Genomic DNA, 1,153,433 nt, shown 5'->3' with positions numbered 1-1,153,433 from the left:
TCATTGAAATTTCATTTAATGAGGTATCTAATAAGTTCCACCTTAACAGACTCCACTGTCAAATCTCTGTTCTTCCCTTTACTCTGTATCTAATTTGACTTGGCTGATATAGTCGATTATACTCGTCTTCTTTAAAACACCCTCTTCTTTAGGCTCCACAGTTTTCTGGTTTTCCTTCTGTCACAGTTTTTTCTCAGGAGGTTCTCATTCTCCCTATTAGTCTCCTTCATCAAAAATCTAGGAGTCATCTTTGATTCCATTCTTTTCTTCATGCCCAATGTCTGACCTATCAGCTAGTCTGGTGAGCATTACTTCAACAAATAGCCTGAATCCAATAACTTCTCACCATTCATATTGCTACAATCCTAGGTCAAGTCACTATTCTCTCTCACCTGGCCTGCTGAAATAAACCTGTTTCCTGCATTTCCTTCTAGTCTTCACCCCTTCAAATCAATCTCCACAAAGCAACCATTGTGACCTTGTTAAAGCATAAATCTAATACTATCATTTCCTTATCTCATTAAAATCCTTCTTTGGCTTCCCATTTCAATTAGTTAAGAATATGAACACCTCATCATGTTCTATAGGGCTCTATGTTTACTCATCATTCAACAAAATGCATCTATGAGCCAGATACTGTTTTAGGTATTGGAAGAACGTTACTGAACAAAATTAAATTCCTTCTCTTATGAGGCTTACATTCTAATGGGGAAGGCAGGTGATAAATTGATAAATAAACTATATGGGCTATCAGATGGTGATAAATGCTCTGCAAATAAATAAAGCAGGGAGGTGGAAAGAGACTTCAGGGAGATATTTGTGGTGCAATTTTAAATAAGGTAATAGACAAAGATCTCACTGAGAAGGTGGATAATAACTTCTGCAGAATATCCAGAAGAGGAGAGGGGAGAGCCATGGACTGTGTGAGAGGAAGAGAACTACAGATAGAGGAATATTCAATGCAAGAATCCTGCTGGGGAAGTAGGCCTGTGGTGGGGTCAAGAAATGACCAGAAGGCCAGTGTCCTCTAGTAAGGAGAGTGAGCAAGGGGGCAGTTGTAGGACGTAAGTCAGAGTTGTAACCCAGAAGTGAGAGATAGAAAATGTGGGACATTATCAGTCATGCTGAGAACACTGGCTTTTCACCTGAGTGAGATGGAAAGATATTAGAAGATTCTGAGCAGAAATGACTAACATTTTAACAGGATCACTGTGAGGCCTTTATGTAAAGAACACATTGAAGGATAGATTCTAGGAGATCAATCATAAGATTGCTGCAATAATCCCCCTGAGAGATTCTGGTGGCTCAGATAAGGGTAGAAGGAGTGGAGGTGGTGAGAAATGATCAGATGCTGGGTACATTTTGAAGGTGGAGTCATCAGGATTTGGTTACAGATTGAATGAGGGGTATAAGAGAAAGCGAGGAGTCAAAGATAACTCCAACATTTGCGGCCTAATTGTAATCAACTGTAATGAGGAAGATGCAGAAAAAGCAGTTGATAAGGGAAGAACAGCAGTTGAATTTCAGTTGTGTTATTTCAGGGATACATAACTGTCTAACTCTTTGATTAAACCATTGTCCCAGTGACACCTTGGTTGCAGCCTTTGTGGGGTCCTGCAGCAAGAGACTCAGCTAAGCTGTGCCTAAACTTGTGACTCACAGGAATTGTGAAATTATAAATGGTGTTATTTTAAGCCAGCAAATTTTGGTAATATTGTTTCACAGCAGTAGATAACTAATACGGTGAGAGTGTGCTGTGATTGGTTTGGATGTCAAAGTATTCCATTGTTTTAAAGGGTGACATTTCTAGTACATTCAAAATATGATTATTTATCAAAATTAAATTTAAAATTTATTCAATAACATATACAGTATAAGGTGAGGTTACTTGTCTTAAGAGCTAAACCTTAGGATTTTAAGAGCTTTTAAAAATATTTTTCTTTGGAAATTTCTATTTTATCTGTATTTCCAAAGTGCTTTTTGTAAGCACTGGTTCTTTAATCTGGCATATCTCATACTGATTCAGTTGAGGGTAGCTAAAAACAGAAGGATGAAAGTGGTATACAGTCCTGGAGAATTAATTTTATCTGACAATTTGGAGAAATGAAGATTTGAATTCTCATGACATTGAAATATTTTGTAAAATAAATGTGCAGGTAAATTCAGCATACTGCAAATTATATATGTTGGACAATTCAAGGGGAGCAAGTGAGTGGAAATTTTGGTTGTTTTGAAATCTCAGGAAATCTAGTGCTCTTAGCCCTGCTAGTAACAAAAGAGCTATGAGGACAAATGAAGTTTTGTTCATGCAGCATGCTGTGTATTGTCAGAGAGGAGGTGCTACAGTATCAGTATTCCCAGAGATAATGGAGGCTAGCAAGGTAGGTTTGAATTTTGCTTACTTGTTTGTCTTAATGCACTTTTCACCATACCAACAAATGATTTTTAAGCATGCAATTAGACCAAAAAGTCATTAGCTACCATAAATCATTATGTTTTGCCTTGATTTCTTTTTTTTTTTAACATCTTTATTGGCGTATAATTGTTTTACAATAGTGTGTTAGTTTTTCCTTTACAACAAACTGAATCAGTTATACATATACATATGTTCCCATATCTCTTCCCTCTTGCATCACCCTCTCTCCCACCCTCCCTATCCCACCCCTCTAGGTGGTCACAAAGCACAGAGGTGATCTCCCTGTGCTATGCAGCAGCTTCCCACTAGCTATCTAATTTACATTTGATAGTGTGTATATGTCCCTGCCACTCTCTCACTTCGTCTCAGCCCACCCTTCCCCCTCCCCATATCCTCAAGTCCATGCTCGAGTAAGTCTGTGTTTTATTCCCGTCCTACCACTAATCTCTTCATGACATTTTTTCCCCTTAGAGTCCATATATATGTGTTAGCATACGGTATTTGTTTTTCTCCTTCTGACTTACTTCACTCTGTATGACAGACTCCAGGTCCATCCACCTCATTATAAATAACTCAGTTTCATTTCTTTTTATGGCTGAGTAATATTCCATTGTATATATGTGCCACATCTTCTTTATCCATTCATCTGTTGATGGACACTTAGGTTGCTTCCATGTCCTGGCTATTGTAAATAGAGCTGCAATGAACATTTTGGTACATGAGTCTTTCTGAATTATGGTTTTCTCAGGGTATATGCCCAGTAGTGGGATTGCTGGGTCGTATGGTAGTTCTATTTGTAGTTTTTTAAGGAACCTCCATACTATTCTCCATAGCGGCTGTATCAATTTACATTCCCACCAGCAGTGCAAGAGGGTTCCCTTTTCTCCACACCCTCTCCAGCATTTATTGTTTCTAGAGTTTTTGATGATGGCCAATCTGACCGGTGTGAGTTGATATCTTATTGTAGTTTTGATTTGCATTTCTCTAATGATTAATGAGGTTGAGCATTCTTTCATGTGTTTGTTAGCAATCTGTATATCTTCTTTGGAGAAATGTCTATTTAGGTCTTCTGCCCATTTTTGGATTGGGTTGTTTGTTTTTTTGTTATTGAGCTGCATGAGTTGCTTATAAATTTTGGAAATTAATCCTTTGTCAGTTGCTTCATTTGCAAATATTTTCTTCCATTCTGAGAGTTGTCTTTTGGTCTTGTTTATGGTATCCTTTGCTGTGCAAAAGCTTTTAAGTTTCATTAGGTCCCATTTGTTTATTTGTGTTTTTATTTCCATTTCTCTAGGAGATGGGTCAAAAAGGATCTTGCTGTGATTTATGTCGTATAGTGTTCTGCCTATGTTTTCCTCTAAGAGTTTGATAGCGTCTGGCCTTACATTTAGGTCTTTAACCCATTTTGAGTTTATTTTTGTGTGTGGTGTTAGGGAGTGTTCTAATTTCATACTTTTACATGTAGCTGTCCAGTTTTCCCAGCACCACTTATTGAAGAGGCTGTCTTTTCTCCACTGTATATCCTTCCCTCCTTTATCAAAGATAAGGTGACCATATGTGTGTGGGTTTATCTCTGGGCTCTCTATCCTGTTCCATTGATCTATATTTCTGTTTTTGTGCCAGTACCATATTGTCTTGATTACTGTAGCCTTGTAGTAGAGTCTTAAGTCAGGGAGCCTAATTCCTCCAGCTCCATTTCTCGTTCTCAAGATTGCTTTGGCTATTCGGGGTCTTTTGTGTTTCCATACAAATTGTGAAATTTTTTGTTCTAGTTCTGTAAAAAATGCCAGTGGTAATTTGATAGGGATTGCATTGAATCGGTAGATTGCTTTGGGTAGTATAGTCATTTTCACAATGTTGATTCTTCCAATCCAAGAACATGGTATATTTCTCCACCTATTTGTATCATCTTTAATTTCTTTCATAAGTGTCTTATAGTTTTCTGCATACAAGTCTTTTGTCTCCTTAGGTAGGTTTATTCCTAGATATTTTATTCTTTTTGTTGCAATGGTAAATGGGAGTGTTTTGCCTTGATTTCAATTAACCATTTAGTTAACAATTCACTGATTTTGTCAATACTGTAAGGTCTCCATCCACCCAAATTTTATTTTTTCATAAATTTGTGGCAATATTTATCTTCTAAAAGAGAAATAACTTTCAAAATTATATTTTTTAATGGGAACATACAATTATGGCTAAAAGCAGGAAGTTAGAGGCGTTAGTTTGAATACAGAGGGAATGACCTAGATCATACTGGGTCAGGTATCATCAGAGGAACTCCCCATTGTTCATCTGACAGTGCAAATGAGAAACACCCCTGAACCACTCACAGAGAATCAATGATCATGGTGGCAGTTGATACAAGAGTTTTTCATTTTTGTAAGGATGCAAAGAAGACTAAGCCATGTAAGAACCTATTGCACTGATGGCATCAAACCCATAATATTGGGTGATCCAAAACGTGCCTTCTTTTTTTAAGTAAAAATAAAAAACACATTTTTCATTTTCACCAAGAACTTTATCGAACAATGTGTTCACCCTTTTGTTCCACTACCTTCTGCCATTTTTCAGGCAACTTCATAATTCCATCTTCCCAAAACTTTTTATCTTTTTTGAGCAAAGAACTGTTCCAGGTGCCTTTTACAGTCTTCCAGGGAATTGAAATTTTTTTCCATTAAGAGAAATTTGTAAAGACCAAAATAAATGGAAATCTGAAAGTGCAATATCTGATGAATATGGCAGGTGAATCAGAACTTCCCAGCCAAGCTGTAACAGTGTTTGGCTGGTCATCAAAGAAACATGCAGTCTTGCGTTATCCTGATGGAAGATAATGCGTTTTCTGTTGACTAATTCTGGATGCTTTTCGTCGAGTGCTGCTTTCAGTTGGTCTAATTGGGAGCAGTACTTGTTGGAATTAATTGTTTGGTTTTCGGGGGGGAGCTCATAATAGAGGACTCCCTTCTGATCCCACCATACACACATCACCTTCTTTGAATGTAAACCAGCTTTTGGTGTGGTTGGTGGTGGTTCATTTCACTTGCCTCATGATCTCTTCTGTTCCACATTATTGTACAGTATCCAATTTTCATTGCTCATCACAATTTGTCTTAAAAACGGAACGTTTTCATTACGTTTAAACAGAATCGCATGCGGAAATACGGTCAAGAAGTCAAGAAGGTTTTTCTCGCTTAACTTATGTGGAACCCAAACATCAAAGTGATTAACATAACCAAGCTGGTGCAAATGATTTTCAACATTTGATTTGGATATTTTGAGTATGTCAACTATCTTCCACGTGGTATAACATTGATTGTTCTCAGTTAATGTCTCAATTTGATCTCTATCAACTTCAACTGGTCTACCAGACTGTGGAGCATAGCCCAGCAAGAAATCTCCAGCACAAAACTTCACAAACCACTTTTGACATGTTCGATAAGTCAGAGCACCTTCTTCATACACTGAACAAGTCGTTTTTTGCGTTTTGGTTGCGTTTTTACCTTTCTTGAAATAATAAAGCATGATATGCTGAAAATGTTGCTTTTTTTCCTTCCATCTTCAATATTAAAATGGCTAAACAAAAATTCACCGATTTTGATAAGTCTTTTTAAAAATGCATGCTGATATGACAGCTGTCACATACAATCTAACAAAATTATTTTGAATGAAGTTAAAGACAACTAAGTTATACTAGACCATCTTATGGAAAAAACTGAATGAACCATTTGGACAACACAATATAAACATGTATAATGTTAATTTAGAATAAAATACAGGCAACTGAATATGACAGATGTTGGTAGACCATCCAATGAGAAGTAGCATTAAATAAACATTTTTTAAAGTGTTTTGAAGCTTCCAATAAAGTCAGTTGCAGCACTTATCTCTAGGTTCCACTTATCTAAATGGAGACCATTGGATGAAACCTCGAATTTGTTTTGGGTCTAAAGTAGCTACCTAGCTTAAAGGAGACAATTATTAAGTGACACTTTCTCTGATACACTTTAATGTGCTCAACAGACATACTGAAACAGCTGGCTGGAGATTAGAGTTGACCTTGTTCCTTCCATTATAGATAGGTGAAGGTGTGGGCATGAATAATATGCTTGTTCTATTGGTCAAAGATTACCATATTTATAGTTATGTTGTCCTTGAAGGTGTTAATTTGAAAAGGACTTTTGGCAAAATAACTGGTGAAGACATTCTCAACAAGATGTATGAGGTATTTAGCAGGCACTATATCAATTACACAAAAAAATGCTTGGCCATGTGCACAGATGGAGTAAATCTGGAAAGGCAAAGCTGAGAAGAGGAATGCCTCACACTAAGACTGTTAGTACACCCAGGAAAAGACCAGCATCCACTGGATCTTTTACCAAGATACGTCACCTCAGAAACTGCCACTTTCTCAGAGTGTTCAATGGGGGTGGAGGACATAAAATTTTGACTTTTCTAAAAAGTCATAAATTGCTTAAAATTCTCATCTTTTAAAAACGAATTTGTCAGAAAACCAGAAATGTCTCTGAAAGCTGGCTGTACTGCAAAGATGTAAGCTGGCTTAGCCAAGAGAAAGTGTTCGTCAGAATTTATTTTTCCCAAATGGACCTCAGGGCTGCAATATTGGTGCGTCATCAGCCTGTTTCACATTAGACGGCTATCTTTAATTTACTCATAAACCACTTTTATGTTATTTATTTTAAAATACTTTAAATAATGTTATGAACACCTATGAACTCACCACCAGTTAAAAAACTAGAACCTTATTAATGACCCACATCTACCAATGAGCTTTTCTCTGTTCTATTGCCTTGCCTCCTTCCCAACATCCTGAATTTGGGGGTTGTTGATTGCCTGCTTTAAAAAATACATACACATGCATTGTTTCAGGTAGCTATAGTTCATTTTCACTACAATATAATATTTCATTGTGTGAACATACCAAATAATATAAACCCAATTTGGGGGGATGTAATATCTCCTTTATACACTACTGGATTAAGTTTGTTAACACATAGTCATGTGTTCAATGTGCCAGTGATTTTCTTTTTTAGGCTGTTCCTGTCCAATTTTGGTATCAAAGTTATATTGGCCTAATGGAAGCAGTTGGAAGTTTTTAATTAAACTTTTTGTTTCAAGAACATTGTAAATTCACATGTAGTTATCAGAAACCGAGAGCTCTCATATACTCTTTGTGGTTTCCCTAAATTGTAACATTTTGCAAAATGAAAGCACATTATCATACCAAGATATTCATATTGACTCAGTAAAATACAGAATAGTTTCATCACCAAAGGGATTCCTTATTTTGTCCTTTTATAGCCACAGCTTTCCTACTACACCCTTCCCCCAACCTCAACCTCTGGCTATCACTAATCTCCTTTTCATTTTTATGATTTTATCATTTCAAGAGTGTAATATATGGAATTACATGATATGTAGCTTTTGGAAATTGGATAATTTTTACTCATAATTCTCTAGAGATTCATCCAAGTTTCTGTGTATGTCAATGGTTCATTTCTTTTTACTGCTGAGTAATATTCCACAGTATGGATGTATCACAGTTTGTTTAACCATCACCCATTGAAAGACATCTGGATTGTTTCCAGTTTTTCACTATTATGAATAAAGCTGCTATAAACATGTGTGTACAGTTTTTTGTGTGAACATAGTTTTCATTTCTCTGGATTAAATAGCCAGGAGTGCAATTGCTGGGTCATGTGGTAGTTGCATATTAAGTTTTTAAAAAACTGCTAAAATGTTTTCCAGAGTGGCTGCAACATTTTGCATTCTCATGAGCAGGAAGTGAGTAATACAGCTTCTCTACATCCTTGATGGCATTTTGTGTTGTTATTATTCTGAATTTTAGTTGCTGTGATAGGTGTGTAGTGATATTTCATGGTGGTTTTAGTTTGCATTTTGCTAATGGTTACTAATATTGAATATCTTTTTATGTGATTATTTGCCATCTGTATTCCTCTTGAGTGAATGTCTGTTCATGTCTTTTGCCCATTTCCTAATTGTATTGTTTCTATTTTTACTATTGCTTTGAGAGTTCTTTATATATAGTAAATATTAATCATTTTTTGGGTATGTGGTCTGGAAATATTTCCCCCCAGTGTGTAGTTGTTTTTTCATCATTTTAACAGGACCTTTTGCAGAACAAAGTTTTGTTAAAGTTTAGTTTTGATGAAGTGTAGTTAATCAATTTTTCCTTTTATGGATCATGCTTTTGGTGTCAAGTTCAAGACCTCTTTGCCTAGCCCTAGGTCCTGAAGATTTCTCATGATTTTTTTTCTAAAATTTTCACATTTTTAAAATTTACATTTATGTCCATGATCCATTTTCAGTTACTTTTGTGGTAGCTGTGAGGTTTAAAGTTCTTTTTTTTTTTTCTTATGGATATCCAATTGCTCCAGCACTGTTTGTTGAAAAGGCTATCTTTCTTTCCATTGAATGGCTTGATTTCTGGTCTCTGTTTTCAGTTTCATTGATATATGTGTCTATCCCTCTGCCAATATACAAAGTCTTAATTAATGTAGCTATATAACAAGTCTGGAAATTGGCTACATGTTTTTTCCCACTTATTTTTCAAAAGAAAAAGAACTAGCTATTCTAGTTCCTTTACTTTTCCATATAAACTTTAGAATAATCTTTTTATAACTACAGAACATCTTGCTCAGATTTTGATGGGTACTTATTTATCTATTTATTTATGCTACATTTGGGAAGTATACAGTCATTATTTCTTTGAGTACTTTTTCAGTCCTTCCTCATTTCTTCTCTCTTTCCTATATACTACTGATAAAATAGTTAGATCTTTTTTTATATTTCTGCAGATCTTTCATGCTCTGTTCATTTTTTCAGTTTATTTTCCCTCTTTCATTCAGATTAGGTAATATCTATCATTCTGTCTTCAAGTTCAATGATTCTTTTCTCTCCTCTCCATTCTGCTTCTGAAATCAACTGTTTGGGTTTTTATATCAGTTATTGTATTCTTTAGTTTAAAAATATTTATTTGATTCTTCTTTATAGTCTATATTTCTTTGCTGAAACTTTCTATTTTTTCATTTGTTTCAAGAATTTTGTAATTGCTTGCTAAAGCATTTTCATGATGGCTGGTTTAAAATCCAGTCAGATAATCCTAACATTTCTCCACTGACATCATGGTGGGGCGATTTTGTTACTGCCTTGAGACAATAAAAGTGTAACTCCATACTTGACCTTCTCTGACACTACCCTGAAGGCATTTACAGCCTCATGAAAGTAAAAGTCTGGGCTCCTCCCTTGGCCTTTGATGATGTGGGTGAGGATGGGACCACAGTTTTTTTCTGTGGCTTTGGCTGGAATAGAGCAGTTATTGTTTAAAGTTTTTGTCTTCATAGGACGCACCTTTCCTGATCTTTTAGCTAGAGAGGGCAAGCCTTTGTCTGGGTTATTTTGTCTAAGTCCATTGGCATCTCCAGGTTTTCAGTCCCAAATATGAGATGTTTGAGGCAAACAAATAAAAAATAACCCCAGGGAACTCACTACTATGTTATTCTCTGGATACTGAGATCCCTAGCAAGTCTGTCTCGGAATATTCTTATGTTTATTTTAAATATACTGTCCAGGGCTTCTAGTTGTACTTAGCAGAAGGAATACAAAAAAGTACATCAATTCCATCTTCTTTTAAAAATTGATTTCTATTCTTCAAAAAAACTGGAAGAGAACACACCTCATTTCATTCTATGAGTATTATTTATTCATTACTATACATTCACTACTTAGAATGAATATTACTCATTGTAGTATTTTCCTGATACTGAAACCATATAAAGACATCACAAGCAAAGAAAACTAGAGACCAGTATCTCTTATGAATATAAATGCAGAAATCCTCAAAAAAATACTATCAAACCAAATCCAGCAACATATAAAAATGATTATACACCATGACCAAGTGGATTTATCCTGGCAATACAAGGTTGTTTCAACATATGAAAATCAATCACTGTAATAGACCATATAAACCAAAAAGAAAGATAAAGCCACATAATCATCTTAATAGAAGAGAGAAAGCATTTGACAAAAGCAAACACCTTTTTATGAGAATACCCCTCAAAATATGAGAAATAGAAGGGGACTTTTCTCACCTGATAAAGAACCTCTATGAAAATTCAGAGCTAGCATCTTACTTAATGGTAAAAGACTAAAAGCTTTCCCTCTAACATCAGGAACAAGACAATTATTGCCACTTAAATCCATTATTGCCATTTCTAGTCAACATTTAACTGGAGGTTCAAGCCAGCACATTGTGGCAATAAAATGAAATAAAAGACCTCCAGATTGGAAAGGAGAAAGTAAAACTCTCTTTATTTGTGGAAAACATGATCATGTATGTAAAAAATCCTAATGAATCCCTAAAAGCAATTAGAGCAAATAAACAAGTTCAGCAAGGTTGTGGGTATAAAATCAATATACAAAAGACAATTGTGTTTCTATAAACTAGAAAGGAACAATCCAAAAGTTAAATAAGAAAACAGTTCCACATACAATAGTATCAAACTAATAAAATACATAGGAATAAATTCAAGAAAAGAAGTGAAATATTTGAACACTGAAAAGTGTAAAACATCACTGAAAAAAATACCTAAATAAATGGAGGACATTTATTTATTTATTGTGTTTATGTATTGGAAGGTTTAATATCGTTAGAATGGCAATATTCCCCAAATTTTGACTATCAAAATCCTGTTTTACTTTCTTTGCAGAAATTGACAAGCTGATCCTAAAAGTCATATGAAATGCAAGGGATCCAAAATAACCAAAGCAATCTTGGAAAATAAGAACAAAGCTGGAGGACTCACACTTCCTGATACCATAATTTATTACAAAACTATAGTAATCAAGGCTGTTGCTACTGGTATAAGGACAGACATGTAGCTCAGTGGGACAGAACTGAGAGTTCAGAAACCCATATATCCATGGTTAATTGGTCTTCAGCAATGCACCAATACAACTGGGGAAACAATGGTTTTTTCAACAAGTGCTACTGGAACTATTGCATCTCCAAATATAAAAGAATGAATTTGGACTTCTTCACACTATATAAAAAAACTAACTCATAATGAATCAAAAATCTAAATGTAAAAACTAAAACTATATAAATCTTAGAAGAAAAGACGTGTGTAAATCTTTGATCCCTTGGATTGGGCGATTATTTCTTAGCCATGACACCAAAGGCATAAGCAACCAAAGGAAAAAATAGATAAATTGGATTTCATCAAAATTTAAATTTTTTGTACTACAAAGGACGCCACTGATAATGTGAAAAGACATTGCACAGAATGGGAGAAAATATTTGAAACTCAAACCTGATAAGGATTTAGTATACAGAGTATATAAAGAGTACTTACAACTCAGTGATAAAGAGACAATCAAATTTTAAAAAGGACAAAGGATTTGAATACACATTTCTCCAAGGAAGAAATATAAATAACCAGTAAGCACATAAAAAGTTTCAACATTATTAGTCTTTAGTGAAACGTAAATAAAAACCACAATGAAGTACACCTCACACCCACTTTTATGGTATGTGAATTATAGTTCCTAATAATTGGATGAGGAAAATAATTGGCGTCTATATCTTCCACCTGTTAAATATTGGCATATTCTCACGTCCTTTGATTTCCATCCTTCTCCTTGGTTTGAAAAGATTGTCTAGAGCTTCCCTGGTGGCGCAGTGGTTGAGAATCCGCCTGCCGATGCAGGGGTCACGGGTTTGTGCCCCGGTCCGGGAAGATCCCACATGCTGCGGAGCGGCTGGGCCCATGAGCCATGGCCGCTGAGCCTGCGTGTCCGGAGCCTGTGCTCCGCAACGGGAGAGGCCACAACAGTGAGAGGCCCGCGTACCGCAAAAAAAAAAAAAAAGATTGTCTAGACTTTTAATTTGGAATTTTCTATGAACACATCTTTTTATTTTCTCAAGTCTTAGTCCAATCCCCCATATGTGTATTTCCTTAAGGGTAACGCATACTGGGGAAGGACTCAAGGCCAAGCCTAATTTGTGAGTGTGTGTCATCTCTGGTTAGTTCAAGGAGAAGGCTCCCTAGGAGTAGGAACTATTAACACCAGAAGAACCCACAATTATCACCACCTTCACTCTCACACCACCATGCAACTCCTAAAGTCAGGGCTTCACCTTTAAAGGCCCAGGGAGATATGCACTGGAAGGAATAATCTCCTTAGCTTGAATCCATGAACTGTGGGACTTTCAAGTAGAGTAGGTGAAAGAGTGGCTTGTGGCCAATTGGAACCAAACTGTTGTCATTACCTCTTCATTCCAGAGGGGTTTTTAAAGGAGAAAATGAACTATTTGATCTTGATATTTATGTGATTGTGAATTCTCAAAATCTGTGATACCAAGTCAGTGATGTTTTAACCATTATGCAGATTTAGGGCTCTTGAATGCAGCCCAATTTTCCAAGTTTGATAGATCCACTACCACAATATCTTTCATTATTTAACCAAGGAGCCTTAGATAAATTTGTTTCTTTTCCCTGATGGTAATTGAAAATATTATTTTTATGTTAAACTACATGGATATATTATGAAATAGAATGCAAAAATTATGAATTTTGACAATAAAACACCTAACTTGCAGTCCATCACGTCAGTATAAACTGAGATCAGACCAATGGAAATCCTTTTCTCTCTGTCTAAAAGAATATGTTTAGTAAAAGTGTTTGAGAAACATGATCTAGTTCAATAATCTACCATTCCTTACTTGACACTATAGATTAGGGTGAGTGGTATCATGTTTAAATAAGATTTTAAGCTCCTGTGCACTAACTCCTGAAAACCACATTGTAGTTTTGGAAACACACTGTAGTTTTGCTTAATGTAAACTTGATGTTCTTTCACAGTTTTACAGTTCATGTTTAAAAATGATCAAGCTTCCTCATTTACAGTGGCCAGTTGATGTCATTCTCAATGCAATCTTTGGCACAAAGGCTTCCTTGAAGAATTCATTTTGGTTTCCAAATGTGGGAAAATTTCATAATGCAGTTGACAGTGTGATTTTTGAAGAGGTCCAATCCCTCTAACAGCACTTAGAAATATTAGTACTAATATTTGGCTTGATCACATAACATTGAGAAGTGTTATTATAGGAGGTAAATAGCATAGAAATTGAAATGGGGTTTTGACATATTTTTCAAGGAGGGGTTAAAGGGAGGAGATTTGGTGGCAGGCATCTCTGGAGAACTCCACTGACTAAAATGAAAAATGATTCTTCAACTTTCCCATCGGCTACACATTGTATTTCTCCTGCAAATACCAAGTTTAATAAAACATACCTCCTGAATCTAAAATACGTTGAAGGGGGAATAACAATCACCAACTTCTGCCTGCTTAAATGTTTACTCTAATAAAGGCATTGCCTCCACAGCTGTTCAGTTTTATAATTTCTCATGGTGACTAGTCCTCATTTCCATCTTTGAAATACTTTTTAAAAATCTTGGAAAGAACATTTAGTTTTTAAACTGAGCAGATTAGTGATAATCTTATTAGCAATCTGGATGGTAATTTTCCTTTAGTAGGTGGCTTCTCTGTGAATCTTTGGAAATTTTATTATTCATTGCTCCTAAAATTTCTGCTCAAACATTTCTTACCTAAATAGAAAATCTCTGTCATGCACGCTATTGTAAATATCGGCTCTGAAAGGAACTGGCAGCCTTGATCAATACCCTGAGAGTGATGAGGTGAAATGTATAGGTCAGTTTTTGACACAGTAATGCTTCATAACAAACCACTCCAAAATACAACAAAAAGCACCTATTTCTAGCTCATGAATATATGAATCAACTTGTCTGGGCTCAGCAGGGCTTGACTCAAGGCATGGATTCAATTTAGATCTGCTCCAAGCATCTCATGTTTCTAGGACAGGTGGACTAACCCTTGAGGCATGTTCTTCTGGTGGTGATGACAGAGGGCAAGAGCACAAGCCTAATCATGCTAGTTCATCAGGTCGTATCCCACTGCCCAGAGCAGACATGCTGCCAAACCCAAGTCATGGGCATGGAAGTACATTCTGCCCCTAGTGGGAGGAACTGTGAAAACACAGGGCAACAGGCATGGTTACAGAAAAGACTGAAGTCTACCACAGGCAGCTTTTCTTAGAGTGTGTCAAATTATAATAAAATAAAATATAAAATTTCTTACCATGAACTTATAGCATATGTGCACACTTTTCTTTTCCTAAATACCGAGATAAACTTATCTGTTGGAGTGTAGTCGTGATTTTCATCTATTCCCTCATTTAAATATTTTTAAAGCCTCAGAACCCCCTTTTAAAGCAATTTTATGTAGAAACTGAATTTAGGAAATGGATAATGGTGGAGCTACTCCAGTGGGAGGGCAGAGAGAAGGGGAAGTTAGGGATATGGGTGCCAAGTCAAATAAGGGTGCCCAGCTAAATTTGAATTTCGGATAAATAATGAAAAATTTTTTAGTATAAGTATGTCCAACAGTGTCCTTTATGTTCAACAGTGTCCTTTTCTTTTTATTTCGTTTTTATTCTTTTCTTTTTCCTTCCTCTCCCCCTTCCTTCCTTCTTTCCTTCCTTCCTAACCTCCTTGCTTTCTTTTTGCTAAATCTGGCAACACTGGTTGAGAGCAACACTCAATTTCTCCCCCTCCGCCTCCTCCTTTACTACCTCTCTACTAAAATGATCCTTGATGCCCCAGGCCTGTTTGAACAAGGTCATCATCCTTCTCTCCTGCTTTGTGCTGTAGGATCAGCAGGTTTCTAGGCCCAAATCTGTGTTCCTAGGGCTCCTCAATGGGAAACATGGTTCAAGAGTGCCTCCATCCCATAGTGCCTCCTAGTCTTTTCCTGAGTTCTTTAGGAAAAAGTCATTGAGGAGTAAAACTAAAACTGGGCTGAAGAATGAGCAAAGAAAAGCAAACCAGAGACAGAGTGGAACTCTCTCAGTAGTCACTGATTCTAGAATGTGGATCAAGTGCTGAAAAAATAAGCTACACAAGTTTTCTGGAAAAAGAGTTCCAGTGCTTAAAAAAATTAAAGGAAGGAATGATTGACAATCCCAGGTCATTATAGTTTCTGATCAGTGTAGTGACTGACTCCTCATTGAGCACCTGAAAGGTTCATTTTTACTCAAGGCAGAGGTACAACTGTGTCCCTCACCTCCCTCTGCCAACACCCAGTCCTCCCCACTGGAGCAATTCCACCATAACGTATCTCATATACTGATCTTCCTCAACCTATGATGCAATTACAACCTGATAAACCCATCCTAAGTTTAAAAAATATCATGTCAAAAATACATTTAACACACCTAACCTACTGAACATCATGGCTTAGCCTAACCATTCCTTAAATGTGCTCAGAACACTTACATTAGCCTCCAGTTGGGCAAAATCATCTAACACAGAGCCTATTTTATAGTAAAGTGTTGACTCTCTCATATAATTTATTGAATACTGTAGTGAAAGAGAAAAACAGAATGGTTGTGTGGGTACAGAATGGTTTTAGGTGTATCAGTTGTTTACCCCTGTGAGCACATGGCTGACTGGGAGAGAGGATTACAGGACCTAGCTCCCACCCAGGAAAAGATAAAAATTCAAAATTTGAAGTACGATTTCTACTGAATGTGTATCACTTTTGCACCAATGTAAAGTCAAAAAATGGTAAGTCAAACCATCATAAGTCTGGGACCATCTGTGTTGACGTTCTGAATAAACCATTTGAGAGGAGCATGGGTTCTTGGTGGACAAGGCAAGCACTCTTCTTGCTTTTCAGAAGCCTGACCTCTTTGACCCTCTGACCACGATGTTTTTGCAGAACAACGAGCACCTTATGTTTAAACAAAGTCAGCACTGATAAAACTGATGTGATTGATTTCCTTCCTTAGTTAAGGATTTAAATGGTGGAGAGTCAGGGGAAAACTTCAGGCCACAGTGAAATGAAACTTGCTTTAGATCTGTGTCTCTGAAGATCATAAACAGATGGGCACAGAAGAGCCTAAAGACTGTTGCATTAAATATTGCTCCTTTAACAGTATGCCAGGCTTCCTGAAGATTTTAATGAGTAAGAAATGTCTAATCTACTTGCTGACATCAGCAGTGAGCTCAGAAGTTCTGAAAAAAGCTACCTAGGAGCAATTTAACAACAGCCATTACTTTTGTTGGTGTAACTTTCCATATTCAAAAGAAGTCTGGAGGGTAGAAGTCTCTGGAAAACTTGGATGAAGGTCTTGCCTGCAGTTAGTTCTTGTGTGTGTGTGTGTGGTGGGGGACAAGAAGAGATGGGGGAGCTTTGGATTTCCTCCCTCATTTCCACTCTTTTCAGGGGCAGGCTGAAGCCACAGGCACCAGCATGCTCTTTGGCCCCCATCTATCCATCCAGAAGATAAATAATGCATTGGTTTTATTCATTTACTTTAAAAAATAACTGCAAAGAAAAGAAGCAAAAATCATTTTCATGTCTCAGAAGTGACAGAAAACTCTATATGCTTTGGAGATAAAAGCTTGCACAATAAATGGAAACATTTGAGCAGAGTAAAGAGATTGTAATGAGAAACCAGAATATTAAACACAATAAGATGCAATCTACAGTGATTGTAGGTTAAAGTGGTCACTGTCACTTTAAATGTGTGTTGAAAGAAACCCAAGACGTTTGTTCTTCTCAGAGTCATGCCCTTTAAGACCAGAATATTTTATTTTGTTTTATTTCTTTATTTTAGGAGCAGCAGCAATCTGGTGCTGTCATTGAGACTGGCAGAAGTGGGTTCTCCTTCTGTTTTGCAGAGGACCATAAAACATACTGAGCCATGGGCATGCAATTCATGTAACCCTGCTGTTAGATGGCCCCGATACCATTTTCTAGGAGAAAAGAAATTATGACCATACCTGCCAAGGGACTTAACGTGAAGGAGATTCAGGAGCTCCTATTGCATATGCATTTAAGAATCATAGTCACACCATAAAGGTTGTAAACATTTCATTCTCTTGCAAAGCACACAACATATTTGATGCTTCTAATTATTATAAGAACAGCAAGACAGTAAGATAAATCAGTGCCATCAGCAAGATGAAAAACTCTCATAAATGTATGAAAAAGCCATGTGGAAGGAAAGAGAGACCAGTTGGGCTTTTAATTTATTGTTTACAATAGCACAGCTCCTAGTATATTAAGACGGCTATCCTGAATCTTTTTGTTTTTTGTCTAACATTTATTTTTTTTCCAGTTCTACTGAGATATAATTGACATTCATCACTGCATAAATTTAAAGCATAAGCATAATAGTTTGACTTACATGTTTTGTAAAATGATGACCACAATAAGTTTGGTTAGCATCCACCATCACACATGGATACATCAAAAAGAGAAAGCAAAAAAAGAAAATAAATCGTCCTTGTGATGAGAATTATCAGGATCTACTCTCTTAAAGTTCATACATATCGTACAGTAGTGTTAATTATAGTCATCATATTGCACATTACATTCCTGGTACTAATTTATCTTCTAACTAGAAATTTGTACCTCTTGACCACCTTTCTACAATCCTCCCACCCCAACCCCTGCCTTTGGTAACCACAAATCTGATCTCTTTTTCCATGTTTTTTGTTTATTTGCTTTTTGTTTTTAAGATTCCACATATAAGTGAGCTCATACAGTATTTGTCTTTCTCTAACTTATTTTACTTAGCATAGTGCCTTCGAGGTCCATTGATGTTGTCACAAATAGCAGGATTTGCTAGTTTTCTGTGGCTGAATAATATTCCATTGTATATATACACCACAGCTTCTTTATCCATTCATCCACTGATGGACACTTAGGTTGTTTCCATGTCCTGGCTATTGTAAATAATGTTGCCATGAACACAGGGCTGCAGATATCTTTTTTAGTTAATGTTTTTATTTCCTTTGGATATATTCCCAGAAGTGGAATTGCTGGATCATATTGTAGTTCTATTTTGAATGTTGAAAGGGTCCTCCACATTGTTTTCACAGTGTCTGTACCAGTGTACAATCCCACCAACAGTTCACAAGTGTTCCTTTTTCTCCACATCCTCACCAGCATTTGTTATCTCTTATCTTTTTAATGATGGTGATCCTAACAGGTATGAGATGATATCTCATTACGGTTTTGATTTGCATTTCCCTAACAACTAGTGATGTTGAACATCTTTTCATGTACTTACTGGCTTTTTGTGCATCTTCTTTGGAAAAATGTCTATTCAGTTCTTTTGCCCATTTTAACTGGATTATTTGGGGGTTTGCTGTTGAGTTGTAGGAGTTCTTTATATACTTTTGATATTAACCCTTATTAGATATATAGTTTGCAAATATTTTTTCCCATTGATTAGGTTGACTTCATTCATTCATTCATTGCTTTGTTGTGCAGAAGCTTTTCAGTTTGATGTAGTCCCACTTGCTTATTTTTGTTTTTGTTGTCTTGTGCATTAGGTATCATATCCAAAAAAAAAGAAATCATTGCCAAGACCCATGTCAAGGATTGTGAAGGTTTTAAATGCAGAATAGATATGCTTTCACACTTGATCACTCATTGAAGATGTTAATGATGAGGTCAAAGTGAGGAAAACAACTAATCTATATTGCTCACTTTCTGGGCATACATTATTTAATATAAATTTGCCCATAAGTACTTTTACACCACACCACCTTTTTCTAGAATATGTTTTGCTTCAAGGCCTCCAGCTATAAAATGGACAGGCTTGGACTTCAACCCAATTTGTCTGAGTATAAATTCCACTACATGGTTACAAAGATAAGAATGGCCTTAATCTCCATTTACATGACCAGTTTGTCAAAGACTCCATAAAACATGGTATGAAGACTTACCTCTTTTTAAAATCTTCAGTGCATGGCAGAATTATGTGTTAATTGTGACCACATGTGTATTTTTTTCACATGTATATTTTTCAAGTTACACTTTACTCATTCTCTTTTGACTCTGAAGAAAAGAAATAATTCTTCCAAAATTAATAATTTTATAGAGTTTTACTAGATATGAAATATTCTGAAATCCACTGGGAAAAGCTCCATGCTAGGTATCAGGAGAACCAGGTTCTAAGCCCTGACTTGCAATTATCCAACATGCAGCTTTAACAAACAGTTCCTCTTCTATAATTCCCTCATCTGTAAAATGAGGACAATAAGTGGAATCCAGTGGAACCCCAGGTCAGTGTGTCCAGGTGCAGGTGAAGAGGCAAGGTTAGGGGCAGGGGCAGTGTACATGGTGGGTGGGAGTCCCATGAGTTTGCTGGATGCAGCCTGTTTTGGGGAGGCCCTTTGAAAACTCATGGGCCTTCCCTGATGACTTAAGTAAGACTGTCCTCTGAGCAAGCTTTGAGGGAACACTGCCAATTACAGTTATGGAAAATGTAATTAGAAGCAGCATTCTGTTCCTCCTGGCTGCTTGTGGGAAGTTACCTCTCTGTAACATGTCTTCCTAATGATTATTCTTCCTAATATTTATTCTCTGAAAGTCCAGTTGATCAAGGTTGCCCTGAATTCTCATGGTAACCTGATTTTTTCTGTACTGACTTTTGGGGAAGGGAAGAGATACCCAAATCGTACTAGATATGGCCTGGTTTATTACTAAATATGTTTTTCCCCCCACAGGAAAATGTTCTCAAGTTAAAAGATTGTTTTGTGTGTTTGTGCATATTTCCGTGTGTGTGTGTGTGTGTGTGTGTGTGTGTGTGTGTGTGTGAGAGAGAGAGAGAGAGAGAGAGAGAGAGAGAGAGAGAGAGGTTGAGAACAAGAGTGAGAGGAAAAGACTAAAATGAATGAGCCTTGAGAGGGTCCATTCTATGGCCTGGGTTCAAACAAAAGGTCACTAGAAATAACTGGAAACAATTTGGAGTAAAGCAGAACATCCTGGTTCTCCAAGGATGGTTCTGTACTTACAGATTTGTCTCTGAATACAGAAGTAAAGAGATAAGAAGGATGATTTAACATATGACTGAATGAAACTCTCTAAAGCAGCATTGTCCAATAGAACACTCTGTGGTGATGGAAATGTCCACTACAGTAACCCTCAGCCACATATGGTTACTGAACTCTTGAAATGTGGATTGAGGAACTAAATTTTTCAAATTTAACTCATATTAACTTAAATTTAAATATTAAGGGCCACAAAGATCTTGTGATTACTATATTGAACAGCACAAATTCAAAGGGACAAATTTAGGACAAGAATGCCTTCCTATATGATCTCTTCCTATGGTTACTTTGCCAGGTGACCTCTGCACAGTCAGTGTCCATCTGCCCTCAACTTTCTCCAGTGGATTCTGAGAGGAATTCTAGTCTGAAATTCATTCTATTTTAGGAACTTAAGTAAGAGTAGAAGGCTGGGAAGAGAAACTTGACAAATTACCATAGCATCTTTGACTTTTAATTCCTTTTTCTCTCCCCTACTATTAAAAACCACATTAAAAACCTACCACAGAGTAAATTGTGAGCATTTTGGTCTGAAAATATCTGTTCCAAATTGTTGTGGCTATGGAACATATTTTGTTTTATACTCAGCACCTAAAGAGATTTTCCTAAACCATAAACCTGATCTAGTTAAAACCCTTTGCAGGTTCTCCCAAGGCTCTCAGGAAAAGCTCTTCCCTCTCAGCATTCTATGTTCTACTTACACCCAACTGTCTGCCTTCTCACACAAGGCTAGCTTTCAGGACTCTGACTATTCCATATGTTGCCACCTCAGCCAGCAAGACTTTTCCCTGTTCCTCCAATCATTCTCCTCTTTGATGATCCAACTCCTTTCATCCCTAGCCATGTAAAAGTCATACCTGCTGTCACCTTCCTGGAGCCCCTGGGAGGTAGTGGAGCACAGTGGTTCAGAGCACAGATTCCCCAGTCCAGACTGCCATTAAGCATATTACTGGCATTTGCCTTCAGGCTACTACTTTTCCTTTGTGCTCCAGTGGTACCCCAGCTGTGATCTTATAAAAACACCTCCAAAACTGCATTATAATAATCTGTTTTCTTGTCTGTATCCCCCACTAATCTAAAGGGTATTAAACTTCAGGTCATAAGATCAACTTAGTGGGTTGTTACTGGTATTGAAAAATGCATAGAATAGAATAGAAAATAACAGTATTCATTTTATGGCTCATTAGTTAGTATTGTCTTGTGAAATTATGATTATTTTCATACACATACCTAAATACATATGTGTATGTGTATTGAGTAATGATATAAAATTGTATATTTTTGTTAATTGGGGTTAATAAAGGTTTTAAAAAACATTGCACTAGACTAAAACTTCTATGACATACGGTCAGAGCCTGATTCATGGTTGTATCTGTAGTACCTAACACAAGGTTTGAACTACTGGCCGCAATACATTCTTATTGAAGTAGTTGGGGGCAACAGAGGCCAGAGCAAGGGGTGGGCTGCTAGCAAGTGTCAGAACCAGGAGCTATGCCTGCTAGTCCAGCCCAGGTAAGCACTGCTATAAGACCAGGTGTGATGACCATGTTGGTGGCATTCATGATGTGGGTCAGTGGATATAGATGGACTGAACAGTGTTCAAAGTGAACCCTGAGGGTGAAGTCAAGGTAATTCAGGCCAGGTTGGGAATAGAGATTCACGTCTGGCAGAGACCTTGAAGAAAGTAAAAACCTATGATTTGAGTTTTGAAACTCAGGGTCTGCCTTGTCATTTCTAACCATACCTGGTTCAAGAGATCACATGGCTCTCCCTCCTCCTTTCTCTCCCATCCTTCTGCTCTTTCCTGTACTCTCAGTGTCACTCTCTTTCTAAGCCAATCCTGAGTTAGGCCCAGTGGCTTGCAGGAGTCCTGAGTTATTTCCCGAACTCCATTCTTTGTCAATAACACATAGGACTCGTTTTCCAAAGCCCACTGTTGTTCTTTCCCCAGGTTAGTCTCTTCAAGTGCTGTCTTCATGTGCTGGCCCCAAGCCAATTCCTCACTGCCTCCTTGTCTTTTATTGCCCAAGAGAGAACTTTCACTAGAACCTCGAAATATGGCAGTGAGGAGGCAAAGAAGGAGAGGGTTCAGCCTGGGAGTCTGGCAATATCATTTCCTAAGGTGATTGAGCGCAGCCACAGAAATGCACTAATGGCCATGGCTGCTGATTTCAGGAGAGGGGCTTTCTGCAGCAAATATACACTCTTGACCTTTTCTTTGTTCTGGAAGCATTTATTCAGGAAAGAACTCCAGGAGTTTTCCCTTATGTCCAGCCCAGTGCTGGTTGAGTACGCTGACAGGTGGACTCTTCCTGGGACACTGGCTAAGCTGGCTTTTGCTGTGGGGCCTGCAGACAAACTCCAGTTTCTCTGGTTGTTAATACAGAAAAAAAACAAGTGGAAACAAAGATCAGGGCTAAGTTTCTAAAATCTTCTCAAGACATCACAAGTGCCCTCCTAGCTCCTACTATGCATAGGATTTGTGCTATGTATGATCCCAAATGACAGGTAATCCTCACATCATGGGCATTGAAACCTAGGGTAAGCTAATTTGCTGCTCTTTTGGATGTGGGTTTTTTGCTACCTTATGCATCCACAATGAAAGAGATGGGAACTGCTGTTTCCTGAGCACTTGCTATGTGCCAGGTATTATACTTGGCAAGCAATATAACTTGGCTCTATTTTTTCTCTTTTTCTTTCTCCATGCTATCTACCTTTCCAGTCCCTTTCTCTCTCCTAGACTGGGATGAACAACAGCGTCCACCAGACAGATGCAAAGCTGTAATATAAAGCACAAATTGCTCAATCCCAGAAGAATGAAAGTGAAATGTTTCTTTTCTAACTACTGATGGTGATGAATTTCAAACTAAAAGTGTAGAACACATTTTTTTTTTCCTGGATGAAATCTTACCTGTAATAGTAAAACAATTAAAAAGAAAAAAAAATTTAACAAAGTGGAGATGTGATTTTGGTTGAAGGGATTTGTGAGTGGAGCCTAAATCCCCAACCTCCAAGGCCTCCAGTCAGGTCCCCTTGGCTCTTGAGGGCTTTGGGGATATTCAGTGCAGCACAAAAGCAAACAATGGTATCTACTTCTACCAGGGAGATTCTCTCTGTACAGAATGTTTTTCACTTTTTACATGCATCATTCCTTTGTTATTCATGACACCATGAGATTTATTATTATTATTGGTTGCAGTATTAGTATTATTATTATCATCCCTGTTGTGCAGAAGAGTTTCCTCTCCTGAGGCTTAAAATGTTTAAACATCTTCCTCAGATGATAGAGCTTGCATTTAACTTTGGATAGCCTGACTCTGAAGCCAACATTCTTAACCTTTATTCATTGATTCATTCATTGAACAAATATTTTTTGAGCATCTTCTCTAGGTCAGGCATACTCTAAGTAAAGAAAACAAAAATCTTCACCTGGTGGAGTTGACAGCTTAGTTGAGGGGAGTGGGTAAGAAGAATATAGAAAGTAAATAAAATAAGTACATAAGAAATAGTATGTTAGACAGTGATAAGTGCTCTGAAGGACAATAAAATGGAAATCATAAAGAATATTGGGGGGGGCACTAAAATTTTAAATAGGGTCAGTAGAGTTCTTCACCAAGCAAGTGATAACTATGATATTTTAGCTAAATTTGAAAAACCCAACCCTGAGTAGAATAAAGATAGATACAGTTAAATCAGAAGTTATTAAATTATATTATTTAAATGAGATAAATGGTAAAATGAATAAGAGCTTGAAAACAAGTCTTTCTAGTGGGTAAAACTTAAAAGCAGTAGGAGTTATCCATTCATATGACTTAAGATACATTTAAAAATGGACTCCCTATCTTGGCATCTTTGTCTTGAGAATGGAAATTCTTTACTACAGATGAAAAATTGCTCATGGACATGTGTCCAGGGTGTTCTGTGGAAACTTTGGGCATGCAGAATTCCATTTGTTAGCAGCAACCAGTCACGGTGTGCTCATTTTGACAGTGACTGCTGGCTTTGATTAGGAAGGATTTCCTTGCTCGTTTTAGCTGAACATTGACGCTTTCTGTTCCTTCACAGTTTTCTTGGCAGCTGTTCTATTGCAAATCCAGGCAAGATATGATAAATTTAGCACTGATTAAAAACTAAATCCTTGAGCTGTAAGATGGGTTAAGGTACAATTGCTTGGCACAACTGTTTCCTTCTCACTTAGGGAAATGGCTTACTAGGAAAGCCTGAAGCAAAACATACAACTGGATCTAAATTATAATTGAGATCTTAATTATACCCATGAACTTAAGCAATTATTTGCTCTCTAAAGAAAGTCTGGCTTCTTTGTGCCACCACCTTATGTTGCCTGTAAGTGACATGTAGCAAAACTTACAATAACATATGACAAAGTCATCAGCAAAAAGAGAAGCAAGACCTAAATTTGTGCCTGGCTGTCAGGCTGACTATGAGGTTACAGTTCTGTAAGCAAAAGAGGTAGCAGTAATCAATGAGAAAACTTCATGGAAGTGATGATTGAATTATTAGGCACAGAGTAGGCCTTCCATGTGGGCAAAATAGAGCCTCCCACGCAGCCAAGTTCAACAGGCAATTACAGAACAACTCCCATGTGCCAGACCCTACACAGGATGCTGAGTTTACAGTGATGAATGGTGACTGCAGGGTAGTTATAGGGTGGCTTGAGCATGTGGTTGAAAATGTCAACTTCATTGGATGGACACAGATGTTGCAATATCTGCCATTGGTGCAATTCTTTGAACTAGAACATTTTCTCCTGAAGTCCTTATCAAATGTAAATGTACACTCTGGAAAAGAGTAAGGTATTAACAGGTATTAACCTATGTTAGCAAAGCTTAGCCTTCCAACAGAGTGAGAGAGCATTTGTTTATTCACGAGTGATTCCTTTGTCTGGATATCTATTGAATGCCTACTATGTGCCAGGAACTGTTTGAACAAAACAGACAAAAATTTTTTTGGTGAGAAGAAAGAGAAACAAGTGAACAAATATTTAGATGATGTGTCAGATAGTGAAAAATAAGGCAGGATAGAGGGATAGTGAGGGATAGAGTCAGGCATGACCTCTTTTATACAGGGCTATCAGGAAAGAGCTTTTTAATAAGCTGGCATAGGAACAAAGACTGAAAGTCAGTGAGGGAGAGAAACAGGCAGCAATTAGTGCAGAAGGACCAGGGAGAGTCAAGGCCCTGAGAATATGGCAAGGAGTTCAGCGTGGCTGGAGTGGAGAGGTTCAGGGAAGAGTAGGAGCAGAGATTTGCAAGGTGGGAGAAAGAAGATCATGAAGGAAATGTACCAGCAGATTTAGATGGGGGAGTGGACCCTGATGCAAGTAGCCTATGGGCACTAGATAGAAGAGGGCAGAGACTTAATGGGAAGCTGAATTAAAAAGAAAAGAAAAAATGGAAAAGAGAAATCAAAGTGTCTAAAGAAAATTTCTCCTCTCATATTTTTCTATCCAGGTCTGGTCCCTGGCTACACATCATTATCTCCCGTAATGTTACACACTATTTCTTGTCCCTGAGCTGAATCACATCTGGGCCCAAATCAGTCTGCTTTTGCTGCTGTCTCCCTCTGCCTCCTTTCTCCTGGATCAGCTCCTTGGAAAACCAACCAAACCAGTCTGAGAGTCAGAAGACATGGTTTCTAGTCCCAGCTCTGCCATTAGCAACCATTTAACTTTGGGTATTTCCTTAGTTTATAGGTGAGGGACGTCAGGGTCAGAGAGACGAACTACAGATATAACTTCCTAAAATACATAAGCACTTGGTCTAGATACAATTTTGCTTTTATTCATACATTTAGTATTGCCCTAATTTTCATCATGCATTGATGTCTATGAACTCTCCTTTTAACACCCCACAGGTCCTAATGTTTAGGAAACACCCAGTAGAGACTTCAACAGAAACTTAAGGAATCCTAGTTTACAGACAAGGTACTGCGTTACATGGAAACCTATGTCCCCAGATTTAGTGATATTCCTAATCTAGCTCCCTACAAATCACCTGGGAGCTTGGTTAAATGCAATTTTCCACAGAATATTCACAGGTTTTAATTTTATTTATTTATTTATTTATTTTGCGGTACGGGGGCCTCTCACTGTTGTGGCCTCTCCCATCGTGGAGCACAGGCTCCAGACACGCAGGCTCAGTGGCCATGGCTCACGGGTCTAGCTGCTCCGTGGCATGTGGGATCTTCCCAGACCAGGGCATGAACCCGTGTCCCCTGCATTGGCAGGCAGACTCTCAACCACTGTGCCACCAGGGAAGCCCTCATTTTTTATTTTTTTATTAGAGTGTAATTGCTTTATAACGTTGTGTTAGTTTCTGCTGTCCAATGAAGTGAATCAGCTATATATATATACATATGTTCCCTCCCTCTTGGACCTCCCTCCCACCCCACCCCAATCCCATTCATCTAGGTCATCACAGAGCATCGAGTTGAGCTCCCTGTGCTGTAGAGCAGGTTCCCACTAGCTATCTATCTTACCCATGGTAGTGTACATATGTCAATCCTAATCTCCCAGTTCATCCCACCCTCCCCTTCCCCACCAGTGTCCACATGTCTGTTCTCTACATCTGCGTCTCTATTCCTGCCCTGCAAATAGGTTAACCTGTACCATTTTTCTAGATTCTACATATATGCATTAAGATATGATATTTGTTTTTCTCTTTCTGACTCACTTCACTCTGTATGACAGACTCTAAGTCCATCCATTTTTCTACAAATGACCCAATTTCATTCCTTATTATGGCTGAGTAATATTCCATTGCATATATGCACCACATCTTCTTTATCCATTCATATGTCTTTGGACATTTAGGTTGCTTCCATGTCCTGACTATTCTAAATAGTGCTGTGATGAAAATTGGGGTACATGTGTTTTTTTGAATTATGGTTTTCTCAGGGTATATGCCCAGTAGTGGGATTGCTGGGTCACATGGTAGTTCTATTTTTAGTTTTTTAAGGAAACTCCACACTGTTCTCCACACTGGCTGTATCAGTTTACATTCCCACCAACAGTACAAGAGGGTTCCCTTTTCTCCACACCCTCTCCAGCATTTATTGTTTGTAGTTTTTTGATGATGGCTATTCTAACCAGTGTGGGGTGATACCTCATTGTAGTTTTGATTTGAATTTCTCTAACAGTTACTGATGTTCAGTGCCGTTTCATGTGCCTCTTGGACATCTGTATGTTTTCCTTGGAGAAATATCTATTTAGGTCTTCTGCCCATTTTTTGATTGGGTTGTTTGTTTTTTTTGATATTGAGCTGCATGAGCTGTTTGTATATTTTAGAGATTAATCCTGAGTCAGTTGCTTTGTTTGCAAATATTGTCTCCCATTTTGAGGGCTGTCTTTTCATCTTGTTTATGGTTTCCTTTGCTGTACAGAAGATTTTAAGTTTAATTAGGTCCCATTTGTTTATTTTTATTTTTATTTTCATTACTTTAGGAGGTGGTTCAAAAGAGACCTTGCTGTAATTTATGTCAAAGAATCTTTTTTCCTATGTCTTCTTCTCAGAGTTTTATAGTGTCTTTAATCCATTTGGAGCTTATTTTTGTGTATAGTGTTACAGAGTGTTCTAATTTCATTCTATTACATGTAGTTGTCCAGTTTTCCCAGAACCACTTATTGAAGAGGCTGTCTTGTCTCCATTGTATATTCTTGCCTCCTTTATCAAAGATAAGGTGACCATATGTGCGTGGGTTTATGTCTGGGATTTCTATCCTGTTCCATTGATCTATATTTCTGTTTTTGTGCCAGTACCATACTGTCTTGATTACTGTAGGTTGGTACTATTGTCTGAAGTCAGGGACCCTGATTCCTCCAGCTCCATTTTTCTTCTCTTGTGTTTCCTGCCTAAAGAAGTTCCTTTAGCATTTGATGTAAAGTTGGTTTGGTGGTACTGAATTCTCTTAACTTATTATTGTCTGTAAAGCTTTTGATTTCTCTGTCAAATCTGAATGAGATCCTTGCTGGGTAGAGTAACCTTGGTTGTAGGTTTTTCTCTTTCATCACTTTAACTATATACTGTCACTCCCTTCTGGCCTGCAGAGTTTCTGCTGAAAAATTAGCTGATAACTTTATGGGGATTCATTGTATGTTATTTGTTGCTTTCCCCTTGTTGCTTAAAAGCAACAAGGGAAAAGCAACAAATAACACACAAGGGAATCCACATAAGGTTAACAGCTGATCTTTCAGCAGAAACTCCGTAACCCAGAAGGGGGTGGCAGGACATATTTAAAGTGATGAAGGAAAAAAACCTACAACCAAGATTACTCTAACCATAAAGGATCTCATTCAGACTTGATGGAGAAATTAAAACCTTTACAGACAAGCAAAAGCTGAGAGAGTTTAGTACCACCAAACCAGCTTTACAACAAATGCTAAAGGAACTTATATAGGCAAGAAACACAAGAGAAGGAAAAGACCTACAAGAAAAAACCCGAAACAATTAAGTAAGTGGTAATAGGAACATACATGTCGATAATTACCTTAAATGTAATAGATTAAATGCTCCCACCAAAAGACACAGACTGGCTGAATGGATACAAAAACAAGACCCATATATATGCTGCCTACAAGAGACCCACTTCAGACCTAGGGACACATACAGACTGTAAGTGAGGGGATGGAAAAAGATATTCCATGCAAATGGAAATCAGAAGAAAGCTGGAGTAGCAATTCTGATATCAGATAAAATAGACTTAAAATAAAGACTATTACAAGAGACAAAGAAAGACACTACATAATGATCAAGGGATCAATCCATGAAGAAGATATAACAATTGTAAATATTTATGCACCCCACATAGGAGCACCTCAATACATAAGGCAAATACTAACAGCCATAAAAGGAGAAATTGACAGTAACACAATAATAGTAGGGGACTTTAACACCCCACTTTCACCAATAGACAGATCATCCAAAATGAAAATAAATAAGGAAACACAAGTTTTAAATGATACATTACACAAGATGGACTTAATTAACATTGATAGGGCATTCCATCCCAAAACAACAGAATACATATTTTTCTGAAGTGCTCATGGAACTTTCTCCAGGATAGATCATATCTTGAGTCACAAATCTAGCCTTGGTAAAGTTAAGAAATTTGAAATCATATCAAGTATCTTTTCTGACCACAATGCTATGAGACTAGATATCAATTACAGGAGAAGATCTGTAAAAAATACAAACACATGGAGGCTAAACAATACACTACTTAATAACGAAGTGATCAATGAAGAAATCAAAGAGGAAATCAAAAAATACTTAGAAACAAATGACAACGGAGACATGACGACCCAAAACCTATGGGATACAGAAAAAGTAGTTCTAAGAGGGAAGTTTATAGCAATACAATCATACCTTAAGAAACAGGACGAATAAACAACCTAACTTTGCACCTAAAGCAATTAGAGAAAGAAGAACAAAAAAACCTGAAATTCAGTAGAAGGAAAGGAATCATAAAGATCAGATCAGAAATAAATGAAAGAGAAATGAAGGAAACGATAGCAAAGATCAATAAAACTAAAAGCTGGTTCTTTGGGAAGATAAACAAAATTGATAAACCATTAGCCAGACTCATCAAGAAAAAAAGGGAGAAGACTCAAATCAATACAATTAGAAATGAAAAAGGAGACGTAACAATGGACACTGCAGAAATACAAAAGATTATTAGAGATTACTACAAGCAACTATATGCCAATAAAATGGACAACCTGGAAGAAATGGACAAATTCTTAGAAATGCACAACCTGCTGAGACTGAACCAGGAAGAAATAGAAAATATGAACAGACCAATCACAAGCACTGAAATTGAAACTGTGGTTAAAAATCTTCCAATAAACAAAACCCCAGGGCCAGATGGCTTCACAGGCGAATTCTATCCAACATGTAGAGAACAGCTAACACCTATCCTTCTCAAACTCTTCCAAAGGATAACAGAGGGAGGAAAACTCCCAAACTCATTCTATGAGGCCGCCTTCACCCTGATACCAAAACCAGACAAAGACGTCACAAAGAAAAAAACTACAGGCCAATATCACTGATGAACATAGATGTAAAAATCCTCAACAAAATACTAGCAAACAGAATCAAGAGTACATTAATAGGATCATACACCATGATCAAGTGGTGTTTATTCCCTGAATGCAAGGATTCTTCAATATATGCAAATTAATCAATGTGATATACCATATCAACAAACTGAAGGAGAAAAACCGTATGATCATCTCAATAGATGCACAGAAAGCTTTTGACAAAATTCAACACCCATTTATGATAAAAACCCTGCAGAAAGTAGGCATAGAGGGAACTTTCCTCAACATAATAAAGGCCATATATGACAAACCCACAGCCAACATTGTCCTCAATGGTGAAAAACTGAAACCATTTCCACTAAGATCAGGAAAAAGACAAGGTTGCCCACTCTCACCACTCTTATTCAACATAGTTTTGGAAGTTTTAGCCACAGCAATCAGAGAAGCAAAAGAAATAAAATGAATCCAAATCGGAAAAGAAGAAGTAAATCTGTCACTGTTTGCAGATGACATGATACTATACATAAAGAATCCTAAACATGCTACCAGAAAACTACTAGCGCTAATCAAGGAATTTGGTAAAGTAGCAGGATACAAAATTAATGCACAGAAATCTCTGGCATTCTTATACACTAATGATGAAAAATCTGAGAGTGGAATTAAGAAAACACTCCCATTTACCACTGCAACAAAATGAATAAAATATCTAGGAATAAACCTATCTAAGGAGAGAAAAGACCTGTATGCAGAAAATTATAAGACACTGATGAAAGAAATTAAAGATGATACAAGTAGATGGACAGATATACCATGTTCTTGGATTGGAAGAATCAATATTGTGAAAATGAATATACTACCCAAAGCAATCTACAGATTCAGTGCAATCCCTATCAAACTACCACTGGCATTTTTTACAGAACTAGAACAAAAAATTTCACAATTTGTATGGAAATACAAAAGACCCCGAATAGCCAAACCAATCTTGAGAATGAAAAATGGAGCTGGAGGAATCAGGCTCCCTGACTTCAGACTATACTACAAAGCTACAGTAATCAAGACAGTATGGTACTGGCACAAAAATGGAAATATAGATCAAAGGAACAGGATAGAAAGCCCAGAGATAAACCCACACATATATGGTCACCTTATCTTTGATAAAGGAGGCAAGAATATACAGTGGAGAAAAGACAGTCTCTTCAATAAGTGGTGCTGGGAAAACTGGACACATACGTGTAAAAGTATGAGATTAGAACACTCCCTGGCACCATACACAACAATAAACTCAAAATGGGTTAAAGACTTAAATGTAAGGCCAGACACTATCAAACTCTTAGAGGAAAACATAGGCAGCACACTCTATGACATAAATCACAGCAAGATCCTTTTTGACCCACCTCCTAGAGAAATGGAAATAAAAACAAAAATAAACAAATGGGATCTAATGAAACTTAAAAGCTTTTGCACAGCAAAGGATACCATAAACAAGACCAAAAGATAACCCTCAGAATGGGAGAAAATAGTTGCCAATGAAGCAACTGACAAAGGAGTAATCTCCAAAATTTATAAGCAACTCATGCAGCTCAACAACAAGTAAACAAACAACCCAATCCAAAAATGGGCAGAAGACCTAAATAAAGATTTCTCCAAAGAAGATATACAGATTGCCAACAAACACATGAAAGAATGCTCAATATCATTAATCATTACAGAAATGCAAATCAAAACTACAATGAGATATCATCTCACAGCAGTCAGAATGGCCATCATTAAAAAACTACAAACAATAAATGCTGGAGAGGGTGCGGAGAAAAGGGAACCCTCTTGCACTGTTGATGGGAATGTCAATTGATACAGCCACTATGGAGAACAGTATGGAGGTTCCTTCAAAAACTACAAATAGAACTACCATATGACCCCGCAATCCCACTACTGGGCATATACCCTGAGAAAACCATAATTCAAAAAGTGTCATGTACCAAAATGTTCACTGCAGCTCCATTTACTATAGCCAGGACATGGAAACAACCTAAGTGTCCATCAACAGATGAATGGATAATGAAGATGTGGCACATATATACAATAGAATATTACTCAGCCATAAAAAGAAACGAAATAGAGTTATTTGTAGTGAGGTGGATGGACCTGGAGTCTATCATACAGAGTGATGTAAGTCAAAAAGATAAAATCAAATACCATATGCTAACACATATATATGGAATCTAAGAAAAGAAAAATAGTCATGCAGAACCTATGGGTAAGATGGGAATAAAGACACAGACCTACTAGAGCATGGACTTGAGGATATGGGGAGGGGGAAGGGTAAGATGTGACAAAGTGAGAGAGTGGCATGGACATATATACACTACCAAACGTAGGGTGAATAGCTAGTGGAAAGCAGCCGCATGGCACAGGGAGATCAGCTAGGTGGTTTGTGACCACCTAGAGGGGTGGGATAGGGAGGGTGGGAGGAAGGGAGATGCAAGAGGGAAGAGATATGGGAACATATGTATATCTGATTCACTTTGTTGTAAAGCAGAAACTAACACACCATAGTAAACTAATTATACTCCAATAAAGATGTTAAAAAAAGAAAAACAACATACATGCACCCCAATGTTCATTGCAGCACTATTTACAATACCCAGGTCATGGAAGCAACCTAAATGTCCAGTGACAGATGTAAGAATAATGAAGATGTTGTACATATATGCAATGGAATATTACTCACCCATAAAAAGGAACAAAACTGGGTCATTTGTAGAGACATGGATGGACCAGAGTGAAGTAAGTAAGAAAGAGAAAAACAAATATCATGTATTGACATGTATATGTGGAATCTAGAAAAATGGTACAGATGAACTGGTTTTCAAGGAAGAAATAAAGACACAGATTTAGAGAACAAATGTATGGACAGTAAGGTAGGAAAGGGGGGGATGAAATGGGCGGTTGGGGTAGGCATATATACAGTAATATGTATAAAAAAGATAACTAATAAGAACCTGCTGTATAGCACAGGAAACTCTACCTCACTTCACTGTACAGTAGAAACTAACACATCATTATAAAACAACTATACCTCAGTAAAATTTTAAAAAGAGAAATACCAGATAAATTACAAATGGATAAAAAAAAAAAAAGGACTAGTGGAATGGGAATGAACCATTACCTACCCTGGTATCTGGCGGTAATGGAGAAGGTGGCACCTTCTCCTTGACACTTTAAATGCCATTATGAAGAGGTCAGTCATAATTTGCAATCAGAATGAAGATTTGCAATGCAATTGATTGAGAAAAGCCTTAGGCTTAAGTTTGCCCTGAGAGGAAAGTGGCTAGAAAATGTCCCTTCTGAGAGCAGGTTGGGGATTGGCGGGATGAGGTAGGGGTGTGTGTAGAGAAAGGAACATTATAGGAACAAGGGCATGGTTGTGGTAGTGTCCTGACGTCCTTTTCCCCCTCACACTTTTTACTACTCCTCTTTAGGCTTCATTTTTGCTCCAAGAGAAGCCTATTTGCTCAAGAATAAACAGCTTCTTTGTTGGGATGAATGGACCAGTACTGGTTCCACTGATCTTCACCTGGATGAGTGATCCATTCCATACACTGAGGGCTCTACCTCTTGCTGTGTGATGCTCTTAGAATTATACCCTCTTAGTTTTACAGTCTTAATGTTGTCCAGAGTCCTCAGCTTTCCCTATTCATTTCCTCATAGCTTCTCCTTGAGTCCAAAAACTTTGCTTTTTAGCTAGATATTTTTAAAAGCAAGCAAGAAAGAAAGCTTCCCTGTAGAAAGAGGTTCCTCAGAGAAAAGCAATCACAGTCTTTGATTGTAAAAGAGCACTCTTAAAGGAATTATGTTTAGATATTCTAACCCTGTCTCCTTTTGTCTTTCCTATGAGAAGGTTTTTTGATCAATAACAGAAGTATGAGAGGTCTAGCTAACTGAGAGGCTTGTCTCCACTTCAGCTCTATGGCCCAGAGAAGCAAACAGCTGCTTTCCTTTCAGCTCTGCTTTGGTCTGTTACAGCATTTCAAGGAAATTTTCCACTAACTCCAAAGTGTTTAGGTCTGCAAGCCAGTTATGAAAATGTCATCTGGACTTAATACATAGTTGTCACCTTGCTCTGGAGATATATTCTTGAGGGGTTTACAGTGCCAGTCACACAGTAAATTTTCCAGGGACCTGGCTGGGATGTACAGTAAAGAGCTGGGCAGGGAACTTTGTACAAATTTGAAAACTCTTTGTACAGGAAAAGATGTTGTGACATTCATGAATAGCTAGTGATCTCTATTTTGTGTTCTCTGTAGGGAAAGTGATGATAATGAGCTTGGTTCTCTCTTAGTGTCTGTGGCGTGAGTATCATTTTCTACCTACGTGTTCATTCGTCAAACGTTTACTGTGTGTCTTCTCTGTTCCAGCTTTCTATTGGGTTGACAGTGTAAACGTGTGAATAAGACAAAGTCCATGCTTTTTAGGGGTACTACTTATGATCAGGAAAGTCCTGCTATACCATTTAAGTACAATAATAGAGCTATGGTCTGGTGTCAGCTGTTGGTTATCTAGGGAATATTGGCTTCACCACTCTTCCTCTTTCTCCAGTTTTATACATGTGGATCCCCAAAGACGTCCTCTCCTCTTCAGAGTCTCAAACAAATTCTCCTCCTGGTTTTATGCTAAGGAGTCCTACTATGCTCTCTGTAGTTTGGGAGCCAGCTGACACACAGGCTTTCAGAAATTCTGGGCCTTGGATTCAAAAGTACATATGAGTCAAGGGAAGGGTGTAATTAACTCCTCTTGCAGGTCATGAAAGGCTTCACACAGAACAATGACTGATCTGGATCTTGAAGAATCAGTAAGAGCTTTGCAGATGTCAAGTGCTGTGCCTGAGAAGCACAGATCCCATTCTCCACAGAAGCAGTGGTACATCACCACCTTTTCCTCAGACCCTGATATTAAGACCAATTCTTTTTTTTTTTTTTTTTTTGCAGTACGTAGACCTCTCACTGTTGTGGCCTCTCCCGTTGCAGAGTACAGGCTCCAGACGCGCAGGTTCAGCAGCCATGGCTCACGGGCCCAGCTGCTCCGTGGCATGTGGGATCTTCCCGGACCAGGACATGAACCCGTGTCCCCTGCATCGGCAGGTGGACTCTCAACCACTGCGCCACCAGGGAAGCCCAAGACCAATTCTTAATGCTTTTGGTTTCTCTGCCACAAACAAAGCTTTCTCTTCTCTGAGCACTTCATTACTGTTTAATTTCATAGCAGGCATTTCTTGAGTGGTATTATGGGAATGAAGATGTGATGAAAGAGAGAGTGTGTGTGTATTAAAGAGACAGAGTTCTGTATTATATGGTGACAGGTTTAAGTAAATTAATGCGAGTATTCTGCTTTTCAGTGTAGAATGTAGGCAAATAAACTTGATGATCTGTTACCTTTATAACAAAACAAAATAATACAAAACAAAGGAGAGGAAAAGTTTCAAGAAAAGCCTTGCAGGGCTCCTAAACATCAGGCTAACTCAGCCCTTAAAATCTCAGCCAGCTGGGTAGACATAACATAGGAGACCACAGTGGTTGAAGCACCAATTATAAATCAGGCAGTTCTGGTTCACATATTAAAAACATGATTTCAGCCAGTCACCTCCTAATATACATTTAAATTCATACAGTTAGTAAACAAGAAGGGCTATGAACATCTTGATAATACTGACCTTTGATATTTTAATAGTGAGATGATCTTTCTGGAGGGCAATTTGGCAATATGTATTTGGTGTGTTTTAAATGTTTGGATTCTTTGACTCAGCACTTCTACTTCCAGGAACATATGTTTAGAAAATACTCAAAGATTTGAATTAGAAAAGTAAGACAAGATATTTATAAAATAAAAATCTAAGTATTTTTCATAACAGCAAAAATAACAAACATCTAAAATGAACAATCAGAGTGGGTTAAACAAACAATGGATATCCATATGGTCAAATACTATATAGTTCTGAAAAACTGTTTTTAAGTAAAATTATAAAAATAGAAATATAACATTCATGCAGAAAGGTGCACAAACCATAAGTGCATCCACAGATTTTTACAAAATGAACACAATCATGTAACCCCACACAGATCAAGAAATAGAACATTATCAGCACCCCAGAAGTCTCTCATGCCCCCTCTTGATCATTACACCTCCAAAGGCAATCACTATCCTGACTTCTATACATCATAGATTAGTTTTGCATACTTTTAAAATGTATATGTGTAGAATTATTCAGTATATACGCTATTGTGTGTCTTCTTTTGCTCAAATAAACTATTTATGAGTTTTTCCCCATGTTGCAACGTGTCATTGTTGCATTTTATTCTATTATGGAAATATACCACACTATATTTATGTATTCTATTTTTGTGTGTGTGTGTGTGGTATGCAGGCCTCTCACTGCTGTGGCCTCTCCTGCTGCAGAGCACAGGCTCCGGACGCGCAGGCACAGCAGCTATGGCTCACGGGTCCAGCTGCTCCACGGCATGTGGGATCTTCCCAGACTGGGGCATGAACCCATGTCCCCTGCATCGGCAGGCAGACTCTCAACGACTGCATCACCAGGGAAGCCCTGTATTCTATTTTTGATGGACATTTGTGTTATTTCAGTTTTTAAAATTACTACAAATAATGCTGCTATGAATATTCATTCTCAAATATGTTTGTGGTGCCCATGTGTATTTATTTCTGTTGGTGTGTACCTAGGAGTAAAATTGCTGGGGTATGGCATGTATTTGTTAAGCTTTAGTTGATAGTGCCGAATTATCTAAAATTAGACTTTCTCAAGCAGTGTCTGAGAATTCCAATTATATTATATCCTTGTCAATACATATTGCCAGACTTTTTAATTATAGCAATTCTGGTGTGGTTATGGTGGTGTTGAAAACGTGCAGGACCCTGTGGGGCTCCTGGGCAAGGAAACCATTTGAACAGTTGCTAATATGGGAAGGGAGGAGCAGTCAAGAAACAATAGTGCAGCCTTGGGGCAGGACCTGTTTCTGCCTCAAGAGAAACACATAACAATATCTTTGAGCTCTTTACAGAATTAAAACCCCCAACTAATGGAAGATGTTAGCATTCTTCACTCCAGAGAAGCTCATCAAGAGACCACCTGAGGCCAGATTAAAGGAGTGCAGGCCCTGCACACACTCTAATCCTTATCAGCAACCCCACCCTTGAACCATTGCTATAAAACTCCTCACCAAACCCTCCTGGGTTGGGACAGACAGTTCTGAGAGGCACGAGACTGCTGTGTCCCTTTTTCCCTGGCAAAGAAATAAGGCTATTCTTTTCTACTTCACCCAGAACTCTGTTTCTGAGACTCATTTCAGCACTGGTGCACAGAGGCCTAGTTTTCAGCATCAGTGTCTCATATGGTTTTATTTTGTATTTCTTAATGACTAAAGAGGTTTAAGATATTCCTTATATTTATTGACCATTTTATCCTTTTGGGAGGGTTAAAGTTCCTGTCAGTTGTTTCCCCTATTCTTATTAGGTTGACACTTACTCTTATTGAAATTTAAGAGTTTCGTGTATATTCTGGAAATGACTATTTTACTCTGTGTGTGTGTGTGTGTGTGTGTGTGTGTGTGTGTGTGTGTGTGTGTTGCAAATGTCTCCTCCAGTTGTGTGGCTTGCCTTTTCACTGTCTTAATTGTATCACTTGATAAACAGAAGTTCTTAATTTTAATAAAGTCCAATTTCTCCATATTTTATGGTGAATATAATTTTCCTGTCTAATATTTGTCCACCCCAAAGTCAAGATGATATATATAATTTTCTAGAAGTTTTGTTTTATCTTATATTATTATATATACAACCTTCCTATAAATGATATTTGTACATAGTGTGAGGTAGACACCAATAACCAGTTTTTTTAAAAAAAATCTGTATGTCCAATTGACCAAGCACCAATTATTGAAAATATTATTCATTCCCTACTACATCAGTGGCACCTTGTCATATGTCAGGTACACTTACATGTGTGGGCTGGTTTCCGGACTCTCATCTCTCCCATGGTCCATTGTCTAGCATTGTGGTCCATGTTACACTGTGCTCCCTTCTACATTCTTGGGGCAAAGTTGTTTCAGGCATTCTAGGTCTTTTGTTTTTCCATATACATTTTAGAATTGCTTGTCAATTTCTATCCAAAAAGCCTACTAGGATTTTGACTGGGACTGTATTGAATCTATAGATCAATGTAGAAAAAACTGACATCTCAATATTATTGAGTCCTCTGACCCATTAACAAGATATATCACTCGATTATTTTGGTCTTCTTTAAATTCTCTCATCAATGTTTTGTAGTTTCAGAATGCAAACCTTTGTGCATATATATTTTGTTGTATATATCCCTAAGCATTTCATGCTTTTATGGTATTGTAAATAGTACTTTTTATTTCAATCTCCAGTTGTTCATTGCTAGTATATAGAAATAAAATTGCTAAAATATTTATTAATATCATGAAACTTTGCTAAATTTGCCTACTGGTTCCAGTAGATTTTTTGTAGTCTTGGGGAATTATCTACAAATCATTTCATCTACTAATACTTTATTTCTTTTCCAAACTGTATTCCTTTTATGTCCTTCATCACTGCACGTTAGGATCTCCAGTAAAATACTGAAGTGTTGAGATCAGGCAAATTTGTCTTATTCTTGATATTATGGGGAAGGTATGTATTCATTTTTCACCATTAAGTATAAGGTTAGCTTTAGGTCTTTGCACATGCCTTCTTGACAACATTCCCTTCTAATCTTAATTTTCTCTTAGTTTTTCTAATAAATGGATGTTGAATCTTGGCAAATGCTTTTTCTGCATTGAGATGCTTATATGTTTTTATTTTATTTATTTTATTTTATTTTGTAGATATAATGAATTATACTGATTGATTTTTGAACGTTGAACCAGTCCTGAATTCCTGGAATAAACCAATGGAGGTTTTTCTCTCCTTTTACATTCCTAGCTTTGACTTGCTAATATTTTGTTAATGACTTTTGCATACATGGTGATAAAGAACATTGATTTTTTTTTTTTTTTTTGTAATGTCTTTGTATGGTTTTAGTATTAGGGTAATGCTGGTTTCATAAAAAGATTAGGAAAGTCTTCCCTCCTCTACTATTTTCTGAGCTCTTCCAAAGGTGCAGTAAGTGATGTGTCCTGTCTCCTGGAAGGGCTCACCTTCTCTGGAAGTCAGAATACTCTATTGCCTTAAGACCTTAGCTCTCTGAAAGATTTTTTAAAAGTTATAACTTTGTACATTAGCTGGATTTTAAAATTGTTAATATGGGAGATATGTGCCCTTGTCACTTTCTAGATGTTAAGCAGAAGCAGAATTCTTCCATCCCAGGGTTTGTGTGTTGTATTTTCTTTATAATTTAGTTCAAATATGTTATGGTTTTCATTACAACTTCTGCATTAATCTGATTATTGGTCACATTATTACTCTAATAGCTTATTAATTTCCAAGTATTTTATTTGAAGATTTTCTATTATCTGATTATTACTGATTTCCAGTTTAAGTATATTATGGTCATAGGACTTTGCTGTATAGAACAACATGATCTATTTTGGTAAATACTTCCTGTAATGCTTCCTTTGATAATATGCTACAAAAACCATATTCTTTAGTTGTTGGCTGCAGTCTTTTATGTGTGTGTACATGTGTGTGAATTATGTCAATAAAAAGATATTTTTTTCAGATCCTCTGTATACTTATTGATGTTTTATCTGCTTGCCTTATCAGTAACAGAAAGAGATGCATTATAATCTCTATCATTGTGAATTTGCTTCTCCTTTTACTTACGTGGGATTTCATTTATGTATTCTGAGGCAATGTTATGAGGTATATAAAATATAGAATCATTATATATACTATTATGTTAACTTTTTATCATTATGAGTTGCCCCTGTTATTTCTAGTAATACTCTTAAAGTCTTCTTTGCTTGATATTAATATAGCCACCCTCATTTTCTTGTGGTTAGTGTTTGTATGGTAAATCTTTCTCCATCCTTTTACTTTTTTTGCAGTATGGGGGCCTCTCACTGTTGTGGCCTCTCCCATTGCAGAGCACAGGCTCCAGACGTGCAGGCTCAGCAGCCATGGCTCACAGGCCTAGCTGCTCCACAGCATGTGAGATCCTCCCAGACCAGAGCATGAACCCGTGTCCCCTGCATTGGCAGGCGGACTCTCAACCACTGCGCCACCAGGGAAGCCCTCTCCATCCTTTTACTTTTAATTTCTCTCTGTCTTGAATTTAACATGTATCTCTTATAAGCAATGTAGACTTTTATTATTCAGTCTGATAGTCTTCCACTTAGCATAGGTAGTCCATTAATATTTTATGTAATTATTTACAGAGCTGTATTTGTATCTACCAAATCACTATTTGTTTTCTATTTGACTGATTTGTTTTTCTTTCCCTTTTAATTCTTTTCTTTTAAAGCTGCTTTGTGTTAAGTTTTTAAAATTATCATTCCATTTTCTTTTAGTGGTTACCCTAAAGATTTAAACATGCATCCTTTGTTAATTTAATCTACTATAAATTAGCACTTTTACCATTTCTCAAACAGTGCAAAAACTGTTTGAGGTAGTTTAATTTTATTTATCCTCCTTTTTTTTTTTTTTTTTTTTTTTTTTTTTTTTTTTTTTTTTTTTTTTTTACTATTTTTGTCATCATTTTAATTCTACATATATTTAGAATTCTACAAAATATTACTATTATTCCCCTTTACAGTCAGTATTAAATTATACTTATCTACATTTTTACCACATCTGTGATCTTTATTTCTTTCTGAATTTCTGTATTTCAATATAGGATCATTTCTTTTACTTCTGCCTGAAAACTTTCCTCTAGTATTTATTTAAATATAAGTTCACTCACAACACAGTTTCTCAGTTTTTGTTTGTCTAAAACTGTCTTTATTTCACCTTAAGTTATCCAGAATATTTCTCTGGATACCAAATTTTACAAAGGCAGTGTGTTTCCTTCATTACTTTAAAGATATTCTTCCATTCTCTTCTTGATTCCACAATTTTTTGAGAATTCAGTTTCAATATTATTATTGTTTTCTGTAAAAATATAGGCTTTTTTCTGACTGATTTTAAATTTTCTTATTTTCCTTAGTTTCAGCAGTATTATTATAAAATTCTCTGATCTTGTTTACTCTTATTTATGTTACTCAGCATCTGTAATGCTACCTAAATCTGTGGCTTGGTGTATTTCATCCATTTTTAAGACTTCTCAGCAATTATCTCTTGGATTTTTCTTCACTCATTCTATTTCTACCCACAATCTAGGAATCCACTTATGTGCATATTTTCTTTTCACACTGTCTCATATTTCTTGTATTTTTTTCTGTATTTTCCATCTTTTCTCTGTGTGCTTCAGGTTTCATATTTTCAACTGTCCTATCTTTCAGAAGACTAATCCCCCCTCCTACTATGTCTAATCACTGATAAACATATTTATTGTATTCTTATGTATTTATTGTATTCTTATTTTTTTCTATTATAGAATTTTCACTGAATTCTTTTTTTATAGTTTCCAGTTATTTTCTGAAGCTCCATATCTTGTCATCTAATTTGCTGAGCATATTCATCAAAATTATTTTAAAATCTACCCTGATAACTTCATGTGTTTTCTTCATAGTTTTTATTTACTTGGTCCAATCTTCTGATACATGGTAATGTTTTAATGTTGCAACATTGCATATGAACAATTATAGAGATTCTGGCTACTTTATTTTTGAAATAGAAATTAATTTTCTTCTGGCAGGCAGTCAGGCCACATTACTTTGACTATTTGGGTAGTCTGAGACTGGCTCATAATCTTTGTGATGGCTGGTCTTTTACTTGTTTGCCTTTTCTCCTAAGATCTAACTCTTCCTTGGTCTCAACTAAAGGCCTAAGTTGTTTACTGGGACCTCCTCTTCCTGGGATTTCTGAACTCCAATTTTTATTTCACCAGCACCATGAGAATGTACTTAGTCCTTGATGTTTATATTAGCCACTTCCTGGTTGGCTTTTTGGAAAACGTCGCTCTAATGACTTACAAATTAAGAAATGACATATGCTTTGAGGGGAAAAGCAGTGCAGAGTGCTGGAATTATTTCAGTGTAGTTTTCTTTTTTCATCTTTCTTTTATTTTGACCCCTGAAGCTCTGGAACATAGTAAATTTTTGTTTCCCAGCTTTCTATTTGGCCTACATGCCCTGAAGTGCTTACAAATAGCAAATGCCTCAAGGGGCAAATCAGGGGAAATATTGATCTTACAACATTTCATTTCCCCTCTCTCTGGAATACTGGCCCCTCAAGGCCTGTCTGTCTTGGTAGTTCTCCAAAACCTTTATACTATTGTGTTTCTGATATTTTATCCAGCCTCTATAATTGCTTTCTTCAAAAGATTAATTTGATATAACCTACTCCATTACAACCTGAAGAAATTCTAAAAATCCATGATTTAAAATATTTCATCAAGGCTTCCCTGGTAGCGCAGTGGTTGAGAATCTGCCTGCCAATGCAGGGGACATGGGTTTGAGCCCTCGTCTGGGAAGATCCCACATGCCACAGAGCAACTAGGCCCATGAGCCACAACTACTGAGCCTGCACATCTGGAGCCTGTGCTCCGCAACAAGAGAGGCCGCGATAGTGAGAGGCCCACGCACCGCGATGAAGAGTGGCCCCCACTTGCCGCAACTAGAAAAAGCCCTTGCAAAGAAACGAAGACCCAACACAGCCAAAAAGAAAATATAAAAATAAATTAAAAAGAAAAAAATTTCATCATATAAGACCACGTTCCCAGTATAATATTAAATTTAAAAGATATTATATTAAATGAGTCACAATTTTGTTTTCTAAATATAAGAAATGAATGATATATACATGGTACATATATACTAAATACAAAATTAAGATTATACATATATACATGCATATGAAAGAAATATAGTGTTGATTCCAGTTTCATTTTACATGCTTTTCAATATTTTCTAGGTTTTCTGCAATACTTTACTTTAGCACTAAGAAAAAGACCTTTTATTTTTAAAATAAATACTTTAGCAAAGTATATTTAAGAACCAAACAGAAAGTTAAGCTACTAGACATTTTTATTCTCAGAAGATGGTCTGGGGCCAGGAAAGGTTTTATTTGGACTAGGCTAAAGACAATTGGCTGACTCCTAGGGGAGAGTTCAGCTTTCAGTATCTTATGCCACTGGCATAGAAGCAGACTGTCTCTGTAAGCAGTGTGGAAGGAGAACAAAGGTCATATTGGTCTTTTCAGCAACTTTGGTTTGAGCTTAAGTCAGACAAAATGGAACTTCCTTTAATTGTTCTTTTTTTTTTTTTTTTTTGCAGTACGTGGGCCTCTCACTGCTGTGGTCTCTCCCATTGTGGAGCACAGACTCCAGACGTGCAGGCCCAGTGGCCATGGCTCACGGGACCAGCCACTCCACAGCACGTGGGATCCTCCTGGACCGGGGCATGAACCCGCGTCCCTGCATTGGCAGGTGGACTCTCAACAACTGCGCCACCAGGGAAGCCCCCTTTAATTGTTCTTTATTGAGCTATGCCATTACCTTGGCCTCTCCTGTCTGGGAGAAGACCCTGGCATTGTTTTCCATCCTGTAAATTTACTACCTCTCAGGGATGGGTCAGTGTACTGAGGGAAATAACTGTAGTTTAATCTACATATTTTTCCCTTTTATAGTGGAAAAGCGGAACATTACTGTACCACAATATCTGAAACATGGGAACATTTTGGAATTGTCTAACCTCTCAGAAGTATTTAACCTATGAAAATTATTCTCATTCCAAAGTATTTCTCCAGTAGAATAGTTCCCCATGCCTTAGTGTGGTGCTCTCTGCTTCCATTATTCTAAATTAAGTTGGTACTAACCCCATAGAATTACTCCATCTCTTCTCCATAGCTAACTTTAACTTATCTTTCTTTGGTGGTAAATGCAACACAGCATACGCAGTGGTTAAGCTCCCAGGTGTACGCCAGATATACTGGGTTCAAACCCCAGCTCATGTATTAGTCATCAAAAAATATATTTTTTAGTTTCAAATTTGAGTTGGACTCTGTTTGGGGAAGTGAAGAAATACCATGCACTAGCAGTGTTATCTCAGAAAATTCCCTAACCCTTATGTGGCTCAGTTAGAAAAGTAAGAGGGACTTACATTTGACTAACAGTATGTAGTTTGCAATTTCACATACATTATCTCCTTTGACTCTGTTGTCAAGGCAGGTCTTATTATCTCAATTCTTCTTAAAGAAAAAAAAAAAAGATATAGGTCAATTTTAGAAGTTTTAACGATATCTAGCTCTCCCTACAAATTTTACAGAAAATAGAAGTGAATCTATGTTCCCTCATAAAGTTAACAGTAATGATGGGAATAGATCCAGATCTTAACTGTGTTAGATAAAATGCACACTAATCCTCTCTCTCTCTTCTTTTTAGCATTACAAATAGAGAGATGCTAAAGCAGAAATAATCACATTCCTTTTGACTTTGAATCAAAAGGAATTTTGAATTTGAATATACAAATTAAAATTTATTTTGAATTTGAATAATCAAATTCCTTTTAACCTGATTTAGATTTAGGGGAAAACTGTCTAGGAGGTCAAACATTTAGCCTTTCCCCTCCACTCTCCCTACCTTAATTTCATCTGAATCAGAAGTTCTGGTCTCTAGTTCAGTACCCTTTTTACCCTCTAGCTCAGTTTATAGGAATATTTCATCTGAAGACTTTCACTGACGAAGGTAAGGAACCCCAGGGAAAGGTGAAAGTGAGAATTCCAGTTCCTTTCTGAAACAGCAGTACTTTGTCACCCCACTTTTACCAGTTTAAAATTGAGTTAAGTATCATGTCCTAAATAGTTCTCTTTACCTTTCATTCATCAGTTACTTGCAGATGCTTATAATTTAAGGGAATATTTACTCATCTGTGTATCTCTGAGAGAATCCAGGGAAGATTATGTTGTTTTCACAGAAGTAAATGTTAGAATATTGAACTTGAAGTTTAATTTCACGTTGGCAGATTCCTATGAGGAGAGCTGTCTTATGGTCATGTCATCTTTGAGAGGATCTTATATCTCAAGCTTTGCTTCCACCCTAAATCTATTCATTTCCTGTCTGGACTGCAGTGCAAGACATATGAATAAGAAAGATACACTTAATTAGATGACTATGTTCACCAACGAATGTCAGGGGAAAACACCAACAGAGAAATTAATTTTCAATTTTTGTTGAAGTATTAAGTGTTTCACTTAAAAGGAACTTTTAAAAAATGATTGCTAAATAAACACTGCTTTTTTGGATTACATTAGTTCTAACAGCATTTTATTTCAGATTTTAAATGGTTAAAAATCAAAGGGGAAAAATCCTAAGGACTAGAGGAAAGGAAGAAAAAGGAGCTCTTGAATGAAATTTGAGAAAAGATGAGAAATCGAGGAGCTGATAGTTTGTTCTGAATGTGAAAACCCACACATGATTTGATGTTCAAGATATCCAGATTCGAATGTTTGTGAATAGTGTTGTGAAGGAAGACAGAGAAGTGCATAAAAGAGCATTCACTTGTACATCTGTAATTCAGGAGAAGTCTATCCCTCTCCTTAGGTGTGCACATGTGTGTGAATTTTCTGGGCAGTGCTTATGTGATACACGTCAGCATTAGCATTTACTGACTTCTCATTGTGGCTCGGGCTCTGTGCTGACTTCTATATATGCACTTTCCTATTTAGTTCCCATAAGTACCCTATGGTACAGGCACTTTTATTATCTTCATTTTACAGGCCAGTTAAGCTGTTAAGAAATTAGGGTAAAGTCATACCATTTGCAAGTGGCAAAACTTGGAGTCTGCATGTATTTATGTGTATGTGTATGTGTGAGCATGTATTTCTAATATTTTAGCCCGTTAAATACATAACATTGTATCATGTTGGGAGAATTTGTCACAGATGTTCTGAAAGGAGTGAAATATGAGTTCAAGAAAAATGAGGATTTCAGGGCAAGTAAAATGACTAGGAGCAGCCAAAGTTTTCAGGAAGGATTCACATATGAATGTCTAAGCAGAGGGTTAACATGGGATTAAAGGAGGAAAGAAATAGAAGGGAAGGTGCAAATATTGGGCCTTCTAGACACTTTTTCATTAATTCAAAATCAGGTTAAACAAAAAAAATTAATTATTTCTATTTTAACTTATTTCTACTTACAATGCTGAAAAGAGAACATAAATGCATATAATATTATAAAGCAATTAAGATTTAAATCTCATATATACCTTAGAGATATTTCAGGACCATTTTCAGTGATTTTCTACTTATCTCCAGGACTATCACAAAAGCCTCAAAACTGGGCCAAAAGCCAAAAAGTATATTTATCATATAGAAACTGTGATAAAGTAGAAAAAGACCTATATTTGGAGTCTGAAGACCTGAGTTCAGTGACTAGATATGCTTGTGTGACTAGAACATTCCCTCGAATTCCTTGCAGGATTGAAACCTCCAATGGCACCACTTTGCCTACTGCTTTCTCAACTGGAGGCTGTTTTCTTATCTTTTTTTTTAAATTTAGAATTTTAGATTGTTTTAGTTGAAGTATAGTAGATTTACAATGTTGTTAGTTTTAAGTGTATGGCAGTGATTCAGTTATATATACATATATATTTTTCAGATTCTTTTCCCTTATGGGTTATTACAAAATACTGAGTATAGTCTCTTATGCTATATAGTAGGTCTTTTTGGTTATCTATTTTATATATAGTAGTGTGTATATGTCATTTCCAAACTCCTAATTTATCCCTCCCCCCAATCTTTACTCTTTGGTAACCACAAGTTTGTTTTCTATGTCTGTGGGTCTATTTCTGTTTTGCATATAAGTTCACTTGTCTCATTTTTTTTTTTTAAGATTCCACAGGTAAGCAATATGATATGATATTTGTCTTTCTCTGTCTGACTTACTTCATTAGTATGATAATCTCTAGGTCCATCCATGTTGCTGCATATGGCATTATTTCATTCTTTGCTATGGCTTAGTACTACTCCATTGTATAAATATAACACATCTTCTTTATCCTTTCATTTGTTGATGGACATTTAGGTTGCTCACATGTCTTGGCTACTGTAAATAGTGTTGTGATGAACATTGCAGTGTAGGTACTTTTTCAAATTATAGTTTTCTCTGCGTATATGTCCCGGAGTTGGATTGGAGGAACATATGGTAACTCTATCTTTAGTTTTTTAGGAACCTGCATACAGTCCTCCATAATGGCCTTACAAATTTATTTTCCCACCAACAATGTAGGAGGCTTCCTTTTCCCCAACACCCTCTCCAGCATTTATTATTTGTAGGCTTTTTGATGAAGGGCATTCTGAGCAGTGTGAGGTGATACCTCATTGTGGTTTGATTTGCATTTCCCTAATAAATAGTGATGTTGAGCATTTTTCATGTGTCTGTATGTTTTCTTTGGAGAAATGTCTGCTAAGTTCTTCTGCCCAGTTTTTGATTGGGTTGTTTGGTTTTTTTAATATTGAGTTGTATGAGCTGATTTTATATTTTGGAGATTAATCCCTTGTTGGTTGCTTGTTTTGCAAATATTTTCTCTCATTCTGTAGGCTGTTTTTCCTTTTGTTTATGGTTTCCTTTGCTGTGAAAAAGCTTTTAAGTTTAATTAGATCCCAAATGTTTATTTTTGTTTTTATTTCCATTACTCTAGGAGACAGATCCAAAAAGATATAACAGCCATTTATGTCAATGAGTGTTCTGTCTATGTTTTCCTCTAGGGGTTTTAAATTATCTGAACTTATATTTAGGTCTTTAATCCATTCTGAGTTTCTTTTTGTATATGGTTTTAGAGAATGTTCTAGTTGCATTCTTTTCCATGTAGTTTTACAGTTTTCCCAGCACCACTAATTGAAGGGACTGTCTTTTCTCCATTGTATATTCTTGCCTCCTTTTTCATAGATAAATTGACCGTAGGTGTGAGTGTTTATTGCTGGGCTTTCTCTCCTGTTCCATTGATCTATATTTCTGTTTTTGTGCCAGTACCATATTGTTTTGATGACTGTAGCTTTGTAGTGTGGTCTGAAGTCAGGGAGCCTGATTCCTCCAGCTCTGTTTTTCTTCCTCAAGATTGCTTTGGCTATTTGGGGTCTTTTGTGTTTCCATACAAATTGTGAAATTTTTTGTTCTAGTTCTGTGAAACATGCCATTGGTAGTTTGATAGGGATTGCATTGAATCTGTAGATTGCTTTGGGTAGTAGAGTCATTTTCACAATGTTGATTCTTCCAATCCAAGAACATGGTATATCTCTCCATCTGTTTGTATCATCTTTAATTTCTTTTTTTAGTGTCTTATAGTTTTCTGCATACAGGTCTTTTGTCTCCACTCATTCTGTGAGGCCACCATCACCCTGATACCAAAACCAGACAAAGATGTCACAAAGAAAGAAAACTACAGGCCAATATCACTGTTGAACATAGATGCAAAAATCCTCAACAAAATACTAGCAAACAGAATTCTACAGTGCATTAAAAGGATCATACACCATGATCAAGTGGGGTTTTTTCACCTGTTCCTCCTATTATGAAAAAAATGGAGTAAAGAGCTAACAAGGCTGGTAAATAAGAGAAAAGGGCCATAACACAATAGCTTAGTTTTATTCCAAAGTTTTAGTCTTAAGTATTGTGGTGTGAGCTGTCATTCCAGTGTCTCTACTCTAGATAACTAATCTGAGGTTCAGAGCAGTTAATTAATTTCCTGAGGTCACAGAACTCCTTAGTGGTGCTACCTGGACTACACTGAGGTTTTCTGATTTAGAACACAATGCTGACATGTAGACTCATTCATGTGTACTGAACTGCAGAAACAAGTGTGTGTCTTTTTTCAGACACATATAATCAGGTGGATTTGTACACAGTGTGTTACTCTGTTGTTCTTTTTAAATGACTATTGATTCTCAAAATCTATTCCTAGAGGAAGAATCAATCTACACAAGAGGTAGCATACACATGCTAATGAACTTGCCTCTTGGTAGGCAAAGTTTCAATAGAGGAAGTTTCCAGATTAACTACATGCTTCAGGGACTTGCTAAGGATTAATAAGCACATGACTAAGTTGTGGGAGTGTCTGGAGATACAGGCATTTGCTGACTGTTAGACATTTCCCTCTTGGGCTTATTTCTAAGGGGAGTGAACCATAAGTGAGGTCTTGATTAATTCGTTTGAATTCACTGTGTATTTATATCCAAATTTTATTCAAAGATTGAATTTTAGAAAATATGAATATATTTGAAAAAACAAGAGCTTCTATGTTGGGGTTCAATTTCAAATTTATGAATCTGGAAACAAGATCTAAAGATTCTGGTGACTTCTCTTGTCCTTTGAATGTGAGTCCCTGGAGTAAGAGGACTTGCTGAAAGGTTTTTTGTTGGAAGGAATCCAAGAGCTGATTGATTTGGTTTCACTCTTCATGTATCAGAACCATAGGAAGCAAATAAATGGAGGTATAGACAGAGATTTTGTCTTAATAAACATAGACAGAAGCAAAAATACATAATTTTAAAACATGCTGAGTGAAGAGAAAGGTAGTTTTATAGCTAAACTGTTTAAAGTAACAAACTGACACCAGATAATTAAAGGTGATAGTTTACTAGGATTTCCTAGCAGTAATCTATCATTTATATAGAAAAGTTTTGACTCCATAGAGATGGCTGGGCTTAGGAAGGGAAGAAATGAACATAAAAAAAGGTGCTTGTTTCATGGGAATCAGAGAGTCCACAGTGGGTCCAGACCATCTATCAAGTCACTGTGGAGAAATTCTTTTCCTCTGGATAATGCACATTTCTGCATCAATTTCACCTTTCCTGGAAAAAAAGTTTCTGATCCTTTTAGATTAAATCCTTCTAGAAACTTGTTTCCCACAGAAATTTGTCTTTATCTCTTCAGATTATTTATCATACTGTGTTGAAATTATATATATCCTTTCTGACTCTCCTCTAGAGGCCAAATACTGACTATTATTTTCTATCATGTCTTTAGCATTGCACATAACAGATATTCAAAAAATATTTTTGAATGCAATAAATGCATGAATAAGAAATACATACACACACACACACATCAAGAACACATAACACTGAGATGGGAATCAAATGTATAGTAAAGAACAGTGGACACTATGGGTGTTCAGATGATGTTGGTAATGCTTAAGGTTGGGTGTTCTGAGAAGCCTGGAAAAAGGAATCAGAGTCATTGCTGGACCTTGAAAGATTAGCTGTAAAAGATTGGATACTGATTAAGCAAGAGGAGGAAAGCCTCATGGCAGAGTGGGAACTTGGGATAAATCAATCCCGAACCTCTGTCCTTGGTTGTACCTATTGGTTCCATTCCTTGGAGTGTTAACTTTTACTCTAAGGTTCTTTCTCATCTCTCATATTATGTGTCACCCACACAGACAGCATAGGCTCTTTTGAATTTTCCTAGAAGCATTTTCTAGGCCATCACAATCGCATTCTTCCACTGTGTGTTCATGGTTCTAACTGCAACTTTTGTCCCAAAGAGGATTTTATTCATCTCACCACTTCAATGACTTTATATCATTTTGAAACAATGTTTCAAATGTTTTTAAATTAAATGTTTTAATGTTTAAAATGTTTTCTCCATCTATACTACTTAGATTTTCTTTGCTCAATTATCCCCATTTAGTAACTGTATTGTTCATGGAAGATATATTGCTGATAGCATAGAAGAATGCTGTAAATAAAACTTAATTATCAGTGCATTCTTTCTGCCTCTCCATTGTTATTGAGTAGAGAGAGAAGAAATCTCAAAATAAATGATGAAGATGATGCTTGTTAATAAGTAACTGTTCCAGTAGCTTAAATGTCCCTCTGGAGGCTGTGAAAGAAGCAGAATGTCTCTGCCTGTTCTCTATGCACACACCAGGTGTGTACCTTGCTCACCAGCAGGAGGTGGAAAATAAAAAGTTATTTTTACCCCATAAAGGGATTTGAGTTTGAATGAAACACATTCTTGTACACAGCCCTGAGATAAAGCTGGAGATGTGGGTGCAGGGAAGCTGCAGAGTTGTAATACGGACTCTACCCCCTGCATTAAGAGAAACTCTTACCTCTTTGAGGGAATGAAGCAGTATAATAAACAAATCAGGGCAGAATCCTAGGCAATTAGTTGCTAGGGCTATACCATAGAGTGTATTAATTAGTATATGCTTTTATTTATTTTCCAGTTCTATTGGCTAAGCTTAATATAGTAACACATATGATTATGTAAAACAATTAATGACCATATTCTGTCTAATTTTTAAACATCAGCAAGTGGAGGGGGAAATGAAAAGATGAAGATCTGAACATGTTCCATTTGTGCTCCTGGGTCACATCTAGGGGCCCAGAAGGAGGTGAGAATGGGAAGAGTTTGGGAACGAACTAAAATCAGCTCTCCCTGAACAACATGAAAGACAAGGATCGAGGAGAATCCATGTCTAGGTCCTGGTGTTACTTGGGACTGGGATCCTGAATAGTAAACTGGACTTAACTTCTCTATGGCTTTTGTCTATAATTATCTCCTGGCTTCAAAGAGGTGTAGTAAACATAACATTCAGCAAAACTTTAGGAACTAAGGTATATGAAAATCAGGTGGAGTTGTTACTAATATTGCATCCACTCAAGAGCTAACCATTTAAGGTTTGAAATAAGTTCAGTTGAGGCAAAATCCAGTTTTTGTATGAAAGCCAACAAATCTTGGCAATTAAATTCAGAAGAAGCAAATACTTTTTTTCAAATGTGATAGCACATTTATTAATGTATTGATTTAAGTCAAAACGTAAATAATTCTAAGTGTGTGTCTCTTGAGGCAAAGGAAACTTTTTATTTGAAAATTTTCATTCATTCCATAACATCTTCTTTGTATTGCTCATTTGGGGCTTACCTTTTATCCACAAGTGTTTTATTTATTGACTTTTTAAAGTAAACAGAGAAGAAAAGACTTCCCATGAGGGAGAAAAGTAGGCCCACAGCATTAAGCAGGCATGTTTGGGAGATGAGCTCTATCACACTTGCTTTGAATCCACTGACTTGACCTTGAGCTCTGACTCCAACCCAGGACCCTATCTGCTTTCACTTTGCCTCTTGCAGGTAACCACCAGATTCATGCCAGACAATGTCATTATATGCCCTGGTAAGACTTTATAACAGATGGACCATTTCTCATTATGTACTATTGCTGTGATCCCATGAGCATAAAGTGATGAGTTGATGCTGCTCAAAGGTGCACCTGGAACCCCTCCTTCCTGATGAACTCCTGAGCTCAGCAATTTTCTCTGAGGTGGAGCATATCCAGATGGCAGCTTCTAAAGAACCAAGCCCAGCACCTGAATCAACCCTGCTTTATGCTCCAAATGCTTGATGCCAGGATGTCTCTGTCAGACACTGCAGTGAGAGCATTCAGCAGCTGTTGGCCTGGGCCTTCTGAGATCTGACCTGCTGGGTTTTGGGACATGAAGAAGGACAAGGAGAGAATTTGGCTTTGTGTAACTAAAGGGAAAAAATTCTGCTTATGTCAGACTTGGAAGAAGTTTAGAGGCTATTTTAAGGGGTTCAACTGAGCCTAGAGAGTGCAAATTAAATAATTGGGCCCACAGCTGTTATTCCCAAATAAGCTTTCACTCACATAATCACCTCATATCAGTCTCTGAGGACATCCTAGATTTGGCTTGAAAAGATTGAAATGCTTTAGCTACCACAGGAGTGAGACGCCTAACCCTATTGGCAATACAAGTGAATGGATCCAATTCAGCAAAGACACAGAGTTCCATGCCTGGCTCTGTGTTCTGGGAATCTCATGCTGTGCTGAGGACAAAGATGTGGTAGATTATGAAACGAGGTGACCAGTGCTGTGACTGGATCAGCAAAGGGACTAGCCTACCTCAAGGAGTTCAGAAGCAGATTGCAATTCAAGCTGGCTTTGAAAAAAAAGCTTCCAAAAAGATATGACCTGTGAACCGGGGCTGGAAGAAGAGAGACAACTGAAGGAAAGGCAAGTAGGCAGAGGGATGAGGCTGTGCACACACATAGGGGTGAGAAGGCTTAGGCTTGCGCAGCAAACCAAGTTCACTAGATGTTAAGAGTATGCTAAGACCACTTCCTCCCTCGTCCCATTGCCTCTGGAGGCTGATGGCTTGAGAGGTTGACAGCATGAAAGGTGTGTACTGGGCTGGTTTTAGAACACACTTTCTCTCTAAGGTAAGGTCTCTTTAGTCTAGTGATTCTACTATTTTTTGCAACCTTGAGTATTTCTGCATCTTGGACATAAATACCAAGCCATATGTGTTCCATGCAAGGTAAATCTGGGGGTCCATCATAATTTAGAATAAAGCTTTGGGCTATTTGATATGTTTGGTCTGGGTAGAAGTAGAGAGAAAAGAGTGTTTCAAGAGATGTCAGAAGATTAGAATTTAAATCCTGGCTCTGACAATTGCCAGCATTTAATTTTTCCATTGTGCTTAACATCTGTAAAATGGACTTCATAATATCCAGTCTCTCTTTCTCATAGATAATAATGAAATCAAAATGAAATGATCTATCTCAAAGTGTTTGGGATGAGGTAAAGAAAATAAAATATTTTAAAATTTTATTTATTATTAATTTTATTTATTATAAATTACACTTTTAAGGAGGACAATGTGGATTTTGATTCACTATAAAATCTTGTTTTAAAAATTTGTTATATAGCAATCTGAAGATATTATCATTAGTTTGCTTTATTTCATTGGTCAGTATTAAATGTTGGAAAAGATATCCCACAGATTCCTAGATTCAAATGAAAGCTGGGCATTGTTGGATTAATGTCCTGAATCATGATATTTATTTTCAATAAAGTTCTCTAATTATGTCCATGTTTTTCTTGAAATTCACTTAACAAATTTCCATTTTTCTGGACACCAATCACCATTCAAGCAAACTAATTGGAAGGTACTGCATTATGATATTTCCTATAAATAAATTTAAAACTCACTTGGAAGATTGTTTTTAACAAGTTGGAAAATTTGGATTCCAAGTTTAAGTGAGCAGAAATGAGCGGCTTAGTAAATGACATGCATTGTTTTAGGTAACAACATTTTGAAACAATGGATATATTTCCAAACATCAGTTTTACAAATGTTCTTACCATCTCACAAGTTTTTTCTCTTGAAATTTAGTTGTTGTCACTCATTTCTCTAAAGTCATCTTTATAATGAAGGGACAAATTAACTGCATTTGTATTGTTGAGAGTTTTTGTTAGGAAACATGCTGCTAACTTTTCATCACAAAAGAGTTAAACATTTTAAATACTTGTGTTTGATAGAAAGAAGAATGTGCAACTCATTATTGCTAGTGTCAATTCATATATAAAATAGTAGCAAGGCTTAACTTCATATAATTTGGGGATATTATCTATATATACAACTTTCATCATTTTTTCCTGTGCCCCAATGAATCACAAGCATTACGCATATCCTACTTTAGAACCACTGTTCTAATAGTTGAGAAAGTGCAACTTTCCCTACCTGTTGGGAAGCCAGGAAATTGCTACTGATAAGATGGCATGCAGTGGAAAGTTTGGGTCCTGTCTTCTTCCTTTGTTGAGTAAAGTATGTCACAGAAGATGATGGGTACTCAACCTCCCCTCTCCAACCTGTGTTTATCTCACCGGTCACTGAACCTCCCAAACTCTAGTCTCCAGTGAGGTCACTTCCTTTTTACCTGCTTACCACTCTTATGCTGCCTCCACATATTCCCCAGTGCTCTATGAAGTTTCTCAAGATCTCAATGGTTTTCAAAAGCCATCAGGCTCATGAGACTACTCTTAAAATTCAGTGTTAATTAGGAGCAGAAGACATACAGTTTTGTGAGTCTGAGTTTCTACATCTGTAAAGAGGATTCAATTATATTCCAAAGGTCTCTTCTATCTTCAAGAATCTTTCTCTGTTTTCTATCTCTTCCTGAACAAAGATGTATGACTTATAGTTAACTTGAATGCTTGCACTAGCTCCTGTATATTCTCAATATAAATATTTTTTACTGCTTTGTAAGTTAATTCATGTTAAAACTCTTTGCTGGAAATATGTATTGAAGACTATAGGAAACCTATGACCTTTCATTAAATATTCTCAACTACCTTCTCAGATTTGAAACAGAATTAATGTATGCGTTTCTTGTGCTTCATGGCATTTAAATAACTTCAAACCCATTGTTATTGATCTTGCTTATCATTTATATAACATTTAACATTTACAAACTGGCATTGCAATTATATGAATGCACAGAATTATAACAGCTATTAACATGAATTCCTCCTTAGGTTTTGGCAGAAAAAGAGTTTAATAACAATAATAAAGTATGATAATAACAATGGCAATAATAATAAATTGCTTTGGCTTTGAATCATATTCTTTGGGGTGGAAGTGGATGCATTCATTACAGCTACTGTTTGCTATATTGACAGAAAAGAAAGTGTGCTTCTAGGAAACATAAAAAATAAATAACAAATATTTATTGGTTTTCTGCTGCAAGGCATCATACCAGGTACATGTAAATGTTTGCTCAAATAGTAGGTTAGGGAGTTGGAATATTCAGGCCAGTAGAAGGTATCACTTATCCACGGTATGAGTTTCAGTACTGATCTGAGGACTTGGGCCTCCATATACAGACTTGAACCTCTCCAGATGAAGTTTTGAATCTAATCTTCTGAATGGTCTTCCAAGATTATGATAATTCAGGATTAGGTGAGAGAACCCCTGCTGCTTTGGCTGAAGTTATAGAAATTAGAAGATGACTTAGGTCCTTGGAAGTACATGAATGAACATGACCAGAATTTACTCCTTCTTTTAGTACTGATATCCCTGCATCCAGGGAAACATTTCAATCCCAGGCAAACTGAGATGGTTAAATCACTCCAGGTCTAGTTGAGTTTTTGAGAATAAGAGGTAAGGGTAAATTTTATTAAACAGCTAGCAGTTTCTAGTAAACCAGGTTAGATTTCACCAGGTCCAGCAGAAATTATAAGTGTCTTGCAAATACTTTCACATTCCTTCTTGCCCACCATCATGTTCACCCAGCAAAACCTAAACCCCGGTTGAGTACAACCACCACACACTTGTACCTGAGTACCCGAAGGTTGCTGGAGACAATCACATAAACTTTCTCACTTTTCTTACCGTAAATCTCAAATGAATATCTATATTTCCCTTTGATTTTTGTAATTCTTTACTTTCTCACTCTTTCAGAAGCCTGAAGCACACCTTCCTATCTCCCCCCATCAATACCCATTCTCACCCCGCTCTCAATTGATGACTGATTAATAATCCACTGAAGAAAAATGGATGCAATTTTATGTCAATAATCTCATCTTCTCTCTGTCCAATCTAACAGTCTACCTGGCTCTGTGTGAAACTCTGTCTTCCCTATTGTTATAATGTAAAATGCATCTCTGCTCCTAGGTTCAACCCTTACACTTTTGCTCTGATCCCGTGCTTTCTTTCCAACTCAAGAAATTTCCTCTTGCAATTTATTTCTCTATTATTTCATCATTTTCTCCCTTTCGGCTGGCTTGTTCACATCATCATTCAAAGACTAATAAACAACTAACTCTACAAACTTTTATTTTCCCATCTCTCAACTCACCCCTTTGATATCAGTCCCCCCAAGTCTCTTGAAATAGCTCTTACTAAGATTACTAGTGATTTCCCTGTTGCCAAATCCAATAATCAATTTTTCCCCGATTTTATTTGACCTCTCAATAATATTTGACACAGTTGTACCTCTTGTCTTCTTGAAACATTTTTTGTAGATTTTTTTAAACAGCACAATTTTTTGTATTTCTTTCTACCGTGGTGATGCCCCTTCTCAGTTTCCTTTACTGGCTTTCCTTTGGGGTGATTTCTAAACATTGCAATCCTCTAAGGTTCAGTGTTGGGCCCTCTTCTTTATGTATACTCTCTCCCTATGTGATCGAACCTTGACCTTTGTCTTTGAATACCTGCCATAGCCAAGTGCTCCCACATATGTATCTGTTGGCCTTGATCTTCAACTAATTCCAAAAAAAAAAAAAAAAAAAAATTTCCAATTGAATGTCTAATAAGAACATCAAAACTAACAGTTTAAAAAAAATAGGTTTTTGATGTTTCCCTGTAAAGTAAATCCGCTCAGTAAATGGCAATGTCATCTATCTAGTAGCTAGAGCTAAAAAACCTAGGAATAAACCATAATCCCATTCTTTATTTTACCCTACCATCATCTAATTCATAAACAAGTCAGTTCTGTCTCAAAATATAGCCTGACCTCAAGTGCTGACCATCTTTACTATCTCAGCCCAGGTTCAAACCACCATCATTTTTTGCCTGAATGATCATAACAGCCCCAACTCAATTTTCTATTCTCACTCTTGGCCCCTTTATAGTCCATTCTCCATAAAGGTTCCTGAATTATATATAGATAGGTAGTTAGATAGGTAGATAGATAGATATACATAGATTGATTTATATTTATATATCTATATTTTAATGTTAATTAAAATAAAATCTAATTCATATTATTTCCCATGCTTAAAAATCCTCAATGGTTCCAATAGTAATATGAACAAAATCCAGACTTCTTTCCACAAGAAGGAAAACACGTCTATGATTTATCTCTTCCCTTTTTTCTGTTCACTCCACTCAAACCACACCTTCTTTCTTTTTGAACTTTGAACACATCATACTTATATCTATCTCAAAGCTTTTGTGGTCATTCCATATAAAGTTCTCTATTCCCAAATTGGAGTGTGTTTACTTTTTTCATATTATGTAGATCTCTGCTCAGGTATTGCCACTTGAAAGAGGACTTTTTGGACCACCTCAGTTTTCATTGTGATTTTAATATGCATTTTTTTTGATGAGCACTGATATTGAGCATCTCTTCATGTGCTTATTAGTCAATTAGTTATTTGTATATTTTCTTTAGTGAAGGGTCTGTTCAATATTTTCCCAATTTTATTGGCTTATATTATTGAGTTGTAGAGCTTCCTTATATAGTTTTGAAACAAATTTTTGTTTGTTATGTGTATGCAAATATTTTCTCACGGCCTGTGGCTTGTTTTTCTCATTTTATTAATGTGACTTTCAAAGAGGGGAAGATTCTTATTTTGATGAAGTCCAATCAATATTTTTTAAAGGATCATATATTTTGGGTTTTACCAGTTTCACTGAGATATAATTGACAAATAACTTATATGTTATGAGGACATTAACATAGTATAAATGTAAAGTGTAGAACATGTCGATTTGTTACACTGATACATTGAAAAATGATTAGCTAACACCTGCATCACATCAAAAATTAACATTTCTTTCTATAGTGAGAACAATTAAGATCCCCCTTACAAACTTTCAGGTATATAATACAGTATCATTAACTATAAATACTATGCTGTACATTAGATCCCTAGAAATTATTCATACTATAACTGGAAGTTTGTACTCTTTGACCAACATCTCTCCTATTCTCTCACCTCCCAATCCCTCGTGGCCATAATTTCTGTTACTGTAGGTTTGGCTTTGTAGGTTCCACATATAAGTGATATCATACAGTATTTATCTTTCTCTAACATTGTTCATCTAGCTTAATGCCCTCAAAGTCCATCCATGTGATTACAAATGGAGGAATTTCATTCTTTCTCATGGCTGAATAATATTCCATGGGATATATATACCATATCTTTTTAATTCATTCATCCATTGAAGGACACTTAGGTGGTTCCCATATCTTTGATATTATGAATTATAAGGCAATGAACATAAGACTGAAGGTATCTCTTTGATATTCCATTTTCATTTCCTGTGGATATATACACAGATGTGGGACTATTGGATCATATGATACTATTATTTTTAATTTTTTTGGAACCTCCATACTGTTTTCCATAGAGGCTGCACCAATTTACATTCCCACCAACAGTCCACCAGGGTTCCTTTTTCTCCACATCTGTACCAGCATTTGTTATTTCTTGTCTTTATGATAATAGCCATTCTAACAGTTTTGAGGTGACATTTGATTGTGGTCTTGATTTGTATTTCCCTGGTGACTAGTGATGTTGAACATCTTTTCATGTGTCTGTTGGTCATCTGTATGTCTTCTTTTGAGAAAAACTACTGTTTCTCTGCCCATTTTTTTTTTTTTAATGACTAGTTGGGTATTTTTAACATCTTTATTGGAGTATAATTCCTTTACATTGTTGTGTTAGTTGCTGCTGTATAACAAAGTGAATCAGCTATATGTATACATATATCCCCATATCCCCTCCCAACCTCCCTATCCCACTCCTCTAGGTGGTCACAAAGCACAGAGCTGATCTACCTGTGCTATGCAGCTGCCTCCCACTAGCTATCTAATTTATATATAGGTCAATGCTATTCTCTCACTTCATCCCAGCTTACCCTTCTCCTTCCCCGTGTCCTCAAGTCCATTCTCTCCGTCTGTGTCTTTATTCCTGTCCTGTCCCTAGGTTCATCAAATCCGTTTTTTTTTTTTTTTAGATTCCATATATATGTGTTAGCATATGGTACTTTTTTTTCTCCTTCTGACTTACTTCACTATGTATGACAGACTCTAAATCCACCCACCTCACTACAAATAACTCAGTTTCATTTCTTTTAATGGCTGAGTAATATTCCCTTGTATATATGTGCCACATCTTCTTTATCCATTCATCTGTTGATGGACACTTAGCTTCCTTTCATGTCCTGGCTATTGTAAATGGTGTTGCAGTGAACATTGTGATACATGACTTTTTTTGAATTATGGTTTTCTCAGGATATATGCCCAGTAGTAGGATTTCTGAGTCATATGGTAGTTCTATTTTTAGTTTTTAAAGGAACCTCCATACTGTTCTCTATAGAGGCTATCAATTTACATTGCCACCAATAGTGCAAGAGGGTACCTTTTCTCCACACCCTCTCCAACATTTACTGTTTATAGATTTTTTGATGATGGCCATTCTGACCGGTGTGAGGTGATACCTCATTGTAGTTTTGATTTGCATTTCTCTAATGATTAGTGATGTTGAGCATCGTTTCATGTGTTTGTTGGCCATCTATATGTCTTCTTTGGAGAAATGTCTATTTATATATTCTGCCCATTATTGGATTGGGTTGTTTGTTTTTTTGATATTGAGCTGCATGAGCTGCTTATAAATTTTGAAGATTAATCCTTTTTCTGTTGTTTGGTTTGCAAATATTTTTTCCCATTCTGAGAGTTGTCTTTTCATCTTGTTTATGGTTTCCTTGGCTGTGCAAAAGCTTTTAAGTTTCATTAGGTCCCATTTGTTTACTTTTGTTTTTATATCCATTTCTCTAGAAAGTGGGTCAAAAACGATCTTGCTGTGATTTATGTCATAGAGCGTTCTGCCTATGTTTTCCTCTAAGAGTTTGATAGTGTCTGGCCTTACATTTAGGTGTCTAATCCACTTTGAGTTTATTGTTGTGTATGGTGTTAGGCAGTGTTCTAATTTCATTCTTTTACATGTAGCAGTCCAATTTTCCCACCACCGCTTATTCAAGAGGCTGTCTTTTGTCCATTGTATACTCTTGCCTGCTTTATCAAAGATAAGGTGACCATATGTGCATGGGTTTATCTCTGGGCTTTCTATTCTGTTCCATTGATCTATATTTCTGTTTTTGTGCCAGTACTGTACTGTTTGATGACTGTAGCTTTGTAGTAGAGTCTGAAGTCAGGGAGCCTGATTCCTCCAGCTCCATTTTTCTTTCTCAAAATTGCTTTGGCTATTTGGAGTCTTTTGTGTTTCCATACAAATTGTGAAATTTTTTTGTTCTAGTTCTGTGAAAAATGCCAGTGGTAGTTTGATAGGGATTGCATTGAATCTGTAGATTGCTTCGGGTAGTAGAGTCATTTTCACAATGTTGATTCTTCCAATCCAAGAGCATGGTATATCTCTCCATCTGTTTGTATCACCTTTAATTTCTTTCATCAGTGTCTTATAGTTTTCTGCATACAGGTCTTTTGTCTCCTTAGGTAGGTTTGTTCCTAGATATTTTATTATTTTTGTTGCAGTGGTAAATGGGAGTGTTTCCTTAATTTCTCTCTCAGATTTTTCATCATTAGTGTATAAGAATGCCAGAGATTTCTGTGCATTAATGTTGTATCGCGTTACTTTATGAAAATCATTGATTAGCTCTAGTAGTTTTCTGGTAGCATGTTTAGGATTCTCTGTGTATAGTATCATGTCATCTGCAAACAGTGGCAGTTTTACTTCTTTTCTGATTTGGATTCCTTTTATTTATTTTTCTTCTCTGATTGCTGTGGTTACAACTTCCAAAACTATGTTGAAGAATAGTGGAGTGGGCAACCTTGTCTTTTTCCTGATCTTTGTGGAAACTATTTTACTTTTTCACCATTAAGAACAATGTTGGCTGTGGGTTTGTCATATATGGCATTTATTATATTGAGGTAAGTTCCCTCTATGCCTACTTTCTGGAGGGTTTTTATCATGAATGTGTGTTGAATTTTGTAAAAGGTTTTTTCTGCATTTATTGAGATTATCATATGGTTTTTATCCTTCAATTTGTTAATATGGTGTATCACATTCATTTATTTGAGTATATTGAAGAATTCTTGCATTTCTAGGATAAATGTCACTTGATCATGCTGTATGATACATTTAATGTGTGGTTGGATTCTGATTGCTAGTATGTTGTTGAGGATTTTTGCATCTATGTTCATCACTGATATTGGCCTGTAGTTTTCTTTTTTATGACATCTTTGTCTGGTTTTGGTATCAGGGTGATGGTGGCCTCGTAGAATAAGTTTGGGAGTGTTCCTCCCTCTGCTATATTTTGGAAGAGTTTGAGAAGGATAAGTGTTAGTTCTTCTCTGAATGTTTCATAGAATTTGCCTGTGAAGCCATCTGGTCTTAGACTTTTGTTTTTTGGAAGATTTTAAATTACAGTTTCAATTTCATTACTTATGTTAAGTCTGTTTATATGTTCTCATTTTACCTGGTTCAGTCTGGGAAAATTGTACCTTTCCAAGAATGTCCATTTCTTTGAGGTTGTCCATTTTATTCACATACTGTTGTTTGTAGTAATCTCTTATAATCCTTGTATTTCTATGGTGTCAGATGTAATTTCTCCTTTTTCATTTCTACTTTTATTGATTTGCATCCTCTCCTTTTTTTTCCTAATGTGTCTTACTAATGGTTTATCAATTTTGTTTATCTTCTCAAAAAAACATCTTTTAATTTTATTGATCTTTTCTATTGTTTTCTTTGTTTCTATTTCACTCATTTCTGCTCTGATCTTTATGGTATCTTTCCTTCTACTGACTTTGTGTTTTCTTTGTTCTTCTTTCTCTCTTTGCTTTGAGTGTAAAGTTAGATTTTTTTTCTTTGAGATTTTTCTTGTTTCTTGAGGTGAGATTGAATTGCTATAAACTTCCCTCTTAGAACTGCTTTTGTTGTGTCCCATAGGTTTTGGGTTGTCGTGTTTTCATTGTCACTTGTTTCTATGTATGTTTTTATTTCCTCTTTGACTTCTTCAGTGATCTCTTGGTTATTTAATAGAGTATTGTTTAGCCTCTGTGTATTTGTGTTTTTTACAGTTCTTTTCCTGTAATTGATTTCTAATCTCGTAGCATTGCTGTCAGAAAATATTCTTGATACGATTTCAATTTTCTTAAATTTTCCAAGTCTTGATTTGTGACCCAAGATATGATCTATCCTGGAGAATGTTCCATGTGCACTTGAGAAGAAAGTGTGTTCTGCCACTTTCGAGTGTAATGTCCAAGAAATATCAACTACATCTATCTGGTCTGTTTTGCCATTTAAAGCTTGTGTTTCCTTATTTATTTTCTGTTTGGGTGATCTGTCCATTGGTGTAAGTGGGGTGTTAAAGTCCCCTACTATTATTGTGTTACTGTTGATTTCCCCTTTTATGGTTGTTAGCATTTGCCATATATATTGAAGTGCTCCTATTGCATGCATAAATATTTATAATTGTTACATCTTCTTCTTGGATTGATCCCTTGATCACTATGTAGTGTCCTTCCTTATCTCTTATAGAATTCTTTATTTTAAAGTCTATTTTATCTGATATAAGTATTGCTACTGCAGCTTTCTTTTGATATCCATTTGCATGGAATATCTTTTTCCATCCCTTCACTTTCAATCTGTATGTGTCCCTTGGTCTGAAGTGGGTCTCTTGTAGACAGCATATATATGGGTCTTGTTTTTGATTCCATTTATCCCATCTGTGTCTTTAGTTTGGAGCATTTAATCCATTTACATTCAAGGTTATTATCAATATGTACGTTCCTATTACCATTTTCTTAATTGTTTTGGGATTTGTTTTTGTGGGTCCTTTCTTCTCTTGTGTTGCCCGGTTAGGGAAGTTCCTTTAGCGTTTGCTGTAAAGTTGGTTTGATGGTGCTGAATTCTCTTAGCTTTTGCTTGTCTGTAAAACTTTTGATTTCTCCATCAAATTTAAATAAGAGTAATCTTGGGTACAATAATCTTGGTTGTAGGTTTTTCCCTTTCATCACTTTAAGTACATCCTGCCACTCCCTTCTGGCCTGCAGAGTTTCTGCTAAAAAATCAGCTGATAACCTTATGGGGATTCCCTTGTATGTTATTTGTTGCTTTTCCCTCACTGCTTTTAATATTTTTTCTTTGAATTTAATTTTTGTTAGTTTGATTAACATGTGCCTTGTTGTGTTTCTCCTAGGGTTTATCCTGTTTGGTACTTACTCTCTGTGCTTCCTGGTCTGGGGTGACTATTTCCTTTCCCATGTTAGGGAAATTTTCCACTATAATCTCTTCAAATATTTTCTCAGACCCTTTCTTTTTCTCTTCTTCTTCTTTGACCCCTATAATTCAAATGTTGGTACATTTAATATTGTTCCAGGGGTCTCTGAGACTGTCTTAAATTCTCTTCATTCTTTTTTTTTTTTTTTTTTTTTTTTTTTTTTGCGGTATGCGGGCCTCTCACTGTTGTGGCCTCTCCCATTGCGGAGCACAGGCTCTGGACGCACAGGCCTAGCAGCCATGGCTCATGGGCTCAGTTCCTCTGCGGCATGTGGGATCTTCCCGGACCAGGGCACGAACCTGTGTCTCCTGCATCGGCAGGCGGATTCTCAACCACTGTGCCACCAGGGAAGCCCCTCTTCATTCTTTTTTCTTTATTGTGCTCCTCGTCAGTTATCTTCACAATTCTGTCTTCCAGCTCATTTATAGGTTCTTCTGCTTCAGTTATTCTGTTATTGATTCCTTCTAGTGTATCTTTCATTTATTGTCTTGTTCATCTCTTTTTTGTTCCTCATTTCTTCTGGAACTTTGTTAAAGATTTCTTGTAGTTTCTCAATCTGTGCTTCCATTGTATTTCTGAGATTCTGGATCATCATTTTTTTCATTACTCTGAATTCTTTTTCAGGTAGGTTGACTATTTCCTCTTCATTTATTTCGTGTTGCATGTTTTTACCTTCCTCCTTCATCTATGACATATTTTTTCAATGTCCTAGGTTTTGTTTTTTGTTTTTTGGGTTTTTTTTGATAGGTGGGATTGTGTTCCTGTGTTACTTCTTGTTTGGCCTGAGGTTTTCAGCACTGAAGTTTGTAGGCTGTTGGGTAGAGCCTGGTCTTGGTGCTGAGATGAGGACCTCTGGGTGACCTCACTCCAATGAATATTCCCTAGAGTTTGAGGTTCTCTATTAGTCCAGTGTTTGGACTCAGATCGCCTACCACAGGAGCTCAAGCCCAACCCTGGGCTCATGAACCATGATCTTGGTCACTCGGGAGTTCCTCCCATCTCCTTAGGCATTGAGGTCCCCCACCAGCATCCGGCAGGTGCCCTAGTTGTGGGGAGACCTGAACTCCATGTCCTCCCAACTGCAAGGAAGTTAACAGTATCCCATATACATTTTAGAAGTAACTTATCTTTCTGCAATAATAGCCTGCTAAGATTTCAATCTTAGCAGTGGGATTATACTGGAACTATACATGTATTTTAGATCTGTCATTCTTTTCCATGAAATGGTATAGTCCCACCATTTATTTAGTTCTTCTTTAATTTCTTCTAGAAATAGATTATAGTTTTCTGTGTACATGTCTTAAACATATTTTATTAAATTTAACTGTAAGTATTTTGTATTTTTTGATATTTGTAAGTGGCATTAAATTTAATTTTTATTATGCTTCTTGCTAGTGTATGGAAATACAACTGATTTTTCTATGTGACCTTGTATCTTGTTAAATTCACTTATTTGTTCTAGTAGCCTTTTCACTGATTCTTCTGCAAAAAAAGGCAGAAGACTTCGGTTTCTCATCTGGCATGTATGAAGCTTGGAAGTTGCTGCTCTATCCTAACTAGTACTAAAATGTTGAATAAACTAAAAATCAAGTCTTCTTAGATCCATCAGAGAATTGAGATTACAGGGCAAATTGCTGCCTCCCAAATTGGAGAGACAGGCAAATGCAGAGAATCACAACTTACTGGAGCAGAATGCCATAAGCAGGAAACCCCACAGGAACTAGTACTGAGGCAGGAAAACCTAAACTGTAATTGATGACTTTCTGGAGGCTCAGTGTGGACAAGTCTGAGAGTTAAAAATTCTGGGGAGGGGGGATGCAAGTCTTATGGGAACCCCACACTTTTGTGCATTTTATTTCCAGGAGCTTTAACAGGTTCTCACAATCCAGATTGGAGAATAATCCCTCATACTTCTGGTTAGAGGAGCGGAAAGTAACCTTTTTGAAATACACCAGAGGGTCGTATTCTTCATAACAAGGCCTTCCTTAAAGAGAAACTATTTTATCAGAACCTAACTTATGGGGTTTTCATCAGAACCTAAGTGAACTGAGGGAAAGGAAAATCCCAACTCCAGCTCCCTCTAATTGTACTGCCCCTCAGGGGGGAAGGAGGAAAAATAATAAGCACTGATGAAGGTCATAGTGCAGGGGCACAGATTCACTGAAGGACACAAACCTAATCATAGGACCATAGAATGCTTCCCCACCCCCCCATATCTTACCACCACATTATTGTTACTTTTATCCGACAATTCATGTCTGGCTCTTTTCAGCAAAAAAATTTACAAGGCTTACTAAGGGCAAAAAAACACAGTTTGAAGAGACAGAGCAAACATATGAACCAAATTCAGATATGGCACACCTGTTAGAATTATCAACTCTAAATTTAAAACAACTATGATTAATAGTCTAAGGGCTCTAAAGGAAAAAGTAGAAAACATGCAAGAACAAATGAATAATGTAAACAGAGAGGTGGAAATTCTAAGAATAAAAAGAAGTCTAAAAAAATTTTTTAAATTGTAACTGAAATGAAGGAGACATGGGCTCAGTAGCTTAGACATGGCTACTGTACAATTCTCAGTCACCATTGAGAATTTTGCTCAAATTAATATTAGACACCAAACAAAAGACCTAGGAAGCTCAGAGAATATCAAGCAGGATTAATGTTCCCAAAATTCCATGAAGGCATATCATATTCCAAGTACAGAAAATCAAAGATAGTAAAAAAAAAATCTTGAAAGAAGCTGGGGCGGGGAGGGGATGGGTATCTTACCTATAGAGGAGCAAAGATTAAAAATAACATTTGACTTCACTTGAAACTATGCAAGCAAAAAGATTGTGAAGTGAAATATTTGAAGTGTTGAGAGAAAAATTACCGACCTCTAATTCTGTATCTGAGAAATTAACCTTCAGAAGTGAATGAGAAATAAAGAATTTAAATGTTAAAAAGAGGTTCAGAAGGAAACTTATATAGTTAGAATCTTGGATCTACATAAAGAAAAAAAAAAACATTAGGGAAGTAATAAGTGAAGGTAATATAAAACGTTTTATTTTTCTTACTCTTAATTGATCTAACAGATAATAGTTTTAAAATAATAATAGCAACAATGTATTCAATGATTATAGTTTATGTATAAGTGAAATGAATGACAGCAGTGATACGAGACAGGAGGAAGGAATTAGGCATACTTTGTTATTAGAAGGTACTTGCGCTATGTATGAATTTGAAGAGCCTGTCAGGTCACACCTGCTTCCTGACCCTCTTATGTCTGCTCCTCTATCTATTCTCAGTGAATACATAGATACATGTACTAGTAAAATTTCCCTCCTTTGTATCTTTTTATTTTTAGCTTTCCAGACTTAAAAGAGAAACTTTATGCTCTGCATGCATTTAAAGAGGGAAGAAACAGTTTAGTTCTCAACTGAATTATACAGAAATTTCCTGATTTTACAACAAACTCAGATTTATAAGTTTATAAGGCATATATTCTTCCAAATTGAGGGTCTTGACTCTTCTCATTGTAGCAAGTAATGAGGCCAAGACTCATACCATGTGTGCTGCCCCTAACCTGTGAGAAATCTATCTTTGCAGTATATTCCTTTTCTAACTCTGTTCAAACAGCTAGAATTCATTTATACAGATTAATGTTCTTTTTGGCCCTTCTTCCAGGGATAGTCACTTGGGAAGACTGCCTTTTTTGTATTCCATTATTTCCCAAAAGTATTAAAGCAATTTAAGCTATAGGAACAAAACTAAAATGAGAGCTTTTGAAAACAAGCCACCAATGCCCTAGTTTAACTATATTTATATCCTTCCTCCGTGTCTCGTTCTAAATTTTGTCACTCCTGGTTAGATTAATTCAATAATTGCCCAACATCAATAATTAATAAATTATTCAAGTAAAAATTTAATTTCTTATAAATATACCATTTGCCTCTCACCATAGAAAATTCTTAAGAATGGAGATCAAGAAAGTACACAGAGGATTGGGATTGGTGTACACTTCTATTCTTACAGCTTTAATTTTCTTATCTTTAATTAATCTAAAAATAGCAAGTACAGTACAAATATCTTTTGCCCCTGCACCATTTGAGAGTAAGTTGTCAGCATCATTCCCATCACTGCTGTCTAATTTAGTATGTATATCTTACAAACTAGAGCTTTCTTTTATATAATCACAATAAACCGTCAACATTAGGAAATTAACAAACCCCATTCAGGTTCTGGCAATTGTCTGAATAATGAAAGGTGATCCAGACTCACATTATACTTTCCCTGTCCTAGCCCTGGTCCTAGAATTCATAGATCCCTGGATCCCTTTAATGAAGAATGGCAGTTAGAAGCCAAGCATTGTTTTCTATGTTTGCTCATTGCTCTTGCTGTGTTGCTGTTCTCAGGTCCTCTCAGGAGACAAGTAAGATATGTTCATACATCAAGACACATTTACATCTATATTTATTTCTGTATAGATGGCCCCCAACTTACAGTGGTTCAACTTACAACTTTTTAACTTTACAATGTTGCAAAGGTGTTACACATTCAATGGAAACCATACTTTGAATTTTGATTTTCCCCCAGGAGAGTGGTACTCTCTCCTGATGCTGGGCAGCTGCACTGATCACAAGGGTAAACAAATGATACACTTACAACCATTCTGTACCCAGACAACCATTCTGTTCTTCACTTTCAGTACGATATTCAATAAATACATGAGATACTCAACATTTTGTTATAAAATAGGCTTGTGTTATGTGATTTTTGCCCAATTGTAGGATAATGTAAGCATTTTGAGCATGTTGAAGGTAGGCTAGCCTAAGCTATGTTGTTTGGTAGGTTAGGTGTGTTAAATGCATTTTCAACTTACAGTATTTTCAACCTATAATTGATTTATTGGACATAACCCCATTGCGTCAAGAAATATGATGAATTCATATCAATACCTCCATTTTCAAACTAACACTTGAGTTTATTCTTGTTTTCTCCCTTTCCATATTTGAAACTCCCTTCTCTAATGATGAGAAATCTGTCTTCCATTACCCTTAACATATTTACTTATTTGATCAATCTCCCATGTGTAATCAAACTCTCATCACCACCACCCCTCCTCTCATGTTGATGCTTTCCTCACTGTGCTTAAGTTATAACAACTTGTTCCATGCTTTTTTCTGCCTTCCTTCACCCTGTTTGTCCTTTAACACCCCATCCTAGGATGCTTTTTCTTATGGGTGCCCTGCTCACCCTACTTGTTGCTAAAATTTTGAAGATGGTTCCCCAAGAGATTCCTGTGCTTTGGATCCTTCAAACAAGTTCCCTGGGCTTTCCAATGATCTTCAAAGTTCACTGATTTGACATGAAAAAATTAGGCAAGCAGTAGCAGCAATTAATTCAACAAGAGTTGTGTCAGGTTTAAAGTGTTCTTCTTTATGGAAGGGGGAACTCTGCTATAGTAAATCATTCTCTTTTTCTGCTGTTAAAGAAAACCAAGGACTTTGAACTCTCTTGTTCTCAGGAACAAATGTTGCTAATAGTTCCTTTTGTGACTTCCTACACAGCTGTCCTGATGCACTGTTAAATCCAAGAGGAAGGAGCCAGGCGAGATGATTGGGAAAGGTGGCACGGGCAGACCCCCTGCATAGGCCACAATATACCAAGGAGAGGTGAAGGGGTGTTGGAAAGGGAAAGGTTATTATGCTTCTGGTAACATCAGCAGGAGTTCATGGTTTTTTATTCACAATGGAGGTCTATATATTAAAAAGGTTCTGAGCACAATTTCACCTCCAGTTGTTTCTATCAGTTTGAATTTGCAGTCTCTCCCACTTCTAAGAAAATGAAGTCAGTGTTACCTTTTGGAGAAAAGCTTCTGTAGATTACTGAAGCAGATGAAGGGTAGTTTCTTGATAAAACCTATGATGTTAGTGAGAGCAGTGTCTTGGTGCTTGTTCAGTGAGACGGCTTCATCGCATTTAGATTTAGGTACTGCCATGATGTTTACATTGTAAATCTCATTTACCAGCGTGTCACCATAATATTTAGAGACAACCTCTGGAAAAATCTCTTATAGTACTTTGATGAGGTATGGTTGATCTGGAAGATATTGTTTCGAGCAGGGAGAGCACATGTTTCTCATGGTAGATTTCTGGAGACACTGCTTGGAGAAATTCTAATAATTCTTCTTTGGCCTTATATCCTTCTGTGGCATACAATTCATGTGTGTGTGTACGTGTGTGTGTGTATTTAGCTTGCCAGAGAGTTTTACAAACTCCTCACTTTAGGTCTTTCCAGAATTGATAAATTCTGCCTCTTTCTTGAGGGTCTGCCATTAGGGAAGGAGGTTGAAATCAAACAACCTCTTCTAATTGGAAAAGAAAAAAATTAATTTTTTTACTGTTATTTTCCCTCAAGAGTAAGATGCTGGAATAAAAACTCATACAAAACTTAAGGCATTTTACCTCTTTTTCCCAACCTTCCCTCTCAAACTCTCCAGAGAAACTTGATTTTCATGTTATAGTTCTATCCTTGTGCAAGTATCAACCAGGCCACAAAGTAAGAACACCAAATGGAATTGTTCAAATTGTTCACATTGCTCCTTTTCATCTTTTTCCTGTGCTCCATTATGCCACTGCCCCAGATGAGAAGGTCGATGTGATAGATAAAATGTAAAACCAAAGTGGTCTACTGATGTGATGTTGTCAGTAAGAGCACAGTGGCCTTGTGTAAGTCTCTAAGGCAACTCTTCATGTCCTTGTATGCTGTGGGATACAATAAGCCATGGATAGGGGATGTGAGATCCCTTCACAAAGGAAACTCTTTCTGGGTTCCTGCCACTGTCCTCACTTTGAACCTGGGGGACAAGAAGCTGGGGGAGGATAGAACACATAGTTGCTGGATATCAGACTTCCCTGTTATTAAAGAGAGAAAAGGCAACATAATTTACAACTCTCCCCCTTGATTTGGTGTCACCATTTTACAGGCATCTGCATTTGTTGTATTGTAAGAGATATCCTACAGGCTGTTGCCAGTGTAGTTCCTCCTGACCTATACTAATGGACCAGACTACTAAACTTTCTTTGTTCTTACTTTTTCTCTCAATTTCCTGGCTCATTCTTCACTGTCAGGAAGTTAGGTAACACATCTTGCTATTAATCTACTCTTCTTTAACAGACACATTCTCTTCTAATTCGTTTTGGGGAAATAATGCAAATGAAACCAGTTTTTAGACATGAATATAAAATGAACTTGGAAAGCATACACTTTTAGCTAATAAACTTTAGCACATGAAATTACATATGCTCATAAGCTTTTAACATCTATCTTCATGTTAAGCTACATTTAAGAAAAGGTTATTTGAGTACTGATCTCCAGATATTATACTGGATTTTTATTATTAGAATTTTATAAACTTGACTTTAAAACAGAGTTACTCTCGATAAAACACAAACTATTATACTCTTTTTCTCATAGTTAAATTGCAAACAACCTGTAAACTAATAGGATGTTTACAAAATAATTGAAAGGGCTAGAGGAGCAGGCTGTAGCCTGAGCTCCCAGGAAAAACTCAGCCCCTGGAACTATTCTGCTTATGTCACAAGTAGGAAAGGAAGCTGCTACTGCTACTGCATATTGTAAACCACCCTGTTTCCAGCACAACCCAGGCCAGTTGAACAGAGGCCCCACATGCAGTGGGTTTTGCTCCATATCAAGTTTCATACCACAGATGAATGAAATACGTTACATCCTGAACTTTAGCTGCAAGAGAGGCTGGGAACTGTAGTTTTAATTTTCCAGCATCAACATCACAAGAGGTAAGAGTAGAAAGGATTTGGAACATGTGTTGAGAAGCCAATTCAAAGACTTCCTCCTAACATCTAATAATCTTATCACACAATTTTATTTAAGCAAATAAAAATTTATCACAAAAGAACTGTAAAAAGAAAATCCAAACAATGTGCTAATGGTTTATGTCTGATAAAATCTTTATTTTCTGATATTTTTATGTATGTCTGTGTGAGTGTATATATACATGTATGTGTATATATATGTATATCTCTGTATATATATGTAATGTGACAGATAAAAGGTAAAATCAAAGTGGTGGGGAGGACTTTTAAGGTGGCAGAGGAGTAAGACATGGAGATCACCTTCCTCCCCACAAATACATCAAAAATACATTTACATGGGAAACAGCTTCTACAGAACACCTGCTGAATGCTGGCAGAAGACCTCAGACTTCCCAAAAGGCAAGGAAATCCCTACGTACCCGGGTAGGGCAAAAGAAAAAAGAATAAACAGAGACAAAAGAATAGGGATAGGACCTGCACCTCTGGGAGGGAGCTGTGAAGGAAGAAATGTTTTCACACACTAGGAAGGCCCTTCACTGGTGGAGACCAGAGGTGTGTGGGGGAAGCTGAGGAGCTACAGAGGAGAGCACAGCAACAGGGGTGCAGAGAGCAAAGTGGAGAGACTCCTGCACAGAGGATCAGTGTCAACCAGCACTCACCAGTCTGAGAGGCTCGTCTGCTCACCTGCCCGGGCGAGTGGGGACTGGGAGCTGAGGCTCCAGCTTCAGAGGTTGGATCCCAGGGAGAGGACTGGGGTTGGCTGCATGAACACAGCCTGTAGGGGGCTAGTGTGCCACAGCTAGCTGGGAGGGAGTCCAGGAAAAACTCTGGACCTGCCTAAGAAGCAAGAGAACATTGTTTTGGTGTGCACAAGGAGAGGAGATTCAGAGCACAGAATAAATGAGCTTCAGAGACAGGCACGAGACGTGGCTATCAGAACTGACACCAGAGACAGGCCTGAAATGCTAAGGCTGCTACTGCAGCCACCAAGAATCCTGTGTGCAAGCACAGGTCACTATGCATATCTCCCCTCCTGGGATCCTGGGCAGCCTGTCACTGCCAGCGTCCCGTGATCCAGGGACGTCTTCCCTGGGAGAACACATGGCATGCGTCAGGCTATTGCAACATCACAGGGGTCTCTGCCGCTGCAGGCTCACCCTGCATTCCATAAGCCTCCTACCCCCATGACCTGAGTGAGCCAGAGTCCCCTAATCAGCCACTCTTTAATCCCGTCCTGTATAGGCAAGGAACAGACACCAGAGGGCAACCTACATGCAGAGGCAGGGCCAAATCCAACACGGAGCCCCAGGAGCTGTGCAAACAAAGAAGAGAAAGGGAAATTTCTCTGTGAGCCTCAAAAGCAGTGGATTAAATCTCCACAATCAACTTGATGTACCTGCATCTGTGGAATACCTGAATAGATGAAAAATCTTCCCAAAATTAAGGCAGCAGACTTTGGAAGCAACTGTATACTCGGGGTTTTCATTAAGTGGCTGACTAGTTTCTGATTTATATGTTTACCTTAGTTTATTTTCTGGTGCTTGTTATCATTGGTGGATTTGTTGATTGGTTTAGTTGCTCTCTTCTTTCTTTTTAATTACATTTTTTGTTTTTATTTTAATAATATTAAATTTTTTTTTATTTTAATAAATTTCTTTTATTTTATCTTTCTTTCTTTCTTTTTTCTTCTCCCTTTTCTTCTGAGCTGTGTGGCTGACAGGGTTTTTGTGCTCTAGCTGGGTGTCAGGCATGAGCCTCAGAGGTGGGAGAGCCAAGTTCAGGACATTGGACCAGCAGAGACCTCCAGGGCCCATGTAATATCAATTGGTAAGAGATCTCCCAGAGATCTCCATCTCAATGTTAAGACCCAGCTCCACTCAATGACCAGCAAGCTCCAGTGCTGGACACCCCATGCCAAACAACTAGCAAGACAGGAACATACCCCACCCATTAACAGAGAGGCTGCCTAAAATCATAATAAGTTCAGAGACACACCAAAACACAGCACCAGACTTGGTCCTGCCCACCAAAAAGACAAGATCCAGCCTCATCCACCAGAACACAGGCACATGTCCCTTCCACCAGGAAGCCTACACAACACACTGAACCAACCTTACCCACTGGGGGCAAGCACCAAAAACAATGGAAACTACCTGCAGGCTGCTAAAAGGAGACTCCAAACACAGTAATTTAAGCAAAATGAGAAGACAGAGAAACATAGAGCAGATGAAAGAGCAAGGTAAAAACCCACCAGAACAAATAAATGAAGAGGAAATAGGTAGTCTACCTGAAAAAGAATTCACAGTAATGATAGTAAAGATGATCCAAAATCTTGGAAATAGAATGGAGAAAATACAAGAAATGTTTTACAAGCACCTAGAAGAACTAAAAAGCAAACAAACAATGATGGACAACACAATAAATGAAATTTAAAATTCTCTAGAAGTAATCTATAGCAGAATAACCAAGGCAGAAGAACGGATAAGTGACCTGGAAGATAAAATAGTTGAAATAACTACCACAGAGCAGAATAAAGAAAAAAGAATGCAAAGAACTGAGGACAGTCTCATAGACCTCTGGGACAACATTAAATGCACTGACATTTGAATTATGGGGGTCCCAGAAGAAGAAGAGAAAAAAAAGGGGGGCTGAGAAAATATTTGAAGATATTATAGTTGAAATCTTCCTTAATATGGGAAAAGAAATAGTCAATCATGTCCAGGAAGCACAGAGTCCCATACAGGATAAATCCAAGGAGAAACACAACAAGACACATATTAGTCACACTATCAAAAATTAAATACAAAGAAAAAATATTGAAAGCAGCAAGGGAAGTACAACAAATAACATACACGGGAATCCCCATAAGGTTAACAGCTGATCTTTCAGCAGAAACTCTGCAAGCCAGAAGGGAGTGGCAGGACATATTGAAAGTGATGAAAGGGAAAAACCTACAACCAAGATTACACTACTCAGCAAGGATGCCATTCAGATTCAATGGAGAAATTAAAACCTTTACAGACAAGCAAAAGCTAAGAGGATTCAGCACAACCAAACCAGATTTACAACAAATGCCAAAGGAACTTCTCTAGGAAAGAAACACAAGAGAAGGAAAAGACATACAATAGCAAGCCCAAAACAAGTAAGAAAATGGTAACAGGATTGTATTGATTTTAAAAATAAATATATATTGATAATTACCTTAACTGTAAATGGATAAAATGTTCAAACCAAAAGACATAGACTGGTTGAATGGATACAAAAACAAGACCAGTATATATGCTGTCTACAAGAGACCCACTTCAGACCTAGGGACACATACAGACTGAAAGTGAGGGGATGGAAAAAGATATACCTTGAGAAAACCATAATTCAAAAAGAGACCTGTACCACAATTTTCATTGCAGCACTATATACAATAGCCAGGACATGGAAGCAAGGTAAGTGTCCATCAACAGATGAATGGATAAAGAAGATGTGGCAATATATACAATGGAATATTACTCAGCCATAAAAACAAATAAAACTGAGTTATTTGTAGTGAAGTGGATAGACCTAGAGTCTGTCATGAAGAATGAAGTAAGTCAGAAAGAGAAAAACAAATACTATATGCTAACACATATATATGGAATCTAAAGAAAAATAAATGGTTCTGAAGAACCTAGGGGTAAGACAGGAATAAAGACACAGATGCAGAGAATGGACTTGAGGACACAGGGAAAGTGAATGGTAAGCTCAGAAGAAGTGAGAGAGTGGCATTGAAATATATACACTACCAAATGTAAAATAGATAGCTAGTGGGAAGCAGCCACATAGCACAGGGAGATCAGCTCGGTGCTTTGTGACCACCTAGAGGGGTGGGATAGGGAGGGTGAGAGGAAGATGCAAGAGGGAAGGGATATGGGGATATATGTATAAAAAATAAATTAATTCATTCATTAATTAAATAAAATAAAAGTGGCAGTGACATATATACAGAGAGCCATGTGGTACCAAACATAACTGGCTAGGGATGGACAAGCATTTATCAGGCTATATGCTAGGTACTGACAATACAAAGACAAGCAATTTCATCCACATCCTTGAAGGTATTCATATAAGAGGAAGATACTCATGAACAAATAATTATAAGACAACAAGATAAACATTATGTTGGAAAAATACAACTTCAAATTTTTCATGAAAATATCCTTGAACTGCAGAGAAGGAAAGAATGGGTGTTTTGCTTACAATGGCCCTCTGTAAAAAATGAAATTATTTGCTATTTCAAATTTTATCTTTAAAATTCATGCGAATTTGGGGTTTATTTTATATTTGTAATTCAATATATGTATATGTTTTTAGTAACTTGCCATCATGAAAATAATGTTATTTATCCTTTGGACTCCCAAAAATATTGTTGCAATGAATCTATTATTATCAGAAAATAAGAGTCAATTGAAGGGGGCTGACTGGATCAGGATATTCCTTTTTCTGCATTGATGTCAGAATATTTCTAAAATCTAGGCCCACTAAGATAAATGCCTATTAATGGCAATATTTTAAAGGATTTTTATGAGCATTATCACATTATGAGTTAACCTTTATTGTTATGATTAAAAATTAGCTCATTTACCTGTTTCAGGCTCCTCTCATTTGTTGGAATTTTTTTTAAATTTAATTTAATTTAATTTTTTATACAGCAGGTTCGCATTAGTTATCCGTTTTATACATATTAGTGTACATATGTCAATCCCAATCTCCCAATTCATCACACCACCACCACAACCTCCCCCCTGCCACATTCCCCCCTTGGTGTCCATATGTTTATTCTATACATCTGTGTCTCAATTTCAGCCCTGCAAACCAGTTCATCTGTACCATTTTTCTAGGTTCCACATATATACATTAATATACAATATTTGTTTTTCTCTTTCTGAATTATTTCACTCTGTATGACAGTCTCTAGTTCCATCCACATCTCAACAAATGACCCAATTTCATTCCTTTTTATGGCTGAGTAATATTCCATTGTATATATGTACCACATCTTCTTTATCCATTCATCTGTCGATGGGCATTTAGGCTGCTTCTATGTCCTGGCTATTGTAAATACTGCTGCAGTGAACGTTGGGGTGCATGTGTCTTTTTGAATTATGGTTTTCACTGGGTATATGCCCAGTAGTGGGATTGCTGGGTCATATGGTAATTCTATTTGTAGTTTTTTAAGGAACCTCCATACTGTTCTCCATAGTGGCTGTATCAACTTACATTCCCACCAACAGTACAAGAGGATTCCCTTTTCTCCACACCCTCTCCAGCATTTATTGTTTGTAGATTTTCTAATGATGGCCATTCTGACTGGTGTGAGGTGATACCTCACTGTAGTTTTGATTTGCATTTCTCTAATAATTAGTGATGTTGAGCATCTTTTCAAGTGCTCCTTGGCCATCTGTATGTCTTCTTTGGAGAAATGTCTATTTCGGTCTTCTGCCCGTTTTTGGATTGGGTTGTTTGTTTTTTTAATATTGAGCTGCATGAGCTGTTTATATATTTTGGAGATTAATCATTTGTTGATTCGTTTGCAAATATTTTCTCCTATTCTGAGGGTTATCTTCTCATCTTGTTTGTAGTTTCCTTTGCTGTGCAAAAGCTTTTAAGTTTCATTAGGTCCTATTTGTTTATTTTTGTTTTTATCTCCATTACTCTAGGAGGTGGATCAAAAAAGATCTTGCTGTGATTTATGTCAAAGATTGTTCTTCCTACGTTTTCCTCTAAGAGTTTTATAGTGTGTGGTCTTACATTTAGGTCTTTAATCCATTTTGAGTTTATTTTTGTGTGTGGTGTTAGGGAGTGTTCTAATTTCATTCTTTTACATGTAGTTGTCCTGTGTTCCCAGCAAGACTTATTGAAGAGACTGTCTTTTCTCCATTGTATATCCTTGCCTCCTTTGTCATAGATTAGTTGACCATACATGTGTGGGTGTATCTCTGGGCTTTCTATCGTGTTCCATTGATCTATATTTCTGTTTTTGTGCCAGTACTATATTGTCTTGATGACTGTAGCTTTGTCGTATACTCTGAAGTCAGGGAGTCTGATTCCTCCAGCTCCATTTTCTTCACTCAACACTGCTTTGGCTATTTGGGTTCTTTTGTGTCTTCATAAAATTTTGAGATTTTTTGTTCTAGTTCTATAAAAAAAAAAATGCCATTGGTAATTTAATAAGGATTTCATGAATCTGTAGATTGCTTTGGGTGGTATAGTCATTTTCACAATATTGATTCTTTCGACTCAAGAAAATGGTATATCTCTCTATCTGTTGGTATCATCTTTCATTTCTTTCATCAGTGTGTTATAGTTTTCTGCATACAGGTCTTTTTTCTCCCTAGGTAGGTTTATTCCTAGGTATTTTATTCTTTTTGTTGCAATGGTAAATGGGAATGTTTCCTTAATTTCTCTTTCAGATTATTCATCATTATTGTATAGGAATTCAAGTGATTTCTATGCACTAATTTTGTGTCATGCAACTTTACCAAATTCATTGATTAGCTCTAGGAGTTTTCTGGTGGAATCTTTAGGATTCTCTATGGCTAGTATCATCATCTGCAAACAGTGAAACTTTTACATTTTCCTTTCCAATTTATATTCCTTTTATTTCTTTTTCTTTTCTGATTGCCTTGGCTAGGACGTCCAAAACTACGTTGAATAATAGTGGTGAGAGTGGACATCCTTGTCTTTTTCCTGATCTTAGAGGAAATGCTTTCAGTTTTTCACCATTGAGAATGATATTTGCTGTGGGTTTGTCATATATGGCCTTTATTATGTTGAGGTAGATTCCATCTATGCCAACTTTCTGGAGAGTTTTTTTTTTATCATAAATGAGTGTTGAATTTTGTCAAAAGCTTTTTCTGCATCTATTGAGATGATCATATGGTTTTTCTTCTTCAGTTGTTAATATGGTGTATCACATTCATTGATTTGTGTTTATTGAAGAATCCTTGCATCCCTGGGGTAAATCCCACTTGATCATGGTGTATATCCTTTTATTTTGTTGTTGGATTGTGTTTGCTAGTATTTTGTTGATAATTTTTGCATCTATATTCATGAGTGATGTAGGTCGGTAACTTTCTTTTTTTGTAGTATCTTTGTTTGGTTTTGGTATCAGGGTGATGGTGGCCTCATAGAATGAGTTTGGGAGAGCTCTTTTCTCTGCAATTTTTTGGAAGAGTTTGAGAAGCATGGGTGTTAGCTTTCTCTAAATGTTTGATAGGATTCACCTGTGAAGCCATCTTGTCCTGGACTTCCATTTGTTGGAAGATTTTTAATCACAGTTTCAATTTCATTACTTGTGATTGGTCTGTTCATATTTTCTATTTCTTGTTGGTTCAGCCTTGGAAGGTTATACCTTTCTAAGAATTTGTCCATTTCTTCCAGGTTTTCCATTTTATTGGCATAGATTTGCATGTAGTAGTCTCTTAGGATGGTTTGTATTTCTGCAGTGTCTGTTGTAACTTCTCCTTTTTCATTTCTAATTGTATTGATTTGAGTCCTCTCCCTCTTTTTCTTGATGAGTCTGGCTAATGGTTTATCAATTTTGTTTATCTTCTTAAAGAAACAGCTTTTACTTTTATTGATCTTTGCTATTGTTTTATTTGTTTCTATTTAATTTATTTCTGCTCCGATCTTTATGATTTCTTTCCTTCTGCTAATTTTGGGTTTTGTTTGTTGTTCTTTCTCTAGTTCCTTTAGGTGGAAGGTTAGATTGTTTATTTTAGATGTCTGTTGTTTCTTGAGGTAGGAATGAATTGCTATAAACTTCCCTCTTAGAACTGCTTTTGCTGCATCTCATACATTCTCGATTGTCGTGTTTTCATTGTCATTTGTCTCTAGGAATTTTTTTATTTCCTCTTTGATTTCTTCAGTGATCTCTTGGTTATTTAGTAACGTATTGTTTAACCTCCATGTGTTTGTGTTTTTCCTTTTTTTCCCTGAAATTGATTTCTAATCTCATAGCATTGTGGTCAGAAAAGATGATTGGTATGATTTCAATTTTCTTAAATTTACTGACGCTTGATTTGTGACCCAAGATGTGATCTATCCTGGAGAATGTTCCATGAGCACTTGAGAAGAAACTGTAATCTGTTGTTTTTGGATGGAATGTCCTATAAATATCAATTATATCTATCTGGTCTATTGTGTCATTTAAAGCTTGTGTTTCCTTATTAATTTTCTATTTGTATGATCTGTCCATTGGTATAAATGAGGTGTTAAAATCCCCCACTATTATTGTGTTACTGTCGATTTCCCTTTTATAGCTGTTAGCAGTTTCCTTATGTATTAAGGTGCTCCTAGGTTGGGTGCATATGCATTTATAATTGTTATCTCTTCTTCTTGGACTGATCCCTTCATCATTATGTAGTGCCCTTCCTTGTCTCCTGTAACATTCTTTATTTTAAAGCCTATTTTTTCTGATATGAGTATTGCCACTCCAGCTTTCTTTTGATTTCCATTTGCATGGAATATATTTTTCCTTCCCCTCACTTGCTGTCTGTATGTGTTCCTAGGTCTGAAGTGGGTCTCTTGTAGACAGCATATATATGGGTCTTGTTTTTGTATCCTTTCAGTGAGCCTGTGTCTTTTGGTTGGAGCATTTAATCAATTCACATTAAGGTAATTATTGATATGTATGTTCCTATGATGATTTTAATTGTTTTGGGTTTGTTTTTGTAGGTCCTTTTCTTCTCTTGTGTTTCCCACTTAGTGAAGTTCCTTTAGCATTTGTTGTAGAGCTGGTTTGGTGGTGCTGTATTCTCTTAGCTTTTGCTTGTTTGTAAAGCTTTTGATTTCTCCATCGAATCTGAATGAGATCCTTGTTGGGTAGAGTAATCTTGGTTGTAGGTTCTTCCCTTTCATCACTTTAAATATGTCATGACACTCCCTTCTGGCTTGTAGAGTTTATGCTAAAAAATCAGCTGTTTACCTTATGGGAGTTCCCTTATATATTATTTGTTGTTTATCCCTTGCTGCTTTCAATAATTTTTCTTTGTCTTTAATTTTTGCCAATGTGATTATTATGTGTCTTGGTGTGTTTCTCCTTGGGTTTATCCTGTATGGTACTCTGCGCTTCCTGGACTTGGGTGGCTATTTCCTCTTCCATGTTAGGGAAGTTTTCGACTATAATCTTTTCAGATATTTTCTTGGTTCCTTTTCTCTCTCTCTTCTCCATCTGGGACCCTATAATGCGAATGTTGTTGCATTTAATGTTGTCCCAGAGGTCACTTAGGTTGCCTTTCATTTCTTTTGTTTTCATTCTTTTTTCTTTATTCTCTTCTACAGTAGTGAATTACACCATTCTGTCTTCCAGATCACTTATCCTTTCTTCTACCTCAGTTATTCTGCTACTAATACTTTCTAGTGAATTTTTCATTTCAGTTATTGTATTGTTCATCTCTGTTTGTTCTTTAATTCTTCTAGGTCTTTGTTAAACATTTCTTGCATCTTCTCAATCTTTGCCTCCATTCTTTTTCTGAGGTCCTGGAGCATCTTCACTATCATTATTCTGAATTCTTTTTTTATAAGTTTCCCTATCTCTACTTCATTTAGTTATTTTTCTGGAATTTTATCTTGTTCCTTCATCTGGTACATAATTGTCTGCCAATTCATCTCATCTGTCTTTCTGTGAATGTGGTTTTAGTTCCACAGGCTGCAGGATTGTAGTTCTTCTTGCTTCTTTTGTGTGCTCTTTGGTGGATGAAGTTATCTAAGAGGCCTGTGCAAATTTCCTGATGGGAGGGACTGGTGGTGGGTAGAGTTGTTTGTTGCCCTAGTGAGCAGAGCTCAGTGTGGAATGTTTTCTCATGAAGAAATATAACAGTGAAAGCTTGAGTACCTAAACTCTGAGTAGCATCTTCTTCTAGATAAGTCAGCATTCATCCATATAATATATATGGTGTGCAATATATACTTTTATAATGTAATTCTGCCTATATATATATATATATATATATATATATGCACTGAAATTACCTAGAGTTGCTGGAACATGTGGTGATAATAAAAAGCAGCCCTAATTTTCCACAGACAATGCTTTCATATATTGCCTGTCCCCAGGAAAGGTGGCTCCTACTTCCCAGTTTATGTAGTCACTAATATAGTGTGTGGGCAAATCTTTAAGTCATTTCCTACTATATTGTGTTTTGGTTACAAGATGATTATTCAGTGTACTTTTATATGTTATAAAATTTATCATTTTGACCACCTCATTGTACATACATAAACAGTTTGTAAACATCATCTTTATAAACATAGAGAACAAAGAAGCCAATAAATGAGCCAGCTCATTACATTGATGCCCTCATTCAAATGTAATATAAGCAACTGGGTTAAATTTTCTTTTCAACCAACTTCTTACAAAGTGGAATTATAATAATATGTACTTGAGTATAGGTGTATCAAAAATCTTTAAGAGATTTTTAAAAGTTTCCAAGTCTTCAAGTCAAATTGGCATTGAAGGAAGGTATTCTATGTGATCATAGGGCTACCACCTAACCCACCACTGGGCATCCCTGGTAGTGAAGGCGCTATTCTTGAGAATGCATTATTAGAGATAGATAACAAATGCTTTGACAGCATGTACAAAACAGGCACTATCTGTGCCTGGGAATAGGGTGTTGGGGAAGAAGGGGGTGTCCCATGGTGCTCACCAAAAGGCAATATTTGAACCCATCAATAATGGGTAGTTGGGATGAAATTCTATGAAGGAGGGACAAAGAGCCCCCCAAACTAGAGGAATATATAAACACAGGAAAGAAACTTACTGCATAATCACTTTGACACTGAAGGTATAGGGCCATTCAGGCAGTGTGAGGTAAATCATTACAATAAATCTCTGCTATCTGTCACTTGCAAAACTTGAGACTGATATTTCAGGTATTTCCCTAGAATTATTTTTAGAAAGTTAATTGAAATTGAATAGAAATAGACAAATCAGGTGATGCATTTCCTCTCAGCTTTCTGAAGGATTATTGTTGGTCATTTTGCATAGAGATAAAATAATACTGAGCATAAATACAATGGGAGAACAAAATGGAATTCTGCCTAGAAATTAAAAAGATGGAAAGTTCTTCAGAAAGCTTCATAAAGAAGACCTTTGAGCCAGGCCTAAAGGTATGATGGATGAATAAAAATGTCTGTTCACTCAGTCTGGGAGTCTGCCTGGATGGACTCAAACTGTGAATCATTACCTTGCACACCAGATACTTTATCTATGGCCTACCATGGCTTTCAGAGATAAGGAACAGGGAGCCAGAAAAATCAGTCCCTATGGTGGATTCACATAACCTTCCATCACTTACATTGGGCTTGTCTTTGGCATGTGCCACTGTTGGTGGCAGTACATACATGGATGTCTCAGAATTGTGTGCTGTCCTTTCCTTTCCCACTAACAAGCAACTAAACACACATTAAAAAAAAAAAAAAAAAAAAAGGAAAGAAAACCAAAGTTTCAAACAGTCCTTTGCCCTGGTAAATGGACTCCAAACTACCCAGCAAGAGAGGGGTAGTGAAAATATGCTATGGGCACCCTTCAGTCTAGCTACCAGCCCCACCTTGAATGTAAGCCTGGAACTTCCCTCCCCAGACCTTGAGGGCATCCTTCACAGCCTCCAGTTTTCATTATGCTCCGTTTTTTCCATTGCTCCTGGTGCTCCAGTCCTTGTAATCCCCTCCATGCCAGGAGCTTTTTCCCAGCATTCATTTGGTCTTAGAAATCTTCAGGTCCCCAGTGGAGGGGTGAGTAAGAGCTTGCACTCCCTCCTCTATGCTCAGAGAGTGAAGGGGAGTCTGAGGGCTAGGCTGGGGAGAGCAAGTGTGTTCAGGTGGCCTTTGGCTCTCCTTCACCTCCATCCTCTTTCATTTGTTTCCTTGGTCAGCAACAGAGCATCATGAATCACATGAGGGAATAGTAATATTATAACCTATTTTATAGGTCATCATGTGAGGGGTAAAGGGTTTATTACATATAAAAGCAGTTAGAGCAGTGTCTCGCACATACTTTGTGCTCAGGAAGTATCAGCTATAATCACTGTCAGTTCTCTACTTGGCACTCCAAGTACCCAAGATGAGATAGCCTCCACTGGGTGCTTCATGTCCACCAGTAACTCTGCCACCTTCTAGGGCACTACTGTCCCTCACATAGTGAACACCAAGAGCTTCCAAAACTGCAGTTTCTGGTGAAGGTGACCTTGAAGTTCTAGGTTGGAAACTCAAGGTACAAAACCCAAGGGTTTTTTCCATTTATTTTGATTAGTAATTCTGCTTATAATAGAGACAACATAGCCTGTGTTTATTTGCTTCTACACATGCCAGAATTTCATTTCCAAGTCCATAACTATATGCTAGAATGGTGGATTCTTGTTGTATCAGTTAGGATAAACTAGTTTGTGCTGTGGTAACAAACAACCTCCAAAATTGGGTGGATTATTTTTCTCTCATGTTCCAAATGCAGATTTGCAGGGAGCTCTGCTCCTGTCTCCTCATTCCAGGACTAATGTTTTCAGAGCAGCCATCATCTCAAATATTACAGTTGCTATGACAAAGAGAGAGAGTTTCAGAGGACCTTGCACTGGCAATTAAATGCTCTGTTCTGAAAGCAACACTCATCACTTCCACTCATAGCTTATTTGCCAGATCAGTCATATGAACCCACCAAGGTAGCCAAGAGGTGCATCCACACATGTGCTCTGAGAGCAGAGAGCCAGACGTATTTGTTGAACATCACTAATGACTGTTATACTGGATGCAAGCTTAAGTCTAAGTAATGAATACTGGGAAGAATAAGCCCAGTATTGAACATGATTTAAAGAAAAACAAGCAAACCCTTGGACAGAATTTTTAGAGAAAAGGAGAAAAAGGCTGAGACAAAACCATGAGTTAAGAAAATATATAGGCATCTTGTATTCCAGGAAAACCTTAATGTTTGGAGACTAAAACCCGGTCTGGGAAGATCCCACATGCCATGGAGTGGCTGGGCCTGTGAGCCATGGCCGCTGAGCCTGTGCATCAGGAGCCCGTGCTCCGCAACAGGAGAGGCCAAAGCAGTGAGAGGCCCGCGTACCACACACACAAAAAAAAACCACCTAGAAGAATTAAAGCAAACAAACAGAGATGAACAATACAATAACTGAAATGAAAAATACACTAGAAGGAATCAATAGCAAAATAACTGAGGCAGAAGAATGTATAAGTGACCTGGAAGACAAATTGGTGGAAATCACTGCTGTGGAACAGAATAAAGAAAAAGAATGAAAAGAAATGAAGACAGCATAATACACCTCTGTGAAAACATTAAATGCACCAACATTGCATTATAGGGGTCCCAGAAGAAGAGAGAGAGAAAGGACCCGAGAAAATATTTGAAGAGATTATAGTAGAAAACGTCCCTAACATGTGAAAGGAAATAGCTAACCAAGTCCAGGAAGTGCAGAGAGTCCCAGGCAGGATACACCCAAGGAGAAACACACCCAGACACATAATAATCAAACTGACAAAAATTAAAGACAAAGAAAATTTATTAAAAGCACCAAGAGAAAAATGACAAATAACATACAAGGGAACTACCAAAAGGTTAATAACAGAAACTCTGCAGATTTCTCAGCAGAAACTCTGCAAGTCAGAAGGGAGTGGCACAATATATTTAAAGTGATGAAAGGAAAGAACCTAAAACCAAGAATTCTCTACCCAGCAAGTATCTCATTCAGATTTGCTGGAGAAATCAAAAGCTTTACAGACATGCAAAAGCTAAGGGAATTCAGCACCACCAAACCAGGTCTACAACAAATGCTAAAGGAACTTCTCTAAGTGGGAAACACAAGAGAAGAAAAGGACCTACAGAAACAAACCAAAAACAATTTAGAAATGGTAATGGGAGCATACATATTGATAAATACCTTAAATGTGAAATAATAAATGCTCCAACCAAAAGACACAGACTGGCTGAATGGATTAAAAACAAGACCCATATATATGCTGTCTAGAAGAGACCAACTTCAGACTTAAGGACACATACAGATTGAAAGTGAGGAGATTGAAAAAGATATCCCATGAAAATGGAAATCAGAAGAAACTTGGAGTAGCAATACTCATATCAGGTAAAATAGACTTTAAAATAAAGAATGTTACAAGAGACAAGGAAGGACACTACAAAATGATCAAGGATCAATCCAAGAAGAAGTATAACAATTATAAATATATATGCACCCAACATAGTGGTACCTAAATTCATAAGGCAAATGCTAACAGCTTTAAAAGAGGAAATTGACATTAACACAATAATAGTGGAGGACTTTAACACCTCACTTACACCAATGGAAAAACATCCAGAAAATAAATAAGGAAACACAAGCTTTAAAAGACACAATAGACCAGATAGATTTAATTGATATTTATAGGACATTCCATCCAAAAACAGCAAGTGCTGTACTTCTCAACTGCACATGGAACATTCTCCAGGGTAGATCATATCCTGGTTTGCAAATCAAGCCTCAGTAAGTGTAAGAAAAATGAAATCATATCAAGCATCTTTTCCGGTCACAACAGTATGAGATTAGAAAGAAATTACAGGGGGAAAAATGTAAAAACACAAACACATGGAGGCTAAACCTTACACTACTAAATAGCCAAGTGATCACTGAGGAAATAAAAAAATACCTAGAGACAAATGACAGTCAAAATATGATGATCCAAAATGTATGGGATGCAGCAAAAGCAGTTCTAAGAGGAAGTTTATAGCAATACAAGACTACCTCAGGAAACAAGAAAAATCTCAAATAAACAATCTAACCTTACATGTAAAGGAACTAGAGAAAGAAGAACAAACAAAACCCAAAGTTAGTAGAAGCAAAGAAATCATAAAGATCAGAGCAGAAATAAATGAAATAGAAAGGAAGAAAACAATAGCAAAGATCAATAAAACTAAAAGCTGTTTTTTATAGAAGATAAACAAAATTGATAAACCTTTAGCCAGACTCATTAAGAAAAAGAGGGAGAGGACTCAAATCAATAAAATTAGAAATGAAAAGAACTTACAACAGACACCGCAGAAATACAAAGGATCATAAGCGACTATTACAAGCAACCATATGCCAATAAAATGGGCAACCTGGAAGAAATGGACAAATTCTTAGAAAGGTCTAACCTTCCAAGACTGAACCAGGAAGAAATAGAAAATATGAACAGACAAATCACAAGTATTGAAATTGAAGCTGTATTGAAAAACCTTCCAGGGCTTCCCTGATGGCGCAGTGGTTGAGAGTCCGCCTGCCGATGCAGGGGATGAGGGTTCGTGACCCGGTTCGGGAAGATTCCACATGCCGCGGAGTGGCTGGGCCCATGAGCCACGGCCACTGAGCCTGTGCGTCCGGAGCCTGTGCTCTGCAACGGGAGAGGCCACAACAGTGAGAGGTCCGTGTACAGCAAAAAAAAAAGAAAAATCTTCCAATAAATAGAAGTCCAGGACCAGATGGCTTCACAGGTTAATTCTATCAAACATTTAGAGAAAAGCTAACACCCATCCTTCTCAAACTCTTCCAAAAATTTTCAAAGGAACATCCCCCAACTCATTCTATGAGGCCACCATTACCCTGATACCAAAACCAGAAAAAGATACAACAAAAAAAGAAAATTACAGATCAAAACCACTGATGAATATACATGCAAAAATCCTCAAGAAAATACTAGCAAAGAAAATCTCAAAACACATTAAAATGATCATACACCATGATCAAGTGGGATTTATCCCACAGATGCAAGGATTCTTCAATATACACAAATCAATCAATGTGATATGCCATATTAACAGATTGAAAAATAAAAATCAGATGATCATTTCAATAGTTGCAGAAAAAACTTTTGACAAAATTCAAAACCCATTTATGATGAAAAATCTCCAGAAGGTGGACATAGAGGGAATATACCTCAACATAATAAAGGCCATATATGACAAACCCACAGCAAATATCATTCTCAATGGTGAAAAACTGAAAGCATTTTCTCTAAGATCTGGAACAAGACAAGGATGTCTACTCTCACCACTGTTATTCAACATAGTTTTGGAAGTCCTAGCCATGGCAATCAGAGAAGGAAAAGAAATAAAAGGAATACAAATTGGAAAAGAAGAAGTAAAACTGTCACTGTTTGCAGATGAATGATACTATACATAGAAAATCTTAAAGATTACACCAGAAATCTATTAGAGTTAATCAATGAATTTGGTGAAGTTGCAGGATACAAAATTAATGCACAGAAATCTCTTGCATTCCTATACACTAACAATGAAATATCACAAAGAGAAAGTAAGGAAACAATCCCATTCAACACTGCAACAATAAGAATAAAATACCCAGGAATAAACCTACCTGAGGAGGTAAAACACCTGTACTCAGAAAACTATAAGACACTGATGAAAGAAATCAGAGATGACACAAAGAGATGGAGCAATATAACATGTTCTTGTGTTGGAAGAATCCATAGTGTGAAAATGACTACACAAGGCAATGTACAGATTGAATGCAATCCCTATCAAATTATGAGTGGCATTTTTTACAGAACTAGAACAAAAATATCTTAAAATGTGTATGGAGACACAAAAGACCCTGAATTGCCAAAGCAATTTTGAGGAAAAAAAAAAAATGGAGCTGGAGGATTCCAACTCCCTGATTTCAGACTCTACTATAAAGCTCCAGTAATCAAGACAATATGGTACTGGCACAAAAACAGGAATATAGATCAATGGAACACCATAGAAAGCCCAGAGATAAACCTACACACGTATGGTCAACTAATCTATGACAAAGGAGGCAAGGATATACCATGGAGGAAAGACAGTCTCTTCAATAAGTAGTGCTGGGAAAACTGGACAGCTACATGTAAAAGAATGAAATTAGAACACTCAACACCATACACAAAAATAAACTCAAAATGGATTAAAGATCTAAATGTAAGACCAGACACTATAAAACTCTAAGAGGAAAACATAGCAAGAACACCGACATAAACCACAGCAAGATCTTTTTTGACCCATCTCCTAGAGAAAGGGAATAAAAACAAAAATAAACAAATGGAACCTAACGAAACTTAAAAGCATTTGCACAACAAAGGAAACTATAAACAGGACAAAAAGACATCCTTTAGAATGGGAAAAATTATTTGCAAATGAATCAATGGACAAAGGATTAATCTCCAAAATGTATAAACAGCTCATGCAGCTCAATATCAAATAAATCAACAACCTGATCCAAAACTCAGTGGAAGACCTAAATAGACATTTTTCCAAAGAAGACATACAGATGGCCAAGAGTCACATGAAAAGATGCTCAACATCACTAATTGTTAGAGAAATGCAAATCAAAACTACAATGAGGCATCGCTTCACATCTGTTAGAATGGGCATCATCAGAAAATCTACAAACAATAAATGCTGGAGAGGGTGTGGAGAAAAGGGGACACTCTTGCACTGCTGGTGGGAATGTAAATTGATACAGCCACTATGGAGAACAGTATGGAGGTTCCTTAAAAAACTACAAATAGAACTAACATGTGATCCAGCAATCCCACTACTGGGCATATACCCAGAGAAAACCATAATTCAAAAAGTCACATGCACCCCCATGTTCACTGCAATGCTATTTACAATAGCCAGGTCATGGAAACAACCTAAGTGTCCATCAACAGATTAATAGATAAAGAAGATGTGGTACATATATACAATGGAATATTACTCAGCCATAAAAAGGAAGGAAACCGGGTCATTTGTAGAGACGTGGATGGACCTAGAGACTGTCATACAGAGTGAAGTAAGTCATAAAGAGAAAAACAAATATCATATAGTAACACATATGTGTGGAACCTAGAAAAATTGTACAGATGAACAGGTTTTCAAGGCAGAAATAGAGACACAGATGTAGAGAACAAACATATGGTCACCAAGAGGGGAAAGCAGGGTGGGGGGATGAATTGGGAGATTGGGGTGACATACATACACTAATATGTATAAAATAGATAACTAATTTTTAAAAAGCTCTAAGCTTAAAAAAAAACAAACAATAAATCATGGCAAAGGTGTGGAGAAAAGGGAAGCCTCCTACTTATGGGAATGTAAATTGGTACCACCACTGTGGAGAACATTATAGAGGCTCCTTTAAAAACTAAAAATAGAGGTACCATATGATCCAGCAATCCCACTCCTGTGCATATATCTGGAGAAAAACATGGCCTGAAATGATACATGCACCCCAGTATTAATTGCAGCACTATTTACGATAGCCAAGATATGGAAGCAACTTAAATGTTCATCAACAGAGGGACAGATAAAGAAGGTGTGGTACACATATACAATGGAATATTACTCGGTCTTTAAAAAGAATGAAATAATGCCATTTGCAGCAACATGGATGGACCTACAGATTGTCATACTGAGTGAAGTAAGTCAGACAGAAAAGGAGAAATATCATATGATATCACCTGTATGCAGAATCTAAAAAGAAATTATACAAAATGAAGTTATTTATAAAACAGAAAGACTCCCAGACTTAGAGAATGAACTAGATGTTACCAGGGGGAAGGATGGGGCAAAGGGATAGTTAGGGATTTGGGGATCGACATGTACTCGCTGCTATATTTTAAATGGATAACCATCAAGGACTTACTGTATAGCACAGGGAACTCTGCTCAATGTTATGTGGCAGCCTGGATGGAGGGGAGTATGGGGGAGAATGGATACATGTACATGTATGGCTGAGTCCATTTGCTGTGCACCTGAAATTAGCACAATGTTATTAATTGGTTCTACTCCATTATAAAATAAAAAGTTTTTTAAAAAACCCTATGGGACACAGCAAGAGCACTTCTAAGAGGAACGTTGATAGCAATACAATCTTACCTCAGGAAACAAGAAAAATCTCAAATAAACAACCTAACCTTATAACTTAAGTAACTACAGAAAGAAGAACAAACAAAACCCAAAGTTAGTAGAAAGAAATAAATCATAAAGATCAGAGCAGAAATAAATTAAATAGAAACAATGAAAAACAACAGCAAAATCAATGAAACTAAAAGCTGGTTCTTTGAAAAGATAAAGTTGATAAACCTTTAGCCAGACTCATTAAGAAAAAGAAGGAGAGGACTCAAATCAATAAAATTAGAAATGAAAAAGTAGAAATTACAATGGACACAATAGAAATACAAAGGATCATAAGACTACTACAAGCAACTATATGCCAATAAAATGGACAACTTAGAAGAAATGGACAAATTCTTAGAAATTTACAGTCTCTCAAGGCTGAATCAGGAAGAAATAGAAAATATGAACAGACCAATCACAAGCAGTGAAATTGAAATTGTGATTTAAAAAAATCCCAACAAACAAAATCCAGGACTAGATGCCTTCACATTTGAATTCTACCAAACATTTAGAGAAGATTTAACACCTATCTTTCTGAAATTATTCAAAAGAAAATCACAGAGTAACACCTTCATACTCATTCTATGAGGCCCCCATCACCCTGATACCAAAACCAGACAAAGATACCACAAAAAAAGAAATTACAGGCCAATATCGCTGATGAACATAGACCCAAAAATCCTCAACAAAATACTAGCAAACCAAGTCCAACAGTACATTAAAAGGATCATACACCATAATCAAGTGCAATTTATCCCAGGGATGCAAGAATTTTTCAATATCCACAAATCAATCAGTGTGATACACCACATCAACAAACTGAAGAATAAAAACCATATGATCATCTCAATAGATCCAGAAAAAGCTTTTGACAAAATTCAATACACATTTATGATTAAAACTCTCTAGAAAGTGGGCATAGAGGGAACATACCTCAAAGGGTCATATATGACAATCCCACAACCAACATCATACTTAAATTTTAAAAGGTGAAAAAATTTCCTCTAAGATCAGGAACAAGATAAGGATGTCCACTCTCACCACTTTTATACAACATAATTTTGGAAGTCCTAGCCATAATCAGAGAAGAAAAAGAAATAAAAGGAATACAAATTGGAAAATAAGAAGTTAAATTGTCATTGTTTGCAGATGACATGATACTATACATAGAAAATCCTAAAGACACTACCAGAAAACTACTGGAGCTCATCAATGAATTTGGTAAAGTTGCAGGGTACAAAAAATATACAAAAAAAATTGTTGTATTTCTGTACACTAACAACAAAAGATCAGAAAGAGAAATTAAAGAAATAATTCCATTTAACATCACATCAAAAAGAATAAAATATCTAGGAATAAACCTACCTAAGGAGGCAAAAATCTATACTCCAAAAACTATAAGATGCTGATGAAAGAAATCAAAGTTGACACAAACGAATGGAAAGATATATCATGTTCTTGGATTGGAAGAAGCAATATTGTCAAAATGCCTATAGTATCCAAGGCAATGTACAGGTTCACTGCAATCCCTATCAAATTACCAATGGCATTTTTCACAGAACTAGAACAAAAAAATTTTTAATTTGTATAGATACACAAAAGACCTCAAATAGCCAAAGCAATCTTGAGAAAGAAAAACGGAGCTGGAGGAATCAGGCTTCCTGACTTCAGACTACACTACAAAGCTACAGTCATCAAAACAGTGTGGTCCTGGCACAAAAACAGAAATATACATAAATGGTATAGGATAGAAAGCCCAGAGACAAACCCATGCACCTATGGTCAATTAATTTATGACAAAAGAGGCAAGACTATACAATGGAGAAAGACAGTCTCTTCAATAAATGGTTCTGGGAAAACTGGACTCTTGTATTTAAAAAATAGAATTAGTACATTGTTTAACACCATACATAGAAATAAACTAAAAATGGATTAAATACCTAAATGTAACATTGGATACTATAAAAACTCTCAGAGGAAAACATAGGCTGACATAAATTGCAGCAATATCTTTTTTGATCTGCCTCCCAGAATAATGGAATTATAAACAAAAATAAACAAATGGAACTTAATTAAACTCAAAAGCTTTTGCACAGGAAACCATAAAAAAATGAAATGATAACCCACAGAATGGGAGAAAATATTTGCAAAAATGCAACATACAAGGGATTAATCTCTAAAATTTACAAACAGCTCATGTGGCTCAATATCAAAAAAAAAAAAAACCCAATCAAAAAAAGTGAACAGAAGAACTAAAAGGACGTTTCTCCAAAGAAGACATGCAGATGGTCAAGAGGCACATAAAAAAATGATCAACATTACTAATTATTAGAGAAATGTAAATCAAAACTACAATGAGATGTCACCTCACAGCAGTCAGAATGGCCATCATCCAAAAGTCTACAAACAAATAAATGTTGAAGAGGTGTGGAGAAAAAGGAACCCTCCTACACTGTTGATGGGAATGTAAATTGGTACAGCCACTGTAGAGCACAGTATGGAGGTTCCTTAAGAAACTAAAAATAGAGCTAGCACATGATCTAGCAATCCCAATGATGGGCATATATCCAGTTAAAAACATGGTTCAAAAGGATACATGCACCCCGATGTTCATTGCAACGCTGTTTACAATAGCCACGATATGGAAGCAACCTAAATGTCCACTGACAGATGAATGGATAAAGAAGATGTGGTACATACGTATTACTCAGCCATTAAAAATAATTAAATAATACCATTTGCACAACATGGATGGACCTAGAGATTATCATACTAAGTGAAGTAAGTCAGACAGAGAAAGACAAATATCATGTAATACCACTTATAGGCAGAATCTTTAAAAAATGATACAAACGAACTTATTTACAAAACAGAAACAGACTTAGAGAAGAAAATTATGGTTACTGGGGAGAAAGTTTGGAGAGAGGGACAGATTGGGAGTTTGGGATTGACATGTACATACTGCTATATTTAAAATAGATAAGCAACAAGGACTTACTGTATAGCACAGGGAACTCTTCTCAATACACAGTAATAACCTAAATGGGAAAAGAATTTGAAAAATAATATGTATTTTATACATATTATGTATAAACTGTATATGTATAATTGAATCTCTCTGCTGCACACCTGAAACTAACACATTGTTAATCAACTATACTTCAATATAAAATACAAATTTAAAAAAACACAGACAAATGTAAGGACCATGACTGATAAATTAAGCATCATTTTAATATTATGATAATTAAGTTTATGTTTAAAATATTCATGAATGTGTAGAAACTCTGATACTTCTAATATTTGATGAGTGAAAAACCACAGAAATTCTCCCGATGTGGGAATAAAACAAAGGAAGTCTTAATTTGACACTGTATCTATAACACATTCTGACACCTTAAATTGAAGCATAGCCTGAAAAGCTAGCCATATGGCTCCCAAGATCCCCCCAACCTTAAGATTCTTTGATGTAAGAAGAATCTTTACAGAAGGGGGAGGAAGAAGTGTTTGATTTGAGTATCTGAGAGAAGATAGGTCTGTGAGATTTTCCTGAAAGACCTATCATCTGTTTGTGTTGGAGGATTGATTTAAAGATATCAGAAGTCTACAGAGGATTTCTTATTTTCAGTTATCTGTCTGGCATGATTATTCAGTAGCAACTGTGAGGATTTTAAAAAGCCTTATAGGCCCTCCTATGATTTATTTATCCTATCTGTACATCCATCCATTTCTTATCAAAGGGAGACTCAACCTCACCAGCATCATTTAAGACTTTCTATCAATTTTATCTCAATAAAACTGGGGGGAAAAGACTTTCTTTTTGCCCAGAATAGTTCACTTATTCATTATGCTTTTATGGCTAATGATAAATGTGGTTCTTCAGCTATATGAATGCTTTCTTTTTTGTTTTAAAGAGGATTCAATTGAAATAAGTACTAAAAGGAAAAACTACTCTCTTTTCTCTACACACTGAATACATCTGACACAAATCATATGGGGTTTTTCCCAAAAAACTGACCAATTTTCTGACAGCTGCTGGACATCATACAATTTAATTCAGTTCTGACACTATCTACACTATCTACCTAACCTGAGGGATCTACCTAAGATCCCTCAGGTTAAAGGGCTCAGTCTCACAAGGCTGTCCCCCACCTTACATCAGACACCAACTGCAAGTTCCAGGTTATCACCTATGTTCTACCAACCTGCTATAAATTGGACTGTTCCATGACACCCCTCCCCTCTTAGGTTCAGTAATTGCTACAATGGCTTATAGAACTCAGGAAAGCACTTTACGTACTATTACAAATTTACTACAAGGATATTATAAAGAATACAAATAAATAGTCAGATCAATACATAGGGTGAGGTGAAGAAGCGTCCACAGAGCAGAAGCTTCCATCCCCACAGAGTACGGGGTGTACTGCCTTCCTGTCACGTAGATGTGTTCACCAACCCAGAAGCTCTCCAAACCCCATACTTTAGGGATTTTTATGTAGGCTTCATCATGTAGGCATGATTGACAATTAATCTTCAATCCTCTCTTCTCCCCAGAGGATAGGGGAATGAGTTGGGGTTAAAAGTTCCAAGTTTCTAATCATGGCTTAATCTTTCTGGTGACCAAACCCTATCCTGAAGCTATCCAGGAGCCCATCAAGTGTTGCCTAGTTAGAACAAAAGGCACTCTCATCACCTAGAAAATTCCAAGGGATTTAGTTGCTCTGCATCAGGAACTGGGGTCATTGACCTGAGAAGGCTCCCTGGTCATAAAGCTGACAAATTGGGGCATATTTCAAAAGAGTTTATATACATTTCAAAGAGAGAAGAAAAATACTTACCATGGCAACTTTTCTAAAAGGTGAGAGGGAATCCCTTTCCTTATTTTCAACAGGGAGAATTAAGCCTCTTAGTTTTAATTTGTATTTATCCTTACAAAATGAAGATATCTCTACCATCTAGACTATATTTTATCCTAGAAGGTAAGCGTATCTGTTGCCTCAATTACTAGTGTCAGTATCTCTAAATGTTACTTAATATTGGGGTTTTATCTATAAAACAAGATTGGGAAAAGTTCAAATGCATTATCATTTACTTTTATTAAAAACAAAAATGATTTGCCTTGATGAACATCAGCCTCTGTATGTGTGTATGTGTGTGTGTAACTATGTAAACATTCATTAATGAACCTTTAACGCTCTTCCAGGATTTTCAAAGCAGCTAAAATAGTGTTGCAAAGAAACAGATTAAATTAGAGGAGGTATGTGAAAGTCACTCTCATTTTATCTTTCAACATGAGATTAATGACAGTACAAAAATGTTATCCTAATTGAGCAAAAAAAGTCTGATTAGTTATCTTAATGATAATTCCAGTTCACTTTTCATGTGTAATCAAACCACAGCATGCTCAGAAAATATTAATTGGTTATGAGATTAATCATTCCTGTGGGTTCAATTCACTTGCTACTAACCCCTCTCCTTCCCCAAGATAATGAAGAGTAAGAGATTCTGTTTCTTCCCTTTTCACCAAGCATCTGAGATGGAGCCCCAAGAGATCCATCTTAAGCACCACAAGCTGAAAACGATGAAATAAAGATCTTGCTGCCCTATAGTAAAGATTTTTTTCTCTGTACCATTGTCTATTTCACAGGTGTAAAATGGATTAGGTTGCACTATGTTTGAGTGTTTCTTGCATATAAATGGCATGTACTCAAGCAATAGAAGAATTCCCAGAATTTCTGAGTTCTAAGTTCTAAGGATTTTATCTACATAGATCCATCCACTGATCTCATCAATAACTTGGCCAAAAGATTCTAGTCCTCCCATAGAGATGACTATCACTGAATGCCATATGTGCTAGGCATTGTTCCTGGGGTTTATAGGCATTATCTCATGTTGTCCTCACAGAAATCTTATAAGTAGATTTTCACAGATGATAAAATTGAGGCTCAGGTGTTAAGAAATTTGCCCTAAGTCACATAGCTTATAAACAGAGGATGGAAATTAAACACATCAATCCAACTTCAAAGCACATGCTTGATAAGGCATTTCTCTTCCATAAAAAGCAAAGACCAATTAAAATCAGTTTAAATACTAGTTTAGGTTCTTAAGCCAGTACCATCTTAAGGAAATTTCAAATAATTAAATATTAACATAAGCAAAGGATTAGCTCCTTTAGGGCCAAATGAGAGCTGCAGATAATTAAAGATGATTTATTGTCTGCAAATTTTCCAGTTTTTCATTTGTGAGTTTAGAGGCTTCCTCCTTCAGGCAATATTGGTGGGCAGCTTATCAGGTTGGCAGCATCTTCTAATCATAACTACTCTGAGTCACAATTCACAACCTACTTTGTAAATATTAAAGAATGGAGAGTGAGGGCATTTCACTTTTATGAACAAATGTCTCTCAGGTAATGGAATGTTGTCGTTTTTTTTAAAGTGAGAATAACAACCTGTTAGCTTGTCTAATTTTCCACTAAGTGAGCTTAAAAAGTAATGAAAAAGGAAGGTGTTTTCTTTCTCAGTGTAAATGTGTTTGATTTAAGTTAGAATAGGTTTATACCCAGTTAAATAATCTGAAACCAGACCCAGGCATTATGTCAGCAAATCCCATCTTGTTCTTCTCATGGGGGAGTAGACTGGCCCACTGCCAGAGCAGCTGTGTGGACAAGAAGAACCCCAATGCCAGCCTTTCGTTCCTTAGCAAAACTTTAGTAGAAAACATTCATTATCCTGTGGTAAGTTCACAACCAAATACAGACAGCACAACAGAGCAGCAGGGCTCTGCAAAGAAATTGAATGTAGTCATGTTTTAAGAGGAAGGACTTAAAAAGGACTTCAAAAGGACTGAAATGCAGAAACTCATATCTCCCATGTTAAAGTTCTTTTTTAAGTGGAAAATCGAAGTGACATGATGGAGATTTCAGAAATCAGAAATATTCTTCACAGAAAATATGTTCTTTATAATGTTTATTGATAAGACTGAAACAACTGAGAGATAAATAAATGTAAAACTAACAAGTTGATCAAAATAATTAAAACGTCTCAATAATACATACTGATTAACTAAATCTAGTTGCTATCTTAATTAACTATGGATAGGATTCTTGTGCACTCAGGGAATACACTGAAACCAATGTTTCCCATCACTATTTATTGATACTATGCCATGTAAATATGCTCTTAAAGTGTCCGATCAGAGTTGTCTGGTTTTTGTCAGCCAGATTTCATCTGGAAAGCCAATGTGGATAGATATAGTACAAAAAACAAAAAGTTAAAACAGGAGATGTGGCATGGTTTTTATCAGCTTCTAAAAAAATTCATAATTCTAATAAGTTTAAAAACCACATTATATAGATTTTTTATATGTAAATATAGAAAGTCAATTAAAACAAAGGACCAGTGAAGGCTCCAGTCTAGGCTTACTGGACTGTTGGAATCATAAATTCAGAAGAGAAAAACTATTATTTGTTCGGGAATATAATTTTTACCCTTTAGTCTCAGACAATGCTGTTACTACACTGCACCATAAGTAGTGATGACTAATTAGAAAAACTGTGAAGAAAAAATACTGTGGCAAGTGAAAATAAGTGTATTTGAGAGTAATAATCAGGTCCAAATCAGGGAAGTACATAGAATCCCTGCATCATGATGAAACTTGGGCAATTCCACATAAGTATTATTTGATTTTTATTCCCTTTAGCCCCTAAAACAGTCACCTTAAGTTGGCTGCTCCATCTCTAAGCAAGGAACAATATTACATCTTATCTGAGCCAATTTGCCTGCTGAGAATTTAGAAGCTCCTACATGACTCATTCTGTATAAAATCATTTGATTTTTGCTCAATGTAGATAATTGTTCTTGGCACCAGAACTTAATCTATTTACAGTCCAAGTCTGTTAAAATGACACTGATATTTAGCTTAAACAAACAGAATCAAAGTCAAGGGTGTGTTTTCTTAATGTTTTGGTTGTACCTGCTGTAATTATATTTTAAGATGCTTGCAAAAATCTGTGATAGAAGTGGAAATGAGAAACTCCAAATTCTAATCTAATGATACATTTGATATGGTCTGCACAGAAAGAAGGGAGAAAACTGAGAGTCAGAGAGGAGTCTTTCTTCTTTGGGGAGGCATTAAAAAGGGTGAGACTTTTCCTGTGAGCTAGTGGTACATGGTGTAATATGAGGGCACACAAAGGCCAAAATCACACTTTAGACATTAAGATGTCTAAGACTCCCTAAACATGAAAAATGATTTGGGAGGCAACACACTAAACAGCTATGCTATAACAATGTAGCATATTTTATTGACCTCAGTAATCTAATAAAGAACTCTAGCAACTGGGAGAACAGGACCTTGGACAGTGGATTTATGGCACAGGAGGGTGGAAGTGACAATTTTTTCAACTGAGAAGTGAGTGTAAATATAACTATTATATAATAACTAACACTTATTGAATGCTAATATATGCCAAGCATTGTTCTAAATTATGAAGACTAGATAAATTAATACATATAAAAAACTTATGCCCTTACTGGCATGTATAAATGCTCAATATATTATTATTATTAAATTATTAGTGCTATTATTAGAAGAAATCTTGGAAGTTCTTATTGCCTTGTGCATTTTGAAGTAAAATGTAATAATTATTGAGGTTTCAGGTTCAATAACAATGAATTATTTGAATTAATCCTTCTAAAAATAATTATATGTCATTTCATATAGAAAACAATCATCAACATCTTAAAGTGTTTATAAACTTTGGAGAGTTTAAAAGACACAGGAGAATTCTCAGGCTAATTAATTTTTGGATGAAATCCTATAAGTGGGAAATAAGCAGAATATTGAAGCCCCAAAGCTGCACATGCCCTGAGTCCATTTGCTAATGCAAGAAATATGGGATCTGGCTCCTGGAGTATGCAGGCAAAGGCAGAAGCCAAGGCCCAGAGATTACCAAAGATAAAGGGACTAGAATCCCTCAGAGTAAGGGAAAACCAGATATAAATCACACCCTATCCCCAGAGGACAGCAGATAAGGCCATGTTGGGGCTGAGCAAAGTAGAAAATGAGGAAAAAGAAAAGAAATGAACAATTTTGAGTTGTGTGGCTTCAGGTCTCTGTCCTCTTGGAGTTGTATAAAACAGTAATAATAATGTACTACTAAAAGACAGCAATAAAAATAAGATAGATTATGAACATCAGCTATAAATTACATAAGGTGAGAGGAAGGTAAAAAATTAAAATATTCAAATGGACTTGTATTATCTCAGAGGAGACTAAATGTCTGGATTAATTTTAGATTTAGATAAATAAGTAAGAATATTGATACTTCTAGGGTAACCACTAAAATAATAAAAACAGGGTAAAACTTCCAAACTGGTGGAAGTAAAAATCAAAAGATAAAACATGCTTAGTCAATCTAAAAAAGACAAGAAATGATAGTTAAATAAACACCAAACGTATGGAACAAATAGAAACTCTGAAATAGAATAGTAAAATAAATCCAAATATATTGATCATTAATTATATGTAAACATAATGTTGAATTAAAACATTATTCTTGTCAGTATTTTAAAACAAAGCACAACATAATAAAATTTGACTATATTCTATCTATTAAAAAAAGACATACTAAAGCAGATACATTCAGAAAGGTTAAATGTAAAAACATAGAAATTACACTAATGAAGAATCTGTGAAACTAAACTTGAAGTCAAAGAACATTCCTACTGATAAAGAGGTTCACTTCAGAAAGGTAAAAGTTTCCATTTACCATGAAGATATAATTGGTTTAAACTCATAAACAGCAAATAACATACCTTCAAAATAGACAAAGAAAAATTACCAGAACTAAAAACAAGAAGTAAATAAATCTACGACCATCATAGTAGATTAAAGTACACATCTTCTACTACTTTTTAGCATAGAGAAGAAACAGATTACTAATTTATAGAATATTTGAACTACATTATTAACACACTGGCCTAATAGACATATGTTAAACATTGCAGCATGCACAGCATGAGAGCCTAATGCTCTTTTTGGAATCCTGATTTTGATTTTTCTAACAGTCAAAAGTAGATTTTCATATAATATACATATATAATTTGCATATAGTCACAGAACAAATAGAAAATAACAATATTTGCTCTTTTTTTTCCATCTACCTCAAGCCCTGCTCAGTTTCCCCATGGGTTGAGGAGATCAGTATCTCAAAGCACCATGAACTAATTAAGGTGAAGCCAGTGTGCACGGCTCAGTTGGAAAGCTACAGCACAGAGGATTCTTGGGGGCTTTGAGTGTGGGAGAGTTCAGGGCTTTATGCCAGGTAGTGGTCATAAGGTTACCAAAAATTCATATCCTGTGTTCCATCTGGAAAACCCTAAAATGAGTTGCCGGGCTGTAATTCCTCTTTGTATCTCTCTTTTTGTGGTAACCAGACTCCAATATGGCCTCAGTGATGCCCTCTCCTGATGTTTACTCCCCTGTGTAAGTTCATCCCACAAAAATAAGACTGACCTGTATAACCAAAGGATATTGCAGTAACAATGAAGTGTGACCTCTGAGGCTGCTGCACCTTTCACTGTGCTCTCTTTGGAATTATTCATCTGGGAAAGCCAGCCAACATGTTGTGAGGACACACTCCAGCAACCCCATGGGGATGTCCATATGGTAAATATTTGAGGCCTTCCACCAACAGCCAGCACTAACTTTTCATTCATGCATGGGAACCAGCTTGAGAGCAGACACCCAATTCCAGTCCAATTTTCAGATGTCTACAGCCCCAGTTCATATCTTGACCACAAGTTGATGGTAAATCCTGAGCCAGAACAACCCAGCAAAGACACTCCCAAATTCCTGACCCAAAAAACCTGCGAGGAAATATTTTTGTCATTTTAAGCTTCTAAACCTTGATGTAATTTGCTATACATCAATAGATAATTAATGCCAAGTAAAACATGACCCCTTCCCACCTACCCAAACAAATGTCATGGTCTAGGGAGAGGTGAGAAGATGGCAGAAGAGTAAGATGCGGAGATCACCTTCCTCCTCACAGATACATCAGAAATACATCTACATGTGGAACTTCTCCTATAGAACACCCACCGAACGCTGGCAGAAGACCTCAGACCTCCCAAAAGGCAAGAAACTCCCCACGTACCTGGGTAGGGCAAAAGAAAAAAGAATAAACAGAGACAAAGAATAGGGACGGGACCTGCACCAGTGGGAGGGAGCCGTGAAGGAGGAAAGATTCCCACACACTAGAAGCCCCTTCACAGGCGGAGACTGTGGGTGGTGGAGGGGGAAGCTCTGGAGCCGTGGAGGAGAGCACAGCAACAGGGTGCGGAGGGCAAAGCGGAGAGATTCCCGCAGAGGATCGGTGCTGACTGGCACTCACCAGCCGGAGAGGCTTATCTGCCCACCAGCCAGGGCGGGCGGGGGCCGGGAGCTGAGGCTCGGGCTTCAGACGGATCCCAGGGAAAGGTCTGGAGTTGGCAGAGTGAAAACAGCCTGAAGGAGTTAGTGCACCCTGGCTAGCCAGGAGGGAGTCCGGTTGAAATCTGGAGCTGCCGAAGAGACAGGAGACTTTTTCTTGCCTCTTTGCTTCCTGGGGCATGAGGAGAGGGGATTAAGGGCAACTCGTAAAGGAGCTCCAGAAATGGGCGCGAGCCACGGCTGTCGGCATGGACAGTAGAGACGGGTGTGGGATGCCAGGGTTGCTGCTGCTGCCACCAAGAGGCCTGTGTGCGAGCACAGGTCACTCTCCACACCGCCCCTTCCAGGAGCCCATGCAGCCCGCCACTGCCGGGGTCCTGGGATCCAGGGACAGCTTCCCCAGGAGAACGCGCGGCGCACCTCAGGCCGGTGCAGCATCATGCCGGCCTCTGCCGCTGTGGGCTCGCCCCGCATCCATGCCCCTCCCTCCCCCCCGACTGTGCCAGAGACCCCGAATCAGCTGCTCCTTTAACCCCATCCTGTCTGAGCGAAGGGCAGATGCCCTCGGACAACCTACACGCAGAGGCGGGGCCAAGTCCAAAGCTGAACCCCAGGAGCTGTGCGAACAAAGAGGAGAGGGGGACGTCTCTCCCAGCAGCCTCAGAAGCAGCGGATTAAAGCTTCACAATCAACTTGAAGTGCCCTACATCTGTGGAAAACCTGAATACACAGCGAAATATCCCAAGTTGAGGAGGTGGACTTTGGGAGCAAGATATACTATTATTTTCTCCTTTATTCTTTTTGTGAGTGTGTATGTGTGTGCTGCTGTGTGAGATTTTGTTTGTATAGCTTGGCTTGCACTATTTGTTCTAGGGTTAGACTGACCCTTTTTTTAATAGAAATTTTTCTTCTTAATAATTATCTTTTATTTTAATAACTATATTTTATCCTACTTTATCTTGTCATCTCCCTTTCTTTCTTCCTTTCTTCCCTCCTTCCTTCATTTCTTCCTTCCTTCCATCCTCCCTTCCTTCCTCCCTTCCTTTCTTCCTTCCTTTCTTCCTCCACATCCTTCCTCCCTTCCTTCCTCTCTTCCTTCCTCCTTTTCTTCCTCTCTTCCTTCCTTCCTTTCTTGCTTTTTTCCTTCCCTCATTTCTTCCTTCCTTTCTTCCTTCCTTCCTTCCCTCCTTTCTTCCTTCCTCCCTTCCTTTCTTCCTTCCTCCCTTCCTTTCTTCCTTCCTTCCTTCCCTCCCTTCCTTTCTATTTTTTCTCCCTTTTATTTTGAGCCATGTAGATTAAATGCTCTTGGCGCTCCAACCAGGCATCAGGGCTGTGTCTCTGAGGTGGGATAACCAACCTCAGGACACTGGTCCACAAGAGACTTCCAAGATCCATGCAATATCAAATGGCTAAGATCTCCCAGAGACCTCCATCTCAACCCAAGACCCAGCTTCATTCAACAACCAGCAGTGAACAGTGCTGGACACCCTAGGTGCAACAAAGAACAAGAGAGGTCTACAGCCCCATCCATTAGCAGAGGGGCTGCCTAAAATCATAATAAGGCTACCAACATCCCCAAACACACCACCAGATGTGGACCTGCCCAGAAGAAAGACAAGATCCAGCCTCATCCACCAGAACAGAGGCACTAGTCCCCCCAACCATGAAACCTACTCAACCCACGGAAGCAACCTTAGCCACTGGAGACAGCCACCAAAAACAATGGGAACTACGAACCTGCAGCCTGCAAAAAGGAGACCCCAAACACAGTAAGATAAGCAAAATGAGAAGACAGAAAAACACACAGCAGATGAAGGAGCAAGATAAAAATACACCTGACCTAACAAATGAAGAGGATATAGGCAGTCTACCTGAAAAAGAATTCAGAAAAATGATAGTAAAGATGATTCAAAATCTTGGAAATAGAATAGACAAATTGCAAGAAACAGTTAACAAGGACCTAGAAGAAATAAAGAGGAAGCAAGCAATGATGAGCAACACAATAAATGAAATGAAAAATACTCTACATGGGATCAATAGCAGAATAACTGAGGCAGAAGGACAGATAAGTGACCTGGAAGATAAAATAGTGGAAATAACTACTGCAGAACAGAATAAAGAAAGAAGAATGAAAAGAACTGAGGACAGTCTGAGAGACCGCTGGGACAACATTAAACGCACCAACATTCGAATTATAGGGGTCCCAGAAGAAGAATAGAAAAAGAAAGGGACTGAGAAAATATTTGAAGAGATTATAGTTTAAAACTTCCCTAATAAAGGAAAGAAAATAGTCAATCAAGTCCAGGAAGCACAAAGAGTCCCATACAGGATAAACCCAAGGATAAACACGCCAAGACACATAATAAACAAACTGTCAAAAATTAAATACAAAAAAAACATATTAAAAGCAGCAAGGGAAAAACAACAAATAACATACAAGGGAATCCCCATAAGGTTAACATCTAAACTTTCAGCAGAAACCCTACAAGCCAGAAGGGAGTGGCAGGACATATTTAAAGTGATGAAGGAAAAAAACCTACAACCAAGATTACTCTACCCAGCAAGGATCTCATTCAGATTTGATGGAAAAATTAAAACCTTTACAGACAAGCAAAAGCTGAGAGAGTTCAGCACCACCAAACCAGCTCTACAACAAATGCTAAAGGAACTTCTCTAGGCAAGAAACACAAGAGAAGGAAAAGACCTACAAGAACAACCCGAAACAAATAAGTAAATGGTAATAGGAACACACATATTGATAATTACCTTAAATGTAAATGGATTAAATGCTCCCACCAAAAGACACAGACTGGCTGAATGGATACAAAAACAAGACCCATATATATGCTGTCTACAAGAGACCCACTTCAGACCTAGGGACACATACAGACTGTAAGTGAGGGGTTGGAGAAAGATATTCCATGCAAATGGAAATCAGAAGAAAGCTGGAGTAGCAATTCTCATATCAGACAAAATAGACTTTAAAATAAAGACTATTATAGGAGACAAAGAAGGACACTACATAATGATCAAGGCATCGATCCATGAAGAAGATATAACAATTGTAAATATTTATGCACCCAACATAGGAACACCTCAATACATAGGCAAATACTGACAGCCGTAAAAGGGGAAATTGACAGTAACACAATCATAGTAGGGGACTTTAAAACCCCACTTTCACCAATGGACAGATCATCCAAAATGAAAATAAATAAGGAAACAAAGCTTTAAATGATACATTACAGAAGATGGACTTAATTGATATTTATAGGTCATTCCATCCAAAAACAACAGAATACACATTTTTCTCAAGTGCTCATGGAACATTCTCCAGGATAGATCATATCTTGGGTCACAAATCTAGCCTTGGCAAATTTAAGAAAATTGAAATCATATCAAGTATCTTTTCTGACCACAACGCTATGAGACTAGATATCAATTACAGGAAAAGATCTGTAAAAAATACAAACACATGGAGGCTAAACAATACACTACTTAATAATGAAGTGATTAATGAAGAAATCAAAGAGGAAATCAAAAAATACTTAGAAACAAATGACAATGGAGACACGACGACCCAAAACCTATGGGATGCAGCAAAAGCAGTTCTAAGAGGGAAGTTTATAGCAATACAATCATACCTTAAGAAACAGGAACCATCTCAAATAAACAACCTAACTTTGCAACTAAAGCAATTAGAGAAAGAAGAACAAATAAACCCCAAATTTAGCAGAAGGAAAGAAATCATAAAGATCAGATCAGAAATAAATGAAAAAGAAATGAAGTAAACAATCGCAAAGATCAATAAAAGTAAAAGCTGGTTCTTTGAGAAGATATATAAAATTGATAAACCATTAGCCAGACTCATCAACAAAAAAAGGGAGAAGACTCAAATCAATAGAATTAGAAATGGAAAAGGAGATTTAACAACCGACACTGCAGAAATACAAAAGATTATTAGAGATTACTACAAGCAACTGTATGCCAATAAAAAGGACAACCTGGAAGAAATGGACAAATTCTTAGAAATGCACAAGCTGCTGAGACAGAACCAGGAAGAAATAGAAAATAATAACAGACCAATCACAAGCACTGAAATTGAAACTGTGATTAAAAATTTTCCAACAAACAAAAGCCCAGGACCAGATGGCTTCACAGGAGAATTCTATCAAACATTTACAGAAGAGCTAACACCTATCCTTCTCAAACTCTTCCAAAAGATAGCAGAGGGAGGAACACTCCCAAACTCATTCTATGAGGCCACCATCACCCTGATACCAGAACCAGACAAAGATGTCACAAAGAAAGAAAACTACAGGCCAATATCAATGATGAACATAGATGCAAAAATCCTCAACAAAATACTAGCAAACAGAATCCAACAGCACATTAAAACGATCAAACACCATGATCAAGTGGGGTTTATTCCAGGAATGCAAGGATTCTTCAATATATGCAAATCAATCAACATGATACACCATATCAACAAACTGAAGGAGAAAAACCATATGATCCTCTCAATAGATGCAGAGAAAGCTTTTGACAAAATTCAACACCATTTATGATAAAAACCCTGCAGAAAGTAGGCATAGAGGGAACTTTCCTCAACATAATAAAGGCCATATATGACAAACCCACAGCCAGCATTGTTCTCAATGGTGAAAAACTGAAACCATTTCCACTAAGATCAGGAACAAGACAAGGTTGCCCACTCTCACCACTCTTATTCAACCTAGTTTTGGAAGTTCTAGCCACAGCAATCAGAGAAAATAAAGAAATAAAAGGAATCCTAATAGGAAAAGAAGAAGTAAAGCTGTCACTGTTTGCAGATGACATGATACTATACATAGAGAATCCTAAGGATGCTACCAGAAAACTACTAGCGCTAATCAATGAATTTGGTAAAGTAGCAGGATACAAAATTAATGCACAGAAATCTCTGGCATTCTTATACACTAATGATGAAAAATCTGAGCGTGGAATTAAGAAAACACTCCCATTTACCATTGCAACAAAAGAATAAAATATCTAGGAATAAACCTACCTAAGGAGACAAAAGACTTGTATGCAGAAAATTATTAGATCCTGATGAAAGAAATCAAAGATGATACAAATAGATGGAGAGATATACCATGTTCTTGGATTGGAAGAATCAACATTGTGAAAATGACTCTATTACCCAAAGCAATCTCAGATTCAATGCAATCCCTATCAAATTACCACTGGCATTTTTTACAGAACTAGAACAAAAAATTTCACAACTTGTATGGAAACACAAAAGACCCCGAATAGCCAAAGCAATCTTGAGAACGAAAAATGGAGCTGGAGGAATCAGGCTCCCTGACTTCAGACTATACTACAAGGCTACAGTAATCAAGACAGTATGGTACTGGCACAAAACCAGAAATATAGATCAATGGAACAGGATAGAAAGCCCAGAGATAAACCCACACACATATGGTCACCTTATCTTTGATAAAGGAGGGAAGGATATACAGTGGAGAAAAGACAGCCTCTTCAATAAGTGGTGCTGGGAAAACTGGACAGCTACCTGTAAAAGTATGAAATTAGACCACTCCCTAACACCACACACAAAAATAAACTCAAAATGGCTTAAACACCTAAATGTAAAGTCAGACACTATCAAACTCTTAGAGGAAAACCTAGACAGAACACTCTATGATATAAATCACAGCAAGATCCTTTTTGACCCGTCTCCTAGAGAAATGGAAATAAAAACAAAAATAAACAAATGGGACCTAATGAAACTCAAAAGCTTTTGCACAGCAAAGGATACCATAAACAAGACCAAAAGACAACCCTCAGAATGGAAGAAAATATTTGCAAATGAAGCAACTGACAAAGGATTAATCTCCAAAATTTATGGGCAACTGATGCAGCTCAATAACAAAAAAAACAAACAACCCAATCCAAAAATGGGCAGAAGACCTAAATAGACATTTCTCCAAAGAAGATACACAGATTGCCAACAAACACATGAAGGAATGCTCAACATCATTAATCATTAGAGAAATGCAAATCAAAACTACAATGAGATATCATCTCACACCAGTCAGAATGGCCATCATCAAAAAATCTAAAAACAATAAATGGTGGAGAGGGTGTGGAGGAAAGGGAACACTCTTGCACTGCTGGTGGGAATGTAAATTGATACAGCCACTATGGAGAACAGTATGGAGGTTCCTTAAAAAACTACAAGTAGAACTGCCATACGATCCTGCAATCCCACAACTGGGCATATACCCTGAGAAAACCATAATTCAAAAAGAGTCATGTACCAAAATGTTCATTGCAGCTCTTTTTACAATAGCCAGGACATGGAAGCAACCTAAGTGTCCATCAACAGATGAATGGATAAAGAAGATGTGGCACATATATACAATGGAATATTACTCAGCCATAAAAAGAAATGAAACTGAGTTATTTTTAATGAGGTGGATAGACCTGGAGTCTCTCATACAGAGTGAAGTCAGAAGGAGAAAAACAAATACCGTATGCTAACACATATATATGGAATCTAAGAAAAAAAATGTCATGAAGATATTAGTTATAGGATGGGAATAAAACACAGACCTACTAGAGCATGGACTTGAGGATATGGGGAGGGTTAAGGGTAAACTGTGACCAAATTAGAGAGTGGCATGGACATATATACACTACCAAATGTAAATTAGATAGCTAGTGGGAGGCTGTCGCATAGCACAGGTCGATCACCTCTGTGCTTTATGACCACCTAGAGGTGTGAGATAAGGAGGGTGGGAGGGAGGGTGTTGCAAGACAGAAGAGATATGGGAACATATGTATATGTATAACTGATTCACTTTGTTGTAAAGGAGAAACTATCACTCTATTGTAAAACAGTTATACTTCAATAAAGATGTTAAAAAAATAAATTTCATGGTCTAGTATTCCATGTGGATTCAAAATCACATCAGAAAGTCTGAAAGTTGTATTGGATTCTCTCAAATTTCCTTTAGGCATGAGCAGAAATGTCCCAGAATGGTTGATGGACCTTGTGTCAGGCAGAGCCATGGAGCAGGGGTGACCTCTGCCTTTCCAATGACCTCTCCACACGAGGACTGGCATTTTCTTCCCTCAGCACTGTTTCCTAGATGAAGTGATTGCTATGTAATGACTACAGCATCTGTGTTGTCATAGTAATGGGCATGTTTGGTTACCAGGTTTGAAGTAAGAGTGTGCATCTGAGGTGGGTGGAAGAAAGGTCTGGAAAAACCTGCAGAGGGTTCTGGGGGATGGAGTTGTGTGGGTGGGTGGAGCAGAAAAATCTAAGAGTAAGTTCAGTCAATGACTTTGGATACCAAGTGTCCAGAGCAGAAAGCCTGACCTGTTGTCTGGTCCATGGAGAGAAAGTGGATCAGAAACTTGACATGAGGGGAACAGAACAAGGAGCACAGAACAGGGGCAGATGAGACACAAAGAGGGTCAGGTTCTTCCCATGAATGGGGCTAACCCTGAAGATCATCTGTAATGAGCAAGCACCAGCAGAGCCTCTCAGATACCCAGTGAGGCCTGGACTATTTTTGTTTTTTGAGGCTTCTAGGAAAGAACAAAGAAAAAGCTAAAGTTAAAAAAAAGCTAAAATAGGGTTATGAAGTAACAACGTGTTTCAAATAATTATATTTACCAAACTAATATTTTAACAAAAAATTAATGCAATGTATGTGATACTTGAAAGATGATTATAGGTTTTATTTTAAAATAATGGCTGGAGGAGTGGCCAAGAGGGCCACTGAGCTCAACTCCTCCCATAGGCACACCTAAATTACAACTATCTACAGAGCAACTACTGATGAGAAAGACCTGAAGACTAGCAGAAAATATCTTATACAACTTTATATAGAAGAAGCCACAAGACTGGTAGGAGAGGCAGGGACACAGTATAGTCAAGACCTATACCCAAGTGTGGGCAACCCACAAGTCAGAGGATATTTACAATTGCAGAGGTTGTCCCCAGGAAGCAAGGGATCTGTATTCCACATTGGACTCTGCACCGGGAAGATAAGCTTCCGGAACATTTGGCTGTGAAGGCCAACAGGACTTACTTTGGTGAGAGCCAGCATGCTACAGAAAATAAAGACTCCACTCCTAAGGGTGCATGTAAAATCTCATACCCTCCAAGCCCAGGGCAGAAGCAATAATTTGAAAGGAGCCTGAGCCAGAACTGCCTGCTGGTCTTGGAGAGCCTTCCAGAGAGTCAGGGGGCAACTAGAGCTCACACTGGGGCCATAGACTCTGGGTCAGCCATTTCTGGGAACTCTTCTACAAGGAGGACACTGGTGTTAGAAAGCACCATTTTGGAGTCTGCCATCTAATTTATTAGCAATGAGACCTGGCACCCACTAGGCTGTGGACAACAGTACTGGGATACCCCTGACCAAGCAGCTAGTTGCTTGTGGACACAGCCCCACCACCCACAGGCTGACTGCCACTAAAGAGCCCAGGACCCAGCCCTTCCCACCAATATGCCACAACTAGCCCCAGGACATCCTGGGCCTTGCAGTCAGAGAACCAGGGACCCAGCTCCACCCACCAGTGAGTAGACTCCAACCCTGGGACTACCTGGGCCCTAGTGACACACACACTAGAGAGATGGCACTAGTCCCAGGACTCCTAGGACCTTGCAGCCAGAGACCCTGGGACCCTGCTACATCCACCAGAGGGCCCAGGACCCAGCCTCACCCAGCAGTGGGCAAGGCACTAGGGCCCCCAGGATCCTATAGCCAGAGACCGTGGCACTAACCCCAGGACAGTCTGTGACCCTACCCCACTCACCAGTAGGCTGACATCAGCTTTGAGAACCCTGGGCCTTGCAGCCAGAGAACCCAGGACACAGCTCCACTAACCAATGAGCCAATACTATCCCCAGGACCAGACCTTACACACCAGTGAGCAGGCCACAGCCCTAAGATCACTGAGGCCTCAGCCACACCTGTCAGTGGGTGGTTACCAGCTCCAGGACCACTGCAGCCCCACAACCTTCTGTGTCAGAATCCATCCTACCCACCAGTAGGGCAGAACCAGCTCTGGGACACCTCAGGCCCCTCAGACAACCACCTGGGTTAGAGCCCCCATACACCAGCAGGCCACCACTAGCTTGGGACACACCAGACACCACAGCCAACCATGTCAGTAAACGGCCCCACACACCAGCAGGCTGACACTAGATCCAGGACCTCCACAATCACCTATCCTGGAACCCTGCTCTGTCCACAAGTAGGCCAGCACAAGACCCAGGCAGCCTTGGGGCTCAGCAGCCAGCGCTTCATGACCTGGACCTGCCCACCAGTGCACAGCAGACTCCATACAAGGCAGGGCCTGGCAATCAACTGGACTGGGAGTCAGCCACACCTACCAGACCACCCACAGTAGTGAGCCCACTACAACAGAAGGTTCCATGCAGCCCACATAGGGGAAACCACTAAAGCATATAGCTCTAGTGACCAGAGGGGAGTGCGCTGCTGGGATGCATAGATGTCTCCTATAAAAGGCCACTTCCCCGAGACTAGGAAACATAACTTATGAAATACATAGAAAGAAATATAGCAAATTAGGTAAAATAAAGCAACAGAGGAATATCTTCCAAACAAAGGAACAAGATAATACCCAAGAAAAAGAACTAAGTGAAGTGGACATAAGCAATCTAACCAATAAATAGTTCAAGGCAATGATAATAAAGATGCTCAAAAACTTGGGAGAAGAAAGTATAAACAGATTGAGAAGTTAGAAGTTTTTAAGAAGAGTTAGAGAATATAAAGAACCAAAGAGAGCTGAAGGATACACTAACTGAAATTTAAAATACACTAGAAGAAATCAACAATAGATTAGATGATACAGAGGAATGGGTCAGTGAACTGAAAGAGTAGTGGAAATCACTGAAGATGAATAGAAAAAAGAAAAAGAATTTAAAAATTGAGTATGTTTAAGACACCTTAGTGACAACACCAAGCATATTATTATTCACACTATAGGAATCCCAGAAGAAGAAGAAGAGAGTGAGAATGGGGCAGAGAACATAGTTGAAGACATAATAGCTGAAAACTTCCCTAACCTGGGAAAGGAAAAGACATCCAGGTCCAGGAAGCACAGAAAGTCCCAAACATGATCAACCCAAAGAGGACCACATTAAAACACTTGTAATTAAAATATCAAAAATTAAGAGAAACTATTAAAAGCAAAAAAGGAAAAACAACAAGTTACATACAAAGGAACATCCTTAAGGCTATCAGCTAACTTTTCAGCAGAACCTCTGCATTCCAGAAGGGACTGACACAATATATTAAAGTGATGAAAGGAAAAAAGCTACAGTCAATAATACTTTACCTGACAAGTCTTTCATTCATATTTGAAGGAGAGATCAAAAGTTTTACAGACAAGCAAAAGCTAAAAAGAGTTCACACTACAAAATGAGCTTTACAAGAAATGTTAAAGGGACTTCTCTAAGTGGAAAAGAAAAGACCACATTAGAAATATGAATATTATGAAAGGGAAAATCTCAATGGTAAAGGCAAATATACAGTAAAATTAGTATCAACCATGTATAAAGCTAGTAGGAACATTAAAAGAGAAAAGTAGTAAAATTGTCTACATCTACAATAACTAATTAAGGGATACACAAAACAAAAAGTTGTAAAATATGAGGTCAAAAACAGTGAATGTAGGGGAAGGAGTGAAAATGCAGGGTTGTTAAAATGTGTTTGAACTTAAGAGATCAGCAACTTAAAGTAATCATATATATTATATATTTTTTATATTAATCTTACATATTATAATTTATACACATATATATAATATAGATAAGCCTCATGGTAACCACAAATCCAAAATCTATAATAAATACACACACACAAAAGAGAAAGGAATCCAAACATAACACTAGAAATAATCATCAAATCACAAGGGAAGAGAGCAAAAGAAAAAGAAAGGAACAATATAACTATAAAACAACACCAAAACAATTAATAAAATAGCAATAAGTACATAACTTTTTTTTTTTTTTTTTTTTTTTTTTTTTGTGGTATGCGGGTCTCACTGTTGTGGCCTCTCCCGTTGCGGAGCACAGGCTCCGGACGCGCAGGCTCAGCGGCCATGGCTCACGGGCCCAGCCGCTCCGCGGCATGTGGGATCTTCCCGGACCGGGGCACGAACCCGTGTCCCCTGCATCGGCAGGCGGATTCTCAACCACTGCGCCACCAGGGAAGCCCTAAGTACATAACTTTTGATAATTATTTTAAATGTAAATGGACTAAGTGTTCCAATCAATAGATACAAAAACAAAACCCACATATATGCTACCTACAAAAGACTCATTTCAGATCTAAAGACACACACAGTCTGGAAGTGAGGGGATGGAAAAAGGTATTCCATGCAAATGGAAATCAAAACAAAGCTGGGGTAGCCATAGTTATATCAGACAAAATAGACTTTAAAACAAAGACTGTAACAATAGACAAAGAAGGACATTACATAATGATCAGGGTATCAATAAAAGAAGAAGATGTAACAACTGTAAATGTATATGCATCCAACATATGACCACCTAAATACATAAAGCAAATATCAACAGACATAAAGGGAGAAATTGACAGTAGCACAGTAATAGTAGGGAACTTTAACACCCTACTTACATCAGTGGACAGATCATCTGGATAGAAAATTAATAAGGAATTACTGGTGCTAAATGACACATTAGACAAAATGGACGTAATAGGTATATGTATAGAGAACATCCCATCCAAAGTTAGCAAACTAGGGCTTCCCTGGTGGCGCAGTGGTTGAGAGTCCTCCTGCCAATGCAGGGGGCGCGGGTTCGTGCCCTGGTCCGGGAAGATCCCACACGCCGCGGAGCGACTGAGCCCGTGAGCCGTGGCCGCTGGGCCTGTGCGTCCGGAGCCTTGCTCCGCAGCGGGAGAGGCCACAACGGTGAGAGGCCCGCATACCGCAAAAAAAAAAAAAAAAAAAAAAAAAAAAAAAAAAAAACAAAGTTAGCAAACTACACATTATTTCAACTGCACATGGAAACATTCTCCAGGATAGATCACATGCCAGGCCACAAAACAAGTCTCAATAAATTTAAGAAAATTGAAATCATATTAAGCACCTTTTCCTACTACAACTCTATGAGACTAGACATGAACTACAAGAAAAAAACTGCAAAAAAGAAAAAACACATGGAGGCTTAACAATATGCTACTAAACAACCAATGGGTCACTGAAGAAATCTCAGAGGAAATAAAAATATATACCTGGAGACAAATGAAAACAAAAGCACAATGATCCAAAATCTATGGGGTGCAGCAAAAGCAGTTCTAAGAGGAAAGTTTATAGTGATATAAGCCTACCCTAAGAAAAAACAAGAAAAACCTCAAATAAACAACCTAACCTTACAGTGAAAGGAAGTAGAGAAAGAACAAACAAAACCCAAAGTTAGTAGAAGGAAAGGAAGCATAAAGATGAGAGTGGAAATAAATGAAATAGAGATTTAAAATATCAATGAAACTAAGAGTTTGCTCTTTGGAAAGATAAACAAAATTGATAAACCTTTAGCCAGGATCATTGAGGGGGAAAAACAAAATAAGGGTCCAAAACAATAACATCAGAAATGAAAAAGGAGAAGTTACAACAGACATCACAGAAATGTGGAGGATCATAAGAGATTACTATGAACAATTATACAACAATTATACAAATCCAACTATGCATTAGAAGGATCTTGCACCAAGATCAAGTGTGGGATTTATCCCAGGGATGCAAGAATGGTTCAACCTCCACAGATCAATGTGCTACACCACATTAACAAATTGAAGAATCAAAATCATATGATTCTCCCAATAAATGCAGAAAAATTTTTGATAAAGTTCAACATCCACTTATGATAAAAACTCTCAACAAAGTGGGTGTAAAGGGAACATACCTTAGCCTCATTTATATGAAAAGGCAACAGCAAACATACTCAACAGTGAAAAGCTGAAAGCATTTCTTCTAAGATCAGGAATAAGACAAGGATGTACACTCTCAACACTTTTATTTAACATAGTATTGGAAGTTCTAGTCACAGAAATCAGACAAGAAAAATAAATAGAAGAAATCCAGTTTGAAAGGAAAAAGTATAACTATCTCTGTTTGCAAGACATGATACTATACATAGAAAATCCTAAAGATACCACCAAAAAACTACTAGAATTCATCAATGAATTCAGTAAAGTTACAGGATACAAAATTAATATACAAAAATCTGTTGCATTTCTATACACTAACAACAAACTATCAGACAGAGAAGTTAAAAAAACAAGTCCATCTATAATCATATTATTCCTAGAGAATATCTAGGAATAATCTACCTAAGGAGGTAAAAGATCTATGCTCAGGAAACTATAAGACACTGTTGAAAGAAATTGAAGACGACACAAACAGATGGAAAGATGTACCATATTCATGGATTGGAAGAACTAATATTGTTAAAATGGCCATACTATCCAAGGCAATCTATGGATGTAGTGCAATCCCTATTAAATACCAATGGCATTTTCCACAGAACTAGAAGAAATAATTCTAAAATTTGTATGGAAACACAAAAGACCCCAAATAGTCAAAGCAATCTTGAGCAAGAGGAACAGAGCTGGAGGTATCATGCTCCGTGATTTCAAGCTATACTATAAAGCTACAGTAATCAAAACAGTATGGTACTGGCACAAAAACAAACACATAGATCAATCAACAGAATAGAGAACCCAGAAATGAACCCATGCTTATAACCACATCATGCCTTAAGGTTTACAAATCAGAAACAATTCATTACCTTTCCTGGGTCACCTCACACAACACCTCCCATCCCCTGTCTTTCTAAATGGAATTTATGACAGGTTTAAATTTTTAAAGTTTTACCATGAAATACACAAATATCAACATTCTTCTTGCATTCTCATCTATTCCAAATAGATGACAGCAAATCCTTGATTCTGAAGGCATAATGGAATTAGCTGTTTCTTGTTTAATTCTAAGTTCTAAGAGAGCCCTAAGAGCTTACTATGTACATGGTGAGCTATTAACAGGACTTTTGCTAGTTAGCTCACAGAAATGAAAAGGAGTTCTGTTTGAAAAACTTGAGAAGTTTTCTGCAGATCTAAATTTTCCAAGAATGATAACACCAAAGAGAAAAACAATAGTAATTTGTTTTTAAATTTTAAAACAATGTTATTGTCACTTCACATCATTTTGTATAATGCAATGAATCTCTTTGAGTCTCAAATTACTTTGTAGGCATTAAATATCTAGGAACAAGGAAAGGAAGTACATGAGGTGTTCTGAGTTCATAGGGTTGTTCTAAGGAGTAAACGAGATGATGTTGACAGCTACGTATAAAGGAATGAAATTAGAACACTCCTTAATACCATGCACAAAAATAAACTCGAAGTAAATTAAAGACCCAAATGTAAGGCTGAATACTACAAAACTCTTAGAGAAAAACATAGGCAGAACACTCTCTGATGTAAATCACAGGAAGATCTTTTTTGATCTTTTTATTACTCCTAGAGTAATAAAATTTAAAAACAAAAATAAACAAATGGGACCTAATTACACTTGAAAGCTTTTGCACAGCAAAGGAAATAATAAACAAAACAAAAGGACAACACACAGAATTAGAGAAAATATTTGCAAATGAAGTGACCAACAAGGGATTAATCTCCAAAATTTATAAACAGGTCATGCAGCTCAATAACAAAAAAACAAAGCCAATCAAAAAATGGGCAGAAGATCTAAACAGACATTTCTCCAAAGAAGACATACAGATGGCAAGAGGCACATGAAAAGATGCTCAACATCAGTAATTATTAGGGAAATGCAAATCAAAACTACAATGAGGTGTCACCTCACAACAGTCACAATGTCCATTATCAAAAAATCCAGAAACAATAAATTCTGGAAAGGGTGTGGAGAAAAGGGAACCTTGGTGGAAATGTAAATTGGTATAGCCACTATAGAGAACAGTATGGAGGTTCCTTAAAAAACTAAAAATAGAGCTATCATATGCTCCAGCAATCCCACTCTTGGACATATATCTGGAGAAAACCATAATTAGAAGAGTTACATGCACCATAATGTTCATTGCAGCACTAACAATCTTATGGTTACCAGGGAGAAAGGGAGGCAGGAATAAAGTGAGAGATTGGGATTAACAGATACACACTACTATATATAAAATAGATAACAAATAAGGACCTACTGTATAGCACAGCTAACTCTACTCAATACTCTGTAATGACCTATATAGGAAAAGAATCTTAAAAAGAGTGGATATATGTATAAGTATAACTGATTCACTTTGCTGTACAGAAGAAGGTAACACAACATTGTAAATCAACTATACTCCAATAAAAATTATAAATAAATAAATAAAGATGATGTTTGTTAAGCACTTAGCACAGTGCCTGACAGAGAGCTAAACTAAATCAATGTTAGTTACCATTACTGTTTTATCCAAAGCAAGGATGACCAAGCTGAAATCTCTTTGTAACTTGCAACAACTTGTATGTGCCTGCTCTCTGGAGGTACACATGTTTAGTCAAATCTCTCTTCCACAAGTTGCCCCTTCAGATATGTCTCCCTGCACTGTATTGTCCCCAGTGAGGGGACCACATTTTCTCCAATCATTCATTGATCAGACACTCTGCTAGGTCCTGAGAGCACAAAGGTGAATGAAAGCAGTCTCTACTCATAGAAGTCCAAAAGAGTGGTCTGACATGAGGCTGTTGATTCAGGACACTGAACACAGGCTACCGCAGAGGGAAGCAAAAGTTGTCAGGGAAGCATATGGAAGGGCACCTGAGCCAGACTGGAAGGACCCGGGAAACATTCCTCTGGGGAGAGGACCACTGACTGGGGTATTAAAAGGGGAGCAGGAGTGAGCTGTGGTGCACACATTTTAGGCAGACATGGTTACATGTGCAAAAACCTGGAGACAGTAGTCTGTGTTTTTTGAGTGAAGATGTGGCAAACATAATGACAGTAGAGCTAAGAATATGGATAAAGAACCTGCATGCTAGGCTGCACATGAGCTATGAATGGGGAGTTACTGAAGGGATTTAAGCAGGGGAGCAGAGTGATCTGACCTGACAGGGGGCTTAGAAACACTATTTGGGCTTCAGTGTGGAGAATGGGTTGAGGGGGCTGGTTTGGAAGCAGGCAACCTAGTTTAGAGGTAGCATCCACGTGAAAGTAAGAAGGCTTTTCCTAAAGTGGTGGTAGTGAGGCTGGAGAAAAGTGGCATCTTTTCTCATATATCTTTTTCTAGATGAGGGCTGTGCTGACCATCTATTTACCATGCAAACTGCTTCCTCTTCTCACACTCCCAGTCCTGCTGACCCTGCTCTATTTCCTCCTCAGAACTATGATCACCTCTTACTTATTATGTAATTTATTTATTTTACATTTTGTCCTCCCTTCACTAGAATATTAGGTGATTACTTTGGATAGGTATGTTGCCAGTTTATTTCACTTGTGTGTCCCAAGCACCCAGAAGAGTCCTAGCCACATTATAGGCACTTAATTTATATGAGTTAACATCATTTGATTTAATGAATGTATGAAGACTTAGGACAAAACTTATAAATTTGGGAGGCTTCCCAAAAGTTGAAAGATGTCAGCAGTGAAGAAGGATGATATATCAAGTACATTGGTACAGCCACTGTGGAAGACAGTATAGAAGTTTCTCAAAAAAACTAAAAATAGAACTACTGTATGACCTGGAAATTCCATGCCTGGGTATATATCCAAAAAAAAACCCCCACTAATTCAAAAAGATACATGCACCCCAATGTTCATAGCAGCATTATTTACAATTGCCAAGATATGGAAGCAAACTAAATGTCCATCAACAGATGAATGGATAAAGAAAATGTGATACACACACACACACACACACACACACACACACACACACACACACACACACAGGAGTACTACTCAGCCATTAAAAAGGAATGAAATGTTGTCATTTGAAACAACATGGAGGGTATTATGCTACGTGAAATAAGTCAGACAGAGAAAGACAAATGCTACCTATGACATCACTTATATGTGGAATCTAAAAAAATACAATAAACTAGTGAATATAACTAAAAAGAAGCAGACTCACAGATATAGAGAACAAACTAGTGGTTACCAGTGAGGAGAGGGAAGGGGAAGGGGAAATGTAGGGGTAGGAAATTAAGAGGTACAAACTATTATGTGTAAAATAAGCTACAAGGATATATTGTACAACCCAGGGAATATATCAAATATTTTATAATAACTATAAATGGAGTAAAACCTTTAAAAATTGTTAATCACTATATTATGCACCCCTAACTTATATGATACATCAACTATACTTCAATTTAAAAAGAACCTCAAAAAAAGGATAAACCTTAAATCATAAGTTTTTAGCTGATAGGCCCTTTGATATTTGGGACTTGGGAGAATAAGCAGCAACCTCTTGAGAGGGAGAATAGTAAGTGCAGAGGGAAAATGTTTATTTTGAGTCCTAGTGGTGAAAAAGAATACCACAAGGAAGATGAGGATGTAGGAGAGGTTGTTTACCATGGATGGGAACTCCAATACTCTTAGGGTGGTCCCCAAGAAACAGTACTTTTGTTGTTGTTGTTACATGGGCCTCTCACTGTTGTGGCCTCTCCTGTTGTGGGGCACAGGCTCTGGATACACAGGCTCAGCGGCCATGGCTCACGGGCCCAGCCGCTCTGCACCATGTGGCATCTTCCCGGACCAGGGCACGAACCCATGTCCCCTGCATCAGCAGGTGGACTCTCAACTACTGCACCACCAGGGAAGCCCAGAAACAGTACTTTTATATCTCCCATGTGATTCTAAGGCACAGCCCAGCATGTGTATGATGACCTTCAGACCGAACCCTGGCCACCACACCACATCAAGGAAGATCAGGATCTCAGGGCAATTGTGCGATCAGACACAACAAAGCAAAATGTAGCAGTAACAACCACCACAACTACAACCAAGAAAAGCAACCTAACAAAGATAGCAATATAAAAAACCCACTAGTCTCACATTCACACATTTACTTCTGCATTGTCCCAGTAAAATCTGCGGCTCAGGTACAGACCTGCAGTTACCTGGGGTTCTCTTGGAGATAGACCATATGACCAGCCCTACTCCCCTAGGCTAGATTAGAGTTGAGGCCCTTTCTATATACTTCTATATCTCCCTGTATATCCCCTATCAAAACCCTTGTCACATGTAAAAGAAATCATTTCTTGTTTAGTATATCTCAACATACTAACCATGTCCTCCTTGAGACAATGACTCTCCTGTTTGTTCACTGTCATATACCCAGGACTCAGCAAATGCCTGGCACATAGAAGAAATTCAGTATATGTTGAATTAATGAAAAGATGAATAATGGGTGGGTGGAAGCTTCCATCCATCACTCTTCCTGCTTTCAGAAGTACTATCATCACGGTCAGAGAGACACTGAGCCTCCTAGGGATGGAGGTAGCCACTGTCACCAGTCCTTGGCCTCAGAGAAGTGCTCTGTGCATCTTTCTTGAGTGACACCATATCATGTACACAGTAAACGTAAGCCAGCCTTTAGGATAGAAGGAGTGTGAAGGGCCCAGTTCTATGCCCCCAAATACCTAACACAGTTTTTTATGCATAGTGTATAATCAGCAAATAGTCATTGAATAGACAGATAAATGTTTTTCCACATAGAAGTATGTATATGCATCATAACCTAAAGAAAGCCACAGACAAAGAAACCCCAAAGCAGACATCTCTAATGGTGAAAATTCAGACACTGTGCCACCTGAGAGGCAGATAGACTCTAGAGGGCAAATGAGGCTTTCTGAGGGCCTTTGAACTTGTTCATTCCAAAATTTTTTGAGTTTGTTCATTCCACAAATATTTATTGAGGGCTTGCTACATACCAGGGCTGCTGTGGGCACCTAGGATATATCAATGAACAAGACAAAGATTTGTGCCCTTATAGAGGTTACCTTTTACAGGATACAATAGCAGTAGATAGTTAAATTATATATCTACAAGTTAAATTATATGTCTAGTAGTTAAATTATATAGTGTGTTTAAAGGGCATAAATTCTCTAGAGAAAATACAAGTAGAGCCAGTGAAGGGGCTCAGGAGTGCAGGGCATGGAATGGTGTAGGGTGTTGCAGTGCTTAATTCAGTGGTCAGTGTGGCTATATGAGACTTCAGACTCTGTCTAGGAGGACCAAGTCAACCTGGGTAGCTGGATTTGCTCAAGGAGAGCTTGTATATGTTTCAAAAACGTACCTTGAATCTATAGAACCCAAACATACATTCCAAACTGAAGAGAAAGGCAGATGATAAACAACTTCAAAGAGTTTTATGAGCTCTTTTACAAATGCTTAAGGAAGTAGAGCAGAGCAGGAAGAAAGGGTAATTTATTTGATTTGATGGATTCTTGCTATAAATCTTTTTTTCTTTCTTTCTTTTTTTTTTTTTTTTTTTCACGGTACGCGGGCCTCTCACTGTTGTGGCCTCTCCCGTCGCGGAGCACAGACTCCGGACGCGCAGGCTCAGCAGCCATGGCTCACGGGCCCAGCCTCTCCGTGGCACGTGGAATCCTCCCAGACCGGGGCACGAACCCGTGTCCCCTGCATCAGCAGGCGGACCCTCAACCACTGCACCACCAGGGAAGCCCCTTGCTATAAATTTTAATGTGCATTTGGGGTAACTAGAGGTTGCCTTCACTATGAGTGATATTCATTGCCATTGAATGAATGATTTGGAAACAGATCATAATTAATAACATGTTTTTGTTAAGAGCCACGGCATGGACTGAGCAGGATGGGCCAAGGTCTGTTTTCTCTGAAGCAGTGTATGGGTGCTTCTCCCTTTCAACCACCAGCAATTGGAGAAGCATTGCAGGCCTGTGGCCAGCTGCTACAGAACCGCAAGTTACAGACTGAGGCTAATCATGACCCACAATTTCTCCTTGCCTTCTTCTAGGAACTACTGTCTGGCATTGACCTTAATGGAAAATTATTGAACTGGAGGAGAATGCACTAGCTTCAGTTAGTGGAAATAGGTTTTAATTCAGTGAAGACAGTGGGAGATGCTGACAACATAAAGAAGGTGCTGCGGGGTGATTACCTGCCTGTGAGCTCAAAAGTGAGTGTTCCCTTTTGAGGCTATACTGTGAAGTTACCGTAGCTGGTTACCAGGCTTAAGTCCCGTTACTTATGTTAGGAGAAAAGCCACATGTAAATGAAGAAAATAATAGTTAGTAGCTATGTTCTAACAAGATGAACATTGGAAGGTTTTTTGGGAGTTTGGAATAAATGTATGCAATAGAAGAAGCTCAAGATCATTTAGACTTTGTCTTGAGTTGTAAATAAAGGGAATTTGTACTGCACTGCTAGATCAAGACATTCCCTGGTACTGTGATTCTTTTGTTCTTCCTGCAGATGTGGTCATAGAATAGATAAACCAAGTGTTCAAGGAATCATATTGCATCAACTATCCTAGTGGAGTCTACATCTCCACAGAAGAAAACTCATGGAAGATAGGAGAACTCACTCTCCTGGTATAGTGGCTTTTTTGTTAAATGGTTTACGTTTCTTATAGTTGTAGCCACTTAGAACCTTAATAATGCTCATTGGCCTTTGCTACTTCCAAGGAGGGTGAGCTAGAGGAAATGAGTAAGGATAGATTGAAGAGGGAGTCAAGAGTAACCAAATCTTCCAATTTCACTTCTCTATGATATAATGACTTGAATAAAAATTTAGAGCATAAGGCAAAGTTAATGAAGATAGTTTTTAGATATTTCAGTAAAATACAAATGAAAACTCTATGTAGTAACTATGGGCATGTCAAAGAAATGTGTATATTAAGATGAAATCTGCAGCTCCATAGACAATTTTTTGTTTTTTTCTTGAATTTTCCAGATAAATAAGATGCAGCAAGAAATGAGCTTAATTCTGTAAACTTACCCTCTCCTTTTCATTATTTATTATTTATGCATACTAATAGTATTTTAAAATATACAACTTATACACATACATAGATTCTGAAAACAATCAAAAAACTATAGGAAAGCAAAATAAGAAAATAAATATCACTCATAATTCTACCACTCAGAGATGAACACTTCCATTTTGATGTATATGTTTCTGGACTCTTTTTTCAATAATCCTACCTTAACACATATATTATTTTATAACCTTGACAACTGTAAAACAAATGGTAAATTATTTCCTTGTATGTCTATATCATATGGTGTTTGATCATTTAAAATAGGCACTTCTGAAAGACACTATACTTAAAAACTGAAGATAGATAAATGAAAGTAACCATTAAAAAGACGGCTATTGTTTGACTAAAATTTTTCATAATAGTTTTAGAAGAAAACATAGAAGAAAATCTTTGTGATATCATCTTAGGCAAAGTTTTCTTAAGCAAGACACAAAAAGCATAAATCAAACCAAACAACAACAACAAAAAGAACTTCATCAAAATTGAGAACTTCTGGGCTTTCCTGGTGGCACAGTGGTTGAGAATCCACCTGCCGATGCAGGGGACACGGGTTCGTGTCCCGGTCCGGGATGATCCCACATGCCATGGAGTGGCTGGGCCCGTGAGCCATGGCCGCTGAGCCTGCGCGTCCAGAGCCTGTGCTCTGCAACGGGAGAGGCCACAACAGTGAGAGGCCCGCGTACCACCAAAAAAAAAAAAAAAAAAAAAAATTGAGAACTTCTGCAAAACAGATATCTGACAAAGGGCTTTTATCCAAAATATATTTTAAAAGCCACTCAATTACAGGAAGACAAACAACCTCTCTATCCCACCAAGAAATGGATAAAATATTTGAACAGACATTTCACACAAGAAGATATATACATAGCCATGAAGTACATGAAACATAATTAGTCATCAGAGAAATGCAAATTAAAACAACCGTACCCTCACTAGAATAATCAAAGTCAAAAATATTGAGCACACCAAGTATTGACAAGGATGTGGAGCAACCTGAACTCTCAACACTGTTGCTGAGGATGCAAAATGGTGTTGCACTTTGGAAAACAATTTGGCAATATTTTACAAAGTTAAGCATACACTGATCATACAACATCAATCTCACTCACTCCTAGGTATTTATCCAAGAGAAATGAAAATATATGTTCTCAAAAAAGACTTGTACATGATTGTTCATAGTATCATTATTCATCATAGCCAGAAAATGAAAATAACCCAAATGTTTATCAACTGTCAAATGGGTAAACAAGTTGTGGAATGAGTATTCCATACAGCAAAGGTATAAGATGTTAAACACACAGCAACATGAACTAACCTAAAAAATTTTGTGCTGAGTGAAAGAAATGAAACACAAAAAGTATCTTACATGATTATATTTACATGAGATACTAGAAATGCAGGTTACTGAGGGCTTAGGGAAAGGGGTTGTGGAAGGGGATGGTGGTTACATGACTGTGTACAAAATGTACACTTAAAAAGAATGAATTTTATTGTATATAAAGTATGCCTGAATAAGCTGGTAAAAAGTGAATAGATATATGAAAATTACTATAAAGAAAAGTGCTATTGTTTGGATGCCCTGACATGCCAAAGTCACAGAATCAAGAGGTTTCATCAACTTTTCCCCTCAATATCAATATCACCTGATTGATATGACTTTCAGAAAAGATACTTCTTTGCTTTAATCAGTCATTATTGATTTGTCTTTTGGATTTATGTAGCCAATATTCTGTGGAGCACTCAAGTTTAATCCATAAAATCTGAACCTTGTCTATTTTTGAAGTGAAAATAACAAAAGAAATGGAGGTGGAAATAAAAGAGTGAGGATGTGCAATAAACATTACAAGATCAAAGGAATTCATAACAGTAAGCAATAGTGCAAACAACTCAGAAACTATCTCATAGTTGAAGACTTTATGCGGCACTATATGCCTCAAAGATGTACCAATTGCCACTTACATAAGGTATACAAATATGCGATTCAATTCAACCAACATTTATGAAGTCTTTACAAAAAACTAGACCTCTGGCTAGTTCAAAAGTGCTGGACTTTTAGCTAGGGATTCAAAGACATATGATCCTTGTCTTCCAAAAACCTAGTGAAGAAACAAGCACTCTGACAAATATCTACAATTCAAAGATGTTATAACAAAGTTATACAAAAAATACAATGGCAGCCAGACATAGAAGTAATCCATTCTGCCTAGGAATTTCAATGATGGCTTCACAAATGTGACATTTGAGCTGGAGTTTTTCAGAAGAGTAGGAAGGGAATTCCATGAAGAGGGAACAGCAGGAGCAAAAGAACAAGGGTATGAACATATATAGTAGATTCAGCCTATATAGAAAATTCAAATGAGAATGGCAGAGAGGAGATAATGGTAAGATATAAGGATGGCAAGGGTCAAGCAGAGAAGGGTCATGCTGAGTGTTTTTTGTTTTCTTCTACTTGAACAGAGAGCTAAAATTGGCCTTCAACCATGATATAGTAGCTGCTTTGTGTTCCCTTTACTGAATCCGCACTCACTCCCCCCAGCTGCTGTACGTGTTGGCTGCTGAATGCTAACTGCCTCTCTTTAGAGAATTGTCTTCAGCTGACAAGTCACTTTGGCTTGGAAGTTACTCCTACTCCCCTACCAACATCTCAGGCAATCCACAGCCAAAGATGGAGTTAACTGAGGATACAAGAGGCTAACCCCTTTACCTTAAGAGGAAACAACTCTGTGTTGTGATTTATGCTTATGAGCCTTTCCCTTGTGGATGGGACCAAGGCTAGACTTCATCTGACAACACACCCTTCTCCCTTTCCTATCTTCTTTGCTCCCTCCCTTACAGGTTTTTCCTGAGAGGACCCTTCAGTAAATCGCAAGTACCTCACCTCTTGTGCCAGGCTCCACTTCTATAAAGAACCTGACTAAAGGCACCAGGGAATAAGGTGATCAGATTTATGTTTTAGAAGGAGATCTCAGGAGTGAGGAAGTTGGACAAATTTTAGCAGAGCAGAAGGTTCAAGGTTCATTTGGGCAAATTTGAGGGCCAGCATCAGGGCATCAACTGTATGGGGACAAGGAAAGGGAGAAGTCATTCCATTATCTCCTGGGTCAATAAATGTTTGAATAAGGGGAAAAAGTGTGGGATGACGCTCAGTTTTTGAGGGCAGTTAGGTGGATGATGATATAATTTACTTACCTGCACAATGAAAGAAAGGAAGGACATCTGGGAGGCAAGAAGTAGACAGAATTGACCTTGTTACACCTTAAATTTGAGGTATCTAATGGGGCTTCCAGGAGATAATGTCCAGCTAATAGTGTGAAATGTTTCCAGAGCTCAAGAGAGAGGGCTGGGATAGAAAAGCAGATGTGGGAGCCACTGTCATTCAATTAGTCATTGAAGCTATAACTACAGTTGAGGAAAAGTGAGCCATGGACCATTTCTGGAGAACTAACACTTGAGAAGGTACTGGAAGAAGAGAAACCATCTGAAGAGTTAATGAAGGACTCCAAATGGAGAGAGGAGAATCTGAAAAAAGAGATAATGTCCAAACAAGAGAAAATATATTTCTGAATAGTCAGAGATATTAAGGACCATGAATAGTTGAAGGAGATGAGTACTAAGAAGAAGCCAACTGATTTGGTAACATGGAGGCTCTAACTGACTGTGACAGAACTATTTAAATCTGTGGTGAGGACAGAGATAAGTGACATTGAGTTGAGGAGTAAATGGGAATTGAGATTGAAGAGGCCAGAAGCTTACAACACAAGAATTTACCCTGTAATTTCATTCTCCATACTAAACAGAGTTATTTTTATTCCTCACTCATAGCCACTTTTCTGTTTGGGCTGTGGAAGAGAATTGTGCAACTGTCACAAAGCAGAAGCATCTCTGAAGTGGGAGGTACAAGAGGCTTAGAAACTTTTTAAAACTGTGAAAAAGTAAGATCTTAGCCAGTCACCTGCCCACCCACAATTCTGCAACAGCAGCTCAAAAGTTCCCTGGAAAAGCCCTTGGAGTCCCAACCCACTTCAGGCATGCAGATCCCATGCTGTGATCCTGGTGGAGTCCTGGAGGTACTGCACTCCAACACCAGGAACTAAAGTTCACAGGCACCCCGGTACATGAAAAATGCATTTCCCTTGGAATTGTGACGTCCATGGGAGGATAGAGAAGAATGAAGAGAAAGGGTTCAGATAAAGCTGCACTTGCAAAACTTTTTCTTGTTTTAAATACTTTTTTGTTTCTGTCTTATAAAAGTCTTTCTATTCAGTATTTCTTTCTTTGTGTTTGGTTAATTCATGATGTTTTTCTCATTTCTGCTCCCATCTCTACAACATATGCCTAAGTTTTAATGTAGAGGAAAAGCTCAAACTCAGGAGAGAGTCTGCATTGGAAATAGGCTTTAAGATAGGATACTCTGCTGAATCTAGGTTATGTGCCTCCTCAGATTTGCTCAGCTCCACTGGTTGACCACTTGTTCAATGGAGAGCTCTGATTGCTGCCACCTAGCCTAGCCTCTTAGCTTTTTAAGCTTTTTCAGCTTCCCTTGGGGACGAGGGCCAGGAGAGGCAAAGTCTCCATCTCACCTGACCTCACCCAGTGAGACAGTCTATGGCTCCCCCAACAACTTCTAGATACAAAGAAAGAACCACACTAGGTTTTCTAGCAGCTATTCTGAAGGGCCAGGCAACACAACCTAAAAGTGAAGGAGAGTCAACATCCCATGGGACAAATTTTCTTCAGTAAGAACTAGGACATGGGAAGAAGCCAGCCTCTTCCTCCCACCCTCCATCAGAGTGAAGTGAGGCATGGTGTTTCTGCCCAGCTTCTCTGGAAGACATTCTACCTGTCAAGCCCCAGCTGTGTTTCTTGTGAAGGTGTGGCCAGCTCAGTAGGACAACACTTGAATAAGCTTTTCCCTCTTTCTTGGATTACATCCCTTTTTCCCTGTCACTGATGGCCCTGGAAATGCACCTTCCAGTAAAGCCTTGGTAAATAAGCTTCGTCTCAGCCTTTGTTTGCTATGGAACCCAGGTTAAGCCAGAGACCTAAACTTAGAAGAGACAACTGTTTATAAAACTTAGAATTGAACGGGTCTTTAAAGACAATCAAGCTCAAACTCCCACCCAGCAGAGGAAACTTTCTTTCATGTTTGGGCATATCTAATACAGGGATTATTTCCTGGAGAGTCCATTCATTCCATTATGGAGAACACAGTCTATGGAAATTTCTTTCTTACATTAGGACAAAATTCCGCTCTTTTTTTGTACCTTCTGCCCATTAGTTCTAGAGTTGACTTCTACTTGGGTAGAAGGCTTTAAAGAAAAGCATGATCCCAGAGCTACCCATTTGAAAATACTAATCCTGAAAAAGGACACATGGAAGTTACTCTGAATTCAATGAAAACATACACAAGTAAGGAAACTTGTTTTATCCATTTCCATTCTATTACAAAAAATATAGGTGGTATAACCAAAATAAATTAGATTACCTAACTCTTTCCCCAGTTAACAAAGTGCCAAGCAGGCGCTGGTTATGTCTTTCCAATTTGCGTCAGCTTCCCTAAAGTTCTAAATGAAATTTAAGTTTAATAAAAGGAGGTCAAGCTGTTACATAATGCTTCTCTAGAGATTGTATATCAAACCTGGTTGGTCACTGAAGTACCCGAGTCATCTTCTAGAGATTCCCTGTTCCTCCCCTACATTCTCATTCATATTCTACCTGTCTTTATTATGACACTCACCTCACTGTGCTAGAACTCTTTGTTTTTGTCTATCCCTCTCTCATTAGACTATGGCTCTTCAAAAGTGAGAATTGTCTTCTTCATATTTCTAGTCAACCCCCTGCCTCTGATCCCCATGATAAAGCCAACCATCCTCTACATAGCAGGCTTCAAGTGTGTGATGCCTGGATTAATTAATATTCCTTTTTCCAAATCCCTAAGTTAAGAATATAAATCCAGGTAGACCTGCTTCTCTGTCAAGTTAGGGTAATTGTTGCTGAATGAGTGAGATAAAACAACTGAAAATTACTATTTTTTCTAGACTAGTAAAAAGAAATATAAAGCATAAATATTTTGACATTCCCAGTGGTATTTTGGGTAAGTGGCTTGAACTAAATTTGTGGAAGTAATGTTACTTCTTAATTTTCCTCTTTGGGCCTCTCATTGTTGTGGCCTCTCCTGTTGCGGACCACAGGCTCCGGACACACAGGCTCAGCGGCCATGGCTCACGGGCCCAGCCGCTCCACGACAGGTGGGATCTTCCCGGACCCGGGCACGAACCCGTGTCCCCTGCATCGGCAGGCGGACTCTCAACCACTATGCCACCAGGGAAGCCCTCTCCTCTTTTTAATCTTAGTTCTGTGCCTCTTTTTCATTTTCTTGACAGTGAAGTTCTTCTTCTTCAAACAGAGCTCTTTGATTCTTTTCCCAGCACCCTAAAGAAGGCCTCAGAGCCAGAACTTTTGTGTCACGCTGTAACACATTACCTGTGTAAACTGTGCTTTTTAGAAATAGCAGCCCAGCAATTCAGGCACAATGATACTTTTATTTTCAAAATTGTTTATTTTGACATGTTTCTCAGAACTAAAGTTCGGCATATTTATCATTTGCCTCCTATTTCTTACAAACACTAAAGTGGTAAAGGATTGGCACCTCATTTGTCAAAAAGCTAGCTTAATTTAAGACTCTTGTCTGTGGCCTCAGAATAAAGTTAAGGTGCTGACCTATGCCGACATGACTTTCTCCTGGCTGGCATGAGGACACCTACTCAGTATGAGTGTTAGGTGTCCCTGAGGAAAGTTCACTCTCTCCATACAGAATCACATTTTGGTAGCTCAATTTTCTCACTGATAAAAGCAATAAGCATTCTTTTTTTAAAAAAATAATTTTTACTGGAGTATAGTTGCTTTAAAATGTTGTGTTAGCTTCTACTGCACAGCAAAATGAATCAGCCATACATATACATATATCCCCTCCATTTAGGACACCACAGTGCATTAAGTAGAGTTCCCTGTGCTATACAGTATGTTCCCATCAGTTGTCTATTTCATACATAGTATCAGTAGTGTATATGTGTCAATCCCCAAATGCACAAAATTACCTGAGAAGGTTAATTTAGGTCATTCCCATCCACTAATACCTCTGTTCTACTTACTTCATCAAATTGATTAGGCTGTAATGCAGTGGGCCTGAAGGAGAAGATTTTGATGGGGCAGGGGGAGGAAATGTCAACATTCTCTCTTGAGCTTGGGATAATTTTAAGCAAGTAAAGCCTAATAGAACCTTACAGTAGGGGCTTGTGGTTGTAAAATGACAGAAGGTAGCAGGATCCAGGAGCTCTGAAGGGAGGCTTGGGGCCTCTGAAGAAATTTCATATTAAGCCCGCTTCACAATTTTGCTCAGAGCTAGTCCTTCCTGAAAACAACAGCAGCGGCCCCACCACATTGCTTAAAAACAAACATCAGGAAGTAAGGACTAGAATAAGGAGAGCTAAGTGCAATATTGATTTTAATTTAAATCTCTAGCCTACTTCTGTTCATTAGTTAGCGTGATTGTTAGAGTTGCCTGTAATACCTTGGAAACAAAACAACACACACACACAACATGAAAAGAAACTCGCTCAAATTGTGTATTTAATATTGCCATCTGCAGTGGATAGTCTTATTTACTCTGGAGTTAGTTGGGGTAAAATCCCATGATTGGATAGATTGCGGTTTCAATGAAAAAAAAAATGTCACCTGCCATATCAGTAAACAAAGGATGTTACAGCCATCAAGCCACTATAGCCACCTCTGACAGTGAGCCCTGAGGGAACTCAGGATGGAGATAAATGAGCTGCCCACTGCCAAGCCCTCAGCCACTGCAGCCACTCCCAGTGGTGCACCCTGAGAAGACTCAGGATGGGAAAGAATGGGGATACTGGCCCTAGATAGCTAAGGTGCAACGTTATCAAAGGAATGATTTCAGTGAGCCCAGAATCTTGCATCTTCCCATACACAGAGAAGCACTGAATTCCTTAACTTGAAATATCTGGTTTTCTTTAATTAATGGTAATCGTTTGAAGTTCCAACTACCTGGTCTTTGTTGAAAAAACTCCTATGTATCCTGGCTCCTCCCTTACCTTTTTGGAGTATCTCAGCTATCTGAGAGGCTGTGTCCTAGGCTTAAGCCCTTAGTTTTGTCCACCAAATAAAACATAATTCACAACTTTTAGGTTGTGAATTTTTTTTCAGTTGACAACAGCCACGAAGCAAAGGCATAATTTAACCATCGATTTAGGTTAATATCTGCTCCTCAAAACAAATTCTTCATGTCACCCTTTGAATAAGACAGTAGACACCATAGACAGCACTGGTAACAATCAAGTGGAAAAAAATCCCTAACCAGCCTTCTGCCTTTTATATAGATCATCAGAAGACTCTCTATAGTAGTTCTTGATACTATTTAGGTTTATTCTAAAGAGTTCTAACATAATTGCAGAGTTGACTGCAATCAGTGTTCATTAGAGGTACAACGTTAAGTGATAAAACTGGGACATACATACCATAAGAATCATGATGGTCCTACTGTGGATGCTTCAATGTCTTCATCATCATTATCATCATCAACAATAATAACAACAATGTATTTGAGTGTCATGACACTTAGGACACCGATAGTCACTTGGCTGTAAAAAATAATAATAAAAGTATTAATATCCCGCTTTAAAAAGAATATACCCAGAGGAACATATTTATAGGTAATTAACTAGAATGGATATCTGTATATGTATGTATGTGTACATATATACATACATATATATTTGGTTTTTTTATTTCTTAAATCATGGACTTTTTCTCAGGATTAAATTTAAAAATTCACTTAAAACACTTTGTGTCTGTCATATAGTATTCAATAAATGCTTATTTCCCCCTGCCTTCCCCCCACCATAAGCATCACTGAAGGAACTGGAGCAGTTTAATAAGGAGAAGGGAATGAATAGACAGATTTTCCCATCCAATTGTAACCAAGCAGAGTCCAATGGGGCCTACCCTGGACAGACCCCCCTCCCACATATCCTCTGCTTTAACTCCTCTTGGAGATACCTAGATAACAGTATCTGATGTACGTTTCTTGAGTTGTTTTGCAGATGCTAAAACTTTCACCAAATGGAAGGAATTAACTATCTGATGACCATGAGCACATAGCCCCCAGACCTACTGGAGCCTGAAGATTGATAGTGTGACACTGGTCTGTTACCTCACCATCAACCAATCAGAGAATTGTGCATGAGCTGGTCTCATAGCCTGTGACTCCCCTTCTTTACCTTGCCTTTAAAAATTATTTCCTGAAACCCATTGGGGAGTTCAGGTATTTTGAGCACTAGCTGCCCTGGATTCCTTGCTTTGGCACCCTGCAATAAACGCTGCAGTTTCTTTCACCGAAACCCAGTGTCAGTAGATTGGCGTTACTGCGTCTGGGAGAGCGAACCCAAGTTTGTTCAGTAACACAAATATGGCCTTCTTCAAGATGCCACGGTCTTTTTTTTTTGGGGGGGGCGGTTAATTTATAGGAATCCTGGGCCACTGAGACAGAAGCAATGGTAGGATGTTTAGATGATTCTCAGCAACATCTTGGGCAATGGTGTGGAACATCTCCTAGTCATGCACACACATTTGTCAATGGGAGATCCTCACCTCATAGGAACCAAAAGTAGCTCCTTATTGTGGGTGGTGTGTAAGGGAGGTTCATTCAATGGCAATGAGTGGACTTCAAGTATTAACTCAACTTTTCTATAGCCAGAGTCAGTCCCTCATGGTGCTCAGCTGGCACTCAATACTGTCTTCATTTCTTTCTATGTGTTCCCCCTAGTTCTGATTCTCTTATATCTGCCCCCCTCCAAACTCCTCCAAGAATATGTCCATCACCATATTATTTTCCCATCAAATACTTATGGCATAAACTCTGTTTCATGATCCTTTCAGAGCCTCCTATTTTGAATTTCAAGAATCAATTCTGGAGGTCAGAAAAACAGAACAATAACTTTGAATTTACTTTTTCATTCCAGCTTTAACAATGATGATTCTCCTCAAGGTTACACATCTTCCTCTGCTTGACTGATAGGGTAGGAAAAGGAAGGGTGAAAAAGAACATATCCATAACGAAGATTAATTCAGGGACTATGTGGCTATTAAAATTGCTCCCAAACTGGACATTCTATGGTTGCACAACACAAACCAGGTTCACAATCCTTCTGAAGCAACAGAATGTATATAAAGAGCTAACAACATAAGGAACAGCAAACATGAAGTCCTGGACAAATGGCTTAAACAAAAATTCAGACAAGCTGGAAGGGAGGAGAGACCAATGTGAGCTAGGGCAATCTCTTGTATTTGGTAAGGTTTTCACATAATAGAAGATCACTTGGATTTATACTTAATTCTATTTCTGTCACTGAAGGAGACTAATAAGAGATATTGAATAATTAAGGGGATTCTGACATGAAATGAACCTTGGAAGCTGGTATGTATGAGTTCCGGGCATGACTAATCTCTGAGCCATTTCATGCTGGATTCAGTTTCCTACCCTCATCTAAACCCACTTGACTAGGATCCTGACAACTTGTCTGGAGCTTGTCTTACCTTTCTACCTGTCAGTCTCTGTCTAAAAATCTCTCCTGAAAAGACAGATCCTGTAATTCTTAAAACTGAGGCCCACCCACTTGTAATATCACTGTCCACCTAGAACCTTTCACTGATATGACCAACTTGGATTAAGCACACCCTCCTTGCCACTAACCATTGCACTGCACATGGTTCCACTAGTGCTCAGCCTCTTCCACAGGCCAGGTCTTCACAATTCCTGGTTGGGAGTTCCTTACTTCTTAGAGCCTGGCTTTCTCCTCTACCCTATCAGTTCAAAAGGTGAGTCATTAGCTTGACTTATGACCAGATATTTTTATTGACAAAAAATTGGAATTTTTTTTTTTTTTTTTTGGTGGTACGTGGGCCTCTCACTGCTGTGGCCTCTCCCTTTTTGTGGAGCACAGGCTCCGGACGCGCAGGCTCAGCGGCCATGGCTCACGGGCCCAGCCGCTCCACGGCATGCGGGATCCTCCCGGACCGGGGCACGAACCCGTGTCCCCCGCATCCGCAGGCGGACCCTCAACCACTGCGCCACCAGGGAAGCCCAAAAAATTGGAATTATTAAGGGAATCGTGATGAGAAATGTTAGTTCTGTACCCCATAGTTAAGTACTCTGCATGAAGCATGTGCTGAATGAAGAAAAGAATTTATAAATATTCATCCAAAGATATTAAGCAGACAATAAGGAAATATTATAAATAACTGCACTATAATTACTTTGACAACTTATATGAAATAGACATATATCTTGAAAGAAATAAACTACAAAAGCTCACTAAAGAAGAAACAGAGTTTATGCCATAAGTATTTTATGGGAAAATGAGATAGTGATGGCATATATTTAATTTCTGAATAGCCCTATGTTTTTAAAGAAATTGAATTTTTAATGAAAAATATTTCCACATAGAAAACTTCAGACCTAGGAGGCTTCAAATAGTGAAATATGTCACACATTTAAGGTAGATATAATGCCAGTTTAACACAAATTCTTCCAGACAATAGAAGAGAATGAATAATTCCCAACACATTCTATTGGTGCAGTGTTACGGTGATTCCAAAACCCAGAAACAATATTATAAACAGACAAAACCAAAGACCAATATCTCTCATGAAAATACATGCAAAAATCATTAATAAAATATATATACTAAAATTATAAATATATCATATATATCATATATGTATATATAGTCATAGTGATCAAAGGAAGTAGTTCTAGGAATGTAAGGTTGGTTTAACAAAAAAATCATTGCAAGTCACTATGTTAACAGAATATAAGAAAAAAATATATGATCACCTAAATAGATCTAAAGAAGTATTCAATAAAATCCAATTCTTCTCATGTTAAACCCTCTCAGCAAATTAAGAATAGATGGAAACTTCCTCAAACTGATAGCAAACATCTATAAAAAACTTAACATCATACTTAATGGTGAGAGAATGAATGCTTTCCCCCTAAGATAAGAAACATGGCAAGGACTTCCACTCTTTCCACTTCTATTCAACAATGGTTGGAAGAACTAGCTAGTACAAGAAGGCAAGAAAAGGAAACAAAAGAAATTAATGATGGAAAGGAAAAAGTAAAACTGTATTTATTTGCAGATGACAAAAGCATGTACATATAAAATACTAGAGAATCTACATAAAAACTACCAGAACAAATATGTGAATTTATTAAGGTTGCAGAATACAAAGTTCCCAAGCAAAAATAAATAATATTTCTATGTAGTAACTATAAACACTTAGAAATGGAAGATTGTAAAATATCATCTACAGTAACATTAAAAAACAAAAAATACTTAGGGTAAAATTTAACAAAAATATATGTAAGGCCTACATAGTGAAAACTAAAAAACATTGCTGAGAGAAATTAAAGAAGACAGATATATCATGGTTATGGATAGGATGATTCAGTAATGTTAAGATACCATTTCTCTCCAAAGTGATCTATAGATTCAAAGCAATCAAAATTAAAATCTCAGCAGGCATCTCTGTAGAAATTGCCTAGCTGATTCTAAAATTCATATGAATATAAAAAAGATCTAGAGTAGTCCTAAATTTTTTAAGACCAAAGTTGGACACTTGTACTACCTGATTACAGACTTACTGTAAAGTGACAATGATGAAGATTGGGTGATACTGGTATAAGGATAGTAGAACAGTAGAAAATCAAGAAATAGACTCTATGTATAAAGCCAATTGATTTTGGACAAAGACGTCGAGGTGATTCAATTGGGAAGGAACAGTTTTTTCAAGAAATAGTGCTGGAAAAATTAGATATACATATGGAAAAAAAAGAGAGAACTTTCAACCCTTACCTCACCTTACATAGGAAAATGGATCATAGACCTATGTATGAGATAAAGCTATAAAACATCTAGAAGAAAGCAAAGGAAAATGTAAAGTCTTTGTGATTTTAAGTTAGGTAAGGTTTTTCTTAAGAAAGACACAAAAAGTACGAACCATAAAGGAAAAAATATTGATGTATTGAACTTCATAAAATTTAAAAACACCTCCTCTTCAAAAGGCACCCTTAAGAAAATGAAAAGGCAAGCTTAAGAAGGGGTGAAACTATTATTTATACATATATCTGCCAACTCATATAAGTTAATAATAATAATTTGAATAATTCAATTTAAAATGAACAAAATATATTAGTAGACACCTCCTGAAAGCAAATAGACTCATGAAGAGATGCTTAATGAATATGGACATGCAAATTAAAATCACAATAAGATACAATCAGCCACTTTGGAAAATAGTTAAGGAGGGAGGGAAAAAGAGAAGGAGAGAAGGAGGGAAGGAGGATAAGAAGGAAGAAAGGGAGGAAAAGGAAAGACGGAAGGATGGAAGGACGGAAGGAAGGGAGGAAGGGAGGGAGGAAAGAAGGAAAGGAACAGCTCTATCTGCTTAAAGCACAGGTTGGAGCCCTCAAGCCCTACCCATTCAGGTCCCTTCATTCCACATTCTCCTACTAACTTTCACCTCTGAGCCCCATTCAAGCAACCTCTGGGACTGAACAGTAAGTAGTTTGAAAACTGTTGCTTCAGAGCAACTCTCTCAGCTCAGGAGCAAACTTTAGAATATGGGAAGAGAGCGATCAAGCCATTTGAATTTTGCTTTACTATTTAATTTCTAGTTCTTCTTAATCTAAACTCCTAGAAAGCCTGAAAGTGAAATACCTTCACTATTCTGTCTACTATAGCTAAGTACTCTAAGTACCTGTGAATAAAACACCTACATAACATATCAAAGTTAACACAACTTACCAAAGCTTGCTCATCCCATATATCTACTAAATTAACTTCACTAGATGACACTAGATGAAGCCATTCATGGCTTGAGACTTGCTTTTACTGCTCAACTGTCCATTACTTGAATGTATAATTAATTAAATTCCTTTCTCAGAGTAAAGCTCCAGGGATATGTAGGTAACTCTGCAAAGTCATGGGAAGCATTTATTACCATCATTACTGAACCCAAGTTATAAAAAGCTAAAAATGGAAACAATCACACAGTGAAACCTCAGGAAGAAAACACTGACCAATTAACTCTGTGTATGAAAGCTGAAGCAGTTCTTATCATGCAAGAAAATTAATCCTGCTGTGTTCAACTCATTAAGATACTGACAAGTAAAATGTTCCCCACCCCAGATTATGGCAAATAAATCTTTGCTAAAACTCCAGATGAACAATGGATATTGCCTTTATACAAATAAAGTATTATTAACCTCTGTTTGTCCAAATCTCTGTGGTAGATCTGAAGTGGCAATAAAACTGATATATCTACCACTCATTTTATTTTCCACAACAAGGTGTTCCATAGCAACAAGGCACTGAACTGAAAACAAAAGACAATGGTTTTATTTTCTTCTCTCCAACCGATTCTCACCATGAGAATAATCTTGCGCAAGTCCTTTGAACACCCTGGCCTTTGGCAGTCTTATATGCAAAATGAGGTTATTAGACTAGATAAACTCTCCCATTGCTATTCGTACTAGAAACATCTAAAATGCTACCAACGTTGACCCCACCCATGACCACCTTCTCTTTGACACCTGTTTCATTGCATTTTAGAAATGGGAAAGATTGTGAAAGGAGGATGGGGAAAAGAAGTGGAAGATGTAGTAAAGCCTATGCAGGTTTAAAATAAGCAAAAAGAATTGGAACAATAACTGGCTTCATTTCATTCCTTCTCCCTTCCTGCCACAGGTCGTATTCAGATCCATAAGAAACATAGAAAAAGTGTCTAAGGCAGAAGTCATTACCTCCCCACCAGCAGATGGGCCTCCTATATGAAATGTATGAAATGGAGAAAGGAAACCCAGGAAAGTTGTCCCCACATTGCTCATATTTTACTGTCACACTCTGGAAAAGGAGAGGTCAGGAGGAAGGAACTAAGAAAGAGCCCAGCAATACGGATGCCTTAGAACTCAGCTCCTCAGGGTGAGATAAAGACTTCCCTAACTGGGAAGTGTAGGATATTTTATTGCAAGCAGACTGGAGTTTCATTGACTCTTTGAACAATCATGGGTAAGACTGTTCTCTATATCCTGATTTTGCTTCCTATATATCAAGAGAAAATACTAAAAATTCTATTCAGAAAATATTAATTGAATAACTGCTTTGACCTAGGCACATGGACATTGGTCTTAAGGAGCTCACAGTCTAGTGAGGGTGACAGACATGCACATGAGCAACTAAGCACTAAGACAGCCAGTAACAAGAATTAAATTAGAGGCACAGCAAAGCACTGGGAGCCAGAGGAAGGAGAGACTATTTAGCATAGGCTTTCTCTTTCTTCTTTCTGTGACAGGATAACTTTTTCCCATTATCTGCTGGATTTTCTGGGATGAAATATGTCTTCTTCAGATTTGGGGTCATTTGTCTTTCTCTTTGGCAAGCAACCTGTTGATGATCAATAAAGACTAAAGTGACTGTCATTTCTGATCACAGATGACATTGGATGGATCTTACAGGGAATGTGATCGACAGTGAGAGAATGGAAATCCCTTTCCACCAAAGTTTCAAGCAGGTTCTGCTCTTCAGCAGCTGTCATCACTCTTGTGCAAATCATGTCCTCTTCCTGATTCGTGGTCAGTATCTGTGCCCCCTGGGCATCAGACTTTTCTTATTTCAGAAGCAGGCCCTGATACATATGAAAATATATTAAAACCTTCTCAGAAAAATAATTAGCTACCCTTTGTGTGGGGGAGTGGCTTTTGGATATAGGGAGAAGAAAAGGTGGAGGAGAATATATACAGAAAAAGTGATTTTCAAACTTCTTGTGTGATTCTATCTAGCTCAGTTTTTATAGCCATGAAGTTATCACTAATATGTAATCCTTCCCTTAATAAAAAACATTACCACTGTCCTGCCTTCAGTGGAAAAGGGGCAAACTTTAAGAAGTCCTTCTCATTCACTATTGCCTCTAATAAGTGTTTGAATTTAATCAACCTGGATTGGAGTCACAGGTGTCATTAACAATGGGTCACTTTCTTTGTCTGAACCTGTTTCTTTTTGTGTATCAGTCTTCAGCCATAAAATGAGGATGATAATTCCATCTATGTCACAGGGTTATTAGGAAGATTCAGGAAATAATCTATTTATAACACTAGGAACAATAACCTGGACCACAGAAAGCACTTAGAAAATATTAACTTTTGTTATAGAATGCACTTTTACCGTGTGTTCAGAGGCCATGGGAACACCTTGTTTCTACTCTTAGATGATACCGATCTTTATCCTCAAAAAATACTTGAGCTATTAAACTATGGGCTTTGAGGACATTTAAAGCATAATAATCTCTATGGGAGTACTTTTTTCTACCACTTACAAGCTGCATTATTTGGGGTTTTCTGCAAAGTGAGGATAATAATATCTACCCCACAGATATTTGTTGGGAGGATTAAGTGAGCTAATGTATGCAACTTCCTTATCAAGATACTTAAATAAGTTGGCTGACTATGGCTCCTGCTTTGCCAATGAAGATGGTTCTTCTCATTGTCCCTGTAGATGAATTAGTCTTCAGCAGCCAAGATATACATACCTTATAGCAATATCCTCATTAGCTGAGGCTCCTGGGATTGTGAGCAAGCATCTGACTCAAAGCACCCAGAAATTAACTTGGTGTAAAAGAAACATGCCTAAGAAAGATGGTTTGAACCAATCAAGTACTTGCTTTTGGAAATTTTAATTTGGAAAATACCAAGAGATTTAACTGTCAGAAGTAGAAAAACAGAATTGGGAGAGATAACGAGATACAGTCCAGATAATGAGGGAACATGACAAAATTAAATTATGAATACCACAAGCTATGATCAAGGGAAACAATACATGGAATACAAGCCAAAGAGGCCAGCAAGAGGAGACTAGAAAAAACATTTGAAAGAATTTGAATTTCTTTAATGGTGGAATAATTGAGAGAAGATTCTCAGCATTTTGCTACTGAGCTCCTTAGAGCATCCTCTTTCTGAGACTGTGTCAAAGTTTTGTTTCTGTCCTTGGCTCCCAAGTAGCCCTCTCATTCCTTATCTACAGTAGTCTTTCTCTTCTCACTCTTCCTTTCTTGAGCTAATCTGTGTATCTCTATTCCTTGAGGCTGAAAGAGTCTAACTGAAACACGGGCATATGGGAGACCCTCAATAAGCATTGTCTATTATTATTAACTTGGAAATGCATGAAGCACTGCGAACCCACAACTAGAAGATATGGTGAGACAACTGAAGGGCAACTCCATGAGGCTGTGTTTAAAACTATAGTTTAAGAGTTAGGGGGGGAAGAGAAGATGGCGGAAGAGTAAGACGCGGAGATCACCTTCCTCCCCACAAATACATCAGAAATACATCTACACGTGGAACTGCTCCTATAGAACACCCACTGAACGCTGGCAGAAGACCTGAGACCTCCCAAAAGGCAAGAAACACCCCATGTACCTGGGTAGGGCAAAAGAAAAAAGAATAAACATAGACAAAAGAATAGGATGAGGCCTGCACCAGTGGGAGGGAGCCGTGAAGGAGGAACGGTTTCCACACACTAGAAGCCCCTTCGCGGGCGGAGACTGCGGATGGCGGATTGGGGGAGCTTCGGAGCCACGGAGGAGAGCGCAGTAACAGGGTGCGGAGGGCAAAGCAGAGAGATTCCCGCACAGAGGATCGGTGTTGACCAGCACTCACCAGCCCGAGAGGCTTGTCTGCTCACCTGCCGGGAAGGGCGGGGGCTGAGAGCTGAGGCTCGGGCTTCAGTCGGAAGCTGGGAGAGGACTGGGGTTGGTGGCGTGAACACAGCCTGAAGGGGCTAGTGCACCATGGCTAGCCGGGAGGGAGTCCGGGAGAACTCTGGAGCTGCCGAAGAGGCAAGAGACCTTTTCTTCCCTCTTTGCTTCCTGGGGCGCGAGGAGAGGGGATTAAGCGCACCACGTAAAGGAGCTCCAGAAACAGGCGCGAGCCTCGGCTGCCGGCACGGACAGCAGAGACGGGCGTGGGACACTAGGGCTGCTGCTGCCGCCTCCAAGAAGCCTGTGTGCGAACACAGGTCACTCTCCACACCTCCGCTCCCGGGAGCCTATGCAGCCCGCCACTGCTGGGGTCCTGGGATCCACGGACAGCTTCCCTGGGAGAACGCGCGGCGCGCCTCAGGCTGGTGCAGCGTCACGCCGGCCTCTGCCGCCGCAGGCTCGCCACGCATACGTGCCCCTCCCTCCCCTGGGCCTGAGTGAGCCAGAGCCCCCGAATCAGCTGCTCCTTTAACTCCGTCCTGTCTGAGCGAAGAGCAGACGCCCTCGGAAGACCTACGTGCAGAGGCGGGGCCAAATCCAAAGCTGAACCCCAGGAGCTGTGCGAACAAAGAGGAGAGGGGGAGTTCTCTCCCAGCAGCCTCAGGAGCAGCGGATTAAAGCTCCACAATCAGCTTGAAGTGCCCTGCATCTGTGGAATAACTGAATAGACAGCGAATCATCCCAAGTTGAGGAAGTGGACTTTGGGAGCAAGATATCTTATTATTTCCCCCTTTTTGTCTTTTTGTGAGTGTGTATGTGTGTGCTGCTGTGTGAGATTTTGTCTGTATAGCTTTGCTTTCACCATTTGTCCTAAGGTTCTGACCGAACCGTTTTTTGGTTTTTTTAATAAAATTTTTCTTCTTAATAATTATTTTTTATTTTAATAACTTTATTTTATCTTTTCTTTCTTTCTTTCTTCCTTTCTTCCCTCCTTTCTTCCTTTCTTCCTTCCTTTCTTCCTCCCTTTCTTCCTCCCTCCCTCCCTTCCTCCCTTCCTTCCTTTCTTCCTCCCTTCTTTCTTCCCTTTCTTCCTCCCTTCCTTTCTTCCTTTCTTCCTCCCTTCCTTTATTTCTTCCTTCCTTTCTTCCTTCCTCCCTTTCTTCCTCCTTCCTCCCTCCCTTTCTTCCTCCTTCCTCCCTCCCTCCCTTCCTCCCTCCCTTTTTTCCTTTCTTCCTCCCTTCCTTCATTTCTTCCTTCCTTTCTTCCTTCCACCCTTCCTTCCTTTCTTCCTTCCTTCCTTCCTTCCTTTCTTTCCTCTTTCCTTCCTTCTTTCATTTTTTCCTTCCTTTCTTCCTTCCTTCCTTCCTTCCTTCATTTCTTCCTCCCTTCCTCCCTTTCTTGCTATCTTCCTTCCTTCCTTAATTCCTTCCCTAATACCTTCCTTTCTTGCTTCCTTCTTTCCTTCTTTCATTCCTTCCTTCCTTGCTTTATTTCCTATCTATTTTTTCTCGCTTTTATTCTGAGCTGTGTGGATTAAAGGCTCTTGGTGCCCCAGCCAGGCATCAGGGCTGTGTCTCTGAGGTGGGATAACCAACCTCAGGACACTGGTCCACAAGAGACCTCCCAGCTCCACGTAATATCAAATGGCAAAAACCTCCCAGAGATCTCCATCTCAACTCCAAGACCCAGCTTCACTCAACGACCAGCAACCTACAGTGCTGGACACCCTATGCCCAACAAATAGCAAGACAGGACTACAGCCCCATACATTAGCAGAGAGGCTGTCTAAAATCATAATAAGGCTACCATCATCCCAAAACACACCACCAGACGTGGACATGCCCACCAGAAAGACAAGATCCAGCCTCATCCAGCAGAACATAGGCACTAGTCCCCCCAACCAGGAAACCTACTCAACCCACTGAACCAACCTTAGCTACTGGAGACAGACACCAAAAACAACAGGAACTACAAACCTGCAGCCTGCAAAAAGGAGACCCCAAACAAAAAAAGAAAAATGAAAAGACAGAAAAACACACAGCAGATGAAGGAGCAAGGTAAGAACCCAACAGACCTAACAAATGAAGAGGAAATAGGCAGTCAAACTGAAAAAGAATTCAGAATTATGATAGTAAAGATGATCCAAAATCTTGGAAATAGAATAGACAAAATGCAAGAAACATTTAACAAAGATCCAGAATAAATAAATAGGAAGCAAGAAATGATGAGCAACACAATAAATGAAATTAAAAATACTCTAGATGGGATCAATAGCAGAATAACTGAGGCAGAAGAATGGATAAGTGACCTGGAAGAAAAAAATAGTGGAAATAACTACAGCAGAGCAGAAGAAAGAAAAAAGAATGAAAAGAACTGAGGACAGTCTCAGAGACCTCTGGGACAACATTAAACGCACCAACATTCAAATTATACGGGTCCCAGAAGAAGAGGAGAAAAAGAAAGAGACTGAGAAAACATTCGAAGAGATTATAGTTGAAAACTTCTCTAATATGGGAAAGGAAATAGTCAATCAAGTCCAGGAAGCACAGAGAGTCCCATACAGGATAAATCCAAGGAGAAACACGCCAAAACACATATTAATCAAACTGTCAAAAATTAAATACAAAGAAAACATTAAAAGCAGCAAGGGAAAAATAAAATAACACACAAGAGAATCCCGCTAAGGTTAACAACTGATCTTTCAGCAGAAACTCTGCAAGCCAGAAAGGAGTGGCAGGACATATTTAAAGTAATGAAGGAGAAAAACCTACAACCAAGAATACTCTACCCAGCAAGTATCTCATTCAGATTTGATGGAGAAATAAAAACCTTTACAGATAAGCAAAAGCTGAGAGAGTTCAGCACCACCAAACCAGCTTTACAACAAATGCTAAAGGAACTTCTCTAGGCAAGAAACACAAGAAAAGGAAAAGACCTACAAGAAAAAACCTGAAACAATTAAGTAAATGGTAATAGGAACATACATATTGATAATTACCTTAAATGTAAATGGATTAAATGCTCCCACCAAAAGACACAGACTGGCTGAATGGATACAAAAACAGGACCCATATATATGCTGTCTACAAGAGACCCACTTCAGACCTAGGGACACATACAGACTGTAAGTGAGGGGTTGGAGAAAGATATTCCATGCAAATGGAAATCAGAAGAAAGCTGGAGTAGCAATTCTCATATCAGACAAAATAGACTTTAAAATAAAGACTATTATAGGAGACAAAGAAGGATACTACATAATGATCAAGGGATCGATCCATGAAGAAGATATAACAATTGTAAATATTTATGCACCCAACATAGGAGCACCTCAATACATAAGGCAAATACTGACAGCCATAAAAGGGGAAATTGACAGTAACGCAATCATAGTAGGGGACTTTAACACCCCACTTTCACCAATGGACAGACCATCCAAAATGAAAATAAATAAGGAAACACAAGCTTTAAATGATACATTACAGAAGATGGACTTAATTGATATTTATAGGACATTCCATCCAAGAACAACAGAATACACATTTTTCACAAGTTCTAATAGAACATTTTCTAGAATAGATCATATCTTGGGTCACAAATCTAGCCTTGGTAAATTTAAGAAAACTGAAATCGTAGCAAGTATCCTTTCTGACTACTACGCTATGAGACTAGATATCAATTACAGGAAAAGATCTGTAAAAAATACAAACACATGGAGGCTAAATGATACACGACTTAATAACGAAGTGATCACTGAAGAAATCAAAGAGGAAATCAAAAAATACTTACAAAGAAATGACAATGAGGACACAATGACCCAAAACCTATGAGATGCAACAAAAGTAGTTCTAGGAGGGAATTTTATAGCAATACAATCATACCTTAAGAAACAGGAACCATCTCGAATAAACAACCTAACTTTGCACCTAAAGCAATTAGAGAAAGAAGAACAAAAAAAACCCCCAAATTTAGCAGAAGGAAAGAAATCATAAAGATCAGATCAGAAATAAATGAAAGAAAAATGAAGGAAACAATAGCAAAGATCAATAAAACTAAAAGCTGGCTCTTTGAGAAGATAAACAAAATTGATAAACCATTAGCCAGACTCATCAAGAAAAAAAGGGAGAAGACTCAAATCAATAGAATTAGAAATGAAAAAGGAGATGTAACAACAGACACTGCAGAAATACAAAAGGTTATTAGAGTTTACTACAAGCAACTGTATGCCAATAAAAAGGACAACCTGGAAGAAATGGATAAATTCTTAGAAATGCACAACCTGCCAAGACTGAACCAGGAAGAAATAGAAAATATGAACAGACCAATCACAAGCACTGTAATTGAAACTGTGATTAAAAATCTTCAAACAAACAAAAGCCCAGGACCAGATGGCTTCACAGGCGAATTCTATCAAACATTTAGAGAAGAGCTAACACCTATCCTTCTCAAACTCTTCCAAAAGATAGCAGAGGGAGGAACACTCCCAAACTCATTCTACAAGGCCACCATCACCCTGATGCCAAAACCAGACAAAGACGTCACAAAGAAAGAAAACTACAGGCCAATATCACTGATGAACATAGATGCAAAAATCCTCAACAAAATACTAGCAAACAAAATTCAACAGCACAATAAAACGATCATACACCATGATCAAGTGGGGTTTATCCCAGGAATGCAAGGATTCTTCAATATATGCAAATCAAGCAACATGATACACCACATCAACAAACTGAAGGAGAAAAACCATATGATTATCTCAGTAGATGCAGAGAAAGCTTTTGACAAAATTCAACACCCATTTATGATAAAAACCCTGCAGAAAGTAAGCATTGAGGGAACTTTCCTGGACATAATAAAGGCCATATATGACAAACCCACAGCCAACATCATCCTCAATTGTGAAAAACTGAAAACACTTCCACTAAGATCAGGAACAAGACAAGGTTGCCTACTCTCACCACTCTTATTCAACATAGTTTTGGAAGTTCTAGCCACAGCAATCAGGGAAGCAAAAGAAATAAAATGAATCCAAATTGGAAAAGAAGAAGTAAATATGTCACTCTTTTCAGATGACATGATACTATAAATAGAAAATACTAAGGATGCTACCAGAAAACTACTAGAACTAATCAATGAATTTGGTAAAGTAGCAGGATACAAAATTAATGCACAGAAATCTCTGGCATTCTTATACACTAATGATGAAAAATCTGAGAGTGAAATTAAGAAAACACTCCAATTTATCATTGCAACAAAAAAGAATAAAATACCTAGGAATAAACCTACCTAATGAGACAAAAGACCTGTATGCAGAAAATTATAAGACCCTGATGAAAGAAATCAAAGCTGATACAAATAGATGGAGAGATATACCATGTTCTTGGATTGGAAGAATCAATATTGTGAAAATGAATATACTACCCAAAGCAATCTACAGATTCAGTGCAATCCCTATCAAACTACCACTGACATTTTTTACAGAACTAGAACAAAAAATTTCACAATTTGTATGGAAACACAAAAGACCCCGAATAGCCAAAGCAATCTTGAGAACAAAAAATGGAGCTGGAGGAATCAGGCTCCCTGATTTCAGACTATACTACAAGGCTACAGTAATCAAGACAGTATGGTACTGGTACAAAACCAGAAATAAAGATCAATGGAACAGGATAGAAAGCCCAGAGATAAACCCACACACATATGGTCACCTTATCTTTGATAAAGGAGGGAAGGATATACAGTGGAGAAAAGACAGCCTCTTCAATAAGTGGTGCTGGGAAAACTGGACAGCTACCTGTAAAAGTATGAAATTAGAACACTCCCTAACACCACACACAGAAATAAACTCAAAATGGGTTAAACACCTAAATGTAAGGCCTGACACTATCAAACTCTTAGAGGAAAATATAGGCAGAACACTCTATGACATCAATCACAGCAAGATCCTTTTTGATCCACCTCCTATAGAAATGGAAATAAAAACAAAAATAAACAAATGGGACCTAATGAAACTTAAAAGCTTTTGCACAGCAAAGGATACCATAAACAAGACCAAAAGACAACCCTCAGAATAGGAGAAAATATTTGCAAATGAAGCAACTGACAAAGGATTAATATCCAAAATTTATAAACCACTCATGCAGCTCAATAACAAAAAAACTAACAACCCAATCCAAAAATGGGCAGGACTAAATAGACATTTCTCCAAGGAAGATATACAGATTGCCAACAAGCACATGAAAGAATGCTCAACATCAATCATTAGATAAATGCAAATCAAAACTACAATGAGATATCATCTCACACCGGTCAGAATAGCCATCATCAAAAAATCTAGAAACAGTAAATGTTGGAGAGGGTGTGGAGAAAAGGGAACACTCTTGCACTCCTGGTAGGAATGTAAATTGATACAGCCACTATTGAGAACAGTATGGAGGTTCCTTAAAAAACTACAAATAAAACTACCATAAGACCCTGCAATCCCACTACTGGGCATAAACCCTGAGAAAAACATAATTCAAAAAAGAGTCATGTACCAAAATGTTCATTGCAGCTCTATTTACAATAGCCAGGACATGGAAGCAACCTAAGTGTCCATCAACAGATGAATGGATTAAGAAGATGTGGTACATATATAGAATGGAATATTACTCAACCATTAATAGAAATGAAACTGAGTTATTTGTAATGAGGTGGATAGACCTGGAGTCTATCATACAGAGTGAATTAAGTCAGAAAGAGAAAAACAAATACCGTATGCTAACACATATGTATGGAATCTAAGGAAAAAAATGTCATGAAGAGACTAGGGGTAGGATGGGAATAAAACACAGACCTACTAGATCATGTACTTGAGGATATGGGGAGGGGGAAGTGTAAGCTGTGACGAAGTGAGAGAGTGGCATGGACATATATACACTACCAAATGTAAAATAGATAGCTAGTGGGAAGCAGCCGCATAGCACAGGGATATCATCTTGGTGGTTTGTGACCACCTAGAGGGGTGGGATAGGGAGGGTGGGAGGGATGGTGACGCAAGAGGGAAGCGACGGGAACATATGTATATGTATAACTGATTCACTTTGTTGTAAAGCAGAAACTAACACACCGTTGTAAAACAGTTACACTCCAATAAAGATGTTTAAAAAAAAGAGGTAGGAACACTCAAGAGTCCAAGGGGGGTAGGATAAGATAAGATAAGATAAGAAAGATAAGATAAGATAAGATAAGATAAGAAATCTCAGGAAAACAGTTTTAGAAATAAGATATGTGGACAAAGACTGTTGCCTGCCATCAAGCCATCAGCCACTGCAGCTGCCCCCCACCCCCATGGTGCACCCTGAGGGAAATACAGGAAGGAGAAAAACAGGATACTGGCACTAGGTAGTTAAGATGCATACCAAAGGAATGATTTCATTGAGCCCAGACTCTTGCATCTTACCCTAGGTAGAAAGGCACTAAAATCATTAACTTGAGATGTCTGATTTTTGTGATTAGCAGTAATCTTTTGATGCTCGACTACATGTTTGTGTTCTTTTTTTTTTTTTAACAAAAACTCCTATATATGTCCCTGGCTCCTCCCTTACCTCTTTGGAACAGTCCGTCAGAGCAACCTGAGAGGCTGCCATCTCAGGCTTTAGTCCTCAATAAAGCCACCGAACAAAACATAATTCTTAACTTTTAGGTTGTACATTTTTTTCAGTCGACAGTCTGTAATTTCTTAATTATAGCAACACAAATTATAAATTACCCTGTTTGGACAAAGAGCATAAGAACAGAAGGTGTGGCTGGTCAGCATAGAAGAATAAAGTACAAAATCTTGATGCTGGCAGTGTTTATTCAGTACCACTTAGAAAGAGAGACAATAAATCCTGGATACATGAATTTTTCAGTCACTGGGAAAATGCAGTCCATAATGGAGCAGAGGTGATTCTCAGGAAATCACCAGAATGAGGAAAATAGCCCTTAAGGCTGTCCATTTCTTTTGCTCCAATTTCTCGCTCTCAAAGCATTCTTTTGATTGTTATTTTGGCTTTATGTGTATTTTGACATTATAAGATGATATCAGGATGGAAGACATGTGCATTCATATCACAGAAAAAGAAAACTTTCTTCTGTAAATTAATACATAGCTTGTCCAGACTTTGACTAGGACAAACCACATCTACTGCACTGAAGAGGCAGAGAGACAAGATTTTCAGGGGAAACTCAATAAGATATTGTCCTTCTGAGCAATACGTTGGTAGAAGTCTTATAACTTTGTATGGTAAAATAGAAATATATATGGTCTTTGTTCAGACAATGAAGTCTGAAAGAACAGATTGAATTGAATAGCCTAGCCAAGAAGCCTCTGTATCAGGGAAAGAGAAGCTGTGGTTTGATGGTGTGATACAATAAAATATAAACATCTGGTTTTTGTCCCTGGTTCCTGACATAGAGCTCCTAAAACTGTTGGAATTTCCTGAGTGATGAGTGTCTTTTGTAAGGCAATGAGAGGACTCCTGGCTGGGTCCCCTAGATTGTTTCAGGGTGGGGCTGGTAACCAGAAAGACCAAACCATGATTAGAGGGTTAGAACTTTCCACCCCATCTCCTGAACTCCAAGGAAAGGAGAAGAGCTGGAGATTGAGTTCAATTACCAATGGCCAGTGATTTAATAATCATGCCTACATAATGAAACCTCCGTAAAAATCCCTAAACAATGAGGTTAGGGAAGTTCCTGGGTTGCTGAACACATGGAGATGCTGGGAAGGTGGTGCACCCTGAGAGGGCATAGAAGTCATGTGCCCACCATTCCATGCCCTGCCCTATTTATCTCTTCCATTTGGCCATTCTTGAGTTGTATTCTTTATAATAAATCGGTGTTAAAAAGCAAAAACCAACCAAATAAATTTTAAAGATCTAACTGACTTTATTGAATGATTCGTGATTGGACAAGCATCCTATTTAGCAAGTAGATGGGAGCTCCGAAGGGCTACAGAAGGGAAAAGGTTTTCAAAAACAGAACATAAAAAGAAAAAAGGATTACTTCAGATTAGGTTCTGTGAGCTTTTCTAGCAAATTATAAAACCTGAGAGGGCAGTCATAGGACACACACGCCTAAACTTGTAGTTTGTTGGACAGAAGAGTGGGTAAACTGGGAAGCCCATTTGCAGCTGGCATTTGAAGTAGGGGCAAGTCCTATTGGACTAAGCTCTTTAACGTTAATGGGATCCGACGCTAGTTTCATTTAGATAGTGTCTAGATTGAATCGTTGGACATCCAGTTGGTATCAAAGAACTGGAGAATTGGTTGTTGGTGAGGAAGGAATACCACAGACTTTATTATCTCTCTCTGTCCCCTCTTTTTAACTTTCAACACTTGGTTATTGAATAGACTTTATTTGACTCCTAGTCTAACAAAATGTGTTGGGTAAATGTAAGTGTGTGTTTGGGGAGGAAAGTTTCTGCTCATAGTCTCAGCCATACAAAATTTTCTCCTCTAGAAGAATGCAAGACGGGTTCATGATCTTGGGAATTAGTGTCTGTTGAATATGAATTTGGTAATGCACCTGATTACTAGATGCTGCCATTTCTTCAGTAGCTAGAAGTGTGTAGAGAGAGATTAAGAAAGAATTAACTTATTAAAGAGAAAAATGTTAATAACACCACCATACTTGTATGATATATTGTAATTTATAAAGAGCCTTATGTACACTAATTTTATTTTTACAATTCTGTGAATTATGCCTATATTAGAGTGGGAAAGTGAAAGTTTAGGTCGTAAAGCTGTTAAAAGATAAGCTGAGGCATATTAAAATTTTTAAGAGTTTATTTGGTCATAAATTGATTCAAATTGGGCAGCGCCAAACCAGAAGTGGTTCAGGGCACTCAGCTGACAGGAGCTCAGGGAAGGACTTTTAAAGAGAAAAGGCAGAAACAAAGCAAGGAAATTATTTGACTAGCTATAGTTTAAGTGGTTGTCTTATTTGGGAAAGCCTCATTGGTTGTCTGTGATTGGTTGCTCCTGGGTTTCTTATAAACTTGAGGCATTATAAACTTAGGTTTGGGTTTGTATACACAGGTTACTAACACAGTAAAGCCACCACAGTTTAATGGCCTCCTTGTTTAATTAACATAACAAAGCTAATAAACTGTAGATCTATCATTCAAACCCATTTTTTTACACAACAGCTCTAATATTTTCTTTCAGCAGGTGACAGAAACTCCAAATAAATCATGAATCAGAGTAGCCCACATAAACCAAGAAAGGGCATCATCTGTGCAGAAGTGTTGGGGGACATTCCTGCGCATGAGTGAGTGGCACTGTGTGGGTGAAAGACTTCATTCTAGGGCTGATTAAAGAACAGAATAGGGCTCAGCGTCCACCCATGTGCATGAAAAAACAATTTTCCAGGGACTATTGCTGCAATGTAGCTACTCCAACACTCCTCTTCCTCAATCTTGAAGCAGTCTAGATATCATTGGAAATGCAAAATGTGCAGGGTGCAGATTAAGAAAACTTAATCTCTCCAGTTAATCTTGGTTGAATACGTGGATATAGAAAAGGCATATAAAAATATTTCTCCCTTTGATAGAAGACAGAATGTTTTCAAGAGGTTATAAGATACATAAATATAAAGAACTATAGAATGTATATATGGAAATTCCTCTGCTCCTTCCAAAGCCCATTGATGTATTCCTATGCCTTCAACCATGGATTTATCGTTATCCAGAATTCTCCTTTTCACACTTAATCTCCCTTCTACATTCTAAAATAATGCCATTAGCTTCTATTTTTTATTTCTATTTTTTATGTTTTAATAAACAGCTACTATTTATTGAGGGATTACTATATTCTAGGCACTGTGCTAAGTGTTTTTTTATATATTTTCTCAATTTCTTTTCCCAAACTCTATGTAGGAGCCATTATTATTGTCCAATTGGCAAATGAGGAAACTGAGGCTTGGTGAGAATGAGAAGATTTGACTCCAGGTTGTCACTCTGCAAAGCCTGTCCCCTGACTGTGAAGCTTTATAGCCTCCACCTCCAGCCCTTTTCAATCCTGTAAATACACTGCCCCTTCCCTCTCTCAGAAATCTCCCGTCTGTATTTCCTTCCTTTCCCTGACTCTCTTCCTTTGGAAAACCATTGCTTCTTTATGTTTGAGAACCAGCCTGGAACTCTCGTTCTAAGTCCTAAAGAGCTCACTTGAGGCACTTCCAGCTCAGATCTCTCCCCCTCTCTTTGATCCTATCCCTTTAACACACCTCTCTCCATTGGAATGTCCCCTAATAAGTTTAAAATGGACATGTCCAAAATGATGCTCATTACTAATTCCTCCTTTTTAATTTCCCCATCACTGGATGACACTCCAATTTGCTGTGCTTCAAACCTGGGAATGGTCCAGGACCCACAGTCGACCTGCAGTAACCTGGTGGCTTCCTTCTCTGCATGCAAATCATTAGACTGTCCAGAAACGTGGCAGAGGCAGAGAAACACAGCTTTTCCCAACACCTTTCTATCTCTGCCGACTCCCACGTGATTAAATGACCCAAGTGTCCTCCACCGATTAAGCTTCTCTTCTGCAGTCTGCAGATTGCCCTCCTGCAGCCGTTTCTGGGGTGGCAGTTTCCTTCTTTCATTCATCTCCATTTATGCAACACTTTCTGTGACCAGCATTGGATAATTTATTACAAACGTGTGGTAGCAGCCTTCCTGTTTACGTTCTGCATTTTGATTATTGCCCTATGGTTACCATTTCAGCTACCAGCTTTGCCCAGGAAAAGATGGACAGCAGTACAGGCACAGGGCGTGGCACGGCCTCGGCTCCGCGCTGCAGGCTCTTTCTGCATTGCTCTCACGCCCCAGCCACTAACTGCGTAAGACAGAGATTCCCTCTGCAAAAATTTCCATGTCGCTGTGCTCAGCAGAGTAACGTTTTGATTTGTCAGGGCTGCTTCTGCCGCATGGCCGCTCTGGGGACATTAGGCATTCTCATCACACTGGCGACGTTTCCAGTTCAGTGTGCCGGTCACGGGTCCCTTTCTGAATGCAGTACAAGGCCCAGGTGTGGCTGCTCACGTGGGAATGGCTCCTGAAAGCAGTAGTTCACTGAAAAATGTTCACACACATACACACACACACACACACACACACACACACACACACACACACACGAGTGCTAGGAGGTGGGTGTCATTATAGATTCCCATTTCCTCAGATGCTCCGTTTATTGAGACCTTGAGAGAAACATGAAAAGCACTTTATCTTTCAGAAGGTTCTCAAGAAATGCACTTGCGCCAAATATTTACCCAAAAGGGAAAGAAGAAATCTTGCAAAATTACACTCTCTCAAATGCAAATGAAGCTAAATCCCTTGAGTAAATTAAAATACTATATGCAGTATATGTAAAAATAAAGAGATCTCACTTTGTGTTAACAACCAAAATTTACAGTCCTCCACAATCTCTAGTGGCCTCTTAAGCATTTTAAGGCCCCTCAGTTAAGTGTTTTAAGTTGCTTCAAACATCTCCCTTTGCTTGAAACTAAGCGTTCACATGAAAGGACTTTGGACAAATGCTTCTCCGTCCCCTTTTATCTTCAAATTATCCTGCACTCTTAGGTTCCTAATGCTAAAACGTGCTTTTCCCACAGATAATTCAGGATCTGATCTACTTCTTATGCACCTCATCTTGATGCCATCTGAACATCCGTGTATGAACTTTAGGAAACTGCTCTGACCTCCTTCAGAATCAGGGAGATGCATGCATGTATGCATGAATGAGTAAACAGGCAAGCATATACACAAATGTCAACAAGAACGTAACTCGAATTCAGTAGATAGTGTTTTCATTTTTCAAGTAAAGGACAGAGCAATCCCTAAAAAGCAAAAGTAAAAGATGAAGTAAGTGTTCTTGATGTGTGTTTGTTCAAAAATACTCAGAAGTCATTTCCTCTGCAGTTAATAGCCTTGTGCATACATTATTTCTCTTTTTGGCCAGCATCACTGGGGAAGATTCCTTGAAATAGGATTGCTGAGTCAGAAGGTAAATGGATATAATTTTTGCTACATATTGCCTAATTCCTATTATTTGTGGTAACAGTTTAAACCTAATAACTCAGAGACTTAACATAAAGATATTTTTGTTTTGTGGTTCAAGTTTCAGGTTCACAACAGATCAGTGGGAGTTGGGTATGCTGAGCTGTGTCGTCACTCAGGGACCCAGGCTCACGGTAGCTATGTGCTCTGTGCTTCTGCCATCTCAACACTCAAGTTTCACCAGATGGGCAAGAGAGCTCATGGAGAACTCAGCCAGTCTTCTGAGTTGAGTCTTCTGTCTCTTGTCCACGAAGTGACATAGCTCATTGACCAGAACTTGTCACTTGAACCTACTGAACATCAGAGGGTGAGAATTTGGAGCACAGTGGATCCCAGATATTTGTGAACCAGTTGTTACTCACATTTGAACTTTGAGGTCATGTACCTAAGATTTTGCTACACAGATGCTCATCAAAGAGCTGTTTATAATAGAAAGAAAGGAGGGGAGGGGAGGAGGAAGAGAGGGAAAGAAGAAAAGAAGAAAAAAAGGAAACGATTTAGAGGTCTAACAGTTAGAGAAGCGTTAATTATATTGCAGATTGTGCATGCAAAGGAAAAACTGAGTGATATGATTCAGGGCATAAACTCTTGGAGTTAGAGTGCCCAGGTACCTTGTTTCTCTTACTTTCTAGATATGTGTACTTGGATATATTACTTAAGCTAGACTTTGATTTCTTTAACTGTATAATCAGGATAATAATAATAATGACCTTCTAAGGTTGTTATGAGGATTAAATTTTGAAAAGATAATTTAAAATGCTTAGTACATGGCTGGCTCTAGAAAACATTTTATTTTTTTCAGCCATTAAATCATGCATAAAAATATATACTGGGGCTTCCCTGGTGGCGCAGTGGTTGAGAATCTGCCTGCCGATGCAGGGCACACGGGTTCGTGCCCCGGTCCAGGAAGATCCCACATGCCGCGGAGCGGCTGGGCCCGTGAGCCACGGCCGCTGAGCCTGCGCGTCCAGAGCCTGTGCTCCGCAACAGGAGAGGCCACAACAGTGAGAGGCCTGCATACCACAAAATATATATATATATATATATATATATATATATATATACTGACATAGAAAGCTATTCACATTATTATTTTGAATGAAAAACAGCTTCAAAACTCTTTGCTTGGTATAATAAAGGTTTGTTATTTAAAAATCACAAATATATGCATAGAAAAATCTGGAAGGTACAACAAAATGCAGACAATGATAACCTTCAATGTATGCTTTTCTGGATTTTTGTATAATAAAATACAGTTCTATTAAGAAAAGATAACAATTAAACTTAGATTAGATGTACAACATGAGCAAAATCGCTTATAGATGAGTCTTTATTTGTCCTACAGTTTTATGTTCCTGTAGCTCATCAGGGAGAATGAAACTATGTCTTAAGTTACACTTATAAAAATGAGAAATTCTGTGTTCATGAAACAAGCCCTCCATGCAAGCAAATGTACATACTGCTCATGCCAGGAGGCCTTTGGCAAGTCTCATGGATTATTTCAAAAGGAAAAAAAAAATGTACTTGTAAGGCAGAAGTGCACCCATTTTTCTTTTCTTTTTTTTTTTTTTTTGCGGTACGCGGGCCTCTCACTGTTGTGGCCTCTCCCGTTGCGGAGCACAGGCTCCGGACACGCAGGCTCAGTGGCCATGGCTCACGGGCCCAGCCGGTCCGCGGCATGTGGGATCTTCCCGGACCGGGGCACAAACCCGTGTCCCCTGCATCGGCAGGCGGACTCTCAACCACTGCGCCACCAGGGAAGCCCCATTTTTCTTTTTTAATTGCAATGTCATTCTGGAACTCTACTGCCCCTTCTTTCTGCCAACACTTTCTCTGAACAGCTGCTTCAGACACCTCCCATCACTATGTGGTACTGTCTTCAGAGAATTTTCTGCTTCTAAGGAATCTAAGAGAAAAATATTTCTGCAGTCTGTGTGACATTAGTGTTTCAATTGTCCTATGACTGCCACTACTAATTAAGAGGTTACAACTCCATGTTCATGCCAATAAATATGATTTCAGGTTTAACTTCAAAAATCTTTTTAGAATGGTGGGTTCTGAAATTTTTATAAGTAAATTTATATGCACTTTTATCTTTACAAAAACATACACTAACTGCCCACATAGGCAATTTTAGTATTCTCATTGAATGAAGATTATCTAGTACTTGATATGCTTACCACTAATAATGACTTGATTCTCAATAGCTAAAGTAAATGTCAGTCAACTCTGCACATTTTTAAGAATATCATTTGCTATATGAGATAATGAGTAAAAAGACTGGAAGCTCTTTTACCATTTTGAAAAAGGGGTTTATTCATAGAATTTTACAGATATTTCAATTCACCAACTCTAGCATCCCTATTAGGTTATCATAATATTCTCTATGTGAAATCAATAATATAGCATTTATTATCCATTGGGAAAATTCACATGCTAACTTCTATTTGTTACTCATCTTTTCTGTAGATGTCTTCTTCACTGTCTTGTAAGTACTGATGCAAGGGCATTTCTTCTTCTCATTATCACCATCTACTAAGAAACATATTTTTTGGTGATCAGAAAAATTATCCACTGATCATGAGAAAGTTAGTCCACATTTTAGAATTTCAAGATTGGAAAGAATCATGTGAACAATCCATTAGTTCTAGTTTTCAAGTCTGAAATAAAATTATCTTCTTTTTTTAAAATAATATGGTATAGCAAAAAGGACACTGAACTGAAAATCAGTCTCCAACACTACAAGAAACTAACTATGTGATCTTAGGGAGGTTGTCTGATATCTCTGTGTCTTAGGTTTCCTCATCATTAAAATTGGAAAAGTTGTAAAAAAAGACCACTAGGATTCTTCCTATTTTTAGAGTTTTATGGTTCTCTGTGCATTTGTGTTCCAAAAGATCAGCTCTGAAACTAAGTTTTCAAAGTTTGCTTAGTAAAATCTTATCTTTACTGATATAAACCCACTCATAGTCTAGTTATTCCACTTATGATTAATATGTTTTACTGAAAAAATATTAATGTGTTAAATTATGGCAGCTGCCTAAGACACTACTGTGATTGTTACAGAATATATGGTATACGTGCCTCTTTACTTTTCTAAAATAAGGAAAATTCTGAATTCCAAAATGTATTCAGCCTCAGGATTTGGATAAGGGATGAAGACTTGATCATCACTCTTCTAAAGTTGAGGAAACTGAAGAACAGAGAAGTTAGTTAATTTGTCCAAGGTTACACAGGTAGTAAGTGGCAGAGTAAGATTCAAAGTCAATCAGTATGACTCTAACTGCTTTTCAAGGCCATATTACTATTTCTAACCATAATACAACTACTATTGCTACTACTACTACTGCTACTAAAAAGATGACAAAAACAATGATTACTTCTATTTTTAAATATATTCTCAGCACTTAATACAACCTTCATTCATTAAAACTCTGTTTACTGAATTACATGCAAGGCTTCATGCTAGTTACTGGAGAAGCAGTCCCAGTTCTCAAAGTGTACATTCAAGTGGTAGGGGAAAAATAATAAATAAGCAGATAATAATAATAATCAAATAATTACTGATTTTGGTAAATGTTATCAAGAAAGTAAACAGAGTGATAGAGAATATTAAGTTGAACAAGCTAATTTAGTTAGGTCTGGTTTCCCCATGAGGAAGTCATATTTCACTGAAAACTAAAAGATGAGTTAGAACAAGACATTCAAAGAGCCAGGGATGAATGCAAACAAAAATAAGCTCCCTGAATTGGGAAAAACTGATAAACCTAATGAGGTTGAAGAAGAAGTTATCATAACTAAGAACAGAACTTAGATTTCATTCTAAGCTTCATGGGAAGCCATTGGAAAGATTTAAAGTGGGAAGTGGCATAATTATATATTTAAAAGATCACTCTAGCTCTTCCTTTTCCAGTAATAGCAGACTAGGTAATTTAGACAAACTACCTGAACTACAAGTAAACCAAACCTTCACATTTATCCTAGTCCTTAAATTTTTCTTACAAATAAAATTCCAATAACTATACCTAAGACACAACAAAACATAACCAGGCACATTAAAACACACACACACACACACACACATTTTTAAACTATACTTACTATGTTCTTGTTTAGGTAGAATATTTTAGCCAAGAACTAAAAACAATAAAAAGTGATATGGGTTTGAAAAAGAATCAAATAGAAACTATGAAATTAAAAAATATAGTAACAGAAATTAAAAATGATGAGTGGGTTTAACTGCAGATTACAACTGCAGGGGTCAGAGGAAAATATCCAGAATGACTCATAGGGAGACAAAAAGAATTCACACACACACACTACAGAGAGACAGAGACAGAGAGAATACAATAATAATGGTATAATATATACAAAATAGTACTTCCTGAAAGAAATAAGACAAAGAATGGAGGAGAAGAAATATTTGAGAAAATTTTCCAAAATTATTGAAAGGCAAAGGACCCAGTAACCCCCTAGCAAGATAAACACACACACACAAACATACACACAATCTAGACACATCACAATAAAACTAAAGTGCAACAAAGTTAAAAAGAAAATGTAAAAATCACCCAGAGAAAACAATTCAGATTTCATGAAAAAAAGTAAAAACTGTCACCTGACTTCTCAATTAAAGAAATTGAAGTCAAAAGATAACGAACTGAGATCTTCAAAATGGTGAGAGAAAATAACTGCTAACTTAAGAGAATACTATGAACAACTTTATACCAATGCATTAGGGACTTAAATTAAAAGTAACAAATATGCATATTAAAGCACCAACTTAATAGAAGTGACATAAAAGGAAATAGAAAATCTGTGTTCCTCTCATGATTAAAGACATTACATCCATAATTGAAATTTGGTCCAGATCATTTCACTGTGGAATTCTGCCAAACATTTCAGGATCAATTAATACCAATAATACATAAACTCTCCCACAAAAATTTTTAAAAGGGAACACTCCCAAACTTGTATTTTGAAGCCAACAGAACTTTGTTTCTAAAACCCAACAAGGACATTAAAAAAATTCCAGAAAATGTTAATTCATGAATAAAATGGAAAAAATCAGCAAAAGAATTTAATAACATTTTAAAAGGATGAATCATAACCAAATTGTGTTTATTCTGTCAATGAACATGTTTTTGACATTAGAAAATCAATGTAATTATATACATTGACAGACTAAAGGAGAACTATACAACTATCTTATCAGATGCAAATAAAGTAAAAAATTCCACTTTGCTTTTCACAAAATCCCCATTTTTAACAAACTAAGAATAGAAGAAATGTTTCCTAATCTGATACAGGATATCTTAATGGTGATATCAAAAACATCCCATTTAAGATCAGGAAGAAAACAGTAGTACCCACGATTAGCACTACTATTTTACAATATACTGGAATCCAGTGCAGTGTATCAAGAAAAAGAAATAAACATGAATAAAGATAAAGAAGAAAGAAAAAAAATCGTGTAGTAAGGAATTTGTTTTCCAAAGAGAGGAAGTTCTAAACACTTGGAATTTCCTGAGTGCTAGAGTGTCTTTGTTATTCATGGTGAGCTCCTCAGATACCACATGATAATTTGTGCTAATGTGATGATTCTTGATGGGCCCGTTGGGCCATGTAATGTCAACTCAGTCTCTGGGGAGGGGAGGGTGGAGATTGAGTTCAACCACATGGGAATGATTCAATCATGCCTACGCAATGAAGCCTCAACAAAATTTCTGGACACAGAAGCTCAGGTGAGCTTCCTTGATTGGCAGTAATACTCTGTCCATGTTGCTACTCATACGGCCAGGAGGAGGTAATGCCATCAATGGCTCCACAGGGCTCTCCTGACAGCCAGAAGCTGTACACCTTCCCAGACCTTCACCCATTGTGTCTTTTCCTTCCAATGCTTCTAATTTGTATCCTTAACCTTAACAAGTATGACTGTCAGTAGAATAGCTTTCAGTGAGTTTTGAGTCTTTCTACAAATTTTCAAACCTGCAGCTGGTTTGGGGAAACTCCTGAACTTTTACTAGGTGTCAGAGATCTTGGCCAGACTTAGCAGTCTGGAGGACTTCTTAGTTTTAACCTCGAGTGAGACTAACTACATATACTATTCAAAAATGATATGACTGGGCACATAGAAAAAATTTAAAAACTGACAAATTGTTAAATTAGCGAGTTTAGCAAAATTTATGGGTTCATGGTCAATATAAAACTCAATTGTATTAGTACTATCAACAAATATAACATTTTAAAATATTTTCAAGAACATTGAAAATATCATATACCTACAAGTAAATTTTACAAAAGTTGGGCAAACTTTCTATGTAGAAAACTGTAAATGTTTTTAAGGTAAAATTTCAATGATCTGATTAAATTGAGAGATACACCACCTCCTTGGTTTGGAATCTCAGTATTTTAGAGACATTAATTATCCATAAATTAACCTATAAACTCAATGTAATCCCAACTAATATTTCAAGTTTCTTTGCATATCTTGATCAACTAATATGAAAGTACATGGGGAAATACACAGCTAAGAATAAGCTAAACCAAAGAACAGTATAAGAGAACTTGTTCCACTAGATAGCAATGTTCTTTAAAAGTGGGTAATCTCTTATTGTTGTATGGATAGACAAATAAAATAATAGAAAAGGGCAGGAGGCCCAAACACAAGGTCACTTAATATATTGACACTTGATTTATGACAAATGCAGGATGGCAGAGCAGTTGAAAGAGAATAATTCTCTTTAATAAATGGTGTTGAAACAATCATCCATCTAGACCTCTACTTCACTCTAAAAATCAGTTCCAGAACCAAGGGTGAAAAGCAAAACAATAAAATTTTTTGAGAATAATATAGGAGAACATCTTTAGAATCTCATGATAAAGAGATATTGTTAAACAAAAGTACTAAACAAAATGGGAAAAATTAACTGAATACATTAAAATAAAGTAGTTCTATTAAACAAAATTAATCTTTAAGAAAGAGAAATGGCAAGCCTACTGAATGAGAAAAAACTTTTGCAAAATATATAACCAACTAAATGGCTAATATCCTGAACATATGAACAATTACAATTTAATAAGAAAAGTCAGACATACAATAGAAAATTTGGCAAGGGATTTGAATAGAACTTCCTAAAAGAGAATGTTCAAATAGCCAACAATCATATGATAAGATGTCAACCTTATTAATATCAGGAAAATGTGAATTAAAACCACCATGAGATGACAGAAATTGCAAAAAGAAAATGGATGGAAATAACACATTGTTGACAAAGATATAGCGTAACTGGACCTGTCACCCACTGCCAAAAGGAGGCTAAATGGGTACAATCACTTTGGAAATAGTCTGACATTATCTCCTAGAGCTAAATACACACTCCATCCAGCAATTCACCCCTACGTATACACCCAAAAGACAAAGAGGCACATTAAACTCCAGGCAGGGGTGGGCTGGAACCACCTTGCACCAGTTCAAGAGAGCTGTTGATGTGCAGCTCTCTCCAGTGCCACATTCAGTGACATTGGTAACTTGAAATTGGCCATGGTGGAAGTATTTACAGGATGGAAATAGGGAGACTCTACAATCAGAGCTTTTCTCCCTGGAGAGCCAGTTGTTAAATATTTACCAACATACTACTGACTTCAGGAAAGTTCTTACACGTTCTTACTGACTTACAAAAATGTTCTTAGAAGCATTTATAATATTCCAAAACAGAAATCATCCAAGTGCCATTCAAGGGTAGCATGCGTAAGTAGCTTGTAAATATTAATACAGTGAAATGCAATTAAATGAACAAATTAGAACTACACACAGCAACATGGACAACTCTCTCAAACATAATATTGAACAACAACAACAATAAAACAGCCAAACACTTTGAAAAACACAATAGTATTTCTATAGTATGATTCCATTTATATAAAGTTCAAAATTAGTTAAAGCTGAACTATAGTTTACAGGAATGCAAATTAAGGAGATAAAAGTCTAAAGAAAAGCAAGGAAGTGATAACCATGGATATTGGAGGAGTAGTTGAATCGGGGTGAAAAAGGGTGCTGTGGTTAGGAATGGGCAGTGGGTGGAAAGAAGGGTGTGCCTCTGTGATGCAGACAATGGTCTATTTCTTGACCTTGGCTGTGGTTACACAGGAGTTTATATTGCATTAAGCTGAATATTTGGTTTTCAGATAATTGTCTATAAGGGTCTGTGGTCAATAATAGCCCCTACCTCCCAGGATGAGGTTAAATATTGATAATACATGAAAAGCTCTTTCATGCTTGGAATATAGTAACATGCTTAGAATATAGTAAGCACAGACTAGCAACTACTAGTGGTAGTACATACCAAGAATTTAAAGTGGAATTTGTTCAAAGAAATGGTAGTCTTGGAACAAAGAAGTTAGAATGTCATTCCAATTGGGTATTAAAACAATAAAACATATATTTAATATTTATTTAATTCACCTTCTTTTTTTCTTAAACATAGACAAAGTCCAGTGCTGTGAGCTGGTTATACCAAAGTGGATAAGACATAGACCCTGCCTTTGAAGCTAAATTCTAGCAAAAAAAGATAATTCATTCACTCATTTATTCATTAAACAAACATTTGTTTGATCTCTACTATGTGCCAGGTACTAGTGATATAAGTAACCTTTTCAGGGAGTATACATACAATCCTGGAAAGGCATACTTAAATAATCACATTAGAATACAAATGCTATTCCAGAAATAGGTGCACAATGCAATTGGGAAAAGAAGTAGCTATGATGTACCTGCTATGTAAATAGAGTGCTGGAAACTCTGAATTAACTCATTCTACCACTACACCACACTCGTGGTAGTTAGAGAAATTAAACATCTAAAAATTACACTTTTCAGACTCCCTTGCAACAGGGATTCTGAATGCAAATTAGACTCTCAATTGAATGCATTCATGAGATGTGGAAGCAGAATTGGGTGGGACCATCTTTTGCAATTATTGGCCCTTTCTGCTGGTATGACCATGAGATCAAGGAAGTGGAAGGTTTCCCTATAGCAGTGTCCCTGAGTGCATTCTCCAGTTTCCTGGATGTCGGGAAGTCATGGAAGCAGCAACAGTTTCAAGATCTGGCTCCTTAATCCCTGGATTGGATTTAGGTGTCCATTCTCCATTTCTCTATTAGATGAGAAACTGTTGAGGCAGCAGCAGCCTCTTACTGCCAGCACAGCTCCAGGGATGTCCTCAGAGGTAGCATCCCCTCTAGTAGGACAGTCCTGAAGACCCAGATGGAATCAGCTCCTTTCTACTTCCCTATATTTAATCTCTTTCTGCTTCACATAACTTCTCTTTTCTGCATTGTCATGAATAGTACAGATGGAAGAGTTTTTGTTTACTAAATTTCATTGGAATAAAGAAGTTAATACACTTCTCATTGTAACTGCCACCAAAATGATGTCTATTTTTCTAACCACCATTGTTCCTTAGGAAATACTATCTATGGGAGTCAGCTCTACAAGCACACTATCAAAGTGAAAACAACACATGGAAACACATGTTTTCCCAAGAACATTCCTTAATAATATTTAGTATATAGAAATAGAGCTTTCTTATCACAAAGAATACATTTTCCTTTGTTGAAGTTGAATAGTGATGTGTGCTAGATATATCAAAATGCTCATGCTGTGTATTTTACTTCTTGTAAACTCCTGACATCAAAGACAAACTTGGCTTAAACAAACAGGTGAAAAAGAGAGTGATATATTTTCAAGAATGTGACATTAAATAGGTTTAAAAAATAAGGACACATTCACATGGATATCCCACCACTATTTGTTTATTCAAGAAATTCCAAGCATTACCTTGGAAATTTTCCTAGAAGAAATCTGTTTCTTAAATTCCCAAGAGCTGAGAATAAAGTGAATTGGCAATGCACCTCTTTGAAGGAAATGGTCCTTCTGAGCATAATAAGAAACCATCCAGGTAGAAGTCATTCTTAAGGCTTCTAATCAGGGAAAAACATATTTCACCAGCTAACAAGATACTGGTTGTCTTACGTTCTCCACAGAGCTTCCTTTGATGTGGAAAGTCCCTTTAATGTCTATTTTTCTTCTTCCCTCCTGTGCCCCTTGGGCAGGATTTAGGAGAGAAGAGCAAAGCACAGAGCTTATAGGTTCTCAAACAATGTGTCTTAAGTTGATTGTTACCTGTGACCAAAAACACAAGCCAGTCAGTCACCAGCTTCTCCAAAAGGACATTGCTCAATGTCACGGTGTCAGCACTTCGGGTGCATTGCACTCATTAATTCTCACAGGAACCATACAAAGTGGGTTCTATTGCTATTCCCAGTTTTCAGGTGAGGAAACATGGGCTCAGAAAGTGATTTTTGCTCAATGTCACATATCCTAAAGGTGAGAGCCAGGAGTATAAACCAGGGTGGACCTCTTTTCAGATCACGATGCAGGCTGTGGGCATAGTGCACAACTGATGTGACTTTTCATTACACTGTGTGTAGCCAGATGTGTCGCTACAGCCTGTGTTCAACTGTTCTCACAGTTTTTACATACCTCCTAAAAACTCTGGAGTAGCTGGGAACCATGGACTGCCATTCCTGCTGGAATCCATTTTTTGGCAAAACAAGGCCAAGGCCCCAGCTCATTGGCTTGTTTGTTTCTTTTAGAAATTTGGGTTATGGGGACTAGTATAGATATGAGGCAGAACACCTGCATTGCTTCCTAGGATGTGCTTTTTTGGCCTGTGACACCTTGAGGAGAGGAATGGAACATAGAACGAGGCATTACTGTGGGACTGTGATAGGAAACTCCAGTAAATTCCGAAAGGGAAAAATCATGGTGCAAATGAAGAGTTAATAATAGAGGCTAATCAGGTATGTCAATGAACTGTATTTTGTTAAAGTTCTACTTCCCTTTCCTGTGGACACACAAAAGGTGCTAACTCCAAAATTCCAAAATATGCTGTGGAGAGAATTTTAATCATTTAGTGAGCTGTATCAAATATCTTAAGTCAAATTAAGACTTTCCAAGAAGCTGCCCAATTGTAGCTCATGAGGTACACCCAACTACCCCAACTTCAGGGGATGGTCTATCAATCCAAGCATGCTCCAAGCAAACAACTCTTGTTAGCTCTGCATCCACCATATATTGACACTTTTCCCAAGGTGAGCCACCATGAGGTAGAGCAGTCCTTTATTGAAATATAGGCAAAACAGAGATTCAAGAAGGTCACTCAAGGCCTATTGTGATGTTTTTTCAAACTGAAATATACACACTAGAATTGTATAATAATTGTTTTAAATACCTCCCAGAATTTAGTGAGATTAAGGGCAAAGCATAGTGAGCTGAGTCCAACATTTGTATCCAGGTGAAATTAGTATGATGGGATGAAGCATCTGAAGGTCCAGAGTTACAGGTGCTGAAGGATTCAGCAGTGTTATGACTCTCTACATTACATGTTTTCATCTATTATTAGCCACCCCAAAACAGCCTGAATTCCCTAACTGTGCAGCAAGCTTTTCCCTCTTCCTCGTTGATACATAGGATTATTTGCATCTTGTGTTGCTAGAGGTGGAGGAAGAACCCAAGTGCCAGGCAGCTGAGCTTTCATTTGTGGGCAGGGATACCAGAAGCCCGGCATCCTAACATTTCCTAGAACAAAGATTGAGGCTTGCAGCAGAAAGCCATCTCTCCTATGAGTTTTCCCTTCATCCCCTGTGAGGACACAGGGACTACTCTGGAGCTTTGGGACTGGGCTTCAATTAGGATTGTGTGAGAGAAGGTTTGAGGAGGTTATCTTAACCTAAAATTTGGGCTAAACTGTACACCTTCGTGACAGTCGTGTTGCACTGTTTTGCTTGTTCCCAGTCATGGTTCTCAGTCATTTTGGTCAGCCAAAAATGAAACCTCCAAAATTATGGAAAGCCAAATTGGCCTTTATCTTTCTGTGAGTTCCTTCAAGAACTCAAAGGGCAGCAGCAACTATAAAAGGAGTCCTGACCCCCAAAATACATAAACATTTCAACCCTGAAGGGGAAAAGGAGTCATTAAAGATACACCTAGTAGAGAACACGGGTTCAGGGCAGAGCAGCCCCACACAGTGGGGTGAGCCCTTGGCACTTGCTCTTGTGCACAAATGCCCCAGGCTTCATTCCCTTCTCTACCACTGCCTCGTGAACCACACCCTATGAACTACTGCAGCAGAGCAGATCCCAGAAGATCACTTGTCTTAGTGGTGATGCTGGGGGTATAAATGTCATTGCTTTCATGTGACTTAGAGCCTCTGCCTTCACAGTCAGGCAACTCTACCTCCTCCTCTCAGTCAAGAAGATATCCAGAGGAGCCACTTTGAGGGAGTCTGTCCCTATCTGTATGTCATCCAGTCACCAGAGAGCTGGTAGCTGTCATCAGTTCATCAGCACTCAGAGTAGAAAAAAGTTGACTTGAAGTCAGATTTGAATTTAAGCTCACCTCTAAGACTTCATCTGGGACCTTGGGAAATTGTAATTACTTAGTGGACATCCATGAGGTTGCTTTCCATCACTACCTTCTCCTGGGCACTTGCACCCCCATACTGGCCCCCTGCACCCACATGGCTGCATGGAGCTGCCATGTTCTTACATGATGTCTGCCCTCTAGCTACAGGTGAGTGGAATGGGGGTGGAAGTGGTGGGGGGCATTTGATGCCAGATCAGGGACCCAGAGAGTTAAGTTCTTATTCTATTCAGTGGCAGAGGATATAGAACTTAGCACCATCATATTTGCCACCATGTGAAGGAAAACAATCTGTAATAAGAAAGAATGAAAATGACATCCAGAGAAAAGTTGGGAGAAAAGATGGAGCGATATCTCAGTTGCCTTCATATTGCTGATTGTAGTTTTTAAGGTTCAACTGCATCTCTGCTATTCCTACAGTTTGGTTAAGATAAAAAATAAATAAATAATTTGGGTTAGAATTTGGTCACTTGAAGCCAAGAATCCTGACAAATTAAAATAAAACCTTTATTGAGCATCCACTTTTTTTCAGGCATGGTTGGGTATTTTACATGTACCTATTATCTTACATGATATTAACAAGAAATATTGCAAACTATAAACCATAATCCTTATTTTGCATATAGGACACTGAGGTCTAGAAAAGTTATTAACTCATCTAGTGTCACAAATTAATAACTGTCAGGCTGTGCTGGGATGTGAACACAAGTCTGTCTAATGCCTGGTCCATGCTTTTTCTACCATGGTGCCTCACTGATATGATTATTTTTTTCTTCTAAAAAAAACTTGAAAAATCAATAACTTCTTCACAGAATTTTTGAGAACCAAATTATATGATGTGTGCAAAACCACTTTGCAAACTTTAAAAGGAATGTACAAATATTAAATGTTATTATTGCTTCAGATAATACCAGGCTAGGTTTTTTACTGAAAATTTAAATAAAAATTATGTTGTTTGAGAGTAGCAGTCATACTCTGGGCAAACCTAGAAACATCTTTACTGAAGATGTTTCGTAGTTCCAGATTTGAAATGACTTTTTAACTACCTGCTTCTCCCAATTAATAGCTTTTGTCAGGCGTGAAGAGGTCAGTGTGTCAGTGCTACTCTGCTGTCCCTAGTGCCTTCCTCCCTGGCCTCCAGGGTCTCATTTTCTCTCTTCTTGTACCCACTCATGGATTTACAGCCTGCTCTGTGATGTACTCAACGCCCAAATATCCTAATAAGATGGCACTGTCATGAGCAATTCTAAATTCTGAGTCACTACGAGAGTGGATTCTGGAGTCAGTCAGACCTGTTCTAAATTTTGCATCATCTCTTATAAAGCTGTGGCTCTGGGACTTGTTACTCAATCCCTCTGTGTTATTAGGAAGTAATGCTTATTACAGGCATGGGCTAAATGTTTATTTGTTGTGGTTGTGGTACCAGTATAACTAGTATTTGTGATCATTCTTTCATGTTTTGTAGTACTCTCTCTCTCCCCTGATGACTTATTTGTACTCTGTCATTTCTCCTGAAATTTCTCTTCCCCTGCTCTGCGTTCTCTGGTCTGCATTACATTCTCTGTCTCCTGTTTACTTTCTTCCTTCTCTGGATCCACCCTTAGCGTACTTGCACAAAACTGTGCTTTCTTTCTCTTCTGTAGGTCCTGTTGCTGTTCACTCTAAACGTTTACCTCTCTCCTATGTCTCTTGAACTCCTTGTAGTGCTTCAGACCTCGGTTAAAACTTAACTCACTGAATTCTGGCATTTGGAATTTAGTTATTGTGGATTCACTTCACAATGTGGGAGGCTATTTAATTAGTATTTATTTGCAAAAGCAATATGGTGGGATGTTCATCTGTATGGGGTTTGGCATTGAAAGTCATGGTTTCAATGCCCAGATCAGCCACTAACTGGGTGTGTAGAGTCTGCAAATAAATGAGAGATAATGATCCTATTAACTTTTATAAGGATTAACTGAGATAAAGTGTGTTAAAAATTCTTCATATACTAGGAAAGCACCACACATAAATTTGTTATTATTGTCTTAAAATAAACCATTATTTTGGAGAAAAGGAAACAATTCTAGGAGGAGCCATCAGAAAGGTCATTCCTCTAAGAAACAAAACTAACACATTCTCTCTCTCATAGTGCTTCCCATGACCTAATTGTCAAGTGTTCTACAATTCACAGTAAAGCCACTGTATTTTCTGCTTCAAAGAATGTGAACAGCCTCTTCCTGGGCTTTAACCCTTTTCCACTCACCTCCTTTTCTGAGATTATTCATCTAAAGTCTTTACTAATCCATTACATTTGCACCTCTTTCTTTGCGGAGCTAGTGTGCAGAAAAATCCATATAATTTATATTCATTTAATTTGGAATTTGTAATAATTATGAGTAATGCTTAGTTTACCTTTGCTCTAGTTTACCTTTATAGTTCATAGCTTTCTTATATAGTTTACTTTTGCTCTATGAGGAACAATGTTTTCTTAAAAAATAATTACATAATAAATATTTCCTAGTTATAGTTTAAAATATGTAAATGAAATAATTAGTTTTGCATATTTTTCAAGGTAACTTGAAAACATGTTTCTATAATAACTGCTGGTACTATGTGAAAAGGATGCTTCTAAATGCTTTATATAAATTCACTTACCTAAAAATAATTGACATGATGATTTCAAAACATTCTTATCTAGTCATTTAATTGTAGGAGAAGTTTATCCAAGCAAGAAATTTATCCAGGCAATAAAAAGAAATCTACAACTAGTCACATCATGGCCTAACTACTGAAAACCAAAAATAAAGAAAATGTCTTGAAATCACCCAGAAAAACAACAATGTGAATTACTGCTGACTTTTGATAAGAAACAATGGAGGACAGAGACAGGGGGATGACATCTTTCCGTACAAAGAAAAAAATTTTTCAACCCAGAATTCTATGTCCAACAAAATATTTTTCAAAATGAAGGTGATCATTGCTGTGAGAATGAAAAATGATGCAGCCACTTTGGAAGACAGTTTGGCAGTTTCCTACAAACTAAACATACTCTTACCATATGATCCAGCAATCTCACTCCTTGGTATATACCCAAAGGAGTTGGAAATGTATTGGGTTGGCCAAAAAGTTCATTTGGGTTTTTCCATAAGATCTTATGAAAACCCCAAATGAACATTTTGGCTTTTTGGCCAACCCCAGTATGTCCACACGAAAATTTACACATGGATATTTATAGTAATACAACTCATATTTGTCACAGCTTGAAAGCAACCAAAATGTGAATGGCATAACAGTGGTACATTTAGACAATGGAATATTATTTAATGATAAAAAGAAATGAGCTGTCAAAAAGCCACAAGTAGACAAAGAGGAATCTTAAATGCATATTGCTAAGTGAAAGAAGCCAATCTGAAAAGGATATATACATATACAAACACACACAAATAGAAAGAGATTTATTATAAGGAATTATGGCTTATACAATTATGGAGGCTAACAAGTTCCAAGATCTGCATTCAGCAAGCTGGAGACCCAGGAGAGATGATAATATAAGTTCCAGTCCAAGTCCAAGTCCAAAGGCAGGAGAATACCAAAGTCCCAGCTCAAAGAAAGTGAGCAGAGAGAGCAAATTCTCCTTCACTCCACCTTTTTGTTCTATTCAGACCTTCAATGAATTAGATGAGGCCTACCCACACTGGGGAGGGCAATCTGCTTCATTTGGTCTCTCAAATTAAATGTTAATTTCATCCAGAAACATCCTCACAAACACCCAGAATAATGTTTAACCAAATATCTGGGCAACCCATGGCCCAGTCAGGTTGACATATAAAATTAACCGTCACATTGTATGATTCCAATTGGATGACATTCTGGGAAAGGCAAAATTATAGAGAGAGTAAAAAGATCAGGATTGTCAGGGGTTCAGGAGGATGGAGAGAGGAGTGAATAGGTAGAGCACAGAATACTTTTAGGGCAGTGAAACTATTTTACATGATGCTATAATTTTGTACACATGTCATACAATTGTCAAAACCCATAGACCGAACAACAAAGAATGAACTCTAATGTAAACTATGGACTTTAGTTAAGAATACTGTATCAGTATTGGATCAACTATAACAAATATATTGAACTAATGTAGAATGTTAACAACAGGTGAGGGGAAGGAGGAGGAGGTTTATGGGAACTCCCATTACTTTCTTCTCAATTTTTCTATAAACCTAGAGCTGCTCTAAAAATTCAAAGTATTAATGTAGAAACAAAATGACAGTGGACTAAAACCTTCTAAGATTAAAGAAGTTAAAATAAAGTTCCTCAGGCTGAATAGAAATGGTACCAAATAGAAACTCAAATGGAAGGAATGAAGAGTACTAGAATTCATAAACATGGGGTAAATGTAAAAGACTATATTTTTTTCTTAAGTTCTCTTCCTAATCACCTCTATTTGTCAACATAATGTTACCCTGAAGCTAGTTGATGTGAATATGAGAGAAAGATGCAAATTAATTTTTTTAAAACTAGTTAATAATTTATATTTTAATAATTAAAAGATCTGTTATCCCAATTAAGTTGAATTTATGGGAGAATGGATTACAGAATATGCATGAAGACTAAAACAAAAAAATTAGATGTTAAAATATCTGCTCTTCATTTGAGTTTGATTAATTCACCCTAGCCAATTCTGGCAGCCATAGGGGTGAGCCACTCAGATCCTCTGCAAGAGAGGAACTGTTGAAAAGATCACAATGTGCTAACAGCTTCTAACACGGTGCCTTTGGGATCCACTACAACATTCAAGCTAAGGACATGAGAACACATTATCTTGGGCAGAGACTGCCAATGACAGAGGAGGAGGGGGTGGCAGGGAGCAGATAATGTAGGCCACAGAAAGGACTTTGGATTTTACTCTGTATGAGATGCACAGCCAGGGGAAGTTTGTGAAGACGTGAGAGATGATCTGACTTACACTTTAACAGCGTCTCTTTGGCTGCTATGTTGAGAATGGAGTGTGAATACGCAAGGCAGATCACCCTCAAGACCTCTGTTCTGGCAATTTCTTCTGCTGAATGCTCATCCTCCAGACATCAGCATATCTAATCCCCATTTTTTTGAGGAATTGATTCCAGAGTTGTTCATATTTCCAATGAAGGTGCACTCTGCCTCCCTTTGATTTCCTTTTATTTGGGATGTGGCACTTGGAGTGTGTCCTCACCTATCAGTTCAGTGATGTATTAGAAAGTCTCTGCTCCACATACACCTAGCTGTTATGTGGGCAGTGGCCCTGCTTCAGAATCTACTGTACTCCTAGAAGCAAAATCCCCCTGAAATTTTTTCTTTCCAAATTTAGCTACTGAAATAAATCATGAGAGGCAAAACCTAAGGCATAAATGGCCAGGGCCAATCAGGAAATTGGAATTGGATAAGCAAGCCAAGATTGGGAATTGGAGAGTTGCTCAGGTAAGCACTTACCCGGCTTGATGCAGATAATAAAACAGAAGGCTGGAGAGGAGAGGAGTTCAGAGTGCAGCTCCTGGAGCCAGAATTGTGGAATCCAAAATTACAGGCTGTGTAGGGCCCAGGACAAGTCCCTTAACCTATCTGTGTTTCAGTATCTTTATCTGTAAACTTGAGGTGTTAACAGTAGTAAATCTTAGGGGAGGAGAGGATTAAGTGAAATGGCTTCGAGTACTTTCATGAATTAGCACAGTGACACAGACAGTGCAATGAATATGAATCTCTAATTATCTGTTCCCTTTTTAAATGTAAAATGTGTTCCCTCTTGTTTTATATGGTAGTGCTCAGATTTTATACTTTAAATAGATTTCATTTATTTCTTTCTTATATATGAATATTATGCATATAATAATATGTTAATAGTTATATTGTTCCTGCCTTTCCTTAAAGCAATAGATCTTCCTTTATCAAAGAGCAACTGATATCTCTTTATAGGGACAGCAGGGCATGTGGAAGACTTGGTGCCTGGGTGTTTTATTAGGGTCAGAGAAAAGGCTCAAGGGCTATGCCTGCTGCACCACCCAAGAGTCTTCCCTTCATTTTGGTGTGTTAGCCTGCATGCCAAGATGGGATTAAATGTGCAAGGATGCGATTCGGTGTAATGCTGGTGGGAAGGAAAACAGGGAGTCAGAGAAGCTGGGAGAATTATCAGTCTGATCCCGAGTGAAGTGAAAAAGGAGGAAGGCTGGGAGGTAGAAGCTCCCTGACTGTTGCCTTGCTGTCTGAGGAAGGCTCAGCAAAGCCTTGGGAAGCAATAAAGCCAAAGTCAGTCATCAGAGGAGACCCTTATCTCTGGTCAAGTGTTTCTCCCTCTGACTTCAGGTTCTGGAGAGCTCAGGCATTGGCTGGGAGCAGCCGGTGGTGGGGGTGTGACTCCCAGATGATGTCAGCCGAGGCTTGTGAATAGCTTCTCCTGGCCGACACCTGAACAAAGGGACGAGCAGGGAAACAGGCAGCGGAACTACCTCACGCGGAGCACTGATGCAGTCTGGTTTTTACGACTGTGGTGCATCTGTGCACCCGAGTTTGTTAATCCTGTTTATCCTTGTTTTAAGTAGGAGATTTAATTCTCAAGCTTAATAGTTTTCATCCGCTAATGTGGTGTGTTATTCTAGTAAGGTGGTAACTGATCCATAGAAACTAACAAAATGTTCTGTGCTTGAGGGACTTTTTGTGATTTATTAAGTCCTTGAACAGGTTCATTTATTTCACAGTCATGCATCAAGTGCCTCCTGTGTGTAAGTGCAAATAAGACACTGCAGATCCTGCCCTCAAGACAGACAAAATGTTCTGTACGTTTTGTCATGTCCACAATTTCTCTCCTAGAGTAGGATTTGCTGGGACCCTGAAGATGAATCCCTCTAAAGGGAAGCTTGAAAGACTGTAGCATTATACATTATATATATTTAAGAATTTTTTTTAAATTCCCGCACATGTAAAGATTTGATTTTTTTTCTCACTGAAACATCTTAGAGGTGAGAGTAGATTGACTGCTCTGAGCTTCCTCAGCCTCAGGGGCCCTCCTCCAACTTCTTCTCTGGAAAGAATCAGCTTCTCTGGATGTGGATTTTATTTGCTGACAGGTTTGGCGTGACTTTGCCGTAACATTTACATCCCTCTTGTCAAAGTCTTGTGCTGCCTGATTGAAACTCTGATCATTTTGATTAATTTTAGCCTTTATTTATTCGGTATACTCTGGCAATGGAATTAATTATTTCTGGGAACCCAATTTCCAGCACTGGCAGCAGAATTGATGGGTACTACCTGTAGTCATGGAGGAGTAGTATTGTTCTCCCATGGGCCATTCCTCTAGAGATGTGTTTGTCAACAACGATGGAAATTTCTCTACCAGATTTATATACGAGCGATCCCTAGTAGTGCAGAAAGTAGCAAGTGTGTAAATCTTGGGAAAATTTTACATATATCTCTACCCTGAAGGCTTTAATATCCTTAACCCTTCCAGCTTACTGATGGCATCACTCCTGGAGGAAAAATTTGAATTATGCTTTCAGACCCCATAATGTTGGTAAAGCAGGGGACGTGGTTACCAATTTTGAATCTGGTAATCAAGGTCCTAGAAACCTAGATTACATCTGATACCAAAAGGGGGTTATTTTTCTTAGATGTAGATATCAAGGCCACCTACTCTGAACATTATTGGACATTTGACTAGAAGTACAGATGAAGTCAAGAACCCGAGGAAGATTTTCTTCCTCTAAGCAGGTCCTATTTTAATCGTTCTAAGTGATGAACTTTAACCCTTGACAAGTTGCTTATCACCATAAAGTCCATCTATGGATATATTCACCACTGGTTAGAACCACAATGTGGTCAAAACAATTATTTTAAGGGGCATTTCTCTGCCCCACCCCCTTTATAGGGCCTTTTTTTAGCTTACTAGACATTCCATTTATATTATGTGTGAGAGTCCTTTGTCATAAATTGAAGTCTGAAACTTTGGGGCTTCCATGTTCATTAGGAGCAGGTTGCTTTAGGTGAGACTGATTCTCCATTAATCATAATTATATTTTGTATTACCTTATGGGGGTCATATATGATAATTGACAGTTTTAGTCAACCTTTGCTCAGTGGACAGGAGTTGGTTATATGCTCTATATGGGCTCAGTTATGGATGCCTGCCTCTAAATATTTACAGACAGATTCAGGATCACTAAGAATGGCTCTGATAAATCTAATAACACTTTCAGAGACAAGCATAAGAAGAAAGTCCCAGGAGAGAGAGAGGCCAGAAGCATGGCAGCAGATCAGAGACAGAGGAGAAAAGTTAGTCAGGGAAACATTTCCAGAAGGGAAGGGGTTACCTGAGGAAATTTCCAGAAGTGCAATGTCTGGAGTTTAAGTTGCCTTCTGGCCTGGGCTGTGCTCTTTTTACATCACTTCTCCATTTCCTAGGTGAGACCCCCAAACATGAAGGAAAGTTCCAGCCAGTACAGCCTTGTGTCGGAGGGTGGTGAGGAGTTAAGGGACAGGCAGTAAAAGGAGGTGTAGTCTTCTCTGCATCACCCTGCCAGCACCCCAAATGATCTCCTATATGCCAGGGAGTCCTGAAGCAGAAAAACATCAAGGATGGTGGCTCAACCTCTCCTTAGGCAGTACCAGAAGATGTTAAGCCTGGAAGGGACCATTTGGGCCAGTCCAGCCTCTCATATATGGAAAGTCTTAGAGGCAGGGGGCCTTTAGTTAGACGAGCTAAATCAGTTGTCAATTTCAAGCTCTGGAAGATGCTGGTGGTGTCCCCTCCATGTCTGCAGCTACCAGAGCTCTGTTTGCTCAGGTCCCATTCCTCACCCATGCTCCTCTGGAGAAACTGGGCTCAGAGGTATCAAGGATTATTCATTTGTACTCCACCCTCTCCCTTTTCAATACTGCCTTACCTCTCCCACTCACATCTCTAAGGTCTGAAGGAAATCAGCATTGTAAATTTAAGGACCTAGCTATGAAACTGCACTCCTTCAGGTGGGATTCCAACCTAGCTGCACTTCATGTTGGGACTTGAACCCATAATCCCTGACTTAGGAGGGGTCTCGAACCCACTGTCTTTTAACTGAAACCACTCACCTGGTCTCAGGACTTTCTGAAGCTCAGGTTCTTTTGTCCCGATGCAAAAAAGAATTCAGTGTGAGGCAAAGTGATAGGCAGAGTGAGTTTATTAGAATCAAGATGGATACAAGTGGGCTGGCAGGGGGACGTAACCCCAGGAACAAAAGAGGGCTCCATTTTTATAATCAAAGAAAAATTAGGAAGGGGAGAAGACCAGCTTCTTCCTCATTCTTGGGCGGATGTCAAGGCTCACATCATTAGTTCCTCCTTTAACCCTAGAGGATCTAACAGGGACTGTCATAGTTCTATTTAAATCATATATGTATTAGCACGAGCGTGAGAACATATACTAAAATATGGTAATTCATTTCAGGTTTTGGTATAATGTCGCCATTCCCCTAGTTATGTCACCTTTCACTGATATTCCTGTCTTGGCATGAGAGGAATATCTTGGAATGCAGTTTTTTTCAGGGTCTGTTATCTTCTAGACCTCCCAAGGCCAAATGCAGGCCTTGTACCCATTTTTCTGTGGTAGCAGCCTAAGTAAGTCTGCTTAGTTTCTGATTGTTGCTTAGCTACCAGGTGTTCTGGGCATTTTCTGGTTGGTGTCTAGCTTATGGTGATGTCCTGAAATTCCTCTCTATCTTCCCCTAGAGGGATTCCTAGCTGTGTAACTATCTTATTCTATTCTTAGTACCTATTCCCCTCAAATCCTACTTGTTCACTGATTCCTGATATTTCAAGGGGAGGGATAACAAATATTTATTAGGTGGCTATTGAAATCTACAATTTGACAAAATAACTTAAAATGATGGTGCCTGCTGAGGTATCACATGGATCTTAAAGTGAATTTGGACATGGATCAACAGTCATGACTGACTGATGTCAGGTAATTTTCATCTTTCTGGGGCAATGAGTTAGGAAGTAAGGCCTTAAGGTCCACAAGGTTGTCTTGGCAGAGGAAGATGGCATGAAAGGGAACTGGTGGTCACTGAAAACATAAGGAAAAAGGAGCCAATACCAGACATTAGCTTCTTTTCACAGGAGAAATTGAAGTGGGTAAGGAAAGAACCAGGACCCTAAACACAAAGAAATGTCTACTAAGGAAGTGGAAACACTGAGCACCCTCCCTGGGCCTCTTGATTTTGCCCTTGCCCTCCACTGGCATACATCAGTGGAGGCTCCACTGGGAGGAATTTTTGTCCCAGAGCAGAACATTACCCAGATAATGGAGGAACTCTGCTCTATATGATTTTTTTTTTAAGAAAGTACCTCTCTTTTATTTTTCTAAAATAAAAATTTGGAAGAAGTCTTCTCCCAGAATTCTAAGTTTCCTCCTCTTTTTTTCCTTGCTCTTTCCCTTTTCAATATGATTTTGCCATGTGGAATAATTTGTTTATATTTTTGAACAGAGACCATTCAGTAGAGTAGTATAAATGAACAAATACATTTGTAACAATGCAATCTGTATTTTTTCTAGTATTACTTAACGTGACTGATAAAATTAAATATACATTGCACAAGGAATATGGTCAATATTATTGTAATAACTTTGTATGAAGGCAGATGGTGAGTAGACTTATCACAGTCATCATTTTGTAATGTATTTAAATGTTGAATCACTATATTGTATACCCTAAACCAATCCAACATCACAGGTCAACTACATTTCAATTAAAAAATAAAATTAGTTGAAAACCAAAATAAATACATACGTACATACATGCACACGCACGTCCAGTTGACTCTTGGACAACACAGGGGTTAGGGGTACTAACTCCCATACATCTGAAAATCCACGTAACTTCACAATTGACTCTACATATAGGTGGTTCCATATACAAAGAATCAACCAACCACCCATCTGGTAGTACTGTGGCACGTATTCATCGAAAAAAATCCATGTATGCATGGATCCCCACTGTTTAACCCATGTTGTTTAAACGTCAACTGTACTTGCTATTTTTTTGAAACTCCCCTCCCTCGGAATCAGCCTTTATGTCGTCCCTGATCATGTTACTCAGTGTCCTTCTCTGATCATCTTTTTTATGGACATCCTCATGTTGGGAATAGTCATGGTGAATGAGAGTATGAAAATGACACTAAATATTTATATATCATTTTATATTTTATCAAGTGTTTTGCACAGATCACCACTTTTACAAATATTTATCAAACAGTAATCACAGATACCATATGGATGCATATATATTGAAGTTTATCATTTTCTTTTTTCAAATTTTTTCTTCTAACAAAAAGTGACTCTTGTTTATGTCATCACTTTTTATCTTTCCTGCAACCTGGAGATATTTACTTATACTGATAAATATTTTGAGGTTTGAAAAGGATTTTTCACTTACCTAAGGTCACATGGATAATTTTATGAATAGTAAGGATGAAGCTAAGCTCTTCATACACATTGTTTCTGTTTACCCTCACAATGTTCCTCTGAAGATCTGATTTTTAAAAGCCAGCTTTATTACAAAACACCTTTGTTATGAGGGACTTGAGTTACCCTCATTTCCTCAGCTTCTTTATCAATAGTCTAAGCTTCACATAACAGAAACAGTCTTTGACCTTGGTGTCTATCACCAAAGCTTAGACCAGGCTTGCCATCTATTTTTGTAAATCAAGTTTTATTAGAACACAGTCATACCTATTCATTTCCTACTGTCTATGGCTTCTCTCTTGCTGCAAGACAGAGTTAAATACTTGCACCCCAGGTTCTGTGGCTCACTAAGCTTGAAATATTTACTATCTGGCCCTTTTCAGAAAACATTTGTGGACCCCTGGATTAGAGTGATGCTAGGGCCAATAGGAACCTAGTTTAGCAACTGAGTTATTAATAATGTATTTCTCCTATCTACCCTATCTCTTGTATCCTATCTACTCCTATCTGAGAGTTATTTTCAGAGAGATGTTTATATAGCTACTTTTTATAAATGAAAATTGTTGAACAATATTTATAACAAAGGTAATATTCTGAATTTATTTCTTCCTTAGAACCAACTGTAAGCTGGGACTTACAGAAACGTCAATGGAGTTGAATTTCTGGTGTGTATGGCTGTGGATAGAGAAGATTCTCTGAGGAAGGGAGATTATAAAATTTTATGAATATTTTTCCCACCACTTTTGAGATTTCACCTCACAATAAGATGCTTTTCTGCAGTTTATCACAAGGAGCTGAATCTGAATGAAAAAGGAGTGGGAGCTGCTAGTCTTTCCTTCACCTTACTATAAGTTTTCCTCCCCCAGGTCCTCCCATGTTCTCTCCAACATCACAACCCATGCTGAGGTCTAGTTGTGCTGAACTCTAATCCAAACACTTTATGAACACTGCATGGCTTAACCCTTACCACATTTGGGATTTATTTGTTTTATAGTTAATATATTTACATATGTGTGTGTGTATATATATATATATATATATATATGTATGTGTATATATATATATATATATAGAGAGAGAGAGAGAGAGAGAGAGAGAGATTTATTCATTTATTTATTTAGGTTATAGATGAGGGAACAAAAGTTCCTCAAAACTTATAGAGCTGGTGAATGACAAAGCAGTAATGCACAGGAGGAATGGGTGTTTAATCCATGACATATACAGCATGAAATATTCCAGCCATGTGCAGGACTACTTGAAATGATGCCTCACAGGAAGGTTAGTGGTCACACCAAACTCTTACATCATTTTAGCATTTTAGGTCTTGCTTTTGTTCATTTTGATCAGTGAGGTATCTTATTTACTTATTTAAAATTTTTTTCAAATTCTATCCTTTTAAAAATTTTATTTATTTTTAATTTTAAGGTATACAGTGTGATGGTTTAACATATATACACATTGTGAAATGATACCACAATGAAGTTCATTAATATATCCATCACCTCACATAGTTACCATTTTGTGTGTGTGTGGTAAGAACACTTGAAATCCACTCTCAGTGACTATACAATAGAGTATTATTAAGTATAATCACCATGCTGTACATTAGATTCCCAGAACTTATTCATCTTATAACTGATCAATACCTTTTCCCACCCCACACCCCTGCAACTCCTGGAAACTACTGTTCTACTCTCTGATTAAATGAGTCTGACTTTTTAAATTTCCACATATAAGTGAGATCATACAGCATTTGTCTTTCTGTGTCTAGCTTAATTCACTTAGGATAGTCCTCTGACTTCATCAATGTCATCACAAATGACAGGATTTCCTTTTCATGGCTGAAGAATATTCTATTTTCTGTGTGTGTGTGTGTGTGTGTGTGTGTGTGTGTGTGTGTGTGTACCACATTTTCTTCATTCATCCATTCATTCATTGATGGACACTTAGGTAGTGCACAGCAAAGGAAACCATCAGCAAAATGAATATGGAACATTCCAATATATGGAATAGGAGAAAATATTTGCCAAACATATATCAAAAATATAAAAGGAACTCATACAACTCAACAGTCAAAAAAAATTAATTAAAAATAGGCAGAGGGCTTCCCTGGTGGCGCAGTGGTTGAGAATCCGCCTGCCGATGCAGGAGACACGGGTTCGTGCCCTGGTCCGGGAAGATCCCACATGCCGCGGAGCAACTGAGCCCGTGAGCCATGGCCGCTGGGCCTGCGCGTCCGGAGCCTGTGCTCCACAACGGGAGAGGCCACAACAGTGAGAGGCCCGCATACCGCAAAAAAAAAAAAAAAAAAAAAAAAATAGGCAGAGAAACTGAATAGACATTTTTACAAAGAAGACATATGAATGGCCAACAGGTATATGAAAAAGTGCTCAACCTCACTAATCATCAAGGAAATATGAATCAAAATCATAATGCAATATCACCTGATACTTCTTAGAATATCTATTATCAAAAAGATAATAGGGGGCTTCCCTGGTGGCGCAGTGGTTGAGAGTCCACCTGCCGATGCAGGGGACACGGGTTCGTGCCCCGGTCCGGGAGGACCCCACATGCCGTGGAGCGGCTGGGCCCGTGAGCCATGGCTGCTGAGCCTGCGCGTCCGGAGCCTGTGCTCCGCAACGGGAGAGGCCACAACAGTGAGAAGCCCGCGTACCACAAAAAAAAAAAAAAAAAAAAAAGATAATAGGTAACAAGTGATGGCTAGGATGTGGAGAAAAGGGAACTCTTGTGCACAGTTGGAGGCAATGTAAATTGGTGCAGCCACCATGGAAAACATATTATGGAGGTTCCTCAAAAAGTTAAAAATAGAACTACCATATGATCCAGCAATTCCACTTCTGGGTATATACCCAAAAGGAGTGAAATCAGGATCTCTAAGAGATATGTGCATTCCAACGTTTATTGCAGCATTACTCATAACAGCAAAGATGGGTAAAGTACCTTAGAAATCAACTAGTCCAACCTTCCACACATCAAAGGCATCCCCTCTGTAAACAATCCAAGATGCAGAGTCCATGACCTGATAAGCCCATTTACTCCAGTGCAAGTCTCTTTATCCATTATAACATTTTTAGCAAGTTTTATTATTTTTATAGGCACTATTACTTCACAAATTTAGTCTCATTTAATAATCACTACATTCTTGTGAGGAAAGTAGGGCAGTAATTACTTTATCCATCTAGTAAGTGTAAATTGCAGAAAACCTGGAGTATTGCTGGTATTCAAAACTAGCACCCTGGGCCCTGCACCATCTCCCTCATTCTTTACTATATTCCCTGCCTTCTGCTTTCTTACTTCAGATGAATTATGTTTCTGTCTAAAGCCAAACTTCCCTTTTGACATTAGATCTCCTTCTTTCTCACCCACTCAAGGCCATCATTCCAGCTGATCTCCCCTTTCTCTCCTGCATTATCAATTTCCCCCCTCTACTGGAGCACTGCAGTCAGCATACAAATATGCTGCTCTATTTGTAAACATTAGAAAAATTCCTCACTAGGCCCCATGTCTTGCTCCAGCTACTTTCTACTTTCCTTATTCTCTTTTTCAACAAAACACCAATGATCATTGCTACTCATTCTTTTTCCTTTCATAATTTTTAAACATTAAAAAAATAAAAGTATAATGTACATAAAGGCAAATATTTTTTCAAATGTATTTACCTAGGTAACCAATCAAGATATGGAACATTTCCATCACTCTTGAAAATTCTCTTGTGCAACTTTCCAGTTAGGCTTTCTTCTCCTAGGGGCAACTATGATTCTGATTTCTATCACCATATATTCCTTCCACTTATTATTGAATTTCTTATGTAAGAAATTACATGATATGAGCTCTTTTGTGTACGATTTCTCTGCCCAATGCAATGTGTTTGGGATTCATCCACATTATTGCATGTATCAGTAGTATGTGACTTTTTTTATTGCTGAGCAGAATTCACAATTTTTAAAATCCATTCTCCTACTGGTGGATATTCTTTCCAGGTTTTCACTAATGTGAATAAACTTTCTATGAATAGTTATGTATAAATCTTTTTGTGGACATATGTTTTCATTTCTCTTGGAAATATATACCTAGGAGTGGAATTGGTTGATCATAGAATAAGTACATGTTTAACACTATCAGAAACTGTCAAAGCATTATCCAAAGTGGTTGTAATATTTTATTTGCATACATTCCCAGTTAATCTATTTTTTTAAAGAGTGGTGTTTTTTGGACATGTAATAATACCTAATTTTCATTTTAATCTTTATTTCACTGATGCCTAATGATATTGAGCATCTTCTCATGTGCTTATGGCCATTGTATGTCTTCTTTTGTGAAATATCTGTTAAATTTTTTGCTGATTTTTTAAAAATTGAATTTTTGTCTTATTATTGAACAATATGATGTGTTATTTTTCAAGTGCTACATGACAAATTACCATAAATTACTTATTGCTTAAACAACATCCATTTATTATCCCACAGTTTCTGTGGATCAGGAAGTTGATAATGGCTTAACTGGGTCCTCTGCCCAGACCAAGATTGTAGTTAAGGTGATGGCAAAGGCTAGTTTCTCATGTGGAGCTTGGTGTCCTCTTCCAGGCTCATTCTGGTTATTGGCAGAATTCAGTTCTTGAGAAGACCTTCAAGATGGCAGAGGAGTAAGAAGGGGAGATCAGCTTCCTCTCCACAAATACATCAAAAATACTTCTACATGTGGAACAACACCTACAGAACACCTACTGAATGCTGGCAGAAGACCTCAGACTTCCCAAAATGCAAGAAAATCCCCTCATACCTGGGTAGGGCAAAAGAAAAAAAAAAAACAGAGACAAAAGAATAGGGATGGGACCTGCGCCTCTGGGAGGGAGCTGTGAAGGAGGAAAAGTTTCCACACACTAGGAATCCCCTTCACTGGTGGGGACAGGAACCACTGGTGGGGAAGCTTTGGAGCCACAAAGGAGAACACAGCAAAAGGGGTGAAGAAGGCAAGGCAGAGAGAGTCGCGTACAGAGGATTGGTGCCAACCAGCACCCACCAACCTGAAATGCTTGTCTGCTCACCTGCCGGGGTGGGTGGGGACTGGGAGCCGAGGCTTGGGCTTCAGAGGTCAGACCCCAGGGAGAGGACGGGGTTGGCTGCATGAAGACAGCCTGAAGGGGGCTAGTGTGCCACAGCTAGATGGGAGGGAGTCCAGGAAAAAGTCTGGACTTGCCAGAGAGGCAAGAGACCATTGTTTTGAGGTGCATGAGGAGAGCGGTTTCCTGCTCTGTGTGCACACAGAAGACAGAGCACTGCCTAAGCAAGCTCCAGAGACGGGCACAAGCTGTGGCTATCATCTTGGACCCCAGAGGTGGGCATAGACCGCTACCACTGCCACTGCTGCCACCAAGAATCCGATGTGCAAGCCCAGGTCACTACCCACACTGCACCCCCCCCGACCCTGAAGCCTGTGCAGCATTCCATTTCCAGGGTCCCATGATCCAGGGCCAACTTCCCCAGGAGAATACACAGTGTGCCTCAGGCTGTTGCAATATCACACCGGCCTCTGCTGCCACAGGCACATGCTGCATTCCAATTATGACTACTATACCCCTCACTATCCCTAGCCTCAGTGACCAAGAGAGCCCTAAGCAGCTGCTGCTTTAACTCCCTACTGTCTAGGCAGGGAACAGAGATGCCTGAGGGCAGACTACATGCAGGGACAGGACCAAAACAAAAGCTGAACCCCAGGAGCAGTGTAAACAAAGAAGAGAAGGGGAAATTTCTCTGTGCAGCCTCAGGAGCAGCAGATTAAATCCTTGCAATCTGCTTGATAAACCCTGCAATTGTGGAATACCTGAATAAAAAATGAATGTTCCCAAAATTGAGCCAGTGGACTTTGGGAACAACTTTAGACTTGGGATTTTGTTTCTGCATTTGATTTGTTTCTGGTTTTACGTTTATCTTAGTTTAGTTTTTAGTTCCTGTTTTCAATGGTGGGTTTGTTTATTGGTTTGGTTGCTCTCTTCCTTTATTTTTGTGAGTGAGTGTGTGTGTGTATGTTTCTTTGTGGATTTTATCTATTTAGTTTTGCTTTAACCATTTGTCCTGGAGTTCTGTCTGTTCATTTTTGGGGGGTTCTTTGGGTTCTCTTTTTCTTACTTTTCTTCCATGCAACGTGGCTGGCAGGGACTTGGTGATCCAGCCAGGTGTCGGGCCTGAGCCTCCAACGTGGAAGAGACAAGTCCAGGACACTGGACAACCAGAGAACTCCCAGCCCTATGTAACATTAATCAGCAACAGCTCTCCCAAACATCTCCGTCTCAAAACTAAGACCCAGCTCCACCCAATGGCCAGCAAGCTCCAGTGCTGGATGCCCCATGCCAAACAGCAAGCAAGACAGGAACACACCCCACCCATTAACAGAGGGGCTATCTAAGGTCATACAAAGTTCAGAGACACCTCAAAACAAACCACCGGATATGACCCTGCCCACAAGAGGGACAAGATTCAGCCCCACCCACCAGAACACAGGCACAAGTCTCCCCCACCAGAAAGCCTACAAGAGCCACTGACCAACCTCACCCACTGGGGGCAGACACCAAAAATAAGATGAACTATGAACCTGCAGGCTGCAAAAAGGAGACCCCAAACACAGTAAGTTAAGCAAAAGGAGAAGACAGAGGAATATACATCAGATGAAAGAGCAACGTAAATACCCACCAGACCAAACAAATGAAGAGAAAATAGACAGTATACCTGAAAAAATATTCAGAATAGTGATAGTAAAGATGATCCAAAATCTCAAAAATAGAATGGAGAAAATACAAGAAATGTTTAACAAGGACCTAGAAAAAGTAAAGAGCATACAAACAATGATTAATGACACAATAAATGAAATTTAAAATATTCTAGAAGAAGTCAATAGCAGAATGACTGAGGCATAAGAATAGATAAGTGACCTGGAAGATAGAATAAAGGAAATAACTGCCACAGAGCAGAATAATGAAAATAGAATGAAAAAAATTGACAGTTTCAGAGACATGTGGAACAACATTAAATGCACCAACATACAAATTATAGGGGTTCCAGAATAAGAAGAGGAAAAAAAAAGGGTCTGAGAAAATATTTGAAGAGGTTATAGTTGAAAACTTCCCTAACATAGGAAAGGAAATAGCTACTCAAGTCCAGGAAGTGCAGAGTCCCATAATGTATAAATCCAAGGAGAAACATGCCAAGACACATATTAATCAAACTATCAAAAGTTAAATACAAAGAAAACATATTAAAAACAACAAGGGAAAAGCAACAGATAACATACCAGGGAAACCCAATAAGGTTAACAGCTGATTTTTCAGCAGAAACTCTGCAAGCCAGAAAGGAGTGACAGGACATATTTAAAGTGATGAAAGGGAAAAACCTACAACCAAGATTACTCTACACAGCAAGGATCTCATTCAGATTTGACGGAGAAATTAAAACCTTTACAGACAAGCAAAATTCAGCCGCACAAAACCAACTTTACAACAAATGCTAAAGGAACTACTCTAGGCAGGAAACACAAGAGAAGGAAAGGACCTACAAAAACAAACACAAAACCTTATGAAAAAGGTAATAGGAACTTACATATTGATACCTTTAATGTAAATGGATTAAATGTTCCAACCAAAAGACACAGACTGGCTGAATAGATGCAAAACAAGACCTGTATATATGTTGTCTACAAGAAACCCACTTCAGACCTAGGGACACATACAGACTGAAAGTGAGAGGATGGAAAAGAAATTCCATGCAAATGGACATCAACACAAATCTGGAGTAGCAATTCTCATATAAGAGAAAACAGAGACAAAGAAAGACATTACATAATGATCAAGGGATCAATCCAAGATGAAGATATAACAATTGTAAATATTTATGCACCCAACATAGGAGCACCTCAATACATAAGGCAAATGTCTTGGCTATTGTAAATAGTGCTTCAGTGAACATTGGGGATATATATCTTTCCAACTTATGGTTTTCTCCAGATACATGCCCAGGAGTGGGATTGCAGGATCATATGGTAGCTCTATTTTTAGCCACTGTTCTCCATAGTGGCTGTACCAATTTACATTCCCACCAACAGTGTAGGAGGATTCCTTTCTCTACATACCCTCTCCAGCATTTATTATTTGTAGACTTGTTTAATGACAGCCATTCTGACCATTGTGAAGTGATACCTCATTGTAGTTTGATTTGCATTTCTCTAAAAATTAGCAGTACTGAGCACCTTTTCATGTGCCTTTTGGCGATCTGTATGTCTTCTTTGGAGAAATGTCTATTTAGATAGTCTCTCCATTTTTCAATTGTGTTCTTCACTTTTTTGATATAGAGCTATATGACCAGTTTGTGTATTTTGGAGATTAATCTCTTCTCAGTCCCTTCAATGCAAATATTTTCTCCCATTCTGTAGGTTGGCTTTTTATTTTGTTTATGGTTTCCTTTGCTGTGCAAAAGATTCTAAGATTAATTAGGTCCCATTTGTTTATTTTTGTTTTCATTTCCATTATTCTAGGAGAAGGATCCAAAAAGATACTGTTGCAATTTATGTTAAAGTGTCCTGCCAGTGTTTTCCTCAAGGAGTATCCAGTCTTACATCTAGGTCTTTAACCCATTTTGAATTGTGTGTGTGTGTGTGTGTGTGTGTGTGTGTGTGTGGTGTTAGAGAATGTTCTAATTACATTCTTCTACATGTAGCTGTCCAGTTTTCCCAGCACCACTTACTGAAGTGACTGTCTTTTCTCCCTGTATATTCTTGCCTCCTTTGTCATAGATTAATTAACTATAGGTGTGTGGGTATATTTCTGGGCTTTCTATCCTGTTCCATTGATCCATATTTCTGTTTTTGTGCCAGTACCATACTGTTTTGATAATTGTAGCTTTGTAATATAGTCTGAAGTTAGGGAGCCTGATTCCTACAGCTTCAGTTTTCCTTCTCAGAATTGCTTTGGATCTTCAGGGTCTTTCATGTCTCCACAGAAATTTTAAAATTTTTGGTTCTAATTCTGTGAAAAATGCCATTGATACTTTAATAGGGATTGCATTGAATATGTACATTGCCTTGAGTAGTACAGCAATTTTGACAATATTGATTCTTCTAATCCAAGAACATGGTATATCTTTCTGTCTGTTTGTATCATCTTCAATTTCTTTCATCAGCCTCATAGTTTTGAGAGTACAGGACTTTTGCCTCCTTAAGTAGGTTTATTCCTAGGTATTTTATTCTTTTTGATGCAATTATAAATGGGATTGTTTCCTTAATTTCTCTTTCTGAACTTTTTTGGTTAGTGTATAGAAATGCAAAAGATTTCTGTTTATTAATTTTGTATCCTCCAACTTTACTGAATTGATTGATGAGCCCTAGTAGTTTTCTGGTATTATTTTTATGATTTTCTATGCATAGTATATAATGTCATCTGCAAACAGCGACAGTTTTACTTCTTTTTCAATTTGAATCGTTTTTATTTCTTTTTCTTCTCTGGTGGCTGTGGCTAGGATTTCTTCCATACCTATGTTGAAGAAATGTGGTGAGAGTGGACACCCTTGTCTTCTTCCTGATCTTAGAGGAAATGCTTTCAGCTTTTCACCACTGAGTATAATGTTAGCTGTGGGTTTGTCATATATGGCCTTTATTATGTTGAGGTAGGTTATCTCTATGACCACTTTCTGGAGAATTTTTATCATAAATGGATGTTGAATTTTATCAAATGCTTTTTCCTCATCTATTGAGATGATATATAGTTTTTATTCTTCAATTTGTTGATGTGGTGTATCACACTAATTGATTTGGGGAAATTGAAAAATTCTTGCATCCTTGGGATAGACCCTACTTGATCATGGTGTATGATCCTTTTAATGTGTTGTTGGATTTGGTTTGCTGGTTTTTTGACAAGGTTTTTTGGCTCATATTCATCAGTGATATTGGCCAGTAATATTCTTTTTGTGTGATATCTTTGTCTGGTTTGGGTATCACAGTGATGGCCTCATAGAATGAGTTGGGGAGTGTTCCTCTGCAATTTTTGGGAATAGTTTCAGAAGGATAGAAATTAACTCTTCTCTAAATGTTTGATAGAATTTGCCTGTGAAGCCATCTGGTCCTGAACTTTTGTTTTGGGGGAGTATTTTGATCAAAGATTCAATTTCAATACTCATAATTGATATGTTCATATCTTCTATTTCTTCCTGATTCAGCCTTGGGAAATTGTACCATTTAAAAAATTTGTCCATCTGTTCTAACTTCTCCATTTTATTGGCATACAGTTGCCTGTAGTACTCTCTTATGGCCCTTTGTATTTCTGTGGTGACAGTTGTAACTTCTTTTTCATTTATAATTATATTGATTTGAGTCTTCTCCCTTTTTTTCTTGATGAGTCTGGCTAAAGCTTTATCAATTTTATTTGTGTTTACATGAACCAGTTTTAGTTTCATTGGTCTTTTCCATTGTTTTCTCTTTTTTAAATTTAACTTTATTTTTTTATAAAGCAGGTTCTTATTAGTTGTCCACTTTATACATATTAGTGTATATATGTCAATCAGAATCTCCCAAATCATCACACCACCACCACCACCCGCCACTTTCCTCCCTTGGTGTCCATACGTTTGTTCTGTACATCTGTGTCTTAATTTCTTCCCTGCAAACTGGTTCATCAGTACCATTTTTCGAGGTTCCACACACATGTGTTAATATATGATATTAGTTTTTCTCCTTCTGACTTACTTCACTCTGTATGACAGTCTCTAGATCCATCCACATCTCTACAAATTACTCAATTTTGTTGCTTTTTATGGCTGAGTAATATTCCATTGTATATACTTAACATATCTTCTTTATCCATTAGTCTGTTGATGGGCATTTAGGTTGCTTCCATGTCCTGGCTATTGTAAATAGTTCTGCAATGAATATTGGGGTGCATGTGGTTTTTTTGAATTATGGTTTTCTTTGGGTATATGCCCAGTAGTAGGATTGCTGGGTCATATGGTAATTCTATTTTTAGATTTTTAAGGAACCTCCATACTGTTCTCCATAGTGGCTGTATCAACTTACATTCCCACCAACAGTACAAGAGGATTCCCTTTTCTCTACACCCTCTCCAGGATTTGTTGTTTGTAGATTATCTGATGATGCCCATTCTAACTGCTGTGAGGTGATACCTCACTATAGTTTTGATTTGCATTTCTCTAATAATTAGTGATGTTGAGCAGATTTTCATGTGCTTCTTGGCCATCTGCATGTCTTCTTTGAAGAAATGTCTATTTAGGTCTTCTGTCCATTTTTGGATTGGGCTGTTTGTTTTTTTAATATTGAGCTACATGAGCTGTTTTTATATTTTGGAGATTAATCCTTTGTCCATTGATTTGTTTGCAAATATTTTCTCCCATTCTGAGTGTTGTCTTTTCATCTTGTTTGTAGTTTTCTTTGTTGTGCAAAAGATTTTAAGTTTCACTAGGTCCCATTTGTTTATTTATTTATTTGTATTTCCATTACTCTAGGAGGTGGATCAAAGAAGATCTTGCTGTGATTTATGTCAGAGTGTTCTTCCTATGTTTTCCTCTAAGAGTTTTATAGAGTCCAGTCTTACATGGAAGTCTCTAATCCACTTTGAGTTTATTTTTGTGTATGGTATTAGGGAGTGTTCTAATTTCATTCTTTTACATGTATCTGTCCAGTTTTCACAGCATCACTTATTGAAGAGACTGTCTTTTCTCCACTGTATATCCTTCTCTCCTTTGTCATAGATTAGCTGACCATAGGTGGGTGGGTTTCTTTCTGGGCTTTCTATTGTGTTCCATTGATCTATATTTCTGTTTTTGTGCCAGTACCATATTGTCTTGATTACTGTAGTCTTGTAGTAGAGTCTGAAGTCAGGGAGTCTGATTCCTCCAGCTCCATTTTTCATTCTCAAGATTGCTTTTGCTATTCGGGGTCTTTTGTGTTTCCATACAAATTGTGAAATTCTTTGTTCTAGTTCTGTAAAAAATGCCAGTGGTAATTTGATAAGGATTGCATTGAATCTGTAGATTGCTTTAGGTAGTATAGTCATTTTCACAATATTGATTCTTCCAATTCAAGAACATGGTATATCTCTCCATCGGTTTTTATCATCTTCAATTTCTTTTAGCAGTGTCTTACAGATTTTGCACACAGGTCTTTTGTCTCCTTAGGTAGGTTTATTCTGAGGTATTTTATTCTTTTTGTTGCAATGGTAAATGGGAGTGTTTCCTCAATTTCTCTTTCAGATTTTTTGTTGTTAGTGTATAGGAATACAAGATATTTCTGTACATTAATTTTGTACCCTGAAAATTTACCTAATTCATTGATTAGCTCTAGTAGTTTTCTGGTGGCATCTTTAGGATTATCTATGTATAGTATCATGTCATCTGCAAACAGTGACAGTTTCACTTCTTCTTTTCCAATTTGTATTCTTTTTATTTCTTTCTCTTCTCCAATTGCTGTGTCTAGGACCTCCAAAACTATGTTGAATAATAGTGGTGAGATTGGACATCCTTGGCCTTTTCCTGATCTTAGAGGAAATGATTTCAGTTTTTCACCATTGAGAAAGATGTTTGCTGTGGGTTTGTCAAATATGGTCTTTATTATGTTGAGGTAGGTTCCCTCTATGCCCACTTTCTGGAGAGTTTTTTATCATAAATATGTGTTGAATTTTGTCAAAAGATCTTTCTGCATCTATTGAAATGATTATATGGTTTTTCTTCTTCAATTTGTTAATATGGTATATCACATTGATACATTTGCATATATTGAGGAATACTTGCATCACTGCGATAAATCCCACTTGATCATGGTGCATAATCCTTTTAATATGTTGTTGGATTCTGTTTGCTAGTAGTTTGTTGACGATTTTTTTTTTTTTGCAGTATGCAGACCTCTCATTGTTGTGGCCTCTCCCATTGCAGAGCACAGGCTCCGGACGTGCAGGCTCAGCAGCCATGGCTCACAGGCCTAGCCGTTCCATGGCATGTGGGAGCTTCCCAGACTGGGACATGAACCCATGTCCCCTGCATCAGCAGGTGGACTCTCAACCACTGCGCCACCAGGGAAGCCCTATGTTGAGGATGTTTGCATCTATATTCATCAGTGATATTGGTCTGTAATTTTCTTTTCTTGTAATATCTTTGTCTGGTATGTCTGGTATTGGTATCATGGTGATGATGGTGGCCACATAGAATAGGTTTGGGAGTGTTCCTTCCTCTGAAATTTTTTAGAAGAGTTTGAGAAGGATGGGTGTTAGCTTTTCCCTAAATGTTTGATGGAATTCACCTGTGAAGCCATCTGGTCCTGGACTTTTGTTTGTTGGAAGATTTTTAATCACAGTTTCAATTTCATTACTATTGATTGGTCTGTTCATATTTTCTATTTCTTCTTGGTTCAGTCTTAGAAGGTTATACCTTTCTAAGAATTTGTCCATTTCTTCCAGGTTGTCTATTTTATTGGCATACAGTTGCTTGTTTTAGTCTCTTAGGATGTTTTTTTTTCTGCAGTGTCTGCTGTAACTTCTCCTCTTTCATTTCTAATTTAATTGATCTGAGTCCTCTCCCTCTTTTTCTTGATGAGTCTGGCTAATGGTTCATCGATTTTTTTTATCTTCTCAAAGAACCAGCTTTTAGTTTTATTGATCTTTGCTATTGTCTTCTCTGTTTCTATTTCATTTATTTCTGCTCTGATCTTTAAGATTTCTTTCCTTCTACTAACTTTAGGTTTTGTTTGTTCTTCTTTCTCTAGTTCTTTTAGGTGTAAGGTTAGGTTGTTCTTGAGGTAGGTTTGTATTGATATAAACTTCCCTCTTAGAACTGCTTTTGCTGCATCCCATAGGTTTTGGATTGTCATGTTTTCATTGCCATTTGTTTCTAGGTATTTTTTGATTTCCTCTTTGATTTCTTCAATGATCTCTTGGTTATTTAGTAATGTATATTTTACCCTCCATGTGTTTGTGTTTTTTACGGGTTTTTTCCCTGTAATTGATTTCTAATCTAATAGCGTTGTGGTCAGAAAAGATTCTTGATATGATTTCAATTTTCTTAAATTTACTGAGGCTTGATATGTGACCCAAGATGTGATCTATTGTGGAGAATATTCCATGTGCAGTTGAGAAGAAAGTGTAATCTGCTGTTTTTGGATGGAATCTCCTATAAATATCAATTAAATCTATCTGGTCTATTGTGTCATTTAAAGCTTGTGTTTCCTTATTAATTTTCTGTTTGTATGATCTGTACATTGGTGTAAGTGAGTTGTTAAATTTCCCCAGTATTACTGTGTTACTGTCAATTTCCTCTTGTATGGCTGTTAGCTGTTGCCTTATGTATTGATGTGCTCCTATGTTGGGTGCATTCATATTTATAACTGTTATATCTTCTTCTTGGAATGATCCCTTGATCATTATGTAGTGTCCTTCCTTGTCTCTTGTAACATTCTTTATTTAAAAGTCTATTTTGTCTGAATATGAGAATTGCTACTCCAGCTTTCTTTTGATTTCTGTTTGCATGGAATATCTTTTTCCATCCCCTCACTTACAGTCTGTATGTGTCCCTAGGTCTGAAGTGGGTCTCTTGTAGACAGCATATATATGTGTCTTGTTTTTGTATCCATTCAGTGAGCCTGTGTCTTTTGGTTGGAGCCTTTAATCCACTCACATTAAGATAATTATCAATATGTATGTACCTATTATCATTTTCTTAATTGTTTTAGGTTTGTTTTTGTAGATCCTTTTCTTCTCTCGTGTTTCCCACCTAGAGAAGTTCCTTTAGCATTTGTTGTAGAGCTGGTTTGGTGGTGCTGAATTCTCTTAGCTTTTGCTTGTCTGTAAAGCTCTTGATTTCCATCGAATGTGAATGAGATCCTTGCCAGGCAGAGTAATCTTGTTTGTAGGTTCTTCCCTTTCATCACTTTAGGTATATCATGCCACTCCCTTCTCACTTGTAGAATTTCTGCTGAGAAATCAGCTGTTAACCTTATGGGAGTTCCCTTGTATGTTATTTGTCATTTTTCCCTTGTTGCTTTCAGTAATTTTTCTTTGTCTTTAATTTTTGTCAACTTGATTACTGTGTGTCTCAGCGTGTTTCTCCTTGGGTTTATCCTGTATGGGACTCTCTGTGCTTCCTGGACTTGGGTGGCTTTTTCCTTTACCATGTCAGGGAAATTTTCAACTATAATCTCTTTAAGTATTTTCTCGGGTGTTTTCTCTCTCTCTTGTCCTTCTGGGACCCCTATAATGCAAATGTTGTTGTGTTTAATGTTTTCCCATTTTTCTCTTAGGCTGTCTTCATATCTTTTCATTCTTTTTTCTTTATTCTGTTCCACAGCAGTGAATTCCACCTTTCTGTCTTCTAGGTCACTTATCCTTTCTTCTGCCTCAGTTATTCTGCTATTGATTCCTTCTAGTGTAGTTTTCATTTCTGCTATTGTATTGTTCATCTCTGTTTATCTGTTCTTTAATTCTTCTAGGTCTTTGTTAAATATTTCTTGCATCTTCTCTATCTTTGCCTCCATTCTTTTTCAGAGGTCCTGGATCATCTTCATTATCATTATTCTGAATTCTTTTTCTGGAAGGTTACCTATCTCCACTTCATTTAGTTGTTTTTCTTGGGTTTTATCTTGTTCTTTCATCTGGTACATAGCCCTCTTCCTTTTCATCTTGTGTATCTTTCAGTGAATGTGGTTTTTGTTCCACAGGCTGCAGGATTGTAGTTCCTATTGCTTCTGCTGTCTGCTCTCTTGTGGATGAGGCTATCTAAGAGGCTTGTGCAAGTTTCCTGATGGAAGGGACTGGTGGTGGGTAGAGCTGCATGTTGCTCTGGTGGGCAGAACTCAGTAAAACTTTAATCAGCTTGTCTGCTGATGGATGGGGCTGGATTCCCTCCTTGTTGGTTGTTTGGCCTGAGGCAACCCAACACTGGAGCCTGCCTGGGCTCTTTAGTGGGGCTAATTTTGGACTCTGGGAGGGCTCATGTGAAGGAGTACTTCCTAGAACTTCTGCTGCCAGTGTCCTTGTCCTCATAGTGAGCCACAGCCACCCTCTGCCTCTGCAGGAGACCCTTCAACACTAGCAGGTAGGTCTGGTTCCATCTCCTATGGAGTCACTGCTCCTTCCAGTTGGTCCCGATGCACACACTACTTTGTGTGTGCCCTCCAAGAGTGGAGCCTCTGTTTCCCCCAGTCCTGTGGAAGTCCTGAAATGAAATCCCACTTGTGTTTGAAGTCTGATTCTCTTTGAAGTCCTCCTCCCGTTTTCAGACCCCCAGGTTGGGTAGCCTGTTGTGGATCTCAGAACCTTCACTCCAGTGGCTGGACATCTGTGGTATAATTGTTCTCCAGTTTGTGTGTCACCCACCCAGCAGGTATGTGATTTGACTTTATTGTGATTGTGCCCCTCCTACCATCTCATTGTGGCTTCTCCTTTGTCTTTGGATGTGGGGTTTCTTTTTTGGTGAGTTTCAGTGTCTTCCTGTCAATGATGGTTCAGCAGTTAGTTGTTATTCCAGTGCTCTCCCAAGAAGAAGTCTATTTGAAACATTCTGCTGCAGTTTTTCATCTTCCATATTCTTTGGCTTTACTCTCTGATGATATCTTCACTTCCAGCTGGCACAGATGAGGCAGCCTCATAGTCTGCGATGCGGCACTGTACCAGGACAGGCATGAGCTGAATGTAAGCTGCCATGAGGTAGTGATTGGAAAGGATCAGCTTCCCAGCACAGCTGTGCAGACAGGCCTCCTCCTCAGCATCCAGATGTCAGTGGTACAAACTGGGCATGCAGCACTGAAGCAGAGTTCCATCATCTGATTGTAGACCAACAGGAAGTCCCACAGGTTTCTCAGATACTGCTACTGTTGCTTCTGCTGCTCCATCACCTCTATTGTTTTCTTAGTCTCTGTTTTATTTATTTCTTCTCTAATCTTTGTTATTTCTTTCTACCAAATTTGTGGGATTCTTTTTCTTTCTCTAGTTACTTTAAGTGTAAGGTTAAATTTTGTTTTGTTTTGTTTGTTTTTTGACATATTCCTTGTTTCCTGAGATAAAATTGTATTACTATAAGCTTCCCACTTAGAACTACTTTTGCTATACTCCATAGGTCTTAGATCATCCTGTTTCCATTTTCATTTGTCTCTAGGTATTTTTTGGTTTCCTCTTTTATTTCTTCAGTGATCCATTTGTTGTTTAGTAGCATATTGTTTAATGCTCCACATGTTTCTGGGTTTTATTTTTTTGTTTTTTATTTCTTGTAGTTGATTTCTAATTTCATAGTGTTGTGGTCTGAAAAGATTCTTGGTATGATTTCAATTTTCTTAAATTTTTGAAGGCTTGCTTTGTGGCCTAGCATGTGATCTATTCTGGAGAATGTTCCATGTGCACATGAAAAGAATGTGTATTCTGCTGCTTTCTGATGGAATGCTCTATAGATATCAATTAAATTCATCTGATCTAATATGCCATTTAAAGCATGTGTTTCCTTATTGATTTTCTGTCTGGATGATCTGTCCATTGATGTAAATGAAGTGTTAAAGCTCCCACTATTGTTGTTTTACTGTCAATTTCTCCTTTTACAGCTCTTCGCATTTTATAGCATATAAAAATTAGGATTCACCTCTGTTGGGTGTATATATATTTACAATTCTTATACCTCTTCTTGATCATTATGTAGTGTCCTTCCTTATCTCTTGTAACAGTATTTTAAAGTCTAATTTGTCTGATATGGGTGTTGCTACCCTTGCTTTCTTTTGATTTCCATTTGCATCGAATACTCTTTTCTGTCCCTTCACATTCAGTGTGTATGTGTTCCTAGATCTGAAGTAGGGCTCTTGTAGACAACATATATACAGATCTTGTTTCTGTATCCATTCCACCAGTCTATGTCTTTTGATTGGAGAATTTAATCCATTTACATTTAAGGTAATTATCGAAATGTGTGTTCTTATTGCCATTTTCTTAATTGTTTTGGATTTGTTTTTGTAGATCTTTTTTCTTCCTCTCCTATTTTCTTCTCTTCTCTTGTGATTTGATGACTGTCTTTAGTGTTGTGTTTGGATTCCTTTTTATTTTTTGTGTGTATGTCTATTACAGAATTTTCATTTGCATTTGCCATGAGGTTTTGATATAGTAGTCTGTATATATACATGATTGTTTTAAGTTGCTCATCTCTTAATTTCAAATGCATTTCAAATACCCTGCATTTGTACTCTCCTCCTCTCACAATTACTAGTTTTGATTTCATATTTGCATGTGGATGATATCCTACCTTTACTGAATAATTCCCTTTACTGGTGAACTTTCCCATTTCATAATTTTCTTGTTTCTAGTTGTGGTCTTTTTATTTTCCACTTAGAGAAGTTCATTTGGCAGTTGTTGTAATGCTAGTTTGGTGGTGCTGAATTCTTCTATCTTTTGCCTTTAAAACTTTGATTTCTCCATCAAATCTGAACAAGAGCCTTGCTGGGTAGAGTATTCTTGGCTGTAGGTTTTTTCCCTTTCATCACTTTAAGTATATTGTGCCACTCTTTTCTGGCCTGCAGAAAAAGAAATTAGCTGATAGTCTTACGGGGATTTCCTTGTGTGTTATTTGCTTCTTTTCCCTTGTTGCTTTTAATATTTTCTCTTTGTCTTTAATTTTTGTCAGTTTGATCAATATTTGTCTCAACATGTTTCTCCTTGGGTTAATTCTGTATGGGACTCTCTGTGCTTCCTGGATTTGGGTGACTCTTTCCATTTCCATGTTAGGGAAGTTCTCAGTTATTATCTCTTCAAATATTTTCTCTCCCTTTCTCTCCCTCTTCTCCTTCTGGGACCCTTATAATGCGAATGTTGGTGTGTTTCACATTGTCCCAGAGATCTCTTAAACTGTCCTCATTTCTTTACATTCTTTTTACTTTATCCTGTTTCATGGCAGTGCTTATCCATTATTCTGCCTTTTTATTCTTCTATTGATTCATTCTTAGGTATTTTTCATTTCAGTTATTTTATTATTCAACTCTCTTTGGTTGTTCTTTATATTTTCTCTCTCCTTGTAACTTCTTGCTCTGTGCATCCATTCTTTTCCTGAGTTCTTGGATCATCTTTACAATCATTACTTGGAACTCTTTCTCAAGTAGATTGCCTATCTCCACTTCACTTAGTTGATCTCATGGGGTTTTATCTTGTTCCTTTGTCTGGAACATATTCCTCTGATATCTCATTTTGTTTAAATTTCTATTTGTATTTTTATGTAAGTTGTAGCTTAGTTAAATTTCTCAACCTTGGAGAAGTCACCTTCAGTAGAGGATGTCCTATGTATCACAGCAGTACACTCCACTCTCGTCACCCAAGGGCCAGGGACCAACTGGTTCCAGGGTAGGTTCTGACCTGTGTTTGCAGACTCAGTTCTGCAGGCTGCAGGATTGTAGTTTCCTTCCTTCTGGTGTCTGCCCCCTAGTGGATGAAACAGGTCTAGAGACTTGTCTAGTTTGGTTGATTTCTTCTATTGATTTCCTGTTTTCAATTTCATTGATTTCAGTTATAATTTCTATGATTTCTTTTCTTCTACTTACTTTGTATTTAATTTTCTCTTTTTTTCTAGTTCCCTAAGGTAAAATCTTTGATTGTTAATTTTAGTGGCTTCTTTTCTAATACAAGCATTCAATGCTATAACTCTACCTCTAATTGTTGCTTTCACCACATGGCACAAACTTTGATAAGCTGTGCTTCAATTTTCATTTAGTCACAATGTTTTTAAATCTCTCTTGAGATTTATTTTTTTGACATGTGTTATTTAGAAGTGTGTTGTGTAATCCATGGGTATTTTGGGATTTTCTTGCTGTTTTTCTGTTACTGATTTCTAATTTAACTTCATCATGGTCTGAGAAAGGAAGTGATGTATACCCTTTTAATATGTTAAAGTATATTTTACAGTCCAGAATTTGGTCCATCTTGGGGAATGTTCCATGTAAACTCAAGAAGAATATGTATTCTGTTGTTGGATGAAGTGTACATGCCAATTATATCCACTCAATTAATGGTGTTCTTGAGGTCTATCATGTCCTTATTGATTTTCTATCTGCTTTATCTATCCATTTCTGATACAGGGATATTGAAGACTCCAGCTATAATGTGGACTTATCTATTTTTTCTTGATATATTCTCAAGCCCAGATAGTTTTCCCTCAGTGGTGTCCAGTTGACTTAGGAAGCCTATCAAAAGCATTCTTCCTTTCTGTTGCTGTGTTTTTTATCTCTAGGATTTCTTTTTTAGTTCTTTCTTATCATTTCCTTCTCTTTACTTACATTGCTTACCCATTCTTTTCTTTTTCTTTTTTTGGGGGGGTTGGGCTGGGCCATGCAGCATGTAGGATTTTATTTCCCCAACCAGAGATCAAACCCATGTCCCCTGCAGTGGAAGCACAGAGTCTTAACCACTGGACTGCCTGGGAATTCCCACCCATCCATTCTTGTATGTGTTCTACTTTATCCATTAGAGACTTTAGCATATTAATGATAGCTGTTTTAAATTCCTGGTCCAATAATTCCAACAGTCCTGCCATGTCTGGTTCAGATGCTTGATCTCTCTCTTCAAATTTTGTCTTTTGCATTTTATTATGTCTTATAATTTTTTTTCTTAATAGCTGAACACGACACACCAAGTAAAATAAACTGCTGTAAATAGGCCTTTAGTAATGTGGTAGTGAGCTGTGTGGGGAAGGGAAAAATTGTAGAGTCCTGTGATTAGGTATCAGTCTTTTAGTGAGCTTGTGCCCCTGGACTGTGAACTTCACAAATGTTTCTCAGTTTTTCCTCTTCCCCCTTGGGTGGGACAGGATAGAGAGGACTGGAATTGGGTATTTCCCTTCCCCAGTTCAGTAGGATCTGATAATATCCTAGGTTCTGATTAACTAGTTTCCCCTGAGGGCAGGCCTTGTTAAGAAGAACAGTGTGCTCTGTGGTATCTCAAAATGTTTCCTTTTCTCTTCCTCCTTGCTGGAAGCATGAGGGGATTTTTCTCCTATGTTTACTACAGGAACCTGGTCCAGTTCCTGGAGGTTAATTTTGCAATATTGTAGGGAACCTCTATGACAGGGTCATCCTGGAGTTTTTAACTCTTAGAGGACACACACTGAGCCTCCAGCAATTTGTACAGTTCAGGTTTTCCTATCCAGGCACTGGTTCTTATGGCAGTTTCTGCTTGTGAGTCTCTGCTCAGTAAACCATGATTTCCTGTATTTGCCTGTCCATCTCTCCAATCTTAGATTGCCCTGTGTCCTTCTTCTCTTAAGGATCTAAGAAAAGTTGCTGATTTTTCAGTCTGTTTTGCTTTTTACCTGTTGTTAGGACAGTGTTTCCACTTCCAAGCTCCTTACATGTGGAACTTGAAACTCCTTCAAGTCTTTGACTAAATATTATTTTATTAGACAGGACTTTTCTGACTATCTTATGTAAATAGTAACACCTCCTGCAATCCCCATTCATTTGCCTTTCCCCTTTCTGCTTTATTTTTCTCCATACCAGTAATTCCTTTGTGATGTATGATATACTTACTTAATCATTCATAAGTATGCTCAATTACGGCAAGAGTTCTGCTTACCACTACATCCTCAGTGTCTAAAAGAGTGCCCAACATATAATAGGGGCTCAAGAAATATTTCCTTGGGCTTCCCTGGTGGCACGGTGGTTGAGAGTCCGCCTGCCAATGCAGGGGACACGGGTTCATGCCCCGATCCAGGAAAATCGTACATGCCATGGAGCAGTTAGGCCCGTGAGCCATGACCTCTGAGCCTGCACGTCTGGAGCCTGTGTTCCAAAACGGGAAAGGCCACAGCAGTGAGAGGCCCATGTACCACACACACACAAAAAAAATTTCCTTAATAGATGAATGAATGAGTTAGAGTCCTGCTTTGATCTTTGCTATTATATTCTGCAACTCAGCCTCTTACTTATTCCCTTTAAGTGCTATAAAACTTTGAGAGGTAATGGTATTATTTGAGGAAAACATTTCCCATATTGTTCTCATTGATTTTCTTTTTCTAGAAGCCAGTGATTAGGATCTGAGGCAGAGATATGACTGTGAATATGCTTTTGCCTCCCTGCCCCTTACCTCTATCTTTGATGCCCCTCTAATCTAGTCTTTTACATTAGAGCTTTGCTTCCTTGGCAACTTTCAATCTTCCATTTCTCTGTCTAAAGCCACATAGGTCCCAAGAGAGTAGCACAAAACCTTCTCAGCAGATGCTATGTAATTAATAGAATGATAACCACACACTTTTCTGGTATCTGTTCAAGTTCTATTGTAAAAATGAACTGAGAAGTAATGTGTAGCTGGTAATATGTATCAGAAGTTAAAATTGAATGAAATTATACCTTTGTTCTACAAGGTACTATGGAGATAAAAATAAACATAACAAATCTCATGAAAATACATACAATAAAAATTCTCAATACATAAAAACTGCTGTTAGTTCCCTTCTACTATCTCCATGCTGAAGTAGCAAGAACACTAACTTGGCAGTCAGAAGACATGGGCCTTATCTTTTGATCTCTGATAGATGTCATTGATCAGCTCTGTGACCTTAGATATGCCTCTCTCAGTTGTTCAGGCTAAAATCATTGACTTCATTTTTAACTCTTCTCTTTCTCTAATAACTTACATACAATCCATTAGCAAATCTTGTGCATCTACCTTCAAATTATACCCAGGATTGAAACACCAGCTTCACTGGTATCACCCTGGATCAAGCTACTGTCCTCTCTTCTCTGGGCTTCTGTTTTCTCCTTTCTAAACTTAGACAACTCCTGAGATCACCTCCACCTCTAGTATTATCAAGTCTATGGATTTTGTGACTTGGAGGTTTTGGAAACTTTGGTGCATTATCCCCTAAAAAAGAATGTATGTCATTTTTTGCTACCAAAATAAAAGTGAGCATGTGGGCAGCTTTTATCCTAACAAACAAGGGAGGAATTTCCACTCATAATATACCCAGAGAATCCAGACCCAGGAACCAGGACATGTGGAAATTGGTAAGGCCTGCTGGTCGGCTGCCACCTGAGCTGTTTTTACTCACAACACTTCTGACACAAAATGTGTGGGGTTTTTTTTCACACCAACAACCAGTTCTCCAATTCACTGGACACCAACTAGGTGTCCTATAATTCACCTCTCAGTTCTGACACTAGATACCTGGAGTTAGGGCAGACCTCATAGATTAAAGGCTCAGTCTTACAAGACTGCCCCCACATAAGACGACAGTCTCAAGTATTCAGTGCCCAAGCCACCACACTTCTCTCCAATTTGGCTACAAAGTTGGGAGTTCCACAGCCCTGCCCTTTCAGGTTCAATAATTTGCTAGAATGACTCACAGAACTCAGGAAAACACTTTACTTACTATTAGAGGTTTATTGTAAAGGATATGACTCAAGAACAGCCAAATGGAAGAGACACTTAAAGCAAGGTAGGGTGGGGGAGGGAGGGACCAAGAGTTGCCATGCCTTCCCTGGACATGCCACCCTCTCAGCACATGGATCCATTCACCAACCAGGAAGCACTCTGACATCTGTGGTTTAGGTTATTTATGGAGGCTCCATTACAGAGGCATGATTGACTAAATCATTTGACACCAGCAATTAACTCAATCTCCAGCCTTTCTCTGCTTACAGAAGATTGGGGGGATGGGACTGAAATTCCAACCCTCTAATATGGCTTGCTCTTCCTAATGGTGACAAGCCCCAAACATGAAGCTACCCAGATCCACAGCCCCAGTCACCTCATTAGCATACAAAAGATAGTATTATCACTCCAGAGGAGTTTTAGGAGCTGTGTGCCAGAAACCAGGGACAAAAAACATTTAATTTTTATTGTATCACATCACTAAACCCACAACTTCTCTTTTCCTCACACAGAGAATTCCTGGCTAGGCTATTCAATTCAATCTGTTCTTTTAGACTTCATTGTCTTTTGGGGACAAACTGGAGCCCAATTAAAATTTTTAACAATAATAATCATATTTATAGTCATCTTTTTTCTAAAAAGCATGATTTTATTAATACAGTAAGAAGCCAAATATTGTTGTAAAGATGAGCTTCACATAATCAGAAGCAGAAACACAAAATATTACCCTGATTTATAGGTCAGTCTTACGCCTTCAAATAAAGTTGCAAATGTAAGCAGCTCTTTGCAGGAAACTGCCTTCAGCAGGAAGCCTCTTTTGTCTTGTCACTTTAGCAAAGCTACATTGTAACTAAATTTTAAACCAGGAGTCCCCATACTCTACTCATGTTCAGCCTAAGCACACCATTCAAATCTTTTGATCACAAATACCTTGCCTAACCTGTTGGTTCTTTCCATACGTCAAAGAAGTAGAAATGAAGAATAAGTAAATAACAGATGACAAGATCCCTTCCCTAGCTTCTCATTCAGTAATCTCATGAACAAACTATGTGAACAAGATAGCATCTAAAAAAAATCACAAAAAGTTGACAAGCTTGCACACAGTGGGAGATGGTGACTAGTATGAAACCCTATCTCAATGATTATGTGAGCTTACTTTCCCTTTTCCCTTTAAAAATTTTCATGGCCAAGCAGAATCTTCAGAGCTGGTTTTGGAGGACATGAGTCCACCTTTTCCCCAGATTGCCAGCTTTTCTGATTAAAGCAACTTTCCTTTCTACCAACACTTGCATCTCAAGTATTAATTTTTGAGTGGCAAGCAGCTGGACCTGAGTTCAGTAACACAAATGATCTCAGACTGATGTGTTTATTTTGGAAGTTAGCTGGCTTTATTAGTTAAAGATCCTTTGGTTGTGTATCAAAAAGAATAACTTAATTTATGCTACACTAGCAAACTACCTCAAAATCATAGTGGCTTGTAATAACAAAGTTTTATTTCTTGTTCACATTACACATCCTTCTTGAATCAGCTGGGATACTTCATACCAAGACCCAGACTGACCATTTCAATAGCTACCAGTCTCCATTGTGGAGGGAAAGAGCTCCAAATGCCTTGAGCTTTGTCCTGGAATAAAATGCTCTGTGCTGGAAGTGACACCTGTAACCACAGCATACAACACATTGTCCAGAACTGGTCATGTGGTCCTCCTCAACCAGAAAGGCGGGAGTGAGGAAGTACAATCCTTTCATGTGTCCAGTGCTGGAAGATTTGATGAACAGCATTGTCAAGTACATACATGTTTCAAGGGACAGAAGCACAGTGTAAACTACTTAAGCAGAAAGAAAAATCAGCTTTGAAAGGATCTCAGGAACCACTAGAACCAGAGAAGAAAATAAAACTCTCTCTTCAACTCTCTCTTGCCTCTTTTTTGTGCATATCCATTCTTCTTTTCCTCTTCATACTCTGGCTTCTTCTAATTCTCAGGAACATACAAGCAAGGTGGTCAGCATCAGATCACTAGTTTTATATCTTATCATTCGGATACTCTATTAAAACTAGGTTCTTCTTTCCATTCCAGGTGAAAGACCCTGATTGTTCATGCCTGTGTCAAATGCTCACAAATGGTCTAAATAATTCTTCTGTGTGTCAGGGTCAAAAGCAAGAAGATTCTTCTGTGTGTCAGGGTCAAAAGCAGCTTCCATGTGAATGTGAGCAGTAACAGTTCTTAGAGGAAGAGGTTGGCAGACAATACATAAATAAATAAGTTGTGTTTCCTACAAGATTCTTTGTGCATAAGACAGTGCAAAAAAATGCCCTTGAGTCTTCCCTGTGGGCCTAAGGCATGTCGGGGGGGGAGTGTTATTTAAAAATCGATATTTGAATAGCTAGTTTTTGTTCAATTCTTCATAATATCTGAAGTTGAAGATTTCTATATTTACTACAAAGAGGCTTGAGTGAGACCAGCCCTAATATTTAGCACCTGCATGTTTGTGTATATAAATTCTATAAGGGCACGAACCACATATGTATCCTCAGATCTTCACATATCTTTTTAGAAAGATACAATAGAACTTTAAGGAAAGAAGAATCTGGAGCAAAAAGATCACATCAGTTTGAGTAAAGCTCAGCAGAGTGAAACAATAATTTGAAATTTGATTTGCCAATAATAGGACCTGAAAAATGCATACAACAAAAATGTGAACAAAATTACAAAGCAAAGCTATAATAATTAAAACAGTATGGTATTGGCATTAAAAACACACACATAGGTCAATGAAACAGAATAGAGAGTCCAGAAATAAACCCACACATATATGGTCAATTAATTTACAACAAAGTACCAAGCACATACAATGAGAAAAGGACTGCCTCTTCAATAAATAGTGTTAAGGAAACTGAACAGCCACAAGCAAAAGAATGAAACTGGAGCAATATCTCACACCATACACAAAAACTAATTTGAAATGAAATTAAGATATTGAACATAAGACCTGAAACCATAAAATTCTTAGAGGAAAACATAGGTGACAATCTCCTTGACACTGGTCTTTGTCTTGATTTTTTAAATTAGATACTAAAAGCAAAGGCTACAAAAATGAAAATAACCAAACAGGACTGCATCAAACTAAAATGCTTCTGCACAGCAAAGGGACTCATCAACAAAATAAAATGACAACCTATTGATTGGAAGAAAATATTTCTATATAAATTATGTATGTATATATATATATATTTATTTATTTAAAATAAGGTGTTAATATCCAAAATATATTTAAAAACTTACACAGTTCAATAGCAAAATCCCAACAATCTGAATAAAAATTAATAAAGGATCTGAATAGATATTTTTCTGAAGAAGACATACACATAGCCAAAATGTACATGAAAGGTACTCAACACCACTAAACATCAGGAAAATGCAAATCAAAGCCACAATGGGATATCACCTCAGACCTGTTAGAATGGCTATTATTAAAAAGATAAGAAAGAGCATGTGTTGGTAAGGATGTGGAGAAAAGGAGCCCTACAACACTGTTGGTGGGAATGTAAATTGGTACCACTACTATGGAGGAGTCTCAAAAAACTAAAAATAGAACTACCATATGATCCAGTAATTCCAATTCTGGGTATATATCCAAAGGAAATGAAAACTCTAATTTGAAAAAATATCTTCACCACCTCATGTTGATTGCAACATTATTCACAATAGCCAAGACATGGGAGCAACAGAAGTATCCATTGATGGATAACTAAAGAAGATGTAGTACATGTGTACAATGATTATTCAGCCATAAAAAGAAAGAAATCTTGCTATTTGTGATAACATGGATGGACCTTGAGGACACTATGCTAAGTGAAATAAGTCAGAGAGAGAAAGATAAATACTATATGATCTCACTCATATGCAAAATCTAAAACAAACAAACAAAAACTGAACTCATAGGTGCAGAGAACAGATTGGTGGTTGCCAGAGGCAAGGGAGTGGGGGATGGAGGGTGAATTGGGTGAAGGAGGTCAAAAGATACAAACTTCCAGTTATAAAATAAATGTCATGGGGATGTAACATACAACATGGGGACTATGGTTAGAAATACTGTATTGCTTATTTGAAAGTTGGTAAGAGAGTAGATCTTAAAATCCTTATCACAAGAAAAAAAATTTTGTAGCTGCATAGCTGTTAACTAGATTTATTGTGGTGACCATTTTGCAATATATAAAAATATCAAATCATTATGCTGAACACCTGAAACTAATATACTATTATATGTCAACTATACCTCAATTTAAAAATACTGTTATGAACTGAAAAAAATACAAGAAAAAATATGAAAATCCACCATCACATCGAATATTTTTAACCCATTACTTTCATTAATTGATAAAACAAGCAGAGCAAAAATCAGTAAAAATATGAGAATATTTAAATGACAGATTAAGAAACTGGACTTAACATACATAGATAGATTTTGCACTGCAAAATTGCTGAATATACATTCTTTTTAAACACACAAAGAATATTTATAAAAGTTATTCATATATTAGACCTTAAATTTAATGTCTCAACAAATTTCAAAGAACTGAAATAAATCCCTTCAACATCTCATTACAAGGGAATCAAATCAGAAATAAATTGCAGAAGTAAAAGCCCCACATTTCCACAACTAAGATGTACACTTATAGTACACTGGCAAAAGAAAAAATCATAATGCAAATAAGGTTACATTTAAAAGTAAACAATAATTAAAGTACTGTTATCAATTTCTGAAGGATGTAAGTAAAGCGGTATGAAATAAAGAAATACATGGCCTTAGATTCTTATGATATGAAGGGAGAAGGTATAAACCTAATGAGATAATCATTCAACTCAAGAAGTTAGGGAAAAAATAGAAAAATCAAAGTTAAACATAAGTAAGAAAATAATAAATATAAATGCAGAAAGTAATAAAATAGAAAATCAAATTAAATTCAATGAACATGATAAAGTTAAAAGTTGATTCTTTAAAAACAACCCAAGGTAACTCTAATCAAAAATGAGGGAGAACCCACAAATAAATAGTATTTGGAGTGAAAGGTGGTACATAATTATAGATGTTGTAAATATTAAAAAGATGGAAGAGGATAATAAGAACAATTGTATGCCAGTATATTTAAATGAAATGGAGAAAGCTTAGAAAAATACAAAACTGGCACAAAAGAAATAGAGTTTACAATTTCTGTAATATTTAAATAAATTGAATTAGTAGTCAAAAATCTGCCCACAAAGAAACATCCACCACTATATGAATTTGCCAGTGAGGTCTACAACTAAAAAGATGATAATTCCAATCTTGCACAAACTTTTCTGGAAAATAGCAAAACAAGAAAACATTCCCCAACTCATTTAATGAGTCTGAACTAATCTCAATACCAAAACCAAATGTGAACATATATGAGAAAGAGAAATTACAGGCCAATCTTATTATGAAGACAGATGAAAAAAATCATCATAATAAATGAGCACACCAAATCCAGCAATGTATAAAATGCATTATATAATGTAATGACATTTAATTTATCATAGGAATGTAAGGTTTATTTATTAACAATAATAAATAAACCTAAATCACCACATTATTTAGCTAAAGGAAAATAAAGGAATCTCAAAAAATGCAGAAAGCTTGGTAGAGAATATTCACATCCACTCATGATTTAAAATACTTTCAAAAACTATGAAGTGGGAAATTTCTTAATGAGATAAAAAGGTACATAAATAAAACATACAGAAGGCATCACATTTAATGACAAAGCATTGATAGCATTCCCATTGGAACTACACTGGAGGTTCTAGTCAGTCACTGCAGTTGGGGAAGAAGAAAAATAAGACATAAAATTCAGAAATGATATGCTTATGAACAAATCACCCCAAATAATCTGTAAACAAATTATTGAATTAATTTAAAATTTGGTAAATTTATTGATACACAGTCAATATACAAAAATACATTGCATTTCTATATGCTAGTAATAAATTGAAAATGAATAGAAGATATTATTTACAGTAGCAATGAAAGGTATGAAGTAGCCATGGATAAGTCTAATAAAATGTGTGCCTCACATAAAGATAAAATTGTAACACTTTATTAGAGGTCTAAAGTAAATAAATATGCCATGGTTTTATATAGGAAGCCAATATTTTAAAGATGACTCCTCAAATGGGTGTATAAATTCAGTGCAATGTCACTCAATCAAAACAACAAAAGGTGTTTCACTGTAGTTCTTTTTGTCCTGAGAATATATCATCAGTGAGCATACAGTCAGAATAGTGGTTTAAAAGTTATTTGGATTACTACTTTTGTTCTGAGTATTAAAAATTGATACAGTTAGGTTCATTTGTTTCTGTTGACATGAAATTTTAGTTTTTTATTATTTTTATTGAAATATTTTAAATTTCTTGAACACGTAACATACTAACATGGTTTGAAATAAAAAATACATTAAAAGATGTATACTAAAAGTTTTCTTTCTTTCACCTGCAGTACTTCCTACTCACCCTCTGGATAACTAATTTCACTATTGGTTTATCTTTGTGTTTCCTTTTGCCATGTTATGCAGATATGAACTAAAAAGATACAAATATCTAATACAGAGGACTGAGGAAAGAAATTATGATAGACTCATACAATGGAACATTACAAGCAGTGCAAATGAAGAGACGGCAGCAAGACACATGAGCATGGATGATTCCCAGAAACATAATAAGGAAGGAATAAGCAAGTTTCAGTGAAACTAAGCAATATTTGTTTAAGGATACACAGACAGGTAAAACAACCATAGAGTCAAGCACTAGGATGACAATGGCAGAAGTCGGGGTAATGATTGTCTTGGGGTTGGAGAAGAAATGCAGTCTGCAGGGGAATAGAAGTGGTCAAAGTTCTGTCTGGTAACATGGATAATGGTTATACAGGTGATTGCTTTATTTTTATTCTTTAAATACACATATACATTGTATATAGTCTTCTCTGTATATGACAAGTTAAAAAAGCTAAAGTTTTGCAAGTTAAAAAAGAATTATAACTTAAATATAACATTTTGACTCAAAAAGTAGATTTTGTTTTCTTACTAAAAATTAAGCTTCAACGGTTAGTGTTTTTATAATCTTTTTCACTATGATCATCTCTGAAAATTATATTTATTGACTATTAACTCCTGGTTCAGTGTGAAACTTACCTATATTAAGTTGACAAGAAGGAAAATAAAAAGTGTATTTATGTCTCCTTGCTGTCCACAGGGAAGATAACGAGGCCTGGGTTCTCTTCAGTTGTGGGATAAAGGGAATAATCAGAGTGTTGGATAAGGTTGCAAATTTTCACCATGACATTTAGGACCTGGCTAGCCTCATTATTTCCACCAATATACCCAAGAAGGGGTGGAAAGATAAGAGAAGGAAAAAAGTATCCTTTGTAATTTCAATTCATAGGCTAACAAATTCATTTTAATGGAAATAAACCTAGAGATATTCCATACAAAGTAAGTGAGCCATCTATCATTGTTATAGGACTGGGATGTGGTTTTCAATCTCAGTGCCTTATATCATCTATGAGTCATATTCCAGAAAATTTCCCTGCTGGCCCTGAGTCAGCTTGAGTACGTAAATGATTTGATTAGCAGGAGGAGGAATCCTAAACTCAGAGCAGTATGACTTAAATGGTAATGCAATCACCTGGAGTAGGTGACCCTAGGACTTTTGGGGATCTATTGTTCATGACATAAGTACCAAAGGGATCAGGCACAGGAGCCCAGCCCATTATCAAATGATGATCAGTGCCTGGAGATGTAGCTAGCCTCCACTGACTAAGCCTCCACTGATCACATTGCCTTGGGAGTGGTGGCAGCTTTTACTGCAGAGTCCCTCTGGCTCCCCCACTGAGCTTCCCTGTGGAGCTTAATGCAGCCTTTGCCTCTGTACTCATAGTAGCCTCCTTTAATGCTGAGAGAGGGTAGATGACAGGACAAAGCACTTCGTAAACACATGTTAGGTATAGGATTGAAGGTAATGACCTCATTAAAAATTCCTCAAATTTTATTCTCCTATGCACCCCTCTACTCTCTCAAATTTTCAAAGTAATTTTATACCAGTTAATTTCTACTTTGACATTCACAACAACCTTGGTCTCAGTAGGTTCTCATGCAAATGGAAGAGAAGGACTAGGGCATACTGAAAACAGTAGACTTGTATTTGGAGTCCTTGGAGCAAAAAGAGAAAAATTTAAGCATATGGTTGATTATGGCTCTCAAAATGGACTTTACTAACTTTTTGCAAAAACCTGTATCTAATAGTTTCAGTTTTTGGTTCTAGATATCTAAAAGCTAAAATTTTGCAAGGATGTCTCCTTCCTCTCCACCTCCCTCCCTCCTCTCTTTATACGATAAGCATGACCAGAGCTGCTACAGAAGTAGATTTGTCCCCTTTCCTTAAAGTAAAGATCTTTTGGCAAAGAGAAAATCAGATCATATTACTGCAGAGTCCTCCTTGAACCCTAACACCAGCCAATTCTGCATCATTTTTTATCCATAGGTTCAGTGTGCCCTTGGTTCTTCTGGAATGCAGCACTGTGTTACATTGATACACCTGTTCTTTAACTCATTAACTAGCCCTCCTTAAGCAGATTACTTGGTTCTCTGAACCTCATTTCCACATCTGCAAAATAAAGAAAATAGTAGCTAATTGGGAAGATTCTCGAGTGTATTAAATAAGATGAAGGAGGTGAGAATTTTTCTCATGATAAACCTTTAATAGATAGCTACTTTTAGTAGCTATTATTGTCTCCGCCTAATCTTTAGTGTAACTGTGCCATGGAAACACCCTCTATAAAGTAGGTGGAGAAGGTTGAAGGGTAATGGAGGGTCAGAACTTGGTGAACAAGCATGGTGTTTGGAGTTTGGAGTATGTGGGTCTCAGAGTTTTCATCTACAATAAGCTTGGAGAGGGAATGGGCTAGATTTTCAAAGCTTTTCTCTAAGGTCAAGAGAGGTCAAACTGCTTCTTCTCATTTTTTTTTTATCCCTAACACAGGCAATGGTCTGGCCTTTACTGGTTTAAGTAGGGATCTTTCTGACCCCTCTATTCTACCAGAGAATATTCATACACTCACAGAAAGGGAGAAGTAATATGTGGTAGAGTCAGGATCTGAACTCACAGCTAAGTCTTACCAGTAAGATATTCTTTACTTTCCATCATGGTTGTCAGTATTAAGGAAAGTGGAAGGTGGGAGGTGTTCATTTTCTGTCTTTTCAATCATTAGGATAATGAAAGAGCCAAGGAACAGAACACAAAACACCCATCATTAGTTCGTGAACATTCTAGAGTTGGCAATGAATATATGTATGTACATATAGATGTATGTGCATGCACATATCTGTGTGTGACATGAATATGTGTGTTTTGTATGCATCTATATATCCCTTGCAAGGGATATATGTCTATATATCTATATCTACCTATCTATCTCTATACATATAGACAGACATAGAGATAGATAGATATGCAAGGGATATATAGATGCATACAAAACACACATATTCATTTCACACATACACATATGTGCAGCACCACATAAAGGCCACTACTTTTGTAAATTCCATTCATATTGATATTGATTTCAAGTTTACATTTCCTTGCTCCTCAAAGCAAATTCTCTTACTAAAGACATGATAGTTATGTTTTAGGGAGTAAGGAAATACTCTAGAAGAATTTTTAAACTTATATGTATTTTCATCCATGGTAAGGAATTATAATCAATTAAAGAAAATGTGGAAACAGCAAAAGAAAAATGAATCACTTTGAATTTCAGTGCTCTAACGCAATGACCATTAGTATTTTGATCTCATTCATTCCAGTCTCCTTCCTTAAGAAATTTTCTCTTCAATAGTCTTTTCTTTACACCTCTCGGTTAAAATATGTTAAATCAATAAAATATTTCAATAATCTAACTGACACTATTAACCATTACTTCCTCTCCCAGTAGATTTTAAAGTCCTTTAAGGCAAGAACCATGTGTTATTCAACTTTCTATTTCTGATTTTTCTCTTTTCCCCAAGGCCTACAATACTGCCTTGTACCCAGCAAGTATGCAATGAGTCTTGCTGAATCATATTTTGCATGAAAATTGTCGGAGACTTAAGAAGCCCTGGGAATAAAGATTCAAGTGTCAAATGAAAGATGGGTTTTAAGTTGAAGACATAGTAATAAAGCATTTACACTATTCCCAGGAGACCAGCCTGGTTCCAAATATGCATTCAACATTGGGATTTCCATTTTCTCTCAGGTAAGAGTATTCCAATTTATTGGATCCATTCACAACTTGAGCAGATTCCTGTCTTTCAAATCAAATTGGCTTACAGCAATGCCCTTATGCAAGAGGAACATGCAAAGTAGATTTTTATTAACAAATGTACCTGCTCAGTCTCCAAAGGAAGTGGCAGAACTACTTTTCACATGATAAAGAGGATTAAATAAATGAAGAACTGCAGTTAATCTCTGAGTTTGCCCTGATTGTTCTGGAGTGCTCTCTTCAAAAATAAAATTTGAAGGTCTTGACTTCACTGGAGTTTTTCACTGCAACTTATTTAATCTTCAAAAAGAGTTCCAAATGTGGATGAAGTGTGTGTGTGTGTCTGTGTGTGACTGTATGTGTGTATGACAGACTGTCCTACTTTGGTCTAAAACTTTAGAGCTTTAAAATATTATAATAATCATAATGCAAAATAACATGACATTTTAATAGAATCTTGGTATCTTGGGTTCAGTTATCTCACGGATTCCTCCTTCCAGTCTTTAAATCTGCATAGCAGTGGTCTCTCAAGTGGTGCTTGAAGGTTTTCAGTCTTGGGGAATTTACTATGTCCTTCCGCAAAAAATCCATCTTTGAATGTGGAAATTTCTGAAGACTTTCTCCCTGTACCTTCTACTCACTGATATTACTTCTAAGAGAGAAAGTTAACGAGTTATGATTGCCCATTAAAGTCCACTTGAAGTCGGACCTGTTTCCTACATCTCCAGAACCACCTATATGCCCAGACTGGAGCTTAGCAGAGGGAGTAGCAGATACACATTTGGAAATTGTCAGAGGTCAAGAAAACAGATTTTGCATGGAAGGATGGCAGAAGTATTTTAAAAACCCTATAAAACTGTGACGATAGAAGAGAACTGGGTGGGGTGAACTGGGGTGTTTGTACCCCAGTTCAAGGTGTGGGGAAGGGGATTACAGGACAGAGAGGAAGTAAATTCCAAGCCAAAGGGGCTCTGGAAACCAAGGAGGGGCCACAGAACATGAACAGGAAAAAGACTTTGAATTCAAATTTGAACTTCCTAGATTTTTTTACTGGATCCTCAACTTCATTACCCTACTCATCCCTTACTCCTCTGGAGCACCAAGGTGAGGGGACAGGGAAATGAGCCATCCTCAGTGAGCTAGCTGTCCAGAGAAACCTTCTAAAAGGCATGCTAACCACAGTTGTTGTTTATAATGAAGTGCTAAGGCTTTTACCTACATCATCTATTTTTATCCCCAAAGCACCCTCTTAGTTATTCTCATTTTACAGATGAGGAAACTGAGGCAGAGAGAGGTAAATAACTTGTTGAAAGTAAAGCAAATTAGTGATAGGGCCAGGATGCAAACAAGATCACTTGACCCCGGAGCCCATGATCCAACCTTCACACCACACACTTGCCTATATGCTGGAGCCAAATAGCCATAAACAAGTGTTGGTGGAGGTGACGGTGGCAATAGGTGTAATGTGTGTGTGTGTGTGTGTGTGTGTGTGTGTGTGTGTGTGTGTGTGTGCTCAGTATCTTCTGCCTAGCCTGCAACTAAGATGGCCCAGAGACTATCTAAAATCAGAGAACAAACTCAACTAAAATAACTGAGTTCATGAGGGAAATAGAAAGAGATGAACATTTGTTGAGAATCAACTTGATGCCACGCAGAATGCTAGAAGCTTAAGATAATAATAAACCACATAATGGATATAATAAGCTAAATAATAAATAAACTGTCTTTTGAAAACTAAAAAATAGTAAAAGAAACTATAGCAGAAATTTTTTTTTTTTTTTTTTTTTTTTTTTGCGCTACACTGGCCTCTCACTGTTGTGGCCTCTCGTGGAGCACAGGCTCCGGACGCGCAGGCTCAGCGGCCATGGCTCATGGGCCCAGCCACTCCATGGCATGTGGGATCTTCCCGGACTGGGGCACGAACCCGTGTCCCCTGCATCGGCAGGCAGACTCTCAACCACTGTGCCACCAGGGAAGCCTGACAGGCAGTCTTGGTTCATGACAGATTAATGAATTATTCATCTATTATTTATTCTCTGCCTACATTTAACAAAGTCATTTGCAAAAAAACAAAGATTAGAAAGATAACATCATTAAAACAAGGGCAAAAAACTAGAACCACATAATAAGGAGTGGGAGAAGGACATCACGGGCTTAGAAAACCTAAGACCAACAAAAGCTCCAGCAACTGAGCATAAAATTTAGCTCCAAGCTTTCTGAATTTCATTGTTGGGTACTGAATATGTTACATTTTACCTTCAAAAGATATTGCATAATGTACAGAAGCTATCAACAGTGAACTTGGACAAGCATTGAGATGGTACACATCAGCATATATTTAAGTGATTTACTACAGAAAAAACTACTCTAATTGCCAGGAATACTGAATATCTACGAAGTCAGTAAATTCCTTTTTAGCACAGATGAACAATTGGGGGATGTCAGAGGTGTCTAAATACTTTTATGACATTTACTAATTCCATATTTTTGATATCAATAACAATGGGTTCCTAAAAAGAATAAAAAGTAAAAGAAAGCTATGAGCACTACCATGGAGGAATAAAAATATAAGAAACCATACAAAGTACATTCTTCATGGGTACCCAGATTCAGTAAATATACATCATTCTCACATCAATTTATTTAAGGTTAGATTTTAGTTTTGAGTTTCTAGGAAAGAGTGAGAATTATAGTGTAACTTACATTATGATCAGATATTTCCTTTTTTACTCTTGAGTTGGACATACTTTATACTGGATACCATAAGAGAAATATAAAAGACTGTCCCAGTTACACTGTCAGGGTGATTTTGAAATGTTAATTCACTCTTCAATGGCTGTAGGCATGAAGGCCAAATGAAGTGGCAATTTAAGCAATTGTCTGATTGATTTAATCCATCAACACTATGAATTAGGATAATTCAGATTTTTTTCCTCCCAGAAGCTTTTAGTTGTACTAAGCATCCAGTTAATCTTTTCAACTACCCACTTTACTTTTTTCTCAGTATCGACATTGGCTAATTCTTTGTGACACAGCCAATCAGACGTGTTGATATGATTTATCTGTCCAGTGGTCACTGCAAAGGCCAACTTTGTGATTAAGCCATAGAAACTTGACAGATCCAATTAGGCAAAGCATTTTGATTAAGTCTCACTATTGGTTGGTTTTCAACGGAGTTGGCAATGGAACCAATGTTTTTTTCTTTTTTTTAACATCTTTAACACACAATGGTGTGTTAGTTTCTACTTAAAACAAAGTGAATCAGTTATACATACACACATGTTCCCATATCTCTTCCCTCTTGCATCTCCCTCCCTCCCACCCTCCCTATCCCACCGCTATAGGTGGTCAGAAAGCACCGAGCTGATCTCCCTTGCTATGCGGCTGCTTCCCACTAGCTATCTATTTTACATTTGGTAGTGTATATATGTCCATGCCACTCTCTCACTTTGTCACAGCCTACCCTTCCCCTTCCCCACATCCTCAGTCCATTCTCTAGTAGGTCTGTTTCTCCATTCCCGTCTAACCCCTAGGTTCTTCATGAACTTTTCTTTTTTTCTTCTTAGATTCCATATATATGTGTTAGCATACGGTATTTGTTCTTCTCTTTCTCACTTACTTCACTCTGTATGACAGACTCTAGGTCCATCCACCTCACTACAAATAACTGAATTTCGTTTCTTTTTATGGCTGAGTAATAATCCATTGTAATATGTGCCACATCTTCTTTATCCAGTCATCTGTCAATGGACACTTAGGTTGCTTCCATGTCCTGGCTATTGTAAATGGAGCGGCAATGAACATTTTGGTACATGACTCTTTTTGAATTATGGTTTTCTCAGGGTATATGCCCAGTAGTGGGACTGCTGGGTCGTATAGTAGTTCTATTTGTAGTTTTTTAAGGAACCTCCATACTGTTTTCCATAGTGGCTATATAAATTTATATTCCCACCAGCAGTGCAAGAATGTTCCCTTTTCTCCACACCCTCTCCAGCATTTACTGTTTCTAGAGTTTTTGATGATGGCCATTCTGACCGCTGTGAGATGATATCTCATTGTAGTTTTGATTTGCATTTCTCCAATGATTAATGATGTTGAGCATTCTTTCATGTGTTTGTTGGCAATCTGTATATCTTCTTTGGAGAAATGTCTATTTAGGTCTTCTGCCCATTTTTGGATTGGATTGTTTTTTCTATGATATTGAGCTGCATGAGCTGCTTGTAAATTTTGGTGATTAATCCTTTGTCAGTTGCTTCATTTTCAACTATTTTCTCCCATTCTGAGGGTTCTCTTTTGGTCTTATTTATGGTTTGCTTTGCTGTGCAAAAGCTTTTAAGTTTCATTAGGTCCCATTTGTTTATTTTTGGTTTTATTTCCATTTTTCTAGGAGGTGGGTCAAAAAGGATCTTGCTGTGATTTATGTCAGAGTGTGCTGCCTATGTTTTCCTCTAAGAGTTTGATAGTTTCTGACCTTACATTTAGGTCTTTAATCCATGTTGAGCTTATTTTTGTGTATGGTGTTAGGGAGCATTCTAATCTCATACTTTTACATGTACCTGTCCAATTTTCCCAGCACCACTTATTGAAGAGGCTGTCTTTTCTCCACTGTATATTCTTGCCTCCTTTATCAAAGATAAGATGACCATATGTGTGTGGGTTTATCTCTGGGCTTTCTATCCTGTTCCATTGATCTATATTTCTGTTTTTGTGCCAGTACCATACTCTCTTGATTACTTTAGCTTTGTAGTATAGTCTGAAGTCAGGGAGCCTGATTCCTCCAGCTCCATTTTTTCATTCTCAAGATTGCTTTGACTACTCAGGGTCTTTTGTGATCCCATACAAATTGTGAAATGTTTTGTTCTAGTTCTGTGAAAATTGCCAGTGGTAGTTTGATCAGGATTGCATTGAATCTGTAGATTGCTTTGGGTAGTACAGTCATTTTCACAATGCTTATTCTTCCAATCCAAGAACATGGTATATCTCTCCATCTGTTTGTACCATCAGTGTCTTATAATTTTATGCATACAGGTCTTTTGTCTCCTTAGGTAGATTTATTCCTAGATATTTTATTCATTTTGTTACAATGGTAAATGGGAGTGTTTTCTCAATTTCACTCTCAGATTTTTCACCATTAGTGTATAGGACTGCCAGAGATTTCTGTGCATTAATTTTGTATCCTGCTACTTTACCAAATTCATTGATTAGTTCTAGTAGTTTTCTGGTAGCATCCTTAGTATTCTCTATGTATAGTATCATGTCATCTGCAAACAGTGACAGTTTTACTTCTTCTTTTCCAATTTGGATTCCTTATATTTCTTTTTCTTCTCTGATTGCTGTGGCTAGAACTTCCAAACTCTGTTGAATAAGAGTGGAGAGTGGGCAACCTTGTCTTGTCCCTGATCTTAGTGGAAATGGTTTCAGTTTTTTACCATTGAGAACAATGCTGGCTGTGGGTTTGTCATATATGGCCATTATTATGTTGAGGAAAATTCCCTCTATGCCTACTGTCTGCAGGGTTTTTATCATAAATGGGTGTTGAATTTTGTCGAAAGCTTTCTGTGCATCTATTGAGATGATCATATGGTTTTTCTCCTTCAGTTTGTTGATATGGTGTATCACGTTGATTGATTTGCATATATTGAAGAATACTTGCATTCCTGCAATAAACCCTCTTGATCATGGTGTATGATCCTTTTAATGTGCTGTTGGATTCTGTTGGCTAGTATTTTGTTGAGGATTTTTGCATCTATGTTCATCATTGATATTGGCCTGTAGTTTTCTTTCTTTGTGACATCTATGTCTGGTTTTGGTATCAGGGTAATGGTGGTCTTGTAGAATGAGTTTGGGAGTGTTCCTCCCTCTGCTATCTTTTGGAAGAGTTTGAGAAGGATAGGTGTTAGCTCTTCTCTAAATGTTTGATAGAATTCTCTTGTGAAGCCATCTGGTCCTGGGATTTTGTTTGTTGGAAGTTTAATCACAGTTTCAATTTCCATGATTGTGATTGGTCTGTTCATATCTTCTATTTCTTCCTGAATCAGTCTTCACAAGTTGTGCATTTCTAAGAATTTGTCCATTTCTTCCAGGTTTTCCATTTTATTGGCATAGAGTTGCCTGTAGTAATCTCTCATGATCTTTTGTATTTCTGCAGTGTCAGTTGTTACATCTCCTTTTTCATTTCTAATTCTATTGATTTGAGTCTTCTCCCTTTTTTTCCTGATGAGTCTGGCTAATGGTTTATCAGTTTTGTTTATCTTCTCAAAGAACCAGCTTTTAGTCTTATTGATGTTTGCTATTGTTTCCTTCATTTATTTTTCATCTATTTCTGATCTGATCTTTATGATTTCTTTCCTTCTGCTAAGCCTGGGTTTCTTTTTGTTGTTGTTGTTGTTCTTTCTCTAATTCCTTTTGGTGTAAGGTTAGATTGTTTATTTGAGGTGTTTCTTAATGTAAGAGTGTATTGCTATAAACTCTCCTCTTAGAACTGCTTTTGCTGCATCCCATAGGTTTTGGGTTGTCATGTTTTCATTGTCATTTGTTTCTTGGTAGTTTTTTGTTTTCCTCTTTGATTTTTTCAGTGATCTCTTGGTTATTAAGTAGTCTGTTGTTTATCCTCCATGTGTTTGTATTTCTTACAGATATTTTCCTGTAATTGATAGCTAGTCTCATAGCGGTGTGGTCGGAAAAGATACTTGATATGATTTTAATTTTCTTAAATTTACCAAGGCTTGATTTGTGACCGAAGATATGATCTATCCTGGAAAATGTTCCATGAGCACTTGAGAAGAATATGTATTCTGTTGTTTTTGGATGGAATGTCCTATAAATATCAATCAACTCCATCTTGTTTAATGTATCATTTAAAGCTTGTGTTTCCTGATTTATGTTCATTTTGGATGATCTGTCCATTGGTGACAGTGGGGTGTTAAAGTCCCCTAGTATGAATGTGTTACTGTCAATTTCCCCTTTTATAGCTGTTAGTATTTGCCTTATGTATTGAGGTGCTACTATGTTGAGTGCATAAATATTTACAATTGTTATACCTTCTTCTTGGATCTGCCCATTGATCATTATGTAGTGTCCTTCTATTTCTCTTGTAATAGTCTTTATTTTAAAGTTTATTTTGTCTGATATGAGAATTGTTACTCCAGTTTTCTTTTGATTTCCTTTTGCATGGAGTATCTTTTTCCATCCCCTCACTTTCAGTCTGTATGTGTCTCTAGGTCTGAAGTGGGTCTCTTGTAGACAGCATATATATGGGTCTTGTTTTTTGTTTTTTGGGTTTTTTTTGCTGTATGCAGGCCTCTCACTGTTGTGGTCTCTCCTGTTGCAGAGCACAGGCTCCGGACGTGCAGGCTAAGCAGCCATGTCTCACGGGACTAGCCGCTCCGCGGCATGTGGGATCTTCCTGGCTCGGGGCACAAACCTGTGTCCACTGCATCAGCAGGCGGACTCTCAACCACTGCGCCACCAGGGAAGCCCTGTGTCTTGTTTTTGTTTCCATTCAGCCAGTCTGTGTCTTTTGGTGGGAGCATTTAATCCATTTACATTTAAGGTAATTATCGATATGTATGTTCCTATTACCATTTACTTAATTGTTTCAGGTTTGTTCTTGTAGGTCTTTTCCTTTTCTTGTGTTTCTTGCCTAGAGAAGTTCCTTTAGCATTTGTTGTAAATCTGGTTTGGTGGTGCTGAACTCTCTCAGCTTTTGCTTGTCTGTAAAGGATTTTATTTCTCCATCAAATCTGAATGAGATCCTTGCTGCATAGAGTAATCTTGGTTGTAGGTTTTTCTCCTTTGTCACTTTAAATATGTCCTGCCACTCCCTTTTGGCTTACAGTGTTTCTTCTGAAAGATCAGCTGTTAACTTTATGGGGATTCCCTTGTGTGTTATTTGTTGTTTTTCCCTTGTTGCTTTAATATGTTTTCTTTGTATTTAATTTTTGACAGTTTGATTAATATGTGTCTTGTCGTGTTTCTCCTTGGATTTATCCTGTATGGGACTCTCTGTGCTTCCTGGACTTGATTGACTATTTCCTTTCCCATATTAGGGAAGTTTTCAACTATAATCTCTTCAAATATTTTCTCAGTCCCTTCCTTTTTCTCTTCTTCTTCTGGGACCCCTGTAATTTGAATGTTGGTGCGTTTAATGTTGTCCCAGAGGTCTCTGAGGCTGTCCTCAGTTCATTTCATTGTTTTTTCTTTATTCTGCTCTGCAGTAGTTATTTCCACTATTTTATCTTCCAGGTCACTTATCTGTCCTTCTGCCTCAGTTATTCTGCTATTGATCCCATCTAGAGTATTTTTAATTTCATTTATTGTGTTGTTCATCATTGCTTGTTTCCTCTTTAGTTCTTCTAGGTCCTTGTTAAATATTTCTTGCATTTTCTCTATGCTATTTAAAAGATTTTGGATCATCTTTACTATCATTATTCTGAATTCTTTTTCAGGTAGACTGCCTCTTTCCTCTTCATTTGTTAGGTCAGGTGGGTTTTTATCTTGCTCCTTCATCTGCTGTGTGTTTTTCTGTCTTCTCATTTTGCTTATCTTACTGTGTTTGGGGTCTCCTTTTTGCAGGCTGCAGATTCGTAGTTCCTGTTGTTTTTGGTGTCTGTCCCCAGTGGCTAAAGTTGGTTTAGTGGGTTGTGTAGGCTTCCTGGTGGAGGGGACTAGTGGCTGTGTTCTGGTGGATGAGGCTGGATCTTGTCTTTCTGGTAGGCAGGTCCATGTCTGGTGGTGTGTTTTGGGGTGTCTGTGGCCTTATTGTGATTTTAGGCAGCCTCTCTGCTAATGGGTGCGGTTGTGTTCCTGTCTTGCTAGTTGTTGGGCATAGGGTGTCCAGCACTGTAGCTTGCTGGTCGTTGAGTGAAGCTGGGTCTTGGTGTTGAGATGGAGATCTCTGGGAGATTTTTGCTGTTTGATATTACGTGGAGCTGGGAGGTCTTTTGTGGACCAGTGTTCTGAAGTTGGCTCTCCCACCTCAGAGGCACAGCACTGACTAGTGGCTCCAGCACCAAGAGCCTTTCATCCACGTGGCTCAGAATAAAAGGGAGGAAAAGTAGAAAGAAGGAAAGAAAGAAAGAGGATAAAACAAAATAATAAAGTAAGATAAAATAAAGTTATTAAAATAAAAAATAATTATTAAGAAAAAAATTTTTAAGTAAAAAAGGAAGTAAACGGACGGACAGAACCTAAGACAAATGGTGAAAGCAAAGATATACAGATGAAATCTCACACAGACGCATACACATACACACTCACAAAAAGAGGAAAAGGGGGAAAAAAAGAGGAAAAGGGGAAAAAATAATATATCTTGCTCTCAAAGTCCACCTCCTCAATTTGGGATGATTCCTTGTCTATTCAGGTTTTCCACAGATGCAGGGTACATCGAGTTGATTGTGGAGATTTAATCCACTGCTCCTGAGGCTGCTGGGAGAGATTTCCGTTTCTCTTCTCTGTTCGCACAGCCCCAGGGGTTTAGCTTCGGATTTGGCCCCGCCTCTGCGTATAGGTGGCCGAAGGGTGTCTGTTCTTCCCTCAGACAGGACGGGGTTAAAGGAGCAGCTGATTCAGGGGCTCTGGCTCACTCAGGCCGGGGGGAGGGAGGGGTACGGATGTGGGGCCAGCCTGCGGCAGCAGAGGCCAGCGTGACGTTGCACCAGCCTGAGGCGCGCCGTGCGTTCTCCCGGGAAAGTTGTCCCTGGATCCCAGGACCCTGGCAGTGGTGGGCTGCACAGGCCCCCGGGAGGGGTGGTGTGGATAGTGACCTGTGCTCGCACACAGGCTTCTTGGTTGTGGCAGCAGCACCCTAGTAGTGTCTCATGCCCATCTCTGGGGTCTGCGCTGATAGCCGCGGCTCGCGCCCGTTCCTGGAGCTCCTTTAAGCGGCGCGCTTAATCCCCTCTCCTCGTGCACCAGGAAACAAATTGGGAAGAAAAAGTCTCTTGCCTCTTCAGCAGCTCCAGACTTCTCCCGGACTCACTCCCGGCTAGACATGGCGCACTAACCCTATCAGGCTGTGTTTACGCCGCCAACCCCACTCCTCTCCCTGCGATCCGACCGAAGCCCGAGTCTCAGCTCCCAGACCCCATCTGCCCTGGCCGGTGAGCAGACACGCCTCTCAGTCTGGTGAGTGCAGGTCGGCACGGATCCTCTGTGTGGTAATCTCTCCGCTTTGCCCTCTGCACCCCTGTGGCTGTGCTCTTCTTTGCGGCTCTGAAGCTTCCCCCCTCTGCCACCCACAGTCGCCGCCCGTGAAGGGACTTCTAGTGTGTGGGAACCTTTCCTCCTTTACAGTTCCCTCCCACTGGGCAGGTCCCGTCCCTATTCTTTTGTCTCTGTTTATTCTTTTTTCTTTTGCCTAACCCAGGTACGTGGGGAGTTTCTTGACTTTTGGGAGGTCTGAGGTCTTCTGCCAGCATTCAGTGGGTGTTCTATAGGAGCAGTTCCACGTGTAGATGTATTTCTGACGTATCTGTGGGGAGTAAGGTGATCTCCACGTCTTACTCTTCTGCCATCTTCCCAGCTCTCTCTAGAACCAATGTTTTTAACCCTCAGAAATATCACAGAGGTATCTGATTTGGTTCTCCTTGTGTGAATAAGATGTGAGCCTCTAACAGTATAAACTCATTCTACTAGGGTCTCATCCTGGAGGCTAGTCAACTTCTCCCACTACTCACCAGCTTCTTTCCAGCTCACTATGGGGCTGTCATCCAAGCAGAGATGCCAGGAGCCCAAGCAAGACCAGACAGGTTTGTGCTGTGAGATGGTATTGAGAGTTGACCCACCCTTGAGTTTCAGCCATAGTGTTGTCTCTTGTTAGCTGTGTCTCTTGGGCAAGTTAATCTTCCTGAGTCTTTGTTTCCTCATGTGAAACATGGGAATGGTTATGTTTACTTTGCAGGGTTTTTGTGAGAAACAAATGATATAATACCTTTGATGATAGTGACCACGAAAGTAGGCACTGAAAAAAAAAAGAGAACTGTTAGTCTAAAATAAGTTTGTATGCAGATAAATACACTTTGTTAATAATTTAACTTAACATTTAAAAAATCCTTATTGTCATTTTATAACTAATCAATAACAACTACATGGCTAATTACATGGGGGTGGGCTGGGGGGGAGGAGAATAGGTGGAGCACCGAGGATTCTTAGGGCCCTGAAAATATTCTGTGACAATATAACGATGGATAATGTCTTTATACATTTGTCCAAACTCATGGAATGTACAATACCAAGAGCAAACCCTAAGATAAACTATGGACTTTGGGTGATTACGATGTATCAGCTGTAACAAATGTACTATTCTGGTGAGTGATGTTGATAATGAGGGAGGCTGTACATGTGTAGAGCAAGTAGATATGGGAAATTTCTGTATTTTCCCCTAAGTTTTGCTAAGAACCTAAAACTGCTCTAAAAAATAAAGTCTTTTTAAAAAAAGTGACGCAATCTTAAGCTGCTGGATCAACTTGACAACAAAGAATAGAGTATATATCTCTTGGGTCAATTTTTTTGTTTTTTTTTAATTTTTAAAATTAATTAATTTTTGGCTGTGTTGGGTCTTCGTTTCTGTGCGAGGGCTTTCTCTAGTTGTGGCGAGCGGGGGCTACTCTTCATCGCGGTGCATGGGCCTCTCACTGTTGCGGCCTCTCTTGTTGCGGAGTACAAGCTCCAGATGCACAGGCTCAGTAGTTGTGGCTCACGGGCCTAGTTGCTCCACGGCATGTGGGATCTTCCCAGACCAGGGCTCAAACCTGTGTCACCTGCATTGGCAGGCAGTCTCAAACACTGCGCCACCAGGGAAGCGGGTCAATGTTTTAATATGATCTTTCATAGTGTGAGGGTAATTAGTGAGGACATAATGCATGCTACCAAGGAAGGTCTAATTATTGAAATGATTTTTTTCATCAGTAATAAACCTTTAATAAAACCTGGTAATACTTAGTAAAAATAAACACATAAAAAATAAAACGTTAAGTACTAAGGAGTATGCATTTGAGATATTTTGATCTTATGTGGTTAAAAAAAATTCCTTTATTTAGAGTCAATGAACACAGCTTGTAGACCAGATTCTGATTTATTAGATACATGGCTTTGAGCAGGTCATTTAATCTCCATGAGCTTCAGTTTCCTCCTTTCAAAAAATGGAGATGTTAGCAATTACCAAGACTATTTTCAGATAATTTTTCCATGAAGTAAACATGATAAAGGGTATGAAAACATGCTACAAATGTAAATATTATGGAAATGTAATGTATTATTATTGTTATGAAAGGCTTAATAAAATACTGTTACTTCTTGATACTTTCAGCCTACTCTAACCTTAATTCAGACAATGTTAACAATTTCTGGCCAATGGTATCTAAGTCTAAGTTTGAAATCAATAGATGTTGATGGCTCACATATGTTTTACTTGAAAATTCTATACAGTTTGAAAGTAGTATGTAAAATACCAGTAGTGACTTTATCAATACCAAGTAAAGTATTTATAGAATAAATATTAACATTAATGAGACACAAATTTGTTGCTGAGTGCAGTTTCTATGATTAATTAGAAGCAATCAAGGTTAATTGATAAACTGCCAATGAAAAACATCATTAGAATAACATAAAGAACATTCCTGTGCCTTAATGTTCTAATAACAATAACATAGCACTCTATACTTTATACAGTGTTTTCTTATGAATTATAGAATTTTATCCCTGTAGCAATCACTTGAGGTAGTAATGATTAATCTCCATTTATTAGATAAACTTGAAGCCTACTGAAATCAAACAAAAACCATTTAGTACTGTAAAGGGTCAGGTGTGGTCCCAGTTCCCAAAGAAGCCAATGTACTAATAGGATAGATAATCATAACAACTATGCTGCCTTAATAACATATAAGAGCTATGAAAATGTATAGGAAAAAGTGCTATGGGAGTTAATTATAAATTCAATAATATTTATACATTTCAATAATATTTTTTAGTGTAAGATTATCATATTGTAATTGGCCACCTTCAGAAATATTATCTTCTCTACAACAGTTTGAATTGAGTTCAGTTTCATGTAAAATTCTCTTTGGAAAGTCCACCAGAAAATTCCATATGAATGTCATAATCAGTGAATTTGGACAGAGATCCAAGAGAGAGAAAAAAACTATGAATATGATTGCACCCAGGTTTATTTAAAATTGTTGAATCCATTTTGATGTCTGGCACTGTATACTAAATAGATTAAATATGAAACAGTACAAAATCTATGCTTTGCCTGATATTTTTGATCATAAAAACATTATCTATGAATTGATTATAATGCTCAATTCAGTAGTTTGCCTGTAACACATACACTACCAGTCTATTCCTTTAAAAAATAATGATAGTAGTATCTACAGTGTTTTCTCCTAAAAAGGGATAGTAAAGAAAAAAATCTATTCAGTATGAAAACCTGACTTGATATGGAAACATTTGTTTAAATTCTACTACAGCGGAACATTTCATTAGTACTCTGAATTGAAAATCTGTCACTTGCCAAGGTTTGGCTATATCACATGACCTACAGTGTTATCTTATAGAGCAAAAAGCAGAGGTAGCCTTTGCAGAAGGGCAGTCTGGTTTTTCTAACACCAATATTACAAAAGATATATATATGTATATATATTATACATACTTATAATCATTTAAATTGTATGTTTATACTTTAAAAAGCAAAAGCAGTGAAAGCTAAATTGTAATAGCAAACTATGAGAGACAAGACAGTGGAATGCATAGCGTTAGCAGCCTTCTAATCATGGTTCAGAACCTTGCTTTGAAGTGTGATTCATGCCTCAGTCTCAGTTCCTTCCCTCACCAGGAAAATGGGGTGAATAACCTGTGTCTTGCAAAATAACTGTGAGATTTAGAGATAACCCACAGAATGGGGTACCCATTACACAATGCAATTCAGCTCCTAAGAAAACTGATTTAGAATAACCAAGAATTGTGTGTGTTGTTTATATGTAGTTGCTTCATCCTCCAATTGACTGCTCATAGGATTCTATTTCAACTACTATTACAATACCGTCCTCTCATATGGAGACTCTAAAAGGGTATGATACACAATCCTTGCCCTCACAGAACTTCATCAAATTCCAACCCAGAATGTCTTTCTTTGAAACTATAATGCAAGGTGGACAGTTCTGGGGAACAGTTCTGCCAAGGGCTAGAGAGTTCAGTTTACCATCTGTGGCTCCCTTTAAACACTCCATTACACTTCTCTAGCTTTCAAACATTTAACAAGCTTTTAAATGGATCTGAGAAATCCTTAACACTAGTTGTTATTCAGCTTTTTGGAAAACCAAATTATGTTTTGAAAAACGGTGATTTCAAAAATAGAAAAAGATAAAGATATTTAAGATTTAATTATTAATATGCCGCCTTATTTCTAAAAAATCGTCGAGGCAGCCTGTCTGGGCCTGGGAGGGAAAGCCCGGGTAAAAAGCTTTGGGGATGTAAAACCTGGCCCTGGGAGCCCGGAACCAAGAAGAGAACCGCACGTCTCTCGGGCCCCAGAGCCTTCAGAACGTAGTGGAGGCGGAGTATTTGCAGGGGTCCGGAATCTCCCTCCCAGGATCCGAGGGGCGAGGCTGCTGGGAGCTACGCTCCGCCGCTGGGCTACCGCACCGGGAGGGTCTGCATCATTACACCCTCCAAAGGAAAGCGTACCAGGCTCAAGAAGACACTCGTCCTTGGGGCCATTTTCTGGGGTTGCTGGACACCCTCTGTTCGGAGTCCCCCAGGGTGGGACAAATGGGCTCCTGGGGCTGGAAGTTATTGAACTTTGAGAAAGAGGGGAGGCAGAGGTCGGGGGCGGCGAGTGGGGGAAAGGCGGGGTGATATCAAGGAGTGAGGGGGCGCGGAGACAGCGCCGACTTCTCCAGCTGCTCTTCGCTTTCAAGTAAAAATGCAAGGGGAAGACTCGGAGCCCGGCTGAGGGAAGGCTGTGGAAGGCAGGTCCGCCGCCCGGCCGCCGCTGGCCTAGGCGCGCGGGGAGGGGCGGCGGGCGGACTCGCAGCCCTCTGCCTCCTCACTGCGCCAACCTGCAGGCGCGCACAGCCCCTCCCCCCTCCTCCCGACGCCCCTCCCCCTCCCCACGCCCCTGCCCCTCCCCCGTCCCCTCCCGGCGCACTCAGCCGGGGCCCGGCGTGCTGAGCGCCCGTCCGGGACCGCAGCCGCCCGCACCTCGCGCCTACGCCTAGCTCGCGGCCTCCCTCCTCCCCTCCTCTCCCTCCTCCCCTCCTTTCCTTCTCCACCTCCCTCCCCGCCCGCTTCACCCCGCCCTGCCCGCGCTCGGCTCCCCGCGCCCTGCCCGCGCCCGCTCGCTCCTCCCTCAGCCCCGGCCGGCTTCTCGCACGCCCATCCCGAGCTCGCTGCGCGCCGGCCGCCGCCTGGTCATGTCAGGATGGAGATCCGGCAGCACGAGTGGCTCTCGGCCTCCCCCCACGAGGGCTTTGAGCAGATGAGGCTGAAAAGCCGCCCCAAGGAGCCCTCGCCGAGCCTGACCCGAGTGGGCGCGAACTTCTACAGCAGCGTCAAGCAGCAGGACTACAGCGCCAGCGTCTGGCTCCGGAGGAAAGACAAGCTGGAGCACGTAAGCGCGGCTCGCTCCCCCGACCGCGGCCCTGCACCTGCCACACGCGCGCCCCGGGGCCGGGCGCGGGGACCCCGCCGGCGGCCCGTCTTGGGGCCGGGGCGTCCGGGTCCTGCGCCCGCCCGGGGCCTCTCCAGCACTTTCTTGCCGGGAGGGAGCGGGCTGTGGGGAGGGGAGGGGAGGGGAGGGGCGGGGTTGTTCCCTTCCGCACTGCCTGGCCCCGCACACCTCTACCTCCCCGGGCTTCCACTGCGGGGGGGTCATTCGCAGTGCGTTTGTGGGGTGAGCAAGAAGGGGAACTGACCCAGCGCGGCTCCAAGGGGCCGGCGTTGCACGGTAGTGGGCTTTAGAGGGGCGTTTGCTCGCGTCTTTGGGGCTATTTTACCCGGTCCAGAACTAACATTAACAAATCCGTAAAGTTGTCGCCGCTGGCGTCCAGCCTGTGTCCGCGCACAATCCATTCGAGTTTTCTGCAGCGTATCCTCTGGGATGAGCAGGTGGCGGTCCTCTCTACTTGCGCCCAGCTAGGGAGGGGTTTGCATATTGCAAGGAGAAACAGAGAAAGGAAGAGCAGGTCTCCCTGCTCCCGGGACCCGACGCTGGAGGGTGGGGGCTGGCGAGCGGAGACCCCCTCTCCCAAAGAGTGCGTGTTTCGCCGGAAACGTTATTGGCGCTGGGCCGAGCCCCTAGGGCTCGCCATTCAGGAGAGAAAAAGTCCCTGTAAAACGGCGTTTAGTGGATTCAAGGTGTCAAATCTGACCCATCAGCATCTCCTTAACCAAATGTTAACATAAAACTAAGAGAGTTATCTCGAGGGCAGCACAGCTGGCTACAGAGAAAATGCCTTTTCTTTCCTTGGAACTGCATAATCCAAATTGAGTCTGTTAATGGAATGTGGAAGTTTCCTTGTATTTGGGTCACATCACCAATTATGATAGAAAGAACTTCTGGAACTCACACATCTACCGCCGCAAGGACCTACCCCTCCCCCGTGTCCCCTGCCCCCCCCACTCCGAGCGCTTCTCTTCTCTTGGGCATTTCAGCAGCAACTAGCTTCCCAGGAGGAAGAGGGCGAAGGAGTTATTTCTCTTACCCAGTCTGAAAGGAAGGTCTTTGCCTTTTCTCTTAGGGCCTGATCAAGTCCGAAAGCGCAGGTTTAAAGATTTGAATTGGGGTGCATGCTGTCTTGTGTGTAGAGACAATTTCCTAATATCAAATGGATGCCTCAGATCCTTAAGACCATGGAAGTAACTGAAGGAGATTTCTAGGATGCAAGTTGTTTGAAAGGCAGCAGTATCTGTTTAAAAATGCAAGCTCCAGAATTAGCGAAGGAACCTGTGGTTATTAGTTTAAAGATGGGGCAAATAGCATCTTCCTGTAATTTGGCTCCTGATGTCGTTTTATTAGTGCTAGGGAGAATGGTCTACCCTTAGAATAGTGATAGAGTATGTCTTCATTTCAGTGTCACTCTGAATATGTGTTCATTTGCAGCTTGTGCTTTTAGCTGGTCTAGTTCCTTTATTTTCTTACTGAAAATCAATACTGCCACCTTTTACGACTATGTCTCCTTGAGTCACAGACATTGCACACATTATACTTAAATGGTTTCTCAATTTTAGATTTTCACTGAAAGTATTAAAGCATACAGGGTGGGCCACGGCAGCCTCACCTTTGTGGATGAGTATAGGATGCTCAGTGCCTGCTGAGGGTTAGAGACCAAGGAAAGTGAGATCTGGTTGTTTGCACATAAGGATCTACGCTTTCTTCGTCACTCAGATGCTCCAATATAGAACCTTGTACTTATTTTTTGAAAAATTACCTCTTTTGTTATTTAAATCAAAGTAACAGTATTGTTTGCTTTCTCAAATACATATCATGAAACATGTATTCTGTTCTGATGTTTTCTTGTACACTTGCTTTCAGTTAGAAAGGGGGCTTTGCTTCCAGTGAAATTTTTTTGGTGATATTCTCTTGCCCCTTTGAAACATCTACAGACATTTTAGTGAAATAATATTTATGAAAGTGCTATGAAAAATTAAATTAGCATAACAATGTAATTTTATTTTCATTCAAGCTCATCTGTCCTATGTTGTCTACACTATGATGTTTCAAGTAGTTTGATGTTAATTTCTAATTAGATATTTGAAATCTAAAAACCCATAACAAATATAACCCAGTATGTTATTGCCACACAAAGCATGAAAATGTAATGTTGACTTTATGATAGACAACATATGTGACACCTTCAGATTTAGATGTTGCAGAGATTAGGATGAGTGTATCATGTGAAATTCAAAGGTGATATATGGTAGTTTGACCCCTTTGATCTGTCTAATCAAATGGATCACTACCATTTTTATTATGTTAAAAAATGAATAATTATAATGGAGATCATATGCATGAGAACAGCCTACTATTATTTTGCTCATACTTTAAAAGCCAATCCAGTATTAAGGCCATAAATAAATTATGGCTTCAAATGGTACGAATATTCAGTCATCCCAATAACGGAGTGTGGACTCTGTCCAGACTTCAGAGGCATTGCTTAATCTGAATGTCAATAACACAATGTGTTATTGTGACAGCTAGAGAATATATTTCCACTCAATTTGCTAAAAATGAGAATAGTTTACCTCTCCTTTTCTAGTTTAAAGGCTACAGGACTAATCCCCAGATTGGACAAGAGAAAAGTGACAGAAATTGAATGATTAAGGATTGGAATACATTCAACCCATCTTTAAATTTGATTCCTGTTGTTGGTTGGTTGATACTTAAGATGAATATCCATTAAGAAATAAATGTATGTGAGGGAATTCTCCCATTCTTAAGTCATGATTAGAAAATACAAGGAAGTTATGTTTATACCATGAATTCTAGATTTTGAACTCTACTTGTAAATTTCAGGAAAAAGTAAAATTTCTGGGCCCTGTGTAGAATGTTGTCTTATTAGCTGCAAATAGTGTCTTGGTTCTTAGAATCTTTCTCCTCCTGTTCTGCCTCATAACGCCGATGGCTTTAGAAAGCATTAGGTTTGGGAAACAATGGAAGTCTTATTCTCTGTAGGATCCCATATTTACTTTAGGTATAATGTAAAAGTGAAGGTTATGATCTAACAAAGAAGAGGAGCATGGGGCCACTTTTTCACTCTAACCCACTCTGCTCTGTCAGCCCTCCCTGGGGCTGGATCACTTTGAGAGTCACCATTTAATACAGTTTGGCTATCCCAGAGGCCCGTGTAACAATTAGGCTGGTGTCCTTTGGTGGTATATGCCTTGATTGACTTTTTTTTTTTTCCACAAAGTTGCAGTGGCTACTCTATTAAGTCGCCTGGCCTGATGCCAGTTGTGTGTGTGTAGAAGTGCCTGATGCTGTTTATGGAGATGGGGATGTCTTATTTTCTCTCCTGCTTGTTCAGTTAGCTTTTGCCACAGTGTGGTTAAGAGTGGGGCTCTGGTTAGATAGGCCTGGGCAAAGGACCCACAGTCACCAGGATGTACATTCACAGTCCTCCATAAGGAGTTGCAGGTTTACTGGGTGATTCAAGGAGACAGTCCATGCCTATACTACAGTGATGCACAGTCCCCTTATGGCAGGGGCTCAGTAAGTACTACAAAAGAAATTTTTCTTCATTCTTCTCACCTGTGCAGGTTGGCAGGTGTCTTAGTTCGATCTGGTATAACAGACTGGGTGGCTTTTAAACATTTATTTCTTACAGTTCTGGAAGCTGGGAAGTCCAATATCAAGGCACAGGCAGATTTGGTGTCTGGTAGGGCCTGCTTCCTGGTTCATAGATAAACGTCTTTTTACTGAGTCCTCACGTGGTGGTGGTGGTGGTGGTGGTGGTGGTGGTGGTGGTGGGGGAGCTCTCTGAAGACTATCTTGTTCATGTGGACTCCAGCCTTATTACCTGATCACCTCCCAAAGGCCCCACCTCCAAATGCCAGCATATTGAAGATTGGGTTTCAACACGTGAATTTGGCTGGGGTGGAGGGGGGCATAAGCATCCAGACATCCAATCCATAGCAGCAGGGTAGTTTCCACATCTTAGTTGCCTGGCCTGCTGGGAGCTCCATCCTGATACTTGTTTTCATGATTGTCAAGTCAGCTGAAGGGAAGCTGGTGAATCATGTAATGCCTTTCAGTACTTCTACCCAGAAGTGGTGCATCTATTTGACTCATGATAGTTGGCCAAAGAAAGTTTCCTGGCCAAGGCTTTCTTGAAAGGGGGTGAGGAAGGGACATTCAACCAAGACCCAAAAGAAGGAGAAAGAGAACATTCATGACTAGCTCATAAGGACGACCATGAGACATAAAGCTCTTAGCACAGCATATGGCCCATGCTCAATGCTCAACACACAGTACCTATAGGTATAATTGCTGCTCAGGTGTTGCCTGGCTGAGCCTGCACTCTCCACCCAAAGAGCTTCCAGATTTCATATTTGAGATCAGCCTGCCTGAATTATAGTTCTGGACCCAGAAGTGTATGGGTCCTTTTGTCAGCAAGGCCAGCTCACCATTCCTGGCCTGTTAAGATGCCTCTTTGCCTGGCTTCCGGTCCATTTTCTGGGGGCTTCTTTCCTGGGCCAGTGGGCCTCTGTTTGTTCCCTGCCTGGCCATTCTGAGGCAGACTCTTGTTCTCACTCTCTCTGTGGGTTCTGCTAGTGGAGACCAACTCCTTGCCCTGTCCCCAACTTCTGCTTTCCTTCCTATCTTTGCACTGGTGGTGATATTTATCTGCATGGTGGCTCAGAAAGCCTATTTAAAATGGAAAGAGAAAGCAGAAGAGAGAAACTGTAAAGAGTAGAAGACAGAATCCTTAATGTTCACACTTGTAGTGAGTCCTAGTGTCTTCCTTGGTTTAGTAAGTGCCTCACTAAAAAAAAAAAAAAAAAAAAAAATTGTCTTCTCTAAGTGTGAATTTTCACACTTAAATAGAGTTTATGTTACCAGTGAATAGTAGATAAATGTCAAGTGCAAACTTGCCTCCTGGAATAAATTATTCACATGATGAGCAAAGAAGAATAAATGGATTGGAGCAAACTTGGTCACCATGGTCTAGGCTCATATTATGTAATGTTACATATGTCCCACAGAGCAGATTCGTGAAAGTAATTATACTCCACAGAGCAGATCAGTAAAACACCAAAAGACAAAGTTCAACCTAAGGGAATGCATCTTTAAAATGTACCATTAAAAATCAACCAACTAACCAACGAAACAAACAAATGAACAAGGAGGAAATATCCTTTTTTATGTTTATGTAGTTTTGGCCAGACTGGATAATTTTAGTCTGGCAAACATTTAAGAACATTAACATTTACCAGGATTATTTACTGTGACTTTAGGTAAACAGAATAGGCTGAGGCAGAATTCTCTGCCTCTCTAACCCATGCGTCAAGAAATGAAAGTCTAGATGTCTCTTGAGTGTATTCTAATGCATCTCAGTGTTGTGTCCATTATTGTATTTGTCATTACTTTAGGTGGAATATATTTATTCTACTAATGGACTGTGGGTTGACATTTCAGTTTGTTTTGAAGAAACTTTGACTTCTTTGAACTCTGTTGAGTATGGCTTATTGAGTTATTTTAACATAATCACTGTCAGTGATATATTAAATATATTTAACTTGAGAAGCTCAAGACTACTGAACCTAAGATTCCTTTTTCTTCCCTTCTTCCATGTAATAGCCACTACCCATTTCCTCTGGCTAGTTTCTCTGAAAGTTTTCACTTCTCCTCACAGATTTGTGTATCTGTCTCAGGTTTAAACCTATGTAACAGTTTCTAGTTCTTCTGTTCTGGCTCTAATGGTCAAGAAATATGATGAATCTTTTCAATTTCTGGAACAAGGCAGTAACTATATGTTATGTTCTTGTACCGAATTGACTGATAGATGGCATAGTTAGGCAGAGATAGAATTTGTGGTAAAGTAGCAATCCAGAGATGTTGCTTCAAGTGTATGTGTTGGGGACATTTAAAATTATTGATTTTCTCAAATTCATACCTACATAAATTGTGCTGTGAGAGTACAACATAAATGTTGAGTTACAGTTGAAATGCCACACAGTGGTTGTGAAGAGACAGACCTTTTTACCAAAAACGTATGTTTAAATTTTTCTCAGAAACAGAGACAAAAGAGCCCAGTTTCTAAAATCACAAATCAAACTGTTAAGCAGGGCTTATGAAGAAGAATAAAGAGCATGGCAAACTTTCCCAGGTAGACTTATATACATTGGAAAATCTCACTGATGCCTAACATATGAAGTGGGCCCAAGCTGGACTGCCTGACTGGGTATCATGGGACTGGATGTCATGGCAGTTGGGTGATAAATATGGTTTTTTATCCTCTAGAGTAGATGGTGAACCTTGTGAACATATTCTTTTTCTGAAATGAGCTATAACTGTGCTCCTGCCAATAAGTTGTTAGGGCTATTACAGGTATAACATGAGGAATTAAGTTGAGAAGATGGGAGTCATAGAAGTAAAGAAAGCACTAAGTGACACACTCATCATCAACAGATATTTATTGAGAGTGACTTTTAGGTGAAAGACACTTTGTTAGGAGATTATGAGGACTTTCATTCAACAAGCATTTATGTAATGTATACTGTGTTCCAAACAGTAGAGAGTATACAAAGACCAAAGCAAGTCTTTGCCTTCTCTCAAGATGCTTACAATTTTATAAATATAGTTATAATATGATTACAGTGTTATGAATAATACAGAAAAATGCAAAGTAGCATAAACCTCTGTCTTCAAAGGACTTATTTAGACAAGGATAAAACAGGTAATGAATCCTGTCGTATATTGATTACATATTGTAACAAAGTTAAATTTATTCCAGTAATACAAAGTTGATATAAAATTCAAAAGTCAATGTAATTTATCACATTAACAGAATGAAAGTAAACCCATATCTCAATAAATGAAGTAAAAGTGTTTGATGAAATTCTATACTTAGGCATGATAAAATTCTCAACAAACTGGAAATAAAAGGAAACTTCATTATTCTGATAAACAGTTTCTTTAAAAAGTATCATAGTTAATGGTGAAATATTTAAAAATATCTCCCTGGATAGTAAGGCATAAATGTCCATCATCATCACTTCTGTTCACCATTGTACAGGAGGTCATAACCAATGCAGTCAGGCAAGAGTAAGAATTCAAAGGAAGTAGTAAATTTGTCATTAGCAGATGACATTATTTTGTACATCTGAACAAAATAAACTACAGATAACACTTAATGAATTAATAATGTCACTGGATTTATCATAGCTACTGGATACAAAGTTACTATACAAAATTAAATTATGAAAAAACAATTCCAAAATAAAACTAAAAACTGTTACCATCTACATTAAGATAAAAATATCAAATACTTAAGGAGATTGATAAGACTTCTTTTTAATTTTCTCCCAGATTGATCTATAGAGTAGATACAATTCCAATTAAAATCCCAGCAAGTTTGTATATGTTGAAAAGTGATTCTAATTTGTATGAAAATGCAAAAGGCCAAAAATAGAGAAGACAATCTTGATGAAGAACAACTTAGTCGACTGTTTCCAGATAGCAAATCTAGATTAATTAAAGCAATGTGGTATTGGTGTAAGGATAATTGAATAGATCAATCAACAGAAACAGACCTATGTATATGTTATTATTGACAGGTTCTTGATTTATGACAAAAGTGATGGGAAGCCCGATGCTTAGGTTCTTTCACATCATGGCTATTGGAATTAATGCTGCAGTGATCATGGAGGTGCAGATATATCTTCAATATCCTGTTTTCATTTCCTTTGGGTAAATACTCAGAAGTGGGATTGCTAGATCATACGGTAGTTGCATTTTTAATTTTTTGAGGAGTTTGCATACTGTTTCCCATAGAGGCTGTATCAATTTATATTCCCACCAGTAGTGCTGTAGTGTTTCCTTTTCTCCATATGTTTACTAGCACTTGTTATTTGTTGTCTTTTTTATTATAGTCATTGTAACAGGTGTTAGGTAATATCCCATTCTGGTTTTAATCTTCATTTCCCTGATGATTAGTGATGTTGAGCATATTTTCATTTACCTGTTGGCCCTCTGTATGTCTTCTTAGGAAAAATGTCTATTCAGATATTCTGCCCATTTTTTAAAGAGTTGTTTGTTCTTTGCTGTTGAGTTGTATGAATTCTTTGGTTATTAACTCTTTATCAGATATATGGTTTGCAAATATTGTCTCCCATTTGGTAGGTTGCTTTTTCATTTTGTTTATGGTTTCCTTGCTGTGCAGAAGCTTTTTAGTTTGATGTAGTCCCACTTATTTATTTCTGCTTTTGATGCCTTTGCCTTTGATGTCAAATCCAAAACATTATCACCAAGACAGATGTCATGGAGCTTACAGCCTATGTTTTCTTCTAGAAGTTTTATGATTTCATGTCTTACATTCAAATCTTTAATCCATTTTCAATTATTTTTGTGTATAGTGGTCCAGTTTCATTCTTTTGCATGTGGCTGGCCAATTTCCCTAACACCATTTATTGAAGAGACTGTACTTTCCCCAGTGTACAGTCTTGGCTTCTTTGTCTTAAATTAACTGACCTCATATGCATGGGTTTATTTCTGGGCTCTCTATTCTGTTCTGTTGATCTATGTGTCCGTTTTTATGCCAACACCATACTGTTTTGGTTAGTATAGCTTTGTAAAATAGTTTGAAATCAGGGAGTGTGCTCTTTCTTTCTCAGATTGTTTTGGCTATTTGGGGGTCTTCTGTGGTTCCTTATGCATTTTAGGATTCTTCTCTTTGAAAAATGCTATTGAAGTTTTGATAGTGATTGCTTTGAATCTGTAGATATCTTTGGGTTGAGTGGACATTTTAACAATGTTAATTCTTCCAATCTCTGAGCATGGAATAGATTTCCATTTACTTGTGTCTTCTTCAATTTATTTCAACAGTGTCTTATAGTTTTCAGTGTATAGGTGTTTCACCTCCTTGGTTAAATATATTCCTAGGTATTTTATTCTTTTGGCTGTGATTATAAATGAGATTGTTCTCTTAATTTCTCTTTCTGTTAGCTCATTGTTACTGTATATAAACACAACAGATTTTTTTTTTTTGTTGATTTTGTACCCTGCAACTTAACTGTATTTGTTTATTTCTAACAGTTTTCTGGTGGAGTCCTTGTAGTTTTCTATATATAATATCATGTCATCTGCAGATAGAGACAATTTTACTTTTTCCTTTCCAATTTAGATGCCTTTTATTTCTTCTTCCTGCCTAATTGCTGTGGCTAGGACTTCCAATACTGTTTTGAATAAAAGAGCTGAGAGTGGCCATCCTTGTTTTTGTTCCTGTTCCTGCTCCTAGAAGAAAGAGCAATTCTAATTTTATTTATTTTGGTTCTCTACCTTTTTTCTTGGTGAGTCTGCCTAAAGGTTTGTCTATTTTGTTTATCTTTTCAAAAAAACCATCTCTTAGTTTCTTTGATCTTTTCTATTGTCTTTTCAGTGTCTATTTCATTTGTTTCCATTCTGTTATTTGTTATCTCCTTTCTTCTATTAACTTTGGATTCAGTTCCTTTTCTAGTTCCTTGAGGAGTAAAGTTAGGTTGTTTATTTGAGATCTTTCTTCTCTCTTAATGTAGGCATTTACTGTTATGAACTTCCTTCTAAAACTGCTTTTGCTGCATCACATAAGCTTTGATATGTTGTATTTCCTTTTCATGTGTCTCAATATAGTTTGATTTCCTTTTATCAAAAAAATTTTATTTTATATTGGAGCATAGTTGATTAACAATGTTGTGTTAGTTTCAAGTGTATAGCAAAGTGATTCAGTTATACATGTATCTATTCTTTTTCAAATTCTTTTCCCATTTAGGTTATTACAGAATACTGACTGAGCAGTGTTTCCTGTGCTATACAGTAGGTCCTTGTTGGTTATCTATTTTAAATATAGTAGTGAGTACATGTCAATCCCGAACTCCCAATCTATCCTTCCCCCCCCACCAACCTTCCTCCCTGGTAACCATAACTTCCTTCTCTAAGTCTGTGAGTCTGTTTCTGTTTTGAACTTTTGTAAAGTTCATTTGTATCATTTTTTTTTTTTAGATCCTGCATATAAGCGATGTCATATGATATTTGTCTTTCTCTGTCTGACTTGCTTCACTTAGTATGATAATCTCCAGGTCCGTCCATGTTGCTGCAGATGGCATTATTTCATTCTTTTTAAAGGCTGAGTAGTATTCCATTGTGTATATGTACCACATCTTCATCCATTCACCTTTCGATGGCTATTGTAAACAGCACTGCAATGAATATTGGGATGCATGTATCCTTTTAACGCATGTTTTTCTCTGGATGTATGCCCAGGAGTGGTATTGCTGGATCATATGGTAGCTCTACTTTTAGTTTTTTAAGGAACCTCCATACTGTTCTCCATAGTGGTTGTACCAATTTACATTGACACCAACAGTGTAGGAGGGTTCCTTTTACTCCACACCTCTTCAACATTTATTGTTTGTAGACTTTTGGATGATGGCCATTCTAACTGGTGTGAGGTGATATCTCATTGTAGTTTTGATTTGAATTTCTCCAGTAATTAGTGATGTTGAGCATCTTTTTGTGTGCCTCTTGGCTGTCTGTATGTCTTCTTTGGAGAAATACCTATTTAGGTCTTCTGCCCATTATTTTATTTTATTTTATTTTTTTGAGCCACATGAGCTGTTTGTAAATTCTGGAGACTAATCCACTATTAGTTGCATCTTTTGCAAAATATTTTCTCCCCTTCTGTGGTTTGTCTTTCGTTTTGTCTGTGGTTTCCTTTGCTTTGCAAAAGCTTTTGCATTTAATTAGGTTCCATTTGTTTATTTTTGTTTTTATTTCTGTTACTCTAGGGAGTGGATTGAAGAAGATATTGCTGCGATTTATGTCAAAGAGGGTTTTATGTTTTCCTTTAAGAGTTTTATAGTATCCGGTGTTACTTTTAGGTCTGTAATCCATTTGGAGTTTATTTTGTGTATGGTGTTAAAGAATGTTCTAATTTCATTTTTTCACATGTGGCTTTCCAGTTTTCACAGCATCATTTATTGAAGAGACTGTTTTCCCTCAATTATATAGTCTTGCCTCCTTTATTGTAGATTAATTGGCCATAGGTGCCTGAGTTTATTTTTGGGCTTTCTATCCTGTTACATTGATCTGTATTTCTGTTCTTATGCCAGTATAATACTACTTTGATGACTGTAGCTTTGTAGTGTAGTCTGAAGTCAGGGAGCCTGATTCCACCAGCTCCATTTTTCTTTCCCAAGATTGCTTTGGCTATCCATGGTCTTTTGTGTCTCTGTACAAATTTAAGATTTTATGTTTTAGTTCTGTGAAAAATGCCATTGGTAATTTGATAGGGATTGCATTGCATCTGTACATTGCTTTGGGTAGTATAGTCATTTTGACAATATTGATTCTTCCAATCCAAGAACATGGTATATCTCTCCATTTGTGTCATCTTCCTTTCATCAGTGTCTTATAGTTTTCGGAGTATGGGTCGTTTGTCTCCTTAGCTAAGTTTATTCCTAGGTATTTTATTCTTTTTGATGTGATGGTAAATGGGATTGTTTCCTTAATTTCTCTTTCTGATCTTTCATTGTTGGTGTATAGAAATGCTACAGATATCCAGCAACTTTATCGAATTCATTGATGAACTCTAATTGTTTTCTGGTGGCATCATCAGGATTTTCTATGTACAGTATCATGTCATCTGTAAATAGTGACAGTGTTACTTCTTCTTTTTCAATTTGGGTTTCTTTTATTTCTTTTTTTGAAAAATTTTATTTATTTTTTAAATTGTTTTGTAAAAATTTTATTTATTTATTTTTGAATTTTATTTATTTATTTCTTTATTTTTTGTGGTACGCGGGCCTCTCACTATTGTGGCCTCTCCCATCGTGGAGCACAGGCTCCGGACGCGCAGGCTCAGTGGCCATGGCTCACGGGCCTAGCCGCTCCACAGCATGTGGGATCTTCCCGGACCGGGACACGAACCTGTGTCCCCTGTATCAGCAGGCGGACTCTCCACCATTGCACCACCAGGGAAGTCCCTTTATTTTATTTTTATATGGCCGGTTCTTATTAGCTATCTATTTTATACAAATCACTGTATATATGTCAATCCCGTTCTCCCAATTCATCCCACGACCACCCCTCCCCAACCCCGCTTTCCCCCCTTGAGTCCATGTTTTTCTTCTACGTCTGTGTCTCTATTTCTGCCTTGCAAAGCAGTTCATCTCTACCATTTTTCAAGATTCCACATATGCGTTAATATACGATATTTGTATTTCCCTTTCTGACTTACTTCACTCTGTATGACAGTCTCCAGGTCCATCCACCTCACTACAAATAACTCTATTTTGTTTCTTTTTATGGCTGAGTAATATTGCATTGTATATATGTACCACATCTTCTTTATCCATTTGTGTGTCGATGGGCATTTAGGTTGCTTCCATGACCTGGCTATTGTAAATAGTGCTGCAGTGAACATTGGGGTGCATCTGTCTTTTTGAATTATGGTTTTCTCTGAGTATATGCCTAGTAGTGAGATTGCTGGGTCATATGGTAATTCTATTTTTAGTTTTTTAAGGAACCTCCGTACTGTTCTCCATAGTGGCTGTATCAACTTACATTCCCACCAACGGTTCAAGAGGGTTCCCTTTTCTGCATACCCTCTCCAGCATTTGTTGTTTGTAGATTTTCTGATTATGCACATTCTAACTGGTGTGAGGTGATACCTCATTGCAGTTTTGACTTGCATTTCTCTAATAATTAGTGATGTTGAGCATCTTTTCATGTGCCTCTTGGCCATCTGTATGTCTGCTTTGGAGAAATGTCTACTTAGGTCTTCCACCCATTTTTGGATTGGATTGTTTGTTTTTTTGATATTGAGCTACATAAGCTGTTTATGTATTTTGGAGATCCATTGTCTGTTGATTCGTTTGCAAATATTTTCTCCCATTTTGAGGGTTGTCTTTTCATCTTGTTTATAGCTTCCTTTGCTGTGCAAAAACTTTTAAGTTTCATTAAGTCCCATTTGTTTATTTTTGTTTTTATTTCCATTACTCTAGGAGGTGGATCAAAAAGATCTTGCTATGTTATGTCAAAGAGTGTTCTTCCTATGTTTTCTTCTAAGAGTTTTATAGTGCTCGGTCTTACATTAAGGTTTGTAATCCATTTTGAGTTTATTTTTGTGTATGGTGTTAGGGAGTGTTCTAATTTCATTCTTTTCCGTTTAGTTGTCCAGTTTTCCCAGCACCACTTATTGAAGAGACTGTCTTTTCTCCATGGTATATCCTTGTCTCCTTTATCATAGATTAGATGACCATAGGTGTGTGGGTTTATCTCTGGGCTTTCTATCATGTTCCATTGATCTACGTTTCTGTTTTTGTGCCAGTAACATATTGTCTTGATTACTGTAGCTTTGTAGTATAGTCCAAAGTCAGGGAGTCTGATTCCTGCAGGTCTGTTTTTTTCCCTTCAAGATTGCTTTGGCTATTCAGTGTCTTTTGTGTCTCCATACAAGTTTTAAGATTTCTTCTTCTAGTTCTGTAAAAGCTGCCATTAGTAATTTGATAGGGATTGCATTGAATCTGTACATTGCCTTGGGCAGTATAGTCATTTTCACAATATTGATTCTTCCAATCCAAGAACATGGTATATCTCTCCATCTGTTTGTTTCATCTTTAATTTCTTTCAGCATTGTCTTATAGTTTGCTGCATACAGGTCTCTTATCTCCCTAGGTAGATTTATTCCTAGGTATTTTATTCTTTTTGTTGCAGTGGTAAATGGAAGTGTTCTCTTTCAGAATTTTCATCATTAGTGTATAGGAATGCAAGAGATTTCTGTGCATTAATTTTGCATCCTGCAACTTTACCAGATTCATTGATTAGCTCTAGTAGTTTTCTGGTGGCATCTTTAGGATTCTCTATGTATAGTATCATGTCATCTGCAAATAGTGACAGTTTTACTTCTTCTTTTCCAGTCGTGTTCTTTTAATTTCTTTTTCTTCTCTGATTGCCATGGCTAGGTCTTCCAAAACTATGTTGAATAATAGTGGTGAGAATGGACATCCTTGTCTTGTTCCTCATCTTAGAGGAAATGCTTCCAGTTTTTTTTTTTTTTTTTTCCGGTACGCGGGCCTCTCATTGTTGTGGCCCCTCCCATTCTGGAGCAGAGGCTCCAGATGTGCAGGCTCAGCAGCCATGGCTCACAGGCCCAGCTGCTCCGCGGAATGTGGGATCTTCCCAGACCGGGGCACGAACCCGTGTCCCCTGCATAGGCAGGTGGACTCTCAACCACTGCACCACGAGGGAAGCCCGATGCTTTCAGTTTTTCACCATTGAGAACGATGTTTGTTGTGGGTTTGTTATATATGGCCTTTATTATGTTGAGGTAGGTTCCCTCTGTGCCCACTTTCTGGAGAGTTTTTTTTATCATAAATGGGTGTTGAACTTTGTCAAAAGCTTTTTCTGCATCTACTGAGATGATCATATGGTTTTTCTTCTTCAATTTGTTAAAATAGTGTATCAGCTTGATTGATTTGCATATATTGAAGAATCCTTGTATCCCTGGGATAAATCCCACTTGTTCTTGGTGTGTGATCTTTTTAATGTGTTGTTGGATTCTGTTTGCTAGTATTTTGTTGAGGACTTTGGCAACTATATTCATTAGTGATACTGGTCTGTAATTTTCTTTTTCTGTAGTATCTTTGTCTGGTTTGGGTATCAGAGTGAAGGTGGCCTCATAGAATGAGTTTGGGAGTGTACCTTCCTGTGCAAGTTTTTGGAAGAGGTTGAGAAGGATTGGTGTTAGCCCTTCTCTAAATGTTTGATAGAATTCACCTGTGGTTACTGTGATGTTGGACAGATATTTGATTCTTAGTAAAGATTCCTTATACTTAGTTAAAAAAATTTTTTTACTGTAAATACACAAGTTAAGATGATGGCTTTCTTTTATAGTCAGTAAAGAGGAACTATGTCTTTTATATTTGTCTTGGAAAATACTTCTCATTAATGTTCATAAAATACTATATTCCTGGAAAAGAAAAAAAAAGAATTCACCTGTGAAGCCATCTAGTCCTTGACTTTTGTTTGTTGGAAGATTTTTAATTACAGTTTTATTACTTGTGATTAGTCTGTTCATATTACCTATTTCTTCCTGGTTCAGTTTTGGAAGGTTTTACCTTACTATGAATTTGTACATTTCTTCCAGCTTGTCCATTTTATCAGCATATATTTGCTTGTAGTAGTTTCTTATGATCCTGTGTGTTTCTGTGGTGTCTGTTGTGACTTCTCCTTTTTCATTTCTAATTTTATTGATTTGAGTCATCTCCCTCTTTTTCTTTTTTTTATTTTAAACATCTTTATTGGAGTATAACTGTTTTACAATAGTGTGTTCGTTTTTCCTTTACAACAAAGTGAATCAGTTATACATATACATATGTTCCCATATCTCTTCCCTCTTGCATCACCCTCTCTCCCACCCTCCCTATCCCACCCCTCTAGGTGGTCACAAAGCACAGAGGTGATCTCCCTGTGCTATGTGGCAGCTTCCCACTAGCTATCTAATTTACATTTGGTAGTGTATATATGTCCCTGCCACTCTCCCACTTCATCACAGCCCACCCTTCCCCCTCCCCATATCCTCAAGTGCATGCTGTAGTAAGTCTGTGTTTTATTCCTATCCTACCACTAGTCTCTTCATGACATTATTTTCCCTTAGAGTCCATATATATGTGTTAGCAAACTGTATTTGTTTTTCTCCTTCTGACTTACTTCACTCTGTATGACAGACTCCAGGTCCATCCACCTCATTATAAATAACTCAGTTTCATTTCTTTTTATGGCTGAGTAATATTCCATTCTATATATGTGCCACATCTTCTTTATCCATTCATCTGTTGATGGGCACTTAGGTTGCTTCCATGTCCTGGCTATTGTAAATAGAGCTGCAATGAACATTTTGGTACATGACTCTTTTTGAATTATGGTTTTCTCAGGGTATATGACCAGTAGTGGGATTGCTGGGTCGTATGGTAGTTCTATTTGTAGTTTTTTAAGGAACCTCCATACTGTTCTACATAGTGGCTGTATCAACTTACATTCCCACCAGCAGTGCAAGAGGGTTCCCTTTTCTCCACACCCTCTCCAGCATTTATTGTTTCTAGAGTTTTTGATGCTGGCCAATCTGACCGGTGTGAGATGATATCTCATTGTAGTTTGGATTTGCATTTCTCTAATGATTAATGATGTTGAGCATTCTTTCATGTGTTTGTTGGCAATCTGTATATCTTCTTTGGAGAAAAGTCTATTTAGTCCTTCTGCCCATTTCTGGATTGGGTTGTTTGTTTTTTTGTTATTGAGCTGCCTGAGTTGCTTATAAATTTTGGATATTAATCGTTTGTCAGTTGCTTCATTTGCAAATATTTTCTCCCATTCTGAGGGTTGTCTTTTGGTCTTGTTTATAGTATCTTTTGCTGTGACAATCTTTTAAGTTTTATTAGGTCCCATTTGTTTATTTTTGTTTTGATTTCCATTTCTCTAGGAGATGGGTCAAAAAGGATCTTGCTGTGATTTATGTCATAGAGTGTTCTGCCTATGTTTTCCTCTAAGAGTTTGATAGTGTCTGGCCTTACATTTAGGTCTTTATCCCATTTTGAGTTTATTTTTGTGTGTGGTGTTAGGGAGTGTTCTATTTTCATACTTTTACAGGTAGCTGTCCAATTTTCCCAGCACCACTTATTGAAGAGGCTGTCTTTTCTCCACTGTATATCCTTCCCTCCTTTATCAAAGATAAGGTGACCATATGTGTGTGGGTTTATCTCTGGGCTCTCTATCCTGTTCCATTGATCTATATTTCTGTTTTTGTGCCAGTACCATACTGTCTTGATTACTGTAGCCTTGTAGTAGAGTCTGAAGTCAGGGAGCCTGATTCCTCCAGCTCCATTTTTCGTTCTCAAGATTGCTTTGGCTATTCGGGGTCTTTTGTGTTTCCATACAAATTGTGAAATGTTTTGTTCTAGTTCTGTAAAAAATGCCAGTGGTAATTTGATAGGGAGAGCATTGAATCTGTAGATTGCTTTGGGTAGTAGAGTCATTTTCACAATGTTGATTCTTCCAATCCAAGAACATGGTATATTTCTCCACCTATTTGTATCATCTTTAATTTCTTTCATCAGGATCTTATAGTTTTCTGCATACAAGTCTTTTGTCTCCTTAGGTAGGTTTATTCCTAGATATTTTATTCTTTTTGTTGCAGTGGTAAATGGGAGTGTTTTCTTAATTTCACTCTCAGATTTTTCATCATTAGTGTATAAGAATGCCAGAGATTTCTGTGCATTAATTTTGTATCCTGCTACTTTACCAAATTCATTGATTAGTTCTAGTAGTTTTCTGGTAGCATCCTTAGTATTCTCTATGTATAGTATCATGTCATCTGCAAACAGTGACAGCTTTACTTCTTCTTTTCCTATTAGGATTCCTTTTATTTCTTTATTTTCTCTGATTGCTGTGGCTAGAACTTCCAAAACTAGGTTGAATAAGAGTGGTGAGAGTGGGCAACCTTGTCTTGTTCCTGATCTTAGTGGAAATGGTTTCAGTTTTTCACCATTGAGAACAATGCTGGCTGTGGGTTTGTCATATATGGCCTTTATTATGTTGAGGAAAGTTCCCTCTATGCCTACTTTCTGCAGGGTTTTTATCATAAATGGGTGTTGAATTTTGTCAAAAGCTTTCTCTGCATCTATTGAGATGATCATATGGTTTTTCTCCTTCAGTTTGTTGATATGGTGTATCACGTTGATTGATTTGCGTATATTGAAGAATCCTTGCATCCTGGATCATGGATCCAGGAATGGATCCATGAATGATCCATCATGGATCCTGGATCATCATCATTCACTTGATCATGGTGTATGATCCTTTTAATGTGCTATTGGATTCTGTTTGCTAGTATTTTGTTGAGGATTTTTGCATCTATGTTCATCAGTGATATTGGCCTGTAGTTTTCTTTCTTTGTGATGTCTTTGTCTGGTTTTGTTATGAGGGTGATGGTGGCCTCATAGAATGAGTTTGGGAGTGTTCCTCCCTCTGCTATCTTTTGGAAGAGTTTGAGAAGGATAGGTGTTAGCTCTTCTCTAAATGTTTGATAGAATTCACCTGTGAAGCCATCTGGTCCTGGGCTTTTGTTTGTTGGAAGATTTTTAATCACAGTTTCAATTACAGTGCTTGTGATTGGTCTGTTCATATTTTCTATTTCTTCCTGGTTCAGTCTTGGCAGGTTGTGCATTTCTAAGAATTTGTCCATTTCTTCCAGGTTGTCCATTTTATTGGCATACAGTTGCTTGTAGTAATCTCTAATAATCTTTTGTATTTCTGCAGTGTCAGTTGTTACATCTCCTTTTTCATTTCTAATTCTATTGATTTGAGTCTTCTCCTTTTTTTTTCTTGATGAGTCTGGCTAATGGTTTATCAATTTTATTTATCTTCTCAGTGAACCAGCTTTTACTTTTATTGATCTTTGCTATTGTTTCCTTCATTTCTTTTTCATTTATTTCTGATCTGATCTTTATGATTTCTTTCCTTCTGCTAAATATGGGGTTTTTTTGTTCTTCCTTCTCTAATTGCTTTAGGTGCAAAGTTAGGTTGTTTATTCGAGATGTTTCCCGTTTCTTAAGGTATGATTGTATTGCTATAAACTTCCCTCTTAGAACTGCTTTTGCAGTATCCCATAGGTTTTGGGTCATCGTGTCTCCATTTTCATATGTTTCTAAGTACTTTTTGATTTCCTCTTTGATTTCTTCAGTGATCACTTCGTTATTAAGTAGTGTATTGTTTAGCCTTCATGTGTTTATATTTTTTACAGATCTTTTCCAGTAATTGATATCTAGTCTCATAGCGTAGTGGACAGAAAAGATACTTGATACGATTTCAATTTTCTTAAATTTGTCAAGGCTAGATTTGTGACCCAAGATATGATCTACCCTGGAGAATGTTCCATGAGCACTTGAGAAAAATGTGTATTCTGTTGTTTTTGGATGGAATGTCCTATAAATATCAAGTAAATCCATCTTGTGTAATGTATCATTTAAAGCTTGTGTTTCCTTATTTATTTTCATTTTGGATGATCTGTCCATTGGTGACAGTGGGGTGTTAAAGTCCCCTACTATGATTGTGTTACTGTCGATTTCCGCTTTTATGGCTGTTAGTATTTGCCTTATGTATTGAGGTGCTCCTATGCTGGGTGCGTAAATATTTACAATTGTTATATCTTCTTCATGGATCGATCCCTTGATCATTATGTAGTGTCCTTCTTTGTCTCTTGTAATAGTTTTTATTTTAAAGTCTATTTTGTCTGATATGAGAATTGCTACTCCAGCTTTCTTCTGATTTTCATTTGCATGGAGTATCTTTTTCCATCCCCTCACTTTCAGTCTGTAATTGTTCCTAGGTCTGAAGTGGGTCTCTTGTAGACAGCATATATATGGGTCCTGTTTTTGTATCCATTCAGCCAGTCTGTGTCTTTTGGTGGGAGCATTTATTCCATTTACATTTAAGGTAATTATCGATATGTGTGTTCCTATTACCATTTACTTAATTGTTTCAGGTTGTTCTTGTAGGTCTTTTCCTTCTCTTGTGTTTCTTGCTTAGAGAAGTTGCTTTAGCATTTGTTTTAAAGCTGGTTTGGTGGTGCTGAACTCTCTCAGCTTTTGCTTGTCTATAAAGGTTTTAATTTTTCCATCAAATCTGAATGAGATCCTTGCTGGGTAGAGTAATCTTGGTTGTAGGTTTTTTTCCTTCATCAGTTTAAATATGTCCTGCCACTCCCTTCTCGCTTGTAGAGTTTCTGCTGAAAGATCAGATGTTAACCGTATGGGGATTCTTTTGTATGTTATTTTTCCATTGCTGCTTTTACTATGTTTTCTTTGTATTTAATTTTTGACAGTTTGATTATTACGTGTCTTGGCGTGTTTATCCTTGGGTTTATCCTGTATGGGACTCTCTGTGCTTCCTGCACTTGATTAACTATTTCCTTTCCTATATTAGTGAAGTTTTCAACTATAATCTCTTCAAATATTTTCTCAGTCCCTTTCTTTTTGTCTTCTTCTTCTGTGACCCCTATAATTCGATTGTTGGTGCGTTTAATGTTGTCCCAGAGGTCTCTGAGACTGTCCTCAGTTCTTTTCATTCTTTTTTCTTTCTTCTGCTCTGCAGTAGTTATTTCCACTATTTTATCTTCCAGGTCACTTATCCGTCCTTCTGCCTCAGTTATTCTGCTATTGATGCCATCTAGAGTATTTTTCATCTCATTTATTGTGTTGCTCATCGTTACTTGCTTCCTCTTTATTTCTTCTAGGTCCTTGTTAACTGTTTCTTGCAATTTGTCTATTCTATTTCCAAGATTTGGAAATAGAATACTATCATTATTCTGAATTGTTTTTCAGGTAGAGTGGCTATTACCTCTTCATTTGTTAGGTCTGGTGTGTTTTTATCTTGCTCCTTCATCTGCTGTGTGTTTTTCTTTCTTCTCATTTTGCTTATCTTACTGTGTTTGGGGTCTCCTTTTTGCAGGCTGCAGTTCGTAGTTCCCTTTGTTTTTGGTGGCTGTCCCCAGTGGCTGAGGTTGGTTCAGTGGGTTGAGCAGGTTTCCTGGTTTGGGGGACTATTGCCTATGTTCTGCTGGATGAGGCTGTATCTTGTCTTTCTGGTGGGCAGGTCCATGTCTGGTGGTGTGTATGGGGATGTTGGTAGCCTTATTATGATTTTAGGCAGCCTGTCTATTAATGGATGGAGCTGTAGACCTGTCTTGCTCTTTGTTGGGCATAGGGTGTCCAGCACTGTTCGTTGCCGGTCCTTGAGTGAAGCTGGGTCTTGGTGTTGAGATGGAGATTTCTGGGAGATTTTCGCCGTTTGATATTATGTGGAGCTGGGAGGTCTCTTGTGGACCAGTGTCCTGAGGTTGGTTCTCCCATCTCAGAGAAACAGCCTTGACACCTGGCTGGAGTGCCAAGAGCCTTTAATCCACACTGCTCTCAAAATAAAAGGGAGAAAAAAATAGAAAGGAAAGAAAGGAAGGAAGGAAGGAGGAAGAGAGGGAAGGTAGGAAGGGAGGGAGGAAGAAAGGAAGGGAGGAAGGAAGGAAGGAAGGGTGGAAGGAAGGGAGGAATGAAGGAAGGAGGGAAGTAGGAAAGAAAGGAGGGAAGAAAGGAAGAAAGAAAGGGAGAAGACAAAATAAAGTAGGGTAAAATATAGTTATTAAAATAAAAAAAATTGTTAAGAAGAAAAATTTTTATTAAAGAAAAAAAAACCAAAAAAAAAAAATACACGGGTCGGTCTAACCCTAGGACAAATGGTGAAAACGAAGCTATACAAACAAAATCTCACACAGCAGCACAGAGATACACACTCACAAAAAGAAAAAAAGGGGAAAATAATAGTATATCTTGCTCCCAAAGTCCACCTCCTCAACTTGGGATATTTTGCTGTGTATTCAGGTTTTCCACAGATGCAGGGCACTTCAAGTTGACTGTGGCGCTTTAACCTGCTGCTTCTGAGGCTGCTGGGAGAGATCTCCTCCTCTCTTTGTTCGCCCAGCTCCTGGGGTTCAGCTTTGGACTTGGCCCCGCCTCTGCGCGTAGGTCGTCCGAGGGCGTCTGCCCTTCGCTCAGACAGGACGGGGTTAAAGGAACAGCTGATTCGTGGTCTCTGGCTCACTCAGGCGGTGGGGGAGGGAGGGGCATGTATGCGAGGTGAGCCTGTGACGTCAGGGGCCGGCGTGACGCTGCACCGGCCCGAGTCGCACCGTACAGTGCGTTTTGCCGGGGAAGCTGTCCCTGGATCCCGGGACCCCGTCAGTGGCGGGCTGCACAGTCTCCCGGGAGGGGCGGTGTGGAGAGTAACCTGTGCTCGCACACAGGCCTCTTGGTGGCGGCAGTAGCAACCCTAGCGTCCCACACCCGTCTCTGTTGTCCGTGCTGACAGCCGAGGCTCGCGCCCGTTTCTGGAGCTCCTTTAAGTGGAGTGCTTAAACCCCTCTCCTCGCGCACCAGGAGGCAAAGAGGGAAGAAGAGGTCTCTTGCCTTTTCGGCAGCTCCAGACTTCAACTGGACTCCCTCCCAGCTAGCTGTGGTACACTAACCCCTTCAGGCTGTTTTCACTCTGCCAACTCCAGACCTTTCCCTGGGTTCCAACTGAAGCCCGAGGCTCAGCTCCCAGCCCCGCCTGCCCCAGTGGGTGAGCAGACAAGCCTCTCCGGGCTGCTGAGTGCTGGTCGGCACTGATCCTCTGCGTAATCTCTCCACTTTGCCCTCCGCACCCTGTTGCTCTGCTCTCCTCCGCGCCTCCGAAGCTTCCCCCTCCGCCACCCGCTGTCTGTGCCTGTGAAGGTGCTCCTAGTGTGTGGGAACCTTTCCTCCTTCACGGCTCCCTCCCACTGGTGCAGGTCCCGTCCCTATTCTTTGTCTCTGTTTATTCTTTTTTCTTTTGCCCTACCCAGGTACATGGGGAGTTTCTTGCCTTTTGGGAGGTCTGAGGTCTTCTGCCAGAGTTTGGTGGGTGTTCTATAGGAGCAGTTCCACGTGTAGATGTATTTCTGATGTATCTGTGAGGAGGAAGGTGATCCCCGCGTCTTACTCTTCCACCATCTTCTCCTGTCCTTCCCTTGTTCCTTTTAATAATCTTTCTGTGTCTTTAATTTTTGTCAGTTTGATTACTGTGTGTCTTGATGTGTTCCTCCTTGTGTCTGTCCTACCTGGGACTCTCTGTGCCTCCTGAACTTAGGTGACTGGTTCCTTTCCCGTGTTAGGGAAGTTTTCAGCTATTATTTCTTCAAATATTTTCTCAGGTCCTTTATCTCTCTTCTCCTTCTGGGACCCCTATAATGTGAATGTTGGTGCATTTAATATTGTCCTAGAGGTCTCTTAGACTGTCCCCATTTCTTTTTTTTAAAACATCTTTATTGGAGTATAATTGTTTTACAATGGTGTGTTAGTTTCTGCTTTACAACAAAGTGAATCAGTTATACATTTACATATGTTCCCATATCTCTTCCCTCTTACATCTCCCTCCCTCCGACCCTCCTTATCCTACCCTCTAGGTGGTCACAAATCACCTAGCTGATCTCCCTGTGCCATACGGCTGCTTCCCACTAGCTATCCACCCTATGTTTGGTAGTATATATATGTTCATGCCACTCTCTCACTTCGTCAGAGCTTATCCTTCCCCCTCCCTGTATCCTCAAGACCATGCTCTAGTAGGTCTGTGTTTTATTACCGTCCTACCCCTAGTCTCTTCATGACATTTTTTTTTCTTAGATTTCATATATATGTGTTAGCATACTGTATTTGTTCTTCTCCTTCTGACTTACTTCACTCTGTATGACAGACTCCAGGTCCATCCACCTCACTACAAATAACTCAGTTTCATTTCTTTTTATGGCTGAGCAATAATCCATTCTATATATGTGCCACATCTTCTTTATCCATTCATCTGTTGATGGACACTTAGGTTGCTTCCATGTCCTGGCTATTGTAAGTAGAGCTGCAATGAACATTTTGGTACATGACTCTTTTTGAATTATGGTTTTCTCAGGGTATATGCCCAGTTGTGGGATTGCAGGATCGTATGGTAGTTCTACTTGTAGTTTTTTAAGGAACCTCCATACTGTTCTCCATAGTGGCTGTATCAATTTACATTCCCACCAGCAGTGCAAGAGTGTTCCCTTTTCTCCACACCCTCTCCACCATTTATTGTTTTTAGATTTTTTGATGATGGCCATTCTGACTGGTGTGAGATGATATCTCATTGTAGTTTTGATTTGCATTTCTCTAATGATTAATGATGTTGAGCATTCCTTCATGTGTTTGTTGGCAATCTGTGTATCTTCTTTGGAGAAATGTCTGTTTAGATCTTCTGCCCATTTCTGGATTGGGTTGTTTGTTTTTTTTTGTTATTGAGCTGCCTGAGTTGCTTATAAATTTTGGATATTAATCCTTTGTCAGTTGCTTCATTTGCAAATATTTTCTCCCATTCTGAGGGTTGTCTTTTGGTCTTGTTTATGGTATCCTTTGCTGTGCAAAAGCTTTTAAGTTTCATTAGGTCCCACTTGTTTATTTTTTTAAATTTCCATTTTTCTAGGAGGTGGGTCAAAAAGGATCTTGCTGTGATTTATGTCATAGAGTGTTCTGTCTATGTTTTCCTCTAAGAGTTTGATAGTGCTTCGCCTTATGTTTAGGTCTTAGTCCATGTTGAGTTTGTTTTTGTGTATGGTGTTAGGGAGTGTTCTAATTTCATAGTTTTATAGGTACCTGTCCAGTTTTCCAAGCACCAGTTATTGAAGAGGCTGTCTTTTCTCTACGGTATATTCTTGCCTCCTTTATCAAAGATAAGGTGACCATATGTGTGTGGGTTTATCTCTGGGCTTTCTGTCCTGGTCAAGTGACCTATATTTCTGTTTTTGTGCCAGTACCATATTGTCTTGATTACTGTAGCTTTGTAGTGTAGTGTGAAGACAGGGAGCCTGATTCCTCCAGCTCCATTTTTCATTCTCAAGTTTGCTTTGGCTATTCGGGGTCTTTTGTGTTTCCCTACAAATTGTGAATTTTTTTGTTCTAGTTCTGTGAAATATGCCAGTGCTAGATTGAGAGGGATTGCGTTGAATCTGTAGATTGCTTTGGATAGTAGAGTCATTTTCACAATGTTGATTCTTCCAATCCAAGAACATGGTATATTTCTCCACCTATTTGTATCATCTTTAATTTCTTTCATCAGTGTCTTATAATCTTCTGCATACAGGTCTTTTGTCTCTGTAGGTAGGTTTATGCCTAGATATTTTATTCTTTTTGTTGCAGTAGTAAATGGGAGTGTTTTCTTAATTTCACTCAGATTTTTCATCATTAGTGTATAAGAATGCCAGAATTTCTGTGCATTAATTTTGTATCCTGCTACTTTACCAAATTCATTGATTAGTTCTAGTAGTTTTCTGGTAGCATCTTTAGGATTCTCTATGTATAGTATCATGTCATTTGCAAACAGTGACAGCTTTACTTCTTTTCCGATTTGGATTCCTTTTATTTCTTTTTCATTTCTGATTGCTGTGGCTAGAACTTCCAAACTCTGTTGAATAAGAGTGGTGAGAGTGGGCAACCTTGTCTTGTTCCTGACCTTAGTGGAAAGGTTTCAGTTTTTCACCATTGAGGATGATGTTGGCTGTGGGTTTGCCATATATGGCCTGTATTATGTTGAGGAAAGTTCCCTTTATGCCTACTTTCTGCATTTTTTTAATCATAAAGCCATCTGGTCCTGGGGTTTTGTTTGTTGGAAGGGTTTTAATCACAGTTTCAATTTCAGTGCTTGTGATTGGATTGTTCATATTTTCTGTTTCTTCCTGCTTCAGTCTTGGCAGGTTGTGCATTTCTAAGAATTTGTCCATTTCTTCCAGGTTGTCCATTTTATTGGCATAGAGTTGCTTGTAGTAGTCTTTCATGATCTTTTGTATTTCTGCAGTGTCCGTTGTTACTTCTCCTTTTTCACTTCTAATTCTATTGATTTGTTTCTTCTCCTATTTTTTCTTGATGAGTCTGGCTAATGGTTTATCAATTTTGTTTATCTTCTCAAAGAACCAGCTTTTAGTTTTATTGATGTTTTCTATTGTTTCCTTAATCTCTTTTTCATTTATTTCTGATCTGATCTTTATGATTTCTTCTGTTAACTTTGTTTTTTTTGTTGTTGTTCTTCTTTCTCCAATTGCTTTAGGGGCAAGGTTAGGTTATTTATTCGAGATGTTTCCTGTTTCTTAATGTAGGATTGTATTGCTATATACTTCCCTCTTAGAACTGCGTTTCCTACATCCCATAGGTTTTGGGTCGTTGTGTCTCCATTGTCATTTTTTTCTAAGTATTTTTTGATTTCCTCTTTGATTTCTTCAGAGATCACTTCGTTATTAAGTAATGTATTGTGTAGCCACCGTGTGTTTGCATTTTTTACTGTTGTTTTCCTGTAATTGATATCTAGTCTCGTAGCGTTGTGGTCGGAAAAGATACTTGATACCATTTCAAATATCTTAAATTTACCAAGGCTAGGTTTGTGACCCAAGATATGATCTATCCTGGAGAATGTTCCATGAGCACTTGAGAAAAATGTGTATTCTGTTGTTTTTGGATGGAATGTCCTATAAATATCAATTAACTCTATCTTGTTTTATGTATCATTTAAAACTTGTGTTTCGTTATTTATTTTCATTTTGTATGATCTGTCCATTGGTGAAAGTGGGGTGTTAAAGTCCACTACTATGATTGTGTTGCTGTTGATTTCCCCTTTTATGGCTCTCAGTATTTGCGTTATGTATTGAGATGCTCCTACGTTGGGTGCATAAATATTTACAATTGTTATATCTTCTTCATGGATCAATCCCTTGATCATTATGTAGTGTCTTTTTTTGTCTCTCATAATAGTCTTTTTTAAAGTCTATTTTGTCTGATAGGAGAATTGCTACTCCCGCTTTCTTCCAATTTCCATTTGCATGGAATATCTTTTTCCATCCCCTCACTTACAGTCTGTATGTGTCCCTAGGCCTGAAATGGGTCTCTTGTAGACAGCATATATATGGGTTTTGTTTTTGTATCCATTCAGCCAGTCTATGTTTTTTGGTGGGAGCATTTAATCCATTTACATTTAAGGTGATTATCGATAGGTATGTTCCTGTTACCATTTACTTAATTGTTTCGAGTTTGTTCTTGTAGGTCTTTTCCTTCTCTTGTGTTTCTTGCCTAGAGAAGTTCCTTTAGCATTTGTTGTAAAGCTGGTTTGGTGGTGCTGAACTGTGTCAGCTTTTACTAGTGTGTAAAGGTTTTAATTTCTCCATCAAATCTGAAAGAGATCTTTGCTGGGTAGAGTAATGTTGGTTGTAGGTTTTTCTCCTTCATCACTTTAAATATGTCCTGCTACTCTCTTCTGGCTTGCAGAGTTCCTGCTGAAAGATCACCTGTTAACCTTATGGCAATTCCCTTGTGTGTTATTTGCTGTTTATTCCTTTCTGCTTTTAATATGGTTTTCTTGTATTTAATTTTTGGTAGTTTGATTAATATGTGTCTTGGCGTGTTTCTCCTTGTATTTATCCTGTAAGAGACTCTCTGTGATTCCTGGACTTCGTTAACTATTTCCTTTCTCGTATTAGGGAAGTTTTGAACTATAATCTCCTCAAATATTATTTCAGTTCCTTTGTTTTTCTCTTCCTCTTCTGGGACCCCTATAATTTGAATGTTGGTGCATTTAGTGTTGTCACAGAGGTCTCTGAGACTGTCCTCAGTTCTTTTCATTCTTTTTTCTTTCTTCTGCTCTGCAGTAGTTATTTCCACTATTTTATCTTCCAGGTCACTTATCCGTTCTTCTACCTGTTTTTCTGCTATTGATCCCATCCAGAGTATTTTAAATTTCATTTATTGTGTTTTTCATCGTTGCTTGCTTCCTCTTTAGTTCTTCTAGGGTCTTGTTAAATGTTTCTTGCATTTTGTGTATTCTATTTCCAAGATTTTGGATCATGTTTACTATTATTATTCCGAATTCTTTTTCAGGTAGACTGCCTAATTCCTCTTCATTTGTTAGGTCTGGTGGGTTTTTACCTTGCGCCTTCATCTGCTGTGTGTTTTTCTGTCTTTTCATTTTGCTTATCTTACTGTGTTTGGGTCTCCTTTTTTTTGCAATGTGCAGGTTCGTAGTTCCCGTTGTTTTTGGTGTCTGTCCCCAGTGGCTAAGATTAGTTCAGTGGTTTGAATAGGTTTCCTGGTTGAGGGGTCTAGTGCCTGTGTTCTAGTGGATGAGGCTGGATCTTGTCTTTCTGGTGGGCAGGTCCACGTCTGGTGGTGTGTTTTGGGATGTCTGTAGCCTTATTATGATTTTAGGCAGCCTCTCTGCTAATGTATGGGGCTGTGGTCCTGTCTTGCTAGTTGTTGGGCATAGGGTGTCCAGCACTGTAACATGCTGGTCGTTGAGTGGACCTGGGTTTTGGTGTTGAGATGGAGATCTCTGGGAGATTTTTTTCTGTTTTATATTACGTGGAGCTGGGAGGTCTCTTGTGGACCAGTGTCCTGAAGTTTGTTCTCCTATCTCAGAGACACAGGCCTGATGCCTGGCTGGAGCACCAAGAGCCTTTAATCCACGTGGCTCAGAATAATAGGCAGGAAAAATAGAAAGGAAAGAAACAAAGGAAGGAAGGAAGCAAGATAGGAAGGAAGGCAGGAAGAAAGGAAGGAAGAAAGGAAGGAAGGAAGGAATCAAGGAAGGTAGAAAGGCAGAAAGAAAGGAAGAAAGAAAGCAAGGAAGGAAGGAAGGAAGAACGAAAGAAAGAAGATAAAATAAAGTAGGATAAAATAGAGTTATTAAAATAAAAAATAATTATTAAGAAGAAAAATTTTTAAAGTAAAAACAAAAAAACGGGACGGTCAGAACCCTAAGACCAATGGTGAAAGTAAAGCTATACAGACAAAAATCTCACAAAGAAGCACATACATACACGCTCAAAAAAAGAGAAAAAGGGGAAAAAAATAATATATCTTGCTCCCAAAGTCCACCTCCTCAACTTGGGATGATTCGCTGTCTATTCAGGTATTCCACAGGTGCAGGGCACTTCAAGTTGATTGTGGAGCTTTAATCCGCTGCTTCTGAGGCTGCTGGGAGTGAACTCCCCCTCTCTTCTTTCTTCGCACAGCTCCTGGGGTTCAGCGTTGGACTTGGCCCCGCCTCTGCACGTAGGTCGCCTGAGGGCATCTGCTCTTTGCTCAGACAGGTCAGGGTTAAAGGAGCAGCGGCTTTGGGGGCTCTGGCTCACTCAGGCGGGGGGGAGGGAGGGGTATGGATGCGGGGCAAGCCTGCAGCGGCAGAGGCCAGTGTGACATTGCACTAGCCTGAGGCGCGCCGTGCGCTCTCCTGGGGAAGCCGTCCCTGATCCCGGGACCCCGGCAGCAGCGGGCTGCGCAGGCTCCCAGGAGGGGACATGTGGAAAGTGATCTATGCTCGCACAGAGGCTTGTTGGTGGTGGCAGCAGCAGCCTTAGCGTCTCATCCCCGTCTCTGGTGTCTGCGCTGATAGCCGCGGCTTGCGCCCGTTTCTGGAGCTCCTTTATGCGGCGTGCTTAATCCCCTCTCCTCTCGCACCAGGAAGCAAAGAGGGAAGAAAAGGTCTCTTGCCCCTTTGGCAGCTCCAGACTTCTCCTGGACTCCCTCCTGGCTAGCCATGGTGCACTAGCCCCTTCAGGCTGTGTTCATGCCACCAACCCCAGTCCTCTCCCAGCTTCTGTCCAAAGCCCAAGCCTCAGCTCTCAGCCTCTGCCTGTCCTGGCGGGTGAGCAGACTAGCCTCTCAGGCTGGTGAGTGGTGGTCGGCACCGATCCTCTGTGGGAGTGTCTCCGCTTTGCCCTCCGCACCCTGTTGCTGTGCTCTCCTCCATGGCTCTGAAGCTTCCCCCTCCACCACCTGCATCTCAGCCTGTGAAGGGGCTTCTAGTGTGTGGGAACCTTTCTTCCTTCACAGTTCCCTCCCACTGGTGCAGGTCCTATCCCTATTCTTTTGTCTCTGTTTATTCTTTTTTCTTTTGCCCTACCCAGGTACGTGGGGTGTTTCTTGCGTTTTGGGAGGTCTGAGGTCTTCTGCCAGCATTCAGTGGGTGTTCTATTTGAGCAGTTCCATGTGTATTTGTATTTCTGATGTATCTGTGGGGAGGAAGGTGATCTCTGCGTCTTACTCTTCCGCCATCTTTTCTCTCCTCCTGTCCTCATTTCTTTACATTCTTTTTTCTTTATTCTGTTCTGTGGCAGTGATTTCCACCATTCTGTCTTCAAGCTCAGTTATCTGTTCTTCTGCCTCAGTTACTCTACTATTGATTTCTTCTGGCTGTAGAAGAAAAAAACTGTATTTTTCATTTCAGGTAGTTTATTGTTCCTCTCTGTTTGTTCTTTATTTCTCCCAGGTCTTTCTTAAACATTTCTTGTATGTTCTCAATCTGTGCCTCCATTCCTTTTCTGAGATCTTGGATTATCTTCACTATCATTACTCTGAATTCTTTTTCCTGTAGTTTGCCTATATTCACTTCCCTTAGTTATTTTTCTGGGGTTTTATCTTGTTCCTTCACCTGGGACATATTCCTGTGCTGTCTCATCTTGTCTGAATTTCTGTGATTGTGGTTTCTGTTCTGCAGGCTACAACCTTGTTGTTCTTCTTGCTTGTGCTGTGTGTGCTCTGGTGGATGAGGCTGTCTCAGAGGCTTTTTCAGGCTTCTTTGTGGGAGGGACTGGTAGCTGCCCACTGCTGGGAAGAGCTCCATGTTGTCCCTCTGGTGGGCAGAGCTGTGCTCAGGAAGACTTTAAGCAGCCTTTCTGCTGGTGAGTGGGGGTGTGTTCCTTCCCTTTTGGTTTTTTGGCCTGCAGCATCCCAACACTGGAGCCTACAGGCTGTTGGGTGGGGCTGTGTCTTGGGGGGAAATGGCAGCTTCCAGGAGGGCTCATGTTAATGAGTAATCATCAGAGCTGCAGCTGCCATTGTCTTTTTCCCCATAGTGAGCCATAGCAGTACCCCCGTCTCTGCTGGAGACCCTCTAATACTATCATGTATGTGTGACCCAGTGTCTCATGAGGTCACTGGTTTTCTTCCTGGGTCCTGCTGTGCACTAGACCTTGTGTGCACCCTCCAGTAATGGAGTTTCTGTCTCCCCAAGTCCTGTGAAATTCCTGCAGTCAAACCCCACTGGCCTTCAAATCCAGTTTCTCTGGGGGCTCCTCCTCCTGTTTCCAGACCCCCAGACTAGGAAGCCTGATGTGCAGCTCAGGACTTTCACTCCTGTGGGAGAACTTCTGTGGTATAATTATTTTCCACTTTGTGGTCACCCATCCAGTGGGTATGGGATTTGATTTTATCTTGATTGCGACCTTCCTACTGTGTTGTTATGGCTTCTTCTTTGTCTTTGGGTGTAGGTTATCTTTTTTTGGTAGGTTCCAGCGTTAATTTTTTTGTCTATGGTTGTTCAGCAGTTAGTTGTTAATTTGGAGTTTTTGTAAAAAGGAGTGAGCTTACCTCCTTCTACTCTGCCATCTTGCCGGCCTCTCAGGGATCTACTTAAAACAACTGCCTCTGCAATGCCTTTGTGCATTTCCATTTTACTGAGAGGGTTATGGCAACAATCTTAAACAGAAAAATGAGAAACCTTGAGGGGCTCTTGCCTTATCTGTTCTTCATGCTTCAGCAGCAGCTGCCGGTCCCCCTCAGCTCCCAGAACTCCACTTAGAGCCTCCAGGAACATGAGGCTCCTGTGGGCAGTGGCTGAGGCACCTGGCCATGGGGAATGCCACCTGTTATGCCTGCCAGTTGCCGCACCCACCATGTTCTCTTATTTCCTTTTTGATTTCTTCTTAGACCCATTGGTTATTCAGTGCCTTTTAAAAATCTTCACATATTTGTGAATTTTCCTATTTTTTTTCCTGTAGTCAACTTCTAGTTTCATACCATTGTGGTTGGAAAAGATGCTTGATATGATTTCAATCTTAAGTTTATTAAGACTAGTTTTTTGGTCCAATGTATTATTTATTCTGGAGAAATGTACGTGTGCACTTGAGAAGAATGTATATCTACTAATGTTTGATGGAATGTTTTGTAAATGTCTGTTAAGTCTATCTGCTCTGGTGTGTAATTTAAGTTAAATAATTCCTTAATAACTTTTTTCTGGATGATCTGGCCATTTTTGAAAGTGAGATATTGAAGTCCCTTAATATTATTGTTTTGCTCTCCCATCAGGTCTGTAAGTATTTGCATTATATATTTAGGTGCTCCTATGCTGGGTTTAGAAATATTTACAAATGTTACTCTCTTATTGGATTAACCCCTTTATCATTATATAATGACTTTTTTGCTACTTATTACAATCTTTGTCTGAAAATTTATTTTGATATAAATATAGCCACCCCTGCTTTCTTTCAGTTTCTATTTGCATGGAATATGTTTTTCCATACCTTTACCTTCACCCTGTGTTTGTCCTTACATCTGAAGTGAGTCTCTAGGCAGTATATCTCTTGCTTTTTGTATCCGTTTAGTCACTCCGTGTCTTTTCATTGGATAATTTATTCCATTTACATTTAAAGTATTATTGATAGATATGGATTTACTGGTGCAATTTTGTGAATTGTTTTCTGGTTGTTTTAAATTTCTTTCTTTTGCTTCTTCACTTGTGATTTATTCATTTTCAGTAATGGTAATTCTTAGATTTCTTTCTTGTGATCTTTGTGTATCTATTATATGTTTCTGCTTTGTGATTACCATGAGGCATATATGAAATATATTTATAATAGTCTATTTTAAAGTGATTTCAGCTTAAGTTTGAACTCATACTAAAGCTCTGTGTTTTTACTTCCCCTGCAAGTTTCATGGTTTTTGTTTTTTTTTTTTTTTTTGGTGCATGGGCCTCACTGTTGTGGCCTCTCCCATGGTGGAGCACAGGCTCCAGATACGCAGTCTCAGTGGCCATGGCTCAAGGACCCAGCCACTCTGCGGCATGTGGGATCTTCCTGGACTGGGGCAAGAACCCGTGTCCCCTGCATCGGCAGGCAGACTCTCAACCACTGCGCCACCAGGGAAGCCGAAGTTTTATGTTTTTGATGATACTATTTACTTTTTTTTATCTTATGTATCCATTAATAAATTTTTGTAATTATAGTTATTTTTGTTCTTTAACTTTAACTACTTTTGTTATTTAACTTTAACTACTTTTGTTATTTAACTTTCATATTAGATTAAGAAACGATTTATCCTCCACTATTACAATAAAGAGTATTCTGAGTTTTTATTTACTTTTACTATTGAGTTTTATACTTTCATATATCTTCCTATTACTAATTAGTGTATTTTTGTTTCAGCTTGTAATGAAGGTTCATTGAATATTTCTTCTATATTTGATCTAGTGATGATCAATTTCTTAACTTTTGCTTGCCTGGAAAACTCTTTATCTCTCCTTCAGTTCTGAAGGGCAGCTTTGTCTGGTAGTATATTGCTTAGTTGGAAGTTTATTAGAACTTGAGCACTTTGAATATATCATGGCACTCACTTCTGGCCTGCAAAGTTTCTGCTGAAAAATCTGCTAATAGTATTTTGGTGGTTCCATTGTATGTAACAAGTTGCTTTTCTCTTGTAGCTTTAAAGTTCTTTCCTTGTCTTTTACTTTTGACAACTTATTTATAGTATGATCTGGTGTGTATCTCCTTGGATCCATTTTATTTGGAACTCTCTGGGTTTCCTGGATCTGGATGTCTGTTTTTTTCTCCCATGTTAGGGGAGTTTTGCCATTATTTATTTGAATAAGTTTTCTGCCACTTCTTCTCTTTCTTTTCCTTTTGAGACCCTGGAATGTTAATATTGGTCTGCTTGATGGTGTTCTATAAGTGCCTTAAACTAACTTCACTTCTTTTCATTCTTTTTCTGTTTGCTCCTCTGATTGGGTGAATTCTTCTATCCTAGCTTCAAATTCGCTGAATTTTTCTGCTGCTTCTCTAGTCTGTTGTTGAACCACTCTATTGAGGTTTCTGGTACAGTTAACTTACTTTTCAGCTGTGTGATTTCTGTTTGGTTCTTATATTTTCTGTTTCTTTGTTGAAATTCTGATTTTGTTTATGTGTTCTCCTGACCTCAGTGAGCAGCTTTTTGAGCAATATTTTGAACTTTGTCATATAAATCACTTATCTCCTTTTTATTATGGTCTGTTTCTGGCATTTTACTTTGCCCTTTTGTTTGGAATCTGTTTTCCTGTTTCTCCATTTTCCTTGACTCTCTGTTGGTTGCTGTGCTTTAGGTAAAACAGCCACCTCTCCCAGTCTTGCAAGAGTGGTCTGATGTAGGAGATGAACCTTGTCATTCAGCCCTAACTCTTGGTTGTCTCTCTAACCTTTCAGATTTTCAAAACTGCCTTCTTTGTTCTTATTGGATCCCTAGTAGTTAAGGGCATGCTAAGATTTGTCAATGTCCCAAAGGGGAGGATCTCTGTTAACACTTAGATGCAAATTGATTGGAGGCCAGACCTTCAGTCAGAAGCTTTTAAATATGAAAATAGACTTCTTTCTGGGAAAGACTTGGAGATGGAAATTTATCTCCACTGCCTCTGTGTTGAGCCCCGGGAAAATAGCTGGTTAAGGATGATATCTTTGTTTGCTATAGTTCTGTTGAACCTTCAAATGCAAGCCACACTGGCCACCTGAGCCAGATGTTCAAGGGGTACATTCCCTGGCCAACAGCCACAAAAGCCAGTGTGCCAGATGTGTGCACAAGCTCCTTTCAGGGAGACATCAGCGACCTGGAGTGGGGTAGAGGAAGAATGTGAAAATGGTGCCACCAACCTCCCAGGTCTCCAGAGAGGATTGCAGTAGGCCCCTAGATGTGTGTTAAACTAGAACCTGACTCTCAGACTGCAGCTTTTAAGATATAGAAATTGGTCTCTTTCAGGGAAAGACTGGAAGATAGGTATTTCTCTCTGCTGCCTCTGCTCTGAACCCTAGGGGGATAGCCATAGTAAGTTCTCATGAGCCTATTCAAAACTGTTTTTGTGTTTGCTATAGCCTTGTGAGTCTCGTGGATGCAAGCCCTGTTGGCTTTCAGAGCTACGTGTTTTGGGAGCTTGTCCCCCTGGTGTAAGTCTTAGAAGTTGGGGTGGTAGATACTGGGTCTAAACCCTTCACTCCTCAGTTGAAGCTAGGGGTTGTGAGTTTCCTCCTGATTGATCAGTGTGTCTCAGCCTTTTTTTACCATTTCATAGTGGTTTTTATCTCATTTGCTCAGTGTGAAGGAGTTGCTTAGCTGTTTCTGGATTATTTCAAAGGCAATTGTTCCATGTGTAGCTGCAGATTTGGTGTGACAATTGGAGGAGGTGAGTTCAGGAGCCTCATATGTTGCCATCTAGGACTGGAACCCATGACCTTGACAGATTTAAGGAGCACTGCTCAGTTCTTTTGTAGAATGTCCCTCACTTTGGGTTTGTTTGATTTTTTTTTTTCTTGAACAGACTGATTATGGGTTTTTAGAAAGAATACTTCTGAGGTGAAATGCCTTTCTCATCATATCAAGGGGTATATATTATCCACATGACATTACTGATAACGTTAATCTTGATCACTTGGTTAAGGTAGTGCTCTCCTGGCTTCTCCACTGTAAAGTTATTGTTATCCCCTTTCCACGCACTAATATTTGTAAGTGAGGCATTAAATGCCAGATCCCCATACTCAGCGACTCCTAGATTAGGGAGTAGCAGCATTTTTATTTGGAATTCTTCTGTAAGGAAGATGTATCACTTCTCCCCCAATATTTATTGTTCAGTCACTTATTTTATCAGTAGATCTGTTGGATGTTTATTTTATACTGTGGGTAGAATCCAATTATATGTTTTCAGTTTTATTCCATAAATTGTTCCTGCTTTGGCTCTTGGGAGCTCTTTAAGTTTGTCTCCTGTGTCCCTTGGAAATCTCCCTACCTTTATATTTTTTGAGTACTTCCCTTCTGGTACTACAAAATGCTACAAGCTTATCTTGTATTTTTCCTGTCTCTTCCTAATACATTCTTAAAGATTTTTTTTCATATATATGTTTAAAAAGGAGATGTTTCTTTTTTAGTTCCAACTAAGTCTACTCTTAAAAGGCTCTAGTAAGAGAAATACTTAGTAGTTTTATATATAAGCGAAAGTTCAAGACACATATTTTGATAAAGATGAACATCATCATTTGAAATTTTCATCAAAGTCTTGAAATATTTATAACCCCACCCATAAATTCTCATTCAGTGATGGAAAGAAATCTTACACTAAGCAAATGATAGGGCATGCTGAGTGGTACAGTGACTTTATGTCATATCCTAATATTGTGTGTGATGTGTATGTGTGTATGCATGTGCGCGCACGCACACACACACACGCGCACACACACACACACACACACACACACACCTCTTTGTGTATACAGATATTCTCATTCTTTCTTTTTTCCAAGGTCAGTGGTCTGCTGTTGGAGAATAAAGTTCTGCCCTTGGGCATCAATAACTCTTTTCCCTGGTTTCCAATTTGGCATTATTTTTCCAACTTGTTTTTTCATGCTTAGATACTTGACCTGTGTGTAGAAAAGGGGTCTTCCATTGTCAACCATCGTGGTTCCCTGTTTTCTGAGCCAAGATACAATCTTCTGAGATTTTAAATCCCCTTTGAAAATTTACTTGGAATCTTTTCAACATCAGCCCACTTACACTAAGAAAACATCTTCAAGCAGAACCAAGAAAAGAATGGGCAAAAAGAAAAGGAATTATGGTGAGATAGGCATTGAAATGTTTGGTAAGTGTAGCACTCCAAGGCAGACACACTTTTGGTGTGGTATCTCAGGAGTGTGAAAGTGTGAAACATGTACATTTGTCTTTGGAGCCTCCTATCTCTCATTTCAAGGTGAGTCTTGCTCACTCTAGTCAGCCTGCATACCCGTGCTGCTCCTGAAAAGCCACCAAGTAATGCCGCTTTCTAATCCTTCTAAGTTCCTATTTACACCACAAATGTAGGCATATTGGTTGCTTATTCATAAGGGTATCCCTGAAATCCCCAAATGAAGTTATCATTATGGTTATAGCTTTTTCACTCTAGAAAATACTACGAAAAAATGGAGTAACAGCAAGGTAACAATTCCTAGGGCTTTGCTGAAAGTGGCTTGTGAAAGACGTGCTTTACCATCACTTTGCCCATTTTCTTTAACAAAAACAAAGATGAATAGGGAGACCATATATCTTCTGAGTGTAAAGGAGGAAGAAAGAAAAGTAGTTGCTCAGGGGCCATGTGGAGCAGATGCAAATGAATTGGCATTAATACTGATGGAGCATCAACAATGAGCAGTGTTCAGGCAGGCATTCAAAAGAGGCAAGCCCTTGCTCCCTATGACTTTTATATAGTTGTCTTATTATATTAGGATAACTTTTTCTATTTAGATACTTCACTTTACCAAATTTTATATTGGGTTTAGAAAACTGTCACAGAATTGGCATTCAGTTCAAGGAAAGAAAGTTGGTAGGTCTGGGTAGAATATCATGTGTTGAGGGGTTAGTAAGGCAAAAAAGTTTGCAGATTGAGATAAACTAATGGGGATGGAAAACGTATTCACTTTAGTTTAGTCTCTTATCTCTTTCCTTTTTTAAAAAAATGGCAGATGCTTCTTGAAGGCACAGAGCATATGAAAATCTTGCCAAAGTGGCAATTTTTAAAGGGTCTCTGTGCTTCTGATTGGGAACTTCAAATGATACATTTGGTCATTTTCATTTGTTCACATAATAAAAGGTTTGTGAGAATGAACCTATATTTCCTTTGCTTAGAAACCTAATATTGGTAACAAAATATTTGAATAGAATTACTGGTCAACAGTTAAAGGAAATGGATTAAAAAATTCTTCATTGATAAGATTACTAAAAAGGAAAGTTAAGTGACTTTTATGGAGACAGAATAATGACTCCTTATATTCATTCATTAAATTTAATTCCCACTACAATAAGTAGACCAGTATCTAATCTAGCACCTATTCTGGATCTCTTGCTTCCATGTTTCTGCACTAACACACAAGAAGATAAATGGGCTTTAGGATAACACTGTTGGGTAGTTGGTTGTTTTATTAATCCCGAAAGACATTTCCTTTTTGGTATGAGCAGAGTAGGTTTGTAGTTACATTTAGAACTCTCTTGTTTTAGCCAGTGGACTTGTTTGAAAGAGAAAGAGACTTATTAATATGATCTTTGCCAGATACAATTCCAAGTAGTTGTCCAATCTGAGGAAGTTATTAGGTGAATGGATTTATTGTTGCATTAACATTTATTTCTATATCTTGGGTTAGGTATCAACAAGATAGGGACAATCACATGGATAATTTAACATTTTATTCACTGTCACCATCTGTATAGTGAAAGGACTATCATTCTAACAAGGAAGGGTATTTCTAGTACAGCACCTCCCTAAAAAGAGCTGGGGGTTACAGCAAAGTTGTGTTGAAATGTAGAGGCTGGATGGCTAACTGGCCTTCTACAAAACACCCACAGTTAAGAGTTGTGTCTCAAAAGTTTATAAATTACCACAAAAAATTGAATTTCAGGGTTGCTTGTGAAAAATTTAGACCAAATGTATTAAATCTCTAAATGCCAACGTTTTGCTGTTCTTACAGCTTTTCTTAATCAGAAGCGAAATTTTGAGTTCTAAGAATGTGGTAATCAGGGATGAAAAGAATTTTAAACATTAACTTTGCTAAAAGCTCACTCTTCTAAGTGGCTTGACTGTCTGAGCAGAGATAATGAACTTCAGAGGCAGACTTTTCTATCTGGGAAATGGTGCCCTTGCCAAGGGTACTACTATTTTCTGCTGCCCACAAAGCCACTGAATCCACCGCTCACCCCTGGTGCAGCCCCCATTGAGGTGATCTTTGTACTGTGATGCTGCTCTGCTGTTCTCAAAGACACTTCCAGATACTGAAGCTGGTGCTGCATTGAGCCTGGCATTGCCTGACTTAATATACCAACTTCCTGGAAGCTGACTTATGTCATTTCACTAAAGCTACTCTGGTAAGTGGCAAAGACTCTCTTCATCCTAGTATTGTGCTCCACACTGAGCCCTTGTTTCAAAGTAGTGCTGCTTTATGCTTCCAGTGCCTTTGAGATGTTCTGTGGAAACATCAACTTTACTCTTACTGCACCCTTCTCCCCCTAGGACCCTATTGCTTCATGGAGACGAAGCCTTAAAGTAGAACTGAGGGACAGAAGGTGTGTCTTTCTCACAATTGCCCCTCTTCTCCAGTGCCCAGGGTATATCCTGATTTCTTATTCTTCATTTTAGGATGAATTCCTTCCTGGGAAGCTCATTGGTCCTCCTGCTCCAGCCCTTGGCCCTTCCCTAGTATGTACAAATTCTATAGTCTGCCTGAGCTCATCCTAAAGCTCCCTCAGACCACTGTCTGAGAATTTTATTTTCTTCCTTAAAGTTAAATCTTCATTGAGCAACAAATGTGAATGGCTCAGTAAAGTGAGATTTCCCAGTCAAATTGTTCTTACACCCAGGGTTCTCCAAAGAGAGAACAGAGAGCATTCAATTTAGATTTAATATCTGTATACAGTGGGAAGTTAGAGGATTATTAACTTACCAAAGAAAAGCTTCAAACCACCAGAGGTTGTTCCCAGCATTAAAATTCTATATGTAAATGCTTGCACCATATTTGTTGTTTACCAGTTGATTCTAGTGCTCCAGAACTTTATTATTTTTGTATGAATGGTAACAGCATCTCTCATGAATTCTTGAGAAAAAATGGGAACTTTTATACTGTTTCAAGCAAGTGCTATATGTTTGTTTTCCATTTTTTTAAAAAGTCTCTTCACTACTTTTCATTTTTAACTCTTACACTTCTGTTTGTACTGCTTTTATTATGCCATCATTCTGTTTAGTGTACTGGTAGCAGAAGGCTGAGAAAGGTAATGATTTCTCAGCAGACTGGTTGGTGTGTGGGTGTGGAAGTGATTAGGCTGTATAACCATAAGAAAATACCCTCACACATCACCTTATCTTTCATCTTGAGGTCAGGTTATGCCATTTTAAATTCACAGCTCAGTTAGTAGGTAACTCTTTGTCTTGTCCATTACATGGAACCATAGGATCCAAAGAGATAATGCCCCAGAACCTTTCCATGATGTCTGCGGAATACAATACAATTCTAAGTGTATGAAGAAAATGTGCCCTTCACAGCTTCCCATAGAAATGCAACTTAATTCAGAAAGCTCCTCTGATGACTAATTAAATCTTCTTGTTACAAATAAACCCATTTCCCCATTGTTCTTTCCTCCTCAGAACAGAATGAAAAGTATTGACTAACTCAGTAGTTTTTCTTAATGGGGAAAAGCATCAAAATATCAGTTTAATTTCATATTAAATGTTAATTCTCCAAATTTTAAGTCATATGCATCACTCTGCATTTCAGCAGAATTATGATTTGTAAGAAATTTTTAAAAATTCATAATAATTAGAAAAATGAGTTTTTAAAAAATCTATATGAAAAATTGAAACATAAGGAAAATCATGTTTCATCTAGGGAAAAAGATGTTTTCCCCAAGTATTCAAATGGCTTTTTTAGAGAGATAAATTTCTAAAGTGGAGGTCAATAAACATATGCTAAAAAGTAAACTTAAGCTATAACCTTGTTTTGGGTGAGAGTTTAGAATTTATTTTTAGATATTACAGTATAAGAAGTACTTTTATGGTTGCAGACAGTAATTGCAAAAGAACACCATGCTGATAATTGCCCTGCATTTACAGATTCAGTTTGTCTAGTTTGAAAATGAATTGAAGAACTTTCTTGCTCTACTCTAGAATGATGAATCCAAAGTGGACCCTATGGATTGCAGAAAACTAGAGGTTGGTTTCTCATGCTTGTTGGAGTTTAACAGGCTCTTGAATGATACTAGTTGACCTCCATATTTGTCCACTTAAAAAACAATTTAAAAAATTTTTTATTGGAGTATAGTTGCTTTATTGTGTTGTGTTAGTTTCTACTGTACAGCAAAGTGAATCAGCTGTATGTATACATATATTCCCTCTTCTTTGGATTTCCTTACTGTTTAGGTCACCATGGAGCACTGAGTAGAGTAACCTGTTCTCATTAGTTATCTATTTTATAAATAGTAGTGTATATATGTCAGTCCCATTCTCCTGATTCACCTGCCCCCATCCCCCTTGGTATTCATTTTTTAAATTTATGTCTGTGTCTCTATCTCTGCTTTGTAAATAAGATCATCTATACCAATTTTTTCAGATTCCATATATCTGCATTAATATACGATATTTGTTTTTCTCTTTCTGACTTACTTCACTCTGTATGACAGTCTCTATGTCCATCTGCATCTCTACAAATGACACAATTTCGTTCCTTTTTATGGGTGAGTAATATTCCATTGTATATGTGTGCCACATCTTCTTTATCCATTCCTCTGTTTATGGACATTCAATTTGTTTCCATGTCCTGGCTATTGTAAATAGTGCTGCAATGAACATTGGGGTGCATGTGTCTTTTTGAATTATGGTTTTCTTCGGGTAGATGCCGAGTAGTGGAATTGCTGGTTCAAAATTGATATGTTGAAGACAAATCAACTGGCTGCTTTTGACAGAACTTTTTTAAAGACTGGAGTAATTATAACAATACATTTTGAGAGGCACCCTAGACTACAGTTGGTTTGAACTTCTTCTTTAAGTCAATTAGACCTTCCTCCTCTTCCCACATTGATTTGTTTAACCTCTGTTTACCCTACATCAGAAAGGCCTACATAAAATTACTTTGTGTAGTTTTCTTTTGTGAGAGAAGAAATGGCAAGCATGTAATATTTTAAAAAAGGGAAACAAAACACAAAACTAGAAAACACATGCTTATTTAGTCTGTATCACTTATGATGAGTTCAACCTTAAGTAAGAGAATACATAAGTCAGAATGTCTTAAATAATAAGGAAGTTTATTATCTCACATAAACAGTTTGAAGGGCTGAATAATTCAGCAGCACAACAACATGGTCAAGGTCCCTGCGCTCTTTTCACCCTTTTTGCTCTGAATCCCCAATGTCTGACTTCTGTCTCAGGTTATAAAATGCCATCAACAGTTTCAGGAATCATATCCTCATAAAAAATATTCAAAGGCCAGAAGAGAGCAATGTCTGTATGTTGCTTTTTAAGAGCAGTGAAATATTTTGCAAAAGTTCTTTCCCCATTGAGCTTACCATCATGTGTTGTTGGCCTGGGCCTTCTTCTAAACCAGTCACTGGCAGGGGAAATGGAAAGCATCCCATCCTAAGGCTGGGTGATCTGGGTTTCCCTGAAGCACTTGCCTGCTCTACAACTGATCAAAACTGGGGACCTCTTTCTCAATAAGATGGAGGAAGAGAGGGGAGTGGTTATTGGGTGGGCAGTTAGACCTGTCACACAGCTCTTTATCCTACATCTCTATTTTAAATTTGCGTAAGTCGGGAGATACACATGCACACACACATGCACGTACCCACAAACATACAGTTATATATGATTTAATGAGTCATTTTAAATTTTCTTGAGACTTGACTGAAATAATTAAGAAGTCCAAGAAGGACTGACTTATATTTAGCAGTGTTGTTTTGTTATCCTCTAATTATTTGAAAATTACAGTCTTATTAACGGTAATCAGAATAGATATTTGGTTATAGAATTCTATTCTGTTACTGTTCTACATAAACAGACTCTATTTAAAACATTTTACGTGAAATCCTTGAAAGGGGCAATATGTGTGCTTGATTATTGATTAGATTTGGGGAGTACTCAAGAGAACTAGCCCTGGACTGCTCAGTTTCCTCTGTTAGGTAACTTCCTGGATGGTGGCCACCAACTTTGTAAGCCCAGGGACAAACACAGAGTCTGAGGGGAAAGATAATGTTATGTTTTGAATATGTTAAATTTGAGGGTCTTTTGAAACTGGAGTTATCTAGTGGAGAATTAGATGTATGTCTGAAACTCCAGGAGACGTCTGGGTAGCAGAGATAGACTTAGGAGTCATTAGTAATTGGTGGTAGCTAAAATCATGAGAGTAGATGAGATTGGCAAGTAACCTGTGCCTTAGTATCTTAGACTACTTCCAGGTTTCTATCCTGCCCCTTTTTTATTTGATATTTTCAAAGTTAATATATCTTAATTTTAAATTGAACAAATAAGAATTAGGAAAGGAAATCTTTTTTACTTCTTTTCCCCTCGCCATATTATACATTCCAAAGCTCAAAAGAAGTTCTATTTGGATTTTTCTTTGCTTTATTCTGCAGCCTTTCGTATCTTTGAATTCCATCAAGAAGCACTTGGTCCCATGGCATATGCAAATGGGTTTGGTTTTAATTCTTTTTCTTTATTAACATTGATAAAGAAAAATTTACAGTGTTTGTATCAATGAAACAGAGATAGATGTCTGCCCTAAAGTAGACAGAACTATAAATATGGCAAACTAAGGAAGGAGGAGGATGAAGGTCTTATGAAAACCTGTAGAGTTTATAATAGTAGTAATAATAATAATAACACATTAAAATAATATTAGTTATTATTATTCGTAATATTGTAGAGAGGAGGAGTGTGCAGTATACTCAGAGATAATCCAGTCCAACTGCTTTGCCCTCTGGTTTGAGATTTCTGAGCAAGCTGGTGGTGAGTGAGGGAATTTAGGAGGTTCAGACACGGTACGGTATAATTTTGAATCCCTTGGTAAGTAAGTGATTCTATCTTAAATCCTCTTGTAATTTGGCTGGTTTAGTGAAGGAAAATCTCAGTTCAGTGCTAATGAATCTTAAACAACTGTCTACTACTAAAGCTATTTTATAGTAAGACAGAGAGAAAGAGAGGCAGGCAGACACACACACACACACACCCATAGCCATATTCATCTTCCATTTATGGTACTGATACAAAATTTCTTTTCCTTTTTACATAAATATATTTCAGTTAAAAAAGTGAGTTGACTTAAAGAAAAATATAAAATAGCAACACTATAGGTGGTATGTGAATGTGGCCCCAAGTAACTGTCCCTAATCTTCCAGATGGCTTGCCAGATAAAGATTCTACAGTAACCATCTCTTGAATGGAGTCCAGCTCATGGACTCTTCAGAGTTTATCCTCCACCTGACCTACCTTATTACTGATGACATCCTAGTCTTTAGATGTCCAAGACTCCTGGGCTGTCAACCTTTGCTCATTCTTTTCTACCTCCTTCTCCTGACCTGCTCACTGCAGGAGTTAGATTCCAAATCCCACACACATGACTAAGCCCTACTATAGTGCCTTAGTCTCTGCCTGCACCAACCCTCAGAACTTTTTTGCTTTTATGAAATTTCTGTTGCATCTTTGATCACTTTCACTCCCATTGTTTCAGGTATTTTTCTGTAACCACCAAGTTATAGCATAAGTTTCTTGATGAAAGAGATAGTATTTTATACTTGCCTATGGATACTGTGCTTATTAGCATAATACTAGACTAGATTATGAGAAATGAATATTTAACTGGTTGACCAAATAAACTCTGCATTTTCTAAAAACTGGTCTTGCACATAGAAGTGCCCCAAAGGATGAGTTTTGTTTTTTAATACAGTGGTTTTTATACATGGCCACAAATTTTTGTCCCCATCCCTTAAACCTGGGTAGCCTTGTGACTGCTTTGGCCAATATACTATGGCAAAAGCTACACTGCTTGACTTCTAAGGCTTGATTGTCAAAGGCCATACAGCTTCTGGAACATCATTCTTGAAGCTCAGAGCCACAGTCTAAGAAGTATGACTGCCTTGGCATGCTGTCTGTAAAGAAGCCCAGACACATGTAAGAGCTCCAGTTGCCTGTCCCAGGTGAGCCCAGGCTTTGGTCATTGCAGCCAAGGTTCCGGATGTGTGAGTGAAAAGACCTCTAGATGATTCTTCTGTTTAGCCATTCAACTCACCCCCAGTGATTCAAGTCTTCCCAAGTTGAGGCGATACTTAAGGAGAGATTCCTGCTGTGCCCTGCCCAAATTCCTGACCCACAGAATCCATGATCATAATAAAATGGTTGTTACTTTATGCCTCTGAGTTTAGGGTGGTTGACTGAATAGCTATAGATAACTGGAACATTTACTTAAAAAGAGGTCATAAATCTTCATAGTTCATCCCCTGTGTAGCCCATCTTACTGCCACTTACATTACACTAAAACAAATAAACCACCCCCCAAAAGCAGACACACCAAAATATAAAGAAAAAGAGAAAATCTTGACAAAAAGAGAAAAGGGGCAGAAAGAAAAGGCCAAAGATACAATTATATAGATATAGATGTAGATATAGAAGCATAGATAAATATAGATAACTATAAAGATGTAGGTATAGATAGATAGAGCCTCAGGTACATTATTAGCATTACTTTTTATTAGTAGATTTTCTTTCCAAATTCTTTATAACATCAAATCTACATAGTTAAGACCTTTGCTGCAATTATTATTCTTCTTGCTAATTTTTGTTTCTCCGTGGAACCTACTTGCTGTATATTAGAGCCTAAGAAAAGAAGGAAGTATGTCCAAACTTTTCCCTTAATTGTCTTCTCTCAGATATTACTGTGCAGTAAACACGTGAAAATGGCTCATTTCACTAACAATCAAATAGATACAAGTCAAAAGAATAGTAATACTTTTAACTTTTGGGGGACAGTAAATTGTAAAAACTTTTTTGTCTAATAATTTGGCAACAGACATCAAAAGAATTAACACTGTTAGTATGCTTTCACCCAGAATTTTTTCTTTAATAAATTTATTTTAAGTAAACTGTTATATATGCATGAAAATTTTCTTTTAGGATGTTTATCACAACATTCATTCTTTCAGTCATTTAGTCAACAGATACTTATTGACATTATGGTTCTGACACCAATTTGATGTGTTGGTTCTTTCCTCGCTAAGCAATCTCCGACATCCGCTGGCTGGGTGTCCTACAGTTCAACTCAGTCATAACACCATCTACCTAGAGATAATGTCAGATCCTACAGGTTAAGGGCTCAGTTGCACAAGTCTGTCCCTCTCATTTCAGATGCCAAAAGTCTGCTTCTGACCTACTGGCTGCTATAAAGAGGTTCTCACCCTCCTTGGGGTTTGATTAATTTACTCAGCCTCTCACAACTCAAGGAAACTTTTTACTTACTAGATCACTGGTTTATTATAAAAGGATACAAGTCAGGAATAGCCAGATGGAGGAGACACATAGGGCAAGGTATGGGGAAAGGACTCGGAGTTTCCATGCTCACTGGGCACGCCACTCTCCCCAAATCACCACCAACCTGGAAGCTCTCCAGACCCCGTCTTTTGGGGTTTATATGGAGGCTTCATTACATAGGCTTGATTGATTAAATCATTAGCCATTGGTGATTGATTCAGCCTTCAGCCCCTCCCCTCCCCAGAGGTGGGGGGTGGTGGTAAGACTGAAAGTTCCAGCCCTCTAATCACAAGGTTGACTCCTCCTTACTACTTTCATCACAGGAAATTCCAAAGGTTTTAGGAGCTCTTTTCCAGGACTGGGGATGAGACCAAATACATACACTCAGCCCTCTGTATCCACCGGTTCCAAGTCTGCAGTCAACCAACCTCAGATGGAAAATACTTTTTGAAAAATTCCGAAAAGTTCCAAAAAGCAAAGCTTGAATAGTTGCCACATCCTGGCAACTATTTACACAGCATTTATGTTGTATTAGATTTTATAAATAATCTAGAGATGATTTAAAGTATATGGGAAGATGTGCATAGGTTATATGCAAATACTAAGTCATTTTATGTAAGAGACTTGAGCATCTATGGATTCTGATATCTTTGGGGCTAGAGAGGTGTGTTGGTGGTGGTGGTGGTCCTGGAACCAATCCCCCTTGGATACCGAGGGACGACTGTATTTCTTATTATAAGGCACAATATCACAGCCATCTACCCTACGCCAGACCGAGTTCTTGGCCTTGAAAGTCCTCCAATGAAGAGGACACAGTTGTGGTTGTATTGGGCTTCACTTCTGGTGTGGGAATAGGGGATAAATCCATCCACATATATAATACTTTAAAAATTATAAAAAGTAAACAGGGAACAGTTGTGGAGAGTGAGAGTTGTTTTAATTAGGGGCATCAGGGAAAGCCTCTCTAAGGTGTCATTTTAGCAGTGTTAATTTTAATATAAAAACAATAACAAAAGGGCCCAAGAAAACTTTGAGGGAGGTGTTGGATGTGTTTGTTACCTTGATTGTGATGATGGCATCACAGGTGTTTGTAATACGTGCAGTTCTTTGTATATCAATAATACCTCAAGAAATCTGTTTACAAAAAACCCACAAAACCCTTAACTATCCCGAAATAGAGACTGTTGAATGAATTTTGGTACATCCAGATGAGGGAATTCCATACAACAATTGAAATAGTAATGACATTCTAATTTTTTCATGAATTTCAAGTGAGAAAAGAAGTTAAGAAAAGTATTTGCAATACATGTTGTATAACCTGTACGTTTATAAAAGAGGACTATATACCACATAGATAGAATGAAAGATAGGGATGATATAGTATGAAATATTAACAGTGATTATTTCTGAGTAGTGGGATTATGAATAATTTTCATTCTTTTGTTTTTCTGTTTTTCCTAAAAGCTCTATTGTCAACATACATTGCCTCATAAAAAGGAATTAAGAAAAATTTAAAAACCTATTTTCAAACTGCTTTCCCTCTGCCCCTGTTATACTCCTTTGCTATCTACCATGAGGGCAGGAATCCTCTTCCTGTCCCAGTACCTGGCATAGTGTCTGGCACATGGTGTATGGGTACTTTATAAATAATTATTGAATGAATAAATAAGTACATAAAGACATGAAAGAAAGCAGAGAATTACATTTGTTGAGCACCTCTTATGTGCCAGGTATAATGCTAGGTGCCTTAAATATGTTATTTTTAATTTTTATTTTTTTAACATCTTTATTGGAGTATAATTGCTTTACAGTGCTGTTAGTTTCTGCTTTATAACAAAGTGAATCAGTTATACATATACATACGTCCCCATATCTCTTCCCTCTTGCATCTCCCTCCCTCCCACCCTTCTTATCCCACCCCTCTAGGTGGTCACAAAGCACCTAGCTGATCTCCCTGTGCCATGTGGCTGCTTTCCACTAGCTATCTATTTTACATTTGGTAATGTATATATGTCCTTGCTACTCTCTCACTTCGTCTCAGCTTACCCTTCCCCCTCCCCTTGTCCTCAAGTCCATTCTCTAATATGTTATTTTAATTAATTTCTATAGCAATGGTGTGAGGGAACAATGGAGCTGTTTTTCATGACTAGAACCAGAGGCTTAGAGAAGGTAAACAGCTAGACTGTGGAGAACTGGTATTCAAGCCCAGACGAGTCTCCATTTTATTGCCTCTCACTTTCCATCCCCTTGCCCCCCATGTCCCCACACAGAGGATGTGGCCCATAAATAAAGACACTTTAGAGTAAGAGAAAGGTCTTTTTAGGTAGGTGCTTTGTGTCTGAAAGGTCATTTTCTCCTTTATTAGCAAGAGTATAAGCAAGAAAGAATGAGGTCCAACTGGACTTTAATAAAATATTAAGATATTATTAATAGTTTTTAAAAATATGGGGACAACATTAGGTAAGACTGTCTGGCAAAAATGAAAGAACCCTGGATTTTGTGGAATTGGTAGGTCTGGGTTTTAGTCCCAGCTCAGTTTCCTCATCTGTGATTCCTTTATGCATTAGATATAGTTTTGGCTGCATGAAACAGAGTTCCCAAAACTGTTGTTAAAAACATAGAACTTCATTTTCCTCTTACATGAAAGTCTAGTCGTAGGCAGCTCTTCGGCTTGTGTGAAGGCTCTACAGCCCCCTGGGACCCAGTCCCCTCCCAGTTTTCTGCCCTGATTCCCCTCCTTCTCAGAGTCTAAGGGGGAGCACCTAGCTTCCCACCCACCTTCCCAGTCTTGGGATGGAGGAGTGGGGAGAAGGGGCATCCTCCCCTCCCCTTTAAGGACATAACATAGAAGTTGCACCATCACATTTCCATATGCTGCACATTTCCCCATGTCATTCCTAGCTGCAAGGGAAACTGACACAGGTAACCCTTATTCTGGGCAGCCATTTGACCAGCTAACATTTAGGGGTTCTCTGAGACAACAGATATTGGAAGATACTTAGAAATCTATGCCACAGTCTTTTAGTGGCTGTTCTAGCATTCTGTGATTCTTTAGGTATCCCTAAAAACACCACTTTTATAAATTATTTTGATGTGTGTGTTGTATATATGGGGAAACAATGAAAAAGAATTGTAAATGACGATATTGGTAGTTTTTAAACTGTCATTTCACTTAGTCCTCTTATAGAAACAATCTCTCAAAGTCTGATGAAATGAAAGAAAGTGATATCCAGAAATGCTTCCTAAAAACTGCCAATAGGAACATAATTGAATGATGTTTGGTAAGGCTGCAGTAGAAGATATTAAATCCTTACCTTGTATGACATTAAATAGCAAAAAGCTCCATTTAAAAAAATTATTGAAAAGGGTGTCGTCAGTCTATGCCTACTGAAGTTGAACTGCCTTTTTCAAGACTAATTGTATGGAGTATTATTTTCTTCAAAGCTACCTTCCATCCTAGGAGAGGAAAAATTCAAGCAAGACAGGTTTTTTTTTTTTCCCCTGGCTTTATCTCCCTTTTGCAATTTAAAGGAGAATTAAGCTTATTTTAATTCTCTGACTTTTTTTGACCACTGCAAAAATTTTTTAGTTGGAATGTAATCCAGTGTTTTGAGTTATTATTGTAGTTTGCAAAGTATCCCTTGGCTATACAACAGAGATATTAAAGAAAGAACTGCCTTCCCTTCAAAGATAATTGCAAAAACAAAATGTAATATTCAAATGTAAATACTGAAAATAATTTCTTTAGTTTACATTATACCAATATGATGTCAAAAATTAATGGGGGTATTAAGATTATATAATTAAACATAAAACATGACAAAATGTGGAAGCTTAGGACCTCCTGCTAATGTTTCATCTATAGTTTATAAGAATACATTAAGTAACCATAAGGGTCTGATTAAAAATAATGTATGTGGTACTTTTGTAGTTTCTAATTGAATAAATAATCAAAATAATGTTGATGTAAATAAGTGTTCTTTACGTCACAAGCCTTAACCCTAGATGGGGTTAAAGCCCCAGATGTATTTGATTTTAAACCAATGATTGTTAGAGATTGGGAATCATGCTAGTCACATTCTATCCTCTAGGCCTCTTCTCTTCTGGTTAACATCTCATTTTTTTCCCTCACTCATTTATTCATTCAGCTATTTCCCTTGAACACTAATATATCTGTAAAAATTATGTTAAAATATGCTAAAGTAAAAATAACATCTCAGTAATATTGAAAATATTATTTCCCTTCTAATTTTAGAAGGATTGCTGTATCTGTATGTGTTTCTCCAAAGGATATTGCTTATAGCTTATATCTTCACTGCTGTTTTCATTCATGAACTTGTTTGAAATCCAGTCCTTCTAAAATTTTTCTTTTTCTGTGCCTGGAAAAAAAAAAAAAAAAAAAAAAAAAATCAATGGACGCCCCCTGCTGGATGAAGTGGTGTTAGTAGCTAAGACCTCACTGGGCCTGTGAGTGCTGGATGCTGGTGAACAAGCATTTACTGAGCACCTGCTGAGATCACAGTCAGAGACTGGAGCAGGGTCTGCATATTAGATAATAAAGATAATGGTGCCTGCTTCAGAGTAAGAGACAAAATCCAGTTTGTATAATTTCCTGCTATGTCTGGGTTTTAGTTGAGGCAGAAGTGTCTGCTTGACTTGGTGAATGACTTGGTTTGTGAGTGTTAGCATTTTGTAAGTAAGGGAATAATAGCACCATTTCCTGTTGCTGTTTAGGAATGTGGTCACTTAGACGACAGTACAGGCTCCCACTTTCGAGGGGGCACTGGGATGTGATTAAGGGAAAGAAAACTACATAGGACAAAACAGGAGTGTTCATGGGCAACCCAGGAAAGCAGGAGTGTGGCAAGGGACTGACAAAAAAGGGCTGACAAGGAAGCACATCATCCTGGGCCTTTCTTCACACTTCCAGCTTAGCAGAGTTGTGAAGTAAAACACAGCTCAGGAGGAGTTAATGGAGCAAAGGTAAAAGATCAGAGGACTAAAAATAAGGAAGGCAAGGAAGAGCAACTTGTATTTATTTACCCATAAAGGCAAAAAATTTTTAAGTAAATTTATGGTTGTGTTAGCTGATTTTCAAATAGTCCAATGAAAGGAATGTTTGCAGAAGGGAAAAAAAAAGACTTTGAGACATAGTGAGATTATTACATAAGAACCCCCGTAAAGATATAATTGGTGATGGGGTGATGTTTTTTTTTGGCTATTGAGATTCCATGGATGAGAGAGCCAGAAATGAGTTTGTAAACTCATAAAATAAACTCAAGGAATGAGTTTATAGTCATTTATAGTTTATAGTCATTTTGGAACATAAAATAAACCTTGGCTGAGGGGTAAGGTAGCATGCACCCAACAGCTCCAAATCACAGCCATTTCTGTTACGTAAAGGCTGGTTCAGAGATGACATGCTGGCTAGAGATGTGGTGGTGTGTGGTCCAGCATTCACTCAGTGATTAGGTAATTCTGGTGATTGGGACAGACTGGAGGCATGGAGAGGGGATGGCAAAAGCAGTGGGGAAACCATGTCCAGGGAGATGGGGGTGAACCATCTCCTTAAAGCTTGTGACCTGCAAGCAGAAGGAAGCTGCTGCAGATCTGAATGTGGCAGGCAACTAGGCAGATCTGTGGAACATTTAAATAGGGCTGTCACACGCCTAAGTGTGCCTCGTGTACAGAACAGGGACTCTACAGGGCACAGGGCAGAAATGGCATCCTGCATAACCTGTAGAAAGGGTATGGGAGTGCCATTTGGCCAGAGTAAAAACTGGGAAGGAAGAGAAGTTGGGAAGGACTTTAGAATCCAGAGAGAGAGGCAGGGGCGGGTACCGATGCAAGGGCAAATGTAATTATTAGCTATGATGAGAGATAAGAGAGGTTTTTCTGAGATACTTGAGCTCACTCTTAAGGACCACATTTTAAGTTAGAATAACTCATATCTTGAGTCCCTTTTGGCAGAGCTTAACTATGAGAAGAGACTTCTGCAGTCGAGAATGCTAAGAAGGAAGCCATGGGGGATATTATTTAAATGACTAAGCACTGAGTGCTGCTCCAAGGGCTGGTTCCAAGGAGATGATGCCCTGCTTTGCACTGTAGGTAGGAGCTCCTCCGTGCCATGAGGGGAGGATGAGAATGAACAGTCTGTAACTGTCCTGTGCTGGAGGCCCCAGAGGGAATGTGTGTGTGGGGGTGAGAGCAGCAAGTTCTGGGGTCCCCTGTGGCCCATCCTGGCAGCACCCTAGGCCAGCTTTCTCAGACAGGCCCATCCTCTCTCCATCTACCTCTGGTGGCCATGTGGGAGCCTCAGGCCTTAGAGGTGGGGAAGGGAGTCTAACTTCTCTTACACGGCTTCTGTCAGTCCTTTCTGCCTAAGGTTTCTCCTTTGTTCTGGACCTGCCCATTCCACTATCTGAATATTTCCCTCTGACCTTTAGAACTGACACTGTCCAGAAATGTGACGCTACGCTCACCTCTCTCCTTCTGTTCCAACCTTTGCATGTTGATGCTTGAACCAAAGTAGGGTTTGCTATATGTCCTCTGCACTTTTGACATTGGATTTGAACTTCAGGAAAAGGGCCCAACCCCTTTATCTCTGTGGAGTTCCCTAACTTTTCCCTAGTCAAGTCCATAGATTGTTCTTCTCTCTCATTTCAGGAAGACACCAGGGTCAAGACATGTATGACAGTAATGGTAAACTGACCAAGTAAGATGTTCTGAATAAAATTTGGGAAAATTGCTAACATTTTTGAATCCTAAAAATAAAAGTGAGGCATTCTAAGATAGTAAGAATTGAAGAAGTATTTCTAACTTGTTTTTCTAGTGAGCTTGATCTAGAAATCTATATAGATCAGGTTTGTTTCTTGTTTTTTTCTTTTGTCATATATATAGTGTTATGGACTGGATCTTTGTTTCCCTTCCAAAATTCATATGTTGAAATCCTAACCCCAAATGTAATGGTATTAGAAGGTGGAGCCTTTGGGGGTGATTAGGTCATGAGGGTGGAGCCTGGATGAATGGGATTACTCTGTCTCTAAACATGAGAGAGATGACCCAACCTATGGTATTCTGTTAAAGCAGCCCAAACTGACTAAGGCACATCATAAACATGTAGATTGTCTTGCAAATTCATCAGACAGATTGGATTACTATACTATGTATACTATCACTATACTGTGTGTTCATGTTGGTGGCTGAGTAGGAGAGACCAAGTAACAGAGGAGAGTGGGAGTATTCATAGAATTCTCTATACGCCTTGATGGTAGATACCCTCATAAGATACTATACAGTATATTGAAAATCAGTAGTCTGTGAGATAATAAGAAACCTGCTGAGCTTGATATGTTGCCTACACAGATAAAAATGATAGTGACTAGCAAAGAGATGGATTGTGAATTTCAAGCCTATGATAACTGTTTAGTGTTCTTGTGCTCCAAAGGCTATAAAATTTTGGTAACCGCAAATCAGTATGAATGGAGTGGAAAGGGAAAGTATAAATAAGCCAGATATTAAGAATGTGCATGGAAGTTTACTCCAACCGTTTCATGGAGACAAAGTCTGGTTAACAGCAACGGAAGCCTTGGGTCACCAAAGGATGTTCTGAAGTAAATTTTCATGGTGGAAACCATAGAATGAGGTCTTATAAAACCCTTAAGGCAGAGTTTCAGGAGAAATAATGAGGCTATATAAAACTAGCAAATGAGATCAGAGGAGATTGAGAGCAAAATAAAACAATGGGCTATCTGCAGTTTTTTTTTGTGGAATAGAGCCCAATTCATGAAATGATTTAAATGGCTGAAATGTTTAGATATAATATAGGATTACTACTTTAAAAAATTTTCTACTCTTTTATGAGCCCAGTGGAGCTAGACCATATCCAATGTTTGTCTTCTCAAGGTTTGACAATCTTTGGAGTTTTATTTATTTTATTAAGCAGGTCAGTGTGTGCATATATATCTCTATATATCTATACCTATATCTGTGTGTCTATCTATCTCTCTGTCTATAAATAATATGGAAAAGAGGAGGGAAGGTATTTTAAATTTTCTTTTAGAATCATTATTAACAACTAAGAGGAAAATTTTAAATTTTTAGGAGACATGAAAAGATTAATGAGGGTGAATTTGGAAGGTCTAATACAGAAAAAAAGGTGCTATATGCAAGCATACTGAACTAAAATATGAAAATGAAAGAATATGAATGATAAGGAAGATACTAGGAAATTTTAAGCATGCACAATTACCAGTGAGAACTAGGAATGAATATAATTTAGATCCATTTAGCCTGAAGACTCTCTTAGCCAAGGTCAAGGAAATAAAATGTTTCTGAAAAGTAAGAGATTGCCATGTCCCAAAGGTATTTATTTACCTGGGGAAGGTCCAAACCCTGGTGTACAGGAAGCTCTCGTTAAGCCTTATTACTCAAAGTTTGGTCCACAGCATCACAGCACAAGCATCCCCTGGGCTCTTGGACCTCAGGCGCCTCACTCCAATTTACTGAATAAGGGTCTGCAGTCACCAGGATTGCAGGGTGACTTGAGAACACATTGAGTTTGAGAAGCACTGTTCCAAAGGGCATTAAATAGCAGTAGGTTTGGTGGAGAGCTTTTGGAGGATATTGAGATCCTTAATATTAATGAGGAGATGAGCAGTGAAGAGATTCTATAAAGCAGATGTGCATTGCAGCAAAGAGTTACTGCATTTGATGCATTGCCATGTAGTACCAATATTGGATGTTTTAGAAATAAAGTTAAAGCAATAAATGAGCTGTTTGATCCAGCCAGTGAGGAACTTAGGCTATTAAAGAGAAGAAAAACATGTATTATTAAGAGAAAGTATAACTGTACAAAATTGTAGGTCATAGATTATAATTTTATATTCAGGTTAGTTTTGAAATTTTACATTTAAAAAAGATTGAGAGAAAATTTATATGTACACACATAATTGCAATACAAAAAAAAATGTATTTCGTTTATGTTAGCAAAGCAATGGTCTCTAAAGAACCATGAAACAGCTTGCTGATTTTGCCTTTCTGGGTTTATTACAAATGGATACATAAAAGCCTTGAGGTAAGAAGTGAAATTCTGGGAACAGATGGGTACAGGATCACAGATAAGACTCAGGCCTAACCAGAGACTGTTTCTGGGGCCATGCTTCTTGTTTGTCAGTGGTGGGCATCAGAACTCACTGATGTCACACTTCCCTCGTGCAGAGGAAGGTGCAGATGCTTCTCCTTGCAGAGGTGAGCTCAGTCATTATAGTGAATCCCTTAAAACATTCTGAATCAGAGGTCTCTCAATTACCGAAGTACCAGATTTAGGTGGAAACTTTCTCTGTTTTAGTCAAAAGTCTGGTGACAGAAACTTCATCCTCTACATTGCAACTTAAATATTCTGTCTTGAGAAAGCTTATTTTTGCATATTACTAGTGCATTCTTTACATGCACTTCTGCAGAAATTGTTTCTTCATCTCCCCTCTCTTCTGTGCTTGGTGAAATCCTATGAAATTCTGCTGTCTCTTTTAAGATTCAATATGAATATCACCTTCTCTGTAAGTAGTTCCTTGACTGCTCTTCACTCCAAACTCCCACAGCTAACTAGCCTTCCTCTCCCTCCTTCCTTCCCTTCCTTTCTTTCTTCTTACAGTGTTGTGGGTATTGTTTTTAATATAACATTTTTATTATAAAAGGAATAATACTCAATATTAGAGAATGGAAATATAGAAACATATTAAGAAGGAAATAAAAAGTACCTACAATCTCATTTTCTAAAGCAATCATTACTAATATTTCATTGCAACTTATGTCTAATCCTCTCTGTCTCTTTCTCCCCCTCCTTCCTTCCCTCCCTCTTCTTATCCCTTTCTTCCTTCTCTCCTTTCTTTTCTCTAATTGAAACTTCTGTTTTTTTCTCTCTAGTTTAAAAAAAATCAAATATATTCAGATATGATTTATATTCAACAAAATGCACCCATTGCACAGCTAGGTGTATTTTGACGGGTGTATATACTGTTGTAACTAATGCCTCAACCAAGATATATAATATCTTCATTACCCCAAGAAGTGATGAGTGATAGACCCATTCATGCTCCTCTGAAATATACCCCCTCTCAGCTCCCTGCCACAGATAACCACTGATCAGGTTTCTTCCACTTAAGATTAGTTTCACCTGTTTTAGGGCTTTGACTAAATGGAATCATGCAGCATGTATTCTTTTGTGCCTGGCTTCTTTCACTCAGCATGATATTTTTGAAATAGATCTGTATTGACGCAGACATCAGTAGTTTATTACTTTTGTTTTTCAAAGATGTTTACTTCACAGATATTTTACTGCTTTCATATTCTTAGTGCTATTGTTATTGGAATTCATTTTTGAATTTTTATCATTAATACTATTAATTTTTTTTATCAATAAACTTTACTTTTTAGGTCAGTTTTAGGTTTACAGAAGAATCAAGCTGAAAGTACAGAACATTCCCATATAGATTTGACCCTTAAACTATGCGGGCATTAGGGATGCTGACCCCTGAGCAGTAGAAAATCTGCCTATAATTTTACAGTTGGCCCTCTGTATTCTGGTTCCACATCTGTGGATTCAACCAGCAGTGGATCATGTAGTACAGTAGTACATTTAGTGAAAAAAATCTGCATATAAGTGGACCTGCACAGTTCAAACCTGTGTCATTCAAGGGTCAACTGTAGTCCCTTACCCTCCTCAACACAGTTTTCTTGATTATTAACATCTGTTAGGTTGGTATGTTTATAATAAGTGATGAGTCAATATTGACACAGTATTCTTTACTAAAGTTCATAGTTTACATTAGGATTCTCTCATTGTGTTGAACATTCCATGGGTTTTGGCAAATGTATAATGATATGTATCCACCATTACAAAACTGCATACAGTAATTTCACTAAATATTTGCTATGCTCCATCTATTCATTCCTACTTCCCTGCCCTCCCACTGAGCCCCTGGCAACTATTGATCTTTTTACTGTCTAGATAGATACTTTTGCCTTTACCAGATGTCTTATACAGTAGTTGGAATCATACAGTATGCAGCCTTTTCAGTCTGCCTTCTTTCACTTAGCAATATGTGTTTAAGGCGCCTCCATGTCATTTTGCAGCGTGATAGATCATTTCTTTTTAGTGCTGAATAATCTTCCATTGTAAGGATGTACCAGCTTGTTTATCCATTCATCTATTGAAGGACATCTTGGTTGCTTTTGAGTTTGGGCAATTATAAATAAAGCTGCTATGAACATCTTTGTACAGGTTTTTCTGTGGACATAAGTTTTTGACTCATTTGGGTAAATTACATGTGGTGTAATTGATGGATTGTATGGTGAGAGAATGTTTAGTTTTGTATGTAAATGGCAAACTATCTTCCAGAGTGGCTGTGCCATTTTGCATTCCCACCAGCATTAAATTGAATTAAAGTTATTGCTGCTTTAAATCTTCATTGGTATCTGGTATTGGTATTTTCATTCTTTTTGATTTTAGCCATTTTAAGGGATGTGCATTGGTATTTTATTGTTTTAATGTGCACTTCCCTGATGACATATGATATTGAGCATCTTTTTATATGCTTATTTGCCATCTGTAGATCTTCTTTGGTGAGGTGGGTAAGGCATCTGTTCAGATCGTTTTCTCATTTAAAAAAAAATCAAAGTATAATTGAACTACAACACCATGTTAGTTCCAGGTGCACAACAAAGTGATTCGATATTTCTATCTATTACAAAATCATTACCACAAAACGTCTACTTGCTATCTGTCACCATACAAAGTTATTACAATATTATTGACTATATTCCTTATGCTGTACATTTCATCCCAGCGACTCATTTATTTTGTAACTGAAAGTTTATACCTCTTAATCTCCCTCACCTATTTCATTCATGCCCCCACTGCCCTACCCTCTGGCAACTACCTGTTTGTTCTCTGTGTCTATGAGTCTGTTTATATTTTGTTGTGTTTGTTCATTTGTTTTGTTTTTCAGATTCCATGTATAAGTGAAATCATATGGTAATTGTCTTTTTCTGTCTGACTTATTTCACTTTGCATAATACCATCTAGGTCCATCCAAGTTGTTGCAAATGGCAAGATTTCATGATTTCATTCTTTTTCATTGCTGATATTTATATAGATATATCACATAAAATAACTTCTTTATCTATTCATCTGTTGCTGGACACATAGGTTGCTTCCATATCTTGGCTATTGTAAATAATGCTGCAGTGAACATAGGGGTGCATATATCTTTTTGAATTAGTGTTTTTTTGTTTCTTCGGAAAAATACCCAGAAGTGGAATTGCTGGGTAGTATGGTAGTTCTATTTTTAATTTTTGAGGAGCTTCCATACCGTTTTCCATAGTGACTGTACCAACTTACAATCCTACCAACAGTGCACAAGGGTTCCCTTTTCTCCACATCTTAGCCAATACCTGTTATCATCTGTCTTTTTGATAATAGAGCCATCCTAACAGGTTTGAGGTGATATCATGGTGGTTTTGATTTGCATTTCCCTGATCATTAGTGAGGTTGAGCATCTTTTTATGTGTCTGTTGACCATCTGTATGTCTTCTTTGGAAAAATGTCTATTCAGGTATTTTGCCCATTTTTGAATTGGGTTATTTGTTTTCTTGATGTTTAGTCTTATGAGATCTTTGTATATTTTGGATATTAATTCCTTATCATGTATGTATTTTGCAAATATCTTCTCCCATTCAATAGACTGCATTTTTGTTTTGTTAATAGTTTCCTTTGCTATGCAAAGTTTTTGAGTTTGATGTAGTCCCATTTGTTTATTTTTGCTTTTGTTTCCCATGCCTGAGGAGCCAGGTCTAAAAAAAGTTTCTAAGAACAATGTCAAAGAATGTAATGCCTATGTTTTCTTCCAGGAGTTTTATGGTTTCATGTCTTAAATTTAAGTCTGTAATCTATTCTGACTTAATTTTTGTATATGGTGTGAGAAAATAGTCCAATTTGATTCTTTTGCATGTAGCTGTTCAGTTTCCCCAGCACCACTTATTGAAGAGGCTTTTTTTCCCCATTGTATATTGTGCCTCTTTTTTCATAGATTAATTGAACACATGGGTTTATTTCTGGGTTCTGTATTCTGTTCCATTGATCTATGTATTTTTTTGGTGTCAGTGCCATACTGTTTGGATTCCTGTAGCTTTATAGTATAGTTTGAAACAAGGGCTCATAATACCTCCAGCTTTATTCTTCTTTCTCAATATTGTTTTGGCTGTTCAGGGTCTTTTGTGCTTCCATACAAATTTTAGAATTATTTCTTCTAGTTCAGTGAAAAGTGCCATTGATATTTTGAAAAGGATTACCTTGAATCTGTAGAGTGCATGGTCATTTTAACAGTATTAATTTTTCCAAGCCATGAGCATGGTATAGTTTTCCATTTGTTTGTGTCATCTTCAATTTCTTTCTTCAGTGTCTTATAGTTTTCCAAGTATAAGTCATTTACCTCCCTGTTTACATTTGTTCCTAGGTATTTTCTGATGCAGTTGTAAATAGGATTGTTTTCTTAATTTCTCTGATAGTTCATTGTTAGTGTATAGGAATGCAACAGATTTCTGTATATTAATTTTGTATCCTGCAACTTTACTGATTCATGGATGATTTCTAACAGTTTTTTGATGGCATCTTTAGGGTTTTCTATGTATAGTATCATGGTATCTGCAAACAGTGATGGTTCTACTTCTTCCTTTCCAAATGTGTATTTCTTTTGTATTTTTTCCTTGTCTGATTGCTGTGGTTATGGTTTCCAATACTGTGTTGAATAGAAGTGGTGAGAGTGTTCATTCTCGTCTTGTTCCTAATTGTGGAGGAAATGATTTTAGGTTTTCCCCGTTTACTATTATGTTAGCTGTGGGCTTGTCATATATGGCTTTTATGATGTTGAGTTATGTTCCCTGTATACCCAGTTTGTTGAGAGTTTTTATCATAAATGAATGTTGAATTTTGTCAAAAGCTTTTTCCACATCTATTGAGATAATTGTATGCTTTTCAATCTTCAATGTGTTAATGTGGTGTATCACATTGATTGATTTGCAGATATTGAACCATCCTTGCATCCCTGGGATAAATTCCACTTGATCATTGAGTATGATCCTTTTAAAGTATTGTTCAATTTGTTTGCTAATATTTTGTTGAGAATTTTGCATCTGTGTTTGTCAGTGATATATTAGCCTGTTAATTTCTTGTTTTGTGGTATCTTTGTCTGATTTCAGTATCACAGTGTTGGCTTCATAATATGAGTTTGGAAGCACTTCTTTTTCTTCAGTTTTTTGGAATAGTTTCAAAATGATAGGTGTTAACTTTTCTCTAAATGCTTGGTAGAATTAACTTGTGAAGCCATGTGGGCCGGAACTTTTGTTTATTGGGATTTAAAAATTACTGATTGAAGTTAATTACTGGTAATTGGTGTGTTCACATTTTCTGTTTCTCCCTGATTCACTCTTGAGTGATTGTGCATATCTAGGAGTATATTCACTTCTTCTAGCTTGTCCATTTTATTGGCATATAATTACTTGTAGTAATCTCTTGTGATCCTTTGTATTTCTGTGGTGTTGGTTGTAAATTCTCCATCATTTTTGATTTTATTTATTTGGGCCCTCACTTTTTTTCCTCATGAGTCTGGCTAAAGGTTTATCCATTTCATTTATCTTTTCAGAGAAACAGCTTTTAGTTTCATTGCTCTTGTCTATTGTTTTTTAGTCTCTATTTCATTTATTTCTGTTCTGATCTTTATGGTTTCTTACCTTCTACTGACTTTGGGTTTGGTTTGTTCTTCTTTTTCTAGTTGTAGGTGTAAAGTTAGGTTATTTGATTTTTTTGTTTGTTTGTTTCCTGAGGTAGACTTGTAACAGTATAAACTTCTCTCTTAGAACTGATTTTGTTGTTTCCCACAGATTGTGGATCATTGTGTTTCTATTTTGTTCTGTTTTCTTTTTGATTTCCTCTTTGATTTCTGCAATCCCTCTTTGGCTTTCCAGTAGCATATTGTTTAGCCTCCACATGTTTGTCTTTTTTGCAGTTTTTATCTGGTAGTTGATTTCTAGTCATAGTATTGTCAGGAAGGTCAGAAAAGTTGCTTGATATGATTTTAATCTTCTTAAATTTACTAAGACTTGTTTTGTGGCCTAGCATGTGATCTATGTTGGAGAATATTCAGTGTACACATGAAAAGAATGTATGTTCTGCTGCTTTTGGATGGAATATTTTATATATATCTATTAAATCCATCTGGTCTAGTGTGTCATTTAAAGCCAGTATTTCTTTATGATTTTCTGTTCTTTGATGTAAATGAGATGTTTAATTATCCTACTAGTTTTGTGTTTCTGTCAGTTTCACCCTTTATGTTTGTTAATATTTGCTGTATGTTTTTAGGTTCTATGTTAGGTGTGTATATATTTTAATTGTTATAACTTCTTGTTGGATTAGTCCTTTATCATTATGTTGTGTTCTTTGTCTCTTGTTGCAGTCTTTGTTTTAAAGTTATTTTGTATGATGTAAATATTGCTACCCCAACTTTCTTTTTGTTTTCATTTGTAAGGAATAAGTTTTTCCATCCCCTCATTTTCTATTTGTGTGTGTCTCTATGTCTAACGTAAGTCTCTTTTAGGTAGCATGTATTTGGATCTTGTTTTTCTATCCATTTATCCACTCTATGTCTTTTGATTGTCACATTTATTCTTTACTAAATGACTTTACATTTAAGTATTTATTTGTAGGTATGTACTTACTGCCATTTTGTTAATTGCTTTTGTGTTCTTTTTTTTCCCTTTCTTCCTTTGCTCTCTTGTGATTTAATGACTATCTTTAGTGTTATATTTAGATGCCTTTTTTTTTTTTTAATGTGTGTGTATCTGTTATAAGTTCTTGGTTTGTGGTTACCAGAGGTTCATATATGACAACATATATATATGTATATATATGTATATATAAATGTAATAGATCTATATCTACATTCATATGTATATAAATATTTAAGTTGCTGATCTCTTAAGTTTGAATACCTTCTGACAATCCTTCATTTTTCTCCCTCTCCACCATTTAATGTTTTTGACGTCATATTTTGCATCACTTTGTTTTGTGTATCCCTTAACTATTTATTGTGAAAACAAATGATTTTACTACTTTTGTCTTTTAACCTTCTTACTAGTTTTATAAGTGGTTGATCTACTGCTATAAAGGCAGTGTATTTGCCTTTACTAATGAGAGTTTTTCTTTCACAATTTTCATATTTGTAGTTGTGGACTTTTCCCCTTAGAAAAGTCATTTTAACATTTCTTGTAAAGCCAGTTTAGTGTTGCTGAACTCTTTTAGCTTTTGTTTATCAGTAAAGTTCTTTATTTCTTCTTCCAATCTGAATGATAGCCTTGTAGTTTTTTTTTTCCTTTAATCACTTTAAATATACCATGCAACTCCCTTTTGGCCTGCAAAGTTTCTGCTAAAAAGTAAGCTGATAATGTTATGGGAGTTCCCTTGCATGTAACTGATTGCTTTTCTCTAGCTGCTTTTAATGTTCTCTATCTTTAATTTTTGCCATTTTAATGGTGATGTTTCTTGGAGTGGATCTCTTTGAGTTCATCTTGTTTGGGACTCTTATTGCTTCCTGGACCTAGATGTCTGTTTCTCCTGATGTTAGGGACGTTTTCAGCTATTATGTCTTCAAATATGTTCTCTGCTCCCTTTTCTCTCTCTTCTTCTCAGACCCCTATAATGTGAATGTTAGTATGCTTGATATTGTTTGAGAGATCTTTTAACGATCCTTATTTTTAAATTATTTCTTTTTTCTGTTCTGCTTCACTGATTTCTACTACTTTGTCTTCCTGTTCACAGATTTGTTCCTCTGTGTTATCTAAACTACTCTTGATTCCTTCTAGTGTATTTTTTCCAGTTATTTTATTCTTCAGCTCTGTTTTGTTGTTCTTTATACTTTCTCTTTGTTAAACTTCTCAGTGTGTTCATCTGTTGTTTCCTGAGTACATTAAATACCTCTGTGTTCATTACCTTGATCCTGTTATTAGATAGTTTGTTCATTGTTCTTCTCAGCTTCACTTAGTTCTTCTTCTGTGCTTTTATCTTGGTCCTTCCTTTGGTACATATTCCTTTGTCACCTCATTTTGTCTAATTCTCTGTTTTTATTTCTATGTATTAGGTAGTTAGGTTATATTTCCTCATCTTGGAGTAGTGGCATTGTGGGGGAGGTGTACTTTGGGGCATAGCAGCACGTTACCCTCTGTTTTCTGACACTCCCACTCAGAACATTCCCACACTCATCAGAGGTATGTACTCTAGGGGTGTACCCTACGTGGGCTGCATGGGCCCTTCTTTTGTTGTGGGGCTGACTGCTGTGGGGGTGCTGGCAGGTGGGGCTGGCCCCCAGCCCTATTGGCTTACAGACTCTGCTTCACTCATGCAGAGGCTGCCTGCCCATGGAGTCAGGTCCCTGGGAAGCTGGTTGGGGGGTCTAGGATGGCTGGTGCTGATTGCCTGGTGGGTGCGTAAGTCCCCAGCACTAATAGGCTAGAGGGAGGGCTAGAGGGAGGACTCCAAAGTGATACTTTCCAGCAACAGTGTCCTTGTGGCAGAATGAGCTCTGAAAGCCTTCTTAAGACAAAGCTTTCCTCTGGGAGCTGGGTTTAGGGGTCAGAGCCTTCTTGGGAACCCATCAATGTGATTAGTGGAAATGCTCTGGCTGCCCTTGAATATCTCCAGACCCGCTATTCTCTGTCATGTTCCATTTGGCAATGTGCCTAGATATAATGGCATTCTACAGGGTTGCTTTATAAATATATGCTGTGAAATGTGCTTTAAAGAACATATTCTTAATATAGAGCTTTTGCATAGTAAATGTTCCCAGACCTCACCAGCTGTGGATACCAGTAAGGACACCTTTGCATTTGAAACTCAATATCCAGAGCTTTATACTCTCCACTTATATGACAGAAGGAACTCAGACCACGTTTTAACATTCTCCATATCTTTTGGTAGAACTATGAACTTGGGGTGCAGCTCATATGCTTTTACAGATCCTTCCAAGATTGCTGCCCCCTAACTCCAGGCTATTCTTAATGTTCCACCTGGGCTACTATTTGTACACACATCATTCTTTGCTTGTCCTAAACCTGATAACCTTGAGCATTGGCTAACGCTGCCACTTGCCATTCTCTTGACCACCAGTTAATGCTGTACCTGCACTGTTTCCCAGCCTGGACTGTCCATAAAGCTCTGCTTCTTGAACTCTGCCCCTACTGCCAAGCCCCTCACTGCTGAGCCTCTATTATTCCTCTCCAAGATGCCATTTTACTTTTCTGCTCAACTGTGGGTAGAGCTCAGCACTCCATGGAGATATTGGTGCATAATATATGCTTCCCCAAAGTTATTGGGAAGTTTTTCCTCTGCTCTGCTCCTTCTTCTTGTTTTAGAATGGTCCTGTACCACGTTGTTAGGTCGAAACATTGTGCAGAATATAGGAGGGCAGGTTTACTGATCTGCAACTTCCCCTGCTCTCTCCATGACATACACATGATTAGTAAGAAGCACCATGTTCATATGGTTCAGCCAACAACTACCATGTAGTACCTAGACCAGCACTGCAGCACTGCCCTTCTCTCTATGGCTCTGATTAGAATGTCTTTCTCAGGGTTTCCTAATTCTTTCCTTAGAATATTTCTTTTCTTGCTCCTCCCACATATAGCACACCATGTTTTCATACATGCCTATATTTGTGTGAACCTCCTTAATAGACGTGTTTGAATTCTCTTCCCAGGAAGTCCTTCAACCCACATGCCATTCAACAGAGGAAAAGAGATTTGCATGAGGAGAGACCCGGAGGTATAAAACAAGTATCTTAATTACAGTTTTGGTCTGACCTTGATGCCTGCCATACTGTGATATTTTAGATGAAGTATCACATAAATTATTAGCCATTTATGGAAGTGTTTTGAGCTCTTAAAAGGCAGATCTTAGTCCTGACTGATTAAATGTCCTTTTAAGAGGAATGTCTTTTTTAATGATCATAGGATATCAGTCCTGGAAGGTATCTTTAAAGTTAATGAATCCTGATATTAGTCCTTCCTTATTCTGAGCTGGAATGCAGTGATCCTGGGAAAGATGACTATGATTTCTTTTCTACCTGCCAGCTTTTCACACACTTGTAGATAGTCCTCAGGACCCTCAGGTTTTCTCTTTTCCTTACCAGCACCCCCGTATAGGGTATGATTATTAGTTTTCTAGTACTGCCATAACAAATTGCTACAGGCTGAGTCACTTAAACAACAGAAATTTATTTTCTGACAGTTCAGAAGCCTGGAAGTTCAAGATCAAGGTGCTGGCAGGGTTGGTTTTCTCTGAAGGCCATAAGGGAAAGACCTGTTGCAGGCCTCTCTCCTTGGCTTGCAGACAGGCCCCCTCTTATGGCCTCTTCACGTGATGGTCCCTCTGTGTTTGCATGCCCTTGACCCCTGGTGTCTCTTCCTCTTCCTTGAAGGACTCCAGTCCTATTCATTAGGGCCCCACCCTAATGGTGCTGTTTTAACTTAATCACTTCTTTAAAGACCTTATCTTCAAATGGTGTTACATTCTGAGATACTAGGGTTAGGGTTCCAACATATGAATTTTGAGAGCCGAATTAAGCCCATAATAGTATGGTTATAGTCTCCCTCTTGTTTTTTTTTTTTTTTTTTTGGTACTCTCTGAGGATACTCCAGTGAACTTTCTTGGGCAGGATACCTTGGTGAACAAGGATAGGTAATCTTGGTTATAGGTTTATTTGAAAAATTGTTGGTAGCTATTTACATTTGCTCTCAATGTGAAGCGTTTCTTTTCATCCTTTCTTGATCTTCCTTTTCCTTCTCTTTTCACTCTCTCCTTTCTTTCTTTTTCTTGTGTGTGTGTGCTTCCCTAACTGTCACTTGGGCTTGATGGTGGGTTTATCTTATTTGATTCCCAGTGGAGATCACTTGGAGGCTCTAGCTTTTCAATTCAACCTCTATTTCTTCAGCACTATTTTTTTCTACTCACTGTGTTAGGCATGAGGGACATAGGAATGACTAAGCAACAGCTCTGCCCTGAGAGCTCATAAATTATGGGACAATACACATATAAATATTTATAATGCAGTGTGTTAAGTGCAGTAATAGAAGTCTGAGGAAATTACAAAGGTAGCACAGAGAAGGTAGCAGTGAATCTGGGCAGGCAGAGAAGACTTTACAAATAAGGTGATTTCGGGTTTGGGTTTTGAATGATGATTTGGAATTGGTCAAATGGATGCAGTGAGAACTATGTGCTGTATTTCAAGAACAGCAGTATATATGGATATAAATCAAAGATGAGGAGTAACAGAAGTGATGATATTGCAGAGAAAGGAAGGAGCCAGATCAGGCTTATGCCATGCTTTCACTGAAGGCTTTTAAGCAGAGGAATAACCTAACCATGTTCTGTATTTGCAAGATAGCGCTTGTGATGAGGCAGACATGGGTGTAGAGTAAAACAGGGAGACCAGTTGAGACTCCATTGCAGTATTTTATTTTTTAATTGTTTAGACTTCTTTTATTATTTTTAATTATGTTTTTATTGAAGTATAGTTAATTTACAATATTGTATTAGTTTCAGGTGTACAGCAAAGTGTGTGTATGTATACTTTTTCAGATTCTTTTCTGTTATAGGTTATTACAAGGTATTGAATATAGTTCCCTATGCTATACCAGAGGTCCTTTGTTTCTGTCTATTTTATATATGGTAATGTTTATCTGTCTTTGTCTGACTTGCTTCACTTAGTACGATATTCTCTAGGTTCATCCATGTTGCTGCAAATGACAATATTTCAGTCTTTCTTATGGCTGAGTAATGTTCCATTGTGTATACACATACTACAACTTCTTTATCTGTTGATGGACACTTAGTTTGCTTCCATGTCTTGGCTATTGTAAACAGTGTTGCTATGAACATTGGGGTGCATGTACCTTTTTAAATTAGAGTTTCTGTCTTTTCCAGATGTATGTCCTGGAGTGGAATTGCTGGATCTATGGTTACTCTATTTTTAGTTTTTTAAGGAATCTCCATATTGTTTTGATAGTGTTTGCGTCAGTTAGCATTCCCACCAACAGTGTAGGAGGGTTCCATTTTCTCCACACCTTCTCCAGCATTTGTTATTTGCAGACATTTTGATTATGGCCATTTTGACTGATGTGAGGTGATACCTCATTGTAGTTTTGATTTACATTTCTCTAATAATTAGTATTTTTGAACATATTTTTGTGTGCCTGTGGGCCACCTGTATGTCTTCTTTGGGGAAATGTCTATTTAGATCTCCTGCCCATTTTTTGATTGGGTTATTTTTTTGATATTGTGCTTTTGATATTGTGTTTGTATATTTTGGAAAGCAAGCTCTTGTTGGTCACATCATTAGCAGATGTATTCTCCCAATCTGTAGGTTCTCTTTTCTTTTTGTTTATGGTTTTCTTTGCTGTGCAAAAGCTTATAAGTTTAATTAGGTTGCATTTGTTTATTTTTGATTTTGTATCTTTTGCATTGGGAGAATGACCTAAGAAAACATTGCTGTGATTTATTTCAGAGACTTATTTCAGAGTCTTGCCTATGTTCTCTTCTGGTTTTATGGTATCATGTCTGATATTTAGGTCTTTAAACCATTTTGAATTTATTTTTATATATGGTATGAGTGTGTGTTCTAATGTCATTGATTTACATGAGGCTGTCCAACTTTCCCGACACCACTTGCTGAAGAGACTGTCTTTTCTCTGTTGTATTTTTGTACCTCCTTTGTTGAAGATTAATTGAACATAGGTGTGGTGGTTTATTTCTGGACTCTGTTCTATTTATCCATATGCCTGTTTTTGTGCCAATATCACACTGTTTTGCTTACTGTAGCTTTGTAACATTGTCTGAAGTCTGAGGGGGTTATGCTTCCAGCTTTGTTCTTTCTCTTCACAATTGCTTTGGCAATTCTGGGTCTTTTTTGGTTCCATATAAAGTTTAGGATTATTTGTTCAAGTTCTGTGAAAAAGGTCCTGGGTAATTTGATAGGGATCACATTAAATCTGTGGATTGCTTTGGGTAATATGGCCATTTTAACAATATTGATTCTTCCAATTCAAGAGCATGGGATATCTTTCCATTTCTTTGGATCATCTTCAGTTTCCTTTATTAATGCTTTGTAATTCTCAGCATATAAGTCTTTCACCTCCTTGGTGATGTTTATTCCTAAGTATTTTATTTTTTTTGGATGTGATTTTTAAAAGGGATTTTTTTTTTTACTTTCTCTTTCTGATATTTCATTGTTAGTGTAAAGAAATGCAACAGATTTCTGTATGTTAATCTTGTTTTCTGATACCTTGCTGAATTTATTTATCTGTTCCAATAATTTTTTATGGAGTCTTTGGGATTTTCTATATACAGTATCATGTCATCTTCATGTAATGACAGTTTTACCTCTTTCCTTCCAATTTTGATATTTTATTTCTTCTTGTCATCTGATTACTATGGCTAGGACTTCCAACACTATGTTGCATAGAGATGGTGAGTGTGGGCATCTTTATCTTGTTCCAGAATTTAATGGGAAGGCTTTCAGCTCTCACTGAGTGTTATGTTGGCTGTCGGTTTGTCATAGAAAGCTTTTATCATGCTGAGATATGTTCACTCTATACTCACTTTGGCAAGAGTTTTTATTATGAATGGATGTTGAATTTTATCAAATGCTTTTTAGGCATCTATTGAAATGATCATTTGGTTATTGGCTTTTCTTTTGTTGATGTGTTGTATCACATTGACTGATTTGCAAATGTTGAACCATCCTTGTGACTCTGGGATGAATTCAACTTGATCATCGTGTATGATCTTTTTAATGTTTTTTTTTTTTTGATTTGGTTTGGTAATTTTTGTTGAGGATTTTTGCATTCATATTCATCAAAAATCTTGGCCTGTAATTTTTTTTGGTAGTGTCTTTGCCTGGCTTTGGTATCAGGGTGATAGTGGCTTCATAGAATGACTTTGGGAGTGTTTCCTCCTCTTTAGTCTTTTGGAAAAGTTTGAGAAGGACTGAGAATTGTGATTTTTTTTTGTGTGTGTGTGTGGTATGTGGGCCTCTCACTGTTGTGGCCTCTCCCGTTGCGGAGCACAGGTTCCGGACGCACAGGCTCAGTGGCCATGGCTCATGGGCCCAGCTGCTCTGTGGCATGTGGGATCTTCCCGTACTGGGGCATGAACCCATGTCTCCTGCATTGGCAGGCGGATTTTCAACCACTGTGCCACCAGGGAAGCCCTGTGATAAGTTTTGTTTTGTTTTGTGTTTTGCTAGAATTCCCCAGTGAAGCCATGTAGTCCTGGACTTTTGTTTGCAGGGAGTTTTTGTTTGTTTGTTTGTTTTTTCTACATATTCTATTTCACTTCTAGTGATTGGTGTGTTCAAATTATCTATTTCTTTTTGATTCAGTTTTGGTGGTCTGTATATTTCTAGAAAGTTGTCCATTTCTTCTAGGTTGTCCAATTTGTCACCATATAATTGTTCATAGTATTCTCTTATGGTTTTTGGAATTTGTCCAGTATCAGTTGTTATTTCTCCTCTTTCATCTCTCATTTTGTTTATTTGGGTCCTCTCTGTTTTTCTCTTGGTGAGCCTAGACAAAGGATTGTCAATTTTGCTTATTCTTTCTAAAAAACCAGCTTTTGTGTTTTTTTGATTTTTTAAAATATTTTAAAAATCTCTATATTATTTATTTCCTCTCTGATCTTTATTATCTCCTTCCTCTGCTGACTTTAGGTTTATTTGTTCTTCTTTTTCTAAGTCTTTTAGGTTGTGGGTTGATTGTTTATTTGAGATTTTTCTTGTTTCTTAAAGAAGGTCTGTATCGCTAGGAACTTCCCTCTTAGCACAGCTTTTGCTGCTTCCCATAGATTTTTGTACGGTTCTGTTTTCATTGTTATTTGTCTCAAGGTATTTTTAAATTTCCTCTTTGATTTCATCATTGACCCATTGGTTTTGTAGTAGCATGTTGTTTAGTCTCCATATACTCATTTTTTTTTCTCATTTCTTTTTCTGTGGTTGATTTCTAGTTTCATGCAGTTGTGGTCAGAAAAGATGCTTGAAGTAATTTCTATTCTCTTAAATTTAGTGAGACTTGTTTTGCGTCCTAGTATGTCATCTATCCTAGAGAATGTTCCATGTGCCCTTGTAAAGAATGTGTATTCTGGGTTTTTTGGGTGTAGTGTCCTGAAAATATAAATTAAATCTCATGGTTCTATTGTATCATTTGGATCTCTGTTGCCTTATTGATTGTTTTTCTGGAAGATCTGTCCATTAATGTCAGTGGGGTATTAAATTTTCCTACTATTATTATATTCCCATCAATTTCTTCCTTTATGTCTGTTAGTATTTGTTTTGTGTATTTAGGTGCTCTTATATTGGGTGCATATATGTTAACGAGTATAATATCTTCTTTTGTTGATCTTTTTATCATTATTTAGTGTCCTTCTTTATCTTTCTTTATGGCCTTGTTTTAATGTCTATTTTTTCTGATACGAGTATTGCTACCCCAGCTTTCTTGTCATTTTCATTTGCATGAAATAGCTTATCTAACATCTCCTCACCTTCAATCTATGTGTGTTCTTTGCCCTAAAGTGGGTGTCTTGTAGGCAGCATATCGCAGGTTCTTGTTTTATTATTTAATCTGTCACTCGGTGTCTTTTGATTGGAGCATTTAGTCCATTGACATTTAAGGTAATTATGATAGGTAAGTATTTACTGCCATTTTAAAGCTTGTTTTCCAGTTGATTTTGTGTTTTTTCTTTGTTTGTTTCTATTTTTGTTTTTCATTTTCTAGTTTGATGGTTTTCTTTTGTATTATGCTTGAGTTTTCTTCTTTTGTTTTTTGTGAGTCTATTGTATTGTTTTTCTTTTGTGGTTACCCTGGTTTTCAAGTATGGTAACTCATTACTGTATCTACTTGATTTAGACTGGTAGTCATATAAGCTCAAACACATTCTAAAAAAATCTACATTTTCTTACTCTCCTCCCCCATATTTTACGATTTTGATGTGCTGTTTTACATCTTCATGTTTATCCTTTTGCTGTTCATTTTGGTTATAATAGCTTTCACAAAATTTTTTGGGTTTTTTAAATTGTTGAATGTTGATTTACAATGTTGTGTTAGTTTCTGCTGTATACCAGGGTGATTTAGTTATACATATGTATACATTCTTTTTTTACATTCTTTTCCCTAATGGTTTGTCACAGGGTATTGAATATAGTTCCCTGTGCTATACAGTAGGACCTTATTGTTTATCTATTCTGTATAAAATAGTTTGCATCTGCTAACCCCAAACTCCTAATCCATCTGTCCACCATGCATTTGGCAACCACAAGTCTGTTCTCTATGTCTGTGAGTCTGTTTCTTTTTTTTTTTTCTAGATAGATTCATTTGTGTCATATTTTAGATTCCACATATAGGTGATACCGTATTGTATTTTCTTTCTCTTTCTGACTTTCTTCACTTAGTATGAGAAACTCTAATTCCATCCATGTTGCTGCAAGTGGCATTTATTTCATTCATTTTTATGGCTGAGTAATAGTCCATTGTATATACATACCACATCTTTTTTATCCAGTCATCTGTCGAGGGACATTTAGGTTGTTTCCTTGTCTTGGCTATTATGAATAGTGCTGCTATGAACACAGGGGTACATGTATCTTTTTGAATTAATTTTGTCTGGGTATATGTCCAGGAGTTGTATTGCTGGATCATATGGCAGCTCTAATTTCAGTTTTCTGAGGGACCTCAATGCCCTTTTCCACAGTGGCTGCACCAACTTACATACCCATAAACAGTGTAAGAGGGTTCCCCTTTTCTCTATACCCTCTCCAGCATTTATTATTTGTAGACTTTTAAATGATGGCCATTCTGACTGGTGTGATGTGGTACCTCATTGTAGTTTTTATTTGCATTTCTCTAATAATTACGAATATTGAGGATCTTTTCATGTGCCCATTGGCCATCTGTGTTTTCTTTGGAGAAATGTCTTTTTAGGTATTCTGTCTATTTTTCGATTGGGCTTTTGTTTGTTTGTTTGTTTGTTTTGTTGTTTTTGTTGTATGAACTGTTTGTAGATTTTGGAAATTAAGCCCTTGTCAGTTGTCTCATTTATAATTATTTTCTCTCAGTCTGTAGGTTGTCTTTCCATTTTGTTTATGGTTTCCTGTGCCGTACAGAAGCTTGTAATTTGGAATAGGTCCCATTGTGCTTTTATTTCTATTGCCTTGGGAAACTGACTTAAGAAATCATTGGTAGGATTTATGTCAGAGAATGTTTGCCTATGTTTTCTTCCAGGATTTTTATGCTGTCATGTCTTATATTTAAGTTGTTAAGCCATTTTGGGTTTATTTTTGTGTCTGGTGTGAGGGCATGTTCTAACTTCATTGATTTACAAGCTGCTGTCCAACTTTCCCAACACCACTTGCTGAAGAGACTGTCTTTTCTCCATTGTATATTCTTGCCTCCTTTGTCAAAGATTAATTGACCATTGGTGTGTGGGTTTATTTCTGGGCTCTCAATTCTGTTCCATTGATCCATATGTCTGTTTTTGTGCCAATACCATGCTGTTTTGATAACTGTAGATTTGTAGTATTGTTTGAAGTTTGGGAGGGTTATGCCTGCCTCCTGCTTTGTTCTTTTTCCTCAGGAATACTTTGGCAATTGTGGGTCTTTTATGGGTCCATATAAATTTTAGGATTATTTATTCTAGTTTTGTGGAAAAGGTCATGGGTAATTTGATAGGGATCGCATCAAATCTGTAGATTGCTTTGGGTAGTGTGGCAATTTTAACAATATTAATTTTTCCAATCCAAAACCATGGGATATGTTTTCATTTTTTTGAATCATCTTTAGTTTCCTTTGTTAATGTTTTATAGTTCTCTGCGTAGCAGTCTTTCACCTCCTTGGTGATGTTTATTCCTAAGTATTTTTTTTTTGTATGTGATTTTATAAGGGATTGTTTTTTTATATTCTCTTTCTGGTATTTCATTTTTAGCATAAAGAAATATAGCTGACCTCTGTATGTTAATCTTGTATTCTGTTACCTTGCTGAGTTTATCAGTTCTAGTAGTTTTTGTGTGCTTTAGGGTGTTCTATATATAGTATTTAATTATTTTTTAAGTCTGTATACTGTAATTAAGAGATCTAAAGTACTTTTTTGTATTTGCTTTTCCTATTGTGATTTTCCCTGTCTTATAGATTCTTTTTTGTTGTTGTTGTTGTTTTCCTATTTAGGGAAGACCTTTCAATATTTCTTTTAGGTTAAGTTTAGTATTCCTGTGTTCTTTTAGTTTTTGCTTGTCTGAGAAATTCTTTATCTCTCCTTCTATTCTAAATAATAATCTTGCTTGGTGTAGTATCCTAGGTTGCAGGTTTTTCCCTTTCAGGACTTTGAATATATCTTGCCACTCCCTTCTGTCCTGCAGAGTTTCTGTAGATGAATCAGCAGATAGCCTTATGGGAGTTCCCTTCTATTTTACTCTTTGTTTTTCTCTTGCTGCCATTAGAATCCTCTCTTTATATTTAACTTTTGCTATTTTTTATTATAATATCTTTTTGTCTAGGAAAGTTTGTGTTCATCTTGTTTGGTACCCTCTGTACTTCCTGTACCTGGATATCTGTTTCCTTTTTTAGGTTTGGGAAGTTTTCAGCCATAATTTCTTCAAATACATTTTCAGTCCACTTTTTTCTTTCTTCTTCTGGGATCCCTATTATGCTTAGATTGGCACATTTTATATTATCCCACAGGTCTCGTCTATTGCTTTCATTTTTTTAATTTGTCATTCTTTCTGCTATTCTGATTGGGTGATTTCTATTATTCTATCTTCCAAATAACTTATTCATTCTTCTGTATTATTTACTTTGCTATTTAATGCCTTTAGCTTGGTTTTCATCTTGGCAGTTGAGTTGTCTAATTTTGATTGGCTCCTCTTTATAGTTTCTAGTTCTTTATTACAGTGATCTGCATTTCTATTGATAGCCTTTATTAATTCCTTCAGCATTTTTATTACCTCCTTTTTGAACTTGGGGTCTGTAAGACTGGAGAGGTCTGTTTCAGTGCTTGTTCTTTCTGGGGATTTCTCTTGTTCTTTTAATTGGAAGTAGTTCCTCTCTTTTTTCATTTTACTTATATTTCTCTGATTTTATGAATTTAGGGGAAACAGTTATCTACTGTGGTCTTAAAGGGCTGTATTTATGTGGGGGCATTCCTGTATAGCCTGCTTTGAGTCCAGTATTTTTGGTTTGAGGGCTCTTTTTGGTATGGATGCCTTCCATGTCTTTCCTCAGGGTGTGTTAGTCATTATCCCCTTGATAGGGGGTGAGATTGGTGTTGTGGTGACCAGAGCCTCCACTCGATGTTGGGCAGGGCCTTCTCTTTGCTCTGTGGTTGTCACAGCCCTGTTGGGGGCAGGGTCTGCTCCCCAGTTGTTGAAATAGAAGCCCCCTGATATGTTTCTGAGCTGCGGTGTGAGATGGGTGGGACTGGAGCACTGCTGCTGGGAAAGAGCCACAGTATATTACTCCCCAGGAGCTGTCCACTGGGATGTGCGCCACGTGACATCATCTGTCACCCACTTCATGCACTCAGGAAATATACTGTTGTTGGCATTGCACTCGGCTGTTCTTCTGCTATGGGTGCACTGGTAATTGGCTCAGATTTCAGCCTTGCTTCCACATGTGTACATCTATAAAGCCTGTTGCTGCTGGCACTGAACCCATCTCAGCTGTGGGAGTGTGAGTAATCAACTTGGATGCCCCCCAGGCACTGTGCTTACAAAGCCTCTGGTGTAGATCTGCTGAAGTCACACACCTGCTTGGAGTTGGCTCAGATTTCTGCCCTGCTTCTGTGTGTGGGCAACCACTAAAGATTGTAGTGATGGAGCCGCACCCACTGTGAGCACCCTGAGAATGAGGCCTATATGGCAGGGCACTTCCCTCTCTTTGCCCTTGTTGACAGTGGGGCTCCTATTGAGGACCTGGGCTCCATCCTGTGCACACACCCAGGTGTGGCTCTATGCTCCAGGCCCTTCAGACTGTCTCCAAGAAGCCAAGCCAACTCCTATTCTGGGGTCTGTCAGCTGAAGCCTAAGTTTCAGCACCCAGTCCTGCCCACACCAGCAGGTGCTCATCTCAGGCTGGGAAGTGCACTGAGGTGGCCAGGACTATTTGTGCTGGTCTCTCTATTCTGCTTGCTGCAATTTGGCTGCTGCACTCTCCTCTGAGCCTCTGAAGTTACCTGTCTGTCCTGGCTGATCTCCCAGCTGGTGAAAGGTATTTCTAGGTGAGGAAAGCTTTCTTCTTCCACAACTCCCTCCCAGGGTTGCAGGATTTGTCCAGATTCTTTTTTTTTTTTTTCCCTTTTGTCCTACCGGTTATGTGGTAATCTTTCTTGCAGCTTTGGTTGCATGAGATCTTCTGCCATCATTCCATTGGTATTCTGTGAAAATTGTTCCACATACAGATGTATTTCTTATGTAGTTGTGGGAGGAGGTGACCTCCACATCCTTCTATTCCACCATCTTCGTCTCTGCCTCTCCACTGCAGTATTTTAGATAAGGGATAATGAGAAGATAAATGAAAACCATGACAGTGGGACTTGAGAGAGGGGGACATACTTGAAGACTCTTTAAGAAGTAATTTTGGAGGGACTTAATATGGGGCAGTGATGGGGAACAATTTGGGTTCCTGACTTGAGTCCTAGGAACTGAGCATGGGAGATAGAGGAGGAGCATCTTTAGGGACGATGATGAATTCTTTCTTACACATGTGGACTATAGGTCTCTGCAGGAATCCAGTGGAGATGGCCAGTGGCAGTGGAATGAGAGAGTAAGGCTTGTGTGCCTCTTTGATTTCTCAGATCTGACTTACTTTCCTGAAGGTGCTACTTCCAGTAAAGCGTCTTCCTGAAATTAATTCTGTAATGCCTAAATAATAAAGCTATTTTCACATGGTTTAACAGTTTATTTGGTGCTGTTTATTTGTATTTGTAACTCGACATACTTACAGGTAGTTAATACCCCATAAAATTATTGTTTTGGGAAATGGAATGTTCCCCAGTAGTTAAAACTTATTTTAAAAAAACAAACAGCATTCATTAGTTTCTATAGTTGCCCCTTTCAAGTTCTTACTGTTTTGTGGATGCGTTTCTCATCACTTTGATGAAATACTAGCTCAACTTATCCCTGTACATCCTTTTAATACACACAAGCAACCTTCTATATTCTTCCCTTGATGTTTCCAGGAAGATTATAGACATTCTTAATGGTATCCTAATTACTAGAGCTAATCTATGGATTTTAGTAACAGTCCTTTATGAATACACTTTGCAAGATTATTTTACCTCTGGGGAGAAAAACATTTACGTGATTTTTATCTTTCAATAGATCCCATGCTATATTATAGAACATACCTGTACTCTTATTTGATAGTACTGGAATAACAAAGCAAATTATTTTTTTCTAGTAGCATTAGTATTACAGGTAGATGTGTAGCATCAATCTTTTACACTATTTGTATGTGCTGTGCCCTGTCTTATATTCACACTGGCCTTGTGTAAGGGAATCAGTACCATTCCAATTTGGAAATTGAACCAAAGTAAAATGGTTGAGTTTTATACTCAAGGACATAGTGCAAATTTGTGTTGAAACAAAGTCCAGACTACAGTTTCTTTGTCTTCCCAATTCTGTTTTTATCTACTTGTTTTAAACTCCTCTATCATTTTTGCTTATTTTTAACCCAAAAGAATATCTTACTCTTTAAATCTAGATCTGGGAATTCTGACAGCATGGAGATGTATTGCTAATTGAAATATCATTTGGGGGCTCTTATTAAACATTATGGTACTCCTGAATGCTCATATCAAATTTTAGATTTATATGTTAGCTTATACTTGAACATTCTTATTAATTTTTTAAAATACTCCCTTCTCTTTTCACATAAGATCTCAAATAATTTGGAGATTAATAAAATAAAATTCTCTCTCTTCTCTTTGAATTTCTTTAAAAATATTTTAAAAAACTCAAATGTTTCTACTGTTTTGTTTAAAAATTAGTCAGACCTGAACTTTTATCTTGGGTACATATAAGTTGTTTGTTTGATGGGCTCCGTAATCTGAAATCCATACATGCTTGGAACATATGAATTTCGTAAAGTGGAGATTTTAATGAGAAAAAATAAAATGTTTTAGGCATAAAAATATGTATAATTTATTTAATTTTATTTTTATAAAAAAAGTGTAGGTTTAGTCATTTGATCAAATAAAAATCACTGATAGATTCTATTCTAGCCAAAGGGACTGCTGAATTTAACAAACTAAACTAGTCTCTAACTGAGAATATCCATAGAGAGCTTCATATTTTGGCTATAGGTTCACACAGATGAAAACAGTACTTCATTCTAATTCCAACAGCCCGTGAATGACAGTGGACTTTTGCACAGTGAGATGTACCCAGATCACCGTGTGTAGTTTGGCCACTGAGCTGGACATTGCAGGATAGTCCTAGGATTCATCTCCAACCTCACAGGGATGAAGAGCAGGGTTCACCTTCTGCTCTGTCAGCCCCCCTTGACATTGAACCAGATGTCTGGTCATTCAGATACATCCAAAGACATCTAAGCAAACAAAGTGAGCTCCTGGGAATATCTTTGGAAACTGTGAGGTTATTGAGCCCATACATCTTCAGTTTATCAAAATCCATTATGCACTCAGTGCCAAGCAGTTCAGCAGTGGGAAATGAGTGCAGACTCCATATTCCATTTTCTGCTCTATGAACACATCTCATTTAAGTATGAACACCTGTTCTTCCATGAACAAGTAAGCAGTGCTCTCATTTCTTTTTCTATGATTTTAAGTTCAGTGTGCTTAGATATTTTTGCAACACCGGGGAGAATAAACAGTCTTATGGGTTGTTGATTTCCATGAAGCTGGTCTGTCAGAGTCCTTTAATTTAAAAAAAAAAAAGATCTGTGGAAGCAGTTATGTGACTGATTTCAACAAGTTTCCATCACTTTACTAGTTTAATTAAAGCAGATTGTTTTAAAATCTTCCCCTAACTGGGATGGCTCAGGGTAGGAACATGAAGAAAAATCATAATTTTAGTTTTTCTCCAGCCCATTATGTAACAAAATTGATTGGTTTCAAAGTCAGAACCCATTTTTTTTCCCCTAATGAATGTTGCCACCCAAACAGTCACAGTTTATATAAAACACTGTTTTAGACATCCAATGAGTGCCATTATTTATTGTGTCTGGGTAGCATTTATGGTGCTAGATACAGAAGAATGACTGAACCTGGAAGTTCCTGTAGGGTAGGGGATATATTTTATATCTACTTTGTTTAGGAATGAACTTCCTTGGCTCCAAGTTTAATTACAGTTATGGGCCTTCACCTCCTTCACTTCCTGTTGCCTATAAGTGACTAGAGTCTTGATTGAATCATCTGCAACTGCCTGGATCTGAGGAAGCTCCCCTGTAAAGTGAGAAGAGTAAAAGATATCCTAGAGTGACCAGCAGCATCTTTTTCCCTGAAATAATTGCTTGTATTCTGCAACAGAAAAAGGAAATGGGCTGGGGCAGACTTGGAGGGACTTTCATATTGAGGACAGGAACAAAGACAGGTATAAAGAGTAAATGCTCCTGGGTAGGTGAGGTGGCAGATGGACCCCTGGGGGAAGCCAGCAGTCTGGGAAACGGGCATCCGGGTGAGGCCAAGGAGATGAAAAGTTGAGAGCCCAGGCCGGCTCTACCAAGGAGCCCTTGAATCAGTTGAGGCCTATTAGGGATGGTGCCCATACTCCCACACTGCCCTAAGAATCACGGTGGCTTGGAAGGGAACCTGCACTGCTGTCAGTGCCAGGGGCTTGGCCACAGTGGCTTAGACAAAGACTGGTGGTAAAGGAGCCTGCTAACCTCAAAGGAAGTGCTTGAGTCTGGCACTAGCACATAGGAGAAAGTAGGGTTGGTCTCCTGAGCAACCTGGACATGGAAAGAGAAGAGAAGGACAGAAAGGGAAGACAGATTTCCTACTCAGTGGGTAAATGGAGGTAGAGGTGAGTTTTCATTTGGAAAGTAAAAGAATATAATCTAATTTTATCCATAGCTAAGTTAGCAAAGCCAATCATGTCAGTTACATGTGGCAAATGAGAACATTTGCCTCTGCTTAATCACTACTAATAATATCAGTATTATTAATAGTAGTAATGATAAATATTATTTTTAGTATTAATAATTCTATACCTATTATGTGGCCAGACTCTATTATAGATTCTTACAGATGCTTTCCTCAATTCTTATATCTCTGCATGGTAGATATCATGATTCTTGTTCTTTGGAGGCTTGGATGCTGGGAGAAATTAACTAAAGCCACCCAACTAAATAAATGAATGCTCCACAATTCAAACCCAGGCCAGTCCAATTCTATAGCATCTCCTGGATTTTTCTGGCAGCCATCTTACTTGCTTTATCTAATGCATCACGTTGGATCAATACAATATTTACCACAGTCGAAAATGATCTTCATGGGCAGATTTTGAGCTATAGCCTCAAATAAACTTTGTCATCTCTTTACTATGCTGGCAGTTTTGCTTTGGGAAAGAAACTGAAATTTCATGTGCTTGTTCTCACCCTTTTGCCTCTGGACAGGAGCTTGTGATTGTGCAGCAGCTGCTCTAAGTGCTGGTGGGGGATTCCAGCAAGATCAGTGACAGTTCACTGGGGCAAGGCGTGTGGGGGTAGAGAGCTTCTACAAACGCATAAGAAAAGGCAACTCAATAGAATAATGGGCCAAAATGTGAGAGGACAAAATTCAGAGACCCACAAATACAAATAAATACTTAAAAAGTTGTTCAGACTCAAAAGTGTTCAGGGTCATGCAAATTAAAGCAACATCATGATTTGTTTTGTGTTTATCAGCTTATCAATAGTGAAAAATGACAGATACCATCTAGGGTCAGAAGGAGCAGGAAAACAGCTGTTTGGGAGAATATAGGTAGACTTAGTTTCTTTAGAAGTCAGCTAGGCATTACCTACCAAATTTTAAATGCCTGTATAAGCAATCCCACTTATAGAAGCAAATCTTCAGGAAATACTGATATACATTTTAAGGATATTTATTGTGGCATTGTTTAAAATAGCAAATAAACAAACAATCTAAATATCAATTTCCAGAGAGATTGTTAATCAATTTGTAGCCTAATCAGTCTAGTCTGGTGGTGAAGACCATGGGCTTTGGAACTAGATTGACTGAGTTTGAATCCTAGTGCCACCTCTTAACTGGCTCTATGACCTTGAGCAACTTATTTATCATGTCTATGTCTCTGTTTTCCCATCTGTAAAGGGGATAATAAATAATACCTATTAATGGTACTAATGGGGGGGTACCATTAGTGATTGTGTTCAGACAGCTACAGCACTTAAAGTCTGACATATAGCAAGCATTATAGAAATGGTTTATTTTATATGCCTCTAAAGTGCTTGAATTTTATTTACTGTAAACTTGTATTAATCTTGTGTTGACAAAATAAGGATATCATACATATCTGGTCAGCATATTATGAGCATATTGTGTAGAGCTTGTATGTTTATTAGATATTGAGCTAATTATAATACTGTAAAGGTTATCTAGTAGTTCCAGGCATAGCTTAAAAATTGCTGTGTTTAAAATTTAGTTAAGTTAGAGCCTACTAAAGATGCCTAAAATCAGTCAATCACTATGAAAGCTCAACCATTTGGGTATGTGAGTTGTTCTGGAACTCAATACTTTGGCTAAGTGAAAAGACCTTATTACGAAAATAACAGATTTTCATTTCTTCTCTAATTTTATAACCCTTGGCAAATACAATCTTTGTTTTGCTGTGAAACATTTGAAAAGGAAATGAGTGTACACACCAAGTTTTATTTTCTAAAATAAATGCATTTAAATGTTGCCTAGAGATTCTGGTATTCTGCAACATCAGGATGTCACCTGGAAGGGAGATGGTAGGGGAGTGTGGGAGAGGGGCTTGCTTGAGATCTCTAGACTTAAGCATGGGTGCCTAAATCACAGACATGCTGAGGCAACAGCTTTAAAATTCTCTGAAAGAGGATATTTTGGGAAGGTCTTTCTTTGGGGATGCTTTGGAGCCTGGCTTGGTCAGTACTTGTGATGTCCACAGACGCATACCACTTGGTGGGCCCTGGAGGTAACTTCAGTGAGTGGCCATAGGACAGAGTTCTGTTCCAACTTGGTTTATCCTCTGTCATCACACAGTGTGGAGGAGGTCAAATTAATGAAGATCATATTTCTGTATTCAAAATTCTGCTGGTTCCTTTCTCCACTGATGAGATGAATGGGGCAGTTGCCAGATGACTGTATTTAGTTAAGAAAGGACGTTGTTACAGAATTTAGTTAAGAAAGGATGTTGTTACAGAAATTCTAATATGACTACGTTTATTCTTTTAGAAAGAGCAAAGGAATTCTTTGCTATAAAAACCATAAAGGGTTTTCTTCTTACTTGCCTTTAAAATTTTGAGAAATTTAAGCAGTACAGAAAAAGGTGCACAGAATTCTATAACCATACCCACAGAATATCCAGAGTTGAGAAGTGTTAACATTTTGTAATACTGAACACAGTCATTATTTTTAACTAAAAGAAAGAAAACATTCCGTGTGTGGTATTGACACAAAGACAGATATGTAGGTCAATGGAACAGCATTAAGGGTCCAGAATTAATCTTCAACAAAGGAGGCAAGAATATACAGTGGAGAAAAAGCAGTTTCATCTGCAAGTGGTGTTGGGAAAACTGCATAGTCTCATGTAAATCAGTGATGTTAGAACACTCCCTCATACCGTATACAAAAATAAACTCAAAATGGTTTAAAGGCCTAAATATCAGACATGATACTATAAAACCCACAGAACAGAACATAGGCAAAACATTCTCTAAAATAAATCATAGCAATATTTTCTTAGCTCAGTGTCTGAAGGCTAAAGAAATAAAAGGAAAAAAAAGCAAATTGACCTAATTAAACTTACAAGCTTTTGCACAGCAAAGGAAACCATAAACAAATAAAAACCCTACAGACTGGGAGAAAACATCTGCTAATGATGTGACAGACAAAAGCTTAATTTCCAAAATATACAAACAGCTCATACAGCTCAATATCAAAAAAATAACCCAATCAAAAAATGGACAGAAGACCTAAATAGACATTTGTCCAAAGAAGACATACAGATGGCCAACAGGCACATGAAAAGATGCTCAACATCGCTAATTATTAGAGAAATGTAAATCAAAACTACAATGAGGTATCATCTCACATCAGTCAGAATGGCCATCATCAAAAAGTCTATGAATAAGAAATAATAAAAGAATTGAGGAACAGACCAAGAAGATACAGAAATATTTAATAAAAAGAAGATTTAAAGAACAGACAAACAGAGATGAACAATACAATGACTGAAATGAAAAATACACTAGAAGGAATCAGTAGTGGAATAAATGAGGCAGAAGAGGGAATAAGTGAGCTGGAAGACAGACTGGTGGAAATCACTGCCGCTGAACAGAATAAGGAAAAAAGAATGAAAAGAAATGAGGATAGTCTAAGAGATCTCTGTGACAATGTTAAATGCACCAACACTCACATTATAGGGGTCCCAGAAGGAGAAAAGAGAGAAAAAACACTTGAGAAAATATATGAAGAGCTAATAGCTGAAAACTTGCCTAACACTGGAAAGGAAATACTCAAGTCCAGGAAGCTCAGAGTTCCATACAGGATAAACCCAAGGAGGAACATGCCAAGGCACATATTAATCAAATTGACAAAAAATAAAGACAGAGAAATTATTAAAAGCAATAAGGGAAAAGCAACAAATAACATACAAGGGAATTCCCATAAGGTTTTCAGCTGATTTCTCAGCAGAAACTCTGCAGGCCATAAGGGAGTGGCATGATGTTCTTAAAATGTAAAAAGGGGAAAACCTACAACCAAGAACACTCTACCCAGTAAGGCTCTTATTCAGATTCGATGGAGAAATCAAAAGCTTTAAAGACAAGCAAAAGCTAAGAGAATTCAGCACAACCAAATCAGCTTTACAACAAATGCTAAAGGAAATTCTCTAGGCAGAAAAGAAAAAGCCACAACTAAAAACAAGAAAATTATGAATGCAAAAGCTCACCAGTGAACACAAACATACAGGTAAGGCAGGAAGTCACCTACCCACAAAATTGATACAAAACCAACATTTGTGAGAAGAGGAGAGTACAAATGCACGATATTGGAAATGCATTTGAAATTAAGAGACCAACAACTTGAAACAATTTTGTATAAATATAGACTTGTATATCAAAACATCATGGTAACTGATAACCAAAAATCTGCAACAGATACACACACAAAAAAGAAAAATACAAATAAAACACTAGATATAATTGTTAAAATCACAAGAGAAGAGAACATAAGAGGAAGGGAAGAAAAAAAAAGACCTACAAAAACAAATCCAAACCAATTAGCAAAATGGCAATAAGAACATACATATCTATAATTACCTTAAATGTAAATGGAGTAAATTCTCCAACTGAAAGACATATATTGGCTGAATGGATACCAAAAAAACACCTGTATACTATCTACAAGAGACCCAATTCAGATCTAGGGACACATACAGACTAAAAGTGAGGGGATGGAAAAAGGTATTCTGTCTAAATGGAAATCAAAAGAAAGCTGAAGTAGCAATTCTTATATCAGACAAAATAGACTTTAAAATAAAACTGTTATGAGAGAGAAAGAACGACACTACATAATGATCAAGGGATCAATCCAAGAAGAGGATATGCCAATTGTAAATATATATGCACTCAGCATAGGAGCACCTCAATATATAAGGCAGATACTAACAGCCATAAAAGGAGAAATTGCCAGTAACACAATAATAGTGGGGGATTTTAACATCCCACTTACATCAATGGACAGATCATCCAGACAGAAAATCAATAAGGAAACACAGGCATTAAATGATGTATTAGACCAGATGGACTTAATTGATATTTATAGAGCATTCCATCCAAAAGCAGCAGAATACACATTCTTTTCAAGTGCACATGGGACATTCAAGTGCACCTGGAACATTGGTACAATCTCTGTGGAGAACAGTATGGAAGTTCCTTAAAAAAGTAAAAATAGAACTACCATATGATTCAGCAATCCCACTCCTGGGCATATATCTGGAGCAAACCATAATTTGAAAAGATACATGCACCCCAGTGTTCATTGCAGTAATATTTACAATAGCCAATATATTGAAACAACCTACATGTCCATTGACAGAAGAATGGATAAAGAAAATGTGGTACATTTGTAAATGGAATATACTCAGTCATAGAAAAAAATAAAATAATGCCATTTACAGCAACATGGATGGACCTAGAGATTATCATACTAAGTGAAGTAAGTCAGAGAAAGACAAATAATATGATGCCACTTATATGTGGAATCTAAAAAAATGATATAAATGAACTTATTTACAAAACTGAAAGAGACTCACAGACATAGAAGACAAACTTATGGTTACCAAAGGGGAAAGGTGTGGGGGGGAGGGGTAAATTAGGAGATTGGGATTAACATATACATCCTACTATATATAAAATAGATAATCAACAAGGACCTACTGTATAGCACAGGGAACTCTAGTCAATATTCTGTAATAACCTATATGGGAAAAGAATCTAAAAAAGAATGGATATATGTATTTGTATAACCAAGTTACTGTACACCTGAAACTAATACAACATTGTAAATCAACTATACTCCAATATAAAATAAAAAATTAAAATAATCCTTCATTCCTGTTTATGATTGAATAATACTTCCTTGAATGCATAGACCACATTTTGTTTTTCCATTCATCCATTGACAGACATTTGGGTTGTTTGTGCCTTTTGGCTATTGTGATAGTATTGCAATGAATATTAACTTACAGGTATTTGTTTGAATATCCATTTTCACTTCTTTTGAGTATATTCCTATGAGTGGAACTGCTTGGTTATATGATAGTTCTATGTTGAACTTTTTGAGGAACTGTCAAACTCTTTTTCCAAAGTGGCTGCACCATTTTACATTCCCATGAGCAATATGTGAGGGTTTCAGGTTCTCCATATTCTTGCCACATTTGTTTTTTTCTATTATTTAAAAACTTAAAAAAAATTTTATTATAGCCATTCCCCTGAGTGTGCTTCCACAGTTTTTGGCCTACAAGAATAGAGTTGCTGTGAGAGACATGAGAAAGGCTGTGGGTTAAACAGGTTAGGATGGAATGATTATTGTTCAGTTTGGACAGGTTGAATTTGAGATGTCTCTTAGACATCCAAGTGGCATTGTTGAGTAGACATTGGATAGATAAGTCTGGAGTTAGAAAGTGAGGTTTGGGCTGGAGATATAGTTTGGGAGTCATTGGCATTTAATTACTACTTAAAACCATGGGACTAGAATATAGACAGAGAAGAAAACCTAGGATTGAACCCAAAGACACTCCAAAATTAAGAAATTGTGTAGAAGAGGAGGAGCATAAAAGTAGGCAAAGAAGGAACAATCAGTGAGGTAGGCAGAAAATCAAGAGAGTTAGATGTACTTAAAGGCCAGGTGAGAAAAGTTCTTAAAGGATGAGGATGATTAACTGTATGAAAGGTTTCAAAGCTCAAGTATTCTTAGAACTGAGACTTGGGTATTAGATTTGTCAATGTGGAGTCATTGCCACCTTGAATGACAGCAGTGTCAGTAGAGAGGTGGGGAATGGAGATAGTCAATATAGATAATGCTTCTCACGTTTTGTTGTAGGAAGTAAAAAATGACACAATGGCTGGTGGAAAAAATGGGGAGAAGGGAAGGTCTTTTTTCTTTCTTTTTAAGGTAGGAGAGATAATAGGATTTTGTTTGCTAATGGAAGTGAGTCAGTATAGAGCAAAAATTGATATTTTAAAGAAGTGGTAATTACTTAAGAGATGTCCGTTGACCTGAAGGACTGGGATATAGTGTACAAACAGAGGGAGTTTAGATAGCAGCATAGCTAGTTCATCCTTGGTAATAGGTGGAAAGGCAGGTTCCATGTATTCAGATAAAGGAAGGTGGGAAAATAAGGCAGTGGGATCTGTGGAAGTGAAGTGAGAACAAAGGTAATAAGCTGAGAGTGGGAATAAGGAAAAAGATGTTGGTAATTTGGAGAGAGATAAGAAAATGTTAAATAGCCCATTGGGATGGTAGATGAATAAATGGACTAGAGATGAGAACGATTTCTTGTGAATGTTTGGGATCCACTTGTGATGCAGGCATGAATTTGAAGTTAGTTTTTCTCTGAGCCATGCTGGCTACACAGGTGCAGGAGTGGAGAGTGGATGAGAGCTGGAGGACCAACGAGCATAACAAAGCAGAAGGCGCAAGGGAATAGAGAGTGATTTTACTGATTGGTTTTGATTTTAAGCTGGATATGCATGAAAGAGAAGACATCAAGGGCTTAGATATAGTGACACATTACTATGATCAATGGATTGCTGATCCTAGGAGGGGTAAAAAAATCATTGAAGTCAAGAGTGAGAGGAAAAGATAGAGGCTTGTGGGCAGAGAGTGGGATGCATTAAATTGACATTATGAAGCTTTTCCAGCTAGTGGTAATGACATGGGAGTGAATGGCTGAGGCAGAAGATTATTGAAAGGGGTGGTTCAAGGAAATGAGACACCAGAGTAGTGGAAAGATCATTCACATATATGTTTACTTTTTCAAGATTAAGACACAAGTAGTGATGGAGATGTTCTAGCACAGTGAGAAAGAAGGAGAAGAGAACTGACCTGGGGGTCCATAGATAATGGTGACACTTAGTATTGAGTCATCTAGCCTGATGACACGAGATTCAAAGCTGGGGTGTTTTGGGGGGAGAAGAGAGAGAGAATGAATGGTCTCAAAGTGGCAGTGAGGAGCAGGGAGGATATCTGCTTCCATCTCCTTATCCAGTGGTATGAGGACAAAGGGAGAAATACAACTTTCCATTGAAAGAACTGGAGGGAAAGCAGTGGTCCCAGGGAAAGCCAAGTTTCTATTGAGGCAAGGAGGTGAGGAAAAGGTTGAGGAATAGATAATATGATAATATAATACAGGAAATATTGTATAGTAGATAATATGGATATTATAGTAAGCAATATTATGCATAAACTATAGTGTTGTTTTGTGCTTTTTAAAAAGGCAGGGTAGTATTCAAAATCAAATTTTTCTTACATGATTGCAGTTCCCTTCTTTATGATCCTTGATATTTCTGTGGTATCTGTTGTAATGTCTTCTTTTGCATTTCTGGTTTTATTGATTTGGGCCCTCTCCCTTTTTTTCTTGATGAGTCAGGCTAAAAGTTTATCAATTTTATCTTTTCAAAGATCTAGCTTTTAGTTTCATTGATATTTTCTACTGTTTTTTAGTCTATTTCATTTATTTCTGCTCTGATCTTTATGTTTTCTTTCCTTCTACTAACTTTGGGTTTTGTTTGTTCTTCTTTCTCTAGTTGCTTAGGTGTAAGTTTATGTTGTTTTTTCGAGATTTTTCTTGTTTCCTGAGGTATGTTTGTATCACTATAAACTTTACTCTTAGAACTGCTTTTGCTGCATTCCATAGGCTTTGGATCATCATTTTTCATTTTCATTTGTCTCTAGGTAGTTTTTGATTTCCTCTTTGATTTCTTCAGTGATGCATTTGTTGTTTAGTAACATATTGTTTAGCCTCCACATGTTTGTGTTTTTTGCAGTTTTTATTTTCTTGTAGTTGTTTTCTGATCTCCTAGTGTTGTGGTTGGAAAATATGCTTGATATGATTTTAATTTTCTTAAATTTACTGAGGTTTGTTTTGTGGCTAGCATGTCATCTATCTTGGAGAATGTTCCATGTGCACTTGGAGAATGTTCCAATATCTTGGAGAATATTCTGCTTTTAGATGAAATGTTCTCTTTATATATCAGTTAAGTACATTCAATCTAATGTGTTATTTAAGGTCTGTGTTTTCTTACTGATTTTCTGTTTGGATGGTCTGTCCATTGACGTAAGTGGGGTGTTAAAATCCCCTACTATTATTGTGTTACTGTTGATTTCTCCTTTTCTGTCTGTTAGTATTTGTCTTATATCAATACATTGAGGTGCACCTATGTTGGGTGCAAGATATTAGTATATCTTCTTCTTGGATTAACCTCTTGATCATTATTGTAGTGTCCTTCTTTGTCTCTTAAGTCTATTTTGTCTTGTATAAGTTAAGTATTGTTACTCTGGCTTTCATTTGATTTCCATTTGCATGGACTACCTTTTTCTATCCCCTTACTGTCGGTGTGTATGTGTTTCTAGATCTGAAGTGAGTTTTTTGTAGGCAGCATATATATAGGTCTTGTTTTGGTATCCATTCAGCCAGTCTGTCTTTTGGTTGGAACATTTAGTCCATTTATATTTAAGGTAACTATCGATATGTATGTTCTTATTGCCATTTTGTTAATTGTTTTGGATTTGATTTTTACATCTTTTTCTCCCCTCTCCTTTTGTTCTGTTGTGATTTGATGACTGTCATTAGGCTATGTTTTGATTTCTTTTTCTTTTTTGTGTGTAAAACTATAATAGATTTTTGGTTTGTAGTTACCATGAGGTTTTTATATAGCAGTCTATATATATACACACACAGACACACACATATATATATATTATTTCATGTTGCTGATCTCTTAATTTTAAATGCATTTTTAGAAAACTTGCATTTGTACTCTCCTTCCCTCACAACTACTGTTTTTGATATAATATTTTACATCTAATTGTTTTGTATATTTCTTAACTGCTTATTATGGATGCAGATTATTTTAGTACTTTTGTCTTTTAACCTCTCTACTAGCTTTGTGTGGATGATTTCCTACCTTTACTATACGTTTGCCTTAACCAGTAATCTTTTTCATTTCATAATTTTCTCGTTTCTAATTGCGGCCTTGTCTTTTTCACCTAGAGAAGTTCCTTTAACATTTGTTGTAAAGCTGGTTTGGTGGTGCTAAATTCTTTTAGCTTTGGCTTGTCTGTAAAGCTTTTGATTTCTCTATCAAATCTTAATGAGAGCCTTGCTGGGTAAAATATTCTTGGCTGTAGATTTTCCCCTTTCATCACTTTAAATATATTGTTCTACTCCCTTCTGGTCTGCTGAGTTTCTGCTGAAAAATCAGCTTGATAGCCTATGGGAGTTCCATTGTACAATATTTGTTGCTTTTCCCTTCCTGCTTTTGAGATTCTCTCTTTATCTTTAATTATTGTCATTTTCATTATGTTAGTATGTATGTTTCCACACAGTTTGTTGTTTGGTCAGAGGCATCTCAGCTTTGGCACCTACAGGCTGTTGGCTGGACCAAGTCTTGGTGCCAAGATGTCAGCCTCCAGGAGAGCTCATGCAGATGAATGCTCCCCAGTACATCTGCCACCAGTGTCTGTGTCCCAAGGGTGAGCCACAGCTGCCCCCTGCTTCCCCAGGAGACCCTCGAAGACCAGCAGGTAGGTCTGTCCCAGGCTCCTATCAAATTACTGTTTTTGCCCTGCGTCCTGGTGCATTGAGATTTTGTTTGCACCCTTTAAGAGTATGAAGTTTCTATTTCCCCCAGTCCTGTGGGGCTCCTGCAATTAAGCCCTCCTGGCTTTCATATACAAAGCCGGATACTGTGGAGACTCATCTTTCCAGTGCTGGGCTCCAGTACTGGGGAGCCTGACATGGGGCTTAGAACTCTCACTCCTGTGGGAAAATCTCTGCAATATAATCATTCTCCTGTTTGTGGGTTGCTCACCCGCAGGGTATGGGATTTGATTATATCTTGAGTCCATCCTTCCTACTTGTTTTGTTGTTATATCTTTGGTTGTAGAAGATCTTTTCTGGTGCGTTCCAGTCTTTTTAATTGATGGTTATTTGGCAGACAGTTGTAATTTTGATGTGCTTGTGAGAGGAGGTGAGAGCTCAGGGTCTTTCTACTCTGCTATCTTGGTAACTCTCTCCCTGTAGTTCTCTTCCTACACATATGACCTATAACTTAGAGAGTCAACAGCTGCATACTAAAATAATCTCCAACAGAAAGCCAGCACATAAAAGACTTTATTGAATAAACGAATATAAATATCATCATGTCAGTTTGAGATCAAAAGGAATATGACAGAGGCTTAAAATTTCTAAAGGAATGTTCTGTTCCCTCTGAGGATTATGTTACTCCATTTAACAAATATTTATTGAGAAGTGAGTATCTGCTGCATCCTGGTATTGAACAGGACAAATAAGGTCCCATCTTTAACAGAGCTTAAATTTAAATGGGTACAACTCATGAGCATAAAACTAGTTTTTTGAATGAAGAGACTTGTGCATGATTGAGATGTTTTTCCATTAGGTGCCAAAAGATTATTTAAAATTTTATTCAGAAGTGGGCTCATTTTTATTTACACATAATGAGACCTTTTTGCAGCCCCACCACAACTAAGGGACACAGGTTTTGTGTGTGTGTGTGTGTGTGTGTGTGTGTGTTTGTACACAAAGGAGAAAAGAATCACATATCTACCATCTCTCCCCTCTTCTTGCCCTCCTTCCCTCCATCAAATTTGAAAGCCTAGAGTGTTGAGTACAGAATTATTGAAATTTTTAAATTTACCTTAACCTCCTTCTGTAATTTACTAATCCTTTTTCTATAGATGAAAGAATACCATTTGGATAAGTGAATGGAATACATTTATTTTAAGATACAGGAAGAATAAGCAAGAGTTTTCTAGGTATCTTTTATGGTGTTTCATTATAGATATGTCTTTTATTTTTGCATTGCTAGAGACATTATTTTTTTCCCATTCGAATGCATATGCAGCAGAAATTAGAGAGGAAATACCTTGGATGAAGTGGCTAGTAGAGATTTGGTAAAGTGAAGGGCACAGGCTCCTCTGAGGAGACTGCAGCTCTTTGACTCCAGGTCTATGTTATATAGGGTGGGAATGCAGGCCCAGAGGGGCCAGATCTTCTCATTTTTCAAATGAAATCAGAAAACTAGATTTTTAATGAGTTCCCATTTTTTTTAAATGTTGGAAACTGATTCTATCATGTTTACAGTGAAGCCAAGGAAAATATTCATTCTATAGGTAGGCAGTTTGAGATCTCTGATACAGACCATCACCAAACCAGTGATACCATTTATAATGTTTTGTGACTGCCATGGTCACTTCAGACTAGTTCCAAAGATGCAGACCTACTTGTGGATTTGTACCTTCATTGTGCAGATGTTCCAGTCTTCCCCATTTTATATTTGCTCTGTTTAGGACCCTCTAGGGCAGCACTGTCCAATAGAACGTTCTGCGATGATAGAAATGTTCAGTATGTGTGCTGACTGATACACAAACCACTAGCCACATGGGACTGTTGAGCCCTGGGAATGAGGCTAGTGTGAATAAGAAACTGAATTTAAAATTTTATTTTATTTTAATTAATTTAAACTTAAACTTAAATAGCCATATGTGGCCAGTGGCTACCAAGCCTTACCTCCTGGTCTCTGCACAACTCTCATCCTCACAGAAACCCAGCTAAGAGTTACTGAATTAATTGACCCAAATCCAGACAAACTTTTGACTCACAAAGTGTAGTAAGGAGAGAAGGGAGCAAACCCACCTCAACAGTGGCGGCACCAGGGCAAAATTTCATACACCTAAATGTGTGAAACATAAACTAAGCTAAGTAAAATGTATTCCTCTCACATCAATATGTATTCCTTTTGTTAGGGTCTAGAAGACCAGCTTCATAGAATACTTGGACTCCTAGGGCTTCTGCCCTGGAGCGTAATGGTATGAGGAAAGCTAGCCCTTCTGTTCCCAGCCCCAGTCCATCCTGCGTCACAAGTGGCCTGACCAGCAAGCCTGGGTAGAGTGGAACTTTACATAACCAGTGATCAAAGACTATATTTGGAACACTTCTGCTATTCCTATGGCATGTTCCACCTTTCCTCCCTTTTGGCTATAGCTTCATTTGACTTTAATACATTGTACACAGCTTTGTGAAATTGCAGTATAAAATGAAATCCTGTGTTGATTTGGGCATAGACCTGCCCTCTGAGACAAGCTCTATGATCTGATTGATCCTTTTTGGAACCCCTTGTAAGCTCCTACCCCATCACCTACAAATTGAGGGATAATCACTTTTCTAAATGGGTTTATGCCGAATTCTTTAGAGGTCAAATATAACTGAACTTGGCTGCTGCTTTTAAAGAGTATTTAAGAGCTGAAACAAGGAATGGGTACAGATGTGACTTTGGCCAAAGGTTAATAAGGAGAGTTCACCTCATTAAGCTACCTATTTACCATCTTCATTAAACTGCCTATTGCATCACTAAGTCATCTTCAGCACTATGCCTCAGAAGACTTTTCTTGGGGCAGTCATTTATGCCAAAAGAATCAGGGAGTGGAAGATACATTACAGATTGCTTTTAATCCATGTATAAATAAATCTAATGAGTTCTGTGTGATTAAAGTTGGTTAAAAAATCAGATATCTTAATGCTTAGGATGTGTATATGGATTATCCTCATCTAAATAACATCTTACAAATGATTTATAAATTCTGGTATTAGGGTAATAAAAAAGTTGTACTGTATGCATGTGTGTGTGTGTGTGTGTGTGTGTGTGTGTGTGTGTGTGTGTGTGTGAAAAACTTGAGCAGTTTCAGTTGGAGGACAGCTTTGGAAATTTTAAGATCACATTCTTTTCTAATTGGAGGCATTTATGCAGTGTTGTAGCTGGCATGTGGTAATGAAAGTTTTGTTACCACTCAGAAGACTGGAGAACTCTGCCCTTATTATGCTGCAGCTCCCTCCTGTGGTGAAAAAGGAGAACAGGACCATGACCTGTGACAGCTGAAGAAAAGAAATAGAACTGTAAAGGGTAAACTGAGACGGCCTCCAGCCAGTTGTCTCTATAATTCAGGATTGTCTAGGAAACAGGCTCCACATCTTTTACTAGGTAACTTACACCCCGCAAAGGATTCTGATATATGATTGCTGCTACCCTCCCCGAGGGCACTCACATTTTATTGCTGTCGCCTTAATTTTCTCCTTACTGTATCCACTTTTCATGGTTAGAAGCTATCTTGTATGATTTCATATTTCATAAATAAACCCATAATTGAAATTAATGTAAATATGTTACTGCCGAAATGTGTTTTTCCCTATGTAACTGTTTTCATAATATAAATACTTGGCAATCTTTGGGTGGTTTTAAGAAGTGATTGTTTCTTTTTCTCAGGGCCTTGACCTAATTTTCCTCTGCCAACATCAATTTCAGTCTATGGAAAACAGAGACCTCTGAAACATTATTAGAAACTGAAAGGCATCCCTAAATGCTCTATGATTCTTCGACTGAGTGGGTTTGCTTGAGATTAAATTTGAAAGCACCATCTTGCCCATGATATTATTTCTAAGGGATTCTGTAATCACTGGTCCATGGTGAACTTTCCTTTAGCTCTGCCGCCTGAATGGGCTGCAGCTTTGGGGCTGGGCAAGGGTGGGTAGGTGAGGCTAAACTCATTCAAAAACAGAGCAAAACATCGAGGCAATACAGGAAGATGGGGCTTCAGGTTAAACCTGGAGATGGGAGAAAGAGGGAAAGATAAGTGGTTCCCAACAGTTCTAGGTACTTTCACTATAGGCATCGTTGCCGCAGTCATTTTCACTGTATAACTAATTGGCAGTAAGGCAATTTTGCAGTAAAAAATAAAATAATGAAAAACAAAAGAAGGACATTAAAAAGGACCTAAGGAAACATGAGAAATAAATAATAAAATTAAAAAGACTTTATTCTGAAATACAAAATATTTGAATACATTTAAAATGTGTGAAGATTCATGGCAATACTTTGCAAGTAATTGATTTTATTTTGTGGGTTGTACCTAAGCACTTTTCTCAGGAGTCTTTTGTTCATAGGATTTTTTTTTTTTACTATTTTTTTAACATCTTTATTGAAGTATAATTGCTTTACAATGGTGTGTTAGTTTCTGCTTTATAACAAAGTGAATCAGTTATACATATGCATATGTTCCCATATCTCTTCCCTCTTCTGTCTCCCTCCTTCCCACCCTCCTTATCTCACACCTCTAGGTGGTCACAAAGCACCGAGCTGATCTCCCTGTGCCATGTGGCTGCTTCCCACTAGCTATCTATTTTACATTTGGTAGTGTATATATGTCCATGCCACTCTCTCACTTTGTCACAGCTAACCCTTCCCCCTCCCCATATCATCAAGTCCATTCTCTAGTAGGTCTGCGTCTTTATTCCCATCTTACCCCTAGGTTCTTCATGACCTTTTTTTCCCTTACATTCCATATATATGTGTTAGCATACGGTATTTGTTTTTCTTTTTCTGACCGACTTCACTCTGTATGACAGACTCTAGGTCCATTCACCTCACTACAAATAACTCAATTTCATTTCTTTTTATGCCTGAGTAATATTCCATTGTAAATATGTGCCACATCTTCTTTATCCATTCATCTGATGATAGACACTTACATTGCTTCCATCACCTGGCTATTGTAAATAGAGCTGCAATGAACATTTTGGTACATGACTCTTTTTGAATTATGGTTTTCTCAGGGTATATGCCCAGTAGTGGGATTGCTGGGTCGTATGGTAGTTCTATTTGTAGTTTTTTAAGGAACCTCCATACTGTTCTCCATAGTGGCTGTATCAATTTACATTCCCACCAGCAGTGCAAGAGTGTTCCCTTTTCTCCACAACCTCTCCAGCATTTATTGTTTCTAGAATTTTTGATGATGGCCATTTTCACTGGTGTGAGATGATATCTAATTGTAGTTTTGATTTGCATTTCTCTAAAGATTAATGATGTTGAGCATTCTTTCATGTGTTTGTTGGCAATCAGTATATCTTCTTTGGAGAAATGTCTATTTAGGTCTTCTGCCCATTTTTGGATTGGGTGGTTTGCTTTTTTGTTATTAAGCTGCATGAGCTGCTTGTAAATTTTGGAGATTAATCCTTTGTCAGTTGCTTTATTTGCGAATATTTTCTCCCATTCTGAGGGTTGTGTTTTGGTCTTATTTATGGTTTGCTTTGCTGTGCAAAAGCTTTTAAGTTTCATTAGGTCCCATTTGTTTATTTTTGATTTTTTATTTCCACTTCTCTAGGAGGTGCATCAAAAAGAATCTTTCTGTGATTTATGTCAGAGTGTTCTGCCTATGTTTTCTTCTAAGAGTTTGATAGTTTCTGGCCTTACATTTAGATCTTTAATCCATTTTGAGCTTATTTTTGTGTGTGGTGTTAGGGAGTGTTCTAATCTCATACTTTTAAATGTACCTGTCCAGTTTCCCAGCACCAGTTATTGAAGAGGCTGTCTTTTCTCCACTGTATATTCTTTCCTCCTTTATCAAAGATAAGGTGACCATATGTGCATGGGTTTATCTCTGGGCTTTCTATCCTGTTCCATTGATTTATATTTCTGTTTTTGTGTCAGTACCATACTGTCTTGATTACTGTAGCTTTTTAGTAGAGTCTGAAGTCAGGGAGACTGATTCCTCCAGCTCCATTTTTCGTTTTCAAGATTACTTTGGCTATTCGGGGTCGTTTGTGTTTCCACACAAATTGTGAAATCTTTTGTTCTACTTCTGTGATAAATGCCAGTGGTAGCTTGATAGGGATTGCATTGAATCTGTAGATTGCTTTGGGTAGTAGAGTAATTTTCACAATGCTTATTCTTCCAATCCAAGAACATGGTATATCTCTCCATCTATTTGTATGATCTTTAATATCTTTCATCAATGTCTTATAATTTTCTGCATACAGGTCTTTTGGCTCCTTAGGTAGGTTTATTCCTGTTTTATTCTTTTTGTTTCAGTGGTAAATGGGATTGTTTTCTTAATTTTATTTTCAGGGTTTTCATCACTAGTGTATGCCAGAGATTTCTGGAATGCCAGAAATCTCTGGAATGCCAGAGATTACTGTGCATTAATTTTGTATCCTGCTACTTTACCAAATTCGTTGATTAGTTCTAGTAGTTTTCTGGTAGCATCTTTAGGATTCTCTATGTATAGTATCATGTCATCTGCAAACACTGACAGCTTTACTTCTTCTTTTCCTATTTGGATTCCTTTTATTTCTTTTTCTTCTCTGATTGCTTTGGCTAAAACTCGCAAAACTAAGTTGAATAAGAGTGGTGAGATTGGGCAACCTTGTCTTGTTCCTGATCTTAGTGGAAATGGTTTCAGTTTTTCACCATTGAGGACGATGTTGGCTGTGGGTTTGTCATATATGGCCTTTATTATGTTGAGGAAAGTTCCCTCTGTGCCTACTTTCTGTAGGGTTTTTATCATAAATGGGTGTTGAATTTTGTCAAAATCTTTCTCTGCATCTATTGAGATGATCATATGGTTTTTCTCCTTCAATTTGTTAATACAGTGTATCACTTTGATTGATTTGCATATGTTGTAGAATCCTTGCATTCCTGGAAAAAATCCCACTTGATCATGGTGTATGATCCTTTTAATGTGCTGTTGGCTTCTGTTTGCTAGTATTTTGTTGAGGATTTTTGCATCTATGTTCATCATTGATATTGGCCTGTAGATTTCTTTCTTTGTGACATCTTTGTCTGGTTTTGGTATCAGGGTGATGGTGGCCTTGTAGAATGAGTTTGGGAGTGTTCCTCCATCTGCTATCTTTTGGAAGAGTTTGAGAAGGATAGGTGTTAGCTCTTCTCTAAATGTTTGATAGAATTCGCCTGTGAAGCCATCTGGTCCTGGGCTTTTGTTTGTTGGAAGATTTTTAATCACAGTCTCAATTTCAGTGCTTGTGATTGGTCCGTTCATATTTTCTATTTCTTCCTGGTTCAGTCTTGGCATGTTCTGCATTTCTAATGATTTTTCCATTTCTTCCAGGTTGTCCATTTTATTGGCATAGAGTTGCTTATAGTAATCTCTCATGATCTTTTGTATTTTGGCAGTGTCAGTTGTTACTTCTGCTTTTTCATTTCTAATTCTATTGATTTGAGTCTTCTCCCTTTTTTTCTTGATGAGTCTGGCTAATGGTTTATCAATTTTGTTTATCTTCTCAAAGAACCAGCTTTTAGTTTTATAGATCATTGCTATCCTTTCCTTCATTTCTTTTTCATTTCTTTTTGATCTAATCTTTATGATTTCTTTCCTTCTGCTAACTTTGGGGTTTTTTTTTGTTCTTCTTTCTCTAATTGCTTTAGGTGCAAGGTTAGGTTGTTTATTCGAGATGTTTCTTGTTTTTTAAGATAGGATTGTATTGCTATAAACTTCCCTCTTAGAACTGCTTTTCCTGCATCGCATAGGTTTTGGGTCGTCGTGTCTCCATTGTCATTTGTTTCTAGGTATTTTTTGATTTCCTCTTTGATTTCTTCAGTGTTCACTTCGTTGTTAAGTAGTGTATTGTTTAGCCTCCATGTGTTTATATTTTTTACCGATCTTTTCCTGTAATTGATATCTAGTCTCATAGCATTGTGGTCGGAAAAGATACTTGATACAATTTCAATTTTCTTAAATTTACTGAAGTTTGGTTTGTGACCCAAGATATGATCTATCCTGGAGAATGTTCCATGAGCACTTGAGAAAAATGTGTATTCTGTTGTTTTTGGATGGAATGTCCTATAAATATCAATTAAGTCCTTCTTGTTTAATGTATCATTTAAAGCTTGTGTTTCTTTATTTTCATTTTGGATGATATGTCCATTGGTGAAAGTGGGGTGTTAAAGTCCCCTACCATGAATGTGTTACTGTCAATTTCCCCTTTTATGGCTGTTAGTATTTGCCTTATGTATTGAGGTGCTCCTATGTTGGGTGCATAAATATTTACAATTCTTGGATTGATCCCTTGATCATTATGTAGTGTCCTTCTTTGTCTCTTGTAATAGTCTTTATTTTAAAGTCTGTTTTGTCTGATATGAGAATTGCTACTCCAGCTTTCTTTTAATTTCCATTTGCCTGGAATATCTTTTTCCATCCCCTCACTTTCAGTCTGTATGTGTCCCTAGGTCTGAAGTGGGTCTGTTGTAGGCAGCATATATATGGGTCTTATTTTTGTATCCATTCAGCCAGTCTGTGTCTTTTGGTGGGAACATTTAATACATTTACATTTAAGGTAATTATCGATATGTTGTTCCTTTTTCCATTTTCTGAATTGTTTTGGGTTTGTTATTGTAGGTCTTTTCCTTCCCTTGTGTTTCTTGCCTAGAGAAGTTCTTTTAGCATTTGTTGTAAGGCTGGTTTGGTGGTGCTGAACTCTCTCAGCTTTTGCTTGTCTGTAAAGGTTTTAATTTCTCCATCAAATCTGTATCAGATCCTTTCTGGGTAGTCTTTGTTGTAGGTTTTTCTCCTTCATCACTTTAAATATGTCCTGCCACTCCCATCTGGCTTGCAGAGTTTCTGCTGAAAGATCAGCTGTTAAACTTTTGGGGATTCCCTTGTGTGTTATTTGTTGCTTTTCCTTTGCTGCTTTTAATATATTTTGTTTGTATTTAATTTTTAATCGTTTTGTTAATATGTGTCTTGGCGTGTTTCTCCTTGGATTTATCCTGTATGGGACTCTATACCTCCTGGACTTGATTAACTATTTCCTTTCCCGTATTAGGGATTTTCATAGGATTTTATACATATTTTTTTCCTGTTGATTTGTCTCCTTGTTCAGTTTCACACTTTTTATATTTTGCTAAAATTTCTTCCTTCATTAAGAGAGGTATCAGTTTCCAAACACCAGGATGCATATTTTTAACTGAATTTTGTATTGTTTTGTTAACGCCTCTACACTGTTGTTTGTTATGGCATATTGTCACGTGTGCTTTGGTAGATATCCCAAAGTTCTATGGGAAATGTAGGTTCAACTCTGTGCCTTTGCGTCTCTCAGCTTCTTTCTCCTCTAGTGTAGTGTGTTTCAAAATATGAAACCAACTCCCAGGGCAAATCATCATCATCTGTCAGCTCATTAAAGCCATCAATAACTGGAAGAAATGTTAACATTTCAACCAGTTGAAACCAGACTGTAAACCTTTCATGGAAAAATTGTCTTAAGCTGTGCAGAAAAATGCTTGTGACAAAGATGCTTACAACAAAAATACCGAAAGAGGTCCCAAACATTTCTCTCTGTTCTTTTGAGAGGGTTCGCAGGTGTAATTCTGCTGCTGTAGAATAATTTAGGAGTCTGCTGTTTCTTTTCCTCTGGATTCTCACCCACAGGGGAGCCCTGGATTGTGGTAGCAGGGAATGGGTGTCACAGTAGCTGTAGGAAACTTCCAGTCTCTACTGGCTACTGTTTTGGATGCCAAATAAACTTTTTATTAATGCAGGGCCAACATGTAAAAATACTGAGTAGATGAGTAAATGAGCATTCTTTGGAAGGAGATAATGTCTTGCTGGGCTTCTCAAATACATTTTAAATATCTTTTAAAGGTGCAATAAATGTCTCACTGGAAGGATAAAATGGATTTTCTCTATAAGAAAACACAGAATGTGAACTATTTGTACATATTTGGGAACAAATTTCTCTTTGTTTACACTCTTTCAGGTTCAAAGGGGTGTGGGCAGCTCTACACTGGGCCTTTTTGCCCCTGGGTCTGAGACTCTTTATTGCTGTACCTGAATACTCTAGCTGTTAGGGGGGTTTATGGGAGGATGGGGTGATTCAAGAGGAAAGGACTGGCTTTTTGTATGTTTACACTTTTAAATAAAAATATACAAACTACTGTGTTTTAGAAAGATGTCAGTTCTTTTCTGCCTCTCACTCTTCAGAAATTTCTGACATTTTTGCTGATGGTGTCTTGGGCTGTGTATCAATGAGGTAACTGTGGTTCACTGATTCAGTTTGTTCTGACAAAAATCAAGCTAAGTCTAACAATTTTGATTAGCACAAGTGTCCAAACAATTCTTAATGTCAATAGAAACCTGCTTTAGTCAACAGGCAGACAATTATTCATAAATCCTTCTTCATATCCTCTTGTGGTTTCTGCCAAATGGTAATTTATTTGAGAAAAAGTCCATTTTTCTTAGGGAAAAATAATGCCAATACACTTGCTTCAGGAGAATCACTGATTCTGAATCTAGTTAGGTTTGTGTAGGGCTCTGACACAAACATAAGGATGGACCACACCGACATTTAATGGCCTCCAGACCAGCTTACTATTCAGTTCTTTCAGGAGAACCATAGGAGATGGCACAAACAGTGAAGACCCAGGGGGAGCAGTGAGCTTCTTTGTAGACCTGGAGTGTGCAAAGGCCTGGAAGCATGAGTGAGCACAATGATTTGAGGGAATTGAAAAGAGTTCTCTGTGACTAAAGCAGACTGTACTTGCATGGATGTGGTGGGAGAGGAAACTTTAAGGGGCCCATTCATGAAGGACATGAGATGCCATGGTGAGTAGTAGTTTCATCTTCTAGTCAGTGAGATGCCATTCATAAATTTTATGCAGGAATAGCATGTTTACCATCTGGTTAAATGCTAAGATATGCTAAAAATAAAAAATAAAATAAAAACAATGATATCCAAGAAGTGTCAGAAGACAGTGTATGATTACATATTAAAATGGTTGGGACAAAGGTGAGTGCCAGTCATGGGGCAGAGAAAGTGCTCTGGCTTGTAGCCATCAGGGGAGTCTTCTTGATGGAGGAAGGAATGACGCTACATCTTGAAGAACACGGAGAAGAAAAGGGAGTTATTTTATTACTGCCAGAGTAGGGGGTTTCTAATGTTTACAAAGACAAAGGTTAGTGGGAAAAGGAGGACAAGGACTCTTTCATTGGTCACACTGCAGTTGATGTCACCACTTCAGTCCATCTGAGGACAGTGCAATTGGGCACAGAGCAGTGAATGGTTGGAGCAGTTTGGTGGAGTGTTCTAGGAAGAGGACCTAGAGATGGGATCATGAGCTGAGACCCCCAAATTAGGCAGTGTTGGCTCCTTCCTGTTTGAGGACAAGTGTCTGACATTCCAGAGCTCCAGAGCAGTTATTTAAGGGTTTATATGAATTCAGTAGGTATCTAGAACTACTGTGTGCAAGGATTGAGCTACACCTTGGCCACTGAAGTGGACTCTGTTGTCTCACCTGGGTGCCTGACTTGCCTGCCATATCTACTTTTCTGTTCTAAATGACTATTGCCTATAGGGAAGGGAATTGTGAATAGCTTTCTTGGACTCTGTTGATTCACAGCTACTTCTTGATGCTGTTAGGCCTAATAAAGGCCATGTACTCTTTTAACAAATCAGAACCCTTAGCTATCAGCATGAATTTTATTCCTTGGGTTGAATTTTCTCTAAACAAGTACTTAACTTTGCTGGAAGTTGGTCATGTTAGGGGGCATGAACCTTTCTGGTGAGAGGAAAAGCAGCCATGAAAGGAACCCAGCACAAGCCTACAACACATCAGGCTCCAAGCAAAAGGAACTTTACCAATCTGTGGGATTCTGCCAACACTCCCAACGATTATGGAAAATTATTAATTCAGCCAGTAAATATCCTACAGTGGAGTGGATGCCATACTAGGGGTAAAGAAGTGAACAAAACTAACATGGAAACTGCCTACTGGAGTTTACAGTAAGTGAGGGAAGGAAAGGCAGTTAAACAATTTGGCGATTGACAGATGTTTTGGCTCATAGGCACTGCTATTTTAAACAGTTCTGGCCTGAGCTTCAGTTGGGGTCTTGCCTCTGCTATGTGCTACTTTTATGAGTAAATTCTTCTGAGATAAAATTTTTAAGAAGTAAAATGTTGTCAAAATGTAGGAAAAGCAAGAGCCTAATAGTTTAGTATGATTGAGCAAGCCAGCTAGTTTTGAAGTGTCTTAGCAGATAGGGTCCCTGCCCTTGAAGACCTTCTAGTTTATTCTTCAAGATAAGGCTATGCTCCATAGATTCCTTTGATAGAACTTCTCTTTCTGCCTCTTTGGATTTGACTGTGCTATACCAAATTGTTTAGAGCAGATTTCGGACCTGTGGTTGTTCCTCAGAGCACTTTGCAGACTCCCACCAGTTATCAGAATGCTGTAACACTGGACAGCTCGCCAGCACTGTCCCTCCACCTTCCTCCTCATCTAGGCAGGATTCTCCTCTCTGATTGGAATAGCAGCCGTTTCTAGTCAGGTTTGAGGTGTGTGGAAATCTGCACAGTGCCTGCATCCCCTGGGTCAGCTTGAGCTCTTGCTATAATTTCATTCCACTAGCAACAAAACCCAACCCAGTTTAAAAGGAAAAAGAAATGTAATTGAATGTAGCAGCCCTTGGTATTTTCTAAAATGCTAAATGAGGGGCCCATGTTTTTAAGAGCATATTCTAGGGGAAGTTCTGAGATTGCAAGCTGCAGCCCTTTCTCTGTGCGCTTGGTTTGGCTGATTTCCAAAGCATCAAGGCTAGCAATTGAGGGACTGAAATATAATCGGTGGCGATACATTCGTACCACATGAGACATTCTCAGCCTCCAGAGGATCCAGTGGCTGGGGGAGCAGCACACCAGCAACAGCTCCTGCCTTCCGGAGTCCGAAGGGAGGGAAGATTGGATCACAATGGTAAGAAACTCTAGAGTTTTCGGCAGATCTAGTTTGCTACTTAGGAAAGAATATTTAGCATGTGCTGTTGAAAATGACTGTTGGTAGCATGAGACTGACTGAACAGTTTCTTGAGCTCTGGGGCACTGTCGGTTTTTCAGTAGAAGGGCAGGAACACCCTTGCTACCAGCACACTGATTTTTGAAAAATAATTTCTTTTCTGTCAGGAGTAATGCTGCCTTGTAATTAATAAGGACTGCTCTGCCAGGGAAGGACAGTCCCCACGGTGACCTCAAATGCAGCCCTGTTCAATGCAGTCTCTGAATGTAATTGTAATTTCCAAGAGACTGCTTCAAAGAAATAATTGCCTGTTTTCTTGATATTTTCATGTGAGGGTACAAACCCATTCATACTGAAATAGCTTTCTTTTCTGACTAGTGAATTGTCACAGTTCTGTGAGCTTTACTGTTGATTGGAGGCATTTGCACATTAAACATTACTAGAGCAAACTTCTAAGAGATTTTTTTTCATTTTAAAGTTATCATATGCAGGCAGTGACAGCAGGAGCCCACGTTTAAAAGAAAGTGTTCTGTGACTGTTTGGAAGAAGTTTGTTTGATTCACTCTAGCAAAGCCAGTGTTGCCAGGGTGAGGGACACCTTAATGGAAATGAGGCCTCAGCATTAGAAATTGCCATGGAAATGACTGTGTGCCTAGTGCAGGTCTCTGCTCTCTGTGTGCCTTCTCCAACTGCTGCTTCCCCATCACGCATGATACAAGGGGGAAGAGCTGGTGTAACAAGGAAGCCACTAAACTTTTCTTTAAGGAATTCAGGGATGAAGGACATTGCTAATAATATGATTATATAACATTTGGGAGAAAATAAAACCTATTACTATATAGAGAGAACGCCTGAAATACACTTATTTGACTGCACAGCTGATGTGTGGGAAATGATTATTCCGTTTATAATCCAGATGAATGAAGAAAGTGCTGATGAAAGGAATGTGGGAAGTTTTAGAAGTAAGTCTGCCTTTCTAACAATTCAGAAAAGGGGAAACTGGAAGCTGGATTTATAAGAATATTTCATTACTCTTTCTGCTCTCATCATCTATCCTAGATCACTTACTCATAAGCCAACCGACCCCAGAAATAAAGCTGCAAAGATGAGGGTCAGATTTTCCCTCCCTTAATTAATATCTGGTACCATTTATCATCTCATCCATTTTAGAAGCTTTCCTATCCCGTTGAAGACTTTACATCAGAGACTTACCTATTTCTCCTAGACCAGCAGGATGGCTAAAAATCAACGTGTCCAGCAGGAGGATTAAATAGGGCTCTTGAGTGCTTGGGAATGTTTTGCCTGAATTCTTGGGGCATAATAATTCTGTTCTTCTCTTTAATTAGCCTGATAACATTCCTTTAAGGATTAAAAAGGAAGGGACTACAATGCAGATAGAGTCCCTTGCCAACAGGCTTTAAGTGTGGGTATAAACATAAGCATAGTGATGACTGTGTATGGTATTCAGGGAGAAAACTGTGTACAGTAATCAGCCAGGGGCTGAGATCACTTAAATGTAATAGCACAACCTGATGAAAGCATACAGACCTCTGAAAGAGCTAACTTTCCTTTGGAGTAGGGGGAAGGGACGGTGGGGACAAAGAGAGTGACTGCAGACTGCTTGCATGTTTGCATCCAGGCCATCCTCTGGTTATTTTGATTAATTATTATTTAGAGAGTTGGAAAAATTACCCAATTGTACATTAAAGTAAATGCTTTGGTCTAACTGAACTCTTTTTAACTGCAAACACTAACATGGTAACATTTTTGTAGGGAAGGCATCCTAACTGGCCAGCTTTTGCAAAGGGAACAGTATTTCATCTTTCCTTTTAGTGAGAGCTCTGTGCAGAGAGCAGTGGATTGAAAAACCAGTCTATGATTGTAAGGATAGTGAATCTATAGATTAGATTTTCATTAAGTCCCTTCCATGATGAAAGGAAACCAATCTTGTTTCTCATCGTGCAAATGTGATCAGTTCTCTTACTTATCTAAGAGAAAAGGCACTCACTGTGTGAAAAATCTTCTCCTTGACTTCGTTAGAATCTGGAACATGTCAGGCCTTTCTGGGTGTTATACCAAATAAGTCAGACTGGCTTGGGCCCTGGCCTCTTATTGCTTTTTTTGTTTTATTTACAAATTTAAAGGAAATGCAAATTATTAAATCCATTTTACATAAGTTTTAAGTTATTTGAAATCAAAAGAAATATATGGATGCAAATAATATTTTATAAATGTTGAGGGCATATGTGCTGTGTTCCAAGTATATTAAGCACTTTCATAATCCTCAGCCTTCCTTTTAAGCAGGTGTTATTATTATCCCCATTGTACTGACATAGGGCACAGAGAAGTTAAGTACATTCCTAAGGACATATGGCTAGTAAGGGGTAGTGCCAGGGTGGGAACAAATTCAGAGCCCTTATTTCTTAAACCACCTCATCATACAGGCTTCCAAGATAGAGAGGAAGGGGAACCAGACCAAACCTTCAATGACCCACTCTGTAAAACTACAAAAAATCTTGGACGTTTCTCTTTCCTCCTCATAGCCAATCTGCTCTATGTCACTTGTTTGGTTTCCTGTTCTTTTCATGCCAACATAATTCGTATCTTTTCTTCCCACTCTGGCTGATTTGCCTTAAACAATTCCCTTAAACAGGGAGATAGTCTAATATTATGGAAAGAGGGTTAAAATGTATTCAGACCTAGAATTAAATTTCTGTTAGCCACACATTTAGTTGTGTGATTTTGGACTTTTTAAACAAACTCTTTAACAATTCATGTTTTTATCTATGAAGTGCGAATGATTCTTACCTCCATTGTGTCATTGTGATAATTAGATTAATATGTTTCTATAAAGTAAGATGTTTGATTAGTCTGGAGACCATACAGAGAGACAAATTAGAAGGAAGCTTTTGAAATTATCTAGTTACAGGATGATAAGGATTTAAAATAAGATGGTGGGGAGAAAGTGAAAAAAAAAAGGAGGAGATAATGTGAAAGAAAACTTCACATGCCCTGGCCACTGATTAGATGTGAAATATGAGAAAGAAAAGCAAAGACCCTCACACTTGAAGCAAGTAGCTCAAGAAAAGTGAATAAAGTACACTGGCTGCAATTCCTATGTTACCTGGCATGGTACCTTGTACATAGTAGGTTCTGTGTGTTGTTGAATGAATAAAGACATACATCAAGGAAGAAGAAGTCTGAGAGTCAAACATATAATGGTTGACTGCTATAGCCTGTTACCTAAAGTCCAATAAGGTATTCAGAAGTGAGTGACGAGGCATTGTGTTCCGAGAAGAACATAGAGGCTGAAGATACAAAGTGGTATTTTGATTATGTTCCTCAGGAGAAGAAGGTGGCTTCAGAGGATTAGAGGAGGTTATCTGCACCTACAGCCATCTGTTCACAGATTCTAGAATTTTGAAGGTGACATGAAAAGGACAGATTGGATATAAGTCGAAATTACTAATGGCTACAGTGCTATTTTCTTGATAATTGTTAACCGGTCATCACATTGATAAGGTGAATGGGAAGGAAGATGTGGAGGATGATTGGATATAAAACCGCTTCTCAAAAAAATCAAACACATATAATAAAGGTCTAAATAATTTTATTAATTAGGATGGGTAAGATACTGATTGAAAGGGATATTGTGCTGATGAGTTTTGGGGAACTGAATGTGTTGGTTAGCTTTGAGTTTCTCCTTGAGGATGGTGTCAAGAGCATTAGAAATTATACATTGCACATATCAACAGTATAATGAAGGTAAATGGTCTCTCTCATTCATTTGTCTGTGGTCTTCTGTGAGCTACACTTGATAGCTAAAGGAATTGCAAAGCTGAAAATAAGCAAATATGAACTCAGTTCAAATTTTCATCCTGTTGATCAGCCTCAGGGGTTACAGATGATTCATGATGGATGCTGGACATGTTCCATTTGGTGAGAAGATGAAGAGCAAGTTTCTATGGGATGATGGGTTAAATACCATTGAAGTTGTTGCTGATTAAGCCTAATGTTAATTGTAAAATCAATGTGATAGATGGAAGACCTAGAATAAGAAAACTAATTAGCTGGATAACCTATAAATTAAATAGGTTCAAGATGGACGAAGTCTCTGGGGAGATAGATGCTCAGAGGCTTGCAGGAAAAATGGTATAGTTTAGTAAATGACCCCTGTAAATGTGGACACAGGAGTAACATCAAACTCCTTCTCAGCTTCCAGGGGAGCTTATGATAGTCCAAGTTCACTCTCTCCTCCCTTTTATTTTCTTGCTCCAATACTCCTCATCCATGAACATTCCTGGGTATCCATTAGTGTTTGTCTTTGTCACTCATCTTTTACTTCCCATTTTACTGTTTGGATTTAGCAGTGCCATGTGTGGATAATCTTCCCAGACATCCTGGACCCCTAAGGACTCGGCTATAAACATCTGCTTTTTGGGTCTGCGAAGGGCCCAGACTCCCCCAAACCCACCACCCTCTGAGTCAGCCCCTCCTTGTTGTGGCCCATCCTTGCAGGGCAGGCATATCTATTTGGAGAAATTTGGTGTTTGCATTCTGAAATTTACTGTGTTTGGATTTATAGCTTGTGTTACAAAAGTGCTTGGATTAATTTCCTCATTTATTTAATTGCTGTGTTTACTTTGGTTTCAAAAGTGACATCAAAATATAGTAAAACATGTATAGAAATGTTTTAAGAAATGGATAAAATAAAGGGAAAGGGGGAAATTATACCTGTATATACTTAATAAATCTTACTTTATAACTAACAGTTATGCTGCATCTATATGACTTTAATGTTTCTGACTGACTGTGGTTGATTAATCAGTTCATAGAAAGTATGGCTCATTGGCTGAGGGGTTCTGTCATAGCAAGTGCAGGCTATATTGTAATATGTTGCTACACCTAAGATATCTCCAATTTGTGTTCACTTACGATGAAGATTCTTTGCAAAACTATGTTTGTAACTTATGTTTGATAACATTGAAGAAAATGAAGACCATTTACCCATTCTAGGACTTAAAATTTCCTATTACATTTGTGTGAAAGCGCATTAACAAATAACAGATAAATTTTTTAAGTTACTGAAAATTAAAGACTGCATGAAAATGGGCTTAATTGGTTCTAGGATTATATATGTTTCCTCTCCTTGACCTTCTCCTTCATTTGCTTGGAGTAGTGATTTACTTAATCAAGGACTTTTAAGTAAAAATCCTTACTCAAGTATAAGATGCAAACTGAAAAAGTATGTAAATCACAAATGTGCAGCTCACATTTTTGCAAAATGAACACAGTCTTATAATCAGCACCTAGTTCAAAGAATGGAACATCACTGGCACCCGAAGCCCCCTTCATGAGGCATCTCATGATCTTGACCCCCCAAATTCAGTTGTACTTATTTTTAAGCTTTTATATACCCTCCTACATTTTTGTTTTTTTAAAAAAGCAAATAATCCTATTTATATAATATATCAATAGATCTCTGTGCATGGATAGAGATGTAGAGGAATATGCTCACCACATTAACAGTTGTGGAACTTGGGGTATATTTTCAAACTTTCTTCTTTATTCTTTTCCTCATTTGAACAATGTTCTTTATAAACATGAGTGTGTGCCATTTACAAAAAATATGTCAGCAACTTTTTAAAGGAACTATGATGCTTCACAGTAAGTCTTTGAATCTTTTACGGTGGACATTGGCCAGGTCATTTTCCAAATCACCTGGAGGCCAAGTCCCTGTGATGTTTTGAGCCTTTAGTGGGGAAGAGTTCTGTGGTCCCATCTGAGGTTCTTTGAATGTCAAAAGAGATGGCAGACAAGATTCTTCACTCTTACTTCATGCTGAAGTTTAAAGCTGAACTACTAAAAGTACTAGAAACAGTTGTATAAAGCAGAGATAAATTATAAATAGCAAAGAGTAAAATATGTTACAAGTTATTTACCTGTAGATCTTTGTAAGAAATAAGTCTAATTGGAAATAATAGTCTTTCTAGGACTTTCACATTAAGATATAATTGATGCTTCAACTTTAGTAGAGGATCAGTTATAAAGCGTTGCCAAGTACAAGTAAGTGTAAGCTCCCTTGAGCCTCTAGTAGAAGGTGGGTCTGATGGCTCCCCTGCCTTGGATGGCCAACCATGTCTTCTGGGAAAATAATGTCTGCCTGACTCGTTTCTCTATTACTTCATATTACTATTACTTTCACATGTGTCAAAGCAGTATACTCTTATGCCTTCTAAAGTCAGGAAATATATATTCTTTTTTTTATCTTAAGGGAAGACAGAAGAGAGCTTATGACTCTAAATCTAAAGGTAGCCTGATATAGACCTGAGGAAACTAAGACAAACTGAGTAAATCCAACTAATTTTTTTGTTCGTTTGTTTTATTCTGATTACAAAAGACACAGATAGCAATTGTAGAAGATGTATAACATGCTGAAAATAAAGGAAGAACAGATCATTAAAGGATAATGCCTATTGGTTTTATATATATGATTTTAGCCTTTGTTCTTGTATAAATATCACACTCACTTGTATGCATATATACACCACACACATACAATTTTTACTAAAGACAGTAGGTTAAGTCTTCTTTCAATTATTTAGTCACAATATCCTGCATATTGCTTCATAGTACTTATCACTATTTTAATTTATGTATTTATTTATTTCTACTACTATTTGGTTAATGTTTACCTCCCCAACAGACTGTGAACACCCATGAGTAGGAACTGTGTTTCCTATCATAATCTTGATTGTTAGAAGAGTACATGGCACATTAAATATTTGTTGAAAGAACAAAAAATGAATATTATTTTATTTATATGTATAAGTAAACATTCACTTATGAGTATTATTCATAAACATGCTGTTTGGTCTTGAATTTTTTGCTTAATTTATTGTGGCCATCATTCCATGCCAATACACCTAACTCTCTGTCATCTTTTTAATGGACATGGATGTTATTTCCAATTTTCCTGGAAAATTTATGGTTTATAATGATGCTGAGTGAGCATTTTTGTACATTCAAGTTGAAGCAATTGCCAGTCCGTTTCTTTTGCTCTTTCACTCATACAGCATCAAGGGGGTAAATGATCTAATTTTAGAAGTGTTAAGTAAAGTAATGGAGAGCGGTGGGAGGAAGCAGAGAGGGAGAGGTGGGAGAGTGTTTTCAGAAAGAATGTAGTGTTCTTTGCTTAGTCTGTGGGTTGAGAAGAGAGCTGGAAGTAAAGGAAGAGAAGCATGTGAATGAATCCAGCAAGGCAATCCAGCTCTCTTGAGCTAAAATCTCTGTGACTCTGGAGTATGAGAGCTAGGCAGAGGCCTCCCAATTCACTTTTGCTCTTCATATGGTCCCCTTATAATTGGTCAAATATATAGACTTTGAAAAATGGCTTATAGTCTGTGCTTGATCAGATTTATTATACAATCAGCCTCAGGTAAATAATCCTCACTCTTTAATCATTCTACATCAAGCACTAATGCTTTAGGAACAGCACTTGGGTGGGCAGTGTGTGCCCCACCTGGGACACTAAGGTGTCATTTCTACCCACCCATTCAGGACAACAGAATTGGCTGGGCTCAATTCTTGGGACCAGTGAACTGCTTTCAAGCTTCTAGATGGGTGGTAAAACCAAGCTTCATTTCCTTCCTCTAGGGTGACTCAAAATCACACTATTGCCTAAAGATAGATGAATAAAAATATTACTTTTAAAAGATAAAATCCTTTCTTAGAAGCTCCTTTCAAGTAATCGGGGATTGACTAGTTATTCTCAAATTGGACTGTATTCTGAACTGCTTTTGCTAGCCAGTATCTGGAAACAGGCTCCATTTAGCTCCTGTTTCTAAGTGTTTGTTGTGTACAATCACTACTCACATTTATATTTAAAAGATTGAAATATATACAAACACACCCAATACTGGGCCCAGCACCCAGTAGGTATTCAGGATCTAATTGTGAATTGGAGTCACCTGAACTGAACCTTGGTCAGTGGAGCACTTTTAGCTACTGTGGCTTGCACTATCCCTGCGTTTCTTTCAATACATGGAATACTACTCAGTCATAAAAAGGAATGAAATTGTGCCATTTGCAGAGACATGGATGGACCTAGAGAATGTCATACAGAGTGAATTAAGTTAGAAAGAGAAAAACAAATATCGTATAATATCACTTATCTGTGGAATCTAGAAAAATGGTAGAGATGAACTTATTTGCAAAGCAGAAATAGAGTCATAGATATAGAGAACAAACTTGTGGTTACCAAGCAGGAAAGGGGGGTGGGATGAATTGGGAGATTGGGACTGACATATCTAGGCTACTATGTACAAAATAGATAACTAATGAGACCCTACAGTGTAGCACGGGGAACTCTATATTCAGTGCTCTGTGGTGACCTAAATGGGAAGGAAATCTTAAAAAGAGTGGATATATGTGTATGTATGACTGATTCACTTTGCTGTACATCAAGAAACTAGCACAACGTTGTAAAGCAACTGTACTCCAATAAAAATTAATTAAAAAATACTTGTGGAGCAGGAGGATTTTGTTTTGTTTTCAAACATTTATTTAGCATTTATTGCAGGCATGACCTTATTCCAGGCAACTGGAGTTTGAGAAAAAGCTCCTAATTTCGCGGAGTTTGTAATCTACGGGAAGACAAGGCAAATGTATACATTAAAACCTACAACCCATGCACATGCTTCACAGTCAATTGGATGGTCAGATGGAGCAGTCAGCATTTAGAAGAAAGAGTCTCTCTCTGTTGTGGTAGGAAAAGCCTGCCTTTGTTCCTTCCTTGCTTCCCTCACTTTTATCTGCTCTTCAGCAGTTGTTTATGGACTGCCAGTTGCTGCTCACCAGACTCTGTGCTTTCCTTTTTCCGGGGAACACAACTCATTTGCATTTCCCTGCTTTCCCTGCTATTAGGTGTGGCCATGTGAGTGAGATCCGCCCAATTGCATGTGAGCAGAAACGATGTGGGCTACTTCCAAACCTGCCCATTAAAAACTTCCCATGTATGTGCCTCCATGATTTTTCCCATTCTTCTGGCTGAACGTTAATGTCTAGGGTTACTAGAAAGCCACATGTTGAAAATGGCAAAGATGCTGTCAACCTGGGTCTCAGAATGACCCTGTTGAGCAAAGGCCCCTTTCCCTTCCCCACATACACTGACTTGGACTCTGCATGAGTAAGAAATACACTTTGCTTGTATTTGAGCCATTCTACATTTTGGTCTATTTTTTAGAACAGTTAGCAGTGAGCTAGCCTAATGTAATCAAGTTTCTACTAGGTTTTAGGCCCTATATACCAGGTAGTGTGGATACAGTGGTGACCAAGGCAGATAAGATCCTTGCCCCCTGCTTAGTTTCTGATGAGGGAGATAAACAGTAAACATGTAAACAAAGAAACCAGAACTTTACATATGGAAATACGAGCTATGAAGGAAATTAGCAGGGTGATAAGAATGTCACACTGGGGAGGGGACTACTGACTATAAACTGGGCTTTGAATGAATGTAGCTCTTAGCTCTAAATAGGGATTGATGTTTAATTTCTGAAAGTGGGAAAATGACTATCAATTAAAGGAGGGTATAGGAAAATCATAGAAACCATGACAGCACCACAGACTTCCCTTCTAAACCTATTTCCACTGCTTCCATGAGTGGTAAGGAATTCCCTAAAGAATTCCAAAAAAATTCTGAAGACCATACTGCTCTGATTAGTTGAATACTATCAAAGCATTAGGCAGGATGGGTCCTTAAGTTTTCTGAAAGCTCTCAGAAGCAGAGAAGGTTTGTACTTAGTGGCCCCAGATGACTTCACATTGATTTTGTGCCTTTTGATGCCTCTAAGGATCAAAAGAAAAATATCATTGACTTATCCAAGGGACTTCAATATTATTGATACTATTTCTCAGTTTAAATTAGCCCTTGTGATGCCGGAAGTTGGAGTGGAGAAAGGCGGTTCTTTTTCCTCATCTCAATATCCCTCACAACATGGTAACACCAGCACTTTGGCATTTTGTTGAAATTATAAGCTTATCTGTGTTGTAGGTTAGAGTCTTAATCATGGATTTTTTTCTTTTTTGTATCCAAGACACAGAAACATACTCAAGCTGACTTAAAGAAAAATTTGTTACAAGCAACCAAGGGACCCTAAAACTCCAGAAGGAAGTACAGCCATGCTTCCTGTGATGCTGGACCTAACTGTAGAGAGAAATCAGGTGGCTTCTTCCCTTTCACTCTCTGGCCACATCTCTGCTTCAGAATGCCTACTCCATTCTACCATTTATCTCTGATGTCTCGTTTATAAGCTCATTCATTAATATATCAATATATAAGACTGCCTCTTCACTGCATACTTTTCCAAATGACAGCCTCAGCTCACTGACTGAGGTGTCTGTACCCCAGTCCCAAATTTCCAGAGGTAAGCATCAAAAGACACACCCCCAATCCTTCAGTTGTGAACCCTGATTCAAGCAGCCACATTCAGAGGGCAGGTTGTATGGCCCAACTTGCACTTGACATAGGCCATGTGAAGAGTGTCAGAGAAGGGACAGCATCAGTACAAATAAGAATAATATGCCAGCCACCTTCCATGCTGAGACTAGCATTTGCACATCCCATTCTTCCTGTACACTCTAAAGATACTTTCCTAATCCTACTAATGCCCAAACAACCATAAATATTGCCACACCCTCTCTGACTAGAGATTATGCCAGTGGACCACACATACCTAGTGCATCCAGAGGAGAATTTGGGAGCTTTTTTTTAAAAACATCTTTATTGGAGTATAATTGCTTTACAATGTTGCATTAGTTTTTGCTGTATAACAAGGTGAAGTGAATCAGCTATATGTGTACATATATCCCCTTATTCCCTCCCTCTTGCGCTTCCCTCCCACCCTCTATATCTGACCCCTCTAGATGGCCACAAAGCACGAGCTGATCTCCCTGTGCTATACAGATACTTCACACTAGCTATCTATTTTATTTGGTAGTGTATATATGTCAGTGCTACTCTTTCACTTCATCGCAGCTTACCTTTCCCCCTCCCTGTGTCCTCAGGTCTATTCTCTATGTCTGCAGCTTTATTCCTGTCCTGCCCGTAGGTTCTTCAGAACCACTTTTTAAAATTTTAGATTCCATATATATGTGTTAGCATACAGTATTTGTTTTCCTCTTTCTGACTTATTTCACTCTGTATAACAGTCTCTAGGTCCATCCACCTCATTACAAATAACTCAATTTCGTTTCTTTTTATGGCTGAGTAATATATCATTGTATATATGTGCTACATTTTCTTTATCCACTCCTCTTTTGATGGACACTTAGGTTGCTTCCGTGTCCTGGCTATTGTAAATAGTGCTGCAATGGACATAATGGTGCATGACTTTGAATTATGGTTTTCTCAGGGTATATAGCTAGTAGTGGGATTGCTGGGTCATATGGTAGTTCTATTTGTAGTTTTTTAAGGAACCTCCATACTGGTTACCATAGCGACTGTATCAATTTACATTCCCACGAACAGTGCAAGAGGGTTCCCTTTTCTCCACACCCTCTCCAGCATTTATTGTTTCTAGATTTTTTAATGATGGCCATTCTGACTGGTGTGAGGTGATACCTCATTGTGGTTTTGATTTGCATTTCTCTATTGATTAGTGATGTTGAGCATTCCTTCATGTGTTTGTTGGCAATCTGTGTATCTTCTTTGGAGAAATGTCAATCTGTATATATTTGGAGAACTGTCTATTTAGGTCTATTTAGGTCTTCCACCCATTTTTGGATTGGGTTGTTTGTTGTTTTGATATTGAGCTGCATGAGCTGCTTGTAAATTTTGAAGATTAATCCTTTGTCAGCTGCTTCAGTTGCAAATATTTTCTCCCATTCTGAGGGTTGTCTTTTCGTCTTGTTTATGGTTTCCTTTGCTGTGCAAAAGCTTTGAAGTTTCATTAGGTCCCATTTTTTAATTTTTGTTTTTCTTTCCATTTTTCTAGGAGGTGGGTCATAAAGGATCTTACTGTGATTTATGTCATAGAGTGTTCTTCCTATGTTTCCTCTAAGAGTTTGATAGTGTCTGGCCTTACATTTAGGTCTTTAATCCATGTTGAGTTTATTTTTGTGTATGGTATTAGGAAGTGTTCTATTTTCATTCTTTTGTATGTAGCTGTCCAGTTTTCCCAGCACCACTTATTGGAGAGGCTGTCTTTTCTGCATTGTATATTCTTGTGTCCTTTATCAAAGATAAAGTGACCATATGTGTTTGAGTTTATCTCTGGGCTTTCTATTCTGTTCCATTGATCTATATTTCTGGTTTTGTGCCAGTACCTTACTGTCTTGATTACTGTAGCTTTGTAGTACAGTCTGAAGTCCAGGAGCCTGATAGCTCCAGCTCCGTTTTTCTTTCTCAGGATTGCTTTGGCTCTTCGGGGTCTGTTGTGTTTCCATACAAATTGTGAAACTTTTTCTTCTAGTTCTGTGAAAAATGCCAGTGGTAGTTTAATAGGGATTGCATTGAATCTGTAGATTGCTTTGGGTAGTAGAGTAATTTTCACATTGTTGATTCTTCCAACTCAAGAACATGGTATATCTCTCCATCTGTTTGTATCATCTTTGATTTCTTTCATTAGTGTCTTATACTTTTCTGCATACAGGTCTTTTGTCTCCTTAGGTAGGTTTATTCTTAGGCATTTTATTCCTTTTGTTACAGTAGTAAATGGGAGGGTTTCCTTAGTTTCTCTTTCAGATTTTTCTTCATTAATGTATAGGAATGCAAGATATTTCTGTGCATTAATTTTGTATCCTGCTACTTTACCAAATTCATTGATTAGTTCTAGTAGTTTTCTGGTTAATATCTTTAGGATTCTCTATGTAAAGTATCTTGTAATCTGCAAATAATGACAGTTTTACTTCTTGTTTTTCGATTTGGATGCCTTTTATCTCTTTTTCTTCTCTGATGGCCATGGGCAAAACTACGTGGATAATAATGGTGAGAGTGGGCACCCTTGTCTTGTTCCTGATCTTAGAGGATGTGGTTTCAGTTTTTCACCACTGAGTATGATGTTGGCTGTGGGTTTGTCATATATGGCCTGTATTATGTTGAGGTAGGTTCCCTCTATGCCCACTTTTTAGAGAGTTTTAATCATAAATTGGTGTTGTATTTTGTTGATAGCTTTTTCTGCATCTATTGAGATTATCATATGTTTTTTATCCTTCAATATGTTAATATGGTGTATCACATTGATTTGCATACATTGAAGAATCCTTGCATTCCTGGGATAAAACTGACTTGATCATGGTGTATGATCCTTTTAATGTGCTGTTGGATTCTGTTTGCTAGTATTTTGGGGGGGATTTTTGCCAATGTGTTCATCAGTGATATTGGCCTATAGTTTTCTTTTCTTGTGACATCTTTGTCTGGTTTTCGTATCAGGGTGATGGTGGCCTCTTAGAATGAGTTTCAGAGTGTTCCTTCCTCTGCTGTATTTTGGAGGAGTTTGAGCAGTATAGGTGTTAGCTCTTCTCAAATGTTAGATAGAATTCGCCTGTGAAGCCATCTGGTCCTGAGCTTTTGTTTGTTGGAAAATTTTTAACCACAGTTTCAATTTCAGTGCTTGTGATTGGTCTGTTCAAATTTTCTGTTTCTTCCTCATTCAGTCTGGGAAGGTTGTGCTTTTCTAAGAATTTGTGCATTTCTTCCAGGTTGTCCATTTTATTGGCATATAGTTTCTTGTAGTAATCTCTCATGATCCTTTGTAATTCTGCAGTGTCAGTTGTTACTTCTTTTCATTTCTAATTCTGTTGATTTGAGTCTTCTCCTTTTTTTTCTTGATGAGTCTGGGTAATGATTCATCAATTTTGTTTATCTTCTCAAAGAACCAGCTTTTACTTTTATTGATCTTTGCTATTGTTTCCTTCATTTCTTTTTGATTTATTTCTGACGTGATCTTTATGATTTCTTTCCTTCTGCTAACTTTGGGGGTTTTTTGTTGTTGTTGTTCTTTCTGTAATTGCTTTAGGTGTAAGGTTAGTTTGTTTATTTGAGATTTTTCTTGTTTCTTGAGGTAAGATTGTATTGCTGTAAACTTCCCTCTTAGAACTGCTTTTGCTGCATCCCATAGGTTTTTGGTGGTCATGTTTTCATTATCATTTGTTTCTAGGTATTTTTTGATTTCCTCTTTGATTTCTTCAGTGATCTCCTGGTTATTTAGTAGCATATTGTTTAGCCTCCATGTGTTTGTATTTTTTACATTTTTTTCCCGTAATTGATATCTAGTCTCATAGCGTTATGGATGGAGAATATACTTGATACAATTTCAATTTTCTTAAATTTACTGAGGCTTGATTTGTGACCCAGGATATGTTCTATCCTGTAGAATGTTCCATGAACACTGGAGAAGAAAGTATACTCTGTTGTTTTGGGGTGGGATGTCCTATAAATATCAATTAAGTCTGTCTGGTCTAATGTGTCATTTAAAGCTTGTGTTTCCTTATTCATTTTCATTTTGGATGATCTGTCCATTGGTGAAAGTGGGGTGTTAACATCCCCTACTATGATTGTGTTACTGTCGATATCCCCTTTATGGCTGTTAGTATTTGCCTTATGTATTGAAGTGCTCCTATGTTGGGTGCATAAATATTTACAATTGTTATATCTTCTTCATGGATCAATCCCTTGATCATTATGTAGTGTCTTTCTTTGTCTCTTGTAATAGTCTTTGTTTTAAAGTCTGTTTTCTCTTATATGAGAATTGCTACTCCAGATTTGTGTTGATTTCCATTTGCATGGAATTTCTTTTCCATCCCCTCACTTTCAGTCTGTATGTGTCCCTGGGTCTGAAGTGGGTCTGTTGTACACAGCATGTATATGGGTCTTGTTTTTGTATCCATTCAGCTAGTCTGTGTCTTTAGGTTGGAGCATTTAATCCATTTACAGTTAGGGTAATTATTGATATGTATGTTCCTATTACCATTTTCCTTATTGTTTTGGGTTGTTTTTATAGGTCTTTTTCTTCTCTTGTGTTTCCTTCCTACAGAAGTTCCTTTAGCATTTGCTGTAGGGCTGGTTTGGTGGTGCTGAATTCTCTTAATTTTTGCTTGTCTGTAAAGGTTTTAATTTCTCTGTCAAATCTAAATGAGATTCTTGTTGGGTTGAGTAATCTTGGTTGTAGGTTTTTCCCTTTCATCACTTTAAATATGTCCTGCCACTCCTTTCTGGCTTGCAGATTTTCTGCTGAAAGATCAGCTGTTAACCTTATGGGGATTCCCTTGTGTGTTATTTGTTGCTTTTCCCTTGTTGCTTTTAATATTTTTTCTTTGTATTTAATTTTTGATAGTTTGATTAATATGTATCTTGGCATGTTACTCCTTGGATTTATCCTTTATGGCACTCTCTGTGCTTCCTGGACTTGATTAATTACTTCCTTTCTCATGTTAGGGAAGTTTTCAACTATAATCTCCTCAAATATTTTCTCAGATCCTTTCTTTTTCTCTTCTTCTTCTGGGACCCATATAATTCGGATGTTGGTGCATTTAATGTTGTCCCAGAGGTCTCTGATACTGTCCTCAATTCTTTTCATTCTCTTTTCTTTATTCTACTCTGCAGCAGTTATTTCCACAATTTTATCTTCCAGGTTACTTATCCGTTCTTCTGCCTTAGTTATTCTGTTATTGATTCCTTATAGAGAATTTCTAATTTCATTTATTGTTGTGTTCATCATTGTTTGTTTGCTCTTTTGTTCTTCTGAGTCCTTGTTAAATGTTTCCTGTATTTTCTCCATTCTATCGCCAAGATTTTGTATATCTTTATTATCATTACTTTGAATTCTTTTTCAAGTAGACTGCCTATTTACTCTTCATTTGTTTGGTCTGGTGGTCTTTTTACCTTGCTCCTTCATCTGCTTTATATTTCTCTGTCTTTTCATTTTGTTTAACTTACTGTGTTTGGGATTTTCTTTTTGCAGGCTTCAGGTTCATTTGTTTTTGGTGTCTGCCCCCAGTGGGTGAGGTTTGTTCAGTGGCTTGTGTAGGATTCTTGGTGGAGGGGACTGGTGCATGTTTTCTGTTGGGTGGGTCTGGATCTTGTCCTTCTGGTGGTGTGGTCCACATCCAGTTGTGTGGTTTAGGGTGTCTGTGAACTTAGTATGACTTTACACAGCCTCTCTGCTAGTGAGTGGGGTTGGGTTCCTGTCTTGTTAGTTGTTTGGCCTAGGGCATCCAGCACTGGACCTTGTTGGCCATTGGGTGGACCTGGGTCTTTGTGTTGAGGTGGAGATCTCTTGGGAGAGCTCTTACCGATTGATATTACGTGGGTCCGGGAGGTCCCTGGTGGTCCAGTATCCTGGACTTAGCTCTCTCATGTCGGAGGTTCAGGCCTGACATCTGGCCGGAGCACCAAGACCCTGTCAGGCACACAGCTCAGAAGAAAAGGGAAAAAAAAAAAGGAAAAAACAAAAAACAATAAAGTAAAAAAAAAAAAAAATGGAGAGCAATCAAACCAATAAACAAATCCACCAATGATAACAAGCTCTAAAAAGTAAACTAAGATAAACATAAAAATCAGAAACAAATCAGCTGCAGAAAGCAAACCCCAAGTCTACAATTGCTCCTGCCTCAATTTTGGGAACATTCGTTGTCTATTCAGGTATTCCACAGATGCAGGGTGCATCAAGTTGATTGTGGAGATTTAATCTGCTGCTTCCGAGTCTGCATCGAGAAATTTCCCTTTCTCTTCTTTGTTCACACAGCTCCTGGGGTTCAGCTTTGGTTTTGGCCTGCCTCTGTGTGTAGGCCGCCCTCAGGTGTCTTCCCTAACAGGAGACAGTTAAAGTAGCAGCTGATTAGGGCTTTCTTGCTTACTCAGGACAGGGAGAGGGAGGGGTACGGTAGTCATAATTAGAATGTGGGGTGAGCTTGCAGCGGCAGAGGCCGGCATAACATTGCAACAGCCTGAGGCACGCTGAGTGTTCTCCCATAGAAGTTGTCCCTGGATCTTGGGACCCTGGCAGTGGCATGCTGCACAGGCCCCTGAGGGGGTTGGGTTGTGGTTAGTGACCTGTGCTTACACACAGGATTCTTGGTGGCAGTGGCAGCAGCGTTATCATTTCATGCCCATCTTTGGGGTCTGAGCTTATAGTCGAGCTTGTGCCCAACTCTTGAGCTTGCTTAGGTGGTGCTGTGCCTTCTGTGGCACACGGGGAAGGAATCTGAGGGCTTTTTAAAAAGTTCTGTATAAATTTTAAATTTGTAAATTTCGTATAAATTCCATAAAATTTCTGTATAAAGTTTATAAGTTCCATATAAACTAAAAAGTTCTCTATAATCAAGGGTATCTAAGAGTGCTCCAAAACTCTTGTAATCCTCCTCACTATTCTGTAATCAATGGACTGAATGATAACTTAAACTCCCCTAAAATGTAAAATAAATGTAAAACAAACAAAAAAAAGGGAAGGGGAGAAACAAGTGCAATTTAAGTTTTTTCTTTTTCTTTTTTCTTTTATTGAAGTATAGTTGATGGACAACATTATAGAAGTTACAGGTTTACAGTGTTATGAGTCACAATTTTTCAAGGTTATACTCCATTTATAGTTATAAAATATTGGCTATATTCCCCACATTGTAAAGTATATCCTTGTAGCTTATTTTATACCTAATAATTTGTACCTCTTAATCCTCTACCCTTATATTGCTCCTCCCCCTTCCCTCTCCCCATTGGTAACTGCTAGTTTGTTCTCTATATCTGTGATTCTGCTTCTTTCTTGTTGTATTCACTAGTTTGTTATATTTTTTAGATTCAACATAGAGGGAACATACATCAACATAACAAAGGCCATATATGACAAACTTGCAGCTAACATCATACTCAAAGGTGAAAAGCTGAAAGCATTTCCTCTATGGTCAGGAAAAAGACAAGGATGCCCACTCTTGCCACTTTTATTCAACATAGTTTTGGAAGTCCCTAGCCACAGCCAGCAGAGAAGAAAAAAAAATAAAAGGAATCCAAATAGGAAAGGAAGTAAAACTCACTTTTTGCAGATGACATGATGCTACATATAGAAAATTCTAAAGACACCACCAAAAAACTACTAGAACTCATCAATGACTTTGGTAAAGTTGCAGGATACAAAATTAATATACAGAAATCTGTTGTATTTCTATACCCTAACAATGAACTATCAAATAAATTATGGAAACAATCGCATTTGCCATCCAATCAAAAAATCTTTCCTTTTCAAAATGAAGAGAGAGATAACATTCCTTCGTGATAACACCATTTATCAGTTAATGAGCTCAGAGTTTATACAGCAACACAGTGGTTAGGGCGTGGACTCTGGATTTGAGTACCAGCTCTGCCAATCACATGTGTGACCTTGAGTAAGTTTCTTAACTTCTCAGTGCCCCACTTTCTTTATAATCATAACTACCTCAGAGAGGAGTAAGATATAGATGTTTGTAAACTCAATTCGTATAGAATGGAGAGGAGGGAAAGTGATGAGGATGAGTAAATCATAAGAGCATGGGTTCTTTGAGCCAGTTCCTTGGCAGGGGGTCAGAGGTGGGTGGTTAGAAAATCTTAAGCACTTCAGTTTCTGTCCACTGGAAAGATTATGTTAAGAGGTTTTTCTCCAGTGTTCTTCTTTGCCATCTCTGAGAGGGCACTGGGGGAGATTTCCCCATGCATGGTTGTGCCCTAAGTCATATTTATTCTTAGGCCTGAGAACTGCTCATGAAGCTAGGACTCTGAATCTTTGGGTATAATAACCTTGTGAATAATAACAACAACCCTTGTGAATTATAACCTTGTGAACCTTGGGTATAATGATAACCCCATGTGTGTAATTTTAAAAAATGGTTTTTGTCCCTGGTTCCTGGCACAGAGCTGCTAAAACCCTTGGGATTTCCTGAGTGATAAAAGTGTCTTTTGTTATTTATAAGGAGCTCCTTTCTACAGTACCTAAGGTTATGCTAATAAGAAGACTCAAGGCAAGTCCTTGAGATAGCTTCAGGATAGGGCCTGATTACCAGAAAGACCAAGCATTAGATTAGAGGGTTAGAACTTTCAGACTAATGATTGAGTTCAGTCACCAATGACCAATGCTTTAATCAATCGTACCTATGTTATGAAGCTTTGATTACAAACTCTGAAACAATGAGGCTAAGGCAGGCTAAGGGATCTTCTGGGTTGGTAAACACATCTATGGGCTGGGAGGGTGGCACGCCCTGAGAGAGCATGAAAACTCTGCACCTCCCCCTGCAGTACCTTGCCCTAAGCATCTTTTCCTTTTAGCTGGTGCTGAGCTATATCCTTTATAATAAAACTGTCATTATAAGTATAGTGCTTTCTTGAGTTTTGTGAGTTGTTCTAGAGAATTGTTGAACGGAGGTGGGAGAAAGGGGTTTGTGGGCACACCTCCTATTGGTAGTAGATCAAGCAGAAGTGCAGGTGACCTAGGGACCCCGTTTGATTGGCATCTGAAGTGGGGGCAGTCCTCTGGGACTGAGCCCTTAACCTGTGGGGTTTGTACTAACTCCAGGTAGTTAGTGTCAGAATTGAACTGAATTATAGGATACCCAGATGGTATTGGAATGACATATTTGAATTGTTGGAAAATGACCTAGCATCTTGTTTGAGGCAAGCCTAGAATTGATCTCCAGACTTAAAGTGTGTGTCTTATGTCCTACTGGTCACTTGATAGGAGTGGCATGTGTGCGACATGCAAATATAATACTATATCCATCCTAATTAATTAGATTTAACCATGTGTGTAATCTGTGCTGTCATTGATCTTCCTCTAGCCCCAACTAATTGTGCTCGCTGTAAACACAGAATTTTGAAATAGTAGAGATCTTAGAGATAGTTTAGTACCTGCACTTCATGAGGATCCTTAAATCCCAGCAGGTCAAATGACTAGTCCAAGCTCACATATAGCCTTCTAGCCATGGGGTTCAATTTTCAGGACTCCTAGTTTAGTATCCTAATACTTCATTCTCTTGCTTTGTCCAGTCATATGTTTTCTAGTGGCCTAGCTTTGTAACTCAGTGAGTTTTGTTCTTTTAATTCCTGGACAAATTTTAGAAAATTTCTTAAAATCAATATTAAATGTAATAGAAATCATGTGGTGGCTAGTAGCATGTGGTGCAAACTCCTGATGATCCAAACTATAAGAAATACTTTTTTCAAAAGTAGGGCAGTGACAAGATATGTTGCCAATGAGGACAGAAAAGGAATGGTACCTGAGCCTGTACCCAAATCCCCAAAACCCCAAGGTAGGCATGTTCTAAAATCTTGAGTCAATAAACATTAAACCTCTTTATAATTAGCTCACATTTGTAGGCTGATTGTCTTCAGTGTTACTTTATTCTCTTTGTTTTCTTTTGAATAAAAAGCCCTTTCTGTCTTTGCATTTGACCTGTTGTCTTTAATAATTAACATGGTTTCATTGTAAAAATATTTTTATAAGAAAAGAAGGGAAGTCCTTAAGTAGACAGATCAGAAGAACAATTACATATTAAAACAGTTGCTCATGGAGATCTTGATAGGAAATGACCTTACCAGTTAAACATTTATGACGGACAGTGTGGGCTTGGGAGGCAACAATATGGAAACTGTAATTCATCATTTAACAGGGCAAAAGGATTGATTGTAAGTGTTTCAAAGCAGAAAGAGTGCTATTCAGCTGATTAGAGGATGGAAAATAATCCCTAAGAGAGAAATTTTAAAGTAAATGGAATTATTTTACTTAGAGAATGGAAGAGAATGGGGCAATTTAATGTGTTTGAGTGTATGAAGGACTTATAGCAGAAGCTGGTGATTAACAAGTTTTTATTTCTACTGTGAACACAAAGAGTAGATGGGGTTTTAAACTGCATTGGGATTTGGGTAAGATACAAAGATACTTTTCTGACAAGGAAAGCCATTAGATACTCTAACGGGTTTTGAAAGTTGTCAGTCATGACATTTATTAAGGTTCACTGTGCATAGATCATTGCACTTATTAATGGAAGGTTTTTTGTTGTTGTTGTTTTTGGTTTTTGGTTTTTCTTTTCTACTACTTAAAAATAGGTCATAGCCCTACCTTTCTGGGTTGGCTTCTATGAGGTTTTACCTTAAGGCGTGGAGTAGTGGTAGATGATTTCTCTAAGTAACTTCAATCTTTTGCTTCCCATGTCAAGGGTAGAAAAGGTCTAAAAACAAAATCAGTCAGTTTTCATTACTTGTGACAGTTATGGCCTAAAAAGTCACCATAAACACTGAATTAGTGAATACTAACCTGTTACTTCTAGAGGAAGTGCAGCATTAGATTCCTACAAACCTTTGGTCTCAGCATTTTCTTTAGTCAGTCAATACATAACCTTGGCCTATGTGTGTTTCTATTTAAAGACACTTTATTTAATATATATTGTTGACTCTTTCACTTTGAACTCCCAGCCAAGACACTATGACTCATGATGGAACCAAGCTTATCTAACACATGTATTTTCTCTGTAAGTCACATCACAACTTTCCTACACTTAGGAACACCAGAAAGCACTTCAGTGCTATGCTTAGGAGGCATTTTATTTATTTTTTTGGCATTTTATTTTTTATTTATTTAATTTAAAAAAATATCTTTATTGGAGTGTAGTTGCTTTACAATGGTGTGTTAGTTTCTGCTGTACAACAAAGTGAATCAGCTATATGTATACATATATCCCCATATCACCTCCCTCTTGTGTCTCCCTCCCTCCCTATCCCACGCCTCTAGGTCGTCACAAAGCATTGAGCTGATCTCCCTGTGCTATGCAGCAGCTTCTTGGGGGGCATTTTAAAGAGAAATCACCAACAAAAAGCAGAAAACAAAAAACACATGACACTGAATAGACCACCAAGTGGACACTTTATAGTATGAAAGCAGAAACATGAAGACAGCTCATCTGGGAAAACATGTGTTGACTGAGTTAAGGTTTTCACCACTCTGTGGTTTACCACGAAGGCAAGAATTGATTTTAGTGTTACAAATACATTTTAGCAAGTCGGCAAATTTGCAAATATGGAATCTGTGAATAACAAGGACCAACTGTGTATTCTGACTTTTTCACAAAGCATTGATCTTCATTTAAATTTAATATAAAAAGTTCCCTATTATGCAGCTGTTTAAAGCGTTCAGGCAAAGTCTGATTAGAATATATGTAACATAAATATTTTAATAAATACGTGTTTTAGAACACCATCCACATGCTGACAACTCCCACATCTCTCTCCCTATCTCCAGCCTCTCCATTACTTCCAGACTCATATATCCTATGGCCTCCTTGACATTTCCACTTGGAGGTCTCACAGGCATATCAAACCTGCCATGTCTAAAATCAGTGTTTTGATTGCTTCTCCTTCTCCAGCGTTGCTCTTCCCATAGCCTTCTCATTTCAATAAACAGAAACTTTATCTTTTCAGTAACTCTCAGGACTCAGGCTAGAACTCTCAGTGTCATCCTTGGCACTTCTCTTTTTTCCCACTCTTCACATCTGGTTCATCAGCAGCTTTTGACAGCTGAATATTCACAAGGTATCCAGAATCTGACCACCATCCACTGTTTCTACTGCTCCACCCTGGTCCCTGCCAGCATCACCTTTTGCCTGGACTATTGCTATAGTCTCCTAACTGGTCTTATTTCCAGCTTTGCTGCCTGAAACTTCTCAGCATAGCAGTCAGCATAATCATTCTGAAATTTATGTCTAGCATGCCACTCCAGACTCTCTTGTGACTTTCCATCTCACTCAGAATAAAAGCCCAGTATTTGGCCAAGGGCTATAACAGTCTGCATAATCTGGCTCTCTTCCTCATTCTGTGACCTCATTTCCTATCACTCTCTCCCTTGCTTACTGTATGACAACCATGGTGACCTCTTTGCTGCTCCTCAGTTGTGATCATCACACACCTGTCTCAGGACCTTTGCATGTACTCTTCCTGCTGTCTGAACAGTTATTCCTCTGATAGCCACATGATCTTCTCTTGAGGTCACTACTGAAATGCCATCACTCAAAGCAAGCCTTCTCTTCCCCATCACAACACTGTTACTCTGTCCCCTTATCCTGCTTTATTTAAAAAAAAAATACATCTGATGTGATATATATTTATTAGACATTGATTTTTTTTGTCATAATTCCTTCTGCTAAACATAAGCTTCCTCAGAGCAAGGACATTAGTTTATTCACTGCTGGTCCAACTGCCTGGATCAGTGCCTTGCAAATAGTGGGTATCCAATAGATATTTGTGGAATAAATAAGTGAAAGAATAAATATAGAATAATATCCTCAATATATTAACTGGAAAATGCAAGAAGCTGACAATATGTTTAGATCACTCTATTTGTGTAAAAAGAGGGGGCAACACAAATACATACATACCTGTATCCTAGGATTAGAGATGAATTTCTGAGGGCACACAAAAGTCTGGTAAAAATGGTTGCTTCATAGAATGAGAACTCCATCAGGGGTGAGAGGAGGACACACATACTTTTCACTATATATTGTATATTTTATGCAGTGTGCATGCAATATCTTCCCCCAAAGCAAGCCAACTAAAAAAGTTAGAAAATTTTACTTAAAAACCCACTATTAAGCCTAAACCTTATTTTGGGGAGGAATCTGAATTTCCGGGAACTAGTATGTGTTGCTCCATTCCTGCAGAACAAGGGTACTCACACAGTTCCTTTTTTCTCTCTGCTGTTTTGTGTATTTTTGATAACTTCTCTTTATTAGAAGAAAAAAGGACTGACATTTTTGAGTCACTTTTCTCGTTGCCATCTGCCACAGAAACTTTGACATGGGGATGAGATAGGCACAGTGTCAAACTGGCAACATTTAGAGTGTGATTTTTTAATCTGAAAAATTCCAAGGCTGTATCTATCTTATTTTAAGAGGCCACATTTTCCTGTTGAAAAGTCTGCCTTTTGTCTCTGGCTTCTACCCCCTGTGGCTGTTCCCCTATGGTTTTCCATTTGGATTTCCTGCACCACAAATCTAATTGGGAAAAATGGACAGAAATGCCCAGGAGGGTGGCCTTCATCAGCCCTATCCTTTGCTGTGGCCGTCCGTGGTGCCTACTCATGGGACCCCACCTGAAACACTCCATACCCACTAGACTGTATGCCAGGGTGAGTTTTCCTAGGCTTATCTTGGAAAAAGAGGAGAATTTCATTTGCTCCTGTGTGGCTGTACTGAAACCTGCATGTCTTGTTGGATGAAGGTCTCAGAGGTCTATCAGTGGTCTTAAACTTTGGCTTTGGACAACAGATTTCTAAAGATACACCTCCACTTATGAGCAGTGAGCTGAAGCACAGGCCACACAAAGATGTGGGGGAAGACTCCTCCTTTATTATTAAGTAGTTCCTTAGACTTCACAAGGAATCCTCTCAATTGGCAGCTTCCATTGGACCTTGTCTTCTAATGAGCTAATTTTCTGCTTTGATTTCCAGTAGGAATCAATAGCTTACTTCTGATATTTATTCTTGGTAGTGTCAGTATTTGCCACTAATGTTACTCCCTTTCCTTCCTTCTGTCTTGCCCAAAAGTCACTGACGTCTTTGGAATTGTATATAGCGTGGATGAATTGAGAAAATGTGACACACAAAAAAATATTATGGGGCTTCCCTGGTGGTGCAGTGGTTGAGAATCTGCCTGCTAATGCAGGGGACACGGGTTCAAGCCCTGGTCCGGGAGGATCCCACATGCCGCAGAGCCACTGGGCCTGTGAGCCACAGCTATTGAGCCTGCGCGTCTGGAGCCTGTGCTCCGCAACAAGAGAGGCCGCGATAGTGAGAGGCCCGTGCACCACGATGAAGAGTGGCCCCTGCTTGCCACAACTAGAGGGAACCCTTGCACAGAAATGAATACCCAACACAGCAAAAATAAATAAATAAATTAATAAACTCCTACCCACAACATCTTCTTTAAAAAAAAAAAATTATGATATAATTTTACCACCATAGTTCCCCATAGTTCCTTACCCCACAGTAAGTGGTGCCCAATAAATGTTTATTGGTTGTGAGGCAGCATGTTAGTTTTATCACTTTTACTGTTCCATGAAAACCCACTTTCCACTTCTATATTCTTCCTTCATGTTGCTGGTGACATGGGTTCACTTCATTTTAGATCATGACAAGCATAGCAGGTGGTTTCTCAGATTTGCTTGTAGGATTCCTGTGACCATCACAGGAAAGTCACATTCCTGTGACTTCCCTCTGAGGGTAGAATGAGGGTACTTACTTGAGCCTAAGCAGCTGCTGGTACAGAGAGCTTCTCTGTGCCTTCTAACTTGAAACTCCTCTGACTTTATGATCTTCTAACACAGTTATGATGTCGTGGTCTGATCTTCACTGGTACAGAGTGAAAAAGGGATACCTAAGATACCTGGCTTCCTAGTACTATTGGAACCAAAATTAACACAGCTGAGAGAATAAGGGTTGTCTCCAAAGTAAACAGATGCTTGACTCTTCAGATATATGTGACTTGCATTTCTATTACCCTTGACAAGTTAAATCCATCTGTTACACTGGTGACAGCCACCATTGATCAGTGTTGTTCTACTTCTGGTGTTTGTTTTCTCTTAAAGTAACTAAAACAAAAGAAATAAACCATGAATGAGAAATAGAGCATGATCATGGCACACTGAGCAGAGGCCACATGCACCACACAGTTCATTGTTTGAGATCCAAGTGAGAGTGAAATATGAAGAGTTTTCAGGGATGGGTGACATGGATGAAAGGTTTAATTACCATGTGGAATTGACTTACCACTTATCATAATTCCCTAGAAAAGATCATTGAAGGGAACCTCTCTTCTCCTTTAAAAGTGATCATGGGGGCTTCCCTGGTGGTGCCGTGGTTGAGAGTCTGCCTGCCGATGCAGGAGACACGGGTTCGTGCCCCAGTCCGGGAAGATCCCACATGCTGCGGAGTGGCTAGGCCTGTGAGCCATGGCCGCTGAGCCTGTGCAACGGGAGAGGCCACGGCAGTGAGAGGCCCGCTTACCACAAAAAGAAAAGAAATAAATAAATAAAAAAATAAAAGTGATCATGGCTACACAAACCTTTAACAAATGTCTGTGCTCTTCACAGTCTATGAGATGATTTAGACTTGTTTTATGTAGCAACTTTTAAATCAAAACTGCGTTTCTTGGAGTCATGTAGAAATACTTAGGGCTTAGACGTGAGGCTTGTGGTCAGTTTAAGGGCACAACAGGGAAGAAAGGGCCAGAGAAAGTGCAGGATCCAAGTGCAAGATCTGCCTCGTGAGGCAGAACAGGTGATGAGGAATGAGCACAGAGACCCAACTTCAGAGGCACACTCTGGAGCTGCTGTGGGACAGACAGGGGGGCACAGTGCTTAGGGGTCCAGCAGTTTCATAGTTCATATAGATCCAGCTATTGATTAGAGCGCCATGATGGGGAGCCCAGAAGCAAACTCAGGACAGGAAGGTTAGACATGTGCCTGTGAGTGACTACCACCACCAGGCTTTGGCTCCTGGGCAGTTTAGGACAAAGACCCTGTTGTCGCAAGGGACAGAGAGTCTACACAGAGAAACCAGCCAGCACCAGGAGTGGGAAGTAAGTGGGGTGTGTGTGGTGAGTACTTGGATGATTTGTGTTCATTTCTAGGTGTTATGGACTGAATGTTGTTGTTCTTGTTTTTGCGGTACGCGGGCCTCTCACCGCTGTGGCCTCTCCCGCCTGTGGCCTCTCCCGCCTCTCCGGCTGTCTGCAGTCAGGACAGCCCTAACCAGGAATCAGATCAGCCAGTACCTTGATCTGGGACTTCCCAGCCTCCAGAACTATGAGAAAATAAATTTCTGTTGTTTAAACCACTCCGTAGTGTTTTGTTATTACAGCCTGGGCAGACTGAAATATGGGGATGCCATGTACTGGGCCCGATGTCCATTCAGGAGACTGGAGGAACTATAATATATCGGATTACAGTGTTGTTCTTGGATTTCCAGTCCCTAAGAGACTCATGAAGCCTAAAGTGGTAAAGAGAGTACTAAAATAAGGTATAGGCAGCTGGGCCTGAGCCATAACTGATGCTTTACATGGTCAAGCTGGGGAGTGGAGAACAGGAAGTCTGTGTGTCTTTTTCTTTTTTTTTTTTTTTTTTTTTTTTTGTGGTAAGCGGGTCTCTCACCGCTGTGGCCTCTCCCGCCACGGAGCACAGGCTCCGGACGCGCAGGCCCAGCAGCCACGGCCCACGGGCCCAGCCGCCCCGCGGCACGCGGGACCCTCCCGGACCGGGGCACGAACCCGCGCCCCGCGCATCGCCAGGCGGACTCGCAACCACTGCACCACTAGGGAAGCCCCCAGTCTGTGTGTCTTTGTGTGTTGAAGGTGGTGGGGAAGTAGGGGTGGGAGGATAAATTGGTTAAAAAAAATACTACTTAAAAATGTAAAAAATTTACATTTAAGTAAAAACTACTTAAAAATTCTAAGGAATTCTGAATTTTCCTTGGAAAGAAAATTGTATTCATATCATAAATATTTTCACTCATTATTGCATCTATAAATTTATTTGGTCAGAGGAAGAGTGTGGCCAATGAACATTTTAATCCATAAGTTCAGATTTCTGCTTTTACTTTTTGACCAAATACCAATGGTGATTTAAACATGCAGAAGTAGTGGTTGATCTTGAATATAGAAAGGAAACAATGATTTAGATGCTATTGGGGATGTACTCATGATAATTAGAAATGGTAATCAGTAAGAAAACCAATGAAAATATTTCATATAATTTCCTGGAATTGTTGCTGGTATCTGGAGACATGTTGAGAAATGCATGAAGAATATTTCCCTCCTTGTTTACAGTCCCCGCAGTTAAACTTAGGCTGCTGGTTTGCTTTTCTGTGGGTTAAATGATTTCAGGAAAGCTTGTGGTCTCACTCCTGAGTTATATGCAACATTTTCTGCCAAACTGAAATTAAACTGCTTTTGGCAGACTTCAATGTTGGATCAGCACCAAAGGAAATTCCACTTGGCTTTGAGAGTTATTTGAACTTTTTCAAGATCAAGTTTTCCTTTTCATTTTAATATTACTGTGATATCTTATTTCTCATTGGATGACTTTTTTATCAATGAGGTCATTCACCTTTGAACTGTAGCTTGCTGTTTACAGAGCCATGGCATCATAAGGCTTGCAGGGACTGGGAAATGTCATCCAGCCTGGCAGGACCATATCTGTCCTCAGAGGAGGGTGGCTGCCTGTGTCTGAGACAGTGAGTACCTTTGCCTGGAAGTCTCGATATCCATCACAGAAGAGTATGACTGCCACCCTGACTAAACTGGCAATTCTGTCATTTTTGTCATACTGAAACATTCAGCAGTGGTTGTACCACCATATTTTTATCATTGTAGCTTCTTCTTCTCTGCTCCTTTTCCTCCCTGCCACCTCTAAAACTAGCACAATTAAAATTAGTACAATTAAAGGTTTATTCCACAAGTTTTTTCCCAGTGTAGAACTACAGTATGAGATTATAAAGTGCTGGGAAAATAAGGGATAGGAAACTTTAGGTTATGGGAGCAGCTGCTTAGGTTAAATATGACTTTTAATTTACAGACAACCTTGCAGCTGAGAGCTGAACTGATTTGAGGCCATGTGTTACGCTTCTGAATATTAAAGATAATCTGACATTTTGCACAGATAGATTTGCCTGATTAACCATTTTAAGGAGTTTCTAAACTAAGGCAGAAGTGCCCATCTCCTTTTCTAACCACTGTTCACTGGTAACTCTGTACCTAGTAAAATAATTTTTGTTTTAGAATAAATATTGGAAGAGTAGTTGAGCTACTTTTCTATCCAGAGAGTAAACATGTCCTCATATAGAACAAAACTGTGATACTCTGCAATTGGTTTATAAGCCAAGCCAAAATAGGAAGTGGTTTTGGCTTTCATTTCTGTCATCTACCAGATTTCAGCAAAGTGCATTTTCATTTTCTTTTTAAATGCTTACTGTGTCAAACAGTCTAAAATAGTTGTTTCTTGGAGGAGGTTTTTGTGGCACCCTACTTTTCTCTAACAGTCTGCTGGAATTCAGTATATCTGCTTAAAATGGAGACAATAAGCTGATAAAAATATATATCACAGAAAGGTATTTGGAAGTCTCTGAATTTTTTTTTAGGATAAAACTTTTACCATTTTAGCTCTAGAGAAGTTTATATGGATTTAGCTCTGTTTTTAGTCTGATTGCAATTATTTTCTTCCCTTGTCCTCTCATCTTTAAACTCATACTTCTGTTATTTAGACTGGAGGAAAACTATTTATCAAGAACATTGAAGAATGCCTGTTAAACAGATCTTCTCATTAAAATGGGGAAAAGAATGGGAAAAAAGACAACTGTCCATTTCTGGTTTGGAGAGGCAGAGTCTCTGCTGTCTATTGATTCTAGTAAGCAGCATGAAACAGTTTTGTCAACTAATCATCAGTCTGCTCAGAATGATGCACAGACTGGTCAAGGAATAAATATGTTAAAAAAGAAAGCAATTAGTTTTCCATATGGGACGTTGGGCTTTCAGCTTTGTAAAATTTCCAGGAGTGTAAGATCTGCTGGATCCAAAGTATTAAGGTGAAGTAGAAAACCTTTCATGTTCCCATCTGCCATCATTGTGATTTTCACTTTTCATATAGTTACCATGATATGAAAGTGGTAATTTAATCACTGTGGAATGAACATTTTCAAGATTTCTATGCCTGTTAATACATATGACGAATGATAGTTGGGATAGCTTAGAAGACATGATGCTTTCCACCGGTGAAAGTACGAAGAAAGGCACTAAGGTGACAGTATTACTTGATAATGTTAATAACTTTGTTAGTAAAAATATTAATGTTGACAATATCCTCTGGAATTAAACTCTAGAAATTTTCTGTAGTATCCTTGAGACTTTTGATACCCCAAATAGATAACTTAATATACTGGATATTAATTCTAATTTGTAATTATGTCGTTTTTCTTTAACATCTTTAATGGAGTATAATTGCTCTACAGCTGTGTGTTAGTTTCTGCTTTATAACAAAGTGAATCAGTTATACATATACCTATGTTCCCATATCTCTTCCCTCTTGCATCTCCCTCCCTTGCACCCTCCCTATCCCACCTCTCTAGGTGGTCACAGAGCACTGAGCTGATCTCCCTGTGCTATGCGGCTGCTTCCCACTAGCTATCTATTTTATGTTTGGAAGTGTATATAAGTCCATGCCACTCTCTCACTTTGTCACAGCTTACACTTCCACCTCCCCATATCCTCAAGTCCATTCTTTAGTAGGTCTGTGTCTTTATTCTCATCTTGCCCCTAGGTTCTTCATGACCATTTTTTTTTCTTAGATTCCATATATATGTTTTAGCATATGGTATTTGCTTTTCTCTTTCTGACTTACTTTACTCTGTGTGACAGACTCTAGGTCCATCCACCTCAGTACAAATAACTCAATTTCGTTTCTTTTGATGACTAATATTCCATTGTATATATGTACTACATCTTCTTTATCCATTCATCTGGTGATGGACACTTAGGTTGCTTCCATGTCCTGGCTATTGTAAATAGAGCTGCAATGAACATTTTGGTACATCACTCTTTTTAATTATAGTTTTCTCAGGGTATATGCCCAGTAGTGGGATTGCTGGGTCGTATGGTAGTTCTATTTGTAGTTTTTTAAGGAACCTCCATACTGTTCTCCATAGTGGCTGTATCAATGTACATTACCACCAACAGTACAAGAGGGTTTCCTTTTCTCCACACCCTCTCCAGCATTTATTGTTCATAGATTTTTTGATGATGGCCATTCTGACCGGTGTGAGATGATATCTCACTGTAGTTTTGATTTGCATTTCTTTAATGATTAGAGATGTTGAGCATTCTTTCATGTGTTTGTGGGCAATCTCTATATCTTCTTTGGAGAAATGCCTATTTAGGTCTTCTGCCCATTTTTGGATTGGGTTGTTTGCTTTTTGGTATTGAGCTGCATGAGCTGCTTGTATGTTTTGGAGATTAATCCTTTGTCAGTTGCTTCATTTGCAACAATTTTCTCCCATTCTGAGGGTTGACTTTTCGTCTTGTTTATGGTTTCCTTTGCTGTGCAAAAGTTTGAAGTTTCATTAGGTCGCATTTGTTTATTTTCATTTCCATTTTTCTAGGAGGTGGGTCAAAAAGGATCTTGCTGTGATTTATGTCATAGAGTGTTCTGCCTATATTTTCCTCTAAGAGTTTGATAGTATCTGGCCTTACATTTAGGTCTTTAATCCATTTTGAGTTTATTTTTGTGTATGGTGTTAGGAAGTGTTCTATTTTCATACTTTTACATGTACCTGTCCAGTTTTCCCAGCACCACTTATTGAAGAGGCTGTTTTTTCTCCATTGTATATTCTTGCCTCCTTTATCAAAGATAAGGTGACCATATGTGTGTGAGTTTATCCCTGGGCTTTCTATCCTGTTGCATTGATCTATATTCCTGTTTTTGTGCCAATACCATACTGTCTTGATTACTGTAGCTTTGTAGTAGTGTCTGAAGTCAGGGAGCCTGATTCCTCCTGCTCTGTTTTTTGTTCTCAAGACTGCTTTGGCTATTCAGAATCTGTTGTGTTTCCATACAAATTGTACAATTTTTTGTTCTACTTCTGTGAAAAATCCTATTGGTAGTTTGATAGGGATTGTGTTGAATCTGTAGATTGCTTTGGGTAGTAGAGTAATTTTCACATTGTTGATTCTTCCAATCCAAGAACATGGTATATCTCTCCATCTATTTGTATCATCTTTAATATCTTTCATCAGTGTCTTATAATTTTCTGCATACAGGTCTTTTGTCTCCTTAGGTGGGTTTATTCCTAGATATTTTATTCTTTTAGTTGCCGTGGTAAATGAGAGAGTTTCTTTAGTTTCTCTTTCAGATTTTTCTTTGTTAGTGTACAGGAATGCAAGATATTTCTCTGCATTAATTTTGTATCCTGCTACGTTACCTAATTCATTTTTAGCTCTAGTAGTTTTCTGGTGCATCTTTAGGATATTTTATGTATAATATCATGTAATCTGCAAACAGTGACAGCTTTACTTCTTCTTTTCTGATTTGGATTCCTTTTATTTCTTTTTCTTCTCTGATTGCTGTGGCTAAAACTTCCAAAACTATGTTGAATAAGAGTGGTGAGAGTGGGCAACCTTGTCTTTTTCCTGATCTTACTGGAAATGGTTTCAGTTTTTCACCATTTAGGATGATGTTGGCTGTGGGTTTGTCATGTATGGCCTTTATTATGTTGAGGAAAGTTCCCTCTATGTCTACTTTCTGGAGGGTTTTTTATCATAAATGGGTGTTGAATTTTGTTGAAAGCTGTCTCTGCATCTGTTGAGATGATCATATGTTTTTTCTCCTTCAGTTTGTTAATATGGTGTATCACATTGATTGATTTGCATATATTGAAGAATCCTTGCATTCCTGGGATAAACCCCATTTGATCATGGTGTATGGTCCTTTTAATGTGCTGTTGGCTTCTGTTGGCTAGTATTTTGTTGAGGTTTTTTGCATGTATGTTCATCACTGATATTGGCCTGTAGTTTTCTTTCTTTGTGACATCTTTGTCTGGTTTTGGTATCAGGGTGACGGTGGCCACGTAGAATGAGTTTGGGAGTGTTCCTCCCTTTGCTATGTTTTGGAAGAATTTGAGAACGATAGGTGTTATCTCTTCTCTAAATGTTTAATATAATTCAGCTGTGAAGCCATCTAGTCCTGGGCTTTTGTTTGTTGGGAGATTTTTAATCATAGTTTCAATCAGTGCTTGTGATTAGTCTGTTCATCTTTTCTATTTCTTCCTGGTTCTGTTCGGAAGATTGTGCATTTCTCAGAATTTGTCCATTTCTTCCAGGTTGTCCATTTTATTGGCATAGAGTTGCTTGTAGTAATCCCTCATGATCTTTGTATTTCTGCAGTGTCAGTTGTTACTTCTTTTTGATTTCTAATTCTATTGATCTGAGTCTTCTCCCTTTTTTTCTTGAGTCTGGCTAATGGTTATCGATTTTGTTTATCTTCTCAAAGAGCCAGCTTTTAGTGTTATTGATCTTGCTATCATTTCCTTCCTTTCTTTTTCATTTATTTCTGATGTGATCTTTATGATTTCTTTCCTTCTGCTAACTTTGGGTGTTTTTTTAATTCTTCTTTCTGTAATTGCTTTAGGTGTAAGTATAGGTTGTTTATTTGAGATGTTTCTTGTTTCTTACGGTAGGATTGTATTGCTCTAAACTTCCCACTTGGAACTGCTTTTGCTGCATCCCGTAGGTTTTGGGTTGTCATGTTTTCATTGTCATTTGTTTCTAGGTATTTTTTGATTTCCTCTTTGATTTCTTCAGTGATCTCTTAGTTACTAAGTGGTGTTTTGTTTAGCCTCCATGTGTTTGTATTTTTTACAATTTTTTTCTTGTAATTGATATCTAGTCTTATAGCGTTGTCATCAGAAAAGATACTGGGTATGATTTCAATTTTCTTACATTTACCAAGACTTGATTTGTGACCCAAGATATGGTCTATCCTGGAGAGTGTTCCATGAGCACTTGAGAAGAATGTGTATTCAGTTGTTTTGGATGGAATGTCCTATAAATATCAATTAAGTCCATCTTGTTTCATGTAGCATTTAAAGCTTGTGTTTCCTCTTTATTTTCATTTTGGATAATCTGTCCATTGGTGAAAGTGGGGTTTTAAAGTCCCCTACTATGATTGTGTTACTGTCGATTTCCCCTTTTTTGCCTCTTAGTATTTACCTTATGTATTGAGGTGCTTCTATGTTTGATGCCTAAATATTTACAAATTGTTATACCTTCTTCTTGTATCGATCCCTTAATCATTATGTACTATCCTTCTTTGTCTCTTTTAATAGTCTTTATTTTATAGTCATTTTGTCTGATATGAGAATTGCTACTCCAGCTTTCTTTTGATTTCCATTTGCATGTAATTTCTTTTTCCATCCCCTCACTTTCAGTCTGTATTTGTCCCTAGGTCTGAAGTGGGTCTCTTGTAGACAGCATATATATGGGTGTTGTTTTTGTATCCATTCAACCAGTCTGTGTCTTTTGGTTGGAGCATTTAATCCATTTACATTTAAGGTAATTATCAATATGTATGTTCCTATGGCCATTTTCTTAATTGTTTTGCATTTGTTATTGTAGGTCTTTTCCTTCTCTTGTGTTTATTGCCTAGAGAAGTTCTTTTAGCATTTGTTGTAAAGCTGGTTTGGTGGTGCTGAATTCCATTAGCTTCTGCTTGTCTGTAAAGTTTTTAATTTCTCTATCAAATATGAATGAGATCCTTTCTGGGTAGAGTAATCTTGGTTTTAGGTATTTCTCCTTCATCACTTTAAATATGTCTTGCCACTCCCTTTTGGCTTGCAGTGTTTGTGCTGAAAGATCAGCTGTTAACATTATGGGGATTCCCTTGTGTGTTATTTGTTGTTTTTCCCTTGCTGCTTTTAATATTTTTTTTCTTTGTATTTAATTTTTGATGGTTTGATTAATATGTGTCTTGGTGTGTTTCTCCTTGGATTTATCCTGTATGGGACTCTCTGGACTTGATTAACTATTTCCTTTCCCATATTAGGGAAGTTTTCAACTATAATCTCTTCAAATATTTTCTCAGTCCCTTTCTTTTTCTCTTCTTCTTCTCGGACCCCTGTAATTTGAATGTTGGTGTGTTTAAGTTGTCCCAGAGGGGTCTTAGACTGTCCTCAATTCTTTTTTCTTTATTCTGCTCTGCAGTAGTTATTTCCGCTATTTTATCTTCCAGGTCACTTATCCGTTCTTCTGCCTCAGTTATTCTCCTATTGATCCCTTATGGTGATTTTTTTCATTTCATTTATTGTGTTGTTCATCACTGTTTGTTTGCTTTTTAGTCCTTCAAGGTCCTTGTTAAACGTTTCTTGTATTTTCTCTATTCTATTTCCAACATTTTGGATCATCTTTACTATCATTATTTTGAATTCTTTTTCAGGTAGACTGCCTATTTCCTCTTCATTTATTAGGTCTGGTGGATTTCTCCCTTGCTCCTTCATCTGCTGTCTGTTTCTCTGTCTTCTCATTTTGCTTAACTTACTGTGTTTGGGGTCTCCTTTTCGTAGGCTGCAGGTTCGTAGTTCCCATTGTTTTTTGTGTCTGTCCCAGTGGCTAAGGTTGATTCAGTGGGTTGCGTAGGTTTCCTGGTGGAGGGGAGTAACGCCTGTGTTCTGGTGGATGAGGCTGGATCTTGTCTTTCTGGTGGGCAGGTTCACATCTGGTGGTGTGTTTTGGGGTGTCTGTGGCCTTATTATGATTGTAGGCAACTGCACTGCTAATGGATGGGCTTGTTTTCCTGTCTTGCTAGTTGTTTGGCATAGGGTGTACAGCAGTGTAACTTGCTGGTCATTGAGTGAAATTGGGTCTTTGTGTTGAGAGGGAGATCTCTGGGAGATGTTCACCATTTGATATTACTCGTAGCTGGGAGGTCTCTTGTGGACCTGTGTCCTGTACTTGGCTCCCACACCTCAGAGGCAAAGTCCTGACTCCTGTCTGGAGCACCAAGAGCCTTTCATCCACATGGCTCAGAATAAAAGGGAGAAAAAATAGAAAGAAGATAAAATAAAATAAAGTAAAGTAAAATAAAATAAAGTTATTAAAATAAAAAATAATTATTAAGAAAAAAAATTTTAAGTAAAAAAACAAATAAACAAACAAAAAGAACCAAGAAAAAAAATGGACAGACAGAACCCTAGGACAAATGGTAAAAGCAAAGGTATACAGACAAAATCACACACACAAGGATACACATATACACTCACAGAAAGATAAAAAGGGAAAAACATATATATATCTTTGCTGCTATAGTCCACCTCCTCAATTTGGGATGATTCGTTGTCTCTTCAGGTATTCCACAGATGCAGGGTACATCAAGTTGACTGTGGAGATTTAATCCTCTGCTCTTGAGGCTGCTGGGAGAAATGTCCCTTTCTCTTCTTTGTTTGCACAGCTACCGGGGTTCAGCTTTGGATTTGGACTCACCTCTGCATGTAGGTCTCCTGAGGGCATCTGTTCTTCGCTCAGACAGGACGGGGTTAAAGGAGCAGCTGAATCGGGAGCTCTGGCTCACTCAGGCCATGGATAGGGAGGGGTACAGATGCAGGGTGAGCCTGCAGCGGCAGAGGCCATTGTGATGTTGCACCAGCCTGAGACGCACGGTGTTCGTTCTCCTGGGGAAGCTGTCCCTGGATCACAGGACCCTGGCAGTGGCAGGCTGCACAGGCTCCTGGGAGGGGCGGTGTGGAGAGTGACCTGTGCTTGCACACAGGCTTCTTGGTGGCCTCAGCAGCAGCCTTAGTGTCCCATGCCCTTCTCTGGTGTCCATGCTGATTGCCGCGGCTGGCGCCCTTTTCTGTAGCTCCTTTAAGCGGCGCTCTTAATCCCCTCTCCTTGCGCACCAGGAAACAGAGGCAAGAAAAAGTCTCTTGCCTCTTCCACAGCTCCAGACCTTTTCCTGGACTCCCTCCCAGCTAGCTGTGGCACACTATCCCCCTTCAGGCTGTGTTAATGCAGCCAACCCCAGTCCTCTCCCTGGGATCCGACCTCTGAAGCCCGAGCCTCAGCTCCCAGCCCCCACCCGCCCCAGCGCGTGAGCAGACGAGTGTCTCGGGCTGGTGAGTGCTGGTCAGCACCGATCCTCTGTGTGGGAATCTCTCTGCTTTGCCCTCTGCAACCCTGTTCCTGTGCTCTCCTCAGTGGCTCCAGAGCCTTCCCCCTCCGCCACCCACAGTCTCCGCCCATGAAAGGGCTTCCTAATGTGTGGAAACCTTTCCTCCTTCACAGCTCCCTCCCGGTGGTGCAGGTCTCATCCCCATTCATTTGTCTCTGTTTTTTCTTTTTTCTTTTGCCCTATCCAGGTATGTGGGGAGTTTCTTGCCTTTTGGGAGGTCTGAGGTCTTCTGCCAGCGTTCAGTAGGTGTTGTGTAGGAGCTGTTCCACATGTAGATGTATTTCTGATATATTTGTGGGGAGGAAGGTGGTCTCCGCATCTTACTCTTCCACCATCTTGAAGCTCCCCCCTGTAATTATGTGTTAATTAAAGAAATTCTAGCTGTTGTAACAGGTAAAAGTCAAAATCTCAGTGATTTAAAGAGAAGTTTAATTCCTTTTTTCTTCCTGAAGTTAATTTATTATCATGCTGAAATATGATGTAAATTTAAAAAATTGAACCAATTACAGATTCACAGGAAAGAAGTTTATTTCTTGCTTAACTGAAGTTCAAGGTGAGTTTCCTGATTGGCAAGTAGCTTCCCTCTGAGCAGTGATTCAAGGACCCAGGCTCTTTCCATCTTGTTGCTCTGTCTCCTCTAATATATGGTTTCCAAGTTACTTAAATTGCATCTAGCCCTGGAAGGGTAAAAAGCAAGGCTGGTCATTCAGGGAAAGTGGTGCATCCCCATCACTTCTCTTCACATCCCATTGGCTAGAACTCAGGCATGTGGGCACACCTGACTACCTCTTCTGCTTGGGAAATGTATCCAAATGGTGTCCCCAAGCAGAAGAGGAAATAGGTTTGTTTAACAGTCTCTGCCCTCGTAAACCAAGAATAGATCTGTGTAAGCTACAAAAATGTATGTGTTTTGTTGTTTTTTTATTGCATTTCATTAGTTTTAAATAGAATGGATTTGCCTACATTTAGTTATTTTAAAATATTAAGAAACATTTTGCCATGTGAAGTTTTTATTCCTATAGAGTTCAAAAAAAGAGATGTCTGTGAGCCGCTATACAAATATCCTGAAGCAGCAAGCTTATTCTATAACTTTTGAAAAGTTATTAGCAATTCTAGTCTCTAAACTAAGGCAATGCAGTGGGTCTAAGAGATGGTGCCCAAGTTGAGAGAAATTTCTCTGGTGAAAATTCAGGATTTCATGTCCCAGTGGATTTGAAGTGTCAGGGAGCAAGAAGAGTCCAGGGTCATTCTGAATTTTTCCCATGAATGAGCAAAGCCATTTGGAAAAAGAGAAGGTGGAATAATGACCTCAGGTTTACACATATGAAATTTGAGGTCACTGGAGGAAATGTCCTGGAAACATTTGGAAATTAAATCTGTAATTCATGGTAGAGAAGGGGCTTGAGTCATCTGAATACCAGGTCACAGGATAAGCTCAGTTCACCCAGGAAAAAGTGAGAAGAGGACTATGCTGTCAATGATGGAAGTGGAAGAAGAAACAATTTCATTTGTGTGAGAGAGTACCCTTTTCTGGCTCCGTTTAATCGATATTTGTTGAACTCTTGTTATGTACTGGGCACTCTGCTAGGCAGTGGGGGTGGAGCCACAAACATGACAGTGTCCTCCTCATGGAACCTAGCATTCTAAGAAATAGTAGGAATGTCAGTGTGTGAGGGCTGGATTTCTGATAAGGCATTTACATACAGTGTGTTGTTGATATAATCACCTGGTGAGATGGCTAATGGGTTTATTCCCACTTTATAGATGAGGAAACTGAGGACCAAATAGTCTAAATGAGTTGTCTGAGATCACCAGTTAGTGTTGAGTGTCTGAGTGTAAAGTGTTATAGGGTACATCTTGTCACTCAGACATTTTGCCATGCTATCCCATCCTCCCAGGTATGAGGAGGGCAGATATGTCCTCCCTTCTTGCTCTTCAATCCCACACCACTTTTATCTCTGTACTCCATGTCACCTTCAAGCTCACCGCATGGCTCTTCTCTCTAGAACACATTTTTCATCTCTGGTTTTTCTGATGCATTTGCATTTATTGTCTGCCATGTACAGCCACTCTTTGTTTTTATACTTTCTTAGTTTTGATTTGCTGTTGATGCATATTTTAGCCTTTCACAGATACTCTTGGTTACTAACTGTTTTGAAATAATGCTTTATCTGCCTTTGTAGATTGTCACCTTATTGTGGACACAAACTTCAGCTTTTACTTCTCTTTGCCCAAAGTGCTTAGTACAGAAAGGCAGAAACTGGAGTAATTTTTTATGCTTAGATTGTCTATAGCCAACATTATACCCCCAAAACTGTATTCTCAGTCCTGTTCTATGGATGCCAGGTGTCCAACTGTTATCTGTCATTGCAAAAACATTTCCAAGAACGTAAGGTAATTTTCAGAAAAACTCAATTCCAGTTTTCCTAAATAAATTACACTATTACCTGGTGAAATACTGAGGTTACTAAAGACAAGTATATATTATTAATTTGTACTATAAATTATATATATTATATATAATATATGTATTATATAAATTTATATTTTTCTATTTGGAGTACCCTGTGAAAATCCTGCCATTACTAGGAAATTTACCTTATAATAATTTGCAATGCTTATCCACATTTATAAAAATATTTTTTAAAATTTTGTCTAGTCGTGAGCTGCATTTTCTCTTCCCTGTCACAGGAATATGAACCTGACACATGGAATGCACCAGCCAAGCATTTCTTGCCATGAATTTGGCAGTTTGCTTTGTAGCAGATGTTCTCTTTCTATGCATGCTCTTTCTCTCCTACCTTCCTTCTCCATGGAAAATATGTAGGGAGCAGAACATGTATATTTAGTGCTTTCCATTTATCTGGGACAAGACTTGTGCCTTGCATGAAAACTAAGTGTCTCTAGCAAAAAGGGACAGACTTTCCCCTAAGAATACTTAGGAAGCTTACCGAAAAATGAGGACCTTCTAGAACCAGCCTGAATTAGAATAGGGTGTGAGAATCTGTTGATGGTGAATCTTTTGAATCAGTCACTTTGCTTCCCCCCTCTTCAGTTGAATTTTATTGCATTTTTAAAGACAGGATAGGGTATGCTTTAGGAAAATGTGGTATCACCCAAATCCAAACTGTTAAAGAACTCACTCAAGAAAATATTTGCATTTCATTAAGATTCTTCATTTTCTCAGAAGATGTATCTTGTTTTCCTTAAAGCTGAAATTCTTTAATACATTCTGAATATATTTAAATTTACTGAAAGCAACATCAACAAAATTATGTACAAATGACCTTTGAGAAAACTTGCAACTGAGTGACACTAAATCCTCCAGATCATTGCCTTCTAGAAAATTCCCCCAGAGTTTACAGAAGTCCCCCCAGCTTACACTTATGTAGTATGCAGGGACTGCATGATTGTTTATATTTCCTCATTCCTTGCCCTGTGATCTCTTACATCCTGTGGTCAGGCCTGGCCATGTTATTTGCTTCAGCAAATGGAACCTCAGTAGTGTGTGTCATAGAAGCATTAATTGTGATTACCAAGTTTAGATCAGCCTCCAGTGCCCCTGTACTTTTTGCCATAAGAAGCCTTATCTGGACAGCATATGTTCTTTCCACCTTGATCCCAGAATCAGAAGATGCTTGTAGTAGACCCAAACTCAGCCTGCAACCTGAAACACCAGTTATTTACTTGTTTTTTTTTTCAATAAATTTTTAGGACATGCCTAGGCACTGGTGTTACAATAAAGAGCAAAAACACATGGTCATTATTCTCATTCAGGTTAAATTAAGTAATTTAAAATCTCTTCTTTAATACTAAAATAACTATGAATAAATTATAGAATCAAAATTGACATGCATTTTTTTAAAGATCAAGTATTAGAATGTTAAGAACTTTCACAGTTCTGATGGTCCACATCATAATAAACCACTGAGGTATATACCATTATGATCATTTTGGCACGGAAGCACTGACTGGAAGATGTAAGTATGAGATGAGGCCCAGGAAAGCAGAAGTAGAAAGATAGGGAAATTGGAGAATTCAAATGTATATGTCACTCCTTCCAATGCTGAAATAGTTATAGTCACATAGGAGAAGAAATTACAAAAGGAGTTAAAGTTTCCATCCAGTTGCATCATAAGAAGTAGGTGCAGAAGTAAAGTTGAGGGGAGTATTATTAGGATATGTATGTTTAAAGATATTATTTTTAGTATCTAAAGAAAGTTTAGTAATGACATAGGAGTAGAAAGTTGCATAACATCAGAATTCTATAACCTGGTTGTAGAGTTTGGGGCTGCAAGAGACTTTGACCATGAGAAATCATCCCAGGAGATGATTATATGTAACATGTTGACTGAAGTCTCAGTGCATGGATATGGATCCTGACTCTAGTGCTTAGTAATTATAAGAGGTTGGTCAAGTAACTTAATCTTATTTGATCTCAGTTTTCTCATGCATATGATGTGTCCACTCATAAAGGCTTTGTGGACATTAATGTGATAATGCACATAAGCTGTTTGAAATGGTGCCTGGCTCATTGCAAGTGATCAGTATAATATTTGCAACTATTGTAGAAGTGCTAGAAGATCTTTCTACAGTAGGAGTCCTAGATTTAATAAGGTTTAGTGAAGAGTTTTGTAAGAGTCCCTGAAACAGTCTTCTTTCTGGGTTGGGGCTCCCTCAGCAAATGACACCTTTTAATGGTACTTTATTTTGTTGTGAGAACCCTTAAAGTAGTTGAAGCCTATAAGCCTTGGGTAAAAATCTGGCTGATGTTATTCTGTTCTGGTACAGTGGTGTGAACTGAGGCACCAGTGCTGTGTTTGAAACGTAGGAGTGTGGTTAGCTTTTCACTTTATATTTTTAAAGGGATGATGAAATATTTTGTACTTGGGCAGCCTGAGCTCTGTATTTCTGGCTACTTATAATAAAATTCAGGACCCCACTCAACTTGCACTATGAAATGGCTTGTTCCTAAGATAGCTTGAGACCACGAGTCATGCACCTTATCCTTTCCATGACTTTTTTGTCCTCTATGTCGTTCTCCAGGGCATGAGGAAAGTCCCACAGGCTTTGAGAATACCCCAGCCACCCATCTTCACAATGCACATGAGCCAAACCGTGCCTGGAGGGGTGAGGTTCTAATTAATCTCTTTGGTTATAGAACATCCCTTTCTTCCCCCCTGTATCTCAGGACCATAGGTGGTGGCATTAAAGCTTGCCTGAGTGTTACCTCTGCTGTGTTACCCACATGTTAGTGTGAAGTCTCACTCATTGAAAGGAAGGAGGACCTGCATCAAGTTCCATCTAGGGAGCTAAAATACTGGTTCTTAAGATAATATCCAGATCACAGTGAATCTTTTTATTTGGAGACAATTCCAGCTTGGTGCTTGTTTTGCCACATGACTCTGGGGTTAAGAACACCTCCATGGATCCTGAGTCAAGAGTATGTGGCCATAGCCTCAGACACAGCACGGGTTTGGCTGGATGGAAGGGACGACAGGGTGTGATGTGGGGTAAATGTTTAAAGAGTGTCACGTTCGGTTGTCAATGACCAAGAAAGACCTCACTGTTCTCAGTTAACACTTTACTTAATATATCAACAGCATTTGAATTTGATATGGTAAATCACTCCATCCTCCACAAAGCACTGTCTTTGCTGAGTTTTCAAGATACCTCACTCTCCTGGCTTTTCTGTGCTCTGCTTTGCTGACTCATCTCATATTGCTGACAGCAAAATACTGAAGTGACCCAGAGTACATTCTTTTTCTCTCAATGCTCGTTGCCTCTGTGATTCCATCCAAAATCTTCTCTGTAAATGTTCACACTCTGATGACTCTGACATTTATATCTTTAGCTTAGACCTTGTCCTGAACTTCAGATTCACATCCAGCCACCTATTTGATGCTTGATTTGTATATCTAATGGGTGTCTCAGCCCTAACACATCCAGGACAAAACTCCTAATCTTCTTCCTCAAATTAGGTTTTCCTGTAATAATTCCCATCTCTTTAATGGCATTTCCATCCTTCCAGTTTCTTGGGCCAAAAATTTAGAGTTATTCTTGATTGTGTTACTTTCTCTCAAATTATAGATTTAAGTCTGTAAACAAATACTATAGAATCTACTTTCAAAATATCAATATATTCAGAATCTGACCATTTTCACCACTTCCAGTGCTACATCTCAACATGAATAAGCTGCATCCTGTTTCTCCTCTGTACTGTGGCAAAAGCTCTTTGTGTCTGCCCTTGTCCCCAAAGGCTGTTCTCACCAAGTGTCCTTTTGAGTGGTGACTAGTTTAGACCACGACATTCTTCTGCCAACAGTCCTTCAGTGGTTGGTTTCTCATTTCCCTCAGAGTTAAGCTGAAGTTCTTAATAATGGCCTCCAGGATGTGACCTCTCATTACCTTGCTGATCGTTTTCCTGAGGCTCCTCCTCTTGTTCCATCTCTCATTCCCCCTCACCCCAACTGGCCTCCTTCTTCCACAGAAATGCCAGAAATATTCCCACAACCTATAATTTATGCCTTGCCTCTGCCTGGAATATTGTTCCTCCAGATTAACACCATGGCTAACTTCCTCACCTGCTTGAAGTCTTCACACCTGTGTTACATCTTAGTGAGCATTGTGAGGCCATCTTTTTTTTTTTTAAAACATCTTTATTGGAATATAATTCCTTTACAGTGATGTGTTAGTTTCTGCTTTATAACAAAGTGAATCAGTTATACATATACATATATCTCCATATTTGTTCCCTCTTGCGTCTCCCTCCCTCCCACCCTCTCTATCCCACCTCTCTAGGTGGTCATAAAGCACCGAGCTGGTCTCCCTGTGCTATGCGGCTGCTTCCCACTAGCTATCTGTTCTACATTTGGTAGTGTATATATGTCCATGCCACTCTCTCACTTTGTCCCAGCTTACCCTTCCCCCTCCCCATATCCTCAAGTCCATTCTCTAGTAGGTCTGTGTCTTTATTCCCATCTTGCCCCTAGTTTCTTCATGACCTTTTTTTTTTTTTTTGGATTCCATATATATGTGTTAGCATATGGTATTTGTTTTTCTCTTTCTGACTTACTTCACTCTGTATCACAGACTCTAGGTCCATCCACCTCACTACAAAGAACTCAATTTCATTTCTTTTTATGGCTGACTAATATTCCATTGTATGTATGTGCCACATCTTCTTTATCCATTCATCTGGTGATGGATACTTAGGTCGCTTCCATGTCCTGGATATTGTAAATAGAGCTGCAGTGAACATTGTGGTGCATGACTCTTTTTGAATTATAGTTTTCTCAGGGTATATGCCCAGTAGGGGGATTGCTGGGTCATATGGTAGTTCTATTTTTGTTTTTTTAAGGAACCTCTATACTGTCTCCAGAGTGGCTGTATCAATGTACATACCCACCAACAGTGCAAGAGGGTTCCCTTTTCTCCACACCCTCTCCAGCATTTATTGTTTCTAGATTTTTGATGATGGCCAATCTGACTGGTGTGAGATGATATCTCATTGTAGGTTTGATTTGCATTCTCTAATGATTAATGATGTTGAGCATTCTTTCAGATGCTTTTTGGCAATCTGTATATCTTCTTTGGAGAAATGTCTATTTAGGTCTTCTGCCCATTTTTGGATTGGATTGTTTTTTCTATGATATTGAGCTGCATGAGCTCCTTATAAATTTTGAAGATTAATCCTTTGTCAGTTGCTTCATTTGCAACTATTTTCTCCCATTCTGAGTGCTGTCTTTTTGTTTTGTTTATGGTTTCCTTTGCTGTGCAAAAGCTTTGAAATTTCTTTAGGTCCCATTTGTTTATTTTTGTTTTAATTTCCATTTCTCTAAGAGGTGGGTCAAAAAGGATCTTGCTGTAACTTATGTCATAGAGTGTTCTGCCTATGTTTTCCTCTAAGAGTTTGATAGTATCTGGCCTTACATTTAGGTCTTTAATCCATTTTGAGTTTATTTTTGTGTATGGTGTTAGGGAGTGTTCTAATTTCATACTTTTACAGGTAGCTGTCCAGTTTTCCCAGCACCAGTTATTGAAGAGGCTGTCTTTTCTCCACTGTATATTCTTTCCTCCTTTATCAAAGATAAGGTGACCATATGTGTGTGGGTTTATCTCTGGGCTTTCTATCCTGTTCCATTGATGTATATTTATGTTTTTGTGCCAGTACCTTACCGTCTTGATTCCTATAGCTTTGTAGTATAGTCTGAAGTCAGGGAATCTGATTCCTCCAGCTCCATTTTTCGTTCTCAAGATTGCTTTGGCTATTCGGAGTCTTTTGTGTTTCCACACAAATTGTGAAATCTTTTGTTCTAGTTCTGTGAAAAATGCCAGTGGTAATTTGATAGGGATTGCACTGAATCTGTAGATTGCTTTGGGTAATAGAGTCATTTTCACAGTGTTGATTCTTCCAATCCAAGGACATGGTGTATCTCTCCATCTATTTGTATCATATTTAATTTCTTTCATCAGTGTCTTATAATTTTCTGCATACAGGTCTTTTGTCTCCTTAGGGAGATTTATCCTAGATATTTTATTCTTTTTGTTGCAGTGGAAAATAGCAGTGTTTTCTTAATTTCGCTTTCAGGTTTTTTATCATTAGAGTGTAGGAATGCTAGAAATTTCTGTGCATTAATTTTGTATTCTGCTACTTTGCCAAATTCATTGATTAGCTCTAGTAGTTTTCTGGTAGCATCTTTAGGATTCTCTATGTAGAGGATCATGTCATCAGCAAACAGTGACAGCTTTACTTCTTCTTTTCCAATTTGGATTCCTTTTATTTCTGTTTTCTTCTCTGATTGCTGTGGCTAAAACTTCCAAAACTATGTTGAATAATAGTGCTGAGAGTGGGCAAACTTGTCTTGTTCCTGATCTTAATGGAAATGGTTTCAGTTTTTCACCATTTAGGATGATGTTGGCTGTGGGATTGTCATATATGGCCTTAATTATGTTGAGGAAAGTTCCTCTATGTCTACTTGTGGAGGGTTTTTATCATAAATGGGTGTTGAATTTTGTTGAGAGATTTCTCTTTATCTATTGAGATGATCATATGGTTTTTCTTCTTCAATTTGTAATATGGTGTTTCACATCGATTGATTTGTGTATATTGAAGAATCCTTGCATTCCTGGGATAAACCCCACTTGATCATGGTGTATGATTCTTTTAATGTGCTGTTGGATTCTGTTTGCTAGTATTTTGTTGAGGATTTTTGCATCTATGTTCATCATTGATATTGGCCTGTAGTTTTCTTTCTTTGTGACATCTGTCTGGTTTTGGTATCAGGGTGATGGTGGCCTCGTCGAATGATTTTGGGAGTATTCCTCCCTCTGCTTCAGTTTGGAAGAGTTTGAGAAGGATAGGTATCAGCTCTTCTCTAAATGTTTGATAGAATTTGGCTGTGAAGCCATCTCTTCCTGGGGTTTTGTTTGTTTGAAGATTTTTAATCACAGTTTCAATTTCAGTGCTTGCGATTGGTCTGTTCATATTTTCTACTTGTTCCTGGTTCAGTCTCAGAAGGTTGTGCATTTCTAAGAATTTGTCCACTTCTTCCAGGTTGTCCATTTCATTGTCATAGAGATGCTTGTAGTAATCTCTCATGATCCTTTGTATTTCTGCAGTGTCAGTTATAACCTCTCCTTTTTGATTTCTAATTCTATTGATTTGAGTCTTCTTTTTTTTCCTTGATGAGTCTGCTTAATGGTTTATCAATTTTATTTATCAAAGAACCAGCTTTTAGTGTTCTTGATCTTTGCTATCATTTCCTTCATTTCTTTTTCATTTATTTCTGATCTGATCTTTATGATTTCTTTCCTTCTGCTAACTTTGGGTTTTTTTTGTTCTTCTTTCTGTAATTGCTTTAGGTGTAAGGATAGGTTGTTTATTTGAGATGTTTCTTGTTTCTTAAGGTAGGATTTTATTGCTATAAACTTGCCCCTTATAACTGCTTTTGCTGCATCCTATTGGTTTTGGGTTGTCGTCTTTTCATTGTCATTTGTTTCTAGGTATTTTTTGATTTCCTCTTTGATGATTTCAGTGATCTCTTGGTTATTAATTAGTATATTGTTTGGCCTCCATGTGTTTGTATTTTTTACAGTTTTTTTCCTGTGATTGAAATGTAGTCTCATAGCGTTGTGGTCAGAAAAGATCCTTGATACGATTTCAATTTTCTTAAATTTACCAAGGCTTGATTTGTGACCCAAGATATGATCTATCCTGGAGAGTGTTCCATAAGCACTTGAGAAGAATGTGTATTCTGTTCTTAATGTCCTTTAAATATCACTTAAGTCCATCTTGTGTAATGTATCATTTAAAGCTTGTGTTTCCTTATTCATTTTCATTTTGGATGATCAGTCCATTGGTGAAAGTGGGGTGTTAAAGTCCCCTACTATGAAAGTGTTACTGTTGGTTTCCCCTTTTATGGCTGTTAGTATTTGCTTATGTATTGAGGTGCTTCTATGTTGGGTGCATAAATATTTACAATTGATATATCTTCTTCTTGGATTGATCCCTTGATCATTATGTAGTGTCCTTCTCTGTCTCTTTTAATAGTTTGTTTTAAAGTGTATTTTGCCTTATATGAGAATTGCTACTCCAGCTTTCTTTTGATTTCCATTTGCATGGAATATCTTTTTCCATCCCCACACTTTTAGTCTGTATGTGTCCCTAGGTCTGAAGTGGGTCTCTTGTAGACAGCATATATACAGGTCTTGTTTTTGTATCCATTCAGCCAGTCAGTGTCTTTTGTTTGGAGCCTTTAATCCATTTACTTTTAAGGTAATTTTTGATATGTATGTCCCTATTACCATTTACTTAATTGTTTCAGGTTGTTCTTGTAGGTCTTTTCCTTCTCTTGTGTTTCTTGCTTAGAGAAGTTCCTTTAGCATTTGTTGTAGAGCTGGTTTGGTGGTGCTGTATTCTCTTAGCTTTTTCTTGTCTGTAAAGGTTTTAATTTCTCCCTCAAATCTGAATGAGATCCTTGCCGGGTAGAGTAATCTTGGTTGTAGGTTTTTCCCCTTCATCACTTTAAATATGTCCTGCTACTCCCTTCTGGCTTGCAGAGTTTCTGCTGAAAGATCAGCTGTTAATCTTCTGGGGATTCCCGTTTATGTTATTTGTTGTTTTTCCCTTGCTGCTTTTATTATTTTTTCTTTGTATTAAATTGTTGATGGTTTGATTAATATGTGTCTTGGCGTGTTTGTCCGTGGATTTATCCTGTATGGGACTCTCTGTGCTTCCTGGACTTGATTAACTATTTCCTTTCCCATATTAGGGAAATTTTCAACTATAATCTCTTCAAATATTTTCTCAGTGTCTTTCTTTTTCTCTTCTTCTTCTGGGACCCCTATAATTCTAATGTTGTCCCAGATGTCTCTGAGACTGTCCTCAATTCTTTTCATTCTTTTTCTTTATTCTACTCTGCAGTAGTTATTTCCACTATTTTGTCTTCCAGGTAGCTTATCCATTCTTCTACCTCAGTTATTCTGCTATTGATCCCTTCTAGAGAAATTTTAGTTTCATTTATTGTGTTGTTCATCATCGTTTGTTTGCTGTTTAATTCTGCTACGTCCTTGTTAAACGTTTCTTGTATTTTCTCCATTGTATTTCCACGTTTTTGGATCATCTTTACTATCATTACTCTGAATTCTTTTTTAGGTAAATTGCCTATTTCCTATTTATTTGTTAGGTCTCATAGGTTTTTACCTTGCTCCTTCATCTGCTGTGTCTTTCTCTGTCTTCTCATTTTGCTTAGCATACTGTGTTTGGGGTCTCCTTTTCGTAGGCTGCAGGTTCGTAGTTCCTTTTGTTTTTGGTGTCTGCCCCCAGTGGCTAAGGTTGGTTCAGTTGGTTGTGTAGGCTTCCTGGTGGAGGGGAGTAATGCCTGTGTTCTGCTGGATGAGGCTGGTTCTTGTCTCTCTGGTGGGCAGGTCCACGTCTGGTGGTGTGTTTTTTGGTGTTTGTGGCCTTATTATGTTTTAGGCAGCGTCTCTGCTAATGGATGGGGCTGTGGTCCTGTCTTGCTAGTTGTTTGGCTTAGGGTGTCTAGCACTGTAGCTTGCTGGTCTTTGTATGGAGCTGGGTCTTGGCATTGAGATGGAGATCTCTGGGAGATTTTCACCATTTGATATTACTTGGAGCTGGGAGGTCTCTTGTGAACCAATGTCCTGAACTTGTTACCTGGCCATCTTGTAAAATTACAACTCTTCCCTCTGGTTGCACTTACAGCCATATGAAGTATTATGTATTTTATTCACTTTAAAAAATTGTCTTTCTCATCTCCCATATGTTGGGAGCAGAAACGTTTGCTTCTATATATATATATCCACTGTCTGTCATATAACAGGGGCTTCAATAAGTGTTTATTGAATGAATGAATGAATGGATGGATGAATTAATGAATATACAGTTGACCCTTGAACAATGTGGGAGTTAGGGGCATGGGCCCCCCTCCCCCCATGCAGTGAAGAATCTGCATATAACTTAAAGTTAGCCCTCCATTATCTGCAGTTTCTGTGTATCCATGGTTTTGTGTTCATGGATTCAACCAACTGTGGATCGTGTAGTACTGTGGTATTTACCGTTGAAAAAAATAAATCCACATATAAGTAGACCCATGCAGTTCAAACCCATGTCCTTCAAGGGTCAAATATGCATGAGTGCTACCTTGATGTGAAGTTGATGTGTACTAATGGGGCTGACATTTTGGCTTCAAAAGCAAGCTTTTCACCAGAGAAGTTATCAAGAGAATCTATTGAATCAATGCCTTTGTTCACAAATGGAATTTTTGTGTTCGTACAGTAAAACAGTGGTGGTTATTTTAAAATAAATTGGTTCTCTTAATTCAGCAGAGGGTGTTTAGTTTCAGGGTTGCCAAAGCTGTAGCTTATTAGGAGTCCTTTTAGGAAACTATTCCCTAGAAATGAAAGGGGGTACATTATTGACTTGTTTCAACTTGTTTAAGATGTAAATTACCTTGTCTAAATAGATCCAGAATTGTCTCTAGCTCAAGAATCATTTCATGATATCAATCTCATTAGGCCATCAGAAAAAGTAAAATAGCAGTTTTCAACCAGTCAATGACCAAGAACTAAGAAGTTGCTCTTTTCACCAGAAGATAGAGTAATTATTTCTGATAGGGTAATTATATTTATTTTTCCATCCTTTATGGTTTATGTTGTTACTTGAATTTTTTGACTTCTTGCAGTTTCAACTGTACTGAACTTAGACTCATGAAACTAAGAGATCCTAGCCTTCCTTCAGCTTTCTTATGGGAAGATCTATTTACATAATCTGTGTCAAGTAATGTTACCTGAATCCTTTTCTTAAGACACCTATAGGAAATTATACTTCCTCCATGTGTTGTAGTCTCATTTCCTTTCTTTTGTTTTCTTTTTTTAACATTTTATACAGAAAATTTCAAACATATACCAAAGAATATGATAGGTAGAAAGGTATAATGAAAGAGTATAATGAAACCTTCACTTATGTAATTATGATCTGTCTTTATCTTACACTGAGAATCTCAGTTCTCCATAATACTAGGAATGATATAATTAGAATATTACATAATTACTTGTTTGCTCTGTCCGACAGATATACCATAAACAGTCTCAGGAAACAGCAATACAGTTCCTAAAGTTTAAGAGCTGCAGTTCTACTTGTCCTTAGGACACATCCTCCTAGAGGTGCACAGAGAAAAACAGAGTAATAGTGGTTTGTAATAGTCATTCATAGTGTAGTCATACAAGAGTATACACATGTAGGTTAATTTCTTTTGGTTTATTTTAATTGTTTAGGCATTACTTTTTTCTTTCTTTTTTTTTTTTTTTTTTTTTTTTTTTTTTTTTTTTTTTTTTGCGGTACGTGGGCCTCTCACTGTTGTGGCCTCTCCCGTTGCAGAGCACAGGCTCCGGACGCGCAGGCTCAGCGGCCATGGCTCATGGGCCCAGCTGCTCTGCGGCATGTGGGATCTTCCCAGACTGGGGCACGAACCCGTGTCCCCTGCATTGGCAGGCAGACTCTCAACCACTGCGCCACCAGGGAAGCCCTAGGCATTACTTTTTAAAATTTAATTTTGCTTTACAATTATGTAAATATTTACATGGATCCAAAGTCAAATTCACTAAACAAGGTACTTTCAAAGAAGTCTAACCTCTAATCTTGACCACTCTATCCTGGAACTTTCCTCTCCCGTAGGTAACTTTAAACTTTATGGTTTATTCTTACATTTTTTAAATTCTTTTTTTATAGCTGCATTATTTTTGATGAGATGGCTGTGGTCAATAATTTTGATTAAAGAGAGGGTATATCCATTGGGTGAATGTTCCAAAATTGAATGGACTAGTCCTCTGCTGATGGACTTCCCAGTCTTTTGCTGAGTCCTATACTACATTCATATTTTCGTATTTTCTTACCAGTGAATCTTTGGCATGTTCCTAGAAGAGGGATTACTAAATTCCTACTAAAGAGTTGAAAGGCTAAATGCATATGTAAATTTTGTTGGATGCTGACAAATTCTCCATAGGAACTGTACCATTTTTCATTCCCACCAGCAGCAATAGGAATGACTGCTCTCTCAGCCTCACCAAGAGAGTATGTCACTGAACGTCGAGATTTTTACCAGTCCAAGAGGTGAAAAAACTGTATACTTCAGGGTAGTTCTAATTTCAATTTCTCTTATGTTGAGTGCAACTGAATGTTTTTTTCCACGTGGTGAAGAGACACTTGCATTTCTTTGCTTATGAACTGTTTTCACCAGCCTGTTTTTCTGTAGGGTGATTGGACTTTTTCCTTTTCTATTTTATTAATCTTTCAACTGTGATACAAGTAGCAAATATTTTCCCTATTTGTCATTTGTCTGTTTACTTGGCTTATAATACCTTTTTCCAACAATAGTGTATTATTATTTTATGTAGTTAAAATTCATCTATCATTTTCCTATTACTCTGGATTTTGAGTTACTATTAGAAAAGTTGTTTCTACTCCCAGGTTATAAGGGATTCACACATATTTTCATCCAGTTCTTACATGGTTTATTTACAACAAAATTTTCAATATATTTGGAATTTATACTAGTGTATCCAGTAAGGAAAAGAACCAATTTAAAAATTTTGCTATATAACTTTCTTGTTATTCCAATAAAACTTATTATGAAGTCTTTTCCTTTCTCCAAACTGGTCTGAGATGCAGCCTTTATTGTACCCTAAATTTGCATTTGTAATTTAGTAGTCCTTTCCAATGCTTATTAACTGAAAATTATTCACATACTTGACCTATATTATTTTTGCTTCCATATGAGCCATTTCTCTGGGAAAAGTGGAGGAAGATGTGGCTACAATTCTCAATCTGGAATTTTTCCATAGGAATGAAGGTCAGAATCCAATTGCCCTTTAGATTTAATAATCTCAAATTTTAACCTTATGTTCTAAAATTTCTTACTTCTCTCCCTGCAACCTTTAAACAATTGTAAATTTAACCCTTTTACATTTCCTAGATCATATTTTCTTGTTAATCTTAACTCCCATTTTCCTTATTTCTCACATTTAAACAGCATACAGTTGTACATTTTTGCCTCCTAATTATTTCTCAAAACCTTCCCATCCTTTCCTTTCTTACTTCCAGTGCCGTAGTTGCTACCCTAAGCATGTCTCATTTGGACAATTTTAATAGCTTTACTCCTACTTGCAATCCTCTTCCCCTCAGATTCTCCTTCTTCACAGCTACCAAAGAGATCTGTTTCAAATAGCAACCTGACTCACCCTCCCTTCAGTTAATACCCTATAACCTGTAGAACAAAATCCTGTTTCCTTAACAAGTCTTACAAGACCTGTCTGTTCACTCTCCTACCTCATTCTCTGCCGTTTGTCCCTCATGAGTTAGGCTTCAGCAGTCTCATACCACTTGTAGGCTATCAGGTACTCCAGATTGCTTCAGATTACTTCAAACCTCCGTCCTTTGCTCAGGCTAGTCTCTTTGCCTCTAATGCCTGCCTCTTCTTATATCTCCAGCCTAAGGCATCACTTCTTCCACATGGCTTTCCCTTCCCTGACCACCTTCCCCAGTTCCAGCCCTGCCCCCACAGTCTCACATTGTATTAAAATTATATTGATGAAGTTATCCTTCATTTTACTCTAAGTCTTGTGAATGGGAATTAATCTTCATAAATATTGGTCTTCAATGAGCAATGGTGATAATACTAATTTTTATTATTTTATTAAATTATATTATTTCTAACATTAATATTAATTGCACAATAACATTTACTGTATTATATAGTATAGAGAGTGGTTTATATGTCCACTACGAGATTATGAACATCTTGAAAGATGGAACCTTATCTCACTTGTCAATGTACCCCTAAACCTAGATGGAGTCTGTTACATGGAATAGGACCTCAAGATGTGAGAGTTGTTGAGTTAAATAAAAAGAGATAATGATGACAAAAGCCCTGTAGAACATAATTTTGGAGAAATAATTGAAATAACTGAGAATGCCAACAGAAAAAAAGAGCATTTCCAAGATGGGGTTAAAATGGGTGGTCACAGCAGGCATGGGGTTCCAGAGAGTGGAACAGTGCAGAGAAGTGACAGAAGGGTAGATCCCAGCTTCATATAGAGTAAGAACTCTTTTGGAGACTCATGGGGCTCACATTGTTAGGCATTTCAGAAAAGGCTGGGCAAAAATCACAATGAGAAATCACTACACACCCATTAGAATGGCTAAAATAAAAAATAGTGACAACATAAAAATCCATGTGAGGGTGCAGATAAACTGGATCACTCTACATTGCCAGTGGGAATGTAAAATGCTTTAGTCTTTCTAGAAAACAAGTTTGTTAGTTTCTTATGAACTAAACATACAGTTACCGTATGACCAGCAATTGCACACTTGGGTCTTTATCCCAGAAAAAGGAAGATTAATATTCCCATAAAAATCTATACACTGCAGAGGAACCAAGATGGTGGAGTAGAAGGATGTGCTGTCATTCCCTCTTGCATGAACACCAGAATCACAACTAGCTGCTGAACAATCATCGACAGGAAGACACTGGAACTCACCAAAAAAGATACCCCACATCCAAAGACAAAGGAGAAGCCACAATGAGACTGTATGAGGGGTGCAATCACAGTAAAATCAAATCCCATAACTAACGGGTGGGTGACTCACAGACTGGAGAACACTTATACCACAGAAGTCCACCCACTGGAGTGAAGGTTCTGAGCCCCACATCAGGCTTCCAACCTGGGGGTCCGGCAATGGGAGGAGGAATTCCTAGAGAATCAGACTTTGAAGCCTAGTGGGAATTGATTGCAGGACTTCGACAGGACTGGGGGAAACAGAGACTCCACTCTTGGAGGGCACACACAAAATAGTGTGTGCATCAGGACCCAAGGGAAGGAGCAGTGACCCCAGGGGAGACTGTACCAGACCTACCTGCTACAATTGGAGGGTGTCCTGCAGAAACGGGGTGGTGGGGGACTCTGTGGCTCATCGTGGGGAAAAGGACACTGACAGCAGAAGTTCTGGGAAGTACTTCTCGGAATGAGCCCTCCCAGAGTCTGTCATTAGCCCCACCAAAGAGCCCAGGTAGGATCCAGTGTTGGGTTGCCTCAGGCCAAACAACCAACAGGGAGGGAACCCAGCCCCACCCATCAACAGTCAAGTGGATTAAAGTTTTACTGAGCTCTACCCACCAGAGCAACAGTCAGCTCTACTCACCATCAGTCCCTCCCATCAAGCCTCTTAGATAGCCTCATCCACCAGAGGGCAGACAGCAGAAGCAAGAATAACTACAATCCTGTAGCCTGTGGAACAAAAACCACATTCACAGAAAGATACACAAGATGAAAAGGCAGAAGGCTATGTACCAGATGAAGGAACAAGAGAAAACCCCAGAAAAACAACTAAATGAAGTGGAGTTAGGCAACCTTCCAGAAAAAGAATTCAGAATAATGATAGTGAAGATGATCCAGGACCTCGGAAAAAGAATGGAGGCAAAGATCGAGAAGATGCAAGAAATGTTTAACAAAGACCTAGAAGAATTAAAGAACAAACAAACAGAGATGAACAATACAATAACTGAAACAAAAACTACACTAGAAGGAATCAATAGCAGAATAACTGAGGCAGAAGAACGGATAAGTGACCTGGAAGACAGACTGGTGGAATTCACTGCTGCAGAACAGAATAAAGAAAAAAGAAAGAAAAGAAATGAAGACAGCCTAAGAGACCTCTGGGACAACATTAAACACACCAACATTCACATTATAGGGGTCCCAGAAGCAGGAGAGAGAGAGAAAGGACCAGAGAAAATATTTGAAGAGATTATAGTTGAAAACTTCCTTAATATGGGAAAGGAAATAACCACCGAAGTCCAGGAAGTGCAGCGAGTCCCATACAGGATAAACCCAAGGAGAAACACGCTGAAACACATAGTAATCAAATTGGCAAAAATTAAAGACAAAGAAAAATTGTTAAAAGCAGCAAGGGAAAAACAACAAATAACATATAAGAGAACTCCCATAAGGTTAACAGCTGATTTTTCAGCATAAACTCTACAATCCAGAAGGAAGTGGCATGACATATTTAAAGTGATGAAAGGGAAGAACCTACAACCAAGATTACTCTACTCAGCAAGGATCTCATTCAGATTCGATGGAGAAATCAAAAGCTTTACAGACAAGCAAAAACTAAGAGAATTCAGCACCACCAAACCAGCTTTACAACAAATGCTAACGGAATTCTCTAAATGGGAAACACAAGAGAAGAAAAGGATTTACAAAAACAAACCCAAAACAATTAAGAAAATGGTTATAGGAACATACATATCGATAATTACCTTAAACGTGAATGGGTTAAATGTTCCAAGCAAAAGACACAGCCTTCCTGAATGGATAAAAAAAATAAGACCTGTATATATGCTGTCTAGAGGAGACCCACTTCAGACCCAGGGACACATAGAGACTGAAAGTGGGGGGATGGAAAGATAGTCCATGCAAATGGAAATCAAAAGAAAGCTGGAGTAGCTATACTCTTATCACATAAAATAGACTTTAAAATAAAGAATGTTACAAGAGGAAAGGAAGAACACTACATAATGATCAAGGGATCTGTCCAAAAAGAAGATATAACAATTATAAATATATATGCACCCAACACAGGAGCACCTCAATACATAAGGCAACTGCTAACAGCTATAAAAGAGGAAATTGACAGTAACACAGTAATAATGGGGAACGTTAACACCTCGTCTACACCAATGGACAGATCATCCAAAATGAAAATAAATAAGGAAACACAGGCTTTAATTGACACAATAGACCAAATAAATTTAACTCATAGGACATTCCATCCCCAAAGAGCAGATTACACTTTCTTCTCAAGTGTGCACAGAACATTCTCCAGGATAGATCACACCTTGGGTCGCAAATCAAGCCTCAGTACATTTAAGAAAATTGAAATCATACCAAGCATCTTTTCTGACCACGCTATGAGGTTAGAAATGAATTACAGGAGAAAAATCATAAAAAACACAAACACTTGGCAGCTAAACAATATGTTACACTAAACAACCAAGAGATCACTGAAGAAATCAAAGAGGAAATCAAAATATACCTAGAGATAAATGACAATGAAAACACGATGATCCAAAACCTACGGGATGCAGCAAAAGCAGTTGTAAGAGGGAAGTTTATAGCTATACAAGCCTACTCAAGAAAAAAGAAAAATCTCAAGTAAAAAATCTAACCTTACACCTAAAGGAACTAGAGAAAGAAGAACAAACAAAACCCAAAGCTAGCAGAAGGAAAGAAATCATAAAGATCAGAGCAGAAATACGAGTAGAAACAAAGAAAACAATAACAAAGATCAATAAAACTAAAAGCTGGTTCTTTGAGAAGATAAACAAAATTGATAAACCGTTAGCCAGACTCATCAAGAAAAAGAGGGAGAGGACTCAAATCAATAAAATTAGAAAGGAAAAAGGAGAAGTTACAACAGACACCACAGAAATACAAAGCATCCTAAGAGACTACTACAAGCAACTCTATGCCAATAAAATGGACAACCTGGAAGAATTGAAGAAATTCTTAGAAAGGTAAAACCTTCCAAGACTGAACCAAGAAGAAACAGAAAATATGAAGAGACCAATCACAAGTAATGAAATTGAAACTGTGATTAAAAGTCTTCCAACAACATAAGTTCAGGACCAGATGGCTTCACAGGTGAATTCTGTCAAACATTTAGAGAAGAGCTAACACCCATCCTTCTCAAACTCTTCTAAAAAATTGCAGAGGCAGGAACACTCCCAAACTCATTCTATGAGGCCACCATCACCCTGATACCAAAGCCAGACAAAGATACTACAAAAAAAGAAAATTACAGTCCAATATCACTGATGAATATAGTTGCAAAAATCCTCAACAAAATACTAGCAAACAGAATCCAACAACATATTAAAAGGATCATACATCATGATCAAGTGGGATTCACGCCAGGGATGCAAGAATTCTTCAATATATGCAAATCAATCAGTGTGATACACCATAGTAACAAATTGAAGAATAAAAACCATATGATCATCTCAATAGATGCAGAAAAATCTTTTGACAAAATTCAACACCTATTTATGATAAAAACACTCCAGAAAGTGGGCATAACGGGAACCTACCTCAACATAATAAAGGCCATATATGACAAACCCACAGCAAACATCATTCTCAATGGTGAAAAACTGAAAGCCTTTCCTCTAAGATCAAAAATGAGACAAGGATGCCCACTCTCACCACTATTATTCAACATAGTTTTAGAAGTCCTAGCCACAGCAATCAGAGAAGAAAAAGAAATAGAAGAAGTAAAACTCTCACTGTTTGCAGATGACATGATACTATACGTAGAGAATCCTAAAAATGCCACCGGAAAACTACTAGAGCTAATCAATGAATTTGGTAAAGTTGCAGGATACAAAATTAATGCACAGAAATATCTTGCAGTCCTATACACTAATGATGAAAAATCTAAAAGAGAAATTATGGAAATACTCCCATTTACCATTGCAACAAAAAGAATAAAATACCTAGGAATAAACCTACCTAGGGCAATAAAAGACCTGTATGCACAAAACTTAAGACACTGCTGAAAGAAATTAAAGATGACATCAAAAGAGGGAGAGATATACCATTTTCTTGGATTGGAAGAATCAATATTGTGAAAATGACTATATTACCCAAAGCAATCTACAGATTCAATGCAATCCCTATCAAATTACCAATGGTATTTTTACGGAACTAGCACAAATCATCTTAAATTTTGTGTGGAGATACAAAAGACCCCAAATAGCGAAGCCATTTTGAGGGGAAAAAACAACTGGAGGAATCAGACTCCCTGACTTCAGACTATACTACAAAGCTACAGTAATCAAGACAATATGTTACTGGCACAAAAACAGAAACGTAGATCAATGGAACAAGATACAAAGCCCAGAGATAAACCCACACAACTGTGGTCAACTAGTCTATGACAAAGGAGGCAAAGATAGACAATGGAGACAAGACAGGCTCTTCAATAAGTGGTGCTGGGAAAACTGGACAGCTATATGTAAAAGAATGAAATCAGAACACTTCCTAACACCATACACAAAAATAAATTCAAAATGGATTCGAGACCTAAATGTAATACCAGACACTATAAAACTCTTAGAGGAAAACATAAGAAGAACACTCTTTCACATAAATCACAGGAAGATCTTTTTTGATCCACCTCCTAGAGTAATGGAAATAAAAACAAAAATAAACAAATGGGACCTAATGAAACTTCAAAGCTTTTGCACAGCAAAGGAAACCATAAACAAGACGAAAAGACAACCCTCAGAATGGGAGAAATTATTCTCAAACAAATCAACAGACAAAGGATTAATCTCCAAAATATATAAACAGTTCGTGCAGCTCAATATTAAAGAAAGAAACAACCCAATCGAAAAATGGGCAGAAGACCTAAATAGACATTTCTCCGAAGAAGACATAATGATGGCAAAGAAGCACATGAAAAACTGCTCAACATCACTAATTATTAGAGAAATGCAAATCAAAACTACAATGAGGTATCACCTCACACCAGTTAGAATGGACAGCATCAGAAAATCTACAAACAACAAATGCTGGCAAGGGTGTGGAGAAAAGAGAACCCTCTTGCACTGTTGGTGGGAATGTAAATTGATACAGCCACTATGGGGAGCAGTATGGAGGTTCCTTCAAAAATTAAAAATAGAATTACCATATGCTCCAGCAATCCCACTACTGCGCATATACCCAGAGAAAATCATAATTCAAAAAGACACATGCACCCTAATGTTCATTGCAGCACTATTTACAACAGCCAGGTCATGGAAGCAACCTAAATGCCCACTGATAGACAAAAGGATAAAGAAGATGTGGTACATATATACAATGGAATATTACTCAGCCATAAAAAGGAACGAAACTGAGTCATTTGTTGAGACATGGATGGATCTAGTGTCTGTCATACAGAGTGAAGTAAGTCAGAAAGAGAAAAACAAATATTGTATATTAACGCATATATGTGGAACCTAGAAAAATGGTACAGATGAACTGGTTTGCAGGGCAGAAGTTGAGTCACAGATGTAGTGAACAAACGATGGACACCAAGCTGGGAAAACCGCAGCGGGGTGGGGATGGTGGTGTGCTGAATTGGGCTATTGGGATTGACATGTATACCCTGATGTGTATAAAATTGATGACTAATAAGAATCTGCAGTATAAAAAAACACACAAACAAAAAAACAACTAATACTAAACTTTCGTTGGGTTATTTGTATGGAAATATGTTAATATTAATGTTTCAGGTGTTACATGAAATTTCCTAAAATCTTATATGTTCTGGTATAATGTTATAAGTCATAATTCTAGTTATTACTTTAAAATGTATATCTCAGAAATAACTAAATTTCATTGTCAATTGTATTATTATGAACTTTCATCAAATCTTTAACCGTGGTCATTTTTAAGTCTTTTGTCATTTACAGACATTTCTGGGTGTACTCTGATTCTTTTGCAAAAATGTTCCTATAAAAGGAACATCTTCAAGGAATTCATGGAAAAGATTCTGACAAGTACAGGTTTCTGGTAACTTACTATACTGCTGAACTGTATGAATGAGCATTTTCAGAGCTCTAATGGAAAACTGATGAGTTCATAAAAGTGCTAACAAAAGATCAAGATGAAAAATAAAATTAATTACATGGGACTGAGTGAACTGATGAGGATGATTATAATTTTTGTGACTTTCTGTTTGAATTAAAAAATAAAAACAAACAAAAATCCTATACACTAAGTTTTATAACAGCTTTATATGTAATAGTAAAGAATTTCAGTCAGCCCAAAATAGATGAATAGTTAAATAAATTATGGTACATTTATACCATTTATATTACTCAGGGTTCTCTAGAGAAAGAGATCCAATACGAGAGATTTATTATAAAAATTGGCTTATGTGATTATGGAGGCTGAGAAGTTTCAATATCTTAAATTGGCAAACTGGAGACCCAGGAGGGCTGAAGGTATAGTTCCATTCTGAAAACTGCAGGCTTAAGACACAAGAAGAGCAGATGACTTAGTTGTTCATTTCAAGTCCAGAGGCAGGAAAAGACCATTGTCCCAGCTCAAGCACTCAGACAAGAGGAGCTCCTTCTTACTTGACCTTTTTGTTCTCTTTAAGTCTTCAAATGATTGGGTGAGGCCCACCTACATGGGGATGACAATCTGCTTTACTCAGTCTATGGATTCAAATGTTTTCAACCAGAAATACCCTCACAGACACACCTAGAATAACATTTGACCAAATGTCTTGGCACCCCACAGCCCAGTTCAGTTGATACATAACCATCAGACCATGGAATACTATTCAACAATAAAAAGAAACACACTTGATATAGACAGCAACCTGGAAGAATCTTGAGGTAATTATTCTGAGAGAAAAAAAGCCAATCCCAAAAGGTTACATACTGCATGATCCCATTTATATAATATTTTTGAAATGACAAAATTAGGAAATGTTACATATCTTGACTATGATGATAGATACATGAATCTACAAAAGTGATAAAATTGTAACACACACACACACATAAGTACAAGTAAAACTGGGGAAATTTGAACCTGATTTGTGGATTGTTTTAATGTTAGTGTTAGTATCTTGGTTGTGACATTATACTATAATTTTATAAGATGATACCAGTGGGGGAAACTGGGCAAAGTATACAAGAAATGTCTCTGTATTATTTCTGACATCTGCATGCAAATCTACAATTATCTCAATAAAAATTTCAATTAAAACATTACAAATAGTCTAAATTATCCGGTTAAAAACCCTAAAATAATTCATAAATTGTATTATTCTGAATTGATGCTCCATATTAAGAGCTGAAATTCATCCTCTCATTAAATCACAATGCTGAAAGGAGAAGAAAACCTCAACTGGGCAGTCCCTTCTCAGGGATTCTTTGGGGAGAGCTCATGGATAGATTAGAGTTGGGTGTGTGACCCTCGCTTGTCCTTCCATTTGAAGAAACTATTATTTTATGATTCCTTACATTAATTGTCATCTATTTCTCTTACTTGTCAAAGTTACCTTAATCTTTATTTTGTCTGCCAAAATGCTGGTCTGCCCCATTTATGTCTTGGGGTAATTTGCATCCTTCACTGGCCTTTTAAAAAATTTGGTTTTTAGGTTATTGATAAAAATAGCATTGGGCACAGAACAAAACACTGTGAATACTCCAACTCTGATCCATAGATTTTCATTCCCTGCTAGTCAGTGGTGTTTGACCACCTGAGACATATAGCACGGGATCATAGACTCAGCTTTGAAGAGGACGTTAGGAGTCCTTGGTACAGGCCCTTACCAAATACCTGCAGCAGGCCAGGCATCTGAGTCAGGTGTATATAATATACTGATGACTAGTAGGATTAGAGTCTCCTTATTTTCTGAGTGAAATGTTTGTTTAAAATTAACAATTTAAAATTCTTTAAACAGTTTTCCAAATTTCTTTTCTTCCATCATGTCAATTAGTTGTATCTTTCTTTCCTTTGAGATATGGTATGAGGCACAAAGCAATATCTCTAGGGATTTGGAAATGATGACATAATATTACAAATAATATATTTCAGAAAGTAAGTGGGTTTTTTTCTGGGGTCTGTCCAAGCACACCTATTTATATAGTTGTAGATCCCCTTGGGTGCTAAGTTTGGGACTATTCTCAGCTGCCTGTTTGTTTCTCCATTAGGTACCTCAGTTAGGTACTTAACTGTGCGTCTTGAAAGTGCTGTTTCAGCTTTGCCTCTCTACCAGATGCTATCAGCTTCTGCTTGCACCAATAAGTGATACAATTTTTTCCTAATGTGATAAACAAGAATGTGAAACTTCTTCCTCTCCAGTTACTGCTGGGATTTGCCGTCATCTAAAATGAAATGGACCCCAAGAATCATCTAGTTCAATTTCCTGCCCCGCCTCCAATTTAAACTTGTATGAGGACTCATATTTTTTCCAAGTATTTATTGTACTTGATGTGTAGAAAACTGCTGAGATAAGTAAGAGATGAAAAAACAGGCACGAGAAGGTTGTTTTACCAAAGCAAATAGCTAGTAGTAACAAAGCTGGGTCTGGAACCCCTGGCTAGAACTTCCCTACATGTAAGCCTTGGCTGAAACGTACTTTTCCTAAAATTTTCAAAGTATGGAAACACCATTGTTTTCCTGACTAGTCTCCATAATAATTAATATTTCTTTCTCAAATAATTTGAGAGGAAATCCTTTCAACTTTAGGACTTAATTCATCCTTTACTCCACCTTTTCTGAAACGTGGTTGAGGACAATTCCACATCCTCCACCAAGACACATTAATCCTCTTCTAGTAAAAACAGCCGAGTTTTTAACTTCCACACCTTATGTCTTTAAATAAATTTACAAGATGTTAGTCATTGGAGAATGTTTATTTTTAAATGTTTTGATCTTTAAAAGAAATTGTGAAGATCCATTATACTCTGAAATACTCTTAGCTCTTAAAGGAAGAAGGAATAGCTATATGTACTGATGTAGAAGAATCTCAAAGAATTATTAAATTAAAACAAAAAATATGTAAGGTTTAATTCCATTTTGTTTTTTAAAAAAACCCAAACCAAGCAAAACTATGTATTTACATTGGTGCATAGGTGTAGAAAAATACATGGAAATCTCTACAGAAATACAGCAAACTGTTAGCTGTGATTATCTCTGGAGAGAGGAGTAGTGATGGGGTAGGAGGAATTTTGGTATAGATTATATGTTAGTCTATATTTGAGAACTGTATTTAAAAATAGAAATGTATGATATACTACTTGAGAAATTAAAAACAATCATTGTAGAACCAGAACGTAGGCAAAAGTCTCTAAACCTACTAACAGCAGAAGCCCAGCAAGTACACATACCTTCTGTTAAATGCCTGTTCCAATTTAGAAGTTCTCTTATTATCCACTAATGGTTAATCGAAGGGTCTTTGATTTTTTAGCCAACCAGAAGAGTTTCTTAGTTTTTTCTTTTTCTAATCCCAGTTCAATAACTTTGGTTAAATTTTGTAAAAGAAATTTTATTTTTAGGTTGTGTTAAGTCCTCAATTTGGAAATAGTGTTGAACACAGTTCTGGGAGGAAGTTAAGTCTTTGTCCAAGATCTTGATGTAACTGAGCGTCTCCCTCAAAACTCATGTCACAGCTGGTTTCTCGGAACCTTTCCCAGCTTTTTCTAAGTTTTTTTTTTCTCAAAATCTTCCTTGGCAGTCAGGAAGAAACCTGGACCACAGATGGTTAGTTTATTATACTTAACACCCACCTTGTGCCAAATCAGCACCTAGGGACCACAGAATTGCTGGTTGTGCATGTGAGGTAAAATTTTCATTAGCCTTTGAGGAATATTGGTTATTTTACATAACTGGAATTACAGTGGGAGACATTTCTTAGCAGGGCAGTACTGCTGTCACCTCTTCCAGTGGAGACATGGATGCAATTGAAAGTTTGGTATTAGCGAGTTTCTTCATTTAGTTATCCTTTATGCTGTAATTATGGAGCAGCGTCTACATACCAGCACGTGTGCTGGGTCCTAGGTGTCCAGGGTATACGAGATGTGGCACCTGGCTACAAGTTGCTTACTGTTCTGACCAGGCATCAAACACCTCCAGGAGAGTGTGATTGTACAGAGAGGATGCCTACAAGCACAGCAGACATGTGCATACATCATGCTTGAAACTCAAGGTAGGGCTGTTAGGAATGTGGAACTTGATCTGGGTTTTGGAAGATCAGTAGGAAAAAGCAGTGCGAGGATTGCATTTTAGACATAAGAAACACAGTTGCACCCAAGAAACGACAAACATTTGGTTGAATCATGAAATTGTAAAATTGCTGAGGTTTTTTAGGTCAAAATTGTCAAATACTGGGAATTTCATTGGTGTAACCTAACAGTTCTTTATGACTAGAGCAAAGGGGTTTGGGATGAGATAGCAGGAGGTGAGTTGGGAGTGATGGGCAGGACCAGATGTGGAAGAGCTTTCTGTGATTAGCGAAGGCAGGGTTTCTCAACCTCAGCACTAGTGACATTTTGTGCCAGATAAGTCTTTGTTGGGAGAGATTGTTCTGTGCATTGTAAGATGTTTAGCAGCATCCCTGGCACATACTCCCCACTAGATGCCAGTAGCCTCCACCCCCGGTTGTACAACCAAAATTGCCTCAGACATTATCAAATGTCCCCTGGGGATAAAACTGCCCCAGCTGGGAAACATTGAGATAGGGATTTTGAACATAACCTTGAAAACCATGGGAAAGCATTGACACTGTTCATTGAGAATATCAGATTTACTCTGACAGAAAGCAGGGAACAGAGAGGAGACATGAATCCTTCTGGAGCTATTGCAATAAACAGACAAAGGTGTGATGGGAAAAGGGGAGACATGCAGAGGTATCAAGAAGGATGGAGATCTCACAGGTTTGGAAACAGTTATGTAAATGTGTGTGTGTGTGAATGTGTGAGGTTTGGGGAGGTGAGTAAAAAGAAGGATTTTATCATGAGGCCACAACAGAAAGTGAGAGGGTGAGAGGGTAAAAAGAGTAATGGCTGGCAGTAATTAGGAGGACAAAAGTGGCATAATCAGTGACCTGATCATCTAAGGAAATTGTATGTGAGGTTGGAGAGGTAACGGATGACAGTGTTCATGAGGAAGATCAGGAATGCCAGCTTCAGTGCTGCTACCCGCTCCCTACCCATGTCTGGTGGAGTGTGAACTGTCACCATGTAGAAACCAACTCCATATGTTCATAGATAATTTTTGACACGATTAGACTCTGCATATTTGATTGGAATTGGAAAAGATTAGTTTTCCTAGTACCTTGCACATGCCATGCTCTTTCCCATCAAAGGCCACATCCTGGACTAATCCTTCCAGGTGGTAAGTTCTTCCCACCTCTCCTTATCTACCCTTTTTCTAAGAGTCTTAAAAATAATTTCATCAGAAAAAAACCCCAGGATCTCTCCGCACACCCCAGGACTAGATTACGTCTCCCTGTGTATTCTTTCATAGCATCTGGTACTTCTTGCAGTATTTTGCAGTGTTAAGCATTTATTTACCTCTTCATAATCATTTGTTTACTGTCTCTCCCCTCTAGACTTACGCTCCCTAAAGGTAGGAGCCTGTTTATCTTGCCCCTACTCTATCTCCAACCCTAGCGTAGTGCCTGCCATTTATAGGCATTCAAGAAAGAGATTGACCAACTCTCCCAATTCTGGTATTTTTCAGAAGCCACATGAGGTTGGAGACACTAGATTCTACATCTGGAATGTGACTTTCATATATATATATATTTTTTTTTATAGCAAGCAGAATTGGAAGGAACCTCACATTCATTAATTCAAACTCCCACTGAGGAGAAGGAGAAAGGAGGAACATCTGGGTCTTATGCCCACCCATGGGCTTCTGGATGTGTAGTATGCCTCTCAGACTGGTGCACTCAAGGATCATAGGGAGAAGCATGAACCCACTGCCTCTTGTCTCCCTGGGTGCAGAGCTGACCCTGGGGCATCACTTCCCCTTGCTTCTGGCTTGTGCCTTTGTGCTACAGGGTGGACTCTCAGGGCAGAAAGCAGAAGATACCTGGTGTGCTTGAGGAGAGATGCTGTCGGTGGGAAGGGAGTCAAAGGGAGTCAAAAAATACAGAGACCTGGCCTCAACAGCCACTGCCAGTCAGACACTGACAGCAGGTGGGCCAGGGCCCTGGGAGAGTGCAGGGACTCATCTTCAACCCACCCTGGCAAATGGCCATCTGACCCCAGAACTGTCAGGTACAGCACCAAGCCAAAGGTATTGTCTCACTTGCCCTAAAGGAGAGATTGAAAATCTTTCAGAAAGAGAAGCCGACCTCTACGTGTCTTCTGTTCCTCAGTCTGGTGCTAGAGGGTTGGGTTGGTAAAATGAGGGGAGGTTTCCAAAAGACACTGTGTAGAAATTGTAGGGAAAAGGAGCCTTCAGTTTTCTCTCCTGAGTTTGTATTCATCACAGTGTAATTTATTACTATTGGAAAGTACTTGTAGGTTCTGGCGTAATTTATGGATCTTAAAGGACTCTACCTCCATTTGCTAATCATAGTGTAGCTTTACTACTTCACGCAACAGGGGTTATAGTCATCCCCACAATTTCCAGTCTTCCCCATATTCATTGATTACTATATGCAATACTATTGTTCACTTTTAAGGGAAACTTCCTCTTGTAAATGTTCATATTAGAAGGAAAAAATAAACTTGGACATTAAAGAACAAAATGTGCTGGTTTATGGGGAAAGATTATCTCATGTATGGGCATAGTAAATAAAAATATATCTTTAATAGACACATTAAATCCATATTTTATAGAATAGTACCACCAAAAATATATTTTTTTCTCTGTAGCCAGCTATATAATAAATTCATGCCATAAAGTTTCAGTAAATCAGTGTTAGATAAAATAGGCCATTGTGTAATTTGTCTAGTTATTCACATTTTAAATTATTTTCTTTGTGTCATATAGGTAGAGATACCCTGAAACCTATAATCATTTTCCTTATAACACTTTATTTTTTCATCTTTTAACAATGCACAAGACATCTTTTACAATGTACAAGACAACACAAATTTAGAAACCAGCTCTTTGGATAACTTTTGGTTTATTCAGTGAAGATGAGTGTGGTGAAGATCTGTGCAAAAAAAATCTGTATTGTTTGTTTTTATTATAAGAGTTATAAAATTATGAATAATCCTATTTGTTCCATTTAATCTCAATTTTATATAAATTATATCCTATAGTTATCCTGTCACAAACATAATTGACTAACCTTGCTCCTGAAATGCATTGTATACCATTCTCTCAGCATGCATGAACTTGAAGTCTCCTAGTCATTTTCTCAGCAACATTAATAGCAGAGAAATCACTAAACCGTTGGAAAAGAACAGAAGTACAACATAGGCTAGCCTATGTTGAGAATATTCTAAGTGGAAAACAAATACATTCTTTTCCCTTGACCTTGGAACATGACTCTCATTCATTCAGCCAACAAATGTTTATTAAACACCCCTAGGAACTGCTCTAGCCATGGGAGATACAGTGATGAACAGAAGAGGCAGGGTCTCATAGGTCCTAATGGGACCTAATGAGCAGAAGGTTAGAATGGGCTAGACAGTCATGAGCTTTCAAGTCAATAACAGCCCTGGAGGTAGTAAATCAGGTCAGCGATACAGATCACCTGGCTTTTCCTTTTTGGAAAGGACTGTTAAGGGTGACTTCTCTGAGGTGGTGACATTGCAGAAGCAATAAGGATGACATGCCAGGGTCGAAAAGGACAGCATTTCAGACTGAGATGATAGGAGGTGTTAATGGCTGGAAGAGGTAATATAATATCCAGACCCAGGAATCCAGAGAATCCTTAGGTGGGGAAACTTGACAGGATGTGAGGCTGAAGATCCTGCAGAGGCTGGAGTATGCTGCCTCTCACAGGCCAAAATAAAAGAGTCTGGGTTTTATCCTACGTGTAATGAGATGTCTGTGGAGGGACAGAGCGGTCGACATGATTCTATTACTGGTTGCACAAGACCACTCTGGCTGCTGTGGGTGGACAGTAGATTGAAGGGGGCAAGAGTAGATGCAGAGGGTTGTTGTAGCTGTCTGAGCAAGAGGTGAGGGCAGTTTGGATGAGGCTGCCAGTGGTGGGGGGCAGAAACACAGACCAAATTTGGAATACATTTTGGAGATATTGCTGATGGGATTCAATGATGTAATCAGTGTGGGTGGAAGAGACAGAGAGGAATCAAGGATGAACCCCAGGTTTGGAGCTCCAGAAGGATGAATGCTGATGCCATTACCTTAGATGGGGACAGTGAGGAGAGGAGTAGGGGCTTTAGGGTGAGGGTATTGAGAATCATGCTTTGCTCATGTATTTGAGATGGTTATTAGACACGGGAGTGGTGATGTTGGGTGGGCAAAGATAACAGTTTGGGACTCAGAGGAGGAGGCAGAGCCAGAAATAAAAAGTTAGGCATCATAAACATACAGATGATAGTTAAACGTACAGCATTGGTTCTCTTCACCCTACTCTACTTAGTAGCTTCTGCTAACTCCAGAATTTCCTTTTGCTCCCTGAATGTGGGTTCCGATTAGCTCATGCTTTGACTGGGTCTTTCTTCCCAGTACTACATACAGAAAAGGCTTATGCACAGGAAACGTATTTGACAGGAAGCTGTCGGAGGGCTGAAAGAGCATCCTGGTGCTGGGGAAAGATCATGGGACTTGGAATCAGAGAACACTGGCTTCAGGTTCATGATGAGCCACTCTTGCTTCAAGCTTCAAGCTTCAAGCTTCTTATCTGAAAAATAGGGTAATTCAACTCATACGATGACTTGAGACTTTTTGTGTATAATTGCATGGATATAAATGCACTCAGTATATAGTAGGTGCTTTATAAATGTGGTTAAAACTGAATTTTAATCTCCTTATCCAGAGTGTAGAGATTATGCATTTAACTCCACAATTGATACCTGTTGACAAGCTTGTTTTTCGTTAGAGGCAGGTACCATGAGTTCTTTATTTTGTCTTACACTGAGCCTCAATATTTGGGCATTTAGTATTTATTGGACAAACCGTGATAATCAATGTGGATTTTTAAAAAAAATATTTTAACCACCATTACCTAGCTCACCAAGGCAACAGTTAAAACTAACTAACCAAGAAAAATTTTTTCTGTTTCATGATTATTAAAAAAATGTTTTTGAGACAAAATATAGCTTCAATCCCTAGTAGTATGGTTTCTACTTCTAGGAAAGAATGAATAGGCTTGGCTAATTTTTTATATCCTTCATTTTCTTAATTGTGTCTCATGTTTTTGTCCATGATGCATTTAATTTGGAAACATTCCCAAGACATGTACAAGTGAGTGTCAACATCTTTTTCAAACACAAATTAGATTTGATAATGTTTATTTTGGATGCATGCAATTTAGTTATTTCTTTTCACGAAAATTCTCTCTACTTCTGCTGAGAAAACCTCCAGAACAGTGACAATTTATTATAGCTTTTCTCAATCAATTATAAAATATTTATTGAGCCCCTACTATGTGTAGAACACAGTGCTAAGCATGTGAGGAATGTAAATAAGAATCATGCACAGTGTTGTTCTCCAGCTTGTGAATTAATTATTGAGAGAAGGTTTAGCTATGTGAGAAAGGAAAATTCTCTCAGAAACTTCAAACTGGGAGGAACCTTAGGATGCTGTCACTCCAAATCTTGTTCAATGCGCATGCGCCTTCTACAGCTCCTGCAAACAGTGTCATCTCCCTTGGTTGAGCCCTGTCAGTGAGAGGGCTCACCACCACGTCCCTCAGTTTGCTGTTGGAATTTTGGACAGTTTTGAATTATGTCCTGAAATTGTATAGAGATCTTCTCTGTGGCTTGCATCTGATCTTTCTGTCATATGCCATGCCTACAAAAATTTGAAGATCTCTACATGGCCTTATGTTTTAATAACTTGCATTTGTGCAGCATTGGAAGTTTGCAAAGTTAAGTAACTAAGCTCAAGATCACACAGCTTGTATAACAAAAGTTTAAAACGAAGTTGAAACTCCAAAAATATATGTTCTTTCTACCAAACAATGGCATCTATGGTTGCAGTACCAGAAATTCTAGAAAGCATTTAGTGATTGATAGCTAAACAAATTGTGTAAAGAGAATATGGAGCAAGACATCAGTATATGCTAGAGGTGGGTGAGGTTTCGTGGAAGGAGATAGCGCATTCTTTCTTGCTACCAGCTGAGTGATCATACTGGAGGTGTTTTCAACAAGAGGTTAGTATCTTCAGCAGAAACAGCTTGTTTGTATTGTGAAACACTTCCTGGTTTTTGATTGAGCAATGAGAAGCTTACCTGGAGAAACACAGCCCTTAAGAATTTAGTATATATGAGCTGTATTAATAAGTCTATGGAAATGGAATGTTAATGTTTCCCTTGGCCCACATATAATAATCTGTATTGCAGGGTTGAACATGCAAATTCTATATTGCTGGGTCCTCTCTGCACCTCTATAAATATATAAGAAGTTTTTAGCAGCTCTTTTCTCTCTACATCTTATTTGAACTTTCTTCATATGGCCTTGATTTGCCCCCAGAAACAGGGGTAAATCCATGTAATCTTTGCTTTCTGTAGTAAGTAGGGAGGTCCTAATTTTGGAAAATACATTTCCAAATGTTTTCTCAGGGAAGGTGCTTAAGTTTAAATATATCTAGAATTGGGACTTTTTTCTTTCAAGCCATGACTTGAGGTGAACATCTGAAGCATTGGCTGACACAATTCTTAATGTGTTTATTCTAACTTTTAGTAAATATTTGTGTACATTCCTGCTCTAGTCTAAGAATTCTGCAAGATGTTGAGGATACAAAAAAAAAAAAAGACATGTCAAGAAAGTCAGGGAAATCTTTATAGAAAAAGTGATGTTAGAATGGCCTTAAAGGATCTAGGTTTATATATTTTACCTAGGGAATTTATTGTCACGGAAAGACTTCCTAACTCCAAAGCCTTAACCCTACCTATCAGTAGAATCACTATTCTCTTATCCCTACTGAAACAGAGCACATATCATGGAGGAATTGCTAGTCTTAGTACTTATTGGCCTTGATGTTCATAGTTTCTTAATCTATCAGGCGTGTTCTACAGCTTTCTGTTTCATGTTTCTTCTATAATAATGGTGATTGGTAATACCACTGGGGATAATAAAAAGTGATTAGATTATAGATGTGGTTTGAAGTTAGAACAAACAGGACTTGACCAATTGGGATGCAAGGGAAAAAAGAAGAGAAGTCAGGGGTGGTTCAAGCAATGGAAGCATGGAGTTACCTTCAACTTGTATGACTATTGTATGTTATGTTTGAGGTATCTATAAGATATCCATTTGACTGGGTCTAGAGTTTGTGGGCAAAGGTTCAGCTGTGTTCAGGTAGAGATACAAATGTCAAAATTATCAGGGTTCAATGGTATTTAAATGATGAGACCATCAGTGGAGCCAAGAAAAGAAGTCCAAATGTTGATTCTTGGGTGTACTCAAACATTTAGAAATGTGAATGATGGGTAAGGACTAATAAAAGAGACTAAGAAGCAGGGGTCAGACAGGAAGGAAATCAAGAGTTCTGTCTTCAAAGCTAAAGATAAAATTTTCAAGGAGGGAAAGTGATGCTGTTGGCAGGTCAGCCTAAGTAAAGGACTGATTGCTGGTTTATCAACAAGGTTCATAACCTTGACAAGGGAATTTTCTTAGGAGTGGTAGGAATTGGAGACAGTGAATACAAAGATTTTGAAGTACTCTCTGTGAACAGAGAAAGAGTAATGAGATGGCAGCTAGAAGAGACAGTGGATTCAGGAAGGTGTTTCTTTTATAAACATTTGCCCTGTATAGACATTTCCGTTATTAACTGTCCAGCACCCAACTACTTCCCCCCCATCCATTACAAATGTGTGTGTTATACTTATTTTAATAACTTTTCCTCTTACCCAACCAGTCCACCCTGCTTGCTGTGCAAACCATACTTAATCTCCTTTTTCTGGGTTCCCAGGTTACATCTCCTTACATTCTGTGATCCTGTTAACTATAGTCATCCTTATTGTTTTATCACCCTAAAGTTTTGATACTACTTCTTCCTTTCTTTTATAGCCCTCTAAGCCCTAACATATCTTCAACAGTACAGATTGTTTACTAATAGTCAACTTCCCATTTGGCCATATTTCTGTTGACCCTTAGGCTTATCTCCTTCATCTTGTTACTTAATTCTCTAATGATTCCTCAGAAAAAATAGCAAGTAACTATTTATTATGATGAAGTTCAGTATGAATCTCCATCTTGTCTACAGTTCTGGCTAATGTCAGGTTGTATTTAGCATGTACTCAGTTAAGAAAAAGTGGAATTAAGGGCTTCCCTTCCCTGGTGGCGCAGTGGTTGAGAGCCCGCCTGCCGATGCAGGGGACACGGGTTCGTTCCCCGGTCTGGGAAGACCCCACATGCCGCAGAGCGGCTAGGCCCGTGAGCCATGACTGCTGAGCCTACGTGTCCGGTGCCTGTGGTCCGCAATGCAATGGGAGAGGCCACAGCAGTGAGAGGCCCGCATACCGCAAAAAAAAGAAGTGGAATTCATTTATTAAACAGAAAGCAAACAAATGTCCTATAGGAGAAGGGAAATAAGATATAGTATCTAAATGCTAAGTTGAACATAATGAAAGCTAATTGTTGCCTATGAAGTGAAACTTTTAAAATTAATTTTAAGTTATATAAATGAAAACCCATTTCTCAGATATTTTTGTTTTGAAAATACTTTTATAAAAAATACATTTTTAGGACTTCCCTGGTGGCGCAGTGGTTGAGAGTCCGCCTGCCGATGCAGGGGACATGGGTTCATGCCCCGGTCCAGGAAGATCCCACATGCTGCGGAGTGGCTGGGACCGTAAGCCACGGCTGCTGAGCCTGCACTTCCGGAGCCTGTGCTCCGCAACGGGAGAGGCCACAACAGTGAGAGGCCCGCGTACTGCAAAAAAACAAAACAAAACATTTTTATTGCTAACTTTGTACAACATGTGTTTAATTTCTTCATTGTAAACCTCTAATTAAGTAGAGAAAATATAAGCAAAATGTCCCGCAAATTTATGTTTTCAGACTTCTCTGACAGAACTCTTAATTACCAAAACCCGCTAAGTGACTTCCTGTTTCTCTCCCTGCCTCACTTCCCTCCCTTCCACCTACCATGGCCTCCAGCCCTACAAGGAGAAGGTCAGGTCAGGGAGAGCCCTTTAAATAGCAGGTCACCTAGACTGTTCTGAACCCATGAGGCACTGAGAGAGGCCGTCTGCTGGTCCCAGTCAGACCCCAAGTCTGATCTCCCACTGAATGACAATGCTGCCATCAACCAGGTGAGACACTGAGGTCCTCACTGCAGATGGAGTTCTTTGCTCAGTGCTGAGTAGCAGAAGCCATGGTCAGCACAATCAGGGAGTTTTGCAGGCTTACATTCATTTTTAAATGATATGTTTTAGTATTGTATTTCCCTGTGTAGCATGCTTTCTGACAGCAAGACAGATTTCTCCCTAACTTCTCCCCAAACATTCCCCAAGGCAGAGCCTCTGATTACTATTTGCTTCATTTGTTAAACTTCCCTTTTCATAAGGTGGACGCCCTATTTCTAGGACAACCAAACGTGAGTAGGTTCTGGGAAACCCTGTGGAAATCTTTGGTTAGATTGCTTCTTGGTTATTGGTTACCTTCACATGTGTGGTTAAAAGAATGCAAACCTTTCTACAATTAACTTTTTGACGTCTACCCTCCTCCTATAATCCAAACTTCCTCTCTGAGCAATACTTTGCTTTTATTGTTCCCTTAACTTTAGTAATCTCTCACATCTAATATTTCAAAATCTATTTTAAAAATTCCCCATTTGTCCATTTAAAAAATCTGTATTACTTTGCTGCATTATAGTAATAAGTGAAATAATGATCACCCTATTACAATAAAACCCCATACTAAACTGTAAAAAAATCTACTGCCAAGACCCTTCTTCTTCAATAAGGTGATATGACTGTAACCAGGCATCAGTACTATAGCCAGAGCCATGACCTTTGTCCACCATGAAAACTTTGACCTCATTCTTTGCTTGTCATTCTAGTTACTGCCATGTTTCCTTGTCATTTCTCAGTGTCTTTTACAGGAGGCAAGGATATCATCTTTGTTGTTAGGAAGAACCTAATCTTCCTGCAGGCCCATCGGGTATACTGTGGTTGGTCTGACTGAGGACTGATTTTGTGGCAGACTGTATCTTGAAATGCAGAAACTTTATACTTTCACTGTGACAGTACCAACATGGTATCAGATATTTTTATTCTGTTACTTCATTCCTCAGCTGTGAACACATCATCTCTATCATTTTCAACCTTTCAGTAATTGGAATAAACAATTACTTCAGGGTCATTTTGACCTTGGCATCAAATAACTAATTCCCTGCAGGGTTTTGCTCAGGGAATTGTTTTAAAAATATATTCTTTCATTTGCCAACAGAGTAAAGGTTGAATCTAAGAATTGAGTGAGTGTTGAAAGAACAAGTTCAAGTAGAGGACAAGGAAATAAATAGGTTTTTAGTATATTTATCCTTGTTTCTCTCTGCCTAACTGCAGCTTTAGTGGTACCATGCTAAGGTTTTTCAGTTGGCCAAGGTTGGTCTATCCTTATTTGGGCAGGTTACTCTAAGCAGGAACTTCAATAATTTGTATCATCATTCCTAGTAGAGTACATAAAACCTTTTACATACTCCAGCAATAGTATACAGCAGATGCTAAAAGCATCCTGCAGAACACCAAACTTGTACCAGAGATGAGATTATATGGCTTCTGTAGCTCATAAAATAGAAGGGTAACCTACATTCAGGGTTATTGAGTTCCACATAAATTCATGGAGCTATTAAGGGGATGCTTATGTATATTAGGGGCCACTGTTTATCTTAACTTTCCATGAAGCACACTGCAGAGGGGCCTTGGGACTGGATGTCTATTATTCAAGCCAGTTTGGTCTGAGTCTTACATCATTTTATATTATCCAAGGAAGGGCATTAGAAGTCTAAGTGGCATATTTATTCTCAGTCTCCTGTTTAGATACGGGTCAGAAAATCTTGAACAGATTATTGTTTTCCTCAAAGAGTATTTAAGGGATTTTTAAATTATAGCACAGTGAAGTATTGCTCAATCTTTGGGGATTTTATTAGACATTGTTTTAGATGCCATGTGTTACCATGGTAGTATCATAAATAATATCTAAACAGTGTCCTTTGGAAGAGATATACAGACTTACTATATTCATGACCCAATTTATGAAACTGTTGGTGTAGATAATTAAAACCTATGGAGAGTGTAAGCAATTATAACGTGTGCATGAAATTGCAAATGCTTTTTTATTAAGTAGAAAATTAGCCACAGTGTAGCATGTATGCCAGGGGTTGAGAATTTAAAGTTTGTGAATAAGTATATTTTCACCCTTTAAAAAATATTCATTTACTTACAAGGTTAGGACATTAATGACTACTAAAAATTCAAAACTGTTGAAACTGAATTGAAAATTCAGTTTCTCAGAATTTCTTTTTTTCCCAGACTCATGTCATTATACCTTGTCACCTAAACCTCACTTGGAGGCCCTATCTAACACCCCAACTTCTTAATGACTTTTAACAGTAATTTCTTCCATTCCATCTCAGTCACCCATTCCCATGATTACACTTTAGGTTTTATTATTATTGGGAACAACATTACCTGTGATACCACTCATTCTGTATATTCTGCTTGCTAGCTTTTCCGCTTATTTACAGCACCTCAATAATTCTTAGATCCCATGATGACCTCCATCCACTGCTTTTTAAAATTATCCATTACCCACTTCAGTCTTCTCTTCCTACCTTGCTCAACCTTGATTCATGGTGCATCCTTATATTTGTATCCTTGACTGAGTCCTAAACCTGGCAGAAGCCCCCTCAGCATCTTCTAAGGTGGAAGTAGCTGGAGAAAATGTCACAGCCCTGCTGATATATTTTATTTTAAATTCATGATCACACAAGATTAAAAGGTGCTCATTACAGTACAGCAATCCTACTGCACTTTTCTACAACATTGACTTGCCTACTCACTGGAAAGGCAGTGCTCTCCTTCCTCTCTTAAAGGCAGTGCTCTCCTTCCTCTCTTAAACCTCTCTCCCCTTCTGCCGTCACTCTTAACTCCTCGGCTCCTGGCTTTGTCTGCTACTTCACTGAGGGAGAAGCCATCAGATCAGAGCTGTACTTCCACCATCAAATCTAAAACACTGTCTACCTCTGTGACAATATATTCTGTTGCCCCTCCTGAAATGTCCCTGATCTGAGCCAGGGCAACCCCTACATTTGTGCTTTGGTTCCTGTTCGCTCTTGCAGTCGTTGCCTTTTCCCCCTGCATTATCAGTATTTCCCCTTCTGCAGGATCTTTTGTGCAGTAAATAAACATGCTAACAAACAAGCAAACAAACCAATCTCCACTCTCTCACCCCATCAAATACTGTCCTTGTACTTTTATTTTTACAACAAAAATTTGTAAATGAGTTTTCTTTGTTTTTTATTGCCACCTAACTCCCATTGGCAGTTTTTTTGACACTTTATACCATGTTTTCTTTTGTTTATTGTGATATATATTAAACACAATATATAATACATATGTTCTGTTTAAAGAATAACTTGAACACTCATATACACACCATCCAGCTTAAAAAATGGAACGTTCTAGTATAAGTGTCTCTCCAATCGTATCCCTTCTCACCCTACCTCCTTCCACCTCCCAACCACCATCCTGAATTCTCTTCTTATAGACTCTCAGTTTCCTGCACCAATACCACACTGTCTTAATCACTTTACCCTTATTAGAAATCTTAATATTCAGTAGGGTACATCTTACATTGTTAATTTCCTTCATCAGGGGAGTCTTCGTTATTTCTAATCCTTTAAAATTTTACATTCATATTGAGAATTAATTTATAAAGTTACACACATACTCAACTCTGCTGGGAGTTTGATTAACATTGTATCAAATACATAGGCCCTCCTATTTATGAACATGTGCATCTCTATTCAGTTAGGTTTTTTATCTTAATGTGTATTGTGAAATTATTCAAAAGCAGTAAATACTCATATACTCACCACCCAAATTAATAATTGTTAACATTTGCTACATCTGTTATGAATATAACTGTCCTTCCTTAAAAAACTAGGGTAAATGTTTAATTTTTTCCCATTGGTTATCAGTTGTCAGAGTAAGGAATTAGTGTAACAATTTCTTCCAGCAATGACAAATTAGTTTAACTGAACCAATTTGAAAATACATTGCAGACAATATGTGGATTTCACCTCTAACCACTTCCCTTAAAAATAAGGAGTTCTCTATAGAACATAATACCATATCTGTTCTATATCATCAGGAAGCACATACCCCACTGCTACTCTAATATTATCCAGTATTCAGTCTATATTCAAACTCCTCAGTTGTCTCCAAATTGTATTTTAGAGCTTTTCTTTCCTAACAAATATCCAGCCAAGGACCATGTATCATTTCTTATTAGTATGTCTTTTTAACCTATTATATTCTAGAGAAGTTATGACACATTTATTTTCAAGGCATTGACTTCTTCAGGTCATATGTGTTGCAGAATGTTTTGTGTCGTGAATTTGAATATGATCTTGTGATCCTGTGAATGCCCATTGCCTTGTTTCTCCCCCTGTAAATTGAAGTCCACTGGCTGGCATGACTCTGATTAGGTACCTTTGGTTAGCAGACGTCATAGGTGGCGCTGTGTGCTCTTTCCAGTACATTACATCAGGTGGTGCATGCAGCAAAGTTGTCCCACTGTTAGTATGTTAACATGGGTCAGTTGGTTAAGGGATCACCAAATTTTTCTATGGTAAGAGTATGCCTTTCCCCTTAATGTGAGCAATCACCTTAACCCCTAAGGTGTTTCCCCTCAAAAATAAGATTTGTTGTAGATTTGGGAGTACTAAATCCCAGTACTTCAGAATGTGACCTTATTTGAAAACAGAGTCTTTACAGAGGTAATCAAGTTAAAATGAAGTCTTTAGGGTAGGCCCTAATCCAGCATGACTGGTGTCCTCATACAAAGAGGATATTTGGACACAGAGACAGTCACACATGGAGGGAAGATTATGTGAAGACACACACGTAGAGATGGCCATCTATGAGCCAAGGAAAGAGACCTGGAACAAACCCTTCCCTCAGAGGGAACATGGTGTTGCCTACACCTTGAATTCAGATTTCTAACCTCCAGAACTGTGAGACAATAAATTTCTGTTATGTAAGCCACCCCAGCTTGTGGTGCTTTGCTACCTCAGCTCTAGAAAACAAATGCAATGATATTTGGTACCATGAAAATCTCTCACTGACCATCATTTTCTCATTCTAGCATTTCTTCTACATTTATTATTTTGATAGTCTCCTGTTAAAAGTTTTCCCTCATCATCTGGACATAAACTACTATTCCTCCTAAAAAGTTAGGGGTAAATGCTTGTTTTTTCCCTTTATTAATTTTTGGAGTAAGGAATTGATTTGGTCAGTGAGAACCTCTTAAGATGATTCAGATGATTCTTGGGTTCTTTTTTTTTTCAGTTTTTTTTTCAGAAATAATTGACATACATCACTCTATATGTTTGAGGCATACAGCATGATGGTTTGATTTACATACGTAGTGAAATAATTAGCTATTAGGTTCAGCTAACATCCATCCATATTCTCATATACATACAATAAAAAAGAAAAAGAAAAAAAGAGTAAAGGAAAAAAGGATTTTCTCCTTGTGATGAGAACTCTTAGGATTTACTCTAACAACTTTCCTGTATATTGTACATCAGTGTTAACTAACAACATTGTACATTACATCCCTAGTACTTATTTATCTTATAACTAGAAGTTTGTAGCTTTTCACCATCTTCCTCCAATTCCCCATTCTCCCACTCCCTGTATCTGGTAATCTCCAATCTGACCTCTTTTTCTATGACTTTGTTTTTTAAAGATACCACATATAAAATGAGATGATACAGTATTTATATTTCTCTGACTTATTTCACTTAACGTAATGCCTTCAGGGTCCATTTATGTTGTTAGATATGGTAAGATTTCCTCAGTTTTTACAAATGAATATTCACATACAGTGAATATTCCATTATATATGTATACCACAGCTTCTTTCTTCATCTATCTTGCACACTTAGGTTTTTTCCATGTCTTGGCTATTGTAAATAATACTGCTATGAACATGAGGGTGTAGATATCTTTTCAGGTGAGTGTTTTTGTTACCTTTGGATATGTTCTTCAAAGTGAAATTGGTGGATATGGTGGTTCTATTTTTAATTTTTTGAGGATCCTCCATACTGTTTTCCATAGTGGCTGTACCAATTTACAGTCCCACCAAGAGTACACAAGGGTTTCCTTTTCTCCACATCTATGCCACCATTTGTTATCTGTCTTTTTGATGATAGCCATTCTTATAGGCCAGAGGTGATATCTCATTTTAGTTTGCATTTCCCTAATGACTAGTGATGTTGAGCATCTTTTCATGTACCTGTTGGTCTTTCGTATATCTTCTTTGGAGAAATATCTATTCAGGTCCTTTGCCCATTTTTTAATTGTGTTGTTTGGTTTTTTTTGCTATTAAAGGTTTATGAGTTGTATTTAATGTGTTTTGGATATTAACCCCTTATCAGATATATGGTTTTCAAATGTTTTTTCCCATTCCAGAGATTGTCCTTTCACTTTGTTGATGGTTCCTTTTACTGTACAGAGCTTTTTAGTTTGATGTAGTCCCACTTATTTATTTTTGAGTTGTGCATTACATATCATATCCAAAAAAATTTTTACGACTCACATCAAGGATCTTTGTTCCTATGTTTTTAAAGAGATTCATGGTTTTGGGTCTTACATTTAAGTCTTTAATCCATTTCAAGTTAATTTTTGTGAGTGGTATAAGATACGGGTCCAATTTCATTCTTTTACATGTGAATATCCAATTTTTCTAGCACCATTTATTGAGGAGACTGGTTTCTTCATTGAGTATTCTTGGCTTCCTTGTCAAATATTAGTTGAATGTATATGCTTGGGTTTATTTCTGGGCTCTTGATTCTATTCCATTTGTCCTTTTGTTTGTTTTCATGCCAGTACCATTCTGTTTTGATGACTGTAGCTGTATAGTATAGCTTGAAATAAAGAAGTGTAATACTTTCTTCTTCTTTTTTCTCAGGATTTCTTTGGCTATTCAGGGTCTTTTGTGATTCTATATAAATTTTAAGACTTTTTTCTCCTTTTGTAAAAAAAAATGCCATTGGAATCTTGATAGAGATTGCATTGAATCTATAGATAGCTTTTGGTAGTATTAACATTTTAACAATATTCTTCCAATCCATGAACACAAAATACCTTTCCATTTGTGTCTTCCTTGATTTCTTTAATCAGTGTTTTTAATTTTCAGCATAGAGAGCTTTCATTCCTTAGATAAATTTATTCCTAAGTATTTCATTGTTCTTGATGTTATTGTGAATGAAATGCATTTATTTTTTTCAAAGATTTCATTGTTAGAGTATAGAAATACTACTGACTTTTGTAAGTTAATTTTGTGTCCTGCAATGCTACTGAATTCATTGATTAGATCTAGTTTTCTTGTTGTTGTTGTTGAGTCTTTAGTATTTTCTATATATAAAATCATGTTGTCTACAGATAGAGACAATTTTACTTCTTTCTTTCCAAGTCTGATACCTTTTATTTCTTTTCCTTGCCTGATTGCTATAGCTAGGACTTCCAGTACTATGTTGAATAGGAATGGTAGGAGTGGACATCCTATCTTGTTCCTGATCTTAGAGAAAAAGCTTTCAGCCTTTCACCATTGATGTTAGCTGTGGACTTGTCACATATGGCCTTTATTATGTTGATGTATGTTACTTCTATGCCTACTTTGTTAAGAGTTTTTTTTTAATTTCATGAATGGATGTTGAATTTTATCAAATTCTTTTTCAGCATCCACTGAGATGATCATGTGCTTCTTTTCTTTCATCTTAATAGTGTGATGTTTGATTTGCATGTGTTGAACCATCCTTGCATCCCAGGGAAAAAACCCTACTTGATCATAGTGAATGACTCTTTTAATGTGCTGTTGAATTTCATTTGCTAGTATTTTATTGAGAAATTTTGCATCTGTTTCATTAGGGATATTGGCTTTAGTTTTTGTTTCTGGTAGTGTCCTTTTCTTGTGTTGGTATCAGGATAATGCTGGCCTCATAAAATGAGTTTGGGAGTGTTCCCACCTCTTTGATTTTCTGGAAGAGTTTGAGAAGGACTGGTGTTAATTCTTCTTTAAATGTTGGTGAAATTCACCAGTGAAGCCATCTGGATCTGTGCTTTTCTTTGCTGGGAGATTTTGATTCTACCTCCTTACCAGTAATTGGTCTATTCAGATTTTTAATTTTTCTTCCTGATTCAGTTTTTGTAAGTTTTTTTCTAAGAATTTTTCCATTTCTTCAAGGTTGTTCAGTTTTTTGTGGTATAGTTGAATTTTTTGTGGTATCAGTTGTAATGTCTCCTTTTTTTATTTATAATTTTGCTGATTTGGGTCCTTTTTTTTTTTTCTTGTTTAGTCCATATACACCAACCCTTATATAAGGATTTGCCAATTTTGTTCATCTTTCAAAGAACCAATGCTTAGTTTGGTTAATCTTTTCTGTTGGTTTTCTGTTCTCTATTTCATTTATTTCTACTCTAATCTTTATTATTTCCTTTCTTCTGCTAACTTTGAGCTCAGTTTTTTCTTTTTCTAATTCCTTAAGTCATAAAGTTAGGTTACTTATTTGATATCATTCTTCTTAATGCAAGCATTTATTGCTATGAACTTTTACTGCATTCCATAAGTTCTGATATGTTGTGTTTCCAATTCTGCTTGTCTCAAGAAAATTTCCTTTAAAATTTCTGATCCATTGATTTTTCAGGAGAGTGTTGTTTAATTTTCATGTGTTTGTGAATTTTCCAGTTTTCATCTTATTATTGATTTCTAGTTTTATGCCTTTGTGGTCAGAGAAAATACTTAGTATGATTTCAGTTTTCTTTAATTTGCTAAGACTTGTTTTGGGACCTAATGGTCTATTCTAGAAAATGGTCCATGTGCACTTGAGAGGAATATGTACTCTGCTGTTGTTGTATAGAATGTTCCTTATATGTCTGTTATGTCCACTTGGTCTGTGGTGTTCAAATCAGTGGTTTCCTTATTGATTCTCTGTCTAGATGATCTATTTATTGTTGAGAGTGGGGTAAAGTCCCCAACTATTACCCAGCTATTATTGTATTACTGTTTATTTCTCCTTTTAGTCATTTCTGCTTCATATATTTAGATACTCTGATGTTGGACACTTAAACATTTACAATTGCTATATCTTCTTGATGTATTGACCCCTTTATTATTATAATGACCTTCTTTGTCTCTTTTTGCCATTTTTAGTTTAAAGTCTATTTCATTTGATGTAAATCTAGCTCTTCTTACATTTTTTTGGTTACCATTTACTTGTTCCTCTTACTGGGCAATTTTCAATGTCCTAGCCTCCAGGTCACTGATTCTTTCTTATGCATTTGAATTCACATTTGAGACTCTTGAGACTCTTTTATATTCTTGAGTTCAGTGATTGTATTTTTCAACTATAGGATTTTTGGGTTTTATTTATGATTGCTATTTCCCTGTCAAATTTCTCATCTACTTCATTCACTGCTTTCCTAATTTTATTAGTTGTGTCTGTGAATTCTTGTAGTTCACTAAACTTACTTAAGAGGATTATTCTGAATTCTTTGTCTGACAATTCACAGATCTCCATTTCTTAAATGTCAGTTATTGGAGCTTTATTAGTTTCTTATGGTGGTATATTTACATGATATTTTGTGATTCCTTATGTTTGTATATACACATTTGAGTAATTGGGCTCATTTTCCAGACTACAGGTTTGCTTTGGCAGTCAGTTCTTCACCGGTAAGCTCAGTTTGGGTTTCTGGGTGTGTCTGCTGGTAATGTCTTTGGGCATTAGGGGCCTGCTATATACTGGGGAAAGGGCAACTGTGTAAGGTCTGAGGACAAAGATGAGGGTGGGGATGTGCTACTGGCTGAGAACAGATGGGAAGGGTTGCTAGCTTGGTTTCCTACCCAAGTGAGGCTGCTGGACAGGCTCCATGATTGCCTGAATTCTTCAGTCAGGCTTACTAGATGGTTGGGATTGTGAACTTCAGCCTTACTTGATGGTTGGTACTGTGTAGTAGGTACTATATTCAGTAGAAGATGAAGTTGTGAATTAGCTTCCCTTCCCTGGCAGGGCAACAGGTTGTGTCCCAGGGTCTGTACAGCTCATTGTTTGGGAGCCCAAATCAGGCTTGAGTGTGCATTAAATTCTCTGGCCAGGTGAGGCCATTGGTTTTGCTCTGCAGATGGGGGAAGCCATGGGCTCTGCTTTCTGTTCAAGTATCACTGTATATAGGGCTGTTGGATGGGCTATGCATCTTCCTGTGTGCTCTCATTAGGTCTCCTGTTTGGACTGGCTGAAGGCTGTATTCAGCAATGAAGGGGGCTATGAATTAGATTCTCTATCTGGGCACAGTGGGAGAAGCAGCTCTAAAACCAGTCAGAGCTCTTTGTTTGTTGTCTTAACTCAAGCTGACCCACACCCAAAGTTCCTTGGCCAAACAAGACCACTGGCTTTGCTCTGCAAACCACTGGCTCTGTCTGCCCTTCTCTCAGCTCGAGAGCCACTGGGCCATACAGCTTTCAGGAGTTGTCGCCAGCCCTTCTGGTCAGATAGGACCAGAAGACACTCTTAGCTCCCTTGCCTGGATAAGAAGGGGAGGGTCAGCTCCAGGCTTCCCTCATTTTTTCAAAATAGCTGTCCAGCTGGGAGTGGCCAGGAGCTACCCTCAGCCTTGGCTATGAATTAATCTCCCTGCATGTATATAGCAGAGGAAGCCTCCAAGCTGGGTACTGGCTTTGCTCTGAGAGCAGTCAACTCTATCTGCTCACTTGTCAGCTCAAGTGCCACTGGGCCCCACAGCTTCCAGGAGTTGTCACCAGCTCCTTTGTTCAGATGGGACTGGACAACTCTCTCTCTATAGCAGTTGGGCCTGTGATTCAGCACATTGTCTAGGTGTGGTCAAACTGGGCTCTAGGACTGGCAAGACTCCTTGTTTGAGGATCTGAATCAGGTGTATCTGTGCCCCACCTAGTTCCCTGGTCAGAGTGTGCCCCAGCTTGGTTCTGTGGATGAGCACATCTGCTGGTTGGGATTACTACTAGGGCACTGCAGGTATGAACTCAGTCTGCTAAGATCTGTGTGCTGGTTGTTACAAGCCTCTCCCCAGTTCTCTGCCACAGTCATATTTCCAGTGGTTAAGCCCTGCAGATTTCCCTATGGTGCACGATCAGAATGGGTGCTCCCACAAAGCAACCCACAATGCTGGGGGGGATATCAGTTGTCCACCCTGGGTTCACTTTTCCCACAGGAGGAACAAGCAACTCAGAGGAGACCTCTATGCATTGTGCTGTACTGCCCTGGGGAAGGAACAATTCAGTCAGCATGTAGCCTCTTCTCTTACCTTCTGTTTCAGTCTCTCTTGGTCTCTGTGATGCAGGGTGTGCTTCAGCCTCACCTTCATGTCCTAGGATTCTCTCGAGTGTCTTGTTATTGAATAGTTGTTCTTGTGAGGGGGAGCAAAGTCAGGAATGACCTATGTAACCATCTTGGTGGCATCACTCCAGTTCTTGGGTTCTTTAGCCATGCCACCATTGGTCATCAAAGGCTTCCTTGCTTTGGCACAGCAGTACATCCCAGGCTCACCATGTTCTTTGCCTGTCTCATACCTGTAATCAGCCATTTGTCCAAGATACTGTGGGATGTATTTGTTTTATGCCCTTTCATTGGATAAACCAGGAAGTGTGTTATTTTCAGAACTTATAAGTTCATTTTAATATTTCCATATCAAATTTAACATTACAAAAATTTTTCTTTGCTTATTTTGTTTTGTACTTCTCTTTTCTTGTATAACAAAAATCTTGGTTCTTACTAAAATTAACATATTTGCTTATTCTTACAATATATGTGAGATAGTTTTAGAATTACAATATTATGCCTCTATTCATTATTCACCTTCTTCTCATACAAAAAAAGTTAGCATATCATACGAAATGTATAGCCCATTGCTTTTTTCCATGGTATGATATGTCTTGGAGATCTCTCCAAATCAGTACAGAGCAATCTTTTTCTTTTTAAAGCTGCATAATATTAGTGTGAATATATCATTATTTATTTCATCAGTCTGCTACTACTAGGTTTTTTTTCCCTTTGATATTTTATTACTGAAAAGGAATGTGAGAACAATCCATGTGTGTTATTCTTTGTGGTTTTTCTTTGTGAAGGCATATTTTCAAGGTAGATTCCTAGAGGGAATATTTCTGGGTCAAAAGGTAACTAACATTTTTCTTTCTATCCTTTAAATTCTTTTTAAGAAAAAAAGGGTGTTAAAGAAAGACAGGTTGTAGCAACAGAACTAGCTATTCAAACAGACAAGGCAGTTGCCATTGTTTGCTTAGATTATTTATACTGGAGACGGGAATCTCAGAGAGGACATTGGAGGGTTAAAAACTTCAAAGTAGAAATTTCAAGCCACTTGGAGGGCATGTTCTAAAAGACTGAGCGATTGAATTTAGCCAGTGGAGGAAATCCTTTGATATCCTGGTGTTTGTGAAGCAGAAAGACTTTTGGACATGCAATTTGAAGTGGATATAAATACCATTTTAGAGATTTTGCCAAAGCAAAGGGAACAGATCTTTCCCAGCCACTCAGGACCCAGGAATGGAGAATCTGGAAACTACTTTGGACCTCTGTGAAGGGGGCTACAGCCGACAGCACTGAAGATACCCACCCACATACAGTTTCTCCCTTACTATCCGGTATGTGGGAGAAGAGAAGATAATTTAATGGTGCATTTTCTTCAAAATCAGAACCAGGAAAACCATTTTGTTATAGTTTAATACTTGCAGCTGGTTGGAATATTGTGGAAAGACCCTGGAGTACCTGGAAAGGTAAAGGTAATATGTAATACAAGCATACATTCTAGAAATTGCAAAGTGGCATTTTAAAGTTCACTGATGTGGTGGCTCAGGAAATAGCCATTCCTGAGGTAAACTGGTTTTTCAGTGGATTCCATTAGCAGTGCAAATGCTTTTGTGATACACCCCTGTAGCTGGATAGCCCAATATGACAGAGGAAGCTAAACACTGGGATTTTTACTTTCCAGGAAGAGTCATACATCAGGTTCCTTTTATTTTATTATATTATTATTATTATTTTTGCGGTATGTGGGCCTCTCACTGTTGTGGCCTCTCCTGTTGTGGAGCACAGGCTCCAGACGTGCAGGCTCAGCGGCCATGGCTCACGGGCCTAGCCACTCCACGGAATGTGAGATCTTCCCAGACCGGGGCATGAATCTGTGTCCCCTGCATCGGCAGGTGGACTCTCAACCACTTTGCCACCAGGAAAGCCCAGGTTCCTTGTATTTAAACAAACATTACATGAAAGAAACCTCAGAAAAACAGTGGATCTGTTTTATAGCCCTGCCAGTCCATGACCCTAGAAGACAGAGCTCTGTTTCAAAGGGGAATGAAAGCTTTTTGTATCGTATGTTTAAGACTATGCAAAGGATGAATGCAACCTCTTCTTCAAATTAAAGAATCTTAAATTTTCTAGGCTTGGCAAGGTTTTTCCCTCCTAAGGTTGCCCCAAATGCTAGAACTAAGAGGAAAGTAGTTTGCAGGTTTAATGTTTATGAAAATGATACAGTTTCCATTTAAAGATAAAACTGGACAAAAGCAGATGCAGAAACTTTTGGAGTCGTATAGAGAAGAAAATATATAAAAAAGGAAAGTAGAAAAAATGTATAAAAATAAACCTTGGGCAAAGCAGAATCTCCAAAACAAGAAAAGATGGGAAAAAAGTAAGTGAAAAACAAGGAAAAGGGAGAAAGGGGTTTTGACATCAACTATCAAGACATAGGTCAACTTCTTAAAGATACAAAAGACTTGAAAGTTTGAAAGAGACATAGAATTAGTGAAGGAAAATAATTGAGAAGAGCTTGCTAAGAAGTGGCAAAAGAAAATTCAAGGTAAAAGTTGTGGGACTCTCAAGACTGAGAGAATTGCTGATTCCGTTTCAACAGCTGCTTTATGTGAGGGAAAGAAAAGTGCTAGAGAACAATGTGCTAGACCCAAATCTGGTAGACAGCTGACATTCATTTCCACTGAAAATCAGAACTCCTCTGAAGAAGCTAATTCTTCCCTGAAAGCTATCACTTAAGACCTATGAGAAATTTTATACCTGTGAATATTTTGATAAAGACATCAGTCCTTGAAGAAATTTAATTGAAGAGATATAAAATCTATTTGAATGTAATTAATAAATGTCAATGTTTCTTTTAATGGAACACATATGATTAAGGATATTATTTTTCCTGTGGATGAATTGTGTCTATTTTAAATATAAAGAAACATATGTATTAAATAAATATTTTATGAACCATTTTATATGTTTTCTATCAGGAAAATTTCTCCTGATAACTAGTTGTCCTTATTGCTGGAAAGACAGTGTTCAGTCACTTCAACCCCCTCCAACCATCCTTACTACAATAATAAAGTGCTTTTATCCAAGTCCCCCAGTTTCCATGAAATGAAGTCCTTTAGGCACTTCTCTTTCTTGACTTACTGGACATGTCAGCAACTTTTGACATAATCAGATGTTTCCTCCTACTTGAACCACTTTCTTTTCTTGGTTTCCAGGACACTGTCATCTCCTGAGTACATTCCTATCTCACAGATCCCCCTTCTATCTTTTGCTCGCTGACTCATTCTCCTCTGACATGTTCTCATTGTTACAGAGCACAGAGCTGTAGGGCTTGGCCTCAGGCACTCTTTTCATTTTTATCTTTATTCTTTTCCTTTGCCATCTCTTTTAGCCCCACAATATTAAATGCCACTTTCAATGCTGCTGCTGATGTGAGTCTGTATATCTTTAGTCCCAACCCTTCCTCTGATCTACAGACTCATATTCAACTGCTTACTTGGCATTGCCCCTTGGATATTAACAAGAATCTCCAATAAAAATTCCAAAATAAGACTCTTGATAACTTCCACCTCACTGCTAACTTCTGTCTGTGTGTTTTCTTATCTCTGTGAAAGTCCCCACCATTAGTTCTTCAAGTCCAACCCTGGGCATCATCCATCAGTCCTTTTTTCCCCTCAATCCACCCACAGTAACCAGCCCCAAACCCATGCTTCTCCAGCTCTAACTCCAAAACATGTTTTGGATTCTTCCACTTATTTTTGTATTCTTAAATCATTTATCGGAGAGTTGAGGAAGATGGCGGAAGAGTAAGACGCAGAGATCACCTTCCTGCCCACAGATACATCAGAAAATACACATCTACACGTGGAACTGCTCCTATAGAACACCTACTGAACGTTGGCAGAAGACCTCAGACCTACCAAAAGGGAAGAAACTCCCCACATACCTGGGTAGAGCATAAGAAAAGAAAAAACAGACAAAAGAATAGAGATGGGACCTGCACCAGGGGGAGGGAGCTGTGAAGGAGGAAAGGTTTCCACACACTAGGAAGCCCCTTCATGGGCGGAGACTGTGGGTTGCGGAGCAGGGAAGCTTCAGAGCCGTGGAGGAGAGTGCGGCAACAGGGGCATGGGGGGCAAGGTGGAGAGATTCCCGGACAGAGGATCAGTGCCAAGCAGCACTCACCAGACCGAGAGGCTTGTCTACTCACCTGCTGGGATGGGCGGGTGCTGGGAGCCGATGCTCAGGCTTCGGTCAGATCACAGGGAGAGGACTGGTGGCTTGAACGCAGCCTGAAGGGGTTAGTGCACCACGGCTAGCTAGGAGGGAGTCTGGGAAAAAGCCTGGACCCACCAAAGAGGCAAGAGACTTTTTCTTTACTTTTTGTTTCCTGGTTTGCAAGGAGAGGGGATTAAGAGCGCTGCTTAAAGGAGCTCCAGAGAAGGACACAAGCCGCAGCAATCAGTGTGGACACCAGAGATGAGCATGAGACGCGAAGGATGCTGCTGCAGCCACCAAGAAGCCTGTGTACGAGCACAGGTCACTATCCACACCTCCCTGCCCTAGAGCCTGTGCAGCCCGCCACTGCCAGGGTCCCGTGATCCAGGGATAACTTCCCAGGGAGAATGCACGGCATGCCTCAGGCTGGTGCAATGTCACGCTAGCCTCTGCCACCACAGGCTTGCCCTGCATCCGTACCCCTCCCTACCCCCCCGGCCTCAGTGAGCCAGAGTCCCAGAATAAGCTGCTCCTATAATCCCATCCTGTCTGAGCGAAGAACAGACGCCCTCAGGTGACCTACATGCAGAGGCGGGGCCAAATCCAAAGCTTAACCCCAGGAGCTGTGAGAACAAAGAAGACAAAGGGAAATCTCACCCAGCAGCCTCAGAAGCAGAGGATTAAATCTCCACAGTCACCTTGATGTACCCTGCATCTGTGGAATACCTGAATAGACAACTGACTCATCCCAAATCGAGGAGGTGGACTTTGAGAGCAAGATATATTATTTTTTCCCCTTTTCCTCTTTTTGTGACTGTGTACGTGTATTCTTCTATGTGAGATTTTGTCTGTATAGCTTTGCTTTCACCATTTGTCCTAGGGTTCTGTCTGTCCTATTTTTTTTTTTAATTAAAAAAATTTATTTTCTTAATAATTATTTTTTACTTTAATAACTTTATTTTACCTTACTTTATTTTATTCTATTTCATCCTCTTTCTTTATTTCTTTCTACTTTTTCTTCCTTTTTTTCTAAGCCATATGGATGAAAGTCTCTTGGTGCTACAGCCAGGAGATAGTGCTGTGCTTCTGAGATGGGAGAGCCAACTTCAGGACACTGGTCCACAAGAGAGCTCCCAGCTCCACATAATATCAAGACAGAGAAAAACACAGCAGATGAAGGAGCAAGGTAAAAACCCACCAGACCTAACAAATGAAGAGGAAATAGGCAGTCTACCTGAAAAAGAATTCAGAATAATAATAGTAAAGATGATCCAAAATCTTGGAAATAGAATAGACAAAATGCAAGAAACACTTAACACGGACCTAGAAGAACTAAAGACGAAACAAGCAACAATGAACAACACAATAAATGAAATTAAAAATACTCTAGAAGGGATCAATAATGGAATAACTGAGGCAGAAGAATGGATAAGTGACCTGGAAGATAAAATAGTGGAAATAACTACTTCAGAGCAGAATAAAGAAAAAAAGAATGAAAAGAACTGAGGAGAGTCTCAGAACTCTGGGACAACATTAAACGCACCACCATTCACATTATAGGGGTCCCAGAAGAAGAAGAGAAAAAGAAAGACACTGAGAAAATATTTGAAGAGATTATAGTTGAAAACTTCCCTAATATGGGAAAGGAAATAGTTAATCAAGACCAGGAAACACAGAGAGTCCCATACAGGGTAACTCCAAGGAGGAACATGCCAAGACACATATTAATGAAGCTATCCAAATTAAATACAAATAAACCATATTAAAAGCAGCAAGGGAAAAACAACAAATAACACACAAGGGAATCCCCATAAGGTTAACAGCTGATCTTTCAGCAGAATCTCTGCAAGTGAGAAGGGAGTGGCAGGACATATTTAAAGTGATGAAGGAGAAAAACCTACAACCAAGATTACTCTACCCAGCAAGGATCTCATTCAGATTTGATGGAGAAATTAAAACCTTTACAGACAAGCAAAAGCTGAGAGAGTTCAGCACCACCAAACCAGCTTTACAACAAATGCTAAAGGAACTTCTCTAAGCAAGAAACACAAGAGAAGGAAAAGACCTACAAGAACAAACTTGAAACAATTAATTAAATGGTAATAGGAACATACTTATTGATAATTACCTTAAATGCAAATGGATTAAATGCTCCAACCAAAAGACACAGACTGGTTGAATGGATACAAAAACAAGACCCATATATATACTGTCTATAAGAAACCCACTTCAGACCTAGGGACACATACAGACTGAAAGTGAGGGGATGGAAAAAGATATTCCATGCAAATGGAAATCAACACAAATCTGGAGTAGCAATTCTCATATAAGACAAAATATACTTTAAAATAAAGAGTATTGCAAGAGACAAAGAAGGACACTACATAATGATCAAGGTATTGATCCAAGAAGAAGATATAACAATTGCAAATATTTATGCACCCAACCTAGGAGCACCTCAATACATAAGGAAAATACTAACAGCCATAAAAGGGGAAATCAACAGTAACACAATCATAGTAGGGGACTTTAACACCCCACTTTCACCAATGGACACATCATCCAAAATGAAAATAAAGAAACACAAGCTTTAAATGATACATTAAACAAGATGGACTTAATTGATATTTATAGAACATTCCATCCAATAACAACAGAATACACATTTTTCTCAAGTACTCATGGAACATTCTCCAGGATAGATCATATCTTGCATCACAAATCAAGCCTTTGTAAATTTAAGAAAATTGAAATTGTATCAAGTATCTTTTCCGACCACAATGCTATGAGACTAGATATCAATTACAGGAAAAGATCTGTAAAAAATACAAACACATGGAGGCTAAACAGTACACTACTTAATAACCAAGTGATCACTGAAGAAATCAAAGAGGAAATCAAAAAATACCTAGAAACAAATGACAATGGAGACACGACGACCCAAAACCTATGGGATGCAGCAAAAGCAGTTCTAAGAGGAAAGTTTATAGAAATATAATCCTACATTAAGAAACAGGAAACATCTCGAATAAACAACCTAATCTTGTACCTAAAGCAATTAGAGAAAGAAGAACAAAATAACCCCAAAGTTAGCAGAAGGAAATAAATCATAAAGATCAGATCAGAAATAAATGAAAAAGAAATGAAGGAAAGGATAGCAATGATCAATAAAACTAAAAGCTGGTTCTTTGAGAAGATAAACAAAATTGATAAGACATTAGCCAGACTCATCAAGAAAAAAAGGGAGAAGACTCAAATCAATAGAATTAGAAATTAAAAAGAAGTAACAACTGACACGGCAGAAATACAAAGGATCATGAGAGATTACTGCAGGCAACTCTATGCCAATAAAATGGACAACCTGGAAGAAATGGAAAAATTCCTAGAAATGCACAACCTGCCAGAAGTGAACCAGGAAGAAATAGAAAATATGAACAGACCAATAACAAACACTGAAATTGAAACTGTGAATAAAAATTCTTCATACACACAAAAGCCCAGGATGAGATGGCTTCACAGCCGAATTCTATCAAACATTTAGAGAAGAGCTAACACCTATCCTTCTCAAACTCTTCCAAAATATAGCAGAGGGTGAAACACTCCCAAACTCATTCGACGAGGCCACCATTACCCTGATACCAAAACCAGACAAAGATGTCACAAAGAAAGAAAACTACCGGCCAATATCAATGATGAACATAGATGCAAAAATCCTCAACAAAATACTAGCAAACAGAATCCAAAAGCACATTAGAAGGATCATACACTATGATCAATTGGGTTTTATACCAGGAATGCAAGAATTCTTCAATATACGCAAATCAATCAACGTGATATACCATATTAACAAATTGAGGGGAAAAACCATATGATCATCTCAATAGATGCAGAGAAAGCTCTCGACAAAATTCAACACCCATTTATGATAAAAACCCAGAAGAAAGTAGGCATAGAAGGAACTTTCCTCAACATAATAAAGGCCATATATGACAAACCCACAGCCAGCATTGTTCTCAATGATGAAAAACTGAAACCATTTCCACTAAGATCAGGAACAAGACAAGGTTGCCCAATCTCACCACTATTATTCAACATAGTTTCGGAAATTTTAGGCAGAGCAATCAGAGAAGAAAAAGAAATAAAAGGAATCCAAATAGGAAAAGAAGAAGTAAAGCTGTTAGTGTTTGCAGATGACATGATACTCTACATAGGGAATCCTAAAGATGCTACCAGAAAACTACTAGAGCTAATCAATGAATTTGATAAAGTTAGCAGGATACAAAATTAATGCACAGAAATCTCTGGCATTCCTATACACTAATGATGAAAAATCTGAAAGTGAAATTAAGAAAACACTCCCATTTACCTTTGCAACATAAATAATAAAATATCTAGGAATAAACCTACATAAGGAGACAAAAGACTTGTATGCAGAAAATTATAAGACACTGATGAAAGAAATTAAAGATGATACATAGAGATGGAGAGATATACCATGTTCTTGGATTGGAAGAATCAACATTGTGAAAATGACTCTACTACCCAAAGCAATCTACAAATTCAATGCAATCCTTATCAAACTACCACTGGCATTTTTCACAGAAGTAGCACAAAAAATTTCACAATTTGTATGGAAACAGAAAAGACCCCGAATAGCCAAAACAATCATGAGAATGAAAAACGGAGCTGGAGGAATCAGGCTCCCTGTCTTCAGACACTACTACAAAAGTGCAGTAATCAAGATAGTAAGGTACTGGCACAAAAACAGAAATATAGGTCAATTGAACAGGACAGAAAGCCCAGAGATAAACCCACGCACATATGGTCACCTTATCTTTGATAAAGGAGGCAAGAATATACAGTGGAGAAAAGACAGCCTCTTCAGTAAGTGGTGCTGGGAAAACTGGACAGGTACATGTAAAAGTATGAGATTAGAACACTCCCTAACACCATACACAAAAATAAACTCAAAATGGATTAAAGACCTAAATGTATATCCAGAACTATCAAACTCCTAGAGGAAAACATAGGCAGAACTCGATGATAAAAATCACAGCAAGATCCTTTTTGACCCACTTCCTAGAGAAATGGAAATAAAAACAAAACAAAACAAAAAACAATTGGGACCTAATAAAACTTAAAAGCTTTTGCACAATAAAGGAAACCATAAACAAGACCAAAATACAACCCTCAGAATGGGAGAAAAGTTTTGCAAATAAAGTGACTGACAAAGGATTAGTCTCCAAAATTTATAAGCAACTCATGCTGCTCGATAACAAAAAAACAAACAACCCAATCCAAAAATGGGCAGAAGACCTAAATAGACATTTCTCCAAAGAAGATACACAGATTGCCAACAAACACATGAAAGAATGCTCAACATCATTAATCATTAGAGAAATGCAAATCAAAACTACAATGAGATATCATCTCACACCAGTCAGAGTGGCCATCATCAAAAAATCTAGAAACAATAAATGGTGGAGAGGGTGTGGAGAAAAGGGAACAGTCTTGCACTGCTGGTGGAAATATTAATTGATACAGCCACTATGGAGAACAGCGTGGAGGTTCCTTAAAGAACTACAAGTAGAACTACCATTCGACCCAGCAATCCTACTACTGGGCATATACCCTGAGAAAACCATAATTCAAAAAGTGTCATGTACCACAATGCTCATTGCAGCACTATTTTCAATAGCCAGGACATGGAAGCAACCTAAGTGTCCATCATCGGATGAATGGATAAAGATGTGGCACATATATACAATGGAATATTACTCAGCCATAAAAAGAAATGAAATTGAGTTATTTTTAGTGCAGTGGATGGACCTAGAGTCTGTCATACAGAGTGAAGTAAGTCAGAAAGAGAAAAACAAATACCGTATGCTAACACATGTATATGGAATCTAAGAAAAAATAATAGTCATGAATAACCTATGGGTAAGACGGGAATAAAGACACAGACCTACTAGACAATGGACTTGAGGATATGTGGAGGGGGAAGAGTAAGCTGGGAAAAATTTAGAGAGTGGCATGGACATATATACACTACCAAACGTAAAATAGGTAGCTAGTGGGAAGCAGCTGCATAGAACAGGGTATTAGCTTGGTGCTTTGTGACCACCTAGATGGGTGAGATAGGGAGGGTGTGGGGGAAGGAGACACAGGAGGGAAGAGATTTTGGAACATATGTATAGTATAACTGATTCACTTTGTTATAAAGCAGAAACTAACACACCATTGTAAAGGAATTGTCCTCCAATAAATATGTTTAAAAAAAAAGATAAAGAAAAAGAAAAAAGAAATGGGTGGAAGACCTAAATAGATATTTCAGCAAAGAAGACATACAGATGGCCAAGAGGCACATGAAAAGATGCTCAACAGCACTAATTTTTAGAGAAATGCAAATCAAAAGTACAATGAGGTACCACCTCACACTGGTTAGAATGGCCATCATCAGAAAATCTACAAAGAATAAATGCTGCAGAGGGTTCAGAGAAAAGGGAACCTTCTTGCACTGGTGGTGGGAATGTAAATTGATACAGCCACTATGGAGAGCAGTATGGAGGTTCCTTAAAAAACTAAAAATGAGGCTTCCTTGGTGGCGCAGTGGTTGAGAGTCTGCCGATTCAGGTGACACTGGTTCGTGCCCCAGTCTGGGAAGATCCCACATTCTGCAGAGCGGCTGGGTCCGTAAGCCATGGCCGCTGAGCCTGCGCAATGGGAGAGGTCACAACAGTGAGAGGCCTGTGTACTGCAAAACAAACAAACAAACAAAAAGCTAAAAATAGAACTACCATATGGCCCAGCAATCCCACTACTAGGCATATACCCTGATAAAACCATAATTCAAAGAGACACATGCACCCCAAGTTTCATTGCAACACTATTTACAATAGCCAGGACATGGAAGCAGCCTAAATGTCCATTGACAGAAGAATGGATAATGAAGATGTGGTACATATATACAGTGGAATATTACTCAGCTATAAAAAGGAAAGAAATTGGGTCATTTATAGAGATGTGAATGGACCTAGAGTCTGTCATACAGAGTGAAGTAAGTCAGAAAGAGAAAAACAAATATTGTATATTAATGCATATATGTGGAATCTAGAAAAATGGTACAGATGAACCTATTTGCCAGGCAGGAATAGAGACACAACGTAGAGAACAAATGTGTGGACATGTTGGGGGCGGGAAGTGGGAGGGATGAGTTGGGAGATTGGGATTGACATACATACACTACCATGTGTAAAACAGATAGCTAGAGGGAACCTGCTTTATAGCACAGGGAGCTCAACTCGGTGCTCTGTGATTACCTAGATGCTTGAGATGGGGGTTGGGAGAGAGGTGCAAGAGGGAGGGGTATATGTATACTTATAGCTGATTTACTTCATTGTACAGCAGAAACTAACACAACATTGTAAAGCAACTATACCCCAATTTAAAAAAAAAAGGAAAGAAATTAATAAAACTGGGAGAAAAAATTTTAAAAAAAATCATTTTTCTCTTGACTAAATTGGTGAATAGATGGCCTCCTAAATGTTCTCCCTGATTCCACTCTTGCCCTGTTAAAATCTATTCTCCAACAGCAGCCAGAGAAATATTTTTGAAGTGACAAAGCACCGAACATTTTTCTCTTCCCTAATATTTCTTGGAGACAACATTTGGAGCTAAGAAATTGTCTGAGGGAGGTGGTGGTCCATAGGGTTGGGAGATTAGTTACACACAGGAGAATTGAAGAAATATGTATTTTAGAGATAATGGGAGCCAGGTTTCTCACTGTCAGCAAAGGGAGTTACAAATATAAAAGGGAAAAGCGATAATGAACTGGGTGTGAATTGGAATTTGAGATGTTGGAGCGAACTTATGGTTTTTAATATATAAAGATAGATGTCAAAATAAATAGAAGAGAGGAGGGAGGGAGGGAAGGAGAGACGGAGAGAAGAGAGGGAGGAGAGAGAGAAGAACGTATGTATGTGTTTATTTCCTAACTTTAGGCACTGGGAAGTTCTAGGAGAAACAACACCCCAGTAACAATGAGCATGCTTATATTAAGTTCTTGGTTTCTAAATATTATTCTCTACTAAAAGAAAACAGGAATCCTTAGAGGGTTCTACCAAAAGAAATCAGGAACCCTGATACTATCTTTGGGGCAGAGATAATACAAGATGTGCCTGGAACATTTCATTGTGCCATAAAATAGGGAAGCTCTCAAATATAAATGGGGACATGCAAGAGGACAAAGAAGCCAGCTTGGAGGTGCTCCCAGTGGCCATAACTGGTGAAATTTTAGCATCAAAATAAGTAGTGAAAGTAACATTATAATACATTGAAAGAATAAGAATCTATGAGTCTATAGTAATATAGGTAAATAAATGAAGGAAGGAAGGAGAAGAGAAAGCTTTTCCTTACAATACAGTGCCAGCTAGTACATGTAGAAGGAATGATGGAATTGGAAAACTACATTTAGCAACCAAAATAGTAATAGATGATTCAAGTAAGAGTTAACAATGGATGCTAAAACTAGCAAGTGCAAATTTGCTGAAGAGCAGGATATTTGCATATTCTCAAAGTATATCCCTATAAAATACTTAGTGACAACATCAAAGTTATGACTTTATAGATGGGCACAACCTTGATCAAATGACTAAAGCCAACATCTTTAGTAATGGGGCAAATCAAAATTGGGTACCTCCTGATAGGATGTAGTAAGAAGAACTTAGCATCAGTTCTATGATATTCTTGCCAAAAGTATATAACCTGGACCTAATCCTGAGGAAATATTAGACAAACCCATGTTGAACAACATTCTATCGAATAGCTGGCATGTAATCTTTAAAAATAATGATGTTTTGAAGGTCCAGAAAGGTCTGAGGAACTGTTCTAGATTGAAGGAGACTGGGGAGACATGACAGCTAGGGCCAGTCCTGGATTGAATCTGTTTGTTATAGATTGGCAAAATTTGAAAAGGGTCTGTGGATTGTAATATTGTATCAATGTTAATGTCTTGATGTACATGGTTGTGCTTTGGTTCTGAACTGTGGTTATGTAGGAGAGGATTCTTGTATTGTGGAAATATTTCAAGGGCAATGGGACATCATGTCTGCAACCTATTCTCAAATGTTTCACAGTAAAAACAAGTTCAATTATAGCATGCCAGTTTCCTGCCTTAAATCCTTCAGTGTTTTTCTATTTTACTAAGAATAAAATTCATATCATTAGCCATGATATGGAAGATAGGAAGATCCATGATCTTCCCAACTTCTTCTCTGGTCTTATCTCCTGCATACCAACCTAAAGCATTTGCATCCAAAGTCCTTTGCGTGTGCTGTTCCCACTCCCTGGAATCCTTCTCCTTCGACTTCACTTGGTTAGCTTCTCCAGTTCTCAGATAAAATGTCACTTCTTCAAGGAGGACTTCTTTAACCACTCCACCAAAGGCGCTCACTCTCAGGCATCGTCATGTCAGCCTGTTCACTTTCTAGATAGCATTTTTCAACATAGGAAATCAATTTGCTTTTTATTTGGTTACCTGTTTATTGTTTACCTTTCTTATTAGAATGGAAGCCCCAAGAGGAGAGGCCATATCTGTCTCGTTTGCTGCTAAATCTCCAGGGCCTAGGGTATTGTTAAGACTGAGAGGCTCTGAATAAGTATTTGTTCCATGAATGAATTTTGTTCAACCCTGAATTTTAATCATTAGAGAGTCAGACTACTGCAAAATTCATGCCAAAATATTTCTATGTCAAATATCCCGTTATGTCTGACTTAATTAGTTTGGGGAACTACAGTATACCCAAACATATTTCATTCATTATTTTATTGCTCCTCTCTGCTAAGACAAGTTCTTATCTGAGGACCTCAGTGCTTATTATGAAATGATAGGTAATGCCATTAAAGGTCTTGGTTTCACTGTGGGGAACCGTCACTGGACCGTCAAAGGAGAGGCACCTTACTACTAGTGACCCTTTCTGTCTCTTATGCAACCCTAACCTCCACTCTGAAATTAGACTAAGAGTTTTACTATCAATAGTAAGAAGAGCATTTCATTTAAATAATTATTTTTCAATTTAGTATCATTACAGAAAATATTCTATTAATGCTAAGAATAGCATATAAGATAGTATAGAATATTCTGTTAAACAAGATGATATCTAATTCACAACTCTGGAGAGAGTTTTGGCCTTCATTAAGATGTAGTATCCTTTAGTGAGAGTGGGTGCTGTGAATTTTCAGGCCACCAACAATGGGACTATGGGCTCACAGGGACTGATTAGTTTCCAGCTCTTCTTTTGGTTTAAACTATTTCTGAGTTGAAATTGAAAGTCTATTGCATTATAGTTTGAATCCTGGTTTCTTTTTTCTGTATTTTATGATGCTTTGACATCTTAGAGCCCTGCTCAACCTGGAGAGACTGCTCTTCCCACGGCTAGCTAATTTCTAGAGAGAGCAAGTAGCTTGCCTGTGGGCACACCTTTCATATATAAACCAACCAATCCAAAGCTCAAATCCCCAACCACCTATTTTATCTAACTTTCACACACCAAGCCAACGTTTGTCTTGCACTGAATCACCCAGGGCCAGGCACCAGACAACTAGAGGCCACCGTGTATATCCCAGAGCCCACCAAAATTATTTAAACTATCCAGTCCTAATTATCCAATCCTTGCTCAAATTGACTTACCTGGCATTACCCATACTTTTCCCTGGAAACCACAACAAAGGCTCTGGCGAAAGCTTTCCTCTCACTCCTGCTGCCTCCTGACTGACCCTAGTGCTGGTGCGTTCTCATGTGGCCCTGTATGGTGTAGCACATCCCCCTTCCCCTTGGGAATTGTAAGTGATCAACTCTTAAGAAAGCAGTTGTCTCCTTGTCTGTCATCTTACTATTCCTGAGTAAAATGAATCCCAAGTATATTCTAAAGCAATTGTAGTACAGCACAGAAGAAAATGTACTTTTCATCCCATCTTTAGAATCCCCAAGGACATCATCTGGTCTTATTTTTTGACACCTTTGGCAGCAGGCAAAAACTTTCTCTCTCATTCTTTTTAGTTCCTTTTTCCCTCTTTTGGCGCAAATTTGTGTGTAGCAGTGAACTTTGGCTGGAAGTAGGATTTGGTTGTATTGTACCCTCTAGAGGAATGCATATTCTTCAGTTCACATACACCTGGAGTTCAACAGAGAAGGCAAGTGTTGCACACAAGCCAGCAGTTGACTAGTATCACAAGGTCATAGCATGTAATTTGTGTTGGAAATAAAGCAAAGCCATGGATGTACAGAATACACCTCCTTCCCCAAAGCAGTAGGATCATAGGCCCTGGGATGAATATGATGATAGAAAGTGGATTATCACAAAGGTTTTGAATGAAAAATGTTATGGAATAGCAGATAGCAGAAGGGGAGAAATGAGTTGATCTAAAAGATTTCCCAGGGCATGTTCCTCAAGGTATTTTGAATAAGGTAGTGATAAAGTTTGAAAAAGAACTAACTTGCTTCAGTCATGGGAGCTAAAAATTAAAATTGTTCAACAGTTAGCTGAGCTTTAATAAGCAGCTTAGAACTTGGATGAAGAAATGCATAGGCTGGTGTGGGGCTCTGGGGTGTTAGGACAAAGCAAAGAGAAATTTTCAGGAAGAGTATTTGGGATGAAGGAGATTTTTTGGAGCCCTTGAAATGTTATCTGAGGATATTGCTGCTTGGTTGTGGTTTGGTGAGCTCTATGTTGGGTTTGCATTCAATTTCTGCCACTTATCAGATGCTGGTCCCTGGGCAAATTACTCATCTCATGTTTCCTACTTTGTAAGAATGACAACGGCTAAGCGGTATTGTTGAAAGGATTAAGCCTTTCCACTGAAATATTCCAAAGGTGGAAAAGAGCACATATTTCTCTCAGAGGTTGAGGGCGTACCCACTATAAGTGAGAGGTTTCTTAGTAGTTTCATTGTGCATTATATTTGAATCAGTGAAGACCTTGAATAAATGTTAGCTCTCTTTTATCTTTTGTCTAGAAATGTCATCCCATCAGTTCATTATAGTACCCCAAAAGCCCTAGTGTTCTTAAGGGTCCTCATGAAAACCACAGGTGACAAATGAAGTGTGTTGTGTAGATTTATTAACATCCATTAATATATTAGTGTGATTTTATTTGTGTGTTTGTTGGGAATCGATGAAAAGATGGATCTGCCAAAAGGTAAATTTGGTGACAGAATAAAAGCAGATGTTGGAGACTGTAAACAGGACAGAAGTAAAGGGTCTCACCTTTAAGCATGACCTTTTGCCTAAATATATGGGGTGGGTAGGACAGTGGAAAGTGGGTGGGGACATATACCTCTCTGAACTTATTATAGGGAGAAATAATATAACTATTGAAAAGTAAACCAGAAAAGAAAAAGAAACAGGAGCTACAAAAAGTATGAAACATAAGATGTGCTCCTGTTTAATTTAAGACATTGTAAAATACACACACAAAATTTTATAAAAGTAGAAAACAAAAGCAAAGAAAGGAAGATAGCCTAATTATAACTCAACTGTGATATTTTAGCAATGGATGATTGTGCTCCCCCCGCCCTGGCAAACACACATGGTTTTATTTGTACAATTCTTGGACAGTAGGGAACAAGCTGATATTTATTTAAGCAGGAGCTGAAACCAGGTACATTCAGACAGGAATAGGCTGAGGGTGTAAAGGGTAGGCAGTTGAGTGCCCTGGTGGGTTCCAGTGTATTCTGGCATGGGGACCATCTGAAGGGTGGCTGCAAGAACACAGATTTCACCTGGGAACTCCACCCTGTGCACATAAGTGACCTCATGAACACTATATACAAAGTGTCCCCCGCCACACACACACACACACACACACAAAGTGCCTGGTATTCTTACCAAGAGCAGAAGCTTTTTATCACATATCTCCCACTGCTGGACTAATGGATTTAGGTAGTTATCTCCTAGGCAGGAGAAACAAGGAGTGCCATCTAAAATTGGCAAGTATTGACTTCCTGGAATGTGGAAGAAAGATTCTGAAGTGTGGAAGACTCAAGAGTGAAATGAGAGTGAGTCAGGGGCCAAGATGAAGGCTTTGAACTATTTAGAGAGAGTCCTAGGTAGAGAGGAAAAGCTAATTAAGTCCAAACTTAGCAGGTGTTGGTCGTTTGGTTTTTCTTTTTTAAATATTTTTTATTGTGGTAAAATATACATAACATAAAGTTTACTATTTTAACCATTTTAAGTGTATGATTCAATGGTATTAAGTATATTCACATTGTCGTGCAACCATCACCACCATCCATCTATAGAACCCTTTTAATCTTGTAAAACTAAAACTCTGTACCCATTAAACAACAGTTTTAATCTTGCAAAACTAAAACTCTGTACCCATTAAACAATAGTTCCCCATTCCTCTCTCCCTCTAGCCCCTGGCGACCACTGTTCTACTTTCTGTAAGAATTTGATTACTCTAGGTATAAGTGGAATCATACAGTATTTATTCTTTTGTATTGGGCTTATTTCACTTAGTATAATGTTTTCAATGTTCACCCATTGTTATGACATGTATTAGAATTTCTATCCTTTTTAAGGCTGAGTAATATTTCATTGTATGTATATATCCAAATGAACAGATGTATCTAAGGAAACGTTTTGTTTATCCATTCATCTGTTGATTTGAATTGTTTTCACCTTTTGGCTATTATGAATAATGCTGCTAAGAACATGGGTATATAAATCTCTGTTGGAGTCCCTGCTTTCCATTCTTTTCCATTTAGAAGTGGAAAGCTGGATCATATGATATTTCTATTATTAATTTTTTGAGGAACTGCTGTGCCATTTTCCACAGGGCTTGTAACCATTTTACATTCTCACCAGCAATTCTCAAGGGTTCCAATTACTCCACATCCTCACAAACACTGGTTTTTGTTTTTTGTTTTTCTTCATTTGTTTTGGATACTAGCCATCCTAATGTGTATGAAGTGGTATCTCATTGTGATTTTGATGTGCATTTCCCTATAGCGATGTTGAGTACCATTTGTATGTCTTCTTTAGAGAAATACCTATTCAAGTCCTTTGCCCACTTCTTGAGTTGTTTATTTTTTGTTGCTTTTCAGTTATTTATCTATTTATTTATTTACCTCTTTTCTCCAGGATATCAAGCCTCCTATGCGAGGTTGTCCTGGGACAACCTTGTCCTGGGGTCAAGTCCCTAATGTAGAATATGAGATTCCATTGCTTAGAATAAATAGCAGGGCAGCCATTCTCAGATGCTTTTGTGGGAAGAAGCTGTGTTCACTGTAAATAGTTAAACTCTCCTCTGTGAGGCAAGCAGCTGATTTGTTGATGTCCTTGCAGTACAAGGAACACTACTTAGACCTTTTAGAAAACTGGACAGCACAGCTCCTAGGGCTTGGATCCATCACCCCTGACCATTCTCTGCCCAGAAACAGCCCTAAACAAACCTCTAGCCTGATTCCACTGCCTGCAGACTCTGAGAGAAAAGCCAGGATGCACTTTGTAGAGTCAGGAAGCTCAGGGACCTTGATCCAGAGAGAGAAGATCAGGAAAGGAGAGAGCAGGGAATGACAGACTTGTATGCAAAATGCCTTTGTAAACTGTAAAGCCATATGTAGATAGGTGCTAGTTATTGCTGTCCATGCATATGGAACCTTGGTGAAGAAGTAGACCCCACAACAGCCTCTCTGATAAATGGAGAGATTGATGGAGCATTGCTCCAAGGAAGAGAAAAAGAACATGAAAACCATGCTTACTCTTGTTCTCTTCCCAGTTCCATGATCTTCTTTCTTTAATTAATTTTTATTGGAGTATAGTTGCTTTACAACGTTGTGTTAGTTTCTACCGTACAGCAAAGCGAGTCAGCTATACGTATACATATACCCCCTCTTTCTTGGTTTTCCTTCCCATTTAGGTCACCACAGAGCATTGAGTAGAGTTCCCTGTGCTATACAGTTTGTTCTCATATGATCTTCTAATAATTTATTTTGTGGCTTAGGAGTTTGTAAGGTGGTTTGTTTCGCTTTTGAGGGAGTGATAAATATGTTGTGGTAGGAAGGCATGAAGGATTGAAGAGCAATTGCTATTAATGGCTAAGCCAAAGGAAGATTTATGTATACCCTGACAGCAACTCAGCTCAGCTTCCTTTCAGCCTGAGACCACAGTCCATGACACTGTCCTTGAAGAAAGTGATTATTCCATGGCCCAATGTGGTGCTTTGTTCAGATATTGTTACATTCTACCTGGCTTCACAAAACAGTGTTCTTATGGATTATCCTGCTAGGTGTATGGAAGTAGCTGTGCCACGTGCATGGCTTGTGATGGGCTTTTTCCTCAGTCTTTGAAAAAGAAGGTTGATAAATAAATTAATGGTGCGGAGAAAGGGGCATGTTGACATATGTAAAACCAATAGACAACATTTTTCCTACAGTGCTGTTAATTAGACAAGATTTGAATTCTGTTAAATATCTGTTAAAATATGTACTAAAATATTTACCTCTGCCCTTCTCTCTCTGTACTATAAAATTGCATTTTTTTTCTTTTTTTTTTTTTTTTTTTTTTGTGGTAGACGGGTCACTCACTGTCGTGGCCTCTCCCATTGTGGAGCACAGGCTCCGGACGGGCAGGGTCAGTGGCCATGGCTCACGGGCCCAGCTGCTCTGCGGCATGTGGGATCTTCCCGGACCGGGGCACGAACACGTTTCACCTGAATTGGCAGGCGGACTCTCAACCACTTGCGCCACCAGGGAAGCCCCTAAAATTGCATTTCTTTATCCATTGCCTCAGGATATTATTATTTGTTTTGTTTTTTTTTTCTAGACTCCTTGTAATCAAGGAGGAAGGAGAGTGAAGTCTGTGGGAAAACCCTCCACAAGCTCAGGAGTGGATTAGGAGATGGGAGCAGAGGACCAAGAGGAGACTGGGATGTGCATTGGGAGTTTTGAAAGAGAGCAGGAACAGTGGCAGAGGTGGGAAGCAGTGAAGGGATAAGGGAGAGAAGGAAGTCCAGAAAAGAGACACTAAGGAGGAAGACTAAGGGATTGGGATGGGAGGGGCAGGAAAGGAGGCAAAGGGGGTTAGAAAGAAGTAAGAGAGAAAAGGGCCATCTGGGTAGACGTTAGTCGTGGCGATTCAAGATATGCTTCTCTTCACTTGATGTCTTCCTATGTCAATAAGAACTTTCAAAAACTAGTGCTGACTCATTAAGTAGGGAGACTTTGGTAGCTAGATGTGTCCAAGCAGAGAAGAATGGTGTTGTTGGCCAGTGAGATCCTTGCACTGAAAAGTTGGATTAGAAGGCTTTAAGTTCCGGCCCACTCCAGCTCCAAGCTTCCTGAACGCAGCCTTTTATAACTGTGGTGTGTGTGTACGTGTGTGTGTGTGTGTGTGTGTGTGTGTGTGTGTTCCTTTTTCAAGTAAGAGGAAACTGAACACTGGAGATAAAAGATAAAGTTTGCTTTTTTGCTCACTTCACTGTTACACCCAGAATCAATCCTGGCTTTTCTTTGCTTTTTAACTAGTTTAAAATAAAGATTGTTGAGTTTTGTCAGCAATTTTTTTTGCCCCCAGTTGGATGAAATATCAAGCTTTATGGTGATCAGGAAACAAATAATTTATTTAAGAAACAAAGCAGTCTTAACCAACTGACTTCAGAAAAAAATCTCCAATCACAGTAAGTTGAAAGGACTTGGACTTACTTTGATATATTGAAAGATTCAGAGCTTTTTCTCAGCTTGTTAAAAGCAGAGTGTAGAATACAGGGCCTTGGAGGAATAAGACCTCCGCTTTTCAAAGAGCAGTTGTCAATTTGTTGTCACTTTTTGTTTAACTTTATCTATAATGGAAGTGGGGGCACAGAGAACATGAAAGTATAACATTTTAGCCATTTAATATTGACTGCTTCCTGTCGACTTGGACAGAGCATTCTTGTTCATTCACTAATATTCACAGTAACTCATTTCTCTTTGTGGTGAGTATAGAGGAAATCCCTAATTCTGTAGATGTGCATAGAAGGAAAGGTGGGTGGCACCAGAACTGGCCTGCTCAGATGGAAATCTTCCATGAAATGGATCACAGTTACACCCCTCCCCCCAACCCTGTAGTGGTATAGACCAATGGTGTAGACCATTGGAATGGCAGGTATCACATTGGATTATACTTCATTGTCCATCCTCCACAATCCAGACCCACGGACTGCCAGTCTAAGGGCCTTAAGGACAGAGTTAATTTAGCACTTTTCTATGTATGGGAAGATGCAACCTTTACGTTGTGAATTTCTCCTGAGTTGACACTCTCTTCAATTCTATGAAGGCTGAGAGAGGTGAGGAATTGCAGAAGGAAAGTTTGAAGCTAGCAGAGGGTTAATTCATGAACTTTAAGGAAAGATGTCTCCATAACAGAGAAGTGCAAAGTGAAGCAGCAGGTGCTGATGTAGAAGCTCCAAGAAGTTACCAGTAGTTCTAGCCAAGATAATAAATGAAGGTGGCTACATGAAACAACAGATTTTCAGTGTAGACAAAATAGCCTTCTATTGGAAGAAGATGCCAACTAGGACTTTCACAACTAGAAAGAGGAGAAGTCAGTGTCTGACTTCAAAGGTTCAAAAGATAGGCTGACTCTCTTGTTAGGGGCAGCCAGTGACTTTAAGTTGAAGCCAATGCTTATTTATTGTTTCAAAAATCCTAGGGCCCTTAAGAATTACATTAAATTTACTCTGCTCTGTAAATGGAACAACAAGGTCTGGATGACAGCACACCTGTTTACAACATGGTTTACTGAATATTCTTAGCCTACTTTGAGGGGTTCAAGACTTCAGTGGAGGAAGTAACTGCAGGTGTGATGGAAATAACAAGAAAACTAGAATTGGAAGTAGAGCCTGAAGATACATCTAAATTACTGCAGTGATCAAACTTGAACAGATGAGGAGTTGCTTTATATGAATGAGCAAAGAAAGTGGTTTCTTGAGGTGGAATATACTCGTGGTGAAGAGGTTGTGAAGACTATAGAAATGACAACAGAGGATTGAGAATATTACATAAACTTAATTGATTAAGCCACAGCAGGGTTTGAGAGGATTGACTCCAATTTTGAAAGAAGTTGTACTGTAGGTAAAAGGCTATCAAACAGCATTGCCATTGCATGCTACAGAGAAATCTTTCATGAAAGGAAGAATCAATTGATATGATAAACTTCACTGTTGTCTTATTTTAAGAAATTGCTGCAGCTACCCCATCCTTCAGCAACCACCACCCTAATCTGCCAGCAGCCATCAACATCAAGGCAACACCCTCCACCAGCAAAAATATTAACTCACTGAAGGCTCAGATGATGATTAGCATTTTTAGCAATGAAATATTTTTAATTAAGATGTATACATTGTTTTTTTTAGACATAATGCTGTTGTACACTTAATAGACTTCACTATAGTGTAAACATAACTTTTATAAGTACTGGGAAAGCAAAAAATTTGTGACTCACTTTATTGTGATACTCGCTTTATTGTAGTGGTCTGGAACCAAACCTGCAATATCTCTGAGGTATGCCTGTATAGTGTCTGTCATTCCAAAGTTCCTGCCAGTTTCTTCTATTACCTCTATACTTAGAGCTCTCCTTTATAGCAGTTTGTGTTTTCCTGTGTGTGTCTTGGGCTTTGATTTCCTTAATGAATCTAATTTACAGTAAATCTTCAAATTTTTTCATCTATACATGGTACCTTTTAGTTGTCAAACACTATTATAGAATTATCATTATCATTATTATAAGATTTCTGTTCTTCATTTCTAAGAATTTTGTATAATATCAGGCGTAGGTTCTTGTGCTCCGTTAAAATGTTGATTCAAACTTGAATTTTTGTTCTCTGTCCTGGTATTTAGAAAAGATGTCCTCTCTACTACATTGTTATCCTCTTTGATAGCTAATTTTGATCTCATAGTATTTAATTTTTTGCATGTTCGATTTTACAAATAAATGTGCTTCTGTGATGGGAATCCATGGGAAAGTGTATAAATAATGCTGTATATTTATACAGCATTATAAAAAAAATCACCATTTTGATTTTTTAACCCTTACCATTTTTTCCCTTTATTATTTATTCATCACTCATTCAGCAAATATTTATTGACCATGTCTGCCAGGCACTATGGATCTAGGCAAGATTCTAAAACTCAAAGAGCTCAATTTAGTGAAAGAGACCAAAAGGTAGAACACGAATGCATGATCAGATAATGAATTTACATGTCCTTGAAAGGGAAAGAAGCCTTTAGGTTGCTCTCGAAATAATTTTTATTCCTGGTCTGATTAAATAGTGAAATTCCTAAAAGAGGGACACCCTTAAGTACCACTGGGAGAACTCTAGTAGGCATTAAAAAAAACAGACTGTGTAGCTGAAGATTCATCTTTCAATTCAAGGCATGCTGAGGTGAATAGAGGACTTTTGCAGTAGTTGTAAGGATTTTGAAGAAGAAAATTGAGAAATTCTGTTCCCTGTTGAGGTTAAGGCCATTGCAGATCCCTGCACTCCTTTTGCATGGAGTAGACCTTAAATAAATATCTGCAAAATGACTGCAGTACCTTGGTTTGCTAGGTAGTGCATCATTAAACAATCGGAAAAAAAAATAGTTTTTTCTTAAGTGTTTCATTTTTGTATCTGGGTAACACTGACCTCATAGAATGTGTTGGGAAGATTCTCCCTCTCTTCAATTTTCTGGAAGATTTCTAATAGAATTGATATTATGTATTTTTCAAATGATGTCACCTAAACCTGGAGTTTCCTCTGTGGGAAGGTTTTAAACCAAAAACTCATTTTCTTTAATTGATATAAGGGTATATTCAGTTTACCTGTTTCTTCTCCAGTGAGGTTTAGTAATTTTATTTTCCAAAATTTGTTCATTTTATCTACACTGGTTAATTTCAATTTGCTCATAATATTCCCTTTAATATGCTTTTATTTTCTGTGACTTTATAGAGGTATCTTTAATTCGTGTCTTCATTCTTTTTACATATATGTATAGCTAAAAGTTTTCAATTTTATTGATCTTCCAAAAAAGACTTTGATTTCACTGATTTTTTTGTGTGTTTTTCAATTTTCTCTTTAATTCTGCTCTTTATTATTTCCATTTCTCTATTTTGAGTTTAACCTGCTCTTTTTTCTTTCTACATTCTTAAGGTAGAAACAGATTGTTTAAGACCTTACTTATTTTCCAAAATATGTATTTAGTGCTATATATTTCCCTGCTGCATTTCCTTTGGCTGTATCTCACATGTTTTGATGTATTGTGTTTTTATTTTCTTTCAGTTTAATTTTTTTTCTAATTCTCTTTTTGCTTTCTTTTTTGGGGGGGACATCTACAGCAGTGTGTATTTGTTTATGTAACATCTTTATTGGAGTATAATTGTTTTACTTTGTTGTGTTAGTTGCTGCTGTATAACAAAGTGAATCAGCTATACGTATACATATATCCCCATATCCCATCCTATGTCTCCCTCCCACCATCCCTGTCACACCCCTCTAGGTGGTCACAAAGCAATGAGCTGATCTCTCTGTGCTATGCGGCTGCTTCCCACTAGCTATCTGTTTTATATTTGGTAGTGTATATATGTCAATGCCACTCTCTCACTTCGTCCCAGCTTAACATTCCCCCTCACTGTCTCCTCAAATCCATTCTCTATGTCTGATCTTTATTCCTATCCTGCCACTAGGTTCTTCAGAACCATTTTCTTAGTTTTCCAGATTCCATATGTATGCATTAGCGTACAGTATTTGTTTCTCTTTCTTACTTTTCACTCTATATGACAGACTTTACGTCCATCCACCTCACTACAAATAACTCAATTTTGTTTCTTTTTATGGCTGAGTAATATTCCATTGTATATATGTGCCACATCTTCTTTATCAAATCATCTGTCGATGGACATTTAGGTTGCTTCCATGACCTGGACATTTAGGTTGCTTCCATATCCTGACTACTGTAAATAGTGTTGCAGTGAGCATTGTGGTACATGACTCTTTTTGAATTATCGTTTTCTCAGGGTTATATGCCCAGTAGTGGCATTTCTGGGTCATATGGTAGTTCTATTTTTAGATTTTTAAGGAACCTCCATACTGTTCTCCATAGTGGCTGTATAAATTTACATTCCTACCAACAGTGCAAGAGGATTCCCTTTTCTCCACACCCTCTCCAGCATCTATTGTTTGTAGATTTTTTTGATGGCCATTCTGACTGGTGTGATGTGATACCTCATTGTAGTTTTGATTTGCATTTCTCTAGTGATTAGTGATGTTGAGCATGCTTTCATATGTTTGTTGGCAATCTGTATATTTTCTTTGGAGAAATGTCTATTTTAGTCTTCTGCCCATTTTTGGATTGGGTTGTTTTTTTGGATTTGAACTGCATGAGCTGCTTGTATATTTTGGAGATTAATCCCTGTCAGTTGCTTCATTTGCAAATAAGTTCTCCCATTCTGGGGGTTGTCCTTTCACCTTGTTTATGGTTTCCTTTGCTATGCAAAAGCTTTTAAGTTTCATTAGGTCCCATTTGTTTAGTTTTGTTTTTATTTCCCTTTCTCTAGGAGGAGGGTCAAAAAGGATCTTGCTGTGATTTATGTCATAGAGTGTTCTGCCTGTGTTTTCCTCTAACAGTTTTATGGTGTATGACCTTACATTTAGGTCTTTAATCCACTTTGAGTTTATTTTTGTGTATGGTGTTAGGGAGTGTTCTAATTTCATTCTTTTACATGTAACTCTCCAGTTTTCCCAACACCACTTATTAAAGGGGCTGTTCTTTCTCCATTGTATATCCTTGCCTCCTTTATCAAAGGTAAGGTGACCATATGTGCGTGGGTTTATCTCTGGGCTTTCTGTCCTGTTCCGTTGATTATATTTCTGTTTTTGTGCCAGTACCATACTGTCTTGATTACTGTAGCTTGGTATTATAGTGTGAAGTCAGGAAGCTTGATTCCTCCAGCTCTGTTTCTCTTTCTCAAGATTTCTTTGGCTATTCGGAATCTGTTGTGTTTCCGTACAAACTGTACAATTTTTTGTTCTACTTCGGTGAAAAATCCTATTGGTAGTTTGATAGGGATTGTGTTGAATCTGTAGGTTGGTTTGGGTATTATAGTGATTTTCACAATGTTAATTCTTCCATACTAAGAACATGGTATATGTCTCCATCTGTTTGTATCATCTTTAATTTCTTTCATCAGTGACTTATAGTTTTCTGCATACAGGTCTTTTGTCTCCTTAGGTAGGTTTATTCCTTGGTGTTTTATTCTTTTTGTTGCAATGGTAAATGGGAATGTTTCCTTAGTTTCTCTTTCAGATTTTTCATCATTAGTGTATAGGAATGCCAGAGATTTCTTTGCATTAATTTTGTATCCTGCTACCTTACCAAATTCATTGATTAGCTCTAGTAGCTTTCTGATAGCATCTTTAGGATTCTCTATGTATAGTATCATGTCATCTGCAAACAGTGACAGTTTTACTTCTTTTCCGATTTGGATTCCTATTATTTCTTTTTCTTCTCTGATTGCTGTGGCTAAAACTTCCAAAACTATGTTGAATAATAGTGGTAAGAGTAGGCAACCTTGTCTTGTTCCTGATCTTAGTGGAAATGGTTTCAGTTTTTCACCATTGAGAACAGTGTTGGCTGTGGGTTTGTCATGTATGGCCTTTATTAGGTTGAGGTAAGTTCTCTCTATGCCCACATTCTGGAGAATTTTTATCATACATGAAAGGCGAATTTTGTTGAAAGCTTATTCTGCATCTATCGAGATGATCATATGGTTTTTATCATTCAGTTTGTTAATATGGTATATCACATTGATTGATTTGCATACCTTGAAGAATCCTTGCATTCCTGGGATAGACTCCACTTGATCATGGTGTATGATCCTTTTATTGTTATGCTGGATTGTGTTTGTTAGTATTTTCTTGAGGATTTTTGCATCTATGTTCACCAGTGATATTGGCCTGTAGTTTTCTTTCTTTGTGACATCTTTGTCTGATTTTGGTATCAGGGTGATGGTGTCCTCATTGAATGAGTTTGGGAGTGTTCCTCCCTCTGCTGTATTTTGGAAGAGTTTGAGAAAGATAGGTGTTAGCTCTCCTCTAAATGTTTGACAGAATTCTCCTGTGAATCCATCTGGTCCTGGGCTTTTGTTTGTTGTAAGATTTTTAATCACAGTTCCAATTTCATTGCTTGTGATTGTTCTGATTATATTTTCTATTTCCTCCTGGTTCAGTCTTGGAAGGTTGTACTTTTCTAAGAATTTTTCCATTTCTTCCAGGTTGTTCATTTTATTGTCATATAGTAGCTTGTAGTAGTCTCTCATGATCATTTGTATTTCTGCAGTGTCAGTTGTTACTTCTTTTGGATTTCTAATTCTATTGATTCGAGTCTTCTCCCTTTTTCTCTTGATGAGTCTGTGTAATGGTTTATCAATTTTATTTATCTTCTCAAAGAACCAGCTTTTAGTTTTATTGATCTTTGCTATCATTTCCTTCATTCTTTTTCATTTATTTCTGATCTGATCTTTATGACTTCTTTCCTTCTGCTAACTTTGGGGCTCTTTTGGTTCTTCTTTCTTTGATTGTTTTAGCTGTAAGGTTAGGTTGTTTATTTGAGACGTTTCTCGTTTCTTGAGGTAGGATTGTATTGCTATAAACGTCCCTCTAGAAATGCTTTTGCTGCATCCCATAGGTTTTGGGCTGTTGTGTTTTCATTGTCATTTGTTTCTAGGTATTTTTTGATTTCTTCAGTGATCTCTTGGGGATTTAGTAGCATATTGTTTAGCATCCATGAGTTTGTATTTTTTACAGATTTATTCCTGGAATTGATATCTAGTCCCATAGCGTTGTTGTTAGAAAAGATATTTGATACCATTTCAGTTTCTTAAATATACCACAGCTTGATTTTTGACCCTAGATATGTTCTATCCTGGAGAATCTTCCATGAGCACTTGAGAAGAAAGTGTATTCTGGTTTTTTTGGATGGAATGCCCTATAAATATCAATTAAGTCCATCTTGTTTAATGTGTCATTTAAACCTTGTATTTCCTTATTTATTTTCATTTTGGATGATCTGTCTATTGGTGAAAGTGGGGTGTTAAAGTCCCCTACTTTTTTTGTGTTATTGTCAGTTTCCCCTTTTATAGCTGTTAGCCTTTGCCTTATGTATTGAGGTGCTTCTATGTTGGGTGCATAAATATTCAAAATTCTTATATCTTCTTCCTGGATTCATCCCTTGATCATTATGTAGTGGCCTTTGTCTCTTGTAAAAATCTTTATTTTAAAGTCTATTTTGTCATATATGAGAATTGCTACTCCATCTTTCTTTTGATTTCCATTTGTGTGGAATTTCCTTTTCCATCCCCTCACTTTCAGTCTCTGTGTGTCCCTAGGTCTGAAATAGGTCTCTTGTAGACAGCATAGATATGAGTCTTGTTTGTGTATCCATTCAGCCAGTCTATGTCTTTTAACTGGAGTATTTAATCCATTTACATTTAAGGTAGTTATCAATATGTGTGTTCCTATTACCATTTTTTTAATTGTTTTGGTTTTGTTATTTTAGGTATTTTTGTTCTCTTGTTTTTCTTGCCTAGAGAAGTTCCTTTAGCATTTGTTGTAAAGCTGGTTTGGTGGTGCTGGATTCTCTTAGCTTTGGCTTGTCTGCAAAGGTTTTAATTTTGCCATCAAATGTGAATGCAATCCTTGCTGGGTAATCCTGGTTGTAGGTTTTTCCCTTTCATCACTGTAAATATGTCCTGCCACTCCCTTCTGGCTTGCAGTGTTCTGCTGAAAGATCAGATATTAACCTTACGGAGATTCCCTTGTATGTTATTTGTTGCTTTTCCCTTGCTGCTTTCACTATTTTTTCTTTGTATTTGATTTTTGATAATTTGATTAATATATGTCTTGGCATATTTCTCCTTGGATTTATCCTGTATGGGACTCTCTGCACTTCTTGGATTTTAATGACTTTTTTCTTTTGCATATTAGGGAAGTTTTCAACTATAATGTCTTCAAATATTTTCTTAGTCCCTTTCTTTTTCTCTTCTTCATCTGGAACCCCTGTAATTTGAATGTTGGTGTGTTTAATGTTGTCCCAGAAGTCTTTGACAGTGCCCTCAATTCTTTTCATTCTTTTTTCTTTATTCTGGTCTGCGGTAGTTATTTCCACTATTTTATCTTCCAGGTCACTTATCTGTTCTCCCTCAGTTATTCTGCTATTGATTCCTTCTTGAGAATTTTTAATTTCATGTATTGTATTGTTCATCATTGTTTCTTTGCTCCTTATTTCCTCTAAGCCCTTTTTAAACATTTCTTGTATTTTCTCCATTCTATTTCCATGATTTTAGATCAACTTTACCATCATTATTCTGAATTCTTTTTCAGGTAGACTGCCTATTTCCTCTTCATTTGTTTGGTCTGGTGGGTTTTTACCTTGCTCCTTCATCTGCTGCGTATTTCTCTGTCTTCTAATTTTGCTTAACTTACTGTGTTTGGGGTCTCCTTTTCACAGGCTGCAATTCGTAGTTCCCATTGTTTTTGGTGTCTGCCCCCAGTGGGTATGGTTGGTTCAGTGGGATGTGTAGGCTTCCTGGTGGAGGGGACTTGTGCCTCTGTTCTGGTGGATGAGGCTGGATCTTTTCTTTCTGGTGGGCAGGATCCCATACGGTAGTGTGTTTGGCAGTTTCTGTGAACTTAGTATGATTTTAGGCAGCCTCTCTGCTAATGCGTGGGGTTTTGTCCTTGCTAGTTGTTTGGCTTGGGGTGTCCATCACTGGAGCTTGCTGGTCATTGAGTGGAGATGGGTCTTAGAATTGAGGTGGAGATATCTGGTTGAGCTCTCAGTGATTGATATTACGTGGGGCCAGGAGGTCTCTGGTGGACCAGTGCAGTAAATTTGGCTCTCCCTCTCAGAGGCTCAGGCCTTTCACCCAGCTGGGGCACCAAGACCCTGTCAGCCACATGGCTCAGAAAAACAGGGAGAAAAGAAAGAAAGAAAGAGAAGAAAATAGAATAAAATTATTAAAATAAAAAATTTAAGAAATATATTATTAAAATTAAAAAGTAATAAAGAAGAGATCCACCAAATCAATAAGCAAATCCACCAATGATAACAAGTAGAAAAACTAAACTAATATAACCATATAAATAAGAAACTAGTCAGTCACATACAACAAACCCCAATCTACAGTTGCTCCCAAAGTCCACCACATCAGTTTTGAGATGTTGTCTATTCAGGTGTTCCACAGATGCAGGGTACATCAAGTTTATTGTGGAGATATTTTAAAAAAATAAATAAATTTATTTGGCTGTGTTGGGTCTTGATTTCTGTGCGAGGGCTTTCTCTAGTTGCTCAAGAGGGGGCCAGTCTTCATCACGGTGTGCAGGCCTCTCCCTGTCGCGGCCTCTCTTGTTGCTGAGCATAGGCTCCAGACTCACAGGCTCAGTAGCTGTAGCTCATGGGCCCAGTTGCTCTGTGGCATGTGGGATCTTCCCAGACCAGGGCTTGAACCCGTGTCCCCTGCATTGGCAGGCAGATTCTCAACCACTGTGCCACCAGGGAAGCCATATTGTGGAGATTTAATCCACTACTTCTGAGGCTGCATGGAGAAATTTCCCTTTCTCTTCTTTGTCTGTCAGCTGTGGATGTGGCCCCACCTCTGCATGTAGGTCACCCTCTGGCCTCTGTTCTTCGCCCAGATAGAATGGCGTTAAAGGAGCAGCTGATTAGGGCACTCTGGCTCACTCAGGCTGGTGGGAGGGAGGGGTATGGAAAGCGGGACAAGCCTGTGGTGTCAGAGGCTGGCGTGATGTTGCAACAGCCTGAGGCATGCCGTGTGTTCTCCCAGGGAAGTTGTCCCTGGATTATGGGACCCTGGCAGTGGCAGGCTGCACAGGCTCCCAGGAGGGAAGGTGTGGATAGTGACCTGTGCTTGCACATAGGATTCTTGGTGGCTGTAGCAGCAGCCTTAGCGTTTCATACCAGTCTCTGGTGTCAGCGCTGATAGCTGTGGCTCACGCCTGTCTCTCGAGCTCATTTAGGTGCTGCTCTGAATCTCCTGTCCTCGCGCACCCCAAAACAATGGTCTCTTGCCTTTTACGCATGTCCAGACTTAATCCCAGAGTCCCTCCTGGCTAGCTGTGGTGCACTAAACCCCGTCAGGCTGTGTTCACACAGCTAACCCCAGTCCTCTCCCTGTGGTCTGACCTCCAAAGCCCGAGCCTCAGCTCCCAGCCCCCACCCACCCCAGCAGGTGAGCAGACAAGCCTCTCAGGCTGGTGAGTGCTGGTCGGCACTGAACCTCTGTGCTGGAATCTCTCCTCTTTGCCCTCCACACCCCTGTTGCTGTGCTCTCCTCTGAGCCTCCAAAGCTTCCCCCGCCACCCCCCCACTGTCTCCACAAGTGAAGGGGCATCCTAGTGTGTGGAAACTTTTCCTTCTTCACAGCTCCCTCCCAGACTGCAGGTCCCATCCCTCTTCTTTTGTCTCAGTTTTTTCTTTTGCCCTACTAAGGTATGTGGTGAGTTCCTTGCCATTTTGGGAAGTCAGGTCTTCTGCCAGCATTCAGTAGGTGTTTTGTAGGAGTTTTTCCACATGTACATGTATTTTTGATGTATTTGTGGGGAGGAAGGTGATCTCCACGTCTTACTCCTCCACCATGTTGACAGTCCTCTACCTTGGTTTCTTATTTGACACATAGACTACATAAAGTTTTTTTGTTTGTTTCCAAATATTTGAGGTTTTACAGATATTTTTCTGTTATTGATTTCTAATTTTATTAAATTTGGACAGAGAACATACTTTGAATGATTAAAATTTTTCTAATTTTATTGAGACTTGTTTTATAGCCCAGGATATGATCTATTTTGGTAAGTGTTCAACCTGCTGTCAAATAAAATATATATTCTGCTATGTTTTTGTGCATTGTTCTATAAATGTCAATTAGATCAAGTTGGTTGGTACTATTGTTCAAATCTTATATGTAGGGCTTCCCTGGTGGCGCAGTGGTTGAGAGTCCGCCTGCCGATGCAGGGGGCGCGGGTTCGTGCCCCGGTCCGGGAGGATCCCACGTGCCGTGGAGCGGCTGGGCCCGTGAGCCATGGCCGCTGGGCCTGCGCGTCCGGAGCCTGTGCTCCGCAACGGGAGAGTCCACAGCAGTGAGAGGCCCGTGTACCACAAAAAAAAAAAAAAAAAAAAAAAAACTTATATGTATATATTGATTTCCTGTCTACTTGTATCCATTAATGAGAGAAAGGTTTTGACATCATTAAGGAGTTGAAGATTTGTTTATTTCTCTAGTAACTTTTATTTTATGCCTTTGAAGATCTCTTATTAGATGTATAAAACCTTAGCATTGTAGTCTTCTTGATAAAGTTACCCCTTTACCACCATAAAATGACTCTGATTATTGCATCATCAACAATTTGGATAATTTTTTGTTATTATATTTCTGAAATATTTTTCTGTCCCTTCCTCTCTTTTAGATACTCCAAGAACAAATATATTAGGCTGCATGAGTTGTCTTATAGCTCACTGGTACTCTGTTCATTTTTCTTCTACTATTTTTTCGCAGTGTTTTCATAGAGCTTACTAAACTCTTCTTATGTTGTGTCTAATCTGCTATTAATCCCATCCAATGTATTTCTCAATTCTAGAATTTTGTTTTGTTTTATTTTAGTTTCCTTTTTTCAGAATATAACAGTGGCTAATATGGTCACATTTTCACCCTGGCTAAAAGATTCTATAGATGCATGGGTAATCCACTCAAATACAAGTTTTAAAGTAATAAACACATTTTGTCCAGTGGGTAGTTAGGCAGATTATGAAAGTTATCCAATGTAATATGTTTTTGTATGGGCAATATATTTGTGCTAGCCCAGTTTTCTCTTTTGAAAAACTATATGGTAGTAAGCTGTATACCATAGTAGTTAAAAGAGCATGGGCTGGAATTAAAATACCTAGATCTGAATTCTGGCTCTCCAAGTAACCTCAGTACTTTAATTTTTTATCATTGAATTGTGAACATTAAATGAGATAATATGTTTAGCTGTTCAGTTAGTTCCTCATAAATAGTAAATTTTAAAGAAATGACTGGATTTTTTCTCATATACTTTAATATAATTCATTGAGCAGAAACTGATTTAGAAAATTCATTGATATTTAGATATGGCTTGTTGTGCCTGAGTTTTGTCATATTTTCAAGCATACATTATAAAATATAGATTATAAACTTTGAGTTTATTACTAGGGGATGAAATGTGCATCTTCATCTTATCATGAAATGTTATCTTTAAAATATTTTTATATTTTTAATTGACATATAATATTATATTATTTTCAGGTATACAACATAATGATTCAGTACTTGTATATATTAGAAAATGATCACCAAGGTAAATCTGCTTAGAACCTGACACCATACATAGTTACAAATTTTTCTTTCTTGTGATGAGAACTTTTAATATCTACTCTCTTAGCAATTTTAAAATATGCAGTACAGTATTGTTAACTGTAGTCATCATGCTGTACATTACATCCCCATGGCTTACTTATTTTGTAACTGGATGTTTGTACCTTTTGACCTCTGTCACCCATTTTGCCCACGCTCTGCTCCCCACCTCTGAAAACCACCAGTCTATTCTGTGTATGTATTAGCTTGGTTTTGTTTTGTTTCTGATTCCACATATAAGTACAATTATATAGTATTTGTCTTTCTCTGTCTGACTTATTTCACTTAACATAATGTGCTCCAGGTCATTCATGTTGTCAGAAATGGCAAAATTTCATTCTTTCTTATGGCTGAAATATATGTATATTTTCCTTATCCCTTCATGTTTTGATGGACCCTTAGGTTGTAAATAATGCTGCAATGAATATGGGGGTTGCATATATCTTTTTGAGTTAGTGTTTTCTTTTTCTTCAGATAAATACTCAGACGTGGAACTGCTGGATTGTATGGCAGGGTTTTTTTTTTTTTTTTTTTTTTTTTTTTGAGAAATCTCCATACTGTTTTCATAGTGGCTGTACCAATTTACATTCCCATCAACAGTACCCAAGGGTTCCCTTTTCTCCACATCCTTAGCAACACTTGCTATTTCCTGTCTTTCTGATACTTGCCATTTTAACAGTTGTGACATGATATCCTATTATGGTTTTGACTTGCATTTCCCTGATGATTAGTGATGCTGAGCATCTTTTGATGTATCTATTGGCCATCTGTATGTCTTCTTTAAGAAAATGTCTTTTCAGATCTTATGCTCATCTTTTTAATCAAATTGCTCTTTCTTTTGTGTTGTATAAGTTCTTACATATATTTTGGAGATTAACCTCTTATCAGATATATGATTTGCAAGTATTTTCTCCTATTCAGTAGATTGCCTTTCTATTTTGTTGATGGTTTTCTTTCTTGTTCAGAAGCTTAGTTTGATGCAGTCCCACTTGTTTATTTTTGCTTTTGTTGTCTTTGTTTTTGGTGTCAGATCCAAAAATCATTACCAAGACTGATGTCAAGGAGCTTACCACCTATGTTTCCTTCTAAGGATTTCATGGTTTCAGGTCTTATGTTCAACTCTTTAATCCATTTTGAGTTAATATTTGTGTATGGTGTAAGATAGTAGTCCAGTTTCATTCTTTTACATATGGCTGCCCAACTTTCCCAAAATATTTATTAAAGAGACTGTCCTATCCCCCTTGTGTATTCTTGGCTCCTTTGTTGTATGTTAATTGACCATATACATGTGGATTTATTTCTGGACTCTGTGTACTGGTCCATTGAGCTATGTGTCTGTTTTTATGTCAGTATATACTGTTTTGATTAATACAGCTTTGTAAGATAGTTTGAAATCAGGGAGCATAATGCTTCCATCTTTGTTCTTCTTTCTCAAGGTTATTTTGACTCTTCGGGGTCTTTTGTGTTTCCTTACATATTTTAGGTTTGTTTGTTCTGCTTCTGTGAAAAATGCCATTGCAATTTTGATAGAGATTACATTCAGTCTGTAGATTGCTTTGGGTGGTATGGACATTTTAAACAATATTCACTCTTCCATTCCATGAGCAGAGAATATCTTTCCAATTTTTTTGTGTCTTCCTCAATTCCTTTCATTAATGTCTTATGCAGTATACCTCATTTTATTGTGCTTTACTTTGTTGTGCTTTGCAGATATTGTTTATTACATATTAAAGATTTGTGACAAGTTGGTCAGTGCTGTTTCTCCAACAGCATATACTTACTTGCCTTTTGTTACATTTTGGTAATTCTTGTAACATTTCAAACTTTATATTGCTATTATATTTGTTATGATGATCTGTGATCTTTAATGTTACTATTGTAAGAAGATTATGACTCACTAATCAATCACCTTACTGGAGAGCTCAGATGATTATTAGAATTTTTAGCAATAAAGCATTTTAGTTAATGTATGTACATTTTTTAGATATTATGCTATTGTACACGTAATAGACTATAATTATCTGTAAGCATAATTTTAATATGCACTGGGAAACCAAAAAAATGTGTGATTTGCTTTATTGTGATATTCACTTTATTGCAGTGGGCTGGAACTAAACTCACAATATCTCTGAGGTATGCCTGTGGTTTTCAGTTTACAGATTTATCATCTCCTTGATTAATATTGTTCCTAGGTATTTTATTCTTTTTAAGGCAATAGTAAATGTGATTGTTTTCTTAATTTCTCTATTTAATAGTTTGTTATTAGTGTATAGAGACACAGTAGGTTTTTGTATATTGATTTTGTATCCTGCAACTTTACTGAATTTGCTTGTTAATTCTAACAGGGTTGTTTTGGTGGAATCTTCAGAGTTTCTATATATAATATCTTGCCATCTGAAAATAGTGAGAGTTTCAATTTTTCCTTTCTAACTTGTATGCCTCTATTTTTTTCTCACCTAAGTGCACTGACTAGGACTTTCAATACTATGTCGAATAAGTTTGGTGAGATTTGGCATCGTTATTTTGTTCCTGATCTTAGAGAAAAAGATTTCAGCTTTTCACCATTGAGTATGTTAGCTGTGGGCTTGTCAGGTATGGCCTTTATTATATTAAGTTATGTTCCTTCTGTATCCACTTTGCTGAGAGTTTTTATTATAAATTGATGTTGAATTTTGTTATGTGATGTTTTTGCATCTATTGAGATGATCATATGATTTTTTTCTTCATTTTGTTAATGTGGCATATCACATTGACTTGCAGATGCTGACCCATCCTTGCATCCCTAGAATGAGTTCCATTTAATTATGGTGTATGATCTTTTAATGTATTGTTTTGTTTTTAAACTTTTAATTTTATATTGGAGAATAGTCGATTAACAATGTTGTGATAGTTTCAGGTGCACAGCAAAGCAACTCAGCCATAGATAAACATGTATACATTCTCCCCCAAACTCCCTTCCCATCCAGGCTGCACATAACATTGAGCAGAGTGCTATACAGTAGGTCCTTATTGGTTATCCATTTTAAATATAACATTGTGCTATACAGTAGGTCCTTGTTGGTTATCCATTTTAAATATAGCAGTGTGTACATTAATATATTGTTGAATTTTGTTTGCTGATGTTTTGTTGAGGATTTTTGAATCTACATTCATCAGGGATTTTGGCCTATAATTTTCTTTTCTTGTGGTGTCCTTGTCTGATTCTCGTATTAGAGTAATGCTGGCCTTGTAAAATGAGTATGGAAGTGTTCCTTCCTCTTCTGTTTTTTGGTTTGAGAAGGATTCATATTCTTCTTTGAATATTTGGCATAATTTACCAGTGAAGCTGTCTGGTCCTGGACTTTTGTTTGTTGGGAGGTTTTTGGTTAGTAGTCAATCGCCTTACTAGTAATTAGTCTATTCACATTTTCTATTTTTCATGATTCAGTGTTACAAGTTTCCATTGCTTCTAGTTTGTCCAATTTGTTGGTGTATAATTGTTCATGTTAGTCTTATGATCCTTTGTTTTTCTGTGGTGTTAGTTGTAATGTCTCCTCTTTCGTTTCTGATTTTATTTATTTGAACTTTCTCTCTTTTTTTTTTCAGTGAGTATAGCTAAAGGTTTCTAAATTTTGTTTATCTTTTCAAAGAACCAACTCTTATTTTCATTGATCTTTACTATTATCTTTTAAATCTCTATTTCATTTATCAGTATTTCTGCTTTGACCTTTGTTATTTCGTTCCTTCTACTAACTTTGAGTTCGTTTGTTCTTTTTCTAGTTTCTCGAGGTGTAAAGTTAAGTTGTGTATTTTTGTTTCTTGAGTTGTTTATTGCCATGAACTTCCCTCTTACAAATGCTTTTGCTTCATTCCATAATCTTTGGTATGTTGTATTTCCATTTTCATTTATCTCAAGGTATTTTAAAATTTCTCTTCTGATTTCTCCATTGACCCATTGGTTTTTGCATTCACTAGTGTGTTTTTTAATCTACAAATATTTTTGAATTTTCCATTTTTCTTGTTATTGATTTTTAATTTCATACCATCATGCTCAGAAAAGATGTGTGATATGATTTCCATCTTCTTAAATTTATTAGGACTCGTTTTGTGGCATAACATATGATCTATCCTGGAGAATGTTTCATGTGCACTTGATATTTTTCCACTCTGGTTGTTGGGAACACCAAGTCTTCCTGGACCCATGTTGGATTAGGGATTGTTCCACCTGCTCCTTTCAAGTGATTCTTTTCTAGTCCTCAGGTAGTTTCCTTAAACACAAGGAGACCTTGAAGATTTCCACAACTCCTTCTATGTGGAGATCTCCTCTTGTTAGTACTCTGTCCTGTGGACTCTAGCTGATTTGGCCTTTCTAAAACCCCAACTTTGTCTCCTCAACTTAGAGAGATTGAGTATTTCCAGTGTTCTCCTTTTTGTGCCATGGTGTGGAAGCTCATTCAGTATGTTCTGATACTCAGTTGGGCACTCTGAGCTGGTGATATACATTTGGGAGTTATTGGTATATATAGCCAGTGAAGACCTGGAAGTAAAATACCTCAGGAAGGGGTTACAGAGGGAAAAGAGAAAAATCCTAAGCTAGAACCCTAAGGAGCAACAAAATATATGTGGAGAGTTAAGTGATAATTCTTCTAAAGTGATTTTCAAAGCAAAGCCCTTAAGTACATAGAGTTTAGAGTTTCTGATACTGTTCCAGAGTATCAGTATGGCCATTACTTAGGAGTTGACAAGTCATTAGTTAAGATGACTTTGGATCTTCTGAGTATCCTGTTTTCTGGGCACATATCTAGGCACTCAGGATAGGAACACATCTAGAATCATAGGAAAGTCCTACAGACTCAAGAATGCCTTGTGTCCACAGCTTAGAGTCAAGTGTCCAATCTTCATTTCTATACTAATGGACCACCATGAGAATTTGTGAGCCAAAAACTAATTAAAATAACCATAGCTAAGTAGAAAATGAAGTCAAGAAAAGAAAAAGAAGGAAAAATTTGGATCTAGAGACTTGAGGTTTTGAGACCTAAATTAAATCCCTGGACTGTCTCCAACCAACTGGTTGGGTCACCTTGGACAGCTCAGTAACTAAACATTTTTGACTTAGTTTGCACATCTTTCACATGGAGAATAATTGTACCAGAACTTCCAGCTTTGTGGGCATTAAAATCTACATACATAAAAGTGGTTATTTTTAAGACTTTGCCATGATCTTGTTCAAAAAAACTATTCATGGTAAATAAATGAAAAATAATATGAATAATTGTAATTTATGGTTAATTTTTGCATATTTACATTTTGCCTCTAGGTAAAAATTCCTTTTAAGACCTTGTCAAATGGTATATAAGCCCCAAGTTGGAAACATAATATTTCTAATTTTAAAATTTAATATTCTTTCCTCATTTAGAGGTTATACACCTCTTTTCTGTATTGAGATAAAATGTATTTGATAAGGATATGGTATTCAAATATTTTCAAAGTTAGCATAATTAGATTTATTTCTTGACCAAGCAAATAATTCTTTCCAAAATTGTTTCAGTGTAAAGTACAGTGAAAAGAACTGATTGACTGACTCTAATAGTAGCATTTCAAATATTGTTTTCTTTTAATAGGTTGAGTCATCAGTGAAGTTTAGGTTGTAATCATGTTTATGGGTTCTCTTTGAAACTTTGCTTCCCTTGATTCAATTCAATACAAACAGAAAAGTGTGTTTCAAATCAATTCCTGAATGATCTGAAATGATCTGTTAAAGATTTGAAAATGAACAAATCTCTTAGTAACCTGGAGTTTGGTCTCATTTATGAGACTCTTATGCTGTTGTTTGAACAGAATCTTTCACTTTTGATGAGTTGGGAAAAAAATGAGACTAAAGAAATTAGTGGTATGATCTCTCATTGTTATAGTACATTGTTTCAAGGAGACGTTTGAAAATGAATATCAGAGTCTGAATTTCTCTTGTCAAACTAAAATTAAAATAAAAAATAAAATGAAAATAGTTTATTCATTTTAATAGAAGTTGATAATATAGAATTAAATCAATAGAAGCAAATAGAAATTTGTGAGGTTATTACATCAAAGTTCTTCAATAGCACACATATTAACTAAAATTCTTATTTACTGTTTTATCATAAAAATCAGAATAGAGGGAAAGGAATCAATGTTGTTATAGAAGAAGCATTTAGTATTAACTTCAGTAGGATTCATTCATTGAGTACCCACTATGTATCTGACATGGTATATTCATGTAGCTCTCTCTAGGATTCTTTCTAAGAAAACATTTAATTATATTGTAGGTTAGAGGCTCTTCTGGACGGGATTAATGTCAGTATCATTACATTATTTCAAATCTCTCTAAAAGCTTTTTGTTTGTTTCTATTTATAATTTTTATAGAGAAATGGATAAGATGGGGGAAATGTTTAAACTTTTTTTTCTGTTGTAAAATGAGTGGCTTTGAAGGAAAGTTTTGTGAGTAAAGGAGACAATGATTTTTCATGCAATGAAATACTATACAACAGCTTAAAACTATGCTTTAAAAGAATATTTAATATGTTAAAACATGATTATGTGCAAAAAGTAGAATGTAAAACTATATATAGCATGCTATAAATATTATCAGATTGTTATATAGGTAGATGTGGTATAGGAAAGAACCAGAAGAAAATGTTAATGGCAGTTATGTCTGAGTGGGAATCTAGGTGATTTATTTTCTTTTTCATACTATATATTTTCTCAAAATAGTTAATAGCAGACATTTTCTGATTATACATGTAATGAGTATCATTAAATAAATAAAAAGTAAAGGGCAGAAGACAGTTTATTCCAAAATTTAAAAATATTTTTGTTTAAATAATTGTTTAAGCCCCTACAAAGAAAATAAATCACAAGATTTACATTTAGATTAATAGGGTGTATTTATCATGATCCCTTTAATGTTTGAAAATAAACTATTGCAGGCAGGTGAATTTGAAGGATGAACATGTATTAAGTAGCATTTAGTAGAGATGACACTTTGATACATCAAAGTTTGGCACCTAGACCAGAAGCATCAACATATCCTGGGAACTTGTTATAAATGCACACTTTTGGGCCCCACCCCAGGCCAGTTGATTTAGATGCATGCTTAAGTTTGAGAAATGCCGCTTTGGAGTTTTGGATTCTGAGACTGATATAGAACAATTTCTGAATTTTATCCTAGAAAACTTCCATCTCACGTTTCTTTTCTCTCTTTTTGTCTTATTTCTTCCTCTCCTTCTCTGTCTCTCTCAGCCTCTCTCTTACACATAATTGCATTTTTTGTTGTATGTTTTTTGTTTATTCATATTTTTACCTTGTTTCCCCAAAATATTTGAGACAGCTTACAAAGATGCATATACTACAATATACTAACAACAGCAAACACTCATTTAGTGCTATTTTTCAGGTACTGTTCTAAGTACTTTACATAAAGTATCTCATTTAATTTATTTTTTAATAACAGCCCCATAAAGGCAGTTGTTGTTATTTTTATTATGATGCCCATTTTACAGACAAGGAATCTAAAGCATAAAGACTAAATAACTGGGCTTCCTTGGTGGCGCAGTGGTTGAGAATCCGCCTGCCGATGCAGGAGACACGGGTTCGTGCCCTGATCCGGGAAGATCCCACATGCCGCGGAGCAACTAAGCCCGTGAGCCATGGCCGCTAGGCCTGCGTGTCCGGAGCCTGTGCTCCGCAACGGGAGAGGCCACAACAGTGAGAGGCCCGCATACCGCAAAAAAAAAAAAAAAAAAAAAAAAGACTAAATAACTTGCCCAAGTGCATACAACCAGTAAGTGGCAGAGTCCAGGCAGTCTTGTTTCAAAGTCTGAGCCTTCAACTAGTTTACTGTGCTGCTTCTTAAAGATAAAATTAGTGAAGAATTGGGGATGAATGTCAAGTAAAGGAGCAAGATTGCATAACCTATTCTGAAGAGTTTTACAGAGTTGGTAAGCATGACCCATGAATTGCCTCTTGTTCCCACAAAGAGTGAAAAAGAATGAGCTATAAGATTTACAATCACCAAAATGTGGAAATAAACCCATTTTCAGGAAGGTCACTGAGAGAAATACCTCTAGTTGCTCTCCATCCTGAGAAATATTCATTGTGATTTTCATTTCATTCATTCACTCTGTATTTGTTATACAATAACTATCTCTTGAGCACCTTCTGTTTGTTAGGCTCTTTGTTCATTGCTTGTGGATGGAAACAATAAAACAATCCATGCCTTAGAGAAACCCAGAGCCTAGGGTTAAAGAACAATGGTGTATCTTCCTTGGGCTTTCCCCCACTCCCTCTCTGAGTGTGCCAGTCGGAGAAGAGCATAATGACAGGCAAGAATGGACTTGGAATAAGTTCTACTATGAGAGAAGACCTGAGGGAGGATGAGAAAACACTAAAAGGAAACAACCATTTGATTTGTAGTGCCTGGTCACAGAGACAACATTATTTCCCGACTACGTCTTTCTCTGTAATCTGTAACCTGAGGCTGCCCCTAGACAAACTGGACTTTAGGAGGTTCCTTGATTCTTTGGAGACTATGTGGCTACAGGGATGAAGGGCAGGAGGGTGGTAGGAGGAGTCAAAGCCAGCTGGTTTTAACAAAGCTCTGAAATTTGTGTGTGTGTGTGCTTGCACACATGTGCACGCAAGTCTCTGTATGTATGTATCCCATCTCTAAGAAAGTGCTTTCTGGCTGCCTGGTCAAAGGTCACCCTTACCCCTTCTGAAAATAGTTCCTAGAAGCTGTACAAAGACTTAAAAATTCTTCTTTCTCCTCTCCTCCCCATCCAGATTTACCTAATAAATTGAAAGCAAGCAAAATTATTTGTCCCAGTGGTCATGGCTTTGCCTAGTTAACATGGCCTTATCTTATGCCACCTTTGACCGTGAACCCCTGGAGATAGGGATATCTTGAATTCCAACACTCGGGCCTAAAGATAAGGACATGATTTTCTTTGACCACCTGGAACTTGAGCTTGTGTTTCTAAGTGAAAACCATATCAGGAGTGTGAATGTTGGTTAAGATTTTATTCAGTGTTTTGAAATGAATGATGTTACCTAATGACCCATGATGCTGGGATCTGATAGATTTAATTTTCTGATCAAAGTGCAGAATTCATACGGACCACAAGGGCATCTTTCCTGAAGTCATCACGCCATAAATATCTTAGAGCAAGATGAGATGGGAAAAGCAAGAAGATAGAGAGTTTGAATGCAGTTTGCATAGAGTTTGGAAAATGGTGGTAATAACAGGGTACAGAGAATAATTATTGAGCCACCCTGTGTTTCATTTTTAATTTGCAATAATGGGTCTTGTAGTGATCTTTTCTGGACTACTTTTGATTAGAAAGAAGAGCAAATTCGTTTGGAAATCTTGATGCAGCACCTAAATTATTTAATAGATTCTAACATATTTGGCAGGAATTTGAAAGCTGTGTTGAGGAATAAGCATATAGGTCTTAGGCATTTCACCCAGAGAGCAGCCCTTCTCTGGCAGTGACAAAACTAATTATTCCCCAGAGGGTTTTGCCTGGAACTTAGAAAAGCTGCCGCATCTTGAGTTTCCTAAGCAAAAGGTGCTTTACTTACTTTTCTTTTTCTTCTTTCTCTCTTGCAGTCCCAGCAGAAGTGCATTGTGATCTTTGCACTGGTGTGCTGCTTTGCCATTCTCGTTGCATTGATATTTTCAGCCGTGGACATCATGGGAGAGGATGAGGATGGGCTCTCAGAAAAAAATTGTCAAAATAAATGTCGGTAAGAGGTAACAAACAAAACTTTAAAAATTCTCTTTTAGGGAGTGGGTGAGAAAGTCAAAGAGGGTCCTGGAGAGTGGAGAGAAAAATATCATAAACACACATGGTCACCCAACTGCCCACTGGGTTAAACATGACTCTCTGTCCACTGATGCTCTTACTTTTATTTAGACCAAGGGAATAAAAATGAGTAATGATTTAATTCACTTTATAGTTTGGGCATATTCTGTACAAAGGAGTGGTTGACAAAATGAAATTTTGTAACAATCTGCATCCTGGACACCTCTGTGTGTGAGGTTTTGATTTGTTCCATAATGAGCTTGGCAAAAATGAAGGCCCCAATGGACAAAGGACACCATGCTAGTTGTTATTTCAATTAGAAGTTGAACACACATCTCAGGAAAAATTCCCACTTAAAATTAAGGATTAAATAAATAAGCATGTTTATGAGAAGACACAGGTCTCCTCAGTCTGTCCCAATTTAGCACAAAGTTTATTTATAATCCAGAAATTACAACAACTTTACCATTATATTTCTGTATTTTTTTCTCTTCAAGTACATTAAATAACATGTCCCTAGGGTCACTTCTGACTGCAGAGCAGTCACAGCATGGTTTTATCCACATAAATCTCCTCATCCAACTCTTCCCTGAGCCCTACTTTATTTTTTGAGGTTGGTAGGAGAATGTAGAAAAGTACCAACAGGGGGCAGAGAAGTAAGAGGCTTCTTTTTATGTACATGTTGCTGCAAAGCCGAAGTGAGGCCATAAAATTACAATGGTTGTTATAAATTAGAGCTTATAATGAATTTTAAATGTTATTTTTCCCTTTGGAAAGCATTAGTCAACGTGCCCCTCTTTTCTAACTTAAAAGATCAACCACAGCCTCATAATGTATATGTGAGTGTTTATCCTGGATATTTTGCCTTGAGAGTTGAGTGTCTGACAGAAAAAAAAAAATCTGGAAAAGACAATTGAAATTTTGGTTTTTTTAACCCATGATACATTATAGTTTAATTACCAGGCAACAGTATTATACAGAATAAAGGATACAAGAGAGAAATCAGTATACATTTTAGATTTTTTTCCTTCACGTTAGATAGGTGTTACTAAATATGTTTGTTTCCCAGACTGAATTTGGGAGAAAAATTATATTGGGATTATAAGGAAAACAGTAAAAAAACAGCAGCTTGTCATCATCTTCCCCCTGATCACTCCATCTGCATCTATACCTTGTGCTAATCGTGTCACATGACAAATATAAACATCCTGTGGGCAAGGGTCCAGTGACTCATACTTCCTCAGTGGAATGCCTCTACCCCTCTCTCTCACCTCACCTGTAATGAAGACTGCTGGCTACTTTAAATGGCAAACCCCAGAACCTAGCAAGTAACTTTGTAAAGGTCAAACTATGATGACTTCCTGAAGACAAAATACCCAGGGCCTTTTAACAAACATTGCCAGATACTGGTAATTTTCAACAAAAAAGTTAGGGGCCTTCGAATTATGCCTCTTTTCATTTGGGGGAAGCTATAATTTAATCTAATTTTGATTTTTTAACTCATACAACTGGAATTTCAGTCTGGTTATTTCTTCTGTCTCAGTCAATAACTAAATCCTGATAACACAACATTGCTTCTCCCTCTATCTAGAACGTATTCTCCCAATTACCAACTATGCTCCTGCTTCCTTTCACCTGAGTAGTTGGAATCACTACCCTGATTACTTTGTTGCACCCCTACATGCAACTGTCTTTTCCAGAACTTGCAGCCCCTCCAGATCTTCCCCTCTTCTACATTCTCTTCCCCTATGTCTTGCATTTCTGTTCTCCTACATTCTCAGCCTTGTAATAGGCACTTTTGTATATCTGCCCGGGTGGTGTCTGGCTTCCTCCTAACATCCTGAGAAGCTTCTGCTTTTTCTCCTCTCTCCAAAGCACAGGGTGGAGGCAGGGCAACTGCAATTCCTTACACCCCAATCCAGTCCCAGTCTCCAGTGGGACAGTCCATTGCCCCGCCATCTTCCCTCAGTCATTCTCATTTTAATTTGATGAACTTTTCTTACATCAGCCACTGTCTCCTTATCACTATAGGCAATGTTACCTTCTACCAGGACTCTCTTTCTCCTTCTTTTGTGCCTGGCTAATAGATCTTCCAGCCACCAGTCCCATCCCTTGCCACTGTCCTTAGTAACTGTAAAATTTACTTCCAGTACCTTAGCCTTACTGTTTTTAACCACCTCAGGTCAATAAATTTAATGTCCACTTTGCCTTTGCACCTGCTAGCAAACTACTACACCTCCCAGGTAGCCTAATGTAGTGAAGGACCATGGACTTTGAAATTTGAAAAGATCTGGATTCAAATCTATATTCTACCACTTACTGACTCTGTAAACTTGGGCAAGATATTAACATAATTATGTCATTCATCACCTTTTTGCAGAACAACAAAGGACTGAACAAGGAGTTACACCATAGTTCATGAGACAAACATGGTGATTCTCTGTGGTCAGAAGTGCAGTGGGAAAGTCAGAGGAGGTTTGGGGGAGTGGCCTGATAGAGTGGAAAGAGGAAACCAGCCTTGGATGCCGCTCCACTCCTGATAAGTTATGAAAACTATTTTAGTTTTATTTCCCTTAAAAGTGGTAGATTAAAAAATATCTCTCTGACAGGGTTTTATGAGGCTTCAGTAAGTTGTATAAACCCATAACCAAGCTGCAGGAAACTCATAACAAGCAATATATAAATGTCAGTCCTCTCCCTGTCTGTTCCTAAGAGTGCAGAATCCCCCTTCTCTATTCACAGCTAGCTTCCTATTCCCCCCACTTTGGCACTTATCCTGAATCTACTCTTTATCTTGATTTTAGTTAGTCTTTAGTTCTGTGGAGGTAAACAAAGAGAATAAACATATGAGAATGAGTGAAGTAAACATGAAAACAGATGCTATTTATTCAGAGCTTGCTATGGCAGATCAGTTCGCCTCAGTCATTTGTGTTTTAGCAGAGACTCAGAGGCAGGCAGAGGAGGGGGCAAGCTTCATAGTGGTGTGGCCTGACTGGAGGCTGTTGGCCTGGGGGAGCTGGAGGTGGGCTAACTAGAAGCAGGCATCCTACGTGATGGGTTAGGGGTGCATATTTGGCTTTCTCTGGTTGGTCCTAAATTGGAAGTAGGGACAAAAACTAGGGAAGCTGGCAGTTATTAAGTTATGGCCATTGTGGTTTCAGAAGTTATTGATTAGCCTTCTGAATTATTACTAGAGATAGCAATCCTACTTCCTACAAGTCTGACTTATAGCAGGCTGGGCTGGTTATTATAGATAAAACGTTGGTTTCCTGGGCAGGTTGCTGCAGGTTGTGACTCAGAGTTCTACATATATGTGTGTGTGTATATATATATGTATATATATATATACATATATATATAAATATATATATATATACGTGTATACACACACACACACACACACACACACACACACACACACACACACATATATGGACCGGCCATTACTGATTTACATATTCAGTCTCCCAGTTCCCTAAACCTCCTCCTATACTATCAGCCCCTTCTGTTTTAATTTTCTTTTTATCCATTTGCTAGACCATGACCAGTGTGTCTGCGATACTTTCTGTAGCAAGAGGTAGTCTTACTTGCCTCCTTGGATCTTGTGTCTCAACCATGCTGCCAGTTCTTAAACTGGTTGACTCCTAGTTCCACCCATCCTTGTCCTCAGGGCAGCCTCAAGCATTGCTCCAACCCCCCAGCAGCCTGCAGAGAGTGAGTTCCATGTTCTTCAGTCCTAGGTTCCTCCAGGCAGGAATGCCCCCAGTAAAATAAGTCACATCATTTGTAGATGCACCCACTGAGTACGCTGGAGCTGACATAGACCAGAAGGCAAAATTGCCAATCTGCAGAAGCTCTAGCTTGCGAGTCTCAGCTTAGTCCTTCTGTACAAAGTTCCAGTCCTCCTCTCATGACCTTTTCCCGTCATAACCTTTCTAGACTCTATCTACCCTCAACGTGGCACTGAGGAGGTCACATGATGCTCAGCTTCCAATTACCATTTACTTCACTCACAGAGTTTTTTCTTTATGTTCTTCTCCTTATGGTGTCATTATCATAAAGAGTGCTGCTTGCTCAGTGCAACCTTTGCTGAGATTTAACTACCTTGTAGTTAAGCTCCTGTGTTTGTAGCTCTCCTCACTCCTGAAAGTTGAAAGAATACAAGACATTCTGCAGTCTGTCAGCGTCTTCACACTGTTTTGACAGCCTCTTTCCAAGGTCTCCTCATCCAGTGCACTCTTTTCTAAATATATTACTTTAATTCATTTTATCTCTACTAACTAGCCTGGATACTTTTCTGTCCTCTGAAAGATTCCCACTCCAAATCATACTGCCCACTTAGTGTTTTCCCAACTTTTATATGTCTTTCTAAAAACATGTACCTCCTTATAAATAATGTCCTATTTTTGATTTATTTTTTCCTGACTTCTTATTTTATTTCTCTTCCTCTTTTTATTACTTAGCTTCTATAATACTCTAATAGTAGAATAATGATGCCCTTGATTATATTTTTCCATACAAATCAATAAAATAACTGCTCTAAACTTATCTTCCAAAGTGCCTTTCAACCAACCTCAGTTGTTATGCCCAGAAGCAAGATCTTTTGACCTCAGTAAGTGACTTTGACCTATTTCTCTGTCTCTTTGTACTGAATTTCTGTGTACTTTCCATCATTTCCCAGTGTGTTTTTAATTGCTGATTCAGTCTTTATAAATATAAACCTCCATGTCACTTGATTACCTGAGGGGGTGAAAGGCAAAATTTCTAGTTTTCACTAAGAAATTATATTTCAGTGGCCTCTGGGGCAACACTGGAGAGTCAAGAATGGCTTCAATGGCCAGTTTAGATTGTATACATCCTGTGTTTTGGCTATTTTATGATTCCCTAGGGCCCCTAATTATTATTTTACACCATTCCTGCAAGAGGTAACCATGCACTGTGAAGTTTCCCACGTGTCACATCCTCAGGGACCAGTAGAGATGCTGGAGCTTACCTCCCTGTGCTGCTCACACGCAGGACACCTTCTCACCTTGGAACTCTCCTCACCTTGGAACTCTCACCCATTCAGATGACAGGCCTCCATTTTTCATTTTACAGCTACATCTATCTCTCCTCTCCTGGAGAAATCCTACATCAATTGTTTTGGAGTGTTACTGCCCCACTTATTAGAGAGAACATTAGGCACTAGAAGAGGGACTTTTCTTTACCACACCTCCTGGATAAATTCACACAGAACGAGTTTGCACCCTGCTCCTCTTCCATCTCAGGTCCAATTCCCATAACATGGTAACTAACTTCTGTAAACCCTCATTAAACAAGCTGAGTAAACATAAAATTTGGGGTGGGCTGTCATTGACTTCTAAACATATTGATGGACGCTTGCCACCTATTCTATCCAGATAATTACAGCAGCCCTTGCTCCTGGACTTCCTCCCACTTGCCTGTCATCCTTCTAAATCAGTTCTGTGTCTGGGTGACTACTGCCCTAGTTGGGCTCACTCTTGCCCACAAATCTGCGTATCCATTTTAGCCTGTGCCCATTTGGTCTGAAGCATGAAAGGGATGGACCAACTTGGCCTACGTATATAATCCCCACTATTCCTGAACCCAGTAATTTCCTTTCACCCTAATGTGAATGGACTTGGGTCTGTTTGAAATGCGACACGTGTAATATTTTAGGCTGGATAATTAGTGCATAAGTTACCATAGTGGTTCTCTAATAAGGGGTGGCCTAGACCACCAAGGTTTGGCTATAGAAAGTATAGTAAGGACCGTAATAGGGCATCCCTTCACACACACACTTTATGTATATTTTCTAAATTTTACAATTTCTCTATTACAAAGCTGGCTTCTCTATTTTATGTTTTTCACATTTTTGTCTTCTGAATTTCTTCCTCTGATCCATTATTTACTTACTTAAAATAATATACTATATCCATAGCTATATCTATATTTCTATTAATAACTCAGTTGCAGCTCCATTATAGGACATATATCATTTGTATCATCAATATATAACATTTCCAGAAGATAGTATTGAGAGACCTCTTTATGCCCTGACAATCACCTCCTAGTATTTTGTACTTTCTCATTTAGTATCATGACCTTAGAAGTATCTTAACAGACACAACTTGCTCCAATAGACTTTAATCATTGTTTTCCCTTTTAATGTACCAATTTTTATTCTTGGCTAGTAGGAGCTGTCTTTTGTACATGTGCAATGTCTTTTGGACATTATTCCAGATATCTCTGAGAGCAGCCTTGCTTTCTGGCAGCAAGAAGCTTTTCTAGTCCCATTTTGAATTTTCTGGCTCTGAGACATGGTACTGTCTACTCTCTAATGAGCCCTGGTTCCTTTCATGGAGGATTCTATTAAATATCAAAACCCAAGCTCTAAGGGTATCATTAGATTGTCCCCCAAGGGTATTGGTGATATATAACAATGACACCAGAGGAAAAGCTTTTTAAATTGCTTTTGTGACTGAGCAATATTCCTTCATCCTCTTTCCTTTCCTTCCTTTCACATTATAGGAAAAAGAACATGGACTGTAGGAGCCAAATTTCCTGGGTTTGATTTTGGCTGTATCACTTAGGAGAATTGCAATTTGGGGCAAGTTTCTCAGTTTTACTGTACCACATTTTCTTCAGCTATATAATGAAGACAGTTATTTTGTCCTACTTGAAAGGTTTCTGTAAGGACTAAATATGTTAATACAAGTACCTTTCATATCTGTCGTATAATAAATGCACAATAAATGTTGACTGTTCTCTTTTAAACTTTAGGTTTTTTTGGAGTATAGTTGATTTACAATGTTGTGCTAGTTTCAGGTGTACAGCAAAGTGAATCTGTTATACGTATAAATATATCCACTCTTTTTTAGATTCTTTTCCCATATAGGCCATAACAGAGTATTTTTTTTTTTTTTTACTGTTCTTTTTATTATGGGACATAAGTTCATTGCAGGTGTTTGCAGTCCCCTTTTAAGTTCCATTTAACTTTGCTCTAAAATAAGGATGTTTTTCGTTCATTTTTTTATCCTCTCCTTAAACTACAAGTTTTTTCCTTTATTTATATTCACTTTGATCTACCATGGTTTATATTGACAAGCCCAACTGTGTTTTTAAATTAGTGTTGCTCCCAAATTTAGAAGACTTGGTTTTTGGCTTCATATTTGACATCTGAGCACTTTTCTGACTGTCTAAAGAGAAAGAGAAACATTTGTCTACACCCCCACCCCCAAGGAAACATGAAAGAATTTAAAAGCCTGGAGCACCTGGTACTACAAATAGATTCCTAATGTACTAAACAAACAGTAATGATGAAAGGTGGAGTAAAAGCAAAAACTGGCTCTAGAACTTTTGTTTTACATTCTCTCCTAGTTTCTCTGTTTTAGCTCACAATGAACCTATTTCCTTTATAACTTTCTTGATGTTTTTTTCCTTTTTTAATTCCAATATCCATTTATTACAGAATATTCTAGAATCTCTAGAAAGAGGAGATAGTACTTACATTTATTTAATCCACTATATTAAACAAAAAAGAGCCAATTTACCCATTTATTTTTTTAATTGAAGTATAATTGATTTACAATATTATATTCATTTTGAGTATACAACATAATGATTAAATATTTTTATAGATTATACTCCACTTAAGGTTATTATAAAATATTGGCTATATTCCCTGTGTTATACAATATATCCTTGTAGCTTATTTACTTTATACATATTAATTTGTACCTCTTAATGCCTTAACCCTATCTTGCCCCTCCCCACTTCCCTTTCCTCACCGGTAACCACTAGTTCTCTATATCTGTGAGTCTGTTTCTGTTTTGTTATATTCATTAGTTTTAATTTTTAGATGCCACATCCACGTGATAACATACAGTATTTGTCTATCTCCATCTGACTTATTTCACTAAGCATAATACCCTCCAGGTATGTCCACATTGTTGCAAATGGCAAAACCCCATTCTTTTTTATGACTGAGTTATATATATAATGGGATGTGTATATATATCTCACATCTTCTTTATCCATTCATCTGTTGATGGTTACTTAGGTTGCTTCTGTATCTTGCCTATTTTGAATAATGCTGCTGTGAACATTGGGGTACATGTATGTTTCTGAATTAGTGTTTTTGTTTTCTTTGGATATATACACAGGAGTGGAATTGCTGGGTTACATGGTAGCTCTATTTTAGAGAAACCTCCATACTGTTTTCCATAGTGGCTGCATCAATTTACATTCCCACCAACAGTGTACAAGGGTTCCCTTTACTTCACATCCTCGCCAATGTTTTTCTTTTTGCTTTTTTTTTGTTTTTTGGCTGCATTGGGTCTTCGTTGCTGCATGTGGGCTTCTCTAGTTGTGGTGAACAGGGGCTACTCTTCATTGAGGTGTGCAGGCTTCTCATTGTGGGGGCTTCTCGTTGCAGAGCACGGGCTCTAGGCACACGGGCTTCAGTAGTTGTGGCTCACGGGCTCTAGAACACAGGCTCAGTAGTTGTAGCGCACAGGCTTAGTTGCTCCGTGGCATGTGGAAACTTCCTAGACCAGGGCTCGAACCTGTGTCCCCTGCATTGGCAGGCAGATTCTTAACCACTGCGCCACCAGGGAAGCCCACCAATGTTTGTTATTTGTGTTCTTTTGGATGATAACTGTTCTGACAGGTGTGAAGTGTCTCGTGGTTTTGATTTGCATTTCTCTAGTGACTAGTGATGTTGAGCATCTTTTCATGTGCCTGTTGGCCATCTGCATATCCTTTTGGAAAAATATCTGTTCAGGACTTCTGCCCATTTTTTAATTGGGTTATTTTTTTTGATGTTGAGTTGTATGAGCTGTTTATATATTTCAGATATTAACCCCTTATTGTTCATATCACATTCAAATATTTTCTTCCATTCAGTAGGTAATCTTTTGGTTTTGTCAATGGTTTCCTTTGCTGTGCAAAAGCTTTGAAGTGTAATAAAGTCTCATTTGTTTATTTTTGCTTTTGTTTCCTTTGCTTTAGGAGACAGATCCAAAAAAAATATTGCATATGTTTATGCCAAAGTGTGTTCTGCTTTATGCTTTCTTCTAGGAGCTTTATGCTTTCTTCTAGGAGCTTTATGGTATCTGGTCTTACATTTAGGTCTCCAATCTATTTTGAGTTTATTTTTGTATGTTGTATAAGAAAATGTTCTCATTTCATTCTTTTACATGTAGCTGTCCAGTTTTCCCAGCACCACCCACTGAAGAGAATGTCTTTTCTTCATTGTTTATTCTTGCCTCCTTTGTCATAGATTAATTGACCAGAATTGTGTAGGTTTATTTCTGGGCTCTCTATTCTGTTCCACTGATCTATGTGCCTGTTTTTGTGCCAGTGCCATACTGTTCTGATTACTGTAGCTTTGTAGTATAGTCTGAACTCTGGGGGCGTTATACCTCCAGTTTTGTTCTTTTTTCTCAAAATTACTTTGGCTATTCAGGGAATTTTTTGATTCCATATAAATTTGAGGGTTATTTGTTCTAGTTCTGTGAAAAATGCCATGGTTATTTTGATAGGGATTGCATTAAGTCCTTAGATTGCTCTGGGCATTTTACCCATTTCTTATTGGCTCCCCCTTGTCTTTCCCCAGTTCTAAACTCCTTTCACTTACTTACAGCCCTAACCTTACTTCTCTTGAATCTCTGTTTAGAGATTACTTTAATTGAGAAATGACATCCACCTCTGTAAAATTCCTTCAGCTTTCTTGCCAACTCAGAATCCCCAAGTGTCTTCACTCATCCTTCCCTCCTCCCATTTTTATTCAGAGGAAGAGATTTCTCTTGCCTTTTCCAAAGCTAACCATCTCTGTCTATGCCAATAATCTTGTAGAAATAAATTAAGACCAACCAAATTCAGAGCTTACTATAGTAAGGGAGTCAGTCACCATCAGTTGCATTTGGTAGAGGCTCAAAGTCAAGCAGAGGAGGGGGAAAGCTTTACAGTGGAAAAAGGAAGGCTTCAGGTGTGCCCTTATTGGAAGCTGTTGGCCTGGGGCTGCTGAAGTGAGCTAACTTTGTTAGAAATGAGGCATCCTATGTGATGGACAAAGGGAGCATATTTATCTCTCTCTGGTTGATTCTAAGTTGGAAGCATGGACAAAAATTAGGGAAGCTATCAGTTATTAATCAAGTCCTGGTCATTTTGGTTGCAGAAGTTATTGTTTGGCTTTGTGGATTGTCACTAGAGATAGTCTCACTTTCTATATGTCTGACCTATACAGGCTAGATTCCTGGGCTAGTTATCATAGATAAGAGGTTGGTTTCTTGGTCAGCTTGCTGCACTTTGTGGGTCTGAATTCTGTTTTTATATATGATCTGGCTTTTGTCCATTCATATATTCAATTTCTCATACCCTTTTCATTGCTCACGTACAGAGACAGGCAATATTCAAATCTTGTTCGTTCTCATTTCCTACTCTCAGCTTTGGCAGAGAGTCATTCCTATGATTTCACCTCTACCTCTGGTCAGGTGATTCCAAAATCCCTAGCTCAGGCCATGATTCCTCTCTTGTCATCTTCTCTCCTTGTGCACCAACTAGTCTAGCTCTTTCTAAACACACAGTGTTAATGTAGAGCACTTAGAACCTTGCTTGATATCACTTAGGTACTCATTACCTGCTGTTTTCCTTCTGTTTTGAGCCTTTACTCATTGTAAGGGTATTTGCATTTTCCCAGGGACCTGGGCTGAGGTACCCCACCTGCATCTCACTCTTTTGCCCCCTTTCCACAAATTCAAGGCCATTTCATCTTTTTAATGGCAGATTTGGCCTCCTGCTGGTGCTGTCAGCATTTCTATTTTTATGTTGTCCCATCAAATATCAAAAAGTCCCTGAGAACAAAGGTCGCCATCTGTTTTTCTCTCTTTGTGTCTTATAGTGTCTCACACATCAGGACTGAGTGGCTACTCTTTTTTAATGGGCAATAATTTCCATGTAAAAACAATGTTGTTTTTAATACTGTTATAATACTATTTAGTATTATTTAACAATACACTGTTCATTGAGATAATATGTACTATCTAGATAAATTTATTATCCACCCATGGTGTAATTCATTTTGTGAGAATAACTGGAGATCATGAGAGAAGAAACTGAAGGTTATAGATTATATACTTAAAGATATGGAAGTGGGGTAGAAAAAGAGACCCACTGAAGGATTGCTAAAATATAATAGAGTAATCTAACACATATGTTTCCTAACTAGCATTGAATAAATAATGTTTAATAATAATTGGGAATGGAAGATAAATGGTGAATTTTAAATGAAAGAAAAATCTTCAAAAATTTAAATATAGATATTTTTATGCTTCTGAACTCTTTCATTTGAAATGTCACTTATTAACATCTTAATTTCACCACTGAGTGAAGTAAAATTCAAATTTCCTGAATTATGAGAGATTTGATTAGCCCAGTACCCAGGAAGTATTGTTTATATTCCCATAGTTAAAATCTAAAAGATTATTTTTTAAATAATGTTTTATCTTTAGCATTTAATGTTTAAAGGAGGAAATTCAAGAGAGTGTGATACTTCCTGATGGTCTATAATTACCACTTGGGAAGCAGCAGAAGCTAATTATTTCAATGTTTTAATTTTAATGAAACTTAATATATGATTAACGATGTTGACATTTCCTGTTGCCAGGTTTTTTTTGCAAAAACATTATTTGAATGTGGTATATATTTTTTTAAAAGTTCATTGAACCCTTCCAGGCACAGCCATATCTGATCATCATGAATGGCCTTGGGCACAGAAAGCACAGCTGTCTTTTTCTTTTCCACAGATAGCCTGTTTCAGCTGCCTTTGCAGGAAGGACATCTCACAGTAATAGTGAAGAGCCCAGGCCTTAACCTGAGGCAAGGGGAACACTAACAAAGGGAGAGGGGAGATAAATAAAAAGAAAACTAGCTGGATGTGCCTAATGGATATTTTTATATTTTGTTTACAGACCTGTAATTAGAAAAACTTTGTAATTGGAACTTTCAATTAAAGTAATTGCCGTGAGTACAAAGAGTATATGGAGAAAAACAAAGTTTTAAAAGAAAAACCTGCTGAAGAATTCACTGGAACTCTGCTTCCAAAGTTGCAAAACTTTTAAAATTCAGAACAGCTTGAAGATTTAGAAAGCATCACTGAAGAATGGGGTCATATTACAGAGTAGCAACTTTGAACTGTGAATCTAAAAGAAAAGGCTGCTGCAAGCAATCAAAGAGTCTGCAATTAGACCTCACCTGCATGCTCTAAGCTAGTTTTCAGGTGTTATTCACACTCAATGTAGCAGTGTGTTTGGACCACTAAAATTAGGTTCAAAAGACCCCTGGTCAGTCCCATTTCTGCCCCTTCAAGGAGAGCAGGTCCCTAAATGAAGCCTTAGTATTCCCATTTATAAATTGACAATGACTTTTCTTCCAGGCTGTTGTGACATGAAAGTCAGTTAATATATATGTAGAAAATGGCAAGCTGCCTTACCAAGTGAAGCATTATATCGTTCACTTATTTTTTGAGTCACATTCACAAAGACAGATAGTACCCAGTGCCAGAAATATCTTTTTTTGTTATAAACCACATCTGGTGAGGCTTTGACTTTTATAAAAATAAAATAAAATAGAAATTTTAGTTTGCCAAAGCCATACAAGCCATTGAGAGGTTTCAGAGCCCTGGTAGCAGAGGTCGAGGTGCAGTTGTGTGTGTGATGCCGAAGAGTGTGCACGGGCTTAGCATCCAAGAAGCCTGAGTATGCATCTCCATTTGGCCACCCACTATGCCATCTTGGCATAGTGCCTGTGTCATCTGTAAAGTGACAGTGATGATAATAGTACATATACCATAGAGTTTTATAAAAAGTAAATGAATTAAAATGTGCGACTTGGTTGACTAACAGGGAGAGAGACCTCTACAGCAGGTTGGGGATCTCTTCCCTCAAGATTAATCTACAAAACTCATCATCTTAGATTTACCTCAGTCAACTTTGCTTGTTTCATTGCTCCCATATCTCCAAATTATTCCATTAGATTCTTGCCTTTTTAAGCAACTGTTTATGCAATTAAACAACTAACATATACAGATGACAAAAATATACAAATGCAGAGTCTTACAATGAAACATAATCTCCCTCTTACTGCAGACCCTGGATCTCCTTGCTCAGGCACAAACACTGCTGCCATGTTTTTGTATATCTTTCCAGAATTATGATTTTATATATGCCTATGTGTATATGTATATATTCATATATATACATATATTTATGAGTATTGTATATATCTGTATAATTCTCCCTTTTTCTCACAAATGGGAGCATATAGAGATGGTTTTGCATCTTGTTTTTGTGCTTTAAACAGTTTTTTTCTGGACGTCTTTACATATTAAGATGTATAGATCCATGGCTGCATAGCATTCATTATATCGGTATATAGTTAATTTAATCAGTTCTTTATTGATTTAATGGACATTTATGTTCTTTGGGGGATTTGTTATTTTAATAAGCAGTGCCACAATGGATATGTATATGTATATATATATATATTTAAGCATATGTAGGAGGATGTCTTTAAATTCCTAGAAATTGAATTGTTAGGTTACAGAGCATATGCATTTTAAATTTGGATAGGTAGTACAAATTGTATTACAAAGGGTCTGTATCATTAAGATGTAAGATTACGTGTTTTATCCACTCTTTTTTTGTTATCAAATGTTTATATTTATTTCTTTTTTTTTATTGGAGCATAATTGCTTTAAAATGTTGTGTGTTAGTTTCTGCCACACAGTGAAGTGAATCAGCCATATGCATACACACATCCCCTCCCTCTCGGACCTCCCCCTCCCATCCCACCAACTAGGCCATCACAGAGCAATGGGCTGGCTCCCTTTTCAATACAGCAGGTTCCCACTAGCTATCTATTTTACCCATGGCAGTATATTTATGTCAAACCTAATCTCCCAAGTCATCCCACCCTGCCATGCCAGCCTGTGTCCACACATCAGTTCTCTATGTCTGCATTGCTGTTCCTACCCGGCAAATAGGTTCATCTGTACCATTTTTCTAGATTCCACATATATTCATCAATATACAACATTTGTTTATATTTTCTGACTTACTTCACTCTGTATGACAGATTCTAGGTCCATCTACATCTCTACAAATGACCCAATTTCATTTCTTTTTATGACTAATACTCCATTATATATATGTACCACATCTTCTTTATCCATTCATCTGTCAATGGACGTTTACATAGCTTTCATGTCCTGGCTATTGTAAATGGTGCTGCAGTGATCATTGGGTTACATGTCTTTTATTTTTTTTTGAATTTTTGAATTTTATTTTAATGTTTTATGCAGCAGGTTCTTATTAGTTATCCGTTTTATACATATTAGTGTAAATATGTCAACCCCAATCTCCCAACTCATCACACCACCACCTCCCACTGCCACTTTCCCCCCTTGGTGTCCATACATTTGTTCTCTACATCTTTGTCTCTATTTCTGCCATGCAAACTGGATCATCTGTACCATTTTTCTAGGTTCCACATATATGCGTTAATATACAATATTTGTTTTTCTCTTTCTGACTTACTTCACTCTATATGACAGTCTCTAGATCCATCCACATCTCTACAAATGACCCAATTTCGTTCCTTTTTATGGCTGAGTAATATTCCATTGTATATATGTACCACATCTTCTTTATCTATTCATCTGCCGATGGGCATTTAGGTTACTTCCATGACCTGGCTATTGTAAATAGTGCTGCAAAGAACATTGGGGTGCATATGTTTTTTGAATTATGGTTTTCTCTGGGTATATGTCCAGCAGTGGGATTGCTGGGTCATATGGTAATTCTATTTTTCATTTTTTAAGGAACCTTCCTACTGTTCTCCATAGTGGCTGTATCAATTTACATTCCCACCAACAGTACAAGAGGGTTCCCTTTTCTCCACACCCTATCCAGCATTTTTTGTTTGTAGAATGTCTGATGATGTCCATTCTAACTGGTGTGACGTGATATCTCGTAGTTTTGATTTGCATTTCTCTAATAATTAGTGATGATGAGTAGATTTTCATGTGCTTCTTTGCCACTGTATGTCTTCTTTAGAGAAATGTCTATTTTGGTCTTCTGCCCATTTTTGGATTGGGTTGTTTGTTTTTTTAATATTGAGCTTCATGAGCTGTTTATATATTTTGGAGATTAATCCTTTGTCCATTGATTCATTTACAAATATTTTCTCCCATTCTGAGGGTTGTCTTTTCATCTTGTTTGTAGTTTTCTTTGCTTTGCAAAAGCTTTTAAGTTTCATTAGGTCCCATTTGTTTATTTTTGTTTTTATTTCCATTACTCTAGGAGTTGGATCATAAAAGATCTTGCTGTGATGTATGTCAGCGAGTGTTCTTCCTATGCTTTCCTCTAAGACTTTTATAGTGTCTAGTCTTACATTTAAGTCTCTAATCCATTTTGAGTTTATTTTATATATGGTGTTAGGGAGTGTTCTAATTTCATTCTTTTACATGTAGTTGTCCAGTTTTCCCAGCACCACTTATTGAAGAGACTGTCTTTTCTCCATTGTATATCCTTGCCTTCTTTGTCATAGATTAGTTGACCATAGGTGTATGGGTTTATCTCTGTGCTTTCTCTCCTGTTCCATTGATCTATATTTCTGTTTTTATGCCAGTATCATACTGTCTTTATTACTGTAGCTTTGTAGTATACTCTGAAGTCAGGGAGTCTGATTCCTCCAGCCCCATTTTTTTCTCTCAAGACTGCTTTGTCTATTCGGGGTCTTTTGTGTCTCCATACAAATTTTAAAAAATTTTTTGTTCTACTTCTGTAAAAAATGCCATTGGTAATTTGATAGGGATTGCATTGAATCTGAAGATTGCTTTGGGTATTATAGTCATTTTCACAATATTGATTCTTCCAATCCAAGAACATGGTATATCTCTCCATCTGTTTTTATCATCTTTAATTTCTTTCAGCAGTGTCTTATAGTTTCCTGCATACAGGTCTCCTGTCTCCCTAGGTAGATTTATTCCTAGCTATTTTATTCTTTTTGTTGCAGTGGTGAATGGAATTATTTCCTTAATTTCTCTTTCTGATCTTTCATTGTTAGTGCATAGGAATGCAAGAGATTTCTGTGCATTAATTTTGTATCCTGCAACTTTACCCAATTCATTGATTTGCTCTAGTAGTTTTCTGGTGGCATCTTTAGGATTATCTGTGTATAGTATCATGTCATCTGCAAACACTGACAGTTTTACTTCTTCTTTTCCAATTTGTATTCTTTTTATCTCTTTTTCTTCTCTGATTGCCATGGCTAGGACTTCCTAAAATTATGTTGAATAATAGTGACGAGAGTGGACATCCTTGTCTTATTCCTGATCTTAGAGGAAATGCTTTCAGTTTTTCACCATTGAGAATGATGTTTGCTGTGTGTTTGTCATATATAGCCTTTATTATGTTGAGGTAGGTTCTCTCTATATGCCCACTTTCTGGAGAGTTTTTATCATAAATTGGTGTTGAATTTTGTCAAAAGATTTTTCTGCATCTATTGAGATGATCATATGGTTTTTCTTCAATTTGTTAATATGGTGTATCACGTTGACTGATTTGCATATATTGAAGAATCCTTGAATCCCTGGGATAAATCCCATTTCATCATGGTGTATGGTCCTTTTAAAGTGTTGTTGGAGTGTGTTTACTAGTATTTTGTTGAGGATTTTTGCATCTACATTCATCAGTGATATCGGTCTGTAATTTTCTTTTTTTGTAGTATCTTTGTCTGGTTTTGATATCAGGGAGATGATGGTCTCATAGAATGAGTTTGGGAGTGTTCCTTCTTGTGCAATTTTTTGGAAGAGTTTGAGAAAGTTGGATGTTAGGTCTTCTCTAAATGTTTGATAGAATTCACCTGTGAAGCCCTCTAGTCCTGGACGTCTGTTTGTTGGAAGATTTTAAATCACAGTTTCAATTTCATTACTTGTGATTGGTCTGTTCATATTTTCTATTTATTCCTGGTTCAGTCTTGGAAGGTTATACATTTCTAAGAATTTGTCCATTTCTTCCAGGTTGTCCACTTTATTGGCATAGAGTTGCATGTAATAGTCTCTTAGGCTGCTTTGTATTTCTGTGGTGTCTGTTGTAACTTCTCCTTTTTCATTTCTAATTTTGATTTGAGTCCCTCCCTCTTTTTCTTGATGAGTCTGGCTGATGATTTATCCATTTTTTTAATCTTCTCAAAGAACTATCTTTTAGTTTTATTGATCTTTTCTCTTGTTTTCTTTGTTTCTATTTTATTTATTTCTGCTCTGATCTTTTTGATTTCTTTCCTTCTGCTAACTTTCAGGGTTTTTTTGTTGTTGTTCTTCTTTCTCTGATTGCTTTAGGTTAGATTATTTTTTTATTTTTCTATTTTTTAATGGTAATTTTTTTTCTTTTTTTCTTTTTTTAACATCTTTATTGGAGTATAATTGTTTTACAATAGTGTGTTAGTTTTTCCTTTACAACAAACTGAATCAGTTATACATATACATATGTTCCCATATCTCTTCCCTCTTGCATCACCCTCTCTCCCACCCTCCCTATCCCACCCCTCTAGGTGGTCACAAAGCACAGAGGTGATCTCCCTGTGCTATGCAGCAGCTTCCCACTAGCTATCTAATTTACATTTGATAGTGTATATATGTCCCTGCCACTCTCTCACTTCGTCACAGCCCACCCTTCCCCCTCCCCATATCCTCAAGTCCATGCTCGAGTAAGTCTGTGTTTTATTCCCGTCAAGGTTAGATTATTTATTTGAGAGTTTTCTTGTTTCTTGAGGTACGCTTGTATTGCTATAAACTTCGCTCTTAGAACTGTTTTTGCTGCATCGCATAGGACTTGGATTATTGTGTTTTCATTGTAATTTGTCTCTAGGTATTTTTTGATTTCCTCTTTGATTTCTTCAGTGATCTCTTGCTTATTTTATACAATATTGTTTGGCGTCCATGTGTTTGTGTTTTTTCCCTGTAATTGATTTCTAATCTCATAGCATTGTGGTCAGAAAAGATGCTTGATATGATTTCAATTTTCTTAAATTTTCTGAGGCTTGATTTGTGACCCAAGGTGTGGTCTATCCTGGAGAATGTTCTGCCTGCACTTGAGAAGAAAGTGTTATCTGCTGTTTTTGGATGGAATGTCCTATAAATATGAATTAAATCTCTCTGGTCTATTGTGTCATTTAAAGCTTGTGTTTCCTTATTAATTTTCTGTTTGGATGATCTGTCCACTGGTGTAAGTGAGGTGTTAGTCCCCCACTATTATTGTGTTACTGTTGATTTCCTCTTTTATAGCTGTTAGCATTTGTCTAATGTATTGAGGTCCTCCTATTTTGGGTGCATATGTATTTATAATTGTTATATCTTCTTCTTGGATTGATCCCTTGATCATTATGTAGTGTCTTCCTTGTCTCTTGTAACATTCTTTATTTTAAAGTCTATTTTCTCTGATATGAGTATTGCTACTCCAGCTTTCTTTTGATTTACATTTGCATGGAATATCTTTTTCCATCCCCCACTTTCAGTCTATATGTGTCCCTAGGTCTGAAGTGGGTCCCTTATAGACAGCATATATATAGGTCTTGTTTTTGTATCCATTCAGTGAGCCTGTGTCTTTGAGTTGGAGCATTTTTTACATACACATTTAAGGTATTTATCGATATGTATGTTCCTATTACCATTTTCTTAATTGTTTTGGGTTTGTTTTTGTAGGTCCTTTTTTTTCTCTTGTGTCTCCCACTTAGAGAAGTTCCTTTAGCATTTGTTGTAGAGCTGGTTTGGTGGTGCTGAATTCTGTTAGGTTTTGCTTGTCTGTAAAGCTTCTGATTTCTCCATCAAATGTGAATGAGATCCTTGCTGGGTAGAGTAATCTTGGTTGTAGGTTCTTCCCTTTCATCACTTTAAATATGTCATGCCACTCCCTTCTGGCTTGTAGAGTTTCTGCTGAGAAATCAGCTGTTAACCTTATGGGAGTTCCCTTGTATGTCATTTTTCGTTTTTCCCTTGTTGCTTTCAATAATTCTTCGTTGTCTTAAATTTTTCTCAGTTTGATTACTGTGTGTCTTGGCGTGCTTCTCCTTAGGTTTATCCTGCCTGGGGATCACTGTTCTTCCTGGACTTGGGTGGATCTTTCCTTTCTCATGTTAGGGAAGTTTTTGATTATAATCTCTTCAAATATCTTCTCCCTTTTCAAATGTTTTCTCTCTCTCTTCTCCTCCCAGGACCCCTATAATGTGAATGTTGTTATGTTTAATGTTTTCCCAGAGGTCTCTTAGGGTGTCTTCATTTCTTTTCATTCTTTTTTCTTTATTCTGTTCTGCGGCAGTGAGTTCCACCATTCTGTCTTCCAGGTCACTTATCTGTTCTTCTGCTTCACTTATTCTGCTACTGATTCCTTTTCATGTATTTTTCATTTCAGTTATTGAATTGTTCATTTCTGTTTGTTTGTTCTTTAATTCTTCTAGTTGTTTGTTCTTTAATTCTTCTAGGTCTTTGTTAACCATTTTTTGCATCTGTTCCATCTTTGCCTCTATTCTTTTTCCAAAGTCTTGTATCATCTTCAGTATCATTATTCTGAGTTCTTTTTCTGGAAGGTTGCCTATCTCCACTTCATTTAGTTGTTTTTCTGCGGTTTTCTCTTGTTCCTTCATCTGGTACATAGCCCTCTGGCTTTTCATCTTGTCTATCTTTTTGTGAATGTGGTTTTTGTTCCACAGCCTGCAGGATTGTAGTTCTTCTTGCTTCTGCTGTCTGCCCTCTGGTGGATGAGGCTGTCTAAGAGGCTTGTGCAAGTTTCCTGATGGGAGAGACTGGTGGTGGGTAGAGTTGGGTGTTGCTCTGGTGGGAGGAGCTCAGTAAAACTTTAATCTGCTTGTTTGCTGATGGGTGGGGCTGAGCTCCCTCCCTGTTGGCTTGTCTGTCCTGTCCTGACCCAACACCAGAGCCCACCTGGCTCTTTGGTGGGACCAATGGCGGACTCTGGGAAGGCCCACGCCAAGGAGTACCCCCAGAAACTTCCACTGCCAGTGTCCCCATCCCCATGGTGAGCCACACCCACCCCTCACCTCCACAGGGCACCCTCCAACACAAGCAGGTAGGTCTGGTACAGTCTCCTCTGGGTAACTGCTCCTTCCCCTGGGTCCTGATGTACACACTACTTTGTGTGTGCCCTCCAAGAGTGGAGTTCCCATTTCCGCAGTTCGGTCAAAGTCCTGCAATCAAACCTGCTAGCCTTCAAAGTGATTCTCTAGGAATTCTTCCTCCCATTGCTGGACCCCCAGGTTGGGAAGCCTGACGTGGGGCTCAGAACCTTCACTCCAGTGTGTGGACTTCTGTGGTATAAGTGTTCTCCAGTTTGTGAGTAAACCACGCAGCAGTTGTGGGATTTGATTTTATTGTGATTGTGCCCCTCCTACCATCTCATTATGACTTATCCTTTGTCTTTGGATGTGGGGTATCTTTTTTGGTGAATTCCAGTGTCTTCCTGTTGATGATTATTCAGCAGTTAGTTGTGATTCCAGTGCTCTCACAAGAGGGAGTGAACGCACGTCCTTCTACTCTGTCATCTTGAACCAGTCTCCACATATGTCTTCTAAAATTATGGTTTATTCATTCTTTTTTTAAAAATAAATTTATTTATTTATTTATTTTTGGCTGCATTCAGTCTTTGTTGCTACACACAGGCTTTCTCTAGTTGTGGTGAGCTGGGGCTACTCTTCGTTGTGGTGCACAGGCTTCTCATTGCATTGGCTTCTCTTGTTGTGGAGCATAGGCTCTAGGCATGCAGGCTTCAGTAGTTGTGGCACGTGCGCTCAGTAGTTGTGGCTCACGGGCTCTAGAGCACAGGCTCAGTAGTTGTGGCACATGGACTTGGTTGCTCCGTGGCATGTGGGATCTTCCCAGACCAGGACACGCACCTGTGTCTACTGCATTGGCAGGCAGATTCTTAACCACTGCGCCACCAGGGAAACCCTGGTTTATCCATTCTTGCCAGCATTGTGTATTACCAAATTCTTTATCTTTGCCAATCTGATCAAGTAAAAAAAAGTTGTATTTATTATCTTTTTTTAAATTATGAGTTAGGTTGAAAATCTTTACCCATGTTTATGAACCATGTCTGTTTCTTATCCGTGATTTGACTGTTCATGTTTTTTGTATAACATATTAGGAAAAGTGTGGCTTGATAGAGGACCCAGTAAAACATAGCAAAATATCTGAGACCAATGCAGTAATCATCATAATAATAGTAATAGTAACAAAATAAATGACATCACATACAGAGCAAATATATTTTATCAGAGAGTTGTAATGAGATTTTTTTGATCCTTTCTTTCTCATCAAGTTAGAAATAACAAGTTGTAGGACATATTCACAAATAATTATTGTGTTTTACTTTTATAGAATGTTGAAAATTGATCATGTGTTTATCTATAAAATGAACTTTCACTATGATCTTTTTGCTCCGATAACCATGACATTTACTACATGAGATGAACCAGGCTTGTCCCTTGTTATAAGTGAAGTACTTTATTCTGAGCACTCTTAGAAATATTGCAGTCTGGGATATTAGGTTATCTAGCTATTATGCAGATGCTTTCTTGTTTGTAGCATGCAGTTCTCAGTGATGGTATTTACTAGTAACTGAGGGTAGAGTCAGCTATTCTATTTTCATTTGATTGTCTCATTATTCTAGTAGTCAGTTCTCATCACAGAAAGGACTTAGAACTACATTTCCAGCTCATAGTGGACTGTGACTACTGTCACTATTTGTGACCCTCCACAAATGACTGGTTTAGATATTATCTGGTTTTGTTATTGTAGTCATCACTTCTTGTATACCAAAATATGCCAGCTACTATGTAAGGTATTTAATATTATCTCACTGACTCTTACACTAAAGCAGATGTTATTATCCTTATTTTACAGGTGAAATGATAGGTTCAAAATCATTAAATAATCAACCCATCTAGTAAGGGGTCAAGCTGGGTTCAAATCCAGGTCTTGCTTACTCTTTTCTTATTCTCAGCTCCAAGGGCCAGGTTAGGGCTGCTATAGTAAGGGCTGCCCACCTAAGTGGGGAACAGTGCCATGACATTCACATAACTTGTCCAACCCCTCCACAGTATTGGTGAGCTTGTGTAGCTGTTTCCTCCAGTGCCCTGTTTGCTATCAGCCTCTGCCTCTGTACTTTGCCCTTGTTTTATCCAATAACATGAGTATCTTCCATCTCTAGACTTCAGCTGTTGATATAGACCCACCTTTATTTTCTGCACAGACTGGAATGGGGTGGCAATGTTTAGATTAAGAGTTATGACAACAGACTAAGTATCTTGTGCCATAGCAGTGAGTCCCAGGATGACATGTAAATTCTGAATCACTACAGTCTCTCACAAAGCTTGCCCGCCTAATTCTGTGTCCCAGCCCATAGCTCTGGGCTTCCTTCTCTGCATTTCCCTACCCCAGAACTATCCCCTAAGCAGACCCTGGTCTTCTCCTGCCCCCTTACTCCCAGCAGACCCTGGTCCTGAGGTCTCAACATGCTTCCTCCAGGACCCATAGTAGGCTTCATATAGAGAAGGGGCACTTTCGGGGAACATATTGCTGACTGCTGAAACCTCTCCATCAATTTCATGCCTAAAAAAAAATATGCTTCTGAATTTTGCAAAGATTTAAGGTATACATCCTTGTACTGCATGTTTTTAACAAAATTCTGGCTTAGGTCAGGAATTTTTTTTTTTTTTTTTTTTTTTTTTTTTGTGGTACGCGGGCCTCTCACTGTTGTGGCCACTCCCATTGTGGAGCACAGGCTCCGGATGTGCAAGCTCAGCGGCATGTGAGATCTTCCCGGACTGGGACATGAACCTGTGTCCCCTGCATCGGCAGGCGGACTGTCAACCACTGCGCCACCAGGGAAGCCCAGGAATTATTTTTCTACACAATATAGAGACTAACTTTCTTGAGTACCTGAGGGAGTTCTGCACAAAGTTCTGATATGCATGAGATTCAAGTCCCCTGCCTGCCATCTCTTGACATCCCCTCCTTTACCAGTTTCCATGCTGTGATGTCAGACTAAATGTCTTCCTGGGACCTAAAAGCAGCACACTTTCCTGGGCCTCAGGGTCTTCCTACCTTTTGCTTCCTTTCCTGGGCACAGCCTTCCTTCTTGTCTCCATTTCTTGGGTTTCACCTAAGGCCACCCCTCCTGCAGCAAGTTTGCCCTGGCCACCTGGGTCTGCTAGGTTATACCCTGAGTGGACCTACAATGCCCAGAGCTGACTGCTCCTATATAATACTCATTATCTACTGACGAATACCAAATATTAATTTATCCAATCTCCACAGGAGGCTTATTTTACAAAATTAGCATCTCGAAGTCATTGAAACTTCCTATTAGCCAAGTGAACTATAAACATCAGTTTAACTTAGTCTATAGTGTTGTGCTGAGCTCTTTTATATAAAAGCTTTTGTGAGTTTGATTGTCTTTTCTTTTGTATTGTTATATTTTAGAAAAGGGTTAGGAGCCATAGCTAAGAGAGGGACTCTTCCCCCAACTCCCCCTATACCCAGCCTCACCTAGTTTTAACATATTGGGAATATAGGACACAGTGCATTCTAGAGTTTCAAAAGTATTAACACTAAGTATCATATATCTCTCTAAATATTCTTAGATGAATGGATATTGACTTTGGACTTTGGTTCATGATAAAACATTAATGAAATTTGAGTCAAGGGGTGTTTTTAAAAATGTAAGACACTCCCAATTTATGTGTAAGTCAATCTAGCCTGAAAGTATGATGTTAAAGGATGACTACATTGCTTCATGTCTATTGTGTCTCTTTTCAGATTCAGGCATTAATAATTATAGTCTCAGAGGTCTCAATTTTTATTCTTTCTTGGGAGTCAGGGGATATTAAAAGTCCCCCTTCAGAGAACACTCTCTTTTTTGGCAGTTCTATGACAGGTTAGTTAGGATGAGACTTCTCAAGTGTGTGCTTTATTATTTTTTTCTGATTGGTGTTTTTGGTCCTTACTACAAATCTAGTAAAGAAGGGAGCAGTGACATTTGTCCTTTGAATACACAGTCACCAAATTTTCATTCCATGTTTAATCCCAAGGATGTCATGGAGTGCCCACTTGTGATACCAAGTCTTAAATCACTGCACATTTATCTGTCTTTTCTTCTAGACTCTAAGCTTGTTGGAATGTGAACTCTGTCTTTGAATATTTACATTTTTGGCAACTGGCACAGTGCTGGTACCTATCAAATTTCCAAGTTCTGAGGATGGAAGGAGAGAAGAAATGCAATGCTGAGATAACATATTTGGCCCAGTGCCTTAAACACAGTTGGTGCTCACATAAGTGTTAATTCCTGGTAAAGTAGATAAATGGAGGAAAAAACAAGCAATATGGGAGAGCAAAAGGAGAACTAGACCAGAGAAAGAAAAGCTCTCAGTCCCCACTGAACTTGTTGAATAAACTTGAGAAAGTCACTTAATTCTTTCAGGTTTCTATTTTTCCATCTGTAAAATGGGGATATCATCTAACATGACTTCCAAAATCTTCTCTTCTTCTAGCAATTATATTCATCTATAAAATCTTTTGGCAAAGATTGATATAGTTGATCATATATTTCATTAACATGTATGAAAAATGCCCAAATATTGGGTTGGCCAAAAAGTTCACTCAGGTTTTTCCATAATATGTTATGGAAAAATCCAAACGAACTTTTTGGCCAACCCAGTATATCCACAGAATTTTTAAACTTTTAGGATTATCTGCCAAAGTTCAATTGATTATTATTATTTTTCAATTGGCCAAATATTTAACGGCCTACTTTGTGTAAGGACTGTGCTAACACTGAAGATACAAAAAGGAATTATCTGTTTTTACCACCAAGAGTGTTGTGAGAGGTGCACAAGTTAAGAAATAAGTGCACCAGGGCATAAAAATGCTAACATGAGTGATGCCCTTCCTGTTAAGAAGTCACAGAAAGGAGCGGCTAACTATGGAGGAATGACAGAGCAAGTAACTGAGTTTAAACAATTCCAGGCTTTCCAAATAAGAGCCACAGCATGTGCAGAGATTTGAAGATAAAACCTAAATGTCCATTGACAGATGAATGGATAAAGAAGATGTGATACATGTATACAGTAGAATATTACTCAGTCATTAAAATGAATGAAATAATGCCATTTGCAGCAACATAGATGGACCTGTAGGTTATCATACTAAGCAAAGTATGTCAGACAAGTATCACATGATATTGCTTATATGAGGAATCAAAAAATGATACAAATGAACTTATTTACAAAACAGAAACAGACTCACAGACTTAGAGAATGAATTTATGGTTACTAGGGGGGAAGGGTGAGGGAGAGGGATAGATTGGGAGTTTGGGATTGACATGTACACACTGCTGTAGTTAAAATAGAAAACTGACAAGAACTACTGTATAGCACAGGGAATGCTGCTCAATATTCTGTAATAACCTAAATGGGAAAAGAATTTGAAAAAGAATAGATACATGTATATGTATTACTGAATCACTTTGCTGTACACCTGAAACTAACAACATTGTTAATCAACTGTGCTCCAATATAAAGTAAAATTCTTTTTAAAAAAATACATGACTTTGTCACTGAAGAGCAAGCGTTTGGTTCTGTATGACTGGAGTGCAGAATGAAAGCAGGGAGAGGAGGGGATGAGACAAATAAGACTGTGACCACCATGTGGAGGTCATATGCACCATGACTAGGAATTTGGACATTATTATGAAACTAACTGGGATCCGTTTCATGTTAACAAGAAAATAGACATGACTACATTTGCATTCTGGGGGAAAAATTTTAATATGTCCAATGAGTAATCAATTTTTACTCAAAGCATGACCCTAGCTGCCTGTTTTAGAATCCCCCTGGGTGCTTGTTAAAATGCATATTCCTAGGTTGGAATCTAATCCTATAGAATCAATTTCTGTGGGTTTGACTTGGAAACCGACATTTAAAGAAAAAACCCCCTTACAACGTATGCAGCTTAAAGTGTAGCAACCACTGGCCAAGTAAATTGAGAGCAAATGGCAGGGAACTCAGAAGAACACAGATTTTGGAGTCAGATAAACCTTGAATCTCAGCTCTGTCATTTAGTAATTGTCTTACCACAGCCAAGTTACTTAGCATCTCTGAGGCTGAGGTTTTTTTCCTTCTATAAATGGGTTTAAAAGTACCTACCTCATAGGGTTTCGGTCAAGAATAGCTGAGATAACATATGTCAAACACTAACATGTTTGGAGGCATATTGGAATCATTTGGAGAAGTTATGCAAACTCTGTGCTCCCTAAGATTCTGGCATGGATTATAAAGGATTCAAGAAACTCCCCAGATGATTTTGGTTAGTAACCAATAGGAATCACACAGAATATATTAGCTCTCCTTTCCCTAAGGTGGTGACAGTGAAGGTATAAAAATGGGAAAATTTAAGACATTTTTAGAAGAGACAATATCCAGGATTCAGAGGAATTGTCTAAGTGATTCTTAAGTTTTTAGTTTGAATGGCTGGTTGTGCCCAAACATAGCTGGAGAATGCAGTTCTGTTTTGAACGTGGTGGTGTCTTTGGGTCATCTAAGTGGAAATGTTTAGAAACCGGTGCTCACTAGTGGATAAAGGCCTCAGGAAAAAGCCTGGGGAGGTGATAAAGAGCAGGCTATCAATGGTGGCATGATCCCCCAGGGATGGGATGGAGGATAAAGAGGGGCCTCATGGCTCACCTCCATGTCAACACTGAAGTTTTCAGAAAAATATCAAGTTAACGAAATTGCAAAGAAATGAGAGTAGGAAGAGAAACAGGAGAGGGTTTCATTTTAGAAACAAACAAAAGAGAGACTGTCCCACAGTGAAATCAAGTAAAACTGAAAGTTTCTTTAAAGCAGGAAACTTGTCTTACCAATGCTGGGTGCTCAAGTCTTGGTACTTAGTCACCTGGTGCATTGATTCAATAAAAACATTAGTGTCTTTGGGTTTATACTTGCACCTGAAATACCCCATGAAGCTTCAGAGGCCGAAACTGGTTGTTTACTGCTCCTTGAGTGGGAAGAATACATCCAAGCATCTCTTGTTCTTGAGAACTATTTTGTACAGAGTTGATATTGGTGATCTAGAGAAGTCTGTGTCCTCTGGAGAATCAAAATGATTGTTTTTAGTAAAAAACAAGACCCACTCCTAATGATTTCCTCTTTAGTTGGTTATTAATGATAGAGTAGTCACTTACATCTTTATTCCTTGATAAATTTTTACTGAGGGAAGCCATCCTTGTATGGAGTAATAACATTTGGGGATAAAGGAATTTACATTAGGAAAGTTAAAATTCTGAATATGTGAACTCCATATAGTGGTTTATAACAATTGTAGTGCATGTTAAAACTCATCACTTTGCAACTCTAAGGATGATGTTCTTTTGCCTCCTATTAAATTTGAAATATGTAGCTTTAATGAGCATTTTCAATGAGCCAGCATATTTGAAATATCCTGTCTGGAGTTTTATTATTCTGAATTAATTCATTTAAAACTGTTAACCAATACTGAGAGATTGTTAGACACCGTGCTGTTCAAGTGCTAATACAAAGAATTACAATTCACTATATTTCAAGTTTGAAATAGTAGATACTAAAGAGTCTAATTTAGTTGTCAGGAGATTATTTGATTCACTCACTTATTTACTCAAAAACTACTTACAAAGTAAATGAGCTATGTGCAGTCATATTTTTAAAAAAACTTGTCTCTAAAATATACAAACAGCTTATATAGCTCAATATCCACCCCCAAAAAAAACCCAAATAAAAAATGGGCAGAAGACCTAAATGGACACTTCTCCAAGGAAGACATACAGATGGCCAAAAGGCACATGGAAAGATGCTCAACATCACTAATTATTAGAGAAATACAAATGAAAACTACAATGAGGTATCACCTCACACTGGTCAGAATGGCCATCGTCAAAAAGTCCACAAACAATAAATGCTGGAGAGGGTATGGAGAAAAGGGAACCCTCCTACACTGTTGGTGGGAATGTAAATTGGAACAGCCACCATGGAGAACAATATGGAGATTTCTTAGAAAACTAAAAATACAGCTACCATATAATCCAGCAATCCCACTCCTGGGCATGTACCCAGAGAAAACCATACTACATAAAGATATATGCACCCAGTTCATTGGAGCAATATTTACAATAGCCAAGACATGGAAGCAACCTAAATGTCCATGACAGAGAAATGGGTAAAGATGTGGTACATATATACAATGGAATAGTACTCAGACATAAAAAAGAATGAAACAATGCCATTTGCAGCAACATGGGTACACCTAGAGATTATCATACTAAGTGAAGTAAGACAGAGAAAGACAAATATCATATGGTATCGCTTATATGTGGAATCTAAAAAAAATGATACAAATGAACTTATTTACAAGACAGAAAGAGACTCACAGACATAGAAAACAAACTTATGGTTACCAAAGGAGGATAAATTTAGGAGGTTGGAATTAACATATATATACTACTATATATGAAATAGATAACCAACAGAAACCTACTGTATAGCACAGGGAAATATACTCAATATTTTGTAATAACCTATATGGGAAAAGAATCTGAAAAGGAATATATATATATATATATATATAACTGAATCACTGTGCTATGCACCTGAAACTAACATGATATTGTAACTCAACTGTATTTCAATAATAAAGAAACATTGAAAACCTTTTTTAATTAAAAAGAAGTTGTATAAAAGATGGAAAGAGATACCTAATAATGTAAAGAGAATATAAGCCAATGTCACTTTTTTTTAATTGTGCAAAATTTTAAGCAGAGGATGAACTGTACTTTTTAGTTTTGTTATTTTTTTCCCCAAGCTAGAATAAGGGATGGGGAAGGATCTAACATTGGTGTATGTCAGGGAGTGTAAATAAACAGTATATTTCCCAATGGGATTAGGCTGAGAGAAGTCAAGGAACGTATCCACACACAAATAGGGGATGGCTACCCAGCAGGAATCCAGTCCCTGACCCTCAGGACTCCAGAACCACCCCATGATTCTACCCCCAGGGAAGACCAGTTTTGAGCTATCACAGTCTTATCCCTAGTTTGCAAATACTTAGCGGATGGTTTTGTCTTTCAGAAACCAGTAAAAATCCTTTCCAGCAAACACTTTTGAAAAAGCAGGGCATGAACAGTGTGAGTAATTTGATTTCTGATCAAAAATGCTTTATGACTATAATGACTTTTCTGGTTTACATTTGGCTCTTGAGATATCAAAAGAGTTCCCAGAAAGTTCTGAGAGCTGCAGAATGGGCAGGTAAGTGGTGCAGCTCCCCAAGGTGTAGGTGTGTGCATGTATTCTGCCTGTTGGTTTCTATATCACTCTGGTTATTCTGTTGCAGGAAGGGGGACCCCTTCCAGGGCCTAAGAATGGTCTTTTGTCTGACACACAGAAATGAATTGTCCAAGGAGACACATGTGCGGACAAAGCAGGAGAGTTTATTGGGAAGGGGCTCCTGGGCAGAGAGCAGCAAGGTAAGGGAACCCAGGAGAACTGCTCTGCCACGTGGCTCGCAATCTCAGGTTTTATGGTGATGGGGTTAGTTTCCATCTTGTCTCTGGCCAATCATTCTGACCCTGGGTCTTTCCTGGTGATGCACGCATTGCTCAGCCAAGATGGATTCCAGAGAGAAGGATTCTGGGAGGTTGGTAGGACATATGGACTGGAGACTCCTCTCTCCTTTCGACCTTTCCTGAATTATTCCAGTTGGTGGTAGCTTGTTAGTTCTGTGTTCCTTACCAGGACCTCCTGTTATAAGATAACTCGTGCGAGTGGTTACTATTGTGCCTGGCCAGGGCAGGTAATTCCCCTAACAATTCCAGGGCACAAGAGCCTTGAGTCCTGGCCTGAGGAAATGTGTAAATGATAGCAAGGGGTGGGGTTTATGGACAACCAGAGCCCATGCTTGCTGGCATGAAAGGATTCAAATGTGTTATTTTTTAAAAAACACCATTCAGTCCTCCTGTATGGAGTCAGACCCATAGACCATTACTTGGATTCATGCTTCCCCATTAGAGCAAGTTGGTGTGTAAAGGAAGTTAATTCAGAATTTAGAGAGGGTTGGCAGATAATAAACTAGAGTTTGTGCTTGTTTTATGAAGGATTTAGGAGGACATTTTAGACGTATAAGATGTTTTCCATCTTTAGCTCAGTAAATGTTTTATTAGCACTAAGGATGTACTCCACAAATTCACTTACAGTCAGCCCTCCATATCCGAAGTTTCTGCATCTGCAGATTTAACCAACCAAGGATTGAAATATTCAGAAAGGAAAAAAATTCCAGAAAGTTTCAAAAATTGAAACTTGACTTTGCAGCACAGTGGCAACTATGTTTTTTAATTAATTAATTTTGGGCTGCTTTGGGTCTTCGTGGCTGTGCGTGGGCTTTCTCTGGTTGTGGTGAGAGGGGGCTACTCTTTGTTGTGGTACGTGGGCTTCTCATTGTGGTGGCTTATCTTGTTGTGGAGCACGGGCTCTAGGTGCGCGGGCTTCAGTAGTTGCGGCATGTGAACTCAGTAGTTGTGGCTTGCGGGCTCTAGAGTGCAGGCTCAGTAGTTGTGGTACATGGGTTTAGTTGCTCCACGGCATGTGGGATCTTCCTGGACTAGGGATCGAACCCGTGTCCCCTGCATTAGCAGGCTGATTCTTAACCACTGCGCCACCAGGGGAGTCCCCACAATGGCAACTATTTACATAGTATTTACATTGTATTTACAACTCTTTATATAACATTTATAGTGTATTAAGTGTATATTTAAAATATGTGGGCAGGCGTTTATAGGTTATATGCAGGTACTACACCATTTTATATATGAGACTTGAGCATCCACAGGTTTGGGTACCAGGCAGGTCCTGGAATGACTGTATCTGTTTTAAGCAAAGAGCCATTGAATCCTTTCTGCTTAGCATGCAGGTTAGCTTTTTCATGGAAATGTAGTACTGGATTTGATCATTGTAATGAAACCATCTTGCTTTTTACTCACCTGATCTGACATTATCTAGATTTATTCCCACATCTTGGATTTGGACTGAAAACTCTTTTTATATTTTAACTGGTTCTCATTTGCCTAACAGTAATGGTGAGGGCTGCTGCTTCAAATGCATCTACAATGAATTGCTGTGTTGAGAAGGAGAGAGTGAAATTGAAATGGGTCATGGTTGCTTCTCTCTCTGTCAGATTTTACTTTTCATTGTATGCATGCGTTGAAGATAAAGATTTTTTTTTTTTTTTTTTTTTTTTTTTTTTGTGGTACGCGGGCCTCTCACTGTTGTGGCCTCTCCCGTTGTGGAGCGCAGGCTCCGGACGCGCAGGCTCAGCGGCCATGGCTCACGGGCCCAGCCGCTCCGCGGCACGTGGGATCTTCCCGGACCGGGGCACGAACCCGTGTCCCCTGCATCGGCAGGCGGATTCTCAACCACTGCGCCACCAGGGAAGCCCAAAGATAAAGATTTTAATGCTTGAGTGCAAAGATCTGACTCTGCAGGGGTGTGCTTACTCTCTTTGTTGAAACATAATGATGTCACAGTATCCTGCCTTAAGCACTGCATTTGTCAACTTAACTTCTTTTATCATCAAGTCCTCTGGCTTTTGTGCCTTCTCCTTACCTGCGTCGTTATCTTCTGACCATCTGGGAAGCCTCTGATCCTATGTGCAGAGTCCATTTAAATATTTTAGTCCTAGAAGAGTGGAAACCTTGTAAAGTGTAAATTTTTTGTACTATTACACTGGGAGGAAAAATAAATGTTTTAATGTGCTTTCCTGCTGCGTTAGGATTTTAGAGTTAACAGGCTTTGCATATAGAATTCTGAATGGGGACAGCAGCACCAACACACCTAGAGGAATTCCAGGAAGGCTTACAGGCATTGTCAGCACAAGGGAGGGGAGGAAACAATCTGTGTGTTCCCTTCATCATCCAGCAACCCTGCTGGAGATCAGGAAGGCATGTTTATTCTCGCAGGGAGCAGAGTGCCCTGCTGGTATGTGTTTGGCAACCCTAGGAATGGGTTTCTATTTTAAAAGACATGCCATTTTGCCTTGGGATTGCAGAACCCATGGATAAATTGAGGGAGGTGACTATCAGGTGCCACCTTTGGAAATTACAAAAGAACACTAAGTTAAAGGGAGAGCAATGAAGATAACTGAAGATATAAATCAACCACCTTCACTTTTGCAAGCTGTATATATTTAATATTGTATATTTCAAGGAAGTGAAAAGCCCTTCATTTTGTGAAGGTACCAGTGTCATCAACACTGCCAACTAAGGTTTTTTCCTTCTCCCTTTTTTCAGTTTCCTCCTTTATCAACAGTTTTCTCTTTATTAAATGAAGAATAAAGCAATTATTTTTAGCACACAAAAAGTTTTCTGTTAATCAAAATACTAATAACAGTAATTTACTATAGTATCAAATCTTTTACTTATTCAACAACTATTTATTGAGTACTTATTAACTGTCAGGGATGGTTAGGCATTGTTCAGTGGGACAGAGACAGAGAGAGAGAGAGAGAGAGGAAAAAATGGAGAGCCTTGCCCTAGTGGAGCTTAGATTCTAGAAGGAAGACAACAAGACAGATAGATAGACAGACAGACAGACAGATAGATAGATAATTATTAGAAACTGATGAATGCTCTGGCAAGAAGAGAACACAGCAGGATGAGAGCAGTAGGGAACAGGGAGAGGGAGGTGCTGGTGACAGCTTTCCTCAAACTGCCCTGATGGAGTTGGTGAATGCTGGACAAAGACCTGAAGGAGATAAACACCTAGAGGAAGAGGGTTCCAGGTGGAAAGAGAGGGTGGAAGCATGCCTGGCATGTTTGAGAAATAGTAGCAAGATTGTGTGGCCAGAGCTGGGTGAACTAACACGTCCATTAAATGAGATCATTTATGCTGAATGTGTAGCAGTCCCTGGCACATAATCAAGGCTCCAGAGCTGTGAAAACTCCCCTCTGCCATCAGCCAGCTCTTACCCTGATCCCACTCAGCATAAGTATAGACACTTTCTAAGATAATCCAGGTCCTCTGTTGATTTTCTAGGTGGTTTCCCAGGCTCTTTGTGACATTGGCATTTGTCATAACAGTGTCTGTGTTCTGTCACTTTACATTGCACAGGCGATCTCATCCATATTTTGATGAGAAGAATGTCTTTCTGCCTGTTAACCACAGTGAGGTTTTATAGTGACAAAAGAGAGCCCCTAAATGTCTGATTATGGAATATTTTATCCTACTCCAAGTAGTGCAAATGAATCAGTTTGAGAATCTCTGATGAGAGAGAATTTTTCCTGCTGCCTTTTGTAAGCCTTTGAAGCAGTGGTTTGCAACTTAGCTGCACAGTAGAATCATCTGGAGAACTTAAATAAATAAATAACTGCTACCCAGGCCCCACCCCAAGCCAATTAAATCCCAGAGGTTTTATTTTAAGCTCCCCAGGTGATTCTGATGGACCACTAGGGACAGGAACTCCTGTTCAAGGGACCTATAGGTTGGCGCCAAGTATATTTATTTTTGCCTTATGCTTTGGCTTTTGCCTCTTTGTATTATCCTGCCTCCCAAGATCAGAAGACCTTGAAAACTTTCTACCCACGGCTCTTCTCAGTCTTCTCATCCCAGCTTAATTTATGACTGGGTTGCAAACTTCTGGTTCAGAACCAGAGCTGGTTCATAACCAAGCTTTTGTCTGTCTGTGGCATCTTTCTCAGATGCTCAGGTTGGGAGACAACTATTGAGACATCCGTATAAGGGGCTGCTGAGTGAAGAGTGTGTCAGCACACTCATCCCCGAAGTCTTGGCCAGCTCTGCCTCACTGCCTCCACCACTTCCTTCAGATCAGTTAAGCATAATGCTTCCATTTTCATCAGCAGCTCTATGTATAAGTATAGATTTAGAATGTGCTTTAAAAATTATCCACGAATTACATATTGGAGCTTTATTTCAAGTGACACTGTTCAACATGAACCCCCAATTGACCCACTTAAAATAAAAAAGTATCACCTACAGTTTAATACCATAAATAAAGGGTATATTAAATTTTTGGTACTTACATCTCAAACATATTCATACATATCAGTGTGTGTGCATATACATCTTTGTATATATGTATATATGTATAAAATATATATACACACATATATTATAGCAGGTATATACATATATACAAAATTACGTATATGTATGTATTTGTGTCAGTGTATATTTATAGCAATCATCTATAATCACCGCAAATATAAATTAGTCTGAAGGTCAGCTGACCTTTCTTGAGAAAGACTGTTTTTATCCTGGGATTGTGTTCTTTTTATTGGGGAGGAGGGATGTTAAAATGATGTTATATTGAACTTCTAGGATTATTTTCCTTGACAAAATAAAAAGTGGACAATTCAGTATTATCCCAAGGTTATTTTTCTTTAATTTTACTGTGCATGATATTAAAACCTAGTAACTCCAAGTTAGGGCTGAAGCCTTCTGCATTCCAGGAGGGTTTCTCTGGAGCCCCTCCAGGGACTTCTTTGTTCAGAGTCTGAGCCCTTCAGAGCCACCCAGGGGATTCAGCTCAGCAGAATAGACTCATTTGCTTCCACTCCCACCCCCAAGGATGTCCCAAGACTAGGTATGATTTTACTTTTTAATCTCTCCTAATTCTGTGCTGAAAAACATTACTTTTCTCTAGCCTTCCCTTCCCTTTTCTCTTCTTAACGACTGTTTTCCCCATTTTCTAACTAAAACCAACATTCCGACTGTTACCAAAAAAAAAGGATAAATTTATTTTTCTTTACCAGTACAGTTAACACTTCTCTATGGCAGGTACCCCACAATCCTACTTAGAGATTTGCAATGTATGAAAGTAGTTCCATATAAAGCAAATGCAAAAATGAACAGCTTCCATAGCAAAGCATAAGGGCCATTTGGTCATGGAGCTGTCTTCCTTTCTGCCCCTCAGCACACTTGTTTGGGAACTGGCCCAAGAGTGTCCAGGTCTTGGCAGTGCTCACTGGCAGCATTTGGCAGGACAGCAGAGGAATCTGAAAAATACCTTTCAAACCTCTTCTACCCCCAAAGTAACACTCAAGGCCCCAGCACTGTACAGAATATGCTCCTTGTGAGTCAACTCCCCTGACGTCTTCTTTATCTGGCAAAGGATGGGTTTGAACCCAGCCTTTCTTTGCTCACACTTTTCCTTACATCCCCAGGACACATCCTTTTGTCCCAGATAGTGCCAATATTATTCCTTTTTAAGTTTTAAGTTTTTCTTCTTCTTAAGTAAGCCACTTTTCAAGGATATTCTAATACCTACATCCCAAATCCCCCTTTCTCAAGCTACAGATAAAAGCACCAGGAAAAGCAAGCTTTTAAATATTTCCTTGACCCAGGTACCCAGGACCCCTTTCCCATTAACAATTTATTCAGAAGCATTGAGAAACAAGTGGAAAGTGATTTGTCATTGGTCCTCTATCAAAAGGGATGGCATAATAGTCAGGTGGTCAGGCCCTTGACTCTTATTATCTCCATGGTACATTTCCTTGGCTAGTATTCATGATGGCACTTTTCTCAGAAACATCTCATGATTGCCCCAGAATAGAGGAAAGAGTTTATTTTGAACACGAAACATGGCCAAGTTTTTTTTGTTTTATTTTATTTATTTTTTTTTTTGATATGAGATTCTTAGCTGTGGACGTATTTTTTTAACTAACTTCTGACCTAGTTCAAAATATTATCACCAGAATCAGAGCTAACCAAGAACATGGTTCTTGCTTCATAAGATTGAAAAATGAACAGGACATAAAGATTTTTACGGAAAATCACAGTATATTCTGAGATGACATAGCTGACTTCACTTTGAGCTTTTTTTATAACTGTTAGAATAAGAGAAGCAGGAAGGAGGATGAACTTACATTTTTCTGGAGGAAAAAGTATTGGACAAATTGTTGAATATTTTCCAATTATTAGTTCTTTATAAAAATAGTATAAAGTTTGTAATGTTACCTCAATGTTAATAATAGGAGCATTTCTAACCAGAGATAAATATAAGTCATAGAATGAGGAAAACTAAAGTTGAGAAGAAGCTTAGAAGTCATCTCTTCCAAGGTCTTCCCAGTAAAGGAGACCCTTCTTCCCAACCTTAACTGAAAGCCATGAATGTCTTTTTGGCTGTCTAGAGTGATAGAGCACACTGTTTCCTGAGGCAGGCATCTCCACTGTTGGATGCCTCTGTTATAAACTATATTGAAAACAAAATGGTATCTTTGGAATTTGCTGCCCCAAAATAAGGCACTGATTTGAAGTGTGCTAAGTGCTTAAACTACAATAAGTCATTTAATGATCAAATAGTAACTGGTATTTGTTACATGATCACTATATGCTAGACACTGTGTTAAACACTTTATATCTTATGTTATTTACTCCTTACATCAGTCCTAGGGAAGATGATTCTTTCCCCTTTTCACACATAAGGAAATAGGCATAGACATAGAGGAGGTAAGTAAGGTACCAAGATAACCCTGGTAGAAAGTGACTGTGACTTAGCCATTGGTTGTACTTCTCACCTCAAACCTATAAGACAAGTGTTGAATTCCAATTTGCAAAGAACAACTGAGGCTCCCTTGTCTAAGTAATTTTCCCAGGGTAAGTGGAATTTTAAAGCAGGTTCCTCTGATTCTAAAGCCTACACTTTATGCCAGAGTAATTTAACATGAAATCAGCAGAGAGAATCAAAGAGAATGAAAGTTAAATAATACATGCAAAAAATTGTCAGTGCAGCTGAAGTTGAGTACCTGAGCGCCTCAGTGCCCATTAGAACTGCATTATTTCAAATTAGAAGCATGACTTCTAGAGCTACAAGGAGTGTTGAACACTCTCCATATACTAGGTAAGTGAGTCAGCCTGAAGAGCAGAACTGCATTTTCATCTGCATTTTCCCAATCGAGTATAGTTCTTGACCCACACTGTAGGTACTCACTAAATGTTTGTTGACTCAACAAATACATCTATCAAGAAATTTACAATTTATTATGCAACTATTTTTTTCCAATATTATCTGTTAAGTTCCATCTATTTCCAAAAGGAATTTAAGGTTCCATCCTTTCTGGTACAATTTTTATTTGAGTCATCTGGTTTCAACTAATTAGTTAAATTTGGGTGCCTGCCTTACAGTTTTTTGTTTTCTTCTGTAAGAAAACCATGGCAACATAGAGTCCAGACTACAACTGCTGACTGTGAGCAGGGGAAAAACACCATCCCTGGGATTTTCAGTCATGAAAATCCTGAAGTAGATAACTAAATGCTTGACCAAATCACACCACTTCTCTACACCTTTAGATAGGTGATGGGAATGAAAACTCCTCCTAAAAGTTGTGGATAGGGCTTCCCTGGTGGCGCAGTGGTTGAGAATCTGCCTGCCAATGCAGGGGACACGGGTTTGTGCCCTGATTTGGGAGGATCCCACATGCCACAGAGCGGCTGGGCCCATGAGCCATGGCCACTGAGCCTGCGCGTCCGGAGCCTGTGCTCTGCAACAGGAGAGGCCACAACAGTGAGAGGCCTGCGTACCGCAAAAAAAAAAAAAAAAAAAAGTTGTCGGTAAGCATGACTTAGAAAACCTAAAACACGAGAATAAAAAATCTGCTTCAGGTATTTAGTAACATCTACCTTTAATGGATAATGGATACAAAATAGCATTGTAGAAGATAGGCAAAGATTAGGCAACTAATATTTGTAGGAATATTGGGGAGGTGGGGGTCATGTAAAGCACAACACTCTGCTACTCACCTTGAAGTCTCCCAGAAATGGAGATAAGGAAGATAAGGAATGTAGTCTGTGGTTATACTATTTTTTTATGACCATGTTAGTGGGCCAAAATTTACTGAGCTTTTACTATATGCAGAGTTTTGTGCTAAATATTTTAGTGCATCATCTCTTTTAATCATCTTAACAACCCTGTGGGTAGTTTCTGTAAGGAACTGGGGCTTAAGGAATTATGTAATAAGGACACCAGCAAAGTGGCAGACTAGGGAACTCCAGGCCCTCCAGTTTCCATAGGAAGCTCCCATGGAAACATCAAATAAATAACTAGAGACTGGCTAAAATAATTTTATTAGGAGCTCTCTAAATCAAGTATTTAAACACTTAAATATTTAAGTACTTAACTTAAACTTAAGTTTAAATACTTAAATGTTTAAGTATTTAAACACTTAAAACCAGCCATTTATATAGGGGAATCAGAAGATAAAACCCAAAAAACAAAACAAAAAAATCATACACACAGGCCCAGGAATGATGCGTTCCAGAGAAGGCCTGAGAAAATGTTGAATCTTCATACTGCACTGATTTGTAAATTTCTTGCCCTGCCTGGAGCCAGTCTGCAAAGACTGGGAGTGGTAACTCATTCTTCAAATGTCCAGTTTTCAACAAAATATACCAAAGCATACAAAGAAACAGGAAAACATGATTCATTTAGATGATCAGATGAAACCATCCCTGAAGAAAAACAGTCATTAAACAAAGACATTAATAGAACTCTATTAAATAGGCTCAGAGAACTAATGGAAATCAGAAAAATGATATATGAACAAACTGAGACTATCACCAAAGAGAGAAAAATTATAAAAGAGAATCAAAAAAATCTGGAGCTGTAAAATACAATAACTGAGTTGAAAAATTCACTAGAGGGGTTCAACAGCAGGCTTCATCAGACAGAAGAAAGAATCAGTGAACTTAAAGACAGGTCATTTGAAATTATTAAGTCTGAGGAGCAAAAAGTAAAAAGAATGAAAAGTGAACAGAACCTGAGAGACTTGTGGGAAACCATCAAGTGGACCAATATGTGCATTATGGGCATCTCAGAAGGAGAAGAAAGAAAGACAGGGACAGAGAGATCATTTGAAGAAATAATGACTGAAAATGTCCTGAATTTGAGGAAAGATATGAATATACAAATATAAGATGCTCAGTGAACTCCAAGTAGGATAAACTCATAGACTCAAACCAAAACACATTATACTCAAACAGCTGAAAGCCAAAGACATACAATCTTGAAAGTAACAAGAGAAAAGTATCAGTGGATTTTTCAGCAGGCATTATGTAATTTGTTTGAAAATAAATGACTAACAGATGGTAGACTTGAACACAGGTCCATTAGTATAAGGCTTATTCTCTTAACCAGTGGTTCTCAAAGTGTGGTCTTGGGCCAGAAGTATCAGCATCACTCAGAAAAGGCCTGAGGAACAGGCCTTCATAAACTGGTTAGAAATGAAAATTATCTGCCTCAACCCAGATTTCCTAAATCAGAAACTGTGGAAGTAGGATGGAACAATCTATCTTTTAATTAGGTCTCTCTATATTTGAACTGCTCTTAACCATTGTATTATAATGGATGTACTGCTTTTAAATGTTTGAAGGGGTTTTTTCCTCCCCTTTTTATAATGGAAGCATAGTTGTATAGAACCACAATACATTATCTACAATTTTGAAAACTATAAAAAGGCTACAAATGAACTTATCTACAAAACAGAAATAGAGTTAAAGATGTAGAAAATAAATGTATGGTTACTGTGGGGTAAAGGGAGGGGTGAGGAGTAAATTGGAAGATTGGGATTGACACATACACACTACTATATATAAAATAGATAACTAATAAGGACCTACCATATAGCACAGGGAATTCTACTCAGTACTCTGTAATGGCCTATATGGGAAAAGAATCTGAAAAAGAGTGGCTATATGTATATATATTTATATTTTGTTATCCAAAATCTTGAGCTGATGAAGAGATGACACTGTGTGTCCCTGAGGGGTAGGGGACGGGACAGAGGAGTAACTCTGAGCAGCACTGAGGTACAGAAGAGAAAGTCCCCATGCGTGCAGAGGGTGGAGAAGCCCCAGGGTCTTGCAAACAGCAGAAGACCCACCACCTGGTCCCAGACCTGCCTGGGAAGACAGCAAACTCCCAGGGGTCAAAAGTGGCATTCTGCACCCAAGGAGACTTGACCCTAGGCCCTGTGGCTCCATCTGTACGAGTTCCAGGAATAGAAGGGACATGAGGTTGTGCCAATGGATTCCACTGGTAACCAGCACAGACAAAAGCATTATCAGAGGGTCCTCCAGATCATCCAAGATTTGTATAGCCTTGGGCAGTCAGTGCTGAGGCTAATTCCTGCCAGCCCTCAGCCTGGCAGGTCAGTGAGGATTTGGGGTCTGATTTAATGACATAAATATAACTTCTTTTAAATCTGAGTTTGGGGGCTGAGACTTGTACCCCTACACAAATGTGGCATTTGATCTTACAATGGACCAGACAGATACTGCGATCCTGAACTACGTCCAGCCAACAAAACTTACATTCTAACAATTCCCTGTGGTTCACATGGAACATCCTTTAGCTGCAGCTGGCTCATTTTGGCAGGGATCAGAGGCCAAGTTGTGAAACTGCTCTGGAAGCAAGAAGTAGTGGCCTCTATCCAGTGTTATTTTGAATGAAACCCATGCCTCTCTGCCTGCACAAATAAGCATTTGCTCCTCAGTCAAAGAGAAGAACATACAAAATTAATATTCAAATATGTTCCCAAAAACAAACTCACCCACTGTGTAACAAACAGAAAACGCCACTCAAACCAAGGGAAATTTAAGTTTGTTAAAATATATGTGTGTGTATATATATAGAGAGAGACACAAATAGATACGTAAAAGGTACAGACTGAAAACATTAAGTCCGTGTAAAGCTTAACTCATCCCATGAAACCCTTTATATGACATCTACACACCCACTCCCTGGTCAGGAAATGGCATTTTCCATCAATTTTTGATAGAGAAATCACATTAAGCTTTCCAGAGGAGGAATCAAGGAGTTATGAGATGTGGGCTCTTGGCTAAGCTACCATTTGCTCTTTTACCATTATCAGTTCATAGGGAAAAGTTAAGTTGCATGGCTGATTCATCCTGGTAAGAGATTAAAATGTCACTAAAAGGAAACTCCAGGTGCTAATGGTGAATGTGGTCTGCCCATGAAAGATTAAGCCAAATCTTCCTATGTTTCAACTATTTTAGCAACATGCAGACCATGTGGAGCTGAATGAACTTCTGGTTTGTGTAGCTGATCTCTGTCTGCCAAAAAGATGTTAGTGCTCAACTGAGAAAAAGGTGAAAATTAGGAAATGGGCAAAATCATAAACATTTGAAACTATTCCAATATGCACATGAATATCCATATATCTGTTGTGAAATAATAGAAAAAATATATATTGGCCTCTGACCCCCGTTTTTGACACAGGACTCCTGAAACCCTTGTAGGGTGATAGGATAGGTAACAGTAGTATTTTTTATTCTAATTAGGTGACTCTTGGTGGGTGTCTGGAGGAGGGCTGGTCCCTAGAAAGACCAAGCCATGAGTAGAAGCTTGGAATTTTCACCCCTGCCCTCCATTCTCTTGAGAAGGAATAAGGGCTGAAAATAGAGTTAATGATGGATCATGTCTATGTGATGAAGCCTCCAGTAAAAATCCCAATGGTATGGTACGTTCACCAGGTGGGTAAACACATCCATGTACAGGGAGAGTGGCCCAACCCAACCCCTCGTGGACAGAAGCTCCTGTACTTGGGACCCTCTCAGAACTCACTCTTTGTATCTTTTTATCTGGCTGTTCAACTGCATCCTTTATCACATCCTTTAATAAGCTGGTGAACGTAAGTAAGTGTTTCCCTGAGTTCTGTGGGCTGCTTTAGCAAATAATACAATGCAAGGGGGAAGAGGTCATGGGAACCTCTGATTTGTAGCCAAGTTGGACAAAAGTTGTGGGTAACCTGGGGACCTACTACTTGTTATTGGCATCTGAAATGAGGAACAGTCTTGTGGGACTGAGCCCTTAACCTGTGGGATCTGATGCTATATCCAGGTAGATAGTGTCAGAGTTGAGTTAAATTATAGGACACCCAGCTGGTGTCACACAGAATTGCTGCATGTGGGAAAACCCCCATACATTTGAAGTGAAGTGTTCTGTATGAGTAGTAAAGGAGACACACAGGAGGGACTGTTTTCTTTCCTAATACATCCATACATTGAAAAAATGATGATGATGATGATGATAGTAAATGCTGCCATTGATTATGTCCATGTGCTAAGTACTTTGCAGACATTATCATACTACCTTGTGACACAGGTATTACTATTCCTATTCTTTAAGATGAAGAAAGTGAGGTTTGGGGAAATAGTGTAAGAGGCCCAAAGTCACACGTTAGGAACAAAATCAGTTTTCAAACCATGTTTCCTCTGGCACCAAAATTTGCCCCACTCAGCATATACCCCTTGGAAGCCTCTCTCTTGTGTGTGCATATGACTGTGCAAAGACAACAATGCAAACCCAGCCCTGGTGCTGACTGGGTAAGGACAGGAGTGAAGTACTATCACTAGTAAACATTGATGAGCTGGGCTTCTCCTCCATCGTCCTTTAATAAATAAACAAATACATATTTATTACCTCTACTAATAATTGACTTTACTCCATTAATACACTGATGGATTTTTAATCCTGAAAGGATCACGTTAATTAGCCAAATCTAGCTTCAGTTTTCTCCAGCAGCTGTTATCAATCCTGTAAAAGAGTGTTCAGTGCTCCAAGGGGTATAATTTTTTTTAACATCTTTATTGGAGTATAATTGCTTTACAATGGTGTGTTACTTTCTGCTTTATAACAAAGTGGATCACTTATACATATGTTCATATATCTTCCCTCTTGCGTCTCCCTCCCTCCCACCCTTCCTATCCCACCCCTCTAGGTAGTCACAAAGCACCGAGCTGATCTCTCTGTGCTATGTGGCTGCTTCCCACTAGATATATATTTTATGTTTGGTAGTGTATATATGTCCATGCCATTCTCTCACTTTGTCACAGCTTACCCTTGCCCCTCCCCATATCCTCAAGTTCATTCTCTAGTAGGTCTGTGTCTTTATTCCCATCTTACGCCTAGGTTTGTCATGACATTTATTTTTCTTAGATTCCATATATATGTGTTAGCATATGGTATTTGTCTTTCTCTTTCTGACTTACTTCACTCTGTAGGACAGACTCTAGGTCCATCCATCTCACTACAAATAACTCAATTTCGTTTCTTTTTATGGCTGAGTAATATTCCATTGTATATATGTGCAAATCTTCTTTATCCATTCATCCGATGACTGACACTTAGGTTGCTTCCATGTCCTGGCTATTGTAAATAGAGCTGCAATGAACATTTTGGTACATGACTCTTTTTGAGTTATTGTTTTCTCAGGGTATATGCCCAGTAGTGAGATTGCTGGGTCCTATGGTAGTTCTATTTGTAGTTTTTTAAGGAACCTCCATGCTGTTCTCCATAGTGGCTGTACCAATTCACATTCCCACCAGCAGTGCAAGAGTGTTCCCTTTTCTCCACACCCTCTCCAAGATTTATTGTTCCTAGATTTTTTTGATGATGGCCATTCTGACCGCTGTGAGATGATATCTCATTGTAGTTTTGATTTGCATTTATATAATGATTAATGATCTTCAGCATTCTTTCATGTATTTGTTGGCAATCTGTGTATCTTCTTTGGGGAAATGTCTATTTCATTCTTCTGCCCATTTTTGGATTGGGTTTTTTTTTTTTTTTTTTTTTTTTTTAATTAAGCTCCATGAGCTGCTTGTAAATTTTGGAGATTAATCCTTTGTCAGTTGCTTCAGTTAAAAATATTTTCTCCCATTCTGAGAGTTGTCTTTTGGTCTTGTTTATGGTTTCCTTTGCTGTGCAAAAGTTAGGTCCCATTTGGGGTTTTTTTGTTTGTTTGTTTGTTTTTATTTCCGTTTCTCTAGGAGGTGGGTCAAGAAGGATCTTGCTGTGATTTATGTCATGGAGTGTTCTGCCTATGTTTTCCTCTAAGAGTTTGACAGTTTCTGGCCTAACATTTAGATCTTTAATCCATTTTGAGCTTATTTTTGTGTATGGTGTCAGGGAGTGTTCTAATCTCATACTTTTACATGTACCTGTACAGTTTTCGCAGTGCCACTTATTGAAGAGGCTGTCCTTTCTCCACTTTACATTCCTGCCTCCTTTATCAAAGATAAGGTGACCATATTTTTGTGAGTTTATCTCTGGGCTTTCTATCCTGTTCCATTGATCTATATTTCTGTTTTTGTACCAGTACCATACTGTCTTGATTACTGCACTTTTGTAGTAGTGTCTGAAGTCAGGGAGCCTGATTCCTCCAGCTCTGTTTTTCATTCTCATGATTGCTTTGGCTATTTGGGGTCTTTTCTGTTTCCATACAAATTGTGAAATTTTTTGTGCTACTTCTGTGAAAAATGCCAGTGGTAGTTTGATAGGGATTCCATTGAATCTGTAGATTGCCTTGGGTAGTGGAGTCATTTTCACAATGTTGATTCTTCCAATCCAAGAACATGGTATATTTCTCCATCTATTTGTATCATCTTTAATTTCTTTCATCAGTGTCTTATAATTTTCTGCATGCAAGTCTTTTGTCTCCTTAGGTAGGTTTATTCCTAGATATTTTATTACTTTTGTTGCAGTGGTAAATGGGAGTGTATTCTTAATATCACTTTCAGATTTTTCATCATTAGTGTATAGGAATGCCAAAGATTTCTGTGCATTAATCTTGTTTCCTGCTACTTTACCAAATTCATTGATTGGCTCTAGTAGTTTTCTGGTAGCATCTTTAGTATTCTCTATGTAGAGTATCATGTCATCTGCAAACAGTGACAGTTTACTTCTCCTTTTCTGATTTGGATTCCTTTTATTTCTTTTTCTTCTCTGATTGCTGTGGCTAAACCTTCCAAAACTATGTTGAATAAGAGTGGTGAGAGTGGGCTACCTTGTCTTCTTCCTGATCTTCGTGGAAATGGTATCAGTTTTTCACCATTGAGAACAATGCTGGCTGTGGGTTTGTCATATATGGCCTTTATTATGTTGAGGAAAGTTCCCTCTATGTCTACTTTCTGCATGGTTTTTATCATAAGTGGGTGTTGAATTTTGTCAAAAGCTTTCTCTGCATCTGTTGAGATGATCATATGGTTTTTCTCCTTCAATTTGTTAATATGGTGTATCACATTGGTTTTATTGCATATATTGAAGAATCCCTGCATTCCTGGAATAAACCCCACTTAATCATGATGTATGATCCATTTAATGTGCTATTGGATTCTGTTTGCTAGTATTTTGTTGAGGATTTTTGTATCCATGTTCATCAGTGATATTGGCCTGTAGTTTTCTTTCTTTGTGACATCTTTGTCTGGTTTTGGTATCAGGATGATGGTGGCCTCATAGAATGAGTTTGGGAGTGTTCCTCCCTTTGCTATATTTTGAAAGAGTTTGAGAAGGATAGGTGTTAGCTCTTCTCTAAATGTTTGATAGAATTCGCCTGTGAAGCCCTCTGGTCCTGGGCTTTTGTTTGTTGGAAGAATTTTAATCACAGTTTCAATTTCAGTGCTGGTGATTGGTCTGTTCATGTTTTCTCTTTCTTCCTGATTCAGTCTTGGCAGGTTGTGCATTTCTAAGAATTTTTCCATTTCTTCCAGGTTTTCCATTTTATTGGCATAGAGTTGCTTGTAGTAATCTCTGATGATCTTTTGTATTTCTGCAGTGTCAGTTGTTACTTCTCCTTTTTCATTTCTAATTCTATTGATTTGAATCTTCTCCCTTTTTTTCTTGATGAGTCTGGCTAATGGTTTGTCAATTTTGTTTATCTTCTCAAAGAACCAGCTTTTAGTTTTATTGATCTTTGCTATCATTTCTTTCATTTCTTTTTAATTTATTTCTGATCTGATCTTTATCATTTCTTTCCTTCTGCTAAATTTGGGGTTTTGTTGTTCTTCTTTCTCTAATTGCTTTAGGTGCAAGGTTAGGTTGTTTATTCAAGATGTTTCCTGTTTCGTAAGGTTGAATTCTATTGCTATAAACTTCCCTCTTAGAACTGCTTTTGCTTCATCCCATAGGTTTTGGGTCATCGTGTCTCCATTGTCATTTATTTCTAAGTATTTTTTGGTTTCCTCTTTGATTTCTTCAATGATTACTTCATTGTTAAGTAGTGTATTGTTTAGCCTCCATGTGTTTGTATTTTTTACATATCTTTTCCTGTAATTGATATCTAGTCTCATACCGTTGTGGTCAGAAAAGATACTTGATACAATTTCAATTTTATAAAATTTACCAAGGCTTGATTTGTGACCCAAGATATGATCTATCCTGGAGAATGTTCCATGAGCACTTGAGAAAAATGTGTATTCTGTTGTTTTTGGATGGAATGTCCTGTAAATATTACTTAAGTTCATATTGTTTAATGTATCATTTAAAGCTTGTGTCTCCTTATTTATTTTCATTTTGGGTGATCTGTCCATTGGTGAAATTGGGGTGTTAAAGTCCCCTACTATTAATGTGTTACTGTTGATTTCGCCTTTTATGGCTGTTAGTGTTTGCCTTATGTATTGAGGTGCTCCTATTTTGGATGCATATATATTTACAATTGTTATATCTTTTTCTTGGATCAACCCCTTGATCATTATGTAGTATCCTTCTTTGTCTCTTGTAATAGTCTTTATTTTAAAGTTTATTTTGTCTGATATGAGTGTTGCTACTCCAGCTTTCTTTTGATTTCCATTTGCATGGAATATCTTTTTCCATCCCCTCACTTTCAGTCTGTATGTGTCTCTAGGTCTGAAGTGGGTCTCTTGTAGACAGCATATATATGGGTCTTGTTTTTGTATCCATTCAGCCAGTCTGTGTCTTTTGGTTGGAGCATTTAATCCATTTACATTTAAGGTAATTATCAATATGTATGTTCCTATTCCCATTTTCTCAATTGTTTTGTGTTTGTTTTTGTAGGTCTTTGCCTTCTCTTGTGTTTCTTGCCTAGAAAATTTCCTTTAGCATTTGTTGTAAAGCTAGTTTGGTGGTGCTGAACTCTCTCAGCTTTTGCTTGTCTGTAAAGGTTTTAATTTCTCCATCAAATCTGATTGAGATCCTTGCTGGGTAGAGTAATCTTGGTTGTCGGTTTTTCTCCTTCATCACTTTAAATGTGTCCTGCCACTCCCTTCGGGCTTGCAGTATTTGTGCTGAAAAATCAGCTGTTAACCTTATGGGGATTCCCTTGTGTGTTACTTGTTGTTTTTCCCTTGCTGCTTTTAATTTGTTTTGTTTGTATTTAATTTTTGACAGTTTGATTAATATGTGTCTTGGCATGTTTCTCCTTGGATTTATCCTGTGTGGGACTCTCTGTGCTTCCTGGAATTGATTAAGTATTTCCTGTCCCATATTAGGGACGTTTTCAACTGTAATCTCTTTAAATATTTTCTCAGTCCCTTTCTTTTTCTCTTCTTCTTCTGGGACCCCTATAATTTGAATATTGGTGCACTTAATGTTGTCCCAGAGGTCTCTGAGACTGTCCTCAGTGCTTTTCATTCTTTTTTCTTTATTCTGCTCTGTAGTAGTTATTTCCACTATTTTATCTTCCAGGTCACTTTTCCATTCTTCTGCCTCAGTTATTCTGCTATTGAGCCCATCTAGAGTACTTTTAATTTCACTTATTGTGTTGTTCATTGTTGCTTGTTTCCTCTTTAGTTCTTCTAGGTGCTTGTTAAAATGTTTCTTACATTTTCTCTATTCTGTTTCCAAGATTTTGGATCATCTTTACTATCATTATTCTGAATTCTTTTTCAGGTAGACGGCCTATTTCCTCTTCATTTGTTAGGTCAGGTGGGTTTTTATCTTGCTCCTTCATCTGCTGTGTGTTTTTCTGTCTTCTCATTTTGCTTATCTTACTCTATTTGGGGTCTCTTTTCGCAGGCTGCAGGTTCGTAGTTCCCATTGTTTTTGGTGTGTCTCCCCAGTGGCTAAAGTTGGTTCAGTGGGTTGTGTAGGCTTCCTGGTGGAGGGGACTAGTGCTTGTGTTCTGGTTGATGAGGCTGGATCTTGTCTTTCTGGTGGGCAGGTCCACATCTGGTCGTGTGTTTTGGTGTGTCTGTGACCTTATTATGATTTTAGGCAGCCCCTCTGTTAATGGGTGGGGCTGTGTTCCTGTCTTGCTAGTTGTTTGGCGTAGGGTATCCAGCACTGTAGCTTGCTGTTCGTTGAGTGAAGCTGGGTGTTGGTGTTGAGATGGAGATCTCTGGGAGATTTTTACCATTTGATATTACGTGGAGCTGGGAGGTCTCTTGTGGACCAGTGTCCTGAAGTTGGCTGTCCCACCTCAGAGGCACAGCACTGACTCCTGCCTGCACCATCAAGAGCCTTTCATACACACAGCAATCAAAACCAGGTTGCCATATTTCTCCAGCATCACATCTCTATATAGATCCTTCTGAGTGTCACCCAGGCAATCCCACTCCTCCTTTGTGAAATCCACTGCCACATCCTTGAATGCCACCAACCTGATGAAGGTGGGTGGTTACTACAGCTGCATATCACACCTGCACGCCCACAAGTGTGGCACAGCTGCCTGGCCCCTTCCCCTGGGTCCAACACAAGGGTTAGAATATCTCTACTTGAACTCTTGATGAGTTTAGATATATATTAAAACTCATGAGCTCTATTATAAATTATGGTAGAGGCATTAGGTATTATAGACACAAGAAAAATGGACATCAAAGTGCTTTCTATTAAGTTTCTTATAAATCTGTAAATATTTTAAATAATGAATAATAAACCTTTCACTAATATTCACATTATAATTAACTTTTTAATTTAAAAAATTAGCCTCCTAGAAACTATAAATTTGGGCTCCAATCACCTTTTAAGTTATATTTGCTCTCATTACAACTAGTCTGTGATAAACTTCAATATTGAAATTCTCTAATCTTGGAAGTTTAATTCACAAGGTATAACTAGAATCTGCATAGGAGACATTAGTGTTTAGGAAAAGGAATGCTGAACTAGTGGTTACAGGAACTTGGTTCTAGGCAAGAGTCTGTCTTCTACTCAAATTGTTTCTTTGAAAACAACTTCACTCACCTATAAAATGATGAGGGGCCCAGAGATACAATGTAAGGTCCCTTCCAGAATTAAAATTCGAAATTATGCATTTTAAAACTCAGAAAACTATTTAAACTTATCAATCATATTACAAGTTGTATTATTATATGTAATATCTGAAGTAATTTGCTGACATAATGAAATCACAGTTAAATGTGAGCAATATACTTTCATTTTAAAGTATGTCAAATGAGGGGAAAAAAACATGAAATTGTAAACATCTTAATGTTTTCAAACTATTACTACTAGGAATCACTTATGCAGTTAGTCATTTTTAAGTATTTAAAACCTTTTAACATACTCCCTAATCTTTATCCAATAGGAAAATAATAGCCTAATCGCTCAAGTTCAGAAAAATAAAATAAACTTTGAGTTTCCCTGTAACTACCTTAAAAATTTCAGAGAGGCTGTTACCAAAATAGAGTTATCACTAGAGATATCTGCAAAGAATATGGGGTAGGTGTGGTTGGAAAAACTTGGCAGGGCCCAGAGATCAGAGTCCACTCTGTATCCCATTTTCTCTGCATGGCACAGCAAACATTATTTACCAAACATTTGTTTTTCCATCTCCATGTGAAATGCCTTCCTCCACTTTGAAGTTCTAAACCCCAGCATCCTCTTTTGTCCTTAACTGAAGATGGTATTTAAGGGAAGGATATCAGCCACTTTTGACGAGTTATTCAGTTTTTCTGGGTCTCTCCCATGTATACATATTATTAAACTTTTGTTTGATTTTCTCCTGTTAATCTGTCAATTTAATTATTAGACCAGTCAGAAGAACCTAAAAGGGTAGAGGATAAATTTCTTCCTCTCTGACACTGGTCAAGTTTAAGGATGAAAATGGAAATTTCCAAGGCTTTTATTATTATTTAATATGGTATTTAAAGAAAAATTCTTATAGTGTGGAAAAATGTTTTACCTGGAAAAGATCAAAGAGAACATCTTGCCATAGTAAAAGGCAAAATGTACCATGCAAAATTTGAATCAGGATAATAACACTCAATGGTTCTTTTAGTGTCCACACTTAAATATCAAAGTTTACTTGGTTACAGGATTGATTTTTTTCTGCAAAAAGTCACCCTCAGCAGGGTCTCTAGACCAGAAGTATTCTTGTGTGGATGGGGCATAAGGCAGCAGCAATAATTGCAGTAGGATTTGTCAAGTATTAGAGACTCCATTGCAGCAAGATTTTCAGCCTATTTTCATGTTCCCCAAACACACATGCTATGAGCATATAGTCCATAATTTTGATACCTGTCTCACTGTCTTTCTTCTGCAAGTGGTGCACAGACATATGTGATGCCTGTCTCTTGATATCTTTCCAGAGAGACCAATGAGATTCTTTCTCTTCTCTTCTAGCATACTTAATGGAACCAAATCCTCCTGAATTTATCGGGTTGTAACAGTACCCTTAAAAAAATGTGTCACACCTGTTTCTTAGCCCTATAACACAAACAATAATGACTGCTTCTCTAAGGAAGCAAAAAGTTTCCTTTTTTCAATTCATATGAATAAATATGGTCAGAACACTTAGTTTCTATAAACCAAGACAAGAAGGGGCAGGTGGATAGCCTTTTCGTGTCAAATAAAGATAATCTGCAACTGAAATATAAGAATCAAGAAAATACTACGAATCCATGCTCAGGATATAGCCCCCACTGATAGTTAGTGATGGAAGAGATTGTGAGATTTACTACTTCAATCCTTAGTTGAATAGGAGAGAAACCAAGGTAGAGAGAGATTTCATTGCTTTTCAAGGTAGCAGGGCAGCCAGTGGCAGACCTGGGGCTGGTTTGAACTCAGGCTTCCAGAACTGCTGCCCAGCACTCTTTATTCACCAAACTGACCCATAATCTTTATTTTAAACTCCTAGGTCCATGTTTGCTTACAGTGTATTTACTATAAACAAAGTAACCTCAGCTGAGTTGGAGGCAATGCCTGTAATTAAATACATTCATATCCTTACAGTGAAAATATAAATATTCACTCTAAGCAGGATAAAGACCTTTAGTAGCCAATTGCTAATTTAGGTAAGATTTTGCCACCACAAGTTATTAAGGAAATTTTATTTTGGTATTTAGAGTTTTTTTTTTAATTTTTAAAATTTTTATTTCTTATTTATTTTTTAAAATTTTTATTTGGGTATAGTTGATTTATAATGTTTTGTTAGTTTCAGGTGTACAGCAAAGTGAAGCTGTTATACCAATAACAACTGGTGACAGTAGTCGATCCTGGGGTGGGAAGCTGGAAGACAGAATGACCAGGAGTGGAAGCAAGTCTTACTTACACTAGGGATCATCTATACTGTTTGAATTTTTAACCTATGCATGTAATGCTTTTTTGAAATATCTAGAAGTTTCCTTGAATCTTAAAGAAAAAGAAAAAAAGGTTAATAAAGTCACTGTCATCTTTCACCAAGGCCCTAGACTATTGCAGTGGTCTTCTAATCAGTCTCCTATGGTGACTCTTATCCCCCAGCAGCCTTTTCCCCACAAAAGTCATTACAGAATTGTTTCATATCCTTTAGTATCTCAACAGAAGAAACTTAAGCCATATTTGGACTATGAAAAGACACATTTAGAAAAACTATTTTAAACCTCTGGAAATGGCATGTGTTCTGCCAGATGATGCTGGCTGCCCTTGGCAGACCTGAAATACAGCAGCCAAAATTATCTTCTGTGCTGGGTGGTTACACTCTGCAACTAACAGGGTCCCCTGCAGAGAAATGATGATTTAAGATTGTGACTTATGAGTGCTGTGCTCCGAAAGGGCCACTTGGTTGACACTTTCCCTACTTTTCAAAAGCATTTTTTGGTTCTAGAAGAAGTGTCAGCTATATACAACTTTCCTTTATAAACAAGAAGCTGCTGTGTCCCTCTGAGAAGTCCTTCCCAGGTCTGCTTTCTTGCAAGGATTTAAGGAGTCTCATTTAGGCATAAGATATTCACCCCAAACACGGGGTTGGGCTCTTCAGTGGCCACCAGGCAGCTTTTCCTGTAGTTAGTGTCAGTGGGGTACACGTCAATCTGCCATAGCCCATGGTGGGCAAAGAAGAATTTGCCAAATAATGGGATTAATTAATGTGCCCTCAAATTCTGAAAAATTCCAAAATTCAAATTAGAGGAGGAAGGAAAGGGGAAAAAAATTATATAAACACTACTGGCCTGAACAATGATAGAGCAAAGTTTAGCTGCTTTGTGCTTACCAGGTAAGATCTAGGATTAAGGACTTGAATGATTTTCCTCTTTTCCTTGGCCCTGACTTTGAAAACTAGTACTAGAAATCATTGATGATAAGTCTTCACTATGCTTTAAATTAAAGAGACAACTTGAATCTAAAAAGTGTTTGAGTCAAGAACTTATTTTAAAATAAAACCAGAGATAAATTCTGAATTCTACAGAGTTGGATCAATGTCCTGTATCTTTTACCAACTAGTGTTTGGTAGTCCTAAGGCAAAATTTAAAATCATTAAAATTTTCCATTCAGTGTATTCCAATTTTAGAAAATAGTTTTTATCCGTTTTAGAATTTTTTTTTTTTTTTTTTTTTTTTTTTTTTTTTTTTTTTTGTGGTATGCGGGCCTCTCACTGTTGTGGCCTCTCCCGTTGCGGAGCACAGGCTCTGGACGCGCAGGATCAGCGACCATGGCTCACGGGCCCAGCTGCTCCGCGGCATGTGAGATCTTCCCGGACCAGGATATGAACCCATGTTCTCTGCATTGGCAGGTGGATTCTCAACCACTGCGCCACCAGGGAAGCCCTAGAAATATTTTTAACAAAGTTTGAAATAACAGTGATTTTCTGGATAAGTTTGGGGTAATCAGAAAATGTAATTAGCTTCATTTCCTAGTCTGCTTCAAAATTGTAACTTCAGTTTCATACAGTCTTCAATACCAGTTGTTAGTAGCTGTCTAGAGTACTAACCTGAGAGATTTCAGTAGAGCAGGTATATGATTGGTGTGCTTTTCAGCACTTGGAATGGAGCTGATCAGAAATTTGACCCTCCATAAATATCAGTTGAGTGGGGCATGAGTAAATGAACCAGTGTCATTGAACAGACTATGTCCTGAAATCTGATTCAAAGAGTATGATTGAAGTAGTGTCTTTTTTAATTGAAATATAGTAGATTTACAATGATGTGTTAGTTTCAGGTATACAAAAAGTGATTTAGTTATATGCACATATATATTCTTCTTCAGATTATTGTCTGTTATAGGTTATTACAAGATATTGAATATAGTTCCCTGTGCTATACAGTAGTCCTTGTTAGTTATCAACTTTATATATATAGTAGTGTGTATCTGTTAACCCTATACTCCTAACTGACCCCTCCCCACCCCTTTCCCCTTTGGTAACTGTAAGTTTGTTTTCTAAGTCTGTGAATCTGTTTATGTTTTATAAATAAGTTCATTTGTATTATTTTTTTAGATTCCACATGTAAATGATATCATATGATATTTGTCTTTCTCTGTCTGACTTACTTAACTTAGTATGATACTATCTAGGTTCATCCATGTTGCTACAAGTGGCATATTTCATTCCTTTTTATGGCTGAGTAGTATTCCATTGTAGATATATACCACATCTTCTTTATCCATTCATCTGTTGATAAGGTTGCTTCTATATCTTGGCTATTGTAAATAAAGCTGTTATGAAGATTGGGGTGCAAGTATCTTTTTGAATTAGAGTTTTTATTTTTTCCAGATAGATTCCCAGGAGTGGGATTGCTGGATCATATGGTAGCTGTATTTTTAGTTTTTTAAGGAACCTCCATACTGTTCTCCATAGTGGCTATACCAATTTACATTCCCACAAACAGTGTAAGAGGGTTCCATTTTCTCTACCCGCCTCCAGCATTTATTATTTGTAGACTTTTTGATGGTGGCCATTCTGACCAGTGTGAGGTGATACCTCGCAGTGTTGATTTGCATTTCTCTAACAATTAACAATGTTGAGCATCTTCTCACTTGCCTATTGGCCATCTGTATGTCTCCTTGGAGAAATGTCTGTTCAGGTCTTCTGCTCATATTTTCATTGGGTTAACTGTTTCTTTGATATTGAGTTGTATGACCTGTTTGTATTTTGGAAATTAATCCTTTGTTGGTCACATCATTTGCAAATATTTCCTCCATAAATATCAGTTGAGTGGGGCATGAATAAATGAATCTGTATCATTGAACATACTATGTCCTGAAATTTGATTCAAAAAATATGCCCCCCTGCTGCCCAGGTGCCACAGCCCTCTGGCTTCTGCTTGCCTGGACGAGATGTTGGGACTTGTCATTGCTGGGTAGCCCAAAACGTGGACAGGAAAGAAGAGCTTTCTGATTTTCTGGTAATGGGTTGAGTTTCTGAGTTCGCACAGGGCACTGGCTGGCTGTGCAAGCTTCAGTGCAACATGATTTAGGACCTATTGCAGCCCGTTCCGACCCCACCCTCACTGGGTCTGGGAGGTTCAGCCCAGGTGGGAATGAGCTGCCCTCCACTGCCTGACACACAGGTGACTCCCCACATCTGGCACTCTGTGCTTCCTGGGAGGCAAACCTTCAGTGCGGGCCCAGCTGTGTGTGTCTTGGGGCACTCCTAGCACAGGTTACATCTTATATATAGAAGAGTTAGGACAAGAAACCTAAATGGAAAAGAGCATCAAATCTCTTCAAGGCCAATCAGATCTCAAATATGATTCCCCAGAAATTTGGGACAGGAGCCTTTGACCACCCTAAGTAGGAATGATATGAGTGTTCCAGGGAATGCTACAAGAGAAAAGGCCATGTGAAGATGCAGTGAGAAGGCCACCATTTGCAAACTGAGAACTCACCATAACCAACCCTGCTGGCATATTCACCTTAACTTTTGGCCTTCAGAATTCACCCTTTTTTTAAAAAAGATAGTGTTACACCTGAGGGAGAGGAGCAAGACGGCAGAGTAGAAGGATGTGAGCTCACCCCTCTCATGAAAACAACAAAATCACAACTAACTGCTGAACAACCATCAGCAAAAACACTGTAACCTACCAAAAAAGATATTCTACATCCAAAGACAAAGAAGAGATGAGAAGGTAAGAGGGGCACAGTTGCAATAAAATCAAATCCCATACCTGCTGGGTGGATGAGCCACAAACTAGAAAATAATTGTATCACAGAAGTTCTCCCACAGAAGTGAGAATTCTGAGTTCAATGTTAGGCTCCCCAGTCTGGGGGTCTGGCATCAGGAGGAGGAGCCCCCGAGAGCATTTGGCTTTGAAAGCCAGCAGAGTTTGATTGCAGCAACTCCACAGGACTCGGGGAGAGAGAAACTCCACTCTTGGAGGGTGCACACAAGGTGTTGTGTGCACCAGCACCCAGGAAAAAAGCAGTGACTTAATAGGAGCCTGAGCCAGACCTACCTGCTAGGCTTGGAGGGTCTACTGGAGAGGTGGAGGGGGGTGGCTCACTATGGGGACAGAGGCACTGATGGATGTGGTTCTGGGGAGTGCTTATTGGTGTGAGCCCTCCTGGAGGCTGCCATTTACTCACCAAGACCTGACCCCACCCAACAGCCTGTAGACTCCAGTGCTGGGATGCCTCAGGCCAAACAACCAACCAGATGGGAACCCAGCCCCACCTGTCAAGCAGCCTAAATCTTCCTGAGTCCACAGCAGCCCACTAAACACACCCCTTTGCATGGACCTGCCCACCAGAGACAAGTCCCAGCTCCACCCACCAGTGGGCAGGCACCAGTCCCTCCCAAAAGAGAGCCTGCACAATCCTCTTAGACCAGCCTCATCCACCAGGGGACAGATAGTGGAAACAAGAGGAACTACAATCCTGCAGCCTGTGAAACGGAAACCACAATCACAGAGAGTTAGACAAAATGAGATGGCAGAGGAATATGTCCCAGACGAAGGAATAAGATAAGACAACAGAAAAACAACTAAGTGAAGTGGAGATAGTCAATCTGCCTGAGACCGGGTTCTGAGTAATGATTGTAAAGATGATCCAAGGACTGGGGAAAAGAATGAATGCACAGAGCAAGAAGTTAAAAGAATATTTTAGCAAAGAGATAGGAAATATAAAGAACAAACAAACACAGATGAACAATACAATAACTGAAATGAAAACTACATTAGAAGAAATCAATAGCAGATTAATGAAGCAGAAGAATAGATAAGTGAGGTGAAAGACAGAATGGTGGAAATCACTGCTGCAGAAGAGAATAACAAAACATGAATGAAAAGAAATGAGTACAGTCTGAGAGACCTTTGGTACAACATTAAGCACACCAACTTTCACATTATAGGGGTCCCAGATGGAGAAGAGAGAGAGAAGGGGCCTGAGAAAATATTTGAAAAATTGTAGCCAAAAACTTCCCTAACACGAGAAAGGAAACAGTCACTGAAGTCCAGGAAGCACAGAGAGGCCCAGGCAGGATAAATCCGAGGAGGAGCATGCTGAGACATATAGTAATCAAATTGACAAAAATTAAAGACAAAGAGAAAATATTAAAGGCAACAAGGGAAAAGCAACAAATAACAGACAAGGGAATTCCCATAAGGTTATCAGCAGGTTTTTCAGCAGAAACTCTACAGCCCAGAAGGGAGTAACACGATGTATTTAAAATGATGAAAAGGAAAAACCTACAGCAAAGAATACTCTATCCAGCAAGGCTCTTGTTCATCTTCGATGGAGAAATCAAAAGCTTTACAGACAAGCGAAAGCTAAGACAACTCAGCACCACCAAACCAGCTTTACAACAAATGCTAAGGGAACTTCTCTAGGTGGAAAAGAAAAAGCCACAACTAGAAACAAGAAAACTACAAATGGGCAACCTCACCACTAAAGGCAAACATACAGTAAAGGTAGGAAATCATCCACAGACAAATATGATCTCAAAACCAGCAATCTTGAGGAGAGTACAAATTTAGGATATTGGAAATGCATCTGAAATTAAAAGTCCAGCAACTTAAAATAATCTTGATTATATATAGACTGCTATATAAAAACCTCAGGATAACTGCACACCAAAAATCTACAATGGATACAAACACAAAGAAGAAAAAAGAATGCAAATACAACATAAAGTTAGTCATCAGATCACAAGGGAAGAGATCAAAAGAGGAAGGGAAGGAAAAAGACCTACAAAAACAAATCCAAAACAATTAACAAAATGGCAGTAAAAACATACATATTGATAGTTACCTTAAACAAAAATGGATTAAATGCTCCAACCAAAAGACATAAACTGGCTGAATGGACACAAAAACAATACCCATATATATGCTGTCTAAAAGAGACCTTCAGATCTAGGAACATATATAGAGTGAAAGTGAGGAGATGGAAAAAGGTATTCCATGAAAATGGAAATCAAAAGAAAGCTGAAGTAGCAATACTCATATCTTACAAAGTAGACTTAAAATAAAGACTGTTACAGGAGACAAGGAAGGACACTACTTAATGATCAAGGGATCAATCCAAGAATAAGATATAACACTTGTAAATATATATGCACGCAACATAGGAGCACCTCAATATATAAAGCAAATACTAACAGCCATAAAAAGAAAAATCAACAGCTGACAATAATAGTAGGGGACTGTAACACCCCACTTTCATCAATGGACAGAACTTCCAGACAGAAAATCAATAAGGAAACACAGGCCTTAAATAATACATTAGAACAGGTGGATATAATTGATATTTGTAGAGCATTCCATCCCAAACCAACAGAATGCATATTCTTTTCAAGTGCACATTGAACATTCTCCAGGTAAGTTTAAAAAAATTGAAATCATATCAAGCATGTTTTCCAACAACAATGCTATGAGATTAGAATCAACTACAAGGAAAAATAAACTGTAAACAACCACAAACACATGGAGGCTAAACAATATGCTACTAACCAACCTATGGATCACTAAAGAAATCAAAGAAGAAATAAAAACATACCTACAGACAAATGAAAATGAAAGCACAATGATCCCAAACAAAAGGAACACAGCAAAAGCAGTTATGAAAGTGAAGTTGATAGCAGTACAGTCTAACCTCAGGAAACAAGAAATATCAAATAAACAATCTAAACTTACACCTAAAGCAACTAGAGGAAGAACAAAAGAAACCCAAAGTTAGTAGAAGGAAAGAAATCATAAAGATCAGAGCAGAAATAAATAAAATAGAAGCAAAGAAAACAATAGCAAAGATCAATAAAACTAAAAGCTGGTTCTTTGAGAAGATAAACAAATTGATAAAACATTAGCCAGACTCATCAAGAAAAAGAGGGAGAGGGCTCAAATCAATAAAATTAGAAATGAAGAAGGAGAAGTTACAACAGACACCACAGACATACAAAGCATCCTGAGAGACTACTACAAGCAACTCTCTGCCAATAAAATGGACAACCTGGAAAAAATGGACAAATTCTTAGAAAGGTATAACTTTCCAAGACTGAACCAGGAAGAAATAGAAAATATGAGCAGACCAATCACAAGTAATGAAATTGAAACTGTGATTAAAAATCTTCCAACAAACAAAAGTCTAGGACCAGATGGCTTCACGGGTGAATTCTAGAAACATTTAGAGGAGAGCTAACACCCATCCTTCTCATATTCTTCCAAAAAATTGCAGAGGAAGGAACACTCCCAAACTCATTCTATGAGGCCACCATCACCCTGATACCAAAACCAGACAAAGATACTACGAAAAAAGAAAATTACGGACCAATATCACTGATAAATATAGATGCAAAAATCCTCAACAAAATAGTAGCAAACAGAATCCAACAACACGTTAAAAGGATCATACACCATGATGAAGTGGAATTTATCCCAGGGATGCAAGGATTCTTCAATATGTGCAAATCAATCAATGTGATACACCATATTAACAAACTGAAGAATAAAAACCATATGATCCTCTCAATAGATGCAGAAAAAGCTTCTGACAAAATTCAATACCCGTTTATGATAAAAACTCTCCAGAAAGTGGGCATAAAGGTTACCTACCTCAAGATAATAAAGGCCATATACGACAAACCCACAGCAAACATTCTCAATGGTGAAAAACTGAAAGCATTTCCTCTAAGATCAGGAACAAGACAAGGATGTCCACTCTCAACACTATTATTCAACATAGTTTTGGAAGTCCTAGCCATGGCAATCAGTGAAGAAAAACAAATAAAAGGAATCCAAATTGGAAAAGAAGAAGTAAAGCTGTCACTGTTTGCAGATGACATGATACTATACATAGAGAATCCTAAAGATGCCACCAGAAAACTACTAGAGATGATAAATGAATTTGGTAGAGTTGCAGGATACAAAATTAATGCACAGAAATCTCTTGCATTCTTATACACTAATGATGAAAAATCTGAAAGAGAAATTAAGAAAAATACTCCCATTTACCATTGCAACAAAAAGTATTAAATACCTAGGAATAAACCTACCTAAGGAGACAAAAGACCTGTATGCAGAAAACTTTAAGACACTGATGAAGGAAATTAAGATGATACAAACAGATGGAGAGATATACCACATTCTTGGATTGGAAGAATCAATTTTGTGAAAATGACTATACTACCCAAAGCAATCTTCAGATTCAATGCAATCCCTATCAAATTACCAATGGCATTTTTTACTGAACTAGAACAAAAAATCTTAAAATTTGTATGGAGACACAAAAGACCCCGAATAGCCAAAGCAGTCTTGAGGGAAAAAAACAGAGCTGAGGAATGAGACTCCCTGACTTCAGACTATACTACAAAACTACAGTAGTCAAGACAATATGTTACTGGCACAAAAACAGAAATATAGATCAATGGAACAGGACAGAAAGCCCAGAGATAAACCCATGCACCTATGGTCAACTAATCTACAACAAAGGAGGCAAGGATATACAATGTAGAAAAGACAGTCTCTTCAATAAGTGGTGCTGGGAAAACTGGACAGCTACATATAAAAGAATGAAATTAGAATACTCCCTAATGCCATACACAAAAATAAACTCAAAATGGATTCGAGACCTAAATGTAAGGCCTGACACTGTAAAACTCTTAGAGGAACACATAGGAAGAACACTCTTTGACAAAAATCACAGTAAGATCTTTTCTGATCCACCTCCTAGAGTAATGGAAATAAAAGCAAAAATAAACAAATGGGACCTAATGAAACTTCAAAGCTTTTGCACAGCAAAGGAAACCATAAACAAGACGAAAAGACAACCCTCAGAATGGGAGAAAATATTTGCAAACAAATCAAGGGACAAGGGATTAATCTCCAAAATATATAAACAGCTCATGCAGCTCAATATTAAAGAAACAAACAACCCAGTCCAAAAATGGGCAGAAGACCTAAATATACATTTCTCCAAAGAAGACATACAGATGGCCAAGAAGCACATGAAACGCTGCTCAACATCACTATTAGGAAAATGCAAATGAAAGCTACAATGAGGTATCACCTCACACCAGATAGAATGGGCATCACCAGAAAATCTACAAACAACAAATGCTGGAGAACGTGTGGAGAAAAGGGAACCCTCTTGCAGTGTTTGTGGGAGTGTAAATTGATACAGCCACTAAGGAGAACAGTATGGAGGTTCTTTAAAAAACTAAAATTAGAATGACCATATGACCCAGCAATCCCACTACTGGGCATATACCCAGAGAAAACCATAATTCAAAAATACACATGCACCCCAATGTTCACTGCAGCACTGTTTACAATAGCCAGGTCATGGAAGCAATCTAAATGCCCATTGACAGACGAATGGATCAAGAAGATGTGGTACATATACAATGGAATATTACTCAGCCATAAAAAGGAATGAAATTTGGTCATTTGTTAAGACGTGGATGCATCTAGAGACTGTCATACAGAGTGAAGTAAGTCAGAAAAAGAAAAAACAAATATCGTATATTAACTCAGGTATGTGGAACCGAAAAAAATGGAGCAGATGAACCTGTTTGAGGGGCAGAAGTTGAGACACAGATGTAGAGAACAAACATATGGACACCAAGGAGGGAAAGCTGTGGGCAGGTGGGGATGGTGGTGTGATAAATTGGGCAATTGGGATTGACATGTATACACGGATGTGTATAAAATTGATGACTAATAAGAACCCGCTGTATAAAAAAATTTTTTTTAATTAAAAATTAAAAAAAAAATTCAACTTCAAGGAAGGGGAAGTGGTCAGTGGAGATAAAAATTGTGAAGTGTCAGGAGGTTAAAAAAAAAAAAAAAAAAAAAAAAAAAAAAAAAATCTACCTAAGGAGGCAAAAGTCCTGTACCTCCAAAAACTATCAGATGCTGATGTAAGAAATCGAAGATGACACAAACAGATGCAAACCTATACCATGTTCTTAGATTGGAAGAATCAATATTGTGAAAATGTCTCTACTATCCAAGGCAATGTACAGATTCAGTGCAATCCCTCTCAAATTACCAGTGGCATTTTTTACAGAACTAAAACAAAAAGAAATTTTATTAATTAATTTTATTTTTAGCTGCATTGGGTTTTTGTTGTTGCGCATGAGCTTTCTCTAGTTGCAGTGAGTGGGGACTACTCTTCATTGCGGTGCACAGGCTTCTCATTGTGGTGACTTCTCTCATTTTGGAGCATGGGCTCTAGGCAGATGGGCTTCAATAGTTGTGGCATGGGACTCAGTAGTTTCTGCTTGTGGGCTCTGGAGCACAGGCTCAGTAGTTGTGGCACGTGGGCTTATTTGCTCCATGGCATGTGGCATATTCCCAGACCAGGGCTCGAATCTGTGTACCCTGCATTGGCAGGCAGATTCTTAACTGCTGTACCACCAGGGAAGCCCCAATTTTTAAAAATTTGTATGTATACACAAAAGACCCAAAGTAGCCAAAGCAATCTTGAGAAACAAAAATGGAAGTGGAGGAATCATACTCCCTGACTTTGAACTATACTACAGAACTACAGTAATCAAAACAGTGTGGTACTGGCACAAAACCAGAAATATAGATTAGTGAAACAGGATAAAAAGTTCAGAGATAAACCCACACATCTATGGTCACCTAATCAATGACAAAGGAAGCAAGAATATGCAATGGAGAAAAGACAGTGTCTTCAATAAGTGGTGATGGGAAGACTGAACAGGTAATGTAAAAGCATGAAATCAGAACATTCTCTAACACCATACACAAAAATAAACTCAAAATGTATTAAAGATCTAAATATAAGGCCAGACACTATAAAACACTTAGAGGAAAACATAGGCAGAACATTCTTTGACATAAATCAAAGCAAGATCTTTTTTAACCCACCTCCTATAGTAATGAAAATAAAAACAAAAATAAACAAATGGGACCTAATTAAGCTTAAAATCTTTTGCATAGCAAAGGAAACCATTAAAAAAATTAAAAGGCAACCCTCAGAATAGGAGAAAATATTTGCAAACAAAGCAACCAACAAGCGATTAACCTCCAAAACATACAAAGAGCTCATGCAGCTCAATAACAAACAAAACCCAAACAACCCAATCAAAAAATGTGCAGAAGATCTAAATAGACATTTCTCCAAAGAAGACATACAGCTGGCCAAAAAGCACATGAAGAGATGCTCAACATCACTAATTACTAGAGAAATTCATATCAAATCTACAATGAGGTATCACCTCACACTGGTCAGAATGACCATCATCAAAAAATCTACAAACAATAAATGCTGGAGAGGGTGTAGAGAAAATGGAACCCTCCTACACTGTTTGTGGGAATGTAAATTGGTACAGCCACTATGAAGAACAGTATGGAAGTTTCTTAAAAAACTAAAACTAGAGCTACCATATGATCTAGCAATCCCACTCCTGGGCATATATCCACAGAACATCATAGTTCGAAAAGATGCATTCACCCCAGTGTTCATTGCATCACTATTTACAGTAGCCAGGACATGGAAGCAACTTAAATGTCCATCAACTTAAATGTCCATCCAGGAGTGGATAAAGAAGATGTGATACATATATACAATGGAATATTACTCAGACATAAAAAAGAATGAAACAATGCCATTTGCAGCAGCATGGATGGACCTAGAGATTATCATACCAAGTGAAGTAAGTCAGACAGAGAAAGATAAATATCATATTTCGTTTATATGTGGAACCTAAAAAAAGATATAAATTAACCTATTTACAGAGCAGAAACAGACTCACAGCCTTAGAAAACAAACTATGGTTACCAAAGGGAAAAGTTGGGGGGGGGAGGGGTACATTAGGAGGTTGGGATTAACATATTTACACTACTGTATTTAAAGTAGGTAACCAGCAAGGGCCTACTGTATAACACAGGGAACTCTGCTCAATATTCTGCAATATCCTAAATGGAAAAGAATTTGAAAAGGAATAGATATATGTATATGTGTAAGTGAATCATTTTGCTGTACCCTTAAAATTAACATAATATTGTAAATCAACTATACTCCCATATAAAATAAATTTTTTTAAAATTATGGTTGAAGAACATTTTGTTTTGTAAAATAACAAACAGGCAAACAGAAAAAAATAAAAACACAGAAATGAAAAACTGACGGTGAGAGAATAAATCCTAACAGAAAGAGACTGTCTATCTAGCATTTACTGTCATGGATATCCCCCAGGGTATTTGTGCACCTGATTTATCAAAGATACATTGAGAATATGGGAAGAAAATTTCATTTTGTACCTCTGCTTGCATTTTTTGCTTTGAAAATTGGAAGTGACAGTGGAGCATAGTGGTTAAGAGGATATAGTCAGCAGTCATACTACCCAGGCTTCAATCTGGGCTCCATCACTCACTAGCACTTGGACACATTACTTAAACTCCTTTATGTCTCAGTTTCCTCATCCCTAAAATGGGAATAGTTATAGTACCTGCTTCTATGAATTCTTGTAAACATTAATTAATGTAGTCAGTGAATCTTCTTAACATAGTGCCTGACACAAATTAAGCACTCAATAAATATTGTTCAGTTAAATTATTAATGGTAATCATGTAATTACTATTTTGCCAGATGTCAGAGTGTAATAATCACCTTGAATGCAGATGTTTTTCCATTAGACCTTTTGCATTTTAGCCATTTGTTTTCAATCACCTGGCTTAGTGTGTTTTAGCTCCTTGAGGACAGTGTCATGGTCTTTTCATCCATGAATTCCTACTTCTTTGTTCACGTTTTATATTGGTAAAATATCAAAAAGGTAGATGCATCAAGTTGTACCTTTTTCATACTTCTTTTGTCTTCATCCTCTCTGGGCTCCTTCCTCCTCTGATGGTTTCTTCCTTTCTAGGCCAATATCAGGAAGTATTGAGGCAAGGACAAGTGTGTCTTTCTGTCACTTGCTGACATGGACAGAGTGGAGAGTAGAGTGAGGAGCACCTTGCCCTCTTCTCCAAAGTTCAGATCTCAATCCAAGCTGACCTTCCCTCTAGTGCAGCAGCTTCTACTCTTCAGCATCACTCTACCTGTTCCCTCCACAGACCCAAAGTATGTGGAGAACCTTCTCAGATAAGACCAGGACCTAACCTAGTGTTGTGAAATGCATATGAGCTCAGACAAACCTGAATTTAAATCCCTGCTCTGTAGCACTCTATCCATCTGGGTGACACCTGGACACTGGGAGCTTTGCTCTGCTCTCTTTGCCTCCAAAATTGAGATCATGCCTATTTTACTGTGTTTCTTGTTGATAATGATGTGTATATTACCTATGAAGTACTTTTAAACTTTAATTTACAAAGAAAGGATCCTAGCTACAATAATAATATTTCTACTGCTATACTGCCTCTCTCCATAAAGAAAAGCATAGTTTTTCTTCACTTAATACAATTATAGACCAGGAATTAATGAGGCTTTAGTCTGAACTTTCTAGATTTATACAAACAGGTATCTGCTGTTATCAACTCAAACTTGCCATCATGTTCTCTGCAGTTGTCTTTGAAAGTTGGTTTAAGAGTTAATGTAGTTGAAACATCTGGTGACAAAAAATAAGAAAGTATTCAAAAACTGAAAGACATATCAAAAGGACACAGGAGACAACTTTTAGGGGCCTCCACTGGCAATATATGCAACAATTTGGGCATCACAAAGTAGATGATAACATTTTGAAATATAAAAAAGAATCCATACTGATAAAATAATATCTTAAAAAATGTAAAAAGTTATAATGGGAAAAGAAAAAGATTTTCCTTACAAAATATTACCAATGAACACATATAAAGGAAATGATAGAAAATTATAAGTATAATAAAAATAGATCCAGTTCAGAATCATAGATAGATAGAAGCCAAATCAGTGAGTGAAATGTTAGGGAATATTCATGCCATCTGAAAATATGTCTGCACAAATCATTTGTTAATTATAGAGGGAAGGAAGGTCCTACTCAATTGAAAAATCTGACATACCCCCTTAACCAAGTGACCAAACTTAACATCACCAGTAGTGGGACAACCCACTATCATGTGACACCTCATATGATGCACTTTGAAGGACATATTACCTGTGTACTGTCCTACCAAAAATACTTATCCTAAATCTAATTATGATACAACAACCAAGCAAATCAAATCCAGGAGTATTTAGCAAAGCAACTGACCTGGGCTTGTTGACATCTTGGTAAACAAATAAAACAGGAATAGGCTAGGGAACTCTCCTAGGTATGACAACTAAGTGCAACAAGTAAACATTGATTGGATCTTGGATCCAAAAGGAAAAACAAAACTGAAAAAAGGCATGCAGGCATTCCAGAAATTTGCCCAAAGGTGAATTTTAATGAGTTCTGCCTACTTTTTTCCTTGCTTGAGAAAGAAGAGTATAACAAGGGCTGCTATCCATGGAAATGAGCTCTGCGTGTATGCTAATTAGATTAGGCCCCTGCAGTGTAGCTAGCTGTTGCTTGTTAAAGGAAATAAAATGATAGGTCACAGAAATAAGTCAAGTCATTTCAAGACTGATTTCTAAAGGCCTTTTTTAGCAGGGCATAGGAAACAAGCATTGTGTTACAAAAGGAGCAATCAAGATCTCCAGGTAAAATGAGAAAGGAGGAAAGGTGAGGAGGTGAGCAGGGTTTCCCCAGAATTCATTACCAAACATAGGTGTGGTCTCCTGACCTTTGGTGGTGTCTCTATTTTTAGTATAAATTCCTAATTTACTTCTCTGTTTAGTAAAAAAAACAAATAATGATAAATTTGGTCTTCTTTGTCTTCCAGGGAATTTCACTCTTCTCTTCCAATCTTTCCAGTACTGTCTTCTGTCTTCTTCACCTGCCCCACTTTCTCTACCAACCAGAAGTGATTAGATATTTTCCATATTAGGCTTCAACCCAGTTCTCTTCTCTTGAAAATCTCTCTTGATAATCTTACCTACTTCTAAGGCTTCAATAATGGAAAAAAATCTTATAAGAATGCGTATGAAGTAGAAAAAAAAGGAATAGATATATTATCCATCTGATGAGTACTTCTTAACTTTTGTGTGCCACAGACCCTATTAGCAGTCTGATGAAGCCAATGGACTCCTTCCTTGAATAATGTTTTAAACGCATAAATTGAAATACATAGGATTGCAAAGAAAACTAGTAATGTTGAAATAAAGTTATCAAAAATATATAAAAACAAACTTGTGATATAGTAATGTATATCCTGCTCTACTTATTCATGAAGTAACAAGATCTGATGACTACCATAATTTCAAAGTAGTGATAAATACTTGGAGATATCAGCAATAGTTATCGTACCATGGTATGAAAATTCTTTTTTTTTTTTCAGGCAAGGCTTTATTGGGGCCCTGCTGCAGCAGCAGGGAGCAAGAACAGGCAGCAGGTTCCCTTGCTCACTCACTTGGTCTCTGAGTGGGAGACAAGCTTGTTCCTTATATAGGGTGAGGCTAGGGGTGTGTCCAGGAGTCTGGCCAGAGGGGTGGCTTAGGTGTTTTGCCTAACACCACCCTCTGGTGGTGTTGTGTGAAGGGGGCATGCTCAGTACCCTGCTTTTGCTCCCAACACCCTGTTTTTGCTCTGCTCCAGGTTCTTCAGAAGTGACAGTTGGGTTTTTTGGTCTCTTTGTATCTTTTGTCCAGAATTTGCCCCAATTGCACATGAACACAGTTATTTTTAGTCCCATATAGTTTATTTTTATTTTATTGCTCAAGGACAGGTGTGTCCAGATAACAAGCATTGCAGCACTGCAGCAAATGGTCCCAAGTCCCACCCTGTCTCATTCCCCCCCTAAGAGACTCTGCACCCTATTCTTAAGGGGTCAAGGGCCAAAAATCTTTTCTTCTGAAACTTCTTCCTGCTGGACAGGGGCTGCAGACCCTAGCTGACCCTAGAGGTGCAGAAGTCCCTCGCTGACTGTCCCAAGGACCTGTAAGGACCTGGGCCACTCTCTGCTGGAAAGGGTTGATTTCCTTGAGTCATCATGAGCCTTACTTTAAACGGTTGGAGCATAAAAGATACAAACTTAATCAAAAGGTTAAACAAACAAGGGCTAAAAAGGAGAAGAACAATAGCCATTAAAGGGCCTAGAAAGGGAAAGAACCAGGTTAACTTTGGGAGGGTTTCCTTAACTCTTGACCAGACAGGGGAGGCAATGTTGCCTCTGCCAAGAAGCCATTCTGCTTGGATGTATATTTTGTTAATCTCAGGGTTAAAGTTTAATAATTTTCTCTATTCTTAGAATGGAAGGTCTGGACCTGTTGGTCCCAGGTCTCCTTAGACCAAAAAGTCTTAGTCACAGGTTTACAACAGTAGGGAAGACAACAGAGTACTAGATGAAATATGGCATAGATCAGTATGACTGAAAGAAAAGAGTTACAAGAAAATGACAACCTCCTGCCAGAAAGTTTTTTATACCTTGTGGGATTCAAGAGAACAAACTAGAGAACCAGTTTTCAGTTCCCCTGCGCATATTTGGTAGTGAGGATTGGTGGTTAATTGTCTGCTGAAGCCAAGTGGCTTGTTATCAAATTTTCTCAATGTTGGTTTCTACCTGGTATGGGCATCAGGGCTCTTTTCTTTGCCTCTCAATCTGCCCTGTTGTTCCCTTGGGTAATTTGCGAATTTTCCTTGTGGTGCCCACAGCTTAGGCCTAATGTAGCCTCTTTTCTATCTGGAGATAACTGTCTTCTTCCAGGATTTATAATATATCCCAGATATTTAACTTGTTGCTTTGAGATTTGTGCTTTTTTCTGGGAGATCCTATAGCCCTAGATCCCAAGGAAATTAAGGACTTTAATGGTATTCTGATCTGAGGTCTCCATGGTGGGGCTACATATTAATATGTCATCTACATACTGTAGAATGGCCCCTTCTTTTAGGTATATTTCCCTTAGTTCCTTTCCTAGGGCCTGGAAGAACAAGTATGGACTGTCCTGAAACCCCAGAGGCAATACTGTCCAGGTATATTGTTGCATTTGGCCTGAGTGGGAGTTAGTCCCCTCGAAGGCAAACAGATACTGAGATGAGGGATGAACTCAGATGCAAAAGAAGGCATCCTTGTGTCAAGCACAGTAAACCATTTGGCATCTTCAGGAATCTGGACTAATATATTATAAGGATTGGTCACAAGTGGATGTATAGGGACTACTGCATCATTTACTGCTCTAAGGTCTTGTAACACTCAGTATTCCCCATTTGGCTTAACGTCTGGCAGAATAGTGGTATTGCATGGATACTGACCAGCCATGTTTTAAAAAATTATCTATGGGCAGTTGCAAACCTTTCTTGCTTCCAACTTTATAGGGTACTGTCTCTTGTAAGGATAAGTGACTTCTGGCTTAAGGCTAGTTTTTACAGGTTGGGCATTTATAGCCTCCCAGGGATTCCTTCATCCCAAGGAAATTAAGGAAGGTTAACTGCGTGTAGAATATGACTGGGAATAGGCCCTTGTTCTTCCAGGTGATTTGTCTTAGTCAGAATCAAGAAAAGAGGCTGCTCGGGTCCTCCTAATCGTAGTATGACTCTGAAGGAGCCCAGAAAGTCTCTTCCCAGTAGTGGGTTAGGACACTCAAGGCACAGCTAAAAAGTCGTGTGAGATCAAATGCTGTTCAAATTGACAATTGAGAGGCTCGATGAAGAAATGGGTGTGAGGCTTTCCCTTGACACCAGTCACAGTACAGCTTTTGGAGAAAAGAGGCACAGCGTGAGAGATCAGGACAGAGTAAGAGGCTCCCATATCAATTAAAAAACTGTTTTTCTTACCTGCCACATCAAGGACCACCCAGGAAGGGCTCCTCGAAGGAGATAGACATCTTGCAAAGGGGGAGCTGCCAGAATCCCCGGGCCACGTCAGTCATCCGTGGCCATCTCAGGAGCGGGAGCTCCTCTTCCCTTTCAGGACTGGGGACAGTCCCACTTCCAATGACCTGTTTGTTTGCAGACTGGGCATGGACCAGGGGGTTCTTTTTGGCATTTGGGGGCCCACTGGCTGGTTGCCTTGCATTTGAAGCATTTCCTCTTGCTCATTTTACCTCCAGGTGGTTGGTTAAACTTCCTTGGCCCCCTTGGGTTGTCCTGAGGTTGCAAGGCATGGCTGACAGCTATGGTCATCAGTTTAACTTGAGCCCTGGCCTGAGTGTTTTCACATCGGGTTTTCTCTTCCTTCTCAGCTGGATCTCAATTATCAAATACCCCAAAGGCCACCTCTAGGAGTTGGGGCATCAGGGTTTGTGGGCCTAATTGTAACTTTCGGAGTTTCCACCTAATATTAGGGTCAGACTGGCTGACAAAATGTTGTCCCAGCCAGGATTGACCCTCAGGAGTGGATAGATCGATGTTAGTAAATTTTCTAAATGGTGACAGAATCACAGGTTCTTTTAATATTCCTGTCATTTTTTGCCTATGTCCATAACTGAAAGGAATGTTAAATTTCAGTTAGAAATGAGGGAAAATAAAGATCAATCTCATAGGTCCCCTTAAATTCTATTCATGGATCCAAGGTTAAGAATATCTGGTCTAAAGATCTCTGAAAGAAATCGGGAATCCTTATTGTATGCCTATCAGAAACCATGTAGGTGGTATGAAGAAAGGGGTGGTGCAGAGCCACCTACAACTGTACAATTACTTTATATCCTTTATTTTGTATGTTTGGCTTATCTGGGCTTCTTGATTCTTCTTTGTCTTTCTCAGCATGGCTTTTATATTGAAGTAAAATTGAAACTAGTTAGTTCTATTTGTAAAATGATGTTCTATTTTTGTTTTGTTTGTTTGGATTCTTTTTTTGTTTGATTTTTAAACGTATTCCTTAGTCGTAGGAGACGCTAAAACTGCTGATTATTTGGGATCATTTCTTCATGCCATGTCTACCTTCTAATTACATAGATAATTGGACTTTAAATGTAGATAGAATTAAAATATCCAACTTCAACCTCTGTCTGTTGCCTTCAAAGGTTTTGAAGTAGATTTTAAAAATCCCCTCTCTCCACCTTTTTGACCCTCTCTCCACCTACCCTCTTTCTCCTTGGTTTCCCAAACCCTGCATTCTCCTGGACCTCTGTTGTCTTCCTGCTTCTCTTTTGGTCCCTTCTGAATCTTCTCATCTGTTTCACACTCTACCAACCAGAAAAATGTAGGCATTCCCCCCACATTAAGCTTTGGGCTCATTTTCTCTTCTTTTTTTTTTCCCCCTTGATAATCTCTCTCAATGCTCACTCCTTTCCCGTGTTCCTTGTCAGTTTTAATGGACCCTCTACCCTCTACTGATTGTCATCTCCCTTCCAGTGTATACATGTGTTCTGTCAGAGTTCGACCCCTAAAATGTACTTGGTTGCTCTCAAAAGCATCAAAATTAAGTCCAGACTTCTCTTCCTGGTTCACAACCTCTGCAGTGTGGTCCCTACAGACACTGCCTGTCTTCTCCACCATGACAAGCCCCTGCCATAACTCTCTTACCTCACACTTCCCTTTGCCAACCAACTCTCAAGTATCCAAATACACCTAGAATATCTTTTTCTTCCAGCTGACCCATTAAAATTATATCTTTGAAGACTCATTTCAAGTCCCACTTTCTCCAGTTCCAGATGCTCCCAACCTAATTATTTTTTCCTCACTGCTCATGTTCCAGTGGTACTTTAGATGATGCATTATCCATCTAATTAATTCTTACTCTTGTTTTGCCATTTCTTAGAGCCTTCCTCCTATTTAAATCATTACATATGAGACTGGCTCTTTCACTAGATTATAAATTCCACAGGACTAGGGAGTTTTGTCGTAGTCATTTCTGTGTTATGTACAGTAAATGACTTGCTTGTCCTGTGCTCATAAGGTCTCAACAATATTTAATTCAGTTGTGGGCAGTGGTTGGATGATTGGACCCTAAAATTGTGAATGTCTCTAAGACATATACCCAACCCCATTTTGGCTATGATATTCATCAAATACACAAACATATTACTAAGAGTATTGTTTTTGTTTCTAAAATTGGCTAAATGGAACAAGTCTCATTAAAATAAACAGTTAACAGTTTTAGTGAGAAGTTCTAGATTCCGTATTAGAAGCTGAAATTCATTCTATAAGTATTTCTTGAGCCCTAATTATGTATCCAGCACTAGGGATGCATAGCTTTGAATAAAAAGATCTCTGTTCTAGAAGGGCTTACACCCTAACCCTAACCCTATCTTCATAAGAGTTTGGAGTTTCCTGTCAAGAGTTGCAGGAGAATTTACATTTCTTAAACTGGAAAAAAAACACCTGTTTATTCCTTTATTGAAATGTTATCGGGACTTCCCTGTTGGCACAGTGGTTAAAAATCTGCCTGCCAATGCAGGGGACATGGGTTTGAGCCCTGGTCCAGAAGATCCCACATGCCACGGAACAACTAAGCCTGTGCGCCACAACTACTGAGCCTGTGCTCTGGAGCCCATGAACCACAGTTACTGAGCCCATGTGCCACAACTACTGAAGCCCGCGTGCCTAGAGTCCGTGCTCTGCAACAAGAGAAGCCACTGCGATGAGAAGCCTGCGTGCCACAACAAAGAGTAGCCCTCTCTCGTCGCAACTAGAGAAAGCCCACATGCAGCAACAAAGACCCAACACATCCAAAAATAAATAAATAAATAAATAAACTTATAAAAAGAAAAGTGAGAGAATTCCCTGGTAGTCTAGTGGTTAGGACTCTGAGCTTTCACTGCTGAGGGCCCAGGTTCGTTCCCTCTTCGAGGAACTAAGATATTGAACTTCCGTGCCAGTGACCTTTCAAGGATGCCCCATGGTATTCAGATTTTTAAAAAGTAATAATAAAAATAAATAAATAAAATTTAAAAAATAAAAATAAATTTTAAAAACTGAAGTGTTATGTGTTGGGCTTCCCTGGTGGCACAGCGGTTGAGAGTCCGCCTGCCGATGCAGGGGACACAGGTTCATGTCCCGCTCCGGGAGGATCCCACATGCCGCGGAGCGGCTGGGCCCGTGAGCCATGGCCGCTGAGCCTGTGCGTCCAGAGCCTGTGCTCCGCAACGGGAGAGGCCACAACAGTGAGAGGCCCGCATACCACCAAAAAAAAAAAAAAATGTTATGTGTCACCTGGCTAACTCAGAAGTGAAAACCACACAGCCTTAGCTGCAGCACCAATGCAAGCCATAGTGTATATGTTGTCAACAAATAAGGAAGTATAAAAAGAGAAGACACATTTATTAGGATATTGCTGATTGTAGTTTATTTAGGGCTTGGTTATTACTATTATTTTATATATTCCCTATCTCCAACTTTAATAAAGCCCCACAACAGGCCGGTTTTTTAATTTCCTTCTTAATATCATTTTATGCCTTAGGCTGGGAAGCACTAACAGAGGTTTTAAGCAATAGTAATAGCATTTACTATTTTTATTTTCTAGTAGTAATAAAACTAATAATATTTTAGTTTCTAAACTAGTTCTAATATATGTCCAACATTGTACTAGAAACTGGAGATATTACTAGAGGAAGATGCTTGTGTAGGAAGCTCTGGACTTTTTCTCAAAAAAAGGACATTAGGGACATATACCATGATTTACTGAAATATGAGTGCTAACTAAGGAGAAATTGAACATAAACTCTCAGAACACAGTAGATTAGCATAGGGGAAATTTTAAAGGCCTTTGTTGAAAAATGTAAATTATGAGGAACATATACATTCAGAAAGAGTAAAGAGTATTTTTCAGATGTCTCTGTATGCATGTGTAAAGATCTATGGCTTCAAATTTGACTAGATTTTGTTTGTTTGTTTTTCAAAATCTTTTCTAAGAATTGCCCTGGTGGAAAATATTCCTGAAGGCCTTACCTATTCAGAAAATGCACCATTTCACTTATCACTTTTCCAAGGCTGGATGAATTTACTCAGCATGGCCAAAAAGTCTGTTGACATAGTATCTTCCCATTGGGATCTCAACCACAGTCATCCATCAGCATGTCAGGTAAGCTGCATCCTCTAATGTGTGTGATGATTTTACTTATGTGCATTTTGTACTCAGTATTCTTGCTGCCACTCCTCAAGTTCAAGCTCATTTTTTCAGTCTGTCTATACCCATAGTTCATGTCCATTATGACATTTATATGTCTGTGCCATTGTTAATCATAGGTTACTCAGCTTCTACTAGAATGCCGTGCTTTCAAGGGCAAAATCACATCTCATCTTTGCAAACAAGAGGCTCTCTATGCAGCACTGCTGTATCGGACAACTTCAGATGTGTCTTGTGGTGTCCATTGATGGCACACCCCAGAATTCTGCTTTGCACAACCTGCATGTTTACAGTTCCAATTACGTAACTGCTTGCTGAGACATTTAATTGGTTAATTGGTGTCCTAATTTGTCTTTGTGGCTCAGAGCCAACTTTTTAATAGTGGAGTCACACTTCACAGTATAGCTGTATATTCTTGACTCTGTCATATTTGAATGAAGAGGAAAAAGAAATTTACTAGTTATAAGAACAGCCTTTAGAAAACTGACTAAATGATCTAAATGATTTCTGAATGAAATGTCCTGGAGATAAGAAAATGATCCTGGTAATCTTTTTTTTTTTAATTTTTGAATTTTATTTTATTATTTTTTTATACAGCAGGTTCTTATTAATCATCAATTTTATACACATCAGTGTATACATGTCAATCCCAATCGCCCAATTCATCACACCACCACCACCCCCCCCCGATCCTGGTAATCTTTAACATGTTTTTCTTTATGTTGGTACAACCATGATAATACTGAGCTATCAAGTATATGACCATTGCCCTATACTTAAATGTCCTATTGCGGGGGGTGGGGGGTCAAGGATAAAATTAATTTTGTCTGTTTGTATACCAAATGTGTTGGCATTAAGCCTATAGTCATTACCTCATTGGTGCTTTGATTTGCTTCAATTATACTATTTTAAAGTCAAAAAATATTAAAAAAATAGGTACAAATAAACAAAAAACCCATAAAGGCTATACTAAGGAAGAATTGGATAATTTTACTAATTATGTTCTGCACTGTTCTACCTCTGCTGAAGCAGGTGCTTCAGGTACTTATTGCAGCATTTATCATCCCAAAACTTAGTGGTTTTTTAAAATAACAGTTATTTATTTATTCATGATTCTGGGCAGCATTTGTCAGAGAACTTGTCTCTGATCCAAATAGTGTTGGCTGGGGTGGCCTACCTGGGGCTGGAGGGTGCAAGATGACTCCTCACATATGAGCATCTTACCTCAGATGGCTGGAATGTCTAGTGGCTGGCTGGACTTCTCTCTCTCTGTATGTATCTATCATCATACAGTAAAGCAGCTTGTATTCTTTACCTGTGGTTATATCCTAAAAGGGCAAAAGCAGAAACTGTGAGACCTCTTAAGACCTGAGCTCTAGAATCCCAATTGCTTCCACCCTATTCTATTGGTCAAAGCAAGTCACAAATCCAAGATGAGAGGGGTAGCATCCATATGAGAATGTGGAGAATTGTTGGCAGGCATCTTTGGAAATTATATACCACAGTGCACTCTGGCCACAGCAATCCATCTCTCTCTCCCACATACAAAATGCACTCCTCATCTCCCAAAACTTGTATCCCATTACAGCAAAGGCTCAAAGTCTAGGATCTCTTCATCTGCATCAGGACAGGCTCTGAACAGGACTTCTCATGAGGGCTTCTCTTGATTTGGAAACCTGTGAACTAAAAAGACAAGATACATGCCCCCCAATGCACACTGCCAACATACAATGGCAAAATAGAGATGAGATAACTACGATAGATACTTCTGTTCAAAAGGGGGAAGTAGAGAGCTTGTTGTGTAGATTAAATTAGTTAATATATGTAAAGGGTATAGAACAATCTTTGACCATTTAGTGCCTATGTAAGTGTTTATTGTTAAATTCATGAATGTTATCATTCACATTTGCTTATTTGGGTGCACAAGGCAACTTTAGTTCAAGTCAGTTTAATTGTAGTAAAAAATAATGAGTTCTTACTGGGTACTTTACACTATGCTAGAATCCAAGATGGTTACCATGTAAAATTAAAAGAGGAATATAATTTATACAAATGTGAGACTCTGGGTAGATAAGAAGGATTAGGAAAATTATCATTATATATGTAATTCTAACTTTTATTTATTACAAATTTTTACACACACACACACACACACACACACACAGTGTCTTGCTCTCACCCATCTGTCTATCTATATATACATATATACATGCATACACATATAACCCACTGGACAACTGACATCTTGAATCTTGAATACACAGGAAGTAATGTGATCTTATCCAACCTACATCCACTTCTGATTTTTGTTTGTTGGTCAACTGGCTGGTATTTTTCTCCTTGTTTTTGTTTTAGTTGAAGTCCCCTAAGGCCAGGCAGCATTCAGTGATCTCACTTTGGTGGGATGCATCCTGCCATCCCTTGATTAGGCAGCTGCATCCATGTGTGACTCAGGTCTCCAGGCCCTGTGTTGTAGCCCACTCATTCCTTCCTAGCAATATTCTTCCTAACTGACTATCAATGTAGGTTAAGCAACAGAAGAGAGATTTTGTTTCATCCAACTATAAACCCTTTCCTTGTCATGTTTGTTTCATAGCTATCTTCATGATTTGCTCATAAATGATATTGTTAACATTTTCTATTACTATCTATCACTTCATATTTTGACCTGTAATATCTCTTAGTCATCCTCAGGGAGCCTACAGTCTGGTGGAGTCAGCTAGGACTCCACACACTCCAGTATTTCTCATTCCCAGTCTCCACCATCTTATCGATTCTCCATCTTCAGTGCCCTTTTAAACCCACTCTTCCTTTCTTTCCCATTCCTGCTGTTCCATTCCCTCTCCAAGTCTACTGAAGTAAACTTTACACTCATTCATCGTGCAAACAGTCAGCATCTACTCTGCAACACAGGGGTATTTCTGGAACCCAGGAGAATCCTATTTTTGACAATGTCATTTCCATGTAAAAGTCTGATAAAAGTATCCAATAATGTTGCAGCCTCATCATAATATTTAATTAGAATTTCTTTTCTTTATTACTAACTTTTTTTTTAATCTAGGAAAAATAAAATCACAATAGTTCCTGCTTTTCATTTTGCCTGAAAGGAGATGAGCATAGTTGGTGGAGAGGGGTCCTTTAAATAATTGAAATTCTTCCAACCTGTTGTAATTAAGAGGTTGGTATATTGTAATTAGTAGGAGGTTGGAGTGAGACAGCCGGAGAAGGTAGGATATTATGATACAACATGGAAAATGCACATTTCATCCTTTGTTTTGATGTAGATCTGAGGACTTGAATACATTTTTACTATATTATGGCAAACTTCCTATAGTCTATTTTGTGCTTTTATGGAGTTATAGGGAAAAATAAAATATGTATAAATTAATTAGAACATAATTAGGATACATACTAATGCTCTGTTGTTATTTGGCTCAGTTTAGAATCCATTATTTTTTTTTATTTTCAGTTCTCAATGTTTGGTTTTATGGAAAAGGCAAACTATCTAGGAGGCATTTGCTACAGCGGAAAGACCATAGGTTTGGCATCAACCACATTTGACATGACCAGCAGTTTAGTAGTTGTGGTCACACTGGGCAAATGTCATAATCCCTCTGATCGTCAATTCCCTCATCTATAAAATGGATTTAATAATGCCTGTCTCATTTGATTGCTTTGTAAATTTGATTAGATAATGTTTGTGAAACAGCAAATAATGGAGCTCATAAAAGATAGTTGCTATTTTCATTTGATTTTTGTTTTTCTAGTGCAAGACATTTACTTTCAAATTCCGTACAGGAATTTACTTTATCATTTTACAGCAGGAATAACTTTCAGATGTCCATCAAGTTCTCAACTTCTGTTAAATGAGGTTAAGATCATTCTTCCCAGAATAATAATTCAGGTGGTTCTTCAAAGTTTAGGTGAAGAAAAGAGAAAGAAGAATGTGCATATTTTCAAGTAGATTCTTACCCTTCTGTCCCAGTATGGCAACTTTCAGCCATAACGACCAGTAAGAATCGCCTGGGGAGCTTTTGAACTATATCTATGTCCAAGCTCACCTCAGATCAGTTAAATTAGAATATTTGGAGAGGGGCTCAGGGTCTGATACCTTTCAAAAGATAACTTGGGGATTCCATTGTGCAGCCAGGGTTGAGAATTACTGTTCTAAACCATCCCAGTCTAATAAACATTGTGTGATTTTTATAGATTTCACGATAGAGCCAGGTTGCTCCCTTTCTGCTCAGTCAACTTAATTTTACCTGTTTCGGTTTAATCCTGTTTATTCCAGTGGTTCTCTCAGTGATGATATAAAAGGGTGACAACTTCTATTTCAATGTTCCACATAAACAGTAGGTTCTCTTCAGCCTTCTCATCTCCAGACTGAATAACTCCTGGTGCCGTATCAACATGAAAATAATGTCACCTTATGAAAAAACTGTCCCCTTCTTTCAAAATAGTATCTTTTTAGTTCCACAAAATCAACACTTGACACATGCTTATAAATTAGCATTCTCCTGTTTGAGATGTGGCCATAGAATAACTTTGAATGTGCCTTATCTGAACAAACATTTATCAAGGTACTGTGCTGTTTGCTGAGGACACAAAATCAAATGAGCAACGAGTAATGGGGGAGACAGAAAAACCAGTGATAAGAATACAGAGTGGTAGAGCAGTGATGAAAGGAGCTGTCAGCGAACAGGTTTGTGCAGCTTTCTCTCTGCTCTTGGCTGCTCAGCAGAGCCCTCCTGGCTCTTGTGGCTTCTGGTCCTGCCTCAGTGCAGTTCTTAGTGAATTCCTGCTGCTTCTGTATGCTTTTGCTCCCCCATCTGTTGAGTAATTCTAATTATGTTCTTGCTTGCTTTCCAATGTATTTCTAAGGAAAATCGTCATTCATATATAAACTCATAAACCCTATGATTAGCAAGAGTTTAACCTCTCTGATTCTTTTAGAATCCAGTCCTATAGACATGAATACATCATGAGCCCGAAGATATTCTTCTCAATTATTTTCATTAAATAATAACTTTTCTTTAAAGTTGTCTTGATTTTATTTACCTATATGCTTGATTGTTTTCTCTCTAGACTTTCGCTCTGTATTTCCTATGGTCTATTGATGTTTTTGGAACTCCTTTTAAAAAGAATAGGTTGGATTTTTTTCTCATTATAATACTAATAGCTTCTTACTGTAGAAAATTTGGAAACTACAGAGAAATGAAAGAACAAAATCATCCATGTGATCATCAACAGAAATTTTTAATGGTTTGATATTTTATGCATAATTACATACATAGGCTCATATAAAGAAATTTGTATCTTAATTTTGAACTTAATGTCACACCATAAGCATCTTTCCATGTTATTAGAAACCCTGGTAAACATTATTTTAAATAGGCTGCATAATATACAATGTAGCATATATACCAGATTAAATGTATATAACTATTGATATTTCTCTATTATTGGACATTTAAGCTATTTCTTTTTTTCAGAAGTAAATTCTACTTCAGTAAATATCTCTGTACAAACCATTGTTTTCTTTTTGCTCATTCACTCAGTATCAATTCTCAGAAGTAGGATTAGAGGGATAAAGAGTACACTGTTTCTTAAGACCATGGGGTTTTGGGGAAGTAATGTAGTAAATCCTCATGGTTGCTTCTTGGGGAAGCTGGGACCACTGGGAGAGAGTATGTGAAGGAATTCTGCCTTCATTCTGTGTGGGGCTCTCTGCCCACTCAGAATAAGTGATTGTGGAAGAGCTGGAGTGTTTGGCACCTCCTGGTATTCCTCCTTTGCCCCAGTCACATCACAGGCCACCATCTCCTGCAGTGCCATGCACACTCTTCCAGATACTGCTGAATGCACTGCCAAGATTACGTTGTCCACCCACCGTTTGCAGCCAGACTGGACACTGGAACAGCCTTAAAGCTACTTGCTAGTACTGTAGGAATCCAGCTGCTCAGATCCCTGTAATAAGCATGCTGCTCCTGATATTAATTCCTTGCTATTTCCTGGCCCTTTATGGGCATGATGAGCTTATTCATCACCATTCATCTGCCCCTGACAGGGATGGCTTTGTTCATACCTATGGGGTGCAGAATTGTGAATAACCATCATTAGGCAAGGTCTTGGTGATTAACTCTTCAAAATAATTAAATCCCTTAATGGGGTAGAACCTGGACTAATGAATGGACTGGCAGCCTGCACGCCTACATAGCAGATACTCTCTGCTGATATCAAGTGAGTAATCCTTATTGCTTGCTACTCCAAAAATGGATATTCTCAATTAAGTTACTGGGTCTGTGGCACTGTCTGAGTTCCGAAGCTGTGATTGATCCATGACCACAGGATATTTGTGAACTGATGTAATGGGCAACATCTTCTGGCTTCAGATAACGAATTCCATATTCCATTGGCATGTTCTGAAAGCAGCTGGGGACTCTGGCCACCATCCCCAACTCTTCTCTTTTCCTCAGCCCCAGCCTAAGCATCCGTTCATCACTGTACTGTCTCATAAATACCTGAGATCCTTCCTTTTTTTTTTTTTTTTTCATTTTGACTGCCATTGACACTAGCTCAGATCACATAATCTCTCCCCAAACCACACACCAACCTTCTGATTTCTCTTTCAGCTTGCAGCCTTGCCCTGTACCAGTCCTTCTCCAATTTGCAGTCAGGAGTTTTCTTTCAGAACAAAAATTTGATTATGCCCTTCCCTATGTAAAATCCTTCAGAGGTCCACACTCTTTTCCAGATGAAGTGTAGACTGTTTGTCCAGGCTTACAAGACCCTTCATGATGTGCTCCTACTTATGTCTCTGCCACAGATCTCCACCTGAATATTCTTTCTTTCCTCCCCTTTTTTGGGGAACTTTCCCTGAGTGCCTTGGACTGGGTTATTAGTGCCCTTGCTGTATTTCCCCTAGGCCTGTACCTCCTTTACCTACCATCTGACACATTGGGCTGTATTTGCTTATTTATCATGTATCTCCAATACTTAATCAAAGTCCCTGGCACATAGCAGGCACCCAGCAAATGTGTTGAATAAATTTGCTCAAAAGACATTTTTCGTTGTCCTGGGGGTATTTGAGAGTAAAAGTTGACACTGACAAATATATAAGTAAGTAACATATTTATGTTTATACCCTTGGCAAACTTTGTATATTTCAGTAACTATAATAAGTAAATAAGAAAATTTTAGTATGTGTTCTAAACTGAAGAAAACTTTTTTCAGTAAGTATAGTAACAAAAAATTTCAGTAAATATAGTAAATAACTGACTGATTAAATAAATTAACTAACAAATTGAGTCAAGAGAGGTTGATGCATGTGTGGTTTTGTCTGTTAAGTCACAAATTTAAAAAAAGTCGAGGCAGGTGTATTGCTTTAAAAGGACACTGTATCTTAAAATAAATGCTAAATCTTGTTTTCTTATGACTGTATCATCAAATGTTTAATCAGTCCTTATGTCCCTTTTTACTCTGATTTAAACTTTTTATCCTGTGTGTGTGTGTGTGTGTGTGTGTGTGTGTGTATCATGGTAGCATGCCTAAGATATATAATCATAAGTACACACTCATATTTTGGTGCCTTTGTTTCTTTGGGATGGGCCTCTAGATGTGAGATTCCTGTGTGGAAGGAAGCAATATGTTAGAGTACTCTTTCCCCAAATCGTTGACAATAGTAAATGCTTCCACTCATAAATTATTTCTTGTCTCTTTGAGTGCAAAGAGAGATCGATCTCTATATTGCTTTGTGTCATGCTTCTCTCATCAACATAAAGCATCTCTTTATGTCTGCTAGCCATGTAGGCTTGCTCTTCTTAGGCTTGTCTAATCTCCTACTTTGCCCACATTTGGTTGGGCTATTGGCCTTTTCTTACTAATTTTTAATTTATTTTTGTAGGGTACAGCTGTTAACTCTTTGTTTCTCACTTGCATAACAAATATTTATTCCAGACTTTTACTGTTTTTCATTAACTTTGTGGTATCTTTTGCTCTATAGTTTTTTTTACTTTTATAATTCTATATATCTTTTATTACTTCTATATAACTGGCTTGTTTATTAGTTTTCTGTGGCCAGTGCAACAGATTAGCACACACTGTGGCTTAAAATAACAGAAATTTATTCTCTTGCAGTTCTGGAAGCCAGAAGTCTGAAATTAGTTTTACTGGGCCAAAGCCAAAGTGTCAGCAGAGGGGTGCTCCCTCCAGAGGGTAGCCACCATCTTCTAGGGGAGAATACACTCCTTACCCCTTCCAGCTTCTGGTAGCTGCTGGCATCCCTTGGCCTGCTGCTATGTCACCTCAGTCCTCAAGGCCAGGATCTTCAAATCTGCCTGCTCCATCTTCACACTTCCTCCTCCTCTGGGTGTGTCAGAGTCCCTTCTGCCTATCTCTACTATGATTGCATTTAGGGCTCACTCAAATAATCCAGGATAATCTCCTCATCTCAAAATCTTTAATTTAATCACATCTGCAAAGATTCTATTTCATTGACAGTTTCCAGATTAGTACCTGACATCTTTGGAGGCCATTATTTAGCCTCCTACAGAGTGATTACACCAGATTAAACCAGCGTGGTTTTCACCACTCCAAGACTGTAGATGTAGTTGCCCAGATTTTCTTCAAAGTGTTGCTGTATCCTTATTCTTCCTGAGAATATATTTTTCTATGTAGTATAATATAGGGGTATCTTCCACTTGTGCCAGATTAAACCACTTCACCTCTTTCAGACTGAATTAAAATAGCATGTTTTAAATAAAAATCATGTGTAGTACTATTTTTGGATTCTCTGTAAGTCCCCTTGTCTGTTTATCCATTCCTACGCCACTACCATATTAATATGATTATTGTGACTCTATGGTTCATTTTTAATAATACTGAAGACATTTACAGTTAAAAATTTCTTTCTGATACCAAATATTTCTTCATTTCATGGTTTTGCTATGAAGAACTCAACTGTTCATAGTTTCCTAGAGAACAGAAAAATTCACATTTCTTTTCTCTTTTGATGTAAGGATAATCTAAGAGTGAGTTTTAAAATGTTCAAGTAGTTAAGATTTGTTTTATGAGTTACATGTTAATGGTGTGTCTCTCATTTTGTTATATTATGAGCAGAGAATGAAGCCTGCAGAGTATTTCATTTTAACCGTTGTTCAAGTTTTCTTAATGGCAGTTACAGGAAGGTTTTTATTATAAATGTTCCACAGACAAATATTGTTTTGAGGGGCTTGATATATAAAATGAAAAATATATAAATGTACACATAATAAAGTTTATTGATTATATTATTTAATTTTCATATATCCTCATTTATTTTTTATTAGATCTACCCAGCCTTGAAAGACATATTTTAAAGTGGTAGTGTTTTAATTGCCTTTTTATTACCTTTTGCTTTATGTATTTAGCCACTATGCTGTTTGGTACATACCAGTTTATAACTGTCAGTTCCATTACTATGGCCTTTTTCCCATCTAGTCCCTTTAAGTCCTCCTCAGCTCGTATTCTAATTTTTACTGAGATCCTTTATCCAATTTGTTGTAGATCAGTGTTTCTCAACCTTCTTTTCATTATCACCTTACTTGGGAAATTTTTAGACATTTTTTTGTAATCCTGCCCCCACCATGAAATTTTAATACCACAGATATATTGCATATTTACTGTATGTATATCTATGTTTTATTAATAAAAAAGAGTAACTTTCATCTACACTCATACCAGAAAGAATCAATTTTCAGTCCCTTTAGGGTAATAGCACTGGGAACGCATGTAATAGATTCTTAGTAGGCCTTCCCCTATAAAGTGTCCTAGCAAGTACATCAAACACATATTCGTGTCACATTGCTAACCAATTATTTCTTCTTTCCTTCATCCTCCTTGATGGCTTCTAGCGTTATTTACTGTTTGGTTAGAGCCCTTCATTGAATATGTTCCTCATATGGGTTATGTAGGTAATACAGTCTCTAAACCTGTATATATCTGCAAATATTTTTTTCTTTCCCGCTGGCAGGTAAAATCCTTGACTGGGTAAAGCACTCCTGGGCTTCACTCTTTTTCTTCCACGGTCTGTCACCACCAAGTGCTGGTTTAGTGTTGCCGATGGTTAGCTCCACGCCAGTCTGATCCATTTTCCTTGATAGGTACCTTTTTGTTTTGTTCTGTTTTGGGCCGGGAGTTTGTAAGAATTCCTCTCTCCCCTTGATGTTGATTAATTCTACAGAATGTGCCTAGATGTGACTTTCCATATTACATTTGCCTCCATCTTCAGTTATCTTTTCAACATGTAAATCTATGTCTTTCCTCAAGTTGGACACTTTTTTCTTCTGTTATTTGCAAACTTATTCTTTTTGTCTCTTTTTCTCTTCTAATACACCTATTAGCCACATGTTATATATCTTCAATTTATCGATCACCCTTTTCTCCCCTCGTCACTCTTATGCTTTTGTGTATGTGTGTGTGCATGCATGTTTGTGCTTCGAGATATTTCTTCCATTTGGTCTTTGGGCCACTAATTTGGGCCTCAACAGTGTTCTTTAATTACTCTTCTAATTTAACTCTAAAATCATAGAGTTTTAGTCCAGCCAGAGGACTTTTTTTTTTTTTTTTGTCCAATTAGAGGACTATCTTCTGATTTCTCTTTGGTATTTTTCTTTTTCCCGTTCACATTTTATTGTGGCATTTCATCCTACCTATGAGTTGTTTTGGGTCAACAGAAATAGGCAGTATTTATAACCCCTACTCTCTTGGGTTAAGCAACCTCTTCAGAGTCACAAAGGAGCTAGGCTGGATCTCTATCCTTGAGGTACAGCTCTCTGTCCAGGATTGTACTGTCTATCATAAGGTTTTTGCAGACATCGGAAAAAAATGGCTTAAAGTAGGTCATTGTGCCTGAGCCACTAGCTAACGTCAAGATGATTTATTTAAGTTTAAAATGTTGGCTAATGATTCTCACCAGAAAGAGCAAGTCTTTAAGCTGCTGATGTTTAAAAGCCAAGGGGCTTTTGTTATTCCTTTATGAAAACATGATGAATAAATTTAACTCAGAAAGCAGTGGACCTTATTGAAGATCTCAGCATAGAATAAGTGTTTCATACCTTTGAAGTAATTACATTTTGAATGTCCTAGCAAAAATGGGTGGACTGGGAGGTAAGACACTGAAAAAAGGGGAAATTTAATAGAAGTTCTACCTCAAGACCAAGTACAGAAATTCTACCCCAGCACAAGTTCATTACAGTGAGCACTATAATTAAAAATTTTAAGACTCCTTGCTGTAAATAATCAGCACATATTGAAGTAAAAATAAGCTTTATTTCATGATAGTCTGCTACTATCTGTAGCTTTTGGAGTTTCTATTTTCATTCATGTTTGAGAGTTCTGGTCTTCATTTTAAATCTCACAAAAATAACACTGAGAATAAATTTAAGGCTCAGAGCCAGAAGTACAGATAGGTTAGAAGATCTCTTATCTTTCATTTGTGCTAAATTTATTTTTAACTAAGAGCAAAAAAAAAAAAGCATTTGTTTAAAAATACTGGCTCAAGGGTTTCCCTGGCGGTCCAGTGGTTAAGAATTTACCTTCCAATGCAGGGGGTACGGGTTTGATCCCTGATCAGAGAGCTAAGATCTCACATGCCTCGCGGCCAAAAAAGCAAAACATAAAGCAGAAGCAATATTGTAACAAATTCAATAAATGCTTTAAAAATGGTCCACATCAAAAACAAAAAGTCTTTAAGAATACTGGCTCATTAACCATGGGGACTACATAACACACAAAGTACATATGCCCTTTCCCTTTGTGAAAGTGAAAAATACAAACAATTTATGTGACTGTGAGATGACCATGAGTCTGGGCTCTAGAAATCTGGGCTATGCGGGCATCACCAAACCTTCAAGGGTGTGTGACAAGAGTATAGTGCACAACTCGGCAGAGGGACAAAGCTCACAGGGAGGAGGTTGTGTTGGTGGCAGCTCTGCAGGAAAATCCACAAAGCCCCACCAAGTCCGTCTTCCCTCACATCCAGTGTCTGAGCCTCTCACTGCCAAGCCCTCATTTCTCCATAGTAAATTGAAATTTACATAGACCCTGAAATCAGCAAATCAGCAGCTGTTTTTTCCTTATCCTTCTCCCTCTGTCTCTTCATAGCTCTCTTTCTCTCTCCCTCCCCCTTCCCTCTCACCTCTTTATTAAAAAAGCAATTTGCAACTGCCTGATGCACTCATTCAACATACCTCATAGGAATACCTGCTTTGTGGGGAGGCTGCCTCCATGCTTTGCATGAAAAGTAATTTGGTCACTTTTGGTGAGTTCTACTTTGGGCAACCTTTATCAGCACACTTAGTTAGACAAAAAGGAAGCCTCCACGCCTGACATGGGGTGCAACTCCTCTTTTCTCTAACTTCCAGGGATTATGGAGTTTAGGCTATACTGCACCAGCTCTAGGCAGCAGCATGGCTGGATTATGCCAGACGCTCCTCCCTGCTGTCAGCTGTCACCCTAGCACTGGCATACCAGCTCCCTCCTCCTTAATATTCCAAAGCTTTAGGGTTTTGATCTTTGTCTTCTTTCTTTTCTAAGGCTGAATTGCAGGAATCACTGCTCTACATCTACATTTCATCCATTTTCTCTTTTGAGTCTTCAAATTCTTTCTACATGAGCATTATCAATAATCTATTCTTATCAAAGTAAGATAAGACTCTGCAACTTGGGGGCCATTAATACCAAAGCCTTATTGCCCGTTTAGCCTCGCAAGGCATTTGAGTTTGTGGCTGAATAACAAAAATATGAAAAACCAATAAAAGAAGACCAGTTCCCTCTTATGATAAGGAGGAGTCTATGAAAACACACAAGAGAAAATAAAAAGGATAATGTTGCAGTCCACTCACCTAAGATGATATAATAGCTATGGACCTACCACTATGCAGAGTCTCCCTGAGATTAAAAAAAATTTTTACTATAAAAATTATGTTTGTGAAAATCTTATAAGGAAAGCCTTTACTATTTATTTTTTTCAGTTATTTTTAGGCTGGGCTAATAATTATAGATTTCTAGGCAGACCATAAGTTGAATTCAGTAAAATACGTTTTAAACAAGAAGGTGAATTTAGGCAAATCCCTGATAAGTAGTCATGATTCCCCCCATAATGACTGACACTTAAAGGATACTTACCTACTACTATCTCTTAATCCTCACAAAAACCTTTTAAAGTAAATACTAATATTATCTATCTTTTACTGAAGAAGAAACTGGAAATTAATGAGATTAAGAAACAGAGATTGTAAATTGGAAAACTAGCTGGAATCCAGGTCTTTCTGGGTCCAATCACAACTGTTTAATATTCTCTGCCTCTTCATGTGTAGATAATTTGAGTTCATGAAAAAGTAAAAGAAGAGTAGATTTGCATCGTAACATTGAAATGATATTGTAATAATTGTTGAATTGCACAATACTCAAAAAATCAATGTAATCTGTGTTCCTACTACTACTCTATTTCCATAAACTCTTTTGAATTTATGAAGTGCTGCCAAGGGCTGAAGTGCTTGCCTTTTAAAATTTGAATGAATAGTTTTAATTTTCAATGTTTATTTATTCCTATTTAAAATAGCATACTTTTAGGTTTTCTGACTTTGGTTCTGAATATTTTTTCTAGGGTCAACGTCTTTTCGAAAAGTTGCTCCAACTGACTTCTCAAAATGTTGAAATCAAGCTAGTGAGTGATGTAACAGCTGATTCAAAGGTATTAGAAGCCTTGAAATCAAAGGGTAAGGCCAAGGTTGACATGGTACTCTACCTCTGGGTGTTCTGTTCCGGTACCTTTAATTCTACATACAGCAGTACATGATTTCTTTATCATCAACACACTTGACTTAGTGCACTTCTTATTTCTCCTTTGAAAAACAGCTTGATTAAAGCCTTTAAATGAGAGAACTAATTAGAACTAACCAATTCTACTGGGATTTTTAAAATAGTGTTGTTGCATATTAGCTTATGCAAAATAATCTACTAGCCATTAGATGATAATTAACTGGAAAGAAGAATCTTTCCCTCTCTGAACACTTAAGTGATGTGATTAGAGAGAAGAGCCGCTTCTTATCAGAACAAACATTGGATTTCTGGTTTTCTCTTGACCATCAAATGGAAATTCTCCTTATGCTACATATATTCTTTGAAATAATATAGTCAGATGTAGGAGTCTATGAAACTCTGCCTAATTCACAACTTTTAAGACAATTCCACATGAGATGATCATTTGTATGGCCACTTTGCAATTTGTTTCACAATCCCTGAACACTGAGGATAATTATAAAATAAATTTCTTAATTTTGCTGTATCTTTACTAATTGAACTCTCACAAAGAGTTTTTAATGATTTATAAAAAAATTTTACCCTGAATTTACTATCCAAACTGTAAGTCTATGAAAGAAATAGGCAGGTGTGAGCCAGTGAAAATGTTCAAGATGCTGGGTGTCCCCAGGAGAGGACAAGGTGTTGGCCCCTGTAAGTGTCAGTATTTCACCTGATGATACTACATCTCACATGTGTGCTGTTTAAACATATTGGGCATTTTTGCTTGTCATCTTCCCTACATCAGTAAGTGAAAATTAAATACTTTCTAAAAAATGGAACAGACTATGAGGCAAGTAAGTGAGCCCAAGTGGCCTTTCCTTCTGCAGAAGAAAAATTGAAAGTGATAAAGCCTATGAAAAGAAAATAACATAGAGAAGACAAAAGCTTGGCCAGGCATATGGGCTTACCACCATGCACATTCTATTTTCTCTGCATGGGAAAATAAAGAAAACTTATAGAGTTATTGCTAGGTCTGAAAGCTTCACCATGCTACTTGAGCACAGCACAATATACTTGAAAAACTAGAAAATACCTAGTTCAGTGGGTTGACAGATACAACCGACATGGATTAGAAATGTATGAATACTTAAACTGTTTAAAAAATATGAAATTGGTTTCCCACTGTAAATTGAATTTCTATCTGAAAATTTGTTATCTGACACATATTTAGGAGTGGATTACTTTAGGCTAAATCTGAGTGCCTGTATTTGCCTGTATTTGCAGATGATTTTTCTCATGGAAGCTACTTGCATGTCCTTGGGGTTTGATAAAGCAGATGAGTTAGGAAGAGAGGGATATAGCCTGAGACTTCAATTGCTTCTTAACTGTACATCCACAGTTCTGTTCCTTGCTGTAGCCATTCTAAATCTTATAAACTCAAACAAAAGTTAAAACTAGGCAGTACTGGGGGTATGACAACCTTTTTTAGCTGCTGCTGAGTATTTGGCTACTTTAGACAGGGAATAGCAATTAATGAATTTATAGATAAAGCCCTTGCTTACATTTCTATTGTGAACTATGAATTAAATTTTCATTGTAGTCATTGCTTCTCACACAAAAGACGTGTTTGAATTTCACAAGTATATGCATATGTCACTACAGCTTAGGCTCTGTTAATGTCTAATAGGAGTTCTTATCAAAATAATAAAATGGTTTTCCTTCACAATGGGAGAACAATAAACAGGACCCAAGGTTCTCACAGCTATTCCTTATGTACCTAGAGTGAGCCTATCTAGCTTTTATTAATGCACATAGGTGTAATATATATGCATCTTTAAAATGCAGTTTTTGTATTTCTCTACTCTCACCCTGTGGCAGAGACATAGTATATAATAACAGTGCATTTAAGAAATATTGATATTTTTATGAAACCATTTTAAATCTGTGTTGGAATACTTTGCTTTGGGGTTATCTTTAAATTTCTTTAGGGAGAGTTCCTAGTCTTTTGGTAAAGTTTGAGGAAGGTTTGTCCAGAAATAGTCCACAAAAGACAGATAAGTGTGAGACTAGCCATGAGCAACTTCAGCTGTGGAGTTACTGAGTTTAGAAGTTAATCAAATTTATTGTGAAAAAGAACAAGAGTAAGGCTTCCCCAGGAAATGTTAAAGATATAGTGCAGACATTGGCCCAGCCAAGGCACAGTGGGCTGGAGATGTGAGGTGGCCCAAGGCCACAGAGCCCTACATGGGTGGGGTGAGAGTGAAGGTTATTCACTGTGCCTCCCGCTCCCCACTCCTTGACTCCGAAGTCAGAAGATAATCCTCCAAGGTCTCACCCTGTGGCTGGAAGGTGGGGTGCTTTTGAAACCCAACCTCCTTGAAGTCCTTAAACCCTGGCAGGGATTTCATTCTAGACAAATCTCCCTGTAAATTCAGAGTTTCACTGATGAGTTTTCCTAATTTCACTTGCTCACCATCTCCACTTGTATCCCCCATTAGCATCTCATAGGCAGGGTGTTAACCTGCATACTCCTCCCCCTCGCTCAGTAGCTCCAACAGCAGCTTCCTTTACCTGAATTTCCAAATGCCCACTCACTCCACACTCTCATTCTTCACATCTAACAGGACAAATTCTATAGGATCTGCCCCTGAGTCTCTCTCCTAGATATCACAGTCCCTTCTCAGCTACAGCTGCCCTAGTGCAGGTATTTAATACCTTGCCCAGACCTAGCCACAGCTACTTTCTCTCTTCCCAACTTCTGATCTTCTCAACCTCCCACCATCTGATCTCCATGCAGCTACCAGAGGGATCCTCCACAACATGATTGTTATCAACTCACATCCCCACCTAAATCGGGTGTATGTATGAGTATGTCTGAGTGTTACATACACCTTTTAACTGAGAAATACCATACCTGCAATAAAGAGCACAATATGAAGTCTATAGCTCTAGGAATTTTTATGAAGTAAACACTTCCGTATAATCCCTTCACAGATCATGATGTACAGCATTGCAAATGTCTCAGGAAATTTTTTCATTACCCTTTGAAGTCAGTGTCTTCTGCAGAGCTGACCACTATTTCAACTTCTGCCATTATAGATTATATTTGTGCTTTTTTTGAATTTTATATAAATAAACTTTTAAAGTACATACGCTTTCATATCTGGATTCTTTTGCTCAATTTTATAAGATCCATATATGTTGTATATAAAAGTACTTTGCTCTTTTACATTTTTATATAGTATTCCATCATGTAAATATAATTTATGTATTCTACTGATGATGGACATTTGGATTTTTCCCACTTTTTTGTTATTGTAAATAATATGGTGCTATGACCATTCTTGTATGTCTTTTTGGTGCCTATTTATACTCATTTCTTTGGATATTTACCAGGAATGGAATTGCCAACATCACAGGCTATGTATGTTCAACTTCAATAGACATTGCCAGTCAGCTTCCAAAGTGGTTATACCAGTTTACACCACCACAGACAACACGTGAAAGTTTCATTTGCTCCATATTCTCACAAAATCTGGCATTCTTTGTCTTTTTTATTTTAGCCATCCTGATGGATATGTAAAATGACGTGACTTTAATTTTTTTTCCCTGATGACTAATGATGTTGAGCATCTTCTCATATACTTATTGACCATTTCTATATCTTCTTTGTTGAAGTGCCTATTCAAGTATTGTGCCCATTGTTATTTTATTTTTGTTTTTTTATTGTCCTATTCTTGATTAATAGGCTGGATTTGAATCCTTTTTTGGCTATATATATTTCAATTATCTTCTCCCATTTGAAGCTTGTTTTTCCACTCTTCTAATGGTGTCTTTAGATAAATAGAAGGTCTTAATTTTAATCAAATCCAGTTTATTAAGTACTCCTTTATTGTTGGTGCTCATTGCATCCTGTATAAAAAATATTTGTCATCACAAAGTCATAAAGATATCCTCATTTGTTGTGTTCTAAATGCTGTATTGTTTTACCTCTCAGAGTTAAGTCTATTTCGATCTGGACTTACTTTTTATGTATGAGATGAAGCAGGGATGAAGAACAGTTTTTATTTATGTGGAAAGCCATTTACTAAAAACAAATTTTTTTCTTCACTGCATTTCAGAGGCATCCTTGTTGAAAATTGGGTGACTATGTGTTTAGGTCCGTTTCTATATTCCCTATGTATTACATTCCAGTTGGTCTACTTATCTATCTTAGGACAAATACCACATTGTTTAATTACTGTGGCTTTATAATACATGTTAAATCAGGAGGTGTAATTTTTTCATCTTTGTTTTTCATCTTTAAAACCGTGTTAGTTATTCTTGGCCCTTCAGATTTAAAAGTAAAATTTGGAATCAATTTGTCACAAAAATGCTGAAATTTTTATTAGAATTATGTTGACTCTTTAGATAAACTTCGGGAGAATTGACATTGACAGTATTGAGTCTTCGACTCCATAAACATGGCAAGGCCTCTTACTACTGTTTCAGCTACATCTCTCAAGTTTTTAATATGACATAAATTACTAAAGTATTTTTCAGTTCAAAAAGGTTTCTAATTTCTACTTTAATTGCTACTTTGAACCATGGGTTATTTAGAATTGTAATCCTTGATCTCTAAACATTTGAAAGATTATTCTATTTATCTTTTTGTTATCTTCACTATGGTCAGAAGAATATACTCTGTATAATTTCAGACATTTGAAATTTGTGGAAAATTACTTTATACATTTTTATTTGTAGAAATAAATTTACTTTATAAGTCTTTAGGCCTGTTAATGTGATGCCATTATATAACTTTTCAGTTTTGTTTCTGTATTTCATCAGCTCTTAAATTTGTCTTGATCAGAAAGTCAGTCTAAAAGCTACTTCATCATAGCCAAAAGTGGAGTATATGTAAAGTGGCTTCTCATTGCCTAATGCATAATCCTAACTGGTAGGCCTCAAATACAAGCTAAATAAGGTGTAGTATTGTCATTGTAATCCTCTGTTTCTTTTTCCATATCCACCTTCAAGTGGGGTATGCCATCTGCTACCAACATTTAGCTTGCTAGGAAGTAACTGTGACATATCTCTTAAGTCCTGTTTTCCCTGCTCATGCCTCCCTGCAAATGCCTTTGATGTCCCATTTTTCATCAAACCTGATACTTGTAACATCACAGCAATATTACTGAAAATTTATGCTATTAGTAAAATTTTTATTTTTGGCTGTGTCTTTTAGTCATAAGCAAAATATTATTGCTCAACAATACTACTGTATTTTTAAAGACTGTTTTTAGAGGAGTTTTAGGTTTACAACAAAATTAAGAGGAATGTACAGAGATTTCCTGTGTACTGCCTACCCCACACATGCATTGCCTCCTGCATTATCAACATCACTTTCCCAACAGTATATTTTTTACCAAGGATGAACCTGTATTGACACATCATGATCACCCCAAATCCAGTTTACCTTAGGGTTCAATCTTGGTGTTATATATTCTGTGAATGTGGACAAATGTATAATGACATATATCCACCACTGTAATATCATACAGGGTATTCTCACTGCCTTAAAAATCATCTGTGCTCCACCCATTCATCTCCCCTGCCTACTTTGTATTTTATAGCTTTGTTGCAATTAAATTTATAATTAGGAAGAATAATTTTTTGTTTGTCTTTCAAAACCATAGCAATTCAGTGTACTTTATATATATGATTAAAATATTTGCCAGTTGTCTACCAAATATTAAAAATAAATAAAGTCAGAAATTAATTTTGTTTTAGGAAAAGAACAGGCTTTTACTTGTTCGTTATCACATAATTCTTTAATAAAATGACTAGCGAAATTAAAGGCATAAAAGATTAGAATCAGTGACCTCGAAATAAAGTTCACACTTCTCTAAAAAAAAAAGAAAAAAACATTTGAAACCATTCAGTATCTGAAATCTCCCTTTTCAGTTTCATTCTTACCATTATTGTTGTTTATTTTCCAAGTATGTGAAAACTAGTTGTGATTTCCTAAACACATGTACTTTTTCAGGGCTGTTTCCTAAAACATGCTTTTCCCTGTGCCTGAACTACCCTCCCTCAAGCTCCTTTTCATCCTTCAAGGTCCCTTATAAGCCTTACCCTTAATATTTTCCTTTAGACTTGCTCTCTTTTCCCTAGTTGCTCTTACCATTTTTTTCTTCCATTGTTCATTCATTATTTATTCAACAACCATTCCTTGAATATCTGACACATGTGAGCAAGCTGGACTTTAAAGATAGAAAATTGACTAATTTTCTATCTTTAATTGATAATGCATGAACCCTCTCCTGGTTTCAGAGAGTTCACAGTTTGGTAGAGAAGACTGATATAAATGAAATAAACTGATCAAGGAATTCTTAAAACATCTACACAGAGTCCAGTTTTTCTGAATAACTTTCTGTGTCTGGGTCATTGATGCCCATATTTTCTACTCGCTATCATCTCTGCACCATAAAAAGCATTGATGTTTATTACTCTGTAAATTTAAGAAACAGATTCTCTACTAATGTCTCTTTTTCTAAGTAGATGTTCATTCTGCTTGTTTGCAAAGCTTACTCAAAAATGTCAAAGGAAGATATTCTGACAGTAAGCAGGCCTCATACTCCTTCCTCAGAAGGCTCTTAAGTGGTTTGTTGACTGAATATTGATAAACCTTTGGGGCCCCTGTCATGCCACCAGGAATAACAACCAAGACTATGAAGTGACAACTCTGTCACAGCTGCCACCCCATCTAAAACAATCATAAGATGCATCCCAATGTCAGAGATGTTAAAATGTGAAAACTGTTTCAGAATCAGTGTCAGTACAGTAATATGGGTTACTTTAGAATTCAACAATAAATTAGAAAATTCAACTTAGAAACCCTTTAATAATTAAGTTAAACTAAGTTAAACTCGACCTCTCCTAATAACACACTGAGGGAGGTAGAATCTAAGCCAAACCTCTTGTAATAGGGCTTCTTTGTAGTGCAGTGACCATACTCAGTAAGTAGAAATTCAGAAAATCCAAGCTGGACTGGCTGTTAGGAAACAGGAACGTCTTCAACAGAACTCTTCATGGCTAATGCATCCAATGATAGGAAGTGTGCCTATCAAAACAAACAGGGCTTCCCTGGTGGCGCAGTGGTTGAGAGTCCGCCTGCCGATGCATGAGACACGGGTTCGTTCCCCGGTCCAGGAGGATCCCACATGCCGCGGAGCGGCTGGGCCCGTGAGCCATGGCCGCTGAGCCTGTGCGTCCGGAGCCTGTGCTCCGCAACGGGAGAGGCCACAACCGTGAGAGGCCCGCGTACCACAAAAAAAAAAAGAAAGAAAGAAAGAAAAAAGAAAAACCCTGCTCTATTACCTGAAATAGGAAAGAGGTTATGTAAATCAGTTTTTTATATGAAGGTTCTATAGGAAAACAATATAATCAGAAACCTGAAATACACTGGAGAAGAGACAGTCTCCTGAAGTCAACATAGAAGATACCAGGAATCATAGTTCTAGATATACAGCATGATGAAATTGCAACCCAAATGACAAGAGAAGAGGTAGTCATGAAAGCTTGATTTTGAAAAGCAGAGGAATAGAAAACACTTGGTGGTAAAAGTAAAAGGACCTGCAAAGGCTGGGGTGATTTTTCCTACTGACATCTGCTAAGAAATTGCCCATATAAATAACAAATTTAACTCGTAGGTTAAATTGTCACTACATGCTGTTTTGATTTTCCTCATTGCTGATGACCAGCCCAATTATACAACAACAGAAAGAAATTCATCCTAGAGCTTGGGGCAGCCCCTTACCATGCCTGTCTTTTCTGATGTCAGGCTCACGCTGGGCTTCGGAGTCTTAGCCCAGCCCTGGTTCAGCTAGTGTTTCAAGCTTTCAGTTTGTTAGAATCAAACATGTCTTTTCCTCCCACTCCCTTCTTTCCTGAGTGTGCAAATCTTGGGTGATGAAACCTAGAGTTTAGACTATGCTGCCTATAGATGCTTGCAACATCTCTGAGGAGCTCATAACAGAACTATTTTATGGGCTTTTGTTTTGTTTAGCCAGAACGTTAATATGTTTGGAATTTTCTTTCCTCTTTGGTTTCTTTAGATGATAGATAGATGCTAGATACATAGACAACCTTCCAATCTTCTCTGTGTGAGATTTAAAAATTAAACTTCTAGATTTCTCAATCTTTTCATCCACATTGTTTCACTTCTGTTATTCTTTGTGAAGGGAATACAAAGTATGCCCTTTGAGAGGACTCTCAGCCCTCCACATTGCCTCATCTGCTACCTTTGTAAATAAAGTCATAGACTCACTGCCTAACTGGCTCAGTCTGTGCTCTGAGTAAAACTGACCCCAACTTTCCCTCATTAGCACTCTGTGCCAAGCAGGTGAACTAATTAGACATAGGCTTACCCCATGTTGGTAAATAAACAATAGCAACAGGATCCTATTGTGTACCCTTTGGGCATCTTCAGCTCATTTTGGCTTCCTCCCCACAAAGCACTGAACAAACAGTAAATATTTAATTGGCATTTCCTTGTGCCTAAATCTTATTCATTTAAGTCAGAATTTTAATTTTGAAATGACTATTACACTTTCACTTTTCTTAATAACTCTATTTTTAAAATAAATAATTAATTATATTTTATTTTTCCATGGTTGTTTAATAACCTGTTGTAAAACAAGAGGTGAAAATTAGCAATTATGTGTATTAAATATATCATTTATACTTTTCAGAATGGTTCAGATTTGGGGATCAGCAAGCTTTACATAGTAACTTCTCTGATGTAACTTTAAAATATTGCTTGATAAAGAGAATATGATTTTAACCAAGAGAAAATACTTTGATTTCAGGTTTATAAACATGTAAAATGTAGAGGTTGTTTCACATCAGGAGGGCAAACAGCTTTGAAATTAAACGTTATCCCTTAATGCCTGATTTTAATTTCCAATTTTCTGCTAAAAATTTTAGAGAAAAGATTACTACAGAATTGTTTAATAGTTGATAGAGCTACAGCTGGGTGATACTATTTTTCTAATGCCACAAATGCTAGCTATTGAGAAGGTATCTCATAGGAATGCAATCTGAACATTGTAAATATTGTACAGGTAGTACCAGTTTCTCATTATTCCTCAACGTGCTCATAGAATACTTCACAATGCAGAGCTTGACCTATGGAGAAATATGCAAACATTTCTATTTGTCAGTGAAAGCTATTTCTTTTTTTCCTCCAGCTTTATTGAGATGTAGTCAACAAATAAAATTGTATATATTTGAATGGTACAATGTGATGATTTTTTGTTGTTGTTGTTAGGTCTCTGAAGTCTTTTTTTTTTTTTTTTTTTTAATTTTTTAAACACCTTTATTTGAGTATAACTGTTTTACAATAGTGTGTTAGTTTCTCCCTTACAACAAAGTGAATCAGTTATCCATATACATATGTTCCCATATCTCTTCCCTCTTGCGTCACCCTCCCTCCCACCCTCCCTATCCCACCCCTCTAGGTGGTCACAAAGCACAGAGGTGAACTCCCTGTGCTATGCGGCAGCTTCCCACTAGCTATCTAATTTACTTTTGGTAGTGTATATATGTCCATGCCACTCTCTCACATCGTCACAGCTTACCCTTCCCCCTCCCCAATGTGATGATTTGATATACATTGATGCTGTGAAATGATTACCACATTCAGGTTAATTAAAATATCCATCACCTTACAGAATTACTTTTTTTTTCTTTTTTGTTGTGAGAATGCTTAAGATCTATTCTCTTAGCAAATTTTAAGTGTGCAATACAGTATTATTAACTGTAGTCACCGTGCTGTACGTTAGATCTACAGAACTTACTCATCTTATTTTTTTAAAGTATTGTTGATTTACAATGTGGTGTTAATTTCTGCTGTACAGAAAAGTGATCCAGTTATACATATATATATATATATATACATTCTTTTTAAATATTCTTTTCCATTATAGTTTATCACAGAATATTGAATATAGCCCCCTGTGCTATACAGTAGGACCTTGTTGTTTAGCCATTCTCTATAAAATAGCTTACATCTGCTAACTGCAACCTCCCAATTCATCCCTCCCCTGCTCCCCTTCAACTTGGCAACAAAAAGTCTGTTCTCTATGACTGTGAGTATGTTTCTGTTTCATAGATAGGGTCATTTGTGTCATATTTTAGATTCCACATATAAGTGATATCATATGGTATTTGTCTTTCTGAATTCACTTAATATGATAATCTCTAGTTGCATCCATGTTACTGCAGATGGCATTATTTCATTCTTTTTTATGGCTGAGAAGTATTCCATTGTATATATGTACCACATCTTCTTTATCCATTCATCTGTTAATGGACGTTTAGGTTGTTTTCATGTCTTGGCTATTGTGAATAGTGCTGCTATGAACATAGGGGTTCACATATTTTTTGAATTATAGTTTTGTCTGGGTATGTGCCCAGGAGTGGGATTGCTGGATCACATGGTAATTCTATTTTTAGTTTTCTGAGGAACCTCCGTACTGTTTTCCACAGTGGCTGCACCCACTTACATTCTCACCAACAGTGTACGAGAGTTCCCTTTGCTCCACACCCTCTCTAGCATTTGTTATTTGTAGACTTTTTAATGATGGCCATTCTGACTGGTGTGAGGTTGTACCTCATTGTAGTTTTGATTTGAATTCTCTTATAATTAGTGATGTTGAGCATCTTTTCATTGGCCATCTGTATTTCTTCTTTGGAGAAATGTCTGTTTAGGTCTTCTGCTTATTTTTTGATTGGGCTCTTTGTTGTTGTTGTTGTTATTGAGTTTTATGAGCTGTTTGTATATTTTGAAAATTAAGCCCTTGTCAGTCGCATTGTTTGCAAATATTTTCTCCCATTCTGAGGGTTGTCTGTTCGTTTTGTTTATGGTCTCCTTTGCTGTGCAAAAGCTTGCAAGTTTGATTAGGTCCCATTTGTTTATTTTTGCTTTTATTTCTATTGCCTTGGGAGACTGCCATAAGAAAACATTGGTACAATTTATGTCAGAGAATGTTTTGCCTATGATTTCTTCTAGGAGTTTTATGGTGTCATATTTATGTTTAAGTTTTTAAGCTTTTTTGAGTTTATTTTTGTATATGGTGTGAGGGTGTGATCTAGCTTCATTGATTTATAGGCGTCTCTCCAAATTTCCCAACATCACTTGCTGAAGAGACTTTTTCCCATTGTATATACTTGCCTCTTTTGTTGAAGATTAATTGACCGTAGGTGTGTGGGTTTATTTCTGGGCTCTCTATTCTGTTCCATTGATCCATATGTCTGTTTTGTGCCAGTACCTTGCCATTTTGATTCCTGTAGCTTTGTAGCATTGTCTGAATTCTGGGAGGGTTATGCCACCTGCTTTAGAACTTACTCATTTTATAACTGAAGGTTTGTACCCTTTGACCACCATCGCTCTATCTCTCCCAAACACAACCACCTGCCCAGTCCCTGGTACCTATCATTCTACTCTCTGTTTCTCTGAATTTGACTTTTTAATTTTTTTTTTAGATTCCAGAGTTAAGTGAGACAACATAGTGTTTATCTTTCTTGCTCTGGCTTATTTCAATTAGAATAATGTCCTCTAGATTCATCCATTACAAATGGCAGGATTTCCTTATTTCTCATGGCTGAATAATATATTCCATTGTGTGTTTGTGTGTGTATGTGTGCATGCACACAACTTCTTTATCCAGTCATCCATCAACAGACTCTTAGGTTTGATCTGATATCTTTGCTATTTTGAATAATGCTGCAATGAACATAGGAATGCAGATATCTCTTCAAGATATTGATTTTTGTTTCTTTTGGATATGTATCCAGAAATGGGACTGCTGAATCATATGGTAGCTCTATTTTAAATTTATTTTTAGAAACCTCCATACTGTTTTCCACAGTGGTTGCACCAATTTACATTCCAACCAACAGTACATAAGGGTTCCCTTTTCTCTACATTCTCACCAACACTTATCTCTGGGCTTTTTTATAAAAGCCATCCTAATGTGTGAAGTGACATCTTTTTGTCATTTTGATCTGCATTTCCTTCATGATTAGTAATGTTGAGCACCTTTTCAGGTACCTGTTGATGATTTGTATGTCTTCATTGGAAAAATGTCTATTCAGGTCTTTTGCCTATTTTTTTAATTAGGTTATTTGGGTTTTTTTTTAATTGAGTTGTGTGAGTTTCTTATTTATGTATTTTAGATATTAACCCCTTATTGGATATATGGTTCATAAATATTCTCTCCCATTCTGTAGGTTGCCTTTCCATTTTGTTGATTGTTTCCTTTGCAAAAGGAAGCTTTTTAGTTTGATGCTGACCCACTTGTTTATTTTTGTTTTTGTTGCCTGGCTTTTGGTGTCATATCATTACTCAGACCAATGTCAAGGTGATTTTTTTCTCTGTGTTTTCTCCATAGGATTTGACAGTGCAGATCTTACATTTAAGTCTTTAATACATTTTGAGTTATTTTTTGTGAGTGGTGTAAGATAGGAGTCCAGTTCCATTCTTTTAATAATATCGCTATTTTTTAATTATTATGTTCAGATTTTCTTTTAGCCACATTATTAAAAAAGGAGTAGGGGATGCTAAGTTCATTCTGTCACATTCTAAATGTGATTCTTGCCATTGGTTATTTGAATTCAAGAAAGCTATACTCATTCATCATTGATAATCCATGTTTCTATTCTTACATTCATGGATTAGGTTTAACAAAACCTGAAAGGAATATATATGCCTAAATATGAGAATAGGGGCATTTGTAAATTTTAAAATTAATAAAGCTGCCCCTGTTTCCAACTTGGAAGTTTTACAAGGTGATCTTTTAGCTGCTTGCTCCAAATAAGTGTAGCATAATTTGAGATTTTTATGCTTCTGATGTTTTTTTTTACTTAGGTTTTACTGGTTTATAATTATTCCAGAGCCTAATTGTACAAGTAGATATGGTTATATGTGTTAATTTCAGGTAACATTAACAAGTGTATTTTAGTAACTTCACCATAGAAAACCTTATATTATTCTGGCTTTCATTTCCACCCTTTGAGAGGTTGCCATTGTTAAGAAACCTGAACATTTCATAAGGTCTTTTGTTGTCAAGGTGAAGGACTGTCCTAGTGAATACCTTGAGTTTGGGGTCCTTTTGGTAGAAGAGCAGATTAAGATGCTCTGGTAATAGCTGAGACAAAAGTCAAGATGCCCTTACTGTCACCCAGGTGTGCTTTCCATCAGATTCTGCTTTCATTTCACACCTTCTCAAAGTGGATGCCACTTTGGCTTATGCTTGAGTGCATGAAGAATACTTTGTTTTATTCACAGCGGTCAAAATTTATTGGAAGGGATCTGTCTTCTACATTCCTTTACAGAATACCAGCAAGGCAGGGGCTTCTTTGGACACATTACTCTTTAATAATAATTAGCATAGTAATTAGCATAGCATTTAGGAGCTTGTACTTTGGTGTCATATAGACTTGTGTTAGAAATCTGGACTTGTCATTTACTGTGTTATGTAATGTTGGGCAAATTCTGAACCTCAATGTCTCTTTCAGTAAAATGGGGATAATATTAACTCTTTGAGGGCTATGAGAAATAAATTAGATAAAAGCATCATAATAAACAGTTAATAAATGACATCCGCTTTAGCCTCTGTCTCTTACCCAGGTGGGTTATTTTTGTGTTTGACCTGTCAGCTCCTCTTAACCCAGACAGAATTCATTTTTTCCCCTAAAGTACACTCCCAGCCTTATGATTTTCTAATGAAAGGAAGACCTGGTTCTTATCACATGGTACAAATCATCCTTGGGAATGCGGCTGATTCATTTGCCTTTATGCCTGTGCAATAGCTCTAGCTGGCTTCAGTTTGTAATAGGAATTTTCCAGCTGGTGACACCAATGCCACCCAAAGTGTATTTTTAGTCTCTTTTCAATCTACTCAAATAGGTTGCAATTTGACGTATTTAAACTTTCAGAAGGGATCATCTGACACATATAATATAGTTGTATCAGTCATACACTTGCTCTAAAATATAAAATCTTGTGCTAGAAGTTTTATTTTTATCTCTAATACATAAGAACTTTTGCAGACATGGCATTTTTAACGGAAATTATAAGCCTATTCAGCCTTGTAATATTACAAATGTAAGATTTTATCTGTTCAATCTAGTGATGACTTTATGCATTTCTATTCAAGAGATACTAGAATTTGGAGAAGATCCTTTAAGAGGTGAAAAGAGTACAGGAATTTATATAGATGTAAATAAAAGAATAAATTAAAATGTTCCTGAAAGCCTCATGATTCCTAGGGACCCTATGACCATCATTTCTAGCCATTGATGTATCTGTGCTCTGAAGGAAACCGAGACACAGGTTTTCCTCTTTGGTCGGCTACTCACTGACTTTGAGCAGTGCCTGCTGTGCTTGAAGTAGCTGCATAGAGAATAGCCACTGCATGCATTAGTGAATGATATCTTTTACTTCTGTGACTTTGTGTCTGTTTTCAATTTTGACATCCTAAATACACCTGCTTTTTAATTTTTTTAATTTTATATTGGAGCATAGGTGATTAATAATGTGTTAGTTTCAAGTTATAGCAAAGTGATTCAGTTATACATATACATGTATCTGTTCTTTTTCAAATTCTTTTCCCATTTAGGTTATTACAGAATATTGAACAGCATTCCCTGTGCTATACAGTAGGTCCTTGTTGGCTATCTGTTTTCAATATAGCAGTGTGATCATGTGAATCTCAAACTCCCAATCTATCCCTCCCCCCCAGCCCTTCTCCCCTGGTAACCATAAGTTTGTTCTCAAAGTCTGTGAGTCTGTTTCTGTTTTGTAAATAAGTTCATTTGCATCATTTTTTAAGATTCTTCATATAAGCGATATCGTATGATATTTGTCTTTCTCTGTATGACTTACTTCATTTAATATGATAATATCCAGGTCCTGCTTTTAAAATCAATGCTATAAAAAGTAGTGGGATGGGGCTTCCCTGGTGGCGCAGTGGTTGAGAATCCGCCTGCCGATGCAGAGGACACGGGTTCGTGCCCCGGTCAGGGAAGATCCCACATGCCACAGAGTGGCTGGACCTGTGAGCCATGGCCGCTGAGCCTGCGCGTCCGGAGCCTGTGCTCCGCAACGGGAGAGGCCACAGCAGAGAGAGGCCCGCGTAGCACAAAAAAAAAAAAAAAAAAAAAAAAGTAGTGGGAGTTAAGATGCAAAGCTCCATTTCTGTTGTTTCCAGCATTCTGCGTAGCATGAACCTAAAACAACTTCCTGTTATTTATGTGCCCCCCCTTCTTTCCTACCATGTTTTATCATTTTTTGAAGTTACTTTTCTCCCAGTCCTTCCTCATGCCTTAGTAATTCTGCTAACTTTCTCCTCTCTCAACCATAGCAAGTTTTTCCGTATATTCACAGCTCCTCTCAAGTCTTCTAACCAAATATGTTTCTTATTAAGCCCAGCAAACGAGTAAACTAGAGGCTACCAAATTGGGGATCTCCCAACACAATACTTTGTGCCAGTAAACGTACCTGTATTCATACCCATCTTCACCTCCTTTCCTTCAGTGTCCGAAGAGGGGGATCTTTTTCTTCTAATGTAACCCTACCAACTGGCATCTGGTCCCACTCTCTCAGGGATTTCATTGTATCAGTTTTCCCTCTCTCTTGCCTTTATAGTTACATTCTGCCTTTTAAGTGCATATATAAACATGCTCAAGTCAACTGGGGGCAAACAAAAAACAAGAACTCAGCAACATCCACCCCGACCCCTCTGCCTGCTGTTTCTCCTCTCTTCTTCCCTTTTCTCCACGTTCAAGCTTCTGCATGCTGTTCCAAGTTTCTCATCCCCACCCCATGCAGTCCTCAGAGTACAGCAGTCTGGCTTCTGCACCAACTCCACTGAAACTACCTTGTCAAAGTGACCAGGGACTTCAGGCTATTACACTCTGTGGGGCCACGTTAGACCTTACATTCTATGACCTATCTGCAGCTGTGAACACTGTGTGCTACTCCTTTCTTTCCCTTGGAACTGTCTAATCCCTTGGTTTTCGTGACAGTATTCACTCTACTTTTCTCTCCTCTGTCTCTGGTTATTCCTTCTCAGTCTCTTGCTGACATTGAATACTCTATCTTGTCCTTAAATTTTGGCCTCTTCTCTTCTCTTTCTTATCCTCTTCCCTTTCTTTCCCTTCCCTTCAATTTCCATTTTCCTCCTGTATTGATTGCTTCTACATTTGTGGCTTCATTCATCACCTGTATGTTGATAGCCCACTCATTATTTCTCCTAAGCCCCATTTTCAAATATTCAACTACAAACTTAACATTTCTGCTTGGATATTCTTGAAATACTTCAAAGTCAACTTGTGCCAAATTAAATCAATGCAACACCCCTGCCCTGATCTCAATGTGCTTTTTTCTTTATATTATATCTCAATAAATGGTACAACCATCCTTCCTTCCACTGGCCCCAAAAAGGAACCTAGATTTATCTTTAACTCTTCTTTTCCCCTACCCTCAAACATCAAATCTGTATGAAATTCTCACAGGTATACACACTTACATCTCTGGAAACTGTTCCCTTTTCTCTCTCTACAATTACCACTTTAACTTATCATTTCTCTCTTAAAAGGTTGTTAATGACATTCTAACAGTTTTTCCTGCCCCCATTCTTACTATATATCATTCACCATACAAGTTATTAAAAGATAAACTGAGGCATATTAAACATTTTAAGAGTTTACTGAGCAAAAATCAGTTGGAAATGAGTAACACCAATCTGGCAGTGGTAGGAGAAATCTGCCAGCAGGAGCCAGGGGAAAGACAAGAGAGAAAGTAAAGAAGCAAAGAAAGGACATTATTTGGTTGATTATGGCTTAAAGTCTAGTTGGCTGTTTGTGATTGGTGGTCCTTACCATCTTGATTTCATAACCATTAGGCATTTACAGTCTTGGGTTTTGGTTTGCTTATGTAGCCACCACAGCAGTAAAGCCACCTTGGTCAAATGGCCTCCTTGTTTAATCAATTTAACAGACTGATGCTCCTAAAAATCCTCCTGCCCCTTCATTGCTTAACATTTGTCAGTTCTGGCCATCACCTTTAGTAACATGTGCCAACATAGGGCTCATATGCCATTGATGGTATTATGTTAGATAATTTTAGGTCTTTCTGGATTTTTTTTAATATACTATTTTAATGTGTGTTAGGATAAAATAACTAGCACATCAGACTCATTATTTTATGGATATTAATGCTTAAGACAAAGCTAGGTTAAAAAAATAATGACTCAAAATTTGATTTAAATATAATTAAGTAAATAATAACACAGGTGAGAGACTGACTTAGTTTTTTGTTTGTTTGTTTGTTTAAGATGTTGGGGGTAGGAGTTTATTAATTAATTTATTTATTTTTGCTGTATTGGGTCTTCTGAGGGCTTTCTCTAGTTGTGTCAAGCGGGGGCCACTCTTCATCGCCGTGTGCGGGCCTCTCACTATCGCGGCCGCTCTTGTTAGGGAGCACAGGCTCAGTAGTTGTGGCTCACGGGCCTAGTTGCTCCGTGGCATGTGGGATCCTCCCAGACCAGGGCTCGAACCTGTATCCCCTGCATTAGCAGGCAGATTCTCAACCAGTGCGCCACCACGGAAGCCCCTGACTTAGTTTTTTTAAAAAGACAATCTGGAACTCACATGGCAGCTTAGAAGAGAAGCCCCTCATCTGGGTTCCTTCGGGAGGCCTCTCCCACATCCCTTCAACCTGAGCCATGCCCTCTTTCCTTAGCCCCCAGGACTTCCCACTCTTCTAGCATTCACCACACTGTAATGCATGTTTTTACTTCTAGGCTTTAATCTCAGTAAAGACAGCAACTTGATGCCTGACACATGTAGGCAATAAATAAATGTTTGTTGAATAAACAACACATGCTTTGGGTGTGTGAGGCATCACATTTAGCAGCTTTAAGATTTTCCAGATTTCATATTGAGTCTTGATTTTTGTAACATTGAGTATTCTAGTTTTCTGTGGAAAGTACTAGGCAATGTGGCAAGTTGCTAAATTTAAAATCAGAAGATTTAGAAGGGCTGACAATTTTGTATCACATGATTAAAACCTTCCGGGTGGTGATGGGATGACTTTCTCTGTACTCCTGGAACTATACTAAAAAAGGAATTTCCGTGTATTTAAAGCTTATGATAGTTCTCAAATGTTATGCTAACTAGTAAATGATGTTAAAAGCATTTTGAAAATATAAATGCCATGTAAATGCTAACTTTCATTGAAATTTACGTGGTACCTTTCTTCTGATAGAAAATAGTGAAAATGGCATTTGAAAGATTGATATAATTCAAGCTCCTTTGATTTGCATTTCTGTTCCTTTAATAAGCTCCTGTGGAAATCAGAGGTAGGAACACTATTTTGAATGTTCTTTTCTATTTGGTCATTTACCCAGCTGGAAGATAGGGTAGGGACTGAGAAGAGCATGTATGGTTTGCTGGGGTGTTCTGAGTTCTTCATTTATTCCATAAGGCTAATTAACCCATATTTGGGCAGAAGCATTAAGTGATTTCCTTATCAACACAAAGTTGAGTATTAATGTTTGACTACCCTGCTCATAGTGTTTTTGTTTTTCATCTCTTTTGGAAAAGGGCTTCAGGGAGTGTAAAGATACATGGTATTTTATAATTATTAAGGAAACTAATAAATTATGGTTCCTCTGGAGGAAAGGGTATATACAAAGTAACTATAGTGTCAACTGAAAAAATGCACAATGTGAGGGTTGTGAGTTAAGTTTTATTGGGGGCAAACTGATATCTATAACCCAGAGACAGCATCTCAGATAGCTGTGAGGAACTGCTCCAAAAGAGTTTGGGGAAGGTCAGTATTACATATGATTTTAGTGAAAGGGGTACATGCAGTCAAGCACACATTTTGGCAGAGGTTTGCTGCTAGTCACTAGAAGCAGACATCACCATTAATGATTTTAGAGCTTTTCTAGATATGAGAAGATGCAAGAATTTGGGCTTCTAAAATCTCATGAAAATAGCTATCTGAAGGCCTGTTCTGCCAGTTTGTCCCAGAGCACAGAGAGCCTCATTCCTGATCTCCACCCTGAACTGCTTTCCTCCCTTTTCAAGATCCCCAAAATACCTTGAGATTCCTGCACCTGTTAGGAGGTGGTCTTCCTAATTTATCTGATAAATTAGGAACCTGGAAACCTCTGGGAACCTAAAGGTTTCCAATCTCTGGAGGGATTGGGTAGAGAGAAAAGATAAATGTTTCAATTCTGCTTACAAATGTATAACTTACCAAATTGTTTTAAGTCATAATTAGCTTGAGGGGAAGAGTTTCCTTATATCTGGAAAATGCAGATTAGAAGCCAGTAATATTTCAGACAGAAACCATAAAAATTATAACCATTTTCACCAGTTCACTCTGTCCTATATAACTAATCCTTTTTTGTTAACAGTATTATGAAACCATCAGGTTTCCCATAAAAATGATTAAATTTCTTACCCAGCTCAGCAGTGTGATATAAAAGTTATCAGAAAGCTGTATTTGTGAAGAAGTCCTTCCTTAAATCTTCCTGAAGAGAAAACATTCTTTTCATTTTTTCATAACTGTCTATGAATGACAAAAACTTAAGAAGGCACAGTTAAAGACCTGATTACAATGCAGTTGAGAAAGAAACTTGGTTACTGCTGCAATGTACAACAGCTTAAGATACTAACTAGAATTATGACTGATAACATTTTACCAGGACATATCAGATTTTTAGGAATTCCATATAATTTCTAGAATAGCTGTATTAATAACATTTACCCATGCAATATAACCTAAGAAGATGTAGAGAATGACTTGAGGACATGGGGAGGGGGAAGGGTAAGCTGGGACAAAGTGAGAGAGTAGCATTGACATATATACAGTACCAAATGTAAAATAGATAGCTAGTGGGAAGCAGCCACATAGCACAGGGACATCAGCTCAGTGCTTTGTGACCACCTAGAGGGGTGGGATAGGGAGAGTGGGAGGGAGGGAGATGCAAGAGGGAAGAGATATGGGGATATATGTATACATATAGCTGATTCACTTTGTTATACAGCAGAAACAAACACAACATTGTAAAGCAACTATATTCCAATAAAGATGTTAAATATATATATATATATATATATATATATATATATATATATATATATAATCACATAACCTACCCCCAAAAAAGATATATTACTCATTTGACAATACTTCCCATGTAATTTCACATACCAAATGGACTTAGTTAGTTTAATATCTCTCTTTGGGATGTGTCAGGGAGCCTCTGAAGCATCCCAAAGTTAGCTAGAGATCAAAGGAACTTCATTAGAATTTAATATGGGAAGTTTGTGAAAAAAATTCAAAAAGGTTTTAAAACACTTGGTCAAATAGGATCATAGGTCTCTGTGAAACAATACTTACTCACTTAACCAAGGTGACAGTAAAAGATTTCAAAGGCAAGTACAGAACTGATCACTTAAAAGGTACTGAAACTAAAAATCTGCTATCAAAGGCAGCTCGACATTTCAAGAAATCATGTCCTCTTAACAGACAGAAAAACTAAATTCAAGTTTTGCATCAGTTTACTTTTAAAATTCATTTACTCAACTAAATTTATTCTAAACTTAGCCAATCCCAACTGTACACAAAACTCTTTTCTCAGGGTTTCTTTTTCACCATCCTCTGTCATTTTCTGTATTCATGTTAGTTTGTCCCTTATTTTTCCATCTAGAAACAATCAGCTCTAGGACAAAAATTACTTTCTTTTCCCTTAACAAAATGCAATTCCATTCCTCATACTTTGTTTTACTGAAAACACACATCCTACTTTCCTGCTGTATACTGAAATGTTTCCCTTATTTCTAGTAGCTTTAATTACATATTTAAGTTAGAATCCTCAACACTTAAAAACCTTAATTTCTAGTGAAAACTAATCAATTATTAACTTTTACGTTAACATTCTGTAGATTGGCAAACATAAACACCAACAATTATTTCTAAAAACATGTGCTTTTGTATAGAAAATATCTCAGTGAAGCACCAAACAATTTTATTAATAGTTCTAAATACCTTTAGTTTTTTTCTGTAAAAGGACGCCAGTGTTCAGTAATTAATGTTTCAGTATCTTACTTTATTCTGAATGACCTAGCTACTCAATAAACTTCCATTATTTAACTTAATTTCACACAACTCTAAAATTTCAAGTTACCAAATATCTGCAGATATTATTCTTAAGTAGACATTCCTAAAATAATTATTCCTAAAGAGTTCACACAAAAGCTCTTATCTCATTTACATTTGATTTAGTTATAAAAAAATTTCATCATACCAAGTTATTTTTCTTGCTGACAAATTTGCAACAAATATAAGATCTTATTTGATTTCTATTAAACCTAGGTACAATAAAGGTGTTATAATTAATGTTGACTCTCAAGACACATCTATATTAATTAAATCAACAAGCTGACTTTAATACAGGGTATTAATTTAATACTGAATTCTCAGTTCATGTGAACCTGAAACCGGCCAGTTTCGTTTTATATTTCTGAGAATTTATATAAGCATTTGATTTCCTTTAATCCAATTAAGCAGAGCTTATTTACAAATTACAAATTTGATAATACCATCCAAAGTTAAATATGTATATAATACATAGACATATAGACAGACACAACCAGAGATCTCATAGCTGTATTTTCTAAACTTAGTCATGAATCAGGTATTATAATATAAAACTCACTAGTTTATAGCAGTTGGAATAAGTTAAATTTAAAAGTCCTCTTTCCATTTTTTTCCCTCAGTCTCAGGAATTAGAGATGGTCTAGATAAGTGTTCCTGAGAGCCCTGGTCTCAAGGCACAGGGAAAGAAAAGCAAGTTCTCCTAGAAGGACTTGTTCCCTCAGTTTCAGAATTCTGAAAAGATTATTTTTTCAAGCTAGCTTTCTCTAATAACTGTGTATTCAATAAAAGAGCCCATTTTGGCTATTTTAAGGGCAGGTTTTTCCTTTAATTCCCAATTATGTAGGTACTTGCAAGTATAATTTTTATAGGTACATAAAACTGTCTGAGGTGTTAAGAGGCTGGCTTTCCAATGTCCCTCACTTCTCTATTTCCCATTCTAAAGTTGAATTTGTCAGGGATAAAATTTACTAATGAAATTGTATGATGGGCCATTGTGCTGCTTGTGAGCTTAACTCCTCTAGGCATCACCCTAGAGTAATTTCAGCCCTCTTATGTAGCTTGGTTCCCCTGGTCTAAGACCACCATGGGTGCTCAGATCACTGAATGGCCAATTCTTATACATGATCCCAGGATGAGCAAGTGTTTTAATTAATGAGTGGGTTTCCCTATGGGAGCACTGCACAGTATTAGGACTTTGCCTCCACCACTCCCATAAATCTCCTAGTTGCCTCAGAAAGCTGTAACCAACCAGGAAGAGTCTTGTCCCTCTTCTTCAGAGCAAAGCTGTCATGTAGTATCTTCCTTTTAATCCTGACAAATTCTACTAAGGCAGCCAAATTGAGGAAAAGTGTTAGATCAGCCTAACCACTCAGCCCAGACCACTCAGTCTCCTTCAGCTGAGCAAACTCTGGTATCTTTCAACCAGCCCTCCCCCACCCCAGTATCTTAGTTTACTAAGAGCTTTAACAATAGCTATAACAACTTGATAAAAAGCAGCAGGACCAGAGGTGCTGTGCATCACGGCGGGATTTGTGCCAGTGGGTGACCACAGCCTCAGCAGAGATGGGACCCACTTGGGATGGGGTCCTGCTGCAGCCAACAACTTCTTATTTTCCAGGCCTGTCACCTGAGGTTGCCCTAATGTCTGCTCAGAGGTAGGTTCACAGAAACTATGTATAAATATGTATACTGCAACACAGTTCCTAAAATTAGAAAGAGATTGAGGTGAGTAAACAATGGGACATCCACATGATAAAATGCCAGTCGTCCTCCAAAAATCGTGTTGAGGGAGAGTAGCTACTGACATGAGAAAAATGTTCAGATTATATTGCTCAGTGAAAAGTAGCAGTCTACAAAACAGAAGTTACTGTATTCTTCCATTTTTCTTCAAGGGTAATCTAATTTTATATATGTGAAAAGATCTCAAGTTCTAATAGGGGTTACCTTTGAGTAAAGAGATTATAGGTGATCTTGTTCATGTGTATGTCTGTGTGTGTTGTATCTTTCCTACATGACTATAGTGTATAGGCTAAAAGCTCAGATTTTAGAGCTGGAATTTGTCCCTGGCTTTGCCACTGGATGACTTCTTTGAGTTATTTAACCTCCCAAAACCTCAGTCTCCTGATTTCTACAATGGGCCAATAACAGTAGCCACTGTATAGGATTGTTCCAAACATTAATGAGGTATTGTGTACCTGGCACACAGTAAGTATTTTAAAATATTTTTCCAAAAAATTTATCATATTTTATGAAGGAGAAAAGGCTGTCAAAAAAGAGAGGAAGGAAGGAGGGGAGAAGTTATTTCACTCTGTAAAAGCTGCCTTAAGATCCAAGCCAGCACTAGGACCTTGTGGTCCGGGCCACAAAGCTGGGCCCCAGCAGGGCCAGCACAGACTTCTCTGCTCAGCAGGTCTCCACTTGGGGCATGTGGCCTAAAGAACTAATCCCCCCTCCCTATCCCCTAGTCTCCCAGGGAAACTGTCTCATCTATACCCTAAAGGGCTTCTCAGCTGAAAATGCCAGTGCTTATAAACATTGGATGAGAATGAGTTAAAACTACCAGTAGGGGCTAAATCTCTCCTGTGGTTCTGAGGAGGAGGTGTTCAGAGACAGGCTTTAACTCATCCTGACAGACTTGAAAATGAGTCTGTGCTTCCTCATTAAGCCAGACTATGCATTCCCCAAGGAGCTCACACCAGAGAGTCCCCACACACTGCACTGAGCAGCAGCCCTTGACTTGAGTCTGCTACATTCAACATAGAGGCTGAGGAATGAATCTAATTACTCACAAAGCAAAGCTGATGAGAAGGCAAACAGCAGCCTATGAAAATGGAGAGCCTATACTGCTTTGTTCCTTGAAGTGTGTTTCCTGTGACTGTGCCTAAGTAAAGATGGCTCATGCCTTAGTTTGGGGACAGCATTATTGTAAAAGTTTCCATAGCACCTTTACTCTGGTTTTATTTTTCCCTGAATGCAAATTATGCTTATCTTTCAAATTAGCCTTCTCTAAAAAGACTTCTTTTTTTCATTTGCTTGTCCACACAAGTCAGCATTATAGTGGTTCAAGTTTGAAAAACAAGAGTGTCCTATATGCTGTTGGGAAAACAACAGCATGGAAATTTACTTGGAACAATTCTTGAGGCTTCTAGCATAACTAGAAACGACAAAACTTATTGATAAACTGATTGGAGTTTTACATGATTAGTTTAAGATTATAAAATAACTCAATGATGTTTTGAAAGCAATATGGGGTTAATTAAGTTTCTGAGTTTCATTTGAATTTCTGAGTTTTGGTATTCATCTTATTTGATTTGGAGACTCAGCTAGAACTTTATTTTCTGATTGGCTGTTACTGAGACCACACTTGGGAAAAGATATCTTTGTTTGGAACTGCTCATAGCTCAGAAGTAATATGCATTCAACAGACAATATTTGACCACCTACTAAGGCATCAAGAGAAGCTGAGGTCTTGACCCTTGAAATCTCAGAATAATGTTGAGCTATGCTGAATTTTCAGTAGGCTATTCTCCAAAAGGAAGTGACACTCCCTTCCAATACCTTAATCCCTAATAGCAGGTGGAAATCACACCCTGGTTATACTTATCCCCTCAATGTTCTCTAAACCCATGATTCTATAAGAGAGTTGTGTGTATCTGCACTTATTTAAAGCCAACACTTGACAGGGTGAATCTGTTCTTGCTAGCTTCAGTACTCTGAGTTTTTCCTATGTTTGTATTTCTATCAGTATTTAATCCAAGTCACATATTCTATAACTTAATTAGATGCTGTTGTTCTGCCTCCTAGTTGTTCCCATGTATGTCTCCTGTTTCCATAATCAGGAACCAAACCTTCCTGGATCACCTCTGCCACATTCTGAGTACTCTGGGGCAGTTTAAGTGCTTACTGATGAAGTTCCTCTGTTGGGTACATCATCATATTAAACTGCAGTTTAGGGGTACAGAGTGTATCCCTCATTTCCCATGCTCTCATAAAGAATGGCTTCAATGAGCATTTTCTCTCTCCCAAGACATCCCGTGCCCAACCAGAAGCTGACACACCATATCAGGTAAAATATGCATATATTTAATCTCAAATGGAAAACATACTCATTCTGAATATGTTGTGAGACTTGGAAAATGGTCCAGAAAATTTGGGAGCTTTAAGGAACAGAGAAAAGTTGCTCCTTTGCCTCTTCAACTATATTAAGACCAGAAAATGGAAATACCAGCTGATGTTCAAAAAAAATATGGTTTTGAGGAACTTATATATTCGTTTTACAATCCAGGAAGTACATGGGATGTGAATAGACATGATATTTCAGTGTTTCAGTTTAAAAAGCAAAAACTCTATTGAATCTTTAACAGAAGAGTTTTAGGATGTGCTAAATTACTTTTTTAGTAAGTGTTGCCTTGGGCAGAGAAACGGAAGAGCTCTGACATGTACACCTGCCTTTTGATTTGGTGGGTGGCAGAGAGGCCTTCATCTGTAGAAGATCCAGAATGGATAGAAGCCGGCCCAGGAAGAGTTCCTAAAACTCCATGCCCCTCTTCTATCATCCCTTCCACAGTGCCCTGAACTGGAAGGCATTGCGTTGATGAATTAAGTTGAATTCCCTGGTGTGTGCATAGAACTGCTAGTGCTCAGTAAATATTTACTGACTTGAATTTATGGACAAGACTTGATTTTAGCTCTCCTAAACTAAGAGTAGGCTCCTGTAATAATAAACATCTCTTCCTGAATTATGCATTTCTATGTCCTCTGATTTAGCTCTAAGCTGTACACCCCAATGTATACCCTTTGTCTTCATGGCTGCAGTTAAAATCTACCTCCTTTTATTTGACCTTTAGGAGAAACTGAGGTTGTCATCCATTTCTGGATTCCAGACAAAAGTTGTACCTACTCTAGGTCCCTGCTTCTCTGACTGACTTGGCCAGAGACTCTTTAAACCGTCTTTTCCCTCCTTTTTCCACCTGAGCCTCCCAGCCCCCCTCCCTCCAAACCTTCCTCCAGCCCAGTCTTTACAGACTTCTCATAAGTTACCAGCAGGCACCTGGCATATGTGTTCAGCATGTGCAGATCCACCAGCAAGCTGTCTGTCTGGCAGCCTCAGATGCCTCCTTTCCTTGTTTTTACTCTTTCAGGACTCTGTTTAGTTACTCTGATGAAATTGCTTGAGAAGCCATTTTTCCCACATTTATGTTGATTCCTTGATGAGTGAAAGAGTGGGGAATGAGCTTTTAAGGGGCTAAAGAAAAAGTGATGAGGCACAGACTCTCGAATAATGAAAAGCTGCTTATAATCACCAAGAGATGGGATATGTATTAAACTGTTGACATGCTAGAAAACCTCCAGATTAAGGGTAATAATAGGATCTATTAAAAGTCCCTTAACTTATCAAAACATTTACTGTAAAAAAGAAACCAAAAAACCTTAGGTACATTTGCAATATAACTATGGTTAATAATAGTAGTTGCAACTAACAATCAAGTGTTGTTCTAAGTAATTTAACTGTATTCTCGTTTAACCTTCAGGCATCCCTAGGACGCAGATACTATTATTATTTCCACTTTGCAGATAAGGAAACTGAGACATGGAAAGGTAAAAACATGTGCCTAAGGTCTTATGGTTAGTCAGTGATAAAATATATTTATTGTGCTAATTCTTGGCAGAAAGCTCCGTGCATGTGATTTTAGTTAATATTATTGGATCTTTGTAAACTACATATTTGGCAGAGACCTTGAAAAATTACAAAAGCATCCATCCTCTTCTGCTTAGCTCCCTTACCTCCTAAATTAAATAAAATTAAATGAAATGAAAATAAATTCTAAGAAATCTGACTGCTTTACTACAATGCATAAAATGTAGCTATTTTATAATATCTGTAATATTTTGAAATTTGGCAAAGCATGGTTGTTTGTTCTTAGCAAGACAAGCTGAAGAATGAAGGCTGGTACCATTCCTGTTTCCCAGGTAAAAGTGTTTATCATGATGAAAAAGGACAGACTCAAGTTTTAATCTACCTCTAGGACCTCAAGCAAGTTGCTTTCTCCATCATCCATTTATTTATTGTTTCCTTCCTTAAACAAATATTTATTGTGCTCTTACACTGTACCATTGATGAGGCAATGATGGATATGACTTGATCTGATTTGTTTTTTTAAATATATCATTTTGGCTGTTGTTAAGGCAGGGAAACAAGTTAGTGGGACTATTGGATTACCCACAGCGAGATAAAGATGGCCTGAACTAATGAAAGTAGAGAGAAATAAACATATTCAAAATATATTTTGTATCTAGAACTGGAAGACCTTGATTAGGCACTGGCTATGGGAATGGGGTTGAGGGAAATAGAAATGAACGATTACCCTGAGGGTTTTAGGCCAAGCAACTGAATGGAAGGTGTTACCATTTAATGAGATGAGAAAGGTAATAGAAAAAATAAGTGTGGCATTTGGGGAACATAAAGAGCTCTGTTTGGGGCATATATATGCTGTTTTGTGCTTATTAAAATGCAAGTAGAGACATTATTTTAGGTCTGACCTCTCCTATGAGTCTAAAGCTCAAAGAAGAGTCAGATATGATTTGAGGAATCATCAGTATAAGGATAATATTTACAGCCATAGAGCTGGATAAGATTCTCACAAGAGTGAGTATAGCTATGCAATGGGGCCTAGGAACAAGTAGGAGGAACAAGTGAGGTAGGAGAAAGAAGAAGGAGAGAAAAATCTTGTTTAACCTTGCTGAGAACTAAAGTTAGCTAAGAATAGAAAAGGAGCCATTGGATTTTATATCATAGAATTCTTTGGTGAATTTAACAAGGGCAAGATAAGCCAGATTGAAGTGGATTAAAAATGAGTGGTTAGGCAAAGAAGTAGAGCAAGTACTGATAACTCATTCCAAACATTTTGCTATAGGAGAAACAAAGAAATGGAGAGGTGGCTATAGGGGGAGATAGAAACCAAGCTTTTCAGAGAAACTAAAAGGATTGTCTGGTAGCATTCAGTGTCCATTAGAGGTTTGTAATCATAATTTTAAATTTAAATGGCTCACCATGATTGTGAGATTTTCTCCAGCCACCTTTAGCTGCTTGGGTGAAAGCATAAGGAAGGCAAACAGTTGAATTCATCTCAGTTTGAGATTTTACCAGGGAAATGTTACAGAAAGAGAGATGACCATGAAAGATAAACTTGATAAAAAGGGAAGTAACCACAAGAGTTGTGTGGTGGACAGTGAAAAAGTGGTAAGGTCAATGATTTGGAAGTCTTCATGAGGGCAAAGCAGTGGCAGGAAGTAGGGAGGGTGAGCTAATGCAAATGAGCTGGAAAGAGAGGAAGAAGAAGACAGAAGCTGAGTCTTAAAATCATCATTTCAAATGTACAGTTACTGGTAATAAAGTCTAGGGTACTATGGGAGTGGGTTATTACTAAAGGAAAAAAAGGAAAAGATCAATGGAGGTATGAGGGCAAAGTATCCAAGAGTACTGCATGAGTTATCTTTGTGGTTGTTCAAATCGGTGACAATAGTGCAAGAGTGATGGTGGTGAGGAATAGAGAAAGCAATTAACTAGCGCCTTTAATGAATGACAGAGCAAGGAGGTTGAAAAAGGATACCAGCAAGCATTAGTAATGGGGGATATAGCCAAATATCATGAATAGTGTAGCTTATATCATCTCAGTGTAACTTGAGATTTTGAGTTGAAGGAAAAATAGTTTGGAAGTAACAAAAGAGAGTAAGGAGCACATTTACTTTACTTTCTAGCTCTGAGGTACTGGAAGTATAAGAGATAAAACAGCCTTCCAATAATGGGACTGCAAAAGAATTAATAGCCTTAGAATCACTGAGAAGGACTTTGAGAGACTAGCTTGTTTCAGACTAATCTTCCTGCAGAGAACTATAAAATCTGGATAAAAATACAGTCACACAAAAGAAAGCTATTTGAATGTATCACAGAGCAATTAAGAGAAAATTTTAAATACCCTAAGACAAACAAAAATGGAAATGTAACACACCAAAATTTATGAAATGCAGCAAAAGCAGTTCTAAGAGGGAAGTTTATAGTGATAAATGCCTACCTCAAGAAACAAGAAAAGTCTCAAACAACTTGACTATACACCTCAAGGAGCCAAAAAAAGAAGAACAAATGAAGCCCACAGTTAGTAGAAGGAAGGGAATAAATACTAGAGCAGAAATAAATGAAATAGAGGATGAAAAGACAATAGAAAATATCAATGAAACTAAGAGCTGGTTCTTCAAAAAGATATGCAAAACTGACAAATCTTTAACTACACTCACAAAAAATAAAATAAAAGAGAGAGAGAGATAGAGAAGGTTCAAATAAAATCAGAAATGAAAGAGGAGCTATTATAACCAATACCACAGAAATACAAAGGATCATAAGAGACTACTATGAACAATCATATGCCAACAAACTGGACAAGCTAGGGGAAATGGATAAATCCCTAGAAATGTATAATCTACCAAGACTGAATTACGATGAAATAGAAAATATGAACAGAACAGTTACTAGCAAGGAGATTAAATCAGTAATCAAAAACCTCCCAACAAACAAAATTCCAGAACCAGATGGCTTCACTGATGAATATTACCAAACATTCAAAGGAGAATGAATACCAGTTCTCAGACTCTTCCAAAAAATAGAAGATGGAACTCTTTCAACCAATCAGCATTATACCCTGATACCAAAACCATATGAAGATACCACAAGAAAAAATTACAGACCAATATCCCTGATGAACACTAGATGCAAAAATCCTCAACAAAATATTAGCAAACTAAATTCAATATTATATTTAAAAGATCATGCACCATGATCAAGTGGGATTTATTACAAGGATGCAAGGGTGGTTCAACATTGGCAAATTAGTCAATGTGATACACCACATTAACAAAATGAATGATAAGAAACATATGATCATGTCAAAAGATGTAGAAAAAGCATTTAATAAAAATCAGCATCCATTTATGGTAACTCTGAACAAGCGAGTAAATAGAGAAAGTACCTCAACAGAAAAAAGGTCATATATGACAAACCCACAGCTAACATAATACTCAATGGTAAGAAGCTGAAAGCTTTTCCTCTAAGATAAAGAATAAGACAAGGTTGTCCACTGTAGCCACTTTTATTCAATATAATATTGGATGTCCTAGCCAGAGCAACTAGGCAAGAAAAAGAAATAAAAGGAATCCAAATTGAAAAGGAAGAAATAAAACTGTCATTATTTGCAGATGACATGATATTATATATAGAAAACCCTAAAAACTCCATTTAAAAAAACTGTTAGAACTAATAAATTCAGCTAGGTTGCAAGATACAAAATCAGTATGAAAAATCTGTTGTATTTCTTTACAGTAATAATGAACTATTGGAAAGAGAAGTTGTTAAGCAGCCCCATTTACAATTACATCAAAAAGGATAAAATAAGTAGGAATAAATTTCACCAAGGAGGTGAAAGATCTGTATATTCAAAGTTAGAACATCAATAATGAAAGAAATTGAAGTCACAGATAAATGGAAAAAAATCCATGTTCATAGATTAGAAGAATTAATATTGTTAAAATGTCCATACCACCCAAAGTAATCTACAAGTACAATGCAATCCCTATCAAAATTCCAATGGTATTTTTCAGAGAAATAGACCAAACAATTCTAAAATGTGTATGGAACCACAGAGACTCCAAAAAGCCACAAAGACTTTAAGAAAGAAGAAGAAGCTGGAGACATTACACTCTCTGATTTCAAATGATATTACAGAGCTATAGTAATGGAAACAATAGGGTATTGGCATAAAAAAACACATAGATCAATGGAACAGAGTAGAGAAATCAAAAATAAATCCACACATAGATGGTCAGTTAATTTCAAAGGAGCTAAGAATATACAATGGGCAAGACAACCTCTTCAATAAATGGTGTTAGGAAAATTGGACAGCCACATGCAAAAGATAAAACCTTGAACATAAGACCTGAAATCATAACACTCCTAGCAGAAAACATAGGTGGTAAGCTTCTTCACATAGGTCTTGGTGATGACTTTTTTTTAATCTGATACCAAAAACAAAATCAACAACAGCAAAAATAGACAAGTGGAACTACATCAAACTGAAAGCTTTTGCACAACAAAGGAAACCATTAATAAAGTGAAAGAGCAACCTACTGAACTGGAGGAAATAATCGCAAATTATATATCTTGATAAGGGGTGGATATCCAAAATATGTGAAGGACTTAACTCAATAGCAAAAATAAATAAATAATATGATTTTAAAATGGGCAGAAGATCTGAATAGACATTTTTCCAAAGAAAACATAGAGATGGCCAGCAAGTACATGAGGAGATGCTCCACATCATTAATCATAAAAGAATACAAATCAAAACCATCATGAGATACCCCATACCTGTTAGAATGGCTGTTATCAAAAAGAGAAGAAATAACCAGTATTGGCAAGGATATGGAGAAAAGGGAACCCTCATACACTGATGGATGAGATGTAAATTTTTGCACCCACTATGGAAGACAGTACAGAGGCTCTTCACAGAATTAAAAATAGAACTGCCATATGACCCAGCAATTTCACTTCTGGGTGGCAGGGGGTGGGAGAAATGAATGATCTGGCTTTTTTTGTTTGTTTGTTTTTGCTTTTTTTGTTTAACAAATAAAATATTTTTTAAAAATAAAATAGCTCAGAATTGCACATTGTCAGGAAGTGGTCCTAGATACAGTAAGAGCTTGTCATTTAATGCAATACTGATTTTGCCCAACAGCTTTACTCTGCCAACTCATATCTTTCTTTCAAAACACTGCATAGTCTTCCACAGAAATATCCCTTCAGCAGTGAACACCCACTAAAACATAACCCCTGTGGAAAGGTATGTACAAGAGTCTACTATCTTTACTTCCTGCAGAATGAGGCAGAAAGTGTAGCCATCCAGTACCTGAGTGTTTTTAATACTCTGCGGCAGGTAATTGAATTTGTCTTTAGCAAGAATGAAAGTTAAAAGCAACACAAATAATAATTGGTCAGAGACTAGAATTATCTCCAAAGTTAGAGCCTTTAGATATAAACTCCTTAAAAAGAAGAAGGGCCTCAGAAATGAGGAAATTATGTTTCATATGAGGGCTGGATAAAAAGCAATCACGAAAAGGAAATCTATTTGAATGTGTCATAAAGCATTTAAGGTACCCAGTCCTTGTGGGGCCTAGATCTGAGAGAAGAAAATTCCATCATAATAAGCCTTGTATTTACTACCAACTTTTTTTTTTAGGCATTTGTCAGTTACCAGCTCAGGGAATAGAGGTCAAACAGAAAGCAGAGGCCTAGATTTTGCTAGCATATCACTGGACTGAGGAGACAAAAAGGGAATTTTTCTACACAAAATCCATTGTTCAGTCAGAAATTACCAGACAGTCCAGGCACAGGGACAAATAACTGAGAGCCAAGAGAAGAAAAAGACATTAATATCAAATCTACAGAGATCCAAATAATAGAGAGGGACTTTGACATCAATATAATTAGTGTGTTTAAAGAAATAGGTAACAAGATGGAGAATTTCACCAGTGCCTTAGAATCTGTTCCCAAAAAAATCAAATGGAAATTCTGGAACTGAAAAATACTAAAGCTGCAGTTTAGAATTAACTTAGAAACGTTTGCAGATTACATACAAAAGAAGAGAGGATTAATGAGTTATTAGTCAGTAGGACATATCCATAGATATGTATCACAGATGGAAAACACACAAAGAGCAAAAGAGACACATAAAACGTGGTTAAGAAGCCTAATATTAGTATTCAAGAACTCTAGGAAACTGAGAATAGGATGAAGTGAAGATATACTGTTCATAAATTTTCTAAAACCAACAAATGACATCAAGGTATTCTGCAAACACCAAGAAAGATAAATACAGAGAAAAGTGTACCTAACTATATTATAGAAAAGCTGATAACCGAAGAGAAAAAGAAAAACATTTTAAACCAATAGGAAAAAAATGACTTATTACATCCAAAGAACAATGAAAATGATAACTCATTTTTCAGCAGAACTATGGAAGCCAAAAGACAATATAATGACATCTGTAATGTGCTGAAGAGAAAATAATAACTAACCTGAAATTCTGTACATCAAAAATGAAAACAAAAGGCTTCAATCAAGATGGCCGAGTAGAAGGACATGAAACTCACCTTCACCCATAAATATATTAAAATACATCTACAAATGGAACAACTCTAAGAGAACACCTAATGAACACTAGCTGAAGACCTCAAACCCTGGAATGGACAAGAAAGATCACCAGGTAACTGGGTAGGATGAAAGAAAAAAAAAAAAAAGAGGAAGCAGGACAAGACCTGTACTCCTGGGAGGGAGCTGAAAAAGAGGAAAGGTTCCCACACATTGAGAAGCCCACTCACTGGCAGGGAGATCAGCTGGGACAGAAAGGGAGCTTCAAAGGCTCGGAGGACAGCACAGAAACCTGTTTGTGGTAAACAGAACAGAGAGAGACCTGCATAGACGGTCATGCCACAACCCTGTGGGCCCCAGCCTGAGATGCGTGGCCTCTGGTATGGGTGGGGTCTGGGAGCTGAAACTCGGGGTTTAGAAGACAGACCCTGGAAGATGACTGCTGTCAGCTGCACTGAGACAGCCTGAAGGGGCTAGAGTATGGTACAGTTGCAACCAGGGGTATTTGTGGAGGAAGCCCAGGCTCACCAAAGAAGCAAAGTGCCATTGTTAAGTAGAACACAAAGGGAAGGGAGGGGCTGCCATAACAGCCTCTTTCTCCACATGTGAGCCCCCACCTCCTTGTGCTCTGGGAGAGTCCACCCCAGCCACTGCCTCAGGGGCCCCTACCTCAGTAGGCTCCCAAGCCCCAACTGCTGCCTTGGTGGGCTTCAGGAACAGATGCCAGTGGGTTGCCTTCATGCAGAAGCAGGGCTGAAGCCACAGCTGATGGCCAGGGGCTGTGCAACATAGGAAGCAGGACTGAAATCTCTCCCCACAGCTGCGTGAGCCATGGATTTACACCTCCGCCACTGGCTTTGTAAATTCAGCACTTGCAGGATATCTGAGGGGACAGTGGGTGCTCTCACGGGTGGGACAGGTCTGCCCTTAGTAGTGGTGGGCTTTGTGGGCTGGGCCAGGGTCTGAGCTGACTCCATAGCTCCCACAATGGATCCAGGTGTACAACTACTGCAGTCCTGGGACCTGACATCAGTGGGTCTGCACTGGTGGCATTGCAAAAACAGCACCTGAGAGATTGCTGGCATTCCCAAGGTTGAGATGTGGCCGAGGGCAGTGCCAATAATAGTGTACTTTGAGAACCCACACAATGGGTGACAGGTGACACACAGAGCACACTCACTGGTGAACAGCTCTGGCAGAGGAATACTCAGTGGCACCTCTCGCAGTGGGAGTGCTCCAGTTCTGCCTACCTCACACTGAGGCTCAGAAACACAGCTCAGAATTGGTTTTGGGGGCTACTACTCCAACAACTAGGGAACAGATCTGGCCCCTGACAGGGTAGTGACAACCACAGAGCAAAGAGGAGGCTCCACTAAATACCCAGTGCAGGCTGTCGTCACCACAACACCCGTTACACTGCCTATCAAGGTAATAATGGTCAGGATACACTGAGGAAAGTGGTGACAGGCATCAACACTAAAAACAGCCCTCACACCAAAAAATATTAAACTCACACAGGCTACACAGGGATGCTCCCACATAAATATAGTCCTCCAAGACCACAGTAGATAATTGTTTCTCCTAAACTCATAGAGCAAGATAAATATAAGTAAAATAAAGAAGCAGAGGAACCACTCCCAATTAAAAGATCAAGAGAATTCCCCTGAAACAGCAACAAAACAGACCTCTTCAGTATAATAGACATAGAGTTCAAAAAAGAGATAATGAAAATACTGAAGGAATTAAGAAGGACTATTCATACAAATGCAGATTACTATCAAAGGAACTAGAAACTATAAGGAGGAACCAAGAAAACATTAGAGAACTCATTCGCCGAGGCAAAAGCTGAGCTAAAGGCAATGAATAGCAGAATGGATAATGCAGAAGAACAAATAAGTGATCTGCAAGATGAAATCCCCAATCAGAGCAGCAGACAGAAAGCCAAATGAAAAACAAACAAACAAACAAACAAAAAACAGTATACGGGACCTTTGGGATAATATAAAGCATGCCAATATATGCATAATAGAAGAAAGAAAAAAAGGGATTGAAAATGTATTTGAAGAAATTATGGCTGAAAAGTTACCAAACCTAAATAAGGAAATAGATATCCATGTACAGGAAGCACAGAGGGTCCAAAACAAGATAAACTCAAACAAACCTACCTATTATAATAAAAATGGCAAAAGTTAAAGAGAGGATTCTAAAGGCAGCAAGAGAAGAACAAAGAGTTCATTACAAGGGAAGCCCCCATAAGGCTATCAGCTTATTTCTCTACAGAAATGATACAGGCCAGAAGGGAGTGGCAAGATATATTCAAAGTCCTGCAAGGGAAAACTCTGCAACCTATGATACTCTACCCAGCAAGATTATCATTTAGAATAGGATAGATTAAAAACAAATTTCTCAGACAAGCAAAAAGTAAAAGAATACCTATCCTAAAGGAAACATTGAAAGGTTTTCTCTAGATAGAAAAGAAGTAAGCATCCATAGGAAAGAGAAAAATCATAACTGCACAGTAAATTGCTTAAATAAGCCAGTACAGAGATTTTTTAAAAATCAAAAAATTTCTGTGAAAGTGATGATAAACACAATGAAGGGCAAAAGGATTAACATGAAGATGTAAAAAGAGGACAGCAAAATCATAAAATGTGGGCGAGGAAATTTTAAAATGTAGATTTTTTTTTCCCTATAATGTGTTTGAGCTTATATGACTACCAGTCTAAAGCAAGTACATATAGGAAGGGGTTAATATACTTGAAAAATGGTATAGACAAATCAAAACCATACAATAGATTCACAAAAAACAAAAGAAGCAAAAAATAAGCATAATAAAAAGAAAATCATCAAACCACAAAAGGAAAAAGAAAAAGAAAGGGACAAAGAAGAAATATAAAATCAATGGAAAACAAGGTTTAAGATGGCAAAAAATACATATCTATCAATAATTACCTTAAATGTCAGTAGACAAAATGCTCCAATCAAAAGAAACAGAGTGGCAGATTGGATTAAAAAAAAGGGGTGGGGGGGCTTACAATATGCTGCCTACAAGAGGCCAACTTTAGGGTCAAAGGACACACATAGATTGAAAGTAAGGGGATGGAAAAAGATATTTCATGCAAACAGAAATGACAAGAAAGTGGGGGTCACAATACTCATATCAGACAAAATAGACTTTAAAACAAAGGCTATAAAGAAAGATAAAGAAGGAAACTGTAAATGATAAAAGGATCAATACAGGAGAAGATATTAGTTTCATCAACATCTATACGCCCAGTATAGGAACACCCACATACGTAAACCAAATACTAACAGACATAAAGGGAGAAATTGATGGGAATACAATAATAGTAGGACAGTTTAACACCCCATTCACACCAATGGACAGATCTTTGAGACAGAAAATCAATAAGGCAACAGAGATCCTAAATGATACAATAGAACAGTTTGACTTAATTGACATTTTTCAGGACATTACACCCCAAAAAAGCAGAATACACATTCTTTTCAAGTACACATGGAAAATTCTCTAGGATTGACCACATACTAGGACACAAAACAAGCCTCAACAAATTTAAGAGTATAGAAATTATTACAGACATATTTTCAGACCACAATGGCATGAAACTAGAAATCAACCACAGAAAAAGAAACAAGGAAAAAACAGTTACATGGAGACTAAACAACCTGCTACTAAAAAACCAATGAGTTCACCATGAAATCAAAGAAGAAACTAAAAAATACCTTGAGGCAAATCACAATGAAAACACAACCATACCAAATCTATGAGATGCATCGAAAGCAATTCTTAGAAGGAAGTTCATAGCAATACAGGCCTTCTTTAGAAAACGAGAAAAATCTCAAGTAAACAACCTAACCCACCACCTAAGAGAATTAGAAAAAGAAGAACAAAGTAAACCCAAAGTCAACAGAAGGAAGGAAATAATAAAGATCAGATAGGAAATAAATAAAATAGAGATTAAAAAATAATAGAAAAAATCAATAAAACCAAGACCTGGTTCTTTGAAAGGGTAAACAAAATTGACAGACCTTTGGCCAGGCGCACAAGAAGAAAAGAGAGAGGACCCAAATAAACAAAATAAAAAATGAAAGAGGAGAAATCACAGCTGATAATGCAGAAATACAAATAATAATAATAACAAAAGACTATGAGCTATTCAACAACCTAGAAAAAATGGACAAGTTTCTAGAAACATATAGTCCACCAAAGCCAAATCAAGAAGGAATAGATAACTTGAATAGACTGATCACTAGAAGTGAAATCGTATCTAAAAAAAAAAAAAAAAAAAAACTTCCTACAAACAAAAGTCCAGGGCCAGGTGGCTTCACAGGCAAATTCTACCAAACATACAAAGAACATATACCTATCCTACTCAAACTCTTTCAAAAGACTGAAAAGGAAGGAAGACTCCCGAAGACATTCTATGAAGCCAACATTACCTTGATACCAAAACCAAAGACACTACCAAAAAAATTATAGGCCAATATCTTTGATGACTATAGATGCAAAACTTCTCCAAAAAAATGTATTAGCAAACCAAATCCAACAACACATAAAAAAGATCATGCACCTTGACCAAGTTGGAGTCATCCCAGGGTCACAAGGATAGTTCAACATATGCATATCAATCAGTGTGATACACCACATCAAAAAGAAAAGACAAAAAACACATGATCATCTCAATAGATGCAGGAAAAGCATTTGATAAAATTCAATATCCATTCATGATAAAAACTGTTACCAAAGTGGGTATAGAGGGAACATATCTCAACATAATAAAAGCTATTTGTGACAAACCCACAGCCAATATAATATGCTGGTGAAAAGCTGAAAGCCTTCTCACTAAAATCTGGAAGAAGACAAGGATGCCCACTCTCACCACTTCTCAACATAGTATTGGAAGTCCTAGCCACAGCAATCAGACAAGAAAGAGAAATAAAAGGTATTCAAATTGGTAGGGAAGAGGTAAAATTGACATTATATGCAGACAACATGATACTATATATAGAAAACCCTAAAGATGCCACACAAAAAATACTAGAACTGATAAACGAATTCAACAAGGTATCAGGATACAAAATTAACATGCAGGGACTTCCCTGGTGGCACAGTGGTTAAGAATCCACCTGCCAACTCAGGGGACACGAGTTTGAGCTCTCGTCCAGGAAGATCCCACATACCACGGAGCAGCTAGGCCCGTATGCCACAACTACTGAAACTGCTGTCTAGAGCTCGCGAGCCACAACTACTGAAGGCCACGTGCCTAGAGCCCGTGCTCCGCAACAAGAGAAGCCACTTCAATGAGAAGCCCGTGCACTGCAACGAAAAGTATCTCCCACTCGCCACAACTAGAGAAAGCCCGTATGCAGTAATGGACTTGAGAAAATGGGGAGGGGGAAGGGTAAGCTAGAACAAAGTGAGAGAGTGGCATGGGCATATATACACTACCAAAAGTAAAATAGCTAGCTAGTAAGAGGCAGCCGCACAGCACAGGGAGAGCAGCTCAGTGCTTTGTGTCCACCTAGAGGGGTGGGATAAGGAGGGTGGGGGGAGACACAAGAGGGAGGAGATATGGGGATATATGTATATGTATGGCTGATTCACTTTGTTATAAAGCAGAAACTAACACACCATTGTAAAGTAATTATACTCCAATAAAGATGTTTTTTAAAAAAAAGACCCAATGCAGACAAAAATAAATTAATTAATTAATTAATTTAAAAATGTGTTTTAAAAAAACAACATGCAGAAATTGGTTGCATTCTTTACACTAATAATGAAATAGCAGAAAGGGAATGTAAACAGACATTTTCTTTTAAAATCACAGTAAAAAATACAAATAAAATACTTAGGAATAAACCTTACCAAGGAGGTGAAAAACTTATATGCAGAGAACTACAAAGCATTAATAATGGAAATTGAAGTTGATTCAAAGAAATGGAAAGATATCCCATGTTCTCGATTGCTCTCGGATTAATATTGTTAAAATGGCCAAACTACCCAAAGCAATCTACAGATTTAAAGCAATCTCTATCCAATTATCCATGACATTTTCACAGAACTAGAAAAAAATAATTCTAAAATTTATATGGAACCATAAAGGACCCAGAATTTGCCAAAGCATTTCTTAGGAAAAAGAACAAAGCAGGAGGCATAACCCTCCCGACTTCAGACAATACTACGAGGCTACAGTAATCAAAACAGTGTGGTATTGGCACAAAAACAGATGTATGGATCAATGGAACATAATAGAGAGCCCCAAAATAAACCCACAAACCTTTGGACATTTAATCTTTGATAAAAGAGGCCAGAATATACAATGAGGAAAAGACAGTCTCTTCAGTAATTTGTGTTGAAAAAGTTGGACAGCCACATGTAAATCAATGTAGTTAGAACACACCCTCGCACCATACACAAAAATAAATTCAAACGGCTTTAAAGACTTAAACATAAAAGATGACACCATAAAACTCCTAGAAGAGATCATAGGCAAAACATTCTCTGACATAAATCATAACAATGTTTTCTTAGGTAAGTCTCCCAAGGCAATAGCAATAAAAAAAAAAGGGACCTAATCAAACTTACAAGCTTTTGCACAGCAAAGGAAACCACGAGCAAAATGAAAAGACAGCCTATGCACTGGAAGAAAATATTTGCAACTGACAAGGGCTTAATTTCTGAAATATGCAAACAGCTTATACAACTCAATAACAGCAACAACAAGAAAACCCAATAGAAAAGTGGGCAAAAGACCTAAATAGACATTTCTCCAAAGAAAACAAACCATTTGCCCAACAGACACATGAAAAGATGCTCATCATCACTAATTATTTAGAGAAATGCAAATCAAAACTACAGTGAGGTACCACCTCACACAGGTCAAAATGGCCATCATTACAAAGTCTACAAATAATAAATGTTGGAGAAGTTATGGAGAAAAGGGAAGCCTCTTACACTGTTGGTGGTAATGTAAATTGGTGCAGCCACTATGGAAAATATTGTGGAATTTCCTCAAAAAATTAAAAATAGAGTTACCATATGATCCAGCAATCCCACTCCTGGGCATACTCAGACAAACCTATAATTTGAAAAGATACATGCACCACTGTGTTAATAGCAGCACTATTTACAATAGCCAAGACATGGAAACAACCTAAATGTTCATCAACAGAGGAACGGATAAAGAAGATGTGGTATATACAATGGTATATACAAGGGAATATTACTCAGCCATAAAGTAGAATGAAATAATGCCATTTACAGCAACATGGATGACCCTAGAGATTATCATACAAAGCAAAGTAGTCAGAAAGAGAAAGACAAATACCATATGATATCACTTACATGTGGAATCTAAAATATGACACAAATGAACCTATCCATGAAACAGAAACAGACTCACTGACATAGAGAATAGACTTGCCAGTCGCCAAGGAAGAGGGGGTGGGGGAGGGAAGGATTGGGAGTTTGGGATTAGCAGAGGCAAACTAGTATATATAGGATGGCTAAACAGCAAGGTCCTACTGTATAGCACAGGGAACCATATTCAATATCCTGTGCTAAACCATAATGGAGAAGAATATGAAAAAGAATATATGTATATATATAACTGAATCACTTTGCTGTACAGCAGAAATTAACACAACATTGTAAATCAACTATACTTCAGTAAAATTTTTAAAAATGAAAGCAAAGGTATATTGACACAATCAGAATTTTATAGAATTTATTTGCAGAAGATTCATTTAAAAATCAATTGTAAGGTAAACTTTTTAGTCAGAAAGAAAAGTATTCTAGATGTAAGCAACATAAGGAAGGACAGAATGAAAAACACTGGTAAGGGTGAATATGTTGGCAAGTATAAATAAATATTGACCATACAAAACAATAATAATGGGACAAAGTGACAGAGTGGCACGGACGTATATACACTACCAAATGTAAAATAGATAGCTAGTGGGAAGCAGCCACATAGTACAGGGAGATCAGCTCGGTGCTTTGTGACCACCTAGAGGGGTGGGATAGGGAGGGTGGGAGGGAGATGCAAGAGGGAGGATATATGGGTATATATATATATATATATATATATATATATATATATGTGTGTGTGTGTGTGTGTGTATAGCTGATTCACTTTATTATAAAGCAGAAACTAACACACCATTGTAAAGCAATTATACAGCAATAAAGATGTTAAAAAAACAACAATAATAATAGTGTATTCTGGGATTTAAAATAAAAGTAGAATTAAAATAACACAAAAATGAAAAGAGAGTAAATGGAGTTAAAATATTTTGGGTCTCTGCATTGTCCAGGGTATTGCAAAAGTACCCATTTAAGATGATTCTGGTAAATCAAGGGTATACAGTTTGCTATAATCACTAAAAGAATAGGTTGAATAAATTAAATACTATTTGCAAGATGATGTTTTAAATCCAAATATATTAGTAATTAAATGTAAATTGTCTAAATTCTCCTACTAAAAGCCAAACTTAACAGGCTGGATTTAAAATATATATATATACTGCTCTCAAGAGACCCACTTTATATATATATATATATATATATTTTTTTTTTTTTTTTTTTTTCCGTGGTACGCAGGTCTCTCACTGCTGTGGCCTCTCCCGTTGTGGAGTACAGGCTCCAGACGTGCAGACCCAGTGGCCATGGCTCATGGGCCCAGCCGCTCTGTGGCATGTGGGATCCTCCTGGACTGGGGCACAAACCCATGTCCCCTACATTGGCAGGCAGACTCTCAATCACTGTGCCACCAGTGAAGCCCGTACTTTATATATTAAGACACAGAAAGTTTGACAGCAAAAGAAATTTAAAATATCTTACATGAAATAGTATATTATTAGTATAGTACTATTTATTATCAGTATAGCTTTATCAATATTCTTTTATAATATTAATAAATAATAATGGTAATAAAGTGGACTTTGATGCAAGAATTATCACAGATTAAGATGGCCATTTCATAATGATTAAGAGGTCAATACAATAGTAAGATATAACTATGCTCATTTTTATGTAAACCTAAAAACATTACCAAACAATAAAAGCTGAAAACTTGCTAAACTAAAAGTGACAAATTTATGATCACTGAGATTTGAACACAGTTCTTTTAATAACTAATAGAACAACCATGCAGAAAATCAGTAGAGATAGACAGATCTGAGCAGTTAATAAACTTGACCTAAGTAACATATATAGAACACTACAGCTAACAAATGTAGAATATACAGTTGTTCCAACTGGAATGGAATTTTGCCTGAATGGAATAATGCAGGGCTCAAAGCAAATCTTCAGCACATTTCAGAGGATTTAAATCATTCAGAGTGTGCTCTCTGGCTACATTAAATTAAATTAGAAACAGTAACAAAAGGATAAGTAGAAAATCTCCAAATGATTGGAAATGAAATATTCCATTACTTATCCTAAGTAATGATGGATCAACAATGAAATCATGAATGAGATAAAGAACTTCGAAAACTTTATCATAATAACAATATAATAAATAAAAATTATGGAATGCAGCTAAAGCAGCTCTTAGAAGGAAAATTATAATGCATATATTATAAAAGAAGAAAAGCTAAAATCAATCACTTGATTTTATCTTCCATCTCGAGAAAATTCTTCCATCTCAAGAAAGCTTCCATCTCAAGAAAATTTTAAATCCATGAAAGTAGAAAGGACAAAATATTAAATATAAGGGCAGAAGTTAATGAAATAAAAAACCAAATGCATCATAGAGAAATTTAACAAAGCCAAAAGTAGATTTTTGAAAAGATTAATAATTTTATAAACTCCTGGGTAAGGTGGTCAAGAGACAAAGGCAGAAGACAAAACTTACCTAGATCAGGAATGTAAAAAGACTATCATATAGATATTAGAGACATTGAAGAAACAGTAAGAAGATGTCACAAACAACTATGTACCAATAAATTTGAAAATTTTGATGGAATAGACAAATACCTTGAAAACTGCTTAACAAACTGACACAGGAAGCAATAGGAAATAGAGTACTCTCATGAAATGGGGAATTGGAGGGTAATCTATGTAAAGAACTTCTCATTGGTTTGGCATATATTCAGCTCTTGATAAATGACTATTATGATTAGAATCATTATAGATAGTAGAAGCAGAGTCAGAGAATCCTTGTCAGATAATGATCAATAGTGTAGGTTCTTAGGCCACTGGCATCATTTTGTGAATATCAAGGGTTGTAGTGTTAGAAAGAGTCCTGTGGAATTTATATGCCAAAGTAGAGCCCCATGCACAGATTAGACCTGGGAGGAGGAGATGGCAGGGCTAGTGCCCAGTGGTGGGAAACAGAAATATCACAGTCAGGGGCAGTTACCATGTTTTCCGTCCATTAAGAATGTCACACTGGTGTGGAAAAATACACCAGCAACAGTCTTGGAATGAATGGAATGAATATAAAGGAAAGATATTTACAGCATTTATGTTACAGTTCTAAAATGAAGACCTGTTCATTTGTTCCTATAATATCCTTAGAAATTAATACATAGCTACCTTCATACATGGCTTAAAATATTAATTAATTCTCTTGATGTTTCAGAGTTTTTTTCTTGAGTATAAAAAAGTAATTTTTAATGGGACCAGGATATGAAGAGGAAATTCAAAGGAAAAAAATCATAGATAAAAATATATAAAACAAGATTCTCAACTGCATTCACATTTAAAGAAATACAAATTAAAACAACAAGCAGATGCAATTTTTTTACCTGTCAGATTTGATCTTACTTGATTTTGGACAACTCACTCAACTTCTCAGGGTTCTTCTTTTCTCATTTAAAAAATAGAGAATGACATATATGTGGGTGGAAAGAGACAGAGAGAGGGAGAGGGAGAAAGAGAGAGAGGTATATGTGTATGTGTGTTTGTATATGTGCATAATGTATGTAAAGTGTTGATTTCTTCTTCAAGGCCCTCTCCAATATTTTTGATACTTGCAGAGTGCCTGGAGATAAATAATAGGAATAAGTTAATTTTGTGGCATATGTTAGTTACATATATGAGTGAATAATGGGCTGGCTGTAGCTAGAAAAGGCAGTACCTTAACCCCCCTGAGTATGCGTCTAACCAAGTGGCCCCTTGGAACCACCAGGTCTACTTTTAATTCTTTTTTCCACAAAGCTTAATTCCACAGTTTATTTACTATACTCAACATAATGGCAGATTTTATCAAATCACCTTATTTATCATTTTCTGCCCACCTAAATAACCATGATACAAAGTCTAAGAATTTGCCTATGAGCTTCTCCAACAAGATTTGAAAAAGATCAGTTGTCAGCTGGGAATGACAGCTAGCACAAAAAAATATATTGTGTTCTGATATTTTGCTCCTTCATTTTTAGGTGTTTGAATTGAACAGTAGTTTGGGGACTTTTAAGATCTTATGACTTCTGGGAGTCTAAAAAGATAATCTGCAGAGTTATTTGTCTGTCTGTCTTTCTGGGTGTGTCCCTCTGCATCATGGTGGAGCAAGAGCCTGGCCTAGGCAGGCCAGCTGAGCAGACTCTCTGGCTGACCAAGCAAAGGCCCCCCGGCTCCTTCTTGCCCAGCCCTGGCTCTGGGGGAAAGTCCTGGGCAGGCGAGCCCTAGACAGAGAGGCTGGAGCAGTGGCAGCTGTGCCGGCAGATGCACTATCTTGGCAGGGTTTTAAATGTAGTGTTTTTCAACATGATAAAGACTTTACCTTAGGATTCTGCGTAACCCATGTCACATTAATGCTGCAGAGACGCATCAATGAAACAATATTGCCTGCCATATCAGTAAACAAAGTATACTGCAGCCATCAAGCCATCACATTACAGCTACCCTGATGATGATGGCGAGCCCTTAGGGAACTCAGGATGGAAACAGGATGCTCGCCATCCAGCAGTCAGCTCCTGCAGCCACCCCCGATGTTGTACCCTGAGGAGACTCAGGAGGAGAAAGCAGAGAATACTAGCCCCAGGTAACTGGGGTGCATATCAAAGGAATGATTTCAGTGAGCCCAGACTCTTGCATCTCCCCATACTAGAAAAGCGCTAAATTCCTTAACTTTGATGTGCACCTTAACCATCTAGGGCCAGTACCCTGTTTTTCTCCATCCTGATTTCCCTTCAGGGTGCACTGTTGGGGGTGGCTGCAGTGGCTGAAGGCTTGATGGCTGCAACATCCTTTGTTTACAGAAATGGCAGGCAACATCCTTTACCCATATTTCTTTTACTTTTCTCAACAGCTTTAAGAAAACTGTTCTATTATCATTTACATTTTGCAGATGAAACTGAGAGATAAAGTGACTCACCCAAAGTGACAAATTATTAAGTGGTAGATGTACAGATTGTCTGACTAAAAAAGACCCTCCATTTCATAAGAACTTGCTGCTGAGTCACATGGCTTCAGTTGCCTGTTGTAAGATTGAGGTTCTGAGAGATACCAGAAGAAGGGTTTCTTTACATGCTCTGTATCTGGTCTTACATAATTGTGACATTAAGCAGAGTAGCCATAAGTATGTACAACATATTTCCCTGGTCAGTTAAGTAAGAGAAAGATCTGCAAAGACTAGAACAACTGTCTCTAATCATTGTGATGGTTATAAAATAAAACACTTTGTCTTAACAGATTCTTTAAAACTCTAAATTATGACTGATAAGGTAAAAAGTGAATAGAGTACAGATCAATACAAGATAAGCTTTCACTCCTTCAGAGTTGTGGCATTCCAGTCATTCAGTTCCCCAGCAAAGACTGTGTTTTTTCCTGAGTTTTCCTGTTTTTTGTTTTTTTGTTTTGTTTTTCCTATGCACCCACAGTGACTAAAGAACACAAAAACAGTGATCCAGTGCCTACTATTGTTGTTTCTCAAACAGTGTTTCCTGAAACACAAAGTTTCTACAGCTTTACCACGCCCTGGGAGAATTTCAAATGCATAGAGCACGTCCTTATTTTCAGGTTTATAATCCAGTGGGACAAATGCAAGATACATGAATAGCTACCATATAAGGAAGGATGGGATAATTGTTCCTCAGACTGTTATGGGTTTTGAATTATTACCGTTTGCTTCATGATATTTGCTTCACGAATCCAAGAGCTAATGTGCCATTAGGGCAAACAGATCCCCTGCCTGAGGCAGCTCCAGGTGTTCCACTTGAGGTGATGTTTGCTGCAAGCATCCCAGAGAGTTAAACCCCAGATGGAGAGGGCCACCTCAGAACCCTCATGATGTCCTTCCATCAGCTGTACCAGGAGCCCACCAAGGACTCCCACTACTTTTATCCTAGCTAATGTCGCTGGGACTTACTTTTTAATATAGGGATTCTATGACTTGAAAACATTTTATTTCCCCAGAGAATCCTCAAAGAGAATTCCTCAGAAGCTGGTTTCTTTCTCAAAATGTTTCTAATAATTAATTTTCTCTTCAACATTCATCTCTTTTTTCAAAGCATCCCATTTTTTTAGTTAGATGAACAAAAACTCCTCCATTTGGTTAGAGTATGTCTTGAATACCACTCCATAACACCTCATACATGTATTATCACTTCCCAAGGAGGACCACCAGCTTCCCTTCTATCAAAGGGTGTATTCTCAGGCCTGAAGCCATCTGCAAGCTGGGCTAAAGGGGCAGTGGAAGGCAGAGAATCTTAATGCGCAAGAAGGGTGTGGCGAGTGTTTTACACCACAAATCTTGAATCCCTGAAATCAGAGTGAGTTCTGGCATTAGATGCTTTATTATTTTCTGGATTCTTCATTGTTATGACCAGATGTTTCTTTTGTGGTTATAAATGGACATAACTAGGATTTCCTCACTAACTGATTATCACACAGAGAGTTTCACAACCTTAGTTTCTCTTCTCTACTGAGTATGCAGTCTGTGTTCAGTTGGGAGGTAGAAAAGAAACAATAACTTAAAATAGGGAAATTTAATATAAAGAATTATGTACCTCTGATTCAAACATGACTAAGGTGTAAGACAACTCTATACGTTTCCTACGGTTAGAGGAGAATACCCAAGGCTGTGGTTCAGATGCACTGAAGAAAGTGTGGTTGCAGGCACTGAGTAGCAGAGAAGTCTGCTGGTTTGCCTGGGCCCACCTGGTGTGTAGTCTGGGCAAGTAGAAACCAGTGCTCCAGAATGCAGGAAGGGCGTCAGCAATCTTCACGTGGTGGCCAGGGTGTAGGCCTGCAGAGGGAGTGGGGGCCTGGTGATGACTCTTGTCTAGGAAAAGTTGCCAGAAAAAATACAAGATCCTCAGTGTATAGTATAGTATAGTATGTCCCAAATATTGCATGGGATACACTGATACTTTAAAAATTATTAGCTGTTTATATGGGATTAAAATTTAACTGGGAGTCTTATTTCCATTTTCTAAATCTGGCAACCTTACCTCTTGCAGGCAGGATAGTTGGGAACGGGCAAAGCACAGGTAAGTCCTAGAAGGTTGCCAGGCATGCAGGTAAGCAGAAGGAATAGGGGTTCTGGCGTAGGTAGGAACTCTGGGGACATCGTGTCTATGTAGAGAGGGCCATGGGAAATTATAATCGGGCCAGGCTGTGACTGCAAGTTGCTGAATGACTGTGTGTTCTAGGTGTGTTCCTGGAGCTGAGCACCTCTGATGTCCTAACATCACGCCACACCATGCAGCAGCTGCAAAAAGCTGGGGAATGCCCACCTCCTGTACTGCCCTTTCAGTGCCTCTATTAAGAAAGTTTAACCACCTGCTCATTGTGCAGGAGAAATACTTAAAAGGAATTCCCTCCATTATCATAGAGCAGGTATTAAAGTATGAATTTGAATTTAAGAGACAATAAATTGATAACTGGCAAATGAAGCTTTGTTCTTTTCCCTACCAACTACAGAAATTTTTTTTTCAATACCCATTTTATAAGATCCCATTCAATTCAGGTTATTCATGCAGCTTCCACAGACATATGATACTAGCTTAGGTATTGTAGGGGAGGAAAACTTTTCCTTCTTATTTCTAGGTTCCTTGGCTTGTTGAATAATTAAATTTTTTAGACATAAGACATTAACAGGAAGGGAAAAAAACAAATTTAATTTTGTACATACAGGAACCCCAATGAGGCTCCCTAACAGTCAAACATTTGAGGCTTATATGCCATCCTGAACTAAGGAGAAGGGGATGAGGGTCTGGGACTTCAAAGGGAAGGACGGCAAGTCACAAAGAAAATGGGAAGAGTAGTGTTTGGTAAACAAATGTTTGTCCTGCCACACAGATAAGTCTTTATTTTTTAATTTAAAATTTTTTTAAATTTTTATTGAAATAGTTGGCATACAATATTGTATTATTTCAGGTGTACAGCATAGTGATACAACAGTCATCTACATAACAAATTGATCACCATGAAAAGTCTAGTAAACATCTGTCACCATATAAAGGTATTGCAATATTATTGACTATATTCCCTATGTTGCACATTACAGACTTGTGACTTACTTACTTTATGACTGGAGTTTTGTAAATCTTAATCTCCCTCACTTATTTCACTCATCCTCCTCATCCTCATCCCCTCTGGCAACTACCAGTTTCTTCTCTATATCTATGAGTCTGTTTCTGTTTTGTTTTGTTTCTTGATTTGTTTTATTTTTAGATTCCACATATAAGTGAAATCTATAGTATTTGTCTTTTCTGTCTGACTTACTTAACATAATACCTTCTAGGTGCATCCATGTTGTTGCAAAGGGAACAATCTCATTCTTTTAATGGCTGAGTAATATTCCATTGTCTATATATATACCACATCTTCTTTATCCATTCATCTATTGATGGAAACATAAGGTTGCTTCCAGATTTTGGCTATTGTAAATAATACTGCAATGCACATAGGGGTATGTATGTCTTTTCAAATTTGTTCTTTCTTTTGGAAAAGTAACCAGAAGTGGAATTGCTAGATTGTAAGAGGTAGTACTATTTTTAATTTTTGGAGGTCTTTCCATACTGTTTTCCATAGTGGCTGCACCAATTTACATTCCCACCAACAGTGCACAAGAGTTCCCTTTTCTCCACATCCTCACCTGTTCACACATGCTTTTTCTTGTCTTTTTGATAATTGCCATTCTACCAGGTGTGAAGTGATATCTCTTTGTGACTTGATTTGCATTTCTCTGGTAGTTAGTGATGTTGAGCATCTTTTCATATGTGTGTTGGCTATCTGTATGTCTTCTTTGGAAAATTCCTATTCAGATTCCTTGCACATTCTTTAATCAGATTATTTGTTTTTCCAATATTGAGTTGTGTGAGTTCATTATATATTTTGGATATTAACCCCTTATCAGATGTATAATTTGCAAATATCTTCTCCTATGTAGTAAGTTGCCTTTTTGTTTTGTTGATGGTTTCCTTCACTGGGTAAAAGCTTTTTAGTTTGATGTCTCATTTGTTTACTTCTGCTTTTGCTTCCCTTGCCTGGGTAGACATATCCAAAAAATACTGCTAAGACTGATGTCAAAGAACATACTGCCTGTTTTCTTTTAAGAGTTTTATGGATTCAGGCCTTGTATTTAAGTCTTTAATCCATTTTTAGTTTATTTTTTAGTATGGTGTAAGAAAGTGGTCCAGTTTCATTCTTTTGCAAGAAGCTGTCCAGTTTTCCCAACACCATTTATTGAAGAGAAAATCTGTTCATTTTTGACCCTTTGTCATAAATTAATTGACCATATAGTGTGGGTTTATTTCTGGACTCTCTATTTTGTTCCATTGATCTATGCATCTGTTTTTGTGCCAGTATCATACTGTTTTAATTACTATAGCTTTGTAATATAGTTTGAAATCAGAGAGCATTATATCTCTAGCCTTGTTTTTCTCTTTTAAGATTTCTTTGGCCATTTGAGGTCTTTCATGGTTCCATACACATTGAGGGATTATTTGTCTAATTCTGTGAAAAATGCCGTGGGTATTTTGATAGGCATTTCATTGAATCTGTAGATTGCTTGGGGTAATATGGACATTTTAACAATATTAGTTCTTCCATTCCATGAGCACAGTATATCATTCCATTTATCAGTGTCATCTTCAATATTTTTTAATCAATGTAGTGTAATTTTCAGAGTACAGGTCTTTCATCTCCTTAGTTAAATTTATTCCTAGGTATTTTATTATTTTTGATGCAATTGTAAATAGAATTGTTTTCTTAACTTTTCTTTTTGAAAAGTTGTAGTGTATAGAAATGCAACTGATTTCTATATATTGATTTAGTATCTTGTAACTGTTGGGGTGGCCAAAAAGTTCATTTAAGTTTATCCATATGATGTTACAGAAAAACCCAAATGAACTTTTTGGCCACCCCATTATATTGAATTCCCTTACTAGTTCTAATCGGTTTTGGCAGAGTCTTTAGGATTTTCAATGTATGATATCATGTCATCTAAAAATATTGAGAGTTTCACTTCTTTCTTCCCAACGTGGTTACCTTTTATCTCTTTTTCAAGTCTGATTGTTGTGGTTAGGACTTCCAATACTATGTTGAATAAAAGTGGTGAGAATGGACATCCTTGTATTGTTCCTGATCTTAGAGGAAGAGCTTTCAGCTTTTCACAGTTGAGTATGATGTTAGCTGCAGGTTTTCATAATAGCCTTTAATATGTTGAGGTGTGTTCCCTCTATACCCATTTTGTTGAGAACTTTTATTATAGATAGATGGTGAATTTTGTCATATCACCTACAGAGATGATCCTATAATTTGTATCCTTCTTGTTGTGTGTGTGGTGTGTCATGCTGATTGACTTGCAGATATTGAATCATCCTTGCATCCCTGGAATAAATCCCACTTGATCATAGTGCATGATTCTTTTAATATATTGTTGAATTTGGTTTCCTAATATTTTGTTGAAGATTTTTGCATCTGTGTTCAACAGGGATATTGGGCAATAGTTTTCTTTATTTGTGGTATCTTTATCTGGTTTCGGTATCAGAGTAATGGTGGTCTTGGAGAAGGAGTTTAGAAGGCTTCCATCCTTTTCAACTTTTTGGAGTAGTTTGAGAAGGATAGGTATTAACTCTTCTTTATATGTTTGGTGGAATTTGCCTATGAAGCTGTCTGGTCCTGAACTTTTGTTTGTCGGGAGGTTTTTGATTACTAATCCAATTTCATTTCTAGTAATTCATCTGTCCTTATTTTCTATTTCTTCCCAATTCAGTTTTAGAAGATTGTATATTTTTAGGAATGTGTCCATTTCTTCTAGGTTGTCCAGTTTTGGATGTATAATTTTTTTGTAGTAATCTCTTATGATCCTTTATATTTCTGTGATGTTGGTTTTAACTTCTCCTGTTTTATTTCTGATTTTATTTGGGCCCTCTCTCTTTTTCTCTTGGTGAGTTTGGCTAAAGTTTTATCAATTTTGTTTATCTTTTCAAAGAACTTCCTTTATTTTTATTGATCTTTTCTATTTCTTTAAGCCTATATTCAATTTATTTCTGCTCTGATCTCTGTTATTTCTTTCCTTCTACTAACTTTAGGCATTGCTTATTCTTCTTTTTCTAGTTCCTTTAGGTATAAGGTTAGATTGTTTATTTGAGATTTCCATTATTTCCTGAGTTAGACTTGTGTTGCTATAAACTTCCCTCTTAGAACTGCTTTTACTGCCACCCGTAGATTTTGGAATGTTGTCTTTCTGTTTTCATTTGTCTTAAGGTATTTTTTAATTTTATCTTTGATTTCTTTATTGACCCATTGGTTGTTTAGTAACATGTTGTTTAGCCTCCATTTGTTTGTGTTTTTTTCGTTTTCTTCTTGTAATTAATTTCTAGTTTCATACCATTGTGGTTGGAAAAGATGCTTGGTATACTTTCAATCTTCTCAACTTTATTGACTTTTTGTGGCTTAACATGTGATCTATCCTGGAGAATGTTCAGTGCACACTTGAAAAAATGTGTATGCTTCTGTTTTGTTTGGGGATGGAATGTTCTCTAAATATCTATTAAGTTAATTTGGTCTATTGTTTATTTTAGGTCAATGTTTCCTTATTGGTTTTCTCTCTGGATGATCTAGCCATTGGTGTAACTGGGAGATTAAAGTTCCCTACTATTATTGCTGTACTATCAATTTCTCCCTTTATCTCTGTTAATATTTGCTTCATGTATTTATATGCCTCTATTTGGGGTGAATATATATTTACAATTGTTATATCTTCTTGGATTGATCCCTTGATCATTTTGTAATGCTCTTCTTTGTCTCTTGTTACAGTCTTTGTTTTAAAGTCTATTTTGTCTGATATAAATATTGCTATCCCAGCTTTCTTTTCATTTCCATTTGCATGGAATATCTTTTTATATCCCTTCACTGTCAGTCTGTATGTGTCTTTAGATCAGAAGTGAGTCAGTTTTAGGCAGCATGTGTATACTATATATATCATATATATGAGATATATCATAATATGAGATATATCATACATATTATATATATGATATACATCATATATATGTGATATATATATTCAGTTTTTATCCATTTAGCCACCCTATCTCTTTTGATTGGAACATTTAGTACATTTACATTTAAAGTAATTATTGATGGGTATGTGCTTATTGCCATTTTGTTAATTGTTTTTGCAGTTCTCTGTTTCTTTCCTTTCTGTTCTCTTCCATTGTGATTTGATTAATTTGTTTAAGGTTATCTTTGCTGGTGCTCTACTCATTCAGAGAAGTTTCTCTAGTAATTAGCTATAAAAATGATCCCTGATAGTATAGTCTTCAGATAAGTGTTTCCTGACATTAAAAAAAATTATCTCTAGTATGGCTCTTTATTTAAATTCTTTTAGGTAGTTAAGGAAAAGGTGAAAAAACAAACAAACAACAACAAAAAAAAAAACTCTTCCCGCATCTGTTAGGCCTTCATTGCCTTTAGTTCAAACTAATTTACATGTCAAAGTAGCATATTTTGTGATCACATATTCTGCTCCCTGTGTCCTGCCTTTGAAATTTTTCCAAGATGTTTCATAGTCTAGAAGTTGAGTTGATAGATTGCTCCATCTCATTTAACCAGTCTCTTAGTCTTGACAATAGGTTAGATCATGTAAACTCACTTCAGACAAGCAGTCAGGTTTTTAATTAGAGGCATTTCTATGTAAATAAAAGAAAAAGAGTGGCTATTGATTAGAGCAGACTGTAATCCCAGTTTCTGATTTCTGAGGGTAGCTAGTCAAGAATATTTCTAGATGTCAAGCTCAAAACGTCTTTAGGTGGAGGGAGGGCAGACAGTGGCAATCTGACAGATTTTTCTGGTTTGCAGTTTGAATGTCTCTGGTGATCTTTCTCAGTGACCCACACAACAGGCATGAAAATTGTCTATATGTGAGCTGTGTTGATTTCTCTGAAATTTATCAAGTTGTCCAAATTCAGCTTGTATGGCTTCAGAAAAATAGAAGTTTTAGTTCTTAATGATTCCAAATCAGAAGAGTAGGAGAAAAATTGGAAATCTTAATTTGGACAGTTGTATACAAATATTGGTAGAAAGAATAATTCAGGATCCAGTTAGTTCACAGGTAGAAAAGAAAGCCTCATAGATAAGCAGCAGCACCAGAATCTTATATCCATAAAAGATTACTGTATTACTGAAACTTAATTTTTTCTCTCTATAATTAACCCCTTTTTTGTCAAAGATAATTACATTAAGACTAGTTTGTTTGCAGATTAAGTCTAACTTCAATAAATTTGCCCTCATTGTTTACATAAGTGCAGCAGGAGTTGTGATGGACCATATAGGCTCTTTTAAGTTGGCTTTGCTGGAACTTTTCATAAGGAATCTCCAGACTGAACTTTTAAAAGCCTCTTAAGGCTAGTAAGCCAAGCCCAGGACTTGTCATCAGACTTCACCTTTAATATCTGTAGATATGGGTGAATTCCTCTCTTCTTGAGGTCCTGAAAATATACTGAGGTTCCTGGGCCTGCTGGGATGTGATCTTCCTTACCTACCTGGTAAGGCTGCCAAGAACCCTGTAAGCAAGGTATCAAGACAATTTTCTAGTTCCTGAAAGCCAGCTGATCATATCTGAGTCTGTGTGTATCTCTCTCAAATGTGACATTCCAGTCAAAACCTTGGTAATAAAACCAGTGTTTCCAACTGAGTCCTGTTACAAGGAGAACAAATTCTTTTTGAACTTATACAAATAACTATATTGCTATGAAAAGAAAAATTCTCACTGAGAGTTTCTAAATTCCAGAGGGATCAGGTAGGGAGAAAAAGCAATTGTTTCATCTTCGTTCATAAAGGTATACTTTACCAAGTTGCTCTAAGTTATTGGTAGCTTCAGAGAAAGAAGTTGTCCTTAAATCTGGAAAAATAACACATTAAAGAACCAGCAGTGTTTCAAACAAAAATGTCATAAATATTATAATCATCCTGTTCAGTTCATTTAGCTCCATGTAATTAATATTTGTTCTGATTGAATCTAGTTTTTCCATTATCTCTGGAAATTCTTTCCCAGTTAAATTTAATGATTTTCAAGTTATCAGAAACCTATATTCTAGAGTACTTGTCAGAGTTATTTCCATGAATCTCTCAAGTTGAAGCACTTTTGCAAATGCATCAGAGTAAAACAATAACTGTCTGTAAATGATAAAAGACTTAAAATTTGGCATGGTTAAAAATCTGATTAGAGTTCTTTACAATGAAGTAGCAAGGAAATTTGGTTATTTCTATGACACACATTCCAAGATAATAACCAGAATTACAAGTGATAATATTGTACAAGGACATATCAGAATTTTAGGAAATTCATATAATTTCTAGAACACTTATAACATGTACCTATACAAAGAAAACATAAAGAAAGCTTAGCATCACTTATTTGACAATGTCTTCCATGTAATTTAACATATCAAATAAGCCTAGTTAGCTTAGCATCTCTCCTCGACCTTTGTCTATTTTTAATAAACAGAGAGAACAAATCTTTTGTTCCAGGTGCCTTCCAGATAATACCAAAGTTAGTTTGAGGTCAAAAATCTTTATTTAAACTTTATTTATAATTTGATTTTGGGAAGTTTGTCAAAAATACCAAAAAGTTTTGGACACTTCACCAAATAAGATCACAGTATTTAATTATCCATTTTACAAAAATGATAAAAAGATTTAGAAGGCAAATATAAAACCTTACATAGTTCTGAGAAAAAAAACTAGTTATTTTAGTATAAAGAAGTCTCAGTTTACTTAAGTAATCAAAGAGCTGATGATAAAAGTAACATGAAGGACAGGAAATCATTTTTATAAAACACAAAATATTTGATTCCTAGACATATTACTTAAAAGGTAAAAGAAAACAAACAAAAAAAACCTCACAATGTTTTATTAAGAGCAGACCAATAATCAGAAAAAAACTTGTCCTTTTAACAGAGAGAGAAAATCAAATTCTAATTTTATACCAGTGTACTTTTGATAGTAAAATTTATTTAATTTTTAAGTTAATTAAGTCCATTTCAATCATAGCCAGCTTAATCACACATAAAACTCCTTTTCCAAGATTCCTTTTTGATAAACCTTTTACAATTTTCTATGTCCATTTTAGTTTGTACCTTGTTCTCTTTTCCATTCTGAAATAACAACTTTAGGACAAAATTACTTTCTTTTTCCTCAACAAAAATTCATCTCCATCTGTCATACCTTTCTTTTAGCCAAAAATACACACATAGAGATACTTTTTTGCATATAAAGATGTTTTCTTATCATTTCTAGTAGTTTTAATTACTTGTATTAATTAGAATTCTTAGCCCTTAGACCTGAATTTCTAGTGAAAACTAAGATGCTAGGAACTGTTACACTCGCCTTCTTTAGATTGGCAAATTTATGAATAGATTTTATAATTTCTAGAAACAAATTCTTCTTCATAGTACAGTTTTTCAATATGGCAAAATACATGTTTACTAATATATCCAAATATCTTTAGTTTGTCTTTAAAAGGAAAACAAAAGTGGACAAATCTATGTTCAATAATTAATGTTTCTGTGTTTTATCTTATTTGAAAATGATCTAGATATTTAATGAATCTCTCTCCATTTAATTTAACTTAGCAAAATTCCAAAGGTGTAAATTACCAAAGAGACTTGAGAAACCATTTAAATAGGCATATCATAAAACATAGTTACTGTAGAAAAAGTTCACTTTTAAATTCTTATCTCACCTACATCTATCTAATTCACTGGTTTTCAGCAATTATACTTTGATTACTCATGAAACTTTCATGAGACATTAAAGCAGTTAGCCATCATCTTAAGTTGTTTTTCTTGTTGACAAATTTTATAACAGATAACATGAGCTTATTTGACTTTTATTTAACCTTGGTAGAATAAAAGTATTAATGCTGATAACTCTGAAGACTTATCTGTATTAATTAAACTAACATACTTAAACTAGCTTTTATTTACTGAAAATTATCTTAGATTATTTGAACTTGAAAAACATTTGGGTTAGTTTCTATATTTTTGAAAATTTTAGAAATACTTAATTCATAAGTGTTTAATTTTAAGCCAATTAAATAGAGCTCTTTTACAAATTAATGTTGGCATATTATACATATGCATGTAAAATTACATACACACACATGCACATGCATATATTACTGAGCTTAGGTTTGGCTGCTTGCCACTCAAAAGCCAATACTTGAGAGGCAAGTGTTGGTAGAAAGGAAAGTTGCTTAAGTCAGAGAGACATCATTCTGCAGAGAAGGTGGACTCATGTCCCCAAATCAAATTCAGAGATTCTGTTCAGCCAAGACAGTTTTTAAAGGGAAAAAAGGGGAAGTAATCTCAGTTAACCATTGAGGCAGAAGGTTAGGTTCTGCCTTTTCTATTGTGTGCAAGCTCACTTACTCCTCATAATCTTTCTTCCGATGTTATCTCTTCTGTGTGGTCAGCCTGCAGTGTTGCTAAGGGGACTTGTTGGGAGTAAAGAGCTAGTCATTCTTTACTTAATTCTTCATTCCTACTTCTTTTAATCTAGGAAAAGATTCAACCGGTTAGGCAAGGCATTGTGTGCATTCAGTAGAACATACATCAGGAGTTAGGTTAAATGTTGCCTAGTGATCTCATTTCTGTAAGTTTTGAGGGGAACATAAATGGGCAAATAGGAAAGGGGCAAAAAAGCTGCTTACCAATCCCCATTTGTCAAATGTCATTCCATTTCTATGTGACTAGGGGTGAAGGTCTGTCTTTTGTAACTTCTTTATGCTGACATTGGGTGCTGTATTCTCAGAGTGGAAGATGTTGACACACTCTCTTTGCTGACAGTTTTAGTTGCCTGCTTACACATATGGGTAGAGCAAGCTATAATTATTTTGATGCTCACAAAGATATAGATTATTATGAATGATAATGTTAATCCCATTCTCTTGAGTCCAGTTCTTGGAACTGTGCTAGCCATAGATTCAGTACTGCTCAAGATGGAGCAGCTTATGTCATGGCTAAAGTCTGTGACTCCTTTGTCCTAATTATTAACTGCTTGAGTCTGCTCTTTTGTGATTCAGGGAGGCCTGGGAGAATTCAGCTTTTCTACAAACAAGAGGCAGGGGATGTGGAGGGACCTTTGTGCTTGGGGGAGGGGCACAGTGTTCTGCTCAGTTTCACACAGACATATGTAAACATGCAGACAGAAACAGAGATTCTATAGCTTCTGTTCCAAAATTTTAGCTATGAATCAGGTACAACAATATAAAACTCACTAGTTTAGATAAATAGCAGTTGGAATAAGTTGTTTACCCACTCAGGTGGCTAAAGCTTTTTACTACTTGTGAAGATTTTTAAGATTTGTATTTGCCTTGACAAGTAATCTAATGGAGGCTGTGGATGAGCTTGGGGCAAGGAAGCTTTTATAGCAGTTTGTATTTTAAAAAGCCTCTTTCCCTCCCATTTTTGTCTTTGGTTTCTTACAAGTATGGCTTTGTTTTAGTTATTTCCTCAGGTGTCTGCATTTTAAAGACATGGTAAGATTTACATCTTCAAAGAACCAAGAGATAATGTAAGTTTTTTCCTAGGAGTTTTGAGGTACATTTCTTTATTATCAGGGTAATCACTATCAAAATTTTTCCTTCATTTTAGAACAATTCAATGTCCTGATCCTTTACAATATCTACAAGCATTTTGAAGTGAATAGGGGAGTTTTGGGGTATGGTAAATATAGGTAGATTTTGAATTGTTTCTGAACTGCAGATCTGGTTTTGTAAAGATTTGTAGAGTAAGTACAGTTGCTTTTAATTCCGCAAGAACTGGGTTTCAGCCTACATGATATCAAGGGGCTTATCTGGCCAACCAACTACATTAGCTTCAATTTGCTGCTTTATATAATGGAGAAGTTTTTCAACTAAAATGGAAACCAAAAAATTTCTATATCTTGGAGCCTCCGGGTTTAATGAAGTATGCCTTTGTTAAGTCTGTATAAAGCATTTTAACAAAGGCCTTCTTTCTGAGTGCACACTTCAACCTTGGACCAATTCATCTTAGAAGGGAAAGCTTCTGCTAATGTTTTTATCAACTCCTGAATATCAGCCTCGAGCTGAGCTATTTCCTGATCATTTGCAGGAAACCCCTGAACAGGAAACTAAGAACACCCCTTAGTTGCCAAACAAAGTCCCTGTGACTTTGTTGTGAATGGCCATTAATATTTTTAATTTCTCTTTAAATTTGGTAGGATCTTCTAAAAGTGGAGGTAAAAAGGACTTTATAATTTAAAAGATCTGCTTCTGGCCAGGGGACCTGAATTCCTTGGGTGGGGGTCAAGGATTTATTTACAAAGGACATTGCATAGGAAGGCCTGAGACTGGCAGAGCCTGATTATAGGACCCCACAAAGCAAGCCTTACTGCCCATCTCAGGTACTTCTGCTAAATTCACTTCCTGGTTTTCAGTATTTACATGAGTAACCTATGTACTCTGGCTCTAGAAGTTAGCCTGGCGTGCTCTCTGTAAATCTTGTAAGAAGAGGGAAGTTAATATAGGCAGCTGGGTGTTTATGGGATTTTTCTGGGGAAGGTGGAGGAGTTTGGGGAACTAAGGGAATTTGCTGAGAAGACAGGCCCAGATTTTAAGAAAAACTTATGTTGGATGTGGACTTTAAATTTTGTTCTACATCTAATTTCTGTTCTTTCATCTTGTTAAGGGAGTCCCTACGGCTAGCTGCAATACTCCTTTGTATACACTTTTCAACTTGATTTTTCCATAAGTAAGGATAAGATGATTATTTAGGAAGAGAGACCTTTAAAAACTTTCTTTTAAATATAGCCAATTCAAAGAATCCATTGTCTAGTCATTAATGAGTAGTCTTATATTAATCTTGATAGGGACTCAAGAAAGTAGGCCTTTTCTATGGCTTAACCATGAATGCAAGAGACATCCTAAAGAAAGTGCAAAAGATGCAACCCTCCCAAAATCCAGAAAGTTCACTTCCAGAGTTAGTCTACAAAAACAAAGACCTTTGTTCTCAGAGATTTAAGAATGGTGTAGTGTCTCCGGTCTCTTACAGGAACATAGGGTGCAACCAATCACAGACCCACTAATCTATTACACCAGGCAGGCGCTACTGGAATGGGATTTTTCCAGCACTAGGAAGGCAATGAAGGTTGAGATAACAAAGACCCCTTGTGGACTGGGACCACTTATGAAAGACTTCCCAGAGAGCAAGCACAGCCAGACAAAGGGAATGCTGTTTGAGAATTATGTCTTAGAATCCCAGTCTATTCAAATGTGGTCACCAGATGCACACTAGCACATACACCTTCTGTATTATGGAGACCAGAGAAAATACTCTCACTAGTCACAAAGCTTTGTGAACATATAACAAGACAAAAGGAAAACCTTATCCGGTTTTTACATAGGGGACTCACAGCAAAGTTTGTCTAAGCAGACATCAGTCTTGGGAGAATCATGAAATCTGTGAGGCCAGCTTGAACAGCAGGTTTATAGGGCCTATGTCTGCATTCTACCCTGTGGTTTTCCTCCTTAAGACAAATTACACAAAACAGAGAAAAATAAAAACACTGATCATCTCTGGGAGGAAAGAGACCAGTAGAAAACAAGAGTACTCAACAAATCTTTTCCAAAGTCACTAAACCAAAGGAACTAGTTCACACAAATATTTTCTCCTGCTAACTTAAATTTAGAAAAAGAAAAGGACTCCCACCACTTTTGCTTCCACCAGACCCTATAGGCAGAAAGAAATCCAGGAGAGAGACTGATTTGGCATGAATTCTGATTATCTGTCAGAGGTCCCAGAATCTCTCAACTGCAGCACCCCCAGGCAAGCAGTGTCCAGCCAGTCGGGAGCCCCACACTGGATGCCAAAACTCTAGGTAAGGAAATCTTTTCCCTTCTTTTGCTAGTCTAATAATTAAATTGATGTAAGACAGATTAACAGGAGAAAATGTACATGTGGGAACCCCAGAGATATGAGACTCCCCAACAGCCATCCTGAACTAAGGAGAAGAGTGTAAGGGTCTGGTACTTCATAGGGAAGGAAGAGAAATCACAGGAAGATGGGAAGAGCAAATGTTTAGTAAACAAATGCTTGCCCTGCCATGCAGATAAGCCTTTCTAATATAAAAAGTTTTCTCTGGTAATAGCTCCCTTACCGGCACAGGCTCCCTGTCTAAATTCTTTTAGGCAATTAAGGGAGAGGCAAAAATTAAAATTAAAATTAAAAAAACGTTACCAGACAGACTTCTTAGTTTCTCTGAAAAATTTAGTTTCTATCTTCCTCTATAGTTACTTCCCCATTTCTTTGTTTCTCTTATAGCAAAGTGTTTGGAATGAGTTATCAATACTTGCTCTACTTCTTTGCCTAACAATTCTTCCTGAGTCTGTTAGGCCTTGATCGCCTTCAGCTCATAATAATTCACATGCCAAAGTGGCATATTTGGGAGTCTTCAGTATTTTTGCAGGATCAGACAATGTTATAATTCACTTACCCACTCCCTTGTTATTTTTATTGCAATAATTTTAAAAGAAAAAAACAAGTTGGAGAAATAAATTTAAGAGAGTTCTACTCAGCTGCACCCTGTTTCATGGTTAATGGTTGGAAGGGTCATCTGACCCTTGCTTGCCTGTGTAAAAAGAGCAACAACAACTTTCCTATATTCTGGATTCTTTTTTTAATGTTTTGATTGAGGTATCAAAGCTGTCAACTTGAAGTTTCAATAGGTTGTGTGAGCCAGATTCTTTCTTGTCAATTTTTAACCCAGGGAATATTTCACAACTGTGATAACATTTTTCTAATAAAAGCACTGAGATGAAGGTATTCTTACTGAAAAAAGAATGGTCATTAGAGCATACGTATAGGTTAGCCAGTCCACCCCCTATCAACCAATGATCAACCCATATTTTTATAAGCAGGTGATGTTTTTCCCAGGGTATTTTATCTTTGTCATAGAACAGTTTATGAAAATTTTTTTCAGAAACTATTTAGTTGCAGGAGAAAAGATTTTGTCAGAGTTTTTCGGGATAAGTAGTATTTTCTGGAAGCTCTAGGGTTAGATTTTAAGCCCTCTGAGACATTTCTTTTAACCCATTACACAAAGGCACTTGTGCATGTGCTTGAAGATATGTGTAATCTGAAAGTCAAAATTATGAAAAATTTAATCGTGGTTGAAATATTTTCTTCCATGCAAATCAGGATACAGTAGGAGTTTTCTGAATAAGTGTTTCCCATTCTCCCCACTGGTAGCCACAACCTGAATTAGACATAGTGCATCCTTAACAACGTGCCTATGTGGGAAGTGTGTGACAGCTATCCCTGGGTCAGTGGTCAGTACTGTCCTTCATGGAAGGGAAAGCAGGACACCCACAACTTTCAAATATAGCACCAAGCAGGACAGCCATGGCCCAGCACCCAGTTCACCATTAGTGTTCAGTGGGCCTTTCCAAAACAAAAACCAAACCAAACCAAACCAAACAAACAAACAAAAAATAAACAGCTTTCTTTTGTTACCAAAAAAACCCCTCCTGCAATGTTAAAAATCTTTCTGCGTTTAACCTGTTCTAAGTCATGCAGCCAATCCTCAATGATTTATACAGACTGTGTGTCATTGCATGAAGCTCTAGTTCTCATTCCATATCTTTTTCTTCTTTTCTTCTTTTTTAAATTGAGATATAATTGATATATAACATTATATTAGTTTCAAGTGTACAACATAATGATTTGATACAGTTAACCATTTAATAGCTCCAGGGTTAGGGTCACTGACCCCTCTGCTGTTGAAAATCTGTGTATAAGTTTACAGTCAGTATTTTTTATCCACGGTAGTGCATCTGTGGTTTCAATTAACTGAGGATCATGTAGTACTGTAGGATTTATTGGAAAAAACTGCATATAAGTGGACCTGCACTGTTCAAACCCATGTTGTTCAAGTGTCAACTGTGTTGTGAAGTGATCACCACAATAAGTCTAGTTAACATTCAACACCAGACATACCTACAATTTTTTTTCTCATGTTAAGAGCTTTTAAGATCTATTCTTTTAGCAACTTTCATATATGCAATACAGCATTATTAACTATAGTCATCATGCTATATATATGCTATATATTACATTTTATAACTGGGAGTTTGTATCTTTACACTTCCTTTACCCACTTTGCCCACCTCCCATCCACCCACCTCTGGCAACCACCAATCTGTTCTCTGTATCCATGAGCTTAGTTTTTTGCTTTTACTTTTGGGGAATGTTTTGGCTTGTTTCATATATAATTAAGATCATACAGTATTTTTGTTTCTCTGATTTATTTCACTTAGCATAATGTCCTCAAGGTCCATCCATGTTGTCACAAATGGCAGGGTTTCTTTCTTTTGACTGAAAATATTTCGTTGTGTATATATACCACATTTTCTCTATCCATTCATCCATCAGTGGACACTTGGGTTGATTCCATATCTTGGCTATTGTAAATAATGCTGCAGTGAATATGGGGATGCAGATATCTTTTCTAGTTAGTGTTTTTGTTTCCTTCAGAAAAAACCTAGAAGTGAAATAGCTTGGTCATATGGTAGTTGTATTTTTAATTTTTTGAGAAATCTTCATACTCTTTCCCATAGTGACTGCACTAGATTACATTCCCACCAACAGTGCACAAGGGTTTCCTTTTCTCCTCATCCTCACCAACACATGCTATTTCTCCTTTTTGATAATTGTCATTCTAACAAGTGTGAGGTGATATTTCATTGTGGTTTTATGTTTATATTCTTGGTGATTAGTGATGTTGAGCATCTTTTCATATACCTACTAGCCATTTACATGTCTTCTTTGCAAATATGTTTATTCAACTCATCTGCCCATTTTTAAATCAGATTGTTGGTGGGGGGAATTGCTATTGAGCTGTATGAGTTCTTTACATATTTTGGATATTAACCCCTTATTGTATTTATGATTTGCAAATATTTTCTCCCATTTGGTAGGTTGCTTTTTCATTTTGTGCATGATCTCCTTTACTATGCAGAAGTTTTTTAGTTTCATGTAGTCCCTCTTTGTTTTTTTTGCTTTTGTTGCCTTTACTTTTGGTGTCAAACCCAAAACATCATTGCCAAGGCAGATGTTAGGAGCATGCCACCTATGTTTTTTTCTATGAGTTTTATGGTTTCAGGTCTTATGTTAAAGTATTTAATCCATTCTGAGTTCATATTTGTGTATAAAGTCTATAGTCCAGTTTCATTCTTTCATGTCTGGCTGTCCAGTTCACAATGCCATTTATTGAAGAAACTGCCCTTTCCCCTTTGTATATTCTTGGCTCCTTTGTCTTAAATTAATTGACCATATATATGTGGGTTTATTTCTGGGCTCTCTATTCTCTTTCATCCATATGTTTTTAATACTGGAAAGTAGTTGGACCAAATATCACTTAACTTATATTACTTTGCTTCTCTTGTAATCACTGCCTGAAGCATTTTCTTTTATTAATTAGAAGAGCTGCTTTTTTAAAAATATCCCATTTTCCTTCATAACACATAATTACACCCACTTTCTTTTTCTCTGTCTCCAAGATCTCGATGTCTTCTCTCTTATTATCCCTGCCTTTCATTTTCTTTCCATGGTCTTGGAACAGTTCCCACTTCAAACTTCCAAGTTTCTCATACTGAAGGAACATTAGGGGCCTCATTATGTTACACACTGAGGTTTTTGATGGGTACAGTGTGCCAGTATTAATCATGAAAATTTTAATGCTGAATATTCTTTGTAGGTTATGTCACATGATGATTGATTTGCCATATGCTTAAGCGAATTGTCTGATTTCTTAGTAAGTTTTGAAGGAAAAACACGTGTAAAGGTGGTCCATTCATTGATTCATTCATTCAACAGATACTTATTGAATGCCTCTGAGTGGGGGTAAGTCAGAAGTCTTTTTTACCTTTATAAGGCTTACAACCTAGCAAGGAACACAAATGTTAACAAGAAATGATTCTTGTGATGAGTATGTCTAAAAGGGAACTTCACAGAGATTTACATTCCCCATCATTTCCCTCATGTAGGTGCCTCAATCTATTAACTCATTTAGAACTCACAACAACTCTGTAAAAGAGGTCCTCTTTTCTCCATCCCAATCTTATAGAAGAGAAAACTGAAGTACAAGAAGCTAAGTGACTTGCTCAAGAACACTCAGCTACCAAACGGAAGAAGCAGGATTTGAACCACACAGTCAGATTTCAGGCCATCCAGTTTACACTAGGGATTAACTAGCAATGTCTTCTGTAGAACTTTTCTTCTGGAGCTTTTCTTCCACCTTCTTTCCTCCCCTCCCACTGTCTCCCTTCCAATCTCTAGTTTATTGGTGGTAGTTTATTAATGAAACTGGAGTCTGAGAAAGAAATGAACCAGAAGTTGGTCAGGAGCCTATCAGATGCTAGCAAGTCTAGGGAGATGAACTAATAGAAGAGGAAGAATAAATTTCTTCTCTGATCTTATTATTTCCTTTCTTTTATTAGCTTTGGGCTTTGCTTGGTCTTCTTTTTCTAGTTTTTTAAAATGTAAATTTAGATTGTTTTTTGAGATTTTTCTTATGTCCCGAGGTAGGCTTGTATCACTGTGAACTTCCCACTTAGGACTGCTTTTGTTGCATCCCATAGATTTTGGAACATTGTGTTTCTATTTTCATTTGTGTCAAGGTGTTTTTAAATTTTCTCTTTGATTTCTTCATTGACCCCTTGGTTGTTTTGTTGCATCCCATAGATTTTGGAACATTGTGTTTCTATTTTCATTTGTGTCAAGGTGTTTTTAAATTTTCTCTTTGATTTCTTCATTGACCCCTTGGTTGTTTAATAGCATGTTGTTTAGTTTCTATGTGTTTGTTTTTTCCAGTTTTCTTCTTATAATTAATTTCTAGTTTTATACCATTGTGATCACAAAAGATGTGTGATATGATTTCACTCTTCAAGTCATTGAGACTTGCTTTGTGGCCTAACGTGATCTATTCTGGTGAATGTTCCATGTGTATTTGAAAAGAATGTGTGTAGTCTGCTGTTTTGGTATGGAATGTTCCATATATATCTATTAAGCCTATCTGATTTAATGTGTCATTTAAGGCTCAGGCCTTAAATGACACATTAAGGCACAGGCCGTGAACTGGTACAGGAACCAGGCCACACAGCAGGAGGTGAGCAGCAGATGAGCGAGCAAAGTTTCATCTGCTGCTCCCCATCGCTCCCCATCACTCGCCTTACCACCTGAACCATCTCTCTCCCATCTGTGGAAAAATTGTCTTCCACAAAACTGGTTCCTGGTGCCAAAAATGTTGGGGACTGCTAATTAAGGTCAATGTTTCCTTAAAGATTTTCTGTCTAGATGGTCTGTCCATTGATGTAAGTAGGGTGTTAAAGTGCTCTACTATTATTGTATTGCTGTCAATTTCTCTCCTTATGTCTGTTTATATGTGCTTTATATATTTAGACACTCCCATGAAAGGTATATAGATATTTATAAATATTATATCCTCTTGTTGGATTGACCCCTTTATCATTATGTAATGCTCTTCTTTGTCCTTTGTTATATTCCTTGTCTTAAAGTCTATTTTGTCCAATATAAGTATAGCTACCCCAGCTTTCTTTTTATTTCTATTTACATGGAATATCTTTTTCCTGTCTTTCACCTTCAGTGAGTGTGTGTCTTTACATCTGAAGTGAGTCTGTTGTAGGCAGCATATATATGGGTCTATTTTATCCATTCATTTACTCTTTGTCTTTTGATTGAAGCATTTAGTCCATTTATATTTAAAATAATTATTGATAGCTATGTACTTATTGGCATTTTATTAATTGTCATTAGGCTATTTTTGTAGTTCTCCTCTGTTCTTTTCTTCTTCTCTTGCTCTCTTCCCTTGTGCTTTGATGACTTTCTTTAGTGTTATATTTGGATTCCTTTCTCTTTATTTTTTGTATATATATTATAGGTTTGTGGCTTGTGGTTATCATGAGGTTCATATATGACAACAAACATATATATACATACATACAAGTATATATATACATACATACAAATATACATATCTATGTGTGTGTGTATATATATACTATATATTATATATATATATATTTTTTTTAGTTCATGGTCATTTAACCTTGAACGTGTTCTACAAGCTCTACATAATTTACATCTTTTTATTTTTTGTTTCTCTTCATTAACTATTGTAGTTATACTTGATTTTACTCCTTTTGTTTTTTAACCTGCAAACTAGCTTTATAAGTAGTTGATTAACTACCTTAACTGTATATTTGCCTTTACCAGTGAGTATTTTTTCATATGTTTTCTTATTTCTAGATATGGCCTTTTCTTTGTCATTTAAAGAAGTCTCTTTAACATTTCCTATAAGGCCAGTTTACTGGTGATGAGCTCCTTTAGCTTTTGCTTGTCTAGGAAACTCTATTTCTCCCTCAATTTTGAATGATAACTTTGCCAAGTAGAGTATTCCTAGTTGTAAGTTTTTTTTCTTTCACCATTTTGAATATATCATGCCACTCCCTTCTGACCTGCAAAGTTCCTGGTGAAAAATCTGCTGATAACCTTATGGAGTTTTCCTTGTACATAATAAATTGTTTTTTTTCTTTCTAACTGCTTTTGAGATTGTCTCTTTATCCTTAAATTTTACTATTTTAATTATAATGTCTCTTGGTGTGGTTCTCTTTGGGCTCATCTTGTTTGGAATTATCTGGGCTTCCTGGATGTCTAGTTTTTTTTCCCAGATTAAGGAAGTTTTCCACCATAATTTCTTGAAATATTTTTTTGGCCTTTTCTCTCTCTCTTCTCCTTCCAGGATCCCCATATTGCAAATGTTATTATGCTTGATGTTGTTTGTTAAGGTATCCTTTGATTTTTAAATTTTTATCTTTTTGGCTGCTCTGTCTGGATGAAACCTGGTACTTTTCTTCCAGATTGCTGATTTGTGCATCTACTTCATTCATTCTGCTGTTGAACCCCTCTGGTGTATTTTTCAGTTCAGTTCAGTTATAACCTCCATTTGGTACTTTCTCTTTGTTGAACTTCTCACTGTGTTCATCCATTTCTCCCAAGATCAGTGAGCTTATTTTTGACCATTACTTTGAAACTCTTTATCAGTTAAGTTTCTCATCTCTGTTTCATTAAGATCCTTTTCTGGGGATTTTTCTTATTCTTTGGTTTGGAATACATTCCAGTGTATCCTCATTTTGCCTGACTGTCTTTGTCTTTACATACTAGGCAAAATGGCTCCCTCTCCCATTCTTGAAATGCATGGTCTTATGTAGGAGATGATCCATAGAGCCCAGAAACACAATCTCCCCTGACTTTCAGAGCCAGCTCTCAAGGGATGTCTCTCATGTGGAATACCTCATTGCCTGTGACAGGGTCATGGCTGGGCAGGATGCACTCACCTGGTGTGGTTGTGGCTTGGCTGCTGACTGGGGTGGGCTGGGTGCAAGATGCTCATGCAGTGGAGTGTTTGCAGAATGGGGCAGGGCTCAGCTCTGGCCACCAACATCCCAGACCTTATCATTTTATTACAACTGATGAGCCATTTTAGATCATGTTTTACTTATTTGTTTTGAGTGTGGAATTTTTCACATATTTGAGGATGTATAATTTAAGCAAACTTTATTTTTTTTCTTTGCAATGATTTTTTAAATTTTTAACCAATTTTTAAATTGAAGCATAGTTAATTTACAATGTTGTTTTAGTTTCAGGTGTACAGCAAAGTGAGATACATATATATATTTATGTATATATCTCACAACATTGTAAGTTAACTATACTTCAATTTATATATAGTCTTTTTCAGATTCTTTTCCATTGTAGGTTATTACAAGATATTGAATATAGTTCCCTGTGCTATACAGTAGGTCCTTGGTGTTTATCTATTTTATATATAGTAGTGTGTATATATTAATCCCAAACTCTTAATTTATCTCCCCCACCTCTCATTATCCCCTTTAGTAACCATAGGTTTGTTTTCTGTGTCTGTGAGTCTATTTCTCTTTTGTAAATAAGTTCATTTATGTCATTTTTTAAGATTCAACATATAAATGATATTATATGATATTTTTCTTTCTTTAACTTATTTCACTTAATATGGTAATCTCTAAGTCCATCCATGTTGCTGCAAAAGCATTATTTCATTCTTTTTTATGGTGATTAATACTCCATTGTGTATATATACCATATCTTCTTTGTCCATTTATCTGTTGATGGACAGTTAGGTTGCTTCCATGTCTTGGATACTGTAAATCGTGCTGCTATGAACACTGGGGTGCATGTATCTTTTCAAATCAGAGTTTTCTCCAGATATATGCCCAGGAGTGGGATTGTAGGATCGTGGTAATTCTAATTTTAGTTTTCTGAGGAACTTCCACACATTTTCCATAGTAGCTGCACCAATTTATATTCCCACAAACAGTGTAGGAGGGGTCTCTTTTCTCCACACCCTCTCCAGCATTTTATTAGAGCAAATTTTATTTTTAAGTATAATTTTATTTTAAAGCCTAATGGCTCCTTAAATCAACCATTCCTATAGAGAGTTTAACTGTTGAACTATGAGGCAATAATCAAAACGTGGCATTTCACTAGAAATGGACCCTGTAAGTCCAAATCTGTAGACTAAAAGCAAAGTATCAAAGACAACCTGTGAAAAATTCCACAACATAGTTTTGACAATGTTTGAATGGATATGTTAAAACTAAAAATGAAAGTGTACTTTAGATTCACTTTTTCTACAACTGGAACATGTAACTGATTATCTAAAAAAATTTTCTGAATATCACTCACTGAATGATTTAAAAATAGAGATATGTCATGACTGGTGATTTTTACCCTTTGGTGTTCCCTTTAGCCTTCAAGCCAATGGATTCCAGAATGTTGCTAATTAAATTGATTAAACTGTACTGGTTTTATTAAAGCTCCCAATAATAGGCTATGACCTTTTTCATTGCTCACACAAATCAATACTTTCAGAAGAAGAAAAACTTGACTGGTACGGTAGACTTCTGCTGCAAACTTTGCTTTCAGGAAACAACTATAAGCCTTCCCAGAAATCTATAATTACTAATACTGATGTATTTCCCTTTGATACATGCTTAAGGCTCATTAATTACCTGTGTTCAAAAGCTGGTGACAAGCTCATTTTTTTTTTTTTTTTTTTTTTTTTTTTTTTTTTTTTTTTTGCGGTATGCGGGCCTCTCACCGTTGTGGCCTCTCCCGTTGCGGAGCACAGGCTCCGGACGCGCAGGCTCGGCGGCCATGGCTCACGGGCCCAGCCACTCCGCGGCATGTGGGATCTTCCCGGACCGGGGCACGAACCCGTGTCTCCTGCATCGGCAGGCGGATTCTCAACCACTGCGCCACCAGGGAAGCCCAAGCTCATTTTTATAATGCTGTTAGGGGTATATTAACATGTGATAAACTATTTAAAAATAAGACAAAGATAAACACTAAATTCAGGATCATGGTTGCATCAGAGAAAAATGGTAGGGATATGGGATCAAGCATAAGCACACAAACAACTTTAATGCAGGATATATCATCCTTGAGACTGTCAACACTTGGGGCAGGATAAGTTTTGGGAGACTGCCTGGTGTATTGCAGGGTGTTTAGCAACATCCCTGAACTCTACCCACTGGATGCTAATAGTGTTCCTGTCACCAATTTTGACAAACAAAAATGTCTCCATTTATTGTTGCATGTCCCATGGGGGAAGGAGGACAGAATCATCACTGACTGGGAAGCACTGTTTTAATTATATTGTCAAGGTTTTGGTTTTTATTTTTAGTAAGAAGAAAGGTTCACAGGTATCCATTTGTATATGGTGCTTCATAATTTTCTTGTAAGTTACATATATTCTCTTGAAATTTACTAAAGCTTTAGTAATATACTTTAAACAGGTGACTTTCTGGAAATAAACTTGGAGATATATTTGTTTTATTTTTTTCATGATAATCAAGGGGAATATAGAACTTTATTTTCCACTTTTAACCACAATGTACTAACATATTTCCTTTTGTGTCATTATGAAGAGTATTTTGACAGAATGTTTATTTTAAATTTGAAACATTTAATCATGCAATTTGTGCAACTGGCTCGTTGCTAAAAATTGCATGATTTTTTGCCTAGAATTGAATATTTTTAGTCAGACATTAAAAATATGCATATAAAGGTTGCAAGACTTATGTGTGCATAAAATAAAGTACAATCTTATCTGATCAATACCATAAGAATAAGTTAGTAAAGAAACATAACCCCTCCAAACCAAGTTTAAATAACAAGTAATTTATTCTAAAGATATAGAGGAACTCAAAGTCTGAAGTGGAGCTGGTCTGAGGAGACGAGGCTGCCAAGGACTCTCCTCTACTACTGCCTCCCTCTTCCTTTTCCTCTCCTGGGATGACATTGTCTTTTTATCTCTTTTCCTCATGCATCTGGTTCTTTCACACTTTCTGAAGCTTACCTTCTCCTCCCCTTCATTTATGTGGACTTGGACAGTCATGGCAACCTCCATCTGTTTATGACTCTCCAGCACAGCTTATTTTAATTAGCTTCAGAGGAAATCTTATTGGCTCAGTTTAGGTCAGGTGTCTACATTTGGTTCAATCAGCTGTGGCAAAATAGAGACTAAACAGATTTACATGGTACTTAGACTTTTCCATTCTGCATCATGTGGGTGCATCTAGCACTCTAAGAAGAGGGCATTGGCCAAGAAGAAAGGATGAACATTTAAACCACATGTAACATCAACTAACAGACATAGCCTATGAAGATTTTGTTTCCCCTTCATGAAAGAGACAGAGAGAGAGAGAGAACTGCTAGATGTAGAGAAGATACATCTGGAGTATATAAATCTGAGCATAGGTAGAATTTAACTCTCTTATCTACACTGAAATTAAATATTAAATTCTTCAACCAGATGTCTTCTGATGTTGTTCACTTTCCCCTGAGTTATCTTCCTTATGTGTGTATGTGTGAACATTCCAATGTTAAACCTCTTCAGAATCTCTGGTGTTCAGTTAATCTAGAGAGAAAGCACATTCCTGACGTTTCAAAATGGAAATAATAAATAATATTTTAGCAATTTTAGATTGGAATGAGTATCCTGAGGTGATGAATTAGCTACTGTTCAACATATATATTATTTGTGAATCTATTTCTGATCAAAATATGAGTATAAGGATTTTTTTGTTGATGGTAATAAAGCAGAATCACAAACATAGTCATGTCCTAAAAATCATGTAGTAGGCACATGGAAGGCTGGTCACCAAGGATCTTCATTGTAGGCAAGCGGGGGTGACTTTGAGCTCAGCCATGTACTATCATCCACAGCTGCACCATACACGAGGAACAGTGAGGTGCTCCAAAATCTGACTAAGGCAAACATTAGGGTCCCTGAAAAAGAACAATGCTCTCTATACGTGAGTTAGTTATTAATTCCACTAAACAAGATATAGGACAGATCTATAATATGCAAGTGTAATTCTGGAAAGTCTTTCTAGAGGAGGATTCACATTTTAAAAAATGTGTATATGCAGTCAACTTGATTCCCCAAGGTAGTGACATTAATTTCCAATTCATTGTGACATTATACTTTTTTCTTTAAGTATTTTTTAATTAATAAATAACTTTTAGTTAATATTTTCATTTTCTCTGTTAAATTTCAATGGATTATTTTCTTCATTGACATTATGCATGCACAAAATAAAGTACAATATTATCTGGTTAATACCATAAGAATAACAGTAAAGTAATAGAACTGCTCTAAAACCAGGAGCATTCTCTATTAAATGTCAACAGAGCATCTCTATTAAAGCTCAAAGGATTAATAAGTAGTTTGGGATTTCCTGATTCTCAATGTTTTACTTCTCAAGAAGGAAGTAAAACAAGGGGATTATCCACACCACTTTATCTTGATTAGTGCAGTGGATTAGGACTTCACCACCACCACATCAGCGCATTTGTAGCTTTTTTAAAGATTTAATTGGACTTCTTAGATATTGTGAAAGTAATTGATAAAGCAATTATAGAAACAAGTACATCCTCTTGACTTATCATGTTTGCATATAAAAACATTATTTTGAGGGGCTTCCCTGGTGGCGCAATGGTTGGGAATCCACCTGCCAATGCAGAGCACATGGGTTCAAGCCCTGGTCCAGGAAGATCCCACATGCCATGGAGAAACTGGGCCCTATGTGCCACAACTACTGAACCTGTGCTCTAGAACCCATGAGCCACAACTACTGAGCCCACTTGCCACAACTACTGAAGCCCATGAGTCTGGAGCCCATACTCCACAACAAGAGAAGCCACTGCAATGAGAAACCTGTGCACTGGTGAAGAATGGCCCCCACTCGCCACAAGCAGAGAAAAGCCCACGTGCAGCAATGAAGACCCAACACAGCCAAAATAAATAAATAAATAAATAAAATAAAATAAAATAATTAAAAAATAATTTTTTTAAAAAACCATTATTTTTAATTGCTAATAATTTCTGTTAACCATCAGTTATACATGTAAACGATCAGGCTGAAAACAGGAGGAACTGCAGAAATCCAGAGCTACCAACAACAACCTTGCACAGCAACCAGCCAGTGGTCCTGGTGTGTCACTGTTGCTGTGATGTGCATCTCTCACTTAGCATCCTGAGGCATCTGCACAGTAGATCACTGGCTGCAGAGAGACCAACAATATTTTTCTCTATTAAAAATGAAACATAGGAGAATGAAAATTGATTAATCAAACTTAACAAAAACCTTTTCAAAGCTGTTGAAAAAAGGTGTTTATCTGAATCAATAAAGATATTTTTAAAGATATTTTGTAATCTTATAAGTCTACAACATTTACTTCATAAAAATGTGTGTAACCATCTTTGCCAATCAAAATTCTAGCATAATAGCATGTAATAAACTCAAATTTGGTTTGTGCACTTAATACTACCACTTCAATAAATGGTGCATTAAAAACTTTTTTTGTAGTTAAATATGTTTTACAGTCAGAAAATACTGGATTTTAACCATCTCTTTCTAATACATAAAAAAAAATAGGATGAGGATAATTTCTATAACCAACAAAAAAGTAATTTAGAAGTGCATGTAAAATAAATTATTTTAAGTAAAATATTGAATAATATGATTTTAATAAAATGAGGGACAGTTGGATATGACTAAATATATATTTATAAATATATAAATTATAGTTATGTAACTATATATGTAAATGAAGGTATAAATTAAGATAAAGCATTTATCTTCAGGGATAAATGGGGATTAGATTTAGATAGAGATGAATAGATATTCCTTAATGTGAAAGTGATATTTCACAAACCATATGAAGACAAATATTTTTCCAGATGTATCATCAAATATTTTCAATTGATTTTCTTATACCATGTCCAGTAGTTTGTAGGGAAAAAAACGACATACCATGTGGGATCGTTGTAACAGCTGTCTTGGCCCTGGGCACACAGAGGTGTTCAGTAAATGGGAGTTACTGTTATTACACATTGCTTGATCTCTACACACAGCTCTGCTGGCCTTGTAGCTCTGGCCCTAGCAGAACTGTGAAGCCATCACTGTCTTTCATGCTCTCGGCCTTCACTTGGGGTTCCCTAATAAAGAGATGGGGAAACTCCTTTTTTTATCTTTCAGATATTCAGTGCCCCCTTGCTATCTGAAGATCAGGGATGGAGCAGATCCTGATCATTTTAAATTTTGCACTTTATTTGGTATGCTTGAATTTGTTTTTTGTTCTTCCAGTTTTATTGACATATTGACATACAGTACTATATAAGTTTAAGGTGTACAGCATAATGATTTGACTTACATGCATCATGAAATGATTATAACAGTAAGTTTACTAAACATCTATCATTTCATATAGATACAAAATTAAAGAAATAAAAAATGTTTTTCTTGTGATGAGAACTCTTAGGATTACGCTTTTAAATACTTTCATCTCTAACATACAGCAGTGTTAATTTATCATGTTGTACATCACGAGTACTTATTTATCTTACAATTGGAAGTTTGTACCTTTTGACTACCTCCATCCAGTCCCCCGTGCTTTTGTCTTTTATCCTTCCTACTACCTTTATATATTGCTTATTTATGACCTTTACTATATATTTACCTTTGCCAATGAGATTTTTCCTTTCATAATTTTCATGTTTCTGGTTGTGACATTTTCTTTTTCTGTTAGAGAAGTCCCTTTAATCTTTCACTATAAAGCTGCCTTAGTGGTACTGAACCCTTTTAGCTTTTGCTTGTCTGTAAAACTTTTGATCTCGCCATCAAATCTGAATGAAAGCCTTGCCAGGTAGAGTGTTGTTAGTTGTAGCTTTTTCTCTTTCATCACTTTAAATATATTGTGCCATTCCCTTCTGGCTTGCAGAGTTTCTGCTGGAAATTCAACTGATAAACTCATGGGAGTTCCCTTGTGGATAACTAACTTGTTGCTTTTCCCTTTCTGCTTTTAATATTCTCTCTATCTTTAATTTTTGCCATTTTAATTACAATTTGTCTTGGTGTGGTCCTCTTTGGGTTGATCCTGTTTAGGACCCTCTGTGCTTCCTGGACCTGGAAACCTGTTTCCTTCCCCAGGTTAGGGAAGTTTTCAGCTATTATGTCTTCAAATATATTCTCTGCCCCTTTCTCTCTCTCTTCTCCTTATGGGAACCCTATTATGTGAACATTAGGTGTCTTGTAAATGGTCCCCACTTCTTATTATTCTTTTTTTCTGTTCAGCTTCAGTGATTTCCACTACCCTGTCTTCCAGCTTGCTGATCTGTTTTTCTGTATCATTTAATTGACTGCTGATTCTTTCTAGTGTATTTTTCATTTCAGTTATTGTATTCCTCAGCTCTGTTTGGTTCTTTTCTTATATTTTCTAACCTTTGTTAAACTTCTCATTGTGTTCATCCATTCTTCTCCTGAGTTCTTTGAACATCTTTCCAACCATTACCTTGAACTCTTTCTTGGGTAGATTGCCTATCTCCACTTCACTTAGTTCTTCTGGGGTTTTATCTTGTTCCTTCATTTGGAACCTATTCCTTTGTCACCTCATTTTTCCTAATTTGCTGTTTGTACTTCTATGTATTTGGCAGTTTGATTATGTTTCCCTGCCTTGGAGAAGTAACCTTTTATAAGAGATGTTCTATGCATCCCAATAATATACTCCCCTTTGGTCACCAGAGGTAAATGCTCTAGGGGTCCTCCCTATGTGGGCTGTGCAGGTTTTTCTGTTATGGCAGACTGACTACTGTGGGCAGTCTGGTAGGTGTCTGGCCTCCAGTTTGGTTGGTTTCCAGGCCCCCCCTTGTGCAGAAACTACTGGCTACTGGTTGGGGAGACCAGGTCATGAGGCTGCTGCCTGCAGGGCCTTGGAGGTCTTGGACCTGGTTTTGTTCTGCTGGTGGGCAGGGCTGTGTCCTAATACAGGAGGCTGCTGGGATGTGATGGTGCTTGGACTTATGTCTGCCTGCTGGTGGGCATGGCCATGCCCAGGGGATTGTGGGGCTGGTGCCTGCCCATTGGTGCATGAGGCCAGATCCTGGGGCTAGTGCTGGTTCACTGGTTGGCAGAGCTTGTGTCTCTGGGTACAGGTCCCTGGTGGTCATAAGGCTAGTGGGCAGGGCTTGGTCCTAGAGCCCTGGAGCCTCTGGTGGACAGGGCTGGGCGCCACAGTGGTTCTGGGCTCAGGGGACTTAAGACAGCAGGCCTGCTGGTGGGTGGAGCTATGCCCCTGCCTGGCTAGTTCTTTGGCCTGAAGCATCACAGTACTGGTGCTGACCATCCAGTGGGTGAGGTCAGTTTCCAGTGCTAATAAGCTCAAGGGAGGATTCCAAAACAACTCTTGCCAGGAATGGTGTCCAAGTGGCAGATAAAGCTCCCCAAAATGGCTGCCACCAATGTCTTTCCCCAGGGTGAGCTCCAGTTACCTCCTGCCTCTCCTGTAGACTCTCCAGGATCAGCAGGTGTATCTGAACCAGGCTCCTTTCAAATCACTTCTTCTGCCCTGGGTCCTAGAGCATGTGATATTTTGTGTGCACCCTTTAAGAGTGGAGTCCATATTTCCCACAGCCCTCTGGCTATCCTGAAAGTAAGCCCTTCCAGCCTTCAAAGCCAAATGCTCTGCAAGCTTGTCTTCCTGGTGCAGGACCCCCAGGCTGGGGAGCCTGATTTGGAGCTCAGATCACCTGATCATTGGGAAGAACCTCTGCAGTTGTAATTATCCTCCCTTTTGTGGGTCATCCACCCCAGGGTATGGGTCTTGACTGTACCATCCCTCCTCCCCTCCTACAAGTCTCATTGTGGTTCCCTCTTTATATTTTTAGTTGTGGATGTTTTCTGCTGGCCTTCTGATTTTTCTCATCAATAGTTACCCTGTAAATAGTTGTAATTTTGGTGTGCCCTTGAGAGGAGGTGAGCTCAGGGTCTTCCCAGCATTTTGGCCACAGCCAGGTATGCTTGAATTTGAATCAACCACTTTTGCTCTTTTGTCCATAACTTCACATAACATTTGGTATAAGATATTCAGTAAAAGTGTATTGAATACTTTTAGGCATTAATAAGTAACTGCAGATACTCTGGCTACAGGAATACACAGGCCTGTGGTCCCTGAAATCACACTCTTTAGGCTAAACTGCCAAGTAAATTAACATAGTACTTTTAGGGAGATGGCTATGCAGTGTGGGATAGAGAGGTTGAAAGGGGTAATCCTTAGTGGGTCCTTCAGATAGGCTCAGTGTCCACTCAGGTGGGCCAGTGGGCTGGGGCTCAGGACCTGAGCAAGAATAGGTGGGGAGTCTAAGAGCTAATAAATAGTCCAATGCACATATCCCAAGCCAGGAAGTGAGAGCCAGCCAATGAGGTGCCCATATGTGTGTGGGTTTATCTCTGGGCTTTCTATCCTGTTCCATTGATCTATATTTCTGTTTTTCTGCCAGTACCATATTATCTTGATTACTGTAGCTTTCTATTATAGTGTGAAGTCAGGGAGTCTGATTCCTCCAGCTCAGGATTGCTTTGGCTATTTGGGGTCTTTTGTGTTTCCATACAAATTGTGAAATTTTTTGTTCTAGTTCTTTGAAAAATGCCATTGGTAGTTTGATAGGGATTGCACTGAATCTGTAGATTGCTTTGGGTAGACAAGGATATACAGTGGAGAAAGGACAGCCTCTTCAATAAGTGGTGCTGGGAAAACTGAACAGCTACATGTAAAAGAATGACATTAGAACACTCCCTACCACCATACACAAAAATAAACTCAAAATGGATTAAAGACCATTGCTTTGGGTAGTATACTCATTTATCACAATGTTGATTCTTCCAATCCAGAAACATGGTATATCTCTACATCTGTTTCTTTCATCTTTAATTTCTTTCATCCATGTCTTATAGTTTTCTGCATACAGATCTTTTGTCTCCTCAGGTAGGTTTATTCCTAGGTATTTTGTTCTTTTTGTTGCAATGGTAAATGGGAGTGTTTCCTTAATTTCTCTTTCAGGTTTTTCATCATTACTGTATAGGAATGCCAGAGATTTCTGTGCATTAATTTTGTACCCTACTACTTTACCAAATTCATTGATTAGCTTTAGTAGATTTTTTTGTAGCATCTTTAGGATTCTCTATGTATAGTATCATGTCATCTGCAAACAGTGACAGTTTTACTTCTTCTTTTCCCATTTGGATTCCTTTTATTTGTTTTTCTTCTCTAATTGCTGTGGCTAAAACTTCCAAAACTGTGTTGAATAATAGTGGTGAGAGTGGACATCCTTGTTTTGTACCTGATGTTAGCAGAAATGCTTTCAGTTTTTCACCATTGAGAATTATGTTTGCCATGGGTTTGTCATATATGGCCTTTATTATGTTGATATAAGTTCCCTCTATGCCTACTTTCTGGACAGTTTTTATCATAAATTGGTGTTGAATTTTGTCAAAAGCTTTTTCTGCATCTGTTGAGATGATCATATAGTTTTTATTCTTCAATTTGTTAATATGGTACATCACATTGATTGATTTGCTTATATTGAAGATTCCTTGCATTCCCGGGATAAACCCCACTTGATCATTTTGTATGATCCTTTTAATGTGCTGTTGGATTCTGTTTGCTAGTATTTTGTTGAGGATTTTTGCGTCTATGTTCATCAGTGATATTGGTCTGTAGTTTTCTTTCTTTATTAAGTCTTTGTCTGGTTTTGGTATCAGGATGATGGTGGCCTCATTGAATGAATTTGGGAGTATTACTCCCTCTACTATATTTTGGAGGAGTTTGAGAAGGATAGGTTTTAACTCTTCTCTAAATGTTTGATAGAATTCACCTGTGAAGCCATCTGGTCCTGGGCTTTTGTTTGTTGGAAGATTTTTAATCACAGTTTCAATTTCGTTACTTGTGATTGGTCTGTTAATATTTTCTATTTCTTCCTGGTTCAGTCTTGGAAGGTAGTGCTTTTCTAAGAATTTGTCCAATTCTTCCAGGCTGTCCATTTTATTGGCATATACTTGCTTGTCGTAATCTCTCATGATTCGTTGTTCTCCTGCAGTGTCCGTTGTTACTTCTCCTTTTTTTTTGTGGTACGCGGGCCTCTCACTGCTGTGGCCTCTCCCGTTGCGGAGCACAGGCTCTGGATGCGCAGGCTCAGTGGCCATGGCTCATGGGCCCAGCCGCTCCGTGGCACGTGGGATCCTCCCAGACCAGGGTACGAACCCGCATCCCCTGCATTGGCAGGCAGACTCTCAACCATTGCGCCACCAGGGAAGCCCTTACTTCTCCTTTTTCATCTAATTCTACTGATTTGAGTCTTCTCCCTTTTTTCTTGATGAGTCCAGCTAATAGTTTATCAATTTTGTTTATCTTCTCAAAGAACCAGCTTTTAGTTTTATTGATCTTTGCTATCATTTCCTTCATTTCTTTTTCATTTATTTCTGATCTGATCTTTATGATTTATTTCCTTCTTCTAACTTTGGGGTTTTTTGTTCTTCTTTCTCTAATTGCTTTAGGTGTATGATTAGGTTGTTTATTTGAGCTGTTTCTTGTTTCTTGAAGTAGGATTGTATTGGTCTAAACTTCTCTCTTATAACTGCTTTTGCTGCATCCCATAGGTTTTGGATCGTCGTGTTTTCGTTGTCGTTTGTTTCTAGGTATTTTTTATTTCCTCTTTGATTTCTTCAGTAATCTCTTAGTTATTGAGTAGTGTATTGTCTAGCCTCCATGTGTTTGTATTTTTTACAGATTTTTTTCCTGTAATTGATTTCTAGTCTCATAGTGTTGTGGTTGGAAAAGATGCTTCATACGATTTCAATTTTCTTAAGTTTACTGAGGCTTGATTTCTGAACCAAGATATGGTCCATCCTGGAGAATGTTCCATGAACACTTGAGAAGAAAGTGTATTCTGTTGTTTTTGGATGGAATGTCCTATAAATATCAATTAAGACCATCTTGTATAATGTGTCATTTAAAGCTTGTGTTTCTTTATTTTCATTTTGGATGATCTGTCCATTGGTGAACATGGGGTGTTAAAGTCCCCTAGTATTATTGTATTACTGTTGATTTCCCCTTTTATGGCAGTTAGCATTTGCCTTTTGTACTGAGGTGCTCCTATGTTCAGTGCATAAATATTTACCATTTTTATATCTTGTTCTTGGATTGATCCCTTGATCATTATGAGGTGTCCTTCTTTGTCTCTTGTAATAGCCTTTATTTTAAAGTCTCTTTGTCTAATATGAGAATTGCTACTCCAGCTTTCTTTTGATTTCCATTTGCATGGAATATCTTTTCTATCCTCTCACTTTCAGTCTGTATGTGTCCCTAGGTCTGAAGTAGGTCTCTTGGAGACAGCATATATATGAGTCTTGTTTTGGTATCCATTCAGCCAGTCTATGTCTTTTCATTAGAGCATTTAATCCATTAACATTTAAGGTAGTTATCGATATGTGTGTTCCTATTACCATTTTTCATTCTTTGTTTTGGGTTTGTTATTGTAGGTCTTTTCCTTCTCTTGTGTTTCCTGCCTAGAGAAGTTCCTTTAGCATTTATTGTAAAACTGGTTTGGTGATGCTGAATTCTCTTAGCTTTTTCTTGTCTGTAAAGCTTTTGATTTTGCCATAGAATCTAAATGAGATCCTTGCTGGGTAGAGTAATCTTGCTGTAGCTTTTTCCCTTGTATCACTTTAAATATGTCCTGCCACTCCCTTTTGGCTTGCAGAGTTACTGCTGAAAGATCAGCTGTTAACATTATGGGTATTCCCTTGTACGTTATTTGTTGCTTTTCACTTGCTGCTTTTAATATTATTTCTTTGTGTTTTATTTTTGATAATTTGATTAATATGTGTCTTGGCGTGTTTCTCCTTGGATTTACCTGTATGTGACTCTCTGCACTTCCTGGACTTGATTGACTATTTCCTTTCTCATATTAGGGAAATTTTCAACTATAATCTCTTCAAATATTTCTCAGTCTCTTTATTTTTCTCTTCTTCTTCTGGGACCCCTATAATTCGAATGCTGGTGCATTTAATGTTGTCCCAGAGGTCTCTGAAACTCTCCTCAATTATTTTCATTCTTTTTTCTTTATTATGCTCTCTGGTAGTTATTTCCACTGTTTTGACTTCCAGGTCACTTATCCATTCTTCTGCCTCAGTTATTCTGCTATTGATTCCTTCTAGAGAATTTTTAATTTCATTTATTGTGGTGTTTATCATTGTTTGTTTGCTCTTTAGTACTTTTAGTTCCTTGTTAAACATTTCTTGTATTTTTTTCCATTCTTTTTCCAAGATTTTGGATCATCTTTACTATCGTTACTCTGAATTCTTTTTCAGGTAGGCTGCCTCCTCATTTGTTTGGTCTGGTGGGTTTTTCTGTGTCTTCTCATTTTGCTTAGCTTACTGTGTTTGGGGTCTCCTTTTCGCAGGTGCAGGTTTGTAGTTCCCATTGTTTTTGGTGTCTTCCCCCAGTGGGTAAGGTTGATTCAGTGGTTTGTGTAGGCTTCCTGGTGGAGGGGACTGGTGCCTGTGTTCTGGTTGATGTGGCTGGATCTTGTCTTTCTGTCGGGCAGGACTGTGTCCTGTGGTGTGTTTTGGGGTGTCTGTGAACTTATTATGATTTTTGGTATCCTCTCTGCTAATGGGTGGAGTTTTGTTCCTGTCTTTCTAGTTGTTTGACATGGGATGTCCAACGCTGGTGCTTGCTGGTCGTTGAGTGGAGCTTGGTCTTAGTGTTGAAATGGAGATCTCTGGGAGAGCTTTTGCTGATGATACATGGTCCCAGGAGGTCTCTGGTTTACCAAAGTCCTGAACCCAGCTCTCACCTCAGAGGCTCAGGCCTGACAACCGGCTGGAGCACCCAAACCCTGTCAGCCACACAGCTCAGAAGAAAAGGGAGGATAAAAAGAAGGAAGAAAAAAAAGAAAGAAAAGAAAATAAATAAAGTTGTTAAAATAAAAAAATATTATTAAACTAAAAAAGTAAAAAAAAAAAAAAAAAAGAAAGAAAAAACAAAGCAACCAAACCAATAAACAAATCCACTGATGATAACAAGCACTAAAAACTATACTAAAAAAAAAGAAAACAACGGACAGACAGAACCCTAGGACTAATGGTAAAAGGATACCTATACAGACAAAATCACAAAAAGGAGAATACATATACACACTCACAAAAAGGGAGAAAGAAAAAATATATATATATATATATAAAGGAAGAGAGCAACCAAATCAATAAACAAATCTACCAATGATAATAAGCTCTAAATAGTAAACTAAGATAAACATAAAATCAGGAACAAATTAGATGAAGAAAGCAAACCCCAAGTCTACAGTTGCTCCCAGAGTCCACCACCTCAATTTTGGAATGATTCATTGTCCATTCAGGTATTCCAGAGATGCAGGGTACATCAAGTTGATTGTGGAGATTTAATCCACTGCTCCTGAGGCTGCATGGAGAAATTTCCCTTTCTCTTCTTTGTTTGCACAGCTCCCGGGGTTCAGCTTTGGTTTTGGCCCCACCTCTGCATGTAGGTCGCCCTCTGGTGTCTGTTCTTCACCCAGACAGGAATGGGTTAAAAGAGAGGCTGATTAGGGGGCTCTGGCTCACTCAGGCTGGGGAAGGGAGGGGTATGGAATGCGGGGTGAGCCTGTGGTGGCAGAGGGTGGCATGATGTTGCAACAGCCTGAGGCACACCACGTGTTCTTCCAGAGAAGTGTTTCCTGGATCACAGGGCTCTGGCAGTGACAGGCTGCACAGTCTCCCGGGAGGGGTGGTATGGATAGTGACCTGTGCTTCCACACAGGCTTCTTGGTGGCTGCAGCAGGAGCCTTAGCATTTCATGCCCAACTCTACTGTCCACGCTGATAGCCACATCTCGCGTCCATTTCTGGAGCTTGTTTAGGCGGTGCTCTGAATCTCCTCTCCTCATGTGCACTGAAATAATGGTCTCTTGCCTCTTAGGGCATGTCCAGACTTTCTCCCGGACTCCCTCCCAGCTAGCTGTAGCACACTAACCCCCTTCAGGCTGTGTTCACACAGCCAACCCCAGTCCTATCCCATGCATCTGACCTCCGAAGCCTAAGCCTCAGCTCCCAACCCCCACCCATCCCAACGGGTGAGCAGACAAGCCTCTCAGGCTGGTGAGTGCTGGTTGGCACTGTTCTTCTGTGAGGGAATCTCTCCACTTTGCCCTCTGCACCTCTTTTGCTGCCCTCTCCTCCATGGCTCTGAAGCTTCCCCTGCCCACCCCCTGTCTCCACCAGTGAAGGGGCTTCCTAGTGTGTGGAAACATTTCCTCCTTCACTGCTCCCTCCCAAAGGTGCAGGTCCCATCCCTATTCTTTTGTCTCTGTTTTTTTCTTTTTTCTTTTGCCCTACCCAGGTATGTGGGGAGTTTCTTGCCTTTTAGGAAGTCTGAGGTCTTCTTCCAGTGTTCAGTAGGTATTCCGTAGTTGTTCCACATGTAGATATATTTTTGATGAATTTGTGGGGAGGAAGGTGATCTCCACGTCTTACTCTTCTGCCAACTTGAAGGTCCCCCCATATATGTTCCTTTTGAGAAGCTGTAAATGCATAGTCCTGAGGCAGCAGTACATAGCAGCTTGACAACTGATTATGACACATCATGCATAGAACAATTGGTTAAATTCAGATCTTAAAGTGAATTTTTTGGTTTTAATAGTAGTCTGGGTGACCTAGTTGACCTTGCATCTCTGTAAGGCTTGAATAACCCCATTACTTATATTAAGAACTATCAGATAAAGAAAGGCTAGGAAGAGACCAAATCCAAATTAAATAATGAAGAGGGAGACAAAGAAGTTAAGGCAAGTGAAAGGGTAAAAGGTGAAACTAACATACAGAAAATATAGGAAGGCCAGTTCCTATAAACAACAAGGATTTACTGTATAGCACAGGGAACTATATTCAATATTTTATAATAACCTATAATGGAGAAGAATCTGAAATATATATATATGTATATACATAACTGGATCACTTTGCTGTACACCTGAAACTAACACAATATTGTAAATCAACTATACTTCAATAAAGAAAAAGAAGGCCAGTTTCTTATTGAGGAAAGGCATATTACTAAGCAAGATTGATCTTTTATTGATTGCAAAATTGTATGAAAATTATCCCAAAAGTAAAAGAAAAAAGAGCATGGCACATCTATCTCACCATTTGAGTGATAAATCAAGGAGTGGGGATTTGAGTCAGATCTGACTTGAGAAGCCATGATCTTGTCACCATGTGGAGCTATACATAGAGAAAATCTTATTCTTTTTTTTTCCCTTTGTATTCTCTTTGGGAATAAAGTAACTCCTTGGGTCCTCTGTGCACTAAACTAATCTAAATATTTGGCTTCCCTGAATGACAACTGTGATGGATGCAAACCATGAGTATTTCTTCTGGTAGGTGACTGACTGCATGTTCATGGCCTTGACACAGAGGCTGACTGGGATTTCCTTGAACTCCTAGGAGCTGAGGTGACCTACATGAACATGACTGCCTACAACAAGGGCCGGCTGCAGTCCTCCTTCTGGATTGTGGACAAACAGCATGTTTACATCGGCAGTGCTGGTTTGGACTGGCAGTCCCTGGGACAGGTAATCTTTTCATTACATAAAGTCAGTGTTCTGTCAGCATCAAAACTACCACCTCCAAAAAAAAAAAAAAAAGAAAACACAACAAAAAAACCTACCACCTCCATAGAGCATTCAGTCACCTACCAGCTTGTGGTTGAGGGAAATTAAACCTACAGCTTGTGTTATTTTGCATAGTTTTAGTAGGTTCACTTTCATTTAAAGTGAAATGATAAACCTTTCTTTGTCAGAATCATTTTACCAAAAGAACTGCCATTGCTTCATCACTTTTATAACTCAGTTTCTATTAGAGCATGTTTGTGTGTAATTTATATTACACAAAGCTAAATTTTCAGGATGAGATCACATAATCTATGAGAAACAGGAAAACATAAATTCAGTCCAGGATCACATATTGTAGAATAATAGCTTTATCCCTTTAATAAATCTTAAGATAAAGATGTCTTCATCTTTGTCTTTGCAAATAATTAACTTCAAATATCTTGAAAATACACTTGAACAATCTTGTAATTTTCATGTATTTATTTGTGCCAAAGGTGATCCATGGAGGATTACAAATCACCTTCTTCCCATTTGTCAACTAGTGGCTCGAAGTTCTTATCATTGGATGCATAAGAAGACTTACCAGTCAACCATGCATGAACAGAGCCCATACACAATGTTTTACCTGAGCTCTTTTAATATTAGGATCCCTGAAATGACATTGAATTCTCCTGCACTTCTATTTATTCCTATGGGAAAAAAGCACTAATGTGCAGACACACAATGGCCATAGCTTGAAAGACAACACCACATGGGATAAATCTGAGAGAGGGTAATATTATATTTGTACTGTTAGCTTCAGGCCTTTAACCATTTGCCTCCCAGTTGCCACTCTTTTCCTTCTTAAACTACCATCTTTCATGCACACATATTCCATCTAGTTTTCCTCTTTTAATGTGTGAGGCAAATAAAAGTGCTCAGCTGTAAAAGAAATGGGAAAATGAAATACTAAAAACCCAATTATTGCCCTCTCCATGGAATAGTGTGGAGCCAAAGTAGAACTTATCTAAGGTGGTTTTCTAGTTTTGCATGTGAAGAGGAGTCACAGTCAGTAGCCCAGTCTCAAGGGCCAAGTACTTGGTATCTCTAATAAGACAGTCTCCCTCCCCAGCAGAGGAGGGGACACTGAAAGAAAATTCTGTAATTCATTTCGGAATGAAAGCACCATCAAAGATTATGACAAAACATTGTTTATTTTATATTTGCTCAGAAAATTAGGTGCTACCTACTGATATAAAAATGATTCTGAATAAAATAATAGTATAAATAATAATTGCAACAATAACTGGCTTACATTGAATGCAAGGTGTTCTAAGCCATGTAATTGGATTATTTAATTAAAACCTCACAATGATCCTATGAGGTAAATGCTATTATTGCATCCATTTTAAAGAAAAGTAGACTTCAGCCCAGAGTTGAGTTTCAGTATTGAATGTTTTAAGCAAATTTCTTCCAATATTAATTCTGATATGAAAAATATAAATTTTGATTCTGTTTATCTTGTGTCTGATGGCCCTTCAAACACACGTACAAAAATAGTGATTACAGAAACATAGGCTTACTTCAGAAATAAGAAGTAAGGCAATGATAGTATATAGCCTCAATAGAGTATTTAGAGAAAAATAGTCTAATTTATGGAAATCTCTGGGTCTATCTTTTGCTTTTTTTGTACTTACAAAAAATTAACCAATAAGTATCTTTTGCCCAGAAATTTTCAGCTGGATCTCCCATATTAAATAGATAAAATTGGTTCTGTAACAATATTAATTATATGTAAATTCCGCTAAGTAGTTTTTAAAAAAAATTTTACTGGAGTAGAGTTGATTTATAATGTTGTGTTAGTTTCTACTGTATTGAAAAGTGAACCAGTTATACATATACATATATCCACTTTTTTTAGATTATTTTCCCATATAAGTCATTAGAGAGTACTGAGTAGATTTCCCTGTGCTATACAGTAGGTCCTTATTATGTTATGAATTTTATATATAGTAGTGTGCATATGTCAATCCCAATCTCCCAATTTATCCCTCCCCCTTCCCCCCTAGTAACCATAAGACTGTTTTCTACCTCTGTGACTCTATGTTTTGTAAATAAGTTCATTTGTACCATTTTTTTAGATTCCACATATAAGCAATATCATATTTGTCTTTCTCTGTCTGGCTTACTTCACTCAGAATGAAAATCTCTAGGTCCATCCATGTTGATGTAAATGGCATTATTTTGTTCTTTTTTGCTACTGAGTAATATTCCATTGTACATATGTACCACATCTTCTTCACCCATTCCTTTGTCAATGGACATGTAGGCTGCTTCGATGTTCTGGCTATTGTAAATAGTGTTGCAATGAACATTGAGGTGCATGTATCTTTTTAAATTATGGTTTTATCCAGGTGTATGCCCAAGAGTGGGATTGCTGGATCATATGGTAGTTCTATTTTTAGTTTTTTAAGGAACCTTCATAATGTTCTCCATAGTGGCTGTACCAATTTACATTCCCACCAACAGTGTAGGAGTGTTTCCTTTTCTCCACACTCTCTCCAGCATTTATTGTTTGTAGATTTTTTGGTGGTGGCCATTCTGACTGGTGTGAGGTAAAACCTCATTGTAGTTTTGATTTGCATTTCTCTAATAATGCAAATTATTAGATCTGATTATTGTAGTACAATAATTTATCATTATTATAGTGATGTTGAGCATCTTTTCATGTACTTTTTGGCCGTAATTGTGCAGCTGGATCTGCTGTGGAAGCTATGAAGGCAGCTCAGATTTTGGCCTGGTCCAATCCCCACATGTACATGCCCACAAAGCCTAAAGCCACTAAAACTAGACCCGTCTCAGCTGTGGGAGCACTCATCCATTTGGATACCCCACAGGCACTGAGTTTAGAAAGCCAGAAGTGGGGCTGTAAATCCATGGTTCCCACAGCCACAAGGAGAGATTTCAGCTCTTCCTCCTTAGTTGCATGGCCCCTGGGGCTCACCTGTGGTTTCAGCCCCACCTCTGCATGTGTGCTTCCCACCAGCAGCTTCTCCCAAGGCTGCGCCAGAGCACACGAACCTGCCCAGGCAGGCAGAGCAGAGACAGCAATGGGTGGGGCACGCAAGCCTGCTCAGGTGGGCACCCCTCCTAGTGCCCATGGAGGCAGGGGCCAGCTCATGGGGAAGGGAGCTGCAATGGCGGCCCCACTCCTTGCACACCACTCAACAATGGCACCCTGCTTCTATGGAGGCCTGGGCTTCTTCCACGAACATTCCCAGTTGTGGAGCTCCTTCCTCTCATCCCTTCAGGCTGTCTCTCCACAGCCAACAGCTGTCCCCTCCTTGGGTCTGCTCTCCAAACCCCACATTCCAGCACCCAGCCCCCATCCACACCAGCAGACACGTCTCAGGCTGTGGCACACAGGTCTATAGAACAGACCATCCATGTAGGTCTTACTGTGTCCTGCCTGCCACAGACTGGTTGCTGTGCTCTCCTCTGAGCCCTCAAAGCTCCCCTTCTGTCCCAGCTGATTTCCCCACCAGTGAGGGGGATTCCCAGTGTGCGGGAACCTCATCTCTCCTTCAGTTCCCCCACCAGGGGTGCTGGTCCAATCCCATTTCCTCTTTTCTTTTTGTCTTTCTTTTGTCCTACCTGGTTGTGTGGGGATTTTTCTTGTCCTTTCAGGTGTCCAAGGTCCTCTGATAGTGTTCAGCAGGTGCTCTGTGAGACTTGTTCCATTTGTAGCTGTATTCTTAATGTACTTGGAAGGAGAGGTGAATTCCATGTCCTCCTATTTCACCATCTTGACTCCTCCCCCTGCTAAGTGGTTTTTAACTTGAGTATCATTTGCTTTTTTTTTTTTTTAAGAAAATGCATTTTCCCACCACTAAATTTTATTTTTTTATTAACTGTTATTAACTGATAGGGTTTAAAGTTCTATGAATTTCATTTGAGTGAGGTTTGAATTATTGAGGTTTAATGACATTTTTCTCCAAATTTTTGAACAAGTTATCTTTGTTTCCTTTATTTCCTTCTACTCCTTCCCTTAGATAGACAGACATACATATATTCAAGTATTGGTTTCTCTGCTTGAGGATCTTTCCTTTGTCTTTGCTTTTAGTTGTTTGTTTTGTAGGAAAGTAGGTTGATATTTTAAATATTTACTCTCAATCTGTATAGCCATTTGGATATTATTTCCTTTTGAAATGGATCATTGTTGTAAAATATGAAAATGTCCCCATTTTAAACATGGTAAATACAGAGCAAAGATAAGGTGCAAGTTATTTCCTATTATTCATATGAAGAATACAAGCTATTTTATAATCTTTCCCTGTTTACACATTCCTAAGTGGTAGCTGGTTTCCCTTCAGTTATAGAGAAGACCAGAGGAAGAAGTGGGAAAGTACCTGGACCTGGTTCTCTGTTTCATGACTAATCAAGCTCCTTTCTTAAGGACAAGTGAACTCCTTATGCTTCCTTTAATGTCATTCTTAGTAGGAGCTGGAGAATTACAACCTCTCCACTATTGCCATTGCATGCCACCGAGCCCTCCAGGTCTGTCTAGAAGAGATATCCCTTTGACCTTGTACCATGCTGGTTTGTTCTCAGCTCCTAAACCACATAATTAGAGGGAGAGTAAACAAAGTGGACTTCTTAGATTTCTCTCCTTCAGCTCAAATATACCAGAAAAATTATGCTTTTAAAAGCCTAAATGAATTAACATGCTATTTCTTAAGTATGGAATAAATGTTTTATAAGAACTTAAAACTAAACTCATTTTATAATTCATAATACATTCACATAGAAGGAAACTGTGAAAAAGTGCTGAGCTTTCCAAATAGCCCCTTAAAGTGAGGATTGATGAAGGGTCACACTCGCCAGCTGCCCATGGAAACAGTCTCTGTGGGAGGACAGCCTTGGGTGGGTTGGGCGGAAGGTTGCAGGCTTTAACAAAATGAGTAAGCCACCAAGGACTTCCCATGAGGACTTCTTTTGTGGAAATCTGCTTTCTTCTGTTGTCTGTAAATCCAATAGCAGGTTAGACTCCGTTGAGGTCAGGGATTTGGGAAGAGGCGAGGAAGATATCTTTGTGTCATTTTTTCCAAAAGGCTACTCTACTTCTGTGCCAGGCACTGTGGTAATAGCTTTATATATACACTACTTCATTTTTCATAGCTACCTAAGGATGGATATACTCTCCATCTTCCAAATAAAGATAATATTGAAAAATAAAACTAGAACAGATTCTATTGCTGCTCTTCTCTCTTATAAAATAGAATACTCACTAACCTGTATAGGAATTAGGCAGTTGGTGATGATTCTCATATTCTTTAGATTGATGATTAAGTTGGCAGAGTCTAAAACTTTCATTTCACTTCTGGCAATTTAGAATTCATGTTTGAATTAACCCAAAGTTGCCATTTTCTCATCTTTCACTGCCAAACCAAACTCTTAAAAACTAAAATGTCTCATTTTAATTTTACTTTCTCTTAACAGTCTTTCCTATTTTCCTCCTGGAAGAGACTATATTCATAGAGAAGAGACATAGCTGGAGAGGGGGTGGAGTTTAAAACTCTTCTGCCATAACGTTTAGCATCCCATTAGCTCCCCTGCATCTATATGTCAACTGCTCACCTACTTTTCTTACATCAACACCCACTATTTCTCTGTCTCCTCTTTACACGTAGGCACAAATGCTGTCTCTTACTTTGTCCACCCTTTCCCCTTAGTTCTTGCTATTTGGGATCATGTTGTTACACTTAAACCATCTACTTTAAATTAGTTTTCCTTTCAATTGTGCTGGATTATGTGGGCTTTTTTTTGGTTTACCTCATGAGACATAACACATCGCACAAAAAGTTCTGTGCATTAGAACAGATTTTTTCATTTGAGCAAAGTTGTGGGTGAGGCTAATGGTTACATGAAGAATTATAATACATTTCCCAAGTATCAGACCCAATCTATCCCATTAGCTTTATATTTTGTGAAGTTTTCTAGTGAAATCAGATTATTGCCTTAAATCTATACTAAGAGAAATAAAACTAATGATAATAACAGCTTCAGTGTATTGAGGGCTTTCTCTATGCTAGGCATTCTCCTAAGCATTAAAGAGTATGAACTCATTTAATTTTCACAGTAACTCTTTCTTGTAAATACCACTATCATCACTTTACAAAGGAGGAAATTGAGACACAAATCAGTAATTTACCCAAGGTCACCTTCCAAGAAGTGGCAAAGCAAGAATTCAAACCAAGGCAATCTAGTTCCAAACCGTTCATTCTTACTTTACTGCTAATAAGTTTTTAAAATAAATTACGTTTATGAAAAATCATTTTCTTTCATGATTTTGCTGTGATGCTAAACAGTAAATCTCCTCTCTCTTTTTTTCTTTAAGAAAAGCTAACACTATTCATCTAGACACCTTCACTCATTCACATCTTTCTTTTTTAAATTTTTATTGGAGTATAGTTAATTTACAATGTTGTGTTAGTTTCAGGTGTACAGCAATGTGAACCAGTTACACATATACATATATCCACTCTTTTTTAGATTATTTTCCCATATAGGCCATTGCAGAGTATTGAGTAGATTTTCCTGTGCTATACAGTAGGTCCTTATTAGTTATCTGTTTTATATATAGTAGTGTATATATGTCAATCCCAATCTTCTAACTTAGCCCTTATCCCCAGGTAACCATAAATTTGTTTTCTACATCTGTAACTCCATTTCTATTTTGTAGATAAGTTCATTTGTGCCCTTTTTTTAGATTCCACATATAAGCAATATCATATGATATTTATCTTTCCATTCACATCTTTCTGATTGCAAACCCATGATGACATGATGGCCACAGAATGATATCTACTGTTGCTCAGTATTTGAGATCTACAAACTCACTTAACCTCTGGGTTGAACTTCAAAGACTAGGAAGTCAATGTGTGTGCTTCTGTATTCCCCTGCAGTGGTTCAGGGTGCTCCCCTAGAATCCATGGCCACAGGGAGTCCTGTGGGAGGGAAAAGAATACCATCACAGGCTTTTCCACTTAGAGGTTTTGATTTGTGAATCTTGGGGGCTCCTAAAAACATACAGAGGAAATGAAAAAAACAGAACAAACAAAGCAAACAAAAGATTAGCCAGTGTGTGAAGTAGAAAGAAAAGGGCACACACTCTTCAAACCACAGGGCTCTGGGGCATGATGCTGAAGTAGAAGTAGCTGAAAAGGAAAATGTAAAAATCATGCTTTTAGAAAAAGTTACTTTTATAATTGTTCAAGCATACCCTCTTAAATGAACCACTAGCCTAGAGTTGGAGGCAAGATTCAATGGGTTCATTAATCACAAGAATCTGGCAACTCTGTAGAGGGGAAATATTTAAGTAATGTTTTGAAATATAATTATAATAAAGAGGAATAAGCCTACTCTGTTAATGTGTATTTTAATCTTAGTCCACCTTTATTCTGAATAGACCTGAAAGGTATATCTTAAAACAGGCCAGCTGTTGGGGCAAGGAGCACAGGAGTGCTATGATGAGGTCTTCCAGTGACTGTGTTGGTGATCAAAAGAGGCAGTGACCTGGGGTAGGATGTGGATTGAGTCCTGCAGGCTATGGGAGAAACACTGAAGATCTGTGATGGGGCCAGGACCTGACAACACTGGAACAAATCTAGAGAAAGTGTACAAGCTGAGGAGTGAGGAAAGTAGGGAGATAGACTATGGCCAAGATTAAAGGGAGAAGCGACAGGATTGAATTATGGTGGTGTGAAGGTTAATTTTATATACCAACTTGGCTAGGCTATGGTGCCCATTTGTTTATTCAAACACCAGTCTAGATATTGCTGTGAAGTTATTTTTTAGTTGTGATTAACATTTAAATAAGTAGACTTGAGTAAAGTAGATTATCCTCCCTTACATGGGAGGGCCTCATCCAATCAATTGGAGGCCTTAAGAGCAAAGACTGAGGTTTTCAGAAGAAGGAATTTGGCCTCAAGACTGAAACATAGAAATCCTACCTGAGTTTCCAGCCTGCCGGCAAAGCTATGTCATAAGGACTCATGGGTAATAAGGAATGAGCCAGAGGGAACAGTGTATATTGTTCCAGCATCTGGATGGAGCTGCGCCAACAGGGAGAAGGACCATACTGTCAGCAGAAATGGGAATATCAGGAGGCAGGGGCCATTCTGATGTCCAATGGGCAGTTGGAAAAACAGCAAAGAAATTGGCCAAGATTGATGCTTTTTATCTAATAGCTTGAGTACCCGAATAGTGATAGTTCTTGATTGACCCTAAAGCTCCTGATTTCATCATAGCTGCTATTTCTGACAATAACCATTTGGTAAGATGTTGGCAAGAATTGCACTCCTTCTGCCTCGCCAGGCTGGTCACTTCTTTCAAGTTTCCCTGTGGGTTGAAATCATAGTCTGACGTTAACGATGAGGAAGGGTGCTGAGGCTTAAAGTGTCTTTGATTCCCTCTTGTCCCCTTTTCTTTCAGTTAAAAGCACAAAGCACTGAGGTAGAGTTTTGAATACTGAGTGGGTGTGCCAGAGGGCAAAAGGAGGGCACTGTTTTATAGCGTATCCTGTCACCACCGTTCAGTGCTAGCACTGAGCTGACGTTGTTTTCAGAATTTATGGTTCTAAAGACATGTTTTAGCTCCTATGGAAGTGGGCATTGGTAATGCAAGTAACAGATATCAGACCCAAAATGAAAATGAACCAAAGCAAAAGGCAATTCAATAGCAAATGCAATAGAAAAAAATTAATATTCCTTAGACAATATGTAATGAAGGAAAACAAAGGATTAATTCTTCCAGTATTGATTTAGAAGATTACCTGGGCTGCTCAGGAAGGTCGTTTTTATTTGCATATGAATTCTAAAGTAAATGAGGAACTAGAAGTCCCTATTTCATGTAAAAGAAATGTATTAGCAGACAGATTTTCAGTAACAAAGCCATGCTTATTTTCTACAATTTTCAAAGTAACAATTTGGCAGAAATATTGTTGAAAAGAGGCATAAGTAGGAAATCCCCTTTCCTAAATCTCCCCTGAGAGACATTCTCACGAAGCCAGTTTATTGTCTATTGTAAAATAGTCTCAGTTTGTGCAATTAAGTGAAGAAATAAGAGCATCAGTTGCTCTCTCCTGTTTGCCTTTCCGAAGATGAAATTCAGTTAGTAGGTCATTCTCAAATGAAATTTACTGCCAAATTTTTCCCTCATATGTCCCTGCAATACCTGATTTCTCAGTCTGTCCTAAGTGATGTAATAAACCCAGGTATCCGTAATGGCTCCTTAGGTAACATGTCTTGAGATCTCTATCCTGGCCACTCCTTTTTTCTAGATATAATCCATTTGGTTAAAGTTTCTCTTAAAATACAATGCCCAAAATTCAATATGGTACTTCAAAAGTAGCCCTCCCATGTTGACTTTGGCTTGTATTCATATGAGCACTATACTTCTGAAAATAGAAGGTAAACCTGGATTTAATGTTTTGCCATTCTCATTATTTTTTGTTGGTTGTTACTAAGAGCATTGCTTGGCAATATAGCATAGTAGTTGGAGTCAGATAGAACTAAAATTGAATTTTTTTTATCTCTTATAATTATATAACTGTGGGCAAGTTTTTTTTCATTTCCATGAGCTTAAATGTATCTCAGCAATTGACTAATAATACCAACCTCATACAATTGTTAGGGATCAGGTGGAATCTCACACACCCTAGCACTGGACCTGCAGCCTGGTTACTGCTCAGTAGCCAGTAGAGTTGATGACAAGGAAACTGTTTTCCTTCTTTGATAAGTTATCTAGATCGGTAGATCAAGGGAATGCTAGAGGTGTTAGTGTTTGTTATCTTTGGCAAAGATTTTGTAAATCTCCCTAACACATGGTCTGGTTAACAGTACAGCATGGTGGGAAGCAGCACAGAAGGGGCATGGGCTAGGGATTGTCTCCCTCTGAAGGGAGGTCTCTCATATCTTAGCCACAGAGCTTTATTCTACATCCTGTGTTGTTCAAGGTTATCATCAATAGTAATAGCTAGAAGGCAACTGACCAAATTTACAAGTAGCACAAATCTGGGAGATAGAGCTAAAGTCTTGGTTTTCAGAAACAAGACCTTAGAGAGATTTAAGCAAGTTAGTTAGAACAGTACTAACAAGAGGAAGGTGAACAGGGGCATGGAAATAAATGAAGACCACCCAAATGAGAATAAGCAAGCAAGGTAGTCAGCCACTACCACTTGATTTGGCAGAGACTCAAAGGCAGACAGAGGAGTGGGAAAACTTTATACTTTATAGTGGAAAAAGGGGAAGAAGCTGATTGGAGGCTGTTAGCCTAGGGAAGTTGTAGGAGAACTAACTAGAAGTAGGGTATCCTATGTGATTGGTTAGGGGTACATATTTGGCTTTCTCTGGTTGTTCCTAAATTGGAAATGGGACAAAATGAGCGTAACTGGTAATCAAGTTAATCAAGTACAGAGGTTATTGTTTGACTCTCTGGCTGGTTGCTACAAGTTGTGGGTCAGAGTTGTATTTTTATATATGGTCTGGCCATTGTCCATTTGTATATTCAACCTCTCAGGAATGAACAAAGGCTTCTTCTTAATCCCCCACTCCTACCATCCACTTTCCCAAAGGCTGGTTTTAGAATCCCAGATAGGTGTCTGGCTGCCTGTATTGAGAACCGGGATGGGGAGTCACCTGCCTATGGGTTATTACATGAAATCCCAGCATCTATAGGTTAGATGCTTAAAAAACTTTTATCAAATGACTGCATGAATTAACAAATTAGAGTGTGTTTACTAACCATGTAAGTCTTAAAGCCATATCATATGAGAGAACTGGAAATTACAGGAGAAATGATTCATATCAAAAGCCTGGCCACACATACTCAGTTTGTATGTTGGGCTTGGTGACAGAGCAGTGACCTCCGCCAAAAGCTGGTCCACACCAATTTAGTAACATTTCTAACATCTCCTTTATGATTGTTAAGAATATGCTATTCATTATAAAAATAAATTTTTATATGCAGAAAAAGATCAATTTTAACCATGGAGTTTTATTTTGTTTTGTTTTTAATATGGAAGTAAACTAATTGGCGAAGCTTGTTGAATATATACATACAGATTTTGTTTCCTTCAATAAAAGTTTATGGAAGTAAACTAATTGGCAAAGCTTGTTGAATATATACATACAGATTTTGTTTCCTTCAATTAAAGTTTATTAAATATGTTTCACTGGATTACCTCGAGGGCTCAGTCAGACCTAGGAAATTCATTTATTTTAACAAATATATTAACAAAGATTCACTTAGGTGAGTTTTATCACCCCATTTTTTCCTACTTTATGACTTTCATATTTTAATTGGAAAAAAAAGGAATGTATTATCCTGATATAATGTCTTGCTAAAGTACTACTCTTATACTCATAAATCATTCTACATACTTCAAGTTTACAGCTCAACTATCTATTATAATTAGCTGTCACTTTAGTCCTTTATTGTTGAGTTCAACAAAATTTAACTGTCATATTTTTAAAAACCTTTTCTGAAGCTTAATTCTCTCAGCAAACTAAGTATAAAAAATTAGCTCCATTGCCTTGTACCATTTGTAACATGGCCTTCCTAACCCCACCCACAAACTGCTAAATTAATTCTATGTTGTTTTAGTCAGGTTGAATGTACAATATTTGGACCTTAAGAACTGCCTAAAAATACTCATCTACTTCTGACTTGGCCTGTGGTGCTGGTTATGTTTATTCTATTCTAATTTCATTCTCAGAAACCTGTGGGAGAAATCATGGACTAAGATAAACCAAACAATATATAGAAATGCAAATAGGTTCATAGTTTTCAGTAAGAGCTTTATATTTTTTAGAAATTCCCCGTGAACACTGATTTGTTTAATCCCCACAGCAACCCTGAGATGATACATGAGGCAGGCTTTAGAAGATTCATTTTACAAATCAGGAAATTGAAGAATGTCCTGGAATTATTCCTTCAGTTAATGTCAGAGTTAGGAGTGAAACCCAAACTTCCGGTTTTTATGCAACACTCCTTTTACCTGTGCCTGAATCAGTGGTCCAGACGTCCCACATTTACAGTGATTTCCCACAGATCTAGAAACTAGATATCTGAGGGCCTTCTCTAACTGTGATACAACCAAGAGCCAAAAAATATGCAAAAAGACTGTGCACAGCCAAAACTCCCCAAAGCTGCAGCCTTTTACTTATTGGAGCACCTCATTGGGCCTTATTCAAAATCTGTTTATTCTTAGGCTCACCATGGGTCTAATTAATTTCCAAGCTATGGCCAGTAAGAAGTCACATGTCAGAGAAGAACCTTGACAGTCCAGACAAGTGAGAGCTGTGCACAGGGGAGGAGTGGACACTGATCATTGAAAGCAACACATGAATTCTAAAATTCCAGTATTCATGAACCAATCAGCATTAGCCAACCTATATACATCCCAGCCAGCTATGGAGATCCTGGCCTTCAGGATGTCTATGACTTTACCTTTATGAAAAGGGAAAACTGTCCAATCACTGCTTCCTGTTCAGGACCCAAGAAATGTGCTTAAACTTTTGAGAAAGCAGTCCATCAGAACAGCTGGAGGGTTAGTCCACTAAGCAGTCAACTCTCAGGTCTGGGCAGTTCAGATCTCTAAAGCAGCACAGTCCAATAGAAATGTACTGCAGGCCACTAATGTGAGCCACATATGTGATTTAAAACTTTCTGGTAGCCACATAAAAATGTAAAAAGGAAATAGGTCAAATTAATTTTAATCATATATTTTATATAATCTCATATATCCTAAATATTATCATTTCAACATGTCATCAGTAGAAGACATTTAATGACGAGATATTTTACCTTTTATTTTGGTAGCAAGACTTCAAACACTAGTGGGCACTTCACACTTAAGCACAGCTCAGTTCAGACTAGTTACATGTCAATAACCATGTCTGACTCGTGGCAGTCTTGCTTGCACAGGTCTGGAGCATCTCTTGCTCTCTCTTTAGGAAGTAGAATATGTTTTTTGCTAAGTTAACACACAAGCCTGAAGATCTAAGTCTTTTACTCTGAAAAGCTAGTTTTATATCTGGCAAACAAAGCAACTTCACTTGGAAGGACTGGTCCTTGTGGAGTTAGAACCTCCAGAAATCAGGTTGCCTATGGAGCTGTAAGAGTTTCAGGATTTTGAAAGCTGCAAAAGCCTTTCAGGCCATTCAACACATGGCACTGATGTAAATTGCTTATTTTTACTTCCAAATTTATGGATTAGGCTCTGCCTCCTTCTAAAATGATATTGATGTTGTTCTCAGAAGTCAAATATCTATCATCTTTATCTGCCAAAAGCTTTCAGCAAGGGAACATCTCTAAAACATGCTTTGCCTGCTGTAAACTGGTGTCATTTCCCTGCTACATTATTTTCAGTTGTTCATTTATTCAGTCATTCATTCAGCACACATTGTTTAGCATCTCCTTTGTGCCAGGCTCTACTGAAAGAGCTAGGGGGTACAAACATGCAGAAGCCAGCTCTCTTACCTTAAGAAGATAAGCAAGTAAACATTTAGAATACAGTTTGATGCATGTGCAATTAACTCAGACTAAGAGAAGGGACAGTTCCATGGAGGAGGTGGTGCCTGAGCTGAACTTGAAGGATAAGTAGAGAGGAACTAGGGAGAAAGGTTTTTCTTTCCATAGAGGTGGGAGAAGGCATGGTAATTCAGAGAAAAGGCGCTCACCCAAGTGGCTGTTACACACAATTCCACCATGAGTGCAGGAGATGGAAGGTCTTAGAGCCTCAGATGTCATGCAGAGAAATGAATTTAGCCTGAAATTTGGGGGAAACCTGTGACAGGTTTTAGGCAGAAGAGCTACAGCTGTGGAGAAATGGATTGGATTGGAGTAAGCTTAGGAAGCTGTTGCAGAAATGGGTCAGAAGGGGGCACTGGAGAGGGTACCTGAACTAAGTCCATAGCAGTGAGGAAGGGTGGGAAGGGAGAGTCTCTCCTGGACTGGCTGAGCCCCCTAGGCTGGCTCATTCCTTGTCTCTGCTTTAGGTTCCTCATTGTCAGATTTCCCCTGAAAGAAGTCCCAGGTGAGTCAGTGTGTCCTGAGTCATATCAGCCTATTTACTTCCTGCTTGGAAGGATATAGCATCATACCATTTTTGTAAACAAAGAAATCCCCAAAACACGTAGGTGCACATATGTGAGCATGTATACATATGGACACAGAGGAGAGTTTGGAAGGACACGTGTCAATCTATTCACAGTGATCACCTGTGGAGAGGGAGCTTCCGCTTCCTGCTCTAGAGACTTCCACACTGCTCCTTTGTAAGTGTATAGTAAACATGTATATTTAAATAGTTATATTTTTAATATATTTAGTTTTAATTCAATATATCATATATAAGCATTTACAATATACGTATTTGTACATCTGTATATGTGTATATATATATGTACATGTGTGTATATGTATATGTGTATGCGTGTGTATAGAGACAGATAGATCAAACGACAATAGAACTATGCTCAAGCTAATTAGAAATATTTAGGGCCCTGATCCTGTACCTAGGGTTCATCATCAAAGACCTTTCTATGGTCAAAGTATACAGACTTCCAGTTATAAGATGAATAGATTTTGAGGACAGAATGTGCCATATGGTGACTATAATTAACAGTACTGTATTATATACCTGAAAGTTGCTAAGAGAGTAGATCTTACAACAGAAACAAATGCAACAAAAAAGGTATCTGTGAGGTGATGGATGTTTTAACTAACCTTATTTTGGTAATCACTTCACAATATATATGTATACCTAATCATCACAATATAAACCTTAAACTTACACAGTGTTATATGTCAATTACATTTCAATAAAGCTAGGGAAAAAAACCTTCTAATCTTCTGAGTCCCTAAATAATAAATGGTCACTCAGGCATGACCCTAGTGAGTGTCAATTATAAGTGGCTTTGAGATCATCCACCTACCTCCATGTGGTACTGCCCCAGCCCACCATAAATTACTAACAGTGTGTGAGGACAAGATTCCATAGGAATTCTTGTGATGCATTCACCGTGTATAAACACAGACACATATTTCTTTGGATTTGTTCATTAATAAAATTTCAAAGATTTTATTTGCCTTCTAGCTATTATTTTTTAAATGTAGGGATCAAATTAACTCTAATTCACTTGCTTCTGTCCAGGTAACATTTTTGCTTTTGCCAGCTCTCACCCCCAAACCAAACAAATGACAACAGCAAAAATAGCTCAGACCATTTAAACATTCTGTTGCAAATTATTCTCTACCTCAAAGCCTGTCTGGTTCTCATTTAAATTACTTCTGCCCATCCCCTTTACATAAGATAAATTCTCACTTACCCCTTTTCTCTTTCGGCCCCTGGCCTCATTCATTTGGGTTCCCACTCATCTTTGAGTTACATGTATTAACTCTTGCCTTTGAATCCTTATTTATCCATTCCTAAATGTAAATTCCTGAGCATAGCATAGGATTTATCACAAGATGATCTGTCCTCTTCCCTTTATCTCATATTCAGTGATCGTCTCAGAAGTCATTTTTCTTTGGGAGGGAAAGGTAGGCAGATTTTTCTGAATTCCCTCTGGGCCCATGACTGTGTAGAGGTCCCCAGATGGAATCCTCATGAAATGCAGAGACACACAGGCCAGGAAAGGGGCTGAGAAGCTGGCCCTGGATCCTTCTCTAACTCTGAAATGCCTGCCAGTCAGTCTCAGAGATTGCATCTAAAACAGATGTAAAATACCATGTTTAAGGCATGCTTAAACATTTTTAAGTTATTTTTAGTTGGCATTGTCAGTTTCTTGGTGTCACTTGGCATTTACACCCAGCACCAAGAAAAAAGTGAGAGAGGTTGCTAAAGAGAATACATGTTTCATAAGTTAAAACATAAGCACTAAAGTAGGAGAAGCTAATGGACAGGTAAGTAAGGTCTTGGAACATTTTCCGAGAGAAAGAACTTCATTTGGGGGAACTCTCTTCTACTGGCCTTCTTCTGCCTACCAGAAACCCCACATAGAATGCTCAGAGGTGGTAAAGGGAAAAAACAAAAGAACTGATGCAGAACTCTCCTGGACAGCCTCTGTCACCAGTGACAAGCATCTCTCACATGATGAGGGGCTTACTTCTGCCTTAGCAGTTTATTTCTGAATTTCTCTTTTATTAGTAAAGTCTCCCTAAATTTGGTTAGGCCCTCACAAAAGTTATGACAATATATGCTAAAGAACTTGTGAGCATTGAGTGTCCATCCCTTCAGAGAACAGAAATGTGAGAGCCCTGACCCTTGGGGCTGGGTGTTCCCAGGGGTACTCACTTTCATTCCACCCTGCTGGTGCCATATCTAGATTTCACATGGTGGAGAGTGGCCATGTATCCCTAAGACCAAGAATTCATTGCAGATGGGCATAGGAGCTATTTTTGATTGAATATTAAAGAAATTTATTTTGTTTTTGCTAAGTACTTCCACAGCTTTTTAGCTCCTCGGGAGATAAAACGTAGATGAAATGCTTTTACAGCAAATATCCTGGCAATGAAGTCTTTTGAAGGATAATCATGGCTGTCAGTTGTCTCCACTTAGTTTACAAAACACTTTCTTACACACTAATTTGTCTGATTCTCCCTGAACTGCTGAAGGAGACAGAGGCCTCTGTTACTCTCCTGAGGTCACAAACATGGCACTGAGATTCAGAAACACTACATGATCAGCCCAAAGACATGGTGCTAGGAAATAGCTAAACTGAGGCAACTGTTCTAGTCTCTTCTATTGAAAAGGAACCTGATGTTACTCACCCAGGTGACACACTGTTGAATGGTACTTAGTAATGGCTTATTGTTCTGATTATCAAACATTGTCTACAATGAATGAGCAATTAAGCAAATGCATCTGCTAGTTCCACTCCCAGAGGCTGTTGGTCTGTGTAGCATCTGCCCCTGATGCATGCTGTCTGCAAGGTGAGCACCTCTGTGGAGATTGCTTTGGCTGTGGCTGCCCTCCTCGGTGGGATTTTGTCTCACTCTCCAGCAGCTACTCTAAACTTCCAACTTGCCTCTCACCATCCTAGGGATCCAGCCAAATAAACCTCCCTGAATTCTCAAACTCTCCCAAAACACCGTGATATTTTATGAGAATTCCAGAAGGAAGCAGCAGTGAAAAATTATGCCTGCTTTTCTCTGCATTACCTTAATCTATTCAATCATTCATTTTATCCAGATCATGCCAGACATTGGAGATAAAAAGAGATCAATAAAAAAAAATTGCCCCTAACTTCAGTGAACTTAACCTCTGATGGGAGAGTCAGACTGTAGATCAAATAAACAAAGAAATAAAATAAGTACAGTTACAGATGGTAAGAGAGGAACAAACAGGGTGTTGTGACACAAGGTAATGGGAGGGGAAGATAGTGGGGACAGAGTGAGAATTCCAGGAAGAATAAATGACTCACAGGATGCCTGGAAAACTTTTCTAGCTTGGCTTATGCAAGACCCAATACAACAGGCCAGAGGGGCAGAAGGGACCTCAGGCATTCCCTCTTCTAAATTCTTTTACCTCCTCAAGATTCTGTGGTTTGTATCCTACCACCTCCTTCCTGCTCAAGGACTTCAGCATCTTCAGTACTTTAGACAACCCACTTAACTGCCTTTTCTGTTCCTCTGAACATTCTGGTCTTTATTACATAGCCCAAAGTTAAAACTACCGTCCTTTCTCACTTGCCTAGTTCTTATGAACTTTTTTCTGCTTTTGAGAAGAACTTTTTCCCCAAACATGATCAGACACTGCAGGGATTTATTAGTTTCATTTCTCTTCCTGAAGGCATCCTTCTCGGAGGTTTTGTTGAAAGTGCTGTGAAGGGTTTAAGTCAAAATAATGAAGTATCTGAATTACATTTAAGAAGATCACTCTGGCCTCCACATGGAGAAAGGGAAAGAACAGGAACAATCTGTGACCAGTAAAGAGACTCTCGCTAGCCTGGTGGCAGTGGAGGTGAGAAAAGAGAATGGGTTTGCAGCCTGCCTCGAGAGACCTGCTGAAATGGCATGCTTGGGCTGGAGAAACAGAGGCGGTGACAGCCACGAGCAATGGTGATGAGAAAACTGTGTAGCAAGCACAGGTTTGGACATTGTACTTTTAAGATACCTACAAAGAATCCAAGAGGCAGTGTCAATTAGGTAGGCTCTAAATCTGTGACTCACGCAGGCTAGTAGGCAGCTGGCGTGTGCAGATGCACCTGGCCCTGTTGGGCAGTGCCACGCCATACTTCACAGATATCCCTGTGAGGGTGTTGCAGGTGGGGGTCTCTTCTCTCATTCTTTCTCCTTTCCCCTCTGGCTCTCTCCTCACTGTCCCCCACCCTGAATGTTGTCTCCCTCAGTGTGTTTAGTCTGTGATTCCCTCCCTTCCTCCTCCTTTCTGGACCTCCTGTTCTCTCGTTTACTCTCTCTCTTCTCTTTTGAAATCCATGTTAAGCCTTCACTTTCTCCTTTCTCCTTTCTGTCTGTAGACTTTGGCTCTAGCTCTCTCATTCTTCTTCATCTGTCTTGCACCTCTTCTCTCTCCCCTCTTTTTTCTACACATATCTGGTTTGTTTCTTTTTCCACAGCTGTTTCTTTTCTTTCCTCCTTTAAAAAAAAAAGAACAATTCTTTTAACTTTCTTGAATTTGTAAATAAGTTATATTTTCGTTTCCTAATCCTAATTTTAAAAAGCAGGTGAGATGAATGCTTACCGTTCCTCCAGGAAAAAATGTTAACACAGTTCACTCTGCTGTGGAAATTTTCCCATGGTCAGTGACTGCAGATTAAAGCTATCAGGAGGAGGGAGCCCTTGGCTGGCACCACTGGATGTCAATTTCATTATTGCTGGTACATCTTATTCCAATCCATTGCCCCACGCATTTCCCCATTGGTTCTGTCACTTGTCCACTTTTCAACTCCTTTGGAAATCCGTAGATTCCATGTGAAGTAAGTCCACAGCTTGTCACAGAGATGCTTGGATTAGACTCTGTGAAAACCCTGCAGAGACCAAAATTCATGATTGGCTTGTTCCTAAGGTACTAACATAATTGGTGGTTGATGACCTTGTACTAAAGCTTCCTCTGGGTTCTATAACAACAAGCAGATATAGCCATCTTCTGTCTTGTAATGGTTTTAGACTAAATAACTGGAAGTGTCCATTAGTGGACATATATCAAATGAATGTTTGTGGTGTGCCAGACACTGTCTGCTGCTAGCACAAGGATAATAGATCACGGTCCTGTCCTTGAGGTGCACCTAGTCTGTGAAGAATCCTGAAATAGGAATAGAGACAGGGTCTGAGGGAGCACAGTGAAGGATGAAATGCCCAGTGCTGCATGGGAGACCAGAGAGTGCTTCATGGAGCAGTACATTTGAGTTGAATCTTCCACATGGAATCCCTGCAGCTTCTGGCCCCCACCTATCTCTTTCATCTCAACCTGATCCACTTTCCTCCTCATCTACTACACTCCTGAGACACTGGCCTTTTTTCTGCTTCTTGAACACGTGAAGCTTGCTCCCTTCTCAGTGTCTGGCATCTGCCCCTCCGCCTGCTGGCACTTCTTCCATATCTTCCATCACTTATCCTGCTCAGTGCCACCTCCTTGAAGCTGCCATCCCTCACCTCCCCAGCATACTTAGTCACTCTCTACACATGACCCAATTTTGCCTTCTTTGCATGTATCAGCACCTGACATTATCTTATGCTATTGTTTATTGCTTGTCTTCCTCCTCTAGAATTAAACTGTCCTCCTTGAGGACAGTGACTTGCTTTCTCTCTACTGTTTAATGACATATCCCCAAGAACCTAGAACAGTGACACCTAAAAGGTGCTCAGTAAATACATATTGACTGACTAATGAACACTCCACCCCAGTCTGGAGAGAACTCTGAAATCCTATAGCCACATCTTTTTTTTTGACATTAAAAAAAAAATGTTATTAGGGTATAGTTGATTTACAACGTTGTGTTAGTTTCAGGTATACAGCAAAGTGAATCTGTTATACATATACATATATCCACTCTTTTTTAGATTCTTTTCCCATATTGTCCATTACAGTGTAATGAGTAGAGTTCCTTGTGCTATACAGTAGGTCCTTATTAGTTATCTATTTTATATATAGTAGTGTGCATATGTCAATCCCAATCTCCCAATTTATCCCCCCCACTTTCCCCCCTAGAAACCATAGTTTATTTTCTACATCTATAACTCTATTCTTTTTTAAAATTAATTTTTATTGGAGTATAGTTTCTTTACTGGCACAAAAACAGAAATATAGATCAATGGAACAGGATAGAAAGCTCAGAGATAAATGCACGCACATGTGGTCACCTAATCTATGACAAAGGAGGCAAGAATATACAATGGAGAAAAGACAGCCTCTTCAAGTGGTGCTGGGAAAACTAGACAGCTACATGTAAAAGAATGAAATTAGAACACTCTCTAACACCATACACAAAAATAAACTGAAAATGTATTAAAGACCTAAATGTAAGGTCAGACACTTTAAAACTCTTAGGGGAAAACAGGCAGAACACTCTTTGACCTAAATTGCAGCAAGATCTTTTTTGACCCGCCTCCTAGAGAAATAAGAATAAAAACAAAAATAAACAAATGGGACCTAATTAAACTTAAAAGCTTTTGCACAGCAAAGGAAACCATAAACAAGATGAAAAGACAACCCTCAGAATGGGAGAAAGTATTTGCAAAGGAAGCAACTGACAAAGGATTAATCTCCAAAATATATAAACAGCTCATGCAGCTCAATATCAAACAAAACTATAGCCAAGTCTTTTGTCTTGCACTCACTGCCTGCTCACCACAGACTATGTCAGACCAACCCAGCTCTCTTCAGAGTGCTTTTCTTTTTTTGCCAATTAATGCTTTTGATTATAAAATACATTTTTCTTTTCACTTTATAGTGTAGCCAGGATATCTATTTGGAAATGCTCTGCAATCAGTTTCAGTTTCTCTATGTACTTGAGAGTTTCAAACTAGTCGTTACTTTACAACTTTTCACAATTCAAACTGGCACCTTCAATCTGTCTGAATTATGAAGTACTTCTACAACCCCATATCAGAATAGCTAGATACTGTTTACCCAGTAACCCAAAGTTCCCTTCAAACCACTGCACTCTGTGGGCTTTCCATCAGTGTCCATCTTCTGAGACCACCCCACTATGGCCAACTGTATACAGCAGTCCTCCTAACTGTAGCTACTCTCATGGTTATATTTCTCAGCCTCTCTCTGCCTTAAGTTTTACCTCGATGATCACACTCACTGCTTCAACTTGATATCTTATCTCTATGCCAGTGTCGTCTTATATCTAAGCATCTCTAGGTTCAAATTCATTCCTAACTCTAGATTCTATTTGCAAACATACACTTCTACCCTCTGCATGCTCCAACATGAAGCCTTGTATCTGTCTTAAAACTAAACATGGCTGCACTGTCTTTTCCCCACCCTAAGTGCTCCTTTTTTCATTGTCATCACTACGTACATTGACTTACTTTTTTTAGCCAGTTCATCTCAAATCTGCCATCATCTTTAACTTCTCACTCTCCCCCTCTTCCCATTCCGTGCATCCAAGTGATCTCTAAGTGATGAAGCTTCGGTCTTCACTATGCCTCCCACAAATATAGTCATCTTTCCAGTTATGTGTACACTGGAGCATGCCCTCAGTGGTCTGTCCCTGGACTGATCAGCCCACAGTCGGGTTTTCCTGCTTCTGGCCTTTCCTCGTTGTCATCAGTCCTAAACTCCACACACAGATTCATGTTCCTGAATTAATCATACCCCTCCAGTGCTCAACACTCCAAACCTCCGGTGACTCTCCTCAGCCTGACATTCAAAGCTTTCCTCAGTTTCATTCACACCTGTCTTTCCATCTGTAACATCCATGGACTTATACACCAGCCAAATAACATTACTAACTATTCCCTGGGCAATATTCACATTTCTTATCTCTGTGTCTCTGCACATACTCTTCCCTCTACATGGAGTGCTTTCCCTGCTCATACTTCCTGGGGACGTGTCTACCCATCACATGCTTAGAGATGTAAACCATTAAATATATACAAAGGTTTACTTATAATGGCTAAAAAAGAAAGAAAAAGAAGTCCTATGACTCTAACAACAGAATGGTAAAATAATTTATGCCACATGCACTTTATGAAATATCATGAAGGCATTAAATATTATGTCTTCAAGAAATAATAAAAAACAAGTTTCAAAATTCTATATGCAGAGGATATATATGTACATATATACATGTAAGATAGTGTTAATAGTGTATATATCCATTATGAATATGTTCAGCTACAAATAACAACAATAAAAACTTACAGTGGCTTAAATACAGCAGAGTTTGGTTGTTTTACAAAGCAAAAAGTCCATGGGGAAACAGTTCAGAGCTGACATGGTGGCTGAAGGATCCTGAGTCTTTCTGCCTTTCTGTTTTCCTCCTCATGTTTGTTGCATCATGGTCAAAAGGTAGCTGAAAACCTGTAGTTTCAGCAAGCAAGTAGTGGGGAAGACAACAGTACAAAAGGCAGAGAACAGGGAGGTTCTCCTACTAGGGACTTACTATTTGGAAAGGGAGGGAAGGGAGGTGCTACCCAGGTACTTTTCTTACCTCTCCTTGGTAGCCCTGGCTGTGGAGAAGGAGTTGAGGCTGGGTGCTGGGTCAACCAACCGAGAGTGTTTGCCATAGTGGATGTGTCTGGAGGATTAATTTAAGGGTTGAGTTTATTCTCCTTGATACTAGAAATATATATATATATGTTATTTTTATATTAGTGAAAAATTGAAATTTTTAATAAGAAGCTCTATCCCTCATATTTTATCACAAATGCCATCTCCTCATTAAAGCCTTCATTTTAATAAGTAGATAATATGTTTCTGTTTGTTTTTTTTTTCTCAAGTAGGGTATGGAAAGAAGATAGATTTCAGAGTTGGGAAACCATGAGTTCAGATCCCTTATGTGTCCGTGACTAAACTGCATAATCTTTGAAACCTGTTACCTAATCTATAAAATTGTAATTACACTATTTTATGAGGCTTTTGCAAAGATTACATGAAATTATATGAAAAAACATAGAAAGGACTGAATAGCTTTTCAGTAACTAGTACTCTTTCTCCTCAATATTCATGAAATGCTGTGTCTTTCTCATGTTACCTTTTGCTGTTTTAGCTGTTGTGTAGTTTTTCATTTCCCAGCTTTCCCTTAATGAAGGGCAGTGATTATATACCTAATTTTTTAAAAAATCCTTATAAAATATAGAATAGTGCCTACCACATAGCATATGATTAACCAGTATATTGAAATTGAATTCATATTTTATTAAAAATACTCAAATTATCCATCCCGGGACAACTGCCAAGAATCCGATCATATCACTATCTCTTCGCACTCTGGGTTCCGATGTGGATAATGAATTGTCGCCAAGCACCTGTTTATGAGTAATCACTCTGAGTTGTGCTGACAGATGGTGGCTCCACAATCGTCATCAAGAAGCCACAGGGGTCTAGGGTCTTCTAGAATACTGTCAATACCGCAAGCTATGAAACTTTTCCATTCTTTCCAAGAAATACTGCAAAAGAATCTCAAGTTAAATTTAAATTTTCATTTTTTTTTTAAAAAAAGCAGAGAGGCTTATTCTTTTAATTTCATTTCAATGATCTAGCCAATGTAACATGTTAGAAAGTAAAAAGAGAGACCCATTAAAGTTCTAATTAGAGGCCCTTAAGGGGTTCATGAGAATGATTCTCTGACAAATAAGCAGTTTCCCTTCTATAATATCTCTATGCCCCAGGCAAGCCTTGTGGAGCTGTCTTCTCATTGTTCTTATCTGGAAATAAAACCAAAATCTTGTTTATGGCCATCTAGAAAATAGCTGCAGCTATTTTTTTGTCCTCCTACCCCCAAATCAAAATCATGGAAAGACCACACAGTATTCAGTTTGTTTTTTTTAATATTCCTAGTCATAATTTTCCTAAATTATACATGCCTCTAATTATTCTGTTTTAGAAGTTTAGAGTCTGATCTATTGATAATTCTTTTTACTCAGCTTCTTTCTCCCTTATTCTCTTTAGTTCCTCATTTTTCAGAAGCACACAGCCCATGGTGGGTTTTCATTGCATTTGGCAAATAAAGCATTGTTCGTTATGGTAGCAATGTGGGGCTGGACTGCTTTGATTATTTGGGGCCAGTGAGGATACAGCCTCATTCATTTCAGGAACACATTGTGTGACCATTGTACGTGTTCCCAGATGGATTCCACATGACATAAAAATGGGCAGCCAGCTGTCTTAGTGCATCATCAGGAAGACTGCCCAAGTCTTCAGTCACTGTTTCATGCACTGTGGTGCTAAGTCAGCCAAGTTACTTTGGCTTAAGAAGGCTGCTACAAGTTGGAGAAGAAAAGTGGGAATTAGGAGAGGGAGTCTTTGGGCTTGGTAGGGAAGTTCTTGTGGTCCACCCCAGGGTCTGAGCTCTGGATGACATTTGTTGATTGCCTTTCATCTCAAGAATCCATTTCGCCTATACCATATGAAAAACAGCAAGTATTCCAATGCTCCCTGCCCTTCTGCACACTGTACCAGTCTGTTCTGACACTCTTGGGTTTTTCTGACAGTGCAGTGGGATTTGAGTCTCAACAAGGGGGGAAATAAGGAGTTTCAAACTTCAAGCTTTTAAATCCTTTGAATCATAACTTCTTAGTCAGAAGAGAGCTTGAAGCTGTGGTTCCTGAACTGTGCACTGAGGCACCCTGGAACACTGCTGCAAATTCCTGAAGTTGTTACACCACAGTTTAAATTTTCAAGGGAAACACAACAAAATTGTTGATCTGGTCACCACAGAAGTTACTATCTTGAAATAGTTCATAATTTAACATTCTTTGTGAAGCTCGGCTTTTGGTGGGGCAAAGATCTTTGTGGAGCAGGAAATAAGGAGGTATCCAATCTGATTCCAAGGTTTGAGAAGCTGTGCCAAACAGGTGCACATATACCATTAATAAGTAATTGTAGTTATTTGAGAATGAAAAAAACAATGTTTTTTCTTAGGCTACTAAGTTGTCAGGAGATAAAGAAAAATGAAGTCATTTGGACCTAACTACTTAATAAATCAAACTCTTAGGTGTTTCTTTTGGACTAGGGGTGTTGTGCAACAATTATTGAGACACTAAGTGTGCTGTGATCTGAGAAAGTTTGGGAAACTCTGCCTTAGAGTTCAACTAGTACATCTAGTGTAGACACCTATTTATTGACATTAAAAATGATGTTTTAATGAAATATTTAAACCATAGTAAAGCAAAACATACTATAGTTTATAACCAGCTGCCCTCATTAGGGGAAATGACAAATTATGCTAAAAATGAATAGTTGTGTTAGGGATGGAGTTATTGAGCATTATATTAATATTCAACTTCCTTTTGCTATTTTTATTATCCAAGTTAAGGTAAAATAAAGTAATACCTCCACTACCCCTTCCATTTTGATGGTACTGTGGTGGATTTCTATTACCCCTCAATTTTATTTGAGAATTTGGGGGGGAAAAAGACCATCACAGAGTGAAATGACATATAATCAGTGGGTATAAAGAAAGATAGGAACAAGCCCTGCAGATAGAGATAGAGATATATGGATGTGGCAATCTCAGCATGTTTAAAAAGTCAACAATTTTACAGAAACACTTAAACCTTATACCCATTTGGAAAACTTCCTTGGGGAACCTCTGTAAGTTTCTCTGGAGTCTTGGGGATACACAGTGCCTAGCGTCAAAAGCACAACTTGCTGAGTTTAACCTGCATGACAGACCAGCTGTGAGTTATGTGCCGCTAGAAGAGGATTCATTATTTCCCCAAACTATAGGGCTTCCTGACCTATAGGGAACAACTGGGTAGGAAGAGGGGCAGACGAGCCACCACCTCAAGAAGAGCATCTTACATATAAGATTTTTTTTTTTTTTTTTGTGGAACGCGGGCCTCTCACCGTCGCGGCCCCTCCCGTTGCGGAGCACAGGCCCCGGACGCGCAGCCCCAGCGGCCATGGCTCACGGGCCCAGCCGCTCCGCGGCACGCGGGATCCCCCCGGACCGGGGCACGAACCCGTGACCCCCGCATCAGCAGGCGGATTCTCAACCACTGCGCCACCAGGGAAGCCCTACATATAAGATTTGATCCTGCATTTATCTTCATATCTTCATTGATATCACAGGCAGAGGAATGGAAACTCACTATGCATATATATATATACATATATGTATACATATATATGTCATTAAATCCTTACATCAACCCTTGAAGGTAGAAATTATCATCCTGACTTTTACCACTGAGTAGAGATTGAAGAATTTACCCTAAAGGACCAATGTTAGGCAAGGCCAATTGAGAAATCTACTTTTTCAATACTGATCAAAATCATCTTTAATCAAACAATCAGCAAATACTTTTGAGCCTTGTGCTTAGGGAAGCAATTATACATAAGTTGTGAAAGGAGATTAGAGAGACTGTGGATGGCCTGGAATGCTAAATTTAAAAGTTTGAAGTTTATCTTTTAAACAGTGGAGGGCCATTGAAGATTTTTGACCCTGACTTAATGAAAGAAGTATTTTAGAGAGATGACGTTAAAAACAGCATGAAGGAGATATTTATACATAAAATCAGTAGTACTTGAAAGTCCTTCAATGGAGCTGCTTCAAGAATAATGTTGGTCCCAGGAGGCAGAGGATAAGTTAATGTTGTCTACAGCAGTGCTATCCAGTAGAAATGTAATTAAATGCACTTATGTTATTTAAAATTTTCTACACATTAAGAAAGTTTTTAATGTAAAAATATCAATATTTTATTTAACCCAATACATCTAAAATATTAGCATTTCAATGTGTAACCAATATGAAAAATTATTGAGATATTTTACATTTTTTCATACGAAATCTTCTAAATCCAGTGTGTAATTTACACTTACAAGCACTTCTCAATTTGGACTAGCCACATTTTAAGTGCTCAGTAACCACACGTGGTTATTACCTACCTTTTTGGGCAAGGCAGCCCAAGAACCCTGTGACTCCATCTGTGATCTGCAGGCCAGCAATATTAACATCATTTAGGAGCTTATTAGAAATGCAGAATGTTCATGCCCCACCACCAACCTATTGAATCATAGTCTAAGTTTTAATACAGAGCCCCATGTGATTTGTGTGCATGTTAAAGTTTGAAAATCAGTGTCTTCTAGAACAATGGTTCTCAACATGTGATTTTTGGACCAGCACCAGTACCAGCAGCATCAGTATCACTTGAGAAATTCTTGGGCTCCAACACAGATCTATTGAATTAGAAATTAGACAGAAATCTCAGGTCTAACAAGCTCTCCAGGTGATTCTGATGCACATTCAAGTTTAAGAACCATTATACTAGAATATCTTTCTCTAGCAAAGATGTCATTATATTTTTCCCCATGGGTCTTAAATTTTGAGAGAATTTTTTTCTAATAAATTCCACTTGTTAAGGAACCATTATAGTCCACTAGGAAGTCATAGATATAATTTTGAAATAAATAACTTGCAGTAAGAACTTTTGGTCAGTATACATACAGTAAAAGCTGAGCGTCTCCCATGTCTTAGGCCCTATATTAGGCATTTTACATATATTTTCTCTATCCTCTTTAAACTCTCTGAAAAGTAGGCATGAATATCCACATCTCCCAGGGCCTGCATCTGGTCAGTGACAGAGCCAGGACCCAACCCAGGTCAGCCTGATACCAAAGCCTGTGTACGTACCACTTACCTCCTTGCCTTAGCATTATCCTGCTAAGTTTAAATATTTTCAGCTGAAAGCAACAGAACTGGAGATTTTAGTGAACCTGTCCTGAACAGTGAATGTGTGATATCTGAAACACTGAAGTGAGGTCACAGGTTAACTGTGAGCTGCTCTGCCTCTATACATGCACACACACATGCACATGCACTTCTACCTACTTACACTGACTTCAGTTTAGAAATCACAGCCCAGGGCAACACAAACATAGACAGATTCAAAGAAGACAGGGCAACACAGCATTCAGTATCCTCAGAGAAGTGCAGCAGTGGCTCAGCATAGGGGCGTAAGGGAATAAAATGGGGAGGGGAAGGATAAATGAAATCCTCCACCTGCAGAGGGATGATCACGAAATTTGTTTAAAATTGCTGGAACATGGCCTTCCCTGGTGGCGCAGTGGTTGAGAGTCCGCCTGCCGATGCAGGGGACACTGGTTTGTGCCCCGGTCCGGGAGGATCCCACATGCCACGGAGCGGCTGGGCCCGTGAGCCATGGCCACTGAGCCTGTGCATCCGGGGCCTGTGCTCCGCAACGGGAGAGGCCACAACAGTGAGAGGCCCGCGTACCGCAAAAAGAAAAAAAAAAAAAAATTGCTGGAACAAGGTGAACCAAACTGACTTTTTGTCAGTTTTCGTACTGTTTTCAAATTCTCTGTAGACAGTACACCCCCTGTTGCCTACCCCGGGGCAGATTTTTTTCCCACTGCTCCTTCCCCCTTGCTATTCCACTGCCTCAGATAATAATGTGACATTCCTGGTGCTTTCCCAGGGTATGGGATGTTCTGCTGACCAGGGTGTAAGAAATATACTCTGAAAAATCTTCAAGGGAAAAGAGAATCCCTCACAAGCCTCTCCATCACACCTCACACAGCCCTGTGTGAGGGCCCACCTGCAGGTCATATATTTATATAAAATGATTATATCAACTATTGTATATAACAATTCATATATTCTCTTGAGTTCCCTGAATATCTGGCTCCCCCTTAGAAGCCGTCTGTATATTTCCTGGGTAATGTCTGGATGTCTTGGAGTACTGAAGAGAACTCTAACAATTAGTTTCAAATTTTCAGCCCCCCAGCAAAGTAAATTTGCACTGGAGTAGAACATGAAAGCCATTTTCCTGAATTATAAAATGTTTGTGTCCTTGCTACACATATGTGAAGATCAGTGGCTTCTTGATAGGGCCAGATTTAGTACTCATTTTCTAAAGTCAGTTATTTTTGTTTCATTCTATAATAACATAGATTCTGCAACATGGCAGCAGTTTGTAATTCTGTGGAGATTACATTGTGATTTGAGTGTTTAATGCATTCGTAGCTGACAGTATATTATGAACATCCTACTCTCTAAGCAGGGAAAATCATTGAAATGACATCTTGTCTTGCTTTAAAAACCTGTGCTTGAAAATAGCCTGGGAAATTCAGTACCAGAATAGTAATTGGAAAGTATCTAGTAAGAAAAAGATGGCCTTAGCATGTGTTTGTGAAGAAAAATTCTGACTTTACTGAGTTCATTCTTCTCCAAGACAGAGTGATAGACCTCACAGATAAGAGAAAAAGTGAGTGTTTAGTTTCAACTAAATAAGATGCTCAAATGCATGAGTTAAGACATATTGAGTTGTGATGAATGGGAAAGGGGCTCTACTCTAATTTGAGCAGGACATTGGAAGGTGGAACATAGGTTAGGCTAGGGCACCAATAATATACCAACACAGGAGTAGAATAGTTGGGGGTTTATAATGAATATATATGGCAGGTCTATGAAGTGGGCAATCACAGTAGCATTTCAGTATGTAGAGACTGGGTGAAGAGTTGATTTTAGAAGCTAGATAGGCTTTAATTTGGAAGGCTGCTTTAAAGCACTGGTCAACACCAAGAAGGGCTCAGGAATAACATTTTTCCTCAATTAACCCATTTTTATTTGCATGCAGACAATTGATTAATACCTATCTCAAGAAGTGAGTAGATCCTGTCTGGGTCCCCAGTGTCAAAAACCTGCATCTTCATTTGCACCAGACTCTACCTGTTGGTCCCTGTCATGTATTCTTTTTCTTTTTTAAAATATTTATTTATTTATTTTGGCTGTGCAGGGGCTTAGTTGGAGCATGCAGGCTCTTAGTTGCGGCATGCGGACTCTTAGTTGCAGCATGCAGGATCTTTAGTGGTGGTATGCGGGCTTCTTAGTTGTGGCATGTGGACTCTTAGTTATGGCATGCAGACTCTTAGTTGCGGCATGCATGTGGGATCTAGTTCCCTGAGCAGGGATCGAACCCAGGCCCCCTGCACTGGGAGCATGGAGTCTTACTCACTGGCCCACCAGGGAAGTCTCCCATCATGTATTCTGAACAGGTTTGTAGACCCTTTGGAAGGTTGTGTGATACCCCTCTGCCCAAACTCCTTGTCTCAGTAGTGATAATGGATTAGTGGAAATCCATATGTTGGTCTTTCATCGGAGTCCTCTGTCTCAAGGCCTCATCAGCAGCTGGCACCTTGAGCCCAGCAGTTGTTGGTGAATAATATTCATTATGCACTCAGCTACAAGTTGCTTGACTGCTTTAAGGCCTTTGATGTCTTTAAATGCTGATTCATAGTATCCTCCCAAATATAAAAATACCAAATATATGACAGCACAGTTATATGTGAGCATTGGGCTGAGTAGTCATTATTAGTTCACCAAGATGTCTTATTTAAGAGGAAAGAGTGGGCGATTTTAGGTGAGATGGTCCTGAAGTAAGAATCAGGTGCCAGATATAGTTCATTGCTAAAAACCCCCACATGTTATTGGCCCAGAGTAAGAAGAGAAACACATTTGTGGACTGGTAGCTGGTTTCTTGAGGCCTGGTGATTAAGCACTGGTCATTGGTTATGATAAACATGTTGACTGGAATGATTTGACTTAATGGACTATGTATTATCAATAATAGCATGTCCTATATAATACTAATCATTTAGATTATGCTATGAATATCTGTAGGGCCAAGAATTTTATATGGAAATGGCCTATTCTTGAAAGAGGAATATTTATTCATAGATTTTATGGAAAATTATGAGATTCTCAAGAGTTTACAGACTGAACAGAGGAAACCAATTAGGTTAACCTGCTCTAATTTAAAACCATTTAGTTGGAATTGTATCTTGTGTTTTTGGAGCTGCTAATGGTTGGACAAGAAAGGGAGCTTTAGTGTGTATTAGGGCAGTCTTTCCAGTATTAAACTGTACTTCTTATGAGGGAATTAAGGCACTCCCAGCCATCTGAAGTGGTTTGAAATTCTTTATTACTTACATTGTGGGCCTAAATTCATTAGAACATCTTCCCATTCTTTTCTTTGGCTTTATAATAAGTAGCAGAGGTCCAGAACTTTATTCTATAAAACTTTTAGGTAAGTACCTGCACCTCTCTTTGCTTTGATTTCCTCATCTGTAAAATGGGGATTAGAAAACAGAGTGTTGTGAGGTTTAACAAGGTAACAGAGCTTCGTCAGCATTATTGAGGTTAGCTATTACTGCTGTCCCTGAGAGTGCTACTGCTACTGTCACCACTGTGACCAGGATCCTGCTCAAGCCAACTAGCTGTCAGTCTACCTCCTTTTGTATCCTACTCCAGAAAGGATGCCAGAAAGCAAGCAAGTGACAGTGACTTTACAATAAAGATAATCTTAAATCCACTCTTAATTTATTTGGTTTATTAAACCAAAATATGTTTCAGTTTTTGGTTCTTGTATTTTATCAGTAACAGAGTTTTATGTACAACTAACAACCCAACGAGACATGCAAGCACATCGTGACACTGGCCACAAGAGCCCATTAAATGTATCATTAATCTGTGAATTGTAAAGAAGAGTGAATTCTTCAAGAAACCTTTAGTACCTGAAGAGGTGGAAGATCACTTGCTGAATAAAATCAGTGTCTCTCCTGACATGCCATCCACTTTCAATAGATCTTGGAAGTTGTCGGGGCTTGGGAAATTAATGCTGCTTCTGTGCTAAAGGGAAAAGCCTGGTGGTATTCAGTGCCCATTAGGGCCTGTGTGCAAGGGTATGTGTACATGGGTACATGGGCATGCAGAACCAAAACACATCTGATGACACCAGTAGATACAAGGATTAGGATGGACTGGGTCAGAAAACCATAGGTTCTATGCTGACTATTTTTGGGAAGGATGGTATTGATTATTGCTAACATGATTTTTCTTGCGTTTATTACCTTCTTCTTTTGTGTTCCAAGCATAAATGGGCAACCCTCATGCCTCTTCTTCATCTTGCCAGGTTGGTGGGTAATTTTGCTGCCATGCTGCCATCTCCTCCTCCCTCGCAAATATTTCTAACCTAAAAATAATGCATATGCTTTGATTCCAGTATGACTTAAGCTGTTTATTCTTTCTAAATTAGCAGAAAACTATTTTGCAAGGTTTATTATTTTAAGTGAGCCAGAGCAAAGCTCCTTGTAGCTTTTTAATTCCACAACCTTGATCCTAAAAGAGAAGCTAGAACTAAATGTTAGTTAGAAATATTCAAATGAACATACAGTAACATTCTGTATAATTAATTGTTGGGCTCTCATCCTTGTGCAACTTTTTAATACATTAAAATTGCCTATAGGACTGAAAAAAAGAAATACCTAAGCCTGAGAAACAAACACACATGGATTCCTGGGGATTAGGGCTAGACAATTTTCTGTGCATTTTAGCTTTCTCAGTTACAAAGTGACAACAATCATATTGACCTGCTTCCAAGGTAATGGTTGCAGTCATCGCATAGTGGCTTTCAACTGATAAATTAGTGCTCTGCTGAGGAAAATGATTGATAGAGTGTAACAATGAAAAAGCACTTTAGCAGTGACAATACTCAGCAAAAAGCATTCAGTTTATTCAGAGGAGAAAGAAATGCTCCTTCCTAGTGAATAAAAAACAAAGATTCCTGTGTCTGTGTTCCCTGTTCTTTCATTCAGTGATGTCAATCTTTGGAAATTTTAATTGGAAATTTAATTTTGTGTAAGATTCAGAGGAGAATTTAACTTCCAGTCCCAACTTGTTAGTTAAATAAATGTCGTCCTTCTCTTTGTGACTGAATTCATTTTATATATATTTTTTAATTATGCCAAATATTTGAAACATGCGGAAGATGACAGTGTTTTTTCCACTGACAAGGCTGAGCTGCTGTGTATGTTGTCCTGGCAAGGATCCAAGCCATAAACCAGCTGAGGAAGCTCTCCTCCTCCTTTGTGTGGTAGCTCTGATTCTCCATGTGGTTACACCTCAGTGTTCATCATCTTGAGAAATCATCAAGCCCTCCAAGTATATTTCTAAGAGTCCTTGATAGAAATTTATAACTTCTTCTTCCTTGATGCATATTACTTCTAGAAGAGATCTTCATCACTAAAATGAGCAAAGACAACAAAAGGAAAGAAGGAAGGGAAGGATAACCAGAGGGTGAACTCTTCCTAAGAATCAACTGCTCTGACTGTGTGTGCATAAACTGTATCTGTGGTATGCATGATCATCTCCTTTCATCTACCTCAAGGCCTCTGGATAAACTTAAAGGGAGGCATCTTAAATATGCACAATGTCTATTCCCCCAAAATAATGTTCATTATTATAATATAGGAGACTGCAAAGGGAAAAATACATCCAAAATCCAAAATCTAACCACTTTAATACTATTTTTTTTGTTCCTACCAATAATTGTCCATAGGTACATATACTTTTATTTGGCTGCAAATAGAGCATATCTAAAATGCACAAAAATATATATTTAACTATTCTCTTACTGAAAATACAACAAATATTATTGTACCAAATTAAAAATATTAATAAAAATACTGATAAAATAAAGACCATAAGGCCCTATACATTGCTATTTATTTTTCTCTTACAATAAAAAGCAGTCCTACTATTTATAGTATTTTGTAGTATGCTGGTTTTACTTTAACTATGAAATGAACATTTTCTAGTATCAATAAGTACATATCTACAATACCATGAAATAATCATTAGTATATTAACTTATATGGGTATATTTTAATTTATTTAACCAATATCCTAGTGGCCATTTAGATTACTTCTAATTTTCTTCTCTTCTAACTTGTACCTATTATCTCATGAATGCTCTGTTGAACAACTCAATGACTGTTGAATTAGGGATGTGATCTCTGTATGTTGTGACTTCTTAATTTTTAAAATGAGAGGTTTCAAATAGTTATTTCTAAGGAAACTTGCTTTTAAAAATCTGTGGGGCTTCTGCTTAAGATGAAAAAAACAAGAAAGGAAAAAGAAAGGAAGGAAGGAAGAGAGAGAGAGAGAGAGAGAGAGAGAGAGAGAAAGAAAGAAAGAAAGAAAGAAAGAAAGAAAGAAAGAAAGAAAGAAAGAAAGAAAGAAAGAAAGAAAGAAAGAAAGAAAGAAAGAGAGGAAGGAAGGAAGGAAGGAAGAAAGAAAACCAGACAATCCACAAATTCACAACTTTTCTTGAATACATCATAGAGTTCAGGTTACAGGAAAAACAACTCATCCAATATCCAAGAAAAGACAGTTGCCTCTTGGAAGACACAGGACATAAGCTCTGACTCACCTAAGGAAGAGTCTGTCATACATTGGTAAAGAAGAATTTAGCTAGAATTTTTTTAATGAATTGCTGAAAGCAAGTGTTGTCTACCAAGAGAATATAGAGTTTCTGTGGAATGCAAAAGCAAAGGAGAAATACCACCCAGTCTTAGGTTTTTCTCCATGAACCTCACTAGGTACTCACAAAAACAATTGGCAAGGGGCTTCCCTGGTGGTGCAGTGGTTGAGAATCTGCCTGCCGTGCAGGGGACACAGATTCGTGCCCTGGTCTGGGAAGATCCCACATGCTGTGCAGTGGTTGGGCCCATGAGCCATGGCCGCTGAGCCTGTACATCCGGAGCCTGTGCTCCGCAATGGGAGAGGCCACAACAGTGAGAGGCCTGCGTACCACAAAAAAAAAAAAAAAAAAAAAACAATGGCAAGATTCCTAAGAAAGCCTCCCTATTTGTGTAAACCTCTAGAAAAGGTATGAAATTCTACCTGGATTTCTCTCCCATTTCTTCTATGGGACAGAATCCTCAAAGTACTAGGAAAAGAGTAAAACACTATGCTTTCTTTCTGGTAAAAACCCAATGAAGCTGGGGGAAGGGAGCTGAAAAACCCTCTGCCTTTGGGGAGCGGCAGGTCCACCTTCTGGTCATAGACCTACAGCGGGGTGGGAACAGAATCACTGAGAAAACCCCACCTCTGAGAAACCAGACACACAGTGTGTACCTAATATTAAAGCTTAATCAGAAAAACAATTTCTCTATAACAAGTTAACAGTATTTTCTTGCTGGGAGAGGGGCAAAAGCAGAGCCCCCCACTGAGGTCCAGTGCAAATGAGAGACCTAAGCTGAGGGTGAAGCATACATTGAAAATACCCACCTTGCAAACCAGCCATCCCCCAAATACAAGGCAACCACTCGGGAATCTGAAGCCCTTGATGACCCAAGGGTAACCACAGAAACAACAACTCTAAAATCTTAAAATTCTAACTAGATTGACTTAACCTTTCCACCATTCCCAAGCCCTGGAAGAAAGAAAGGTACTCCCATCATCTACAAGTATAAAAACTATTTGCCTCAGTCTATACTGTCCTATACAAGACAAGCTTTCAACAACAACCAAAAATTGTGGGGCATATCAAGAAAAAAAAGAGAGAGACAAAGCAATCAGCAGAACCAGATTCAGTTATGAAACAGTTATTGAAACTATCAGACAAGGAGCTTAAAATAACTATGATTAATATATTAAAGATTTTATTGGAAAAAGTGGACAACATGCAAGAGCAGATGGTCAATTTCAGTAGAGAGATGGAATATATGAGAAATAATTAAATGGAAACATTAGAAATGAGAAATAAAATAAAGAATGCCTTCAATAAGTTCATTGGTAGAATGGGCACAGTTAAGGGAAGAATCAACTGACTTGAAGACAGGTCAATAGAAATTACCCAAGCTGAAAGGACAAAGAAAAAGCAGTGAGAATAACAGAATCCAAAAGCTGTAAGACAATATTAAAAATTAAACATATGTATAATTGAATTACCAGGAGAGAAAATAGGATAAAAGAAATGTTTGAAGATAATAGCCAAGAATGTTCCAAAATTAATGACAGACACCAAATACAGATACAAGAAGTGCAGAAAACACCAAGCATTAGAAATACAAAAAACAAAACAAAAAACCATGCAAACAAATAGAAACTAGGCATATCATATTCAAACCGTTGAAAACCAAAGAGTCAAAGACAAAGAGAAAAATAGAAAATATATATTACATATAGGAAAAACAAGAATTAAAGAACACTCCTGTCAAATGCTGTACAGACCAGAAAACAATGAAGTGACATTTTTATAGTGCTGGGGAAAAAAGCTGTCAATCCAGAATTTTGTAATTAGCGAAAATGTATTTCAAAATTAGAAAGAAGTATTGAAGAAGAAATAAAGATTTTCTCTGACTAGCCAACTTGAGAAAAGTCCTTACCAGCAGAACTGAACAAGAGATGTTAAAAGAAATTCTTCAGGAAGAAGAAATATGATGAAAGTAACTTGAATTTACCAAGAAATGAAGAACTGACAAACCAAATTGAGAAAAGTCCTTACCAGCAGAACTGAACAAGAGATGTTAAAAGAAGTTCTTCAGGAAGAAGAAATATGATGAAAGTAACTTGAATTTACCAAGAAATGAAGAACTCTAGAAAAGAAATAAAGTAAATGTAATTTTTTCTCACTTTAATTGTTCTAGAAACAATTGATGTCTATAAAGAAAAAATAGCAATGTACTTTGTGTTTTACCACATGTAAAAGTAAAATGTATGACAATAGCACAAAAGATGGGAAGGATAAGTTGAGACTATATTATTGTAATGTCCTTATATTATGTATAAAGTGATATAAAATTTTGCTGACTAAATTTTTAAATAGTTTGATAACCCCCACAATTATTATGAGACAAAGTAGGCAATAAATATCAAAACTCTTATTTAAAAATAAATAAATTATATTTTAATGTCTAGGGCAATGATTAAAACCACAAAACTATTTGAAAAAATGCATAAATAATGAGATGAGGATGGGGATAAAAATGGAATATTGAATAATAACTTATTCAAAAAAGGAAAGAAAATTTTTAAACACAAAATTTAGATCAAAAACAATAGAAAAGAGCTATCAAGATGGTATATTTTAATACAAGCATATTATCAATTACATTAAATATAATTGGTCTAAACATGCCACTTAAAAGACAAAGATTGTCAGAGAAATAAACAAATCCACAGTTATAATTGAAGACTTGCATTCACCTTGCAGTAATTGATAGAATAAGTAGATAGAAAATCAGTGAGGATATGGAAAACTTGAAAAACATTATCAACAACTTGACCTAATTGATGTTTATAGAACACTTTATCCCAAAACAGTAGAATTGATATTATTTTCAAGTGTACATGGAACAGTTACCAAGATATCTCAAATCATCAGCTGTGAAACAAAACTTGAACCTTTCAAAAATTGAAATTATACAAAATATGTTCCCATATCACAATGAAATCTATGAATCTATAAATGAAAAAGTGAATTCAATTTAAAAAAAGATATCTGGAAAATGTCTTATATATTGACTAGGTCAAGAGTAGATCATAAGGGAAATTGGATAATACTTTGAATTGAATGAAAATGAAAATACAACATTTCAAAATTTGTGGATTCAACTAAAGCAGTGCCTTGACGGAAATTTATAATACAAAATATTTATATTAGAAACAATATTTCAGATGAATGAAATAAAAAACTGGTTCTTTGAACAAATTAGCAAAATTGATAAACATCTAGCCTAACCAATCAAGGAAAAAGGAGAGAAGACACAAATTATAAATATCAGGAATTCAAGAGGGGAACATCACTACAGATTACACAGACATTAAAAAGATAATAACAGAATACCATAATCAACTCTATGGCCATAATTTGGATGACTTTGATGAAATGGATAAATTCCTTCAAAAATACCAACTACCAAAGCTCAGTCAATAAGAAAAAGATAACACTAATAGTATTTTATCTATTAAAGGAATTGAATATGTAGTAAATACTTCCCATAAAGAAAACTCCAGACCCAGATGACTTCATTTAATATTCTAAATAGTTAAGGAATTAAAGTATTTCTTCACAAACTCTTCCAGAATCTAAAAGAGGAGGAAATACTTCCTAACCAATCTTATGAGCATTTCACAAATACCAAAATGAGACAAATACAAGGAAGGAAGACCAATATTTGTCATGAACATAAGTGTGAAATGCTCAACAACATTTTATATAGCAAATAAAATGCAATATAAAAAAATAATACATCATGACCAAATAGAGTTTATCCCAGGAATGCAAAAATGCAAAAATCAACGAACATAATACATTATAACAAAACACTAACAAAGTATAAACCATAGAATTATAGCAATAGGTACAGATAAAGCCTTTGACAAAATTCACCATCCATTTATGATACAGTCAGAAAACTGGGAATAAAAGGAACTATTATTAACCTGATAAAGAGTATCTGAAAAAGACTTATAGCTAACATCATACTTAATAGTGAAACACTAAATGATTTACCCCTAAGGCCAACAACAGGGCAAGAATATCAAGGCAAGGATATCTCTTCTTACCAGTCCTAAGGCATATTGTACTGGAACTCATAGCCAGTGCAGTAGGGCAAGGAAAATAAATAAAAGGCATATGGATTGGAAAGGATGAAATAAAACTCTATTTGTAGATGACATGAATGTCTATGTAAAAGTTCCCAAAGACACTACAAAATACTTACAAAACTAATAGGTAAATGTATAACAGTTGCATGATATGAGGTCAACATAAAAAAGGAATGATTCCATCTATAGAAACATTATCAGTTTTCTATATACAATATTTTTATATATAAAAGAGAAACATTATAAAAGCCAGCATTTCTATATAATAGCATGAACAGTGGAGATTAAACTTTTTAAAAAAATTTACCATCTAAAATAGCACCCAAACCATGAAATATTTAAGAATATGTCTTTAAAATATGTGAAGATCTTTATGCTAAAAGCTGCAAAGCGCTGATGAAAGAGATAAAAAAGGATCTTAAAAATGTAGAGATATACTGTATTTGTGGTTTGGAAGATGCAATATATTTTTATGATGTCACTTCACCCCAGACTGATCTACAGATTCAGTGCAATTCTGATCCGAAATCCCTGCAAGACTTTTGTAGAAATTGGCAAGCTGATTCTAAAGTTTATTTATAGAAGTCAAGGAATTAGAATAGCCAAAACAATTTTGAAATTGAAGAACAATATTGGAAGATTCACATTACCTGATTTTCTGACCTACTATAAAAGCTAAAAAGTCCAGACATATATCCCCATGTATATGTATAGCTGATTCACTTTGTTATACAGCAGAAACTAACACACCATTGTAAAGCAATTATACTCCAATAAAGATGTTTAAAAAAAGTCCAGACAGTATTGTACTAGAGACAGTATAGATATCTAGATCAATAAAACAGAATAGAGAGTCAAGAAATATATATATGTATATATATGTATATATGTGTATATATATGTATATATGTGTGTGTGTGTGTATATATATATATATATGACATTCTTACAAAGCAAAACTATAGAGACAAAAAAAGTCAGTGCTTTCCAAAAGCTGAGATTTGAAGAAGGGGTGACTACAAAGAGGCACAGGGTAACTTTTGTGGGTGATGACACTGTTCTATACACTGATCATGGTGGTGGTTACAGACTGTATATCAAAACTCTAAGAGCTGTATGCTATGAATCATGCCAATGTTTTTGTAGGTCAGTCTCCCAAGGCAATAGAAATAAAAGCAAAAATAAACAAATGGGACCTAATCAAACTTACAGGCTTTTGTATAGCAAAGGAAACCATAAACAAAATGAAAAGACAACCTACAGACAGGAAGGAAATATTTGCAAATGATGTGACCAACAAGGGCTTAATTTCCAAAATATACAAATAGCTCATACAACTCAACAACAACAAAAAAACAATTCAATAGAAAAATGGGCAGAAGACCTAAAAAGACATTTCTCCAAAGAAGACATACAGATGGCCAACAGGCACATGAAAAGGCGCTCAACATCATTAAGTGTTAGAGAATGCAAATCAAACCTACAATGAGGTACCACCTCACACCGGTCAGAATGGCCATCATTATAAAGTCTACAAATAACAAATGCTGAAGAGGGTATGGAGTAAAGGGAAACCTCCTACACTGTTGGTGGGAATGTAAGTTGGTGCAGCCACTGAAAAACAGTATGGATGTTCCTTAAAAAACTAAAAATAGAGTGGGATCCAACAATCCCACTCCTGGGCATATATCCAGGCAAAACTATAATTCAAAAAGATGCATGCACCCCTCTCATCACAGCAGCACTATTCACAATAGACAAGACATGAAAACAACCTAAATGTCCATCGACAGATGAATGGATAAAGAAGATGCGGTACATATACACAATGGAATACTACTCAGCCATAAAAAAGGATGAAATAATGCCATTTGCAGCAACGTGGATGGACATAGATTATCATACTAAGTGAAGTAAGTCAAAGAGAAAGACAAATACCATATTATATCACTTATATGTGGAATCTAAAATATGACACAAATGAACCTATTTATGAAACAGAAATAGACTTACAGACACAGAGAACAGACTTGTGGTTACCAAAGGGAAGGGGGAGTGGGGAGAGATGGAATGGGAGTTTGGGATTAGCAGATGCAAACTAGTATATATAGAATGTATAAACAACATGGTCCTACTGTTAGCACAGGGAACTCTATTCAATATCTTGTGATAAACCATAATGGAAAAGAATGTAAAAAATGTATATCTATGTATAACTGAATCACTTTGTGGTACAACAGAAATAAACAAAACATTGTCAATTAACTATTCTTGAATTTTTAAAAAAGAGCTGTATGCTAAAAAGGGTGAATTTTACTATAGGTAAATTGTACATTAATGAAAATGGAAAATAATTTTTTAAAACCTGTGGGTTTTTTTTTTTAGATGTTGGGGGTAGGAATTTATTAATTAATTGATTGATTTTGGCTGTGTTGTGTCTTCGTTTCTGTGCGAGGGCTTCGCCTAGTTGTGGCAAGTGGGGGCCACTCTTCATTGCGGTGCATGGGCTTCTCACTATCGCGGCCTCTCTTGTTGCCGGAGTACAGGCTCCAGACACACAGGCTCAGTAGTTGTGGCTCATGGGCCTAGCTGCTCCGCGGCATGTGGGATCCTCCAAGACCAGGGCTCAAACCCATGTCCCCTGCATTAGCAGGCAGATTCTCAACCATTGCGCCACCAGGGAAGCCCAAACCTGTGGTTTTATAATGGTATCAGCTTCAAAAACTATCAGTAAACTAAACATTAGTCTTAAATATATCAGCTATTTAGTAATGCAGTACAGTCTGGTAGTTCTGGATAATCGATCGCAGGATTTTAGAACAGGCTTCTTGTAGGTCCATGATTCTTATGGAGAAAACAAAACCAGTAATAGGATAAAACATGGCTGATTTTCAACATTCTGTTGTACATGTGCTAAGCCTGAGTCACCTCAGTGAATATTGATGAGCTGCTCATATAAATTATGCTCTATGTTTCTTGCTGTCATTTTAACATAGGAGTCTTTTCATATGTATACAGGATCACAATTTTTCTATGTCACAAAAATAACTAGAGAAAAAAATAATATCTGAAGTGTTGCTCTTAACGCTTATAAAATTGCTGCATTCTAAAAACAAATTTAAGTGCATGTTGTGGAAAATGTGAAATTATCTGAGAAGGAGAAATTGAAGCCATCTCTCTTATAAAAATCAAAGTAGGAGTTTTTAAATAAGTGGAGACCTAGATTTAGTCACTGTTATCATATTGTCTGTATTTGCATAAATGTAATGTATCAAATATAGAAAAATTGCCCTTTCATTTAAACGTTCAGTCATGTGCTGGTTGTATCACCTTTTTGTTAACTCCAACCCTAATTTACAAGTAAAAAGGTCATTTGGGATCAAAAAGTGAAATCTATTGAACTGTTAAAAACTGAATGAATAGAAATGTTTAATGGCAGGAAGAAGAAAAGAAACTGAACTATGGGGAAACAAGGCACAAACAAGAAGTTGTTTCTTTCCTTACTCACCCACCCTTCCATGCTCTGTGCTCATTCTTGGGCTTCGTAAACAGCACTGAAAATGCTGGTGAAGCCTAGCTTGACTGATGAATTCACCAGAGACTACTTCCTATCTAGTCCCTGCTCAACTATCTCCTACACAACTCCCTTTAAGAAGAGCCTCTCAGAAAGATAAACAGAAAACTTTCCTATACACACTTAAGAAAATTGGCAAAGGTCTGAGGGGAAAGGTTTCCTAATCACCAACAACAACATCAACAAAAAAGACACTTCAGTTACTCATCTTATGAACCTCTTTTCTGCATGGACCATGTTCATCTCTTCCTTCTTGAAATGCCCCTCAGTTCTTTAATTTTTCAAACATTTTTCTTCTATGACAATGAATACTTTCAGTTCATCTCCTGCCTTTTTGATTGGTCCTTCTTTGTCTCCTTTTGTGGTTCTTCTTATGTACTAAGTTCTTCCCTTAATTAATGATGTTCCCTGTGATTTCATTCATCCATTCATTCATTTAAGAAATACTTATCAAAAATCCATTATGCACTAGGCACTGGAAATATGGCAGTCAACATTGTTCTTGATAAGGGACAATATAAAAGACAAAAGCACTCATATTATAATCCATTCTGAACAGCTTACCTATTCTTCCTGCAATAATCATCTACTCTTTTAGTGGCACCCATCATTTCTGTGATGATGGCTCTCACATTTCTGTCACCAGCTCAGACTCAGAGTTGCCAACCCACTGGACCACTATGCAGAGCATAGTGGTTTAGAGTGTGGATCCTGCTCTGACTGTGCTCATATTCTAATTCTACTCCTTACTAAGTATTTGGCCTTAATTGTTATGTGCCTCAGTCCCCCTGTGTATTAAAGGGGGATAATGGTAGTGCCTGCCTGACTTGCTTGTTCTGAAGACTAAAGCAGTAAGACCTCAATAAATGTTAACTGTTTTCACCAGTTGAATTTCGCAGATGAACTTCAAACTCACAGGGTCTGCAGTCAGATTTGCTCTGTTCATTGTTCACTCTAGTCACCCACTTTAGAAACCCAGGAGTCAGCTCTGTCTCTTTCCATTCCCCATCCCTACACATTCAGTCCTCCCCCAGGTCCTGCAACAATTACCTCCTGCAAAAATTACCTCCTATTTCTATGACTTCATCATCTCTTCCTTGCCCTGCTGCATGTGTCCTTGTTTCTTTCCCACCAGTTCAGTGTCAGAGGAATTGGGTAATGTCACTTCACTTCATTAACATTCCAAGCACAATTCCCAAACTGGTGGCCTGAAGGCCAACTCAACAGGCAGATGTTTCGGGTTGTCTAGCAATACTAAACAATAAAATTTAATTTTAATGTCATCATGTGGGGCATACACTCCCTAGGTCAGCCTCAATCTCCTCTATTCATAAGGTTTGACACGCATTTATGTCATATGTTTTTTCTGGTGCCCAAGACAGTTGGGTTTCTAACCTCTAACATGAAGGGTAATGGGCCCACTCCTTAATATACCAGCCTTTCAGATCTGCATCCCACCACTTACCAGACCTTCCCCTCCTACCACTCATTCTCTCAGAGCTTATGCTCCTGACATTTCTCATCTCCCTGCCTTTATTCACACCCTTTATTCTGCCAGACTTGTCCTCCCAACTCTGCTTGTTGAAACTGTAGAGTCTCAAGATCTTTTTCAAATTTCTCTACCCCCATGGGGCCATTCCACATCCACCTAATTTGGCAGTCATCTGCCACTCAAGTTATTAGCTATTTTAATCACAGCATATTTTGCTAAAACCTATGGAAATTCTCCTTATAAACCAGCAGATATACACCACACCTGCTGAACTCCATTATGATCCACAGGTTAAGAATCCCTTCTAATCAGATGCAAAATCTATCTCTCTTACTTGAATCCTACAGAATGTTGGTGATCTTTCCCTTAAGCTACTTACAGTTTCTACCTTGATTTATAGCTTGTTTTTGTCCTCTCCCCACTGCCACCACTCCTTCACACCCCAGCCCACCCATGCTCACGGTTGTGCACCAGATATGCTCAGTGTTTAATTATTGAATTGAACTGAATTATTTATAAAGCCTGGATACCAGTCTGTGACCTGACTAAGCAGTTACTATTTTACAAAATTGCATCGCTTATAAGATTGGAGAAATTTATCATTTTATAATTATACAAGGGCCAAACATACCTTTCTGGTAATGATTGTTTACCAGACTGTTTTCTGTGCTATAACTGCCCTTACACATTTATTTCTTTTGAATTATTTATGACATCCATGTCTTAGTAATGCAAAAAAATGTGGTAGTAATGCAAAAAAATGTGGGGAAAGAATTGAGTAATTTAACTTTTATTTTAGGTCCAAATAAGAATGTTGAAGTTGGCGAATGAAACATCTGGCCTTTTTAAAAATTTATGTATTTTCACATTCAGTGGCATTACATTCATTTGTTTCCATCAGGTCACTCTTACTGACCAGTTTTCTTTGTCATTGGTATTTGGTGTTTTAGTGGCTCTGATGCATTTTTTAAGATGCTCACAGGCCACATTCATGGTTGATCAGATCCTACTCCTCTCCCACTCATGCTAGACTTGGCTACACTTTGTAGGAAAACGTTAAAGAATCTTTCATGTTCAAACCACACTGGGCTAGCTAATGGATCATCCTCACAACACTCTGACCTATATGATAGTTTGAAACATCTCCACCCTGTAAGATTGCCAGTCTGGTTCCAAATAAGATACCCTTAAAGCCTTTTTTTACTGTGGTGGTCTTTCAAGTCAATGTTGGTTATATTCTTGGGGAAAAAAAACTAAATTATGTATTTAAAGGTGAAACAATACTAAATTATTAAACCATACTAATTATTGCAGTAAGTTTTCCCATTCTCACCCACCTGCCTATCCCCATGCAAGCCCATGCCGTGGTTCCTAGTTTATGGCCTTTGACTAACCAGTTACCAGCAATGGCTTGGCTGCCTCCCATTTCCTTAGAGAGGGTCTTCCCACTCCAGATTTTTAAGAAGGTGACTTCCCATGAGCTGAAAAACTGGTTACAGCCAAACAATTTGCAAATAAATTGATGCCATTGGTGTAACACTGTTACATGGTAGGGTTTCCACATTTCGAATTTTACTCTATTTTTGAATATTCACACTTTCTGTAGCATCCTATCTCACAAACTTGAGAGAGATGTTGGTTGTATATGTATTGAAAGGAATCAGAAACACCAAAGGGACACAGGCATGACATCATAGTCTCAATAGAGTTGTGCTTTGAGTTTTTGTGGCAGTTAAGCTCTGGGAACTAACTGAATCTTACGAGTTGTATCTTCATACCTCAGTCCATGTTTTTAAAGTTAGGAAAGCAATGAATTAAACAATGTTGGAACACCTTGAGCAATGTTCTATTCCAAGCATCAGGTAAGGAGGGTGTGGTGAATGCTAAGATGAAAAACACAATAGATCTGTGAACAACATAGATGAGTCAAAGGTACATTATGACACAGAACAAAAAGAAATAATACCTTTCAAAAATCCTGGCTGAATGTTTCCCTTATGAAAGGCAGGGCAGAAGCACCTTAGGGTGTTCATTCCTAATTCAAATCCATGGAAATAGCCATAGGAGAATGCAGTTGAGGTCATTAGATGTGGGAGTTCATTCGTGGAAGTTTAGGAAGCCAATAAACAACCTCCTTCTCTTACCCTCCTGAGCTCCAGGCCATTTTTAAAAATACCTCCAGGAATCAGACAGATGGTGATTAAACTGTCAGCTTTATCACTGATGAAGCCAGAATGGAAAACGTAGTTTACATATGTGGGCAAAATTGGGCCTCCTACTACTTTCCCAAGAATTAAACATGCCCAAGTTAAAGGCATGGCCACTGCAAATCTGTAGGCTGCTTCTGTGCATGCCCCATGGAGGGCAGGAGCCAAATGTCCAGAGAGATACTAAGCTGCTCTGAATGAGGACAGGCCTGCACTGTACCTGCTGCTGCTGCTGCTGCTGCTGCTTTATTTATTCCCTAGGGATGTCACTCTTTCTTCCATGGGAGGAGTAAGTGAGGGAGCGGGAGGTAGAAAGAAGATGGAAGTTACCCTTTTCAATATAATTCCTGCTGACAGTAAGGAAGGGAGCGAGGGAAATCTGTTTGAGCCACACCACAGCAGAGCTTGGCAAGTGCATTCATAATTTTCATATGTAAAGTGCAGCAGGTCACTTCATGGCCTGGAACCTCCTCTTAAGAGTATAGGTGTTGCGGAAGTGTGCATATAATTGGATAATGATAATAATAGCAAACACTTGTTATTCTTTGTGGGGGACACTGTCCTAAGCAGATTATATGTGTTTATTTAATCATTGCAACAACCCTATGAGCATTATTATCATCCCTTCTTGACAGAGAGATTAAGGAACTGGTCTGCTACTGACACAAAAGTTTAAGGAACTTGCCCAGAGTCATACTGGAGAAGGTTGTAAGAACTAGAATTCGAGCCTGAGTCCTTGCTGTACCCTCTAAAGCAGATAGTCACCCTGACTGGCTGGCCATTGCACTCAGGGTTGCCAGCCAGCCCAGTGGTGGCCCAGACCCAAGGAGAACAGTCTCTTTTCACCATTCTGAGATGTTTCTAGAGCTACATGGACAGAGAGGAGATGAGAACCAACGGGGATGGAAATATAGGTGTAACATTTCATTTTAAAAGCTAGGTAGCAGGCTTCCTTGGTGGCGCAGTGGTTGAGAATCCGCCTGCCGATGCAGGGGACACGGGTTCGTGCCCTGGTCTGGGAAGATCCCACATGCCGCGGAGCGGCTGGGCCCGTGAGCCATGGCCGCTGAGCCTGCGCTCCGCAACGGGAGAGGCCACAACAGTGAGAAGCCCGCGTACCACACACAAAAAAAATAATAAAAATTAAAAAATAAAAATAAAAGCTAGGTAGCCTCCCGCCCTGGTTGTTCCGCCACTGTGGTGTCAGAAAAGTGTCACAGTGCTGCCCATGAAGGAATCACTGAAGGACGCATCCTGGGAACCTCTGCTCCAAGCTACCAAGGAATGAATCAGGAGGAAGGGAACAGACAGAGGGCAAAGCATTTCTCTGGAACAAGAGGGGGATCCTTTGTTGTGAAAATTTTCAGAGCTTTCCTGTACTTCAAGGTCTCAAAGCAGACCCTGAATACTAAAAGAGTTTGTTAAATTATAATATACAGATGAAAACCCACTAAGTTCTGTCCACTTGCCGCTTCTTCCCACAATTAGATGACTTGGCTGCAAAGAAGCATAGCATGAGATTTATACATTTGGTGGTTTTTTTTTTTTAGAAAAGATTTTCTCTCCGATTTCCTTAAGTATTCCATCTTTGCATGAATAAGAAGGGGGCAAATGGGTGCAATTCACATTGATGTTAATATCCGGGTACATATATGGGGCCAGGTGTTTATTGTACAAGCCTGAAAGGCAGATACAGTCACTCAGGTCTGGCCAAACTTTTTGTCAAAAAGAGAGTAGATCCTTGGAGGGTTTGAAAAGGGGATCAAATGCAATGAACTGAAAGTGGCATGATCTCAGCTTCCCCGCTGCTCATTTAGAAGACAAGAGAGAAAACAGGAATGATAGGAGAAGCTGTAGACATTTTGGAATCATTTTCAACTCTTCTAAAGAAGCAGAATAAAATTAAAGTAGTCCAAAGAATAACTGAAATGTGTTTCCAACTTGTTTCATCCCCTTCCACTCTCAACCCCATTCTTTTAAAATTCCTCCCATTGATCATATGTATATGTATAACTGATTCACTTTGTTATAAAGCAGAAACTAACACACCATTGTAAAGCAATTATACTCCAATAAAGATGTTAAAATAAATAATAAATAAATTAATTAATTTAATTTAATTTAATTCCTCCCATTAACATTCTCTGGTCACTGTTTTATCTATTGATTTTCCTTTGACTAGCCAAGAAATCGATGTATGAATTCCTTACAGCCAAAAGTCAACGGTGCCAAAGGAATAATGGTACTTATAAAAGATGAAGCACTGATGGAGGGAGGGAAGGAGGGGAAAAGAAAAAGCAACACCCTCATTCATTCTACTGTCAACTGACAAAAAATGCACAACCTAGAAGTTGAGAAATACGTTTTGGCAGACGGACATACTGAAAATTTAAGCCTGGGAGACAGGCTTTCAGATAGCTCTGAGAAGTAACGCAGGAGCCAGGATATATAGGAGTTTTGCAGAAACAAACCAGGTAGTTGAACATCAAAAGATTTCTGCTAACTAAAGAAAAAACAAACATTTCAAGTTAATGAATTTAGCACCTTTCTATGTATGGGAAGATGGAAGAGTCTGGACTCATTGACATTCCTTTGATATGCACCTTATCTAGGGCCAGTATCCTATTTTTCTCCATACTGAAACCCCTCTGGGTGAACAGTCTGGGGTGATTGCAGACAATAAATTGATTTGTGAGTTCCTTACAGCCAAAAGTCAAAGATGACAAGTGAAGAGTGGTACTTTGGAAAGTAACATCCTTTGTCTACTTATATGGCAGGCAACATTCTTCATCCACACTATGAAAGAACACTGTAAGGTATCTACACAGCATTATTGGGCAAAAGAGCCAGGACTGAAATCACAGGACATTATTCTGTGATCTTGCAAGTCACTTCCCCTTTGGGGAGCTCAGTTTCCTTAATTTTGAAATAAGGTTGAACTAGCTGTTCTCTAAGGATCTTACATTCTCCTTTTTTCAATTAGTCACTTCCTTCTGGCAAGCATTTTGATTCCCACTTGGTAACAAAGAAAATAAGACATCAGGAAGTTAAGTGGTATAGACCACCCACTGTGGAAGTGAAGGGGCCAGAGAGCACATTTCTGAGCAGGAGGCTGTCTTTGAGCTGCTAAGATTCAATTCTTTATTTTCCATCCCTAGTAACCAAAATTTCACCTTGAGGGCAGAAACAAAATCAAGTTAGAGCTCCTAGTGATTACGTTTCTTGCAGTAACTCAGAATATAAATCAGCAGCTAACTGGATGCATGGGAGTTGCTCATAGTTGCAAGTTCTTTTGTCTTTGTCAAGAAAATTAAAGAAATACTTGTTCACATTTCTATAAAACCATGAAAACAACAAACCAGACATCCATAAATGATAGATTGAGCTGTGGTTAGGCTAACCTGAATTAATTATTCTGTGTTACAGCAAAGAACAATACTAGTGCCTCCCCTTTTCTGCTGACAGGAGCATCCATCAGATGCCTGCTTTGGCTTCTGCATCACCAGTAAAACCCACTAAACCAAGCCTGTGTCCCTTCATGCTGCCACTCATGTCCTGAGTAGAAGGGGGTTTTTTTTCTTCTCTCACTGCATTTCCTTTCATAACTCCCTTCCACTAATTTTGAGAAAATAAAGAAAAATGTTCTTTTGGTATAATTACATTTCCCCTAATTCTTATTTTGCTTTGAAATGGAGACTACTAATATAATTAGAAATTCCAGGGCAGAAAAAATGAGGACATGCATATAAACAGTAGGACTTAACCCTCACCCAAGGGAACTTCTAGTTGCTCTTTGTAAGTAATTCTTCCTGAAGATGAAATATTAAACTAATCTTTCAGCTTCCCTGCTCACTAGCTGTGTGTTTGGACAAGTCCCTTAATCACTCCATACCTTAGTTTCCTTACCTGTGCAATGGGTTGTTGTGAGGTTTAAATGAACACAGACTTGTAAAGCATTTAGAACAGTGTCTGGTTCACTGTAAGCACTATAGTAAACTAGTACTACCTCTGTTGTTATTTCTCCCTAAACAGTAAGCTATAGTATCTGCTGGATTGTCTCAAACCCAAACACTTCAGAAAATTTTTGCTCTGGTTGAAAAATCTTCAAAACAAAAGCCAATTTCTTTTTTTTCCCCATCTTCACTTGATACCAGCCTAAACCAAATATGTATATTTAGAAATGGTTTTGAGTCATTCTAAGATTGGGAGAATGATACAGAGAGGAGGTAAAAGTCTCTTTACATCTCTAGAGGGCAAAGCTTGGCTTCTTCCATTGCCTTCCGATTCTAAAGCTGTAATGTAGTCACAGCAGAATGACGTCAGAGATTGCAGATAAAAGGTCACAAAAAGCAGCTTACACAACAGGGGGAAAGGAACACTAAATCTTTGTTTAGAATACGGTCATTGGGAATATTTGTTGCTGGAGAAAATCTAAGTAGAGTGACCACTTGCATGTTGATGTTGATAAATGGTACATAAGGGGAGCCCTGAGGATGATAAATGCTGAGAATGTTTATAAATATGTTTCCCTCTATCTGATCATAGCTAAAGGGACAAACATCATTCATAATTATGGTGCCATTAAAATAAACATTTTTATTTTATTGCTTCCAGGTTTTCCATTAACTTTTTTTTGTGTGTGTGGTACGTGGGCCTCTCACCGCCGTGGCCTCTCCCATTGCGGAGCGCAGGCTCCGCGGCCATGGCTCACGGGCCCAGGTGCTCTGCGGCACGTGGGATCCTCCCGGACCGGGGCACGAACCCGTGTCCCCCGCATCGGCAGGCGGACTCTCAACCACTGCGCCACCAGGGAAGCCCCTCCATTAACTTTTAAAGAATTGGTTCATCAGATTTCCAGATTAAAATGTGTGATGGTATGCATTCCAACACAAGGTACATAACAGATTCAGCGACTGGAAGACAGAGAAACACGGAAAATGTTTCAGGAGCACCACTTGACCTTAGGTTTTAATGGGCGAAGTCTCTTCCCCAAATGCAGCCTTTCTGTAAGCCTTTACAGAGAGCCATTGTTGCCTTCATTCATTCATTCCCCCTAAATGTTTCCTGTTTTGCAGCCTGGGCCACTTCCTGTTTCAACTGGAACAGCGTTGACTACCTAGTACTCCCTCTACAGTGTGACTTAGGATAGAAGAGCAGCAGTGAACACACATTGAGTGCTGGTCACTGTGCTTACTGCACTAACTTGTCTGCTTACTGCACTCACAACTGTGTGATATGGATGTTCTGGGGATAAGGAGGTGTCATTTCCCTCAAGCCAAAAACCAGCCTGCATGCTCGAGATGAGCAAGTTGCTTGTAACAAGGAGGAAGAGTGACACTGTGGCCACCTGCAGGATGTAAGCTGGTTTTAGGAAGGACTCATGGGGTTCGGACTTTGTGCAAGGTTTCGCTGGGGAAGGTATAAGTAATCAAGGGCTTTGCTCAGGATTGGATGCTATCAGGAGCAGGGCAACTTTGTGATTGGGTGTTTTAATGAGTTATCTGGGAACTTCCCTGGTGGTCCAGTGGTTAAGAATCTGCTTTTCAATGTAGGGGACGCGGGTTTGATCCCTGATCAGGGGAACTAAGATCCCACATGCCGCAGGGCTACCAAGCCCACACACCACAACTAGAGAGAAGCCCGTGTGCCACGATGAAAGAGCCTGTGTGACGCAACTAAGATGTGACGCAGCCAAAAGTAAATAAATAAATAATTTTTTAAATGCAATGTGATTAAAATTTTTTAAAAAATAAGTCATCTGTATGGGAAGGGGATGAAGCAAGGCTAAAGCTGTGATTGGTAAAGAAGCAGCAGTCACCCATATTAGCCAGGATGGGGGTCTTTGGTCACTTCTGTGGCTTGGACAATGCTCATGTTTTGTCTGTGTTCACACACAATTACAGAGACGTCTTTTTTTTTTTTTTTTTTTGTCTCAGTTTCATCCTGGACAGTCAACAGAGTGGCCTTATCTGATGCTAGTGTTCTGTGAAAGAGTTCATGTTTAACAGGAGATAACCAGGGCATAGCTTGAATGCCAGGTCAGTTCTTAGAAATATCAAGGCCAAACTGACAGTCCAGTGCCAGCTTCTGGGGGTCAAGGGCTATTTATCATTCTCAGTGGTGTTAAGAAGTAGAAGAGCTGGGCCAAAGTCATACAGCTCATGAGTTGAAGAGGCATAATATTAATACAACTGAACAATGTGCTCTCATTTGACTTTTATGGAACATCTGTTTTCATCTTCCTGGATTTCCCAGGAGAATCCAGCTAAGCTCCCTGGCATATTCTGTGGAATGAATTGGATTGAGTCTTGAGAGCAACACTGACTTCAGTAAGAATCCAAGTCTAATGTGACCTAAACACAATCTATTTCAATGACAGTCTCTTGCCCTCCTCCTTCTGTGCCTTTGTCAGAAATCAGATCTTGTTCAAGTATTCATATGTATGGTTAGAAACACCCTTAGCTGGTGATCTCCTGCCTTTTAGCTCCAGCCACTCAGTTTGATAGAAGTGTCTTGAGGTTAATAAAGTGAACCCCTTTTTAAATAAAGTATTCTTTTAGTATGGTAGAAAGTGCTGAGGAAACTTCCCTCAAGGGCATAGGGGTACAGACAGCCTAAGGCAGGTGAAGCAGTGAAAAAAAACAGACTAAGGAGACAAAACAGACAGAGTTCAGAGATAAGCTCTGCTACATATTTGCAGTTACATTGGGCAAGATTAGTGACCATGGCCTCAGTGCTGTTAACTCTAAAATGGGAATTAGAACATCTACCTTAAAAAGTGTACTGTTAACATAACAAACCTTAACATGTAACTTTATGGTTTCTGTCTCTATCCCCTGCTATGCTCCATGCTCTAAGCCCCCAAGGGCAGGAACCAGGTCTGACTTCTTCCCTGATGCAGCCTCAGAACCCGGCATGTGACCATTCTGGCACCAACTCAACCTAGCCACAAACAGTCTCTGAGGAATGAATGTTATGCCCTCACATTTGACTGAGTGTGTGGAATCTGTTGGTGTTAAAGTAAAACTGTTCATGGATAAAGAATTCTGCCATATCTATTCCTGATTCAAACAAAGGATGTAGTAGAAGCATCCTCAGCAGGCAGAGAAGAAAGGTGGACCTTGCTATAGCTGAAGCTAACACTGTTTGAGCCAGGCACTGAGCTAAATGTTTTACATACATGTTTTCATCTATTCTTTGTAGCAATTCTATGATGTATACCCATTTACAGATAAAGGAAGTGAAGAGGTTAAGTACTTTGCCCTTGGTGGAGTTAGTCTGTCTTCAGAACCTGTTCTGGGAGATGACTTCCTGCATCTTGTTAGGTCATATGGAGAGGCCTCTCTGTGTCTCCCCTGTTCCTCTGCGGGGAAAAGCTGTCAGAGCTGCTACCCTGGCACCCTTCTAGATTTCAAATTTCACATTATCACTTACCCAGATGTTTCACGCCGTACCATATTGCAGAGTGGTTGCTTTCTTCCTAGGTATGGGGAGCTTGCACTAGTGTAGTGAGTACTTCACTTAATATTATTCTGTGTATTAGGAAAGAGTCAGTAGACAATGACAGGGAGCAGTGGCTTTGTTCCCCAATGACAGCAGAGATGATGTAACCCCCATGTGGAGACTAGGGGACAGCTGTTTCCAAGGAAGGAGGTACACAGGAGAGCACCGTATTCTTGTCCAGCCTTTGAACAGAAGACTCCAAACATACTTGTATGCCATGTGTTGCAAGTAACCTGAAATCTCTAAAGGTCTAATGTGGAAAAACAAAGGATACCAAAGAGATCCAAACATACTAAAAGCCAATCATGGCCACCGAGTTCAACTTTTGGTCACAAAAATCAAATGATTCCCTGGATTTGTACTTTCATGGCATTCTGCCTCTGGCTCTACTGGACTTGGATAGAGCTGTGGATAAGGCAGTTTCCACTCAAAAGACTGTGTCAGGTTCTGTACCCCATTGCTGGTAGGTGCAGGAAACATGGTTAGAGGACAGTTGGCTCATTGACCAATATAAGAACTGTCATTGATGCCATCTTTGAGCACCGTGCTTGTGAAAGTATTCCAGGTGGATCTCTGGGGCCAGCACAGCCACAGGTTTTATGTGTCCATGTCCAGGTTTGCTGCTCCAGGGCCCTTGGCACCAGAAGAGAGGTTCTTGTTAGATTCAGATGCTCAGGATCACAGGCCCTCAGGCTGACCTAGAACTGGGGCTTCTGTGTTGAGAAGAAAGCTTGTTTTCATCTCTGACCACCATAAATTCATCTTGAAGGCCAGGTATTCATTTGGTAAACATTTTCCAAGCGAGCACTATAGCTCAGCACTGGAAATAAATATATGAACTTGATGCCTTCAGAGACTGTAGAGTCACTTATGGGAAACAGACACATAAATTTTTTAAAACTATAATACTGTGTAAAAATGTGCCACATCAGAAATATGTGCAAGTACGGTACTAGACAAAGCAGGAAACATGGCCAGAAAAGGCTTCATAGAATTAACAGCAGTAGACCCATGGGTTGCTTACTAGCCATGTGCTAAGGTCAGTATAGCATAAGGGACCAAGCACACAGGCTTTGAAGTTAGACCAAAGCTCAAATCTTAGCTGTGTCATTTACCATTCAGCAAATAACCATCCAAACCTGGAAGGAATAAATACCATTGTATCTACTATCAAGATGAAAGACGCACTGCAGCAGTTTCCTAGGGCTTCTAAACCACAAACCTGGTAGCTTAAAAGAGCAGGACTTTTTCTCTCACAGCTCTCTGAAGGTGCTAATGGAGACTATTTCCCGTCCCCCTAACCTCTGGTAGTGGCCAGCAATCCTTGGCACATTGGCTTGATGCTGCCTCTTTCCAGTGCCTGTCTTCATATGTTCATCTCCCCTGTGTGCATGTGGCACAGTGTCCAAATTTTCCTTTTCTTATAAGGATGCCAGTCATATTAGATTTAGGGCCTACCATAATTCAGTAAGATTTCATCTTGATTGCATCTGCAAAGATTATTTCCTAATAAGGTCACATTCACAGGTTCTGTATAGAAATGAATGGGACGAGGGGACACTATTCAACACAGTATACACAACAAGTGAGCCCTCAGTCAATAGTAGCTATTAAAATTAGGATTATTATTAAATTCTAACAGCAAAACTTGTAGATAGATATTATCCTCATCGAACAATAAGCTAGAATTTAAGGGTTAAGTAATTTACCCAAGGCTAGTCAACAAGCAAGCTGCAGAACCAAGATGCAAATCTGCCTCATCTGACTTTAAAACCTGGGAGGGTCACCAGCCACATTCAGGCAGGAGCCAGAAGGAGCTGATCTTGACACACAAACAGAAGTCTCTGGTCAGTATTGAGAGGCAGGTTGGGCAGGGAGAAGGGAATGCATGCTGGGCAGGAAATTGATGTCCCAAAGCCATAGATGGCAAGGCTGGAAGACCCCTGTAGACTTTATAAGCCCAACCCCTTCATTGTTCAGAAAAGGAAAAAAAGGACTCAGAATTGGATGACTTGCCCGAGACCCTATAATCTGGTTGGTGAAAGATCCTAGACTTCAATCCACAGCTTTGGCCTCAGGTCATTGTTGCTTGTCCCTTTTTTCCTGAGGATGACCCCAGGCCAGGCCAGCCCCCTGGACATGCACTAACCTTGACTGTGTCTGGCAGGCAAGGAAACATGTCAGGGAGGAGCACCTGCTTACTTATGTGGGAACCTGAGTCTCAGCTATGCTGACCCCACTTCCACCACCAGATAAAGAGCCTATCTATAATGCTAACCTGATACAAAGTTGAAAACCCTGAAATGATCAAGGCTTCCTTGGAAAAGATAATGTGGCAGCATTGACTCAATCTGGGAAAAGCCACAGAAATGTGAAGGTCAAATGCAGACCCTACTATTCCTGAGATTCTATCAGCAGACTGTGCAAACAGCAAGGTGGGCCCCATCTCAACCTGGAATAGGATTAGCAATTATTAGCAGTTATGCTAAACAGTTTTTGAAAATCCCTGAGGTTAGAAAACACCTAAGTATGTGTAAGTCTCTCCCCTTGCCACTTTTAAGGCCTGGGTATTGAAGGCCCTGCCCCCAACTCCTTCAACCTATCTCCACAGCCAGGCAAAGGGACCTTTCCAGTTCATAGCCTGTCCATACCCTCCTGCCTCATTACCTCCCTCCCCATGTCCTTTGACATAAATGCCTAACTGCCTATCCCAGCACAAAGGCCTCTGGGAATCTGACACACCTGTCCCACCAGTTTTACCCCCTGCCATCAAATTAAAGTATTTACCCACTCACACACACATACACATTCTCCCTTATCTCCCTCAGCTTCAGCTGTATAAATCTGATTCTATCCCACGGACCTCAGTGCCTTTGCACATACCTGATACGCCCTCCCCACTCTAGTTCCTCCCACTTTCTTAACCTTTCTTGTTTTTTTTTTTTTTTTTTTTTTTTGCATTACTTGGGCCTCTCACTGTTGTGGCCTCTCCTGTTGTGGAGTATAGGCTCAGGACGCGCAGGCTCAGCGGCCATGGCTTACGGGCCCAGCCGCTCCGCGGCATGTGGGATCATCCCGGACCGGGGCACGAACTCGCGTCCCCTGCATCGGCAGGCGGACTCTCAACCACTGCGCCACCAGGGAAGCCCCTTAACCTTTCTTAATTGTCCTTAATGTTTGTGTCCATTCAATTCTAGAAATCTGTACTAAAGCAATCCTTGTACAAGCGCACAGAGATGTATGTACAAGGGTGCTCGTTGCTTTATATTTTGTATTAGAGGAAAAATAAGGACAAGCCCATCAGCAGGTTAAATAACTTGTGTCCATCTATTCTGTGGTTACTGTGGAGCTGCTAAAATGATGCCAGCCGGGTATAGATGAATGTGGAAAGATCTCTATGATGCACTGTGTTAGGGAGTCCTAATAGGAAAGGAGAGATGGGCCCCTACACAGTTGGTGACCTCTCCTATAATCCTGAGAAGAGTATTGAGTAGGGGGGTGGAGGAAAGGAATGAAGTTAAACACCTTTCAAGGTGTCCCTGACAAACCCCTCACCGGGTGTTCAGATCATGAGGCATGTGTATTTATGCTGTTAAGACCAAAATTTCACTTTTTCACTTTCATTGACTAAGTCAGAAATCATCTATAATTTGTCAACGTGGTAATGGACTTGAAGCCAGTGCTGCTACGTTCCTGTGTGTATTTGATCAAGGGTGAGAAAACCTGCATCAAATTCTGAATCTACCCCTGACTAGATCTCTCACTCGGGGAGATATATTTTTGCTTACCTGTGTAAGATTTACTTTCCTCATCTGTGCATCGAGGGAGGTGGACAAAATAATCTGTATGATATCTTTGTGGCAAGATTTTATTGGTCTCTTACTCTTGAGGCTTGTGCACTGTTAATAAGAATAATAATTGCTAATATATTTTAGGTGGTTACCATGTGATAGGCACTATTCTAAGCCCATAAAGTATATTAACCATGTTATGCAACATAGCAATTGTATGAAATAAATACTATTGTCTCCTTTTAATGGAAGAAGAAAATGATGCCCAGAGATTAACTATCTTTTTTTTTTTTTTTTTTTTGTGGTACGTGGGCCTCTCACCGCTGTGGCCTCCCCCGCCGCGGAGCACAGGCTCCGGACGCGCAGGCTCAGCAGCCACGGCTCACGGGCCCAGCCGCTCCGCGGCATGTGGGATCTTCCCGGACCGGAGCACGAACCCGCGTCCTCTGCATCGGCAGGCGGACTCTCAACCGCTGCGCCACCAGGGAAGCCCCAAGATTAACTATCTTAAAAGACACACAGGGCTTCCCTGGTGGCACAGTGGTTAAGAATCCACCTGCTGATGCAGGGGACACGGGTTCAAGCCCTGGTCCAGGAAGATCCCACGTGCTGCAGAGCAACTAAGTCCGTGCGCCACAATTACTGAGCCTGTGCTCTAGAGCCCATGCTCCATAACAAGAGAAGCCACCACAATGAGAAGCCTGCACACCACAACGAAGAGTAGCCCCCGCTCACCACAACTAGAGAAAGCCTGCACGCAGCAATAAAGACCCAATGCAGCCAAAAAATAAATTTATTTTTTTAAAAAGTCACACAGCTAGAAATTTGTAGACTTGGAACCTAATTCCAGGCAATCCGATTCCAGAATCCATGATTTAAACCATTCTGTTATGCTGCAACTAAAAGTCAATCATTACCTTGCTGCATGATTTAAGGATTCATACCAAAAAATTTAATGTTGGAGAAAACAGTCTTGATGAGCTGATATAAAAAGTGTAGGTGAGGAGTCCGGCACCAATAGCCAGCGTTGCGGGGGCGCAGGAGCGCGGCATGGAGGGGCTGGCGTAGCTGCGGCCCGTGGCCCTGCATCGTCTGGCTGCGACACGGGTCCTGCGCACGCTGTGGGGCCGCAGCCGCCGGCAGCCGCCGGGCTGTGGGCGCCCGAGGGGCCGGGAGACGAGCTGGAGCCCCCAGGCGGGTGTGGGCATCGTGTCCGCAGCCAGCGTCCCCGAGGCCGCGCTCGGGCCATGATCACTCGGTGAAGCTGCACCAGGACAGCGCGGCCGACCTCTTCTAGCGCTGTGAGGACCTGTGTGCGCTGCAGGACTCGGTGCCTCTGCCTGCCGTGCGCGCTTCCCTGCGGGAGGGCCTGCTGGAGTTAACGCCGACCGCCTCCGCGGGGTGGGCTGGGAGCCGCTCCTGAGCACCCTCTGCCCCTGATCTGTATCCAGAGCTTCTTCCAGCCACAGCTGGACAAGACAGGTTCTGACAGAAATAAAGTTTACAGGAGTCATGTTCCTGCGATAAGAAATAAAGATGTGACCTTCCAGTTGTGTAAAGCTCTTAAACGCTGTGTGAGTGCATCGGGTGCGCTAAGGAACCTGGAGCTAAGTGGGCTAGTTGTGTGAGAGAGAGACTTAACTATGTTAACAAAGGGATTGAATAAATTGACCACTTTGGTGCACCTGTGTCCTGCGAATTGTCCAATTGGAGATGGAGGTTTAAAAATATCAGACTACCAGAAGGCATGAAGACACCAGGGCTGAGAGACTTCTTTCCAGGAGACCTGATCTTGACTGTATGGCTGGTTTGAGGCACATCACTCTGAACTACAACACGCTCATTGGTGACCTGGGTGCAAGTGCTTTGGCAGAATCTCTTAGTGAGGATTTATGGCTTAGAGCACTTGACCTGCAGCAGTGTGGCCTCACCAATGAAGGAGCAAAGGCTTTACTAAAGGCCCATGAAACCAACAGAACTCTGCTCGTTCTGGATATAAGAAAAAATCCACTTGTTGATCATTCTGTGATGAAAGCAGTTATCAAGAAAGGTCTCCAGAATGGAAGGAGTGCCAAGTCAGAGTACCAGTGGATAACTTCTCCATTGGTGAAGGAACCATCCAAAGCTGCTAGACAGAGAAAGAGAACTATAATTTTGAGAAGTGGTCGAAAAGGAAAAGCCACTATTAGAATTGGCTTGGGCAGCTGGCCACAATGGCTGGTATAGATCAGTCAGATTTTCATTTACTAGGTCGTCCCCAGATGAATTCTACTGTTAGTAGTCCACCTAAAGAAGAAAAGCAGGCACTTGAAGAAGAAAAATCAGAATCAAAGCAGAGTACCCCAGGACAAACGCAAAATCTCCAAGTTTCTATTTGTATGCAGTCAGCTTACAATGAAGGAACACTAATAAAGTTTCAGAAAATTACAGGTGATGCTGGGATTCCTTTGCCTCTCAACTCCTTCCATGTCCCAGTCTCTAGTCAGGAGGCCTTAGAAACTTCCAAAAACAACCCGGGGGTCCCAGTGACAGAGCAGCGTCAGGAGTCTTTGAAAGATTTCACTGCTAGAACATGTTCTCCTTCAGCGAGCGTCAGTTCTGGAACTGGAAGTCAAAGAAAAGAAGAGGAATTATCTAGAAATAGCAGGTCTTCTTCAGAGAAAATGAGCAAAGCAGGTGAATATACCAAAAAGTACTCTGCTAAGAAACAAACTGGGAAGGACCTGCATTCCTGCTCTGACTCACCTGTAAAGCAGAAAAGCAAAGGAATTCGGCAAAATAATTCTTTGCTTAATGAACTAATTAGAAGTGAGTCTTCGAAAAAACACATTTCTGTTAAGAAAGAGAGTAGCATAGTGACTGTTTCATCAAAGACAACTAAAAGTAAACTTAGTCTACTAGAACATTCTGAAAGTGCTACTCTTGGATCTGATTGTGAATTTCCAGAAAGCATCCATAGTCCATCACGTCCAACATAGGTCTAAATCGTTTAAATTCTTTTAAAATTATGTTTTTGCCTTCAAATTTTAATAAATTACTTATGTTTTTGTTATAGAAAAAAAAAGTATAGGTGAATATGGAAAAATTATCTATAAGAGCTCAAATGCAAAACTCCAGCAAAAGTATTCCTTAAATATTTAAGCATTTTAATGACACATCATTTCTATATACCATAATGTGACTGTATCTACATACTAACAGATACAGTGTATACATATAGTTGTTACAGTATAATAATTGCAAGAAAAAAATATTGCTATTACTATTATTGCAGTCTTTTCTCTGAGAATTCTACATTTTTTTCTCTAAGAGTAACACCATCACATGTACACAGCATTGATGCTTTCGATTTTAATTTCACAGATGAAAGAACTTGGTGTCATCTTCTACAACTGCAGCTGCCTGGTCCTAGATTTACAAAGGATATTCGCTTTGTATAGTTCATTAAAATTCAAGAGCAGAGTACCCCAGACCTGGTCCAAGAGGCTCTATGGGGTCTATGACAATGAAAAGAAATTGCAGCTTCAGTTGAATGAAACCAAATCTCAAGCATTTGTGTCGGTGAGTTTTGCCCTCTTCTCCTCCTCCTCCTCCCCTTCTCCCTCCTTCCTCCAAACACCCTTTATTAAGTTGGAATGTTCAAGTGTGATCTTGTGTTGGGCAAAAATGAATTTGACAGATCAGTTCTGACACATCCCTTAAAGAGTTAAAATATATCCATTCTTATACTCAATCATATTCTGTCCCTAGCTATAATAACAATACATGTGAATAATCATTCCTAGTTTCAGATACTTTGCATTATCTGATTTGATCCCCCCAGTCACCCCTTAAGGTAGACCCAGGATTATGTTACAAATGAAGATATTGAAGTTTATCTACTAGCACAAAGACCGTCAGATGGCAGGTGCCAAGAGAAACACAAGCGCCCAGGTCTTCTGATACCAGATGCTATTTTTGATGCCTTTCATCAGTGATTTTCAGACTTGATCTTAGCAGTAGAACCCTCTGATGAAACAAATCTTAGGGAACCCCAGTGTGTAAAACAGACAAAAGCAGAATTATTGTATTTGATTGGGGCTGGTGGGCAAGAGGCCCATCCAAAACGGCAGGGCACCCTTTCCAGGACTCTGATTACACTTGAAAACCACCATCCCCTGCCCACACACCACAGCTATTCCCACAGTGTAGCTGAGAGTGGGCAATGTAAATATCTGGACCTACAGTCCTGGTCCTCAAACTTTAAAGTATCTAAGAACCAGATGGGAACCTGTTTAAAATGCAAACTTACAGTCCCCCCATCCTCACCAGGATCTGATCCACTGGACCTGTGTGAGACCTTAGAATTTTGATTTGAATCAGGCTTCTGAATTGATCCTAATGCTCTGGTAAACTTCTCTAAACCATGCTCCCAATTTAATATGGCTATTTCTCCACTGTCAAGCAGCACTTCTATGCCAACAACTTTTATGTCACTGAAGAGCTTTTCATGGAAGAGTGAATAGTAGCCTTTTTGCCTATTAAAATGAAACCACATTTTGAAAATATAGAAATCTAGCAGTAGAGAGAAAATTGAAGTTGCTTGTCTTAAACAAATTCACATAAGTGTGAATAATATAAAATAGACTATGAAAGATTTTCGTCAAGTAGAACAAAAAAAAAACCCTTTTTTTGGTATGTGTGGAGGTCAATAATGCAGTAGCATGTAGCATATCATATAGGGCATTTTACTAATAAAATGCATATATTCAATTTTATTTCCTCTCAAGACAATCCTATAAGACAAGAAAACCAGATATTATTCTCAATTTGTAGATTAGTTGCAATAAGAAATTTGCCAAGGAACCACTAATCCAGATGGTAACATGACACCCTAGGAGTCCAGTAGAACATATTGAAGCAGCAAGAAATAGATGAATTATAAGAAAATTTCAGATAGTTGCTGGATTTTGAATTTACAGTTTGAATTTTAGAGATGAGTGAATGTCATTGTTGCATAAATTTAAATTCTGACCCTTAAAAAAGTGGGGGAGTCCTCCTTTGTTGATCCCAAAGTTAACATCTCTACTTCAGAGAGAGGGCCCAAGCCTTTAATAAAATCTATGAAAATGCAAGGGCTTTGCTGTATTCCAGGGCAAATTTATAAACTGATTTTTGTTAAACGGTTTGCCACAAAATAAGTTGAGCTTTTTCAACAGTCCTTCAGGTATAGTCTTTTAAACCATGCAGCACCTTTGTTTTCTATTTTTATTTATTTTATTATTTTAAATTATTTTATTTTCCATTTCTTATTAATATCTCAAGCCTACCTTTGAATTTCAGTTCAACAGATATTAATTGAACACCATTTTTACAGAGGTATAAAATCTTACAGGTATTAGATAAATAAAAGTCAATACTCCCAATATTGGAATTAGTATCATTTACTTAGAGCTCCTTGATCTCACCTCTTTTATAGCATTTATCACATTTTTGTAACTACTTATTTATTATCTCTCCCACTATTTTATCAGGCTCTGAAGGTTATATACTGTACTCTCTTCACTATTGTTATTCCCAGTACCTCCCTCAGGCCTCCCTAAAGCAGCAGTAAATGTTGGATTGGTTCTACTAGTAGTAATATCAATAAGAAGTTCCAGGATACATATAGTTTTCTGAGTATATGTGCCAAACAAATGCCAAGACAAATTTATTTAAGTTCAAAATATTTGTTGTAAAAGATCTTAAAATAGTATATTATATTTTTATAAGCTGACAGTCCCAAGACTAAATTAACACACAAAATATATATATATTTGAAGGCCTTAGAATTATCATTACCAAAATTAGATTTTAGGTGATAATAACTTAGCATGGTTAAATATAAATTTTAAGTTATGGTATAGATATGAATTATTTCTAATTTTCTCATGGAACACAAAGAGGCACTTGGTTAGATTTAAGTATGTGATCTCTAATAACTTGGGGCCAGATCATTCTAATTTTCTTACATTCCCCATGGAAATCAGAAGATAGGAACAATAGGCTGAGTTTTTGTCCTATATTGTGGAGTTCTTTTTAGAGCTCTTGAGATTATGCATTTGCTTTCCAAGATAAAGACTAGTTAGTTCAAGGTCTGTTTTTATTGATCTGGGTGCTAGACAGATTTCATTTCTTGTTGTTTATTGTTTAGCTCATTCATCCATCAATCATGTAAACTGAGATTTATTTAGTGATTGAGGGCAGACGTTGAATAGAACTTGGTGCTACTCTGAAAAATATAATTAAATACCCCTTTATAATCTCTGCTATATATTTTAATTACATTTTAATAGATTTATTGATATATAAGTTACTACCATAAAATTCATCCTTTTAAAGTTTAAAACTCAATGGGTTTTAGTATAGTCATAGAGTTTTACAATCATCTCCACCTTCTAATTTTAGAATATTTTCATCACCACAAAGGAAAAAATCATACCCATTAGTAGTTACTCTCCATTTTCCCCTTCTCTCAGCCCTTAGAAACCACAAATTTACTTTCTGTCTCTAAGGATTTGCCTTTTTCTAGACACTTCATATACATGAAGTAATACAATATTCAGTCTTTTGTAACTGACTTCTTTCACTTAGTATAATGTTTTTGAAGTGCATGACTCAGTACTTTTCCATTTTTATGGCCAAATAATATTCCACTGTATGGATATATCACATTTTGTTTATCTGTCCATCAGTTGATGGACATTTGAGTGTTTTTACCTTTTGGCTATTGTGAATAGTGCTCCTATGAACCTTCATGTACAAATTTTTATTTGAATACCCATTTTCAGTTATTTTGGGTTTATGCTTAGGAGTGAAATTGCTGGGTACTGTGGTAACTCTATGTTAAACATTCTGAGGCATTGACAAACTTTTCCAAATTGGCTGCACCATTTTACAATTCTACTAGCAATAAATGAGGGTTTCAGTTTCTCCACATCTTTGCCAACACCTGCTATTTTCTGTTTTATTTTAGCCTTCCTGGTGGGTGTGAAATTTGTCTTATGATTTTGATTTGCATATTTTAATGCACTTACTGGCCACTTGTATATCTTAATACACTTACTATCCATTTGTATATCTTTTTAGAGAACTGTCTATCAAATCCTCTGCCCATTTTTCAATTAGATTACTTGGTTTTTTTGTTATTGAGTTGTAAGAGTTCTTTATACATTCTAGAAACAAGAATGTACTTGATTTGCAAATATTTTCTCCCATTCTGTGGGTTGTCTTTTCATGTTTAATTACATTTTAACATATATATTCTGGGAATGGAGTATGGATTTTTTAAAAAAAACAGGAAACTGTTATGAAATAAATCAAAACCCTACTAAAGAAAGTATTTAATAAATATGCAAAACAAGGTACATGCAAATATAAGGCATTTATAGATATAAGAAAGAAACATAGATTACTTATTATCAAGATGCCTCAAGAGCACTTGATTGGTAAAAGATCATCACAGAGCTGAAATAAAGAAAAGGATCTGTATTTTCTTTCTCCTTATATTTTGCTATGGAATAAAGGAGTACACAGTGCAAGGCTCAGTAAATTCAGGAATGATAAAAAGGGAACTTAACATCCTTTTCTGTAATTAAACAATCAGAACTAGTTAATTTCCTCTGTCAAATCAGAGGACACAGTCAAGTACTACCATGACCCCAGGGGCGGAGGTACCCATACAAATAATCATGCATTTCCTTAATAAACACATGAAGCATCTGCCATGTTCTAGGCATTGAGTTGGCAATGGGAACATAGGAAACAAAAAGGTATTTACAAATAAAGGTCTATTCACATACGGATGGAAATAGCTAGAGTGAAGCAACTCCACCTAGGAGTAGAGCTTGGGGGTCATACAAGCCTCCAACACTTACTAATTTAAGAAGCACTTTCACATTCATTCCACAAATATTTATTAAGCATATAATACGTGCTAAGTATGGCATGGCACAAGGTGCCAGAGACATACAACCAAGCAGTTCACAAGCTGGTGGAGAATCACACAGACAAATGAATGCAGTACAATGTAGCATGTGCTGGAATGATGCTGCACAAAGCAGGAATCTTATGTTGATCACTGATGTATGCCAAGTGCCTAGACTAGAGCTAGGTGCATGGCAGGTACTTAGTAATATTTGATGAATGAATGAAAGCGAGTGCAGAAGAGGAGCAGACCTAGCCAGGAGTAGGCCATTCTCTTATTTAAGCCACAAGGCAAACCAGTGTGAAAGATTTGTTACTGTTCTTATCTCATTGGAAACAGAGGCTCAGGAAGTATAAGGGACATGCCCAGCATGCTACAGGTTATAAATGCTGGAACCTGGCACATCACCATCATATAAATGCTCTATCACCAAAGGCACAGTATCCAGACTTATTAGAAAATAGCAAATGTAAAGAGACCAGCAACTCTGTGTCTAAATTTGTTCCTCCCTGAAACCAAAATCCAGTTTTGGGAACATGCAAGGAAGTTCAGGAAATTCCTAACTGAAGCAAAAACATGGGCATTTGGACACATTTCAGAGTTGACCTAGGCTCCTGTCTAGAGCTAAGATCCTTAGCTTTTCCATGTTAAACCTAAAGAATGTTTAAAGCAGACCCAATAGGCTGAGGAAATTAATGAATTTGAATATTTAATTTATTGATGGAGATAGAAAAATGAGTAAAATGCGATTCCTAAAATCAAGGTATATCAGTCCAAGCAAGGACATGAGACAAATGTGAGTAATTATAAGTTTGAACACACTAAACAATATAACATATGAATCATATTATGGGAGGACAGAAAAGGAGAAGTAGCCTCTAGGTGACAATATTAAAAAGTTTCATGAGGAGATAGTATATGAGCTAGAACTTAGAGAATGTATAGGACTCTGATAGGCAAAGATAGGAAAACACATCAGCCGGAGGGGCTGGCAGGAGCAAATACACAGAGGCAAACAAGATGAGAGCATAGCCATGGGCTGATGATTATTTTAATTTGGGGTACAGAAGGCATGGTAGCCAGTAAATGAAGGAAGCAGAGAAATGGGGGGGCCAGGACTCAGAGGATACATGGATCCACCCCTCCCAGTGAGATCAGACTGGATTCCAAGAAACCAGGAGTCCTGAGAGTGACACGTTTGTTTGTTTGTCTTTTAAGCATCAAGGAGACAAGGAAATGAGTTCAGAAGACATATAAAAGCCCCAGCAAACAGCACCAGTGTCTGAAACAGCAATCTGGAGTAAGAGGGAGGGACAACATGAGAGACACTGCAGAAGCCCAAGCCATCTATCTTGGTGACAGATGGGGTATCTGCATATGTGTGTGCTGGGGAAGAAGTGTAGGATGAGCATTGGTTTTTGTTTGTTTATTTATTTTTTATTGTTTTGTTTTGGGCTTTTTTGTTGTGGTTTATTTCTCTCTTTTAGCATTAGTTTTTTTGTTTTTTGTTTTTAATACTTAGAAGCTCATCCTCATTCCAGAAGGAAAGTAATTTAAATCAAAAACTCATTCTGATACTCACCTGCCAAGACAACATTCTGAGTAGGGATGCCTGGTGGATGTGGCCCTTCAACAGGCTCCTTTCTCAGCCCCACACTCCTCCTCAGTTGGGCAACCAGTCCGAGAGCTTCATCTTCCCTCTCTCTAAGTTGGGATAGGGATTCCCACCAGCACTGTGTGGGGAGTTGTTCCCAAACATTTGTCAGGGACCCTGACCACCATTACTAGCAGAACATTTGATGAAGGACCCAGTACTGCCATTCCAGGCAGTTCCAGAAACCGTTTATTTGGGCTTTGGTACTAAGCACCCGTTGCATTTTGTGTGTTCCTTCACTTGGTTTCTTGCTTGTCAGAGTAACGCAGGAACTACGGAAATGCTCCTTTCAGTCTTGTCCAGTGGAAAACCAATGAGAAAACCAAAGTACACCCTTCCCTCTCTATAGCAGCTTTATCTAAAAACATCATACTTGGGCTTCCCTGGTGGCGCAGTGGTTGAGAATCCACCTGCCGATGCAGGGGACACGGGTTCGTGCCCCGGTTGGGGAAGATCCCACATGCTGCGGAGCAGCTGGGCTCATGAGCCATGGCCACAGAGCCTGTGCTCTGCAACGGGAGAGGCCACAACAGTGAGAGGCTCGCTACTGCAAAAATAAACAAATAAATAAATAAATAAAATAAAAATAAATAAAAACATCATACTTCTGTAAGATGGAAACCACTTCAAGCAACATAAGAAGAATACCTCAAGTATAATTTGCCTCTTTTTTCATTTTTCTTAAGTCCCTGTCTCTCCTTATGAGCTTGGCATCTTAATAAGTCACTTGGTTTTTCCTCTAGAATTACTGATGACTCTTTCTCAACAATCAACACTCCTCTTCCTCACTCGATGAAAGATTTGGGGAAAAAGAAACGCAAGATTTTTAGACTATGTGTCTTGAACATCTTCATGGCCACATTACCTTTCAAGTGAAATAACTTCTAGCATAAATGGCTTGCTATATACATATATATACCATATATGATAATGTCTGAGAAAATTAACTATGTATGACAGGGATGTATACCAGAGTCACATTAAGTTTAGAGTTAGAGCACTCTTATCAAAATAAGAGGTGTGTGTATTGAAAACAAGAATTCCCTCCCAAAACTGACTTAAAGGACAGATTTGAGACCCATCCCCCACACACCTTGATTTCTACTTGCCTCAACTTTGATAGAACTGAAAATGTATTTGTCTTAATCTCATAAAGAACTGGAAAGTAGGTTTGCAAAAATTGGTTAAAAGCCAAGATTCATTTTTTTTAATTTTAAAATAACAGCAAAAAAGAGAAATCCCCAGATTGCAAAAATTAATACTCTAAAAGTTTGGTTTTTGTGTCTTCACAGAATTCTCCCAAACTGTTTTGCCCTAAAAACAGAAGCTTTGACATAGACGCCATCTACAGTGTAATAGATGATGCCAAGCAATACGTGTACATCGCAGTCATGGACTACCTGCCTATCTCCAGCACAAGCACCAAAAGGTCAGTGAGTGTGCAATCTCAGCTTAGATCCTGGGCTCCAGGGCCAGACACTAAACTGGAGACCACAGGAGAAAAAACCCTAGACACTGAGATGCTATTAGGTCACATTAGGTTGCACACCATTCACATCTTCTCAGTGTACATTTGCAGCTCACCCATGGTGCATCTCCTCTCTCAGTCCACTTTTAAGGACTCAGGGTCTCATCCCACAGAACCACCTCAGTAGTTTACATTATAAGCATGAGAGAAACTTTAGAATAAAGATTGGGTTGTTTTCAACTTGAAAATTATTTGGAAAAATAAATAAATAAAAAATTTTAAATAATTTGAAAAACAATTTTTTGAAAATTATCAGTTGAGAAGTACCTGAGGACATACAGAAACTGAGTAGGTCTGGCAAGACTTTCCTTAAAGGAGATATCACTTTGTTGTATTCATGTAGGTCTTCATTAAATGCTAAATTTTCATACTATCTTTTCCACTTAAGGAGAAAGAAACTTAAAATATGTATATTCTCAGTCCATCCACCTGTAAGAGGAAGAGAGCATCTTAAAATGGAGATTTATTTTTTAATATTCATCACTGTTTAAGTGTGGAAATACTTGGAATCAACTTAGGAGCAGAATTTATGTCTCTAAGTCATAAATGCTAGGCCCCAAGTATTTCCCACTGTTGCTTTCTTGCAGGGAATGAAGAGATTTGGGTGCTTGTAAATGTTTTGAATAATCCATTTAATCCAGGAAAAGTTTCCAAAGTGCAAATTTCTAGGGGTAAAACCTGAGACCTTTTTAATTTGGAAAATTACAGTTTCAAAATAACCATTTACTGAGGTTAAATAATGTGATGTGCCCTATATTGCTTGAATATTTTTCATATTGCCAACCTCACATATGCGTAATATACAACTTCTCTATGCAAATGACTTTAAGATTGCAAAAGATGTGTTTCTCCCAGAAAGTGATGACTCCTAATGATTGTCAAAAACAATTTTAGGCTGCAAGATGCACATTATTAGGACACCTTTACTTTAAAATATTGTGCGCCCTTTGAACATTCATGGATTTTTTCCACATGCTTTCATTTTTTCAATCCCTCTTTTTTATGTTTTTACATTTATTGTTTATTTGGTTTTAGATTTTGTCTTAGACTTCAACTTCACTTTGGGAAGAGTTTGAAACATAATAGATAGGTTTTACCTGATTTTCCTGTTATTCAGGAGAATAAGTTCAAGTTTATGGACTTATTAGGATAGGATGATAATTTAAGAGGATTGGCAAAACCTTCATTCCATGAAGTCCCTTCAAACAAACAAAATCAGGATCCTTCATAGCCAAGGGGGAAGGAATTAGTATGGATAATCTAAAATATCTTGGAAATACAAAAATTAGAGAAAACTAAAAGAACTAGAAACTGACCTGAAATCTTGGATTTTGATTATTAAAATACCATTATTGTTATTATTCAAAGAGCAGTTCTTTTATTATACTGATGATATTTCAAACCTGTTAATATCTCTAGCATTTTAAATGAAAAGCCATCAGAGACATAAGAAGTAGTTCAAACATCAAGGTTAAAATTAAATTCTTCTCAATCATATGAATGAAAAAATTTTTTAAAGAGTGGACTTGTTTTTACGTCATCCTGGAGAAATTTTTCAGGCATGAATTCAACTTGAATAAACAATTAGATATTTTCAAATATCAGTGTGTTAATAACCTACAAACTTAAGTTTTAGTCTGCACAGTAAACATAAAATGAAAGAGAAAAAAGCCACATGCTTCCAAATTAGAAATGGTTGATACTGGTAGGCAGAGATATTGAATATATTCTCCAAACTGGAAAGGAACTTTGACACCAAAAAACAGGCAATTATGAAGTTTATTGTGGGTAAATTACATATAGGAAGGATTGGGCAGATGGAGATCCAGAGGCATTCTCAGCTACACTCCATACTGCCAAAAGGGGCACAGGACAACTTAAAGGGGCCAAAGGTAAAAATAGAACTGACTACTAAGGGAGAATAAGTCTGCACTGACAGGAACCAGAGATTATTCCTACCCTGAGGGGGTCTCATGACCATTAAACATCTGCATCAGCAAAAATCATTCAGTTCACATCAGATGAAGGCAAAGATAAAAGATGAACATGTTCCAATTTAAGGAACAAGATTAAAAACCAGAAGAAGAACTAAGTGAAGTGGAGATAGGCAGTCTTATCTGAGAAAGAGTTCAAGGTAATGATCATAAAGATGATCAAAGGACTCAGGAGAAAAGTGGATGAAAAGAGTGAGAATTTAGAAGTTTTTAACAAAGAGAAAAGATAAAGAACAACCAAGCAGAGATGAAGACTACAATAACCAAAATGAAAGAAACACTAGAAGGAATCAACGGTAAACTAAATGATACAGAGGAAAATGGATCAGCGAGCTGGAAGACGGAGTAGTAGTAATCACTGACATTGAACAGAAAGAAGAAAAAAAAAATGAGGACAGTTTAAGAGACCTCTGGGACAACATCAAGAACACTAACATTTTCATTATAGGGGTCCCAGAATGAGAAGAGAGAGAAAGGTACAGAGAACATAGTTGAAGACATAATAGCTGAAAACTTCCCTAACCTGGGAAAGGAAACAGACATAGAAGTCCAGGAATCACAGAGAGTCCCAAACAGGATCAACTCAAAGAGGAACACAACAAGACACATGGTTATTAAAATGGCAAAAATTAAAGATAAGAGAGAATATTAAAAGCAACAAGGGAAAAGCAGCACATTACATACAAAGGAACTCCAATAAAGCTAACAGCTGACTTCTCAGCAAAAACTCAGCAGGTCAGAAAGGAATGATATGATATAAAATGATGAAAGGGGAAAATCTACAACCAAGAATACTCTACCTGGCAAGGCTCTCATTCAGATTTGTTGGAGAGATCAAAAGTTTTACAGAAAGCAAAAGCTAAAAGAGCAGCTGTTTTAAAAGTAATGTTAAAGGGACTTCTCTAAGAGGGAAAAAAAAGCCCACAAAAAACAACATGAAAATTATTATATTTGCAAATGATATGGCAAATAAGGGGTTAATATTCAAAATATATAAAGAGTTCACACAACTCAACATCTAAAAAACCACAAACAGGGCTTCCCTGGTGGCACAGTGGTTGAAAATCCGCCTGCTGATGCAGGGGACACGGGTTCGTGCCCTGGTCCAGGAAGATCCCACATGCCACAGAGTGGCTGGGTCCGTAAGCCATGGCCACTGAGCCTGCGTGTCCAGAGCCTGTGCTCCGCAATGGGAGAGGCCACAACAGTGAGAGGCCCGCGTACCACACACACACCAAAAAACCCCACAAACATCCTGATTTTAAAATGGACAGAAGACCTGAATAGATGTTTTTCCAAAGTAGACATACAGATGGCCAACAGGCCAGGAAAAGATACTCAACATCACAAATTATCAGAGAAATGCAAATCAAAACCATAATGAGATATCACCTCACATCTGTCAGAATGGCTGTCATCAAAAAGGCCACAAATGGGGCTTCCCTGGTGGTGCAGTGGTTGAGAGTCTGCCTGCCAATGCAAGGGACACAGGTTTGTGCCCTGGTCCGGGAAGATCCCACATGCCATGGAGTGGCTGGGCCCATGAGCCATGGCTGCTGAGCCTGCACGTCCAGAGCCTGTGCTCCACAACAGGAGATGCCACAACAGTGAGAGGCCCACATACCGAAAAAAAAAAAAAAAAAAAAAAAGGCCACAAATAACAAATGTTGGTGAAGATGTGGAAAAAAGGGAACCCTTGTACACTGTCGGTTGGGATGTAAATCGGTGCAGCCACTGTGGAAAACAGCGTGGAGTTTCCTCAAAAAACTAGAAATAGAACTACTGTATGATCCATCAATTCTACTACTAGGTATATATCTGAAGAAAATGAAAACACTAATTCAAAAAGATGCATGCACCTCAATATTCATAACAGCACTATTTACAATAGCCAAGATGTGGAAGCAGCCTAAGTGTCCATCAACAGACGAATGGATAAAGAAGATGTGGTATATATATGTAATGGAATACTACTCAGTCATAAAAGTGAATGAAATTTTGCTATCTGCAACAACATGGATGGACCTGAAGGGTATTATGCTTAGTGAAATAAGTCAGACAAAGAAAGACAAATATTGTATGATATCACTTAATAGGTGGAAATAACAAAACAGAAACAGACTCACATATATAGAGAACAAACTAGTGGTTACCAGTGGGGAGTGGAAAATGGGGAAGGGGCAAGATAGGGATAGGGAATTAAGAGATGCAAACTGCTCTGTATAAAATAAGCTATAAGGATATATTGTATACCACATGGAATATTTTATAATAACTATAAATGTAGTATAATCTATAAAAATATTGAATCACTGAAACTTCAACAATATTATAAATCAACTATACCTCAGTTAAAGAAAGGAAAGACAAGACAACATATCAAATACTGTGGGATACAACAAAAGCAGTTCTGAGAGGAAAGTACATGCTTAATATAACATATATATTACAAAATTAGAAAGATCTCAAATAACAAGCTAACTTTACACCTCAAGGAACTAGAAAAAGAAGAACAAATTAAGCCTCAGGTTATCAGAAGTAAGGAAATGATAAAGATCAGAACAGAAATAAATGAAATAGAGACTAGAAAAATAATAAAAGGGATCAATGTAACTTAGATCTGGTTATTCAAAAAGATAAACAAAACTGTTCAACCTTTAGCTAGACTAAGAAAAAAAAGAGAGAAGACTCAAAAAAGTAAAATTTGAAATGAAAGATAAGACGTTACAATGGAAATTACAGAAATACATAGAATCTATGAGGCTACTATGAACAATTATATACCAACAAACTACATAACCTGAAGAAATGGATACATTTCTAGAAACACATAACCTACCAACTCTGAATCAGGAAGAAATAGAAAATCTGAACAGACCAATATTGAGTATAGAGATTGAATCAGTAATCAAAAACTCCAGAGCCAGACATCTCACTGGAGAATTCTTCCAAATGTTCAGAAAACAACACCAATTCTCATCAAACTCTTCCAAAATATCCAAGAGGAGAGAACAGTTCCAAACTCATTCTACAAGCCCATCATTACTTTGAATCCAAGGCCAGAAAAGGATGCCACAAAAAAAGAAAACTATACATTAATATCCCTGATGAATATAAATGCAAAAATTTTCAACAAAAATTCGCAAACCAAATTCAAGAACACATTAAAAAGATAATACACCATTACCAAGTGGGATTTATTCCTGGGATGCAAGGATAGTTCAAAATACACAAACCAATAAATGTTATTACACACATCATATCAATAAAATAAAAGATAAAAATCACATGATCATCTCAATAAATGCAGAAAAAGCATTTGACAAAATACAACATCCTTTCATGATAAAAACCTTAACAGACTGGATGTGGAAAGAACATACCTCAACAAAATAAAGGTCATATACAGTAGACTCACAGCTAACATTATATTTAATGGAGAGAAATTGAAAGTGTAAGATCAGGAACAAAGAATGATGCCTACTCTTACCATTCCTATCCAATATAGTAATGCAAGTTAGCTAGAGCAAATTAGGCAAGACAAAGAAATTAAAGGCATTCAGATCAGAAAGGAATAATTAAAGTTTCCATTATTTGTTGATAAATATGTTCTTAAATAGAAAAAATCCCAAAGAATCAGTCAAAAAATATTTGGATTAATAATTTCAGTAAAGTGACAGGATACGAAATTATCATGCAGAAATCAATTGCATTTCTTTACACAAATGATGAAGTATCTTAAAAAGAAATAAAGAAACTCATCCCATTCACAATATCATCAAAAAAACCACAAACTATTTAGGAATAAATTTAACCAAGTAGGTGAAAGATATGTACAATGATAACTACAAAACTTTGCTGAAAGATATCAAAGAAGACACAAACAAATGAAAAGACATCCACGTTCATAGATTGGAAGAATTAATATTGTTAAAATGACCATACTATCCAAAGCAATCTACAGATTCAGTGCAATTCCCATCAAAATAACAAATTCATTCTTCACTGAAATAGAAGAAACTATCTGAAAATTTGTGTGGAACCAAGAAAGACCCTGAATAGTCAAAGCGTTCCTGAGAAAAAAAGAACAAAGCTGGAAATATCACACTTCCAGATTTCAAACTATACCACAAAGCAGTAGTAATAAAAACAGTATGGTACTGGCACAAAAATGGACCTGTCAACAAATGGAACAGAATAGAGAGTCAGAATTAAACCCCAGAATATACAGTCAACTAATATTCAACAACGGAGTGAAGAATACCCAACGGGGAAAGGATAGTTTCTTCAACAAATAGTGCTGGGAAAACTGGAGAAACACATTCCAAAAGATGATATTGGGCCCTGTCTCACACCATCCACAAAAATTAACTTGAAATGGATCAAAGACTTAAACATAAGACGTGATACTGTAGAACTCCTAGAAGAAAACGTAGGGAGGAAGCTCATTGATATTGGTCCTGGCAATAATTTTTCAGCATGATGCCAAAAGTACAAACAGTAAAAGAAGAAATCAACAAAAAGGACTACATCAAACTCAAAAGCTTTTTCCCAGCAAAGGAAACAACAAAATGAAAAGACAACCCACAGAATGGGAGAAAATTTTTTAAACCTCATATCAGATAAGGGGTTAATATCCAAAGTATATAAAGAACTCAGTCAATTCAATAACAACAATGACAAAAAAAATTGATTTTTAAAAATGGGCAAAAGAACTAAATAGACATTTCCCCAAAGAGTATATCAAAATGGCCAACAGATACATGAAAAAATGCTCATCATCACTAATTATCAGGGAAATGCAAATCAAAGCCACAATGAGATATCACCTCCCACTGTTATAATGACTCTTCTTGATGAAGACAAGAGGTAACAGTTGCTAGGAAGGATGTGGTGAAGAGGGAACCTTTATACACTATTGATGGGAATGTAAATTGGTCCAACCTGTATGGAAAACAATATGGAAGTTCCTCAAAAAATTTAAAAATAGATCTAGCATATGATCCAACAATTCCACTTCTGGGTATATAATCAAAGGAAATGAATATGGGATCTTGCTGAGATGTATACATTCCCATGCTTATCACAGCATTATTCACAGTAGCCAAGATATGAAAACAACCCAAATGTTTAATGGATCAATGAATGGATTTTAAAGATGTAGTGCATTTACACAATGGAATATTATTAAGTCTTGAGAAAGGAGAGTATCCTGCCATTTGCAACAACATGGATGAACTTTGAGGACATTATGATAAGCAAAATAAGTCAGAGAGAGAAAGACAAATACTAAATGATATCACTTACAAGTGGAGTCTAAAAAAGTTAAACCTATAAAATAATGATAAAATGGTAAAATCATGGTGCCCTGGAAAGAGTGGGGTGGGTGGAAGGGTGGATGAGAGTGATGGTGTTTAAGGGTACAAACTTGTAATGAGTAGTAAATGAACCATAGAGACTTAATGCACAGTATAATGAATACAGACAATAATATTGTACTATAATGATGTAATGTGATAAATATCACTACATTGGCAATCATATTACAGCATGTAAATTTATCAATATAACATGCTGTATACTTCAAACTTATACAGCATTATAAATCAAATTGATTTGGTTTTTTAAATGTAGGCCTGTTAGTCTGTGTTATAAATTTCATTTATATATTCATTCAACAAATATTTATTGGGCACTGTGCAAGAGTGATTAAAGTATACACAGTGTATAGTCCCAGGAACTTTATCCATTAGTGTCAGATGGACACAGAATAGATTTTCATAGCATAGTGGGGTGGATAGAACAATAGATATGTGTACAGGATATTATAGATATATAATGAAAGGGCTTCTATGGCAGTTTCAGGGTTTGAAGAAGCTTATTAGAGGAAATGCTACCCAAATTACATTTAAACATATGTGTGAGTTAGAAAAAAGTGTGAGAAAGGGAGTTATCCAGGTAGAAAGGGGAGTTTGAGCAAAGTTTCAAATGGAAAAAAATAGCCTGGTCCATGCCCGGATCTATAACAAGTTCAGTGCAGGAACATAGAGCCCAAGATAAGGTGGTGAGGGACCAAACTGGAGACAGGGCAAGGATGAGGAGCAAGAGGGCCTGACTACTGGGAAGTCTTGTGACCTTGAGGAGCCTCCATTGTGTTTTAATCAAAGGACGATTTGCTACAGTCCAAGAGATAAGGGACAGACCAGCAAACCATAGAGCCATAGAAGCCAATGGAATCTAGAGGAAAACATAGGAAGAACACTCTTTGACATAAATCACAGCAAGATCTTTTTTGACCCACCTCCCACAGTAGGGAAAGAAAAACAAAAATAAACAAATGGGACCTAATGAAACTTAAATGCTTTTGCACAGCAAAGGAAACTATAAACAAGACAAAAAGACAGCCCTCAAAATGGGAGAAAATATTTGCAAACAAATCAATGGACAAAGGATTAATCTCCAAAATATATAAACAGCTCATGCAGCTCAATATTTAAAAAAAAACAACCCAATCCAAAAATGGGCAGAAGACCTAAATAGACATTTCTCCAAAGAAGACACACAGATGGCCAAGAAGCATGTGAAAAGCTGCTCAACATCACTAATTATTAGAGAAATGCAAATCAAAACTACAGTGAGGTATCACCTCACACCAGTTAGAATGGGCATCATCAGAAAATCTACAAACAGCAAATGCAGACGAGGGTGTGGATAAAAGGGAACCCTCTTGCACTGTTGGTGGGAATGTAAATTGATACAGCCACTATGGAGAACAGTATGGAGATTCCTTAAAAAACTAAAAATAGAATTACCATATGATCCAGCAATCCCACTACTGGGCATATACCCAGAGAAAACCATAATTCAAAAAGACACATGCACACCAATATTCATTGCAGCACTATTTACAGTAGCCAGGTCATGGAAGCAACCTAAATGCCTGTTGACAGATGACTGGATAAAGAAGATGTGGTACATATATACAATGGAATATTACTCAGCCATAAAAAGGAAAGAAATTGAGTCATTTGTTGAGACGTGGATGGATCTAGAGACTGTCATACAGAGTGAAGTAAGTCAGAAAGAGAAAAACAGATATCATATATTAACGCATGTATGTGGAACCTAGAAAAATGGTACAGATGAACCCGTTTGCAGGGCAGAAGTTGAGACACAGATGTAGAGAACAAACATATGGACACCAAGGGGAGAAAACCGCGGTGGGCTGGGGATGGTGGTGTGCTGAATTGGGCGATTGGGATTGACATGTATACCCTGATGTGTATAAAATTGATGACTAATAAGAACCTGCAGTATAAAACAAACAAACAAAAAAAAAACACCTAATACTAAACTTTCTTTGGGTTATTTGTATGGAAATATGTTAATATAAATGTTTCAGACATTAATAAAATTTCTAAAAACCTTATATGTTCTGGTATAATGTATAAGTCATAATTCTAGTTATTACTTTAAAATGTATATCTCAGAAATAACTAAATTTCCTTGTCAATTGCATTATTGTGAACTTTCATCAAATCTTTAACCATGGTCATTTTTAAGTCTTTTCTCATTTACAGACAGTTCTGGGTGTACTCTGATGCTTTTGCAAAAATGTTCCTATAAAAGGGTTTCATCTTCAAGGAATTCATGGAAAAGACTGACAAGTACAGGTTTCTGGTAACTGACTATACTGCTGAACTGAATGAATAAGCATTTTCAGAACTCTAATGAAAACTGATGAATTCATAAAAGTGCTAACAAAAGATCAAGATGAAAAAAAATTATTTACATGGGACTGAGTGAACTGATGAGGATGATTATAATTTTTCTGACTTTCTGTTTGAATAAAAAAAAATCCCACAAGGACTCAGAGGCAAAAAATATACAAATTAATTTTCACTGCAAAGTAAAGGAGCTGTTACAGTGGAGGATTACTGGACTGAATGTCAATATTATGACATAGTATGAGTGTGTTTCGTGTTTAGTAATTGCAATCATTGTTGCTTTTGTTGTGGTCATCCATTTACAATGCTTGGTGTTAGTTTATTTATCTCTTATAAAAATAAAATACAGTGTGTGCGTGTGAAGAAAAAAAAAAGAAAGCAAAATGTGTACTAATTCCCTTCAGAAGAACAAATTACATATAGTGATTGGACTTGTTCAACAATAAAGAATGATATCTTGATATTTTATTTTCTTCACTTGATACCAGATAAACACTGTCTTTGCCAGCTCATGATGGTATAATATTGATATTGAGGATCATATACTATTTTTTAAAAAACCTTTTCATAAAAAAAAACTACAAACAATAAATGCTGAAGAAGGTGTGGAGAAAAGGGAACCCTCTTGCACTGTTGGTGGGAATGTAAATTGATAAAGCCACTATGGAGAACAGTATGGAGATTCCTTAAAAAACTGAAAATAGAATTACCATATGATCCAGCAATCCCACTACTGGGCATATACCCAGAGAAAACCATAATTCAAAAAGACACATGCACCCCAATGTTCATTGCAGCACTATTTACAATAGCCAGGTCATGGAAGCAACCTAAATGCCCATCGACAAACGAATGGATAAAGAAGATGTGGTACATATATACAATGGATTATTACTCAGCCATAAAAAGGAACAAAATTGGGTCATTTGTAGAGATATGGATGGACCTAGAGACTGTCATACAGAGTGAAGTCAGTCAGAAAGAGAAAAACAAATATCGTATATTAATGCATATATGTGGAATCTAGAAAAATGATACAGATGAACCGGTTTGCAGGGCAGAAATAGAGACACAGATGTACAGGACAAATGTATGGACACTAAGCGGGGAAAACTGCAGTGGGGTGGGGATAGTGGTGTGCTGAATTGGACGATTGGGATTGACATGTATACACTAATAGGTATAAAATAAATAACTAATAAGAACCTGCTGTATAAAAAAATAAAATAAAATTCAAAAAAATAAAAAATAAAAATGATTGCTAACAAAAGAAAAAGAAGCCAATGGAATCAATTTTTAAAAGAAAGTGTAAAAATTTAATAAACAGAAACCTCAGTTAAATAGAGTTGAGAGGCCAGAAAGAGAAGTTCTCACACCCTGCTAGGATAGCAGAGCCTAACAGGAAAAAGACAGATTCCTCTTCTTTCCTGGCAAGGACTCAGCCAATGAAAGGCCATGACACTTTGTTTACCATATCCCTCCCGACTTCCTTTTCCCCTCTGTAAATGTGTTCTCCCTCCCTTGTCACGCATGTGTCTTGCCCATAATTGCAGATCCAGAATTGCAGTTCTATGCTGATTCCAAATAAACCCATCCTTGCTGGAAAAGTATCTGGCAGTCTGTTTGTTTCAGGTCAACAAAAGGAAACATCAACATAGCCACATGTAGCCTGGTTTAACAGTAAAGTAAGAATTGAATGATGTCCATTAGATTTGGCAGTTAAGATAATCACTGCTGACTTTGAGAAAATTTGCAGAAGATTCATGGGCTGGATGCCGGGGTCAGTAGGCTGATAAGTGAATGGGGGGTGATGAAGTAGAGTCAGAGGTTCTAGATTCTACTATCAAGAAGTTTTGCTCAAACAGGAAAGAGGTTGTACACCAGCCACAGAGTCAAAGGAAAGGTCTCTGAATGGGAGAGATTTATATTTTTTTCTCAAATGAAGAAGCCAGAGAGGGAGAATTTGAAGATGTTTTCAGGAAGGAATGACTAATCAAATACAGTCGCAGGGGGCCAAGGAAACAGCTTGGGGAGAAAGGGGGGATGCCTTATCTTCTGAATTAGAGGGAAGGGGATAAGGATATGTGTGGCTATCAGGGTAGAACATTGAGGAGGACCATGACCAAGACCCCCAATTTTGTGAATGAAGGAAAAAACAAATTTCTGTAGAGTGGGGCAACATTTAGAATAATTACAAAAGGTACAAGAGGTAGAACTGACCAAACACAAGGATAGGGATTGGCAGATGGTATTGAGAGCCTTGAATGCATTTGTGTTTTCTCCAGTCTGCACAAGCTTGAGATGACTTTTTCCAGTTGTCCTCTGCTTTATAGCTATAGAAATACACCAAAGGTATTACAGTACTGATCTAGGATTTAGATTTTGCAAAGAGCTAAAGGAAGGGAGAGGGGCAACTGTCCTTCAGGTGATCAGAACTCATATTAGGCTTGTCAGAGAAAGGAGATTAGGAGGAGCTGATGGACCAGGAAAAAGTAGAGGGACCTTGGATCTGGGGTGCACACAGGTGAAAGAGCAGGTACAAATAAGAGAGTATAGGAACCAGAAGGACAGGAAGCTGGGGTCAGATATAAAGAGGAGGCCTTTGGAGGTGCAATTATTATGAAACCTATATATTTTGAATAATATATCATTAGTCCAAATAATGAATTGGTCCAGAATTAGGGGAAGATTTGTATGAATAAAAAAAAGGTCTACAAATTACAGGGCTACAGAGAGATAGAGCAATTTGAGACTTGTCTTTAATGTGGGAAAGTTTATTGTTGTTGTTGTTGTTTTTAACATGAGAACTAAGTTACAGTTCTGAAAGAAACATTGTGTTTTAGGGGGTGGGGGCAGTGGCTGGCCCCACATCCTAAATCAAGTGGACAGCACAGTCTGGTGGAAAATACACAGCAGGACTTTAAGAGAAGCTGTGGCCTTAGGGAAGAGTCCGGATTTAGTCAAAGTAAAAGGTTAAGAATTCAGGGAAACAGCTAAGCCTATAGGGGAAACAGCCTGATGGAGGATTCTAGGGCCCCAGAGTAGTGGGGGTCTTGGTAAGGAGAGACAAAGACAGTTTGGAAATAAGAGTGTGGGAAAGCTAGTATAACTAGAGCAAAATCTCATTGGGGGTGACACTTACCAAAGAAGAGAGGTTTGAGAAGCATTTGAGAACAAAGGGGTGCTCAAGGATCCTAACTGGAATTCTGTTGGAAAGTTGATTCTCCTTGCACATATGAACTGAGAGCCAGGTAGAGGTGGAGGTGTAGTGAGGGTGACATGTGTTGGTAGTCAGTCCCTCTGTGCCCTGTTCCCACACAGCCTGAGGCCCCGGTGGTAGGAGACCTCATTTTAGGCTGGAGAGGACCAGTAAAGCACCATTTCTCAATGTCCTAACCCAGGAGGCTGGCATTTTTTCAACATATCCTACAAGGTTATTTATATTACAGAAAAAAGTAATGATCAAGTTAATATCAATGTTCTCTATAGTCTAGAAAATGTATTTCCCCAAACTAACTAATTTTCTTTATTTTATCTGTATGGATATTATTTCTACAGGACTTACTGGCCAGACTTGGATGGGAAAATTAGAGAAGCGTTAGTTTTGCGAAGCGTTAAAGTTCGACTCCTTATCAGCTTCTGGAAGGAAACTGACCCCCTCACATTTAACTTCATTTCATCTCTTAAAGCTATTTGCACTGAAATAGCCAACTGCAGTTTGAAAGTTGTAAGTATTATATTGACTGAGTTATTAAATTAAAAGTTTATTTCCTTCATACATCTGTGAAAACTGTAAGCACCCACATACACATGAACTTCCAGTCAGAACCAGGACAACAATCTTTGATAGTGAAAAATACCTCAAAAGGTAGGTTAACTAATTTTTCAAAACAACCGTATCCCCCAAAAAAGGAGACTAGAACCCAAGTTTCCTGGTGCCAGCCTAACCCTCTTTATATACACTTTCAGTTGCATCCTCTCCATTTTGTTTGAACTTCCTCCTTCACCTACTATTTTTATTTGTGAGACTGTGACCAACACAGCACTGGAACATGCACCAGCACAGACTCCCCCAGCCCTAAAGCACCCCCAGCCTGGGTTTCTGTACTTGTTCCAGGTCCCTTAGGCTGCACCCTAATCCGTGTCTGTGTACGTTGAGGGAGGCAAGTTTGAGGATTCGTACTACCCTAAACGTGCTAACTCTCTAGCTCGCCTTTGAATCTCCTCTGGTCGTCACATGGAGCATCCTCTTCCTCCCCTCAGGGTTTTTGTACATGTGCTTTCCTCTCCTACAACAGTTACCTCCATGCATTACCTGACTAATGCCCACTATTCCTTTAGGTCTCAGCTTCCCCCAACCTCCACTGCAGTCATTCAACAAATGTACACTGAGACCTGACTCTGCTCTGTGCAGAGTCCTCTTCTAGGTGATAAAGTTGTGCTCCATGAAGCATTCAGAGACCCAGGATGACAGGGGCTCCACTGTCAACTTTGACACATGGCTTCCAAGATGGCCTTGAGCCTCAATATCCCAAGGCCAATCAGAAGAAGAGAGTGGAGGAGTGCACAAGAGGCATTTATGAGTAAGGCCTAGAGGTGGTGAATATCCCTGTAGCCTTCAATCTCTGGAGGACAGTCCCTCTGTGCTCAGCAAGATCCCAGATGTCAAAGCATCAGAATACAGAAAATAAAAAGACATGTTTAATACAAGCAGAGGCATGTATTAAATGCCTGGGGCCTATGACACATGATGCATTTGCTCCTATCTCTTCTCTCAACTTCCCCCCAGAACAATTCAGTGGTCTCCACCCACCCACTGTTTCCTAACCCTACAGCACACCTGCTACTAAGGCACTGTCAGTTGAAATCTGTGTCATGAAATATTAAGGGCTCTCATTTAAGATTTACAAGAAATTACAAGGAAAGTAGAATCCATCATTTTAACCTCTACAGTATTTACTCAGCTTCATTTTTTCAAACACTCATGATCACATTACTCAAATAAACCAAACATTAATAGTTCACTGTTGGACATTTTATAAAACAGAGACTCCAATCTTCATTTAAGCCAGGCCATGCATTTCTAAGCATCAAGATAAGCCTTGAGGAAAAAGGAAGCTTATGGCCCCGACATCTAGACCACAGATGGATGAAAAGCTTTTCCAAGAAGAGTGGGAGTTGGAATCTTGCATATAGCATGTCTTCAGGAGCCTGGGAGCACTGATAAAGCAGATAGCCTGGTAATCTCTGTCCTTAGAGGAGTAGGCACCTTCCCCCTGGCTTTGTGGGTTTGTATCCATGAGGAGGCTGGTGTGAAGAGACTGCACTCACCAAGTTTTCCTAGTTAACTGAAGTTTTTTTTTAAAATAAATTAACAAGTCATTTTTGAAATGTCTTTGCTGTCACCTGCAGCATGTTAGGCGTCTAATAGTATGTCAGTGAATACAATATGATTTCTGCTGTTGTCTTAGTCTCCCAGAAAAAGCTCTTTTCCCTCTTTAGGGTCATCTTCAACTTTCTAGAGGAAATGGGTTCTCAGTAAAGCCTCAAGCTGTGGTGCCATCACTGACTTAAATTAGGATGTATAATTTATTCTTTTTCAAATTTGTCTTGATTCTGCAATAATATCTTACTCAAAAGGGAATAGCAAGTGTGTAGACAGGTATGGTGATAGAATGTCCAAATGAGATGACTGCTGGCTGTTATCAGTATTCATGTGACCTCACAAGTGTAAAACTACAACTTAAGAGCATTCACAGGTTATTAAGTCCACTTGAAGAGTCCACAAAGGCTATATGTGAACCCTTCAAACTTGACACAGATTTTTCAGAAGATAGGAACTGAGGAAATAAGGTGATCCAGTCTGCATTGCCTATAATCATGGTAATATGGCAATGGGAGAACATTCCTCTGGGATGTACAGTAGACAGTTCTTAGGTGATAGATTTTGGCCTGTGTACCATTGATCTCAAGGGTTCTACAAAACAAAAAAAAAATCAGAATAGAATTTTCAGGGCTGGAAGGGACCTTAGTGATCGCTTGGTTTATCACTCCTTTCTCAACCTGGAGGGGAGGGAAAAACCAACTCTCATTATTTCCCCAAACCAAATTTGAACACTTACAGTTTTAAAACTGTAAATGATATCTCCATTTCTAGGTATCATCCTATTTTTCTCACTGCCTCTTCTTTCCTTCAATCACACAATTCTACAGATGTAAGACATTCTGGAAATATTCCATGCAGTTGTGAAAATGTTCCACGTTTTTCAGTGTGGAAGAGACCCGAGGTCTTCACCTTTGATGGTGTCTTCCTGTGAACTCAGTCACAGTTTAAGCCTCATCTGAGCACTTGCCAATTTCAGCAGATTCCTGAAGCCACTCCTGATGTCACCTACCTCTCTTAGCTCCCCCATCCCCATTCCAGGTGAACTGGAATGCTGCTTTTTGGATCACATTAAAGTTGAAATTCAGGATTAATGGTTTGAAGTTGTGATTTTGTTTGAGTTGCTTATTAAAAGAGCTTGTAGACCTAGGTGTTTAGATGGAAACTATTTGTTCTTTTGGCAAAATATTTTTTTAACCTTTGCAAATCTCCAATTAATTCAGCTAGTCATTGACATGGGCCTGCTGCTTCTTAGAGTATATGCCACATGTGAGAATTCAGTTCATTGGCATGCTTGACAGAAAGCACCCTGAGGCATACTTAAAATGCCAGTGCACTCTGATGAATAAGACAATAAAAATTAACTTCTGGCCCTTTCCCTGTTAAAAGAATGAATTTTATGTTCATTTTATAGTTTAAAAGTGTTCATTATAGACCTAGGTGAGCATGATAATTTTCTCCCTTGTTGCCTATATGGATTTGAGAACAAAAATAGCTTCATCTATATAAAGTAACAAGATTGTGGTTTTAATAACTCAATATGAGGTCTATTGTTGATACTTGAATAAGAAACCCTTTTGTGTTTGAACAAAACCAAAAATGTTCTCTATATTCACCTGCTTTATTTATCTATTTATTGTCTTACAGAAATTTTTTGATCTGGAAAGAGAGAATGCTTGTGTTACAAAAGAACAAAAGAATCACACCTTCCCTAGATTAAATCGCAACAAGTACATGGTGACGGATGGCGCAGCTTATATTGGTAGGTGTCAGGGCTGTAAGTCTCCTTAGGGGATCATGCAGGTTAGTGGTGATCTAGCTGTACTCTTCTGTACCCCATGGTGAGGAAGCCCGTGCCAGTGAGTGGGGGGCCTTGAGGTCAGGAAACAGGAGGGTGAGGGCAAATAGCTCTTCAACCGAGCATCTCATCTGTGGCTTGGTTCATATGCTAGGAGACCATATGTGATGTCTTTTCGTAAATGTTTCAAGAAATTCCATGGTCCATTTGTCTCATTTTATAGGTGAGGAGTTGGATGGCTCATGAAAGGCCAGTCCTGGCACTGGAATAACCCAGTGCTCATTTCCTACCCACTGTACCACAGCCAGCCTGTCATGAGTAATGGAGAGGCAGACATCATTGAAATTTGATGCCCAGACAAACACTACCTGTACAATAATCCTACCCCTGCCATTTAAAAAATATCTAACTTTGGACAATTTACTTAAGCTCTCTAAAAACCTCAGTTCTCTCATCTGTAAAATGGAGTTAATAATAGTTTCTACTTCATAGGGTGAAGTTTAATTGGAATAATATGTACAAAGCACCTTGCACAATTAAAGCTCCTAACACATAGATACTAGATTCATGTTAGCTATTATTATTAAGGCAATGAAGCTCCAGATACAGAAACAATATGTATTGGTATATTTTTTACTAACGGATTAAATCTATTCTACTTTCCCGTGGTGTGCTTGAGTCCAGAGTAACCCCTTTACTGGTACTGTCACAGGCAGAGTGGAAGTTATTATCTATAAAATGAAAGTGCATAGATCACAAAACAGCAGGATGGTTATTACACTGTACAAATGAAGTAGCAGTCTCAAAGCAGAAAAGAAAAATGTGTCTGGGATGAAGGAATATGGAATCTGCAGTATTTTTCCAAATTCAGTGAGTAAAAAATATGCCATTTTAACTTTGTAAAGCACCTTATTATCTTATTTGATTCTCTTAGCAACATTGTCAATAGGGAAGGCAGCTTTAATCACCTGCAATTTAGAAATAAGGAAACTGGGCCATAAGATATGAAATGAATTAAACACTTACTACCTCCTGTCTCAGTGTGTTCTGTCTTTTCCCATTTCGAATAGTTGTGTGTCTTATTCGTAGAATAATAAGGATAATAGAATAAGGTATTGAAATTTTTAAAAATGTGTATCATTCCAGTTCTAGAATATGACAATATTATTTTATTCATGTTGTCCCTCTCAGTGACCCAAGAGGTGATCATTTAGATTTTCTCATGTTCATCAATGCATGGAGAATAGAATGAAATGAGCTTCTTTTTAAACAAGTGGCAAAAGCAAACTCAAGGTTGTTTAGTCAAAAATGGGAACTTTTGCTTCAATATTGGGAAACATAAGGATGGATTAAGTTTTGGGTACAGTGGGATTTAAGGACTCTAATCTGAATATTTTACCTACAGGGTTTACTTAAAGTAAGTTGTTCTGTGCACATTCAGCAGTTACATGTGCTTATATCCAAATGTTCTTTATAATGAATTAAGTAAGTGTATTGGAGTCAGGCAAACCTTTTTTTTTTTTAATTTCCAGCACTGAAACTTACAAGCTGGAAGATGGCAGAGTCACACAATCTCTCTGAGCCTCTGAGGAGCCTCTTTTTCCTTATCTTTAAAATGGGGATAACAGAACCCATCCTTTGGTGGCGGTATAAGGATTAAATGAGATAATATATGAGAAGCTCCCAACACTGTCACTGATCTCTCTCTGCCAGATTCCTACTATTCCTGACTCTCTCCCTTCTTCTTTCCCTGTAATGCATTTTTTTAAATAGACTTAAAAAAAAAAAAAACAGTTTTAAGTTCACAGCAAAACTGCAGAAGGCACAGGGATTTCCTATATACCCCCCCAACCTCACATGTGCACAGCCTCCCACATTACCAACATCTTTCACCAGAGTGGTACATTTGTCACAACTGATGAACTTACATTGACACATGATTCTCACCCAATGTCCATTGTTTACATTAGGGTTCTCTCTTTCTGTTGTACATTCTGTGGATTTGGGCAAATGTATAAAGACATGTATCTGCTATTGTAGTATCACACAGAGTAGTTTCACTGCCCTAAAAATTCTCTGTGCTCCACCTACTTATCCCTCCCCCTACCCTGGCAACCACTGATTTCTTTTTTAACTAACTCTGCAGTGTTGTCTATTTCAAAATATATGGTTGGAATTATATAGTGTGTAGACTTTTACTATTGGCTTCTTTCACTTAGTAATATGCATTTAAGGTTCTTCCATGTCTTTTCATGGTTTGATAGCTCATTTCTTTTTAGTGCTTAATAATATTCCATTGTCTGGAATATTATTTATTGATTCACACTTTATCTATTCACCTATTGAAGGGCATCTTGGTTGCTCCAAGTTTTGACAATTATGAATAAAGCTGCTATAAACATCCATGTGCATATTTTTGTGTGGACATAAGTTTTCAACTCCTCTGGGTAAATACCATGGAGCATGATTACTGAATCATATGGTAAGAGTAAGTTTAGTTTTATGAGAGACTGCAAAATTGTCTGCCAAAGTGGACGTACCATTTTGCATTCCCACCAACAATGAGTGAGCATTCCTGTTGCTCCACATCCTCATCAACATTTGGTGTTGTCAGTGTTCTGAATTTTGGCCATTCTAATAGCTGTGTATGACACACATCTCATTGTTTCAGTTTTCATTTCCCTTTGACATATGACGTGGAACTTCTTTTCGTATGTGTATTTGCCATCTATCTTCTTAGGTGAGATGTCTATTAAGGCCTTTGGCCCATTTTTTAAACAGATTTTTAATTTTCTTACTGTTCATTTTTAAGAGTTCTTTGTATATTGTGGATAACAGTCTTTTATCAGATATGTCTTTTGCAAATATTTTCTCCCAGCCTGTGGTTTATCTTTGCATTCTCTTTCATTCTCTTTCACAGAGCAGAAATTTTTAATTTTAATGAAGTCCAACTGATAAATTATTTCTTTCATGGATCATGCCTTTGGTGTTGTATCTAAAAAAATTATCACGCAAACCAAGGTCAGCCAGGTTTTCTCTTATGTTATCTTCTAGGAGTTTTGTAGTTGTGCATTTTACATTTAGGTATGAACACATTTTGAGTTACATTTTGTAAAGGGTGTAAGGTCTGTGTCTAGATTCTTTTTCTTTTCTTTTTTTTTTTTGCATGTAGATGCCTAGTTCTTCTAGCATTGTTTGTTGAAAGGACTGTCTTTGCTCCATTGTATCGCCTTTGCTCCTTTGTCATGATCAGTTGACTATATTTATGTGGGTTTTTTATTATAATTTCTGGGTTCTTTATTATAATACATTTTTAAATAAGTACATTTTACACATAGCATTTTAGCAAAACATTAGTTCCCTAGAGTGAAGCATAGTTCTAATATAAAAATACTTAAAGAGCATAAAGAGGGAAAATTCATTGATAATTTAAATAATTATCAGCATATTCTGGAAATCTCTTATGAAGTCACTCAGATACTTGCTGAGAATGCTGAATAAAGAAAAATCCACACTAGACCTTGCATGGAAATATAGTTCCATTAAATGTTCACAAGACTTACAGAAGAATCCTCAGACAGTATCATCTCTCTAATTTTGATTTGAGTACATTTGAGTCAAGCTTGGCAAAGTTGTCTGAAAGGTGGTTTGGTTATTTATATATTATATCCAGTGAGTTCATCTACACCCTCACAGGGTGTTCCTGAGGGTAGCACTACAGCTCTCCTGGCATCTGGGGCCTAAATGTGCATTCTAGAAGCTGAAATGGCAGTCTCAAAAAGGGCTCGGTAAAACTGCTTCCCAATTGAAAAATGACTGAAGCATATACATGATTTTGAGGTTTAGCCCAGCCATCAGGAAATAAAGGTAGGAAAACAATCACTCTGGTGTAGGTATGCCCTGTAGTCTTGTGAAAGATGCCTAGGGCTATGATTCCTGAGAAGAGACTAATTAAAACTTTTGAGAATCAATAAAGATGGAGGATCTTGGCTCCATCCATTGTATCAAAGGAAAAAAGCTGAATTTCACAGAATGAGACTTCATAATCTTGTCACTTCTCTCCCATCATCATTCCCTCTCTCCCTGCTTCCCCCAAAGGATATGTGTTTCCTTCAGAGAATGAGGTCTGCAAATGAATGGAGCAGAGATCTCAGTGCAGCCTGATGCTCCAGCCCTGGGGGCTGATGAAGTCTAGGGTGAAGAGCACAATAGCACAAAGCGAGTACACCTTTAAGTGTGGGCTTCAGAGTCAGACCTGGCTTTGAACCTCAACTGTGGGATTTTTTCACTTCCACCTTGGACAAATTACTTAACCTTTCTGAGCCTTAATTTCCTCATCAATACAGTGAAGTTAATATTGTCACCTCATAGGATTGCAGTGACTATTGAATGAGATAATGTTATGATATCTCATAAAAAATTACTGCCCTTGGTCTAATGCCTTGCACTTAATCATAAGATGAGATTTTTAGTGTCTTATCAAGAAGTCCTTGAAAAGTGTGCTGTCTTCTGTTTATGGAATGAATAGAAGGTGCCGCCTACCAGCAGTTTGCAGAATAACTCTCAACCTGCAGTAGCTACAAATCCTCTGTTTAGAGGTTCAAGCTGGTGTGCACCTGGCACTGAGCATTTGCACAAAGCCAGAGCCCCTGAGCATGGCCACGTGTCTGAGAGCACATGGTCGGGAACACAGCAACAGCAAAAGGAGTCTCTGTGCAGAGACTCTAACACAGCATTTAGCAAGCAGTTTACTAATTTATAGCAATAAAATTCAGTCAAAACTATGTCTATCATGAAGTCGTCGACAGCATCATTGTAGTGTTTGTGTGGGTTGGGGTGAGATATAAAGAGAGAGAGAGGAGTTCCTTCTCTATGCTGATAATATTTGACTTAGAGGAATAAACTTAAGGAGTAAAATGAGGGGCAAGGGAACCACCTTCCAATATTCCAGGCAGTGCCATATGGAAAAGGGAGTTGATATGTGCGGGGGGGCTCCAGAGAGTAGAGAAGGGCCGAAGAATGAGAGCTATAAAGGAACAGATATTAGCTTTCTATATGGATGTCCCTTCTCCCAGCAGCTTCTCCCACAGGTGACTGCAGGGCCTTGGGTCAAGGATGCCCAGGGACCATGATCTCAGCATCTTTCAGCAAATATTCCTGCAGGATGCCTGAGGAGCCACTGGGGGAGTGGAAAGTCAAGCTCTATACTTAAAAGCCTTCGATTCCCTTATGGAACCAGCCCTGAACCAAAGAGGATGGTGGTAATTTATTAGATAATTTTGTCAGTCTTGACATGGGTAAATTTTTATTAGAATGAGTCTTCGTTTATAGTATTGAAGATAGTTCATGGAGTCTAGCAGACCTGGGTTGACCATTGATTAACCATGTGAAGCTGGGCAAATTTATTCACCTCTTTGAGCCTCACAGTCCTCTTCTGTCAAGTGAGCATAAATCCTACCAACGATATGAGATAATGTATACAAATAGAAAGCATAGTGCTTTGCTCATAGTAGGCACTTACTAACTGATAGTTCCTCTGCCCTCTACATTCCTTATGTCCCGACTTCATTCCTGACTCTCCCCCTTCACGCTCTAAGATCCTCATCAGATCTTTTTTGTGCATAAATATGTTATCTTCCCTGTGGAGTTAGTTTCCTAATTGATAAGTTTATGTGCCTTTCTTATTATTCAGTGAAATGCTCTCTTCCTGGCACATCTAGTCAGAGTTAGAAATTGCTTTCTCCTGCCCTCATGGCATAGTATACATACATCTATTGTACTATCTCATATGCCTTGTATTTTACTTTTTGTGTTTTCCTCCTGGACTCCTGGAAGGCAGAGACTGTGATTTTAAGGTTTATATCATGGCCCCTAATATAGTACCTGGTAGACATTGTACACTCAGTAAATATGCGTAAATGAAAACAAAGAAAAGCAGAGAAATAAATGGTGGTCTACCCTCCTGAGAGTGCCTTTGCTCTCCTACTGGAACTCTCTCCGCATTGGATACCAAAGACAAGAGATTCATCTGGGAGTTTTGGGTAGTCCAGTCCTTTTGTCTACTCCCACTTTGAAAATGGACTACATGCAAGTCGCATAGACATGATTATCCCCTTCTGAGGTGGATCCCAGCCTTACTACCTATTATGGGCCCCCCCAAATTAGTATGTTGAATTCGTAACCACAGTACCTCAGAATATGACCTTATTTGGAGCCAGGATCTTTACAGAGGAAATCAAGTTAAGGTGAGGTCATTAGGCTGGTTTCTCATCCAATTTGGTTGCTGTCCTTATAAAAAGGGGAAATTTGGACATAGAGATGTGTGTAGAGGGGAGATGATGTGAAGAGACACAAGGAGAAGATGGCCATCTATAAGCCAAGGAGAGAGGCCTGGCACAGATCCTTCTTGCACAGCCCTCAGAAGGAACCAAGCTGCCAATATCTTGATCTTAGACTTTTCGCCTCCAGAACTGTGAGAAAATACATTTCTGTTGTTTAAGTTCCCAGTCTGTTGTGCTTTGTGATGGCAGACCTAGCAAACTAATATACCACCTATACCAGTAGTCACTCTGGGGAGACTGCGGTCACAGCAACTGCCCTGATTCCTAGGCTGAGAAGCCTGATCCTAGAACTGGGAATGACTTACCGCCCAAGCAAGGAGTGTTTTGTGTGTTTAGCTAAATACTGGTTCTCCTTCTCTGGCTTCAGCTTTTTCTTCTATGTGAAAGCTTCTGAGCATTATAATTAGAATCTCTCATTTGTACGTATGGATTAGATGTTGTCTCTTTGAGAAGGTAGTAATTGTTCACAGGATTTTTAAGTGTATTCCTATACATTTTAAATGTTGCTGTATTTAGTGTGCCTTGTGAATGTCAATAAGAAATAACATTTACCAAAAAAGAACATCAGATTTCCTGTTTTGAGTTTCAAGTTGAGCAAAGCTGAAGAAAATGCCAAAATAATATGCAAATATTAATATGCCATATGTAAGCCTTTTTGGATTTCTTTTTATGAGCTGTCAACACAATTCAGTCTCCCTGTCACTATTCCCGGGTATTTTTTTTTAATAGAATCTGCTCTATATTTCTTTAAATGGAGAATATTCTCTGGTGGATCTTAACTCTTTATCATCATTTCCTTTGTCTTTTGCAGGAAATTTTGACTGGGTAGGGAATGATTTTACTCAGAATGCTGGCACAGGCCTTGTTATCAACCAAGCAGATGTGAGAAACAACACAAGCATCATTAAGCAACTTAAGGATGTATTTGAAAGGGACTGGTACTCGCCCTACGCCAGAACCTTGCAGCCCACCAAGCAGCCGAACTGCTCAAGCCTCTTCAAACTCAGACCCTCCTCAAATAAAACTGTCACCTACAACGCAAGTGGAAAGGACCCCTAGAGTGTATAGTCTGAATGAACAAACTTACAGGACACCTTATATTTCACATTTATACAAGAAAAGACTTGAGGAGAGAAAAATAATTTAATATGTCTTTTTTAGGGAAAAAGCACACAAAAAATATTCTCTGAATGACATGTAATATCTTATCTAACAATATCTTAGCTGCGTGTACACTAAATTTAAGACTTTTGTATTTGTTACTTCTGACAGGGAATGTCATTTTGGCTTGGAAGTTAGTTTTTACGTTTGCATACAAATTTTAAGACTTTGATGCCTCTTCCTTTCTAGTTTTAGAACTTTTTCTGCTGACCACCTGGTCAGTTCTTAAGAAGCTTAGCATGTGGTAAGCTCTTTTATACCATTCTGAGAACTGCTGACTTAGAGAGGAGAGGGAGGATTTTGCCCGGGAGAAGAGACTGATAGAACCAAATATTTGTCCTTGAAAACCATTTCCAAGACCTATATAGTCATGTAAGCATGAACAGCTTACATCTCACGCCCATCTTCACCACAGTTGAAAAATACCCTTTTTCCTCCTTCTGCATTTTTTCCAATACCATAGCTTTTATTTTCTATCACTTTCTCTTCTCACAAAATATTATATAGCACCCCTATATTCACCTAAACATTAGCTCCAAGTGCGATTGTATCTTTTATATGTATGAATTGTTCAGAATGGATGCAAAATGTAAAGAGCAGTTAATTTTCACCTTTCAACTGCATTTTCCCTACCAAATTGATATTTTAAAACCACAACCAACAATGTGTATCCTTTCTCTCAAACTCAGAAAAATTATGTAGCCACCTGCTAATATCCAGCAAGCTATTAAGTCTGCAATATAAGAATAAAGTAGTTTTTCACATTTTTGTTTAGTTTATGGTGTTTATAAGTGGATTTTAATTTCTTTAGAATCCTTATGCAGTTAAGAGTATGCCAGCAAGCATTTATAGAGCTATTTAATATACCTTCTGCTGTTTAATATACCAAATGCTTTTCAGATAAATGCAATTTAAATACTGTGCTTAACATATTTTACTAAGAAACAAAAATATTGGATTATTGTTCTATGATGTCCTTGTGTGTTGTTGTTTTATATCTATACAATATATAACCCTATATTAATGGAGACTTGCTATACTAGAGAGAGGCGTGGCCTCTTCAGAACCCAGAGCAGGAGCCCTTCAGGACATCTAGTCTTAATGTTGCTCCTGACTCTCCCTGGCCTGGGAACAGAGTCCTGTACTTCTTGGCCTCAGGTTTCTACTGGTAATGTAGGGACAGTAATAATCACCTACCTCGAAAGATGTTGTCACAGTAGAAAATATTTATAACTTGTTTTGAAATCAAAAGAACCTATATAAATGCTAAACATTATGAAGCATAATCTTTTTCTTGAAATAATGTTTGTGGTATCCTGATACAATCAATAACAGGTTCACTCAGAGAACCCACAAGGGAAAACAAATCCACAGCTTCCAATTGCAAATATGAGTGAACACAGCAACGCAAAAGCCCTGCTGGAGATCTGGATTGTCATCATTTTGATGGAATATTTTGTCGGGTCACTTTGGCATAAAAAACATCAAAACAAATCTAGACCGTTTGCTTGGGGTTCTTCTTTAAGACTGGCATATACATGTGTTTTTAGAGCAAGAAAAAGCAATATCAAATTTTTTTTATATCTAGAGACTTGATTTCTAGTGTGCCAGAAAGAGTAATTAATGTAGGAACCCACAAGTCTTGTCCAGTGGGTTCACTTGGAAAATGGCTATTGTTGGTCATCTAGTGATCACATAACTTCCCTTCTTGTTGTTTCCAAGTGTTGCTTTACTGGATATCTAGCCAGACTGTGAAGAGAGTTGGAAGAGAGATGTATTTTTAAGAGTAACATGTTTTTATGAATGACTAAGGGATTCCTAATGAAATTCTGCATCAGTAATGGCCAGCCCATAAGACTCTAAATATTTACCATATGCCCATCCTTGTTTGAGTAGGGGGTTATCCTGTCAGTCATCTCAGTAAAGGTAGTTTTAATGATGATTAAAAAGAGAATGCAAAAGAAAGTAAGCAAAGAGTTGACATGGAGACAAACAAATGTAATAATTTCACTCCTGGGCAAGGAAAAGCAACTGGGCTGAATTTGAAAAGGACATCTAAAGATTGGAGAGTGAGGTGCTTCCTTGTTCATTCCCAAGTTGTCTCCAGTATTTGTCATAGTCATGGGACAAGCACAGGCTTGGTATAATGGCACCCCTTCACTGTTGCTATCTTTTGCATATGATAGGAGAAGAGAATTTTGTGCTTTGCGAAATGACCATTATTGCCATTTCCCTCTGAGCCCCATCAAAAAGGTAGCTCCAGGAACTGTGTCCAGGATTTTCTGCCATGCACCACCAGCAGCAGAACCCTAACTGGCCAAGCAGGCCACCTCCTCAGGGTGGTCCAGTCAGCAGCAGCCAGGCCACTGTTTCCAGGAAACAAAATTAACCTTCAGTGGCAGCCAGGAAAACAGCCCCTGTTCAGAAAGTGTCATAAAAATGGGTTCATGTCTCCTAAGAGAAAATTTACTTCTGCAGAACTTTCTTTTTCATTTGAGTGCTTTGTCTACTCCTCTATAAGCATTCTTCCTCTCTTTTATACTTTGTGCCTGTGCTAAATAGACTACCAGCTTCCATCTTCCCCCATCAACAAACAACCCCAGAATTATTTCCCAAGAGGAAAAGAAAGCAAAACAAAAGCACTTTAATTCAAGACTATCTATCTTATGGATATCCATGTCAGAAATTATGAGGAGGAAGGTGACTACTAACATCCATTATTTTCTCCATAAACATTCCGGATTATTTCCCAAGGCGGAAAAAAGGAAAGCAGACACAATTTGAGACCATATTTTAGGTTTCTGTGCTGCCAGCATTAACCTAGTGCCTTATTGGATCTCAAGCATTGATTTAAAATAGTGATTCACCATATGAGAATAATTCTGTTTACTGTGGATCCAGTAGACCTTCTGATGGACCTTCCAGTTGAAAACTTGCATATGAGTGTCAATAGGTTCTATGCAGCCTGCTGTCCTCCCAAACCACACAACTTTGATCACTCCCAAATCAAATCATTGACACACACTGTCAAATATCAATACTGTTGACCTCCACTGCACTGCCACTGGCCACTAGTATATCCGATAATTGAATCACAGCTTATCAAACCACTAGAGAGGAAGTGGAACATTCTGGGTTCTATCCATGCTCTGTAAATGCCACACTTTGAGTACTTAAAAATGATAGAAGCAAGGCACACTGAAAATGTCCCTACTGTCTCTAAAGCACTTTGTAAAGAGATGCTTCATGGACTTCCAAAGTCTGGTGGAACAGAATAAATCTAACGTCTTTAAAAAGTCAAAGTGGACTAAGTAAATGAAAGGGCTGTGGGAAAGCTTTGCGTCTGTGTAGCTCTGGGCACCACTTTTCCCATTTGGATGGTGTTTGTGCTGTTGATTGTCTCATTTCTGATTGGGTTCTTGGTGAGATGGGTCTGATCATATTTTTGTTTGATCTTACCCCTTGAAAACCGTGTTTTCTTACTGCAGTTACTGGTTTGTTAAAAGTGCCTTGCTGAACCTGGGACTGACAGAAGCTCATTTCCCACCAGCCTACGGCTATCCTCAAGTGACTGATTCATTCTGAGTTTGGTTTGGTTTTAGAAACTTTTATTGAGATAAATTACAGGTGGAAAAACTAAAAAGACTATAAGAATTTCTTGATAAGATCAGACCCAGAGCCATCTGTCTCAGGAATTCTATCCCAGAATCTGCCTTTTTTAAAATATGTATACCACTTATGTGAGTTTCTCTGTCCAAAAATCATTTCGTTATTTTCAACATTTAAGGAATGTAAAAAGCTACCTTCACTCTCAATAGAACAGTTATCTTCTGTAATGAAAGATACTTTGCTATGGGTTATTCAAACTCAGCACCTTATAAACAGCCCCCATATATTGTGGATGAATGTTTGATTCTTTGGTTTACTGTACTTATTCTCAATGAACCGGTGCAGTTTATTATAAGCCTTTTGAAGGAGAAATTATCATAATGTCCATTTGGCCTAAGGTAGATTGGATAAATTAATCCATATTCAGCATTTTTCCATTCACTGTGATTTAACATTTTTCCTTTTCTTTTTACATGTTGGTAACCAAATAGCAGTTTATTATTTTTATGTTATTGATTTAAATTCGTGGAAGCTTTTTAATAGTCCTGAAGTCAACCCCAGTTCATAGCCTACCTTTCATATTTGAGAGAATTCCTACCATTGGCTGAATTATAAAGATACTGTGTTTTACAGTGACTAGATAGGTATACTTCAGAAGCTTCCTGAAATTGTAAAAAACAAATTTTCTTATTTTTGACCCATTTGCAGTCTTGTACTTAGAGTTTTAAAAAAGGTTACCTATCACTTATGCTTCTTTTGGCAATTTTATGAAAAGAAAGATGAGATTTAATAGGCTATTATGCATTTTCTTTTATGTTCAACTACTAAACTACTAATTCTGTTACAAAAGAGACCTTGAATTTTTCATGCTTCTTTATGTAAATAGGATAAAGTTGTGCTGGACATATCTATATTATTAACTTAAAGATCCCTAAATAAATTTGTGTTTTTAAAGGGCTAAATTTAGGGACATCATTAAAATTCTTAAACCCTTTCATATAACCAAATGCTCAATATTTTCAGAAGTAAATGTTATATGTTTTTTTCATTCTGTAAGATGAGGCATTTCTGTTTCTCCTCAGCTTGATTTCAGAAACAACCGATCTCTCATCAGTACCCAGCTGTACTTTATGTACTGAATGATGTGAACACAGCTGACCCGGTGGCTACAGTCCCACCATTTTGTATATTTGCCCAAGAAGGCATCATTGTAACAGTATTCCTTTCTCTATTTTTTAAAAAGGAGTTTGTTTCCAATAGGCACTGGTTTTGAATAAATAAATTTATCTTTTTTAAAATGAAGAAATCATTGTAGTGACCAGGCTCTACACTTGGGCCCAGTGACAGAAAAGGCCTTTGTGGATGGAGTTCAGCTACCTCCTGTACTTACTTACCACACTTTTCTTTCCAGGCACAAATCATAATCAGATACACCTGGTGTCTGTTCAGCAAATCCATATTGAATCTCGGGTTTAGAGGATACCTTGGAAGCCATCCAAACCAACTCCTCCTAGATGCAGACAATAAAGTCACCTTTTATATAGAAATTTTTAAATAATAAAATAGATAACTAAAATCACCTATTTTTTACTATCACTATGCATCAGCAATTCTACAATGTCAGGACAAAATACTCCTCCTTGAGGAAAAAAATATGTTGGTCTAAGTTCTAACCAACTGACTACATCTAGGGTGTACAGCTCCCACTGCCCTGCTTGGTATACTACTTTTATGAGTGACACTCTTTTATGAATTTCTGGTAATGGGTAAAAACGAAAAAAATTAATTGCCACAAATCCCAAGCAGAAACTGTGTTTATTCACTTATTCAACAAATCTTTAAAATCCTGTGTTACATTGCAAGTTCTGTGCTGAGAGCTGGGCATCTCAAGATGAATAAGATAGTTCCTCTTCTCAGGGTTTAAGGGGGAAAAAAAAGAAAAAATAGTAAAATGCTATATTTAAAACTTTAAGAATGTTTCCCTTCCTACAATAATCAAGTAGGTAGTACTGATCAATCCATCTGCATAAAACTAGAAAAGCTGGAAAAAATATTTAATACCACATTTGTTTGAATGCATAAGAGATATACCAAAGTAAGGAGGAAAATTGCATGGTCAGGATCTGTGAGAGAAATGCCTAGAAGTGAATCAATTTGCAGCCAGTTTTCCTCAGAGGCATTCTGCTGATTCCAAAAGCACAGATGCTGAGCAGAACTTTCAACAGGCTCAAGGGATTAGAAATACAGTATTGGAAATCAGATCCACTAAGGAAGATGGGCCCTTACAAGCCCCAGGTTTGGGGCTGGGACTCTAAAGGATAATACACAGGAGTAAGGATGAATTGGAAACAGAGAAGCCCCTTCAGGGAGCTTCAAATCATTTTTCTCTCTGAATTCAGATTATTTGTGTTGTTGTTGCTCCTAGCTTAGCCACCATCATTTTAAAAACAATGAAAGATATGAACCCATAGATTCAAGACTTTTATGAATCTTGAGAAGGATAAATACAAAGAAAACCACTCCAAAGCACATTATAATAAAGCACCTAACTACCGAGGACAATGAAATTAGACAGACTTTTTAAAAAAATACATATTACCTATAAAGAAATAACAATAAGAATGATGGTTGCTTTCTCAACAGAAACAACAGAATCCAGAAAAGAGTGGAATAAACAATAAATTCAAAGTGCTGAAAGAGCTGTCACCCTAGAATTCTCTACACAGGAAAAAAATTGTTCTCAAGAATGGTGATGAAATAATCTGGCAACAAAAGTGAGGCTTTTGTCCTTCACCAAAGGAAACACTAAAGGGTCTTCTTCATGCAGAAGGCAAATGAACCCAGAAGGAAGCTCAGAGATGCAAAACAACAATGAAAATTAACAGAAAGAGTTAATATGTGGAATCATCCAAACAAATTTGCACTCTATAAATAAATATTTATTTTTTATAGCTTAATGTATAAATATATGGATCTAGAGAGAATTAAAACACATACCAACAATGAAATACAAGTTGGTGAGCAGTGGTAGGTGAGGAGTAAATGTAGCTAAATGGTTCTAAGGGCCTTGTCTTGTCCAGGAAAAATGAGAGTATTTATTTGTCTTAGATTTTAGTGAGTCAAGAATGCATGTTATAATCTCTAGGGTAATCCTTAAATAAATAATGAAAGGATGTATAACCAATAAGCTAATGAATGGGAGGGGAAACATTTGAAAAATAATTCACTAGAAAGCAACAATAGAGAGACAAAGAAGCACAGAACAGGCCAGACACATACAAAGCAACAGTACGATGGTACATTAAAACATTATGCATAATCATCTTAATTTCCAATAGAATATATACCTACTCCATTTAAAATATAAAGATTTTCTAACTGAATTAAAATAAAACCCAAACTCTATGCTTCTTCAAGAAGACTTACCTTAAATGTAAGGACACCAAGAACTTGAAAATTAAGAGATGGAAAAATAATGTGTATTCAAATTCTATGTTAATATCAAATAAAGGAGATATTAAATGTTATTAAAGATGAAGAATGGTATTTCAGAGTTTTGAGCAGTTACATTTACAAGAAAGATATAAAAGCTGTAATTTTAGTATAACTACAACATAGTCTCAAAATACATAAATCAAAAATTCACAGAAATAAAAGGAGAACTGGACAAATATACACCCACTGAGAGAAATTTTTAAATATCTGTTAGTAATTGATAGAACTAGGTAAAATATTAGTAATCATGTGGAAGACGTGGTAAGGTTTGGGAAGATTAACAAAGTTGGTCTAATGATACATATTACACATGGCAGCCAGTAACTGGAGAACACATATTCTTTTTATTATATTATTGAAATGTAGTTGATGTAAAATATTATTAGTTTCAGGTGCATTACATAGTGATTTAATAATTTCATACAGGAGATTGGTTCAAGATGGCAGAGTAGAAGGACATGTGCTCACTCCCTCTTGTTGAGAGCACCAGATCACAACTAACTGCTGAACAAAACAATCATCGACAGGAAGACACTGAAACTCACCAAAAAAGATACCCCACATACAAAGACAAAGGAGAAGCCACAATGAGATGGTAGGAGGGACACAATCACGATAAAGTCAAATCCCATACCCACTGGGTGGGTGACTCACAAACTGGAGAACAACCTTACAACAGAAGTCCAGCCACTGGAGTGTAGGTTCTGAGCCCCACCTCAGGCTTCCCAACCTGGGGGTCCGGCAAAAGGAGGAGGACTTCCCAGACAATCAGACTTTGAAGGCTAGTGGGATTTGATTGCAGGACTTCCACAGGACTGGAAGAAACAGAGACTCCATTCTTGGAGGGCACACACAAAGTAGTGTGTGCATCAGGACTGAGGGGGAAGGAGCAGTGACCCCATAGGAGGCTGAACCAGACCAACCTGCTAGTGTTGGAGGGTCTCCTGCAGAGGCCTGGGGTGGCTGTGGCTCACTGTGGGGACAAGGACACTGGCAGCAGAAGTTCTGGGAAGTACTCCTTGGCATGAGCTCTCCCAGAGTCTGCTATTAGCCCCACCAAAAAGCTTGTAGCCTCCAGTGCTGGGTCGACTCTGGCCAGGGAGGGAACTCAGCCCCACCCATCAGCAGACAAGCAGATTAAAGTTTTACTGAGCTCTACCCACCACCAGTCTGTCCCATCAGGAAGCTTGCACAAGCCTCTTAGATAGCCTCATCCACCAGAGGGCAGACAGCAGAAGCAAGAAGAACTACAATCCAGCAGCCTGTGGAACAAAAACCACATTCACAGATAGACAAAATGAAAAGGCAGAGGGCTATATACCAGATGAAGGAACACGTTAAAACCCCAGAAAAACAACTAAATGAAGTGGAGATAGGCAACCTTCCAGAAAAAGAATTCAGAATAATGATAGTGAAGGTGATCCAGGACATCAGAAAAAGAATGGAGGCACATTATTTCCAAATCTACTCATCCTGCACATCCCTGATGCCCCTGTTACAACCTTACTTTCCCATTATCTTTTTTCTAGTATAAAAGCCAATCTTCCTGTCTCCAGTGTTGCCTGCATTGAGAACAGCTCAGGGGCTCTTTCAATATGCTCACCCAATCACAGACAAGCTTTCTGCAAGATAAAGTCTTATTTCCTTAGCCTGACATGTGAGGAGCTCAGATCTGGCCCCTGCACCTTTCACATTTGTCCCTGACCTTCCCCATAGGCCTTCAGTGTTGCCCTTCCCCCCAGCTCTTTGTTGCTCCCTGGATTTATCTCACTTTCTTACACTTCCAGGATGTTTCCTCGGCTGAAGCACCTTTTCCTGTGTCTATACCTACTTGTGTTTATAACTTTCCCCAGGCACCCATTCCTTTTCCCTGATCTCCTTCCTCTTTCCCCGAGCTGAGACAGGTCCTCTCCAGTTATGCTCATCGTCTTCCCCCACCACAGCCTTCACCACAGGGTTCACTGTAACATAATGAGCAGTTACGTTGGATTCATTTTAGGTTTAATTTTGTTCAAGTTCAGTCTGTGGTCTCAAAAGCTCTTGTGGGTACCAGCAAAATGTGAGGTCTTTGATAGTAGTGCTGTCTTATCCCTGCTTGACCAGTACTCAATAAATATTTGTGGAGTAAATTAATAAATAAATGTGTAAATTTCAGTGAAAAGTATTCCAGAACTATGGTATTAGAAAAATGCAGACTTGAATATTGGTTTGGTCACTTATTCACTGTGTGATCTTGGGCATCTTAATATCTCGGAAGCTCTGTTTCCTCATCTGAAACAAAGGCATCATTAGAGATACCTCTCAGGGTAATTTTGAGGATCAGCACAGTGCCTGGGCCTTACTACCTATTGGATTCATTTTAGGTTTGATTTTGTCCAAGTTCAGTCTGTGGTCTCAAAAGCGCTTAGGTCACAGCGTCTCTTGTGTGGTACAGTCAAGCTTTCTTGAGACCACAAGCTAGTCACCATGACTGGAGTGCTTTTTCTTAAGTCTTCTCCACTATTATTCATAAATGATCTCTTGAGCAATTTCTACAAATGTATAGTCACATTCTGTGATCAGTTTTACTAGTTTCTTTTTTATCAGATACTTATTCCCAAATAATTGCTAGACACTTCACTTTAGCCTCCCGTTCATTAACTAAAACTATGTCCTTTACCTCAGAGATTGATTCAGTTTTGAATGTCATTTTCACACACACATATACAGACACCTTAGTCTCAGCTCCTGTAACAATGTGCTATGGACAAGCATCTTTCTGCCCTTCAGAGCCATATCACTACAGAGTCCCTGGTCTCATTTGTCACTTCAAATCTACATTTTAAGTGCTTGAAATGTGGGGAACATCATGACAGGTCCTGTCCTCCTGTCCTCATAAGGATGATGGCCACTCCAGAGAAAGCAATGCCTTATTTTCTATCCTGTTTCTCTGGTCTTTTTTACCCTACTTCCTTTCTTTCCAATGGAAGTTGAGTGTATGGGGAACATGGAACAAGAAAGGAGAGGGAAACACTTTTCCAATTCTTTTTCTATCCCCTTCCCCTTCCCACTAACTCCTGTCAAACTACAGTAAGTTTCAGGAATACCGTGAATTCTAAACTTCACAGGCAACTTAAATTGGACCCCACAAATGCTGAGCCCATTCTACATCACTCATGAACATTCTAATGTAGAAGGATGCTACACCGGAGTGTTGACCTAAAGCATGGTCTTTTATGGACAGAGGTGATTATGGAAACAGACTGTATCTTCTGTCCCAGAATATCTTCTCTAGATCTTGTGGTGTACACCCCTATGCTTGGGTTGAGTATAAAGAATGAAAATATGCCATGCACATATATACAATGGAATATTACTCAGCCATAAAAAGGAAAGAAATTGAGTTACTTGTAATGAGGTGGATGGACCTAGAGTCTGTCATATAGAGTGAAGTAAGTCAGAAAGAGAAAAACAATACCGTATGCTAACACATATATGTGGAATCTAAAAAGATGGTACTGATGAACCTAATGTCAGGGCAGGAATAAAGACACAGAAGTAGAGAACGGACTTGAGGACACAGGGTGGGAAGGGGAAGCTGGGATGAAGTGAGAGAGTAACATTGACATATATACACTACCAAATGTAAAATGGATGGCTAGTGTGAAGCTGCTGCATAGCACAGGGAGGTCAGCTTTATGCTTTGTGACGATTTAGGGGGGTGGGATGTGGGGGTGGGATGGGGGGGTGGGATAGGGAGGGTGGGAGGGATGCTCAAGAGTGAGGGAATATGGGGATATATATATATATATATATATATATATATATATATATATATATATACATATAGCTGATTCACTTTGTTGTACAGCAGAAACTAACATAACATTGTAAAGCAATTATACTTCAATAAAGACATTTTAAAAAAAGAAAATGAAAATGTACCATGGCTTAACCATAGAGGTTAACCATATCTTAACCAGAGATACTCAGGAATCAAGGATACCCAGATGCATACACCCCTATGTTCATAGCAGCACTATTTACAATAGCCAAGACATGGAAACAACCTAAATGTATATCAACAGATAAATGGATAAAGAAGATGTGGTATATATATATAAGCCATAAAAAAGAATAAAATAATGTCATCTGCAGCAATGTGGACAGACCTAGAGATTATCATACTAGGCAAAGTAAGTCAGAAAGAGAAAGACAAATACCATATGATATCATGTATATGTGGAATCTAAAGTATGACACAAAACAACATATCCACAAAACAGAAACAGACTCACAGACATAGAGAACAGACTTGTGGTTGCCAAGGAGGAGGGGAATGGGGGAGGGAAGGATTGGGAGTTTGGGATTAGCAGATGCAAACTAGTATATATAGGATGGATAAACAACAAGGTCCTACTATATAGCACAGGGAACTATATTCAATATCTTGTGATAAAGCATAAGGGAAAAGAATATGAAAAAGAATATATAAATGTATAACTGAATCACTCTTCTGTCACAGCAGAAATTAACACAACATTGTAAATCAACTATACTTCAATAAAATATTTTTTTAAAAGGATACTTTTCCCATGAGAAAGAATCTCATTGGAAGATTGTGGTGGGACACTTTGAGTATGCAAATAGATTCAAAATAGGGAAGGGAAAAAAAACCCAGCTTCATAATTATCTAATTTCTAATACCTAATATCTATTTGGGGTTTTCCACACACTGAAATATATTATTCAATAATTATGTGCTTTCCTTATATATTTGAAATATTTTGTTATGACAAATCTTTATACAAATGCTGAGGCAGTACACATAATTTAATATGATTTTGAAGTGCTGTGGTTTTTTTTAACTTTGTTTTTTAAAGAATGCTACATTTTTATATTATGACAAACCATAACACTATTTTTGTGTCCATGCAGGAACTGGGCCAGTATCTCACATTTTACTTTAATAGCCTACTATGTAATAGCTGCTAAAATCTATTACTGGGTATGTTCTAATGTAAACTTTTTTAGAAATGTATTTCAAGAAAAAGATTTCTATTTGCTTCTTTGAGAGAGAACAGAAGATTTTCTTATCATAGCAATACTTCTATAATAAAAGTGCCTGGACATCTAGCTTTTTTCTTTCAACACATCTTATTAGAAACAACCTCCCCAAAGAGTGGATATTTAAGGTAAAGTAACCTAATCTCCCATAACAGAAAAAACTAGAATATTCTCCATGGCTTTGACAATGCATAAATCTATTTCTTGACCAATAAGAATCCAGTGCAGGTATCGGACTGAACTCCTCTCACCCTCCTCTGGGTCCTTGGAATTCTCTCCATTCTCACAGTAGACAGAGAAAAGGTTCACCTACAGGGGAGATGGACCTGAATATGGCACAGATCTTAGTGATGTGGTCTCTCCTAACTTAGAAATCGAGTCTAATTGTATGCCCAAAAGGGAAAGGAAATGGGTTTTGGTGGACATTAGCAGTCTGTGTTCCAGTGAGTGACAGGAATGGCTGAATATGTGCCAGTAATTCAAGAGGAGTGAACTAGATCAGGAAGGGGAGAAATGGTCTTGCTCCCTTTACTACAGACAGTCTTAGCAGTCTCCTGGCTGAATTCCAATTCCATGAAATGAGAAAAATTATAATGGGTTGATGTACTTTTAAAAAATTGTGCTAAAATATACATAACAAAAGACTTACCATTTTAACGCTTTTTAAGTATACCATTCAGTAGCAAAGTACATTCATTTTTTGTGCAACCATTGCCACCATCCATCTCTAAAAATTTCCCATCATCCTAAATGGAAACTTTCTAACCATTAAACAATAACTTCTCATTCATTCCACCCCTTAGCCCCTGGTATTTCTATTCTACTCTCTTTGTGAATTTGACTGTCTATTCTAGGTATTTCATATGCATCACACAACATTTGTCCTTTTGTGTCTGGCTTATTTCACTTAATGTTTCATATGCACTTTAAAAATAACCCCTTGCTATATTATCCTTCCTACCCAGAGTCAGTCAAACTTTGAGGTTAAAGGCAGATCCTGGGACTGCCAAGTCTGTCTAAGACTTCTAAACTCACTGCCAGGAGTTAGAGTCTGTTATGGACTGAATTATGTCCCCCCAAAATACAAAATATGTTGAATTCCTAATGCCTCCATGTGACTATTTTGGAGATAGGACCTTTAAGGAGGTGATTAACACGATTAAATGAGGTCATAAGGGTGAGATTCTGATCCAATAAAACTGGTATCTTTATAAAAGAGGGAAAGACATCAGAGATATCTCTGTCTCCATCATGTAAGCACACAGAGAGAAGGTAGCTGTCTACAAAAGGAGGAGAGTTCTCACCAGGAATCAAACTGGCCAGCACTTGGATCTTGGATTTTCCAGCCTCCAGAACTATGAGAAAATTAATTTCTGTTGTTTAAGCCACCCAGTCTATGGTTGATATCACATGGAGCTGGGAGGTCTCTTGTGGACCAGTGTCCTGAAGTTGGCTCTCCCACCTTAGTGGCAGAGCCCTGACACCTGGCTGGAGCAACAAGAGCCTGTCCTCCACACGGCTCAGAATAAAGAAGCTTTACTTCTTCTTTTCCGAAGTGGATTCCTTTTATTTTGTTCCTTCTCTGATTGCTGGGGCTAAAACTTCCAAAACTATGTTGAACAATATTGGTGAGAGTGGGCAACCTTGTTTTGTTCCTGATCTTAGTGAAAATGGTTTCAGTTCTTCATCATTGAGATGATGTTGTCTATGGCTTTGTCATATATGGCCTTTACTATGTTGAGGAAAGTTCCCTCTATGCCTACTGTCTGCAGGGTTTTTATCATAAATGGGTGTTGAATTTTGTCAAAAACTTTCTCTGCATCTATTGAGATGATCATATGGTTTTTCTCTTTCAATTTGTTAATATGGTGTATCACGTTGATTGATTTGCGTATGTTGAAGAATCCTTGCATTCCTGGGATAAAACCCAATTGATCATAGTGTATGATCCTTTTAATGTGCTGTTGGAATCTGTTTGCTAGTATTTTGTTGAGGATTTTTGCATCTATATTCATCAGTGATATTGCCCTGTAGTTTTCTTTCTTTGTGACCTATTTGTCTGGTTTTACTATCAGAATGATGGTGGCCTCGTAGAATGAGATTGGGAGTGTTCCTGGACTTTGGCAGTTATTTCATTTCCCATGTTAGGGAAGTTTTCAACTATAATCTCTTCAAATATTTTCTCAGACACTTTCTCTTTCTCATCTTCTTCTGGGACCCCTATAATGCAAATGTTGGTGCATTTCATGTTGTCCCGGAGGTCTCTGAAACTCCCCTCATTACTATTCATTTTTTTAAAAATTGCGTTCCTTGGTAGTTATTTCTACCATTCTGTCTTCCAGCTCATATATTCATTCTTCTGCTTCAGTTATTCTTCTTTTGGTTCTTTCTAGTGTATGTTTCATTTCAGTTAGTGTGTTGTTCATCACTATTTGTTTGTTCTTTAGTAGTCCTAGGTCCTTGGTAAACATTTCTTGTATTTTCTTTATCCATTCCTCCATTCTATTTCTGTTATTTTGGATCATCTTTGCTATCATTACTCTAAATTCTTTTTCAGATAGGCTGCCTATTTCCTCTTCATTTATTTGATCTTGTAGGTTTTTATATTGCCTCTTTATCTATTACATATTTTTTGTCATCTCTTTTTTTTTTTTTTTTTTGGATTAGTGAGGCTGTGTTCTTGTCTTGCTGGTGTTTGGCCTGAGGCATCCAGCACTGGAATTTGCAGGCAGTTGGGTGGAGCTGGGTTTTGGTGCCGAGATGAGGACCTCCGGGAGAGCTAAGAGTGATTAATATTCCCTGAAGTCTGAGGTTCCCTGTTGGTCCAGCAGCTTGAAATTTGTACTTCCACCACAGGAGCTCAGGCCTGACCCCTGGCCTGGGAACTGAGATGCAACAAGCCACATGGCACAGCAAAAAAAAAAAAAAAGCAGCAAACAAGAAAGAGTAGAACAATAAAAAATACATATAAAATTAGAAAAATAAAAATATTTTAGAAAAAATAAAAATGAAACAAGAACAACAGAGCAAAACAGAAACACAACAGCAAAAAAAAAAGAACCAAAAAAAGAAAAGGCCTTGGTGGAGGAGAGTGAGGGATGAATGGGGACAAGAGGCAGAGCTTATGTTCAGGACCTGCACAGCAGGAGGGGCCCCTGGAGGGCAGAGGTTCAGGCTGAGTACCCCAGCAGGTTCGCCAGGGCCCGAGTAGGTGAGAGAGACACTGGTTGCATTCCCTTCCGATCCCCCAATCACCCAAAGGTCTCTCCCCATCCCTGCTGAACTCCTCCCCTGAATGAGACCCTTTGAGCATGGGAACCCAGCCCTTCCCCAAGTCATGTCTCAGGGCCAATGGTCCCGTCCTGCTTCCACTTTTCCTCCCACCCTCCTTCACCCCCATATTCTACCTTGTTGTGTGGGCTTCCTCCCATCACCATAAGTGTCCCAGGTCCCCCAGCAGTGCCTGGTAAGTGCCTTAGTTTTGAGGAAATGTGAACTCCATGAGCTCCTACTCTGTCATCTTGACTCTGGCCCCCATCTCTATGTAGAACTTTCATCCAAGGTTTGCGGCTCTTTCTGCATTGTGTGAAAGATGTGCAACACTAGTGTTTTCATAGGTTACAGAACAGCAGACTTAGAAGTGTGTGCCAAGGGCAAAGGGGAGTGAGAGCCTTTCATAAGACATGAAAGGCTTGTTTCCATTCCCACAGTGGATGTGATTTTGTCAAGCTCCTTGAAAGAAGGTTGATGTGCAGTGTCCATTCTCTATGGAGAGTTCTAGCCAAAGGCTAGAGCACGTCTGAAGTGTTTGTGAGTCCTGCAGTGCTACCACCTCCCAGTGTATGGAAGGTGTGCTTCCCTCTGTGTTCTAAAGGCGACCTGGCCTAAAGGAGTTTCAGACAGCCTAGAAAGTCCTGTGTTTCATTTTGGATAAGTATCAGTTCTTTACAAGTGCAATGAAAGAACTGGTTTTTGCAATGTTACTTCTGGATAGTGAGGGTAACAGCAGTGGCTCATACAGTTAGTACCTTATTGAACAGAGAAATCTTCCTGTGCTCTCTCTGGGCTACCTTGAAGTCTGCTCAACATGAGTTCCAACTGAAAAAGGCAAGAATGCCTTTAGACTCGCATCATACAAAGTGATTCCTATGGTAACTAGAAGTCCTTGGAAAAGCTTTCTGGAAAAGTCATTTTTCTTCATATGTTCTTTCAGGGAAGGGATGTTTGACCCATTGTGTGATTCCCCTAGTGATTTCTTCACAAAATTGTTCTTTTAGGGAATCTAAAGGCTACTTTGAGTTTCATCTTAGCTCACTGTGCTCCAGGGAAATGGAAAGAGAAGACGTTCATAGGGTCTGACTACATGTGTCTGCTTTAGGGAAAGTCTGTTTTTGTTAGTTTCTCAGCTGAAGAAATGCTGCACACAGGAAAGAACAATTCATTTCATGGAAAAACATTCTATGTACAAACCATGGAGTGACTTGTTGAAAGTACCTTTATACTTTCTCATCCACGGACACTTTAGAGCTCCTCTTGGCTGAGTTCTAAGGACATCTAGAGAGAAAGGTCTCCAGAAAGCATGCAGTGACTTGTTGTTCTTATAGGTACAGTCATCATTTTTCATGAGCTATATGGAAGAAGTACTATATATAGTATTGCATCCCTATGGGCACTCAGACCAAATCTTCAGCAGGCCCTGATTTGTGAGAATGACCTGCAGTACTACTGATTCCCCTCAGCCCTTGAAATGTGTGCTATGCTCTGTGGGTTGTCAGAGTGAACTGGAGAACAACCTTTCTGACCAGACAGAAAAGCTCATTTCCCATACAGTATATGTGTGTGTTTACTTGAAGGTAGGTAGGGAAGTTTAATGTATGGTTTTCTTTCTCTATGTAGAACTTTCATCCAAGGCTTGCACCTCTTTCTGCATTGTGTGAAATATGTGCAGCACTAGTGTTTTCATAGGTTAGAGGATAGCTGCCTTAGAAGTGTTCTCCAAGGGCAAAGGGGAGTGAGAGCCCTTCACAAGACATGAAAGGGTTCTTTCCATCACCATAGTAGATGTGATTTGTCAACCTCCTTGAAAGGAGGTTGATGTGCAGTGTCCTTTCTCTATGGAGATTTCTAGTCAAAGGTTATATCAGGTCCTGAAGTGTTTGTGAGTCCTGCAGTGCTACTGCTTCTCAGTGTATGGAAGATGAGCTTCTCTGTGTGTTCTAGATGTGACCTGGCCTGAAGGAATTTCAGACAGAGTAAAAGGTCCTGTGTTTCATTTTGTTAATGTATGAATTTTTTACAAGTGCAATAAAAGAAGTGGTTTTTGCAGCTTTCCTTCTGGATAGTGAGGGTAACTGCAGTGGCTCATGTAGTTAGTACCTTATTTAACAGAGAAATCTTCCTGTGCTCTCTCTGGGCTACCTTGAAGTCTGCTTAATATGGGTTCCAACTGAAACTGGAAGACTTTGGAAGAGCGCTCCTGGAAAGACTTTTTCTGAGTCTGTTATTTCAAGATGGGAATTTTGACCCAGTATGTGATTCCCCTAGTGATTTTTTCACGGAGTTTTTTTTTAGGGAATCTAAAGGCTACTTTGAGTTTCATCTTAGCTGACTGTACTCCAGGGGAACAGAAAGAGAAGACGGTTCACAGGGTCTGGTTACACATGTATCTCCTTAGGGGAATTATATTTTTGTTACTTTCTAGGCTAAAGGAATTCTACAGACAATGAAAGAAGAATTATTTGCCTAGAAGGCACACTCTATATCCAAAACATAGCATAACTTTTTGAAAGAACCTGTAATACTTTCTCATCCACGATTACTAAAGTTTTATTAATCTCATAATTCTAAGACCATCTAGAGGGAACACTCTTCAGAATGTGTTAAGGTACTTGTTCCCAGTATAAGAATTGTATGGAATTTTACAAGTTAGAGGAAAGTATTTTTATACAGTGTTGCTTCCTTACAGGAGCATATATCCCAAATCTTCACAAGGCCCTGACTTGTTAGAAAGACCTGCAATACCATTGTTTCTTCAAGTTCCTTGAAAGCTGTGCTAATCTATGGGTTGTAAGGGCAAACTGCAGAGAAAGTCAATCCTACCACAAGGAAAAAATTTCGTTTCCCATACATTTTATGTGTTTGTTCTTCGAAGGTTGATGAGTGAAATTTGATATACAATGTTACTTTTCTATATAGAATTTATACTCACAGTTGGCTGTTGGTCCTGCATTTCTTGAAATCCCTCATTGCTAGTGTTTTCACAGGTTAAGGTATATCTGCCTTAGATATGTGTCCAAAGGCAAATTGGAGCAAAAGCTTCTTATAAGGCATGAAAGTCTTATTTCCTTATACTGACTGTATGTGATTTTTACAAGCTAGGTGAAAGAAATTGACTACACAGTGTTCTTTCTCTATTGAGAACTTATTAGGCAAAGTCTGCATCAGGTTCTGAGTTGTTATTGATACTTGCAGTACTACTTGCCATTTAATGCAAAGCTATGCTAGCCTTGTGTTCTTGAGGTGACTTTGCTTGAAAGCCCTTCAAACAGCATAGAAAGATGTGTCCCATATTGTAAATGTGTCAGCTTCTACAAGCTCTATGAAAGAAATATTACACACAGCATTCTTTCACAATATTAAATTTACCCCCAATGACTCATGCAGGTAGTGCCTTATTTAACAGAGGAGTCTTCCTTCTGTCTGTGAGCTACTTTGAAAGTCTGCTCTGTATGGGTTCCACTTGACATTGGCAAAAAAAAAAAAAAAAAAAAAAAAACCCTTTCATCCCCCATAGTGTGAAGAGATTCCTACACTAAGCAGAAGATCTTTCTACAAAGCTAGAGCAAAATATTTTCCTGGGAGTGTTCTTTCAGGGAAGGGAAATTATTCCTGGTTGTGTGTTTCACGTAGTGATTCATTTCATAAAGTTGTCTCTTTACACTTTCTAAATGCTGTTTTGAATTTGACCTTAGCTCACTGGGCTCCAGGCGAATGGACAGAAAATCTTTCAGAGGACCTGAGTACACATGTGTCTCTTTTAGGGAATATATATATATATGTTTTTATTTTCTAGGCCAAATAATTCTACACACAGTGTTTTTTCAGTGGGTGGAAGACACACTTGATGTCAAATGCATGAAATGACTGGTTGAACAGACCTGTAATACTATCACATACTACAGGAACTTTTAAGCTCCAGTATTTGATTTCTAAGGATATCTGGAGTGAAAGCTCTCCAGACTGCATGCAGTTACTTTTTCTCCATATAGGAAAAGTATCGGTTTGTTAGAAAGCAATTTTATATGTAATGTTGCTTTCCTGTATGAGTCTTACACCTTATATCTGCAGAAAGCCCTGAATTGTTTGAAAGCCCTGCAATACTACTGTTTAGTTTAATGTCAAACTGCACTAAACTCTCTGTCTTATGGGAATATATGGGAAACCATTGCAGAGACATGTAGACTTGTTCCATATTAGATATAGTAGATTAGTTTTAAGAAGCTAGAGGAAAGAACTTGGAACAGTGTTCTTTCTTTAAAGGAACTCATTCTGAATATTGATTCATATAATGCATTTTTAAATAGTCCAAATAAACTGGTGCTTTTTGTAGCTGTCTGGAGCTGTGCCCACTTCAGACTTCTCTTAGGGATCTTAAGGGAAGGCCTTAGGGGAAGCATTCACCATACTATTTTTGAACATTTACAAAAACCTACTTGAAAGATGGTTTTGTGACGGTTTTCTTTACTTTATGGTTCATGCTTCTAGAGAACTGGTTAAGAGTTCTGTAGTGCTATTGTTTTTAAAAGCTCCTTTGACAATGCATTCAGAACATTCTTCTAGAAGTGCATATTACTGAAACCTTTGCATCTGAATTAGAGACAAGTTTCTATATAGGCAATACAGATATTCTGTGAAGCTGGATGAAAGAGATACTGGCGCCATGTTCTTATTCTCCAGAAAATGATGCCCAAAGTTTAATACTTGTAATTAATTCTGAATCTAGCCTGAGAAACTAGTGATTCTATTAGCTATTTGGATACTGTGCTCCATCCAGACTTCTATCTGTGAATGTAAGAAAAAGCCCTTTCCAGCAGCATACACAGCAGCATTTCTCATACTCTTAATGGCAATGTTTGTTAAAATCTGCCTCAGAGGCAATTTCATGTAAGTTTTATTTAAGGTATTGGGATTTATCCACAATGTCTAATTCTTGTAGTGAATTGTATGTGAGTCATGTCACCTGGAGATTCTATCAGCTACCATCAAGGTCCATTTTTTTTGACCACAGTGTTGTTCTATCAGTACATATATGGAAAACTTTTGCATAGATATAAAGAGACTTGTTCTAGATTAGATATAGATTTTTTTTTTTTTTTTTTTTTTTTTTGCGGTATGCGGGCCTCTCACTGTTGTGGCCTCTCCCATTGCGGAGCACAGGCTGCGGACGCGCAGGCTCAGCGGCCATGGCTCACGAGCCCAGCCGCTCCGCGGCATGTGGGATCTTCCCGGACCGGGGCATGAACCCGTGTCTCCTGCATCGGCAGGCGGATTCTCAACCACTGCGCCACCAGGGAAGCCCCTAGATATAGATTTTTAAAGAAGCTAGAGGAAAGACAACTTGCCACTTTGTTCTTTCCTTAAAGGAACTCATACCCAATGTTTGATGCATATAGTGACTGTTACACATGCCTGATAAACTGGTGCTTCTTGGGTTATGCGTGGGCCTAGCAGCATGAACTCCAACCCACCAGGTCTAGCTACCACTGCAGTGTTGGCAAATGTCCAATCACCCATCAGAAGAAACCAATGCTGACACCCTGATATAACAGAGTCCTCAAGGAGACAACCAGCTACTCAGTGACAACAGACAACACTGGCCTCATTTTATTGCTGGAATGAGCTGCAGTTCAACCTGACTGTAACCAATACATATTCTGGATGAGTATGCCTTTCCTGCATGCAGGGTTTCAGGCAACACCACTGTATGACTGAGCACTTTTCTGTGTTAGCAGTTTGCATGCAGAACAATCCATTTAACATTTATAAAGCATAACTATAGGCCGGGCATTGTGCTAGCTACTGGGGATGTACAAACAGGCAAGGTTTTGCCCTCAGTCATTTAATAACTATTGTGAGTTACTTTTATTCTTGGAACAAGATAGCAAAACAGCCAGCATTAAAACCATTTCACAGGCAATTTGTGAGCTTAAGTGACTTCATAATTCAGTGGCTAATTTGGGACTGGGAACCAGAATCTTTTATTTCCTTTGATTGATGGTCTTAAAATATTGATAAAATGTTTTCATCCCATGCTGATCATATAAACAAGTCTTACTGGTAAGTAACATCTTAAAGGGAGCTTGATGATAAAAGCAAGAAATAAAATGGAATTAAATAAAGTTTAAATTTAAGCTTTCTACCTTGAGGAGTCAGGTGCATTCTATGGCAACCTTGAGAAACTCCGTCCGCTCTGAAATGCTCACCTTGATAAAGACTTCCTTCTACACAGCCCTCCAGCCTGCAGTGGCCTCCTATTTTATTTTATTTTATTTAAAAAAATATATTTATTTTTTGGTTGCACCGAGTCTTTGTTAAGGCAGGCGGGCTCCTTAGTTGCAGCTCCAGGGTTCCTTAGTTGCAGCTCATGGGCTCCTTACTTGAGGCATGCAGCCTCCTTAGTTGTGGCGTGTGAACTCTTAGTTGTGGCATGCATGTGGGATCTAGTTCCCCAACCAGGGATCGAACCCGGGCCCCCTGCATTGGGAGCTGGAGTCCTATCCACTGTGCCACCAGGAAAGTCCCACGGCCTCCTATTTTAGATGCACGCTTTTCATTTCCATGTGGTTATGACTTGCCAAACCTGCTTCCCACTATAATCAGAGCTTGTAGCAAGGAAGGATGAATGACAACCACAATAAGACAGGACAGGAACAAAGTAGATTTGTCCTAATCTCTGCTTGAGCCCCAAACACCCACATTTGCCAAAGAACAGGCTTATTTTTCATCACATTGGAGAACTGAGTTACCTTAGGAAACTCTTCAGGAATGGGGAATGGTTCAAGTCATCCCAGGAAAGACAATATATGGAGGAGGAAGATGTCTGGGGTGAACCTGGGGAAATGCCAAGATCAAGGGGGAGGAGAAGGGAGCACTAGTGGCTCTAAACTTTCTACAAGCAAGGGTTATGCCCTGCGAGAGACAGCAATGGGTCTGGAAGGATAGTGGTCTTGGGGTGGGGTGGGGAAACTCAAAGCAAGTATGTTGCTCTTACATAAGGTTGCATGCAATCAGTAGAGATTGCTACAGATCAATAAATATAGGAAAATTGTGTGAAGGTTTTTATTCACATAAATAAATGTGAATGTATTATGGATAAATGGATATTCCATTTATCTCCTTAGGAGCCCTAAGGAAAACTAGTTCTGCAAATGAGAGAGAGGCATCTGGAGAAGGGAGGAGAAAGGGGAGAAGAATCCCAACAAAGTGGTGTCCTGGAATCCAAAAGATGAGAGTTTTCAGAAGGAGAAAACACACAACAATTTCACAGTTCTGAAGGATTGAAGATCAGATAAGAGAAGGACTAAGAAGTGCTTGTATGTGTTGTTGCTGACCTCCCAAGAGCATGCTTTAGTGTTGGGACAGACTCCAGACTACAGCAGTTTGAGGAGTGGAGAGGCAGGGAGCTAAGTGGAAAGAGTGAAGTCAGACAACTCTTGAAAACAGTTGAGGAAGTATAAGCAGAGTGAGTTAGTGTGAGAGAACTCATTTATTGAGTTCCTACTGTGTCGTTCCATAAATATGCGTACATCGCATCCATTTCCACATTTCATTTTCACACAACTCTATGAGATGAGTGAAAAGCATATTATTTTGCTGATAAATGACATGAGGCTCAAGGAAGTTAAGTAACTTACAAGATTTAGATTTAGTAGCCAAGTTTGTTTCCAAAGTTGTTCTTTCCATGACAATCCTATGTATGGTAGAGTCCAGGGAAGGCTGGCTGTTGTTATTTTAAGAAGGGGAAGGCATAGGCATGTTTATAGGCAGAAAGGAATAAATCCTCCCCCTTCCCAATTGCATACTCCCACTCTCTCTGCCAGCTCTAATTTTACCAGCTAACTCTCTCTAGTAGCGGAACTCGAAGTGTCCTTTCACCAACCCCCTGTGCAACATGTGGGTCTGAGAAGACAGAGGAAGGGCCCAGTGGGGTGAAAGTGTGAGGAATCAAAATGATCTCAGCCAGCTCGTGTTTCACATTCTTTGACTTAGGGGCAGATAAAGTTCTAAGTGTTAATAGTTCCCACTTCATACCATGAGCAAAGTTCATTTTCATTTATTCAAATATCGGTAGCTGGGACTCCAGATCAAGTCTGGGCACTGTTGCTCCAGCCATATTCTCCAGTGCTGTTCCTATCTCCTTCCCCACAGTCCACATGGCATCGACGTTATGTGGCTTTGGTCACCTTCTGGCTAACTAGGTACTGCCCCTTGGTCAGAGGAATGTGATGAGGTCACACTGCACCTATGGATACCCTGCTCCCCTCAAAAAAGGAACTTTTGAATCAAAGAAAAACAATCTAACCCATTCCTCTGCTGATTGATTACACATTCTATAAGTATTACCACATTTTTTCCCCCAAGTTCTTCATTCTATTAACCCCTTCACCCCCATTCTATCTTAAGAGGTAGGCCTGGCTGAGACAATAATTCCATGTGCCAGCTCAGTCAGCCAAATTCTGGGCAGTTAAGAAACATCTCACAGCCGTAGGAATGATCGACCAAATGCTGCAACTAGGATTTACTTTACCCTGGCCCCACCCAGTGCTATTTCCTTCAGCCTTCAAACCTGATTGCATGTAAACTTTGCTGGGATCCTGGGGGCTTGGGGGACGTGGCGGGGAGAGGTAAGAGGAGGATACATACACTGAGCATCAGATGTGGGTCTAGCTGCTGTGTATAAGCCAGGTCATTTAAGTCTCACATACACACTCTGAGTTAGGCAAAACTAATCATTTAAATTAAGGTAAAAATAATCATTTTGCAAAAAGGAAAACCATATTTAGTAAAGTAAAGCAATTTATCCAAGATTAGAAGGAGGGCCAAGATTAGAAGGTGGTTCAGTTTTTAGGACTCTGCACTTCCACTGCAGGGGGCATGAGTTCGATCCCTGTTTGGGGAAATAAGATCCTGCATTCCGGGTAGCATGGCCAAAAAAAAAAAAAGAAGAAGAAAAGGCCAGGCATGGAACCAGCTTGGCCTGGTCCTGGATGCTGGGCCCGCTCCTGGGAATTAGACAGTATGGATTGGCCCCCACCTCAGTGCATTCTTGCTGGATGTGAATCTGCAAAGTATGCCTTCCTTCCTGCAGGCAATTAAGATTTAAATGAGATCATGGATTGGAAAGCTGCTTGACTACAGAAGTGCACTACATACCTGCCCCTTACTACCTCACATGAGGGCATCCCCCCTCCCCCGCTGCATGCAGAACATGTTAAAGGACATCAGAGAGAGAGAGAGAGGATGAGGCCATTTCTCTCTTCAGTGATGCCATCATTTAATCACTTGATGTCCATACCTGATCATTGGCGTAGAACTTATAGACCATTCACACAACAAATGTGGGGAATGTGCCATCACCTTCCTTTATGTCACTCTCTGCTCATTCGAAGACTCCACTGTTGAATGACTCTGCTGAGAAATCAATCAAGTAAACCTGCTCATGAAGTCTGAAAGTCTACCTGGATGGGCAAATGATCTGGAGGCAAACCTTGGACTCTGGGAGCTAGGATAGCTGTGTTTTTTTTTTTTTTTTTTTTTTTTTTTTTTGCGGTATGCGGGCCTCTCACTGCTGTGGCCTCTCCCGTTGCGGAGCACAGGCTCCGGACGCGCAGGCCTAGCGGCCATGGCTCACGGGCTTAGTTGCTCCGCGGCATGTGGGATCTTCCCGGACCAGGGCACGAACCCGTGACCCCTGCATCGGCAGGCGGATTCTCAACCACTGCGCCACCAGGGAAGCCCGGATAGCTGTGTTTTGCCTCTTACCAGTCATTCGATCCCAGGCAAATCAGTTAACTTTTATGGGTCTCCATTTCTCATCTCTTAAAGGGAGATAGATCTTGGGGCTAACTGTGTTTCCTTCTCTCCTTTAATGTGGAGAAGATAAAATGACAGAAAATCCTGGAATGTAATACCACCTTGTACCAAATCTGGGTTTTAATCCCAACTGCCCATCTTACTGCTGTGCAACCTTGGGCAAATTCCTTAACCTTTCTGATCATAGGTTTCTTTCTGTGAAAAATAGCAAGGAACGTTGTAAGAACTATCCAGCTTATTTCAGCAGCAGATGAATCCATCTTGGCCTTCCTTCAAGACAGCTCATTACTGAAGTACAAAAATGCCCTTAGCATATGGAGTTTCACCACTCCAGAGTTCTTGGCCCAGACCTAGGCTGTTTGACTACATCACTACTGATTTTATTATGAATGCTAAGAACTCTTTTTTAAAATTTTTTAAAAATTTTATGCAATTGAAAATTTTACTTTCCATTTACAGTTATTACAACATATTGACTATATTCCCCATACATCCTTGAGCCTATCTTACACCCAATAGTTTGTACCTCTCACTCCCCCACCCCTGTCAATTACAAATAATGCTACTATTAACATGTATTATGTATTATATGTATTATACATGTAGGGTACATGTATCTTTTCAAATTAGTGTTTTTCTTTTTTTTTTGGATATATACCCAAGAGTGGAATTGTTGGGTCTTATGATAGTTCTATTTTTAGTTTTCTGAGAAACCTCTATACTGTTTTCCATAGCGACTGCACCAATTTATTGAATACATTCCCACCACAGTGTGCAAGCCTTGGCTTCCCTTTTCTCCACATTCTTGTCAACATTTGTTACTTGTGTTCTTTTTCATGATAGCCATTCTGACAGGTGTGTGGTGATATCTTGTCATGGTTTTCATTTGCATTTCTCTGATGATTAACAATGTTGAGCATGCCTGTTGGTCATCTGCATTTCTTCTTTGGAAAAATGTCTCTTAGTTCTTCTGCCCATTTTTAAATAGGGCTGTTTGGGTTTTTTAAAAATTAATTAATTAATTAATTAATTAGTTTATTTATTTATTTATTTTTGGCTACCTTGGGTGTTCGTTGTTGCATGTAGGCTTTCTCTAGTTGTGGCAAGAAGGGGTTACTCTTTGTTGTCATGTGCGGGCTTCTTATTGCAGTGGCTTCTCTTGTTGTGGAGTATGGGTGCTAGGCACACAGGCTCAGTAGTTGTGGCTTGTGGGCTCTAGAGCGTAGGCTCAGTAGTTGTGGCACACAGGCTTAATTGCTCCGTGGCATGTGGGATCTTCCTGCACCAGGGCTCGAACCTGTGTCCCTGCATTGGCTGGCGGATTCTTAACCACTGTACCACAAGGGAAGTCTTGGGCTCTTTGGTTTTTTGACGTTGAATTGTAAGAGCTGTTTATTTGGATATTAATTCCTTATCCATATTATTTACAGATATTTTCTCACCTTTAGTGGGTTGTCTTTTCATTTTGTCGATGGTTTCCTTTTCTGTGCAAAAGCTTTTAAGTTTAATTAGGTTCCATTTGCTTATTTTTGCTCTTATTTTCTTTGCTTTAGGAGACAGGCCCCAAAAAATATTGCTGTGATTTACGTCAAAGTTTTCTTCCTATGTTTTCCTCTAGGAGTTTTATGATTTCTAGTCTTATACTTAGGTCTTTAATCCATTTTGAGCTTATTTTTGTATATGGTATGAAAGAATGTTCTAATTTCATTGTTTTACATGTAGCTTTGCAGCTTTTCCAGTGCCACTTATTGAAGAGACTGTCTTCTCCATATAAAGTCATATTGAAGAGACTGTCTTCTCTATATAAAGTCCTCTAACCCATGTGAATGTTTACTACATGGCAGGCATTTTTCTAAGCACTCGACATGAATTAGTGCCTCATCACAACTCTCTATGGTTAATTAGTGTTACCATCATTTTACCGATGAGGAAAATGAAGTCCAGAAAAGATCAAAAACATTTTTCAAATTCACATAACACAGACTACTGGGATTTGAGATCAAGGATTCTAGCCCTCTGCTGACTCCCCATCTCAGGTGAAGTTACTCTCTCTATGCGGACTGACTGGATCCTGAGCAGCAGAGCCCAGGTACCATCACTTAGCCCACAGCAGGGACAGGTGTAAGCCAGGGAGTGCAGCTGAGTTCCATGAATGCAGTAATGGTATCATGTCTGGTTTAGCAGCAACAGCGTAAATAATGAATACAGTTTGACCTAACTACCTGTGCCCAGTGCTGGTCATCCTAGACTCAGCCTTTGGTCTTTTTGAAATCCCATTATCTAAGATTGTCCTGCCCTGGGTAAGCTGCTGTGTTCTGTTTGGTCTGCAAGATCCTTCCTGATGTAGCTTCCTTCCTATATCAACATCTGGCTAGAACAGGGTGGCTCCAGTAATGCTGTTTGTGGTCAGCAGTGTTCACTTTCCTACTGTTGTATAATCAGCTAACATTCAGTGCATAAAACCATCATGACTTTATTATGCTCCTGGAATCTGTGGGTAAACATTTCAGAGTTGACACACACATAGTGTCAATCGACAGCTTGTCTCTGCTCCACTGTATCTGGGGACTCAATCTGGAAAAACTGAAAGACTGGAGAGACCTCAACAGCTGAGAGTCAGAATCATCTGCAGGCTTCTTCATTCTCTTGCCTTACCTCAGGGATGGGATGACTCAAGGTTGGACTCAGCTGGAACTGTGGACTGTAGTGGTTCCCTGTGGCCACTCTCCCCATGGGTTCCATGAGAGAGCATCCTCCGAAGGAGCAGCTGGAGAGCATGTGATCCAAGAAAACAAAGTTGAAACTGACCTGTCCATAGATGATGAATTTCAATCAATTTTTGTCTGGGTTTTTCTTGACCTCCAATCAGGTACTTAAAATGAATCGGCAATTTGTACTTCTGTAAATTATGACCACCTTTCCTTTAGGCTATTCATCATTTTCTATTGATTTTTACAAGTTCACAGGTTGAGTAATTAACTCTTTGTATGTCATATGTGTTAAAAATACCCAGTTCCTTTTGATCTTACTTATGGCAGACTTTCTCATGTATAGATGCATTTTATGTGGTCTTTTTCTTTGTTGTTTTTGAGGTTCATTGTCTCAATAGAAATGTGAGCTTCTCCAGTTTTGCTGTATGGGGAGACACTGCTTTAGGAAAGATTGCCAGTGCTCTCCTCACTTGCTGCAGGTAATAATAAATCCTTCCTTCCTTCTGATCTTTGGCTTGGTTGTGTCTTTTGGCTTGACAGCTACCAAGAGGCAAACCCAGTTTTTCGAGTAACAAAGACTATCCCAACTCTAAGACTATATAAAATAATTTTAAAATCCTGTGTTTACTTCTAGCACTATGGTTTCATTTTGTTTAAGTATTTGAACCAACTGGAATTTATTCTGTTAACAGAAGAAAGTACCTAGGTTCCACTTTTTTTTCCAAATGCTTAACCAATTGTCACATGTGCCTATAATGAATAATCTATCCATGGAAATTTGAATTTGCTGGGGTTGTGAGTCTATGTCTATTGAAATCAAGTAAGACCCTGTGGAGCTCCTGGACAAAAAAGCCTTTGTGTCCCATTTCTTGTATGTAGGAAATAGGCTTCGTCCAGCCTCCCTGTCCTACCCTGAGTTCCAAAGGGCAGATTCAAACAGTTGCTAATCAGGGAAGGGAGGAAGACAGAATAAGGGAAGAGCAGTCAAGAAACAATAGTGCAGCCTTGGGGCAGGGTTCTTGTTTCTCCTCAAGGAATATACATAACTATATCTTTGAGTCCTTTTGCAGGAACTAAGGACCCAGGTGGAGGCTGAGTACAAGATTCCTGGAGCACCTTTATCTCACCACCAACCAATCAGAAGAAAGTCACACACCCTGCAACCTTCACCCCAAATTTTGCCTATAAAAACTTTCACCCCCAAACCATCAGGGAATTCAGGATATTTGAGCATGAGCCCCCTTTCTCTTTGCAATAAACCTTTCTCTGCTCCAAATGCAACATTTTGGTTTGTTTGGTCTCATTGTAATGTTTCAGTTTGTATGACCTCACTGTGTTGGGCACACAAACTTGTATTTGGTAACATAATAAAAAACAAAAAACTTAACATGGACTGTAACTTCTTTTTTGGATTCTCCATGGCTTCCAGTAATGTTAAATATCTCAGGTGGTTAATTAATACTCAGTGATAAACTAGAGAACCTTGTGTCAACTTCAGAGAGAGATAATAGAATGATTGGATTGTTGGATTGTGCTGTCTGTAGACCAGCAGCAGTTTTCACAGTGATTGGGTCAGGCAGGGAAAACTTTTTGTGTGTGTGTGCCTGTTGCAATGCATTAGTCACCCTCTCCTCAACCAGAAAAAAAGGGCCAGATAAAAAGTGTAGCTGTTTATGTCATAGCTAACAAGGGACCCTAGATTGCTTTGACTGCCTAGACCAGAAGTCAGCAATTACTGCCATGGACCATCTGGCTTGGGGCCCATTTTGTAACTAAAATGTTATTGGAACTCAGTCACACCCATCTGTTTACTATTATCTCTAGCTGCTTTTGTGCTTCAATGTCAGAGTTGAGTAGCTGTGACATAGGCGAAGCCTAAAATATTTACTCCCTGACCCTTTACAGAAAAAGTTTGCTGACCTCTTACTCTAGGTTTACAGTAATAATTTTATCATCAAGATATCCTGAGGGATATGGGACTTCCCTGGTGGCAGAGTGGTTAAGAATCTGCCTGCCAATTCAGGGGACATAGGCTTGAGCCCTAGTCCAGGAATATCCCACATACCATGGAGCAACTAAGCCCGTACACCACAACTACTGAGCCTGTGTGTCACAACCACTGAAGCCCGTGTGCCTAGAGCCCATGCTCTGCAACAAGAGAAGCCACCACAATGAGAAACCTGCATGCTGAAAGGAAGAACAGACCCCGCTCACCACAATTAAAGAAAGCCTGCATGCAGCAACAAAGACCCAAAGCAGCCATAAATGAATGAATGAATGAATGAGTGAATGAATTTTTAAAAAGATATCCTGAGGGATAAATCAAAGTAGAAATAATTATATTATGTTGTGGTTTTGGTCCTACATGAGATAAGAAGAAAAGCATTTCCAATTATACTGGACTCACTGATTTTGTATTAACAATTCCTTGACAGGAGGAGTTTAATATAGACACATATACAGAGTTCTTCATAGGTCAAATGGTGTTCTTAATCATGGCTCCATTGTCACAAGCATTGTGTCCATGCTCCCTCATCTTTGTTTGCTTCTACAATATGTGTGGGAGATATCTGTGTTTTGTTTTCTTTTATGAACAAAAGGAACAATTCACACCTATTTTCCAGCAAACTCTCTCTAGGTTAGAGAACTTTATTTAGCTTCTCAAGCAGATAGGCCCGAGTCATGTAAGACTATACCTAGAGCAGGGTTTCCCAACGTCTGTGCAATTGACATTTGGGCAAATAATTCTTGGTTGTGAGGGTTACCATATACATTTTAGGATGTTTAGCAGCATTCCTGGCTTGTGCCTACTAGATGCCAGTAGCACTGCCCCCCACGCCCAATAGTGATAACAAGAATGACTCCAGACATTGCCAAATGTTCCCTGGGGGGGCTGAAAACCCACTGGTACAGAGTTTACACTAGAAACAGTGTGGTCTGTATACCAGGAGCAACAACTGCACCTGGGAGTTTCATTAAAATGCAGAGTCCCAGTCTCCTCCTCAGAACTGCTGAATCAGAGTCTTCATTTTATCAAGGTCCCCCCAGGTGATTCCTAAGCACATTAGAGTCTGAGAAGCCCTGGTCTAGACATTTTGGGTGTAACAAAACTGTGGCTTTCTCCTTCCACTCCTTGGTAAAGTGTAGTAACTCTGCTTCCTTAATGTTTACTTGGTTTCAACGTTTTGAGCACATACCTTGGCCCAGTACTGTATTAAAGGACAGTGTGTTGTCCTGGGAAGAGAAAGGTTTTTGTCAACAGACAGACCTGAGTTCAAAAGGTTATGTCCCTGTGGGTCAGGGGAATTATTTAATCTCTGTGTCAGTGTCCTTATCTGAAAAATCTCTGGTTTGTGCTTCAGAATGTGAAAATTTTCTGAGGAAGTTGTCATCAAAAGATCAGCAGACTGTCTACAAGAGACCCACTTCAGACCGAGAGACACATGTAGACTGAAAGTGAGGAGATGGAAAAAGATATTCCATGCAAATGCAAATCAAAAGAAAGCTGGAGTAGCATTTCTCATATCAGACAAAATAGACTTTAAAATAAAGACTATTACAGGAGACAAAGAAGGACACTACATAATTATCAAGGGATCAATCCAAGAAGAAGATATAACAATTGTAAAGCTTTATGCACCTAACACAGGAACACCTCAATACATAAGGCAAATACTAACAGCCATAAAAGGGGAAATCGACAGGAACACAATCATAGTAAGGGACTTTAACACCCCACTTTCACCAATGGACAGGTCATCCAAAATGAAAATAAATAAGGAAACACAAGCTTTAAATGTTACATTAAGCAAGATGGACTTAATTGATATTTATAGGACATTCCATCCAAAAACAACAGAATACAATTTCTTCTCAAATGCTTATGGAACATTCTCCAGGATAGATCATATCTTGGGTCACAAGTCAAGCCTTGGTAAATTTAAGAAAATTGAAATCGTATCCCATATCTTTTCCGAACACAATGCTATGAGACTAGATATCAATTACAGGAAAAAATCTGTAAAAAATACAAACACATGGAGGCTAAAAAATACAATACTTAATAACCAAGAGATCACTGAAGAAATCAAAAAAATACCTAGAAACAAATGACAATGAAAACATGATGACCCAATACCTATGGGATGCAGCAAAAGCAGCCCTAAGAGGGATGTTTACAGCAGTACAATCATACCTCAAGAAACAAGAAACATACCAAATAAACAACTTAACAGTACACCTAAAGCAATTAGAGAAAGAAAAACAAAAAAAACCCAAAGTTAGCAGAAGGAAACAAATCATAAAGATCAGATCAGAAATAAATGAAAAAGAAATGAAGGAAAGAATAGCAAAGATCAATAAAACTAAAAGCTGGTTCTTTGAGAAGATAAACAAAACTGATAAACCATTAGCAAGACTCATCAAGAAAAAAAAGGGAGGAGACTCAAATCAATAGAATTAGAAATGAAAAAGGAGAAGTAACATCTGACACTGCAGAAACACAAAGGATCATGAGAGATTACTACAGGCAACTATATGCCAATAAAAAGGGCAACCTGGAAGAAAAAGACACATTCTTAGAAAAGCACAACTTTCTGAGACTGAACCAGGAAGAAATAGAAAATATAAACAGACCAATTACAAGCACTGTGATTGAGACTGTGATTAAAAATCTTCCAACAAACAAAAACCCAGGAACAGATGGCTTCACAGGTGAATTCTATCAAACATTTAGAGAAGAGCTAACACCTACCCTTCTCAAACTCTTCCAAAATATAGCAGAGGGAGGAACACTTCCAAACTCATTCTACAAGGCCACCATCACCATGATACCAAAACCAGAAAAAGATATCACAAAGAAAGAAAACTGCAGGCCAATATCACTGATGAACATAGATGTAAAAATCCTCAACAAAATACAAGCAAACAGAATCCAACAGCACATTAAAAGGATCATACACCATGATCAAGTAGGGTTTATCCCAGAAATGCAAGGATTCTTCAATATAAGCAAATCAATCAATGTGATACACCATATTAACAAATGGAAGAATGAAAATCAGATGATCATCTCAATAGGTGCAGAAAAAGCTTTTGACAAGATTCAACACCCAATTATGATAAAAACCCTCCAGAAAGTAGGCATAGAGGGAAGCTACCTCAACATAATAAAGGCCATATATGACTAACCCACAGCCAACATCGTTTTCAATGGTGAAAAACTGAAACCATTTTCACTAAGATCAGGAACAAGACAAGGTTGCCCCTCTCACCACTATTATTCAACATATTTTTGGAAGTTTTAGCCACAGCAGAGAAGAAAAAGAAATAAAAGGAATCCAAATTGGAAAATAAGAAGTAAAGCTGTCACTGTTTGCAGATGACATGATACAATACATAGAGAATCCTAAAGATGCTATCAGAAAACTACTAGAGCTAACCAATGATTTTGGTAAAGTAGCAGGATACAAAATTAATGCACAGAAAACGCTAGCACTCCTATACACTAATGATGAAAAATCTGAAAGAGAAATTAAGGAAATACTCCTATTTACCATTGCAAGAAAAAGAATAAAATACCTAGGAATAAACCTACCTAAGAAGACAAAAGACATGTATGCAGAAAACTATAAGACACTGATGAAAGAAATTAAAGATGATACAAACAGATGGAGAGATATACCATGTTCTTGGATTGGAAGAATCAACACTGTGAAAATGACTATACTACCCAAAGCAATCTACAGATTCAATGTGATCCCTATCAAACCACCAAAGGCATTTTTCACAGAACTAGAACAAAAAATTTCACAATTTTTATGGAAAAACAAAAGACCCCGTATAGCCAAAGCAATCTTGAGAAAGAAAAATGGAACTGGAGGAATCAGGTTCCCTGAATTCAGACTCTACTACAAAGCTACAGTAATCAAGGCAATATGGTACTGGCACAAAAACAGGAATATAGATCAATGGAACAGGATAGAAAGCCCAGAGATAAACCCATGCACATATGATCACCTTATTTTTGATAAAGGAGGCAAGAATATACAATGGAGAAAAGACAGCCTCTTCAATAAGTGGTGCCAGGAAAACTGGACAGCTACATGTAAAAGAATGAAATTAGAACATTCCCTAACACCATACACAAAAATAAACTCAAAATGGATTAAAGACCTAAATGTAAGGTCAGACACTATCAAACTCTTAGAGGAAAACATAGGCAGAACACTCTATGACATAAGTCACAGAAAGATCCTTTTTGACCCACCTCCTATAGAATGGAAATAAAAACAAATGTAAACAAATGGGACCTAATCAAACTTAAAAGCTTTTGAACAGCAAAGAAAACCATAAACAAGATGAAAAGACAACCCTCAGAATGGGAGAAAATATTGGCAAATGAAGCAACAGAGGACAGAGGATTAATCTCCAAAATTTACAAGCAGCTCATGCATCTCAATATCAAAAAAAACCCCAACCCAATCCAAAAATGGGCAGAAGATCTAAACAGACATTTCTCCAAAGAAGATATACAAGTTGCCAACAAACACATGAAAGGATGCTCAACATCACTAATCATTAGAGAAATTCAAATCAAAACTACAGTGAGGTATCACCTCACACCAGTCAGACTGGTCATCATCAAAAAATCTAGAAACAATAAATACTGGAGAGGGTGTGGAGAAAAGGGAACCATCTTGCACTGTTGGTGGAAACGTAAATTGATACAGCCACTATGGAGAACAGTATGGAGGTTCCTTAAAAAGCTAAAAATAGAACTACCATACAACCCAGCCATCCCACCACTGGACATATACCCTGAGAAAACCATAATTCAAAAAGAGTCATGTACCACAATGTTCATTGCACCTCTATTTACAATAGCCAGGACATGGAAGCAATCTAAGTGTTCATCGACAGATGAATGGATAAAGAAGATGTGGCACATATGTACAATGGAATATTACTCAGCCATAAAAGGAAATGAAATATAGTTATTTGTAGTGAGGTGGAAGGACCTAGAGTCTGTCATACAGAATGAAGTAAGTCAGAAAGAGAAAAACAATACCGTATGCTAACACATATATATGGAATTTTTAAAAAATGGTTTTGAAGAACCAAGGGCAGGGCAGGAATAAAGAAATTGCTTCCTTTACACTCTGGACTCCAGCTAGTTCAGAACCCCAGTGGTCTCCATTGACACTGAAACGAGAGCTGACAAGTACCACCAGGTGGCTCAATACCACTTTGATAGATTGAGAAATGGCCAAGTAGTTTGTTGCTAATAAATATAAATCTCCCAAATTTTAAAGTTCCTAATAGGTGTACCAGGAAGTTCTGAAAAGTCTAGCTCTAGATAAAGGGGCAATCAGATATAAATGTTGAGGAAAAAGTAGATAGACTATTAAATGCTTCTCCTTGACATGACTACAGACCAGTCCACAGAAAAATACTGCAGAGACCTTGAAAACAGCAAAGCATCAAAAAGTAAAGTACAGTCCTCCCAGCTCCTGGTGTTGCCATGGCAACTGGAGCCATCATAAAGGTACAAGTGGCCCTGGTGAATTCTGGGAGCAGTGTTGGGGAGTGAGGACCACAGACTACAATGTGGCCAAGGAAGTCAGGAGAGGGAGAATTTCTAGAAGCAGAAATAAAACAAGTCCCAGATGTTGATATTATTTTACCTTTATATGATGCCTTTTACCAAAAGACAAGCACTGCATGAATAATATTCATCCCCAAGAACCTAGTTCAGAAAGCTCATCCACCACCATGCCTCTCATACACTAAGTTATTGTATTAGAATGGCTTTTCAGGGACCAATATCAGATTAACATTTGAAAATCAACACTAGATTTCTGGGTCAACAAGAAACAAAAATCTGAATGGGACTGGGGGTCAGTGGGCAAGAATCATCCTTGAATTGATGCAGCTTCCATGATACCTTGGAAGGGGTGCTCTAGATGGGGAACAAAAGATTTCCAGTCACTGAAAATGACCAGCCCCAATCATAAAACAAAATGGATAATATCTTGTGAATGTAAGTGTCATGGTTCCCTCTAAGTGTCATTAACAAATGAAATAAGGAATGAATAAGTCATTATTAAGACAGTGAACACATTCTCAACTTCTTTACATTTACTTTTTCCAAGATTCCTATTCGTTTGAAGATAGCAAGGAGGTTGTTGAAATACAAAAACATAAGTGAAGACACTGGAAAACAATGAAGACGTCATAACAGACCAGAACTTTGGTGTCCAAAGGCACCTTCAGACAAATGACTAACAAAAAACAAATATTTAAGTCATGAAAATCAGACCAAATAAAAGGCAAAACTAATGAATAACTACAAGTTTTAGTGATTGTATATAGACTCAAATTTCTGAAGACCTCTCAGAAAAGGTGATTTTCAAGTTGAAACCTGAAGAAATTAACCAGGTGAGTGAGGGATGAAGAGAGGGTGTTGCTCTGTGTGTAAGAGGGTGGGAGTCGGTGGGGGTGGAAAGCAGAGCTGCCCCTCCCTTTATTCTTCAGAATTAATTATTTTAGAATTGGGTGTCTTGAAAACTCCAGAGTTTGGAAACTCCAAATCCCTTCTAAGATAAGCCAAGTTTTAGGGTACAAATGTGAAGAGATTTTTTGGCATAGTTATGAAGAGAGATTTTCTGAGTTTAGCCTGAGACAAAGGCCTTTTAGTGACTTTATTCTCCTATGGGGGGTAGGGAAGGAAGGGATGACTGACTTCAAAGTACCCTATGGATATTTGCCTTTAGCTACAGAGTCACTTAGATTGACTCCGTTTCCAGCTGTGGGTCGCAGGAGCCCTTTTAAGTCCTGATTCAAGGTTGGGCTATCATTCCTTAAGTGGTTTTGAGGTTAAAATCTTATGACTTTACCCTCAACCTTTGAAAAACTGCAACTTCCCCCAAATCAGAGTTGTGAACATCTCTTAATATGGATGCCCCCTGTCATTCAGCCGAGTCACTGATATCCCTGTACCAGTCCAACCTTCAGAGCCACCGAGAAGCCCCAACTGGCCAGAGCTGGGACCCCTCCCTGTGAAACCATGCAGGGCTGTGAGGCTTCCAGGCATGGAGGAATTTTTGTCTCCCATTCCTTGCAGGCAAGACTCAAGCTTCCATGACCTTCCCTGAGTTCCAAAGGGCAGATTCAACAGTTGCTAATCAAGAGAGGAGTAGACTCTTGAAACCACCTGAGGCAAGATTAAAGGGACCAGAGAAGCTCATCAAGATTAGGAGACTGATCACCGGAGACCCTGCACACACCGCAATCTTGTCAGCAACCTTGGAGACAACCAGACCCAGTGTTGTGGCTGTTTTGAAGCTTTGCAGAAGAAAGAAGAATGCAAGACTGTTACTGCCTTGATCCTTAAGCATACCCCGGACCACGAGTCCTGACAATAGTCCTCTCCCTATGCTCCAGGGAGGGGGGCACAGTTCTTGAAGTTCTAGCCTGCTGTGTTCCCCTCTCTGCCTGGCAAAGAATAAAGCCACCTTTTCTTTCTCCTCCAAAACTCTGTCTCCGTATATCATTTCAGCATTGGTGTACAGACAGCCAAGATTTTGGCATCACCTGCACCCAGCAGTGATGAAAACCTTGAGTGGGTCACTTATTTCAGTTAGGAGAGATGAGCAGCTGAAGGTACTAAATGATCTAGGGTATAATTTGGGAGTGTTCCCCACATATCAGAGCCATTTAAAATATTTTTTGTCATCTTATCTGACTCAGAGACAAATTGATTTAGTTTGACTTAGTTTCAGACAATTTGGCATCCCTTTTTTTTTTTTTTCTTAATAACCAGTAGGTGCTTGACACAGAGCTAAAAACTGCCCACAGAACTTTGACTCCTTAGACCATATCAGGTAACTTGATTACAAGTACCAGGGAACCTTGGACTTGATAGACCAGCCATTCAGAGGGCTGTGAGCCAGCCTGGACTTCAACTCAACTTGGATTAATGGACTAAGTGGTAGAAGGCAGGAAAAAGCATCCATCTCCACAGAAGGTAGGAAGCCAGTTCTGAGAAAAACTGAAGTTCTCAGTAAAACCTCCAGGAGTCAGGCAGAAAATGCCCTCGAGCTTGGTTAGGGATGCTTTCAACCTGCGCATCTCTCAGAGGACTAAGGGAAAGGACTATCGACCAGTGTCTCTATGGGTAGGTGTTACCAGGAAACCCAGGAAGGGGGCGGGAGTTGTGGACTCCAGAGTGATGATCATGAGTGGTATCTTATTCCACTCCCTATGGAATATTTTTTTTCTCGTTTGACGGCAATCCAAATTTTTTCTGTTTCCTTTTCCTTTTCCATCTCACTTCCTTCTTCATTTCTGGTGTGAAATAAAGTTCATATTTTATGGAAAGACAAGGAAAATTTAAACTTAAAAAAATTTCTTGGCTTCTCTTGTGGGACAGTGGCTAAGAATCTGCCTGCTAATGCAGGGGACATGGGTTAGAGCACTGGTCTGGGAAGATCCCACATGCGGCAGAAAAACTAAGCCCGTGTACCACAACTACTGAGCCTGTGTGCTGCAACTACTGAAGCCCAAACACCTAGAGCCTGTGGTCCTCAACAAGAGAAGCCCGTGCACTGCAACAAAGAATAGCCTCTGCTCACCGCAACTAGAGAAAACCCATGCACAGCAACAAACATCCAACTCAGCCCCAAATAAATAAATTTATTTAAAAAAATTTCTCTGCCCTTTGGCCTCCTCTCTGCCCCCCACTGTGCACTGTGTATCTGTAATATGCATCAACCAAACTCCCTCATTGGTAGAATCACCTGCTCAACCATAAAGAGCAACATCTTCCTAGCACGAACAAGACAACTCCTTAAAAGATAACATTCCTTCTTGATCCTTTAAGGGACCGCTTAGATCTGGATTGTGTAAACTGTCAATAATACGTTGTTTAATGTACAGCCCTCTGTCTCAAAAAACTTATATCACTGTGCCTTGACTTCTTATGGGCAGAACAGTTCTCAGAGCTCTCTGAGATGCTCTTCCTGGGTTATAATCCTCAAATTTGACTGGAATAAAATTTTTCCATTTTTTCCTTAGATTGACTGATTAATTTTTTGTTGACACCAGTTTACTTTTTAAATAGAGGTTGCAGTCCTCAAGGGCAAATGATTGAGGGTATCTTTTACTGTGTGATCCTTGGCATGGTTAACAAAACATTAAATTTAAGGGGAAACCAGACAGGAACCAGAATCCTTTAAGAAAACTATCTCATTCCCTCCCTGATCAAATTAGCTTGTCTGTAGTCTTATTGAAAAGTAAGATAGCTAAGAAATACCTGAAACAAAACAAAATGAAATGAAATCTGAAATCAATTTTTAATGTGAAATGTAATTATGGGCAGTGCTTTCTTATCCCAAGATGGTACTTTCTGCCTCTGCAGCAGGCAGAAATCTTTCCCAGGAATCTCACATCTCCTACACTGGCCTCTGCACAGCCACTGTTGAAGTCTGGGAAACATTTTCTATTAATGTTTAAGAAAGGGAGTAGGGCTTCCCTCGTGGTGCAGTCGTTGAGAATCTGCTTGCTAATGCAGGGGACACGGGTTCGAGCCCTGGTCTGGGAGGATCCCACATGCTGTGGAGCAACTAGGCCCGTGAGCCACAACTACTGAGCCCGCGCGTCTGGAGCCTGTGCTCCGCAACAAGAGAGGCTGCAATAGTGAGAGGCCTGCACACCACAATGAAGAGTGGCCCCGCTTGCCACAACTAGAGAAAGCCCTCACATAGAAACGAAGACCCAACACAGCAAAAATAAATAAATTAATTAATAAACTCCTACCCCCAACATCTTCTAAAAAAACCCAAAAAACCAAACAAACAAAAAAAGAACCTTGATTTCTATACTGACCACATCACAGTCAATGTGCTAAGTGATGATTATGACTTAAGTAAAGAAAAATAATTTAGAAAATGTAGTGATAAATGTATGTACCAGGTGTGCACTAAGAAAGGACTCTGATGGGTGTGGTCATACCTGGCCAGGGGAGAGGGAAGCACTTGGCCTGTTTGATTTTTTTTTTCCAATTTTATTGAGAAATAATTAAGGTATAATATTGTATTAGTTGAAGGTGTACAGCCTAATGATTTAATAAATGTATATGTTGTGAAATGATTACCATAGTAAATTTAGTTAACACCCATCACCTCACATAATCATGACTTTTTCTTGTGATGAGAATTTTCAAGATATAGTTTCTTAGAACCTTTCAAATATACTCTACAGTACTGTTAACTATAGTCACCATGCTCTGTATTACATCCCTGAACTTATTTATCTTATAACTGAAAGTTTGTACCTTTTGGCCACCTTCACCCATTTCACCCACCTCCCACATCCCACCTCTGGCAACCACCAAGGATAATATAGTTAGAATTTGTTTTTGGCTTAATTGTTTTGGACTCATATACAATAATAATTTAAAATCCAAGTAGCAAACATTTACTGAAAGCAATGAGCCAAGCTTTGTGCTACCTTATTTCCATGAAAGGTTTTACTTAAACCTCAAAATAATCCTATGAAGTAGGAGCAATTATGATCCCCATTTTAACAATGAGGAAATTGAGAGGTGAAAGATTAAGAAAGGTCACCAGTCAAGCAAGAAGAAAGCCAGGAATGGAACACTACTTGGTCAGACTTGAGAACTCAGTCTCCATCACAAACATCCCACCTGTCATCACCTGCAGGAGTCTTAAATTCCAATCACATTGAACAACTTGACTTTCCCTGAACAGATGCACATCTCCTGCCCAAAGCCTTGTTACTGCTGACACTTCTGTCTGAAGTGCCCTCCTTTGGGGGCAGGTTTCCCTTGTCATTGGCCTGGACTCCCTACATCATAGTCATCCCATGTGGTCCACTCAGACCTACTAAATCCACATCTCTGTGGGAAGTTGGGGAGCTTGAGAACCTGCATGTCCAAATTGGAGGTGTCTTGCTCTTGGATTCACAAACTTTAAAAATCCTAACATTAACTTAAAATTTTTAAATTTAAGTATTAACATTTTTTGTTTACATATATGTTTCTCCCACTAGACATTTCCTTACAGCAAGGACATTGTTTTGTATGCCTGGAGTTTAATACAACCTGGAATTAAAGAAACAGACGTCCTCATTCTTAAAACACTCCCATTATGCCCAGTTACATATTGGATAAATCCTAACTTCCATGGTGTGTTACACAAGGTTCTCAATGATCTAACTACCTGCCTAGCCTCATTTCTTGGGACTCTTTACACCAGAAGCTACAGACAGATTTTATTTATGTTTTATGAAGTTTCTTCATGTGTGCCGGTGCCCTGTGCACACAGCCTGTTTCAGTGAATGGTGCTTTTGTATGTGGATTTTCAATTCACTCTAAGCGAGTGTAGTTGAGTTCCAGCTCAAGCCAAGCTTAACATTCCTCAGACTCTCAGAATTCCTGTGTTCACTAGTCTTCTTCCATGGACACTCCTAATTAGCCCAAGAAAATAAAACTCCCTGCCCAATAGTTGTCCTGCAGACTCATAGTAAATACCAGCTGGGCATATCTGGCAAAATTTCCAGCAATGAAAGCAGAAGTTTTGGGCTGCAAGAAAACAGATTTATTTATTTGGATATGGGACTGGATGGGCCTTTGTAAACTTTTCCAAATCGTAGTGCCATTTTTAGCATTTTTTTAGAGACACAAACTAATTTAACCACATGGCACAGAAATAGATTCTATGCAGCAAAGTCCGGGATGATTGCTTCTTCTCTGTGTAACTAGCCTGTGTTTGAGGTTCAGCTGACAGTTGCCACACCTTCCAAATCAGCTTTGCCTAGAGCATGGGGTCAACAAAATTTTTCTCAAAGGGTCAGATGCAAATATTTTAGGCTTATGGTCTCTGTCACAGTTCTGCCATTATAGCTCAATATGTATATGAATGGGTATGGCTATGTTCCAATCAAACTTTAGTTATGAACACTAAAATTTCAATTTAAAATAAGTTTTCACATATCTTGAAATATCATTCTTTTTTAGTTTTTTTCCCTAACCATTTGAAAATGTAAAAACCATTCTTAGCTTGTGAGTAGTAGAAAAATAGGTGGAAGCCTGAATTTGGCCATGGGCCACAGTTTGCTGAACCTGGCTGATTCGTGACTCTGCTTTCAGCACTCATCAACCCCACTTGGAGGGCTCATTAAACAAGATTAAACTGCCTCACCCTGACAGTTTCCAATTCAGAAAATTGAGGGAGGGGCCTAAATGCTTCTAACAGGCTCCTGGGGGATTTGTTATTGCAGGTCTGGTCAACACACACTTTGAGAAACACTGGTCTAGATCCCTAGAAAGGCTGCTGTCTCATTTTATTCAAGGGCTGAGAGTTTCAGCCCTGCTGACAGTCACTGTTGTGTGATGACTTACAGCTGTCATCCACATGCCGGATCAGCTCTGACTGTGGTCCAGAAAGTCTGGGCAGATGTCCACCAGAGGTGGCTTGGGGCAAGAGGGAGACAAGACAAAAAGAATTCATATGCAGGCCAAGCAGCCAGGTAAGAACAGAGTAAGACACTGATTCTGGGAGAGCCTGAGGCTCCTAGGAGTGCCTGAGAAGAGATCTCTTAAACCTGGTATGGGGCTTGAGTCCTGTCACTGAGGTCCAGGAACCCTAGCCCCAACAGGCTGGAGAGTTAGGGAGTAGGCCCTGGAAGACTATGAAGTCTGGGGGTGTATGGGACCAGGGACTGAACTTCCCTTGATCTCTGCAGAAACCTTCTTCACCAGATTATGTGAAAACAGAATCCAAGGGGGTTTGGGGTAGTTATTTGTTTTTAAAATGTGATTGATGTATGTTTTACTTTGTGGTTGTTTTCTGTCAACAAAGTGTTTTCATGGTGGTTTGGAATCCAGGGACTTGTGTATCTGAATTTTGGAGCACCACATAGCTATGTGACTTGCTCAGTCCCTCTGTGATCTAGACTCCCATTACTACTGTAAAGGTGGAAAAACTTTTTCCATACTGTCTTAGGTTCAATCCCTGGGAGCCTTGAAAATTAAACTAACAAAAGACAGATTAACAAGAGAAAAGACATGCAGCTTTCATTCATATTTATGTGCAGGATGAGTTCACAAAGAAGAAGTGAAACTCAAAGAAATGGTTAGACTCTGAAGTTTATACATCATTTTAACAAAGGAAAGGGGTTTGAGCTTCAAGGAATGATAAATCATGAAGTAGCTAGGAAATACAGGTGACCCTTGAACAACATTGATTTCAACTGCTCAGGTTCACCTATGTGCAGATTTTTTTCTTTTTCTTTTTTTTTTTAATTTTTGAATTTATTTTTTTATACAGCAGGTTCTTATTAGTTATCCATTTTATACATATTAGTGTATATATGTCAATCCCAATCTCCCAATTCATCCCACCACCACCACCATCCCTGTCACTTTCCCCCCTTGGTGTCCATGTTTGTTCTCTACATCTGTGTCTCTATTTCTGCCCTGCAAACCAGTCCATCTGTACCATTTTTCTAGGTTCCACATATGTGCGTTAATATACAATATTTGTTTTTCTCTTTCTGACTTACTTCACTCTGAATGACAGTCTCTAGATCCATCCATGTCTCTACAAATGTTGCTTTTTATGGCTGAATAATATTCCATTGTATATATGTACCACATCTTCTTTATCCATTTGTCTGTCAATGGGCATTTAGGTTGCTTCCATGACCCGGCTATTGTAAATAGTGCTGCAATGAACATTGGGGTGCATGTGTCTTTTTGAATTATGGTTTTCTCTGGGTATAGGCCCAGTAGTGGGATTGCTGGATCATATGGTAATTCTATTTTTAGTTTTTTGAGGAACCTCTATACTGTTCTCCATAGTGGCTATATCAATTTACACTCCCACCAAGAGTGCAAGAGGGTTCCCTTTTCTCCACACCCTCTCCAGCATTTGTTGTTTGTAGATTTTCTGATGATGCCCATTCTAAATGGTGTGAGGTGATACCTCATTGAAGTTTGGATTTGCATTTCTCTAATAATTAGTGATGTTTAGCAGGGTTTTGTGTGCTTTTGGCCACCTGTATGTCTCCTTTGGAGAAATGTCTAATTAAGTCTTCTGCCCATTTTTTGTTTAGATCGTTTGTTTTTTTAATATTGAGCTACATAAGCTATTTATATATTTTGGACATTAATCCTTTGTCCATTGATTTGTTTGCAAATATTTTCTCCCATTCTGAAGGTTGCCTTTTCATCTTGTTTGTAGTTTGCTTTGCAAAAGATTTTAAGTTTGATTAGGTCCCATTTGTTTATTTTTGCTTTTATTCCATTACTCTAGGAGGTGGAACAAAAAAGATCTTGCTGTGATTTATGTCAAAGAGTGTTCTTCCTATGTTTTCCTCTAAGAGTTTTATAGTGTCCAGTCTTACATTTAGGTCTCTAATCCATTCTGAGTTTATTTTTGTGTATGGTGTTAGGGAGTGTTCTAATTTCATTCTTTTACATGTGGCTGTCCAATTTTCTGAGAACCACTTATTGAAGAGCCTGTCTTTTCACCATTGTATATCCCTGCCTCCTTTGTCGTAGATTAGTTGATCATAGGTGCTTGGATTTATCTCTGGGCTTTCTATCCTGTTCCATTGATCTATATTTCTGTTTTTGTGCCAGTACCATATTGCCTTGATTACTGTAGCTTTGTAGTAGAGTCTGAAGTCAGGGAGTCTGATTCCTCCAGCTCTGTTTTTTTCCCCCAAGAGTGTTCTGGCTATTCAGGGTCTTTTGTGTCTCCACACAAATTTTAAGTTTTTTTGTTCTAGTTCTATAAAAAAATGCCATTGGTAATTTGATAGGGGTTGAATCTGTAGATTGCTTTGGGTAGTGTAGTCATTTTCACAATATTGATTCTTCCAATCCAAGAACATGGTATATTTCTCCATGTGTTTGAGTCATCTTTGATTTCTTTCATCAGTGTCGTATAGTCTTCTGAGTACAGGTCTTTTACCTCCTTAGGTAGGTTTATTCCTAGCTATTTTATTCTTTTTGTTGCAGTGGTGAATGGGATTGTTTCCTTAATTTCTCTTTCTGATCTTTCATTGTTAGTGCATAGGAATGCAAGAGATTTCTGTGCATTAATTTTGTATCCTGCAACTTTACCAGATTCATTGATTAGCTCTAGTAGTTTTCTGGAGGCATCTTTAGTATTTTCTATGCATAGTATCATGTCATCTGCAAACAGTGACAGCTTTACTTCTTCTTCTCCAATTTTGATTCTTTTTATTTCTTTTTTTTCTCTGATTGCCATGGCTAGGACTTCCCAAACTATGTTGAATAATAGTGGTGAGAGTGGACATGCTTGTCTTGTTCCTGATCTTAGAGAAAATGCTTTCCATTTTTCACCTTTGAGAATGATGTTTGCTGTGGGTTTGTCATATATGGCCTTTATTATGTTGAGGTAGGTTCCCTCTATGCCCACTTTCTGGAGAGTTTTTCTCATAAATAGGTGTTGAATTTTGTCAGAAGCTTTTTCTGCATCTATTGAGTTGATCATATGGTTTTTATTCTTCAATTTGTTAAAATGGTGTATCACATTGTTTGATTTGTGTATATTGAATAATCCTTGCATCCCTGGGATAAATCTCACTTGATCATGGTGTATGATCCTTTTACTGTGTTGCTGGATTCTGTTTGCTAGTATTTTGTTGAGGATTTTTGCATATTTATCAGTGATATTGGTCTGTAATTTCTTTCTCATGTAGTATCTTTGTCTGGTTTTGGTATCAGGGTGATGGTGGACTCATAGAATGAGTTTGGGAGTTTTCCTTCCTCTGCAATTTTTGGGAAGAGTTTGAGAAGGGTGGGTGTTAGCTCCTCTCTAAATGTTTGAGAGAATTCACCTGTGAAGGCATCTGGTCCTGGACTTTTGTTTGTTGGAAGATTTTTAATCACAGTTTCAATTTCATTAATTGTGATTGGTCTGTTCATATTTTCTATTTCTTCCTGGTTCAGTCTTGGAAGGTTATAGCTTTCTAAGAATTTGTCCATTTCTTCCAGGTTGTTAATTTTATTGGCATAGGGTTGCATGTAGTAGTCTTTTAGGATGTGTTGTATTTCTGCGGTGTCTGTTGTAACTTCTTTTTCATTTCTAATTTTATTGATTTGAGTCCTCTCCCTCTCTTTCTTGATGAGTCTGGCTGATGGTTTATCAATATTGTTTATCTTCTCAAAGAACCAGTTTTTAGTTTCATTGATTTTTGCTATTGTTTTCTTTGTTTCTATTTCATTTATTTCTGCTCTGATCTTTATGATTTCTTTCCTTCTGGTAACTTTGGGTTTTGTTTGTTCTTATTTCTCTAGTTCTTTTAGGTGTAAGGTTAGATTGTTCATTTGAGATTTTTCTTGTTTCTTGAGGTAGGCTTGTATAGCTGTAAACTTCCATCTTAGAACTGCTTTTGCTGTATCCCATAGGTTTTGGATCATCGTGTTTTTATTGTCATTTGTCTCTAGGTATTTTCTGATTTCCTCTTTGATTTCTTCAGTGATCTCTTGGTTATTTAGTAACATATGTTTAGCCTCCATGTGTTTGTACTTTTTACTTTTTTTGCCCTGTAAATATTTTCTAATCTCATAGTGTTGTGGTCAGAAAAGAGGTTTCATATGATTTCAATTTCCTTAAATTTGCTGAGGCTTGATTTGTGACCCAAGATGTTATCTATCCTGGAGAATGTTCCATGTGCACTTGAGAAGCATAATCTGCTGTTTTTGGATGGAATGTCCTATAAATATCAATTAAATTTATCTGGTCTATTGTGTCATTTAAAGTTTGTGTTTCCCAATATATTTCCATTTTGGATGATCTGTACATTGGTGTAAGTTAGGTGTTAAAGTCCCCCACTATTGTTGTGTTACTGTTGATTTCCTCTTTTATAGCTGTTAGCAGTTGCCTTATGTATTGAGGTATTCTTATGTTGGGTGCATATATATTTATAATTGTTATATCTTCTTCTAGGATTGATCCCTTGAGCATTATGTAGTCTCATTCCTTGTCTTTTGTAACATTCTTTATTTTAAAGTCTATTTTATCTGATATGAGTATTGCTACTCCACCTTTCTTTTGATTTCCATTTGCATGGAATATATTTTTCCATCTCCTCCCCCTCACTCTCAGTCTGTATGTGTCCCTATGTCTGAAGTGGGTGTCTTGTAGACAGCATATATACGGGTCTTGTTTTTGTATCCATTCTGTGAGCCTTTGTCTTTTGGTTGGAGCATTTAATCCATTCACGTTTAAGGTAATTATCGATATGTATGTCCTTATTACCATCTTCTTAACTGTTATGGGTTTGTTTTTGTAAGTCCTTTTCTTCTCTTGTGTTTCCCACTTAGAGAAGTTCCTTTAGCATTTGTTGTAGAGCTGGTTTGGTGGTGCTGAATTCTCTTAGCTTTTGCTTGTCTGAAGAGCTTTTGATTTCTCTGTCAAATCTGAATGAGATCCTTGCTGGCTAGAGTAATCTTGGTTGTAGGTTCTTCCCTTTCACCACTTTAAATATATCATGGCACTCCCTTCTGGCTTGTAGAGTTTCTGCTGAGAAATCAGCTGTTAACCTTATGGGAGTTCCCTTGTATATTATTTGTCATTTTTCCCTTGTTGCTTTCAATAATTTTTCTTTGTCTTTAATTTTTGTCATTTTGATTACTATGTGTCTCAGCATGTTTCCTCTTGGGTTTATCCTGCCTGTGACTCTCTGTGTTTCCTGGACTTGGGTGCCTATTTCCATTTCCATGCTAGGGAAGTTTTCAACTATAATCTCTTCAAATATTTTCTCAGGTCCTTTCTCTCTCTTCTCCTTCTGGGACCCCTATAATGAGAATGTTGTTGCGTTTAATGTTGTCCCAGAGGTCTCTTAGGCTGTCTTCATTTCTTTTCATTCTTTTTCCTTTATTCTGTTCCACAGCATTGAATTCCACCATTCTGTCTTCCAGGTCACTTATCCGTTCTTCTGCCTCAGATATCCTATTTCTTCCTTCTAGTGTATTTTTCATTTCAGTTATTGTGTTGTTCAACTCTGTTTGTTTATTCTTTAATTCTTCTAGGTGTTTGTTCTTTAATTCTCCTAGTTATTTGTTAAACATTTCTTGCATCTTTTCGACCTTTGCCTCATTCCTTTTCCAAGGTCCTGGATCATCTTCACTATCATTATTTTGAATTCTTTTTCTGGAAGGTTACTTGTCTCCACTTAATATAGTTGTTTTTCTGGGATTTTATCTTGTTTCTTCATATGGTACAATGTTCTCTGCCTTTTCATTTTATCTATCTTTCTGTGAATGTGGTTTTCCTTCCATAGCCTGCAGAATTGTAGTTCTTGCTTTTGCTGTCAGCCATCTCCCAATTTTTTTTCAGTAGTAAATATTATGCTACTATATGATCCATGGTTGGTTGAATCTTTGGCTGGTTGAATTCAGGTATGTGGAACTGAAGATATAGAGGTTCATTTATAAGTTATACAAGGATTTTCCACTTTGCAGAGGTTTGGGACCCCTCACCCTTGCATGTGTTCAAGGGTCAATTGTATATGAGGAAACTAATGGAAGAGAAGTTTTATTTTAGTAAGGACTGTTTAGGCAACCTCCTCCCTCCATCTCTGGTGATGAGTTGCTCTACTCTTCCTGGTACAGGGGGACACCTTCACAAAGGGAAATTTATGACCTGCTTTTAGGTATATGAGGGAAGGCAGAGAACTCTTCCTGCATCTATTGATTCTCAATTGCCTTCAGCTCAAAATAATCCTTATAGCAATAAGTCTTATGACATATTTTGGCGTGGCATATCCTGATCCTTTCAATATCATCACCACTGGTTTGGAAGCCAGCCTGCTGGGGTATGATTAAGGTTTCCCCGCTTACTCTGGGACTTTGGTAAAGTTACTTAAAATTCTCTAAGTCTCAAAACCCTCAACCTTAAAAATGGAGATAACTACCTCATAGACTTAATGAAAATTTAATGAGTTATTGTATGTAATGAGTTTCAAATAATGCCTGAGGAAGATTAAGCGTAAACTACTATCATTAGCCAGTTGGCCTGCTGAGCTTCAATGCATAAGAATCCTCACTTGGCTGTATAAAGATAAGCTACCTTTGAGAGATCTTTAGAAGGTGTGAGTCCAATCAGGTCCCTTCTAAGACTGGCATCCTTCATGCTTCCTGCTGCTCTCACAGTAAAACTCAAGTCCGTACTTTGTCTACAAGGTCTGAAGTGGTCAGTGAAGGATAGTAGAATACGTTACCTCAAAATACGCCACTTTGGGGCTTCCCTGGTGGCGCAGTGGTTGAGAGCCCGCCTGCCGATGCAGAGGACATGAGTTCGTGCCCCGGTCCGGGAAGATCCCACATGCTGCGGAGCGGCTGGGCCCGTGAGCCATGGCCACTGTGCCTGTGCGTCCGGAGCCTGTGCTCCTCAACGGGAGATGCCACAACAGTGAGAGGCCCGCATACCGCAAAAACAAACAAACAAACAAACAAAAAAAAACCACGCCACTTTGGCATATTGATTATTTTGAACTGTAGGCACTTGAAAAACAGCAAATGCAGGCAGGGGCTTTCTCTCAACTACCCTTACCTGCCTAAAGACAGATCCTCTGAAAGGAGCTCAACTGTCATAAATCTCCTCCCTGGGAGTTTCATCACCAAGGGAAGATTGACATTTATGACAGGAGCAGAGACTAGTCATCAACGCCACACCCAGACAAACTCTATAACAAACTATCATACATCTCATCTATTCTTCTAAGGGACAGTCACCTTTCTAAAATTCATTTACTTTCCCTTAAGAGGTCTACAGCCCTCTCCCCTCCCCTTCCTCTTAAGATGGTATTTAATCTTGAATTCTAAGCCACCTCTTTGAGTTATTAATTGTTACTAGGTATCTCCCATGTATACATGTTAAAAAATTTTTTTCATTTGTTAATCTGTCTTTTATTACAGGGATCTCAGCCATGAACTCAGAAGGGTAGAGGGAAATTCATTTTTCCTCCCCCACACCTGTCTCCATACAGTTCTCCAGGCTGATGTTATACCACTTTCTTTGATCATTACACATGGCTCATTCTTTCTATTCTCTTCTTTTTCCCTACCCCAGGCACTCTGAGCACTTTGTACCCTCCTCCCATAATCCTTGTCACCATTGTAGGCCAATTCCCTTTGGTGAATTTTTTGTTTCATGTCCGTCTCCTCTACCAGACTATAAATTCAATGAGTACATGTGCTGGAAATTCATCAGCTCTGAATACCCAGCATCTGGCACAGTTCCCAGCATCCTAGAATCACTTGGCAAATATGTGCAGAATGAATGAAAGAATATTAGTGATGAAGGAAGTCATCAGAGAATATCCCCATGATACTGGATTTGTTGGAGCTGCTTAGTTGGTACTTTAGTGAGAATGCATTGGTAAACTACACTTAGTAACAGTTGCTACCGTTCACTGAATGTCCATTCACTCAACAAGCACTGGTTGAGCACCTATTGTGGGCAAAGCCCTACACTTAGCACTGGGCCATAACAATGGACACCACAGCTAGAAAGCCCTGCTCTCAGAAAAGCACCAGACACAGCTGCTCTAATTATTTTGTTGTTGCTTTGTGTTTTGATAGAATTAAAATGTATGGATAAACTGCAAGAATTGCACAAGGAACTCCCCCATGCCCTTTACCAAGATTCAACAATGGATTTCATTTAGCCCCATTTTGAGATAAAAAAATTTCTTTTAATGTTAAGCTTTACTGAATAAAGTTAGAGAAATTTTGGTAAAGGAGAATTTGGGCATTCAAATGAGTTTGTAAACTCATATTTAGTACCATAGCCAGTTGCTATGAAATGTTTTATTCCTTTTCAGCCTAATCATCAGTCACTGAGCTGACCATATTGCCCATAAAATGGGTGACTACACCCTCAGTGCAGTGCTCAAGGAATGAATTAATGACAGTTAAGTGTGTTTTAACAATCTCTGATGAAAGACATCATGCAAAAGTAAAATTCACTTATTCCCCTTTCCCTCTCTTACAGCTAACAGCTGTGACCAATTTTATTTTTGTTACCAGAATTAGTGTACATTTTCCCTTGCCCAGTTTCCATTTCCCTCATGGTGGGATCTTGCCCTCATCCTCCTCCCCACCCTCCAACTCCCAACAATTACATGTGCTCAAATCCAGCTGCCTTTACAATTTCACCATTTGTGAGCTCCAGTTGCCATGGCAGCATGAGGGATTTGGAGGTTGTGTTTTCTTTTATTAAGTTTTTTTTGCATTCCTCATCTCAGTACTCTTGGCAGTTAAGCATTCTGATCTGATTGACAATTTAGATGCCCTTTGGTTAATCTTTGTGTCAAATGAAACTCTAACATTTCTAGCCGCTCTTCACCTAACATTTTAATCCAGGATTGCCATGCTACAGAGTTCCAGGGACTTCTATTCTCATGGTGGTCAGTCGAAGTCTGAACCCCTCCTGCACAGTTTTGGAGTCCATTTTCCTCCACACTGTACACTGCTGCCCTATCAAACCCCACCCTCACGCCCAACTGAGTGAGGTGTTTTCAGACAATTCAGATTCATTCATTTAGGCTTCTCTTAAATCTTTCTTAAAAATATATTTTTTCACTGAGGTATAGTTGATTTACCACATTATATTAGTTTCATATGTACAACACACAGATTTAATTTTTAAAGTCTCTTAGGCCTTATGATATGTATTGGACAACTACTGCTTGGGTATTTCCAAGCCCTAAGAATCTGAGTTAAATGCTCTAAAATTGCAGAAATATGAAACTGAATTATATTCTGCTTCAGGAAGTCCCTGGGCTTCTTGGTGAGAGGCCAAAAGCATATAGTTCAGCTTTGAATGCGTTAATGCTCTCCAGCTGAAGGCCATCAGAAACACAGCTATCATTAAACAAGTTAGGTTATTGCCCATTGGAGTGAAGGGGAATGCACCCTATGGGAAACACAGGTCTCAGTAAGAGATGATAGAAAGGTGTTATAGGATTTGGTCTTGTGTTGGTGATTTGGGAAGAGTTTAAAGCAAAAGGGCTTTGCTCTGAATTGGATGCTGTCAGGAAGCAGGGAAAATTCCACAATTAGGTATCTTAATAAATCTTATCTATAAAAGAAGAAGAATGAAATAAGGCTAAGCTGTGATTGGTAAAGAAGCAGCAGTCACTCATACTAGTCAGGTATGGCTAGCTGTTTGGTCATTTTTGTGGTTTGGATAGTTTTTGTACCTTGGACAATGCTCATGGTTTTGCCTATATTCAGACATGATTACAGAGAGGTCTTGTTTTTGTCTTGATCCATCATGACAGTCAAAGAGTGAACTTGTCTGATGTAGCTGCTCTATGAAATTGTTATGTTCACTGGGAAGACACTGTGGTATATCTGTAAGTATCAGGCCAGCTCCTTGATGTGAGAGTATGCAGTTTTCTCTTTCTCAGATAGGAATTTCAGAACTTAAAAAATAGCGATGAGAATTTAAAAGATAGTAATCTCATGTGTTACTTTTAATTTATATCTTAATTTAATACAGAAATAATTAGCTGTGATTCTGGAAGAGACAGTTTCTTCCAGCTTTCCATACATAGGCATTTCAAAATTATAGAATATTAAAGTTGGAATAAGGCTTAAAATGGTCTAGTTTAGAGGTTTTACAAACTTCTCCTTCATCAAGATATTCGTGATGGGGAGATTGGTTCAAGATGGCGGAGTAGAAGGACATGCTCTCACTCTCTCGCGCGAGAGCACCAAAATCACAACTAACTGCTGAACAATCATCAAGAGGAAGACACTGGAACTCACCAAAAAAGATACCCCACCTCCAAAGACAAAAGAGAAGCCACATTGAGACGTGTTTTTGTTGCTTCTATGCTATGGAAAAGCAGATTTACAGACATCCTCACTCCAACATTCTTGGAAGTCCTGCACCCTTGTTTTCTCACTGTTGATGGAAACAAGGCCAAGGATTTTTCTTCTATTAGAAGAGACATCATCATACACATCCATGCCTGGGATTTGGTGGGAAATGTCAGGTGCAGAGCAAATGCCAACCAACAAGGACAGCTACTACTCACCCCTGTCCATAAGCACAATTCCAGAACAAGACCTAGAGTTGCCGGGTCTCTCAAACTTCAGTGGAATCTGGAATCCCAGTATTTTGTGGGAAATTGCCACATTTTAATTTATTGACTACAATTTTTTTTTTTTTTTTTTTTTTTTTTTTTTTTTGTGGTACGCGGGCCTCTCACTGCTGTGGCCTCTCCCGTTGCGGAGCACAGGCTCCGGACACGCAGGCTCAGCGGCCATGGCTCACGGGCCCAGCTGCTCCGCGGCATGTGGGATCTTCCCGGACCGGGGCACGAACCCGCATCCCCTGCATCGGCAGGCGGACTCTCAACCACTGCGCCACCAGGGAAGCCCTGACTACAATTTTTTAAAAATCAAAATATTGCATGCAAAATAACACACTGTAGCAAAAGACTACAGTTCAGAGCAGCAAATATCTTATGGCTCTCATCACTGCTATGTGAACTTTTCCAACCAAATCAGTCAACTGAATTCAACAAACCTTTTTTTAGCTTCTATTATGTGCCAGAGAATATGCTGCATGCTGCAGAGCTGAATGAGACTTGCTGCCCTGGGTACCTGTTCCCTTCCCCCAGGTTTTGAGGCACTTAGAGTCTAGCAGTGGAGGTGGGAACTCTTTTTAGTTACCACCCTGAATAAAGGATACCAGTGCTGGTACACAGATTTTATTGTTAGTTTTTTTAAAAAAAGATATTTATGATGAATATGATGAATGTTGGTCACACTTAGGATCTATTCTTAGATTTTGACAGTATTCTAAAACCTTGGTGATTAGGTTAAAAGAAAAAAAAGATGACTCAAAATCACCATAACTCTTCAATGTTGGTAAGTGGGGCTGACACAGATGAGAGGGGTCATTGATGATGATTCATGAGTAATTCCTCAAGGTTACCTGTAATTACTACCTGTCCTTTTCCTACTGAAGAACAAACGCAATTCATTCCAATATAATTTATGCTCAGTAGAAATGATTTGCATCATTTAGTGTAGGGTTGGCCAGAAAGTTCAGTCGGGTTTTAACATCTTACAGAAAACCCAAATGAACTTTTAGGCCAATCCAATACTTTGTAAAATTTAAAAATATTAATTGATACAAACCTCATAATGGATCCCGCCATAGCCACATTTCCCCAGTGAGATGGAGAACCACTATTATTTAGTCTAAATCCTCATTGTATTGATAAGAAAAAAACTGAAGTCCAGAAGGCCAGAGAGGGAGAATGAAGTGTCTGGCATTACAGGGGTCATCCACCAAAGGACTGTGCTTGGACTGCTGTTCTTTGAGCAGCCTCCCTTGTCATTTGTGGACTCCCCTCCCACGCATGGTCTTCCTACCTCTTTTGCACTCTTTGAATTCTGTCTGCTGGCACTGAGCCAAACTCCCCTGCCTCCTCCACCACTTCCTCATACACCCACCCCTCCAACCTCCAACACAGGTACCCAACCTCCCAGACCATTTCTTTGACTTAAGTGTGATGGAGTTAGCTGAGTACCAATGCTCAGAATTAAACTATGTGTGCTTAAAAGCCGAGAATTTTTCCTCCAACTGTGATCTTTGTAAGGGTAGGGAATCCTCATATCTTTGGACTTCATCAGAGACTGCCTTATAGAAAGAAGATCTTCATTGAACGTTTCTTGCATTTACTGCAGTGTATGGTTGAAGTTGAGGTGGGAAAGTGTGGGGCAGAGGGTGGTGATATTTAAAAAGCACTGGGCTTCTTCCTCTAAAACTAGATGAGAGGAATGCCTGTTTGCCAGCCTTCACACTCTTCTAGCCAAAGGCCCATGTGGCAGCTTCACTTCTGATTTTCACAGACAGTTCACATGGATTCCAAAATTGTGCTCTGGGATTCTTCCTGAACACTATCTCCCTGCTTCCTTCTACCAGTCCTCACCTGTTCATAAATAGCCACATTGCCCAGCCTTTGGATCATTCAGAAAACCAAATGTCATTCTCAACCCTTGAGTTGTCTCTTTTGCCAGCCCCAACTCAAATACGTCAACAAGTCCTATTGATTCTTCCTACATAATACAACTTGAATTCCCCAGTTCCTCTGCCGATCTCTAGTCCAGACTGTCATTTCTTCCCTAGCCTTTAGCCATAGCTTCCCAGCCATTCTCCTTTCATGCTTGCCCTCAGTCTCGTCAATATAAACAAAAGATTGACCTTACAATGCAAATTTTCTCCCTTACTTAAAATTCTTCCATCATGTCGCACCTAATCTCTTTCTTAGGGCCTATTGGTCCCGAAAGATCTGATCCCCACTTACCTCTTCAAATGGTTTCTTCCCTTTTGTTCACTCTGCTCCAGACCCCTGACTTCCTGTTAGCTACAAAAGAGGAGTCACAAACTCTGATGCCTACAGGGGCAGGTAGGTTTTGTTGGTGAATGAAGGGGGAGGTGGGGTAGACCAGTGTATTCACATGCACCCTTTAAAACAGGAAGATGTTTCTTGGCCCCGTGATTATAGAATCCCTATGTGGGTCCATGATTGCCACATTTTCAGATTTTTCAAAATAAGTCAGAAATCTAGGTTTTAAAAGTAATCATTCCATGCAAAAATACTGGCACAGAATTCTAATTTGTTTTAAACCACTGTGTAGGCCAAAAGATATCCATCTATGGGAACCCTGCCTATGGCCATCAACTCTTCTAGCCAAAGCCATGCCAAGCTCTTCCCATGACTGTGATTTTGCACTCATTACTGCTTGTAAGGACTTCTTAGACCAATTTATGAAAAGTAGGTTCCATCACTGACTAAATAGAAAAAGTAGACTATTTTTCTTCAGGTGTGATAATGGTTTGGGAGAGGAATAAATGAGTGGGGTAGAGACAGAACAAGATGAGACATGTGTTGGAGACTGGTGATGCTGTATGATATGGGTATTTATTATACTTCTATCAGCTTCTGTATATGTTTGAAATATTCCATAGTAAAAATTACAAAATAGATTCTATTCTCCCCATTCAGCTTCATCCCATATTTGTTATATTTGTTTTATTGACCTCATCAAAATTTTAGATCATCTTGGTCTTCATCTGTCTTCCCAACAGAATGGAAGATCCATGTAGGCATGTACTGAAACAAGAGGAAAGGGAGCAGGGCACAACCTTTAAAACAATGACATAGCTTGAGTACATAAACTGATTAGAACAAAATAGGTCCAAGATGGTGGACTAGTCGACTTCCACTAGACCTTGAGTCTCAGTATACTCTCACTGTAACACATCAGCAAGATAAATGACACACCCACACATGCCATGACAGTTCCAAGGCTGAACATAAAGATCAAAAAGTGGGCAGTGACCCAATTCTTGGAAATCCCCACCCCTTCCCCAAAATAGCTGGAATATTCCTCCCATTCATTAGCCTATGAAATTACCCACGCCTATAAAAACTGACAACACCATACCCTGGGGTTGCTCTTGCCTTCTGAGATGACCCACACTCTGTCTGTGGGGTGTGTTTCTCTCTAAATAAATCCACTTCTTACCAATCACTTTGTCTCTCACTGAATTCTTTCTGTGATGAGACATCAAGAACCTGAGCTCCATTAAGTCCTGATACCAGGTATGTGATCTCAGTTAAAAGACCATGGGTTCAAGTTCCAATCTGTGTTTTGGCTGGGTTGGAGTCCGGGCCACGTGGGTCAAGTCCCAACCTGAGTTACACGGTTTCAGTACCATTTCTGGCTTGTTCACCTTTGCTTCCTCATATATATATTTTTTGAAAGAATGAACTAATAAGAAGAAGAAACTTGAGGTGGCAGTGAGAAAAGTTGACTTTGCTAAATGGAAAAGTAGGCTGGACAGGCATCTACTGAAGAGAAAGACTTGGTGTAGCTAGTTTTGGAAATGCAACCCAGAAACAGCTGTGACCAGAGCTTTATTCATTTTCACAGGAGGGATGGAGACACCCTTTGGCTGCTTATATATATATATATATATATTTTAAAGTCAGCGTTAAAATGTTAGCAAGACCTTATTTGTTTATTTAAATCATATTACTCTTTTTTACTTTTCTATAATGTATTTTAAACCCTTATAATGATCACATTCTTTGCTTTTCTGAAAGTTACAAATATTATGATCTTAAAATAACTTTTTCCCCAACCTTTTAAAGCAATTGGTGGTAGTGTTAGAATTTTTATTTAAGAGCCTCCTGAGCGGTAGCCAGAATAGCAGCATCATTAGGAGAGTTTGTCCAGTAGTGGGAGTGCACATGGCGGAAAGACACAGGATGGGTATAAAACATGACACCAATTTTTCAGTGTATGAACAGACCACCCTCAGTGCTTCAAGTGTCTTCTGAAGACCACGCCCACCCCCCACCCCTCCACATCAGAATCACCTGGTTAAAATGGCAGATTACTGGACAGCAACTCAGACCTAGGAATCTGAAGGGGAAGGAGATGATAGCAACAATAGGTATCTTAGTCTGTTCAAGGCTGCTTTAACAAAATACCATAGACTATGTGGCTTAAATAATAGACATTTTTTCTCACAGTTCTGGAGCCTGGAAAATCCCACAATTTTGGGATTTTTAATCAAGGAAATGCAATCAAATCCAGGGCAAGTCAAGTTTAGAATTTGACTTATCTGGAAAATTCCATTGGCCATTTGTAACTTCCTCAACTATTATAAATTTTGTCAATTCTTATATTTTTCTAAACTTGCATTGCAGTGTATTCTCTAGTTTCCAGTAAATAATCCATTCTGTCAGAGAATATTATAAACTCTTTGAGTGCTGTATAGTCAAGGAGGAGAAGACAACATTAATAACATTGTCTATCCAGGCCCCACACCCGGCACTTTACATGTGGTATTTGATCTAATGTTCACATCAGCCTGAAAGGGTGAATATTGGAGCGATATTGTGAATGCTCAGTACACCTCTGGCTGCTTCTTCCCAAGGGGAAGGGGTTGGGTTACCCTGATCCCTGAACTGGTCTTCAGTTTTACGTTCCTGGACTCTATATTTGTCCATGCACCTGTGCATGGCCATCTCTCATTGACAATTTCATGCCACTAAACTCACAGAAGACCAGTGAGAAACCCCAGTACTAACGAACATCTTTTAAAAGAAGAGCTGTCAAGTGACCACTGTGATCAGCATAATCTCTCCCCAGAAACTGATTCACACAAGAAGCCAAATTATATTCAGAAGGTTGCCTAATGAATACAGAGCAAAAGCCAAATTGTATGATTATTAAGCTCCAGAGCTAGCAGCCTCAAGAATTCTTCCCAATAATTTTTTTTATAAATTTATTTATTTATTCTTTTATTTAATTTTTGTCTGCATTGGGTCTTCGCTGCTGTGCGGCGTTTTTCTCTAGTTGCTGAGAGCAGGGGCTACTCTTTGTTGTGGTATGCAGGCTTCTCATTGCGGTGGCTTCTCTTGCTGTGGAGCACGGGCTCTAGGCGCATGGGCTTCAGTAGTTGTGGCACATGGGCTTCAGTAGTTGTGGCTTGTGGGCTCTAGAGCACAGGCTCAGTAGCTGTGGCGCATGGGCTTAGTTGCTCTGCAGCATTTGGGATCTTCCCGGACCAGGGCACGAACCCGTGTTCCCTGCATTGGCAGGCGGATTCTTAACCACTGTGTCACCAGGGAAGCCCTGTCTTCCCAAGAGTTTTAAGTCCCAAATATACACTTTGATTTGGCCTCCAAACAGCTCAAAAACAATGCTAACATCACATGACTTGTCTCACTCTTTTCTCCTTTTCCTAACCTCTGCCTCAGGAATTCTTAATCTAATATAGGAGGCTCCAAAAAGGGCATGCAAAATTTGTGTATATTTTGTATATGCTAGAGAAAGAGTTTGTACTATGCAATGAATTTGAAATATATACACATATAATTTTTAAAAATTAGTAATGTAGCGTAAGTTCATAGTAGCAGATTCTAATTTTTTTTAATATAACAAATATATGTACATATTTATATTTTCAATGCAATTACACTATAATTACTATACATATACTGTTCAATATGTATTTTTCCTATAATATATCTTAGACGTCTTTTTGACATTCTTTGTAGCAACTACACAATATACTATAGAATTTGTTTATCTTTATTTATCCATGTGTCCATTTATGTTGAATTGTGTTGTTGTTGTCCTTCATGCTGTTTCTCTAAAGTGTCAAACAATTTCCTGCCTCAGTCCTTTGGAGGTCTCTTGCCCTAGACCTTCCCCTGGGTGGTGCCCTTGTGCTCTCAGTTTCCTCAGAGAAACCATTCTACACCATCAAAATCAACCATCCCTCTCCCCATACTCGACTTCCTTAACTTGCTTTCTTTTTCTTCATAACTTTCTTCATAACTTTTTTTTTTTTTTTTTTTTTTTTTGCGGTACTTGGGCCTTTCACTGTTGTGGCCTCTCCCGTTGCGGAGCACAGGCTCCGGACGCGCAGGCTCAGTGGCCATGGCTCACGGGCCCAGCCGCTCCGCGGCATGTGGGATCTTCCCAGACCGGGGCATGAACCCGTGTCCCCTGAAATGGCAGAGCGGACTCTCAACCACTGCGCCACCAGGGAAGCCCATCTTCATAACTTTTTAAAGCAACCAGAAGTTACGGTGTTACCTGTGCTTTTTCTCTGTCTTGGCTCTGAGTCCTGAGAGTTGTCTTTCCTTTTGTGCCTAGTCCAGAGTTGACACTCAGAAAGTATTTGATGAGTGAATGTCTAATTTTCACACTTTGTTACAAATATGTCATGTGTCCTAGAATTAAGATAATTAGTATATAAGAAAGTTCATTCAAATTGGGACAGACGCTGCCAAATTATTCTCCTAAAATGTTACACTAATTCATACTGCTTTAAAAATGTGTGAGACCATCTTTTCTTACACATCCTAACAGTAAATATTACTGTATTTACTTATGTTAAGTATCATATTTCCCTTATGTTAAGTGGAAAATGGTTACTTAACTTTGTTTTAAGTTGTATTTCTTAAAATACAAGTTATTTCTTCAAATACAAAGTAGTTTTGAGTAAGTAAATATCTGTTTAAGTATATTGATTATTAATCTTCTTTCATTTGTGACTTGCTTGTTCCATGCTATTGCATTCTTAAAGGAGCCTCTGAAACAAAAGGTAAATTAACAGCTATTTCTCTTTTAACATTTTTAGTCATGTTAATCCCATTATCTAAAACAGAAATAAAACAAACAAAAGAAAGGTTAATAGAGTTCCTTACTATGTGCCAGAGCAATTCTATTCTGTATTATCTCATTTAATCCTCTCAGTAGCCCTTTGGGTAAGTACAATTGTGATCCCCATTTTACAGATAACCAAAGAGGTACAGAGTTCAGGTGAAAAGAGCACACTGCAGAGTAGTAGTATTGCCAGCAATTAGTGACATCATCATGTGGTCTTTATTCTCTGGAACTTCTGGTTTCCAGATACTGCTTGGGTGGATTACTCTGCTACAGTTGACAGACCTTTCCCGTTTGCATGCGGATTGTTCCAAATCACATGATCAAGTTTTATAGATGAGGAAACAGAGATTAAGTAACTTCACTGGGCCCAAAGCAGCAGGGCCATCTTTCCAAACTAGATCTGTCTGCTTACAAAACTTGTGTTCTTTTCATGACACTTCAGCCACTCAGGACCATGTTGGGCCAAAGTATTTGCTCAGAAAATGTTTGTAAAATTGGTTTTACCAGAGCTGAAGCAGAATGGACAAAGATTCACCATAATTAGGACACTTCTTCAATGGGCAGGTGTGTGTTGGGGGGTGCAGTGTTCATATTGCCCAGGGCTGTCTAGAAACTAAAACTTGGCTCATGTGACTCTATCAGTCTGCTTTGAGAAGCTCTGCCCTCAGGAAGTTTGGTGGGAAATAAATGGGAAGTAGGCTCTTTGTGAAGTGTCAGTACCTGCTTAGAAATCTCATATGCAAGGCTTAGAGACCAAAAAGCAAAGACATAGCAGGAAATAGACCTGGGGAAATTAACACAGCTAGAATTACATATTGGTAAATATGAACTCTACACAGGCTTTGAAAAAGCTTTTTTCTTCATTATTATATTTACAACAAAAGCGAAAAAAAAAAAAAAAACCAGAAAACCACATTACTATTGTGTTTTACTCTTTCCTCCCCCATAATATCTTGATCTTGACAGTAAACCATGTGAATTAAAAAACAAAAGAGAATCTGAGGTCAGCTGGGAACACCAAGTCAGTTGTCACATACAGCTATTTTTTTGGTTTTTGTTTGTTTGTTTGTTTTCTGTACATGGGCCTCTCACTGTTGTGGCTTCTCCCATTGTGGAGCACAGGCTCCGGACGCACAGGCTCAGCGGCCATGGCTCACGGGCCCAGCCGCTCCGCGGCATGTGGGATCTTCCCGGACCGGGGCACGAACCCGTGTCCCCTGCATCGGCAGGCGGACTCTCAACCACTGCACCACCAGGAAAGCCCCACATACCGCTATTTGCCTTGCTAGCCACTGTGTGCTTTGAGGATGATACAGAATAGGAGGGGAAGGAGTGACTCATTGTAGTTAATAAGAAATGAAGAGTCTCTTGACCAAAATGGTAAAAATTCTTCTCTCAGTACGTTGTTAATACCATTGTCTAAATATAATTTTAAACATAATTTTGTAACTAAACAGAAGAATAGTAGTAGTACCTTAATATGTACCAATGCTATCCTAAGAACTTTACAGGTACTATTTCATTTCATCTTTGCAATAACCATTTTCTCACTAGATGACAGCAAGCTCTCCAATTTATCCCGAGTATCTGTTGAATGCCTAGGACCTGCCCAAAGACATGGAGGTCCCAAGATAAGAAAAACAGTCTTTGTCTTGAGTTTAGGTGTTGTTAATGAGATAAAACATGATTACAGCAGGGACAAGTCAGACCACCCGTGCCAAAGGATGGATTATTTAATAAATGCAGTTGAGACAATGAGCTTGCCATTTGGAATAAAAGAGAACATAAGACCCAAATCAAATCTTACATTAAAAAAATTCCAGATGCATCAAATATATTAATGTAAAAACAATGAAACTGTACTTTGCTAGATGAAAATAAGTGTGGGTGTATAACTTTATAATCTTGGAATGGAGACCATCTTTCTCACCATGACACAAAACCCAGGCACCGTAAAGAAAAGACTATTAATCTTGACTACATAAAAGTTGAAACTAAGAACTTTTAGATGACCAACTCTATTACAAATATGATCAAAGAAAAACTGGGGAGGGGGAGAGGGGAAATGTTTGCAACCCTTATGACAAACTGCTTATTTCCCTAACATACAAAAAGTCTTGCAATTCAATAGAAAATTATTAAAAACTAAAATGGTCTTAGTTCACCAAAGAAGAAATCCAAATGGACGCAAACACCAAAATGTTTAACAGTAATTATAGGAATTCATGTTGAAACAGCATCGAGATTTTCTCAGGTAATAGATTAGTAAATATTTTCAAAAATGGATATTATCCAGCATTATGTCGTGATGGAATAGGCAAATTCAGTGGGAATATAAATTTATTAAATCAGGGGCTTCCCCGGTGGCGCAGTGGTTGAGAATCCGCCTGCCAATGCAGGGGACACGGGTTTGATCCCTGGTCTGGGAAGATCCCACATATCACGGAGCAAATAAACCCATGCGCCACAACTACTGAGCCTGCACTCTAGAGCCCGCAAGCCACAACTTCTGAAGCCCACATGCCACAACTACTGAAGCCTGTGTGCCTAGAGCCCCTGCTCCACAGCAAGAGAAGCCATTGGAATAAGAAGCCTGCACACCACAACAAAGAGTAGCCCCCACTCGCCACAACTAGAGAAAAGCCCGCACGCAGGAATGAAGACCAGACGCAGCCAAAAATAAATAAATAAATAAATAAATAAAATAAAATCAGTACTCCCTTAAACATGAGCAAAGTGGTGCCTCTCTGTACTTTAGAGAACCCATTCTGGCCTTCATCTGCTGCATACCTCCACCTTGGAGTAAGAGTCTATGCGGTTAAGACAACAGACCCACCTGGAGCCCATACCCCTCCCCTTCAAGAGCATACTCCAAGTATTTAGGACCCTGCACTTCTCTGAGCAAGTGGCCCAGTGCCTATATCATAAACTACACAGGGCTTTCTCCTTGCTCCATTTTCCCAAGGTCGGATTGTGCTGCTAATACCTTTGGCCTGAAGGGGCCACAAAAGTATGGCTGCTTGTAGAGCTATGGATAAAGCTTGAAGCTGAGGTATTCACAGGGAAGCATGAAAGGCTCTGCCTTGTGGAAAGGAGCCAGGGTCGGGAAGAAGAGGGGAGATGGTTCATGGGCTGTGGACCCACACATCACCTCACACATCCTGGAACTTCAAGGTGTCTGAGAATTCTAAAGTTGAAGCTGGACTTTCAGGTGATAATGAAGGTGTATTTGTCAAGACAGGAGGATAAAAAGTTTGTCATTGAACAGTTTGTAGCTTGGTTGATTTTAAGTATTTGTACATACTCCACTTGTGCTTCTGTTCTAGGTTCCACGGGTGTCAGGGTGGGTCCATGGGCAATCATTGTAGAGCAATATTTGGTAAATACATTTTTTAATTTAGAAAATATTCATATTCCTTTAACTCAGAAATTCCCTGTTCAGAAATTTATGATGTGGAAATACTCATATGTCATATGTGTGCACACTTTTATGTACAAAGGTGTTTATAACATCTTCATAATTATAACAATAAATGATAATAAAATGTGCCAAGTACTTTACTGATAATTTAAAATATTGTCACTGAATCCCCCCAATTATATTAAATTACTTCCATTATTTCCATGTTATAGAAGATAAGATGAAAGTTTAAAAAAAATACCTAGGGCTTCCCTGGTGGCACAGTGGTTGAGAATCTGCCTGCTAATGCAGGGGACACGGGTTTGAGCCCTGGTCTGGGAGGATCCCACATGCCGCGGAAGCAACAAGGCCCGTGAGCCACAACTACTGAGCCCGCGCGTTTGGAGCCTGTGCTCCGCAACAAGAGAGGCCGCGATAGTGAGAGGCCCGCGCACCGCGATGAAGAGTGGCCCCCGCTTGACACAACTAGAGATAGCCCTCGAAACGAAGCCCAGAAACGAAGACCAAACACAGCAAAAATAAATTAATTAATTAATAAACTCCTATCCCCAACATCTTCTTAAAAAAAAAAAAGAATACCTAGTTTCTATTTACTTAGTTTATAAGTAGTAAAGCTTGGGAGCTGGGATTTTTTTTTTAACTTCTGATAATGACATTATTCAAATTTTAAAAAAAGCTTTGTATATATCTGACTATTGTAGTATTTCTTTTCAAAAATTAAAGAATAATACAGAGAAAGGCAAATAATAATACAAATAATACAGAGAAAGATAAATACTATATGATCTAATTTCAATAATTCTTCCCAATATGTCTCTTAGAATTTTCTTTTGCTTTTTTTCAAGCCAGGATCTAATCAAAGTGGTGATGCCCTCCAGCCAAAGACTAGGAACACATGTGAACGAATCTGGATTGATTGGTTCTCTGCAAGGAAGGAGCTGCCACGTGGAAGGGCTGAAGGTGGCATCTCAATAAGGTGTGGGGACTGGGGATTTTGCTTGGACTGGTCAAAAAGCAAGGACAATTCTTGGATTTTCTGGATTTTTATCTGGAAGCAGGAAAAACACAGCAGGAAAGAGGAACATTTGGCCCTTTTGTGGTTTGGAAAATGTTCTTGTTTTGTCTGTTAGACAGGACCTCAGAGTAGTCTTGTTCTTGTCTTGCTCCATCACAGACACAAAGTGATGGGACTTTGTACGCTGTAAAGCGTTTATGTTCACCAGGAGAACCCCATGACCCAGCTGTTAGAGTCAGGCCGGCTCAGCCGACAGCCATCAGGGGCTGCTTTTTTTCTTCTCAGGATTCACAGTATATTGGGTTGTTACATCTCATTTTTCTCTTTTAATCTAATACGTACCTCCTGCTTTTAAAAATTATCAACTTTTTGAAACCTAGACCACTGGTCTTGTAGCCACATTTCTGGACTAATCTGATTATTTCTTTGCTATGGCATTTAACTTGTTCCAGTAAACTGGTAAATAGGTCCGAGGGCTTGGTAAGATTTATTTTTTAAAATTTATTTATTTTTGGCTGTGTTGGGTCTTTGTTGCTGCGCATGGGCTTTTCTCTAGTTGTGGCGAGCAGGGGCTACTCTTTGTTGCAGTGCGCAGACTTCTCATTTTGGTGACTTCACTTGTTGTGGATCACGGCCTCTAGGCGCACAGGCTTCAGTAGTTGCAGCACATGGACTTAGTTGCTCTGTGGCATATGGGATCTTCCCGCACCAGGGATTGAACCCGTGTCCCCTGCATTGGTAGGCGGACTCCCAACCACTGCGCCACCAGGGAAGTTCACTTGGCAAGATTTAAATTAAAGTTTTTGAGCAATAATACTTTAGAGGTGATGCAAAAAGGATAATGCATCTTATCAGGGGTTACATAATGTTAGCTCATCTCACCATTAGAAATGTTAAATTTGATAACTGGTTAAAAGTGTGGACAGCAAACCTCTCCATTATAAAGGTATGTTCATTAGCCAATTAGTCTGTGGGATGATATTTTGGTAGTGTGCAAATATCCTCCTCCCCAAATCCTCCTCAGCATCTTTTGACTGTCCTTACCTGAGATGATTATTTCATCAGGGATTGCAAAATGGTTATTTTTCTAATTCTATTGTTTCTTCTACATGTATTGGATGGCATTTTTCTATAAAGAATGTTCCCTTATGGTCTAGGGGATGAATGGCAGTTCCTCCTAAAAAAGGAAGGTGTATTTCATCCTTTTCCCCTTCAATGATGAACTTTAAGGTAAGAATTAGCCATATTAGTCATGTCAAATCATGACAAATGAGTGTTTTTCCACTTCCATTTCTAGTATCACCAAGAATTTGTGGATCTTTGTTTATTCAATGCTTTACAAGAAATTATAATTAGTTTCCTTCTTGATGCTCAAATTGTCCCAAATTTGGTCAGTGGAACTCCTTGAAGTGGGCTACTATATTCTTCTGAAATGCCTCATTAGTCTTTAATAGCTTCCTTAATTTATAGAAAAACAAAATGTCAAGTTTACTTGTACTATTTTCCCCCTCAGATCTGGAATTATCCATTCCTCTAAGTTTCATTTTAGTGGGGAAAGGTATTTAGAAATCAAGATCTAGTTACTGGAGGTATTTATTGTTACTGGATTGTCATTGCTTCTAGGCCCTTTCAGTAAACACAGCTAAAAAAAAATACACACAAGAATTCATACTAATATTTCAAATGTTGATAGCTTTATCTTATAATATATGTAAACTAATTTAAAATTACAAATCAGTATTACTACTACTGATAGAACTACCAGGCAATATTTAATATTTCATTATAGTACTTTTGTCCTTAAAGTATATATACAGTCAGATTACTATTTTCAAAAGTACTTAAAATAATCCCTTTCTCTATGTGAGTATGTCAAAATTTGGTATATTATTTGTTTCCAGTTTTACACTTCGTTTTTATTTCTCTTTGATGTATTTAAAAGTTTTTTGAGGGGACGAGCTTCGGAGCCACGGAGGAGAACGCAGCAACAGGGGTGCGGAGGGCAAAGCGGAGAGATTCCAACAGAGGATCAGTGCAGACCAGCACTCACCAGCCCGAGAGGCTTGTCTGCTCACCGGCAGGGGTAGGCGGGAGCCGGGAGCTGAGGCTCTGGCTTCTGTCAGATCGCAGGGAGAGGACTGGGGTTGGCGGCGTGAACACAGCCTGAGGGACTAGTGCACCACGGCTAGCTGGGAGGAAGTCCGGGAAAAGGTCTGGACCTGACGAAGAGACAAGAGACTTCTTCCCTCTTTGTTTCCTGGTGCACGAGAGCGCCGCTTAAAGGAGCTCCAGAGACAGGCGCGGAGCTGCCAAAGAGACAAGAGACTTTTTCTTGCCTCTTTGTTTCCTGGTGCGCGAGGAGAGGGGATTAAGCGCGCCGCATAAAGGAGCTCCAGAAACGGGCGCGAGCTGCAGCTATCAACGCGGACACCAGAGACGGGCATTTGATGCTAAGGCTGCTGCTGCCGCCACCAAGAAGCCTGTGTGTGAGCACAAGCCACTCTCCACACCTCCCCTCCCGGGAGCCTGTGCAGCCCGCCACTGCCAGGGTCCCGGGATCCAGGGACAACTTCCCCAGGAGAACGCACGGCGCGCCTCGGGCTGGGGCAACGTCACACCAGCCTCTGCTGCCGCGGGGTCGCCCTGCATCCGTACCCCTCCCTCCCCTCGGCCTGAGCCAGAGACCCTAAATCAGTTGCTCCTTTAACCCCATCCTGTCTGAGCGAAGATCAGACGCCCTCAGGCGACCTACACGCAGAGGTGGGTCCAAATCCAAGCTGAACCCTGGGAGCTGTGCAAACAAAGAAGAGAAAGGGAAATCTCTCCCAGCAGCCTCAGGAGCAGCGGATTAAATCTCCACAATCAACTTGATGTACCTGCATCTGTGGAATACCTGAATAGACAACAAATCATCCCAAACTGAGGAGGTGGACTTTGGGAGCAAAGATACATATTTTTCCCCCTTCTTCTCTTTTTGTGAGTGTATATGTGTATGCTTCTGTGTATGATTTTTGTCTGTATAGCTTTGCTGTTACCATTTGTCCTAGGGTTCTGTCCATGCGTTTTTTTATTTTGTTTTTACTTAAAAATTTTTTTTCTTAATAATTATTTTTTTATTTTAATAACTTTATTTTATCTTCTTTCTTTCTATTTTTTCTCCCTTTTAAAAATTTTTAAAATTTATTTATGGCTGTGTTGGGTCTTCGTTTCTGTGCGAGGGCTTTCTCTAGTTGTGGCGAGCGGGGGCCACTCCTCATCACGGTGCACGGGTCTCTCACTATCGCGGCATCTCTTGTTGCGGAGCATACTCTCCAGACGCGCAGGCTCAGTAATTGTGGCTCACGGGGCCAGTTGCTCTGCAGCATGTAGGATCCTCCCAGACCAGGGATCTAACCCATGTGCCCTACATTGTCAGGCAGATTCTCAACCACTGTTCCACCAGGGAAACCCTTTTCTCCCTTTTATTGTGAGCCGTGTGGATGAAAGGCTCTTGGTGCTCCAGCCAGGTGTCAGAGCTGTGCCTCTGAGGTGGGAGAGCCAACTTCAGGACACTGGTCCACAAGAAACCTCCCAGCTCCACATAATATCAAATGGCAAAAATCTCCCAGAGATCTCCATCTCAACGCCAATACCCACCTTCATTCAGCGACCAGCAAGCTACCTTGCTGGACACGCTATGCCATACAACTAGCAAGACAGGAACACAGCCCCATCCATTAGCAGACAGGCTGCCTAAAATCATAATAAGGCCACAGACACCCCAAAACACAACACCAGACGTGGACCTGCCCACCAGAAAGGCAAGATCCAGCCTCATACACCAGAACACAGGCACTAGTCCCCTCCACCAGGAAGCCTACACAACCCACTGAACCAAACTTAGCCACTGGGGGCAGACACCAAAAAAAAGGGGGGATCTACCAACCAGCATCCTCCAAAAAGGAGACCCCAAACACAGTAAGTTAAGCAAAATGAGAAGACAGAAAAACACACAGCAGATGAAGGAGCAAGGTAAAAACCCACCAGACCTAACAAATGAAGAGGAAATAGGCAGTCTACTTGAAAAAGAATTCAGAATAATGATAGTAAAGACGATCTAAAATCTTGGAAATAGAATAGAGAAAATACAAGAAACATTTAACAAGGACCTAGAAGAAGTTAGAGCAAACAAACAATGATGAACACCACAATAAATGAAATTTAAAATTCTCCAGAAGGGATCAATGGCAGAATAACTGAGGCAGAAGAACAGATAAGTGACCTGGAAGATAAAATAGTGGAAATAACTACAGCAGAGCAGAATAAAGGAAAAACAATGAAAAGAACTGACGACAGTCTCAGAGACTTCTGGGACAACATTAAACACACCAACATTCAAATTACAGGGGTCCCAGAAGAAGAAGAGAAAAAGAAAGGGACTGAGAAAATATTTGAAGAGATTATAGTTGAAAACTTCCCTATATGGGAAAGGAAATAGTTAATCAAGTCCAAGAAGCACAGAGAGTCCCATACAGGATAAATCCAAGGAGAAACACGCCAAGACACATATTAATCAAACTATCAAAAATTAAATACAGGGCTTCACTGGTGGCGCAGTGGTTGAGAATCCGCCTGCCGATGCAGGGGACATGGGTTTGTGCCCCGGTCTGGGAAGATCCCACATACCGCGGAGCGGCTGGACCTGTGAGCCATGGCCACTGAGCCTGTGTGTCTGGAGCCTGTGCTCCACAATGGGAGAAGCCACAACAGTGAGAGGCCCATATACCAAAAAAAAAAAAAAAAAAAAATTAAATACAAAGAAAAAATATTAAAAGCAGCAAGGGGAAAACAACAAATAACACACAAAGGAATCACAATAAAGTTAACAGCTGATCTTTCAGCAGAAACTCTGCAAGCCAGAAGGGAATGGCAGGACATATTTAAAGTGATGAGGGAAAAAACCGTACAACCAAGATTACTCTACCCAGCAAAGATCTCATTCAGATTTGATGGAGAAATTAAAATCTTTACAGACAAGCAAAAGCTAAGAGAATTCAGCACCACCAAACCAGCTTTACAACAAATGCTAAAGGAATGTCTCTAGGCAGGAAACACAAGAGAAGGAAAAGACCTACAATAACAAACCCAAAACAATTAAGAAAATGGCTCTAGGCAGGAAACACAAGAGAAGGAAAAGACCTACAATAACAAACCCAAAACAATTAAGAAAATGGGAATAGGAACATACATGTCGATAATTACCTTAAATGTAAATGGATTAAATGCTCCAACCAAAAGACATAGACTGGCTGAATGAATACAAAAACAACACCCGTATGTTTGCTGTCTAAAAGAAAATGACTTCAGACCTAGAGACACATACAGACTGAAAATGAGGGGATGGAAAAAGGTATTCCATGCAAATGGAAATCAAAAGAAAGCTGGAGTAGCAATTCTCATATCAGACAAAATAGACTTTAAAACAAAGGCTATTACAAGAGACAAAGAAAGACACTACATAATGATCAAGGGATCAATCCAAGAAGAAGATATAACAATTGTAAATATTTATGCACCCAACATAGGAGCACCTCAATACATAAGGCAAATACTAACACCCATAAAGTGGATAGTGACAGTAACACAATCATAGTAGGGGACATTAACACCCCACTTTCACCAATGGACAGGTCATCCAAAATGAAAATAAATAAGGAAAAACAAGCTTTAAATGATACATTAAACAAGATGGACTTAATTGGTATTTATAGGACATTCCATCCAAAAGCAACGGAATACACATTCTTCTCAAGTGCTCATGGAACATTCTCCAGGATTGATCATATCTTGGGTCACAAATCAAGCCTTGGTAAATTTAAGAAAATTGAAATCATATCAAGTATTTTTTCTGAACACAATGTTATGAGACTGGATATCAATTACAGGAAAAAAACTGTAAAAACTACAAACACATGGAGGGTAAAAAATCCAATACTTAATAACCAAGAGATCACTGAAGAAATCAAAGAGGAAATTAAAAAATACCTAGAAACTAATGACAATGAAAACACGATGACCCAAAACCTATGGGATGCAGCAAAAGCAGTTCTAAGAGGGAAGTTTATAGCAATAGAATCCTATCTTAAGAAACAAGAAACACCTCAAATAAACAACCTAACATTACACCTAAAGCAATTAGAGAAAAAAGAACAAACAAAAGCCAAAGTTAGCAGAAGGAAAGAAATCATAAAGATCAGATCAAAAATAAATGAAAAGGAAACAAAGGAAATAATAGCTAAGATCAATAAAACTAAAAGGTGGTTCTTTGAGAAGATAAACAAAATTGATAAAACATTAGCCAGACTCATCAAGAATAAAAGGGAGAAGACTCAAATCAATAGAATTAGAAATTAAAAAGGAGAAGTAACAACTGACACTTCAGAAATAAAAAGGATCATGAGAGATTACTACAAGCAACTCTATGCCAATAGAATGGACAACCTGGAAGAAACGGACAAATTCTGAGAAATGCACAACCTTCCAAGACTGAACCAGGAAGAAATAGAAAATATGAACAGACCAATCACAAGCACTGAAATTGAAACTGTGATTAAAAATCTTCCGACAAACAAAAGCCCAGGACCAGATGACTTCACAGGCGAATTCTATCAAACATTTAGAGAAGAGCTAACACCTATCCTTCTCAAACTCTTCCAAAATATAGCAGGAGGAACACACCCAAACTCATTCTACAAGGCCACAATCACCCTGATACCAGAACCAGACAAAGACGTCACAAAGAAAGAAAACTGCATGCCAATATCACTGATGAACATAGATGCAAAAATCCTCAACAAAATACTAGCAAACAGAATCCAATAGCACATTAAAAGGATCATACACCACGGTCAAGTGGGGTTTATCCCAGGAATGCAAGGACACTTCAATATATGCAAATCAATCAATGTGATACACCATATTAACAAATTGAAGGAGAAAAACCATATGATCATCTCAATTGATGCAGAGAAAGCTTTCAGCCAAACTCAACACCCATTTATGATAAAACCCTGCAGAAAGTAGACATAGAGGGAACTTTCCTCAACATAATAAAGGCCATATATGAAAAACACACAGCCAACATTGTCCTCAATGGTGAAAAACTGAAACCATTTCCACTAAGATCAGGAATAAGACAAGGTTGCCCACTCTCACCACTATTATTCAACATATTTTTGGAAGTTTTAGCCACAGCAGTCAGAGAAGAAAAAGAAATAAAAGGAATCCAAATTGGAAAATAAGAAGTAAAGCTGTCACTGTTTGCAGATGACATGATACTATACATAGAGAATCCTAAAGATGCTACCAGAAAACTACTAGAGCTAATCAATGAATTTGGTAAAGTAGCAGGATACAAAATTAATGCACAGAAATCTCTTGCATTCCTATACACTAATGATGAAAAATCTGAAAGTGAAATTAAGAAAACACTCCCATTTACCATTGCAACAAAAAGAATAAAATATCTAGGAATAAACCTAACTAAGGAGACAAAAGACGTGTATGCAGAAAATTATAAGACACTGATGAAGGAAATTAAAGATGATTCAAACAGTTGGAGAGATATGCCATCTTCTTGGATTGGAAGAATCAACAGTGTGAAAATGACTCTACTACCCAAAGCAATCTACAGATTCAATGTGATCCCTATCAAACTACCACTGGAATTTTCCACAGAAGTAGAATAAACAATTTCACAATTTGTATGGAAACACAAAAGACCCCGAATAGCCAAAGCAATCTTGAGAAAGAAAAACGGAGTGGGAGGAATCAGGCTACCTGACTTCAGACTATAGTACAAAGGTACAGTAATCAAGACAGTATGGTACTGTCACAAAAACAGAAATATAGATCAATGGAACAGGATAGAAAGCCCAGAGAGAAACCCATGCACATATAGTCACCTTATCTTTGATAAAGGAAGCAAGAATATACAGTGGAGAAAAGACAGACTCTTCAAATAAGTGGTGCTGGGAAAACTTATGAAATTAGAATACTCCCTAACACCACACACAAAAATAAACTCGAAGTGGATTAAAGACCTAAATATAAGGTCAGACACTATCAAACTCTTAGAGGAAAACCTAGGCAGAACACTCTATGACATAAATCCCAGCAAGATCCTTTTTGACTCACCTCCTAGAGAAATGGAAGTAAAAACAAAAATAAACAAATAGGATCTAATGAAACTTAAAAGCTTTTGCACAGCAAAGGAGACCATAAACAAGACCAAAAGATAGCCCTCAGAATGGGAGAATATATTTGCAAATGAAGCAACTGACAAAGGATTAATCTCCAAAATTTATAAGCAACTCATGCAGCTCAATAACAAAAAAACAAATAACCCAATCCAAAAATGGGCAGAAGACCTAAATAGACACTTCTCCAAAGAAGATATACAGATTGACAACAAATACATGAAAGAATGCTCAACATCATCTCACACTGGTCAGAATGGCCATCAGCAAAAAATCTGTACAAACAATAAATGCTGGAGAGGATGTGGAGAAAAGGGAACCCTCTTGCACTGTTGGTGGGAATGTAAATTGACACAGTCACTATGGAGAACATTATGGAGGTTTCTTAAAAAACTAAAAATAGAACTACCATACGACCCAGCCATCCTACTGCTGGGCATATACCCTGAGAAAACCGTAATTCAAAAAGAGTCATGTATCAAAATGTTCATTGCAGCTCTATTTACAATAGCCAGGACATAGAAGCAGCCTAAGTGTCCATCAACAGATGAATGGATAAAGAAGATGTGGCACATATATACAATGGAATATTACTCATCCATAAAAAGAAACGAAATTGAGTTATTTGTAGTGAGGTGGATGGACCTAGAGTCTGTCATACAGAGTGAAGTAAGTCAGAAAGAGAAAAACAAATACCGTATGCTAACACATATATATGGAATCTAAGAAAAAAAAAGGTCATGAAGAACCTAGAGGCAAGATAGGAATAAAGACACAGACCTACTAGAGAATGGACTTGAGGATATGGGGAGGGGGAAGGGTAAGCTGTGACAAAGTGAGAGAGTGGCATGGACATATATACACTGCCAAAGGTAAAATAGATAGCTAGTGGGAAGCAGCTGCGTAGCACAGGGAGATCAGCTCGGTGCTTTGTGACCACCTAGAGGGGTGGGATAGGGAGGGTGGGAGGGAGGGAGATGCAAGAGGGAAGAGATATGGGGACATATGTATATGTATAATTGATTGACTTTGTTATAAAGCAGAAACTAACACCCCCATTGTAAAGCAATTATACTCCATTAAAGATGTTAAAAAAAAGATTTTTGAGACACTTCCCTGGTGGCCCAGTGGTTAAGAATCTGCCTTCCAGGCTTCCCTGTTGATGCAGTGGCTAAGAATCCACCTGCCAATGCTGGGGACACGGGTTCAAGCCCTGGTTCGGAAAGATCCCACATGACGCAGAGCAACTAAGCCCATGCACCACAACTACTGAGCCTGTGCTCTGTAGCCCACGAGCCACAACTACTGAAGCCAGTTTGCCTAGAGCCCATGCTCCGCAACAAGAGAAGCCACCACAATGAGAAGCCTGCAATGAATGCTTCACAACGAAGAGTATGCCCCCCCTCACGGCAACTAGAGAAAGCCCACATGCAGCTATGAAGACCCAATGCAGCCAAAAATAAATTTAAAAAAAAAGAAAAAAAGAATCTGCTTTCCAATGCAGGGTATGAATGTTTGATCCCTGGTCAGGGAATTAGATCCCGCATGCATGTCACAGTTAAGAGTTTGCATGCCACAACTACGGAGCCCACAAGCCGCAACTAAGGAGCCCACCTGCCTCAACAAATACCTGGCACAACCAAAATAAATAAATAAAATAAAATAAAACAAAACAAAATAAAATAAAAGTTTTTGAATATATAAACATTATTTAAAAGTTAAAATTCTGTGAAAAATCTGCTCAGAAAAGCCTTACATCCATGTCTATCCCTTCCACTTCACTCCTTTTCCAATAGGTAACCTAAATTGAACAAAACCACTGCTGAAAGACATTTTTGAGACAATTGGTAAAATTAGTTTCTTCCCTCGAGTTTTAGGTGAAACCAAGGTATAAATGATGATTTTATTAATATGGCTATGATATTGGGGTTATGTAGACATAAAATGAGATTCAAAAAAGAGTGATAAAGATTTGTGAATCAGTGCATATAGAATGGTCTCAATTTGCAAAATAATAGAAAAGAAGTCAGAAATATGATCAACTTGGCCCTCTCTACCTGATGCCCAATGACGATTGATACCAGACTTCCCTGGTAGTCCAGTGAGTAGGAGTCCACGATCCCAATGCAGGGGGCCCAGCTTTGATCCCTCGTCGAGGAACTAGATCCCACATGCATGCCGCAACTAAGAGTTCACATACTGCAACTAAGAAGCCCACATGCTGAAACTATGAGCCTATAAGCCTGCATGGGCCCATGTGCCGCAACTAAAAGATTCCACATGCTGCAGCTAAGACTCAGCGCAGCCAAAATAATGAATAAATATTTTTTTTAAAAAGATCTTAAGAAAAACAAAAGATTGTTACCAACCTCCATTTTAAGAGAAATCTTCAATGATATCTTGAAGTTGTGCTGTGTCTTACTTATTTCAAGTTGCTGATTGAAGTCCCAACATTACTAAAGACCAAATTCCTCACCTCCAAGAATGCATAGATCTCTCTCCTCCTCACTCCAATTCATTTACTTAAGAACAAATAACATTGCTTTTACAGGATTTTCGCATTGATAAAACTCTTTCATAAACTTTATCTCATTTAGTTCTCAGAGAAACCATGTGAAATAAGCCAGAGGTTTCAAATTGGTCAAAGGGCCAAATGTGGCCCCCAAAACTGTTTTATTTGACTCAAAATGTTTTCAAATATTTTGATTAGGTACTGTGATTTAGAAACAAAGAAATGTCTTATAAAAATCTAGATACCCAGGTTCCCCTGAAAAGTTGGAAAATCTTGAAGCAGGGACCCAGGATTCCAGGATAGAATTGGTTGAAGCTTCAAAGCCCTCAACCCCTATAGATAGTTCATGCACTTTCCAGTTTGCCACATTCTTAGCAGGCCAGATTTCTACCTTCCTGGCTATAGCTAAGGATACTTGAGTGTGCAGCTCTCCAGAGTTTGTGTCCTTCCCAAGATGACCCAGACTGAGGAGAACTCTACTCCAGGGTTGCTTCCCCTCTACTGCAGAGTAGCCATGGCTTTCTAACCATGCCACTAGATTTCAGCTTCCTGCACAGTTCCCTGTAGAGAGATCTGCTCAAAGACCATCGTCTAGAAGCTGGCCCAAGATTCTCCTGTGTAGCCACAGATAGAACTATTTACTGGTCACTGAGGGTCACTGTGATTTCATCAGGAGGCAACCATCAGGATTCAATGAATCTCCTCCTAAGTGCTTTCAGAAAATTCTACTTAAAGGCTTTGTCTCTCAAGTGGAAATAAGATTCTTTGGTTTTTCTCTACAAAACCTCAATTCTAAGAGTTGATCATCCTCTGGGGTGATAAATGTCCAGGAACCAAGTGATCCTCCTCACTTTCTAGTGAGACTTCCCTTCAGGGATCCCAGATTTTCTTCTCAGCAGCTTCCCATTAGAGCAATGGAGTAAAGAAAACATGAGCAAAATTGGACACTCCTACAACCACTGGAAACCTTCACCTGCACTGGTCATAAACACGAGAACAGGCAGTCCAGACATGGCTCTCATCTCCGTCATCCTTAACCCCGGGCCAAATACCAGCCCATTCTCAGAGCTCTCCTTTCACATACTTTTTCTTCAGATTCTTCCTTCTGGTCTTGAATCTCAATATGCAGTCCTTTCTCTATGGTCCCTGTAACGCTGTTCCACGATAAACTTCCTGAATTTCTTCCACTATTCAGTGCCCTTTTACTCTCCCTCACTCACTGCAGGCTTCAGAACTTGGTCTCCTTCTCCTTCCCATTTCCCCTCACCACCATGTGCACATTCTCTCCCCAGTACCTCCTCCAAGTTGCCTGAACTACTTCTTGCCAACAGCCTGCAGCTTTGTTATAAATTATCCATATTTGCATCTATTCCCACTTTCTTCCTAGTCTCCAAGAGCTGTATTTTCTCCTGTTCTAAATAGTCCTCTCAACTTCCTTCATGATTAGGTTTATTTCTCCTCTGACATTGTCAATTTATGTAAATCCCTACCCCACCCTTATGCACACACTGTATTTTTAATCTTTCTCTACTATGCTCTTACTTTCAAAAATATTTATTTATTTATTTGGCTGCATTGGGTCTTAGTTGCAGCACATGGGCTCTTCATTGCGGCGTGTGGGCTCTAGAGTGTGGGCTTAATAGGCCCGCAGCAGGTGGGATCTTAGTTCCCTGACCAGGGGTTGAACCCACATCCCCTGCATTGAAAGGCGGATTTTTAACCACTGGACCACCAAGGAAGTCCCATACACTCTTAATTTAATACTGTAAAAATTCTCAGATTTGTCCCAGTTTTAGAGTCCTCTGCTTTATCTATTTGCTTCCCCAATGGTCAAAGTTCTCAAAAGAATTGTCCACATCCACTATCTCTACTTCTTTACTTCCCTTTCACTCTTCCATCAACTGCCAGCTGGATCTTGCCATCCTCACGCTGAAAGTTCTCTTATCAAAAGCAACAAAAATCTCCTACTTTTCTTTACTCTCTTCTCATAACTTTCCGGAAGCTTTTTCTCTTTTCTCTTGCTTACTTCTGTTTATTCACCTAGTTCTCTAACTATCACCTGCTATTTCCTTCATGGATTTCTCTAGGGCTGGTGTTTTTGAGGACACCCGCACCTTCCAACTTGCTGACTTAATGAGTGTTCAGTCCACTATAGCGTACATTGCTTCTGCTGTGACACTTCTAAAATGCAAGTCTGTGACTTCTGGTGATTTGTCTACTGTGGCCAAGGTTTGTAGGGGTGGGCTTTCAAGGCTCTGTACTGGCTAGAAATTCAAAATTGGTGTGGTATTGATGACCCTCCAAGACCGTGGTCTTTCTTATATCTCTATATTATCTCTCAACAGCAACACTCCCACTGAAACACACTGAGTTGCAACCCTGCAGCTCCTGGCTGGTGGCCTGTCTATGCTTTTCTCTTTGTTCCAAATGCTCCCTCTGTTAAAAAGATTGTGACTTTGGAAGTCTGGAATGGACCTGACAGTTTTCATTTCTTACAAGTCTTAAGTGATGCTGGTACACCTTTTTCCATATTTTACTTTTCACAGCCTGGAACTTCTTTTTTCTAAAAGTGATTTACCTAAGACAGTAACAGAAGGACAAATGCTTCACAGTTTCACTCATGAGAAATCTAAAACTGTGCTTCCCTGGTGGCACAGTGGTTAAGACTCTGCCTGCCAACACAGGGGACACAGGTTCGAGCCCTGGTCCTGGAAGATCCCACATGCCACGGAGCAACTAAACCCTTGTGCCACAACTACTGAGCCTGTGGTCTAGAGCCCGCAAGCCACAACTACTGAGCCTATGTGCTGCAACTACTGAAGCCCGTGCACCTAGAGCACATGCTCTGCAACAAGAAAAGCCACAGTGAGAAGCCTGCACACCACAACGAAGAGTAGCCCCCACTCACCGCAACCAGAGAAAGCCCACGTGCAACAACGAAGATCCAACACAGCCTAAATAAATAAATTTATTTTTAAAAAGGAAAGAAATCTAAAATAGTCAAACGCGTAGAAACAGAGTAGAATGGTGGTTGTTGGGGGCTGAGGGAAAGGGGAAATGGAGAGTCGCTATTCAGTGCGTATAGTTTCAATTGCGCAAGGTGATTAAGTTCTGGAGATCTACAACATTGTGCCTATACTTCACAACACTATACTGTACACCCAAAATCTAATGAGGTTGAATCTCATGTTAAGTGTTCTTAACACAAAATGAATGAATGAATGAATGAATGAGTGAGTGAATGAATGAATGAATAAATAAAACTGATTTACCTTTTATTTCAGGTGCCTAAAATCTCTTGGCCTAGTAGTTTCTGACACTCAAATGACTTCAATGGAAAATATGTACCTATGTGAGAAATTTGGAGATGGAGAGGGGGAATGGAGATAGTCACAAAATGAAACAGAATAATTCTGTGATTTATTCATTCAATTATTCGTTGAGGATCTACTATGTGGCAAGCATTGTGCAGACTGTTGGGGACATAACTACAAACACGATAGACATAGTCCATGACTTGATGGACTATGGCCTAGAGCAGGGGTCAGAAAACTATGGCCCACAGGCCAAATCCACCTTGCTGTCTTTTTTGATGAATATAGTTTCACTACAACACAGCTATGCCCATTCATTGACACATTTTCTGTGGCTGGTTTTATGCTGTAACAGCACAATTGAATAGTTGCTACAATTTAGTAATTGCAACAGAGACCACATGGACCAAAAATCTTAAAATATTGACTATTTGGCCTTTTACACGAAAAGTTTGAAAACCCCTGTTCTAGAACAATTGATAATACAGTTTTCTGTGCAAAAGGCTTTTTGTAACGTTATTCTTAGGAATTTAACAGTTTGAACTATTTTAAAATTCTCTTTCTAATTGTTATATATAGAAATACATTTGGTTTTTGTAATTGACTTTGTAGTCAGTGAATTTCTTAATTCACTGATTAATTCTAATCATTTATGTGTTGATTATTGGGACATCATTACACAGTTATGTCATATGCAAATAAAACTTTTATTTTTTCCCTTCTAATCTTTATACCTTTTACTTCTAATCTATTGTACTAGCTAGGATCACCAACACATGTTAAATAGAAATACTGATAACTAATATTCTGTATCTTTCCTAATCTCAAGTGGAAAGAATTTTTTTTTTTAATACAAAATTTTCATGGAAATACTTCATATATTCAAGGAATATATATTCTTGGACTTATTTTTTCTCTAGCTACTTTTAAATATTCAGTTTATATTACATGTTTTATAACCTAATCTTTTTACTTAATATATGATAAGCAATTTCATTAAATATTATGTAAATATTCATCTATAACATCTTAATACCTACATGGTATTCCATTATATGCTTGGACCTTAATTCATTTAAACAATCTCCTAGGAGTTTTCTATTACCTCTGAGTCTGTGACAAATTAGTCAACTTCCTGTTCACATTTTCCACAGCAATGACTTCTATTTACAGATGCTGAGTATGTATGAGAGGCTGTTCTAGGCACCATCTGGACTACTAAGCTAAAGTAGCTCTCAGGAAGTTTGTAGTTTGGTTAGAAAACACACAGAGAAGAGCATGGGCAAAGACCAGATGGAAGGCTTCCCTGGTGGCGCAGTGGTTGGGAGTCCGCTTGCCGATGCAGGGGACGCGGGTTCGTGCCCCGGTCCAGGAGGATCCCGCATGCCGCGGAGCGGCTGGGCCCGTGAGCCATGGTCGCTGAGCCTGCGCGTCCAGAGCCTGTGCTCCGCAACGGGAGAGCCCACAGCAGTGAGAGGCACGTGTACCGTAAAAAAAAAAAAAAAAAAAGACCAGATGGAGAACGGACTTAGCATATATGGGAACAGAAAGGAGCTGGGAGCAGTAAGAGGTGAGCCTAGAGAGGCAGGCAGGACAGATCACCCAGGCTGAAAGCCATGTTAAGAATTTGGGACTTTATTCTGAGAGCAATGGAGAAGAAGGTAAATGACATGACACAATTTTCTTTTTTTTTAAAATTATTATTAATTTTTTTGGCTTCACTGCATGGTGCAGTGGCATGTAGGATCTTAGTTCCCCAATCAGGGATGGAACCCATGCCCCCTGAAGTGGAAGGGTGGAGTCTTACCCACTGGACTGCCAGGGAAGTTGCACAATTTGCATTTTTAAAAAGTCCTCTGGCTTTTACAACCTGCAGCTCTCTGTAAGAGTTCACCTTGTGACCCTTACCTGACCACTGATCAGCAGAAATGTTACCAGTCCTCTCTGGCCACCACAGCCCCTCACCTCCAGGTTAGTCTCAACATAATGGCACAGCCCAATGACACACTTTTCACTTTAAATCATTGAAGAAAGTGTAAAAGTTTATTGAAAGTTTTTCTGGGATAAAGAGGAAGGGTTTACACTGTTAATCACAGCAGAAATGTAATAAGCTTACAATATTTACTTCCTGACTCCAAAGTTCCACTACATACAATGGCCCAAGTACTTTCCTCATAAAAAATTAAAGACATCCACCTCTCTCCTTACTACCCCATCCTCTCACCCCCCACCCACCCCTCAGTTCTCTCTACAATCTTTATCCCTTCTTAAGAAGGAATAATCTTGTCATCCTATGATTTCACCTTTGTCATTTTGAATGTTTGTCTGGGAAGAAAGGGAGAAGGAGGACAAAGATATGCTGGGGAAGACAGTAATGTCTTTTGGTTTGCTCTGGACAATAATCTTAAATTAGTGCCTGTATGGCCATTCATTTTTTAAGTTATAAACATATTCTTCAGTTTTAAATTTTATCTGATAACATTTTCACAAATAAAATCTTAAAGCAAAAAAAAAAAAAAATCTCTCTCTCATAGAAAAAAGTTATTTTTGACAATATCTTAAGGAGACCCAAGTGATACTACACTTAAAATTTATAAGCATAAGCTTGAGTGCTTTTGTCCACTCCTCCTCTGTGTTCAAGTGGGTTCTGATGGAATAGAATCCACCACTGCTTCCCGGGTCTTCCATCAGGCCTTTCTTCACATGAATCTTGTAGGGCAGACAGAGACCTGACCCACCTTTCTCAGCCAGTTCCTTGAACTGCTGCATGCAGTCCAGGAAAGCCATCATAGCCTGGTCAAATTTGTTATGCAAGAAAACATTCTGCTTCCCATTAGAGAACAATGGCAGCTCAACGCAATCATCTGTTAAAGACTTCAGATAGGAATGGTTTCCACAGGGGATGAGTCGATACCTCTGAAACTCCAGTCCGATGGTATTGGACAGGGCAAGGAGCAGCAAGGCTGTCTGGCCCCAGGCTGTGTTAATCTCATTCCAGCACACAGGAACAGTGGGGAGGCAGCCCAATCTGAAGTTATTGATGGTAGTTAAGGGGCCGTCATGCCAGATCTCAAATGTGGCATTAAAGACACTGGTTTTCTCCAGCTGGTGCCACTGGATCTGGGCGTACCATAGCCGCGTCTCCACACTACTCAGCTCGTCATGTAGTTCTAGCTGTTGCCATTTCAATTTACTGTAGTCCTTCTGGTACTGCTTTTCTTGCTGGTCCAGCATCTCAGTCTCTGCCTGGGCTGCCTCGAGATCTGCTGCTGCTTTTTCTCGGTTCTTTTCCACCTCCTCCAGCTCCTGGACCAGCCTCATTTCCTCCAGCTCCAGGCCCTTCAGCTTCTCCTGCAGCATCTCCCTCTCCTCACTTATCAACTCCCTGGTCTGCAAACAGCGTTTGTAGCTCTGGATCTCAGATTCTGTGATGGTGAGTTGAACGTCCAGTTGCTCTAAAAGATTGTCAGCACAGTCCTCACACATGGGGTGGTCCACATCTGTTTCACCGGAGAGGATGTCAAAAATGTCGCTTGAAGCCTTCTGGATGCTACTGAGAGTTCTCAGGGGGCCCAAATTCCCAAGCAGGGTGAAGTTGTCAGAATTGTCCCAGGACATTCTGCCACCAGGGAGGCCAGGAAGGGTCCTGTACGAGGCACCTTCCTGTAGATTTTCCAAATCTGCCTCTTCCCTGGAAGGAGGGCCTCCCTCCTGGGTTTCTCCTGGCTCCGCCTGAGCTGAGATGAGCATCAAATCTTCAGGTTCTTGGGAGGTCTCCATGGACTGATTCAGTTTCAGGGGCTGGCTGCAGCATTGGCAAATGAAGTGGAGGGAGGACATGGTGGAGGTCTTGACTCTCACCTTGATACTGTTTCCTCTGGGTCGTCAGGAAATTAACCCTTTATACCTTTTAAAACTCTTTCTAGAGGAGAGATTCTTTTCAAATGCATATCTCATCTTGTCACTGTGCTAAAAACCTTACAGTGATACCCTCCTTAGGTACCTTCTGACCTCCCTTAACTCCCTATAGACAAGTGACTCTAAAAAGAAAAGCTGATCATCTTACTCCTCCTTTAACATTAAAGAGTAATCTTTTTAAAACTAAAATCTGATCATGGGCACCTCCTTAAAATGTTTAATGCCATTATCTTATCTGAAGATAAAGTCTAATCATCTTAACCTGACACCAAGACCTTTGCCCTTCTTTCCAGCTTTTCCTCTCCCCATTTCCCGCCACCCTCACCATGCACTCCTGCATAATAACTGAATTTCAGTTCTTCCAACATTTCTTACTGTTCCCTCTGACTAGAACACTCTTCCTTTCCCTCTTTACCTGGATAACTTCTACCCATCCTTTAAGGTTAGGTGTCATTTCCTTCAGGAAGCCTTCCCTGACTACCAAATTTAGGCTTTCTGTTCTGATGACACACTTTACATTCTTTATCCCATAGTAATGTAATGGGCATACATGGAAAATATATTAGTTTAATTAATAAATCACACCAAATAAAGTAGTTTGGAGGTTATGTATTTTGCCATCAGCTCAGCCAGAGATTAATCCACCAAGCATTTATGTAACATAAAAGAGCAAATAACAAAAAACTTTACAAGTATGTTGACTTCCATAGACAACCACCCAAGTAAGTACATTATGTTAGCCAGAAGTACTTGCTCTGAAATAAAAACTTTGTGAACTTCTAACCCACGGTTATTGACTTGATGGAGTGGAGCATAAGATAAACGCACACAGAAGAAACCAGTCTTAAATGGAGACCACAGTAAGGGGCGGAAAGTCATAGGGCCTGTCTCTCCCAGTGTCCATCAGGAAGCAGCATGCCAACCACACCCGACACCATGGCAGGAGAGGCTCAGGGCTGGGCGGGGGGCAGGAAGCCTTCCTGCAGACTCACTGAAGTGTGGCCCAGGACCTTACCAGTTTAAGCACACGAGGCAGTTGTGCTACACTGCACTTCATGCTGAGGGACTTTGCTCTATCAAGGAAACACACTTCCCACTGGCCATCCTTCACTGCAGTTTTCAAACCCCACTTAATCAGTCACTGTCATGGCTGAAATTGGTAATTTACACATGTTACCACTTAGATCTTCATGCATGCTTTCACCAGTATCCTGTGTGAACCTGAAAAATTCCTGGGAGGTGGGAAGCCTGAAAGTGCATTAAGGTAAAGAAAGGTTGAACAACTAGTCAAGGGTCCTTCTAGCCCTCATAACCTCTCTGAAATGCCTCAAATCAATCCATTATAGAAGCATCCTCTAGAAGTTGGGAACCTCTGATTTATAGGCAACCTGTCAGAAGCACAAGTGACAATAAGACTTGCTATTGGCATCTGAAGTGGGGGCTGGAGGCTGTCTTGTGGGACTGATCTCTTAACTTGTGAGATCTGATGCTATCTCTGGGTAAATAGTATAAGAATTGAGTTGAATTGTCTGACATGCAGCTGGTGTAAGAATTACTTGGTGAGGAAAGGACTCACACACTGTGATTGGGAGCAGAAACCTAGTTGGTGTCAGAATATTATGGAGTCAGTGTTTAATGAGGACAGAGTTTTAGTTTGGGAAGACAAACATTTCTGGAGATGGACAGTGGCGATGGTTGCACAACAATATGAATATACTTAATACCACCTAACTGTGTACCTAAGAATGGTTAAGGTGGTATTTTATCACAATTAAAAATAAAATAATAATAAAAGAAATTAAAGGACCTGACTAAAGCAGCTGTCTCTCGGCAGTAAGTAAGAGAGTTATTAGGAACTGGCTGAAGAGCACTTTTCTACTTGCTAGATGGGATGCTGCCCGATTCATGAATCATTTAATAAATCCAATTAGGTCTTCAAAAAAAAAAAGAAAGAAAGAAAAAGAAAAAAGAAACTGGCTGAAAGGTTGTTCATTTTCCTGGAGATTTAAAATGTCCCGGGACTCTCAGCTGGGCTCAAAGTGCAAGGCCATCTCACTGTTAACTAGAAAAAATTATTCACAGCTCAAAAAGACTACCCAAACATGCTTCTGTTTGCTATGATTAAAATCGGAAACTTCATGTTATGTATCTTACCACAATTTTAAAAAACCTCAAGGCTGCCCTGTCTAATTGGCCTTTGAATGTCCCGTTTCCTTTATAAACCTCCACAGACTGAGTGTGGGACATGCAAAGTGTCTGAGGAAGGATTTCTGCTGCTGCAGAGGCCAGAGACCTCGGTGACCCAGATGTGACTCATGCAGAATAATAAGGCAATGATCATAATTACAGGGGAGGCTAGCTTTATGGTTCACATAAAAAAAAATCTTGAAAAGGATTTTAAGCTTTATTTCATTTTATTTTGCTTCAGATTAACCAGGTGTCCTTTCAAGGTCTCCTTACTAGCAAGACTCCAGATAAATTATTTGGATCAAACTGGAATGAAAATATTTTCTTCAAGACTCAAACCCTCAAAAGAGCCAAGACTCTGGCTTTCTGTCCCAGGTCAGCTGCTGATTTAGGCAGTCATTCAAGCTCTCAGTCTGCTTAGTTAACTTCTGTGAAATGGGTGTAATGCTGGCAATTAAATGTTGCTCACAACAGCTATGAAGCAGTTTCCAGTATATGGACAAGGCAAAATACACTGTGCACCCTCCTTCCTTGGCACAGTGTGTGGGTTAAGTGCTCAGTAAATCATTGAAAATTCCCATGCCGTCAGTGCTCGGAAGTGCTTAGACTGAGGGACTATAGCTCCCACCTTCTACCACTCCCTACTCATTTCTAATACTGTGCCATCATCAGGGAGGGGAAAATTTCCCTGCTACCCCTCTTGAGTTCTTGTGGCTGGACTAATAACTAAATTGACACAAGACAGTTTAACAGGAGAAAAATAAACAAATTTTAATTTGTGCACACACAGATCCATAGAAACGGGACCTAAGAAGTGGCCAAAGCAGGCAGCTTTTAAACTTTTTAGACAAAGAAACAATACATTTGTGAGGAATTGACAGGACAAAGAAACTTAGGTTTTGGGTGCTCAATCAGTGAAGAATCTAAACAGAGTTTGGGCTTGTGGTAGTAAATGTTAAAAGTAACAAGGTTTGTTTATAGAAGCTTCTCAGCACCAATTCCCTATCTCTGGCAATAAGGGTATTCTTTCACAGGGGAAATTTATTTCCTGCTTTTGGGGAGACAGAAAGGAGGGTCCACGTGTTCCTCTTGCACTGGCTGTGTACAGTCCTTAAGGTCTTAAGTAACTTTAATTCAAAATAATCAATACACCATTGAGGCATATTTGGGGGCAGCCTACCCTGGGCCCCACCACTGTAAAAGTAAAGTATAAAATTACAACAGAGCTAACTTGAGGAAATTGTACATCTAAAACAAATATTCTTTTTTTTTTTTTTTTTTTTTTTTTGTGGTACGCGGGCCTCTCACTGTTGTGGCCTCTCCCGTTGCGGAGCACAGGCTCCGGACGCACAGGCTCAGCGGCCATGGCTCACGGGCTTAGTTGCTCCGCGGCATGTGGGATCTTCCCGGACCAGGGCACGAACCCGTGTCTCCTGCATCGGCAGGCGGATTCTCAACCACTGCGCCACCAGGGAAGCCTAAAACAAATATTCTTTATTTGAAAAAAAAATTCACAGAATTCCTTGAAGTATATTGTTGGCTAATGTGTTACAGATCATTTACTCTTCATAATTGTGATTCAACACCAAATGAAGGTCAGAATTTTCTTCCATGTCCATCTACCTGTGAAGACTGACTCCTCTTTCACCTAGGCACTGACACTTGCATCCACAGATCTCAGCAAATGGCACTTGGTATATCTACCCCTACGCTGAACTATATATATACCTGTTAAGAATATTGTTGAAACATCTTGACTCCATTTTATCCTTCCTTCCTTCCTTCTTTCCTTCCTTCCTTCCTTCCTTCCTTCCTTCCTTCTGTCCTTCCTCCCTCCCTCCCTCCTTTCCTTCCTTCCTTCCATCCTTCCTTCCTTCCTTCTTTTTTTCCCCCTTCTTATGGAAGCGCTTCTAGACACCATGACTCATGACTCCAGTCAAATAATCCATACATCTCATTATAATGAAATATACAGTCATCCCTCAATATCCATGAGGGATTAGACCCAGGATCCCTGTGGATGTCTAAATCCGCAGAGGCTCAAGTCCCTTACAAAAAAAATGACACAGTATTTGCATATAATCCAAGCACATCCTCCCATATACTTTAAATCATCTCTGGATTACTTATGCTACCTAATAAAATGTAAATGCTATGTAAATAGTTGCCAAGGCGACAAATTCAAGTTTTGCATTTTGGAACTTTCTGGAATTATTTTTTTTCGAGTAATTTTGATCCTCGGTTGGTTGAATCTGTGGATGTGAAACCCATGGATATGGAGAGCCAACTGTGTTGGTAATTCTTTTGTTAGAAATCATAATAATTTGATAATTAGACTAAGGATCTGGGAATCAAGTTTTAATTGCCTGTACCAGATTATTAATCCTTTTCACAAGAAAGGCCCTTAGATATTCCTGATGACACATCCATTACCTCAGAGGGGAACTGTGGGGATCACACACTCCCAAAGCCCTTGGCTATCTGAACAGGGAATGCACCATCCTCAATATTTAGGCTCAGGCAGATTTCGAGGGGAGGGGGGCAAGATGGCTGGAAAGCAGGACCTCGGTCCTCATCTTCTTTGAAGAAAGAATTCAGCAAAGAGACAGAGACTGTGAAGCAAACAAAGCATTTATCAGAAGGAAAGTATGTGTGGAAGAGCACACAGACAAATTCTGAGTTACGTGCAATAGGGGTGGCATAGATTGCTTATATGGGGGCAGTATTCCGGGTTGTCTCCAGCCAATCATCTTGTTTGTGCCCATATTTGGCCTGACTCAGGGTCCTTCCTGGTGGGAGCATGTGCATCTCAGCCAAGATGGATTCCAGCACGAAGGTTTCTGGGAGGTTGGTAGGACATATTATGGACTGGCAGCCCCTCCCTCCTTTTGACCCCTTCCCTAGACTGAGGACCTTCCCTGTGCATGTGTGGGCTGGGAAGTCCTCTTGACCACAAGAATGAGAAAAACGTGGTCACTTTGTCTTTTACCCAGTCAGGGCCTGATGCTCCTGCTAGTGTCATATTTTGGAGCGTCAGCAGGAGACCTGTTGCAGCTGCTCAGCCTGGGGCCCATCTATCCCCTACCTCAAGGACTTTGTCCTTATCATCCTTATAATTATTATCAGGGAGAGGAAATTCCCCAGGAGGCAGCTCTCATCCTGATGCCCTAACTTAGCTCCTGTCAAGATAGTGAATGCTCATAGGCAGGACAATATATAGAAGACCAAACTAGCTGAAACCCAAATGCTGACCCCCCCCGACAATCTATCCACAGCTTCTGATGTTCTCCTCCATGCCATGGGCTCCATTAAACATATTTTTCCTCTCTCGAAGACTAGATTAACACAACTACCCTCTTCTTTCATCCCAGTTCTGGGGTTTAGAACTGTTGGTAGCCAGCTGGTTTCTTCTACTCTGTTTTGATATAGTAGGAAAAGCTCTGGCCTGGGATTCAGGAAACTTGGTTTCTGCTCATAATTTGCTATAGATAGTTCTCTGTCCATCTCAGTTTTCTCATTTGTAAAATAAGGAACTTGAAGCAAGTGATATTCAAAGTCTTAACCCCAATTGTGTATAACTTTTTGCATTCTTTTTTTTTTTTTTTTTTTTTTCAGTACGTGGGCCTCTCACTGTTGTGGCCTCTTCTGTTGCGGAGCACAGGCTCTAGACGCACAGGCTCAGCGGCCATGGCTCACGGGCCTAGCCACTCCGCAGCATGTGGGATCTTCCTGGACCGGGGCACCAACCCACGTCCCCTGCATCGGCAGGCGGACTCGCAACAACTGCGCCACCAGGGAAGCCCTTCCATTTCTTTTAGTTAGGGTTGCCAACTAGTTCTTGGGCCCACTCAAACTCCCTCCTTCCACCCATAACTATATCACTGAAAAGTCATTTGAAAACCAGAGTTTATTAAAATGTACAGACTTACATCCAAAAATAACTATGTGATATGACCATATGACTATAGACTATGTTTTCAATTATTTGGGTAGTTTGGGCTAAGTGTTTATGCTTGACACACTGTTTCGATGGCAAAGATGTTGGTGATTGATGCCAAATTCTGGGTCACATTGTCACGATGTGCCCAGCAAACAGATCCTAGAGTGGCAGGATCCTGTGTGGTCCCAGGGCTGTTGGAGTTATGCAGAAGGTGGAAAGTGAGGAGTCTCCACCAGTTGTCAGGGCACAAGTTTAGAGGTGCTGCAGGGGAGAGTGAAGCAAGTGGTCAGAGTGAGGAATATAGGATTAGATCTGGAAATGGTGGAACAGTTCTGGGCAATAAGACTGATGAAGGCAAAGGTATTTGGGGCCAGCATGGAGGGCGGCCAGCTAACTTTATGTCAAAAGTTTGTGCTTCTGGGCTTCCCTGGTGGCGCAGTGGTTGAGAGTCCTCCTGCTGATGCAGGGGACACGGGCTCGTGTCCCGGTCCGGGGAGATCCCACATGCCGTGGAGCAGCTGGGCCCGTGAGCCATGGCCCCTGAGCCTGTGCTCCACAACAGGAGAGGCCACAACGGTGAGAGGCCCGCGTACTGCAAAAAAAAAAAAAAAAAAAAGTTTGTGCTGGCTACAGAGTTAGCTTATCATTATCACATTCATTTATTGAATCCTTACAGGCACTGGGAAAAGGATGGAGGCTAACATTTGTTAAGTACCTGTCATGTTCCCAGCTTAGTTCATAGACTGTATTACTGTTGCTCAAATATTCATCTTTCCCTCCCTCCACATAGGCACTTATTTTGTACAATGGACTGTGGGCTGAAGTGACAGCATGCTAGTACCAAGTCCAGGTTTCTGCTAACCCTCTTCTGCTCCTGCCCTCCATCATGAGACAAGCATATCCCATAAAGGAGCTGCTCCTTTAACCTTGGTCCCCAGATGAGAAGACATCTAGAACCCAACCATTACCTACCTGCAGAACTCTGAGAAATAAATGCTTGAGTTGTAAGCCACTAAAACTGGGGGATTATTATCATAGCAAAATCTGACTAATAGACACAGTGTTAATCACTTGACATGTATTTTCTCATTTTAGTCCTTTGAAAACAGGCAACAGAATCTCAGAAAGGTGAATATCAGAATCCCTCAGGTGCTAGGATTTGGGCCCAGGCATATTTGACATCAAAAGCCATGCCTTCCAGGGAATTCCCTGGTGGTGCAGTGGTTAAGACTCCATGCTCCCAATGCAGGGCGCCCAGGTTCAATCCCTGGTCAGGGAACTAAATCCCACATGCATGCCACAACTAAGAGTTCACATGCTACAACTAAGGAGCCTGGCTGCTACAACTAAAGAACCCACGTGCCACAACTAAGACCTGCTGCAACCAAATACATAAATAATATATATATATTTTTAAAAACCATGTTTTACAGTAAAACATAACAACTCTACTCCTTGATGAGTAAAGTGCGCTAAGTTGACTTAGCATAGAACTGTGGTCTTAGAGAAAATGTTAACTGAACATGCCTCCAGTAGCCCTAGGTTCAAAAGTGTCAGACTTTTCCACTGAGTAGATGTCCTAATGTGAATTCTATATAAACAAAGCAGCCTCAGATGCCCAGATGCTGGCAGCCTCTTCTCTCTCTTTTCCCTATATGCCAAACATACATAATATAGTTAGGAATAGACCACAGAGTGGCATCACAGCTAACAGATGGTCAGACTGCTTCCAATACCTTTAGAGAGAATAAAAACAATATGACCCTACCTCACAGATCCTACATTCTTCTGTCAGAAAGCCATAGCTCTTTTGCTTTCATGAGTCATGCTTGCAGGCATTTGTGTGTGACTCTCAGGGGTGAAAAACGATGCTCTGGCATGGAGAAGAACTGCAGGGCTTACTAGTCCCTTACCAGTGGAAAGTAGGAAAAGGGAAACCATGTAACATGGAATGGAAAGGCTGTTTGGAAATTGGTTGAGGAAGGACAGCAGGATTTCATGGAGTCAACCAGAAAAGGTATTTCAAGTATATTTTTTGAAGAGCCTGAGTAACTTCTGTTTTCCAAATTTACTGCAATCAGGGTCAGACTGGCCCCAAGAGAAGTTGAACATGGCCCTGTGGTCTACTAAGAAACTTCTTTTTTAGTGTCTTTAGGGCTTAAAGGAAGGGTCTACTTCTCCTATCCTGCTGCTCTAATGTCTAGGAATTCACACAGCCTGTTCCTGGGTCAGAATCTGTTTGTTCTTAGTTATGCAGAATTGGAAAGTTTCTTCTTTCTAGAACACGCTAAGTTCTCTCCTTTTCCTAGATGGCTCTTCAAGCACAGATGACTTCCTTCAGGCCTCAGCTTAAACTTCACATCCTCAAAGTCTTACCTGGCCATTCTATGTAAGCAAGGCTCCTCTGGTACACCTAGGTTAGAGCACATTTACCCCAACTGAGCTGTGGCTTAGCTGTTTATCCTGTGTCTTTCCCCATTAGAATTTGGGCTCTGTCACATTAGGGAGTAGATCCAGCTTGTTCATTGCTGGCACCTTATGCCTGGCACCTTATGAGCTTAATAATTAGGGACTTAAATGAATGATTGAGTGAATGAGTACATCCTTGCATCAAATCTGAAAAGCAAGTATAATTTTTTTATTAACTGCTGAATTCTGTTAAAAATATATTTTTTAAAATGTTGCCTTAGTTTTATCACATAAATAATATATAAATACTTGCCACTACAGAAAATTCAAGAACTTTGAGGAAATGGAAGACAGAGGGAAAGTACCCCTTTCTTTGTCCTCTACCTCTAGTCCCTCCCCCTCCCCCAAGTAACCATTTACAAGTTTTTGCTCTCTTTTCTATAAATGTGGTGATTTATAATAAGAAATATATATTTGGTCTTCAACCCCATTCCTGGCCCAGAGCCTCTAAAATCCTTAGAATTTCCTAAGAGATGAGAGTGACAAAGCTATTTCTTGTTATATTAATGAAGTGGCTTTTGAACCACATTGACGGATGGGGGCTAATTGTCAATAGAACCAACCAAGTGATTGGAGGGTTAAAACTTTCAGTCCCACCCCTGACCTCCGAGGAGGGGAGAGAGGCTGGAGCTTGACTCAGTCACGAGTGGCTAATCATTATTTAATCAATCAAGCCTCTGTAATGAAGCCTCCATAAAAACCCAAAAGGATGGGGTTCTGAGAGCTTCTGAGTTGGTGAAAATGTGGAGATTTGGGAGAGTGATGCACTCGGAGAAGGCGTGGAAGCTCCCTACCCTTTCCCCCTAGCTTGCCCTGGGTGTCTCTTCCATCAGGCTATTCTTGAGTTATATCTTTTTATAACAAACCAGCAATCTAGTAAATAAAATGTTTTCCTGAGTTCTGTCAACCACTCTATCAAATTAATTGAACCAGAAAGCTGGTTGTGGGAACCTCTGACTTATAGCCAGTTGTGTCAGAAGCAGAGTTAACAACCTGGGCTTGGAATTGGCATCTGAAGTGGGAGGGAGACAGACTTGTAGGACTGAGCCCATAACCCATGGTATCTGATGTTATCTCCAGGCAGATAGTGTCATAACTGAGTTGAATTATAGGACATTAAGGTGGTGCCCAAGAATTGCTTATTGGTGGTGAAAATCCACCACACGTTGGAATTGAATGATCAGAAAGTTCGCTAACCTTCTCGTTTCAACACATTTATGTATCTCCATGTCCACAGAGGTATGCTTTAATGTGAATTTTATTTTTCTTCAAGGATGACAGAACCATCCCTTGTCCTATACGGTGCTTATTACATGTAATTTGTTCCATTTCCCTATTGACGGAAAACTAGCAAATGGTAACCAAGTATTTGGGGACTATTTCTTTTTGATCTTTTGCAATTAGCTTTTATTTTTTTTTTCGGTTGTGCTAGGTCTTAGTTGCAGCAGGCAGGCTCTTTAGTTGCAACAGGAAGCCTCCTTAGCTGCAGCTTGCCAGCTCCTTAGTTGCGACATGTGGTCTCCTTAGTTGCAGCAGTTGGGCTCCTTAGTTGTGGCATGTGAACTCTTAGTTGCGGCATGTATATGGGATATAGTTTCCCGACCAGGGATTGAACCCGGGCCACCTGCATTGGGAGCACCTAGCCTTAACCACCAGGGAAGTCCCTGCAATTAGCTTTTGTTTTCATCCAAAAGCGGAATTTACAAAGATTGGCTGTTTCCCTCAATAGTAGACAATGTAAACTGGTTTGTACTATCTGTAAACAAGTTACATTTACTCTATAAATAATTATTTTGCAATGTCCTCTTGTAACAGGGAAGAACTAATCTGATTCCATATTGAATCTATTTCTTTTAAGCTCTAATCTTTGCATTCTATAGCTAATTACCTTGCTAATTCTGCACTCAGGCACATTAATTATAAAAGGGTTGTGACCTATAGCTTGAAGTATACATAATTGCCCCTTTCCTTCCAGAAACTCTGCCTCCAATGCTTAACCTTTAAAAGTAAAATGCTTTTGCTTAGTTCACAGGTATACTAATTATTAGAAAGATAATTCTCCTTTGCTTAGTGATCACGTATCCACATGGAGATAAGGAGTTACAGGACAGGAAAGAACATTTGTCTTAGGACAGGAAATAACACTTGTTGAAGACTTACAGGAGTATCATGACCAGGCCTCTGTTGAACACATGCAATATCAAAGAATTAACATGTCCCCTTCAAGGTCTGGCCAGCACCAAGAATTCTGCAACAACCCTTCACCTCTTGATCTCACTCCCTCCTGTCTCCCCCTCTGTAGCATAAAAGAAGCTTGTATTCAAGACCAAACAAAATGGTTCTTTAAGATGTTAGTCTGCCATCTTCTCAGTTTGCTGGCTTTCCAAATAAAGTTGCTATTCCTTGCCTCAACACCTTGTCTCTCAACTTATTGACCTGTTGTACTGCAAGCAGTATGAGCTTGGACTCAGTAACACTTTCATCAGAAACTCACTCTAATTCAAAATTTGGCACAGCATTTAATCCTTATTATAAGGGAAATTCATATTAATAAAAGCTTATCTTAGTGCTTCTGTAGTACCCATGTTTCATAAACACATTGACAAGTAGGTTTAGGGTCCTCATTCTGTCTAGCCATTTTTCACACAAACTAAGTTGAATTGTGAAATAGCAGGAGGGAGGCCCAGGGATTGTAAAAAGCCATGTTTGATGTCTTCCCAATCCTGACTGCTGTTTTGCTCTGTAGACAGAGACCACTAAGAATGTGCAGACTCACTGCCTCTGCTGTAGGCAATGATCACTGGACTTCCCAAATCCAACACAAATCCTGAGACAGAGCACCAGGAGACATACTTTGGAGCTTCTGTGTCTTCCTCTGACATTTCTTGAGATGTCTTTTGATTTAAGGATAGTTTGAAAATCTTATTCATCAAGTACTTCTTTTTCTGCTCTAATGTCCTGGCCAGCACCAGTCTTAGATCCCTTCCTATAAATTTGCTTGATGGATTTCTAGGAGGGGCATTATAAAAAAATACATAATTTTTCCTTGAGAGCCCTGTACAGTATTAAAATTTTCAGTCACCTTGTCTTCTGTGGATACTTTAATCCCAGTACCTGGCATACAGCAGGTTTTCCGTTAAATAATATTTGAATGAATGAAGTGTTAAACCTGAAGTATTTAGATTTTCTGACTACATGATAGTATATTATTCTATTTTTATTAGTGGTTGTTTTATTTAAAAATTCTTTCCTTCTCCCCTTTAGTCACAGTTATGCAAATTTGACCACTCTAAAAAAATAATTAAGAATATAATTTTCCTTTCTTTTTTAAAAAAACTTCAAAAGATTATTTTTATTTAATAAACATTTATTGAAGCTGCTATATCTAAGGCCTCATTCTTAATCTAGTTTTTGTCAAAAGGAGCGTACTCTAGCTCATCAATAACTATACAATGTTTTTATGTTATAGTCTTCTTAATTTTAAAATATATTTAGGTATGTGTGTGTGTGTGTGTGTGTGTGTGTGTATGTATGTTCTAGGGTAAGTGTCCAGCAAGAGTGTTAAAGACTATGAATTTCTTTTGGAATTCTGTGTTAATAGTCTTCCCTGAAAGATTTTATCAAGTGACAGCATAATTAGCTGTATAGGATATCCCTGTAAACACATATGAGTTAAAAGATTAGTATCAGAATATATAATGAATTTCTACAAATCAATTCGAAAAATAAACAACCAAAAGAAAAATGGGAGAAAGACATGACTAGTGATTCTTAACTCTGCCTGCACATTAAAATCACTGAGGGGGACTTCCCTGGTGGTCCAGTGATTAAGAATCCGCCTTCCAATGCAGGGGACGTGGGTTCAATCCCTGGTTGGGGACCTAAGATCCCACATGCACAGAGCAACAAAACCCTCAGGCCACAACTAGAGAGCCTGTGTGCCACAACTACTGAGCCCACGTGCTCTGGAGCCTGCATAACACAACTAGAGAGAAGCCCACACGCCACAACAAAGACCTAGCACAGCCAAAAAGAATTTTTTAAAAAAATCACTGAGGACTTCTAAAAAACAAAAATGCCTCCCATTGACTAATGACTGAAAAAAATGTGCAACCTGAGAGTTATGAGTTGTTTTATATGGGGCAAAATGAGGAAAATACCTAGGGAGACAACATCTCAGATAGATCTGAGGAATTGGTCCAAAGAAGTAGGGGGGAAGGTCAGTATTATCATGTGATTTTGGTGAAGGGGGATATATGCAATTAAGCACACATTTGGGCAGAGGGCTGCTGCTAGTCCTGAGGAGCAGATGTCACCATTAATGATTTAAGTGCTTTTCTAGATATGAGGAGATGCAAGAATTTGGGCTCATAAAATCTTCTCCTGAAAATATCTAGCTAACTGAAGGACTATTCTTCCAGCTCTTCCCAGAGCACAGAGTGGCTCATTCCTGATCTCAACCCTGAAATCCTTTCAGAGTATGTTGAAGGTCAGTGGTTGCAGTGGCTAGTGACTTAATCCTTATAGAGTCATATGGCAAGTGACAATTTTCTGTTGGCAGCCCCAGATTCTGATTTAATTGGTTGGTTTGAGACCTCGAATCTGCATTTTTCTTAATCTCCTTAGGTGATCCAGAATGCATTCAGTGTTGAGAAACACACAGATAGAAGATGTACCTGCATCTGGTCTTGAAATATCAGTAAATTCATACAAGAAAATAAAAAGAGGAATAAAGTGTTTTGAAAGGGCATGGGAATATACGAACAGGAGTCCTATAAATCAGCAGGCAGAGATGGGACATACTCATGCAGAGGAAGGGAATCTTGTAATTTTAGAACTGGAAGGGGGACTTCTTTGGTGGTCCAGTGGGTGAGACTCCACTCTCCCAATGCAGGTGGCTTGGGTTCAATCCCTGGTCGGGGAACTAGATCATGCTGCAACTAAGAGTTCACATGCCACAATTAAGTCCGCATGCTACAACTAAAGATCCTGCGTGGCGCAACGAAGATCCTGCGTGCCGCAACAAAAATCCCACAAGCCACAACTAAGATCCAGCGCAGTCAAAATAAATAAAATAAATAAATATTTTTTAAAAAGAACTGGAAGGAACATAACGACAACATAATCTCTGCTTATATCTCTCCTACTACTATGTTTATCACTACTGCTGCTACTACAAAAGTTGTTGTAAAATATGTGTGTGTGTGTGTGTGTGTGTGTGTGTGTGTGTGTGTGTGTGTGCTGAAGGCAGCAGAAAGTGCTTCCCCAAAATATGTCTCCTTGGCATAAGAATTACTTTGAGCTGATTATTTTGAGAAACTACAGACACAGAAGAAGCTATGAAAACAGAGTAGAAGTTACCCTTTTGCAAGGGAAATTTACATTAGAAAGGGGGACCTTACCACAAAGGGAGATATTACCAGAGACAACTTCTTCACCTGAGAGACCTACCTGCTTGGCAGGGCAACCTTTGTTTTCCAAACATGTCTTCCTCTCACCTTCCCATGAATTGCCTCCCCTACTTTGAAGCCCCAGATGCCTATCCCTTTCCTTAGCCCAGGATGCTATATAAGCTTCAATCATCTGGCTGCCTTTTGAGTCTCACATCTTTGTGCAGCTCCTGTACAAACATATGTACCCTTTTTTAAAAATTAATTAATTACTTGTTTAATTTATTTTGTCCACATTGGGTCTTCATTGCTGCACACGGGCTTTCTCTAGTTGCAGCGAGGAAGGGCTACTCTTCTTTGCAGTGTGTGGGCTTCTCATTGCAGTGGTTTCTCTTGCTGAGGAGCATGGGCTCTAGGCATGTGGGCTTCAGTAGTTGCAGCACACGGACTCAGTAGTTGTGGCTCGCGGGCTCTAGAGTGCAGGCTCAGTAGTTGTGGTGCTTGGGCTTAGTTGCTCCGCAGCATTTGGGGTCAACTCGGAGCAGCAATCAAACCTGTGTCCCCTGCATTGGCAGGCAGATTCTTAACCACAGTGCCAGCATGGATGTCCCATACTCTTTTTTAAAAAAAATTTTTAATTTTTTGGCTGTGTTCATGGCATGTGGGATCTTAGTTCCCTGACCAGAGATTGAACCTGTACCCCTGCAGTGGAAGCTCAGAGTCCTAACCATTGGACCACCAGGGAAGTCCCGAAACATATGTACTCTTAAAAATAAGAGAACAGGCCCCAAATGGAGTTGTTTATGTTAAGCCCCAGGTCACCAAAACAAGACTTAATTAGTTGGCTCTCCCAGAAAGGTAATTTTAAGTGGAATTTTAAACCAGTCAATCAGGAATCATCTGATCAGCAGATTAGTGGGGTAATCTGCCTGATAGACCCCCTGCCATTCCTAAAGGAAAGTGACCTTGCAATAAGCAAGCTGCTTTTTTGCCTGGTGTAACTTCCCTGTTCCCACTCTCTTCTGCCTATAAAAGTTTTTCATTAAGTACAGCTCCTTTCTATCTGCTGGATTGGATGCTGCTCAATTCTAATTGATTTTTGCTCAAATAAACTGTTAACATTTTTAATGTGCCTCAATTTATCTTTTAACAGTTTGTAATGAAATTTTTCTCCTCTAATTTGTCTTTTTTACAGAGGGATCTCAGCCAAGAACAATGAAAAGTAGGGAAAAAATTATTTTTCCTCCCCTACACTATAAAATAAATATCTTTATTATGTATAATATGGTTATTTACATAATTTATTATATATAAACATTATTATATATATGGTATTTATGATTTGTTGAGAACTTTAAGTTATTTGAGTTGCGTAATTCTACAAGGTAATGAAAATCACTAACCCCATTTTATAGTTGAGGAAACTAAAGCCAGTGAACCTCCATGACTTTGGCAGCTGTTGTGGCAGGTCACAAAAGCGGGAGCCAGGAAAGAAATATAATTTGAGGGACTTCCATGTCAGGTAATGGGGACTGGGGGGGTGTCTCGTTTATTCAGATCAGCATTCTCACTGAAAAGAGATGAAAATGCTGGAAGACATCTGAAGACTTCTTAAAGCATAGAAGGACTGAAATATAGTGAGGGATGCAGGCCAAAATCTAGGAGAAGGAAGAACAGAGAGGAGAACAGGAACTCCACAGTTGACTTTTGTCCTTTGGGCATTTGCTGGTCTAGATGAAAACAGCTGCTAAATTGACACTGGGGAGAGGCTAACAGAGGTAAAAGCCCAAGGCACCCTACAGAGAGGAAAGACTACAGATGTCTCCCTCAAAATCAGACAAAACAGCAGAAAGCCATTCCCCTTTCCCATCTTGCTAGAGTTGTAGCAAGAATTTTCTCATTGTTGCGAGAGATGGAGGAAGCATGGGTGAAAAATGTGTCTCTGAGAGTTTATATACCTAATGCCCATCTTTCCTGGGAATTGTATCCCATTCATATCAGAATCAAATGGTGAATTTAAAGTGGTTGCAGACTGGTAATGCCCCAGGAATTTAGGAAATACAAATGTAAAACCTCAATAGAGGAATAAGCCTATGCTTCAAGGAACACCAGTAACTATTCCAGAGCTATCAGAAACTTATCATCAAAGATAACTAGGGGCGGGCTTCCCTGGTGGCGCAGTGGTTGAGAATCTGCCTGCTGATGCAGGGGACATGGGTTCGTGCCCCGGTCCGGGAAGATCCCACATGCCGCGGAGCGTCTGAGCCTGTGAGCCATGGCCGCTGGGCCTGCGCATCCAGAGCCTGTGCTCTGCAACGGGAGAGGCCACGACAGTGAGAGGCCCGCGTACCGCAAAAAAAAAAAAAGATAACTAAATTCATTTTGAATGGGACTCAGCTAAAACAATGGATGACATACACTGACCTCCGATGACTTTGACAATTGGAATGAAAAGACATAAATTATTCTAAAGGATGATTGTAGTATTTAAAATATAAGACATACTGGGTTTCCCTGGTGGCGCAGTGGTTGAGAATCCGCCTGCCAATGCAGGAGACACAGGTTCAAGCCCTGGTCCGGGAAGATCCGACATGCCACAGAGCAACTAAGCCCGTGCACCACAACTACTGAGCCTGTGCTCTAGAGCCCGTGAGTCACAACTACTGAGCTCACGTGCCACAACTACTGAAGCCCACACACCTAGAACCCGTGCTCTGCAATGAGAGAAGCCACTGCAATGAGAAGCCCGCGCACTGCAACAAAGAATAGCCCCCACTCACCGCAACTAGAGAAAGCCCACACGCAGCAACGAAGACCCAACACAGCCAAAAATAAATAAATAAAATAAATAAATTTTTTTAAAAAATAAAAGACATACTAAAAATATCTGTGAGAAACAGAAAATTATAAATTGGATTCTAGCACATTTGAAAAAGAAAGAAAAAGGAACTTCTACAAAGGAAAAAATTCAATAACTAAAATTCAAAATTAATGTACTAAATGAGTCTGGAAAACAAGAGAAAGTTACAGATTTAGAAGATAAGTCAGAAGGAACAATGCCACACAGACAAAAAGATGGAAAATATGGTAGTGAAACAGGAAGGAAGGGGGCAGGGCACAACCTTTGAAAGAATGACATAGCCTGAGGACTTGACATAAACGAATTAGAACCAAATGGGTCCAAGATGGTGGACAAGTCAACTTCTACTAGACCTTGAGACTCAGTATTCGCTCATTGTAACACATCAGCAAGCTAAATGACACACCCACAGGTGCCATGACACTTCTAAGGATCCATTTCCATAAGGATCAAAAAGCGGGCAGTGTCCCAATTCCTGGAAATCCCTGCCCCTTCCCAAAATAGCTGTAATACTCCTCCCACTCATTAGCCAATGAAATTACCCACTACTATAAAAACTGACAACCCCATACCCTGGTGCCTTTCTCACCTTCTGAGTTGACCCACATTCTGTCTGTGGAGTGTGTTTCTCTCTAAATAAACCCACTTCTTACCTATCATTTTTTCTCTCACTGAATTCTTTCTGTGATGAGACATCAATAACCTAAGCTTAATTAACCTAAGCTTCACACCTCAGTTGGAGGACCGTGGGTTTTGGCTGGGTTTGAGTCCCAGCAGCATGGGTTCAAATTCCAATCTTAGGTGCACGGTGTCAGCAGCAAGTGTAAGAGTTGTGAATGATAGAATAGATGATCTAATATACATTTAATCAAAGTCCCAATTTAATTGAGAGAAGGGAGAGAATTGACAAAGGCAATATATGGAGAAATAATGACAGTGAATTCTCCAGAACTGATAAAAGATTGAAGATTTCAATTCAAGAGGCCTCATAAATCCCCAGTTGAGTAAATTTTTTAAAAACAATACCTAAATATAGCATAGTAAACCTGCAGAAAATAGAAGTTAATGGGAATATCTTAAAGCAGTCAAAGAAAAAGTAAAATATTATCTAGAATCCTATATTGGATGAAATATCTTTCAAGAACATGAACAAAACAAAGACATTTTCAGAACAAATGAAAATTGAGAGTTCATCACCTGTAGACTCTCATCTGAAGGAAATTCTAAAGAAAGTGGTAAATATGTGGGAAAATCTAGACAGATGTCGACTTCGTCAAACAGAAAAATAATGTAACAGAGAGTTTTTTAAAAAGGGTAAAACTAAGAGACATGAAATAAAGAAGTAACCTGGAGTGGTAAATGGAGTTAAAGTGTTCTAAATTTCTTTTATTATCTACAATGAGATAAATTAAATTTAGACATTAATGAATTAATAAAGCACATTGTAGTTTCTCAATCCACCACAAAAAGAACAGAAACACATAACTTCTAAGCTAATAAAGTGGAGAAAGATAGATTAATAAAATATAATTGATGTCAAATAAACTATAAATGGAGACCAGAAAAAAAAAACAAACAGGAAAACAAAAAGCATAAGCTTTATGGTAAAACCCAAACGTGTCACTATTATTCAATAAGGAGAGATACATCTAAAGCATACATATAGACTGAGAATAAAAGAGTAGAAAAATATATACCATTACAGACACTGATTTCCTCAAATCTGTATAGCTATGTTAATATCAGACAAAATTGATCTTAAGACAAAAAACATTATAAGAGATAAAGGGAGATATGATAAAATGTTCTAATCGGCAGAGGATAAAACCATGATTCGTCTCTGAACAAAGGAAGGCAGGGTTTATAAAAGCAAATCTGGAGTTTATGGAATAGTGACCTCCCCACCCAACCGTATGGAATAGTAAATTAATTGTCTTATCAGTATCATCCAGGAACACACCTGTAGTTAAAGTTGAGTTTATTAACTCCTTACAACAAAGGAGAACTCACATCATGAAGAACTGTAGGGCATTCCAGTAAGAGGGGTTAGAAAAGACTTAAGGGTTTAGACTTGTGTGAGGGGCTGCTCTTCTCTTCCTCCAGCTGAAAGCTATTAAGCAGTAGAGGAGTATTGTTAGGGAAGGTAGTTCAGTTATTTATGTTTTCCAAGAAACCTTGTGGTTTCAGCTGCAGAGTAGACTTGAGGTAGTCATCTCTGCTATAGTCCTGCCTTTGTCCTTCTCATTAGTTAAGGCAGATCTACACCATTTCCTCATTATAAACCCTCAGTTTTAATTTTTTGGTTTTGCACAATCAATACAGTTTTTGAGAGGCAATTTTCCTTTAACCTTATCTTTTTATTCATGAGGTTAGAGACAAGTTTGATAAAACAGGAGGCTTAATCTTGGGGGTCCAAATGAGTTGCAAATATTTAATACCAGGGCCAACTCCCATGAAATATCTTTATTCATACATTCCATGTTCTCCATTAGCATGAATCACTGACTTGACTGCGATATTCATAAACTGGATGCAGCTGCTCCCTGAACAAAGTGCTTTGTGTGAGTGAAGTGTTTTAATATACTCTCATAAAAGACATATACAAGAGTAAAATAAATTCCGAGTCTTTTCCCTTCTTTTTCAGCCAAAAGTTCTGTTCAAGATTTTGTGGCTGTAGCTTAATAGCTGTGACTAATTTTATTTTGTTACCAGAATTCCCTCTGTTTTCCTCCCATGGTTTCCATTTCCCTCCTGGTGGTTTGAGTCTTCGTCCCAGTCCCTGTCTCCACCAGTCACCTGGGCCACTCCCCGCCTTTGGGATGACCTCATTTGGCCCCAGTTGCCATGGCAATGCCAGGAGTTGGGAGGACTGTGCTTTCCTTTATGAAGTTTTGTTACTTTCAAGGTCTCAGCAATTCTTTTCTCTGGATGACTAATTCAGGATCCTCTTGGTTAATGTTTACATCAATGACACTCATTTAATTTTCCTAGCTACAGTTCCCCCACATCTATACGTAATCATGCCTCCCCCATGCCAGCCTTTCAGAGGACTCTCCTCTGAAATATACACCCACTAAGACATTTGAAACGGTTTGGATCTTTACATGTTTATTGGACAACAATCCAATGCTTCCCACACTTCTAGATGTTAAAAGCTAGATTGGTGCCAAGTGGTAGTGGTGGTTGACACTAGCTTACTCATGCAGAAAATTCTGGGTTCCTGTAACTAGTTGGAACTTTCCAGATACTTACAGTGGTTCTAGAGAGAGAAGGGCTGGAAAACAGCAGGGACTCTAGGACCCACCTCATCCTGATCGAAGACTGCCTGCTCTTTCCCCCTCTGCCATACCATCCCTTTGTGTTCCCCTACAGCCTGAACAAGACAGGAATTTTAAGGACTTTAACCTGGATCCAGACATAATAATAATTAGGGTAAAAGTACCAATGAAGGCCTACATACCACATACTTAAATAGTGAATTGTTTAAATCAAACTAAAAATTTAAATAAAAATATGTTCTGTTGAAACTGTACCCCATAGTATTAATAGAAACAGGAATTCTTGAGCTTGTGTCTTACAGAAGAAAAGGTAAGGGAACAGGTTGTTAAAAACCCCTCAGCTTACAATCTGCCTTCACTGTCCAAGCTCACCTTAAGTATTTTTTGGACTGCTTAACCACCCCCCATAGATAACATCTCTGACACATGGGTCATTATAGTAACAGGGATTTAAGCTGTTTTGCAGAAACTTGGAGTAAGTTCTTGTACAGTTTGAGCCGGCTAAATGTGGTTGGGATCACCAACCCTAAAAATGGGTCTATGCATGTGTCTGATGTATGATCTTTTGATGTCAGAGGGCTGAAAACTCCACCTTCAGATCATGCTAAGTGCCTCCAGTTTTGAACATACATCTCATGAAGAAGCATGTAACTCAGGTATGCCCTTCCCCACGCCTAAGACCACCCTGCTTCTTTATCTTTTTGGGGAGGCATACCTGAGATTTTTTTCTCCTATCTTGCTTGGCTGCCTTGTGACTAAATCCTTTCTCTGCTGCAAACTCAGTGTCTCAGTGATTGGCTTGTTGTGTCGGGGCAAACAAACCTCGTTCTGGAATACTATCTTCCTACCTTGAACAATGCACCTTCATAAAACATTGAAAGCCATGTTCAAATTTAGAATTGATTGACCCATCAGTATCCTGCATCGTGATGTGGTGGTGAGAGGGAGGTGTGGGGGAGATACTGTCCTGGTTCACAGATTTGGTCTCTCTCCTCGCTCTAACCAACAACATGAGGTGCATTGCTTAGACTGGGAAGGGTCCAGGCAGGCCCTGGAAGTGGGGGACTGTACCAATTTGTGTAGGTAATTCTGGGGCCTCAGTATCCTAGCACTGTTCAGAAGGGTCATGGGCTCCAGGTGGGCACCGTGGACTAGGACCCATGGGGAGGGCTGTGGCTAGAAAGGCTCAGAGCAGTATGCTTTAAGTCAGTGGCCAGGGAAAGGGCTTTTCTGGCCCAGATTTAAAGGTGGGGCTGAGGACAGGGCTTGTCAGAGGGCAGAAGCCAATCTCATTTACGCCACGTTTCAATTCAAATGATAGCTTGGAGATAAGTGTCTCAGTGGATTCCCATCAATTTTGTTTCTTCCATTTTTACTTTCCCTACCTCCTTCTTATTATTTGGATTCTTATGCTGACAATTGGTCACCATCTCCAGTGTGTGTCCCCACCCCCAGCACAATTTAGTCCATACCCCAGCATGAGTCAGAGAGCCATCCCTGAGCTCCAACTACAGGGAAAGTCTGTGCACCTCAGGAGTGGGAGGTGATTCCCCAGCTTGAGACTTGGGCCTTGCACAGGGGCAGCCCCATGTGCAGAAGACCCTCAGGATCTGCATTGACTTTAATCTGTTGCAGTGCTCAGATGTGGGTGATGCTGGAGGTGTGGGCAGCTCAGCTTACAAAGGAAGATGCAAGACAAAAGGGGAGGAAGGGCTCTCCCAAGCTCTGTATTCTTAAACCCAGCTGCTTAGGTGGCAGTCTCCCTTGGATGTTGTCGACATTTTAAACCTAAGAAGTCCAAAAAGAAGTGTTGGTTTTCTCTAAAATGTAGTCTTTCCACAGCCTCATGCTGCAGGTCTTTCTTCTGCAATAGATGGCAGCAGTGTCCATCAATGTAGTGCATCAGGCCTGACATTGAGCTTCACCCTGCATTTCTCTCTTTCCCCCAATCCCACACCCAGTGCCTCAGGAAGCCCTGACAGTTTAACCTGGAAATTAGCCCTTGGATGTGTCACTTCTATTTTCCCAGCCACTTCCTTATCAAACCACATGCTCTAGTCTGGACCAACTATATCTACTCCTGCCTTCAATCCCTTCTCAGCACAGTCACAGAAGTGACCTTAAAGTGTCAATTGGATCATTTCACCCTGGTGCTTGCAACTCTTTCATGACTTCTTATCATATTTAGAATAAAATCCTAAGAAAATAAAGGTTCTGCCCTATCTCTCCCCTGCCCACCTCTCCACCTCTTCTACTCTTCCCCTTCTTCCCTTTGCACCAACCTCCTGGACTTTCAGTTCTCGGAACAAAGGCAGCATATTCCTGTGCCCATAGGGAATAGGCAGGGGAGGCAATGAGGGACTGGAGACTGGAAAGACTAGGCTGCTCCCTCCCTCATGCAAAATGTCTCCAAAAAGGAGAGCAAAATGATGTATTTTTTCAGAGCCAATTGGGTCCCTCAAGGGAGATTTAAGAGAAGTGGCAACAATGTTCAGGTGATGGAACAGAGACCCAGAAAAACCCTACTCTTCCTCTAAGATGGGATCATAAAGTAGAACCAAATTGTAAAATGTTTAAGGACAGAAAGTACAGGTGCTTTTATTAGATCTGATCTCATAAAAGCAGAAGAGGAAAAAGAAAATTCCACACGATTTTAGGATAATTTATCAGAGAATAAAATCCAGAGCAGGAAAAGTGAAGGTCAGTATCTGAATAACCCAGATAATTCCTTCAACTCTTGAGGATGTTTTCTCATGACCTATAAATTCTACAGTTATTTGTGTGTTGTTTTTGATTATTCTCTGGCTTCCATGACTATGTCCCTTCCCTCAGAGTGCATGATAACCCTCTTGTGGAAGAGTGTTGGGAATAGTAAATATGGGGGTAAGTATAAAAAACTACTTTTTCCTCCTCATTCCTTTAAAGTACATATGACTATGTGGTGGGGTGTAGGATACATGCAGATATATACATATGACAATTCTATGACAATTACAAAATAAAGGAGAAGGGGGTGGGAACTGGTCCTGCACAGTTGCAGTGTTCTTATATTTTATGTGAAGGGGTGCATTATTAATTCTATGTAGACTGTGAAAAGTTAAGGGTCTATGTTTCGATATCCTTAGCAACCACTAAAAAAAAAATAATAATAACACCAAGAGGTATAGCTAAAGGTCAATAAATAATTTTAAAAGGAATTCTAAATGATGCTCAATTAATCCAAAAGAAAGCAGGAAAGAAGGAAGGGGAGGAGACCAGGACAACCAGAAAACAAATAATCTCTGTCAGTGCAGAAACCTTTGATGTAAGGAGAGGAGGGCAGACAGAATAAATATTGCTTAGCACACAGCAATATTTCCAGGAGACCTGCCAGGTGCTTTATGCCTGGTATTTTATCTAATTTGACAGTAGCCTAAGAGGGTGAGTGGTGTTGCCTTGGAGGGGCCTCAGGATGCCCCAGAGCCTGTCCAGGGATCCTGGGATGGGTAGGGAGGGGCTGCTCCTGTGCCTGTCCTTGGATCAAGTGTCTGTGAGCCAAGTCAGAGCAAGACACCCAGAATCTATCGCTCATTGATGGGCTTACAACAGGCCAATGTGAGAACCATAACACAAAACAATGCACTAATTAAAGGCAAGTAAGTCATCAATGTGATCTGGACATTCTTTCCCTGCAGGCCTATTTACATGGGAAACCACTTCATAACAAGAAGATTCTTGTAAATTATGGGATTAGCACCTTCCAGTTATACTCTGGAGAGAAGCAGAATACTGAAGAAACCTTGGGAATGACATTGGAACTCCACTGATTTGTCACATTCTCTTTTACCCTTTTAGACCAATAGCCAGCTATCTAACCCCCTTGTTACAACCTTGTACAATACCTGGTTTTGTATCTCAAGACCTTTTCAAATGTTTACACAAAAAGACATAATACATTTCAATATTTTTATAAAAGTGAGATTATTAATATATTGTTTTATGTGATTTTATTTCCACTTAATATATCACGAATATATTTCCAGATTTGTACCAGTAGGCCTTCTCACTTTTTTGCAGCTCCCTGTAATATTCCAGTGTGCAGATGACAAGAAAGGACTTTTTACCCCTTTATTAATGGTTATTTGTTGGTTACACTTCCCTTCCTGCTGAAGGGCCCTGAAGAGCCACTGTTTTCCCTCTGGGCCCTCTTTGCCCTTGTTGCCTTCACTGGATGACCTTCCTATAGAAGGAGCAAGCAGGCCCTCCTTTAGGTCTCTGCTTCAGTATCACTTCTTTAGAAAAGCCTTCCTTGTTCATCCACAGAATACCTTGCTCCCTATCTCATCATCCTTTAATCAAGAGCTGACTTTCTTTGTCTTAATATTACTTATAATTACCTGAAATCATGTCATCTGATTACCTCCTTTAAGGGAGTCTGTGAATCAGTGACTTCAGCTGACACTAAATAGATGTTCAACATATATTTGATGAATAAATAAATGAATATATTTTTACTACCTCTGCAAGTATTGCATCTCCTTGGATTGGGATTGTTGGCATGAAATTTAGGTAAACGTTGTCGTATTGTCTTCAAATGGTGAACACGTTTGTACTCCTCATCAGCAATGCTCCAGAGTAACTATCCCCCACATTCTGGCTAATATAGAGTACTACCATTTAAAAAACTTTCCCCAGTGAGATGAGTAAAAAATAACCATCCCATAACTAATTTACTTTTTATTCCTTTAGTTATGTGGAATGCAAAACATCTTTTCAAATCTTTATTGGCCATTTGTATTCCTTTTTCTGTCTGTCAATTGTCTGTTTCTATGCAATCTTAGTCTGAAAGTTTCTTAACTTAAGAGGTCTACAACAATTGCTCTGTATTAACAGTATAATATTTAAACTAAGACACAGCTTCAGACAAAATAACTTTAAATACACAATAAGAAGAATATGAATAGCTTGCTAGGTGCTAAGCACTGTTTTAGGCACATTTCATATATTACCTCATTTAATCCTCTCCCAAATCCCACATGGTAAATATTTTTATTATCTACAACTTACAAGTGATGACCCTGAGGGCATCAGAGGCATTGTGATTTCCCAAGGTGGCACAGATGAAAAGGGCAGTCTGACCCTTCACACGTGGCATGCTAACAGAAGTTACCATCTGTCTCTGAAATGAGATATTATGAATCTTCTCATCTACGGATCATGGTAAGTACTCTGTGACAGATGATCAATCTCACTCACTTGCATGTGGCTCTTTTCACATTAACCTGATTGTTTAGACAGAACTGGCAGCGTAATTTTCAGGGCCCAATGCAAAATGAAAATGCATGGCTCCTGTTAAAAAGTTCTTAAGAGTTTCAAGATGGCAACAGCAGAGCATTAAACCAAGGGACCCTTCTAAGTGCAAGTAACTGTATGACAGATCATATGTCCATGAAGCAGTCCTAGGGTACAGTCCACAGTTATGACAGATGAAAAAAATCAACACAGAGAGATGAGGTAACTGGACTGAGAACACAGAGGTAGGCCTAGCCTTTGAACCCAGGTTTGTCTGATTACAAGGCTTGGGTGGGTTCTTTGCAAAACATTACACTGTCTCCTGGTATAATGTTGGATTATGTACCTGCTCAAATTGTACCCATGGAATTGATCCTACCTGAGCTGGAAGGAGGATGTAAAGAGATGAGGTATAAGTAGGACACTTTTTCCAAGAGATGAGAAGAAAAAGCAGAGTGGTCTTTTCACCCATGACTCTAGACATTGTTGGGGCCCAGAGTAGGCTGCCCCCAAGTATGTAGCAATGGCATATTATTTTGAATTAAAGTTACTTAAGAAACAGCCAACGCAAGAGAGACACTCTGACCCTCCTTTCTGTCTCCTCAAAAGCAGAAAATAAATCTCCCCTGTGAAAGGTGTGCTCAATGATTTTTGATGTAGCTCAATGATTTTATATCATGTATTTCAATCTAAATAGAATATGGATTTGTAAAAATATTCAAAGTGAAAATAAAATGAAATGCAAAGCCATGATTTGTGGTGCCTCCCCATTATCACCCATGAGATAAGTCTAAACCTAAATCCTTTCCCACCTCTCTATCTTAGCTCTCTCTGCTCTCCCATTTCCACCCCAACACCTAGGCCAAATACCACACTAGTGAAACCACTCTTCTTCTTACATATCATACTGTTCCTTTATGCCCCTCCTTTGTTCCTTTTGCTCCCTCTACCAAGAAGTTATCTCTAGATCCTTCATCATTTGCACTTTCCTCCTCACCTTTCAAGATTCAGCTCAAGCTTTGTGTTCTGCATAAAAACTCGTCTGCATACAACTTATCCTTGTTGTCCCTTCCCACCCCACCTGTGCTAGCACACATTTCCTCACAGTCAACATACAGTGTACACTCATGAAAATGAGAAACAAACTCAGCTGTATATCTGAGCGCAACAGGATCTCAGCCTTACATAAATCATGAGTCACAGGTTCACCTCCTTTCGATCCTCATAGCACATCAGAGAAATTGCTGGTGTGCATCAGCAAGGGCCTTTCCACTGCTTCTAGTCTAATGTAGAAAGTTTCCTGATGCTCTCTGGAGGGAGGAGAAAGGACTAGTCTAGTGCAGGGAAGGACCATGGGGGCTTTTTAGAGACAGCACTTTCTTTGGATTATACAGAATTGCCCAACTCAGCAGAGAGATGTGTGCTAAAGGTGAAAAGTAGGAAAATGAGAGGATTTCGGTCTCTGATTTTAGAAGGAAGAAGTTGACTTTGTCTCCTTAAGGCTGGTTCTTCTCAAGCTAATCTCTCTCTGACCCTCTGCACTCTCTAAAGCTCAAATTATTTCCTTGGAAAATGTGTGTTGGAGTGTGATGGGAGGAGATGAATATGTACGAAGAGTTTAACTGTATAATATAACTGCAGTGATGAACTGTGTATGAACCATAGCACAATGTGGCAGAAAGTAGGGACAAAGGTGTTTTGCCAGTATGGTAGGGCTTGACCTCTTTTGAGATGTTGCTAAGAATGGGCAAGGGAGTTGAAGTTTACATATTCATAAATTTAAAAAAATATACTGTAGAGGGAGATCCAGATGGCAGAATAGAAAGACATAGAACTCACCTCCTACCACAAATATATCAAAAATACATCTGCATGTCTCACAGAATTCCTACTGAACTCTGGCAGAAGACCTCATACAACCAAAACTGTAAGAAAGATCATGATGTAACTAAGTTTAGATGAAAGAAAAGAAAAAAAAAAAGGAATTGGGATGGGAACTGTATCCCTGTGAAAGAGGAAAGGCTCCCTCACCCTGCGAACCCCTTCACCAGCTGGCAGATCAACTGGGACATAAAGGGAGCTTCACAGGCTCAGAGGAGAGTGCAGCCCCTGGCTTGTGGCAGGCACAACATAGCGAGACCAGCACAGACGATCCTGGCTACCTTGTTGCACTCCCCAGCCTGAGATGCACACCTACTGTTGCACGGGGGGGCTGGGTGCTGAAACTTGGGCTTCAGTGGACAGACCCAGGGAGAGAACTGGGGTTGGCTTCTCAGAGACAGCTCAGAGGGCCTGGAGTATGGTCTGGGCCACATCTGGGTGTGTGTGTAGGATGGAGCCCAGGTCCACCACAGAAGACCCACTGTCCACCTGTGTGAAATCGGGGGTATGGCCCCACCATAGCAGCCTCATTCTCGGTGTGCTCACAGTGGCTGTGGCTCCAGACTACCAGCTCTGGGAGCACACAGGCACCAGCAGGTTGCCCACACACAGAGGCAGGAATGGGATCTGAGCCAATTCCTGGTGGCTGTGTGAACTTATGCCACCAGCAGATTTGTGAGCACAGTGCATGAGGGACATTCGAGCAGATTATTGGCACAACCTTGGCTGGGGTGGGTCCGGCATCAGCAGCTGCAGACTTTGTGGGTGCATGCACATGGAGGCAGGGCTGGGGTCTGGACTAATTCCTTTAGCTCCCATGGCAGGTTTGGATGCCAGACTTTAGAAGACATGCTGATAGTTTTGTGAGCGCAGTTTCTTTAGGACATCTGGGCTGACTGCCAGTGTGCCCATGTCTGAAAAGGGTGAAAAGGCAGGGCCAAAAGCAGTGTATTTTGTTAGTACACACAACAGGTGACAGGTGACAACACAGAGCACACTTCCTGGTGGACAGCTCCTGTAGAGGAATACTCAGTGGCTCCTTTAACAGCGGGAGCCCTCCCATTCTGCCTACCTCACACTGCAGCTTAGAACCAGATCTGAGGGCTTCTATACCAACAACTGGGAAGCAGACCCTGCCCCTGACAGGGCTGTGACAACCAAAGAGCAAAGAGGAGGCCCCAACCAATATCCAGTGCAGGCTCTGGTCACCACAACACCAATTACACCCCCTACCAAGGGGATAATGGCCAGCACTCACAGAAGAAAGATGTGGTAGGCATCCATACTAAAAAAAGACCTTGCACCAAAAATATTAGACTCACACAGGCTACACAGGGACACTCCCACATAAAAACAGCCCTTCAAGACCACAGTAGATAACTGTTTCTCCTAATTCATAGAGTCAGAGAAATGTAAGTAAAATGAAGAAGTAGAAGAACCACTCCCAATGAAAAGAACAAGATAATTCCCTTGAAAGGACAAACAATGAAACAAATCTTTCCAGTCTCCTAGACCCTGAGTTCAAAAAGGAGATAATAAAAATATTGAAGGAATTAAGAAAGGCTATTGATAGAAATGCAGATCACTGTAACAAGGAACTAGAAACTCTAAAGAGGAGCCAATCAAAATTAGACAACTCAATTGCCAAGATGAAAACCAAGCTAAAGGCAATAAACAGCAAAGTAAATAACGCAGCAGAACGCATAAGTGATCTGGAAGATAGAATAATGTAAATCACCTAATCAGAACAGCAGACAGAGAGACAAATGAAAAAAAAAAGAAAGCAATATACAAGACCTATGGGATAATATAAAGCAAGCCAATCTACCCATAATAGGGATCCCAGAAGCTAAAGAAAAAGGGGATCAAAAATGTATTTGGGGCTTCCCTGGTGGCACAGTGGTTGAGAGTCCAACTGCCGATGTAGGGGACACGGGCTCGTGCCCCGGTCTGGGAGGATCCCACATGCCGCGGAGCGGCTGGGCCCGTGAGCCATGGCCGCTGAGCCTGCACGTCCGGAGCCTGCACTCCACAACGGGAGAGGCTGCAACAGTGACAGGCCTGCATACCGCAAAAAAAAAAAAAAAAAAAAAGTATTTGAAGAATTTATGGCTGGAAACAGATGTCCAGGTACAGCAGCATGGAGGGTCCCAAACAAGATGAGCCCAAACAAACCTACATCAAAATACATTAAAATTAAAATGGTAAAAGTTAAAGATAAAGAGAGGGTTCTAAAGGCAGCAAGAGAAAAACAAAGAGTTAGTTACAAGGGAGCTCCCATAAGGCTATCAGCTGATTTCTTCACAGAAACATTGCAGGCCAGAAGGGAGGGGCAAGATATATTCAAAATCCTGAAAGGGAAAAACCTGCAACTTAGGACACTCTACCCACCAAGATTATCATTTAGAATAGAAGGAAAAATAAAGAATTTCTCAGACTAGCAAAAATGTAAAGAATATAACAATACTAAACATATCCTAAAAGAAATATTGAAAGGTCTTCCTAAATAGAAAAGAAGCAAGAACGTATAGGAAAGAGAAAAACCACAATAGGAAAAGCAAGTATATAAAATGATTGAAGATCACTTAAGTAAGCCACTATAGATTAAAATTTTTTTTTAATTTTGTGAAAGCAATTATAACTACAATGAACAGCAAAAGGATAAACATGAAGATGTAAAAGATGATATCAAAATCATGAAAAGTGGGGGAGGGTCATAAGAAAATGTAGTTTTTTTAGAATGTGTTTGAGTTTATGTGACAACCAGTCTAAAGCAAATAGATATAGTAATGGGTTAATATACTTGAAAACCAAGGTAACCACAAATAAAAAAATACAATATATTCACAAAAAGCAAAGAGAAGAGAACTGAAGCATAATACAAAAGAAAATCATTAAACCACAAAAGGAAAAATAAAAAGTTAAAGAGGAACAAAGAAGAAATACAAAATCGACTGGAAAACAAGTTTAGAATGTCAATAAATACACATCTATCAATAATTACGTTAAATGTCAATGGACTAAATGCTCTGATCAAAAGGCATAGAGAGGAAGATTGGATAATAAAACAAGAACCTACAATATACTGCCTACAAGACATCTACTTTAGGGCAAAGGAAACACATAGATTGAAAGTGAGGGGATGGAAAAAAATATTTCATGCAAATGGAATGATGAGAAAGTAGGGGTAGCAATATCATATCAGACAAAAAGACTTCAAAACAAAGGCCATAAAGATAAAGAAGGACACTATATAATAATAAAAGGATAAAGAAGAGGATGTTACACTTATTAACACATATGCACCCCATGTAGCAGCACAAATATTTTCTGAAACATTTCTCTAGCAGCCTCCTCATTCCAGCAGTTCTTAAATGGCCAGCCTGTCACCCCACTGTATAGATCTTCAAAGTTCAGATCAAAATGAAGAATTCACCCTCTATTCCCCCGAATGCAAAGACTATTTCTTCCTTACTCCCCAAACACCATCATAGACAGTCGCTTCAGAAATCAAAAGATGGCATCCCAGAACAAAGGTGAGTAGGCTGCCTTCAGGTCCTTTGGATGTCAGGGTAGATGATTTAAAGTCCTGCCCACAGCTCCAAAAATCCACTGTCATATTCCTTGTTCTCCTTTCATGAGTCAACTTTGCAAGTGTTTGTGTCTTATGGAAAAAAAGCTGTTCTGACATCAAAGCATCCCTTGGACATAGGAAAGTAGAAAGGGGAAAATAAGTCTAATATGGGTTTGGAACACAATTTGGAAACCAGGTTGGGGAAGGTGGCAGGCCTTGATGGACTCAGCCACAGAGGGAGTTGCAAGCCCATTTTTCTAAGATCCTAGGCAAATTCTTGCTTTCTGCACCTCATTATTTATTGTAATGTATTCCTGAAGACACCTGGCCACTGGACCTGTGGCCTCCTAAGAAACCTCCATTTTTAGAATGGTCTGGTTAAGCTAGTTTCACTTTTCTGTAAACATATTCTGTGCATCCCTTTCTCTAAGCTTTGGTCATGGAAAGCATCCTCCTCATCCCAATTGCCTCTTATCTATCTTCATTTCATACACCCCATTCAAGCACAGTCAGGTTCCAAATTCTAAAAAGTTCCCAAAGAAGAGATATCTATTTCTCTGGGAATATTTACTATAGGTACAACTCATATCCGACTAATATGACCAAGCACATGTATATTTAACTTTTCTTGTGTACATGACATATAAATGGCTCTGGCTCATTCCCATCAACCATTTCCTTCAAAGTGTAGAAGATATAGAGGTAACCAAGACACAGAACCTACCCTCATTGAGTGGCCACACTTGAACATTCCTTTCTTGTCTCTGTTCTGCATTAATTGGGTCATTTGTTGCCTAGGTCTAATCTTATCTAAGACAAAAATATACCTGTGAAACACCCTAACAGGAATGGTATCCAGAATGATTTATATCATGAAATGGAGTAAACCTTCCAAGGAAGGCTGTCAAGTATTTCTCCCCCTTCTAGCCCCTTTTCTGTAAACTGACTTTATATATATTTGTGGCTAATAAAATTACTAAAACATTCTTATTTTGGTTTAATAAATTAGCTTTAAAATCTTAATTACCATGAAACTGAGAGGTTCTTCACTTTTTTCCAAAATGCAGTATTGAAATATTTAATGCAACATTGTTTAAATACTGAAAACATTATCTAAATATTAAGAAATAAGTAAATTATGACATGCATTTTATGGAGTTAAAGAGGGTAATTAATGGTAAAATAATCTATGTATATTAACAGGAAGAGATGTTCAAATCCTATGTGGATTTTAAAAAGTTAGTTTCAGAAACTATGTTTTAAAGAAGTCACAGACCCAGCAATCTCACTACTGATCATATACCCTAAGAAAACCATAATTCAAAAACATACATGTACCACAATATTCACTGCAGCACTATTTACAATAGCCAGGACATGGAAGCAACCTAAATGTCTGACGACAGATGAATGGAAAAAGAAGAAATGGCACATATATACAATGGAATATTACTCAGCCATAAAAAAGAATGAAACAGTAATTTGTAATGAGATGGATGGACCTAGAGTCCGTCATGCAGAGTGAAGTAAGTCAGAAAGAGAAAAACAAATATCGTATGCTAACACATATATGGAATCTAAAAAAAACAGCACTGATGAACCTAGTGGCAGGGCAGGAATAAAGATGCAGACGTAGAGAATGGACTTGAGGAAACAGAGGGGGAAGGGGAAGCTTAAAGTGAGAAAGTAGCATTGACATATATACATTACCAAATGTAAAATGGATGGCTAGCGGGAAGCTGCTGCATAGCACAGGGAGATCAGCTTGGTGCTTTGTGACCACCTAGAGGGGTGGGATAGGGAGGGTGGGAGGGAGACACAAGAGGGAGGGGATATGGGGATATATGTATACATATAGCCGATTCATTTTGTTGTAGAGCAGAAACTAACACAACATTGTAAAGCAATTATACTCCAATAAAGATATTTAAAAAATAAAGGCCTTGATATATAAAAATAAAGATAAATTAAAAATAAAAGAAGTCACAGAAAACAAAACTTCATAAAAAAAAAAATACCCACCAATCGGACAATAGGGAAGAATAGGATTGGGGGTATTAATCAAAAGAGACTTGAAGTTGGTCTGTAATGTTGGAATTTTTATAACAATATATTTTGTGCCCTACTTGTGTAATTAAAAGAAACAAAAGTAAAACATTGTATGCTAGGGTGAGTTTTAAAATAGACTTAAAAGCTGTGGAATTCTCTTCAGACCTTAAGCAATGTGGAGGAGCTGCCCTCTGGTGGAGCTTTTGGACCAGTCTTTAGTTACTCATAAATCGAAGAATTTACTGTTTGGTTCACAGAATTTTGGAGATGTAATTTCTGAGTTAAAGGTCAACCCCTCATGTTTGTCCTGTGAGAAAAAAGAAGACAACAAAGGTTCAGTGGTTTACCCAAGGTCACTTAGAGTTTTCAGCAAGTCAGAATTATAAATCAAATCTTCTGATCCTTATCTATTCAGTTATTCTTCTGCCTCCCCTAAACCATGAATGGTTAACAAGTGTTAAACACTGACTGTGTTTAGAGAGACTTCAGGTGCTATACAATATACAGTGCCTGGTAGCCGTAAGTCATTTAATAAGAATGTGGAATGCTGACCATATTGCCAGGAACTTGCTGGGGGTTGAGAAACAAAGGTGGATAACACTTTCTGTAGTGGATTGTAAAGTCAAATATAACTGACATAGTTTTACATTACCCCCAGCCTGCATCTAGTCATTAAACAAGCAACAAGTAACAAGCAACAACAGTCTATTGCTGCAGAGGGGTGAGGGGTTGGAGATAGACCTCTTATGAGGCACAAGTGCATGAGGAAGGCTAAAAACTGAGGATAGAGCAGGAACACTGAAAACAAACAAAACTAAAAACCCTAGCACGAAACTAGAGGAATTTGAAGTCAGTGGTGCACTTGTCATAGCAATAACAAACCCAAACCAGTAAAACTCCTGACGAGGGTTTACAATGTCACACTCTAACCCTAGTGGAAGAGGCATGCCCATTTCCAGGCATATCATTTACTTCAGTCACTACTGTTCTATATCAAATATGGCATGCAAATCAATAAAAAAATATGAGACACACATACACAAAATAAAGAAAAAGAAAACAATGTCAAGACACAAGATACAGAACCAGACTCAGAGATGACCCAGATATTAGAAATACCACAAAAGGTATTTAAAATAACTATAGGTAATATGCCTTGTGTAAAATATGGATAATATGTGCATGAACATATTGGGGGAATGTCAGTAGAGAAATGGAAACTGTAAATTAGAAATGCTAGAAATAAAAATAAAAAGCTCAAGGAAAGAATTGGTTAACTAGAAAATGGGTTCATAGAAATTACCTGAACTGAAAAAAACAGAGTAGAAAGTAATCATTACAGCACTAATAGCTGTGGGACAATTTTGAGCAGTCTAACATGTGCAATTGGAATCCCAAAAGAAGAGAGAATGGGAACTACACAGGGAAATCGGACTGGGAATCATATTGCTCAGTTTATTTTCACTTTATCCCTTCTTTTCAGCATTGAACCTCACCTTTCCCTCAGCTGTGCTTCATGTCTTTCAAGATCAGAGGCTGTCTGGTGCCAATTGTCCAGAGTTAACTTTGGGAAATAAGGATAGTTGCTTGATTCTGTGCATGAGGGACAGGATATGTGGCATCGAATTGCTGCCGTTCCTCTATCCTAAGGTACACATTTTAACATTTTTGAGAATAGTGTGTACCTTAAAGTTGATGGAGATTTTTTCCAATGGTACGTAAAATAATGATGCATCTTACAATCAATTACATCTTCAATTTAATGGAATACTAATACTATTAAAAAATTACTGTGAAACAGAAAATATGAAAGACCACACAAAACAAATGGCTTAATAAATTATAACGTTTTACTTTATGATATGGATAGCCTAGTAAGTTATTATAAGCAAACTCTGACATAAAATACACCACCCAGGAAATAAAACTTTGCCAGCAATTCCCAGAATGTTCCATGTGCTTTGCTTTAATATCAAATGTCCAACCACCCCACCCCCTGTAACCACCACCCTAAATTTTATAGTTATCACTTCTTTATATTTCTCTGTTGTTTAATCACCAGAGTGTGCATCCCTCAATAATCTAGTTTAGTTCTGTCCTTTTTTTAATATGGAATTTTCCTCTCCATCCCCTTCCTTACAATTTATCTGTTGAGAATCCAAGAGCATTTAACCTGTAGTTTCTTGCAGACTGGATTTTGCTAATTGCACACTCATGCTGCAGTCTCCCACGTTCCTCTGTCCTCTGTATTTCCTGCAATTCGGCAGCTGGATCCAGAGGAATGATCAGACTCATCTCCAATCCTTTGGCAAGACTACAGAGGATGCTGAGTTCTTTCATTATGAGACATAAAATGTCTGCTTATGATGTTAATAGCAGCTGATGCTCAAAGCCTAAATCCATTAATCCACTGAGGGTTGCAAAATAGTGATATTATCTCTTTTTCATTATTAGAACAGTAAAAAGAGATTTGTTTTATTACCCATTGGTACAGTACAGACAGGGAAAATGCCTGATATTTATTTTATTTTCCCATATTCAAGATAATGAATTGATATTCTATCATCCTCTGAAGGTGACCAATTTTTAAAAATGTTTATGATGGGTTCCAGTAAACAATTATTATCTTTTCAAGATCAAATTCTCCCATGTTTGGACAGTGGGGGCCTCTTCAGGTGTCTCCTTAATCATTTTGAAATTACATTAGAAGTCAGTAAAGGCTTCTGTTTTAACAAGATATCCCAGGCTTGTCTTACACTTCCTTTCCAGTCTAATTTTCCAAGAAGCTCTCATTTCTTTCAGTGAAAAATGGTATTTTAAGACTACAAGCTGAGTGATAGGGATGCTCATTGGTACTGGATTGGTTAATTTTTTTCTGGGTCTCTTCAGTGTGTATACACATGTATGTACATGTATATATATAGTATGTGTATATATACATTCATAAGTCTCTATCAGTATTCCCAACTCAAGTTTATAATTACATTAAAAAAATTAACCTGTTCTGTATTTTATCTGTATCTCCTTTCTCGAAACATTAAGAATCCTGTTTCTCAAGAAAACTAGGGATGAATTAAAATATCCCATAAATATTCATTTATTCTATCCCACATTATATACAGAATGGTCCTAAAATAACAATATCAGACTACTACTACGAGCTAAACCAAATGTTTTGCATATGGTCTCTCCTCTGTAGTTGTATTACCTGTGTCATATGGACATACAGCCATTGCATATCATACTCTCCTTTTTAGCTCTCAAATTTTTAATTTTACAAGTCATTATGTTTGATGGTCACCACCAATCTTTATGGTGCTGTTTCTCTATTTTAGTTATTTTCTGATTCCTCAGGAAGAGCTTAGCAAGCAGTACTTTCCAAATTCTTGTTCGATGGATAAGTTTGTGCCCTTTATAATTGAAAGTTGATTTTGTTTAACATAAAAGCCTTTGCTTACATTTTCCCTTGAGTATTTTTAACACGTTACTCCATTTTCTTCATGTATAAAGAATAATTGTGGAAACGTCTGATGATCATCTTTTTTTTTTCTTACATGTCACTTGCTGTTCTTGCCTACCCAGAGGACTTTTCCTTTCTTTAAAGTAACTTGTTGTCACTTATGTCTTGGTGTTGGCAGTTTTGGATCAATAATCTTGGGTATAATAGTGCATTTAAAAAATATTGTTTCAAATCTTTTAAAAATTAACAAAGTTTTCTGAAAATAGGGGTTTTTTTTTCTTCAGAGACTCCTATTATCTGTATATTGGACCTTCTGCCTCACCTTCAACATCTGTCACTTCCTACTCTTTTAAAGTGTTTTTTTCCATTTTGTTTTGATTTTTACCTATTTCTTTTAAGGCATCATCTATCTGTATGTTTATTTGCTTGTGTTCCTTCTAGTTTAGCATTAATTTCTGAATTTTTTTTCTAATCCTTTCCTGAGCTTATCTTTTTTTTTTCTTCTGAGTTTTTCCAATTCTAAATTTCCTTCATATCTTACATTATTTTCTTAATAACTTCTAGCACATTTTGAAATAGACTGGTTTTGATCTGCTCTGGGGACCTTTCTGGTAGATTTTCATTATTTGTAAAGATGTTATTCTGCTCTTGACTCTTTTAAATCAATTTTGTAAGGGATTGATCTAAAAACTTTTATGTGGTTTCTTTTTAAGTAAAAATAATTTTCTTTAACTTTGAGGAGGCATGAGTCATGGGAGCTTCTCAAACCTCAGCTGTTGTGTTGTTGTTGGGTTTTTTCTGTTTTCGTTTTCAGTGTTCAAAAACAAAAACAGTGTTCTGCTGAGATTTCTTGGTCAACAATTCCTCCCTTCACTGTATTTAACCTTATCTTCCTTTGTGTCTATTGTCACTCTCCTTCTCAATTTTGGTTTTACAGCCAGCAGTTTCTCTTCTGTGGAGCCTTGACAAATATGACAAATCATTTCAAAAGTTCATATGGACTACATTGCTTCATTCCTTCAGACATTACTGTAGGTCTCCTGTACTCACCACTGGAATGCTCAAAGCCTCTCCCAGTTTCAAATGGCTGTTTGCAACTTGGCCTGCTATGTGTTTCAACAATCATTCTATATAAGTTTTGTTCTCAGGTCCATTAGATGCCCTATTGCCATCCTCTACTTCTACCAAATACATGCCAGTACCACTTTGTGGTCTTGTGGCTTTTGGTAGCTTGTCTGCACCCACTTATATTTCAGGATTTAGGTATATGATGCCATCTAATTTTGTTGTAATGTTGTTCATTAGCATTTTGACTTTGCTATCCAGTTGCTGCTATGCAACGGTTCGGAGATTGACAAACTACAGCACCGCTGCCATCTTCCCTTTCTTAATTTATTCTATAACAGGAAACATTCACAGAAAGTTCAAATTTGCTTTTGTTCTTTGTATTTGATCTTTTCCAGATTGTTTTTTAAAATTTTTGTCTCCTTGTAACATTTTTATGCTGTTTCTTACAATGTTATGTTTTTTTGTTCCACTCTGACCTCCTCTACTAAGTCTCATTTAAAAATTAAAATGCTCTGGATCCCTTTCCTTTATCCTCTATATCTCAGACACTTTTACAATTCCTTTACTTCCTGTCAGATTGTCACTTACCTCACTTCCTTACTTCATATCTTCACTTGCATAGCTGGTTTTCTTTCCAAGAATCTATTTCTTTGCAGAGTATGTACACATCATAGACCCTGCAGCTTTAGTATTTTACATTGCACCTAGGACACTAGTTTTAAATATACGTTAAGGAATTTTTAGCCCACACTTCAAAAAAGACATATAAGAGAAACAGGCTATTTTGAAGTTTAAGAATATTCATGATATAAGAACTAGTTCCTTTCATATGATGCTGAAACCAATTTTCTTTTACTGTCAATCTGTAACCCAACCAAACTCTTTAGGGAAAACAGAGCACTGCCCCATTTATGCAATGATCTTTAACCCTTCCAACTACCCATCCCATCCCAGCAACTGCATTTCCAATTCAACCCTGAAAGACAGAAAGGAAAGGCAGGTGAAAAAACTATAGTTCAAAGAAACACAGTAATTTCCTCTAGTATAAAATGACCACAAAATTGTGGTTTTCCATTTACCATACTTGTACTTGACAACATTATAGAAATCTTTAGAGCAGATTTTTTTAAGTTCCAAGGAACTTGCTCAATTAACATTAAAACTTCGAAAACCTGTCAAAACCAAAATTATTTCTCTAGTTAGCTTCTTATGAAAATATAAAAAGCTGAACAAAAACAGTTACATAGCTAATATACAAAAAGTACTCTATTTAAAAATAAATAGCATAGATCTAAGAACAAATCTTTCATACTGATAACTGCTTCATTCTCAAACAGGACATGAAATTGACAGAGATTCTCTTGCAGGCAACAGCCTCCCAGCTGCCTGTGTTTATTGGAATATTGCTCTCTGAACATGCATACAGTCAGAATTGTTAAATATATCCTCTTCTTCTGGAGTTAGTTGGATGTTATCTTTGACTGGAGACAGGGGATCTGGCTTCTTACAAGAAGGAAGCTTTTCAGAATCTCTGCAAAAGATAATATAATAAAATGAATTTATTGGGTGTTTTTAGGGTAGTGTTTATTAGAAAATAATCTACCTGGACAAAATAGAGGTATATAAAGAGGATAAGACCCTCTACTGTATAATTTGTCTCAACTTACTATATAAGACACATTCAGGTTCTCCTCTGAGTATGTCCATTAAAACTTCAGCTTTGCTTCTTAGTACCCATGACTGCTTTCTAAATCACCTTTCAAAGTAGGTGCCAAGCCACTACTAAATATATACTAGCTAAGGCAGAATGGTTCCAATAAACAAACTTTAGTTCTTTTCTCTCCAGAACCCTTCTCAAGTCTGGCTGAGGACCAGCATGAATGAAGCATAAACAAATGTTTAAGCCCTATCTTTTAACTCCTCCCCTTCTCCCAACTTTTGGAAGGAAGTTCTATAAAAATTAATCCTATTATGAAGATAACAAAACTGATCCTATGTCCTGTCAACAAAAATTCAACAGGAGTAATTAAGTCTTATTTTTCTAAAAGGCATTTAAGAATACTGTTGCACCCTTAATTTCCCTCTAGTAGCAGTTCTCAAAGTATGATCCACAGATGCCTAAAAATTCCCAAGACACTTTCAGGGGGTTTGTAAGATCAAAACTATTTTCATAATAATATTTAGACTTTATATGCCTTTCTTACTGTGCTGACATTTGTACTGATAATCCAAAAGCAGAACTGAGTAAAGCTGCTGGTAACTTAGGAGGAATCAAGACAGTAGCACCAAACTGTTTAAGAAATACTAACAGTATTAAAAAAAAGTCAATCTCAAGAACATTCTTGATGAGGTAGTAAAAATCATAAACTTTATTAAATCTCAACCCTCTCAACTTCTTAACATTCTGTGACAAAATGAGAAACACACAGAAGTCACTTTTGTTACATAATGAAGTATGATGCCTATCTCAAGTAAAAGCATGTGTGACACCATGGTTATTCAAATTTAGGTATTTGGCAAAGGGCTTCTCTAGAATGAACAAAGAGAGACTGTTTGTTACTTCAAAGAAAAAAACCTAACAGTATTTGTTGCCAGTGACAAAACTCAAGCTTTCAAGTGAAAATTAGGATTTTGGAAAACTGATATCTGTCACTTGACAGCTTCCCAGTACTTAAAGACTTTGCTGATAAGATTGTGATTTTTAAATACTGTATAATGAAATGTGTCAACAATTGGAAGATAAGCACAACTCAATAAACCCACATTTTCCAAATACTCAATGCCAATGTTATAAAATCATGCATGAGTAAAAGATGCACACAAAATACAATATGGACCAATGGACTATAATGTTACACAGAGTATAAAAAGTCAATTTATATGGTTTCATATTCTACATTATAGCTAACTTTTAAGAAACTACCACTTGAATTTTGGTGTAAAATAAAAGAAGAAAAATTATAATTAAATAAAAATACTATTATGCTAAAATGCATTTTCCAATTACAAATACATGTGGGGCCAGATTTTCTTCATATAATTCAACCAAAGCATGGATCAAACACAGAAGCAGATATAAGAATGCAGCTCAGTTCTATTAAACCAGACAGCAAAGAATTGCAAAATTATAAAACAATGTAATTCTCATTTTTTTTGTTTTGAAAAACAGTTATTTTTTGTAAAAATATACTATCAATTTTAAAATGTAATGAGATTGTTATTTAAAAATAAATAAATGTTTAAATGTCCATTTTAATTCCTAAGATGGTTAAATGTTGACAAATATAACCCACATAAACCAAAGTACTTTTGGGCACTCAATAATTTTTAAGACTAAAAAGGGTTCCTAAAGGCAAACAGTTTGAGAACTGGACTTCCCTGGTGGTCCAGTGGGTAAAGCTCTGTGCTCCCAATGAAGGGACCCAGGTTTGATCCCTGTTCAGGGAACTAGATCCTGCATGCATGCTGCAACTAAGAGTTCGTATGCTGCAACTAAGAAGCCCGCATGCTGCAACTAAAAAAGATGCCGTGTGCCACAACTAAGACCTGGCCCAGCCAAAACAAATACATATTTTTTAAAAAAAGTTTGAGAACTGCTGCTATATGGTTTAATCTAGACTTAACACCATGTAAAGTAAAAACATAATTGTCCAGCACTTATTACAAAGTGTTTCCACTCATACTATCTCATCTGATTGTGATAACATTTCTATTAGTTAAGGTTTAATCTTATCATCCCATGTAAATCACCTCCCCCCTTCCCTCCCTCCCTTTCTCTTTGTGTTTATTCTTAGCACATTTGCTTTAATAAGAACAAGAAAATAAAGTAATTATAAATCTATGCTACTTTGTGGCTAATTTTGTTGTCTAACAGATGCAATTTGGTTAAAAAAATGTAGATATATAGAGGGTCAGTTCTCTTAAAACAGTGTTTGCTACATACATTAGAAATCTGGTTAATTCATCATATAAACTCATTGATTCTTCCCATTTTAGATGTGATAATTTAGGGAAACAAACTGCTTTAAATCCAGAAGTACCATAGAGCATTACCTTCCCACTCCCATGTCTACAACAACATTTAGAAGGAAAGAAAAATAAGACACTTAAGGCCTGGAAAAGTAATTTGCTTAACAACAGAGAGACCCCAAAGCCAGATTGAGAACTGAGGTTTTTAGTTTGCCACCTTTTCACTAAAAGAAGGTACAGAAACTGAAGTTAAATATTCTTACAGTCAGCTAAAGGGACTAGAGGAAAATAATTCCCTTAGGGTAAGAGAAAAAGAAGTTGATTCATATGAAAATAGAAAGAGGACACAGGGATTGAAATTACAGAAAAAAATTATCATTTTAGAATAAGTTACAAGATAACTCACTTTTTAAATACAAAATTTTTCCAGAGTTCATTGATTTTTATCTGCAATCCTGGCTTGTTCTCGGCATTATGATGATTTCTCTTATGGATGCTTGATGGCTTCTTGCTCAGCCCACTGACTCTGGCAGGTACTAAAGGTTTGATCTTGGTTGTAGAAAGACTGTCCACAGAACTAGATTTATACAGCCCAGGAACCTGAAGATTAAATGCCTGTTTTAATACTATTCTGTTAAAGCAACTATCTTTATTTAATTTCAAACTATTAGTTATACATTGGAACAAAAAATAACCTATAATCGATGTGCAAAAGTATGCTTATAAACATCTACAAAAATTATCATAATATTTTCACCAGGTAATACAGGTACCTGGCACTAAATCAAGAGTATAAAAGAACAGACAGAAAAGTGAGTCTCTCTTACACCCTCACTGCCTTTAGGCAGTCACTGCTATCAGTTTCCTGTACAACCACTGAATTCATTCACACACACACACACACACACACACACACACACACACACACACACACCCCACACACACAACTGGTAGCATACTACAAAATGTCATGTACTTTGTTTTTCTTTCCTAATATATTTTAATTTTACTTAACAATGTATCTTGGAGATTTTTCCATTTTACATGTAGAACTGAATTTTGTTTTGAATAGGTTGCCTGTTTTTTCCATCATATAAATGTGCCATAATTTACTTAAACAGATCTCTACTGACATTTAAGTTGAATCCATTGATTTTTTTTTTAATTGAGGTATAATTTACAACATTGTGTTAGTTTCAAGTATATATAGCAAAGTGACTCAGTTATATATACATATATATTATATATATATTTTTTCAGATTCTTTTCCATTATAAGTTATTACAAGATACTGAGTATCGTTCCCAGTGCTACAGTAGGTCCTTATTGTTTATTTATTTTATATATAGTAGTAGGTATGTTAATCCCCAACTCCTAGTTTATTTCCCCATCCTTGCCCCTGCTATCCCCTTTGGTAACCATGTTTGTTTTCTATGTCTGTGAGTCTATTTCTGATTTGTAAATAAGTTCATTTATTTTAGATTCCACAAATTAGTGATATTATATGATATTTGTCTGTCTGACTTGATTTTTTTTTTTTTTTTTTTTTTTTGCGGTACGCAGGCCTCCCACTGTTTGGCCTCTCCCGTTGCAGAGCACAGGCTCCGGACGCACAGGCTCAGCGGCCATGGCTCACGGGCCCAGCCGTTCCGCGGCATGTGGAATCTTCCCGGATTGGGACATGAACCCGTGTCCCCTGCATCGGCAGGCGGACTTTCAACCACTGCACCACCAGGGAAGCCCTGAATTGATTTTTATGCTGTGTGAAATATGGAGCCATTACAATTTTGTTGCTGTTTTTTTTGGATAGTAGGAGTATAGTAATATAAAACAAGACTTTAAAATTAATGAATCTAGTAGAGGGTGTATAAAGAATGGAAGGGCTCACACATGAAAGATGAAATCTTGAATTAGGATGTTGGTGATGGGAAAAGGGAGAGCAAGAAATAAGACAAAGAAATAGGATTTAGATAGGTATAGTTATTTGGTTGTTTTTCTTTAACCCTTGAAAAAGAAAGATCCAACTGGAGGTTATAAGGAAAGAGGACAACTGTAAGATTTTGAAACTAAGTGACATATAACAAATATTATGTTATATAACTGATAAAAATGCTCTGAGAAGTACTGATTAGAGGTTAAAAAAATGAGTTTGATTTTAGATACTGAATTTGGATACTAGGGAGCAAGAGGAAGGTTCATCTGGGGAGTTGTCACCAAAACAGAAGTGACAGTTAAAACACTGAAAATGCAAATCTGACAGAAAGAATAAAAATAATAAAAATTTGATGGTTTAATGTCCTCCTTTTGAGGACATTAAACCATCATCTTTAATATAACTCCTTTTGAGAAAGTACTTTCTACATCTCGATTCCTATCATTGTGAATAATTTTGGTATCTTTCCAGACTTTTTACTATGATTGTACAAACATACACACGTGTATATTTTCCAGCATTTAAGCAAACAAAAACACCATGCTATTGTGTTTAATATTGTTTAATAGCATGGTTTCCCTTTTCATTCAAAAATAATATGGACATCATTCCAAGACAGTATCTGTTAGAAAAAGCCTTTCTCATTTAAAGATTTTTAGAAGAATCTTATATTTACATATTTTACATTCATATCCTTATTATCTTTCAGTTTTATATTTATATAGTATGAGATGGGGACTTTCTTTCAAATAGATATGCCAGGCCATTTATTTAAAATTTTTGTAAAGTTTTTATGCTTTTAAAAATATGCATAAGAAAATAATATGTTAACTATATGAATATAGTTTTCTTGTATAAATATAAGAAAAATAATATAGGTTCACTACAGAAGAACATGAGAAAACAAAGGAAAAAAATTCACCTATATATCTACCAACCAAGAGCTAAAACCAACAACGTATTTAATGTATTTCACTCTCTTATTTCTAGATATTTAGATTTTTTCCCCCAATTTTTCATTATTGTAACTAATGCAAGAATAAGTGCTCTTGTATTTAAACTCTCATTATCTCCTTAGGCTCAAGTTTTAGAATGCACTTACTGGGTTAAATTATTTGAACTCTTTCCAACTGCTTTCCAGAAATGGCACAGCAATTCTTACTCTCCCAAACATGTGATTATTCATCTCACTATACTCTTATAAAATGAGGAAATTAAAAACATTTTTAGAAAAATGAGAAGAAATTATATTTTATTACTTTGATTTGCATTGATTACTAATGAGGCTGAATGTGCTTTTATATGTTAATCAGCCATTTGTGGTTTTTCTTTTGTGATTTGTTCATGTCCCTTGCCCATTTTTAAGTCAGGAATTAGTATTTTGATATTGACAGGCAAGAACACTTAATATGTAAAATAGGCTTTAACTTATGAGCTTTCACTATGCAGTCACACATATATTTACACATTTTGATTAAAAAAAAACCAGCTTGGCTTATCAGGTACCCAATTTCTGGAATGCCTTTTTGCAATATACATCAAAGCTTTAAACCATACATGCCTTTGAACCAGTAATATCACTCCATAGAATTCACCCCTATGAAATAATCAAAAACGTGTACAGTACTCAAATATTTACCAACAAAATCTTCGTTGCAGTACTGTTTGCTACAGCAAAAATTTTTAGGGTAAAGGACAAACATAAGAAGATTAGCTAAATCCATACGATGGCATATTTTATTCATTATAAGTAACGTTATATAAGTACACAGAAAAAGTTCTTTATACTGTAAGAGAAAAATAGCAGGTTTCACAATTAAAACACCTACAAATCATGCACAAATACAGTTCTAGATGGTTTGAAGGTAGACATTTTGTGTAAACAAGAATATAGGCAGTTTGATTTTAATTTTGCTTATATTTCTTATTGCCTGGTAATAAGCAGGCGCTGCTTCTGAAATTTAAAAATAATTTGTTAGTGTTTTACCTTGTTCCTTAGAAGCGTGTCGTTTTTCGAAAAATGAAATAAGTGTAGCTTGGATTTCTGATTACCTTGATTATCAAGTGACTTAAAATTGCAATCAGATTCCTAGATCCCCGAGATGAAAAAATAAAGCAAACTTAGATTTTTACTATCAAATTTTTATGACAATTGACCAATATTCAACAAAACATAAAACAAGTAAATTGAGAAAATCAGTGTAAATAAAATGTAATTTATCAGAAGAAAAAAGTAAAGAAAACATGAAATACAATAAAAGAAAATTAATCTAATGTGGAAAGAATGGTGTTTGCTAGTTTCACTAAAAAAAACCAGCTGAAGAAGTAAACTGTATAAAATATAAATTAAAAAGCTAGAAGCAAAAAAAAAAAAACTATAAGCGTGGGGGGTGGTGGTGGGATGAACTGGGAGACTGGGATTGACATATATACACTAATATGTATAAAATAGATAACTAATAAGCATCTGCTGTATAGCACAGGGAACTCCACTTAACTGTACAGTAGAAACTCATACAACATTGTAAAACAACTATACCTCAACAAGACAAAAACCCCCACAACATGGAGATCACTGTCCTGGGAAGGGAAAAAAAAAAAAAAAAAAGACATGCCAAGCATTTGCTGCCTTTCTTTTTAATGGACAGATGGCTGCAGTGATTCATTTCTTAATCACTTCAGGTCCAAATGTATAGGAGTAATTTTCACTGAGTCTTTCCTGCCATGATTAAACCATATTGACATGATAGATCTCAATTCCTCCTCCCAAATTTGCAATGTTGGGGACCTGGATCCTATAACAAAATCCATTTTCAAGGTCATCTTTGTATTGGATGTTCTGTGTATCTCCTTCCAAACTGTGAGCAAGGCATAAGCTGTGTCACATAATGTTAAAGTCAACCGAGTGTCTGGTATATTGTGATATAATCCAGAATCTACAACTGCTCCAGGCAATGGAAGACTATACTTGAAATGTTCATGCATCCCACATTGCCCCAAAGTAAGTAAGAAAGAAAGAAAGAAAAAAAAAAAAACATATAAGCAGAGTCTCCAGAACCAGAGGGAGCACACAGGTCTTCTTAAAATTGAAGGTGTTTATTCTTGAGATGAAACTGACTTCTATCTATGCAAGAGGTATGCTTATGTGTACAAAGCAAAGAACCACACTGTAACTCATGGTGGCAAACTCAACAAAACCAGAGTAATCTAGGGAAAAATAACTTGTGCTCATGGAAACGATGGCATGGGGCTCATGCCAAATGTTTAAGCAATCTTCCTGCTAAAGCCACTGGACACAGAATCCACGTGATGCTGTACCCCTTCAAGGATTTAAACTTTTTGGAAAGTAAATAAATAAAAGTGTGGATTTGTTCTCTTGTTAAATAAAAAAGTCTCCTGCTGTAACATCATTTGTAAACTTGGCTAATAGTTTTCATAAATTACTAGCTACAAAATGTTGAACCAGTATAGTTCTACATCTCTTTTTAATTGTGTCACATGTTCAACATTAAAGAGAAAAAAGGCATATACTTTCAAGAAGTAGAGTAGCACTGTATCAAATGCACAGTTACCTTCAGCAAAGACTTTTAAGACCTACCCTCTACACCCCAATCCCATCATGTAAGACTTTTCTATAGACAGAATAATCTGGATTCCCACAAAAGTCAAATAAAAAAGGACAATGAATGCAAATTCGGAAGGCTTTACATTTCTGCATTTTTCAAGAGTTTTAAAAAAAATATTTATCTTGGGATTCTACATAGTATTATATATTTAAAACAATCCAAAAGTGAAAAATACTCCATTAATTTGGATTGTAACTTATAGAAACTCTAACATTTCTTGCTCATAGTAGTGATGACTCTGGGCTATATCATTTCTTAAAATAGAGATCAAGAGTAAGATCCTAAGATTAATTAATCTCCAATACCGTTAATGAACTCAATATACATAGAATACATGGTTGTTGCTTTTCACAGTGAACCACCAGTGGAAGTCTCCAATACATTTTCTTCAGAACCATACAGTAAAACTTGATATTCAAAATGAAGCCCCAGTGGCACTGTGGCTCTCTAAAACATTTCCTGAATAAAGAAAGATTATACAGTTTTTATGTTACCTGCTATTGTCCCAAATGTTTGACAATTAATTCATTTATCCAAAGAGGAATTTACCACATCTGGTGGCAAGAGATGACTTAATGAATGATTCTTAGTTTGTTTGTTTGTTTGTTTTTGAGGGGAGAGAATTTATGTTTCTATAATTGATAATCACAGAAATGGTTAGCCCAGAAGACAAGTGTGGAGAGTTCTGTCAGCATGATAAGCCCATAGGCTGTGAGCTGGTAAGGTTTCTCAGTAAAACATGCTAAAAGCTTTACAAAGTTAGTAAAGCAGGAAGATGTCTGCTGGAAAAGGAACAAGAACACCCCAAAGGAGCTCAGCAGACTTGAAAGTATCCTCACAAATAGACAGTAATTTTTAAAGAAAGATGTTCAAGGGCTTCCCTGGTGGCGCAGTGGTTGAGAATCCGCCTGCCGATGCAGGGGACAGGGGTTCGTGCCCCAGTCCGGGAAGATCCCACATGCCGCGGAGCGACTGGGCCCGTGAGCCGTGGCCGCTGGGCCTGCGCGTTCGGAGCCTGTGCTCCGCAAGGGGAGAGGCCACAACAGTGAGAGGCCCGCGTACCACAAAAAAAAAAAAAAAAAAGATGTTCAAGAAATAGCAACTGTGATGGTACCCAAATGGTGCCATGAGAAAAATGCAGTAAGATGTGGAAAATGAAAAAGATGGCATTAAAATGGAGGCTCATATTAAAAGAAACAGTCTTCTAGAACAGTATGGATAAACTGAAGGCAAAGTGAGTGAATGGGAAAAGAAAAGCAAAAGCCTCAAGGGTTTGGTTTGGCATACTCTTACTTAAAAAACACTACATGGAACGGATTTTGGATTTGAATATATTAATTGATTTTCGCTTTCTCCAAATGAAAAAAATTTGTTTCCATATTGTAACTAGGCTTTTGTTTTTAATTTGAGTCCAATACAACTGAAGTTTCCTTTGGGAACTTGAATAAAATACTTTCCTTTTCATAAACACAAGATATACTGATTTATTAGATGTTTAATATTCAGGATTATCAGAACTCAAAGTTCTGTCAAATATTACCAAGGCTGTAATTGTTCTTACAACTTGGTAACTGTAGCTGTGAACATAAAATGAAGTATGTTAAATTGGTAAATTTAAGATAACTCAGATTAAAGAATGTTATTATGCCATCATGTCATTTTAAAATATGATGTCACTGGGTCTTATAAGCAGTACTTATCTGGAGCTTTGATTTTACTTAAGTAAAGATAAAGATATTTTACAAATTAAAATAATGGCTAGGATGCTTTCATTAATTTAAACAGAATAACATAAAATCATTTGTATTACTATTTTGTTTTGTCATAAAGGGGAATTGCAAAAAGAATAATAAGAGTAAATAAAAAATGTATTTCTTCGTTTTTTTTTTTTTTTTTTTTTTTTTTGGCGGTACGTGGGCCTCTTACTGTTGTGGCCTCTCCCGTCGCGGAGTACAGGCTCCGGACGCGCAGGCTCAGCGGCCATGGCTCACGGGCCCAGCCGCTCCGCGGCACGTGGGATCCTCTCAGACTGGGGCACGAACCCGTGTCCCCTGCATCAGCAGGCGGACTCTCAACCACTGTGCCACCAGGGAAGCCCAAAAAATGTATTTCTGAAGTACTAAAACTTAAGACAAACACCATCCCATTAACAGGGCCATTTCATTATAAGGTTTCAAATGTCTGAATTCAAGAGTATATCAAGGATTTAAATATTAAATTTATAATAACTTTTCATGAAGTTTATCATTCTGCTTAGGTCTTAAGTGTTCCACAACTTGAGACACCTATCAATGGAACACTGATTCAAGAAATATAGTTAGGGCTTCCCTGGTGGCACAGTGGTTGAGAATCCGCCTGCCGATGCAGGAGACACGGGTTCGTGCCCTGGTCCGGGAAGATCCCACATGCCGCGGAGCAACTAAGCCCGTGAGCCATGGCCGCTAGGCCTGCACGTCCGGAGCCTGTGCTCCGCAACAGGAGAGGCCACAACAGTGAGAGGCCCGCATACTGCAAAAAAAAAAAAAAGAAATATAGTTAGATTAAATGTATAAGGGTCTAAAACACAGAGAAGCCCTTCAGATGAATAAAACATGAACTTTCTACACAGTAAGATCTAGAATGAAAAATTAAAACAATCAATTATTTCCATAATGTAGGCAAAATTTCCTCAACTGTCTGATAAACACCCTATTTTCTCTTACATATGAATTTGAAAACAAACGTTTCATAATATGACTTACCTCTGAATCTGAATCCTTACTAGAAGGCTGAGAAAGTTTTGATGCATTTAAATTGTGTGGTGACAAGTCCATGCTTTCCTGAGACTGTGAAGACCAATCCACTTCATGTAAGAGATGAGATTCATCACTTGACTCATCACTCTTTAACTGAGATACATCAGACGGCTCATTATTCTCAGGCAGACAGATGGGAGAATCACTCTTTCTAAGGAACTGCTGCAATGCTGTGCTTGGAGAGGGGCTTGGTGTTCTTGAAAAATCTCCAAGACTTCCAGACCAACTGAAACAACTTCTTAGTGTACCCAAGGTGGGTGGTGAGATGGTCCTCGTGAATCTGCTGGTCTTAAAAGACTGAGACTCTTCAGCAATCACAGTCACATCATCTGGAATATGCTCACTTGAATTATGTGCTACACTGATATCTAACAACTTCTTGCCATCTAAACAATCTGATTCATTTACATTGGTTTCTTTATCTGTGACAGCAGTTTCATCTAGAGACTGGCTGCTTGCTTTCTTTGATATACAGTCAGCAGAACCCAGAGAATTGGAAAAAAACCTAACAGAAAAAACAACAGAAAGAATGCAGAAGTATTTTAGAGTTTTCTCACAAAGGTGACAAGATTCATAATGGAAAAATGGTTCTTTAAAAAAAATCTCATAAATATATTAATTTCATAAATAAAGGCAATATAGATTCTACACATGGCTGATACTCAAATATTTGAACAGATATAGAAATATGCAACAATAACTGTGGTCTCTTATTTTGTAAAAGCAAAATAAATTAGCCATTTACCCCTCATCTTAGCTTATCTCCTAGTAGTAGCAAGCCATCTGGGAACTTGTAGTAGTATACTAATCTACCAAGCTTTTTATATACCCTATAAACTTCTACACTAATTTAAATATTGAGGTTAAGACTTTCAAATCAATTATTCAATTCTGTATTACTAAAGAGGTATTACTTATTCAGGGTAGCAGCTTTAAAAAAAAAAATCACTTTTAAAAACTCCAATATAAATGAAACAAAGATCAGTATCATTACTGGGAAGGATGTAGTCAAGGAGTGTTTTTAGGTTTAAAAAGAAAATCCTAGAGTGCATGATCAGCTAAATATGAAACTTAAAGAGAATTTACCTCATTAATAAGCATTAGTTCAAATCCAAGATGATTAAACAGAATATTTACTAAATGCTGGAGAGTAAAAATCCTCTCTTATCTTTTACATCAAATCCTTAGCTGATGTGTGTGGGTACAGGGCAGGAAGGAAGCAGCACGAAAAGTCTTACTTGTTTTTTCACTGAGCAAGAAACATCAGCTCCTTTATCTGATCACATAATTCACTTTTAAGCAAACAATAACCCCTATGATATCCAAACATTTTTCTATGTATTATTTCATAGGAAAGAGAAGTTAGAGTAACAAAGCCCAAGGTTATAAAACTAATCAACTAAAGAACAGAATTAAAACCCAGAACCCCTCCTAGTTAACGGCTGTTTCTTTCTAAACAGCCTATGGTGTGACTTAACTGATAATTATATTTCTAGATCTGAGAATATAAATAGGCATTATTCTAGGTTAAGTATCTATATAATAAAGATAAGACTTAAAATAGACTTCCAAAAAGCAAACTGATTGGAGACAATCTTTTGCATATTTAATACCTCCTGTTATGTTATATTAAAAAGAATGGGGTGGGAATGACCACTGGCATATATATTAGTGACTGGGCACTGTGCCAGGTGTCTGATATATATAACTTCTGCTAGTCTTAAAACAGTCTTATGCATATGATCATCCATATTTTATAGTTAAAAAAAATAGGCTCAGGGAAGTTAAATGGCATATGAAAGATCACTCAACTAATTAAATGATAGAATGAGAATTCAAGTCCAGGCCTATAAGATTGTGTGCTCCTTTCAAGATACCAAGCCAACTATGACTAGGAATCTTTCCTATCACTAATACGAACTATACAACCCTGGGAAAGTTTCTTACCCTCTCAGAGCCTCAATTTCTTAGGCCAAAATAGAGAAAATAACGCCAACCTGAATATCTCATAATACTGTTGTGAGGAATAACGTATAAAAGAACTTTGAAAATCAGCTAAGAAAACTAATTTAACAATATCTAATTATTATTAGATATTGCTCTGTAATCTAGATCAGAAAATTATACATCAAAGATTTACTCCCAATTATTATTTCACAGGAAGTTGATGCAGAAAAAAATATTTCTCCAAGCATTTCTTAATGCATCCTCTGAACAATTTCTTAGAGAAACAATTAACTAAGCTATATAAAGCAGCTATTTACAGCTTCAAACAGAGATTTCATTAAGCTTCCACAATGACTTAATAGGCAAGACCTGTAGAGACACACAAACATTATTCTCATTAGCTGTCTCCAAAGAGGAAGAAAAAGGAAATTCTATTTTCACCTAAATGGAAAGAAAAAGAAGCACTAAGAGGCAGAGAAATGAAATCCTATTTTCACCCAAATGGAAAAATAAAACACGAGTTCCAAAAATGTCTCTGAATGACAGAAGTCAACTTTCTAGAATGTATAAATCAGCATAAATCATCTAGAACCCTATTTTCCATCTTTTGCAGCCTACTTTTTCATTATTCCACTGTTAACAAGCACCTTTAATGAGGGTGACTAACAAAGGAAGAATCAAAATGATCATTTCATTGTACTGTGAATGCTTGCTTGGAAAGACTTGATGGGAGAAGGGTCTGAAACATCCCCTAAAGGAGGCTTAGGGATTATCGGTGGTTCATTCTTTCATGTCCTTCTCCTATCATCATGATCAGACAAATCTGGCTGCAACCTAGTTTATTAAACTTGAAAAATAAAAAATATTCATTCTAAGTCTTCTAGAGAAATACAGGGGCTGATAGTTTCTCTTAAAGTTACTAAATCATGCCTAAATAACTTCTAACACTTAAATTTCCTGTTTCTAGTTGTGGTACCACTAACCGAAGTCAATAAAATAAGAAATATTTATTGTATGCTTATCATCTGTTGGGCAATATTTTACGCACTTTACTTACGGTAATAATTTAATTGTATCAGCGATCCTAAGATTGTTATACTTGTTAGTCTTGAAGAAACGGAAGCACGCAGAAATTAACTTGCTCAAGTAAAACATCTCATGAGTAAACTGGACAGGATTCAAATCCAGGTGGTCTAACCCCAGGGTCCAAATTCCTGACCCCTAAGTTATACATACTGACTCTTCAAATTCTCATCTTCACTAGCAGGGACTATGGCAACAGCCTAATTAATCTTTCTGCTCAGCTTTGGCCCTCTAGAATCTATTCTTCACAGTGTGTTCAGAGTGAGTGGTCTATCTAAACCAGGAATCAAATCATACTCCTCCCCTGATTAAAACCTTCTAAATGTTTCCCATCACCCCTAAAGACTCAAGTTCCTTAGATTGGCTTACAAGCCTTTCATGAACTGGCTTGCTTATTTCTGCTCCCTCATCATCTACATTTCTGCTCCCTTTTCATCCTTTTCCCAACTTACATTGTGGCAGAAGGAATAATAGCAGTGATCAACAGCAAATAGTTAACCCCATGCTCTGTGCTGTTGCTCACCTCCATGCCTCTGTCCAAGATGCATGAGTCTGCTGGGAAAGTACCAGGATCCCTTCTTTGCTTCACCCACTCATCATTTAAACCTAGGTAACAGCACCTAACACTCATACCTTCCCTCTCACCCTTTCTAACTATTGCCTCAACATTAGATGCCCTCAAAACACCTCATACATGATTTTGTCATTGTACTTACCACACTGTATGGAAAGATTTTGTTACTATTTCTCCAACTACGAAAAACTGCATGTTTCTCAAGAGCAAAAACTATGTCTCTCATTTTTGTAACCCAGCATCTAGTATGGTATCAGATTATCAATTAATATGAGAAATCCATAGTCATCTGTATTTAAATAGATTTCTAAAAATACTTTGCAAAATTATATTTAGCTCTTAAAGAAACTAAAAAAATAGAAACAAAGTGGGGTGGAGGAATCCCCAAATTAACAGAGTTTTTCTAATGCAAAATGTAGTAAGGTCTACAATTCTTAATTTGGTTCTCCATGGAAAGATTACAAAAGTAACAGAAGTTCAAGGGAACAGTGGAACTAAAGCAATACATGATAAAAAACTGTAATTGGATTAAGCCAGGTCTTACACCTATCCCATTTGATTCAATGTTATTTAAGACAATTAAGTACCAACAGAGTATATAATACAACAGACACACAACATTCTATAGATATAACTATACCTGCTTCTGGTTCCTGGAACCACAACTGCACCACTTTCTTCATTTTTTCTCTGTAAAACTGTTGCAAATTTGTTTCTTGTCCTAGGAGGTGTGCTTAAGCTTTTTTTAATAGTAGTTCCATCTACCAGGTCAGGCATAAACCATTCAGAAGAGTTCAATAATTTATTACTTTCACAACTATTTTTCTTGATCTTCTTTGTAAAGGAAGTAGAATACTGACCCAATAGATCATCTTCTGATAGCTCTTCTAAGTAAAAACAAAATTATCTGTAAATCTTTATTTCATGTGTAGTTAAGACATTTGGTCTTAGTTTCACAGTCCATGCCCTATTGTCCTAAAGATGAAGTCTTATTTTGTTTTGAACTATGCATCAGAAAAGGAAATAAAAGAATGACTTAAAAAAAATTCCCTTGGCTGTGTTTTATGATTTCAAAAATTGGCTATGATTTAATGTCAATTATTTGTACGATTTTATGTGAAATTACCCAAACCAAAATTTCAGGGTACAATCAATTCTGTAAGGCTCTACACTTATTATACTAAGGGCTTAATTCTGAATGTAAAAAAAAAAAAAAAAAAAAGGAATTAAATGTATGATTAAACTAATGTTTGGTTAAAAAAATGTTTCAACATTAAGAAAAAATGTTTAAAGGAGCTATATATACACACCATCACTGAGTTACAGTTTTTGAGGTGTATTTGATTGTCCTGTAGTCAAAAGTAATTTGTGCTCTAGCTCTGATCTTCATTACATAGCTATGGGGCTCTAGAAGACTGCTGTGTAACGAATGCATTTTATTGGTATAAGAATAAATCATAAGACTAAATAATGTAAGATGTTAAAGCTGAAATGGGCAAGGACATAGAGATAGCATTAAAGTACTTTAAATTAGTCCAACTAATTCTCAGTCTGAATAGCTTCCACTCACATGGGAGTAAATGCTCATGACTCTAAGAAGTTGGTAAAACAGTTGAGGGTGCCAGAATACTACAGACAAGGTGATACCTCAAAATTCAAAAATGTATAGAGTAAAAACAACCTATAGGTAAGTAAACTTGTAAAAATCTGTTTATTATGCAGGGAATTGGGAGCTCTTATAGAAGAGGAAAAAAATAAATATCGTAGGATCCCCAGCAAGCCTTCACCAAGAAGCCACACCACACTAATCTCATTTTCTTTTTATGATAAAGTTGTTAGACAAGCTATTTGGAAAAATTCATAGACTTAATATATATATTTTAAGCAAAACTTTAAGACATACTTGAGCCATACTTCTCAAATTTCCAGGTGACATAATACCTATGTTAGAAGACAATATAAAGGTTCAAAAAAGAAAAAATAATAGGCAGAACAATGGATTATAATGAATTAAGATTACCTCAGTAAGGATAATGTAACCCATATTTAAGTTTAAAAATATAACTACCTGGCTTAACAGCAACTGGTGGATTTCGATTATAAACTCAGTAAATGCCAGCAAAGTGACAAGAATACTACTAAAAGCTCATGTTATCTTAGTTTGCAGTGGTAAAAGCAGTTTCTGGATGAAGGACTGAAATAGTGCCACAATTCTAAATATGATCTATGGTAAGCAGACCACATCTCAACAACCGCTCATTGTAGTAGTTACAAATTATTAAAAAATTTGTATCGTATCTAAAGCATAACCTGGATAAGATAAGGAACTTTTAGCTTGCAAAAGAAATTTAGGAGGGTCACAATGGCTGTCTCTAAATATATGAAGGGCTGTCACATTAAAGAGGGAAAACATTTACTGTTTTTTGTTTTGTTTTTGTGTTTGTGCCTGTGGATAAAATCCATTGATAAATAGTAGTTAAAATGAAGCAGACTTAGTCTGACATAGGTAATTTACTGATGAGCTCTCTACATAAAATGTATAAGCCTACCCTGATGGTAGAAAAAGGGAAGGAACTAATATGTACAGTGTACCTGCTATGTACCAGGGCTTTTTTATATGTTATATCACATATACAAAAATTTATGAGATAGGCAATATTGCTCCCATTTCAGAAGAGGAAACAAAGGTTCAGAGATATTATCATGAAAAAGATTTAGGTTCATAAGGAATCAGGACATTTTGGTCAAACAAACATGAATAATCTATACCTAAATTTAAAAGATAAGGGCATGAACTAAAAGTTTGCAAGGGCTTTGTTTTGATTTTGTTGTCAGATAGTCATTCATGAAATGTCTGAGGGAAAGAAGGAAGAGAGAAGAAATGGATTACAATTATTATTTCCACTTCTAAACATGTTCTACAGTGGAAAGAAAAAACCTTTTCCCAATACCTAGTATTCCATTCTCAGCACTTCTGTTCAACACTGTAATGGAGGTTCCAGTAGGCAAGAAAAAGAAATAAAAGGTATCCAGACTGGAAAAGGAGAAGCAAGACTATCTTTATTTGCAGGTGATAGGACTGTCTACATAGAGAATTCTAGAGAGTCTAAAAAGAGATACTAGAACTAATAAGTGATTTTAGTAAGGTTGCAAAACACAAGATTAATATACAAAAATCAAGTGTATTTCTATATACTAGCAATGAGCCAGAAATTGAAATTAAAAATACCATTTACAACAGCATCAAAAATCTGAAATATACAGATAAATTTGACAACATATGTGCAAGACCTGTACACTGAAAACTACAAAGCATCGCTGAAGACTTAAACTAAAGAAGACTTAAATAAATGGAGAAAATTTGATATTGTTAAGATGTCAATTCTCCCCAAACTTATCTAAGGATTCAACTAAATCCCAATCAAAATCTCAGCAGGCTTTTTTTTTTTTTAAGAAATTGACAAGTTGATTCTAAAATTTGTATGGAAATGTGAAGAACACAGAATAGCCAAAACAACTTTTCAAAAGAAGAACAAATTTAGGGACTTATACTACTGGATTTCAAGATTGACTATAATCAAGATAGTGTGTCTGGCATAAAGACAGGAAAAGAGACCAATGGTACAGACCTGCACAGATGTGGTCAACTGACTGTCAACAAATGTGCCAAGGCAATTCAATGGAAAAAGGATAATCTTTTTAACAAATGGTGTTGGAACAATTGGATTGCCATATACAAAAAAAAGTGAACCTTGATCCTTACCTCACATCATATAAAAAATTAATTCAAAATGGATCAAAGGCCTAAATGTAAGAACTAAAACTATAAAACTTCTAAAATGTGACCAGTTCTCACTAGTGTTTCACAAAAACAAAATACATACCACTTCTTGGTCTTTTTGCAATGGATGACTTCCTTGGAAGATTTAACTCTTTAGTACTAATCACTAGTTCAATGCCCACAGTACTTGGATTTTCCTTCACCTTTGTAGCATCTGAAACAATGTCCAGCTCAAGTCTAGGGCAATAGTTCCTATGCCAAATGCTATTAATATTAGATGACTTTTGACATGTTTTGTCAGTCCAGCTATGACTTCTTGAGTGGGCAGGCTAAAATAGTAAAAGGAAAAAGGTTACTTTAAGAAGAAAAACAGTTAAATCATTTCCCTCTATCAGCATAAATTATAAGTCAATAATTAAATTACCCCTTTGAACAGCTTTTGATGAAATATCTGTCCTCTAATAATAACATTTTCTACTTTGCTGGTCCTATACTTTTCCATTAAATGTGTCTTATATTCCTAGGTCTGTTTCTCTCCCAATGAGGGTCTAGCAAACTCATTAGCTCATTTCTAAGAAATAAAAAAATGAATCTTCCTAAGATGAACAGTGTAAGAAATAAAACTACACTTGAAGAAATGTGACCAGAAAAAACATACTATTAAAATTTGAGTATTAGTTCAATATACAATACTAATTAGTTTAATAATCATCTAGCAATAAGCCTCTAAATAATCACTGACATACCCTTTACAAAGGACCTGAAAATTAAAACCATAAAATTATGTATTTAATTAACTATCCCATCTCTAGAACTTGGATGAATTCAAACCAAAACAATCTAATTTACAAAACAATAGCTTCTTTAGTGGACAATACCTATGTATTAAATAGGTATGTATTAGTAGACAATACCTATGTATTAAACAGAAATTACTTTGGTCTACATTGAGTCATGCATAAAACTTTCTCCAAGAAGGAACTTATTGACAGTAAGGATTGGTAAATAACCATTTTTAATGCTAAAACAAGTCATTCACAATTAATAACTATTTTATTTTATGATTTTTTTCTAAATATATTTTAGATGAAAATGATCTGCTAATAGAATGTCAATGATATTCTAATAGAGTAGGAGAGGCACAGGGAAAAATTAACACTGGTACAAAAAATGTTGGTACTAGGGTGTGAATTCCACCTGACAAAAGTCCCACCTGAATCTGGAATCTAATCTTTCACTTAAAGAAAGGACTAAAAATAAAAATAAATAAATAAAAACGAGGTGACATTATTCATAATATACTCTGAGAATTAAGAAGGAAGGTAATTTAGAATAATTGAGAGAATAGGTATAATAAAGACAGTTTAAGCAGTATAGCTCATGGCATTAGATCCCACTGATGGTTGTATTAAAAAAAAAAAGAAATAGGCAAGTAGAAAACTTGACTGGGAAGAATAAATCTTAGATAAATAATAAGAATTAGTTTGATGTACAATTAGTGGTTCTGAAAGAAATTTCTGTATGAAAAAAATAATCTGATAAGGATTTGGACTTATGAAGGATGGCCATTTTAGTGAGCCATAACATTCCCAATTGTATCTGAACATTTTCAATACAACCAATTATTTTTGAGTTTCTCAAAAGAAAAACTTGAGAATCATTCTGATGAAATTATAATATCAGTAATTCAAATGTGTAAAGAAGATAGCAGAATAAAGACTTTTCATTTCCCTTTTTCTACAAACTTCCAATTATAAGGTAAATAAGCCACAGAGCTATAATGTACAGCACAGGGAATACAGTCATCCCTGCAGGGGATTGGTTCCAGGACCCCCTCAGATACCAAAATCCACGATGCTCAAGTCCCTTATATAAAATGGAATAGTATGGTCGGCCCTTCATATCTGCTGGCATCTGTGGATTCAACTAACCACAGACCCAATTCGATTGAATCCTTGGATGCAGAACCCATGGATATGGAGGGCTGACCAATATAGTAAATAATACTATGGGACCTCCCTGGTGGTCCAGTGGTTAAGACTCCACACTCTCAATGCAGGGGTTCAATCCCTGGTCAGGGAACGAAGATCCCTCATGCTGCACAGTGTGGCCATAATAATAATAATATTGTAGTAACTCTGTATGGTGACAGATGGTAAATAGACTGATCATGATAATTTCTTAATGTATATAAATATTGAATCACTATGTTGTACACCTGAAACTAATATGTCAGTAAGAAAAAAAAAATCATCCCCAAAGCAATAAGAAGAAACAAACACAAATACCATCTACAGAAAAATTAAGAGATATCTGTAACTTCCAAACCACAGTGAAGACGAGTATAGAGAGAAGAATTTAAAGAACCTAGCCCAAGGAGGGAGGGGCAAGATAGGGGTAGGGGATTAAGAGGTACAAATTACTAGGTGTAAGAAAGCTACAAGTATATATTTTACAATACAGGGAATATAGCCAATATTTTATAACTATAAATAAAGTATACCTTTTAAAAATTGTGAATCACTATGCTGTACACCTGAAACTTATATAATATTGTAAATCAACTATACCTCAATAAAGAAAAAAATAAAGAACTTAGCCCAAGAAAGATCAAAGTGTCTTCAAGCATCTGCAGAAAAGAATATCAGTAAAAAACCAATTCCAGACTTCCCTGGTGGTGCAGTGGTTAAGAATCCGCCTGCCAATGCAGGGGAGATGGGTTTGAGTTCTGTTCTGGGAAGATCCCACATGCCGCAGAGCAACTAAGCCCATGCACCACAACTACTGCACCTGCATTCTAGAGCCAGCGAGCCACAACTACTGAGCCCACATGCCACAACTACTGAGCCCACATGCCACAACTACTGAAGCCTACATGCCTAGAGCCCGTGCTCCACAAGAGAAGCCACCGCAATGAGAAGGCCACACACTGCGATGAAGAGTAGCCCCGCTCACTGCAACTAGAGAAAGCCCATGCACAGCAACGAAAACGCAATGCAGCCAAAAAAAAAAAAAAACCCCACAAATTCCACATACAGAAACCTGAAGATTTGGAAATCGAAGGGATCAGGTACCATGGAGGCCTCAAGTAGGGGGAGGGCTTAAAAAAAGGTTTATTTGGCTCCTGGGTGCTCATGTTCAATCTGTCCATACAGTCAATTCACACCCATCTGCCTTCAGAGCTACTGGACCTTTGAAACCCAGAAACAATAACATAAAAACAGTAGGTACTTCAGGAGATAAGAAGATCCATTTGTCTAGAGACAGATCAAATGAAAGGCTAAATAATGAATAGTGGGGAACAGCCCTACCCCTTCCTGGTCCATCCCAGCTCATTTCCCTATCTTGCTCTCAAAATGCAAACAGCCACATTTACATAGTTAAGTAGAAATTGGAGGATCCCTTTTTGGAAAAAAGAACCGTACAGAGAAAAAACATGCTGATGTTTGGGAATTCACAAAACAAAGGCAGCTTGTTGCCAACCAGTTAACCAAAGAGTAAAACCCAAGACTATAAGCCCCACTCATTCACACAAAGCTTCTTAAGCTTCTCAGTGCTTCTCCCAAACAGGAACAAATTGACAAGAAGCTCTAGGTGTTTGAAAAAAGTCTCCACTATGAAAGAGAAAAGCCAAAACACATAGAAGAAAAAAAAAATCCAAAGCAAACAGAGATAATGCAGAGAGCAGAAGAAAATGTACAAGAGTTATAAAGACAAAGACATGAATAAGATAGAAAAGTTCCAGAATTTGAAGACCAGAAAAATCCAATATCTAATTAATAGAAGTTCCAGATACAGAACAAGAGAAAATAGAAAAAAGGAACTAGCAACCTGAGTGTAAGGTTTATATAATTTGAGTTGATGAACATAAAGTTCTTTTTTAGTATCATTATGAATTTGTGCTCTCTTAATAAGCTTAGTTTATTTCAGCTGACAATAACGATTCTTTTCAATGCTCAACTGGCCACCAGTTTGTCAGTGGCCATCTTCTCTAGGCTCACCTCTTTTTCTTTCTCAAGGTGCTCTGTTTCCTTTACCTGGTAAACACTAAGACCTTCTTGGTACAGCCAGAATGAACTACTTAGAGTACCTTTAACATGTTATCCTTTCATACATGCTGTTTCCTTCAGCGTGGAACCACTCACCCATCTTGAAAATCCCCACTCATCTTTGTAAAGCCAGGACACACACCAGTTCCTCTATAAGGAGACAGTAGAGGGCTTGGCTTGGAATCAGAGCTCCCCTACTGATTAAATGCGTGAGCTGGCAAGTAGCCTAACCTCCCTCTAATTGTTTCCTCATCTGTAAAATGGAAATAATGGTACTGACCTCAGAGGCTTGTTAAGGAGTAAATGAGTTACTATGTCTAAGTTGCTTAGAATGGCACTTAGAACACAGCAAATGCTCAAGAAATGTTTGTTATGATTATTAAAAAGTATTCTCTCCTAGGGACTTCCCTGGTGATCCAGTGATTAAGAATCCGCCTTCCAACGCAGGGGATGCAGGTTTGATCCCTGGTCAAGGAACTAAGATCCCTCATGCCACGGGGCAACTAAGCCCCCAAGCTGCAACTACTGAGCCCACATACCACAACCAGAGAGAAGCCCATGCACTGCAACAAAAGATCCCACATGCCACAACAAAGATCCCATGTGCTGCAACTAAGACCCAATGCAGCCAAAAAAAAAAAAGTATTCTCTCCTTAGGTGGAGTTAAGTGCATGCCCTTTGTTTCCAGGGAGCCTCAAATACATCTATTATAGGACTTACCATATTTCTATATATATAACCATGTGTCTCTCTCTTAGACAATGAGTACCTTACAAGCAAGGATTACACTGTTTTTCTTTATATTCCAGAACACTAGCTAACCTAACTATGCTGGTACTTATGCTTGTACTTAACAAATGCTTAGTAAAGAACTGAATGGTGAGTGAGGGTAAAGATCTGGATAACTATGAGAAAGGAGAAACTATTAACCAGAAAGACAGAAAAGAAGCAGAAAGACTTAGCAATGAAAAAGAAGCCAGGGTGGGGGAGGAGCAAAATAGGTGAAGGAAATTACGAGGTATAAACTACTAGATATAAAATAAATAAGTTACAAGGATGCAATGTACAGCACAGTGAATACAGTCAATATTTTATAATAACTTTGGAGTATAATCTACAAAAATATCAAATTACTATGTTGTACACCTGAAACTAATACAGTTGACCCTTGAACAATACAGTTAATCTGAGTATAATTTATAATCAGCCCTCCATATCCGCAGTTCTCCTGCATCTGCGGATTCAGCCAACCAACGACCGTGTAGTACTGTAGTATTTGTTATTGAAAAATACCCCTTTGTAAGTGGATGTGTGCAGTTGAAAGCCACATTGTTCAAGGGTCAACTGTATAATATTAAAAGTCAACAATACTTCACTTAAAAAAAATTAAATTCCAAGTCTTCTAGTCTGAATGAAAGAGATCATGTAACTGACATTCATTCATTCAACAAAAAATACGGTAAATATAATATGGCAGTGAATATCACAAAACCCTGCCTTTATGAAGATTACACTGTACCAAGAAGAATCAGAAAATTAACAATAGAGACATAATTTATGGAGTAACAAGTGCTAAAAAGAAAAAAATGTTATTAAGGAAAGCTGATAAGAAATAGAGTTTGCTTTTGACTGTGGATAGATTATAGGAAAGCATTTATGCAGATTCAGGAGACATTTAGAATTAGGTGATTGGTATACAGACTAGAGATTGGGTTAAAGATGTGTGAGTTCTCTGCATAAATGAGATAATTAGAGCAATAAGAACTTATTTAAGGAATAAATCTGAACATAAACAAGAACAGAGTCTGAATGGAAATATGAACAGAAAGGAGAGAATGGTGGGAGAGTGTATCATAAGAGATACATACATACAATTGGGAAAAAGTAGAAGAAAACAGGAAAGGGCTCAGAGACACATAGCAGGGGTGCTCAGTAAGTATTTGCTAAATTGTGAATGAGCAAAAAATCAGTTTTTACTCCCCAAGGGAGGTATTTCTAGGTTTGGTCTTCAACAATGCCAAATGCCAGAGGCTGAATGGGGTGGGATGAAAAAAGGTCACCAAACATTTGGTATATTCAAATGAAATGTTCAAGTGTAAAGGTTTGATAATACATTTTGTGGTCACTTTTTAATTTAAGGAAATTAACCAATACACATATTTTCTCTAACATCGAGTTGTTTTCAATTTACACCCTGCATAATGCCTGGATATAGAAATGCTTAAAAGATGTTTACTAGGGCTTCCCTGGTGGCGCAGTGGTTGGGAGTCCGCCTGCCAATGCAGGGGACGCGGGTTCGGGCCCGGGTTCGGGAGGATCCCGCATGCTGCGGAGCGGCTGGGCCCGTGGGCCATGGCCGCTGGGCCTGCGCGTCCGGAGCCTGTGCTCCGCAGCGGGAGAGGCCGCGGCGGTGAGAGGCCCGCGTACCACAAAGAAAAAAAAGATGTTTACTAAATGAAGATTTGCCTTTAGTCACAGTTCCTGAGACATAATTAAAATGTGCTCTTTTTTTTTTTTTTTTTTTTCGGTACGCGGGCCTCTCACTGCTGTGGCCTCTCCCGTTGCGGAGCACAGGCTCCGGATGCGCAGGCTCAGCGGCCATGGCTCACGGGCCCAGTCGCTCCGCGGCACGTGGGATCTTCCCGGACCGGGGCACGAACCCGCGTCCCCTGCATTGGCAGGCAGACTCTCAACCACTGTGCCACCAGGGAAGCCCTAAAATGTGCTCTTTTAGAAAGAAGTCTTTAATATGTTACCACGGCAGTGTCTGGATTGTAGTCATCAATCTGTTCGAAAGTATTTATATCTTTATTTCCAAGTGCTATTTGAAGAGCTATAGAATCATCAACATATCTAGGTTGGTAAGATTAAGGAAAAATGCTTTTATTAACAACCAAACAAATGATACTGTAATAAGACAGAAAAGTGTGTTCTATTGTCACAGAAAATCTTCAGGTTTATGACTTCAATGGACCCTACTTACTTTCCACATTCAGCTCTACTGAAACCACAGGCATAGTTTACTAGTCACGGCAGGAGTTGGCTATTATCTGAAGCAAAGTCCCAAGGCATCACTTATTCCCTGTCAAGGGAGACGGAGAGGAAAGTCTTGGCAACTACCTATGTGACTCACAGCTCTACATCACCCTGGATGTACGTGGCCAGTGGCTGTAGGAAGAGTATCCTCAAGGGGCATACTCACATGCCCAGAGCATTCTTCCTGGTTAATTGAGCTTGCTTGCCATGAGGGGTTCTCTTAAGTGCCACCTTTGGAGTATGTACCTTAAGTGACTGACTGTACATGTTTCTGTCAAGTCAATCTAAGTAATTAGCAAGTTATAATGGATGAGCCTCAGGTTTATAACAAAAAGTTACTCTAAATTTTCGCTAGCATTGTAATTAAATTTAACAAAATAAAGATTTCACTATAAAAAAAGAAAGCAAAAAACAATTTGCAAACTTTACTGAATGTCTCACTAAAAAATCACCACAAAAATACGGAAGAAGTGCAAAGTTCTACCATTCTAGTTCAGAAAGGATACCGCCCAGCATAGCTTAGTGTTTCAGGATCAATGTCATCTTCATAGGCATTCAAAGGGATGAGTTTCCTTTTGATGGGATCAAAAACTAGCTGATAGAGGAAGGTATTATTGGCCCGAATAAATCCTTTGATGTAATCTTCTGGTACTGTTATATTCATCTTGAGATAATGTCCAATTTTCCTGATAACCTAATAATGAATGTAAAAATATTTATGAGTTATCTGCAGATAAAGAAGATCAAACAGATTATTCCCAACACCCATCACTTTACATTAGAGAAGGATGAGGAGGGATAGAAAAATCAATTGCTTTTATCTACATTAAAAACCTCTACCAGTAAACAGAAGCATGTCATGACTTAAAATTCTAAGTCTCTATAATAGTATTTTCTTTGGTTTTTCTATTATTAATACAAAGAATGAAAAATTCAGTTACACATCAAATTTACATTCCTAGGTATAACTTTAAGATACATTCTTCACCCTCAAAGTCCCTTTCATCTAGAAAGCAAAAAACAAACAACACACAAAACCTAAGAATTAAAAAACACCCAAATATTCATAGATCGTATTTTAAAAATGAAGTCAACATTCTAATTCCTGTTAGAGTCATGGATGATTAAAGCTGGAAGGGGTTTTAAATCTTTTATATCAAACTTAGAGACAAAGAAGAGAAGACCCAGAGAACTGAAGTGATCCTGTAGTCACAGGCTAGTTAGTACATGTTGCTCTATTCCGAAATCTGCCACCATCTCCCAACCTTGAGATGTCTATTCTAGTACACCACCCTTAGTCCTGAGGACTCACATCTTGTACCCCTGGAAACAAAAAATGGAAATTCTGCTCTGTAAACTCTAAGGGCTTAAGAGAACTACTCAAGGGGGGGTGGGGTAGGAATAAGCTTCTTTAATGTTTAATTTTTTAAAGTAAAAACATCAGAGAAATTATAGTGCAGTGATGTATGGGGTCTCAGAGTTTTCTAGAAAATACATGACACATGATACCACATCAAATTATATGAGGAAGCAATACAAGAATCCAGTTGTACTCTATTAAGCCACATTAAAGAGATTTACATAAATGTGCAATTCCTCTCATAACTTTCACTTGTTTCAGAAGATAACTACTTTTCATAAAAATATTATATTTATGTTAAAATGTAATGAATTAATTATTGTTAATTTTAAGTGAATTAATAAACATTTTGATTTTTCTGTTTCAATTTCTTTTGGCTGCATTAGGTCTTCGTTGCTGCATGCAGGCTTTTCTCTCTAGTTGCAGCAAGCGGGGGCTACTCTTTGTTGCAGTGCACAGGCTTCTCATTGTGGTGTTTTCTCTTGTTGCGGAGCATGGGCTCTAGGCACACGGGCTTCCGTAGTTGTGGCACACAGGCCCAGCAGTTGCGGCATGCAGGCCCTGGAGCATGCGGGCTTCAATAGTTGCGGCACACAGGCTCTAGGACGCACAGGCTTCAGTAGTTGTGGCGCGTGGGCTCAGTAGTTGTGGTGCACAGGCTTGGTTGCTCTGCAGCATGTGGGATCTTCCTGCACCAGGGATAGAACCTGTGTCCTCTGCATTGTCAGACAGATTCTTAACCACTGGACCACCAGGGAAGTTCCTTCTGTTTCAATTTCTGACTCAGTAAATATCAATAGCGATAACCCATATAAACAAAAATAATTGCCACAAAGAGATTTTAAGAGTGTAAAGGGATCCTAAGACCAAAAAGTTTGAGAACCACTACTACAGAGTAACAGGACAGAAATCAAAAGACTATTCTTTTAACATTAATTCTACCCTAGAATATCTTATCCTTAAGTTTCTTTATATTAGTCTTCATTTTAAAAAATTACTACTCGTTTTTTGTCAGTTGCTGAAAACATGGTTCATCCATTGCCAAAAGCAAAGTTCTAGTGTTTTAGTCATTTTCTCCTTTCAATAACACCATATTGGAAATGGATATAACAGAATATTTAAGATCCATATTCTGAGCAGTTCATCTTATTTAAGAACTTCTTCAGAAACTGAATATGACACTTGGTAAATCACTCTTACCTTTAAAATATCTGGATTGTTGGCTAGTCTTAGTGCTTTGCAGGCCTTGGCTAATCCAATCCCACGCAGCGATGAGAGATAGTCACAGCCTGAAAGAATGCACATATAACGGAACTTCTCTTCTGTGAACACATCCCCAAGCTGTTTGCACATTCCTAGCCGAGCCTGATCAACTTCTAGTCCATTTCCAAACTGGTCCATTTTTAAAATAACCTTCAAGAGGAATGGACACTGTTAACACCCAAAAGAGCCATTTTTATTTTTCATCATCTAAGACACTGTAGTATTTCTAAGAAGTCTTTCTTGTTCTTTATCATAACTGAGAAGAGAGACAGGTAGGCCAGTTAATTACTGGGATATTTGCAAATAAGTTAAATTGAAGCATAGGCTATGGCTAGACAAGGTCATACACCAGAACTCAATTGTCTTGACTCTGGTATAAAGAAGGCCCTTTTTGACAGGATAACCTATTACAGGGTTATCATGTCAAATAGCAATTCACACAAAAAGCGTTTTCTCCTTACCTTCCGCTTTTACATATTAAAGTAACCCTTTTGCTTAGTCTTAAAGTAATACATGTCCATTGTAGAAAATTTGGAAAACACAGAAATTCAGAAAGAAGAAAACAGAAGTTGCCCCAAATGTCTCATCTATCACTGTTACCCAGCATTAACCTTTTCACAGATCCTTCTTCATCTATGAAATAGATAATATAAATAGCATAGATATTAACAAAAATGAAATCACCCTATTTAGTTTTTGTATCTTAATAGTTTTGTATCTTAATATATCATAATAAAATTTCCCATTAAATAGTTTTATACATAATTCTAAATAACTGCAGAACATCTCATTAGTAGATAAGTTAGCTTATTTACCTAACCTAATTGAAAAATATAAAGCATATAAGTTATCATTATTAAAAAATAAGACCACATTCCACTGAAGAATTTGGAGAAAACAAAACCCTCTAACTGTAAGGGCTTACTCTGAAAAATCGTCCAGATTACACAAATGTCAAGCAGCAAAACCTTTCTTTTCATTTTAATAAAACAATTATTAACAACTGTAAGTAAATATTAGTTGCAAGTATTAAATAGGATAAACAACTTTAGCTCCTGATTTACACTATTTCCATCCACATAGAAAAATAGTATGGAGTAGTTGTAGTTAAGTACCTTTTTACAGCCAAAAGCGAGGAGATCAGAGTCTTCTGTAATTACAGCTTGTACAATACCAGCCTTGTTAAGATAGGCCAACTGTGCATCTGCTTCATATGGAGCCACAAGACAATCTACTCCCTGAGACCGAGCAGCCTATGGGAAAGGATTGCTCAATCTCAAGAACAGCATCTGCAAAGCACTGAACAACTTCCTGTATCAAACCCACTTTATTACCACCCTCAACATGTATTGAATACTTGCTAATATTATTTTTGAAAATAATTTCCTTTGAAGTGAGTTTTTCTACTTTTAGTCCTATATATATTGAACTAATCATACAGCCACTAAGAAATCTTTTTTAAAAATCAATATATAAATTAGGAAAAAAGAAATACTGCTGTACATTTGGGGGCAAACATAAGCTATAAAGTTTAATTATTTCAAATTATAGAAAGCTACCATCTTAAGAATGATTATGCTCTAAAAAGAACACAAGTCATACGTTTCCCCAGGTTCTCTTATCACAGAACACGAGTCTGACACTGTACTAATGAAACAACAGAATTTAATCACTATCTTCCCATTTGTTTACCAAGCAGTTTGAACACTGACCTGAAAAGGGGGAAGTGTGGGCTATGATATTGGGCATGCTGACACTAAGATTTATGATAGTAGGTAATAAGGAAATAAGCTTCTAAGAAGCAGATCAAGTAGACTAGAAGTCTGTAGAGCTCCTGAGTTGGCCAGGCTACTTCAACAGATCTCTGACAGTCATTCATGAGTGAAGGTTACAGTAACTGTCAAAGACTGTGAGAGTGGGGTGGGATTGAACCTCCAGGAATTTATTCCTTGCATCTCTGAGGAGCACATTTATCTATGTGACACATCTAAAAAGGGAGAACTTCACTTATTCCTTAGGATTTCTCCCTTGGAAACTGTTGGACTCCTCTCTTCTACCTACAGATACTGTTCCTTCTTCCTCTGACACCCAGCTTTCCTGAAGGTTAGGCCTAGAATAATTTTCCTCCCTTTACTTCCTTAACAAGCGACTCAACAAACAACTTATAACTAGCCTAAATGAACCCAGAAATTTGTTACTTTGGCTTAATTTCTTATTTAGCTCACCTTAATTACGTTGTGGGCCATAGCATGTGTGATATTGATAGAACGTGTGAAACATTCTCTGGCTTCTGAGACCTTCCCCTCACGGAGAAGCTGCTTTCCCTTAAGAAGATTGGCTTGTCTTCTTCTGCAAGATAAAAAAAAAAAAAAAAAAAAAAAAAGGTGAGAGAAGGACTCAAAAAATTACAATAAAACTATAATTCAAGAATTTTTCCTAGAATAAAAAATGTTTGACTCATTTGAAAGTGCACATCCAATCCTTGAGAATATTAACCCACATCTTTGGGGCTTCTAGACAAAAAGAACAAGGATTTACAGTGCCTATACACACAAGCTTATCATCAGACTTTCCCATAGCAATGCTTCATGTCAAAAGAACATGGAGTAATGAAGACACTTAAGAAAATGTAAGTCAAGGCTTTTACACCATTAAAACTAACTTTCCAGTGTAAAGGGTGCAACTTTATCAACATACTAAGAACTTGAAGTATATTGTTTCCTGTGAGTTTCTCTGTGGAATCTATTCATAATAGAGGACAAACTATGGAAAACCCAAAATAACATGACATTGATATAAGGACTGTTAATAGCCACCAGCTTTATGGTAATCTGTAGACGCAAGACTAAATAACTACTGCTCTCTCCCTGTTTAGGGAGAGAGCAGTAGTTATGTGCCCTGACAATGTAGTACCACTATTTTTGAAATGGGGAGAGAGAGTGCACATGCAAAGGAAAGAAAAAGAAACTGTAACAGTTTTCAACAATCATATTGGTAGTGGTAGTATTCATATTTTATTCTGAATCTATTGTTGAGTATAATGTGGGGTAAAATAAATGAGTTATTATAAGATATTCTAACTTTATTATCCTTGTATCCTTGAAAACAAGGATTCTCAGTATGAAAGAAAGAAGCAACAGACACAATACAGAAAAAGTTAAGTAAAAAAAAAAACCCCTGTAGTCTTGAATTTGAATTGAAGTATCAGTATGAACTCATGAAGTTTACCTTTCAAGTAAATGTGCATATACACATACACACAAATTTCCTAGTTCACTTTTAAACTGAGCTCCAGAGATGAGGAGACTTTGTAGAAAAGGATTTTAAATGCCCCTCCCACCACTACAGTGGCACACAGAAAGCTGATCCTACAGAGATAAGTCAGAAAGAGCACTCAGGTCAGAGACAGAGAGCTGAAACATTTTTCCTTTCTTGAAGTTAGCCAAAGGAAATAACTCTGTAATTAGAATTAAGAACACCGTGGGAGATACCCAGGTGGGATATGGCATGGACTAGTCCCTTAGCCACACTGGTTTAGGGCTGTCACCAATCCTTTAAGAACTAACCTGGAACTTTTTATTAAAAGTATTTTTAATAAACTGTGTATTATTCCTACTAGAATGTGGGTGCAGAGAGTCTCAGTGAATCCTTTTATAAACTTTATAAAGTTCTGACTTTAAGAATCAGAGCCCACTAAATATAGCTAGATTGAAAAACCTAGACCTGAAGAGCCCTCTCTAATTTGATTCTAGGCCCAGAGACGGCAAAACTAGGCAAGCAGCACTCTCACAAAATGATCACTCAGTGAGGTTTACTTCTATTTGGGGTTAACTCATACTACCTTTAACAACTAAGCCCAGTGCTCTTTCCTGTACAGCACAATGACTCCTGGACCTAAAAACTAACACAGGGTAAAAACAAGAACAGATGAAAAGTGGCAGAATAGGTGCTTCAATAAAATACAGAAATTCTTAAAAAAAATACAGAAATTCTAAGGTCTGTTATAAAAATACTGGATTCTATTGAGTTAAATATGAATGATAAAATTTCAATTATAACTACTAAAAGAACAGAAATAGAGTACATCACTTTTCAACTAGAAACAAGAGACAACAATAAGGGTGGAAAAAACAATCAACCCAGAAGTTAAGCAAGGTAGGAGCTATAGATTAGCAGTTAATGATCCATGTAAAAAGAATAAAACTCTCCAGTTTAAAAAATGACAAAGGTTGACAGAATGGATAAAAAAATTACAGTGATGTGTTCTTTATAGAAGACAAACTTAAAACCAATGACATAGTAAAACTGAAAATAAACAGAAAAAGACATTAGGAACATACAAAAGAAAGTTGTTACTGCTATACAAACATCAGACAGGATAGACTTAAGAACAAAAAAGCATAGAGACTAAAAGAGTCACTGCATATTGCTTCAATTTGCCACAAAAATATAACAAATTCTAAACTTGAATGCAACCAATAAAATAGCTTCAAAATAAACAAAGCAAAAAAAATTGGACAGAACTATAAGGTAATTGACAATTTCACTATCATAGTGAAATTTTAATGTACTTTTCTCGGTAATTGATGAATTAAGTAGACACACATAAAAAACAAACAAAAAAACCATTAAAAAACCCAATAAGGATATGGAAGATTTGAACATTACAACCAATAAGCTTGATTTACTGAACAGACATAAAAGCATCCACTTAATAACTAAAGAACACACATTCCTTTCTAGCACACATGGAACATTTAAGGAAATCTGTTCATGTCCTAGAGATTAAAACAAGTCGCAAAAAACTAAAACAAAAAGAAATTCGTATTATACAGACCACAATGTCAGATCTTAAAAAGTTAAAGAATTAACTTACTCTCTTCTAGACTTTTCCACTTCCTTTTTAGAAGGTAAAGTACATCCATCAAATACCAGGATAGGCTTGATCCCATGAGATAGTAACATATTTACAAATTTCATACAAAATCCTACATACCTATGAAAATGAAGAAAAATAATTAAATGCTTTGCATCTTTAGATAATACTTTTGCTCTTTTAAAACCAGATGAGACAGACTATGAAAAGAGGATTCTGTTTTTTTAAGCAGATGTTTTCACAGGAAATGTAAACTCTAATTTAGACTTGGATCCTAATGCGCTATGGGATATTTGCTTTCCTCATGTGTAGATTAAAAGCCTTTGACATCCTTTTCAGTTCTGACATTATGTGATTCTATATCTAGCCTTTTTACCCCATTTTCTTTTCTTTTTGCTTTGAGAAATTTCGAATCTATTTAAAAGTTGAAAGAATAGTAGAAAAAAATACCTGATTTCTCCAACAACACCATTATCATATCCAAGAAACTTAACAGCCACAAAATACCATCTAATATACAGTCTACATTAAAATTTGTCTGATTGTCCCAGTATTGTTATAACCAGTGGTGACCTGCTAAATGTCTAACAACAAGTTCTAGAAAAAGTGGTACCTAACATGTAGCATTTGTCAATCCCTAACATGAATATTCTACAGTGGTGGATAAACTACCAATGTGGGCTCACTAAATGCTGAATTGGGAGGAGATGGTGTATAGCCAGCTCAGAAAAATTGACTCCAACACAGCACTGCTACAATTTTTTTCCCCAGTCCAGGATGCAAACAAGAATCAGGTATTGCATTTCAATTTTTATTCTGGCAAGACAGTTAAAAACAGCTACATGTATATTCATTCCAGGGTCACATGGATGGCTCAACATATGCAAATCATCACTGTGATAAACCACATCAACAAAAGATAAAAACCATGTGAAGATCATCTCAATAGATACAGAAAAAACATTTGACAAAATTTAACATACATTCACGATAAAAACCCTTACGAAAGTGAGTATAGAGAGAACATATCTCAACATAATAAAAACTATTTATGACAAACCCACAGACAATATAATACTCAACGGTGAAAGCTCAAAGCCTTCCTGCTAAAATCTGGAACAAGACAATGATGCCCGCTCTCACCACTTCTCTTCAACATAGTATTAGAAGTCTTTTCCACAGCAATCAGACAAGAAAAAGAAATAAAAGGTATTCAGATTGGTAAGGAAGACATGATACCATACATAGAAAACCATAAAGCTTTCACATAAAAACTACTAGAACTGATAAATGAATTCAGCAAGGTAGCGGGATACAAGATTAATGTACAGAAATCTGTTGCATTTCTTTACACTAACAATGAAATAGCAGAAAGGGAATGTAAACAAACAATCCCTTTTAAAATACTTAGGAATAAACCTCACCAAGGTGAAAGACTTATATGCTGAGAAATACAAAACATTAATAAAAGAAAGTGAAGATGATTCAAAGAAATGGAAAGATATCCCATGCTTTTGGATTGGAAGAATTAATATTGTTAAAATGGCCACACGACCCAAAGCAATCTACAGATTTAATGCAATACCCATCAAAATACCCAAGACATTTTCACAGAACTAGAACAAATAATCCTAAAATTTATATGGAACCATAGAAGACCCAGAATTGCCAAAGCAATCCTGAGAAAAAAGAACAAAGCAGGAGGCATAACCCACCCAGACTTCAAACAATACTACAAAGCTACAGTAATCAAAACAGCATGGTATTGGCACAAAAACAGACATACAGATCAATGGAACCGAACAGAGATCCCAAAAATAAACCCACACACCTATGGACAATTAATCTTTAACAAAGGAGGCAAGAATATACAATGGGGAAAAGACAGTCTCTTCAGCAAGTGGTGTTGGGAAAGTTGGACAGCTGCATGTAAATCAATGAAGCTAGAACACAGACTCACACCATACACAAAAATAAACTCAAAATGGCTCAAATATAAGACAAGACACCATAAAACTCCTGGAAGAGAACATAGACAAAACATTCTCTGACATAAATCATACCAATGTTTTCTTAGGTCAGGCTCCCAAGGAAATAGAAATAAAAGCAAAAATAAATAAATGGGACCTAATCAAACTTACAAGCTTTTGCACAGAAAAGGAAACCATAAACAAAACAAAAAGACAACCTACGGACTGGGAGAAAATATTTGCAAATGATGTGACTGAAAAGGGCTTAATTTCCAAAATATACAAACAGCTCCTACAATTCAATTACAAAAAAACCCCAAACAACCCAATAAAAAAATGGGCAGAAGACCTACATAGACATTTTTCCAAAGAAGACATACAGATGGCTAATAGGCCCATGAAAAGATGCTCATCATCAGTAATTATTAGAGAAATGCAAATCAAAACAACAGTGAGACAGTGAGGTACCACCTCACACCACAGAATGGCCATCATTAAAACGTCTACAAATAATAAATGCTGGGAAAGTGTGGAGAAAAGGGAATCCTCTTACACTGTTGGTGGGAATATAAATTGGTGCAGTCACTATAGAAAACAGTACGGAGGGAGGTTCCTTAAAAAACTAAGAATAGAGTTGCCATATGATCCAACAATCCCACTCCTGGGCATATACCCAGACAAAACTGTAATTTGAAAAGATACATGCACCCGTATTTTCACAGCAGCACTATTTACAACAGCCAAGACATGGAAACAACCTAAATGTCCACTGACAAATGAATGGATAAAGAAGATGTGGTATACATATAAAAGCAATAAAACGATACCATTTGCAGCAACATGGATGGACCTAGAGATTATCATACTAAGTGAAGTAAGTCAGAAAGAGAAAGACAAATACCATATGATATCACTTACATGTGGAATCTAAAACACAACACAAATGAACACACCTATGAAACAAAAACAGACTCACAAATATAGAGCACAACTTGTTATTGCCAAAGGGGAGGAGGGGTTGGGGAGGGAAGGATTGGGAGTTTGGGATTAGCAGATGCAAACTATTATATATAGGATGGATAAACAACAAGGTCCTACTGTATAGCACAGGGAACTATACTCAATATACTGGGATAAACCATAAGGAAAAAGAATTTATATATATGTATAACTGAATTACTTTGATGTACAGTAGAAATTAAATACAACATTGTAAATCAACTATACTTCAATAAAATTTAAAAACAATAGCTACACGTATAACTTGCATCAATTTTAACTCAAAAATATTAATAAAAAGACACAATCTTAAAAGATAATCTTCTAAATCAAATATATTCATCTTAATGGAAAATTCACTACATTGTCCTTTTTTCCTTTTATTGTAAACCAGTGACAATAGACCTTCATTGGTCTACAGAACAGTGATTAAGTACTGATTAAGTATCAAGTAAAAATAGAAGAAAGCAAACATAAAATTGTAATAAATTTTAAAGGAAATTTACTTTTTTATTAAAAACTAGACAGAGGGACTTCCCTGGCGGTCCACTGGTTGGGATTCTGTGCTTCCACTGCAGGGGGCATGGGTTCAATCCCTGGTCAGGGAACTAAGATCCTGCATGTCGTGCAGCATGGCAAAAAAAAATTACTAGAGAGAATATAAACATCAGACACCTGGTGCCCTCACTTTATATATTTTGGACATCTTTCCAGGTCAGCACATACAGAGTGACATCATTCTTTATTACGGTCATAAAGGTTTATCATAGGCTTATCCAAATTTTCTGACCTTTTCTGGTTAATATCCCCATCCAAAGGTGAAAAAGAAAAGGAAAGTAAACTATCAAATGTGACTTATTAGTTGCAGTGGGAAAAAAAAAAATTACACAATACTTTGCTGAAAGTCCTGAAACTTTCTAGTTTAGTAAACATTTACTAAACACCTACAACATGGTCAGTCCCGTGGAGTTCATCTCTGACAACAAAGTATACTCCCTATACTCTGGACAACTCTTCCAGTTAGTCAAAAATCTCAGAATCCTTAAAAATTACCAAAAAACTAGAGATAAAGTTTCCCCCCAGTGAAGAAAATTCAAAGAAACACTGAAGGTAGCACTGAAAAACTTGTAGTCTTCAACTGTAACTGCAACTGCTCAAATTTAGTGGTGGAAAAGAAATCACTTTCAAAAAATGATTATAACAGTTGGAGTGGGAGAAGTGCCCAGACTCCTTCAGATCCACACAAACTGTAACAGGTCACTTTTGGTCAAATTAACTTCATAGGCCTGAAAGCCCAAAACATACATTCACCTTTAAATAATGACTTCTCTGTTACTCTCCATCCCTGCTCCTTCCCTCCATCTTCTGTAAACAAAAAGGGTTATTACTGTCCATTGTACTCAAGTAAATCAGATTAAGATCTGTGAGCCTTTCCTCTAGGAGATAAATTATATATTGCAAAAAAGAAAATACATAATATTATCCAAATTCCTGTGGGAAATCTCTGTCCAGAAACTATGTTTGCTTGTTTTTCTAGCGTTTCTATTTAAAAAATAAAGAGGACATTGGTCCTGCCTCAAATGAGGTCACAGAGTTATGACTGGATGTCAACATGGTCACCAGTTTTGGCCCCAAGTGAAGTAAAAGGGAGTCAGAACACCTTGTCCCTTAGAAGCAACTGCCTTGTTTTGCTAATAGGGCTTAGCAATGTGTTGTCTGTACCCAAGAAAGGAGTTTGAAATCACCATGGATTTTTAGAATATTGTTAAAAAGTTTATATTAGATTAAAGAATAAAGAAGACAGTCTTTGTCCATTAGTGTCCTAATACTCTGGCTTAGTAGAAAGAATGAAAACTCAGACTGTAACATAGAAGGAAATGTTCCCTGATTTGGCAATATTCTAAAGCACATACTCTCACATCTTGATAAACCTGGCATTGAATAAAAATGATCCCTTTCTGTAAAAAAAGGCATTTTAAGTCTCATTCTTAATTGGCAATGAATTAATATAAGGTCCAAACTTACTTATCGGTAGGTTCACCTTTGGCTAGTTTTTCAGCACAAGCAACAGCTCCTTTGTGAAGCCAGCAGTATGTATCCACAGCTACTACCTTCCCTTTATACTTCCTCATGTGGATAGGTTCAGAAGCTTCTTTGATAAATTGCAGTAATCCTTGTATCCCCATAGTGCCAAGTTAACTACATGATATGAAAAGAAGAAGGCAAAATTTGAAGCAAAATATATTTACCCTAAAGTGTTGGAAAAATAAAGAAAATGAGCTTGGAAACTGATATAGCAACTATTATCGTTCAGATACTTGAGAATCATGCTCTTAAATATTTTAAGTGGGCTCCTCCATGTCAAACAATTTCCATAGTCTAGAATAGTTACCCTAATCACTAATACTCTCTAATGCCACTTCATAGCTCCTTAATGTTTATTCTTTCTAAAGTGCCTTCCCACTTGGAATCATAACATTTGCTCCAAGCCCTTAACACAGTATGAAGCAAGCAGAAGGTACTAAAAAAGTATCAGTCTGTCCTCTCTCCAAAAAGGCACTGTTAAAATCTATAAAACTGTGTATGCTATACCACATTGCCTCTACACAGGCATTATAAGAAATAACATGCAAAACAGTTTGTAGAACATTTTAACTGAAAAATAAAATAATCAAACACAATTATAGAACTAAAGCTGTACTTTTCTAGGACTGAAATTTACTGCCATCAGAACGCTTTACTCCAAGCAATGAACGTTCTGTTTATAAGCAGTGGTGGGTGGAGTCCAGGGGCAACTCCACTGGACTCTCTGAAAGCTATCCGCAAATAATGTGAAACCGTGCCTGCTGTGCAAATAGTTTCAAGAAAAATGTTTTAGCTTCCCACCCTCTTCCGTCTAGGTTGCAGCCCCCAAGCCCTTTCTATATGGAAACCTGTAGCTGCCAGTCCTTTCCCAAGCAACTATTGCCCCTTCCCCCAACTCCCCTGATAAAAAAGTAAAAGCAGTAGACACTGAGCAGCTGCTCAACATTTCCTAAAATAAATCTCTCCCATAAGGCATTACGTTTGGGAGGAAAGGAAGAAAGTACAGGATCAGAAGTCAGACTTACCCTGTTGAAACCCTGTATCAAAGCTGTGATACTCTAGTTCAGCAGTCCTCAAATTTCAATTCTTGGCACATTCTCAACTCCACTCCTAGGGACTATGATTCACTAGTCCTGGAGTGAGATGGGAATTCTAAATTTTAAATGTGGCAGGTAATTTGGACGCAGGAGGTCCTCTAGCCACAGTTTAGGAAAAACAATTAGTCTCCTACCTCTCAGATGTTCCTGAAAAGTTTTCTTTCTCTGAGGAAAACTGACATAGTATATACTTTTCGTGAATCTTACATTTTTTTCTAAGTTAGGTAAATATTCTCGAATAAATGTTTCCTCTTCAGCACAGTGAGAACGATGGGGCGCCTTAGGCACAAAGCATCCTCAGGAGACCGCCCGCAGCACCCAGTAGTAGTGACAGCACAATGTCACCGCTCCATCCCGTCTCACAGGGATTGGCAGGGCGGCCCACAAGCCCTTTCCAGGAGACACGTTCCTTTGGCCTGCACAACGTTAAGAAAACAATGTACTTGTCAAACATTTGTAAGCTGGGAGGTTGCATGTAAAACTGACCTGATAGCTTCTGCAGGAAAACGAGAGGACCCTCCCTCGGTTCGCCGAACCGCAGCTCTAGGCCAGGCCGAGCGCGCTCCCCCGGCCCATACACCGCCGCACTACAAATTCATTTCAGGGATGCCCCCCAGCCCCGCGCCGTCCTCAGGGCCACTGCAGGGTCCGGGAACGCGTGAGACCCTCCCCTTCAGCCCCTAAGACCCCGGATCCCGAGGGCAGGGGCGGGAACCAGGGGGGACCTACCGCGTGCCCTGCACAGCCCGCTCTTGTCGCTTCCCGGGTAGGTCCCCCGTCGTCCGTCCGAGGGCAGCCCGGTGAGGGCTCAGAAGCCTATCCCCAAGGTCCCCACTCGCCTGGGCCGGAGCACGCTAGACGGCTGCGGGGAACTCAAGGGGCAGGGGCGCAGGGAAGCAGCTGTGCACCGGCGGCCGGACCTTTCAATTTGCGCGGGATGGCCCGCAACCCCGCCCAGAGGAAGTGACGTCACGCCCTTGCGATGCCGGCTCCGCCTCCCACGGCCTCCCGCTTCCGGCCTGAGCCCGGACCTCGACTCCTGGTTTCGGCACGCTGCAGCTGCAAGCTCTTGGACCCTGGCGCAGCCTTCTGGAGGGGTGAGCGGAGCTGGCTCTGCTGGCTAACAGGGCACGGCGCCCGGGATGCGCGGTGAGTTCCTCTCGCGGCCTGCTGGGAGTCGAGGCTGTCTCCCGACTGCGGCCTCAGGTCCCAGCGCTGAAGCTCTGAGAGGTCTGCAGCGTGTTTGTGTTGAGGTTTCTAAACTTTAAAAGGGTCCCTGCTGGAATTGTCCCTAGTCCTTGTGTTGTCCTGCTAACCCTGGTTCTTGACAGGCAGCTGCACGTTGGCTCCAGGGACACAGAAAGTACAGTTTGAGATATTTATTCCCTGGACCCTTCCTGTAGACTTTGGCAAAGGGAGGGAGCGCTTACTAAATAATTTAACTGATAAGTGACAGAGTCTTTCCTTAACGGGGCTGACCAGGCTTCTCTGCCCTCTTCGCAAAGCCTCAACCTTGGCATGTAAAGACTTGAACAAACACTAACATGGTCTTTTAATATCAAATCCACATCCCTCTAGTGACCCCAGCCCCATTTGAAGTGCCTGCCTGAGAAAGCTCAAGGGTGCCAAAAGAATTTAGCATTTGTTCCGGTCAACATCCTAAGATAGGATCTCTACCCCCAAGTTTCTAGGAGGGGAGGAGCCTAACTGCCATAAATTCTGGTTAGCAATCCCAGGTGAGTCTCCAGTTCTCCTTCCCGATTCTTTTTTGTTTTTCACTCCCTGCCTCTACTGAGCCACCACTCACATACACCCCCATTTCCTCTTGTAACTACCCAGTAACTTATGTACAAATCCAGGGTGAGTTCATTTCATGCTTGACAATTTTCCCAGTTGCAATATAGTATTGACTAAAATCTGTCCTGACTACTTTACCTAGTGTCCAGCTTTGTTTACCTTTGGCCTGGGGAAACTATAACCAGTCATGAAAATGGGCCTATGGTGCACAGACTTTAAAGACGTTTGTGACTTTGGTGGCGGAAGCTTCAAGTCCTCATAATGCTGTAGACCTGGTTACTGTCTTCTTAGAAATATTGTGGTAAAAAGAAATTGGGAAGAACCTTAGGTCAGACCACAGAGTATACTCTGGGCCAAGAGATGGGCACGAATGATAATTCAGACTCAATTTAAGCAGTTAAAGGGGAAGAAGTGATCACATTTTTTAAAATGCTCCCTTTTTGACTGCCTACTGTATGTTTCTCTCAGGTTTCTTTTTAAAGTCTTTTCATGATTTAGTGGGAGCAAGGCTGCCTCCCCTAGTCTGGTCTGAACAGCTGAGGCTAGGAGAGGAGGTCAGAAAAATTATCTTCCCTTGTGATTCTAACAGCTGAACAGTGGTAGACCTCACTCTGGACCAGCTTGGAGTTGACTGTAGTGGAACGTGGGGGACAGTTCCAAACTGTAGGTTGAAGAGGAACTTAAGTGTGAGTGGGATGTGTTTGTCAGTAGTCAGTTTGGACTATCTGCTGTAAGTACTGCTTCAATATGTCTGATCCAAACAAGAGTATGCCACACGTGGGGGTCTTAGGAAGGAGCCCAGATATCAAAAATGTGCCAACAGCATCATGAAACTAACATAGGTTACTGCCTTACACACAACCCTTATCTTTATTACTAATTTGACTCCAAAGGTACCAGACTGGATTCTTGGCTTCAGTGTTTAAAAACTAAAAAAGAAAACACCAGTTAACAATGATTTCATAAACAGAAGATTTTTTTTTCTTTGCTAAGATAAAACCATTTGAATCCATTCATACAATTACTTACTACACGCCTTTGGTGTGCCTGTCAGTACTAGGTGGTATGGGGAACGCAAAGAACTGGTTGCTGTCTTCAAGCAAAGTAGGATCTAATTCTGTAGACAAAACGTATATTCACTAAAAAATTAAATCATAACTCATGATGATGTGTTATTAAATTCGGAAATGAGTGGTACACACCACAAATTATCAGCTTAAGATTCAGTCTTAACAGCTCTATGAACTCTTCCCTGACATGTGCCCAAACATCCTGTGATGTTTGGCCTCTGCCCTGACCCTTCTCATACTATTTTATTTGACTTTGTCCCCCAGATTTACCAAATAATAATACAGGCCCAGTTACAGATGAATTTCAGATAAACAACAGATATATTTTTAGTATAAGTATGTCTAGTGCAATATTTGAGACATATTCTAAAAAAAAATTCCATGTTTATCTGAAATTCAGATGTACCTGGACAGCTGTATACATACCACATCTTTATCCATTCACCCATCAGTAGACACTTACGTTGTTTTCATATCCTGACTCTTGTAAATAATGCAGTAATGAACATAGGGGTGTATATAATTTCCAAAGTAATGTTTTCAGGTTCTTTGAATAAATACCCAGAAGTGGAATTGCTGGGTCATATGGTAGTTCCAATTTTAAGTTTTTGAGGAATCTCCATACTGTTTTCCATAGTATCCACACCAATAGTGTACAAGGGTTCCTTTTTCTCCGTATCCTCTCCAACATTTATTTCTTGTCTTTTCGATAATAGCCATTCTAACAGATGTGAGGTGATGTATCATTGTGGTTTTGATTTGCATTTCCATAATAATTAGTGTGGTTGGACATCTTTCTATATGCTTGTTGGCCATTTTATGTCTTCTTTGGGAAAACGTCTATTCAGATCCTCTGCCCATTTTTGTATTGGGTTGTTTGGGTTTGTTTTTTGGTTATTTTGATGTTGAGTTGCATGAGTTTTTTATATACATTTTGGATGTTAACCCCTTAACAGCTAAATGATTTGCAGATTTCTTCCCATACTGTAGGTTACCTTTTCATTTTGATGCTGGTTTCTTTCATTGTGCAGAAGCTTTTTAGTTTGATGTAGTCCCATTTGTTTATTTTTGCTTTTGTGTCACTTGCCTTTGAAGTCAGATCCAAAAAAAACTCACGAAGATAGATGTCAGTGAGGTTACTGCCTATGTTTTCTTCTGGAAATTTTATGGTTTCAGGTCTTACATTCTAGCTTTTAATCCATTTTGAGTTAATTTATGTATATGGTATAAGGTAGTGGTCTAGTTTCATTCCTTGCACATGGCTGTCCAGTTTTCCCAGCACCATTTATTGAAGAGACTATCCTTTCTCCATTGTATGTTCTTTGTACCTTTATTGTACATTAATTGTCCATATATGTATGAGTTTATTTCTGAGCTCTCAATTTTGTTCCATTGAGCTGTGTGTTTGTTTTTGTGCCAGTACCAATCTGTTTTGATATCTATAGCTTTGTAGTATAGTTTGAAATCAGGAAGTGTATACCTCTAGCTTTGTTCTTCTATCTCAAGATTATTTTGCCTGATGGGAATCTATTGTGGTTCCATACAAATTTTAGAATTATTTGCTCTAGTTCTGTGAAATATGCCATTGGAATTTTGGTAGTTTGCATTGAGTTTATGCTGCTTTGGGACAGGGACATTTTAACAATATTCTTTCATCCATGAACATGGAATATCTTTCCATTTATTTGTGTTTTCTTTAATTTCTTTCATTAGTGCATTATGGTTTCCAGTGTGTAGGTCTTTCACTTCCCTGGTTAAATTTATTCCTAGGTATTTTATTGTTTTTGATGTAATTGTAAATGGGATTAAATGGGATTATTTTTGTTTCTCTTTTTGATAGTTTGTTATCAGTGTATAGAAATGTTACAGATCTGTATGTTGATTTTATAAACTGAAACTTAACTGAATTTATTTATTTTAACAGGTTTTTGGTGGAGTATTTAGGATTTTCTAAATGTAGTATGTCATCTGCAAAAAGGACAGTTTTGCTTCTTCATTTATGATTTGGATGCCTTTTATTTTTCTTGTCTAATTGTGATGAGGACTTCCAATGCTATGTTGAATAAAAGTGGCAAGAGTGAGCATGCTTGTCTTGTTCCTCATCTTAGAGGAAAAGCTTTCAGCTTGTTACAGCTGAGTGTGATGTTAGCCGTGGGTTTGTCACTTATGGCCTTATTATGTTGAGGTACATTCTCTCTATACCCCCTTTGTTGAGAGTTTTTATCATAAGTGGATGTTGAGTTTTATCAAAATTTTTTTGCATCTGTTGAAATGATCATATGGTTTTTATCCTTAATTTTGTTAATGTGGTAATCATTGATAGGTATGTACTTATTGCCATTTCATTGTTTTCTGGTTGTTTTTGTAGTTTCTCCCTGTTCCTTTCTACTCTTTCTGTCTTTTCTTGTTTCTTGATGGTTTACTTTGGCATTATGTTTAGATATGTTTAGTTTTCTTTCTCATTTTCTTTTGTATAATTACTAGAAGTCTTTTTGGTTACTGTGAGTGTCACCTATAACATCTTATGTAAGTAGTAGCCTGTTTTAAGTTGGTAGCAACTTAAATTTAAAGATATTCCAAAGCTTTATCTTTTGCCACCCTCCCCTGCATGTTTTGTGTTTTCAGTGACACATTTTACATCTTTTTATTTTATGCATTCCTGAACTATTTATTGTAACTTAGTTAATTTTCCTACTCTTGTCTTTTAACATTCATACTTGCTTTACAACTGATTGATCCACTATTTTTATTAATATTTTCCTTTTCCAGTGAGATTTTTACTTCCGCATGTTTTCTTATTATTATTTAGTGCCATTTCTTTTCAGCTTAAGGAAGTTCCTTTATCATTTCTTGTAGGGCCATTTTAGTGAGGATGAACTCCTTTAGCTTTCACTTATCTGGGAAACTCCTGATCTCTCTTTCAATTCTGAATGATAACTTGCTGGGTAGGGAATTCTTGGTTGGAAGTTTTTTCCCCTTCAGCAGTTTGACTTTGTCATGCTTCTTCCTTCCAGCCTGTAAAGTTTCTACTGAAAATCTGCTGATAGCACTATGGGGTTTCCCTTTTATGCTACAAGTTGTTTTTCTCTTACTGCTTTTAGGATTCTCTCTTTGTCTTTAACTTTTACCATTTTAATTATAATGTGTCTTGGTGTTATCTTTTTGGGTTTATATTTCCTGTACCTGGATGTCTGTTTTCTTCCCCAAATTAGGGAAGTTTTCAGTTACTATTTCTTCAATTAATTTTTCAGGCCCTTCCTCTTTCTCTTCTTCTAGAACCTTATAATGTAAATGTCATTCTGCTTGATGTTATCCCAAAGATCCCTCAAAATGTCCTCATTTTTAAAAAGTTCTTTTTACATTTTGCTGTTCTGTCTGGGTGAGTTCCATTGCTTTGTCTTTCAGTTCTCTGATTCATTCTTCTACTTCATCCAGTCTCCTGTTGAACCCCTCTAGTGTATTTTTCAGTTCATTTATAATTTCTGTTTGGTTCTTTCTTATATTTTCTGTCTCTTTGTTGAAGTTCTCATTATGTTCATTCATTCTTCTCCTGAGTTCAGTAAGCATCTTTATGACCATTACTTTTAATTCTTAAGTAAATTGTTTATCTCCACTTCTTTTAGTTCTTTTTCTGAGATTTTGTCTTGTTCTTTTTATTGGAACATATTCCTCTGTCTCATTTTGTCTAGTTTGCTTTGTTAGTTTCTTTGCATTAGGTCAACTATCCATCTCTTCCTGTCTTCAAGGAATGGATTTATTTAGGAGATGTCCTGTGGGGCTCAGAAGTGCAATCTCACTTGGCTACCAGAGCCAGGCACTCAAGGGTTGTCCTCTGTGTAAGCTGTGTGAACCCTCCTGTTGTGGCAGGGCCACAGCTGCTGCTGTGTGCACTGGTGTGTGGGGCGGCCCCTGGCCAGGACGCAGGGTGCCTGGCTGTGGCTGCTGGACAGCTCTGGTTTTTAAAATATTCTATCTTGCTGAAAGATCATGTACCCTGATACCTGATATTTAATTTGGAAAATATTGCCTCCATTGTTATGAAGCAGTGTATTCTAAGATGTGGAATAGGGGAGGTGATTTAGGGCCCTAGAACTCAGTGATGTGATCACTTGCAGCCTCTCTGGGATGCCCTCCTAACTTTACCTTGTTTCAGGCAAGATTGCTACAGTCACAGCTGGACAGCATCTCCCCAACTGCCATACTTATGCACATGTCAGCACTTTACAAGAAGAGATGTGGGAATGGAGGTTCTTTTCAGTCAGCAAGGGAAGGCCTTTTTTCAGAGCACAACTTCCCTCCAAGCCAGGGAGACACAGAATTGGGGATGACCTCAAGTGCTGGGTAGGTCAGCATCCTTTTGTCCTAGAGTTGTGAGGACTGTGTTTTCATATTTTTCTCTGTTGAACTCAATATGAATGTTTGAAATGGGGTTTTTAAAGTATAAGAGATAGTTATGGAAAAGTGAGCAGAGGTGGTGATGGTTATATAGACATAGAACAGAATGCTTTTTTGTCTGAGTGATTATTAACAGTTCTAGTTTTCTGACTGAGGAACTTATTTTTTAGCTCAATTAGATTAATTTATTTACACTTAATTGTTATTACATTTTTAGATTATTTTAACTGAATGGCTTTTTCATTGTATTTTTACAGTTACTTTTATTATGTCAAGTGATTCTTATAATGTTAATATGAAATTTGCTTTTTAAATAAATTTACGTTAAATATGAGTCAATGTAAAGAAAACCTACTAACTAAATAATAGGACAGGTGTTTCTTATTTATGGCAAATATGGGAGTTTCCAAAACAGTCATTTCTCTCTTCTTCAAAATTACCCTTTGGCTATTGTCCCATTTCTCAGCTCCCATTGTAAAATTTCTTGAAAGAATTGTGTGTACTTGCTATATCATATTCTTCCATTCATTACTGTATATTTTTCTTTTTTAAATTTTTTGTATAACACATGTACAGAAAGGTTCGTAAATGCTAAGCAAATTACCACAAAATGAACATACATATTACCTCCACTCAACCCTCCCAAAAGACCCTTTGTATCCCCCTTTCCAATAACAAATATCTCTGTTCTCCTCAAAGGCAACTGTAATCTTTCTTCTAACTGTATGAAATAATTTTGCCTTTCTTGTAAAGTTTATATAAGTGAAATCATGCAGTTTTTTTTCTTTAGCTTTGGCCTTTTTTTGCCTAATACTGTGTTTGAGAGTCATCCATATTATTGAAAGAACCTATAGTCTTTTTTCTTTTCTGTTTCTATGTGCAATTCCATTATATAAATGTAATTTATCCATTCTACTACTAATAGATATCTGAGTTGTCTCCAGGTTTGGGCTATTATTAGTAATGCTTCTATGGACATTCTTGTGTCTTCAATTCCTGATGTTCTTGCTGCTGCTTACTCTACTTAGCCACACTAGTTTCCTTGTCATTCCTTGAACTTTCCAGATACACACCCACCTGTAGGCCTTTGCATGTGCTGTTCCTTCTTCCTAGAATGTTCTTCCACTAGATATCCACATGACCTGCTCCACTTCTCTTAGGCCTTTGCTGAAAAGGTTCCCTCTCAGTGAGGCATTCTCTAACCATTAAATTGTAATTCCTCTGCGTACCCTGGGTCACCCAAATTTCCTTTTTCTGACTTTTTTTCTCCATGTTACCTTCCATAATTTGGAATATTATGTATTTTAGTAATCTATTTGTTCACTGACCCTCTCCCTTCCCACTACAATGAGAGCTCTACAAGGGCAGAGAGTTTTGTCTGTGTAAGCAGCTCTTTGCAGGAAATTGCCCACAGCAGGAGATCTCTTTTTTCTTGCCACTTTAGCAAAGCTTTGTTGTAACTAATCTTAAGCCAGGCACCCCCATACTCTACTCATGTCCAGCCTAAGCACACCTTTCAGATCTTTTGATCACACAATATGTTGCTTAACCTGTTGGTTCTTTTCATAGATCAAAGAAGTAAAAATGAAGAATAAATAACCAACAGATAACCAGATCACTCCCCTACCTTCCCCTTCAGTAATCTTGCGAACAAACTGTGTGAATGAGGTAGCATTTATAGAAAGATCAGGAGTCAACAAGCTTCCACACAGTAGGAGATGGCTACAAGTATGACTCCCTATGTCTGTGATTAACTGAGATTACTTCCCCTTTTCCCTTTAAAAACTTTCAAGGCCAAGCAGAATCTTCAGAGTTGGTTTTGGGGGACATGAGTCTGCCTCCTCCCCATATTGCCAGCTTTTCTGATTAAAAGCAACTTCCATTCTACCAACACTTGCCTGTTGGACATTGATTTTCGAGCAGCAAGCAGCCAAACCTGAGTTTGGTAACATCTGTATTCTGTAATACTACCTGGCACAGAGTAGATTCTCAGTAAATTCTGGTTGAATGAATGAATATTGAAATTATATACTAGGGACTTCCCTGGTGGCACAGTGGTTAGGACTCCCTGCTCCTAGTGCAGGGGGCCCAGGTTCGATTGCTGGTTAGGGAACTAGATCCAACATGCATGCCACAACTAAGAGTTCACATGCCACAACTAAGGAGCCCATGTGCCACAGCTAAGGAGCCCGTGAGCCACAACTAGTGAGCCCACCCAGCACAACCAAATAAATAAATAAATAAATATTTTTTTAAAAAGAAATTATCTACTAGCCTGTATCTGAAAGTAGTCACTGATATTTTTAGAACTTTGGGTAATAAAGCTATTTGCAAAGTTACTTGACTGTCAAAGAATCAAAAGGTTGTCAACATGAGTATTATTTGAATAATCTGGGACATCAGATGCAAAAAGAATAGATGTAGGTTTTTATTCCCTCCTATGAAGGGAAAATTTTTTTTTTTTTTTTTTTCTTTTTCTCGGTACGTGGGCCTCTCACCGCCGTGGCCTCTCCCGTTGCGGAGCACAGGCTCCGGATGCGCAGGCTCAGCAGCCATGGCCCATGGGCCTAGCCGCTCCGCGGCACGCGGGATCCTCCCAGACCAGGGCACGAGCCCGCGTCCCCTGCATCGGCAGGCGGACTCTCAACCACTGCGCCACCAGAGAAGCCCAGGAAAACGATTTTTAAACAGCCTTTTTTTTTTTTCTTTGCAAAAACCTATGTAGTGCATTTACACAAAATGACACCTCTAAAAAAATAATATAGTTGGTCCCAAAATACACATTTTAGAGAAACTGGCATAGGTATTTGGCAGAACTCTCTTTTAAGGGATTGAAATATTAGAATAAACAGGAAATCTCTATCTTAATCTGTATAAATTATAAGTTTTACTATAAGAGTCCTGAATTATAACACTTAGAAAACACTTAGTATGTTTCAGGTTTGTTGTATATTTTACCTGCTTGACTTGTTTAACACTCATAACAATACTATGAGGTTGGTAAATTTATTATCCCCATTTTACAGATGAGACAAGTGAACCTACAAAGTGATCTGAACTCAAGTAGTTTAGCTATAGACTATGTGCTTTTAATCATTACCTTTCAATGGCTACTATATGTACTTATCCATAGAGAAATAGAGATATCAGGTTAACATTTTCAAAGTTATCAATTTACTGATCCCCTTCAGAATTATTTTAGTTTCATTTTTGAGATGATTTGCGAAGAAGAAAGGAAAGGAACTTTTATTTAGAATGTACTGTGTTTTGGGACTTCCCTGGTGGCACAGTGGTTAAGAATCTGCCTCCCAGTGCAGGGGACATAGGTTCGAGCCCTGGTCCGGGAAGATCCCACATGCCGCGAAGTAACTAAGTTCGTGCACCAAAACTACTGAACTCGTGAGCCACAACTACTGAAGCCCACATGTCTAGAGCCCATGCTCCGCAACATGAGAAGCCACTGCAATGAGAAGCCCTCACACCGTAACAAAGAGTAGCCCCTGCTCACCACAACTAGAGGAAGCCTGTGCGCAGCAATGAAGACCCAATGCAGCCATAAATAAATAAAGTATTTTTTTAAAAAGTTCTGTGTTTTGCATGTTGTACCTTATTTAATCCTCAGAATAGGTCTGAAAAGTAACTATTATTGTCCCATTTACAAATGAGAAAACTGAAGCACAGATAAGTAAATAAGCTTATCATAAATACTATATGATGTGAATCAAATGTGATTCAAATCTAGGTCTGCCTCACTCCAAAAGTGTATATTCTTCACAATGACACATAGCTACATGAACTGGCATTACCCAGTGAACAGTGGAAATGAAGGAGAGGAGGTTCAGTACACAGTTTCAGCTGGGAGCAGGCTATAAATGGGGCTGGGGAATCAGGAAGATTGTAGACACAATTCCAACTGGAAATTTCTGGATCCACAGATCTTTTTTTCTGACCTTGGCCCTCAGAGCTATTATACATTCCCAGGTGAGTGCTAAGTAAATGCACGGGACAGGTCTCTGATCACAACCAGGCTAACTTTTCCTTCTTATATGAGATCTTTAATAAATCATACGTCTTGGGGCCCAGTGGCTTAGACTGAGGAAGCTCCTCTTCCTGCTATTGGAGCAGCAATCAAATCTCTTAATGATTCTCAGTGTTACCATAACTTTTTCATGGCCCAGGATTATTCACTTGTCTCAACACTTCAACTTTTTGGTTTGGGGAAAAAAAATACAAAAAGCAAAAAGATCAGAGAAAGCCTCCACTTTCCTGGTACGCGAGCCTCTCACTGTTGTGGCCTCTCCCGTTGCGGAGCACAGGCTCCGGACGCACAGGCTCAGCGGCCATGGCTCACGGGCCCAGCCGCTCCGCGGCATGTGGGATCTTCCCAGACCGGGGCACAAACCCGTGTCCCCTGCATCGGCAGGCGGACTCTCAACCACTGCGCCACCAGGGAAGCCCTGGTTATTGCTCTTTTGACTTTAGTGGGAACGTGTGACTTGTAACAGGATATCAAAATAATAGTTCCAAGGTAAGCTGATGGAGGATATTTATTCACCAGATAGCTAGAAGGGATCCTTCCGTTGAAAAACTCAGTAAAATGTAACCTGGAGCAGTGAAACAAACATCAATACATCAATGAAATGTGAAAAAGTAGTAACATTGCTTAATGAGGTGACATTCAAGACTGAAAGGCTCAGCTTGAACAAAGGAGTCACACTTATTACAAGGCAAAGAGTGGTACTTGTGTGGTGAGAGTCAAATTCTACATGAAGCAGCTGCTCAGAATGAAAGAGTAATGAATTTTTGTCTACTTATTGAGCACTTAGCCAGCTGTTCTATTTTCAGAACCAAAAGATAAATAAATGCTTTAATTTCAGCATTTAAAATCTAAAAAATGTTTTTACCAGACATCTGTGGCCAATTTTTCCATTGTCCTTTTGTGTGTGTGTGTGTGTGTGTGTGTGTGTATATATATATACTTATATATATATATATATATGCGTATTTATATGTGTGTAGATGTCTTCTGTTATTCCTTGTATACTACCTTACTTGGTAAAGAGTTTAAACTCTGGACATATATTACTTGGATTAAAATCTAGACTACACAGTATTAGCTGTTCGTTAGCTGACTTTGGAAAAATTTCTTAGTTTATTTTTCAACACTGAAAACTGGGACAAAAATCTAACCAAACTGCTTCGTAGAATTGTGAAGATTAAATGAGGTAATGTAAAGCAAATGCAGTGTCTTAATATTGGTTAAGTGAAAAAAAGCCCACAATACTTAATTGTATAGAGTGATCTATAGTTTGCCAAGAGGTTTCACAAGTTTCTCATTTGGTCTTCTTTTTTATTTTGGCTGCACTGTGCAGCTTTTGGGATCTTAGTTCCCTGACCAGGGATTGAGTCCTTGCTCCCTGCAGTGGAAGCGTGGAGTCCTAACCACTGGACAGCCAGGGAGTTTCCCTCATTAGGTCTTCAGTTACCTGGTGTGGGACTTCCCTGGTGGTCCAGCGGTTAAGACTCTGCGCTTCCACTGCAGGGGGCACAGGTTCAATCCCTGGTCAGGGAACTAAGATTCCACGTGCCACGTGGCACAGCCAAAAAGATAAAAATAAAAATAAGTAAATAAATAATTATTCAGAAATAACTGAATTGGTTAAATAAAAATTGCGCCTGGGCTTCCCTGGTGGCGCAGTGGTTGAGATGCAGGGGACATGGGTTCGTGCCACGGTCCAGGAGGATCCCTCATGCCGCAGAGCGGCTGGGCCCGTGAGCCATGGCCGCTGAGCCTGCGCATCCGGAGCCTGTGCTCTGCAACGGGAGAGGCCACAACAGTGAGAGGCCCGCGTACGGCAAAAAAAAAAAAAAAAATTGTGCCTATGCATATTATTAGCCATTTCTGGAAACTTACTGGGACTTAGAATATTTGGTTACCTAAGGGAAGGAAATTGAAATTTACTGAGCAGAAGTCTTTTGGTTGTAAATGACAGAAACTCAACTCACATTAGCTCTTATAATGAAGTTATCCCCTCGGTTATGGGTTGAATTTGGTCAAATGATATGTTGAAGCTCTAACTCCCAATATTTCAGAATGTGACCTTATTTGGAGATAAGATTATTATGGAAGTAATTACTTTAAAATGAGATCATTAGGGTATGCCCTAATCTAATGTGACTGTTGTCCTTATGAAAAGGGAAATTTGGACACATGCACAGAGGGAAAACAATGTGAAGAGACACAGGGAGGAAATGGCCATCTTCAAGGCAAGCAGAGAGATCTGGAACAGGTTCTTCTTTCATAGTCCTCAGAAGGAACCAATGTGCTGACACCCTGATTTTGGATTTCTATCCTCCAGAACTGTGAAACAATAATTTTTTATTGTTTAAGCCATTTGATTTGTGGTACTTTGTTACAGCAGCCTTACCAAAATAAGCACCTTCGTGTACCTCAGTAGTTCAGGAGTAGCTTAAGGATTTAGATATGGGTGGATCTAAGGAATATAGTGATATCATTAAGATTTTATATAATTCTTCATCTCTTTTTCCTCTGTGCTGCTTTTACTATATTTCATCAATTCTAAAGTGCACATTTTCCCTCTCATTTTCACATCTCTGAAGTCAGCATGTAACTTACATTTTCTTTTTACATTTCTTCATTCTTAGTGGAACATTAAAAAATGGTCTGTCATAATTAATAGCATTTTAGGAAATCTTAGAGTGTTTATGGGCAGGCTCTGCATGTGGGCATTCTTGGCAGCTCAGAGCTTGATATCTAAGTCACTTAGCAACACCCGTGGAACAAGGGAGCCTTTTCGCAATTGTCTCAGCAAATGACCCAGAACAAATGTTCATTGGCTCTAATTGATCTGGCTTTGGTTTATACTCAAGCTTAAAAATCAGAGTTGGATAGGAAGGGGCAGGTAGACTCAGCACCATTGAAATCTCATGACCGAAGAGTAGTAATGGTGTGATTTCCCAAAGATGTTTGTTCACAACCTTGGGAGTTCCCCAGGTGAAATTCAAAACTGACCCCCGTACATGGAGGGCAAGAAAAGACCAAAGAGGTAGACCACTCCAGATTGGTAGGAGGCAGGTTTAATAAACAAGAGGATTTACATAACAGGCTTGTCTTGGGTAGCTTCCACTCCTGCCTGCCAGAATATTAGTCTACTGAGAGGCCTTAACAGGGTTCAGTAACGTATGCAATCCAGATGGTCTCAGCAGCACATGACTGTCTCCAGGTTGTGTCCCTTGAAACAGCAGTTAGTAGGACAATAGTAGGCTGAACATACATTCCAGGGATGGTTGGGGGTAAGGAGCCCAGCTCTCAGGTCAACCAGCAGTCACATTCTCTTGATGACCTCCTCCAAAAAAAAATAAGTGTTGTTACCAAGAGGAGTGCTGAATGCTCTAGAAGGCCTGTATTACCACAAAGTACCTGCCTGTGCGAAGCACTGTCACATTACATGTCCTTAATCACCCTACCCATTTCACTAATCAGGAAACTGAGGCCCAGAGAATGATAGACCTACTGGCAGTGCTGAATGTTACCAAATAGTTACAAAGTGCTTACAGTGTATACGACATTCTCCTAAGGGCTACAAATACAGGGATGAATACTGTCCTTGAGCCTAAGATACTTAAGAGACCAGCTTGTCCTGAAATAAAAGTGAACCACAACAGAAATAGGAGCAGTGTACTATGAAATAATTAAATCTTCCTTGGCAGAAAGGAGGCATCCAATATGGGATAGAAGCTGAGAAAGATTCTTTTCACACTCTTTCTTGCACTTGTGACAAATTACATCAGCGCACCAGGAAACAAAGATATTAAATATTGCAAAGAACCTGGTACATGGAAAGTATGAAATATTTATGGAATGAGTGATTGAAAGAGTGATGTGGGTATCACTTGAAAAAGCTAAATGTCATTAGGACTTGGTGTTTTACAGGCTCTGAGTCTTTAGCTCCATGTGCATTTTTCAGAGTCAGTCATTGTATTCAGGAGTTCCATCTTGCTCATTTCCATCTGATTTCAAGGGGACTTATAGCTCTGAAGTTTGCACTGTCTTTTTCTCTGAATTTTGAATAACTTCCTTCTGTTCTTTTTAGCTATTTCATTATGAATCATCTCCTCATATTAATAGAAACTTGTTTTCCAAAATCTGTTGCATTTAGTTTTCAAAAAATTTTTACCAGGTCATAATTATAGTTCACTACTGCTCTGCTTGATTAGTTTTCAGAAATAAAATATGTAATGACTTTAGAAAACATATAGACTTTTGTAAAAGTTTGGGTCTCAGTTTGTAATAAGATGATATATATTTTCATTTCTACTCTACTGATTTGTGATGATCACATTTTACAATGGCAAAGTAGCTAGCTTGTTTCTACATCACTGCACTCCAAGCATCCTTGCTCTTCCCTCCCCTACTTTCTGGAATCACTCTTTTCCATCTCTGAGATGCTCACTACCCAGTTGTACTTTCATGATATTCAGTGTCATTGATAGGACCCTTGCCCATTGCCACGGCTGATAGTCTCAATTACCTTTACAAAATTAAAATTTGAGTTCATTGACTCTCAGAGTTATTTTGGAGTTGGATTCCTTTTCTATACAAACCACCTCCAGCTGGTCTCTAGGCTGACCTATTTCTGCTCACTGGAGACAAGATCATCGGCTACTGAGACTTGTCTCAAGAAGTGTCTCAGTCATGGTGAACCTACCATATTCCATTGTGAGTCTCTCTCCATTAGACATGGACTTAGGTTTTCTGCATCAAAATTCCTGGAAGATAGTGTAAAATTTGTAAATATTTTTGGCAAAAGCATACCTGGGTTTGTATAAGCCAGATATAATTACCCTAATAAGCCGTTTTATCTTTATAAACCTATCTTCAGTAGCTCTTCAAATGACGTAATTACTTTTCTGACATTTTGGATTTACAGGTTTATCTGTAACTGATACTAGTGAAACGCTGCTATATAACTTCCTAGAAATTATCAGAACCACCTAGAGATCCCTTTTGGGTGGAAACTAGTGATATAAAGCACCTTATGTTTGAAAAGGGCACTTGCTCTATTCATCAAAAATTATCAGATTGAGTGACCTTTTGATATTGAACGTTCATGGAGCACAGATCATCTATTGCTTCTGTCTTACTCTGCACATCAGAGCTCCTCTAAGGATCTGAATGTAGCAGTCAGAATCCTGGTGGACCACAAGCCCACCTTTTCTTTCACTGTTTCTTTGTAAAGGTCTGGCTCCTTAAGATCAGCAAGCATAAGATTGCTCCTGGCAATTTCTCTGTCATCCTTAGGTGCCATTTCTTAGATCAGATGGCATGTCCTTCCTCAGATTACCTGTTCATCACAAGTCAAGATGCCCTCATGCCTCCTAAATCAATGCATATTTTCTAACTATATTGGAAATATATATTTTTGCAGTAACCTTAGGAAAATACAGGAATGTGTAGCAAAGAAACAAAAATCCTCAGTAATACTGTAGTACTACTATTTCTAGATAACTGCTGTTAACATTTGATGTATTTTCTGGCACTGTATATAAGTATATTCTATAATTTTATATGTTCCTCAGATATCATTATTTCATGAGCATGTTCCTGTACAGTAAAAATTCTTTGAACACATCATATTATATATTCCTTCATTATGAATATATCAATGATTTACCTCTTTACCTATTGCTGGATGCTTAGATGTTATCTTTTATTGTAAATAGTGGACATATTTATAACTTTATTATCTTATCCAGTGATCTACTTAAGATAAATTCCTTGAAGAGGAATTGCAGAATTAAAGGGTTTGATTATCTTTATCTTTAATGTTCTTCATATATACTGCTAGGTTGCCCTTCAGGAAAGCATTAGCAATTTAAACTAGCAGCTCTTTATGAATACCTCTTTCAATATTCCCCCAATAACGTAGAATATTTTCATTAAAAGTTTTTTGACTGTATGACAGATGAAAGATGTTATCCCACTTTTTTACATTTTATTTCTTTGGGTACTAAGAAGTTGAACATTGTTTCTCATATGTTTTTTCCTTATTTGCATTTATTTTGTATGTTCACTCTTTATATCCTTTGCCTATTTTTTCTATAAGGTTGTTAAAGTTTTCTTTTTTGATATTGGACCTCAGCTGAAAAGAGTTGAGCTAATGATACTTCTCTTTTCATGTACATTACCAGCCTTACTCCCTTTTATCTTGACTCCTGATTCCCATTTTACTCCCCCTCCCTCCTACTAGGAAACACATAGGCAAGTTTCCTAGTATATTCAGTGAATATCCTTTCATTTATGTAAGTTGTTATAAAATGTGTACTATTGTAAGCATGTATTTTCATAAATCAAATGGTATTACATATTACATTTAATTCTGTTGCTTAGTTTTACTTAGTACAATTTTAATTTTAAAAATCCATTTGTATTGCTCTGTGTATATCTTGTACTTTATTTCTTATTGCTGCAAACTATTCCAGGGTGGGTGCTTTCACCATATTTTCCCCAGGTACTTCTCCAATGAGGGTCACTCTGATGTCTCCCAGATTTCATCTCCACTGTGCCACTGTAAACAATACCACAATAAACATACCTCTGCATACTATACTGCTTTCAAGCTTGTGAGAATTTGGGAAGAATATATGTAGAGATATAGACACACACACACATACACAAACACACAACACACACACACGAGTGGAATTGCTAGGTCATAGCAAATTTGACTAACCTGCCAATTGGTTTTCAGATGGTATTTCCAGTATGAATTCCCACCAGCAGTGCATGAGAGTTATGAAATCCCTACATTCTTTCTACACTTACGGTCCACTCTAACAAGTAAGAGTGATAAATTATTGTTTTAATTTGCCTTTCTCTGACTGCTAATGAATTTGAACATTGCTTTTTAGGTTTTCTCTTGTGTATATTGATAGCCTTCACACATTTTTCTATGTGTTTCCTGTTTTTTTCTGATAGATTTCCAAATCTCTTGTACATTTTGCTCTATTTGTAGGCCATGTTTGAAGTTTTCTCGTTTATTTTACTTTTAATTTTATGATGTTTTATACATTTCTAAGTTTTAAATTTATTAGGTAGTTAATGCTAATATTTTTATATGATTTCATCCAGTGCATTTATTTATGATATTTGACAAAATAGTTTTTTCTTTGTTTTCTTCTGTACTTTCAATCTATCTGCTTTGTTGCTTTCCCAAAATAGTTCTCTGTAGAATGTCAGTTATTCTAAAAGTGTGTTGTCACTTTTGATCCACTAGAGGCCAGCACTTACTTGAAAGAAATTGATGTCCCTTCCTAAAATTCATATTCTTTCCTCTCTGAAAGGAAGGAAACTGGCAGAAAATAAGTAATTTCATTTAAATTAAATGACTGAAAATTATATAGAAGAGAAGAGTCTGGACAAAATGAAAGGACTATTTTTAAAGACAACAAATTATAATAAAAGGATTCAGGGCTTCCCTGGTGGAGCAGTGGTTAAGAATCCACCTGCCAATGCAGGCGACATGGGTTTGAGCCCTGGTCCGGGAAGATCCCACATGCCACGGAGCAACTAAGCCCGTGTACCACAACGACTGAGCTTGCACTCTAGAGCCCACGAGCCACAACTACTGAAGCCCACATGCCTAAAGCCTGCGCCCCGCAATGAGAGAAGCCACCGCATTGAGAAGCCCGTGCACCACAGAGTAGCCTCCACTTGCCGCAACTAGAGAAAGCCGGCACGCAACAACAAAGACCCAACACAGCCAAAAATAAAATAAATGAGTTTTAAAGTAAAAAAATTTTTAAAAATAAAAGGATTCAAAGTTGTTTTTTACTGAAAAAATAAAAGCAAAAAATACAAATAAAGTAGTTTAATTTTTTTTAATTGACAGAAGAAAGTTTTGGTTTTAAAATAAAAATAAAAATGGTCTAGCTTCTACTCAAAATCTACATTAAGCATTAGTAAGAGGTGGGGTAAAAGCAACTTCAGTGACTTTTTCTCCCTTTTCTCTGAAAGGCCAGGAGATGGGACTAACCTGCCTCCCATATTGTGTAGGGCTCCTACACAGATGACTGAGTAGAAAACAGTTCACACACACACACACACACACACACACACACACACACACACACACACACCAGTTTTAATTAAAATGAGATGATCTGTAAGAAAGGACCATGCTGAAGGACCATGCTGGCCCTGAAGCAGTCATTGAAATGTCCCTCCTCTCTGAGTCCCATTTGCATTCTTAAAATTATATTTATCACACAAAAGCAGACAAGTCCACAAAGGGTAGGAAGGAAGAAGAGAAAGAGCTAAAGGAAGGAGGGAAGGAAGGAAGGAAAGCATGGTGAGGGAGGGTCAACTAGCAAGACTGCAGTTCTAACCTATGAAAACACAAGGGACAGCTAAAAACTGTTCTTTACATATAGATAACTGCTTGCGTTTGGACCTGGAACCAACAATCAAGATCAAATGATAATTTAACTGAGCAGGACCCTATGGGGCCTTCCTGGGACAGACCCCCTCTCCCATATCCTCTGCTTTAGCTCCTCTCTGAAGTACCTAGATAACAGTATCTGATACACATTTCCTGACTAGTTTTATAGATGCTAAAACCTCCACCAAATGGAAGAGTTTAGCTACTTGATCACCATGAGCACATAGCCCCCAGGCCTACTAGAACCTAAGGCTTGATAATGTTAACCCCTGTGACACTGCCCTGTTACCTCACCGTCAACCAATCAGAGAATGTGCAAGAGCTGATCCCATACCCTGGGACTCAGAGAATGTGCAAGAGCTTATCCCATACCCTGGGACTCCCGTCCCTCACCTTGCCTTTAAAAATGCTTTGCTGAAACCCATCATGGAGTTTAGACTTTTTGAGCACCAGCTCTCCTGGACTCCTTGTATGGCACCTTATAATAAATGCGGCACTTTCCTTTACCACAACCCAGTGTCACTAGATTGGCTTTACTGTGCATGGGCAAGCTGACCCAAGTTTTGGTTCAGTAACAATAGCCCATGTGCAAAACACTATAAAACATAAGGTACTATTATTACAAGGATGGATATGGCAGTTAGGGACTTGGCTTCTAGGTGCCTTTCATGAATGAGATGGCTGGAACATATCAAGTATGAGAGCTCATGCTACAAAAAGAAGTTATTTTTATATCAATTAAAATAAATGCATGAAGGATTTATATTTGCATATAAGACAATAAACATTTTTTAATTGACTAAGAATCTTTAAAAATAATTTACATTATACAGAACTTTTCTGTTAATATGATTCTGCTTCCTTTTGATTTAGTACCTATAAAAACTAAGTATATATAGCAATAAGAATATATTTACAAGTAAACAAGTTACTTTCTAAAGTTTATTTTATGTAATTACTTTCTAAAGTAATATGTACAAGGCAGAAAATGCAAATACTACAAAAGGATTTTCTTTCAAAAGCATACTATTCTGTCCGCATCCCCATGTCTCCCAGTTTCACCATCCAGAGGTAACTGTTATTGCCAGTTTCTTGTCATCAATATGTATGGATTTTTTTACTTTTTGCAGAAATGGTATTATGCCGTATGAATTGTTCCACACCTTGCTTTAAAACACCACCACCACCACTACCAACAATAACTACTTAAGATAACATTATTTGGACTTCATTTCAGGTCAGTTAGAACAGAATGGAATATGCCTTATTCTTTTTAACATTAGAAAGTATTCCACTGGATGAATGTACCAGAGTTGATTTGTTTAAGTCTTCTGTCTTCTATCGAAAGATATTTAGGTTGTTTTCAGTCGTTGGCTATCAAAAATGATAATTCAGTGATTTTGTGAAAACATATAGTCTTTTGTAGGAATATAATTTAGAAATAGAAATCTAGAAGAGGAATTGATAAATCAAAAGATGTGAATATCTTAATGTCTACAGATACTGCCAAAATTGTGCTTTAGATGGAGAGTATCAACTTATATTCCCACTACAGGATTGCCTTGCCCACCTTACTGTCTCTAAGATTGCTTTTTATCAAATTTTTAAATTCTTTTCCAATCTGTTGGGTGAAAAAAGAAATCTTATTGCATTTCTCCTATTATGGGTAAAAAGTTCAAAATCTTTCTATTTTAAAACCATTTGTAATATTTTCAGTGAACTGATTATGGGTTTTCTTGCCCCTTTTCCCATTTTCCTATGTTGGTTGTAAGACCTTTTTAAAATGATTTCTAGATCCTTATGTAATATGGAAATTAGCCCCTTGTTTTATGTGTTGATAATCATTATCCTGAGTTTATTAGCAGAAATTTAAAAATTTTAAGTAGCAAAACTATCAATCTTCTCCATATGGCTTTTGGGCTTTAAAATGTCTTCTCCAGTCAGACTATTTTAAAATTCTTCTGTATTTTTTTCCAGTACTTTTATTATACTTCTTAACTCTTAAATCTTCAACCCAGTTAAAATTCATTTTGATGTAGGAAATGAGGTTGATACCTAGAATATTTTCTCCCAGATGGCTCCCCAATAGTTTCTGGCCTATTTATTGACAATTCATCTTTCCCCATTGATTTGAAGAGTCTGTTTCTTAAAACTATTCCCCAGATATATACCTGTTTCTAGACTCTTCTACTGATTGATATTTATATTTCTATGTGCATGTAGCAGTCTATTTTGATTACTGTTGCCTTATAACATGTTTTAAAATTAAGGATGCCCACTGTCACCACTTCTATTCAACATAATACTAGAAGTCCTAGTCAAAGCAGTTAGTCAAGAAAAAGAAAAGACATCCAAATCTGAATGAAAGAAGTAAAATTGTCTCTATTTGCAGATGACATCATCTTATACCTAGATAACCCACAGACTCCACACACACACAAAAAAAAAACGTTTTAGAACTAATAAAATAATTTCAACAAGGTTATGGAATATAAAATCAACATACAAAAATCAGTTGCATTGGGTTTCCCTGGTGTTGCAGTGGTTAAGAATTTGCCTGCCACTGTAGGAGGCACAGGTTCAAGCCCTGGTCCAGGAAGATCCCACATGACACTGAGCAACTAAGCCTGTGCGCCACAACTACTGAGCCTGCACTCTAGAGCCCATGAACCACCACTACTGAGCTCACGAGCCACAACCACTGAGCCCATGCACCACAACTATTGAAGCCTGCACAGCTAGAGCCTGTGCTCCACAACAAGAGAAGCCACCACAATGAGAAGCCTATGCACCACAACAGAGTAGCCCCTGCTCACCGCAAGTAGAGAAAAGCCCACGTGCAGCAATGAAGACCTAATGCAGCCAAAAATTAATTAATTAATTAATTTTTAAAAAATCAGTTGCATTTAATACACTAAGAACAAACTGAAAGGAAATTAAGAGGACAATTTCATTTAAAATAGTATCAAAAATAACAAAATATTTAGGAATAAACTTAAAGGAGGTGAAAGATTTGTATACTGAAAACTATAAAAACATTGATAAAAAATTAAAGAAGACACAAATACCAATGTACCTCAGAGATAATGCAGGTTTGTTTCAGATGATTTCCATAAAGTTGATATTACAATAAAGCAAGTCACATGAATTTTTTGATTTCCCAGTGCATTCAAAAGTTATGTTTACACAATACTGTAGTCTATTAAGTGTGTAATAATAGCCTTATATCTGAAAAAACAATATGGTATTGTGCACTTTAAAATATGTTGAGATAGATCTCATGTTAAGTGTTCTTACCCCCAAAAAGAACTCAGAAAGCCAAAATCCTACAAAAGAACAAAAAGAAAATTTTGAAGGTGACAGATATGTTTAGTACCTTGGTTGTGATGGTATCACAGTTGTATACATCAAGATATATACATTAAATGTGTGGAATTTTTAATATATCAGTTATATCACTGTAAAGCTAAGAAATATATCTGGAAGGGCTAGTCCCTGAAACATATAAAGATCTTTATTTTCTCCCTCTAAACATTAGAAGTTTGCCTTAAAACATTTGTTATTTTTATTCATCAAAGTTCAAATATTAGCTTAGGGGGGATTTTCATCGTTACAATACTTTGACTTCTCAGCCAAAAACAAATACTATTCTATTTAAGTGTTTCATTTATATCCCTTGATTTAATTTTTTTAATTAAAATTTTAATAGAGGGCTTAAATTGTTTAATACAGATCTTTAATGTTTGTTGTTACATGTATTCCTAAGCAATTAATACTGTAATTGCTGTTGTATATATTTTTTCTTCCATTATATGTTACTTAATTGTAGTTTTTATATTGGAAAGTTATTGATTTTTTTGCATTTATTTTGTACCTAGACAACTTACTGAATTTTCTTCTTGTTTATAATGGCTTTTGAGTCAATTCTCTTAGGGTGTTTCAAGTATACAGACATATAATGTGAGAGTAACACCATTCAAAACTTTTTTTTTTTTTCTTTTCGTCTGCGGTATGCGGGCCTCTCACTGTCGTGGACTCTCCCGCTGTGGAGCACAGGCTCCAGACGCACAGGCCCAGCAGTTATGGCTTATGGGCCCAGCCGCTCCGCAGCATGTGGGATCCTCCCAGAACGGGGCTCAAACCCGTGTCCCCTGCATCGGCAGGCAGACTCTCAACCACTGTGCCACCAGGGAAGCCCCCAAAACTTTTTGTCTTCATTTTTAAGAAGCAAAATAAGAATATACTAAAAAAGTAAAGATGCATAACTTATAATAAACATCTGGGATACAGAATAAAATTTAGGCATATTTTAAAATAATGAGGGAAGATAACAGAGAAAGTGAGAGAGATAGAGATTTTACCAGAAAAAAAAAAGCCTCTTGGTAGTCATTATGAAAATTAGAAAATCTAGTTAATATCTAAATATAATGAACAGGAACATGATGAACATAATATTTGTTCAGTCTTTTATGTTAGGCCACATACATTGAACTTTAAGGTGAATTCTTAAAATTGCAACTGACATGGTCAAATTATGTGGCAAGTTCTTTGAGTCAGCTGCAGCAGCAGCTAATGAAAAGAGAGGACTCTGTCCCTTTTCTGCCAGCAAAACTTGCAACTGGTGGATAGTGATCCACCAACTGACTTGCTTCTTATTTTTCCTAAGCCAAAGATGAAAGAATTCTTACTGAGTCAATAAAAGAAGGGGGAGGAAAAGGGTATGAGAGTACCACTGGATTCAGCTGAACATGACACAGTAAGGGACTGACTATTAGCAAAAGATGACACCCCTTCTGCTATTATCAGGATGGGGATCATTGATCATATCATCACTCGAGAGATGAGTCACCTTCTTATGGACTGATTTGCTTTGCTCGGCAGAGGCACTTCCTAGCATAGCTGGCTTACTTTAGGTTGGCATTGCTGCATTAGCAGATGGCCCATTTCTTCCTCACCAAACAATTATTTTGGATTCAATTCATATTTTGCTTCCAAATTTATTTTTATACTTTTAAAAATTGGATACTAAATCTCTGTTTGTGTGCTAAGTAAATTTTACATGCATTTAAGCATTTCTTCTAGGCAGTCCAATAAACTCTCCAGATCTCTTTTTATATAGACAGAGATCACCAACTACATAGAGAGAAGAAATGCAGGCAGATACTGCTTATGGAGATTTAGTTACATAAATGGGCTTATATATTTAGCTATGTGAACAGCTTTTATGTTCAGACTTGCGCCCCTTTCATTTTAACAATCCATCTTGACCTTTGATGTTGGTACATGTAAATCTAACTCACTCGTTTAATGACTTAAAATTATAGTGTATGGATGTACTATAATTAACCAATCCCTTATTGATGGACATTTGGGTGGTTCTGGCAGAAATTCATTGTATTTTATATATATATATATATATATATATATATATATATATATGTATATATATGTATATATATATAGGAGTATAATTGCTTTACAATGTTGTGTTAGACTCTGCCACACAGCAAAGTGAATCAGCCATATACATACACACATCCCCTCCCTCTTGGACCTCCCCCTCCCATCCCACCCAACCAGGCCATCACAGAGCACCGGGCTGAGCTCCCTTTGCTATATAGCAGGTTCCCACTAGCTATTTATTTTACACATGGTAGTGTATTTATGTCAAACCTAATCTCCCAATTCATCCCACCTTCCCTTTCCCCACCCCCGTGTCGACATGTCCATTCTCTACGTCTTCCTTTCTGTTCCTGCCCTGCAGAAAAGTTCATCTGTACCATTTTTCTAGATTCCACATATATGTGTTAATATACGATAATTGTTTTTCTCTTTCTGACTTACTTCAGTCTGTATGACAGATTCTAGGTCCATCCACATCTCTACAAATTACCCAATTTCATTTGTTTTTATGGCTGAATAATCTTCCATTTATATATATATATATATATATATATATATATATATATATACATACCGCATCTTCTTTATCCATTCTTCTGTTGGTGGACATTTAGGTTGTTTCCATGTCCTGGCTATTGTAAATAGTGCTACACTGAACATGGGGGTAAATGTGACTTTTTGAATTATGATTTTCTCAGGGTATATGTCCAGTAGTGGGTCATACGGTAATTCTATTGTTAGTTTTTTAATGAACTGCGCTACTGTTCTCACTTTCTCTGTCATCTTCCCTCATTATTTTAAAATATGCCTAAACTTTATTCTGTATCCCAGATGTTTATTATAAGTTATGCAACTTTACTTTTTTAGTATAGTATATCTTCTGTTTCCTTTTCTCCACACCCTCTCCAGCATTTATTGTTTGTAGATTTTCTGATGATGGCCATTCTGACTGATGTGAGGTGATACATCATTGCAGTTTTGATTTGCATTTCTCTAATAATTAGCAACATTGAGCATCTTTTCATGTGCCACTGGGCCATCTGTACGTCTTTGCTAAAATGTCTATTTAGGTCTTGCACCCGTTTTTTGATTGGGTTGTTTATTTTTTTGATATTGAGCTGCGTGAGCTGTTTGTATATTTTACAGATTAATCCTTTGTCTGTTGCTCCCTTTGCAAATATTTTCTCCCATTCTGTGGGTTGTCTTTTCATCTTGTTTATGGTGTCCTTTGCTGTGCAAAAGCTTTTAAGTTTCATTAGGTCCCATTCACTTATTTTTGTTTTTACTTTTTTTTTTTTTTCGGTATGCGGGCCTCTCACTGTTGTGGCCTCTCCCGTTGCAGAGCACAGGCTCCGGACGCACAGGCTCAGCGGCCATGGCTCACGGGCTTAGTTGCTCCGCGGCATGTGGGATCTTCCCGGACCAGGGCACGAACCCGTGTCTCCTGCATCGGCAGGCGGATTCTCAACCACTGCGCCACCAGGGAAGCCCTTGTTTTTACTTTTATTACTCTAAGAGATGCATCATAAAAGATCTTGCTGTGATTTATGTCAGAGTGTTTTTTCCTATGCTTCCCTCTAAGAATTTTATAGTGTCCACTCTTACATTTAGGTCTTTAATCCATTTTGAGTTTATTTTTGTGTATGGTGTTAGGTAATGTTCTAATTTTATTCTTTTACATGTAGTTGTCCAGTTTTCCCAGCACCATTTATCAAAGAGGCTGTCTCATCTCCATTGTATATTCTTGCCTCCTTTGTCATAGATTAGGTGACCATAGGTGCATGGGTTTATCTCTGGGCTTTCTATCCTGTACCACTGATCTGTATTTTTGTTTTTGTGCCAGTACCATACTGCCTTGATTACTGTGGCTTTGTAGTAGAGTCTGAAGTCAGGGAGCCTGATTCCTCCACCTCCATTTTTCTTTCTTAAGATTTGGCTATTCAGGGTCTTTTGTGTTTCCATACAAATTGTGTAATTTTTTGTTCTAATTCTGTGAAAAATGTCATTGGTGATTTGATAGTTATTGCATGGAATCTGTAGATAGCTTTGGGTAGTATAGTCATTTTCATAATATTGATTCTTCCAATCCAGGAACATGGTATATCTTTCCATCTGTTTGTGTCATCTTTGATTTCTTTCATCAGTGTTTTATAGTTTTCTGAGTATAGGTCTTTTGCCTCCTTAGGTAGTTTTATTCCTAGGTATTTTTTTCTTTTAATTGTCATGGTAAATGGGATTGCTTCCTTAATTTCTCTTTTTGATCTTTTGTTGTTAATGTACAGAAATGCAAGAGATTTGTGTGCATTAATTTTATATCCTGCAACCTTACCAAATTCATTGATTAGTTCTAGTAGTTTTTTGGTGGCATCTTTAGAATTTTACATATATAGTATCATGTCATCTGCAAACAGTGACAGTTTTACTTCTTTTCCAATTTGTATTCCTTTTATTTCTTTTTCTTCTCTGATTGCTGTGGCTAGGACTTCCAATACTATGTTGAATAATAGTGGTGAGAGTGGACATCCTTGTCTTGTTCCTGATCTTAGAGGAAATGCTTTCAGTTTTTCACCATTGGGAATTATGTTTGCTGTGAGTTTGTCATATATGGCCTTTATTATGTTGAGATAGAGTCCCTTTATGTTCACTTTCTGGAGAGTATTTATCATAAATAGGTGTTGAATTTTGTCAAAAGCTTTTTCTGCATCTATTGAGATGATCATATGGTTTTTATTCTTTAATTTGTTATTCTGGTATATCACATTGATTGATTTGCATATATTGAAGAATCCTTGCATTCGTGGGATAAATTCCACTTGATTATGGTGTATGATCTTTTTAGTGTGTTGTTGGATTCAGTTTGCTAGTATTTTGTTGAGGATTTTTGCGTCTATGTTCGTCAATGATATTGGTCTGTGATTTTCTTTTTTTGTGATATCTTTGTCTGGTTTTGGCATCAGGGTGATGGTAGCCTTGTAGAATGAGTTTGGGTGTGTTCCTCCCTCTGCAATTTTTTGCAAGTGTTTGAGAAGGATAGGTATTAACTCTTCTCTAAATGTTTTATAGAATTCGCCTGTGAAGTCATCTGGTCCTGGAGTTTTGTTTGTTGGAAGATTTTTCATTACAGTTTCAATTTAATTACCTGTGATTGGTCTGTTTATATTTTCTAATTCTTCCTGGTTCAGTCTTGGAAACTTGTACCTTTCCAAGAATTTGTCCATTTCTTCGAGGTTGTCCATTTTATTGGCGTATAGTTGCTTGTAGAAGTCTCTTACAATCCTTTGTATTTCTGTGGTGTTCATTGTAATCTCTCATTTTTCATTTCTAATTTTATTGATTGTCATCCTGTCCCTTTTTTTCTTGATGAGTCTGGCTAAAGGTTTATCAATTTTGTTTATCTTCTCAAAGAACCAACTTTTAGTTTTATTGATCTTTGCTGTTGTTTTCTTCATTTACATTTCATTTATTTCTGCACTGATATTTATGATTACTTTCCTTCTACTAACTTTGGGTTTTCTTTGTTCTTCTTGTTCTAGTTGTTTTAGGTGTAAGGTTAGATTGTTTATTTGAGATTTTTCTTCTTTCTTGAGGTGAGCTTGAATTGGTATAAACTTCCCTCTTAGAATTGCTTTTGCTCTGTCCCATAGGTTTTGGATCATTGTTTTTTCATTGTCATTTGTTTCTAGGTATTTTTAAATTTTGTCTTTGATTTCTTCAGTGATCTCTTGGTTATTTAGCAGCACACTGTTTAGCATCCATGTGTTTTGTTTTTTACAGTGTTTTTCCTGTAATTGATATTTCTAATCTCATAGCATTGTGGTCCAAAAAGATGGTTGATACGATTTCAGTTTTCTTAAATTTTCCATGATTTGTGACCCCAGATGTGATCTATTCTGGAGAATGTTCTGTGTGCACTTCAGAATAAAGTGTATTCTGCTTTGGGGTGGAATGTCCTATAAATATCAATTTAGTCTATCTGGCCTATTGTGTCCTTTACAGCTTGTGTTTCCTTATTTATTTTCTGTCTGGATGATCTGTCGGTGTAAATGGGGTGTTAAAAGTCCCCTACTATTATTGTGTTACTGTCCATTTCCCCTTTTATGGCCGTTAGCATTTGCCTTATGTGTTGAGGTGCTCCTGTGTTGGATGCATAAGTATTTATAATTTTTATGTTTTCTTGGATTGATCCCTTAATCATTATGTAGTGTCCTTCCTTATCTCTTGTAACAGTCTTCATTTTAAAGTCTATTTTATGTGATATCAGTATTGCTACTCCAGCTTTCTTGTGATTTCCATTTGCATGGGATATCTTTTTCCATCCTCTCACTTTCAGTCTATATGTGTCCCTAAGTCTGAAGTGGATTTCTCATACATAGCATATATTCGGGTCTTGTTTTTGTATCCATTCAGCCAGTGTGTGTCTTTTGGTTGGAGTATTCAATCCGTTTACAATCCATTTATCAATATGTATGTTCCTATTACCATTTTCGTAATTGATTTGGGTTTGTTTTTGTGGGTCTTTTTCTTCTCTTATGTTTCCCACTTAGAGAAGTTCCTTTAGCATTTGTTGTAAAGATGGTTTGGTCGTGCTAAATTCTCGTAGCTTTTGCTTGTCTGTAAAACTTTTGATTTCTTGGTCAAATCTGAATGAGATTCTTGCTGGGTAGAGTAATCTTGGCTGTAGGTTTTTCTCCTTCATCACTTTAAATATGTTCTGCCACTCCCTTCTGGCTTGCAGAGTTTCTGCTGAGAAATCAGCTGATAACCTTATGGGGATTCCCTGGTATGTTATTTATTGTTTTTCCCTTGCTGCTTTTAATATTTTTTCTTTGAATTTAATATTTGTTGGTTTGATTAATATGTGTCTTGGTGTGTTTCTCCTAGAGTTCATCCTGTATGGGACTCTCTGCACTTCCTGGACTTGGGTGCCTATTTCCTTTCCCATTTTAGGGAAGTTTTTGACTATAATCTCTTCAAATATTTCTAGACCCTTTCTCTTTTTCTTCTTCTGGGACCCCTATACTTCGAATGTTAGTGTGTTTAATGTTGTCCGAGAAGTCTCTGAGACTATCCTCAATTCTTTTCATTCTTTTTTCCTTATTCTGCTCCATGACAGTTATCACCACCATTTTATCTTCCAGCTCACTTATCCACTTATCTGCCTCAGTTATTCTGCTATTGATTCCTTCTGGAGAATTTTAAATTTCAGTTATTTTGTTGTTCATCTCTGTTTGTTTACTCTTTAGTTCTTCTAGGTACTTGTCAAACATTTCTTGTATTTTCTCCTTTCTGTTTCTGAGATTTTGGATCATCTTTACTGTCATTACTCTGAATTCTTTTCATGTAGCTTGCCTATTTCCTCTTCATTTATTTGGTCTCGTAGGTTTTTATGTTGCTCCTTCGCCTGTAACATATTTTTTTTTGTTGTCTCATTTTTTTTTGATGGACAGGCTGTATTCCTATCCTACTGGTTGTTTGGCCTGAGGCATCCAGCACTGGAGTTTGCAGGCAGTTGGGTAGAGCCAGGTCTTGGTGCCAAGATGAGGACCTCCAGGAGGCCTTACTCTGATTAATATTCCCTGGGATCTGAGGTTCTCCATTAGTCCAGCAGTTTGGACTCTGTGCTCCGACCACAGGAGCTCAGGCCTGAGCCCTGGCCTGGGAACCAAGATCCTTCAAGCCATGCGACATGGCAAATGAAAGAAAAGGAGCAGTACAATAACAAAGAATACAAAATAAAGTAAAATTAGAAAGGTACAAAATATATTAAAGAAAAAAATATAATTGAAACAACTACAACAAGGTAAAGCAGAACCACAACAGAAAAAAGAAAGAAAAAAAAGACAAAAGGGGTGGAGCAATAACAAGGTATAAAGAATAATATAAAATTAGAAAAATAAATGATTTATTAGAAAAAATAAAAATATAAATGAATCAGCAACAACAAGGTAAAACTAAACCACACCCTAAAAGAAGGACAAAAAAAAGTAAAAAGCCAGAAACGTCCTTGTCTGTGGGGAGTGGGGCTTAGGTGGGGGCGTGGTTTAGGGTGGGGGCGGGGCCTAAACGTAAGACCTGTGCAGCAGGTGGGGGAATGGCAGCATGGGCTGAGGGGTGACTCGGAGCATGACGTTCCAGAGTTTGGAGGTATGGCACTTGGTGAGGGTGTGTGGGCAGGGTTTAGGCCTGGCACGGTTGGAGAGGGTCTCAAAGTGGGTCTCAGAGTGTGGTGTGTAGAGGTAGGGCCCTGGGTGGGGCTCTAGAGGCAGGACTTAGGGTCTACGCTGCCTGCCAGAGGGGGCCTCACGGCAGGGGAAGGGAGAGTGCTGGTCATGATTGCTCCTGTTCCTCTGCTCCCCCAAGGGTCTCCCCCATTGTTGCTGGACCCCTAAGTGTGGTGGGCCCCACCAGGTGAAAGAACTCCTCCCCTCCCTCAGCCGCCCCTCAGGGGTGCCAGTCCCATCGGTCCAGCCTTTACTTTTCCTCCCCTTTCCCTCCCTCCCACTGCCTCAGGATCCACGCAGCTGGAGGGGGCCTCAGTGGGCAGAGGATCAAGCCTGGGATCTCAGCAGGCTCCCCGAGGCCCAAGTGGGCCAGGGAAATGCTGGCCATTCTCCCTTCTGATTCTCTGCCCTCCCAACAGTCTCCCCCTTTCCCCCTCCCAGCGTGGGATCCCTTCCCCTCCTCCAGCTGCCCCTCATGGGCACCACTCCTATCCCACCTCCACTTCTCCTCCCCCCTCACTCCCCACCACATCCTATCTTGTCGCTGGGGGTTCCTCCCATCCCCTTGGGTGTCCGTGGTCTCCCACCAGTGCCTGGTAAGTGCCTGGTAAGTGCCCTAGTTGTGTGGAGATGTGAACTCCATGTCCTCCCAGTCTTCCATCTTCAATTCATTGCATTATTCTTACCTCCCTTTAATCTACAGTAGCAGAATTGAGAATGAGTATAGTAATACCAGAATCCAAGTTTCACCCAGAGTAGGAGTATTTTCTAGTTTAGAAATGTCCGCTCTGTGGCAATTGGAATCAGCAGACAGCTGTGAAGAATTGGGAGCTAAGGTTAGAGCAATCAGTGTTTGGATTTGACAGCATAGGTGAGTGGCCAGGCACAAGAGTAAGCCATGAGTGGAATCACAGTAGTTGGCTTTGTAAGTTCAAGGACTCAGGTTTAGTAAACTGCAATATTGGAGCAAAATGGCACTACTGGTCTTATTTCTTTTTCATAATCCTGAAATACTGGCACTAATGTTAGTGGTATTACTAACAGCATTTCATGAAAAAGTATTGTATGGTGCCGTCATATTCTGCACTTTGTCCTGAGAAAATAATGAACCCAAGAGAGAGCTGAGCCAAGAACTGTTCTTCTTGTGCCCTTACAGCCTAAATCACTTTAGAAAGGGTAAGCTGGGGAAAATGTTAGAATAAATTATCCATGGGAGAACTGTCTGTTTCTAAGAAAATGAATTTGGTCCTCTTTTTAGAAAAGTCATCTCTTCCCCTCTCCTCCCTTTTCCTGCTATCCTACCTCATTTTCCTTAGGGTCTCTTCCTGACTCTCATCCCAACTCTCACCCCAGTTTTATATTCCATCAGGGACTTCTGGAAATTGATGGGGCCCAAACTACCTCGGGGGAAAATAAAAAGCTGTGTTAAAAGGAAAGAACTGTGCTGCCTCACTAGTAATTTAGAAAATTGGAATTAATACAACTAAAGGACACTCTGAACAGGTTTTAAAAGGGAAGTGATGTAGTCAGAATGCTTTCTTGTCAGGTAACCTCTATTTAATATGAAATTTAAATGTAATATATAACTGGATATATCTCACAATGTACATAATTCAGAGTTTAGACTTTTGAAGTACTAAAATAATGGTACCAAATCAAGAAAAATACTAGGAAATACTTGGTTCTTTAAAAATAGCATGATATTCTGGCATATCAGAATTTTGCAAAACTATACTTCAATCATTTATTGGGTCAAGGTTGGAAACACTAGACAGGGCAATGTACGAGGATGTAAAACCACGCTAACATATGAAGAAACTCATAAACTGGGGCTGAGTAGCCTGCCATAGTGAAAAGGGCTTGAATTTCGAATCAGAAGACTTGCTGTTAGGTCTTGGACAAGTTCTTCCACCCTGTGGGGCCTTAGTTTCTTCATCAATACAATAAGCATAGGAACACTGCTTTGTCTCTTCCAGAGGGCTGCTACATATAAACATTTATATAATATTAAATAAAATAGTGGTAACAAAAGCTTTAAAGAAGACCTTAGGCTCTAAGGATAGAATTGTCTTTTACTTAAAAATTTTAATATTAGGAGATAAACAATGTCATTTGATTTTGCTCTCAAACTCTACATAAAGGAGACTCCTCTAATACATTCCTCTTTCTTGAATGATCCCCCACCCTTATTTAGATGTAAATTGCAAAGAAATTTTGAATTATAGGATGAGAAGTTTCCTTCGCCACAAACAATATGGGCTGGTACTTCTCATGAATATCACATTCAATTTTTGGTCACTGTCATCTTTATTCAGAATGAAGTATCCTGAATGAAAAATAAATTTTTTTATACTATACTGTTTGGAGTTAAAGGGCCTTTTTTTTTTTTTTTTTTTAAATATATACACTATGGATCCCCCTCCTATTATTTTGAAGCAAACCCCAGATATCATATTAACAGGCTTTGTGAATTTGATGTTTTCTTTGAACTGTCTTTGATTCCTGGATATCTGTTGGCTCTATACCCTTTGGCTGGGCTAGTCTTGAAACTTCACTGGGCATGGGAGCCTTGGATGGCTTGTTTGCTTGGAAAGGAAGCTTGGCTACTTCCTGGCAATTATCCTGCACTCTTCTTGCTTGGTCCTACCTTGCTCCTGCTCTCTCACCTCATCTTTGAACTCTGGCTCTACTGGAAGTTTGAAGTTCAAGCTTCTTGCTGGTATTTGTCTCCACTGAGCTGGGTTTTCACTCTAAGGGAAAGGACCCTAGCTTGAACTTGCCCTTCTAAGCTTTCCTGACTTTTGCTTCCTCAGGCAGGCCACAACCTAGTTCTCACCCTTCAAATCCCACCCCGGCAGCACTAGTTCACTGCCAGCCCCATTAAGGAGGAGAAAAAGACATGCAAATATGTGGCTGCTTTCTCTCATGTTGTGGCATTGCTTCTAATTCACCTGGTTTCTTAAAGTATCCTTTGATGGCACTCTTCCAGGCAGAATTAGCCAGTCCACATTTTCATGTTGCAGTCATAATTATTGATGGGAAGAAGATACTAAGTATCCTCTTCCCATTTGTGTTAAACTCTGCCATTGGGCCACTATTATTATTATTTTTTGTCGGGGGTTATGATCCCAGTTTTGTACAGCATTTTTAGGTCAGCAACTTATTCTCTTGACTTGTACAGTTCTGATTCTGATTCCAATTCTAGTGTGTGGATTTTCCAACAACACCAAGCAATTCTTCAAAACCAGCTGGGTGTCCTACAATTGAACTCAATTGTGACACTCTCTACCTGGAAATAGCATCAAATCCCACAGGTTAAAGGCTCAGTCCTACAAGACTGCCCCCAGGTCAGATGCCAATCACAAATTCAGGTTGTTACATATGCTTCCATCAACTGGCTGTACATCAGAGTTTCCCATGACCCCTTCCTTTTTATTTTGCTCCATAAATTCACTAGAACGGCTCACAGAACTCAGAAACATTTTACTCACTAGGTTACTAGTTTATTATAAAAGAATATAATTTAGGAACAGCCAGGTAGAAGAGATGTATAGGGCAAGGTATGGGGAAGGGATATGGAACTTCCAAGTCATCTCCAAGCATACCACTATCCCCAAATCTCCATATGTTCACCAACCCAGAAACTCTCTGAAACTCAGTCTTTTGGGTCTTTTTAGAGGCTTCATTACCTAGGTATAGTTGATGAAATCATTGATCATTGGCAATTAAACTAAATCTCAAGCCCCTCTCTCCTCCCTGAAGGTTGGGGTTGGGACTGAAAGCTCTGTTACTGGAAGGGCAACCCCTACCAGGACCCAAGAGTAGGCTCTTGTCTAACACTTGGAAATGACTTGTCCAAGGAGACACATGTGCTGACAAAGCAAAAGACTTTATTGGGAAGGAGTGCCCAGGCGGAGAGCAGCTGGGTAAGGGGACCCAGGAGAACTGCTCTGCCACATGGCTTGCAGTCTCAGGTTTCATGATAATGGGGTTGGCTTTCCAGCTTGTCGCTGGCCAATCATCTTGCTTGTGCCCATATTTGATCTGATTCAAGGCCCTTCCTGGTGGTGTGTGCATCTCTCAGTCAAGATGGTTTCTAGCACGAGGATTTCTGGGAAGTTGGCAGGACCTATTATGGACTGACATCTCTTCCCTCCTTTTGGCCCCTCCTTTTGGCCCCTCCCGATTTCTTCTGGCTAGTGGTAGCTTGTCACTTCTGTGTTCCTTATTGAGACCTCCTATTGTGAGATAACTCACACAAGCAGCTATTATCCTTCCTGGCCAGGGCAGTTGGTTTCAGTCAGTGGTCCCCTAATAGTTCTAACACTTTAATCACATGGTTGTTCCCTCAGATGACCTAGGGACATTCCAGAAGTTGCCTCATTAACATAACAAAGGGCACTTTAATAGCTCTACTTAACTTAGGAAATTTCATGGGTTTTAGAATCTGCCAGGAATGGGGATGAAGACCAAATATGTATTTCTTATTATTTATCACAATATCACAACTTGCTTTCTAGGATCCATGCAGCCACCTTTACCCAACAACCCTAAGGAAGAACTCAGGGAACACAACTTCCTGGGGCTAAGCTGGAAGACATTTGAGTAACACTGGGTCTGCAGCATCCAAAATCATTCCACACAGACCCCCACAGACTATTTCTGGAATGCCCTGTATCCTCTTCCATCTGGGTGAGTGGCTTCCAGATGTAGCACATGATGCTGGGGAGGTGAGAGGGCTCTTACTTCCCAAGTGCCCTGGAGCCAACAATTAGCTCCAAGACATTCAGTCCTCCTGAAACCCTGTAACCCAGATTGGGACTTGAACCCACGGTCTTTTAACTGATCACACAATTGGTCTCAGGACTTAATGAAGCTCAGATTCTTGATGTCTCATCACAGAAAAAATTCAGTGAGAGACAAAGTGATAGGTAAGAAGTGGATTTATTTAGAGAGAAACACACTCTACAGACAGAGTTTGGGCCATCTCAGAAGGTGAGAGCAGCACCAGGGTATGGGGTTGTCAATATTTATAGTGGTGGGTAATTTCATAAGCTACTTTAGTAGGAGGAGTGTTCCAGCTATTTTGGGGAAAGGGTGGGGATTTCCAGGAATTGGGCCACCACCCACTTTTTGATCTTTATGGTCAGCCTTGGAACTGTCATGGCACCTGTGGGTGTGTCATTTATCTTGCTGATGTGTTACAGTGAGCGTATACTGAGACTTAAGGTCTGGTGGAAGTCGACTCATCCGCCATCTTGAACCTATTTTGTTCTAATTAGTTTATGTTGTGTCCTTGGTCTATGTCATTCTTTTAAATGTTGTGCCCTGCCCCCTTCCCTTCTGTTTCAGTCCCCCTATTCTTGAGGCTAGGCCTATAGGCAGACAAAATGGCCAACAGGCCTACCCCCTACTTAAAACACCACGTTGTAGATCCTGCTCTGCTAGGGATCTCCAGCCCTACCGTGGTCTTTGATAACATAACAAAAGTTTGCAGTGGAGATTAGGTGGATTGAACACAAAATTAGGAGGATTGAGGTTCAGTTCCATTTCTACCTATCTCATTTAGGTTAGTGATGATTGTTCTTATTTCTTCATCACTGATACAGAAGTAGTGATTTTTCTGTGTGTGACTATTCCCCCTTTCCCCAATCCCATGTTTAGATACTTCTTTAAGGAACTTTCCATTCTATACTATTTTGGATTTGAGTTACATTTGCCTTTGAACTAAATCAGTATTCATTGGAGAAAAGATTTTCTTTCCAGGCAGAAAGTTGTGTGGGTTTGTTTCTGTTTTCTGAAAACACATGTGAAGCTGCTCCTACCAGAGGATCTAGAGTCTCAGAATTCTAACTGGTGATGGAAAAAGCATGTTATCAGTTGCCCAAGCTATTTTCTTTTTCTTTTTATTATTGTAAGCAACAGGGAAAATGTCAGAACTGACATGGATAAAAAATTGACAGTTGTAAGATGTGAAGTTTGGTTTTTCTCTCTCCTGGTTAGGTTACTTGTGTTTATTTGGCAAACAGCAGAGTAGAATGGAGAGCAAGTAAAACCAAGCAAGATCCTGTGGGGATCCCAGGTACAAATCCTTTCTGGGTCCCCCATTTCTTGTTCCTTCCTGAACACCAAAGAGAAGATTCAAACAGTTGCTAATCAGGGAAATAAGGGAATGCAGAAACAAAGGAGGAGCAATCAAGAAAAAATAGTGCAGTGATTAAAGCAGGATCCTGGTTCCTCCTCAAGGGATATACATAACAATATCTTTGAATTCTTCTGCAGGAACTAAGGCCTCCACCCAGGTGGAGAATGGTAACTTCAGGCTGAGCACAAGATTCCTGGAGCACTGGTCCTGTTACCACCAACCAATCAGAAGAAAGTCATACCCCTGCAACCCTCACCCCAAATTTTGCGTATTAAAAATTCTCCCTGAAAACGATTGGGCAATTTGAAGTTTTTTTAGAGCATGAACTACCCATTCTTGTTGCTTGGCCCTGCAGTAAATGTTCTCTGCTCCAAACTGACGTTTTGTGTGTTTCACCTCACTAAGCATTGGACACACAAACAAGATCAGTAATACAAGTATGGGGGAAATGTCAGAAAATGTTTTGAATATAACATTTGCAAGATAAGAACAAAGTGGGGTGAATGCCTAGGTGAAAGGAAGCTAAAAAAATATAAATGCATACATACATACTGATGACAAATTAAAATTATAATGGAGTAATCACACTTCAGGCATACAAAATGGAGTCAGGCGGCCATTGAGGATCTAGTCTCAGGCACATTCCTGCATTGAGAACATGAACATTCTTTGAACTGTACTGGACCCAAAGATACCACCAGCCATATTCAAAACAACACCTTCCAGCTGCAACTTAATGGTCAGTCTCAAGGTCTTACTTTGTAAATATGCAACTATTCAGAGCCCCCCAAATCCTTACTTAACAAGTACCCTTACTTCTTGCCAGCTCCAATTATAAATCTTGATAATAGCTCATGTAACCTTGAAGTTTTATTGCCTTTATAAGTCTCCCCCATTTTGTAGTATAGCAGAACACAATTCAAGTGTTTCTTAAATCTGTGTCTCCTGTGTTTCTTGAATCTGTGTCTCCTGGAATCCTAACAAAACTCAAATAAACACCTTTTTATTCAATCAGATCTCCATTTCTAAAATTTCGGTTAATAATACATACATTTAGGTATTTACTTATACATCTATCTATATACACAAAGTATACATTAAATAAATGTATGTGTATAATAAATATATATGGATAATAAATATTTTGCTAAGTAGTTTTACATGACCTACTTAATTTTCATGATTACTTTAAGTAACAAAATTTTAACTGAGTAAGTTTTAAATATCTAATTGGCTTCATTGAATTGAAACCAAGCAAGATACTGTAGGGCATCCCAGGCACAAGCCCATCTGTGTGCCTCACCTTTTGTTTGTGAAAAAAGCTTTAGTTTCCTAGGTCTCCCTGAGTTCCAAAGAATAGGCTCAAGCAGTTAATCATTTAAGAAGGGGCAGAAAAGAAAACAAAGAAGCAGTCAAGCAAAGAAAGAGATGATTACTTTTAGCAACAAGTCAAACTGGGATGAGGTTATAAGACCCTAGTTTTCCTTGAGGAAAACACATAACAATGTCTGACATACATTCTTAGGTTGTTGTTGCAGAAATCAGATCCCCACTGTTACTGAACCAAAATTTGTGTGCCTGATAAACAGTGAGGCCAAAGAAACTGAAACATTGGAGTTTGGAGCGAGAAAAGTTTATTGGAAGGGCCTAGCAAGGAGAGAAAGTGGCTCATGCTCAAAACTCCCTGATGGTTTTCAGGGAACAGTTTTTAAAGGCAACATTTAGGGTCATGGCTGCAGAGTTTATGACTTTCTTCTGATTGGTTGGTGGTGAGGTAACAGGGTGGTGTTCCAGGAATCTCAATCATCAACCATCTGGTTCTGACCAGTCTGGTGTCTCAGCACATAGTTACCATCCTCTACCTGGGTAGGGGCCTTAGTTCCTGCAGAACAACTCAAAGATATGCATCAGATTGTTATCTGTATCACTTGAGGAGGAACTAGGACTGTGTTTTATCTCTACATTACTATATCATAGCTGCTTTTCCTTTGTTTCTGTATTTCCTCACTTCCCTAATTGTAACAGGGAAGAGCCAAATCTGACTACATGTTGGATCTGTTTCTTTTAAACTTTTGCTTTCTGCTGCTTTTGTTTACTAAAAGGATACTGTCCATACATAATGGCCTGCCTCAGGGAAACTTGCCCCTCTGCCTGAATGTTGTCCTGACCCTGACCACCTGTGGATGGCTGCCAGAAAGGTGAAATTAACACATCCGCTCCCTGAGGGTGGTCATTTCAGGGGACATTTGCAAAACTTATGGCCTTTTTACTTTACTTCCTCATCTCCTCCCCCTCTCTGTTCTATAAAAGAAACTGGCATCCAAACCCCGATAAGATGGTTTTTGGAGACATTAGTCTGCCGTCTTCTCAGTCTGCCAGCTTTCTGAATAAAGTCATATTACTTGCCTCAACACCTTGTCTCCAATTTATTGGCCTGTCGTGTGGTGAGCAGAGCGAGCTTGGACTCGGTAACATAATTAGTAACTGCTTGAGTCCACCCTTTGGAACTCAGGGAAGACCTAGGAGGCTGAAGCCTTTCTCCTACAATCAAGAAACAGGGGACCCAGAAAGGCTTTTTTACCTGGTAGTACCCTTCAAGGTCCTGCTAAGTTCCATCACCAGGCAAAAACTACTGACCTCAAACATGTAGACATTGACAGGTTGGAGTCAGAAGATTGATAATTGAGATTCCTGAAACATCACCCTGCCAATCAGAAAACTGTCCACAAGCTGATCATGCATGCAACAACCCTCCCCACTAACACTGTGAAAACACTTGCCTGAAAGCCAACAGAGAAACAGGACTTTTGAGCATGAGCTGCTTATTCTTCTCGTTTGGCACCCTGCATTATATGATGAATATAAGCAAGACCTTGTGGGGCCCTCCCAGGTACAAACCCTTTCTGTGTCCCCCATTTCTTGTTTGTTGGAAAAAGACTTCATCCTCCTAGACCTTCCCAGAGTTCCAAAGGGAAGATTCAAAAAATGCTAGTCAGAAAAGTGAGGGAATGCAGAAACAAAGGAGGAGCAATCAAGAAACAATAGTGCAGTGATAAAGCAGGGTCCTGGTTCCTCCTCAAGGAATATACATAACAGTACCTTTGAATTCTTCTGAGGGAACTGAGGCCCCCACCTTCCTGGAGCCTGGTAACTTCAGGCTGAGCAAAAGAGTCCTGGAACACTGCCCTGTTACCTCACCACCAACCAATCAGAAGAAAGTCAGCACACAGTGGAAAATAAGACTCTGATCCCCACTCCAACCAATTAACTGTAATTAGCTTCCCCTTTCCCCCTTTAAAAACTTTCATGGTCCAGCAGAATCTTCAGAGTTGGTTCTTGGACACAAGTCCCCCTTCTCCCCAGGTTGCTAGCCTCCTGAATAAAGCAGCCTTTCCTTTCCAATCAACGCTTGTCTCAAGTATTGGCTTTTGGGCAGTGAGCAGCCGAACCTGAATTCAGTAACAATGCTGTACTTTCCTTCACCACAGTCCAGAGTCAGTAGATAGGCTTTGCTATGCATCGGGTGAGCAGACCCAGGTTCTTTTCAGTAACAGAATGATTCATGGATTGGATAGTATCCTTTCTAGCAAGTAGAGGAGAGATCCAAAGTGAGAAAGGGAGAAATTTTTAGAGGCAAGCATGAAAGTCATTTAAAAAAAAATATTTCAGGCTTAGGTAACCTACCTATGGGGTATGAAAGGAGACTATTTGGCAGATTATCTTACCTTTCTTTGGGGGATGTAAAGGATTACCTCATTGGTGCTAACCAAAACTTCCACATTGACTGATTAGGATAATATTCCTGGGGGACGTTGTAAATGCTGTTAGGTTAGGTAATAAGTCCTGGTTTTAGCACAAGTGACTCCATTTTGGGTTCATTGTTTCTTTTTTTAACATCACTATGAAGTAGGTACTATTGGAGAGGCAGAAATTTTTCTCTACGTTTCTAGGTTCTTCTGGCTGGTATAAGGAATAGTCATGAGACAGATTAACAGGAGAAAATCAAACAAAAGTTTAATAACACATATACATGGGAGAGACCCAGGAGAACTGAGTAACTCACCAAAATGGCTGAAGCCCTTAACTTAAATACCATCCCCATCTGAAGACAAAAGAGGATATTGAGGGTGGGGAGAGTCAGTTATAGGAGGTTACCAGGAAAATCACAGTAAACAAGAGTATGGTTTTTATGCATATTTAAGTCATTGCCTTCTGCATTGATAAGACTTCCTAGAAGTTTGGCCATCCTCTTCTTGGTACATCCAGGGAGACATCCTTACAAATGTAAATGTTTCTTACAAAAGGGTAACTCTTACTTGGTTTTCAGAAATTTTCCCATGTCTGCTGTTTCTTAGAAAATAACCAGTTTGCAATAATTAATATACCAAAAAGACATATTTTGTGATGGAAAATTCTGCCCCCCTACAGTACTGTTGTAATTTTTATTTTGTACATGAGTGGACTTGCACACAGAAAACTTAAAGAACTTGCCCTAAACCACATTTGTGTGGAGCCAAGATTTCAACTATGGGTGATTATTTTTAGAACCTGTGTTCTTTACTTCAAAGATAAATCTGATTTAGCTCTGAATTGTGAAGAGTGAGAGTTTAAGGAGTTTCTTTGAACACTCAGTGCCACTCAAGATGAGTGGGGGTGGCTGGTGGGATATTCAGACAGGAGTAAATCCAGATGGTTAGTCTCCTCTAAAAGAACCTGCAGCAGAGCAGAATTTGTCACCCTAAAATATGTCTCTGGCATTTTAGTTGTTTTAATCTGGATATTTTCTGAGAAGCAGAAAACATGGAAGGGCTCTGAAAACCAAGTAGGATTTGCCCTTTTGCAAGAAACATTTTCATTTGTAAGAAGGGAACTCTCCATTTGTAAGTGTGTCTCCCTCTCTGTACCAGGGAGAAGAAGATGACTAAATCTCTAGAACCTCTTATCCCTGGAGAAGGGAATAATTTAAATTTGCATCACAACCACCTTTGTTTACTGTGATTTTCCTGGTACCCTCCGGTAACTGACTCTTCCCACTCTCAAAATCCTTCTTTTGTCTTTGGCTGGAGATGGTATTTAAGGTGAGGGCTTTAGCCATTTTGGCAAGTTACTCAGTTCTCTCTGACAAACTCATCTCCAAGATGTTTTCACAGAAGAGGGATAAAAGTCCAAGGTTAAGGGTACATGTCAGTTTCAACATTTAGGCATCCAGGAACAATGTTTTCATTTGAAGACCCAGGAGGGTATCCCTCAAATGCCACTAAATAGAAGGTTGTTTTCTCAACCTATATCTGGATTCAGAAATGATTGATTGATCCTAGAAGGCTAACAACCTGGAATAATACTACACAGCTTTATAAATGGGAAAGATTTGTTTGATGAGAACATGATCACTGCAATCACCACTCACATGTAACCTGACTGAGACCCTCTTGTCTTGGCCCGCATAATCTGACAGGGAATCTGAATAGTCATTTCAACAGGTGATTTGCTGACAAAGAGAACATTCTCAGTTGTCACAAGATGTCTGTCAGGATCCTTCCTTTTTGGCTAGGGGAGACTGACTGAGGTATAAATTCAGACCCCAAAGTCTTCCATGTTGTAGAGCCTTAGGCTTAGAGATTTCTTTCCAGATCATGTAATCGAATCCATAGTCCATGCAGGACTACCTCTACAGCACCACTTGTTGGACAATAATCTGTCAAGCAGAGACTGGGATATATCAGTAAGGAATATTTCATCCCAGGTAAAATAGAGTCTAATGAATAACCTCTTCTCTATTTGATACGATTTGTGGCTGTCAGCAGTCTGCTTCCTTGGCCAGGATAAGCATTAACAAAGTGTTTTTTACTGGCTTTCTCTGCGTACTAACTAACATGCCATGTAGAAGTTATGGTTGCCTTATTTCATTTGTTCATCATATTTACAGATACCTATTATGTTTATTTTGTGTATGTTTTCCATAAATGTAACATTGATGTCTTCCATTATTATGTTTTCAAATCTAAAATTATTGGTTTGAATAAATTTATTGGTTCGGGGTAGGTACTTATTTAAATTTCAATTGCCATATACATATTTATTTCAAGGTTAGTCAATGAATGATCACATAAATCCTTTTTGATTTTTGCATAGGACAAAGGAAAAGGGAGGGAAACATCTGTAAATTGTTGGTACTGTCCTAGGCACTCTATGTACTTTAATTCTTTTATCCTTCCACACAAGCTTGTCAAGAGGGAGATTCTTGTCTGAGGATATAGAGCGACTCTTGCAAAGCTTGAATAATTTGCTCAGTCGTACAAATAGTTAAAGAGTCAGTCAGGATTTGAAACCAGGTCTCTCTGACTCCGTGATCTCTATTCTGTGTGCTGCTTCCTCTCCCAATGCTTTATTTGTATTTAGTCTCCCCACTGTGCCCAGTTTCTGGGAATCTCTGTTCAACAGTTCCTTTGATAAGGTGAATGATGGCTACCATCTCTATCCCATTCCAAAACAAAAGGAAGAATAAAAAGAGAACCCACTCTCTCCACCTTGTCTGCCCCTCACTCACAATTACATTTCTTTCTCTTTATGGTAAAACAGCCTGAAGTAGTTGCTTTTACTTCCTGTTTCTGTTTCCCTACCTCCAGCTCACTCGTGAATCACTGGAGCTTCCTTCTATCCCAGCCCACTCCACTTTTTAAGGTCTCCAAACTTTTCTTAGTTCTCAGAACTTACAGTATACCTTTCTGCTCTTAAATTATTTGACCTTTGGAAATGTGCAGTATTGATCAGTTCTTCCTTCTTGAAACCCTCCCCTTCCTTTTCCCTGTAAGCTGTCTTCTTTCCTGGTTCTCCTCCTGCTGACCCTCCCCTCCTGCCCCCACTCATCCCAGGTTCTTTCACTACCTCTTCTTGTTTCACCTGTGCCTTCAATGGAGGAAATTCCCTAGAGTTTTCACTCTTTTTCTTTTTTCTCACTTCTCTTTTCTCTTTATATTCAATTTATTTTCCATGTGAAGTCTTATTTGTTACTATAGCCTCAACTCCCTAAATATATGTTCCTTGTTCCAGACCTTCATTTTAAGGTATGTACTGGGTATCTCCCAGTGTGTGTATCAAGTCACTAAAATTTCACTCATTAGCTTCTCTCCCCTCTCTCCCCATTGCCTTGCTCAGTACCCTCCCCAGCTCCCAAACAGTCAGTTGCTTTGTACTTAGTCACTTGATGTATTATAATTATTTATGCATTATTATTTATGTTCCTTCTGTGACTGATTAGCTATCAAAGAGCTTACCCAAAATGCTTATAATAATTTTTTCCATTTTTAGCATAGTTTCTGTCCAAAAGTAGAGACTTAGTAAATTCGTGTTGAATAAATGACTAAGACTGCAGGTATGCCTTTAAAGATTCAATTGAATCATTTAGCAAAAACTCTGGAAGCACAATAATAAAAGCCACCTTTATGGCTCAATTTTCTGTGATCCATACAGATAACCCAAATTCCTGAGATAAAAATACAGGCTATTTTGTTGAATATTCTAAGCATGTCACTAAGGAACACTCCCCAGTTCTTGGCAAGAGTTAGTCTTAGTATCTCATGCCAGTGTAAAGAGTTATATAATCTTAGCTTTGACTCAGATGACTTAATACCAAAGCCCTTCAGAACACAGTAGAACATTCTAACTCAGATCCCTATCAGTTCAGTCCCTGTGCTCAACTGTTCTGATCATATGGCTGCATCACAGAAGCATCTACTCCTGCTTTGCCACTGTATGGTTAGGCCATTCAAGATGGCTCTTTTCTTGCTCTCTGTACATCCCCTGCTTGACCAGCCCTTGCTTCACTCACATGACTATCCAGTCCTGTTAATTATAAGGCTTAGCTATTCCCTGGTACTGATGAGCCCACCTGATGTCAATTCCCCCTATAGATGGTAGCCTCCTTCTCCCCTGAGTAGTGAAGACTGCTGTCATGTCCCATCTGCCACACACAGTGGGGTGTCACTCCAGGACACTTTATGTAAGCTTCCCCTTGTCCAATAAACCACTGAAGTCTCTGGTACTGTCTCCAGGCTCTTTCTTTGGTCTTGAAGCTGGGCAACTATAAGGCTTGCAGGTGGCAGGCACCCACTCCATTTTCTCCTCTTCTCAACCCTTTGCACATGGTTGGAATTATTCCCTGAAGATTTGACTCAGTCTGTATGGCACCACTTTAGTAAGTTTGAAAGCTCTTAAGGCTTTAAGGGTAGCACTAAGAAATTACATAGATGAAATATTTCTTTACAACCTTGTTTCTTAAAAGTATAAAACTATCATAGAGATGTTTTCTTAGTCCCATACAGAATAAAACTGGATTGGATATGATTGAACAGGCATTTCTGGGTCAGTTGATAAGCATTGATTAAGCTCTTAGAGTGAAAATGATAAGGATGCCTTGACCTCACACTAGATATAGCTGAGTCAGCACTGTGGGGTGGGTGAGCCTGGGAATCTGCATTATATTAAGAATAAAACTTTCTCAGCTGATTTTAATGTAGCCAATGGGCTAGCTTTTGGAAATCACTGGTCTATATTTCACCTGAGTAAAACGATAGAGATATCTAGATTTGGAAATAACTAAAAGAACCATGTTAATTTCACTTTCCATTTTTAGTGGCAAATTTTTAGAAATTCAGGCAAATTTTCAGTTTTATAGTTGTGTAAATTGAAAGCTCAGAAAAGAAAAAAGTAAATGTTTGTTTTACCCAAAATGAGATGTTTATATTATCCACTTTAAATGATGCTTTATATATAATTTATTTGTCATGCTGGAATGGTTCATGATTCAGCTTTGCTAATGAGTATGAATAGGAAGAGCATCGGCATATTGGAATAGAATTAGTTATGGCAATCGTGAAATTCAAATTAAATAACAAATATTATCAGCTGCTTCCTATGTGCGGGAATAATATACAAATCATGAAAACATATTAAACATTGAGGAAATTAACTACTAAGTAAAGTCAGACTATGGAAAATACTGATTTGTAAGTAGTAGCATAATATCAGGGGGATTATCATAATAATCCCTCTGAGTCAAGGGAAAATTGAATTAAATTCTGTAGTGTTAGAGTTAATGCCATTGATGGTGTTATTAATTTAATATTTCTAATATTCATCAAAATGGACTCAGATTTTCTCATGTTGTACACATTCAGCAGGGTATTTATTAATTTTCAATGCTCAAGAAGGTGAATTTACTAATTTTTAAGGCAGCTGAAAGAATATAAAGGGTGGAATAGTAAAGGCATTTTTTCTGGGTCCAGAAGAAAAATTAAATTACTCATTTGACAGAGTATGAGGTGTGGGAGAGGAGAAGAGAAAGAAGAGTATTAAAGGAGGTTGGTTTTAGTAGAAGTTAGGTGTGGGGAAATGAGGAAAGCCTTTAAAGGAAGGTAGAAGAAAATGATATTTGAAATCCACAATTGCATGGTATGCTAATGTTCTAGACTCTAGAAAGATATGGTAATCCTTTAAGAAGATAGAGGGGCAAAGTGAGGGAGGGGAAGAGGGATTGGAAAAGGGTCAGATCAATATCTGGTATTATGAGTGTTTGAAGGCAGGTTTGACTTATTCTCTCTTCAGTACCAAACAAAATACAGTTTTGAAATTTCAACTGAGAACAACTCAGAAGTTAGACAACACTTCCTACTGTTGGGGAAGAGAAAACTCCCCCCTCTACCCATCTTGAGTCCTTGTGGCTGGACTAATGATAACATTGACACAAGACAGATTAAACACAAGTAAAAGAAACAAGTTTTAATCATGTCACAGAGGTCTCATAGAAGTGGAACCTAAGAAGTGCCCAAAGCAGATAGCTTTTATACTTTTTAGACAAAGAAACAATACATTTGTGAGGAATTGGCAGGACAAAGAAACTTAGGTTTGGGTGCTCAGTTAGTGAAGAATCTAAAGAGAATCTGGGCTTGGGGTAGTAAAATTTAAAGTAACAAGGGTTGTTTATACAGGTATGACACCTTTATTGCCAGACATAGGGAATTGGGGGCCCGAGAAGCCTATATAAACAAAGCTTGTGCTCCTTTAATTTACCACCCCAAGCCCAAACTGTTTAGATTCTTTACTAATTGTACACCCAAAGGCCAAGTTTATTTGTCCTGTCCATTCCTCAGAAATTTATTGTTTCCCTGTGTAAAAAGTATAAAAGCTGCTTGCTTTGGCCACTTTTTAGATTCTATTTCTATGAGACCTAGGTGCACACATTGAAAATTTGTTTATTTTTCTCTACTAATCTGTCTTGTGTCAATGTTATTATTAGTCCAGTCACAAGGAATCAAGAAGTTTGGGGGAGAAATTTCCCACTCCCTGAACTTACCATAATTTTGATAATAAAAAAAGAAAAGGTTTTGAATTCTTACTCCTTTTCTATTTATCCTGGATGCCTATTTATGTTAAAGGATCTAAGTTTATTCTCTACACTGTAGAGTTTCCATGAGTCCCATTTTGGGAGGAAGCACTTGTGAATGAAAAATGTTGCCTGCCATATCAGTAAACGAAGGATGTTGTAGCAACCAAGCCACTACAGCCAGCCCAGACATTGAGCCCTGAGGGAACTCAGGATGGAGACAAAGGGGCTGTCCACTGCCCAGCCCTCAGCTACTGCAGCCACCCTCAAAGTTGCACCCTGAGAGCACTCAGGATGGGAAGAATAGGATACTGGCCCTAGATAGCTAAGGTGCATATCAAAGGAATGATTTCAATGAGCCCAGACTCTTGCATCTTCCCACACATAGAAAAGCACTAAATTCATTAACTTGAGATGTCTGGTTTTCCTTAGTTAACAGTAATATTTTTTATTTTTCAACTCCCTGTTCTGTTGCAAAAACCCCTATATATTCTGGCTCCACCCTTACCTCTTGGAGTAGTCAGTCCCTCAGAGCTATCTGAGAGGCTGCCTCCCAGGCTTGAAATCCTCAGAAATTCTGCTGAATGAAACATAATTCTCAACTTTTAGGTTGTGCTTTTTTTTTTTTTTTTTTTTCAGTTGATACACTTGTCAGGGAGGAAGAAATTTTCCTCAACACTTCTAGGTTTTCCTGGCTTGTATAAAGATTAAAGTGACATGAGATAGATTAAGGGGAGAAAAATCAAACAAAAATTTAGTAATACATGTATATGGGAGAGACCCAGGAAAACAGGATGACCGACCAAAATGGTGTCTGTTTTATTCAGCAGACACTTAGGACTTCAAGCCCAAAAGACAGCATCTCAAATTACCCTGAGAATGGGAGGCAGAGCCTTGAGAGTGGGCTATCAAAGGTTCAGAGCCAGCAGGACTAAGCACAGGCAACAGAGCACAAAGATTAGAGCTAACAGAATATGGAGTCAGGTTTGTTCTTCTCTGTTACTTACTATTATACTTGATATTTCTCATTTCATTCCTTAACAGAACAATTCCATTATGTGAAGGGCAATTCAATACAGGTTTTGTCCCTTTTACTGAATTGTACTTTGGCTTTGTTGGACCTAAATCAAGAGATACTGTAATAAACAGCCAAACAGAAATGACTATTGTACTTATTACAGGGATACAGAGATAATACCATCACCTTTGAATCACACAGGGCATTTTACAGAGACTCACGGGAAAACTGTCAGGTCTCAGGGTTAGGAAAGGCTGTTTTATCAGAGAACTGATCTGCTTTGATCTTGTTAATACCATAATTCCTATACGGGGTGTTGTTTTCTCTTTTCTCTGATGGCTTAGATAGTTTAGAGCCAAATTTGTATTCTTCCCTTAGCAACTGTCTTAGATCATGACTACATATTATATTCTTGTACAAGTAGTGCTCTGGCCTAGATTGTTCAAGTAATTTATTTTAACTTGTTGTATTCTATGCAGTTTTATAAATTAATTTAGTCCTTTGGTGAGATAAGTTCTAATGTGGATGGTATTGAGCTCGTGTACAAAATGATAGCTTTGTTTTAGTCCTCCTAGTTCTAGAATAATTTATACTTTCCTAAAAGAAAGCAGCTTTGAGGAGATAATTTGTAAGGATGTTCTACATAATATGGAGCTAGCCATAAGCATCAAATTCTAATATTTTACATTTTTTATGTGTTACTAATATTTGCTAATCTATTTGGCTGCTAATAATATGGAACATTGAAGCAGTGACTGGTAGGCATATTCAGTTTTTGTTTAGCCTAAACAAGAGGAACTGAAGGGGCTGGGAGTTCTGGAGACCTCCTTACTGGTGGTGGCTATGTGGTTGAATTAAAAGATTGTCATTAGTAACTCACATTGTGTCTCTGTGTTTATGAATATCCACAGTCTTTGCCCACTACCAATGCAGTGTAAATGTCAGTGAGGGACAAATTATTTCTTTTTCATTTTCATCAATTGGAATGAGATGGTTATAGGACAAAAGCCATGAGACAGGTCAGATCTTACAGGGCAGCTACACCATGCCATGCACAGTAAAACAATACATAATATCAGCACATCACTCAATTGTTTTTAACACACTGTGAGGTAAGCAGGACAGGCAACAGTTCTATTTTCCAGATAAGAAAATCGAGGATCAGGAAGATTAAGTTATCTGATGTTGTAAGAGAGAACAAACCTGACTCCATATTGAAACTATTCAATATGCTGTAACCACTGTTCTCTGTTGCCTGTGCTTAGTTATGCTGCCTCTGCACCTTTTGTAAAAGTATGTTGCCTATGGTCTAAAATATACAGGATAGCCCATTCTCAAGGCTCTGACCTGTAAAGGTATAACACTTTTCCATTCATATAGAGATAAAAAGATACGGAACAGAGGATAACATTTGTCCTGTTGGAGGTTTATAGGAACATTGTGACCAGACCTATGTGGACGGCTGCAAGAATAAAGGATCCTGGCACCAAGAGGTTTGCAACAACCAGCCACACCCACTCCCTTTTTAGTGTAAAAGAAGCCTGAATTCTACCTTGGGTAAGATGGTTCTTTGGGACACTAGTCCACCATCTTCTCAGTCTGCTGGCTTTCTGAATAAAGTCGCTATTCCTTGCCCCAACAACTTGTCTCTCTATTTGGCTTGTCATGTGGTGAACAGTATGAGCTTGGACTCATTAACCAATTTTGGCCAGCCAGCCAGGAGAATAGCTGTGTGTGGTCAGCTGCCCCAGTTGGACAATTTTAGGGTAAGGCCCTAGCAGCTGCCAGGACCACTTGTCCTGAGAATCTTCCCTTCAAAATTCTCTGAAGCAACACTGGCTGCTCCCTTGTTTTTCGTTTGGGGCAAGGAAGTGACATCTCAGAGCCAACAGGCTCAATACAGTAGGGTAAGTCATTCTGGTGTATACCACTGGAAACTCTTTTTCCTTCATTTGGGACTTTTTCTTCAGAATAAGCCAATTTGTTTTGTATTTGAATGGGATACCCTGTTGGAGACAGGAAAGAGTTGTTGGACTTTTACCCCATTGTGAACCAGTTTGTTTGTTTCTTTGGATGCTAGCATTTGTGTGCATCATTTGTGTTCTGTTTGTCTTTAAAAAATGGGGAATGTTTCAACTATCCATAAAGAAAGTCCTCTGGGGCGCATTTTGGATAAGTGGTCTGATTACAGCTATGAACTCATGACTAAGAGAAAGATGATATTTTATTGTAACAATGTGTGGTCCACAGTATCTGTTAGGATCTGAGAAACAGTGGCCTTTGAATGGCTGTAAATTACAATATAATCCTGAAACTAGAGCTATTCTGTGGAGAAGCAAGGAAGAATGATGAAATCCCCTGTGTGCAGGCATTTGTGCATTAGGGTGGGAAAACTTCAGACAGTTGTCACTTTCCTCCATCGGAGAGCTAGATTTCCGGAGCTTAGGAAGAGCCTCAGGAACACGTTTCTACCCGGTCTTATGTGCAATGCAAGTGGGCCTCAGTGTGTAAACCTGAACTGTCCTGGAAAAAAACGCTGTGCTTGCACGGATTCTCGGAATTCATACCTGGCGTCTTGCTCCCTCAAGCAGCACCTCGACTTCAGATCCATCTGGAGAAATGTGCAGTCATCCTCTGAAGATTGCTAGGCCTTTGCAAGATCCACCTTGACCTGGGTGAAATTAAAGCATTCACTGGCTCACGCAATTCACCACAGGAGGAACTCCTGCTTGCTAAAGTGCTTTCATGTAAGGGGCCAGTGTGTGGCATGTGTCTCTTTTGGCTGCTCAGGAACTTCAGGTACATGAGCTGTATGTCAATTGTGAAAATGGGGCTGGACGGGAAAAGCAAAATTTGCCCCAGTGGCCACCCGGAGAGCTGCATCCTCAGAGATGCCTGAAACACAGTCACGTTTCCCGTTTTCTATTCACTGCAGGAGTCCCTGGGAGGCAAAGTGAGGCCGAGTGAGTTATCTCGAAAGAACCAGGGTGCATGCAGTTCCTTGCTAGGAGCTCATCCCACAGCCTTCTTGGCTAGTGGTTATGAAACTTGCCCACATGCTCGAAAGGACTGTCTACATGTGCCATGAACAGTGTTGGAGTGCAGCTGTTTCCATGAAGTCTTAGTGAAGGTAGTGCTTTAACACTGGTATGCCTCTCAGGACTGCGAGGTCTCTCATGCTTGGACCCTGGTCATGGAAGAACACAGTGTACCCAAAGTGTCATTTGTGGCTTCTGAGCAACCTCCAGCCACATGGGTCATTGGGCTCAACTCTATGCATGCAGAGGGCAGGGCAACAAACGGCTTCTTCTGTCGGAGAGCTAGATTTCTACCACTTGGAAACAGCCTCAGGAACATGGTTGTAGATGGTCTCGTGTGCAATGCATGTCAGCCTCCTGGTAAAGATCTGAGCTACACTGAAAAATACACTGTGCTTATCATTGATTCTAGGAACTCAAAGATGACATCTCTTAACCTCAAGCTGAAACATGACTTTAGATCCTGCCCCGAAATGAAGGACACTCTTCCCGTACCATTGCTAGGCCTTTGAAAGATCCAACGTCACCAAGGCCTGACTGAGGCAGTGTCTCGGCTATGCACGTCACCTTATGCAAAACCCCTGCTTACAAAAGTGTTCTCATGGAAGTGCCTAGTGTGTCTCATGTGTCTCTTTGCATTGGTCAGAAGATGCTGGTACATAGGCTGGGTGTCCACGTTGAAATTGGGGCCTGATGGGGAAAGCATTATTTGCCCCTTTGGAAAGCAGGATGCTTGCGGCCAGAAAACTGACTGAAAAGCACTGTTGTCGCTCATCTTCTACACCCTGCAGGAATGCCCGGGGAGGAAAAGTGAGTTTTCTCGAAAGAAACAGGGTGCTTGCAATTCCTTGCTAGGAGCTCATCCAGCAGACTACATGTCCTTTCTTTACTGGAACAAATAGGGAGCTATTGGGCAACCTCTGGGAGAATGGGAAAGTATCAAGCCATTAGACAATCCCAGTGGAAAACTCCAGGTCACTGCAGCCCTGAATCCAGCCACATTACTCCCAACCGAATCTGCACAATTCCCAGAGCACAGTTCCCTACACAACATGAGCTAGTGTACTCTAGCAGACCAGACCTAACTGACTAACCCTTGGCTGAGTTGGATTTGGAACTGTTCACCAGTAGGAGCAGTTTCATGGACCAAGATAGGCAATGTGCTGGGTATGTGGTAATAACCCTAGAAAGGATTATTGAGGTGAAAGTTTTGCCTCCAAGGAGCTCAGCTCAAAAGGCAGAAATCGGGGCTTCCCTGGTGGCGCAGTGGTTGAGAATCCGCCTGCCGATGCAGGAGACACGGGTTCGTGCCCTGGTCCGGGAAGATCCCACATGCCGTGGAGCAACTAAGCCCGTGAGCCATGGCCACTAGGCCTGCGCGTCCGGAGCCTGTGCTCCGCAATGGGAGAGGCCACAACAGTGAGAGGCCCGCATACCGCAAAAAAAAAAAAAGGCAGAAATCGTTCTGACAAGAGCTCTCTTTCTTGCTTAAGGAAAGCAAGTAAATATACATACAGACTCCTGGTATGCATTCTCCATGGTACATGCACTTCGGGCAATCTGGAAAGAAAGGGGACTCCTTACTTCAAATAATAAGGACATGAAACATGCTTCTGAAATCTCGTCACTGTTAGATGGAGTTCATAAAGCCCTCATAAGTGGCCATAATTCATTGCAAAGCATTATGGCCACTTAACGTTAAGCAGAGCAGTCATCATCCCTTTTCCCATGGGAATGGATTGTGGAATGGAAATTGACAATTATTATTATAACAGAGAATATACAACTTCATATTGAATCTATTCAATGTGCTCTAACCATGTGCTCTGTTGCCTGTGCTTAGTCATGCTGGCTCTGCACCTTTTGTAAAACAATATTGCCTATAGCCTGAAATATACAGGATAGCCCATTCTCAAGGCTCTGACCTTTAAAGGTATAACACTTTTCCATTCATACAGAGATAAAAAGATACAGAACAGGGCTGGTGGCACAGTGGTTGAGAGTCCACCTGCCGATGCAGGGGAAACGGGTTCCTGCCCCAGTCTGGGAAGATCCCACATGCCGCGGAGTGGCTGGGCCTGTGAGCCATGGCCGCTGAGCCTGCACATCTGGAGCCGGCGCTGCACAGCGGGAGAGGCCACAACAGTGAGAGGCCCGCGTACCACAAAAAAAAAAAAAAAAAAAAAAAAGATACAGAACAGAGAATAACATTTGTCCTTTTGGAGGTTTACAGGAACATTGTGACCAGACATACATAGACAGCTGCAAGAACAAAGGTTCCTGGCACCAAGAAGTTTGCAACAATCAGCCACACCCCCTTCCTTTTTAATATAAAAGAGGCCTGAATTCTATCTTGGGTGAGATGGTTCTTTGGGACACTAGTCCACCATCTTGTCAGTCTGCTGGCTTTCTGAATAAAGTCAGTATTCCTTGCCCCAACAACTCATTTCTCAGTATGAGCCTGGACTTGGTTACAATGTCATACAGCTTGTGAGCTGGAACAGACTGGGCTGTTAACAGTGATCTCCTCATTCCAAACCCAGTGCTTTCCCCACTACATCATGTATATAAAGTTGCAACAAATTCTTATTCTAGAACTTGGGGATGCAGCAAGATTTCTACCCACAGTCCTTACTCTCAGAGAGCTTACCTTCTAGGGAAGGGTAACAGATAACAACAACAAAAAATGCAAATTAATATTATGAACTGGTATTAAGTAATATACAGAACAGGTAAGGAGGGTAGAGAAACAAGACATAGAACTGGGGAGACAGATAGGGGAGGTGCTATTCAAATGAGGATGATCAGAAATAACTCTTATAAGGTGACATTTGATCAGATATCTGAAAAAAAAAAGTTCCCTGGGGAAAATATCCTCATTTTACATCAGATGTGCTGGCTGAGGTATATAATCTTTTTTGACACTTTGCTTATATTGAAAGGATATGCTTTGGCCTGTATATTTTAGACTTATTTTTGTCTCATGTAAAATTTCCCATTGGTGATTATTATCACATTGGTAATTGTTGTCAGGTGTTCCCAGCTTGGTGAGAGTAAAATCTGCTAGCCTGGAATAAATCTAATTTAAAATGTGCTAAGATACTGCCCAAAATATCCTAGCCAAACACAGAAGGTTGGGTGGACTTGGCTTCAAAACTGGGCTCAAGAGCAGATGGGATTTCAGGATATTATAGGATAAGATAGCCAGAATTTTATGGTCAAGATTATATTTTCCACAATAAATGAATCCAAGAATCCATTTCAATTAGATTATGAAAAGTATAAAATTTTCCTACATTTAAAAAGTTTATAATTTAGTTTGTCTAAAAACAAACCAACAAAAGAACAAAACAAACAAAACACATGACTTATAAATGAATAATAATAACAAATGTCATATATCCAAGCTTGGCTTCATTGGGAATTAGACTCTTTGGACACTCTCCTGAAGCATTCATAGTCTGAAACTGTTCTGGTTAATATTTCTTTCTCATATTGTCCTGTATCAAAGTATTATATCCCGTATTCCATAATCTTGTATTTTCTTTATTAGTTAGAGCCACATAGTGATGACAGGCAATTCCTCTGGTCTCAAAACATTTTACCATCTCCTTCACCATCCTAGTTTACTACTTTTAAACTCTGGTTGCAAGTGAGGAGTGATCACCTAGGGAGATTAACAACAACAACAAAAATGATGCCTAGGCCTCACTCAGGAGATTGAAATTAACTGCAACCCCTCTCTTCTTATTAGTTTTTTTCTGCTGCTGTAACAAATTATGACAATCTTAATGATTTAAAATAACACAAATTTATTATCTTACAGTTCTGGAGGCCAAATATCTGAAACAAATATTACAGTTTCTGTGTTCCTTCTAGAAGCTCCAGGGAAAATCTGTTTTCTTGCCTTTTCTAGTTTCAGAAGCAGCCTACATTCTTTGACTTGTGGCACCTTCTTCCATCTTCAAAGCATATTACACCAACATCTGCTTCTCTTGTCAAATCTCTTTTTATCAACTTTGATTCTCTTGCCTCCTTCTTATAAGGACCTTTGTGATTTCTTTGTGTTCATCTACATACCAGGATAAACTATCTTAAAACGCTTTATTTTTCCATATGTCGAAATTTATAATGTGATAAATATTGCATTTTAAATCAGTAAGGAAATTACAGTCAATTTACAAAGTTAAGACAACTATTGGTTGTATCTTTACCCAATACTACACAATGAAATAAATTACAGATGTACTACATTTAAGTTTATATAAAAAAGAAAACCCTTTAAAACCAGAGTGAATACAGTTTGATAATTTTGTAGGAAAGTTCTCTTTTTAAATCTGAATTATAGTTAACATACAATATTATGTTAGTTTCAGATATACAACATAGTGATTCAAAATTTTTATACATTATGAAATGATCACCACACATGTAGTTACCATCTGTCACCATACAAAGTTATTACAATATTGTTGACTATATTCCTATGTGTACATTACATACCAATGACTTATTTTTTTATAACTAGAAGTTTGTACTTCTTAATCCCCTTCACCTAATTCACCCCCACTCTAACTACTCTCCCTTCTGGCAATAACCTGTTGTTCTCTGTGTCTATGAGTCTCTTTTTGTTTTGTTATATTTTTTCATTTGTCTTGTGTTTTATGTTCAACATATGAATGCAATAATACAGAATTTGTTTTTCTCTGTCTGACATATTTCACTTAGCATAATACCCTCACAGTCCAACCATGTTGCTGCAAAGAGGAAAATTTCATTCTTTTTTATGGATGAATAAATTGTTCTTCTTCCTTAAGATTGTTTTAGCTATTTGGGGTCTTTTGTGGATCCATACAAATTTAGGATTCAACTTCTGTGAGAAACTCTATTGATATTTTGATAGAGATTACAGTGAATCTGTTAATTGCTTTGGGGAGTATGGACATTTATTTTATTTCATTTTATTTTTATTTTTTGGCCACGCTGTATGGCTTGCAGGACCAGGGATTGAACCAGGCCATGGCAGTGAAAGTGCCGAGTCCTAACTACTGGACCGCCAGGGAACTCCCATGGACATTTTAGCAGTACTGATTTTTCCAGTCCATGAGCATGGTATATCTATTCATTTGTTTGTGTCATTTTCAATTTCTTTCATTAGTGTCTGATAGTTTTTAGAGTACAGGTCTTTTACCTCTTTAGTTAAATTTATTCTTAAGTGTTTTATTATTTTTTAGGCAATTGTAAATGGGATTGTTTTCTTAATTTCTCTTTCTGACAGTTTGCTATTAGTGTATAGAAATGCCACAGATCTGTATATTGAATATATATATTGCAGATTTACCAAATTCATTTGTTAGTTCTAACTGGTTTTTGGTGGAGTCTTTGGAGTATTTTTTTCTTTAATCTAGTATCATGTCATGTGTAAATAGTGTTTTACTTCTTCCTTTCCAATGTAGATGCCTTTTATTTTTTTCTTTGCCTAACTGTTGTGGATATGACTTCCAATACTATGTTGAATAAAAGTGGTGAGAGTGGGAATCCTTGTCTTGTTCCTGATTTTACAGAAAAAGCTTTCAGCTTTTCACCATTGACTATGATGTTAATTGTTGATTTGTCACATATGGTCTTTATTATGTTGAGGTATGTTTCTTCTCTACATACTTTTTTGAGAGTTTTTATCGTAAATGGATGCTGAATTTTGTCAAATGATTTTTGCATACACTGAGATGATCATATGTTTTGCATCCTTTGTTTTGTTAATGTGGTGTCTCACGTTGAGTGATTTGTGGCTATGGAACCATCTTTGCATCCATGGGATAAATTCCACTTGATCATGGTGTATGATCCTTTAATGTGTCGTTGAATTCAGTTTACTAATATTTTGTTGAGGATTTTTGCACAAGTATTCATCATAATATTGACCTGTAATTTTCCTTTTTTATGATATCTTTGTTTGGTTTTGGTATCAGGGTGATGCTGGCCTTATAGAATGACTTTGGAAGCATTCCTTCCTCTTCCATTTTTTTGTTGTTGTTGTTGCTGTTTATGAACAGTTTGAGAAGGCTAGGCATGAACTCTTCTTTAAATATTTGGTAGAATTCACATCCTGTCAAGCTGTCTGATCCTAGACTTTTGTTTGTTTGGAGTTTTAAAAAATTACTGATTCAATTTTATTACTGGTAATTGGTCTGTTCATATTTTCTATTTCTGATTCAGTCTCAGGAGATTGCATGTTTCTAGGAATTTGTTCATTTCTTCTAGGTTGTCCATTTTATTGGTGTATACTAGTTATCTCTTATGATCCTTTGTATTTCTGTGGTGTCAGTTGTAATTTCCTCTCTTTCTTTCTGATTTTGTTTAAATACAGCCTCTCTCTTTTATCCTTGATGAGTCTGGCTAAGGTTTATTAATTTTATTTGTCTTTTCAAAGAACCAGCTCTTAGTTTCATTGATATTTTTTGGTCTCTATTTTATCAGTAATTATTTCTGCTTGGTCTTTATGATTTCTTTCCTTCTACTAACTTTGGGTTTTGTTTGTTCTTCGTTTTCTATTTCCTTTCATTGTAAGGTTAGGTTGCTTACTTGAGATTTGTCTTGTTTCCTGATGTAGGCTTGTATTGCTATAAATGTCCCTCTTAGAATTGCTTTTGCTATGTCCCATAGATGTTTGAATTGTATTTCCAATTTCATTTGTCTCCAGGTATTTTTAAAAATTCCCTTAGTGACCAATTTGTTGTTTAGTAGCATGTTTTTTAGCCTGCATGTGTTTGTGTTTTTTGCAGTTTTTTTCATGTAGTAGATTTCCAGTCTCATAGCTTTGTGGTTGGAAAAGTTACTTGATATGATGTCAGTCTTCTTAAATTTATTGAAACTTGTTTTGTAGCCTAGCGTGTGATCTAGCCTGCAGAATGTTTTGTATGCACTTGGAAATAATATGTCTTCTGTTGCTTTTGGATGGAATGTATATAGATATCTATTAAGTCCATCTGTTCTAATGTGTCATTTAAGGCCAGTGTTTCCTTATTGAATTTCTGTCTGGATAATCTATTAATGTAAGTGGGGTGTTAAATCCTCTACTACTATTGTATTACTCTCAATTTCCCCCTTTGTTTATTAATATATGCTGTATTTATTTAGGTGCTTCTATGTTGGGTGCATATATATTTACAATTGTTATGTCTTCTTGATGGATTGATTTCTTTATTGTTACGTAATGTCCTTCTTTGACTCTGATAACTCATTATTGACTGGAGGATTTTTGCAGAAACTAATGCCTGTGGCCAGTGATTTTTATTTTGGCTGGCCAAAAATTAATTCTGTTATTTCACTAACACTTTGTGGGTTGTTACATTCAGTAGTTACACCTGACACACCTGTAAAGTCTTTTAATTTTTGTGAAATGTTGTCTTCAATCCACTCTTCTGTAGAAGCAAAGGGGCATTCTCCAGCACCGTGAGTTTCATTTTCACTTTCTATACCAGAATCAATCACTAAGATTTTTTGTTGGTCTAATATTCACAATGTCTGAATCAGAAATATATTCTAAAGAATTATCATCTTCTGAGACAGTAGTACATATGTCACTCAGACAATCAGAGAAAGTATCTGCATAAATTCACTGAAAAATTCTTCTTCACTCAAAATTTTGTGATGCATTATTTTTGAAAATTTTATGTTTATAGTATACACAAGGTTGGAATAAAAACCTAATGGAGCAAAATGTGAATGATAATGACAATCATAAGTTGTGTACTGAACCCTTGGTCAATTTTAAGCTCTGACAACTTTGCACAGTGATGTTAATTGTATCACTTTCTAAAAACGTATTGATACGTCTCCAGTCAATAATGTTCAGGTAACAAAAGATGTTTAATATGTCTCCAGTCAATAATGTGATAACAGTCTTTGTTTTAAATTCTACTTTGTCTGATATGAATATTGTTATCCCAGGTTTCCTTTCTTTTCCATTTGCATGGAATAACTTTTCCATCTCCTCACTTTTGGTATGTGTGTGTATTTAGCTCTGAAGAGAGGTTTTTGTAGGCAGAATATATGTTGGTCTTGTTTTTGTATCTATTCAGCCACTCTGTGTCTTTTGATTGGAGCATTTAGTCTGTTTACACTTAATGTAATTATTGATATAGCTGAACTTTCTGCTGTTTTGTTAATTGCTTTCTGGTTGTTTTTACAGTTCTTTATTTTTCCTTTCTTTTTCTTTTGCTCCCTTCCCTTGTGATTTGATGACTATCTTTAGTGTTATGTTTGAATTTGTGTGTGTGTGTGTGTGTGTGTGTGTGTGTGTGTGTGTGTGTGTGTGTCTGTTATATACACTTCTGGTTTTTGGTTATCAAGAGGTTTATATATGATTAAATAGAAATGTTAATATGTAAATATTCATAGTATATATATGACTATGTTAGTTGATGATCTCTTAAGTTTGAACCATTCTAACAACCCTGTATTTTTTTCTCCTCCCCCACCATTTTATATTTTGACATCTTATTTTCCATCTGTTTGTTTTGTGTATCCCTTAACTATTTATTGTGGGTAAATGACTTTACTACTTTGTTTTTTAAACTTCCTACTAGATTTGGAAGTGGTTGATCTACTGTTTTACTGTATATTTACCTTTAACAATGAGATTTTTCTTTTTGTAATTTTCATATTTCTAATTGTATTCTTTTCTGCTTAGTAAAGCCCCATTAACATTTCTTGTAAAGCTTGTTTAGTGGTGCTGAACTCTTTTAGCTTTTAGGTGTCTGTAAAACTTTTAATCTCTCCTTCAAATCTGAATGAAAGCTTTACCAGGTAGAGTATTCTTAGCTGTAGCTTTTCCCTTTCATCACTCAAAATATATTGTGCCACTCCCTTCTGGCCTGTTGAACTATCCCTGTTACCCTTGGAATGAATGCACCTTTATCATGGTGTATGATCTTTTTTATGTGCTGTTAGATTTGGTTTGCTAATTTTGTTGAGGATTTTTGCATTAATATTCATCAAAGATATTGGCCTGTAATTTCTTTTGTAGTGTCTTTGTTTGGCTTTTGTATCAGGGTAATGGTGACCTCATAGAATGAATTTGGGAGTATTCCCTCCTCCTCAAATTTATGGAATAGTTTGAGAAGGATAGGTATAAGTTCTTCTTTTATGTTTGGCAGAATTCCCCAGTGAAGCTGTTCAGTCCTGGATTATTATTTGTGAGGACCTTTTAAAATTACAGGTTCTATTTTACTTCTAGTGATCAGTCTGGTCAAATTCTCTGTTTCTGCTTGACCCAGTGTTGGCAGGCTGTATATTTCTAGAATTTGTCCATTTCCTCTAGGTTATACAATTTTTTGACATATAACTGTTCATAGTGTTGTCTTATGGTTTTTGTATTTCTGTGGTATCAGTTGTTATTTCTCTGTTTTCATTTCCTATTTTGTTTACTTGGGTCCTCTCTTTTTCTCAGTGAGCCTGGCTAGTGGTTTGTTAATTTTGTTTATCTCTTTAAAAAACCAGCTCTTGGTTTTATTGATATTTTCTATTTTTAAAAATCTCTATTTATTTCCTCTCTGATCTTTATTATTTTCTTCCTTCTGCTGCCTTTGGGCTTTTTGTTTGTTTTCTTTTTCTAATTCTTTTAGGTAGTAGGGTAGGTTGTTTATTTGAGATTTTTCTTCTTTCTTGAGGAGGGCCAGTATCACTATGAATTTTCTGCTTAGAACTGCTTTGGCTGCACCCTATACATTTTGTATGGTTGTTTTTTTTCAGTTTTGTTTGTCTTGAGGTATTTTCTGATTTCTTCTTTGATTTTATCATTGACCCATTGGGTATTTTAGTAGCATGTTGTTTAATCTCCACATGTTTGTTCTTTTCCCATTTTTCTTTCTGTAGTTGATTTCTAGTTTCATACTCTTGCAGTCAGAAAAGATGGTTGACATAATTTCTATCTTCTTAAATTTTTCAAGTCTTGTTTTGTGACCTACTATGTGATCTATCCCAGAGAACATTCCATGCATGCTTGAAAAGAATATGTATTCTGCTTTTTTGGATGTAGTGTCCTGTAGATATCAACTAAGTTCAACTGTTGCCTTATTGCTTTTCTGTCTGAATGATTTGTCCATTGATGTCAGTAAGCTGTTAAAGTCTCATACTATTATTGTATTATTGTCAGTTTCTCCTTTTCTGTCTGTTAGTATTTGCTTTATATATTTAGGTGCTCCTGTGTTGGGTGCCTATATGTTAGCAAGTGTAATATCCTCTTTTACTCATCCCTTTATCATTATATAACGTCCTTCTTTGTCTTTCTTTATGGCCTTTGTTTTAAAGTCTATGTTGTTTGATACGAGTACTGCTACCCCTGCTTTCTTATTGTTTCTGTTTGCATGAAATATCTTTTTCCATCCCTTCACTTTCAGTCTGTGTTCGTTCTTCACTCTGAAGTGATTTTACTATAGGCAGCATATTGCAGGTTCTTTTTTTTTTTTTTCAATCAGCTACTCTATGTCTTGTGATTGAAACATTTAATCCATTGACATTTTAAGTAATTGTTGATAGGTATGTACTTATTGCCATTTTAATCCTTGTTTTCCAGTTATTTTTCTAGGTCTTCTTTGTTCATTTCTTCTTTTCATTTTTCCTTTTGTGGTTTGATGATTTTATTTTGTAGTATCCTTGAGTTTTTTGGTTTTGGGGGTTTTTTTTAGTGAACTTAGTGTATGTTTTAGATTTGTGATTACCATGGGGGTTCATGTATATTGACACATATCTATATTTACTTGCTTTAAACTGATAGTTATTTAATGTCAGGTACATTCTAAGCGATCGATATTTTTTTACTCTCCCCTCCCCCCACATTTTCTGATTTTTATGTCCTTTTTTACATCTTCATGTTTATCCTTTCACTGTTTATTGTAGTTATAATTGCTTAAAATGTTTAATTTTTTAAAATCTCTGTACTGACTTATTTAAGTGATATGAAATCCTTACTATATATTTGCCTTTCCTATTGGGATTTCCCCTTTCCTAAATATTCTTGCTTCTTTTCCATTTAGAGAAGAGCCTTCAACATTTCTTTTAGGATAGGTTTAGTATTGCTGAATTACTATAGTTTTTACTTGTCTGAGAAATTCTTTATCTCTCTTTCTATTCTAAATTATAATGTTAGTGGGTGGAGTCTCTATGTTGCAGGCTTTTCCCTATCAGGACTTTGAATACACCATTCCACTCCCTTCTGGCCTAAAAATTTCTGCAGAGAAATCAGCTGATAGGTTTATAGGAGTTCCCTTGTAAATGACTTTATTTTTCTCTTGCTGCCTTCAGAATCCTCTCTATCTTTTAACTTTTGCCTTTTTAATTATGATATGTCTTGATGTGGGTCTGTTTCAGTTCATCTTGTTTGGAACCCTTTTCATTTTACTTAACTTTCTCTGTCTCTATGAATTTAGGGGAAACAGTTATCTACTGTGGTTTTGAAGGGGTTTTCTTTTGGGAGCATTAGTCTGTAGACTGTGTCTGTCCAGTGTCTTTGGTAAAAGGGTTAGTTTTGATATGGACACCAGCTACATCTTTCCTCAGGGTATGCTGCCCTGCCCCCATCAAGGGGGTGTGGTTGGTGTTGGAGTATCTAAAGCTTGTGTAGGGTGTGAGGTGGGACTTCCTCTCTGCTCTTTGTCTGTCACTACCCTGTCAGGGGTGGGGAGTTGAAGTAGATGTTGTTGGAGTGTAAGCCCTGAGAGTTGGGCTTGATCAGACTCCATTCCTCTTGAGTGCTTGCCCTGCCCCAGGAGGAAAGTTCTGAAGCAAAGGAAGCCCATGTGCTCACAGAGGACTGATGCATCACCTGTGTAGGCATCCATGGCCCTGCTTAGATGCAGCCCAAGTTTGGTTTCCTTTCCTCTGTTGTGTTCATTCTAGATCTAGTACAAGGCTCTGGCGTGGAATGGGTGGGGCTGGAGTGTTTACTAGGCTGGGGGTGGGAGTTGGCGTGATGTGGCTGCAGAAATTAAGGTGGCTGAACTGCCACCATAGATCTGGGCTGCCTCTGTGGCCGTCTTCTCCCAGGACCTGTATGCCCCAGATCTAGGGCTAAGCTGTGGCATGGTGTGGGTTAGGCCCAGACTCTCGCTCAGCTCGAGAAGGTTCCTGAGGTATCACCCAAGTAAGCACTGACAAAGGCCACTGCAGCCCCACCTGGACCATACCCCAGCCCCCCTGGGCTGTCTCTGTGTAGCTAGACCAAGTCTTTTCACAGGGCCAAGCTAGCCAAGATCATGCACCAGGCTATGGTGTGGAGTGAGCAGGGCCAGGTGTTCACTCCATTTGGATTTTGGGGACTACAATGAGGTGGCAGCAGCCAATGCAGAGCTCTCTCTACCCTGACTGTTGGCAAGCTACCATGCATACAGTCTTTGCAAGTAGAGTCTAGGCTTCTCCAGCCCTTCTGTCTATCCCAGCAGTTCTCTTAGTAGCCAAGTGGGCTTGTCTCCTCTGTGTAGGACCTCAGGACTGGGACACCCAGTCTGTGGCTCAATCTGCTCACTCCCCAGGGTGAGGGTTCACCCATGTGGACCATTTCTTCCTTTCAGATTCCTCCCAGATTCAGAGGACCTGACCTTATGCCTTCTTTTCCATCCTATCCAGTTATGTGGAAATCTTTCTTGCAGCTATGGTTGTATAAAAATTCTTCTGCCAGTTTCCAGTTAGTTTTCCATGAGAATTATTCTACATGTAGACATATTTTGATGTGTTTGCAAGGGGACATGAGCTCCACATCCTCCTACTCCACCACCTTGATCCAACTCTCTAAGTATCTTTACAGTCATTACCTGAACTCTTTATTAGGTAGATTGCTTATCTTTACTTTTCTTAGTTCTTCTGGAGTTTATCTTGTTCCTTCATTTGGACCTTATTCTTCTGTTGCCTCATTTATGATTCTCTGGTTTTATTTCTATGTATTAGGTAGGTTGTTTACATTTCCTGATCTTGGAGAAGTGGCCTTATGTAGTAGACATCCTATGGATCCCTGCAGCACACTCCCTTCTGATCATGAGAGCTATAGGTTCTAAAGGTTCCCCCTATGTGCACTGAGTGTGTCCTTCTGTAGTGACAGGGCCAACTACTGCTGCCCCCACCCAGTTGGTCACACACAGCGGGCTGGCAGTCTTCATGACTGGCTTCATGGCCCAGGGAGTCCTGGGGCTGGTACTGTCTACCTGGTAGGTAGAGCTGCTCTTGGGGAGTGTGGCTGTGGGACCTGAGGAATCCTGAGGCCGGCGCTCACCTGCTGGTGGTTAGGACCAGGTCCCAGGGTGGCTGGTTTTGTGACTCATAGAACTTCAGAGCTGATGCTGACGCATTGGTAGGCAGGGCCATTTCCCAGGGCGGCTGCTTTTGGGACCCAGGCATTCCTGGAACTGGTGCTAGCCCATTGGTGGTCAAGTTTGGGTTCCCACACAGCTGGCTACTTGGCCTGGGATGTTCTGGGACTGGTGCTGATCAGCTGGTTGTTCAGTTAGCCCCTAGCACTAACATGCCAGAGTGAGGATTCCAAACTGACACTTGCCGGCACCAGTGTCCTGTGTTAGAATGAGCTCCCCAGAATGACTTCTACCAGTGTCTAGGTCCCCAGGGAGAGTCCTAATAACCTCCTACCTCTCCTGGTGGCTCTCCAAGATCAGCAATTGGGTCTGACACAAGAGTCTTTCAAATTACTCTCTCTGCCCTGGGACTTGGAGCCTGTGAGATTTTTGCATGTGCCCTTTAAGAGTAGAATCTCTGTTTCCTACAGCTCTCTGGCTCTCCTATACAATAATCCTGCTAGCCTTCAGTGCCAACCTTCTGGGGGCTCATCTTCTGTTGCAGAACTCCTGGTCTGGGGAGTCCCATGTTGGGGTCAGGCCCCGCACTCCTTGGAACAATCCTCTAATCTCTGCAGCTGAGATTATCCTTCTGTTTTTGAGTCGTCTACCCAGGTATGTGGGTCTTGACTATACCACATCTTCACGCTCCCTATCCATTTTGTTATGGTTCCTTCTTTATATTTATCCTTAGGTGTGGAAAATCTTTTGTTGGTCTTCAGGTCATTCTCACCAATAGGGTCTCTGTAAATAGTTGTAATTTTGGTTTGCCCATGGGAGTAGGTGAGCTCATGGTCTTCCTACTCTTGGCCTAATCTTGGTCACACCCCTGTCTATTTTTAAATTATCTGTATTTTAAAACTATGACATTACTGTTATTGCTTTGTCCTGTTAATGTTCATTTAAGTTAACCACTTGTATACAATTTTCCATCTCTGAACTCCTATCCATTTTCCATCTTCTTAAATAATATCCTTTAGTACTTTCTTTAATGTGTTTCTACTATGATTAATTTCCTCAATTTTTGTTGTCCAGGATCCTATGTGATTTTTAGCTATTTTCCCCTTGATTGAGAATGCTTAGCTGGCATTCATTTTATTTCAGAACTTCGAGGATATCATTCTATGTTTTCTGGTCCCTCACAACCATTTTTTTCTGTGGAGAAGTTAGCAGAAGTCATTTTAATTGTGCTACTTTGAAGAGATTTTGTCCTTTTTCCACTTCTCTTGCTTTCATAATTTGTTCTTTGTTCAATTTTCAGCAATTTTACTATGAAATGTGTGGATTTGTATTTTTTAATTAATAATTGTTTATTTTGCCTAAGGCCAATGGCTCTTCCTGCTTCTGTAGGTTAGAGGCTTTTATCAGGTTTTGAAAACTAACTGAATATTGCTGCTACCCTATTCTTTTCTCTCCTGGTACTACTGTTATTCTTCATATATCTCAATTCTGCTTTTACCCTCTCCCTTTTTCATCTTTCCATTTCTCAGTGCTTCATTACGGATAATTCCTTGTAACCTATACTTTTCAGCTCACTAATTTTCTCTTTAGTCGACTTAGTCTGTTGTTATATTCTTTGACTGAGTTTTTCATTTTTGTCATTGTGTTTTTTGGTTCTAGAATTTCCATTTGGTTCTTATCAACAATTTCTATTTCTCTGCTAAAATTCTAAATCTTGTGTTTTATCTCCTCCAATATAATAAGCACAGTTAATTTAAAGTCTATATCTGGAGTCCCCAGGTATTTTTTCTATTACCTGCTGTTTTCTGTCAGTTGTCATTCTTGTTGTCTTGTGTCCTCATGTACCTAGTCATTTTTTTGTAGTGTCATAGATATATATTTGGAATAGTTAAGATGTAATTTAAGGCCTAAGATGACATCATCTTTCTCCACAGTATGTACTCTTGCTTCTGAAGGCTCCTGGGTACTCTAGCAATTTAGGATTACCTTAGTCCAATTTCAGGGATTAAAATATCTGAAGGCAGAACTGTAGTCCCCAGTGAAGATCTGTTTAGCTTTATGTCACTTATTTCTAATATGCAGGTTTTTGGAGCCTCAACCCAAAGCTAGAGGGGTTTATACCTTGATGGGGCCTGGATTCCATTCCCTGTCCCTTTAGCCCTAATTATCACTTCAACTCCTTAGCCACTTAATCTCCCATTCTTGAATCACCACATGCTTACAGGAGAAAATTAGCTTCAAAAGTTGGGCCTCAGTCCCCTAGAATCTGGTACATTCATGCTTCACCATCCCATTTGTGATCAGATGCCTTCATAGAGATGTTTTCTTTATTTTGACCTTGTTTCTTAGTTGCCTTCAGTGGGAGTGATTGGGCCAAACTACGTAGTCTACCATTACCGGAAACAGAAATCATTACCTTATGTTTTAGTAAATATTTTAACTCCACACTAAAATAAAATATTCTTATTTATTTGTCAACAAGTCAAGGGCTTCTCTGGTGGCTCAGTGGTTGAGAGTCCGCCTGCTGATGCAGGGGACACGGGTTCGTGCCTCGGTCCGGGAAGATCCCACATGCCATGGAGCAGCTAGGCCCGTGAGCCATGGCCGCTGGGCCTGCACGTCCGGAGCCTGTGCTCCGTAATGGGAGAGGCCACAACAGTGAGAGGCCTGTGTAATGAAAAAAAAAAAAAAAAAAACAAACCAAGTCAAGCCTTTTCTTTTTCTTTTTTTTTGCGGTACGTGGGCATCTCACTGTTGTGGCCTCTCCCGTTGTTGAGCACAGGCTCCGGATGCACAGGCCCAGCAGCCATGGCTCACGGGCCTAGCTGCTCTGTGGCATGTGGAATCTTCCCGGACCGGGGCACAAACCCATGTCCCCTGCATCGGCAGGCGGACTCTCAACCACTGCACCACCAGAGAAGCCCAAGCCTTTTCTTAAATGATTAATTTACTTGGCTTGTCATTTGATAAGTGAGGGAAAAGATAAAATTTTTCTACATATTTTGTGTATCATTAAAATTATTATAATCACCTAATTAGTTATACTGCTATTCTTAACATTATACTGACTAAAATACAATCATTTATTACTTAATGTGCAAAAATTCCAAAATTTTTTAAAAAATTATGAGGGTCAAGTAATTGTATATTTCTGTTAAAAGAGGTTTGAGAGAACTCCTCAGTTAAAAAAGGAGAGGGATGCTAGTTTAGGGCCTTGAATGCCACATTAAAGGAATTGAGTGCATGGCAGGGTATTCAATATTGTCTTGTTCTAGGAAATCTATGCCTAGGGATCAAATGGCCTTCTTTTACAACTGAGATTGAAAGACAGGAAATGAGATCATTTTCATCAACTCCTTTGAATTTTCTTGTTACTTTTAGAATTTTTTTTTTTTTTAAAGAATCTTCTGGGGCAAAATGGGTAAAGGAGGTTAAAAGGTACAGACTTCCAGTTATAAAATAAGTAAGTCATGGGGATGTAAAGTATAACACTGTGACTATAGTTAATAATACTGTGTTGTATATTTGAAAGTTGCTGAGAGTAGGTCTTTGTTTTTTGTTTGTTTTTTTAATTCCTCAGCAACCCTCAGGTGCCTGCACTCCAGCTGCTCCCCCATGTGCTCCCCAGAGAGTAGATCTTAAAAGTCCTCATCACAAGAAAAAAGAAAAAAAGTAGCTATGTATGGGGATGGATGTTAATTAGACTTACTGTGGAGATCACTTCACAAAATATACTAATGTTGAATCATTTTATTGTACACCTGAAACTAATATAATAGTATATGTCAATTATACGTCAATTAAAGAAAAAAAAGAATCTCCTGGCTTTCTTAGGTATTTAGGACCAGTTTCCCGTAACTATATTCTGTTTTTCCTGGAGTCTCTTCTTTCATTTGAGTAAATTATACAAATTATTTTTTAAAAATTAAAAAATGTTAATGTTCAATATTTTCTGTTGGAACTTTAGTTTTAAATGTAATTAAAATAAGTGAAGAAAAAATTTCAAAGAAAAAAAAGTCAGTAGGAAAAATGATTAGATTCCCATGAAAACAAAAATTAGTACATGTCTATAAATAAACATAAAAAAGTGAAATTTTTTATTCATATGAATAAGATCCATATGAATAAAAAATTTGCTTAGTTTTCCAAAGTTGTTGGGATTTAAGAATTATAGAACACTTCCTAGAATGTAAAGGCAGTATCAAATGTTCAGGGACCATAGTTTTTTCTTCCCACGTGGCCTTGTGCTTTGGGGAAAGTAGACTAACCCTTGACACAGGAATGCTTTTATTACTTAGAACCACAAATATTTTTTCCCAAAATGACTTGGGTCAGCCAGTCTTCAGGCTTCAATTCTTGGTACTTCCTCATGTCTTTGACTTATTTAAAATCTCATTTATTATTGATCAAATGTAGATGCTTTCATTTTTTACATGAGTATCCAATGGTGAAATTAATCATTTGAGCAAAATATCAGAATCAATTAATAAAGGTATCAGTAAAAGATGAACCCCAGCAACTTCAGATAGCCATTCAAGTTCTATTATCTGGAGTAATTTATAGTCTAAATGCAAATAACTTCTGACTTTATCTAAGAAACTCTGAGCATTTTCTTCCATATGACATTTTTCTAAATGAAAAAGACAAATAGCTAGAGGCTTGACTGGCACATTTTTCTTTGTAATAATAATTCTCTTTATACTGCACATAGCATGACACATAAGTGATTTCCCTCTTACTGCATACATTCTGATAATAATTCTGGTTATAAATTAGGGTGAACAATGGGAGGTGGAAAACAAGTCATTGATAACCATATTATTTTAGATCTACTTATGCTGTTGATTTTCTTTGTTTCTTTATGAGTCATTTTTCTGACAGTAAATAAGAAATATTCCTTATTCAGTAAGTGGATTTCCATGTATGAAAGAAGCTGGCCAACTGGATGTTGCTGCTTGCATGGCATTCAGAGATGAGGCCATCTGAACACCCTGAGTAATCTTTTCCATCAATAGGATGGCCTGAGGATACAGAGGTGGGTGACAATATCTGATAGACCCTCCTCACTTTCATTCTGAAATAAAGACTGGAGTATCAATGAGACCTTGCCATTTGATGTGCAGCTCAGGCATCAGCAGCCACTTCTGATTTTTCTCTCTTCATTTGGGGATGGCTGGGAAGAAAGAAGAAGTCAGGTTTATTTGTGGGACCAAATTTCTTTTCAGACTTCTCCTCCGTTGTACCTGTGAAAGAAAGGACAGGTCAGTTAGTAACTGTATTATATGACAAACACAATTTTTTAGAGTCAATCTGTACCACTAATTTTTATGAAGTTTTTAATCCTCCTAAAGGATTAAAGGAAGAAAGTTTAGTTATTTACTTAGCTATCCTATGTGCCTCCAGGGTAAAAATGTGTTTAAAAAAAAAAAAAATAGGAGGTGAGGCTCCAGCAGCTCATGGTGGAAGAGCAAAGGCTTTAGAACTACTTAACTCTGGAATTATCCATTCTTGGGATTCTCTGCCTAATCTGTAAAGGTTTGGGGGTTGGTTAAAATAAAAGAAAACAAAGAAGCTTGTTAGGTTGTTGTAATATTAATATTATGAGTCCATTGTCTTACAAAAAAATAAAATCAAGTGATGATCCCACAAATGAGAAAAAAAAAGTTAGTTTTGAATTAGCTATATTCAGAAAACATGCATATAAAAAGTTAAGCTCATTTGGTTTCAAAATTTAGATCAAGAAGTGTCTAAATTTGTCAAAGAGTAGACAAGATGGTGGAGTAGAAACACTTAAGCTCACCTCTTCTCATGAAAACATCAACATCACAACTAACTGCTGAAAAACCATCAACAAAAAACCTGGAACCTACCAAAAAGATATTCTACTTTCAAAGACAAAGAAACCATAATGAGACAGTAGAAGGGGTGCATCTGTGATACAGTCAAATCCCATACTGGCTGGGTGAGCAACCCACAAACTGGAAAATAATTAAATCACAGAGGTTTTCCCACAGAAGCAAGAGTTCTGAGCCCCACATCAGGCACCCCAGCCTGGGGGTCTGGCATCAGGAGGAGGATCCCCCAGAGCATTTGGCTTTGAATGCAAATGGGATTTGATTGCAGCAACTCCACAGGACGGGGGGAAACAGAAACTCAACTCTTGGAGGGCACACGCAAGGTCTTGTGTGCACCTGGACCCCAGGGGAAAAAAGCAGTGACTTCATAAGAACCTGGGCCAGACCTACTAGCTGGTCTTGGATGGTCTTCTGGGGAGGTGGGGAAGGCTGTGGCTCACTGTGGGCTCAAGGACACTGGTGGCAGAGGTACTGGGAAATATTCATGGACATGAGCTCTCCTGGAAGCTGCCATTTTGACACCAAGTCCTGGTACCACCCAACAGCCTGTAGGCTCCAGTGCTGGGATGCCTCAGGTCAAACAAACAATGGGGCAAGAACAAAGCCCCACCCATCAGCACACAGGCTGCCTAAAGTCTTCCTGAGCCCACAGCCCCCTCTAAACACACCCCTTGACACAGCCCTGGCCACCAGAGGGACAAGACCCAGCTCCATTGACCAGAGGACAGGCACTGGTCCCTCCCACCAGGAAACCTGCCCAAGCCTCTTAGAACAGACTCAGCCACCAAAGGGCAGACATCAGAAGCAAGAGGAACTGCAGTCTTACAGCCTACGTAATGGAGACTGCAAACTGAAAGCTAGACAAAATGAGATGGCAGAGGAATATGTTCCAGGTGAAAGAACAAGATAAAACCTCAGAAGAACAACTAAGTGAAGTGGAGATAGGCAATATACCCAAAAACAATTCAGAGTAATGATAGTAAAGATCATGCCAGATCTCGAAAAAGAATGGAGGCGTAGACCAAAAAGATACAAGAAATATTTACCAAAGAGCTAGAAGACATAAAGAACAAACAAACAGAGTTGAACAATACAATAACTGCAATGAAAAATACACCAGAAGGAATCAATAGCAGAATAAATGAGGCAGAAAAAATGGATCAGTGAGCTGCAAGACAAACTGGTGGAAATCATTGCCACAGAACAGAATAAAAAAAAAAAAGAATGAAAAGAAATGAGGACAGTTTAAGACCTCTAGGAGAACACTAAATGCACAAACATTCACATTATAGGTGTCCCACAAGGGGAAAAGAGAAAGAAAGTGCTAGAAACACTATTTGAATAGATAATAGCTGAAAACATCCCTTATATGTGAAACAGTCAGCCAAGTCCAGGAAGTGCAGAGAGTCCCAGGCAGGATAAACCCAAGGAGGAACACACTGAGACACATATTAATCGAATTGACAAAAATTAAAGAAAGAAAGAAAATATTAAAAGCAACAAGAAAAAAGCAACAAATAACATACAAGGGCATCCCCATAAGTTTCTATAGCAGAAACTCTGTAGGCCAGAAGAGAGTGGCATTATATGGTTAAACCTATATATAGGTTTAAAGGGAAAAAGGGAAAAAACTATAACCAAGAAAACTCTACCCAGCAAGGCTCTTGTTCAGATATGTTGGAGAAATCAAGCTTTACACACAAGCAGAAGCTAAGAGAATTCAGCCCCACCAAACCAGCTTTACAACCAATGCTAAAGGAACTTCTCTAGGCAGAAAAGAAAAGGGCACAACTAGAAACAAGAAAATTACAAGTGGAAAAGCTCACCAGTAAAGGCAAACATACAGTAAAGGTAGGAAATCATACACGCACAAATATGCTATCAAAACCAGCAATCATGATAAGAGGAGAGGACAAATGCAGAATATTGGAAATGCATCTGAAATTTAAGAGACCAGTAACTTAAAACAATCTTGTTTATATAGAGACTGCTATATCAAAACCTGATGATAACTGCAAACCAAAAATCTACAATAGATACACAAACAAAAAAGAAAAAGGAATCCAAACACAACACTAAAGACAGTCTTTAAATCACCAGAGAAGAGACCAAACGAGGAAGGGAAGAAAAAAAGATGTACAAAAGTAAATCCAAATCAATTTACACAATGTCAACAGGAACATACATTTCAATAATTACCTTAAACGTAAATGGATTAAATGCTTCAGCCAGAGAACTTAGACTGGTTGAATGGATATGAAAACAAGACTCAAAAATATGCATTCTATAAGAGACCCACTTTAGATCTAGGGACACATACAGACTGAAAGTGAGGGGATAGAAAGAGATATTCCATGCAAATGGAAATCAAAAGAAAGCTAGAGTAGCAATACTCATATCAGACAAAATAGACTTTAAAATAGAGACTGCTATAAGAGACAAAGAAGAACACTACATAATGATCAAGGGATCAATCCAAGAGAAGACATAACAACTGTAAATATATATGCACCCAACATAGGAACACCTCAATATATATGGCAAATGCTAACAGCCATGAAAGGAGAAATCAACAGTAACAAAATAATAGTGGGTCGGGGGACTTCCCTGGTGGTTCAGTAGTAAAGAATTTGCCTTCCAATGCAGGGGACAGGGGTTCAAGCCCTGGTTGGGGAACTAGGATCCCACATGCAGTGGGGCAACTAAGCCCACACACCACAACTACTGAGGTAGTACACCTTAGCTAGAGAGCCTGTGTGCTGCAAACTACAGAGCTCATGTGCTCTGAAGCCTGTGCACCACAAGTAGAGAAGAGAAAACTCACATGCCACAACTAGAGAGAAGCCTGCACGCCACAACAAGAGGCCCTGCATGCCTCAACGAAGATCCCATGTGCCGCAACTAAGACCCAACGCAGCCAAAAAATAAATGAATAAATAAATAAACAATAGTGGGGGACTTTAACACCCCACTTTCATCAATGAACAGATCATCCAGACAGGAAATCAATAAAGAAACACAGGCCTTAAATGACACATTAGAACAGATAGACTTAATTGATATTTATAGAGCATTCCATTCAAAAGCAGCAGAATACACATTCTTTTCAAGTGCACATGGAATATTCTACTGGATAGATCACATGCTGGGCCATAAAAAAGCCTTGATAAATTTTAAAAAATTGAAATCATATAGAGCATCTTTTCCAACCACAACACTTTGAGACTAGAAATCAACCACAAGAAGAAAACTACAAAAAAATAAATAAATAAAACATGTGGAGGCTAAACAATATGCTACCAAACAACCAACAGATCACTGAAGAAATCAAAGAAGAAATAAAAAAATGCCCAGAGACACATGAAAATGAAAACATGATGATCCAAAACCTTTGAGATGCAGCAAAAGAAGTTCTAAGAGGAAAGTTTATAGCAATAAAATTGTACCTCATGAAACAAGAAAAATCTTAAATAACCTAACCTTACACGTAAAGCAACTGGAGAAAGAAAAACAAACAAAACCCAAAGTTAGTAAAAGGACAGAAATCATAAAGACCAGAGCAGAAATAAATGAAATAGAAGTGAAGAAAAGAATAGAAAAGATCAATGAAACTAAAAGCTGGTTCTTTGAAAAGATAAACAAAATTGATAAAGCTTTAGCCAGACCCATCAAGAAAAAGAGGGAGTGGGCTCAAATCAATAAAATTAGAAATGAAAAAAGAGAACTTACAATGGACACCACAGAAATACAAAGGATCATAAGAGATGAGTACCAGCAACTATATGCTAATAAAATGGACAACCTAGGAGAAATGGACAAATTCTTAGAAAGGTAAATCTCCCAAGACTGAACCAGGAAGAAATAGAAAATATGAACAGACCAGTCACAAGTACTGAAATTGCAACTGTGATTTAAAAACTTCCAACAAACAAAAGTCCAGAAATGATGGCTTCAGAGATGAATTCTATCAAATATTTAGAGAAGAGTTAACACCTATCCTTCTGAAACTATTCCAAAAAAATCTCAGAGGAAGGAACACTCCCAAACTCATTCTATGAATCCACCATCATCACCCTGATACCAAAACCAGACAAAGTTACCACAAGAAAAGAAAATTACAGGCCAATATCATGATGAACATACATGCGAAAATCCTCAACAAAATACTAGCAAAGTGAATCCAACAATACATTAAAAGGATCATACACCATGATCAGTGGAATTTATTCCAGGGATGCAAGGATTTTTCAATATCTGCAAATTGAACATTATGATACACCACATTAACAAACTGAAGAATAAAATCCATATGATCATCTCAGTAGATGCAGAAAAAGCTTTTGACAAAATTCAACACCCATTTATGATAAAAACTCTCCAGAATGTGGGCATAGAGGGAAACTACCTCAACATAATAAAAGCCATATATGACAAACCCACAGCTAACATCGTACCTAAAGACGAAAAGCTGAAAGCATTTCCTCTAAGATCAGGAACAAGACAAGGATGTCCACTCTCTCCACTTTTATTCAACATAATTTTGGGAAGTCCTAGCTAAAGATAAACTCAAAACAGATTAAAGGCCTAAATGTAAGGTTGGATACTATAAAACTGTTAGAGGAAAACGTAGGCAGAACCAACTTTAACATAAATCACCGCAGTATCTTTTTAGATCTACCTCCTAGAGTAATGGAAAAAAAAACAAAAATAAACAAATGAGACTTCATTAAACTCAAATGCTTTTGCACACCAAAGGAAACCATAAATAAAATGATAAGATGACCCATAGAGTGGGAGAAAATATTTGCAAACAGTGAGACTGACAGTGGATTAATCTCCAAAATTTACAAACAGCTCATGCGGCTCAATATCAAAAAATTAAACAAACCAATCAAAAAATGGGCAGAAGACCTAAATAGACATTTCTCCACAGAAGACATACAGATGGCCAAGAGTCACATGAAAAGATGCTCAACATCACTAATTATTAGAGAAATGCAAATCAAAACTACAGTGAGATATCACCTCACACCAGTCAGAATGGCCATCATCAAAAAGTCTACAAACAAAACCTGCTGGAGAGGGTGTGGAGAAAAGGGAACTCTCCTACACTGTTGGTGGGAATGTAAATTTGTTACAGCCACTATGGAGAACAGTCTGAATGTTCCTTAAGAAACTAAAAATAGAGCTACCATATGACCCAGCAATCCCACTCCTGGGCATATATCCCAAGAAGAACATGGTCTGAAAGGATACCTTCACCCCAATGTTCATTGCAGCACTGTTTACAATAGCCAAGACATGGAAGCAACCTAAATATCCATTGAAAGATGAATGGATAAAGATGTGGTACATATATACAATGGAATATTACTCAGCCATTAAAAAGGAAGAAATAATGCCTTTTATAGCAACATGGATGGACCTGGAGATGATCATACTAAGTGAAGTAAGTCAGACAGAGAAAGACAAATATCATATGATGTCACTTATATGCAGAATCAAAAAAGAAAGGTACCAGTGAACTTATTTACAAAACAGAAACAGACTCACATACTTAGAAAACAAACTTATGGGTACCAAATGGGAAAGGTTGGGGGGAGAGAGAAAATAGGACGTTGGGGTTAACATATACACACTATTATATATAAAATAGATAATCAACTGGGACCTACTGTATAGCACAGGGAAATCTACTCAATACTCTGGAATAACCTATATGGGAAAAGAATCTGAAAAAGAATAGATATATGTATATGTATATGTGTAAGCTAATCACTTTGTTGCACACTTGAAACTAACACAGCATTGTAAATCAACTATACTGCAATACAAAATAAAAATTAAAAATAAAAATAGGGCTTCCCTGGTGGCACAGTGGTTGAGAATCTGCCCACCAATGCAGGGGACACAGGTTTGAGCCCTGGTCTGGGAAGATCCCACATGCCGTGGAGCAACTAGGCCCGTGAGCTACAACTACTGAGCCTGTGCGTCTGGAGCCATGCTCCGCAACAAGAGAGGCCCACGCACCATGATGAAGAGTGGCCCCTGCTCGCCGCAACTAGAGAAAACCCTCGCACAGAAACGAAGACTCAACACAGCCCAAAATAAATACATTAATTACTTAATTAATTAATTTAAAAATGTCAACTTAATTAGAAAAGTAATTTGTTAAATTTTTAAAAATAAATAAATAAAAATAAAGATAAGGGAATTCCCTGGTGGTCCAGTGGTTAGGTCTCTGCGCTTCCACTGCATGAGTCACGGGTTTGATCCCTGGTTGGGTAACTAAGTTCCTGCATGCGATGTGGTGTGGCCAAAACATAAAATTTAAAAAAATAAAAATAAAAATTACTATATGTTAGATCTTCCTCTTAATTTTTGACCAATTTTAATAACTAGATAAATGACCACATTTTAAGTTAGGCTCATATAAACTTCCTAGAACTAGTAGAAGAGTTTTAAGGTTTGAGTTTTTTAGGCTGTTTGGTTTAAGAGAATGAGCATGAAATTTGGAGTAAAATGTTGACCTCAGGTTATCACTTAATTTTATGTGATCTTGGCAAGTCACTTAACCTCCCTTTTGATTACACTTTTTTTCCAATTCTACGATGGGTATAACACTTTGTGTGATTTTTGTGAAAATCAAAAGAATCATTTATAAAAATACTATGTAAACTGTAAAGTTTTGTGTTAGTTTTCCTACTAATATTGGGGTGGCCAAAAAGTTTGTTCGGAGTTTTCTGTAAGATTTTACTTTTACTTTTTGGCCAACCCAGTATGTGGAAAGCATTCTCCTTGACTTGGCTGGTAAGCCAGAAACTTATCGATGTCTTGGCTCCATCCTGCAGGTACAATAATGTTAGGAAGCAAGGATGGCTACACAGCCCTCAGATATGTCATGTCATACTGCCTAGCTTTTAAAATTAGTCAGTGAACCTAAGTCTGAAATTAGCTCTCAGAAAGTTTTACTTTTTTAGGCTCAGAGGTCCTGTTTGATTTTTCTGTCTGTCCAGGAAATTCATGATTTCTATCTCACTAAGATAAAACACATACATCCTGGAATATTTGTAAACCAAGTAGGAACTGAGATAATTTTAGGCCCAGAAATAAGAAACAGTCCAAACAGAAATGGGATACACTATAGAATTCTAAGTATTAACTCACTCTTTCATGTTGAACATGGCTTCCCTTCTTCTTTCCTGGAATGCCATCTGAAGCGTCCCTTTGTGCCTCTGAACCAATTAGTGGAAGAAATCTTAGACTAGTGGGGCTTGGTACCTAGAAGCCATAAATGAGGAGTTAGACATACTTAAAGTGATAACTTCTGTAATGTGAGTTCAAGGGTGGGGGATAGGGAGTGCTTTAAAATATACCCACCTTCCCAGGAGCCCACTATTAACTCTGATACTTTACCCTTAGCATCATCTGTAGTTTAAGTGTTTGATACCTGTAATAGGTATCAGCATGTTCTTGGGAAAGAGAAGTAACATTTTAAGGAATAGGTTAAGATTAAGTTGTAATATTTTGTCTTTGGTCTATTATTCTTGGTTAATTAATTCTTTAATTTAACAGAGGTTATCTGGGTTGGAGACTTGAAGGATGAATAGGGATTTGGAGGGAAACAAGTGGTGGATGAGTTATGGGCAGAGGGTCAGCACAGGCAAAGTCACAGAAGAGGAAAGAACAGTGATGCTTAAGGAATGGTAAGTAACTTAGCACAGCTGGAGTATAAGGTACATGGGAGAATGTGGTGGAAAGTGGGGTTATACAGTTCAGGCAGAGATCAGATCATGAGAGGTTTGTATGCCAGGCTAAAGGCATCTGGATTTTATCCTGTAGGTGATGAAGAGCCAGGGTAAAGTTTGAAATAATTTTCTGTAGTATTGTTTAGTGTGGAATGACAGAGACAAGTGGTCAAGGCCATTGACACACAGAACTGAAGACTTCTCTGGGATCGGACACAACATGTTTATGGAAGCATCATTCTGCTTGGTTATATGATTTATTCCAACCTTGCTTTTTAGCCCAGGGTCAGGGATGAGACATCAGATTCCCTATTGTTCTGTAACCACTCTAGTCCTAAGATACCTCCAACTCACCCTATGTATAGGCAGAGAACCAAAAACAATCCCTGCCTCTCTGTTTTCAGTCGTGAAACCTTCCAAGGCATGTCTTCGAATCTGCAAAGCAGAGGAGTGAATGTTTAATGAAAAGGGCACATTACATCAGTGGCAAAATTCCTGGATTCAAATTCCGACTGCCACTTACTAGCTGCATGATCTTAAGCAAATTCTTTCTCTGTTGATGAGTTATGAGGATCAAATGCACATAGTGATGTGCTACTTAAATGTGAGAGTTAGTGCTATTGTTTTATTATTACTGATAACAATATGTCAAAAAGAAATTGACAGAAAATAAGTGAATTGATAAATATTACACAATTGAGAATGAAAAGGAATGGGCAAAACAAAATTGCTGGTAGAAATCAGAGATTCCTTAGTAAAAGGTATTTTACCTCAAGCATTAACCCTTTGTTATTTTACCAATAAACTGAGAAGATAAAGGTGTGGTAAGAAGAGGGCATTCAATTGTTTCACGATCTTTAAAACCTTTCCAAAGATTTCCCCAAATTTATTTAATATTTCAGTTAAATTACTTTAAAATTTATCTCTTCAAATTGGAAGAAAATATTAAAAGTGAATACCAATCTTTATTTTTAGGTTGTGCTATTCAACAAAATTGAGGAATTTTTATATGCTATACATGTATCTTTGCCCATAAAGAGCTTATGATTTATTGGTGGAGGTGAGAAGTAAGAGTAAGTATACCAATAATTCTAGTTCAGTGTAGAACATGGTAAGTGAACATTTTATGAGACACAAAGCAAGGAGAGATTGGGGCCTTTGGGGAAAGTGGAATTAACATTTATTGAGTACCTACGATGTACCTCATATATATTTTCTCATTTAATCTTCACAAGAACTCTTTGAGGGATTAGTTATTAGAGAAAATAACATCTAAGATTAAACCTAAGTCTGCTACATTCCACAGCCAGTCCCTTTCCTGCCTATCACCCTGTATCTGGGAGAAACTGAGTTCTGTTTGGACAGAAAGCTAGGATTTATAAAAATTGTTTCATTTGGCAAGTGTTAAATATTTATTAAACATGAAGTTGATGCTGTGAAAGAATAATGACATAATGAACACTGCTCTGTTTTACAAATTGGAACAATACCCTCAACTTTGAAGTTTTCAGTGTGCCATTCCCAGTCCTTTTCATCTGCTCTCAAACATAATGACAATCTGAATGTTATATTCTTAATTCTCTTGCTTTTATTTATACAATTTTACCTTTTATGCTTTTTGCCAAAACAATATTTTATTTAGTTCTGCCTCTCTATTTTCATCTAAATCAAATCGCTATGTATATATTCTTATGCAAAACTTTTCTAATTCGATAGTATGTCTCAAACATTCATTCATGTGAGTGCTATTCTAGTTCATTTAGTTTTACTGTGCCATAGTATTTCAATTTATAAATATGCCGTAATTTAGTTACCAGTTATACTTTTGATGAGCATTTAGGCTGCTTTCAGGTTTTTGCTGTTGCAGACAATACTGCTCTGAGCTCTTTTGTTCCTGCCTCCCAAACACATGCTCAAGAATTTCAACTCAGCAGAGTATGCCTATTTTCAACTTTACTAGATAATGCCTGTCACATAATTTTCCAAAGTGATTCTAGCAGTTTACACTATTTCCGCTAGCAGATTACTGTTCTGAATGTTCCAAATGCACATTGATTGTCAGACTTTTTGATATTTGCCAAGCTGGTGGCTGTAAAATGCTATCTTATAATATTATTGATGTGCATTTCCATGATTACTAATGAGGCTGAGCATCTTTTCATGTATTTATGGGTAATTTTTTTTCCTTTTGTGAAGCTTCTATTCAAGTATTTGACTATTTTAAAAATTGGACTACCTTTTCTACTTACTGATTTTTTCCTATTCTGGATACTAATACTTTGTCAGTTACAAAGTAGGATGGACTTTGACAGAGAGAGATCATGCATATGGCAAGGGTAGACCAGGTGGACTCTAGGGACAGAATACTAAGAGAAATGATCAGGAAAACAACAATTAGTCTGATTTACAGAGGGTTGGGCAACTGTAGGTTAGAAATGGGAGATAAGTTTGGTTTGTATTGTTGAAAATCTTGAGGAAATCCATTTTAATTAATTAATGCCAGACCTTAGCCTAAAGACTCATGCTATATCCGTTTTTTAGAAATTTTAGAAATTGAAATAGAATAAATAACAGTGTACATTTCTCTCCTGTTTCTGCACTGAAGAAAAGTGTGTCTATCTGTGATAGGCAGAATAAAGGCAACCAAAGATATTCACACCCTACTCCTCTCACCCAGAATCTGTGAATATATTGCCTCACTTGGTGAAAGAGACTGCAGATGTGGCTAAGGTTAAGAACCTTGTGATAGATTATCCAAGTGGGCCCAATCTAGTCACAGGAATTTTTAAAAGCAGAGAACATTTCCCACTGGTCAGAGAGACATGTGACCACAAAAGAATGGGCAGAGAGTTACAACATTTCTGGCTTTGAAGAGGAAGGAAGGGGACCACAAACTAAGGAGTATGAGATTCTCCCCTACAGCCTCCAGAAAGGAACACAGCTCTAGCAACACCAGTAAAACCCGAGTCAGACTTTTGACCGACAGAACTGTGAAATAACTAATTTGTATTGTTTAAGCCACCAAGTTTGCAGGGATATGTAACAGCAGCGATAGAAAACTAATACACCGGGCATATCTAAATTCAAAAAAACAAAAGCAAAGGGTTTTTTTGTTTGTTTGTTTGTTTTCTAAGGTTACCTTGGGAGAAGAAAGAGACTTGAAAAACTTAAAATCATGTTCCACTTCAAAGGCCTTAGGAGGGGTATGTTTGAAGAGCAAAGACGTCGAGGTCATTTCTTTCCATCTGCATATAAAGATACACATACACACACACAAAAAAAAAAAACAGTTAAGGACATGCCCACGCCTTTTATTTTCTGCCTAATCAGCAAGTATCCATCATGTACTTCTTTGTCCGGGCCTCCAAATTCTCTGGCTCCCATGGCACCAGTCCTAACTATGTGACCTTTGCACTTAACTCTTATTCCACTTGGCTTCCCAGATTTCCCTCCAAAGGAACCACAGAGATGTCTACTAAACCTGAACATTCCATGTAGTTAAATTCATTAATAGCCATTTGAGGAAAAAAAACCTGTATAGTAAGGATGAGGAAATCTCTGGTGTAAAACCAATGTTTGATTTTTTTTGTGTGACTCAGGTCAGCTCCCACTATACTTAAAACTTACTTCTGCATATATTTTTAAAAGTTATAACCAAGTATTAAAACATTTTTTAAAGATAATAAGTAGTATGTTCTAAAATGCAGTACTTGTACAGAAGAAGGCTTGATTTGCTACACACAAGACATAATTATTTACTTATAACAAAATGTGAACACATATCCTACTTTAAGCTATCCCAAATATATCATATTGTTTCACACTTCTGTATCTATCATTTATATCTCTTGTGTCTGCTTGTAATGTTCTCCACTAGTCATTCTTTGTTCCACAATATCTTTTGAGTGCCTACTTTGTGCTAAGTACTGAACTAAGAACTGGGTATATAAAGATGTATAAAACATGGTTCTTGTCCTCAAGGAACTTAGAGAATAATGAAGAAATGCATATTAACAAATAAGAATATAGTGTTTTCAGTACTAAGATACATGGATGCTCAAGGCTCAGAAATTACCCGAGGAGATTGATCAACTTTGCTTGGCGAACTTTATCATATCCTGATGAGTCGTGGCTCTACTATACCACCTCTTACATTTTAGCCAGACTTCTTACCCAGTGCTCCTTACTGCCCAGCTAAGGCAAGCCTTGAACACTGCAATGGGATTTTGGCAGTCATTTGGAGCCCTTTTTAATTGTTCCCAAACTGTTCCTGTTTTGAACCACATTCTGTATGGTTTGTGACTCTTAGCTTCAATTCCTATTTACAGCCATTCTACCAACTTTTGAACTAGATGATGGCATTGTGTCTCCCCAGCTTTGACCCACTTAGGATTTCCCTAAAAGACCTTATCTTAGACAGTCCTCTCTGATTCTTCCCACTTTGGACTCATCTTGTCAGCTATTCCAGTTCTGGTCTGCTGGATATTACCAGTCTAGGCAGTCTGGTCCTGTGAGGGCTAGACATTTAGACATCTATAATCTAGGACTAAGCTTTGCTGATGTTGAAAGCTCAAATGAGCAGCAATCTCTTCCATTATAATGAAGATTCAGCCATGGTCAAAACCAGGACTTGAGCTTTGCAAAAGCATAGAACAACCTTTGACCAATATTTTATTCTTTACTGGAGGACTGTCCTCCCTCCCCTATGCCTTTAAGCATGCTTAAGTCTCCCCCACAAACAATCAAACTCATGAAACAAACTATTCTTCATCCTTACAGCTATTTGACTTCCTTGCAAAGTAATCTATACTGTCATCACCTCATGTCTCCTATTTATTTCTCAACCAAGACAATGTGATTTTACCCATCACTGTTTGAAATTTCACTCTCTAGAATCATCAGTGACCTTTCAGCTGACAGACATACCAACACCAGTGTTTACTTTTCTCGTGTCCTATGTGACTTCACTGCCACATTCTACAAACGTGTCCTCTCTACCACTTTTCTTACTCTCTCCTCCCTTGATTTCCATCACACCACTTGTTTATGACTTTCAACATGTTGGCTACTCCTTCTTAATGTTTTTCACTGTTTTTTCTTCCTTGGCCTGCTCTTTACAGGCTATTTCTTGATTTCTTCCTCAGTTTTCTGTTTCTTTTTCCTCACTCTATACACAGGACATAAGTGACTTTTCCACATTGAAAATACTACTATGCTGATGACACCAAAATCTTTACCTATAAGTCTGACCTCTTTTGGGAGCTTCAGACAGATCTCACTGCTCATTAAATATATCCACTTGGAAGTCCCACAAACACCTCAGACTTAAACCTGTCCAAAACCAAACTTACCATCTTTTTCTTCAGACCTGCTCTTCCCCTTAGGTATTCTGTCACAGTGATTTCTGTAAAGTTAAAAATCCTTATGTTGGCCCATAAAAGTCTTACTGTGCTTTGGTCCCTATAGACTTTTCTCATTTTATTTCCTACTATATCCTCCCTAATTACTCCCTGGACTCCAAGCCTTGAAAGACTAACATAGTCTTTCACTGTTTAGTGCCTTTGCTTAAGCAATTGCCTCTTTGGTCTTTGTTTGATTAAATCCTATGTGTCGCAGTATCATATAGTTTAATTTCATCTTCTCATCTAAAAGAAACCAAATGCTTTTACCTTTGCTGGTCAAATACCAGAGGATATTCATATTTTTGCTGCTTCTCTGTGAATTTGCTTTCTTCTTTTATTTCTATGGGATATTCATTAACATCACAAGGCAAAATAAAATCGCTTGTCTGTGATATTTCAAAGATTCTTCGCTGTCCAAAATATCCACAGTAATGACCATTGAGAGCATGCCAGAGCCTGGGGAAAGGCAAAGGTAGGGAGAAGAAAGTAACTGGAATTCAGTAGAAGTTATTCTGTTTATTAGATCATTTATATAGATTTTCACTGGCCCAACAGGTATTTTAAACTTGGGTCCAGGACACTTCCTATTAACTATATGGAGCTAATCATAACATAAACATTTTTATCAGTTAGAATTCTAATCTACAACAATTTTGGAAATGTCCATTTAAATCTATACTTATGATAATCATTTATTAAACCCAGAAGACAAGAAATAGATTTTTCCCAAAATAACAACACTTGTTCAACCTAATCATGTTGACTTGTCAGTTGAATTAAGCTGTAGAATGGGCCATATCTCAGCTGTCTACTTTCTGTAAAAGCATCAGTAGAACTTATGAGAGGAGATAGCTACTAATGGTTTCACTCTTACCAAAATCATCTCAACCTCCATCTACATTTCCTACTATTGTGGAAACACCATACTATGTTTTACAACTGAGTTCTGCAGTAAGGTGGCAGAATAAGTAGTTCTTTATACATATGCATTATGTCACTCCAAGAAGTCCTTCTAAATAGCCCACATGGTTTAAAGTCATAAAGAATGTCATTAGCAGGAGTATGTGCTAATACGTAAATAAGACAAATAAATTATTGTTTGGCAGATCTTCTGTTTCTGTCTTGATTTCAAGCTTAAAATTGCATATGATGGAAACAGTCATAATGTGCCTGCCTCAATGACCCAGAAGAAAAATAATAATCTAAATGAATTAGCTTTAGAGGAGAATAATCTAAATGAATTAAGAGTAGATTCCACAAAGTACAAGTGGTATCCCAGATCAAAGAGGTAGGCACTGAGAAGTAGGTAGAACAGCAGTATCCAGTCAGGAAACCTCACACCTGACAGTGTCCTGAGAATGTACCATTCCTTCCATATTTCAATTCCCCAGTGCTACATAGGTGTTTTCATGGACTTCCCAGAGGCTTGACCAAAGTGAAATGGACTAGCCCTTTCAACACAGAAGTTAGAGGGGTAAGGGACTAACTTTAGGACAACTCTAAATTCATTCTGCTGGAGGCAAGGACTGAAGTACCATTTGGTCTCCTTGTTTTGTGGTGTTTCCTACTCCATGTGAAACTCTCCCAAGTGACTGATCCCATCTCTCAGCCTGAATTTCTGAGCCTCAGTTATGGATCCTTAGCCCTTTCTATCCTCTGTCCAAGAGCTAAGCTTTTATTATGCTTTTTCCTATTATAAAATCAACCTTTTTGACAAACAAGATTTAGAGTGTTAAAACTGCCTACTCCTTTAGAAAGTGGCAGCTAGTATTAGCAGAAGGACTTATTTATGAAGAGAACTGTATTCTGAGATAGCTGTTAATAGAGCTAGGTTTCTTGAACTGAGCATTTACTGATAGCTTCACTTGAAGGAATTGTAAGAGTAATTTCTCCATGCCAAGGATAACTGGTTTGAGCAGGAAATGCTTATAACAACAGAAGAGTGCACACATGTAATGTGGGGAGTGTGTGTGTGCGTGTTTGCGCATTACAGTGCCCAAGTAACACTTCTGATGGCAGGTAACTGAAAATAAGCTGGAGCAGAGATTCAAGGGACAGAGTTGTGGAAAATATCTATAATAATTACATGTAATTTTCATGTCAATTTTTGTTTTTTCTATGAATAAAACAACAGATCTCCTCTTTGACAGAGCAAGCAGTTCTGTTTGCCCTCAAATAAGACCTTACCCTAAAGATTCACCTTGAACTCAACATTTCTAAGTTTTTCATCTTTCCACATTGCAAATATTTTCCTTTTTTATTTTAGTGTCTCCTCTCTCAATGAATGGCACCAATATTCACCTAGTTTTATAATGGCAGGAGTCATTCTTGACATCTATCTCTTACCTTCTCTGTCAGTTAAAGTTCACATCTTCTGGATTTTACCTCCTAGATAGTTCTCAAATCCAAAATATTTATTCCCAGCACTGGTAGCACTCCCCTAGTTCATGCCACTATATTCACCACAGACATCTAGCTAGTCTCTTTGTTCTCACTTTTGCTGCTCCAAAATCCATTCTCCACACATTATTATTTTTTAAATGTAACTCAAATTATGTTAGTCACCCACTTAAAATCCTTTGGTGGCTATTTATTTCAAGGTGAAGATCAAAACCCTGAACAATGTTTGCTACATGCTACATGGTCTTGTCCCTGTCTAAATCACCAGCCTCAAGCTCATGCACCTAGCTAAAGTATTTTGAATTTCAGACCAGAGTCATTCATGCAACATAAAATATTTCTTCCTTTCCATCTTCATTATGTTTAAACTCTCTAAAACACTTTGAAGCCTCTTTATCTCTCTTGGTCTTATGTAACTTTATGCCCTTAAAAGGACAATTCATCATCATGATTTTTAAAATGTAATTTAAAAAAAAATTTTATTTTATACTGATGCATAGTTGATTAACAATGTTGTGTTGGTTTCAGGTGTACAATAGAGTGACTCTGTTATACATATACATGCATCTATTCTTTTTCAAATTATTTTCCCATTTAGGTTATTACAGAGTATTGGGCAGAGCTCCCTGTGCTATGCACTAGGTCCTTGTTGGTTATCTGTTTTGAATATAGCAGTGTGTACATGTCAATCGCAAATTCCCAATCTATCCCTCCCCTCTCCCCTCCTCCCTGGTAACCAGAGGTTCATTCTCTAAGCCTGTGAGTCTGTTTCTGTTTTGTAAATAAGTTCATTGGTATCTTTTATTAAAAGATTCTGCATGTAAGCAATATCATATGATATTTTTCTCTGTCTGACTTACTTCACTTAGTATGATCATCTCCACATCCATCCATGGTGCTGCAAAAGGCATTATTTCTTTCTTTTTAATGGCTGAGTAATATTCCATTGTATATATGTACCACATCTTCTTTATCCATTCATCTGTCAATGGATATTTAGGTTGCTTCCATGCCTTGGCTATTGTAAACCGTGCTGCAATGAACACTATGGTGCATGTTTCCTTTCAGACCACGTTTTTCTCGGGATATATGCCCAGGAGTGGGATTGCTGGGTCATATGGTAGCTCAATTTTTAGTTTCTTCAGTAACCTCCTTACTGTTCTCCATAGTGGCTGTACCAATTTACATTCCCACCAACAGTGTAGGAGGGTTCCCTTTTCCCCTCTCCAGCATTTGTTATTTGTAGACTTTTTTTTTTTTTTTTTCTTGCGGTACGCGGACCTCACTGTTGTGGCCTCTCCCGTTGTGGAGCACAGGCTCCGGACGTGCAGGCTCAGCGGCCATGGCTCACGGGCCCAGCCACTCCGCGGCATGTGGGATCCTCCCAGACCAGGGCACACACCCGTGTTCCCTGCATCAGCAGGCGGACTCTCAACCACTGTGCCACCAGGGAAGCCTCCTATTTGTAAACTTTTTGATGATGGCCACTCTGACTGGTGTGAGGTGATATCTTATTGCAGTTTTGATTTGCATTTCTCTAATAATTAGTGATGCTGAGCATCTTTTTATGATGGCCTCTTGGCCATCTGTATGTCTTCTGTGGAGAAATGTCTATTTAGATCTTCTGCCCATTTTTTGATTGGTTTAATTTTTTTGATATTGAGCCACATGAGCTGTTTGCAAATTTTGGAGATTAATCTGTTGTTGGTCACATTGTTTACAAATATTTTCTCCCATTCTGTGTGTCATCTTATCATTTTGTTTATGTCTTCCTTTGGTGTGAAAAGCTTTTGAGTTTAATTAAGTCCCCCTTGTTTATGTTTTTTTCCATTACTCCAGGGGACAGATTGAAAAAGATATTGCTGAGATTTATATCAAAGAGTATTCTGCCTATATTTTCCTCTGAGAGCTTTATAGTATCCAGTCTTACATTTAGCTCTTTAATCCATTTGGGGTTTATTTTTGTTTATGGTGTTAAAGAAAGTTCTAATTTTTCACATGTAGTTGTCCAGTTTTCCCAGAACAATGTATTGAAGAGACTGTCTTTTCTCCATTGTATATTCTTGCCTCCTTTTTCATAGGTTAATAGACCATAGGGTGTGGGTTTAGTTCTGGGCTTTCTATCCTGTTCCATTGATCTATATTTCTGTTTTTGTGCCAGTACCGTATGTGTTGATTACTGTATCTTTGTAGTATAGTCTGAAGTCAGGGAGCCTGATTCCTCCAGCTCCGTTTTTCTTTCTCAAAATTGCTTTGGCTATTTGGGGTCTTTTGTGTCTCCATACAAATTATAAGATTTTTTGTTCTAGTTCTGTGAAAAATGCCATCGGTGATTTGACAGGTATTGCACTGAATCTGTAGATTGCTTTTGGTAGTATAGTCATTTTGACAATATTGATTCTTCCAATCCAAGAACATGGTATATCTTTCCATCTGATTGTCATCTTCAGTTTCTTTCATCAGTGTCTTATAGTTTTCAGGGTACAGGTCTTTTGCAGGTTTATTTTTAGGTATTTTATTCTTTTGGAAGTGATGGTAAATGGGATTGTTTCTTTATTTTCTCTTTCTGATCTCTTGTTGTTAGTAGAAATGAAAAAGATTTCCATGTATTTATTTTGTGTCCTGCAAGTTTACCAAACTCATTGATGAGCTCTACTAGTTTTCTGGTAGTTTCTTTAGGATTTTCTATGTATAGTATCATGTCATCTGCAAACAGTGACAGTTTTACTTCTTCTTTTCCAATTTGGATTTTCTTTATTTCTTTTTCTTCTCTGGTTGCCATGGCTAGGACCTCCAAAACTATGTTGAACAAAAGTGGAGAGAGTGGACATCCTTGTCTTGTTCCTGATCTTAGAGGAAATGCTTTCAGCTTTTCACCATTGAATATGATGTTAGCTATAGGTTTGTCATATATGGCCTTTATTATGTTGAGGTAGGTTCCCTCTATGCCCATTTTCTGGAGAGTTTTTATCATAAATTGGTGTTGAATTTTGTCAAAAGCTTTTTCTGCATCTATTGAGATGATGGATTTTATTCTTCAATTCGTTGATGTGGTGTATCTCACTGATTGATTTGAGGTTATTGAAAAATCCTTGCAGCTCTGGAATAAATCCCACTTGATCATGATGTATGATCCTTTTAATGTATTGTTGGATTATGTTTGCTAGTATTTTGTTGAGTATTTTTGCATGTATGTTCATCAGTGTTATTGGTGTGTAATTTTCTTTTCTTGTGGTAACTGTCTGGTTTGGGTATCAGGGTGATGGTGACTCATAGAATGAGTTTGGGAGTGTCCCTTCCTCTGAAATTTTTTGGAATAGTTTCAGAAGGATAGTTGTTAACTCTTCTCTAAATGTTTGATAGAATTCATCTCTGAACCCATCTGTTCTTGGACTTTGTTGGAAGTTTTTAAATCACAGTTGCAATTTCAGTATTTGTGATTGGTCTGTTCATATTTTCTATTTCTTCCTGGTTCAGACTTGGGAGATTGTACCTCTCTAAGAATTTGTCCATTTTTTCTAGGTTGTCCATTTTATTGGCATATAGTTGCTGGTACTAGTCTCTTACCATCTTTTGATTTCTGTGGTGTCCGTTGTAACTTTTCCTTTTTCATTTCTAATTTTATTGATTTGAGCCCTCGCCCTCTTTTTCTTGATGGGTCTGGCTAAAGCTTTATCAATTCTATTTATCTTTTCAAAGAAGCAGCTTTTAGTTTCATTGGTTTTTTCTATTCTTTTCTTCATCTCTATTTCATTTATTTCTTCTCTGGTCTTTATGATTTCTGTCCTTTTATTACTAACTTTGGGTTTTGTTTGTTCTTCTTTCTCCAGTTGCTTTACATGTAAGGTTAGGTTGTTTATTTAAGATTTTTCTTGTTTCCTGAGGTACAATTTTATTTCTATAAACTTTCCTCTTAGAACTGCTTTTGCTGCATCCCATAGGTTTTGGATCATCATGTTTTCATTTTCATTTGTTTCTGGGTATATTTTGGTTTTCTCTTTGATTTCTTCAGTGATCCATTGGTTGTTTAGAAGCATTTTGTTTAGGCTCCACTTTTTTTTTTTTTAATAGTTTTTTTCTTGTAATTGATTTCTAATCTCATAGCATTGTGGTTGGAAAAGATGCTTAATATGATTTCAATTTTCTTAAATATTTTGAGGTTTGCTTTATGGCCCAGCATGTGATCTATCCAGTAGAATATTCCATGAGCACTTGGAAAAAATGTGTATTCTGCTGCTTTCAGATGGAATGCTCTATAAATATCAATTAAGTTCATCCGTTCTAATGTGTCGTTTAAGGCCTGTGTTTCCTTATTTATTTTCTGTCTGGATGATCTGTTCATTGATGAAAGTGGGGTGTTAAAGTTCCCCAGTATTATTGTGTTGCTGTTGATTTCTCCTTTTATGGGTATTAGCATTTGCCTTATATATTGAGGTGCTCCTATAGTGGGTGCATATATATTTACAATTGTTATGTCTTCTTCTTGGATTGATCCCTTGATCATTATGTAGTATCTGTCTTTGTCTCTTTTAACAGTCTTTATTTTAAGTCTATTTTTCCTGATACAAGTATTGCTACTCCAACTTTATTTCATCTCCATTTGCATGGAATACATTTTTCCATCCTTCACTTTCAGTCTATATGTGTCCTTGATCTGAAATGGGTGCCTTGCAGACAGCATATATGTGTGTCGTGTTTTTGTATACATTCAGCCAACTTATGTCTTTTGGTTGGAGCATTTAATCCATTTACATTCAAGGTAATTATTGAAATGTATGTTCTTATTGCCATTTTGTTAATTGTTATGAATTTGCTTTCGTAGGTCTCTTTTCTTCCCTTCCTCTTTTGGTCTCTTCTCTTGTGATTTGATAACTAACTTTACTGTCATGCTTAGATTCCTTTTCTTTTTTGTGTGTGTATCTATTGTAGATTTTTGGTTTGCAGTTACCATTAGGTTTTGATAAAGCAGTCTCTATATAAACAAGATTGTTTTAAGTTACTGGTCTCTTAAATTTCAGATACATTTCCAATATTCTGCATTTGTACTCTCTTCTTATCACAATTGCTGGTTTTGATATCCTATTAGGTATGCCAAAAAGTTCATTCAGGTTTTTCATAACATTGAACGAACTTTTTGCCAAGCCAGTGTTTGTATGTGGATGATTTCCTACCTTTACTGCATGTTTGCCTTTACTGGTGAACTTTTCCATTTGTAATTTTCTTGTTTCTAGTTGTGGCCTTTTCTTTTCTGCCTAGAGAAGTTCCCTTAGCATTTCTGTAAAGCTGGTTTGGTGATGCTGAATTCTCTTAGCTTTTTGTAAAGCTTTATTTCTCCATCATATCTGAACAAGAGACTTGCTGGGTAGAGTTTGCTTGGTTGTAGGTTCTTCCCTTTCATCACTTTAAATATATCATGCCACTCCCTTCTGGTATGCAGAATTTCTGCTGAGAAATCAGCCAGTAACCTTATGGAAGTTCCCTTGTACATTATTTGTTGTTTTTCCCTTGTTGCTTTTAATATTTTCTCTTTATCTTTAATTTTTGTCAGTTTGATTCATATGTGTCTCGGCATGTTCCTCCTTGGGTTTTTCCTGCCTGGGACTCTGCACTTCCTGGACTTGGGTGACTCTTTTCTTTCTCATGTTAGGGAAGCTTTCAGCTATTATCTCTTCAAATATTTTTCAGGCCCTTTCTCTCTTCTCCTTCTGGGACCCCTATAATGTGAATGTTGGTGAGTTTAATGTTATCCCAGAGGTCTCTTAAACTGTCCTCATGTCTATTCATTCTTTTTTCTATATTCTGTTCTGCAACAGTGATTTCCACCATTTTCTCTTTCAGCTCACTTATCTATTCTTCTGCCTCAGTTGTTCCATTATTGATTCCTTCTAGTGTATTTTTCATTTCAGTTATTGTATTGTTCCTCTCTGTTTGTTTGTTCTTAAGTTCTTCGAAGTCTTTGTTAAATATTTCTTCTATCTTCTGTCTCTGTGTCTCTACTCTTTTTTTCTGAGATCTTGGATCATCTTTACTGTCATTACTCTGAATTCTTTTTCAGGTAGATTGCCTATCTCCACTTCACTTAGTTGTTCTTCTGGGGTTTTATCTTATTCCTTCTTCTGGGACACAGTCCTCTGCCATCTCATTTTGTTTAACTTTCTGTGATTGCAGTTTCCATTCTTCAGGCTGCAGTGTTGTAGTTCTTCTTGCTTCTGCTGTCTGCCCTCTTGTGGATAAGGCTGTCTAAGAGGCTTGTGCAGCCTTCCTGGTGAGAGGGACTTGTACCTGCCCACTAGTGGGTGGATCTGGGATTTGTCCCCCTAGTGGGCAGGGCCTTGTCAAGCAGTGTGTTTATCAGGTGGCTGTTTTTTCAGGAAGACTTTAAGTGGCCTGTCTGCTGATGGTTCAGGCTGTATTCCCATCCTGTTGGTTGTTTGGCCTGAGGCATCCCAGCACTGGAGCCCACAGGCTGTTGGGTGGGGCCAGGTCTTATTGAGAAAATGGCAGCCTCCAAGAGGGCTCACACCAATGAGTACTCACCTGAACTGGTTCTGCCAGTGTCCTTTTCCCTGCAGTGAGCCATAGCCAGCCCCCTCCTCTGCAGAAGCACCTCTAATACTAGCAGGTAAGTCTGGCCCAGTCTCTTATGATTTCACCACTTTTTCCCTGGATCCTGGTACACATGAGGCCCTGTGTGCACCCTCAAGAGTGGGGTTTCTGTTTCCACCATCCTGTGGAATTCCTGTGATCAAACCCCACTAGCCTTCAAAGCCAAATTCTCTGGGGGCTCCTCCATCCATTGCCAGACACCCAGGCTGGGGAGCCTGACATGGTGCTCAGAACTTTTACTCCGTGGGAGAATTTCTGTGGTATAATTATTTTCAAGTTTGTAGGTCACCCACTCGGAGTGTCTGGGATTGATCTTATCATGATTGCACCCCTCCTACCATCTTGTTTGGGCTTTTTCTTTGGATGTAAGCTGTCTTTCTTGGTAGGCTCCAGCTTTTCTTCTGGGTTTTTGTTCAGCAGTTAGTTGTAATTTTGGTGTTCTGTAAGAAGGGGTGAACTTACATCCTTCTTCTCTGCTGTCTTGTCTCCTCCTCCTCATTATCATGATTTTAAGACATTTTAATGTGTAGCAATCTGTCTCAATAATTATCATAAAATTTCCTTTTTTTATGTATATGTGTATGTATTTTTAGCATTTTGTGTATGTATAGTTAGTATTACTAGGCAATTAAAAACAAGTAGGCTTTGTAGAGCATGGCCATTATAGTTATTAATACTGAGGTAGTAGATCTTAGAAGTCCTCATTAGAAGCAAAAAAATTTTTGTAACTATGTATGGTGACAAATATTAACTAGACTTATTGTAATCATTTCACAGTATATACATATATTGAAACATTATGTTGTACACCTGAAACTAATATAATGTTATATATAAATTATACCTCAATTTTAAAAAAGAAAGCTGATCCTGAAGGGAAGCTCTCTAGAGAATGTAATTGATTACAGTCCTAGTAAATCATCTCTGTTTGCTCCAATTGCAGCACTGTGCTCGCCCCTCTGAAGCAGGTGAAGCAACCAAGGAAGAAAAGAACCATAAAAACAAGTAGGCTTTTTAATATCAATCACATTGTCATTGAAACAATTAGCTCACTTTCACTTTTCCCAGTATTAGTTGTTCTTTCCTATGATTTTTTTAATGACTTCTGATCCTATGTATTCTATGATCTTATCTGGGCTTGGGTCTATCTCTTAGCTACCCATATTGCTTAATGATTTGAGATAATTCTGTAAGAACTCTTGTATTGAAAGTATTTATTATCCTTTTAATGTTGATGAGCATAGCATCTCATTTCCTTGGATGTGGAAAAGAATTGTAAATCAGTGGCTACCTTCTCAAAGCCCTTCTGTGTTATGTTTTATTTGTTTGTTTATTTATTTTAATCAGCTAATCAAGATTGCTTTTATGATGCTAGAGAGGGTGTGAAGAAAAGGGAACCCTCTTGCACTGTTGGTGGGAATGTAAATTGATACAGCCACTATGGAGAACAGTATGGAGGTTCCTTAAAAAACTGAAAAGAACTACCATATGACCCAGCAATCCCACTACTGGGCATATACCCTGAGAAAACCATAATTCAAACAGAGACATGTACCACAATGTCCATTGCCGCACTATTTACAATAGCCAGGACATGGAAACAACCTACGTGTCCATCAACAGATGAATGGATAAAGAAGATGTGGCACATATATACAATGGAATATTACTCAGCCATAAAAAGAAACAAAATTGAGTTTTTTGTAATGAGGTGGATGGACCTAGAGTCTGTCATACAGAGTGAAGTTAGAAAGAGAAAAACAAATACTGTATGTTAACACATATATATGGAATCTAAAAAAAAAAAAAAGTGGTTCTGATGAACCTAGGGGCAGACAGGAATAAAGACACAGACATAGGGCTTCCCTGGTGGCGCAATGGTTGAGAGTCCGCCTGCCGATGCAGGGGACGCGGGTTCGTGCCCCAGTCCGGGAGGATCCCACGTGCTGCGGAGCAGCTGGGCCCGTGAGCCGTGGCCGCTGAGGTTGCGCGTCCGGAGCCTGTGCTCTGCAACGGGAGAGGCCACAGCGGTGAGAGGCCCGCGTACCGCAAAAAAAAAAAAAAAAAAAAAAAGACACAGACATAGAGAATGGACTTGAGGACACGGGGAGGGGGAAAGGTAAGCTGGGACGAAGTGAGAGAGTAACACTGACATATACACACTACCAAATGTATAATAGATAGCTAGTGGGAAGCAGCCGCATAGCACAGGGAGATCATCTAGGTGCTTTGTGACCACCTAGAGGGGTGGAATAGGGAGGGTGAGAGGGAGACACAGGAGGGAGGGGATATGGAAATATATGTATACGTATAGCTGATTCACTTTGTTATACACCAGAAACTAACACAACATTGTAAAGCAATTATACTCCATTAAAGATGTTAAAAATAAAATAAAATGTTTGTTTTCTCCAGAAAAAAAAAAAGATTGCATTTATGGTATATACTCAAACTTTAGCTTAAAATCCTTTACCTCTCACACCCTGAATTCACTATATTAAGGTCCATACCTCACTGAGCCATCAATGGAGGCAGTAAGCACCACTTGTTTGTCTTCTACATAGATTATTTGAATAATTTCTAAAGAATGAGCACGCCAGGACAGCAGCTGTTTGAATTTCTAGACAGCAACAATAAAGCATATCTCATGTAATAAGTATGTACTGATTCAAATTCAATCTTGAGCAAAAAACCGTTAATCATTAAAGAGCTAGCTAATGAATGAATGGTGTAGACATCTGCACAAGACGATGAAATGCCCACCCCAATTATCTTCTCTTTTGTTTGTTGAGGTACCAAAAATTCTATTTATAGATATTTTTAAATCTATACATATCCCTGGGACAGGAACTATCTTACATCTTTAGCAACTTATCATTTAATTAAGGATTGGCAATTCATTTAGTTGAGGATAAATAGAGGACCAGAGGAAAGAAAAGTCTTAGTAGAAGTGTTGGGTGGGGGGGACTGAAAGATATAATCAGGAGCAGGAGAAAGCAGAGTTAAAGAGGAAGGCCAAAGGTGAGATTGGCAAGAAGACTTTTCCTATTTCCAAATTGTATCCAAAGATCCCTGGCTAATTGTTTTTGTTTGTTTTTTGTTTTGTTTTGTTTTGTTTTGTTTTTTGGTGGTGACAGTGGCATATATATGATAATTATATACCACAAGGAATTAACAAAAGGAATGGACTCAACTCATTCTCTCTCAAAGACATCTTGAGGCTTGATTGGTATGTTCCTTCAGTATATGACTTATTCTCAAGTTTAGAGCCTCTAAACAGACTCTAGAAGAAAATTTTAAACTGTGTGAGCTAGAGTTGTCAACTGGGGAGCTTGCTCTGCAGTAATATCCCTGTAAAATATGTTCCCTCTCTATCACTGATGAACCCAAACTAAGATATTACTTCCTCCTGCTCATCTATGTGGGAGCTAGAATTCTGGCAGCTTAGAGTTCTATAAGGCCTGAATTCATTTGGACCTTAACATAGGTTAGGCATAATTCCTCCTAAATTTCTTGACCTTCTGATTCAATTCCATGTTCCTAGAGAGCCATGGCAAAATCTGCATTCTTCTACTTATTTTCTCAAAGGTTTTCAAGAATGTTTGGTCATCCAAAGGTTCTTTCCCTGCCTTGGGATGGGATTCTCTAAGGCAAGTATTTCAGTAATATGGACCACATCTATAGTAAGAAATACGTTTTACTTCATGACCCAGTAAACACATGCAATACCTGCACATGCATCTGAAACGAGTTTCAGTATCCTTTACAAAGGATACTTAACCTTATTATGTATAATGTATACTGATATTGTCTATTCTATTGTATTGTATTAATTCCACTCCATTCTCTTCTATTTTCATAAAAGTACTGCTTGCCACTTATTAAATTGATTTGATGACTCCCCCTAGTGGATCACAGCCTGTAATTAGAAAAACACTGATCTAAGACTTTTTTTCTGTAGGCATGTGAATATAATCATGTATTATTTCCCTTTCTGTGGGTAGGTTTTGACAACCCTATCTCTTAGACTATCAGTATTCCATGGAGCATCTTTTAAACAGTACTGTTGCAAAAGAACCAGATTAACCTCTGATTTATAGACTGATGTTTTCACTATAGTTGTAATCTATAACTGAATCTGGTTTAATGCATGGTACATATTAGTGTATGTAATAATGAGGCATCTTATGACCAGGTTATGTCATATATTTATAAATAAGCAGCCAGATACAAATTGGAAAATTGCATTGTCCAAATAAAGAAAACGTTGAAATGAGGTTGAAGAGGGAACAACTTAAATACATTATTAAAATATATTATTTTCTTTTAAATTGGTGAAAATGCTTTAAAATCAATTCCACTATTATTCTAATTCAATATTAATACATAACTTTGTTTTAAAGATTTTCTCTGAATTTTGAAAGGTCTTGATTGCCAGTTTGTAGGAAGTCCATTTGCAAAAATGTAAGTTTTGAATTGTATTTTTTTTATCTGCTCAAATTAATAGAATATTGATAATCATCATGAGTAAGAGAAAACAGTTAGATAACCCTCTACTCATAGATGGTTCAAGCATATGATAGTTTTTGTTCTGGTCACAGCATGCCTTATAGTGGAAACAGTAAGTTGAAACTTAGCGTTTTCCATTTGCTAGCAATATGTGTTATATATGGAAAGAGCATTAGGTTCTGGCCCTGACTTCATCATTAACTGTGATGTGATCCCAGGCAGGCCACTCTCTGATTTCCCCTCTGCAAATTGAAGATGATCATACTAAAGCTAAATATCTGAACTTTATAAAAACAATAATTGGTTCATGGAAACAAAAAGAAAACTCTATAGATCAAATGAAATAATGTTTGAAACAATAACCATTCTAAAACATTGTGCAAGGAATCCTATCCTAATCCACATATCCATATGTTAGTATTAATACCAATAATCCAAAACCAAAACATTATTTATGCAAATATTTAGCTTTTGGATTTGAAGTATTAACTTTAAGGGAAATAAGCCTATGATAAAATAGTGCTTCCTTACTGTAATCTTTAATTAGTGTTTTCTTATAATATATGTACTGTACTCTTTAATTAGTGTTTTGTTCTTATAATATATGTAGATTTATTTGCATATCCACATACATACAAGAAGTGCATATTGAAATGGTTAACAAATAAGGATGTTGACATTTACATTGCATTAACACTAAAAATAGAACAGCATATATTTAATTATAAGGATGATTTAGACTAGAGGGGAAGAAGAGTTTCTTGAAAATAATAATGTCTGGGAACTAGGCTGGGCTTGAAAAGAAAGGTTATGGAACTTTCTTCTATGAAGTTGTATAAGATATAGACAATAACTGGAGGACTAGATGATGTATGAATTCTTTTAAGCTCTGGGTTTCCACAAATACTCTAACAAATAAGTCAAAACATGAAATAGATGCAGAGTGACCAGTGGCTGGTTTGCTCACTCACTCATTCATCCCCGATTTTCTCCAGTACACCATTGTTATTTGCCATATAGCTTAAGTTTCAATAGTAGTATATATGACTTGAGAATAGGCAGTCGTGTCTTGTATTTCTATCTTTTGTGGTGTCTAGCACAGAGAAATGCTCAATAAATATATGTTGATTCATTAATTAAACTAAAACTAAAGTTCTTACCTTTTCATCATGAGGTGGATCCAGGAAGGAACTAATACTGAAAAGGATAACGTGTCCTTCTGTATGAAATTTAAACATTGGAATTTAAAATTAGATATTCTGTTGTCTAAGTAAATACTATTCAGACTTGTTTTGAATCAGGCATTTAAAATGGTAAATAAAATAGTATCTGAGAGGTGCAGTGGTGGCAGCTGCAGCAGGGATGTGAGCAAGGCAGTGACCATGTGGGAAGTGGTCTCACTCTTGGGAAGCTGCTGGGCACCGTTGCTGTGCTGAACGTGGTCCTGTACCTGCTCTGGGTGTTCTTAGTGATGGCCTGAAAATCTGGTGGTGCCAGCCACTCAGAGCTAATCCACAACCTCCGCAAAAATGGAATCATCAAGACAAAGTATTTGAAGTAATGCTGGCCACAGACCACTCCCACTATGCAAGATGAAACCCTTATATGGATTCTCCACAATCAATAGGGTTCCAAGCAAAAATCAGTGCTCCACACATGCATGCATATGCACTTGTACTTCTATTTGATTAATTGCATGAAGGAGCTAAAGCTTCTGATGTAGAATATGGAAGTGGAATTCTTACTTCATGTTTTGCATGAAGTTGGATCTAGTGGAAAAGTCATAGGAATTGATCACATTAAAGAGCTAGTAGATGATCCAATGCTTTTGTTTTCAAGGAGAGTGCAACTGATTGTGGGAGATGGAAGAATGGAGTATGCTGAAGAAGCCCCGTATGATGCTATTCATATAGGATCTGCAACCCCAGTTGTGCCCCAGGTTCTAATAGACCAGTTAAAGCCTGGTGGAAGATTGATATTACCAGTTGGTCCTGTAGGTGGAAACCAGATGTTGGAACAGTATGACAAGCTACAAGATGGCAGTGTCAAAATGAAATCTCTGATGGGAGTGATATATATGCCTTTAACAGAGTAAAACAAATAAACAAACAAAAAAATAACCACAGTGGTCTAGGGACGAACTGCTGCTTTTAAGCAACATCACCGTGACCTGTATATAATATTACAGTGGATTGCTCACCTCAGTCCTTAAAGCTTTTTGAAAATCAACAGCATCACAGCTTGTTTGGGGCTTTCATACACTATTTTCAGCATGAAAATGTGTGGTTTTGTAGGATTTCTAATCCTTCAAAGAGGCACAGAAGCCAAACTGGTAGAAGAAGGATGCTAAGTATAAATTTGTGTATTATTACTTTAACATGCCTACATTTTACTTTACATATTAAAAGGAGAGGTTCTGCAAAGTGGAAAACTTAGTTTGTGAATTGATTTTGAGGAGTGGTTTTTCTTTTCTTAGACAGTTCTGTTCTGATGTTAATTTATCAGATTGCTTTTGTGTATCAGATAACACCACCATTCACAAGTTAAGTTTCTTGGATTTTGGATGTCTGTTCAATGCTACAAAGAAAATAGAGATGAGCTTCCTTTTTAAAGCTTTTGACATGGTGTCGTAGAATGGCATGTTGTAGATACAATCAGCTGCTCTGTTACCTTAAAACCAAGCATTTGTAAATATTAAAACTTAAGAAGATGGCAAGTGATTTCCTTTAAAACAGCTGTTCAGATTGGACATACTTGACATAGTTCTTCCTTTCTTTAAAAGTTATAGGAGACTTGTAGCTCAGTATTGTTTTTTCTGTTTCTAATTTGCTGCTGATAATGTATATGGATTTAACATGCTGTGTAAGCTGCGTCCTAGTTACTGAACAGTTTACTCAATGCTGCTTTGCCAAATAAAGTTAAAAGTGAAAGAGGCAAAAAAAGAAAAAATTGAATCTGAGAAACCAGGAATGAAAGATGAAGTTTCATATCAATTTTTACATGTAGAAATTCCTTTTCATTTCTAGCTTAATAAGTCGTAATGTTTTGCCTCGTAAACTCACAATTCTTGTAAACATCAGGGTAGATGAAATAGAAATGAATACACCACTACCAAATGGAGTCCAAGCTGTTATGGACACCCAAATCCTACAATCCAAATGATAGCTACAAAAACTAGATTTAAAAAAGCAACAGTGACTACACTGAGCATCATATTCAAACTGCAGAAAATCACATATAAAGAAATAATCTTCAGGGACTTCCCTATGGTGCAGTGGTTAAGAATCTGCCTGCCAATGCAAGGGACATGGGTTTGAGCCCTGGTCTGGGAAAATCCCACGTGCCACGGAGCAACTAAGCCCGTGCACTACAATTACTGAGCCTGTGCTCTAGAGCCCACGAGCCACAACTACTGAAGCCCGTGTGCCTAGACCCCCTGCTCTGCAACAAGAGAAGCCACCACAATGAGAAGCCCATGCACCGCAACGAAGAGTAGCCCCTGCTCACCACAACTAGAGAAAGCCTGCACGCAGCAATAAAGACCCAAAGCAGCCAAAAATAAATAAATAATTGTTTTTTTAAAAGAAAAGAAATAATCTTCAAAGAAGCCAGAGGGGGAAGAAAACATCTTTCTTAGAGGAGCAAAGGTAAGAATTACATATGACTTCTCAGAAACTCTACACAAGCAAGAAGAGAATAGAGTGAAATATTTAAAGTGTTGAGCAAAAACCCCACCAACCTAGAATTCTGTATCCTGAGAAATTATTCTTTAAAAGTGAAGGAGAAATAAAGACAAACAAAAACAGAGTTTTTATTGCCAGTAAACCTGCCTTGCAAGAAATGTTTTTTAAAGTTCTTAAGAGAGAAGGAAAAAGATATAGGTCAGAAACTCAAATTTACATAAAGACATGCATAAGAGAAAGAATGAATGAAGATAATAACTAATAGATAACAGTTTATTCAAAATAATAACAGCAACTGTATTTCATGATTATAGCTTATGAATACTTGAAATGAATGACAGCAAGGATGTTAAGTGATAGGAGAGAAGAATTAGGAATACTTTTGTCTTATAAGGTACTTGCACTGCCTATGAAGTGGTATAGTGTTATTATTTGAAAGTGGACATGGATTTGATGTAAATATATATTGTAAATTCTGGGGAGACCACTTTTAAAAGTTAAGAAAATGCTCCATGGTTGCTACTTGATCATGAGATGCAGGGTGCTTGTCAGGGAAGAGATGCCCAGGTTGGCAGGCCAGGCCAAGGCTCTGACCACACAGTGCCAGCAGCAGCAACAGACTCATGCCCTGCACTCAAAAACAAACAAATAAATAAACAAATAAAATTTAAAAAGGAGTATAATTGATATGCTAAGAATGGAGGGAAAATGGAGTCATATAAAATGCTCACTTAAAACCACAAAAGGCAGAAAAATAGTAGAAGAAAAAAGAAGGAACAAAAACAAGGGCAACAAAGGGAAAAAAGAAATATGGTAGATATTAATTCAAATATATCAGTGATCACTTTAGAGGTCAACAGCTGAATAAACCAATTAAAAGACAGAGATTGTCAGAACAGAATAAAAGGCAACACCCAACTATATGTTATCCACAAAAAATCCAGTTTAAATATAAAGACACATATAGATGAAAAGTAAAGAGAAAGATTTACCATGTTAACACTAATCAAAAATAGTAGGAGTACCTATAATTACTTTCAAAAAAGAAGTCTTCAGAGCAAGGAAAATTATCAGGGACAAAGAGGGGCATTACATAATGATAAAGAGGTTGATATTTCAAGAAGACATAACAATCCTTAACATGTATGTGCGTAATAGAGCATCAAAATACAGAATAACAAGGAGGAATAGATGAATCTATGTTTATAGTTGGAAACTTCAACACCCAACTGTCAGAAATGGACAGAAAATCAGTAAGGACATAGTTGAACTAAACAGCACCATCAATCAACATGGATATAATTGACATCCATAAAGTACTTCATCAAACAGCAGCAGAATACACATATTTCTCAAGCTCTCATGGAACATTTACTGAGATAGACCACTTTCTGAGCCATAAATCACACCTTAACAAATTTAAAAGGATGGAAATCATAAAATGTATTCTCTCAATGTAAGAAATGGAACAATGGAATTAAATTAGAAATCAACAACAAAAATTAAGCTGGAAAATCTCAAAACACTTGGAGATTAAACAACACACTTCTAAATAATAGGTCAGTAAAGAAATCTCTATAGAAATTTTAAAATGTTTTTAACTAAATGAAAATGAAAATACAACTTATCAAAATTTGTGGAAAGCAGTGCTTATAAGAGAAATTTATAGCATTAGATGTATATATTAGAAAAGAAGAAATATCTAAAATCAATAATCTAAGCTTCCACCTTAGGAAACTAGAAAAAGAAGAGTAAATTAAATCCAAAGTAAGCAGAGGAAGAGAAATAATAAAAATTAGAACAGAAATCTATTAAACTAAAAGTAGAAAATCAACAGAAAAAAAGCAACAAAACCAAAAGTTGCTTGTTTGAAAAGATCAATAAAATGATAAAGCATGGCTAACTAAGAAAAAAGAGAGAAAACATAAATTACTAATATCATTAATTAAGAGGGGACATCACTACAGGCCTCATGGGCACTAAAAGGATAATAAAGGAATACTATGAATTCTATGCCCACAAATTAATAACCTAGATGAAATGGACCAATTCCATGAGAGCACAATCTGCCAAAACTCACACAAAAAGCTAGACAATCTGTACAGGCCTACATTTTTAAAACTTTTAAAAAGTGAGATATAATTGATGTATAATATTATATGTCACAGGTGTACCACATAATGATCCACAATTTTTAAAGGTTATACTCCATTTAAAGTTATTATAAAATATTGGCTATATTCCCTATATTGTAAAATATATTCTTATAGCTTATTTAGTTTATACATAATAGCTTGTACTTCTTAATCCCCTACTCCTATCTTACCCCCTGTTTCCCTCTCCCCACTGGTAACCACTAGCTTGTTCTCTATATCTGTGAGTCTATTTTCTTCTATTATATGCATTAGTATTGTTTTGATTCCACATATAAGTGATATCATACAGTATTTGTCTTTCTCTGTGTGACTTATTTCACTTAGCATAATACCCTCCAAGTCCATCCATGTTTTTGCAAATGGCAAAATTTCATTCTCTTTTATGGCTGAGTAGTATTCCGTATATCTCACATCTTCTCTGTCCATTCATCTGTTAATGGGCAATTAGGTTGCTTCCATATCTTGGCAATTGTAAATAATACTACTATGAACATTAGGTGTATTCTTTTTAGTGTTTTGTTTTTTTCAGATATATACCCAAGGGTGGAATTGTTGGGTCATATGGTCTAGTTATAGTTTTTTGAGAAACCCTCATACTGTTTTCCACAGTGGTTGCACCAATTTACATTCCCACCAACAGTGTAGAAGGCTTCCCTTTTCTCCACATCCTCACCAACATTTGTTATTTGTAAACGTTTTGATGTCAGCCATTCTGACAGGTGTGAGGTGGTATCTCATTGTGGTTTTGATTTGCATTTTGCTGATGATTAGTGATGTTGAGCATCTTTTCATGTGCCTGTTGGCCATCTGCATGTCCTCTTTGGAAAAAATGTCAATTCAGGTCTTCAGCCCATTTTTTAAAATTGGATTTATTTATTTAATTAATTTGGTTGCGTCGGGTCTTAGTTGTGGTAGGTGGGCTCCTTGGTTGCGGCTCGTGGGCTCCTTAGTTGCAGCTCACCAGCTCCTTAGTTGAGGCTCACTGGCTCCTTAGTTGTGGCATGTGAACTCTTTGTTGCAGCATGCGTGTGGGATCTAGTTCCCAGGCCAGGGATCAAACCTGGGCCCCCTGCATTGGGAGTTCAGAGTTTTAACCACTGTACAACCCCACCAGGGAAGTCCCAGTTTTGGGGTTTGTTTTTTTTTTTTTTTGCGGTATGTGGGCCTCTCACTGTTGTGGCCTCTCCCGTTGCGGAGCACAGGCTCCGGACGCGCAGGCCCAGCGGCCATGGCTCACGGGCTTAGTTGCTCCGCGGCATGTGGGATCTTCCCGGACCAGGGCACGAACCCGCGTCTCCTGCATCGGCAGGCGGACTCTCAACCACTGCGCCACCAGGGAAGCCCGGGGTTTTTTTTTTAATGTTGATTCATATGAGCTGTTTATATACTTTGGATATTAATCCTTTATATGGTTAATATCAATTGCAAATATTTTCTCCCCATTCATGTAGGTTGTTTTTTCATTTTGTCAATGGTTTCCTTCTCTGCGCAAAACTTTTAAGTTTAATTAGGTCCCATTTGTTTACTTTTGCTTTTATTTCCTTTGCTTTGGCAGACAGATACAAAAAATATATATATTGCTACAATTTTTGTCAAAGAGTGTTCTGCCTATGTTTTCCTCAAGGAGTTTTATGGTTTCCTGTCATACGTTTAGATATTTAATACATTTAGAGTTTATTTTTGTATATGGTTTGAGAAAGTGTTCTAACTTCATTCTTTTACATGTAGCTGCCCAGTTTTCCCAGCACAACTTATTGATGAGACTGTCTTTTCTCCATTGTATACTCTTGCCTCCTTTGTCATAAATTAATTGACCATAGTGTGTGGGTTTATTTTGGGGCTCTGTATTCTGTTCCATTGATCTATGTATCTGATTTTTTTTTCCACCAGTATCATACTGTTTTGATTACTGTAGCTTTGTAGTATAGTCTGAAGTCAAGGAGCATGATTTCTCCAGTTCTGTTCTTCTTTCTCAAGGTTGTTTTGGCTATTCAAGTTCTTTGTGTTCCTGTACAAATTTTTAAAATTATTTTCCCTAGTTTTGTGAAAAAATGCCATTGGTATTTTGATAGGGATTGCATTGAATCTGTAGATTACCTTGGGTAGTATGGTCATTTTAACAATGCTAATTCTTCCAATTCATGAACACTGTATATCTTTCTGTCTGTTTGTGTCATCTTCAATTTCCTTCATCAGAGGATTGTAATTTTTAAGTATAGGACTTTTACCTCCTTAGGTAGATTTATTCCAGGTATCTTATTCTTTTTGATGCAATGGTAAATGAGTTTTTTTCCTAAATTTCTTTTTCTGATAGTTCGTTGTTAGTGTATAGAAATGAATTTCTGTGTATTTATTTTGTATCCTGCAACTTTAATGAATTCATTGATGAGCTCTAGTAGTTTTCTGGTAGCTTCTTTAGGATTTTCTATGTATAGTATCATGTCATCCTCAAACAGTGACAGTTTTACTTCTCCTTTTCCAATTTGGATTCCTTTTCTTTTTCTCTGATTGCCATGGCTAGGACTTCCAAAACTATGTTGAATAAAAGTGGAGAGAGTGGACATCCTTTTCTTGTTCCTGATCTTAGAGGAAATGCTTTCAGCTCTTCACCATTGAATATGATGTTAGCTGTGGGTTTGTCATATATGGCTTTTATTATGTTGAGGTAGGTTCCCTCTATGCCCACTTTCTGGAGAGTTTTTATCATAAATGGGTGTTGAATTTTGTCAAAAGCTTTTTCTGCATCTACTGAGATGTTCATATGGTTTTTATTCTTCAGTTTGTTAATATGGTGTATCACATTCATTGATTTGCATATATTGAAGAATCCGTGCATCCCTGGGATAAATCCCACTTGATCATGGTGTATGATCCTTTTAATGTGTTGCTGGATTTGGTTTGCTAGTATTTTGTTGAGGAGTTTTGCCTCTGTGTTCATCAGCAATATTGGCCTGTAATTTTTGGTTTTTTGTCATATCTTTGTCTGGTTTTGGTATGAGGGTGATTCTGGCCTTGTACAATAGAATTAGTTCAGAAGCATTCTTTCCTCTGCAGTTTTTTAGAATAGTTTGAGAAGGATATGTGTAAACTATTCTCTAAATGTTGGGTAGAATTCACCTGTGAAGCCATCTGGTCCTGGACTTTTGTTTGTTGGGAGTTTTAAAACTGCTGATTCAATTTCAGTAATGGTAATTTGCTTGTTAATATTTTCTATTTCTTCCTGGTTCAGTCTTAGAATACTGTACATTGCTAAGAATTTGTCCATTTCTTCTAGGTTGTCCATTTTATTGGCATCTAGTTGTTCATAGTAGTCTCTTATGTTCCTTTGTATTTCTGTGGTGTCCATTTTAACTTCTCCTTTTTCATTTCTGATTTTACTGATTTGGGCCCTTTCTCTTTTTTTCTTGATGAGTCTGGCTAGAGGTTTATCAATTTTGTTTATCTTTTTAAAGAACCAGATTTTAGTTTCATTGATCTTTTCTATTGTTTACTTAGTCTCTATTTCATCTATTTCTGCTCTGATCTTTATGATTTCTTTCCCTCTCGTAGCTTTTTGTTTTGATTATTCTTCTTTCTCTTGTTGCTTTAGGTGTAAGATTAGGTTGTTTATTTGAGATTTTTCTGTTTCCTGACATAAGCTTGTATTGCTAGAAAATTTCCTCTTAGAACTGATTTTGCTGTGACCCATAGATTTTTGTATTGTTCTCTTTTCATTCTCATTTGTCTCCAGGTATTTTCTGATTCCTCTTTGATTTCTTCAGTGATCCATTCATTATTTAGTAGCATATTCTTTAGCCTCCAAGTGTTTGTGTTTTTTAACAGCTTTTTTTCCCTTACAGTTGATTTCTGGTCTCATAGCATTGTGGTAGAAAAAGATGCTTGAAATGATTCTAATTTTGTTAAATTTACCAAAGCTTGTTTTGTTACATAGGTCTATATTATTAAATAAATTAAATCATTAATTAATAATCTTCCAAAACAGAAAACATCAGGTCAACTTGGGTTTAATGGTGAATTCCACCATACATTTAAGGAAGAATATCAATTCTTTACAGTCTCTTTCAGAAGACAGATGCACAGGGAATAGTTCTTTACTCATTTTATGAGGCCAGGATTACTCTAATACCAAAACCAGACAAAGATATTACAATATAAGAAAACTACAGACCAAAATCTCTTATAAATATAGATGGAAAATAAAACTACAGACCAAAATCTCTTATAAATATAGATGCAAAATTCCTCAACAAAATAAGCAGTATAAAAAAGTTATACACTATGACTTAATGGGATTTATCCTAGGTATGGAAAGCTGGTTCAACATTTGAAAATCAGTGAATGCAATTCACCATATCCACAGGCTAAAGAAGAAAAATCATATGATCACATCAATAGATGCAGATAAAACATTTGACAAAATCCAATACACACTCATGATAAAATAAAAAACAGCCCTCTCAATCTAGACACAGATTTTGTACCCTTCACACACAAAAAAACTGAAGATGACTCATAGATCTAAATATAAAATGCAAAACTATAAAAGTCCTAGAAGAAAATTTAGATGACCTTAAGTTTGTTAATGACTTGTAGATACAACACCAAAGCATGATCCATGAAGCAAATCATTGATAAGTTGGACTTCATTAAAATTTAAAACTACTGCTCTGCAAAAAGTACTGTCAAGAGAACAAGAAGACAGGCAGGAGAAAATATTTGCAAAGCTATATCTGATAAAGGACTTTTATCTAAAATATACAAAGAACTCTTGAAACTCAGCAATCAGGAAACAAGTAAGTCTATTAAAAAATAGGCAAAAAAATCTGAGCATACACATCATCAAAGAAGGCAATATGTATATGAAAAGATGATCCACATCTTATGTCATTGTAGAAATGGAAATTAAAGCCACTATCACTACACACCTCTTAGAATAGCCAATTTCCAAAACACTGACAACATCAAGTGCTGGTGAGGATGTGGAGCAACAGAAACTTTCATTTATTGTTGGTGGGAATGCAAAGTGGTACTGCTACTTTGGATGACATTTTGGCAGTTTCTTACAAAACTAAACATACTCTTACCAGGAGATCCAGAACTCATGCTCCTTGGTGTTTACCCAAATGAGTTGAAAGTGTATGTCCACACAAAAACCTGCAGCTAAATATTTATAGCAGCTTTATTCATAATTGCCAAAATTTGAAAGCAACCATGATGATCTTCAGTAGGTGAATGGATAAACTGTGGTGCATTCAGACCATGGAATATTATTCAGCATTAAAAAGAAATGAGCTATCAAACCACGAAAGGACATGGAAGAACCTTACATGCACATTACTAAGTGAAGGAAGCCAATCTGAAAAGGCTGCATACTGTATGATTTCAACCACATGACATTCTGGAAAAGGCAAAACTGTGGAGAGACATTAAAGATTAGTGATTGCTGGGTTGAGAGAGGAGGGAAGGATAAATAAGCTGGGCACAGGGTTTTTGTAGGATATTGAAACTACTCTGTATGATACTGTAGTGGTGGATACATGTCATTACATGTATGTAATGACATGCATTACATGTCATTATACATTTGTAATGTGTAATTACAAATTACACATTATGGACTTTGGGTGATTATTATGTGTCAGAGTAGGTTCATTGACTGTAACAAATGTATCACTCTGGTGCAGAATGTTGAAAATGGGGGAGGCTGTGTGCAGTGTGGCAGTAGGGGTAAGGTATATATGAGCACTCTCTGCAATTTATGCTCAAATTTTCTGTGAACCTAAAACTGATTTAAAAGATAAACCCTGTTTAATAACAACAGAAAAGCAACAACTAATGGTGTCTGAGGATGCCTGATTAAAATAGTGACTCAGTAGCAACCCCCATAAAAGTTCTTTTAGTATCCAACAAAGCACAGATAAAGGAAGCTTAAGGTCAGAATCTAGGAGGTCTTCTTTAATTATAATATAATGTAATATACCTGAGACTGGATTGGATCCCAAACACACCCCCACCCTATTTTTCTAGGCCACAGCATAAACTACAAATCTCAAGAAGTAGATGGCTTACATGATAGAAAAATTGTTCTGGGCAGAAACAAAGAGGGATAACCATAAAAGAAGTGCACTCTAGGAATTCTGTAGATAATTTCAAATTTTACTTCTATGTATTTTTTAGAAAAGGCTTACCATATAGAAGGTAAAGTTTGTGCAAAAATATACAAGCAGGAACACAATTTGCCTGATTTTAGATTTCTCTATTCTGCTATAAACAGAAACAGTGTTTGTAGAAACTATGAAGATTGACAGATAAATAAAAATAAGAAGTCAAGAATAAGATTATCAGAATATAAAAGGAGTGGTGATGAACAATAAGAAACAGATAAAATAAAGATAACTTTATTCATTTATTTTTATTGAAGTATAGTTGATTTGTGATAGTTTCTGGTGTACAGAAAAGTGATTCATTTATACATGTATATTCTTTTTCAGATTCTTTTCCATTATAGTTTATTACAAGATATTGAATATAGTTCCCTGTGCTATACAGTAGAACCTTGTTGTTTATGTATTTTATATATAGTAGTTTGTATCTCCTGATCTCAAACTCCTAATTTATTCTTCCTCCACCACTTTCTCCTTTGGCAACCATAAGTTTGTTTTCTATATCTGTGAGTCTGTTTCTATTTTGTAAATAAGTTCAATTAAAGAAAGGTAAATTTAAAGAAATATTTTAAACCTACTGGTAATACTGAATGTAAACATAAACAATTATTTTCTATAATCTCCAGAAGACTCAAATAATTGTTGGTACAAAATAATTTGTTGCAAATTTTGTAAAATAACTTTTGAAATGAAAAAACATTTTTAAAAGAGGAGATGTAAAATTTAAATATTAATGTAATAGCAGTATCTGGATGCAAATCTCGAGATTACATTAGCAAATAATAAGTGAAGGGGTGGCTGTGGGAAAAAGAGACAGGTAATGTAGGCTAAGCTTTCTGTTTACCTGGAAAGGTGAGGTTTCAGTCTAACTTCTAATAAACTGTTTTTTTTTTAACTTAAAAGTAAACACTAGTAAAATTAAAAACTATTTACATATGCATGTGCATAAGATTATGCATATACATAATCTTTCAAAGTATTAGAGAGAAGAAAAGAAAACTTAGACTTAATTCAAAAGACAGAAGAAAGGAAATAGAAAGGAAGCATTAAAAAAAAGAATAGTGTTACATGAAAGAATTAAGACCAACTGCAGTAGTTATAACAATAAATATAAAAAGTCCCCTATTAAGAAAAAATAATCTTTCTTCTCTAATTCATGACACTGCTCCCTTTAGAATAAAGATTAATGAAACATAACCCTTTTAAGATTAAAAATGAAAACTTTACATTCTTCACATGTAAAGTAAGGGTAGTCCTATACCCAATTTAAAGACAGAAGAAATAGATGTCTTACTTTAAATAAAGAGCTAGGAATGAAATAGGTTTTCCTGACATTCATTCATTCTTCTGTTCATTTGGCAGCTTGGGCATCCTTCCTTTTGTCTCAATAAATGTCACATATTTTCCTATATCCATTTTTATACCATGTAGTTTGTTAAGATACCTGTGACCAACTACATAAGAGTAGTGACTTACCCACATTTCCAGTCAGTAGTATCCTGGTACATGAATCAGTATACAGCGATGTCAGAGAAATGGCAGCATGTTTTGTGAAAGGTAGAATATCTTTCAGTAGTCTTCCCTGTGGAAAGTATGATAATAAATTCTATAAAACATCAATATTGGAGTTGAGTTTCTCGATAAATAATTTATCCAAAGATGTCTACTAATTGTAACATGATTCTCTTCTTTGTAATAAAAATAATTTGAAATTATCTATAGGGACTTATTTCTTTGAAATTAAATATTCATAAAAATGGAGACAACTATTATCATAATTATAAGCATTTAGACTGATTATTGTAGATCACCTCTACACCTGAGGGTTGTTTTCGCTCACTTCCCATGACCCTTTTCATGCAGTTCCTCAACCCTTTTCCAGTGACATATTCTCCTTTTAAATAAACATTCTGTTCAGATTTAAGTGTATCTCACTTATTTTAAGGGAGAATATTGTATTCGCCTTTTGAGAAATATCTAATTTTGAATACTGGAGCAAGATAAGGATTGAAATTTGGCCGAGTGTTTTTTGGCATTTAGTATACGTCATCTCTGGGAAGGACTTTCATATACATTTCTCTACTCGGAGATTAAACATCGAAGCTTAGGAAGAAAAAATTTGAATCTGCCACTTGTTTCCTGTGAGTTAGTTGGATATAATCTTTTCTCCTTCTGTTGCTCTCACACTTTTATTATTTATCTATCGCGGAAGAAAAAAAGCACTGCTCAAATACCAGGATCATCTCAGGGAAAATTATTGTTACAATATTTTGTAGCATTTTCAAGCCAAGAGTTTCTCACTAATAAGTTAGAGTCAACTGATCAACTGGGAGGTTTTATCCAACAGACAGCTATGCTGTTCTGTGTTGTTGGATCTCACTATCTGCCATATAAAACTTGCTGTTTTCTGGGTTTCCCTCTAGAAAGGAGCCTTACAAGTGGTGCTACCTCCCTTGCCTCTCTAAGAATTTAATTGTCATCATCATCAGTCTACTCAAGATCCTTCCTTCTGTCATTTCTGGACTCCCAATTCAAACCCTGCTCCACTTTCCACCCCCAAATCATTTAAAATCTTTTAGTACATGAAAGTTATTTTTTCACTGTAAAATGTTTAAGAACTCTTAATACTATTGTAATAACTTCTTCCAATAGTTTGGATAACTAAAAGTTTATGTATATTCAACATTTCAGTGTTCTTACATTCTTTAATGATATATTCATCATTAATATTATCTAATATTCTTTAAATATCCAGTGAAATATATGGTGGGTTGTATTCATAGCTCAATGTAAAGAAAGATTTGAAATACAATAGTTGTCTTAGCAGTGTTGATGATTTGACCTTCTGAGTTACAAAACTGACCTATTATAAATTTTGAGTAGTATTTTCAGTAAGCAGGCTGAAAAACTAGGATTTTGGCTAGAAGATTGAACAATAATAGAATTAGATGCTATATGGAACCTTAGAAGGCTAAGGTTTATTCAATAATCCTTTTTATCTTTCCTATTCTTTTCTGTTCCAGGAAAATAACAGGCCCTGTCACCTCCAAGGTCCACAAGCGGAGATGTCCATCCTCATGTGCAGTGACAAGGATAGGTGGTTGAGTATCTGTTAAATTGGTGCTTTCCACATGTTTTTTATCCACTGGCTGTTGCTCACCTACCGTGACATCTTTTTGCTCACCTGTTGGAAAATTAGTAAGTTACCAGTGTTTGTTATACTTGGAATTTCAAATTTTATAGAATGTAAAAGAGGAGGCAGGTAAGAAAATAGCAACAAAACAAAACAAAACCCACATTCTTTTGTCTAGAATTTTTTTAATCCCAGAGAACTTCAATGAGGCAGAGAACAAAAAACCATTAACAAATGGAATCCTGTATCGCTGGAAAAAACTAAAAGGGCTCATTTTGGGTTCTATTGAAAAAGCCTTTGCACTGTACATAGCAGCTAAAACTAGATCTACATCCCGTATAAGTCTTACACATTACAAAATGGCTTATGAATCTAGTATAAGTTTTAGGGAAATGGGCTGGAGACTAAGAAGCTCAGTAATATTTTGGATTTTTAAAATCTAGGGTCAGTAGTAACTAACTAACTAACTAGTAACTAAAAGGTATCATCCTAATGGAAATTCTGCTTCTTAGACTACTGAATCATATAGCACCTTAACATTTAGTCACAAAAAGAATATATGTTAATTAGAAGTATTCTATCACCTAAACTCCCTATTGCAAAGGAATTGTTTTATTATAAGGAAGAGAGGAGATTTCATACCGACCTTTAACCTCACTGTCATGTATGCTCTGTTTGCTTCCCTGAATTTGGGGAGAAAAAGAGATAATATTTCTATGACATTGGAAGGAAATGAGATATACTGGATGAATAGATTTTTTCATAGTTAAATTTATGTCTGTAAGCATTAGGTTTAAAGTTGGTTTTTTTAAGCATTAGTTTTAATGTTATTTTTAAATTAATTCTTTGAAAAGATGTATTAAGAGATTTTCATGCTCATAAATAGGGTATTTGTAACACAACCTTTTCCTAGTGGCTCCAGTGTAGCATAATAACGAGAGTAATTAAATACCTAGTGTAGCATAATAACGAGAGTAATTAAATACCTAGTTCATGTTCTTGGTGTATATGATCTCTAATTCCATTCACAACCATGCTAGTTAGGTTTTATTATTCCCTTGTTATTGGTGAAGAAACAGAAACTCAGAGATTAAGTGACATTTCTAAAGCTAATCAGTTAATAAATGGAGCGCTTGGATTTAAGTGCAAGTCTGTCTGACACACATCTTTACAAGCTTATTTTTTCCACTACGCTAGTGCTTTTTTTTTTTTTTCCCCCTGCGGTACACTAGCCCCGCTAGTGCTTTTAAAATAATTTATGCAGTGAAAACTTTCCTCAAACAAAATCCTAACTAGAAATGAAATGTGTAAAAATATATAAAATTGGGGCTTCCCTGGTGGCGCAGTGGTTGAGAGTCCACCTGCCGATGCAGGGGACACGGGTTCGTGCCCCGGTCCGGGAGGATCCCACATGCCGCGGAGCGGCTGGGCCCGTGAGCCATGGCCGCTGAGCCTGCGCGTCCGGAGCCTGTGCTCCGCAACGGGAGAGGCCACAGCAGTGAGAGGCCCGTGTACCGCGGGAAAAAAAAAAAAAAAAAAAAAATATATATATATATATATATATAATTGGAATTGAGAACACAGTTTGAAAACCATGGCATTACATTACATTATGTAATTACATGCTGTCTCTTCCCGCTGTGAAATGTGTGTAATTGTGTAATACTTTTTAGCAAAAGAGATAGTCTAAAATTATTATTTTATGAACTTAAAAGTAGCCTATGTAATTTATTTTCTTCATGATTATTTGCAGATATAAAAGCCTGGAAAAAATAGGAAAAAAAGAGGAAGACAGTTTAGACATTGCTTTCTAGGGAAAACAAAAAAGCTTTTACAAACATGCAGGGGCGGGACTTATATGCAACAAATCACTATATTTGAACCAACATTGGGTATAACAGGAAGACATACTCTCCTTATTTCTTGCTTACCTTACTGCTCTGTGGACCCTTGCTAGAATCACATTGGGATGAAGAACATACAGAATCCTGACTTGATCTCCTACAAGGAGAAGGAGGAAAGCCCAAAGAGGAAAAGTTAAGATAATCTATCACACTCAAAGGGCGCTCTCCTCTGTTTTAATTTCAGGTGATTACTCTTGTCATCATCTGTGGATTCTGGGGATACTGTGGATACTGCCTGGGTGTGGGAAATAAAAATCTGCTCTGTCCCACTGTTAAGGCTAGATTTTGTCCCAGAGGCTCTGACACTGAAATGGTGGGGAGTGGAGTGGCAGTGGGGAGGCCTGGAAAACCTGGTAACTCCTGCTCTACAGTTTCCAATTCTGCTAGAATGTGCTGCAAACTGGCTTAGGGTTCTGGTGCAGATATATACAGATGAGGTCCTAAAAATATTCTCAGAATAAGAACATTTCAAGTCAAGGAGTAGGGAAGGTGTTACATTCTGGCTCACTTCCGGATGATGATAGTACAGAAGCCTTTGATTTCTCTCCAGAGATATGTTTACCATTGCCTATTGTTTACTGAAATCAGAGCTCTCAAGCAAATACAAACAGGAAAATCACCTTTTCTTAAAATTAAAAAAAAAAAAATCGCCTGCTCTCTCAGAAATGAAGATTGCTCAGCTATAGTAGATGCCATATGAAAACTGCTGCCATACGATCTTTCATATTTGCCCTATAAATCCTTTTTTCTGCTTTACATCAGTGCTCATAGAGTTGTCTTTTGGCTACAAATATGGTCAAGTGAGCATTTTCCCTCTCTGCTACTGTTGTAAAGGGAGCTGTGGACTGAAATGGTAAGGGAAATTAGATCCCCACACAGCAAATTAAATCTTCCTAGGGACCATCCACCTACAAAAACAATAACAGGGAAGAAAGCTGAAGCCAACTAGCCAGCCCAACTATGTCTTCCATTAACTGTACCTTCCTCAATGCTGGGATGAGGAGAACTCTTTTTATATCATCCATATAAGTCCCAGACAGTATTTCTTGATCAATAAGTACTGAGTTACCTTGCACATTCAGGGTTACGAAAGAGAAACAGTATGTCATTAATTCTAAAGCGTTTAGGATCCAAGTCAGGTCCCACAGTGAAGCAATCTTCAGGTCTGTACCTAGGAATAAGCATACATTTACATGATAAAAATTTACAAATGTGGTAATTTACATTACTATATCATATATCCCATGCAGAACTAATCAACTCCTGAAATGTTCATTGAAGATGGAGAGAAAGCCCAGAGGTATAGCGTTTGAACATACCTTCCTTAATAAGGTTCTGTATAACAACATTATCTTTTAGTGCTTAGAAGTCTTTTAAGTCAATTAGCTTGTCTATTTTTTCAACCTATAGTTCACAGAGTGAGCTTATATAACCTCCTGGTAGTTTCATATAGTTTAAAGAATAGATTTCTACTCTTTTAATAAGTGGAGTGAGAAATTTGAATAAAATGTAGTTACTACCCTCAAGTAGCTTATAATTAAGTGGAGAAGAAAAGCAGGTAATTTGGTGATCACACTATTCTTGCTGCTTGAGTCTCCCATTAGCCCAGATTCCCAAGAACACCTTCCTAGGCAGTTTCCTGGGAGCAGAGTGATGGTCTTCTACTGCCTGTCCTGGCACTTCATGGTAGGCTTTTAAGCCACACTTGACATTCCTTATAGCAAATAGACCTTGTAGCAAACTGTTCTTTTTCCTTTAGTGGAAATTGCCTCTGCTAATTTGGACAGGCAAGTGATGAAGGACCTCCTGGGGAGTGAACCAAGCTCAAAAGAGGAGCCTGCAAGTTTGATGACTTGTTGAGCTCCAACTTTTTACATATTTCTGCTCTGCAGGTGAACTGAATGGTGAAGTGGACTATTCATTAGCAACAACAATGTTTAGTTTGCACCCAAAAAAAGCGTGGGGCTTTGAACAGAAAGAGCTTATTTCTCCTGACTGGTGAAGGGATCTTAAAGCAAAGTTTGAGGTAGAGGTAGAGATGGCCCCCACCAGGAATATGGAAACCATGTTCAACTTTAGAGTCTTTAAACTAGGCCTAAATTACCTTGGACAGTTCTGTGTTAAATTATATGCTATGTGAAATACTCCAGTGATTATAAATCAATTGTTTTTATATAATCATCTTGTTATAGGAAGAGGACACTATGTATGACCCATTACCGTCAGTTATTTTTCTTTGATTGGGTATTGGATTTGCATGCATCCCTTGGTAAAATGCTTAGCACTTCAACAAGGAAGACCTTCACCTTTGGATTGTGAATATTCTCAGGGGAGCTGCCCTCTCTTTTAAGCTGTGGCAGAAGCACTATGGTCTTTGCTTTTTTACTCTATATGTTTTCCCTAAGTAGTGAGTCATACACAAGCTGACACAATGTGAGAACTGAATTAATAAGAAGGTGAGGAATTGTGCAGTGTATATTGATACAGGAATAAAATGACAAGTATACAATCTGTGAGAAAAGCCTAAGGACAAGGGTTGAAGGGAAGGAACTGAAAGATGACAGGAATTCTAGTGGCAGGGCCTAGTAGAACCTGAGCTGAGGTACAGAGGAGGGTTCTGCCGAAACAGATACTTCAGCTAAAGGTTCAAAGGAAAATATACCCAGAATCAAAAAAGAAAGGACTATTTCCTCCCAAAACTTGGTTGAAAGTGAAAACTCTGACATAGACTGGAAAGGGTCATGGAGTCCAGGTAGATGTACGCAAGGTACTATAGCTAGACAGGCAGAGATTTCCTTTGCTTTTTTTTCTTCTTTTCCCTTGTCCTCTCTGACTCTCTTCTCTCCTCCTTTTATACCTCTTTCCTTCCCCCAAATGCTTAGATAGAATTGATTTTATTTTTTTTGTTTGTTTGTTTTGTTTTTTTTGTTTGTTTTTTTTTGTTTTTTGTTTTTTGCAGTACGCGGGCCTCTCACTGTTGTGGCCTCTCCCGCTGCGGAGCACAGGCCCCGGACGTGCAGACTCAGCGGCCACGGCTCACGGGCCCAGCCGCTCCGCGGCATATGGGATCTTCCCGGACCGGGGCACGAACCCGTGTCCCCAGCATCGGTAGGCGGATTCTCAACCACTGCGCCAGCAGGGAAGCCCTTGATTTTATTTTTAATTCATTGTTAAAGTTCTTGGCTATCTTGTACCTCAAAGTACAATTTTACAAACTCTCTTGACATAAGGTGTTCATACATGGCCCTTGCTTAGAGCCCAATTACACAACTGGGGAAAGCTTATTATTTATAATCCATCATAACAAATAATAAAATGTTACATTATTTCCTTTATAACCAATGGTAAGGACATTTAGAAATGGATTGCAAGGGAAGGGTAAAGTTTGTGGAACAGAGCAAATCTAATTGATTGAGATGTAGAATTACATATGTCATGCCCTTGTTAATACTGACCTGTAGTAATATGTTGGGGTGGTGAATAAGAAGGAAATCCCCTCTTGAATACTTCTCACTATTTGACTTTGGTGACTGAGTAGATAGTGGTGTCAATGGGAATACAAGAAAAGATGTTTTGGGGGAGGATATGTTGGGAAGAAGATTTGGGCATGGGGGACTTTAAGGGTCTTGTTGGCAATCCAGATGGTGTAATTGCCAGTAGGCAATTGGAGATGTGTGCTTGAAGCTATGAGATTATTATTTAAAATTATTATGTATTTTAAGTATTTGTTAAGGTTATGAATTTGGACAAGACTATACATGGAAAGCATGTACATACTCTAGTACATACTCAAGAAGAGTAAATGTAAAAGCACTTGGGAATACATATACTTAAGATTCACTTTATTCATATCATTCTGGGATTTAGACACTTAGAACATAGTCTCCTCATGAACATAACCTCCAGGAAAGCCTCCTTGAGAGAGTTATCATCCCTTTTATTTATTGCTTTATTTTTTTAAGTATTTATATTTTTAAGTATTGAATGTTACTCTGGCTTTTCTGCAGTGCAACTTTTTATGGAAATGATTATATTATTTAAGGAAACAATGCAACTCACACTTCTTTGACAGTAGATGTTACAAAATTCCATAAGATGATCACACCATTTAAGGTTCCAGCAGCTATCAAATTATATCCTTCTACTTGTAATAGATCGATGCAGTTCGTTTCTATACTGATGGCAGGATTCTGAAGAAGGAAGGAAACACTCAATGACCATAATGAAAACAGTACCTAAGCACAGTACAAACACAATGTGCACACTTTATTATTCTGTCATTAACTTAAAACAAAAAATATATATATTTAAATTCTAAAGCATGAAAGTTAGTAAAAGCTAAATTCTTTTGGCATAAAATATTTTAATTTGTAGAATTTATTAAAACAACAAAAATATAGTCTCCTTCTCTACTGTCTTCTTCCTTCAGCCATAACTACCAACCATTAAATTACCTTCCCATCTTTCTCTCCTCTTCAAAACTTCTTGAAAGAATATTCTATATTAGCTGTTTTAACTTACCTTCCTTTCACCCATCGTCTGGCTTCTGCTCCATGCCACTCTACAAAAGCTTTTTCTAATTATCACTAAAGACTTTCTATTGCCAGTGCTATTTGATACTTTTCAATTGTCTTGCCTCAGGTATTTTTTTGGTACCTACTATGTTAGGTTCTTGGAATAGGTAGTCAAACAGAATGTCAGTGACCTGGCGAAACTTATAATACAATTCAAGCATTCAGATAAAGTGTTGATTACTGTACAGGTTTTTTTTGAGAGTTATGTTTTATTCGACAGACATACTGAGGACTTCAAGCCCAGGAGGCAGCGTCTCAAGTAACCCTGAGAAAACTGCTCCAAGGAAGTGAGGGGAGAGCTAGGATATATAAGAGTTTTCCAACAAAGAGCAACAAAAGATTACTGTTAATAGAAGAAAACTAGATATCTCAATTTAAAGAATTTAGTGCTTTTCTATATGTGGGAAGATGCAAGAGTCTGGACTCGCTGAGATCATTCCTTTGATATACACCTCATCTACCTGGGGCCAGTACCCAGTGTTTTTACATCCTGAGTTTCCTCAGGGCTCAACTTCAAGAGTGGCTGTAGTCTGATGCCTGCTAGATGGCAGGTATTCTTTGTTCCCTTCCTGAGTTCCCTCAGGACTAACCAGCTCACCATCAGAGGTGACTGCAATTATTGATGACTGTGATATATTTTTACTGATATGGCAGGCAATATTTGATTTCTTAGTTCCTCCTCTTGGTCTGAAATTTGAGCGATACTTGGGAGACATTTCATGACCAATTTTTGTCTCATGGTGCTCAGAGTTTCTTCCCAGTTCAGGCAAAAATTTTTGTTGATATGTCACTCCAGGTGCTAATTTCTGGATTAGGCTCTGTTGATAATTACAGATTCTCTGGATCCTCTATCTTACTAGTCTATTATGATTCATGAAATGTTTTCCCTTTTTGCTTCTTCCTATACCTAGAATCACACTATTACTAGGTCCATCCACATCTCTACAAATGACCCAATTTCATTCCCTTTTATGGCTGAGTAATATTTCATTGTGTATATGTACCACATCTTCCTTATCCATTCATCTGTCATTGGGAATTTAGGCTGCTTCCATGACCTGGCTATTGTAAATAGTGCTGCAATGAACATTGGGGTGCATGTGTCTTTTTGAATTATGGTTTTCTCTGGGTATATGCCCAAGAGTGGTATTGATGGGTCATATGGTAATTCTATTTTTAGCTTTTTAAAGAACCTCCATACTGTTCTCCATAGGAGCTGTATCAATTTAAATTCCCACCAAAAGTGCAGGAGGGTTCCCTTTTCTCCATACCCTCTCCAGCATTTGCTGTTTGTAGATTTTCTGATGATGGCCATTCTGACCAGTGTGAAGTGATACCTCATTGTAGTTTTGATTTGCATCTCTCTAATAATTACAATTATTTTATAAGTCATAAATGTGATCTATGTCCTCAAGATGTTTAGCTAACATCATCAATTTTGTTGGAGGCCTGGTGACACATTGGATACAGTAAGAGATAACAACCTTATAAAATAGACAGGATATAAGTAATATAGCTAATAACATTGATAAAGTCAATAGTGCAACAGGGAGACAAAACATAAACAGTTTGGAAACAAAGAACAAATTAAAACAATTATTGTAATCCAGTTGCAATAAACCATCAAGTTCACAAGAGAGCCACCTGGAGAAGCCAAATTCTGGATTAATCAAGTAGAGAGAAAAAGGTAAATGTTTCATCTTTGTTTACAAAGGTATACTTTATCAACTTGTTGTAGGACATAGCATAAGAAGAAAGATTTTTTTGGAAAACAAAGATTAAAGCTAGTATATTTTACAAAAAGTCATAAAGTTATAAACCATATTTTTCAGTTCATTTGGTCCCATGAAGTTAATTTCTGTTGATCTGGATGAAGTCATCAGATTTTCCATTAGAGTTTTGTCATTTGTTCCTCAGTTCAGTGGTGTTATCTAAAGACTATCAGAGACTTATATTTGTTTAAAAAAATTCCTTTTTATGAGTCTTCTTGAAGACCCTCATTTTTGTAAAAGCATCAGAGTAAAATAATGATTGTCTATAAAAGACAAAACTTAAAATAGCATGGTTAAAGATTTGAATACAATGCAGTTGGCAAGAAACTTGGATATTTCTGTGACATATAACATTTTAAGATAATCACTAGAATTATGACTGATAACATATCAGAGCATATCAGATTTTAGGAATTTAATATAAATTTTGGAATATGTATATTAATGACATTTATCCATACATTATAAGCTAAGGTTCATCTCCAATCACTTGGCAATGTTCTTTAAGTAATTTAACATACCAAATAAACTTAATTAGTTAAATATTTCCCTTGGAGATATCTCAGGGTTCCTTCAAAGCCCTTCGAAGCAACCCAGGGTCAGCTGGAGGCTAAAAGAACTTTAGTTGGAGTTTGATATTTAGGAAGTTTGTTAAAAATATAAAAAAGATTTTTAAATGCAACAGGATCATAGGTCACTGCAAAACAATACTTATTCATTTAACCAAACTCACAAAAATATTAAAAAAACAAAACAAATACAGATCACTTAAGGGCACAGAAACTCACACAATCTGTTATCAAAAAGGAGCACTCTAAGAAACTTTGTTCAAATTCCAGTCTTGTACTAGTTTACTTAACAACAAAATCCATTAACTTAATTAACTTCCGTCTAAAATTAGTTAATCCTGAACATGCATAAAACTTCAGAGTTCCTTTCCATAATCTCTCATCACTTTCTATATCCATATTGGTTCATCCCTTATCTTTCCATCCAAAACCAACTAACTCTAAGACATACTTTCCTCCAATAAAATGTAATTCCATTCCTCATACCTTCTTTACTGAAAACACACATTCTACTTTCCTACAGTATATTGGAATGTTTCCTTATTATTCCTATTTGCTTTAATTACATGTTTAAGTGAGAATCCTCAACTCTTAAAAACCTTAATTTCTAGTGAAAACTAAGAAGTAAGCAATTATAAACTGTCTTTTACATTAGCATTCTGTAGATTGGTAAACATAATACCAGTGATAATTTCTTTAAAAACATTTGTTTTCTTATAGAGAACATCTCAGGGTGGCACCAAACATATTTATTTATAGTCCTAAATACCTTTAGTTTCTCTGTTTAGTACTTGATGTCTCAGTATCTTATGTTATTTGGGAATCACCTAGCTATTTAATAAACTTCCATCACTTAAATTAGAACAACACTAGAACTTTGTTACCAAATATCTGGAGAGATTACTTTAAGTAGACATTTCTAAAATATAATTATTTTTAAAGAGTTAACCAAAAAGCTTTTATCTCAGTTAAATTTACTACAAAGTTTCATCATATCAAGTTATTTTTCTTGTAATAGATATAATAAGGTCTTATATGACTTCTGTTAAACCTAGGCACAATAAAATATGATACTTAATGTTGATGACTCTAAAGACATGTCTATTAGATCAACAGATTTTAACTTTAATACCAGGTATCAACTTAATATTGAATATTTCCCAGTTCACATGAACCTGAAAGTCATTTTAGCCGGTTTCTTTCCTATTTAATTTGTATGTGTTTAGTTTAAAATTGAGCTCTTTATAAATTCAATTCTAAAAATACCTTCCAGAGGTAGAGCTGTCTCATATGTATAATGTGTACACAGATATATAAACAGGCAAAGCTAGAGATCTCATGGCTTCACTAAAAAACAAATAAATAAAACAAAAAACCCAGTTATGAATCAGGTATTACAATATAAACTTATTAGTTTACAAAGAACAGTTGGAAGACATTAAAGTTGTTTGCTCAGATGACTAAGGCTTTATTATTTGTAAAGTTTGGTTTGAATTTTAAAACTGTCACTTTGTTATTTTTTCCCCTTGGTGTCAGGTTCTGCCTGATTGAGCTAATTAGGCTCAGTCTCAGGTCCTTGTGACCTGAATTTACATTCTGGTTTGTAAAGATTTGCAAGAGAAAGACAGTTGCTTTTAATTCCCCAAAGAACAGGTCTGTCACCTACAGGATAGTAAAAGATTGACTTGCCCAGCTATATTTTATATCAGTGAGAAGATTTCTAACTAAACTGAAATTTATGAGCTCTATGTTCTAGAACATTAGAGTTTACTTTATCATACATTCAAAAGCTTGTATAAGGCATTCAGCAAAGACCTTCTTTCTGAGTTTACAAGTTAAACCCAGAGCAAAATCACTATTTTTATTTTTATTAGCCCTTGAATGTTAGTTTCCAGGTTTTACTTTTTGTATGGCTCAGGTACCCCTATTGGTTTCTTTTAGTATGTTCAATTAATATTTCCTGAGGGGCAGATCTATATGCCTTGTCTTACAATACTGATAGGGACAGAGTAAAGGGACAAACTAGGTGATTAAATAGTTAATCCCACTAGGGTATTGTAACTAAAGAAAAAATATGGGGGACCCCTGTAAGTTGATGATCACTCAAGAAAGTAGGTTTGCTTAACCACAAAACCAATCAGGCTTGCTTAGCAACAAAACCATGCAGCAGAAGCATGAGACATGCCCCAAAACAATAAAACAATTGTGGCATGAGACCCACATCTTGCCCAGCAAGTTCAGTAAGTTAATAATCCCTGGGACATGTTCTCTGCACACATGAAAAACAATAATTTATGGAAAGGTGACATTTCAAAGTGAAAGACCTTCATTGTACTGAGACTTGAAATAATTTTTCCATAGTGCGATGACAGTCCCAGCTTTACCATGTAGGGACAAGAAAACTCCCCTGCCCAACCTGGAGGAGGAGCTGATGATGGAAGCTTGATGTCTACTCAAGAATGAGGAATAAGTTGGTCTTTTTTTTCCCCCTCACCTTTTTTTCCTTTGATTATAAAACTGTAGACCACTATGTTCTCGGGGCAGCACCTTCTCACCCACCCACTGTAAGCCTCACAAGCTTCCTATGCTAATAAATCACTTCTTATCTATCACTTTGCCTCTCACTGAATTCTTTCTGCACTGAGCCATAAAGAACTGGAGCTCTTCAGAGCCCCCTGAAACACAACCTAGTGATTTCAATACCACACAGTGGAAGCATTCCCCAGTGAAACATGCCTATCTCACAATATAATTAAACAAAGAGACCTAACCATCTTATATAAAACCCATTTAAATATATCAGTTTTATACACTTTCATCTCAATTCTGTCACTTTTTAAACCTTAGTTTTCATTAGGATCCAATCAACAAACTTTGATCTTACAGGAGGTGTTCTAGAAGTTTTTCTTTCTTTTTATTCCCTGACCATTTAATCTATTTTTATATAAAAGGCTCTGGGATCCCCAGAGGGGGTTGAGCCAAGGAACTCGGGTGCTTTGGCTCAACTGTTGCCCCAAATACTTGCTGGTCAGATATCTCAGTGTAAACTTTTTTCAGCTCTTAATATATATATATTTTAAACTGGGGTAAGTAGACTTGTTGGCTTTTAATGTTGAGAACTTGTAGGGAGTCCTTTTTGGCCCATTTAACCTTAGGTAATCACATAAATATTCGTTTTATTCATCCCATTTTAAATAACTATCTAAAGATTTTTTATTCATTTGAGATGTTTTTTAAAAAATTTCTACCTTGCTGGAAAAAGTATCTAGACTTTCTTACATGTTCTTTTCCTGTTAATATTAATTTATTCCAATGTTTTTATTAACATCTGTAAGAGCTATTGAGGGGAAGCAAAGACCACAAATAAAGCTTCTCAAATCTGTTTTTCTTTGTTTGATTCAAGCTAAGGAAGTTCTTAGGTTGACCATTAGATGTATTTCTTTTTTCCACCTTTAATTTGATTTTTGTTTTTATAGGTACCAGTAAAACATCTGTTTATAATGAGAGCATTCTAGAAAATCCACCAATTTAGAAGTTTCTCTAATTTAAAGGATCCATCATTTGGCCATTAATGAAATATTTTAATAGTGATTCAAACCAATAAGATGCAAGAGCCTTCCCTATAAGAGAGTGGAGAAAGATGTCACCTAAGTAAGATCCAGAAAGTTTACTCTCAAGAATAGTATGGCAAAGCTCAGGTTTTCAAACACACACACACACACACACACACACACACACACACACACACACACACACACACACACAATATGCTCTAGGAAGATCAGCTAGAACATTTACATCTCTAAGATACAGAAAGAGAAATGCAAGTTCCCCCTAGAAGGCCTTTGTTTAAAGTCAGAACTCTGAAAAGATACTTTTATCAAGCCAGCTTTTTAAACTCAACTTCATATGCCATAAAAGAGCCCCTTATTTTTAGGGTAAGATTTCCTTTAATTCCCAATTAAGTAAGTACTTGTAAGTTTTGTACATACATAAACCTTGCTGGGGGTATTAGTTGGACGCTGGCAATCTGTCATCCTTTTTCTTTTGTTCTGAAAGCTTTATTTCCCATTCTGAGGTGAATTTGTTGAAATAAAAATTGCTAGTGATGGTCATTGGCAATGTGATGATTATGATGATCATGTGGTGGGCCAATTGCTGCTTGAGATCTTAACTCCTATAGGCTTTTGCCCCAGAGTTGTTTCAGCCCCCTCTTACATTTCTCAGGTTCTCCTGGTGGCATATAAGACCACCATGGGTGCTCAGAGCGCAGGATGGCCAGTTCTTATTCACATCCGGGGTTGAGCAGGTTGTTAATTAAATTAGTGGGTTTCCCTATAGGACAGCTGCATGGTCTTGCCTCCACCATTCCTGCAAGTTTCTCACTCACCTGAGAAAGCTGTTGCCGGCCAGGAGGAGACAGTCTGTTCTTCAGAGTTCAGAAGCTCTCATAAGATTTCTGTTTTATTTCAACAAACTCTATTAAGGTAGCCAATTCAAGGAAAAATGACAGGCCAGACTTCCCCCTAATTACTCAGTCCAGTCCAACCTTACTCAGTGTTTAACTGAGCAAAGTCTTCCCAGTCTTTAAACTGAGGATAAACCACTCAGTGTCTAAACTGAGCAAAAATCTTCCCAGTGCCTTTTACACTGAGGGTAACCCAGGTAGCTCTTCTTGAAACTAAGTTTCAAGGGTAACCTACTCCTCCAGAGAGGAGTTTAACACCACTGAATAAAACTTAGGATCGTCAACCAATAACCAGAGAGCCTAGAACCAAGAGAGGCTCATCTGAATTTGTCTGGACTCCCCGAGGATGTGAATAGGCACGAGGCCTCTGCTGGTACCAAGGCTCCAGATGCTCGTAGAGTTCAGGTGAAGGAAAGAAATCAGCTCTGGGTCCCTTATCAATGGTCACCATAAATGTCGACTAAGAAAATATAGACACAACCTAAATGTTGAGAGTTATGTTTAATTTGGTGAACATACTGAGGACTTCAAGCCTGGGAGGAAGCATCTCAAATAATCCTGAAAAAACTGCTCCTGATTACTGTACAATTTGAAAGTGCTATATCAGAGATATAGGCAAGACTTGGGAACATCTAAATAATATTAGAGGTCTATTCTTATCACTGTCAATTGTTCTCTCTTTCCTGAAACATCTTACTCTCTTGACATGCTTGGCACTGGACTTTCTTGGTTTTGCTTGTGTCGATATGATCCTTCACTTTCTGTTTCTCACTCAGTACCTTCTTACTCTACCAACATTTTAAATATTTATATCCTTAGGGTTTACCTCCAGCCCATTTTCTTTTTCTTTTTTTCTAACTCTCTCTGGGCAATCTCATCCTCTTATGTTTTAGTAATCATCCTCTTATGTTAGTGACCTAATAATCTAGTCCAGTCCTCTCCCACAAGCTTCAGGCTTATATATCTAATTACTTAGAAATTTTACAAGTATCTCAAAGTTAGTATGTCTAACTTATCACCTCCTTTAAGCATGTTCCTTCATTCTATTCTATATCGTATTGGGTAGCACCACTTCCTAATCCATCGTGCAAGTTAGAAACCTTGGAGCTGTATTGATTCCTTTTTTTCTCTCAGGACCTTCTGACTGCATGGTATCCATCACTAACTAATTAAGTGCAAGTTCTGCTACTTTTATCACCTAAATATTTTTGGAAACCTCTCCTTCTACCATCCCCACTATCATGGTCTTACATCTTTTAGCTAAAATGGTACCTTATTACCTGAATCTTCTGCCTTTAGTCTTGTCCATTTGAATCTGCCATTAAAGCAGCATCAAAGCTGCTACCACAACACAAATCTGATCATGACATTTCTCACTTAAAGCCTTTCAATTGTTTTCCATTTCTTATAGGATATTCAATCTCCTTAATAACACTGAGAATGATCCAAGCTCTACCTCTCTGTCTGTCTCCATCTTCTACCACTTATTTCAGGCACACTGAAATACTTGTAGCTATCCCTAGAAAACCATGCAATTTCTTACCTCTGTGATTTTTAAAATTTTTTTTAATTGAAGTAAAGTTGAATTACAATGTTGTGTTAATTACTGCTGTACAGCAAAGGGACTGTACACTTTAGGGTCTTTGCTGCTTACTGATTTTCTGTCTGGAAGATCTGTCCATTGAAGTCAGCATTAAAGTCAACTACTATTATTGTATCCCTGTCAATTTCTCCCTTTATCTCTGTTGGTATTTGTTTTATGTATTTAGGTGCTCCTATACTGGGTGCATGTATGTTGAGTGTGATATCCTCTTCTTGCATTGATCCTTCTTTGTCTTTCTTTAGAAGTATAGTTGATTTACAATGTTGTGTTAGTTTCTGGTGTACAGCAAAGTGATATATATATATATTCTTTTTCATATTCTTTTCCATTACGGTTTATCACAGGATATTGAATATAGTTCCCTGTGCTATACAGTAGGACCTTGTTTTTTATACATTCTATATATAATATAGAATGCATCTGCTAATCCCAAACTCCCACCCAACCCTCTCCCACTCCCCTTCCCTTTGGCAACCACCAGTCTATTCTCTATGCCCCGATTCTGTTTCTGTTTCATACAAAGTTTCATTTGTGTCATTATAGATTCCACATATAAGTGATGTCATATGATATTTTTCTTTTTCTGACTTACTTCACTTAGTATGATAATCTCTAGTTGCATCCATGTTGCTGCAAAAGGCAAATATTTCATTCTTTTTAATGGCTGAGTAATATTCCATTGTATATATGTACCACATCTTCTTTATCCATTCATCTGTCAATGGACATTTAGGTTGTTTCCATGTCTTGGCTCTTGTAAACAGTGCTGCAATGAACATTGGAGTGCATGTATCTTTTTTTTTTTCTTTTTCTTTTTTGCATTACACGGGCCTCTCACTGTTGTGGCCTCTCCCGTTGGGGAGCAGAGGCTCTGGATGCGCAGGCTCAGCGGCCATGACTCATGGGCCTAGCCACTCCACGGCATGTGGGATCTTCCCAGACTGGGGCACGAACCCATGTCCCCTGCATTGGCAGGTGGACTCTCAACCACTGTGCCACCAGGGAAGCCCGCATGTATCTTTTTGAATTATAGTTTTGTCTGGATATATGCCCAAGAGTGGGATTGCTGGATCATATGGTAATTCTATTTTCAGTTTTCTGAGGAACCTCCATACTGTTTTCCACAGTGGCTGTACCAACTTACATTCCCACCAACACTGTAGGAGGGTTCCCTTTTCTCCACACCCTCTCCAGCATTTGTTTTTTGTAGATTTTTTAAATGATGGCCATTCTGACTGGCATGAGGTGGTACCTCATTGTAGTTTTGATTTGCATTTCTCTAATAATTAGCAATGTTGAGCATCTTTTCATGTGCCCTATTGGTCTTCTTTGGAGAAATGTCTATTAAAGTCTTCTAACCATTTTTTGATTTTTTTTAATATTGACCTGCATGAGCTGTTTGTATATTTTGGGAATTAAGCCCTTGTCAGTTTCATCATTTTCAGATATTTTCTCCTATTCTGTAGGTTGTCTTTTCATTTTGTTTGTGGTTTCCTTTGCTGTGCAAAAGCTTGTAAGTTTGATTAGGTCCCATTAGTTTACTTTCATTTTTTTTTTCTGTTGCCTTGGGAGACTGACCTAAGAAAACATTGTTATGATTTATGTCAGAGAATGTTTTGCTTATGTTCTCTTCTAGGAGCTTTATGGTGTCATGTCTTATATGTTTAAGTCTTTAAGCCATTTTGAGTTTATTTTTGTGTATGGTGAGAGGGTGTGTTCTAAGTTCATTGATCTACATGTGGCTGTCCAACTTTCCCAACACCACTTGCTGAAGAGACTATCTTTATCCATTGTATATTCTTGCTTTCTTTGTTGAAGATTAATTGACTGTAGGTGAATGGGTTTATTTCTGGGCTCTCTATTCTGTTCCATTGATCCATATGTCTGTTTTTCTGCCAATAGCATTTTGTTTTGATTACTGTAGCATTGTAGTATTGTCTGAAGTCTTGGATGGTTATGCCTCCTGCTTTGTTCTTTTTCTTCAGGATTGCTTTGGCTATTCTGGGTCTTTTATGGTACCATATGAATTTTAGGATTGTTTGTTCTAGTTCTGTGAAACATGTTGTGGGTAATTTGATAGGGATAACATTAAATCTGTAGATTGCTTTGGGTAGTATGGCCATTTTAACAATATTAATTCTTCTAATCCAAGAACATGGGATATCTTTCCATTTCTTTGAATCCTCTTTTATTTCCTTTATTAATGTTTTATAGTTCTCAGCGTATAAATCTTACACCTCCTTAGTGAGATTTATTCCTAAGTATTTTCTTTTTTGTGTTGTGATTTTAAAAGACATTGTTTTTTTAACATTCCCTTTTTAATATTTCATGTTGGTGTAAAGAAATGCAACTGGTTTCTGTATGTTAATCTTGTATCCTTATCATCTGCATATAATGACAATTGTACCTTTTTCCTTCCAATTTGGATACACTTTTTTTTCTTGTATGATTGCTGTGGCTAGGACTTCCAATACTATACTGAAAAGCAGTGGTGAGAGTGGGCATCCTTGTCTTGTTCCAGATTTTAGTGGGAAGGCTTTCAACTTTTCACCATTGAGTATTATATTGGCTGTGGGTTTGTCATAGATAGCTTTCACTGTTTTGAGATATGTTCCCTCTATACCCACTTTGGTAAGAGTTTTAATCATGAATACATGTTGAATTTTGTCAAAGGCTTTTTTCTGCATCTATTGAGATAATCCTGTGATTATTGTCTTTTATTTTGTTGATGTAGTGTATTACATTGATTGAATTGTGTATGTTGAACCATCTTTGTGAACTTGGGATGAATGCCACTTGGTTGTGGTGTATGATCTTTTTTATGTGTTGTTGAATTCAGTTTGCTAATATTTTGTTGAGAATATTGCAACTATATTCATCAAAGATATTAGGCTGTAATTTTCCTTTTTGGTGGTGTCTTTGTCTGATTTTGGTATCAGGGTGATGGTGGCTTCATAAAATGTCCTTGGGAGTGTTCCCTCCTCTTCAATTTTTTTGGAAGAATTTGAGAAGGATTGATATAAGTTCTCCTTTGTATGTTTGGTAGAATTTGCCTGTGAAGCCATCTGGTCCTGGACTTTTGTTTCTAGTGAGTTTTAAAATGACAGATTCTATTTCAATTGTAGAGATCAGTCTGTTCAAATTATCTATTTATTCTTTTTTAAAAAATTTTATATATTTTTTGGCTGCATTGGGTCTTCATTGCTGCATTTGGGCTTTCTCTAGTTGCGGTGAGTGAGGACTACTCTTCATTGTGGTGCATGGGCTTCTCATTGTGGTGGCTTCTCTTGTTGTGGAGCATGGATTCTAGGCATGTGGGCTTCAGTAGTTGGCACATGGGCCCTAGAGCATGTGGGTTTCAGTAGTTGCAGTGCATGGGCTCAGTAGTTGCGGTACACAGGCTTAGTTGCTCCATGGCATGTGGGATCTTCCTGGACCAGGGATCGAACCCATGTCCCCTGCATTGGCAGGTGGATTCTTAACAACTGTGCCACCAGTGAGGTCCCTATCTATTTATTCTTGATTCAGTTTTGGTGGACGGTATGCTTCTAGAAACTTGTCCATTTCTTCTAGGTTGTTGAATTTGTTGACATACAATTATTTGTAGTATTTATTCCCTTATGGTTTTTTGTATTTCTGTGGTATCTGTCGTTATGTCTCCTTTTTCATTTCTTATTTTGTATATCTGTGTTCTCTCTCTTTTTTTCTTGGTGATTCTGGCCAGAGGTTTGTCAATCTTATTTATCCTTTCAAAGAACCAGCTCTTGGTTTTATAGACTTTTTCTGCTGTTTTTTTAGTCCCTATTTTATTTATTTCCTTTCTGATCTTTATTATTTCCTTCCTTTTGCTGACTTTAGGTTTTGTTTGTTCTTCTTTTTCTAATTCTTTTAAATGGTAGGTTAGGTGGTTTGAGATTTTTCTTGTTTTTTTGAGGAAGGCCTGTATTACTCTGAACTTCCCTCTAATAACTCTTTTTGCTGCATCCCATAGATTTGTATGGTTGAGTTTTCATTGTTATTTGTCTCAATGTACTTTTAAATTTCCTCTTTGATTTCATCATTGACCCATTGGTTTTTAGTAGCATTTTGTTTAGCCTCCATGTAATTGCTTTTTTCTCATTTCTTTTTCTGTGGTTAATTTCTAGTTTTATGCTGTTGTGGTCAGAGAAGATGTGTAAGATAACTTCTATACTCTTAAATTTGTTGAGGCTTATTTTGTACCCTAGTATGTGGTCAGTCCTAGAGAATGTTCCATGTGCACTTGAAAAGAATGTGTATTCTGTGAAAAATATGGAACGCTTTATGAATTTGCATGTCATCCTTGTGCAGGGGCCATGCTAGTCTTCTCTGTATCATTCCAATTTTAGTATATGTGCTGCCAAGCAAGCACTGTGACATTTTTTCCATGTTACTCCTCCCCTTGGGATTCACTTTGTCTTCTCACCTCCCCTTAGAAACTCCCTTTCTGGGCCACACTGACTCTTGATATTTCTTAAAGAACTAATTCAGCAACTATCTTCATCAGGAACCTCCTCTTCCTTCACCCCTGCACCCTGGCTCAGCCCTCCAAGTTCTCTGCTACAATCCTATAATGCAGTAGTGCAGGTACCATGCCTCATTAAACTTTGTATTCCTAATGCTAAGAATAGTGCTTGACACATAGTAGGTGTTCAATAAAAAGTGCTATTGATATATATACAGTGACATAGACAAATCTAAAAAACATATTAAATTAAATAAACTTTAAATATATACTGTATGATTTCACTTACATGTCATTCTAGAACAAGGAAAAACAAATCAATGGTGAAAAAAATTAGAACAGTAGTTGTCTTTCAGTGAGGGGCAAGTATTGATGGGCAGGGGCATCAAAGTGTTTTTTTTTTTAAATCTTGATAAGGGTTTGGGTGTGTGTATTCGTATTCAAATTCATTGAATAGCATACTTAAATTCTGTGCATTTTATTGTTTGTAAATTTCATTAAAAACACAACACCATAAACAAGAGTGAACTCTAGTTAAAGATATATATACTGAAGTGTTTGGGGATGATATGTACTGATATCTTCATCTTTGAAATACAATTTTAAAATAAGGTGGATTGGGCTTCCCTGGTGGCACAGTGGTTGAGAATCCGCCTGCCGATGCAGGAGACACGGGTTCGTGCCCCGGTCTGGGAAGATCCCACATGCCGCGGAGCGGCTGGGCCCGTGAGCCATGGCCGCTGAGCCTGCGCGTCCGGAGCCTGTGCTCCGCAACGGGAGAGGCCACAACAGTGAGAGGCCCGCGTATCGCAAAAAAAAAAAATAAAAAATAAAAAATAAAATAAGGTGGATTGAAGGGTGAATAGAGGATGGATATATGAATACATCTGCAATGAGGCAAATATTGCAAAATGTTAAGAGTAAATTTTAAGTGGAGGGTAACACTGTCAACTGTTCTATATTTTTGAAATTTTTCATAATAAAATGTTGAGAAAGAAAAACTTATGAACCATGCCCTCTTCAGAAGAGAAGTTTTGTATATAATTGCAGAGGCTTTTTAGATCCCTGGAAGTCCACCTATGAACAGATTATCCAAGGATCCCAGTTTAAGGGCTCTGGTTCTGTAACTCTGAGGATCTATTGTTAAGGACTTGTCAGGGAACACTTCTTTTTATCTGTGTGGAATACAAGATTGGTTCCTTTCAGTCTACTTACAATTTTGAAATTCAGAGAATATCCTGTAAAAAAAAAATAGTCTGATGATATATTTTCCTTATTTAGATTTTTAAAACAACAATTAGAGCAGTAAGAAAAAAATTAACCAAGTGATGTCACCAGAGCAAGATAAGAAGCTTAAAAAAAAAAAACCAAAACATTATAAAAACAGAAAGCTGAAATTTTAATAACTGACATTGGAAAATCTAGTTAAGATTATATAATGTCAAAATGTTGAAATAATAATTAGCCAGAAAAAGTGAACAACAATTTTGTGACCTCTTGATATGACCCCAAACTTACCCTTTTTATCAAAATCTTGGAGAAGTTAAAACACCTAGCTATTTTTAGATAGATGACAACATGAAATACTATTGGATTCCCTGAGTGGAGCCTGAAGAATATTTGTGATTATATCTAAGAGTAGTTTCTGATAAACTGTTGAAACTCATCTACACCCAGCTGCTCAGAAGTTAGAATTGCCATGGCAAAAATGACCATACACAAAATGAAAACACAAATAAGAAACTGGGAAAAAATATTTGGAACTTCCATCACAAAGGACTAATATTCCTAATGCATATTCCTAATTATTTATAAGTGTGTGTGTATTCTTATATTCCTAATATATAAAGAGCTTTTTAAAACATTAGAAAAGAGCAACCTAGATAGAAAAATAAGACAAAGAATAGATAAGTGATGCATATACATAAAAATATGCTCCACTTATTCATTACACTAGAAAAGGAAAATAAAACATACCAAGTTACAGTTTCCACCTATACTTTTTGAACAAATCTAAAAGTTTGATACTGTACACTCTTGGTGAAGCTCTGGGGAAGTAGGCACTCTCATATGTTGTTAGTGGGAATATAAAATTGTGTAACTGATGCAGGAGAGAATTTGGCATTTACTTTTTTTTTTTTTTTTTTTTGGTGGTACGCGGGCCTCTCATATTGTGGCCTCTCCCATTGTGGAGCGCAGGCTCGGGACGCGCAGGCTCAGCGGCCATGGCTCACGGGCCCAGCCGCTCCATGGCATGTGGGATCTTCCCGGACCTGTGGGATCTTCCTGGACCGGGGCACGAACCCGTGTCCCCTACATCGGCAGGTGAACTCTCAACCACTGCACCACCAGGGAAGCCCTGGCATTTACTTTTTGATGCAGCAGTATCTCTTCTAGGAATCTATTTTAAAGATTCAAAAATTTGAAATGATGTATGCATAAGACTATTTGTTAGAGCACTATTTATAACTGGAAAAAAATTGGAAACTACCCAAATGTTAACTCATAGGGGACTAGTTGAACAAACTATGGTACATCCAACTAACTGAAATAACATAGAACTTTCAAAAAGAAAGATGAAATATCTGTACAACCATGTTCGTACCTGCAGTAGCCAAAATGTGGAAGCAACCTAAATGTCTACCAATGGGTGAATTGATAAATAATATGTGGTATATATATACAATGGAATATAATTCATGCTTAAAAAGGGAGAACATTCTGAGATATGCTCCAACATAAATGAACCTTGAGGACATTATGCTAAGTGAAACAAACCAGTCACAAAAGGACAAATATGGTATAATTCCACTTACATGTGGTACCTAGGGTAGTCAGAGTCATAGAGACATAATGTAGAATGGTGGATGTCAGGGGCTAGAGGAGGGGGGAATGGGGAGTTATTGTTTAATGGGTATAGAGTTTTGGTTTTGTAAGATGAAAAGAGTTCTCTGGGTGATGAGGGTTGCACACAATATGAATGTACTTAATACCACTGAACTCTATAACTAAAAAATGGTTAATATGGTAAATTTTATGTTATGTGTATTTTACCTTAATTTTAAAAAGATGAACATTTCTATATACTGTTTATAATGATCTCCAGAGTATATTATTAAATAAAGTAAGCAAGGAATATAAGAATATGTACAGTATCTTAACACTTGCTTAAGAAGGGGGAGGGGATACACATAAGGATAAGTATTAGATTATAGTTTTAAAAAACAACATTGGAAGCATAAATCAAAAACTTAAAAACAAAAGGTTAACTATAGATTAGGAAAAGAATAGAAGGGACAGGAATGGAAGTTAGAATAAATCTTGTTTTGAAGATCTGATTTAAAATCTATTTAAATGTTTTGCATAATAATTAGACAAAATTAAACTTTTAAAAAGCAATACATTAAAAATGCAATAAACTTTGTTGTGTATAGAGTTGGTGGCACAAATAATTTTAAAACATAGTAATTTGATTGTATATTCCGAGAGATATGTACTCTAAGGGCAGAAACTACAAAGAAAATAAGATAATTGTTTCAGCTATCATATTTCTAGTTATTTTATTTTTTTCCAAAACTATAATCTAACATACTATAATATAATGTACTATAATACAATATAATATGACATAAAACCCTATATATTATATAAGATACATTATATAAATAATAGGATGAAGCAAGTAAGTAATTATGTTAATGTCATTAGAAACAGAGATTTTCTGTGAGAGAAAAAGATAACAAAAATAAAATCAGGGCTTCCCTGGTGATGCAGTGGTTGAGAGTCCGCCTGCCAATGCAGGGGACACGGGTTCGTGCCCCGGTCCGGGAAGATCCCACATGCCGCGGCTTAGGCCCATGAGCCATGGCCGCTGAGCCTGCGCGTCCAGAGCCTGTGCTCCGCAATGGGAGAGGCCACAACAGTGAGAGGCCCGCGTACCAAAAATAAAATAAAATAAAATAAGTAATGCCATGTTATTTTAAATCTGAATGGGAATATCAGTACAAGCTAAAGATGTATTTTCTCTTAAATATTTTTCCTAGCTCTGTCCATTGAAAAGTTCTAAAAACAAGGATCAATCCAGTGACAATAAGCATCTCTAAAACTCAGTTTGTAGTTTCTTAATGCTATTTTAATGATTAATCTCACTAAAAGAACTAGGATTTCTTGGTAAAATGGTGGATTGTAGATCTGGAACAAGAAATTAACAAAATAAGCCTGGAAACTTGTCACACCGGAAGCTATCCAGAACTACTAGAGTCATGTCAAAAGAACTCAGAAGCCTGAAAAGTGTCCGACTAGCTTGAGATGGGATGATTTGAGAATTAATTAATAATGCAATAGACTGAAACAAATCAAGAATATTTAAATTTATGATTTGATAATGATACTAAACAAATAAAATCCATTGACCACTTTTTTGGAGGATGCTAAGGAACCCAATCTCTTATTTTGAAAACTGATAAATATAAGAATCAATCAGTTACTTTGATTTCCTATCTGAACTGTACCTCAGTGTAAACAAATAGTTGATAATAGTTTTTCCTTTTTGAATTTTTGAATTTTATTTTATTTACTTTTTTATACAGCAGGTTCTTATTAATTATCCAGTTTACACATATTAGTGTATATATGTCAATACCAATCTCCCAATTCATCCCACCACCACCATCCCCCCACACTTTTCCCCTTTGGTGTCCATACGTTTGTTCTCTACATCTGTGTCTCTATTTCTGCCCTGCCAGTGATAACCAGTGATAACAGTTTTTCTTTAAAGACACATTCCAGCTAATAAATGAATCAGAATGTTAAGATGGCAACTCTGAATGAAATAATAAACCTAGGTAGTGGTCATCAATGGCTGCTCCAAAAAAAGAGAACCAGTATTATGTGAATTTTGATGGAAGTACATGACATCATGTACTGTAGTGACTTCCATGTACCATAGAGTCTTACTTTTTTTTATAATCAAAGCTGCATGCACCAGATATAACTACCAGGTTAAAGAAAGTAAAGAAGAACTTTTAAAATTCATCACAAGGGTGCAATCAGCAAAATCTGGAAAATGAGAAACCAGGCACCAATTGTCCAGTATCTTCAAGAAATAATTTGCAAGGGAAAAAAAAGAGATAGGAAAGATAATTATAGATTAAAAGAGACTGAAGAGACTTATCAACCAAATGCAACAAATGGGCCTTGATTAGATTCTTGATGAAACAAACTGTAAGAAATACATATGTATGATAAAATCTGGGAATACTGAAAAATGTGATGTGATTATATTAAAGACTTCTTGTAAATTATTTTAGAAAATAATGGTACCATTGTTTTGTTGGGTTTTTGAGTCATTACCATTTAGAGATACATACTGAAATATTTAGGGATGAAATTACACAATGTCTTGGATTTGCTTCAGAATAATCCATCCATTGACAGTAGTCGTAGGAAAGTGGTAGGAATAACGAGAAATAAGTTTGGCCATGCATAGATAATTTTTGAAGCTGGGTGATAATACATAAAAGTTCATTGTATTATTTTCTCTACTTTTATATATGTCTGTAAATTTTCATAATAAAAAGGAAAACAAATCAAGAAAAAACTTACATCAACATGTTGAGAAAAGTTTTTCTCCACTTCCAACTCCACATCTGGGAAAGGAATAGCCATACTCCTATCTTTAGCAGACATCCTTAGATGCACAATACGATTCCCATTTTGTAGGACAGGCACAACATCAGGCAGCTCCCATATCACCGCAAGGTAAATATCATCTTCCTTACCCTTTAAGAGAAATCCAGTGAGTACATGAAAAATTCAATTAACTCTTTTATTTTGAGCTGTTTTAAAGATATAGAGAAAAATAGAGCAAACAATGATATACCCACCACTCAGCTTTATCATATCTTAAACACCATCTATCCCTCCCTAATATAATTCCTCTTTCTTCTTTACTCTCTAGAGGTAACAAGTAACCTTAATATGGTTTTAGTCATGAAAATTTTATATTTATACACACACACACACACACACACACACACACACACACACACACCCCATATTCAGGTTTTAGTCATATATATTGGGTTGGCCAAAAAGTTCGTTCGGGTTTTTCCGTAGCATCTTAACGTCTTTCTGACCAACCCAATATACATGTTACATGATATTGCTTCCAGGCTTCTAACTTTTTATAAATGTTATCAAACTGTATGGATTCTGCTTCAACTTGCTTGTTTCACTTAATATTATATTTTTGAGATTTATACAAGTTATTACATCGTGCTCCAGTTCATTTATTTTTAACTGTTTTATAGTATTGTATGAATATACTATAATTTACTTATCCATTCTCCTAGTGGTGAGTGTTCAGGTTGTTGCCAATTTTTCACTGCCTTTTTTTATGGACAGGTGCCATATTTTCTTGAGCATGTGCCTGGTGTAGAATTACCAAGTTGTAAGATATGCACACCATCAACTTCACTAGGTATTGCCAAGTGGCTCTTCAAGGTAGCGTCCATTTCCACTTTCACTAGGAGTAAATAAAAGCTCTCCTTTCTTCACATTTTTGCCAAAACTTCATTTTACTTGATTTTTAAATAATTATTTTTGACTGATGGGTTTAAAATAGGACATTTAAAAATTAATTTTAAAATTTATTAATTACATTAATCACATTTTTCTAATTTAGTAAGTTGAACTTTTTTTTTTCTCATGTATTTGTGAGCCATCCAGCTTTCTTATCTGTCCTTTGTCTATTTTTCTGCTGGGCTGTTTCTTTTTCTTTTGGATTTGTGGAGCTTCTTTCTGTATTCTGGTTCCTAATCTTTTCTCAGTTACCTGGGGTGCAGTGGTCTTTTTTCAGTCTTTGACTTGTCCTTCTACTTTGTTTTTTAATGCAAATGTTTGTTTTTAATTTTACTGTAGTAAAGATATCTTTGTGATATCCCATCTATGAATATGGTATATCTCATTTATTCAGGGTGTTTCTGTGTCCTTTAAGATTCCCCCCCACCACAAAAATCTTGTATGTTATTGTTAGATTTTTGTTTGCTGTTGTATTTATTTATTCTGTTTTCTAATTTGGTTATTATTCATGAGATGCTCTTAGTTTTAGAATTTTCCATTTTTATATGGGAATAAAGACCAATTTTTGAAGATTGGTATTTTGTGAGCAGAGCAGGGATCCTCCTTGGTTGAAAAGCAGCTGTGGTAAAGTGGGGAGACTATTGGTCTAGGCATGATGACAATATGTTTCTAGTCTTAGTTCTAGTGAGAACTTGGGCAAAGTGTATATCTTTATGGGGCCTTATTTTCCTTAGTTAATGGATAAAAGTCCTTCCATTTTTTAAAAACTTTATGATTCTTGGTGTAGATCTACTATCTCTGTTATCTCATATCTATGTTATTTCAAAAGTATGAGCCAGTTGTACTCCCACATACTAGTTGATTCTTTGGTTAGCATTTGCACCATTGTGGGAGTAGAAGGAATCTCAGCAACATCCAAATAGTGATCTGATATTGATAGACTGAGTAATAGATTAGTTAGGGTCATGGGCCCCCTTGATGGGATGAATTGGCTACAGTGGTTTTAATAAGTTTAGCTGGTTTCAACTGAACCACTTAGGAAGGTGGCTATCAAACTTTCTGAATTCATAGAGCACTAAATTTTAAAAATATTTTAAAAGATTGATTTAGAGTTACTAACATTTAATTTTACTAGGAAAGGACATGGGGGAAAGGAGAGAGAAAACTCTATTATCATTTTATGAAAAGAAAGGCTATTTTAATACAAAAAAGTAAAAAAGATAAAATCTTACAATTTTTAAAGTAAAATTAGGTTTATGAAAAATTCTTATTTTCTTCATTTCACCTCTAACTGGTGAAACTTTTTATCTGAGATAGGTATTGGCAGATAGGCCTTTAGGAATTGGTGCTCCAGAAAAACAGCAGTTCACATAATGCTAAGGGCATGTGTTATGCTAATTGCTTCACAAAGAAAGGTCTTTTGCTTTAAGGGGCTCACAAACAGGGCTATATGAGTAGACACACAAAGTAATGTGGATAGGAAGGAAGAGCAAATAAAAAGAAATAAGTGGGGTTTTAGAATTTGAACTATTTGGGGGGGTTAATAAAAATCTCTGAACTCCCATAGTGCTTTGTTCATAATGTTAGAACAGTAATTTCTAATCAACCTATGGTTTTGTCAGAAAGGGTTTTGGGGCAAATTTACCAAAATTTTTATGTACTCAGAATAAAATTTTTTCCTCTTAGGACTGAGATATGAAACACTATACTGTTTTCTTCTCTGTGGTCTATGAAGTTTTATCAGTGGGTCAGTCAATTTAAAATCTGCACTCCCATTACATGACTAAAGGACCTTGCCAGGAAAAACTAGTACAGTGGTGATTTGTGAAGAGATCAGGCAACTGCACAAGCATTTTTCTGAGACTTGAGAAAAGAAAACTAAGAATATAAGTGCAAGAGAGACATGACATTTTAAACCATTAAAAACTGGTTTGAAGACATTAAAAAGAAGTACGTAAAACTTATGGGGACTCCACTTTAGTTCAAAATGCATTAGCAATGTTTCCTGAATAACTGAATGTAATCCCTGAAGAATTTTTTGTTTTGTTTGTTTGTTTGTTTAATGCAGCTGAGAGTCTTGGAAGATAGAATTTTGGTTCATCTTTTCTCCACTCTACTCCCAGCTTCAGCGTCAGGAAGAACAACCTTCCTTCCCTCAACAATTTCTGGGGACAAGCAGAGAAATGGGGTTTAGAGTTTGGGGAAAGAAAGTTATCATGGGTCTGTTCCCCCCTGGGCTGAATTAAAGCCTGGGAACCCTTATTCAGGGGGAGACTACTAGGATGGGATTTAAGCATGGTGGTTCATCTGCAAATATACTTAAATCCCCAGAGGTGTGTGTGGCATGGCTTAGGCCTAGTTTCCCTTTCTTCCAAGGAATTAGAGGAGTAGCTGAACAGGTGGACTAAGCCTTCTGTACTTTAGAAACTGGGAGAGTGAGAAGAGAATGGGCAGCAGAAAAGCTTACTGCCAGTGCCTCAACAGGGGACTATTGTGGGGACTGCTAACCCCAGCCCTCAAGAACACCATGGCTGTACATCCCACCCTTTGGGATTATCACATTTTGCAATTTTCTAGTAGCCAAACCCCAGTGAGCAGAAAAAGAAATGTAGTTCAGTAGGCCTAGAATCTAGAGGGAAGAACAGACAAAACATGCAGAACAGATCCCAGACTACCTAGAACTGCTGGGAAGTATGATAACTTGAGCAAAACAGAACAGTACTTCAGGGAGTTCAAAACAGAAACAAAAACCAACACAACATCATCTTCAAATTTAAGAATTTGGTTAATGAGCTGAAGGAGAATCAGCACCTGTCTGAGACTCAAACTAACAGCCTAGCAGTAGAGAAAATATTTCAAAACACTTAGCAAAACTAAAATGAAACAAAAACACAGAGGAAAATATAAGAGATTTGGACAGTTTCAGAAGACCTAATATGCAAATAGTATGGGTTTCTGAATTAGAACAAGAAACAGATGCCAAAGAGACACCTAATACACAAATAATAATACAAAACAATCCCCTGAGCTGGAAGAAATGCCTAGGACTTCAGATTGAAAGTCTCCTGTGGAATTGATGAGAAAAGATATACACATAGGCATAGACTTTAAACTTCAAGACAAAGATAACATCTTACAAATTTGCAGAGAGAAAGAATAAGTTGCTTACAAAGGAAGACACAGAGCAGCTTTGGACTGCTCATTGGTAACACTGTCACTTCAAGACAGTGAAGTTACATATAGACCAAATAAAAGGTCCTGTAACTCAAGAATGCCAAAATATTTCCCAAGAGTTGGTGCTGATTTACACCAACATTAGCAGTGAATGAGTAGTCACATTGTTCCACAGCCTTGCTAAAACTCAGACTTACTTTTTAAAATCAGTCTATTGGGTGTATTATATCTATTCTAATTCTAACTTGAAGTTACTAATAAAGTTTAGTGGTTTTTCATATGTTTATTGGCCTTCTGTGTTTTCTGCTTTATGAAGTGCCTATCTTTTTTCATTTTTCTATTGAACTGTTTATCTTACTTATTATCTAAGAACTTTGGATACTAATCAAGTTGCAAATATTTTCTATAATTCTACTCTTGTCTTTTTGCTCTCATTATGATGACTATTGATGGAGAAATGTTATTAATTCAAATAAATTAATCTTTTCCTTAATAACTAGTGATTTTTAAATATCATTTAAAATATTTCTTTATCCTGAATTCATAAAGACAATCCCCTTAATTATCTGCTAAAAACCATATTGTTTTGTTTTTCAATTAATGTCTTGAAGTCATTAATCCACAAGGAATAGTCTTAGAGATCATGAAATCATGAAAGTTAGAGTTCTTTTTTTCTCTCCCTGTGGATGTCTAGTTGCTCCAAAACGATTTATTGAAAAGTATATTCTTGCCACAAATATCTGCTATGCCATTTCTGCTGTATATGGATTTCTTTGTTGTTCTGTTACTCTCTGTGCCCAAACTTGGTTGTCCTGTTTCCTTGTGAGCTTAATTATGTTAGCTATGGTCTGAGATGAAGTTGTCTTCCTCCAGAATGAATTTGTGCTTGTTTCTGCCAGGTGCCTTGTGGAACTACCAGTATTGGATCACCTTAAACCAAGTTCATAGTTAAGATTTCCTTGATCACCTAAGTATTGCAAATCTAGGCGGCAATCTAGGTTGCAAATGCATATGAGATCCTACCTGTGGTCAGTTTCTCAGGGACAGGGTTTGTCTCATCTTGTTTTGTTTTCCTACTCTTCTCCCTTGTTCCTTGCTTGGTTCAGTGTGAGGGCATTCTTTCCTGGATTGCCCCCTAGGAGGCTGGCTTTTTACTTTCTGGTTCACCCTCATCTTTATAGTGTGATTTTGGGTCCCAGAATATTGTGGAGTTGGTATTACTCCTTGCCTTACACAGGCCCTAAGCCTCGACTTCTTTTGCCCCTTCTAATCTGGTGAGTTTTCAAAAATTGAACCCAGTTTACTTTGGAAAATGCCCTCAGGACAAAAGTAGTAGTGGTGTTTTGGTTCTCAATTTACCTTTCTCATTCTCCACTTTCACTAAAATTTTGGTCTTCTATTTACTTACTGTATTGTCATCTCTTAAATGCTAGTTAGGAGATTTAGAAAATATTTTATCCAGAAATTTTCATGGTTTTCAGTGGAGGATTGGTCTGAGTAATCTAGTTCACTAACACAGAATCCTGGGATTTAGAAAAAATATGTAGCATATGTGGAGCACACAAAACGTTTCTTGAATTGTGTTGAATTTAATTGGAAATCTGAGGAAAGAGAAATCTTCCCTGACTCCCAGATTAGGATAGGCACCACCCACCATCATTAATTTCTATAGCACTTTGTGCAAGAAATCATAACACTTGTAATAGGTGGATCAACATTAGTCTTTCTTATTAAATTGTACGTTCCATTGTGAAAGGGGGGATATCTTTCTGGTTCATGGTAAACATTTGGTAAATGATCATTGAACAAAACAAGTGAATGAAAATATTCTAGAAAATAAGTATGTAAATCAGACCATATTTACTTTAAATCAGCAGATAATAGTAAGTGGTAAGTAAATAATAAGATGTTAATAATAATAAAAATAAGTATATTTTCAACATTATCCTTATTGTAAAATTCCCCCATACAACATTAATAAAAATACCCTAAAACGCCCCATAGATTTACTATTGTATATCTTACAAGGGGTTTCTTATATTTCTTACATTTCAATCCTTAGTGAGCACCTACTCTGGGCAGAGCAAAAATACAAATATGAATAAGAGGGGTTTTCAGTCCTCATCAAGTTCAATCTATGGAATTCTGGAGACATGGAAAATCAAAATAATCAAAGTGAAAAATTCTACAATAGGACTAAAAGCAATTTTGATGTGAGAACAGCACCATGCTACTTTTTGCAGTTTTTAAAAAGGAGTGTTTATAACAACAGACATTGTCTGTTAGGAAGGGTATCTTGATGGTCAATTGCACTAACTTAAAACAGGGAAATTAATACACTGTTGCATTTTAGACTATATTACTAAGAAGTTCCTTTCTACAATGCCATTTTTTTTAGGGAGTAAGTGAGCTTGTTTTATTTATTACTTTATTTATTTTTTAAACATTTCAGCAATTAAAGGTTCTGAGGGCTAAGTGGGTGGAGATGAGTTTGGTTTTATTTCATCTCTCTAAAGAGAAAGTGGGTTGGTAGACCAAGCCCAGATAAAAGCAAAGTTGCCAACACTAATGACACTGCATGAGCTGGGGCCGGGGGTGTGCATGTGTGTGTCAGGACCAGAAGGTAAGAAAATGGGAAATAAAGAATAAGAATTCCAGTCTAAGGCCGTCCGTTGAACAAATGGTAAGCTATAAGAAAGACTAATGCCATCTCTAGCCAAAACTTTATTTGGGGCCAAAATTACATTTTCCTAATGACCCCCTTGCTTTGTGTCACTTTTTAGGTTCTTCCTTCACAGGCTGAAAACCCACAAGTGCTAACTACATGCCCCAGTTTTCAGAAATAATGCTACCTGCAAGTTCTGTTTTCTGAAGGAATGTGTCTATGTTTAGATGATATTTAAACTATTGCTTTATTTTGTCAATTCAGCAAAAAATAGTCAGACCAAATTCTCCTTTAGTGATGTATTGACTTGGCTATCAACTTGTTTTCACTTTCCTGCAAATTATTTAATACATAATTAAATAGAATTGTGTTGATGCCACAACTGTTTTTGTCTCAGTTATCTAAAAGGTCATTAAATTTTTCCTTTGGTCTATATGTTATTCAATTTTTAACTTCATTTCTTAGTATTTCATTTTATTTATTGAGGAAATTGAGTTCATCAGTAAGAACTCAACATTCCAAACATGGTAGAATTACAAAGTAAATCTTTTAAAGGAAATTTACAACTATTTCTTTCCACTTTAGAGCTTCCTTTCTAGCACAGTGCTATTTTGGATTGCTCAAACAGCAAAGAAAGATTAGTTGAATCAGGAAAGTTTTTCACTCCCTTTTTCCAACAGTAGGGCTGTCAGTCATCGTAATCAATGCTACCTTAATGCAAGACTTTTTTTCTGATCTTAGCTTTCAGAAGGGGAATAATAAGGGCAATGAATCCCAGAGTTCTAGTCAGGGAAATATCCACTTAATAGCGAGGATAAATCATCTAATTTTCTTTCTTTATTTTATGTTCTATAAAAATTTTATTGATTTTTTGGCCATGCCGCGCAGCTTGCAGGATCTTAGTTCCCCGACCAGGGATCAAACCCGTGCCCCCTGCATTGGGAGTGTGGAGTCTTAACCACTGGACTGCCACGGGAGTCCATAAATGATCTAGTTTTCATTTAAGAATGAAGAAGGCATTAGTGTTCTTAGGTGGTAATAGACGCACTGGAAAAAATAAATTAGTCTACCTCAATCCCTGTAAAACAGCCCTGAGCATATTGCATTATTAACTATAAAGTAAACAAAGTAATTTTGGTGACAAACTGAAAAAGTGACTTCAACATCCCTGAATGCATTATGGGTTATAAGGTTCAGAGAGGAATCATTGCTCCCTTTCACAGAGTCTGCTGGGAAGCAGCTCTGCCAGTGAATTATCCCCAAATGAGGGTATAAACCATGTCAGAGGTGGCAGCTGTATACACATTTAATCTTTTTGATATCCACTCCAGAGGATCCCAGCTAATCCCTTCAGCAAACACTGGATGGGCAGGATGCTATGGCTGAGCAGCTGTTCTTTGCTTGGACCTGGGCAATATTAATTAGGAACATCCTAGGAAGGTTGGTGGAGAAATACTATCCTCAGCTGGCTGGCAGGAGAGGATTCAAATGGGGATTATCCACACTCAGTTGTTTTTCCCAAGAAGAGAGTATAGAGTATATAAAAATGGGATTGCAAACCTGGATCATTTTGATCTTCCCATTGCGCTCCAAAGCGAGGATCAAGTACTGGTGTTTTTCCTGAGCTTGTAGGAAGATCAGGCGTTGCAGCCAATGCTCTTCCTCCTTCCAGTCTTTCCCTTCTGGTAACACTTTCATCTCTTGCCCACTGCCAAAGTCCCAGATTTTAACTGTCCCTGAACACACAGAGAAAAGACTATATAGGCAAAAATAATGTATAGAAAGAATGACTTTTATCTCAGAGAAAATTGATCTAATTGAAAGCTTTCTGCCACAGTTTATCCTAGGTTTATTTCCTACTGAGACTGATATATGAGTCTCTCTAGCATTGCTGTGTACCAAATATATTTCTGTATGCCTTAATTTGTCACAGGCTGATAAAAAATAAACAGGACCAGCAAATGTCTTGAAATTTGTGACTGTTTTCTTTGAAATTCTCAGACTCTCCTGTCTGAGCTTTCTGTCTTAAGTGGGTCTTTTCTGCCTTTATTCTCCCAATGCCTTCCAGTTTGCTAAGTACTCTTCGGTATCTATCATCAATCTATGTATCTATCTATCTATCTATCTGATATCATGTCACAATGATTATTAAGAGTAAAAAAATCACTCCAATAGTGTCATTTCCTAAGGTGCTAACATGTTTTAGGACTAGCTCCTACTGGTAACAAAAGGTTTAAAAGAATGCCAGCAGGTAGGAAACAATCAAGCTTTGAGTTGTTTTTTTGTTACATAAGAAGGAAATGCAGAAAGGGTGTCATGTTTCTTTCTACATTTGAAATCATACTTTCTTTATAGTTAACTTCATTCATTTAGGAGAACCTGATGAAGAGGCCAGGTGAGATGATAGCAAACTTGTTGAATGCCTATTTCTACGTCATTACTCAGTGTACACTAATAATTATCTTCTAACATGGGTTTTTATAGTGACCTCAGGGTTAAAATCTAGTGTACTGCCCTTCACAGTACTTTTCCTCCCCTTCCTTAATCCTAACCTCAACCCCCTCCTCCTGCTTCTTATCTTCCAGTACTAATCCTGCTGGACATCCAGAATGTTTTCACTGTGCTGTTTTCCTTCCTTTATGCTAGGTTCCCTCCATCAGCAATACTCACAACCCCATCATTTTTTTTTCACTAAAAACTTCTTTAAACATTAATTAAATTCTCCCTATATACACAGCCCGGCAGTAGGAGCAGGGGATGAAAAGTGAGCATAGTTCCTGCCTTCAAGGAATTTATGGTCTTGTAGGAAATCATATAAACAAGTAAAAGAAGTGATCATGCTCTCACTTATTCCTGGGTATGTGGACCACAGTCTCATGGCCCAGATTTCCTGCTGACTTAGGACTTTGGCAATAAGATTTAGTGGGGCAGAAAGCAGGGAGGATACTGCTCAGCTCTTCCCAGGTGATGGGTGGGTGAGAATGAGAGGGGACTGCTGGCTTGTGGGTAGAGTTGCTTTGGGAGCTAGAGAATCCTTTTCCTCAGGGTGTCCTAGACCCAGAGTCTTTGACAATTAACACGTACTTCTGAGGAGGACAAACTCTCACTAGCACTAACAAAGTGAAATATGACTTGCTTGCACGAAAATAATAGTATCTCAGTCATTTATACGAATTTCTTAACACTTATGCTGGGCAATGGTCATGTGCATTGCTCAGAATTTCTATTTTTCATATATATGCAGGATGTGCTTATAGAGCGGTTAAGACTGCTTTCTTAAGAACTCTCCTACATAAAGAGCAGTTGCATTTATTCACACCCCATCAACTCAGCATTCATGATTTTATTTCATGTGTACTGTTATCTGCTTACACTTTAAAAACTCAGACCTTCACATCAAGATTTTCAGTCAGTCCATCCATTGGCTTACAAGCAAGAATTTATTTAATAAATATATACCTGGAAGAAATATATTCTGAGTAGTGATACAGATGGTCATATTGTCTAAATAAAGCAGTTCTTTTGTGGGAGTTCAGAACAAGGTAAGGTGAAAGGAGAGGCAGGCTATCGTTCTCTGGTTCTAGCAAGTTCTCTGCAGTTCCCCACAGCATGACCAGCAAATGACACAGCACAACTGGAGCATGACATCCTCTCAAGTGTGACGTGACACATGCCCTTAAGCAGCTTAGACTTATAAACAAGTCCAGTATAGAATTCTAGATGTGATATAGCAAAGTTGGATGGATATTTTGTCTGGTCCCATGTTGTCAGTAAAAATATTATCAGAAGCACTAAATAGAATGTCTGTCTTTTAGCTGATGGTACCCAAAATTAGAAGGACAGCATGAGTCAGTGCAACACAGATAAGTCTCAGTCAGAACAGAATGAGATGGTATATATGCAAGACTTTGCAAACTGAAAAGCAACTATATAAGTGTAACGTAAGGTATTGATTATTTTGAACGACAGTATCAGGACATTAATGCCAGTTAGAGAAGAGCCTATCACTGTTCAGTCAGGCACAGCACTCTCACTGGCACATTTACATATTCCAGCCTGATTCATGCTTCCCCTCTAACCCAAACAACTTGTAATGAGATCCTAGAACAAATTCTCAGGACACTAAAGCAGGGAGGCCATACTCTGGATATTAGTCTGACCATTATATGCTCCTGTAGCAAAAAGAAATCCACTTTCATCAATAGCTGCAGAAGTCAGTTCAACATTGAAGCCATGAGGGTCTAAAATCTGGTACATTTGGAGGCCAGTTTCGAGTTCCCATACCTACAGGAAAGAACAAAACAATCAAATAATCCATAAGCCCTTCAGTTTTCATCAGTTTTACAATATTCAAAATAGCCTCAAAATTGGTACAATGCACATCTAACACCTCTCCCAACATTTTGCCATGAATGTTGGTTTGATCAAAGAAAGGTCTAAAAGATGTAGTGCTGTCTAATAGTTACTGTGCTACCCTGGAGTGTGTCTGTAACATATGTAGGTGGGCTGAAACAAGCAGCAACTCTTCCAGGCAGCCCGTGTCTGTCCAGGAAGTAATCAATTGCTACTGTAAGCACAAAGCAAGCTTAGCAGCAAGATAGAAATGTAACAGTTACGAGTTCAGCGGACAAAGAAATCAAATTGAATTTATTCTTTTTTAAAATAGATCTTTATAGAAGTATAATTGCTTCACAATACTGTGTTAGTTTCTGTTGTACAACAAAGTGAAATCAGCCATATGCATATATGTATCCCCATATCCCCTCCCTCTTGAGCCTCCCTCCCACCCTCCTTATCCCATGTCTCTAAGTCATCGCAAAGCAACGAGCTGATCTCCCCATGCTATACTGCTACTTCCTGCTAGCTAACTATTTTTTTTTTTTTTTTTCTTTTTTGTGGTATGCGGGCCTCACTGTTGTGGCCTCTCCCGTTGCGGAGCACAGGCTCCGGACGCACAAGCTCAGCGGCCATGGCTCATGGGCCCAGCCTCTCCGCTGCATGTGGGATCCTCCCAGACCAGGGCACGAACCTGTGTCCCCTGCATTGGCAGGCGGATTCTCAACCACTGCGCCACCAGGGAAGCCCTAGCTAACTATTTTACTCTTTATTGACACTCATCCAAATTAGCTAGGGGTCACAGGACAGAATCTGTGGTTAACAGCATGAAATCTGAGAGAATCATGAGGAAAGGGCTCACTGACCTTTCCAAAGAGTGTTCTGATTAGGGACATGTGCCCAGCTCTTAACAGAGAGAAAAGGGGAAGGGAAGGCGAGGGAGGCCGAGGCTTCAGAGAAGGCTGTATGTGTAATTAGGCTGGGTATAATCAGAAAAACTAGAAACACATCAAGGCTCATCACTGTCTCTGGAAAGGCAGTAGAAGCGTTAGACTTGCAGTCTTTCAGTCTGAATCTTTCCCTTTTCATGCATCTGCCATTGCCAGGTGTATGTTAGACTGTCAGTAAACAATAAAATTGAACTGGCAACACAGTTTGAACTCAAGATATTTGGGGACAGGGGCAGTGTAAACACAGGGCCAGAGATGGGAAGGTGCACTGTTGCTCCAGGGAACTGAAAGTCAGTTGTTGCACCTGGAGTGAAAGAGGGCGAGTGGGAAAAGGAGTAGCTGATGTAATAAATAGTCTGGAGGAGACCAGATAACAAAGGGCCACCGACTGAGCTGTGGCAGAGCCAATATCTGAAAGAAGCCAGTCTGGACCTTAAGCCCATGCTCTTAACCTTTGTGTACCCCTGGGTATAGATGAGGTCCTGAAGGGAGAATGAAGAATGAGGGCCACTGCATGAAGGGGTCTCAGAGGCCACCCATTTCCCGGCCTAAAGTATGATCCCTCACCAACCAATCAGGTATGAAAACCCACCTAGATGCCTTCCTTTCCTCTTCTCCCCTTGCAGGGAAGACATTTTCTCCTTAAGAGGTCAGTATTTTATGAAAACAGACAGGTTTTAGTTTTAGTTTCCCTCTACTTATTCTGTAGGCATTATCAGAAATAACTGATAATTAAATGAACATAGGAGATTTTGGCCTGAGAAAGTCTCTAGCGGAGAAGCACAGAAGGTCAAAATTGAGAGGGGATTTGAGGAGTCTCCAGAGGAATGCTTTCTCCTGTTCCCTGTGTCTCCTTTCGAAGAGCATGCATGAAATAAAAGGATAAGCACTGGAAGCAAACACCTCCAGCCATCACTGGTAGATGACTTCAGTGGTCATAATTACAGATACAGTTAGGATGATCAAGTACTCTGGCCTCTAAGGAACACATTAATGACATGGCCTGAGGATTGCGGAGGAAAGGACTTGGGTATTGACCTCAGGCAAACCTGGGTTCATATCCCAGCCACAGTGCTTACTAGTTATATGAATTTGGGCAAGTTGCATTGATCTCTGAGTCCTAATTTCCACATCTTTATAATGGAACTCTTTATCTGTCCACAGAGAACTAGTATAAGGATTAAACAAGATCAGGCACCATAAGTTCCATGTCCTGCACCTATAGGGCTTATACAAAACATCTATACATTTTTTCCCCTTCCTTCTTAACATTTTCTTTCCCGTAGCTCAGATTTAAAAGTTTACACACACACACACACGTTTTTTCTCCTTGATATATTTCCCTTAAAATTCCTTTTCTTTCTTTTTTTTTTTTTTTTTTTTTTTTTGCGTTACGCAGGCCTCGCACTGTTGTGGCCTCTCCTGTTGCGGAGCGCAGGCTCCAGACACGCAGGCTCAGCGGCCATGGCTCACGGGCCCAGCCGCTCTGTGGCATGTGGGATCTTCCCGGACCGGGGCACGAACCCGTGTCCCCTACATCGGCAGGCGGACTCCCAACCACTGCGCCACCAGGGAAGCCCAAAATTCCTATTTTGATTGTAAGGACTAGCTTCATTTTTTAATTGAGTATGTAGCTTAATAGCAAGCAGTGTGAGCTGGATTAAAATGCTTGTTTTTCATGTGTTCATGAAAGCTTAAAAATAGCTCTAATGTAGGGTTCCATCATGTGTGCCATTACATTTATTTAGTCACTTAGAGACTTACCTATAAGAAGAGACAATTCTATCTTCTTTGGCTTTGTCTTCCTAAAGAGTCAATATGTACTCACCTTAATTACGGACTCAGAGCAGATGGTAAGTACTTGGTGAAAATATTTGTTGTAAAGCATGACATTGATTTCTCGTTCATGGGTGTGAGGAACCTGTTTTGCATCTTGTATCATCCTAGTCAAAGGATACATGTCCATAACACTAGATCCTGGAACAGAAATAAGAATCTCATAAATACCCAATATTAGAAGATTTGAACCACAAAGGATTTTATTCAACCAGTTGCATTTGCAAATAGCTGATCAGTGAGATTATTAATATCAGTGAGATTATTAATGCCTAGGAAACCTAATGAGGTGAAAATACATTCATTTATTCAAAAACATTTTTGATAAATAAAACAAACATCATTCAGCCAGAGAAAAGTGTTCATTTGGGGCTTCATTAATATTCAAGTGTGGGGCATTTGGGCTTTCTTGATATCTTTTCTCAGTGACCACCATTTTCCTAGTTTTTATAGTCTACTTAGTGAAGTGGAGATTAAGCTACCAAAGGCTGACCCTTCATATTGGTTTTCTCTAGTCTCTCCAAAGAAATCTCAACGGCAGCAAAATTTTCAGCAGGAGTTAATAAACACTTTCTTAAAGTGTTTAAATTTTGAGATAAAGTCTACTCATGTGTAAAGAGGAATGGAGGTGGCTCTCCTGGTAGTAGTTCTCAATTCAAATACCTCTGGATGGAAATATGAGAGGGATGTGGTAACCAGGTAATCAAACAACACATGGAGCTCCTTCATAGGTTCTTTGACATTACATTGACTGTAACTGACTTTATCCAGACTGACAACAAAGCTAGATATTATGCTTATGAACAGGTGGTAATCCTCTGCATCAGCAGTCCCCAACCCTTTTGGCACCAGGGACCAGTTTTGTGGAAGACAATTTTTGTGGAAGACAATTTTTCCATGGACTGGGGAGGGGAGGATGATTTTGAGATGATTCAAGTGCATTACATTTATTGTACCCTTTATTTCTATTATTATTACATTGTAATACATAAGGAAATAGTTATAACACTCACCATAAGACTGAATCAGTGGGAGCCCTGAGCTTGTTTTCACTTGCCACTCACTGATAGGGTTTTGATATGAGTCTGCAAGCAACTGATTTATTATGGTCTCTGTGCAGTCAAACCTCTCTGCTAATGATCATCTGTATTTGCAGCCGCTCCCCAGCACTAGCATCACCGCCTCAGCTGCACCTCAGATCATCAGGCATTAGATTCTCATAAGAAGTGAACAACCTAGATCCCTCGCATGCACAGTTGACAGTAGGGTTCGCACTCCTATGAGAATTTAATGTCGCGGCTGATCTGACAGGAGGTGGAGCTCAGGAGGTAATGTGAGCTATGGGGAGCAGCTGTAAATACAGATGAAGTTTTGCTCACTCTCCCACCACTCACCTCCTGCCGTGTGGCCTGGTTCCTAACAGACCATGGACCGGTACTAGTACCAGTCCATGGCCCAGGGGTAGGGGACCCCTGCTCTACACGTTTGGCTAGATACACAACTACTATGGAAACAATGCGGTACAGAGAAAGAAAGTGGATCCAGGAGTCAGAAGCTTTGGGACTGAATCCCAGCTCTATGTTTCAACTAGTGTCCTTCTACTAGTCAGTTGAAATATTTAATATTCAGTTTTGTCATTTATAAAATAAGATAAAATATTAATTCCTACCTCAAGTGGTGGTTGTGCAGATCAAGTGAAATAAAGTCCATGAAAGCATTTTGTGGAAGAACTAATCAAATGGTAGTTGTCTTAATAGAGTAACAATAACAACAACAACGGTGACAGTTACAACAACATATTCTACAATGTGAAGTTGCTGTCATTGGGGTTTAGAAGATTACTATGACTGCTTCATTTGAATGAAAGCACAAATTAAAATCTGAGAGATAAGCTTCATGCAATTCTGATATCAAGTTGATGGTTGCAGTCAATGTATGCAATCTTAGTGATTAAGCAACACACAAAGCTCTATATTTTTGTAAGCAGAATACTATCAGAATTACATAATATTGGGATGCAACTTTGATTTTCTGATTGTTTTTTGTGTTTTGTTTTTGCCTTGATACTTGAGTCTTTAGTTACTCTGATGATAAATGGGATAAAGATGCTGAGCCCAGCAATCAAACATGCAGTTTGGGGCACTAAGAGAAAATTTGCTTGTAGTCATTTTTATGTTATTTTTAGAGGAGGTAGTATAGAGGAAGGGTGCTTACAACTAGAATTAAATTTTGTTTTACAAGGTGGAAAATTATCTATCAAGCACAAAGTGCTATTTCACTTCTAATCCAGAAAAAAACCCAAAAGTTAAAAAATAATTATATTCTCTACCAGCAGAGATATCACCAATCATTTATCAGCCCTAATTAATCCCACAGGAACTCAGAGCAGGCAGTCAGTGGAAAAATGCTTAGGAAATGCATTCTGGGTTGATGTTCCAGAAAGAATAAGTATTGTTAATACCGTGCATTTCTTCTAAAGCTTCTTCTGAGGGCAGTCATGTGAATAGCGTTCAACCCAAATGCCTAATAGGGTCTTTTGTCTCTTTAGTCAGCACCTTTCTAAGGGGCAGCAGGAAAAGGGGACAATAAATCTGTTAGCATCAGTGCTGGGGGCTCTGTCATTCAGGACTCTATCCTCTCTCTCCACTGTTCTTTGTCTAGAAGTGGGAGGGTCAACACACTCCTCACCGAGTAACTGTCTCAGTACCGGAGTGCATGGGGCCAAATTGACTCCTTGAAGAAAAGGGGCACTGATTCAGCATGCTGGTGCAGCCACTCTAAGATGGATCATATTCCTCCTCCTGACAGTCAAGACAGAGCTGGATTTGCTCTATCTGTAGCAGCAGCTTACATCCCACTTCTCTGCTTAACCCCACCACCTTGAATCCTAGGTTCAAGACCTCATCCATCAAGCTATAGAAAGATAGGGAGGAACAGGATTGAATTTAGTTACCTATTGTGAGGAATCACAGTTTATAAATTTCCCATATAGTTTTGTTTCTCTTCTAGTCAGTGATAAAGTGCTAGTTTAAAAAAAAGGTAAAAAATCAACATATGAGTTTTGTTTGCCATTAACTGGGTGCACTTACCTGTAACAAGCATGCCATGATTGGAATCAAATACCATAGAGTAAATCTGCGTGTCTCTTGGTCCTCCCTGGGTATCACGGAAGACTTGTAATAGTGAAAGAGTCTGTATATCCCACACCCTGAAAACCTGGAGGGATAAAGAACACTGGTCACCATTTTCCACTTTACTTTCCCTACTCAAAGCTATTTAGGTGAACCATTTTTAGAGTCTACAATATGCTCTTAAGAACTTGTAGGAAATAATGATTTACATGACGAGCACTCATTTGCTAAACTTTAATTTGGTTCTTGATTCAATTGTTATTCATTAATACCAGAAGAAAATAAAAGCAGTGACTAAAAGTTGGCCTATAGGAACTAGATTTTTCTATCCTTACAGAAGAGAGGAGAAAGACATAGTACTTATTATCCTTTAAGAATTTGGAGGCATAATAAAGGACTGGCCATGACTAACAGTTGAACTGGAGCCATATTTCTCTTTACACTGTGGATTAGAAAATAGAGAGAAGGCATAGTTTTGGTGGAGTGTTTCAAATTGCTCTTCCATGACTTAAGATGAGAACATCTTACTAAATGAGGTTTCGAAGCACCCTCCCCTCTTCCTGTCTAGGGATGTAAGAATTACAGAAAGCAGTTTTTAGGGATGGTGTAGCTATAGGAAGAGTATAGGGAAATAGGTTATTAGAGCTCTCTTTTGAGGAAGGAAACAACTATGTCATTACTCAGGTAGAACTTGTGTTGATATAATAGAAAGAACAATATAGTACAAATTCAGCAAAACTTGGTCAAATTTACTCTTTGTCACTTGAAATTAGTGTTCTTCATTATTCTGTTTTTTTTTTTTTTTTTTAGAAAGTTAGTGTGATTGATTTCAGGAGAAAAGGTGTGACTTGATCAAGGATTACTTTTCCTAGTATGCATCAGCATTAAATAATATTTTTATATTATAATAGTCATTATATATATTACCTATTACTATATATTACTTATTAAATTGGAATATTTGTTGAATAAATGAGTGATAATTTTATAGAACTACATATAAAACTTTGATAAGTAGTTTTGTTAACAGAGATACTGGCTTCTTATTTGAGACACTTAGAATTTGGTTAATTAAATTAGAAACTTCACTATTGTGAAGGCAGGTTGGTCCTTATAAGTAGGAGCATAAAAATGTCAAAGTCATGTGATTAGGAGCTTTGGCTCACATGTATACACTCTGTAGGCCACTATTACTCAGAACGTGTAAAATTGGGAGTTACTTATTTTGTTCTCCTAAAAATGCAAGTTTGGGGAGTAGCTAGAATATTGAAATTTATTTTATCACAGAGTAAACAAGTGTAATGGACTCTTTATAAATTTAAGTTCAGGGTCTATTTATGAATTAGGTTCAGAGAGACACGTAGGGGAAAAATCTAAAAGTGGAATCAAGGAGAGCCAAAGAAATTTATCTCTGTTCTAATTGTTTTATTTATTTATGGCTGCATTGGATCTTTGTTGCTGTGCATGGGCTTTCCCTAGTTGCGGCGAGCAGGGGCTACTCTTATTGCGATGCCATGGCTCTCTTGTTGTGGAGCATGTGCTCTAGGTGTGCAGGCTTCAGTAGTTGAGGCTCATAGGCCCAGTAGTTGTGACTTGTGAGCTCTAGAGCACAGGCTCAGTAGTTGTGGCAGACGGGCTTAATTGCTCCATGGCATGTAGGATCTTTCCAGACCAGGGCTTGAACCTGTGTTCCCTGCATTGGCAGGCAGATTCTTAACCACTGCACCACCAGGGAAGTCCCTAACTGTTTTGGATTCTATTGTTTTGGCTGAGATACTTCATGGTTGGCAGTCTTTTTACTGTACCTGTATATGCTCAGAATTGTGGTTGGAGGAAAGAACAAGGGATGAAGCAAAAGAGGTTTGGGGTTTCAGGTCTAGCCCATCATTTAAATTCCTTAAGCCTCAGTTTTCTTGTTCCTAGAATGGACATAAAACACCAGTACTCTCCACCTCAATGAATTGGTGTTGTGAATATGTTTTGAAACCAGTGATGTTTCAAATCACTCTATGGAGTGATTCTATTTTCTTTATCATATTTCTCTTTTCTTCAGTTCTTTAGGTCTTCTGTGGGTTTTTAGGGAAGTGGTGATTATTGGGCTGGCAGAAGGCACAAAGACTCATTATGCTGCATCTCTCCTCTAGGTTTTTCTGCTGCTGTCTCCCCATAGGCTGTCTTAGTTACTGTCATACCAAACTGCTTCCAATTTCCAAAACATCTTTCTCTTTATTGTCTATGTGCATTCACACATACTCTTCCTATCACCTGCTATTTCCTCTCAACACCCTTCTCTATCTAGCTAACTGTTACTCTTTCTTTAAATCTGTCATAAAGAGAATTAAAGAGTTAGAGTTCAGGTCAGAATACTGCAATAAATTTATGCCTCAATCTGCCATTTCTACTCCAAACACAGAGAAATAGTAGAGAAAATATAAAAAGAGAAAGCAAAAAGAAATAGCCAGGCTTCAAAGCAAGATATATAATCTCCACCGATCCAACTGAGAGAGGCATACAAAGCAATGAGTGGGCTCCAGCCAGAGCCTGTGTACTTGTCTGGAACAGTGGCATCAGGGGAGCAGCTCCTGCAGGGCAGACAGGACCAAAAGCACTCTCACTACTCCATGGCAGCACCCAGAGCAGGTCTCCCAGTTCAGAGAAAGGAGACCAAGAAGCAATAGGCTGTGCTCTATTTTCATCTGGAGGCATGGGTTATAGAAAGTTGTAAGATCAGTGAAAGGGAGGGACGCTGCCTTCTGGCCAGAAACTAAACCAAGGCAACCTCTGGCTCAGGGACTAGACCTGTTTCTAGACTGGGGCCCAAGGGGCTATGTGAAAGACGGTTGCAGATGTGGAGGAGCTAGCATATAGACACACACACACTCACACACACACACACACACGCAGACACATGCCCCTAAATATTAAAAAGAAACTATAATTTTTAGAAAATTTTAGAGGAGGATATCTTTATGAACTTAAGAGTTAAAAAAGATGTCTTCCTGTTTAAAAGGCTTTATTTTAGGGTTTTCCACCTTTTTAAAAAAGTGAATCAGCTATACATATACACATATCCACTTTTTTTAGATTCTTTTCCCATATAGGCCATTACAGAGTATTAAGTAGATTTCCCTCTGCTATACAGTAGGTCCTTATAAGTTATCTGTTTCATATATAGTAGTGTGTATATGTCAATCCCAATCTCCCAATTTATCCCTCCTCCCCCCGCTCCCCCCATGGTGACCGTAAGTTTGTTTTCTATGTCTATGACTCCATTATGTTTTGTAAATAAGTTCATTTTGTATCATCTTTTTAGGTTCCACATATAAGCAATATCATATGATATTTGTCTTTCTCTGATTGACTTACTTCACTTAGTACAACTCTCTAGGTCTATCCATGTTGCCGCAAATGGCATTATTTCATTCTTTTTTATGGCTGAGTAATATTCCATTGTATGTATGTACCACATCTTCTCTATCCACTCCTCTGTCGATGGACATTTAGGTTGCTTCCATGTCTTGGCTACTGTAAATAGTGCTGCTATGAACACTGTGGTGCATGTATCTTTTCAAATTAGAGTTTTTGTCTTTTCTGGATATATGCCCAGGAATGGGAGTGCTGGATCATGGTAATTCTGTTTCTAGTTTTTTAAGGAAACTTCATACTGTTTTTCATAGTGGCTGCACCAATTTACATTCCTACCAACAGTTTAGGAGGGTTCCCTTTTCTCCATACCCTCTCTAGCATTTATTGTCTATAGATTTTTTTATAATGGCCATTCTGACTGGTGTGAGGTGATACCTCATTGTAGTTTTCATATACATTTCTCTAATATTAGGTGATGATGAGCATCTTTTCATGTGCCTATTGGCCATCTGTATGTCTTCTCTGGAGAAATTTCTATTTAGGTCTTCTGCCCGTTTTTTGACTGGGTTGTTTGCTTTCTTAATATTGAGTTGTATGAGCTGTTTGTATATTTTACACACTAAGCCCTTGTCAATCGCATCATTTACAAATATTTTCTCCCAGTCTGTACACTGTCTTTTCATTTTGTTTTTAGCTTCCTTTGCTGTGCAAAAACTTATAAGCTTGATTAGGTCCCACTTTTTTAGTTTTGCTTTTACTTCTGTTGCCTTGGGAGACTGACCTAAGAAAATATTGCTACAATTATGTCAAAGAATGTTTTGCCTATGCTCTCTTCTAGAAGTTTTATGGTGTCACGTCTTATGTTTAAGTCTTTAAACCATTTTGAGTTTATTTTTGTGCATGGTGTGAAGGTGTGTTCTAACTTCATTGATTTACATGCAGCTGTCCAACTTTCCCAGCACCACTTATTGAAGAGATTGTCTTTTCTCCATTATATAATCTTGGCTCCTTTGTCAAAGATTAATTGACCGTAGGTGCATGGGTTTACTTCTGGGCTCTTTATTCTGTTCCATTAATCTATGTATCTGTTTTTGTGCCAATACCACATTGTTTTGATTACTATAATTTTATAGTATTGCCTGAAGTCTGGAAGCGTTATGCCTCCAGATTTGTTTTTTCCTCAGGTTTGCTTTGGCAGTTTTGGGTCTTTTGTGGTTTCATATAAATTTGGGGATTATTTGTTCTAGTTCTGTGAAAAATGTCATGGGTAATTTGATTCAGGTGCTCCTATACTAGGTACATATATGTTAACGAATGTGAAATCATCTTCTTGCATTGATGCTTCTGTGTTTTCTCTATGACTGTATTAAAAAATTGAAGAATGGTTGATTTACAATGTTGTGTTAGTTTCTGGTGTACAGCAAAGTGATGTGTATATATATATTATATATATATAATATATATATATTCTTTTCCATTATGGTTTATTACAGAATATTGAATATAATTCCCTGTGCTATACATAGGACCTTGTCATTTATCCATCCTATATATAATATTTTGCATCTGTTAGTCCCAAACTCCTAATCCAACCCTCCCCCACCCCACTTCCCCTTGGCAACCACAAGTCTCTTCTCTATCTCTGTGAGTCTGTTTCTGTTTCATAGATAAGTTCATTTTTGTCATATTTTAGATTCCACATGTAAGTGATATCATACCATATTTGTCTTTTTCTGACTTACTTCACTTACTATGATAATCTCTAGGTCCACCCATGTTGCTGCAAATGGCATTATTTCATTGTTTTTTATGGCTAAGCAATATTTCATTATATATGTGTGTGTGTGTGTGTGTGTGTGTGTGTGTGTGTGTGTGTGTATATATATAAAGAGAAAGGAACTCAAGCATAATACAAAAGAAAACCATCCAACCACAAAAGGCAAAACAAAAAGAAGAAGAAAGTGAAGAAGAAAGAAAGTATATATATATATATATATATATATATATATATATATATATATATACCACATCTTTATCCATTCACCTGTTGATGGAAATTTAGGTTTCTTCCATGTCTTGGCTATTGTAAATAGTGCTGCTGTGAACATAGGGGTGCATGTAGCTTTTCAAATTAGAGTTTTGTCCAGATATGTGCCCAGGAGTGGGATTCCTGGATTGTACGGCAACTCTATTTTTAGTTTTCTTTGGAAACTCCATACTGATCTCCATAGTGGTTGCACGAATTTACATTCCACCAACAGTGTAGGCAGGTTCCCTTTTCTCCACACTCTTTCCAGCATTTGTTGTTTGTAGACTTTTAATGATGGCTTATGGCCTTTGTTTTAAAAATCTATTTTGTCTGATATGACTATTGCTATGTCACTTTCTTGTCATTTCCATTTGCATGAAGTATGTTTTTCCATCCCTTCATTTTCAATCTATATGTGTCTTTCACCCAAGTGGGTCTCTTGTAGGAAGCACATTGTAGGTTATTGTTTTATTATCCAGTCTGTCTCTATATGTCTTTTGATCAGAGCATTTAGTCCACTGACATTTAAAGTAATTATTAATAAATATGTATTTATTGCCATTTTAAGCTTGTCTTCCAGTTGATTTTGTATTTCTTCTTTGTTCCTTCTTTTTGTTTTTCCTTTTGTGGTTGGATGGTTTTCTTTTGTATTACGCTTGAGTTCCTTTCTTTTTGGTGTTTGTGTATGTTTTTGATTTGTGGTAAGCCTGGTTTTCAAGTATGTTAACTCATAACTGTATCTGCTTGCTTTTGACTGGTAGTCATATATGCTCAAACACATTCTAAAAGATCTACATTTTCTTACTCCCTTACCCCATGTTCTGTAATTTTGATGTCCTGTTTTACATCTTCATGTTTACCCTTTTGCTGTTCATTGTAGTTATAATCACTTTCACAGATTTTCTAAAATTGTTTTTTAATCTATATATTGGCTTATTTAAGTGATCTTCAATCCTTTTCCCTTTCCTATATATTCTTGCTTTTTTTTCTGTTTAGAGAAGACCTTTCAATATTTCTTTTAGGATAGGTTTAGTATTGCTGTATTCTTTTAGTTTTTGCTATTCTGAGAGATTCTCTCTCTCCTTCTATACTAAGTTATAATCTTGCTAGGTAGAGTATCCTAGGTTGCAGTTTTCTCCCTCTCAGGACTTTGAATATATCCTGACACTCCCTTCTGGCCTACAATGTTTCTGTAGGGAAATCAGCTTATAGTCTTATGGGGATTACCTTGTAACTGACTCTTTGTTTTTCTCTTGCTGCATTTAGAATCCTCTCTTTAGATTTTTTCATTTTATTTATGATATGTCCTGGAGTAGGTCTGTTTGGGTTCATCTTGTTTGGGACTCTCTGTGCTTCCTGTACCTGGAAATCTGCTTCTTTCTTTATGGTTGGGAAGTTTTAAGCCATAATTTATTCAAATATAGTTTTGATCCCTTTTACTTTTCCTTCTCCTTGTGGGATTCCTATTATGTGTAGTTTGGTATGCTTTATATTATCCTATAGGTCTTTTATGTTGCTTTCACTTTTTTCATTTGTCTTTCTGTCTGATGTTCTGATTGGGTGATTTCTGTTATTCTAGCTTCCAGATCACTTACTCATTCTTCTGCATTATTCAGTTTGATACTTACTGATTTTTAGTTCAGCTTTCATCTTGGCAAATGAATTTTCTAATTTTAATGGACTCTTCTTTATAATTTCTAGTGCTTTTTTACAGTGATCTGCATTTCTATTGATAGGCTTTCTTAATTCCTTCAATTTTTTTATTACCTCAAGATCTAGTAGACTGGAGAGGTCTGTTTCATTGTTTTTTCATAGGAATTCTCTTGATCTTTTAGCTGGGAGTGGTTCCTCTGCTGCTTCATTTTACTTATATTTCTCTATGAGTTTAGGAGAAATAGTTATCTACTGTGGTCTTGAAGTGCTGTTTTTACGTGGGAGCATCCCTGGGTAGCCTGCATGAGCCTGATATTTTTGGTGTGAGGGGCATTTTGTCATATGGAAGACTGAAATGTCTTTCCTCAGTGTGCACTGTACCCCAAAATTTGCTGCTGATGGAGCCTGGACCTGCCTATGTTGTGGGAGCACTGATGGCCTTCAGTTGTTCATGCATGGTCCTGGCCCTCAAATCCACTGGCATGAGAACCCACTGAATCTGCACCCCTGTTCCTGAAATGGGAGCACCAGTAATGGACTCAGATTTCAGCACCATCTCTGCATTTGCACGCCCACAAAGTTCACAAAACCCATGGTGGCCGGAGCCATGCCCCACTGTATGCATGCTGATAATAAGGCTGCTATGGTGGACCCATGCCCCTCCTCATGTTGACAATGATTCTCTTATGGTGGACGTGCACTCTATCTTGTGCACACCCCCAGTTGTGGCTCAGGCCATGCTGGCTATCTCATCATGGCCAAACTGAGTCCTCTCCCCAGGTCTGTCCACCAAAGCCTGAGTTTCAGCACCCAGTGACTCTGTGCAGCAGCAGTAGCAAGTCTCGAGCTAGGTTTTACAGTGATGAGGCAAGAACCACACTCCCACTCTCTCCTCTCAAGCCTCTGAAGCTCCCAATCTGTCCCAGTGCCCCTCCCAGCTTGTCAAGGAGGTTTCCTGGGTGAGGAAACCTTTCTTCTTTCACAGCTCACTCCCAGGGGTGCAGATCCCATCCTGATTCCTTTTATTCTCCCTTTTCCCTACCCAGTCACATGGGGATTTTTCTTGCAAGTTTGATTGTATGAGATCTTGTGCTTTCAGTGGGTATTCTATGATAATTGTTCCACATTTAGCTGTATTTTTGATGTATTTGTGGGAGAAGGTGAGCTCCACCTCCCTCTGCTCTGCCATCTTGATCTGTCAGACTGGTTGTAACATTGGGGAAAATTCAACAATAGGTTGATTAAGCTTTGACAATAAAATGGAAGCTAAAGTTACTAATCCCCAAATATTAAAGAGTAGGGTAATAGGCTTCTCCTGAAACCTTTGTGAGGAATAATTAATAACAAATGATGGAATAGAAAAGTTTGAAAAAATCTGCATGTGTATGTGCCCAGAGTGAGGATTGTTTTGATTCAACCATGTTTCCTGGCTTTTCTTCTTCCAAATTTGATGCCAATCATTATTTTCCAAATGCATTAATCAAGTGCCCCCCCCTTTTTTGATAGGTGTTTATTACAGAGCGACTAGAGCAGAATATCTTATTTTTAGGAGCTTGGTATACATAAAAAGGGGGAAAATAAAAAGATGAAAAACTAACGTGACATACAAAATTCATTTGCACCAAATAATTGTGGAAGTCTGGGCTAGGTCTTACAGAAACAAAGTATCAATAGAATCACTATTACAATTTTTGAATAAATATTAGTCTAGGAAGGCGGGTATATGGAAGACAAACCATTATAACACATTATAAGAAATATTAGAATGTAAGTTTGAACATTGTGCCATAATAAAAGTTGCATTGGCAGAAATCTTTAGAATTGTAGTATCATTTTGATAGAGGGAGAGTCCAGGGGAATTTGCTGTTTTCTGATTTGTCAAGGAAAGCTGGGCTTTTGTTTTCCTTTCTAATTTTCCCCAGTGTTTATAAGAGGTTATTAAGAGTTTAACCCCCAAGTGAATCAAATCATGGTTACATGATTTTACATTGGAAGAGCCTGAAGATATCTGAAATTATGAAGCTCTTTTGAGAGTTAACATAGTACTATAGACAAATGGTATATATGAAAAAGCAGGGTATGTATAATAGTGCAGTACAAATGGTAGGCATTCAACATTATTTGTGTAGGGTATTCAATGCAAACATGTATTTTTTTGCTTCCACTCCTTAGGTTAATCACTGTTGGAAAATACTGCCTCTGGAGGCATACTACCTCAGTCAAATACTACTTCGCCACTTACTAGCTGTGCGACCTTGGACAAACCACTTAACTTCTCTGAGCCTTAGTTTTCACACTTGTAAGGGAGCTTATACCAGTATGTATGTCATAGAGTTGTTATGAATATTAAATGTGGTCACATGGAGAAAGAACTTACATCTATATTAGGGCACATTTAACTAGCTAGATTTGCCTTGTTCTTCCTAATGGCTGCATAATATTCTGTTGTATGAATGCTCCATAATTTATTTTAATTAGTAAGTGTGCAATAGCATTATATCTAAAATACAATGTACATAGCACAATTTAAAAGCATCTTATTGCTAAAAAATGCTAACCATCATCTGAGCCTTCAGCAAGTTGTAATATGTTTGCTGGTTGGAGGGTCTTGCCTCAGTGTCGATGGCTGCTGACTGATCAGGGTGGTGGACTTAAAATATTCCATAGACCATGTTGTAAATGGATGTGCTGTCATCCAGGTTCTGTTGTTCCCTTTATAGAGCATAGCCAGAGAAGATTTAGCATAATTTTTACCACCCCTAGGATTTTCAGAATGGTTAAGTGAGCATTGGCTTCAACTTAAAGTTACCTGCTGCATTAGCTCCTAATAATAGAGCCAGACTGTTCTTTGAAGCTTTGAAGCCAGGCATTGACTTCTAACTATGAAAGTCCTAAATGACATCTTCTTCCAATTTAAGACTATTTCATCCAAATTGAAACTTTAGTGTAGCCATTAAACATCGTTTAAGGTAGCCACCTTCATTCGTTATTAGCTAGATCTTCTGGATAAATTGCTGCAGTTTCTACATCAGCACTTGCTGCTTCATGTTATGGAATGGCTTCTTTCCTTAAGTCTCATGAACCAACATTTGCTAGCTTCAAACTTTTCTTCTGCAGCTTCCTCACTTCTCTCATTCTTCACGAATTGAAGAGTTGGGACTTTGCTCTGGATTAGGCTTGGCTTAAGGGAATGTTGTGACTGGTTTGATCTTCTATCCAGACCACTAAAACTTTCCCCATATCAACAATAAGGCTGTTTCACTTTCTTTTCATTTGTGTATTCACTGGAGTAGCACTTTTAATTTCCTTCAAGAACTTTTTGTTTGCATTCACAACTTGGCTAACTTGCACAAGAGGTTGTGCTTTTAGCCAATCTTGGCTTTTATTATGCCTTCCTCACTAAGCTTAGTCATTTCTAGCTCTACAGTGAGAGATATGCAACTCTTCTTTTCACTTGAACGCTTAGGGCACAATGTAGTGTTATTAGCTGCTCTAAATTCAATATTGTTGTATCTCAGGGAATAGGGAGGCCAAGGAGAAGGAAAGAGATGGGGGAACAGCCAGTTTGTGGAGCAGTCAGAACACAAACAATATCTATCGATTATATGGGCATGGTATATGGTGCCTCAAAACAATTACAGTCGTAACATCAAAGATCACTAATCACTATAACTAACACAATAATAAGAGTGAAAAATTTTGAAATATTCCAGGAATTACCAAAATGTGACAGAGACACAAAGTGAGCAAATGCAACTGGAAAATAGTGCAGATAGACGTTCTTAGCTCAGTGTTGTTGCAAACCTTTAGGTTGTAAAAACCTCAGTATCTGAGAAGTGTAATAAAGCAAAGCACAATAAAATGGTGTCTGCCTGTATTCTTTTATCCTCCTCAAGCATCTCAAAGGACTCACCCAAGGTCACAACCTGTAATTATTAGAACCAGAACGTAAATTTAGGTTTACCTGATTTTAGAGGCCATGTGCTAAGCCATGTGCCTAGAAGAGAGACAGCAGCAAAATCTTCATTTAGGACAATATCTTAGACATGGTCATGGATAAGATGAAGTCCAGCCAAACTTCAGGCAAGATTGGCAAACTGTCTGGCTTGCTCTGAGTTATACACCTCGCACCTGGTTTCTGGGCATTACTTCTTGCTATAAGGCACACCCACAGCCTAGTTAAGTTTTGCCTTTTCTCACATCCCTACATATCACTTCCAAAGTGAAAATTTAAGAAAAAAAGCAGCTTTTAAATGCCCTTTTTCAGTCTGTTATACATCATAAAAGCATGTGTATGTTTCCTCCTCATAGAAAAAAGAAGAAAAATAACCTCTGGTAACTATAGAGTTGTGCTTGAGAAGGTTGTCAACAGCTATGCTTGGTTTTGGTAATGAAGTGAACCTTGGACAAATCACTTAACTTCTCTGAGCCTTAGTTTTCACATAGCTATGATGTGGATGTGGCATACCTATTACACACTTGAGCTCTGTGACTAGAAATAGAATTTTACCAGTTGCAGGAGAAAATAATATCCTGGTGGAAAGTCTGCAAAACTCAGAGGAAGGATAAAAATCTATTTTAAGTGCTTAGAAAAAGGCACACAGTAGGCACGTGACTAGCCATAGTGATTTATTAAAGCTTGATGTGATGAAAGCTAATTTATATGAAGTGATTTGAAGGAATGTTAAATGTTAAAAACCTAGCTGTTATTTAGGCTGAGGAGAAGAAGAAAAAGAAGAAGAAGGGAGAAGAAAAAGGAGGAGGAGAAGGAAGGGAAGGAGAAAGAGGGAGAGGAGGGGAGAAGGAGAAGGGGAAGAGGAAGAGGAAGAGGAAGAAGGAGGATGACAAGAGGAAGATAGCTTAAGCAAAAATATGTACGTGCCTGGTTTGCCATTTTTGTGCCTAAATTAATCCTCACCAAGATCTTCAAGGGGCTGGCTCCCTTGGTCATTCAGGTTTCATCATTTATGTCACCTCCTCAGAGGTGATATTCAATCATATCACATTATTGTGTTTTCTATTCATTATAATACTTATCATACTGTTTTCTTATGTATTTGTTACTTTGCTTGTCTCCTTCTTCCCCTAGAATGTAAACTTCCTGTGAAAAGGGCCCTGACTGTCTCATTCAGTCTTCTATCTCCAGAACCCAGAACAGTACCTGACACAGAGAGGACACTCGAGAAATAAATGCTTGCTGAATAACTAAATGAATGATCTCATTTAATCTTTATAACAACCTTGTGAGCTAAGCACCACTACAATTGACAGACAAAGAAATTGAGTAGAAAGATATTAAGTGATTTGTCCAAGTAGAGCTGCTGGGATGCTTGAAGGAGCATCACTTAATATACTCACTACATCTAAAGGAAACTGGAAAGCTTGTCTCTGCTGTCTCTTCACTGATGAGCATGAATGGCCTGAACTATTTTTTTTCTTTTTTTGAATTTTTAAATGTTATTTAATTTATTTTTTTATACAGCAGGTTCTCATTAGTTATCCATTTTTTACATATTAGTGTAGATATGTCAATCCCAATCTCCCAATTCATCACACTACCACCCACTCCTACCACCACATTCCCCCCTTGGTATCCATAATTTGTTCTCTACATCTGTGTCTCAATTTCTAACCTGAAACCTAACCGGTTCATCTGTACCATTTTTCTATGTTCCACATATATGCCTTAATATATGATATTTGTTTTTCTCTTTCTGACTTACTTCACTCTATATGACAGTCTCTAGATCCATCCAGATCTCTACAAATTACCCAATTTCATTCCATTTTATGGCTGAGTAATATTCCATTGTATATATGTACATCTCCTTTATCCGTTCATCTGTCAATGGGCATTTAGGTTGCTTCCATGTCCTGGCTATTGTAAATAGTGCTGCAGTGAACATCGGGGTGCATGCATCTTTTTGAATTTTGGTTTTCTCTGGGTATAGGCCCAATAGTGTGATTGCTGAGTCATATGGTAATTCTAATTTTAGTTTTTTAAGGAAACTCCATACTGTTCTCCATAGTGGCTGTATCAATTTACATTCCCACCAACAGTGCAAGAAGGTTCTCTTTTCTCCACACCCTCTCCAGCATTTGTTGTTTGTAGATTTTCTGATGATGCCCATTCTAAATGGTGTGAGGTGATACCTCATTGTAGTTTTGATTTGCATTTATCTAATAATTAGTGATGTTGAGCAGCTTTTCATGTGCTTCTTGGCTATCTGTATGTCTTCTTTGAAGAAATGTCTATTTAGGTCTTCTGTCCATTTTTGGACTGGGTTGTTTGTTTTTTAAATACTGAGCTGCATGAGCTGTTTATATATTTTGGAGATTAATCCTTTGTCCATTGATTCATTTGCAAATATGTTCTCCCATTCTGAGGGTTGTCTTTTTGTTTTGTTTGTAGTTTCCTTTGCTTTGCAAAAGGTTTTAAGTTTCATTAGGTCCCATTTGCTTATTTTTGTTTTCATTTCCATTACTCTAGGAGGTGGATCAAAAAAGATCTTGCTGTGATTTATGTCAAAGACTGTTCTTCCTATGTTTCCCCTAAGAGTTTTATAGTGTCCAGTCTTACATTTAGGTGTCTAATCCATTTTGAGTTTATTTTTCTGTATCGTGTTAGGGAGTGTTCTAATTTCATTCTTTCATATGTAGCTGTCCAGTTTTCCCAGCACCACTTATTAAAGAGACTGTCTTTTCTCCATTGTATATCCTTTGTCATAGATTAGTTGACCACAGGTGCGTGAGTTTATCTCTGGGCTTTCTATCCTGTTCCATTGATCTATATTTCTGTTTTTGTGCCAGTACCATATTATCTTGATTAATGTAGCTTTGTAGTAGAGTCTGAAGTCAGGGAGTCTGATTCCTCCAGCTCCATTTTCTTCCTTCAAGACTGCTTTGGCTATTTGTGTCTCCATACAAATTTTAAGATTTTTTGTTCTAGTTTTGTAAAAAATGCCATTGGTAATTTGATAGGGATTGCATTGAATCTGCAGATTGCTTTGGGTAGTAGAGTCATTTTCATGATATTGATCCTTCCAATCCAAGAACATGGTATATCTCTCTATCTGTTTGTATCATCTTTAATTTCTATCATCAATGTCTTATAGTTTTCTACATACAGGTCTTTTGTCTCTCTAGGTAGGTTTACTCCTAGGTATTTTGTTCTTTTTGTTGCAGTGGTAAATGTGAGTGTTTCCTTAATTTCTCTTTCAGATTTTTCATCATTAGTGTATAGGAATGCAAGAGATTTCTGTACAATAATTTTGCATCCTGCTACTTTACCAAGTTCATTGATTAGCTCTAATAGTTTTCTGGTGGAATCTTTAGGATTCTCTATGTATAGTGTCATGTCATCTGCAAAAAGTGAGTTTTACTTCTTCTTTTCCAATCTGTATTCTTTTATTTCTTTTTCTTCTCTGATTGCCATGGCTAGGATTTCCAAAACTATGTTTAATAATAGTGGTGAGAGTGGACATCCTTGTCTTGTTCCTGATCTTAGAGGGAATGCTTTCAGTTTTTCACCATTGAGAATGATGTTTGCTGTGGGTTTGTAGTATATGGCCTCTATTACGTTGAGGTAAGTTACCTCTATACCCACATTCTGGAGAGTTTTTATCATAAATGGGTGTTGAATTTTGTCAAAAGCTTTTTCTGCATCTATTGAGATGATCATGTGCTTTTTATTCTTCAATTTGTTAATATGGTGTATCACATTGATTGATTTGCATGTATTGAAGAATCGTTGCATCTCTGGGATAAACCATCTTGATCATGGTGTATGATCCTTTTAATGTGTTGTTGAATTCTGTTTGTTAGTATTTTGTTGAGGATTTTTGCATCTATATTCATCAGTGATATTGGTCTGTAATTTTCTTTTTTTCTAGTATCTTTGTCTGGTTCTGGTATCAGGGTGATGGTGGCCTCATAGAATGAGTTTGGGAGTGTTCCTTCCTCGGCAATTTTTTGGAAGAGTTTGAGAAGGATGGGTATTAGCTCTTCTCTAAATGTTTGATAGAATTCACCTGTGAAGCCATCTGGTCCTGGACTTTTGTTTGTTGCAAGATTTTTAATCACTGTTTCAATTTCATTACCTGTGATTGGTCTGTTCATATTTTCTATTTCTTCCTGGTTCAGTCTTGGAAGGTTATACCTTTCTAAGTATTTGTCCATTTCTTCCAGGTTGTCCATTTTACTGGCATAAAGTTGCTTGTAGTAGTCTCAGGATGCTTTGTATTTCTGCGTTGTCTGTTGTAGCTTCTCCTTTTTCATTTCTAATTTTATTAATTTGAGTCCTCTCCCTCTTTTTCTTGATGAATCTGGCTAATAGTTTATCAATTTTTTTTATCTTCTCAAAGAACCAGCTTTTAGTTTTATTGATCTTTGCTATTGTTTTCTTTGTTTCTATTTCATTTTTTTCTGCTCTAATCTTTAAGATTGCTTTCCTTCTACTAACTTTGGCTTTTGTTTGTTCTTTCTCTAGTTCCTGTAGGTGTAAGGTTAGATTGTTTATTTGAGATGTTGGTTGTTTCTTGAGGTAGGATTGTACTGCTATAAACTTCCCTCTTAGAACTGCTTTTGCTGCACCCTGTAGGTTTTGGATCATCGTGTTTTCATTGTCATTTGTCTCTAGGTATTTTTTGATTTCCTCTTTGATTTCTTCAGTAATCTCTTGGTTATTTAGTAGCAAATTGTTTAACTTACATGTGCTTGTGTTTTTTACGTTTTTTTCCCCGTAATTGATTTCTAATCTGATGGCGCTGTGGTCAGAAAAGATACTTTTCTGATATAATAGAAGATATAATTGTTATATCTTCTTCTTGGATTGATCCCTTGATCATTATGTAGTGTCCTTCTTTGTCTCTTGTAATATTCTTTATTTTAAAGTCTATTTTATCTGATATGAGTATTGCTACTCCAGCTTTCTTTTGATTTCCATTTTCATGGAATATCTTTTTCCATCCCCTCACATTCAGTCTGTATGTGTCCCTAGGTCTGAAGTGGGTCTCTTGTAGACAGCATATATATAGGTGTTGTTTTTGTATCCATTCAGTGAGCCTATGTCTTTAGGTTGGAGCATTTAATACATTCATGTTTAAGGTAATTATTGATATGTATGTTCCTATGACCATTTTCTTAATGTTTTGGGTTTGTTTTTGTAGGTCCTTTTGTTCTCTTGTGTTTCCCACTTAGAGAAGTTCCTTTAGCATTTGTTGTAGAGCTGGTTTGGTGGTGCTGAATTCTCCTAGCTTTTGCTTGTCTGTAAAGTTTTAAATTTCTCTGTCGAATCTGAATGAGATCCTTGCCAAGTAGAGTAATCTTGGTTGTAGGTTCTTCCTTTTCATCACTTTAAATATGTCATGCCACTCCCTTTTGGCTTGTGCAGTTTCTGCTGAGAAATCAGCTGTTAACCTTATGGGAGTTCCTTTGTATGTTATTTGTTGTTTTTCCCTATCTGCTTTCAATAATTTTTCTTTGTCTTTAATTTTTGCCAGTTTGCTTACTGTGTGTCTCAGCCTGTTTCTCCTTGGGTTTATTCTATGGGACTCTGCGCTTCCTGGATTTGGGTGGCTATTTCCTTTCCTTTGTTAGGGAAGTTTTTGACTATAATCTCTTCAAATATTTTCTCGGGTTCTTTCTCTCTCTCTTCTCTTTCTGGGACCTCTATAATGCAAATGTTGTTGTGTTTAATGCTGTTCCAGTGGTCTCTTGGGCTGTCTGCATTTCTTTTCAATCTTTTTTCTTTATTCTGTTCCACAGCAGTGAATTCCACCATTCTGTCTTCCAGGTCACTTATCTGTTCTTCTGCCTCAGTTTTTCTGCTATTGATTCCTTCTAGTGTATTTTTCATTTCAGTTATTGTATTGTTCATCTCTGTTTGTTTGTTCTTTAATTCTTCTAGGTCTTTGTTAAACATTTCTTGCATCTTCTCAATCTTTACCTCCATTCTTTTCCTGAGGTCCTGGATCATCTTCACTATCATTATTCTGAGTTCTTTTTCTGGAAGTTTGCCTATCTCCACTTTATTTAGCTGTTTTTCTGGGGTTTTATATTATTGCTTCATCTGGTACATAGGCCTCTGCCTTTTCATCTTGCCTATCTTTTTGTGAATGTGGTTTTTGTTCCATGGGCTGCTGGATTCTAGTTCTTCTTGCTTCTGCTGTCTGCCCTCTCATGGATGAGGCTATCTAAGAGGTTTGTGCAAGTTTCCTGATGGAAGGGACTGGTGGTGGGTAGAGCTGCATGTTGCTCTGGTGGGCAGAACTCAGTAAAACTTTAATCCTCTTGTCTGCTGATGGGTGGGGCTGGGTTCCCTCCCTGTTTGTTGTTTGGCCTGAGGCGACCCAACACTGAGCCTACCCAGGCTCTTTGATGGGGTTAATGGCAGATTCTGGGAGGGCTTACACCAAGGAGTACTTCCCAGAACTTCTGCTGTCAGTGTCCTTGCCTTCACAGCAAGACAGCCACCCCCCACCTCTGCAGTAGTCCCTCCAACACTAGCAGGTAGGTCTGTTTCAGTCTCCTATGGGGTTACTGCTCCTTCCCCTGGGTCCCGATGTGCACACTACTTTGTGTGTGCCCTCCAGCAATGGAGTCTCTGTTTCTCCCAGTGCTGTCAAAGTCCTGCAATCAATTCCTGCTATCCTTCAAAGTCTGATTCTCTATGTATTCCTCCTCCCATTGCCAGACCCCCAGGCTGGGAAGCCTGACATGGGGCTCAGAACCTTCACTCCAGTGAGTGGACTTCCGTGGTATAAGTGTTCTCCAGTTTGTGAGTCACCCACCCAGCAGTTATGGGATTTGATTTTATTGTAATTGTGCCCCTCCTACCATCTCATTGTGGCTTCTCCTTTGTCTTTGGATGTGAGGTATCTTTTTTGGTGAGTTCCAGTGTCTTCCTGTCGATGATCAACCAGCAGTTTGTTGTGATTCCAGTGCTATCACAAGAGGGAGTGAGAGCACTTCCTTCTACTCTGCCATCTTGAACCAATCTCGGGAAATTTTTAATTAAAAAGGATTTAAGGGAATTCTCTGGCCATCCAGTGGTTAGGACTCCGTGTTTTTACTGCAGAGGAGCTGGGTTCAATTCCCTCATCAGGGAAGATGGCTGTTGTCTCGCTCTCTGTACATCTCCTGCTTGACCAGTCCTTGCCTCACCTTGTCACCTGACTGACTTTCCCTATTAATTTTAGAGCCTAATCAGTAAAATCGGCCTGAACTTTTGATAGAAAGATATCTTACTTTTCTTTAAATTCTCTAGAGGAGACTCCAGGTCTCAATTCATAATATGTTTTATTTTTCATGTCTCAACATTTTTACCATCTTTCCAGTACCATTTTAAAAATTAAAAAGTTTCCTTATTATAAAAGTAATGCATAGTTTTTGCAAAAAAAGGAAGAGATACAAATAAAAGAAAGAAAAAGAAAAGAAAAACACAAAAAGGAAAAAAAATTAGATCTATCCACAATCTTGCTACCATGTAATCACTATCATCCTTGATAATGTATGATAAATATATATATTAAAATGAGTTAATATCTTACATACTGTTTCATTATGATTTACATAATATGTTGTTTATATATTTTCATATCAATATTCATCTATATGATGTTGAAAGTCTATATGACAATTTTATTATGTAAAAGGATATATCATAAATTGCTGATTTGGGAGGAGGTGGAATTAGAGGAAGGTGGTCAAATGGTACAAACTTCTAGTTAGAAGGTAAATAAATACTAGGGATGTAATGTACAGCATGATCACTATAGCTAACACTGATGTATATATGAAAGTTATTAAGAGATTAGATCCTAAATGTTCTCATTACAAAGTATTTTTTAAAGTATTTTTTTATTTTCTTGTTTTTTTGTATCAATATTAGATAATGAGCATTCACTGAACCTATTGTGGTAATCATTTCATGATGTATGTAAGTCGGATCATTATGCCATACGCCTTAATCTCATACAGTGTTATACATCAATTATATTTCAATAAAACTAAGGGAAAATAAATAAATTACTGATAAAAGCCTTTTTTTTTTTTTTTTTTTTTTTGTGGTACGCGGGCCTCTCACTGTTGTGGCCTCTCCCATTGCGGAGCACAGGCTCCGGACGCACAGGCTCAGCGGCCATGGCTCACGGGCCCAGCCACTCTGCGGCATGTGGGATCTTCCCGGACCGGGGCACGAACCCGTGTCCCCTGCATCGGCAGACGGATTCTCAACCACTGCGCCACCAGGGAAGCCCAAAAGCCTTATTTTTAGACACTGAATTTCGCACTCCCTAACATTTCCCTTCCCTTTTTCCTTTCCTTTTTATTCCTTTACTTTTTTATTTTTTAAACCAATATAAGCAATAGCACAATGAATATCCTTTTACATAGATCTCTGGGCACTTTGATTATTTTATTAGAATAAAAATTTATTTTATTAGCCCATGAATTTTTGCTAGCTTTACCCCCACCGGTACTATGTGAACATGTCTGTATTCTTTGCCATCTCCCTCTTCCCTCTTCCTTTTTTCCTACTGATTTGTTAACATTTTTTGTTTGTTTAAGAATATTATTCCAGTTTATGTCATTTTTGTTGCATTTTTCCCCCTTCTGCTATCTTTCTTTATCCTTTTTTATGGGTATAGGAAGGCTGTCTGGGCTCAGGACAGATACAGGATTGGCTACACTTATTTAATGCAAGTTATTTAGATGTCATTTTCCTTTACATGTGCAAAATTGAGATAATTACAGGGTTGTTATTAGCATCAAGTAAGTTGTGATGTAAAATAATGAGCACAGTGTGTGTCTCTTAGTAAGAATTTGATAAATGGTAGCTATTACAATAATTTACAGTTTGAATGTTTATGTAGTCACATTTATTTTTTCTCTTCAGCCATAGGTGTTATACCTAGGAATTACCTGATGGCTACATGAATATTCACCTGTGTTTCTTTCTGGAAAATTTTAGGACTACTAAGGTTTTATATTTTACATTTGACATCTTTAATCCGTATGGAATGCATTTTTTTTTTTTTTTTTTTTTTTTTGTGGTACATGGGCCTCTCACTGTTGTGGCCACTCCTGTTGCGGAGCACAGGCTCTGGACGTGCAGGCTCAGTGGCCATGGCTCAGTGGCCGTGCTCAGCCGCTCCGCGGCATGTGGGATCCTCCTGGACTGGGGCACGAACCCGTGTCCCCTGCATTGGCAGGTGGAGTCTCAACCACTGCACCACTAGGGAAGCCCCTGGAATGCATTTTGTTGTTAATTATGAAATGGTGATCTGATTACTTATTTTTTCCTAATATAGTTAATCAGTTTTCCCAACATTTAATGAACAATCCTTTGCTCACAGATTTAAAATGCTACTTTTATCATATACGAAATTCCCATTCACACTCATGTGTGAATTTTCTCTTTTATTTCATAGATGTGTCTACTGCTGCATTGACTGCTGTTCTATTTATTGAGGCTTTACTATAATTTTTAATATCTGATAGGAAAAGTGTCATCTTGTAATCATATTTTCCAAAGTTTCTAGGATATTCTTTTATATCAACACTTTTACATTAAATTTGGCAAACTAATGTCTAAATAATCCTGAATAACATTAAGTGTATAGCTTAATTTGATGGAGAATATCTTTTACAGTATAATACTTCTATTTAGGAAAGTCCCTACATTCATGTTCTTAAATAAAAATACCTCAGAAGAACTTCATAGTTAACAATATTAATAGTGACTATTGCTTGTTAAGATTATTTTTAGGCATTTCATACAGTTTTGCTCTTGTGAATGCTACTACCCCTTTGACCATTTTTTTCTGTTTCTGCTCTTACACAGAAATTTATTTTTATAAATTGCTATTATCAATATAACCAGCCACTTTACTGAATTTATCTGCTCTAAAACTTTTTGAATTTTTCCAGCAATCACATTATTTGTAAATATGCAGTCTCCTCATTTCTAATAGTTGTAAGTCATTTTTCTTTTTTATTACATTATTTAGAACATTTAAAACACTGTGTAGTAATAGCAATAACAAGAGAAATCTGTCTTTGTTCCTTCTTTGCTTTTTTAAAAATTGAAGTACAGTTGATTTACAATGTTGTGTTAGTTTCTGGTGTACAACAAAGTGATTCAGTTATACATTATATATTCTTTTTAATATTCTTTTTCATTATGGTTTATTACAGGATATTGAATATAGTTCCCTGTGCTATACAGTAGGACCTTGTTGTTTATCTATTTTATATATAGTAGTTTGTATCTGCTAATCCCAAACTCCTAATTTATCCCTCCCCCATTCCCTTTCCCCTTTCATAACCATAAATTTGTTATCTTTGTCTAGAAATCCTTATTTTTTCTGTCTTTAATGATCATGGGAGGGCTATATTGTATTTTACTATTGAGGATAATGGCTCTCTTCCTAATGTTGTATTCCTTTTATTCTTGTCTTTAAATATGTTCTTTCTTATGCTGAAATCAATAGAAACAGAGCACAGTGACTTATCATTTCCTTATCCAAATTGACAATATTTTTCTCAGTGACTATCACCCATTTCAGTCAAAAATTGTATGTATTCTAGGTTTTCCAATAGTTGATTTTAAGGGAAAGAATTGTTCTGTTTCATTTTTGTTGTTTTCTTTTTGTTACCTTTGCAGAAGATAGGCTGATGACATGTTGGTCTTTCTCATTTGTTACAATCTCGGTGATACTGAACATGTGCCCCACAAGTTTCCCCACTGGTTTGGTGCTGATATTGGGGTGCCACAACCGGAGCACTTTATCATCTCCTGAAAGAAGGACATGTGAAGATTATTTATTTTCTCAGAGTTGCAGGTGGTCACAGTTTAAAGAGTCTCTCTCACCCTTAATCATCTCCTTATCTTTCTTCTAATATCAAATCAGTCTGTTTCTTTCAGGATGCTGTCTATGATTGACTTGCTAAGAGTCTAGCCTTGTTTTGGATCTGCTTCTTCTTGTCAAGGCTGTTTTGTAATAATTGTATTTACATATATAAATGTGAATTCTTATAAATATTCTATGAGTCCTTTTCTTGATTTAACACTTTCCTACTCATTCATGCATTAATGTATTATTTATACTTTATTTACTTCCCAAAAGTACTTAAGACAGCTGTTCTTTTGTTTGTACATTTTTTAATTATGCAAGCATTATAATAATAAAAGAAATCAAAGGAAGTGAAAAATTGCACATAATCTTTACCATTATAACAAATCAGCTGTTTTCGTTTTTCCATCTTTACCTTCTAGCACATACTCATGAGCATACAAAATTTATGTGCAGTTACTATCATGGCATAGATAAGATTTTTTTAATTGTTAAAATCATATAGGTACATAGTAAAAGATTTAAATAATATGGAAGTGTATTATTATTGTAAAAATGTCCTCTTTTTCCTTATAATTCCTAGTTCCACACCCTATAGGTTGTCACTGTTAACTTCTTTCTCTCTCTTACAAATAGACTTCTTTTTTCTTTTTTCTTTTTTTTTTTTGGCCGCACCATGCAGCATGCAGGATCTTAGTTCCCCAACCAGGGATCGAACCTGTTCCCCCCGCAATCATAGTGAGAAGTCTTAACCACTTGATGGCCAGGGAAGTCCCACAAATAAACTTTTTATTTTCAGAGTTAAGAATAACATTTTTCCATTTATATTTAAATACTTTGAATTTTTTTCAGAAAATACTTTTTCTCAACAAAAAACGAAACACTACCACACATAAAATATACACAAATAAAAATATATTATAAATGTTGCCCAAATATAGAAATCACTGTTTTAAAATGTATTTTTATCAAGAAATTATAGGATGCTATATTGAATGCACTTTCTAGTCTGGGAAATGTAGTCTAGCTGTATATCCAGTAAGAGATAATATAGGTTTGATGAATAGCTGGAAGTTTTTATGATATAACTAGATGTGTGTGTATAAACATATATGATAATAAAATTTTTATTAAGTTTTAATTTTTAGCATCAGAATTATAATAGATCATGGGTAAAAGATACAGTCAAACAATTCAATTAGCAGATATAAAACAAAGTACTGTTTTAGACCCAGTAAAATTGGTTATCAGTTACGTGATTAAAACTGCGTAATTCCAGTAATGCAGTATCTTGCCTGATTTGCTTTTCACTGTCTATGGCTAAGAAGTATCACATTTCTCAGGTATGTTCAGAACCCTAAGCCTCAGGCCCATAAATCATCCTAGATAAAGTTGGACAGGGTAACTGCTGAAATGGGCACTGTCACTCCTGAAGAATGAGACCAGTCTATCCCCTGAAGAAAATCTATGACTTGTATACTACATGCAGAAGGATTCAATAGACGATTGCCACCTGAGAAATGTCCAGGCCTTTTAAACTAAGGGCTTTGTTCAATATGCATTGTGAAGGAAACTCAATCTTCCAGAGGTTCTCTATTATCTACTACCAGAGGTCCTCCAGCTCTGCTTGCTTTTCATTGATAGTAATGAAATCCTTATATAGTCTGTGTGGCTACTTTTTGGACCCAGAATGTACAGAGAGACTACAATACTAACCTCTAAATGCATACAGTATTTCAACTGCATTATTATTAATATTAATCAACAGTCTCATGCTCTAATTTATAGCTATCTATAAACATGCCTTATTTGTACTTTAGATTTTGAATCCTTGAATATTAGAAATTCAACCTGATCTTTATGTGGTTTATCATGTCTAGTCCAGAGCAGTTGTGTAATAAATGTTTGTTGAATGAAACATGAACACATGCATGCAGAGTCCCCAAGATAGTTGGGAAGGCAGATAATTGTTTTTATATACTAGACCTTCCAAATTAGGAGGTTAATTCTTAAAATGGCCAGTAGAGACAACTATTGGGTAAAAAATTATTGATGTTCACCAAAATAATGCTCAGGAAATACCTTTTCCTGGTTTGGCTTTTTTTTTTTCCTTCTGCAAGAACTTCTGTTTTTTCAAACTCATCAAATGTCCCTGCACATTTAACACATTCAACTATGTTTAGCAAATCTGCTTTTAGAGTATATTTTGAGTCATCAGCTGCTACATACTGCACATGGAGCAATCAACAAGAGTATTCTCCTGAGAAAAATGTGTTTTCAGTTATTGAGGATTTGCATTTTCTACTAACAGAGGCTCCATAACTGTGGCAATTCAATAAATTACACATGGTGAAAAGAATTAGCTGCTTATCAGTCATACTGCTAAATGTTTTCTTGCCTTTGGAAGAATGCTAGAAACACTATAATTAGCAAGTTTTCAAAGCTGAAATGGGGATCTTATAATAATTAACACTGAGGTTAGTGACAGTCAAATGCTTTAATCCATAAGCACTGAAGTGGTTTGAGTCCCAAAACATTACCAAACACATTTTTTTTCCAGAACTGATTAAAATACTTAAGACTACAAAGTTACAAAAGTTGGTCCGTTCCTTTTTTCTTTTTTAAAAAAATTAATTTATTTATTTTTAAAAAATTATTTTATTTTTGGCTATGTTGGGTCTTTGTTGCTGCTCACAGGCTTTTCTCTGGTTGTGGTGAGTGGGGGCTACTCTTTGGTGCAGTGCGCAGGCTTCTCATTGTGGTGGCTTCTCTTGTTGCAGAGCACAGTCTCTAGGCACGTGAGCTTCAGTAGTTGTGGCACGCAGGCTCAGTAGTTGTGCCTTGCAGACTCTAGAGCACAGGCTTAGTAGTTGCGATACACGGGCTTAGTTGCTCCGCAGCCTATGGGATCTTCTTGGACCAGGGCTTGAACCCATGTCCCCTGCATTGGCAGGCAGATTCTTAACCACTGAGCCACCAGGGAAGCCCTGGTCCATTCTTATGTTTTTCATTCTTTAGTGTGGGAACGAGGGGTTGTCCAAAGGAATTGGTTAAGATTAATGTGACAGCATATCTTTCAGAACAATCAGATATTAGAAATCAAATCTCACTGTAGCAATGTATTTAAGTACTACTTTTTCAAAGGCTTTGTGTGCAGGACTCAGGTTGAAGCAAGACAGAGGCCATTGCTTTTATCTAACTGAAGACAAGCTGTGGTGAATGCAGCATCCACTGCAGTCTGATTCTCAGGCAATTTTGCTGCTTACTCTCTCACCACCAATATACTCTCCTTCCCTTACCTCTTGGAGCAGCTACTCCCTCCTTCTGACTTCCGGCCAGGACCATTGCAAGTTATGAGCCAAGATAGTCAGGAAAGGGCAATGGGGGATCAGGAAATTGTGATACAAGCATTCTACTTCTTTTATTGAAAACATCTGATTTTAGTATTTCTTCTGTTCCCTTATGTGTTATAGATCTCATTATGGAGCTCTCTACATGAAAGCCTTAATTAGTACACCTTAGAGTTGGATTCCTGTATGTGTGTGCTTAGAATCATCAGTATTGAGTGTCAGGAAACTTGCCCCCAGTCTAAGCCATGACTCCCACATATTGCTTTTCAGGTTCTTATCCAGACACCTTTCTTTCTTTTCTTGATGTCTTTAACTGAAATGTAGGTTTGTGACCAGTTAATGCTTTGTTTTTCTGAATACACGAAGCTGTGGCTATATATTGAATAATATCTAATTGGAAAACTGGGCTCCAATTTTTCAAAAGGACAATTTAGTTTATCTCCCTATGAACAGGAAGTTTTTAAAACAATAGTATCAGAGTATTACGTTCAAAAGAATCTTAAAATTTATGTAGTCCAACTTCTTCATTTTACCAGATAAGGAAAATGAGAACCAGGTAGAGATTAAGTGATTGTTGAAAATCATACAGTTGGTTAGTGGCCAGGATATGACCAAACCCAGTTTTTCTATCTTCTAGTTCACTGTTTTTATTAGTTTTGCTTTCTAGTAGACTGCTATAAAATTTTTAAAAATAAGATTTGAACCACAATCTAATTTTAAGTAAGTGTTGTGGCAGGCCCAAAGCTGAGGACAGATTTAAGTACAAACTTTAAATGCACAGTGTACTTGAAAAAAAAATTAACTTTATGTCCTCAAAGGAGATTACCCTGTCATGAAGTGAAAGTGCAGCTATCATTATGTGTACCTCAAGGCTGAGGCAGGATACTCTTTTAGGAAACCAAATATTGCCTGCTGTGTGTGTTTTGCGAGAAGAAATTTGAAGAAATCTTACATGGAAGGGGGCCAATAGCACTTATTCATCTAACATCTTGCTTCCTTTAGTGAATATGTGTACTCTAAGCATTTACCAAATGGTATATTTGTTGATGTTTTTGATGGCAGGTCTTTCTTCTTTTTTAAAATCTTTTTTGCTCTTTGAAAGTTCAGATCTCCAGTATAGGCCATTTTCTTGATGATTATTTGTTTGGGTTTCTGTTTTGCTCATTTACATCTTTCAAGTCTACATGCCCCTTGTTTCCTTTAAGGTGACCCTGATCTCATTGAGGAGCCTCTGGGAGCTCATCTTCTCCAACATGCAGGCAGCCTACGGAGTCCTTAACAGCTCCTATCTCCAGCCATATCTTTTCTCATCACCAGTAGGAATATCCTCTCAGATGTCTAATTGACAGATGATATTTAAGTTCAAAATTGAAATTTTGTTTGCATTCTTTCTCCATATAAGCACCCTCTTCTCAATTTCTATGTAATTATCAATGCAACTGCTATTCTTCTATGTTTCCCTCCTTACAAACTTGGAGCTGGCTGCTCCCTTTTATTAATCCCCAATATCATTCTGTCTCCAGGTCTTATGAATAATTTATTTCTCCATGTCTTAGAGACTGACTCTTCCTTTTCTTTTTCTATAGCGCCTACAATAACTCAGACCCTCACCATCTCACTCATGACTTCTGTAACAGCCTCCTAATGAACTGCAGATTTCAATTTATTCCAACAAAACCTGTATAAGTTGATCAAAGTGATTGTGCCTAACTGTTGTAAATGAATTGAATTAATAATTATTGATAACCTACTATGTGCCAGGCATACCTTACCTCAATTAATCTTAAACACTACCATATGAAGTAGGTATGTTTTTTTGTTATTGTTAGCATCAGTATTAGCAAATTTGGATTGAAGACTTGTTACGTGCAAGACCCTGTGTAAGTACTTTATTCTTATAATACCGTTATGAGTAGGTATTATTATCAGCTCCATTTTGCAGGTGAGATTAAAGCATACAGGAGTTAAATAACCTATCCAAGGCCATACAGCTTGCCAGTAAGAGAGCCAGGATTTGTTCCTAGGCAGTCTGACTCCAGAGCCCATGTTGAAAGCCATCACAGTCTTAGAACCTCAGTATGATAGATAAGGAGTCTGAGGCCGGAAGAATATTCTGTCACCTCTCCCCTCAAGTTTCTTACATTTGTCATCTTTCCTCCTACTCTCAGCAGATAATCCTAGCCCTTAAATGTTGGTATTTTTCAGCAGTGTATCCTTGGTCCTCTTCTCTGTTAATGCTAAACCATTAGCTCTTGACATTTTTGTCAGGGACTCCTTTGAGGATTTGATAAAATTTTGGACTTTCCAGAAAAATGCACATAGACACACAAGTATTCAGCGGTCGGGGCTGTAGGACTCCCTTAAAGCTCACACATGGGCCCCAGGCTAGGAATTCATGCTCTCACACATTGAAACAAGTTCTAGAGAGATTAAATATCTAAAGGTAAAATGTAAAACAAACAAAAAATTATAGTAAATATGGGAGAATTTGTTTCACACATTCACAGGCTGGGGAAGGCCTTTATAAGTGTGCCACCAAATCAAAAAGCCACAAAGAAAAATAATGACAGATTTGACTTTATACAAACTTTAAAATTCTCTAAAAGTTTTTTTCTAGCAGTAAAATGCTATAGCTGCATGAAACTCTATAACTGTGTTAATTAAGGAGAGCACTGTTTGCAAAGTAGAAAATCTCTGTGTAACATGAAATGTCCTCTTACCTCCCGTGACAATCACATTTGCTTTTATACTGTAACAAAAAGTGTTTGCTCCTCTTGGCATTGAAAACTCTCTGACAGGCCTGCAAAACACAAATTAGATATAAAACTTGTATATTTTTCCTTAAAAAGCTAATTCCAACTTATAAATAGATTGTGTTCAAGAGGCTCACTTCTAAGTTGTTATGAATCCATTTACCCACAGAAAATATTATAAGCAAAGATTAAATTCTCACTGACCCACAGAATCTACTTACTCCATAATATATTAATGCAGCATTTGCATTGTTTCTGTTTAAAAAGAAATCCTGGGGCTTCCCTGGTGGCGCAGTGGTTGAGAGTCCGCCTGCCGATGCAGGGGACACGGGTTCGTGCCCCGGTCCGGGAGGATCCCACATGCCGCGGAGCGGCTGGGCCCGTGAGCCATGGCCGCTGAGCCTGCGCGTCCGGAGCCTGTGCTCCGCAACGGGAGAGGCCACAACAGTGAGAGGCCCGCGTACCACCAAAAATAATAATAATAATAATAATAAAATAAAATAAATTTTAAAATAAAAAAATAAAATTAAAAAAAGAAATCCTTTCCTCCACTCTAGAGTTGCGGTTGTGCTGGTGTTAAGGATGGGCAGAGATATATCACGTCTTAATCCAGAAAGTATATTGCTCAGCTAAATGAGTGTAGTACCATAGAATGGCAGGAATGTATTTGGACACTTCCCCCTCACTCACTACCCACATCCGACTTGCTGTCAAGTCTTATTGATATTACCTCCTAAATAGACCTGAAATCTGACCACTTCTTCCCATTTCCACCACAATGTCTTGGTTCAACTCTCCATCCCCTCTCACCGGAACTACTGCAATAAACTGCTAATCTCTCAGCTTCTACTATTTCCCATTCTCTTTCCCCAATCCCACTCCAAATCTTGTTGTCAAGTTGCAGCCAAAGTGATCTTTCTAAAACATGAGTTGGATCACATCACTTTTCTCCAGTGGATTCCTGATGCTCTAAGAAACACCAGGTTCCTTCACCTGGCCCACCAGGCCCATATGGTGCTGGGTGGTCCTTGTCACCTTTTCAGGCTCACTCCATGCCCTCCTCTTCCCCTCGATCCAGCCATGTGGTCTCTTTAGCCTCCTTTCTGGCCTCACTGAACTCTCTTTCTCCTCAAGAGCGTCTGCACAGGCCAAAGATTTTCTTCCCCCCGGATCCTAGTCACACTAACAGACACCCTCTTGTAAGTGTCAGCTTAAATATCACTTTCTCAGAAAGGCCTTTCCTGGACTCCACCCTCCTGCACCCACCAACTAAATAAAGTCTTTTGTGTTATTTTCTAGTCTAGTACCATGTTGTTTTCCATTAGGCATAAAGCACCTGACCTTAGTCTCCTCTTGCCTTGTATGTTTCCTTTTCTTTTTTCTTAAATAAAATGATAGTATGTACTATTCTGTTCCTTGGTTTTTTCACTTAATAATGTAGCTTGACGATCTTTCCAAATCAGTAGGTAAAAAACTGTCTTGAACCGCAATGCTGAGGGGCGATGGCCAGGGCTGCTAGCCCGTTCTGAGGTCGCGCCATAGGGTGCTTTCCGCTCGCTCTGCCTGTGGGCGACTTGAGCAACTTGGATCTTAAGGAAGAGAAAATCAAGCCAGATGCCAGTGGTGCTGTGGTCAAGACCAATGCTAATGCAGAGAAGGCAGCTGAAGAAGGGAAAGAGGACAGAGCCGCCCAGTCCTTACTCAACAAGCTGATCAGAAGCAACCTTGTTGATAACACCAACCAAGTGGAAGTTCTGCAACGGGATCCAAACTCCCCACTCTAACCAGTGAAGTCCTTCGAGGAGCTTCGGCTGAAACCACAGCTTCTCCAGGGAGTCTACGCCATGGGCTTCAACCGTCCATCGAAGATACAAGAGAATGCATTGCCTTTAATGCTTGCTGAGCCGTACGTGTCCTGATGCAACTCTGTCCCATTTTTTTTTTTTTACGGTATGCGGGCCTCTCACTGTTGTGGCCTCTCCCGTTGCGGAGCACAGGCTCCGGACGCACAGGCCTAGCGGCCATGGCTCACGGGCTTAGTTGCTCCGCGGCATGTGGGATCCTCCCAGACCAGGGCACGAACCCGTGTCTCCTGCATCGGCAGGCGGATTCTCAACCACTGCGCCACCAGGGAAGCCCACTCTGTCCCATTTTTAACCTCCCATGTTTTTTTTAAACCTTTATTATTTTAAAAAACTATACTAGTAATACATGCTCATTTTAGAAAAGTTAGAAAACAGTGAAAAATAAGAAAAAAGAAATAATTTGTAATCTCCCTCTCCCCTACACTATTAATTTTGGAGTAGAGACTTCTAGATGTTTTTCTATGTAAACTTGCATATGTATACTTTTTTTCTTAAAGGAACCATATAAAATGTTTAAATGTTTTTTGATACGATAATTACATAATAATATTTCTATGTTGGTAAATACATTTATATCATTTATATACACCATGATTTCATTATATGGATAAGTAAAATATATGTGTCAAATGTAGAAGACAAAAACCAAACAGGGTTCTAGGAGACCAGAATAGTACAATTGCTAAGGTCGTTTTCTGGTGCAGTGCTTCTTACTCTTTCACAGGCGTTTGAATCTCATAGGAATTTATTAAAATGCAGATTCTGATTTCAGTAAGTCTGAGGTGGGGACTGAGGTTCACCATTTCTAACAAGCTTCCCAGTGTTGCTGGTGCTGCTGGTGTCAGACCACATTTTGAGGAACAAGGTTCTAGAGCATGAGAACTTTTTATAAAAACTGATCCCTACATCACATATGATTATCTAAATTTGTACTGCATATAATCCTAAATCCCCCTTTCCCTATTTGTCTGAAAATAGATACTTTAGGTCTGTACTTTCTCAAAGTTTTTTTTGTTCTGTGTCATAATGTATTTTTCAAGATGGATAATGTCTTTTGAGCATACTTAAAAATGAATAAATTGAATGTTTATTAGATTGTTAAAAAAAACCTTTCTCATTCTTTTTTCTAATTGTCATAGAGTATTCCTTTGTAAGACTAAATCATCATTTAATTTCTGAGGGACATCAAGCTGTCTCAAATTTTTTGTGATTACAAATAATACTGCAACTAGCAGTCTTTCTTATAAAAGTGCCATTTCATATGTATGTATTTCTAAAAGGCAAGTTCTTAGAAGTGGTATTGCAAGTCAAGGGGTACATGTATTTGTAATTTTAAATCATATTTCAGTTTCTTTTTAATTCTTTTTTCCCACTAGACTACACTTCTTTAAATGTGGCTCTTTACAAAAACTGGGCCTCATAAAGCATAACTTCTATGTAGCTTATGGTTTGGGGTTATCTTTGATATAATAAACCTAAGGGGCAATACCCAGAAGCATCTTGGATTGCAATTATCACGCTAAAGTTCAGGTGAGAATAAATTTTCATTATAAGTGTCCAACGTGGATTTAGGTTAGAAAAGAAATGGATATGAATTAAACACAGGCTGTAGATTTCTCAGAACACAATCACAAAGTCAATGAGAGCATGTAAATGAAGTCTGAATTGCAGTCTTTGGGAAGATGCAGATATAAGATTTGGCTGAAACAACTTTGTTTAATGTCAGAAAAATTATGAAGAAAAAGTTTGCTCAACTAAATTCAGGAATTTACATAAGAGGCTCTTACTGGAAACCATGGATCATGTGTAGTTTTCCCAATTATGTTACTTTTTATTCTTCCTTAAACCTAAGGTAAATAGTATTCCTTAGACTCCTACATCCAACTTCATCAACCTCTTAACTTAGAGGTTAACTTCATTAACCTCTTTACTTAGGTCAGAAATTCTCATGACCTTAGAGCAGTGGTTCCTAAACTTGGAATCAGAATCACTTTGGATGCTAAAATATAAATTCCTGATCCTATCCCTAACTTAGTAAATCAGAATCTCCAAGGGGCTCAGAAATTCATATTAAATTGTTTTCCAAAATGTTTTCTCACATATATGCCTATAACATTTACTTGTAAATTATATACATATATTACACAATTAATATAGTAAGTATATTATAAACAAACAGCAATAAAAATGAGATAAAAATGTAAAAGAAAGGGAATTTCTAGATTTTTCTACCCACTTTCTGATGGCTCATCTTGCATTCCCTCTGGGGTATATGCACCCTGCTTTTGAGTTGGTTCCTGATAGTTTCAAGAAAGAAAATGGGAGCTCTTTCTAATTTTTTGTTTTTTTAACAGGAGCCCTAGTAGGAGGAGGTGCTGGGAAGGGCAGACTTCTGTAGGGACCTGCCATAAAATGGATGGAGCATGACAGGGCAAACTGGTGAAGTGGACTTAGAATGCACCCAGGGTTGAGGTCAGGAGGCCTAGATTTTGTTCACATTCTGTTGCTAAATATATGACATTAGAAGCGTCACTTAATTTTGCTGAACTACAATTTCCCCACTTATGAGACCAAGGATTGGATATAGTTTAAATAGCTTCTGTTACTTAAAATCTTTGATTTTATGCTTTCTGTGTGGATGTGGCTGGGTAGGAGTCCAGCAGGCCACTGCATAACCTATGTAGGTGGTGACCAGCACTATGCAGCACACAACCTGCATAACCCTTACCAGTGGCCCCTGGGTTGGGGGCGGGGAAAGTACATGAACAAAGACTCCAATGACTCATTGTACTTTCTAATCTGTAGTGTAGCTCCCCCGTGTGGGGGAAGAAGTGAAATTAGAGCAGCTAGAGGGTTGTGGGAGAAATAGATCTGAATTTATGGATTCATTGAAGGTTGTTGACTATAGAATTTCCATATTGGAAATGTTCAGGATAGTATGTTTGAAAATTGTTCCTGCCTTACCTAAGATTATTAAAGCATTTGATTTCTGTATTAAAGAATGTCTGCAGTTGGCAAAGAAGGTGGGGAGAGGGCATAGTGAGCTAAAAGTATACTCTGAAAGGGAAGTAATCAAGAGAGAGAAATTCCCCAATGACAACAAGGCCTGTGAAAGAATTTTTGGGGGCATTCAGTAGGGCCTCAACAAAATTTACTGAGTACAAACTGAATGTCCAGCACTGGTCTAGAGGAAACATCAGTAAACTGTGATAGCAGAGGTGAGAGTGTTCATTAGTTAAGATGTGTACAGGAGCCAGGCAGGTAAACTATATGAGCAAAGCGGGCTGACTAGGAGACTACAGGGAGTGCACGGAGAGTGTATGTCCTATGGAAAGTGGGAGCCAAGGCCCAGAGTCAGTTGACAAAACCAAATAAATGACCGTAAATGCTACCAAACAAAACACCATTTTCAGGTTGCATTTAGCTCATGAGACTATCAGTTTGCAACCTCTGAATGAGACAGCTCCTATATTTTAAAAAACGTACACAATGATGAAATAGCAATAGTTTAGACAAAATTTCCAATTTTAATAAGTGAGAATGATCATTTAGAGGAGAAAAAAATAGCTTTTTTTTGTTTTAAATTTCAAAAGTAACACGAAGTATCAGTAGTTAAGTCCTAAGTGGGAAGTTTACTAAATAAACAGAGGAATAGATTATACTACTTCTATGTAAAAAGATACCTCTAAGATATTTTAAAAGATTTTTTCTTCCAAAAAATTTATATCTAGTTTATAGTGTAGGGCCTTAACTATACTTACACCCCTACTTCCCTATCGATACTTTTGAGCTTTAAGCTTTTTCGGCTGGCAATAAGATACTGGAATGTCCCCCCCCTGGGCAGAAACCGTTCCGAGCAAACAGGTATGGCGGGGGATGAAACCTCGAGCAAACCAGTATGGCGGGTGATAAGAATGATTAAGCCAGAGTTTAAAGGTCGCCCTAGCCAACCATAACTCATGTGACTCAACCCCCCACCACAAAAACACGAAAATGTAAAGTAGGCATCCGACAGCTAACCAATCAAGGAACTAGAGCCAAGACCCCACTCTGGTAAATGTAAAGTAGGCATCCGACAGCCAACCAATCAAGGAAGTAGAGCCAAGTCCCCACTCCGGTCCAGGAACAAACAAACCAATGAGAAAAAAACCCTTGATATATCCACACTTTGCATAATGAAAAATGAAAGCTATAAAATGTATGTGATTCCGCTTGGGGGGGTTCCTCTTCGGCCTCCTGCGTGAGGACCAAGGAACCCCGGTGCACCGGCTCCTAATAAACCTCTTGCGTGTTGCAGCGACCCTAATAAACCTCTTGCGTGTTGCAGCGACTCTCGACTCTTGGCGGTTCTTGGGCAAGCCGGGATCCCTCAGAGACCGTTCAGGTCTAACAATAGTAGTAATTTTTCTGACTAGCTAATGCAAAGGTAAACTATAGTCCTACTTTATTCAAATGACTACTTACTCACAGTTCATGAAAAGCAGCCCTAATTCAAGTAACATAAATCTGAAGTCAGAATTTAGAATTTTGAAAATGTTTAAACGTTCCATGTAAGAAGTAGTTTCTACTCATCTCTGGTGACTTATTTACACTTTTGCCAATGACATGTTTTTCTGGTTGACTGAATGAACTGAACTCGATTAGGTATAAACTGGGAATGGCATTATTTTCTTCTACCCTTGTCTCCAAACACAGCCTCTTAGTACATCATCTTGCCCCAGCAGCAAGTCTTCTTGGACCAGTTTCCATTAGGAAGGGAAATTCCTGCTAAACCACTGACTGTGGCCCACAGGAAATTCACACAGGCTAGTCATGCAGGACAGTGTCAACCTGAATGCAGCCCCACCCTATTGTCTTGGGTCCCTCCTGCCAGGTAGGAATGTGTGCATTAGGCACAGCAGGTGCAGAGCTGAGGGTCCACAGTAATTTGCAGGGCCCACAGAAATGTTCTAATTGTTCTTAAAATCAAAGGAAAATATTTAAGTTTAGGGTAAAGAGAAGTGTTTTAATGTTTTTCTCATATCAGAAAAAATAAAATTTTTAGAGCCTAAAACATTAAAAAAGTTGAAGTCTTTAAAATTATATCAAAAATAACGTGCAATATCGATAGCGTTATGGTGGGAGGGACACATGAAGGCAAAAGGGCTCAGGGCCACTTGTCATAATATGGTCCAGCCTGCAGCCTTCAGAATTCCCCATGGGGAAGCAAGTAGTGGTCATAATGTGCATATGTCACCTGTCAAACTTGCCTAAGGTGAGCCTGTGTCCTTTGGGGCCTCAGCAAGTAGCCCCTGGGGAACCAGATATATTTCCCCACTTTTGGGGCTCTCCTGGAGCAGGTTGTCCTGGAGCAGGCTCTCCTCCAGTGGTCTGAGGTGGGGGACACTCTCTCCCACCTCCACCCTCACCCTGGGGGTGGCAGACCAAATGCCTCAGCATTCCCCATAGTTCCACAGCTAGGTAACTGCATCCTTCTTTTCAACTCTTTTAGAATTGCTTGTTGTTTTGTCATTGCTGTGGGTGACTGATAAGATAAGAGTCATGGGACTGGTCTGACTAGCTTCTAATAATTCTGTGAGGATGGTTTAGTATATCTTTCTTTAAATGGAACTTTAGCTGAAATTCTAAGATAGCAGGAAAAGAAACATTTAATGCCCTGTTAGTTGATTATGGATCTATCAAACATTTTTACATCAATGTCTCAGCATGTAAAATGGTGATCATACATACTTCCCATTAAAATTTCTTTTGTTTTTTTTAAAATACCTGCCCATTAGATAAAATTAATCTATTTTCCTGGCCCACATAATTAAATGGACCAGAAATGGATGAACTGTGTCTTTCAATAAAGCCAGTTGCAACTAAGAAAATTCATATAATTGACGTCAACTGGGAAAAAACTTAAAAGATGAGCTGCTTTTCACAGATATTTTATATACATATTCAGCTGCATAGTGTTTAACAGATTGCTTTCTTATTCTGTAACTAGGTGTAATTTACTCTAACTGGTACATACCAGAGTGTTCTCTGAGAAAGTTATGATAATATTAACTAGTATTTCCACAGCATTTTACATCTGAAGAATGAAGAGAGTTTTCACTCAACATCTTACAGTGCAGTGAGATCTCTGGTTTGGTGTTTGGACTTGAGCTCAGGTCCTCCACACCCTGGTCCCTCCTCAGGGATGGGGTGGTAGGCCAGGGGTCGGGGGGGACCACCCTCTTGTCTAGGATGCCTCAGGCAGACCCACATCTAAACACTGACTACAGCAAGATACCACTAGACTCATAGTCTTATGTACAATGTTGGCCCATATTTTCCATTCCATAACAAAATAAAATGTAGATACCATGGGACTTCGAACACAGAAGGCTCCCAATAAATATGTTTGAATACCCTTCAGGGACAAATACCACTGGTTGACAATACTGCACCAGTTTTCAGAGTCACACAGAATAGAAATATATTGATTCTGGGAAGTTCCCTCTGAATTATTCCCTGAGATAATAGTACTTTTGAAGGAGAAACATTTTCTAATAATTTCTTCAAAATGAAAAAAAAAAACGCTATACTATCAAAAGACCTTGCCTGAATCATAGCATACTTCATCTCAGTTTCCGTGCTAATGTTACACAAATTCGTGAGCTCTGATCTGGGGAGGGAAGCAGGTTAATCAGATGGAATGTGACATAATTAGGGTAATTCACTGAATGTAATACGATGCTCAGACAGGAAAGCATTCCAGGGGGATCATGTAGTTGCTAAAGGTAAAGGGCCATTGAGCAAGTTTGTATCCTCTCTTAACTTCCCTTGGGGTGGGGGTAATGGGAGGAATGCAGGGGACAAAGAAGAAGTCATTTTTATTTCCTCCTTGATGATGTAAGGCAAGAAATTTGCGTGCCTCAGGTAAAGGTATTATTTAAAAATAGTGGTCCTGGTGGAGTTTACGGAGCCGGTGGGCGGTGCTGCTGGTTAGCTGGGTGCTATCCAAAGGCGACGGGGCGGGGCGTCGCTAGGGGAGCGAGCTGTGTGATCGGTTGGGCCGCACTTAGCGTGGGACGAAGCTTCGGCTACTTTTCGACTGCCTGCGGCCTCCCCTTCCGGTCGGCCCTCGAAAAGAGCATGCACCTCGGCCGCCTGCCTACTCGCCCTCCTCTACCCGGCAGCGAGAGCAGCCAGAGCGGAGCCAAGATGCGAATGGACCCGGAAGAAAGCGGGACTTTTCTCCTGTTCCGTGGAGTCAGTACTTTGAGTCCATGGAAGATGTAGAAGTAGAGAATGAAACTGGCAAGGATACTTTTCGAGTTTACAAGAGTGGCTCAGAGGGTCCAGTCCTACTTCTTCGGCGTGGAGGAGGCCATTCTGTCTTTTCTTGGGCTGTGTTCACGGCAGCAATCATTAGTAGGGTTCAGTGTAGGATTGTGGCTTTGGATCTTCAAGGTCATGGTGAAACAAAAGTCAAGAATTCTGAAGACCTGTCTGCAGAAACCATGGCAAAAGATGTTGCCAATGTGGTTGAAGCCATGTATGGGGACCTTCCTCCTCCAATTATGCTCATTGGACATAGCATGGGTGGTGCTATTGCAGTCCACACAGCATCATCCAACCTGGTGCCAAGCCTCTTGGGTCTGTGCATGATCGATGTTGTGGAAGGCACAGCCATGGATGCACTTAATAGCATGCAGAATTTCTTACGTGGTCGTCCTAAAGCCTTCAAGTCTCTGGAGAATGCTGTTGAATGGAGTGTGAAGAGTGGCCAGATTCGAAATCTAGAGTCAGCCCGTGTCTCAATGGTTGGCCAAGCCAAACAGTGTGAAGGAATTACAAGTCCAGTAGGCTCAAAATCTATAGTAGAAGGAATCATAGAGGAAGAAGAAGACGACGAAGAAGGAAGTCAATCAGTAAACAAAAGGAAAAAGGAAGATGACATGGAGACCAAGAAAGACCATCCTTACACTTGGAGAATTGAACTGGCAAAAACAGAAAAATACTGGGATGGCTGGTTCCGAGGCTTATCCAATCTCTTTTAGTTGTCCTATTCCTAAATTGCTGCTCCTGGCTGGTGTTGATAGATTGGATAAAGATCTGACTATTGGCCAAATGCAAGGGAAGTTCCAGATGCAGGTCCTACCCTAGTGTGGCCATGCAGTACATGAGGACGCTCCAGACAAGGTAGCTGAAGCTGTTGCCACTTTCCTGATTCAGCACAGGTTTGCAGAGCCCATCGGTGGATTCCAGTGATCCATAATGCCCAGCGGAATGGACAGAACCAGCTTCCACTGCAGCCTGGGAGACCATATTCCAGTCCCATCTCTTCCAGTTATTTGCTGTGTTGACTTTGGCCCAGAACAGGACAGTCTGTACACCGTCCACATGACCTCAGGCACTCAGGGCTTCAAATCTGCCAACACCCAAACTTTGTCTACAACCTAGATATCTCCTGAACTCTGGATACTTCTAGGGTTACTAGATACCTAGATACTCTAGGTCCATCTACTTCTCTATATCTCCCAGATGTCCAAAAGCCACTCACATTGACCATTCCTAAAACTGAACTCACCTTCCCCCTAAAACTTGTTCTTCCACTCACGTTTCCTAGCTCAGTAGTGATAGATACCACCATCTCTCCACTTGTCCAAACCAAGCAGCCAAAGTGCCCTAGATGGCACCCTCTCTTACATCCATATCCAGTCTACCACCAAACCCTGTCCATTCTCTGTTCTATGATGTCTCCTTTCCTTGCCTCAGCCCCTCCCCTGGTTATCCTCTACATACTGTTGGAGTCCTCTTCCTAGCAGGCTTTGGAGCCAGGTTGCCTAAATTAGAACCTAAGGCCCATCCCTTGCTGGCTTTATGAGATAGCTACATACTCTCTCTCTCTTTGTGCTACAGTTTCCTCATCAGAAAAATGGAGATCAATAGTATTTACCCCACAGAGTCTTGAGGGCTATGCAAGTTAATATAGGTTAAGTGGCTCTCTCAGTAACTGACACAGGGTAGGCACTTAATAAATAGTTCCTGTCATGTCAATCTCATATTATATATATATTTTTGGCATCTTTGTTGGAGTATGGTTGCTTTGCAGTGGTGTGTTGGTTTCTGCTTTATAGCATGGTGAATCAGTTGTACATGTACACATGTTCCTGTGTCTCTTCCCTCTTGCGTCTCCCTCCCTCCTGCCTTCCCTGTCCCACCCCTCTGGGTGGTCATAGGGCACCAGGCTGATCTCCCTGTGCTATGCGGCTGCTTCCCTCTGGCTACTTATTCTGCGTTTGGTGGTGTGTGTGTGTCCGTGCCACTCTCTCACTTTGTCGCGGCCTGCCCTTCCCCCTCCCCACGTCCTCAGGTCCATTCTCTGGTGGATCTGCGTCTCCGTTCCCATCTTACCCCTAGGTTCTTCATGACCCCATATTATATTTAAGACCTTCTTTACTCAGAGTGGTTTGTGGGCCAGTAGCATCAGTATCATCTGGAAGCTTGTTACAGATTTTGTCCCTACCCCAGACCTATTGAGTCGGTACTGATCTGCATTCCAACAGGCACATTAATTCTGAGAAATTCTGGTTTAGATGTTCACTAAATATTTCTGAGTAAAGCATGAGCTCCCTAGCAGAAAAAAAAAAGAAAAAAAAATAGTGGTCCTCACTCTGGGTTACTGCCTGTGATTAATCCATATTGTACCCATTCCCAAAGAACAAGAGAAGGTGCAATAGAAAACTTTAGATCAGGGTATGGTAAGCTTTTTCTTTAAGGATCCGGATAATAAATATTTTACACTTTCCTATTTACTCTCTGCCACTGTAGCACAAAAACAGCTGTAAATAATACGTAAACAAGTGAGCATGGCTGTGTTCCCATATAACTTCATGAGCAATGAAATTTGAATATCATATAATTTTCATGGGTCATGAAATATTATTCTTCTTTTGATTTTTTCAACCATTTAAAAATGTAAAACCTATTCTTAGTTTGCAGATGCTACAAAAACAGATGGCCCACTGGACATGGAACATGCCATTTTCTGACCCCTACTATAGAAGTGGGAACACAAAGCACAAACCAGTACAGGTCTACAGTAACTCCACCTGATCTCAGTATTAAAATTCATTTTGTGATGTATTTCATTATCTTTATTAAGGGAACAAAAAGAGGAACTTTTACATTTATTGAGCACTAACTATATACACCATGCATTAAGCTAGGCACTTTACCTGAGTAACTTAGGTTAATTTTTACATACCTTATAACACTACAAGGTAGGTATATTCATTCCCATTTAAAGATGGAAAAACTGAGACTAAGTAGAGCTAATGGTAACATGTTCAATGGTCACAAAGCCTTGAGTGCCAGACAGAAACCAGTTCTGACTGGCTCCATAGCAACCCTAATGAGAACCACTACATACTTTCTAATATTACAATCTGCCTCCAAGCTGGGTAACTAATAAAGAGTAATGCTAAGTAATTAATTGCTCATCTCTTGGAATTGTCAAGCTATTAAAGGGTTAATGGTTCAACTTATGTCTTGCAATAGGCCAATATTCTTTACATGGCAATATTAATAGCATATGTTCATTTTCCTGCTGGTGCATTTGTGAAATTACCATACAAAATTATGACCAGAATGGTAATTATTTCTTAAATGGAAAATTTGTGTGTGTGTGTGTGTGTGGTTCACGGGCCTCTCACTGTTGTAGCCTCTCCCATTGCGGAGCACAGGCTCCAGACGCACAGGCTCAGCGGCCACGGCTCACGGGCCCAGCCACTCCACGGCATGTGGGATCTTCCCGGACCGGGGCATGAACCCGTGTCCCCTGCATCAGCAGGCAGATTCTCAACCACTGCGCCACAAGGGAAGCCCGGAAAATTTTTTTTGAGAGGAGTTTTTTCCTGCCTTTCTGGGAGTTGTACTGGCTTCCATTTTAACAGCTGGCCAATTATGAATTAGTATAAATGCAGTTTCATCTGTCTCAGCTTCAGACTTATCATAGGAAATTGCAGAGACAGGAATATGATGAATCTAGGGATGGAGTGGACTCAACTCTCTTTCTATTGAAATGACTCCTCAATGGCACTGACAGTTCTGGAAAGCATGATTACACTGTGTCACTTGAGAAATCTCTTTAGCTTCTAGATTTAGGAGCGTGACCCAAGGAAATAGTTGAAAAGTCAGCCAGAATTTGACAGAATAGATCAATGATCATTATTTGCTGAGTTTGTGTATTTTTGTCTCACAGTTTCCTGACCCTCTTGGGCCAAATTCCAGGAGATATGGTAAATAGTAGGAAGCTCGGAATTGAGCTTAAAGACAAACTCCTGCCTATTGCAAAATAGATGCTCTTCAGACCTAAGACCAGAAAGTTCTGTCAAGTTTGAAAAAGAAAACCTTCTAGATAATTTAAGTGTTTACAACTACAAAGTACCAAATCTACAGAACACTTTGGAAAGGAGGAATTTAAATTCCCTACAATAACATTATATAAATAAAAAATACATACTAACATTCATTTTGAAGAAAACATAAATTAAAAGATTTATTAAACCCAAAGAATGGTTGCAACTGTGTGTGTGTGTGTGTGTGTGTGTGTGTGTGTGTGTGTCTGTATTTGCACATAAGTAAAAATGGAATGGGATACAAGGATAAAGAGAAAAACGGAGCTGGAGGAATCAGTCTCCCTGACTTCAGACTATAGTACAAAGCTACAGTAATCAAGACAGTATGATACTGGCACCAAAACAGAAATATAGATCAATGGAACAGGATAGAAAGCCCAGAGATAAAATCACACACATATAGTCACCTTATCTTTGATAAAGGAGGCAAGAATATACAATGGAGAAAAGACAGCCTCTTCAATAAGTGGTGCTGGGAAAACCAGACAGCTACATGTAAAAGAATGAAATTAGAACACTCTCTAACACCATACACAAAAATAAACTCAAAGTGGATTAAAGACCTAAATGTAAGGCCAGACACTATCAAACTCGTAGAGGAAAACATAGGCAGAACACATATGACTTAAATCACAGCAAGATCCTTTTTGACCCACCTCCTAGAGTAATGGAAATAAAAACAAAAAGAAACAAATAGGACCTAATGAAACTTAAAAGCTTTTGCACAGCAAAGGAAACTGTAACCAAGATGGAAAGACAACCCATAGAATGGGAGAAAATATTTGCAAACGAAGCAACTGACAAAGGATTAATCTCCAAAATTTACAAGCAGCTCATGCAGCTCAATGTCAAAAAAATAAACAACCCAATCCAAAAATGGGCAGAAGACCTAAATAGACATTTCTCCAAAGAAGATATACAGATTGCCAACAAACACATGAACGAATGCTCAACATCATTAATGATTAGAGAAATGCAAATCAAAACTACAATGAGGTATCACCTCACACCAGTCAGAATGGCCATAATAAAAAATCTACAAACAATAAATACTGGGGAGAGTGTGGAGAAAAGGGAACCCTCTTGCACTGTTGGTGGGATGTAAATTGATACAGCCACTATGGAGAACAGTATGGAGGTTCCTTAAAAAACTAAAAATAGAGCTACCATATGACCCAGCAATCCCACTACTGGGCATATACACTGAGAAAACTGTAATTCAAAAAGAGTCATGTACCACAATGTTCATTGCAGCATTATTTACAATAGCCAGGATGTGGAAGCAATCTAAGTGTCCATCAACAGATGAATGGATAAAGAAGATGTGGCACATATATACAATGGAATATTACTCAGCCATAAAAAAGAAATGAAACTGAGTTATTTGTAGTGAGGTAGATGGACCTAGCATCTGTCATACAGAGTGAAGTAAGTCAGAAAGAGAAAAACAAATACCGTATGCTAACACATATATATGGAATCTAAAAAAAAAAAAAAAAAAAGGTCATAAAGAACCTAGGGGCAGGACGGGAGTAAAGACGCAGACCTACTAGAGAATGGACTTGAGGACACAGGGTGGGGGTAGGGTAAGCTGGGACAAAGTGAGAGATAGGCATAGACATATATACACTACCAAGTGTAAAACCAATAGCTAGTGGGAAGCAGCCGCATAGCACAGGGAGATAGCTCGGTTCTTTATGACCACCTAGAAGGGTGGGATAGGGAGGGTGGGAGGGAGGGAGACACAAGAGGGAAGAGATATGGGGGTATATGTATATGTATAGCTGATTCACCTTGTTATAAAGCAGAAACTAACACACCATTGTAAAGCAATTATACTGCAATAAAGATGTTAATAAATAAATAATTAATTAATTAAAAAGGAATAAGAGTGTGAGAGTGTGACTAACTCAATTCTGCTCTTGAGGATATGTCACTGGGAAGAAAAAGGGAATTAGATCTTTCTAGAATCATGTCAGTTGAAGAGCATGTTTTTGCTGACAAAAAGAAGGTACCTACTAATATTTCATTAAGACCTAATACAAGCATTCATCACTTGATTGACAGATCCTAATACTTGGAAAAGGGAATATTGGCCCATACAAATTGTTCCCAAAGGAAAACTTGTCCCTTTCCTTTCTTGCAGTGTTAGAGTATTTATTATTATCATGGATTTTGGCAGCATGCGGAAATCAGTTTTCTTTAAAAATCCAGTCTCCACAAAAGACCTTAAATGTCTATAAGCAAATAATAGTACTTTCAGTTGTTAAGGGGTTTTAGTTTTCAAAGCACCTTCACCTATTTCAGCTTATTTGAGTAGCACAAAAATCCCATGAGCTAAGAAAGTTAGTATTATTCCCATTTATAAATGAGGTTATTGAGGTTCAAATAAGTTAAAAAACATGCTCAAGACTCTTGGACAATGAATAAGTGGCAGGCGTGATCTAGAATTCCCTTGCAAATGTATTCCTTTATTTATATTCTCTCAGTGAAAAGCACAGCCACGTATATAGTTCCCCCAAACTGAGCCTGTCGTTTGATGCTCTAATGCTTTTCTTCTAGATCATTGCATGATTTGCTCTTCATCTCACTCAGATCTCTGATCACGTTATCTCCTCAGAGCAGTCTCTTGTGACGATCCTGTCAAGATTACTACCTCCCATCACTCTTTATCCCATAATGCTCCTTCATCTCCATCACCTACTCACCTAAGTCTGTATTACTCATTTGATTATTTGCTCTCCCACTAGAATATGACTCCAGGAGAGGAGAGAGTTAGTCTTTTTTGTATACCATTATATCACTTCTTGGAATAGTTTTTGATCTATAATAGGCATACATTAAATATTGTTGAGAATGAAAAAATGAACCTTAGATTCCTCTCTTTCCTTTATTTCTCTCATCCAGTAGGTCACCAATTCTTATAAATTATATGAGAATCTGTTCTCTTTCCACCCTTACTTTCACCGGTTCAGTTCAAACCCCCATCATTTCTTTTCTAAACTATTGCCATATCTTCCCAATTGGTCTTCCTCTTTTCAACTTGCCTTTCCCCAATCCATTCTCCACTTTGCTGCTAGGGTAATCTGTCAAAAACACGAATTTTATCACTTTTCTGTCTAAAGTATTCAATGGCTTCCTGTAGCTGTCAGGTTAAAATTCCAACTTTTTACCACGGTATGCAGGTCTCTTCATGTTTGGCTTATCCAGTCTTATCTTTCCCAACTCTTCCTCTCTGTTCCAATCATATTGAACCACTTACAGTTTCTAGAATTCACCATCTTCTTTTTCACTTCTGTGCCTTTATAAATGTCTTTTCTTTAATGTGACTATTTATCAACTCTACTCTCCTGCAACTGCTTTACCTGGCTAACTCTTACCAGTTCTTCAAAACTCAGTATGCATGATACTCCTTTCCAGGAAGCCTACCCCAATTTTTATCCACACCCCAATCCTACCTTAAGATGCTCTGAGAACTCTCTTCTGCTCCCATACAACTCTCTTAAATCAATATCATGACACTTATCACCCTCTTTGGGAATCTATTTCCTTTCTCCCTCATTAGACATGAGAGCAAAGACCTAGTCTTATGCATCTTTATTTTTTTTTCCATATATATTCTTTTATTTTTTCAACATCTTTATTTGAGTATAACTGTTTTACAATAGTGTGTTACTTTCTCTTTTACAACAAAGTGAATCAGTTATATATATATATATGCATCTTTAAATTTCCAACACTTAATACAGTGCTTTAAACAGAGTAACTAACCAATAAGTATTTGCTAAAAAAAAAAAAAGGAATATTCAGCCTTCTTCTCTAGAGCTTCTTCTGGAGTCATCTATGTAGTTTTGTTCAAATTATAGGACTATCAGGAAGAGAATGTTGAATATACAAAAACTCAGCAAGCTTAGTGTCTTGGAAAGACACATCCTTAAACATAATTAAAATGCAATAAGTACAAAGACTGAAGCATGAAAAGGGTACGTAACCCAGTTGGGGAAGAGGTTGCTGGGAGAGGCCACGAAAATTTCCTAGAGTTGGTATCATTTGATCCTTAAAGGATTTATGGGGTCAGTTATACCTCAAAAAACTGGAAAAAAATTTTAAAAATAAAAAACTTCCCTCTTTTCAAAAAAATAAAAACCCCACAGGATTATGGAGGTTGAAGTAGAAGAACTAAGAGGAAGAGTGGAGAGAGTATTTCAGGCACTGAACATGTACAAAGTCCCAACATGCAGTATCCGGGGATCAGCAAGAAATTCAGAGTAACAGGAACCTAAGTACAAGGTAGTAAAGAGCAGTGAAGTAGAGAGGTTAACAGGAACCAGATAATGGGAGTGCTGTGGCAGGTGATGGAGAAATGTGAAGGACATTGAGATGGTTGGTTTACCATCCTTACAAGAATAGTTTGGAAGAGTATTGGGACAAGAGGGTAGTTGGAGAGAAGAGCCTAGGACAATAGATATACAGAATATAAAATAGATTCAACAAGAATTTTTAAGGCAATATAGACAAATTGGTGACTGATGATTTTTAGGGGTTGAGGGAAAAGGGAGTCATGTGGGGTTGCTAAATTTCTGCCTAGATGATTTGATGCATCATGGTGCCACCAAGAAAAATTTTAAATTCTATAAAAGACATAGATTAAAAAGTGGGGGAAGTGAAGTGAAATTTAAGGGGCTATGAGATATCCAGGTGGACATAGTGAGTAGGTATACGTAAATCCAACATTCAAGATAGCTTGGGTTTCATTAGTATACAGGTATTAATATGTTGGAGAAGAGGAACATAACCCAAGAATTGAGTAGAAAGTGACAATTAAGGTTGGCTAAGGACAAAACTCTGGAGAATACCACTGCAAAAAGAGCAGGCACAAAAAGAGGAATCACAAGGGAAAAGGTCAAACAGTAAGATACCAGGAGAAAACTCTGGCTTCCCAAAAGCCAAGAGAATAGAGTTTTAGGATGGGTGAGATCAGTAATGCTGAATGCTCCAAGTTTAATTTTCTTTGGTCTGACAATGTAGACATCACTGGCCAATTTGAGAGTCTTTTCCGTAGAGTGTAGCTGGGAGGCTATATGAGAGAGGATTTTAGAGGGAATGAGTAATGTCAAGATCGTGGGGATAGTGAATGCAGAGTACCCTTTCTAGAAGAGGTGTAGTATGATAGACCAAAGGACACTAAAAGTCAAGAAAAGCGTTACTCAGATCACAAGAGACTTGAGCATTTTAGGTTGAAAATGAGAGAGTGGGAGAAACTGAGGTAGCAAGATCCTGGAGAAGAAGTTAAGTGCAGAGTCACCAATGGAAGGTGTGATACTAACCTCTGAAACAAAAAGAAAAGACTTAAGCTTGGGTGTGGATATAGAAAATTCTGAAAAGATCTGGGGTGTTGGGGCCTCCTGAGGCCACAGGGTTTTTTTTTTTTTTTTTTTTTTTTTTTTTTTGATCATATGGAAGGACAGGACATCGGTGGAGGGTGAAAGGAGTTGAAGTTTGGAATAGTCACTGAGAGGAATAAGAGGGGGTTAATCAAAGGTATGCAAAAGGATTGGGAGACTGGGCTAAGGGCTCTTCTGAGCAAAAGGGTTGGGATTTTGCTGATCTATACATTGGACAGATAGGAGTATAAATCAAAGAAGAATGCTGGTGAGATACAAACTCAGATGATTAACTTAGGATCCAGGCAGGTAGGAAGAAAGTCAAGGACAGGGCTGATAAAATTCAATCTACTAAGAGATAAAAGTATCAGATAAAGGTATCAGAGACCTCAGCAATATCACTGAGTCAGTATAATGTGAGTTGGAGTGTTCAAAAGCTGATATGGTAAGATGTGGAGGTCTGAGAGAAGGATGCTGGAACTTAGTGCCTGTCAATATTGTGCAGGTCAATTTTGATTTCTATTTTATAGTATTAGACTGACAATAGGCAACTAAACATACCAATGTAAAGACAGTCTTTAAGAAGGAAAAAAAAAAAGCCACTTCATTCATCCAAAAGCCAACTAGGCACGTTTATTGTGTTTGCTTTAAACTTTCTTGTGTAATGAAATCACTGGCAAGTTACTTTACATAGTCCCCTATATAAGACTTCTTGTTCTTATCTCTGTGGGCTTGCTGGAGGACCATTATTTATCACTTCCCTTTCTGAACTCCTATTATGCCTATAATCCTAAACCAGTCAACAGGCCTTTAACTTGCTCTTTTTTGCAATGCAAATTATCCTAAGTAGTAGTGTGCTGATAAATGTTTAACGTTCACTGAGCTGGGGGCAGGAAAGTAGAGATGGGAGTGTGCCATTGGTTTACAACATTTGCTGTTTTCCATGGTATAAATATTTCTCTCATGGCTGATTTCAAACCAGCAAAGGGACATCTCTGAACGTGGAGTTAGGAAAAGATACACAGTTGCATACCATTATATAGTACTTCTGTATTCTTCAGGACATAAAACCCTCAAGAACATAGGTAATAGTAAAATATAGTAAAATAAATAAGAAGTAATGGGTTTTGAGTATTTATTGCCTTTGTTTTCAATATAATTGAATTGTGAGCTTATTTTAATCATGGCAGAGTTTAACAATAAGTAGGCCAAATTCCTGACATGAGCTGGCTACACCATACTGCTGATTTTATGTCTATATTTCTTGTCTTCCCACTTAGATTTTAAGCATTTTAAGGCAGGGGTCACGACTTAAACATATTTGTATTGTCCACAGTTCTTAACACATTCTGACTTAGTAAATATTTGTTGAATAATTGATACAGTTCTGGATTAAAGGCTGAACTACATGACCTTATACATCTTTCTGGTTGCCATATAAACTGTTAGAATTACCCTGGTAAGTGTACTGGTAATATTTGTTCTGTGGAAATCATGGTTGTAGGTTTGTATATCTTGCAAATAAAAATCCTTTCTCTGGATGTTGAAGTAGAATATAGTTTTCCATACCACCACGAGGACATATTGTATTTGTATATCTTTTCACAATGTTTCTTTATGATTATGAATGTTTCATGAATTGCCAACATAGTATAAAATCAAATTGGAAATAAGGTGGCATCTAGCTCTTAATTAAATGTTTCAGAAATGTATTCCTTTAAAATGCCAGAGTATAGTCACTAGCCAGTTAATTATGTTACAAAAACATAGAAATGATATTTGTGGTGTCAGATCTGGTGTCAAGAAATGAAATTGTTTTTAAGGTACTGAAGAAAGTTTTAAAGTCAGCTCTCACTGTAATATGTTTTACACCAAGATAAACATTTTCACTGTTTTCTAGGTAAGGGGAAATATGTGTTTTTCCTCAAGATTACAACTTTCAGGAAAATTTAAGGTAGTCAATCATCTGACTGACTGTGATATTCTCGTCTTTCATTAAATTTCTAATTCTGTTATTCCATTGCTTAAATTAAAAGCCTTGGAATTTAAAGAAATTCTAGCCCTGTATGTGCAAAGGCTATCTTTTGTTTTCCATTTTTTTGTGAGTTTCACTAAAACTTCAAGAGGACCTAGGAGGTACCTATCACTTGTGTTTTGTTGGGGGTTCATATTTGTCTCTCCACCATTTTTCCCAGGACTTTTTAAAGTGGTACCCTAAATGCAAAGAGAAAAAGAAAGCAAGACTCTGTCTCATTTCAACTCACTGATTCTTTAAACAGAAAAACTGAAATTCAGAAGGAAATGATTACAATTGAGAAAGTAAGTTTTAAGAATGGAATTGAATCACTAGGTAAGGGTTTTGCAGTTTTAAGTTTTTACCCATAGTGTTTTGTTGTATTTTATCTCATTTTTTCAGTTTTGACATATAATCGTAAGATGTTGAAACTGTATAACATGATTTGATATATATGCACATTGTGAAAGGATTCCCCTGAGTTAATCAACACATTCATCATCTCACATGATTACTTTTTTTTTTTTTTTGGTGTGAACATTTACAATCTACTTTCTTAGCAAATTTCAATTATACAATACAGTGTTAACTATAGTCACCACATTCTACATTAGATCCTCAGACATTTTATAGATTTTATAAAAACCTATATGAAAGTTTACCAAACTTTCATGAACCTTTCCCTATGGAAAGGGAACCCTTTCCCTGGTGCTGACTGTTCTATACTTTGTTTCTATAAGTTCTACTTTTTTTTGGATTTCACAAAGAAGTGATACCGTGCAGTATTTGTCTTTCTCTGTCTGGTTTATTTCACTTAGCATAATGCCCTCCAGTTTCATCCAGGTTGTTGTAAAAGGTAAGTTTTCCTTCTTTTTCTAAAGTATACATATTCCATTCTATATGGGTGTTTGTATATATACATTTTCTTAACCCATAGTATTTTTGATAGATTTATGCTCATTCTTGAAACAAAGTTTAAAGAAGACCTTTCACTTCTTATTGCACCAAGTCAGATTCTTATTTGTGGCTCAGTGCATTTTTTAATAGACAATTTTTTAAAGCAGTTTTAGGTTCACAGAAAAATTGAGTGGAAATTACAGAGATTTTTCCATATGCTCCTGCCCTCCCACACATGCATAGCTTCCCCCATTATCTACATCTCTCACCAGAGTGGTACATTTGTTAGAATTGATGAACCTACACATTGACACATAATAATCACACAAAGTCCACAGTTTACATTAGGGTTCACTCTTGGTGCTGTATATTCTGTGGGTTTGGACAAATGTATAATGACATGTGTCCACCATTACAGTATCATACAGAGTATTTTCAAGGCCCTAAAAATCCTCTGTGCCCTGCCTATTCAAACCTCCCTCCCCCTGCATCCCAGCAATCACTGATTTTTAATTGCCTATCCACAGTTTTGCCTTTTCCAGAATGTCATATAGTTAGAATCATGCAGTATGTAACCTTTTCAGATTGGCTTATTTTACTTTGTAATATGCATTTAAGGTTCCTCCATGTCTTTTCATGGATAGCTTATTTCTTTTTAGTGCTTTTTAGTGCTGGATCATATGGCAAGAGTATGTTTAGTTTTGTAAGAAACTGCCAAACTGTCTTCCAAGGTGGCTGTACCCATTTTGCATTCCCACCAGCACTGAATGAGAGTTCCTATTGTTCCACATTCTTGTCAGCATTTGAGGTTGTCAGTGTTTTGGATTTTGGACATTCTAGTAGGTGTGTAATGATATCTCATTGTGATTTTAGTTTCCACTTCTCTAATGATGTAGAATGTGAAACATCTTCTCATATACTTATTGTCATCTGTATACCTTCTTTGGTGATGTGTCTGCTCAGATCTTTTGCCCATTTTTTAATCAGGTTGTTTGTTTTAGTGTTGAGTTTTAAGAGTTCTTTGTATATTTTGGATGACTGCCCTTTATCAGATATGTGTTTTGCAAATATTTTCTTCTAGTCTATGGATTGTCTTCTGGTTCTCTTGACAGTGTCTTTTTCAGAGCAGAGTTTTTAATTTGAACGAAGTCCAGTTTATCAATGATTTCTCTCATGGAGTGGTATCTTAATTAAAAGTCATTGCCAAACCCAATGTCATCTAGATTTTCTTCCAGGAGCTTTACAGCTTTGTGTTTTATCTTTGGGTCTATGATCCATTTTGAGTTGTTTTCCTGTAACTGGTATAATGTCTGTGTCTAGACTGAGAGTTTTTATCAGGAATGGGTGCTGGATTTTGTCAAGTGCTTTTTCTGCATCTATTGATGTGATCATGTGATTTCCTTCTTCTTTAGCCTTCCCTAACCCCAGAGAGCTCCCTTGTGTCAACTTCGGGTCCTTGCTCCCATCACCAGCCCCAGGCATCCACTAATCTACTTTCTATTTCTATAAATTTTTCTTTTCTGGGCATTTCCTACAAATGGGATTATTCAATATGCAGTCTTTTGTGTCTGGCTTCTGTCACTTAGCATGATGTTTTTGAGGCTTATCCGTGCTGTAGAATGTATCTCTCTTAAAAAAATACAACAGCTGTTTTATAGTTACTATATATTCGTATAGCCTTGCTATGTATCAGTATAACTATTAATAAATATTTAACTAGGTAGAAAATAAGACTACACACTATTCAAATTCATCTGTCTATAAGAAAGCCATTTTGTGTATTTATTACACATGGAACATGATGGTTGTTCTACAGATACTCACAGGATATTGACTGGTCAATTGACCTGTACGAATGATTTTTAAAGTATAAAGTTTTACCAATAGAACTATATTTGGAAAATATAGCTACACCAATATTGATTTACTTTAATAGAATGTAACAATAAAAAACAAATGAGCAAAACTGCTTCTAGGAGGACAGATTTGCATGAGTAACTTCAACTTCCTCCTGAAAATCTAATTAATCTTGTTGAACAAATGGAATACTTAACATCTGATATGTCTAAAAACCAGTTTAAAAGCTCCAAGGCTGCCATGGGTTTCAGGAAAACACCTGAAAGTCACAGAATGTTTATGTATATAAACAACTGTACTTACAAATTATCCTCAAGTCTCTTCAAGGATTCCAAAACTAATGAATGAACACTGTCTAAGGAGCAGGATCCAAAGCAATTTAGGGCTGAAATATATCTAATTTTCATAACCCAGTCATTATGTAGTTTCCTTTTAACACTGAGAATTACAAGAGAAAAAGGGGGTTATGTTAGACTCACAAACACATCATGTTGAGTTTCTATTTACTATTTCACTTTTACTTTAACCAAATCACAGCTCTGAGCTGTGGTAAAGCCTGCATGTGTAACACTATCTTATGCATTATACTTTCAATTGTTTAACTATATGATCGTCATCATATTTTAAATGAAAAAATAAAAGTTTATCATCAGATTTTGAGCTATAGATTCAGAATTAGAGGAATAATCGAGAAGAACCCCAGTCCAATATTGACATGATCATACCCTATTGAAAAAATTCTGATCATGATAATGGAGGACTGTGTTTTATATTGTTTTTTATCTTGTATGAGTCAACTCATTTTCATATTTCCCATGAATACATTCAAAACTGAAGAACTAGGAAGTTTATAATCCCAGATCACTGGTAAAGCTGAGGCTAGGACAGCCTTCAAAGGCTTTGTCAAAGGCTTGCTCATCAGTACACAGGATATTTGAGGGAGAGGTTTAGCACTATGGCCAAAATCTATATTTTTATGGCCTTCTTTTCTTAACCTGGAAGAAGCCATCTTCATGGTATTTTATTTACTCATATTTTATAGTGTATTTGTTTCCTCATCCAAAAACACTTATTGAGCACTTATTGTATCCCAGGTACCAAGGACATAAAGATGATTAAGGTAAAATCCTTATCACCAGGTTCCTTAGATTGTAGTTGAGAAATAGACATATTTATAACTCAAGGCAGGAAAGTTCGACAATATTGGATTAAACAGAGTGGGAGTGGGGGGAGATTTCTTTTTTCCATGCCAGATTGTGTTAAATTTTGAACTCTGGATACTGGCTACTTCTTTCTTTAATTTCTACAAGGTTTTGCTTCAACACTCAGCTTATATATATATATATATATATATATATATATATATATATATATATATACACTTTAGTCTCAAATAATTTGTCATGTATATAATGATCAGCTGCATGATTAAATCATCTACAAAAGAACCAGTATGAATTAGCATTCATTTAACTGTACTCACATTCCTCAGATACCCCCAATCTCATTTCTAACATATCTGTCTAATGGAAGCAGAGATGGAAAACAGGCCATGGAATTTTCTGACAGGTGACACACATCTCAGTAAAGAGAAGATTCATGTCTCAGCATCTATTCTAAGAGCCTATCATAATTGGAATAAAGTGCTTGAGAGTAAATAGAGCAGCACATCACATACTGGGAAACTCCCCCATCAGAGTCTAATACTTTGGTGGAACTAAGTAATACTGCTAATATGTGAAGGATGGAAAGTGGAGCCAGATTATTATTGTGTCATTCTTAGGGTTCCAGCAATGGGCTAGTCTTAATTCTGTTGTAGCAATAGATGTAATGAGCTTTTAATTACATATTCTATCTCTGGAATAAAATATTTGCTATATTAATAACAAAATATAATCCTGTATTTTTCAAAGTTTTTTCTTATTCTAAAAGGAAAATTTTGTTTGTACAAAATTTAGAAAGTAGAAAACCATAAAGAAGAAAAGAAAAATCGCTTCTCTGAAGTTCCAAAGAGAATCATTGTTAACATTTTGGTATATTTACATTCAATATTTTTCTTTCTAAGTAGAAATACACAGACATACAAATGGACACATATACATACTGACACATATACATAAATAAAACTGGATTCAATGTACATAAAAAATAAAAACTTTTTAACTTAATATTATATTATGAACATTTTCCATATTATTAAATATCTTTCAAAATATAATTTAATGGACATGCATGGCATTCTCTAATATGGTTATACTATGATTTACTGAATGCCCTTAATGCCTTAAATATTTTTTAGGACTCTGATAAAAATGCAATTTACATATAAATATATTACACATGTATGGACATATTTATAAAATATGTAATTATATTTATATAATTTATATTATATCACACATTTATATAATACCTGAATTATTTATTTAAATGATTACTTATTTAAATTAATCATTCCCCTATTGTTGGACACTAGATATTTTATTATTAGAAATAATGCTGTGATAATCATACTTATATTTTTAAACACATGGAGATCACAGGTCTCAATGTATAAATGTTTATTAAGACACCTGATGCATCTACCCAAACTGCTTTCCAGAAAGGGGTTAAACTCATACTTTCACCACCAGCAGTATGTGAGAATGCCCATCTCACAGCATCATACCCTTTAATCTGTTCTAATTTTATGTGAGAAGTTGTATATGATTATAAGTTGTACTTCTTTGATTAATAAAAAGGTTGTATTTAGTATAAAACTTGTATTTCTGCTTATAAAAGTAATATATGTCTTACTCTAAAAACTTCAAAAACACTACAATTATAAAGCAGACAATAGAAATCACCCATAACCTCATCAGTTGGAAACTGTTATTAGCATTCTTGCCTGATGATCAGTTTGAAATGTTTATTGACTGCTGTGTGGGCATGTGTGTGAATTATTTGTTCATCATCTTTGTCAGTTTTTATCTTGAGAAATTATTGTTTTTTAATTGAATTCTAAAACCTATTAAAGATTATTAACCCACTGTCTGTCATATTTGTTATACATATTTATCCCAGTTTGTTATTTACTTTCAAAATGTTATCTTTTGATGTATATAGTCAAATCTATCAAACTTTTTCTTTGAATTCTGTATCCATTGCTTTTATGTTTAGAATCGTCTTCCATATTTAAGTACTAGTAAACTGCAATGTATGTCTTTTACATTTTTTTCATGATTTAATTTTTCACTGAACTCTTTAATTCATTCAAGTACCTATAGATTTTCATTGTCAATAGCACTTAAAATAGGAATTTCAGTTGCTAATTTTCCTGTCTGTCTTCCCTATTATACTGGAAGTTCCTTGAGGTAAAAAACATTTCTTTTTCAGCTTTGTATTTAAAATCTCTACCATGGGGTCTGGCATATTATTTTCACTACATAAATACTTGAACAATGTCTATACTAAAACAATTGGACTATTCCCTTAATACCCTTACCTTTTAAAGTTCTTTGAGTCTAACACATGATTTTGTAATTTTTGAGGGGATTTTGCCTTCTTGAGTCCAAAGTCATCACTATTTACTGTGAATTTGTTCACAAAACCACCATCATCCCCCAAGAGGATGTCATCTCCACCGAGCTGGTCAGGCAGAGACACTACACACACACAGAGGAGGCAATGATCCATAGGTTTTATGACAAAATAGTTTTCCTAGAAACAGAAGAACACTTTTAATAAGTTATTGTGTTGCTCTAAATATCTAAATATTAAATTTAAGTATTGCTCTTATTATTTGATAAGATTTTACTTTCTAATGTTTCTCATTTTAGATATTCCCACAGTTAAAGGAACTTGAACAAAACAAAGTTAACTACATAGAAGTTAACAAATTAACTTCTCACTGTGAGTCCAACATTGTGCTTTGGGGTGTTTTGTGGGGAAAAAGTGTGAGGTATCTGTCTCTAGCTCAATAAATAATGAGATTTTTCTGATGTATTACTGTGAATATTCCTTTCTTGAATTCGTAAGGCAATATTAACAGGAAGCATTAAAAAGTTCAGGTGTTAAAAGACCATTGAAATAAAAATGGATGGTAAATAGGAAAATCTAATATCAAAGTCCCAATTACTTTACAACGAGAAAAATATCCTAACATCTACATTTATCCAGAAATATTCAGCAAGCATTTATCAAGCTGACTCTATACTATTGAACTGGGTTCACTAAACTATATGGCCATTGTTTTCCTGGAACTTAGTTTCTACCTAAGGAGAAGAAAAAAGTATTGTAAAATTTTTAAATTTGTTTAAAGTGAGACTTGAACATATTTAGAGGTTCATTCAGTCTTTCAACAAATATTTATTGAGCACCTACAACATGGCAAGAACCATTCTAGGCATGGGATTATGGTGATGAACAAAAGTTTCTGACTTTGTGGAGCTACTGTCCTAGTCGGGGGAGACAGATGAATTAAACAGATAATTCCAGATAATGGGATGTGCATTTGAAAAAAAATAAGCCAGAGAGCTGTGATAAAGAGTGACTTAAGAGGTCATTTTGGGTCCCATGGTCAGGGAAGGTGACCTTGGACCTGGGACCTGAATTTGTTGAGAGGAAGATTCAGAAGAGGTTGAAAAGAAGGATCCTAGGAGAAGAGATTAATGTCAAAAAAGATAGAAAGGGAAAAGGCTATGGAGTCTTGTCCTGGACAAGGCAGGAGGGGATGGGGAGTGTCAGATACAGGGGGTGTGTCAGATATTTTGTCTTTAGAGAGAGGAAGGAAGAAAGAAAGGAAGTAGTGTTGTATTCTTAGAGAAGATGCTTTCAATGAATTGGAGGCTTCTATGAGATTGAAAAGCAAGAGTGAAAACAGGAGAGAGCGGAAAGGAAAATAAGTTGTAATCAAACTATATGACATGAGATAGTGACACATCACATAATAAAATACATTAAGCAAACAGCTGCCTTCTTTAAAATCATCTTGGTATCATTAGTTGGCCAATATTGTGGACAAGAATAGGAAATTTACTATTTTACTGAGACTAGTATGGCACAGAGGAAGGTTAAGTTATTTGTTAATCCTATATGTCCTTCAAAGTCAGCCTGCTTCCTGAGGGCATTTTTTTAATAACCCCAATGCTTAGTGATCTCACCTCTCCCTGAGTACCTGTTCCTTTTTACTGTATAATTTGCTGTACCATTATATTATATATTATGTTTGTTTGTGAGAGTCTTCAAGACTGAGTTTTGTTTGAGTGTAGGGAACATGTTCATTATTTCTATATGTCTATAGATGCTCAATAAATATTGTAAATTGGTTAAGTGGTAACATATCACTAACTGAGGGGATTAACATTAACATCTGCCCATTAGATTTTTTTGCCAGGATTAGGCATTTGATCTTAGTAGTTTTCTTGCCAAATGAAGCTGGACTGAAGAGAAAGGCTTTGAACTGGTTAACATGAGCATAACCAAAAAGATAATATGTGGATTCAGAGAAAGGTATAAAAGAAGAAAGGAACTAATCATTCTCTCTCAAAAACAAAACAAATTAAACATACACTAAATGGAAAGAATGTTCCCTTTTAATTAAGACTCACAGAATATTGATGCTGGACTTGATTATCTTAGTTAAACCCCCTCATTTTATATATGAGGAAACTGATGTTCAATAGAGAAAGTGTGTTGCTCGTTTCCTCCCAGTATGGAAACCACAATCCAATTTCTTTGAGTATCTCTTGGCACAGTACCTGGCTGCTCCCTTGAGCTTTATAATCCCAGACAATAATGGTCCTTTCAGTAGTAGCAACAATTCGTTTCAGCTGAGAGAGGTAATCGCAACCTGTAATCCAGGAGGTATCCTGATAGAAAAGCACAGGATTGGCATGTTGTGTTTTGGAATATATTGTGTTTTGTTCTATCACACAATGGTGGCTACTAAAAGAACAGATTACTTACATTAAAAGCCCCATTTTGCCTCCTTATTTGCAGAGGAGCCACACAATGTCTCTCTTTGATGTCCTGAGAAGAGGCTCCCATCTTTTTCCCTTTCACCCTCAGCCTGAGTTTCTCAGCACCATCATCTGGAGAATGACACAGCTAGTGCCTGGTGCAGCTCCCTGGAAGCACACAGCCACTGACCAAGCCGTCATCTTTATGCATTGTTCTTTTACATGAGAACACTTCTGCACAGGAACTCAGTGGGACTAGATTTAGGGCACCGATTAAGTGAGTTTTCTGGCCCTGTCCTCATGCTTAAATTTTTTAGCTGGAAAAGACCTTGGTGGTCATCTGGTCAGTGATCAAGTTGAGGTCAGTGAGTCTGCCTTGTGCTTTCCTAAAGTCACCAGATTGGCATGGCTAGGATCCGTAATATCTCTGACAACACACTACTTTACGAGAACAATGGCTCCCATTTGTGAGTGTCTCCTGTGCCAGAAACTGCTGCCTGTGTTTCAGGCATGCCCTTGAATCTTCTGTAAAACCCGTTAGGAATTTTAAGAAAATTTAAGAAACGGAGGCTCAGAGACTCCTCTGCATGGCACCCTCAGTGCATTTCAGTACATACAAGCAGGATGAAAGTCAATCATTCTCCATCTCTCATAAAGCCACGGTGGGATTCTGAGAGCAAGTCACCATAGCTTTATAATATCTGCCACAAGATTACTGTTCCAGTTAGCAATATGGATTAAATAAATTACAATACTGCACTCAAGTTTTTTATGCTGTTTTCAAGTTTAGAATAAAATGTTTTCAAATAATTTTCACTGGCTATTTTCTTGTTCTCACAACATGGGTTTTGTCTGTTTTTTTTACTTTCCTCAATAGTGAGCACTTAGAAAAACAGGCGAAGATTTTAAATTGAAGCTTCCAAGGAATTGTCAGTTTCCAAGCAATTCTCTACAATCAAATTAACTCAGAAAGCAAGGTCTGTCTCCTCTTTGCTGTTGCTCAAGGTTTAGTTTGTATCCTAGTCAATAAAGATAAAGCTACAGTCTATGAAAACCTCTTATTCTCAGAGTGTATTCAGGCTCTTCATCGAGATTTTGATTAGTTATGGAGGAACCATCATCAATCAGTTTAACTTCATTAGGAATTTTTTTTAAGTACTTACTGTAACATTGGTGCTGGTCTGAACTCTCATCTGTAAGAAAAAGGAAGAGAATAATGATCCCCAGTTGGCACTACAATTAAAGATGAAAATGCTGGCTCTAAAGCAACACAGTATCTCCTTGGTTAATCTCACTTATCATTTCTACCTTCTGTTAGTCTCCTTGTTCCTTCTGCCTCTGAAAAATCTAGCTATGTAAAATAATGCACTGTTTGCTTTGGGCAAGTTTATGTTTCTGTGGCTTGTCTTTAAGCCTGGTCACTATGCTCTTAGGCTTAAACTTTATTAGTTATTTTGTTCCTTCTATTTGCAAACTGCCTCACATTCTTTAGCTATTCAGAGCAACTTTCGATACCAAAAATTGGGACTGCAAAATAATACTAACAGCAATGGCAAGAATGGTAAACAGGTCAATATGACTATAGATTGATACAGAAAAAAGAACTTTTCATTTGAGTTATCTCTCAAGTTACTGAAATTTAAGAAAATTCTATCCAGTGGGCTTTCTCTTTTATTCAATAAATATGTATTGAATGAATATCATATCCTAAGTACTATGCTGGTTGAGAATCATAGATTTATCCAAGCAGAACTAGTATGTATTACTTGAACAGCCTCTTATACCCTTAAAGCATGTTAAATGCTCCCAAGGTAAAGGTTAGTGTTTGAAGTATATTAATGACCTAGTTTCTTTTTCATGCTCTAATGGTCTTGGGGAAAGTCTAGAAAATGGCTTCCCAGAAGAATGGCTCATGTGAAAAGGAGAGAAAGCAAATTGAGGTTACTAAAACTGTTAGTTGTGGTCAGCACCGACTGTCTTTCATCTGAAGAGTTCAAAAATGCTTTTCCAACCGGGACTTTTTTCTAGATGGAACAAATAAAGGGCTCAAAGAAATTCCTCTTCTATTTCTCTATCTCTATCTTTAGTGGAAGTCAATTGTTTAAAATTCTCTTATCTGCTCTAAAATTTTCATAATCCTTATAGATACCTTCTGAATTTTTTAAATCTAGCCTTTTTCTAGGAACTTTTATTAATGACATTTACAGTCTACATCACCAAGTCCTCCGGTGAGCACCATGAAAATCCTTAAATGTATTTATTCTACCTCAGATAGAGCCTAAACTGTGGGTGTAAGATATTTTGCATTATTAATGGCTATCTTTTTTTTTTTTTTTTTTTTTTTGCTGCATTGGGTCTTCGTTTCTGTGCGAGGGCTTTCTCTAGTCATGGCAAGCAGGGGCCACTCTTCATCGCGGTGGGCGGGCCTCTCACTATCGCGGCCTCTCTTGGTGCGGAGCACAGGCTCCAGACGCGCAGGCTCAGTAGTTGTGGCTCACGGGCCTAGTTGCTCCGCGGCATGTGGGATCTTCCCAGACCAGGGCTCGAACCCGTGTCCCCTGCATTGGCAGGCAGATTCTCAACCACTGCACCACCCTGGAAGCCCAATGTCTATCTTTTAATAAATTATTCCTGTGACCTACCCTGCCAAATTACTTTTCTCACAGAATGTACCATCCTATTTTTAAGGCATGCAGCATTTAAAATACTGTTTATTCCTGGAGTACCAAATCTTTAAATAGAAACAGATGGTGAGCATCTGCATGTTTGTGAGTATACATGTGTGCACCTACAAGCATGTGTGAGTGTGTGTGTGAGTGTGAGGGAGAGAGAGAGAGAGAGACATATCTGGAAATATAATGCCCTCTCACTTATTTCACATAATCCTGAACTATTTCATTATGAAGATCATAATTTTCCTCCTCACTGTTTTTCTTTAGATACCATGTTAGTTCTATCTTTGAGGAAATAAAGGTAAAAAATGAGAAGGGAATTAATGCATTGAGAAAAGAGTGATCGAGGAAGGTTTTCACACTTCAATGAGGCAAATCCATTTTTATTTTCACATTATTTGTTCATAATTGTAATTGCCAACATTTACTAAGTGCTTACAGTGATGTTAAGTGCTTTATGTTGATTAACTCATGTAAACAGCACAACTACCTAGGGAGGGATATTCCCTGGTTTGGATGAGAAGGAACTGGGGCCTGGAGATAAAAAGTAACGTGCACAGCTGGCGGCGTGGAGGCAAAGCCAGTCTCCACGTCCGTGCTCAGAATCTTCTACTGCACCTCTGGGTGCAGGCCACCCTCTCTGACACGATCTGGCTGCCTGTGATGGAAATCACTGACAGGCCGAAAATTATTGTTGAAATTTTAATCCTGTGATGATTATTTTAAATAGATTTTATTTGTATAAAGCTTGCCTCTACTTGGAAATAAACTAATAATTGGACCAATTTTTTGATATTTAACACCAAACATTTATTTTCATGGCGAAATACGATATAGATGATATCACCATACATTCCATGAAAATCTCTCAGATTTTGAAAATAGAACTCCAAAACATAAATTTAGAAAGAAATGACAATAATAGCAATGTCTTAAAATGTTTCCAACATTCATTATCTCATTTGACATTCACTACAATCCTCCGAGGGAAAGGAGACTGATCCCATTGTCTTCATTTTACAGATATGAAAAAAAGAGATGAAAAGATACAAGTTGGCTCATAAAGTTCCCTACTTAACATCTAGGCTGTTAAAATAGAGGAGCTAGAATTTGAGCCTTTTTTTTTAACTTCAAGTACAAGGTTCTTGTTGGGACCTTTTATTACTTGGTAGTATTATGACAAAATCACTTGGCTTGTGAGTGTTTATGATGTTATCTGAGAAGTTATCCAGGATCATCCTTAATTATGCTGATGCCACATGGTTCAATATGACACCCAAAGGAACAATGCCAAATGCAGTTACCAAAATCTCAAAAACTGCTGTGGGGTTCAGCAAGCTCCTCGTTTTAGTAATACTTGGTTTTGGTTTTTGGAATAACTCTGAAATATGGCTATGGTTTCTGCTGCATCTGATACATAGGCATAATGCATAGACAAAACAAAAGAGAGGAAGGAAGGAAGAAAGGAGGGAGGAAGGAATCCAAGCTTTCAAATTACCTGGCTATTAAAGACTGTTATCAATCCTTTCTGAGAAGCTGTTATTAGTAAATCCAACTGAGGAATCTTGACAATGCATTTAATCACATCCCGTCTTCTAGTACCTGTCGATGGCATAACACTCATTTCAATTCCTAGCAGTAAAGATCCTAAGAGTCACTTGTTAGTTTTATTTAAAAAAAAGAAAAAGGAAACAACCAACTTTTTGCTAGAAAGGCTTTAGTTACTTAAAAATTAAAGTGGAATAAAACCAAAAAATGAGCAACTATTGCTTTTTAATTATCCTTAGAGATAGTAGTCTGACGTTATAGTGCTTTCCAACTAAACATGGTGCATGAATTCCCAGAGAAAATGTAAGATCATACCCCATCCCACCTCCATGTGCACATTTCAGAGAATGAGTTTTCCAAATGTCTTTTAGAATTATTTCTATTTTAAGATCTTCACATCTCAGGAGTTCTTTCTTTGAACTATCACCATGTGATTTACACAGAATAAAAACCTAATACTATCTCAGGCTTTCCAGTACAAAAGAATGAAACTACCTTAATACTGTTATTAAGGCTTTTTTTTTTTTTTTTTTTTTACTTTATGCATTTTGCAAAAAACACTTTCAAGTTTCTTTGCCTATGTGCTGAATGATAAAGCCACACATATTGGGCCTCTTCCCAGGATGATTTAAATCAAGTTTTTATAATTGTAAAGTCTTAGAGAGGAAAAGCAAGTGAACAAATCTCATACTCCAGTATTATCCCCTTAATTCATGCATTCTCAACAGAGAAATTATTGCTCCCAAGGGGGTACAAATTGGTTCTTGGGTGGGGGGGTTGGGGGCTGGCGGTGGTGTGTGAATGAGTTTTACTCTCTGTGTCAAAAGCTCAGATATACATACAGTACATAGACAGATACACAGTATATCTGAGGTATTAAAATGTCTGGGGGTCAGGGGGAAGTAGGTTGAGAGGGGATTTGGGACGAGATTAGAAAAGAAGGTCCAAAAGACTCCTTGGAGGGGTCAATAATGAAAACACAGGCACAGAATATTATCTTATTCCAAGCCACCATCTTTCTCTCTGCTTCAACTCCTTCCCCACTATAGACTACTTTTATCACAGAAACCAGAACATTTGAAGGGTAACTCAGGCCAGGCCTCTCTCCTCTCTGCAGCCTTCTCACAGCTTTCTGTCTCACTCGGAAGTCTTTAGCGTGTCCACAAGTCCTTGGACATCTGTGCCTATGCCACTGTTGCCTCTCTAACCTCATCTTCTACTACTGTCCCCCTACCACTCCACTCCAGCGTGAAGTGTGTGGTTTGCTCTCATATCTCCTTCAGGTTTTCCCCGACTACCCTATTTAAAATCTCTCCAAACCAGCTTCTTCCCACACTCCTGCTTTATTTTTCTCCACAGCCTGCCTACTTTATTATTTTTTCTGTAGCACTTAATTTACTTGTTTGATTTTTTTTACTGTCTATCTCTCCCCGTTAGAATGTAGACTCCATGACATCAGGGATTTATGATTGTTTGTTCATTGCTGTGTCCCCAGCACTTAGAAAGTTACTTGGCCCACAAAGTAGACCTTAACAATTACTTGCTGAGTGAATAAACAAGTTACAGAACCCAACCGCTATCTATAAAGATGGTTTCAAAGTTCTAATTTAGGATGCCAGCAACATGTCTCCCTTACTCACTGGCCACTCTTCACTCAGCGATGACAGAAGCACAGATAGCTCCCTTGCTTCTGTTCTTTGATGATAGTTCCCATGGAGGGGCCCAGAGGTTAGGCTCTGGTGAGGCCTATGGTGGGGCTAAGAAAGGGTCAAAAACAAGGGTGGGTTTTGCTTACAAAGGACTGGGTTTTTCTTTTTTCTTTTTAAGGAACACCAGATTTGACCTAGACTATGCCCTTCATCTCAGAATTTTCTATGAAATGCTGGAGGACGGGGCAGATTCCGGGGTTTGCCTTTCCTCACCTTGGACTTCTCCCTCCCTGTAGGGAAGAAAGGAAAGAAAACCCAAGCTGTCAATAGTGGAGAGGGAAATGAGTTCCTGGGGTCCAGTTTCAAATTTTAAAACAAATGACATATGTAAACTGGAGACCTCTTAACCTGAGGTAACACTCCTCTGTGATTGGCCCAAATTCACAGTTTTAGAGGTGTAGGGTTAAACCTCCATAAGATAATTAAGGGTGAGAACATGGGAAAGAGTTCTCATAAGTGAAAACTTGAAAATTCAATTTTAAGAATATTTATTTTTAAAAATGTGATCCATTTGGTACCAAAGCATGCATTATTGAGGTGACATTGTAGAGAGCTTTAACTTGAGATCTGAACCTCTTTAGGAAAATGGGTATTTCCCTCCCTAACATTCCTTCCTCAGTGTCCTTCAGAGCAATGATATTTCCAACTCAACTGCAAGTTTCTTCCGATATTGCATTTGAAACTGTCGCTCCCCTTTCTTGTTATAAAGTATTGATCAAGTAAATAAGATGAAAAATGGTTTAATGGAAATGTTATATTCCCAATATTTATTTTTGAGAAAATATTAAAACTCACATTAATCTGTTAGGGAAATTTAAATGATCACCTGAAATTACAACTCGTTGTTTTCTAGAAACGAGGAAAACCAAATTTTCTTCATCCATTCGGGAAGTAGGAGAATCTTCGTCAGAGAAGTATCCAAAGATCTAAAATCCCAAACAACACATATAAACATGCACAATATCTCAGAAATGGCTGTAAAGTAAGAGATTTAATGTTGGTTGAATTTGAAGTCTTAATTTGGATTAACAATCAACAGCTTGATTTATAAATATCAAGGGGTCCTGATATAAATATCAGAAGGCAGTTTAACGCATTCAACATACCGCAAGCTGCTGGTGCATGATTTTTGAGCAGTCGTTGATTTTTCTTTCTAATAGATAAACTGATGTACTGGGCTGATGTCCTTGCTCAGACTGACCGTTCAATTAGGAGCTGGCACTTGTTTGGAAATCAAATCAGCCTCCATCAGACAGGGTCTCAGCTGAGAATCCTGACAATGAACTTGGCCACTCTCAAATAACTATTCCTCCCCTTTTTCCATAAATCTTCCTGGACAAGATTTTTCATTCCTTTTTAGGGGGAATTTTGGAATTTTACTGTTCCAAATCCTAGCCTCCAGGTGTTGCAGGAAAATTAATTACTATGAAAGGATATCTTGAAGTAAAAAAGTGCATTTTGTTTGTGAATAAATTGTCAGATTATGTAATTCCAAGGAATTTGAAAAATAAGATAGCTGTTTTTCAGTTGTCTATGAATAAGCAGAAATAAAGTCCTTAGAAGTTAATGACACACTGTATTTCTTGTAAACTTGAGACTAGTTGGTGCTTGGTAATGAATAAACAGAATGAGCTTCTGAAATTCAAGTGTGTATGAGACCCACCGGGATCCTGCTAAAGTGCAGTTCTGACTCGTAGGCCTGGGAGTGTGCATTTCTAAGAAGCTCTCCACGAGGGACCACACTTTCCATATAAAGGACCTAGTGACTAAATGAGTCAATTGAAAATAAATCAAAACCAACTATATATCAACTATAAATGTTTTAATAACATTTATCTATTTTGATGCTAGATGATGGCTTAGCATTATATGTTAACATGTCCTTTCATCAGTTGGTTTACAAATGTTACTACTTCCTCCTTTACATTCTCCCACATCCAAACCTAACAAAATAGACCAGCTGCCTTAATAATTTCCTACAATTAGATTTCATTCTTTGGGAAGATCAAGATTACCAAAGACTCTCTTGTATTTTCCATTTTTCTTCCCACCAGCAAAAGCAGTATTCAATTAAAAGCTTAAGTAATTTACTATCTTCTCAGAAATTGCCGCTAATTTTCCATGAGTACAGAACCTCTGCATTTAGTATCTAATTACCTCTGAAGGACTGAGAAAAGAGAAAGCAGAGAGCTTTCAATAGATCTCTGTTGGAGCGGACAGGAATCTTTTGTCCCTGCAACTTCCTGTCATCACTCATTGATGCAGTACCCAGTTAATAGACGTGCATTGATCTGCAGCTTAGCTCTTGGGGCCCAGAGTAGGCCAACCCAAAATGTGTGCCAGTGGCATATTGATTATTATGAATTAAAGTTACTTAAGAAACAGCCAACACAAGAGGGACACTCTGATCCTCCTGTCTCCCTGAAAGCAGGAAATAAAGCTTTTGTGTGAAAGGTATACTTCCTTTCACTTTCACATGAAAGGATGTACCAGCCTGCATCTAGAGGTAGAAGGAATACCCTTATTGCCAAAGATAGAGAATTTGTGCTGAGAAGGGAGAAGCCTATATACACAAACCTTATTATTTCTTTAATTTACTACCCCAAGCCCAAACTCTGTTATATTCTTTACTAATGGGCACCCCACACCTAAATTTCTTTGTCCTCTCAATTCCTCACAAATTTATTGTTTCTTTGTCTAAAAAGTACAAAAAGCTGCCTGCTTTGGCCACTTCTTAGATCCTATTTCTGTGGGACATCCATGTGCATAAATTAAAATTTGTTTCTTTTTCTCATGTTAATCTGTCTTGTGTCAATTCTATTGTTAATCCAGTCACAAGAACTCAAGAGGAGTAGAGGGGAAAATTTCCCCCTCTCCAACATTCTGTATCATTTAAAAAAAATGTTATTGAAGTATAGTTGATTTACAATGTTGTGTTAATTTCTGCTGTAGAGCAAAATGACTCAGTTATACATATATATTCTTTTTCATATTCTTTTCCATTCTGGTTTATCACAGAATATTGAATATAGTTCCCTGATATTCTGTATCATTTGAACCCACAATACAGCCTTATGGCAAAAGCATGCACTGTGGAATCAGACAGTCCAGTGTTTGAGTTCAGGCCCTCCAACTGACTGGTACTTAGAACTTGGATAAATACATTTATCTCCTTAAGTCTCAATTTTCTCATCAGCAGCATAAAAGGTCAAACTTCTGAGGGCTTTTTTTTAATGGTGGTTAAATGATGTAACGTGTGTAGAGCATTTCACACTGTGTCTGGAATATAATAATTGTTTTTAAAATATTAGCTATAATTATCATTAGAAAGCCTAGATTAATAAGGTCTCATGGAAGAGAGGAAAAAAATCAAATTATATCAAGACCATAACCACTAATGAGAAAATTATGCTCTCTCTGGAGATAGTACTTTATTTTATTTTATTACATTTTTTCTTTATGTGCTTCAAACTTTGGCTTTTTTGACATTTTTTAAACATCTTTATTGGAGTATAATTGCTTTACGATGGTGTGTTAGTTTCTGCTTTATAACACAGTGAATCAGTTATACATATACATATGTTCCCATATCTCTTCTGTCAGCCCACTTGGGAATGGAAACGTTTCTTCTAAAAGAAAAAGACTAGTCAGATAGGTACTGCAGTAAGTTGATGTGTGTGGAACCTCACTGGGAAAGATTTATATGACTCCTCAGCAAGTCAGAACTAAGAGGGAAATTCAGCCTCTTGCCCTTCCTCATTTATCAAGTCCCTGCAGCCTTCGCTTCCTTTCTTACTCAGTTTAGAATCTGTGGTCTGTCACTTCAATTCCACATTTCCACCATCCTCCATCCTTTTCTACCACTGCATTGGCCTGGCCGGAAACCCAACTCTTAGTTGGGTGCAAGGAAGCCAAATGCTGGTCCTCTTTGCACGCCAATTACTGTGGCTGATCAGCCACAGAAAAAGTCTCCCAGCCCTATGGATGGGGCCATGAATCATTCACGAGCTCCAGCCTCCTGGGGCTTCAGTGCCACCCAGCCATCATTCCTTGCTTCCCTGGGTGATCTTGTATTACATTGTCCACGAAAGCAATGTCAAAACTTCTCCAGTCTTATCAAACATGTGCTGCTTGTTACTCTTAGCAGCTGGCTTCATTTCCTACTTCAGATGAGAGTAGAAGTCTCCATACAAGAGCTTTCTTAGCATTTCCTGCCACCCTATTCAAAAATTAACCTGGTTTTGGATTCATTCTTTCTTCTCTTCTCCCTTTTAAAGGAAGATGTGTTTCTCCTTTCCTAGACTCATTCCTCCACGTATTCTTTGCAACTCATCCCCTTTCATCTTCAGAGCTTGGCTCTTTTTTTCCCCTCAGTATCTTCTATCTCTCCCTTTCTACTGCCTTCCTTTCAGCAAGCTGGAATCTCTCTCATCTTAAAAACAAAAATACAGGGCTTCCCTGGTGGCGCAGTGGCTGAGAGTCCGCCTGCCGATGCAGGGGACACGGGTTCGTGCCCCGATCCGGGAAGATCCCACATGCCGCGGAGCGGCTGGGCCCGTGAGCCATGGCCGCTGAGCCTGCGCGTGCGGAGCCTGTGCTCCGCAACGGGAGAGGCCACAACAGTGAGAGGCCCGCAAATACAGCAAACCTTCCAAAGGTAATTATAATTATAGACCTTAGTCCTTTTCTTGCTTTTCTCTTCTCCAGCTTCCTACTCCCAATATTGCAACCTCCTTCCATTGCTGTTAAGTTTGGATTCCTCTTGTAGCTACATTTTGCTTTTTGCTGGTTGTAACAACAGACACACTCTTTCTGATCTTTGACAGTCTCCCCTCTGTATTTGTTTCCTATTGCTATGGAAGCAAATTACCACAAACAAAGTGTGTTAAAACAACACTCATGTATTAGCTCATAGTTGCACGGGTTAGAAGTCCAACATGGGTCTCACATGGCAAAATCAAGATGTCAGTAGAGACGCATTCTTTACTGAAGGCTTGGGGAAGAGGCTGCTTCTAAGCTCATTCAGGTGCTTGGCCCGAGGTCCTCATTTCCTTGCTGGCTGTCAGATGGGGCTGCCCTTACCTTTTAGAGGCCTCTCTTCAGTCCTACTACATGGACCCCTGCATCTCAGCACAAGCAATGTTACTTAAATTCTCCACATTTAGAATCTTCTGCCTCCTTCTCTTTTTAAGGACTTATGTGATTACATTGGGCCCACCCAGATAATCCAGGACAATCTCCCTATCTTAAGGTAGCTAATTAGTCATCTTAATTGCATCTGCAAAGTCCCTTCACAGCAGTACCTAAATTACTTTGATATTTGATTGGATAACCAGGGGACAGGAATCTTGGGGGCAGGTAGCTGGGGTGGGGGACACCTTTTTAGCATTTTGCCTATCACATCCTCCTTTTATAAATGCAATTCAGTACAGTAAGTTATTTGTGAAAAATACAACAAAAACACCAATATTAGCAGCCAATTTAACCTCAGATAATAGTGTGAGAATTTTCAGATAATAATGTGAAATGACAGAGGGAATTAATATTTCTGCGTTAATGTCCTCTTTGCAAGTTCAAAACTGTCCACTGGGCACCTTTGCTGCCTTCCCAGACGGCACATCAGCCATGCAATCTGTCATACATGTGGTTTACAGTAACATCTATGATAGGTGCCATCCTGTACAACATCTGCTCTTATGAAAATCATACATTTTGCTATTTTTAAGCTTATAGTGACACAATACTACAATGCTTACCATAAACAATTTCCAAAGAACACTAAAAACATTAAATTACTAAAATTTATTGAGGAAAAATTTAAGAGATATTATACCAGATAAACTCCTTCCGAAGAGACAGCTAAAGTTATTACATTTTGAAAGGAAATGTTTCAAATAATGTTTTTAAAGAGGAGAAAATATCTCCTTTCCTGTGATGGGCTATAGCCTCATGGATCTCCAATTTCTCTTTCAGCAGTTTAAATTTCAGTCTAGTAATTGTGACATGCTTAGAGTATTTTATGACTATTAATGTTGCTTTAGAGTATTAATTTTCTTTTAACTCTGTTATTTAAAGGGCTTGCTCCACACATTAATTGATCCATCTTTTTAAGTTCACTTTTTTTTTTAGGATTACATAAGGAACACATGTTCAATGTAGAATATTTGGAGAAAATAAAAAGCAGAGGAAAATAAAAATCAGTAGGCAACTCATTTTTTAACCTAGCCTGGAGCATTCTTTTCCCACTTTTGAAGTCAGCAAATAGTTTTAGATTTATAGTAGTTCATTTTCAATTCACTTTGGGGGAACACAGTTATAGGCATCCCAGATGGTGCTATATGGCTCTTCTTTGAATTAACTGGGTGTGCTCCTGGAAGGAACTTGTTTATGAATTGTCCACTGTAAATTTAGACTAACACACTATTGTAGGAAAAGAAGATTGTATCAATACCAGAATCTTCTACTGACTGGCTTTATAAATTTAAGACAATCACATTTCTTTAGATCTCTTTACATCTAATTTCTCTCACTATAAATTAAAGGGGCAGGTCCAGATGATACTTTAGTTGAGTTCTAAAGTTTCATTATTCTATAAATATCAATTTTTTCAAGTACATTTACATCTAAAACCTAGGAAAAGAAAGTGTACCTTTTTGTGTCGTTGCTACAGCAAAGAGATTTATATCCACAATCAGGTTTGTATGTTTGTGCCAGACTTCAAAAGAATAAACCTAGTTTGTATTACCTGATAAGATTGACTGGCTGATAAAAAAGACTAATTTCATTTCATACTGAAATGAAATTAGTCTTCCAGCATTGAATTTCCATTTTACTGATGACAGATCTGAAGCCCAGAAAGGCTAGGTCACATGGCTTGAAATAGAAATGCCTCTTAGGAGCACTGGCACAGATAGTCTGTGAGGAAAATGACAGAAAAATTTAAAAAAAGAAACTTCCTGCACCATTTTTTCAAAGTTATTCTTCATATAAATACAGTGTGCCAGAGGCTGGTCACAAATTTTTCTAAAACTTGCATATAATTTATAGGAACCCAAGGGATGTAACAGGATAATGTAATTTGAAATTGCTATATAGAGAGGGAGAAAAGCTCAACTCCAAGACTGAAACCAATTGTTTTGTGTGGCTTTAGACAAGTCAGTTAACCTTTCTGTGCTTCATTTTCTTCCTCTTTATTATTGCAATAATATTCTCCTCCATAATCTACATCATGGGGCTGTTGTGAAGATTAAATGAGAACATGCATGGGAGGTTTTTGAAGAAAAAGTAAGATGATCATGATGTTCTAGATGAAAAGGGAAAGAGAAGGAGAAAAAGAAGGAATGGATGAGGGAGAGACTGAGCCTCAATTTCCTCATCTACACAATGAAAAGTCTGAATTTAGTTTTTGTTGTTATTGTTTTTGTTTTGGGGGGGTTGTTTTGTTTTTTTTGCAAGCACAAGAAAGTGCTTTATTTATTTACAATAACAACAAAAATCTGTAGCATAATTATCTTTCCTCAAAACAGATATTCCTACAAAATACACAGAGGCCAAATTCTCAGCTGATGTAGAATTCTATGTAAAAATGAACTATACTGTGTCTCATTTGTTATCATTATGGGACATTTTTAGAGCATTGATTTCCTGAATCGAAGTGTGTAATACAATATAAACAGACTTATGTAACTTCCTGAAAGGCGTAAATTATTGATAGTGACATTCTTAGTGGTCTGAAACTATTGCATTAGAAATTCGAGCACACAAACCACAGAAGGAAGGAAGGAAGGAAAGGAGGGAGGGAGGGAGGGAAGGAGGGAGGAAAAAAGGAAGGGAGAAAGAAAGAAAAGAGAAAGAAAAAAGAACCTCATAAGCTCAGCAATCAGAATTCATTCTCTTTGACATTTGAAACTTGTACCCCAGTAACCCCTTTTCATGTCTATCATGACCTAATTTAGATATTTTCATATATATTTTGCTTTCATATTTTCTCTTTCGATGTCATAATCAAGTACAGATCTAAGTAAAAGACATACTTTTACTTTTCATTTCTTTCAAAAAAGAACATGCTTCGGAAACATACTCCACAGTAGAATCTTCATGCTCATCTACAGCTGTCCAAGGCTTTGTTATTGCTCACCAGAAGTTTGTTAGAGTTTTTCAGTTAACATAAGCAACCTAAAATATTTATAAGAATTATCAAAAATACAAGGTTGTATTGAAATTCAATTACTGGTGTGCTGGGCTATGTATTCGTTTAGCTGTATTAATTCCAAAATTCAGTTTTATTGTAATTCTATTAATTTTTTTCTTCCAGTTTTAGAGATATAATTGATATACAGCACTGTATAAGTTTAAGGTGTACAGCATAATGATTTGACTTACATGCTTCATGGAATTATGACCTAAATACGTTTAGTGAGCATCCATCATCTCATGGATATAAAATTAAAGTAGAAAAAATATTTTTCCTTGTGACGAGAACTCTTAGGGTTTACTCTCTTAACAACTTTCATATGTAACCTACAGCAGTGTTCATTATATTTATCGTGTTGTACATTACATCCCTAATACTTCTTCATCTTATAACTGGAAGTTTGTATCTTCTGACCACTTTCAGCCAATTCTCTCACCCCACACCTCAGTAAACACAAATCTGATGTATTTTCCTATGAGTTCTGTTTGTTTGTTTTTGAAGTATAAATGACCTACAACACTATGTTAGTACCTCTTACACAACATAGAAATTCAGTGTTTCTACACATTTCAAAACAATAACCATGATAAGTCTATTTGTCATCTGCCACCATACAAAGATATTATATAATTATGACTATATTCCCCACACTGTATAATTCATACCTGTGGTTCACTTATTTCGTAACTGGAAGTTTGTATCTCTTCATCTCCCTCACCTATTTCTCACCTCCCCCCACAGCCCTCCCTTCTGGAAACCACATGTTTTTTCTCTGTATCTATGATTCTGATTCTATTTAGTTATATTTGTTCATTTTTTGAGTTTTTTAATTCCACATATAAGTGAAATTGTACAGTATTTGTCCTTCTCTGTCCTGGAGAATGTTCCATGTACACTTGAAAAGAATGTGTATTCTTATATAAAATAGATAAGCAATGAGAACCTACTGTATAGCACAGGGAACTATATTCAATATCTTGTAATAACCTATAATGGAAAAGAATCTGAAAGAATATATATATATATGTGTGTGTGTGTGTGTGTGTGTGTGAATCACTTTGCTGTACACCTGAAACATTGTAAATCAACTATACTTCAATTTAAAAAATAAAATAAAATAAAAAGTTGCAAAAATTTAAAAACAGAATGTGTATTCTGCTGCCTTTGTATGGAATGTTATATATAGACCTATTAAGTTTATCTGGTCTAATGTGTCATTTAAGACCAATGTTTCCATACTGACTTTCTGTCTGGATGATCTGTCCATTATTGTAAGTGGGGTGTTAAAATTCTCCTACTATTATTGTGTTACTGTTAATTTCTCCCTTTATGTCTGTTAATCTTTGCTTTATGTATTTAGGTGTTCCTATGTTGGGTATGTATATATTTACAACTGCTATAACTTCTTGTATTTATCCCTTGATCATTATGTAATGACCTTCTTTGTCTCTTGTTAACAGCTTTGTTTTAAAGTCTGTTTTGTCTAAGTATTGCTGTACTGGCTTTCTTTTCATTTCATTTGCATGGAATATCTTTTTCCATCTCCTCACTTCCAGTCTGTGTATATCTTTAGATCTGAAGTGAGTCCCTTGTAAGCAGCATATATTTTGGTCTTGTTTTTGTATCAATTCTGTATCTTTTGATTGGAGTATTTATATTTATAAATAAATATAACATACACTTATTTTTTTACATTTTATACTTTATAAATATAAATACTTATATTTAAGTAATTATTGATAGATATGTACTTATTGCCATTTTGTTTATTGTTTGGGGGTTGTTTTGTAGGGGTTTTTGTTCCGTTCCTTTGTTTTTAAAAATCTCTTGTGATCTAATGAATTCTTTAACATTATCTTTGAATTACTTTATCTTTTTTGTGCATGTATCTATTATAGATTTTTGATTTGTTGTTAGCCAAACCACATGAGGTTTATATGTAGCAATCTATATCTATATCCAGATAGCTAGACAGATATGTTATTATTTTAAGTTATTGATCTCTTAAGTTTGAACACATTTTAACAAACCTGCATTTTCACTCCCCCTCCCAAGTTTACTGTTTTGGGCATCCTATTTTACATACTTTTGTTTTGAGTATCACTTAATTACTTATTGTGTATAGAGATGATTTTACTATTTTTGTCTTTTAACATTTCTGTTACCTTTATAAGTGGTTGATCTAGTACTTTTGCTGCATATTTGCCTTTTCCAATGAGATTTTTTCCTTTTGTAATTTTCATATTCCTAGTTGTGCCCTTTCCTTTCTACTTAGAGAAGTCCCTTTAATATTCCTTGTAAAGCTGGTTTTGTGGTGCTGAAATTTTTTAGCTATTGCTTGTCTTTTTTCTCTCCTTCAAAGCTGAATAATAGCCTTGCTGGGTAGAGTATTCTTGTTTGTACGTTTTTCCCTTTATCACTTTAAATATGTTGTGTCATTCCCTTCTGGCCTGCAGAGCTTCTGCTGAAAAGTCAGCTGATAGCCTCCTGGGAGTGGTCTTGTGGGTAACTTGTTGCTTTTCCCTTGCTGCTTTTAATATTCTCTCTTACTCTTTAATTTTTGCCATTTTAATTACAGTGTGTCTTGGTGTGGTCCTCTTTGGGTTGATCCTGTTTGAGACTCTCTATGCTTCCTAGACCTGGATGTCTGTTTCCTTCCCCAGGTTTAGGAACGTTTTCAGCTATTACGTCTTCACATATGTTTTCTGCCTGTTTCTCTCTTCTCCTTTTGGGACCCCAGTAATGAAAATGTTAGTACACTTGATGTCTCAGAAGTCTCATAAACTGTTATCATTTTTTAAAATTCATTTTTCTTTTTTCCTTTCAACTTGAATGATTTCTACTACTCTGTCTTTCAGTTTGCTGAACATTCCTCTGTATCATCTACTCTACTGTTGATTCCTTTTAGTGTATTTTTAATTCCAATTGTTGTGTTTTTCATCTCTATTTTGTCCTTTGTATTTTCTAACTCTTTGTTAAACTTCTCACTCTGTTCATCCAATGTTCTCCCAAGTTCTTTGATTATCATTGTGATCATTACCTTGAACTTTTTATTGGGTATATTATTTCCACTTCACTTTAGTTCTTCTCAGATTTTCTCTTGTTCCTTGGTCTGGAACATATTCCTCTGTTGCCTCATTTTGCTCTGTTTTTATTTCTATGTATTTTGTAGGTTGGTTATATTTCCCAGTTTTGGAGAAGTGGACTTATGTAGGAAATATCCTATGAGGACCAATAGCACATTCCTCTCTGGTCTTCAGAGTATATGCTCCAGGGGTACCCTCTATGTGGGTGGCATGGGTCATTCTGTTATGACAGGCTGTCTACTGTGGCTGGCTCCCAGTCCAGTTGGTTGCCAGGCCCTGCCTTGTGTAGAGCCTGCCAGCTGCTGGTGGGTGGCTGGGTCCTGGCTAGCTGGCTGTAAGGACTTAGTGGTCCTGGGGTTGGTATTCACCTACTTATGGGTTGGGTTGTGGCCCAGGGGGTCCCAGGCTTGGTGTATGCCCACTGGTGGGTGAGACTGGGCCCTGGGTCTAGTGCTGACCCACTGGTTGACAGAGCTGGGTCCTGGGGTCTCTGTCTGAGAGGCCTGGGGCTCCCAGAGTTTGTTTTCACCCACTGGTGGGTGAGGCTGGGTCCAATGGCTGGCTGTGGGGTCCCAGGGGTCCTGGGGCAAGTGCTATCCAGCTTGTGGGTGAGGCCATGTCTTGGGCCCTCTGGTGGGAGGGACTGAGTCCTGGGGCAGCTGACATCTCAGGGGATCTTATGGCAGTTGACCTGCTGGTGGGTGGGCCTGGGTCCCTTCCCAGCTAGCTGCTTGGCCTGGGGCATCCCAGGACTGGTGCCAACCGACTGGTGGACAGGACAGGTCCTGCTAATAAGGTAGAGGAAGGATTCCAAAATGGCACTTGTTAGCACTAGTGTCTTCATTATGGTATGTGCTCCCAAAACTGTCTGCTGCCCATGTGTATGTCCCCTCAGTGAGTCCCAGCTGCATCCTGCCTCTCCGGGAGGCTCTCCAAAATCAGAAAGTGGTTATGACCCGTGCTTTTTTCACATTACTGCTTCTGTCCAGGGTTCCATAGTGTGTGAGATTTTATGTGTGCCCTTTATGAGTGGAGTCTTTATTTCCCACAGTCCTCTGGCTCTCCTGAAAGTAAGCCCCACTGGCCTTCAAAAGCAAATATTCTGGGGGCTCATCTTCCTGGTGCAGGACCCCTGGGTGGGGTGTTCACTGTGGGGTTTGAACCCCTTGCTCTTTGGGGAGAACCTCTGCACTTATTATTATTCTCCCATTTCTGGGTAACCTGCCCAGGGGTATGGGTCTTGACTATCCCATGACTCCACTCCTCCTATCCATCTTGTTGTTTCTTCTTTATATCTTTAGTTGTAGAAGATTTTTTCTGCTAGTCTTCAGAAAAAGACATCAGTAGCTGCTCTTTAAATAGTTGTAATTTTGGTGTGCACATCGAATGAGGTAAGCTCAGAACCTTCCTACTCTGCTATTTTGGCCAATCCCTGAGAAATTCTATTAAATCTATAAGTTAATTTGTGGGCCATTTTTTTCTTTACAAATTTAGTCTCCCAATTATTTTCCAGATTTTCTCTTATTCCTTCAGTAAAATGTCATAACCTTATACATTCCTTAGTAGATTTATCCCATAATATTTTCTGCTATTTGTTTCTCTTGCAAATGGAATCTTTTTTTCCTGTTAACTTTATGTGTGTGTTGTAAGGGTTACTGGGGACATTTATGAAAGTTACTGATTCTTGCGTGTTTATCTTCATTGAATTCTGTTGAACTTTCATCTTACTTCTAATAGCTAGCAATGTGATTCTCTTGTATATGCCTGGTAGACATCATACACAAATAATGACAATTTTGTATTTTTTCATAAATTATTACATATCACTTTTTTTTCTCTCCTTACAACCTCCAATAAAATGTTGAAGACTAGTGGTGATAATAGGCATCCTTTTCTTGTTCTTGACTTTAATGGGAGTGTTTCTAGTATTTAACTATTAAATATGATCCTTGATTAAATATATTCCTAGTAACTCTCTATGGTGAACACATCCTAATGTGACTCCTCACCACACACATACAATGAGTCACACTTTTGTGTCATCTCCATCCCTTGAGTATGCATAGAACCTGTGACTTGCTTTTAACCAAAAGAATAAAGCAAATGAAATGGGCTGTTTCCTCTCATAATTATATTATTTAAGACTCTGTCTTCATGGACTATGGAGATAGAGATTCTCTTGCCAACCTTGAGGAAGCAAAGTTGTGAACTGTCTATGTAGAGGGCTATGTGGCAGAGAACTGCAGACAGCCTCTAGGACATGAGGGCAGCTTCCAATCTCCAGCTTCCAGCCAATAAAGAGATGAGTCCTTCAGTCATACAAAAACAAGTAACTGAATTCTGCTAACTCTCTGAATTAGGTTGGAAACAGATTTTCCTCTAATCAAGCCTCTAAATGATAATACCTTGATTGCAGCCTTGTGAGACCCTGAGAAGAGGACCCAATTGAGCTGTGCCCAGACTCCTGATCTATGGCACTTGTGAGATAATAAATGTTTCTTTTTTTTATTCTCTATTTTTAAAAATTGAAATATAGTTGATTTACAATGTTGTGCTAATTTCTGCTGTACAGCAAAGTAACTCAGTTTTACACATATATACATTTTTAATATTCTTTTCCATTATGTTTTATCCAAGAAGATTGGATGTAGTTCCCTGTGCTATATAGTAGGACCTCGTTGTCCATCTATTCTAAATGTAGTAGTTTGCATCTACTAACCCCAAACTTCCAGTCCTTCCCTCCCCTCCCCCCTCCCCCTTGGCAACCACAAATCTGTTCTCTATGTCTGTGAGTCTGTTTCTGTTTTGTAGATAGGTTCATTTGTGCCATATTTTAGATTCCACATATAAGTGATATTATATGGTATTTGTCTTTCCCTTTCTGACTTACTTCACTTAGTATGGTAAACTCTACTTGCATTCATGTTGCTGCAAATGGCATTATTTCATTCTTTTTTATGGTCGAGTAGTATTCCATTGTATACATATACACCACATCTTCTTTATCCATTCATCTGCTGATGGGTATTTAGGTTGTTTCCATGTCTTGGCTATCATGAATAGTACTGCTATGAACATAGGGGTGGGTATAATTTTGTCTGGGTATATGCCCAGGAGTGGGATTTCTGGATCATATGGTGGTTCAATTTTTAGTTTTTTGAGAAACCTTCATACTGTTTTCCACAGTGGCTACACTAACTTACATTCCTACCAACATTGTAGGAGGGTTCCCTTGTCTCCACACCCTCTCCAACATTTGTTATTTATAGATTTTTTTAAATGATGGCCATTCTGACCAGTGTGAGGTGGTATCTCGTAGTTTTGATTTGCATTTCTCTAATAACTAATGATGTTGAGCATCTTTTCATGTGCCTACTGGCCACCTGTATGTCTTCTTTGGAGAAATATCTATTTGTTGTTGTTAAGTTGTATGAACTGTTTGTATATTTTGGAGATTAAGCCCTGTTGGTTGCATCTTTTGTAAATATTTTCTCTCATTCCATAGGTTGTCTTTTCTTTTTTTTTTTTTTTTATGGTTTCCTTCACTGTGCAAAAGCTTGTAAGTTTGATTAGGTCCCATTTGTTTACTTTTGTTTTTATTTCTATTTCCTTGGGAGATTGACCTAAGAAATTGTTGGTATGATTTATGTCAGAGAATATATTGCCTATCCTCTCTTCTAGGACTTTTATGGTTTCATGTCTTATGTTTAAGTCTTTAAGCCATAGTTTATTTTTGTGCATGGTATGAGGATGTGTTCTAACTTTGTTGATTTATATGCAAGTGTCCAACTTTCAAGCACCACTTGCTGAAGAGACTGTCTGTTTCGTATTGTACATTCTTGCCTCCTTTGTCAAAGATTAACTGACCATGGGTGTGTGGGTTTATTTCTGGGCTTTCCATTCTGTTCCATTGATCTGTATGTCTGGTTTTGTGCTAATACCACACTGTTTTGATTACTGTAGCTTTGTAGTATTGTCTGAAGTCTGGGAGAGTTATGCCTCCCACATTGGTTTTTTTTTTTTTCCTCAGGACTGCTTTGGCAATTCTGGGTCTTTTATGGTTCCATATAAGGTTTAGTATTATTTTCTCTAGTTCTGTGAAAAATGTCATGGTAATCTGATAGGGATTGCATTAAATCTGTAGATTGCTTTGGGTAATATTGCCATTTTAATAATATTAATTCTTCCAGTCCAAGGGCATGGGATATCTTTCCACTTCTTTGAATCATCTTTAATTTCCTTTATTAACTTTTTATAGTTCTCAGTGTCTTTCACCTGTAAAACTTTCACCAAGTCTTTCACCTCCTTAGTCAGGTTTATTCCTAGGTTTTTATTTATTTATTTATTTATTGGTGCAATTTTTAAAGGTATTATTTTTTTACATTCCCTTTCTGATCTTTCATTGTTAGTGTAAAGAGATGCAACCAATTTCTGAATGTTAATCTTGTATCCTGCTACTTTGCTGAATTCATTTATTAGATCTAGTAGTTTTTGTGTGGAGTCCTTAGGGTTTTCTTTATATGGTATCATGTCATCTGCATATAGTAACAATTTTTACCTCCTCTCTTCCAATTTGGATACATTTCATTTCTTTTTCTTGTCTGATTGCTGTGACAAGGACTTCCAATACTATGTGGAATGGAAGTGGTGAGAGTGGGCATTCTTGTCTTCTTCCATATTTTAGTGGGAAGGCTTTCAGCTTTCCACCATTGAGTATTATATTGGCTGTGGGTTTGTCATAAACAGCTTTTATTATGTTGAGATATGTTTCCTCTATACCCACTTTGGTAAGAATTTCTATCATGAATGGATGTTGAATTTTGTCAAATGCTTTCTTGAAGTTGCTAAATTTAGATAAAAGGAAATCCTGCTGTTTACAACAACATGGCTGGAACTTGAGGATATTATGCTAAGTGAAACAAGTCAGATGCAGAGAATCAGGGTGTGTGATCAGCTTGTGCTCAAGTCCCTGATTAGCTGATGTCTTGGAATCTCAATTTTCAGTTTTCTGGTTCTAACCAGTCTGGGGGCTACATGCTGGGGGCATACTGATGCAGGTAACTTCTGGTTAACTTACAGTTAACCTGGTGGGGGTTTTAGTATCTTCAGAACAACTTAGGAATGTGCTTCAGACTTATCTTTACCTTTGAAACAGAACTGGGAGTCTTTGTGACTGAGTTATTATGTTTAACTGTTTAAGTTACAGCCATAACTGCTTAAGTTATGGCTACTCTCCTTCCTGAATCTCCTATCTTTGTTTCTGCATTCTTTACTTCCCCAAACATTAATTGCTAAGGCCTATTCTTTGTTCTACATGGAGGGCCTAGGAGGTCATGGTGTATTTCTATAGCTGCTTTTCCCAATCAACAATTAGCAGGGACACAGAGGATTCAGTCACCAGGAAGGTTCCCCAGGGTCCTTCTCAGTTTCAGTGTGGGAATTACACGTTCTTTAAAGGCTTAATAGAAACATTTTTTTGTTTGTAATTTTTTCCCGAAATTAATTGATGAATTTGTTTGCTTGGTTTTGGGGATTTTGAGCTATCATTTATTATTGGTTTATAATTTTATTATATTGGGATTTATTGAAATATTATTTTTAGCTTTCTCCATGGTCAATTTTGTGATGTCCCTGTATATAGTTGAGATGTATCTTTTCTATATCTTGGATTCAAAGTTCTATTTATACATATTTACCAGCTCCTTAAATGTGATAGTCAGATCCATTAAATCCTTGCTTTTTCTTTTGCCTACTATATCTACTGATTTTTCAGAGAGAGCCATAAAATTTAAAAATCATTTTGACTACTCTGTATGCAGTGTGCGATTTTTTCAATTGTAAGTTACCTCAAATCCTTTTAGATTTAGAAACAAATCTATAGGATGTAGTATTCTGTGAGTTTAAGTGAAGTCTGGAGTCTTTCCCTCCTCCTTTTCCATAGTTCATAGATTACTTTGCAACCAAACATGCTTCTATATGTTCTTCCAACAACACCACAGTGATATCTAAGGAGTCAATACTGTACCAATCAGAAAATGACTCAGGAAACATTAGTTGGTCAACCTCAGCCTTTTTCTTCTCTTAAAAATATGGATACACTGAAATTTGTATAAACTGACACTATTGAAAAAGAATACCTCATTTAGAATGTAATGAAGTTCAAACATCTGTCTGCCTTACTCTCTTAATTATGGACAGTGCCATGCCTTTATGGGTATAAGCATTTAAATGTGCCACACACATACTGTGGGTTTAACCCCTGTGGGAGCAACACTTTATTTTTGCTGAACAAAGAAAAATAATACCTGGATTTCATATTACAAATATGAAAAATGACTACCTCACACCAGTCTATAGATGCATCAGGGTTGTTGCAGAGTTTCCTGTAAAAGTATTTCACATCTTGATTCTTCACTTCTGGACCAAAGATTTCCTGTACTGTCGCATGAAACTTGTCATAATCAATTGCATCTGCATTGTAACAAAACACAAGAACATTGTCATAAAATTCAAAGAAATATCTTGCATTTTTCCGCCGCTTTTTTCCCATTTTCTAATCTATTTCATTATTTCAACCTATAAAAATCATATTCTTCTAAAGTTTAAAGATCTTTTCATGGGAACATAACTAGGCTCTTGGCTAGAATATTACTTAGAAGAAAATATTTTACTTTGGTGTTTAGTATCTCCTCCATAGATTTTGTCTCAATTATTTTAGGCATTTTGTTCAGGAATACAAAGATAAGAAAGTGAATTATTTCTTTCCTATTGGGAAAAAGTTTTACTAACAGGAGTGTTTGCTAGAGCTAATCTTGGGTGGAAGATAGAAGTGAGCAAAGAGCAATTCTTTTTTTGTTGTTTTTTTTTCTTGCCAAAATTTTATTATTTTATTTTTTACATGATGTCTTTAATTCATCTCAGCATATTTTTACATATGATGTAAAGTGAGGGTGTTTCATTTTGGATTTTCTAAGAAGCAGATCCCAAGACAGATGCAGAATTGCAAGAGATTTATCGGGGGGAAACTCCTATGATAAAAGAAGAATGGGAGCAGGAGTAAATGATGAGAGACTTCAGATCATAATAGAGTTCTGATACATATTAAGGGAAAGATAGGTGAATTCATTCAACCCATGAAAAACAGGTCTCTGTACCAGTTTTCAACAGGACTCCCAATGACCCTGAGCCTTCACTTGTCCCCTACTCCTCTTAGGTCTCAGCAAAGATATTGTTACTGGAAGTGGTGTGGTAAGAACCTACCTGCAGGTTCCTTGGTTCCTAGGATTCTCCTGCCCCTACACCCTTGTAATTCATTATTTTCCACACTTTATCTAAATCCTTTTAATACAGAGCCCATTCAATGTTCTTCATATTTACAGTCATTGTTTGGGTACCTTCCATCTTTCTCTTTACCATTTGCAGTTGTACTGTAATATTTGAAAGGCTCCAATCTCTTTTGCACTATCTCTTCTAAATTCTCTCCCTTTGAAATAATTTTTATTAATGTAAAATTTCCTAAAGCCTTGGATAATATCTGACTTTGCCTGACTTTTTATCACTGGCTGCCATATGCTAGACAGAGTAAAAAAAAAAATCTGGACTCTAGCTCTGTCAATTATTGATTTTTGTGAGCCACACTAGTAACTTAATATCTCTGACTTTCCACTTTCCCATATATTATATGGGCAAAATTACAATCACTACAAAGAACAATTGTTGATTGATTCTTTGACACTGTAAACAGACACGCACACAAACCACACCATTGATTGAATATTGATTTTGACAAATTTTGTGATTTACTGGGGTATAGCTATTGGGTCTTAGGACCAGAAGGAGTTAGACACAAATATGCATTAAGCAACTGTTATGTGTCACAACTGAGCTAGACAGTGGTCTTAGAATGGAAAACTAGATAGACAAGACCCCTTCCTCTGTAGTTTACATTCTAGTGGGAGAAACAGAAAATCAACAAGTGAACAAAATATTTACAGATTGTGACAGGCAAGACTAATTATTAGAGATGGACATTGGATTAGTGGTTATCAGTGTAAAAGGGCACAAGAGAACATTCTGGAATGATAGAAATGTTCCCTGTCTTGATCCGGTTGGTAACTACAGGTATGTTTACATATGTCCAAATTTATCAAGTTATACACTTAAGATTAGTGCTCTTTCTGTGCTTTACTGTATGTAGGCCATACCTTAGTAACAACGTGAGAATCATTAAGTATAGAGTGAGATAAGTACTCAGAAGGAAACCAATAGGGAGCTGTGATAGAATTATCTAGTGCTGGTGTGTGGGGGTGGACCCGAGGGAATCTCTTTCTAAGGACAGGTTAAAAAAAATAAAGCTGAGACCTGATAAGCAAAGGGAGTCAGCCATGTGCAAAGGTAGACAAGAGGATTTTAGGCAGAGGCTGACAAACACAAAGACACTGAGGCAGGAAAGATCTTGGTGCATTCTGGGAAGGTCAGTGACATGAAGTATAGTGAGGACTGGGGAAGGTACCATGAGGTGAGATCAGAGAGGAAGGAGGGTCAAGCTAGAGTTAGAAGTTTGTATCTTATTCTAAGCATAATGGTGAGCTATCACTAGAGAGTTTGAAAGACACTGGTGGCTGTGAGGAGATAAGAGTGAAAGCTATAAAATCACTGAGGGGCTAGTGCATTTAACCCGGGTTTCAAATGTGGAGGCTTAGGCCAGGATGATACTAAGGGTGATGGTATATCCTGAGCTGCCATGGAAGTCTCATTTATGCCTGCTTTCTCAACTTATTATTATTATTTTTAGGCCACGCCCTGCCACATGTGGGATCATAGTTCCCTACCCAGGGATCAAACCCATGCCCCCTGCATTGGGAGCATGGAGTCTTCTTAACCACTGGACCACCAGGGAAGTCCCTCAACTTGATTATTAATAACACCCCCTGGGCTTCCCTGGTGGCGCAGTGGTTGAGAATCCGCCTGCCAATTCAGGGGACACGGGTTCGTGCCCCAATCCGGGAAGATCCCACATGCCGCGGAGCGGCTGGGCCCGTGAGCCATGGCCACTGAGCCTGCGCGTCCGGAGCCTGTGCTCCGCAATGGGAGAGGCCACAACAGTGAGAGGCCCGCGTACCACACACACACACACACACACACCTGAGATTGTGAGATATGGTTGGAAGTAGAATTGCAAAGACTTGCTATTAGCTTGGAAGTTGTTGGGGACAAAGTTGTGATTGAAGGACAGGCTGGATTCTATTGTAATGGTTGCCATTCAGAGTGTTTGCCCTCCCTCTCTCACAGGGCTATTTGGCCACGTCAGCAGACATTTTTTGATTGTTACAACTAGGATGGGGGTGCTACTGACATCTGGTGGCTAGAGGCCAGAGATGCCACTAAACATTCTGCAATGCACAGGATAGCCTGCCCCACCCGCGGCCTCACACACATACACATATACAGAACAAAGAATTATCCAGCCCCAAATGTCAATGGTGTCAAGGTTGAGAAACCCTGTTCTAGAATGACACTCAGGTTTCTAATTTCAAAACTCAGCAGATGTTGGTACTATTTACCAAAACAGGGGCAAATGAATAAGGACCATAATTCTTGGGGAAAATAAACCATTCAGTCTTGGTCATATTAAGTTTGATATTCATATGAGAGATCCAAATAACTTAGCTGTTTTAAATTCATACCAAATAGTACAAGATAGTTGTCTCATTCTAAATGCCACTGGATGAGGATTATAAGACTTTACTTTCCTGGGATGATTTTAATTCTATTGGGTAATTGACAAGAAAATTTAAGAACAATATTGTACAGATGAAATCCTGCAATGTACTTGGTATCATTTTTGAGGTAAACAACTGTTCCATTAGAAATGTTCTCTCTAGTTCTTAGCTTCCTGCCTATGGTCAGAGGTAGACCCTATTGTCCTGTATTTATAAGGGAATATGAATATATGCCAGTATTAGCAGTCTGATCAAAGTTCAGATTACATTTCTCCCTTTTCAGCCTTTCAGTTTAGTCCCTGTCATAAAGGTAATTTATCTAGCAGTACTTAGTTTTGATCAAATCTAATATATATACATATAAATATAAACTATACTATAGAACACTATAGTATAATTATAATATATTATAAAATATATATCTATATATCTATAATATATATATGTTCTCTCTCTCTAAATATATATATATGCGTGTGTGTGTGTATACAAACATATGTACTACAGAAGAAGGAAATTTTCAGTGTGGCTTTGTAATTGCAAGCTTGTAAATGTAAGCAAGGTTAACTTGTTAATTTAGCACACCTTTAAGGCATACTTCCTGGCTTCAGACTCTGGGCGAACCCTGGGGTTACAAAGCCTTCAAAGCACTCACAATTCAATGCAAGAAAAAAAGGGGCAGGTATTTAATAGTCACATGTATATAAATTTCTGCAGCTTAAGATTAGCAGGTATATTCCTTGTGATGCCAATAAAGAACGTCAAATGTTCTAAGGATGGCTTTGCTTAGGGAAAGTTTGGAAGTTTTTATGAAGAAGTGATATTTGATTTGGGTCTTGAAAAATGAGCAAGAGTTTATAGGCACAAAAGTGGGAGGAAATGCACTACACATTGCAAGGATGACACGTGCAAAATCAGAGTCATTAAGAGTATGCTATGCTTGGAAATGCTGAGAGATTCATGTTAGGGCAGAGGTGCATGAAGGGAAGTTCCAGGAGCTGAAGCTAGAAAGGTAGGTTAAAGGATGACTGTGAATAGACCTGGATGCCAAGTTACTGTATATGGAATTTAAGGGTGAGCTAATAAGCCAGGAATGTGGCAATTCAAAACAGATTTTTAAAGGAAAATCTCCCTGCAGAAGTATACAGAAAGGAATAACTCTGGCAAGAAGACCATTATATCAAGAGGCTGCTATAATAACCCAAGAGTGAGATACCATAAAATAGTCAAAATTTATACCAAGACACCTGGCTTAGGAGACTAGGTAGATGATGTCTATGCTAGAAGACTGAGAGACAACACAGGCAAAGCTCAAGAAAAAAAGAGGCAAAGAAAGAATTACAAGAGGAAAAAATAAGAAGAGAGTGGTGTGATGAGAGACATTGAAGGAGAAAATATCTAGAAATAGTGGCAGCTAACTGTTAATGTAGTAAAATGGCCAAGTAAGCTGGAAAATATAAACAAGTTATTGAATTTGGCAGGCATATTAGGTGACCGAATACCTAGGTAAAAAACATTTTTTCAGCAAAGTGATGAGGGAAGCCAGACTTGAGTTGATTGAAAACAAAATGGTGACACTATGGGGAAATTTAGTGGAGAAGCAAAGGAAAGACATACAGCTTAAAAGGAAGAGAAAGTCAAGGTCAGGACCATGGTTATAATTTTAGTTTTAGAAGACAAAGCCAGTGGAAAAGGAGGTTTTGCAGTTGTTGCAGCAAGGTGATAGCTCTGGATGGGAGGAGGGATGGAAGAAAGTGGAAGAAAGGACAGGTGCTGCTTTGGGTAATTTGGAAGTGGAAGAAAGGGAATTTGAGAGAATTCTTGTCTTTTGGCTTTGCTTTCACTTATGATGTTGGAAGCTTGACTGAGTGGAGGTGAGTTCCTGTAGAGGATTCAGAAAAAGTGGCAAGGGTTTGGAAAATCAGTTATACAGAGAGTTAAAACAAACTGACTAGGGAGAAATGAAAGCTTATTGAGTAGTTTAGAAAGCCCAGCCAAATTCTCTGTCATCTAACAAAAGCATATCTGAAAGGTCTGAATCAGCTGTAACACTTAGGAATTGAACGACTTGAGAGATGATTTATCCGTACCTCTCATTTTTTAACAAATAAAATGGGGATATGGCAATAATAGTAATAGTTGTATATTAGAATTGTTATGAGAAGTAATTAAATTATATTTATTAAAGTGACTTGTAAATTCTTAAATACTATTCAAATAATACCATTTTGGGTTTGAACACCCAAAATCAACATTTTCACTTATTCATGACTATACAACCTGGCATATTAAGAGGCTGGCCATGTTGACCCTTTAGCAGTTATGTGGGCCCTGCTTCTTTCCTCACACCAGCAGGATTTGTTCTGTTAGCCTTTTACTCTGCTGTTAAGCCTTGCTCTTCACTGCTGTCCTCAATGCTCTGAAGCTGCACACTATACCACTCCCCTTCAACCTTGACCATGGAGCTGTACTTTCAGTTCTGTGCTGGTATCTGCTGCTAATAATCCTGGCAGACCACTGTTCACCACCTTTCCCTTACCTTCTCATGCTTGAAAGTATTCTAGCTTAAAGACGTGGGGAGAGGCCCAGAGAGTGAATCATGGTGACGTAGGAAACTTTGCCTTACTTATAAATGTCTTTATGATCTTGTGATATCGTTAAGTAAAGAGATGGCAGGTGGCTCATGTGGCTTGCTAATGGTCACTATGCACTACTAAGAGTCCCAGGGCGATCAGTGAGCCATCAAATGGTAGATCCCACAGAAGAACGCTTAAATGTCATTTAATCCAACCCCCTAATTTTATACTTGAGTCAACTAACATTCAGAAAAATGAAAAGAGCTTCCTCAAGTCCACTTAGCTATTCAAGGACAGATTCAGAACGAGGACTTGAGGCCCCCCATTCAATGTCTTTGCTATTAAGCTATGTTGCTTCTCCATGATGGCTTAAAACTCTTCCCAGTTCTAATCAACAGACCCAACTGGACTGCCCTGTGATCACTGATCTTACCTTCTTTCTGGATAAAAAGGCCAGCTCTTTCATCTCTTTTCTGGGCTGCCATACGTTCAACCAATTTTTCAAACCCTCTCAAGGCTGTCCTGAAATTGCTAATCTGAAGTGCAAGGTTGAAATGTTTTTCTTCCCTGATATCCATAGGGACGTAGGGAATCTTTTATTTCTGTTCAGAAATAACAATGTAAATTTGCCAACTTGGAAAACTTTCCAGTTGTTACAATGCCTCCCTGTTACCTCAATTTTTGCCCTAGGTCTCATTCCTTTGATCTTAAAATCCCATACTGTGGGTAGGAATAAGAGTTGCTGCCACTAGGATGTTAGCATGGAGAAATAATGACTTTGGTCTAGTGCATTTCATATAGGCAAACATTTCAGTAAAAATCCTGACCTCATAATGTTACCAGTGTCCTGCATATGGTCCTTATTGCATCATAATATACCTGTAACATCATCCTTCCTTCATAAGGAGGAGATTGAGATTTCTTTCCCCACAAATTGTGTGTGTGTGTGTGTGTGTGTGTGTGTGTGTGTACACTGCCTAAGAGGAAAGAAAAATGGGTAAAGACCAAGTAAGGAAACTGGGGGGGATAAGTCAAAGGACAAGTGTTAGGGAGATCAGAGAAGGCCTCATTAATAGAAAGACATCTGGGTACAGACCAGAGGGACATAAAGTAGCAAGCCATGTGGGTAAATGTAGAAGGGTGTTCCAAGAACAGAAGCCATAAAGTCCTGAGATCAAAGTGTGCTTCACGTATTTGAGAAACAACGAAGAGATCGTGTGACAGGGGTGATGTGGGTTGGGGAAGAGAGGTGGGGAGATAAGGTCGGAGAGTCGGGGGGCAGGGAGCAGATCTGTTGTAAGGACAGTCTATACAGTATCCCTAATCTACTATTGAGTAGAATACTGATATGATCTGATTCACAATTGAAAAGTATTGTTTTAGCTGCTTTGTGGAGGCAAACTTAAGGAGAGAAAGAATAGAAGCAGAGAAACAAATTAGGTGGCAATTTCAATAATCCAAGTAAGAGTTAATAGTGGTTTAGATTAGGATATTAGAGATGAAGGTAGGCCTAAGATGTCAGATTGTGTGAGGGTAAATATGACAGAATTTGCTGATAGATTAGATGAGAGTGTGATAGCAAGAGAAGGATCAAGAATAACTCCAGGGATTCTGGAAGGATAGAGTAGTTACTCATTTTGGGGGAGCAAAATTTTGGGGGAAGAATTAAGAGTTCAATTTGGGATGCGTTAAGTTTGAGATGTCTATTAGATAAACAATTGTGGAGATTGAATAGTCAGATATAAAAGTCCAGGGTTCAGGGGAGAGCTTGAGAATCATCAACATTTAGGTGGTATTCAGAGCCATTGGACTGGATGAGACCTCCTTGAAGAAGCAAAATAACTGAGGACCAAATCCTGAGCATGCCAGTGTTCAGAGGTCAGAGTGATCAGGAAGAACCACTGACAGAGACTAAGTAGGAGTGGCCAATAAGGTAGAAGAGCCAAGAGAAAGGAGTATTTCAGAAACCAAGAGAAGAAGGTGTTTTGAAAAGGAAGGAGACATTGGAAGGACTATCAGTTTACTCAATAAAGAAATTGCATGGGAAGAAAAAAGAAGGAAGGAGAACCTGCAGGTTAAAAGGAACTTTAAAGACACACCAACTAGTCATAGTATGTTGACTGTATTTAGATCCTGACTCAACAATCAAACTGAAAAATAATTCCAACACGTCTGAGATCATTGGAAATTGGAACACTGACTAGATATTTGATGATACTGAGAAGTTACTGTTCATTATTTTAGATGTAATAATTATATATTATATTATATTATTGTTATGTGATATATTTTAGAGTGTGAAATAAAATTCATGTTTTATGGCAAGACAAGAAAAATTTAAACATAAAATATTTCTCTGCCCTTTGGCCTCCTCTCTGTCCTCTACTGTGCATTGTGTATCTGCATTATGCATTGACCACACCTTCCCCAAAAGTAGAAATACCTGAAAAAGCAACATTCTCTTAGCACCAAAAAAACAGATCCTTAAAGGATAACACTACTTTTTCATCTTGTAAGGGGCCACAGTGACACTTAGATCTGAACTGTGTAAACTGTCAATAATACATCATTTAATGTACAGCCCTCTGTCTCAAAAAACTTCACAAGAACTGTGCCTTGACTTCTAACAGGCAGAAAAGTTCTTGGAGCTTTCTCAGATGCTGTTCCTGGGTTATAATTCTCAAATTTGGCTAAAATTGAAATTTTCCATTTCTTTCATAGATTGACTATTGATTAAGTTTCATCGACAAGAGCTACATACTGAAATATTTACAGATAAGCGTTAAAATACAAATGAGTGGCAAACTGTGCCAAATACTGATGATAGGCTATATAAGGTGAGGACTGATGATTAGCCATTGGTATGTGCATTATGGTGACCTTGAGAAACACTATCTCAGTGGAATGGTGGATCAAAGAGAGAGTGGGAGGAGGGACTGTGGAAACAAGAAGTATAAATGCATATTATGGCAGTGGCTTTTGGGAACATCTTAGAAGTATAAGCTGGAGCAATTCACAATTATTGTGGTCATTTATAGAGCTACAGGATGCAGTGGTTACCTGTATTTTCTCAATTGCAAAAATGATATAACCATCAGTCTAAAGAACTTAAAAGATATCACTCATGTTCCCACCACTCTTACAAAACTATTGATTTTAGAATATTGCCTTCTAGGCTGAGGCCACATACTTTGATAATTGTATGCAGTTTCAATAGAATCATGCACATTATTTAGATATTAATGTATTCTTTCATAAATCTGTACCCATATTTCTAATATCCTTCTAAGTATATATTTTTCCATTTATTTTTCTCAACCAAATATTTAATTATTTTATTCATTGTTTTTTTACATATAAATGATTGTGAAGGTGATTGATATAAAAATTCAGAAGCAAGCACACATCTAGCTGTGTAAGGAAAGAAATAATATTGCCACTTAGAGAAAGGCTCTAGTTAAAAAAAAATAGTTGGAATGATTTCCCTGAGCTATTTGACTTCAGGTTCTATGAGACTAATGAGATCTTGAGTGTGGAAGTCAGTGGCCAAGACCATGACATAAGGCCCATTGTTAGGTCCTCAGCTGGTCTGTGACATGGCCCAGGCACCAGCTATCTGGTAGAAATCCTGTCAGGTGCAATAGGTTGCTCTGCTTTTTCTGCTTCTGAGTTCACCCTAGTCAACTCTAGTTATCAACATAAGTAAGTAAAGGACCCCTCTGGCGTGAAATGAGGATTCTTGACTGGTGCGTGTGGCAGGGCAGGCAGGAGCTTCAACATTGCATGATGCTGTCCAGTCACGTAGTACTAAGAATCTGGGCCATGTTCACCCAGGTATTTACAGGATAAAAAAAATAATACAAGAGCAGAAGGTACCTTGATAACTCCCCTCCACATGTCTGTCTCTTGAGTTACAATGCTACAGCCAAAACCGATGTCATATATATCAGGTCATAGCTGTCATACTGTTATTTCCCTTTGCCATCACTTTGGAAATTCCCTTATCTTTTCTCTTTTATCCTATATCTTACTTTTCCATGGTTTATTCCCTCATTTGGTGGCTTGCATCCAGAAATAGTTGCCTGGAAGATAAATTTTTGATACCTTACCTACCTGAAAATATTCTTAATCTTCTTTTGCATTGAATGATATTTGGGTAAGTATAGAATTCCAGGCTGGAAATTGCTTTATTTCAGTGTTTTGAAGATAATATTCCATTGTCTTTTTGCTTCTGGTGTTGCTATTAGAAGAAGTCTATTTTGATCAGATTTTGTTGCTGATTATAAGCTATTCTGATCTCTGATCCTTTGTACATAACTTATTTTATTCCCGACTCCCCCACCTCAGGTAACCTATAAATGCTCTCTGTGTCCCCATTGTACTAAAATTTCACTATAATGCATACTGCTGTGGAGAATATATGTATATATAGATATAGATATATAGATAGAGATACAGCTAGAGATAGATATACATTAATCATAACTTCACTAACCAGTTCCTTTAAGAAATTGAATGATTATTCTTCTATAACTCCTTTGTCACCCAAACTCTGCTCTACAGAGCAAGATTATAAATGAGGTTCCATTTAAAAAAAATACTAATTAATTATTTATTTGGCTGCCTTGGGTCTTAGTTGCAGTAGGCAGGATATTTAGTTGCAGCATACAAACTCTTAGCAGCGGCATGTGGGATCTAGTTCCCTGACCAGGGATTAAAACCCGGACTCCCTGCATTAGGATCACAGAGTCTTAGCCACTGGACCACCAGGGAAGTCCCAAGATTACATTTTAAAACAAGTGTATGTATTTGGGGTGAGGGGAATGTGGACAGGTACCCAATTTTCATTAAACTGATTCCTACATCTCACACATCTGAGAAGCTGTATGCACAAAGAGAATTGACATTCAGAACTTGAAGGTATGCCAGATTTTCTTTTTTGAAAAAGTTCAATATCATTCACTAACTTATGTTTCCCTAAGGCAAGAAATTGTTCAGATATATTTGGCCAGATTTTCTTCAAGGCTTCTTCTGCTTCTCACTAGGAATCAAAGTTCAGACACGTCAGGGAAGGATGAGCTCCAGCCCTTGGAAGGAGATTACTCAGTTGAGTAAGGGTCGAAGCGTCCTCTTAGCTGACATGTGCACAACACAGAAGGCTAAGGGTTATCAGTGATTCTGAGCAAGAGTGGCAGATAAAGCCTGTCTCCATTCACACCCTCATACTTTGTAAAAGAGTTTTTTGGAATATGAGGGTTGTGACGATTTAATGCTCCCGAGTGGGAGAGTATTAAAATGGCCTTCTTTCTGTCTTGCCAGAGGCTCCGCTTGAGGAATCTCCCCATTCTAAAAAAAGTGCTATACAGCCCATGTAGGAGGATGGGCTGAGAAGTGGAGGCACTGAGAAACCGATTCTTCACAGATTAGTCTATTCTCACCTTCAAAATACTTAAGAGGAGGCAGCTTCATCAAGAGGTTGAGGAGACCCTTAGTGAGCACTTCCTTAGAGAAAAATTTTAGAGTAGTCAAGTGACCCTAACTTTTATCCACTTCTTTCTACCCAACTGGCACTCAGGGGGACAGTCTGTGGCCAGTTCTCCAATAGCAGGCCACATCCAGAATTTGGTAGGGCAAGGATGCATACGTATTTCCAGAGGGCCAGATGCAAGACTCTGAGTACAGGAGCCAAGCTGTGTCATTTTGGCACTGCCTGTAGGGTCTAAGGGACCCTAACCAGGATCTGAGAGGGAGAGCCAAGGAGCCAGCTGACAGAGGCATTGCCCCTGTCGAGGGAATTGTGTGAGAAATATCTCCAGTGACCTCAGGTCCTCTAGAGATCCCACAAATCACCCCAGGAGAGAAAAACACAGCATTGAAAATCTGCTATAATCAGAGGGCACCAACATTAGATGACAACTTTATCAATCAAGGAAGATTTTTCCTCAAAATCTCAGAGGGCCCCAGAGCAGCATCTAAAGGTAGTTAGTGGTCAAGGAAATAGGAGAAGCTAAGTTTGTTGTTTCCTCAACCTCCATCCCCAGAAGTTCTCCAGGCTACAGCAGGCTCTGTTTGGGAGGGTTGACAGATGAGTTTTCCAAGAGTTTTAACATTTCATTCTTATAATGTTCTGCCCTTTATATTACTTGAAAGTGAGCAGAAAGGCTTTGAGAACTGATAAAATGTCAACGAAGAGCAGTTAAGAATAAGTGGAAAGAATATATTTGAAATGAGCACTGCCAAAGACAGTAAAGTTACTTTTTGCTTGCACTATACTGAGTCCAGCTCACTCAGTAAATTGGTTACATTTGCAGACACTGTACTTCTCCTACTTTGAGAGAGTGAGATGTAGGCATAATTGGCATAAGTTTTTTATTGTGCTAAAATACACACCACATAAAATTTACCATTTCAACCATTTTAAGTGTACAATTCAGTGGCATTAAGTAATTCACAATTTTGTGCAACCATCACCACTATCCATTTCCAGAAGTTTTGCATCATCCCAAACTGAAGCTCTGTACCCATTAACCACTAACTCCCCATTCCTCCTTCCCCTCAGGCTCTGGTGACTACTATTCTACTCTCTGTCAGTATGAATTTGCCTATTCTAGGTACCCCATATAAGAGGAATCTGTAATATTTGTCATTTTGTGTCTAGCTTATTTCACTTAGCATAATGTTTTCAAGGCTCATCTATGATGTAGCATGTATTAGAATTTCATTTACTTCTATGACTGAATAATATTCCATTGTATGTACATAACACATTTTGTTTATCCATTTATCTGTTGATGGACATTTGGTCTATTTCCACCTTTTGGTTATTGTGAATACTACTGCTATGGTGTACAAATACATGTTCCTGTCCCTGCTTTCAATTCTTTTGGCTATACGTCTAGGAGCAGAATTGCTGGATCATACGATAAATCTGTGTTTAACATTTTGAGGAACGCCAAGCTGTTTCCACAGTGGCTGCACCATTTTACATTCTCACCAGTGGTACAGCAGGGTTCTAACTTCTCCACATCCTTGTCAACACTTTTTAGTTTCTTTGTTGTTGTTGTTGTTTTTATTTTTTGATAATAGCCATCCTAGTGGGTGTGTGGTTTTGATTTGCATTTCTCTAATAACTAAAGATCATCTTTTCAAGTGCTTAGCAGCCATTTGTATGTGTATCTTTGTAGAAATATCTATTCAAGTCCTTTGACGATTTTTGAATTGGGGATGTTTGGCTTTTTGTTGTTGTGTTGTATGAGTTGTGTGTTCTGGATATTAATCCCTTATCAGATATATTATTTGCAAATATTTTCTCCTATTGTGTGTGTTGTCTTTTTACTATCTTGATAGTGTACAAAAGTTTTTCATTTTGATAAACAAAAGTACAATTTATTTTTTCTTTTGCTGCCTATGCCTTTGGTGTCATATCCAAGAAATCATTGCTGAACCTAATGTCATGAAGATGTTGTGTTTCTTCTAAGAATTCTATATTTATAGCGTATAAGTTTAGCTCTTTGAGTCAATTTATGTATATGGTATAAGGTAAGGTTCTAACTTCATATTTTGCATGTGGATATCCAGTTTTCCCAGCACCATTTATTGAAATATCCTTTCCCCACTGAGTAGTCTTGGCATCCTTGTTGAAATCTCTATTCATTACATAGTCTGTCCTTATGCCACTACTGCACTTGCTTTTTAAGTTGTAGTATTTTGGGCATTATCCTACGATTACATAATTCTGAAAATGAATAGAAACATATATCATTACTGACAAAGTGAATAATATTGGTAGTATCATTACCTGTTTCTGTCAAGTATAATAAATAACCTTAACAGTTCATTGTATAAGAAAAATAAATCTATCAAAATTCTTAAACATTTGCCAAAAGCCTCTTATTCCCTTTTTATTTCCTTCACTGATATTATTCCTTTTAGGCATTGCCCTGGACTTTAAAGCCAAAGTCCTTTTACTTAAATAGCCAAGAACCTGCATTATCTGGCCAATCACTGCTCACCTATTTCTCTGCGCTTATTTCATAATTCTCATTCCACTCCAGCCACATTGCTTTCTTTGTTTTTCCTCCAATATGCCAAGCACAGTCCCACCCCATTACATCTACCCTGTGCCTGCAGTACTCAGTGAGGCTATCTGTAACCACACTGTACAAAATAACAATCTCTCCCCTCCCTCCAAAATACCCTTTCTCTATGTCATATTTCACAACACTACATATGTACTTATTTGATAATCATCTGTTATCCCAATACCACCAGAATGTAAGCTTTGTGAGAGCAGGGACTCAGCACCAATGAATGAATGAATGAATGAATGAATGCTTTAAGAAAAAATATGAGTCCTCCTTCATTCATTCAACTAATATTTATTGAGACCTTACTGTAGGCTAGTCAGTAAATGCCGTAGACATTAAACATACAGAACTTGTTAAATGGTTGCATAAATCTAAAATACAAAATTAAATGAGTTTTTTAAAGAAGTGGGTAGGTCAGTCTCACAGATAAATCCAGACTGGAAGCCTTAATGACAAATCAGTATTTTAAGGACGGAGCACACTGCCCCTCAGCTATTGCTCAATGCACCCTGACGATTAGATTTTACCCCCCAAGTAACTTGTAATGGAGGTTCACTGAGGCTAGTCTTTCTCTACCGATATTTGAATGGAGATGGGAGGAGGCACACACCTTCCTGGAGGGCAATTACTTTGCCCTTGCACAGACACTGTGCTACGCACCAGTGCCCAGGAAAGGCTGCAGGTCTGGCTAGGGACTGCAACCCGTCGGGCCCTTTTGGGGCCTGTGCAGAGGCAGCAGCGCAGCCCTGCAAAGACTGATCAGTTCACGGACCCATGCTTGACTTGCCCTATGTTTTCACTGTGTAAAAGGCCAGAGGAAATGTGCTGCTTCAAGTATAGCACCACCTCTGCACCTGCTAGATGATATAGTCTGGAGCTTGAGGGCGCAGCCTGGGGGTCGCCACAGTGAGGGCCTTAGCGACAGGGTGTATCCACTGCTACTTCAGGGAGGACAGGAAGGAGAATATGGGCAGGTCTGGGGTGTGGCCTGGGTTTGCATTAAGTGTGCGACTCCGTTTGGCAGCGGGTCGTAACAGCTTCCTGGGGAGAGAGAAGGCAAGGACGGGGGTCCCTCGCGTTACCCCCTCATAAGCACGTGGTGGGCCACGAGCCCATAAATGTTTCTGAATGAGTGGGTGGGTGGTGAACGCCAAGAGGCCTTCCAGCAGGGTGAGGGAGAACTGCGGAGGGAGGAATCACGGTGGTTGATCTGCCTCCCGGCTCTCACTGACTGGGCGGGTGGGGGCGGGGGTACCGGAAGGGGGCGAGGGAAGGGGAACCTGGAGAGCAGGGACTCCGCTGACTGCGAGAAGGGGCGGGGCTACAAGGCGCGTCGCAGCGGGACTACAATGGCGGGAAGGGGCGGGGTTACGAGGCGCGCCGGGGGCGGGGAGGGGGCCCCGAGCGGCATCTAGCTGACAGCGCATTGGCCGGAGGGGGCGACGGGTACCTCGGAGCGCACTGCGCCCCACCCAGAACCTAGCGCTCCGGCGTCCGGGTCGCACGCGGCAAGGCACTGCGGTGGCGGCGGAGCCGGCTGGCAGGGCGGCGAGGGGCTGTGGCCTGGGCAGCCGAGACTTAACGCAGCCTGTCAGCTTGTGCTCGGCTCCGTGGGACTGCTGGGCGTCGGCAGCAACCTGCTGGTGCTCGTCCTCTACCTCAAGTTCCTGCGGCTCCGCAGCCCCTCCCGCTTCCTGCTGCTTAACGTCAGCCTTGGCAGCCTGCTACCTTCCGTCCTCTGGCCGCGCTAGCTTGCGCGTTCCGCCCGAGGGGCGGCGTGGCGGGGGGCGCCACGAACTGTGTGTGGGACGGCTTCAGCAACAGCCTGTGGGGTGAGTGGCCGGGATAGACCTCCCGCTCCTGTGGCCTCCTGCCCCCCGGGCCCGCCCCCTCCCGCTTCTGGACCCCAACCTCGCGGCGGTGCTCCCCTGACTTCACCTCCCCCTACCTATATTCTTCTGATCTCACCTCCTCCCTTGTGACCTCACCTTCCCCACCCGCTTCCCCCCACCTCTGCTCCTTCCCCACCGACTTCTCCTCCTCCAGCACTCGCTGATCTCTCTCCCTCCCTGTGCTCACCAGGGCCCACGCCAACCCAAACCCCAGTCTGTCTGCAGCCCCATCTCCCCTGTGCCCACCTCCTCCATAACCCTTTCTGGCCGCTGTGCAGCTCATCGCACTTCTCTGCTTTCATCTCCTAATTTAGTTCAACACGGCACGAGACAATGGCTTTTACACTTTGAGTAAAGAAATGAGGGGCTGTGGAGTTAAGAGATTCAAGGAAAAAAGTGTTTGATTTGTGAAAGTTGGAGAGGGTGATGAGAAAAGATCTAATTCCTATATTACTTGCCTAAAGTGAGAGGTAGAAACCTAACATAGTGGTAATGTGTAAAGTCTTTTAAAAATTTGCCCATTAGCAGTTGTAAACCTTTGACTGCTTCCTAGGAAGTGAGATCGTTTTATTCAGGTCCTCAGAATGCAAATTGGCATGTGCCCTATTAGCTATTTTTACTATAATTTCCTCCTTATAGTTTCCAGCACACCAAAATCTAAGGTGAGTTTGCAGATGGCTCAGAGAATCCCAACTCAAATGAACAAATAATTAGCTGTGCAGCCAGTAGATTTCATTAAAGTAGAACTTGATTGTTAATACAATACTCTTAACCCATATGGAAGATTTAAGTCTCACTGAGACTTGACATTTTGAAGGATGAACCACCCAATGTGTCATTGAACATGTGATTTTTCTAAGATTGGTAAAGTATCCTTTTGTGTGTGCTCCAGAATTTCATTTGTACAAAGATTTGAAAGAGAAATGTATATTTCTCAGGTCTTAAATTTCCTTTAAAAAAAAAAGAATCCTGAAATCCGTTGATAATTTATTACGGCCTTTATCTTGGCAGGTTTATGAGAATAAAATCTTTGTAGTGTTATCAAAAGTATTTTCTTATTCACCAACCTTCTATGTGGTGATAAATCCAAATATTATATTTGTTATGATTCCTTTTTTTATATTTTGAGGGAAACAAGAAAATGCAATAGAAATAATAATTTTATTTATTTGATTGTCTCAATGATTCTAATATTCGAATACTGCCTACCCCTTCCCCAATAACCCCTTATCTGAGAACTTCATTTATACAAAGATTTGAAACTTGGGAGGGGGCTGTAGATGTGTGAAGGTGGTGATATAGATCACACTACAGATTACACTCTTTGTATTAATTTAAAATACCTAACAGGCAATGTTTCAGTCAGGGCTAAGCTTTAAAGAGGGCAATTCAAGCCAAGCCCTGAAGTGTCATCAGTAGCAGAAATTGGGTCACAGACCTTAAAGTTCTTATCTTCAAGAAGTGTTTCTTCTGTGCTGGGAAATTCAGCTTCTTTCCTGACTCGGTGCCTGGGAATTTGAAAACAGGGGTATATTGAGTTTTTTATTAGTACCAGTATTCCCCTTCTTCCTCATCCCTTCTATCTTGTGGCCCCACCCTGCTGTGTGTGTCTCCTTGTCTCTTCCATCCTTTTTCCTCCCTCATCATCCCTGCTTAGGTCGCACCCCAATCAGAAGGGATTTATTAAGACTGCTAAAAATGTTCACCACACAGTATTTTGCCTGACTACTGCTCTTTCTCTGGGCATTTCTTTAGTGCTTTCAACAATGCCTTTAACCTGTTTTTAGGTTAGAGGTGGAAACTGGGGCAAGAGATTCTGAGTCTTGTTTAAGCCCTGGGAGACAAGTCAATAGTGGATTATGGTGGAGCAGAAAAAGTTCTTAGCAAAGATTAAGAATTTCTTTTCCTGGAGTAAATTCCAAAGACTGTGCTTCTAAGTAAGAGTTAAAGATGAAGAGGGAGGGTGCTTCCCTCATTGTTATCCCTGAGCAAGAATTAACCAACCATGGAGTACTGAAGGGGGGCAGACATTTTAAAATACCAAAAGTGGCTGCTTGCTCCAGAGGCTTCTGGAGAGGCTGCCCTATCAAGTGGAAAGACCACTGGCCTGATGGTGTGAGAGTGGGTCCCACTCTCGATCCTGTGGCTACCCATCATGTGGACTTACCCAGTCACTTAATTTCAGTAGCCATCAGTTTTCTCATCTGTTTTACGGGGTAGTTGAGCTAAATGTGTTAAGGTTGTGCTGTCCTGCTTTGTATTACGAGGGCTCCTTTGATACCTATAGGTTAGAAGGTGTCTGGTTTTAGCACTTATAGCTTATATCCTCTCTCTTACTCCCAACCCTCAGCTGTATTCCCTTCTAAGCTGAGAATAAGTACATACTATGGTTACACTTCTTCACATACCCTCATGGGTTCTGTCTTCCTCTGCACACCCTGCTGGAAGAAAGCAGAATAAGTAACTCAAACATACTCACATACTTATGTGAGTAGGCCTGGCAGCCACTTCATCCTGTGCTCAGTTCCTTGTTTCTGAGGGAATGTTGAAAGCAAGTGGAATCCCTGATATTCTTGAGGCAGAGGCTTTGACTAGACAGGACTATTAAGATTGCCATCTCAAACTGAGCAGTCAGTTCAGTGAATTAGTCAATTTAATCTAAGTTCCAATTGAATGGCTTGTTTTACAGATGTCTGGGATAATTAGTCATCTTAGCCTAGGCGGACCCAATATGCACTGACCCAATATGCACTGATCGGTAATAAGTATAGTGGTAGGAAAAATCAGAGCTCAAGAAACTCACTCTTGCTGTGCAATGATGAGTGACAGAAAGGCCACCTAGCATGTGGTGTGTGTAATGCTTTAGCCTAAAGAATTCCAGGTGAGTATGCCTTTCAACCCTTTGGCTGTTGCACCTCTGGCCATACCTACCACCACACAGGTGTTCTGCACATGGAGTATAATTAGGATGATGCTGGACAGGAGAGACTTTCTTCACTACCACCTCCTGCCCCTTCAAAAACAAGAACAACAAACAACATGTTAATCTTGGCAGAGGGTGTTTGGACAGCCCTTTATCTTGGAAGACAGAGATTCAGGGTCTCAGAGCTAGAGTCTCACAAAATGCAAGTCACCCTATGTTGACTTGGGTTTTAGAAATAGGTGTTATTTTATGTTAAGATATTTTAACATATGGACCCAGGACTTTTTCTTTTTAACTTATACCTAAAAAACACACTTGTGTGTATGTACATTCATATAAGGATTTCTTATAAATATATTTTCCCTTCAGTAGACCGATTCTTTTATATACCTAAATATTTTAAAATGCTAGTTGTATTATTGAATTAATCCTTTTTTAATAATCTGAATAGCTAATTCAGTTGAAATAGTCTCATGTTGCTCCCATAAGATTCAAAGGGTAGGTGGGACATGGAAAAATCTTCTATTCATCTGTCCTAGAAGCATCCACAGACTGTATTGCCACAGAAATATGCATAATCATGACAGTGTGCACATTGTATATAGTCTGTTTCCATAAACACAGTGGAGCCACATGTTACTAGCAATTTAATCTCACGGTTGTATATCATTTATTCAGATATTTAAAAGCAAAAATTATAGAATTATATTATGTTAATTCTTCTTTATTTTTGTGGGATGTTATTATATCCATTCTTCATTGTTGAGTTGCCTGATTTGGAGGAGTCTATATCTTTTGTTCATTTTTCAGGAAATTAGAAAAGATGTGAGAAAGCATTTAGTGACTTGCTTTAGTAGAGGCTCGTGTCCTAAAACCAAGTTGGGCTCCATTGGATTGTAATTGCTGTTGCATGAAATTACTTTTCTCTTAATATTGTTTACAATTGTATTCTTTCTTGAATTTTCTTCTTTCAGGGACGAGTTCCAGTCACAAAAATGTGATACATTTTGACATTCACTGCTAAGATGAAATGCAGAAGTGAACACCACACACTCGTTCTAGTATTCGCAGATATGATTAGATGTGCTTTATCATGTTTTTATGCTACTGACCTATCAGAAAAAAATACAAAAAAAGGGTAGCAGTTAAACACCTAGGACCTGCAACTTCAGTACGTCTGGGATGATCTGGAATATCACAAGGAGAGATTTTATTGCAGCATATTCACACCTTATCTGAGCCCTCAGCCTAGGTTCATACGCATTTCCTTCATTAGAAGTTGTCACCAGACACTTTACCTCCCAGGATGGACAACAGTCTCCCAACAGAGTTTGATGTGATTGTAATAGGGACAGGTTTGCCTGAATCCATCGTTGCAGCTGCATGTTCCAGAAGTGGTCAGAGGGTTCTGCATCTTGATTCAAGAAGTTACTATGGAGGAAACTGGGCTAGTTTCAGCTTTTCAGGATTGCTCTCCTGGTTGAAGGAATATCAGCAAAACAGTGACATTGGGGAAGAAAGTACTGCTGCATGGCAAGACATGATCCATGAAACAGAAGAAGGCATCACTCTTCGCAAAAAGGATGAAACCATTCAACACACAGAAGTTTTTTGTTATGCCAGTCAGGATATGGATGACAATATTGAAGAGATTGATGATCTGCAGAAAAATCCTTCCTGGGTAGCATCTAGTACCCTCATTAAACCTCTGGATTCTGCATGCTTGTCTGAAGAAATGGACTCGTTATATGTTTCTAGCTATGAAGTGCCTGCAAAAGGCACTCCAGAAAACAGTGGAGAAGTAACTGATATAGCAGAAACCTTGGTGAAAGAAGAATATTGTGGATATAAAACTTATAAACACAGAGTTTCGGATGGTGCTAAAGACGAAATCAAACCTGTATTGGAAGACAACAGTGATCCACCAAAGAGAAACAGGATTACTTACTCTCAAATAGTTGAAGAAGGCAGGAAGTTTAATATTGATTTGGTATCAAAGCTGCTTTATTCCCAAGGACTGTTAATTGATCTTTTAATCAAATCAAGTGTTAGTCGTTATGCAGAATTTAAAAATGTCACTAGGATTCTTGCATTTCGAGAAGGAAAAGTAGAGCAGGTGCCTTGCTCCAGAGCAGATGTCTTTAATAGCAAAGAGCTCACTATGGTTGAAAAGAGGATGCTAATGAAATTTCTTACATTTTGTTTAGACTACGAACAACATCCTGATGAATACCAAGCATTCACGCAATGCTCATTTTCAGAGTACTTAAAAACCAAAAAATTAACCCCCAGCCTCCAACATTTTGTACTACACTCAATTGCAATGATGTCAGAGTCATCTTGCACAACAATAGAAGGCCTTAAAGCAACAAAAAACTTTCTTCAGTGTCTTGGAAGGTTTGGCAACACTCCCTTTTTATTTCCGTTGTATGGCCAAGGAGAAATTCCCCAGTGTTTCTGCAGGATGTGTGCAGTTTTTGGTGGAGTATATTGTCTTCGCCATAAAGTACAATGCCTTGTAGTTGACAAAGAATCTGGAAGATGTAAAGCAATTATAGATCACCTTGGTCAACGAATAAATGCTAAATATTTCATTGTGGAGGATAGTTACCTTTCTGAGGAAACATGCTCAAATGTGCAGTACGAACAGATCTCCAGGGCAGTGCTCATTACGGATCAGTCTATACTAAAGACAGATTCAGATCAGCAGATTTCCATTTTGATAGTACCTCCAGTGGAACCAGGAGCATGTGCTGTTCGAGTCACTGAATTGTGTTCTTCAACCATGACGTGCATGAAAGACACCTGTCTGGTACATCTGACCTGTTCATCTTCCAAAACAGCAAGAGAAGACTTAGAATCAGTGGTGAAGAAATTATTCACCCCATATGCTGAAACAGAAATAGACAAGGAAGAACTTGCAAAGCCAAGACTCTTGTGGGCTCTTTACTTTAACATGAGAGATTCCTCAGGAGTCAGCAGAAGCTCATATAATGGCTTACCTTCCAATGTTTATGTCTGCACTGGGCCTGACTGTGGACTAGGGAATGAACATGCAGTCAAGCAAGCTGAAACACTCTTCAAGGAGATCTTTCCAAGTGAAGAATTCTGCCCCCCACCTCCAAATCCAGAAGATGTTTTCTTTGATGGTGATGATAAGCAACCAGAGCCTCTTGGAGCCAATACTATAATAATAGCCCAACTAGAATCCCCTGAGGGAAGCAAAAACCTAGAAAGCTCAGAGTAGCACCTTCAAAATTAGAAAAAAGCAAACTGGAAATGCTACTTTGGGTCTTCATTGAGTATCAGAATATTCTCATTTAAAGGACAGTTTCCTATATGAGTAATTAGAAATGGTTATTTGATGAATGCCATGCAGATGTTGTCTATAATTCTCTTTGTGACTTTCAGTTATTGGATGTATTTGTTAACCTATCAATAACTGATTTATTGGTTATTGAACTTCTTTTTGTTTCAGAATGGGCTCCATGAGCCAGAAGCTTAAACAGGGTTAGCTTTATTTTAGTACTGGGTATATATGTGAGGGTTCCATATTAGCCATGGTGCTTAAAGGAAGATGGTATTGTATCTGCTGATCTTCAGATTTTATTATTGTCTACAGAACAATAACATCTAAGGAATATTTTAATTACTTTTGTAGCTATTACGGTTGCTACCACCTCTGAATAGTGAAACACACAGAGGAAATTATGTGGGTCTTTTGTTTATAATATAAACATATTAAGTATGATCCTTTATTTGTGAAGGTGATGTTTACAATACATCTTGCAGTTTAATTCTCCTACTTGACCCTTGTAACCAATGAGGTAGTGACGCCACCACAGTCTTATACATTGCAAAAAGAGAGAGTTCATTTAGTAGTTGAAGAGCTCACTCTTGGAGGTTCAGTCCAAAGAAAATCTAGGGGAAAAGATTGGTTCTGGTTTAATACTTCAGAAAATTTCTGAAGAGCACTGCTCTGGCACCTAAAAGAAAAGAACTTCTAAGTAACTCAGGTTAAAGAAAAAATAAATTGCTCCAGGAAAAGATATTTCAGATTGCTTGTTCTGAAATTGCTAAGGAGAAACTGAGTGAAGCATTTTTAACCTGGGATTACAGATGGTTTTTAAAATCAATCTATAAATAGATTTCCCAAAGTTTCTCAGTGAAAGTGAAGTATACAATCTTGTTGGCTCCACCACTTTAATTAGTAACACTACAATTGATAGCAGTGAATCAAAGGAGGGTTACCATGTCCCTTTGGTTGTGTCCCACCCCACAAATAATGAGGCAAATGCCTTCATAATCAACTCCTGCCTCTTAGCTGTTATCTAGAGGATACAAAACATTTTTTTCCAGAACTACCAGAAGTCATAAAGCTGGTTATACTCTAGCAACAGAAGCTTGTGGAACTGACAGAAGAAATAAACTTCCTTCCCTTTAGGTCACTGTTTCCATTTCTCAGACAGAGAATGATAATCCTATAGGAAGGATTTAGGAAGGGATAAGAAAGGATATAAGAAGTCCTTTTAATTACAGTTTTTGTCCTGGAACAGAGCATTTGCTATGTGCTAGGCAGTTATTGTGCTCTCTAATTACAATTTCTCAAGAACCCTGTGAGGCAGATATTGAATACATTTTCAAAGAGGAAATAAAGACTTAATAATTCTCTCTGAGTCTGGTTTGTGGAAGAGCCAACATTGGAATCCAGGCTTTCATGATTTCAAAATCTTTCAACTGATGTTAACTGTTAGAAGAGTGTAGGTACTGTAGGAGAAGGAAAAGATGCTCATGAAAACCAGTCTAGCGTTGCTAGTGAATCAAAGTAGACGGACATCTCTTGGCTTATTATGGAGTCAGAGAAATATGAAAATAAAGATTAATTAAAAATAAATATGGCTTAGAGCTATGGATCTCATTGAAGCAGAATTTGTCTAAGTTTTAACAAAATCATACTTTTTAATGTATCTTTTGATTATTGAGTTATAAAAAGTAATGTTACTAGGCCAAAATATGCTTTGAATAGTCTTTTGTTGATCTTCTATATGTGAGGAAAATGAAACAAGGAAGATTTAAGTAATTTTCAGCTTACTGAAGTAGAGAAGTCATGAATTGGTATTAATATATATGTTTTGAATCTAGCAGATCTATTATTGGGTGGATTCTAAGGCTTAAACTTATCAAAACAACAAATGTCTGAAATAGACCTAAAAATTAGTTATTAAAATGTAAAAGAATTTAAGATGTTAAGTGAAATGGAGGTGAAGGTAATCCAGACCTATTGAAAAAAATTTAATTTCCATATCGTAAATATTTTTATTCATAAGAATTTGAGAAGGGCAACGAGAAGTTGCAAAAAACGATAGAACCAAAGATAATGGAAACAGGAAAATGTTAGATTAGATAAAATAAGGGTTTTAAAAACTAAGAAAATGAATATATTGGTTTCCTACTTGAATGCAAATAAATTGGAAATGAAAAAGTTATTACCAATAAAAAGCGTTTTAAAAATTAGAGGATATTATAACCTAGTATAATTTTCTGACAAGTTGGAATTTTACCCTTATGGGCTTATTGGTGAACTTGTTCAAATGTTCAAAGTATAAATAATATCTGTGTATCAAAAGATTATATAATATTTGCATTTTGAGGTTAATATTGCCTCAATGTTAGGAGTCAAACATTTTGAAAAAGGTCTCATTCTGAACAAATGCAAAATATTAGCAAATGATACACAACATAAAAATAATTATTTACTGTGACTCAGGATTATAAGGTTGGTGTTCAACAGAATAACCATTAAATCAATATCAACAGAACAAAATATTAAAAATGCAAAGTATTAACTACAGCTAACTTTAAAAATATTAATAAAATTCATCATTTTTATTTAATTTTCTCTGGTAATGATTTTTTTGGTTTCTCATTGTTATAAGTAATTACTTAAAACCAAGAACTAACATCATTCCTATTAGGAAAACATATAGGAAACATATTTCAAGCAGAAATTAAATAATCTTGGCACTACTTTTATTTATATATGGTTGAAAAAGCTCATCATTGTAATAAATCATTAATAAAGCATTCATAAATGAGAAAGATAAGGAAAGAAAAATATTTTCTATTGACATGGCTTTTAAACTAGTGAAACCTGTCGTATCATAAACATGCTGACAATAAAAGACTAATTCCGGAAGTTGCAGGATATATAACTTTTTAAAATTAATCTTATTTCTAGATTCAAACAGTGACAAACTACAACTTAAAGTGTTTGGGTATTAACATATACAAGCCATTTAAATAAAGTTATACAACTGTATTGAGATAAGAAAGATGCTTATATAGAAGCCGGTTACAGGAACTGCATCCTAGTATAATGAAAAGGAAGTAAATAGGAAATCTGAAAACCGAAATTAGAGTCCTCACTTTACTACTTATAAGTTGTGTAACCTTGGGAAGATCATGCCTACTTTCCATTTCACCATCTATAAAATAGAAATAATGCTTTGCAGAATTATTATGAGGATTAAATTAATGTAAAAGAAATTATGTCCAAAGGACTGGCAATAGGGTGAAGTTAGTATGTGGATTTACTACACTTCGACTTAACGTTCCAACTGGATGCTTTATATAATTTGACAGAATTGTGATAAATAATTTAGGAAAATAAGCAAGGATATGTCTTTTTAACTTAGGGGGAAAAAAGGGAGTTTTGCACTTCAGATTGTTAAAACATGCTGTTAAGCATCTTTTCTAAATACACTATGGTATTGAGTAGAAAGTTTAAGACTAATAATCAATTGGAAAGAAATATATAATAACTGCTGGTGGAAAGATTAGCTGGATGTCAGTATAAAAAAAAAATTAGATCCGCTTCACACATAACAGTTTGTAACAGATTAAGATCTTCAGTATAAAGATAAAAATAGGGCTTCCCTGGTGGCGCAGTGGTTGGGAGTCCGCCTGCCGATGCAGAGGACACGGGTTCGTGCCCCGGTCCGGGAGGGTCCCACATGCTGTGGAGCGGCTGGGCCCATAAGCCATGGCCGCTGGGCCTTTGCGTCCGGAGCCTGTGCTCCTCAACGGGAGCGGCCACAACAGTGAGAGGCCCACGTACCGCAGAAAAAAAAAAAAAAAGTAAAAATAAGAAGACTACAATTCTCATCCCAATAATTTTGCAAAGGAAACTTTATGGCAAAGAAAAATAGTGACAAGGTAGATGAGATCAACTAAGAAAAATGAAAAATGTATACTAAATAGGAAGAAGACAAAAGAAGAAATGGGGTAAAAGCCACTTGCATTACACAGGATAAAGTACTCAATATTTTTTAAAAGGTTAGTGCAAATCCATAGGACTTTGTGCTCTTTACTAGGCAATTTTATGTAAGAATTGAGTTCAAACGAGAAGATAGAAGTAAAATGGTATTCAGATTTAGTAATATTAAAAATGCAAACTAGAGCAACTTGACTTAGTTCATGCAATTATATTAGCAAAAAATTTTTAATTGCATGTATCCTCATACTAGTAGCATTATTATATTAATATAGTTTTTTTGAAGAACTATTTAGAAGAATATAATAAGAACTCTATAACCAATCTGTCTTTTGATAGCTCTAACTCACTCTGAGTAGCATATGCCCAGGAAAATATTTTAAAAGAAAAAAAAGTCTTATTTGTATAAAGATATTTCTAGTGATTGCATTCATTTGAGTTTTAAAGAAAGCCCAGTAATTGGGAACTGGATAAGTAAATTTTCATGTATTGCTATTGCTATCATAGACTGTTATATAGCCATTAAATAGTACTGATATATGTAAAACCATATGGGAAAATGTTTAAATGAGACTTTAAGGTGTTAAAACAAATTATTGTATTTACTGATTGTATTTGTGTAAAAATTTAGGTCTACATTGGAAAGAATCCGAAGAGAACATTGTAATTAGTTTAACATTAAGAAGTTCTTTTTTCTATAAAATACTGATGTGTGAAATAAAAAATAAAAGATTAATTGGTAAAATGGTTTACTGAATTGGTGAGAAAATTATTGATTTCTAAACTTATAATTTCTCCTTTAAATTAAAAAATATATTTAAATGTTAATGTCAAAAGATAATCTCCAAAAACACGGACAGAAAGTTTTCCTACTCTTGGTGGGAAGGAATTCTTGGTCAAGATGGATTTTGTATCTTTTCTCAGTTGCCCAACATTAAGAAATAAGGTATATTGTGACGATAGGTAGGTAGGTAGGTAGATAGATAGATAGATAGATAGATAGATAATTTTTTAAATGGGAATCTCAGAGCCAGAGGTAGAAATAATAGAAATGATACTAATGCATTCCAGGATATCAGCATGAAGACATTATATACTAAAGTATGGCCCCTAATCCAAGAACATACTTCATTTTGGAGTCTTGGAGGCCAGGGAAATGAAGGTTGGGTTTGGATTGGTAGAAGTGGCCAAGCCTTGGTCTGAGGAGTGCTCTCAGGGAGACCGGTGTTAAGGACAGATCTCAGGGGACTGAGGATGCTGGCAGACCCTTTCTTGTCAGTCAGAGACATCCAAATCAAGGTGATTTAATTCAACAAACATCAGTTGAACATCAACTGTGGGTTATGAATTTGCATTATTCTAGGGATTAGAAATAGAAATATAAATGACAGATCCTCTAGAGGATGTATGTTTTATTTTATCTTTATGAGAACTTGAGGTGTTTTCTATCCATCATACTCCACATCATAACCACCTCCTTTCCACCGCAACGCCCCCCCACACCAAAACAAAGAAAAGAAAAACAAAAGAGAAATCTGATTTGTGGTGCATGGCATTCCTTTAAAGGAGTACCAAGACCTTTTATTATGCAGTTGCAAACAAGTAGCTTAATAAAAGTTAAAAGGTAGATCAGTTAATACTTTCTGAAATCTATTTTAGCTAACATTCAGTTAATTAAGAAGTTTCTGACATTAATCAGAAGCTTTCTGTCTTGCCTGTGGGAAAGAGTGAAGAGAAGGTACAAGAGATTGGGTCCCAGAAGCCCAAAGCGTTGAGAGCTCAGGGAATAGAAGTATAAAGAAATCAAAATGAGAGAAGCAGATCATAAAGTTTCAAGACAAAAAATTCTGATTAGGATTAGATTAGGTTTACCTACCTTTGTCTTGCCAGGACAGATAGAAGTCATGCTTTTATTGCATTGAGGTAGTTGCTTCCTCTTTGAAGATTTATACATTTTTATTTCAGTATTTTTACTCTCATAAAGAGACATTGTTTCCAGTATAGTTATTACCCTTTTAACCAATAACCAAATGTATTCACGTTTCTAAAGCAGGGGACACAATACCTCCGGCTTTATGTAAGCCATGAACAAAGATGCTGAGTGATTCAACTGAAAGAATTTGACTCTAACGTGAATATTTTGACAGCAGTTCTGCTACAGCATTTGTAGGATTTTTTTCTCCAGACAGCTACATTTTTTTTTTATATGAACCTCAAGACAACTACATAAGGTAAGAAAGGGCAGGTATTTATATCCATTTTACAGATAAGACTTGGAGACATTAAGTGATTTGCCTGGACTCTCTCCTAGTAAGTATTCAGATCCATTAATTAGAATTGAAATGTAACTTCTGCCTTACCTTCATCTCAAGATGATTATTTATTGCATGTAAGAGTGCACAGCACATAAATCACTATTTTAAAAGTGGTTGCTTCTAGAAATTGAGAGTACTTTTTTTTTCAACAAATAAATCATCCTATAAATTAAAATTTGTATAGTTCAAGTGGGCTGACTAGAATTGCAAGAAGGAGAAGGGAGTTTAAGCTCACACCTGATATCAAAGCAAACTTTCTCCTGGTTTTTATGTCAAGAGCTTCATTTCTATAATACAGTATTTTTATTAGTTCCTGTTGAGGTCCTATAATTTTGACATTTGCTTGTTGCAAAATATATATTTAACCCTTAATACACTCTAAACAACATGAATAAAGGTATAGACATCATCAGAGGAAAAGGAATGACTTTGGATTCGGAGGTGCAGGGTTGACAAAGTGTAGTAGGAAGATAAATACCTGTTTGTAGTTCATTGAGAAAGAAATATATATTTAGGCATTTTATAAGTTTTAAAGAAAAAGGAATCCTAGGGGATACCAGTGCAGTAGGATTAAGGCCAATTCTTTTGATTATAGGTCATATAATTAAAGCCCTTGAGCATAGAGTTCCTGTTTGAGACTTTTATTTGTTCATGTATTTATTCATCTCATATTTAAAAATAACAGAAATATTATGAATCAGTATGGGTAAGTTAATTTTATACCATGATAAGTTAATTTCATTATATGTGTAATTTATAGTTAAAGTTTTTGTACCAATTTCAGCATTCTTATTGCCCATTATAAAGAAATTTGGGGGAATGGACTGCTGAGGAAGAGCAGGGAATCTTGTTTTTAGGCAATTAACAGTTGTTAAGTTCCTAAATGATTTAAGTGAAGTATTAAAGAGAAATGAGCTGTATGTCCTTCTGTTCCTTTAACAATTCCATTTTATGACTGAATATAACATTATTTGTAATGCCCTCTGTTGTTGAAACATAAATACCAACCAGGTGTTTACTAAAAGGAAAAAGCAAAAGACGAGAACTGCACTGGAAATAGTTTGTCATGAGATTGTAACCTCCTTTAAAACAAAGTCTGTGTGTGCTGTACCTCTGTATTCCCTACAGTGTCTTGCACTTCATAGGCATCCAAAAAAAGATTTGCTAAATGGAAGACGAACTAGCAGTTTCCAGCACCCTTTTTCTTCCTTCTAGGTTCCAACCGACGAACAGAGTACAGAGGAACAATCTGGGAAAATGTATCAAAATTATAGTGCTGGGTCTTTGTATTATTAGTATAGATAATTAGTTTTAGGATAAACCTATGTGACTGAATGAAACTACTTTAAAAAAGGGAACATTTAAATCTATGAAATGTTTCAACTAATCATTTTACCAATTTTCTCCCATCAAGTCGGTGGTTCTCAAACCAGGGTGATTTTGCCCTTCAGGGGACATTTGACAATGTCTGGAGACATTTTTGATTGTCAAAACTGGGAATGGGCTGCTGCTGGCATCTAGTGGGTAGAGGGCAGGAGTTCTGCTAAACATCCTATGATGTACAAGACAGCTTCCCCACTGAAGAATTATCCAGCCCAAAAACTGCATTAGAGTAAAAGTTTTGAATATTTATAATGAATCTGCTGTCTTTTATGCTCCCTACTTTTACCTTTCTTCCTCAACATCTTCTGACTCCCTCAGTGCTTCTTCAACAGGGTCACTGTTGGTTGAAACTGCTGTCTGCTGCTTCCTTACATAACACCTCCCCACTTCTTTATCTCCTTTCCCTCACAAATTAGCAATGGCTTCCTTCTGTAGTTTTATGATAAACTTCAAAACAAAATTCAGAGATTTAGTGAATATTTCTCGTCCTGCCCCAATTGTCAGGTACAGACTAGAGATTTTCTGGGGGTTTTAAAAAAATCATTCATCTCATTCAGAAATAGAATAACTCTGCAAAGCAGTTATAGAAATGAAACTATGATATTTTTATATTGTTTTAGTGTTTTTTTTGTCATGTTCTCTTATTATCTTTTTAGGTATCTTTCTATACACTGCAAACAACTACCTCAAAATCAATGTAAAAATATTTTGACATACTTTTTTTTGGAGGGGTATTATTTACTTGACAAGCTATGGGCAAATTAATCAAATTACATGTATATGACAATATCCTATGAGTTTCAGAGACGCGGATACAAGACTAAATAAACCATCCATAATTGAATTATCTTCACATTTACACTCACTAATTGTTCACCAAGCAATTAGTAGTGCAGTAGCTTGACATTTTATAGACGGGGTTAACTAGAAAATATCTATAAAATGAAATGAGTAAGGGAATGAGTCAGTATTCTTAATGCAGATAAGAATCTTAAGTAGATTACTCGGCAAAGTGAAACATAGGATTCGATACAATGCAACATTTATTGAGCATTGTGCCTCAGTTTCTGTGCTAGAGTCTGAGAATACAGAGAATAATTGTATGTAACTCTGAGCACTTACTGAATGCCAAACAGTGCTCTGAGTGCTTGCTGTATTTACCTTATTTAATCCTCATAACAGCTCAGTTGGGTAGGTGCACTTATTATGCCCATTTTGCAGATGGGGAAACTGCAAAGAAAAACTTAACCAAGATAACACAGCTGGTATGTGGTAGAACCAGGCTTCAAACCCAGGCAGTCTGACTTTATAACCCACATTCTATGATTGCAGTGTGGTGTAGTTTCTTCAGAGAGCTGTCATATTAATTCCAGGAACAAGTAATTACCTATGTGCCAGGAACTGTCCTGATTTCTTTATATACGTATTTATATGTTATATATATATATATATATATATGATCTCAATCTTTAAAATAACCCTGTGAGGTAGGTATTAATGTTTCCATGTGTAGATGAGAAATAAGACTCAGTAACTTTCCCAAAGTTATAAAATTGGTAAGTAGTAGAACTCCCAATCCCTTGGGGCTGACATTGATGCACAATTACCCACTCTATTAACCAGGCTATGATCATTTCTGTGATATGGGTATAAATAAACTTTAATGGATGCACAGAGAAGTTATTTTAAGTCTGGCTAGGGAAATCTGGGAAGGCTTCATGAAAGAAAAGGCCTGGGCCCTGAAGGTTGAAATGAATTTCTACAGACTGATATGAAGAACAACATTCCACATACAGACAACAGCAGAAACAAAGGTATGGGGTCATCCAGGACAACTGTCTGATGGCTAGAGCATGGAGTGCACTGAACTAGAGTGGAGAGGTGGGACATGTGGGATAGGGTCCAGGGTATCAGTGTCATAAAGACCATGAGACTTCTATTCAGTGGATACTGAGGAACTGTTGAAGGTTTTTCTAGATCAGGCTTATGTTTAAAAAGGTTAGTCTGGTGTGGTGAGGAGGGAGGCCGGAAAGAAGGTGCAGAGACTGGATGCAAATGAGAATGGTAATGAGAAAATGAGTGGTAATGAGAAAAAATATGATAAGGCTTGGGTGGGCTGGGAGATGGAAATGAAACAGGCAGGGAAATTTGGAGATAGAAACCTAGAAAATGACTATGTTATGGACAAGGTAGAGAAAGGAATTGAAAATGATTAAAACTTCACCTTAGGTACTTGAATGAATGTAATAGGTTTTAACCAAGATTGGGAACAGGTTTTGAAGAAAGGCAAATGGGTTTGGTTCTGGTCATACAAGGTGATCAGGAGATGGTTCTTGAAGGTCTCAGAGGGTTGTATGCTAAAGAGTTTTTACTTTGTCCTAGCGTAGCCCTACTTAATGTAGTCAACAAGGAAATGGGTTGTATTTGGATGTATAACCCTGGTGTCTGTGTGGAGGACAAATCCAAGAGAGGCAAGAATGTAGAAAGGAGACCAGACAGAAGGCTATTAAAATGGTTTGTCAAGAGATGATGAGGGTCTGAATTGGGACAATAGTACTTAGGACAAAGGAAAGATTTGAGAACTACTGAGGAGATTAAATCAGCTGATTTAGTGATTGATTGCATGTGAGTGCCACAAGAAAGGAAGAGAAATCAGGAAACAACAGAGAAAGAGCTAGTAGATAGACCTGTTATGAATGCACATATGGTACCCTGCCCATTTTGATGCAGTAACTGACCCCCTGGATTGTCCTGGATTAGAAAAATTCCCTTCTAGGATTCCTAGATATACACTCTTTTTTTCCTCCTGGAGTTGTTAAGCCTCAAGGATATAAATCAGAGGTTGCCAGTACCTTGATTACCAGAGAGTCTGTCTGAAATTTAGGCCAAATAGAGAGCAACCAAACCAGTGATGGGAGGAGAGAGACACAGCCCTGATGACATATTTCAGGTCCCTAACTTATGTGGCTCACATATTTCTACTGGAAATACAAAACTGGCATATAAATAGGAGATGAGGTAGGAGAGGGGTTATAGAAGCCAAGGGGAACTTGATTGCAGACATGGGTATATATTGAATTGTACCAAAATATAGTAGGTAATAAACAGCAGCCATGAAGGTATAGTCTGTTTGTGTTGTGTATGAGCAGAGTGTAGGGTGCACTAAGGAAGTTAGAAATGGTGAAAGAGAAAGTTGACCAGATAGTGGAAGCAATACGCAGAGTTCCTTGAAAGCAGAATGTTAAGCAAAGGGTGCTTTGCAGATCATTATGCTACAGAGAACCTTAAGATGATTATCTTAGCACAAGTTTCCCAAAATAATGCCTAAGGCAAAGCATAAGGACTAATGATTTATTGAGGGTATATTCCCAGGGTCTCAAGAATGAGAGAATAGAGGAAGAGGCATGGAAGAAAGGCAGTCAAATATGAAAAGATACCAGGCTGGCCACAGCTTCACAAAAAGAGCTGATTGCTTCATCTTGCAGGACATCTTTGAAGAGGCTGTATGAAACCCATGGAGTTAGAAGAGAGTGCAAGCAATTTAATTTCAGTCCTTCCTGTCTCCTGACTCATATTCATCCAAGTCTGCTCCATTATGTGGTAATGTCCCTTGCTTCTGGGTTGGGTCAGCAGCATCCAGGCAGCAGCTAGGGAAGCCAAAGTCTCTGTGGGTCCAGTCCAGTGAGGACAAAGGTACAGGTTGGTACTGCAAGTAGGTCTATGGTGGTTACAGCAGTAGGAGCTGTAGCTTGGTGACTGTAGTCATGGAACCACCATTGCTTTAAAGCAAGGCAAATGTTCAAGGCCCATGGTTAGGAGAGGGGCTTGTGAGCTGGGTCAAGGAGATGTAGGATGGCACGTAAACTGAGTCCAGTCTCAAACTGGTATTTGGTGCCTGAGAGGATGATAAAGGTCAGGCAAAGAAAAAAAATCAATGAGGAAATAGGTCAGAACGATCAGCTGTGGGATGTGAGCCTGCACTAGAATAATGGGAGTGGTGTGAAGCACAGAGATGATTATAGAAATATTTCAGAAGAAAAGCCTTCTGTTGGTGTTAAATGAAAATATGAGATAGGGGAAATACAAGAGTGAAAATTAAGCAAGTAAACATGTTCCTAAAGTGGGTCAGAGTCAAGGTCCTGCGAGCAGAACATTCTCTTTTACAGTTTTCTTGAGTACA

At 37.9% G+C, this 1,153,433-nt stretch overlaps 6 protein-coding genes, 1 non-coding gene and 3 pseudogenes across 19 annotated transcripts; 5 read left to right on the top strand and 5 right to left on the bottom strand.

Moving 5' to 3' along the window:
- Positions 1–227,273: 227,273 nt before the first annotated feature.
- PLD5 (phospholipase D family member 5) lies at positions 227,274–724,551 on the top strand. Of its 4 annotated transcripts, none has more exons than XM_067044238.1 (10): positions 227,274–227,733; positions 457,901–458,037; positions 531,389–531,557; positions 545,248–545,359; positions 630,207–630,334; positions 690,898–691,095; positions 698,426–698,562; positions 711,941–712,109; positions 715,413–715,527; positions 722,716–724,551. In XM_067044238.1, exons 1-10 carry the CDS (start codon positions 227,545–227,547, stop codon positions 722,961–722,963), a joined length of 1,602 nt encoding a protein of 533 aa, XP_066900339.1. In that variant the 5' UTR covers positions 227,274–227,544; the 3' UTR covers positions 722,964–724,551. The 4 variants fall into 4 exon arrangements, with proteins under 4 accessions (XP_066900339.1, XP_066862574.1, XP_066862020.1 ...); XM_067006473.1 differs by having other exon boundaries at positions 227,288–227,733; positions 457,901–458,044; positions 722,716–724,348; XM_067005919.1 differs by lacking the exon at positions 227,274–227,733 and adding an exon at positions 329,670–330,087 and having other exon boundaries at positions 722,716–724,348.
- Positions 687,408–690,512, top strand: LOC136793109 (centrosomal protein of 78 kDa pseudogene; annotated as a pseudogene).
- Positions 724,552–804,339: 79,788 nt separating the features above from the next.
- Positions 804,340–805,641, bottom strand: BECN2 (beclin 2). The gene has a single exon (XM_059079162.1). It carries the CDS (start codon positions 805,636–805,638, stop codon positions 804,340–804,342), a length of 1,299 nt encoding a protein of 432 aa, XP_058935145.1. The 5' UTR covers positions 805,639–805,641.
- A 38,888-nt stretch (positions 805,642–844,529) lies between these two features.
- EXO1 (exonuclease 1) lies at positions 844,530–883,855 on the bottom strand. Its single transcript, XM_059078977.2, has 14 exons — positions 883,794–883,855; positions 882,430–882,603; positions 877,436–877,555; positions 874,785–874,908; positions 873,675–873,812; positions 872,497–872,709; positions 870,443–870,630; positions 869,657–869,753; positions 862,955–863,180; positions 859,711–859,957; positions 855,413–855,971; positions 851,033–851,134; positions 847,519–847,712; positions 844,530–844,674 (listed from the first exon to the last, which is right to left on the bottom strand). The coding sequence occupies exons 2-14, from the start codon at positions 882,588–882,590 to the stop codon at positions 844,536–844,538; spliced, it is 2,508 nt and encodes an 835-aa protein (XP_058934960.1). The 5' UTR covers positions 882,591–882,603; positions 883,794–883,855; the 3' UTR covers positions 844,530–844,535.
- Positions 883,856–884,599: 744 nt separating this feature from the next.
- CHML (CHM like Rab escort protein) lies at positions 884,600–1,146,290 on the top strand. Of its 10 annotated transcripts, XM_067030667.1 has the most exons (5): positions 884,610–884,735; positions 901,621–901,709; positions 977,771–977,832; positions 996,363–996,537; positions 1,139,257–1,146,290. In XM_067030667.1, exon 5 carries the CDS (start codon positions 1,139,589–1,139,591, stop codon positions 1,141,527–1,141,529), a length of 1,941 nt encoding a protein of 646 aa, XP_066886768.1. In that variant the 5' UTR covers positions 884,610–884,735; positions 901,621–901,709; positions 977,771–977,832; positions 996,363–996,537; positions 1,139,257–1,139,588; the 3' UTR covers positions 1,141,530–1,146,290. The 10 variants fall into 10 exon arrangements, with proteins under 10 accessions (XP_066886759.1, XP_066886768.1, XP_066886776.1 ...); XM_067030675.1 differs by lacking the exon at positions 901,621–901,709 and having other exon boundaries at positions 996,363–996,436; XM_067030669.1 differs by lacking the exon at positions 901,621–901,709 and having other exon boundaries at positions 996,363–996,439.
- WDR64 (WD repeat domain 64) lies at positions 953,203–1,093,612 on the bottom strand. The gene is made up of 22 exons (XM_059078960.2): positions 1,093,419–1,093,612; positions 1,090,238–1,090,372; positions 1,066,492–1,066,571; positions 1,060,224–1,060,363; positions 1,038,477–1,038,603; positions 1,035,380–1,035,528; positions 1,032,427–1,032,550; positions 1,029,827–1,030,002; positions 1,021,450–1,021,626; positions 1,002,436–1,002,566; positions 999,446–999,547; positions 998,404–998,473; positions 997,119–997,155; positions 996,384–996,523; positions 994,816–994,921; positions 982,497–982,555; positions 979,338–979,447; positions 968,089–968,277; positions 965,559–965,664; positions 962,774–962,854; positions 961,839–961,952; positions 953,203–954,059 (listed from the first exon to the last, which is right to left on the bottom strand). The coding sequence occupies exons 1-22, from the start codon at positions 1,093,607–1,093,609 to the stop codon at positions 953,976–953,978; spliced, it is 2,628 nt and encodes an 875-aa protein (XP_058934943.2). The 5' UTR covers positions 1,093,610–1,093,612; the 3' UTR covers positions 953,203–953,975.
- LOC131765517 (protein-L-isoaspartate(D-aspartate) O-methyltransferase-like) lies at positions 982,689–983,431 on the top strand (annotated as a pseudogene).
- Positions 1,015,647–1,015,752, bottom strand: LOC131747460 (U6 spliceosomal RNA). Its single transcript, XR_009332915.1, has one exon. It is a non-coding gene; the product is annotated as a U6 spliceosomal RNA (small nuclear RNA).
- Positions 1,068,369–1,076,630, top strand: LOC131764504 (protein phosphatase methylesterase 1 pseudogene; annotated as a pseudogene).
- Positions 1,094,146–1,135,113, bottom strand: LOC136793499 (WD repeat-containing protein 64-like). The gene is made up of 7 exons (XM_067024548.1): positions 1,135,051–1,135,113; positions 1,119,423–1,119,553; positions 1,102,629–1,102,728; positions 1,100,044–1,100,147; positions 1,097,037–1,097,066; positions 1,095,673–1,095,783; positions 1,094,146–1,094,187 (listed from the first exon to the last, which is right to left on the bottom strand). Exons 3-7 carry the CDS (start codon positions 1,102,684–1,102,686, stop codon positions 1,094,146–1,094,148), a joined length of 345 nt encoding a protein of 114 aa, XP_066880649.1. The 5' UTR covers positions 1,102,687–1,102,728; positions 1,119,423–1,119,553; positions 1,135,051–1,135,113.
- Positions 1,146,291–1,153,433: the final 7,143 nt, after the last annotated feature.

Source organism: Kogia breviceps, chromosome 1 (assembly GCF_026419965.1).
Source record: "Kogia breviceps isolate mKogBre1 chromosome 1, mKogBre1 haplotype 1, whole genome shotgun sequence".
In the NCBI taxonomy this organism is placed as follows: Eukaryota; Metazoa; Chordata; class Mammalia; order Artiodactyla; family Physeteridae; genus Kogia; species Kogia breviceps.
This window is presented reverse-complemented; position numbering and strand designations above follow the sequence as displayed.

What these genes read in the sequence shown, in the direction of transcription:
- PLD5 (XM_067044238.1), top strand. Translation starts at nt 227,545, where the DNA reads ATGGAGATCCGGCAGCACGAGTGGCTCTCGGCCTCCCCCCACGAGGGC. An exon ending in GGAAAGACAAGCTGGAGCAC is followed by an intron (nt 227,734 to 457,900) that starts GTAAGCGCGGCT and finishes TCTCTCTTGCAG; the next exon opens with TCCCAGCAGAAGTGCATTGT. An exon ending in AATCTCAAGCATTTGTGTCG is followed by an intron (nt 691,096 to 698,425) that starts GTGAGTTTTGCC and finishes GTGTCTTCACAG; the next exon opens with AATTCTCCCAAACTGTTTTG.
- LOC136793499 (XM_067024548.1), bottom strand. Translation starts at nt 1,102,686, where the DNA reads ATGGATGAAGAAAATTTGGTTTTCCTCGTTTCTAGAAAACAACGAGTT. An exon ending in ACAACGAGTTGTAATTTCAG is followed by an intron (nt 1,100,148 to 1,102,628) that starts GTGATCATTTAA and finishes TGCCATCGACAG; the next exon opens with GTACTAGAAGACGGGATGTG. An exon ending in AAGCTCAAGGGAGCAGCCAG is followed by an intron (nt 1,094,188 to 1,095,672) that starts GTACTGTGCCAA and finishes TCTTCTCCTTAG; the next exon opens with GTAGAAACTAAGTTCCAGGA.
- WDR64 (XM_059078960.2), bottom strand. Translation starts at nt 1,093,609, where the DNA reads ATGGATCATTGCCTCCTCTGTGTGTGTGTAGTGTCTCTGCCTGACCAG. An exon ending in GACTCAAAGAACTTTAAAAG is followed by an intron (nt 1,090,373 to 1,093,418) that starts GTAAGGGTATTA and finishes TGTAATTCTCAG; the next exon opens with TGTTAAAAGGAAACTACATA. An exon ending in GCTCTGAGTCCGTAATTAAG is followed by an intron (nt 1,032,551 to 1,035,379) that starts GTGAGTACATAT and finishes TCTTTCCTGTAG; the next exon opens with GTATGGGAACTCGAAACTGG.
- CHML (XM_067030658.1), top strand. Translation starts at nt 1,139,589, where the DNA reads ATGGACAACAGTCTCCCAACAGAGTTTGATGTGATTGTAATAGGGACA.
- EXO1 (XM_059078977.2), bottom strand. Translation starts at nt 882,590, where the DNA reads ATGGGGATACAAGGATTACTGCAATTTATCAAAGAAGCTTCTGAACCT. An exon ending in ACAATCCAGACACTGCCGTG is followed by an intron (nt 863,181 to 869,656) that starts GTAACATATTAA and finishes TTACTATTTTAG; the next exon opens with CCTGCCCACTCAAGAAGTCA. An exon ending in TGCAAAAAGACCAAGAAGTG is followed by an intron (nt 859,958 to 862,954) that starts GTATGTATTTTG and finishes GTTTTTACTTAG; the next exon opens with AAGAGCTATCAGAAGATGAT.
- BECN2 (XM_059079162.1), bottom strand. Translation starts at nt 805,638, where the DNA reads ATGTCCTCCCTCCACTTCATTTGCCAATGCTGCAGCCAGCCCCTGAAA.